We start from the raw sequence: 1,153,433 nt of genomic DNA, 5'->3' as shown, positions 1-1,153,433 counted from the left end.
ATATGTATACATATAGCTGATTCACTTTGTTATAAAGCAGAAATTAACACACCATTGTAAAGCAATTATACTCCAGTAAAGATGTTTAAAAAAAAAGAAAAGAAAAGGCTGCTTAGCAAGACCCCTCTTGGGAGATTGTCCTCAAGCAAGGCCTCCCCCCTGGGGGATGGGGAATAGGGGAGGAAGAGGGTGTCTGTGCCCTAAACTGTCAGTAGTCATTCAAGACCACAAGCCCAAGTAGCACAGAGGAAAATAGATCCCAAATTGAGGAGGACTCCCTTCTGTTTATTCAGCACTTTAGAATTCTCAAAGGTATCATTTCAGGAATCCTCACCGCATACCTCTGCGGTTCAGAGAGGTTCTGCAGTTTGCTCAAGATCACACAGCATTTCATCTATAAAGTTATGTCTGATTCCACATCTCCTGACATTTTCTTTACATCACAGCACTGCCCAAATCTAATATACCAACAGCAACATTAGTAGTAAAATAGCATGGGACCAATCTCAAGGAGTGAACCGGGACAAAACCAAAAGGCAGGAAATAGGGGCTCCTTGTGCAATTAATTGTCCAAGGGTCTTAGGAGAGAAGAGAGCGCAGATGGCCTGGGGTGGTGAGACAATACTCTGTGGAGGACGGGGGGCTTTTGTGGCCTTAAATGGTAAGTAGGGTTTGGATAAACTGTGAGTATGGGGGCCCCAGGCAGGAAGGACATCACCAGCAAAAGGGCAGGGACTAGAAGGAGATCGGTGTGTTGGCAGTGGGGGCGGGGGCAGGGATGGGCACTCGCTGGTCTAAAGGAGGGAATTTTTTTTTAGCAGAAGGGAAGAATGAAGTGGGATGGACTGGATGGCCCCAATCCTAAACAGGGGACCCAGGTGAGACAACCATGAGCTTCCTGCCCTGTCCAGGCCCAAGGTGATACAAGACATTCAGCAGTTACTAATATCTTTCTGGATGAATGTATGTCTGGAGGCATGGATGCATGGATAAATGGATGGGGGGGTGGACAGATGGATGCATGGATGGACAGATGATGAATGGACGATGGATGGACAAATGATGAACTAATAATATGAAGCGGGAGAGGTGAGGGTGACAGCAAGGGCTCAGGGCTGGGAATTGGGAGCTTGAAATTCAGGTCCCTGCTCTGCCACGAATCAACCATCTGAGGGATGTCTCTGGGTCTCAGTTTCCCCATCCATAGAACCCAGATGATTCTCAAGAGTCCTCCACACATGACAGTCTATGACTCTGTAGACAGAAGCAGGCCTCAGGCAAGAAAGCCTACTCACGTAGCGCCGTCCCCAGCGGGCCATGCCTACTGTTTAAGGACGCAGCCACTGTGGGGGAGAGCCTAACCTGGGGGTCAGGAAACCCGGGTTTTGGCCTCTGGCGCTCATCGGCTGTCACTCGCCCTCCCTGGACCACAGTTTCAGCAGATGTAGTCCAGCATCTTAGGATTCTAGGAGACTGGTCTCACACAACCTATAGAGTGAAAAGCCCAGCCCCACCCCTCTGTTAGCCCACTTAGGAGGTTAAAGCAACTTGGGAAAAGCGCTTATTTTCAGCTCCTGGAATTACCCTTCACTCTCCTGGCAGATGAATGGGGCAAAACAGAGACTGTTGTTGCATTTAAATGGAGCAAGGCTGGCGGAAGTTTATGAGATTTGAATACACTTTTTGGCTGCTTTTGAATATTCATTTGCCCAAGAGAGTGTCAGGCAGCCATATCCACGGGCCCAGAGGGAGGTTATTTGAGGTTGGGGAAAAGGGAAGCACAAAGACAGGTTTGGCAGGAATCCCTGCTCATCAGGCTCTCAGGAGCTAACTGTGGTTTTCCACCAGCTAAAATGTCACAGGCTCAGAGTAAATTCTGGGAGTTGATACACCCCACGGTTACTGTTGCCATAGCAACTGCCTCCCTGTAACCATGTGTACAGGCAGATCACAGCAGAAAAGACAAGTCCAAGGAGATGAATGATGGGGAGCCAGCCCAGGACTCCAGCAGGGCCCCAGAGTTCAGAAATACATCCCAGAATTCCCTAGGCTTCTGAAACATTCCCGAGAATTCTGAAACAGAGCCCAGAGTTTTGGAACAAGCCTAGAATTCTGAAATCTATCCTCGAATTACAAAATATTTCCCCCAAGGTCCAGAACTCACTCTAGACATCCAGAGAATGCCCTCTATTTCTGGCAGTCTGGGCACACTATCCCGGCAGCACCCCCAAATTCTAAAACATGCCCCTAAATAAATTCTCCTTCCTTTTCTGTCTGAACTGCGAGGACTGTGGGGTGCTCAGGGCTCACGTTGGAGAAGAGGGTCAGGGGACGACCTGTAGGATTGAGAAGATGACCCTGTCCTTGTCACTTGGGAAATGCAGACCATCACAGACATGCCCGTGACACGCCAGCCCTCATAGCCAAAGGGGGCTCCCCCAGCCGGGCACTTCCAGTGCTTTTCATGGTGTGCCTTGTTCTCTGCAGTGGGGATGAGTCGAAACTGAGTCATCCCCACTCTCTGCTGAGGTCCCTGGGTGACCATTAGCACATTAATCCCGGGGCCTGCGGGGAGGGAACCAAACTGGAGGGCTGCCCCAAAGGCTCCTCTTGGCCCAGGCAGCCTGAGGTGTGGAGCAGCTGAGCTGTGAAGCCTTACTCTCTGGGCCTGGGATATGGGCTGTCCACAAGCCTGACCCTCCCCAACCATCCCCGTCAACACAGTCCTCCAGGACAATTCCTCCTGGAACAGAGCATCATCCCCATAAGCTGATGGGAAACTTCAGTCTATCTTAGCCTCTTCCTTCTTCCTTTCCCTCCATACGAGCCCACTGCCAGATCAGCTCCCTTCTTTTTTTTTTTTTTTCCCAAGATGTTGGGGGTAGGAGTTTATTAATTAATTAATTTATTTTTGCTGTGTCGGGTCTTCATTTATGTGCGAGGGCTTTCTCTAGTTGTGGCAAGTGGGGGCCACTCTTCATCGCGGTGCGCGGACCTCTCACTATCGCTGCCTCTCTTGTTGCGGAGCACAGGCTCCAGACGCGCAGACTCAGTAGTTGTGGCTCACGGGCCTAGTTGCTCCGTGGCATGTGGGATCCTCCCAGACCAGGGCTCGAACCCGTGTCCCCTGCATTAGCAGGCAGATTCCCAACCACTGCGCCACCAGGGAAGCCCCAGCTCCCTTCTTAGTTCCCTTTCTCTCCTGAATCCCATCCCTCTCTCCATCCCCGCTGCCATGGCCCAGGCCTCATCGTCTCTCAGCCTCCTCCCCAGTCTCCCTGCCTCCATTTCTGCCTTCTCCCTCTTATAGCCCACATGCAAGGCCCTGACGATTCCACTGTCCCACTCAAAGCTTCAGTGCGGACTGCCACACATCACGAATCAGGCACAAGCATCCCACCTTAGCACTCAAGACCCTCCAATAGCTGGCCGTGCCCAACATTTCCTGTTTAATCTCGCCTGGGTCCTGCCAACCTGGGTGGCTCACAGGTGTCTGAAGAAGGCCCACATCTCCCACCTCCTCTCTGCTCCGTGGCCTCTGCTTCTCTTCCTCCTCAAAGCCTCTTTCCATCAGCTCTAAAGCTCCAAGCCAATTTAAGGGCCACCTTCTCGGAGACAACTGCAATCAGCTTTCACTTTGCCCTTCTCTGAAACCCCAGCACTTCTTGGCTGTACCGTGGTTTTGGAGTTGGCTACGGATGGTCAGAGCTGCTAGGAGAGCCTTAGAGACACCCAAGTCCAAGTCGTTTTCAAACTGGGCTTTGTGACATCCCAATGGGGGGGGCAGGGAGGGACCTCAAAGACGGTGGGAGGTTGGAGGTTGTGAGAGGGTGGTCCAGCCAGTGGGGTACACAGCCCTCCACACCAGAGCAGCGTCACCTTCACTGTTTTAGATAATCGTTTATTCGTTCATCAGGGAAACATTGAGTACCTTCACTGTGTTTGCTGCTATGAATAGAGCAGTAAAAGAGACGAAGTTATCCTCGTGCAACTTGTAAGCTAGTGGGGAAAAGAGACCATAAACGTGTTAACAAATAAAGACACAAGGAAATATCAAGCAGTGATAAGTGCTGAGGACACAGTAAAATGGTGATTGGGTACAGAATGACTACGGCGTGCAGGACATCATTAGACAAGCTGGTTAGAGAAGGCTCTGAGGGAGTAACATCTGAGCTAACTCCCAACTGACAAGAGAAGCACCAGCTGCGCACAGAACATTCTAGGGGAAGGTAGTCATGCAAAAGGGAAAGTCAGTGCAAAGGTCCTGAAGCAGGAACAAGCTTGCCATCTTTAAGAAAACAAACAAACAAACAAAAACCACAAAGGGGAGTAGTAACCAAGGGCCAGAGCCTTCCAAGAGGAGACTTCCGTAACGCATTCCACTTGGGGAAATTGGGTTTTGCTGCTTAAAAAAATATAAAGCCCACAGACCTAGTCTAATCCTGCCGCTTCACAGAAGAACCAATGTTTCCAGGGATTGCCCAAGGTCAAACCATTAGCTGGTGGCAGAGCTGGGACCGGCACTCAGGTCTCGGGACCCTGCCCCAGGCATCACCTGTCCCCCTGGTGAGCAGTGCAGCACCTCCAACCTCTGCTTCTCCCAGCGCCTTGGCCGACCCTGCTCTCTGCCCCCACGCCCCCCAGGCACAGGTGAGGAGCCTGAATGAGGTGATGTGTCCCAGGCCAGCCCAGCTCCAGGGAGCCAGCAGCCAGCCAAATACAGGCTTTATTGGATTTGTTAAATGCGCATCCTGTGGCCAAGGGCCTCCTGGCACCAGACAGCATCACGGAGGGGAAAAGAAGAGCAGACGTTGAAATTAAAAGGCATTTCATTTCCAGAGCCGAGGCTGACACCGCAGATCGAGAAAGCGTCTCTCCCTGCTTTCCTCCCCGCCCTCCTCCCACTTCCCCAGCCTCGGTCGGTGGTGCAGCCCCACTGGCTGGGGTCACAGCTCATACGGTGACGCAGGACCACCTGGGCCACCATCTTGAAGCACCTGGCCCAGGAACCAGGGATCCTGGGGAAGGAAGGACATAAGGGAGGTGGCTGGGAGGTCATTTAGTCCATCCCACTGTCTCAGGGCTTGATTGCCTCCCCCACGGGGGGGGGCAAACCCTTAACCCAGAGCAGGCGGCTCAGGTGAAGGTTGGCACAGGGAGACCATGGAAACCAAACCGACGGGGGCCCCCTCCCTGCCCTTCCCACACCCCCTCTGCAGCCCTGGGCAAGGCACTGGCCCTCTGTGTGCCTCTGTTTCCCCTGCTGTGAAAGAGAGGAAATGACCGTTATGAGGGTGAAATGAGATATTTTGGTATAAAGTTCCTGTGCTTAGTAGGCACCAAACAAATGAAATTTTTAAAGGCGCCTGGAGACCCAGTTCCCCATGTGACCTCCATGAAGCGAGAGGGGTGGAATCTCTCTGTTTTTCCACTCTCCACTCACACAGCCAGACTCTCTCCGGTTTCCCCAGAGCCTCTAGTCAGAGCAAACTATTTGTGTATAAATACATTAAACTGCATATTATTTTCACTGCTTCTCCTGAAGGGTATCACTTGATTTCTCTCAGTTCATTCCTTTCAGAGCAGTCAGGACACTAAGATATTTATATGTAAACAGGTGCTGTTCCCCCACCAAGACTGGGGTGTCAGGGGTAGGGGCAGGAAGGGTCTGTGGGAATTGACAATCATCATAAGAAAACAAGATAGTTTGTAGATTACTTTAGCTGAGACCTTGTCCCTGCCGGCTCTTTTGATGTTTTTTTTTTTCCTACAAACATGTATTGAACACTTAGAGTGTGCAAAGCAAAGTATTAAATATATTTTGTTCATAAGAACAAACAGGACTTCCCTGGTGGCACAGTGGTTAAGAATCCACCTGCCAATGCAGGGGACACCGGTTCGAACCCTGGTCGGGGAAGATCCCACATGCCGTGGAGCAACTAAGCCCGTGCACCACAACTACTGAGCTCGTGCGCCACAACTACTGAAGCCCATGTGCCTAGAGCCCATGCTCTGCCACAAGAGAAGCCACTGCAATGAGAAGCCCGTGCACTGCAACGAAGAGTAACCCCCGCTCTCCACAACTAGAGAAAGCCCGCGCGCAGCAACAAAGACCCAATGCAGCCATAAATAAATAAATAAAATTTTTCAAAAAGAAAAAGAACAAGCAAAACAGACCCACCTCCTTTCCTCTCGGAGCTTACATGTCAGGGCTGAGGGACTGGATGGTTAAGTAGGTCCATAATCTGTCAAATGACCCGATTTGAGGGATGATGATAAACGAATCAATGTCAGCCTGCAGCATGTCTCAGATGGTGTACCACGGATCTGTCTCTGGACATTTTCATCAAGGATATGGTGATAAAGAGATCCTGGATTCAAGCAAGCTCAGGGAATTCATGCACAGATATTTACAAAGCACCCACTCTGTGCCAGGTACTGTTCTAGGCACTAGAGACACAGCCATGAACAAGACAGACCAAAATCCCTTGTCCTCGTGGGATTTACATTCTAGTCAAGGGAGATGGATAATCAACCAATAGATAAGTAAAATAAAAAGAATGTCAGGTGCTGATAAGTGCTATGTAAAAATAAAGTGGAGGGTAGAGAGTGCTGAGAAGTAGGGTTTGAATTTTTTAAAAGTTGATCAGGGAAGGCCTCACTGAGAAGACATTTCAGCAAAGGCCTGAGGAGGGGAGGCAAATCAAGCAAACGACCTGGATGACACAGAGCATTCTGAACAACAGAGAAGCATGTGCAAAGGCCCTGGGGTGGGAGTGAGCTGGGCATGTTCATGGACCAGCAAGGAGGCCAGTGTGGCTGGATGGACCAAGGGGTGTAGGGTAGTAGATGAAGTCAAAGGGAAAACAGGAAGAGGCCATTGCAGGAATCCAGGTAGCCAATGAGAGTGCTTAGACCAGGGAAGACACATTGAATGGTGGTTAAGACATAGGCTCTTGAACCTGGTTGCTGGGATCAAGATTTATCAGCTACAGAACCTTGCCATTCATCCCTGAAGAGGACGGTTCCCAGCACGGGAAGGGTTTAAATGGAGTCTGGAGAATCCTCTGCCTTGGAGCCCAGATTCTACCTTTTCATCTGGAGTCTGCAAATGACCCTGGGTGGCTCTAGTCCCCACCAGAACATCTGAATGTCTGGTAGATCTCCAAGCCTGACCCCAGCCCCCAGATGGGTTGGCCCCAGCTCACCTTCTTTCTTCCTGTCCCTGATGAACAGCTGCAGCTGGCAGAGGCCAGCTGTTCAAACCCATCCATCCATCACCACATGTCAACACTGTCAGTCATTCAACAAACTCTTGCTCAGTATGACAGAGGGAGGGAGTCTGACACAGTTCATAAGACAGCCCTCAGAGGAGTCAGATCCCAGCTGTGCCACCTCCAGCTATGTGACCATAGCTGTGCCTCTTAACCTCTCTGAACCACATTTCCTCATCCTCAAATGGGGAATAAATTAGTACCTACTTCAGGATTGGTGTAAGTGCTCATTAAAAGATAACTAAATGTAAATCAAACCATCATGCTGCATGCCTTAAATTTATACAGTGATGTATGTCAATTATTTCTCAATAAAACTGAGAAAAAGGGAGATTGGTTCAAGATGGCGGAGTAGAAGGACGTGCACTCACTCCCTCTCGCGAGAGCACTGGAATCACAGCTAACTGCTGAACAGTCATCAACAGGAAGACACTGGAACTCACCAAAAAATATACCCCACATCCAAAGACAAAGGAGAAGCCTCAATGAGATGGTAGGAGGGGCGCAATCACAGTAAAATCAAATCCCATAACCACTGGGTGGGTGACTCACAAACTGGAGAACAATTATACCACACAAGTCCACTCACCGAAGTGAAGGTTCTGAGCCCCATGTCAGGCTCCCCAACCTGGGGGTCCGGCAACGGGCAGGGGAATTCCCAGAGAATCAGACTTTGAAGGTTAGCAGGATTTGATTGCAGGACTTCAACAGGACTGGGCGAAACAGAGACTCCACCTTTGAAGGGCACACACAAAGTAGTGTGCACATCAGGACCCAGGGGGAAGGAGCAGTGACCCCATAGGAAACTGAACCAGACCTACCTGTTAGTGTTAGAGGGTCTCCTGCAGAGGCGGGGGATGGCTGTGGCTCACTGCGGGGACAAGGACACTGGCAGCAGAAGTTCTGGGAAGTACTCCTTGGCATGAGCTCTCCCAGAGTCTGCCATTAGCTCCACCAAAGAGCCTGTAGCCTCCAGTGCTGGGTTGCCTCAGGCCAAACAACCAACAGGGAAGGAACTCAGCCCCACCCATCAGCAGACAAATGGATTAAAGTTTTACTGAGCGCTGCCCACCAGAGCAACACCCAGCTCTACCTACCACCAGTCCCTCCCATCAGGAAGCTTGCACAAGCCTCTTAGATAGCCTCATCCACCAGAGGGCAGACAGCAGAAGCAAGAACTACAATCCTGCAGCCTGTGGAATGAAAACCACATTCACTGAAAGAGAGACAAAATGAAAAGGCAGAGGACTTTGTGCCAGATGAAGGAACAAGATAAAAGCCCAGAAAAACAACTCAGTGGAGTGGAGATAGGCAACCTTCCAGAAAAAGAATTCAGAATAATGATAGTGAAGATGATCCAGGACCTCAGAAAAAGAATAGAGGCAAAGATTGAGAAGATGCAAAAAATGTTTAACAAAAACCTAGAAGAATTAAAGAACAAACAAACTGAGATGAACAATACAATAACTGAAATGAAAAATACACTAGAAGGAATCAATAGAATAACTGAGGCAGAAGAACAGATAAGTGACCTAGAAGACAGATGGTAGAATTCACTGCCACAGAACAGAATAAAGAAAAAAGAATGAAAAGAAATGAAGACAGCTTAAGAGACCTCTGGGACAACATTAAATGCAACAACATTCACATTATACGGGTCCCAGAAGGAGAAGAGAGAGAGAAAGGACACGAGAAAATATTTGAAGAGATTATAGTTGAAAACTTCCCTAACATAGGAAAGGAAATAGCCACCCAAGTCCAGGAAGAGCAGAGAGTCCCAGGCAGGATAAACCCCAGGAGAAACACACTGAGACACATAGTAATCAAACTGACAAAAATTAAAGACAAAGAAAAATTATGAAAAGCCACAAGGGAAACATGACAAATAACATAAAAGTGAACTCCCATAAGGTTAACAGCTGATTTCTCAGCAGAAACTCTACAAGCCAGAAGAGAGTGACACAATATATTTAAAGTGATGAAAGGGAAGAACCTACAACCAAGATTACTCTACCCAGCAAGGAACTCATTCAGATTCAACGAAGTAATCAAAAGCTTTACAGACAAGCAAAAGCTAAGAGAATTCAGCACCACCAAACCAGCTCTACAACAAATGCTAAAGGAACTTCTCTAAGTTGGAAACACAAGAGAAGAAAAAAACCTACAAAAACAATTAAGAAAATGGTAATAGGAACATATATATCCATCATTACCTTAAATGTGAATGGATTAAATGCTCCAACCAAAAGACACAGGCTCACGGACTGGATACAAAAACAAGACCTATATATATGCTGTCTACGAGAGACCCACTTCAGACCTAGGGACACATACAGACTGAAAGTGAGGGGATGAAAAAAGATATTCCATGCAAATGGAAATCAAAAGAAAGCTGGAGTAGCAATACTCATATCAGATAAAATAGACTTTAAAATAAAGAATGTTACAAGAGACAAGGAAGGACACTACATAATGATCAAGGGATCAATCCAAGAAGAAGATATAACAATTATAAATATATATGCACCCAACATAGGAGCACCTCAATACATAAGGCAAATGCTAACAGCTATAAAAGAGGAAATAGACAGTAACACAGTAACAGTGGGAGACTTTAACACCTCACTTACAACAATGGACAGATCATCCAAACAGAAAATTAATAAGGAAACACAAGCTTTAAATGACGCAATAGACCAGAGAGATTTCATTGATATTTATAGGACATTCCATCTGAAAGCAGATTACACTTTCTCCTCAAGTGCACACAGAATATTCTCCAGGATAGATCACATCTTTTTTTTTTTAATGCATTTATTTATTTATTTATTTATTAGTTATCCATTCTATACATATTAGTGTATACATGTCAATCCCAATCTCCCAATTCATCACACCTCCCCCCACCACCACTTTCCCCCCTTGGTGTCCATACGTTTGTTCTCTACATCTGTGTCTCAATTTCTGCCCTGCAAACCTGTTCACTTGTACCATTTTTCTAGGTTCCACATATATGCGTTAATATTCGATATTTGTTTTTCTCTTTCTAACTTACTTCACTCTGTGTGACAGTCAGGATAGGTCACATCTTGGGTCACAAATCAAGCCTCAGTAAATTTAAGAAAATTGAAATATATCAAGCGTCTTTTCTGACTACAACACTATGAGATTAGAAATAAATTTCAGGGAAAAAAACATAAAAAAACACAAACACATGGAGGCTAAACAATATGTTACTAAATAACCAAGAGATCACTGAAGAAATCAAAAAGGAAATCAACAAATGCCTAGAGGGTTTCCCTGGTGGTGCAGCGGTAAAGAATCCGCCTTCCAATGCAGGGGACACAGGTTCAAGCACTGGTCCGGGAAGATCCCACATGCTGCAGAGTAACTAAGCTTGTGCGCCACAACTACTGAGCCACAACTACAAGCAACTCTATGCCAATAAAATGGACAAATTCTTAGAAAGGTATAACCTTCCCAGACTGAACCAGGAAGAAATAAGAAATATGAACAGACCAGTCACAATTAATGAAATTGAAACCGTGATTTAAAATCTCCCAACAAACAAAAATCCCACATGCCATGGAGCAACTAAGCCCGTGCACAACAACTACTGAGGCTGTGTGCCACAACTACTGAAGCCTGTGCACCTAGAGCCCGCAACGAGAAGCCACCACAATGAGAAGCCTGCGCGCCACAACGAAGAGTAGCCCCTGCTCACCACAACTAGAGAAAGCCCGCATGCAGCAACAAACACCCAATGCAGCCAAAAATAATAAATAAAATTTTAAAAAGACACTGATGAAAGAACTCAAAGATGACACAAACAGATGGAGAGATATACCATGTTCTTGGATTGGAAGAATCAATATTGTGAAAATGACTATACTACCCAAAGCAATCTACAGATTCAATGCAATCCCTATCAAATTACCAATGGCACTTTTTACAGAACTAGAACAAAAGGCTTAAAATTTGAATTGAAGCACAAAAGACCCCAAATAACCAAAGCAATCTTGAGGGAAAAAAACAAGCTGGAGGAATCAGTCTCCTGACTTCAGACTATTCTACAAAGCTACAGTAATCAAGACAATATGGTACTGGCACAAAAACAGAAATATAGATCGATGGAACAGGATAGAAAGCCCAGAGATAAACCCACATGCCTATGGTCAACTAATCTATGACAAAGGAGGCAAGGATATACAATGGAGAAAAGACAGACTGTTCAATAAGTGGTGCTGGGAAAACTGGACAGCTACATGTAAAAGAATGAAATTAGGACACTACCTAACACTATACACAAAAATAAACTCAAAATGGATTATAGACCTAAATGTAAGATCAGACACTATAAAACTCTTAGAGGAAAACATAGGAAGAACACTCTTTGACATAAATCACAGCAATATCTTTTTTGACCCACCTCCTAAAGTAATGGAAATAAAAACAAAAATGAACAAATGGGACCTAATGAAACTTAAAAGCTTTTGCACAGCAAAGGAAACTATAAACAAGATGAAAAGACAACCCTCAGAATGGGAGAAAATAGTTGCAAATGAATCAACGGACAAAGGATTAATCTCCAAAATATATAAACAGCTCATGCAGCTCAATATTAAAAAAACAAAAAACCCAGTCAAAAAATAGGCAGAAGACCTAAATAGACATTTCTCCAAAGAAGACGTACAGATGGTCAAGAAGCACATGAAAAGATGCTCAACATCACTAATTATTAGAGAAATGCAAATCAAAACTACAATGGGGTACCACCTCACACCAGTGAGAGTGGCCATCATCAGAAAATCTACAAACAACAAATGCTGGAAAGGGTGTGGAGAAAAGGGAACCCTCTTGCACTGTTGGTTGGACTGTAAATTGATACAGACACTATGGAGAACAATATGGAGGTTCCTTAAAAAACTCAAAATAGAATTACCATATGACGCAGCAATCCCACTACTGGACACATACCCAGAGAAAACCATAATTCAAAAAGACACATGCACCCCAGTGTTCATTGCAGCATTATTTACAATAGCCAGGGCATGAAAGCAACCTAAATGCCCATCGACAGACAAATGGATAAAGAAGATGTGGTACATATATACGGTGGAATCTTACTCAGCCATAAAAAGGAACGAAATTGGGTCATTTGTAGAGACGTGGATGGACCTAGAGACTGTCATACAGAGTGAAGTAAGTCAGAAGAGAAAACAAAATATCGTATATTAATGCATATATGTGGAATCTAGAAAAGTGGTACAGATGAACCAGTTTGCAAGGCAGAAATAGAGACACAAATGTAGAGAACAAATGTATGGACACCAAGGGGGGAAAGTGGGGGCAGGTGGGTGGTGGTGATGGGATGAATTGTGAGCTTGGGATTGACATGTATACACTAGTATGTATAAAATAGATAACTAATAAGAACCTGCTGTATTAAAAGTAAAATAAAATTCAAAAAAACTGAGAAAAAATGACAACTATAATAATTATGCTTATATGGAAAGCATTGCTCTGGACACAAAAGGGGCACAAAAGTAGAATAGACCTGACCATGGTATGTTCTTGGAGGGAATTCAGGAATTTAACAATTAGTAACAATACAGGAGAAGAGTACTATTGGGAATGTCTATTAGGCCACAGAAAGTCCACCCCAAGCCCCCAGCCCCATATCTCAAGGCTTCAAAGAAGGAGTCATAGGATCTCCTCCCCAAAATTTTAAGGACCCTGATTTTAGATGGAGCTTATGATCTGCCAAAGAAGACTGGCTTTTGAAATCTACATGCCTTGATTAAACTCTTTTTGACTTTTTTTTTTTTTTTTTTGCGGTACACGGGCCTCTCACTGCTGTGGCCTCTCCCATTGCAGAGCACAGGCTCCGGACACGCAGGCTCAGTGGCCATGGCTCACGGGCCCAGCCGCTCCGTGGCATGTAGGATCCTCCCGGACTGGGGCATGAACCAGTGTCCCCTGCATCGGCAGGTGAACTCTCAGCCACTGCGCCACCAGGGAAGCCCCTCTTTTTGACTTTTTAATAAACACAACCAACATATAGACTTCCCCATATCCTCAAGGCGAGCCCCACTCCCAATCAGTCCTCCCCCTCTCCCTTACATCCCTGCCAGACACCCCTGCCTGCCTTTGCTCCCGCAGGAGCCCCTGTCCTGTGGGCATCCCAGGCACTGCTCCTCATCCGATGTCTCTGCCCTGTTGCTACACCAGGGGTGGCTCAGTTGCCCCAGTGATGACTCTCTCCAGTTTGGCCAGCAAGCAAGGACATGACGTGTCAGGGCCAGGCTGTTTGGAGGCCAACCTCCAAGTGCAGAGAGGCCAATCCTTAAATGACAGAGGGCCAAGCTGCTGGACCAGGAACTCAGCCAGCTGCCCTGGGCACCAGTAAGAAGTCAGGCAGGAGCACCTGCTGTTGGGGGTACAGAGCCAGTGGGCCGGGGCCAGAGAGGCCTGGCTCAGAAGAGCAGCAATTTCTAATTATAGGCCTATTCCGTGCCAGGCACTGCGCAAAAAGATTTCATTCATTAACTCATTGAATCCTCATGGAATGGGGGATTTTTTTTTCTCTCCATTTTGTAGATAAGGGAATTGAGGCTCAGGGAGTTGATGAAGTTCCCCAGGTCACACTCACAGCTAGTGAGTAGTAGAGCTTGACATTGAACTCAGGACCCCATTTCAACCACGCCCCTACTCTGCATCATTCATCCCATTCAATTGCTTCTTTAGTGCCTCCCCAGCTGTAGGCCTTGCACTGGGCTCTTGGGACACTGAGTTGAACAAGACCCAGCCCCTATCTCAAAAGAGCTCACAGCTGAGGGTGGACAGAGTGTGGCAGACGATTATAAGAAATCAGATGTTAACCCTGATAGAAGGAGGGGCACAGACCAGACACAGCAGGCAAGGAGCAGCTCTTCTGCCCTGGACAGTCCTGGGGGGCTTCCATGAGGCAGCATCATTGGAGCTGGACCTTGTCAGCCTCTCACAAGAGACTGCTTATCCAGCAGCGAGACGTTTATAAGCATGGACAGCCTGGGGCCAGGCTCTCTTCTAACTTCCTGCCCAAGGCGAGGAACCAGGTCTTAACCTTATTCTCCCAACCTTGTGGAGGGCCTGCCTTTGCAGCATGCCTGGGAGCCAGGGCTTTGAAGTCAGACAGGGTGGGGCCAAATCCCCCTCTGCCACTTTCTAGCTGTTGAATATTAATACTCACAACAGCAACAATAATGCATAGATGGTTAAGTGGATTAATGAACGAATGAATGGAGTAAAGGGCTGTAGACCTAGAGCTCTTCAAATCTCCTGCCCAGAATAAGGTCAGTCCCAGAGTCAGGGCTGGGGTCAAACATTCATTCATTCATGCATGCAACACATATTTGTTGAGCACCTACTATATGCCAGGCACTGTTCTAGGTGCTGGGGATATACCACTGAACAAAATAAGTCAAAATCTCTGCCTTCAAGACTATCCATTCTAGAGAGGGGAGATAAGCTATAAATAACTAAACAAGGAAATATGTCCAATCTCAAGAGTTGCCATAGAGAAATATAAAGTAGGATAACAAGATAGAGAGGGCCTAGGGAAGAAGAGAGGTAACCTGAAGGAAGTGAAGGAATGAGCTCTGCAGGTATCTGGAGGAACAGTGCTCCAGGCAAAGGCAAGAGCCAGGGAAGGACCTGGCTTGCATAGTGTGAGATAGCCAGGTGGCCAGTGTGACTGGGAAGGTGTGTGGGGCTTGATCACATAGGCTCTTGTTGGCCTTGCTGGGATTTGGGCTCTTATTTCACAGTGAAGTGGGAGTCACAGGAAAGTTTTAGGAAGAGGAGTGATGGGATATGACAGATAAAAAGGCTGCTGTGTGGAGAGCAGACTGTAGAGCATGAAAAGACAGAAAGAGGAAGGCCAGCATGGAGGTTCCTGGAGTGTCCAGGTGAAAGACAGTGTGACTTGGCCCTGGGTGGTAGCAGTGCAGGTGGTGAATTCTGGATCTATTTTAAAGGTAAAGCTCAAAGATTTGTTGAGAGATTAGATGTGCGGTATAGGAAAAAGAGAAGAGTCAAGGATGGCTCCAAAGTTTGGATGCCAGCAACTGAAAGCACGGAGTCTCCATTTACCGCAATGGGGAAGGCAACACAAAGAGAAGACATCCGTGTAAAGATGGGAGATTGGACACACATAGCCAGGAGTTGGTTCTCCCCACATCTTAAATGCTAAAACAACAGTAGAGGGATTTCTTTAAATGTTCGAAGGTATGAGCACAGAAGGATGGGGAGAATGGGAGAGGAAAAAGCAGCCACAAAATTTCAGGAGCTGGAAAATAAATGGACAACTGAGGAAAATGAATCAGGAAAAAAAAATCCCCAAAGACTCATGAATTGGCTGTTTTGGATACCTCTGGAAGTTGGGGTAAAGGGCAGTTCAAATAAAGAGGATTACTTGAGAGGCTGTTTTTACAAGCTCTTATCACAGACCAGACATCTCTAGATGGTCCTAAGGGCATACAGCATAGTACATGGGATGGTACTCTACTGATGACAGGGAGATTCAGGGAACATGAGCAAGCTGGATGGGAAGACCTCATTCATCTCCCACCACTCTGCTCTCAGGACACTGGCAGCCAGACTTACACCCTCCAGGCAGATAATTAAAAGAGCTTTCTCTGGGGAACATGATGGACCAAGGAGAAAACCTAGAGAAACCCTGGAGGTACCAACATTGGAGATTTTCCAACTAAACAGCCCGGTTAGATCACCCTGCAAAAAGTACACAGCCCACAAGAACTACGCGTGTATTCAGAGCTTCCAGTCAGCTCCTATTTTCCTATTTTTAAATATGCACAGATAACTGAGGTTTACCAGACATCAGAAGAATGTCTCTAACCTGAAATATAAAAATAAACCAAAGAAAAAAGACCAACTCAAAGATAACAGAGAATAGCAAGAAAAAAAAAAAAGACCTGTCTTAATATCATCAAAGAGATAATGTAAGACATGCACAGGTGAAATTAAAATAGGATTGTCATTTTTAAAAAAGAGATGCAGAGCACAAAATAAAAAAGCTTTTAAAAAGTAAAAATATAATGGCAGGAATTAAAAAGCAAAATTTGGAAGACCAGGCTTAGCTCTTCTAGAGTGACAGATAAGGAAAATAGGAGAGAAAAGAAAGAAAATCAGAGGACTTGTCCAAGAGTTCCATTTTCAAATAATTATAGTTCCAGAAAGAATAGAAAAAGTGGGAGGGTGGAGATCTTCAATAAGATAATTTAAGGAAATTTCACAGACCTGAAGAAGAGCTTTCTAGATTTCAAGGACTCACAGAGGGTCCAGCACAATAAATGAAAACAGGCCCATGCCAGGGCACACTGTCATGAAATGTCACTACTCTGGGAACTAAGAGAAGATTCTCTGAGCTTCCAGATTGAAAAGATAATATATGAGAACAGCTTCCTTCTCTTCACAGCAATACTGGAAGCCAGAAGGCAATAGAACAAAGCCTTTAAATTTTCTGGAGGAAAATAATTTCCAACCTGGAATTCTATACCTAAACTAACAGCCAATCAAGGATGAGGCATTTTCAGGCGTGCAAAATCTCAACAAATTCATCCCATATATCTTTTCTCAGGAAAGACTAGAGGATGTGCTCTACCAAAACAAAGGAGAAAACCAAGAAAGAGGAAGACATGAGATACAGGGAGCTGAGAGAGAAAAAGATATCCTCTAGGTTGATAGTGATGGATCCCAGGGTGATACCTGTGCATCCCAGGGGTCAAAAACAACCCATCCAACCAGAAGCAGAGTGGAAGGCCTTGGAAGACTTCTTCAGGAAGAAGAAATGAATCCAAATGTCTTGAGAGAAGAGTCACACTATTAGCCAAGAGTTTGGGGGTTTTCCTTGTTATAAGTATAGGCAAACAAAGGTACTTTTTAAATGGCAATTAGGGAAAACGAAACCTTGCACAGGAAAGGAAAGATTCATCACATTATTGGGAGGTGAGGGGAATGGGAAGAGCAAGGTAAGGATGGGGAAGGAAGAGAGCAAAGAGAGCTAATCCTCATCTTCCTTAATGTAAAGTCAAATAGCTAGAGTTCTACTTCTGACATAGCAATGAGAGGAGTTATGCAGACTTGTTCCCCAGTGAAACTGCTGAAAATTATTTAAAGTCTCTGGAGCCATTTAAAGTCTCTGGAAATTGTCCTAAGGGCATACAGCAAATGAAGAAACATTTATTCAAGAAAACCTAATATAACTCCATAAGAACAGTAAGAGTCTATGGCATTTGCACTTTGATCTACTTCCTCCCTCTCCTCTCCAAGCTCAGTATTATGGAAACTCCATTCCAGATGAGTACAACAGTTAGCACAGGACTCTCTCTCCCCCTTGCTCCCTGTTGGAGGCCTGCAGTATCTTCCCAAGAAGGGCCGGATATAGTATTTCTCTTCCTACCCCAGATTACTGTTGCAAAGGCTACATTCTGGGTGAGTGCAGCTGAGAATGGGGGCTCCCTTCTTTTCCCTAGCCCCCACCAGTGGAATGGAGGAGCTACCTTGGTAGTGGCATGCTGAAAAATACTGGCACCCCAATCACCCTCATTCTGGCTCAGTCATAAAGCAGATGTTCATGCAAGGAGAGGCAAATTGAGAAGACCAAAGGCTACAGTCCCTCCCACTCCACCAAGTGCCCAGCTCCTAAAGCAGGGATGACACCTGGAGAGAAGGGTACTATTGTCCCCACCCCCAGCTCCAGAGCCCTGGCTTGGAGATCTTACACAACTAAGAGAAGACTGGTATGTCCATTTGAGACACAAACTAAACCATAAACTGACTAGTTTACCATAAAGAATCAGGGAAGGAGACAGATAAGAAGAGCCCTCCTGGGGTCAGAACAAATATCAGACAATGACCTCAAAAACTATACCCACAAAGGAGACCAAAATTGCTACATTATTTTAAAAGTCCAATTTCCAAAAAAAAAAAAAAATTACAAGACATGGATAGAGATAGGAAAGTTTGATCCACACATGAGAAAAAAAGCAAGCAACAGAAACTGCCTGTGAGAGTGACAAGATGTCAGATTTAACAAAGAACTCAAAGTAGCTATTATAAATATTATCAAAGGCTAAAAACCATTCTTAAAGAAGTAAACAGAGGTTTGATAGCAATATCTTCTTGAATAGAGAAGATAAAGAAATAGAAAGGTTTTTTAATGAAAATTTTGGAACTGAAGGGTACAATAACTGAACTGAAAAATTCACTAGACAGGCTCAACAGTAGATATGAACTGGCAGAAAAAAATAATTAACAAACTTGAAGACAGATTTATAGAGATTATGCAATCCGAAGAACAGACAGGAAAAAAGAATGAAAGAAAATGAAGAGCCTCAGAGATGTTGGGAACAGCATGAAATGCACCAATATATGCATAATGGGAGCATCTGAAGGAAAGGAGATGAAGAAATAAGCAGAAAGAAATAATGCCTGAAAACTTCCTAAATTTGATGAGAAACCTTAATCTACAGACTTAAGAAGCTCAAAAAACTCTAAGTAGGACAAATGCAAAATAGCAAAAATATTGAAAGCCAAATATATAGAGAAAATCTCCAAAACAGCAAGAGAAAAATGAACCATCATTTACAATGGAATCCAATAAGGTTAACAGCTGACTTCTTATCAGACACCATGGGGATCAGAAGGCAATGGGATAATGTATTCAATGTGAAAAAAACAAAAGCAAAAACTGCCTACCAAGAATCACATACCCAGTAAAACTACCTTTAAAAAAAGAAGGAGAGGGCTTCCCTGGTGGCGCAGTAGTTGAGAGTCCGCCTGCCGATGCAGGGGACATGAGTTCATGCCCCGGTCTGGGAAGATCCCACATGCCGCAGAGCGGCTGGGCCCATGAGCCATGGCTGCTGAGCCTGTGCATCCGGAGCCTGTGCTCTGCAATGGGAGAGGCCACAACAGTGAGAGGCCCGCATACCGCAAAAAATTTAAAAATTAAAAAATTAAAACAATAAAAATAAAAAAGGAAGGAGAAATAAAGATATTCCCAGTATTACTCTGATTCCAAAACCAAAGACATCACAAAAAAAGAAAATTACAGACCAATATCTCTTACGCATATAGATTCAAAATCCTCAACAAAATGCTAGCAAACCAAATCCAGCAATGTATAAAAAGAAGTATACACCATGACCAAGTAGGATTTATCTCAGGAATGCAAGGTTGGTATAACATCTGAAAATCAATTAATGTAATGCATGATATCAATAAAATTTTTAAAAATCACATGATCATCTCGACTTGGAGGGTATTGTGCTAAGTGAAATAAGTCAAACAGAGAAAGACAAATACTGTATGATATAACTTACATGTAGAAACTAAAAAAAACAAAACAAACTAGTGAATATAACAAAAAAGAAACTGACTCACAGATATAAAGAATAAACTAGTGCTTACCAGTGGGGAAAGGGAAGAGTGAAGGGGCAATAGAGGGGTAGGGGATTAAGAGGTACAAACTATTATGTATAAAATAAGCTACAAGGATATATTGTACAACACAGGGAATATAGTCAATATTTTATAATAACTAAAAATGTGGTATAAATTTTAAATATTGTGAATCACTATATTGTACACCTGTAACTTATATAATATTGTACATCGATTATACTTCAATTTAAAAAAGAAATGATGTTGAAGATGCAATAAAAATTACGTGATCACCTCAATAAACACAGAAAAGGCATTTAACAAAATCCAGCACCCTTTCATGACAAAAAAAAAAAGACACCTCAAAAAATTAGGAATAGAAGGGAACTTCTTCAACCTGATGAAGGGCATCTATGAAAAATCCACAGTTAACATCATATTTAATGGTGAAATACTGGACGCTTTTCCCCTAAGATAAGGAACAAAACAAGACTATCCTCTCTCACCACTTATATTCAACGTTGTACTAGAGGGTCTAGCCAGGGTAATTAGTCCCGAAGAAGGAAAGAGGAGGAAAAATGGAAGGAAAGGAGGGAGGGAGGGAGGCAGGGAGGAAGGGAGTGAGGAAGGAAGGAGTAAAATACCTCTATGCACAGATGACATGATCATGAGTAAAGAAAATCCTAAGGAATCTGCTAAAAACTATTAGAACTAAAAAGTTCAGCAAGGTTGCAGGATACAAAATGACTGTACAAAGTTCAATTGTATTTTTGTACAGTTGCAGTGAAAAGTCCAAAAATAAAATTAAGATAACATTTTCATTAGCATCAAAAAGAATAAAATAGGAATAAATTTAACAAATAAGTACAAAACTTATAATCTGAAAACTACAAAACATTGTTGGAAAAAAAATAGAGAAGACCTAAATAAATCTCAAGATGACCTATGTTCATGGATCATAAAATTTAATATTGTTAATATGGCTTTACTCCCCAGACTGATCTATAAACTCAGTGCAATGCCTGTCAGAATCTCAATGACGTATCAGGCAGAAATGGAAAATCCAATCCTAAAATTCATGTGGAATTGCAAGAGACCTCAAATAGTCAAACTATCTTGAGCCAGAGCACCAAATCCTAACCACTAGACCAGCAGGGACAGTAAACTATCTTGAAAAAGGAGAAAAAAGTTGGAGGTATTACACTTTTCAATTTCAAAACTTATTACAAAGCTACAGAAATCAAAACAGTGTGATATTGACATAGGATAGGCATATATGTCAATGGAATGGAATTGAGAGTCCAGAAATAAACTCATACATCTATGGTCAATTGATTTTTTACAAGAGTACCATGACCATTCAATGGGGAAAGAACAGTCTCATCAGCAAATGATGCTGGGACAACCGGATAGCCACATGCAAAAGAATAAAGTTTGACTCATACCTCATATCATACACAAAAATGTTAACTCAAAATGGATCAAAGATCTAAATGTAAGAGCCAAAATGGCAAAATTCTTAGAAGAAAACATTGGGGTAAATCTTCATGACCTTGAATTTAGTAATAAGTTCTTAGATGTGACACCAAAAGCACAAGCAACAAAAGAAAAAGAATAGGTAAATTGAACTTCATCTAAATTAAAAAGTTTTGTGCCCAAAGAACACTATCAAGAAAGTGGAAAAAAAAAAAACCCACAGAATGGGAGAAAATCTTTGTAAACTATATGTCTGATAAGGGACTTTTATCTAGAATATATAAAGAACTCTTACAACTGAGTAATGGAAGTCTAAATAATCCAAATTAAAAGTGGGCAAAGGATCTGAATAGAAATTTCTCCAAAAAAGATATGCAAATGTCCAAAAATACATAAAAATATAATCAACTTGATTAGCAATCACGGAAACACAAATCGAAACTACAATGACCATTTCAAACCCACAAGAATGGCTATAATCAAAGAGTCAGATAATAACAAGTGTTGACAAGGATATGGAAAAATTGGAAACCTCATACATTGTCAGTGGGAATGTAAAATGGTGCACCTTGCTATGGAAAACAGTCTTGAAGTTCCACAAAACTCTAAACATAAAGTTACCCTATAACCCAGCAATTCCACTCCTAGGTATAATATACCCAAGAGAAATGAAAATATACGTCCACACAAAAACTTGTACACAAATATTCATAACAGCAATTATTCATAATAGCCGAAAGGTGAAAACAATGGATGAATGGATTAACAAAATGTGGTATGTCTATCCACTGGAATATTATCCAGCTATAAGAAGGAATGAAGGGGAAAACCTAAATAGACATTTCTCCAAAGAAGATATACAGATTGCCAACAAACACATAAAAGAATGCTCAAGATCATTAATCATTAGAGAAATGCAAATCAGAACTACAATGAGGTTTCATCTCACACCCGTCAGAATGGCCATCATCAACACATCTACAAACAATAAATGCTGGAGAGGGTGTGGAGAAAAGGGAACCCTCTTGCACTACTGGTGGGAATGTAAATTGAAACAGCCACTCTGGAGAACAGTATGGAGGTTCCTTAAAAAACTAAAAATAGAACTACCATACGACCCAGCAATCCCACTACTGGGCATATACCCTGAGAAAACCATAATTCAAAAAGAGTCATATACCAAAATGTTCATTGCAGCTCTATTTACAATAGCCAGGACATGGAAGCAACCTAAGTGTCCATCGACAGATGAATGGATAAAGAAGATGTGGCACATATATACAATGGAATATTACTCAGCCATAAAAAGAAATGAAATTGAGTTATTTGTAGTGAGCTGGATGGACCTAAAGTCTGTCATACAGTGAAATAAGTCAGAAAGAGAAAAACAAATGCCATATGCTACCACATATATATGGAATCTAAAAAAAAAAAAAAAAAAAAAAGGTCATGAAGAACCTAGGGGCAAGACAGGAATAAAGAGACAGACCTACTAGAGAAAGGACTTGAGGATACGGGGAGGGGGAAGGGTAAGCTGGGACAAAGTAAGAGAGTGGCATGGACATGTATACACTACCAAACATAAAATAGATAGCTAGTGGGAAGCAGCCACATAGCACAGGGAGATCAGCTCGGTGCTTTGTGACCACCTAGAGGGGTGGGATAGGGAGGGTGGGAGGGAGGGAGTCGCAAGAGGGAAGAGATATGGGGGCATATGTATATCTATAACTGATTCACTTTGTTATACAGCAGAAACTAACACACCGTTGTAAAGCAAATATACTCCAATAAAGATGTTAAAAAAAAAAACAACATATACACCCCAATGTTCATAACAGCACGATTTACAATAGCCAGGACAAGAAAGCAACCTAAATGTCCATCAACAGAGGAATGGATAAAGAAGATGTGGTGCATATATACAATGGAATATTACTCAGCCATAAAAAGGAACGAAATTGGGTCATTTGTAGAATCGTAGATGGACCTAGAGACTGTCATACAGAGTGAAGTAAGTCAGAAAAAAAAAGCAAATATCGTTTAATAACGCATATATGTGGAACCTAGAAAAATGGTACAGATGACCTTATCTGCAAAGCAGAAATAGAGAACAAAGTATGGATACCAAGGGCGAAAGGGGTGGGGTGGGAGGAACTGAGAGACTGGGATTGACACCGCGGCCTGTTAGGAACGAGGCTGCACAGGGAGGTGAGCTGTGGGCGAGGGGCGAAGCTTCTTCGGCCGCTCCCATCGCTCCCCGTTCGTTAGCATTTCCACCTGAACCATCCCCTCCACGACCCCAGGAAACCGGACCCTGGTGCCAGAAAGTTTGGGGACCGCTGCTGCATAGCACAGGGAACTCTACCTAATGCACTGCGGTAACCTAAATGGGAGGGAAGCCCAAAAGGGAGGGGATACGTGTATGTATATGGCTGATTCATTTTCTTGTACAGTGGAGGCTAACATTGTAAAGCAACCATAGTGCAATAAAAATTAATTTTTAAAAATTTAATAAAAAAAGGAATGAAGGACTGATACATAATACAACATGGATGAACTTTTAAAATATTAGGCTAAGGGAGAGAAGCCAGTCACAAAAGATCACATAGTGTATGACCTATTCATGTGAAATGTCCAGAACAGACAAATATATAGAGACAGAAAGTAGATTACTGGTTCCTCAAGGCTGGGGACAATGGGTCAATTGGTGATAGCTAAAGGGTATGGGATTTCTTTTTGAGCTGATGAAAATACTCTAAACTTGATTGTGGTAATAGTTGCAAACTGTGTGAATATACTAACAACCACTGAATTGTATACTTTGAATGGGCAAATTATCTGCTATGTGAGTTATACCTCAAAACTGTTGCCAAAAAGAAAGGCAAATGACTGACAAAAAATTGAAAATTTAAGAAGCAGCGATACAAGCATATTATTTAGAAATATGAAAAGGAAAACCAAAATAGTCATCAAAAGGAAGTCAGAGTGTTTGCCTCTCTGATTGGGGGAAATGCAGTGAGATCAGGGGACCTCTGATTTTTATAATAAGCCTCGTAGAACTGTTTAATTCTTTAAAATGTGTGCTTATAGAACTCTGATGAGACTTAAAACTTTTGGACTTAAAAATAAAACCTCTGGTCTAGGGGCCTGAACCATCCCATTGCAGAGCTTAGAGGAGAAAGAGAGGCTGGGGTGGGCCGGGGAGGGAAGCTGACCAGGTACCTGAGATCCGATCTTACAGAATTGCAAGCTGTGCATTTGTCCAAGGGCTGGGGTCTGGCCCCAAAGTGAAGAAACAAGAGGGGATGTGTCATTGTTCTGAGGTTGCAGACATTGCCTAACCCTGCTCACCGCCTTGCAGATCTGACCCTCGATCTCAAGGGAGAATCCTCCAGAGACTGTGCAATGATCTAAAGGAAACAGGGCCATTGCTAGGGAAACCATCAATGTCTGTCAGGTCTGGCACTGACCCAGAATCCCCTGGCATTTATTGAATACCTACTGTGTACCAGGCACCTCCCAGATGTCCTCCTGTAATCCTTTCAAGGGCCCTGGGAGGCAAGTGGGTTTCTCCCCATGTTCCAGATGAGGAAAGTGAGGCTCAGGGAGGTTTTGTGGCTTAACTGAGGCCACAAAGCCTAAAAGAGACAGGTTAAATCTCAGGTCTGACTGTCTCCAATTCTAGTTCCCCTTGCCTACGGCACTTTCCAGGGCTGGGGAGGAAGCAGGGAAGGAGTTTGTGAAAGGGCAGCCCCTTCCTCACAGGGCAATTGAAGCTATATTTGAGCCCAGCTTACTTCAGAATACCGGAATCTCTGTTTCTGCTTCTGGGTGGGTCACAGTAAAAAGCCCAAATTAATCATGAGGTGATGAAGGCTCTAACTCAAGAGTGATAACTCAACAAGCTTGGGCACTGGAGCTGCGGGCGGTGGCTCAAAACAGGCTGGTCCAGCCCCCCGGTTCCCCCAGCAACCCGGTCACCAGACAGCTCAGCTCAGCCATCCCTGCTCACTTCTATGGGGAGTTCACCCAGATGTAGACTAGGACTCTAGGGTTACTCTTGGGCCTCTGATGTCAGTTACAGCTGCCCCACGTCAAACTCCCAGGAGTCTGCATCAATTTTCTAATCTGGAAGAGACCTTGGTATCATTCTGTTCACCATCCTTATTGTACAAATGGGAGACAACACCCTCAAAGAGAAAGGGACTGGCTCAGTTCACACAGCAGGTTAGTAGCAGGGTCAGCTCTCTAACCTGTCTGCTCCCCTAAATGCTGTTGGTTGCCAGTGCCTTCATGCTGCCCACAGCAACACCCCCAGCCTAGACACCCTTGCCCCTTAGTCACACATGCTGCCTTATTACTTTCTCCTCTTACACCCAATCTCAGGGCCAGGAAAGACGCTACTAATTTGCACTAAAGAGGGACTTCCCTGGTGGTCCAGTGGTTAAAAATCTGCCTTCCAATGCAGGGGACGTGGGTTCAATCCCTGGTCAGGGAACTAAGACCCCACATGCGGCTGGGCAACTAAGCCCACATGCCACAACTACTGAGCCCACGAGCGGCAACTATGATCCCGTACGCCACAACTAGAGAGGAGCCTGCACGCTGCAACAAAAGGTCCCGTGTGCCGCAGCTAAGACCCGATACAGCCAAAAATAAATATTTTTTTAAATAATAAAAATAATTTGCACTAAAGAGTGAGTGACTGATAAGCACCCATTTCTCCCAATTTTTATATTTTAAAAGAGATTTAGAATCCCTCTCTCTCTCCACATAATACTCAGCTGCCGCCCAATTGTTACTTCATTGACAACTGGGAAAAGTGGTAGCAGGTCCACATGCATTATTAGCAGTTAGAAGGACAGGTTTGGATTCAGACAGATTTAGCATCTAATTCTGGACCTAACATTTGACAACTATGTGATCTTGGGAAAGTCACTTAATTTTTCTGAGCTCCCATTTGACTGACTACTCTGCCTCCGTTCCTGTACGTATACTATCCAGTCCTCACAACTGAATCCTTCCATTTTACGGAAGAGGAATCAGTAGCTTGGAGAGGTGATGTGACTTGCACCAGCTCACACCACACGCCAGGAGGTGAGAGGGCTGGGATGGAAACCCAGGCTCCTTCCTTCCAAGTCCCAAGGGAGCCCAAGGGAGCCTTCTCTCCCCCTCCAAAACCCCCTCTCCTGTTGTTAGGCGGAGGTTTCTGCAACATCCTTTGCCCTGAAGGGCAGCCCAGACCTGCCCCAGGCTCCAAACAGGCTAGAATCGGCCCAGCTCTACTGAGGACCCAGTTGCTGCAGGGCCTCCGCACCCTGCCCCACCTACCCCATCAAAGCGCCCCCAGCCAGTCCTAGGCTGATAAACCAGGGGCGACCGTGGCGCCTCAGCGCCCTCTAGTGGTAGCAGGAAAGAGCGTCTCTGGGGAGAGAGGAAGGGGGAAGGGAGGGAAGGAGGGGGAAGAAGAGGGGGAGGGGCAGGGGAGAAGTGAGAAAAGAGAAGAGAAAGCAGAGAATTGGAGCAGAGGAAGGGGCTGGACAGGAACAAGAGGAGACTGACAGAGCATTTTGTCCTTGGCTCCAGAGTCCCGCTTTCTCCCTGTCCGGTGCTCCCTCTGCCAGCCGCCTCTCTGGGTCTCTACCCTCCAGCTCAGCCTAGGCCCTGGGGGCCTCAGAGGGATACCCCTACCCCAGAGAATCCCTGAAACTTTCTCTCCCTCCAGACTGGGAGAGTCCGTCTGTTTCCTGGGGTAGAGCTGCTAAAGGCCTCGCCCAGGTAACTTGGGGCTAAGAAGGACCTCCTTCCCCTTCCCCGTCCTCTACCCTCCCCCATTAGAGACGGTGGGGGGCAGGGGGGCTTGGCAGAAGAAGGCCACCACACAATCGCAAGGGCACACACCTCAGATCCGCCCCAGCCCTCACGCACTCCCTCCCCTCTGTCCATCCGGCCTCCCCACAGTCCATCCGGCCTCCCCTCCGTCCATCCGGCCTCCCCACCATCCATCCGGCCTCCCCTCCGTCCATCTGGCCTCCCCACCCAGCCACCCCCAAATCCCAGCAGCTGCAGTGGCCTTGGTAACAGCACCCCCAGCCTACCCCCACCCTACCCCCCTTGCACATAAATAAACTGCCACCCGGGGAACTGGAGCTGCTGGAAGAGGCCGGATGTGCCGAGCCAACTCATTTCCCGCTCCTCTCACTTTGGGATAATTAGTGCAAATTAAATTTCACACCCCTTCCTGAGAAGAGAGAGCTCGCTGGGAATGGAGACCCACGATTCACGGAGGAACATACTCAAAAGTCTCTTCACAGAGCGCAAACGTGAGAGAACATTTCTCCGCTGCAAGTTCTCTCAACCATTCCCCGAAGTCAAGCTCAGACACTCAAAAGCGCGCTAGTGGAGGGTGACGGGCGGAACCGGGAAATGGGAGATTGGAGTCTAATCCCCAGTCCAGTACCCCCCCTGCAGGCCTTCCTCGTCTGTAAAACTAGAAGGATGAGCCAAATCACCGAAGAAAGGAAACTCTGGAATCATCAGGGCCTCAAACAACTACCTCCGCATCCACATGCCTGCACTCAGGCTGCCTCTTCCTGCCACCTGTGTGGTCACCCAGCCCCTCAAGCTCACAAGGGCCTGATGCTTGGTCCAAGGCTCTGTCCACTGTCTGATTTTTGAACAAGGGGCCCACGTCTCATTTTGCACTGAATCCTGCAAATTATATAGCCTATCCTCCCTGCACTCGTATATTTACACATACTAAGAATCTGGATAAGCAAACGAGCACAGCATACCTGGATGCAAATAAGAATAACAACACCTACTGTGGACCAGATGCTCTTTTAAGTGCTTTCTATACCTTAACCTCATTTAACCCTCGCCACAACCCAGTGAGGCTGGTTCACACAGTTCTTCTTGAACTTTCATGTGCTCGGGGCTGGGGATCCTGTTGCAGGATCTGAGTCAGCAGGTCTGGGATAAGGCATTTCTAGCAAGTCCCCAGGAGAGACCCATGCTAGTGGCTCCCAGGACCTCATTTGGAGAAGCGAGAGGGTGGTAAAGGCTACTGGTGCTGAGGGTCCCCCAGCTGCTGTGACGTGGGCTCCTACTGGCTCACATCTGCCCCCTCTCTGGAATACTGCCCTCAACCACCCAAGATGCCTCACCAGAAAATGCCTGGGAGATGACTTCCTCCTCCAGGTGGAGTGTCAGGGGGACACAGCCAACGACTGGCTGGCCAAGACTGGCCTCCTTCCCTCAAGGTGGGCTAACTCTGGTGTCATTCATGCTCCAGAGCTCCCTGTGGGATCAGGCTGAGACTAGACTTTAGCTGAACCCCCATCTCAGCTCAGTGTCTCCTCCGGCTCCATCCTGTTTTCCTAACTCCCTTTCAAGTTTCCCACTAAATAAATCACTGTGTAAGAATGCCTGCCTCAGGCTCTGCATCTAAAGAACCCAACCTAGTCAAGGAGATACTATTATTTTCCCCATTTGATTAATGAGGAAGCTGACCGAGAGTGAACTTGCCCAGGACAGATAAATGACAGAGCCAAGATTTGAACAGGTAGCCTGGTTCCACCATGATATGCCTTGATGTGCTTGTATACACAGTGTAAATCCGTAATTGTACTCATATACTTTTATGAGTGCATCTGTTAGGTACATGTCTATAGACACAGCGTTTTTTGAGTGCATACTAACAATCACCTGCACGTTAATGGATGTCAATTCATTCTTTTTTAATTCTTATTTTTTTAATTTTTTTTATTGAAGTATAGACAATGCACAATATTATGTGAGTTACAGAGGTAGGGATGTCAATTCATTCTAACATCTCCTCACACACATGCACACACCCCTGACATCTACATCCCAAAATATGCAGGTGTGCTTATCCATTCATTCATTCATTCTTTCAGTGAGTAAATGAATTATTGCACATGTGTTTGGGCATCTTTCCATCAAACCTCAGCTCAGACATCACTCTAACCTGGAGCTTTCCATGTCTCCCTGAGATTAGGTCTGCAGCCCCATCTCTCAGCTCCCTCAGCCCTGTCCTCACCCGGGTTTACAGGTCTGTCTCCCCCACTGGTCTGAGAGCTCCTCTAGGGCAGGAGACCTGGTCTGGTTTGTCATCATAACCACAGGGCCTGGCCCAGAGTAAGGGCTCAACCCATATTTATTGAACTGAACTTAATTCAGCTCTGCCATTTGCTAGTCATGTGACCTCTGATGAGTCCCTTCCTTCTCTGAACCTCAGTTTCCTCACCTCTCAGGGAGATGGCTCTATGGGGGCCTGTAGCAGGTGGACCCAGTTCAGTCTTAAGGAAGACACTGGGGAAGATTTCTTAAAGGAAAGGAAGGGACACAGCCGAAATCTGAGGGAAGACCAGGATTTAGCCAGGGGAAGAGGGCAAAGGAGTGTTTCAGGCAGAAAGAACAGCATGTGCAAAAGCTCAGAGGTAGGACGATGTGGCACATTCAAGGAGAAACCTGTTCAAAGGAGAAATCCGTGTGTCTGGAGTGCAATGGGGACAATTCCCCAGGAAGAGGCAGGAGAGATGCTGAGGGGCCACGGTTTAGATTTTATCTTGAAGGCAACGGAGAGCCACTGAAAATTTTAGTGACGACCTCTTATTTGAGTTTTTAAAAGGGCACCCAGAGTGCTAGGAAGAGACAGATCGAGGCGGGGGTGGGGCAAGAATGGGAATGTGAGACCATTTAAAAGACTGCTGTCAGCTGCCAGGTGCAAGGTGATGATAACCCAGGCTAGAGTGGGGTCAGTAGAACCAGAGAGAAGGGGCTTGTTTAGAGATATTCAGAAGGTAGAATTAAGCGCCAGGCAAGAGCTTGGATGTAGAAACTCAGGGAGAAGGGAGAGCTGGCTAGATGCCCTAAACCTCCGACAGACCCCATTTGGACAGGTCCTCCCCCCACACACACCCCTCCCCGCTCATCCCCACTAGAAACCAGGAGCCATTCCCTCTACCTGCCCCTCACCTGCTCTTTCTGACTTCCCGGACCACAGCCCACCCCACACCTGTTCAGCAGACAACTCAGTCACCCGCTGTTCCCGCAGCCTATGTGGTCCTTCAAGGCTTTGGAACTCTCGTCCCTTCTAGCCTCTTTTCTAGGCAGGACCCCACCACAGCCCTCAATATGAAGATGCCAGCAGGCACTCTGCTTGGTCCACACGGATCTAAGCGGCACCCAGGCATCAGCTGCAGCAGAAAGAGGCCTGAACTGAAAGTTTCTGTCTTCATGCTGCCACTCACTTGCTCTGCAACCTTGAGCAAATCACTTTTCATCTCTGGGCTCCAATTTCTTCATCTGTCAATGAGAGGATGGGTTGCTATGACTCCTGAGGATCTGGCAATCAGAGCACCAACTCTCCTGGGCTACAGTGATTGGTACCCGGGTAAGCACGTGACCCAAGCGGAGCCAATGAGTGTTCATGCTGGGACTTTGATGGAAACTATTGTACAAAAGCATCTCACTTCCTGTTGAGGTTGCTAGCTTGCAGTACGTGAGCCTGGAGATGCCAGGCCCCCTTCCCCCAGAAAAGAGCCTGTCTGTGAACAAAGTCAATACTTATCCCTGAGGGCATGGTTCAAGTACCCGGATCTAGCCACGCTAGAAATCAGTTACATGGACCAATAAATTCCCTTTTTTGCCTAAGCCAGTCTGAATTGCACTTCTGATGATTGTGTCCAATAGAGTCTTGACCAATATGTCTTCTCACTCATATGTGCTATATAATATTTAGCGCTTTTTCCTGTGATTCATTTGGGATACCTTCCCTGCTCTCCTCTGATTCTCCTAATCCTCCTATCTTTGAATGTAGCTGAGGCCTGTCCTCCTCCAAGAAGCCTTCCCTGACCACCCTGGTCCATGCTGATCCTGGTGTTCCTGGAATTTCCCAAAATATGGTTCTCTAAACACTAATCCTTCAAAAATCTCACTTAATAGAAAATCACTTAATAAAAAGGATTGCATGGTCAAACAAGCTTGGGAAACACTGCATGCTATAGCCTTCTTTGAGGGGATTCCCTGCAATGAGCCTATTAAGAATTCTGATAAGTTCTAATGTAAAGAAACCAATCCACTTTGTTTAGTCCAGTGTTTCACAAATTTACGTCCTCATGGGGCAATTTCTTTTTTCATGGAATATCTGATAACATCCTGCAGGACAGTGTTCCAGGGTCTCCCTGGGTAAACATACTTTATCCTCAACTTCCATTGAATCACCCTTTGTTCCCTTCAGGGGGCATTGCAGATCAATTTCTCTACTATTTATCAAATGCCTACTGTGTGCCAGGCCCAGAACAGGTGGCTGGGAATACTTCAATGAGTCTGTCACACCCCAGCCTGGGAGGAACCTGCAGGCCAAGGGATAGTCATGCCTTACTGCCTGAATCTGACTGGGCCTAACAATGCTGTGTGACCTTAAGCCAGTCACTCTTCCCCTGTAGGCATCTGTAAAATGAGAGGATGGGATGCCATTGTCCCTAAGAATCTGGCCAATCAGAGCACCAGACCCCCTAGACTGCAGTGATTGGTTCCAGGGTGGCCACATGACCTGAGTTGAGCCAATGGGAGGGGACCCTTCAGAAAGCCAATTGCCACCTATATTCATACGGCAAATGTGGCTTTGAGTGCATGAGTGCATTTTGGGTGGAAGAGAAGGTCCATAGATTTCAAAACTTTCTCTAAAGCCTCCATGACCCAAAGGAGGTTTATAAATCCTGACAGTAATGAAAACTCAGTAACAGGAAAGTTAAGCGTAAGGAACTTAAGACCTTGCATGAAGGGGTAGTGAGATTAAGGCTCTGAGTGAATGAACGTGTTCAAGCCTCCATGAATGCTTTTATGTCACTGAGCTGAGATGGCTTTGATCACCTGGCAGGTAAAGGCTTGGTCTCTGATGAATTCCAGTGACACCACTTTAATAGCTGTGTGTCCTCAGGCAAGTTACTTAACCTCTCTGCACCTCAGTTCCCTCATCTTGTAAAATGAGAATCCTTTCAGGCCTGACCTCACAGGAGGAGGATTAAATGAGATCATGCAGGTGAAGTTCTTCATCCAGGGTCGGACACAGAATAAATATTAAATAAGGTTAGCTAGTACCATAATATCATGGTGAAGATCCAACAGAGAGCATAGCCCTTAATGAAGAGAACAGCAATGATCTTCTGCAGGTTTTCCCTGAGTCATAGGGGGGACGCCCACACTCCATTTCGTTCTCCCATTTCCTGCCCACCAGAACCTTTGCAGACTCTCCATTCTCCAAGTGTCCCCAAGATGCCTGTAACCTCTCCTTTCCTTGGGACTAATCAAAGGTGGGTTTTGGGGTTCAAGCTCCATTCTGAGGCTCAAGACCTCTCCAGCTCTGTGCCTTGGACCTAGGGGCTCTTACTCCTTGTAGCTTGGGGTAGACAGCTTCTAAGATGGCTCCAATGATCCCCACCTCCTGGTCCTTGTGTCCGTGCATAATCCCCTCCCCTTGAGTGTGTGCTAGGGTTAGGGTTAAGATTAGGGTCACTAGTGACTTGCTTCTTACATACAGAATACTACAAAACATGTTGGGATGTCACTTTAAAATTTAGGTGATAAAAGACTCTGGCTTCTGTGTTTCCTGCTCTGGTGGAAGCCAACTGCCACCTTGTGAGCTACCCTATGGAGAGGCCTACATGGCAAGGAACTGAGGCCCACCTTTGACCAACAGAGAGCAAAGAACTGAGGATCTCAATCCAACAGCCCATCAGGAACTGAAGTCTGCCACGAGAAGTGAGCTTGGAAGGAGATCCTTTCTCAGTCAAGCTTTGAGCTGACGCAGCCTAAGCTGACATCTTTATGTAATCTCATGAGGGACTCCGAGCCAGGGGACCCCGTGAGGACCCCTAGCTTCCTCACCCATAGAAACTGATACTAAATGTTGTTGTTTAAAGCCACAAAGTTTGGGGGTAATTTGTTACACAGTAGTAGATCACTATACACATAGCGAAAAAGAGGGGAATTTTTTTTGGCTCACTTAACTGAAAAGTCCAGGAGTAGAGTTTGTTTCAGGTCTGGCTGGATCCAAACGCTCAAAGGTCAATAGGAGATTGGGACTGACATATATACACTAATATGTATAAAATAGATGACTAATAAGAACCTGCTGTATAGCACAGGGAACTCCAGTTCGTTGTACAGTAGAAACTAACACAACGTTGTAAAACAACTATACCCCAATTAAAAAAATAAAAAAAAAGGTCAACAGGACTCTGTCTCTCTCATCTTGGGTTTCTGTGAGAACAGAGCTTGAGACAAGGACCTGGATGCAGGTGGTTTATTTGGGAAGCAGGAGTGAGAGAGAGAGGAGACTGAGGCAAGGAAGGAACAAAGAGTATAAAGGCTGTGTTTTCAAATTTGCTGCCCTAAACAACACGAGCTGGGTTCCTCTGGAACCTCTGAGAAGCAGCTATGCCTGGGAGATGCAGGATGCCGAAAGCATCTGCGCACTGTCCTTCTAAGAACAGGAGCCAGGGCATTTACTTCCAGCTCCTCACCACACCGACTGAAGGAGACCTCGAGGGTGTCAAGCTCCCTGAACATCAGAACTGCACCTGTGCTCCAGCTCCGTGACCTCCTCAGCTCCGGAGATGCTCGAGGTAGACCCTCAGCTGTGCCTGGATTCAAATATAAGATGATGCAGGATGCCGAAAGCATCTGCGCACTGTCTCCTCCATCCCTCAGCTCCTCTCCTCTGAGATGCCTGCAGCATCAGGCAGCCTCCTCCAAGCTCTTCCTCCAGCAGAATGGGCGGCTCTGGGCGGCCCTACAGCTCAGTGACCCCTGGGAGAAAAGCTTCTCTTTCTCAGTAGTTCCAGCAAAGGTCCCAGGATTGCATTTCACTGGACAACAAAGATCACATGCTCATCCCTGAACCAACCACTGCTTCAGTTGGCTAAACCTGTCTTGACCTATCCCTGGAGTCATGGACCAGAGTTAGTTCCTGTATTGAAATTTTAGGAAGAAGAAGGAGGGAGGAGGGAGGAGGAGGAGGAGGGGGAGGGGAAGAAGGAGGAGGGGGAGGAAGAGGAGGAGGGGGAGGAGGGAGGGGAGGGGAGGAGAGGGGAGGGGAGGGGTGGGGGAGGGGAGGGGGAGGGGAGGGGAGGGGGAGGGGAGGGGGAGGGGGAGGAAGAGGAGGAGGGGAGGAGGGAGGGGAGGGGGAGAAGGAGAAGAAATGAGTGCTAGCAGGGAAACAGATATCCCTTAAGTCTACATGACTCATGATTCATATTTGTGGGTTATGAGATCAATTTAGTAGGTGAATAATCTCCATTTTCTTAATGGAGTAAAACAGTGGTTTTCAAACTTCAGTCTCATCAAAATCACCCAGAAGACCTGTTAAAACAGATTTCTAGGCATTACCCCCAGAGTCTCTGATTCAGCAGGTCTGGGATGGGGCTCAAGAAATTGCATTTTTAACAAGTTCCCAGGTAATGCTGATGTGGGTGGTTAAGGGACCACACTTTGAGAACCACTGCAATAGAAAATATCAGCGTGTACTGGTGGTAATAACGGTGTTTTGTCGCATGAACTTTTGTTCCAGTGACACATGCATGTGGACACAGGGTCACTATGTGAAAAGGCATTTCTTGCTGAAATTACCCGTGTCATGAGATTAGGTAATTTGCCAAAAGTCACGCAGCTGCTAGGTGAGGAAGCAGGGATTTGAACGCAGGTCTAACAGGCTTTGAACCACAATGCTATACTGATTGTGGCTGAACTACACACAAGTACATCACTATAGGATTTGGGTGAGTTATCAAGCTGTGTTTGCCACATGAAGAAGGTAGGGTACAAAATAAGCTGTTGTAACAAATAGACCCCAAAATACATTGGCTTAAATGAGATACAAGTTCACTTCTCTCTCACATGACGGTCCAAAAGTACATAACCGGGCACTTCTGCCAGCCTTCACATGGGCCTCCATGCTGGGGTCCAAGGGGTCTGCTCCAGCTGTTGGAAGAAGGGGAAGGGAAAGGAAAGTTCAGTCCTGTCCTTTTAAGGGCCCAACCCAGAAATTGCCTATGTCACTTTTACTCACATCCTATTGGCTGATTCCAGTCACATGGTCAGATTAACTGCAAAGGAGACTGGGAAATGTGGTCTTGAGCTGGAGGGCCACATATACTGGGGACAACTGGCAGGCTCTACACCACCAGGTGTGGCCTGAGGTGCCTGACTGAAGCACCCAAGGGAAGAGGGCAGCCCCTGGAAGGGCAACCCCCCAGGGAGTTGCCTAGTGGCAGTGTCCCCACAGAGGACAGGAAGGAGCCAGCCTTACTCCCCAGAAACAGGGTCCCGCCATCCTTCCGCAGCCCCAGCTGTGAATCTAACACTAAACCCCAACCCAGACTATTTTAACATTTCCTAACAGGTTTCTATGGAGAGCATATTTTCCAGTTTATTACATCGTGTCAAGTAAAGCTTTCGATTTAAGCTTCAAAGTTTATTTACTTAAAAAATGTTTGCTTTATCCAAAAAGGATGCCGGGTGGATATTAGTAAAGCCATGTACTTCCAGCCAACAAAATAATCACCTCTGGCTGAATGGGACTGAGACCACATTAGACTCGGTGCCAGGCTCATTCTTACTGGCCCTGCCACTGTCTTATTCCCAACTGCAGATGCTTCTTTTTCTAATCTTTCTGAAAAAGCAGTGACTCATAAACAAGAACAGATTTCTCTTGCTTGCAGAAAAGGTAAATTGCTGGCAGAAATAAATTTGCAGATGCTAGAATTTCACAGAGAGGAGCTCGCTGGTGGAGGGGGTTTGCTATCCTGCCCTGCTCCCCCCCTTTCCCCTCCCATCTGTACCCTTTATCTTCCCTACCAAGCCAAGCTGGGTGCTGTTGGGGCCTTGCTGGGCCGGATGTTGGGGGTGGCGAGGAGGTGGGCTTCACTTTGAGGATGACTCCTCTGTTTATCTCCCGGGTTGTCCCAGTTCCTGGGCCTGGGATTGGGCCGGGGGCCCCAGAGGTGGAGGACTCCGGCATCCCAGCTCCGCACAGTACACCGACCTCAATTTATTTGGGTTACTCCCAGCCTGTGGACCTGTCGCCTGGCAAGGAGGCTGGTGAGACCTGCCCACTGCCTGAGGGAGGTGCTTCCTTGCTCAGGCAGACTGTGGGACCCAGGTCAGCAGCAGATGTGCTCAGATGCCAGAGCATCTTCCTTCTAAGAGTGAGGGCCTGAGGCAGAGTCTAGAAACTTCCCTCTCTGACACAGAATTGACAGCAGAAGGGAAGAAGGGGTGCAGAAGCAGCTGCTGCATGCTCTCACCATGCCAGGCCTCCACATGCATCTTCCCCAGTCCTCACAGCCGCCCTGGGAAGTTATTGTACCCATTTCACAGGTAAAGAAACTGAGTCACAGGGAGGGGAAGTCACTCATCCACATTCACGCACCCTCTAGTGGCAGATCAGGATTCAAGCCAACCCTGTAACTGGTCTCATTTTCCTTAAGACCCCCCCTCTCTCCTTCTCTCTCCTCTTCTCCCACCCACCCCTCCCAGTCACCCCACCTTACCCCCCACTTCACTCCCCCACTGGAATCCTGACTCCCTCCTCCTCCCCACTGCTCTTTTTACACTAAGCACGGAGCATCCAAGGGAGAACATTTTCCCAAAGAAAACAAATGTAGAGGACCCAGCAGTGGGGGTAGAGGGAACCTCTGAGCCCAGTAGGAAAAACTCAGCTCCCAACACAGGCAAAGGCCTCAGAGATACAGGCCAGATGAGGCACGGGTCCCTCCCCAACTCCCACTGACATCCAAGGATGAGTTAGATTTGCAGTAGCTCCCATGCATATCCAGAACCACCTTAGCAACTAAGTTTTAAATTGTTTTTAATATCCCTACACTTCCCTATTATTCCTAAAATCTTCCCTGTTGATAATTTGATCATTTAAGCTTCTAAGTTCTATTAGGTCCAGGTTTCTACACACCCCCAACCCACTGCCCTCCCAGAAGGGGTTAGTCATTTGCACTCTAGTGTAAATAAGTCTCAGACCCTTCCCTGAGAGAGGATGTTACTAGGAGAGGTTAGCGCCAGGGAGAACCACGGGCTCTCTCCATGTCCACGCTTCTCCAGCAGCCCGAGGGACTCCAGGCTGCATTATCTCCAAACACTCCAAGGCTGAGAGGTGCCAGATGTGGCCAATGGCGTCCCCCGAGCAGGTCAACTGCCTCCCCACACTAATTCCTAGCACGGTAAAGGCCTGCTGAGGTCCCACAGGCAGCAGATGGTGAGCCAACTTCTGCGTTGCCATGGCAGCCCTGGAAGGGGTGCAGGGGGAAGAAACAATGCTGTGTCTTATGCCTAGATTACAGGACACATGGATGGATGGATGCAAGTTTCAGATGTTATCGTTCCCTCCTTCTAACCCAGGACCTGGATGCCAACCGAGCAAGGCCAGCTGTGAGGTCAGGTGAAACTGCGGAGCTTCCTGGAGCCTGACGCCCCTGCACAGCGGTTCAAGGACCTATTATGTGTAGGACCCTCAAAGACAGCAGGGGTCCCAGAGGCAAAAGATCTTTGAGGACCAAATATCAAAGGGCAAGAGAGGCCCCCAGGACCTGCCTCCCTCGTCTCTACCAGGAGGAGATGTCAGTGTCAAGGTGTCTGAGTGGCACCAGCATCCAGTGCAAGTTCCAGCCCAGGGCGATCCATGCGCCTCCGGGTCCCTACAGGCTATTCTCTCTCCCTGGGCCTGTGTGAGCTGAGCTGCGGGGCCAGGCAGACACGCACGCAACGCTGAACCTTGAAGCCCTTCCCCAGCCCAGCCACAGAGCCATCCCTGGCCCTCAGAGGACCTACCACTGTGTGCACCCACACCCAACATGCACACACACGTGTGCACACACACACGTGTGCGCACAACACAATGAGTACACACAATGTGTACATGCACACAATGTGCACACGTGTGCACACACTGTGTACACACAAAGTGCACACACAACATGAACACACACTAAGTGGACACACACTGCACACGTGCACCGCATGCACACGCTTAGAGGTCACGGGCAGTGCACACAGCGTACACATTAAGTGCTCAGGGTGTGAGTGCATTGTGTGCCTGCCCCAAGGGCTGCCTTATCCACCAGTGCCTGTACACACACTGCACACAACTTCTGCACACAACACACACATAGGACACCCATACACTGGGCAGAAAAAGGGCCCAGCAAGAACTTATGCAAACACACCCACATACACAGTGAGCACACAACGAGCACGGCATGCGTGGGAGTCATGTCCGTGCAGCACACCAGGAGAGGAAGCCCACACTGCACACGTACAGCCGTGCACACGCTCCACGGCGCACACACACAGCACCCTCAGCCCTGCCAGGCTGGCCTGGGAAGGGGCAGAAAGAGGCAGGGAAGCCCTTGCCTCTTCGCTGGAGACAAGCTGAGACCTGGAGGGTCAACCACAGGGGCAGGCTGGCGCCTGGGGAATTCCTGACTCAGCCCTTACGGATGATGAGGTCAGTGACCCATTCCCCTGGGAGGATCCAGGAGGGGGTGTCTGGGCCACAGCCAAGCCTGGCAGCCCTGTAATCACTGGGGACCAACCCCAGGGAGGCTCCCAGAGCCAGCTGAGGCCTGGGCGGGGCCGGCTCCTCTCTCCTGACTCCTGCCTTCCCTCTGTTACACCCACAGGGCCAGGAGCCAAGCTGGTGGGACAGGAAGCTGAGCAGACAGCCACAAGTTGGGGGTCAGGAGGCCTGGGTGCTAAGCTTGACTCTGCCTCTGCCCAAATGGGCATCCGGGACAGGACCCACCAAGCTGAGCTTTGGTTTCCCCAAGGAGAACCCAGGGGAATAACTTTGGCCAGCTGCCCTCTGTGCTTCTATGGAGACCTGGGTCACTAGTCACCTAAACATCTGGCCTATGTACGCTCCAAGGTCAGGGTCCTGGCCCCACCCCTCTGGGACCTCTCCAGCACCAGCACTGGATGGGCTCATAGGAAAGGTCAGTAAGAGGCTTCAGCCTCCAGGGAGAGCCTGGTCCTCCCATCTGGCCTGTGCAGAACAAGGTGCAGGGTCTAGCTTGGTCTGCTCTTTCGAGCCACCAAGCCCAGAACACACATACCTCTTGGGGGCTCGACCACCCCAGCATCACAGAAGACTCACCAGGCTGGAGGTCAGAATGCGTGGGTTCTAGCCACTGACGCTGTGTGGCCTTGGGCAAGTCCCACACTGGGCTTCAGTTTCCCCATGTCTAACGAGAAAGTTGAACTAGAGCTGGTCTCCAACGTACATCCGGTTCTAAGGTTCCATGTCACGGGACTTCCCTGGTGGTCCAGTGGGTAAGACTCGGCACTCCCAATGCAGGGGGCCCAGGTTCAATCCTTGATCGGGGAAACTAGGTCCCGCATGCATGCCGCAACTAAGAGCTCACATACATCAAGGAAGATCCCGCGTGCCACAACTAAGACCCAGAGCAGCCTGAATAAATAAATAAATAAATAAAATGTTTTAATAAAATAAAATAAAGATTCCATGTCACCAGAAGCAGCAGGCAGGCCAAGCTGGAGCAAAGAAGGGGAGGATCTGCAGGGGAAGCCCTTCCCCCAAACTGAGATTCCCTGAGCAGCTTCTGGGTCAGGCCCTTTATACACACAATCTCATTTATGAGGAAGATGCTAGTAGGATTCCCAATTTACAGTTCAGGACATAGCAGTTTAGAAAGGACCCAAGGTCACACTCCCAGTAAATGGTAAAATCAAGATTCAATCTCACATTTATCTTAGATCTTAAACACATGAAAACTACACATGGGCAGAGTTTTTCATGTATTAACTTAATCCACATAAAAACCCCAAAGTGGGCTCTACGGTTATCTAGGTTTTAGAGAACACAGAGACCTCTCTGTTAAATAACTTGCCCAAAGCCACACAGCTAGAAGGTGGACAAGCTGGGGTCTGAAGCAGGGCAGTCGATGTCAGTCCAGAACTTAAGCTCTCAGCCATTACACTAAACCCACCCTGCCTTGTCCCCCCACCCCCAGGAGAGAAATAGACAATCCCAGCAGGGGTCAGACCGTGGGTCAAAGCCACACTTTTTTTCTGCTGACCGTGTGTATCAGTCATCTACTGACTCAGTAATGCTGTGTAACAACCACAAACCTCAACGGCACACAGCAATAAACATTTACTTTCCCACCAGTCTGCAAGCAGCTGGGTGGATCAGCTGCTCTGGACCAGGCTCAGCTGATCTCAGCTTGTCCAGCTCACGGGTCTGCTGACAGCGGGCAGGTGGGCTGGGGGCTGGCAGGTCTAGGATGGACTCATGCTGACCTGTCTGACAGTTAGCTGGTAGTCAGCAGGGATGGCAGAAGTGACTGGGCCATAAGTCTCCTCCGGCAGGCCAGCCCAGAATTGCTGATACGGCATCACAAGAATCAGAGATAAAGAGAGAGAATGGGAGAGAGAGGGAGGGAGAAGGCAAGGGAAAGAGAGAGAGAAAGAGAGGAAGCTGCAAATCCTCTTGAGGTTTCAGCTGAGAGCCAGCGCAGTACCACCTCCTCCACTCTGCATTAACCACGGCAAATCACCAGGACAGCCAGGCTCACATGCCGGGGAAATAGATTCCACTTCTTGCAGGCAGAAGCTGCGAAGTCATTTTGTAAATGATGTGATGACAGAGAAAAGGGAAGAACTGGGACAATTTTTGCAATCGATCTACCACACCATGTGTCTATTTCCACTTTCATTTTTACACATCCTTTTATTCTCCAAGTCACAGAAGATCAGGGCTGGGATAGGGGGGCTTAGAAGGCAGCTAGTCCCCAGTCACCCATTCTACAGATGGGGAACCTGAGGCCCAGAGAGGGAGAGGATCATGCCCCAGGGTCCCAGCCTAAAACTCGCTCCTGGGGCTAAGGGGGCAGCGCAGACAGGCCACCTTTCCTTGCCTCGTAGCTGCTGGTGCCCTCACTACCACCCCCGAGCTGACACTTGACACTCAGCTCCCGGGAAGATGGCTCTCCTCTCAGTCCCCACCCCCTCCTGCTCTCCAGACTGAACACTCCGTACTTATATGTCACACTGAGCCCTGACATTTGTGCAATTATCTTCCACATACAAAGCGTCTTCACTCATTATTCAAGCCCCACGATCGCCCTAAAGGGGAGCAAAAGCAAAGATAACAGTCAGCCTTAGCATCTTCTGAGCAGAGTGTTCTAGGCGCTTGACATGTACTCACTCATTTAATGCTCACACCAACCCCATGAGCAAGGTACAGATGGGGAGAGTGAAGTTCACAGAGGTGAAGGTCACGTAGCTAATCAGTATCAGGGTGGGGACACCAACCTGGGTCGGTCCAGCTCCCACCCCCAGCCTATGCCAAGTCTGCCGGAGCCTGGGCTCTTTGTTTCTAATCTCCCCAGAGTTCTGTCCTGGAGTGGGGCTGGGGCTGGCACTTATCTCCCGAACGGAGAGCTATGCCTGTGCCCACCAGGAATCAGAGAGAAAGGGCGTAAGAGCTCATTGCATGGAGCCTTGCTGGCCAGATTCAAATCCTGGTTCCGTCACCCAGTAGCTGTGTGATGTTGGGCGATACATTTAACCTCTCTGTGTCTCAGTGTCGCAATCTATAAAATGGGGATGGTATAATAGTACTCACCTGCTGGACTTATGGTGATGATTAAATGAGTTAACATATATAAGGCAGTTACTGGCACAGAGTAAAACCTCAATAAACATTGGCTATCATTAGCACTGTCTGGCTTCTTTTATGATCACCCTTCTAATATTACCACCTTTTTGGCTTCTGGATGGCCAGAGAGCAGACCTCACCGGCTGCTACCCAGTCACTCTCAAAGCTGCCCTGCAAGATGTGAATCTCTGCACCAGAGGGATGAGAGGGGAGCTGCCCAGGGCTCTGCTCCCCCACCTTCATGTCCCCTGAGGACTGGGAAGAGGGCGGTGCCCCCCACTGCCCCATGTTAAGTCCAGATAAACACAATGTCCAACCATAAACTGAGCACAAGGTTTAACAAGGTTCTGTTTCCTTGGGTGATGACAACGTGGACGCTTTCTCTCAAATATAATTTGAGTTTATTTTGATGCCTCCAAGAGCTGGCATCTTAAGCGTGTGTGGGGTCTGACTTGGCGTGTCCCTGCGCTGGGCTCCCAGGGGGCCTGAGGAGTCCGTAGATGCCAGGCTAGGTGCTGGGACCCTCAGGAGGCAAGAAGCAGATCGTTTCCCAAGAGCGCCTCACCCTCCAGGCGGATACAGGAAGAAACCCCCCACCCAGGATGCTAAAAAAAACCCTCCAACCAACAATTCGGCAGCTGCGGTTGCCAGGGAGATGATGAGGGATGCGTGCGGCACCGCCTCCCGCCTGGTAGAGCCCCGGCCTCCGCCCTGGGGGGCGTTCTCCTGGTGTCATCGCGGGGGCGAGGGCCCAGGCCGGGAAACAGGAGCCGGTGGATCGCATTCCCCCATTGTCCCCCGCTGTCCTCAGAGCAGAGGGCGTGGACCCGACAATGGGTTGATGGACAATAGGGGCCAGCAGATGGTCTCCCCACCCCCCACCCGCCAGCTGGTGCTCTTCGGTTTGCCAGGCGTGTCGGCGAGGTCGGAGTGGGGGCCCAGGCCCAGCTGGCTGCAGACCACAGCCTTGCACCTGCCCACACTGGGCTTTTGGAAAGAGGCATGAACTGGGAATGAAGACCCCTGAGTGGTGGAAAATAAGAGGAAGAATAATAACAACCAACACTCACAGTGTCTAAAATAAGTCTGCTCTTCATCTAAAGTCCAAACTCCTGCAAGGCGCAGCACAACCAAGCCCCAGGCCAGCTCTCTGGTGTCTCCACAGTACTCTCTCCTGAACCTCTGTACGAGGGTCTCACTGCCCTTTCTGTGCCTGAAAGACAATCCGCCCTTTCCAACTTCTGCACCTTTGCATATGCTGTTTCCACACCCGGAAGGCCACCACTGCCCCCTGCCCCCATGGTCAGCTCCTCCGCCATCATTCAGATCCCACCTTAAATAGCATTTCTCTGGGGAGACTCTGAAATAGATCAGTTTGGCTCCTTCAAACAGCACTTGTCACAATTTATGATGATTGATTTTATTTGTTTTCTTATTTATAATCTGTTTCCCCCCGTCACTGTCTGGAAGCCCCCAAAGCACAGGGACTGTGTCTATCTCATTCTCTGCTATGTCCCCTGCACCAGTCCCCGGCACGTAGTAAGTGCTCAGTTTCTTGAACTTCTCAAGCTCCAGGCACTTCATCCTCCCCATCTATCTTATGAGGTTGGTTTTGTCCCCATTTTATAGAAGGAAGAGTGGAGGCTCAGAGAGGTTAGCAATTGATTAAACGAAGACTAGAATCTAACCCAACTCCAAAATTCCTGCTTTTAACTCCACTCCACAACCTCCTCCCAGCTCTGCCAGCAGTCAGAGAAGTATAGGTCCCTTCTTCTTCTGGGCCTCTGTTTTCCCATCTGTAAAATGGCAACACAGAGCTTAGCATCCCTGGAGGTTCTTGTTAGTCTCTCAGCCTAAGATCCTCACAGAGATGAGCAGCCCAACCAAGATTCTTCAGTCCACATATCACCACTGGCTGGGTTTCGGGGGCAGGAGTCTCGGGTTGGATTGTTGACAAGGATGAGGAAGAACGGGAACTCTCATTCACAGCTGGTGAAAATGCAAAGTAGCAGGCCCTCTTTGCAAAACACTTGACATCCACGTACCATGTAAGCCAGCAATTTCACTCCAGAGAAATGCAGACAAACACCCACACGATCTGGTGACCGTTCACAGCGGCTTTACGCGTAACAGCCAAAAACTGGCCACCACCCAAATGTCCATCAACTGGTGAATGAACAAAATGGGATGCAGTGGAATACTATTCAGCAGTGAAAAGGAATGAAATACTGACACAGCAACAACGTGGGTGAGTCTTAAAATAATTGGGCTGAATGAAAGAAGCCAGATCCAGAAGACAGGCACCGTATGATTCCGTCTATGTGAAATTCTACAAAGGGCAAAAGGACAGTGACGGAACGCAGATCGTTGGTTACCTGGGCCCAGGGGATGGGGGAAGGGGCAACTGCAAAGGGACATGGGGGTGATGAAAATGTTCTATATCACGACTGTGGTCACGGTAGCACAACTGTATATATTTGTCACAATTCATCAAATCGTACACTTGAAATTGGCACATTTTCTTGTGTATAAATTACACCTCTATAAAGTGACCAAGCAAGGGACTAAGAGGAGTCTGAGTTTAAGTGCCGGCTCCACCATTCTTTCCCTTGTTCAAGCCATTCCCTTGCCTTGAGTCTACTTGAGGACTGAGTCTGCACCTCTTGGAGGCCAGGCTCTCTCTAAACTGGCAAATAAAGCCCGGCTGGAGGCAGTTGTGACCTGGCTCAGCCCCTCGCTAGGGCTGCTCCTGGTACACACCCGATAACGACTCAGCAGGCCCTGGCCCTGGATGGGGTTTGGGGTTCCCACTGTCCCTGCACTCCTTGTCCCCTTTCTGCAGTGGCCCTACTTCATCAGCCAAAAATTAGACTAGAGACACAGGTGGCAGTGTAGTCCCAAGCCAGCGCCAGGGAGCACCTCCTCAGGACCTCCTGGCATCACTCATGACCACCTTGTCCCCTGAGTGTGGACACCCCCTCCCCCTGTACAGAACAGCCCAGCCCTGCCCAGAGGTGGTGCCAACAGGTAGCACGGCTCCAGGCCCGGAGAGCAGGAGAGTGCCCGACGCAGCGGCCTCCAAACCCACACGCGCACCTCCCTGCTTCCACACCTAAGCACCCTGTTTCCTGCAGGGAGGTAGGAAGAGTGGGAGCACTAGACCCGCCCCAATGGAGATCTGTGCAGGAGCATCGCTCTCCCCCTTCTCTTTGCGACACAAGGGCCTCCCATGCACAGGTGGAGCCTCACGTGAACATGGCCAAACACCATCACAGGTCTGACAAGGGGCCACCCTCTGGTTATCGCTTAGACTTAGGGACACACACCCCAAACGTGCATCTAACTACAGGAGGATGACCCGGGGAAGAAGCCCATGCAGCTCCTGGAAGCAAACTCAGGGCCATTCGTGCAGGGAATTGGGGGGCCTGGGTCCCAAAGCATAGTCCAGAGGGGGAGGTGTGGCTTCTGGGTGGACACGCCCCCTTGGCTTGCAGACTGCTTGCCCCGTGGAGATGGGCTGGGCCAGAGGAAAGCCAGATTCAGACCTTCTAAATCACAGGTCCTGGAGGGACTTCCCTAGCAGTCCAGTGGTTAGGACTCGTCGCTTTCACTGCCGGGGCCCGGGTTTGAACCCTGGTGAGGGAACTAAGGTCCCACAAGCTCTGTGGCACAGCCAAGAAAAAAAATACAGGAAGCACAGGTCCTGGATAGTGGCCCCGGGTCTAAGAGCTAAGAACAGCGCTGGGGGGGGGGGGGGTGACTCTGGGGTCAGATCACAAGAGGTTTCAAATGCCAGGCGGAGGAGCTCAGCCTGCTCTTCTGAAGGACATGAACATCCATTGTTGAGTCTGGGGACACAGGAGAGTCAAGAGCAGACCTGGACTTTGGAAGGAGTCATTTAACACATATCTGTGGATCATCTGCTATGTGCCAGGGCCTCGACCAGGAGATGGGGAGATGCCCATGACCCCAATGTGACTGTCAAGGAACCAGCCACACTGAAAGGGGAAGGAAAGGGTATTTGGTGGGAGAAGGAAGAAGGGAAAGAGTACTTGGTGGGAGAAGTCAATGCTCACCATTGACTGAGCATCTGTTCGGGGCCAGGCTCAATACTGGGCATTTCACAGAAATGACCTTGGTTAATCCTCCCCATAGCCTAGGAGGGAGGTACTACTGCCCCCTTTTACAGAAGGGAAAAGTGAGGCTCCAAGTGAGTTGTCCGAAGTTACACAGTCAGAAAGGGGTGGGGCTTGATTTGAAACTGTACTGACTGCAAACCCAGGGCTCTTTCTGCTTCCACAGAGAATGTAAGTCTTCCTACGGTGTCAGTGGAGGTTAGAAGGTGGTAATATTCCATAGGAAAGGGAGCTGACTGCCCCTGAGCACCAGGAGCCCCACAGCCCAGCCAGCTAGAGTGATACCACCTGCCCTTTTTAGAAAGAATCAAAGCCTATGCAAAGCAGTTGACTCCAGTGGGGAACAGCTTCCCGGTTCCTGGTGATTTCATCACTCTCGCCTTCCTCCGGCGCCTTCCCAGTTGGATTTTCCATCCTCCACTCAGAAAAGCTAGAAGTGAGTGGGAGAAGGGAGATTCTGCCTCTCCAGAAAGCTCGGTTCTGTGTACTCTTTGGAGAGATTAAATAAGCAACCAGCCAGGGAACACCCAAAAAGAAGGTTCCCCAAGATTTACTCAGGTAGAGACACTAGCCAAGGCATCAGGGAATCTTCTCCAAAGACCACAACTTGTGAGTGTGTGTCTGTGTGTATCTGTGTGTGTCTCTAGGTGTGTCTGTGTATCTCTGTGCATCCTTCTCTTTCTATGTCTTTGTATCTCTGTGCATCTTTGTCTTTCTGTGTCTGTGTATCTGTGTGCATACCTGTGTCTGTCTCCGTGTGTCCGGGTGTGTCTGTGGGCATATTTGTGGGTGAGTACATGTATATATGTATCTTAGTGTGTGTCTGTGTGTCTGTGTGTTTGTGTGGGTAGGTGACCATCTAATGGCACAAATAATCCACATCGGCCTTGGGCTCTAGTTCTGTCTATACAGCTCACTGGCTGTGAGATCCCTCACCAAGTTGCCTAATTCCTGAGTCTCCTTCCTTCCCCTGCGAAATGGAGAGAGTGATCCTCTCGTCAGCTAAGTTGTGGTGAGAATTGATTGAATGAGGTACTAGGTACATTATGCCAGTTACAAACTGATCATAGGTTTTTATGTGATTCGAGTCTTTTTTTCTCCTATTTCTTTCTGATACCACTTTCATTCCTCCATTCAACAACTCTTTATTGAACCCTCATCAATATGCCAGGCGCTCCAGTTTTAGGCACAAAATACCCTTTCTCAAAAGTTGTAGAAAAGGAACAGAAACCAGACTCAAACAGTCCTGGTTTCAGTTCTTATTTATTCATTCATTCAATGTTTTTTATGTCCCTTTCTATCTGTCTCACCTCAGGTAAGTCATCTTCCTCCTAAGTCTCCATTTCTTAATCCATAACCAGGACACGGAAATGATGCCCACCTTGTTTGGGCATTGAAAGGATGAATTGAAAACAACAGAGTAGAAAAGGTCTATTCCATAAACACTGCACAAATAGTAGCTATTACTCATGTGGGGAGGTGCACCTCCATTTAGGGTACAAAGCTATTCAACTCAGCCGGAGGAAGTCCCAGGCTATCAATGATAAACATGGTGGTAGTTTGCAGGTGCCCAGCTGAATGACAGTATTCATCTCGCGGGAATTTAGCAGGTTCTTCCTGACTCCACGCCCACCCTGGCCCAGATGGCTCTGCTGTCTCTGGACCTCTGAGTTCTTCCTTCCTTGAGACATTCTCCTCTTGGGTTGCTCCAAATCCTCAGAGCATTCTCATGAATTAGCTTCTGGCCAACTTACACTCCAGAGAGCATCAGTGACCTCTGTCACCAGCATGCAGTCCCTCCCCTCCTCCAGGTCCACATCTCCAAACAGCTGTCCCCCAATCTGTCACCCTCAGGGGTAACCAACAACACATCCCCCCACAATGGAAACTCTTCAAGAACCTGGGTCATGCTTACCTTCCATGCTTACCTTCCAAAATGCTTTTGGTTTACCAGTTGCCCCGACCTGGAATTCTACCTCCTACCCCTCTCCATAGACCATACACACACACCAAAGTCTAGCAAAGAAGAAGCAGTTCAGGGTATATTCCAGCTCTACCTCTAATAGCTACACATCTTGATGAGTTGCTTCACCTCTATTCCTTCATCTGTCAAATGGGGAGAAAAATGGTACATACCTCACAGAGTTTTCGTGAGAATTTGATTAGCATGCGTAAAGTGCTTAGAGTAGTGTCTGGCACATAGTCTGTGCTCAATAAGTGTGACTTTACTAGTTCATTTTGCAAGAGTCAAGCTAAGGAGGCTACCCTAGCCAGCAGATTTCTCTCTCTGAGCTATCGCTGGCACTTGTATGGGTATTGACCTTTTCCTAACTTCATCCATTTTGCAAGCATTCATTGAGTTCCTACAGGGAAAAATAAAGCAGGGCACTGGCCCCAGGGTTCTTCAACCCAATGGGGAGGACAAGGAAACAGATCATCAAAATCTGGGATAAAGAGTACAGGGATGGCAAGAGCACAGAGCAGCTGGAGAAGTCCAGGGGTCAGCTGGGTTTGGTCAAGAAGGCTTCCTAGGTGAGCTGACCTAATAGAGGCTTAAAAGGTGAATAAGTGTGTGAGGTCAAGAAAGGGAAATGGGGCTCCTCAGATAGACAGGGAACAGCAAAGGCCTGGCCCCTTGGATGAAATGCAGGTAATTCAGGGTGGCCTGAGCAGAAAGGGGTGGGGTGAGGGGTTAGAGATGGGCTTGGAAGTAAACAGAGGCCAAGATCACAAAAGGCTTCCAATGCCCGGTTTAAAACCTAGGACTTCCAGGTATCCTGGACCAGAGCCTGCAACAGAAAAAGGATGATACTGGAAAAACTGGTGAAATCCAAACAAAGGTGTAATTTAGTCAATAGAGTTGTCCCAATGTTAATTTCTTTCATTTAACAAACATACTGTGGTTATATGAGATATTAACATTGGAAGAAAATGAGTAAAGGATACACGGAAACTCTCTGTAATATCTTTACAACTCTCCTATAAATAGAAAATTATTTCAAAATAAAATGTTTTTTTTTTTTAAGCTAAGACTTTATCTTGGGAGTAATGGGGGAGCTGTTGAAGGGTTTATAACTATGGAAGAACCAGGTCAGACTAGTGTGCTATAAAGATTACTCTGGCTAAATTGAGAGACTGGAGGAGGTAAGCCTAGACCCAGGAGGAGTCACAAATAATCCAGGAGGCTGTAGGGATGGAGAGAAGTGAACAGAGGTGAGAACTCATCAGAAGGTAGAGTTTAAGAAATTTGGTTTTGATTGGATGAGGAGGTAAAGGGAAGGGCTGAACCAAGGACGATACTTGAGTTGCTGAGTTTGAGCAATGTGATCACCAGGATTCTTGGATGGCAAGTGACAGAAACAGAATCACACCACGAGGGAAAACGGCAAATGTATTATCCACCTCCTTCACTCCTGCCCTGAACACCAACTAGGGGAAGTCAGAAGTGGAGCTGACTTCAGGAGCAGCTGGAACCTGGGCCTCAGGTGCTTCCAGGATGCCCTCTTCTTCTCAGTGTCTTGGTGCCACTCTCTATCCAACTACAAAGAGCTCACGACTCATCTTTAAAGCCTTTTCACCATCTGGGAAAAGACATGTTCCCTACCAGCTCCAGTTAGAAAAATCCCAAGGAAGAGCTCTGATTGGTCAGACTTGGTCACATGTCCATCTCTACCCTTGGTGTTGTGGCCTGAGGTCTGGGCGAATATGACTGGCCTAATCAGGATGTTTCCTGTCCCCACAGCAAGAATGGGTAGAACGCTGATGGGCTGGCCCCGTTAGAACTAAAATGGGAGAGGAACTATTATCCCAAGAAAGGGGTGCTGTTACCTAAGGAAATGGGGAAAGAAAAGTGGAACAGGCAGACAAAAGGATTAGGTGGCGCTGTCATTTCCGGAGCGAGAGAGAGAGAATGCCCCTCAGGTCTTTCTCACTCTTCCCCTCTCTCCTCAGGGATTAAGAGCAGGAACCTCTGTCCTTACTAAGAGGGAATGGGGGGAAGGAGGGGGAGATAGCCAGAGCTTGTAAAGATGAAGACTGGGGGCGAGAGAGGTTAAGATGTTTCGGGGAGGATGTACAAGTCAGCTTAAATCATTCCCCCAGGAATACTTCCCACCATGGTGAAGCAAAAGATCATGGGCTGGGCTTCCCTGGTGGCGCAGTGGTTGAGAGTCCGCCTGCCGATGCAGGGGACACGGGTTCGTGCCCCGGTCCGGGAAGATCCCACATGCCGCGGAGCGGCTGGGCCCGTGAGCCATGACCGCTGGGCCTGCGCGTCTGGAGCCTGTGCTCTGCAACGGGAGAGGCCACAACAGTGAGAGGCCCGCGTACCGCGAAAAAAAAAAAAGATCATGGGCTCTCTCTGACGCTGACCAGCCATGTGACCTTGGGCAAGTTACTAAAACTCTCTCCATCTTACTTTCCTCATCTGAAATACCGTGATAATAATACTACCTCGGGACTTCCCTGGTGGTGCAGTGGTTAAGAATCCGCCTGCAAATGTAGGGGATACAGGTTCGAGCCCTGGTCCGGGAAGATCCCACATGCCGCGGAGCAACTAAACCCATGCACCACAACTACTGAGCCTGCACTCTAGAGCCCGCAAGCCACAACTACTGAGCCTGCAAGCCACAACTACCAAAGCCCGTACAACTAGAGCCTGTGCTCCGCAGCAAGAGAAGCCACCGCAATAAAAGAAGCCACCACAATGAGAGGCCCATACACCGCAACTAGAGAAAGCCAGCACGCAGCAATGAAGACCCAACGCAGCCAAAAAATAAATAAATAAATAACTTTATAAAAAATAATACTACCTCATGGAGCCTTGAGGAGCTTTTAGTTTCATTTACTCAATTAGTTAATATGTGTGCTACGCGTAACACAGTGCTGGGAACCAAATGAGCACAGGGTAGAGGATGATTGCTTGGAGTTCATCCGGTTTGGCTTCATTTGTGCAACTCTCTTGAGTTTTGAAAGAATAGATGGACAGTTTCATGGGTATATGGATGGATACATAAATGGATGGATGATGGACAGATGGATCGTTACACAAATGGGTGATTACAGAGATGCATGAACGCATGGATGATGTCTGCCTGTTGGATGGGTGGATGGATGGATGGATCGGTGTTGGATAGACAGGTGGGTGATGGACGGATGGTTGGATGCCTGTTTGTTTATTGGATGGATGGATAGGTAGTTGGATGAGATACTGAAACGTGTAATACATATTTTCTGTCCTCACTGAGCTCATAGTTCAGTGGAAAACAAAGACACAGAAATAGATTATTACAACAGAGAGAGGCAGAAGATCCAGCCATGGGAGGGCAAAGGGGTGGGGGAAACCAGGAGTTAGCCTGTTAGGAGAGGAGAGATAATAGGGGTAGTTTCTGCCTTTAAGATAGTCACAATCTTATTAAATAATTTGCCCCTTCAGATTCTTTTTAAACTGAGCCAGGTATAAATAAATCTGTAAACAGGACAGTTAAAGGTGTTCCTTAAAAGGCAGTGAGCTCAAATGTATAATAACTCCCAATTCAAAACATCATCTTCTCCCGGGAGCAACCTCAGAGTTAATTCCCCAAATTTGCCTGAACACACACATTTCTTTGTCCCTGCTGCTCGGCCTCACCTCCTCCCTGGGCCACCTGGGCCACCACGATAGGAAAGTAAACACACGAAGCCACCTCTACCGTGCCCGCCCGCAGCTGCGTGTTACAAGGTGAAGCTGGCCCAGTCATCGCAGTGAGAGCTCTGCCCAGCACCCACCCCTCCCGAACAGGCAATCAGAAACAGGGGCCAAAAGTCCACAAGTCTGTGCGGTGTGTGCCTTCCTATTAGTGGTTTAGGTTTTAGGCTTAAAAGGCAAATAATTTATGGCAGGAAATTTGAAAAATACCCAACTAAGGGTCATGGAACGAGCCCCAGACTCGGTCCCGGCTGAAGCTCTGCCACTGGTCACTGTGAAAGCCGGGTGGGGGAGGGACACCTCAGGTCCCCATCTGTCAAACAAAAGGATCTGACGGGATGACTTCTAAGCTCTCAGGTCTCACATTAGGCAACATATATTTCTTTTATTTGTAGGTTAAAAATGAGAGAATATCAAGAAATTTCAAAAGATCAAATGGCCTGAGGCAAGTCGCTGCCGCTCTCTGAGCCCCTGTTTATCATCTGACAAGAGAAAGCCATCATCCAGCCTCTCGGTGGTGCTGTGAGGTTCCAGTGTGACCATTTCTGTGAAGGTGTTGAACCGTAAAGCTCTACACTGGTGAATAAGGAGATGGCTTTCTGGTCATTCAGAGGGAGGCAGGGAGGAAGAGGCAGAAGTCGTGAGGCATCCACGTGGAGGACCGTTGCGTCACACCAGTTCACTTGGAGGTCCACTGCCCATCTTGGAGGTCCACTGCCCATCTTGGAGGTCCACTGCCCATCTTTGGGTGGGGACCCGAAGCCCAAAAAGCACAAGGACCCCTCCTGAGTCAGTGGGGGTCCAGGGACTAGAGCCAGGTCTCCGCCCGACCAGTATACTGTTCATCACAGGTCCATGCGCGGTCAGTCCTCTGGGGTCTCAGATCTCGGGGTAAGGCAAGATCAGGTTCCACATCTCTCCTCCCAGCAGCTTCCCCAGAGGCATGAACCTCATGTGAGGCGGCGCAGGCGAAGACACCCACCCTGGTGGTGGTAACAACGGTGTTATATCGGCAGCTAGGGAGTGGGTGGCCGAGAGAGGTGCTGTTTTCTACCGTGATACAGGCACGCAGGCCGGCTCATGAAGGCTGCTGCTGCTACTATCTTGGCTGTGGGCAAAATGGGGAGCGGGGAGGGGCTGGGGGCGGTCCTTAAAGCAAGTGCCAAAGGTCCAGAGCCAACCCCACAGAAACGGGTGTTAACCACTTACAGCCCTTTGCTGGCCGCCTGTGATGGGCAAGGCTCCAGAGGACGGTTAGAAGCTGTGCTGAGGGGTCAGCTACCCTGTGTTCAAGTGCAAATTCTGCCACTCACTACCTACGCGGCTGCAAGCAGAGATTTCATCTCTTTACTCCAGTTTCCTTCTTTGTTCGAATAGTTTAATCGTGGTATCTCCTGCAAAGCGCTATTGAGAGGATGACCTGAGACAGTACAGGCAAAGGGCTGTCCCACATCTGACTCCTGAGAAACTGTCTCTAAGATGAAGATTCGGATGCAGGAGATTTGTCAGGGAAGGCTCTTGGGAAAGCACCTGTGAGGGGGTGCTGGAAGCAGGACTGGGCAGAAGGAGAAGATGACACGCTCTGCAGTTGCCGCAATCTGGAGCTCTGGGGCAGGGATCACCCTTTGAGTTCTCGCACACTGAGGCCAGGGCACCGTGCTCTGGGAACAGGTGTGACCTTGACTTGGGCTGAGGGCAGTTCCAAGGAGGCACTCAGCAGTGAGCTTTCGGCCGGCAACACTCCTGGAAACTGGGAGATGAGTATCTTGGTCCTGAAGGGGAAACCTCAACTGTCATTGCAACATCCTCTAAAAGATTTTAGGACTCAATAAACATTATCCGTTAATATCATTGTCATCACCATCAATGTCATTATGACCACCACCACCATCATCATCTTGTTTAACCCTCCAAACCACCCTGGGAAGTGGATGCTATTAATCTCATTTTACAAATAAGGAAACTGAGGCTCAGAGAAGTATAGTGACTTACTCAAGGATGCACAGCTTGTGCATGCAGAGCCAATATTGGGAAACCAGATTTGTCTGTGCTCATTCCAGGGCTCATGGCTCTCTACTCCGAGATGAAGTCTGTCCATCCCAATCACCCTTCCTTCCGGAGCTGGACAGATAGCCACCTACCTGCGCCATGGGCTGCCAGATCCAGCACTGAGAGACTCCGTGATGGAGCCAAAATCCGTCTCTCCAGAGCCTTTACCCACTGAAGCGCTAGACCCATGCTAACGAAGCCTGCTTCCCTCTCACGTGTGTTTCAACCGTAACTGTCCGCTTCCAGGGTGAGAGAAGGGAGCCCCAGAGGGTGGGGCTTTGAGAGACCCGGGAGTCATAAATCCACCCCCGTGTCTTCTCACGCGCACATGAAACGTGCTTGGCCGGATGCCTTCCTGGAGACATGCTGCTGAGAGCCCCCCCACGGCCCCCAAGGCCCCCAGAGTGAAATCCGAACCCATGCTGCCCCACCCCCGTCCCCCTTCCCATCACACCAGCCTGTTTCTATCGCCCCACATACCCTGCTTGTTCTCACCCTGTGCCTCTGCTACCCCTTCCCTCTTCCTGAGGCTCCCTCTCCTGCCTTCCTCCCATTCCCTCTCTGGGTCCCAGCTTAGACGTCAGCTTCCCCAGGAAGCCTGTGACCTCCAAAGCCCAGGTCAGGGGACTTTCCTCAGTGTCCCCAGCGCCTTGTGCTTGCCCTTCCCCCACCATATTGACAGCCTTGTGAGGTCGGGGACTGTGTCTTGTTAACCGCATGTAGCACAACATCGAGCATGTAGCCTGTGGTGAATAAATGGTGAATGGATGAATGAATGAATGATGGAGGAAGGAGAGTCACTCGGTAAGATTTACCTAGTTCCCTAGAGACGACCCAAGAAAGGAGAGAGCCCTCGCCCCAAAGTCTCAATACTCCAGTCTTGTCCTGGCCCCTCCTCCCTGCCCCATATCACTCCCCAATCTGTCATCTAGGGAACCTCCCTGGACCCAACCCAGTGAGAACCAAACTGGCTCCCAGACAGGCATGTTGCAATTGTCCTAAAATCATAGCCACTAAGGTCCTTAAAAACTTGTTGAAGACAGATTAGGAAAGACCAGAGAGGGTATATGAGCTCCCCAAGATCACACAGCAAGCTAGTAGCCCAGCCTGACTGGCTGCTCCAATCAACCATCTCTCCCCGGACCCCAGGAAGGCCAAGTGGCTCTTTTTCACAGTCTTATTAGACCAGCAGCCCCGTTGGCTACTCTTTCTACAGGCAGCAAGTGGAGGACCCCTCTCTTCTCCCTATCCCGGGAAGTTCTCCAGAGCCAAGAGATTCTTCCCCACTCTCCCTTCTCCTTCCTTGCCTTGTTTCTCTGGCCGCCAAGCTCTGCAGGGGAGGGAAGCGTGGGAGGTTGGCACCAGGGAGGCTGCAGGTTGGAAATAAATTCTAATCAAACACAGAATCATTCCATCTTCTCCCTCTGCTCCGAGGACAGCGTTTTTGCCGGTATTACTCATGTTCGGGGAGAAATCTTTTGAGGCTTCTCAGAGCCAGAGGGGAACTTGAAGGGTTGGGAGGATAAAAATCTTTTCTTTTTCCCCCCAGGCTAGTTCTTGCTTTTATTATCTTCTCTCTCTGCCTCTCATTAAGGCAGGACTTTGTTGAGACAGATTTCATCTGGCCCTTCTCTCCCCATCTTAAAGGCACAGGATGCTGTGGTGCTGACAGCTGCCTGGAGCCCAAAGGCAGAGACCCGCCAAGGTGGGGGAGGATGAGATGGGGGTGGGGGCAGCCCTGCACGTTGCGGGAAGGAGAGAGGAGGGGAAACAGGGGATGGATTCTCATGGCCACTGAGGGCAGGGGCCACGAGCAAGGAAGCCACTAGCGAAAGGACAGCCTTTCTCAGAGGCAAAGACCAAAGGAGCTCAGGATAATGACTCTGTTATTCTTGAGAACGTTAATGCCTCTCTACCCTTCATCAAAAACCCACTTCCATCCTACCTCCATCCCCAAATTAGACCCAGAATCTAAATCTAACTACATCTCTCTCTTCTCACAGCTAGCACCCCGGTTCCGGCTGTCATCATCTCTTTCTTTCTTTCTTCCTTTCTTTCTTTCTTTCTTCCTTCCTTTCTTTCTTCTTTCTTTCTTTTCCTTCCTTCTTTCTTTCTTTTTCTTTCTTTCTTCTTCCTTCTTTCCTTCCTTCCCTCCCTCCCTCCCTCCCTCCCTCCTTCCTTCCTTCCTTCCTTTCTTTCTTTCTTTCACAGTTTGTGTAAATATTTTCTTCTTAAATATTTCCTTTTTATTAATTTTTATTGGAGTATAGTTGCTTTACAATGTTGTGTTAGTTTCTACTGTACAGCAAAGTGAATCAGCTATACATATACATATATCCCCTTTTTTTGGATTTCCTTCCCTTTTAGGTTACCACAGAGCATTGAGTAGAGTTCCCCATGCTATACAGTAGGTTCTCATTAGTTATCTATTTTATATATAGTAGTGTATATATGCATCATCTCCTCTTTAGAGCACTGTAGTATCACCTCCCAACTGCCCCCCACTCCCAGTCTTTCCCACCCCACCCCCCAAAGCCCCTCTTCCATCCAGCAGCATGAGTGAGCGTTCAAAGGCTGAAACCATGCCACATTACTGCCCGGCTTAAACCTCTTCCCACAGAGACCAGAATCGGATCCACCATGGCCTGCAAGGCTCTGCCCGCTATGGCTCCTCTCGGCTCATCTCAGACTCTCCCCTCATCTCCAGCCCCAGCTGCCCTGTCCTTCTCCCTGCGCCTGGAACGTGCCAAGCTCTCTCCGCCAGGTCCTGTCACAAATGCCACCTCCTCAGAGGGGCTTTCCCCACCCACCGGAGTGAAGAAACCCCACCCCTGTCGTCTCTACCACATCGTCCCCCTTCATCTCTGGGCTAGCTTTGCGCTGTGTCCGTGGAACTCCCCAAATTCCCTCCCCTGGATGGTGCTGGGGTGATGTGGGCAGCAAGAGGCATCCCGCACGGGGTTTGGAAGGCAAGAGTGAAGCACCAGCAGCTGTATGTTTCCATCACGGTCTGAAGGTCGGGGCCCGGTACGCCCTTGTCACTCATCTACAGCCCACCTTGTTGGCAAAGAGACGCCCTTGATCCTGCAGCCCCTCCGGCTCCCCCGATCGCCGCCTTCAACCTCTCCGAGTCGTGGAACAAGTATGTGTGCAGCTCCATGGTGAAGGGGGCCGCCTCATCCGGGAGGTGTCCCCGGCATCAAGGTGGGAGGTGGGGGAGACAGATGTGGGTTCCAGTCTGTCCTTGCTCTCCTTCCCGACTGCCAGCCTGGCCGACCCCCAGGCTGGACCCCAGAAGCAGAGGAGCAGCCCACACAGATGGCCCCGCACGTTCCCACTTGACTGAGGTCTCACCCCTTTTATAAAGCCTTATTCTGTACCATTAGTAACATGCGGCTGCTCTGATTTAAGCCCGATGGCTCTTATCTCCATTTTATCTCACCAGCGCTGAAAGCTAGTCGAGTTACCCACCCCAGAGGGGAAGAGCCTTGAAGGCTAGGAGCCTGTCCACTTTCTCACAGCTGTCCTCCATTCTGTGGAACAGAATCTGGCCCATAACAGGTGCTTAGTAGTTCCTGAGGGATGGAGTAGCTGCCATTAGCTGGCAGGACTTGGTGAATGAGACAAAGGCACCGTTGACATCAAAAGGTGACCGGCCAACACTGTGTCCACACCGAGTATATGCACAGCACTAAGGAGACCCCTCCCTCTGCCTCCAACTGCATCCCACCAAAAGCTGTCCCCCACCCCAAGAGCACCCCCTCCCTCTCACTGCCCACCTCCTCCAAAGAATGGCCCAGGTGCCCCACGGCCCCGCCCCATCTCCTCTAGCTCCCGACTTCCTACATCCTGCTTCCTGCCTCGCGGTCACAGAGGTGACCATACGCAAGGCCATGAATGCCCAGGTACCACCAGGCGCTGGATCTCCTCTGACACTATCACCACCGCCCTTTCCTCAAGCTCTCATCCCATCTCTCAGAACAGGCCTCTTCTGGCCTCCCAGTCTTTTCGAGGGACTATTCCCAGGGCTCTCTCCTCTGTTCCCTCCTCTCTTCTCTTCTTCCCCAACCCTTCTCCCTATACATCCCCCAGCACCCAGCCCAGTGACACCCACCCCCGTCATCTGACCCATTGCCTCCAAGATCGTAATCTCACATCTGCAGTATCTCCCATTTGCAACGACTCTTCCGATCACCCCATTTCCAATGGTCTGCCAAAAGTCTGACATAGTGACACAGTGTTCGAACCCAGAAGCATCAGGTGGGTGTGTCCAAGTACAAATTTATGCTTTTTATTGTATTATCAGGTATCAGTCCCAAGCCACACCATTGACCCTAACCCTACTGAGTCTTGGGAACAGACCCTTAGGAAGGGGGGAGGAATGTCTAGCACCACTCATCAGTTGCATCCAAGCTCATTGCCATCCCTGTCATCCATGACACCCTATCTCGTGCGCGGGGCTCAGCACACAGTAGGACTTAATAGACATGCACTGAACGAATGTGCAGTGGATTAGCACGTGAGGGGCAAGGCCTCTACAAGGGATCTCACTCCAAGAGGACTGTCTTTTTTGCTGATGCAAAAGCCGAGGAAAGGGAACTTCCCTGGTGGCGCAGTGGTTAAGAATCTGCCTGCTAATGCAGGGTATGCGGGTTCGAGCCCTGGTCCGGGAAGATCCCATAGGCCACGGAGCAACTAAGCCCGTGCACTACAACTACTGAGCCTGTGCTCTAGAGCCCGCGAGCCACAACTACTGAAGCCCACGCGCCAAGAGCCAGTGCTCAGCAGCAAGAGAAGCCACTGCAATGAGAAGCCCACCGCACTGCAACGAAGAGTAGCCCCCTCTTGCCTCAACTAGAGAAAGCCCACGTGCAGCAGTGAAGACCCGGCGCAGACAAAAATAAATAAAGAAATTTATTTTTTTAAAAAAACAAAACCCAAGGGAAAGGAAGTCACTCAGTTTTCCTAGGTATCTCCCATGTATACAGGAGGTACACATGTTATTAAACTCTTGTTTGTTTTCCTCTGTTTTAAAAAAAAAATAAGGAATGGGCTTGGACTACTTTGTGGGAGGCCAGAGTAAGGAATACAGAGATGCAGGGGTGGATGACATGAATCCCCAAGGGGGAAAGTAAGGGAGGGCACCCAGCAGTGGTGACTGAGGCCCTGGGGATATTGAGTGGGTGAAATCTTCACCCTCAGCTTGTAACACTTCCTGCAAGACCTTGTGTAATTAGACCCAGGGGAGGATGACAAGGTACCAACCAGTCTTACTCCACTCTGGTGGTACCACCCCCTGGACACCACGTCACAGTCAGCCCAGGACGCAGCCCCCGACATCCTGGTCCACTCGGAATGCTCCCTGCACGTCCAGCCCCTCTGCAGGCGGACACGTGCAAGGCACTAAAAGCTCCTGGATGACTCTCACACTACGAGGTGCTTGACGGTTTGCAACACCCGATCGTCCAGGTAGGTATTACTGTCTCCATTTAACAGATAAGGAAACTGAGGCTCAGAGATATCCGATGACTTACCCAAGAGCTAGCAAGAGGTTTTATGAGATTTGAACTCAGGTCTGTCTGACTAGGATCTCCTCCTCCTTACTCCAACATGCTATTTTTTGGAGAAAGCTGAAATCTAAACCCAGTTGAAATTCACAATAAAGGCCCACATGAGATGTTCAATCATGGAGTCAATGCTCACATTCAGTGCTCAAAATACATGACAATTACACACAGTTGGTGCTGAAAAATGCACAGTGTTTACAATAGGTGTTTCATAGTGCACAGCAAATGCGCATACTAGATCACGGTGGTGATGACAAATGGTTCCAGGGAGGGTGTCGCTGGAACATGGTAACACCCATTGGCCCATTTACACAAGCTTAGCAACCTAATTAGTTGTCATCCAGCAAGATTCAGGGCTCTGGGGACAGGTGCATTTGACAGGTAGTGGGTAGGGATAGAGGAGTCAGGGGAGAGTGGAGAACAGGGCCAGGAAAGGCAGCAGAGTAGGTAATAGGGGCCAGGGGGTGGGGCAAGGGTCAGGGTGCCAGGGAGGAGGAGGCATGCCAGGGACCATGCCGAGGTTTACAGGTCACCTTCGCCAATGATTCCACCACCGGTCAGAGGAATCCCAGTGGTGATGGTAACTGCAACAATGGTGCCCGACGCACAGTCTCCCCCCGCCAAGGCTCCAGTTGGGTGTCAGAATTCTCCTCTCTGCACTCACAGAACCTTGAACTTGCCCTGTCACCTCAGGGTCTGGTCATCTCTCTGCCTCCCAGACCACAAGCAGATTTAAAACCCTGACACTAGGATGTAATTATTTATCCACCATTAGATAGCTTCACAATGGATGCATGGATGGTTGGATGGTTGGATGGATAGATAGATGGACAGATGGACTGTTGGATAGATGCATATTGGATAGACGGATGGATGGACGCATGAAAAATAGGGGGATGGGGATGTGAGAGCTGGCAAGATGTTGCAATGATGGTTACCATGGTCACATAAACACTTATCCCAAGAAGGCTCAGGAGAAAAATTAAATCAAGGTCTAGCCTAGACCCCCTAGGTCAGGGACCACCATCCCAAAAGCCTAGAACTCATGCAATTCTTAGTAGAAGAAACTAAAAGGACCTATGGGCCTTTACTCCTCAAAGGTGAAGACCATCCTTTTGCACCCCCTCTCCCCACCAGGACACACGGCAGTGCCTAGGATAGAGTCACGCACATCAGCCAGACCTAACAAAATTCCAGTTGAATTTGATGAGCAGTAATTATTGAAAACCTACTGTGCGCTCAGCAGAGTCATGTGCTGACCAGCTGGCCGCCCTTCCCCCTCAGGCTGCCGGCCTGGCCAGCCGACTGACAGAGCTGGGATCAGCTTACACAGCAGTCGGCATTTCCCTCATTGTGAATGCCCTTGTCTCCCTGGATAGAGGGAGAGTGTGATGATGACAGGGGTGGTCAGAGTGATTTAATTTCATCTCTGATGCACCCTGCCTGGGGAATTCTCATTGTCATCAGGTGGTGACAGCTTATGGTTGTGGGTATTTAAACAGCTCAGCTCTTTGTTTCAATGGGCATCATATAAAATTATTAAACAAGCAGATGAGAGACAGAGGGTCAGCCTAATCTGTTTGGGGAAAGATTACCTGGGAGCTGCTGACCCAGGCAGAAGAAAAATGGTGACATGTGTGTGTTCTCAGGGCACCCCGGGTGTTAGTTATGGAGGTGACTCCCTGTGGCCCCCCCTTTCCAAAAGGAAAGTATTACTGAGTCTGTCTCCCCACTATTGTGGTTTGGGGGAAAATAGCTTATCCTCTCGTGATAATAAAAGTAATACATCCCCACTGTAAATATTTAGAGAATACATTTTATAAAGGGAATACTTAGGGAAGTGGCAAAAAAGAAAGTAAAAATCATCCAGTAACCTCATCCCTGCAAAAAACACCATTGACCTTTTCTTCCATCTTTTTATTTTTTCTTATATATATTTTCCATAGCTGAGATGATAATAATTAATAAAAATAACTAAATCTTCATAGGGAACTCTACTCAATACTCTGTTTTGGTCTATATGGGAAAAGAATCTAAAAAAAAAAACAAAGAGTGGATATATGTATATGTAAAACTGATTCACTTTGCTGTACACCTGAAACTAACACAACATTGTAAATCGACTATACTCCAATAAAAATTTAAAAGGAGACTAACGAAATCTTAACACAATATATGCTAGGCATTGTTTTAAGTGCTTTACATCTATTAACTCATTTAATCCTCCCAACAGCTCTGCGGGGTAGGACTATTATTATGCCTATTTTACAGATGAGGAAACTGAGGCACAGAGAGGTTAGGTTGCCTGAGTTTGCAGGACAAAGGGGCAGAGCTGGGATTCAAACCCTTCCTCAACACTGTTCTCCTACCGTAGGTCCAACTTATGTTCTCCTTCTTGCCTTGAGCATTATGACATACGTGCCTTCCCATGTCAAGGCATGAACCACAGAAATATTATTTTTAATAGTTGCTAAATATTCCAAGTCGATGGACTCCAGTTTACTCAGTCATTCCCGTAGTTTGGATACCTTTTTCCTGAATTTTCAGGGCTCTATACCATCCCCAGCACAGTGGTGAACGATCTTTTGCAAAAGAAAGCCACTGCCTCCTACTCTTCCCCTTCCAGAGAATAAGTTTACACCCACCCAGCCCATCACCACCACACAAAGCTGGCCCCAGCTCCTCACCAGCCCTTGAAAGCAACAACTTCTAGCCCCCAACTCTCCACCCCCTCCCGAGGTGGAAAGCTTGGAATCAGAACTCTGGACCAAATACATTACATTTCCACACTTGCCTTGGGCAAGACAGTGTGGGCAGTGTACCTGTCCCACCAGCCACCTGTGTAACACACCTAATCTCTTCCAGCCTCGTTTTCCCCCTTGTAAAACGGAAATTCCGGGGCTAACCCTGCCTACCGTAAATGACAAGTTCTCTGTGAAGATCAGATGACATAATTGTCATAAAAAGCCTTTTGAAACTGAAAAAGAGCTGTACATATGCAAGAGATGGTTATTATTACAGCATTGATTCGACAATGTTCCCTGAGGAGCTGCTACGTGCCAGGAATTTGTGTGAAGCCCTGGGGATATGGAGACCAACAAGACAGCCCCAGTGCCACCCAAGAGGGAAACACAGTCTGATGGAGGAGGACTGACCAGCTGTGACACTCAGTGGGGTGAGTGCTTGGACAGACAGAAAGCATCAGGGCTGCAGGAGCCTAAGTCAGGGAACTACTTCAGGTGGGAGGGCCTCAGGAAGGCTTCCTGGAAGAGGTCACAACTCAGCTGAAACCTGGAGGATGAGTAGGATTTGGCAAGATGAAAAGGGGTGGGAGGCTGAGAGAACAGCATATGCAAAAGCGCGGGGACAAAAAAGTACGACATTCTGGAAAGAACAGCGTGGCCAGGGCGTAGCGGGTTTATGAAGAAGTGGAAGGACAGGAGGCTTGCAGGGTAGACCACACCCCCATCTGCTCTTTTAACAGCCATTGATCCACCGACTGTTTAGGGAATGAGGAGGGGGCTGCACAACCCACTCCCAGGAAGCAGCATCACCCACTTTACAGCCTAAGGGCAGCACAGAATCAGGGGATGGGACCCAGGGAGACGGTTGGGAGGGACCGTTCTTCATGGAGCAGTACAGGGCAGTGTTTAGAGGCCTTCTCCCAAAACTCTGCCCACCCTTGGCCCCCTGCTTCCTCAACTACTGGCTCCACTCCACCCACCAGGGCTACCCCAAAGCTCAAACTCGATGGATCCCCAGGAAGTTCAGGGAAACAACCTACTAGGTGCTGGGTATTCCTTGTTATTATCGCCTTTACATCTTTCCAGCAATCCTCTGAGACCTGGATTCATGGTCCCGTTTCACAGATGAAGGTCAGAAAAGTAAAGTAATAAGCCCGAGGCCCCTTGTGGAATGAATGTGTGTTTAGGGTTCAAGTTGATATAGGCATCAGAGAGGCGGGCTTAAAGCCTCTCTGCTGTCGCCTCTGGACAAGTAAGTTACCACTTCTCTGCACCTGTCCGCGGGTGAGGACAGTGCAGCTACCTCTGCGGGCTGCTCTGAGGCCCGGCCGAGATGTGCACCTTGAGCAAGGAGCCTGCAGACGGCACAGCCACTCGGAGATCATCTAGCACCGTGTCTGACTCTCCCAGAGCCCTGCAGGTACTCACTCTCCTGAGGTCGGGACTAGGGTCAGATTAAACTGGAAATCTCTCCACATTCACCAGGAGAGCGGACAAATCCAATCCCAGGCACTAGACACATTCTCATGCAGACCGAGCTCCAGGTCTGGTCAAAATCCAAGAAGCCAGTCCTTTCCGGCTCAGCCGGGACCCTAGGGAGACCCCGATGATCTCGCCCTCTGGGCATCTCAGAAGTGCCCCACACAAGCTCCCTTCCTGCCAGCGGAAGAACCAAGCTCCAGTGGAAGAGCCAGCCACCAGTGGCCCAGAGAAGAAGCTGCCCAGCGGCTTTCCCGAGGCCTCGGCCTGAAGGCAAGGGAGTAAAGGTCCTGCTGTGTTTCTCCAAACAAGACCCTCAACCTTTCTGTGCCCCAGTTTCTTCACAATTGCAGGAGGTTCGTGACGGGTTTATGTATTTCCTGCTCAACATTTATTCAGACACTGTTCTAGATCCTGGAGAGCTAGCAGAAAACAAGACAGACATTGTCCTCAGAGAGACATGTCCTTCCATCCTCCGGTGCCTCTGTTTCCCCAGCTGTTCAGTGGAGGCTATAACAGTGCCTACCTCGTGGAGGTGTTGTGAGGATTAAATACATGAATATCTGCCCTTAGTACAGGGCCTGGCACTTAACAAGCGGCCCTGGGAAAGCTTGTTGTTAGTAGTAGTATTACTCGTCACTGGGTTATAAGGATTGGATGATGTTATTATGTTATTGTTATATCTGTAACGTGCTTAGGGTGTGACCAGCACACAGTACGCGTGAAAAAGATGACAGCTATTACCTCAAACGTTACCCAATATACTCAGCCCATTTTAGGGAGGAGGAAACTGAGGCATGAGAAGATAGGTGTCCTGCCCAAAGTCTTGCTTTGGTTCGTCGTAAAGGCTCTTAAACACATTCTAAACCAGGATGTCTCAACTCCGGCACGTTTGGGACTGGATAAATCTGGGCACCATAAGATGTTTAGCAGCATCCCCGTCCCCTACCGATGAGATGCCACTAGCTCTACCCTCCTCCCCATGTTGTCACCATCACAAAGGTCTCCAGACATTGCCAAATGTCCCCTGGAGGGGCAAATTTCTCCCCTACCCCGTGAGAAGCACTGCTCTAAACAGACCCTTGAGCTCGCACTTCAAGAACCCCCAGGATCTGGCCCAAAGCCCCCTCCTCCTCCAACCCTGGCGCCAACACGAATGCCCTGTTCCAACCCCCCTCCCCGAGGACCTGGCCTTTCTCAAGCAAACCCCAAGCCTGCCAGCCTCCGTCCCGCTGCTATGGTCTTCCCCACACCAAGAGCTCCCCCCCCCACCCCCCACCCCCAACCACCTGCTCACTGAAGGGTCTCTCACCGCCCCAGAACTCCCTGTTCAGTGCCCAGCCCTCCAACTCCTCCCACATAAGGAGTCATGAACGTGTCTGTCCTTGCCTGCTACCTGTCCCCTACCCCCACCCGACTCCAGACAGAAGCAACTGGAGGGCAGGGGCTGTGCCTGACTCATCTGTGTGTCCCCAGAACCCCAGCACAGGGCCAGGCACACGGGGCTGGCTCATTGCCCTGTGCGTAGGGCACGTCACAGATGTGACCGGCCCGCAAGACTGGCCCTCAGGCTAAGGAGGCATCACGGCATCCCGCTTAGGAGTGGGTAAGAGTTGAGAGCTGTTTCCACTTCTGGCTCCTTCCTGATGGTGGACAGGTTATTCAAATCCTACTGGCCTCAGCCTCTTCATATGTGGAATGGGGATAATATATGGTACCCCTGATTGGTAGGATTGCTGGGAGAATTAAACAAATACTCCCGACCCAATCCAATGCTCCCTCCGGTTTACAGACAAGGATGTCCAGGTGAGGCCTTGAGGAGGTGGGGAGCTCCTGCCCCAAGTTCCCCTGAGGCCTGACAGTGGAGCTCCTTGGATCGGGAGGAAGAGGGGCTGCTGCAAACCAGGATGTGAAAAAGCCGCGCGGACAGGGAGGGCGGAGGCAGGCGGGAGGCCGCCAGCCACAGTAAATAATTCACGCAGATGAACTGGAGATAAGTGCGGCTTCGTGGGGGATTGAGTTCAGGTCGGAGGAGGCTCAGACGGCTGCAGGAGACTTGTGGTCTCCCCTGCCTGAGAGGGGAGAATTACTGTGGCTCCGCCTGCCAGGAAAACGCGGCCCCAGGTGCTAGCTCGGGCCACTCCCTGCCAGTGGAGGAGCTCCCCCGGAACTGCCCCTCGGGGCAACCAGCCTCGGCTGGCCGCCTCCGCCCAGCCGTCCCCATGGCAACCGCCTGGCCTGGTCCAGGGTTTACCCGCCAACCGGATCCTCAGCCTCCCCTCCCCCACAGGAGGATGGGCGGTTTAGGCTCAGAACCCTGCGCCCTTTGGGCTGCCAGAAGCGGTAGGAAGTCACTTTGCCCGACCCTCTCCTTATATTGGCGCAGTTGAAACCAGGAACTCTTGGGATCATCCTCCCTGGGGTCAGTCCCAGCTCCATGACTTTCTAGCTGTGCCACCTTAGGCAGGTGACTTCACTGCTCTGTGCCTCGGTTTCTCTCATCTGGAAAATGGGAACAATAATAACAGTAACTACCTCCCAGTTACTGTGAAAATTAAATGAATCAAATGCAGAGAGTGTAGAACAGTTACTGGCCTCGAGCGAGCACCTTGTAAATATTACTTTTCAAATTGGGAAAAGGAACCCAGACAGGTACCCACAGGGAAAAGGAACCCCAGAGAGGCAAAATACCTGCGCACAGCGACCACCCCACAGTGTGTTACGGGCACATTGGGGATTGGAAAGCAGTCACCAATCTTTTCCAAGACACCCTCTGTGGATGCTGGCAGCATGCTATTGGGGTTCCCCAAGTGTTTCCTAAGCTTCCTGTGGGTCCACCCCTGCCTTCTCAACCTCTTCCCTGTCATCGAATGGTCTTTGACCAGGCAGGGAGGCCTGTGAAGGCCACAGGAGGCCTTGCTTTCCCCAGCCCTGTCTCCCCAGTGCCAAGCATAATACCCGGCCCACCCCCACACGGGGCTGTTGAATCCCTGAATGAATAGGGATTTAATTAGTTAATTTCCTCTACCCAAACATCCTCTCAGCCCACCCTGTTTTAAGCCCTTAGCCACTGGCCCTCTGTCTTACCAGACATACCTTTCCCTGACAACTTCGTGTCATCACTGCCTGACCCCGCCTGCCCAGCCCCCATCGCTACTCTGTTAGGATTTCCCATGGCCCATTTCCCAGGTCCTCCTCCTCCCTCCAGCCTGGCCTCCCCAACCTCCTTTCCCCTCTAGTGACCCTTTGTCCTCAAACAGCTGTTTCTGGGTCAAGGACCTTCCTCCGAGCGAGTGGGTGTGTGCTGCCCGGGGTTAAAGGCGAGACTTCCAGTGTGAAAGGTAACAAGATCAACCAAGTCCTCATCTCAGAGGGGGAGGGTGGGATGGGGATGGGGGCCCAGGGCCGGCAAGGTGGGGCTGTCCTTCTGGGACTCTTGGTTTCTCCGGAGAAGCGAGTGGGGCCCGTGGACACAGGCTCTCCATCCCCCCCGGGGCCACCCCACAAGCTCCAGCCCAGCTGCCAGGTTTCCCTGGATACAGCCCGGTCGCGGAGGATTTATTTTTGCATATGGTTTGGGAGAATCTCTGTTTCTGGAATAATGACAACCTTTTTTTTCCCCTCCTCCTTCCCTCCAATAGGCAGATTTTATAAACCAGAGCAGCTGCCTGAAGGTTTCCAAGAGCAAATTCTGCACAGTTTCTAATCAGGGTGACAGTTCCCCCTCCACAGGAAGTTGCTTTTATTAATTGTGTTTAATCTTTTTTTTTTTTTTGTCAGGCTCCATCTATCGGTCATCAGGCAGCACCCTGGGCCTTGTGGGCATTTTTGTTTTTCCCTGGTTTGCCTCTAACTCATGATTACATCTAAACCACAGTGGGCTTACCCAACAGAGGGGCAAAGTTGACCGGCTGAAAAGTGGGTCACCCACATCACCTGGGCAGAAAAGCCCCAATAATTTATGGAGATACTCCCCGCCTCGAGGAGGGGGAATATATCTTCCCACCCCTTAAGTGGGCTATAATGAGTTCCTTCCAAGGAGGACAGTATGGAAACCAGAAGGAAACGCATAACTTCGCCCTGGAGAAACCTGACAAATGCTACCTCAACCAAGTGATCAAGGTCAACATCAACAGTGATCGGTCACGGTGAAAGTGTGTACCCTTGATAGGATGTGATGAGAATGACACTTTATTTACCTCCATGGTCTTCCTCCCAAACCCATAACCCCAGCTGAAGCATGAGAAAGACATCAGACAAACCCCAGTGGAGGGAAAGCCTGCAAAATACCTGACCAGGACTCCATCAAAAACAGGAAGAATCTGAGAAATGATCACAGCAAAGAGGAACTTAAGGAGACAGGATGACTAAATGTAATGTGGGGCTTCCCTGGTGGCGCAGTGGTTAAGAATCCGCCTGCCAATGCAGGGGACATGGGTTCAAGCCCTAGTCCGGGAAGATCCCACCTGCCGCGGAGCAACTACACCCGTGCGCCACAACTACTGAGCCTGAGCTCTAGAGCCTGCGTGCCACAACTACTAGAGCCCGTGCTCCGCAAGCTCGCCCCGCAACTAGAGAAAACCCACATGCAGCAACGAAGACCCAGCGCAGCCTAAAATAAATAAATAAATTTTAAAAATAAATAAATAAATGTAACATGGTATCCTGGATGGAATCCTGGAACAGACAAAGGACATTAGGTATAAACTGAAGGAACCGGTGGAGTTCAGTTAATAGTACCGTACCTGTGTTGTTTCCTTAGTTGTGAAAAGCATACTGTGGAAATGTCAGATGTGAACAATAGGAGAAACTGGGTCAGGGGTACGTGGCAACTCTGTAATACCTTCACAACCTCTCTGTAAATCTAAAACTATTCTAAAGTAAAAGTTTATATTTTTTAAAAGAGGGTCATGTGTTTGGGTTTCAGGCAGTCCCCAAGACCCAGTTCTCTTTGGTTTCCTCTTTTTACCAGCACGAAGGATCTGAGCTGCTGACTTTGGGGGTCTCCAAGCTCCTAGCTCCCAACCTCATTGCCATGGCAACTATCATTTTTAAGCCCAAGGAAAACTCCCATTTCTTCATCATTGGATATTCAGTTAGCCTAGCACAGGACCTGGCCCAAAGTGGGTGCTAAGTTGATATTTGTCACATGAATGAAAATCATGGAGGACCTGTTGACAGAGGGGATCCAAGCAGAAAGCCAAGCTCTTTCCTTCCCAGGGCAAGAAGTCAGGATTTGTTAGTCTCCATCCAGAGGAGGAAGGCTTGCGGCAGTCTGGTTGGAAGCCGGTAGGAAACTCCTCTCAACCGCCTTCGGAGAGCAAGCACACAGGTTTACTTAGGATTGTATTGATTGGGGTGCTTTGGGGAACTGATGGGGATAATGAGACGTGAGCTGATTCCTCTACCCCACCCCACCCCCACGGAGATGCCTCCACTGCCCCTCTGTCCCCTCAGGGTGTCAGCTCTGGGCTGCCAAAAACCATCTGCAAAGAAGCTTCACACACCTCGAACTGTTTGCCAGGTCTTGAAAGACCATTACCCGGCACACAGTAGGCACTTCATGTTTGATGACTGACATTTATAACGCACCAGGCCCTGCACCTGGGAGGAGTGGGGGCTCCTGTTTAATCCTTCGTGCTACTGGCATTGCCACCATCCCCATTTTCCAGAAGAAGAAACAGAGGCCCAAAGAGCTTGAGAAACTGGCCCCAAGTCCAAACGAGAAAGTATATGAGAGCTTTCAAATCCAAGTCACCGAAGTCCCAAACTCATGCCTTCTATGTGCTCAGTAGCCACCCTGAAATCCACCCCCTCTGCTGGGCCCTGAGGGCCGAGAACCAGCTGCCTGCTGTCTGCACAGGCGATGGTGCTCACTCCTTCATCTGTGGCCTCCAGACAGCAGTAATTTTCAAGTCACTTTCTTTTAAAACTTAATTTGCCAATTTCCCCCTTAGAGGTGCTTTTTGATATTCCTTCAGGCTGTCAGCCTGGAAAGGCCAAGGAAGCAGAATCCCGGGAGCTGGATGCTTATTACAAGCATTCGATTCATGAAGTTTGAATAATGCAGCCCTGGATGCTCGATCGATGCCTGGAGGCTTCGAGACACCCTCCCCCAGATCGGACTTCGAGTGGCCTTTTCCGTATTTACTGCTACCTAACCAGATACTTCAAACATATCGGTGTACTTGGTATAATTTGATATCTGCCCAGTCCCTAAAGTGCCTTCTCAACAAATGTTTACCCCGATGTTCGAGTATATTTAAAAGATTTATATTCTTCTGTTGCTGATCGGAATCTGCGGGAAAGGCAGATTCTGTCTTCCCAGACAGAGAATCCTGCCTCGGCTGGTGGGGTGGCCTCCAGCAGGAACCTTTTAATACATCACTTATTAAAATGGACCCGAGCCTCACCAAGGGCTCCCGTGCTCCCCCATTCCCAGCAGAGGGCAGCTCCAGGTCTTAGCTGACCACATCCAAGTGGTCAGCTAAGATGCTCTGCCTCCCTCTGACCCCTGATGCAGTCAGTTGTCTGTTGGCAGAAGAGCGGGAGAGCCCAGGCTCAGAACAATAAACCAACAAAAGGATATTTAAAGCTGAAGGACAATGGCTGCAGCTGGGACTGAGCCTGGGTCTGGGGACAGGTGACTCTGCAGCCCCATCCTGGAGCCCGGACTCTGGGTTCAAGAGTGCTTCCTGACTTACCAGCTGAGTGACCTCATACAAGTTACCTAATGCCTCCGAGCCCTGGTTTCTCCTGTATCATCAGGACACAGGTAACACCTGCTTCACAGAGCCGTTTCGAGCCGGGCCTGCAGTAAGAGCTCAGTGAGAATGGCTGTTGTGCCCGGCCTTTTAGCCCCTCTGGGGTGTCGATTTCCTCACCTCCTAAAGAGAGGTAGGGGCTGTGGGTTTCCAGGGTTGCTGGGCCGATTATGTGAGGCTTGGAACGGAAAGCGCTTTGTAATTGCACGGCGCTTTGATCAGGTAAGCGGTAATGACTCCTGGGTGCGGACAGGCACCTGTCTTCTGAAAGAATCTTTTCATTTGGTTCCTTCTCCTCTTGGCAAATTGACGCTGCACGGAGGGTGGGCCCGGCCCCTAGCTCTGCCAGGCGGCCCCTCAACCTTCATGCGGACAGAGCACAGGGGAAAGCTGGGCTCCGTGGTACCTAAAGGCCCATCGGCTCCGAGCACTGGGACTCTCTGGGGTCAGCGGGGAGGAGAGCCAGGTTTGGGAACAGGGTCACACGCCTGGGAAAATCCAGCTGGCACCCCACCCCCATCGTCCTGCAGACACCGCCAGCTCCAGCTTGCCTGCCTTCCCAATGATGCCTGATAGGGACTCCACTGGGTCCCCCTGAGGCTCTGGGCCTCCACCCCTGAGAAGGGGGTTGAGACATCACCCCCCTCCCCACAGGCCCTCTGGAGCCCCCCTTCCTTCTCCCCACCCAGGCCTGTCTTACCTGATGTCTGAGTCACACTCAGGCTCCTGTCACTGTGAGCTGTGTTGTGACTCCCCGACTGACAGTTTTACAACAAACATATTAAAAGCTCCCGGCGGCACCGGGACTCCTGGATGCCAAGCGGCCCAGGAGAGAAAAAACTCTCCCGGCCTTTCTTCAGCCAAAATCCTTCTCCCAACCCCTCCTCCCCCAGGGGCCTGCTCCGCTGCCATTAACTGTCCTGAGCCCAACAAGGGGCTGAGAATTTTTTTTCATAACGAGACTTTTTGAGCGGTGATTGGGGAAGCCTGAGACAAATCCAATCGGGCTGTGGGCCCCAGAGTACCAGGCTCATCCCTCCAGGAAGGACCTGTGAACTCAGGAAGACAAAGGTGCAGGGCAAAGAGCATAGGTCCTCCTCAGCCCTGCCCTTGAGGACGGGTGGCCCAGGATGAAGGATTACCTGGGCATCTGATGCTGAGTGCTACTATGTGCTGGGTGCTGTGTGAATCTTCCCAACAACCTTCGAGGTAGGAGCTGCATTAACCCCACTTCACAGATTTGGAAACTGAGGCCTGAAGAAGTGAAGGGACTTGCTCAAATCCATAGAGCTAGGAAGTGAAGGAGCTGGGATTTGAATCCAAGCCTGCCAGCCTCCAAACTTTGCCTTTCACGAGGCTGACTCCCTGCCAACCAGCACACCAGCCTCCTTCTCCCCACACCCCACCAGGGATGGCAGAAACCCAACAGAAGTTGGGAGAGCCCAACGCAAATCCAAACTGGACGCACTTGCCCTCCAGGGATGGCCTTGCCACTCCAGCTTCTTTCCTATCACCTGAGCCCAACCCACGGTGGCCTCCACACCACCTTTTCGCCTCACAGACCAAAGCTACCGTTCCCGCCTTCCCATCTGCAACCAGCAGACAAAAAGCAAGCTCCCTGGAACCAAAGCCGAGAAAAGAGAGTGAGACACAGGAACAGTTCTTTTATTGTACATTGAAGAAATAGCCCTGTGTGCTGGTTAAAGGTGCAACATACAGAATATTGAATTAAGAAAAGAGGCAACAGGGTAGGGAAAGGAAGAAACCTCTTGAGGTCCAAAGTTGCAAACAAAAAAACGGGAAAAGATTCCTCACGCAAGAGGCATTTTTGCAAATACCATGCAAAACAGGCAGCTGGTGTGCCCTAAGAGAACCCCTATAAATAACAGAAAAAGACACTCCAAGCATTCCTTTACATGAACTCAGAGCACAGGGAAAAGAAAAGAAACCAAAATGCCTTTTGGCATTTCAAGATATTTGGCACTCTTGTGATTACATTTTTTTACAGTCCATTAAAGAGAATAAACCGACACAATATTAGAGAAAAAAACAGGCTGCTCACACAACAGACTGCAGGAAGAGGTTAGAAAAAGCTCAAGCATTTTTTTTTCTTTGTTTTTTTGTGGTTTTTTTTTCCTGACATATAAAATGTGTTCATTTGCATTAACTTGGGCAAATAGCTCGCAGCAACAAAGAAACACAAGCTTTACAATTCATTTTAAAATAAAACGATGATTATTTTCTAGGTATGATTCCTTAGAAAAGTTCTCGTCTTGTTTTAAACACATTCTTGATAACTTCAAAAGATGACCAAAATAGAATGCAATATCTATAGAGATCATTTTCTGATTTTTTTTTGTACATCCAAGGATAACAACATAAAAAAATAAAACTGGACAGCATTTCACATCCAAGTGCACAGAATCATTTTTGCAAGATTAAATAATGTAAACATTGGGAACAGCCAAATCAGCGAAGAATGCCAACACCTCAAAACACCCGGTGTTGCTGCTTCATTATTTAAGTGGTTCAAAAACCAGATCTATAATTGCGCAATATTCACTGTATAGAAAAAGAAATGGATATTAATTTTGACAAATAGCTGCAACTGAGACTTCTCTGTTTATTTCTTTATGTATATATATATATATAGTGATTTTTTTAATTTTTAAAAATTTCTTTTTAATTTTTATCTTTGCAAAGAAGCCCAGAGCCTTCTTCTCACGCCTCATCTGTCTCCCGGCCTGACACGAGATACAGGTTGCTGATTTCATCGTGGGTAGCAAGCTAGTAATAAATTTCAAAGTGCTTTCTCTTTTCATGCTTTTTGCCAATAACTGATATCGCCGTTCTCATTCTTATTCTCTCCCTTAACTCATTGTCTTTAGGGGAGTTAGACACCAGGAGGTGCCTTGTCTGTCATATTTTTCAGCACGTCATCAATCCTATCATCTTCAATAACAACTGCAAGAAAAGGGGGAGAAAAGGAGAGGTGAGCGCTCTTGGGCCTAGCCAGGGGTCCCTAAGTTTCGCTTTACGCCCGGGTCGGAGGGGCGGGTAGACTGAGGAAAGGAGAGGGAAGGGGTCTCCACGCGTGCTAACACAGCCCCCATCCTCTTCTGCTCGGCCAGGGGTCCCTCTGCTGCTTTCCTCTCAACCACTCCCCCTCCCCCAGGCCGTGTCCCAGCATGGTCCTGAGAAGAGGAAGCGAAGAGAGCACAAATCCCGCAGCCCTGGTGGCAGCCTAGGCGCGCACCGGCCTGGTCCTCACCCCGGCCCCCACCCACCCTGGAGGGCGCATTTATTTGGAAAAAAGGCTCCTGGGCGGGAGAGGGAGGGGAGGGAGGAGCCACGGGCTCCGGGCCTGGGATCCTCCCGGGTGCCCCGAGCGCAGCGCCGGTAGCCGAGGCGGGGTGCTGAGGTGCGCTGAGCGAGGAGGGACGCCAGGGGCCGGTTGCACAGCGCGCAGCCCGTCGGGGATTCTGGCCTCGCTTGGGCCGGGAGCCCCCCTCCGCGCTGCCAGCGGGCCGACTTGGCCTCTCCGCACTCGCAGCTACAGAGGTCGGAGCCTCCCTTCGCTGCCCGCCGGCGGCTCCCCCGCCTCTCCGCATCTGCCTCTCTGCGTCCTTCACCTCTCTCACTATCTCTACCTAGCCTCGCCTTCCTCGGTCCCTCCATCAGTCTCCCGGCGCGACGGTCACCTGTCGAGGTCTCTGGGCCTCTCTCTGTGTCCGGGGTGTCGGTTGCCCTCATTGTTTCAGCTGCTTTTCTGTCCTCCCCAGACTTGCGTTCCTGGCTCGCTGTCTTTCCGGCTCTGACTCTCTCTCTCCTTAGCTTTGTCTCGGTCTCTGCCCATCTCGGCCTCCCCGCTACTTCCCCCCTCCGCCTTCCTCCCTATCTCTGCGTCTCAGTCTCTCACGGCAGCTATCGGTCTTTCTCATTGTCCCCGCGCCTCTGGAGCTCCTCTTAGAGCCCCCGCGCGTCCCAGTCTCTACGGGGCTTTTCTAGCTCCTGCGCCGAGCGCCCAGGCTCGGCAAACCCCCTCCCCCTGCCAAGGAACAATGAAAAGCCGGTGTGATCCGAAAGCCCCTCGCCTTCCCCGCCGGAACCAGCCCTTCCCCACGCCGTCCCCGGGGAGCCCTAGGACTCCCCCCACCCCGGGTTGTAGATCGAGTTCAGCTGCTACTACACTGCGCAAAAGGGGCGCAAAAGGGGCGGGGGCAGGGTATAAATCAAAAAATCAAACTTTGGGAACCGGGATATAACCTTTCAGTCCCTGCTGCAGCGAGATGCAGCCACGCCCCCTGGGTGACCCCAACGAGGATCTAGCTGAGGGGGAGGGGTTCCCGAGGCCAGCCGGAGCTGAACCCGCAGTGCGGGATCCCCCCCCCGGTCCAATTCTGCGCGATGAGATGTTAGTGGGTCGGAACGGGCTCCCGGGTGCGGGAAAACCCCGCAAACCTCCGCCAGGCCTGGGTGCCCGGAAAACGGGTGTCGGAGGAGGTGGCCGCGAACTCACCCCGCTTGCTCCGGCCGATCTGGCCCAGCTTGGGCGGCCGCTTGTTCTGCCCGGCGCCGAAGAAGTTGTTGGTGTCCTGCAGGCGGCAGGAGAAGATCTGGCCCACGTCGCCGCCGTCGCCGTAGGGGCTCAGCTTCTCGTCGCCGTAGGGCAGCACCTCCGACATGGTCGCGTCCGGGGGCTCCGCGGCGGCACCTCCTCCGCCCGCGTCCCCGCCCGCGGCGGACAGGGTCAGCGGCGCTGGGGCCGGGGACGGCCGGCCGAGGACCGCCCGCGGGCTGCGGCGGCGCTGGCGCCGGCGAGAGGCCGGAGGGCGCCGCTGGGGCAGGAGCGCGCAGCCGGCCCGAGCGACCCCGCGAGCGCCCGAGGCTGCGCTGCGCTGCGCTCCGGCTCGGCGGCGCGCGAGTGGCTGCTGCTCCGGCAGAGGCGAGCAGGACTCACATCCTCGGCGCGCTCGGGCGCTGGGCTGGGGCCGGGCCGGGCGGGGCCGTGAGCCGGGGGAGGAGGCTGTGCCAGCGAGCCCCGAGGGCGCGGGGCCGAGGAGGGCGCACCCCGGGAAGCCGGGCAGGCCGGTCCGGCGGCGAGTGCGGGCGGCGGCGGCGCTGGTTCGGGGAGGCTGACTGGGGAGCTGCGAGCGGCTGGGCTGCGAGGGGTGGAGGGGGAGGGGAGCGAGGGTGGAGGGAGGGCACGGGTGGGGGGTGGGAGAGAAGCCCGGAGGGAGGGAGGGGGAAGAGAGAAACCGAGAGGGAAACGGGGAGAGAAGCAGAGACACAGAGAGAATGAGAGGCAGGGGAATCGACCGAAAGAGAGAGAGGAAGGCAAGAGGGAAGAGAAGAAAGGGCGGAGGGAACGACTAGATCAGGATCGGAGAGGGAGAGCGGAGAAAGAGAAAGAGGGTCGGAGAGGGAAGGAGGAGAGTCAGAAGGAGGAGAAGGAGGCCGGGACCGAGAGCCAGCCAGCGGGCGAGCTGCGAGCGAGAAATGCCGGCCGCGGCGCGGAGGCGAGGCCGCGGGGGGCGGGGGGAGGCAGGAGGAGGGCGGGGCGGAGGGGACCCGGGCCGCGGGGACAGATCCCTGGAAGCCGAGCGACGTCACGGGGCAGCGCAGGCCGGCCCGGGCCGCGGCTAGCTTCCTGCCCCCGCCCCCAGCACCCGCGTCCCGCCCGCGCTGAGGGGCCCCCCGTGAGCCCCGCCCCGGCCCGGCGGCCTCCGGGCGCCGCCTCCTCCCGCGGGGTGTTTACCGGGTCCCGAGCCGGTGCGCGGCGGCTCCGCGCGGGACCTGCCACCGGCTCTGCCTCCCGCGGAGAGCTGGGGGGAGTGGGGATTCCGGGAGCGGGAAGGGGAACCTACGACGCACACGTGGGGAAGGACAGATGGATGCAGGTCTCCCCGGAGGCCAGATGCTGGGGTAGAGGTCGGAGGGCACTCGGCGACCCTCGGACACGGTCTCCCCCGCCGGCGCCAACCGGGGAACCCCTTGCCCCCATCACATTTGCGCCCCACTCTAGACTCTCAGGGCCCGGCCCCTTGGGCCTCACACCCTCCCTCTCCCACTCGGTTCGCCCTGGAAGGCCCTGCTCCCAGCCAGGTCTCTCGACTCGGGCTCCCGCGGGGCCTCGGGGTGGAGGCGGATGGGGGGTGGGGAGGGCAGCCCAGCCTCCCCGAGGAGCGGGGAGCGCCTTCTTACGCCGGCCTCACCAGGGATGCCCGGCTCTTGGCGTCCACTGCCTCTGCCGGGGACGTCCCGGGCCTGCAGCTCTCTGCCCCTGGGGACCTCCCTTCCAGCAACTGCCACGAGCCCTGGGGAGAGACTGAGGCTTCTGAGCAGAGGAGCGGGCTCTGGATCCCGGGAGGGAGACTGGGGCAACCCCAGGGTCCTGGGAGGCGCGTCTGCCGAGCAGATGGTAACTCCGAGGGGGCAAGGTGCGCGAGGAGGGCTCGTTATCCCCGCCCAGCGCCGATAGCACCTGCTCTCCCCCTGGAGACCGCCTTCACGCGGCAGGACCAGCCTGACCGCAGAAAGAGGCAGCCATCCCAAGGTCATGCAGTTTGCTGAAGGCAGGGCAAGGAAACACATCTTGGTCCCCTGGTGAGTCTCAACTGGCTCCACCAGCTACCCTGCAAGGGGTCCCACCAATATCGAAAGAGCATCCTCAGGTTCACTCGCACCTTAAATCTAGGACTCTGGGTGAGTGGTGGGCTGGACGGAAGGGGGGAGGTGTTTTTTAGTGACAAAACATATGGTAGAGAGGCTGCCTGAGAGGAGCCAGCCCAGCCCCTCCCCCAAACTGTGTAAAGGGGATCCCAGGCCTCCAGAGGCCAGGCACCCTGGGGAGAGGCGAGGAAGGGGCTGAGAAACCGGGATGCAGATGGACTAGGCATGACCTTTGGATTCAGGCCTGGGTTTGAATCTCGGCCTTGTCATTTGCTAGCTGTGTGACTTTGGGCAAGTCACATCCCTTCTCTGAACTTCCATGATCTCAGCTGTAAAATGGGACATGGGGCTAGCTAGCATCAGGCTCTCGGGGCCTGGCTGAGCAAGGAGGTGCACTAAACATTTGCGAAATGACTTAATGAGGGAGAAAGAACAGTAGCACTTCATTCATTCCCATTTCAGAGCCGTCAGAATTGGGAGGATCCTTAAGGAGGACCCAGTCCAGCCTCCTTCATTTAGAAATGGGGAAACTGAAGCCCAGAGAGGGTCAGGGGCTTTCTCCAAATCCCACAGCTTGTCAGTGGCATAAGCAGCAGGTCTCTGGCCTCCTTTGCTCCACTCCACAAGCAACCTGTCTCCATTCATTAAGGCTTTTCCAAGTGTTTGCTTTGAGGTTAACACCAGGCCAAGTGCTGGAAGAGAAAACAAAAGCGTAACAAGCAGGATGATTGTTACAAGAAGCTCTTACATTTGTATCAGTCTTTCTATTCCTCCCCACCACACCCCAAAGCATCTTCACATCCATTATCGACCTTGCTTCTCAAAATAAACACCTTTTGAGGTAGAAAGAGGAGACAGTGCATGCCTGTTTAACCGTTAGCGGAAAGAGTATGTGACTTGCCGAGGTCACAGGCTACCGATGGAACCAGGAGAAGCCACTTTTCCCAGCTGTGATTCCGGGCCCCTATAGGGGACATCCCGCAGTGGTGACAGCTTGCAGGGCTGAGACCACTCCACTAATCTCACACTCCTCTGGCTCCTTCTTTACTGCCGAGTAACAAAGCAGTGTTCACGCTGAGTAGCTACCACAGTCCTCCTGTACTGAAGGTCCGCAGAAAGGCACAGAGAGGGCTGACGAATCCCTGCACACACAGCAACTGAGAGCAAAAAGAGAAGCTGGGTTTTACACCCCATCTGTTTGCATGTTTACCTTTCCTTGTTCCAAATAAGGTTAAAGGTGGCAGCACCACACCTTCCTAACTCAATACCCAGCCCCTTACCCACACATTCCTCTCAGGCACATGGCATTTTACTGTCAGAAAGGCATTACCATGACTGTTCCCTTCCTAGAGGCTCCCTTTAGCCTCCAGAAGTGGCAGGACTGGGACAGTCAGACCCATTTTACAGACAAGGTTCCTGAAGGCTAAGCGATGCCTCCAAGGGCACACAGAAGCTCTGCGAGGGAAAGTGTGAATCAGTATGGTATTCCTCCACCTCCACCCCTCCCAACTGTCTCCATTTCAAATGCCTCACTCGGTCCTCCATTTGTTCATCCTTCAGTGGGCCATGCTTTACTCTGGAGCCCTAGACCTGGATGCACTCACGTACCCTGGGGCTCCATCCCTGCCTTACCCCACAAAGCCAAGAGGCTGGCTGTGAGCCAGATGCCCAGGGCTGTGTTGAAGATGCCAGGTCCAGATGGAGGAACGGACCAAGTAAGGCAGGAGTGGAGACCACTTTCCCCACCACGCATCAAGGAAACCTGGTGGTACACAGTCTAGTGAAGTAGGCCAGGGTGACGGGGATGGCCTTCACTGGGCAGCCAAGATCAAATTCCTACTCTGTCATTTCCTAACTCTGTGGTTGTTTCGCCTCATCGTGCCTCAGTTTCCTCATCTGTCAAATGGGGGTAATAATGATTTCTACTCGGTGGTTTGTTTTAGGGAAGATTATACATGTATCGTATGCCTGGCACACAGTAAGTCCTCAGTAAACATAGTTCTTATTATTACCTGTTGACTCTCTTTGTGACCTTGAATGAGCTGATTCTCGCCTCTAGGCCTCTGACTCTACATCACAAAATGGGAAACTTGGAGAAAAATCACATTTTTTTCAGCTGCAAAATCAACCAGATCTCTCAAATCTAAAGTAGATAAAACCTGTTTGAGGCAAAGGTGGGGGGGTTTCTCCTTCAAACCTCACCTGAAATCTCCTTTACCAAACCCTGGGACTCTGCAGAATTGAGAACCACAGAACAGGACCATCTCTGTGAGCCCTTTCAGCACAGATGTTCCAGGGTTAAAAATACATATTTGCAAGGCCCTGCTGTGCCCTGAACCCTGCACTAGTGTCGATGGGATGGAAAAAGGGAAAGTCTGCCCCAGATGGGCCTCCGCATAAAACAGATGCTCCGCGTGCATTTGCTCCCCTTATTCCCTTCCCCTCTCTCCTACCCAGATGGGGAAACTGAGTCACAGGCCATGGCATCAGAGGGTAATGGCGAGACTTAGAGAAGATGGTGGTGTCTCAGCCCTGGGTGCAGGGCATCTGCTGGCAGCTCAGGCCCAGTAACCCATGGGGCGGAGTGCTGGGAATGCTGAGCCTTGCCAGGACTGGCTCAGACCCTCGACGGCCCAGCAGGGGAGGCCAGGATGCGGTGTCATGGCAACGGCCAGCTGGTCACCTCCAGAGAGTCTAAGTGGCCTCCAGAAGGGTACTACCACTCTGAACCAGGCCAGATAAAAACCCACATCACCCCCACGCCTCTCACCTCGGGGACTGGAACCCGGGTGCAGCCCGTTCCCCACCCGCCTTGAAAGGCAAGGCTTCTGCAGCCCACCTCCGCACCACGCCTGTGTGCGTGCACACACACGTGCACAAACACACACAGTGAGAGAAAAGCATGTTAGCCGACTGGGGGTAGCTCAGACCTAGAAGCAAGAAACAACCCAAGAATAGTTCACTCACCTTCCCTACATTCAGCAAACAGTTGTGCAGGACTTTTGTGGCAGGCAGAGCCCTTCCCCCCAAAAGTTTGCTTTTTTTATTTAATTACCAAGACCCTTTCTTCAAACAAAATCTTACAAGGAACCTCCAGAGATAAAAAGTAGATAAAGGGCAAGCTGCTGGGGAGATAGGGGCTCAGGACGCCCCCCTTCGGGCCCCTCATACTCCCCAGAGGGTCTCCAAAGAATGCCCAGAGTTCTAGAAGCCTCCGCATGAAACCAGCCCTGGAGTTCATCTAGTCCCACCTCCTCCCGTCACAGGTGGGGAAAGGGGTGCCCATAGGGCGGGCTGGAGCCAGGTCTCCTGCTCAGGGTCTCACACCCCTGCTTCTCACTGTAGCTCGGGACTGTATCTGGAGGGAAGCTCCAGCCGCACACACAATCAATCAGTCACAAAATAAAAGGGCTTTTTTCAACGATGAAGTCTGCTGGGTTCCTTTAAACTAAAGAGGTCCGAGGGTAATTTTTTTAAAGATTTTATTATACCAATAACCCACAAAGTGAGAGTCCCATGAGCTCTTTAGGAAAACTTCAGAAATAGTGAGGACACCTGGGGGGAGCTGAGGAACTTAATCTCACCAGGACGTGAGAAGGGATCACCAGTGTCCCAACTGCACTGTCCTCCCCCCACCCCAGTCACTGCATGTCCTCACACAGAGGATGGCGGTGGGGTGTGGTCCTAGGACCTCTGAGAGACCAGCCCAGAACGAGCAGGTGGGAGGTGCTGGGGCTCCATGTCACCCTGGGAAGCAGTTGCCTCACTCAGGCCCAGGCCAGGAGGAGAGGAGAGTCGAGAGGCCGGGCACCATGGCCATGTCGGCATGACTCCGGCGGGGCAGGGGTGCAGACGAGGGCAGGTACAATGCTAGCCTCATGGACAAATGGTGGAGGCTCAGGAGGCTGGGGACCGTGGTCTGGCTCCAGAGCCTGGGCTCTGCATACCAGGTTTCTCCCACCCAGGCTCCCGAGAGGCCTGAAGTCCCCTGACTGAAGAGCCCCTGACCTCACCAGAAAATGAGCTAAGCAAATCGCGACCGCTAATGGGGACTAAGGAGGAACTGACTCCATCAGGCTCAGAAACGGTAGCCCTCTGACTGCCACTCTCCCACCCAGTCTCTATGAAGCGCTTCCCATGCCCCGGGAATACATATCCACGCTTGACAACCGCAGAAGGTGGCTGGGATTGTCATCTCTCTCTATATCCTCCTTAGGGGCTCTGAGGCCAGAGAAGTTGAGTGACAAGCCCAAAGCAGCACAGCCCAGGAGAGGCAGCAGGTCTGACTCCAGGCCGAGCTCTCAACTGTTGGGTGACACCACTTTCCTGAGGATACCTGGGAGTCGGGTGCGCAGAGACAAGCCTCTTCTAGTCTCTGCACCTCCACCTACCCACAGACTGAGGAGATGTAAATCACTGCCCAAGCCTCTTGCAGGCTGAGGACCTCTCTGGGAATCTAATGAAAGAGATGGATTCTCTTTCCCAGATACAGAAAATTGTGTGTGCAATTTCCAGCGGATCTCTGAACCCCAAAGGCCCTTCAGATAAAGAACGCAGGACTGGATCCCGTAAACGACACTCCCCACCAGTATCCTGTGACAGCAGAAGAGATTTTTACACCTTAAACCCAGGCGCCCTCACCCTGACTCTCCCCCAAACCTGGGGTCAGACCTGTGTGGGCTCAACCCTGGACAGAACGACGTGGCCATTGACCTCTGAGCTCAGGTTCCCAGCGAGGGGACTGGACATGCTCTGGACCCTTGGGTTCCCACACGATATTATTCAAGCACGTCCCCCACCACCACCACCACGGATGCAATATCATTTGATATCCGTGATAACCTGTAAGGTTGGCAGGGCAGAGAGGGGCATTTTCCCACTGCAGGGTGGGGAGAAGTCAACCCCAAACGAGAAAGATGAGCTGCCCGATCGGAAACAGAGCCAGGACCGAGACCCCAGTTCTCCCAAGGACCAGCTCAGAGCTCTGTGCGCTGGACCTGGTGACAGCAAGTGAGATGAGGGTAAAGCAGAAGTTCAATCCCAGCTCCACCCCTTCTTACCTGTGTGACCTCCAGGCAGTCACTTCACTGTCTGAGCCAGAATTCCTCTCAGCTGTAAAGTGGGGGTAACCAGATCAGCCTCAAGGGGAGATTGGGAGGATCAGATGAGATGCTGATTGGGTCACTAGGATAAGAGGAAGGGACAGCTTCATGCAGTGAGTCCCACTGCCCAAAGCCCTCCAGGGCCTGCGGGGGCCGAGAGAAGGGCTTTCTCTTCCTAGAAGAGGAACTTCCTATGTAGTAGGAAGGGTAGAAGCTGGGGGAGCGGCCACCGCAGGGCACAGAGGCCCTCCGCGCCCTGCCCCGCCAGCAGCTGGGCTGAGCAGGGGATCCGGAAGGAGGAGAGAGCCGTCTGGGAGGGTAGGAGCCAGGTGCAGGGGAGACAGATGTGAGGAGAGACAGACTCACAGACAGCATCCAACAGAAGGAGAGAAGCTAAAACAGCCTCAGAGAGGAAGACAGATCCACACGCAGAGGAAGAAACTTTCGCACACTCAAAGGCAAGAGGCAAACAGCGGCAGATGAGAGGCAGAACTGCCAAGCAAAGCAGTTCCCGGTTCTCTTTCCTTGCCGAGAAGGGGACAGAGAAACTTGACACATAGGAGGGAGGGAGGAAGGCAAAACAGGGCAGAGGAGAGGACAGCAAGGGAAGCGGGCCGGGCTGGGAGAAGCAGGATTTCTCCACTAAGAGAAAGCTTCTGGGGAGAAAATCAAAATCTATGCCGTACAATTTTTTTAAGCCTCCTTTACCAGTGTGAAGTCATCTGGGTATTTTAAGAACATGCGATGCATTATGCATGTCTCATTTTTTGTTGAAAGAAATCATGGTTAGTATATTTAAAGATGTGAATGCCTGGAAAATTATAGGGAGAGAAATGCAGGATTCTTTTCCCCTGAGTTTTCTGGGTTTCTCAGAATTTTCACATCTGCACCTGGCTTCCTGGTGTGTTGGGCAGAGAAAGGAAGGAACCAGAGAGCACGTTCCTGCTTCTCCCCTTCCCAGCCTGTGCGCGGGACCTGGGATCAGCAGCCCAGGGTCCTTTTCAGGCTCTTCTCTCAGGCCTGTGCCCCACGCCTCAGGAGAGAGAAAATTGCACCCGCCCTTGGAAGCGCCACCTCAGTTTCTCCCGCAAGGCCTCCAGCGGCCTCAACCATAGGAGTACAGCGCCACCTGGAGGTCGTGGTAGAGATTGCAGCATGAGCGGGCTCCCATCACAAGCCCTGGGGCGGGGAAGGGCAGGAAGAAATGCAGACTGTGAGCCAACTTACTGCAAGCATGAATGAAGCCCCATCCTGTGAAGCACCTTAAACACCAGGGAAGACCATGGAAGGGGGAGGCTGAAGTTATGGCAATTTGGACGTTAATATTAGTATGACTTCATACGTACCCCGCTCTCCCCAGCCTAGAGACCATTCAGGTTCAAGACCCAAGGTGCCTGGTGCACTAGGTGCTTAATAAGTGCTTGTTGAGTTCAGCTGTGGCCCTCCAGGGTCACAGCCCAATCCTAGAGGAGTCTGGATTTGAGGCACCTAATGAGAGGCAGTGGCTCTGGCAGGGACACAGGGTAAAGGTCGAGAGCTGAGGGCCCTCCCCCAGGCCTGGGCAGCCCCTCTGACCAGTGCCAGTGTCCCTGGCTTGGCCTCACGTGCCCCATTCTCGGGGAAGGGAAATGCCAGGTCCCTCGGCTAGCATCTGAAGAACAATAAGGCAGCAGCTGCAAGAGAAATGACTAATGAGCACCCCGGGGAGCGATTCAGGACATCGTACATGGAAACTTAGCTCATTCAAAATTGATAAGTTAACACTATCTAATTAGAGAGAAAATGTGCTGATCTCCCGGGCTTTCCGGGAACGTGGCTCTGAGTCTGCGGCAGGCAGTTCGCCTGAAGAGGGTCTTCATCTCAGGGCTTCGAAACTGCTCTCCCTCCTTCCTCATCCACTCGCTGTGTCACAGACATGCAAAATGGCAGAGCTGAGTGGAGCCTTGGGGAGCGTCTAATCCAATCTGCTCCTTTCACAAACAGAAGTGAAGCCTAGAGTGGTTACATCACTCCATTAAGATCACACAGCAACAGAGCCAGGACCCGAGAGAAAGGCAGCCTCTGGGCTCCCAGTCCGGACCATTTACCACCACGCAATGATGTTGTCCTGACTTTCCTGTGTAGAGCCCTCAAAGCTCTGGGCAGGTCATTGGACGTGATGTTTCTCTTACACAATCCATCTTGGATCTGGGCCCTCAGAGAGGCCCTTCCCTTGTTCCTTACAACCAAGCCATGGCCCTCATCTCCGGTCCAAAAACCAATTCCCACAGGCAGCCTCCCAGGATTGCTGGCCCCACATCCACTATCTCATTCGTTGGTTTTCTCATTCATTCCATGTACTTTCAGTGGTTAAGGGCTCGGGCTCCGGAGTCAGACTGCCTGGACTTAAATCCTGTCTTTCTTGGGTGCTCGAGCAACTTGACCTCTCTGGGCCTTGACTTCTTTTTCCTTAAAGTAAGAATAATACAAACACATAGCTCACAGTGAGGATTAAATGACATTGATCGCGTCCAGTCTTTCGCCGGTACCTAGCAAAGAGCAAGCCCTAATGTTAGCTCTAACGAGTATAGAGTGATGACCTAAAAAAATTGTGCTGGAGCAGAAATAAGATACAGTTCCTGCCCAAGACATGGGTTCAGAGCAGGAACAGGACTGAATTATGGAATCTCAGGGAAGGGGCACCTAACCCCGCCTGCGTGGGGAAAGTCAGGGAAGGGTTTTCTGAAGAGGACACCTAAAGCTGAGTTTTGAAGGGTGAGGAGATGTTAGCAAGGTCAAGAAAGGACCAGAATGCCAGGGGCAGGACTCGGCAATAGCAAAGGCTAGGAGGCAGGAACAGCAACGTGTTTAAGGAAGCTCATCGGCTCGGTGTGGCTGGAGCCACAAGTGTGAGAGAGACAGATGTGGAGAGGCTTGGAGAGGTGGCCAAGGGCTGGGTCACATGCCTTCATACGCCTTGCAGGAACCAGGGCTGGACCCTGGAGGTGACAGGGAGCCAGGGGAAGGACTTCAAGCAGAAGAGGGACGTGGTCACATTGGTGTTTTAAATAGATCATTCTAGGCTCTGTGGGGTAGGTGTTCTCTGTTTGGCTCCCCTTCGGCAAGGATATCCTGCCCTTGGTTGCTTTATTTTGAATGGTCAGGGAATCTGCTCTAACCAGGCTAATCTCAAAGGCCATCCCAGCTGCGACATTCTGTGAACCACAAACACTCCAACAGCTGAGAGGCACCCATCCGACCCGTGGGGCTTAGTCGTTTTCAAACAATAAGGACACAGTAAAAGACAATTCTCAGGGCTTCCCTGGTGGCCCAGTGGTTGAGAGTCCACCTGCCGATGCAGGGGACACGGGTTCGTGCCCCGGTCCGGGAAGATCCCACGTGCCGCGGAGCGGCTGGGCCCCTGAGCCATGGCCGCTAAGCCTGCGCTTCCGGAGCCTGTGCTCCGCAACGGGAGAGGCCACAACAGTGAGAGGCCCACATACCGCGAAAAAAAAAAAAAAAATTCTGAGCGAGGGCAGGGACTGCATCATTTGTTTCTGCACCCCAGGCACAGAGCACACAGTTAGCCAATGGCTCTGAGGTGAACAAATGCCCGGCAAGGGTACCAACCTGACAGCCGCTGCCTCTGAGCGTTCGCGAGGCCCTGCGGGACCATCCCCAGCAGATCTGTCCACACCCAGCCTAGGACCAGGGCTGCAAAGGGTGTCAGAGATTGGCCTGGTTTGTCACGTTGTTTGCTGTTTGAATTTCCCATCACCGTTCTGAATGACTTAGGATTCCAGAGAGCTGCCTCCTGGCTTCTGCTCCACCAGGATAAGCCTCAGCCTGCGGTCTACAGAACCAGGGGATGTGACTCGTGACTGTCAAGGTGCTGACTGGCTTCAGTTGTTGCTTGAACAATTTCCCCTCTTAGCCTCTCAGCTTCAATGTGACTAAAGGCAAAGGGCTTTATAGTCAGACCTTGATAGCCTTGAGCAAATCACATAAGCTGTAAAAAGGGGTGATATAGCCTCCCCTGCTGGTTCGCCCTAAATCTTAGAAACATACTTGATACCTGGAGAGTCTAACATTGCCAGGCTCATGACTATGCATGGCTGTAGGCAAAACGTAACCCTGCTGGACCTCGCCGTTCTCACTTGTAAAACAGGGGGAACAATACCCACTTTGCAGGACTGCAAGCATTCATGCTTATCAAGTGCCTCACACAGAATTTCAAAACACCAGGAGCAATTACTCAAGAGATCCCTGCCTAATGCTGTCTGCCTACGATTAGAGGCTGAGCATAAGGGTTGAGTCAAAATTCACAACAACCCCACGGTCAGTTCCTTGTCTCCAAGTCACCTCCCACCCCCAGCCTCAGTCCCACGGATCGGTTTAAGCCGCTTCAACCCTGCTGGTGATGAGGTTCCTTAAATGCAAGGTGGGAACTGGCACGGGTGATGGAGAGCATGGGGCAGTCTCAGTCCAGCCAGGCTAGGACCGAGTGTGGACCTCAGATCCGGAATCCGGGTACGTGTGTGTTCGTGTTCCCAACCAGCTGCCACTTCCTGAGGCAGAGACAGTGTGCTGCTCCTGTCTCCCACGATGGGTAACTCAACTCCACTTGGAGGAACACTCCACACAGAATTGGTCTGCCCAGGATTTGAGTCACACCGGGGTAAGGGCAGGCTGCCTTTGCTGCTTTTCCATCACATGATCAGATCTACTCATGGAATCTAATGCCAAGGGCTGAACTCTGACAGATTAGCACACAAGCCCGCCACGTCCCCACACACAGGCAGCTCATTCATCCTCTAAAACCTGGACCCTTTTTCAAAGTGTCTGCTGAAAGGACACAGGAAAACGGCAGACACTTTGACATGCTCAGAGGTCAGCCCCATCAGTCCCCCCTCTCCCTGCCCGCTCCCTGCCACCTATGTGTAAAGCCAGGGTCTTACCGCCTCCCTGGACAGGACTCACTATGGGCAAGTGGGTTCGCACGTCCGCCTCCTCCTCCAGTGTGGCCTCGTCCACTGACGTGGGGCACCAGCACCTTGTGGGGCGTTCCCGTGAGCACTGAGGGACCCGTTAGCCCCACCGCCATGAGGAGGGTCAGGGGTCTGAAGCAGCTGGGAGTTTAAATGTGGACCCCACCCCCACCCCCACCCTTACTTGCTGTGTGTCCTTGAGCCAGTGAACATCCCCCCTCGGACCTTGCTTCCTCATCTGTAGGATGAGATGCCATGAGAGACTGCAGGGTCTTATGAGCATCGACTTACAATGAAATTAAAGTCTGAAAGAGCATCCGGTACATATGGTAGTGTCCTCCCTGCTGTCCCCAACACCCGTCCCATTCTCCCAGCAGGTGAAATCCCACTGCCTGTGTTCAGGACGTTAGCACAGATGTCTTCAAAGACGACTCTCAGCGAGGCCAGGCGTGACCTGCGGGCACGTCTCCGGGGTGGCCCTCTCTCAGGCTGACCGGAGACCCCCCAGCACCCCCCAGCATCCCCCACGCCTCAGCATCACCAAGCTGCACCACCTTGCAGCCAAGGAAGGACGCACAGAGGCCTCCAGGTCCCCAGCTCATTCCACCATAACAGGATTCAAGGCCACCCCGGGGCAGCTTCAGCCTAGCCGCTGAACTCTCGTTCCAAGCAAGAGGCTGACACGTGGCTATAACGTCTTTTATTTGTGCCGTCCATGCTGGACGCGCAGAGAACCGGCGTCAGCCCCCTGAGAGCACCCCCATCTCCCCCGCACAACGGAGGATCGGGCATGGATATTCAAAGCCACGGAAGGGAGAGAGGAAAGCGCCGTGCACGTGGCCTTGGACACTCAGAGGTGGTGAGAGAGGCTTCCCCACTTCTCCACACTCACAAACTCGAGCGGGACAGCTGAGGGGTGAGCAGGCCTGTGAGAAGGACGGTGTGATTACACCCACGGGATGTGAACTTTCCAGGGGTGGGCCGGGGGGCCGGGAGAGGCTCTGCGCTCAGGATGCCGGCTGCTTCTCTTCCGTGGGGGCTGCCTTGGAGAGGAGCTGGGAAAGCCCGAGGCTGGGGCAGCAGTGCCCTTACTGCTTCCTCTGGGAAAACCAGAGCCCTCAGCCCGCTCAGGCCTCGGGAGTTCCAAGCCAGGGCGGACGCGTGCTCCGGTGGCCCTCTCGTTAGGTCCGTAGTGGCCCCAGCAGGGCTGCAGCTAAGCGGCCCCATCCTCACTGCCACAGGGATCACTGAATGGGCACCGGTCCAAGTGCCCCCGCAAATGACCTCTCTCCATTCTCTGACCAGAGTCCCGCCCTGTCAGGCAGGGGGCAGATGCAGGATTTCACTTCCTTTTGTCCTGACACACGTGTGCGCACGTGTAGGAGGCCAGCACGTGAGGGAAAGGATCTCGAGTGACACGTCCAGCCTGACAACTTTTTTCCGGGCTGTAAGCAAGGGGGAAGGAGACTGCGCAGTCTCTTCAGAAGCGGCTCCGCAAGGCAACTTTGCCCCCCCTCTGGCCGAGTCATTCAAGGCTCAAGTCCACAGGGACCGACACCTCACCAGAAAGGACGAGAAGACACCAGAACAGAAAAGCTGGAGGCCACTGACTTTGGCACTTGAGCGGTGAGCTGTCCTCAGCCACGCACACTCAGGGCCTCCAGGGAAGGGACGCGGCGCCACGGCGCCTGCCCCAGGGTGCAGCTGTGACTCTGTGCTCAGTGCCGGAAAAGGTCCCCTGCACGTTGGAAAGGCCGCCCTCTGCTGCTGGGGCTGTGAGATGACAGCCGCCCACCACTGATCTTCTAAAGGCCTGGAGATAAACAGCCCTGAAGTGGGGCGGGGGGTCTCACTGTGGGGCCGCGAGACCATTAGCTGTTGTACAAGGGAATCACCCGGGTGATCGCCTGCCTGCAGATGGGGCACCTCTTGGGCTCCGGCAAGGCCTGGTAGCACTCGGCACAGGAACACACGTGCCCGCACTCCAGGAAGACGCAAGACCGGAAGTTGCTCAGGCACATGACGCAGGCGTTCTTCAGACTCTCCCGGTCCTCGGGGTTGGCTCGGCTCAGCAGCTGGGCCTCGTGCTCCCGGAACGCCTCCTCCATCTGCTGGAGGCGCAGTCGCTCTCGACGCTGCACATACTGCTTCCGGAGGATGAAGAAGAGAGTAGCGCACGTGGCAAAGCCGAACACCAGCGTCAGGACCTTCCAGAGCCTGACGCTGGACTCCTGCCTCTGCAGCAGGCTGTCGAAGTCCTGGCTGCTCAGGTAGTACTGCATGCCCTGCTTGGGGGGCTGCAGACGGATGGAGCTGCTGTCCAGGACCAGCTCGCCCACCCCCGTGAGGGCGGCCCCCACCTTCAGCATCTCCTCGGTCTCCTGGACGCCCTTGGGCTGCTCCCCACTGATGTAGTGGCCGATGACATCCGTGAAGGACTGGACAGAGGGGTGGAACTTCTCGTACACCGTCTCCAGGCCCAGATCCAGCGAGTCCAGGGGCTTCAGCACCCGCACGGCCACATCCATGCCATCCTCGTGGGGCACCAGGTCAAAGGGCACCACGTTGGTCCTCTGGTGAATGATCTTGGAACAGTCGTTCCTACAAGAGAACTCAAGATAAAACAAAGGATGGCAGATACCTCGCACCCGGGCAGGGGTGCAGAGCACCTCGATGCCAGGAGGACAGTTTGAAGTCTGAAGCGAGTGGAAGAGTACAACAGAAATCACAATTGTCCAGAGCCTCAGAAGAGGGAAGCTCGGATTTTTAGGTTCTCAGGCGATCTCAGTGGGCAACAAATATTGTCACAGATCACCTCTAATCTTTATTTCCCTTTGCCCCTGTAAGACAGACTGATTTTTTTTAATCTTAAATAAATGCCTCAAAAAAGTTAAAAATAGAACTACCATACAACCCAGCAATCCCACTTCAGAGGACATATCTAAAAGAACTAAAATCAGGAGCTAGAAGAGGCATCTGTGCTCCCATGTTCACTGCAAGGTTATTCACAACAGCCAAGAAACGGAAACAACCTAAATGTCAGTCGACAGATGAATAAAGAAAATGTGGTATATACATAACAAGGGAATACTATTCAGCCTTTATAAAAATAAAAATTAAAAAAAAAAAAGGAAATCCTGCCCCATGTGACAATATGCATGAACCTGGAGGACATCAAGCAAAGCAAACTGAGGCAGACGGAAGGAAGGACAGGTACTGCACGATTCCATTTACATGAGGTATCTGAAGTAGCCAAACTCATAGAAACAGTAAAACACTGGTTGCCAGGGGCTAAGGGAAAAAGAAAATGGGGAGTTGCTGTTCACCGGGTGTAAAGTTTCACTTCTACAAGATGAGTAAGTTCAAAATTCCCTGTACAACCTTGTGCCTGGAGTTAACAGGACTGTACTGTTGTACTTAAAATTTGGTTAAAAGGGAAGATCTCAGGTTAAGTATTCTTACCACAATAAAAATTAAAATAAAATAGAAATCCAAAACAAAACCCTCCTACGATCAGCTGGAAAAATGGAACTCCATGTAATAGCATGAAATTATCTTAACAGGTACTGAAATCATTAACCCATGCCATAAATCAGTGTTTCTCAAACCTTAGTGTGCATATCCACAGACTCCAGGTCCCCTATCCTGGAAATTCTGGCTCAGTAGGTCTGGAACGGAGCCCAGGAATATGCATTTGGACAGGACACCTAGGTGACGGCAGTGGAAGAGGTGCTCAGACCACACACAAGAATATAAGCAGCACTGAGAGACCGGTCTCCGCCCTGTCTCGGGAGAAGCTTGAAGACATGGAAACAGGGCCAGGACACCGACACCTGAACCGACCAGCTGTGTGGTTTGGGCCCATGGAGCAAGGCTACGCACCAGAGGCGAGTTGTCCGGTTCCACACCATCTTGTGCTCCTGAAGCGTCAGCCGCTGGATCACCCCCTTGCAATTTTCTACAAACTGGCTGTTAAGCGTTTCTTTAACAGACCGAACGGCTCCTGAATGGAAACAAATTATTTTATTTCTGAAGAACTGTTCCGCCCTTTCCTTTAAAGTAATTTAAATTTTGTCTTTCGTTTGAGTGAGTTTAATTAATCAACATGATGAAAACATCATCACCATAAGTTATGCTTTGGGGCACTCTGCTAAGCAGATCACATCTCTTACACGGATCACATCATTTCAGTTTTACAGCAACCCTGTAACGTATATTTTAGAGATGGAGCGATGATGGTTTGAAAAGGTTGCATAATTTCGCCAAGATCACACAGCAGTAACACAGGTCTTTCTGACCCCAAAGTCCAAGTTCTGAACCACTGCCCCAAGGCTACAAAAGGCCCTCAATGTCAGCCAAGAAGATCTTTACCAAACTTTCAGAAGAGGGAGTTATTCTTCATTTTACCAATAAATAAACATACCTTCAATAACAGCGTAAGGCACACATTTTCCTGGAGCTTCTGAAAGAATACTCTTTAAGTCTTCACCCAAGTGGATTCTTTTAGCTCCCTAAATGGAAACAACACATTGAACTGACTGCTGAACACTGATATGCTCAAACAAGTGAAAAAAGAAAAAAAGACTATTTACGTTTTTCACGTTGAGAGACTAAGGACATCAGGCAGGAAGGAGACTACGGAGAATCTGATTCCGAAGCTGTGTCCCAGAACCATATAAACAGGCTTGGGGCAGCGCCTCATCTCTGCCATCTGCAGAATGGGGGTGCCACTTACACTCTTCCTCCAGTTAACCAAACATTCACTCCTTTTCATTTTAACTTTTTAAGACAAAAATATAAAAGATACTAATCAATTTGCATCCCATAGATCTGAATGTAATTTGATCTCTTCCTGACAACACAGAACCATGCAGCCAAAGGGCTTATGCGTAAAAGCACCTCAAGTAGTGACCAGTACATGGTCGGGGCTCGGGCCATGGTAGGTATAATTATCACCGGGCCCTTGTCAGTTCATGCTCTGCATGAGACATTATAATAAAGGGCTGCCTTTGCATTACAGCGCAAGGCTTCGAGAACTGGTGCCAAACACTATGCTTCTACTTTTCAGTTTGCCTCTCTTCCCTCATAATCAGGCAAGCACAGTTACCTCTGCTGCTACCCTCCTCTCACAATCCCCAGTTCTCCATCCCTTCCAATTCAGTTTCCAACCTGCCGTGCTTGGGAACCAACCAAGCCTGTTACTGCTGCGTCAAAAGTAAGATAAAATTAATAAAACCACTGAACATTTCCTGAGCCAGGCACTGTGCTGGGCGCTAGGGATTCAGGGATGAATGAAGGACAGTTCCTGCTTTCAGGTATTTCCATCAACAAATCTTACGGACGCCAGATGAGTAACCTCTAAAGAGGTGAGGAGGTACTGGATACATACTAAGGTCACTCTAAGTTTAAGCTGCTGCTACGCAGTAAAAAACAGGAGCAAGGTCAATAAAAGCTTATTAACCATGTACACTGGGAAGATAACAAAAACAATGGCAATAACAACAACTAACCCTCAGTTTATTTACTCCTTTATTATCTGTCTCTCCCTCCACTGGACTATTGAACTTAGGAGGGCTAGGACCTTGTTAGTCTTGTTCACTGCTGTCCCCCTAGTGCCGAGACAGTGCCTGACACATAGCAGGCACTAAATACATATTTGATGAATAAATTAGCAAATAAATAAGCACTTAGATATACTACATTCCAGGCACTCTAAGCACTTTAAATGCATAACCCCATTTAATGCTCATACCATCCCTATACGGCAGACATTTTTATCCCCAATTACAGATAAGGAAACTGAGGCTCAGAGAAGTGAAGTAATTTGCCCAAAGTCACACAGCTAGTAAAGTATCCACCATAGGATAGTTGGTTAAATTTTTTTAAAAAGGGAGGGGGAATTCAGTCAGAAAGACCTGGGCTTGAATCAAGCTTCAATGCTTCTACTGTGACTTTGGGCAACTTAATTTATCTGAGTCTCAGTTTCAAAATCTGTAAGAGGTGGGGGAAACAATCTCACAGGATTTTCATGTGGATTAAATGAAACTTAAGTGTGAAAGAATCCAGACCAGGGGCTGGCACATAGTAGGCATGTGATAAATATGCATTCCCATCACCATGAGAGATGCAAAAGGATAAGACAGAAGCCCTACTCTGTAAGTTTTATAATCTGATCAAGAAAATAGAACCTAAAATATGAGAAGTCCCAACTGTTTTTCCAAGAAGGGGCTATTTCTTTCATCCTCATTTAGGAACTAATCAGCAAAGCTTTTAAGGTCACCCAAAGGTGGGTCACTGCTTCAGAGGATCCCACCTCCCGCCAACTTGATACCAATGTGATTTCTGATTCGGAGTCAGAAAGTAAGGTATCAGTTACAATCACAGCCAATCACTTCAGGAGTGACTTATTTAATTAAGCAAACAAGAAGGCATCTCACCAGGATGTCATTCACACCACAAATTCAATTCCTTGGTAACTAGGTGCATTCCAGGCAGATTCCAAAACTCCCTTCAAGGCAGGGAGTTCGCACATTTGTTTCTAAGCTCTTAATGTAAACAATCTGATGATAATGAAGTTAGGTCTAGGAATCCGTCTTTCAAATAAATGTCAAATTAAGCCCTAACTGTTGTATTACGAAATTGCAGCTCAAACAAATCCACAAATATTTACTGAGCACCTACTCTTTGTTAAGCACTGGATTAGAACCTAGAAGGAAAGAAGAGTAAATAAGATCCTGTCTCTGACCTAATGAGGTCCATCTCTCATGAGCTGCTCACACATTCACAACTGAGCAATGTGGTCAACAAGAAAAAATCCTATACTTGGAATCAAAAGACCTAAGTTTAAGTTCCAAGCTGACTAGCTGTATAGACCTTTCCTCGGAGTCTCGATTTCTTGATCTGCAATCCGGAGGTCATTTTAACTACCCCAAGAAATTACTGTGAAGAGAAACTAAAACCAAGATGGAAACGTGTTGTGTAAGTTGCAAAGTGCAGCTCAGGAAACGGAGTGGCATTTTCTAAAGGGCTATTAATATAAAAAGGAAGTCTTTTAGAAGCAAGGAGCTGAGTGGTTATGTAGTGGGTAAATCTAGGGCTTCTGTATTTGCAGTTCCCTCTGTCTGAATTACTCTTCCCCAGGCACCTGCACTGCCCCCCTCAAGTCTTCCTGGGCTCTGCTCAAATGTCACCCTATTTAAGTGTCACTTTATTTAAATGTCACCCTTTCTCCAGCACTCCATTTCCTCTCTTCCTTGCATTACTCTGTAGTATTTATCCCCATGTGTCACGCCATCTGATTGACTTGTTTATTGTCTGTCTGGTTGGACTAGAATGGAATCTCTATGAGGTCAGGGGCTTCTGTCTGTTCCACCCACGCGATACCCTCAGCGCCTGGCGCATAGCAGGTGTTCAATAAATATTTGTCGAATAAAATAATTAAGTCAAGATTCATTCTGAATGACAGGGACTTAGGAGAAAGGGGGCGGTAAAGCAGTTATCACAAGACCGGAGTTCTGATCCTAGTTCCTCCGTCTACCGGCCGGGCGACACCCTCTCAGAACCTGTTTCCTTCTCTTGGATCTTTTCCGAGGGTGGAACGGCCCACGGCGAATCGGGGGCTCACCATTACCCCGGGCAGGATGACCGGCTGAGGTCAGACGGGCGCCAGCACTGACCTTGAGCTCTTGGGCGACCTGGGCCTTCTGCCGGTACAAAGAGTACAGGACAGCGGTGACGACAGAGCTGGTGCCCAGGAGGATGAACTGGCCCAGCGAGGGCCGCCCTCCGCTCTCCATGGCTGCGCCGAGCCCTGGGCGCGGACTGGGACGCCGCCGAGGTCAGGCCCCACGACGCGCGACCCCCGCCCTCCGCCTCGCGCCACCTCCCTTCACCCGGAATCGCACCCCCAGCACTGTCTCTCCCGGAAACGCGCAACCAGTCGCCCAGCGATGACGCAAGACCTGGAACTGGAAGTGGGGCAGGGCAGAGCAGACCGGAAGGCGCTCCGTGACCCTTTCGACACTTGGTGCGTCGGCTACAACTGTATCGCCGGCGTCGCCACGGTCTCAGTCCTTCAGGTTTCCTGGGGTTATCGCGTTTGATGATCCGCCATTGGATTGGGAGGAAAGAAGAGAATTAATGTTTAGTAAGCACTTGTGAGTATTACACATTTAAGCTTCAGGGCAAACCTTGAGTCTTGGCTTTTATTCTTCCTTTTTACAGGTGACAAAACTGAGGCCAGAGAGGTTAGGGGGTGTGCTCCAAGTCACACTGCTAATGAGTGCTGGAGAGGAATTTACCAGACAACAGAGCTTATTACCTCCAAGAAGGCAGGTTATATCACCAAGGTATTGACAACTCCTTAATCTGCCGTCAAAACATATAACAACATATTTTATTAACTAATAATTACAGCTACAGGGACTTCCCTGGCGGTCCAGTTAAGACGCCTCGCTTCCATTGCAAGGGGCATGGGTTCAATCTCTGGTCCCGCATGCCGCGCCGCAGCGCAGCCAAAAAACAGGGAGGGAGGGAGGCAGCTCTTGAGTGCCTATTATGCGTCAGGCACTGTGACAAAAAGTTTTACGAACATCATACCACTTAATCCTCACAACACATCTATAGAGCAGATTTCAAACTGTTTTGTGATCTCCTTCATAAAATAATCAAGAGATACTTCAAAATTTTATCCAAAACATCAACCTGCAAAGCATGTGTTCATTCAGCTGTGTCCAGGTTCTGCTTTAAATTGAAAATACAGGAATGTACCCAATGGCCAAAATCAATGTATGTAAAATGCGTCTAGAAGCTGTAAATTGCTCTAAAAAAGTAAAATCTCTTTATTAAAGCAGCTGGCTATCCATGACGTTTTCCTACCCCATTCCTTAATTATGCTAGGAGTCAAATAAGAATTACACTCTATGAACATAGGGTTAGAATCTCCAGATTGTCAACACCGCCACATGCCTTTGATGATTTTCAACCCAAGGGATGATCATGAATTTGTTACACACACACACACACACACACACACACACACACACACACACACACTTACAATAAGATCTAACTTTGTTTTTTTTTAATAAAATTTGTCAAAAGTTTGATAACACATTGTGTTGGCAAAGGTGTGGGGACAGAGACTCCTATTCTTTATGGAGAACCATTAGGCAATGCTGATCAAGATTAAAAGTGCCCACACCCACTGACTGAACATTTCCACTCTAGAAATTCTTCCTGTGTAAATACTCACACATGTGAACATAACAAATATACAGTATAAATTGCAGCATTGTTTTTTGTGGGGTTTTTTGGTTTTGTTTTTTTTGTGGTACGCGGGCCTCTCACTCTTGTGGCCTCTCCCTTGCGGAGCACAGGCTCTGGACGCGCAGGCTCAGCGGCCATGGCTCAGGGGCCTAGCCGCTCCGCTGCATGTGGGATATTCCCAGACCGGGGCACGAACCCGTGTCCCCTGCATCGGCAGGCGGACTCTCAACCACTGTGCCACCAGGGGAGCCCCTGCAGCATTGTTTTTAATAACAACAGAATGAAAACAAACTAAATGTTTTCAATAGTCAGTTGGTTAAACAAAATTTTAATACATGTGTATATGAGCATAGAAAAGTGAAATAGCAAACTGTAAACTGTTTGAGTGTGATCTCATTGATTCCAGAAAGGAAGGAGAATATAGGTTGTTTCCATAAGAAGGAATTAGGTGGCTAGAGAACAGAGTGACTCTTCACTCTTTTGTACTTTTTTAATGTGAATGCATGGCATGTTTCAAATTAATAAAACTTGAATTTTAAAAAGAGGAAGATGAACACACCAGTCACTCCATAACCAACGACCTCCTGCATCCAAGGCTCTGGGCTGGACACTAGGAGACACAACCGTATACAGCCAGGCTCTGCCCCTTGGCTGTTTAGGGTCTGTAGAGAAACAGACCCAGGCAGAGTTATCTATTATCCCAGGTCCAATGGAATTAGGGCAACAAAGGCCTCCGGTAGAGGGATGCAGCTTACTCTCCTCATGAGGGAAGGAATTTGAGTTCTGTAAACAGAATGGTGGGTAGAGTGACAGGATGGGAGTGGGAAAGACTTTTCATGGAGAGGGAACAAGATGAGCAAAGTGCAAAGCTATCAAGAGTTGGCTGATACAGTCTGAGCCAAGGGCATATGACAGAGAGCATGGAGCAAGTAATTGAAAAGGAAGTTGGGACCACATCCTGTAGGTCGCTAATTGCCAAACCAAACATTTTAACTTCATCATTTTGAGGATAGGATCTAGTAAAGCTGTTTGAGAACCCGCAGGGCATGATCTAACCTGTTTGTTTGTTTTTTAATCATCGAAATTCTTTTTTTTATATACAGCAGGTTCTTATTAGTTATCCATTTTATACATATTAGTGTACATATGTCAATCCCAATCTTTGAAATTCTTGTATTCTTAGGTCACAGCAAAGAAAAGCGCACACACAAAAAAAGACTGTAAAATTGAAAACCAATGGAGAGTCTCCACTGCTAGGGGTCCTTGTTTCCAGGTTTCTGACTATTTGGGAACTTTTGTTATATTCTCCAGGGGGTTCCTTGGGAGCTCATTTTTAAAAAGTCATTCTTAAATGAAACATTGTTTCTTTTTTTTAATAATTGAAGTGTGGTTGATTTACAATATTATGTTAGTTTCAGGTGTACAGTATAGTGATTCAGTATTTTTGCAGATTTTACTCCATTATAGGTTATTGCAAGGGATTGCTAGGGATTAAGTGTATCCATTGCAAGATAATGGTTATAATTCCCTGTGCTTACAGTATATCCTTGTTGCTTTTCTATTTCATACATAGTGGTTTGTATCAGTTAATCACATACCCCTATTTTGTCCCTCCTGACTTCCCTCTCCCCTTTGGTAACCACAAGTTTATTTTGTACGTCTGTGAGTCTGTTTCTGTTTTGTATGTACATTAATTTGTATTATTTTTTAGATTCCACATACAAATGATATCATACAGTATTTTTCTTTCTCTGACTTATTTCACTAAGAGTAATATTCTCTAGGTCCATCCACCTTGCTGCAAATGGCAGTATTAATTCTTTTTTATGGCTGCATAATATTCATATATATATATCTCCCAGCTTCTTAATCCAATTGTCTGTTGATAGGCACTTGGGTTGCTTCCATGTCTTGGCCATTGTAAATAGTGCTGCTATGAACACTGAGGTGCATGTATCTTTTCAAATTAGTGTTTTTGTTTTTCTGGATATATACCCAGGAGTGGAATTGCTGGATCATATGGTAGGTTTATTTTTAGTTTTCTGAAGAATTTCCGTATTGTTTTCCACAGTGGCTGCACCAGTTTACATTCCCACCAACAGTGTACAAGAGTTCCCTTTTCTCCATACCCTCTCCAACATTTGTTATTTGTAGACTTTTTAATGATAGTCATTCTGACAGGTGTGAGGTGATATCTCATTGTTGTTTTGAGTTGCATTTCTCTAATAATTAGTGATGTTAAGCATCTTTTCCTGTGCCTGTTAGCCATCTGTATGTCTTCTTCAGAAAAATGCCTATGCAGGTCTTCTACTCATTTTTTTGATTGGGTTATTTGTTTTTTTGATATTGTTGTATGAGCTGTTTGTATATTTTGGGTATTAGCCCCTTGTCAGTCACATCATCTGAAAATATTTTTTCCTATTCCATAGTTTGTCTTTTCGTTTTGTCAGTGATTTTCTTTGTTGTGCAAAAGCTTTTAAGTTTAATTAGGTCCCATCTGTTAATTTTTGCTTTTATTTCTGTTGCCTTAGGAGACTGATCCAAGAAAATATTGCCACAATTTATGTCATAGAGTGTTCTGCCTTTGTTCTCTTCTAAGGGTTTTATGGTTCTTGTTCTTATTTAGGTCTTTAAACCATTTTGAGTTTATTTTTGTATATGGTATTGGGGAATGTTCTAATGTAATTGTTTTATATTTGGCTGTCCAGTTTTCCCATTTGTTAAAGAGACCATCTATTCTTCATTGTATATTCTTGCCTCCTTTGTTGTGGATTAATTGACCATAGGTGCATGGGTTTATTTCTGGGCTCTGTATTCTGTTCCAATGGTCTATGTGTCTGTTTTTGTGCCAGTGCCACACTGTTTTGATTACTGTAGCTTTGTAGTATAGTCTGAAGCCTGTAAGGGCTATAACTCCAACTTTGTTTTTTTTTTCTAAAGATTGCTTTGGCATTTGGGGTCTTTTGTGGTTCTATATGAATTTTAGGATTATGTGTTCTGTGAAAAATGTCATGGGTATTTTGATAGGGATTGCATTAAATCTATAGATTGTTTCGAGTAGTATGACCATTTTAACAATATTAATTCTTTCAATCCAAGAGCACAAATATCTTTCCATGTCTTTGTATCATCTTCAATTTCCTTCATCAGTGTTTCATAGTTTCCAGAGTGTAGGTCTTTCACCTCCTCTGTTAAGTTTATTCCTAGGTATTTTATTCTTTTCCATGTGATTTTAAACAGAATTTTTTTTTTACTTTCTCCTTCTGATTTTCATTATTTATTAGTGTTTAGAAATGAAACATATTTCTGTATGTTAATCTTGTATCCTGAACCTTGCTTCATTTATTAGTTCTAATAGCTTTTGGGTGAAGGCTTTAGACTTATCTATATAAAGTATCATGTCATCTGCAAATAGTGACAGTTTTACCTCTTCCCCTCCAGTTTGGATACCTTTAATTTCTTTTTCTTCTCTGATTGCTGTGGCTAGGACTTCCAATACTGTGTTAAATAGAAGTGGCAAGAGTAGGCATCCTTGTCTTGTTCCTGAATTTAGCAGGAAAGCTTTCAGCTTTTCCCCATTGAGTATTGCATTGCTGTGCATTTGTCATAAATGGCTTTTATTATGTTGAGATATGTTCCCTCTGTACCCACTTTGATGAGAGTTTTTATCATGAATGAACGTTGAATTTTGTCAGATGCTTTTTCTGCATCTATTGAGATGATCATGTGATTTTTATCCTTCCTTTTGTTAATGTGGTGTATCACATTGATTGATTTGCGAATGTTGAACCATCCTTGTGACCCTAGAATAAATCCAGCTTGATCATGGTGTATGACCCTTTTTAAGTATTGTGGGATTTGTTTTGCTAAGATTCTGTTGAGGATTTCTGCATCTATATTCATCAAAGTTATTGGCCTGTAATTTTCTTTTTTGGTGGTGTCTTTGTCTGGTTTTGGTATCAGGGTGATTGTGGCCTTGTAGAATGAATTTGAGAGTGTTCCCTTCTCTTCAGTTTTTTGGAATAGTTTAAAAAGGATAGATGTTAGTTCTTTATATGTTTGGTAGAATTCCCCTGTGAAGCCATCTGGTCCTGGACTTTTGTTTGCTGGGAGTTATTAAAATTACAAATTCAATTTCACTTCTAGTGATCAGTCTGTCCAGTTGTCTGTTTCTTCTTGACTCAGTCTTGGCAGGTTGTATGTTTCTAGAAATTTGTCCATTTCTTCTAGGTTGTCCAATTTGTTGGTATATAACTGTTCATAGTATTCTCTTATGATTTTTTGTATATCTGTGGTATCAGTGGTATTTCTTGTTTTATTCTTCAGACCCTTTTACAAGTTCCTTGGGAGCTCATTAAAAGACCATCATTCTGATATGGGGATATATATATATGTATAGCTGATTCACTTTGTTATACAGCAAAAACTAACACAACATTGTAAAGCAATTACACCCCAATAAAGATGTTTAAAAAAAAAAAAGACCGGGCTTCCCTGGTGGCACAGTGGTTGAGAGTCCGCCTGCCGATGCAGGGGACACGGGTTCGTGCCCCGGTCCGGGAAGATCCCACATGCCACAGAGCGGCTGGGCCCGTGAGCCATGGCCGCTGAGCCTGCGCGTCCGGAGCCTGTGCTCCGCAGTGGGAGAGGCCACAGCAGTGAGAGGCCCGCGTACCGCAAAAAAAAAAGACCATCATTCTTTTTGGGGGGAGGGGCTTCCAACATCAGATTTTTTTAATTGAATTATAGTTGGTTTACAATGTTTCAGGTGTACAGCAAAGTGATTCAGTTATACATATATATCTATTCTTATATCTATTCAGTTACATATGTATCGATACTTTTTCAGATTCGTTGCCATTATAGGTTATTACAAGATATTGAATGTAGTTCCCTGGGCTATGCAGTAGGTCCTCGTTGTTTATCTATTTTATATATAGTAGTGTGTATCTGTTAATACTAAATTCCTAATTTATCCCTCCCCCTCCTTTCCCCTTTGCTAACCATAAGTTTGTTTTCCATAAAAGATTGTCATTCTTAAAGCAGTTTGGTTTTAAATAACCCTGCCTTTTTTTTTTTTTTTTTCTGGCCAAAGGCTGAAATCCTTCATCAGCCAGGCTGAGCTTGATCCTATTGGGATATTTTGAAATTTACATCGTGTGGACCTTGGTAGGAGTGATGAAAGATGGGCAATTTCGGCCACAGCCAGATATCCCTATGGAACCATTCTCAGCTCAGAATGGCTCTCCTCACTTAATCACAAGTTAAGCCTCTGACTTAAAGAAAGTGAGGTAAGTTCCTAAGGTGCCAGGCAGAGAATCTAGGGGGAGCAATCCTGGGAGAGATGGGGTTACTAAGGACATCACCACTGGAAGCACTGAGTTCCAAACTTAGGCTGTTGGTTTCCCTATGAGTCACTGGGTAAATGCCCTCATAGGCTGTCCATTCCAGTGAGACACTTGGCAGGGTCCAGGCACCTGATAGATTTGAAAGCAGGCTGGGACTTCCCTGGTGGTCCAGTGGTAAAGAATCCGCCTTCAAATGCAGGGGATGCGGGTTCGACCCCTGGTCGCGGAACTAAGATCCCACATGCCGGGGGCAACTAAGCCCGTGCACTGCAACTACTGAGCTCGCGTGCCTCAATGAGAGAGCCCCCAAGCTGCAATGAAAGATCCCGCATGCCTCAACGAAGACCCCGCCTGCCGCAACTAAGACTCAACACAGCCAAAAATAAATAAATAAAATGAATAAATATGAAAGCAGGCATCCTGCGCTGATGTTGCCACACAGGTGTGCCAAAGAAAATAAAAAATAGAAAAAGTGTTGACAATCACATCAGGTTATCACTCACTTTCCTTACAGAGCTTTCCCTTGGGAGAGCCCCTAACATAATAATTATTAGGAATTATCGAATGTCAGCATATTTTTAATGAGCATTTAACCCATCCAATGTACTCTCCCAGATATGGTAGGACCCAGGGATACTATGCTGGACATGCCCCCTGACATCATGCAGGGTATCAGGGAGACCTTTTTCTTTTTATAATGATTTAAACTCCACCTCATCCCCAGGTGACCACAGATCTGCTTTCTATCACTGTAAGTTAGTTTTCATTTTCTAAAAGTTCATATAAATAGAATCACATGGTATGTACTCTCTCTTTTCTGGCTTCTTTCACTCAGAATAATTATTTTGACATTTATCCATATAGTTGTGTGTATCACTAATAGTTCATTCCTTTTTTATTGCTGAGTAATGTTCCATTATATGAATCCATCACAATTTGTTTATTCATTGACCTGTTAATGGACATTTGGGTTGTTTCCAGGTTTTAACTATTACAAATAAAGCTGCTTTGGACACGCATGTTTAAGTCTTTGTATGGACAAATGCTTTCACTTCTCCTGGGTAAATTCCTGGGACAGGAATGGCTGGGCCATATGGCAGATGGGTAACTTCTTAAGAAACTGCCCAGAAGTTCCCCAAATGGTTGCACTGTTTTACGTTCCCACCAGTATATGAGAATCCCAAGCCCTTCACATCCTCAGCAACATTTGGTATAATCACTCTTTTGATTTTAAACATTTCTCTAATGACTAATGATGTCAAACATCTTTTATGTGCTTACTTGCCACCCACATATCTTTGTGAGTGAAGTATCTGCTCAAATCTTTTTCCCACTATTTTTTTTTTTAAAGGTTAGACTTTATTTCATTGCTCAGATTCTATTTTTATCTCCCAGGAATTTTTTTTTTTTTTTTTCTTTGCCGTACACGGGCCTCTCACTACTGTGGCCTCTCCCACCGCGGAGTACAGGCTCCGGACGCGCAGGCTTAGCGGCCATGGCTCACGGGCCCAGCCGCTCCGCGGCATGTGGGATCTTCCCGGACCGGGGCACGAACCCGTGTCCCCTGCATCGGCAGGCGGACTCTCAACCACTGCGCCACCAGGGAAGCCCTCCCCACTTTTTAATTGAGTTGTTTTCTAATTATTGAGGGTTCTTTGTATATTTTGGATACAAGTCCTTTACAAAATATGGGATTTGCAAATATTTTCTTCAATATCGTGGCTTGACTTCTCATTCTCTTTAATTGTCTTTTGAATAGCAGAAGTTATTGATTCTTATGAAGTCCAATTTAGTGGGGTTTTTCTTTTATGGATCATGCTTTTGGTGTTGCATTTAAGAAATCTTTGCTTAACCTAAAATCACAATGATTTTTCTCCTATGTTTTCTCCTAAAACTTTGATAGTTTTAGGTTTTATATTTAGGTCTGTGGTCCATTTTGAATTAAGTTTTTTCAGTTTTATTGAGAAATAATTGACATCCATCAGTGTGTAAGTTTAAGATGTACAGCATGATGATTTTATTTACATATATTGTGAAATGATTACCACAATATGTTTAGTTAACATCCATCATCTCATATAGATACTAAAAATAAAAGAAAAAAATTCTCCATGTGATGAGACCTCTTAGGATCTGGTATCTTAACCACTTTCCTATATATCACACAAGTTAATTTTTGTATATGGTGTTCCAGGCACTGTGCTTTCCATGCCATTCTCCCATCTCCCTACAAAGTAGTTAGGTATTATTTTTATCCCCATTTTACAGATGCGGAAACTGAGGTTCGGCAGAGTTTACCCAGCTTCATCTTTCTCCAGAGCTACATGCTTACGCACTAAAACTACCGCCTTTTATCTCGTTCAGGTTGTTTGGCGCTACAAACAACTTGGTGATTGATGGGAGTCATTTCCTACCCTGAACCACACACGTTATTCCTATTCAGAGAGTTAGTCAATAACAATACATTTGGGAAACTAGTCTGGAAGGCAGGATTCCACCAAGAAAAATGGAAACAATTTGTAAAATTATCTCTAAGGGTCCTTCATCTCCACATTCCATGATCTCTCGGATTTTCCCGGGAACAGGTGCAGTCAAGGCGGCAGTGGATACTTTTAGCCACAAGGGGGCGCCAAGAGCACAGGATGTAGAAGGCAAACAGCAAGGGAGAAGGGCCCAGGACCTAGGAAAGGGAGATGAAGGAACGGCGGGGGCTGGAGATGTACGCGGAGCCCTGAGGCTGACTGTGGCTCCACACTGAGCTGTATCAGGGACCCAGGTAAGCCTCAAGCCCTGTGACTACCTTTACCTCCAGCCTCACCTGGGAAATGCGGGACCCCCTCCCTCCCCCTCCCCTCACTCCCACCCCTCTCCTCACCCCCATCCCCCCACCCACCCTTAATTATTATTTTTTTTAACATCTTTATTGGAGTATAATTGCTTTACAATGATGTGTTAGTTTCTGCTTTATAACAAAATGAATCAGTTATACATACACATATGTTCCCATATCTGTTCCCTCTTGTGTCTCCCTCCCTCCCACCCCACCCTTAATTATTAACAGCACCTGTTGGTCAGTGGGAAGGACCAGCACGCTGTGTATTAGGAAAGGGTGAATTAGGACGGGCTTGGCAGTCAGCTGTCCTGAGTCCTACATCAGCTCTGCCATTTACTAGCCACCTGATTACTGTCAAGTCCCAGCACCTTCCTGAGTCTCAGTTTCTCATCTGTAAAGTGGGAAGAGAGAAGTAGATGATTCCCAGGTGTCTTTTAGCAGGGATTCTATTCAAGCTGCTTGAGAACTGGAAGAAGCAGCACTCTCCTCCCCATGTACCGGAAAACTGATATTCTAAGCCTTAGTTTTCTCAGCTGGAAAGGGGGGATAATATTCCTGCTCTCTGCACGGGACTGCTGTCGGCCCAGATAGGGAAAGTGCTGTAGATATATTAGGAATTCTTCTCCTTTTAATTATTATTTGTGTTCTTGGCTTGCAAAAGATAGGCAAGGAAGTGGATGAATGTGAACAATCCTTGTTTTTTAACCAGTTGAATCTGTTCAGCGTCATTTAGTAGGTTAATATTATAGTTTCTGGGGGAAAAAATGTTTACTGTAGTCACCAGATAAACAAATTCAAAGTTTAATAATAAAAGTATGTCTGAATGGCAAATGAGTACCACTCAGACATAAATAATACAGAGGTTCAGAGGAGGAAACATTGCCGTAGGCTCCAAGGTTAGGGAATACCTACAGTAGTTAACACTTACTGAACACCTACTAGGTGCCAGGCACTGAGCTAAGCATTATACGTAAAAATCATAAATCTTTGATTCGAAGGGACTTTGAGGGTCATCCTACAATACCTGTAACTATATTTTTATGTGTATAATTATTCACTTAAGGTCCATCTCCCCTGCTAACCCCTAAGCTCAGTGACCCCAGGAGTGTTTCTGTCTTGTTAACTGCTGCATCCTCAGTATTTAGCCCAGTACCTGGCATACAGTAGGTGCTCAGTAAATATTTGTTGAATAAATAAATAAATGAATGAATGAACAGACTCAATCCAAACTCACTCCCAATAGGAGAAGCTCTCTACATTGACCCAGAGAGGGTCATCCAGCCTTTGCTTGAATAGTTCCCCTGGTGGAGAAGTCATCACCTCACAGGGAGTCTACTGCCATCTTGTATCTCTGACACTTCACCTCCTCGGCCCTGGTTCTACCTTCTTGAGCCTCTGTCCATTTTGAGGCAGACGCTGAATATAGAGCCCTTCTGTACACCTCAGTAACTTCCTTTGAGTTCTGTCAACCATGAGCCCACCTAATTTTCATGGAAGTCAGGAAAGAAACATGGTGGCTAGAAAGGGTGCAAGGTCGAATGAAGAGCTTTTCCTTAAGATGGGAGGGAGTTGTCTCTGTGTGGACGGATAGGGTGGAACTCGAAAAGAAAACAGACTGTAGATGCTGGAGAGGAAGGGGTAAATGTAGGACCCGCTGTGGGACCCTGTGCTGCAGGGAGGCAAACCTTTGGCCTCAGCCCCAGCCAATCATGGTGGTCCCATTGCCCTTGCCAGGGATTGGCTTGGGAATGAGCATGTGATCCAGTTCTGACCAATGAGCTGGATGGAAGGTCTGCTGAGGGACTTCGGGGAAGTCCTCTCTTTTTTTTTTCTTTTTTTTTTTGCGGTACGCGGACCTCTCACTGTTGTGGCCTCTCCCGTTGCGAAGCACAGGCTCCTGACGCGCAGGCTCAGCGGCCATGGCTCACGGGCCCAGCCGCTCCGCTGCATGTGGGATCTTCCCGGTCCGGGGCATGAACCCGTGTCCCCTGCATCGGCAGGCGGACTCTCAACCACTGCGCCACCAGGGAAGCCCCCGGGGAAATCCTCTCTTTTTTTTTTTTTTTTAACATCTTTATTGGAGTATAATTGCTTTACAATGGTATGTTAGTTTCAGCTTCACAACAAAATGAATCAGTTATATATATACATATATTCCCATATCTCTTCCCGCTTGCGTCTCCCTCCCACCCTCCCCATCCCACCCCTCCAGGCGGTCACAAAGCACCGAGCTGATCTCCCTGTGCTATGCGGCTGCTTCCCACTAGCCATCTACCTTACGTTTGGTAGTGTATATATGTCCATGCCTCTTTATCGCTTTGTCACCGTTCACACTTCCCCCTCCCCATAGCCTCAAGTCCATTCTCTAGTAAGTCTGAGTCTTCATTCCTGTTTCACCCCTAGGTTTTTCATGACATTTTTTTTTTTTTAAATTCCATATATATGTGTTAGCATACGGTATCTGTCTCTCTCTTTCTGACTTACTTCACTCTGTATGACAGACTCTAGGTCTATCCACCTCATTACAAATAGCTCAATTTCGTCTCTTTTTATGGCTGAGTAATATTCCATTGTGTATATGTGCCACATCTTCCTTATCCATTCATCCGATGATGGACACTTAGGTTGTTTCCATCTCTGGGCTATTGTAAATAGAGCTGCAATGAACATTTTGGTACATGACTCTTTTTGAATTATGGTTTTCTCAGGGTATATGCCCAGTAGTGGGATTGCTGGGTCATATGGTAGTTCTGTTTGTAGCTTTTTAAGGAACCTCCATACTGTTCTCCACAGTGGCTGTATCAATTTACATTCCCACCAACAGTGTAAGAGGGTTCCCTTTTCTCCACACCCTCTCCAGCATTTATTGTTTCTAGATTTTTTGATGATGGCCATTCTGACTGGTGTGAGATGATATCTCATTGTAGTTTTGATTTGCATTTCTCTCATGATTAGTGATGTTGAGCATTCTTTCATGTGTTTGTTGGCACTCTGTATATCTTCTTTGGAGAAATGTCTATTTAGGTCTTCTGCCCATTTTTGGATTGGGTTGTTTGTTTTTTTGTTATTAAGCTGCATGAGCTGCTTATAAATTTTGGAGATCAATCCTTTGTCAGTTGCTTCATTTGCAAATATTTTCTCCCATTCTGAGGGTTGTCTTTTGGTCTTCTTTATGGTTTCCTTTGCTGCGCAAAAGCTTTTAAGTTTCATTAGGTCCCATTTGTTTACTCTTGTTTTTATTTCCATTACTCTAGGAGGTGGGTCAGAAAGAATCTTGCTGTGATTTATGTCATAGAGTGTTCTGCCTATGTTTTCCTCTAAGAGTTTGATAGTTTCTGGCCTTACATTTAGGTCTTTAATCCATTTTGAGCTTATTTTTGTGTATGGTGTTAGGGAGTGATCTAACTTCATACTTTTACATGTAGCTGTCCAGTTTTCCCAGCACCACTTATTGAATAGGCTGTCCTTTCTCCACGGTACATTTCTGCCTCCTTTGTCAAAGATAAGGTGACCATATGTGCGTGGGTTTATCTCTGGGCTTTCTATCCTGTTCCATTGATCTATCTTTCTGTTTTTGTGCCAGTACCATACCGTTTTGATAACTGTAGCTTTGTAGTATAGTCTGAAGTCTGGGAGCCTGATTCCTCCAGTTCCTTCTTTCGTTCTCAAGATTGCTTTGGCTATTCGGGGTCTTTTGTGTTTCCATACAAATTGCAAAATTTTTTGTTCTAGTTCTGTGAAAAATGCCAGTGGTAGTTTGATAGGGATTGCATTGAATCTATAGATTGCTTTCGGTAGTAGAGTCATTTTCACAATGTTGATTCTTCCAATCCAAGAACATGGTATATCTCTCCATCTATTTGTATCATCTTTAATTTCTTTCATCAGTGTCTTATAATTTTCTGCATACAGATCTTTTGTCTCCTTAGGTAGGTTTATTCCTAGATATTTTATTCTTTTTGTTGCAATGGTAAATGGGAGTGTTTTCTTGATTTCACTTTCAGATTTTTCATCATTAGTATATAGGAATGCCAGAGATTTCTGTGCATTAATTTTGTATCCTGCCACTTTACCAAATTCATTGATTAGCTCTAGTAGTTTTCTGGTAGCATCTTTAGGGTTCTCTATGTATAGGATCATGTCATCTGCAAACAGTGACAGCTTTACTTCTTCTTTTCCGATTTGGATTCCTTTTATTTCCTTTTCTTCTCTGATTGCTGTGGCTAAAACTTCCAAAACTATGTTGAATAAGAGTGGTGAGAGTGGGCAACCTTGTCTTGTTCCTGATCTTAGTGGAAATGCTTTCAGTTTTTCACCATTGAGGATGATGTTTGCTGTGGGCTTGTCATATATGGCCTTTATTATGTTGAGGAAAGTTCCCTCTATGCCTACTTTCTGCAGGGTTTTTATCATAAATGGGTGTTGAATTTTGTCAAAAGCTTTCTCTGCATCTATTGAGATGATCATATGGTTTTTCTCCTTCAGTTTGTTAATATGGTTTATCACATTGATAGATTTGCGTATATTGAAGAATCCTTGCATTCCTGGAATAAACCCCACTTGATCATGGTGTATGATCCTTTTAATGTGCTGTTGGATTCTATTTGCTAGTATTTTGTTGAGGATTTTTACATCTATGTTCATCAGTGATATTGGCCTGTAGTTTTCTTTCTTTGTGACATCCTTGTCTGGTTTTGGTATCAAGGTGATGGTGGCCTCGTAGAAGGAGTTTGGGAGTGTTCCTCCCTCTGCTATATTTTGGAAGAGTTTGAGAAGGATAGGTGTTAGCTCTTCTCTAAATGTTTGATAGAATTCGCCTGTGAAGCCATCTGGTCCTGGGCTTTTCTTTGTTGGAAGATTTTTAATCACAGTTTCAATTTCAGTGCTTGTGACTGGTCTGTTCATATTTTCTATTTCTTCCTGATTCAGCCTTGGCAGGTTGTGCATTTCTAAGAATTTGTCCATTTCTTCCAGATTGTCCATTTTATTGGCATAGAGTTGCTTGTAGTAATCTCTCATGATCTCTTTTATTTCTGCAGTGTCAGTTGTTACCTCTCCTTTTTCATTTCTAATTCTATTGATTTGAGTCTTCTCCCTTTTTTTCTTAATGAGTCTGGCTAGTGGTTTATCTATTTTGTTTATCTTCTCAAAGAACCAGCTTTTAGTTTTATTGATCTTTGTTATTGTTTCCTTCATTTCTTTTTCATTTATTTCTGATCTGATTTTTATGATTTCTTTCCTTCTGCTAGCTTTGGGGTTTTTTTGTTCTTCTTTCTCTAATTGCTTGAGGTGCAAGGTTAGGTTGTTTATTCGAGATGTTTCCTGCTTCTTAAGGTGGGCTTGTATTGCTATAAACTTCCCCCTTAGAACTGCTTTTGCTGCATCCCACAGGTTTTGGGTCGTTGTGTCTCCATTGTCATTTGTTTCTAGGTATTTTTTGATTTCCTCTTTGATTTCTTCAGTGATCACTTCATTATTAAGTAGTGTATTGTTTAGCCTCCATGTGTTTGTATTTTTTACAGATCTTTTCCTGTAATTGATATCTAGTCTCATGGCGTTGTGGTCTGAAAAGATACTTGATACAATTTCAATTTTCTTAAATTTACCAAGGCTTGATTTGTGACCCAAGATATGATCTATCCTGGAGAATGTTCCATGAGCACTTGAGAAAAATGTGTATTCTGTTGTTTTTGGATGGAATGTCCTATAAATATCAATTAACTCCATCTCGTTTAATGTATCATTTAAAGCTTGTGTTTCCTTATTTATTTTCATTTTGGATGATCTGTCCATTGGTGAAAGTGGGGTGTTAAAGTCCCCTACTATGAATGTGTTACTGTCGATTTCCCTTTTTATGGTTGTCAGTATTTGCCTTATGTATTGAGGTGCACCTATGTTGGGTGCATAAATATTTATAATTGTTATATCTTCCTGTTGGATCGATCCCTTGATCATTATGTAGTGTCCTTCTTTGTCTCTTCTAATAGTCTTTGTTTTAAAGTCTATTTTGTCTGATATGAGAATTGCTACTCCAGCTTTCTTTTGGTTTCCATTTGCATGAAATACCTTTTTCCATCCCCTTACTTTCAGTCTGTATGTGTCTCTAGGTCTGAAGTGGGTCTCTTGTAGACAGCAAATATATGGGTCTTGTTTTTGTATCCATTCAGCCAATCTGTGTCTTTTGGTGGGAGCATTTAGTCCATTTACATTTAAGGTAATTATCGATATGTGTGTTCCTATTCCCATTTTCTTAATTGTTTTGGGTTCGTTATTGTAGGTCCTTTCCTTCTTTTGTGTTTCTTGCCTAGAGAAGTTCCTTTAGCAGTTGTTGTAGAGCTGGTTTGGTGGTGCTGAACTCTCTCAGCTTTTGCTTGTCTGTAAAGGTTTTAATTTCTCCATCAAATCTGAATGAGATCCTTGCTGGGTAGAGTAATCTTGGTTGCAGGTTTTTCTCCTTCAACACTTTCAATATGTCCTGCCACTCCCTTCTGGCTTGCAGAGTTTCTGCTGAAAGATCAGCTGTTAACCTTATGGGGATTCCCTTGTGTGTTATTTGTTGTTTTTCCCTTGCTGCTTTTAATATGTTTTCTTTGTATTTAATTTTTGACAGTTGGATTAATATGTGTCTTGGCATATTTCTCCTTGGATTTATCCTGTATGGGACTCTCTGTGCTTCCTGGACTTGATTAACTATTTCCTTTCCCATATTAGGGAAGTTTTCAACTATAATCTCTTCAAATATTTTCTCAGTCCCTTTCTTTTTCTCTTCTTCTTCTGGAACCCCTATAATTCGAATGTTGGTACGTTTAATGTTGTCCCAGAGGTCTCTGAGACTGTCCTCAGTTCTTTTCATTCTTTTTTCTTTATTCTGCTCTGCAGTAGTTATTTCCACTATTTTATCTTCCAGGTCACTTATCCGTTCTTCTGCCTCAGTTATTCTGCTATTGATCCCATCTAGAGTACTTTTAATTTCATTTATTGTGTTGTTCATCGTTGCTTGCTTCATCTTTAGTTCTTCTAGGTCCTTGTTAACTGATTCTTGCAATTTGTCCATTCTATTGTCCATTCTATCTCCAATATTTCGGATCAACCTTACTATCATTATTCTGAATTCTTTTTCAGGTAGACTGCCTATTTCCTCTTCATTTGTTAGGTCTGGTGGGTTTTTATCTTGCTCCTTCATCTGCTGTGTGTTTTTCTGTCTTTTCATTTTGCTTATCTTACTGTGTTTGGGGTCTCCTTTTTTGCAGGCTGAAGGTTCGTGGTTCCTGTTGTTTTTTGTGTCTGTCCCCAGTGGCTAAGGTTGGTTCAGTGGGTTGTGTAGGCTTCCTGGTGGAGGGTACTAGTGCCTGTGTTCTGGTGTATGAGGCTGGATCTTGTCTTTCTGGTGGGCAGGTCCACGTCTGGTGGTGTGTTTTGGGGTGTCTGTAGACTTACTGTGATTTTGGGCAGCCTCTCTGCTAATGGGTGGGGTTGTGTTCCTGTCTTGCTAGTTGTTTGGCATAGGATGTCCAGCACTGTAGCTTGCTGGTCGTTGAGTGAAGCTGGGTGCTGGCGTTGAGATGGAGATCTCTCGGAGATTTTTGCTGTTTGATATTATGTGCAGCTGGGAGGCCTCTTGTGGACCAGTGTCCTGAAGTTGGCTCTCCCACCTCTGAGGCACAGCACTGAGTCCTGGCTGCAGCACCAAGAGCCTTTCATCCACAGGGCTCCTTAATTTGGGATGATTCGTTGTCTATTCAGGTATTCCACAGATGCAGGGTATATCAAGTTGATTGTGGAGCTTTAATCCGCTGCTTCTGAGGCTGCTGGGAGAGATTTCCCTTTCTCTTCTTTGTTCTGACAGTTCCCAGGGGCTCAGCTTTGGATTTGGCCCCGCCTGTGCGTGTAGGTCGCCGGAGGGCGTCTGTTATTTGCTCAGACAGGACGAGGTTAAAGGAGCCGCTGATTCGGAGGCTCTGGCTCACCCAGGCCGGGGGGTAGGGAGGGTCACGGAGTGCGGGGCGGGGCCTGCAGCGACAGAGGCCGGCGTGACGCTGCAGCCTGAGGCGCGCCGTGCACTCTCCCGGGGAGCCGTCCCTGGATCCCGGGACCCTGGCAGTGGCGGGCTGCACAGGCTCCCCGGAAGGGCGTGTGGCTAGTGACCTGTGTTCGCACACAGGCCTCCTGGCGGCGGCAACAGCGGCCTTAGCGTCCCATGTCCGTCTCTGGGCTCCGCACTCTTAGCCGCGGCTCGCGCCCGTCCCTGGAGCTCTCTCAAGCAGCGTTCTTAATCCCCTCTCCTCGTGCACCAGGAAACAAAGAGGGACGTAAAAGTCTCTTGCCTCTTCGGCAGGTCCAGACCCCTCCCCGGACTCTCTCCCGGCCAGCCGCGGCGCACCAACGCCCTGCAGGCTGTGTTCACGCCGCCAACCTCAGTCCTCTCCCGGCGCTCCGACAAAAGCCGGAGCCTCAGCTCCCAGTCCCGCCCGCCCCGGCGGGCGAGCAGACAAGCCTCTCGGCTGGTGAGTGCCGGTCGGCCCGATCCTCTGCGCTGGAATCTGTCCGCTTTGCCCTCCGCACCCCTGTTGCTGTGCTCTCCTCCGCGGCTCCCAAGCTCCCCCACTCCGCCTCCCGAAGTCTCCACCCGCGAAGGGGCTTCCTAGTGTGTGGACACTTTTCCTCCTTCACAGCTCTCTCCCGCTGGTGCAGGACCCGTCCCTATCCTTTTGTCTCTGTTTAGTTTTTTCTTTTGCCCTAACCAGGTACGTGGGGGGTTCCTTGCCTTTTGGGAGGTCTGAGGTCTTCTGCCAGCGTTCAGTAGGTGTTTTGTAGGAGTTGTTCCACGCGTAGATGTATTTCTGGTGTATCTGTGGAGAGGAAGGTGATCTCCGCGTCTTACTCTTCTGCCATCTTCCCGGAAGTCCCCGTCGAAATCCTCTCTTAAGAAGCAAAGACATGGTCCCTTTTCTTCCTCTGACAAATACATCTGGAGGTAATGCAACTGTCAAAGCCATCTTGCTGCCACCAAGACCAATACATGGAGAAGGGCAAGGCTAAGAGAATCATAGAGAAGTGGAGCCAGAGCTTTAATCAAACTGTGCCTGAAGGCACTCCATCCCTGAACTTCTTGTCACTGAGATAGTAAGCCTCCTTGTGTAATCCCAGTGAACTGGCATTGGTAAGTACCACCACCAAGAGCATCTTAAAAACGAACAGATTTTAAAAACTAACTGCATTAATGAGGGCTCTTTCAGAGACAAGGGCAAAAGCCCAAATCTAATACAGTTAAGAAGAAATAGAATATGTTTGTTCAAATGACTGAAAAGCTCAGGGTTGGCCAGATGCAGGGACTCAAATCACTTTAAAGATGTTGTCCCACTCCCTCTGGCCTGCAGAATTTCTGAAAGTCAGCTGATAGTCTTACGGGAATTCCCTTGTATGTTATTCGTTGCTTTTCCTTTGCTGCTTTTAATAGTCTCTCTTTATCTTTAACTTTTGTCATTTTCATTACAGTGTGTCTTGGTGTGTGCTCCTTTTGGGGTTAATCCTGTGTGGAACTCTCTGTGCTTCCTGGACTTGGGTGACTGTTTCCTTTCCCAGGTTAGGGAAGTTTTCCACTATTATATCTTCAAATATGTTCTCAGGCCCTTTCTCTCTCTCTTCTCCTTCTGGGATCCCTATAATGCAAATATTAGTGCATTTGATGTTGTCCCAGAGGTCTCTTAAACTGTCCTCATTTCATTCTTTTTTCTTTTTTCTGTTCAGTGACAGTGATTTCCCCAACTCTGTCTTCCAGCTCACTGACCTGTTCCTCTATATCATTTAGTCTGTCGATTCCTTCTAGTGTAATCTTCAGTTACTATATTCTTCATTTCTGGTTGTTCTGTATATTTTCTAACTCTTTGTTTAAAACTTCTAACTTCTCGCTTTGTGCATCCATTGTCCTCCTCCCAAGTTCTTTGACCATCTTTATGATCATTACTCTGAACTCTTTCTCAGGTAGATTGCCTATCTCCACTTCACTTAGTCCTTCTTCTGGGGTTTTATCTTGTTCCTTTGTCTGGAACATATTCCTCTGTCACCTCATTTTGTCTAAGTTGCTATTTGTATTTTTACGTATGTGGTAGGTTAGTTATGTCTCTCGACTTTGGAGAAGTGGCCCTTTGTAGGAGATGTCCTATGTGTCCCTCTCATCACCCAAGCTACATGCTGTAGGGGTTCCCCCTGAGAGGGCTGCATGGGTCCTTCTTTTGTGGAGGGCTGACTGTGTGGACAGTCTGGTAGGCTTGGTTGGCCCGTAGCCCTGTTGGTTGCCAAGCCCTGCCTTGTACAGATGCTGCTGGCTGCCGGTTAGTGGGGCCTGGTCATGAGGAACCTGGCTGCAGGACCCTGGAGGACCCCAGGGCTAGTGCTGCCTCACTGGTGGGTGGAGTCAGGGTTCCAAAGATTCCGGGGCTGTTGCCCACACACTGGTGGGTGAAGCCAGGTCCCAGGGTTAGTGCTAAACTACTGGCAGGCAGAGCTGGGTCCTGGAGTCTGGCCGCAGGGCCCAGGGATCCCAGAGATTGTGTCAGATCACTGGCGGGAGGGGGACCAGTTCCTGACACAACTGAGTATGGGTTCCAGGGTGTTCCAAAGCTTGCGTTGGCTGCTAGTGGGCAGGGCTGGGGCCGAACTAGTCCCAGGGTGGGTATCACGGGCTGTGGGATCATGGTTTTCTACTGTCCAGTGTCTGCTTCCTGGTGGGTGAGGCTGGTCTAGAGGCTAGTGCAGGCTTCCTGGAGGGCAGGGCCTGTGCCTGCCCACTGGTGGGTGGAGCTGGGTCTTGGCCCTCTGGGGGGCAGAGTGTCTGGTGGGCAAACTGTCTAGGGGGCGGTGTCTAGAGGTGACTGTTGGCTCAGGAGGTCTTTAGGCAGCCTGTCTGCTGATGGGAGGGGCTGTGTCCCTGCCCAGTTAGTTGTTTGGCCTGAGGAGTCTCAGCATTGGTGCCCACAGGCTGTTGGGTGGGGTCAGGTCTTGGCACTAAAGAACTAGAGGGAGGATCCTAAGATGTGGGCAGCAGTGACCAAAGCTCTCAAATATGGCTGCTGCCAGTGTCTATGTCCCCAGAGTGAGCCACAGCTGCCCGCCCCCACCCCACAGGGACTCAAATCAATGTAATTAGTACTCACCTTTCTCTGTCTCATTCCTCTGTTAGTTCCATTCTTTGACAGTCATTCCCCAGGTCATAAAATGGCCACTGGGATCCCCAGAACCACATCCTCATAGCTTTGCAACCCCAGTGGAAGAGGACTTTTCGTTCCCACTAGTTTCAAGAAAAGTCCAGGAATCTGAGTCTCATGGACTGCCTTGGGTCATGTATCCATCCCTGAGCTAATCACTGAAGCCAGGGGAGGAAAAGCACTGACTAGCCTAGAAGTGACATACCCGCTATTAGACGTGTATGAGGAGAGAGGTGTCCAGAGATCAAGTGCTGTTCAGTTCAATCCAACAAATACCAACTGAGTGCCTTCCATGCAACAAGCACTGTTCTAGGCACTGTTACCCGAGGAATGAGGAATGAATTCTCAGAGTCCATTCTACCAGCCATAAGACAAGTCAGAGTGACAGGAGCTCTGAGAAGGTTACAAATGATATATGACCGAGTTATAACCAATACAATCATGTTTTCTAATTCACAGCTTCTGTTATAACCAAGCCAGTGGTTAGCAGTTGTGAAATGGGCTACAGATTACTTTCTTAGCCTAGAAATCCACTGGCTTTGACCCAGTTGTCTGTGTTCTTCTGGATATTCTCATTAATATTTAAATGTATTTGGCTAATTTGATCAACTCATACGTTGATCAAATAGAAACTAATATGTTTCTAACTTGCAATTACAAAATATAAGCAGAGTTTTTATTAGCCAAGAATTCATTCAGTTACAAGTCATTGAAACTTAACTCAGGCCAAGACTAGGCAGTGAGGAGTCTAGGGTACAAATTTAAGGACACTCATTCTCTGGAGCATACAAGCAAGCTTGCCTTGCTGTAGTCCTAGCCAGACCCAACGCAAACTAGCTTAAGCCAAAACGGAAGAATTATAGACCCAATATTCTAAGTAGGAAAAGCATAGTGGTGAAGCTGGCCTCTAGGACACATGGATCCAGGGCTCAAATTCATCGGTATTTATTCATTCTCTTCTTTTCTCCCCTTCCCCTCTCCCTCCTCCCCTCCTTTGCTTTCCTCTGCCGGTTTGCTTCAGTCTCTCCTAGCACCATTAGTCTTTCTCCTTTCCATTAGATCATAGTTGCAAGAAGTATCAGGTTAAGCTCTTCATCGTGCAAAAAGAACTAGGGCAGGGTGGGGAGGCAGGTGGACGACAAGGGAAAAATCTCAGGGAAGACCTCACATTGGCTGTCTTGGGTCATATGTCTTTGCCTGGACCAATCACTGTGGCCAAGAGATAGCATAATATGGTTGCCCAATCTGGGACGTGTGCTCACCCTTGTGGTCTAGAGGCTGGAGATTGGGACTGGAAGAGAGGAGGGTCTGATGAGCAGCCAAAGACAACTCTCAGTGTTTAAAAACTGAAACATTCTTGGGACTTCCCTGGTGGCACAGTGGTTAAGAATCCACCTGCCAATGCAGGGGACACTGGTTCAAGCCCTGGTCCAGGAAGATCCCACATGCTGCGGAGCAACTAAGCCCGTGCGCCACAACTACTGAGCCTGCGCTCTACAGCCTGTGAGCCACAGCTACTGAGCCCGCGCACCACAACTACTGAAGCCCACGCGCCTAGAGCCCGTGATCCACCACAAGAGAAGCCACTGCAATGAGAAGCCCGCACACCGCAATGAAGAGTAGCCCTCACTCGCTGCAACTAGAGAAGGCCCGCGCACAGCAACGAAGACCCAAAGCAGCCAATAAATTAATTAATTAACAAAAAAAAAACCCCAAACTGAAACACTCTAGCCTTTATTATTTTTCTATTGAAACAATTATTATTAAACAACACAGTTTGATAACGTGAGGTTCCTAAAAAATGCACCAGTTGAGTTACAGAAAAATAGATTCCACCAGGGTCAGGGAGAGGTAGTGGGGAAAAAGGCTGAAAAGACACATTAGAGCAAGATCATGGCGGTCCTTTCAATATTTCAATAAATTTGTATCAAAAAACTTAGGTTCCAGGAACTGTGGAGTCCGGACTCTCTTCTGTAAGCAGCACGGAGCTTTTGAGCAGAGGCATGTCAGAGTAAAAGAAACTGCTGAAAAGTCACCAAACCGTGTGACCATCACCTGTCAGGACTGGAAGAGAGATAACAAACCCATGTGCTAGAGAGGACTGCAGATGAAATTCAGGCTCAAATCTGAGAGAGACAAGGAAAAACAGACCACTAAGGCAACCAGTCAGCTGAAAAAGCCAAGTATCTTCAGCATTTAACCCCCAGAAATCCCTTAATCTGTGAGCAACTTGGAACTCACTGCTCCTGTGGCCCTGAGTTTCCAACTCGCAGGTTGAAAGCCTCGCAGTAAACTGATCTTTCTGCTTTGTTGTATTCAGTGTACAGAGTTTGGCGTGTCTGGAACGGACAAACCGAAGGGTCAGCAGCCCTAACAGTGTGTAGTAGGACAGCCTTGCTGATGAGGGAGCCGAGGCGCCGAGGGGGCCACACAGCCAGAAAGTGATGGAGCCTTGATGTGACGCGAACCCAGGTCGTGTGGCTCCAGAACCCACCCTCTTAAACACTAGCTAAGGTGCCGCCCGTGCAGAGACACCCCTCGAAATGCTCCTAACTTGAACCACACCCCGTGTCTAATGGGAAAGGCTGCACTTCTTCAGAGAAGAAACGTGAAGAGTCCAAGCCCAAGGAGATCCTCTGAGGTCTCAGGCTCAGTTACTAATGAATATTGGGAATGAAGAAAAGGGAAATCTCATGTTGCTTTGATTCTAAGGCACACCATCCGTTTAATTGGGACGAGGGAAAGGAACATTTCATTGAATATATACTTGATCGTAAAACACATGCTGATTTCAGAAACGTAATGGGGGAAAATGTGCGTCTTCAGTTGAGGCAATGGAGTATGTAGTGAAAAATGCCTTTGAGAAACTTGTTAGAGATCTTTTCTTACATCTGCCTCAAGCGTATATAGTTTGGCCAATCTTTTCTGTAAAAGAACTTAAAACAAGGCTGGGTCCTTTGTTTTCCACTCCCACCTACATCTCCGCCAGAGTTAATCGCTCCCTTCCTTTCTGTGCCTTATGTACGCCTTTTTCTTTCAAGCTTCAGAGTAATTTGTGTGTTTACTTACCTCCTCTGTAAGGTTCTGGATTGGAGAATGAGGATCACATCCTGAATCACGTCCTGTTTGCCTCAGAGGCCCCAGCACAGGGCCTGGCACGTAGTAGGCTCTTAGTGAATATTTACTGAGGGAACACATGAATGAATCAATGAGCAAATACATGCAAGAATGAGGGAAGAGTGATGCCTACACCTTTCAGATCCTCAGCCCACAGGGTTGTGTGTGTGTGTGTGTTACCGTGTATCTCCCTGGTAGAACCCAAGCAAGCCTCCAGAGGTTTGAACATCAAAGACAGGAGAGGCAGGAGACAGATCTCCTTTCGAGCATGGGGGGTGGGGCGGAAGGCACTGGTTATGCGACCTCGTAGAAAAGAGCTGCTTCTACACTAGAGGAGGTGTCCAGCCTCTGACCCTGCTGTTGCCCCAAACCTCAACGTCTCATCAATTCTGGAAGGAAACCTTGTGCTGCTAAGCTCACCTTCCCCCTCCTCAACTCAGGCAGGAAGAAGGCAAGACACATTTGCTCCCCAAAATATGCAGAATGGTGGTTGCCATGAGCACTGGGATCCGCATGTTACTTGACATCGTTTTTTTAGAAGTCTGGTTGCCATGGTAACAAAATACCATTTGCGAGACTGAAGATGAATCTCTGGCTCAAATCTGAGAGAGACGAGGTTCTTTCTAGACATCTCCTGGAGTGGTGGGGCGGGACCAAGCCTTCCACATCGGGACTCTGATAAGCATCAAAGCATTCAATCAAATTGCACTGAAGCAGCCTGAAAAAAAATGGCTGAGGGAAGGAAAATGCAGCCTCCCATCAGGCTGCCTGGATTGGGGGGCTGCCCAACGCATTCCTCAAAGCTCCCCCAGGCACTGTTGACGCCGCCTGGCACATAGGGGGTACGTGCTTTCAAACAGAGTCGCTGTTGCTGGTGGTACATATCTCAAGAACAGTCAAACACAGCCATGGCCAAAACAACAGATGTTCATTCAAAATATAGTTATTGAGCATTTACTACTAGCCATGGATAGTCCTAGGTACTGGGGATACAGACCAAAATCCTCCTTGAGGAGTCCAAACCCTCGAGGAGCTAGATGATAAACAAAGAAGTAACATATGGTTTATCAGAAGGTGGGGTAGGTGGAATAATACTGCCCTCCAAAGATGCCCACATCCTAATCTCTGTGAATTTGTGAATGTGTCACCTTACGTGGCAAAAGGGATTTTGCGCATGTGATCAAGCTAAGGATCCTGAGGTGAGGGTGTTATCCTGGAGTATCCAGGTGGGCCCAAGGTGATCACAAGGGTGTTTGTGGGAGGGAGGCAGGAGGTCAGAGCGAGAAGATTCTATGCTGCTGGCTTTAAAGGTGGAGGAGGGGGCCACGAGCCTAGGAATGTGGGCAGCTCTAGAAGGTAGAAAAGGCAAAGAAATAGATTCTGCCCTAGAGCTTCCAAGAGGAACACAGCTCTGTGGACCTGTCTTGGGCTTCTCACCTCCAGAAGTGTAAGAGGGTAAATTTGTGTTGTTTTAAGCTTGCAGTCATTTGTTACAGGGACAACAGGAAACGAACGCAGATGGTGACAAGGGTCAGTGGGGAAAAATACAGCAGAGGATGAGGGCAGAGAGTGCTGGCAAAGGGTCAGGGTCAGGGAGTCACAGTTTTAAATGGAATGGTCAGCACGCTGGTCTGAGAAGGTGGCATTTGAGCAAAGATGTGAAGGCAGAGATAAGGGGATCTGTGGGTGTCTGAAAACTCCCAGGTGGAGGTGTGCCTGGCCTGTTAGAGGACCAGCAAGGAGGCCAGTGGGGAGTGATCACATCAAGGAAAAGGAGAGCAGGGGACAAGTTCAGCTAGGCTGCTCATTTGAAGCCTGGTAGCCCATGGGGAGTGCTATAGACCAAATATTTGTCTCCCGCCAAAATTCATGCGTTCAAACGTATTCTTCAATGTGATGATATTAGGAGGTGGAGCCTTTGGAAAGTGGCTAGGTCATGAGAGTGGAGCCCTCATGGATGGGATCAGTGCCCCTATGAAGGAGACCCCAGAGAGCTCCCTCATCCCTTCCACCACAATGAGATGACGTCTATGAACCAGGAAGTGGGCCCTCACCAGGCGTCGAATCTACCCGTGCCTCGACCTTGGACCTCCCAGCCTCCAGAACTGTGAGAAAGGAATTTCTGTTATTCATAAGCCACCCAATCTATGGTATTTTGTTACAGCAGCCCAAACAGACTATGACAGGGAGCCACTGAAGGGTTTTGAGTAGGGGAGGGACCTCATTGGATTTACCTTCTAGAAGGGTCCCTGCGTTGAGCATAGACTGAATAGGGCCCAGGGCAGAGGCAGGACAGCCGTGACGAGGCTGCTGCATCTCTCTCCAGGCAGGAGGTGAAAGTGGGTGGACCCGGCTGGGAGGAGTGGAGGTGGCAGGAAGGGGTCACATCCTGGATGTACTCGGAGTGGACCTGACATGAACTGGTTCAGACTGGTTGAGGGTATGAGGGAAAGAAAAGAGTCAAGATCGATGCTAAAATTCTTGGCCTGAGTAACTAACTGAGAGGCTGGCATGGCCATCCCTGGTTTTGGTCATTTTAATTTCGAGAAGTTTATTTGACCTCCAAGTGGAGGGAAGGAAAGAGTCTGGATTCAGGAGTGGTCCAGGCTATAGATAGAATTTGGAGGTGGTTAGCTTGTAAGATGGTATTTCAAGCTAAGAGCCTGGATGAGATCACCAAGGGAGCATGGGGCACTCCAACATCTCAAGGTCAAGGAGATATGGAGAACTCAGCAGAGGAGGCTGAGACGAGTGGCCATGGAGAGCAGAGGACACCAAGTGAGGACACAAAGGCAGTATGTTCAGGAGGAAGGGGTGAGCTGTATCAAACGCTGCTGAGAGCCCAGGAAGGTCAGCACGGAGAATCCACCACTGGATCTAGCAGCTTGGCAGTTGTTGGTGACCTTGAGAAGCTCAGTGGCAGCCAAGGTTGGATGTGAGCAGATCCAAGAAAGTGAGAGGCAAGAAATTGGACCCAAGAAGCAAGAGAGCACTTTTTCTAGTTTTGCTGTAAAGAAAAGCAGAGAAATAGGCATTGGCTGGAGAGAGGATGTCAGATCGAGACAGGGTTTTATTTCGGTTTGGTTTTGTGTGATGGGAGAAATGATAGCATGCTTGTGTGCTGACGGGAAAATGATCCAAAAGAGTGGGGGTGGGTACTGATACCACAGAAGGAAGTGCAGGGGCTCTCTGGAGTGACGACCTTGAGGACATGAGCAGGGACAGCCTCCAAGCTCCAGTGGAGGGGCTGGCTTTGGGCTGTTGGTCTAAAGTGGTGAGAGGGAGGCAGGATATGAGTACAGGTGCAGGTGGGCGGGTGGATGCACTGCTGAGTCTGTTTTCTTCTTATTGCCCCAATTTTCTCGGGGAAGCAAGAGCTTCAGCTGAGAGTAGGGACAAGGGAGGAAGTGTGGGGATTTGAAGAGTGAGGAGGAGGTATGAAATTATCATGCAGGAGAGGGAGTAGGGAAATGTAGTAGAATTGCCTGGTGGTCTAAGAGTCTACCCAAGCCCAGTGGTCATGAATGTGGAGCGAGCTGTGGTTTCTGTCTTTCTCCAGCCAGGCTGAGCTGCATGGGTACAGACATGGAATAAGTAGACAGTTGGATGAAACGAGATTTGGGATTTTGCTCAGGTTAGTAAAATAACCCTGGGGAAGGGAAAAGCATTTGAGGGGTTTGTGGGAGGCAAATTAATGGTCCCCCCCCCAAATGCCCACATCCTCATCCTTGGAATCTCGGAATATAGCAGACTACATGGCAGAAGGGAATTAGAAATAAGGCTGCAGATAGAACTAAGGTTGCCGATCAGTTGACCATGAAATGCAGAGGTTATCCTGTGTGGTCCAGATAGGCCCAAAGTAATCGCAGGGGTCCTTATAAGCAGAAGAGGAAGGAAGGAAAGAGAGAACCAGAGAAATGGCAGCATGAGAAAGACTCAGCCCAACGTTGCTGGCTTTGAAAATTGAGGCAAGGGCAGTGAACCAAAGGATACGCATGGCCTATAGGAGCTGGAAAAGGCAAGGAAGCAGATTCTTCCCTAGAGCCTCTAGAAGGAGCGTGGCCCTAGTGACACCCTGATGTTAGCCCAGTGAGACCTACTTCAGACTTCTAACCTCTAGAACTATAAGAGAATAAATTTCTGTTGTAAGCCATTAAGTTTGTGACAGCTTGTTACAGCAGCAACAGGAAACTAATACAGGGATAGGCAAGGAAGTTGTGGGATTTAAGCTGAGGGAGGAGGGAAATGAGCTATGAGAAGGATGGAAAGGTAGCAAGATTGGAGGCCCAGGTGGGGTCAAAGCAGTGCTGGAGATGAGACACTAGAAGGTAAGTTCTTACACTGTGGGATGCTTTAAACTGACATTATGTAGGGGTTGCAGTTTTTGATAATGGAAAGGTCAAGGGTATGACAGTGGGGATGAGTACTAAGATGGGAAGACAGGATCCTCAGAGGAGGGACCGGGAGGTGGGAATGTTAGAGGATCACTTTGTGGATATTGAAGTCACTAAGGATTAAACAGGAGCGGCAGAGCAGAGAACACTGAGCCAGGAGCTCAGACGTTAGGAAAGAAGGCCCCCCGGGCTGGTAGATAACTGTAGCAAAGAGGAGTACTGGAGGGCATGGTCTAGTGACCTGGGAGATTTTAGGGAGGAAAAGGGGATTTTGATTTGGGAGCAACAAGGACGTCTGTCCCACTGCTGGTCCAGTGGTTAGAGGTGTGGGACAGAAGCCACCCTTCCTGGAGGGGGCTGCAGGAAAGCATCGCATGGGAGCACCATCATTTAACCCCGACTGATGTGTCCTTCTTAACCCACCTCCAAAATGCCTCCCAGTGATCCAGTTTCCCAGCACTCACCCTGATGTAGTCCCCTCCCCCACTGGATCAGGGCTGGCCCTGTGTGACCAATAGACTATGACAGAGAAACACTCTGCAGCTTCCATTTTGGCCTCCTGGCTCATTCACTCCGGGGAAAATCAGCCACCAGGCTTTGAGGGCACACAAGCAGAGCTATGAAGAGAAACTGAGGCCTCAACCAATGGCCAACAGCATCTCGCCAGGCACACGGGTGAGCCGTGTCTGAGAGGACCCTCCAGCCCCGGTCGACCCTTTGGATGACCACAGCCCCAGCCAACATCTGACTGAAACCTCATGAGAGACCTCAACAACTGCCCTGCTGAGCTGCTCCCAAATTCCTGAGCCACAGAAACCGGGAGAGGTAATGAAATGATTCTTACTGTTGTAAGCCACTATGTTTTTGGGGTGATTTATTACCCATAGATAATGAAGACACTAATTCTTTATTACTTAATAGTCCCTCCCCCAACAACTCCTCTGTTTCTGAAGAAATGACTTCCTCAGGTAAGTGGCCTCTGATCCCCTTGACTAAGTTAGGAGCCCCTTTCAGAGCGCTCCATCCTTCTCGCCACATAACTACATCATCATTTGCATAATAGTTCATACTGTATATTCCTGTGACACACAGCCCTCTCCCAAGCAGGACTGTAAGCTCCAGAGGAGAGGGCCCACGTATTCCTTGCTCTCCTCTGTACCCTGTGCCTACATACCAAGTGGTCAGAAATCGTTTGTTGAATGGCTGATTGAGTGAATGAAGATGTAACATAGATAAACAAGGACCTACTGTATAGCACAGGAAACTATATTCAGTATCTTGTAACAACCTCTAATGGAAAAGAATCTGAAATATATATATATATATATATATATATATATATATATCTGAATCACCTGAAACTAACACAACATTGTAAATCAACTATACTTCAATTTTTAAAAATTTTAAAATTAAAAAAGAGTGACTATATGTGGTTAGAAGAGGGGGTCAAGTAGAGGGATTCACAGTGAGATCAGCATCAGTACAAAATGAAGCCGACCTCTAAATCCCCTCCTCTGACCCTGTCTTTGCTCCCATCTCGCTCAGGGCCTGTGGGGCTGCAGGAGTCTCCTCTTGCCTGCACTCCTGAGATCCAGCTGTATTCAAATACCAGCCTTTATTTAGGCTGTTCTGTTTGTTATGCAAACATGATTTTGCTTTGCACTGGACTCTAATTGGATGGATGCACGAGCTTATCTCATGAATACAGGTGCGCTGAAGGTAACATTTTCATCCATCACTTTGCTCACCTCCTACATTCATACCACTCAGTACTGGGGCATCTGATTACAGACTAATGCTATTGTGAAGGCTCCTTTATGCTTAAAATCCTTCAGAACGAATAGTAATTTTGGTCACCTTCCTCTTTTTCTTTATTTCTTAGTAACAAATACACATGCATGATCCTTCCAAAGGGTAAGAACACGCCAAACAGATTTTAGTTACTGCTCTGTCAGTTACTAGCTGTGTGGCCTTAGGGAAGTTATTTTACCTCTCTGAGCCTCTGTTCCCTCATCTGTAAAATGGGAATTATAATAGTTCCTATCTTGCAAAAGTAATCATGAGGATTGGCTCTGATAAAGGAAAAGGTTTTGCGTAATTCTGGACACATAAGTAAATATTGGTTTGTTACTGTTAGAAATGAATACAGCTTTGAGCAAAGTCAAACAGTGACAGCTTCCAATAAATCTGCAGCAGAAGTTGGATGTTCATGAGCATTCTAGAGCAAACGCTTCTTTAAAAAGAAATATGCACACACAGATGTTTACCAATTTAGCACCAAAAGGCATGCATACACACACATACACACACACACACACACACACACATACATCCTTATAACTGAAATATATCCACATGGTAAATCATAGTTCATTTATATTCATCACTTATATAATCATTTACAATCACCTGGATATTAAGATAATTGTACTTTAAGAGCATTGAAAACCTTGCCCAAATCTCTCTAAATGAAATAGTTCCTGGCCTCCAAGAGAAGCACTTTACCAATTGCTATCTACCTTTTTCAGGGAGGAAAGTTAAGCAGCGCAAGGTCACAAAATGAGTCATTTTCAGAAGTGAGACTTTTTTTTTTTTTAAATAAAAGTGTATGTGCTGTCCTTTAAGAATAATGTACTGGGCTTCCCTGGTGGCACAGTGGTTGAGAGTCTGCCTGCCGATGCAGGGGACACGGGTTCATGCCCTGGTCCGGGAGGATCCCACATGCCGCGGAGCGGCTGGGCCCGTGAGCCATGGCTGCTGGGCCTGCGTGTACAGAGCCTGGGCTCTGCAGCGGGAGAGGCCACGGCAGTGAGAGGCCCGCGTACCGCAAAAAAAAAAAAAAAAAAAAAAAAAAAAGAATAATGTACTGACCTGCCATCAACTAGGAATTTGCTCTAAGCTGTTTTTCTCATAGTGGAGAGAATGAAAACTGAGTCAAACTCACTCAGCTATTCAGCAACTATCTTTTGAGTACCTACTATGTTCCTGATGCCATCCAGGGCAGTGTGAAGTTAGCAGTGGGAAAGACAGATGCATTCCCTGCCCTCAGAGTACCTGCAGCCTTAGGAGTAAAGGAAGGCAGTCATTAAATAGATGATGACACAAATAATGAATTGAGGGACTTCTGGTGGCACAGTGGTTAAGAATCCTCCTGCCAATGCAGGGGACACGGGTTTGAGCCCTGGTCTGGGAAGATCCCACGTGCCGCGGAGCAACTAAGCCCGCGCGCCACAACTACTGAGCCTGCACTCTAGAGCCTGTGAGCCACAACGACTGAAGCCTGCGCGCCCCAGAGCCCACGCGCCACAACTACTGAAGCCCGTGCACTCTAGGGCCCACGTGCCACAACTACTGAGCCCGCGTGCTGCAGTCACTGAAGCCCGCACACCTAGAGCCCGTGCTCCACAACAAGAGAAGCCACCGCAATGAGAAGCCCACGCACCACAATGAAGAGTAGCCCCCGCTCGCCGCAACTAGAGAAAGCCCGTGTGCAGCAACAAAGACTCAACGCAGCCAAAAAAAAAAAACAAATAATGAATTGATAACAATTCTGATAAATGCTTTGAAGGGTACTTTGAGGGACACAACCAAGGAAGTCAGGACAGTTCAGGGAACTACTTCCCTAAGAGCAGTGACTTTTAAGCAATGGCTTGAAAGATGGATAGGCTGGAAGAGGAGATGAGAAAGAAGGCTGAGGACCAGAGGGAACAGCATGTGTAAAGGACCTGGGGCAAGATGGTACTCAGAGGTTAGAGGCGCTGGGAGGAGGCTGGTAAAGCATGGCTGAGACACAGAGATGTAGGCAAGAGGGTCTTAGAGGGAAGCTGAGCAGCAGGGAGAGGGGGATGCGATCAGAGCTTTGGGGGCCTGTGTGACAGACTGGGGATTACGTTCGTTATCTTTTGCTAAAAAACAAATCCAAAGCTTAGTGATTTAAGACAAGAATAACTGTTTATTATCTCACAGTTTCTGTGGGTCAGGAATTTGGGAGCTGCATGGTTCTGGCTCAGGGTCTCTCATGAGGTCGCAGCCTAGAGGTCAGCTGGGGCTACAGTCATCTGAAGGCTTGACTGGGGTGGAGGGTCCACTTCCAAGATGGCTTCCTCACATGGGTGGTGAACTGGCAGGAGGCCTTAGTTCCTTGCCATGAGGACTTCTCCGCAGGGCTGCTTGAGCGTCCTCATGACGTGGCAGCTGGTACCTTCCAGCAAGAGTGATCCAGGAGAGAACAAGGTAGTAGCCACAATGTCCTTCAAGTTCTAGCCTCAGAAATCACTGGGTGCTGGGGACTTCCCTGGTGGTCCAGTGGCTAAGACTCCACACTCCCAATACCGGGGTCCCACCGGGTTCCATCCCTGGTTGGGGAGCTAGAGCCTGCATGCTGCAGCTAAAAGATCCCGCACGCCACAACTAAGACCCGGCACAGCCAAATAAATAAATAAATCCTTTTTTTTTTTTTTTTTTTTTTTTGTGGTACGCGGGCCTCTCACTGTTGTGGCCTCTCCCGCTGCAGAGCACAGGCTCCGGACACGCAGGCCCAGCGGCCATGGCTCACGGGCCCAGCTGCTCCATGGCATGTGGGATCCTCCCGGACTGGGGCACGAACCTGCGTCCCCTGCATTGGCAGGCAGACTCTCAACCACTGCGCCACCAGGGAAGCCCAATAAATATTTTTTTAAAAAATAAAAAAGAAGAAAAAGAAATCACCCAATGTCATATCCACAATATCTTTTTCATTACTCAGGTCAGCCCTATTCAGGGTGGAGGGGGCCACACACAGGCACGAATACCAGGAGGTGAGCCTCACCGGGAGCCGTCGTGGAGGCTGGCTCCAACAGGAACGTCTTACACATCTCCACCTATCTCTAGGTGCCCCACGGTGTCCAATTTTGAACTCAGCACCCACGTAGTACAATGACTCCTATGATGGCAGAATGTCCAAACCAGAAGGGACTGTGGCGATTAGTCCAACTTCCGCATTTGTCAGAACAAAGCTGCTGAATAAATGCATAAATAAATATGAATTAATTAATCGATTGGTATGCACTGAGGTGCGTTCACATTGCCAGGGACAAATGATAATGAGACCAAGGGAATGCGACACACGAATCTTGAGCACAGTAATGAACCATCAGAAAAGTACTGAGGAGAGATTTTCCTTAGACATGGAGCAATGAGATGAAGTCCCCATTCCTTCCCCAAGCCTCACTAAAATGACAATAAAGGAACAAAAGTGGCATAAACTGACAAAGAAAAAGGAGGCGATGACAGCCACTGAGAGGCGTTAACAACATGTTGGAGGATGTTGACAAGGGATAGCAAGCTCAGTGGAGCGCAAAGGATGGAAACCCAGAAAGAATCAAGTCGTGTCATGCTGAGGAGCCCCAGAAACCCAGGAACCCCATGCACCAGACATCTCTGGTGACAGCAGGTCAGATGTAACAACCGAGGATCAGTGAGAGCCCTAGGTACCTTCCCCTCTCCGGAGCAGCATGGAGATCCCACCCCACCCCTGCACCAGAAGACTGGGGCTTTCCTCTCTGGGGAAACGGACCCAACGCGCCTCTGGACTGAGGATCCCAGGCATGGCCGAGGGCAGGGAGGCACCATCCTGAACACGGATGAAGTGGCAGCCCGCCTACTGATCAGTGAGACCTCCAGGAGGCCCCGTCTCTACTCCACCCCCAGAATGCTGGCAGCTGGGTTTATACATCCCCTCCCCCATGGCCAGGAGGCTCTAGGAGTTCTCCCTGGGGACCCTGGCCAGCCCAAAAGAAAAGACCTACAGACCTCAACACTGGAGGGCTGTTAAAAAAAAAAAAAAAAAACCAGAGCTGGATGGTGGTTAAAGTGGTAAAAACAGATTTCGGGGGGAGGGGTGAAGAACAGTGGGTAAAAACAGATTTTATTCAGGAACGACTGCAATAGAGAAACCTCAGGATGGAACTGGGGTCAATTCCAAATACAACAAGAACAAGGCGGTATTTAGAGCCAAGAAGCAGGGAGGAGGGTCAGTGGAGGGCAAATTACTAAGAGGAAAAGTCAGAGCTAAGAAGGGATTCTGCCTAAACCCACTTGACAGGATCTTTGCTGAGGGCAGACCCAGGTGATCAGCTATCAACAGAGGGGATGATGGGAGGGTGAGGAATGTGATCAGATATCCAGGGTGGGGGATTCTGTCTAAACTGACTTAACAAGATTCTTGCTAAAACTGGGTGATGCCGGAGGGAGCCTAGTCGAGAAAAGGATTCAGAGGAGCCTGAGCCAAGTTTGGTCAAGGAGAGAGTCTTTGCCAGGGTTTCTTTGTAACCTGGCTGTGTGTGTCATCAGATAAGGAGGCCCATATATGACAAGTCCTGTTCATCCCCCTGCACCTCCAATACACAGAGTTTCCAATCAGTGTTTGTACCTCTCAGATAGGGCTAGACGATAGTGATTACCAGACATTAGAGGAAAGCTGTAAGCATGACAGTCAGAGATGTACATCTTTTAATTTTTTTTTTTTGTTTGTTTTTAAACAGGGAGAAAGAACTCAGGGAGAAGAGCAATGCATGAAACTGAAAAAAAAACTTTCAAAAACAACTGTCATGGACTTTTCTGGTGGCGCAGTGGTTGAGAGTCCGCCTGCCAATGCAGGGGACACGGGTTCAAGCCCTGGTCCTGGAAGATCCCACATGCCATGGAGCAAATGGGCCCGTGCGCCGCAGCTGCTGAGCCTGCGCTCTGGAGCCTGTGAGCCACAACTACTGAGCTCGCCTGCCAAGAGCCCGTGCTCTGCAACAAGAGAGGCCACCACAGTGAGAAGCCCACACACTGCAGCGAAGGGTAGCCCCCGCCCACCACAACTAAAGCCCACGCGCAGCAACAAGACCAAATGCAAAAAAAAAAAAAAACCACCAAAGAAATAAAAACAACAACAAAAAACAACTATCATTAGAAAACCCTAAAGATTCCACAAAAACCTTAGAATAAGTAAATTCAGCAAAATGACCAGATACAAAATCAACGCACAAAACTACAAAACTCAGTTGCATTTTATTGACTAGGCATGAACAATTTCTGAAAAGGAAATTAAGGAAAAAATTCCATTTACAATAGCATCAAAAAGAATAAAATACTTAGGAATAAACTTCACCAAGGAGGGGAAAGACTTGAACACTGAAAACTACAAAATGTTCCTGACAAAAATTAAAGACAACACAAATAAGTGGCAAGACATTCGTGTTCATGGATTGGAAGACTTCATATTGTTAAGATGCCAATGCTACCCAAAGCAATTTACAGATTTAATGCAAACCCTACCAAAATCCCAATGGTATTTTTTTTTTCAGAAAAAGAAAACTCAATCCTAAAATTCATATGGAATCTCAGAGGACCCTGAAAAAGAATAAAGTTGGAGGTTTCACACTTCCTGATTTCAAAACTTATTACAAAGCTATAGTAATCAAAACAGTGTGGTACTGGCATAAAGACAGACATATAGACCAATGGACTAGAATAGAGATGGAAGCAAATGCTTGCATATATGGTCAAATGATTTTCAACAAGGGTGCCAAAACCAATCAATGGGGAAAGAACAGTCGTTTCAACAAATGGTGTTAGGAAAACTAGATATCAACGTGCAAAAGAATGATGTTGGGCCCTTGCCTTACATCATATACCAAAACTAACTCAAAAATGGATCAAAGACTTAAAAATAAGACCTAAAACTATAAACTCTAAGAAGAAGACATGAGGGAAAGCTGCATGACATTGGATTTGGCAGTGATTTCTTGGATATGACACCAACATGGGCAACAAAAGTAAAAAGAGACAAAGTGGACTACATCAGAATTTAAAATTTCTGTGCATCAAAGAGCGTGATCAACAGAATTAAAGAGCAACCTAAGGAACAGGACAAAATATCTGCAAATCATATATCTGATAAGGGGTTAATATCCAGAATCTATAAAGACCTCCTACGATACAACAACAAAAAAATAAATTTGGATAGCCATCTCTCTAAAGAAAATATACAAATAGCCAACAAGCACATGAAGAAATACTCAACATCACTAATTAGGGAAATGCAAATCAAAACCACAATGAGAGGGACTTCCCTGGTGGCACAGTGGTTAAGAATCTGCCTGCCAATGCAGGGAACATGGGTTCGAGCCCTGGTCTGGGAAGATCCCACATGCTGCAGAGCAACTAAGCCCACGTGCCACAACTACTGAGCCTGTGCTCTAGAGCCTGCAAGCCACAACTACTGAGCCCACGTGCCACAACTACGGAAGCCCACATGCCTAGAGCCCATGCTCCGCAACATAAGAAGCCATTGCAATGAGAAGCCCCCCCACACACACCGCCACGAAGAGTAGCCCCCACTTGCCACAGCTGGAGAAAGCCCACGCACAGCAATGAAGACCCAACGCAGACCCACCCCAAAATAAATAAATAAATAAAGTTATTTTTTAAAAAATAGAATTACCATATGATCCAGCAATTCCACTTCTGGTTATACACCCAAAAGATTGAAAGCAGGGTCTCCAAGAAATACTTATACATCCATGTCCATGGCAACATTATTCACAATAGCCAAAAGGTGGAAGCAACCCAAGTGTCCATCAGTGGCTGAATGGCTAACAAAATATGCTATATACATACAGTGGATTATTGTTCAGCCTTAAAAATGATGGAAATACTGACACATGCTACAACATGGATGAACACTGAAGACATTACGCTAACTGAAATAAACCAGTCACAAAAAGACAAATACTGTGAGATTCCACTTATATAATGTACCTAGAGTACTCAGATTCATAGAGACAGAGGGTTGAATGATGGTTGCCAGGGGCTGGGGGTGGGGGTGGTGGGGACCGGGGGAGAAATGGAGAGTTGTTTTGTTAGTACAAAGTTTTGATTTTGCAAGATGAAAAGTTCTAAAGATCGGTTGCCCAACAATGTGAATATACTTAACAATACTGAACTGTACGCTTAAGAATGGTTAAGATCGTTAAGTGTCATGTGTATTTCACCACAATTAAAATTTTAAAAAAATTTGAAGCAACTATAATTAATATTTTGAGAGGAACAGGAGATAATATGTCCATGAACAAGAATAGGATGCTATAAAAAAGAACAAGAAATTGCTCTTAGAAGTGAAAAATTATGAGAAGAGACATACCAAAAAAAATCCAAATAGAAAAGTTGGAAGATAAAGTTGAGGTAATGTCCCAGAAAAGAGAACAAACATTTTTTAAAATGGAAAATTGGAAAGAACATTTTGAAAAATTAGAGAATCAATCCAAGAGGCCCAACATCCAACTAAAATAGAAAAAAACAAAAACAGAAATGAAATGGAGGGAATCAGCAAAAAGAAGTGTCCCCAAAATTGATTTTCAGATTAGGAGACTGACTTCCAGATTGAAAGGTTCACCAAGAGGTGCCCGTAGTGAATGCACATCGTTTGGAACTTCAGACCTCCGAGAGATCCTAAAAACGTTCAGAGAAAACTCAAGTCACACACGCACAGGATCGGTATCAGAATGTCGCTTGACTTTTCAACAGCAACCATGGGTCAACTCCTCAAAATCCTGAGGGAAATTTATTTCCAATCTAGAACTCTACACCCAGGAGAACCAGCAATCAAAGCTACTGGAATACATGCTCTACCAAAGCAAGGAAATAAACTCTGTTTGGGAGCGGGGGTGGGGGGGAAGGCAGAAAGCAAGGGAACCAGAAAACAGGATCCAACACAGGAAAGAATCAAAGGAAATTTCCAGGGTGGTAGTAAAACAAGGTCCCAGGACAATGGCTCTATAGGTCTGTAGGGTAAGCAGTCCAGGTTGGAGCCCAGGGAGGACGCCTCAGGAGGGGTGTCTCTAAGGACCACCTGGTGTGTTCAACCAGGTAGAGGGACATTTTACAGTACCGCTGGACAGTTGGGGGATGAATTAGTGATGGGTACATAAGGAAGTTTTTTTTGTTTTGTTTTGTTTTTGTTTTTTAATAAGGTGATTAAATACCTCTAGAAAAGAAAAATGTTGTCCAGTAAGGAAAAATGAAATCATAACACACTTCAAGGCTCAGCTATGAACAATAGTTACATAGACATAATACTTGAACACTGAATACTGATGCCACAGTAACAAAATGATATAACTAAACTGAGAGGAAGGAAGAGAAAATAATGTGTGGGATGCGGGTAGATGAAAGGGCATTAAATCTTCACCTTGCATAGAAGAGAGGCAATAGATAAAGTTACAAAAAGTGGAAAATCTGAATTAGGTGTGTTATTTAAAAATAAGGAGGGGGTTTCCCTGGTGGCGCAGTGGTTGAGAGTCCGCCTGCCGATGCAGGGGACACGGGTTCGTGCCCCGGTCTGGAAAGATCCCACATGCCGCAGAGCAGCTGGGCCCGTGAGCCATGGCCACTGAGCCTGTGCGTCTGGAGCCTGTGCTCCGCAACGGGAGAGGCCACAACAGTGAGAGGCCCGCGTACAGAAAAAAAAATAAATAAATAAGGAGGTATATGACAGAAGTTCCATCTAAAATGCATGAAAGAGGGGTTGTCTTTGGAAGTGAGACTTGAGACTGGGGAAAGGATGGGGTAGGGGACTGATTTTTTAATTACACGTTTACTATAAGGCAGTTATATGACTTTTTCAACTAATACCAGTATAAATATGCTAGAGCTAAAAATTAAATTGAAAAAAGAAAAAAAAAGTCCAACTACATGCCAGTCTGTGAAGCAGTGATGATACTGCTCTGGTACAAAGCCGGGAGCTCCTACCATGGACGGGAGAGAAGGGAAGGAAGACTTAAGGGAGGGGACAGCCTTGAGCTCTGCCTGGATGAATGGGACCAGGCCGACCTCTCCAGTCTTCTGAATAGAAAGGACAGTGGGAGCTCTAGGGCAGCTGAACCCTTCCAAGGAACAAGTTTAGAGGAAGAGGAGCCGAAGGCAGGACACCAGGCCCGAGGGTGTCAGGAGGAGCCCCTGAAGGGAGGAGTGGCCCAGAGCCGGTGCCAGAGGGAGGAAATCCCTGCAACGGAGGCCAAGGTGAGTTGTCCACAAGGTAACAAAATGGCTAACGATGTCAAATGCTGCTTTGTGGTCCAGAGGACTTAACATAAACACACCCTTGCAGGACTTCCCTGGTGGTCCGGTGGTTAAGACTCTGCACTTCCACTGCAGGGGCACAGATACCCCTTAGTCAGGGGACTAAGATCCCATATGCTGCATGGCCAAAAATAAAAATTAAAAACAAACAAACAAACAAAACATACCCTTGCACACTGTGATCTCAACGCAGTCCCGGGTAACCCTCCCCACACCCACCCCCCGCCAGGATATTCCAAAAGCAGTGGGAACAGAACAGAAGCAGGACTAGGTGAGCGAGCCTACACTAGGCTCCCAAGTGCAGCGCCCCACCCCTTCCTGTTCTCTGAGAGGCAGGAGGCTTAGTTACGGGGTCGAATGCAGGCAATGCTTGGGACACGCTTATACTAAAGAAATGGTCATTTAGCTGAAATTCAAACTTAACTGGGCTTCCCGTGTCATGATACATTAACTCTAGCAACCCCAGGAGGCTACGCCTTCCCAAAAGCTTGGAGATATCTCAGGCTTGCAAGCGGAAACTTTGCTACTGGCTGCTCCCACCGGCCTCCTGATGCTTGTGGGGAGGAGGACCCCGAGGCAGTGAGGTCCAGTGGGTGGATCCTTGTGCCTCTCAGAGCCTGTCCTCTTATGGAGAAATAAGGCCATGGCTATGGCGTGGGGACAGTAGGAGACCTCCACGTCCTTCTGGAGTGATTTTTTTTTACCACAAGCATGTATTACTTTTATAATCAGCAACAAGCCATAAAGACATTTCCACCTTAAAAATAAAATAAAATGAGGCTGCAGTGGACCAGGTCATCTCTGAGGCCCCCACTGAAGCTAAGATTCTGCAGTTCCAAGTCATTTCCTAGTCTTTATTTGCATGTCATTTTAGGAGCGTTCAGTGAGGCAGCCTTGTGAGGGGGAGGGTTGCTTTTATCCCCCCATCCCCCCACCAGGGATTCTGAGCCCAACCGGCTGGCCTGGGGCGAATGTGGCCAGGCTGTCCCCACTCTGGGAGGTCACCTGGCTTGGCCTGGCCTAGCCCAAGCCTCTGGGATCATTCCTGACCTGGAAGCCTCCCCGAATGACCTGTTCTGAAGCCACCGAAAGGGCTTGGGTGTCGGCTCTGTAGGAGACTCCTGGGCCCCAACCAGAGCCGTCCTGAGATTCTAGGGAGCTTGTGATTTAACAGATCCTGAAAGGGGCAGATGTGTCCCCATACCCAGGGACAAGTATCTCTTTGCCAGTACACTAGGACCCCTCCCTAGTAAGAGGCCCCACTGGAAGGTCTCAGGGGAGGGTGGAAAACGCCCCATCCATATGCAGCACACGGTGGACTCACAGAAGAGTGAGGGTCCTGTCGTGGGTTACCCGAGCCTGAGTGGAGCCCCAGTTCCACCCCCTGTCAGCTTTGTGACCTTGGGCAAGTTGCTTAACTGAGAGCCTGGGTAGTCCTGCGATAATGACATAATGAATGCAAACCCCCGGAGGTGGCGGCCGGGAGGAGGAGAGGTGATCACAAACAGTAGTGGTATCTATTTAATCCCGGGAGAGTCAGAGGCTGCCGTTTGGCCAAAGGAGCTTTTGATCTGCAATTCCCACAGACCCAGGACCACTCTGGAAGGTTCCCCACCCTCCGAGAGTACCCTCCCGGCTTTAGTCCAGGCGAGAGCCACTACCGGCTGCTGGAGCTGTGACTGGTCTCCCAGCTCAGGCGCAGGAGCCTGGCCCACGACCTTGGAAGAACCTGGGAGAACGCTTCACCAAGCGACAGTACTTTTCCATTGCACTGCTCGGCCGCCTCATCTGGCTTTCTGCTGCGCAGACAAGAGGCCAAGTGAGCCAGGCCGGCCCATCAGGAACCCACCCGAACTCACCCTCAGAGATGCGGGTAGGGATGTGAGGGGCAATGGGAATCCTAGAAAGAGGAGGGGGATACCGAACGCTCCAGGAGGAGCTTAGAGACCACCAGTGAGACCTGAGAAACTTGCGTTGGCAAAGCCCTCCGGTGGATTTCAGGAGATTCCTACCTCCACCCCTTCCCCTCCGACGATAATGATTAAACCCGATCCACCGCGCCTGTGCTGGGTCTCGGGCGAAGAGCACTGCTAGCCTGCGCGGGGGAGGAGAGAGAGGAGGGCGAGAGGAGGGGACAAGAGAGCTAGCGGTCCCGCCCGGTGATGTAGGCAGCCCGGGGAGGTGGAGCCGCGACGCGTGAAGGAGTCCCCACCGCAGTCGCGCTCTCTCGGTCTACCCCTCCGAGCAGCCAGCCGCCAGCCCCGGCTCCGGCGACCTCCCTGCCGCCGCAATTTGGGCGGCGGGGGCCGTGGGATTCCCCCTATTCGTGCCTGAGGGGCGTCTCCTCCCCTCCCAGCCCCTGCCCCTCCTTGCTTCCCGGACGGCTGGAGCGACTCCCGGGGGACGCTGTTCCCGGACGCTCGGCCGCCGCCCGGGCATCTCGGCTGCCAGCCCGGCTGGGCACCGGGCATCTGCGAAGCTAGCTAGCCCTGCCTGGCACTGGGCATCTCTGGGCACCGACTGTCTCCGGCGCCGCCCAGCTTCTCGAAAGCCCGGGGCCGCGGGCTTCTGCGCGCCCTCCCTTCCCCCCGGCCGCCGGGCAGGACGCCCGTGAGCTCGCGGCGTCCCCAGCCCCTCTGGCCGCCGCCGCGATGCTGCCCTGGAGACGTAACAAATTCGTGCTAGTGGAGGACGAGGCCAAGTGCAAGGCGAAGAGCCTGAGCCCGGGGCTCGCCTACACGTCGCTGCTCTCCAGCTTCCTGCGCTCCTGCCCGGACCTGCTGCCCGACTGGCCGCTGGAGCGCCTGGGTCGCGTGTTCCGCAGCCGGCGCCAGAAAGTGGAGCTCAACAAGGAGGACCCGACCTACACCGTGTGGTACCTGGGCAACGCCGTCACCCTGCACGCCAAGGGCGACGGCTGCACCGACGACGCCGTGGGCAAGATCTGGGCGCGCTGCGGGCCGGGCGGGGGCACCAAGATGAAGCTGACGCTAGGGCCGCACGGCATCCGCATGCAGCCGTGCGAGCGCAGCGGCTCTGGGGGCTCGGGGGGCCGCAGACCGGCGCACGCCTACCTGCTGCCGCGCATCACCTACTGCACGGCGGACGGGCGCCACCCGCGCGTCTTCGCCTGGGTCTACCGCCACCAGGCGCGCCACAAGGCCGTGGTGCTGCGCTGCCACGCCGTGCTGCTGGCGCGGGCGCACAAGGCGCGCGCCCTGGCCCGCCTGCTCCGCCAGACCGCGCTGGCGGCTTTCAGCGACTTCAAGCGCCTGCAGCGCCAGAGCGACGCGCGCCACGTGCGCCAGCAGCACCTCCTCGCTGGGGGCGCCGCCGCCTCGGTGCCCCGCGCCCCGCTGCGCCGGCTGCTCAACGCCAAGTGCGCCTACCGGCCGCCGGCCGCCGAGCGCGGCCGCGGGGCGCCGCGCCTCAGCAGCATCCAGGAGGAGGACGAGGACCAGGACGAGGAGGCGGAGGAGCTCGAGGAAGGAGCCCCCCAGAGCGAGCGGCCGGAGGTGCTCAGCCTGGCCCGGGAGCTGAGGACGTGCAGCCTGCGGGGCGCCCCGGCGCCTCCGCCGCCCTCGCAGCCTCGCCGCTGGAAGGCCGGCCACCGGGAGCGGGCGGGCCAGGCGCGCTGAGAGCCGAAGGGACAGGACTTGCGGCCCCAGACCCGGCCGGCCTGATTTACAGCCTCTAACCCCGGCCCTGCCCACTACGGCTCCCCCTGGCACCCCGGCCCTTGCCTCCCTCGTGGTCTATGTTGTCTGCGCGAGCCTCATCCTGGCTCACGGTGACGCCTGACACGCCCTTGTATTGGGGAACCAGATGGGGGAGCAGCAGAATTCAGTGCTCACCTCTCTCCCCACCTGAGTCTCCCGGAGCCCTCCACTGTGGATTTGCCCGCTACGCTTCCCACCAAGTCTCTTTACCCATAGACCACGCCCTCCCTCCCCAAACATCCTCTCAAGAGAAGAGGGGGAGACGTTTCCAGAAATCCAGGAGGGTGGCCTTGGATCTTGGCCAGGTGGAGGCAGTGACCAAGCTAGCCTTCCTCCCTGGGATGAGACCAACCCTGGGGAGGCATTCTTGTAGGGGGAAGAGTAAGTAGCCCTGGAGAACTGAGGCCAGGCCCAAAGTGGCAACTGAGTCTGCTGCCATACACACAAGGAAGACTTCTCTATACCTGGCCTCTCTACCCCTTGGAGGACTTCTGGGACTTCACTGCTCTGGCTCTGGAGAAGACTGGGATGTTCCCACCAACCCCAACCACAGGCTAGGCCAGGTAACAGCTCTCTGCACCAGACGGCTGTCCAAGCCTGTGCCCTGGCACCTGCCACCCCCCACAGCACTCCTCACCCCCCATCTTTCTGCATACCGAAGTGTGTGGTTCCCCCCTAGGTGCCCCACAACCAGGACCAAGACGAGACCTCCAGAGGAGGGAAGGAGGACCTCTGGCAGTGCTTGAGTGCACTGACTACCCAGAAAATGGACACAGGAGGGATGCCCCCAAGTTGAGGCTTGTCAGAGCACGAGGGTCCTGACAGCAGCTGGATTCTCATAGCAGGATGAGGCAGGAGGATGCGGTAACCCAACAGAGAGAGCGGGCCCCTGCCCACGTGTCTCTCAGCAAGGCCACTAAAAGCCCAAAGATCTATGTGTCACCAAATGATCACTGTAAATAAAGTGTTCCTGCTTTTTCAGCCTGTCACCACTCCTGTGTTGTGTTTGATGCCAGGCCTGCTGGGGGTGAAAAGATTATCATCAGAACCTTAAAGGGCAGGAGAAGACCCCAGGAAGTATCCCCTTTAGCAGCTGGAGCCAACTCTCAGGATAGGGGGGGACGAAGGGGCTGCTGCCAGGAAGCTGTTCCCTTCGTGTCGGGAAAGGAGACAGTAGCAGGTGCCTCGCCTGCACGGCACCTGTGCCAAGCCTGGAAGGGGTGTCAGCTGTCTTTCTCAGCATCCCGGAATGTCTCTCTGCCTGGGCACCAAACACAAGTGTCTCTGGGACATTTGGCAGGGAGGGGGCACTGGGCTGGGGCCTTCTCATCAGCCATGTATCTTTGAGAAGATTCATGTGTATGTATGTCAAAGCAGGTGGTATTTGCTGGGTTTCCTCAAGGATGTAAGGGAGAGGGGTGGGCAACCCAATTTGCTTTCAGAGGAGCTGGAGAGATCTGTCCAGACCATTATAACAGCAGGAGTCCTGAGCTTGGATATCTTCTTTATTTCTGTGCTGAGCTGGGCACTGATCCCAGAGTTGTCCAGAGCCCAGACGAGTGGCCTCTGCAATCGCCAGCAATCAGGATTGTTCTGTTTCCTGGAGCTGCTGGAACAGAGGGTACCACTGCCGCTTCGCCCTGGAGGAACCCAGGCAGGATCGGGGGGGGACTCTGAAGGGGAAATCTGGGCTTGACTTCACTAGTTTTGGGGGTGACAGGGATGCCCTGCATGTTCATTGCTTCCCTCTTATGCATTGCCAGGGGATTTGTTGGTGTTTCTCCCCATATACAGAAGGAGAGAAGGAAGTGGGAAGATGTCAGCCCCGGGAGAGGAGGATGGGCTGCAAGGCAGCCTCTGGGGTTAGAGACAACCTCACCCAGAAACAAGGTCACAAGCACACCCTCTTTAATCAGATGCTTGCAGCAGAAATTTACTAAATGCCTGCCTTGGGACAGGCACTAAGCTAGGTCCTAGCGGTCCAGGAGTCCCTTCCCTGTGGCTCTTATATTCTCAAGTGAAATGCGTATAATTAAAGGAACACTTGCAATATAATCATTCACAAGCACGCTCCCAGCCTTAGCCTCTGCCCCTCCACTCTTCTCTGGCAGCCTCGCAAAGCATAGACACACACACACACACACACACACACACACACACACAGAACTGCCTCCTTCCTTTCCTTGCTCACAGTATGCTCGCCAGACCTGGAGTTAGAAGACCAGAGCGAAGGGACTGTCCCTGCCTCCTTACCAGCTGTATGATGTTGGGCAACTCGCTCAGCCTCTCTGAGCCTCACCTTTCTCACTGGTAAAATGGGAGGGGGCTAATATCTACCTGACAGGCTGATTATAAGAATTAAATAGAATCATGTCTGTGAAAAAGCTTTGGCAGATAATAAAATGCCCAGCACATGTGAAGAACAACCATTTTACCCACAGGATTCTTCTCTTTACATTAGGATTTTTAGTGTGCCTTCCCCCCACGTCCACTCCACTCTCCCTGGCAATGGTGATTATAAGTTGTTCTCTCTCTCTCTCTCTCTCTCTCTTTTGGCCATGCTGTGCAGCTTACGGGATCTCAGCTCCCTGACCAGGGCCATGGCAGTGAAAGCCCGGAATCCTAACCACTAATCCTAACTCCCACATCTCTATTCTCAGTGTGTGTGATGGAGGAAGGAGCTGGTCCCCTTTCCCTCCCACAGTGGGTTGAGGATGAGATAAACCACAGGGGAGCCAGCACAGTGCCAAGTGCCACCAGGCTACAGACTGGGTGTTGAGGGCAGCCCCAGCCAGCAGGCCCCAAGCATCGTTGCTACCAAAGGAGGAAGATGCATCCTGGAAAACCAGACCCGCTCCACCTATGCACTGACTGCCTTTCTCCCCCGATCTTCGACACAAGCTCAAGAAGATCCCTGAGGCATTGGGAAGCCATCTGGCGTCCCTGTGCCTCTTTTCCAGCACCAGATTCCCCACCTGTAAAATAAAAATGGGAGAGTTCTCCCAGTCCTAGGTTTCCCAGGGGTGCCCCAGGAGCTGCTGTGGGGAGTGATGGGGAGACAGAATGGGGAGGCCGCCCCCCACCTGCTTTAACTGGAGCATCTTCTCTGTTTTCCCTTTGGGGTTTATGGGATTCCAGTTGAATAATGGATTTTTCTTTTTCGAGTTTTAAACACTGGGTGAGATGCCCTTTAAACTTTCCTTCCAGCCCCCATGCTGTGTGTGTCTTAGGTCCACTGGGTCAACTAGGCCTGAGAAGTAACGCTGGAGTGTGAATGTGTCAATGGAGGGCTTTCCGAGAGCAACAGACAGCCGGGGACAGCTCAGACAGTGTGTCTCAGCTGGGCCAGCCTCTTCCCGGGACCTCTGGGGCCTTATTTCCTGCTCTCCTGATCCCACTCCGGAGGCGCTGGCTTGTGACTGCAGTGACTGCGCCACGGCTCACAGCTTAGAGGATAAAGCTGGCCCGCCGATGCCGTCCTGATTCCTGGTGTACTTGTTCTGCACGTGGACATGCTCCCAGGCCCCAGGCATGGCCAGGTGCTCCCACCTCCAGGCCGTGCCCCTGCTCTTCTCACTACCGCAGGTGTCCTTTCCTTCCGCTGCACGTGTCCAATCCTACCCTTTCTTCAAGGCCCAGCACAAATCCCACCTCCTCAGAGCTTTCCTTAATGCACACCCCTCCCCCACTCCTGCCAAATCTGGGGGTGATCTCTCCTCTCAAACACACAGACGTGGCCTATCCTTTCTCGTGGTCCTCCTCAGGTTACCCCTGGGATTCCTGTTTATATGGAAGTGTCTTGTCTCTCATACTGATCCTTCTTCATTTCCCCACCCCCTTCAGTACCCTGACCATGGCAGGGCAGACCCTGAGGCTCAATATTAACTTGTTGAATGAACACATGAATGAACGAGCCAGATGGAAGAGCCATCATGGGATAGGAAACCAAGGGGGTGGAGAAGTGTTCCTTCTGCCAGGCTTCTGCCTGGAGATGCGGAAGAAGAGCTATCCTCAGACGCCCTGCTCAGATGGACGGCTATTCTCGGGGAGCAAAACAGCAGCTCAAGAGATGAGGCCAGTGGAAGAAACTGAAGCCTCCGTCCCCAGGGTCTGCTCTGAGCTCCAAATCCCCAGGACTGGGCCTTCTCACTCTCTGGTCTAGCCCAGCCCCAGAAAAAGGCTGCCGCTCACAGTACAGAGCAGCTCCTGGCGGAGACCAACCACCTCCAGGTGCGCTGTCTGGGCAGCGGGAGGACCATCCAGACAGATGCCCTCTCTAATTTAACACACAGGCGATCAGACCTGGGCTTGAGCATCAGGTAGACCCGACTGCCCTTCCCAGAGCTGCCACCTGATGGCTTTATAACTTGGAGCAGGTTTCTGAAGGCTTTTAGAGCCTTGATTTTCCATCTGTGAAAACAGGGGTGGGTGAGCCTAGATTTTACATGGTTGTTGGGAGAAGGAAAGCTTTGCACTTGGATAATTTATTTAGCACAGCGCCCGACGCACATAATAGTTGTAGCTGCTGCTATTACGTTGATTATTATCATTTTACCTGGAGCTCCCCTTACTGACAGCTCTGGGATGAGGAGATCAGGTGCCTGGTCCCTGAGACACTAAACATGCTGCTTGTTCATGCCGTGGGGTGGCATCGTCTCTAAATCACGGTAGAAGATTCAGCTTCAGCTTGTCTTACTTTCATCTCCAGTTGTTCAACCGACATAAGCCTGATCGCCTTAACACTAGATTAGATCTAATATCTTAAGCTTTTGTGTCTCCTTTTCGCCTTAGCACCCAGCGCAATGCCAGGCAAACAGTAAGCACTTCAGAGGTAAATGAATGAATGAATGAATGAATGTTTAGCTGCTGCCGACAGCAATGTTGACACATAGTCTTCCCAGCTGAGATGCCAGTCCTTTGTGAGTGATGGGTCAGCCTCCCTCCAGTCCCTGTCTGCCCTTAGCTACAGGCTCTGGAGAAGAGGAAGGGGCTGCTGGCTTAAAGACCAGTAAAGGACAGCCGAAAAGGATCGCGGGGTTGACACGCAGATCTGTCGAGTCTCTGAGCCAAAGCTGTCCTCTCTCTCCCTTTGCTCGACTGCCTCCTGTCCATAAAGCACATATGGGTTTGTCAGCTGATCCAGAATAACTGAGCCTCCTCACCTCTCAACTTGAGAGGGAAAGAGGATGGGCAGGTGAGGCATTAAGGGGGAAGGTGGAGTTCAAGCCATCATAAAGGAGACCTCAGCCGGGAAGATTGGGCCAGTACTGTGGCATGCTGGGAACCCTTGACAAAGGCTAAAGGACTTGGAAAGCTCAGGGGGATCTTGTTTTTGTCTGCCCAGCATTCATCCATCTCCCTTTTATGGTAGAGACTGCCTCCCCATTCTCCCCTGCACTGAGATGTGGTCATGTGACTGAGTTCTGGTCAATACAATTGCTGAGTGTCACTCCCAGGGCCTGGACCAAACAAAATGTAACCTTTGATTTATTCTCCTGCTGGCCGGCTGGATGTCATCACCCAGGGTGTCCTTGGAAGCTATATGATGAAGATGACAGAGCCTCCACCAGCCTGGGTCCCTGAATGGATATGGGAAGTAGAGCCCCAGCCCTGCTAACGATGGGAGCAAGAAATGAAATTGTACTGTGTTAGCCACTGACATGTTGGGGGTTTTTTTGCAGCACGTAGCTTACCTTGACTAACGCACTCTTCTTGAGACCCACTGCCCTGATGCTCCTGGTGAAACCACCATTCTCTGCTCTTGGCCCCTGGGCTTTGGGCAGAGCTGACTTCACACACGTGGGCTCCAGAGGAGAACGTGTGATCCAGGCCTGACCAATCAGAATATCCTGTATCCTTAGCCCCAGAGATTGGTTCTGGAACGGGCATGTGACATGGTCAGAGCCAGTGGAACTTAGTTCTGGGACTTTTGTTGAAACTCTTGGGGAGAGAGATGCTCACTTTCTGCTGGAGTTGCTGAGAGGTGGGGAGTATGTCGTGTTGGTGTTGCTGGCAGCTATCTTGCCACCATGAGGAGAGAGGCCAGCAGGGAAAAGCAGAGCAGGCCACAAGCCCCGAAGCATCACTTGAGCCCCTGGATCTCACTGGACCTGCCCAGGTCTGCCCCTGGAGTTTTCAGCGCCTTGAGCCAATAAGCTGTACTTTTTGCTTAAGCCAGTGTGAGTTGGGCCTTCTGTCGCTTACATCTAAGAGAGCCCTGGCCCTGCCGTCTCTGTTATCATCAGGTCCCCACCTCTGGAAAAGGGGGATTGTTGAAAAGCTTCAGGGTCTGCCAGGGTTGCCTGATTTGGGGACATCCAGGCAGCTCATGGGATCCAAAAGCCCCCAGGTCCTGTCCCTCTCCGAGGTCACCCGGTCTTCCACCCGGGCTGCCCCTCACACACCTTCCCAGTTCTCCCTCTATGGATGGAGCTCACAGTGCCCATCCCTCCATGCCTTCCATCAGCACGTGGCTCTGACCCTGACTCCACGTGCCTCTTCACTCAGTTTCTGGCCTCCGTTCAAATGCTAGAGCACAAGGCTGATCAGTGCAGCCCAGGCTCTAGGTGATCACCCCAGATCACGAACGCACCCTGGTCCACTCCCCCGCAGCTGGGGAGTCGGCTCATCAGATGTAAATGTGGCCACTAAGCCAACCTCCCAGGACACCTTCCGTGTGGAGGGGGCACCTGTGATGAGGGATCGGGATCTGAGCAGGCTGCTCTCAAGAGTCAAAGACCCAGAACTGCCTGTTATTCATTCTGGGACATGGACAAGTCACCTAACCGCTCAGCATCCCCATTTCTTCTGTAGTATGGAGGCAATACTCCTAGGTATTTCTGCCTCAGAGGATTCTTGTAAAGGGCCGTTCAAGTGGGATGCAACACGAGAGGTTTGAAAAGCATCAAGCACCGTATGCGGGGCAGGGTGCTTCCTTACCGACTTCCTTACGACAAGAAAGCCGGAGCGAAGCCGCTCCACAACATCCAGGCTGAAGGGTTCCTATTTGGGGGGAGGAGCCCAGGCAAAGGAAATGAACAGGGACCGCTGCAAGGGAGGTTTAAAATAGACATCTGCAGGGATTCCCTGGAGGGGAGAGTTACATGACCAGGAAGCAGCTCAAACAATAAGCTCCCCACACACACCGCCTCCCAGGGTAGGCTGGAGGGATAGCTGGTTTCATCTGTCTGCAGTCAGAGGGATGGCCAGGGAGGGCCCAGAAGACCCTTGCAGCCCAAGCTGCCTCTGAAGTCCTAAAGCAGGAGCCGGAAACAGCAGGCTGGAGCGTGTGCCTCTCGTGTTGTAATCGTGCCTGTGATCTTGGATCCCACAGGCCCTGGACAGCTCTGGTGCATCTCCTGCCACCAAAACCAGCCTCAGATTGTGATCATTCAGCAGCCTTTGAAGTAGAGGCGCAGGTGCCAGGAGGTGAGAGGGACATTCCAAGATCCAAGTGGACACTGCCCACACCTATTCCTCTCTACCTCCCTCAGTCCCCAAAGGACACAAACTCAGAGGCCGGCATCACGTACCCTCTGCCAGAATCCCATTGATAAACAGGCCCAGAGGGTGGGATGGGTTCTGGGAAGCGTGCTGCTGTCTTTAGAGGAAGCGTGCACGTGTGTGCACACGCGCGCGCGCACACACACACACACACACACACACACACACTCCTAGATAACTAATGTTGCAGACTGCCGCTTATTCTCTCCCACCTTTCTCCTGACTTGTGAGCATAAACAAACCCACGTACACACACACAGAGATTTTGTCGTTCGGTTTTCACAAAAACGGGAGTCTTTCTCTAACATCCCACAGCTAGTTTTATCACTTACATCATGCGCTTCCGTCCAGCTCAGGGGATTTCAATGTAACTCATTCTTCTTTTAATAGCTGCATGATGTATTTGACCATCTCCTGCTAATGTCTGTACAGGTTGTCTCTTGTTTTTAAAAGCATCTAATAAATGTGTGCAGATCCTGGAAGAAGGAGCAGATGTATGCTGAGCAGATCCACATGTGGGCTGAAAATAAACAGGATCAAGAAGAGTTAACATGAATTCCCGGTGCTGGGGTGTCTCAGCCAGAAGGGCCTTTAGAGCTTGTGGTCCAATCTCCTGGTTTAAAGATGAGAAAAGGGATTTGTCCAAGGTCACACTTCTCACTACTGGAAACTCTGGGGCCATAATTTAGGTCTTCTGACTCTCAGACTAATAATATCCTGTCCTCTGTACAAAAGATGTTAAAATAAAATTTGGAAATAGGACCAAGAAAGGTTTGTTTAAACTTACAGATGCCCAAAATTTAGGGGTCAAATAAGGAGATAAGATGTACTCAAATCCCACAGAGATAATGACAAAGGGAAGGAGCCTCTTTTTATACTCTTCCTCTTGTCCCTCTCACCGGTCATATTTGTCCAAACACAAGCTCATTTCTGCCTCAGGACCTTTGCACTTGCCACTTCCCAGGGAGGGACCACACCTCTCTCAGATTTTTACATGGCTGCCACCTTCTCACATACAGATCACAGCTCCAATGTCACCTCTTCAGAGAGGCCCTCCTTGGTTCCACCCTCCCCACGACTCAAACTAACCTGTTCAGCCATCATCTGTCCCATTACCCTGCTTGCTGTCATCATCTGTAATGATCTCAGGCATGTGTTTGTCTGTTCATCAACAGTCTCCCCTATTAGAATAGAAGCCCCATGAGGCAGAGCCCTTGCCTGCTGAAGACAGCGCCTGGCAAGTCGTAGGTGCTTAGTAATGATTTGAATTGACAGAGCCCGAGTCTCCTGATTGCTTGTCCAGTGGTGCTTCCTCTGCACCAAGAGGTGTCTGTGCTACAACAGGGCTGTGAAGGCTGGTGGCCCTGGCTCCTGGAGAGAGTGCTGGCTGCCAGCTTCCGTAGAGGTTGGGAGGGGGTCGGGATCCTGCAAAGATTCAAAGGCAACAAGTCAGGATGACGTTCTTTCTTCACCTTCAAAGCCAGGACCAGAGCCTCTCTCGGAGCCCTCAGGCTACCACCCTTCTCTGCTGCCTCTACCCTCCTCTCTGCTTGGTCCCTGATCACACTGTGTGCTTCCAGGCGGAGCTCAGGGTGGTCTCTCCTCATCCCCCCCCACCACCGCCCCAAGCCATCTCTTCTTGTCTCCTTGTGCCCTTCCCATCACTGGTGACTTGCCCAGAGAAGGAAACCAGCCAAGAGGGGGACGCAGACACCTGTCCTCTGGGAGCATGCTGTGGGCACTGCCTGGGAGTTCTTGGTCACCGGAACCCTGGGTAACCTTGGTCAAGTCTCTTTACCTCTCTGGGCTTTGTCTCCTCCTCTCAAAAATGAGGCACAGGAAGGCTACGGAAGCTGGACGGCTCTATAGCTCAAATGCTCTGAAGTTGCCACCTGACCATTGTGTTTGTTCCCCAAAATTGGAAAAGAGGAACCAAGCTCCCTTCCGTGTTTTACATTTAAAAAACCAGGTTCCAGGGAATTCACAGGAACTACACACTTTCACTGCCGAGGGTGCAGGTTCAATCCCTGGTCAAGGAACTAAGATCCCACAAGCCTCCCAGTGTGGCCAAAACAATAAAAAATTTAAAATAAAATAATAAATATTTTTAATAACAAACATAAAAAATCAGGTTCTGTCTGGGAAAATGGACTGGTATAGGCTGCCCTGTGCATGAGGACAGCACGGAGTACAGGTGACTTGGCCGCAATGGCCGCTTTTCCAGAGAGGTAAGCCTCTTGGCCTGAATGGAGTCAGGGGTCCGGGCATCCTGGGTGTGGAGCTGTGCCCGAGAAGAGGGTGGCTGACCTGCACAGGGCGAGTCACCTGGGAAGGCTCAGGCACAGCGCCCTTTCTCAGCCAGACCCGGACACTCTCCAGACCCCACTGTGGCTTTCCCAGCAGGCAGAGGAGAGACTTATCATCTCTCTAGGGCTTACTGTGCTCTCAGGACCAGGCTGCAGGCCAGAGGGCCACGCTCGCATCCATTCAACTTTCTTTTGATAAATACTGAGTGCCTTCTGCATGCCAGGCCCTGTCCTGGGTCCTGAGGAGACGGTGATGAACAGAACACCAAAGACCTTTACCCTTGTGGGGCCCGCATTGAGGAGAGGCCAATGATAAATAAGAAACACAGTAAATGAATACATTCTGTTAGAAGGAGACACACGTATGGAAGAGAAAAAGTAGAGTGGTGTAAGGAAAGCGGGTGCTACGAGATGGAAAACTCCAAGGTTACGAAATCTCTGGGCTAGAAATGGTCGTGGAAGAGACTGGCGAGATGATCCCCAAAGCCGTCACCTCTCCCTGCAGAGGCGTGACTACACATTTCCCAGCCTCCCTTGCTGTTGGGTGTGGCCATGTGACTACGTTCCAGCCAATGGCATGTGAGCCTCTTTCCCGTTCCTGCCCCGAGCAAGCCTTGTTTTTGCTTTCCTCATCTGCCAGTTGAATGGAGAGAACACTGAACGCTAAGGAAGACAGAGCTGAAAACAGTGGGCGTCCTTGAAAAGAGGCGACCCCCTTGCCCCACGTGATTAGACTTTGCATGAGGGATGAGGGGCTTCACCACAGGCTTGAAGACCAAGCAGGTGGTTTGCAAACCATCCCAGGCAGAGAAGAGAAGCCAGCGGCTTTTCAATTTTTTTTTTTAAGCTTTCTCAAAGACATGGCTCTATCCTTTCCTCATCTTCTCCCACCTATCCTGCTACTAATCCCCCACTCATCCATCCATCCATTTATTCACTCAACAAAGATTTATTGAGAAGCTACGCTATTCCAGGCACTGTTCTAGGCACTGGGGTTAGGAGCAGTGAACAGCACAGACAAAAATCCCAGCCCTCAAGGGGCTTCCATTCTAGCAGGGCGAGAACAGACAATAAACAAAATAGTGAAAAGAGAGCTCTGTTACTAGACCCATTTTACAGATGAGCAGCCTGAGAAGCAGAAGTTAAGTAACTTAAGCTGATGCGATTTCTGTTTTATAAATTTTTTTACATTTATTTTTATTTATTTATTTTTGGCTGTGTTGGGTCTTCATTGTTGTGCGCAGGCTTTCTCTAGTTGCAGCGAGCAGGGGCTACTCTTCATTACAGCGCACGGGCTTCTCATTGCTGTGGCTTCTCTTGTTGCGGAGCATGGGCTCTAGGCACACGGGCTTCTGTAGTTGTGGCACGCTGGCTCAGTAGTTATGGCTCGTGGGCTCTAGAGCACAGGCTCAGTAGTTGTGGCACACGGGCTTAGTTGCTCTGTTGCATGTGGGATCTTCCTGGGCCAGGGCTCGAACCTGGGTCCTCTGCATTGGCAGGCAGATTCTTAACCACTGCACAACCAGGGAAGTCCTTATAAATTTATCTTATTTATTTATTTTTATTTTTGTCCGCGTTGGGCCTTCGTTGCTGCTCGCGGGCTTTCTCTAGTTGCAGTGAGCCGGGGCTAATCTTTGTTGCAGTCCGCGGGCTTCTCATTGTGGTGGCTTCTCTTATTGTGGACAGAGCATGGGCCCTAGGCACGCCGGCTTCAGTAGTTGTGTCACGTGGGCTCAGTAGTTGTGGCTCGCAAGCTCTAGAGCACAGGTTAAGTAGTTGTGACGCACGGGCTTAGCTACTCCACGGCATGTGGGATCTTCCCGGACCAGGGCTCGAACACATGTCCCCTGAATTGGCAGGCGGATTCTTAACCACTGCGCCACCAGGAAAGTCCCAGCTGATGTGATTTTGACTGGATGTAATAAAAGGAGTGTACCTGAGAGCCTGGTGAAGATGAGCTTGATATCATTTCCCTTGGTGGCAATTTGGTTCCTCACAGTGGGGACTTAATTGCCTTTGCAAAGCAGTGAAGATCCTGAGGCTTGTGGGCCAAGGATTTCCGTTCCACTCTGCCTCTTCGTAGCCATGTGACCTGGAGCATGTTTCTTACCCTTTCTGATTCCCCGTTTCCTCACTTATAAAACATGGATAATAACATACTAACTTCCATGATAGATTGTTCAGTAATGGCCTCTGATGAATTATCTCTCCTTGTGTAAGTCCCCTCTCCCATTGACTCTGGGCTTGGCTGTGGGACTTCCTCTGGCAATGGGACATCAGCAAACGTGACTCAGGCAAAGGCTTGAAAAATGCCGCACACTGGGGCTTGCTGTCCTGGAACTCTGCCATCCGCTGGAAGAAGCCCAAGTTGGCCTGCTGGAGACACCTGACCCGGTCAACAGTCAGCACCAACCTCCAGACATATGAGCAAAGCCACGTTAAACCTCCTGAACCCATTTGTTCCCTTGGATGATTGCACGTGAGTGACCCCGGGCATGACCAGCAAAAGAACGGCCCAGCTGAGTCCAGTTCAAATTGCTGGCCTACCGAATTGTGAGCAAGTAAAATGGTCATTCCTTTAAACCACTCCACATTAAGGTGGTTTGTTACACAGCGGTAGATAATGAATACAACAGCCTCAAGGTGTGTCTCTGAGGATTAAATGAGAAAATGTATGGAAAGCATTATATCTTGTTTGGCAGGAAATAATAGCTCAGTCAAGTGTAGTCATTATTATTATCATATTATGAAGCCAAGTTTCTTTGCTTTGGGGACCCTCTCTGTTGGCCTTTCTAGTTACCCCAGTGTAAGGTGAATTGATATTGAAGAATTCTGTGAGGTCACCTTAAATCTGCCTGTGGTGGCTGCAGATTAGGAGGTTAAGGGCTGCCTTGGGTGGACTTTAACCTGACTACTCTTTTTTTTTTTAACCTGACTACTCTTTTTTTTTTTTTTTTAACCTGACTACTCTTTTTTTTTTTTAACCTGACTACTCTTTTTTTTTTTTAACCTGACTACTCTTTTTTTTTTTTAACCTGACTACTCTTTTTTTTTTTTTTAACCTGACTACTCTTTTTTTTTTTTAACCTGACTACTCTTTTTTTTTTTTTTTTTAACCTGACTACTCTTGAATGCAGGGAGAAAGGAATTTCAGACAGAGACCAGGTGGCCCCAATGGGCAGTTATATAAGGTTAAGTAACCAAGGCGGACAAATCTACTGTGGACTCTTGGGTCTCTTCTGGGGCCCCAGAGTTTGCCCTGAACTGTACTTTGGGGGGCTTCTTCCCTCCCTTTCACATGGTTTTTGAACCTCTACAGTGTGCCAGGCCATAGGTGCCCAGGAGATAAGATAGACATCCATCTGCCATTCTAGACAGACAGTCAGCCCATAGCTAATGTTACCAGATAGTGAGGCACCCTCTGAAGGAAAGTGAGTGGGGTAACAGGAGAGAGTGGTGGGGAGATGCAGTCAGGAAAGGCTCTCAAAGCAGATGCCATTTGAAGGCCCCTCGGGAAGAGACATCCGGGAGAGAGAACAACCTGCGCAAAGATCCTATGAAGAGAACGTCCTTGGTGTGCTGAATGTGGCTAGCGGGTGACGGAGACTCACGGGACGTGAGGCCAGAGAGGTGGGCAGGGCTGCATTAGCCACGCTGAAGGCTTTGGGTTCCATTCCAATTAGTGGAAACTTCGGGGTTGTTTGTGTTTTCAAAAGCTCACGCAGACCCCTTTTTAAAGAATGGAATCGGGAGAGGGAGTAAGAGAGGAAGCAGGAAGACCAATCATAGGTGTAGCTGTGAACCGGTGGTGCCGTAGACCAGGGCTGCAGCAGTGAAGATGGGGAGGAGTGGCTGAATTCAAAACGTATTTTGAAGGTAGAGCCAGAGCCTGGTGGTGGAGCGAATGGGGGATGAAGGAAAGCAAGGCATAGAGGGTCACTTCTAGGTTTGCAGCCTGAGTAACGGATCATCCCTTTAACTGAGGCACAGACCAGGGCAGGGGCAGGGACAGGTTGGGGATCGGGTGAGGACAGAAGTTTTGTTTCAGATCTCCTCGAGTTACGATGCTAATAAACACCCAAACGGAGAAGCCACGTGGGCAGCTGGATAAGCAAGACTATTTCCAAGAACAAGGCACGTAAGTTTGGAAGTGATGATCCTCGATGGCATTTCAAGCCATAATTCTGGATGACATTACCTGGGAGAGGAGAGGAGTGAACGTAGACAGAGGCAGAGACCCCTCCGTGCTTGGCGGCTGAGCAGAGAAGCCAAGGATGGAGACGGCAGAGAAGTAGGAGCAAAGCCAGGAGAACGTGGTCTCCCTGTGTAGCAAAGGGGCCCTCTGCACCCCCAGAGCCCCACCCCAGGGAGAGCAGAAGGCCCCTCTCTTTGAAGAACCAGGTTTGCTACGGGAACGCCCCAAGCTCCACTGAGCCGCCCAGGGGCAGGAGGAAAACGCAGCTGCGTTTTTGCCACGTGTCTTACTGAACCTTTTGTCCTCTCCCTGGATGGCATTTAGGGTCATAAAAATCTTGGGTCAGATCTTGGTTCTGCCACTCTCTTGCTTCTTGAAGGACCCTGTGCCACAGGTTTCATCTCTCAGAGCCTCAGCATCCTCATCTGTACAATGGGCAGCCCTCCTCCCCTACAGGGTGGCCGTGAGGATGGCAGGTGGGTCACAGCGCCCAGCGCAAGACCGCACACTTGACAGGAACTCGTCAAACTCTGATGTCCCCCATTTCACGGCTGCCCGATCTAGTCAATCACTTGGGATGCGTTTTATCTGAGACTGGCAGGGCCTAGAATACCCTCCCCTGCATCTTCCTCTGCAGGCCCCAGAACAAGCCCCCATACATGTGACACTTTAAAGATTTTACCTTTAATCACTATAGGGAAACAGAAGTGGACAGCATCTCTGAGCCATTGTTCCAGCTGTTCCCTCTTCTTGGAATGCCCTTCCCTACTCAACTCACTGGTGAACTACTTGTCCTTCAAGATCCAGCTGCAGTATCACCTCCTCTCTGGGGCTTTTCCTGCTGCCCCCACCCCCAGGCAGACAGACTCCTCCCCCTCCTCCCCTGTGTCCTTGCAGCCATGACCTGTGAGGGGAGGGAGACACCGCAGACATATCCTTGCTCACCTTGGTCAGAGATGCACAGAGGGTTGCCACAGAGGGTGCACCTTTGGATCCAGCTCTCCTGCTGCCTCCCCCACGGGCCAGAGACCCCTGGAAGGGAATAGGATCTCATGATCTCAGAGGTGGGAACTCAGCCCTTTGGACTCCCCTGGATCATGTTAAAAATTAATCTGCAAGAAAGGATTTTCCCCTACAGGTTGCATAGGGAGCGTGGTCCTGCCGACGCCTTGACTGCAGACTTCCAGGTTCCAGAACTATGAGATAATAAATTCTTGTTGTATTAAGCCACCACGTTTGTGGTAATTTGTTACAGCAGCCCTAGGAAATGAACACACTGCCTAAGAGTCTAAATAAAATGCAAAAGAGAGGCTCTCATTAGAATCAAATACCCATCTTCCCCTGAAAGGCCTTGGTACTAATCCATCATGCCTCCCCTTGTCATTATTTCAATGCAAGACTCCTGGGTCCCCTTTCCCACACAGCTTCGTACATCTCCTTATTTGATGTTATCTCCCACCCTCCTGACTCCCAAAAAAAAGAAAAAAAAATCAATCTGCAAGTGCCTGGTGCTACCCAGAGTAGGCCACTGTGCAGAGAGTTCCAGAAGAAGTTGTTTCTCCCCCACCAGCTCTGCCCTCACTCCTCTGTCCCTCGGCTCTGAGTAGGGAAAGGACTGGCCTGGGAGCTCCCCTGGGATGTTTGGAGCATGGGGACTATTTTTAGGTTAACTAAGGTGATTAGGCTGGTTTCAAATGCGTTAGAAGGGCTGAGAAGCAGACTCTATTCCAGGAATAATCCCCAAACCTCATTGCAAAACTAGCCCCTCAGGGGAGCTTCTGCCACCACTGCTGACTCAAGAATCTCACTGTCCTAGTCACAGTCAGGAAAGCTGCCAAGGTGGGAAGCAGCTGACACTCCTGTTAGCACCAAGAAGGTGGGAACTGGACTGGCCCTAGGGCTTCCTCCACACCTGCCTCGGAAGAACTGAAATGCCTCCACTGCAGTACACCCAGAAGAGCCATGTGTCTACCTCCTCCCAGTGCTCAATTCTACTTTCCATTTCTGGTTTGTTTGCATCTTCCTGGCAGAAGCCAGGTGACATATGGAAATCCTAGCTGCAAGAGAGCCTGGTAATGTCTTCTCTAGCCTTCCAGCCTCTACAGTAGAAGTCATTATGAAGAGATGCTGAGCAGGGTCGGTCTTCAGTATTTGCCACAGTTCACTCCTTAGCTCCTCAACTCAATTTCCACCCTACTTTCCATGCTGAAACGTCCATAAAACAACCACAACATGTTACTGCCCAAATTAATGCAACGGTATCTCAAAAAAGAACATTCTTATCCTTTCCTTAGGAAAAAAAAATCCAAAGTCCCAGCAGTAACTGCACCCGGCTCCCACTCCGGGAGTATGTTCATTTCTTGAACCTCAATCCCACAATATTCCATATTCTATAATCTATGCACTGAACTGTACAGTTTACCACCAACATTTGACCCTATACAAAATGGTAGAAGAAGAGAGACAATTAGCACCGTCACTAAATATATGCATGGTGCTGGCATAGCAAAGAAGGAAGAATATATAGATAAGTGATATAATTCTCATTTCTGTTACTGGTCATGAGGCATTTATAACATCCTTCCTCTACTATCCATTCCATTTTTCCTTTGCCTTCAGCAAGCACTTCATGTGGTCAAAGGATTTTACCTGGTAGGATCACCTGTGCTTCATTCAGGAGGAAGCTGAGCCCATGGTTGTCCTACTCACACTGGGTTGCTTCCATTAATTTTTAACCATTGGCCACGGAACTAGAAGACACCCCAGAGGGTTCCATGGGATCCAGAGACACACTTCTTCTCCCTGTTCCCACTGTGCAGCAGCAAATGTATTTCCCCCCTTGATAACCAGAATCAGTCACTCTAGTCAACACAAAAGCACCCCACCCACACACCATTTTTTCCCTGTTCATCCAGGGCATGAAGAATCTCAAACTGCCAGATGTCAGTCTCAATTTCCAAATCAGTGGGACCTCGGTGGTGCTCTGGTGGAAACATTCTTCCTTTGCATACCAAGACCTCTAAACTAGCAGAGCCCAAGGCCTTGGGAAAGGGGAGCAAAAAATTTCTAAGTGATCCAGCCTAAGATTCCCTGACCCATGGATGCTGGAAAAGAGAGAAACATCAACTTGCATTGGTTGCTGAATCAGAGCATATGCCAACTTGGGCCAGCACTTAAGATTTGTACAAAGTTGTCTTCTAGCCAATACTAACCAAGTACCAGTAGGTCATGTCACCAACCCATAAAGCCAGATGATTCTGGTGATAAGAGTTTGTGGCAGCACCTGTGAATCTCATACTCGTCCGCCAATTTCTTTACTTCTTTCGCTGAAAAACATCTCTGGTCAGCAGCAATGCTCTTTGGACTACCGTGGTTATGAATAAGACATTCAGTAAATCCGCTAATGATGTTGCTGGCAAAAGCATGGCCAGAAGAGAATGCAAAACCTCACTGTCTATTCCAGTGAGGGCAAATCTATGCCACTTGCACAATGAAAGGAATCCAATGTAACCAACCTGCCACCAGATGGCAGGCCAGTCCTCTATGGGTCAGGTACCATAATGAAAGTTCAGAGCCATTGCTGTTGATGGTTGGGCACACGTGTGGTCGGGAGACTAAAGCAGAGACTGCTAAAGTCCACCATGCTCTTCTTCCTTAATAAAATAGCCCTGATGTTATTCAGGTCATCAATGTACCCAACCAAAAAAAGTGTTTCCCAGTATCCTTTGCTACTAATAATGAGACCAGATAACTAAGTTATGGCTAATGAAGTGTAAGTGGAGGTGCACACTTTTTATTCTTCCACCATTCTTCCTTCCTGCTGCTTGGAATGCGTTTGTGAAGGCTAAAGCTCCAGCAGCAATCTTGAATCTTAAGATAAACTTGAAGATGGAAGCTACAACTAAGAAGGTGGAAACTGGATCCCTGATGACTATGGAGTCCTAGACTAAAAGAGAGATAAAATTGTTTCTTAATTAAACCATTATTATTTGGAGTTTTCTATAGTATAAGTCAAACTTCATTCTAGTTGATATTTATAGTAACTAAGACAGCAGGGCCACTCTTATTCAACATAGTTTTGGAAGTCCTAGCCACAGCAATCGGAGAAGAAAAAGAAATAAAAGGAATACAAATGGGAAAAGAAGAAGTAAAACTGTCACTGTTTCCAGATGACATGATACTATACATAGAAAATCCTAAAGATGCCACCAGAAAACTACTAGAACTAATCAATGAATTTGGTAAGGTTGCAGGATACAAAATTAATGCACAGAAATCTCTGGCATTCCTATACACCAACAATGAAAAATCAGAAAGAGAAATTAAGGAAACACTCCCATTTACCACTGCAACAAAAAAGAATAAAATACCTAGGAATAAACCTGCTTAAGGAGGTGAAAGATGTGTACTCAGAAAAGTATAAAATACTGATGAAAGAAATCAAAGATGACATAAACAGATGGAGAAATATACCATATTCTTGGATTGGAAGAATCAATATTGTGAAAGTGACTATACTACACAAAGCAATCTACAGATTCAGTGCAATCCCTATCAAACTACCAAAGGCATTATTCACAGAATTAGAACAAAAAATTTTACAATCCGTACGGAAACACAAAAGACCCCAAACAGCCAAAGCAATCTTGAGAAAGAAAAATGGAGTTGGAGGGATCAGGTTCCCTGACTTCAAACCATACCACAAAGCTACAGTAATCAAGACAGTATGGTACTGGCACAAAAACATAAATATAGATCAATGGTACAGGATGGAATGCCCAGAGATAAACCCACATACATATGGGCATCTAATTTATGACAAAGGAGGCAAAACCATACAGTGGAGAAAAGACAGCCTCTTGAATAAGTGGTGCTAGGAAAACTGGACAGCTACATATGAAAGAATGAAATTAGAACACTCCCTAACACCATACACAAAAATAAACTCCAAATGGATTAAAGACTTAAATGTAAGACCAGACACTATAAAACTCTTAGGGCAAAACATAGGAAAAATACTCTTTGACATAAACCACAGCAAGATCTTTTTTGACTCACCTCCTAGAGTAACAGAAATAAAAACAAAAATAAACAAATGGGACTTAATTAAACTTAAAAGCTTTTGCACACCAAAGGAAACCATAAACAAGACAAAAAGACAACCCTCAGAACGGGAGGAAATATTTGCAAATGAAACAACAGACAAAGGATTAATCTCCAAAATATACAAACAGCCATTGGAGTTCAATATCAAAAAGACAGACAATCCAGTTAAAAAATGGGCAGAAGGCCTAAACAGACATTTCACCAAGGAAGACATACAGATGACAAAGAGGCACATGAAAAGATGCTCAACATCACTAATTATTAGAGAAATGCAAGTCAAAACTACAATGTGATATCACTTCACAATGGTCAGAATGGCCATTATCAAAAAATCTAGAAACAATAAATGCTGGAAAGGGTGTGGTGAAAAGGGAACCCTCCTGCACTGTTGGTGGAAATGTAAATTGATACAACCACTATGGAAAACAGTTCCTTAAAGAACTAGAAATAGAACTACCATATGACCCAACAATCCCACTACTGGGCATATACACTGAGAAAACCATAATTCAAAAAGAGAGATGTACCACAGTGTTCACTGCAGCACTATTTACAATAGCCAGGACATGGAACCAATCTAAATGTCCATCGACAGATGAATGGATAAAGAAGATGTGGCACATATATACAATGAAATATTCCTCAGCCATAAAAAGAAACGAAATTGAGCTATTTGTAGTGAGGTGGATGGACATAGAGTCTGTCATACAGAGTGAAGTAAGTCAGAAAGAGAAAAACAAATACTGTATGCTAACACATATATGGAATCTAAAAAAAAAAAAAAAGTTACTGATAAACCTAGTTGCAGGGCAGGAATAAAGATATAGACATAGAGGATGGACTCGAGGACACAGGGTGGGAGGGGGAAGCTGGGGCGAAGTGAGAATAGCATCGACATATATACACTACTGAATGTAAAATAGTTAGCTAGTGGAAAGCAGCAGCATAGCACAGGGAGATCAGCTCCTTGCTTTGTGATGACCTAGAGAGGTGGGATAGGGAGGGTGGGAGGGAGGTTCAAGAGGGAGGGGATATGGGGACATATGTATGCATGTGGCTGATTCACTTTGTTGTACAACAGAAACTAACACGGTATTGTGAAGCAATTATACTCCAATAAAGATCTATTAAAAAAAAAACGATGGCAGGGAAAATCTAAAATATAACAATAATTACAGTAAGTGTAAATGGATTAAGTATCGGACCAAAAGACAGAGACTTTTAGAAGAAATATTTTTAAAGCCAATAATACGTCATTTATAACAGACTCACAGCAAAGGAAGAAAAGATTAAAAAATGAGGCAAGGGCTCTTATTGTAGGGCCCATTGACTCCCACTGAGTCATTGGATAGAATTCAGGGAGCCCATGAACTTAGAAGTAAAAAAATATGCCTTTAATTTTACTAACTTCTAACTACAGTTTAGCCTTCCCATCATTCATAAAGGTAGACAACAAATCACAGAAATATTACAGTACCTGTGACTTTGCCACCAATGTAACTCATAAATATTTTCACATCACTTTATTGCAGTATTCCAAAATACATTTTACTCCTATCATGACTTCAAAATCACAGTAGTTATTAGGCTTACTGTTAGAGCTTGTTATTTAATGCACTAATTTAAAAGTACACAAATATTTTAACTATTCTGATAACTGTATTTCAATACAACTGGCTTGCTTTATAATTCTAAGCATTTAAAACATTATCTTGAAAAGTTTTATAGGGGAGTTCCCTGGTGGCCTAGTGGTTAGGATTCTGGGCTTTCACTACAGTGGCCCTAACCCTTTAAAAAAACACACACAACTAGTTTACTAAAACTGACTCAAGAAGCAATAGAAAACTCAAATAGCTCTATAATATTTAAAGAAATTCAATTGATCGTTTAAATTTTTTTCTTAAAAGAAAACATGAGGTTCAGGATGGTTTTACAAGAAAATTCTTCCAAAAAGTCAAATAGATTACTCCAACATTTTACAAATTCCTTCAGAGGCCAGATAAGAAGGTTTTCAGTGGATATTGAAAACTTCATTATAAAATGCACAGAGAAGAGCAAAGGCTCAAGTGGCAGGCGGGGGTGGGGGGAGGTGAGGGTATTTGGCCTCCAGAAATCAATACTTATTATAAAGTTATAATAAAGACAGGTGTGGTATGGGTGTAGGAGTGAAAAAATTCACCGATGGAACATAGTAGAGTCCAAAACAAGTCCCACTCACATATAGACTTAGCTATGGGGACTTCCCTGGTGGCGCAGTGGTTAAGAACCCCCCCCTGCCAATGCAGGGGACACGGGTCTAGGAAGATCCCACATGCCACGGAGCAACTAAGCCCGTGCGCCTCAACTACTGAAGCCCGCGTGCCTAGAGCCCGTGCTCCACAACAAGAGAAGCCACCGCAGTGAGAAGCCCCTGCACCGCTACAAAGAGTAGCCCCTGCTCGCTGCAACTAGAGAAAGCCCGCACGCAGTAATGAAGACCCAACACAGCCAAAAATAAGTAAATAAATAAATTTATTTTTTTAAAAAAAGAGTTAGCTATGATCATGAGTAACTGTTTATTGAATGAATAAGTGAGTGAATGGTATTTGAACTCTAACATGGGGACTCTGGGTGGCTTTTCTCACTGAGCAAAGGCCTGGGGGTGGATGTTGGCTAGGCTTTGGGGACCTTGATAATCTCCATTGTCACTCAAAACATCTTCTTCGATATTCCTATTCTTTGATCTGGGCAATTAAGTTTTCTTAATTTTATGTGAAGTGGAGAGATTAAAGCATGTTTAGAAAATGCCATTAATATTGTTCATCTTGGGAACTCCCTGGTGGTCCAGTGGTTGGGACTCAGAGCTTTCATAGCCGGGGCCCCAGGTTCGATCCCTGGTTGGGAAACTAAGATCCTGCAAGCCAAAAAAAAATGTTTTTATATACATATTTATCTGTAGTTGATCTATAACTTAGCTCTAACCAAGTTTCCAGGCCTACCCTCTCCTTCTATCCAGATGACCACCCCAAGCCCCCTCTATAAGGAATTCTAGAGCTGCTGCTGGCTCTCAGGCTCCACACAGCTGGGTTTGTAATGGTCACTGTCCCCCTTTACAGCATGGGTAGGTAAAGAGCTTTGAAGGCGCCAAGGGCCATCAGTAGCCTGGAGGTCGTCCATGTCCTCTTGGTACCATGGAGCCAAGGAGTCCAGCCCCTGGCCTGGGCAGGGCTGGGCTGAGCTGAGCTGGGGTGAGTCAAGACAGGGCGGGGGACAGATGCAGGGTTGCTTAGTCAGGCCTCTTAACAGGCCTGGCAGGCCAGCAGGGCACCGTAAGTCTTTTCCCAATTGTGATGCTACTTGGCCACCAAAAGCTTTAGAATTATTCCCATGTCAAGTGGGTGCACATGGTCCCAGGACATCCTTTGCTTTCTTTCCTCGAGCCTTGGGGGAAGGGCCTTTGGGGTGCCTGGGCTGTACAGGGTTAGAAGAGGCAGGAGAGCCCTCTCGCTGCTTCCTCCACCAGCCCTGCCTCAGATCCCGGAAACTGCTCTAGATGCCGAAGGTATAAATCCAGGAGGAGCGTGCGACAGAGGGGGAGGGAACCAGCTGCTTCTCTGAGGGCCAAATGTATGGAAAGGAGGTGTGGGGAATCTGAAGGAGGGAAGGGAGGGAAGGCGAAGGGGAGACTCTACAGCTGGGTGTTTGCCTGTGTCTCCATGTGGCTGAGAGCTCCAGGCTCAGGACACAAAGATGCTACACTGCAGAGCCCAGAGATGTCAGCGTGCAGGGCATGGAGCTGCTGCTGCATTTCCCACCTCCCCTCCCTTTCCCTTTCCCCACACCACCCATTTAAGCCCTAAGAGAAGCTGCAGATTCACTCCTGTTTGCTGCGGGTCTGGGGACATTTGGATGCCTCTGGGTGCCCTAACTGGTATTCTGCCCTTCCTATGTAATCTTGGCCAGGTCACTTAATGACAAAAACCCCATTTGCATGGAGTCACAAAGGATGCTTACATCATGACGTCATGGGATCCTCCAACCATGCTCACTGTAACAAATTGTATCTCATTCAATCCTCATTACAAATGCTACATGATACTGTTAGTGCACCCATTTTACAGATGAGAAAACTGAGGCTTAGAGAGGTGGTATTAACTTCCCAAAGTCATACAGCTAATAAATGGCAGAACTGGAATTCAAACTAGGGTCTACTAAACTCCAAAGCTCGAGTTGTTCTGTAATCCTAGAATGCAGGACAGAGATGGTCACTATCCCCACTGTACTGATGAGGAAACTGCCTCAGAAAGGCACGTCACCTGCCAACAGTTGTACATATGGGAAGTAGTGGAGCCAGGATGCAAACTCATTTCTTTTACCAGCAGCCCAATGTCTATTTTGCCAGCAACAACAACAAAAAGTGAGGCGTCCTGAGTAGATGATCTCAGAGGTTCGCTCCAGCTGAGATCACAGTAGCACCCATCCCCTGACCCTCTCACCCATCAGTCTGTCAGCAGTGGGAGTGGTCCCCAAGGGAGAGTGTGAAGCACACGTGGACACAGTGGCATCCTTCCACACTGGGACACATACCACACCCTCTGTCCCCAAACCAAGGGGGGCTCCTCTCCCTCACCTGGCCCGCCCAGCAGCCCCAGAGGCACGCACCTGGGAGACTCTAGGCAGGGACACACCCCGGGGGAGGAGCTGCTGTCGCGGTGGGGCCCAGCCCACACTGGCTGGGAGTTCCCCTTCCACTCCTCCGCGGGCCCCAGGGGACCGACATGGCCCAGAAGAGTCCCAGCCCCGCCCTGGAGCCCGAGCACGTCCAGCGGCTGCTGCTCTCCTGCCGGGAGGCCAAGAAGTCCGCCTACTGCCCCTACAGTCGCTTCCCCGTGGGGGCCGCCCTCCTCACCGGGGACGGGAGGATCTTCTCCGGTAAGGGCGGTGCCTTGGGGGTCCCCCTTCGTGGCAGCCTGGGTGGGAGGCCAGAGGAGGACAAGAAGGAAGGGCGGAAGGAGGGGCACTCTCTCCCCTCTTCCCTGGGCCGCTCCTGTAACTCTGCCACTCACCCCTGCCCTGCCTTCTGTCCCAGACAGTGAGGATGAATATTCGGCTCAAATCCAGTGGCTTTCCGTTCTTGGAGGACTGGGAAGCTGAGGAGAGATGGGGAAGGAAGTGGGAAGGGGAAGCAGGAAAGGGATGCATAAACGCAGAGCATCTGCAGTCCCTGAGCTGGGAGGGAGAAGGTTAACACTTTCTGAGCCCTCCTCTACGTCTGGCACCCTACAAAGGCTTCCACTGCTACAGGCAAGTCCTCACCACCCACGCGCTGAGCCAGGTGTTATGCCCATTTTTTCAATGAAGAAACTGAGGTCCGGAGGTGACATGACTTGCTCAAGGTCACACAGGTTGCTGTGACCAGTGCTAGGGTCCCTCAAGCCCTGCTTTCTTCCTGTCACCTACCATCCAGGGGGATGGCTGGGGGTGAAATCGAGGAATCCAGGGGTTACTCCTTAGTGGGGTGTGGGCCTTACAGAGGGTCTTAAGGGAAAGAAGGCAGTCAGAGTTTGGGTAACCAGCCCTGAGTGCCGGCCTGGGGAGGGAGGGACAGGAATCTGAGTTGGCACTAATCTGTTCCTAAGCTCCTTTTCTTTGGTTTGTTGTTTTTATAGAAAAGCTCACTTGAACAGAAATTCAGACTTGTTTTTGCTAAGCTTAGGGACATCCTCTTTTAGGACAGTGGGGAACGGGGCGTGGAGGTGGCCGGGAAGCCGTGCCCCTCCCCCCTCCCATTCCCACAATCGCCCTGCCCCCAGGGCAGATGAGAATTGGCCCAGAGTGATAGATGGGAAGCCCCAGCCCTGCTGCCAGGAATCCCCCTTCCGCCTGCACCGGAGGCTCACTTGTGTGCCTCTCATTGGTAACCCCACCCACACCCACACCCCCAGCATTCCCCGGGCCAGGTGTGAGCCCCTGCCTCCACCGCTGCTCAGCTGCGAGTCTGGCTGGGAGCCACACCTCCCCCGCTATAGTGGCCCCTTGATGTTCATCTTATCTCTTGTCTTTTGTGGTTCTTTCTGGTTTCACGAGTCACCTGGGTCTTAAACATCTTTCAGCACCTTGAGCGTGTGCTACCCTGTGAAAGGACCGTGACTCAACGTTATCCATCTAACCTTTCCAGTCTTTCAAGGCAGTTATTATATCGGCCCTTTGCAGAGAAGGAAACTGAGGCTCAGAGAGGTTAAATGCCCAAGATCACAAGCTGAGATGGGAACCCAGAGCTCCCCTGACTCCCAAGTTTGCTTTCCTGTGGGGAACAAAGAATCTCTGAGTGTCACGTGGAAATTCAGTCCTGGCCCGGGGGCTCAGATGAGCATTAAACATTAACCACCACCTCAAACAACGTTGCAATCCACACCAACCCCATGTCTCAGGGCCTTGAACACGCAATCAGCCATTGATTCCTTCCAGCGCTTCCATGTCCCCTCCGATGGTGTACAGAGAGGGGCCCTCCCCATCCTTGCATTGATTTGTTTATTCAACAAATATTTGCCGAGCACCAATTACTAGGTGATGTACCAGGTGCTGGAGATACCACTGTGAGCAGAAATGACAGTCCCTGCCCCCCACGGAGGTCCCCTCCTCTTGCACAGGCCATGGCTCAAAGTGGGAGCCTCAACCAATGATTGTAGGAGAGAATGGATGAAGTGAGCAGAGGTGTGGCCTATTTAAAGGGCAGGGAAGGACCTGATGTCACCGGGAAAAGGGTTATGCGGTGGGCACTTATGGAGTTCTGATGGGATGGGGTACAGGCCCTGGAGGAGTTAAAGGCTCCTGGGCTTGCATCCTGGCATTGCTGTTTCTCAGCTGTGTGACCCTGAGCAAGACCCTTCACCCTCCAGAGTCTCAGCTTGCACATCTGTAAACCGAAGATCACAACACCGGCCTTTCAGGACGGCTGTGGACAAAGCTGGTGCTTCTGGCCTGGCGGTCCTCCCTGATTGTTGGTGCCTGGGCTGCATTAGTCATTAAAGATGTTGAATTTCACCCCCGGTCGTGAGGCTTTAAACGAGCTAATGCCTTTAAAGGAGCTGAAGTGCTTAGCACAGTTTCTGGACCCAAATAAGAATATCACGAATGGCGGCTGCTTCTACTGTTCATGGGGGGGTGGTGATGATTTGCAGGCAGATTGCGGAGCACTTCTGAAGGCCAGGTAGAGACACTGAGATTTGATGAGGTAGCAAGTAGGGAGCCGAGAAGAGTCACAGGAAAGTGGGGTTTGAGGACAATGAGGCTGGCAGGTACTCGAGGAAGACTGGGACAGAGGAAAGAGCGTCAGGGGGACAGTGTCTGTCTTACTCACTGACAACATGTTGCCCGGCCTATAGTTAAGGTTCGTTGAATGCGTGAATGAGTGGTTTGGCCTAGGACAGCGGCAGACGGGACGAAGAAGGAGGAAAGATCTGAGAGGGATTATACAGGACTAATGGACTGGGTCTAGGGTGGGCAGTATTAGAATAAAGGAAAGGAACATGGTTCTAGGATTTCCAGCCACGGAGACCAGGGAAAGGATGAGACAGAGCTGGATTGTGCTGGGGGCATGGTGGGCAGGGACCCACAGCCATATTAATAACTGCAATGGATTTAGCATTCTCTAAGCACTTCTATGAAAGATCTTTTGTAATCTCACAGCCACCACATGAGAGGAGACAATAAGTGTCACATGCATTAGTCAGAGCACTTTGAGTTGCCAATGCCAGAAACCAGCCAGAACCACAATGGGCAAGGGTAGATCTTGCCTCAGGGACAGCTGGATCCAGGAACTCTAATGCCACCATGCTCTTCTTTAGCCTTCTGGATGCTGGTTTCTTTCTCTTATCCTAAAGGTGGGCTTTCTCCAGGCATCAGGGAACATGAGTGCAGGCATCTCTAGTTTACATTCTTATAGCCTTAAAAAGCAAAGAGGAAAGAACTCTTCCCCACTAGCTTGAGATGGAAAAATTCCAGGGAAGGGCTCTGATTGGTCCATCTCCAATCACATGCACATCCCTGGGCCAATCACGGTTGTCGTGATGGGGTCGCGTGATGGGGCCAGCTGATTCACACACATATTCCTTCTCAGTGCAGGGTGAGTGGGTCTATTACCACAAGAAGGACTGCGGAGGTGCCAAGCAGACCAAACCAAGAGCCAACGCACATTTCATGAATGAGATAACTGAGGGTCAGATTTATCTGCTTCCAAATTCCTTGCTTTTCCTGCTGCCCCTCGCTGCGTGAGGATATGTGGATACACAGAAGGGGGCAGAGAGAGCTGTGCTGAGGAGGGGGGACAGATGGAGGGCACTTACCAGAATCCCTGGATCTCCTTACTTAGAAGGAAAGGGAGGGTAGATGGCAGTGAGGCAGGGCTTGGAGAGGAGGGACTTTGAACAACCAGAGGAAACCTGATAGGGCATCAGGGGGTGAATTAGAGACGATTAGGAGGCAGAGAGGGCACAGCTGAACTTAGACACTGAGTTTACAACTCGTAGCGGGCCAAGTCTGCCCAGTTCTGTAACTGTCTCCAGCTGAACAAAAGACCAGCCTCCGTGGAGTTTGCACCCTCAGAGGCAGCTGTTGTTCTGTCCAATTCAAAAGCAAGTCTGAGAGCTTTGCTGTCACAATCTCATAATGATGATCTTATTTCTTCTATTACCCCTGACCCCGGCCAGGGCCCTGTGCCCCTCGCAGCTGGGCCACCAGGATGGTAGTTAATAACTACAACAATTACGTTCTGTCACTGCTGTGGGGAGAGCGAAAGAGAGAGGAGGAGCTCACCGGAGAAGAAAGAGATGCTGGGGGAAGGGGCAGTGAGGACACAGAGAGAAGAGTTAAGATGGGTCACAAGGGGGCTGGGGGGACGAAGTCAGCCCGGGGCCCCCAGCCAGCGATGGTGGATTGCCGGGTGGGAGGGCGTGGAGGAGACTCATGGAGGACCACCCTGCGGGCATCAACCAAGGGATGGGGGAGTCTCTCTCCTTCAGCTCGTGCTCTTGGGGTGGTGGTCTGTCTCTCCCTTTCCGCAGAGGGATTGCAGCACTCCATATGTTTCATTGACATTTGGCGGGGAGGCAGAGGAGCACTTTTCTGGATCACGTGTAATTAATTTGCGAGGAAAAAACCATGTTAAAAAACAAACAAAAAAAAACGTTTAAGGACATGCTGGTTAATTGCTGAATTCAGCTCTTCTTGGCTCAACCTTTAAACCTAATCCTTCATCTGTCTTCCCCCGACCAGCCCCTGATTCCCTCCCTGGCTCCCTTTCTCCCCCAGGACCACCCTTTGGAGCTCTATATGGCCCCGCTCCATAGCGTTTGACCCAATGCAGGCTCCCAGCCCCACCCATAGCACTTCTAGGTGAGTCAGAGCAGGCTTCCCTCACCAGCTTCCTCTCCTTACAGCCCTGCCCACCCTCCACGCCTCGCTCCCGCTGTGCCCCCCACCCCAGCTTCATCCACTGGTCCTCTGCACTGTCACTTGAAAGCAGCTTATTACAAAGATGAGCTTCACTAAAATCCCTCGTCTCTATAGCTGAGTTGGAATAGGATCCATTCGTGAAACTGTGCGTTGCACTTGCAGCAGAGGCAGGAACATGGAGAGAGTGGAGTATTTCTTCAAGCACGCGAACGTGACAGTTCTCTAGTCCAGTGATTCCCACGTGTGGTCCCAGACCCACAGCCTCAGCACCTCCTGGGAACTTGTTAGAAGTGCTAGTTAACGGGCTCCAACCCAGAACCACTAAAGCAGGAGCTCCAGGGGTGGAGCTGAGAAATCTTTAAGAAGCCCTCCAGAAGGTGCCGAGGCCCACTTGCTTGAGCGTGATGAACCCCCGCTCGAATCTTAAGATCCCTCGGAAGGCAGAGCGGACGCAGAGAGGGGGACGTGCTCTCCGGCAGTGCTCTCTTCTCTGGGGGACTGGGTCCCAGTCACCTCCTCGTGAATTTCTTCCCTGGCTGATGTCTCGATGACATCCGACTCCAGCCCTGCCTTAAGCAACAAACCTCCTCAGAACATGGCCTCACTGAAATGCCACAGAGAAAGACACTTCTTTGTATCTGTCATGCCAGGATGTGAGTTGACTCCCTGACCCCCACCTCAGATTTACGCTCTGTAAAATGGGGTTAGAATAGGATCCGCCTTACAGAGTTGTTAAAAAGGTTAACAACAGAATGCAGATGAAGTGTTCCCTGAGTGCCTGGCAGATAAAAGGAGAGCAATAAAAGAAAAGATTAAAACAAAGCAATGAGTAGTAACAGCACTATCATCATAGTGTTATTTCTGGTCCAATCTTATAATTATGGATTTCTAACTTGGTGCCGTCCCAGCCCGTCTCTCCTGTGTGTTTCAGAGTCAGTGAAGGGAACGCAGGGAATGGAGTTGGTTTGCCTGTATAGATGACGTTTTGTGCCCTGGGCTTTAGGGAAGCAAAACAAAATTGTCTGGCCTTTCAGGATCAACAGTTTATGGGTTTCCTTCCTCCCTTCCTCCTCCTCTTTTTTTCTGTTTTTTTAGAAGCGAGACTTGGAAATTACACTTGAACTTGCTAGAGGCCCCACATACAGTTATTCCTTTGCATCTCAGAGATTTAGCACTAAAGGGGGAAATTCCACTCTTTCGATAATAAGTAACTGAGAGCCTCGCTGGCCTCACTGTTTTAGGCCCTGGGCACACTGGCTGTTCCAGGCCCTGGGCATACAGCAATGTACAATATAGACAAAGTCCCTGCCCTCAGGAATTTTTACTTGGGGGATAGTGGGGGAATTAGATATTAAAGACATTCATTTCAGGAAAGTGTGAAGTGTTAAAACAGGATAAATGGATTAAGAGGGTGGGAGGTGAGGGGGGAGGAAACAATTTTAGATAGAGTGATCAGGGAAGGCTTCTCCAAGGAGATGACGTTTGAGCAGAGACCTGGGTAGAGTGAGCCATGTGCTTATAGGGGGAGGAGAGTTCCAGGCAGTTAGAACAGCCGGTGCAAAGGCCCTGTGGCAGGTATATACTTGGGGAACAGCTGGATAGCAAAAGGAGTTGAGGTCCAGGAGGTAGGCAGGTTGGCACCAGAGTACGAGGGCCTTGTAGTCATGGAAAGAATTTCAAAGTTTCCTGAAGAACAGAGACAGGGCCACTGTGACACCTTGTCTGGAAGGAACAGAAGCTCAGTCATACAGGCCTTCCACCACCAAAGCCTTGACTTTCATGCAATTAAGAACAGCAGCTCCAGGGCTTCCCTGGTGGCGCAGTGGTTGAGAGTCCGCCTGCCGATGCAGGGGACACGGGTTCGTGCCCCGGTCCGGGAAGATCCCACATGCCGCAGAGCGGCTGGGCCCGTGAGCCATGGCCACTGAGCCTGCGTGTCCGGAGCCTGTGCTCCGCACCGGGAGAGGCCACAACAGTGAGAGGCCCGCACACCGTAAAAAAAAAAAAAAAACCCAGCAGCTCCAGCTGCTGAATACTTACTCTGTGCCAGGCTTTGTGCTCATTGCTTTACACGCGCGATCTCAACTCATTCTCACTGGAGGCCTGCGAGGAAGGTGCTGTCATCTTCTTTTTACAAATGAGCGCACTGAGCCTCAAGGCGGTTCAGTCCCTCTCCCAAATTCTCAGAGCCAGGAGGGCAAAGGGTCCCAGGGCAGAACAAAACCTACCGGATCTTTCTACAAAAGTCTATTTGAACAGTAGGGTATGTGAGGGAACTCCCTTCTAGAACAAACTCTCCCTCTCCTTAAGTGGCCCGTTGAAGTTTTTACACACAGTGAAGGAAGAGTTCTCTACATGAGGTCATTGTGAACTTCCAAAGCAGACACAGGCAATCATCCTGAGAGGCCGGGCCCTTTGCAGTCCGGCCATTTGTTTTAACATCACATCAGCAAAACCCAAGATTTATGTGAGTCACGTCTAATGGGAAAAGTGTCCCTGAGGCAGGGATGAGGCAGGGGTGGGAGGGTTGCTAGACGGGAAGTGGAGCGGGGATCAGCTCTTCTGCTTCTGGGAGAGGCAGAAGTCAAATGCAGCAAGGTCACAGGTTGGCAAAGGTGGGAGGGGCAGGCAGGTCTGAGCAGGCAAGGGTATGTTTAAAGGAAGCCATTTCCAGCAGGCATCAGGAACCTGTCTGGGGAGACTGGGTAGGGAGCAAGAAAGACTCATTCATTTATTCATTTAACTTTCACTGACCTAGCAGAGAGCCTGAGCATTTAGGGGCCACTTACGCAGGCTACAGTAACTCACATGTGAATATGAACAAATGCTTTGCCAAAGTAGGCAGTCGATGAATATCAACCACTCCTTCCATGGTTGCAGCTCCCTGATGGCTCCCTGTCCTGTATCCCAACTGTATTAACTGATTTCTGCAGGGTTGCAAATGACAGGAATACTATTTTTTTAAACTATTTTAGGCAAAAGGAGGGTGCATTGGTTCCTATAACTAAATGGTGGCAGAGCTGGAGTGTTTCTGGGCTTCAAGGGCAGCTGGCATCAGGAGGCCGGACTCTTTTCCCACCATCTCTCATCTGAGTGTCCATTTCATTGCCTCCTATTGGTGTTCTCCATAAAGAAGGGAAACTAGCTGGGCCCAGGCCCAGCTCCTGGTGTTAGAGAGGGACTGATGGTCCCTCATGGAGGAGAACTCTGATTGGCCTAGTGTGGGTCAGGTGCTCAACTCTGATTGGCCCAGTGTGCATCAGGTTTCACCCAACACTTCCACTCACATCCCATTGGTTAACCCTATAGGACTACCCCAAGCTTCTAGGGGGGCTGGGAAACATGGTCTCCAGCTGGGTAGGCATGTGCCCAACTGATCTCCAATGGATTCTATTGAGAGTGTGAACACTGGGAACAATTAGTCTTGGCCACAAGACCCCCTGTGGCCTGTAAGTATCCGTACATCTTTCTTCCCACACGTAGGACCCACTTATAAACTTTCTGAGGGTGACAACCCAACGTCCACCCAGTCACTGCATCCCGCTCTAAAAGCAGGATCCCTTGGTGGTGCACAGCCCACCTTCTCAGGTCGGGTGTGGCCTTGCTAATCCAGTGGCCTGAAAACTAAAAAATAATCATCTGCCTCCCACTTCACACCCACACTGGCCATACACGATGTGGAGCAGGAAAGGCTAACAGTCATCAAATCTCCCATTAGGAAGACAGAACACCTGTTGGCCACCAGTCCGTGCAGTTATCAGACCTGCTGGGCAAGAAGTGTGAAAACTCCCTGCCCCGGGGTACACCTTGCCTCCCCTTTCTGCCCTGGGGGTGACCCCCTTGTCCACTGCCCAGTTGGGCCCCTGGCTTTGCCCTCTGGGAGCTTCTTCCTTGACCTTATCCTCCTCAGCCTTACCTCTGAAGTGGGTGTCAGAGAGAATGCTCTCCTTGGGGGCACACAGCTCTCTCAACTTACTGCTGATGGTGGAGTCTTGGGGGCCCCAGATTTCTTTAGGAATGGAACAATCCCAGGCTTTTGTAGGCCAGACTTTTGGTTTCTCTGGCTTTCCAAATCTATCAAAAACTTAGAAACCTTCTGGTCTGTTTGCTTCCACTTTCATACAGGAGTAGCACAGCCGAAGAATCCTTTCTGTGCAATAGTTCTTAAGCCCGCCAACTCCCTTTTTTACTAACTGGCTTCCCTGCCCAGCCCAGCCCTGCTGCCTCATTTTAATGGTGGCTACCTTGAGGCACCTGAAACAATGACTGGGTGGAAATGACAGCCTGAATCAGATCTTTGCCACAGGGCTGATTCACATTGCTAGGTAGAAAAGTCCTAAGAGTGTGTACCATGGTTTGCCTTCCAGGTTATTGCAGGGTGGGGTTTTACCAAATAACCTGCCGCAGAGTAGCGAGGACCGTCAGCTTTCCATCTTGCCACATCTGTATTTTCTTTCACATTATTGCCCAACTGCTAAGTCAAGACCACATATTTTTGATTTTTCGTTTTTTTTTTTTTTTTTGGTCAAAGCTACATCTTATTTTTAGCACACATTTCTGTTTTGGTTAGATACAGGTTAAATTACTGTAACAAAAATATCCCAAGGGCTTCCCCGGTGGCACAGTGGTTGAGAATCTGCCTGCCAATGCAGGGGACACGGGTTCGAGCCCTGGTCTGGGAAGATCCCACATGCCGCGGAGCAACTAGCCCCGTGAGCCACAATTACTGAGCCTGTGCGTCTGGAGCCTGTGCTCCGCAACAAGAGAGGCCGCATTAGTGAGAGGCCCACGCACCGCAATGAGTGGCCCCCGCTTGCCGCAACTAGAGACAGCCCTCGCACAGAAACGAAGAGCCAACACAGCCATAAATAAATAAATAAAAATAAATATCCCCAAATACAATGACTCATACCTGACAGAATTCTCTTTTTCTCTCACATGATGATTCAGAGTAGGCAGCTGGTCCAGGGCAAGTAGGCAACTCAGCTCTGTTCCAGGAGTTGGCCAGGGTCCCAGGTTCCTTCTGTGCTGTTGCTTCTCCATCCCTGTGAATATAAAGCACGTGGTCAAAGCCGTCCCGCCCCCACCCAGCCTATGGAGGGGAAAAGAAAGGAAGTAAAGGGCAAGCAGTCTCTTTACAAAAGATGTGATCCAGAAGTTTCCTACCTCACTTTGGGCCACATCCCATTAGCCAAAACTTAGTCACATGGCCGTACTCTGCTGCAAGGGAGGCTGGGAAATATAGTCTCTGCGTGGCCATGTGATCAGCCGTATGGGAATGGGAATCACTTGTATTTCTTAAAGGAAGAAGGAGAAAATGAATACTGGGGAACAATGAATATCCTGCCTCAGGGAGAAGGCAAGCTATGAAGAGTGACATACTGAATATGACAGCCTGATGGTCAGGGGAAAGCCCAGCTCCTGTGGCCATTGGTTCATGGCCTCACCTCCCTGAAAATGCAGAGTCTGTTAGTCAGCCAATCTGGCTATGCCAGTGCTTTGTCACCTGGGAGCAGCCCTTGCCCATTGCCCCCAGGAACACTCCAGAGAACACCCCTGGGGTGGAATCCCTTTGTGCAATCACAAACATCTTTTGCAAAGCTTGAGAGCTTTTGTTCGTTAGTTTGTTGGTTTTGACAGTTTTGTTTTGCAATACAACTCACAGAGAACCCTGGTTGAACTCTGACAGCTGGTATCCACACCAAAACTTTTGGAGACTTCCCTGGCCGTCGGGCCAGTGGTTAAGACTCCACGCTTCCACTGCAGGGGCCACAAGTTCAGTCCCTGGTCGGGGAATCACGATCCCACATGCCGTGCCACGCTGCATGGCCAAAAATTATTTTTTAAAAAAAATTTTTTTACTCAGGTGCAATCTTTGAATCAGGATCACCACCGCACCCCACCCTGTGGCTTCTGTCTCTGAGACCCAGGGTGGGGGGCTCTGCTCATCTTCTTAAGCCTTGGCATCTCCCTTGGCCCTGACCTGACCTCTGATGGGGAGATGAGGCTGAGTTAATCTGCCCTGTGATGCTGTCGCTGCTTCCAGGCTGTGCTTCGAAATGCAGGCATCAGATAAGTGATGAGAGTGGGAGGTTCTTGGGAAAAACCACTGCACCAGTGGGTCACGGAGTCTCCCAACGCTTCTGGTCAAGTTGCCCTCTCCTTGCCCGCACCTTGTTCCTAGTAGCGGGTCCCTCCCAGCACTGGAATGGGGTAAGCCTCTTACTCTACACATGCAACAGGAAGTGGCTCTGCTGCAAATAGCACTGGTCTCTCCTCTCTTCTCAGGATGCAACATAGAAAATGCCTGCTACCCACTGGGCGTCTGTGCTGAACGAACCGCCATCCAGAAGGCCATCTCAGAAGGGTACAAAGAGTTTAGGGCAATCGCTATCTCCAGGTGAGTGGGAAAGGCTGCTCACAGCAATATTCATTCATCTATTCAGCCAACATCCACCACACACCAGTTATTCATCCATTCATTCATTCGTCTGACATGCGTTTATGCTGCGCTTCCTATGGTGTGGGGCACTGTAGGGCTGGGCTGAGTGCTGAGGGTAGAAGATAAATAAGAAATGGACTCTGCCCTTGGTGAGCCTGAAGAGCAGGTAAACAAGCAAGACAACTCTAAGACAAAGGCAGGCGCGCTCTTGTTCTAATAACAGCGCAAAACACAACAGAATCCCTGTAAGGTACAATAGGAAGGCAGCATAGAAACAAAGCTAGAGGGACCTAAAAATCACCTGGTATAGACTTGCCTGGCCACTATACCCATTTTACAGTTGAAGAAACTGAGACCCAGAGATGATGAGCAACCTTCCTAGGAATTAGTGGCGAAGCCGAGACAGATACATATCTAGAGTCTGACTCCAGGGCTCGTTCCACTGTGCCATGCTGTGCCAGGAAAGGAAACCTTCTTCCCTGCTCTCCTTGAGCTGATACTGAGATCCGTCCTTCACTGTGCCAGCTCCTTCACTTGGCATCAATCACCTCTAGGTGCAAGAACCAGGATAAAAGGACAAGCTGGTGGGGTGACACCCAGGCAAACCCAGGCTATGGTCTAAACTGATGAGATTCCAGCCCAGGTTCTGGCTGAACAAGAGCACTTATTAACTCTCTCTCCAGGTCCCAGGCATAATTATCCAAGCTCCCACGTGTGTGCCCTCAAAGGGAATTCGTTGAGTTCTTACTGGCCCTGGACCCAGACTCAGTGGCTTCAGGATTCAAAGCATGTGAATGGGCTCTTTTATTTATTTGGACCCCATTATGCTTCTGATTTAATGACGAATTGCTTCTCTGTGTACTGTTGCATTGTCTATGAGAGAGAGTTCTCGTAGCAAGATAACGGTGCAAGGAAAATAACTTGGGAAGTTTTGAATCCACCCGGAAAGAGACTGCAAGGCTGACCAAGTGTCGGTCTTTAGGGACATCCGGGTGCATGGGTCATGGACTAGGTGTGAATGATCTCTTCACTGTGGTGGAGATGCAGGACCTTTCTGGCGGAAATGTAGGGGCTGAGAGCAAGGCCTATGGCGTCTGTGTGACAGAAACCAGCCCCCATTTCTTTTTAATTTTTTTTAAATATTTATTTATTTATGTGTTTTTATTTGGTTGAGCCAGGTCTTAGTTGTGGCAGGCGGGCCCCTTAGTTGCAGCGTGCGAACTCTTAGTTGTGGCATGTGTGTGGGATCTAGTTCCCTGACCAGGGATCGAACCCAGGCCCCCTGCATTGAGAGAGTGGAGTCTTAACCATTGTGACACCAGGGAAGTCCCCCCATTTCTTCTATAAGATCCTAAATTTGGCCTCATTCTGGCCCCCAAGGTGGTCCACATTATTGAAGGTTTTCTTCCCTGAGTAACAGAAGTCAAGGATGCACTTCTGGAGAAGGGCCCCAACTTCCAAGAGCTCTCCCTGTGACCAACGTCTGTCCTGGCTTCCCTCCGGCTTTGGGAGGAATAGATGAGGCCGCCCTGGGAACATTTTGTGCGGACGAACAGAGATCAGGATGTGAATTACACTTTATAAAAAGAGGGTGGGGGTAACTCAATTTCAAACCTGATCCAAGAAAATAATGATATTCTGGGGAAAAGTCAACAAAAGGATAATGGCAAGGTGGCCCTGCTCTGTTTAGAATGTTCCGGATGAAAGGCTTTTTCTCTTGGTCATTATCTACTCTTAAAAAGCATGACTGAGTTTCGTTAGTGATGATTAGCAAATGTCCTTGTTTACACAAAAAACGCATTTTTCCAGCACCCAACAGCTCCTCTCCAGGTACTCTGCCTGCGCCAGCATTCCCGAGCCAGAAAAGCAGTCATTACTGCACTAATGATTTGTTAAATTGAGAGTGTGGATTTAGAGGGTGAATGCGAGGCGCCAGCTCCCTTGTTAACGATGATGAGTGTGAATCGTCTCAGAGAGCCCCCTCGAGATCTGTAAAGTGGAAAGTGCTCAGCTCGGGTGGGATTTTGCTGACAGAGAGAGAAGCTTGCCCCACTGGGGTCCTAGCTGTCATCATCAAAGTCGATAGGTTTCCAGCCTGTCAAGTCTGATAAGCTGGCCTCAGTGTGTGACTAAGGTCAGCACAAACCACAGGAAACTGTCAACACCCGGCACAAGGTGGAAGAGGCAAAGGGCAGCGGAGAGGGAGAAACGGAAAGGGAGGAGAAAAGGTCCCCGTGCACCCAGGACCTTCTGGGATGCTTCTCCCAAGCTTTTCATTCTTTCTCTTGGCTGGAACGTTGAGTAATGCTTAGGAGGCCAGGCTCCCGGGTTAACGAGACCTGGTTTCAAGTCCTTCTCCACTACTGACCTTGGGCACATTGCTTCAACAATCTGAGGCCAGCTCTTCTGTAAAGTGGAGAGTGATGCCTACCCATTGGGCTGTTGGGAGGACTCGGGGTGTGCGATAAATTAAAACTATTGTTTTAACATTATCATTATTACTTCTGCAAGCTGCAGAACTACCAAAGGCAGAGTAGACAGATCCTGGGTTCAAATCCTGGTTACCAGCTCTGTGACCTTGGGCAGGTCACTTCACCTTTCATGACCTTTAACACGTAGATGGTAAGAGTACCTACATAGCTCCTGTCTTATAAGGTTATAAGGGGTTAAATGAGTTAATATACATATGGCCCTTAGCACAGTGCCTGGCCCAGAGAAGTGCAGTGTAAGTGTAATTATTATTGGGCTGTCTGCCAGGATGTACCATCTTGTGACTTTTGGTGGTTGAACCTGAGACCAAATCCAACATTCCAGTCGAATGCATGTTCATACCCCACCTTGAAAACCCCAATGCAGGTCACCCTCTCCAAGGGGCTGTCCCTTGGGCAGTTAGCCATGCATGTCACAAGATTGGGAAAGGAAATGGTGAGCTTGGTAGGGGCCAGATCATACAGGGCCTTCTAGGCCATGGAAGGGAGGCTGAATTTCACTTAGAACACCTCTCCCGTAACCCTAACCACAGTCTGCCTGTAGTTATGACATTGGCACACAGATTTTATCTCCCTTCCAGATGGCAAGGTCCTTGAAGTCAGGGATTCTCTGATTGGTCTTTGTTGCTCCCTCCCATGCTTGCCTATCATAGAGCAAACTCTGAGCCAACATGTGTGCAATGAAATAAAAAATAACAGAGTCCAGCCTCCAAAGAGCTTATGAGAGGCTCTGGCTGCAACATCGGTCACCTGGAAACCAGATGGGTTAATCTGGCTCAGGGTGCATCCTGGGCAGGGGTCCCCACCCTCTCACGTTCCCATGGGATCACTCTGAAGCTGAGAGTGTGTTCAGAGAGGACCCACCTTTCCATGAGCAGAAGCTTCCTTTGACTGGACCTCCACATGTAAAAGGGAGTTGTCATGGGGATTAAATAAAACAGCACCCCTCCACTCTTTCTCCCCTCAGCTGCTTTATTCAATGCATAGCATCTGTCTCTGTCTCCACTTGATACATGATTGACTGGTTGGTTGATTGGTTGGTTGGTTATCTGGCTCATCTCACTAGTCAAAAGCTCCTGAGAACGGTGAATTTTGCCTGGTTTGTTCACTGCTGTATCCCCAGCACTGACAGTGCCTGGCACATAGTAGGTGCTCAATAAATAAACGTCCATCGATTAACATGTGATAATGACTATAAAGTACTTTGGAGGATGCCTGGCACATTCTAGGCACCTATTAAACAATATGATAATTATTGTTAATACACAATAAGGCAAATTAATTATACAATAGTACGTAAAGCACACAGTATGTAATAAAACTGTATATGACAAGGTACTAAAATTATGACAGAGCTTATATATGTGAAGGAAGAGTGCCAGTGATTAGCAGAGGCGATAACAGTGTGTGTATAGCATTCTAAAGTTTACCAAGGCCTTTGCACACCTGATCTCATTTTATCTTCTAAGCATTCCTACAAAGTGGATGACATTATTCCCCACATTTTATAGGCAAAGAAATGACCCTTGCATGGGTTAAAATGACTTGGTCAAAGTCACATGTAGTTAGCAAAAGGAAGAACTGATCGAGAACCAAATTTTAAGTCCTGTAATCGTCCAGACGTATCACAGAGCTGTGGGTCTCAGAAGAGCAAGGGTGATGGTGGCCACCGGCTTAACCTCTGGTGCTTCATCAGGCTTGGAGGCTCTTACAGTTTACTCTTTCTTTAAACACTATCCTTTGTCCTGCTCAGGGCTGGAGGACTGCCTTCAGTTGCCTTCACTCTCAGAGACAACCCCTTGGCTGTAGGCTTCTCTTCTCTGACTTTCTCCGATACAGGGAACCCAGTTTTCTCATTGACTCACATATGTCTCAGGGCCTTTGCACATACTACATCCCTTGCCTGCAACACAGAAAACCCCAGAGCTTCAGAGTAGCACTCTGTTACTTCATCTCACTGAATATATGTTCTTGAAGGTAAAAGGGTCATTCTGACACTCAGGTTATACTGAGAATTAAATGAAATAATGTCTATCGAGTGCCTGGTAGAGAGCTTGGGGCAGAGCAGGTGCTCACTAATGGTGACGTATGGACTCTACACTTCCTCCAAGGACCGGGCCAAATGCCACCTCCACCATAAAATATTCTCTCTCCCTCCCTAGTCAGGGACGGTCTCCTAGTTACCATGCATTCTTACTGCATTTTGTTTGAAATGATAACTCATCTAGTTTTCTATGTCACCCACTGGGCTGAGCAGTCTCCTGAAGGCCAGAGACAAATTCTCCTTAACCTTTGTGTCCCTGTGGCGTTGGTGAGAGTAAGTGCTCACTAAACGTTTACTGAACTCACTGATGAAAGTAATGGTCCTGCCTGTGGCCTTGCCTCTTGCAAGTGCGGAAAGCTCTGTGTGCTTCTTCTCAGCCTCTAGGACGCAGCACACCTGTGAGCCAGGAACTGCCTAGTGGGATTTGACTTAATCTGGAGGAGGGCAGGACTTGGGGCCTGAATTTTAGCAATTGTCCTCTGGCCTCCGAAGAGACTGATCTGTGTTTGATTCTCTGCTTCCGCAGTGACTTGCAAGATGATTTTATCTCCCCATGTGGGGCCTGCCGGCAGGTCATGAGAGAGGTAAGCAGCTTCCCTTTCTTTCTGGAACGGATGCCTCCCTGCTCTTCCCCAGGCCTTGGGAGCTGAGCCAAGCTGCCAGCGAGGAGACACAGCAACTGTCCTGTTTGCTGAGTTGGCTGATTCCTAAGGCCTTCCCAAGCTTGCGTGAATCACTGGAAATTATTCTTTCATTCAACAAATACTTACTGAGTGTCTGCTCTGTGCTGGGCGTTGACCTTGCTCTGGGGAGACAGCAGTGAAAAGACAGGCCAGGCCCGGCACTCACAGACTTTATAGTCTAGTGCAGGAGACAGACAAACAAGGAGCAAAATAAATCAACAGTAGAGTTTCTGAGAGGGATGAGGGCTACAGAGAAAAGAATGCAGAAAAAAGGAGTCGAGAGTGACAGAAGGGGCAGCTGAGTCTAGGTCAGTGTCAGAGCAGCAAACTACAGCCCAGGGGCAAATCCAGACTGCTGCTTGTCATTGTAAATAAAGTTTTATTGGCACGCAGGCACGCCCACTCACTCACACGTTGTCTCTGGCTGCTTTGGTCCTACCACAGGAGAGATGAGGAGTTACAACATGGACCTTATGGCCCGCAAGGCCTAAACTGTTGACTACCTGGCCCTTTATGGAAAAAAGTTTGCCAACCCCCTGCTTTAGATGGCCAGGAAGGGCCTCTCTTGGAAGACGGCATTTGAGCAGAGATATAAATAATGAGAAAAGATGAGGCAGACCGAGGCCTAGAGATTTCCAGGCAGAGGAAGCAGCAAGTTTAACGCCCATATACTTGGTGAGTTGGATGAGTCGTATGAAGGACAAAGAGGCTAGAACACGGGGGCAGGGGTTGGGGTGCGTGGTGATAGGAGGTGAAGTCAGAGGGGTGGGCAGGGGCCAATCACGCAGTAGGCTGTGAATGGAGGGTATGTTTTATTCCAAGAATAAAGAGAACTGAATCATACACTTAAAAATGGTTAAAATGATTTTATGACATTGAAACAAAAGTTGGGGGAAGAAAAGAATAAAGGGAATTCACTGGTTGTTTTTAAGAGGGAACTTAAAGGATCTGATGTACTTTTTACAAAGATCTTCTTGGTGGAAGACTTCAGTTTCTTCAATCCTAAAAACAAAGGGGTGGATCTGGCCGTGGCTTCTGAATCTGGGCTCAGTGAAGTCTTTGATGTGTAAACGTACGTTGGGGGAGGGGGGATGCCCGTGGCTTTGGTGGACTCGCAAAGGGGCCTGTGTCCTCCAGAGTCCCCAGAGGCTAAAGTCACCAGTTTAAAGAATCCCCACGCCCTTGGGCTCTGATGTGACGTCATTGGCCCCTGTAAATACAGCATCTCATTTAATCTCCACCCCCCCCCCCCACCTGGAGAGACGTGTGGGTCATTACCCCCATTTCTCAGAGAAGTGAAATGACCTGCTGAAGGACATGCAGCCGGTCAGTGGCGAGCTGGCATTCACCGCAGTTCAGGCTGACTGCAAAGCCCACGCTCCCCGCGGAAGCCTCCCTGCCTTTACGGTCCTATAAATGGAACAAATTATTTTCGGCCCCAGTGGAGATATAATGATGCTTTGCAGCATAGGACCTGCTTATTCCGTGGGGGCTTCTGCTCTGGGAACTGTCTGAAATGGGGGGAAGTGGGGCTTCCTTCAGTTTTGCTTCTGTGCCTTGGGGGTTTCAAAGCATCTCTCGAACATGCAAATATCTCCGTCCTCCTTCTCCTTCTTGCCAGGACTGCAAATCAGGCACAATTAGCAGAACTCATGTCCCAAATCCAGATGAAAAATGCCACCACGAAGGCACTGAATTCACAGTAGGCACTTCATCTCCCGTTAGAGGGGCACAAACGGCTGCCCAGCACCATGGCATGTCCAAGGCCACATAAGGAAAGCACACCAGAATGCCAGCTCCCTGACTCCCGAGGCCCCGCCTCAGTCTAATTGCTCATTGCTGTTTTCTCCAAACAGATTAGATGCTGGCAGACGAGAGAAGGGGAATGGAAAAGCTGAAGGAGGGAGAGGCAAAGCTGAAACCAAGATGCAAATAATAAGAGCTGAAGCTTGGGGGCCAGGGGCCTGGTGGTGCTTAAACTCACCTCCACTCAATTCACACCCATACCCTCAGGCAGAGCCCGCCAAGCAGAAAAATTTCCTTCCTTAAAACATTAATTTTAAAAAGCCAGAAAAAGGAAAGAAATTGGGTCATTTGTAGAGACACGGATGGATCTAGAGACTGTCATAGAGTGAAGTAAGTCAGAAAGAGAAAAACAAATATCGTATATTAACGCATATATGTGGAACCTAGAAATATGGTACAGAGGAACCGGTTTGCAGGGCAGAAATAGAGACACAGATGTAGAGAACAAACGTATGGACACCAAGGGGGGAAAGTGGCGGGGGTGGTTGGGGTGGGGGGGATGAATTGGGAGATTGGGACTGACATGTATACACTAATATGTATAAAATGGATAACTAATAAGAACCTGCTGTATAAAAAATAAATAAAATTAAACTTTAAAAAGATAATAATAAAGTAAAATAAAATAAAAAGCCAGAGACGGATTGTGCCTGGTAATAAGTTGGTGATTCAGACTGAAGCGTGAACAGCAGACGGCAAAGCTGAGCGGTCACTAGGAAGCACAGGTCATCAGTAGGAATGGCTTCCATTGATGGAGTATTTACTACGCGCCAGACACTGCTTGCAGGCACCTCCAGGACTCAGCACTGGCCAGGCAGAGCCTCGGGCTGTTGACTCCAACTCCAGGACTCTCTCCATTACACCACAGCTGATTTAACTCTCCACCTAGGACACCTATCTTCCTGCCTAATAAGTCTTTTGTCTCTAAAACCACTTCACAGATCAAGACACACAGAGACCCAAAGAGTTTGATCATTTGCCCCACATCACACAGCCAGCATGTAAGAGAAAGATGGGGACAGAGATTTGGGCTAAAACTCTGCTTTCCTGACGTTACCCTGCAAAACCTCAGTTTCCTCATCGGTAAAATGGGGATACTATCCCCTTCCCTCAAAGGGTAGATGGCGAAATCCTGCATGTTCCATGTCGGGTGTGTGATGAGGCAGGCATGCCACCTCTCCTGGCTGTCAGGACTTACGGAGAGTCTCTAAGGGAAGCAGATATTAGTTGTTCTTTTTCACAGCAGGAGGGGATCTGGCCCCAGCGGTTAGATATTGTTCTTGTAAAGCCCTGGGTGAGTCCTTAATCAGAGAACGGAGCATTGATCGCCCATTAGCAACGTGCAAGCACTGTGCTAACTGCTTAATGTGCCATCTTTCATGGGCTCCTCCTTCTATGCACCAGGTATGTTTATTGTCATTCCCATTTTACAGGTGAGAACACCGAGGTACAGAGACGCATGTTAGACAGTAAGAGGTAGAGCCAGATTCAAACCCAGGTCAGCCCTCAGCCCTCACCCCTTGGCCACACTGCTTCCCTCACACTGGCTTTGTCTCTTCCAGTTTGGCACTGACTGGGCTGTCTACATGACCAAGCCGGATGGCACGTACGTTGTCAGGACAGTCCAGGAGCTGCTGCCTGCCTCCTTTGGGCCCGAGGACCTGCAGAAGATCCAGTGAGGGACGGGGAACACCCACTGCCTGGGAGACCCTGGGTTCCCACACGTGCTTAAGGGGACAGCCACCCAGAGATCTTCATGAAGATGTACTCACAGACCTGGGGACGCCTGCCTAGTGGTCCCCAACCCCACAGGCGCTGGGCAGAGATGACTTTTCCAAATTACACTCAAGCACTGGGGTTTCTACTGAAGTGATACAGGGTTTCCCTCCAGCCTGGGCCTACAGCCCCTCCTTGCAACCCTCCTGGTCCTCCCTAGGACTCAGAGCGCCCCCGTCCCTCTCTTCCGTCCTGCCAAGTCTGTGCTATCCTGCTTGGTTCTATCCTATCTAAGGTTCTATCCTGCTCTGAGCGACTTCTCTAATTATAAACATTACAGAACATACTGATTCGGGAGAGCACGTTTTGTTGTCTCAATCCTTGCTGTAGCTCTTAGGAGGGGCAGGGTGATTCGTCTTTATAGAAAGACCTGGATTCTTTCTTCTGGGAGAGGAAACAGGCACCTTGGACCTGTGTAGCTGGTGTGGAGAGTTTTTGGGCTTCCTGCCCCTGCCTTCTCCAGATGGGAGGCCGCTGGGCTGGATCTTACTGCCAACGGCCGTTCCTAAAGTCGTTCTGGGCTCAGTTAGACCCAGACACTGGATGCTGTCACCCCCACGTATAAAGGGGGAGGCATGAGTTTGTCTAGACAGCAGAGCAAATGTCTCTATGAGGACCTACTCTGTGTCAAGTACTTTTGTGTGGATTATTTTGTATTTAAAGTACTTGACAACTCGGCGAAGTAGCTATCTCCCCCTTCTTACAGATGAGGGCCCTGGTTGAGTAACTTGCTTTAGGACTGCAGCAAAATTCAAACCAGAATCCAGGTCCTGTAACTCCCACTATGGTCTAGAAACAGTGCCTGCTCCTCGCCACGCGCTGGGATGTGGCAGATCTGGAGTTGGAACCAGGTCTGTCTGACTCTGAATGTTTTTCCCATTCTCCCACAGCTGATGTCTGGCTGCCCTTATTTACTGAGTCTCTTTTATATGCCAAATACTGCAGAGGGAAAGATGTATAAGAAACAGTCTCTGCCCTTGAGAAACTTGCCGTCTGATGGGGAGAGAGAGGTGTAAACAGGACTAATGCAGAGAAATACACACTGTGGTCCAGGCGGGTACCAAGTGCAGGGTGGGCATAGTTGCGGGGGGCATGCTGCCTTCTGGGGAGTGAGGAGGGTCAGGGAGGGGACTGTCTGTTGGTACAATTAGGGAGGTGAGGGCTGAATAAGGGAAGGAGCTAGGCTGGCCCTGTAAAGGGGGCTGACAGCTCTGGGTGTCCTCCCTGGAGGAGTTGGCCTTGGGGTGAGCTTTGGTGGCTGGGGTACGAATAGGGTATAGATTTTCCTCTTTCCCAGGCAAGCAAGTTGCTGGGGACACAGGAAGTGGACAGGTAATTCACCCCTTCCCTGGGAGTCCTTTCTACTGAGATCAGAGCATCTGCAGGGGTTACTGCCCGTTAAGACTGGCTTTTCCATTACACACCCAGACCTACCTGCTACCATCCTGCCTTTCTTTAGAAGTGGCTGCTGCGGCCTCCAGCACACTCCTCTGAATGTTCTCAATAAAGAGGAGTGGAGAAAGAAAAAGAAGAAAGGAAGGTGAAAGAAAATAGGCCAAGATGTTAACATCAGTTAAACTTCTGCTTGATGCGAGTCTAGATTAGTGGTTTTTTTCCTTTGTACATGTCTGTATTTTTTAAATTTCCAAAACATTTTTTTTTCTATTTAACAAGAAAAAAATGGTATAGCACAATGGTTAAAAGTTTGAACTTCAGAGTTGAACAGCCTCCAAACCTTGTGGCTTTGGGCAAGCGATTTCTTTGCTCTGAGTCTCAATTTCCTCGTCTGTAAATCAGGGATGACAGTTCCCAGCATACAGCATTGTCGTGTGGATCAAAGGAAATAATGCCCTATTGAGAGCCCAGTGCTGGGTCCTCAGTAAGCTCTTGATACATGCCAGCTGTTCCTTTTATTAAGGTTGACAAATTTGGGTCCTCTGATGATGGATTTGAGTTTTGCAAACAGGCTTTTACATTCATTTAACAATTGTTTATTGAGGGCCTACTGTGTTGCAGGGCTGGGACCTGACCCTGGGGATACAATAGTAAATAAGACATAAAATCCCTGCCTTCACAGGGTTCTGTCTAGCTGTGGCAAACGACATCTAAATGATTCTAGTACTTCATGACAAGGGCCACCCAAGGGGAAGAAAGTGCTCCAGGGGCAAGTCACAGGAGGAGTGGAGCTTGCCTGAGAATGGGCAGAGCAGCCCTGAGGAGGGGATATTTCAGCCAGGGCACAAGAAGGGTCAGCCCATTAGGGAATGCGGTTTGGGGAGGGTCAAAGAATGAGGACTGTCTGGAGGACGAAGCCCAGTGTTCTTATACTTCATGGAAACAGACTGGGGAAGGCAATTTGCAAAGAAGGATTCCAGAAATTATTTGAACAATGTCCCCTTGGAAGAGTGACACTCATTTGGCTGCAGAGAAGCTGGGAAGTTTGTTTAAAATAAAAGCACTTTCATTTTGCAGTCCCACTGCTCTGAGGGCTGTGATTTCAGAGCAGCATGTGCTCTATTGTTCAGGGCTGTCTGTGTTTTTTAGGACCCTAAAGCTGAGTCCCAGATTCCCATGGACATATTCCAATGGAAGCATGTATATTTCTGTGGCTCTTGCCAGCTGCTGCTAATTGCTTATGTAAACTACAAGGTTCTTTAGGATTTCCTTTTGGGAGGGAAGAGGGCACAACTATGATTGATGGATGCCAGGGGTACTTTGGGTACCTGTGTCAGAAATGAAGCCAGAAAATGCTGTTCAAGAATAAATAATGGGGGCTTCCCTGGTGGCGCAGTGGTTGAGAATCCGCCTGCCGATGCAGGGGACGCGGGTTCGTGCCCCAGTCCGGGAAGATCACACATGCCGCGGAGCGGCGGGGCCCGTGAGCCATGGCCGCTGAGCCTGCGCGTCCGGAGCCTGTGCTCCGCAGCGGGAGAGGCCACAGCAGTGAGAGGCCCGCGTATCACAAAAAAAAAAAAAAAAAGAATAAATAATGGAATGGCCTAATAAGTCTCACACACACACAGTATTTTTTATACAATTATATGAGCACAGAAACAGACGTGGAAGGAACACCTAGTCTGTTAATAGTTTTTGAGGGGGTATGGGAAGGGGAAGTTAAGCGAGGGGCAATTAAAAACCTGTTTCCTGTTCTATGACTGAACAGGAAAAAAAATGGCATAATGATTGTGTTAGTTACCTATTGCTGTGTAACAAATTATGCCAAAATTTAGCAGCTTGGGACAACAAAAATTTATTATCACACAGTTCCTGCAGGTCAGGACTCTGGGCTAATCTAGGTCATCTCAAGGTTTCATACAAGGCTGTAGTTAAGGTGTCAGCTGGGGCTGCAGGCTCATCCAAAGGCTTGACTGGGGAAGGATCCACTTCAGAGCTCACAGGTGTGGTTGTTGGCAGGATTCCTATGGGCTGTTGCTGTTACCATTTAGTTCCTTGTCACTTGGACCTCTCTACAGGGCACTTTACAACACAGCAGCTGGCTTCCCTCAGAAGAAGCAAGCAAGAGAGCAAAAGAGGGAGCAAGACAGATGCCGGAGTCTTTTGGTAACCTAACCATGAAGGTGACATCCCATCACTTTTGCCAAATTCTATTCCTTAGAAGAAGTCACTAAAGTCCAGCCCACAGTCAAGGGGAGGGGATTCCACAAAGCCATGGTTGGGGGGGCGGAGTCACTCTAAAGATGTAAAAATTGAAAATGTACATAGACAAGAAAAAAGAAGAAAAGTGGGTAAGGGTGGCAGGAGGACCAGAAGAAGCAGGCCTGGTTGGCCCTGTTAAGGAGTTGACCTTATTCCAAAGGGCAGCTATCAGTGTCAGACGGGGTGGGGTGGGGTGACATGGTCAGCTTTGCACCTTAAATAGCGCAGTCTGCCAAATCAGGAGATAGTAGAGAACTGAAGGAAATCATAGAAGGAATAGCCAAAGGAGTAGAATAGCATGCCTCTGGGCTCAGAGGGAGTTGGAACAGAAGACCGTTTGCTTTTCATGATGAGCCCATCTCTATATACTGTTAGTGTTTTTTTAAACCAAGGATGCATATTACTTTTATTTAAAAGACTTTTTAATTTAAAAAAAAACAGAAAGAATAAAAGAAAGAAGCTTGTAGAAAGGAGGTTCATTTAGCAATAATGTAGTGTAAATTCTAGAGAGCAAACTCAGCAGTTGATTCTGTTGTGGGCGGGGATTGAGCTATTTGACATTCCTGTTGTTTCCTTCTGGTTTCTCCTCTGGCTCACCCCTGGGAAGGTGGAGTGAGTCATGTGATTTTGAGTTTGAAAGATAGCCCAGCCCCTTCCTCTCTCCACCCCCTTGGGAGGGCTGGAGATCTAGCAGGCCCCATGCTGGGTGCTAGGGGATCTAAGGTTTAAAAATCACAATCCCTGTCCTTACAGAACTGAATGTTTAGAAGGGGAGACAGAGTAGGGGCATCTAGCCCAGTCTAGGAAAGGTCAAAGAAGGCTTCCTGGAGGAGGTGACCTCAAGTATGAATGGGGATTCTTTCAAAGAGGTAAATTAAGACAAAGGGATCAGCATGATGCTTGGGACAACTGCAAGTAATTCGGTATTGCTGGACCACAAAGGGCAGGGAAGGGGGACAGCAAGAAAGATGCTAGGGCCAAAGAGTGAAGCACCTTCTCTGCCAGGCTAAGGAGCTTAGGCTTCATCCTGAGAGCAATGGGCAAGGGCAAAGAGCCTGTGAAGGATTTTAAGCAGCAGGTGACATAGCCATATTTGCACTTTGAATAATCACCGCAGGGCAGCAAACTTACTGGACTGCATAAACCACAGACTGTCTGAATGTCTCAACAACACCGCACCTCCACCACCCATCACCACCACATTTGCATCCACCTTGCCCAGGCAAAACAGAGACACTTCTTCCCAATGAAATCTCACTCTCTGCCCACCGTTGTCGGATTCTAACCTCTAAAAGCTACAGCCCAGGAGTTCCAAGTAGCTGGATTTTGATCGGGCAGCAGCTTTGCTCTGTCAACAGTTTTAGCAAAAACCCCTTCCACCTCTGCTGGCAATTCACAGATAACATTTCTGAAATGGTCTGTGGATAAAAGATGTCGCTGCCCTGGGAAAACGTGTCTGTCTCCTGGCAGGAGGAGACAAAGAGCATTGAAATGGTGCCAAAGGACATCGTCCACGAGGGAAGGTCAAACAGCCCTCAACACTTCTCTTTTTTAAGTCTTGCCTTTTTCCATTTTTATATTAGCATCAGCCTTTTTCGCCCCCATGTCCTTTGGGGGAAGGTTAAATGGTGCTTCTTAGGAATATTATGCACTTTATCAAAACTATACATACAGTCTTGCTGCCTGGAGGGAAAAGGGTACAATGAAGACACAGGATGCCCCAGAGCAGAGTGTGTACCGGAAAAGGATCCTGTGGCCTCTCCAGCAGCCCCTCCCATTCTCCTCCGATTCTTGTGGCTGAGCATAGTAAAGGCTGCCTTGGATGTTTAACAAATATTCTCTGAATGAACGAGACTACTCCCAGACAGAATATTAAATCTGCAGTATAAACAGATATTTGAGCAGAAAAGCATATGCCGTATCCCTGAATTCACCTGCGTGGGATACCATTATGGGAGAACCTCAGGATGATTCCCCTGAGACCTGAGACATGGTACCACCATGGAAGACTTCCTTCTCAGGAGGACAGATGAGGACAGTGGAATCAGGGCCGTGATCCCTACGAAAGGCAGCCCCTGGGGCCCACACAATAAGGCTGTATCTCTACCCTGAGAAGGGAGAGCATGGAACCCTGTGATCCCTGCTGGAAGCTTCTCTGTGTAGAAATCCACTTGCTTGCCCTTTCTTTTGTTTTTTATTCTGTTTTGTTTTGTTTTGCTTGCCCTTTCTATACAGAGGTCTGCTGAAGAATTGAGCTTCACGCTGTGCTTGGTTTAGACGTGTCACAAGCACCTTAGATTTTTCTACAGAAGGAGAAATGAATGAGTCCAGTGCTCTCTGTTGAACAAGAAACTGCACTGTCTACAATGGACGGTTAATTAATACGAGCCTGGACATTCCATTTCTACACGTGGGTAGATTAAGCATCACAGGTTCAGCAGGTTTATTTGCTGCTTAGGGAAACAAACCCAAAGGCCAATAACAACTGCACTCTTTAACTCAGAAACATCAATGCAATGTCCCTTTAGTGAATGTCTTACAAGCTGCATAGTCATTACAAGCCTTATGGTAAAAGGTTACATTCCTAGGAGAGTAAAGAAAATTCTTTTCGTTAAAATATTAAATATCTCAGAGAACTTCTTGTTCCTTCTCAGTAAACATTAAAGAGCTGTAATGATAATGACACACAACAGATGGGTAGATTTAAACTTTAAAGGTGATCTTTGCCCCAACTGACTAAGTTTCCATGGTTGAGCCTGCAGTCACTGGAGTGTGAAGTTTCTCCAACCTTCTCTTCCTTACCTTTCTCCAAAGGACAATTTCAACGGAACATTTTAAAATTGTAATTTAAAATTCTCTGAGATTGATCAAAAAATTAAAGATAATATCTGATTTCCATGTGCCTCTATAAATAAATTGGAAGGAGATTCATCTACTTATTTATTTATGTCTCTCCCAAATAAATATGATTGCATATGACAAGGAGCCTGCCATTTCTCCCCATAGGAGAGATCAGAACACACAAACTGCTGAAACAGTTGGCCACCTGTCTCCAGCCAGGGGTCCACACCATGGCCAAGCAAGCTTGGGACCAGAACTCTTCAGATAATTGAAGATCCCTCCAGCAACACCTGCTATTTACATGTCCCTTAATTTCATATTTAAGCAGGAAGGAAGGAGTGTGAAGCCTTTTGCTTGCTCTCTCTTGGTGTCCTGTCTTTTCTATCACACCATCATCAGAAGAATCAAAGTGAAGATGCTCCCTAATGTTGGCTGGCCATAAACAGTGGAAAGTCCCATCCTTTGTTCGTTCAGGAAAACGCTGACTGAGATGTGTGCTACAGCAGAGCAAAGTTCAACTCAAGGCCTATGATACAACAAAGCTCATTATTAAAATGTATTTGTTGTTTGAAACCACTGAGTGCAATGACAATTAAGTAAATTCTGTGAACTTTATCACACTATTCAAACTAAGTTCATTTTTCAAAAAAATTTGAGAACATGAATGAGTTAGACTGAATTTTTTTTTTTGGCCATGCCGTGCCATGCGGCTTGCGGGATCTTAGTTCCCCGACCAGGGATTGAATACAGACCCTCGGCAGTGAAATCTCAGAGTGCTAACCGCTGGACTGCCAGGGAATTCCCTCAAAATGCTTTATTTTATTTTATTTTTTAAATTTGCTTCCACCTTTTCTTTTTTTGTGTCTATTTTTTAAATTTTTTATTGCAGTATAGTTGATGTACAATATTATATAAGTTGTACTACATAGTGAGTCACAATTTTTAAAGGTTATATTCAGTTTATAGTTATTACAGAATATTGTCTATATTCCCTGTGTTGTACAATATACCCTTTTTGCTTATTTATTTTATACATAATAGCTTGTGCCTCTTAATCCCCTACCCCTAAGTGTCTGTCAACAGAAGAATGGATAAAGAATATGTGGTATGTATATACAATGGAATACTACTCTACCAAAAAAAAAAGAATGAAATGTTGCCATTTTCAGCAACATGGATGGACTTGGAGGGTATATGATGCTTAGTGAAATAAGTCACACAGAGAAAGACAAATACTGTATGATATCACTTATATGTGGAATCTAAAAAAATAAAACAAACTAGTGAATATAACAAGAAAGAAACAGAGTTGCAGATTTAGAGAAAAAACTAGTGGTTACCAGTGGGAAGAGGGAAGGGGAGAGGGACAAGATAGACTGAATTTTTCAAAAACGCTTTATGTTAAAAAGCTTTATGTAAAATGCTTACAGAAATATTACACACAGAAAATTGCACAAATCAAAGTGTACATCTAGGTGAATTTTCATGACATGAGCATACCCGGATTAGGAAAGAAAACATCACCAGCATTCCAAAAGCCTCTTCAAGTCTCCTTCCAGCAACTACCCTTCCAAGGGCAACCACTATCCTGGCCTCTAACACTGTAGATTAATTTTGTCGGCCTTTGAGCTTTATATAAATGGAATCACGTAATATTTATTGCTTTTTATGTTTGCCTTCTTTAACTGATCAGTATATTTATAACATATATCCATGTTGTTGCCTACAGCTGTAGACACTTTTATGGCTGTTTAGTATTCCATTGGGTGAATATACCACAATTTATCCAGTCTACTGTAGATGGCCATTTGAGTTGTTTCTAGTTTTACACTATATGGAATAGTGTTGCTATAAACATTCTTGGGGAAACTATGTATGCATTTCTATAGGTAAATGCATACATAAAATAAAAAGTAAAATTACCAGCTCCCCACTTTATATATATATATATATATATATATATATATATATATTTCAATATGTTTAAATTCATCAATTCAAAGATGGATCTTTTTGCAGTTGCCTTATTATTCGTATTTACTCCTATCCCTACTTACTATACAGCACAGAACCAGAGCTGTGCTGAATGTTGCAAATGAGCCCAAAAATAAATGGATTAGGCTGTGCCTTTCTACCCAAGCAATGCTGAGGTGGGTCTCAGGCCAGACAAATGTCTCCTTGCCCTGAAGCTCACCTGTCACACACAGAGATACAGGGCTACACCTACAAAAACATTCTACATCTCTTCCAGGGCCTCTTACCTACAACTATCCTTAGGGGTAAAGAGAATAGAGGTAGCCATGATTACAGCAACGTTTTTAAAATGGCAGCACCACAAAATATACCTCCTTAGCCTGGGGAAGGCATAGTCCCTTGTTAAACAATAACCCACTGACCAAATAAATCATGTAGGCCTTGTCTGGATCCCAGTTTGAATAACTGTAAAATAAGACAAAACAGCAGGGAAATCTGAATATTGACTGGATAGTAAATGATATTATGGAGCTAATGTTAATATTTTCAGAGGTGATAATAATATTGTTTATGCTTTCTTTAAAAGAGTTATCACTTAGCAATAGATATTTAGGTATTTACAATATAAAGTCATTACAATACGATGTCTGGGATTTGTTTTAAAGTTGGGGGAATGGGGCATAGGAAGGTATGCATAGATGAATAAAATAACGGCCAGTTGTTGAGAATTGTTGAAGCTGGGTAATTGGGTACATGGGGTTCACTATACTATTCCAATATTGTGTGTTTGAAAATTCCCATTTAAAAAAAGGCAAGAAAAAAGAAATCAGTACTAATCCCTTTATCGGCCATTTCTAACAGCAGCTTTGGGTAACAGGGCTCTGCCACTAACAAGCTGTGCGACATTGGGCAAGTCGCTCCACGTCTCGGGGACTCAGTTCACTGATCTGAAAAATGTGGCCTTTGGGTGCGATTTCTCTTGGAGTCCTAAGAAGCCAGCAGAGACCGTGGGCTTGTTGAAAGGAGCCTAAGGGCATTGGGAGACAAGGACCCAACAATCAGGGCAACGTGAACTTTAACCTCAGCTCTGACACATACGACCTGGGTCCCTCACTGCCCTCTCCATGCCTGTTTTCGTATCTATAAAAATGACATTCCTATCTCATTGGTGGGAAAATTAACAAATGTAAAGAGTCTGGCACGGTGGATGATAATAAATATGTTTCCCTTCTTAATTATTCGATTTTGCCCAGAACCAGCGATGTTCACACTGAGGACCACCCTGACACGCGACTCCTAAACCCTGGGTACAAAAGCGCAAGAAACTAACCAGCGCCCTCGCGCGCCCAGCCAGGAAACCGCCAGAGTGGTGGCCCCGCCCATTAGCGACCGCGCCTGCGCAGAGGCGCCGCCCCCGAAGTTTGTTGTTTTGTTCGGCGTCGCCGACGCCTGCGGCGGCGGGAAGACCTGGCTGCGGAGCCATGGCGGTGCGACAGGCGCTGGGCCGGGGCCTGCAGCTGGGCCGAGCGCTGCTACTGCGCTTCACGGCCAAGCCTGGCCCGACCTACGGCTGGGGGCGACCGGAGCGGCCGGGCCCCGCGGCGGGCTGGGGTCGCGGGGAGCGCCCGGGCCAGGCCGCGGGACCCGGCGCGGAGCCGCGCAGGCTCGGGCTCGGGCTTCCCGGCCGCTACCGCTTCTTCCGCCAGTCGGTGGCCGGGCTGGCGGCGCGGCTCCAGAGGCAGTTCGTGGGGCGGCCCCGGGGCGGCGCGGGCCCTTGCGGCCGGGCCGTCTTTCTGACCTTCGGGCTGGGTCTGGGTCTCATAGAGGAGAAGCAAGCGGAGGGCCGTCGGGCGGCCTCGGCCTGTGAGGAGATCCAGGTGAGCTCTGGCTGCGGGCGGGGGCCGAAGCTGGGGCCGGAGCAGAGGCGGGCGGGAGTCAGGTTGGGGGGCGGGGCTAAGCGCGTGGGCTAAGCGTGTGGGTGTGGTGAGGGGCGGGGCTGGGAGGCATGTACTGATTTGGGGCCCTGGGTCAAGATTTATCTTTTTTTTTAAGATTTAATTGTAATATTTAACACACTCTGCTTTTTTAAAAAATTTTATTTATTTCTTCTTGGCTGTGGTGGGTCTTCGTTTCTTTTCGCGGGCTTTCTCTAGTTGTGGCGAGCGGGGGCCACTCTTCATCGCGGTGCGCGGGCCTCTCACTATCGCGGCCTCTCTTGTTGTGGAGCAGAAGCTCCAGACGCGCAGGCTCAGTAGTTGTGGCTCACGGGCCCAGTTGCTCCGCGGCATGTGGGATCTTCCCAGACCAGGGCTCGAACCCGTGTCCTCTGCATCGGCAGGCAGATTCTCAACCACTGCGCCACCAGGGAAGCCCCTCAAGGTTTATCTTGGAGCTGGAATTTCTGGGCAGTCATTGGTTAAGGCTCATTTTCTTTGTTACTGATCTCCTCGTACTCGGCCAGGACCTCACTTTTGTTTTACTGTCTTCCCTTCCTCAGCATGTTTTAAAGATATGTTAATTATAGCTCCTCTTGCACCGAGGCCAATGACTTTCCATAAGTTTTCTAAAATTTAAGGACAACTAAATCATAATAACACTTCTATTCCTGAGGTGCCTGTCATCCACAATTTATGCATGGGGAAACATACTCAGAGAGGTGAAAGGTGAAGTAACTTGCTGAAGTCACACAGCTAATAAAGGGCAGTGCCCCAAGTCTGACTTTCCAGAGCCTGTGCCCTTAAACCACTGTGCCAGCCAGGCTGCATCCAGTTTAGCCAATTAGTGACATAATTGAAGCCACAGTAAAAAGCAAGAACAGCAGGAGAAAACAGCAGACCTAATGGGTTTTAGTTAACCTGCATAGAGTTATCAGAGGTGACTAGAGACACAGAGGTTCTTGGGCTTTTTAAATGTTTTAAATAGCTCAGAGAATTCTGTTTCTGCTCAACCAAAATCTGTATTTCTTCAGAGAAACAGAGCCAATAGGATGTGTTTATAAAAAGGGAGATTTATTTGAAGGAATTGGCTCTGCCGTTCTGGAGGCTGGCAAGTCCAAAATCTGCAGGGTAGGTGGGCAGGCTGGACACCCAAGGAAGAACCATTGTTGAGTTCAAGTCTGAAGGCCATCTGCTGGCAGGATCCCCTCCTCTTCCAGGGAGGTCGTTCTTCCTGGGGTTTGGAAACACTGAGTTAGTACAGCCCCTGCATTTCACAGCTTAGCGCTGAGGTCATGGAAGGTGGGGTGACTTGCCCAAGGACACAGCTGGTTGAAAACCAAGCAGTGTCTCCCATGTTTCCTGGTTTTCAGCCCAGTTCGTGTTACTCATCACCAGAGTGTCTCACATTTGCGCTGTCCCCTTTGGGGCTACAGGTGACACCTGACCTAGTCCCCAGCCTCTGTACTTGTCTTTTGCTGCAGTTCAACTGGCAGAAGCCAAGGTCGGCCAACTTGACAAATCCTACTTAAAATTAGGGAGGCTGTTTTTAAACCGAGGAGCTTGACCCCCTAAGCTTACCATCCTCCATGTCCTTTCCTCACACTTCACCTTTCTGTGACTTAAAATTTTTGATTAGTTGCCAATTAATTTTAAAAATTCGGGCATTTGGCTTCTTTTGAAAGAAAATCACCAGATCTGGCAACTCTAGTGCTAAAATTCTGTATGGTGTCATACTGGGGTAGAACACTGACCAGTGCCTTTAGATGCATTTGGAAAGCATTTGGGGGAAAAAAAAAAAGCCTATATAAAATAGGCAAAAGACATGAATATATATTTCACCAAGAGGAGATACAGATGCCAAATAAGCATATGAAAAGATGTTCAACATCACTAGCCACTAGGGAAATGCAGGTTAAAAATACAATGTGATATCTCTGCATACTTATTGGAACAGCTAAAATTTTAAATTTAGTGATAGTAGCAAATGCCTGTGAGGATGCAGAGAAACTGGACCAATGGTGAGAATATAAAATGGTGCAGCCACTCTGGAAAATAGTCGGCTGTTTCTTACAAAGCTAAACATGTATTCGTTGTAGGACCCAGCCATTGCAGCCTTGGGCATTTACCCAGAGAAGTGAAAACTTATGTTCACACAAAAACCTGTACATGAGTAGCTGCTATGGAAAACAGTATGGCAGTTCCCCCAAAAAATTAGAAGTAGAGTTACCATATCCCGGCAATTCCACTTCTGAGTATATATTCAAAAGAACTGAAAGCAGGGACTTGAACAGATACTCATACACCTACGTTCATAGCATTATTCAGAGTAGTCAAAAGATGGAAGCAACCCAAGTGTCCATCAGTGGGTGAAAAATAAGCAAAATGTGCTATATACATACAATGGAATATTATTCAGCCTTAAAAAGAGAGGAAATTCTGACACATGCAACAACGTGGAGGAGCTTGAGGACATTATGCTAAGTGATATAAGCCAGGCACAAAAAGACAAGTACTGTATGGCTCCACTTATACTAGGTATTTAGTCAAATTCATAGAGATGGAAAGCGAACAAGGGCTGGGGAGAGGGGCTGGGGAGTCACTGTTTATTGGTATAGAATTTCAGTTTTGCAAGATGAAGAAAGTTCTGGAGATGGATGGTGGTGATGGCTACACAACAGTGTGACTGTACTTAGTGCCACTGAACTGCACACTTAAAATGGTTAAAATGGCCAATTATGTGTATTTTACCACAATTCTTAAGAATAATTTTTAAACACAGATGTTCACGGCAGCATCATTCATAATAGCAAAATATTAAAAACCCAAACATCCTTCGGCAGGTGAATTGTGAAACAAACCCTGGTACAGCCATACAGTGGAATACTAAGCAATAACAAGGAGTCAGCCATCGATAGGTAACAACCTAAATGAACCTCAAGGGCATTATGCTTAGTGAAAAAAAGTCAGTTCCAAAAGGTTACATCCTGTGCGATTCTATTTATATAACAGTCTTGAAATGACAAAACTGTGGAGATGGACAACAGATCACTGGTTGCCAGGGGACTGGGACGGGTGGGGGTGGCCCAAATACAAAGAGGTGGCACAGAGGAGTCTGTGGCGACGGAACACGCTGTCTTGATTGTGGTGGTGATGGCATGTGTCTGTACGGGGGATGAAATTGCATAGAGTTACACGTGCGCACGCGTGCACACATGAAAGAATGCAGGTCAGAAAAGATGGTGAGGGACTTCCCTGGTGGTCCAGTGGTTAAGACTCCGCGCATCCACTGCAGAGGGCGCGTGTTCCATCCCTAGTCGGGGAACTAAGAATCCACTTGCGCGCGGCCAAAAAAGAAAAAGTGAAAACTGAGTAAGGTCTGTAGTCTAGTTAACAGTAGTGTATGTTGTCACTTTCCTGGGCTTTGTACTAGTGCTTTTTATAAGATGTCACTTGTGGGAAACTGGGTGAAGGGTACACAGGACATTTTGTACTTTTTTTTTTTTTGCTGCTTCCTGTGAGCGTATAATTATTTCAAAATTAAAAGTTTTAAAACATGTATCTCATTCTCAAAACCATGGTTGCTAAAGGATTACTCTACAAGATATTGCTTCCACTCCACAGAGTTTGGAAACTAGTTGGCAAGGCAAGACAGACTTCCGTTTTTAAAAAACATTAGAAGTTATCATACGAGGTGTGTTAGCTCATAGGTTCTCAGTGCTTTAGGAATCCTCCAGGAGGAAAGGTTGCTGTGGGCTGGCTGTCAGGACTGGTTATAGGGGAAGCAGGAGCTTGAGTTGGGACTTGATGGATGAGTAAGGATGAGCAGGTAGAGTGAAGACAATAGAAATAGGGGGCGGGGGAGGGGAATAGTTTGAGCAAAGGTTCAGGGAGAGGCATGTGAGAGACCAGCACGGACAGTGCAGACCAGCCTGCAGAACAATTTTCCCATGTAGGAAGTACCAGGACAAGGTACCGAATAACCTATCAGGTTCTTGAACCTGATGAGTGACACGTGAAAGCAGTGTGGTTTCATCCGGCTCAGAAGCAGGTGAAGGGAGGACGTGAGTGGGAGAGTCTGGAGCTGAGTGACTAACCATGAAGAGGGAGGGGTCAGCAGGTCAGATGGGATTTGAGGGGGAAGGCAGAGTTTGGGTGACTGCAGAAATGATGTCACCTGCCTGGAGTAGGCAAGAACCCCGATTTGGGGGAAATAGCCTCGATCCCAGTGCATCCCCACAGCACCTGCATTTCCATCTATGTCCCTCCGAACTCTTGTATTCTTGTTTCCTTGCTGCAAACAGAATGGCCCACCAGATTCCTAAGAGGTAGAGACAGGAAGACAGATGTATGGTCAGGCCACTCAAGATGGCCGTCCTCTTGCTCTCTGTACATCCCCTGCTGGACCAGTCCCTGCTTCACTTACATCCTACTCACGGGAAGGTGCTCGCCCCCTGCCCCAGCTAGTGATTGTTCTAAGCCTTAGGCCAAAACAGCTCCACCTGCTAGTTTATTAAAGGGAAACATCTGTCCTCTTGATGGTCATTAACGTGAGGGGCTGTGAGGGACGTGCCCCAGCCGCCGGTTTCCCTGGTAACTGATGAGCCAACCTGATACCAATTTCCCTATAAATGGTAGCCTCCTTCTCCCGCGACTAGTGAAGATTAGTGAAGATTGCTGCCATGTCCTGCCTGCTGTCTGCCACACACGTTGGGATGTTGCTCCAGGACCTTATGCTGCAGACGTGTAAGATACCCCGTCCAATAAACCATTGATGCCTTTGTCACTGTCTCCAGGCTCTTTCTTCAGTCGTCTCAAGGCTGGGCAGATACAAGGCTTGCAGGCCTGTGGGCTGCAGCCCAACAACAGGCCCTGATGACTCGGCTCCAGGGAGCCCCCTTATTTTACCCCCTGGCCTGCAAAAGCAGCCTGAGCTCATTCCCAAGTGGGAGGGGTGGCTGCTGACCACATGCTTCTGCCCATACACAGTTCTTGGTAACCGTCCAATACCTGCCTGCCGAGGTCTTTGCAGAAGGAGCCGTCTCCATAATCAGAAACCCCCAAGCTTGTGCTGGGAGCTTGACAGGCAGCAAAGGAGTGATGTGCCCGTTGCAGAATTTGAGAGTTCTGACCTCTTAACTAATTCATGTTCTGTGTTGGGCTGTCTCGGTGACTGCAGTGAAGTGACACTTCGAGAAAAATTACTCTGAGTAATGAGAGAGAAAGCAGGATGGCCTGAGCCCAGGACGAGCAGTGAAACCCAGCTTGGTTGTGTTTTTATTGGCTCTTGGTCTTGTCAGTGAAGAGCTCGCCTCACTGTACCTCCGCATCCCTTCACTGACGCCTTACTGGGCTCCCTGGCTCACGGTGCTTGCTTTTTTTCTTCACAGGCAGTTTTCACCCAGAAAAACAAGCTGCTCCCTGACCCATTGGACGCTAGACGCTGGCAGGGTTTCCGGCTGGAGGAGTATCTGATCGGGAAGTCCATTGGCAAGGGCTGCAGTGCCGCTGTCTATGAGGCCACCATGCCTGTGTTGCCCCAGAACCAGCAGGTGGCAGGGAGTATCGGGCTTCTTCCAGGGAGAGGCCCAGAGATCATTCCACGAGGAGAAGAGGAGCAAGCCCCACTGGCCCCTGCCTTTCCCTTGGCCATCAAGATGATGTGGAACATCTCGGTAAGAGTGGGGCCTTCCATCTTTAAAGTCGGCGTTTCTCAAAATGCCCATCTTGGGGGAACCTCACGGCGCTTTTCCCAGGCAGTAGATAGGAAACAACACAGATTCTCCACAGTACAGGTGCCTCACGCTCTTGCACAAGAGTCTGAAGCAGCATGTCTCAGACTGTAATATGTCCACGCATCACCTGGGGTCAGGTTAGAAGGCAGATAGATCGTGGGCAGCTGCTGCGGGGTGGAGCCTGAGACTCCCACCTGACCCCCGCCACTAACGAGCCCCCAGGCGATGCCCATGCTGCTGGGCCGTGAGCCACACTGAGTACCAAGTTCCTAAAGTGTCCAGGCCGATCAGTTGATTTCAGGGCTGCAGTCTGCAAAGGCCTCTCTCTCCCTGGCCTGCCACGCTGGGCACGAGGGGCCGCACGCCTCCCACCGCCCCTGCAGACCCAAGGCTGGCTTGTCGCCTCTCTGCTCTCAACTCTTGCAGAACTCGACACTTTGGGAAATTGAGTATTTTTCCCACCTGAAAACAAAGACTTCTGTCCATTTAGAGTAATTTATCTTGCCATTACATGGGGGGGGCGGTGGGAGGAGAGGTCAGGAAATTCATCAAGACCTGATGCGTTTCCTCCTGCCCAGAGCATCTGTCCGAGGCTAAGGTGGGACACAGCCACACAGCTCATGCTGGACACTGAAGGATGCAGGTTCAGGTTTCGATCTGGGGAATGGAGGTTATTAGACTATACGTCCACGCTGGGCTGATAGCTAACAAGTAGCCAAGTCCTCGACCTAGGAAACATCCAGTCTTAGTATCAAAACTCCCACTGGTTGGGGCACGACAGCAAATGCATTCACAAAAGCTAAAAGACTTGATTCTTAAAGGATTCTTGACAGGTTTCACAAGTCCTGAGAGCTGTTCATAATGAAATGAGGGAAATAAGGTGCTTTTCCTTGTTTTGTGTTTTTTACTGGGTGATGAAGAGGGCTGTTCTGTGATTCGGCACGAGTTTATCCAGCGGGGGCTTGTCGGGCTGGGCCTGTCTGCTGAAGGGAGCCTGCGAGGGTGAGCGTTAGTGCTCGGTGGTCAGGTTTGAGCCTGGTGGTGACCGGAGGCACCTATGGCAGGAAGGAGGGCCCCTGCCTTGATCATCTTGACCCCTCCTCCTGCCGTGGGCACCTGAGCTGTCAAAGAGTGTGAGGCGTGGGGAGCGTCCTCTGGGTTGGCATGGATGGCATCTCTGCCCTCTCTCTCCCAGGAGACACTCAACTTGGCCTCCCACTTCAGAGAGGTTATCTTAGCTTGAAGGTCAAAACCAATTCTAGGCAGTAGCTGTCCTGGTCCAGGTTATAAGGAGGGCCTGGACTTGCTTGGGCCTGTGTAACCCTGGATCCATTACGGATGTGTTCCAGGCGGGCTCATCCAGCGAAGCCATCTTTAGCACAATGAGCCAGGAGCTCGTCCCAGCCAGTCGAGTGGCCTTGGCCGGGGAGTATGGAGCAGTCGCTCACAGGTAAGCACCCATCTGCCCACCACACAGAGCAGAATCCCCACCTGTGCCCTCACCGCTCAGCACAGTGTCTGACACGACACACAGTAGATAATAAATTCTCACTGAATGATGTAGCCAGTGATGGATTTTCAGTTGGTGGATAATTGGGAAAGACTGTAGACGGTCCGACTCTGGTGGAAGATGCAGGTGGCCGACTCACGCTGGAGTAGGGAGAGAAGGCCGTCCAAAGCTGCCCAGTTCAGAACCATGGGAAATGGATCTGGTTTCTGATGCCTAAGTAATGCCCAGGTGGAAACAAATCGAACTCTGTCCCCAGCGGAGGCAACGCTCACTTCACGAACAGCTGCCGTGACCCGATAGTGCCAAGAGTTTTTTTTTAATGGCCTGTTCTCCATCTGACAGAGGAGCCTGAGAAGTCGGGAGCAGAGTCTAGCGTGGTAAGTGCTAGAATAGCGTACGCTCAGGTGCTGAGGGAGCCCAGAGGTGCGTGTGTTGCAGGGGTTCGGGGCCATTCAGAAAGGCCTCTTGAAGGGACAGTTTGTTCTGCCTCTTGGAAGATGGATAGCCATTAGCTAGGCAGAGAAGTAGGAAAAGAGGCTCCCTCCACAGAGGGAAGAGTCTGGATGGCAGCCGAAGCTCACCTTGGCTTTGCAAACCCACAGGTTGTAAAAGATAATACTTGTGCCAGAGGAGACGCTGTGCTCCCTTTAGTATTTGCAGACCCCCAGGAAGAGGTGGCCCGCTGCATTTTTGGTGACTTACTAGAGGGTTCGTCTGTAGATCAGAAGCAAGAAGGTGGAAATGGGGACTTAAGGAAACATACGTGGAAGACCCCTTCCAGGGCTTGGAAGGCTCTAGTGTGACTGACGGTCGGTGCAGGCCTAGGGAAGTAGCTGCTTGGTGGGCTTAGCCCTGGCCTCCTCTTCTCCGGATTCCTTTGTAGGGAAGGGTGGGTGTCAGCTGGTTCCTAGGGTCTAACTTTATCCTCTGGTGCTTCCTTTTGTGGTGGAAGCGTCAGCCAGCTGACATGGTGCTGCCGTGCAGACCTGTCACTCTCCAGTATTCTACCCACTTTAGTTTTTTCACAGCATTTATCTCCATCTGTCCTTAAATCGTAGATGTCTTTGTCTTATTTATTCATCGTCTCTGTGGCTGCACTGAAAGCTCTCTGAGGGCAGGGCTTTTATGTTTGTTTACTGTGTACAGCCAACAGCTCAGTGAATGTCTGCGGAATGATTAGATGAATATGGCAGAAGGTCTGTTACCTAAAGTACTGATGACATCAACTCTCAGGAGAAAGACTCCAAGACCCTGAGAGCACTGGGTGGATTTCTTCCTAGCCTTGCTCCTCTAGGGACCTCAGACTCAGCCCTTGTGATCTGCTCCTGGGGCTGCTTCTCCCACCTGATTTCTGATCTTCTCCCGTTCACACCCTATGCTCCACCGTGGTGAATTCATATGCCCTTACCAGATGCACACAGGCCTCTTGTGTGTGCAGTTAGACACACACACACACCCCACACACACGCACACACACACACACACACACACACACTCCGGTCCTGCTCCAGTTCTATATACACACACAAACACACACGAGTCTCCCCAGCACAGCCACACGCCTCCTCTGGGCTCTCGTGACAGCCAGGCAGCGCTTTCCCACTGTGGCACTGACAGCCTTGTGCTGTGATCCTGACTCTCCCACTGGCCCTAATGGCCCCAGGCTAGGAACAATGCTTTGATTCCTTTGATCGCCTAGGACAGGGGCCCATTTGGGTGGAGTCCAGAGGAGCTGTACGAGGCCACATGGTGGACCGGCTTCAAAGCTCGGAACTGAGGCAGCTCTGAAGACAGAGCATGTGTCGAACTCTCTGTGTTGTCTTGATGTCTCTGGGCTTCTGCTCCATCCTCCTCCTCTGCCACCCAGCGTCCTTATTTCCTACCCATGGCTACACCTCTGGCTTCCCTCAGGCCTCAAGTTCATGTGCCCAAAGCACAGTGAGGGCAAACAATACTGAAACATCGGAGTTTGGAGCAGAGAAAGATTTATTGCAGGGCCATGCAAGAAGGGTGGCTCATGCCCAAAAAACCCCCGAACTCCCCCAAGGGTTTCAGCAAAGCGTTTTTAAAGGCCAGGGGAGGGGAAGGGAAGGGGGTCACAGGGTATGTGATCGGCTCGTGCACAGTTCTCTGACTGGTTGATGGTGAGGTGACAGGGTGGTGTCACAGGGGTTAACATTATCAATGCTTAGGCGCCAGTAGGTCTGGGGGCCATGAGCCCGTGGTCATCAAGTAGTTAGCACCTTCCATTTGGTGGGGGGTTGTCACATCTGTAAAACAGCTCAGGAATGTGCATCAGATACTGTTATCCAGGTACTTTGGAGAGGAGCTAAAGCAGAGGATACGGGGAAAGGCCCCGTAGGGTCCTGCTCTGTAACCGCATCCTTTCACCCTCAGCTCCATTGCTGACTGCCCGGGTACTGCCACGTTTCTTCACTCACTCACTCCACAAAGAGAGACTCTCCCCTTTTCCTGCCAGCCACTGGGCCTCAGACATGACTGCAGGCTTGTTGCCCTTGGGGTAGGTGCTCACCCTTAGTCCCAGCAGCTCTGAGCCAGGGGCAGGTGGTTTTGCAGCCCTGCTCATGCAATCCCAAACGTGGCCATTGTGTCTGAGCGGTAGGTGTGGGCATGGCAGCAGGTGACATCTCTACTATGAACTGCATGTGTATCCATTCACTCAAAGGTTTATTGGGCTCATACTCCATGCCAAGTGTTATGCTAGAACTTGGAATCGAGGAGATTCTAGGTCCTTTACAAGCATTAACAACTTCTTGAGGTATGTTACCACCTTATCCCCCTTTTGCATTTGAGACTGAGCCCAGAGAAGTTAAGCAACTTGGCCAAGGACTTGGAGTGGCAGGGGTGGGATTCAATCCGAGGGAGTCTGATTCCAGGGTCTCCTCCCTCCACTATGTTCTGCCACCTGGGATGGATGGACAGTGGACGGACTGGTGGAGTCACTGAATGCAATGAGTCATTGTGGGTTTTCCTTCCAAAACCAGGCTCTGCACCTGGGGCAGAGTTGATACGAGGAGCTAGCTGGGCGCATAAATGCATGTCGGTATTGAATGTGGCCTTAGACTGTTATATTTCCAAGTGTCATATCTGCTACTGGCCTCATGTTTGTCCCACTTGGCTGAAAAAGAAGATCCAAGGGGGGTCCCAAGCAACTGGCCGCACACCCCAACGTCATCCGCGTCTTCCGCGCCTTCACGTCGTCTGTGCCACTGCTGCCAGGGGCCCTGCTCGACTACCCTGACGTGCTGCCCCCGCGCCTTCACCCCGAAGGCCTGGGCCACGGGCGGACACTCTTCCTTGTGATGAAGAAGTAAGTGTCGGGTGTGGCAGGCCCTGTAGTGAGCAGTATGCCTGGAGTCTGGGGTTGCAGGGAAGAGGGATCCCCGCCCTCTGGGAGGCCAGTTGTCCCTTTAGGACAACTTTTCATGAAAACAGAAACACGTGTTGAGTCAGAACATACTTTTCCCCTAGTGCTGTTAGTACCTTTGGCTGTTGCCCCCTCTATGCTTACCTCACCTGGTTTCTTAACATAAACTGTTCTCCTTCCTCCGTCCCTGCACCCCTGGCATTGCCGTATGGGTTTTTAAGGAAACAAGCATCTGTACTGTTACTTTTAATAGTGAGGCCCCAGCTCTTACTTCCTAATTTCAAGATGGTAGGTGGGAACAGAAAGGATACTTGGGGAAAAAGGAAATCAAAATGTTCAGGAAGAAGAGGAGGGGCTCCCCTGGTGGCCCAGAGGTTAAGAATCTGCCTGCCAATGCAGGGGACATGGGTTCGAGCCCTGGTCCGGGAAGATCCCACGTGCCACGGAGCAACTAAGCCCGTGTGCCACAGCTACCGAGCCTGAGCTCTAGAGCCCGTGAGCCACAACTACTGAGCTTACGCTTTAGAGCCTGCGAGCCACAACTACTGAAGCCCGCACACCTAGAGCCTGTGCTCTGCAGCGAGAGGCCACCACAATGAGACCCACGCACTGCAATGAAGAGTAGCCCCCGCTTGCCTTCATTTCTCTTTCTCTAGAGAAAGCCCGTGTGCAGCAACAAAGATCCAACACAGCCAAAAATAAATAAATAAAAGATAAATAAATAAAATTAAAAAAAAAAAAAGAGGAAAGGCCATCACGCTAATAGGAAATAAGGTGCTCGGGATCCTTGGTGCACGGTAGCCGAGGCCCTGTTGCCCTCTCTGCCAGCTACTCCTGTACCCTGCGCCAGTATCTTCATGGGAACAGCCCGAGCCCCCGCCTGGCCACCGTGATGACTCTGCAGCTCCTGGAAGGGGTGGCTCACCTGGTGCAGCAGGGCGTCGCACACAGAGACCTGAAATCCGACAACGTCCTTGTGGAGCCAGACGCAGGTAGTTGTCCCGCTGCACCTCCAGGCAGTCCAGGGCACACTGGACTTTAGGTCTGGGGACGTTTAGGAGCCTTTGGGTCTTTTTTGATTTTTATGTTCTAAGTTGTTATGTCTTAGCTCTGTACACAAGAGATGAGCACTCCCTCCTTCAAGATGGAGGTTTTTGTTCTCTGTGTAGGACCCGTGGAGTGGTGGTTAACGGTTCCCAGGTTCCTTTCGGTTGTCCGCTAACAGAACAGAAACCTCAGTGGTGGACATTTTCTTGAATAAAGTGAAAGAGAGGTAGACTTTAGCTTAATATAAGAAAGAATTTTCAAACAGTGAGCACTACTTGAATGTCAGCCCAGCTGCCCCTGGCAGTGAGCTCCCCGTCACTGGAAGCACTCAAGTGAAGCTGGATGGTCACTTGCCTGGGGATCCTGTAAAAGAGCCATACCGCTGGTCAATTTTGAACTAGAAGATTTGAGATAATTAAATATGCAATTCTAGGGGAACTGGCTTTTTAAAGGAAGTCTGTATGAATCCTTTTACAAATAATTCATAACGCACCTATTTTTTAGGTTTGGATTTGAGGTTTCAAGTTCAAAGGCCCTTGGCGGTCATTTGAGCCAGCACCACCTGATCAGTAAAACAAGAGCTGCTCCTTCGATCTTGGGAGAGCTCCAATTACTAGATTATTTAGATTGGGACAAATTTTATCCCGTTCTTTGCTTGGGGATCTTGATTTCCTAGAGGCACATCTGTACTTGTGTGGCTGGCCCCGCTCAGCTCTCCGGCGAGTGGGCAGCTGTCCAGGCCTTGCTGGCCTGTGCTCCTGGGTCAACACGGAGTCCCTGTGAGCCCCTCGTACCCACATCCAAAGGGTGGCTTTAGTGGAAACATAGGACCTCGGGCGGGGGGGGGGGGGGGGGGGTTGGTGGGGGAGACTCGGCCACTCACCTCTGCCTGTCCCGTCTGCAGACGGCTGCCCCTGGTTGGTGATCACAGACTTCGGCTGCTGCCTGGCTGATGAGCGTGTCGGCCTGCAGTTGCCTTTCACCAGTTGGTATGTGGACCGTGGTGGAAACGGCTGCCTGATGGCCCCTGAGGTGAGTCCTGCTGAGCGTGTCGGGTGCCGTCAGCAGAGCCTCTCCCACCAGGTTTCCTGTTTACTCAACACTTTCATCTTCTCTGACCCACAATGTATCAGAAGTCCCTTCCCTGCCTCTTTGCTTAAATCTGGATCTGATGTTCCAGGAGATGTGCGTTTTGTCAGCCCAAAGCAGAGCTGAGCAGATTCTCCTGCATCTGAGCTATAGTTCCCTCAGGTTCTAGTTTCCCTGGGACAGAGTTCAGATTAGTCTGTGAGTTGGGTGCTGTGCAGGAGCATGAATAGTTTAGGAGTACCAGCAGCATGAGTGCTCACCGGTTGCTTTCTGAGCAGGTGTCCACAGCCTGCCCTGGCCCCCGGGCAGTGATCGACTACAGCAAGGCTGATGCCTGGGCGGTGGGAGCGCTCGCCTACGAAATTTTCGGGCTCCCCAATCCCTTTTACGGCCAGGGCAGGGCCCGCCTTGAAAGCCGCAGTTACCAAGAAGCTCAGCTGCCAGCACTGCCCGAGTCGGTGCCTCCGGAGGCGAGACAGCTGGTGAGGTCGCTGCTCCAGCGAGACGCCAGCAAGGTGAGGCCATCCCCAGGTTTACAGGGATTGTGTGGATGGAAACCTCAGTTCGTGTTCCAGAGTAAAGGTCAGGGTTGGGCAAGCACTAGAGTGACAGGCGGCTCCTCTGTCTTACAAAGGTAAAGGCCAAGTATAGGAGACTTGTGTATAGATAGGAGTACGGGAGCTGGCCACCAAATTAGTCAGGATTCCAGCAGTTCAACTCCTCTTGGTTTTAGTTGCTTAAAGTTACTCAGAGGGAAAGAGATGCAGTTTTAAGAAATGTTTAATGAAGATGTAGCTTAAAGAATCAGCTGAGATCTAATCAGACAGATGTGATGACGTCTCCTAAGAGATCTGGACATTGTGAAATTACTACAAAGGCTAACATATTTGAAACCTGGATTGGAGTGGCAGGTCCGGTTGAGGTGGCATGTTTAGTGGCAACAGCCTGGACAGACCAGGGCTCAAACTCCTGTCCTACCACTTACCCCTCACCGTGTGCGGCAGGCTGTCACGGTCACAGTAGGTGCTCGCTGCTGCCCGTCATTAAGTCGTGACAACTCCCCTCACCCCAGACATGGCTCCTGGGCCTTCCAGAGTGGGGAGGCTCTTCCAGCAATGCACACTGCCCTCCGCCCCCCACCAATTTGTACCCATGGAAAAGCCAGGAGTGTATGTCTGTCAAGTGAGTGCAGGGCATTGTAGGAGAGAGAAGGGTGGAGAAGAATTTGCTCGGGGTCAGAGAAGGGACGGCCCTGCAACGAGGATGCATTAACAAAGCAGGCTGTGGGTGAAGACTTTGTCACAGGTTCTAAGCATCAGCTTCCCTTCCTGTTACAGAGGCCATCTGCCCGAGTCGCTGCTAACCTGCTTCATTTAAGCCTCTGGGGTGAACGTACTCTAGCCCTGAAGGACCTGAAACCAGACAAGATGATTGGCTGGCTCCTCCAACAGTCAGCCGCCACTCTGCTGGCCAACAGGCTTGCAGAGAAGAACTGTGTGGAAACAAGAATGAAGATGTTATTCCTGGCCAACCTGGAGTATGAAGCGCTGAGTCAGGCAGCCCTCCTCCTCTGCTCGTGGAGAGCGGCGCTGTGATAGCTGATGGAGCTGGTGAATGAATTACTAAAAGAACTTCCAGTATCTGTGTCATGATGGTCTGTGAATGCTGAGGGAGGGGCTCCTAGGTGAGGGGTGTGGGAGTCGGTCAGGAGAAAAGATGGTGCAGGGTGGGCCAGTCAGCCAGAGAGAAGGCCTCGGGTTTGGCAAGCGGAAGGAACAGCTCGAGTTCACAGTCTAGCTGCTGACGCGCTCAAGCAGTGTGATTTTGATGCATCATATAACCTGTGTGGACTGAAGTTCTCTTACCTCTAAAATGAAGAAACTGGTCTGGATAGAGGTCGGCAAACTTTGTCTGTAGAGGGCCAGTACTCAGGCTGTTGCAGCTACTCAACTCTGCCATTGCAGCGCAAAGGCAGCCTTAAATACGTAAGCAAGTCAGTGTGGCGGCTTCCCAATAAAGCTTCATTTAGGGACACTGAGATTTGGATTTCACGTGTCACTAAATAGTCTCAATTGTTTCCAACCACTTAAACGTAAAAACTGTTCTTAGCTTGCAGGCCTACAAAAAACAGGCAGCAGGCCAGACTGACCCACAGGCCAAGTTTGCCAACCCCTCGTCTAGACGAATTCAGAGGGCCTAACTAACGCTAAAAAGAAACGCTGGCTAATCCCCAGGCCCCTTTGTGTATCAGTGCTAAATATGTGACTAGCTCTTGCGTACAAATCCAAAGGAATGAGCCCGCTGTACCAGGCGAGGGGCTACTCGGGTGTAAGCTGCTGACCAAAAAGTCCCACCTTAAGCTCGTGTCCTGTCTTCACAGACCTCTGAAAAGGTAGTGACCGAGCAGGTGAGGCCGAGCTGAGGCGGGTCAGACCTGCGTTCCACGTTAGAGTCTGCGTGTTACCTGCGCTAAGGCAAACGTTCGCACAGGTCAGGGTATGCAGGTATCAGAGTGAAAAACGCTGAAGTGAGGCCTGAGATGTGGGAGCCTCTGCACTTCAGTCACGCGTCCTGGAACAGCTCTGAGGGTGCTCTGGAGGAAGCATCGCCACGGAGCTCGTCCAGCTACTGAATTGAGTCTAGCGGAGCTAACATGACTGATGAAATGGGAATTAACAGTACAGTGTTTTAAACTTGCTAATTCTCCCCTTCTGACTAGTGTTTCCTACAGGAATTGTGAAGAATTAAATGCATATTTACAACTGCAGAACGTGTATGTGCCTGGAACTGAATACTTGGCTCTAAGAGTGATTCTTATGCCACAAAGACAAGAAACGATCAATGACGGGGAAGGGATTTTACATACAACTTTACACATGCTTTTTAGGAACACAACTATTGCCTAAAGCAAGGTGAACATAATTTAAGGTTCTTTTCAACCAAGCAGTTCTATAATTCTGTTATAAAGTCAAGCACTGTTGACTTCCTAGATTTCCAATTTCAGTGATTTCCCTACTGGCCTTTATTAACCTTATTTTATCCCTTGATGTTTAGAAGCTCTGTCATTTCCAGTCTTCAGCAAAACTAAAAAAGGCCACTTACTGTTTTGTATCCAGTCATTTCTCAGCAGCACCCACACCATCAGCAAAGCACAACGGGGGCCAGATGAAGTTTGAGGGCGATGTTTCTCTTTATTTTAGAAATGAGAGTTGACTTCACATGTGAAAACACACTTAGCATTCAAGGTGGAAAAACTCAGAAATTATTCCCTAACCCCCCCCACCCCTTGGTACTCAATGTTCCATCTCCCGCTGAGGTAAGCTGTGCCACTGTCCGTGGCTTTAAAAAAAACAAAACCCTCCAAAAAGGCCCACCATAAAGGGGAGAAAAAGCAGTCCTATAAAAACCCTCCACGTCTGCTGAAAGGAGTCTGGGGCGCCGGCCCCTCAGTCAGACTTCTCCTTCTCCTTCATGTGTAAGAAGACGACGCTGAAGATGAAGAGCCCCACCATCATGGAGAAGGCGCTAGCGTAGTAGGGATAGGCCGAGGGGATGAAGCGCTCGTACTGCGTGTGCTGCAGGGGCCGCACCGACACCTGCGACACGACAGAGGTGGCAGGCCCTGGCCACGCGGAGGCCCAGGTGGGGCAGGCGCTGGCTGGGGACGGGGCTGCAAGCTGGCTTACCTGAGTGGAGGAGTACAAGTGCGTGTAGCCTAGCCGGTTGTAATCCACTTTGAACTGGAACACGCCGTACACGTCAGGCAACTTGAACTGGACGCTGTACTTGCCAGCTGGGGAAGAGCCGAGACACGTAACCAGGAGGGGCTTCCCACAGTGTCTGTCGGCCGCACGAGAGCCGGCCCGAGGCAGGGACAGGCTTCCCAGAGTTCTCTCTTGCAAGAATTGCACTCACCTTTCCTCTTCAAGAAGGTCCTCACAAAAGGATCAATGCGGACAAACTCCAGCTGGATGTCATCACCGTCAAAGGGGACCCATTTGCCGTCTGAGAGCTGCTCAATCACGATGCTGTACTCCTGAGGGGAGAGGCTGGTTGGCCGGGGTGGCCGGGGACTGGGGGACGCCCCCAGCCCTCAGCTGCACTGAATCCCCAGTGAGTCTGGCAGGAACCACCAGGCGTTCTGAAAACCCGGGCAAGCCCCACCCACCGCCCCTGGACAGTGATGGAGGACGCCACCCAGCCGGCTCACCCCCCTGACTCGTACCTGCACCCCTTTACAAGCCCGTGGAAGCCCGCACCCAAACACCGCCCTTCCCGAAAGCACCGGGCACTCCTGGGCATCCCTGCTTCCATATTCACTGCTCTCGCCTTTCCCTACTTCTCTTCCTGACGGATTCATCCTCAAGACCCAACTCAAATGTGGTTTCTCATGTGAATTCCGCTCCTAGCAGAGTGAATCAGCAAAGCCCCTCCCACCTCTGCATTCGCACAGCAAAAGCACACCTCCTCCAAAGGCCACCTGTTAGGGTATGGGTTTACTAGGCAGGCTCTCCGCACCTCAACTGACTTTCTTACAGTGAAGATGAATTTATTCAGCCTTGTTTAGGCCCCTCAGGCCCAACACAGAAATGTTCAGTAAGTGCTTTTGACCGGAATCAACTTGGCCAAAACCCGGGGGCCCTCCCGCTCCAAGGAGCTCTTACCACTAGGTCAGTGACCGTGTAGGCGTTGGGTGGGGCTGTCTCGCCCACCCGATGATGGGACACAGGCCCCACACGTAGGACACCCTCCTCCTTGAACACCCAGCGGGAAAGGGCCACAGCTAGCTCATAGTTGCCTGTCTGGGAATACCTGCAGAAGGGGAAACAGGAGAGGCTGGAGCGCTGGGACCAGCTTCCTTCCAGGGGTGCCTGGTAAACCAACCACTATCCACCAAGATAAACCATACACAGCCAATTTCTGCCTAGAGGCCATACACATCTAGGGATGCTGGTGAACAGGAGCACAGAAGGATAGGTGTGAGGTGTTGCTTTGGGTGTCACCTGCACAATAAATACACAATTACTGAAACATCTCCAGAGAAGCCATCACTATCCTGAAAAGTCTGGACTGCCAACATCAACAATATAAAGTCTTCGAATAATTTTAAAGCACCTGAAGATAACGTAGCCTCTGACACTCCTAGCTAAAAGCCTCCTTCTTCCCCATCCACGCAGACCTACCGCCCAGACCTCACCCCTAAGCACCCCCTGCATCTACCTCTGGGAGCCGGGCGCAGCCTTCTGCACCGCCGAGTTGAAGAAGGCGTCGCTGAAGAAGTCGAGGGAGCCGCTGAAGATGACCCGGGCGTTGTTCCTGGCCTGCAGCCCCGCGATGAGGAGGGTGTTCTTCCCCACGGCATGGGGGTACTGGGAACGACACGAGGCCGTCAGCTAGGAGAGCCAGGGCGAGGGGCCAGCCTGGGCCCCAGCTGAGGGCAGAAGCTGAGACCCACCCCGCTACCCCGCTGTGGCTGCCCTCGTCCCCCTCCCACCAACTTCTCATTTCATTGCCTCAGAGAAGGGTGCTCTCCTTGCTTCTCGTTTTCAAACAAAAAGTGCTCTGCTACCAGGCCCAGGGCCGGGAGGCCTCACGGCGGCGAAGGCCCCTTACCTGGGTGATGGGTTTATCGGGGAAGAAGGAGTAGGAGGTGGAAGCGCCCGTCAGGATGTCCAGCACCAGAGGATTGTCGGGGTCAGCCACCATCCTGGAGAAGGACAAGAGAAGGGCCAGCCCGGACCCCAGGGACTCAGCCCAAAGGACCTGGGGCCCTCCAGGAGCCATTTCTTCCTAAGAATTAACCCTACTTTCTAACAGCCAATCCCCTAGCACTCCTCCTGCTGTCACAACGGAGCCTAACTCTTAACGTCACATATTCACCTCACCCACATCCTCTGGGGAAGGAAAGGCCCCCAAGAGTCACAAGCTTGGGCCGGTTTCCTGACAAAAGAAAGCGATCCCTTCCTCCCCCGGGGTTTCTGCGGGCCTCTCGCTGCTCACTCACCCGACACCTCGAAAGAGGACAGGATTCAGAGACGACTTCCCCACGATGGTCGGGGCCTTGAGCAGGTTCTCCGTGTCGGCCACGACGAGCGTATGCTGCAGGGGCAGAGGGAAGATGGGGGTCAGGAAAAGGCGCCCCAAGCCACGGAGCCTCTCCGGATGCCCTCCCGGTTTCTAGGCTGAATTTTGCTATTAGGCCCTGAAACCTGGAAGGTGACAGGCCTGATTACCTGGCCAAGGTCTGAGATGTCATAGTTGTGATGGTCGATGACAGCTGTTTTCTCCTCGTCAAATTCGATCCCACACTCACTGCCCAGCTCTCGAAGAGGGTCACCTGCAGTACAGACCCAAGAGATGCCTGACCGACCCTAAGGCGGGCCCTGGGCTAAGCAGTGCCCCTCGTCCTAGCGTCCTCACGAGCCGCTCTCTACCAGTCAGCCCCGGGGCCCTGCAGCTTCAGCAGGCTGGGCGCAGCGCCCACTGGACCCCTGGGCAACAGCACGGTGTTCTGCCTGTGCGAGTCGGAGCCTGAACTGACAAGTGCCACCACCTGGCCCTGTCCCTCCGCAAGCACAGTGACCTTGGTTCTGCGCAAAAACCTCCTTGGAAGCGAAGTAACTGGCATGGGCGAACTTGATCTGGATGAGCCTGGGCTTACGAGGTTTCTCTCTTCCTCATCATTGCCCCACCAAGAACCCCACCCAATATGGTTTTAAAAACCTATCGACACTGGAAGGAATGAAACAAGACTGGTCAGTGGTGTTCACTGGTGCAGCTGGGTGGTAAGTACATGGGATTCGGAACACTGGAACTCTCCTCTCCCTGCTTCTACGTATCTTTGAAAATGTCCGATGTAAGAAACACAAAAATAATCTGTCAAACCTCCCCTCTTGCCTTCTTTTCGTAAGAGAAGAGCCACCAAAACAACACGAAAGAAACAAAGGAAAAAGACAAAAACAGAAGAAGGGAAAAACAAACAAACAGGGACCCCAGTCCTTAAAAGGACCCACTTCTCATCTCATGGGCTCTGGTCACAGGAAAGCACAGGAGGGGCCAGATGGCACTGGCGTTCCCTCACTCCCTCCCTGGCTGAGGCTCCCCTGTGAGCGCCAATTTGTCAGCTTCCATTTGTAAAGCTTTCTAAGCTCCCTGGAGAAATGGTGGAAAACACCAGAACTCCCCAGGTCAGACTTACCAATGTCTGAGCTGGCAGCTACCAGGACACGGCCTCCACCGTCGATAAAGGTACTGATGGTCTCCACGTTGATATTTCCCCCAAAATCTGAAAGAATCACCAGACTCGTGACCCAGAAGGTTCCTCTAACTGCTCCTCTGACATCTGGGCAGGGAAGGTGGCCCGCAGACCAGCCGCAGTCAATCACAGGATAGCACCCTCTGGAGGCCCAAAACGAGAGGGACCTTTCCCATGCACACCCCGACACAGGGCAATTCTCCCAGCTTCCCCAGTGTGAAGAGCCAAAAATAATGACTCAAATTCATAAACCTTTAGAAGTATGAATGAAATAATCAAACACCTACCAATTATAGCTGTCAAGTTAGTCATACATATTTCAAGTCACACATAAACTATTCATCTAGAAATGTCGCATTTTCTCACTCACATCTCATGAAACAATTTCATTCAAACTTATCACCTGCGCCTTTCACATCAGTATCTTTGTCTTCACCTGAGCCACTTCTGGGGTCACCTAACAGTTTTCCAGGGCCCATCAACTTCACTTCCGTCTAAGCCATCTGAGAAACAGCCCTTTTGAATTTGAGGATGATGCTGTCACTTGACACTAGGACTCCTTTGCCTGACATGAGAGGTTTTTTCCCTATTAATCCTACAGATTTAGATCCAGGACGGCCATAACAGGACCACTTCACATACTGTTTTAAAGTGATCACCAAAAAGGTGCACTAATTTCCAGCACCTGTAATTGTGAGAGCACACCCTTTCTGGTCAATCAGCTGGGACAGCCGCAAGCATCCAGAACTAGCACTGAGTGGGGCTACCGCAGGCTCCTGAGTCTTCCCCGAAGTGCGCCCTGACGTTCAACATAAAGTAATGGCGGGAGTGCTTAGTAATTCACTTATCCATTACATGAAAATTATTTCCTGTGTGCTGAGAAGAAAAATAAAGGGGGGAGAGGGGCTGTAATACGTGCACGCTGATCAGGGAAGCCCTTGGGAAAGCACAGTGCCTTTGAGCAGGTGCGAGAGCGAGCTGGGCAGATGCGGGCGCGAGCATCCCAGGCATCGAGAAGGACAGGGGCAAGGTCCCCGAGGCGGGGAGCAGGTCTCCACTGGAGAGAGCAAAGCGGCGAGAAGCAGCAGAGCAGGCCGGTTCCTGCAGGCTCTGTAGGCCCCGTGACGACAATGGCCACGTGGAGGAGCCACTGGAGGGCTTTGAGCAGGAGACCAACGTAATCTGTTTGTATCTTTAAAGGATGGTTCTGGCAGCTAGGTGGGGAATCGGGTACAGGGGGTGAGGGTGGAAGCAGAGTCATGGGTTAGGAGGCCACTGCGATCACCCAGGCGGTGAAGGGTGGTGACTGGACCACAGGGGTGGAGGGGGAGGTGGGGAGGGGAAATGGGGAGGAGGCATGGGCCTACACCTGCATTCTGAAGGCCAAGCCTGATGTGGGGTGTGAGAGGGAGAGAGGCACTAAGGACAACCCCCCAAGATTTCTGGCCTGAGCAACTGGAAGGTTGCAGGTACCATTTACTGGGACTGGACACAGAAGTCTGTCCAGTACATCCACCGGGCAGTTAGAAATGAGTCCACGACATAACTTTGTGAAGATCTGAATAGGAGAACGGCCCTCTTTTCTAAGGGGTAATTTTCAGGAGAAAAAACTAAAAGCGTCGTGCCTTTCCGTCACGCATAGACGGAACATCTTGTGTGTGCAGACTCAACCCCTCACAGCACGCTAAGCCCCGTCCACCCTCCTCCAGAGAGGCCAGGCAGATCCGCAGACAGCACAAAGACCGCTTCGTGGTGCAGCACAGTGGTTCCCAAGCAAGGCGACTGTGCTGCTCAGAGCAATGCTCGGAGATGTTTCTCGTCACGAGGGGGAAGGAGGCTACTGCTGTCTGATGCGTAGGGGCCCGGGACAGCACCCACAACACAGAATTGTCCAGCCCAAAATGTCAAGAGTGTTGCCGTTGAAACTCTAGCATAGTAACACAGGCTATGAAATTGAGATACCCGGGCTTAGATCCAGGCAATCCCTTCACCTTTCTGAGCCCGTTTCCCCATCTGTAAAACAACCCAGTGTTTCCTGGGTGCAGAGGATGTGCGAAGGATCCTTCTCCTGTAGCCATTACTGCATGTGCCTTGGGAGCTTCCGGATCCCAGAGAGGGCAAGGAACCCACTGATCTCCACATGGAGACAGAAACCAGGCCGGCGTCCTCACACCTAAGGGGACCACGGTGGTAGCACAGGAGGGCCCTCAGAGTGGGGGCCAAACTCTTACCCTGAACCCAGCCCACAGCACGGTAGCCTCCTCCCCGGGCGCCCAGGAGGGTTTCCTACGACAACGTTCCCCACCCTGCAGGGCAGACAGGGTGACAACAGATGTGGCGCAGGGCTTCAAATAGCACTGCGTCTCAGAGACATTGTTCCCCTTCCAATTATTTTTCCAGCCTTCTCGATCAAAGAGAATGGTCACAGTCCAATACTGGTCTTAACGCTTCTCTAAACTAGCTCACCTCCTCTTTTAAGAGGACATCTCGGGCCCAAAGCCTTCAGCAGACTGAGAATCAGCTAGAACTTGACGGCACTGCATTCATTCTATTTACAGGTACCCGCTACTGACTGCAAATGATGGCACTGGCTTTCCATTTGCAGTGGTGATAATGGGTTCATTACTAGTTTCCTTTTAAACTGGTGTTTTAGTGTTGTTTTTTTTTAAAGCAGGTCAATTTGAAGAAAAACTTTATTAGCACAAATGACATGGAAAATGGTAAAAATCATGAAGGGAGAATGGAATTGACTGCGATCTGTGAAGCAGTTTTTTAGGCTCTGCCGTTTCTCCCACCAACAGCAGCCTACCTCAGCCTCCTCCCAATCTACCTGGCACTGCTTCCCTGCCTCTCAGAGACACTCCCGAGCACAACCTGGGCGGCCCCTCCACTCCATCTTGGACATCCCAACACGTGGTTTGGTAACTCCTTTCAAGTCCTTATTTTTATTTACTTTTACTTCCTCACAGACAGACTGAAAAACTCCTCAAGGGCAGGCTCCAATCTCAGAGTTCCACCACCGCAGCAACCTGGCAAACGCCAATTATCTGCTAAAGGCTCCATTCGCCTGCCTAGTGACTTGAAGATTTTAACTGGTTCAACTACACTTGCCTCCAAAAAGCCAATTCCAAAGGCACATGCTGCAGGGGAGGTGGGGGCAGCTCGATAAGTAAAGGTAACTTGGGGAAAATACGTCAGGGATTTGGCAGAACCCCGTCTCACACAAACCACAGAGAATAAAGTCGATGCCAGTGAAGTGAAAGCCTTCCTAAGCTTCATCAGCTGAAGGAAGAGATGGCAGTACTGTCTTACCCCAGACAGGGACAACTTGTGTCCTCTGAGAAAAAGATAAACTGAAGCCACTAAAGAAGAGAATGACTGGGATGCTCACAAAAGCACGACAAAAGGGAAACAGCCAAAGGAACTGGGGATATTTAGTCTGGAGAAGAAACAACTGAATGGGCCCTGATTATGTGAAGGCTATGTCTGTAAGCAAAATAAGCACTAGGCCTATTCTCTAAGGCCCTGGGGAGTATCAGAAACCCTTTCCCTCCCTGCCCCCAAATAAACAAAGAAGGAAGTGGGAGACAAATTCCAGTTTAATATAAGAACTTCTTAACAGAGTTGTCCAGTGGTGGAGTGGGTTGCCTCATAAGATAGTAAGCTCTCTATCACAGGAATGTCAATTGGAAAATTTAGTGAAGGTGTTCATTCTGATCAACAACCAGCCTTCTGCTAAGCCCTGGACATATCCACCCAGCCTCAAACAGGGGGTAAGACTAGGTAATCACTAAAGGTTCTTTTCAGCCTAACTATGACTCCATCTGAATTCTTAGGATCAACTACCATCAGTGCCCCTTAACAGCAAACCATATTTATAGCACGCCATTTCCTCTTTCCACACAGGCAAACCCAATGGCGTGGGGGGGGGGGGGGGGAGTGTCCATCTTTCTTATCAGGCCCTTTAACAGAGAAAACTCCCTTCCCTAAGTAGCAGAGCCAGGAGGGGTTTTGGGGGGGTTTTTTTGGCCTCACCGGGCGTCTTGTGGGCTCTTAGTTCCCCGACCAGGGATTGAACCCGCACCCTCGGCCGTGAAAGTGCACAGAGTCCTCACCACCAGACCGCCAGGGAATCCCGAGCCCGGAGTTCTATGGTCTGCAACAACACTTGATCCCACAATCCTCAGCTGTGTCTTTTGGAAAGAAGATGTCCTCTCCTAAGCCCAGATTAGAAGTAAACATTTTCCTCTTCTCTGTTGGCAGCAGCGCCCAGGGCTGGCGACTCACCCCATCCCAGAACATGCCCAAGATCCTGAAGAAAGGGATAAATCAGTCCTGGGCCTCGAATCCCAGTTCTGGGAGCGACCGGCAGCCCTTACCTTCTACCGAAGGGGAGAAGATGATGAGATTGTCATAGAGGAACTCCCCGTACTTAATGAGGGACAGGCTGGGGTCATCTGCGGTCTTGAATGTGAGTACAAAGCCCCGATCTGGAGAAGAAAACAGCGAGCTGAGGCAGACGGGGACGCAAAGGGAAACCACCGCTGCACAGATCATGACCGTTCTCCGCCCCCACCCTCCCGCCCCACTAGAGGCAGGTCAGACCTGGACAGCCAGCTCATGGAAAACGAGTGGGAGGGAGAGCAGCCAATGTCCTTGGGCTTGGGGACCTTTCCGACCCCAGACTTTCACCTGCCGCCCCCTCGGACCCCAGTCTCACCCTTCAGGCTCCGGAAGAAAAGCGAATGCGTCTCCCGCAGGTTGAGGTTGTCCAGCAGCACCAAGGTGCGGGCACCGCTGGCGCCGACCAGGCCAAGCAAGGGCAGCAGCAGCCACAAGAGGGACCAAGCACGGACCGCGGCGCCGAGCCCCATCTTCCTGCTCCTGCCAAAGAACCCAAGCACCTGACACCGGAAGTGCTCCTTCCACAGTCGCCCAATCGCGGCCCGTGGTCGTGGAATACAACCCGGAAGTGATCCGAGTACGTCGGGGCTGGGCGTTCGGAGCCGCTGCTCGGACGGTGAGGGGCGGGGAGCGCGGCCGGAAGTGCACCGGTAGGAGGCGGATACTCTGAATCCTATTGGTGAAAGGGGCACGCGGCTCCGCCTCTCGAAAGGAAAAGGCTCAATCCTAGAGAGACAGCTCTGCTGCCGCGACCAATCAACAGGGTTACTAGCCCCTTGGTTCCGCCCATCCCGGGCTTCCGCCTAGAGCCCAGAGCCCGCTTCCCGCCGGAGCTTGGGACGGATGGGTGCGTCCCGCCTCTTCAACCTATTCGTCCTGGTCTGGGCCAGTGGCGGCGTCAACTCGGGCCACCTCCTCGGTCTTCACTGGCCCAGGACAGATTCGACTAGGAACAAGGCCCCACCCCCACTGTCTCCAGGGAGAAAGTGGTTGGAAAAAGATCAGAGACCGCGGAGGGGGTGGGGAATTTGTCCTGCTGCTCAGGGGCCCAGGGCCTTGGCGCGGGCCTGTCCGCCCCCGCCTGTTGGACCACACTGGAGGCAGTGTGGATGGGCGACGGACTGGCCTACCATTCAAAACCTCTAGCTGAGTTCATTTCGAAGCCCCGTCTCTCACTAGCCCTGTTACCTGGGCATTTCCCTGGTCTCCAGGCCACTGTCCTAGGCTGGCAATAGACATTGGCGAGGCCCAGCTCTCCTACTTATCGGTGTGCCTTTGGAACAGCCTTGGCTCGTGGGAGGACTAGGGCGGGTTTTGAAGCACTTCGTGCAGAGCCAGGCTGAGCCTCCACTCAGTACTGCTGGCCCCCGCCCCTTCTAAACTGACACAGGGGCAACCCGCTCACCTCAGACCTGCCTCAGTCCCACCACGACTCTAAGTAAAAGCTACCACAAGCATCTCCAAGACTTCAGCTATTCTCTGGGTCCCAAACACAATCCCAGGGCAAATGGTGAAGGTAACTGTGGAGAGAGAAGGTAGCTGTTCTTTTCTGACCTCTTATACTTGTCCACCAAGCCAAGAATGCGGGGGCAAAAGTCAAAAAGTCTCGCTCTGTGCATCTCCTTAACGGTTTCTACCTCCATCCCCTGCATGGAAGGTTAGGGCTGCACGGAAGGTTAAGCCTCTCACCCCAGCCCTCCTGCCCTTCTGCACACAATGCCACGTCAATCCACCAAGCTCAGACCTGATGGTGCCGGCCTGTTGCTGAGCAGTCTGCCACGGCTCAGGGGCACCCAAAGGCTATTTACTCAGGTCTCCACCTAAACTCATCTTGGCAGCCTCATCAGCTTCTCCATCCCTGCTCAGGGCTTCCATGGAACAGTTCTCCTCCCACCTTTAACATACCCTGAGCTTCCCCACCTCCTGCCTTTTGTTCATGCAGCCCCCTCCACCAGGAACCCTCTTCCCACATTCCCATCTTAAGCCCCGGGATCTTCTCCATCCTTTATGGTAGCCCTACCCTCTGCTGCTCCCTTCACAAGGGCATTTTGTTCCCCATAAAGACCTGATCTTACATCCTCTCGCTCAAGGTATGCACTGCGGCCTGACTTCCCTTAGACTGATCTCTGAAGTTTCCTAATCACCTTCCACCCTAGCTTCTCCAGGGCGTGAGCTCCTTGGCCCAGACATGTGGCTTGTGGCAGGTATCACAGTAATTAATACAAAATATGGAGGGGGAGGATTTAGGGGGACTAACACGGAGCACCTGCTATGCACCGGGAACTTTACACACTATCTTATTTAACCTTCACGATGACCCTATGAGGTTGGCATCCCCATTTTACAGATGAGGCTCAGCGTGAAATGAGGCTTAGGATAGCACCAAAGGCCAAGGCTTTTCCCTCAGATTGTGGGCCCCTCCCACAGGGCAGGCCTGGGGTACAATGGGCAAGGGGATGGGTCTGTCTTAGGCAGCTGGGGTGGCCTGGATTCATTTCTGGCCATGTTAGGACACGCAGTTCCAGCACAGCCCCTGAGGGCCATCAAGACCTGGGTCTTCTCTGGGCCTCAGCAAGATGTGGCCTCTATTTTCCAGAACAAGGACTCTGCTTTCCGGGGTCACAGATCCTTCGAGAATCTAACGACAGTTCACATTCACATGCTCTCCCCAGAAAAAAATGCACTTATACTCACAATTACAGGGGATTGCAGAGACCCTGGAGCCTACAGGCAGTTAAGAATCCCTGCTGCAGAAAGAGCTTCCCCATGAAGGCCAGGCAGCGGCAGGGAGGGGCCCCAGTGATGCTATCAGAGGATCAGAGAAGGGCAGTTCAGCAGCTAAAGGCAGTTTATTAGGGCAGCTTAATGTGGAGTGGCCTCCTCTGCGCCGCAGACCAGCTGAGCATAGGCAGTGCGGGAACAGCTGCTCCAGGACTCCTGTGCCCGTCCCACAGGGCTTCCTCACAAAGCGGGGCCTAGTAGGTGGAAGCACAATTTTCCATCGCCAAGACATTGAGCTTGACCCATGTGGAAGTCACTGTCCCACTCTATCGGGCTGCTAGTGAAGGCCTTGAGGCAGGGCTGGGGTTTCTGAGCCCATGGAGGCACAGGACAACACTGGTGGGCACAGTGGAGGGCAGATGAAAACGCTGACGTGGCGTGGAGAGCCAGAGCAGGTCTCTCCAAGGATGGTCCAGCCTCCGAGGAGCTCATGCCCTGGGCAGAGTGGGCTCTCTGGGTAGCAGGGAGGGGACTGTGCTTTCCCAGGGCCAGGGCCCCCTCGGGTGCCCCCAGTACTGTGGGGGGCAGGTGGGAGGAGACCTAGCTGGGCCTGCCTCGGAGGGGCCTGGCAGTCTCACAGAGCCCAAAGGCAGGGCAGCAGCAGGCAATGTGTTCACAGAGCCTCACCGCCAAAGCTGCTTTTGCTTTTCTTACGCCTGGCCTTGGTGAAGGGGATGTCAAGGGACTCAAGGCGGAAGGGCCGAGGCTGGGGCATTTCAGGGGCCTGGGTGGGTGAGACGGCAGAGCTGTTGCCAAGTGGGGAGCTGAGGCCTGGCGGCAAGCTGTGATGTGCTGTGGAGAAGAAGGACAGAAGCACTGGTGAGCCAGGAGCGCAGAGGATGGAGAGAAAAGACTCCGTGCATGCAGGGTGCAAAGTCTGGTCCGCCCCCCACCCAGCCAGAGGCCCTGGTCCCGCAGCTGGGACCCCAGGCTCTGAGAAGCTGCTCTGGTTGAGGCCTTGGACCCAGCACTACATCTGCATCCAAGGGGTCTGGGCTGGGAGCATGGAGTTTTAAAGCCTCAGGCTGAGGCAGCCTGGACTGTCAAGCCACACAAGCCTGGTTCACACCCCTGCTCCACCACTTCCTGGAAGTATAACCCTAGGGAACCACTTCTCTCCGAGCCTCAGTTTCCTCACCTGCAACATGGGCATGATGCCAACTACTCAACTGATGTCAGTTTCTTTCCTGTCCATCTTTTCCCTCCTTATTCCTCAACTCCACCCATTCTGTCTCTCAAATAACCTCTGTGTAAAACTGAGATTTGCTTTTTATTGGTATTTTATTAGAAGCTCTGTGGTCTTTGATTTTAGTTTTAAAAGCAGAGGAACAAAGTGATTTTCGATTCTTGCTTGTAAAAGTGTGTTTTGCTTTTGTGGTCCTGTTTGCCCCCACTTGGCTCAGTGGGAGAAAGTCACCGTACTGGCAACTGAGGAAGCTGGTGGCAACTGACCGAGTCCCAGACAACTCCAGGCCGGGGCCCAAGCTGTGTGCTGAGGACCTTCTGCGTGTCGGGGAGACACAGGATCCTACTCAGCACCTCCCCACCGGGAGATGGACAGAGCGGGGGAGGAAAGGGGAGGCCACGTACTGAGCACTTACCACCTCATCTCACCTGATCCTGAGGAGAAGGCATCTCCCCTTCAGTTTACAGCTGAGGAAACTGAGGCTCAGAGAGGGAAAGGGGTTTCTGACCCAGGCCTGTGTGACTCCAAATCCTCCAGAGCTCTCAGGGAGGGCCTGGAGGACAGGAGCTGGGCACGGCACTCACCGAGGCTCTTCATGGGATCCGCACTGAGGATCTGGGTGGCCCGCTTGCGCCGGAAGTAGTTACTGGCGATGTTTTCACTGTCACTCCGACTGAGCATCAGCCTGTAGCGGTCTTCTTCCTGCTGAGATTCCAAATCCTCACAGGTTAAGACCCCTCGCTTGTGCAGTTCTTACCTGGGCCCTTACCCGAGCTTCAGCAGGCTCTGCCAGCCTGGGTGGCAGGGCTGCCCTGAACCTCACTGCCCACGTTGGTGTACCCTACACTTCAGACCCCAGACACTTGCGGTGGGATCTAGGCAGCTCGGGGCAAAAGGGTCACAGTCACCAGCCAGGCCTACACATGCTCCTCCCCAATTTCCACCCCCATCTTCCTTGGGACGCGAAGGGCCTTGTTCCTCCTGCAAAGCTCACAACAAGGTCCATCGGGGCAAGGACGATACTACACACCCTTAAACCCATCACAATGTATTCATAGAATAGGTAATACAGTACTCAGCTCATGAGCTCACTTCTGATCATGAGAACTGGAGTCCCAACATTTTTATCACCAAGGACTAGAATTTTTCACTGCTATAGTGGATTTCTTTTCTTCAGCCTGAATCTCTTCCTTCAGGGAACTACCTTCTCCCCCTTGACATGGCCCTGGTGGGGTGCTCATTCACAGCACCCGAATATCACCACTCCCACCTGCCCATCCCCTTGCTGCACAGCTGGACATGTGACCCAGACTGGGCCAATCACAGAACTACATCTTCTGGATATAGTCATCGGTCCAAGAGTAGGCCCATGACCCAGGCAGAGCCAATCAGAATCTTGCCGCAAGCACTGGTTTAAAGATGCTCTAAAAGACCAGGTCTCTCTTCCTATTGGATCACCAATTGCTAGCAGCCATCTTTCCTGCCACATGGAGAAAGCCTGCCTGAGTCCAAACCTAGGATTCCAAGTGAGACAGAGCCAAAAGGTCAAGAAACACACAGAACCAGGACTGGTTGAGCCCCTTGATCCAGCCATGCCTGAAACTGGTGCACTTAACATGAACCAATAAATCCCCTAGTTTGCTTACTGGAACTAAAAGTATTCTAATATAACCCATTTGTGGTCCCAGGTTAAGAATGGTTGTTTCAGGAACAATTTAACACTTTTTTTTTTTTTTACAAAGTTAAGGCATCAAAAGCAGCCGGTCAGAGCTTTAACCTGCCTGAGTTGCTCAGGAGGAGATGCTTAGCTGGAATTCATTAACCTATGAGTGGCCTTATCGTGACTGCAAACGTATTTTCTGTGTAGGTTTTCCAAAATATCTGTAATGGTTTAAGGCAGGGATCAGCAAATTACAGCCTATGGGCCAAATCTGGCCCACAGACTGTTCTTGTAAAGTTTTACTGGAACGCAGCTGTGCTCATCTGTTTACATATTGCGTACGGCTGGTTTTGTGCTATCATGGCAGAGTTGAGTAGTTGTGTCAGAGACCATGTGGCCCCCAGACCCTAAAATATTTACTGTTTGGTCCTTTAGGGAAAAGTTTGCTGACCTCTCCTTTAAGGATATATATTTGTTGTAATACAAAACAAGGGAGATATGAAATAAAGTGACTTTAAAATCCCAATGACTGTTTATGGAAACTCTGAGGACGCTTTCAGTCCAAGGGTACCAGCTGGGACCAAGGGAACCAGAATGAACTCCTTGGCCACTGGGATTGAAGCTGAAGCTTCTGTCCTTCACCAGCAGGGTGGGCTGCCTCGAACCCCTGCTTTTCCTCTGGTCTTTATGCACATAAAGGGCTTTTGAATGAGGGCCAGAGGGGGTGGAGGGTCTGGGTGCAAAGAATTACACAGAAAGGGTCCTGGCTCAGCCCCCTACTTTAATCATGAGGTGGACAGAAACAGAGTCCAGTTTCTACAGCACCACTGACGCACTGCACCTTGGGGGCCAAGCCTGCCCGGTGCCAGCTCTCCCCTCGCTCTCCCAGAGACCTTACCGTGCCTGGTTCACTGTTGTCCGCTGTGGAGGTTTTGCGGGCTGATCTGTTCTGTAGCCCTGTTGAAACTGCTATGAGAAAACAGAAGCTGTGGTCACTGCTGCCTGGAATGAGGGCCAGAGGGACAGGGGGCTGGGCGCTCAGGCCTGGCTCAGGCTTGGAGCCAGGGGAGGACACCTCCCAGCCCAAGCAAGGGGATGGCTTTGGGAAACAGACAACAGGAGGGCTCAGACCAAAGAAGCCACTCCACTGTCTCCAGGCTAGGGAGCAGGTGGGCGCAGGGAGAAAGGCCACTCTGCCTGCAGACTGTGGGAAATGGGGCGGCTGGAGTTTCAGTAGGGATGGTGCCAGTGCCATCCGTGATCGTCAGAGATGTAGGACCTGGATGGATACCCTCTGACCAGGTGAGGACCGGTGCCGGCCCCGTGGGATGCAGGAGCCTGCTGCTCCCTGAATGGGCAGAGCCAGCACATGGCTGGCGAGGATCCACCGCAAGTCTGGCCCTACTCTGACTCAGTGGAGGTGGGGGAGCCTTCAAGATCATCTTTTCCAACCCCTTCTTTGTGAAGATCAGGGGACCAAAGCCCAGAGAGGGACAGTGACCAACATAAGGTCACACAGGAGGTCAGTGGCAAAAGCAGAAGGTGAACCAGGCCTGAAACTCTGAACAGCTCATTTCTGTCCCTGGCCTACAACTCACCGCTATGACTGTGATTTTGGATAAGTCACTTACATTCCCTGAGATTCCTCATATGTAAAACAGGTGTAAAACATCTTTGTCCTTCACAGGGTTATTGCAGGATGAAATAATGACAATGATGATCATGATAAGAAAATGTACCACACGTTTAAAATGCGCCAGGCGTGGCTCTAAGGGTTTTACAGGTACTAACACATTTTAAGCCACCCAGCAATCTTTAAGGAAAGTGCTGTTATTAATCCCCATTTCACAGAGGAGGGCACTGAGTCCCCAAAAGGTCACACAGGGAATGGTGGAGCCAGAATTCCAACCCACATCTGTCTGACTCTTAGGTCCCCAACATTTTGGGTACCCAGAGTCACATGTCTGCTGTACCCACAGCCAGCAGGGAGAGGTGCATGGCCACCTGTCAGCCTGCAGGAGGGCAAACTGTGGAGAAGGGCGGGGACAACTGCTGAGGGGCAGCGCAGCAAAGTTCCTGACCTACTGGGAGGCTGGTTTTTATGATGATGGGCTGGGGGATCTTCCAGAAGCCATTATCCTCATCCCAGCAGGATTCGCGCCTTATCTTCTCCAGGTTGCTATAGTTACAGTCCCGGCGAATCAGGGGCTGCACCTGCTCCAAGAGCTGCTGGAAGAGCATAAAGTCACGTTCCTGCCGACGGATGGTGGCCAAGTAATCGATCTTCTCTAGCTCAAACTCTGACTGCAGATCTTTGATCTCCACCTCTGCCGCCCGAAGCTAAAAACAAGGGATGACAAGCAGTGAGGAGGAAAGACATCGACACATTTCACCATCCATCTGACCTCTGCATCCGCTCCCTGCCCCTCCGGCCAGCCACTCATCCTCTGCTCACTGATCCACTCACCCATCCATTCTGATCTCCACCGTCTGTCCTGTCATCCTTCCATTGATTCATTCACCTTCCCTCCCACCTCTCCACTCAGTGTTTAAATGAGCACCTACAGGGTCCACAGCCCTGCAGAAAGCAGCAAGAGAGGCTTATCATCAACCCCCACTGCCAGCCCTCAGTCTCTATCCCACACTCATACATTTTATTCAGGAACCTTTTAGAAGGCTCCACACATAACACTGTAGTCACCACAGTCCTACAGGATCTCAGAGAACTGTACAAACTCTTTATCTAAAGAAGCAATAGGCATAAATTCTCAGACTCAACAGTCCTTGCTCTTCCACTGCCACAATCCTGTTATGATGTGACAAACACCAGACTTAAGAATCAGACCCACCTTGATTTAACCATGGGTTCCAGATTTTTTTTGATCTCCTGCCCAGGTCTGCCAGACTGGCCCTCCATACCTCCTAAGCATGGGGACTCCCAACTCCAACCAGGCCCTCCCTGAACCCCAAGACACCTTGGCACAATCTGTTTCCTCAAAGAGCAGGGGCAGTTTGATTAGTAAAGAAGACTGTTTTAAATTCATGGGAATAAGTTATAATAATAATATAATAATAAATAAATAAATAAATAAAATAAATTTTTTAAAAAATTTAAAAATAAATTCATGGGAATGATAGTCACATGTAATCAACTGAGAACACAGGATGTCGGGTAGGACACAGCCATCAGGGAGGGGTGGGTACACAGGGCCTTCAATTAAATTAATTATGCTTCATGAATGTAGCTAGATAGTAGATACACGGCATTCATGGTAACAATCTTAATATATTATTGTACATTTGTAATCATCCACAATGGTTTTTATAACAGCTTTATTGAGATATAGTTCACGTCATACAATTCACCAATTTAAAGTGTACAATTTGGGAATTCCTTGGTGGTCCAGGGGTTAGGACTCCACGCTCTCACTGCCAAGGGCCTGGGTTCAATCCTTTAGCAGGGAACTAAAATCCCACAAGCCATGTAGCACAGCCAAAAAATAAAATAAAATAAAAAATAGGGCTTCCCTGGTGGCACAGTGGTTGAGAGTCCGCCTGCTGATGCAGAGGACACAGGTTCGTGCCCCGGTCCGGGAAGATCCCACATGCCGCGGAGCGGCTGGGCCCGTGAGCCATGGCCGCTGAGCCTGCGCGTCCGGAGCCTGTGCTCCGCAACGGGAGAGGCCACAACAGTGAGAGGCCCACATACCACAAAAAAATAAATAAATAAAGTATACAATTCAGTGGCTTTTAGCATATTCAGAGTTGTACAATCATCACCACCAGTCTACTTTCTGTCTCTACAGATATGTTTATTCTGGACATTTCATATAAATGTAATCATACAACATGCGGTCTTTTGTACCTGGCTTCTTTCAATGAACATAGAGTTTTCAAGGTTCATCCATGTTGTAGAACATGTCAGTACTTCATTCCTTTTCCTGCCAAATAATATTCCATTGTGTGGATATATCACATTATGTTTTCATTCATGATTGTTTTCATTTGCAGCTATAACAAAAAATGCGACTATGAACATCAGTGTACAATTTTTTGTGTGGATATATTTTTGTTGTTCTTGAGTGTAACTGCTGGGTCATATGGTAACACTGTGTTTAAGCAATTGAGGAACTTCCAGACTATTTTTCAAAGCAGTATATGAGGCCTCCAGTTTCTCCACATCCTCACCAACATTTGTTATTGTATGTCTTTTTTACTATAATCATCCCAGCGGGTATGAGATGGTATCTCACTGTGGGTTTGAGTTGCATTTCCCTAATGGCTAATGATGTTGAACATCTTTTCATGTGTTTATTGGCCATTTGTATATCTTCTTTGGAGAAATGTCTGTTCAGATCCTTTGCCCATTTAAAAATTGGGTGGTCTTTTTATTCTTGAGTTGTAAGTTTTTAAAATATTTTCTAGATGCAAGCATCTTATCATACTATATGATTTGAAAATATTTTCTTTCATTCTGTGAGATGTCTTTTCTCTTTTTTGATAGTGTTCCTTGAAGCACAAAAGTTTAATTTTTTTTAAATACCTCCTGGTTCTTTTTTTGGTTTACTTTGTTGTGTTTTGGCTGCACCCTGCGGCTGGTAGGATCTTAACTCCCTGACCAGGGATTGAACCTGGGCCCTCAGCAGTGAAAGTGTGGGGTCCTAACAACTGGAGCGCCAGGGAATTCCTACAAAAGTTTAATTTTGATTAAGTCCAATTTATCTTTTATTCCTTTGTTGTTTGTGCTTTTGGTATCATACCTAAGAAAGCATTACCTAATTAAAGGTAATAAAGGTTTAAACCTGCATTTTCTTCTAAGAGTTTCATAGTTTTTCGCTCTTCTATTTAGGTTTTTGACTCATTTTGAGTTAATTTTTGTATACTACATGAGGTTGGAGTCCAGCATCTTTCTTTGGCATGTGGGTATCTAGTTGTCCCAGCATCATTTGTTGAAAAGACTATCCTTTCTCCATTGAATCATCTTGGCACCCTTGTTGAAAATCAACTAACTGTAAATGTGAGGGTTTATTTCTAGACCCCCCAGTTCCATTCCACTGATTCTATATGTCTGTCTTTACACCAGTACCACTCAGCCTTGATTACTGTAACTTTGTAGTAAATTTTGCATCAGGAAGTATGAGTCCTCCAACTTTGTTCTTTTCAAGATTATTTTGGCTATTCTGAGTCCCTTGAATTTCCATATGAACTTTAAGATCAGCTTGTCAATTTCTTCAAAGAAGCCAGCTGGTTCTTTGAGAGTGATTGCCTTGAAATCTGCAGATCAATTTGAGAAGTATTGCCATCTTGTCAAAATTAAGTCTTCCAATCTATGAACATGGTATATCTTTCCATTTATTTAGGTATCCTTTTCTCTCTCTCTCTCTCTCTCTCTCTCTCTCTCTCTCTCTCTTTTTGGTCACACTGCGCAGCATACAGGGTATCTTAGTTCCCTGACCAGGGATCGAACCCATGCCCCTTGCAGTGGAGGTGCAGAGTCTTAACCACTGGACCGCCAGGGAAGTTTCTATTTAGGTATTCTTAATTTCTCTCAACAATGTTTTATAGTTTTGGGAATATAAGTTTTGTACTTCTTTTGTAAAACTTTTTCCTGGGCTTCCCTGGTGGTGCAGTGGTTAAGAATCCACCTGCCAATGCAGGGGACACGGGTTCGAGCCCTGGTCCAGGAAGGTCCCACATGCTGTGGAGCAACTAAGCCCGTGCGTCACAACTACTGAGCCTGCGCTCTAGAGCCTGCGAGCCACAACTACTGAAGCCCATGTGCCTAGAGTCCGTGCTCTGCAACAAGAGAAGCCACCGCAATGAGAAGCCCGTGCACTGCAACAAAGAGCTGCCCCCACTCTCCGCAACTAGAGAAAGCCCATGCGCAGCAACGAAGACCCAATGCAGCCAAAAATAAATAAATAAAATAAATTTATTTAAAAAATTTTTTCCTAAGTATTTTATTATTTTTGATGTATTGTAAATGAAATTGTTTTCTTAAATCTATTTGCAGATTATTCATTGCAAGTGTACAAAAATACAACTGCTTTTTCCTTATTGATCTTGTATCCTGCTGAACTTGTTCATTGATTCCAGTAGATTTTTTTAGTGGATTCCTTAAGATTTTCTATATATAAAGATCATGTCATCTGCAACTAGAGATAGTTTTACCTATTCTTTGCCAATCTAGATGCCTTTCATTTCACTTTCTTGCTTAACTGCCCTTGCTAGAACCACCAGTCCAATGTTGAACAGAAGTTGTAAGAGCAAGTACTCTTTTCTTGTTTCTGATCTTAAGGGAAAAGCATTCTGTCTTTCACCACTGAGTATGATGTTAGCTGTGAGTTTTTCATGCCCTTTATCAGGCTGAAGAAGTTACCTTCCATTCCTAGTTTGCTGAGTGTTTTTATCATGACAGGTTTTGAATTTTGTTAAATGCTTTTTCTGCATCTATTAAGATGATCATGTAGATTTTGTCCTTTATTCTATTGATATTACATTAATTGATTTTTGGATGCTAAACCAACCTTGAATTCCTGGGATAAATCCCACTTCAGCATGGTGTATAATCCTTTTTATATGTTGCTAGATTTGGTGTGCTGGTATCTTGTAGAGCATTTTTAATCTATATTCATTAAAATATTGGTTTATAGTTTTCTTGTTATGTCTTTGTCTGGTTTTGGTATCAGGTGTTACTGGCCCCATAGAAAGAATTGAGAAGTGTTCTCTTCTATTTCATAATGATTTTTTAAAATACCTTTGTCAGCCAATAGCCTTCATTTCACAAACAAAATCCAGTTAGAAGATATAATGGAGGGGACGACTTCCCTGGTGACGCAGTGGTTAAGAATCCGCCTGCCAATGCAGGGGACACGGGTTCTAGCCCTGGTCCAGGAAGATCCCACAGGCCACGGAGCAATTAAGCCCGTGCGCCACAACTACTGAGCCTGTGTGTCACAACTACTGAAGCCTGCGCAGCTAGAGCCTGTGCTCTGAAACAAGAGAAGCCACTGCAATGAGGAGACTGCACACCGAAACAAAGAGTAGCCCCCGCTCACTGCAACTAGGGAAAGCCCGTGCACAGCAATGAAGACCCAACGCAGCCAAAAATAAATAAATAAAATTTTTTTTTTAAAAAGTTATAGTGGAGAAGGATACCCCATAGAGGAAAGCAAATAAAATAAAATATCTAAGTGTAAAACTAACAAGATATGTCTAAAACCTATATGAGGACATCTATAAAATTCTCCTGAGTGACATGAAAATTGATTTGAACTAATAGAAAGATATGCCATGGATGTTCCTGAACAGGATAACTCAACTTCATAAAAATGTCAATACTCCCAAGCTAACTTATAAATATAACATAATTCTCCCCAAAATTCCACCCGCTTTTTTCTTTTTCTTTTGAGCTAACCCAATTGTTTATAAAGTTCATTTGGGGTGGGGGAAGCAAACAAGAAAGAATAGCCAGGTAAAACCTGGAAAAGAAAATCACTAAGCGAGGATTATGAGATTATAAAACAGGTTATAAAGCCTCAGAATTTTAAACAAAGTAGCTGACACTGGTACATGCACAGACATGAGCAAGAGAAATGAACAGAAAATCCAGAAACACATCTAAGTACATACAGAAACTTACACATACAGAAACTTACAGATACAGAAACTGTATCTGTACAGAAACTTACAGAAACTTAGGATACAAAAGAACAGCACTGAAGTCAGTGGAGAGTAAATGGACTTTTCAAAAAATGGTGCAAAAGATAATATTGAATCAGCTCCTCACACGTGCACCACAATAAATTCCAAGTGGATCAGAGATTTAAATGTAAAAACAAAAAACAAAAAACCCCATACAAGTTCTAGGAGAAAACACAAGTGAAGATTTCCAGCTATGACTCAAAATCTATATGCAATAATTTAAAAGTTACTCAACTTGACCAAAAAAATTTTATGGAAAAATACCATAAAGCATAGTAAAAAGTGACAATAACAAACTAGAAGAAAAAAGATTTCCAACTTATCTCACACACCAACAGTTAATATCGCTAATATAAATTATAATACTTCTATATAAAGAGCTCCTACAAGTAGAGAAGAAAAAGAACTACCATCCTGTGAACACAGTTCCGAGAATAAAACCTGCAAACATCCCTAAAACATATGAAAAAATACTCAACCTTGGGCTTCCCTGGTGGCGCAGTGGTTGAGAGTCTGCCTGACGATGCAGGGGACGTGGGTTCGTGCCCCGGTCTGGGAAGACCCCACGTGCTGCGGAGCGGCTGGGCCCGTGAGCCATGGCCACTGAGCCTGCGCGTCCGGAGCCTGTGCTCCGCGACGGGAGAGGCCACAACGGTGAGAGGCCCCCGTACCGCAAAAAAAAAAAAAAAAAAAAAAAATACTCAACCTTGCTCACAGTATAAAAAATGCAGATTAAAACTGCACTGAATCATAAAATAAATGTCTTGGGAATGTAACACAGAGCATGGAGACTACAGTTAATAACACTGTGTTGCATATTTGAAAGTTGCTAAGAGAGTTGATCTTAAAGGTTCTCATCACAAGAAAAAGAATTTGTAACTGTGTGAGGTGACGCACGTTAACTAGACTTATTGTGATGATCATTTCACAATATGTACAAATAATCATTATGTTCTATACTGAAACCAATATAATGTTATATGTCAATATATCTCAATTTTTCTTAATGTAAAAAAGGAAACTATGGACTTTCTTGGTGGTCCAGTGGTTAAGACTCTGGGCTTCCACTGCACGGGGCGTGGGTTCCATCCCTGGTCAGGGAACTAAGATCCCGCGTGCTGTGCAGCGTGGCCAACAAATAAATAAATAAATAAATCTAGGGGGGATAATGTGAGGACTCCATATTTTTTTTAAAAAAAGAAAACTACACTGAGGTACTACTTCTTGTCTATCAGAATGTCAAAAATCCAAAAAATTTTCAGTATAACCTGTTGGTGAGGCTGTGAGAAAACACACGCATGCGTGCTAGTGGAAGCGCAAAAGGACACAGCCCCCATGGAGGGAAGTTGGCAATATCTAGCAAAATCACACATGTATTTACTCTTTGTCCCAGCAATCCCAGTTGGAGGAATTGATTCCAAAAGAATCTACCAAAAATATAAAAGCAGTATGCACAGACTTTTCACTAGAGCACCCCTTATTGTAGCGAAAGATCGGAAATGTCCATCATGACTTTTTTTTTTTTTTTTTTTTTTTTTGCGTTACGCAGGCCTCTCACTGCTGTGGCCTCTCGTTGTAGAGCACAGGCTCCGGACGCGCAGGCTCAGCGGCCATGGCTCACGGGCCCAGCCGCTCCACGGCATGTGGGATCTTCCCGGACCGGGGCACGAACCCGTATCTCCTGCATCAGCAGACGGACTCTCAACCACTGAGCCACCAGGGAAGCCTCCATCATGACTTTTGAGTAAACAATGATACAGCCTCACGGTGGAGTACCATGTAGCAGTAGAAAGGAATGAGGAATATTTCTAGATATTGCTATGGAGTGATCTTCAGGATATATCATTATGTGAAAAAAAAAAAAAAAAAAGCTAGGTGGGGGAAGTGTGTATTGTAGCTACTTTTATCCAAGAAGGGGGAGGATATGTATGGGGAGAGGGACGGGTGTACACACACACACACACACACACACACACACACACGTTTGTTTGTATTTTTAAAATATATACACAGATACCTAAATCTGAATCTCCCCAGAGAGAGCCTCAGAAAAACATACAGAACAATGAGGAGAAAAAATAAAACCATCCTGAGCCCAGGCACTGACTGGGAGACAGAGAACACTAGAAGCTTCAGATTACCAACAAATTCAGCAGACAGCTCCTAGCCCACCCCACAGGGGGATAAGTGGAGGGCACCCAGGAAAGCATGGAGTGGAAGGACAAGGTGACAGAAGGCAGTTAAATCACTCCCCAAAGAGAAAGCCCCACTCTGACGGTGGGAAAACACTGAAAACAGATCTGACATTGGGAAATTGATAGGAGAGACTGAAATGTGTGCAGGACTCAAACTATTAGTCTCTCTAAGGCACTGCTCTGGAGGTCACTTAGAGAGCACTTAGAAGTGGGAGATGCCCCTTGAAGTGGAAATTAAAAATCCTGCAGAAATAAGAGAAAATTACAAAAGCAGCAATGGCCCCTCTCACCAAAATAATTAATTAATTAAATAATTAAATAATAATAAAAAAAACTGCTTTGGAAGGCAAGATTTTTGCCCCTATGATTTTCATCCCCTGGTGTTATGCCTGTGAATATGTTATCTTAAACGGCAGAAAGGACTTTGCAAATGGAATTAATGTTATTAAATCAATTGACTTTAAAATAGGGAGATTATCCCGCATTATCGAGTGGGTCCAAGGTAATCAAGTGTGGGAGAGGGGGGCAGAGAGATGGGCAGAAGAGGTGCATTGGAAGGGAGGCTTCACAGAAGTAAGTTAGGAGGAGAGTCAAAGAGATTGGAAGCAGGATTCCCTGGTGGTGCAGTGGTCAAGAACCCGCCTGCCAATGCAGGGGACACGGGTTCAAGCCCTGGTCTAGGAAGATTCAACATGCCGCGGAACAACTAAGCCTGTGCGCCACAACTACTGAACTCGCGCGCCTAGAGCCCGTGCTCTACAAGAGGGGCCACTGCAATGAGAAGCCCACGCGCCGCAACGAAGAGCAGCCCCTGCTCGCAGCAACTAGAGAAAGCCCACGTGCATCAATGAAGACCCAATGCAGCCAAAAATAAATAAATAAATTTTTTTTTTTAAATCCATTTTTAAAAAAAGGGATTGGAAGCAGGAGAGGGACTCTATCGTCCAGGCTGTCTTTGAAGGGGGACAGGCGCCAGGAAATGCCGGCTGCCTCCAGAAACTGAGAATGACCATGGCTGACAGCCAGCAAGGAGATGGGAACCTCAATCCTACAGCCACATAGCAATAAATTCTGTCAGCAACCTGCAGATGGATTCTCCCCTAGGACGTCCAGAAAGAAATGCAGTCCTGCCATACCTTCAGTTCAGCCTTGTGGAATTCTAAGCAGAGAAACCAAGCCACGCTGTACCTGGAATCTGACCTACAGAACCGTGAAATAATATATTTGTGTTGTTTCAGGCAACTAAATGTGTGGTAATTTGCTACAGCAGCCATAGGACACTAATGAAAAGCTCTACGTAAAGCTGCGCTTCTGTACGGCCAGAAGAGCGTGCTATCAAATAGGAAAGCCCAGCTAGGCACCCCGAACCTTTACCTCTGTATGGCTGTTAGCATAACTGATGCCATCCTGGGCTCGTTCAGTTCCTCCTGTCCTTTCACGGACCCTACCTAGGGCTGTACAGGGTAGTAAATCTCTTCTGTGTGGGGCTTTGTAGTTCATAGATATTGTTTAATTACGATGAGGTCCAGGTAGCCTCTATGCTCTGGTAGTCTCCAAACAATGACGAAGACCTTCCCTGACGTATTCCCACTGCGCACAAGACTAGTTACCCATTCATAAATCTTGACTTAAAAGTGCTCTTCCTGTTTTCAAGTACGTACCCCCACACGCTACGTAAATACAGAATTGTCCCAACGCCCCCTCGGTGCTGCGGAGCGCAGCTGCGAATGCTCCCGAATTGTCACCTGCCCGGTCCCACCCTGTGAGTACCGCACCCTATAATCAACGGATCCATTGATTATATGCAGCTGCCTGCCTCATTCTTCTGTCCCAAGGTATCTTAGTTTGGTGGGTACTTTTTGTTCCCTCCATCCTCCAACAACGTCTGCATTCAATTGTCACTGAGAGTGCAGAAAAACAAGACATTATGAAGTAAACAGAAGAGAGCAGATGTATCTAATCAAAGCTACCATAAGATACAGAAAATGAAAATCACAGCATTTCAGCAGAAGAAAATTCCCCCCAAAGCACAAGCACACGGAACCAAACGGATTAAAAATATAACTCAGCACCCCAGTGTGGACAAAGTTTCCTTAAACAAGCACTCACAGATGTGAAATTTTCAAATCAGAAATCCAAAATCTTGAAATGGACAAAAATGAGGAAGACGTCAAGTGGGACATTAACACAAAACGAGGAAAGAATTTTTTAAAAACTTAAGATATGTAGACCAAAGTACAAGAAAGACCAAATTCAACTAAGGACATAAAGGGTATTAAGAAAAGGCATGAAAACAGCCAAGAAAAATTTAAAACTAAAGACGTTTAAAGAGGAAAAAGTATCATCTTTATGCTTTGGCAAGATCCCTTGGTCGCCTGTGTTGAGTGGGGATGGGGGGGGAGCAGGTGGCCAAGGAGGACATTATGAGGCCCAGGTCACCCGGAGGATGCTCTGAAGGACATAGAAGTGTCTGTCACAGATGGCAGAGCCTCATTCTCCTCTTGTCCTCACTCCCCAAGCTCAGCCAGGTAGCTGCCTTTCTGTTCCCCGAACCTCGGACCTCATTCCGGGCACTGGACGGTCTCTCGGCCCAGACCGCTCTTCCATCAGGTCCCACCACCTCCACCAGAACGGCCCTGTCCCCACCATCTACGGTGGCCCCAGGAACTTCTGGGGTTCTGCTAATGCTCGGTGCCTCCGTCTGGGTGCTGGTTGCACAGGGCACTCACTTTGTGGAAATGAATTCAGTTTTGCATTTGTGATTTGGGCATTGGTACTTAAAAAAAAGTAAAAACATAAAAATAAAGCCGCCCCTACCTCCTGCCCCCCCGTTCTCTTCATCAGGCTACCCCTCCCTAGAGTCTCTTGCTTCTTTCTCTGCTACGTTGTTTCTTACACACACACACTTCCCCTGGAACGCGAGCTCCAAGAGTGCAGAGACGCACCTGTCACCGTGACAACTTCCAGAATAGGGTGTGTCATACAGCAGGTACCGAATACATACACGCAGGTGTCAAGACCGGGTGTGAAGGCCCCGCCCAGCGTTGCCTGCGTGTGGGGGCGGGGCCAGCGGGGGCGCGGCCTGAGCCCAGGGCCTCACCTTCCTCTGCATCTTCTCCAGCAGCTTGCTCTTGGCCCTCACTTCCTCCTGGATGGAGTCGTAGACGTTGAGCAGCACCCAGTCCCCGCTGTCCTCGTCTGAGTTCTGCAGAGCCGCCACCAACTGCTTCTTGCGCTCGTCTGCATACCGCTTCCGCCGCCTGTGCTTCTCCTTCAGGTCCTTGTTCTTGGCCTGCTCGCCTCCGACCACCTGCTGCTCCAACAGCTGCAAGCTGCCCTCGTGGAGGAGAAAGCAAACGTGACACAGTCTACCGATCACTGAGCACTGGATGTCCAGCCTGATCTCATCGACTCCTTCCAACAACCCCACTTCACAGACACGTAAACTGAGGCCCAGAGAGGTGAAGCTGCTGGCTTGGAATCAGACCCGGCATTCCTGCCAGATCTCCCTGACTCCAAGCCTGTGTGCTCAGCCACCCAGCTGGTTCTGCCCCACAGGAAGGGCGAGAGTCTCGCTCTGGAGCCAGAGCTGCTCCACCCGCCTCCCACCTCCTGGGACTGACGGTGCCACCACAGGGCAGGCTCGCGGCCATGCTCCCAGGCAACCTCAGGGATCAGAATACCCCTGGGTTGTGGAGAATGTTCCATACAGTCAGTGCATAATGTTTAATCAGGGAACATTAAGAACAGTTCGTTTTTTTAAATATTTGTATCTAAAATGCTAAAAAAATGTTTAGAGTTTTGCCTTTAAAAGTACAAATTTGAAATAACTACAAAGGCTTATGCAGAACTCCCTACTCTCTAATAAAGCACAACAGAGGTATTTTAGACTCTGCCTCTTTCCAAAGGGACATAAGGGGAGTGTAACTAAAGACATTCCCAGGCTTCATAACAGGATAGGAGATCATGCTGAAGGGAAAGGACGGAACCACGCAAACTGGGCAGCCGGGCCCAGACCCGTGTCAGGCTCAGTTCTCGGCTTGACGGCAGCCAGGATTCAGGGGAGTCACATCCAATTCACTGCTCTGCTTAAGACCCTTGTAGGGTCCCCATCAGGATGAAGCCCAAGCCCCGGGGGCACAGAGGGCCTCCCTGTCTCACCTCCCTCTGCCCCCACCACCCCTAACTCACTCCAGCTTCAACTCAGGGCGGCTGCTTCTCCAAACACCCAGACTGTTTCCACCCCCTGCACCTTTGTGCCACCTTAGGTGTGCCCCGTACCTCAAATGCCACCCCTGAGGCATCTTCGTGCACACCTTATTCAGGTGTCCCCTCTTCCGAGAAGCCCTCCCCGACCACACTGCAGACCACACAGTGAAAATCGCCACGTGTGCCGTGTGTTTTCTGTGTGCGCGGCACCACGCTCCCGCCCCGCCTCGTCGTCTCATCTGACCCTCACGACAAGCTTCCTGAGATTCTATCACCCACTGTACAGATGAGAAGCTGAAGCACAGAGAGGTTAACCTCAGCCTAGGTGGCAAAGCTGGGAAGTGGTGGAGGCGGACGGGAACCCAGGCAGTGACTACACAGAACCTGGTTCTAACTGCTCCAGAACCTGCCTCCCCAGACCTCATGTACCTGCCTGCCCCTGGACTGAGAGCCCCTTGAAGGCCAAGACCTCCCATCTATGCTTGCATCCTGGTGCCCAGCACGTAGTAGTTGCTCAGTTAATGTTTGAACAGTGGACTGTGGGGCCCGAAGGGGGCTGAACCCCTGGCTGTGGGGCTGACTCTGTCATGGAGGTGAGCCTGGCTGTAATCTCAACTACAGTGGTGAGAACCAAGGCTCAGAGATGTTAAGCGACTTGCACAAAGCCGCAGAGCAAGTGAGGAAAGCGCGGCCCCGCAGGCGCCCCAGGGTGTGTTTGGGGTGGCTTGTCCCTAGGGGGAGCACATCTTCCATCAGGGAGGAACTGGAGGCTCGGCTGCGACCTGGGGGAAGCCTGCGTCGCCTGCCCTGAGCTCCTGAAGCCTGCAGGCCTGGCCCCTCAAAAACCAGGCGGGGATCTGGTGGCACCTGTGCTGCTTCGGGAGCAGAGCCCTGCCACCTGGCTGACCCGAGCACCATCCCTGCCCCGCTTCTCCTGGAGAGGCTCAGCCACATCAGGAGAAGACCTGGGTGGGGCTCAGGAAGAATCTATGGGCACCTCCACCCCTGCGCGCAGGGCACAGCTCCCTCCCGCCCCACGTGGGGTCCCACCACCCCCCGGGCATAGCTCCCTCCTTCCCCACATGGGGTCCCACCACCCCCAACCCCAGGCTCAGGTGCTTACCGGGCAAGCACCTGCTGCTGGTCCACAGTGGGCAGTAGGTCATCGGTCAGCACTGCCACCTCCATACTGTCCCTTCTCGCAGTTGTCTTGGCCAGCAGAGACTGAGGCTGAGCCCCTAAGGCCACCTGGGCTTCACCCTCGGCTCCCACACTGGGCTCTGCTGCCAACATCACCTCCTCGGTCACTCCCGGGCCCAGGTCAACCTCCTGAGCACAAAGAGAAACCCAGGTGGAGGCGGGAGGCCAACTCCTGGACACGAGCTCACAGCGGCCTCAATCCCAGACGGGGGCAGCCCGGCCCCTGGCAGTCTGGGACGGATCACTTCTGGCTCGGGCACACCCAGTTATACAAAAATGCACCATTTCCACCAACATCCCCCCAAAACGGTCCCCCAGCTCCCTCTCCCACCCCTCACCATCCAGGCTACACACGGCAGCCAGCGGGATTTTCTTAAAATATAAATTGATCCTTCATAGCTTCCCATCACATTTGCAGTAAAATCCAGTTTCTTCCATGGGCTGCCGCACCCTCTGTGCCCGCTCCCTGCCTTCTCCCCACAACCCCATCCATACTGCCACTTCTCTGACCTCCTTTTCTGTCACTGAGAAAGTCAAGATCTTTCCAACCCCAGGACTCTGACACTTGCTGACCCCTGCTTGGTGCTCCCCGCAGCGCCTTCTTCCTGCTTCGGTCCCATCTCAATGTCACCTGCCGGCCAGGGTGTCCCAACCTCCCTGTCTCCCATCTCCTAAGAACCTGCAGCGCCGGCTCCTACCCAGAGATCAGGTCCAGAAGCTGGCAGATCGCTTTCTCTCTCCACAAATGTGGGCAGATTTAAAGCCTTCCTCCCAGTGCCCTTGGCCGGTTGTGTTCTCTGAAGCAGAAGAGAAAACAAGGGTGGGGTCTGAGAGCAGCAGAGCTCAAAACGGGTCCCCCACCCCCGGGGGGGTTCCCTGATGGTGCCTCCGGGGCCCCCAGCCCCTGCTCTGCGGCCCTCGTCCACCGCACATGCTGGGCCTCTCTGCTCTAGACAAGGGCTCCACGGCTGAGGAAAGTTTGCAAATCGCTGTGGATCAGCGGCCTCTTATTGGCAAATCGACAAAAAGAGAGGTGACGGCTCCTCTGATGTGCACGCTGCTTTGAGATGAGGATAAGCTGGGGGAGGGCTGGGGTTGTTGTCCTTGGTTTTTTTTGGTTTTGTTTTTGTTATTTATTTATTTATTTGGCTGCACTGGGTCTTAGTTGTGGCCCGTGGGATCTTCACTGCCGCATGCAGGACCTTCGTTGCGGCGTGCGGGATCTAGTTCCCCGACCAGGGATCGAACCCGAGCCCCCTGCATTGGGAGCGCAGAGTCTTAACCACTGGACCGCCACGGAAGTCCCTGTTGTTCCAGTTTTACGAGTGAGGAAACTGAGGCCAGAGAGGAAGGAGACAAGCAGAAGCATCCGGGAAGAATCAGGCCCCTGGAACTGCCCCCGCCTGTCAGTACTCACAGTCCTGGGCAGGAGGTCGTCGTCCGCCTCAGCTTCAGACCTGAGGTCACCAGGCTCCAGCAGATCTGTCTGGGAGGGGTGCTTGCAGGAGAACAGGGGCAGGGGGAAGAGGAGTGGTTGGGCCAGAATCATCCTTTGCTGCCCTGCCCCTTCAGCTCCCCACCTGCTCACCAACCCCACCACCTCTTCCTGAGGGAAGGAGGGGAGACTAGATGAGGGGGGAGAACAGGGGAGACAGGAAATGGGGGAGAGAGGAGAGACACTGCTGTGTTGCAGGAGCGTTACCTGCATGACCTCACGTGAAGCATGTGTCAGCATCCCCATTTTATAGATGAGGAAACTGAGGCCCAGAAAGGTGACTGGACAAGGTCACACAACTGAGTGAGTGGTAGAGCTGGGATCTGAGCCCAGGTCTGATTCAAATGCCTGTGGTCTTTATACCCACACAATCACACATATGGGAAGGGAAGGGAAGGGAAGGACAAAGGGAAGAAGAGAGAAAAAAAGATTTTTAAACATAAAAACAGAGGGTTGAAAAGGGAGAAGGCACAGGATAAAGGGGCAGGTTGGAGGAAGAGCTGCATCTCAGGATTCCTGGGTAGCCTGAAAGGTAGCTGGATTCTCACAGAACCCCCTCCCCGACAACAGCATGAGGGTTGACCAAGGCCACCTCCAGCTCTTTCAGGCCTGGAGCTCAGTGTAACCATGGCAACCAGCAAACTCCCTGCACAGATGTCCCTCCGTCAGCAAAACAGGTGCCCAGCTGGCATCGCCTGGGATCCCAATCCCAACCGTCCTACTGGTTTACAGAGCATCAGACAGAGCCTCTCTTTCCCAGACCCCTGAACAGCTGAGCTGTCGCCGCGCCAGAGACACCGCAGAGATGGTGCCGGCAGTGCCGGAGCAGCAGAGGTTAGACGTCTGCACATGCCCCATGACCTCTGTGCCCCAGCTGAGCTCTGCCCCCATGGCAGCCTGCATGACATCAGCTACCTGCGTGGTGACCTTGGGTACGTCCGCCTGGGGCACGTCCAGCCCGGCCCCCGTGGAGGAGAGCCTGGCCAGCTTGGCTTCCACGGCAAGTGGGTTGTGCAGGCCCGGAAGCAGCTCCAGGGCCCTCAGGTGGGGCTCTTCTCCCTGGAGGAAGGGCTCCTCCTCCCACAGGGGCTCCGTGGCCTCCCGGCTGACATCCTCATCTAGGAAGTGTCCACTCGGGGCCTCCACCTCAGGCACAGGGACCTCCAGGCTGGAGGGCTCCCTGGGCCCAGGGAAAGCCGTGGAGATGAAATTTTCTTCGAGCATGGAAGACTCATCAGACCCAAGAGAAACCTCCGACTGGGAGGCCTCCACCTTGGGCAGTTCCTCAAACCTGGAAGAAACCTCAGTCTTGAAGACACCCTCACTGGGCAGGGTGTCAGGCATGGAGTAGATCTCGGGTTTCACGGCCATCTTGTACTGGAAAGTAGGTGAGTGCTCAGAACTGCTGGCGAGCTCAGCCCTGGACATGGCCTCGGCCTTGTAGAGGACTTCTGCCTTCAGGACAGCCTCTGCAAATAGAGACCTTCCTTTAGCTTTTTACAGGGTGGACAGGCGGGACCCTTCCCTGGAAGCTGGCCCCAAGCTCACCATCTCCGAGAGACCAGCTTAAGAGTCAGAGCCTCCCAGGCCCCTAAATACTGGCTTCCCATCTCTGCCCGTCTGCGCATCAGAACTCAAGCCCTGTCTCCTTCTACCTCTTCCAGGAAGCCTTCCCTGACCAGCTCCATGATCTTTCCATTCTCTGGCCTCCCCAGCCGGCCATTATATGCTGGGCTCTTACCACTCCGCCTTGGGTCTGCTCTTAATACATAAACTGACTTCCCTGCAGGTATTATTGTCTCCAAGGCAGAGAGCCCCCAATCAGCAGGTTCCACACCCAAGACCCTCAGGGGCCTCGCCGGGGTCTCAGGGCCCTTGTCCACAGGATAAGCTAGAGCCGTGGGATATAATGAATGCTGTGGATGGATATTAGCGAGACCAAATAAAATCCCTTGGAGGCCTGATATTCAAAGAGGATGGAGGGAACACTCCCAAGGACAGAAAGTGCTAGAATCTGCCCTTCCCTCTTCTTCCAGGTCTACACCAAGAGGGGCATCTCCCCGCCATCTGGGATGGGAGATGATCGCACAGGCCTTCTGCTCCCAGCTCATGGGCAGTAGACCAGCTCCTTTACATCCCAACCTCTTCTTTGTCACCGTGTCCTGGGCTCCCCTGAGAGAGTCCTGATGTCCCCTTCGCTGAGACATCCACTCCCTAGCTCATGGCCTGAACCTCTCCAAGCCTGAGTCTGCACACCTGCGTTGTGAGGATGCGGTGAGTCCCAACTCACTGAGGGCGTTCGGGAGAAGCACCTACCTACCCAGTACCTGGCACACGCAATGCCCAATAAACGGTACCAATGATATGAACATATTGTCACCATTACGAGGTGGATGTTATAGTAATTGAGTACAGTATTTGAGCATTAGGAAGTCTTGGGCTGCCTGGCAGCACAGGTGTCTGAAAGATAGTGGTGGGATGGAACGTTCTAGAATGTCAAATAGAAGATAAAAATTTCCAGGAAGGTAAAAGTTCTTGCTAATGATTAAATGCTTATTTGGGGATGTGGTTGCTTTGGTAACAAATGGTCTCAAATGTGAAAAGAGACTGTAGAAAATGTAGAAACTGTGGGAAAGGATTTATCCATAAAACATGGGTGATATGTTACAGCTCTAAGTCAACCTTGGGAGGCGATCCAGCCTGTGGCCAAGGCATCACGAGGCAGTGCTGTGGGTAAGAATACTGGCTCTGGAATCAGACTGCTGGGTTCAAGTCCTGGCTCCACTTTACCAGCTGTGTGACCATGGGCAAGTTACTTACCCTCTCTGGGCCCCAGTTTCCTCATCTACAAAGTGAGGGTGACTGTGGTGCCTGCCTTGCTGGGCTGTTGTGAGGACTAAATAGAACTGAGCCTGGTGCATGGGAAGTGCTCTATAATGTCAGTCAGAGGGGTGAGGAGGAGAGCACGCTGGCCTCCCTCCCGACAGCTTTGGGGGGCGGGGGCCCACCTGTCTCCTTGCGCAGGTTCTCCTCCAGTGCGGACAGCTTCACATCGTACGAGTTGCGCATGGCAGTGATGTCCTCCTCCAGCCGGGCCCTGGACTCCTGCTCTGCCTCATAGTCGGCCCTCAGCCGGGCCAGGCGCTCTTCGTACTCCTGGCAGAGGCGGGGGAATAACAAGAGGGGCAGCATTTATCGCCACTTCAAAACGAAGCTTTCAGTAATCCTCTTTTGTCATTCAAACAATCCGGAAAATACAAATAAGCCAAAAGAACAAAATTAAAATTCCTCCTCAGCACTAGGATGATTCCTGGCTGGTGAAGACCCTTCTGCACTTTTCTCTATACATTTTTAACGGGCTAGTAGTATGCCTACCTGTCTGTAATCTATGTTTTCCACAAAGCAGCAGATCATGAACACCTTTCTGCATCAACAAATATGTTTTAACCAAATAGTCCTCAAGCCATCGAAGACGAAATGTATTTGTATGCATCTGCTTCTCTCTCCATCTTTGCCATCACCACCAGCTCTCGTCTGACCTGGTTCCCCACCTCCACTCTTGCTCCAAACCTTTCTCCACGTGGCAGCTATGCATCCGTAGATCATGTTTCAATGGCTTCCCGTGTTGGAGGATAAAAATCTAACCTCCTCAACTTGACCTCCAGTCCCCAGTGATCTGGACAGCCCACTCCATCTTTGCCACTCTTGGGCACGCCAGGCGCTTTCCACTCCTAGACACGCCCACTCCCCCCCATGCCCCCCACCCCGCCAGCCTCAGGGCCTTTGCCCTCACTCCCTGGCAAGTTCGTCCCTTCAGGCCTCGGCTTGGTAACAACCTCCCAGAGAGGCCTTCCCTGGTTACCCTCTCAGAAGATCACCACCACCGCTGTCACTTCGCTTATTTCTTCTTAGCCTGGATCATAAGTTCCATCATTCTCTGCATTTATTTGACTATAGATTAACCGTCCAGCTTCCCCACCAGAGAACACGCATCCTCCCATCTTGCAGCCTCGGTGCCTAGCAGAGAGGAGGGACTCGGGGAATCGCCGCTGAATCAGCAAGTGCGTGAAGCAGAACTGCTAGGCAGGCTGTTCAGGTGTCTGATATGCGTCCCCCACAGGGAGGGCCAGGCCTTTATGAACTAATGTTCGTCTGTGACCCGCTGTCTTCTGGAGCTGCTCCTGACAGAGGGGCCTGCAGCGGCAGTAAGCCAGAGGGGCGGGACGGGGTTAAAGATGGGAGAGCCCCTGCACACGCCCACCCCTGCAGATCCCCCAGGAAGTACAGAACCAGCACAGACTCCTACAACAGCACAGACGGCAACAGCACAGACGGCAAGACCTGGGCTCTCGGGGTGGAAGAGGAGACTGACCACCATTAGAATTTAACGTTTTCTGGGACTTCCCTGCTAGTCTGGTGGTTAAGACTCTGCGCTCCCAATGCAGGGGGCCTGGGTTCGATCCCTGGTTAGGGAACTAGATCCCTCATGCCGCAACTAAAGAGCCCACGTGCTGCAACTAAAGATCCCGCACGTGGCAGCGAAGATCCTGCGCAGCCAAATAAACAAATATATATTTTTAATGTAACGGTTTATGCAGCACAGTTGAGATGCATTGAGCCTCAGGGCAATACCTGCAATGTTACTGAGACCCAGGGAGGGTCCAGACTTGCCCAGAACCACGCAGCTCTCTGATGGCCTCATGGAGACCTGCAGCCCACGCCCCGCCTGCTTTCTCCTGCCCCTGCGCCCGCCCTCGCCTTCCTCCTCATCCAGCTGGGATCCCAGCGCCCAGCACTACATCCATCCCTCAGCAAGCACCCCTGACTCCCTCACTTCAGCATCTGCCCCTACTCCCTCCAGCACAGCCCTGACCCCAGTTACACCCAGGCCTAGGCCCAGTGGCACCTACACCCCCGCAAGACCTGGCTGGAGATGCACACATGGGCCCGCACACACGGACCTGCGCACTCGCACACACGGCAGCACCGGCTTCCTTTCTCACCTGTAAATGTGTGACCCCAAATCTCAGAAGGAGCTCTAAGTGGTGTCCCACCCTTTCCTAGTCCTTCCACCTTCCCTCTCTCCGAAACCCTCCGCTCCCCCCATTTCCTGTCTGGTCCTCCACAGAGAGCCCTGAAGAGGGCAGAGGTGAACTCCCTCACCCTCCTCTGCCCTAAAGCTCTGTGTCCTCTTGTGACGGAGGACAAACCGTCCAAAGCCGAACCCCCCGTAGGAGGACTCTGCTCTTTCAGTCCCCCTCCCTCCTATACCTCGGACTTCTCCCTCGGTTCTAGATCATTCCCCACAATCCACAAAACATGCTCTACTACTTCCTTTCTTTTTGCCACACCATGTAGCTTGCGGGATCTTAGTTCCCCAACCAGGGATCCAACCCAGGCCCTGGCAGCGGAATCCTAACCACTGGACCGCCAGGGAATTCCCATGCTACTTCCAATATTAAAAACAATAAAACTCTGCCTTGGGCCCACCTGCGCCTCTGGCTCCAGCGCCCAGCGCCTAGTAGGTGCTCAGAAAATGCTTGTTGATGACTAAATGGGGTAAACCCAGACCTCCGAGCCCCGGCTGGCACCTGTTACACAGCCCAGCCTCTTCCAGCAGCAGGAAAGCCGCCTTATACCCACTCTAGAGATGAGGAAACAGGCTTGGAGAGCTTAAACAACCTGCCCGGGCACAGAGCCTGTAAGAACTGGACTCACAGAATGTAAAAGCTGGATGAGCCCTAGGAATCTTCTAGTCCAAATCCCCTGGTGCAGCTAGAGACGGAAGCCCACGGAGTCAAAGCTGCAGCCCGTGGCTGAGCCGACTCCTGGCCCGGCACCCTCTGTTACACACAGGGGCCCCCTCCCTCATCCTCAGCATCCTGACTGGCTCAGGAATGGAAAGGAAAGCACAGTCTAGGCACACAGAGAGTCTTAAGTGAAAGAACAAACGGGAGGGAGGACAGACCCCCCTCAACTCTTCCTCTGAGTATGGCTCGCAGAAGAAACTCCAGGGCCATAAAATAGACTTGGTGGTGGCAGCGCCAGGGGACAGCGGTCTGACACAGCGTCCACTAAGCTGCCCTTGAGGAGGAGGCAGGTGACCCCCATCCCCAGAGCAGAAGGACCCTCCAATCACTGGCTACTCCAGCAGCCGGCCCAGAACAGCGTTCTTCTCCCTTATGACCACTAGGGGGCGACAGCGCCCTGCATATCACACAGCCAGGATGCCCGCCCACCCAACCCGGCTTCCTCAGGGAGGAGGCTTCCATCCCAGCCCCAGGTCAGCACCCCTGCCCCACGCCCCCCTTCCCCGTACTGCTTTGTGACCAACGTCCACCTGTCCCTATGAGATTCCAAAACACACCCTGAAGCGCAGCCTCTCATCCTGTGGGCTTGTGCTCAGCCATCCCCAAAGGTCCCCTCCTGCCGGGACCTCCCCACCCCGCCCCGGGGAGCCAGGCCCAGGGCCCCAGAGCTAGCCTGCCGCTGCCCCTGCCCCAGGAGCTCCCAGAGCAGCAGAGGAAAAGGCAGAATGAGCGGCTGAGTTCCCAGAACCTTGACGGGGCCTGGATGGGGCCGTCCAGGAGCTACAGTTGAGCCTCTCCCCAAATAGTAAACGCCTCCGCCTGTCGTGGCAGCACTTGGGGGCTCTTTGGTCGGTTCCTCCCAGCCCTCCAGCCCACAGGACTGAGACTCCCCCAGGCCTTACCCGGTCTGCCTCCAGAGGCTGGGCCCCAGGCCCGTGCAGCCTGCCCAGGGCTGCTCCCATCTGAGGTCATAGTTGAGTGGCAGTAGCCCAGCTGCAGACACGTCGAGGCCCCAGTCTCCACAGAGCTGTCCTTCCCTGGCATTAGGTTTCCCACCAGGAAGAAGCCAGTGCCCTACTTAAAGGGACCATCGAATGTCAAACCCCACCACATGCTCAGGTCTCAGAATGCAGCCCTCTAATGGCAGGAACCTCCGGAAATCAACAGAGACTGGAGTCAGGACAGAGCCTAAGCCAGGGGTAGGAGGCGCTGCGTGTCTGGCTGTGTCAGTGCCCCTGGGGTCAGCTCCGCATCTGTAAATCAGGGTGCTACCTACCCTGCTGGGTCCCAGTGTGCTGGAAGCCACAGTTGTGGGAGGACCCAGGTGCCCCGAGGTGACAGCTTTTGCTGGGAGGCTAACGCCCCACTTATCCACCGGTCAAGTCAAATGGGTGCCCAGGGGTCCCCACGGCCCACCCAGGCTGCCTGCTCTCAGCCCAGAGCCCTTCCGCCCTGGCCTCTTCACCGAGGCACTGGCCATCCCTACCGCCAGGGATGCCCTCTCCATTGCCATCAATCCACAGCCAGCTCTTCATGCAGCACAGATGAGAGATGGCGGCCCTGCAGACGCCCACAGCCCTCTCTGTTCTGCACACAGAGGCACCGACGGGGGACGGACTGTACTCTGGAGTCAGGAAACCGAGTTCAAATCCCGGCTTAGACTCTCCTTGGCTGTGTGACCTTGGGCAGGTCATGGCACCTCTCTGAGCCTCAGCTTTCTGAGCTCCAAAGGGAGACTGGAGTACCAACCCCCACGTGATGGTGGCGGGGAAATGGTATCGTTCTGGAGACGGTCTCCTGCTGGGCCCCACCTGCCTGCCCCTCTCCACCTGCCCAGGGTCTCACCTCCCGGATCAGCTGCTTCTCAGCCTCCGTGTTGTGCTGGATCACAGATGGGGGCAACAGCTTCTCTTCAATCTGGACGGGGTTTGGGGGAACCTGATTGTTCAGCAGGGCTGGGAGAAAAGCAGAAATGAGGGGCTGAGGCCAAGGTGCACATGGTTTGGAGGAACTAAGCAAAAATCCATAAAAAGGCAACTGCGTGCTCATTCAAAAAAGACTCAAAGTACTGCACTTATTCCAAGCATGTCTCTGTGTAAGATGCTCATATACTCATCCAACAAGTATTTCTTGAGCACCTACATGTTCCAGGGCCTGGGGGTTTGGCACTAAACAAAACAGACAAGACTCCACACACACGTTGTTTTCAACTGGGGGAGAAAGGTAAGCAAAATGCATAACATGTTAACAAGGAAATATTTTGTAAGAGAAGGAAAGCAGGGAGGGTGCTGAGAAATAAGGATCGGGGGAAGGGCTGCAATTTTAATAGTGTGGACAGGAAAGACCTCTTAGACAAGGTGGGAGGAAAGCAGTTATTTGAAGGAAGTGAGGGAGTGGGGCAGGCAGAGATCCTGGGGACAGACAGAAAGGAATGGTGAGTGCAAAGGTCCTGTGGCAGGCAGGGGCTGTGGCTGTTCCAGGAACAGGCGGGAGGCCACTGAGGCTGGAGCAGAGTGAGCGAGGGAGAGTACGAGCGAAGAGCAGAGCAGGTCAGAGAGGGAAACTCGCAAGCCGTGGCGAGGGCTTTAGCTTCAACTCTGGGTTAAACCAGGCCATTGGAGGGTTTGGGCAGGGCAGCGAAAGGACTTGTATTTGAACAGGAGCTCCCTGGTTGCTGTGTGGAGCATGTACTGGGGGGACAATGGCACAGATTCTGGACCTGCTTTAAAGGTAGAGACAACAGGATCTACTGCTGGATTGGATTGAGGTTTGAGCAAAAGTGAGAAGCCCAGCGTGACCCCAAGGTTTCTGGCTTGAACACCTGGAAGGAGAGCGGTGTCACTGGCTGGGGACAGCTGCAGGACAAGCAGGTCTGGGAAAGGTCGAGAGTTCAGTGTCCAATATGTTAAGTTTGGAATGACAATTAGATAGATGGCCAGATGGCCAAGTCTGGAAATCAGACGACATGGTTTATCAATCAGGTTTGGGTTTTACTTCCTGATGTTTTTGACATCCTGGGAGACTTGATGGCCAGGAAGAGACTGCCCCTCCCAGGGCCAGCCAATTCCTAGAGGGAGTAAACAGCTTGTCCGGAGGAGCAACCCTTTCATGTGCAAACCAACCAATTCTGAGTCCACACCCACCTCTATCTAACTCTCCCACACAGCCAGTATTTCCCCTGCCCAAAGTCAACCGGGGCCAGGACCAGGCAAGCAGGGACAGCCCTTATGCCCCAATCCTGTCGGGCTTACTCAAGCTAGCCAGTCCTGAGCTGTTTTTCCTGCATGGCTGTGTCTTTCCACCAAAACCCCGATAAAGGCTCTGGCCCGGGCTGTCCCTCGCTCCTCTCTGCCTCCTGACCCACACTGGTGCTTCCCCCTGTGGCCCTGCATGGCGTGCTTCTCATTTCCAGGGTAACTGAGTAACATTACCCTTTCTTTCAATGACATTGACCTCTCTGTGTCACCACTCAGTCACCTTTATAAATTAAGACCTGGACACGCATCACACAGCCAGGCTGTGAGAATCATGAGCACGGAGGTGGTGTTTAAAGATGTGAGACCAGGGCTTCCCTGGTGGTGCAGTGGTTAAGAATCCACCTGCCAATGCAGGGGACACGGGTTCGAGCCCTGGTCCAGGAAGATCCCGCATGCCGTGGAGCAACTAAGCCCATACGCCACAACTACTGAGCCTGTGCTCTAGAGCCCGCGAACCACAACTACTGAGCCCGCCTGCCACAGCTACTGAAGCCCACGCGCCTAGAGCGCCTAGGCGTGCCTAGAGCCCACAACAAGAGAAGCCACCACAGCGAGAAGCCCGCTCACTGCAACGAAGACCCAATGCAGCCAAAAATAAATAAAATAAATTTATAAAAATTAATAATAATAAAAAAATAAAGACATGAGACCAGATGAGCCCACCTTAGGAGTGTAGAGAGAGAAAAGGCTAGAGGACCGGCCCTGGGACAGCCTGACATCAGGAGGTTAGGGATGGAGAGACTCACACAAGGGAGCTGAGAAGGAGTGGCCGCAGAGGCAGGAGAACTAGGACAAAGGGCGTCCAGGAAGCAAGGGTTTCAAGGAGAAGGGAAGGGGTCATCTGAGTCAGCTGATGCTAAGAGGACAGCTGAGGCCTCCTGAGGACCGATCACTGGATTTAACAACCAGGAGGGCATCCATGACAAGGGCAGCTTCAGTGGGATGGGGGCGCAGGGCCTGCCTGGACTAGGGGCAGGAGAGCAGAGCACGGAGGGCCAGTGAAGACAGACCAATGTTTCCAGTTCTGCTGAAAGTGGGGAGGAAGAAATATGCCAATGACCAGAGGGAGAACCAGGGCTGAGAGGGCAACGCTAACAGTTAAGTGCCTGTGCTGGAAACACCTGGAGCTTTGAGTCAGACACACCTGGTCTCAAGACCCAACTATAACGTTAAAGCATCCGGTACCGTCTGTTGAGCCTCACGTGCCAGGCTCCGTGCTAAGCCCACACGTGAATCATCTCGCGCGATCCTCTCAACCACCCCACAGCAATAACAAGGCAGGTGCTGTCATTACCTCCACTTTACAGATGAGAACGCTGAGGCTCAGGGGGGCTAAGTTGCTTCCCCGAGGAGCCAGGACGTGAACCGGTATTACTGCCCTGATCTCAGCCCCCTGCCTGCCCTGCCTCCGCCATTTCAGCTTGCTGGGCTCCATGCTCCAGATCCAGGAAGAGGGGATGCTAAGAGCCCTTACCCCCCAAGGCTGCCGTGATAACCATGGGAAGTCTGCAGGCATGTCAGCTGCTGGGTCAGGGGAGCCACCGGCAGAGCAGCCCCAACTCCCTCCTGATGCCCCTCGCCATTCCTCCATCTAGCGTCCCCTCACTGATCGGGGGGGCTAAGCAGGGTCAGGGGTGGGGCAGGAGGGAAAGAGGAGGAAGGCAGATTGCCCAAGCGGAACCCCTCACAGTGGTGTTCAAGGGCCTCTGCACTCCAGGCCCGGCCAGCCCCTACATAGCCACCTCCCACCACCCGAGCCGCCAGGCAGTCGGCAGAACTACCTGTGGGTCCCCAAACAGACCTTAGAGCTTTGTGCATCTCTGCACAGACTGACCACTCTCATCCCGTCTAACAGGAGACTTCTCATCCCCCAAGACTCTGTGCAATCACCCCTTCTCCACTGGGAAGCCTTCCCTGACTGACCACACCCTACCCCCAGGTAGCCTTGGCCACACACTCCCTTCTGCCCTGCAGTGCCCTGTACGGATCTCTGCGCCAGATGCACACGACGCTCTGCTGGAGCGTCCTTCTCCCCCAGGAAACCAGGTATACCCACGCGGCAGAGCCTGGATCTGACTCACCTCTGTGTCCCCATGCCCAGCACAGGTCCACACACAGAGCAGGTATGAATGGATGGGGGCGGGGTGACAGGAAAGATAGATAAAAGGATGGATGACAGGGCAGAGTGAATGAGTAGGTGGACATGTGGACAGTAGGATGGATGGGTGGGTGGATGGATAAACAATGGAGTGGGTGGGAGGACAGGTGGGTTGAGTGGATGGGTGGATGAATGGGTAGATGGATGGATGCATGGGCAGGTGGACAGATGGGTAGATGGATGGATGCCTGGGTGGATGGATGGATGCCTGGGTGTAGATCAATGGGTGTGTAGAATGGATGGATAGAGAGGAAGGTGGGTGGGGAGGTGGATGAACGGACAGATGGACTCAGTCTCTTTAGTGCTCCCTTCTCCCAAGGGATTCTCAGATAAAGAAAACTCTGGAGTCCCTTGGTTGCAAGGACCCTGCAGGCCCACGCTCCAGGTATAGATTTCTACCTGCCAGATGACAGCCAAACACCTGGGTGTGAGAGCAGGCATCACAAGGTGCCTAACTGGGAGTGGGCGTGTGACGTCGGGGGAGGGTGAGTCACCTAGCTGCTAAGCAGCACAGCATCACCACGCTGCCATGGAGACAGCAGGCAGACAGGAGGGAGGACGGATGTGCAGCCTAGAGGCAAGAAACGGCGGACAGAGCCTCCAGCTGATGGGACAGGCCAGGCAGACGGGCCTCATGCTGGGTCATCGGCGAGCAGAAACCATCTGGGCCATCACCAACCAGGGCTCTCCCCGGCTGTTCAAAACTCTATGCTCACGTGAAGTTGCGAGGAGGTGGGACATTGCTTCCATGCCCCGGAAGACAAAGGGAGAGGGCCTTTTTCGTCCCGGGCCCTCCCTTCCACTCCCTCCCCCTGCCGCCCACCTGACAGGTTGCTGGGGCTCATCTGCTGGGCCAGAATCGCCCTGAGCTTCTTGATCTCCTCCTGGTACTCGCGCAGGAGGGCATCCTTGGGGTCCTCGTTGATGCAAGGCTTGTTCTTGATGTTCTTGGCTCGGTTGGCGTAGCGCAGCGTGCTGAGGGTCTCAGCGTAGTTGTTGTCAGCGGGCGACAGGCAGGCCACCATCAGTGTCTTGGTGTTGCCGCCCAGCGAGTCCTGCAGCAGCCGCGTCAGTTTCGAGTCCCGGTAGGGGATGTGTTTGCAGCGCCCGTCCACCAGGGCCGAGATGACGTTGCCCAGCGCCGACAGCGACAGGTTGATCTTGGTGGCCTCCTTGAGCCGCTCCCCCGTGGCACCCGTCTTGGACTGCCGCTCGCTGCCTGCCAGGTCCACCAGGTTCAGCTTGCCTGCCCGGAGGTGGTCCTTGCCCCGCTCATCTGCAGACAGACCAGGCAGAGGGGTGAGGGCCCTGGGGTGAGCCCCACGGTAAGGAGACCTGGGTGCTCCCCACCCACCGAGGGTCTCATTTCAGCTGCACAGGAGCCCCATGAAGGGGGTGCTAGGATTGTGCCGTTACAGATGAGAAAAGTGAAGCTCAGAAAGGGCATTTAACATGCCTAAGGTCACACAGCTTCCAAGAGCAGAAGCCAGGGCCAACTGACTCCAGGGAGCGGGGGCTGGGAGGCACAGGCTGCTCTCTGAGTGCTGCAGGATTTCTTACGGCTATCGAGACAGCTCTTACAGATTCCTTGTGAGGCAACGGCGGGGCGGGGCGGGGTGGGGTCAGTGGGAGGCAGTGAGGGGATATGATTGGGTCACCAGGGAGCTGAATCCCTCAATGCAAAAAACATCGGCTTTGGAGAGCCTTGGACCCAGTTCCCATCCAAGTCTTGCCTCCTATTTGCTGTGTGACCTTGGCAAAGCCACGCACCTCTCTGACCCTCAGTTCTCACATCAACAAAATGAGACTAACGATAGCTCCCCACCAGCGTTGGTTGTTGGAAGGAGCAAACGGACAGCACACTTGTACGGAGTCCACACAGGGCCCAGCACACAGCAGGGATTTGTTTGCCCTGAGAACGAGCCCAGTTCTGCAGTGACCGCAGCTGTGCTGGCAGGGCAGACCCGTGTTCTGGGGGTGACGGGAGCCGGGCACTGGCTGGGAGCAGGGGCCTGGAGCACAGGTTTTGAAGGCAGAGCCTGAGGGATCCGGTCTCGATTCTATCCCTCGGCAGCTGCGGAACTCAGGGAAATTAACTCTGAGCCTCGGCTTTCTCTTAGTAACATGGGAATCTAAGACCCCCCCTGAGGGCTGTTGTGAGGATTACACAGAGAGCACGGGCGTGAGGGGCTCGGGGTCATGCCTGGCACACAGCAAGTGCTCCTCAAATGACAGCCTGCGGCTCTTGATACTATTAATAATTCTTACTGTCACCAGAGGACATGGTAAACGGTTCCAAGTGAAATAGGAAGCAGGGGCTTCCTCCTTAGTTTCCTGCTGGTTGAAACCAGAATTGGCCTGGTTTTGCCCATGAGCACAGCTACCTGAAGTAAAAAGGTCTGGCTGGCATCCAGTGGAAGCTTGGACATGCAAGGGGCTTGATTCTTTGGGCTATTTTTTTCTTAAGGAGCAGCAGGAAGGAGGGACTTGGAAATGCTCTTTTGGAAAGCTCTTTGCAGAATGTACCGGGAGCCTTAAACAGGTTTGTACCCATGCCCCAGGAGGCCTGCTCCAGGGAATCTAATCTGAGGAGATGACTCTAAAAGCAGAAAAGGGGACTTCCCTGGTGGCAGAGTGGTTAAGAATCCGCCTGCCAATGCAGGGGACACAGGTTCGATCCCTGGTCCAGGAAGATCCCACATGCCACGGAGCAACTAAGACTGTGCACCACAACTACTGAGCCTGTGCTCTAGAGCTTGCAAGCCACAACTACTGAAGCCCGCGCCTAGAGCCTGTGCTCTGCGGCAAGAGAAGCCACTGCAATGAGAAGCCTGCGCACCACAACAAAGAGTAGACCCCGCTCGCCGCAACTAGAGAAAGCCCATGTGCAGCAAGGAAGACCCAACGCAGCCAAAAATAAATAAATAAATACATTTTTAACAATAAATAAATAAAAGCAGAAAAGGCTTTGTACACAAAGATGTTCATCATGGCATTATTTACAACACTGAGAAACCGGAAACAGCATTAAGATCTTGTAGAAAAAAAAAAAAAAAGAGCTTGTAGAGGGCCGGGTAGAGGAGGGTGCTGAATGATGCGCGGTCCTTCAGCCACCTTCCATGGTCAGGAAGACATGGCAGGAACTACGTGGGAACATTCTTAGGGATGGCATGGGAAATGAAACATGGGGAAGAAACTTTATATAGAGCAGAAGATTTTAAGTGTGTTTAAAATTTGCACAGGGGAAAAAAGGATCAAAATAACATATGCTTAAATGTTAACGGTTGTGTTTATGAGTAATTTCCCCTACCTTCCTCTAACTCCTAAATCTTTATTGAACTTATTTTATAATGGAAATAAAAAACATCTTTAAAATTTTTAAAAAGCCTGTTTGCAGGCAGCCTGCCTCATCCTTCAAACCCATCTGCAGAGACCAAAAGGCACCCCACAGGGCCACTCGCTCCTCCTGCCTCCTGATCTGTCCTCTCAGGCCCTAGTCCCTGCCCCCACCTACAGCATCATCATATGAGGATGTGATCACACCACCCGCCCTCCCCATATAATCACCCCTGGGGGCGACTCTGACCCAGCCAGCACCAGGGGGTTGGCCTGGAGCCAGGTCACCACACAGGTGGGCAGTGTGCTGCTGGGGGTTCTGTCAACCCAGGCCTTGACCTTGGGCTGGGATCTCTCCACAATTATGCTCCTAGTTGGGCTGAGGCTTCTTCCTGCCCCACTGCTCTCCAGAGTTCTGTTTGTGATGAACCACAAACTTGGAGGCAATGGCAGTGTTAGTGGGAAAAACCCAGATGTCAGAGAAACCTGGGTTCAAATCCCAGCTCTACCACTTAGCAGTTAAGCGGTACCTTGAAGCACTTAAGTAAGACCTTGAACAAGCAGGTCACTTGACCTCTCAGAGCCTCCGTTTCCTCATCTGTTAATGGGAATTATAATGCCTGCATTTAGGACTGTTGTGGGCTTTAAATAGAATGAGGTGTGTAAAGGACTCAGCACAGCGTCTATAGGTGGCCTGAAATAAACGAGTTCCTTTCCTTCTTCTTCTCTTTCTCAGTAACTCTTCCAGAAATAAAGAAAGAGTGAGATGGCTTTGGAGTAGAGAATGCTAAAGAAAGAGGAGAGGGCTTCCCTGGTGGCGCAGTGGTTGAGAGTCCGCCTGCCGATGTAGGGGACACGGGTTTGTGCCCCGGTCCGGGAAGATCCCACATGCCGCGGAGCGGCTGGGCCCGTGAGCCATGGCCGCTGAGCCTGCGCGTCCGGAGCCTGTGCTCCGCAACGGGAGAGGCCACAACAGTGAGAGGCCCCCGTACCGAAAAAAAAAAAAAAAAAAAGAAAGAGGAGAATCCTAAAGTTCTGGGTGGCACACACTCTGGGGGCAGACCCCTGGGATAGAGGCCCAGCTCGAAGACCTTCTAGTTGTGTGACCGCGATTTCCTCACTCATCTGTAAAATAGGGATGATATGAGTATCCACCTCATGGGGTTGTTGGAAGGAGCAAATGAGCTAATGCAAATACATTGCATGGCACGTAGAAAGTGCTCAGTGGTAGCTACCAGTATTATTATTGTTGTTGTTGATGATGCTGTTTATCCTGGAAACGTGGGTCCTGGCACAGGGACAGTCCTCTTGTGTTTCCTCCAGGCAACCCCAGCATCTCTTCCCAGTTGCGGCCCTCGAGGCTCCGAGTGGTGAAGGGTCTGGGCTACTAGGAGCAGGCACCCGGCTTGGTGGTCCGGCCCCCTCCGCCCCCGCCCGGCCCCACATACCCACCGCGTAGATCTCGATGCTGATGGTGAAGATGGAGTGGGAGCGGGAAGAGTCCTTGTTCATCAGCGTGTAGCCAACCGAGCGGTTCTTCCAGCCCGTCTCCATGACGCGCTCGCACTGGGCCACACTGTGCACCGTGTGCATGGAGAGCCCCTTCACGTACACCCCCTTCTCCGAGTGCTCCTTCAGCTGCGGGCAAGAGGCACGGGTCAGGGCTCCCCGGGGAACCTGAGGGAAGGGCCCAGCTCCCACCACCTCTGCCCTCCTGCAGGGCGGGTTGGCACCTCGGATTCCCTGTCACAGGTTGGGGGTTTGTCCTAGGTAGAACCAGCCTCAAACCCACCCCCGCCTCTCCCTTGTTGTGGGACCTTGGGTCAGTGACATCATCTCTCTGAGCCTCCGTTTCCACATCTGTAAAATGGGTACAAGATACCTATCCCTTAGGGAGGTGGTGAGGATTCTGTAAACTAAGGCTCGTACAACGCATGGCACGATGCCTGGCACATGGTTACTGCTCCATAAATGGCAGCCGCGGTCTCACTGTTGTTGTTAGTGCTGTGGTTGTGAAGGCGGCTTCTGGTCTGGGGCTTCAGCTCCCGGGGGCCGACCCTGTCTGTAGTCATTCACCCAAGGGCTCTGAGTGCTTCTCCCCTGACCTGCCAACGTGGCTTCTGCTCGCCTCCCTGCCACGGCTCCACGGCAACAAGAATGTTCCCAGACCCTTGGATCATGGCAGGTGAAGGGCCATTTGCCGCCCAGAACTCCCACTGGCCCCCAGCCCTCAGCACGATGGCAGCGAGTAAATCAATTTATCTGACTGCTGCGTGCTTGCTCTCCAGGCAGCTGAGCTGTTTTGTTGCTGACACAGAGCTGTGAAAAGCAATGTGAGAGGAAATAAAACCACTCTGGGAAGAGCAGAATGAATTAGGACAGAAGTCATCTGTCCGCTGGTCTGAGCCAGAGTAGGCTCAGATGCTTTGCCCCGGGGCAGCTTCAGGGTCCCAGGTGGGGCTGGGCCCCTGCTGCAGAGCAGGGCGGGGGGCAGAGGGGGGCAAGCACAGGCTTGCCCTATCTCCCCAAGTCCGGAGAAAGAGCCAGACCCAGACCGAAGGACTGGGTTTCACGGAACAGATAAGCGACGGAGGCAAAGAAAGGTTAAGTGGCTTTCTGAAGGTCACACAGCTATTAGTGGCAGGGCAGCACTGGGGTCACTGGCAGTGGAAGACTCCAGAGGCAGGGCTTGGAGAGAGGCTGCAGCATCCTGGAGTAACTGAAGTTTGATATGACAAAGGACTGACCTTGACCTAGAAGGTGGCTGTGAGGACGGAGCTCAAAGGACAGGAGCAGGAGAGCCTGCAAACAGAGCAGGGCTTGATGGTAGCCTGGGATGCTGTGTGCCTGCTTTGGTCACTGCCACACTCTCAGAGGCTAGACGCCTGCCTGGTACATGCTAGGCGCAGGTGACGGATGGCTGCTCCTGGCCTCAGGAAGAACGCAGTTTCCTATCCAGTCAGACAGACTCGGGTTAGAAACCTGGTTCTGTGACTTGCTAGTTGGGGAAGTCATTTTGCCTCTCTCGGCCTCGGTTTCCTCATCTGTAAAATGAGGATGATGAATCCTATTTCCACAAGACTTTTGGGAGGATCGAAAAGAGAATGGATGTGAAAGGAGCTCTGTGGGGGTTTCTGGAGGGGGTTCGGTGAGCACAGATACCAAGAGGATGAGGCCGTCCTCTCCAGCCTGAGCAACCTCACGAGCAGGAAAGGAGGTCAGGGGAGGCAACACCTAATGTAGGGGTCTCCCACCCACCCTATTTTTAGGCCCAGGAGGGCTCGCCCCCTCACCTCCCGACCTTCTGGATCCCTCCACCCCTCCCCTGCTGTTCCGGCCTCCACCCACCTCCCGAGTGTCAGGCGCCAGCCCCGCCCCGCATTCCTTGGTAACTGTTCCTCCCGGATGCCCGGCGGAGCGCGGTCGCCATGGCAACCAGCTGGGATGCGGCCGAGTGCGGGGGAGCGGCGCGCATGCAGGACGGGACCACAGCCGGCCGGGAAACGCCCTCATGGAGGTGCGGGGTCCTGCCACTGGCCCGACGCCGGCTGCGGGAACCAACTGGAAAGGCCCCTGAGGGCCCCACCTCCGCCACCCAGCACTGAGCTGGGTTCCGTGATGGTGGTTCGTAGTGTTGGGGGAGGGGGTGTAATCGGCTTCCCCAAATCCCTTGCTGGCCCTCGCTGATCTAACCACTCTCGTTAGCAGAATTACCAGGCCGTGGGCTGTGCTGTGGAGCCTGGCCACCTGGGTGCAAACTCCATCTCCACCCTTTACCGACTGTGCCCTTGGGCTAGTTCTTGAACAGCAGCTCCTCCTAAGGCTGTTGTGAGGGTTATACAGAACCCAGCTGTCCCTGCTCTGAGAGAGCTCCAGGCACCCATGGGCAATGTCTCTGAGCACATCTGTCACTGGCGGCCCTCATCCTCAGGCAGCCTGGCTCACCAAGCCTGAGGCCTGTGGTCCAGCTGGGCCACGTACAGGCAGCTGCCAGCCCTTGGGCCCGCAGGGCCTGGGTAACGGAACCCATCCTAGGGTCCATGATATGGAGGAAGTGGAGGGGGCTGGCAGGGGCCCCGATGCTGCAGGCTGGCCTTTCGGGGCCGACAAGCAGGAGCAACTCCCTGTGCCTTGCTCCCGTCCCCATGTCCCCGTCTGGGGGCTGAGTTATGACTCAGCTGCTCCAGCTCCAGGAGAGAGAAGACAGTGGAAAGACCCCAGCTGGGTGGCTGGAGGTGCCTGTGTAGAAAGGGCAGAGCACTGCTGTGTCTGCGAGGAGGTGAGGAGGAGGGGGCTGGGGGCCAGTCCTGGTCTGGACGGGGACGGGGGGTGGGGGGAGTTCACACCCCTGTGGACCTGCTGTAGTCTGTGGCCTGACCTCCAGGGTCTTCCCAGTAAGTCTCTGTTGAATGGATGACTCAATTAATGAATGTTCCTCCCTCACATGGAACCCCACTACTCGCTTCTCACTGCCCCCCGGGTTTCCTATACTTCCCACCCGGAAGAGTCTGGGAGGAAAGCACCTGACGACTCAGATCCCACATATTCTGGTATTAGCGCCATTACTAGTAATTTGCTGTGTGACCTTGGCCAAGTCCCTTCCCCTCCCTGGGACTCAGCTTCCTCATCTGTACCATAAAAGGACTGGACTTAGAAGCTCTCCAAGGGTCTTTCTGGCTCAAAATTTTAAGGATTTTCCCACTATCTGGCCAGCACAAGCAAGTTTTTTTTCAAAACGGCTGCTCCCTGGGGTCGGATGTGTTCAGTTGGGCCATACAATGGTTGCGGGACAGAGAGGCACTCACAGTCCCTCCAAATGAAGCCAGGACAACTGGAGGGCCTAGGGGCAAGTGGGGGGCTCTGGATCTGAGCAGGGAAACAGCCCTGCCCCACATGGATGGGGTGGGACGGGACCCAGGTGATCCCAACGTCCTGTCCAATCTAGAGGTCAGTGAGGGTCTGGAAGACTGGGGGGCATCGGCAGCAGCCCCTTTATCTGGTTCTGCGCCCCCTCCCGTGGCTGTCAAGGCCTGTTCCCTGGGGAGATTTAGGCAGTTGGGCCACGGAAAATGTCCAACCCTGACTCTGTGGCTTCCTAACCTAGTGGCCACAGGCAAGTCACCTCCTCTTTCCCAGCCTCCTTTCCTCATCTGCAGAATGGGAATCTCCATAGCAACCTCCCAGGACTGATGCTCATTAATGACTGACATCCCCCAGCTCAGGCATTCTGACTCTGAAGGAGGTAGTTCAACCTCCACCGCTGGTTGTGGGCCTCTTGTGGGGGGCCTGGAGGCGGGCATTGGTTTCTTGGTCAGATAAGAAGCCCCAGAGTCTGGGGGCAGCCACCAGCATGCTGGCCACAGATCTGGGTCAGTCTCCCCTCATTGGGCTCCTCCTTGGACTTTTATTTTTTGGCCACGCCGTGCAGCATGCGGGATCTTAGTTCCCTGACCAGGGATGGAACCCAGGCCCCCCGCATTGGGAGTGAGGGGTCTTAACCACTGAACCACCGGGGAAGTCCCTCCTCCTTGGACTTGACCTGGCCCATCCAGGATTCGGAGAGTCCCAGAGGGGAGACATAAGCAAGCCTTGCCCAAAGGTCCCGGACCTGGTCCAGCCTCGCCACCACCTGGCTGTCCAGTTCTGGCAGGTCACTTGACCTCGCTGGGCTCCCCAAAGGGTCAGCCACGTTGTGCCTACCTTTTTTTTTTTTTTTTTTTTTGCGGTACGCGGGCATCTCACTATTGTGGCCTCTCCCGTTGCGGAGCACAGGCTCTGGACGCGCAGGCTCAGCAGCCATGGCTCACGGGCCCAGCTGCTCTGCGGCATGTAGGATCTTCCTGGACCAGGGCACGAACCCGTGTCCCCTGCATCGTCAGGCGGACTCTCAACCACTGCGCCACCAGGGAAGCCCCATTCTGCCTATCTTGATAGAGCCCTCAAAGCATCTAATTCTGCTTCACCCAGCTGGGAAATGATGTCCTTTCATTCCGATTCTAGGCTTTCAGGAGACTGAGGACAATTGACGAGGTGAGCAATGCTCAGTGACCAGTTGGGCCAGCCCTAGTTTTTTCCGTCTTGAGTCCATTTTGCAACCCCCAGGTCATATTCCTCATCCTTTCTCGGAATCCCAATGGCACGAAAGAGCTCACACGTCGAGCCCCTACTATGCGCTGACCCTCTGCTCAGCAGCTCACCCTTGTTACCCTCTTCAATCCTCACAACAACATTCTGAGGTCATATCATCGATCTTTGGACACCTCCACACCAGACCCCTTTCAGAGGGGGACAAGGTCCCAGAATCTGAGCCCATCGCATGTTTGCGATGCAGGAACCTGATGTCACACGGATCTGGGCTCAACTCCAGGTTTGGCCCAGCTCCTTGCAGTTGAAGCTTGGGCACGTTAATTACCCTCTGTAAACCTCCCTTCCCACGTCGGTAAACTGAGGATAATAATATGGGTATCCCCAACTTTCTCTGAGTTCAGGTCGGAAAGAAATCCGATTTTCACTTTTACCAAAAAAGCCTTTATCGTACTAATGTCAGTCTTTCATAAAAGCAAAGTGGAATCAAGATTTTGGAAAGCAGGGGATACTCTTCCCTTTATGCCATTTCAGCTTTTACAAAACACTCGCTCTGCTTTCTGATAGTGGGGGAAACCTGTACCTACCTAACGAGGTGACTGGGAGTATTAAATGGGATAACATGCCTAAAGCAGTGAGTAAACAGTAAGTGCTCAAAAAATGATCACTATTACCTTTTAAGCTTGAAAGTCTCTTAGAATTTTTCAAAATAATTTTTTAGAAGTGGAACCCTTTTTTCAAATGAAATCCGTCACCAAATTCCATCTATTTCAACAGATGTAAGTGGCACTGCCCCAGAGAAGGCCTCCCCTCCCCTTGCGCGGTGCGGGTAGGCCCAGTAACCCCTCCCCTGCCTCACAGACTCTGAGACTACTCCAAAATTCAAGTTCAAAACTCCCCATTCTAGTCTGAACCAGCGCCTGTGTCCTCAGGACCCTTCCCCATATTTCTGAGGGAGCACCCCCAATGCCAACCTCCCCCTCTAGCTGCCCCCACACACCTCTGCCGGGGCTGCACCCACCTCCAGCTTCTGCTTGGTGTCAGTACCCAGCAGGTCACGGACGTCTTCATTGTAGATCTCCAGGTAGGAGGCCCGGACCAGGAACTTGGTGTTCTCTGCACACTGCAGGGAGAGCAAAGATACCTGAGCACCCGCTGCCTGGACATCACAAAAGGACATCGTGGCAGGAGGTGTCCCCAACCTCACCTGACCCTGCCTGCCTGGCCAGCTCTCCCCTCCTCTCCGGCTTCTCAGAGGGGCATCATTTTCCTACTGCCATGGACCCATGCTCTCTCTACAAGCCTCATGGGAAAGGAAATGGGAGAGGCCTCCCCACTGTTCAGGTAGAGAGACCAAGGCCACGGGGAAGGCCTGGACCAAGCACTGGCCCTGGGCTAATCCCTGGCAGTTCTTCCAGTTGCCTGATGTTCCTGTGGGTCATCAAAATGAGTCCCAGGTGTAGTACAGTGGGCTCTGCAGCTGACTCGTCCCTGCTTTGCCATTTCCCAGATGCAGGAATCTCTGCGCATTCATGAGTGGTCAGCAGGGCACGTCTCACCTGCAGCCTGGACACTGGGATAACTGGTCTGGGCCCAGCCCATAAGGGCTCCAAGCCTTGGCTTCCCCATCTCAAAAATGAGGATAACAGCTACCTCCTGGGCCAGGGTGGTAGTGAGATAATTATGCAAAGGGCTTTGCACAATGCTTGGCCTGTAGCAGCTGCTCAATTAAAAAAGGAAGCTATGATTGTTTACAGCCATTTCTTGGGCCAGCACTCTGGGTCATCATATCCATGTGAAGTGTTATACGAAATGTTAAAATCCAAAAATGGCAGGAGGAAAACACAGCAGGTCGAATTTTCTCAGCTTTAAGTTCTCCCATCACCTCTTCAGAAACCAGAGCCTGCGTCTGTCTGCTCATCTGTGCCGCGTCAAGGCCGCTCTGACCGCATCCCACAACCGCTGCCCAGGTCAAAAGTGCTCTGGGATCATTCACGGTAACGCCTGGGGAGCCCAACCCCGCCCCTTCCATCCCCCAGGCCCGTACCTGGACGCTCTCGAAAATGTGCTCGAAGGCCCTAGGGATGATGCCTCTTTGGCAGGGTGGGTCAGGCAGGCCCTGCATGGTGAAGGACTTCCCGCTGCCTGTCTGGCCGTAGGCAAAGATGGTGCCGTTGTAGCCCTCGGTGACGCCCTGTGTGGGAGGACACAGCCCAGGGCTCAGCTGGCCGAGCTCAGCCAGGCTTGGGGCCAGGGCTGCAGGGCTGCCTCCTGACTCACAGACTTAGGGCCCCTCCCTGGCTCTCCCACCACGGTGGCACAGGGCTGGGGGAGGGCAGTGCAGAGATGAACGCGGCACAGCTCTGTCCTCAAGGGGGTCACTGCGCGGTGGGGTGGGAGACTGTCCCTGTGTATGGCTAAGAGCCTGGCCGCCATCCTTTACTGACTGTGCCCTTGGCCTGTCCTGAATATCAGGCACATGGAGCCTCAGCTTCCTCACCTGTAACAAAGGGTAAGAACAGCACCTCCCCTGAAGCTGTCGGGAGCTGTACACAGGAATTACTTCACGTGCTGGCACACGAAGTGCTGGCACACAGAGGTAGGTGCTCCCTAAATGTCTGCCTGGAATGTGCGGGAGGCAAGACATACACACGTGATCCTCATATGAGGCGGAGGTGCATGTAATGATGGCGTACAGGACGGGCAAGGAGAGGGAGTGCCAAGAGGGGGAGACAGAAGGTGCAGGAAGCGCCAGGCAAAGCTTCCTGGGCAGGTGGAGGAGAAAGGGCGAGCAGAAAGGGTGGCTTGGATTTTAACAGGTGACAGGAAGAGGAAGGCATTCTAGGCTGAGAGGACAGCCTGAGCAAAGACCAGAGAGGTGAGAGGCTGAGAGCAGGTGGAACTTGGGCGAGGGGGATGGAGACGAATCTGGGAAGAAGCAGGAGGCAAACCAGGTGGCATACCCAAGGGCATCCTTCATTCACTGATGCGATTGTTCTTTCCATAGGTACCGACTCTCTCCTCTGAGGGGGACTGGCTGGTGACAGAGCCATGAACCAAGAAGCACCCTAGTCCCTGCCCTCACTCAGCTCATGAGATCACAAATTCTAGAACTTAGTATGGGGGCAGGGGAATCCTGTGTTAGAATGTGGGCCCAGAGAGCTGTGCCCAGGCCCCCAGGGCCCAGGTGGCATCTGTGCCCGTTTCCACTGCAAAGGCACATCCTGTAGGGACTTCCCTGGTGGTCCAGTGGGTAAGACTCCATGCTCCCAGTGCAGGGGGCCCAGGTTCGATCCCTGGTCGGGGAACTAGATCCCACAGGCATGCCGCAACAACGATCCCGGGTACTGCAACTAAGACCCGATGCAGCCGAAATTTTTTAATTAAAAATATTAAAGAAAGGGCTTCCCTGGTGGTGCAGTGGTTAAGGGTTCGCCTGCCAATGCAGGGGACGTGGGTTCATGCCCCGGTCCGGGAAGATCCCACATGCCGTGGACAGGCTAGGCCCGTGAGCCACAACATCTGGAGCCTGTGCTCCGCAACAAGAGAAGCTGCTACAGTGAGAGGCCCGCACACCGCGATGAAGAGTGGCCCCCGCTCGCCGCAACTGGAGAAAGCCCTTGCACTGCACAGAAACGAAGACCCAACACAGCCAAAAATAAATAAATAAATAAATAATTTAGCTACCTTTCTAAAAAAATACATTAAAAAAAAGAAAGAGAGACCCATCCTGTAGACCATTGCGGGGCTCGGGATCCCCAGGGACTGCTGGGGAAGGAAGACTGGAAGTCACGATCCGCAGCTCATCAGAGGGCCAGGTGCTACACACCAGGATGAGGCCCCTGAGGTGTGGGAGAGCCGTGGCAGACCAGTCACCCAACCAGGAGCCTCAGAGGCAGGGCACGCGAAGCCCCAGGGACAACACGGTACAGTGCCCGGACCATCAATGTCACCCAGACCTGACAAGGGATTCTATATCAAAATAAATATTTTATATGCACTGTCCAGTAGGGCAGCCACCAGCCACACCAGAAGTGCGCCTGATGCGACTGAGGAACTGAATTTATGTTAATTTACATTTAAAAACTGAAGCAGTGTAAAATATTTTCCCATCAAACACAACTTTATTTTTTTGTGTTTCATTTCATTTGAACTATGGACACTTAAACACCTGAACTGAGATGTGCGATAAGTATGAAACACACACCCGATTTCGAAGACTTAGTATGAAGAAACAATGTAAACTATCTCCCTAATAGCTACTATACCATGATAGTATCTATTATTATGTTTTATTGAAATGATAATATTTTGGATACTATTGGGTCAAATAAAATGGATTATTAAAATTAATTTCAGGGACTTACCTGGTGGTGCAGTGGTTAACAATCTGCCTGCCAATGCAGGGGACATGGGCTCGATCTCTGGTCCAGGAAGATCCCACATGCCGGGGAGCAAATAAGCCTGTGCACCACAACTAGTGAGCCTGCGCTCTAGAGCCCACGAGCCACAAATACTGAGCCTGCATGCCACAACTAGTGAAGCCCGCACGCGTAGAGCCCGTGCTCCACAACAAGAGAAGCCACCGCAATGAGAAGCCCGCGCACCGCAGTGAAGAGCAGCCCCCACTCGCCGCAATCGGAGAAAGCCCGCGCGCAGCAACGAAGACCCAACACAGCCAAAAATAAATAAATAAATAAATTTATATTAAAAAAAAATCAAATAAAACTGAAATTCAGTTCCTCAAAAGCAATAGCCTCATGTCAAGTGCTCACTTGCCACATATGGCTGGTAGTCCCTAACTGGACAGCCCAGATACGGAACATTTCCACCACTGCAGAAAGTTCTGCAGAACCACGCTGCTGTGAAGTAGAAGACAACTTTACATGCATTAAGGCAAAACATAAGATTTCAGAAACGCTTCACCCATCAACTGATACCTCCAGACCCACCAGAGACGTGCGCACACACGGAGCAGGTCCTAAATGCCAGCCACTGTCCACCCCGGGTTCTGCCACGTTCCCCGTATTATTATTTACTAAATGATTTTCATGAAATCAAACTGTTAATTGACTCTCCTGTTAACTTGATGTCATCCTCAGCAATAATTCCCGGAAGCTGCATTACAGGCTGGACATGCTAAATATTTCTTCTACTTCCCATTAAAATCAACGCGTAACTATTGAAGTTGAAATAACAGCATCTGTGCTAAATTGCCTCACGTCCCCTTTCTGTCCTCTCCCAAACGAACAGTTTTGTGTTCCGTCCAGGGGCCAAATTCTACTGCATCGATGTCTCTGAACACCAGGCCCGTCCTCAGTCTGTCCTGGTAGAAGCCATGGGACCTGGTCCCCGCGTGGGTTGGGTGGTGGGTCATCAGAGGGGACTCTAAGGTCATGGGTGTGAAGCGGGGAGGACGGGGAGATGGCAAAGCCACTGGCTGGGAAAGAACCCACAGACCAGGCAGCGGGCCAGGTGTGGAGGCGAGGAGCTCAGGGTAGGACATGCTGAGTCGGCTGAAAGGTGGGTCTGAGGTGGACAGCTCCCAGGACAGTGGAAGAGGTCACCCAGTGACAGAGGAGATCAGGAACAGAGCCTGGATTTAAGGGTGGGGGTGGGGGTGGGGAAGGGAAGGGTCAGTCCGAAGTGCTGGGGGCTTCGTGCAGTAGGAACTGAAGGGAAGGGCCTGGGCAGGAGGCTGCCTGGAGGTGGTCAGAGCCCAGCAGGACAGACACACAGCCGCCTGGCCTAAGGAGGCAGCTACTCCTGGCTCCAAGTTGCTGAACCATGCTTTGCATATGATTCACATGCCGCTCATTTAATAGAGGCAGCAGGATGGGGCATGGGGACCTGGCACTGCGCTGGGGATCAAAACCACCAGTAACTCATTCTGTGACATTCAAGGTCTCCGTTTCCTCACCAGGAATGATGCCTCCAGCTCTACATATGTCTGGTGAAGATCAAATGCTACATGCTGGTCTCCACCTGAAAGGCCCTTTCCTCCACCTTCTTGCCTGGCTGACTCCTCTCATCCCGGTCTCAGCTTAGATCTCACCACTTCCAGGAAGTCCTCCCTGCTTTCCCATCCCCTCCAAGCCCAGGTTTGCTAGCCTTCTCTATGCTGCCAAAAAGTCCCCCAGGATTCTCCTCCCACTCATCACCCTGGCTTGTAGCTACTAGCTTAGCTGCTCCCCCACCTGATCATGAGCTGGCTGAGGGCGGCGCTCCCCACGCCTAGGATGGGGCCTGGTATGAGAACACTATTTGTTAGCTGAATGAATGAATGAAAAGGAACATATGTCATGTTGAGTTTGAGGCTCTGTGGGATGACTGGAGGTAGGGGCCTGACAGAATCCCCTGTAGCAGTGAACTCGGGACAGAAGTGAGAGCTGGAGATCTGAGGTAGCCACTGTCTCCTTAGGTCTCCCCCTCTGGGCCGGGGCTTCCTGGGAACCTTAACCAAGGGAGGCTTGCTCAGGGGAATTATTTCCACGATGCGGAGGGGAACCCATGAGCAAGGCTGAGGCCCTGGAGAAGGCAAAGCCAAGGAGAACTCAATCTCGGAATCTTCCAGTCTCAGGGGCGACCCTGGACGTGGAAGCAGAGGGGCCCTGGGGACAGAGCTACAGCAGGTTGCTGGAAGCATCAGGGTGGCTGACTCTGACTCACCGTGCAGAATGGTCTTCTAGGAGCTAAGAAGCCAAGGTGGAGCAGGCAGCTCTGGGAAGAGAGAGCTCCTGCCATCCAAGGACCATTCAAGGTGGACATTCAAGGACCCGGGGTAGGGGGGCGGCTGGACCAGAGGACCGATTCTAGTCCCTTCCAGCCTGGGAGTCCAGGATGGTAGGACAGCCTGGCCATCCCCAGAGCGTGGTACCGCCCTCTGGGGAGAGCTGCCCTCTTTCCCTGGGCATCTTCTACAGTCACGCCCTCACCACTGGGGGGCTCTGGGTTCCAGAACACTTCCGCCCTCACAGGCGGTTTTGACTGTGGCCAAAGGAGGTGCTCTGGGGGATGCTAACTGGCCTGCCGGCCAAAACAAAAAGGTTCCACAGGCAAATACCTTTTGGAAATGCTGGGTTAAATAAGCCAAACTATTTTCTCCACCGCAAGACTCCCCAGAGCCTCAAGTACCCTAATGTGCAGCTTCAAGTGAGGGAGGGTGTATGCAGCACTTCCCAAACTTTTCCTTTTTTCCTGAAACAACCTGTGACATCTCACTTCACTAGCGATTCGCTGCACAGCTGGGGAGATGGTGGTAGCAAGGAAAGAGCCCTTGGGCCAGGAGTAGCTCCAGCCCCACCTCCGCCAGAAACTCACTGTGGGAGCTTGCCATGTTTCCTCCCTATGGGCCTCAGTCTCCCCATCTGTGAAATGTGAACCTCCCTGTCATGCAGCGCCAAGGAGCTACCTAGCGTGAGAGTGTGGAAAAAAGTAAAAGCCCTATAAGGGGCAGAAACTGTTGTGGCCTCGCTGTTCTTCAACCGCCAAGGAGGAAGGCAAGTCAGACCAAAGGTAAAGGGTTTCCAGTTCTCCAGGACCAAGGCCAGGCCAGCAGCCTTCTCTCTGCAGAAGCAGGGAACTAGTGAGGGGGCGGAGGAGAAAGGAGAGGGGGAGGGGGAGGGGGAGGAGACCTGGGGCTCTTAAGAGGAGGAGGCTGGGAAGTGGCTGGAGCTTTTAGAGAAGTCCTGAAGGTGCTGGGTGAGGGTGGAGGGCAAGTGGTCTTGGGGGCTGGAGTTCCTGTGGGAAGCAGGCTGGAAGGATGGGGGTGAGGACCAGCCTTGGCACCGGGGGCAGTGGAGACATTGTAGACGGGTTCCAGCTGTCTGCTGACAGAAGTCTTCAGACTAACCTGCTGCTGTCCACCCGCGCCCCTCCAGAAGGGCCTTCCCGCCCTGCTTGCGGGCAGGGCAGTCCCTCAGGATTCCTCCGAGTGGTTCCAGGTCCCCCAGGTCCTGCCCAGCGGGTCCTCGGAGGCGGCCTCGCGGGCATCCTCACCTCCACCAGTGGGTAGGCGATTTCGTTGTAGATCTGCTCGGTAAAGTGGTCCACGTAGTAGGCGCCGTCGAAAGTGAACTGCTTGGGGGGCTGGTCGACGGCGCCCGGGTTCTGGATGAAGCACTGGCCGCGCGCGGAGTCCACCGTCACCACAGGCTGGCAGTTCAGCTCCAACTCCCGCTGGTTCATGGGGCGGCAGCGCACCACCACCTTCACCGACTCCGAAGCCATGGCGCCGCGGCAGGGGTCCCCGGGGTGCGGCCCGACGTGGACGCCGCGACCAGGACACAGGACCTCGGGGCGGGAGCCGCCGGGGCGCCGGGGCCGGGGGGCGGGGCCTCGCGGGCGGGGTTGGGGCGGCGGCGGGGCGACCGGACTCCTTGGGGGACGCCTCGATAGGAAGGTAGGGGCCGCGGGGGAGTCTCAGGACCCGAGCCGGAGCCGCCGCCTCCTCCCGCTCCCGGGCTCGCCCGTCCCTGAGGCCCAGACCGGGCGCGGGCAGTGGGGCATCAGCGCTGCAGGCGCCGCCGCAAGACCAGAGTCCCCGGAGCCGCCCCAGCCGCCCGCTAGCACGGACGCCGCCACGGCGTTCGCGGTTGCTGGGCAACGCCCCTGGCGTCACAGCCCGTGCCTCCCGAACTTCCGCGCGTTCTCCGCGCCCGGCAGGCCCCGAGAGCAACCTCCGGCTGGAGGCCGGCGCGCGGGGGCGGCCGTCGGGGAGGACCGGCACTGGCTTTGCTGGAGCATCTGCCGGCTCGGTGCCAGATGCTGCACAGCCGTTTTCTTCTCCAGTCCCCACAGTCCCAGTCCAGAGAGGTTAAGCAGCTTGCCCGAGGTGGCCCAGGGGAGGCCAGGCTTGACTGCACCTCGGAGAGAAATAGTAGAGGAGAGGCGTCATCCGGGGATTAGAGACCTACTGAGAAAGGCAACAGGACCTTGCTGCCCTTTATCCACATCCCTGTATTGACTCGGGAAGGCTGTCCCAGAGCCTATCACAGCCCCGGGGACAGAGCAAAGCTTCCCTCTAACGCTGCCCCTTGTTTTCATTAAGACTCAAGATTGAGAAACAAAACAAAAAACTTTGAAAGCTGGTCTTTTGGTTGGAGAGGCTACCTGGCCTCTCTCCCCACCCCCACCCCGAGCACAAGTCCCTCCAGAATAGCGGCCGTCACACCTCCTCTACGCTCCCCTTTGCACAGAAATTGTCAGCTACGTGCCTGCCGGGCACGGTGATAGATGCCGCGAGACAGCCCAGTCCCTGCCCTCCAGGTGCCCAGAGTCTAGTGGGGGAGGCTGACATTTGAAACAAATGTCCCACAAACAAAAATCCCATAAATAAGAGTGTTAACAAACTAAAGGACCAGTTTTATGGAATATCTAGCCAGGAAACCTCCCCCAGGCCGGGCAGGGGTCAGGGGGCAGTCAGGGCAGGCTTCCTGAGACTGAGAGATGGTAAGGTTGAGGAGTTAATCAGGTAAAGGAAGAAGAGGAAGACGAGGAGGCTTGTACAGGCTGTGCAAAGACCCTGTGGCACGTTGCAGGAGCAGAAGGAAAACCCGAGTGGCCAGAATATAAGGACTTGAGTCTTTTTCCCGTAGGAAATACCCACTGAAGGTTTTAAGCAGTAGAGTCATTGCTTGAATCTACCTACCCAATTCCTTCAAGACCTCCTGAGCCCCGGAGGACAGTATCTCTGTCTGGTTCATCATTCAGCAGCAGTGGAAGGTATGGTTGGCAAACAGAAGCGAAGCCGGCAAACCGGACAAAGACCTCGCCTTTCTAAGGAAAAGTCTGTACTATACAATCCGAAGAAATGCATTTTATTTATTTCAAGTCCACACAGTAAGGAGAGCTGGGCTACCCAGGGGGCACTGGTTGGAACAGAGAAAACTGTGGTCTATAATTGAGACATTGAGGCGTCTGCACATGTGGGTCAAAAACCTTTGTACTGTGTGATCCATAAATGCTGTGTGAAGGAATGTTAAAGTGCTTTGGGACCATTCCTGACACCTTGTCCACACAGATAACTTGTGCAACAAAATCCACCCCTTACAGAGGTTAAGACCAGTTATCAGGTCTTCTTAAATGTGTGTGACTCCAGGGCTGTAATCCTGGGCCCCATGTCACCAAACCCCTCTCCTTGCCAGGGAAATGGGAGCCTGGGGCCTCCCACGAGGGACCAGGGCTTTGCCCAGGGAGGAGATGGGTTCTGGTAGTAATGGCCGTAAAATGAGGCTGGGTTCCCACTCACATTCAGTATAAAATCAGTACTGTGGTTCCAGTGAAAAGAGCCCCCAAAGGACAGCCTCCTCCTATCCCTTGTGACAAGAGTGACTAGGCCCCAGCCAAGACCATTTGCTGAGCCGGAGGTTGTAAGCTGGGAACACCAGGCCTGAGCTTCTGAGGCTCCTCCCTTCTTTTTATTCCGTTGGGGTTGCCCTCTTCCTTCCAGGAGTCAGAAGTCTGTTACTTTCAAGATGCTGAGCGGTCACATTCCCTCCCCAGATGGGGGAGAGGGCAGCCCCCAGACTCATGACTTGGCCTCTGCCTCAGGAACAGAAGTTCATCCAAAGTGAACTTGCTCCCTATCTTAATCTGGTAGATTCATGCCTGTCTGTCAAGTTTACTTATACAGGGGAATACCCAGATCCGTCGTCAGTCACCGCAGGGCCATTGCCTTAGACTAGCGTTATTTCCCTGGATGGACCCCCACTGCCGCTGAGGCCAAGTACCCTCTGGCAGGGCCCACATCAGTTCTATCTTTGGATGATTCCTCCCTGACCCCCATCCCCAAGGGGACTGGCCTAGTGAAGTGGCCCCTGACAGATGCCCATTAAGGGAAATGCCACCATTGGGGGGCTTCCCAGGCAGCCACCAAACCCAGTCTGGCCTGCAGGATGAGTGGAGCAGGACCCTGGTCACCCCTCTAAGCCTGCAGCTCACTGCTGGCCCCTCCCGGTCAAATGGCCAAAGAAAGTGAGCCTGCGGGGGGGCAGGGGTGTGTGGGCGGGGATGAGACTGGGACATCCCTTCCAAGTAAGCAGGAACCACAAGCCCGTGGATTTGAGTGGAGAAGAACCAGCCTTCCTAGTCTGAAGGTTCACTGAGATTCTCTGCCCTGTCGGCCCATTCACATCCCTCTCTGCACACAGGCGTCCACCTGCATGTGGGCTTTGGGTGGCACGGCTCTTTGTCCGTCCTGCCCTTTCTGCACCCTCTTAACCCCCACTCTTCAGAACTCAAGAGAAGACTCCTTTAGCCTCAAAGGACATGGGAAACAGGCCTCGCTCCGTCAGCCTGGATGCAGCCTCCAAGCTCCATCACGTCATCCCTGTTTCTCTCACGGAGAGGGTGGCTCGTCCCCATGCCTTCGCCCAAAGTGAGAACTCACTCCTGCCTCCCCAGATACCTCTCCCTCACACGCCTGGCTGCCTGGGTCAGGAGCTCTCTGGAGACGCCCAGTCAGGGCCCCAAGGCCTGGCCTCCTTAGGAGAGGGCTCCACCTCTGCTGGAGCAAACCTTCCCGCCCACCTTGGAAAGCTCCCCACCTAGGAGTAAGGTGAAGCCCAGAGAAGACAAGCACCCAGGCACCCAGCAAGTCCACGGAAGCCTGGAGCTCTGCCTGCCCCTCCTGCAATCCTGGCAGGCCGTGTGAGAAGCCGCTGGCAATCCCCACTCTCGGGGCTCCGCCCACAGGCAGGGTAGTGATGGAAGACTGGTCCAAAGGGCAGTGACTGGATGGAACTGGTGCCCAGCGGGGTGACAGAAGGGCAGAGCAGAGCAGCCTGCTGAGGCCCAGGAGCCAGGGTGAGGCGGGGCCTCTTGGCGTGGGGCTCAGCGTCCTAGCCCAGGCCCTGCAGTTCTGCCTCGGACTTGGCATGGCCAAGGGGCCGGAGCGTCCGGGGAAGCCTGCCCTCGGGCCCGCAGTCCTGCTCCTCGTAGCCGGGGTTCAGGCGGCCCATGTCGAGGGAGCAGAAGAGGCTGCGCTCCGTCCCAGCGTGATGCTCCACCAGGGCCTCCAGGCTGGGGAACTCAGCCGGCAGGTGCTGGTGGGGGCGAGGAGGGGAAGGGACTTCAGCTCCAGCTCCCCCTTCCACACAACCGCCCCCTCACACAGGATCCTGCCCCAGGAGGGAGGAGGATATTCGAGCCCAGAGAGGACACTGTCCTGCTCACAGCAGAACCACACCCCGGTTCCCTCCCTTTCTCTCCTCCCAGCCTGGACAGGACTGAGGCACTCGGCGTGGAAGTAAGGCCACACATTTAAAAAGTCCTTCCTGCCCACCCCTGTCCCTGGAAACCTGTGATCAGGCCAAGACTCCAGACCTAGAGACTCGGAGGCTGTGTGAGCTTACGCAAGCCTCTACCCTCTCTGATCAGTTTCCTCTACTGCTAAAAGATGAGTTAGGGTGTGGGAAAGCGTGACTTTTTAAAAGCCGGGATTTCTGTAAAAATGTGAGGCATGACCCTAGCCCAAGACTCTACCTCCCCGGAGCGAGAGAACTTAGGGTGGAGCCAGCAGAGCACAGGTGGAGCCAATAGGCCAGTGGGGGCGGGGCCAGAAGGGCCAAGGACGAAAGAGCTGGATGGAGAGTTAAATAAGGGGTGGGGCCAGAGAGAGCCAATGGGGGCCCGGGATGAGGGTGAGGCGGGCTCAGGCCCTCAGTGGTTAGAAAAGGGCGGGGCTGGAGGGCGAGGGGCAGGGCCAGGAGCACTGTTACCTCCACGCAGTAGCGGCCTAGGTGGTTCCGGAAGACCTGGTGGGGCACCACGCCGCACTGTGTCCTCACCGACAGGCACCACTGGCCACTGGTGCCTGGCTCAGGCCACAGCAGGAAGGCCCCAAGCACGTCTCTCCGCAGCAGGGCGAGGGCGCTGGGCCTGGGAGGGCAGAGGGGAGAGGCTGAGGGCGGGCCCCCTAGTCAGGACCCAGCCTCGGCTTGCTTAATGGCATCACAGCTCCACAGCACCGTAAACACAGTGCCTGCCCCAGAGTAGACCCGCAACGGAAGGAAGCTTTTAGCCTTCCCTTCTAAAAGGTTTCCAAGGGGGTCCTAATTGCTGACAACTTCAAGACCCAATCGGTAGAGAGCTGGCATTTAGGGAGCTGAACCCTGTGACAGGCCAGGCGCTGAAGGCTTTACCTGAATAACCTCATTTGATCCTCTCCACAGCCCTGCAATGAAGGTCCTTTTATTATCCCCACTTCACACTTGAGAAAACTGAGGCCCACGGTGGGGAAGCCCCTGGCCTGAGGTCCCGAGGTCAGGAGGCCTCCGCCCAAGTGCAGGGATGGACACGTCTCAGGGCCTCGGGGGAGCCCACAGCCTATTTCTCTGACGCCCCCCCAAAAGGGCTGGGCACCCCCTCCTACCTCGATATGCCAGTAAAAGCCCAGATGTTCTCCGTCAGGCTGCCCTCGCTCTCCACCAGGCATGAGGGGCCCCCAGGACCCCGGGGCCAGGCCTCCCACGCGTCAGGAACTATGGAGACCATCCAGGGCTCAGAGGAAGAGAGGTGGTCCCCTCCCGCGCCCAGCCCGGCCCACGCCCACAGGCCTCATCACCCCCGCCGCTCCCGGCCCAGTCTGCACACATCCTGCTTCCCCAGAGGCACAGCAGCGCCCAGGCACATCTCCAGGCACAGCCCCTCCCCAGTCACAGCACATCAGCAGCTACGCAGTCGCCTCTGCAAGCCCCTGGGCACGCAGCCCCTGCGCCCTCGCGCCCTCCCTCGCGTGGACACGAGGCCTCAGCACTCCCAGGCGCAGGCATCGACAGTCACGGCCCCGCAGACACGGACACTCAGGCCCACCCTCGCCGACTCGCGCAGCCGTGCCCGGCCACTCACAGGCCTCCCGAGCCGACAGCTGCAGCTGCGTCTCGTAGGTGCAGGCGCGGTAGGCCCCGGAGCGGATCACCTTGCTGCGGATGGCCTTCTTGCGCACCAGCGTGGGCGAGCAGTACGGGTTCCCCAGGCGGGCGTGGCGGGCGCCCCCGCGGCTTTCCGACTCCGGCGGCTCCTTCTAGGGCACCAAGAGGACCCCGCAGGGGCAGCCAGACTCAGGCCCAGCCATTAGCCCCTCCCACGGAAGTCCAGCACCCGCCCCTCTTGATCCCCAAACCTTCGCCCAGTTCCCTTGTCCATGGCCCACTCCCTGGCTGGGGTGCCGCGTACCCCACTGCCCCCAGGCACCCCTGCTGGCAGCCGCCCGAAGGAGACCAGCGCGTTAACGTGCTGTGAGAGCTGATCACGGCCGAGGGGTTCCCGTACTAGGCCAGGGGTGCCCCCAGGGCCCGACAGGGGCTTCAGGGGCACGTCCCCTACGGGTCCCGGGCAGGGCTCAGGCCGTGCCCGTTTCTCAGGGTGCTGCCAGAGGTGAGCGAGCTGGAAGGAGCGGCAGAGCAGCAGGTGCAGGATCTGGACCTGGGGAGGGAGAGGGAGGCGGGCTCAGCTGGGGGAGGTTTCCTGGGGGTCTCCTCAGGCGTCAACCCAGGCACCAGGGGGGCATGCAGCCCCTTGGCGTGGAATGCTCTTCCCCATTCTCCCTGGGAAAACTTCTTATCCCTCAAAACCTCACCACCATGCAGCATCCCCGACCAGCTTCCTCTATTCATTTAACAAATACCGAGCATCTACCTTGTTCCAGGCGTCATGCTTGGAGCTGCGACGACATGGGCTAAATGCACTCCTAGCCCTAGGTTTACTACCCTCACCCTGCGCATTGTACCCTCTTGGGGGAGTGGCTAAGAGCCCAGGCCCTGAAGTCACACAACCTGGGATCCAATCCTGTCTCTGTCACCTAGGAGCTGCTGTGTGACCCTGGGTACAGCATGGCATCTCTGCGCCTCAGCTTCCTGCTCCCCACCTCCCTGTGCCCCTTTAATGAAAACGGACCACAGAAGACCCCCTGGAGAAGCCCAGCACTCTGGGGCCCACACATTCCATCCGCGACACACATCACCCAGGCCCAGCACGTTGGAACTGTGAGCTCCAGAAGATCAAGGGCCACGTGTCAGCCACCTGTCACTCCAGTGGCCGGCACAGGGCTTGACATACAGGGGTGACGGCAAATGCTTGCTGCGCGGATCCAAGCCCAGCCTCTGCTCGCCAAACAGTTGGCTGCCGAGGCTCCCCTGCTCATGGCGGCCACACTGGCTTTGCCTTTCGGGACCTACCCGCCCACCCACTCTCCCCACGGGGCCAAGCACCAGAACAGTTCAAGACCCGGACCCAGCCTCTGCTCTCAAAGGATTCCCGTGACTGCAGTTAGGGACAGACCGATGACAGAGTGCAGTGCGTGTCACAGGACCGCAGAAAGTGTGGGGGGCGGTCTGGAGGATTCAAGGTGGGCTCCACAGACACACGGGCTGAGCCTCAAAGGGCGAGTTGGAATTTGCCAGGATGAGAAGGGGAAGGGGTTGCAGGCAGAGAGAACAGCAAGGGCAAAGGCCTGGCAGTGTGACCCTCCGATCTCTAAGGGCACAGCCTGGTCCCCACCTCCAAGCTCGGGGAACGCTGAGGCCACTGACTCGCTTTGAGGGCGTCCTCAGAGGGCAGCGCCACAGCAGGAGCCGGGGTGGCAAGGGGTGCATGCCTGGAGGGGCGCAGGCCAGCGTGGCTGAGCCGTCCAGGGCCTCGGTCCCTGGAACCCACACTGATGCACAGCAACCCCCCCCCCCGAGTGCTGTGCCCCCTGCCCTGGGCCCCAGGTACCTCTCCAGGCTGGCTGCCCACAAAGAGGTGGCAGAAGAGCTTGCTGGCCGGGCTCCGGGGATTTCGGGCCATGAAGGCAAACTGGCAGTCGGCTGGGCACCAGGTGGAGTAGAGTATGCGCCTCAGGGCGTGAGCCATCAGGAGCACCTGGGGATGCAGCAGGCACACCGGCCTCCATCAGACCCACCGCGTGGTCTGCAGCTGCCAGCCCAGCGTGTGCCAGCCCCGAGGGCCCCGCACACCCGCTGGCAGGCCTCCCGGGCCTGCTCTCCAGCCTGCATGCCCAGCTTCGGGCCCACCCTGCTCCTGGGGTGAAGAACTCTGCCCTCCTTCCAGGCCTGCCCAAACCACGCTTCACATGGGAACCCTCATCCTTCACAGGGAACCTGAGCTCGGGTCCCTTGCTCCCTGCTGCCGACCTGCTGGCTGGGGTGGTCATGCCAAGCTACGGAGCTGAGGGGCAGAGGGTTCACGGCCTGCGGGTCACGGGGACAGGCGGTTGTGGCCAGCCCTGGGCTGGCACGCCTGGTCTCTGGAGTCAGGTGACAGGGGTTCAAATCCTGGCTCTGCCGCTCACTCTCCGGGTGACTTGGGCCGGTGAGGGCAGCTCTCTGAGTCCTTGTTGTGACAAGTGGGGCTGGGGGTGAGCGAGACCTCATGCAGGTGGCACAGGCCCTGAACCCAGGGCCCCGCCATGCACAGCTCTGCACCCATTTACACCAGTCCTAGGTGAGTGGTGCCGGAGTCGTGGGCCTCACAGTCTGGCACGCGGTTTAGTGTTCATCAGACACTGGTTTGCACCAAGAGGAGGATGGCAGGCCAAGCAGGGGCTCCCAAAGGCCTCCAGCCTGCCTGGCCCTGTTCCACAGTCATGAGAGGCTAGCCACAGCCCACTGGCCAAGCCCGGGGACCCACAGAAACCTCATGGGGCTGGTTGGTCCTGATGCTCAGGCCAGGAGGTGGCCCCCGGAGATTCTGGTGGGCTGGCGGCCAGCGGGTGAGAGGGAGGAGAAACTGTCGTCCATGCTTGCCAGGGTGGGAGGGCCTTGGAGAGAGAACGTCCAAAGGCCCAGAGCAGGCTGGGCAGCCGGGGAGGCTGGAGGGGCAGTGCAGGGCTGGGTGGAGGCGAGAGCATTCCCAGGGAGCAGGACACCTGTCCGGTCTTCACCTGCACCCACACGGGTTCCTACCTCACCCTCCCCGCTGTAGATCTTGAGGCCCTGAAGGCTGAATTTCAGGATGACAGCCCGGCGGCGGGGACAGTCCTGGGGGGGAGACAGTTGGTGGGGGGCAGACATTACCTTCCAGGCCCTGCCCAGCCCAGCCTCTGTACTAGTCCCCCTGGGCTGGTCAGCCAACTCCACCCCAGCGGCCAGGGGACTGAGCCCTGGACAGGGATCCCCCCCCAGGAGCCGGGGAAGTGTGGATGGCTCCTGGCAGACCAACCCCTGGGCCATGTTATGACCACCCCCCCCATCTCTTCCACCTGTGGCTTCGACCTGTGGGGCACAGGTCATGACCACCCAAGGGAGGGGGCCCCCGGGGCTTCAGGGGCGTGGCTCCAGGAGCCCGGGTGTGGTCCTGACTGGGCCCATCTCTCAGAACGGCGTTGGTCCTGCCCCTCCCTGGGCCTCACTTGCTCCCTCTCTCTGAATGGAGGTTGGAACGGATCACAGGGTCTCGGGCCATTCCCAGGCCGACACCCCAAGGCTGTGATCCCCCGCAGGGAAGTGCGCTCCCCAGCCCCCAGCCCCTTACCTTCAGTGCCCACAGCTGCTGCTGCACCAGCCACGCGCTCTCCTGGGTGTCCAGGTCGTCCACGGGGAAGGAGCCCACGTACTGCTTGGGGGTGGGGTGGGGGGTGGGAGGGCGGCACGGGGAGTCAGGCCCATGGCTCCTGACCCCCGTCCTCCAAATCGCCCTCCACGCACGCACTCTGCTCTGTCGGGTAGGCTGTGGATGGTGACAGAGCACGGACTCGGAGTCCAGGCTCTGCTACTCTCCCTGGTGAAGCCACTCGGCCCCTCTGCGGCACCATCGCCTCATCTGTGCACACACACTCCAGAGCTGGGGCCACCGAAATAGGCCCGTGACCCACGGCTCCTGTCCACCCCCAGGGCCTGCCACCCAGTCACGCCCATCGGAGCCCACCTCGTGGGGCGGCCCCACCCACCTGGGCAAACTTGGTGATGCACCTGGGCCGGTGAGGGGCAGGGCCGCAGTCGGAGGCTCTCCGGCCCCCCGCCCCGGCCTTCTGCATGGCCCCCAGGGTGCCCGGCTTCAGGGTCCGCAGGAGAGAAGGCTGCAAAGGGCAGGGGAGGAGGGCTGGTGCCCAGGCGGTCGAGCCTCAGAGCGCCCGTCAGAGGCCACCAAGCTCTTGCATCCAACAAACCCTGCCTGAGCACTGGCTGTGTGCCAGGCAGCACCCCGGGCGCTGGGACCCAGGGGACACACGGCCCTGACCCAAGTGACAAACTCCCTGCCTGCCCTCATGGAGCCGACAGTAAGCTAAATAATAAGTAAGATATGGAATATGCTAGATGGTGGTAAAGCAGAGAGGAGGAAATGAAGGGCAGGCTGGGGTCAACTACAGCCGAGCAGGCCTCGCTGAGGAGTGAGCTTCAGGAAGGAGCTGGAGGAAGGGGGTGCAGACATGTAACCAGCTTGTGCAAAGCGCCAGGGGACGGGGACAGCCTGGGAAGGCAGCACCCAAGAGGAGGGATGTGACAGCGGCGAGGACAGAGTCTGCACAGGCACGGAGGCGTGAAGGCAGCTGGGGCCCTGAGGCAGAACTCAGCAGAGCAGCCGCCGGGTTGGGATTGATTGGCCTTAAATGTCACACTGGCGCTCTGCCCTGTGGGCAGTGGGGAGCCACAGCAGGTTCCAGGGCAGGAGCTCTGGAGTCCACAGGGGCAGGGGGCACTGGATGGCCAAGGCTGCGTCAACGGGGCCCTGGCTCCTTCCGCCCAGCCTGACTCCAGCCCCTGCCAGAAGACCCCACCCCAACCAGACCGGACACTGATGCTGAGGCAGGGGGTGGGGAGGGTGGACAACTGCCCCGGGGGTGCTGAGGAGTCCTGCCCCAGCCCACCCCAGCCTCTGGTCTTTCCTGGGGCCCCTCTCCCAGATCCACCAGAGGGGGAAGAGGAGGAAAGCTGCCTTCTAGACCGTCCTCAAGAGCAGGGAGAGCACTTACTCCCCGTCAGAGCTCAGACCACAGCTGGTGCTCAGTGAACGTGGAATAAACTCGTCACAGACAGAATGGCTGAATGCCTCTGCCTAGGTCCCAGGGACTCAGCTCCCTCAGGCTTCCCTGGGGCCAACTTAGACCCCCACCTCCATCCCCCATCCTGGCGGGCTCCGTCCCACCAGGCTACTTGTAATCACTGCACTTGGGATCAGAGAGACCTGGGTCCAAATCCTGTGCGACCTTGGGCAAGCTGCCTCACCTCTCTGAGCCTCCATTTCCTTGTCCCCAAACCTGGGGTAACATGAGGAGTCAATGAGAATTGAATGCAGGCACAGAACCCAGCACGATGCCTGCCAGGCTGGGAGCTGTGATCAACAAGTACAGTCTCACGAGGGATGGGGAACCCCCAAACCTGATGCAGGAGCTTGGGAGGACAGCGAGGTCTGACCACTTTCAGTGCCCTCCTTGCACCAGGCCGCACCTGAGAAGAGACCACCTGGGCCAGGAGGGGGGGCCTGCCTGGGGGCCATGATTCCTGCCAGGAGAAAGCAGGGGTCAGACAGGGCGCTGGGCAGGAAATGGGTGCACCCCAGGTGTGCTCTCGCACCCGCAGGAGTCCTGGAGAAGGAGGGTTTGGGTGCTTTGGAGCTGATCCAGCGCCGAGGGCCCAGGAACGGCCCCTACCTCAGCCTGCCCCTGACCTTCAACCCCAGGCTCAGGCCAGGTGGGGGCACCAGCAGCAGTCGGCCATATCCAGTGAGCAGCCAGTAAGGGAAGAGCCAGCGAATAAAGGCCGCGCGGTCCCTTTGAAGACTCCCTGGTTCCGCCCTCCTGGCACCTCGCTACTTTGTGATCCTAATTATTTTTCACATCACGTCCATTACCTACTGTCATTTTACACTTAAATACAGCAAGTTAGGTGTGTAACTCGCACAAGAGCTTACGTGGCCTCGGTTCCAGGTATGGAGACGGGGCTTCCAGGGAACTTGCCTTTCAACTTCATAATCACATCCTGGGTTGGGATGCCCGGAACCCGTGGGCGGGGCGGTGGGGGGGAGAGGGTGGGTGCGGGCGGGACAGAGGAGGCAAAGATCAAAAACCAAACAGGGCAAAAGGGAGAGAGCGAAGGAACCCAGGATGAAAAGGCAGCCAACAGAAGTGGGAACAGAGGAGTGCGGAGAAAGACAGTAAAAAAGAGACAAAGGAGAGATGGGAGGAGGGAGAGATGGGGGCACATTTCACATGCTGCCTGCGCTGCTGCCGACACAGCCCCTCAGATGCTAAGAGTGTTAAGACGGAAAGGAACCACGAGGGCTATGGCACACACACAGGCCAGGACAGCTGTGTCTAAGGCTGTGAACAGCCTCCGTCCTCCAGATCCAGAGCTGCAGCTTCCTTGGGGACACCCCAGGGTGCAGGCTGTGGGGTGCGGGTGGGGAGACCACTGGCCCTCTTATAGGTCCCCCCTTCCCCCCCATCACCTGATCCTTCCCCTACCCCGGAAAACTGGAAGTTTCTTCCCCCCAAGCCTGAGAGGTGCAGTGCATTTCGGCTCCAGGCCTCAAGTTGGGGGCTGCCCAGGGGACCAGGGAGGGTGCAGCCTCACCCTAACCCTGGAAACAGACCCGCTTACCTGTTCCAGGCACAGACACCCACTTATCCCTTTGGATCAGACCTGTTTTTCTGAGGTTTTGCACAGGAGCCTGGCTCTGGGCCAGAACCTTCCTACGCAGACACATTTGAAATGAGACTGGGGCCCTTCTCTTGCTCCTCTGAGGTTTTCCAGGTGGCCCTGCTTAGAGATGGGGAACTGGATGAGTTGACTACCTCGAGGGTCACGGACAGAGGCCCTCTGCTGCACTGCACTGTAGCTGAATGGTTGTCATAAGGAGGACCCACCTTCCAGCATCGTGGGAGACCACTCAGCCTGCAGACTCTGTGCTGAGTACATGGTGGCTCAGGAGGTGAAGTCACTTGCCCAAGGTCACACAGCATTCGGGGGAGCTCGGAAGCAAGCCTGGGTCTCTGGGGCTCTTTCCCAAGGCCATGGCAGCGCCCTCCTCCAAGTGAGCAGGGTGTCCACCTTTGGAGTTTGGTGGGTCCCAGCCTATCCAGGGGCAGGTGAGGCAAGGAAGCAGCGGCAGTGGCCCGGAACACCTCCGGTGCTGGGGGTGGATCTGATCAGCAAAACAGCTGCTTTCTCTCTCCGACTGCCTCCTGGGCCAGATGGTCTGGGGCTACCAGGGCCACTCCAGTCACCTGCCTCAGCTCCACTGGCTTTGGCTCAGCAGCACAGAAGAGCCCCTGCCCCCAGTACAACCCCTGGTGCCACCCCTACCTGCCTGGACCACAGGATGGGACAGATTGAACCATGCAGCCTAGGGTCCAGATCGTGGACTGTGGGGTCCCACAAGGTTGGCTGATATAACCAACAAGTCACAACCTCTCAGACTCCATTTCCTCAAGCATAAAGTGGGGTAGTAAAGCAGCTGCCTCCTGGAGTTGTTCATCTATCTGTTCCTGCTGAGAATATTTCCAAGCGCTATGTGCCCTCACGGAGCACCCAAGCTGGGTTGGGAGGACGGTACTAGAAATCAACATTTCAGGAGGGGCTTCCCTGGTGGCACAGTGGTTAAGAATCCGCCTGCCAATGCAGGGGACACGGGTTCGAGCACTGGTCTGGGAAGATTCCACATGCCGCAGAGCAACAGCCAGTGCACCACAGCTACTGAGCCTGCGCTCTAGAGCCCGCGAGCCACAACTACTGAGCCCAAGTGCCACAACTACTGAAGCGCGCGCGCCTAGAGCCCGTGCTCCACAAGAGAAGGCACCGCAATGAGAAGTCTGCGCACCGCAAGGAAGAGTAGCCCCTGCTCACCGCAACGAGAGAAGAAAGCCCGCGCACAGAAACAAAGACCTGACGCAGCCCAAAAAATAAATAAATAAAATAAATTTTAAAAAACCCAAACATTTCAGGGGGCTTAAGTTACTTGGAGGAAAATACAGCAGGGTGAAGAAGATACGAGATGTGTGTGCGTGTGGGGTGGTGAAGGCGGTGCTATCAGTACAGGGCGGTCTCTCCGTACAGACGACATTAAGCGGAAAGTGCTGTTTTCAGGATTAAGTGGGGCCAAACCACAGACGGGGTAATCGCCCAGGCGGTACGGAGCGCTCCACAGCGTGGGTATTTATTCCTGGGGAGCGCTGCCAGGGCTTTCAGCTGACAGTCCCCGGCCGGCCCGGGACGGAGAAAGTCCTCGGACCGACGGAGGGGCGAACGAGGCAGGACGCTGGCGGAGGGGCGGTGGAAGTGACGGATGGGGATGGGATGGTGGAGGTGATGGATGATGACGGTGATGGGAGAGGGACAGAGGTGCTTCTCCCCATCCGAGAACCTCCCCCATCTCCGCGCCGGGGGACCGAGTCCCGCTCCCGCCGGTCAGCCAGTCCCAGCCCCCGCCCGGCTTCCCGGCGCTCACTCACCGCGGCAGCCGCGTCTCAAGCCCCGTCCTGCAGCTCGGCGCTGCGACCCCCGCGCAGCCCCGAGCGTCTCCACCGCCCACCCGGGAGCCCGCCCCGCCCCTGCCGCCTCCCTCCCAGCGCCCCCTCCCCGCGCGCCCCCCACGTGGCCGCGGGAACCAGCGCCCAAGTCACCTCGGCCCTCGCCCACCCAATCGGCGCCCGCGGGGCGGCTCCGCTCTGCCGCGCCGTCCAATCAGCGGCCGCGGGGGGCCCTGGCACCGCCCCCGCCGTCTCGCACCCGGGCGCTCCGCCTTAAAGAGAGGGAGGGGCAGCTCCCTCCCGCCGAGGGCGTCTTTTCCCGGGTGAGGGACCTGAGTGCCTCGGGCCTAGCCGAAGGTTCCCTCCTCCCGGAGAGTTTTTCCCCTCCCGCCCCCTAGCTAGCTCCTCTTCGTCCTGTCGGCGGCGGCTGCGGCAGCTACTCCTCCGACAAGCTTCCCTGACAACCAGTGACTCCTCCACCTCCTGAAGAGCCCTCGCCACTCCTGCCCGTCATCCTACTCCTCTTACCAGAGTGCGAGCAGCCTCGGCCCTTGAAGGGCCTCCATCCCCAGTGCGCAGGACAGCCTGGCCCGCAGGAGGCCTTCAGGGATTGTCTTGATGAGTGAATGAATGCGCGCAGGGCCAGGCCTCTGGGGAACTCGGCCAGTCTCTCCCTTCCTTCCTTCAGCCCCAGAGGGGTGGGGATGTGGCGCATCCCTTTCCTCGCCCTCTTCGCGCCGGCCGTTCTGGGCCTTTCTTGTAAGAGAGTTAACTGAGCCTGCCCAGCCCGCTCGAGAAATCTCCGCACAAACGTTATCACTTATCACTGCACGGGGCCGTGACCATGTCCTTCGGGTTACACGGAAATCCACTGAGATGGGGGAAAACTGGTGAGCAAATCCAGCCCAGGGTGTCAGCCACAGCTTGGAGATGGAGAGCGCTTTTGTTCCCAAAGGGCCCAGAACCTTGTAGGTGCCAAAAAATAAACAGCAAGCCCGATTCAGTCCGGCCTTTGGCGGGTATGACACCTGAACTCTGCAGAGGAAACACCAGCATTGCCACACGGCAGGAAAGCAGGGGCCCAGGGGCGGCACAGGCTGCACCCCCACAGGTGGGCACCCTGACAGAGGTAGGCGGGCACAGCAGAGGTCTGAGGGCCTCAGGGGAGTTGGGAAGGAGGCAGGTGTGAGCCATGCTGGCCTGCGGGCATCGCTTTCTCTCCCCAGAGAACCTGGATGCCCTTCCAAGAGGCCGCAGTGAGGTGTAATGCCTCGAGGCTTGGTCCCAAGTCTGCGCACTTCCTCTGACTAGGTGTGGGACGTTGGGCAAGCACCTTAATCCTCCAGCGCCTCATCTGGAAGCGTTACTAACACCTGAATCATAGGGACGTGAGGGTTCGCACGAGTTAGTGTGGGCAAAGTGCTTGGCACAGTGCCTGACCCACGGTAAGTGAAGTGCTCAGTGGATATTCGCTGCTGTTAGACTTGGCTGTTTTTCTTGAGTTTCTTTTATGCATTATTGAATGGCAAGTGTTTGTTGAGTTCGCACGCCAGGTGCTCTGGAAAACCCTTCACCGAGGCCACGGGACAACCCTGAGTCCATTGATGAGAAGGATCGATTGATTTACAACTTGGTCCTGCTTTCCGAAAATCCCAATTTATGAAACTCAGGGTACACAAAGGATGAAGGGTTAATTCTTACTAGCTTTCCTAAAATGCATGTAAATTTTAAATAGAGGACTTGCCAATTACTAGACCACAGTCCCCAGTTTGAGACTCTTTGGAGAAAACAACACAAGCCACAACAGAATTAACTACTGGCTCTAATGAGTTCCTGAGGCACACAATTCATCCTGATGCCTATAATTTTAAAAATAGCGACAGGAATTTGTTTCAGGTCAAAATGAAAAAGGACCAAGGAATTAAATTCCGATGGTGAAACCACTAAAGCCAGAGGGAGAATTTTGCCTTCTAAACCTTTCTCAGGAGAAAGGGACAGAGGGTGAAGATCTGAGGGGCAGGCACTGTGCTAGATCCCCGGGATACAGACATTTGCAACAGAACACCACAGAAACCAGACCTGGGAAGACACATGTGTGGAAAATGTACGTGACATTGACTCCTGACTTTGTGACCACCAAGGATCCTCTTCTTATTGGTCTTCACCAATACACTCACTCAGGAATATGATGTTTCAAAACCAAATGGATTTATACATTTGAAGTTCATTTCTTCATTTTTATTTGTGTACCAGAGTAATGTAACCACCCGTCTGAGCTCAGGTTACCAAACTCAGTGGACCTAATTCCACCAAAAGCACAGAAACTCTGAGCTTCTACCATGCATGTAGCCTTAGTAAATGTACAATAGATGTACAAGCTCAGAGGCTTGCACCAAGGGAAACAAACTTCAGTGGGAGTCAGCCATCTCCTGGGTGAGCCAAGCTAGTTCCGCTCAGGGCTGCAGCATGAAACAGCCACCACCGCATCATTATCTGCCCCCACATATCTCATCCTACATTCCTGACAGCTCTTGGGAGCCATCAGGTATAGAACCTCAACCACTGGATTAATGACTCACTTTTGCTGGAAGACCAGAGAAATCATCTCTGTTAAGCAGGGGAAGGAATGACGAGGCAAGCTACGGTGGTAGGGGTCGTGATCCCTGAACAAGCGAGGGCACATGGCCCTGTCATGGCATTTCCTGATGAGTCAGTGGCCGTGACTAAACCATACATGTGTGATCTTGCTCTCACAATCTTCCCTTTCCACTAGAAACCCCAGAATCTGGTACTGGCGTTGCCAGCTGATCAATGTTGAGTGGGAAGTAACATCACATCCTTTCCGAGCCCGTCTCCAACAAGAGGACTGAAACTGGAGCCAAGATGGTGAGCTTGGAACAGGCCTCAGCACAGCATCCCATACGCATCTGGCTTTTACAGCGCACGTCTCCATGTTTCCTCAGCAATACCTTCCCAGGTTGGTAGCTACTTTCAACCTTGAGCACCATGGTTTCCTTCCCTCGGGTGTGTCCTAATGGCTATCCCTGCAACTTACCCCCCGCCCCCAACGTCTTGCACACCCCCTCAAGTAAGTGACCTAGAACAGAATTTTTTTTTTTTTAATTCTAAGATATGTTATGGGCTGAACTGTGTCCTTTCTCCCCAAATTAATATGTTGGAGTCCTAACACCTAGTACCTCAGAGCATGACTGTATTTAGGGATAGGGTCTGTAAAGAGGTAATTACATTAAAATGAGGTTATTAGGGTGGGCACTGATCCTATATGACTGGTATGCTTACAAGAAGAGGAAATTTGGACACAGACACACAGAAGGAAGATAAGGTGCCTGCAGGGAGAAGACAGCCAACCACAAGCCAAGGAGAGAGGCCGGGAGCAGATCCTTCCCTCCGCCCTCGGAAGGCGCTAACCCTACAGACACCTTTATCTTGGACTTCTAGACTCCAGAACTAAGAAAATCAATTGCTGTTCAAGCGCCCTGTCTGTGGTATTTTGTTACGGGCCAAGGAGACAAATACAGTGATTAAAATAAGATTCCTTTTCATTCATTCACAAAGCAGACCAGACCACAACATTCTACAGCCAGATCCTCTCTCTTTCCGGTGTTTTCTGGGTGGCAGGAAGTGTGGAGGTTACAGGATCAGAGAAATGTTACCTAATCTAGTTCGACTCTCGTTTCCAGTTGAGAACCAGAAGGTTCTGTGGCTTGCCTGAAGTTTCAGTCTTAGTTCCAAAGGGGTACAGAATGCAGGCACCTCCACCCACACTCTCTGTCACGGTTAGGGCAGTGCTTTTGGAGAAGAGGGAACGGGCACTCCCTGGGGATCACCTGTAGAGCCTCAGTGCCGCCGCTGCTTTATTTCTAGGAAATCTCGTTTTATCTTAGTGACTATTGTGGACTTTGTACTTCCTTCTACTTCTTTTGATATTAACATAAAGCACTGCCCCCAATACTATGGAATAAAATGAATGCCCCAGAAATAGGTATTTAATCTTGTTGCTACCTGTACCCCATTTGAGAAGAAGGGGAACAAGGAATAGTTCTAGTACTTTTCCAACTTAAAAGTACAGGTTTAAAGAGGACCCCTCCCCAGAAACACTCGTTAGAGGCTTTGTTGTCAGACAGGAGTCTAGGGGTGCATTTCAGAAAGTGAAGAAAGGCAGGTAATATCAAATACTATCCAAAATAACGTCTATGTTGAAAACATAAGGTGGTAATAATATTTAATGGAGATTTTAAAAAGATTGCACATCGAGTAGCTGCAGTTTCTCTGCAGCCCCGCTCTTCATCCACAGCCAGCTAAGGCCCTACGTTTGGCCCAGGTGGCAGCCGATGGCTACCAAGGCCTCTGGTAACCCCAGCCTAGAAGGAACTCACTTTTCTCGTCCACCTGGCTGCTCTTCTCTCCTGCTCCCTGGCATCTGTAACTCAAAGCTGTGTTTTTTTCTTGCTCATCTTTTTTATTTTATTTTTTGCGGTACGGGGGCCTCTCACTGCTGCGGCCTCTCCCGTTACGGAGCACAGGCTCCGGACGCGCAGGCTCAGCGGCCATGGCTCACGGGCCTAGCCGCTCCGCGGCATGTGGGATCTTCCCGGACCGGGGCACGAACCCGTGTCCCCTGCATCGGCAGGCGGACTCTCAACCACTGTGCCACCAGGGAAGCCCCCTTATTCATCTTTTAACAAGTAAGCTCCTAGTGGTTTAAAAATCTGCTAACTGGAAGAAAAAAATTCTGTTAGGGCTTCCCTGGTGGCGCAGTGGTTGAGAGTCCGCCTGCCGATGCAGGGGACACGGGTTCGTGCCCCGGTCCGGGAAGATCCCACATGCCGCGGAGCGGCTGGGCCCATCGGACACGGGTTCGTGCCCTGGTCCGGGAGGATCCCACATGCCGCGGAGCGGCTGGGCCCGCGAGCCACGGCCGCTGAGCCTGCGCGTCCAGAGCTTATTTTACAGATGAGGAAATCAAGGCTCAGGGAGATTGTCTTAGCCAAGGTCACATAGCTGGTAAGTGATACAGGCCCCAAAGACCACTGTGCAAGATCACAGCTAAAGATGTTATTAGTATGCTGGGCTGAGTCACGTACTCTAACCAGAAGTCAATCCCAATTTGGAATTAGTGAAAATGTCTTATTCTACATACCAGCGAATTTAAGTTACAACGTAAGGATTTAGGTTTGACATGAGAAGAATTTCATCAGAGTAAAAGTTCTTAAACAGTAAAATGGATGAGCAAGGATGTTGTGCAACTCTGGGTTTTAGGAAAAAGAATTATCTGTTGGAATTGGGCGAACAAAGCAGACAGAGATGGTAGGAGAGACCGGATGACTAAGGTTTCTTTCAGAATCAAGGGCAAAGATTTCTATTATTCCAGTTCATGATTACTAAGCCGGTATTATATACAAAAAATTCAGTTGTCAGACAATCCCCGTTCTGGAATTTCTCTTGGTAGCCCTCATGGAATGCAAGTTTACAGTCTATAAAGGGTAAGAGCGCTGCTCAGTTAGCAACATAAAAGTTCTGATAGAAGCTGTGACCCCTGGAGGGAAAGTGCTCACAACTGTCAGCATCCTGTGAACTCAAAGAATCTGCCTGGAATAAGCAAATTGTGAGGAAACCAGAAAGTGTCCCATGGCTAGGATTTGAGAGTGATCAAGTGCCTGCATAGTGTCCTAAAAGAAAAACAAACAAAAGACTACCTTAGGGCAGCCTAGCTAACATTTTCCGGTAATCCAAGATATAATTTTAATAGTTCTTACCAAACTTCTTAAGACAAAAGTCACACTGACTCCTAATTAGCAAATTTAATAATTTAATCTCATTTCCAAATCCTCTGCACTCTTAAATCCTTTCTTTTCCATGAATAGAACACAGAGTCATTGTGCTGTAAGATAAAGGGAGAATTCAGAAGCCTGAAAAATTGTCAAGGGGAGACAATGGAGCAGAGCAGCTAGAGATGGCTCTGCATTCAGAGTGCCTGGGTTTAATTCTGTCTTTGCCACTTACTGTGTCCTGAGGCAAGTTTCTCAGCCTCACTCTGTGCCTGAGTTTTCCCTTCTGTAAAATGGGAATAATAAACAATGACCATTTCATAGGGTTGCTAGGGTTAAACAAGGCTAATGTATGTACAGAGCCTGTCACATAGAAAAAATTCATTTAGTGTTAGCTATTATTGTCACTATTATTATTTAAGTAATAAGTCAAACTAATAACTACGCTTTGTCAAACATATTCAAGGCCCCCTAGAGAAAGAACTCTTCTCTAATAAGCAAAGATTTAACAGCAAATGGTGTAAATTCTACATTTACATACAATATCAAGAGTTGAAAGTTGTGTGTGTGTGGGGGGGGGGGGGCTGAGCTGCGGGCATGTGGGATCTTAGTTCCCAGACCAGGGATCGAACCTGCACCCTTGTAGTGGAAGCGCGGAGTCTTAACGACTGGACCGCCATGGAAGTCCCACGAGTTGCAATTTTTGAGGAAAACAGCTTGGGAACATACCTTTAGAAACCTCCTTTGACATACCTGTTGTTGACAAAACAAATTAGAAGCAGTTAAAACTAAGCTAATGAATTTAAATAAAGGTAGAAAATTACTCCAACAAAAAAAAAAAGCCTTCAAAGTTAAGAATCTTGTGGAAATTATAGAAAGAATACAGTAATAAAGATGGTAGAGGGGCTTCCCTGGTGGTGCAGTGGTTCAGAATCTGCCTGCCAATGCAGGGGACACGGGTTCGAGCCCTGGTCTGGGAAGATCCCACATGCCGCGGAGCAACTAGCCCCGTGAGCCACAATTACTGAGCCTGCGCATCTGGAGCCTGTGCTCCGCAACAAGTGAGGCCATGATAGTGAGAGGCCCGCGCACCGCGATGAGGAGTGGCCTCCGCTTGCCGCAACTAGAGACAGCCCTCGCGCAGAAACAAAGACCCAACACAGCCATAAATAAATAAAAAAATAAAAATAAAAAAAAGATAGTAGAGATTAGTTTCTTAAAAAAGGAAAACTCAGCACAGCTGAGGGATGCCGTTTAGCATCTCCTGGCTTCCAAGCACGTGTTCATCAAGGAGTTTCTAAGCCAAGAGCCTCAACAGTTCTAGCTCTTCAGCTTCACCTCTGCAGAACTGAGTGACCATCCGTTTTACCACAGAAATGCAAAGCAACTCTACACGCTGGAAAGTAATGTCAGTCAGAACCCCTGACTGGGGGAAACAATTTAATAATGGTCTTTATCCAATTAAGAATAGACTTTCTCTTCATGGATAAGATTAGAACTTTTGCTTAACCCAAAGAACTGTGATTTATCAGGTTCCAAAGATAAGAAACTTCAACTATAATCCTAAATTTTTGGATTAAGGTTTTAGTTGGCTAAGTACAGCAGTTCACGTGTAAGGCTGGCTTAACCTCTTTCTCCTGACAGATCAGGATGGCAAGGGAATCTCGGCCTGAACAAGAATAACTTCTTAGGTTCTTTAAAGTAGGTATAAGGGGACTTCCCTGGTGGCACAGTGGTTAAGAATCTGCTTGCCAATGCAGGGGACAAGGGTTCGATCCCTGGTCCGGGAAGATCCCACATGCTGCGGAGCAACTAAGCCTGTACACCACAACTACTGAGCCTGTGCTCTAGAACCCGCGAGCCACAACTACTGAGCCCACATGCCACAACTACTGAAGCTCGTGCGCCTAGAGCCCATGCTCCGCAATGAGAAGCCACTGCAATGAGAAGCCCGCACAACACAATGAAGAGTAGCCCCTGCTCACCACAACTAGAGAAAGCCCGTGCACAGCAACGAAGACCCAAAGCAGCCAAAAATAAATAAATTTAAAAAAAAATTAAAAAATAAAGCAGGTGTAAGGATAGGTTAGCAAGCCTATCCTGGGGCTGACAAAATTTTATAAAAGAGCAACAATGGAAAAAACATCAGAGGTATTAGTATATTACCTAGCTCTTGTTTCCAAGTAATTTTCCTGTTAGTTACAGACAATAGACATGACTGGACCAGGTCTCCTTTAGTTAAATCTGCGTGGATGGTTAGGATAGATTTCGGTGTTGAATGCTTTTGTCACATTACTAAGGAAAGGACTCCACCCTTCCTCCAATGGTATATCTCTTCTTTCTCATTTGAGCTTTAAGAAGCCAACAATCTCTCTCCCAGCACTTTGTGAGATTCATTTATCAAAGGCAGTTTGTAGGTGGTTTAAGGACATATGAAACACTGTAGCTGAGCTCACTAAAAGCCACTAACAGAGAGTACTGAAGCCACTGATCCACACGAATAATTGCTGAGTTATCTTTTGCGTTTGCTGTTTTCCTTTCTGTAACATGGAAGTAAAAATTGTGTTCTGCTCCTTGAGAATGGCTGGAAGGGAAATAACCCAAACATCTTTTTGTCTCAACGTCAGGAAGGTGCATGTCTTTGACAAGCTGGGGATTTTCCCTGGAAGAGTGCAACGGCCCTCTTGTCTTTTCCCATGCTGAAAGCAAGGACAGTTTTGTCCTTACCTGAATTCTGTGAATTTAACAGAGTGTCAGGGTAGGAAGGGACCTTAAATGATCTAAGTGTCTCACTCTATGGTGGAGTACCTGATATACAACACAGCCACCAGGTGACTGTTCAGGCCTTCTTTTTAAAATAAAACAATATCATAAAACACAGAAACCAACCAAAATCCTGCCACTTTTGATTCCAGAAGAGTATTCTTAGCACAGGTTCCTAACAACTGTACTATTAAGAATTACTACCTGCTAAATAGCATAACAGAAAATTAGAATTACTTTTAGAATTAGGTCTCTAGGGTTTATCAATTCTTTTGCAGTGCTGTATTTTTCTAGTCCAAGGACATGTGTAGACATTAATCATGAAAAACTGGAATTTATGATCTTGAAAACAAGGACCTTAATAAAATACAAAATGATTTTTAAAAATCTCTTATGCATTAAATAATCAGGTTCAATGTAGTTAGAAACATTTACCATCCATATAAAAATTCAAAAAGCAAATAAACTGGAGCTTGTATTTGAACAGAAAATGGATGGTGGCTAATGCAAGGAGTGGAGTGGCAAAGACTCAAAGTAAGTGCAACACTTACGGCTACTTCAGAGGATAAGGAAAGGCTACTTCCAGGATACTGGAAACTTTTAAATATAAGCTACAGTTCAGCAGCTTTTAAAATTTCATGTTTATTCATATTTTTCAAAATATATGTACATAAAAAAAGGAAGATTTACAACAGGAAAGATTGCCTTACATGCAACACAAATTCCAATAAACTCATGATGGGATCATACATTGATTATGGATCTAATTCAAGCCAATCTTCTCAAGTCCAATTCCCAGCCACATTTCAGGCTGCAGATGGGATCCCAGGAGACAATGCAAATGGAATGAATTAAACAAACATCTTTTGCCTCTGGCAGCACTCAAGGGGCCAGAAGATGTACACCAAAAAGTTTAAGACAATTAAAATGTCAAGTGCCACAGGGAAGATAAATGATAACCAGAAATCAATATTTCTTAGAAAGCTAGTGCTATTTAACACAACTTCACAATACTAAAACAAATACAAATAAGAAAGGGTTAGGTAGTCGGGCTTCATTTGTTTTTTCTTTTCTCTTTTTAAGTAACTCAAAAAGGAAGCCACTTGCTTGTTATCAAAAGTGCTATGGAAAGAAAGGAGGGGAAAAAACCCACAGTTTATTTTAGCAAATTGTATGTTTTTCCACTTAACAATTCTACATTAGTAATGGTATAACTCTCCAATATTTCCTTATAAAAAAGGCAAAGAGGAAGTGACAACTTATGCTCCAAATATTAAAAAATATATTTAAACATTTGATCAAGAAGATTTTATATGTTTTGATTTTTGGTAACACAGGTGACGCCAGAAATCACAAATTCAGTATGTTCCTATATTTCCCCTTCCGTCAAAAAACAAGTGGTGGAGAGATCTTGTGCTTGCTTTTGAGGGAATGCAATGCCCAGGGGTCAATGAAAAATACCTAGGAATTGATCAATGTGAAAAGGGGCCCAAAGGAGTCGTGCATCTTCAGAATTGAATGCGATCATAATGTTTTTGGCCTATTTCCAAAGCTAAGACATCTCTGTGTTTACAGTTGGAGAGAAGGGGCTAGTGGAGTGGTTTTATAAATAAGATTAGTTATTATAGCTATAACTGAAGTCTCCAGGCAGGAGGCGTTATGATTCAGTCAGTGCTATACTGCCTCCTTTTTTACTTCCAGCACCTGACTAGCATCCCATTCTTGATGCTTTCTAACAAATATAAAAATCTTCGCAACCGTTTAGATAAAACTGGAAGAAAAAAAAAAAAAAAAAGCCAAAGCTGACCATAAAAAAAGAAAGAGGCTTGGGGTGGGGGGAGAAAAAAGGACAAGTATAGATTATACAGTTCAGGGAAGTCCAGAATTATCACAGAAATTAAAATGACTGGGAGGGAGGGTGCGGGGGGAGGGGCAGGCACCAAGAAGAGCACCTAAAGCTAACAAATGGCTAAACTGGTTTATTTATATTCCCTCCCCATAATGTTCATAGGGGAGGAAAAAAATGTAATTTTAAAAGCATCGAACTAAAACAAATGCACACTGACCTTAGAAAATAAGATTTTGAATTTCATCATGATACCCTTTTTTCCTATAAAATTTACTTTTTTGCTTTGAAAGATTTCTTCATGGTGGATTTGCCCTTGCCAGGCAATTTCACTTCCTTTCTCACACTGGCTGCAGGCTTCTTTGAAGAGCTACCACTAGGTTTTTTGATGACTGGGGGTGAGGGTCTGGCTTTCTTGGCAGGAGTTTTGGCCTTAGGAGGGGCTTTCTTGGGTAGGGGCCTAGCTTTCCCTCGCTGGGCAGCTGGGACTTTAGGTGCAGGCTTGGACCCTCTCTGCTTCATGGATGCAGCCTTCCCTGGCGACTTGGCTGGGGTTTTCTTCTGCAACCTGTGAGAACCAAAGAGCAAAGGCAATTACTTAGTACTTGAAAGATTCACTTCACCAGGATGACCAGATACTTTGCCAAAAAAGAAATAGCAAAGGTAGAAGTCACCTAGGTTAAGAAGAGGAATGTGGGTTATTACTTTTTACCTAAAGGCTTTACTAAAATTGTATAAAAACTCAACCAATTCCTGAAGTCTACACATAATTCCATGTTTTTCCTAGAAAAATATGGAATTCTTTTTCTTCAAATAACCAAACTATGGACACACACACACACACCCACCCACACACACCCACACCCACACACACACCCACACACACACCCACACCCACCCCCACGTTTGACCAAAGAGTTATTACATATTCACAGTGTTTCACAAGTTTAGAGCCTCTAAATGCTCAAGAACAAGACAAATTCAAATGTTACACAAAGAATCTGAGAAGGATCCTGAACTGTCAACACACTTTTCACAGCCTCTCCTAGTGCAGTCATTTTCAGCTCTAAGAAGGGTTTTCCACACGTCCCCACCTTCTCTTAGGTGGTGGCTCTTCATCCTCAGAGTCCTCCTCTGATGACTCATCTTCATCTTCATCCTCATCTTTAGAATCATCTGGCTCTTTCTTTGGAAACAGAACTCCTGGGCTAGTAAGAAAAAAAAAAGTAAAGAGAAGTCCCATCAGGACAAGGAAAAGAATGTGAACCTAGATATGCTCTTCGCTGAACATAACCCACTTCCTCCCACCCTCCCCAATTATGTCAAGTTAGGTTACAAATATCAGGTACAACTTAACCTATTTTGAACAAACATATGAAGTTATGACAAATCTATAAAAGTCCCAGACCATACCTCATTCCCTTCCTCCCTCCATTTAATAAAACTGATACTTCCATCATTTATTTAGTAAACAATTATTTAAGCTCCTGACATGTGTTTGGCACTGTTATCAGCCACTGAATATATAGCAGTGAATGGTCTATACAGCGGTGAACAGCCTACACAGCAGTATATATTTTCTGCCTTTATGATTCTGGCAAAAGACCTCAAAAGTGTCATAAAGCCTGAATCTCTTCAAAGTTTTTGAGAAACTCAGCAAGGATATTCTAAATTTTCTTTGTCCTTAATGGTAGAAAACTTGATCCCACTGATTAATAAGTCCTTAAATTATAACACTGTATGTGCATGATTTTAAGAATATTTAAACATTTGAAAAACTCAAATAATACACATTGAATCAAGTAACACTTATGTTTATGCACAAAGAACAACGTAAGCAAGCTACACTACACTGCTGAAACAGGTTTCAGTGGTACATGTCATGGCACTTTATTAGAAACGAAAGTGTAAGAAGGTGAAAGCATGGGTACGCAGAAAAATGCTTGGTCCATAGGAGGTGCTCAATACATTTTTTTTGGTTAAATGAATAAATATGTATAAGAGACAAGTTTTCAAACAAACAGCCTTGTCTCTATAGTATGAAGAGGCAGATTAGGATTCTTAGAAGTAGCCAGTGCTCTCCCTACTTGGTGCTGGACCATTAAAACATACATAATCCTCTAATAATCTTCCTGTCATTACCATGTACTTTATTCTTTATTAGAAGGAATGAACATCTAAATGACTGGCCAAGAATCTCAAAGAAAATTCAACGCTTGATTTCAGGAATACGCGCCTAACAGTAAGTTCCAGCAGGATAGCCCCAATCCCCCTATTCTTATATGAAAACCTTCAGCTCTAAAACAATACTGCCTTAAGTAGTCTTTATTTTCAAGTATATTCAGTTCAGTATAACAACAATAAGGGCAAAATAAGTTAAGCCAAACCTGTAATCTGGAGTCAGATTTTAAATTTGCAATGACCAATACTTCACATTATGGGCTAGGTGCTTACCTGGGGTAATAGGGAAAACAGAGCTGGAAGGTGCCACTGAATCCTTTACCAGAGATCTGTTCCATCCACCCATTCTTTTCGCATCTCTGTAGGGTTTTCTTCAGCAAATGCACTGAACAATAAATTCAGAAATGAAGAAAGTACTTATTTATTCAGATTTGATAATTCCCTCAACCACAATCAGTTATACATCAATTTATTGTCCTGACATGTGCTAAGTGAATCCCTTGTGGTCATAGGGATTTTTAACTAATTCACTAAATTATTATTAAGTGTCCATAAATTTGGAAAGAGTTAAATTATGATGGGAAGAGACTTTACAGACCATTGTGTCAAATTCCTCATTGCACAGAAAGTGGAATAGTAGCCAAGGGTGGCTAATGACTTGCCCTACAGTCATACATAAATGGTTAATAGCCAACTTAAAACTCAACCTCTCATTTCTATTCATTCGAACATCTACTGAGTGCCTGTAAGTACTGATAAGCATTTAGAAGGATATCTATAAAGAGAAAACCAATTTCTCAAGAATCAGCAAACAGTAACAAAACACTATCATGGCTCCCAAAGGCCTCACCAGTTCTCATCTTTCATATAAAAACACATAAAAATACACTTTACTGTGATTCAGTGTCCAAATAAATAGCTGCCACAATTATTAGTGACACTGAAAAGGTTAATAACCAAATTCATCTTCTAACACTTGGTCAAAAGAGAAAACCACAGAATAATCTACAGGGACAATATGCACAATTAAACACAGTATATATCTTAAGTAAAGAAAGAGAAAAAACAGCCATACAAGGGCTTCCCTGGTGCCGCAGTGGTTAAGAATCCACCTGCCAATGCAGGGGACACAGGTTTGAGTCCTGGTCCAGGAAGATCCCACATGCCGTGGAGCAACTAAGCCCGTGCACCACACCACCACAACTACTAAGCCTGTGCTCTAGAGCCCGCGAGCCACAACTACTGAAGCCCGCACGCTTAGAGCCCATGCCCCGCAACGAGAGAAGTCACCGCAATGAGAAGCCCATGCACCGCAACCAAGAGCAGCCGCTGCTCGCTGCAACTAGAGAAAGCCTGCGTGCAGCAACAAAGACCCAATGCAGCCAGAAATAAATAAATTTATTAAAAAAAAAGACTTCAAAATTAGCTTTTCATCTAAAACAATATATTCTAGTTTGTATTTTCTGTTACTTAATTTTCATATTCCTCACCCTACATCATTGTGCCTACTCTCACAGTTCACTGAGAAAATATACACTCTCACTAATCTGTATGTGATAATGCTGCTACGGCAAGGTTTCTAATCTCAAATCACCACCTGACAGGGTAAATATACTTTACTGAAAAAAAGTATTTTCTGTTTAGGGCTTAAGTCAATAAGAAATAACCTAAGTGGTAAGTATTTTAAAACAATGGCTTGGTTTCAGGGTGATATTAGATGTTCTGGTAAACATTCAGAAGTAGGTGAAAAGATACTATACTTGAGAGGTGTTTCGAACCTAGAAATTTGTCTCTATTATAATAAAAATAAATATCAGAAAAATATAGCAAAGTAAAATCAAATTCTGATCCTCAGCAGACACTAAATCAAGGATAAGTCTTGATTCTTTTTTGGTAAATAATAAAGTTTGTAAAGTTGTTCCCTCTTGGTTTTCAGTCAGTAGTTAGTGCTTTTTCATTAACAGCATGATCTCTAGGGATCCTTTCACAAGACAATCCCCTGGTTCCCCATTAAATGTGCTCACCCCTGAGTCTTACTTTGATAGTTAGAATTGGTCCCTGGGTGGTTCTCCAGGACATACTTCTTCAGAGCAGTGGTGGAGCAGGTCTTCGGCTCATTCATGGCAGCAATTGCAGACAAGATGGCATATTCCATCAGGCTTCCACCAAGCAGGGGTTTCTCCCCTGATTTCTTCAGCTGTTTTCCAAGGAGGAAGAGAAAAGCATCAAGACAACACTCTCCCAAAGCAGGTCAAGACAAGACTCCTCTGCACCAGGTGGGTCGGAGTTCCTGCATTAGCACAGATATGTTTTACAATAAATTGTCAGGTTAGGGACTTTCTCTTCCCACTCTTCAGGTATTCAACCTAACTGAGGAGTCCCAACCCTCCTAGGGATATTTTCTCCTTCTATCCACCCCTCCATCCAACTGAAAATAGCAAAAGCCAACCTAACCCAAAGAGAGTGACAGCTCTACTCCAATAAGGAGGTTAACTTGTTATGACCCCAATAAATTAACACTTTTGAGAATACTTCCTTTTTTCTGAATCTGAAAAATGGAGTATTTATAAAAATAATAAATAGCCTTTTTAATCCTGTAAGGAAAATGGCAACGGAAAAGTTTGATAAATATTTAGGGTATCATACAAAAGAAAATTATATAACGTACTTCAAGGACAAAAGTCTGGGGAACAAAGGTTAGCACCAATAAGCAAAAAGGTTAAAGGACAAACTGAGGTATGGTCTACAATAGTGAGTCTCAAAAGAAAGGTCCACAAACCCCCTGGGGTTCCTGAGATCCCTTCAGAGGACCTGCAAGGTTAAAACTATTTTCATAATAATACTATGATATGATTTGCCTTTTTCACTGTGATGACATTTGCACTAATGGTGGAAAAACAATGATGGGTAAAACCGCTGCTACCTGTGGAGGCACAGAAATGTACCAGTATTTACTGCATTCTTTACTGCTATACGCTTATGGTTAAAAGAAAAAAAAAACCAAAAAAAACCCAGTTTCACTTAGGAATGTCCTTGATATAAAAATGATTTTATTAAATCTCAACTCCAATGCATGTTTTTTTGATACTTTGATGGGGCAAAGTGAGAAGAATTTATAAAGCATGTCAGCTGCATCTGGAGGGATGGTGGTAGTCTCAAGGAAAAGCACCTAGTGATTGAGTTGTGAGCTGAATTTTTCATGGAATATCCTTTTTATTTGAAGGAACAATTAACAGATAAACTATGGTTAATCAGACTTGGGTATCTGGTAGTCATTTCCTTGAAAATGAATTAAGTGAGCCCGTCATATCAAGGAAAACAACTAAGAGTATTTGTTGCCAATGATAAGTTCAACTTTTCAAGAGAGAATTTAAATTGTGGAAAACTTGTATCTACCATCATGAGCACAATAATTTCCCAATACTTCAACGTTGTTCTGATGAGATCAGTGGGTGATATTAATGAACATGATTTTTGTTACTGTTGGATGAAATGTGCCAATATTTTAAAAACTGCATAATTCAATGAACTACTATTCTTCAAATGACCAAGTTATAAAATTATGGTTAAAAGATACACTCAAAGTTCAAGACAGACCAAAGGATTTTAAGGTAACAGTACAACAAGTTCATTGATAAGGTTTCAGGTTCCACATGGCACCTTTAACATACTTTAATACCACAAAATCAATGAATGTAATATCATATTAACAGAATAAAGGACAAAAGCCATATGATCATCTCAAGAGTTTTAGAAAAGGCATTTGACAAATCCAACAGCCATTCATAATAAACTTCCAACAAACCAGTAACGGAAGAGAACTTTCTCAATCTGATAATAGGCATCTATGAAAAACCCACAGTTTTAACGGTGAAAGAATGAATGTTTTCCCTTTAAGATGGGTAAAAAGACGAAGACATCTACTCTCATCACTGCACTGGAGGTTCTATCCAGTGCAATCAGGCATGGAGGGAAAAAAAAAAAATAAAAAGACATCCAGATTGGAAAGGAAGAAGTAAAATGGTCTATTTGCAGATGACATTATCCTGTATGTAGAAAATTCTAGGGAATCCACCCCAAAATCCCAAGGAACCTACAAAAAAACTCTAGAACTGGGCTTCCCTGGTGGCACAGTGGTTAAGAATCTGCCTGCTAATGCAGGGGACACGGGTTCGAGCCCTGGTCCAGGAGGATCCCACATGCCACGGAGCAACTAAGCCCGTGCACCACAACTACTGAAGCCCGTGCGCCTAGAGCCCGTGCTCCACAACAAGAGAAGCCACCCCAATGAGAAGCCTGTGCACCACAAAGAGGAGTAGCCCCCGCTCACCATAACTAGAGAAAGTCCGCATGCAGCAATGAAGCCGCAAAGCAGTCAAAAATAAAATAAAAGTTAAAAAAAAATTTATAGAAAAAAACACTCTAGAACTAGTAAATGAGTTCAGCAAGTCGCAGGATACAAGATCAAAAGACAAACCAACTGTATTTCTATAGGCTAGCAATGAGCAATCTGAAAATGAAAATTCCATTCACAATAGCATGGAAAAAGAGTAAAATATTTAGGAATAAATTTAACAAAAGAAATATAAGAACTGTACACTGAAAACTACAAAACACTGCTGAGAGAAGTTAAAGATCTAAATAAATGAAGAGACAGTGAATGTCCATGGATAGGAAAACTCAACATTGTAAAGACAGTGATTCTTCCCAAATGGATCTATAGGCTCAATGCAATCTCTACCAAAATCCTAGCTGGAGTTTTTGTGAAAATTGACAAGTGAATCCTAAAATTCACACGGAAATGCACAAGATCCAGAATAGTCAAAATACTTCTGAAAAAGAAAAAGTCGAGGACTTATATTTCCCAACTTCAAAACTTACTACAAAGCTACAGTCATCAAGACAGTGTGATCGTGGCATGAGGATTCACACACAGATCAACGGAACAGAACTGAATCCAGAAATAAACCCTTACACTCATGGTCAATTAAGTTTTGATAAAGGTACGAAGGCAACTCAGTGAGAAAGGGACAGTCTTTTCAATAAATGGTTTTGGGACAATTGGATGTCCACATGCAAAAACATGAATTTATAACCCCTACCTCACACCACAAACAAAACAACTCAAAACGAATCACAGACCTAAATGTAAGAGCTAAAGCCATAAAACTCTTAAAAGAAATATAGGAGTAAATCTTCCTGATCTTAAGCTAGGCAATAATTTATTAGATATGTCACCAATAATACAAGCAATTAAAAAAAATGATAAACTGGACTTCATCAAAATTAAACACTTGTGCTTCAAAAGGCACCATTAAGAAAGTGAAAGCATGGGTTTAGGAGAAAATATTTGCAAATCGTATATCTGATAAGGAACTTGTATCTAGTTATATAACTCATAACTCAATAATAAAACAAATAGCTCAATTTTAAAAATAGACCAAGGATCTGAATAGACATTTACCGAAGAAGATAAATAAATGTCCATCAAGCACATGAAAAAATGGTCAACATCAGCAGTCTTAGGGGAATGCCAAACAAAACCATGAGACACCACTTTGTATTCACTAGTATGGCTATAATTTAAAAAAGACAATAAACGTGTTGGCAAAGATAAGGAGAAACTGGAACCCTTACACATACATTGTTGGTGGGAATGCAAAATGATGCAGCCACTTGGGCAGTTTCTTAAAACAAATTTACCATATAGTCCAGGCAGTCCACACTCCTACTTATATACCCGAGGGAAATAAAAATGTATATCCGCACAAAGAATTGGACATAAATGTTCACAGGCAACATTAACCATAATAGCTAAAAAGTGGAAATAACCCAACTTGTGAATGGATAAACGAAGTGTGTCAGATCCATACAGTGGAATACTATTTGGCAATAAAAGGAATGAAAGTACTGGTTCATGCTGCAACATGGATAAACCTAAAAAAACATTATGCTAAGTGAAAGACGTCAGACACAAAAGACCACATAATGTATGATTTTATCTGCATGAAATATGCAAAAAGGCAAATCTATACAGAGAAAAAAATAGATCAACAGGTTGGATGGGGATGGGAACAGGGAGTGATGCAAACGGGCCCAAGAGATCTTTTTTGGGTGATGGAAATGCTCTAAAATTGGACGGTGGTGATGGTTATACAACACTGTAAATCTACTAAGAATCACTGAATTATACATTGTAACATAAAATGATTGTATCTTATGGTGTATAAATCATACTTCAATAAAGCTATTACAAAATACTTTCATTTGTTGAGTTTTGGTATATACTATCAACGAATAGTATCAACCTCTACCTGAAAATTATCTTAAAATACTCCACATTTATCTAACTGTACTCCTGTGTGAGCTGGATTTTCTTCATAGATGTAACCCAGAATATATTAAAACAGATACCAGCTGTCTTCTATTAAGCTAGACAGTAAAGACTTGTAAAGATATAATAGACAGTAACCCTCTTCTCATTAAAATTTTTTTTATTCTGGGAAATACAGGGTTTTTTTTGGTCGTGCCATGTGGCATATGCAGAATCTTAGTTCCCTGACCAGGGATCAAACCCGTATCCCCTGCATTGGGAGCACAGAGGCTTAACCACTGGACCTCCAGGGAAGTCCCATGGGAAATACAGTTTTCATAAAAAGTGTTATTTATGTTACATGCAATGGGTTTATTATTGTTTTAATGAATTAATATTTAAAATTTTCCTCAGTTGTAATTTCTAATATGGTAAATATTGATATGTACAACCCACATAAACAAAACCTCTTGGGGCCCTCAATACATTTTTGGAGTATAAGGAGGTCCTGAAACCACAACTTTTGAGAACTACTTCTCTACAACCAAGCCTTTTTAGCCTCTAACCTGGAATGTCCCAGAAGCACCTTTGCCAGTTATTTGTTCTAACTGGCCTCTCTCTACTGCTCTCTGCAGAGCATTCTTCAACAGCTGAGGCCTGCAGAGAAAACATAAAATAACAATAAATATATTAATGAAGGTAAGATTTGAAGAAAACAGAACCAGGGTTATTCTAAAGAACTAAAGTTCTGATTCCTATTATATGTGTAGTACTTTGTTAAAACAGTGAAGTAATAAATTGTTGGCACCCTTAATAAGTGGTATTTCTTTTTTCTTCAAGCAAAGAAGCTAAGTCATTACCTGTACATACAGAACCATGAACCATACAGAACCAATTTCCAACTTGCCAGGGCACCCCAAAAGCCTCTTTTTTACCATCAGACTACAATAGCAACCAAACTTTGTAATCAAGCAAAGAATGGATATCTTTAAAGTCCCATCTAATTCTGATATTCTCTGCTGCAAAATTCCTGATTTTTTTAAAAGTATATACACATGAACAAAAAATGGAGTTGTTTCTTACAAACCGGTATCTAAGGTCAGCCTAATAAAACACATTCCATGAGAAAGAAAATAGGTTGTTTTTAACATAGTATCTCTGCCTTAAGAGGGTTGTATTAAAAAAAGCAAAAACAAAAACAAAAAACTAGGTCATCAAAACCAAATGGCAAAAAAAAAAAAAAAAAAAAAAAACAAATGGCAGGCAAGAAGAAATTGAATATCATTAAAAACATAAGAACAGGAATTCCCTGGTGGTCCAGTGGTAAAGAATTCGCCTTCCAATGCAGGGGATGCAGGTTTGATCCCTGGTCCAGGAACTAAGATCCCACATACCACAACTAAGCCCAGGTGCCACAACTACTGAGCTTGTGCGCCTCAATGAGAGAGCCCGCGTGCCGCAAACTTCAGAGTCCACAGGCTCTGGAGCCTGCGCGCCACGCTAGAGAGAGAAAACCTGCACATCACTACTAGAGAGAAGCCCGTGTGCTGCAACCAAGGCCCGACACAGCCAAAAAAATAAAATAAAATATTAAAACAAAAACAAAACAGAAACACGTAAGAACAAAGTGTTGAGGCAAGAGCTGCTCTGTCAAGGAGCAATGGTCTGAACGGTGGGTGAAGAATGTCAGGTGCAGGGAGAAATCAATCAAGTTGACTTAGGGCTTAAAGGGGTCTGTGGTATGGAACAAGACAAAATGGAAAGCTATACACTCAGGCCAACAACAGGACATCTGAAGAAAGGGTTAATCGTAACCCAAAAGTTAAGAGATGTGTTTTGCCACACCTCCCCAGAATTACTAGAATAGCACCCAAGGAGCAGAAAATCATGAGACTTCTTTGAAACTTATTACTTGATAAGTTAAGTTGAAAAGATTAACAACTTGGCAGCCCGATGAGGGCCAAACTATTACCACTTGAGGTGTTTGGAGAAGAAATTTTGAATCTTTTCTCCAACCACTAAACATTACAGCCTGAGCTGACACTTGGGGTAGAAGGGTGGAGGGGATCCCCTGTTCTAACAGGATGCTAAAGAGCAGAAACCATGCTGACACTCCAAACGAAGAAACTCCCTCTCCACCAAATCCAAGTATTTCTAAGCCAGTGCTATTCCATTCGGGACAAATATGATTTACGCCATAACCCAAAACACACTCAAAGTCATTCACCCCACAAGTATTTACTGAGTATTTATTATGATTATGCAGGAATAAACACTTAGATCTAGTCACTGAACTCAAGGAATTTAAGAGATGATGAATACATAATAATTATGGTAGAGAATAATAAGGTTCAGGGTTGAAGTATGTGCATAGAGCTTTGGGAACACAATTGAAGGAATGATTTAACTGTCAAACAATTTTACTATTAGTTGCTCTGTAAGTTAGATTCCAATGGAGGATCATACAGCTTAAGTTAAACACTGAAACCCTAGTCTCTTGTATCAAATTAAACAACTAATCTGAGAAGAATCTTCTTTTTTTTTTTTGGCCATGCCGCCATGCTTGCGGGATCCTAGTTCCTCGACCAGGGATGGAACCCAGGCCCTTGGCAGTGAAAGCTTGGAGTCTTAACCACTGGACCGCCAGGGAATTCCGAGAAGAGTCTTCTTAACGAAGGTTCAAATGCTTCCGGAATGAGTTATCAGTTAAATCGGTTCCCGTAACATTTCTGTTTCCTCGGCACTACCGGTCATTACCTTAGCATACACCTTATCCTGGGCCTTTGGAAATCTCACAGTTCTATCACTCACTCCTACCTTCAGGTAAAACCACACTTACCAAGTGCTTCAAAGCTTCTCAGGTTGGCCCTTTCTCTCTCATCACTGTTATAACCTTAGTACAAGCCACCATGGTCTCCCTTCTGGGCACCGTGCTGCTGTTTTCATAGTGCACACCACTATTAGGTCAATAAGCCTATAAAGGCCTCCTTTAATGTGTGACTCAGTTGATCAGGTGTCAGGTCTTAATGCTTCCACCCAGCTTTAAAGCTTTCCATGGCCTGGTGCCAGCCCTTGTTAGTCTAGATCCAGGCAGGCTTCTTTCTGTTCCGCAAAAAGAATGCCAACTCCTGCCTCTGAAACTTTTTCATGAAGCTCCTTTAAGATGCCTTCTCCACTCTATCATCACATCTAAATTCTATACATTCTCTAGACCCATCTCAATGGGATGGGACCCGACTGGATCCTCACCTTGATTGGATGGGGCCCAATGAATCCCCATCTTTTTAACTCACTGCTAACTCCCAAGCACAATTCCTTTTTCTGAAAACTTCTAGTCTGTATCACACCATTCTGTACCTATGACGGTGCTAACTAGGTGCTGCTGTAAATGTTTTACACGTATGGAATAAGCAAGAGAATACAACAACCCCAAGAAACAGGTACTACTATTGCCCATACTTTACTGAATGGGAAAAGTTAAGTGACAGAAAAATTAAGTCATTTCTGCCAGGTCACATAGCCAGGCCGTGGAAGAACCAGGTTATAAACTTGAGCAGTCTGATTCCAGATTTTGCATTTTTACTTACTATGCTAGGTAGGCCTGCACTTTCCAATATAAGACAGCCCTGGACAGTGGAAAAAGCAAGAGGTTATAATGGAAAAATGAAATAAAGTTCTGCTTTCACCAGTGAATAGCCAAGTAACCCAGGGTAAGATTTTTATCAGCAAAATTGAGGAATACCTATTTTTAAGTCTATTTTGAGAATTACAGAAAACAATGCAAAATAAAATGTTTTTAAAAGCCCTATACAAATTTATTTTATACAATTTGTTTATTATAACACATTTATAACAAATTTTTCTATTTATTGTAACAAGTTTTTCTTTTTAAAAATAAGATGAATAGGCCAGTTTAATTAGAAAGCAGGGAATAGTGAGTGATTGTTGGTGGCTATGTTTTTCAACTGTGGAGAAAGTCTGCACAGAGAGAGAAAAACGAAAGCAATGCACAAAGCGAATGGAAGGTAAGGGAGGGAGTGGCAGGAATCTAAGAGTTACATCAATCTGTTAGAAACGCATGGACAGAATTAAGAAAATCAAAAGACTCTTGAAATTACTTAGAGTTTAAACTGTTAAGAAATTAAGGGATCTCCAGAGAAATTACTATGTTTAGAGAAAAGTATGGGGGTAAAATTGCATCTTGGGCTATGCTCATATTTTGGTATGCACAGAAAGAGAAAAATCAAGAGAATACGATGAAGTTACACCATACACAAGGATCAGACATTAAAATTTGATTTCTACTGTCATATGACAGCATTACCTTTGAGAGCACCTTCTTAGAGGCCAACCCAAAGCCTACGTAAAGCCAACATACCCCATTTTTCTCTAGGGTTGCAAAAAACATTGTTAATAAAGGAGGTGACTTGCATGTTATATAAAAACACTGTCTTTAAACATTAGAATCATATTTAGTATGGTGTGATGCTCATACCATGAGAACCACGTTGGAATTGAGACTCACTAATAATACTAACGTTAGATGAGTTATTATTACGCGCCAGGCACTGTTATTTATTTATTTGGCCGTGCCGGGTCTTAGTTGTGGCACATGGGATTTTTGTTGTGGCATGCAGGATCTTTTTTTTTTTAAGTTGTGGCATGTGGACTCTTAGCTGCAGCAGCATTCGGGATCTAGTTCCCAGACCAGGGATCGAGTTCCGGCCCCCTGCACTGGGAGCGCAGTCTTCACTACTGGACCACCAGGGAAGTCTCAGGCACTGTTCTAAGTGCTTAACACATACTAAGGTTCCTAACAACTCTATGACTTATACACTGTTTATCAATGAGGAAACCAAGACACAAAGAGATAACTCATTCAGAGATATAAAGCCAGAAATGACAGACTCAGGATTTAAACATAAGGGTCGGGTTCCAAGGTCTGTGCTCTTTACCACAATGCTCTACAGCCTCCAGTGTACGGTAGGAGAAATTCATGTCTCATCTCATATGCTCCAGGGCGAAAGTTCCTTGAGTGAAATGGCCAGGTGAAGTGCCCATATTAGTTCACTCATTCAACTAATATTTACTGAGCATGTACTGTGTGCTAGGCTTGGGAAAAACAGAAGTGAACAATATAAAAATCTGCCATTTTGGGCTTCCCTGGTGGTGCAGTGGTTGAGAGTCCGCCTGACGATGCAAGGGACACGGGTTCGTGCCCCGGTCCAGGAAGATCCTACATGCCGCAGAGCAGCTGGGCCCGTGAGCCATGGCTGCTGAGCCTGCGTGACCGGAGCCTATGCTCCGCAACGGGAGAGGCCACAACAGTGAGAGGCCCGCGTACCGCAAAAAAACAAAAAAAACAAAAAAACACAACTGCCATTTTAATGGGATAAACAGGTAATTTTAAAAAAGGCAAATAAAATACACATTATGTTAGAATATGATGAGTGCTATGGAGAAAAATAAGGCAGAGAAATAGAATTCTGCACGCTGGGAGAGGAGGGAAAGGTTGCAAATGTAAGTTAAATGGTCCTATCAACCAAATGCAATGAGTGGACCATGTTTGGATATTGACTTGAAAAAACCAACTGTAAAAAGTCATTTTGGAGACAACTGAGGACATCTGAACATGGCCTGGGTACTGGATAATGTTAAGGAATTATTAGTTTAGTTAGGAATTAGGTTAGTATGATGGTTATGTTCTCTCTACATTTATGTGTATGTCTGAAAATTTCCAAAATAAAATGTTAAAAAATGGTACGGTAATCAAGGCAGGTGTGTGGTGATGATACGAGAGTAAAAACTTAAAGGAAATGAAAGAGTGAGTAAGGTGGGTTATGGGGGAAAACCACCCAGGCAAAGGGAACAGCAAGTGTGAAGTCTCTGAGGCCAGTAAGGGAGAGAAGAGTAGTAGGAGATTAGGTTGGAGATGCAATGGAAGCATAGTGTCTTGTAGGCCATTTTAAAGACTCTAGCTTTAAACTTTTTAACTGTGAGGTGGTTGGGAAGCCACTGGGAGGTCTGAGCAGCAAGGTGGTATGGTCTAACGTACATTTTATTATTATTATTATTCTTTCTGTGTGTGTGTGTGGGGGGGGTGTGCGGGCCTCTCACTGTTGTGGCCTCTCCCGTTGCGGAGCACAGGCTCCGGACGCGCAGGCTCAGCGGCCATGGCTCACGGGCCCAGCCACTCCGCGGCATGTGGGACCCTCCCGGACCGGGGCACGAACCCGTGTCCCCTGCATCGGTAGGCAGACTCTCAACCACTGCGCCACCAGGGAAGCCCCTAACTTACATTTGAAAAGTCTCACTCTCACTGCTATGTTAAGAACAGACTGAAAGGGAGGGAGCATGGGAGAAGCAGGAGATTATTGCTCTAATGCATGTGAGAGATGATGGTGGCTTCGAAAAGAGTGAAAATAGCGAAGGTAATGAAAAGAGGTCTGTTTACGAATATATTTTAAAGACAAAGTAATTTTTTATAGATTACATTTAGGTGTGAGATAAAGAGACCAAGACAAACCCAAGGTTTTTGGCTTCAGCAACTGAAAAGATGTTATTGCCACTAACTGAGATGAGGGAGGTATGGGAAGTGCAGGGCCTTTCTGGTGGGGCGGGAGAGATGGTGCAGGAGGGACGGGCGAGGGTGGGGTGGGGATCAAGAGTTTAGTTTTGGACATGTGAAATTAGCCGCACAGCGGTGATGTCACACAGGTGTCTGTATATATAAATGTGGGGTTAGGAGGGAGGTATGGGCCAGATTTATATACCTGTATATTAGTACTGTGTAGGTGCTATCTAAAGCTTTGAGAACGCAAAGAAGTACCATTCATTCAAAGTGAATGTGGACAGAAAATACAAGAGGCCTAAGGTCTAGCCATGGGGCACTTGTACGTTAAGGAGGCAGGAGATGGGAAATCAGGAATCCTTAGGAGGCTGAGAAAGAATGGGTGGGTAGTGAAGCTGGAGGTAGATCAGAAAGGTGTGTGTGGTGTTCTGAAAGGCAAGTGAAGAAAGTGTTTCAAGCAGGTGGGAGCCATCAACTGTGTCAAATGCTGTAGAAAGACCAGCAAGTAAGTCAAGGACTATGAACTGACTACTGTAATTTGCAATGTGGAGGCCCTCAGTGACACTGACAGCAAGAAGTATTTCAGGTAAAATGGTGGGGGTAATGTGTGACAAAAGTGGGTTTAAGACAAAGTAGGAGGAGAAAAATTATAGGCAGCAAGTATAGATAGACAACTCATACTTTAAAACTGTACTTTTCTTGTTCTTTTGTTCGGTCAAGCGTTAAGTACGGCTAAACTTTCACGTTAAATATATGTATGGCAGGATTCCACTACAGTCAGTGGTAGAGAAAATCAAAGTAAAGGAAAAAAGAGCTTCAAAGAAAGAAGTTACTATTTAATAAGGTAATAAGAAAAGGTCTTCAAGTTCATCATCATCTATGGGCTGACAACCCACCAACTGTCGGGCAAATTTTGTTTCAACATAAAATGACAACAGGACATGTTCCCAAAGACATGGAGCAAAGTTACACTGCAATCACCAGCACGTCTCATGTAAGTAAAGTAGAACCGTAAGGAAAGAAAAAAGCTGGGGGAGGATACAGTCTCTAGTCACCAAAAACAGAGTAAAAAGAGGTAAGAGTGAAATGTATTTCCATCTTTAAATACCAAACAATGTGTACTGGACCCAAAGTTATATCTGTGGCTCATAATCAGGGTATAAGAAGCATGAAAAAATCCGGATATTAATTTCAAATTTTCTGCTTCCATGATTCCCCTTTCTTTGGCACTTTCACTAACTGGCCACTCTGAAGACCACTAAGTGCTCTTCTGAGAATGTGGCTTCTGGGCTGAAACCCCTGCAATTCTAACTGTATGCCTCAGTGATCCAAAGTAAATACCAGTACTAAACTATATCAGGACAATGTGCATCCAATACAGAAACTGTCTGTAGAAAGGACTCTGGATTAAACACAATTTCCCAGAAGTCAATATAACAAAGATGTTACACAAACACATTCAAAACACAAACTGTGAATTACAAATCTGAACAATGTGTCTGCATGAATCCACAAGCACATGTGACAATCAGTCTAGATGCTTTTAAGTGGTAATTATTTTACAAATGAATTACTATCAAAATTCTCTCAGAATTTTACATTAAATGTTTAAATGATGAAAATATTATGCTATTTCTATGCAGAAGTGCTACAGAAGCCTGAAGTCTCCTATGTTTTCAGTTATACATCTAAATAAAAAATGAGCTACCAACCACCTCATCCCCTATTAGGACGGCTACTATCAAAAAACAAAAAAACACCAGAAATAAGTGTTGGTGAAGATATGGAGAAATCAGAACCCCTGTGCACTGATGGTGGGCATGTAAAATGGTACAGCCACTGTGGAAAACGGTGTGGTGGTTCTTTACATAGTTAAAAATAGAATTATCATATCATCCAGAAATTCTACTTCTGGGTATTTGAAAACAAGGTCTCAAAGAGATATTAGTACACAAATGTTCACAGCAGCATTATTTCACAATAGCTAAAACATGAAAGCAACCCAAGTGTCCAATGACAGATGAAAGGACAAACAAAAGGACAAACGTAGTATATACATACAACAGAATATTATTCAGCCTTAAAAAGAACGGAAATTCTCTAACACGCACAACAACGTGGATGAACCTTAAGGACATTATGCTAAGTGAAATAAGCCAGTCACAAAATATACTGTATGATTCTACTTATATGAGGTATGCACCTAGAGCAGTCAAACATTGTAGAGACCAAGTAGAATGGTGGCTGCTAGGGACTGGGGGATAAGGGGGAACAGGGAGTTCTTGTTTAATGGGTACAGAGTTACAGTTTTATAAGATGAAAAGAGTTCTGGAGATGGGTGGTGGCGATGGTAGCACACTATGGAAGTATTTCATACAACTAAACACTGTTACCACTACAAATGGTTAAGAAAGTAAATTTTACATTTATGTGTAGTTTATCACAATAAAAAAATTAAAAAAATAATCAGCAGCTGAGAGGACATCGTTTAATTCTGAATATTCTAGTAGCTGACATCATGAAAAGTTACTCTATCCGAGTCTTGTGAAAGTCAACATGCGGTTTGAGTTTCAAAAAGAAACTACATATGGAGATATGAAAAGGAAAATATAATGGGACAAAAAATAAAACCCACAAAAAAAGGTTTTATTCCTAGCTCAACTGGAAGTAATCCTTACTGAATATTTAATCTTTCTCCTTTCTCATGAAAAAGGGGCTAAGGAAGTAATACAGACATCTGTGTTTTAAAGTCCAGGCCTCTGGCTCATACCTGATGTCCACTCTAAGTTTAGGGTAATACTGAGACACGTATTTCCTGATGAGACTGTAGGAAGCTTCTTTAGGTTCACAAAGGCGAGTAAAGGCCAGTGGGAGGATATCCTCCAATTTTACTTGTGGTTCTGGATCCACTGCAGAGCTCCTGTTCTGAAATGTAATATCAAAAATTATCATCATTACAGGATATAGAGTTTTCTTTTCTAATGCTTCTATATTCAACTCAAGGGCTTTCCCAAGCTGACTGCCAAATCAAATAAGCAAAAGAAAACTATTCCTTTTTAGCACATTCAAATAATTCATATCACAGTGGTGTAATGTCACTTGAGTGGCAATTTCTTTGAGATAAAAGTTTCAGGGACTTCCCTGGTGGCGCAGTGGTTAAGAATCAGCCTGCCAATGCAGGGGACACGGGTTCGATCCCGATCCGGGAAGATCCCCCATGTTGCGGAGCAACTAAGCCCGTGCACCACAACTACTGAGCCTGCGCTCTAGAGCCCACGAGCCACAACTACTGAGCCCGCGTGCCACAACTACTGAGCCCGCGTGCCACAACTACTGAAGCCAGCACACCTAGAGCCTGTGCTCCGCAACAAAGAGAAGCCACCGCAATGAGAAGCCCGTGCATCGCAATGAAGAGGAGCCCCCGCTCGCCGCAACTAGGAAAGCCCATGCGCAGCAATGAAGACCCAACGCGGCCAGAGATTTAAAAAAAAAAAAAAATTGAACTGGGAGAGTTAAAAATATATATAAAAATTAAAAGGTATTAAAAATCTTAATTCATTCTTCAATAACAAAGAATAAAAAGGATCATGCAGCATCAGACAGCACTGTACAAAAAAATTCATTTTCAAAGTTTGAAAACGTTATAAGGAAAGTACAAAAATCTCCAGTGCTGTAACACTGGAGATGTAGAGGAACAGTCATGATTTCAATTACTGACACAGAGGAAATATTATGTATTTCACTTTATTATCGTATACTTTCCATAAATGAAATTATGTGTCTGGAGGAGGGGGAGTGTTAGTGTCTACAAAAAAGAAAAACTGGCTTAAGATATAGTTTTAGGGTCTAATATTGGGTAAACATATACTTGTATGCCTCTTCTAGTTTAAAAGGTATTTCACAAAAAAGCAGTATAACTCATACAGCTGCCCATAGTTCAACAGAGGGCAGTTAGGCCCACGGGCTCCGGGGCTGGGGTGCCTGGAGTCGCACACTGTCCCATCTACTCTCTGGCTGAATCATAATGAGCAAATGAATTATAACCTCTCCAGGCCTTCAGAGAAAGGCTGCATCCTGCACAGTGCACACAGTGAATACTCAGTAAACACTGTATTGTTAGCAGTAGTAATAGTATTACAGTGCTCAATCAAACTGGTACAGACTTCTTACCTTTCTGTTTCTGGACTTCTGAGGTGTTTTTCTTGATTTCTGGACCACAATAAAACTCCCGGAAGCACCTTTTCCTTTTACCTAAAGTAAATTAACTTTAGTTGCAATAACAGGTATTTTTATTTTAAATTATTCTGGTACTCATATTGATAACTTTATACTAGACTAAGCGAATTACAGGGCATGGTGATGCAAGAACTAATGTAAAGCGCTGCTGAACTCTTCAGAGAAAAAAGAATGGATGAGTCAAAAGACTTGGGATCAAATCCTATTTATGGTACCATTTAGCTATTCAATACTGGACAACCTCATAAACCCTCTGAGCTTTTGTTTCCTCATCTACAAAAATGGTGATACCAGGTTAAACAGTCTACTATAAGCTTTCAAGAAAAAAAATAAGTGAGAAAACCTCTATCTTGAAAGGAAGACAGCTCCTTGGCAAAAGGTCAGGCCTAGTTAATCTCAGGCCACAATGCTTCCTACAGTTTGCCCGTTACAGATTATTACTGCATATGGGAAAGGTTATCTAGCAATTTTAGACATTGCACATGACGGTATGTGGAAGTCTTAGAATGTACTTCCACAGTTTACGAAGTGCTGTCATAGAACTTCACATTAACCTGAGTCCTCCACACCTTAGCTTCACCTACCCTGCTGTGAATACAGCAATCAAACGGAAATGCTTTCAGCCTATAAACTTGTTGACGCATCAAACTGAGGGTCAGCCTATGAGGCAAAATAGGTCACAAACTATATTTTCAAAAAGAAAAACATGAAGCCAGCTAATAAACTGTGCTGACATATACTATGATACTAATTATAATGGTTAGATAATGTATTTTAAGCAATGATTATTTTAAAGGCCATTTAAATACCAGTTTTACAACATTTTGAGAAAGGAAGAATGTAAGCTCCATCACAGGACTGTTTTACTCACAGATGGACCCCCAAGCACCTGGCACACAGGACACACTCAATAATATATTTGTGGAGTTAAGTACTTGTTGAAAGTTCCTAAGAGGAATTTAAATGCCTGAGTGGCACAGAATTCTGTTATTAATCAAACCATGCAGAAAGATATAGAAAAAAGGCAATAGGACTCAGGGAATGCAGTGAACTAGATCTTCAGAACCATCTTTGCTATTACCATGGGACCTTGGTAGTTACTTCCTCCCTCTGGACCTCTGAAGATTGACAAGAAAGTTCATTCTAGCTAAACAATTTTCTTTTTAAGTTGAGGTATAGTTGATTTACAATATTATATTAGTTTCAGGTTACAATATAGTGATTCAAAAATTTTATACATTATACTCCATTTAAAATTATTATAAAATACTGGCTATATTCGCTGTGTTGTACAAAATATCCTCATAGCTCTAAGTAAAGTTTTGATGTACTATGCAAAGTAACATGGATTTATGCCTGAAATCAATATTGGTTTTAGTATTATTCTCAGTTTATTCAGGTTTATCTGATGCTCCCCAAAGCCTTAATAGTTTCAGATACTAATAAGTTAAGGTGAACCTATGTGCAAATCTAATTTATAATGATAACCAGTCTAGCCACAGAAGCTAGGCCTTAAAACTAACAACCCTAAGACAAGAACAATTACCTTTTCTGCTGCTGCAGTAACTGGACTTCTAATCTGCAGCACCACATAATCTCAAGCACAAGCAGCCCCCCAAAAGTTCAATTAAAAGTACAGGCCGCTAGAAAAAAGTTACATTACCATACTGCTTCTGTTCTCTAGAATAGTTATCTTTAAGCTTTTCATCATCATGTTAACTTATCTTAACTAACAAATTCACAAAGCACAAAAAGCCTAAATGTTACTAAATATGGATTTACAGCTAATACATGTTGAAATGATCTTATTACAAACAACCATTTAATACCTGTTTGATAACACCTCTATTTAATTCTCTTTTCAGTGCTTGTTTAAGGAGGTAGCCCCTTCTCTCCAGCTCCAGAGAAGGGTACTTATGGATGATATATTTTCGAATAGCAACCACGGATGCACCACTCTTCTGGAAGCATGCCTAGGAAACAGATTTATCAAACCATACATATTAATTTAAACTAGCTGTTTTTCATGTTTTCTGACACCTATGTTTTCAAAATAAATTATTTTGGAAGTGAACTTGATAATGGATGATAAAAATGGCAGGAAAGAGTGAACAGTATTGCAGGTAACTTCAGTTCATCATGGCTGTGGAGAAATACAGAATTAACAATATTTCTGCAACAATTTTAAATTGTTCAAAACAGCCAAAGAGAAGATACAACATGTGAATAACATTCTGTGTGTTCATGAAGAAGCTCTTTCCATTCTAATTCTATTCTGTATTTAGAAGACAGATCTTTAGCATTAAAGTGAGGAAAACAGGGCACTTCTACCCCTTGTAGGTTCACAGATCTGGCCCATTTTATGGAATGAACTTCAGCACACCAGAACCAGTATTCCTCTGCAGGCTTTGTGTGAATGCCAGCAGATACCATAAGCAAAGATAATCTGAATAAATGGCACAAAACTGGGTTTACAGATGCAAAGCCTTAACAGGCGTTTTGGACAATGAGAGCATTCGATTGCAATTTAAAGTGCCCTCTTCCTTTTCCATCCTATTTATCTATACTCCATTTGACTAATGCCCGTGGAAAACTGAAGTAGGTCATTGCGTTACAAAGGCAGCAATTCTGTTTCAAAAGCTTTACATTTTGAAGCACACAAGCAGCATCTATTATCTAATGAGCTAGTCCACCAGTTTTGTGTAGCCATTGTCTATAAAATGACCATAGGATTTACTCACTGTCGTTGCATAAAGACTTGGTTGAATGTTATTTTATACACTGACGATAAAGAAAAATAAGTCACAGACAGATGAACCAGAAAAGACTGTACAACACAATTTAATATGGATTGTGTTAAAATGAATCACCTGCTTCAAGTAAATGTCTCTGACCTATTACAACCTACTGAAGTTTTCTCCTGATCTTATAAGAAAACACAGAGTAAAGAAAATCAAGCAGAAAAGCACATTCTAATGCTAAAACAATCCCTGCTCCACCAAACTGAATAAGATGAAAATAGGTATCAAGATTCCTGTTCAATTCAGAAAATGGTGTCAATGGTCTGAAATCATGATTTGTTTACACTGCATGGAATACACGGGAGATATATATACGTATATGTATGTATTTCATTTGTACAAATATGCATAATCATATTCAAACTATTTTTCAGGCCTAATTATACTGTTTAAATTTTTTGTTTTATTATCTTAGAATTTTAGTCCCTTCTCCACCCTCACTGTAACCCTGCTGTAACCCAAACCTAGACTGAGAGGTCACAAAGTGAAATCCTTGAAGAAAGGCTACACAAAGAAAAGAGATCTCACTATAATCAAGCTATATAAACCAAGAAAGTTTTCTTAATGAGTTGAGAGTTGTCTTGAAGGAGTGTAGGGAGAGGTCTGAAGGCAAACCTTTTTTCCAGTTTGTTAGTGGCGTCTTCTCAAATTCTAAGTATGACCACCAAGCTCCTCTTTCCTATGTAAACCACCGCTAGTTAAACTGATCTGTAGCCTTCTCTCCCCAATTCTGACTCAGATCCTAGCAACAAGGTCCCTGAAATCAGAGTGTCTATGGCTTCTACTTTAACTCCTCTTGTCATCTGATCATATGAAATAAACATGGCAAAATGAACCAGAAAAATTTACACACAAAAAGGCAAGGTCAGATTAGAAGATACCCTTAAAACAGGAAAACAGTATCTGATGATCACACAAGCTAATGAAAGTCAATGAATTATAGCAAAGTTATAAAGCTATGGAAGGAGGATAGATTTTGCAAGTATTCTGGAATGACTAGGTGATGAAGCAAAGTAGTGACGTTTCTAAAAGAGTTCTGGTGTGAAAGATAACCAACTACTAATATTAGACATAAGCTTTGAAAATGAACCTAAAGATAGTATACTTTTTTGAAATAAAAATTTTCTCATTGCTCTTCAGTTACCCTGAGTCACAATTCAATTTCATAAGGGCAAGGACTCTGTTTGTCTTATTCTATGCTATATCACTAGTAGGACTGCCTGCTACAGAGAAGCTAGTCCTTAATTGTTTGTTGAATGAATTAACATGTTCAGCCTTCAAATAAAAACTATACTGAAAATAAACTGAGTTTTTAAAAAAACATTTAAAGATAAGTTAAAAATACTTGCTATAGTAAATCTGAGTTTTTAAAAAAATTAACAGTGCTCAGCAAATGTGATAATATTATAAAAACATGAACTCAGCAATGGCTTTCTTCTATTTAAATCTCTTTTAGGAAGCAGAGCAAGATTTCTGATGCCTGCACAGGAGTATGCCATTTTCAAATACGCAAGAGACAAACAGAATAAATCTAAGATGAACTGCTTGAAATAAAAACTTGCCTTAATGGCCTCAGTTAGGATTGCATCCATCTTGGGACGTGGGGAGGAAGCCATCGGTGTTTGTTTCTGGGCCCTGGCTAGCTGGCTGGCAGAAAGGGTAGCCCAGGAAGGTATTGTTTTTTTCACTTTCTTCTCCTTTTCTTTAGACTGATCTTTCTCACTTTAAAACAAAGAATTGTTATTATGCAAGATAAACTCTTCAGAAAGAAGTATAAAGTCAGAAAGAAGAAAAGACCAGAGAGGGATAAAAATCAATGTTTTAATTCATTTCCACACTGAGGTGATACGTAAAATAAGCAACATTTTACAAAATAAAACATTTAAAAAAAATTGGGTTCTACAAATGAACCAAAAAGGTGTGCTCTCCCAGCTGCACACAGGAGAGAGGAGTCATATAAATCAGCACTAGTATGAAGGGCCAGTACATAAAAGAAATGAGAATTTTAAAATGAGTTCCAGTAACAACTGCAACAGATGCGATTCAGTACAGTGCGAAGAACTCAAGCTCTGAAGTCAGAAAACTTGGGTTTGAGTCTCAGCTCCAACATTTACTAGCTATATGATCTTAGCCAGTGACCTGAGTCTCAACCTCCTCAGCTGTAAAACAGTAACGTAATACCAAAAACTTCACAAGGTGCTGCAAGAAATGATGAGATTACATTCATAAAAAGTTTTGTGAACCATAAAGCATTATACACATTTTATTCTAAGTAACAGTAACACTCCATGTACCTAAAAGAAAGGGTAGCTGCTAAAAATTCCACAGACCTTACATATACCTATGAAACTGGGATGAAGGATTCCCTGAGGATTATACCTGGAAAGTATAGTTATTTCTAAGTCATTCTTTTATTTAAAAAGTAATTCCTGTTTTCACCAACTATGAAAAGAATAGAATGAATGCTACCAGCTGTCCTGCAAAAAAAAATTTAAATTAAAAAAGAATCACCATCACATTGTACAGATTATCAATAGCAAATTTTGCCTTCAGATTCCCAAAGTCACCCTCCAATTGAATACTTCATCAAATATATACAGAGTTTTAGGTCACTCTAGCAATGTCTTGGTATAGATTAATGCTTTCTAACATAAGCACGTAAAAACAACTCATTCTTGCAAAGAGGGAGGAATAAAGTGAAGAAGAATCTCTCAGGTCAGATTTTTAGTCACATTCCATTTCTTATTGAAATTATGTCAATGTTTACAATAGGAGACACTCCCACAATGAATTCTAAGCACAAAAACACATGCCAAAGCCGAAAAGAATGAATTGTGCATCCGTCAAACCACTGTTCTGATAACTACTACAAATTCTAATAGGCCATATGACTACATCGTAAGCCTATTCCAAAAGATAATTCCAAAAACAGTAACTCCAAATAGCATGTATCTAGCATAAATTAAGTTGTATCACTTTAAAAAAATCTGACCTACAGTCCTTTTACATAGTCTTCACATACAAATAGCAAGAAGGCATAAGTCCTTACTCCTTTTTGGTTTCCTCAGAAGGCTTGTTTTCTTCCTTCTCTTCATTCTCAGGTTGCCCCTTTGGCTGCTCTGTCTCACTAGATGTAGCAGGTGGAGTTTCATTCTCTTGTTCTTCTACAGTGGAGACAGATTCCTCTGAACTTACATCTGGTTCTAAAAAAAAAAAAAAAAGAAATCAGGTGCGTAGAATTGCATCAAGTAAATACATTAGAGCCTAAGTCAATAAAAGGGTAAAAGTTTATCTCTTTAAACAGATAAGCCAAATGTTGCAATTAACAGTTGTATCCTAAAATGAACAAATGATTTATGAGTACACTTTTTTCCCCGATTTATGTCACTCAAATTGCCTATATAAGGGGTTGCTGATCCAGACCATTAGGTGAGAAAAAGAGAAGGATCAGCAAATTGCACAGAAAGGGAAACTCATTTTACCCCAAATCAAAACTCTTGAGTGTTTTACTCTATAACATTAATGATGAGACTCATAATTAAGAAATTAGCCATTTCATAATTTAACAGGCTAATATTAGTAAGGGAATAAATAATAGAAAATTAATATTTATTTTCCAAGTGAAATGATTCTGGCAAGTGTAGAAATATGAGAGGGGGAACACTGAGGTCTGCAGTTGCTGGTCTGTGTCTTTTCTCAGTAGGTCTCCTTGAGCAGCCACTACAGACCACAGAACCCCAGGAAATGGTTAAGCAGAGACTTAAAAGAAAAGGGCATCAGTGGCCAAAACTAGGCAAAAAAAAAAAAAAAGGATATGCTTGAAGAGTTTAGTCATTTAAATTATGTGAACTCATTACTGGCATAATGAAGACTTCTTTGGGGCCTTCATATAAATAAGAGATTTTTAAAAATGCCACTTCCTTCTGATAGCCAAACCACATACATACAATGCTAAAGGAATTCTACAAATTAAAATTCTAAGCCGTAAGTTTCAGGATAGTCAACTATAATTTGTAAATCATCCTGGATCACGCTCTTCAACCAGACTTGCATGTAAGTGAAAAATCCTCCCATATATGCTCAGCAAAAATCAAGGCTCTAGAGTCAGATATATCTGGATTCAAGTTCAGACTTTCTAACATTCTAGCTTGATATCTTAGGGCAAGTTCTTTGACATCTCCATATCTCAGTACCCTTACTTCACAGAGTTATTATGAACATAATACAAAATGCTTTAGGGGAAACCTGTAGGCTAGCACTTGTACTGATTCCCATCCTCCTCTGGCCTCTTCTACTGCTTCTAGAGCTGTTACGCAAATATTAAGGCTAGAACTTCAGTATAACAATGGTATCTGGTGATACAGATAACTGCAAGATGTATTTTTTTTTTATCACGATGTATCTTTTACAGCCCTTTGCCCCAACGATCTGACCTAACTGGCCGACCTAACTGTAAGAACTTACTTTTAGTTAGTCATGTTTACTTATTTTTACATTGCTTTATTCTAAACAAATTGAAAAGCCAAGACCGTTTACTGAGTTTTACCATAACAGCAGGGCTACAAATTAAATTCCACATTATTTTCTCTTAAAGCTTACGGTTTAATAAAGGTTCAATTGCTCAACAGATAATGAGACACTGTTACATATGAGACAATGTTTCCAACTCACAGAACTATTGTGTATGCCTTTTTGGATTTATAAAATTTACAACATGAGTGAAGTCCAATTATTTTCATGTACAAAATACTATAATGGGACAGAGATAAGATAAGCAAACACAACTTGTGAAGTGTCTTACTGGTCCTTTATAAATTCTCGGTTGACTTTTCTAATACCTTACACCTGAACACTCTGGTGTATTCTGAAAACTCATGTTATTAGTGACTTAGTGACTTCAGCTGGCTGTTAAATGCGGCTCAAGATGGGCCATCAAGTGGCTTATCTCAGTCCTGGAAAAAATAACCTACCCTCAACTCACCAGCAACTATTATTTTTTTTAATATGCTGATTCCCATGTCTCCTCACTGCCTTAGGCCAGAGTACCCCAAATGCCTGTAGTATTCGTCTGAGGATTCTGAGACAAAATCCATGCTCAGCTGGAGAAGAGCAGATCCCTAGTGCACTAAGGATAAAGGCATCAAGGGTGCATGTATTATTTTATTGGTAATATATGCTGGTCAGCAAATATTTGGTTCTAACAGCCACGACAGGGACAGCACCATGTGCTCATCCCTGGCAATGAAAAGAAAAGAAAAAGAAAAAGGTCACAAGAACAAGAAAAGCAGTTCCACTTGCAGAAGTGGTTAGAGGTGCCATGAAGGAACACGAATGCTCCAGATTGACGGTTCTACCTTTCTCTTGATTTATTATGTTCCCACATCTGCCTGGCCAATCTTCTCTCCACCAACACCAAAGTTACAAACCAATGCTTTGATCGCCCATTTGCTCCCTTGAGGCCTCTTGATGATTTCTGGTTGAGCCTTCCGCTGTCCATCTTGAAGGCCCAAGTCTTCCATTCTTCCAGGGTCTTCATCCCGATGACACTGTATGCCCAGAAGCTACTCTTCGACCATTCCTGTTCTCTCCAACCATCTTTCTGTTTTTTAATTCCAAGAACATGAAATTTTCACCTTCTAAAAATCTTTAGAGACAAGATGAAATTCTTTCTTTGCCCACATGGTCTAGAAATGACATACCAACAGGTACCACCTCTCTCTCTAAATGCTCCCCCCAAACACTGAAGCATAAAAAAAGAACAAGTAAGTTCAAGGGAATTTATGGGACACTCCAAACTGGAGCAGAAACTTTTGCCTTTTGAAGCTGTCCACCGCTTTACTTTACCTGGCTTTTCTTCCTCCCCTTCAGCGAGCTTGCTCTTGGGAGGAGTTTCCCGGGTAGAATTCACAGCTCGACGAATCGGCATGGTGTTATCTTCTACCTTCTAAGAAAAGAAACGGCCATAATCACACATGCAAACAAAATTTCTCTTTTCTCTCTTTTTCAAGGGGCCTAACTGGGTGTCAGAAGACGTAGGAGAATTCTTCAAGTCGACTCCAGGATCTGATGCAAATTACTTTTAACAAGGTTCTTTGAAATGAAATATGATTCTTAAGAAGTACTTTTCAATGTATTTTATTTTAGCTAGAATTTCAAATGGAAATAAGTAATTATACTTGATTTGGAATAAATTTAGGTTTTCTCAGGAGTTTGAGGGGAAAGGGAAGATGAAAAGAACTTTGTATCTACTTGATTTGTTCAGATTCACAACCCAGACTCCCCCAAGTAGAGGAAGGAACAGGTACCAAGAAGGACCCAGCAGGGCCTGAAGTCAGGGACTGATCCAAGAGTGAAGCTTCAAGACTGTGTCAGCCCCTACCTCACCTAACTTGTCCGCGTGGATCAGCTGAGCTCCTACTATAAGTGGGAGTGCCTTAGGATGGACGAGTTCACCTTGAGACGTATCAGTCGCCATTTAAAATAATTTCTAGGCCCGAGTACAGGTTACACTCTGAAGCCTCTGCTGTTAACCACAAGGATTTTTCCTAGTGGTTTCAGTGTGGTGAAGAATCAACCTAAAGCACAGAAAAGACCTGGTGTGAAGATTAACAGAAACAAAACTAAACTAAAACGTCTAAATTTAATATACATCCAAAGGGAAAAAAAATTCACTATAAAACTTATAGTTAAGCGACAGATGACTTAGTCAGTTATCATTCAGAAAGATAAAATCACTATCAAAATATAGACTATGTAAAAGCAGCGACTAAGACAAATGCACAAGCCACAGCAGCTGTTGCACCTTCCACATGAACAAAGGCAACAAGGACAAGAAAGCTCATAAGGAACCTAACCCCATCCCTTCTGCTAGTATCAGGAACTCAGAAAGGACAGAATAAGGAGACCTAGAAATAGTTTAGTCAATGTTTACTCAAAGAGCAGTTTACTAAAGAGAGAGGCTATTGTTGTTACTGTTCTCAAAGGGGTCAGGAAACTTAACTGTAACCTTAACTCCATCTCCATCAGAGAAGTAATACAAGGGCAAAAATACTGCTGAAGAACATGACAGTCTAAGAGCCTCCAGACTCAGAAAAGCAAATTCAGACCATCACCTAGGAGAATAAATATGCCTCTAAGACCTTATTTGTCATACTTCTAATGTTAAGTAAAATCAGCACAAAAGAACAACATTAAAGATTTAAAAATAAAACGCATGTAAATCACTCAAATTTACCTGATCATTAATACCCTCTGCCCCGCCCATCCTCATCTGGGCCTCAGTAACATTTTATATAAAAACTCTTCCAAAATTTAAGAAAATAATCAGTTAGGCGTTTAGATCTTTGTGCTACTGAACATTAATGAAGACTTGGGAAAGAGTAGACTAGTCATTCAGCTTCTACTTTAAGCTCTAACCCTGTCTAGGAATTTAAGAGCTTTCAATTTGTCAGGTAATAGTTTGAAGCTCCAAACATACAGAACGCTTTCACATTTACAGGGAAAACCATTTTATGGGAACACCAAGAGCAATGCCAGACTTGTGAACTATCCGTCAACTGCAATGAAAGGCAGCTGAAAGAATTCAAGATCATATGCTAAAAACTTATTATTCAAGAGTAAATTAGGAATATCCACGAATATTTAAAAATTATTAACTGTTACAAAAACTACTTAAAATGCTCACATAGCAGTTCACTTCAACAACTATAAAACACAAAAATAAAAAGTTTTCTCATTTGTGAAAAGTTGGGTTTAAGGGCATTATTTAGGTTTGTGAAAGCTAAAAGTCTATCTTGGAATAATTTCAATACATAAACTTGCTCCCTCACCCAACTAGAACTTACATAATAATACATTTTCCTTGATTTAAAAAAAAAGCAAATCTGATGACACTTTTACATGTAAATACCATACAGAAGTAAAACTTCATGATCAGGTTATTCTTGGTGAAGTGATACTGCTAATGAATTCATCTTTCTTAACCCATGATAATACTAGCTAGGTTGAAAATGATACTGCGAAGTCAGCAAAACCTTCAGCAGTCTGTTCATAGAGGATCTTTAAAAAATATTTTCCCTGTAAGTAAAATACTAAAAAAAAAAGTCAAAACCCTTCCAGTCAACTCTATATTTACTAATTGTTCAAAATTGAAACAAACAGGTTTTAGAAAAGGAGTGGGGGTGCAAAGGAAACTACTCTCAATGCCAAGATGACAAAATTGAAGTCAGGGCAACAAGTACATGGTCCATAAAGACATTAGACATCATTAACCTGAGAACAAGAATGTTAGTTTAAATTAGGTCAGGTAAGAAGTATGCCCAGGGTGGAATAACTGAGAAATGTTGGTTTGCCAATCTTCCTGGCTGCATCCACCAAAAAAAACAGAGCCTGACACTTTCCTGCTTAAAACCTCCCCATCACCACACCCCCTTATTTCAGTAATCTCACCCCTTACTACTCCACCCATCACTCTACTCTCTTGACTCCAAACACACAGATCATCTTTTGGTCCTCAGTGTGTGCTTTGCACATGCTCTTCTTTTACACTGCAACATTCTTTTCCTAGACACTTCAATTAGATTTGTGCTCAGTGTCACCCCCTCAGAAAGCCCTCCCATCCTTCTTATTCTTTTTCAGGTTTCTTTATATGGCATTTGTAACAGCATTTAACACCACGTGTAATTCAACATACGTCTATTTACTTTTTTATTATGTGTCTCTTCCAGTGAAATGTAAGCATTACAAGGGCTAGGACTAATTCATCACTGTATTCCCAGCACCTAGAAGGATGCCCAGCACATGCTGGGTGCTGGATAAATATTGGAGAAAAAAGTTGAATGAACAATGACACCTGACAGTACTTATTACTATATTCAGCAAGTGTGAAGAACACTTAAAAAATAAAACTAAATATTTAGAATTTAATATAAATATTAAGAAACGTTTGCCTCAGCTCTGTATTTCCTTAATAAAGGTCATAAAAATTAAGGCTTCCGTCTATAGCACTTTCTTTTCTTTTGGCCTCTCCCGTTGCGGAGCACAGGCTCCGGACGTGCAGGCTGAGCGGCCATGGCTCACGGGCCCAGCCGCTCCACGGCATGTGGGATCTTCCCGGACCGGGGCACGAACCCGTGTCCCCTGCATCGGCAGGCGGACTCTCAACCACTGCGCCACCAGGGAAGCCCTATAGCATTTTCTTTATAATAGGTTGGTTAATGAGTTATTCCATAAGTTCACTGTTCATCACAAAGCTAACAAAACTATATGAATGGTTAATTCATACTACCTGAACATCACAGATACTCATTAATTTAACTTTTGTTGCTACATTTCTGAATGATCAGACTTTTAGGCCGCCACACTTGTTTCCTTGCAGGAATCTTATCTGGCTGGTTCACTGCTGCATACTTGGTGCCTAAGAAACATGCCAGGCACAGAATAGGTGCTTAATAAATATTTATTAAGTGAAAGAACGAATAGACGAAACTTGAATAAGTTTTTCATCTGGGTTCTTATATGTGCCATCTGAGTTTACCTGTGGTTTATGTGGTCTTTCTGTGGTCATCAACCTGTTTTTAAAATTTAATGTGAGATTAACATAACAAAGATTTGCTTTCGTCAAGGGAAGTGCTAAGTTGTTTAAATGCAGGCAATAAAGAAAAGGTTGTAAAAGTAGAAAGTCCGTAATTTCAGTTTTAATTTACTTTCTCTACATTGAGAAAGCACTAGAAAAATAAGTAGTTCAACAATGTATTTCAGTTTACTGATATCCTTGAAAGTACGCATTTTAGGGAAAGTATTATTTCATATTTTACCATAAAATGTACACAAGACATTATACATTATAATATCATTAGCTATGCACTGATTACATCAAGTTGTTCTCAATCTAAAATCTTTAACTATATTCAGACTTAACAGGTAATGTCACAAAAAGCATGCGTATAATTAGCTAGCAACTTCTTTTTCACTTTTGTATTTCAATATATCAGTGTCTATATTGGGCACAGATGCTATGGACACTACAGGGATCTATTCCTAAGGCACGCACAATCTAACTGGCTAAAGAGTTAGGATTTTCATCTATACACGAAGAGTTCAGGACACTTTCTCCAAGTTCTTGCCCTCAATCTTCCAATTAAGCTTAAAAACAAGGCCAAAAATAACCTCTAAAAATGTTACTTCTACTTTGAAACACATTACACTAAACTTTTAAAAAGAGCAATAAGAATTTTAAAAGTTCTTAACGGTTTTATGCCTATGCCAGATTAAACAAAACTAAGCTATCTTCCAAAATAAAACTAGACACGTGTAACTTCACTCTAAGGCCAGCTTTGTCCATAAAGTCCCAGGTGAATTCCTAGCTGTACTTTTAACTAAATTCTCACTTTTCAATGTAACATAAAGTCGGGAAGCATGATAAACAACAGAGAGAAAATGTATACGCGGAAAGGGCGGTAAAGTTCACCTTGGCCGTCCTCTGTGCAGGGGTGAACACTCCCTCAAAGTGGTTAAGTGACTCGTCCTCGGTCACAGACATTGGCCAATTCAGTATCAAAATCTCAAATCTGGGCCTCTCACTTCACCACTCCTGCCTCCAACTCTTTACAAACGCCCCTATTCACACGTTTGACTTTCTTAGCTAAAATCACATCACCTAAGGAGCAGTGACTAACAAGCTCTAGGAAAGCCATACGGGAAAACGAAAGCTTAGGCCCGCGTCGCGGCGGCAGCGGCAGCAGCAGCAAAGGCTTTTCAGGGGCGCCAACAGCTGACACCGAGCCCAGACCGCCGAGAGAACCGGTTAGAAAGACCAGCAGAGACAAAGGCGGGGAGCGGCCGGTGCGGCGCCGAGCACAAGGCGGGGGCGAGAGCGGAGCCAGGATGAAGGCGGCGAGGCAAAGGGCGGCGAGCTCAGCGGCGGCGGACACCGAGGTGCGCGCTCATTGCAGCTGACAGCTCGAGCTCCCGCTCCGGGATGCGCGCGGGGAGGCCGACGCCGCGACCCGAGCGGCGCCCAACGCGCGACGCAGGAGGCGGCGGACCGCGAGCCCCAGCGCTCGGCGAACTCACCGCTGGGAGCTCCGTAATGGCGGCGGCGGGGGCGGAGAACCTGGGGGGCGGGTTCGCCACAGCCAGTCACCGCCGCCGGCATCTTTCGAACCGGCTCCGAAAACCGCTGAGAGTGGGGTGAGGGGGAGGGCGGGAGCGGACAGCGAGGCCCACCGCGGGCCTCGGGAGCATGCGCAAGACCTCAGCCAATCGGAGCGGGCGGGAGGACGCTGGCGCAGGCGCGCTGGGACGCAGGGCCCTAGATCAGGGAAGAGCTCCCCAACCTCCCCAGTCCAAACAAAACAAGGGCGGGAGCGCGCGCGCGAGAGGGTCCCGGAGGAGGCTTCCAGGAGAAGGGCAGGGGGCTAGGTCGCAGTGGGGGGAGGGGAAGGGGGCGGAGCGGTCGGGGAAGGCAGACAAAAAGCACCACCTCCAGGGACGCGAGCGCCCCGCCCCCTCCTCTCGGGTAGCGGCGTCGGCGCCCCGGGCGAGCGGCCTCCGCCACTCGCCCTCGGGGTCCAACGGGCCCGCACCCACTCCCCACCCGCCTTTTCCGTCCTGAGTTACCTCTGCGCTCCCCGCTTCCTGTCGCCCGCGTCCCGCAAGGATTCTCGGCGCCGCTCCCGCTGCCACTCGTCGCCTCCGCCGCCGCTGTCCTCCAGGCCCAGCCGCCGAGCTCTGCCGCCCCGCCCCCCTGCCCGCGGCCCCGCGCGCGCGCGCCCCCCAAGCCGGCCCCGCCCCCGCGCGCGTCGGCGGCCGCATCCCCAGCCCGCGGGAGCGGAGGGAGCGCGCGAGGCTTGCCTCCCCGGTCGGGCGCGCGGGGGCGCGAGAGGGCGCTCCGGGATGTGGGGACGCCCGGGCGGGGTCTGTGTATCCTCGTACCTTCCACCCGGCGCTTCCCGGGTGGCGCCCGTTAGCTTGGGCGATGTGGTTTCGGTTTCTCGGAAGGGCACTCGTTTCACTTAACCCTTCTCTACTCTGGTTCAGTCCCTGGTTTTGGCGATCCGTCTGCCTTTAGAGGGGTTGGCATTTCCCGCTTCTGAATTTAGCCACAGCACAAGAACTACACTTCTTTGAAGGCGGTTGGAATAATTAGAAACCCAGAGAGCGGAAAATTCAGTACCTCACGTTCTTTCCCATTAAGTATCCATACAGTACAGGGTAGCGTAATAACTCAGGAAAAGAACTGTAAAAGTTGATTTTCTAATCAATGAAACGGTCTTCCCTGGCTCCCTAATCTGCATATGCAGGGACGGTTCTCAATAAGGAAACCGTGGGATTAGAAAACAGGGAATTGCCTTTGGATTGCCATTTTACGTTGGTATCAGCGTACTTCGGCTTGTACGTACTGTTTAAAAATGGAACTTTTCAAAGTCGGTTTGGGAAAATACGATGTACCTAAAGTAGTAGGTGTTTTGTCGCGGATAGAGGGGGTTCGGGTAATGATATAGGGAAATAAACAACACTACAATTGCCGTGAGGCTCAGAGCAGTGTGACTAGCACTCAAATGCATGTGCCTGTCATCCCAAAGTTTTATTATGAAACCATTTAAGCACTTGCTAGTCCAGTCCTCAGGCTCTGGCATGGCCATTAGCACTTTAACTGTCTCACCAGCTTTCCCAGGCACAGCCATACACTCCATCAGTTCCAAAGGGAGGTATATAAAAATTTAACCACCACCACCAAAAATTCCTTACAAGGTGCGTGTTACCATTAATGTCCCGATGGCATTACCAATGCCCTGGCACTCTGGGGTCCCATTAAACATGTTCACAAGGTGTTTTGGTCATTTTGTGCCCAAACTTCACCCTGCTCACTTCCTTTCTTACCAACATTTCTCTCTTTTGTCTCCTTTTTAAAAGACTCTTCCATTTTTATGTGTTCATATGCTTAAAACGTCCTACCTTTCTTCTTTTTCCCGGAAATGTCTTTAGCCCCATCTCATGCAAGAAGCTGACACAGATAAGGGCAAACTAGATTTCTCCACTCCACAGATTTTTGCTTAAAAAACACACACACAACTTATGTGTTGTTTACAACATGTACACCCAAGGAGGGAAAACCCTGAAAAAATTCTTTCTCCAGAGTGTGCGCATGGAGGCGCTTTGCACACAACCGCCCCCCAACCATGCACTAAAGCTACCACTCACTGAAGTCAAGCTGTTTTTCACTTCCAAAGGGATTTGAAGTTTTTATTGGACATGTATATTGCTTGAGGCATTTTACCTCTGCTAAATGTAACATCTGGTCAGTTTTGCTTTTTATACTTAGCCACATCCGAGTTAAGACTCCATGGAGTATGGTTTTATAGTTTATCTCACTTGGCTTTCTTTGAGCTATACTAGTAAAAACATCATTCAATTGTGTTTGTTAAAAACAGATTCACATGATGAATTTTGCACCCTTTACTTAAGCTGTTAGGCTGTTTGATGTTCTGCACCGAGGGAACACACATCTTGGCAAGTTTAAGAGCAGCTCAGTTCTTATGGAGTGTGTGGAGTTTATGGTCAGAGCACCAGTAAGACCCTCTTGCACAGAGACCTCTCACACTGACTGATATCAAAGTCCCTGAAGTTCCACCATTCACTCCTTTTAATCTCTTCTATAGCAATTTTATTTATTTATTTATTTATTTATTTATTTATTTATTTGGCGGTACGCGGGCCTCACTGTTGTGGCCTCTCCCGCTGCGGAGCACAGGCTCCGGACGCGCAGGCCCAGCGGCCATGGCTCACGGGCCCAGCCGCTCCGCGGCATGTGGGATCCTTCCAAACCGGGGCACGAACCCGCGTCCCCTGCATCGACAGGTGGACTTTCAACCACTGCGCCACCAGGGAAGCCCATCTTCTATAGCAATTTTAAAGTGCTGCTATCAAGGAGAGCTAACATACAGGTCTCAAACTGATAATTCAGAATTCACTGTTTTAACCTCTGAACTTGAGAATCTAAAGCTTTCCATTGGACAGTCAGGGATCAGAAGAGTAAGAACTCTGGGTGTCTGACTAGAGGAAGAGCTTCTAGGAGAGAGAAAGAAGTAAACGTGCTGTCGTCTGTGATGACTTCACACTTCTGCCCAGGGCCAACTAGCTTACAGGAGTGACTCTGGAGTCCCAGAAACATGAGGAAATGTAGGGTTTTGTGAACTAGAAAAGCAAGTGTTAAGTCCCCAAAATGGATAGCTAATAAGAACCTGCTGTATAAAAAAAAAAATTTTTTTTTTTAAAAAGTCGGGCTTCCCTGGTGGCGCAGTGGTTGAGAGTCTGCCTGCCGATGCAGGGGACACGGGTTTGTGCCCCGGTCCGGGAAGATCCCACATGCTGCGGAGCGGCTGGGCCTGTGAGCCATGGGCGCTGAGCCTGCGCGTCTGGAGCCTGTGCTCCGCAACGGGAGAGGCCACAACAGTGAGAGGTCCGCGTACCACAAAAAAAAAAAAAAAGTCCCCAAAATGCAACTGCATCATTTCTAGTTTTCAACAAAAACACCCATTTTCTTCAGAAGCCAAGTCACTGTTGCAACTTTAGCATACAGCAAGCTTTGCAGACTTCATGGCCTGTTGTCAGTGTAATAGGTTTTTTGCTATTCCTCAAATTTAAAGCTAAGTGATACTTAAGTCTGTTAGGCTAAAAGGTCTTGTTTTGTATAGAAAAGCAAAATATGTGACTTTGGAGATTTAGGCATAAGGATAGAGGAAGTTGAAGCAATTGCAGATTCCAAGAATATTCCAGACCACAGCTAAGGACACTGCCTCACAAAGTTGAGCATGAAAGATACATCAACCTATTTTACTCACATTCCACCTCGTGTTAACACAGATGTTTGAAGAATAATTCTTGATTGCCTGGTGGGGAGAGAAGTTTCTGTTCCTAGCAAGGCTGATCTTCATTTTCCCCACAAATCAAGGCTAAGGGCTTGCAATTTCACACAGCAGTAACCAAAACCCAGGCTGAAGCTTTGATCCCTTAAGAAGGTATGGTCCTGGTAGGGTTGGGGGTCACCTGACTTTTCTGGTTTCTAGCCAGAAAGACTGGAAATGGCCCTCAATTTGGCTGCAGCTTGGAAAGGGATGGTAAGAGAATTAATTTATACGATTAGGCAGAAAGTGGAGACTGATGAAGAGATTTAATATTACTTCACTACTGCTACCCCCTTAATGGTTTTCTCTTTTATTGTTTGTTATTATCTGAGGCCAAGACCCTGGTTTAGAGATAAGCAACACCCCTGGATCCTCCTCTGATGATGTTGCACTTTCTTCTACTCACTGGTGGCAATAATTTTAACTCTATTCAGCATAGCAGTCATCGAACTGAAAAACTTTTTTCTAAACTCTGAAAAATTCTGAGTCTAAAATATGTCTGATCCCAATCGTTTTGGATAAAGGATCATACATAGATCAGAATATAAAAACCAAATACATTTTACAAAATAACATTTTCTGTCGTATGTCCCCCCCTTCTCTCCCTCTCTCTCTCTCTCTATATATATATTTAATGCTGGTTGTAATCCATTAATTTTGTCATTCACAGTTTGAGAACCTCTGTCCTAGATGTCATTAGCCCTTCGGTGTTCAATTGGAGTCAACGTTTCTAGCTCCTTGAGAGGGTCTGAGAAGTGTTAGTGCCAAGAGTTTACTGTCATTTTGAGGATAAGAGTTTTAAAAGCTACCCTTTAAGTTTGAAGCATCTGACATATTGAGGTTACAATTCAGCCTTCAAAGGAACAAAAACATTTGGGAATGTTATTATAGGTGTCTTTCCGTGGGAACTAGAACATAGAATTAAGGTCCCTAAGGTACTTAGTCCTGCCATCTCTAGGGAAAGCAAAAGGATTTGCTTTCAAGCCTGGTTCATGTCAGGTTCTGGGAATTGTATGTGTTGAACCATCTTTTACCCCTTTTAAACACCAGAGGCAACACAACCGCATTTTAGACATAATAGAGACACTCATTTATCAGATTTACTAAAAATCAAAATATATCCAGTTTTGACAGTGTAATAGGAAGTAAATTTGCCAACAGTACTATTCTTCTCTCTCCACTCCTACTTTGTCTCTTAAAAGGCAAATCATATTTGCGGGAAGATGCCTGAAGGGGAACCAAGTCTGTGATGGTGGCCAGAGATAAGTGAGAGTCAGATCAATGACACCTAGGGTGGTGACTGTCAGGGTTTACTGATGGGGAGGTTGAGAGTTAGTGGGAGGCAGGACGTTCAGGTTTTAAACCAGGAAAATCCCAGCAAAATAAGTTGGTCACCATAACACATCTTTCTTTCGTGGTTATGGGGAAGTTTGAGAAAGTTTCTTTATGCTTAAAGGGGAAGATATTTTTCCCAATAAAACCCAGTAATTTAAAGGAAAACATGAATCAAAATCTATGACTGAAAAGAAGACAAATTTTTAAAGTCAGAATTATGAAACTGGATCCATTTGCTTAAAAAAACACAAACCTGAAGTTCCAAAAAGAATGGTGATTGAAGGACCTCCCTGGCGGTCCAGTGGTTAAGACTCCATGCTCCGCTGCAGGGGGTATGGGTTTTAAGGTAGTGTAGTTTAATTTTGTATGTAGCTGAATATGACTAAGGTTGTAGAATGGGATAGAAAAAGAACATTGGACACAGGGAGGACATGCCCCAGGTATTCCAGTCAGGATGCTGGGGGCTTTATCTGATCTCCTTTAATTAATCCTCACAACAATCTTATGAGGTGCATGGTGTTTATAGATAATCTTAATCTTAGATATAAACTTAACTGTTCGTTCTAAAGAGCCAGAAGTTATTCCCATCCACTAAATTTTGGGACTGGAAATGATTAAAAGTACCGCCATTCCTTTTACTGGGTGACAACTTATTAAAAAAAAACCAAAACATAAGAAAACCAACCAAGGTTGGTCTCTAGCAAATTCTACTAAATTGAGAGAATACGGCAACTTTCAAAAAGTTCTTTCACCCATTTGCCCAGAGAAGGTTTGTCTAGATTAATTTGTCACAGGACATGTTTAAATTCTACTTTTGCATATGAAACGGACTCTCACCATACCTGCCACTCTTTCTTCATTTTTCAAATACACCCTGCATCCCCCCTACCACAGAGCCTTTGCACTCATGATCCCTTCTACTTGAACCCACCCCCTGAACTATTTAATTCTTTAGATTTCTCAGTTTAAAATTCTCTTCCTGAGGGACGCATCCCCTAACCCCCCAGTTTACACAGGGCACCCATTATATGCTCTCATAGCACTGTATTTTCAAAACATGTGCCATTTGTAATGCCACATTTGTGTGTCCAACCAACACCTTGCAGTTTAAAAATATTTTTAAAATATCAGAGGACTTCCCTGGTGGTCCAGTGGTTAAGACTTCGCATTTCCACTGCAGGGGGCGTGGGTTTGATCCCTGTTCAGGGAAGTTCCGAATGCCATGTGGTGTGGCCAAAAAAACCAAAAGAACAAAGACGATGTGAAAAAGGTTGTAACATGACTGAAACTTAAAAAAAAAAAAACTGAAAATATAAATTGTTCTCTAAACTGTTTGGTAAATCAGGTTATTTTCACCATTCCACAGTGGTCTCAACCCTGGCTCATATTAGTATCACCTAGGCAACTTTTTAAAAATGATGCCAAGGTTTCATCCTCAGAGAGTCTGAAATAACTGGTCTGGGGTGGAGTCCCAGGATTTGTGTTTTTGAAAACTCCCAGGTGATTCTAACACACAACAATGCTGGGCCCCGTTATTCTATGTTCTAGGAAGCAATTAAGATAGGACAACCATTAGAGCTTTGGCAAAGATAGTTTCCTAGGACTTCAGGTCAGAAGACGTATTTTGATTAACAAGAGGTAAATATTTCAGAAGAGTCAGAAAGAAAATCATCGGTAGAACAAGTTCAACTGCTGGATGGTCATTTGTTTTGAAAATTTCAGAAAATCTTGATATTCTTACTTCTTCGAAAAGTTTAATATCCTATTTCACCAAGACTTAATTCACTGTTAAGCTTGGTAAACAGTATTTAAAGTGATTCTGGATGTGCTCATATGGTTGGCATGAGTGAACCCTTTTTAGAGAGGACGGTGGGGGCCCATACAAGTGAGAGTGAACAAATTAGCAGTAAACAGTAGCATTAGCATCAGAACACAAGTCTCCTAGCTCTAGTCAAGATCTCTTTTCCACTACAGCATACAACTTCTTCCTATATGAACTCTTGCTATCCACTCAGGTAACATGTTTTTTACTCAGCTGGTTCCTTCGATGGCCTAACTTGTTTAACTCTTTCATGTTTCCTGAAGAAATCTAAGACACCACATTTACCTCGAAGTACTACTACTTTACTTGCATCTCATCAAGTTTTGATATGCAGTACAATGGTTTCCATTGCCAGTTAACTTCTGGTTATTTAGCAATTTCCATTATTATAATTTAATTGAGTTAGTCTCTCAGGTAAGATTTTAACACTGTACTATATGGTACTTTAGTAGATTGTCTGAATATTGCTAGCTAAGGGAAAGTTAAAACAAATTATCATAATAGGGAAAGAGAGGGAATAGTTCTAATCCTTTTTTCTTGTTACATAGGGTGAGCAAAAGCATAATTGTAATGTCTATAGGGTGAAGTCTTTTGGGTACCAGAGTTATCATATAAAAAATGAAGCAGTATTTGTAAAAAGTCAGTGTTCCTGTGAAACTGGCAAGAGCTCACATTCAGAATAAAAAAAAAAAAAAAAGAGTTTACAGTGCTGGCAGAACTAGAAGCAGAGAAACCCCAGTAGTAATGAGCTCACCCAGTGCCCAGATCTTGGTTTCTAAATACTATTCTCCTAAAAGAAACCAAGGCTCCTTGAAGAAATGACAGACTCTATGACTAGGGCAGGAAAAATACAAAAATACAAGATACTCCAGTGGCATCTTGTACTGTCACAAAGTAAGTGCTTTAAAAACAAACAGATGAAGAAATGTCCAAGAGACACATAAATCTACTTGAAAGAGCTCCCAAGGCCAAAGCTGGAACAATCTGGGTGACAAAATAATGTGGTATTGGATTATAACTCAAAGTGTAAGATAAATATACATGAATCTGTACTGATATATATGTATATATAATATAGTGTTATATATGTGTGTGTGTGTGTGTGTGTGTGTGTGTGTGTGTATTTACACACGACTTAATAAAGAAACAAATAGAAGAGACAAATCTTTCTTGCAGGAGAATTCGAAATAATAAGGAGGTATCTCCAACTCCAGGAAGGAAGTGGAGCTTAATTCTCTCCTATTCCACCCTCCCTCCCCCAAAGTGGGCTAGACTTAGTGACTAGCTTCCAAATAGACCAAAGTAAGAAAGGGGGAAAAGAAAAACAACTTTAGAGTGGAGACCTAACAAACACCACCGTAACCATGTAGTCAAGGTTAAACATCACCAGTGACGTCATGGGGGCATCACATACCCCCTGATATGATATAAGGAGGGCACTTCACTTAAAAGGTATTTTTACGGGCTTCCCTGGTGGCGCAGTGGTTGAGAGTCCGCCTGTCGATGCAAGGGGACACGGGTTCATGCCCCGGTCCGGGAAGATCCCACATGCCGCAGAGCGGCTGGGCCCGTGAGCCATGGCCACTGAGCCTGCACGTCCAGAGCCTGTGCTCCGCAACGGGAGAGGCCACAACAGTGAGAGGCCCGCGTACCGCAAAAAAAAAAAAAAAAAGGTATTTTTACCCCAAACTCTAATCATGAGAAAAACACCCGAATTGAGGGACATTCTACAAAGTACCTGACCAGTACTGTCAAGGCCATGACAAACAAGGAAAGATTAAAAAACTGTCAAAGGCCAGAGGACACTAAGAATACATGATGACTAAACGCAATGTGGTATCCTGGATTGCATCCAGGACTACAAACAGGACAAAAGGGACAGTAGTGATAAAGTCTGGAGTTAACAGCAATGCACCAATGCTGGTTTCTTAGTTTTGATAAATGTCCTCTGGTAGTGTAAGACATTAATATGGAATTGAGTGAAGTGTATATGGAACTCTCTCTACTAAATTTGAAACTTCCCCATAGAGTAAAATTATTTCAAAATAAAACATTTTTTAAAAGTTTGGCACATGGGTCTCTGCAGCTTTTTTTCTTTGATATGCTAAGTCATTTCATGATTTGGTAAGACAAAATGATGTCTTCCTTTTGTTTTGGGTCGGGGGGATGGTTGGTAGTCCCATTAACATATAATCATTTTTCCCTCTGAGGGATACTTGTGATATTTGAAGCTAGTAAGCATATAGTGTATCTCTCCCTAAACTACTGGAGGATGTGGAGACTTAGAGCTCAAGTTTATTGAACAGGAAAAGTAATCTTCTATAAGACTAAAAAACTGGGACTAACGAGTAGTAGGGGCTGTTTCAAGGCATGTTTATTCCTTAATGAGTAATTTTACTTTCATGACAAGTAAGAAGCCTCAACAGTCACTATGTCCAAATGTGCCTCAAGGGAGAGGACAAATAAAACCTCAGACTCCAAGTCAAGCTACATCTTAACTTTTCTAGGGTACACTGTAGTAGCCTCTAATTCATGCAGGAATTTCAACCCCATGGAAAAGTTATTCAAGTAGCAATAAATGAGAGGTCAAAAATGACCAGACCCTAGTTGCCAGTGCTAGGATGTCAGATATCCCAGGTCATATACATCAAGTTCACAGAGTGACAAAAGGAAATTCTCAGGAACTTGTTCAGAATTAGCTGATGGTTGTAAACATATTTCCAAGTTATACCTAAAGAAGTGACAGAGAACAAAAAGTCAAAAACAGGGGAAAATCAGGGTCTTAAACCTTGCTGTCAGGTCCCTGATGTTGCAAACACCTGTGAGGTTTGATCATTTGCTAAATGTTGCACTGGAGCAATGCAATGTATGATTTCATCTAAATGAATCTACAGAAACAAAAAATAGAATAAGTGGCTCTCAGAGGCTGAGGAGAGTAGAGAATGAGGAGAGGCTACTAACGGAGATGTGCTTCTTTTTGGCATGATGAAAATGCTCTGGCATTAGAAAGTGGTGATGGTTGCACAACTGTGAATATAGTAAATTTGGGGTGAATTTTATAGTATGTGAAATATATCTCAATAAGAAAAAAAGCAACACAAAAATAAAGGAATGCAAAATGTTCTTCTCTCCAAAATGGGGAATGTAGGAGTGCATAAGGGCCAATGGATGGTCAAAACTGAAAAACTGGATCCCTACATTTTTTTTTTTTAAAGTAATAAAACTTAAGGGAGTTCCGGTAGTCTAGTGGTTAGGATTCAGCACTTTCGCTGCTGCGGCTTGGGTTCAATCCCTGGTCTGGGAACTGGGGTCCTGCAAGCTGCATGGCACGGCCAAAAAAAGAAAAAAAAAAAAAAAAAGAATAAAACTTAAGTAATGATAACACAGAATTACATCCAATAGCCCAAGACTACTTTTTCTAGCTTAGAATCCTTTTCACTGGATCAATTTTCCTTTTGACTGGATCAAGTTCACAGAGTGATAAAAGGAAATTCTCCTTGAATGGAGCCATTTGAAACAAAAAGATGTCAAACACCCCAGAATGATAACTTGTTTGAAGAGTGGTCCTAGACCAGATAAAACTGTCTTTGGGTTAATTGTTGTAAATAATCTAGATTGTATTTTGAAATATATTAAAAAAGACAAAAACCAAATCAAAGATCTGCCAGCGTAACAAGCGGCAGACAGGTCTCGGGGGGATAGTGCGCTGACGTAGCAAGGTAAAATTCTAGCTTGCTTTTTTTCTTTTTTCCATGAAAAATGTGACCTCCATGTTGAGTAAAGATTGTTTTGTTCACTGTTTTATTCCCTGCACTTAGAACACAGTAAATGCTCAGTAAATATTTGTTGAATGAACCAAGTTCATGATGCAGCCATGAACAGGCTTGCTGGTCTTTGTAAGAATCTAAGATGGGTTTATTTTGAAAACTGGCATCATGTTCTTTTCTAGAAAGGGAAAAACTCTCATTTAAACTTACTGCGTAGCTATAAGTTAGCTGGTTTGAATACAGGCATAAAGCACCTTAAGCAGTGAACTAAACCTTAATTAATGAACCTCTTCCCAAAGTTCAAATGGGTGAAAGAGCTTTTGTGACAGCTTGAAGGGGTTGCAGCCATGTCAATGCTGGCCACGTCACCTATTACTTTAAACCAAAAACCACCAAACCTTGCTTTCCAGTAAGAAAACTGTGAGGGAAATCCAAAAGGGAGGGGATATATGTGTATGTAGGGCTGATCCATTTTGCTGTGCAGTAGAAGCTAACACAACATTGTAAAGCAACTATATGCCAATCAAAATTAATTAAAAAAAAAAAATAAAACAGAAGAACAAAAAAGGAAACTGTGAACAGGGTAAGATTCATGACCGTGTTTTGCATTTCAGCTGGTGTAAGTGTGGATCAATTCTCCCACTTTGCTCTTATTTTGCCATTAGGTAATCTTGCTAATCCCATCTAACGTTCTGTGCACAAAGCTACAAGTTACCCATAAATTACTTTGTAGTCTCCTCATCACACTTCACACTTATAGGTGAGATTTCAAACACTATTTCTGTTACTGTACTATAGACGTTTATAGCTGAAGGTTTTTCCAACCCTTGAATTATTTTCCCCCCAATATTATTCTCTTTCCTCCAATCCTTACACTTGTCCACATCTAAAATACCCATGAATAGGCCATCACTACTACCTGAAGTTCCGTCCTGGCTAGACCCCTGCAAAGGAGAGCCACGGATTTCCCAGAGGCAGTCACCACCTTGCTTCTCCATCCCCACCCACCACCCTTCACCCCTGTGAGTGAGTGCTGCATCAGACACCTAAAACTGCATCAGTCAGGAGATTCCTGGATCAGAATCCTCTGCACTTTTGATTCTGGCAGCTGTTAAAAACTCAATATAACACAGAATCAAGTTGCTTCTTCCAACTGAGGGTTCCCAGGCAGAGCCTGCAGCCAGACCCTGACACTTTTCAGGCCGCATCTCTGATGACAGCTGCTGTCATACGCCTGTCACAAGACTTTCAGGATTTTGTTCTTTGAGAACAGCTTTCCACCCCTGTGCAGTGGGCTCATGTAGTGGGATCCTGTATTGTGTTCAACTACATTCTGAAGAAGAGTTTTTTATTGCTATGGACAATTTTGTTCTTGTGCATCACAAGTCTTCCCAAGTCTCTTAATGTGAATACTTCTTCAGGGATGGAAGCTAGAAGAACTCTTTGGTTAGCCAGATACAAAATACAAGACTGCTTATTTGGGAGCAGCATGGCTTTCTTCATAATACATTTTGTAGGGTGACGGCCTACAAACAATTGAAATGGAAAGCCACCTGTAGAGACTACAATTTCATCAAAGAAGAAAAAAAACAAAGCACGGTACAGCACTCCAATATCTGTGGGAGAAACAGAGGCCCAAACCACAGCTCGTTTTATACTCACCAGAATGGCTTGAGTGAAGTTGACGTTGGGAAAAATGTGATTTTCACACATGGTATTGGTTTGGTTTTAGACCCCACACCCACTTTTTAAAAAGTGTAATTTAGCTTTGGTTTCTTTCATTTTTTAAAAGACACCTTTGGGTTTCTTAAGCACTGGCAGCAATGATGATTTTAAAAATCAGTGGTAGTGGTAGTATCAAATTGAATTAGTGCCCCTAATCCAAACACATAGAGTGGAACACGTGGTTATTTAAAATAATGCTGTTAGGTTTGTTCCTACCATGAATGCATTTCTAGTTGGTGTTGGAAAGAAGCATCCCCTGGACTTCAGAGCAGCTCTCCCACCCAAGCACAAGTGTCCTCCTTTACCCACAAAGTAGCTTGTCTTTTCCAACTGCAGACACACAGGCAGGTAGGCAGGCAGGCAGGCAGGCAGGCAGACAGACAGACAGACAGACAGACAGACAGACACACACACACACACACACACACACACACACACTCTCTCTCTCTCTCACTCTCTCTCCTACTTCAGAAGTGATTTTGATTAGACAGCGAGAAGGCAGACAGCACCTCCCAGAGATGGGCGCACATGCAGCAGCTGTCAAAAGGAGAAGTCACTTTACTTTCTTTTAAACTTGCAATGTTTGTCTTTATTTTGTTCTTTATATTTTGAAAGTGAAAAGAAATAGTATTGAGTCAATTTCTTTTTGTTTTTTTAAATATTTGTTCTATGTATTTACAAGCCTTAAAGTTGCTCTAAAGATTTCAAAAGTATTAAGAGTACTTTTCCCAGGGTAGCACTTTTTTTTAAAACAATTCTTGGAGTTCTCTGGTCCACAGCATTTCCTTCTGTTCCAAGGTTATGTATGTTTTGATTACTATTTTGATTTTTTTATTTTCTGAAGCAAGCTGAGAGGCAGGCAGAAAGATTTGATGCCAAAAAAAAAAAAAAAATCTTTCTTACCTTGTTCACCCCAAACCTTCTTAAATCTGGACTAAATACTATGCTTTAAAACAAACGTGAGGTGCATCTGAAGGGGAGGGAAATTTATTTCTCTGCTTTTCTATTATACAAGTTGTTTACAGAAACTGCAAATTAAAAAATTACACTGGCATTTGCAGTCCTTAAAATAAATTAAAAGTTCTCAACTTTTTTTTTTTTTTGCTAAACAGATGTTTTTTTTTTAAAGTATGAGTCCTCGTTTAAAAAGAAAAGATTAAAACAGAAAATACTTTCTATAAATAATACATGTATTTTGGTTTTAGTGCTCCCGCCCTCAGGTTTGAAGTTTACTTTTTTCCAGTACCTTTTTCCTCCATGATCACCTTTCTTTCTCTTTCCCCTCTCCCACTCGTGCACACGTGGGGGTTTCTGCGAGAATTGGCCTTGCTGCACTGTGATTGGCGAAGACGTGACACTTTTTATAAAAATACTTAAATTGTTTCTTTTGTTTCATTTTGTGTATTTGAAGTTTTAGTTATCCTCAGACTCCTCTTCTGCTTCCCGCAGCCATGTGAAGAATGCTGTGACGGATTTCAGGGCCACACCCTTCCCATTCTGCTCTGCGGGGTCCTTGCTGCTTTCCCATTTGTAGAAGGCATCCTCAGAGATCACCTCCTCGTCATACAGGCAATCAAAAAACATCCGTAGCAAATCTGCAAGGAGGTGAAAATAAACCATCAATTCTGGGGGCACTGTAGCTGCGAGAAGACCGTATTTCCAAGCAGTGTATGGGTGCACATGAACTCCCCAGGATAAGAGCATCCATGACACTTCATCACACCCCCTCTTGATAGCATAAGAGCAAAACCATTTGTCTAAAGAATGGGAAAAATTTAAGCAGTCTAAACTGTTTCCTATTCCTATTATTTTGTTCAATTTGAACTATTTTCTGATATTGCTGAGTTGTTTGATATCATGTAGTTTTCACCCTAAACACTTAAAAATTAAATACAAGAATACTTTTCTTTTTTACTTTCTTCTTTATACATTTTGTTTGAAATTTTACAATAAAAATATATTATTTTTACAAATTTTGAGAGGAAAAGGCAGAATGTACTTTCGCCCCCTCTAATGTTGTTTTCAAAATGAAAAGAGTAATAATTCATATGAAAAAAATGGGTAAAAACTATCTCATCTGGATTTTATCCAGTGAAACGATAGTTGTTGGTTATTGTTTTCAATGCCCAGATGATCTGGGCAATTTTAATCCTCTGTTTTGCTCTCACAGTGGAAACTTAGCTTATATTACTGTTCAAAAAAGAGAGATTTATAGATAGAATGTCTCTTTGGTTACACCCTGAGGATTGTTTCAGTCTTTTCCTTTATTTCCCAGAGGGATTTAACAGCACTAGCCAAGAAGGAAAACTCTGAAAAAGCTACAACCTAAGGAAATGCCCAAGAACTACTTCAGTGCTATCTCTAAAATAGCCAAGTATCTACTATCCACTTTCACAAGTTTCAACTGAATTTTCAAGATTTAATACAATTCAGTTAATTTACCAGCATCACTAAGACCCTGGTGTTCAGGTTACCTTATTTGTCTGGTTAGCCAGTATTAATCATAACTCTTAACTGAAAATTAGTCTAAACTGCCTTAATGTCTTTGTTGGGTATCTGAGGATTCTGAAGAGTATCATCCTCTTTCATTATTAAGACCTGTGTCAAACAAGGTGAAAAACTGTACTGCACATATGCTAATGCCAAGATGCCCTAGACCTGCGTTGTCCAATGGGGTAGCCACTAACCACACGTGGCTATTTACATTTAAATTAAATGAAATTTATTTCCTCAGTCACAGTAGCCACATTTAAGTGCTCAACGGACATATGTGGCTCATGGTTACCATACTGCATGACAGAGATACATTTCCATCATTGCAGAGAGTCTATTAGACAGACCTGCCCTAGAATGAGGATTAAATCTCTAATACAAACTAGTGTTCTTGTTATCATTTTCTCATAAAAGTCAAACACTTAAAAACGTTCAGGTCTATTAAAGTTATTGGTTATCTGAGTTTTTGTAATTAGTGATTCTTCTATTATCCACTGTTCAAGCCCATCCAACCATCTCTCATGTCTTGGCCTGGATAAATCTCACCCTCTGGTTGGGTTAATTGTAGCAAGAGGTAAACTTACTGGCAGGTTGATCAAGTTTTACTATTGATGCTTGTAGTGCATAAAGTGCTTGCAGTTCCTTCTCCGTATCTGAGTCTAGGTACTTGATTAAGATCGGCACTCTCTGCTTGATAACAGCAGTGTCTACTCGGAAGGTAGAACAGTCGGCTGGAGGTGATACAAGAACTGAGCATTAACACACAGAGCCATTTTCAATTTTCTGAGTTGATAAGACACACATGACTCTGCAAGGAAAGAGGAAGCAAGGGGGTCCAAGGCAAAGATTTTGAAACCCAAAATTTTCTGAAATTCTTAATGGGATATTCTCCCTGAAACAAACAAAAATATAGAGGGGGGCGCAGATATATTTAGAGTGCTGGGTTCCCTCAAGAGCAGCATACTCAGTCCTTTAACTTTAATCGTAATGAAACAGGGACAGTGGTTTCATAACATTTCAAACTACAAAAGGAATTAGAAAGGAAATTAAAGTGATAGTTCATATAAAATCTTTTCACAAGGGTAAAAGAATTAGAACCATTTTATTATTACTATCAGGATGAGGACTAACTGACAGCGGCAAACAACACATTTAATCTGAGCCTTCTGAGGGAAAGGCACAGTAAAAAAAGGGCTAAGAAGAGCATGCTCAGGGCCTAGAAGCACGAGTGGTTTTTTGTTTTTGTTTTTTAGCTTTATTGATCTTTGCTATTGTTTTCTTTGTTTCTATTTCATTTATTTCTGCTCTGATCTTTATGATTTCTTTCCTTCTACTAACTTTGGGTTTTGTTTGTTCTTCTTCCTCTCGTTCCTTTAGGTGTAAGATTAGATGGTTTATTTGAGATTTTTCTTGTTTCTTGAGGTAGGATTGTATTGCTATAAACTTCCCTCTTAAAACTGCTTTTGCTGCATCCCACAGGTTTTGGGATCGTCGTGTTTTCGTTGTCATTTGTCTCTAGGTATTTTTTGATTTCCTCTTTGATTTCTTCAATGATCTTTGGTTATTTAGTAACGTATTATTTAACCTCTATGTGTTTGTGTTTTTTATGTTTTTTTCCCTGTAACTGACTTCTAATCTCATAGCATTGTGGTCAGAAAAGTTGCTCGATATGATTTCAATTTTCTTAAATTTACCAAGGCTTGATTTGTGACCCAAGATGTGATCTATCCTGGAGAATGTACCGTGTGCACTTGAGAAGAAAGTGTAATCTGCTGTTTTCGGATGGAATCTCCTATAAATATCAATTAAATCTATCTGAGCTATTGTGTCATTTAAAGCCTGTGTTTCCTTATTAATTTTCTGTCTGGATGATCTGTCCATTGGTTTAGGTGAGGTGTTAAAGTCCCCCACTATTATTGTGTTACTGTTGATTTCCTCTTCTACAGCTGTTAGCAGTTGCCTTATGTATTGAGCCCTTGAACATTATGTGGTGTCCTTGTCTCTTGTAACATTCTTTATTTTAAAGTCTGTTTTATCTGATATGAGTATTGCTACTCCAGCTTTCTTTTGATGTCCATTTGCATGGAATATCTCTTTCCATCCCCTCACCTTCAGTCTATATGTGTCCCTAGGTCTGAAGTGGGTCTCTTGTAGACAGCATATAGATGGGTCTTGTTTTTGTATCCATTCAGCAAACCTGTGTCTTTTGGTTGGAGCATTTATTCCATTCACATTTAAGGTAATTATGGATATGTATGTTCCTATTACCATCTTCTCAATTGTTTCGGGTTTGTTTTTGTAGGTCCTTTTCTTCTCTTGTGTTTCCCACTTAGAGAAGTTCCTTTAGCATTTGTTGTAGAGCTGGTTTGGTGGTGCTGAATTCTCTTAGCTTTTGCTTGTCTGTAAAGTTTTTGATTTCTCCATCGAATCTGAATGAGATCCTTGCCGGGCAGAGTAATCTTGGTTGTAGGTTCTTCCCTTTCATCACTTTACATATGTCATGCCACTCCCTTCTGGCTTGTAGAGTTTCTGTTGAGAAATCAATTGTTAACCTTACGGGAGTTCACTTGTATGTTATCTGTCATTTTTCCCTTGTGGCTTTCAATCATTTTTGTTTGTCTTTAATTTTTGTCAATTTGATTACTATGCGTCTCGGTGTGTTTCTCCTTGGGTTTATCCTGCCTGGGACTGTCTGCGCTTCCTGGACTTGGGTGGCTATTTCCTTTCCCATGTTAGGGAAGTTTTCGACTATAACCTCTTCAAATATTTTCTCGGGTCCTTTCTCTCTTCTCCTTCTGGGACCCCTATAATGCGAATGTTGTTACATTTAATGCTATCCCAGAGATCTCTTAGGCTGTCTTCATTTCTTTTCATTCTTTTTTCTTTATTCTGTTCCGTGGCAGTGAATTCCACCATTCTGTCTTCCAGGTCTCTTATCCGTTCTTCTGTCTCAGTTACTGTGCTATTGATTCCTTCTAGTGTATTTTTCATTTCAGTTATTGTATTGTTCATCTCTGTTTGTTTGTCTTTAATTCTTCTAGGTGTTTGTTCTTTAATTCTTCTAGGTCTTTGTTAAACATTTCTTGCATCTTCTCGATCTTTGCCTCCATCCTTTTTCCGAGGTTCTGGATCATCTTCGCTATCATTATTCTGAATTCTTTTTCTGGAAGGTTGCCTATCTCCACTTCATTTAGTTGTTTTTCTGGGGTTTTATCTTGTTCTTTCATCTGGTACATAGTCCTCTGCCTTTTCATCTTGTCTATCTTTCTGTGAATGTGGTTTTCATTCCACAGGCTGCAGAACTGTAGTTCTTCTTGCTTCTGCTGTCTGCCCTCTAGTGGATGAGACTATCTAAGAGGCTTGTGCAAGCTTAAGCCTGCAGTTTTATTTCCTCTGTAAGTTAGCACCGGGACACAATCTTGTTTTTAAAAGCAGCTTCTATACTTTACAACTCTGATATTAAAACACCAAAGTCTTATGGTTCTATAGATACTGAAAATTATTTTAAAAATTTTAATGAAGACTTTCCACTTAGCTTGTTATTTTCCTTGGTAAAGAACTAACATTGAAAAAACATTCATCTGAAAAAACATTCATCTTAGAGAAAATCTTAAACTCTGAAGCTATCTCTATAATGATAAAGACAGACCTGAAATTCTGAACAACTTTTGAGCTGACAGATTTCTTTTTTTTTTCTACTTCAGTGACAGAAATGTGGATTTCTATCTGAGACTAAGTGGATGATCTCATCAAGTACTGTTAAAAACTATATGCAGCTTGGAACATTTAGGTTTTCTACCAATCTGAATCCTATCCACCTATGTCTTATCATATAAGGTCAACATAAAGCAGGAGAAATAATTGCTATTTTCTTTCCTCATATATGTATTTACATATAATGACTTTCCTGTTGAGATTAGCCCTTCATTGATATCAAATAAGAATATTCAAACTGTTCTTTAGAACTCTTCAATGCAAGACAGGAGGCTTTGAATGTTGGAGGTGAAAAGTAAAGGAAAAGTCACATGTAGCGGAGTATAAAACAACCCAAGGATCATGCACCAACTTCCTGCTGAACTGAGGAACACAAGGCATGCAGCAACTGCTCACATCTGGGCTCTCTGCAGGCAGAGCAGCTATTCATCCCCCTGCCCGAGACAGCCAGGCATTACAGACAGACATGGTATCCATTTGGCACAGAAACTGAGCTTTACAGGGCAAGTTTGGAGGGCAATATAAACTCTGACCCATATCATCTCATCAGTAGTTGACATACGGGGGATTTCAGGTGTTAAGAGCTGCCTTCAGAAATATTACTTACCTATAATAGCTGCTTTACAAACAGCTGTCATTAAAGCTCTAAGGAATGTAGGTGAACTCATCTGGCTTTCATCTAGGTTAGCCTGGAATCAAAAGTAAATAGAATAGTTAAAGGTACCCTTGCACACCAGAGAAATTATTTTCCCCTAAACCTGGCTTTGTCTGGCCCTAAGGGCAGACGGGATCATGCTCAACTTTCTTGTAAAAATTAGTCTTCTAATTCACCAGAAAATACTGGGGCTATCGCCAGTTCTGTCCGAAAATGCTCTCGGTAGCAGTATTTCATTTTCAGAGAGCTTACTATCCCCTATCCTTTGCTCATTCAGTTAAACAGTGCTGTGTACTATATACATTCAGAAACGTAACCATTTAAAAGCATTTTCCATTCTCAATAAATAAGGCATACTAAGATGATCTATCCAAATCTATAAAGTTGAAAGAACAACTACACCACAACCACGCAGTATTTTAAAGCCTACTTTGCTCAGTAGTGTGCAACTATGTCTAGATGTACTAACACTGCTTTCTCATCTTAATTTTAATGTGACTTGGAGGTTAATTTCAAGCATTACCTCAAACAAACTCTTCAGGTGGTGGTGAGAAAACTATTACTCTTTTCTAAGGATGGTAAAAAAATGTATTTAGAGATAAGGTAAATAGAGTAAATGGGCCCCCAATTTATTTTTTAGTTTCTCTTAGGATCTTATCTTTTTGCTATAAAACACTATACTAGTATGGACACCAAGGGGGGAAAGTCGGGGGGTGGAGGGGTGGGATGAATTGGGAGATTGGGATTGATATATATGCACTGATGTGTATAAAACAGATAACTAACAAGAACGTGCTGTATAAAAATAAAATAAATTAAAATTCAAAGAAAAAACCCCACTATACTAAACCAGATGACTAGCAAAAGGAAAAGACAAACAAAAGCGGCCATTTTCTAGGCAGGTATTTCAAATATTTTCCAGAGTTTATGCTCCTTATGCCTGTGAACAGAATTCATGCTTCTCTCAGCTTCTTTTAATAGCATAACATAGTATTTTCTACTGAAAGAGTCAGCCTTAAAATGACTGGCTAGGAAAGAATTAAAGATGTCATTTTAAACGTTATGTGTTAGAAAGCTAAGAATTTCAAAGATATTTAGAGATCAGTTTAACGTTTATGAATTCCAGAACTGACACAGATTAACCAGCAGGTCTCTCTTTGTTGAATACCTAACCTTGCACATCACCTGGGAGGAACTGGCGGCTTCCTGAGAGCAGAATTAAGAGTGGTTAACAAGTCAGATGGCCGGCTCTGCGGGACACTGGCAGAGCTGAACACAGAGGGCCGTGATACCTTTTGTTACCGATCTTTTCCCACAGGACAGAAACATGTGGTGGCACTGCTGACAGCTAAGGCTGAGGATAGGGTGGGGCAAGAACTATGCATAAAAGATTTCATGATGATTTATGTGTTATAGCCAGTTGCCGGTATACCTCTTTAAAAAATAAACAGGCTGAAGCCAAAGCTGGTCTAGCCCCAGAAATTACTTCTGCAAAGTCTGAACAATTATTTTTGAAGAATAAATGAGAGAATAAAAACAGACCATTACTTTTTGGCCCAACAATACTTTATAAACATGTTGTAGAGCTATTTCAACTGAATATCATTTGAAATCCCCAAGGATTAGACTTCAAGCGGAGTCTGAGAAAAATAAACAAATTAGCTAAATGTGATTAGATAATAAATAACACTTCCAAACCATCTGACTGTTTCTTCTGTTTTAAAGAAACAAATTGCATATTTCTTCTACCAAATAGCCACATACTGTAATTCTAACATTCAAGAATAGAAAAGACACGAAGAAAAGTATCAAGAAACACTAAAGATTAAGCAAAGATGTTAACAAAAATGCACAGAACAATAAGGAAGATGGGTCTGCTAATTGGAATTGATGAGCGAAATCAGATTATTATATAGTACCAGTATCACACACAGAGCAACGAACACCTTATATGTATTGTCAGCTCAGTGACCATTATGTTTTTCTCTTCTTGCTCCTTTTTTAAAAGTCACCTTTGTTAGGTATAATTTACATTCAGTAAAATTTACCCTTCATCTTCTATTTAAGGAGAATAATTGTTGGTCTGGACTAGGCAGAATAAATACTAATATTTAAAAAATGAGGCCCAACATGGATGAAGAGGTAAAAACAGCATCATTTTGCAATACATGAGAAATAGAATAAAAGACCAAACTGCTGAAATCTATGAAAAATCATGGAGAAGGAGAATGATGTTAAGTATGCAAACATTGACCTGACTTTTAAAACATAAAAGAAGGTGTCTGGGGCTTCCCTGGTGGCGCAGTGGTTGAGAGTCCGCCTGCCGATGCAGGGGACACGGGTTCATGCCCCGGTCCGGGAAGATCCCACATGCCGCGGAGTGGCTGGGCCCATGAGCCATGGCCGCTGAGCCTGCGCGCCCGGAGCCTGTGCTCCAAAATGGGAGAGGCCACGACAGTGAGAGGCCCGTGTATTGCAAAAAAAAAAAAAAGAAGGTGTCTGATGTCAACAATATACCGGAAAGCCTGATGCTGATTCTATGCTAAAATCTATAACAAACTATCATATGAATGGTTTAAAAGTCTTAGAGTGGAAAGAGATGGTTATGTTAAGAGGAATAAATACATACATGAAAAACAAGTCATGCTAAACTAAACTTCTTTCCTTTTCTGATACAATCAGTATACGGTAGCTCAGATGGATACAGCCTTCACTTTTCTAGACTTTAGCAAGGCATTTGACAAATTATCTAATAAGAGATATCCCCTTATGGACAAGACGAAAAGGTGAACTAGACATTAGAATGATGTGAAATAATAAACAAGTTAATAGCTGAAATGTCCACAGGGGTGGGGTGCGATGTGGTCCTGAAAAGTATGCTGCTTTATCCTTGGTCCTACCCCATTCACACATTTTACCCATAACTCGAATGAGGACAAAGTTGACATATTAATGAAATGCAAGGAGGATACAAAGTGAAAAAGATGGCAAGCAAAATTTATGACCAAGTCAGAATCTAAAATGTCCTGACAAGACTAAAAAAAAAACTGTCTAATTTAAGAAGATAAATGTAAACAGAATTAAATTATTAAGGGACTTCCCCGGTGGCACACTGGATAAGCCTCCACGCTCCCAATGCAGGGGGCCAGGGTTCGATCCTTGGTCAGGGAACTAGATCATACATGCATGCTGCAACTAAGAGTCTGCATGTCTGCATGCCACAACTAAGGAGCCGGTGAGCCGCAAATAAAGAGTCTGCCCACCTGCTGCAACTAAGACCCAGTGCAACCCAAATAAATAAATTAAATAAATAACTATTTAACAAAAAGAAATGAATTTTTAAAACACCATTTTGGTTCAAAACCAAATGCATAAGTTTGGGATGGGAGAGGTGACTAACCTGTAGAATATAAAAGAATGGGTACTACAAGACTGAAAGAGCAAGGAGACCTTCAAGATGGCGGAGGAGTAAGACGTGGAGATCACCTTCCTCCCCACAAATACATCAGAAATACATCTACATGTGGAACAACTCCTACAGGACACCTACTGAACGCTGGCAAAAGACCTCAGACTTCCCAAAAGGCAAGAAACTCCCCAGGTACCAGGGTAGGGCAAAAGAAAAAAGAATAAACAGAGACAAAAGAATAGGGACAGGACCTGCACCTCTAGGAGGGAGCTGTGAAGGCGGAAAAGTTTCCACGCACTAGGAAGTCCCTTCACTGGCGGAGATGGGGGGAGGGGGGTGAGGCAGGGGGGAAGCTTCGGGGCCACAGAGGAGAGTGCAGCAACAGCATTAGTCCTCTCCACCAGGAAGCCTATGCAACCCACTGAACCATCCTTAGCCACTGGGGACAGACACCAAAAACAGTGGGAACCACAAACCTGCAGCCTGCGAAAAGGAGACCCTAAACACAGTAAGTTAAGCGCAAAATGAGAAGACAGAGAAACACACAGCAGATGAAGAAGCAAGGTAAAAACCCACCAGACCAAACAAATGAAGAGGAAATAGGCAGTCTACCTGAAAAAGAATTCAGAGCAATAATAGTAAAGATGATCCAAAATCTTGGAAATAGAATGGAGAAAATATAAGAAACGTTTAACAAGGACCTAGAAGAACTAAAGAGCAAACACACAATGATGAACAACACAATAAATGAAATTTAAAATTCTCTAGAAGGAATCAATAGCAGAATAACTGAGGCAGAAGAACAGATAAGTGACCTGGAAGATAAAATAGTGGAAATAACTACCGCAGAGCACAATAAAGAAAAAAGAATGAAAAGAATTTGAGAACAGTCTCATTGACCTCTGGGACAACATTAAACGCACCAACATTTGAATTATAGGGGTCCCAGAAGAAGAGAAAAAGAAAGGGACTGAGAAAATATTTGAAGAGATTATAGTTGAAAACTTCCCTAATATGGGAAAGGAAATAGTCAATCAAGTGCAGGAAGCAGAGTCCCATACAGGATAAATCCAAGGAGAAACATGCCAAGACACACATATTAATCAAACTATCAAAAATTAAATACAAAGAAAAAATATTAAAAGCAGCAAGAGAAAAACAACAAATAACATACAAGGGAATCCCCATAAGGTTAACAGCTGATCTTTTAGCAGAAACTCAGCAAGCCAGAAGGGAGTGGCAGCACATATTTAAAGTAATGAAAGGGAAGAACATACAACCAAGATTACTCTACCCAGCAAGGATCACATTCAGACTCGATGGAGAAATTAAAACCTTCACAGACAAACAAAAGCTAAGAGAATTCAGTATCACCAAACCAGCTCTACAACAAATGCTTTAGCTAGGCAGGAAACACAAGAGAAGGAAAAGACCTACAATAACAAACCCAAAACAATTAAGAAAATGGTAATAGGAACATACATATCGATAATTACCTTAAATGTAAATGGATTAAATACTCCAACCAGAAGACATAGACTGGCTAAACAGATACAAAAACAACACCCGTATATATGCTGTGTACAAGAGACCCACTTCAGACCTAGGGACACATACAGACTGAAAGTGAGGGGATGGAAAAAGATATTCCATGCAAACAGAAATAAAAGAAAGCTGGAGAAGCAATTCTCACATCAGACAAAATAGACTTTAAAACAAAGACTATTACAAGAGACAAAGAAGGACACTAAATAGTGAACAAGGGATCAATCCAAGAAGAAGATAAAACAATTGTAAATATTTATGCACCCAACTTAGGAGCACCTCAATACATAAGGCAAATGCTAATAACCATAAAAGGGGAAATCGACAGTAACAAAATCATAGTCGGGGACTTTAACACCCCACTTTCACCAATGGACAGATCATCCAAAATGAAAATAAATAAGGAAACACAAGCTTTAAATAATACATTAAACAAGATAGACTTAATTGATATTTATAGGACATTCCACCCAAAACCAACAGAATACACTTTCTTCTCAAGTGCTCATGGAACATTCTCCAGGATAGATCATATCTTGGGTCACAAATCAAGCCTTGGTAAATTTAAGAAAACTGAAATCGTATCAAGTACCTTTTCCAGCCACAACGCTATGAGACAAGATATCAACTGCAGGAAAAAAATCTGTAAAAAAATACAAACACACGGAGGCTAAACAACACACTACTTAATAACGAAGAGATCACTGAAGAAATCAAAGAGAAAATCAAAAACTACCTAGAGACAAATGACAATGAAAACACGACGACCCCAAATCTATGGGATGCAGCAAAAGCAGTTCTAAGTGGAAAGTTTATAGCAATAAAATCCTACCTCAAGAAATATCTCAAATAAACAACCTAACCTTACACCTAAAGCAATCAGAGAAAGAAGAACAAAACCACCCCAAAGTTAGCAGAAGGAAAGAAATCATAAAGATCAAAGCAGAAATAAATGGAAAAGAAATGAAGGAAACAATAGCAAAGATCAATAAAACTAAAAGCTGGTTCTTTGAGAAGATAAACAAAATTGATAAACCATTAGCCAGACTCATCAAGAAAAAAAGGGAGAAGACTCTAATCAATACAATTAGAAATGAGAAAGGAGAAGTAACAACTGACACTACAGAAATACAAAGGATCATGAGAGATTATTACAAGCAACTATATGCCAATAAAATGGACAACCTGGAAGAAATGGACAAATTCTTAGAAAAGCACAAACTTCAGAGACTGCACCAGGAAGAAATAGAAAATATAAACAGACCAATCACAAGCACTGAAATTGAAACTGTGATTAAAAATCTTCCAACAAACAAAAGCCCAGGACCAGATGGCTTCACAGGCGAATTCTATCAAACATTTAGAGAAGAGCTAACACCTATCCTTCTCAAACCCTTCCAAAATATAGCAGAGGGAGGAACACTCCCCAACTCATTCTACGAGGCCACCATCACCCTGACACCAAAACCAGACAAAGATGTCACAAAGAAAGAAAACTACAGGCCAATATCACTGATGAACATAGATGCAAAAATCCTCAACAAAATACTAGCAAACAGAATCCAACAGCACATTAAAAGGATCATACACCATGATCAAGTGGGGTTTATCCCAGGAATGCAAGTATTCTTCAATATATGCAAATCAATCAATGTGATAAATCATATTTACAAATTGAAGGAAAAAACCATATGATCATCTCAAGAGATGCAGAAAAAGCTTTCAACAAAATTCAACACCCATTGATGATAAAAACCCTCCAGAAAGTAGGCATAGAGGGAACCTACCTCAACATAATAAAGACCACATATGACAAACCCACAGCCAACATCGTTCTCAATGGTGTAAAACTGAAACCATTTCCACTAAGATCAGGAATAAGACAAGGTTGTCCACTCTCACCACTATTAAAATTCAACATAGTTGGGCTTCCCTGGTGGCGCAGTGGTTGAGAGTCCGCCTGCCGATGCAGGCGACACAGGTTTGTGTCCCAGTCCAGGAAAATCCCACATGCCACGGAACACTGGGCCCGTGAGCCACGGCCGCTGGGCCTGCGCATCCGGAGCCTGTGCTCCGCAACGGGAGAGGCCACAACAGTGAGAAGCCTGTGTACCGCAAAAAAAAAAAAAAAAAAAATTCAACATAGTTTTGAAAGTTTTAGCCACAGCAATCAGAGAAGAAAAAGAAATGAAAGGAATCCAAACGGGAAAAGAAGTAAAGCTGTTACTGTTTGCAGATGACATGATACTATACATAGAGAATCCTAAAGATGCTCCCAGAAAACTACTAGAGCTAATCAACGAATCTCGTAAAGTAGCAGGATACAAAATTAATGCACAGAAATCTCTTGCATTCCTATACACTAATGATGAAAAATCTGAAAGAGAAATTAAGGAAACACTCCCATTTACCACTGCAACAAAAAGAATAAAATACCTAGGAATAAACCTACATAAGGAGACAAAAGACCTGTATGCAGAAAACTATAAGACACTGATGAAAGAAATTAAAGATGATACAAACAGATGCAGAGATACACCATGTTCTTGGATTGGAAGAATCAATACTGTGAAAATGACTATACTACCCAAAGCAATCTAAAGATTCAATGGAATCCCTATCAAACTACCAATGGCATTTTTCATAGAACTAGAGCAAAAAATTTTACAATTTGTATGGAAACACTAAAGACCCCCAATAGCCAAAGCAATCTTGAGAAAGAAACACAGAGCTGGAGGAATCAGGCTCCCTGACTTCAGACTATACTACAAAGCTACAGTAATCAAGACAGTATGGTACTGGCACAAAAACAGAAAGATAGATCAATGGAACAGGATAGAAAGCCCAGAGATAAACCCACACACATATGGTCACCTTATCTTTGATAAAGGAGGCAAGAATATAGAATGGAGAAAAGACAGCCTCTTCAATAAGTGGTGCTGGGAACACTGGACAGCTACATGTAAAACAATGAAATTAGAACACTCCCTAACACCATACACAAAAATAAACTCAAAATGGATTAAAGACCTAAATGTAAGGCCAGACACTATCAAACTCTTAGAGGAAAGCACAGGCAGAACTCTCTATGACATAAATCTCAGCAAGATCCTTTCTGACCCACCTCCTAGAGAAATGGAAATAAAAACAAAAATAAACAAATGGGACGTAATGAGACTTAAATCTTTTGCACAGCAAAGGAAACCTTAAACAAGACAAAAAGACAACCTTCAGAATAGAAGAAAATATTTGCAAATGAAGCAACTGACAAAAGATTAACCTCCAAAATTTACAAGCAGCTCATGCAACTCAATATCAAAAGTACAAACAACCCAATCCAAAAATGGGCAGACCTAAATACACATTTCTCCAAAGAAGATATACAGCTCGCCAACAAACACATGAAAGAATGCTCAACATCACTAATCATTAGAGAAATGCAAATCAATACTACAATGAGGTATCACCTCACACCAGTCAGAATGGCCATCATCAAAAAATCTACAGACAACAAATGCTAGAGAGGGTGTGGAGAAAAGGGAACCCTCTTACACTGTTGGTGGGAATGTAAATTGATACAGCCACTATGGAGAACAGTATGGAGGTTCCTTAAAAAACTAAAAATAGAACTACCATACGACCGAGGAATCCCACTACTGGGCATATACCCTGAGAAAACCATAATTCAAAAAGAGTCATGTACCACAATGTTCATTGCAGCTCTATTTACAATAGCCAGGACATGGAAGCAACCTAAGTGTCCATCGACAGATGAATGGATAAAGAAGATGTGGCACATATATACAATGGAATATTACTCAGCCATAAAAAGAAACAAAATTGAGTTATTTATAGTGAGGTGGATGGACCTAGAGTCTGTCGTACAGAGTGAAGTAAGACAGAAAGAGAAAAACAAATACCGTATGCTAACACATATATATGGAATCTTAAAAAAAAAAAAAAGTTATGAAGAACCGAGGGGTAGGACTGGAATAAAGACGCAGATGTAGAAAATGGACTTGAGGACACGGGGAGGGGGAAGGGGAAGCTGGGATGAAGTGAGAGAGTGGCATGGACATATACAGACTCCCAAATGTAAACATCTAGCTAGTGGGAAGCAGCCGCATAGCACAGGGAGATCAGCTTGGTGCTTTGTGACCACTTAGAGGGGTGGGATAGGGAGGGTGGGAGGGAGATGCAAGAGGGCGGAGATATGGGGATATATGTATACGTACAGATGATTCACTTTGTGATACAGCAGAAACTAACACACCATTGTAAAGCAATTATACTCCAATAAAAGTGTTAAAAAAAAAAAGACTGAAAGAGCAGTTTGAGCTCAGTGTAGTGAGCCTGCCAGAAGCACAGAGTTTAAAAAAAAAAAAAAAAAGCAAAAAGCACCACCTAACTGTGTACTGTTGGACCACACCCGGTGATCATGCTCAGTTTGCACATGTCACTTTGAGAGGAATGTTCAAAATCCAGGTTATGTTTGTATGAGAATAAGCAGACTAGGGTCTGGATATCTAGATTTCAGGAAGGAATGAAAGAACCTAGAGGGGGAGATAGGGATATATCTTACTGACTAGTATAAATTACTTTAAAAAGATTCTGAATTAGGTGAGATGATAGATTATCGTATAGACAGCAGGGAAAATAGGTAAAAAAATCAATTTATCAGAAGCTTCATTATTTCTCAGTGCCTAGAAATGAGTTGTTAAGAAAACAACAGCCCATTACAAGGACTACAAAACAAGATTTATGCAAGAGGGAGAGAACTAGATTAGCCTTCAATGGCTTTCTTTCAACTTGGATTAGTATACGATCCCATGGAAATGTGCACAAATAAGACACACGTACATCAACAGAAGTTACTATGTAAAGGAATACAGTAACAAATTAAAATCGGACATGATCAACAGACTCCACAACACAAGATAAGTAAGATATGAAGTTTCCAGAAGGGAGCGTTGTTATGAAAACGTCAGTCAACACATTTAATAATAATTATATATTGCTTATTAATTTTATCCAGATTAGTATTTAAAACATGACAACATTCAGAAAGAAGTGCAAATTTTTGAATGGTAAAATGCAGGGTGTATCCAAAACTAATGAGAGATCCAGAAAAATGGCTTATGTTCTGAATATTTTTACCTGACTTTATAAAAGACGATGAATCTTATAAAAATAGAAAAAGAGCATTAGTTTCAAATACATAAACATGTAAGAATAAAAACTAACTTCATTAAAGTTAAAAACTCCCGTTAAGTGACAGGGTAAATATGTGAATGAAGGGATCCCACAAGAATCTTTCTTGCAGAGATATCAGGGAAGGTGACATAGTCTTTATACCTCTACCCAGTCAAAGATCTGTTCATCATTTGCTTTGTCCTCAATAATGAGTTTCTCGAGTCGCTTATACAGCTCTTCGGCAGAGAGTTCTTTCTTTGAAAGTGCTTCAGAGGAACAGGAACCATCAGACTCTATAAAGTCCAACTTCTGTAACATACAGTGTTAAACATATTAACATAATTCAATATTATTATCACCCTGAGAGGAAAACAAAGTCATGGGCTATCTCTTCTATTGCACATGGAATCAAAATGATCAGCAGAAGCCATTCTATATTTATTGTTCTAAAAGATTCTCACTCCATTATCCTTCTGAATATTTCCCCATTTTTTAATACTGCATAGCTCTGCTTCTTCTTAAAAACAAAAGCTTACTTCTCCAAATCATTCTGAGTTTCAGTCTTTTTAAAAAATTTAAGTACATCTGACATATAATATTATATTAGTTTCATGTGTACAACATAGTGATTTGCCATTTGTATGCACTGTGAAATGGTCACCACAATAAGTCTAGTCATTATCTGTCACCGTACAAAGTCAATACAATACTATTGACTGTGTTCTCCATGCTATACATTACATCCTCATAACTTATTTATTTTATAACTGGAAGTTTGTACCTCTTGACCCCCCCCCTTCACCTATTTCACCCCTGCCAACCCCTTCCCCTCTGGCAACCAACTACCTATTCGCTGTATCTATGGGTTTTGATTTGTTTTGTAGAATCCACATATAAGTGAAATCATGCAGTATTTGTCTTTCTCTTGACTTATTTCATTTAACATAATACCCCTGGGTGCTTCAGTCTGGCTTTTAGCTGTGACATAGCTCTAAGGCAGGGCAGGAGTACTGGCAAGGGTACAATTTAACTCGCTTTCTGCAGCCTATGATTTAGTATCACTATTGCCACTGAGCAGCTGTCAAAAACTCTATACTTTTAGTTTTATCAAGTCCTTCAAACACCTCTTGACCATTCTGAATCCGAGTGTGAGAAACGATGCCATAATTGTTTAACTCTTAGATGGGTAGTCAAAAAAATCAATAATCAAAATGATTTTTCATTTTCAAGGGTATAAGGAAATGAGGTATATAAGTATATTTTGCCTTATGAAGTTTCTCTATGCAAAAACCATGAAGATTAAAATATTAAAGATTATTAACATATTTTCCTCTAATACCTTAGAAGACTCTGATATATTCCTATACCCTCCTTTGATCCACAAAGAAAAAATTACCTTTAATTCTGTGAAAAAAAATTTCATTCTATCGTTTTAATTGTCTTTACCACTTATGCCCATTTTAAAATATATTCCTATAGAGTTTAGAAACGTGATTCAGTATTACAATTTTTCTGATTCAATGTTGATGAATATCTCAACCACCACATTTCAATATACATACAAAATCACAAGAAGATGGCCATAAGTTCTTTTAAGAACAGGCAATTTTTCACAGCCTTGAAACATTCTCCAAATTTGTTCTAACACTCTTAGGTGTTAGAACACCTACACAGAATACCTCTTTAACCTACCCTATATCTACATAGATGATTGAAGGTCTGAGAGTGATTAACAACAACAGCAAAGTCAAACATGAATTACATTGCTCATTAATATAATACGACATAAAAATGTGAAAGTGAACGTCTTTACCATGGCCAAACAGAGTCAGTGGTGAGCTGTAAAGTTTACCTTGGTCATTGGAGAGAAACATTTATTTCTCAGAATCCCTGTGTTTCTGTATACGTTATTGAATCCTCCTAGAACCTAGAAGGCTGGGCTTCAAATTTATGGATCAGCTCATCACTACCTCTTGCAGAATGTACGCGGGTTCCCGGAAAAAGGGCATTAAACCAGCCATTTTAATTTTTATTTATGTTGGCTGCGCTGGGTCTTCATTGTGGCTCATGGGCTCTCTAGTTGTGGCGCACAGGCTTCTCTAGTTGCGACACGCCGGCTCAATAGTTGCGGCACAAAGACTTAGTACCCTGACCAGGGATCGAACCCAGGCTCCCCCACTGCATTGGGAGTGTGGAGTCTTAACCACTGGACCACCAGGGGAGTCCCTAAACCAGCCATTTTAGAAGAAAGCCAGTATTCAGGATACAGAAGGCCAAGTTTTCTGGAACCTCATTTTTTTGTCTTTTAAACATTTTTTGTTTGTTTGTTTGTTTTGTGGTATGTGGGCCTCTCACTGTTGTGGCCTCTCCCATTGTGGAGCACAGGCTCCGACACGCAGGCTCAGTGGCCATGGCTCACGGGCCCAGCCGCTCCATGGCATGTGGGATCTTCCCGGACCGGGGCATGAACCTGTGTCCCCTGCATCGGCAGGCGGACTCTCAACCACTGCGCCACCAGGGAAGCCCTGAACATTTTTATTAATAACAACATCATCCGTAACTGACTGAGTTCCTCTCTATGCTCAGTGCTTCTTAAACATTATCTCATTTAATCCCCATAAAAATTCTACCAGATAGTTCTTATAAGCATTTCATAGGTGAGGAATATGAGGCTTAGAGAAATCAAGTAATTTTGCTTAAAGTCTTAAGTGGTAGAAAACTGGAACCTGAATCCAGGTTTATTTGACTTCAAATCAGGGTGCCATATGATTTCATTTCTCTTGGATATACACCTAGAAGTACAACTGTTGGGTCTCATGGGAATTCTGTGAGAAACCATCCTTGGGTAGTTATTTTCATAAATTACATCTTTATACAATGTATGCCCATTAACACATATTTATAGTTATTTTCTTATGGATTTGCCTTTTAAATCATATAGCAAAGAAAATGAGGAGCTACAAACCAAAAACATAATAATACTTGCTTTTATATTTACCTGTGTGGTTACTTTTACCAGTTATCTATGTTTCTTTGTATGGTTTCAAGTTACACTCTTGTGTTCTTTTGCTTCAGCCTGAAAGACTCAGTTTTGCAGGGAAGGTCTACTAACTCACTTAGTTTTTATCTGGGAATGTCTTAATTTCTTCTTCATTTTTATAGGAAATATTGCCAGATATAAACAGTCTTTAAATTTTAGTACTTTAGTTATCCTTTTTTTTTTTGGCTGCATTGGGTCTTTGTTGCTGCGCGCGGGGCTTTCTCTAGTTGAGGCGAGCAGGGGCTGCTCTTCATTGTGGTTCACAGACTTCTCACTGCGGTGGCTTCTCTTGTTGCGGAGCTCGGGCTCTAGGTGTGTGGGCTTCAGTAGTTGTGGCACACGTGCTCAAGAGCTCAGGCTCAGAAGTTGTGGCGCACGGGCTTAGTTGCTCCGCGGCATGTGGGATCTTCTCGGACCAGGGCTCGAACCTGTGTCCCCTGCATTGGCAGGCGGATTCTTAACCACTGCACCACTAGGGAAGCCCAGTACTTTAAATATATCATTCCAGTGTCTTTTGACAGCCATAGTTTCTGATGATAAACTGGCTGTTAATCTTATTGAGGCTTCTTTGTATGTGACGAGTCTCTTCTCTCTTGATGTTTTCAAGATTTCTTCTTTGTTTTTGTCTTTCAACAGTTTCATTACATCTTGATGTGAAACTGACTTTATCCTGCCTGGAGTTCGCTGAAATTCCTAGATGTGTAGATTCATATCTTTGAATAAATTTGGGAAGTTTTTGACCATTATTTCTTCAAATACTTAAATACTTTCTTCTGCTCTTTTCTCCCTTCTCTGGGACTACATTATGTACATACTGATGTGTTTGATAGTGTCCCCTAGGTCCTTAGACTCTGTTAATTTTTCTTGATTCTCTTTTCTTTGCTCCTCAAACTGAGCAATTTCCTTTTTCAAAGCCTCTTTATATGTTAAATGGATTATTTTTTCAATATGTATTATTACAATTTAAAGTTTTCTTTAAAAAATAAACTATAGGGACTTTAAAAAAATTCAATGATATTCAGTTCCATATAACAATGCCAGAAATTTCATTAGCAAAACAATTAGTAAAAGAGTGTATCTGTTGTGAATACTGAAGATGGATTTTCATCGTAGTAAATTAGTGATGAATCAGTGATTCCTGACTGACTGAGCAATTTCAATTGCCCTGTTTCCAAGTTCGCTGACTGATTCTTCTGCCTGCTCAAACCTGCTGTTGAAAGAGTCTAATTTTTCATTTCAGCTATTACCACTTTTCAGTTTCTACTTGGCTCCTTTTTATAATTTCTACCTCTTTACCAGTATTCTCAACTTGTTCAATTCATCATTCTGATTTCCTTTATTTCTTCATCCATGGTTTTCTTCAGCAAATTGAGCATATTTAAGTCAGTTAAAGTCCTTGTCTAGTATTCCCAATGTTTGGGCTTCCTCAGGGATGCTTTCTGTCATTTTCTTATTTTCCCCTGTGAATAAGCTGTATTTTCCTGTTTCTTTGAATACTTCATAATTTTTTTGTTGAAAACTAGACAGTGTAATGCAGTAAGTCTGGACATCAGATTCTCTCCCTCACCCTGTATGATGTTGCAGTCATCTGTTTAGTGACTTTTAGACAAGGACTATATTCCTTCTCGTATATGGTTACTGAAGTCTCTGATCCATTATCTCTGCAGTCAGCCAGTGACCTTTCAGAGACTTCAGTGAATGCCTGGATCCAATAAGAAAAAGAAAGGGGCGTGGGGGCGTGGGGAAGACATAAATGTGTTCTGTTTAAGTTCTTTGACAGACCCCATCCAAGAAGTTCCTTCAGGGTGAGGAGCTGAAATGACATCAAGGTCCTGCACAGGATACTCGGTGAACTGCTACGCAGATTAAAGGACACAACACCAATCTTTAGAGGGCAAGGTCTTTAGTGCTCAACCTGGCGCCAGAAAGAAGGTGCTACTGTCTCCTCAGCTGTCTGTCACAGAGCTGGGGGGTGATAGCTTTCTATGCAAAACACCAAAATCATTGGAATTTACCAGACTCTTTTTTTCATCAAGCATCCTCCTGGTGTTGGTAGTGCACGTGTTCCACTCCACAATTCCAAAATAGCTGATTCTAACAGACCTTCCCAGCTCAATAGTTGTTTCAGTGGAGGGACTAATTCTGGACCTTCTTACTATATCATCTTCCCTCCATCCATATACTGATTTTTAAATTTTAAATTAACCTTACATTCCTGTGATAAAACCTACCTGGTTATGATGTATTATCCTTTTTATATATAGTTGCATTTGATTTGTGAAAATTTTGTTGACAAGATTTTCTCTGTGTTAATTAGGAATACTGGTCTATAGTTCTCTTTTCTTGAAATGCCCTTGATTTTGTTATCAGTTTAATGCTGGTCTCACAGAATGAGTTGGAAAATAAGTCTCTCCTGTTCAATGTTTTGGAAGAATTGGTGTAGAATTCTTTGCAGAATTGGCATTATTTCTCCCTTAAATGTTTCGTAGAATTCATCAGTGAACTCACTGGTGCCTGGAGTTTTCTTTGTGAGACGTTAACTACTTCAATTTCTTTCATAGATATTCAGGTTATCTATTCTTCTTCTTGAGTCAGCTCTAGTAGTTTGTGTCAAGAAATTTACTCATTTCAACTAAGTTGGTGTATTTATTGGCATAAAGATTATTTGCAAAATTCTCCTACCTGTTGTTATGTGTAGAATCTATACAATGTCATCTCTCTCATTCTTTTTATTAGAAATCTGTGCCTTCTCTTTTTTATTTTTCCTGATTAGTCTGGCGAGGGGTTTATCAATTTTATCTTTTCAAAGAACCAGCTTTTGACTTCAGTGACTTTTCTCTACTGTTCTTCTGTTTCATTGACTTCTGCTCTGATTCTTGTTATTTCCGTTTTTTAAAATTTATTTATTTATTTTTGGCTGTGTTGGGTCTTCGTTTCTGTGCGAGGGCTTTCTCTAGTTGCAGCAAGCAGAGGCCACTTCATCGCGGCGTGCGGACCTCTCACTTTCGCAGCCTTCTCTTGTTGCGCAGCACAGGCTCCAGACGCGCAGGCTCAGTAGTTGTGGCTCGTGGGCCTAGTTGCTCCGCGGCATGTGGGATCTTCCCAGACCAGGGCTTGAACCCGTGTCCCCCACATTGGCAGGCATATTCTCAACCACTGCGCCACCAGGGAAGCCCCTTCTTTTTTCTATTTACTTTGAGTTTTATTTGCTCTTCCATTTTCTAATTTTGTAAGGTTGAAGCTGAAGTTACTGATTTGTGACCTTACTTGTTTCCTACACACAGGTGTTCAGTGCTAAAAATTTCACTCTAAGTATGGCTTTAGTTGCATCCCACAAATTCTGATGTGTTTTGTTTTCATTTTCATTCAGTATAAAATATTTAAAAAATCTTTTATGATTTCTCATTGACTCACGGGTTATTCAGAAGTGTGTTATTAAGTTTCTAAATATATGTTGCCCTTATCCTTAAAGGTTAGTTTATTTGGAAGTCAACTCTAGATTAACTGATATTTTCTCAGCACTTTAAGATTATTCTGGGACTTCCCTGGTGGTCCAGTGGTAAAGAATCTGCCTTACAATGCAGGGGACACGGGTTCAAGCCCTGGCCAGGGAACTAAGGTCCCACATGTCATGGGGCAACTAAGCCCATGCGCCACAACTACTGAGCTCCTGTGCCTCAACTACAGAGCCTGCGTGCTGCAGACTACAGAGCCCACATGTTCTGGAACCTACATGCCACAACTACAGAGCCCAAACACCCTGGAGCCTGTGCGCCACAACTAGAGGGAGGCCTGCGCTCCGCAACGAAGAGCCCGCGCGCTTCAATGAAAGATCCCACGTACCGCAACTAAGACCCGATGCAGCCCCCGCCCCCCCGCAAAAAAGAAAAAGATTACGCCACCATCTTTCATTGTTATCTATGTATACTTTGATAACAATTGGCTTTCATTGTTGCTATTGCAAAGTCTGCTTTTCCTTTGTAGGTAATGTGCTGCTTCTTTCTAGCTACTTTAAAATCGTTTTCTGCTTGCTTTGATATTATGCAGTTTCACTAAAATGTAACTATTCTATGTGGTATACATGTGCTTTCTATATAGATTCATATATTTTTCAGTTCTGGAAAAGTCAGCCACAGTCTCTTCAAATATTGCCTCTTTTCCATTCACCCTATTTTCCCTTCTAGGACTCTAATTAGACACGTTAGACTTTCTCATTCTATCCTCTAAATTTCATAACAGCTCTTAGAATTCTGTCTAGTTTCTTCTCCTTCTCTTTTTATATCTGCCCAGTCATTTTGACTACTCTCTTCATGTTTGCTCATTTTTGTCTCTCTTTTAAAAATAATGTTATTTTATATGCTGAGTGATGATTCCATTATCTCAAGTCTTTGGAGTCTAAATCTTGCACTTACTGTCTGTTTACTGTCACTCATGGTTACCTGTTTCGTTATACGTTAAATGAACTCTAAGTATTAACTCATATACTTAGATAATGTTAATTTGTAGAAAGTAAGAGCTAAGTTGAGTATAGTTTTCTCCAAAAAGCATTTTGGTTTGCTGCTTCTTGGAGCCAGGGTAATATCGAACTGGGACCACTTCAACATCTTCAAGATCTCTGGCAGCGCTTATAATGGTATTAGGCAACACACCCTTTACATGTGCTTACTGCTCAGAGTCGATTTCATCTTTGGCTTTTTTCCCCCTTATTCGTTTTGTTACTTGGGAATTTCTTCCACTTTTTATGAGCCCAGCTATGCAAGATAAATTATGCCTTATGTAGGTTCTTATTATCATGGCAGGAGTGCTCCTCAGTGTATCTAGACTACAACCAAAAGGAAGCTAAAGTCCACAGTTAACCTAATGTCTTTATCCAGCTTAAAATATACTTAAAGCCATTTTCAGATTGCTTTATTATTTTCTTTTTACCTAAGAGTGATTTTCTTCTTCTTATTGCCGATTTTGTTGGCTGTCTTAGGACTTATTTTCCTCAGATGTTTTAGGGTTCTGACTTGCAGGACCATTCTGAGAGGAAGGTTTTTGTTTTGTCACTCTTCTTTTTATGGTTGCCTCTATTTGGTCCCCCACAATTCTTTACTTAGGACCAGATCATATTGACTATGTAGGCTTCTGCCTTGTTGTGGATTTCTGAATCCAGTTAGCAAGTCAGTAGGTAGCTTAGCTAAGGTTCTGCCTATAAGACTATATCTACTTCCTCGTATTTATCGAGTTTCCACTTAGTGACATGCAGTAAGCCTGTCTCCAATCTTCTACCCTGAAAGGGGCATCTAGACCCTATTACCCCACAGAAATAACTTCTCCTGTCTCTATTTGCTTTCAGACCCAGAGCTCAGAAGACTTGCAGCTTTAGCCCTATTAACCCTGCTTTATTCATCAATTTCATTTCTGGTTCATGGAGACGTGTAGCTTGTTTTCTAAGTGTGGCTAAGTCCTTAAATTTTTCTTTTCTTTTTTATCTATCATCTAATTAACGCAGAGACAAAAAGCTACGATGTTGTTAAAAGTTGCCTAGTGAGAATCGTGATTGATTCTGACGAGAGATCAGGAAATATCTGTCCTTAGGAATCACGAGGTTTTCTTGGGTAAAGTGGCTTTAAAGCATGGACTTACAATGACATCTTGACCATGATTCCTATTTTGGTCTAATTTTAATAACTGGAATACTAGTACAAATACCTTTATCTCCTCTAAGAAACAGACCAACTACGATCAAACAGGAAGGCACAAGCCTTGCTCTTACTCACCTGCTCCAAGAGAAAATTATGTACATCTTCCCCTTCTGGTAAAAAATCCTTCCAGCTGAGGTCAGCCTCCCTCCACAAGGCTCCCACTTTCTTATGGCTCTAAAACAGACATTAAGTCCAATCCATTTAGTTTTACATTGGAAGGAGAAAAAGAAGTCAAGAGTACAGAAGTTTGAAGGAAGACTAAAAAACTGAAACTTTTCCTTGCTGATATGAAGTTAATTTCTTAGGACACTTAGCTTTCAAACTGAGATGTCTGAATGTTCATAAATGTAATGGTAAATGAAGTACAGTTGCTTAACGTTCAAGAATTTCTTCTACCAGATGACTAATCTGGGGATCTGCAAGCTGGTGTTTGGGATTTATGAATATAATCACCTAAAAAGAGTCCAATTCACAGAGCTTATAAATTCAAAACTGTCTCTTTTCCTGGATAGTGCTATATGCATCCGCTATTAAAGCCATTCAACAAGCCTCCCTGGAGTCCCTCTTCATAGTAGGTTACGATTATGCGACCTAACATGAGAATGACTAAGGAAGTCATTGCTCCTGATCAAGGAATGAGAATTATTTCAAGGGCAAGAAGAAGTGCAAGGTTGAGCCCAGGAAACAACAGAGAAGAGCTGCTGTCAGGTGGAAAACTGATGAGGAGGTACAACAAGTCCACTGCCTGAACAAAGTCACAGTGATAAAGGAAAATGTCAGGCTTTGAGGCTGCAACTGTCATCTAAGAAACATGTACTAGTTATTTCACAGACTAACTTGCCCAAGGTATAGCTGATAACCTGGCAGAGTCAGGATTTAAACTCAGGCTAATTCCAGAGCTTATATTCTATGAGAATTTTGTTTTAGTTAGGAGAAGTGAGAATTTGCTTTCTGTTTCTACAAGCAAAAGTTAACAAGAATTTGAATTTTAGGGACTAAAGTCAAGTAGGTAGAAGAGCAGGAGAAAATTCTGGATCTACAAATTAGGGTTCAATAAAAACTTTAGTGCCATCAAGCAAAGAATATTAAGAACAAACAGATAATCAACTAGAATTAGAGACGAGACTGTTTAGTATACCTATCTATGAATAACTATTACACAAATAATTATCATAGTTTAAGTCAGAAATCACTCTAAAATTTTCATACGTGAGTTGTTTTGTTTTGACGTTTCTCCACCTTTGTGAAGCTATACCACTTTCCCAAACGTCTTAGACCTCTAATATAGCACTGACACTCTCTTTTGAAACTATTGGTTTAGATTTGTTTGTCTCCCTCTCCAGTCTATGAATTCTTTGAAGGTTTAGCTATCTTTGCAGACTAAAATCCCAGCATAGAGCTTTGCAAAGAATTATGCAGTAGTTATTAAACTAAAATAAATGCAACTTTAAGATAGAAATTCACAATCCTGCAGAATCACTTTTACCACCTATTTCTTTTTTTGCCATTAAAAATTTTATTTTATCGAAATATAGTTGATTTATCATGTTGTGTTAATTTCTGCTGCACAGCAAAGTGATTCAGTTACACATATATATACATTATTTTTCACATTCTCTTCCATTATGGTTTATCACAAAATACTGAATATAGTTCTCTGTGCTATACAGTAGGTCCTTATTGTTTACCCATTCTACATATAATAGTTTGCATCTGCTAATCCCAAACTCCCAGTCCATCCCTCCCCTACCTCCCCTACCCCAACCCCACCCCGGGAACCAAAAGTCTGTTCTCTATGTCTGTTTCTGTTTCGTAGGTAAGTTCATTTGTGTTGTATTCTAGATTCCACATGTAAGTGATATCAATATGATTTTTTTTACCACCTATTTCTAATCAGATTACCTAGCCTGTGATCCAAAAATATTGTAAAATTAATCATTTTATGGATCTTATCTTTCTCTGAAAGCAGAGGAGTTTTAATTGAAATCTATTAAAAAGTATAAATAATATAGCCATTTTGTTTCAAGAGAAGATAAAATCATTAGCCACAAATAAAATACATCTTGAGATTCTTTAGAATTCTACCAAATCTGGCTGAGATTAGATAATTCTTTCCCAAATTACAAGAAAACAGAAGGACAAATATACCTTTGGAAGAAACTAGACTGAACCAGAAACCTCGCTTTTCTTTTTTTTTCTTCAAATAATAGACGTTAAGAGAGTTACCTGCACAGTGATACCTACGCTTTTCACGGATAACCCAAGATCAAAATCACTACACTTCCCAATAGGCTGCTAAATCCAACACTCACCATTTGTTTGCATAGAAGGTGCAATATTTCAGAAAGCAAGACTCCAGCTCTTCCAACAGGAAGTAAAGGTTTGCTAAATTCTCTGTAAAAGATAAGAGTAGTGATTAAGTACCTCTGAACAAACTCTCTGTTCTAGAACAGTATGCAAACAATGTGTGCCAAAAGAACAGATACTGTGCAACCTAAATAATACCGGGCAAGCAAAATTCCAGAACATCTCTAAGTAATAAGTTTCAGAAGTAGTTCAGAGACTTCAGGTTCGCTTTACGCTTCATGGGGAAGCTGGAAAAGAGACTTTAGAGTTCCTGGGTTTTGCCTTTTTCTCTAACTGCTTCAGTGACGGAAGCAATGCAAAGATCAGTCTCACTTAACAATCTGTTTATTTACAGGAGCTCCACCTTAAGCCAAAAGAATAGAAGCACCTAAGGTAGCAGGGAGTTGTGAAGCTTAGTTATGAAGTGTTTTTAAGAAAGGAAGATTTTCTTTAGAATACAGATGAAACAGAAAGGAACCAATTTTCTCACAGTCTATATCAGTATTTCCCAAACTGTGTTCCACAGTATTTCCCAAACTGTGTTCCACAGGATGTCGATAATTATTCCTCAAAAAAGGATTCTACAGTCAATTAAGCGAAGCACTGCTGACTTAAACAAAGCTACAGTTTTTATTTGTTGCTTGGTTTTACTATAGGATTCTCACAACCTTTAACGTGCTACAATACGCTTTGTGAATCTCAAAGAAAAGGGACACAATAGTATGCAGAGTCTGACTATGTGAACAGCTTTGAGGGAAATACTAATGTTTTGAAGAAGAGTTTGGGAAATACTAGTCTACACAATGTAGCAACAATTTCCCACTCACGTCCAAACCTAGAAATGCCTAAGAGCTCAACTCCTTTTAAAACAACCTGAGCATGTGCTATGCAGGTACCACAGTCTGAATGTTATTATGTGGAACTATAACTTCTTACAGCATTGGAGCAATGAGAGACATAAAAGTCAGATTAGCATTAAGCTTCCAGGAGCAATCACCTTCCAATTGCATGATTCTGGAGCCATATCTAACCTTAATGGACCACAGGGCTATTATATCCCCATCACTTCTCCATTTAGAAAAATATAACATTTTTATACTGAAATTAGAAGTCTGAAAGAGCCACAGGCTGCATGTGAGAGTCCTCAAAAGCACTGAAGCGAGAGCACTATGCTAGGAAGCTAGCTGGCAGGCTCTGAGTCATTTTAACTAGATATACATCAAAAGAAACAAGTATAACTTACATGATAAGTTCTCTCATGGAGATTCCGCCTTCTTTTAACATGGGGGTCACCAGTTCAGCAAGGTACAACCAAATATGGGGAATATCAATGGCCATGTCATCTGCCAATTCCAGTGTTTCTGAAAAACTGAAAAAGAACAGGCAAAAAATTCACATGCAAATGTGATTCAAAAGTTAACATTAAATAAACAGACCAAAAACCAGTCAACAAATACCTATTAAACAACTGCTATGTTCGGTACTGTTCTAGGCATCAAGTAAACAAGTTTTTGCTCTCAAAGAGCTTGTATTAGTGTGGGAAGGAAAACAAAACCACCAAAAGCCTATTTGCAGATAGGGCTAATTCTCTGAAAAACATGAACTATGGTACTAGGCTATCCCTAGAGGGTGATCAGAAAATACCTCTGTATGGAAGTGACATCTGCAAGACTTAAATGATGAAAATGGGGCAGTTATATGATGTTCTAGGGTAACAGGCTACTCTATTTAATCCCACACTATAAATAGTTCACTACAGTTGAGTATCATATCCTCTGAGTCAGTCAGAAGCACTGACTAAAAACTTAGTGTAATGCAGACCAGACACAAGGAGAAGAAAAGACAAAAATCCTTGTCACTGAGGAGCTTACAATGGGGAAGGAAACTGGATGGATACAAAAGAGCCTGACAACATTACTATATAACACCGTCATTATGACATGTTACAAACTGTTCGACCTCTAAAGAAAAGCTAATGGTTTCAGGCTTTCATGCTATGGAATACTTCTCAATGTGAAGTAAAATAAATGGAATTTCAATATAAAATTTAGAAACACCAAATATCAGCCCAGTCTTATTTAGGCTGAAAATCATAGCTATTCTTTTTTTTTTTTTTTTTTTTTTTTGCGGTACGCAGACCTCTCACTGCTGTGGCCTCTCCCGTTGCGGAGCACAGGCTCCGGACGCGCAGGCCCAGTGGCCATGGCTCACGGGTGCAGCCGCTCCGCGGCACGTGGGATCCTCCCAGACCGGGGCACGAACTCGCGTCCCCTGCATCGGCAGGCAGACCCTCAACCACTGCGCTACTGGGGAAGCCCATAGCTATTCATTTTAAGTATAAAAACATAACTCAAGACTTTGTTAATCATTCCAATATAGACCATATTTAAAAGCCCCAAAACAAAAGTGAATTAAACTATAGGAGACATATACATAATCACAAGAAAATACACATAATCAGAAGGAAAGGGCGAATGAATGAAGGGGCCAAGAGCAGGTGGTATTAATCTTCGTATCCTTTTAGATCTCTGCACACATAAAATGTGTGCTTTTTCACTGCAATTCCAGTGTCTAGCCAGAGTGTGCCGTTCTTTTTACCTACCTCAGAGGCCTACACAATACTTTTTCACTTAAAAACTACAAGGCAGGGTCCCTTTCCTGAAGGTGCCATTTCAAAACAACTGGCAGCTCAGCCACATTATCTAACTCCGGGCTTCATGAATCCTTAATGACAATTTTGTGACCTCACAGCTTGCAATTATTTGACATCTATTTGCTGTACAACAGATTCTTGACTGTTCTCTCATTATGTCCACTTTCAGCTCGGTTAATGTGCCAATGATGGAACATAACCTGGCTGGGCTCCAGGATTTCTGGGTTGATCACCTATAACGCCTATTCATGTTCCACGGGTTAGCGGTATAGATTAAACCGTTTAATGAGTCCATGAGACAACTGTAGCCGTCTTGGTCTTGCAGCAGTGTATTTGCTCTTCTTTTCATCTCATATTACAACAAAGAGATACCCATATTCTTGCCCCGGTTTTCTACTTCCTGATTAGTCAGTTTATCATGGTACAATGTGCAGAACGCAATCACTGACCAAATCCATACTGCTGATAAAAAAAAAATATTTGGCTGAACACAGGGTATCTGAAGCAAAAGCTCGTAAGAGACTTATTTCTGAGATTTACAGTTCCTAAATCCTTTTGTACGATTTTAAAAGAAAAATCCTAGGTGTGCAGAAGCTGCTAGATAATTACCTTTATGTCTTTGGACTACTACCTAGCCTGTAACAATGCCTTGCATAATATATTATATATTATATATACTCTGAATGTATATTCTGAATGTATATTATGCCTTACATAATATAGATTCAGAAGCTGGCTGAATAAATGAAACAGAGCTACACCATAGCCTTGCTTCTTGGTATGTAGTGACCACCACACCCACTAAACTGCACTTCCGTGAGGCCCACAAGTGGGACTTAGGACATCCCTTCCCCCATTTCAAATACAGACACTCTACTTTTATTTATTTTATATATTGGGTTCCTGTCTAAAATTTAATTAAAGAAAGCAATACATTGTTAAAAGTTAGAAATATATTTTTTAATTCAGTAAAGTACTGATTAGACATCTGCTAAAAAGGCAAAATAATCTACCGCAATTGGAAATGATATTGTCAAGCAGCATCTTCTACAATTTGCATTATGATAACTTAATAAAAATATAAATCTTACTGTAGATAATCAAAGAAGAAAGAATGAAGACATCTCAAAATTAGACTGGTCAAGTATTATTATGACTGATCATTAGAGAATCTAACTACAGGTAAAAGGAAGAAATAAATAAAAAGATTTAAAAAGCCAGTACCATCTTCAAAGGAATACCACAAAAAAGACTATTTAAACTAAATCTTACCTATGTGAGCAAACGGGGTCTTCACTTGTTAACTAGCACCTCTACCATTTTGCATATGGAACTTAGTCTGCTTGTCCATGTAAGCACCAAACAGCATCTTTTTATCAAAGCAGAACTGCCTTAAGTGGCAAGAAAAGTTCCAAAAAAGTAATCAAAAAAGTAGTCAAGGGCTTCCCTGGTGGCGCAGTGGTTGAGAGTCCGCCTGCCAATGCAGGGGACATGGGTTCGTGCCCCGATCCGGGAAGATCCCACATGCCGCGGAGCGGCTGGGCCCGTGAGCCATGGCCACTGAGCCTGCGCGTCTGGAGCCTGTGCTCCGCAACGGGAGAGGCCACAGCAGTGAGAGGCCCGCGTACCGCAAAAAAAAAAAAAAAAAAAGTAGTCAAGGAGGAGATAAGAATTTCCTTTCCAATAAGCCTCTCCCAAAATGAAATATTAATATATCAAGATTCCTTGAAGGGCACATATTTTACGTCTCTAGTCAACTCCAATTTTTACTGACCTGTTTTTCATTTGTTTATTACACTTTCAAAGAGATTCCAATTCCATGGTGAACAGTGAGCTACACTCAACTACCTTTAGTAGACAGTTTTTAAAAAGAAGTCTTCTGAGGCCATATTAAATGACTGTACCACACTATTTGAAGTGCACCTACACAGTAATGTGCCCACGTACCTACCTATCTAATTTGCATGATAAAGTATTTAGATTCAAGTCCTGAAATTTCCAAGAGGATGGCTTGATGTTGTGGAAATGTTATTTATATACAGCAACTATTATGCTCAGAGTTGATACAGCATCTTGTAAGGAAAATTCCAAAGGATCTAAGCTTTATTTATAAACCACATGACACAAAGAGCCTATCTGAAATTTCTGTCTAGTCTACCTTACTATTTAAGTAGCAGTGCATGCTTTGGGGAACTGTAGGAGAAAGGGCAGATTAACAGTTGGAGGTCTTCTCCTTTGTTTTCCAGAACCATCACAGCTTTAATGACTGCTCAGAAGTTGGCATCTAAGCAGTATCAGCATCCAAGAAAGCTGACCTTGTGTTCCCCCGCAGCGCTATGTAAGGACACAGATCTTTGGATACTGGGACTAAAGAGACAGAAGACAGGGCATGTCTGTGGCTCCAGTGAAATGTGCCTCTCTGGACAATATGATCTATTTATAACTTAGGCTTCAGAAGCAATCGGGAAACTACCATCTCCCTGCAAGAAGGCTCTTGGTAAATAATAAGCAAGAGGCTATCTCTTTGTTTCCACCGTGCCGGGCCTCTGCATTTAGGAAAGAATAGGGGTCTTCATAGGGCTCTTGGTCTAAGGATGGTTAGGTCTAAGTAAGTATCAAAAGCTGGGCCTGAAGCCGCTGCATTATCACAAGCTGCAGAGGAAGGAGGGACAGAGAGAGATGAAGCAGTTACCGAGACACAGAAGTGTTCATCTCATTTCTGGTCTAAATAAAAGGCTGTGGCTGTGGTTGTACTGCCAGCAGCAGTGACAGCACCACCATGAAAGCGTGGACACCACGTCTGGATGTGACATTTTTTCCTCAGGGAATCCCACAAAGAGAAATGAAAATGTCTGAGGTAGCTGAGAAACCAAGCTAGCACCTCACAAGTTCAATTAAGGCCAATGAAGCTAGAACACACTCCTTTGAGGGCTTTCCAGGTATGAATCAACTTCTGAGTATAGTTTGAAGAGAGACAGGAAATGGTAAACAGTAATCTAGCATTCTCATTTCCAAAACTTTCTGGTGAATATATCATAGTATCTGGTAAAAAGCAAATATTTATAAATTAATATAATAGGTATTACTGAAACTATAGTTTCAAGTTGGCTAGGGGCAGAACTCAATGTGTGAGGCTATAAATACCCTCATTTGCCCTTGTTATTTACACTGGCTGGTTACTGGAGTGAATCTCATATATCTCTTTTAAAACTGAAAAAACATCCTGGCTTTTAAAGGCCAACAACCATAGCAACTTCTGCCAAAGTTTCTTACTAATAAGTTAACTGGGTCAGATGGCCTTAATCTGGTCAAGTCACTGAATCGAGAGAAATCTAGCTCATTGCTGAAGGATAACTTTTTAATGATCCTAGGAACAAATATACATCTTCTGGGACCTTGAGGACAATGTCATCGTTCCTTACAACATCAAATGAATGTTCCTAAGTACATTCGACCTTGGCATTTAATGGTTACACTATTCTAAGCGGTTGGCCATATCTGAAAGATATACAGTGATCACCAGCATTTAATTTACAAGAACACAAAAAAGATTGGCAAAAAAGATTTACAATGAGAACAATAACTTAAATAGTGCAGAATTCTTACGGCCATCCCACTCAACGAGCATATACCCCGAATGAGTATGAGATGTGAGATTTACCCCATCTGACATTTATCCTTCAGGAGGTCTTAGTTCCTTTTCTCTTAGAAAGTGGGTACCTGTCAGTCCCGGGTGTGGTTCTATGTTTACCTTTGCACAACATGGCTCCTAAAACAAAATTTTTGACCATATGCAATTTTCTCCTTAAATATTGATTTTAGAACATAAGCCTGGGCAAGATTCTGTGATTGTACCACAAAGAACCTGATCCATGCATTTGTGATGATCACAAAGATGATCAGAACCTGATCAAATAAGGATATAACACAAGTGACAGCCAGCCTTCATCAAACCAGCCATCAAGAGAAATCACAATGAAACCAACTTGGAATAAACTATATCATTAACAACTTGGGAGTTACATATGCTTCTATGGGGGTACAGTGAACAGACAAGCACTTCCTGTCCAAAATGAACCATGGTTTACTGAAAGAATAAGGCTTTTAGGTTTAAGTTAATTTTCCAGAATTTTTCTCACAAAGAAAAGCTTTTTCCTAGAGAACATGCAGGGGTTTACATATAAATGGGCTGATGAGCTCAGAGCTTCCCGACAGTTAAGGGGGTCTCTGCTATCTTACTTACATCTTAATACACGGCTAACAACTAGATACAGAAAATCAGAAAATGACCATTATGCCCTAGCACAATCTATAAAATGCCATCATATCAACCAACATATTATCAATACAATACACATCAACATATTATGGTAGATACAGTTTTAATCTATGGAAACAGCTAAATACTTAAAAAGATATGTACTTTTAAAATTAAAGACTACTTAAGAGCCTAGTAACTGAATACCACTCTTGAGTAGGATACCGACCCTTTGAAAAAGTCCTGTTTGCTGAGTTTTTCTGACTGCACCAGCTGATACAGTAATTGGCCCATGTGATCCCTGGTGATCTGGCTCCTTTCCAGGGTGGACTCCACACCCATTCTCACAAACACATATAGCAGGCCCTGGGCATTCAGCTCTTCCACACACTGCATGGCTTCCTGTTCAAATAGCAAATAAAAGCTTACTCCAAAATATGGATAGAATCACCAGAGTGTGAAAATAAGTTTAAAATCTTTTACTTATGACAAAGTCAGTAGACAACTCTAAGAACAAGACAGTTTTCATATATATATAGTTAAACATTAATATAGCGCAGTAAAATCCAGGTTAATGTGGGCAATGTTATGAGGCATATTTAAAAATACTAGTGCATCTTTACAAGGCTAATGTGTTTAGATTAACAATTTTATTAAAGATCACTCAAAGGACCAGAGGCAAAAATGTATTTTTCTACACAATATTTATCTATATTATGATCATTTTAAAACTGGAAATGGTATATTATGAAATAATATTTAAATAGAAATTCAATGTCATGATTCAAAGGCCTTAATGTGGCAACTGAGGTAATTCTGTTTGGGTATGTAATATTTGCAAAATCTTCAATGAAAAATGCCTTCCTTCATAGTAAAGTTGACATGGTTAGCTGAAGTACTAAAAACGTTTTAGGAAGATATTGGGATGTGGGGCTTGTAAACTGGTCCTTACCATGGGATGATCTAGCTAGGTCAGTATCTTTGATCTGGAGGATAAAAGCCTGGCAGCCAGGGTCACTGAATCACCAATACAGCAGGGTGCCTCCCTGCCCTCAGCTACCTCAACTTTGTCTGAGTCCAAAATCCTTTGGTTCAACACCTGAAGAGAGTAGCTCTTCTGAGGGGGAAGATGCATGTGAGAAGGGCAGCCTCCTGACTGAAGAAGGGAGTAAGGCATATCTGGGTGTCTCACTGCTATTTTATTTCCCCTCTGCTACTTTATTTAATACCTCCCACAACAATTTTTTAACTAAAAAATTTTCAAACTATAGAGAAATTAAAGAGTAATAAAGGTACACCTATATACCTTTACTTCAATTTAGATTCATCAGTTGTTAGCTTTCTTTCTCTTCATATATCCAAGAAATTTAACATTCATACAATGTCAACAAAAATATCTGGTATATATAGTGCACATTCGAATTTCCACAATTGTCCCCAAATGTCCAATATAACTTTTTGTTGTTGTTGCTCTAGGATCCAACTGAAACACGACATCACATGTCATGATGTCTCTTTGGACTCCTTCTTTTTGGTCTTGCTGTGCGGCTTGAGGGATCTTAGTTCCCCAACCAGGGACTGAACCCAGGGCCCTGGCAGTGAAAGGTCCAAGTCCTAACCACTGGACCGTCAGGGAATTCCAATTCCCGCTTTAGACGCTTTGAGTCTAGATCAGTCCTTTCTCTCTTTTTTGTCTTTTTATGACACTGGTACTTTTGAAACAACTGTCATGTAAAGCTGTTTCTTACATACACTTTTAACCAATCAATCCTTCTGTTTCCAGCCCCATCTGCACCTCACGCACATTCATGGTCTGCTAAGTAAATTACCATTCATCCTTCTAACTTCCAGAATGTTGCTGCCCTCTATTCCTTATGCTCTTTATCCTTGTGGGTTTTTACCTCATTTTAAGCCTATCATCATCATTAAAAGGCCTTTTCAGGAGAGAGTAAAAATGAATGCAAGTACTCAGTGCTCAGTACTAAACCTGAAGTGACTAAGTGTCTTCCAGTGAGTATTTAGTCACTGAATCTGCCTACCAGGCCAACTAACTACATCATGGAACTTCTAATGAGAAGCTTCTAATTTCATAGCAGTTCATAATCTTACCCTTCTCCCTGATTTTCTAATGGTTTGATTCTTGTTCTTGAGCTCTCAGCTGAAATGACACCTCCTATAGTCCCTGTGACTGCCCAATCACCGGCTAGCATACCACCTAATTTTACTTCTCTGCACTATAACATTGTTTTCTTTTTGTAGTAGTTGTTTATTTATTTTTAGGGCAGCTTTGTCTGTATCTCCCACTAGAACATAAACTCCATAAAAGAAACATAAAAAAACAGACTATGTTGTTCACTACATATACTACAATATTTCCAGAAAGTACTCCTTACAATGTGGCTGGCACATTTCAGGTACTCAATACATACATGTATCACATAGGCTAAAAACATAAGATGTGGAATCAGACAAATGAAGGTTTGAACCCTGGCTCTGCCACTTACTTATTATTATATGAGTTTAGGGATGTAACTTAATCTCTCAGCTTTGACTTCCTATCATAGGGTTACTATGAGGATTGCAAATAATACATATATAGTGATAGAAGCACTTGGCACATTGCCAAACACAAAACAAAGCCTCAATAAATATTAATTTGTATTAGCACCTATTAAAATATTAGGGAAAAAACTCCCTTAGAATGAGCTCTGTAAGCCTTTAGCATGACACACTAATACCCTAAAGGTAATAAGAAAAAGTATAGTTTATGCTCTGAAGCTAGAAGCCTGGATTTGAACCCTGAGTCTACCACTTATCAGCAGTATGACCTAGAGCAAGTTACTTTACATCTTTGCACCTCAGTTTCCTTATTGTAAAAATGGCTATTATAATAATATTAATGTCTGGATGGTATTATGAGGATTAAATAAACTAATACACATAAAATACATGGAGTAGCACCTAGCACACATAAGTCCTCACTACGTCCGACATTATTACCTGGTTCCTATTGCCACTCAGCAGCAGAGCTGCCTTGTACAATGCATAATGACATTCATGAGTCATAACTGACTCTGTCCCTTCCGCAGGCTTGGTCTAGGGCTAAAGAATCTTCGAAGGGTTCTCTTGTTGCACCTAAGTGTTACGAAGGTCTTTTTCTTCTTAAACCTCCAGTTCATCACAGGGTCCTACTTTTCCTCTTTCAAAGTATTTGTTGCTCACTGACTTTGTATATCCTTTAAATTATTTCTAAAGACAATCTCTACTGCTTTCTTCCTTATTGTTTCTGTTTTTCATCTTTTCTTAGTCTTTCCATTTTCTTCTTTCCCATTTCCCTACTTCCACATAAGAAAAAGGCTGTGCTGCCAATTTGTAAGAATACTCCTCATTTTCCAGGAATCTAACAAACCACAGTATATGAAGTCTATTCTTTGGCTCATTCCAGCTAATGTTCACTTATTTTTGCTGCATTTCCAAGGGTTTCTGCAAAGTACTCCTCTCCAACTCGCTCATGAGCAAAACTTCTTCCTCCTTCTTGTAAATTTTGGACAATTTCAGTAAGCTTTTGCCAAAGCAAAAGCAGTTAATGTATCTGACAAATATTTTAACAGATAAGCCTTTGCTGACTCCAGATCCCTGAACTAGGCCTCATTATATGATCTCTCCTAAGACCCTATAGGTCTACTACAGTTTAACTATTTATAGAATTCATCTGTTTATGATCTGTCTCTACCTTAAGACTACAGGGCTCGTGAAGTCAGGCAGTATGTATATCTTATTCACTGCTATCTTAAAATGAAGATCAAGGAGAAGGTTAAGGTTAAAGAAGGGCAAACGGAAAGCCACATCTTGAAATGTTTCACTTAGGTTGTCTGACCCTGGCACATTACTTACTCTTTTGTGCCTCAGTTTTCTACTTATGAAATAAAGAAAAAGTAATGTCAGCTGTACTTTAAAGTTAATATGAGAATGATGATAAAATGATTGTAAAGATAATGACAGGTAATATACAAGGAGCCAGGAATTCCTCATAATGATAATGTGTTGTTTTTTGTTCATCAGTATCAAAGTCAATTTGGTTACTCCATAGTGGGAATGGATTGATACCCGTTCTTCCTTCCGGACCATTGATCTTGTGAACTACAGTATCAATTTAAAAGAGAGTACTTGGCAGAAATGCATCAAAGTTGTGCAAACTGAACTGTGTAAGTCTTGGCTTACTCACTCTAAGTCTCGTCAGTTCACAATAACTGACTTAGACCAGAACCAAGTTCCTCTGTCTCTTGCCACGGGGCTTTCTGTGTTGTTGTTGCTTTCTTTTTTAAAAATTTCATTTACCTTAAAATCATTAATGTGTAGAAATTCATCAATGATAGATTTGGACTTCCTCTCCATCTCCTCCTCTGACAAGGCAGGCTTGTCAGGGGCTGACGTTGCTGGAATTTCTGGTTTCGTAACTAGTGAGGTTAAAAAAAGTGAGAAAGTAAAAATGACAAAAATTATCATTAAAATGGGAGGATTATGGTTGACAATATTTATGTGTTGTTACATTGTTTTTTTAGTAAAGGCATTAAAATAGATACAAATTTGACAAAGCAAGCCACCTAAAAGTAGAATACAGAAACATTTTTTTAGAGTAGATATGCACTAAGTAACTTCATAATCCACAACAGCTACAAGGTACAGGGACATGATAAATTTTTATAATTAGAGTTTTGTTCCTTTCTGTATTTTTTTTAAATTGAGGTACAGCTGATTTACAATATCACATTAGTTTCAGGTATACAACATAGTAATTCAACATTTTTCCAGATCATACTCCATTTCCTTTCTGTATTTCCATTCCTCTCCATTGCTTCTATGATGAAGAGCACATGAGACCCACACAACCGTGCACAGAGTTACAGCCACATTGGCCTTTGGTAGCTGCTTGAATACGCCATGGTTCCTCCTACTAATACTTTGCTCACGGTGCTTCTCCTGTATGAAATGATCTTTCTCTCTGTCTCTCATCCATCCCTCCCTGCAAACCTGTTTTAACTCCTCTTGGTCCTTCAGACCTGAGGGAAGCCTTCCCTAACATCCCTCTGTGTCAACTGTACTTAGCTCCTTTGTTAAGTACTCTCTTAGAAATACATTTCTTTCTTTCATAGCATTTTGCTCAGTTTGTATTTATATATCATCTTTCGTGGGGTTATTTGATAAAGTTCTTCCTGATCCAGCAGACTGAAGGCCAAGAGCAGGGGTCGAGTACCCAGAAGTCACTAGGTGCTCAGGTGCACGTGGCAAATGAACAAATGGCCCAGACAATAAACATGCAGAGGGCAGCTGTGCTACATTATTCACTACACACAAGATTATTTTCACACCCTACCTTGTTATGTTCTCAAAATAAACTAGCTCAGATAAGAAAGCCACTTGTAAAGATCTGGGGTGGTGGTGGTGGGATGAATTGGGAGATTGGGATTGATATATATACACTAATATGTATAAAACAGATAACTAATAAGAACTTGCTGTATAAAAAATAAATAAATAAAATTCAAAAAAAAAAAAAAACCCCACTGAAAGATCCGAAGTCTTTATCAGTTGGGAGGAGACATTTCAATTTGCCTGTGAAATCCATTTAGAAACTACAGTTGGGAGACACAATTTAAATAGTGAAACAAAATTGGAAGCTCGGAAAATGTTGTAAAACAACCAGTATTACTTCAGGATTAAGATTTAAAACTATTTTTCATCACTGTCATCATCAAGACATCTAATACATTTTGCAAACTTTGTATTTATTATTGTAATGTCCTAAGTATTTACATGTATTAACCTCACTTTTAATCTCCACAGCTCTACAGGGTTAGTACACTTATTATCCCCATATGACAGATGAGGACACTGAAACACAGATAGGTTAAATACATGAGGCAGTTTTTAGAGCACTATTTGAGTTGGTCCTCTAAGCACATACATGCTCAACATGTACAAAAACCAAAGAGGTTCCAAGATGAAGGTAACAAAAGACAACCTGATACTTTCTCTTTGGTTTGCCCTGTTGTGGCTCAAGAGTGTCAGAATTTTCATACATTTGAGGGGCTGTACAAAGGACAGGCACTCTAATGCACACTGGGGTATAATTTAGGGAACTTCTAAGAAATTCACTGCTTAATATACATCAAGAGGACCTCATCATCATCACTTTTAATAGTGAGGGGAAAATTTACAAATTGCTGAACAAAGGGATACCTGGGGAATGGGAACTATGTTATAAGATTCCGAAGAAACCCTTTAACTTTTACATCACTTTTAATAGTGAGAGGGGAAAATTTACAAATTGCTGAACAAAGGGATACCTGGGGAATAAGAACTATGTTATAAGATTCTGAAGACACCCTTTAACTTTTAAGGCACTGGCGTGTGTGCTGTTATCATATACTGATTCTGAAATCTACTCAGGCACAAAGTCTCCTTTGCATTTTTTCCCTTCCAAATTTAAGGGCCCAATCTTCACCTGTACCTGTTCATATAAAGCCTCTCACCTGACTCCCTGATTCTGCTTCGCTCAGCCTCGGTGCTGTTCCTGTCCACATCCATGCCTCCTGTAAGCTGCTTCACAGTCTCCAGCATCTCTCTCCGTTGCTCTTCTTGAGACTGATTGTCTAACAGGTCCTTACTGCTGCTGCCCCTCATGAAAGTGTTTGGGCGAGCTGTTGCAGATGGAAGGGGCTTGTCATTCTTCTCCCTGCCCATGCTTCCGCGGCTTAAAAGACAAAACAACAATTTTCAAACTAAAGACCACCCCATCCACTCTGTATTCAAATTATAAAATAACACTAGGACTTTCTAAAAGTATGCAGAAGAATTTTTCACAGATAACTTCAGATGTGTGAGGCAACAATTATATTTCAAAGTGTAATTTTTTTTTTTTTTTTTGCGGTACGCGGGCCTCTCACTGTTGTGGCCTCTCCCGTTGCGGAGCACAGGCTCCGGACGCGCAGGCTCAGCAGCCATGGCTCACGGGCCCAGCCGCTCCGCGGCAATGTGGGATCCCCCCGGACCGGGGCACGAACCCGTGTCCCCTGCATCGGCAGGTGGACTCTCAACCACTGCGCCACCAGGGAAGCCCCAAAGTGTAATTATTTATATAAACAAGTAAAATCATGCTTTAAAGAGAATATTAAGATGTGTTCGACTTCTTTCTTAAATGTTAAAGGGATACCACTTGAAAATTTTAAATGCTAATGGAAATTCTTTATTTAAATTAAAAAAAATCTTTTAAGAAAAAAGAAGACAGTAATGAATGTATGAGCTAAATGAGTGAAAGGGAAACAGAGTACCAAAAGAACGTGGTATCACAATCTTAAAAACTTTCAATGATACTTTATTTATTCAGAAACTTCAAACACATGGAAAATATTTGAGAACCAAGTAGTAGAAACAGTTTTTGAATAGCCAAAATCGCACACTTCGTTCATTTTAAGAGAGAATCTTCCTATCTTCCTACTCTTTTTTCAGACAATTCTGACCAGCTGGGCAAATAGGTCCTTGGCCCAGGGCAGATCAGAAACAGAGAATTTAAAAGTAGAAAAGAGGGAAGACCTAGAGGAACGACAATATTCTAACCACTATGAAAGAACATACACAGTACTCAAAAAGCAGGGCCATCAGGGGAAATCTAAAGCAGGGCAAAGAGCCACAAACACCTCAGTAGCACAACCGATGCTCAGTGGCAATCTATGCCATCATTAAAAAGTTGACCTGTGCTATATTTTGTTTCAAAAGCCAAGAGAATAGTAATACAGCTTAGAAAATCTACTAGTTATACTAATTATAATAAAAAACAAAAATTTGACAGTTTAAAGAAACTCAGCTCTAAAAGTGTTTACATGAAAAACTTTTATTCTCTGTCACTATATTACAGGTCCCCATCCACTCTCTATAAACGAGTCAATGGAACACTTGACTGTATAAATCCTACAAAAATGAAAGTAGAAAGACAGTAGAATATAGAGAGTAGTGAAAAATAAAAGACAACCTCAAATATAACTCCAAGGACAGTGTGACAGAGAAATATATGGGTGGGCTGTTATGCCCTTTAACTCACAGCTTGAGAGTGCTAGGTTAACCTAGAGCATCCTGAGGCATTACCTTGGAGAGCCCTACACAAGCCTCCATGGCTCTTTGGGTGGGCCTGGCTTTCTTAGTCGAGCAAAGTATTAGGTATTTGTCAGATAACTTGCCCTTCCCTCCTTCCACCTCATCCTAAATCTATAATTTCCTTATCTTGGAGAAAATCAACTTTAGGGATGAAAGGAATCTATCCATAGGCATTATCATAATCTGTGTGTGTGTGTGTGTGTGTGTGTGTGTGTGTGTTTGGGGGGAGGGAGAGAGAGACAGACAGAAACAGTCTGACAAGCAGGTCAGTCTTGAGTTAATGTGCAGACCGAGCTTCTTACCTAGTTAAGGTCCGTCGGGAATCAAACTCTAAAGGCGTGGATGATGTAGACCCTGAGGGTGCTGGAGGTTGCAAAGCAGAGAATCTGTTTAAACTGGAAGCACTTGACCTTAAGGCATCTATAGGTATTGAGAAGTGAGAAAAAAATACAAATCACATGACTAAAATACAGCTTCTAATTGATCTGCCTCCTTGGGGTGGGGCCTGAGACTAGGCACTTCTAACCAGCCTAATAAGGTGGTACCAATCTCCTGGTCCACAGACCACACTCTCAGAAGCACAGTGTTAGAGGGATCTTGTATGCAAAAAAGGATTTAGGAATCTTTGTTCACTACAACCATTTGCTCCTTTAAAAATATAATTAAATTATCCTAAGTAGGGCATGGGAATGGTAAATATAGGAAGGAAGGAGGCAAGCAAAAGCAAAACAAAATATTTCACTTAAAAAAGCTAACTAACAGAAATGCTGTGATATCATTTACATAAAATTATGGATGTGAGTTTCAGTGAACAATTTCTTTTCTAATTTAAAAGAAAAAAGGTCAAAATTACGTAGTAGAAGGGAAATACGGGAAGGAGGTTAACAATGAAGTTTACATTTTTTCCATTGGTCTTTCTTTAGCTTTTAAGATGTGTTTGTAATGATCCAAATATTTCAGTCCTAAAGCCAAATCTCTCAAAATCTACTTTCGGCAAAGATTTTGAAAACTATTTTAATCTAATTCTTTTTTTCTTTCACAACTCCCTGAAATTAAATGCTTCTGCGTAATAATATTATTTTTCTCAGCAATATGAGTTTCCCTTTTTAACCTGGAGTCCCAGTAATTTTTCTAATTATACTGAATTTGTGAACAATAACAACAGCAACAAAGGAATCAAATAGATTAAAGTTTTAAATAACCTAACTGAATTAAAAAAATTTTTTTTAAATATTCAAAATACCTAAGGATCCTTACTGAGGAGGAAACGCTCAAATTATGTTAGAGTGGGACACCAATAAATCCAGCTATGATTAGTCTATAGATATTTTCCTAAAATTGTTTATGAAATGACTGCAGAAAGCATTGTAAGGTGAATGCTAATAGACCACATGCAGGCTCCCAAGAAGGGATACTCCATACTTACCAGTCTCACTTGCCTTTGCTCCACCACTGCTGCCTTTTCCCCAACTGCCCAGCTGTGCTTTAGGTACCAGCTGAATTTTCTCATCAATTGTGGGCTATAACATAAGTGACCACAAGTCAACAATAGGAAATATTCTAGAAGAACAGTTTACCCTTTTTTTTTTTTTTTTTTTTTTTTGCGGTACGTGGGCCTCTCACTGCTGTGGCCTCTCCCGTTGCGGAGCACAGGCTCCGGACACGCAGGCTCAGCGGCCACGGCCCACGGGCCCAGCCGCTCTGCGGCATGTGGGATCCTCCGGGACCAGGGCACGAACCCGCGTCCCCTGCATCGGCAGGCAGACTCCCAACCACTGCGCCACCAGGGAAGCCTCTACCTTTTTTTTTTAACCGTGAAATAAAACCAATTTCAACAACAAAATTTTGCCTGGAATGCGCACATAAGAAACATAAATGGGAGCTGTTCGCATTAAACTGGGATTCCCGTGGCCCCTGAAGCACTCTCTGGAATCCAGCTTCCACAAAATACAGTTAGAAACCACTGGTCTGGAGAATGCATTCAGATCCTCTAAGACGGCAATGCCAATCTGCTAAACATAAGTAGTTTCTAGTGATTCCCCTCTTACAATAATGCCCAGGGATTTAAAAAAGGAAAAAAGAAAAAAAAAAAAAGGAGTAAACAAATACTACAAAGTCAACTCATTAATCTCTTCAAGTGACTGTCAGAAAACAGGTTGAAAGACACAAAGATTTCACATTTTAGCAAAGCCTAAACTAGGGTGGGGATGGGAAGGAGAGGTGGAATAGGAGCATTCAACAAAGAGGAATAAGACAAAAGAGAATGAAATGTTAAGACAGGGAGTTAAGGTGCCCGATATCTCTCAGGTTTAATTAACTCTCCCAGCACAACTTCAGTACAAATGAATCCAAGTTACTCATAAAATGCACACCACAGCACAAAAGCTGTAAAGCAGTGCCTTGTAACAAAGGTATTACTATATTCTGACGGTACTGTTTGCTATATGACAGTTAACAGTTAACAGTGAATTTGCTTAATGGTTTTGAACTTTTAATGAGATGTTTATATAGAGTACCTACAGTATAACTGCCTGAATATATACTACATTTATTTTTTTTAATTTATATATTTTTCAAAATATTAAGGAAATAATGTTGTAGGCTTATCATAGTGCCCATGCACAGAAACAATATTGTAAAACACAGACAAATGATTTTGGTTAAAACTGTCTCTTGCTGGAAATGGAAGTGGATGGGAATCAAGTTGTATTCAGAAATGGAATTCCTTCTCTGAGACATAAACAACTGGAAGAATGTACCAGAATCTTAGAGAACAGGATCCCAGCTGATACATCAAAAGAGACGCAGAGAGGGACTGTTCTATCCTGAAGCAATGCCTTGACAAGACCATAAAGATGCAAACAACACAGCCCATCTTCTTCCATTTGATATTTTCAACATTAGCTTCAGGTTGTCTTTATCCTACTGGCAGGCTGCCAATTTTCAGGACTATGTAAATAATATTACAAGTAAGGATCAAACTACACTTGAAAGTGATTTGCAAAACTCACTGGGCTGTACAAGTTTCCACTTTTACAAAATGTAATTCTACTCTCTCTATCTTTTCCAAGGTTCTTCATTCTACTTATAGTGATCAACTTCCACTGCTGAAAACATCTGCTAGGAGAAAATTCTTTCCTCTTACTGCCCACGGATTCTCAAGAGAAGGAAAGAGAATACATTAAATCTTTATCACAGAATAATTTCTGGTAGGTCCTCTGTGATTTCTTTTATGCCTTGGATATAGCAAACCATTCATTCCTTTCATGATTAGACTTAGACAGGTACCTGCTTCTTCCTCAGAGCTAAGAATATACTGTATATATATTATACAGTATGAATATTATATCATACAGTATGAATATACTGTATATATATATATGTATAAAAGCTTGCAATTAACTATGACTTCTCAAGAATTTTTGTTATCATCTCTCTTATACTAAGCATCTCATACCTTTAAGAATTAACCTAGTCAATTAGTAAGCCTTAGTAAACCTAATTAACCTAGTCCTCCTTAATAAACACTCACAGAAATAAAAGGACTAATGCCAGGACAAGTAGGTAAGAATACACTTATTGATGATGCTGAGCTGTAGAAATACATCTGCATGAAAAAACCACCACCCCATAAAATCTGCAATATGGCTATTTTATATGAGAAATAATTTTGAAAGCCATGTTTTGGGGCTGTTTGAAGTTGTGTTTAAATGTCACACTCACCTTAGTGATTTTCAGGAATTTTGAGGGGTCCAGTACCCGACTATTCTTGGCCCCTTGAACAGTATTCCACCCACCTTCGTCCACTCTCTGGACACCTGCAGGGAAGACAGAGCGAGCCCCTCTCTCATCTGTCTCAAATCAGTTTGACAATGAAAGGGCAAGCGATATTTTCAACTCAGCAGCTCCAATCAAAACCCAGGAAAAAGACAAAAGAAATTGTAAAAGCGTTGCTGACAGTCGCTTTACTACCCACAACATGAAAGTATCAAGTAGAAGTACTTTGCTTGTATCCATCTCTCATGAAACATTACTGACCTAGAAGAAACCAACTGATACAAATGAATAGGGATTTAGTGCTAGACAAGGGAGGGCCAAATCTAATGTTTATAGAGTTAATGATGAGAACACTTTGGGAGAGATCAGATGGAAATAATTTATTGCAAAGTTTATTTCACTTAATGGTGTCATATGACACACTATGCTTCGATCATCCCCCCAAAACCTGCTTCTCCAAACTTTCAGCTGCTGAGGCAGAAAACCTTGATTCCTCTTTCTCTCACACGTCACACCTAATCTGTCAGCAAATCTTGTCAGTTCAACCTTTTCAATGTATTCAGCATCTAGCCCCTTCTAATCACTACTAACACTACAAATTTGGTTTAAGCCAGCAACACTCCTCGACTGGTATAAAAACATCGTCACTGGCTTCCCTGCTTTCACCCTCACCTGTTTTCATCATGGCAGCCAGCGTGACCCTAGTAAAGTGTGAGTTAGGTCCTGTCACTTCTCTGCCCAAAACACTTCTGTTATCTATTTCACTCTGCGAGAAAGACAGGTTCCTTATAAAGGGCCTACAAACTCTAAATAATCTGGCCCCCTTCCTCTCGGACCCAATGTCCTACCACTCCCCCCCCCCGTGCCCTTTGCTGTAGCCACACTGGCCTCCTTGCTGATCCTTGAAAAGGCTGCTTCAGGGCCTTTGTACTTATTATTCCCTTTGCCTAAAACCGTCTTCCCCAGATATCCACATGACTCATTACTTCATTCAGTCTTCGCTCAAACACCAACTTTTACTAGGCTGCCCAACCTCCCTATTTAAAACTGTAACCTCTATTTATCAAACCTTGCTCTCCTACCCCCACCCTCTCTGTTTTAGCTTTTCTATAGAACATATCTATCTGGCAAAACTGTATATTTATGTATTTGTTCCCCACCCCACCTCCCACTCCCCGTAAGATGTAAGCTGCATGAGGTAAGGGACTTTGTCTCTCCTGTTAAGTGACAAGCACTCAGTAAATATTTATTGAATAAATGAATGAAAGACCACCAAACTGTCTGTCCAAAAGCTTTTCCAATCCTCACGTATTTCTTGATTTTCTCTTTGCTAAATGGTATTAATGATCATGAACAGGCTTGCTTATTCCTTGTTCCTGTGAAATGGAAAAGCACACTTTCTTCCCTGGAGGATTCATCTCTCAGAACTTCACTATGAGCTATACAGTGTCTATGGTAAATAAGGGCTAATGGTTATTGAGTATTTACTAGGTGGCAGTTGCTACGCTGAACACTTTACCTATATTAGCTCATTCCATCCTCACCCAAATCCTAGGTACTATTATGTGATCAATTTTACAGATTAAGTGACTTGTGCAAGGTCATACAGCTAGGATGCAGGAGAGCTGAAATTCACATCAAGATAGCTTGGCTCCAGTCTATGCTCTCAACCTCTATTACTAATATGACCCAGTCACTTAACTGACCACTTAACTGTACAGTGGACAAAATGAGCATTCTCATTTGGATGTCATCTTAGAAGGAACAGGCTTAAAAAAAAGAAGATCATTTCCTTTCTGAAAAAGTTTTCCTCTTCCAATGTTCCTAAACTTAGTCAATAGACTTTCTATTTCCTCAGCTGTAAAATGCCTTCTATTTCATCTTTCATCTTACCTTCCTCCACATAGCATTTCAGGCAACAGCAACATTTCTGAGTTCAGTGTAGCCCTTGATTCATCATGTGAAGAGCAACAGACTCATTTTATTTATGCATCTCTAGCATGACATTACTCCTTTGGCTCAAAAACACACAATGGCTCCTTAATGTCAAATCAAGCCGAAAGTTCCTAATCTGGCTCCATTCTTCTGGACAAACATTTTTCCATTCCTTCTGAACACTTAAATTTTACTCTAATCAGGCTTACTGATTCCTCTTTACAGTATATGTTTATTTTAATTTCATGACTAAAATTTTTCCTTCCCTTCCAAATATCGTCCATCCACCAACACCCAGTTCAAGTGCCCCTTCCTCAAATAAAGATTTCCTCCAGGTTTCTACCTCTCCTCTTCTGAATTTTAATAGCCTTAGTGGAGAATACATTTCATAATTGATAGCATCTTCCATTTGCTTGAAAATGTACCCTTTATTAGTTTTGGCTTTCCCGATAAACTGAAAGCTTTCAGAGGGAAGGAGCTATATCTTCTACTTCTTTTTATATCTCTCACCAATACTGAGTATACAGAAGATGCTCAATAAAGTCTTGTTGATTACTGCCTTTGAAGTAGTCAAAGAAATCATGTTTAGTTCCTGTATTCTCTGCTTTTACTCAACAACCCAGTCTCCAGGTGAAGCTGCTTCACTTACCAATCACCACTCCATTCTTTGGGTTAGTCTTTCTGCTCTCATTTCATATTTAAAATAGAATTCTTAAACATCTATCCCTCAAAACTCCCAAGTTCTCTAATGCGTGGTGGACTGCACCCCTCACCTGGTCTTCTCTTCTCTTTGGTCATGAGTTGCTGGACCTTCCTCTGCTCTTCTTGTTCTTCTATTTTAGCTTCTTTGTGAATCTGTTCAATAGTTTTAGGCCCTTGATCTGCTCTTCGAGATACCCAATTACACTATAAAAGGAGAAAATGAAGTTATCAGCCAGATAACTAAAAATAAAAAGGAAAATAAAAATGAAATTTTTGAGAATCTGTTTTATACTTTGCTGGAAAAGTATAAAATACATATAAAATCCGGTACTATGCCAGTTTTTCATTACAGCCAAATAATTAAATTTTTCTCAATCAACCCTGAGCTACTGTATACTGAGCATTCCAATAGCTGATGGATAAAGACAGAGTGAAAGACTGGCCAAACTATCTATCTGTCTTCCTTCCTACCTACCTACCTATCTATGCATTTTATCATTTTGTATTTTTGAAAGGAGTGAGAAGAGGAATCAACGAAGATCAGGATTCTTTGGCCTTGACTTAGTCTGGTATGTTGCCACTCAGTTCATAGCACACTCCATTGGGGCTCTAAATCGAGGATGACTAGCATTTTTCTCCCACCCATATCAAGGTTCTGGTGTCTACACAAAATGCCACACCGCTCTGAGCTCCGGTTATCCTCTCCGCTAAGGACAAAACAAGCTGTCTCCTTAGAGTTACACTTCTCCCTTTACTTCCCTTCCCAGCTAGAGTCTCAACATCTGATACCAATATGAGTGACTGAAGGAACAGGCGGAGAAGTTTTTAACATTTATATTAGCTTGAGGCAAGAATGGCAAAAAGGTTGAAATCAGCATTCAAAATTCTGATCAACTGGTAGTGGCTTTGCTAATAAGAAGGATCCTGAGGTCACATCTCGGCATAGGAAGATAAAGAATCGTCATCAATACCATCTGGTCTGGGCGCAGGGCAGGGAAGAGGGGGGACCCATATTCACTTTCTCTAGCTTAGCATCAGCTGCAGTATATTCCCTGTAGGAGTTAATATAGGAAAAGGGAAAAGAGGTGGTAGTGGTAAAAACTACACCTGGTATGAGAAATGAGGAAAAAAAAAAAAAAAATCAGCAGAACAAGAGGGTATACGGTAAGAAAAAGAGAGGAAAACATGAACATCTCTTTTGAGCTGGGCACGATACATAATTACCTCAGTGAATCTTCGTAACACATCTGCAAAGTAGGCAACATCACCATTTCAGAGGCTAAAATGTAAGGCTTAGGGAAGTTAAATATATTCACTTTGAAGATGAGCCTTCCTGATTATTTAGCATGCTAAGACTAAATTTAAATGACCACAGAATGCCTGATTTCAAAACTGCAATGTGGTTTGAAAATCAGAATAAAGAAAAGAAACAAGTAACAGACAGGTAGGTGTATATGCCCTTTGTCCTTTCACATAACTCCCTCACGAAAGTTTGTCAGTTCAAGTTCTGAGAGTCAGGCAGCAAAAGCATTAAATTATTATACATGTAAATCTTAGGACATCCTCCCCAAGCCAACTCCTGAAAAGAGACTGTAGTGGTAGGCTTATCTTTCTACTTACCAGCCTTAGGTCTATCACATCCTGAAGCATGAATCGAATCCTAGATGAGGTTTTTCTTTCTTTCACAATTTTCTCCATCTGATTAAAATACTGGTCCATACGTGGCTGCAGGATACAAAATCATTAGTATTCCTGGCTGAGGAATTCAAATGTAGTTTTACCATGTAGAATTTTAAACGGCCTATAAACACAACTTATAGCCAAAAGGCCATGGGGTAGAATGTTTAATTGAACATGACACCCAAAATAAAGGCTACATATTCCAGGCAGCTGGTCACAGTCACAGGCCAACAAAATATAGATGAAAATGTCATACTGCAGCTCCTCGGAACCTTGAGAGAGGGGTGGCTGGGTCCTTTGCCCCTTTCCAACCTTCTAGGCTATCAGATCAGTAAGGACAAGGGCTACACCTTAGCGATGACAAAATGTTAAGCTGGAGGAATTGAAATTTTCTATCATCGCTTAGCCACCAGGCCAGCCTCAGACTTCTTACCCCTGAACTTCATTTACATGGCTGAGAAATTAACCTCAGTCTTGTATAACACACTGATATTTGGGGTTTTCTGTCATAGCCAAACATAATCCTAGCTGATTCTGATGTTATGAAACATTTCTAACATTATTTCTTTGATGCATTTCTAATTTCCCTACCCGTTATTTGGAAAGTACCACGCTATATTTGAATTATAATACTTTTAATGATTTCTTATATTATGGTTAGACAGCTCTGTCGCTAATGCTCTGTTAGAGCATAAACTTGAGAAAGCTATCGTGTCTTCTTTGTTTCTGTCTTACCCTCAGTCCTGGCCCTTAGTAGCTTTTCTCTCCAAAATTTCTGTCCACAATTTGCTATACATACACATACAAATGACCTGTGAAACAGTCATGCAGAAAAAGGACAAGTGACAAATAATCTCAATTCATGAATTGGCTTTTATATAATTTGGGACCCTCTTCACTTCTGACGTTAATGAAAATGTGGTAAGGAGCATGATGGCCCAACAATGACAATGAGAAGGGCAAAAGAAGAAAAACAGGCAGCCTAGACTGCTGGGGCGAGATGGACGCTCGTGTTGACAGTCTACTTCTTCCGCAATTGACAAAGAGTCCCTGCCGGAGGTTTCTGAGATCTGGGGTTTTTACCTTCGCTTTCTCAAAGTCCAGGTCTTTGCCAATTGTGGTGAGTAGGCGGCACAGGCACTCGAGGGATTCTTCATCATGGTTCTTTAGCAGCTTCACCACACAGTCATGCATGATGGCTTCAGTCAGCATTTTGAGTTTAAAGAGTTCTCCAATGAACTTGATGTTACCAATGGATCTCCGCCGGGCTTTATCCTTAGCTTCTTCTAGTTCATCATGAAGCCTTGTCCTCTCCTCCGGCTATTGTGTAAGGAAGAATAACAGAATCTTGATGATGAAAATGGTACTGCATAATAGATGCTAAAAACATACGCTTGACCGGTGCTGCTTGTGTGCTTGTTCAGGGCGGACCTGGTACCTCTTTTGTGAAGCGGCAGCTGAGGAGACTCCAGTGCTCACCATGGCTGATGAAAAGCCCAAGGAAAGAATCAAGATGGAGAACAATGACTGTATTAATTTGAAGGTGGCAGGGCAGGATGGTTCCATGGTGCAGTTTAATATTAAGAGGCATGCACCATTTAGTGAACTAATGAAAGCCTACTGTGAAGGACAGGGTTTGTCAGTGAGGCAGATCAGGTCCCAATTTGATGGGCAGCCAATCAGTGAAACAGACACACCTGCACAGTTGGAAGTGGAGGATGAAGATGCAATTGATGTGTTCCAACAGCAGACAGGAGGTGTCTACTAAAGAGAAAACCTGCTACTTTACTCCAGAATTCTGTTCCTCCAGACCAAGAAGACGTTCTCAATTAGAATACCGCAATTTGGTTCCACCACATCCTGACTATTACAGTATAGTTTCTCTATTCTTTCATTATCCCCTTCCCCATTCCTTTATCGTACATAAAGTAACTGGTGTATATGCACAAGCTTATTGCATTTTTTTTTAAACTAAATGGCCAACGGTATGTTTTGATCGACATCAAACGGAGATGGGATGGGGAAAAATACTGGTTCTGTGAAAATACCCCCTTTTCTCCATTAGTAGCATGCTCATTCAGCTCTTATCTTTATATTCCAGTAAGTTATTTTGCTCTCACTATTTAACGAAAAAAAAACCAGCATAAAAACTCTTGCATACCTTGTTCGATTGGAGAATTTTAATGTTTTTCATGTATCATTGTAAAACCAAGGACAATTTTATAACTTTTTTGTACGTAGCTGTTACATGTAAGGCAACCTGTCTTTAAGTAGGGATAAATAACTCTAAAAGAAATGAATCCTAGATAGTTTTCCCTTCAAGTCAAGCGTCTTGTCATTTAAATAAATTTCTTGTTTAAAAAAAAAATACGCTTGGATTCATGGTCCTCACCCTTTCTAGGGGTCAGGGATACCCTTTGATATTTTGACAGTAACTACAGACCTACTCAGAAAACAAAACTATACCTGTAAGTGTGCATCCATTTCAGGAGATTTCTGGAATTTAGTGACCTTTCTGAAGTCTAGGTTCTGAATCCCTATCTTAGAAGGTTGAGCTGCCCTTACATGTGGCACTAAACGGAATAAAGCATTCCTCTAAACACCAATACAGTATATTTCCACGTGAAGAAAAGGCCACAGGCACCTACTGAAGTAGTAGGAAGATATTGTAGCCAGCTTCCTGAAAATTCTATTTGATAATACTTGAAGTGCACAAGCACTGTCTTTCCATGAAAATACTTACAGCGCTGGCAGCCTCGAGTTCTTTCTGCTTCTTCTCAAAGACATCATCATCAGCTTTATCTTTTTCAAACTCCTTCTGGCAACGGTTCAGTAGTAGCTTCCGGAAATTCACTGTGTTACCAGGCTTGTCCGCCATGGGTACTTTCAGCTGCATCCAGATGGGAAAATGCAAAAGCGGCAAAATTACTGAAAGAAATTTAATGATTTTCTCAAAATATCTATTTTCTTTATTGTGCAAAATAACGCTGACCGAACCACAGGTAAGCATTCTTTCTACAAGATATATACAATTTAGCTTAAGGCATTTCATGTTTTAATGGTTAAGACATTTTAAGTTTTATACAGAAAAGATACATATTCCTCTCATATAAATGTACTGTATCCTCTCTGACTGGTTGTGCCTCTAGCTGACTGAAATCCTTGTAATATTACTATAGTCATGATTCTGCACTCCTCTAGACCTTTTTAACTCTGAAGGGTTATTACTTTTGTTTTTCCTCCTACTACTGTAGGTACTTTGGTTTAAAGGAACAAATAAAAACGAAATAGAGCAGGGGAGAATTTCATGGCCACAGGAAAACTGTTGGAGGTGAGGTCCTTATTCTAGAAAAAAGCAGAAGTGCGGGGACACAGTTGAGGATTTTTGAGATATCTATTCCTAAGGGGAATGTCACAACACTGTAATACTAGTATTTACTTTGACTATCAATATAGTATGTTTATTATTATTATTTTTTTAATAAATTTATTTATTTATTTTTGGCTGCATTGGGTCTTCGTTGCTGTGTGCAGGCTTTCTCTAGTTGTGGCGAGCGGGGTCTACTCTGCGTTGCTGTGCGCAGGCTTCTCATTGCAGTGGCTTCTCTCATTATGGAGCTCAGGCTCTAGGCATGCGGGCTACAGTAGTTGTGGCTTGCAGGCTCAGCAGTTGTGGCTCCAGGGCTCTAGGGCGCAGGCTCAATAGTTGTGGCTCATGGGCTTAGTTGCTCTGCGCCATGTGGGATCTTCCCGGACCCGGGCTTGAACCCGTGTGCCCTGCATTGGCAGGCAGATCTTAACCACTATGCCACTAGGGAATTCCCTATTTATTATTTCTTATGTGTCAAAAGAAATTACTAATTCTCTAAAAGTTCAGTCTAATAAATGCCCACCTTAGAAACATTCTTTTGATATACAGAAAGACTCAGGGTGGAGGGGAGGCGCCTCTTGGAGGCAAGATGCTTACAAGATTTCCATTCAAATCCAATGACAATTGCTTTCTAGTAACTGCAGTAGCTCACACCTTCAAGGTTACTTGTAACCAGACACAGAGACATTCTTATTTAGAATATAAAGAAAGTGGACCGGTACAGTGATTGACTAAATATTCTATTTTACAGACAAAATCCCCTGAGTACCATTTTGAACAGTCATTGCCTCACATGGCAAAATGGTTTTTCTAGAATCACAGTGGCTCCCAAAGTTCTGAAATACATGGTCTTCACCCTAGATTTAGTGGGAGAAATTGGTAAAAAATGGGACGTGTTGTATTCATACTCACAAAAGAGTTGTCAACCAGAATGGACTTGGACAACTACTGATCAAGGCTGAATGGCTAGAAACTTGAGGACTGAGGACTACGATACTATAGTACAATATATTTGTGCCAGACCTGATGGCACACTCTCCAACATATTCCCGATGGATATGAAAGACCATTCAACAAGTCCAGTTCTTACCAACCAAGGGTCAAGTGTTTCATTATACTTTCTTTTCAGCAAGAAACATTAACTTAGAAAGAGGGGAAGATGATCAAATACTTTTTAGACAACCATAGAAAAGCATGTCCCTATCTCCAAATTCAGGCCATTCAAATGCAAGTGACTACAAGTCACTTCAAAGTCAGGCCTATTCTATGATCACACAAGAGTAGGTGTTAATCAGCCTTAAAGAAAAGAAATGCTACACAAAAGCAAAGGTTTTCTTCAAAGTAAAAGCCCAAAGTAGACTCTTACTATATACAACCCAGAATATACAACAATGCACTACAAGAAGCATATCTACAAGCGAGGTTATATATAACAGAGCACCAACATGACATAAGGTTCCAGAATAGACTGAAGGTTCTAAAAATCAGCAGTTACATCCAATTTGCTACTGTATAGGAACACAAGTAAACCAGTCAAAAGGTCCTATCCAACCTCCTGGCATATTCGCCACCATTATCTATATTAACACTAAGAACATAATAGAGTGATATAATAAAAATCACCTGGGCCATAATGAGATGTTTCCTGCATTATGGATTTACTGTGTAGAAAATGAGAAAAATGTAGATAATATGAAAATTCAAGCCACTGTCTTATGGTGAGAGGAACCAGAATTAAAATGAGTCAGAAAGGTTAAATAAATACAACTTGTGATATGTTGGTTTACAGAAACAAAGAGAAATGGCATAAAGCAAAGGAGAATTTTTCCCTACACAAAATGTATAAGAAGCTTTGCCTTTTACACCTTTTATGTAGGGAAGGCTATGTTGAAAGTGTTGGGTTAAAGATCAAAAGATTTGCTCACTTGATTTTAAACAAAGGCAATTCTTTTAACCCAAGTTCGTTTCATCATCTAAAAACAAGGGAGGCACAATCCCTGTGTCTAACCTAGAGTGCAGCTTTAAGCATCCAGTGAACCAGGTTTGGGGGAAACACTTTATAAGTCACAAAGAATAAAGTTTACCTGGGGTGTGGGGAACACTAAAAGTGAAAGAGCACTGGAATCTTGAGTCACAAAATCAGGATTTGGATCCCAGCTCTATACCTAATCAGTATGTAAATGTGAGAAAGTTACCTCATTAAGCCTTAGTCCCTTCATCTGCAGAAGGAGGCATTCCAGTGATTACAGATTGAGGGACATCATAAAGTAGCTGTTGAAACAGGAGCTTTGGAGATAGTCATAACCCCAGATCTGCCATGTGACTTTGGCCAAATGAATTAGCTTCACCAAACTTCTGTTTCTTTCTAATATGGGGATAACATCTATCTCTTAGGACTGTTTGAAGGATTAAATGAGATAGTCTAAGTAAAACAAATAATAGTTTCTAGCACATAAGTAAGAGTACAATAAACTAATATAGCTACATTTAAACTTGCAGCTGTATTTGACATGTTTGTAAGTAAAAATTAAGAGAAATCTATATTCTAATAACATAAATATCAAAGAAAGTATTTAAGTTAGCTCACAAAGCAATTAGAGAGAGAACCACAAAAGGCAAGAGAACTGAGTATCTGCTATCCCAAAATGATGGTCATGGGACACTTCACATGTATAGGACATAAAGAACATGTGATTGTGCATAAGCTTTTTAGATATATTCACATGGAAGTATTAAAATCAAACAATCAGCAGAATGGACACAAATCTGCAAGAACATTTGTCTCCAAATGAATGAATGTCTAGCTACACAACTCCCTTAAGACTTGTTTTGGAACTTGATCTTAAGGTCCTCTGGGGATGGTTAACAAGGCTGTGGAAATATGGAAATAGGCCAGGGAGGATATATCCTCTGAGAATTGTGATGCATGGTAACTTTTTTCTTCTTAAGAGATGATAAGTTAAACAGGATTATGACATTATTAAGTCAGCATGTGTTGTCAGCTGGACATTGGTCAGGAGACTCAGTAAAATTGGTTAGTTAGAACAGAACATGAGGAGTGGGTGTCTAGTCTGGTAGGGCTGCTATAACAACATATTGGGTCGGCCAAAAAGTTTGTTCCAGTTTTTCTGTAACATCTTAAGGAAAAAAACCCAAGTGAAAATTTTTGACCAACCCAATACCATAGACTGGTGGCTTAAATAACAGACATTTACTTCTCACAGTTCTGGAGGCTGGAAGTCCAAGATCAAGGTGCCAGCAGATTTGGTTCTTGGGGAAGGACCCTCTTCCTGGTTTACAGACATCTGCCTTCTCCTCTATCCTCATGTGTCCAAAATGAGGTTCTAGTGCCTCTTCGTCTTCTTATAAAGGCACAAGTTCCATCATGGGGCCCCACCCTCATGACCTCATCTAAAGCTAATTACCTCCCAAAGGCCCTGCCTCCTAACACCATCACACTGAGGGTTAGGGCTTCAACATATGAATTTAGAGGGAGACAAACATCCAGTCTGCAACAGGAGACAAGGTAGATGCTTGAAGATGTGATTGTGGATAATAGCAAAAATGAAAGGCGACATGCAAAAGTGAGAAAAAGATCTCTCTAAACAACTGTAGTTTTCTTGTTCTTTTTTTTAAAACTTTTTTTTTTAATTTATTTTTTGGCTGCCTTGAGTCTTCGTTGCTGCGTGCAGGCTTTCTCTAGTTGTGGTGAGCGGGGGCTACTCTTCGTTGTGGTGCGCAGGCTTCACATTGTGGTGGCTTCTCTTGTTGCAGAGCAGGGCTTCAGGAGTTGTGGCACACGGGCTCAGTAGCTGTGGCTCATGGGCTTGGCTGCTCTGCGGCATGTGGGATCTTCCCGGACCAGGGATCAAACCTGTGTCCCCTGCATTGGCAGGAAGATTCTTAAACACTGCGCCACCAGGGAAATCCCAACAAGTATAATTTTCATCTAACAGTAGTCCGTGATCAAAACTAAGATACATAAGTGTTTCAAATGGGTTGTTTGGGAGATGATTTCTCAGGAAGTGAGGGAGTCAAGGGGGAATATTTTATAGTAAGACTGCTTGGTAAGCTAGATTCGCTGGAGAGCACCTACATTTTCATTTTCACACAACAGTAAACTAACCATGTGACATTACATTACACTGTAAACTAACAGTGTCCATCTCATATTGTGATGAGACCTGTCCACATACCGGTCAGCCAGCAATCTTGGATATGAATGCTGTCAGCATCAGGTAGTCATTTTCTTCAAGCAATAGGATTTGTACTGCTACTATATTTGTTAGTGTTGAGGGTAGATACTCCTTATCCTTAAAAGGATGAAACTCCCTGAGAATCATCAAGGACTATCAGCTGTGTGTTAATTATAATAGTCAAATAGGAAACTAGAAAATAGAAGGACAAGTACTGGCCTTGCTTAGCATGCTCAGGATTTTGAATGCTGTCCCAGAACATAAAGATGCTAGTGGTAACTCATGGCCCAGTAGTTATTTTGCTTGAAGCATGTTCTGGTCTGTGGTAAAGTATTTGGAATGACTACTATAATATAAACAAGTGGGACCCCCAAACTAACTCTAAAATGCAAAGTGAACAGCAATAAATCAACTGTCTGACTATAACTCATAGGTCTATGGTGACATACTATCATTTATCAGTGGTTATATACTGACCTTAGTAAATTCCCACCTAAAAATGAACTTAACATAATCTGTATGTATTATGAACACATCTATCAAAATGCAGCTCTATTAGATACATGTGAAGAGGTATACAGTGCTCAGGCATACCCACAGCATTGAAAAGGGAGTGGCTTATGAAACGGTAAGTCAATTCTCATCAATCTTTTTCTTCAAAACAATCTTTTCTTCAAAGAAACTGCCTGCTGATGCAGGGGACACAGGTTTGAGCCCTGGTCTGGGAAGATCCCACATGCCACGGACCAACTAAGCCTGTGCGCCACAACTACTGAGCCTGCGCTCTAGAGCCTGAGGGCCACATATACTGAGCCTGCCTGCCACAACTACTGAAGCCTGCGTGCCTAGAGCTCGTGCTCCGCAACAAGAGGAGCCACCGCAATGAGAAGCCCGCACACTGCAAGGAAGAGTAGCCCCTGCTCGCCGCAACTAGAGAAAGCCTGCACGCAGCAATGAAGACCCAATGCAGCCAAAGTTAAAAAAACATTTAATAAATAAATAAATAAAAAAAACAAACATTTTTCATCTCCCCTCAGGCAAGTTGCACATCCTTCCTCCTCCAGTTGACTCCAGCCACTTGGTTGCCTAAGGCCAACTTTTCATGTCTGTAATTCCAGGCTTTATTTCTGAAGAGATTTAATTGTGTCTCCCTTGTTCTCTTATTATCTCTTCCTATAATCAGTCCTATCCTTCCTTTCACATCTTGCTTTAAAGCACTTAAAAAGTGGCAACGTTAAAAGTCCTGGATGTGGTATAACAGGACACACACAGAATGCTCAAAAATATACCCTTTAGTGCCACTCTCTATAGCTGAGGTATGCATGCCTGCCACAGCAGAAATAAAAAGTAACAAAAGTACGGTCTTAAGTTATACAATAAAAAGTTGTTAGTTACTCTTTCATTCATGCATCTACCCACTCACTCAAGACATATGTCTGAGGGTCTATTATGTGCCAGGAACCATTCTAGGCACTAGGAATTTAGCAGTGGAAAAACCCAGAAAAAGTCCCTGCCCTTAGGAACTTACGTTCTAATGGAGTTCTGAGATGCGGGTTTTCTTTAAATTTTGATTAAAACAAAAGCATCTCAATTAAAGTGACTAATAACCCAACTTAAAATTTTATTTAAGCACAGATTTAGATACAGGATAGCAATTTCTCTTGTCTACTCTTCTTCACTGGCCGCTGGATTCAGATGTCCTCCTCCTCCTAAGAGGAGTACTGAGTTCTAGTTAAATGCCCCGCAGTTTGTGAAGGAGGTCTTGCAGGTCTCTTCAGTCATTCCTAGTTGAACTAGGAGAAGCAGCAGCATACTCCAGAGGCACAGGTTATTATCTCTTATGATGCCCTTAAGCCTTATGTGCCAGAGGTTGCACTCAGCAGAGCATGGTAGAGGCAGGCAGCTGCGTATATGTCTAAACAAGTGTGTCTGTGTACATAATAAATACGGCATATGCAGAGTAACTGGGTAAAGCCAAAACTATTATATCAATTTCCTCTGTAAATCTAAAGAATTCCTTTCCTAAAAGCCTACCCTTTAATATGTCATGGAAAACTGACACACAATATAATTGTATTCTCAAGCCCTCCCCTAGATAATCACTGCAAAGTAACAAAGGAGGTTTTAAATGGAGGTGTGTGATCCAGGTGAACGAGAAAGAGGCAGAAAAAAGGTTTAAAAACTACTCTGAGGGACTTCCCTGGCGGTCCAGTGGTTAGGACTCCGCACTTTCACTGCCGATGGTGGGCGTTCAGTCCCTGGTCAGGGAACTAAGTCCCACGGGCTGCGCAGAGCAGCCAAAACAAAACAAAACAAAACAACCCAGCTCTGAACAATGAAAACAAGTATTCTCTTAAATCTTAAAATCTCAACCATCTAGACCAGGTTTCTCAATCTCGACACTATTAACATTTTGGGTTGGACAATTCTTTGTTGTAGGGGGGCTGTCTTGTGCACTGTAGGATGTCCTGGGCCTTTACCCACTAATATGCCAGTAGCCATAACCAAAAATGTCTCCGTACATTGCCCAAGGTCAGAACACCCTTGAGAGTTGAAAACCACTGATATAGGCCATTGTTTGAGCTAGGGTTCTATCATTTAACATTCGAAACCTCTATATGTATAAAATTCCTACTTAGGCAATTTTCTAACTTTCATAAAATAGGGATAATAAAATGGTTGTGAGGATTAAATGAGTTAGATGTAACAATTTTAGCACACATCTCAAAAAAATATTGCTATGATTCCCACTACTCCTTACTCTCCCTACCACTACTTAGGACCATAATTATGATTATGTGGGCAACTGTAACTAGATTCCATTACTTCAAATGACCAACAGGGATAATCCATGAAAGTGACATAGGTCTATACATTTCTTACAACTATGATTCAGGCCAAAGACCTTGCAATTTGACCTGTGGGTGTGTCTTAGTAAAATATATTGATAATGACAAAGAATTTACTTAAATAACTTAATGAATATAATGGATAGAAAAAGAACACCTCCCCTGGGTAATACCTTAATTTTTTAATTCACTGTCTTCAATTTCTCTCATTCTATTGGGAGGTACTGTTTATCAAACTAATAACTATGTTTTAAAAAAAAAACACAGGGGCTTCCCTGGTGGCACAGTGGTTGAGAGTCTGCCTGCCGATGCAGGGAACACGGGTTCGTGCCCCGGTCCGGGAAGATCCCACATGCTGCGGAGCAGCTGGGCCCGTGAGCCATGGCAGCTGAGCCTGCGCGTCCAGAGCCTGTGCTCCGCAACGGGAGAGGCCACAACAGTGAGAGGCCCGCATACCGCAAAAAACAAAACAAAACAAAAAAAACAAACCAAACTGTCTGTGGTCAAGAAGGTTTGGAAAACTTTGCAGAGAGTAGATCCTTCTTGTTTGATTTCACAGGAAACATCAGCACAGGAAACAGAAACTTAAAGGAAAAAAATCTGTTTAAGCTGGCATTAGTGAAACATATACTACCATTTCAACTTTGGACACCACTGGCCCATAGACATGCCATCTGAAAATAATCAGTTTAACTCCATTTCTTCCCTTAAAATAAAAGAGCACACATTCATGTATTCATCACTAAACTTTGCTAAAACTTAGTATTTTGTCATATTTATTTATTTTATTTATTTATAAATATTTATTTATTTGGTTGCAATGGGTCTTAGTTGGGGCAGGCAGGCTCCTTACCTATGGCTCCTTAGTTGAGGCATGGATGTGGGATCTAGTTCCCTGACCAGGGATCAAACCCAGGCCCCCTGCATTGGGAGTGCGGAGTCTTAACCACTGCGCCCCCATGGAAGTCCTGCCATATTTACTTTAGATCTTTTATTTTTAAGAAACTAAACATTAAAGTTCAAGGGCCCAGAGTACTTTTTAAGTTTTCACTCTATTGCTTGTTCTTTTTTTTTTTTCTAAGGTTTAGCTTAATGAACACTGAAAGCCTCCCAGAGCCTCACTTAAATTCTCCTTTCAAAGCACTACCACCTTCCAGCCTCCACAGTTAATCCCATTACCCTATACTTTTATAATAAACACTTTCTTGCTTTTCTTTGTTTTACCATCTAGATATGCATCCCCAAACACCATGAAACCACTGTTTCATTTTTGAACTTTAAATAAACAAATCACATAGTATATATTCTTTTGGGTCTGGCTTCTTCTGCTAAAGCTTTTTCTTATTAGATCCATGTGTACATAGTTATAGTTTGGGTTGACTGTCCTAGTATGAACATGCAACAATTTATCCATTTTGCTGTTGATGGGCAGTTTCAAGTTTTGATCCGTTATGAATAATGACACATTTTTGTATATGTTTCTTGGCACATAAGAAATGTATGTTTATCAGCTGGGTATATATTGATACTTAAGAATGGAAATGCTGGTTATAGCAGGAAAAATAACTTCAGCTTTTGTAGATAATCCTCACCTCTTTTCCAAAGTGGCTGTTACAATTTATGTTCCCACTGGCAGTGTTTGAGAGTTCTGGTTGCTTCACATATTTGCAAACATCTGGTAAATTTAGCAATCTGGTGTTACTACATGGTTTTTTATGTAGTTGATTAATTTTCTCACATTTATTGGTCATTTGGATAACCTCTTTGGTGAAGTGTTTGTGTAAGTCTCTTGTCTATTTAAAAAACTGAGTTATTTTCTTATTCATTTCTATTAGTTTTTTAAGAAAAACTTTGATATAAGTCCTTAATTGGATTTTTGTGTTGCAATTATCTTCTCCTAACATGTGGCTTGCATTTTCACTTAATAGTGTGACATCTTTTGATGAAAAATGCTAATTTTAATGTAGTCTGATTTACCAATCTTTTCATTTGTATATGGTGATTTTTGTGTCCTAAGAAACTTGCAAATTATTGTTCTCTTTACTATCTTTTTCTTCTTGTAATTAGCTTTACTATGACTAGTTGTAAAAGCTTTCCTTTATTTTCACCCTTAAAAAAAAAAAATCATGCTTGGGGTTTGTAGGAAATCATTTGATTTTACCATCTTTTACCCTCCCTGTAATTTTCCTTTCTTGGGGGTCTCTGTGCTTCAATCTGGATTCTATAGACTTATCTTCTAGTTCATAATTCTTTTCTTCATCTGTGTCTCATATGCTGTTAAATCTATCCATTGAGTTCTTAATTTTATTATAATATTCAGTTTTGGACTTTCTATTTGGTCCTTTTTATACTTTCTCATTCTCTATTGAAATTTTCAATCTATCTTTATCACCTTGAACATAAGCATATTCATTTATCGTCTGTGCCTGATAAAGCCAGTATCTGGGTCCCCATGTAGGGCATTTGCTTGTTGTTGGTTCTCATTCATACTGTCTTTTTTCCTTGTGTGTCTAATTATTTTTAATTGGGTGCTGGACAATTTATTTGAAAAACTGTTTATATAAATAATTTGAAGACTAGTATGATAGTCTCTAAAAAGAATTTTTGATTGCTTATTGCAGGTACCTAGGGGGCACTAACACTGAAATCACCATAATCCAAATTCAAGGATTGAGATGATTTGATGTTGAACTACAGTTCCTGTGAGAGTGGGTGAATTTCTTTCTTTCATTCTTTCCTTTTTATATTTTTTGGCCACGTTGGGTCTTTGTTGCTGCGTGAGGGCTTTCCCTAGTTGCGGCGAGTGGGAGCTACTCTACATTGCAGTGCGTGGGCTTCTGATTGTGGTGGCTTCTCTTGTTGTGGACCATAGGCTCTAGGCACACGGGCTTCAGTAGTTGTGGTTCATGGGCTCATTAGTTGTGGTGCACAGGCTCTAGAGCGCAGGCTCAGTAGTTGTGGTGCACAGGTTTAGTTGCTCCGTGGCATGTGGGATCCTCCTAGACCAGGGATCGAACTCGTGTGCCCTGCATTTGCAGGCAGATTCTTAACCACTGCACCACCAGGGAAGTCCCGAGAGTGGGTGAATTTCTGATTCACCCTTGTTCCAAACATTCAGTCCTTTGGGATCCCAACCAAAAGTATAGGAGGATTTACTACAGCCTCTTCTGCTACTCCTTTTGGTGGGCCTTCATCCAACTTTTGTGCCCATAACCCAATGAAAGTCTATGAAAAAGAAGTTGTTCAAGGCTTTTTTTTTTTTTTGGCGGTACGCGGGCCTCTCACTGTTGTGGCCTCTCCCGTCGCGGAGCACAGGCTCCGGACGCGCAGGCTCAGCGGCCATGGCTCACGGGCCCAGCCGCTCTGCAGCATGTGGGATCCTCCCGGACTGGGGCACAAACCCGCGTCCCCTGCATCGACAGGCGGACGCTCAACCACTGCGCCACCAGGGAAGTCCCTGTTCAAGACTTTTAATTGCCTCTTCTAGGGGTAAGCTTTACCAAATGTCTCACTTTTCTTCTGATTTCTACCTTTTCTAGGATCTTAGAAATTCTTTACTGTCTTTTAGCTCTCTGATACACTGAAGATTTTTTAAAATATTGTGACCAGCTTTTCTAATTGTTATCCATGGAAAGGTGCTCTGAATCACCTAACCAGCCAATACCAGAAGCCACAACAGTTTATCTTAATCCTACTTCCTTCTTTCTCTTACCTTGAATTTGGTGTTTATTTCCAATTTGTATAATTGTATTATATATATTTAATAAATAATAATTTTATTTTGCATATTAAAAACTTTATTAGATGGTGTCATACTATTAATTCGGTAATAACGTTTTTCAGGTTGATCTATGCTGATACACTTAGCATTACATCATTAATTTTTTTTTAATTTATTTATTTTCGGCTGCATTGGGTCCTCGTGGCTGCGCAGGCTTTCTCTAGTTGCGGCGAGCAGGGGCTACTCTTCATTGCAGTGCGTGGACTTCTCATTGAGGTGGCTTCTCTTGTTGCGGAGCCTGGGCTCTAGGAATGTGGGCTTCAGTAGTTGTGGCTCGAGGGCTCTAGAGTGCAGGTTCAGTAGTTGTGGCACATGGGCTTAGTTGCTCTGCGGCATGTGGGATCTTCCCGGACCAGGGATCAAACTCGTGTCCCCTGCGTTGGCAGGCGGATTCTTAACCAGTGCGCCACCAGGGAAGCCCCTACATCATTAATTTTCATTTTTCTTTTTTTGGCTGCTCCATGTGGCTTGCAGGATCTTAGTTCCCTAAGCAGGAACTGAACCTGGGCCACAGCAATGAAAGTGCCAATCCTAACCACTGGACCGCCAGGGAATTCCTACATCATTAATTTTAACTACTGTGTATATGTATTACTATTCAAATCCACTGACCAAATAAATTGTGGTATATTCTTATTGTCTTCTTTAGGCTTTTTACAGTTGTTTCCTATTGTTCACTATTAAAATCAAAACATAAATAAACATTCTAATATATGATTCCTAGTGCACAACTGGGAATTTCTCTGGGGTATACACCAAGAAGTGAAATTACTGGGGTATAGTATATGAACATCTTCACTGTTGTTGTCCAATTACTCTCCAAAGTGATTATATTCTCTTTCTCGACACTTCAAAATGGTTTCTTTTTTCTCACTCTCATGGATGTGACTTGCATAGAACCGTATTTTATCTTGTCATTTCCCTAATAATGAATAACACTGAGTATCTTGTCTTAAGTTTATGAGCCAATGGATTTTCATTTCTATGAATTGTCCATTTTTTATTTGGGCTGCTTTTTTTTCTTACTGATTTGCTTTTTTTCCCTCCTCAATTCTGGATTCTAATATTTTGGTAGCTATATGTATTCCAAATAGATTCTCCCAGGCTGTGGCTTTATCTTTTTTATTTACAGCATCATTTGCTGCACCAAGGGTTATAAATTTTAACAAACTTGCTATTTTTCTCCTTTATAGATTATTCATTTTGATTCTTGCTGAAGAAATTTTTCCCCACTCAAAATTCATAAAGATAGCCTCCTTATTTTTCTCCTAAAAGATTAGCTTTTCATTATTCTTATGGTTGTTTGATTTTTGTATTTGGTTTGTATTAGAAATCTATGACTATTCCCACCGCCACCCTTAAGTAAAATAAATCACCCTTAAATAAAATAAAATAAATCTCAAACGTAAGTTAGCTATGGTGTTAGAAGTTAGGACAGTGGTCACCTTTAAGGAAGAAAGAAAGGTATAATTACACTTACTGACCAGGGTGGTAGGTGTGTTCACTTTGCTGATATACAATGAGCTATAAACTAATGATTTGTACATTTTCCTGTGTACATGTTGTAGTGGTGTGCTAAAGCTGGTTCACCCGAGTTCATGCGGGCCAATTGTTAAACAGGAATCTGTGAGTCAAGTGTCAAACTGTTGGCAGCTTAAAATTAACCGTTAAGAGAGTACTTACATCATTAATTTAACAAAAACTACAAATGAGCAATTTTTCTTTTCCCAAACTGCATGTATTTCTGTTATACTGCATTAAAAAAAGTTTAAAAACATATATATCCTTTGGTATATGATATAACTTTGGGGGAACTTATGCTAAAGAAGTAAAAGCTCCAGCATGTAAGAATAAATACACTTAGCTGTTTATTGCAGTGCTGCTTCTGGTTACAAAAAACCCTCCAAAACAAAAAACTAGAAACAACATGGGGTGGGGGCGGGGGGCAGGGGCAGAAGAGAGGAAAATGAATGGAAAAATTTTATGTGTGTGTGTGTGTGTGTGAGTGTGTGTGTGTAATGTGAAATATGCAACTACTAAAAAGGTATGAGTAAAATCTATCTGTAATGACCTAGCGGGATGCCCAAAACATACTAAGTGGAAAAAAAAGCAAAATGCAAAACCATGATATAATTCAATTAAAGAGAAAATTTTAAATATCCTCTTTATACATATGTATACATTTTTATATGATTTTATGAATATAAAGAAAATTGTGGAAGGGTACAACCAAATCGTTCACGTTGATTGCCTTGGAAAGAAAGGAAGTTTAACTGGCTGGGGCTACAAGTGAGGAGTATTACCTTTCTCTGTGTTTATCCCTATTTTGTTTGACTTATTCCAATAGGTGGTTGTTTTGTAATCTAAAAAAATCCAATAGTTTAAAAAATCTAATTATAAGAGGGTATATCATAACAAAAGTCCCATAAATGGTTGGCTTATCTGTGAATTCTTCCCATTCCAAAATAACTTGTATTATGCCCAGGCCTTTTCAAGGGTTATTTTCAGCAAGAGTATTCTCCTTTCAAAAAAAATTAACAACCCTTCATTGCTTGCAGCATTAAATTCAAAAATTGGTGAAGAGCATAAAAATATGAACCAGAAGATCTGGGATCTAGTCCTAGTTCTAATTTCTGACTACATGATGTCATGGCTGTCACAATGAAAATGAGAGGCAGGAGCTGAAGAATCAGTTTGCTTTCAGATAACTGTGTATGTTAGAAGGCAATATGGCAAGTGATGGAGTTAAATAATCCTAGATTTGAGCTCTAGCACTGCCACTTACTAGGTATGTGACCTTGGGCAAGTTATTTACCCTTTTTTAAGCCTCAGTTTCTTATTCAATAAAGTGGGGCTAATAACACTGACCTTTCAGGGTTACAAAAACTGTTAAAATGACAAATGTAAACCACCTACCCATAGTGCAACCTAGTAGGCGCTAAATAGATGGTTTCTGCTATTATAATCATCCTCATTCTATATCTAGCACTTTAAGATCTTCACAATCTTTTCCACCACCAATTTAGTTTTGAGTCATTTAGGGCTTACAACACGCCAAATACTGAGCTAGGACGTTCACATATGCAATCTCATTTATTTTAATTAATTTTATCAATATAATAACCTTAAATTGTATGAATTAATCTTATTTTATGGATTAAAAAATGAGGCTTAAAGAAGTTATGTAACTATTCTGAGGTTATAAAGTCAGCAGATGGCAGAGTTGGAATTCAAATTTAAATTTTAAACTTAAAATTTTAAGCCTAGAACTATGATACTCCAAAGTCAGTGGTTGGAATCATTATGCCATGCTTGTTGCCTTAGACTTGAGCCTGCATGGAATACGTTCTTCCTTCTCTATACTTGTACCCACCCCCCACCCCCTTCCGTCCAGGCTGAACTCAAACTCTATTTGCTTCAGAAAAGTTTGTCATTCTCCCACGAATATAGTGATTTCTTTTTCCTTCAACTTGATTTTTCAGGCTAAACCACCCATTCAGACATCAACATACTGTAATATCACAAAATACCTTATAAGTGATTTTTTTTGTGCTAATGTTGTTTTTTCCAATATGGATTTTTAGTACCTTAAAGACAGAAAATGTACCTTTTCCAAGTCCCAACAGACTTACCTACCTTTGACACAGGTACTCAAAAATACTGGTATAAAATGATGGAATTTTGAATTTTCATAGTGAGGCACAATGATAATAAGTTGTGATACTTAAGAAAAAACTCAAATGTTAAAGGACACACATTTCTGATACAAGTACCTTGGTAACAGTAACAGGCAGAGAAAACACAGATGGTACATGGCAGTTTTATGACTGCAGAATAGAGGACAGTGAACACTAACCAGAAGCTCTTTGGTCTCCCATTCTTTCTTGCCCTAGATTTGACAGGCTGTGGACAATGTAAAGAGAAAGAAATCTAATAGTTTCTAAGATAGTATCATCAGTTTGAAACCTTTATGACCACAACTACCCTATCACTTTTACCAAGGCTAGACTTAGAATCAACATGTTTTTCAATTTTGAATCTAAATGTAAGCATTTGCTTTATTTCTATAAGATGACACCCCAGGAAAAACTGGTTGCCCATGACAAAAATTTCACAGTAGAAATTTAAACCTTACTTGATCTTCCTCACATTGCATGGGACCATATCATGCCTATTTCAGTCTCATCTCCATATTCCCTCCAGACGTGAGTAGATATTTTTAAAAAGCAAGATTATTTTTATACAATGAGGATATTATATAAAGTACTAAAAATATATTCTCCCCTTTACTCTGCCCCATTAACACTCTGGGAAGAATGTGTAGTGAGGGGAGAATATACCTCTTGGAGATTTCTGGTTTTACTCCTTCCTCTCTTCTTACCGTTACTAGACATCGACACATGTTTGCGTAAGCCACAGAGAAACTGGGTTCGTCAATAGCCTTCTCAAAGACCAGGTCAATGACTCCTTTCAGCCGCTCCTCTGTGTCAACAGTAAGTCCTGACACTTGCTTCATCAGTTGATTGAACATCTGTGGTGTCAATTTATTTAAGATACTTCGAACTTTTCTAAAAAGTTCCTAGAAGGACCACAAAAAAGAAAAGAATATTATATTAACTGTGACAATATGATGCTTTCTATAAGGACTAATATTTTGTTTATAATTTATAAGTGTGATTTCCTAAATTATTAACAAAGATTATGAACTAGTCATAGAAATAATTAAATCCATCTATTTTAACATGCAGTAAAAATTTACACCACCTCTTTTTCACTACAGATGAGAATCCAAGGAACTAGGTATGTTTTCCACTTCACTGGTGGGACTATAATTTGGTACATTTCCAAGGGCAATTTGGCAATGTGTACTGAAACTCTTAAAACTGTGAAGTGCCTTTTAAACCAGCAATTATAGTTTCAGAAATTTATTCATATTTAAGGATAGGTTAAAAAAAGGTTTTAGCCATCATAACTTCCATCAATAACCCTTTACAGCAAATAACTTAAACGTCTTAAAATAGGAATTTGTCTACATTATGGTATAATACAAATCATGGTATAAAATAGTAGGCAGGAGTCTTTTAAAATGATGTTATAGAAACCCTCATCAAATCAGAAATAGAAGTGAACTCCCTTAACTAGAAAAAGGCTATGGACAACCCTACTTAATGGTGAAAGAATGAATGCTTTCCCCCTAAGATTGGGAACAAGGCAAAAATGCCTGTTCCCACCATTCCTATTCAAAATCTTACTGGAGGTCCTATTCAGTGGAATAATGCAAAGAAAAAGAACTACAGCCCATGCAGATCGAAAAGGAAGAGATAAAACTCCCTATTCACAAATGATATGATTGTCTCCACAGAAAATCATAAGGCATCTATAAAAAGAGACACTAGAATTAATAAGTGAGTCTAGTAGGTTTGTAGAGCACAAGTCAATACATAAAACTCAATTTTATTTTTACGTATTAGCAACAAACAACTAGAAATTACAGTTTTTAAAAGTACAATCTATAACAGCACCAAAACCATGAAATACTTAGATAAGAATTATCAAAATATTCATAGGAGTTGTGCGATGAAACGTACAAGTCGCTGATGAAAGAAATCAAGGAGAACCAAAATAAATAGAGATCTATATCATGTTCATGTATTATAAGACTCATTATTGTTAAGTTGCCAGTTTTCTCCGAAGAGACCTACAGATTTAACACAACCGAAATAAAAATCCCAGTAGGGTTTTTTTTTGGGGGGTGGGCAGGGGAGTAGAAATCAAGAAGCTGATTCTACAATTTAAATGGAAAAACAAAAAACTAGAGTAGCTTAACAATTTTGAAAAATAACAAAATGTGGAAGACTCCTACAACCTAATTTCAACATTTACTATATACATGAAGCTACTGCGCATAGACAGTGTGATACTGGCCAGAGGACAGACACAACAGATCACTGGAACAGAATGAAAAGCCTAGAAACAGATTCACACATATGTGATGAATTGATTTTCAACAAAGGTACAAAGGAAATTCAACGGAGAAAGGATAGTCTTTTCAACAAATGGTGCTGGAACAACTGAATATCCATAAGCCAAAAAAAAAAGAATCTTGATTCACACCTTGCATATAACACAAAAATTAACTAAAACTGGATCACAGACCAAAATGTGAAACCCAAAACTAAAAACTTCTAGAACAGAACACAGGACAAAGCTTTCTATTCTTGTATGCAAAGATTTTTTTAGGTAAGATAGCAAAAGCACAATGTATGAATGAAAACACTGATAAATTGAGCATCATCGAAGTTAAAAACTTCTACTTGGCAAAAGACACTATTAAGAGAATGAAAAGACAAACCACAGACTGGGAGAAAATTTTTGCAAAATACACATTTGATAAAGGCTTTATATCCAGAGTAAAAAAAAAAAATTCTCAACACTCAATGATAAGACAGCACCAACCAATGAAACAGGCCAAAAGATATAAACAAAATTTTACCAAAGAAGATACACAAATGGCAAAGAAGCACATGAAAAGATGTGCTTATTCAACATATTTGTCATTTGAGAAATGCAAATTAAAACTACAATGAGATATTATCACACATCCATTAGAATGGTTAAAATTTACAGAGCAGAAAATTAGTAAGTGCTGGTGAAGACTGAATTACTGAAACTCTCATGCCTTGCCAGTAACATCCTGGAAAAGAGTTTGGTATTTTCTAATAAACTTAAACCTATGTTTAGCATACAACTCACTGATCCCATAGCTAGGAATCTACTCCAAAGAAACAAAAACATATGTTCACACAAATCCTATATGTGAATGTTCATAGCAATTTTATCCATCACTGCTAAAACCTGGAAACTGTTTACCCTGTGAATGGATCCAGTAATAAAAAAGAATAACCTAATAATACACCTAATATTATGAGTGAATATCAAATGTATATGCTGAGTAAAAGAAGCTTTATTCAGAATGATTCCATTTAAACTTTTTTTTTTTTTGCGGTACGTGGGCCTCTCACTGTTGTGGCCTCTCCCGTTGCGGAGCACAGGCTCTGGACACGCAGCTCAGCGGCCAGGGCTCACGGGTCCAGCCGCTCCGTGGCATGTGGGATCTTCCCGGACCAGAGCACGAACCCGTGTCCCCTGCATCGGCAGGCGGACTCTCAACCATTGCGCCACCAGAATGATTCCATTTAAATGACATTCTGGAAAAGGCAACATTATAGGGACAAACACATGACTGACTGCCAGAGGTGGGCATGGGCGGGAGAGGATGAATACAAAGCAGTACATGAAAATTTCAGGGGGCTGATGGAAATGTTCTGTATCTTGATTGTGGTGGTAGTTATATGACTGTGTGTGTGTGTCAACAATTATAAAACTATACACAAAAAAGTAAATTTTACTAAATGTAAATGACACCTCAGTAAAAATATGAAGTTGTAAAAATCTATGAAATTATGATATAATAACCTGAAAAGGCCTATAAAATGTTTTTTTTGATCCCTATATAATTTATATCTGAATACAAGTATTTTTAGAATATGTACTCCTATGTCAATAGTCTTCTCTAGGCAGAAGATAGTAAATACATTAAAAAAAATTATACTATCAACTTTTTAAGCAATGAGTCAGTATCACCTTTATAAAGAAAAAAAATTTTTTCAAGTTTATTAGAGATGGAGGAGTCATTGCACTTCTCTAAATTGCCTGTATCAACTGAGACAGTATCATTTAGGTCTAAAACTTTAATCTGTGCTTTACATAAAAACAAAATAAAATAAAAACAAAACCCAGCCTTCAGATCTTCAAATATATCAGAAGATAATTTAAGCTTATAAAAACAGGATAATAAAAAGGTCGTTTATTGAAGTAACATACAGCAAGTGACTACAGTTCATAATACTCTGTTGCGGGACTTCCTTGGTGACAAAGTGCCTAAGAATCCACCTGCCAATGCAGGGGACATGGGGTCGATCCCTGGTCTGGGAAGATCCCACATGCCACGAAGCAACTACGCCTGTGCGCCACAACTGCTGAGCCCACGTGCCACAACTACTGAAGCCTGCAGCCTAGAGCCCATGCTCTGCAACAAGAGAAGCCACCGCAGTGAGAAGCCTGTGCACCGCAATGAAGAGCAGCCACTGTATGCTGCAACCAGAGAAAGCTCTCACACAGCAGTGAAGACCCATCACAGCCAAAAATAAATAAATAAATAACTTTATTAAAAAAAATATATACTGTGTTGCAAATATCCTATGATATGGCTTATATGTGGAATCTAAAAAAAAAAGGGTACAAATGAACTTATTTACAAAACAGAAATAGAGTCACAGATGTAGAAAACAAATTTATGGTTATCAGGGGGGAAGGGGAGGGAGGGATAAATTGGGAGATTGGGATTAACATATACACAGTATTATATATAAAACAGATAACTAATAAGGAACTACTGTACAGCACAGGGAACTCTACTTAATACTTTGTAATGACCTATATGGAAAAAGAATCTAAAAAAGAGTGGATATACATATACATATAACCGATTCACTTTGCTGTACACCTGAAACTAACACAACATTGTAAATCACCTATACTCCAATAAAAATTAAAAAAACAAGAAAAAAACAATACTGTGTTGCATATTTGAAAAGTTCTTATCACAAGAAAAAAATTTTGTAATTCTGCATGTTAATTAGACTAATTGTGGTGATCATTTTGCAATATTTATACAAATACTGAATCATTATGTTGTACACCTGAAACTAATGTAATGTTCTATGTCAATTTATACCTCAATTTAAAAAAAGGAGGGCTTCCCTGGTGGCGCAGTGGTTGAGAGTCCGCCTGCCAATGCAGGGGACACGGGTTTGTGCCCCGGTCTGGGAAGATCCCACATGCGGCGGAGCGGCTGGGCCCGTGAGCCATGGCCGCTGAGCCTGCGCGTCCAGAGCCTGTGCTCTGCCACGGGAGAGGCCACAACAGTGAGAGGCCCACATACCGCTAAAAAAAAAAAAAAAAAAAAAAAGAAGAAGGAAATCTCCAGCATCAAAAAACAACAAAAAATTGACTGAATATCATTTATTCATTATAACTGAATATCTATCTGATGCTCCCAAAATTCTGTATTAAGTACAAATGAAGCATAAGGCACAGTAATCAAAACCATTAAAATTTAGCTGCAAAGACAAGAAAGTTACAAGAGAAATGATAGAGCAAAGCACGAAATTGATTAGAAGCCAGAGAAGTGAGTCATTTAGGTACAAGAGAGGTCAGAGGCAATGGGTTAGTCAGGAAATACCTTTAGAAGGAAATGAGAATAGGGCCAGATTATGAAGGGCAGAAAAAGCTGGCTAAATGAAAAAAAGGGGGAGAAGACATTTTAGGAGGGGGAAAATATTTTAGGAAGGAATTGTTATTGAGACTCTTCTATTTCAGGAATAGAAAACAACAAGGAAACATCAGAGGACTAGGGACTTCCCTGGTGGTGCAGTGATTAAGACTCTGTGCTCCTAATGCAGGGGCCCCAGGTTCGATCCCTGGTCAGGGAACTAGATTCCACATGCATGTTGCAACTAAGAGTTTGCATGCCACAACTAAGGAGCCTGACTGCCACAACTAAGACCCAGCGCAACCAAATAAATAATAAGTAAATAAATATTAAAAAAAACAAAACAGATCAGAGGACTAGTGTGCACTAGTTGGGAGAGAAAATGATAGGACTTAAATGATAGATTAAAAGCTAGAGTGAAGAGATAAAAATCAGCCTCTCTGGTAGATGAGTCAGGCAGCAGCAGTGGGAATACTGTATCAAGAGAAGAAAGATGAAGCAGGGAACCCCAGCAGTGGAACCACAACAGCAGTGTATGTATGTGGAAGTAGTCTAGACACGTCATTAGCAATGATTTTCTAGAAATGTTTCAAGGAAAAGATTAAATCTTACGATACAGGAAAAATAAGGTCATTGGTGGTCATTCATAATGTTGTTATATATACAGTGGTAGGAACAAAAGTCAGGGTGAATGAGTTTTCTGGAAGTGGAGGCAACAATAAAACTGTTGTTTTGACAAAAGGGAAGAAATAGAATAACAGGTAGCAGGAGCAACAGGTCAACATGGGGTATATCTGTGCAGAGGAGAAGAATAGAAACACAAAAAAGAAAGGGAATGAAGCAAAGATGTTCTGTATGAAGAAGAAAAAGTGTCAAGAAAAAGGAGGTTGCACTGGCCCTGAAAAAGAAGTCTATTAATCCTGCACTGTATTTGCTTTATCTATTCACTAAAGAAAACTTAGCTAATTAATGACATCTCGAAGTCAGTATAATTATTCTTCTGTTTCTGAAATTAATAATGGAGAGAACTTGGTCAGAATAGCCATCACTAAAAAGTCTACAAATAACAAATGCTAGAGAAGGTGTGGAGAAAAGGGAACCCTCCTACACTGTTGTGGGAATGTAAACTGGTGCAGCCACTATGGAAAACAGTATGGATGTTCCTTAAAAAACTAAAAATAGAATAGCCTTATGATCCAGCAATTCCACTCCTGGGCATATATCCAGATAAAACTAGAATTGGAAAAGATACATGCACCCCCAATGTTCATAGCAGCATTATTTACAATAGCCAAGATATGGAAACAACCTAAATGTCCATCGACAGATGAATGGATAAAGAAAATGTGTGATATATATATATATATATATATATATATATAATGGAATACTACTCAGCCATAAAAAAGGATGAAATAATGCCATTTGCAGCAACATGGATGGACCTAGAGATTATCATACTAAGTGAAGTAAGTCAGAAAGACAAATACCATATGATATCACTTATATGATGTAAAATCTAAAATATGACACAAATGCACTTATCTACAAAACAGGAACAGACTCACAGACATAGAAAACAAATTTATGGTTACAAAAGAGGAAAGGGGGTGGGGGAGGGATAAATGAGAGTTTGGAATTAGCAGATACACACTACTACATATAAAATAGATAAACCACAAGGTCCTACTGTATAGCACAGGTAACTATATTCAATATCCTATAATAAACCATAATGGAAAAGAATATGAAAAAGAATATATGTATGATATACAAACACACACACACACACACATATATATTTGAGTCATTCTGCTATGTACTAGAAACCAACACAACATTGTAAATCAACTATACTTCAATAAAAAATTTAAAAAAAAATCATGGGGAGAATTCTGTTACAGAGTAAAGAGGCAGATTACAAGTCACAACAAACAGACTATTCAGTAACTACAACACTGTGAGTAACAATCTCTTAAAGCTTCAGTGTCTTCTAGGAAGAAGAAAAAAGACAATATCTATTCCTTCCTTCACAGGTGTTGTAAGAATCTAATGAAATACGGCACTAATACAAGTGCCTTAAATATTAAAACAAGATATTTTCATCTTCAATGATAAAGATTTAGCAGGAATTTTAACTATCTTTGCAAACCTTTTAGGTCCCTATTTATTAAGTATTCTCAGAGGGACTGGAGGGAGGGATGTAGGAGATGCTTTAAAAAAAAAAAAGTTGAGATACATTGAGAAGAAATGGAGGAAAGATTAGGTACTTGATTTTAGTGAATCTGGAGAAGGATGTACGTAGGGACAAATGTCTGGGGCAATTACTAGAAAGATGAACAAAGGCAAGCAGCCAATTAAGGTTGGACAACATGGCTTTGTGTTGGATCGGTTCATTTTGGTCCTGACTTTGTATGAACAACTTTGCTGGTTAGCATACTGTTTAACAAGTATTTACTGAGTATCTACTATGTATGGGGCTCTGTGTGTGCTCAATCAAAATCGGGATTTGTAAGGCACATCTCTTTCCCAGGAACATTATCACACTAAGTACGTAACTGGGCTCCAGGAACCTGCCAAGTGCTTTATACTGCTTCATTTAATCTTCACAACGCCCTATGAGATACATTATATTAGCATCTTAATTAGTATCAAATTAGTATCTTAATTAGTATCAAATTAGTGTCTTAATCAGTATCAAAAACATCCAAAGAATATAATAGAGGTAACCCAGGGATAGGAACTGGCATTGTGCGTACAGCAAAAGAAGAATAGAGACTTTGTATAATTTGACACACAAAAATAATTTTGTGTGGATTAAAGGAATTCATTCAATTTACCCTAAGGAGTTCTGAGGGCAGGATATGTACAGAAAGATGCAAAGACTTCAATTTTATTACAAAAGACTATGAAGAAGATGGGTTTCTAAATTCTAACTTATTAGAAATGAAACATAAAGTAATATACTAACTAGACTAGCACAGGGTAATGACTGAGAATCTAAAAACACATTTTTAAGAAAAGCAAACATTGATCTAAACCTGAACGACAGAATTCTATGATACATGAGCCCTCTAAATACAGTGTCTGCTTTGAAAAGCACACGAATGCAATTTCAAGAGAAAACAGCAGGTGGCTGGCATCTATGATAGCTCTTAGAATAATGCTTGTAATATGAAAAAAATCAGAAAAAATCTTAAACTAAAATCTCTACATATAATAACAGGGCAAAAAGACAAATTAAAACAATATCATTATGATTCCAAAACAGTGTTAGAGTGTGCTTCTGTTCTCACCTGGGTTTTAATGTTTTCAGGATCCTCAGCTTGGCTGTCTCGTTTCTGGCTGGGCTTCCAGGCGTTCTCCGCCTTTTTCAGGTGCACGTCTTCTTTTACAGAGACTGTGATGATCTTTCTGGGTTCTCTTCGCTGTCCAGGTTGAGATCTCCGTGGTCCAACATTCAACAACTAGAACAAGAATATTTTTTATAATATCGACACAGAGTACTTACAATTTACTGTCTCTGCTGTGCTGCTCAAGTCAGGACTGATGAACACACCAAACACTTCTGGATGCAAGGATGGGTACTAGGCATTCAATTTAGATGTGATCTTTTTTTTGGAGGGGGATGTCTTAGAAGGCCATCACTGTAATTTACAATTACACCACTACAATTTTTGACCATGAAATCCTAAATGAGATAACTAAAGTGATGGAAAATTATGTTTGATAAAGCTGTTATTCCTAACAAAAAAGATTACCCTTAACTGAAGCATCTTCTTTTTTTTTTTAAACTAGTTATGTGACTTGAGACTGGTCACTTGAACAATTACAAAAATTCACAGGCAGAAATCATCACAGTTACAAATCTGCTTCAAAAACTGGGCCTCTAAACTTCATGTGAAATGCAAATACACCCTTACCATGAAAACTATCTATAGCATAGACAGCCAGCCTGACTGTAGATCTAAATGGATCCCTCAAAGTTTGCTGGGTCAGAAATACTAACACAAGTCTTCCTTCTATTATTAATGAAATCCAACTAAATTGCTCTCTGAAAAAAATGTCTTCCTTTCTTTGTCAACTCTTTGTTCCTTCTAGAGTCCCACTATACTCATTCTGTTAAAACCAATATATGCTAGCATGTCACACTGGTCGTCAAATTAAAAATTGTTACTGTAAGAGCAATGGTAAGTTAAAAGTTGTATTCTGTGTATTAAAATATTCATAATTGTTGCTACTCTAAATGCCTGGAAATACTTTTTCACGATTAAATATTTGGGTTGATAATAAGTTCTGCTCCTCCCAGATCTGTAGCATACTGACAGCCTTTACTTTTTCTAACATGTCATTCTCTAAACAATGAGTAAATATTGCAATTAGGTTTCAAAAGGAAAGGAAAAAAAAAAACTTCACACAAGACATATAGACCAGAATCATATCTCACTTAATGTCCCAACACTACCCTTTAAGTAGAAATTTAAAGGTCATGCTTTATATATAAAGACACATTCTAAGAGACATGGTCTGAGGCCTTTGATAAGCTTCAAAGCCTTTACACATGTCTTACCTCAGAATTAATTATTCTCTTACCCTTTACCATCTGCCCTAATTAGAAACAGCAGTATCAAGGATGTATCAGGATCAAAACTTAGAATTTCTGGACAATACACAGCAATCTTGTCAAATACATCCAGCTAAAGACTTGGTACTGATGATATGATCTTAAGACTATTTCATAAACCTGAAAAGGCTGAGGTCAAATAAACCCAGAGGTACCACGCATGGCGTAACTGAGAGAGAGGTAAAGAGGATCACCATACTAGAAAAGTACCAACAGGGAACAGCTGCTAAACCAGACACTACTGAAACCTTGATATGGTAGCTCAGGCAAAAGAATTCTGTTAAGAAAAGGTTGTAAACCATGTATTGTCTGGTTCTTATAACTCAGGATATATTCTAGTGTTAATTCATGTGGGTTACTATCTTTTTCAATGTTTGGATAAAATTCAAAGATCACAAGACATTTAACTTAATCAATGCATCTGCACATAAAAATCTGTCAAGAACAAAGATTGGTGGGTGTAATAAAAGGTAGTTATGTCAAAATCATGTAAGAGCCATAGTATAATCTGTGGATATAATTTTAATCATGTTTGAATAAAGTTAGAAAACGTCCACTTCCAAAAAAATACTGCAAACACCAATGAATGTTTGAGATTTCTAAAAAGTAAATATGATTTACGCTACAACTCTTTACCTGCCCCAAGACAGGTAATATGAGTAATATGAGTGAATTTCAAACGAGCAGCACAGAGATGTGAGAAATATTACTAAATAGATAACAACAGTGTTTCAAAGGAAAAAACGTTTTGAAAAGATAATATAAATGTTAGTCTAGGATTAAAAAATTGAAATTATAATCCACGTGCAACCTTCCAAGACAAATTTAACTTTATCTGTATCTCTGGATAAAACTAAGATAGATACTGTTCACAAATATTTACCTAAGTATACTGAGTCCTCAACAGATTACTATTCTTATAAATGCTTAACATCCTTGATTAATTAATCTCTAACATTCTTATGTTTATGCTCTGAGAATGTTTACGCTCTGAGAAGGATTCACTGTCTGGTGAAGTGGAGAAAAGAGGCAGATTAGAAGACAAAAGAATTGTGGACTCTTGAATACAATTCTGCTACTTATGAGCAAAGTTACTGTAAGCAAGTCTCAACTTTGTTGAACTTAAACTTTCTCACATATTAAATGCTTATCTTACCTACAGGTTATTACGAGGATCACAGGATACAATAAGGCATGTAAAAGGACCTTAAAAACTAGGTACGATATCAGGTATTATCATCAATACCAAAGGAAAAAAAGAAACTTTTACAAAAGTGATATATAGACTGGTATAATTACCTTTAAACATTTCGTGTCCTTTGTGTGTGAAAAACTTAATATAAATTGTCAGACTTACAGTATCTTTCAAAAGTTGCACCATATGTAATGAATGACTTATTTACTAAATACAAACAAAATCTAGGATCCTGTGCTGAGGGTTATGGAATATATACAAAGAAATAAAGCCTGGTTTCTTTGCTTGAAGGACAATCCTGACTGACGACTGGAAGAGGAACTTTGAGGTATAATGTGTGCAGGGTCCACAAATGTCAAAACTAAAATGAAGTGTCAAAATTTGAGGCTAACTAGTGAGCCACAATTTTTTTCAGGTTAGCTAAAAATTTTAAGATTTTTTACCCACTCTTTTTCTTAAATGTATTAAATAAGAAACTATACACATCTCTGCTGTAGAATTTAATATACATTGCTCCTATCTCACTCAGAGACTATAAACTCAAACTCTTCTGCTTACCTGGATAACCAAAGAAAACAGGACCAATATTCATTCTAGCATTTTTTAAAGAGAGATAACCAAGGGTCCCTTTAAGAGAGAGGGAAGGATGATATGAGCTTAGGAAACCTCTTTGCACCTAGGATTTTTATAACAGCTCAGTGAATCTCAAAGTTAGTTAAAATGAACATGAGTGGCAAGTTACCAGTCTAGGTTCACAGCCCTTTCTCAATACATTTCTTCTGGGGCACTTTCTGTGATGTCCGCCAACAGATTACTATTAAAATTAACACCACAATAGCCAAGTAATTTGATTTTTTAAAAACCAGAGGGATGATACTGCCTGGGTGCTTCCAACAGATATACACTTAACTGCCCATCAAAAGACCTACCTTTATGTTTAAAAATTGTATGTAACTGTATATGACGCTAAAACAATTGCTACACATTAAAACTATTTTATAACAAGTCTGTTGCAGGAAAATTTATACCAGGAGTCCTGGAAAATTAAGCTATTCTAAGAAGCATACCTAGTAGATCTTAACATCTTTGCATGGTAATTATTTATAAGCCAATTTGGAAGCTGTATGTAACCAGAAACTATGAAGAGTAGGGCTGCTGGTTTTTTCCAAGCAGCATTATTGATTGTTCCTTTATATTATATATAATATAAAGGATATGTATAATACATATCCTTTAAAATTCCTATCTTTATCTTCACCAATATACCAAGGCAAGCTGGACAAATTACATGGAGAATGTTTGTTTGCTATGGGAGATGTTGGAAGAATAATTACTTGCATTAAGACTTAACATATTAATATTACCCTGATTAATCAAAATAATTCCACTTAAAAATTAGCTTGTGGCACATGACAAAGCTATGCAAAGAAAGTGAATTAAACAAAGCACATTTTTTTGGAGACACTACAAATTATTGATAATGGCTCATTTCCTGTCACATTACTTTGCACCAAATAACCCATTTATCTGATATATGCAGGCACATAAATTATTGGGCAAACATACATCGTGATAGTTACTTTTAAAACTCCTTTTCTAATTTCAGTATTTTGAGAGAGATATAGTTATTCTTAATTCATAGTATTTCCTTTATGCTATACCTGATTATTAGACAATAGCAAGCTGATAATGAAAAGCGACAGTATACATGGGAAGAGGAGATGCCGGAATTCATATCTTCTGTGACTAACATATGAACAAAACTGAGCAACAATGATAACCACAGATATCAACCAGGGAACAATCAAAATGGCATCAACATTATTTCAAATGTTTGGCAAAACAAAGATATAAACCGAAACCAAAACTAAAACAAACGTTAACAAATATAAATTTAACCCACCAACAAGGGAAATAATGCTGAAAAACAAGGTATAAAAAGGTTTCTAGAAAGCTGCTTTCTAAGACTCTCTGGTGTGGAAATTCAAAAATTTAGAAAAAATTTTAATTTGGTAATTAGAGAAATTAGATAAACATTAAACTTCAAACCTGTGTGAGAACAGAATATTATACACACAGAGGTCTTTAAGACGGTGATGCTCAATAAAAAGTATGCTTCAAATTAAGATTTTCTGTAGGTTTTACTGTATAAAGCCTCCAACACGGTGTAGACCTTCAAGTATTTTCAATCAGTGTTTGGCTGCAGGCAAATAATTCAAATGTCTACCAAGTGTCATTGTTTTCAGACAGTGTAGTCTTATTTCAAAGCAGGTTTCAAAAGTGGCCATTCCAGAAATAAAAAGGTGATGGGGAAATAAAAAATGTCACCTTATATAAAAATATTTTTACAAACATAAAGTAAAGTAGTATAAACAGGGTGATCCACAAATGTACATCAAACCCCAAGCTCCTTCAGAACTTCAGGTTAAGTGTTCTCTATGCCATTCCAACTTGGGGAAAAAGAGGTATTCACATCACTGGCAACTTTACCCCATGCTTTCTGTAAGTCTACAAAGCATGGAGTAGGCAGAGCCTGCCAAATTCTGCACAGTGCAGCGCCCCAGCATAACTGCATTGGTGATGCCACTTCCACCGCTGAAGAGCCTGCCACTGGAGGTGTAAAGGCAATGTGCAGTTTACCAGCTGCACTCTTTTGTACATATCGTTTTTTCATATTTTTGACTTCACAACCTACAGTAAATGAGAAGAGCAAAACAGAAAATATAACACCACAGACTACTGTTTTTTTGTTTGTTTGTTTTTAAAGATTCAGCACACCCCTAGAGGCAGGCTCCTCAGGGGTGGGTGAGACATCTCCAGTGGAGTGCAAGTTGGGGCTTTGCTCTGTTCCAGAATTGGCAATCCACGCCTGCTCTGCACTTTGCAAATCTGTAGAAACAAAGACAAAGAGAGGACCATTAGCTGAATGTCATCAGAGATCTCTAGTATACATATCAGGACACCTCAAGACAGAACAGGAATCCTATTCAAGGTTGGCTCTATTTTTAACCCATTTGCAGGTCTTTTCAACTGCAAAAATATGAAAAAAAAATCGAGACCAAATTAATGCGGACCAGCTTCTTTCAAGTAAATATGACTCAAGTGTATTCTTTCCTTGTTTTAATATTAGTATGGAAAGGAAAGTCTTCGCCTTTCCTACTTCTTCTTCTTGGTTAGAAGAATCAAGGAATAAAAGCTGCTTGCTCTCTTGCCGTTAGACAAGATGACATGAAGTCTATGACAGTTTCTAACTAACTGGGTTGTAGGGAACTTGCACTTACAGGTACACCTCTTCCACCAGGGGCTTGCCTTCCAAAATCTGCAAAGGCTGGAGTAAAGTCTGGTCCTCGAGGTAAAATCCGAGGATCCAGAGTTCTCATTGGCAATTTGGGTTGGTTGATCTGCACAAAGAAACAAAGGAAAGCTTAACACAAGTTCCAGAGCATTCAGTGCCACGAAGATAAAAACTTAGACTGAAAAGTTACGTCAGCTGAAAAGACAAGCACTGGCTTTTTGAGCCAGTGGGAGTCTGATCTGAATCCTGATAGATCCTCCTGGGCTAGCCACAGAGCCCTTAGTCAACGATGGTTTTTTGGTTCCCTGGGAATGATTAGGCCTACAGTTCCCAAGGGGAGGCTAGACAATCAGTGGATTGGTTCACTAGACACTTAGGACCAGTAGAATGGCACAAGACAAGCTATTTTGAGAACTTATGAACTAGGGCCAAATTTTGGAATCTTTTTCCAGGATCATCAAAGCACTTGCCTCTAAGAAACCTGGTACTGCTCCTTTTGGTTTTGATGCTGTTGACTTATGGTTAGTAAAGGATGTATTCTGAGTGGACAACAAATCTCAAAAGGAGATAAGTTTCACGTATGATGACTCATTTAATTTTCTTTCTTTTTTTTTCCTTGGTTGCGCCGTGCCCCTTGCGGGATCTTAGTTCCCTGACCAGGGATTGAACCTGGGTCCTGGCAGTGAAAGTGCTGAGTCCTAACCACTGGACTGCCAGGGAACTCCCTATGATGACTCAGTTAAAAATCTCACTTTGTCTGCCACGTTAATCGGAGATATCTGGGTTTGTATAGGCGTATAATGTGACTATAGACTCAGCGAAGCTAAGTAGCTCAGTGAGAAATCAACTCATGATTGGCCAAAGTCAGAAACAGATAAAGCAGGAAGACAGGAAGGAATATCTTCTAAGATGATAATCTAATTCAGTGGGTATAACAAAACTTGCCCTCTGAGGTACTGAAGTAGTTTCACATTAGTACCACCAATCATTCAACTGTCCTCATGTTAGTACCTAACAGAGAGGACTCAGCAAGAGAAATATAAAGATCTGTTGCTGTAACAGAATAAAATAATATAAATAAGGTCTGGAAAGGCAGCTGCTGGAAATCCCAATAAGAACTGGATCTCATTCTGTAACAAAGTTACCGTCTACACTTTAATTAGGGATTAACAGTTCCTCTATAAAATGAGAGCTTAGTCACCAGAACTGGTTCATCATTGATTTACATGAAATTATTTGGGCTGATATACACCTGACTTTACACCTTTAATAAACAGATGAAATAAACACTGACTGGACTAATTTTCTGTATGCACCATTAAGAACAGATGTAAAGAGAAAGGGTGCCTATTTATTTGCACAGGTTAAAGACTAATCCTCCTATTAAGTATCTCTTAGGGAAATTTTGAGTTATACACTGTTTGAATTATGTTAACTCCCACTTAAGTTTGATCTGCCAAATACTTTCCTAGGTTTCTGACCTAACCTCAATACCATTCTAATTCCCTATAGAGGTTTTAGAACAGTGGGGAAAGATAGGTATATTAGCCCAAAAGACACAGTTTCTACCACATCCCTAGGAGATAGCCATTACAAGCTGACAATAAAGTTTAAAACTTTACCCCTCAAATCTGAGCCAAGCCCCACAATTATTGTAATCTATAATAAACCCAAACCCAACAATGCTTAAACATTTAATTCAAATGCCATTTGCTCTAACAATTTCTGAGAATTGCTCACACTTCACATATTTGCACTGATAGTTAAAAACAGTTCCCACCAAAAAGACATAGCTTTCCCTGAGTGCTCAGCTTACCTTGTCAAGAACCACATCACTGATGGGAGGCAGGCCCTCTGGTTTCTGAATACATGCTGGCATGTACTGGATATCCAGCAAAAACTCCCTGTCATACTGCTTCTTGCCTTCAGTATCAGCAGGCTTCCAGGATTCTAAAAAGAGGAACGCAGGCAGACAACTGTCTATAAGGTCATTATATGTATATCCAGTTAGAGTATAAGCTGACTGCAATATTTTACTTTATCTCATCAGATACAAACAAAGCCACCAAGGAAACACTGAGCTTCAGTCAGAAAATGTCATACAAAGATTTAAACTGTTATTTGTTCTTTTATCCCCTTCTGGATACCTTTGAATAGTAAAGTAATCTGAAGTAAGGTGCTATAGGAACCATTTCATTTATACATTAAGCAGCCCTTGGTCAGGGACATGTAATAATCCTCATTAAATAAACTACCAAGCCTTTTTTTTAAATACAATTTTTAAAGGTTATACTCCATTTGCAGTTATTACAAAATATTGGCTCTATTCCTCATGTTGTACAATACATCCTGTAGCCTATCTTACACCCAGTAGTTTGTACATAATAATACTCTTGGTTTCCTAAAAAAGAAGGATACTTTGTATGTTCACTTGGAAATGTTACTTTGGAGGGAAAAAAGAAAAAGGTAAAAGGATGTAAAACACAAAAGCAAATAATTTATTAAAGATTCTGAAAAGTCTAAGCAGTGTATAGATTATTTTCCCTGATCACTAAACATATTCTTAGCTAATATTTTTAATATGAATTTTTTTTTTTTTTTTTTACGGTACGCGGGCCTCTCACTGTTGTGGCCTCTCCCGTTGCGGAGCACAGGCTCCAGACGCGCAGGCTCAGCGGCCATGGCTCACGGGCCCAGCCGCTCTGCGGCATGTGGGATCTTCGTGGGATCTTCCCGGACCGGGGCACGTACCCGTGTCCCCTGCATCGGCAGGCGGACTCTCAACCACGGCGCCCCCAGGGAAGCCCTTTAATATGAATTTTAAATTAGTTCTTTGCCACAGCACTTACTTTGCTACTATTACTATTGTTTCAGCTATCATTACTCACAATCCTACTATCATTATATAAAGTTGGAGAATTTCTTGAAATTTTTATTGGATAATAAAAGCAAGTCACAGTTTTTTCTTTTAATTAACAAAACACTCATCAAAATCAGGCCCCAGATCACTTCATGACAGGACACTGTATCCTTCTTTATATTAGTGGTTCCTAATATACAGGTCATAGACTCACTGATGGTCTGTGAGAATTTTACAGATATTTTATTACCATATTATATTTATTAAAATATATACAGTCTATTAGGATCTAAATTTTAAATTGCCCTTTTCCTCAATTACTGCTAGTATATATTACTGGGGCAAAGGACAGTTAGTTGATCAATACAGTTAGCGCCTATAGTTGTGCACTTTTTCCTTGCCAAACTAAAGGATAAAAAGATAATTTATACAGTCCTAAAAATGACAATAGTCCTTCAATCCCTGAACAAGGATTGGTGGTAGCCCAAGCGCTTGGCAGTATAAGCCTGGATCTTTAGAAGAAGTGTCAGTACATTGAGCTTTAAATGTCAGTATATTGAGCTTTAAAACTTTACCCCTCAAATCTGAGCCAAACCCCACAATTACTGTAATCTGTAATAAACCCCAAACCCAACGATGCTTAATTAAACATTTAATTCAAATGCCATTTGCTCTAACAATTTCTAAGAATTGCTTAGAAATTTAAACAAAATTTACAATAGCTTAACCATACAATTTCATAAAGCCCATTAGGAGTACAGTTCACTGGTAGTGTTTTCACTAAATTTAAGTGATCAGTATATTAAGGTGGGATCGATCGATCAATGGCTTTCAAACATTTTTGACTACAACTCACAGTAAGAAATATAGTGATTTCATGACTCTGAGCAAACACACACATAGATAAATGAAATGAAAAGCTTAAAAAAACAATACTTCCCGTAGTGCATGTAATGCACTGACAATTTTTATTCTCTTCTCCTTTTTAAAAAATGTTGGTTATAACTCACTAAATTAATTTCACAACCTATTAAATGGGTTAAAACCAGAAGTTGGAAAAGCACTGGTCGAGACTATTTCTGAGGCCTGATATTTTACATTCAAACACTACCTCATGCAGACATCACTTCAGATTTGGCAGACTAAGAAAAACTTTTCACCTAACCCCAATTTTCTACCTTTCCCCCCATGTCCACACCAAATATCCATAAATCTCAAAGTCAACCATGGTTTACATGGTATTAGGACAGAGGTTTAGTGCCATTTGACGGTGTCTAAAGGTGAAAGATCCTCTAAGGTTTATCACATATTTCATAGGGCACGTCCCATACCACAGGTGCTTAATAACTTAGTCTTACTGCTTCCAACTGCCTACTGAAGTTCAGCTCTACAGAGTGAGTTTTATCAACAAACTAAGTTCAAGGTTTGTGAAATGACAAGTACACTATCTCAAGGAACACGGCCATCATATCTGAAATATCTTTCAATTAAAATGAAAAAATTAAATCTCTCTTGTCGAATTCTACCAACCTAGCACTGATTTCCTTTGCCAGCTGCTCCTCCAATGCCAGTGAAAGCAGAATACCAGCATCAGATATCACTTCCGCCAACATAGGACTCTCTGGATTTGCTAGCTACTAACGCCCGCCTGCTGATCTATTCTGTAAATATTACATTGTGATGAGCCTCTTCCTTCCATCCAATATTTCTTCATAAGGAGGCAACATTTCTCTAAGTTGCAGTAGAGTGAAGGAGAGAAGGAAAGACATACACAGGAAGACAGATAAACTTACCTGATTTAAATGGGAATGTGACCCCTTCACCAGAACTATCAGTGAAGCCTGAATTAGCATCTATTCCTTCACCCTCAGAAACACTCTCAGCACCATTACGTACAGGCTCAGCTTCTTCTCCATTTTCTTCCACAGTTTTCACATTTTTTAGGTCAGAGGGGTCTCTTTCAGGATGAAACCCTTGGCTCATTTTATCCTGTTCAGATTCAAGTACTTTGTCACCTGAAAGCTCCTCTTCTGCTTTAGGCTAAAGCATAAGTGAACACAGAGGTTATATTCTTTTCACTGTGTGTAAATACACAGGAAGACCCACATTTATCCCCTCAAAAAGCATAGGAAAACATGTCACTCAAGATAAGGATGTCTGTGTTCAGCATATGGTACTAAAATGGTAAGTTTATTTAAAACACTTTTCTCATTTCATGTCCTGGGATAAAGCAGACAATTCAAATGGCTACTGAAATGCTTTAACATGACTAATGAAATCTAAATATACCGAAGGTTAAAAAGGAAAGAACTGTTAATCCTTGGAACTTGATGGACATGAAGGAGTTCTAGTCAGAATCTATATCAAGCACTATTACCCTTGCCACTAAAGCTCAGCAAATATAAAAAGAAACACACTAGAGGGTATTTTTTGTGCTGTCCTCTGGCCGTGAAATAGAGTTCAATGAATAGTTTAAAATATGTTTAAGTCCCACAAAGCTGACCATCGCTCACATGTAACAAGGAGGACACTTGTTAGTTAAAATCTATTTTGTTTATTGGTTCTTAGGATTCTCTGAGATTGTGACCTTGTTCAAATTATACATAGAAAAACGCTTGGAATATATTCCCCCAGGGAGAAATCTGGGTTCCAGTGCATCCTATTTTTAAAAGGCAAAATAGAATTAAAATTATTCACCAGATTATTTTTGACCATCTCAGTTTCAGATCCAAAAAAAAAAAAAAAAAAAGTAATTCTTAAGGGCTATATCAGCCCTCAAAACTCCCTGAGGCGAAGGTCTCAATGAACTTTAAGTCTTTCTTTTTCAAAGGGAAGCACTCTGAAAACAATCCTTTGGAAGAAGCTCTCAGAGGAAACAGCAATTTACCACAAATTCCAGTGGATAAATTCACACTAGGAGAGCCAAATTAGGGGCTCTACTGAATTGGCTGAACAGAGGATGGTATAAAAGGATGTCATACACACCAGGAAGTAGTCACCCCAACTGATTTATGAAAAAAAAATTTTTAATTAAAGAGTTACAAACCCTACTTAGTTATTAAGTATTATAACAGATATGACACTAATAAATTTTCTTCTACTAAAATCAGATCATGGGGAAAAGACGCTAAATTTTAAAATGTTATCAATAGAAACAGATGGTTTTCAGGCCTTGTTTCTAAAATGGAAATAAAAAATTCACGCAAATACACTCCCTTCTCTCTCTCTCTCTCTCTCCCTCCCTCCCTTGTTCTTCCAACAGGAAGAGCACAGAAACCATCAAAAGAAAGACAGACATAAAAATTCCAAGAAAATAAAAGACAAAAATGATTTATTTTTATAAAACATGGCAAAAAGTGAGGCTTTTTTTTTTTATTTTGCAGTATGTGGGCCTCTCACTGCTGTGGCCTCTCCCGTTGCAGAGCACAGGCTCCGGACGTGCAGGCTCAGCGGCCATGGCTCACTCCGCGTCATGTGGGATCCTCCCGGACCGGGGCACGAACCCACGTCCCCTGCATCGGCAGGCGGACGGACTCCCAACCACCGCACCACCTGGGAAGCCCAGTGAGGCATCTTTTATACTTTGAGAAGAAACTGATCTACCAAGTTTGAATAATGAATTAGCAGCCTCACTTTTTCTTATTCTATACTCTACTATAGTCTAAATTCAAAACAACCTTGTCATACCACCTCATAATTAAGTACAGGCCATCAAGAAGATCTTTAATAATCTGGCATGTGAGTCTGTAAATGGTACTTAAACTTATTACAGAGCAGTATAACTACATTATACAATCATATAGAACTCATACAGATCCTGTAAAGTGTGAAAAAATGCTGCTTTAGAGAAAAAAATTTATTGAGTCATCTTCTCTGTACCTAAAACCAACAACAGCAGACAATCTATTAGATATAAACAGAGGATGCATTATTTAGAAAGTCAACTTCTAACTGGAAAAAAAAGTATAAAGAAACTTGGTCTATGAATGACAAACCGTAATTCAGAGCACAAAGAATCAATGAGGCGTCTGAGGCACATTATTAGAAGGGATATTTTTCAAGGGAATCCACAAAAAAACTGCTGCATTAAATATTTATGATTATTTTTCCTTCAGCAGGATGGAGCTCTGCTCAATTAGTTTGTAAATGTCTAACAGTTCTTCAGTTGTTTACCCAGAAAACCAGATTGAAAAAAGAAAACACTTTATTGGCCAGACTGTCAAAGCAGAAACTTTTATAGGAACTTACTAAAACAAGAATTTAGTTGACAAAACTGCCTGCTTAATGCACGAGTTTTTAAAGTGCTAGAAAATCAGATTGACAACTACATATGTAACAATCAATGAAATATCCTAAAAATTTAAAGTAAATTTTAGGATGCCCTGACTAACAATTTTAAGATGAATCATCCTTCAAGCTACCTTTCTAGGCTATAATTTTTTTTTTTTTTTTTTGCGGTACACGGGCCTCTCACTGCCGTGGCCTCTCCCGTAGCGGAGCACACGCTCCAGACGCGCAGGCCCAGCAGCCATGGCTCATGGGCCCAGCCGCTCCACGGCGTGTGGGATCCCCCCGGACCGGAGCATGAACCTGTGTCCCCTGCACCGGCAGGCGGACTCTCAACCACTGCGCCACCAGGGAAGCCCTCTAGGGTATAATTTAAAGAATTTGGTTAAGTACTTGCAATGATGTAACAACTCAATATATAACCTAAAATATGCTGATATCTAAAACACATTCTTTTAAAGGCTGAGAAAAATCTAAGAGAAGAAGACCTTGATGATCAGTGAAAAATGAAGACAGTGACAACCAATATTTACTAAACTACTCCAGTAAATGCTCAATTTTAGGAAAGACAAGGGAATAGGATTTCTGGACAAAGTCTGTGTGCAAATGACCAAATATCTTTTTATTACACTTTTAAACTATAAGGTTAAGAAAAAAGGGATTGGTTCAAAATGAGTCCAAACAGTTCTTCTGTATGAAGAATAACAATCTAAAGCAGGTTTTAGCAAACTATGGCCCGTGGGCCAAATCTGGCTCCTCACCTGTTTTTGTATAGTGTGCAAGGTAAGGATGGTTTTTACACTTGTAATGGTAGAAAAACATTTCAAAGAAGAATATTTTATGATACGTGAATATTATATGAAATTCAAATTTCAATAAACTTTTACTGAAATACAGCCACTCATTAATTTGCACATTGTCTATGGTTGCTTTTGGGCTATAGCAGCAGAGTTGAGAAATTGTGACAGGGATCATACAATCCACAAAGCCTGATAGTTACTTTACCATCTGGACCATTACAGGAGAAGTTTGTCAACCCCGACCTGAAGATGAGGATGAATACCTGGAGGCACAGGAATAGTGACCCACCCATTTAATATTCAATAATGCTTTGAAAAACAGCCACAGGGAAAAGAAACACAAAGTATAACAGAACAAAGTGAATAAATAACAGCTGAATCGAAAGAGAAACCAGTCTGTGAAGCTCTTACAGCCATACCAGGAATGTATGCTATTCTCCTGCCTCTGGAAGGTATTTTATTCTTTGTAGGAGCAACATTTTCTTGTTCAGTTGCAGAAGGAGTGTAGCAACTATTTGCACCTCTATAACTTATTGCCAGTTCTTACGCCATGATAACCATAATGAAATCACTCCCATGAAACATTTTAGGGGTTGCTATGGGACTAACTGTGACATCAACCGAGCATCATGTACGAACAATGACAGGACAGGGAGAAGTAACAAAGGGGTACAGTGAGCTGCCTGAAGGGGTAAGAATTATAACTAGCTAGAAAAGTTTTATGAAATAAATGCATTTAAAGTTATTTTAAAGTAATTTCTACATTTTAATGTTATCTTAAACATTCAATGAAAATTATTTTCATAAAGTAGATACAAGAAGAGCTCAAGAAGAAAAAAGCAACATAGAGATTGTTTATATTACTCTTCATTAAAAGCTTCAGTACATAAGACTAAGGATACTCAGAGTAGAGACTATGAAATTGGTAGAGCACTCCTTAGGACTGAATCTGCTCTTGATTCTTCCTCACATCATGTCCTGGACCTGGTGTGTTGTACCCTACAGCGAAATCTGGCACGGCTTAGTTCAAATAGACAAACCATATGTGAAAAGTTATATTCCTGGGATGCAGGTAAAAGACAACAGATTGAAAATCAATTTCCTTAAAATATATCTGATGATTTCCACCAGCACTGCTAATAGGTATTTGAAAATAACCCTGTTTTTAAAAAACCAGATTAGTCTTCCCATCTGCTTAATATAAGGAAAAAAAATAAACAATACTTATTTTTGCCACTTGAGAAGAGGTATTTTGAAACAGAGACAAGAATTCAACGAAACTGAACACGCTATTAACAATCTTTTAAAAATTCTGTAAATGGATTAAAAAAAAAAAATCAGACCCTGAGCTTGATATATTTGCTTGGAAAACAGTATCTCAAGAAAAAGTTACAAACCCACACTTGTTTTAGGAAATGGCACCACTGTTCTGAAGATGAGCTGAAGAGATTTACTGCTGCCCCTTACCTCCGATTCTGCCTCTAACACCTCTTCACTGGTTCGGGTCCGATCTTTTGGTTTCTTCCACGTCTTTGGTGCAGTTATAGCTGTCTGAGCTGAAACAGAAAAGCAGACTGCCATTACTTCCCACTGCAAAGTTTGGAAATATTAGGTCTAAAAATGATACCCGTGTTCAAATTTAGCAGACAAAAAGAGGGCTTCCTCCACACTGAGGAGATAGATGGATGATAAAGTGAAGAACTGAGTAGCTGTGTGTGGCCCAAAGATTGCAATGGCAAATGTCTTAGGCACAAATTGGTCACATCAGTTCATATGGCCTTCAACCAGTGGCCTAAGTTCCTCCTATTTCAAGGTTAGGACATACTGAGGTACATAATTCAGTATGAGTTGAGTATGTATATAAGAAACTGCCCTACCAGCCAATTCTAGACTTGGGCCTGGTTCTGCTGTTAATCAACTATGTGATCATAAGCAAGTCACACTTCTCAGGCACCAGCATATTCAACTATAAAGTATAAGAGTAAGATTAGAAGATATCTAAGGTTCCTTTAAGCCACAAAAAATATTAAATTCCAGATTCTGTTTTTTTTTTAATGATTTTTAAAAACATTTTATTTATTTTTGGCCATATTTCGGGTCTTCGTTGCTGTGCACAGGCTTTCTCTAGTTGTGGCGAGTGGGGGCTACTCTTCGTTGTGGTGTGTGGGCTTCTCATTGCAGGGGCTTCTCTTGTTGCGGAGCACAGGTTCTAGGTGCACCAGCTTCATTAGTTGCGGCACGTGGGCTCAGCAGTTGTGGCTCCTGGGCTCTAGAGTGCAGGCTCAGTAGTTATGGCGCATGGGCTTAGTTGCTGTGTGGCATGTGGGAACTTCCTGGACTAGGGATGGAACCCATGTCCCCTGTATTGGCAGGTGGATTCTTAACCACTGTGCAAGCAGGGAAGTCCCCAGATTCTGTTTTAAAAAGCTTTCTAGGCAACTCCCTGGTGGTCCAGTGGGTAAGACTCGCATTCCTAAATGCAGGGGGCCCAGTTTCGATCCCTGGTCAGGGAACTAGAACCCACACGCATGCCTCAACTAAGAGTCCACATGCCGCAGCAAAGATCTGTGTGCCGCAACCGGAGCAGCCAAAAGAATTAAATAAATAAACAAACAAATAAATAGATAAAAAAGCTTTCTAGACAACAAAAGGATACTTTGATTAAGATTTCATTAGATAGGCAGCACTTCTACAACATTCAGTTCTCACTTCACATCTGTACTGTTGCCTACCCTTTCATACTGCTGGGGTGAAAATTAAGGAAGAAACAGATAATTTTTTTTTTTCTTTTTGGCCATGCCACACAGCTTGCCGGATCTTAGTTCCCAGACCAGGGATCGAACCTGGGGCCCCAGCAGTGAGAGCACCTAGTCCCAACCACTGGACTGCCAGGGAATTCGCAGAAACATAATTTTTATTGAATTATTCTATTGTACCAGAAGTTTTAGGTGGAAAGTTAAGCTTACAAAGGATTTTTAAAATTTTATTTGGCTTACAAATTCCACAAAATCATTCAACACTTGGATGTACAATTTAATGATAATTTAAACATCACACAGCAAATAGAATATATTAAAAGGATCCCACAAAAGGAATAAACACAAAGCTGAAGGGAACCATCTACTCTGATTCCTTATAGAAATAAAAGATCTCATTGAGACTAAACCAACTAATCTCTCTGGGGCAGGTTCAAATCTTTTTTGGAAGAACAGTAGAATATAAACACTCACACTGGTCTGGGGAACATGGAAAAGGAGACATTTAACCATCTTCTCAAAATTACTGCACCGTCATAAAAATACGTTGTAAATCTCCTTTGTTACACACACCTCAAACCAATTTGTCTTTAGCCTTCCCTTCACAGACCATAAGGAACAATAAAGCATTATTAGACCAACTGTTATTCTTCCTTTGTGGCCTACCAAGGTAAATAATTTTCTCAAAGTATGGAACTCAGATTATGGTAACTATGGGTGGGTTTAAATTCGCTGTTGCCTCATAGTCTTATGATGAATGTGTATATTCATGTATTCATGTATGTGGTATGTGGTGGTCTCTTTTCAATTTTTATGAATCTTCTGATTTTATATAACCAGTCCATTTTATATGCATCTCTCTGAAATGCTTCTGATTAATTCTGCATCCACAGAAGAATCCTTTTTAAGAGCTATAGAGAGCTTGAGGAAACTGTACATTTAAATTAACATTTTGTTTCATATATGCATGAATTCAGCTCTAATTTCCATTCATGGAAAAGGGGAAGACTACTTTCTGGAGGATTTGTTAAGACGAAACACAAACTCAGGAGTAGTTTCCTCTTAACAAAAAAACCAAAGATGTAGACAAACTTTTCCTTCAAAACTGTATCAAATGTACCCAACCCCAAAACATTAGACAAAACATTTCTTCCACGGGTAACATAACACATATAACATGCTTTTTAAAAATTAGCTGCGTACACAGCAAGAACTGTTACTCTATTCAAGTGGTTAAAGTTTTGATTTAAAGCAATAATTCACAAAAAGAGCTGAGAGAAAGCACACACCTCTTTAGGAGATACTCAGTCCTTTAAAAAACTGGACACAGATACACACCTAGTGTCTAGTGAGACTGTGATATACTAACCCTCTCCTACCATTACTGATGGAGAGGTGCAGTAACCTTTGGTGTGTTAGAGTAGGGAGAAGAAGAGGTAGGCGGGAGGAAGCAAGGGAGGGAGAGACACAGAGACAGAAACACCAACTGCCAGATTTAAAGGACAATTAATACCAAGTTAGCTAGAAGAAGGGAAGTAAATTTAACATACTGTCTCAGATTTGTTCTTTCCTTTCTGGTCCATTCCCAACGCCTATACCTTAATTAGGCCCTTACTACTGCACTGAGTTAACAAGAGATAGTCTCAAATCACTGCCTCCATTTTCTTATTTTAACATATCATGTGCAATACTGCCTGAATTATGGTCTCTCTAAAGAATTGATTTGATTGGTTATTCTTCTACTTAAAATATTCCTTAAGGCATCATCCACAGTGCCAAGCAAAGTTCCTTACACAGGATAGGCATTCAAATTTGTTGACTGAACAAATGACAGCAGCTCTCTGTTACAAGAGGTACTACCAACATTCCCAGGACAAAGACAAATTCTTTCCCCCTTGTCTTGCACCACAGGAAAAGTGACAATCTCTGGATGAGATTCATAATTACCTGAATTTAGAGATGCTTAAAGGAGCCTCCCCAACTCTCTATAAGAATTCAACTCTTAGAGGCACACTGAATTTCTACTACTTTAAAATACAGAATAAGTAAATTCCAACAGTAGAGCAATGCTATGATTTCAAGATTTTTGCAAATTTTTACATTATGGGAAAATTGTTTTCCCTCAGAGCTCTTTTTATGAAATGACTAATATATAAATTCTGAAAAATATTTGGGACACAGACAAGTTTAATCACTGGGTTTTAATAAACAAACGGGATCAGGAAACTTGCACAGACCTCTTAGATAGCTTCATCCACCAGAGGGCAGACAGCAGAAGCAAGAAAAACTACAATCCTGCAGCCTGTGGAACAAACACCATATTCACAGAAAGATAGACAAGAAGAAAAGGCAGAGGGCTATATACCAGATGAAGGAACAAGGTAAAACCCCAGAAAAACAACTAAATGAAGTGGAGATAGGCAACCTTCCAGAAAAAGAATTCAGAATAATGATAGTGAAGATGATACAGGACCTCGGAAAAAGAATGGAGGCAAAGACCGAGAAGATGCAAGAAATGTTTAACAAAGACCTAGAAGAATTAAAGAATAAACATCTAGAAGAATTAAAGAACAAACAAACAGAGATGAACAATACAATAACTGAAATGAAAAATACACTAGAAGGAATCAATAGCATAATAACTGAGGCAGAAGAACGGATAAGTGACCTGGAAGACATAATGGTGGAATTCACTGCCACAGAACAGAATAAAGAAAAAAGAATGAAAAGAAATGAAGACAGCCTAAGAGATCTCTGGGATATCATTAAACGCAAAAACATTCGCATTATAAGGGTTCCAGAAGGAGAAGAGAGAGAGAGAAAGGACCCGAGAAAATATTTGGAGAGATTATAGTCGAAAACTTCCCTAACATGGGAAAGGAAATAGCCACCCAAGTCCAGGAAGAGCAGAGAGTCCCAGGCAGGATAAACCCAAGGAGAAACACGCCAAGACACATAGTAATCAAATTGGCAAAAATTAAAGAAAAAGAAAAATTATTGAAAGCAGCAAGGGAAAAATGACAAATAACATACAAGGGAACTCCCATAAGGTTAAACAGCTGATTTCTCAGCAGAAACTCTACAAGCCAGAAGAGAGTGGCATGATACACTTAAAGTGATGAAAGGGAAGAACCAACAACCAAGATTACTCTACCCAGCAAGGATCTCATTCATATTTGATGGAGAAACCAAAAGCTTTACAGACAAGCAAAAGCTAAGAGAATTCAGCACCACCAAACCAGCTCTACAACAAATGCTAAAGGAACTTCTCTAAGTGGGAAACACAAAAGAAGAAAAGGACCTACAAAAACAAACCCAAAACAATTAAGAAAATGGTTAACAGGAACATACATATCGATAATTACCTTAAAGATGAATGGATTAAACGCTCCAACCAAAAGACGTAGGCTCGCTGAATGGATACAAAAACAAGACCCATATATATGCTGTCAACAAGAGACCCACTTCAGACCTAGGGACACATACAGACTGAAAGTGAGGGGATGGAAAAAGATATTCCATGCAGATGGAAATCAAAAGAAAGCTGGGATAGCAATATTCATATCAGATAAAACAGACTTTAAAATAAAGAATGTTACAAGAGACAACAAAGGACACTACATAATGATCAAGGGATCAATCCAAGAAGAAGATATAACAATTATAAATATATATGCACCCAGTAAAGGAGCAGCTCAATACATAAGGCAATTGCTAACAGCTATAAAAGAGGAAACCGACAGTAACACAATAATAGTGGGGGACATTAACAGCTCACTTACACCAATGGACAGATCATCCAGACAGAAAATTAATAAGGAAACACAAGCTTTAAAAGACACAATAGCTCAGATAGATTTAATTGATATTTATAGGACATTCCATCCAAAAACAGCAGATTACACTTTCTTCTCAAGTGCGCACAGAACATTCACCAGGATAGATCACATCTTGGGTCACAAATCAAGCCTCAGTAAAGTTTTTTCTTTTTAATAAATTTATTTATTTATTTTTGGCTGCGTTGGGTCTTTGTTGCTGCGCGCGGGTTTTCACTGGTTGCGTCCAGCGGGGGCTACTCTTTGTTGCGGTGCGCAGGCTCCTCATTGTGGTGGATCCTCTTGCTGCGGAACACGGGCTCCAGGCACGTGGGCTCAGCAGTTGTGGCTCGCGGGCTCTAGAGCGCAGGCTCAGCCGTTGTGGCACATGGACCTAGCTGTTCCATGGCATGTGGGATCTTCCCGGACCAGGGCTTGAACCCGTGTCCCCTGCATTGGCAGGCAGATTCTTAACCACTTCGCCACCAGGGGAGTCCAAGCCTCAGTAAATTTAAGAAAATTGAAATCATATCAAGCATTCTTTTCTGACCACAACGCTATGAGATTAGAAATCAATTACAGGGAAAAAAAGGTAAAAAACACAAACACATGGAGGCTAAACAATACATTACTAAGTAACCAAGAGATCACTGAAGAAATCAAAGAGGAAATGAAAAAATACCTAGAGATAAATGACAATGAAAAAACGATGTTCCAAAATCTATGGGATGTGGCAAAAGCAGTTCTAAGAGGGAAGTTTATAGCTATACAAGCCTACCTCAAGAAACAAGAAAAATCTCAAATAAACAATCTAACCTTACACCTAAAGGAACTAGAGAAAAAACAAAGAAAACCCTAAGTTAGCAGAAGGAAAGAAATCATAAAGATCAGAGCGGAAATAAATGAAATAGAAACAAAGAAAACAATAGCAAAGATCAATAAAACTAAAAGCTGGTTCTTGAGAAGATAAACGAAATTGATAAACCATTAGCCAGACTCATCAAGGAAAAGAGGGAGAGGACTCAAATCAATGAAATTAGAAATGAAGGAGAAGTTACAACAGACACTGCAGAAATGCAAAGCATCCTAAGAGACTACTACAAGCAACTCTATGCCCACAAAATGGACAACCTGGAAGAAATGGAAAAATTCTTAGAAAGGTATAACCTTCCAAGACTGAACCAGGAAGAAATAGAAAATATGAACAGACCAATCACAAGTAATGAAATTGAAACTGTGATTAAAAATCTTCCAACAGGGCTTCCCTGGTGGCGCAGTAGTTGAGAGTCCGCCTGCCGATGCAGGGGACACAGGTTCGTGCCCTGGTCCGGGAAGATCCCACACGCGGCGGAGCGGCTGGGCCCGTGAGCCGTGGCCGCTGAACCTGCGTGTCTGGAGCCTGTGCTCTGCAGCGGGAGAGGCCACAACAGTGAGAGGCCCGCGTACCTCAGGAAAAAAAAAAAAAAAAAAAAACTTCCAACAAACAAAAGTCCAGGACCAGATGGCTTCACAGGTGAATTCTATCAAACATTCAGAGAAGAGCTAACACCCATCCTTCCCAAACTCTTCCAAAAAATTGCAAAGGAAGGAACACTCCCAAACTCATTCTATGAGGCTACCATCACTCTGATACCAAAACCAGACAAATACACTACAAAACAAGAAAATTACAGACCAATATCACTGATGAATATAGATGCAAAAATCCTCAACACAATACTAGCAAACAGAATCCAACAACATATTAAAAGGATCATACACCATGATCAAGTGGGATTTATCCCAGGGTTGCAAGGATTCTTCAATATATTCAAATCAATCAATGTGATACACCATATTAACAAACTGAAGAATAAAAACCATACAATCATCTCAACAGATGCAGAAAAGGCTTTTGACAAAATTCAACACGCATTTACGATAAAAACTCTACAGAAAGTGGGCACAGAGGGAACCTACCTCAACATAATAAAGGCCATATATGACAGACCCACAGCAAACATCATTCTCAATGGTGAAAAACTGAAAGCATTTCCCCTAAGATCAGGAACAAGACAAGGATGTCCACTCTCACCACTATTATTCAACAGTGTTGGAAGTCCTAGCCACGGCAATCAGAGAAGAAAAAGAAATAAAAGGAATACAAATTGGAAAAGAAGTAAAACTGTCAGTTTGCAGATGACATGATACTACACGGAGAGAATCCTACAGATGCCACCAGAAAACTACTAGAGCTAATTGATGAATTTGGTAAAGTTGCACAACACAAAATTAATGCACAGAAATCTTATATTCCTATACACCAATTATGAAAAATCTGAAAGAGAAATTAAGGAAACACTCCCATTTACCATCGCAACAAAAAGAATAAAATACCTAGGGATAAACCTACCTAAGCAGGCAGAAAACTACAAGACACTGATGAAAGAAATTAAAGATGATACCAACAGATGGAGAGATAGATAGACCATGTTCTTGGATTGGAAGAAACAATATTGTGAAAATGACTATACTACCCAAAGTAATCTACAGATTCAATGCAATCCCTATCAAATTACCAATGGCATTTTTTACAGGACTAGAACAAAAAATCTTAAAGTTTGTATGTAGACACAAAAGACCCTGAATAGCCAAAGCCAAAAACGGAGCTAGAGGAATCAGACTCCCTGACTTCAGACTATACTAACTACAAAGCTACAGTAATCAAGACAATATGGTACTGGCACAAAAACAGAAACACAGATCAATGGAACAAGATAGAAAGCCCAGAGATAAACCCATGCACCTATGGTCAACTAATCTACGACAAAGGAGGCAAGGATATACAATGGAGAAAAGACAGTCTCTTCAATAAGTGGTGCTGGGAAAACTGGACAGCTACATGTAAAAGAATGAAATTAGAACACTCCCTAACACCATACACAAAAATAAATTCAAAATGGATTAAAGACCTAAATGTAAGACCAGACACTATAAAACTCCTACAGGAAAACAACACTCTTTGACATAAATCACAGCAAGATCTTTTTTGACCTACCTCCTAGAGTAACGGAAATAAAAACAAAAATAAACAAATGGGACCTCATGAAACTTAAAAGCTTTTGCACAGCAAAGGAAACCATAAACAAGACAAAAAAACAACACTCAGAATGAGAGAAAATATCTGCAAACGAAGCAACTGACAAAGGATTAATCTCCAAAATATATAAACAGCTCAAGCAGCTCAATATTAAAAAAACAAACAACCCAATCCAAAAATGGGCAAAATAACTAAATAGACATTTCTCCAAAGAAGACATACAGATGACCAAGAAGCACATGAAAAGCTGCTCAACATCACTAATTATTAGAGAAATGCAAATCAACACTACAATGAGGTATCACCTCACACCAGTCAGAATGGGCACCATCAGAAAATCTACAAACAACAAATGCTGGAGAGGGTGTGGAGAAAAGGGAATCCTCTTGCACTGTTGGTGGGAATGTAAATTAATACAGCCACTATGGAGAACAGTATGGAGGTTCCTTAAAAAACTAAAAATAGAATTACCGTATGACCCAGCAATCCCACTATTGGGCATATACCCTGAGAAAACCATAATTCAAAAAGACACATGCACCCCAATGTTCACTGCAGTACTATTTACAATAGCCAAGTCATGGAAGCAATGTAAATGCCCATTGACAGATGACTGGATATAAAAGATGTGGTGTGTGTATATATATATATATATATATATATATATATATATATATATATATATATATATATACACACACACACAATGGAATATTACTCAGACATAAAAAGGAATGAAATTGGGTCATTTGTAGAGATGTGGATGGATCTAGAGACTGTCATACAGAGTGAAGTAAGTCAGAAAGAGAAAAACAAATATCGTATATTAACGCATATATGTGGCACCTAGGAAAATGGTACAGATGAACTGGTCTGCAGGGCAGAAACTGAGACACAGATGTAGAGAACAAATGTATGGACACCAAGGGGGGAAATGGGGTGGGGGGTGGGTGTTGGTGTAAAAAAAAAAAAAAAAAAAAAAGAATTCTTTTTTACACTTCAAAAATTTAACATAGTCCGGAATAGGAAAATCTACAGAGACAGAGAGTAAATTAGTGGTTGTCAGAGGCTAGGGGGGAGAATGGGGAATTACTGCTAGTGGGTAGTGGGTACAGGGTTTCTTTTTTGCATGATGAAAATATTCTGGAAGTAGATAGTGGTAATGATTGCACAACTTCGTGAATGTACTATAATCCACTAAATTGTACACTTAAACGTGAATTTTATGGTATGTGAATTACATCTCAATAAACCCATTATTTTAGAAAAATAAAAAATAAAATAAAATAAACAACTGGACTACATCAAACTAAAAAGCTCCTGCACAGCAAGGGAAACCGTCATCAAAATGAAAAAGCCAACTGACTAAATGGGAGAAGATATTTGCAAATCATATATCCAATAAGAGGTTAATATCCAAAATATATAAAGAACTCATACAACTCAACAGAAAAAAACAAACAAATTGATTTAAAAAATGGGCAGAGGATCTGAATAGGCATTTTCCCAAAGACAAAATACAGATGGCCAACAGGCACATGAAATATGTTCAACATCACTTATTATCAGGAAAATGCAAATCCAAACCACAATGAGATATCAACCACACCTGTTAGAATGGTTACTATCTAAAAGACAAGAAATAACAAATGTTGGAGAGGATGTGGAGAAAACGGAACCTTTGTACACTGTTGTTGGGACTGTAAATTGTTGCAGCTACTATAGGATATAGTATAGAGATTCCTCAAAAAACTAAGAATTGAGCTACCACAAAACCAAGCTATTCCACTTCTGGGTATTTATCTGAAGAATGTGGAAACACTAATTTAAGAAGATATATGCACCCCTGTGTTCAATGCAGCATTATTTACAACAGTCATGGTATGGAAACAACGTTAAGTGTCCACTTACAGATGAATGGAAAAAGATGTGGGGTGTGTGTGTGTGCGCACACACACACACACACACACACACAACGGAATACTACCCAGCTATAAAAAATAATGAAATCCTACCATTTGTGACAACATGGATGGACCCTGAAGGCATTATGCTAAGTGAAATAGACAGAAAAAGACAAATATTCAATGATTTCACTCATATATTTGGAATATAAAATAAATAAACAAACAAAATGAAATCAGAACAAACTCACAGAGGGCTTCCCTGGTGGCGCAGTGGTTAAGAGTCCGCCTGCTGATGCAGGGGACATGGGTTTGTGCCCCGGTCCGGGAGGATTCCACATGCCGCGGAGCGGCTAGGCCCCTGAGCCATGGCCCCTGAGCCTGCGCGTCTGGAGCCTGTGCTCCGCAACGGGAGAGGCCACAACAGTGAGAGGCCCGCGTACCACAAAAAAAAACCAAAAAAACAAAAACAAACTCACAGATACAGAGAACAGGTTAGTGGTCACCAAAGGGGAAAGGAGGTGGGAAAAATGAGTGAAGGGGGTCAACTGTACGGTGAGAGACTGTAACTCGATTTGTGGTGGTGATCGCTCTGTAGTGTATACAGCTGTAGAACTATAATGCTGTGCACCCGAAACTTACATGCTTAAAAAGGAAAAAAAAAAAGGATACTTTACTACTGGTAAGGGAAGGTCTCAAGTGTATTGTCACAGGGTTGTACATAACGAGTAGAATGTTCCAATAATGGAAAGAGTGCAAGGTCCCACTCTTAACACCCAGTTCCAATCCTTTCTCATTCCTGTCTCCCAGCCCCAATGTTTTACTTTTTTTCCCCACCCGGCTCTGAAATCCTAAAGGTTGGTTGGCAATAAATTATTCTGATTATATCATATTCAAGAATTTTGTCTAGAGTTTCTTGAAGTTGGGGATATTATTCTGTCCTTTTGTTCTTCCACAGATCCTTGTGAGAATCTAGGAAAATGTGATGATTTATTTAAGGAACAGGGGTAGAGCAAAGAAGAAACCCAGGTGAGAGAAGGATTAAGTTTTTACCATGGAGATGTAAATAAACTGGAAAAGAATAATCATGGTGATAAAATATGTAAGAATGATTGGGTCATTAAGAAATGTCAAAGAAAAGAAACACTGGAGTCTCAGTCTGCCAGTGTTTTTCCAGTATCTTCACAGGTGTTGCTATTTGATATGGACGGATGGATTGGTAATTATGCTCCCAGTGTGTGTTCAAAACAGGCTTTCTGCTCTATGACTGCTTCACAGAAGCTTAAATAGTATAAGCTAGTCTCCCCAGGGCCTAGCACGGAAACCAAAAAGTAAGTATAACAAAATAATGAGTCTAGACTTAAATTCTACCAAAAATATACATCTATAACACAATTTAAAAGTTTTTACTTCCAGTTTTAACATTAAACATCATCACAGTAAGAGTCAAATCATAGGTTTATTAATTTTATTGATGTTCTCAGTAACTACCTTTCAGTTTTATGGTTCTTTTTTTCCCTATTGTTTCTCTGTTTTCTATTTTTATTTCGCCTATTATCTTTATCATTTCCTTTGGGTTTAATTTTGCTTTTCTTCTTTTTTTCATTTAAAATTTCAGCTTTACTGAGGTATAACTGATATATAAAATTATATGATACTTAAAGTGTACATCGTGATTTAATATATGCATACACATACATTGTGAAAGGATTCCCCTCATCTAGTTAATTAACACATCCATCATCTTACATATTTATCTTTTTTTTTTCTTGGTGAGAACATTTAAGATCTATTCTCTTAGCAAATTTCAGTTATACAATACAGCGTTATAAACTATAGTCACCATGTTTTACATTAGATCTCAGACCTCATTCATCTTATATAATTTGTTCAGTTAATAGTTTCTTCAGATGGAAGCTGAGGTCAATAATTTGAGACCATTTTCTTTTCTAATATGGGCATTTAGTGGTGTCAACTGCCACCCAAGTACTATCCTAGCAGTGTGGTAGGGAGAATAATGTACCGCCAAAGATATCCGCGTCCCAATCCCTGGACCTTGTGAGTATGCTACCTGACGTGACAAAAGTGACTTTGCAGACGTGATTAAGTTAAGGGATCTTGACACGAGACTATTATCGTGGATTAACCCAATGGATTCAATGTGATCAAAAGGGTCCTTACAAGTGGGAGGAGGCAGGAGAATTGAAGAGATAAGAAGATGCTATGCGGCTGGCTTTCAAGATGGAGGACGGGGCTCCAAGCCAAGGAATACATGTATCTCTGAAACATGGAAAAAGAGAACAGATTCTCTCCTAAAGCTTCCAGAAGAAACACACACCTGTTGATATCTTGATTTTAGTCAAGAAGTGAAACCAGTCAGTGAAACCAGTTTTGGACTTCTGACCTCTCAAATTGTGCTGATTTGTTATAGCAACAACAGGAAGAGGACACAACCACAAATTTTGATTTGGGTTTTCATTTGGTTCAACATACTTTATATTGATAATTTCCCTTTTGATTTCTTCTTTGACCCTTGGGTTATTTACAAGTATATTATTTAGTTTCTAAATATTTGAGGGATTTTTCCAGAGATACTTTTCTTGCTGAGTTCTAATTTAATTCCATTGTGGTCAGAGAATACACCTGCTTTGACTTGAATCCTTTGACATTTATTAAGACTTGTTTTATGACCCGCAATATGGTCTATCTGGGCAAATTTGACATTTGCACTTCTGTATCTGCTGTTTGACTGTTTAATAAGGTCAAGTCGGTTGTGTTGTTTAAGCCTTCTATAGCCTCTCTAATTTTCTGTCTACTGGTCCTATCAATTATGTTTTTCTAATTATGTCAAATCCGTGTCACCACTTTTTGATTATGTGAAGTGCAGTTATAATAAATGTACTTAAAAGTTATTTAATGATTTTCTATGGTAATTTTAATAACTATGTCAGTCATAAATCAGTTTTATTTTTCTCCTCATTGTGGGTCATATATTTTCATGGCTTCACTGGTTAATTCTAGCAAACATTTGAGGAAGAAACAGTATCAATTCTACAAACTCTTCCAGAATACTGAAGAAGGGGGACTACTTATCAATTCATTCTATGAGGTCAGCATTACCATATACCCCAAATATGAAAACTGCCATAAAAAGATATGCCAGTATCACTCATGAACTTAGATGCAAAATAAAAAACCTAAATAAAATTTTGGCAAATCAAATTCAACAATACATGAAAAGAGAATTACCTCATGACCAAGTTTTATCCCAGGAAAGCAAAGTTGGTTTAATATTCAAATATCAAGTAATTAATAAACAAAAAAAGAAAACTATGATTGTCTCAAGAAATGCAGGAAAAAAACTGATAAAATCCAACATGTATTGCTGATTGAAATAACAAATTTCTCAGCAAACTAGGAATATAAAAAGAACTTCTTCAACCAGAGAATTCAAACCCTTACAGCTAGTATCACACTTAATGGTGAAAGACTGAAAGCTTTCTGAGATCAAGGAAAAGACAAGAATGTTTACTTTCACCACTTTCTTTCAACACTGTACTGGAGCTTCTAGCTAGCGTAGTAAGTCAAGAAAAAGAAAGAAAAGGTGCATCCAGTTAGAAATGAAGTAAAACTGTCTTTCTTCAGAAATGACATATTTACAAAGAAAATCCAAAGGAATCTCTACAAAAATGCTAATAAAGCTAGTAAGTGAATTTTAGCAAGGTTGCAGGATATGAGATGAAAAAGTCTATGTATTCCAATATATTAGTTATAAAAAATAAAAAATGCCATTTACAATAGCCATCCAGATATATGAATCTGACAAAATTATAAAAGCCCTGTATATTAAAAACTTCAAAATATTCCTGAGAGAATTAAAGAAGACAGACTTACATGTCAAAATATATCATGTTCATGGGTCAGAAGACTCAATATTGTAAGACATCAATTTTATCTGTAGATTCAACACAAACCCAAACAAATTCCAACAGGTTTTGTAGAAAAAAAATTGCAGAAAAAAACTGATTCTACAATTAACATAGAAAAGCAAAGGACCCAGACTGGCCAAAACAATTTTGAAAATGAAGAATAAAGTTGAAGGACTTAGTGCTATCTGATTTCAAGAGTTATTATGAGCCTCAGCCATCATGACAGTGTGGTATTGGCATCAAGAAAGATGACTAGATCAATGAAAAGAATAGAGAAATCAGAAACAGACCCACATATAACACGCACAATATATTTTTGGAAAAGTTGTAAAGGAAATTTACCAGAAAAAGGGTAGCCTGAAATTCTTGTACATTGCTGGTGGGGATATAAAATGGCGCAAATACTTGGAAAATGTCTTGCAGTTTCTTAAAAAAAATTAAATATACAGTTACATATGACCCAGTCATTCCACTCCTAGTTATTTACTCAAGAGAAATCACAGCATATGTCCATACAAAGTCTTACACAAGGAAGGTCACAGCAATTTTATTTGTGACAGCCTCAAACTGGAAATAACCCAAATGTCCACCAATAGGTGAACAAATTGTGCTACATCCACAGTGTGCCAGCAATTTTAAAAAATGAGCCACTAACATGTGCAACAATACGGACATACCTAATGAGGGAAAGAAACCAGACAAAACAGTTTATGCTTTCTGATTTCATTTACGTAACGTTCTAAAAAATGCAAACTAATCTATAGTGACAAAAAGCAGATCAGTGCTTGCCTGGGGACTGGGGTGAGGGCAGTGCAGGACAGAAGGATTTATAAACAGACAGGAAGAAACTTTTTGAGGTGATAAATATATTCATTATCTTGATGGTTGTAATGGCTTCATGAATATATAGAGATGTCAAAACTAATCAAATACTTTAAATATGTATATGTTGATTTTATGTCAATTACACTTCAATAAAGGTGTTAAAGTGGTCTGGGCGGTTTCTAAAGTAAATAAAACATACGCATATCCATATATCTGTTATGAACCTATAGTAAATGACAGTGTTTTTAAAGATTTAAAAAGAACATATATAGTATCCTTCCACTTACGGAAAGAAATAGAAATCTATACATCCAAGTAATAGGATTCCAAGGGCTTTTTTTCTTCCTCCTAACTTTTGCTGCTTTTTATCTTTTAATTTTCTTCTTTTCAAAAATGCCAAAAATATCATTTGCGAACAAATATAAAGGTAATATCCCTCTCTAACAACTAGCAAATTCTAGTTGCCTGAGCTGAACAGAGGTAGCAGTCTTTGGGGTACAGTCTACCATACCTTTACGGCTCACACAAATAATCACAATCAAATATGTAGGTTTATTTTTAATTAAAAAACGGGGTCATGCCATACAAGTTACTTTGCCAAGTGCTTTCCCCCCCGCCTTTATTACGGAAGTCCCTTTAGGCTACGGGGCAGGCCTCCTCCCGCGTGCCGCCGCACAGGGTCCCTCAGCCTGTGTGTGCACGCCTCTGGGCGAGCCTCACACACCTTGCTCCTTTTCTTGCCACAGCGACCACTTTTAAACCCTTCCCTGCTGCTCCTTTTACTTCCTCCCTGCCATCCCCACAAAGGCACGCGCACACGTACGCATTTACCTTAACCGCTACGGCCAATTTCACTCCAAAAAGGTAAAAGTAATTCACATTCCTATCACAAATACATGAGTGTTGGCTTTCTTCCATCCTCACAGGTATTGATATTATATCTGCCAAACTAATAGCTAAAAATGGTAATTCAACATTCACTAGTAAGGGTCAGCATCTTGCCCTATTTTTACTATTTGCTCTTTCTTTTCTGTAAATTTCTTATTTTATCCTTTACTCAGTATTCCATTAGATTGTTTGTTTTAACCTGCATATACTCTATGAACAGATTAACCTCTTACATACCGTTTTCTTTTAATTTCCTTTTGCCAAGACAATTCAAAATTTTATTTATTACAATTTTATAATGAATTTTCTCTAATGAATATGTGTTATAAACAACACCAACAAAAAAGCCATGAAAAAATGACACATGTATTTTAATTAATTTGAAATTAAGGCAAGGAAAAGTCTTCTTTTTTGATACTGTCTCAAATACTTATCAATGTGCTACTTTCAAACCCAAAAATTTTTAAATGGATTCATTTGCATGGACTAGCCTCACAATCATTAAGACCATGTCTCTCTCTAGTTTCTGAGGCATTAAAGCTAGAAATTTAGCTTCTACATTCTGGTCAAAAGCAGGACCATTTCCTTGCCCAACAGTGCTAAAAATTTTACCACTAACCCACTTAATACACTTTTGCTATTCTATACAATCAAAGACTTAGATACAAATTGAGAATGCATCGTTAAGAATTTGAGCCCTTTGAAGATAATAACTGTATCTTACTGGTCTCCTTTGTATATCCTACATCTAATACAGTATATGCTCACTAAAAATCTGTTAATAAACAAATGCCCTGCAATCAAAATTAAACCGAAGATTAATGTTTCTCTACAACAGCAATAAACACTGTTTCAGTCTTTTTGTATTTGGTAGGTACTACTATATTATTTCCATTTCAGAGATCAGGAAACCGAAATAGGAGGAGGTTAACTAAATGGCCCCAAATCCCGGAGACAGCAAAGGTTGGAGCCAGAATTAAAACATAGATGTAACTTCAAAGCCTTTGTCTTCCCAACACAATACTCTGCCTCTCAACTCTACCTTGCTCCTGTACTTTCTGATCTTAATTCCAGCTTCATTTTCATTTTGGTTGTCTTTTGTTTTTGTAGCAGGAGAGGATGTGGAGGTAAACAGGGGACGGTAGCGTGAAGAATGCTGTCTGCCTGTTACCCCTAAGCATAGTATGTCAAGTCATCAGGAAAATAAAATGACAAAGTGATTCTAAGTAGAAGGTTTGTTCCAGGCTCGGCAGAGGACAGTTCATTATGCAATGCTGTCAGCAGTGAGAAAAAAGATGACTCCAATAAGACCACTACCCCATTTTCTAGGCTTTGTATCACATTTTCCTGCTCTTTCTACAGTGCCTCAGGCATTTTTACACTTTAGTAAATGCTTCTGCACCACTTCTACCATGATCAAAATAAACTGCAATTAAATTTAAGTCAAATCTAGTACAGAAAAAGAAATGTCAATCACTACAGCACAGATATATAATCTGAGAACAGACTACAACACAAGTAGTTATCTTTCTGTCTACTAAATGCTTTTCATCTCTAAATACAACACTAGAGCTCATTCCCTTAAATACATAAACCCTGATTTAAAAACCCCTCCCATCTGATCATCAGTGAGTCCACACTGCCAGTTCTTTGCAAAGTACACAGGAGTCTACTGAAACCTTAATCTGGGAGAAGCCACTAAGAATAAGGAAACACACCTTGACAGATGTGATCACTTATCCCTCATCTTCGCCTTACCCAACCTTATATTAACACAACTATCTCTCTTTAAGATCATCAAGTTCCCAATGGAAAGTCATCTCTGAGTCCCAGAGGTCAGAAGACCTGTCAGATAGTAAATACAAATTAACATTGTCTGAACAAATCAAATAAAGCTATTAATCAATTTAGTTCTGAATTTCTACCCCAAACAGTTAAGTATGAATACATCAAAATATTTCAACCCATCTTTAGGCCATACATCCATATTTCTTGGCTTTCTATGACAGTTTCCAATTTGAATATTCTTCCTTGTGTCCCAAAATATGGATCAAAATATACTGTCAAAAAGTATTTTAAGTTACAACTCATCCAAAAATAAACTGAAATTTTAGACATGATCTAGAGTCCACTATGGAAATCTAAAAATGTCAGCATCTATTTATTCCAAGCAGAGTTGCTCAAATATTTGTTGAGTCGAACAGTACTAAGTCTTAAATCCAAATAAGTGGAATTTTTAAGTACTCTCCCATCTGAAAAACTGACCTGATACAAATGGTATTAGGAATTTACACAAAAAATAAATTCCTGAGGTATACTTCCATTCTTCTGATTGGTATTATTTAACAATGATTAGTGTAGACCCCATTTGCAACATGTATAAGAAAGCCATGCTTTTAGGGGGTTATAACATGATTTAATAATGTGACTGTACAATTTATGAAATATCTTTATATGTACAGTATGACATTTCAAAGGGAGTATCTCCCTCTACAATCAAATAGATTTAGATGTTTCAAATAACACTCTAATCGTGTTTGAATTCTGTGTCTAAATAACTAATAACAGCTAATTTAAATTATGACAGCTCTGGGACTCATAAGTAATTGTTGAGTAAATGACAACTACTAATGAGGGTGCTATGTTCTAAAATCCCTAATAGTTTTCAGATGTTATCAAGTACTTCATTGAATACTAAATGCTATTATGTAAAAAATGACCTCTTTTTCATTTTTTAAATGGTGCACTAGGTACTAAGATACAGCCTAGATTACACGCATGGATTCTGGAATCAGTAGAAACTTGCAGAAAGAGTTATTAACTAATGGGCTGAGGATGACATCTTCTGTGCTTTTGTGGTCCCTTATTAGCCATTTAAGCTGAGTACATTTAACTCTAACCCCTGTCATCATCTACCTGTTTACTCAATTGTTAATTTATATGAATATATGAACATTACATTCATCTCCAATATGAAATGAGTATCTACATCACAAGGATTATTTTAAATGATTTTAAATTATGAGAGGAAATATAGTATAGAGAACTAGTGGTTACCAGTGAGGAGAGGGAAGGGAGTAGAGGCAAAATAAGGGTAAGGGATTAAGAGGCACAAACTACTATGTATAGAATAAAAAAGCTACAAGGATATATTGTAAAGCACAGGGAATACAGCCAATATTTTATAATTACTTTAAATGGAGTATATTCTATAAAAAATATTGATTTACTATGTTGTATACCTGAAACTAATATAATATTGTAAATCAACTCTACTTCAATGAAAACTATAAATAAATATTTTAAATGAGAGACAATAAAGAAAAGTGGTTATGAGCTCTAGATGTGGAGCTAAGTTTGAATGCTGGCTCTACCATTTATTTACACACTATATAACCTTTAGCAAGTATTATTTCCTCTGTATCTTGGTCTCCTCTTCTGTAAAACAAGATAATAGGGTTGTTGTGAGGATTAAAGAAGTTAATACAAAAGTACCTGGCAAATAGTAAGCACTTAACCAGCAACAGCTATTATTAAAAACAACAAATTTTTCCAACTAGGATGGTACGGCTCACTTTATTTATTTATTGTTTTTGATGTGTCTTTTTTTAATTATAGTTGATTTATAATGTGTTAACTTCCTCTGTACAGCAGTGATTTAGCTATACACATATACACATTTTTAAAATATTATTTTCCATTATGGTTATCATAGGATACTGAATATAGTTCTCTGTGCCATACAGTAGGACCTGCTGTTTATCCATTCCACGTAAAATAGCTTACATCTGCTAACCCCAACCTCCCACTACATTCCCTCCCTCAACCCCCTCCCCCTTGGCAACCACAAGTCTGTTTTCTATGTCCCTGAGTCTCTTTCTGTTTCACAGATAGATTCATTTCTGTCACATTTTAGATTCCACATATAAGTGATATCATATGGCATTTGTCCTTCTCTGACTTACTTCATTTAGTATGATAATCTCTAGTTGCATCCATGTTGCTGCAAATGGCATTATTTTGTTCTTTTTTATGGCTGAATAGTATTCCATTACACACACACACACACACCACACACACCACACACACGCACACACACACGCACACACCCCCCACACACACACGCACACACCCCACCCCCCCCCCCCACATCTTCTTGATCCATTCATCTGTCGATGGACATTTAGTTTGTTTGCATTTCTTGGCTATTCTGAGTGGTGCTGCTGTGAACATAGGGGTGCATGTATCTTTTTGGATTAGAGTTTTTTCTGGATATATGCCCAGGACTGGGATTGCTGGAGCATATGGTAATTCTATTTTTAGCTGTCTGAGGAACCTCCATACTGTTTTCCATAGTGGCTGTATGTATGGCTTATTTTAAATACACTTGTTAGTCAGATACTCTATAACACACACACACACACACACACACACACATGCCAAGAATAAACTGACACCAACAAAAACTTATTCATTTCCTTAAATGAGTAAACAAACATTTAATAAAAGCTCTAGGAGGGTAATAAAACAAATCAGAGCTTTACTAATCTTGAAGAAGGTGTAAGACAGCTGGAGATAAAACGCATACGTATCAATATTTGTAAAGCCCTACAAGTATTCCAAGCTGATATAAACATACTTAGGTGTTAAGAGTCAAGGAGTTATCAGAGTGGAAAATTTTGTGAAGATAGTCATATTGAAAATTTTGAGCAAGTTCTTTAATATGGTCTAGGTTGAGAAGACAACGTCAAGGCAACACTGTGGGAATTACGACCTGGCAAATGGGTGTGGAGCACTGGCTACAAAAAATAAAATAGTACAGCTAAGAAGAGATAACGACTAACAGAGGGCCCTGAAGGTTAACCTGAGAGCCTGGATCTCACACCACTGCAACAATTACTCTGTCTCTATAACGCTTAGACAGATATATCCAGAAACAGTATTTTCTCTGGAAGACTTTTCTGGGGAATGTGTACTGAACATACTTTTGTAGAGAAGTCTCAAAGCAGAGAGAATTGCAGAAGCTGAGGTATTAATAAGAGAGTCTGTGAAATGGACTAGAAAGGGAAGGGGATTGAACAGATGGATGGATAAATAAATGGGATGGATAGCTGGAAGGATAAGAAAGGCCTGGAAGGGTCCTGGATAGGCAGCCTTGGAGAGAGCAACGCAACTGTGGCAAAAATATACAAGAACTAAGTTACATACAAAGGAAATTCAGAATCATTAACTTATACAATAAAACACAGATCCCTTATGTTTCAGCCACAAATAACGACCCTGCTGTCCCAGCCCAGTTGGGTGTTCCATATTTATGACATTAAACAATGCACCTAGAATGGTTAACTACAGAGGGGCATTCACTACCCAGCTGAGAAGACCCTCTCAAACTCAGGTAAGATGTAACTACTAGCAAAACAGTAAGATAGAATAAAAATAATACATAGTTCAGGCATAAAACACATCAAAAGACAATGTGGTTTCAGGTCGTACTCCAACATTCCTTTACATCTGGTATTGTCAATTACGGTGTTTTTTGTTGGAACCTACTTCCTAAATGTCTAAGCTATAACTTCCCTAACATGATTAATTTCTATCTTCAGGGTTTTTAGCATAAAGTTCTTAGGCTGATGCCTCTGACAGATCCTTATGTAGATGCTGGTAGCACAACCACTCACAGTCCTATTCATCTTTTTTTCAATAAAAGCTTTATTGAGATGTAATTCACGTAACTATAAAATTCACCTTTTTAAAATACACAATTCAGTGGTTTTATCTGTAATGGAAAAACTCCAGTCTTTCCATCTTTCTATGAAGGGAAAAACCCAGTTCTTGCCTACAATGTATTTCCTTTTCTACTAATCCAGAACACTTCACTTCTGACACTTCTGGTCACCAAATATGTAGGGGTTTTCCCCTCAACAAGCAATTCTCTGTGATGCCAGCTGTGTTTCCACAATTTAATTCAATCTAACACTATCTACCTGGAAATAGTGTCAGATACTACACGTTAGGGCTCAGTTCCAAAAGACTGTCCCCCACCCCCACTTCAGATGCCAGTTGCAAGTCTAGGTTATCACCTGTGCTTCTGACCGACCTGCTATAGACTGGAAGTTCCAACAATCCCCTCCTCAGGTTTGCTAGAACAGCTCACAGAACTCAGGGAAACATTTCATTATGTCTACCAGTTTATTAAAGGATATGATAAAGGATACAGATAAACCGCAGGTAAAGATATACACGGGCAGGGGAGAAATCTGGGAGAGTCCCAAGTGCAGGAGCTCCCCGTTGTTGTGGAGCTGGGGTGCATCACCCTCCTCATGTGCATGTGTCACCAGCCTGGAAGCTCTCTGAGCTCCCTACTATGGAGGCTTCATCGAGTAGGCATGATCCAATATTAATTCCATTTGCAGCCCCTCTCCTCCCTCTGGAGGATGGAAGGAGGGCTAAAAATTCCAAGACTGTAATCATGACTGATTCTTTCCGGTTACCAGCCCCCATCCGGGAGTCATCCAAGAACCCACCTAGAGTCACCTCAATAGAACAAAAGATGCTCACAGTGCTTTCATCACTGAGGAATTTACAGGGCTTTTAGGAGCCCTATGCCATGGACAGAGGTCAAAACACAGTATTAGAACAAGAGATACTCCTAGCGTTCTTATCATTCAGTAAATTACAAGAGTATCAGGAGCTCTGTGCCAGGAACCAGAGGCAGAGACCAATATATATTTTCTATTACAGGGACACCTCACAGATACTGCAGGTTCGGTTCCAGACCATTGCAATAAAGTGAATATGACAATAAAGTCACACAAATTTTTTGGTCTCCCAGTACATATAAAAGTTATGTTTACACTACACTGTAGTCTAATAGGTGTGCAATAGGGTTATGTCTAAAAAAATTTATATACCTTAATTTAAAAATACTTCATTGCTAAAAAATGCTAACCATCATCTGAGCCTTCAGCAAGTCATAATCTTTTTGCTGCTGGAGGGTCTCGCCTCGATGTTGATGCTGCTGACTGACCAGGGTCGTGGCTGCTGAAGGCTGGGGTGGCCGTGGCAATGTCTTAAAATAAAATAACATTGAAGTCTGCCGCATCAACTGACTCTTCTTTTCACGAACGACTTCCCTGTAGCAAGCGAGGCTGTTTGACAGCATTTTACCCACAGCAGAACGTCTTTCAAAACTGAAGTCAGTCCTCTCAAAACCTGCCACTGCTTTATCAGCTCTGTTGTCATTTCAGTAGTCTTCACAGATCTTCACCAGGATTAGAGTCCATCTCAAGAAACCCTTTCTTTGCTCATCCATAAGAAGCAATTCCTCATCTGTCACAGAGTTTTATTATGAGATTTCAGCGATTCAGTCACATCTTCAGGCTCCACTTCTAATTCTAGTTCTCTTACTGTTTCTACCACATCTACAGTGACTCCTCCATTGAAGTCTGGAACCCCGCAGGGGGTTGGAATCAACTTCTTCCAAACTCCTGTTACTGTTGACATGTTGGGCTCTTCTCATGAATCACGAATGTTCTTCATGACATCCAGAATGGTGAATCCTTTCCAGAAGGTTTTCAGTTTACTTTGCCCAGATCCATCAGAGGAATCACTATCTATGGCAGCTAAATAGTCTTACGAAATGTATTCATTAAATAATAAGACCTGAAAGTTGATTCATGGGCTGCAGAATGGATGTTGTGTGAGCAGGCAGGAAAGCATCATTAATCTCGTACATCTCCTTCGGAGCCCTTGGATGCATTGTCAACAAGCTGTAATATTTTGAAAGGCATCATTTTTTCTGAGCAGTAGGTCTCAACAGTGGGCTTAAAATAATCAGTAAACCATGCTGTCAACAGATGTGTTGTCATCCAGGCTTTGTTGTTCCACGTATAGAACGCAGGCAGACTAGATTTAGCAGAATTCTTAAGGGCCCTAGGATTTTCGGAATGATAAATGAGCACAGACTTCAGCTAAAAGTCACCAGATGCATTAGCCCCTAACAAGAGAGTCAGCCAGTCTTTTGAAGCTTTGAAGCCAGACGTTGACTTCTCTCTAGCTATGAAAGTCCTAGATGGCATCTTCTTAAATGGAAGGCTGTTTCATCTACACTGAAAATCTGTAGTTTAGTGTAGCCACCTTCATTCCTTGCCTTAGCTGGATATTATGGGTAACTTGCTGCAGCTTCAACATCAGCACTTGTGGCTTCACCTTGGATTTGTATGTCATGGAGACATACAAATACAAGCCTCTTTCCTAAAACCTCATGAACCAACCACCTCTGCTAGCGTTAAACTTCTCCTGCAAATTCTTCACTTCCCTCAGCCTTCAGAACCAAAGAGAGTTAGGACCTTGCTCTAGGTTAGGTTTTGGCTTAAAGGAATGTTGTTGCTGGTTTGATCTTCTAACCAGACCACTAACATTTTCTCCATAACAACAGTAAGGCTGTTTTGTTTTCTTATCATTCGTGTGTCCACTACAGTAGCAGTTTTAATTTCGCTCAGGAAGTAACTTTTCCTTTGCATTCACAACTTGGCTAACTGTCTAGCACAAGAGGCCTATCTTTCTGCCCATCTCAGCTTTCGACATGCTTTCCTCACTAAGCTTAATCATTTCTAGTTTTTGATTTAAAGTGAGAGACATGGGACTCTTCCTTTCACTTGAACACTTGGAGGCCATCGCAGGGTTATTAATTGGCCTAATTTCAACACTGTTGTGTCTCAGGGAATAGGGAGGCCCGAGGAGAGTGAGAAAGATGGGGAACAGCTTGTCAGTGGAGCAGTCAGAATACACACGACATTTATGGATTAAGTTCACCATCTTACAGAAACATCCAAGATCACTATCACTGTAGCAAATATAATAATCATGAAAAAGTTAAAGACACTGTGAGAATTACTAAAATGTGACACAGAGACACGAAGTGAGCAAATGCTGTTAGAAAAACAGCACCAACAGACTTGCTTGCCACAGGGTTGCCACAAACCTTCAACTGGTCAAAAATAGTATCTGCAAAGTGCAGTAAAGTGCATTATAAAGAGATATGCCTGTATCTCACAATTGCATATTTATAGAATTATGCACCCTTCCCCACTATCTGGCTTTAGGAGACTTTTATCGCCAACGAAACCCCAGAGCCATTAGCACTCCTTCCCGACTCTTCTCTCTCCTCAACCGTTGGCAGCTACTAAGCTACATTCTGTCCCTAGGGATTTGCCTATCCTGGACATTTCATGTAAATGGAATCATATAATACATGGTCTTTTGTGACTTTTTCCTGTAGCATAATGTTTTCAAGGTTCATCCATGTTGTAGCATGTATCAGTACTTCACTCCTTTTCTTGACTGAATAATATTTCATATTTTACATAGATACACAATACATTGTTTATCAATTCATCAGTTGATGAAAATTTGGGTTATTTCCACTTTTCAGCTGTCCTATTTATTGTTTCCCCATTCCTTTTAGTTTTCTCTTTCCCTTTCTTCCTAATCTTCTACTCCTGACCGAAACAGAAAGTTAATGATGTTATTACTATACTCTCTTTTATATGCTTGTTAAGGCTTTCAGTGGTACAGACTCTCCTTAAAATTCACATTCTAAGCAAACCATCTCTCTTCCAAATGACAGCAGAGGTCACTTTGAGATGTGCCATTGTGTAGATTAACTGACATAATGGTACAAAGCCTTTAATCAAAGTTATACATTCATATAGGGACTATTCTAAGGGATTTTCTACCACCTCATGCCTAGAATTTAATTAAGAACTTTTCAGATGCTATCATATTCTTGAGCTGCTCTCCTATGGAACAAAAATTCCTAAGGGCAGAGATCACGACACCCATTTGCTCTGTGTTATATTAGTACACTTCAAAGGGAACATTTGGGCCTTTAATACTAGCTGAAAATAGTAGTATTAATAATACTTAACATTTGTAGGGTGTTTAATATGTGCTAGACACTATGCTAAGTGCTTTTTACATATAGCACATTTTATTGTCACTACATATTTATGAGGTAAATACTATTATTATCTTCATTTTCTGGATGAGAAAACCAATTCAGAGATTAAGAAACACAAGGTCACAGAGATGGACAAAGGGAAAGGCTAACACTCAGGAGTATCTGACTCTGTTGCTTTCATCTTGACCACTATGCTTTACTGCTGGTGTTTAGACTAACCAAATACATGGAAAGTTACATTCAGATCTTATGCATATATACTAAGAAGATTGCTGCTGTAACTAAAAATAACAAAAAGATATTATAGTCAAAAATGAGAAGCTTAGAATTTATCTTGAGGGTGAATGCCCCCCGTGCCACCCATCACTCTGAAGGGTTTAAGCAGAGATGTGAAAAAGGAGTGATAAGTCCAGATCTCTGTTTTAAAAAGATGACTGCTTCGTGGAGAATGAACTTGAAGGGGACCAAAGCTGGAGCCAGAGAAATGAGAGGTATCCATGCAGAAGCGCAGGTCTAAGGCAGTAGGAAATGGAGAGGAGGAGACAAATTCAACAACCATATCAGATAAAATGAGAGAACCTTGTTAACTGACCATACATGAAAAAGGAGTGACTCAAGGAGGAAGTACATCAACAGTGACGTCAGGATTTTAGCTTAATTAAAGCCAGCGCCACTTAGATAAAAGAACAGATTTGGGTAGGTGATTAGTCTGGTATCAGATACATTGAATCTGAGACGACTCTGAGATTTCCAAGTGGAGATATCCGGCAGGCAACTGGAAATACAAGATTGAAGCTCAGAAGAGAAGGTGGGATGGAGATAAAAAATGTAATTCATTAACACATACCACTGGGGCCATCTACCATTAGATGAAATTACCCATGAAAAATGTGCTGAATAATATCAGAATTAGAACATAACCCAAATATGAGGGAAAATTTTGGGGTGGTGAAACTGTTGTATATTTTTACTGTGGTGGTGATTACATGACTTTACATGTCTGTCAAAATTCACAGAAATGTTACAAAGAGTGAATTTTATTGCATATATATTACACTCAATAAATCTAACTAAAAAAGAAGAAAAGGAGAGTGATCAATAGTCAATAATCAGTACCAATAATGCCATTAGAAGTGGTAAAAAGACCAATACGATAGCATGTTGCAAGCATAAATCAGATCATATTAGTTAATAGTGAACACAGTAGAAGCAGAAATGGTAGACTATTCTTGAGAAGACTGGGTAAGAGGAAGAATGAGTTTAAATGGTAACTAAATGGACGTGTAGGATTGAGGGAGTGTTTAATGTCTGAAAGAGACCAGCATATTTACAATGAGAAAGAAGTCTGCGGGAGGTGGTGAATATATATATGAGACTGCAAAGGGACAGCTAGTAAACTCTGATGAAAGTTTGGATAGAGATAGATTTGTAGCTCCGGCAGAAGGTTGAAAAAGGCACACTCAGTGCACTCAGTTTTCTAAACAGAGACAGAAAAAAGCCATCTGCTGAGAGTGGGGAGGGTTGGGCTGATTACAGGATGTTACAACAGGGAGGTCATAAAACGAATGGTTGGTGGTGGAGAGCATGTGCTTGTAGAGGTACTGTCATTCACAGTGGTGTAATCTTGTCCAGTAGTGCTCTGCCTACTGGAATTTAAGAGAGAAGATGGGGTATTAGCACTGTTTTTTCTAAAGGAAAAGGGGATAGGAATTATCAGATAATCCTCCTCTTCCAACTTTGCTCAAATCTCATCTTTTATAGAGGCCTACAACCCTAACCATGTTATTTACACACTACAACCTGCTGCCCCTCCAGCATTCCCTTCCCTGCTTGATTATTTTTACAGTACTTAAAACTTTCTAATATAAACTAGGGCAGGGATCACTGGATTCTTCACTGATGAATCTGAAGTGCCCAGAACAACGTAGAACATAGTGGACCCTCATTAACTATTTGTGGCTGAAACAAGTGGGCATTCACGGGTCCTTTTAAACATGCATAAATGTATACTCCCTAAATCCCGAAAATATTTAAATAACTTTATAACAATGTAAGAAGCATGTTACAAAGAACAACAGAAATGTGATGTAAAGGAAGGCTTGGGTGGTAACTCTTCCGGCGACCCTGAAAAACCCCATTTACCTCCACAGCTTATTTTTGGTAATAGTAAAGTAAGAATAATTATATCCCAGAAACAACTGCTTAAATCGTAAGATTAATGCTTGAGATGCCTGAGAAAAGCTCTTGTAAACATTTAAAAAAAGATGATTTTATTATGATTGCAACTAAATTACCAAATACTATTAATATAGCGATAGAAAATGGAGAAAAAACATATACTGAAGGAAATGCATTTTGGACATTTTTCTGCATTAGTAGTGAAAATTATCTCGTCAAAGATATTGGAAACACTTCTCAAGACTACTGTATGCAAGGTGAAGATGGCTATTGGAGAAACAGAAAGCTTTTAGCAAGACTAGGCTTGCCTGAAAGAGAACAGCATTCCCCTGAACTGTCTGCATTACCCTGTCTGGAAGCAAGTTAAGTACAATGGTTTCTTTCCGAGGTAGATTAATTACTAAGTCTGGGAAAAGTGGGCTAAGTTCTGAGCAAAGTATCTATGTCTATTCATGGAAACATGTACAACTAAGTTAATTAATATCCAATGAATGAAACTTCAAGGCTCATGTTGCGAAGAAATGAACTTCTGTAAATGGTGGGGAAGTGTAACCCATTTGAGGAGGCAAGGAGGACCTGTGCACAGTGCTTGCCGGACAGGCTTGGCACCTGAGTCTGTGGATAAGCTCCACCACCCGGTAAGTGTCTGGACTCCTTCCACAGCACATGAATATAGACAGAACTTGACCCAGCACCAGGATTCTACAGAAAATGCTTAAGATTTCACTGTGGAAGGCAACAAGAAAATAGGAATAAAATAGCAGAAATGTTCTTTTTAGGCAGCTTTGTTGCCAATATTTTTATAAACATGGTGGGGAAATCCAGTCATTTTAATTTATTTATCCCTAAGGATCACTCAGACTCAAGCCTCTAGAAAAGGGAGCTAAGAGTCCTTGCTTTAAAAATTGTTCTGCTGGTGTCGATAGATGACATGGAACCAAGAATGTGTAAGAAGTTCTGTTTACAAGGTTCCAGAACACAGTCCTCCAGAGGAATATGAGAAGTTAACTTAGACGGGTGCACAATATGGGAAGGAGTGGGCTCGTGGGACACTCAAACCACTGGTGACCTATTTTTGGCCCCAGTAACCAAATCTTCCAGGGATATTTCAAATACTGCTTAGAAAGTTTAAGTCAAGCAAAGGCAAGAATAAATTTCAAATTCCTTATTATTGATGTGGACGTTCAGGTTATGGTTTTAAACATGAGTCTTTTTCAGGTTAGTTTACACAAACTGAAAGGCTTTTATTTCTTTTATTTTCTGCTTACTTACGTTTTATCTCTTTTCAATATTCACAAGTGAGAATAAATCAAGGATGATTATTAAAATAATTTTCCTGAATTAAAGTATGTTTCTTTTATACTGAAGTAAATCAAAAGTGAGAACATGGAGATTGGTTCAACATGGCAGAGCAGAAGGACGTGCGCTCACACCCTCTTGCGAAAGCACCAGCATCACAACTAACAGCTGAACAATCATCAACAGGAAGACACTGGAACTCACCAAAAAAGATACTCCACATCCAAAGACAAAGGAGAAGCCGCAATGAGACGGTACAAGGAGCAAAATCACAATAAAATCAAATCGCATAACCACTGGGTGGGTGATTCACAAACTGGAGAACAATTATACCACAGAAGTCCAGCTACTGGAGTGAAGGTTCTGAGCCCCATGTCAGGCTTCCCAACCTGGGGGTCCGACAAGGGGAGGAGGAATTCCCAGAGAAACAAACTTTGAAGGCTAGCGGGGTTTGACTGCAGGACTTCGACAGGAATGGGCGAAACAGAGACTCCACTCTTGGAGGGCACACACAAAGTAGTGTGTGCATCAGGAACCAGGGGGAAGAAGCAGTGACCCGATAGGAGACTGAACCAGACCTACCTGCTACTGTTGGGGGGTCTCCTGCAGAGGCGGGGAGAGGGGGGAGGCTGTGGCTCACAATGGAGACAAGAACACTGGCAGCAGAAGTTCTGGGAAGTACTCTTTGGCATGAGCCCTCCCAGAGTCTGCCATTAGCCCCACCAAAGAGCCTGCAGCCTCAGGCCAAACAACCAACAGGGAGGGAACTCAGCCCCACCCATCAGCAGACAAACGAATTAAATGAAAACAATGAAAACACAACGATCCAAAACTCATGGGATGTAGCAAAAGCAGTTCTAAAGAGGGAAGTTTACAGCAATACAAGCCTCCCCAAGAAACAAGAAAAATCTCAAATAAACAATCTAACCTTACAGCTAAAGGAACTAGAGAAAGAAGAACAAACAAAACCCAAAGTCAGTAGAAGGAAAGAAATCATAAAGATCAGAGCAGAAGTAAATGAAATAGAAACAAAGAAAACAATAGCAAAGATCAATAAAACTAAACCTGGTTCTTTGAGAAGATAAACAAAATTGATAAACCTTTAGCTGGACTCATCAAGAAAAAGAGGGAGAGGACTCAAATCAATAAAATTAGAAATGGACTTCCCTGGTGGCGCAGTGGCTGAGAGTCCGCCTGCCGATGCAGGGGACACGGGTTCATGCCCCAGTCCGGGAAGATCCCATATGCTGTGGAGCGGCAGAGCCCGTGAGCCATGGCCGCTGAGCCTGCGTGTCCGGAGCCTGTGCTCCTCAACAGGAGAGGCCACAACAGTGAGAGGCCCGCGTACCGCAAAATAAATAAATAAATAAATAAAAATTAGAAATGAAAAAGGAGAAGTTACAACAGACACCGCAGAAATACAAAACACCCTAAGAGACTACTACATGCAACTCTATGCCCATAAAATGGACAACCTGGAAGAAATGGACAAATCTTAGAAAGGTATAACCTTCCAAGACTGAACCAGGAAGAAACAGAAAATATGAAGAGACCAATCACAAGTAATGAAATTGAAACTCTGATTAAAAATCTTCCAACAAACAAAAGTCAGGACCAGAGGGCTTCACGGGCGAATTCTATCAATCATTTAGAGAAGAGCTAACACCCATCCTTCTCAAACTCTTCCAAAAAACTGCAGGGGGAGGAACACTCCCAAACTCATTCTACGAGGCCACCATCACCCTGATACTAAAACCAGACAAAGATACTACAAAAAAAGAAAATTACAGACCAAAATCACTGATGAATATAGATGCAAAAATCCTCAACAAAATACTAGCAAACAGAATCCAACAACACTTTAAAAGGATCATACACCATGATGAAGTGGGATTTATCCCAGGGATCCAAGGATTCTTCAATATATGCAAATAATTGTGATACACCATATTAACAAATTGAAGAATAAAAACCACATGATCATCTCAATAGATGCAGAAAAAGCTTCTGACAAAATTCAACACGCATTTATGATAAAAACTCTCCAGAAACCTACCACAACCTAATAAAGGCCATATATGACAGACCCACAGCAAACATCATTCTCCATGGTGAAAAACTGAAAGCATTTCCTCTAAGATCAGGAACGAGACAAGGATGTCCACTCTCACCACCATTATTCAACATAGTCTTGGAAGTCCTAGCCATGGCAATCAGAGAAGAAAAAGAAATAAAAGGAATACAGGGGCTTCCCTGGTGGCGCAGTGGTTGGGAGTCCGCCTGCCGATGCAGGGGGCATGGGTTCATGCCCCGGTCCGGGAGGATCCCGCGTGCCGCGGAGCGGCTGGGCCCGTGAGCCATGGCCACTGGGCCTGCGCGTCCGGAGGCTGTGCTCCGCAGCGGGAAGGGCCGCAGCAGTGAGAGGCCCGTGTACCCCCCCCAAAAAACAAAACAAAACACACACACACAAAAAAGGAATACAAATTGGAAAAGAAGTGAAACTGTCACTGTTTGCAGATGACATGATACTATACAGAGAGAACCCTAAAGATGCCACCATTAAACTACTAGAGCTCATCAATGAATCTGGTAAAGTTGCAGGATGCACAGAAATCTCTTGCATTCCTATACACAAACAACAAAAGATCAGAAAGAGGAATTAAGGGAAAAAATCCCATTCACCACTGCAACAAAAAGCATAAAATACCTAGAAATAAACCTACCTAAGGAGGCAAAAGACATGTATGCAGAAAACTGTAAGACACTGATGAAAGAAATTAAAGATGATACCAACAGATGGACAGATATACCATGTTCTTGGATTGGAAGAATCAACGTTGTGAAAATGATTCTACTACCCAAAGCAATCTACAGATTCAATGCAATCCCTATCAAACTACCAGTGGCATTTTTCACAGAACTAGAACAAAAAATTTTACAATTTGTATGGAAACACAAAAGACCCCCAATAGCCAAAGCAATCCTGAGAAAGAAAAACGGAGCTGGAGGAATCAGGCTCCCTGACTTCAGACTATACCACAAAACTACAGTAATCAAGACAACATGATACTGGCACAAAAACAGAAATATAGATCAATGCAACAGGACAGAAAGCCCAGAGATAAACCCATGCACCTATGGTCAACTAATCTATGACAAAGGAGGCAAGGATATACAATGGAGAAAAGACAGTCTCTTCAATAAGTGTTGCTGGGAAAACTGGACAGCTACATGTAAAAGAATGAAATTAGAACACTTCCTAACACCATACAGAAAAATAAACTCAAAATGGATTAAAACCTAAATGTAAGACCAGACACTATAAAACTCCTACAGGAAAACATAGGAAGAACACTCTTTGACATAAATCACTGCAAGATCTTTCTTGACCTACCTCCTAGAGTAATGGAAATAAAAACAAAACTAAGCAAATGGGACCTAATGAAACTTCAAAGCTTTTGCACAGCAAAGGAAACTGTAAACAAGACGGAAAGACAACACTCAGAATGGGAGAAAATATCTGCAAATGAAGCAACTGACAAAGGATTAATCTCCAAAATATATAAACAGCTTATGCAGCTCAATATTAAAAAAACAAACAACCCAATCCAAAAATGGGCAAAATACCTAAATAGACATTTCTCCAAAGAAGACATAGAGATGGCCAAGAAGCACATGAAAAGCTGCTCAACATCACTAATTATTAGAGAAATGCAAATCAAAACTACAATGAGGTATCACCTCACACCAGTCAGAATGGGCATCATCAGAAAATCTACAAACAAATGCTGGAGAGGGTGTGGAGAAAAGGGAACCAACCCTCTTGTACTGTACGTGGGAATGTAAATTGATATAGCCACTATGGAGAACAGTATGGAGGTTCCTTAAAAAACTAAAAATAGAATCACCAGGGCTTCCCTGGTGGCGCAGTGGTTGAGAGTCCGCCTGCCGATGCAGGGGACACGGGTTCATGCCCTGGTCCGGGAAGATCCCACATGCCGCGGAGCGGCTGGACCCGTGAGCCATGGCTGCTGAGCCTGCGCGTCTGGAGCCTGTGCTCTGCAACGGGAGAGGCCACAACAGTGAGAAGCCCACGTACCGCAAAAAACAAAAACAAAAACATAAAAATAGAATCACCGGACTTCCCTGGTGGCGCAGTGGTTGCGAGTCCGCCTGCTGATGCAGGCGACACGGGTTCGTGCCCCGGTCCGGGAAGATCCCACATGCCGCGGAGCAGCTGGGCCTGTGAGCCATGGCCGCTGAGCCTGCGCGTCCGGAGCCTGTGCTCCGCGGCGGGAGGGGCCCCAGCAGTGAGAGGCCCGCGTACTGCAAAAAAAAAAAAAAAAAAAAAAAAAAAAAAAAAAAAAAAAAAAAAAAAATAGAATCACCATATGACCCAGCAATCCCACTACTGGACATATACCCTGAGAAAAGCATGATTCAAAAAGACACATGCACCCCAATGTTCACTGCAGCACTATTTACAATAGCCAGGTCACGGAAGCAACCTAAATGCCCATCGACAGATGAATGGATAAAGAAGATGTGGCACATATGTACAATGGAATATTACTCAGCCATAAAAAAGGAACGAAATTGGGTCATTTGTAGAGATGTGGATGGACCTAGAAGTAAGTCAGAAAGAGTTACTTCTAGGTAAGTCAGAAAGTAAGTAAGTAAACTTACTTCTCTTTCTGAAGTAAGTCAGAAAGAGAAAAAGAAATATTGTATATTAACACGTATATGTGGAACCTAGAAATATGGTACAGATGAATCAGTCTGCAAGGCAGAAATAGAGACACAGATGTAGAGAACAAACGTATGGACACCAAGGGGGAAAGCAGGGAGGGCAGTGGTGGTGGGATGCGTTGGGAGATTGGTATTGACATATATATTAGTATGTGTAAAATTGATAGCTAATAAAAACCTGTATAAAAAAAGCGATAACAGCAACTCGATTGGCTGTATGAATCAGAATTTTATTAACAACTCTTGAAACATACCATCATATCTCCATTTGAGAAATAAATGTCTCATCTTGCAGCCTACAGAAACTGAAAACCATCCTTCAACCTTAGCTGAGCCTACAAGAAATATAAGGCAAACACTTGGAAGCCACACAAACCAGGCCAGCTGCTGCTACCACTAAAACACTGGGGATATGGGAGGCTGTTGCCAGTCTCTACAACCAAGGAGTTTACATCTGAACATCCACGTGGGACATACAAGATCTTGGATCCCTACAAAAGCAAGGACTTGGAACTGAGATTCTTATAAAAATCCCTGAGACTCCTAACAGAGTGACAGTCTCAGTGAAAAGGAAGCTAAAACAGTACACAGACCAAAATAAACCAGTGAACCAACATAGAGTGATGACAAGGAAGGATGTTTGGTTTCAACTAGGTGTAGAGAGCCTGCTGTCTTCCTGAAAATTAGTATACACAGGGAATGCGTTTACTTTGTGTGCGGTAAGAGAGTTCGTTTAGGACATTAAACTCAGATTAAGTTCCAGCTAACGTTTTGCCTAAGACATGCTTTGAGAGGAGCTGCCCTCAATCCACATCCGGGAAAGTTTAGCTGAAGCTAAGTTCATAAAACAAATTTATAAAATATACAAAGAAGCCATGAGCCAAGCCAGAGAAGACAAACAGAAAGATTAGAAACCTCCCTCTGCCAGAAGAATTTCAAATAATAGTTTTATATCAAAACAGATAATGAACGTAAAAGATAAAGAAAAAATCACTTTTTTTTTTTTTTTTGCAGTATGCGGGCCTCTCACTGCTGTGGCCTCTCCCGTTGCGGAGCACAGGCTCCGGATGCACAGGCTCAGCGGCCATGGCTCATGGGCCCAGCCCCTCCGCGGCATGTGGGATCTTCCCACACCGGGGCACGAACCCGTGTCCCCTGCATCAGCAGGCGGACTCTCAACCACCGCGCCACCAGGGAAGCCCACTATTATTTTTAAAAGTGGAAAAGTTCACGTTACACAGCATGCATGTCACACAGTATATACACTCATGAAATTGCACAAAATGAATTCCTGAATGCTGAGCAGGGAACGTTTTTCCACAAGTTCTGAAATTCTCTCTTCTTCCCCACCAAGTATAATGAAACCATAATAAAAATTCCTAGGACTTCAAGAAATCAGTTAATACAGGGACTTCCCTGATGGTCCAGTGGTAAAGAAACCGCCTTCCAATGCAGGGGACGTGGGTTAGATCCCTGGTCGGGGAACTAAGATCCCACATGCCACAGGGCAACTAAGCCCACGCACCTCAATGAGAGAGCCCACGTGCCACAACTAGAGACAGAGAAGCCCGTGCGCTGCAACAAAAGATCCCGCATGCCGCAACTAAGACCCAACGCAGCCCAAAATAAATAAATATTTTTAAAAAGAAATCAATTAATACAGATTTTTGCACATTTAATTATTGAAGTGATCATATGAATCAAAAGTCTGGCCCATCTCTGAGGCTTTTCAGAGTACCCTGCAGACACAATTCTCGTTTTATAGGGTTTGCCCTTCAACCCCTAAGCATCCAGAATTGCTGCAATTTGCTCCAGTCAGAAATATGATCTAGAATAGTGGCAAGAAAATGTTTTCTAGCAGAAGTAAGAGAAGGGATCATACACCCTAAGTCTGACTTCACTGCTTTAAACAAGTACCTCTATACAAACTACTGCCTATTTCTATGCATCACAGCTGTGAAAAGCAAATGGTTTCTGAAGCCAGCTTTAAAGTGTTTCATCCTCAGGCAGAGACAGTAAGAACTATTCTCAAAAGTCAACAACAAAAGACTGATATCCAAACCAAACTGTTACAATTTTAATATCCTCTCAAAGTAAACAAGGTACGCTAAATAAGTGCAAAAAAGACGGGAGTCATTAAGCATATGACAATTTCAGATCGATATTATCTAAAAGAATGATGATGAGTTAATTTTCATAGTTAACTTTTGTAGCAATAACATTAAAAAATATTAACACTGAAATCAGAGGGCCAGGAATGTTTCTGGTAAGGCTTACAATTTAAAAAATGCTAGAGGTGCATGGGTTCTTGAGGTTCATTTACTTTGAATTTTGAAGAGTGTAAGATATAAAGGGAAGTTACAGAACTTCTAGTTCCTTTAAAACATATTCATAGGTTAAAAAAATCATGAAACTAGAAAAATGCCAAGACACTTTCCTTCCTGACATCACTAACCTCTACCTCATCCCTAATCATGGCAAAAGACAGTTCTTTCTTTTAGCTATCTTCTGGTTTACTGCTGAATAATCTATATTCTTTTACTAAGGTGCTGGTGACTTATATTACTAACTCCAAGAGTATTTGCATTTCGAAAAAAATGTACCATGCTATGAAGACAACTTAACTCCAAATTCTGTTTATCCATTTATCCCTGGGAGCTGTCTTGCAATATCAGGCCACCTAAGTGACAAACTGCTTAAAAGAATGAATGAATGTCAGGGATGAGTAGAAGTGGGATTTCAGTGCAGAACTTTGCTTTATACTGATTTCAGTTCTGAGATATGGTCTGTATCTTTGACTGTATTCCCTATGCCTGCTATTCTTTCTATTATTTGTTTGGATGTTTTTTTCAAAACATTTTTCTTCAATAGCTTCTCCTATTTTGGGAACTACCACATCACTAACTGTTGAATGACAACTCACAGGCAGGTAAATGAAGGGACAAAAGGAAGGGTCAAACAAATTACTACTCTCCATCAAACAAGTGTTCTTTGGAGGGGCATTCACCTACAGCCACACCAAAAGTAAGATTGTTTTTTCAAAGAGTTACAAAAAAGCCCCAGGTCATCACCCCACCAAGGAGGAAGTTCCTAACAGTGAAGGCACTATGCTTCTGGAGCATACTGATGCTTACAGAGGCCAGTCTATTGAGGAAACAGGCGATTTATAAATACTTATGATACATTTCTCCCAGTCCCAACTGCCTGGCATTGTTTGCTTTTCTGCTCTGGTTTACTGTGGAACTAGGTGTTCTACAGTTCCAAAGAACCAGACACCTCTCAGAGACCTTCATGAGGAAATTACCTCGAGAGCTGAGCTGGGTGGGAAAACCACATCTTAAAGGTAGAGATCAGGTTTTTTGATTTGCCAAGTTTCTCAATTAGACAGGTCACAGTAGGCAATAAATATTGGGGATGTGGGTGACTAAAACATCTCCAGTACATATCTAGATCAACTGCTGGGGGAGCAGCCACTTGTCAAATTGTATAACTCAACTTGACAGGTACACAGAGAGCAAATGATACAGTGTAGGGCAATGTTTCAGAAGATGGGCTATGCTGACTTGTTTTTTTTTTTTTTTTTTCAGTACATGGGCCTCTCACCGTTGCGGAGCACAGGCTCAGGACGCACAGCCTCAGCGGCCATGGCTCACGGGCCCAGCCGCTTCGCGGCATGTGGGATCTTCCCAGACCGGGGCACGAACCCGTGTCCCCTGCATCGGCAGGCGGACTCTCAACCACTGCGCCACCAGGGAAGCCCTATGCTGACTTGTTAAAAGCCATATTCTTATGCACTACTGACGTAAGAATAGTTGATAAGCCTCAGATAACTTCTGATTAATATTATAAAAACCTAATGGTTAGATCCAAGATTCCAGGTGATGCTACATTAAAAAGAAATAATTTTGAATTCAGAAGAATATAATACTTTGACAATATTAATGATAAAGTAATAATGATAAAATTAATATTTCAGGAAAAATGAAACTTTAAAAAGAAAAAGCGGAAGAGCATTAAACCTATCTGCGAGTTAATCAGAGAGGGTACTTTTATTTTTCAGAACTAGTTATAAACCTTTGACATTCTGATTGCTATTTTCCTTAACCCAAGATTAAAGAAGAGGTCTTGCATAGAGGAATTCTTTTAAGTTTAGGATTGATTAGGCTTTAAAATTCCGAGAAGACAGTATTAGGGACTACAGACTATAGACCATGCTGGGACTATAGACTATAGACCATGCTGGTTTCCAGCCCCAAAGCAACGAAATTAACCACGGAGGAAACGATTCATATGAACGAGGCAAAAACAAAAAACACGTGTATGGTGACATATACCTTGGAGGCATTTTGTCTATTTGAAATTTCATTTGCATTTTTAGACAATGGAGTAACTCTTTGCTGGATGCACTAAAACATAAACACACCAATGAAGAAATCAGACTAGGAACTATAGCATTCATCTGATGTTTCTGGAAGTCAAGGAAAGTAGCCAATTAAAAAATAACTCGGGCTTCCCTGGTGGCGCAGTGGTTGAGAGTCCGCCTGCCGATGCAGGGGACACAGGTTCGTGCCCCGGTCCGGGAAGATCCCACATGCCGCGGAGTGGCTGGGCCCGTAAGCCACGGCCGCTGAGCCTGTGCGTCCGGAGCCTGTGCTCCGCAATGGGAGAGGCCACAACAGTGAGAGGCCCACGTACCGCAAAAAAAAAAAAAAAAGTAAAATAAAAAAAAATAACTCAAACACTGCTTCTTTTTCATGTTCAACAAGCAAAATATAATTAATAACAGAAAAGCTTACCTGGGACTGGGCTCTTTCTTGAACTTAAGTTCTGAGAATCCATAATCTCTTCTGTTTGCCCATCTGCTTCTACCTCTATTTTGTTCTGAATCTCTTTTGCATCTTCATTAAGGCAAGTTCTTACGCTCTCGTCCTCTTCTAAGACTCTCTGAACTGCGGTGGGACCACCAGCAGTACTAACGTTAGAGGCAGCAGCAGGAACAATGACTGGTGTGGGAGGAGGAGAAGCTGGAGGAGTTGGAGGAGACGGAGAAAAGGAGGGAACTATGGAAGGGGTGATAGGAGTTGCAACACTCTCCACTTTCATTTCTTCTGGGGGATTTTCCAGAATCTCCAATTCAAGAGTCAATGGCAACACCTCCTGTTTTACTATTTCCACAATGCTTTCCGTGGCTGGTAATTTTTCACTAACTCCATTCATTTCATTAATTAGGTTAGTACTAGAAATCAGCGGAATATCATTAGGTGCTACACTACAAGATTTCTTGCATATATCATCATCAATTTCATCTGTTGGTGAAGGATCTGATGCTTCTGTGCAAGATGTGGGGCTGGGTATAGGAATTGTGTCTTCTTTTGAGGAAGAGAGTTCACATCTGTCATCAGTAGCAGTGGTGAATACTGGCTGGCTACTAAGAGCAGCAGAGGTGGGGGAAGCAACTGTACTTCGAGCAAGTGGAGAAATAGTGGTAGGTGATGGAGGCAGAGTAAGCTCTGGTATGGCTTCTACTGCAGTAACCTCAGATGTCTGGCCTGCTTGTTCTTTCTTCTCTCCACTAAGGGCTAGCCTAAGGACTGGGGAAGGAGTCTTTAACACTGGATCTGGTTTTGGCTTCTCTTCTGGGAAAGAAAAAAATGAAAGACATTTAGGAATAATTTTTGGATCAGAGGTTGTATTGTATTATTTTAGGGTAATTCTTTTAATCTCTTACTCTAAAACATGGGCAGCAGAAGACAGATCAAAATATTATTTTGCCACTCCAAAAACATTGTCATATTTTCTTCTCTATTTTCCACTATTACTTAACCTCCAATACATATATAAAGTTTATTTTTAAGTAAGAGAAGGAATTAATTCACCAAATGACTATGTCAAGAACACAAAGGGAAAATCTAATCAAACCTGTAACTAAAACATTCTCGGGATGGGAATGGGGCTTTTCTTTAAGGTAGGGAAAGCCTTCATCTGTAGAAAATTTTTCTACCAAGGATACACTATGGAGACAGGACAGGACAGTTCAGGGGAAAATAACTGGAGATTAAATTATTGGATACAGATATTATTTTTTATTCTATATATTTCTGCATTTGGGGGATTTTTATAAAGAACATGTATTACCTGTATAAAAAAACTGTTTCAATAAAAACTATCATGGTGTCATTTATTATCAATGAAGTTTATTTTCAGTGAAATCAAGTTCCTGAACATAAAAATTCATTTAGAAATTAACTTTCATTTCTTAAAAGAGGCATATAACTAGAAATAATGTTAAGGAATAAAAATGGAAATTTATCTTGTATCTTCAGTTGTAAAAAAAAAAATTCTTTAAGGAGAAACCAACGTTAATATTCAGATAATCAAGTCCAATTAAAAATAAACAATATATATTAAAATAATACAGAAAATGTACATCTGTATATAGACAGAAAAAGAATGACAGCAAGAGTGAGATAAATTGATAATCATAATAAAGGTTAATAAACTGATAATCATAATAAACCAGAAAAATGAAAGGAAAGCTAACTCAGGAAAATTTCTATATTTTAAAATTCCAGGTAAACTGATACATGATTCATGCCTGGGAAGATGAAACCAAAGGAGATTAGACTGGTTTACAGCCTTGTGTTTCCTTAGTGGAATAAACAGGCTCCAGTGGAAAAACAGCTACTCATGAGCATGTTCATCAAATGCAAACAAAAATTTTAAGCACTGCTGAAAGACAACCTAAACTGAAAGGGACTTTACTTTCTCTGCCAGAAATCTTTATGCATAAGTGAAGTTGAGTGTTTACAATAACTTTTAGTTAAGTAAGTCTGCCAAAGAAAATATGCTCGTTGATCAGATAAACAGATGGTAAAATTAAGCTGTTAAAGGCTAATTCATTCACTGCAACTACTTTTACCGGCCTTAAAATTCACTTTAATCGATGGGCTTAGAGGCCAGTGTTTCTTTAACTCTGCCTATTTACTGTAGTGGAGAAATAAGATCAATAGGCTCTGAATGCCAAATATTTCAGACTAAGTTGCCAGGGCAAGAGACAAAAACATTCAAAGAAATACATCTATTATATTTATTACATATATGTGATATATATAAAATAAATACGTATTTATTAAAATATCTCTGATGAAAATACTTTCCAACTCAACCAGAGTAACTGCTACATGGGTAACCCAGATTATAAGATACCACTATTAAAAAGTACATCAGAGTATTACCCTTTGGGACTTCCCTGGTGGCGCAGCGGTTAAGAATCCGCCTGTCAATGCAGCGGAAACGAGTTCGATCCCTGGACCGGGAAGATCCCATATGCCGCAGAGCAACTAACTCCGTGCGCCACAACTACTGAGACCACACGCCGCAACTACTGAAGCCCACCCACTCTAGGGCCTGCGTGCCACAACTACTGAGCCCGCGTGCTGCAACTACTGAAGCCTGTGCACCTAGAGCCCGTGCTCCGCAACAAGAGAAGCCACCGCAATGAGAAGCCCGCGCACCGCAATGAAGAGTAGCCCCCTCTCGCCGCAACTAGAGAAAGCCCACGCTCAGCAACGAAGACACAATGCAGCCAATAAATTAATTAATTAATTAATTTTTAAAAAAAGGATATTACCCTTTATGACCACTGAATGAAACCTAGATGAATTAAATTAAACAGCAGAAAATAGTAAATCGCACATTAACAATCTAATAAGAGTATGTCAATTCAATTATTAATTTTGGGAAATAAAATTTCTGATACTAAAAATATCAAACAAAAGCAGACCTATGACTGAAACTTCTATATACTCTTGAGAAATAGCTAACATTAATAAAGAAAATTAGAAACAAAAAAAAATTTCATTATTTTGAGAGCTCCTTATTTTGAAATAAGTCCTTTAATTAATTCATTAAACTTTTACTACAGAAAGCTGAAAGGTATAATAGAGTAGATCTAAATAAAGAACACTGATTTTATTTCTCTAAGAACTTTTACTATTAAGAGTATGTTTTTCAGAGCCATGATAGTTTGAAATCTAATATACTGCATTCAAAATGTTTATAACATTTGGCCATTTTTAGGAATTTGCAGGAATTTCACCTTTAAGAATTTTTTCTAAGGAAATGAACACTGAAGAGAAAAGACAGGTCTAGAATATTTAAAGCAACAATATTTATAATAGAAAGATAAACTAAATATTTATATTATAAACTAAAATTATAATAGAAAAATAAACTAAATGTCTAACAATGAGGGACTTATTAAAGAAATAATGGTCGGGGCATATAATGGTAATTACTGCAATCATTTGAAATAAGTTTTTAAAAGAGTATTTAATTATATAGAAAGTTGTTTATAATAAAAGACATGTTTTTCTAAAAAGCAGGGCACAAAAATTGCACGTGGAGCATAAACCTACTGGTAACAAAAAAAATACAGACTACTAACATAGATGCATATAGGAAAGTCTAGAATTACATACAGGTTATTAACAATGGCTCTGGATAATGAGATAAGAGATAATTTTTCTTTGTGTTTAACCACAGTTTCTATAATGAATGTCAAATTTATAAGAAAGCAAAAACTCCTCCCTTTTATTCTCATAGAGTGGTGGAACCAAGCTCCTAGATGGGCGCCCTTTGGTTGTCAGGAGCCACACATGACCGAAACGGTGTTGCTATCATTTAATGGGGAGAGACCAAGAATGCTAAGTAAGCATCCTGCAGTTTGAGGGACAGTCTCATTTGACAGAGAATAGTCCTGTCCTAAATTCCAAAAGAGCCCCAGTTGAGCTACACTGGTACAACTGGTTGAATTACAACAGAATACCATTCGTTGAATACCTACTCTACATCAAGAGCCTTCAAAACGCACTAAGACTAAGGCTCAAATAACTTTTATTTGTATTTAATTATACATACCATATCCTCAATACGCTGAGCTGAATGCATTTTTTCAAACATCAAACAATCATTTAAGCTGTGTCTCTAGACTATCACACCAACTGAAGATTTTAATTCATTCAACAGTCTTTCTACAAGTCAAGTTGAGGTCTTCCTTGGGTTTTTATCAAGTACCAAAACAAATGGGAAATGGCATATTTGTCTGGAAACTTGGTCTTCATGTAACTATTCCAGCTGTTCACATCAAAAACTGAGAAAATCAGACACTTAATTATGGCAGCTAACATTTATTAAGCACTTAATATGTACCAGGAAATGGGTCAAATACCATATATACATAGTGTCCTTTAATTCTTACAATCACCAAAGGGATAAAAACTATTACGTTCCTATTTTACAGAGGGGGAAACTGAGGGTTTTAGAAATTAAGTCACAGGTCCAAGGTCATATAACTAGAACCTAAAAATGATTTCAGATGCTAAATTCTTCCAATTCAAGAATCTAAAAATGATCTCAAATCCTAAATTCTTCCAATTCAGAGGGGAAAAGGGGGGGGTTATGGAAAAAGAAGTATTTAGGTGAATCAATCTAGTGGGAGACTTTGGGGCTAAAGTGGGATCCCAGTACAAACCCTCCGTAATGATATTTCCATCAAGAGAGAAAAACCAATCTGACTGCAGAATGCAGAATCTATTGTTTCTGGGGGTAATATAACAATTTTTTAAAACAGTGCATTTTTGTATCCTACTTTAATTTCAAAATGAATCTACAGTTAAGAAGAAATTTTTTAAAACTTTCTTAACTGTTAAAGAATTCTCTGAAAAATGATGAACGCTTTCTAATTTTATTTGAATTACATATATTTAATTTAAAAAAGAAAACTACTCTGAAAACTATTCTATATATTGACAAGCTATGGATAGAATTAGAAACAGAAGATTAGAACTACTGAGTTTTCTGGAGAACAGCTGGTACTAGAGGAAGACAGCAGTAGTTCCAAAAAGTTACTATAAGCTCTATGAAATATACTTAAAACAGAAGTTTTTCTTTTCATCAAGGTAATGTCGAACATTTTCCAATTCACTCATATCTATATCAAACATCAATTTGAAATGTTGATTTTATTATTCAAATTTCCACTAAGCATAAAAAACTGAGAGGAAACAAAGAATCCTACATTCCTCCTTCTGCAAATCAAGGCCTAAATATGGTAAGATGCAGGTATCTACCTAATCCAAAAATCTTAGGTCAGAGCTATCACCAACAAGATATGTTATGAATTCCTTGTATTGTAGCCCAGCTAGAGAAAGTCAGTGTAAAGGATATATTTTAAGGCCTCTCTGCATGGTAATTATTTAGTATGTTTAGCACAATTCTAACTAGCAAAAGGATTATAACTGTGCGAAAGTAATGACATTTTGAAGGGAATACCCTGAAAATTCTCCACTCAGATTGAAAATATTCTGAATTTTGACTCAAAATTGCTTGATTATTGGTGGTAGGAAGTAGCCTTCCACAATACCTACAAAACTGCACTCCTGCATGGTGAATGGCTTTAATATTAAAAAATTTAACTTTAAGCATTTATGAGTCTCTAACTCTGAACATTGCTGAAAGAAGTATTTGACACTGCAAACTTTTAGAAGCATGCCAGTTTAGGATTTATTACCTATCTTGTGGTTTAAAACTATTTCATAAAACAAAATTTAGGACTTGTCTCTGTTCAAGTCTACTAGGCTCCTGAATACTAAAGGGAAAGAACACCATATTATCTTTGCATGCCGTAAGGAAACACTGAAACCACACATTAGAAGTTTGTGTTATCATCCTGCAATCCAGTGAAAAAACAATGCCACTAAATACCTCTACTTTGACTGTGTGCAAATTCCCAATGCTTTTTTTTTTTGCGGTACGCGGGCCTCTCACCGCTGCAGCCTCTCCCGTTGCGGACCACAGGCTCAGGACGCACAGGCTCAGCAGCCATGGCTCACGGCCCAGCCGCTCCGCGGCATGTGGAATCTTCCCGGACTGGGGCGCGAACCTTGTGTCCCCTGCATCGGCAGGTGGACTCCCAACCACTGCGCCACCAGGGAAGCCCCCCAATGCTTTTTAAAGAATAATTTTTAGAAAGTACAGAAAGTATACATCAGCTATGGAATATTAAGGGGTTTGGAGGAATAAATAACTCAAGAAAACAGAAAACACATATGACTTCTATTCATTCTTAGAATGAAATCAGAAACATGAACAAACTAACTTGCTTCCTTCTGTGTCTAATGAATTATCTCCCAATTTTAGCTAAGGTCAACTTAAATCCAACTAGGCAGGAAAGAGAGACTGTGATAACCCACTTTCTGGCATGAGATTTCCCTTAAAGTTTCCTATTTATAATCCAAGAAGCAGTATGTGTACTTATTTCACCAACATTTGGTAAAATATATACATCGATTTATTTTCCCCAAGCGTGTTCCAAAAGAAACAGTTTAAGGCACGTAAGCTTTTACCTATAAATATACATTGACAGTGAGGCATTAATAGAATGTAGGAAAAATTTTTACTAATCATACCTACTTTACTTTCTTAGAAGTAGAACACTGATTTTCCATCTCAAAGCTTTGTTTAAAAGTGGGTATCTAAATAATCCTCATGTTTTACTTTTATTCCTAAATGCTGAGGGCAATGTAATTAATTAAAAAAAAAAAAGAAAGAGACTAAAGGTAAGAGGGAGGAAAATAGTCATACACAAACCTTGCTTCTGGTCGCTAGCTGCAGTGACAGGGGTGCTGGCAGCAAGATGAGCGCTCTCCACAGTCCCATAAACCACAGGGCTGTGCTCAGGGACCTGGCTGGGCAGCTGCTGGGATTTGAAGTACAAAAAAGGGTGATAATGAGCGTGCGAACATAAAAACTAGCAACATGGAACCCAAGGCAAGTGGGGAAGACAAAGTAGGGCAGGAGATCACAAAATTAAAAAAAAACAAAACAAAAACAGAAAGCAAGGAAAAAATATATAGGCCAGTATAATAAATTCAAAGAGTACATGGGAAGACAAGGAAGAAAAGGAAAAGAGGCAGCAGGAAAGGGGAAGGAAAAGAGATGATTAATATTAACCACAGCAAGAGAAGACAGCACAACAATCATTAGTATAATGCATTCTCCAGTGTTCCTTCTAAGGACAGACTTTCAATCTAACAGTTATGTCACATCTGAGAGAGAATTTAGCATCCTCCCAGTCAAGACCAAAGGGACTTGGTCAACTTCATTTATAAATTACCTAGCAAAGTAGTTCATCAGTCAAAAAGAGGACAAACAAAACATGATGGGTTTTAAAACCAGTTACTGATTCAAGAAAACAATACTGAAAGGTGATTCTTACCATTTGTCCATATAACCACTCAGGTGAAATGCAACTTGGAAAGCCTTTAAAGAAACTTTCACCTTACAATGTCTTTAGATTCTGGGTCAAGGATGATATCTTTTCAGAGTCTGAAATCTGAGTAAAGTATCTGGCTTTTCAGAGCTAAGAGAAAACTATCCTTTTCAATCAGCCAGTATATGGAATAAAAAATGCCCATCAAAATCCTAGCAGAGTAGGTTGAAAAAAATTGCAGGCATTGTTCAACTTAGAGGGAAAAAGAATTACACAAGAAAGAACGAGAACATTCAATCTGCATCACATTCCAGTTAGGTATTTGTTCTGGATTTGAGGGTTACACAAAAGCCACACAACAAAGCAGTGTCTCTCCTCGGAGATCTAAGGTCAATTTTTTGATAGCTATAATCGTCTATGTTGAATTCTATCAGTGCTATCAGAGCAGAGCTCCCTGCACAATTCTGATTTTTTTTTTTTGGAGGGGATGGGGAAATTGGGGGTAGACAGGGCCACTCAAAAATGGGAGTTAATGAAAAATATTTTCGAGTCAGTAAGTCTCACATACAGTAGGAATATAAAATGAAATATATGAGTTAAACACCTATCATTTACCGTATGTCATTTAACTAACAATGCTTTTCACAATGTACAACATACAATTTATATAGGACTATACGTAATGTATAAAATAACAGATAAAAATGGGAAAAATAGTATTATCTCACCTATTCATTATAGACCATGAAATTACTCATATTCCAAATTCATATTCTAAATGAAGACCTAAATGAAGACCACTAAAATTATATTTCCATATGTAAAAAATGAAAGAGTTTCTATTTTCACTTTGAATCACTGTCAAATGGATAGTACTACCATGATTACTCTACTCTGAATCCTTAGCTCCAGTGGGAAAAAAATTCTATTATTAAAATTCAAAAACTAGGAAGGGTTCCCAGCTGTAAGTGAAAATAACAGTCACCCCTCTATACCCACAGATGTGTGAACCGCAGATACACAGACCTGATTGTACTAGCCATTAATACCTAAAAGACTTAAATATCCACGGATTTTGCTATCCGTGGGTCCTGGAACCAATCTTCTGTGGATACTGAGGGATGACTGTAGGGACTCAGTTCAATTCTATGGTTGAAAACAGCTCTAGAACAAAGGAAAGAGTCTATACTCTTTAATATTTATTAAATAGTTATCCACATAACCCAGGAAAGAAAGATCTGTAAATTGTGTCCTTTACCAGAAAGAATGAAAATATTAACTACTCTAATAGTCAGGGAAATTAATAACCAATGAAAAAGGGTAACTGCTGAAAGTAGGTCACCAAAATAAATGACATACATGGTTAAGGTGGGAGTTTTAAGACAGTAAAAGACTGCTGATACCTATAAATTTGTATAGATCAGAGAGTTTTTCAACCTAAGATTAAAATACCTTCAATCATATTAAAAAGACAACTGCACAGGCATTTTTCCAACAACAAAGCCCTAGGAAGATGTTATGTATAAAGATTTATAAGAAAGGAGTGAGATAACATGTTGGTTAACTCATAGTTCCAAATCCAAGTATCTAGTACTTAGTTATATAGCCACGGAATGCTAGGAAAGTACTCTATTTCCTCAGCTGGGGACTTCCCTGGCAGTCCAGTGATTAAGACTCCACACTTCCAATGCAGGGGGTGCAGGTTCGATCCCTGGTCGGGGAACTAAGATCCCACATGCCACATGGCGCAGCCAAAAAAAAAAAAAAACAAACCACACAAAGGTAATCCTTAGCTGTAAACTGAAAAGGAACTAAAGATCCTACAGTGCCTTTCAGCTTTAACATTCTCTAAGCCTCTGATAGGACCAAGAAAATAACATACTAACATACAACATACATCAATACTTTAATTTTGTTTCAGATTAATTTTAATTTAGGATAATCTCAAATGTTAGCTAACCTCTAATTTCATCTCTTCTCAGGTGACATGATCAACCCTGTTGAGAATATATTTAATGAATTTCAAAATCACTGCACTTCAGTCACTTTCACTGTTAGTAGGAGTTAAAATTTATAAAAATCAGACTGGAAGGGCAATTGATATCAAAACATAAAATAATTCAACAAAGATGCTCAGGAAGTCAGGTTAAAAGGTTAGGGTTTATCTGGCAACATCACATTGTTTCAACAGTTCATAATTTATGTCAATACTAAATTCCCTCCCCACATCAAATTTTTCAAGATCAAAGCTCTGATTGGCAGAAGAAAAAAAATTCTCACTTTTCAAATACAATGTTAAGGAAGCTTATTTAAAGAATGGCAAGGTATCGGATACTTGATAGCACCCAAGAAGTGAATTTCCTGTATGAACTCTACTTGAGAATCTACTCTGTTGAAGATTTACATATTAAATTTGAAATACTGGCCTGAAGGGATACTGGTAGATGTGGGCCCACAGGAAGAATTAATTTTTTTAAAATAGAGTACCAACAGATAAAACGAGGCAACAAAATCTGGATTGTCTTTAATATTCTTTGTACAATTTAAAATTCAATTCTCGAGAGCAGCCAAGATGGCAGAGTAGAAAGACTCAGTTATCTCACTCATGAGCACGCCAAAATCACAACTGTCTTCAAAACGACCATCAATGAAAAAGACTGGAACCTACCAGAAAAGATTTTCTAAAACTAAAGACATAAAGAAGGAACTAAAACAAGACGGGTAGGAGGGGCAGACTCGTGATATAATCAAATCCCATACCCCTGGGTGGGCAACCCACAAACTGGAGAATAGTTATATTGCAAAGGATTTCCCGTAGGAGTGAGAGTTCTGAGACCCACGTCCAACTCCCCAGTCCAGGGGTCCTGCACCGGGAAGATGAAACCCCAGAGCATGTGGCTTTGAAGGCCAGAGCGGCTTAATTTCAGAAGCCCCATAGGACAGAGGGCAAAAGAAACTTCACTCTTAAAAGGGTGCACACAAAATCTGATGCGCACTGGGACCCAGGTCAAAAGCAGTAACTTGATAGGAGCCTGGGCCAGACCTACTTGCTGGTCTTGGGCAGTCTCCTGGAGAGGTATTTGTGGGGGTGTGTGTGTGTGGCTGTGGCTCACCCTGAGGACACAGATACTGGTGGCAGCCATATTTGGGAACATTCTACTGTGTGACCACTGCTGCTGGTGGCTGCCATCTTCACTCACTAGTTCCAACACCTAACCCTAAATCCACACAACAGCCTGTAGGCACCAGTGCTGGGACGCCTCAGGCAAAGCAACTCGGCAGGAACAGAGGCCCACCCATCAGCAGACAGGCCGCCAAAAGACGTCGTAATCCCACAGCCACCTCTAGACGTGCGCCAACACATGCCCTTGCCCACCAAAGGGCCAAGAACCACTTCCACCCAGCAACGGGTATGCACTGCCCTCTCCCTCCAGGAAGCCTGCACTAGCCTCTAGAACAGCCTCATCCAACAGGGGGCAGACACCAGATGCAAGAAAACTATGATCCTGCAGTCTGCAGACCCAGCCCACTCACAGCAGGCCAGACCTTATCCTGGGACCAGCTTGGCCCAGGCCCCGTCCACCAGCAGGCCAACACAAGCTTCAGGACACCCTGGATCCCATACCAAACTGTGTCAGGAACTGGCTCCCCCACCAACGATTTGAAACAAGTTCTAGGATCCCTGGGCCCTTCAGCCAGACTTCAGGAACCAGCTCTGCATGCCACTACTAACCCCAGGCACTAATCCCAGGACCTGGTGTAGTACAGGCAACAGCCTCGGAGTCTTTGGGATCCTGACTCCACCCACCAGTGAGCCGGCACTAGCCCAAGGGCCCCCTAGGGATCTAAAACAAGCCACCTCGTGACCAGGCCCCACCACACAGCAGCTAGCAGCATCCACACAAGGCATGGCCTGGCAACCAATCACACTAGGGGCCAACAAAGCCCACCAGACCACCCACACAGTCAGCCCTCCACAACAGAAGGAGTCACTCAGTCCTCTTAGGAGGAACCCCTAGAGCATACAGCTTGGGTGACAACAGGGGCGTGCACTGCTGGGACCCATAGGATGTCTCCTATAGAAGGTCACTTTTCCAAGTTTGAGAAATGTAACTAACCTACCACATATATAAAAATACAAATAGAAACTCAGACAAAATGAGGTGGCAGAGAAACATGTTCCAGATGAAGGAACGAGACAAAACCCCAGAAGAAAAACCAAATGAAGTGGAGACAGGCAATCTACCCAAGAAAGAGTTCAGAGTAATGATTGTAAAGATGATAAAAGAACTCAGGAGAAGAATGGATACACAGAGTGAGAAGTTTTTAACAAAGAGTTAGAAAATATAAAGAACAACCAAACAGAGATGAAGAATACAATAACTGAAATGAAAAATATACTAGAAGGAATCAATAGCAGACTAAATGATACAGAGGAATGGACCAGTAAGCTGGAAGACAGAGTCGTGGAAATCACTGCTGCCGAACAGAAAAAAGGAAGAGGGCTTCCCTGGTGGCACAGTGGTTGAGAGTCCGCCTGCCGAAGCAGGGGACACGGGTTTGTACCCCAGTCTGGGAAGATCCCACATGCCGCAGAGCGGCTGGGCCCATGAGCCGTGGCCGCTGAGCCCGCGCGTCCGGAGCCTGTGCTCCGCAATGGGAGAGGCCACAACAGTGAGAGGCCCGCGTACCGCAAAAAAAAAAAAAGAAAGAAAAGAAATGAGGACAGTTTAAGAGACCTCTGAGACAATATCAAGTGTACTAATATTCATATTATAGTGGTCTGAGACAAAGAGAGAGAGAAAGGGCCTGAGAAAATATGTGAAGACACAATAGCTGAGAACTTCCCTAACCTGGGAAAGGAAACAGTCACCCAAGTCCAGGAAGTGCAGAGAGTCCCACACAGGATTAACACAAGAGGAAGACACCAAGACACACCATAATCAAAATGACAAAAATAAAGATAAAGAGAGAATATTAAAAGCAAGGGAACTCCCATAAGGCTATCAGCTGATTTTTCAGCAGAAACTCTGCAGGCCAGAAGGGAGTAGGACGATATATTTAAAGTGATTAAAGGGAAAAACCTACAACCAAGAATATTCTACCTGGCAAGGTTCTCATTCAGATTTGATGTAGAAATCAAAAGCTTTACAGACAAGTAAAAGCTAAAAGAGTTCAGCACCACCAAATCAACTTTACAACAAATGTTAAAGGAACTTCTCTAGGCAAAAAAAGACACAACCAGCAACAAGAAAACTACAAAATAAAAAAGCTCACTGGTAAAGGTAAACACACACTAAGGGTAGGAAATCATACATACATAAAGCTAGCAGGGAGGTTAAAAAGACAAAAAAATGTAGTCAAGTCATCTATAACCACAATAAGCAGTTAAGGGATACACAAAACAGATGTAAAATATGATATCAAAAACAGTAATCATGAGAGGAGAAGACTAAAAATGTAGGGGTTTAAAAATGCATTTGAGGGACTTCCCTGGTGGTCCAGCGGTTAAGACTCCACGCTTCCACTGCAGGGGGCACAGGTTCAAGCCTTGGTTGGGGAACTAAGATCCTGCCTGTCGATCTCATGTGCTGCATGGCACAGCCAAAAAAAAAATACATTTGAAATTAAAAGATGAGCAACTTAAAACAATCATGTATATATACAGACTGCTAACCACAAACCAAAAATCTACGATAGATATATACACAAAAAAGGAAAGGAATCCAAACGTAACACTAAAGATAGTCATAAAATCATAATAGAAGAGAGCAAAAGAAGACAGGCAAAAAAAAAAGACCTACAAAACAAATAAAAAACGAGTAACAAAATGGCAGTAAGAACATACATATCAATAATTATCTTAAACATAAACGAACTAATTGCTCCAACCAAAAGGAATAAAGTGGCTGAACGAATACAAAAATTAGGTCTACATATATGCTATCTACAAGAGACTCACCTCAGATCTAGAGAAACACACAGAATGAAAGTGAGAGAATGGAAAAAAGTATTCCATGCAAATGGAAATCAAAAGAAAGCCAGAGTAGCAATACTTATATCGGACAAAATAGACTTTAAAATAAAAACTGTTACAAGAGACAAAGAAGGACACTACATAATGATCAATGGATCAATCCAAGATTAAGATAAAGAATTCAAATACATATGCAACCAACATAGGAGCACCTCAATATATAAGGCAAATATTAACATATAAAAGGAGAAATCGACAGTAACACAATAATAGTAGGGGACTTTGACACCCCACTTACATCAATGGTCAGATCATCCAAACAGAAAATCAGTAAGGAAACACAGACCTTAAATGACACATTAGACCAAATGGACTTAACTGATATATAAAGGGCATTCCACGTGAAAGGAGCTGAATACATTTTCTTTTCAAGAGCACATGGGGCATGCTCCATGATAGATCACAGGCTAAGCCATAAAACAAGCCTTGATAGGGTTAAGAAAACTGAAATCATATCAAGCATCTTTTCCAATCACAATGCTTTGAGACTAGAAATTAACTACAAGAAAAAAACTGCAAACACATGGAGGATGAAAAATATGCTACTAAACACAAACACATGGAGGAAAGAAAATATGCTACTAAACAACCAATGGATCACTGAAGAAATCAAAGAGGAAATTAAAAAATACTTAGAGGCAAATGAAAAAAAAAAAGCTGAACCTAGGGGATGTGGCAAAAGCAGTTCTAAGAGGGAAGTTTAGAGCAATACAAGCTTACCTCAGGAAACCAGAAAAATCTCAAATGAATAACCTTACTAAAGCAATTAGAGAAAGAAGAACAAACAAAACCTAAACTTAGTAGAAGGAAAGAAGCCATAAAGATCAAAGAAGAGGGCTTTCCTGGTTGTGCAGTGGTTGAGAGTCTGCCTGCTGATGCAGGGGACACAGGTTCGTGCCCCGGTCCGGGAAGATCCCACATGCCGCGGAGGGACTAGGCCCGTGAGCCATGGCCGCTGAGCCTGCGTGTCCGGAGCCTGTGCTCCGCAACGGGAGAGGCCACGACAGTGAGAGGCCCGCGTAACGCAAAAACAAACAAACAAACAAAAGATCAAAGAAGAAATAAATGAAATACAGACTAAAAAACAAAAAAAGATCAATGAAACTACAAGCTGGTTCTTTGAAAAGATAAACAAAATTAATAAACCTATAGCCAGACTACCCAATAAACAAAGGGAGAAGGTCCAAATCAATAAAATCAGAAGTGAAAAAGGAGAAGTTACAACTGATACCACAGAAATACAACAGATCATAAGAGACTACTACAAGCAACTATACACCAATACAATAGACAACCTAGAACAAATGGACAAATTCTTAGAAAGGCACAACCTCCCAAAATTGAACCAGGAAGAAATAGAAAACACCAACAGACCAACTACCAGTACTGCAATTGAATCAGTAATTTAAAAACTCCCAAAGCAAACGTCCAGGACCAGATGACTTCACAGATGAATTCTACCAAACATTTAGAGAAGAGTTAGCATCTATCCTTCTGAAACAGTGCAAAAAAACTGCAGAGGAAGGAATACTTCTGAACACATTCTATGAGGCCAGCACCACCCTGATACCAAAACCAGACAAAGATACTACAAAAATAGAAAATTACAGGCCAATATCACTCATAAAAATAGATTCAAAAATCCTCAACAAAATACCAGCAAACCAAATCTAACAATACATTAAAAAGATCATACACCATGATCAAGTGGGATTTATCCTAGGGATGCAAGGATTTTTCAATAGCTGCTAATCAATCTATGTGATACACAACATTAAAAAATTGAAGAATAAAAACCATATGATCATCTCAATAGATGCAGAAAAAGCTTTTGATAAAATTCAACATCCATTTATGATAAAAACTCTCCAGAAAGTGGGCATAGAGGGAATATACCTCAAAATAATAAATGTCATATATGACAAACCCACAGTTGACATCATACTCAATGGTGAAAAGCTGAAAGCATTTCCTCTAAGATCAGGAACAAGACAAGAATGCCCACTCTTGCCACTTTTATTCAACACAGGTTTGGAAGTTCTAGCCACAGTATTCAGAAAAGAAAAAGAAATTTTAAAAATCCAAATTGGAACGGAAGAAGTAAAACTGTCACTGTTTGCAGATGACATGATACTATACATAGGAAATCCTAAACATGCTACCAGAAAACTACTAGAGCTCATCAATGAATTTGGTATAGTTGCAGGATACAAAATTAATGTGCAGAAATCTGTTGCATTTCTATACACTAACAACGAACTATCAGAGAAATTAAGAAAATAACCTCATTCACCAATGCATCAAAAAGAACAGAACATCTAGGAATAAGCCTACCTAAGGAGGCAAAGACCAGTACTCTGAAAACTCTAAGACACTGATGAAAGAAACTGAAGATGACACAACAGATGGAAAGATATACCATGTTCCTGGATTGGAAGAATCAATGTTGTTAAAATGACCATACTACCCAAGGCAATCTACAGATTCAATGCAAGTCCTGTCAAAATACCAATGGCATTTTTCACAGAACTAGAACAAATAATTTTAAAATTTATATGAAACACCTAAGACCCCAAATAGCCAAAACAGTCTTGAGAAAGAAGAACAGAGCTGGAGAATTCATGCTCCTTGACTTCAGACTGTACAAAAAAGCTACAGTCACCAAAACAGTACAATACTGGCATAAAAACAGACACATAGATCAATGAAACAGGATAGAGAGCCCAGAAATAAACCCAAGCACTTACGGTCAATTAATCTATGACAAAGGAGGCAAGGATATACAATGGAGAAAAGACAGTCTCTCCAATAAGTGGTGCTGGAAAAACTGGACAGCTACATGTAAAAGAAATAAATTAGAACACTCTCTGACACCATACACAAAAATAAACTCAAAATGGATTAAAGACTTAAATGTAAGACCAAACAGTATAAAACTCCTAGAGAAAAACACAGGCAGAATACTCTTTGACATAAGTTGCAGCAATATTTTTTGGGGATCCACCTCCTAAAGTAAAGAAAATAAAAGCAAAAATAAACAAATTGGACGTAATTAAACTTACAAGCTTTTGCACAGGAAACCATCGACAAAATGGAAAGACAACCTAGTAAATGGAAGAAAATATTTGCATATGATATGATGGATAGGGCATTAATACCTAACATATGTAAACAGCTCATACAACATGACATCAAAAAAAAAAACAACCCAACTAAAAAGTGGGCAGAAGAACTGAATCAAAAAGAACACAAATAACAAATATTGGTGAGGATGTGGAAAAAAGGGAACCCTCGTACACTGTTGGTGGGAATGTAAACTGCTGCAGCTATTGTGGAAAACAGTATGGAAATGCTCTCAAAAATAAAAACAGAACTATCATATGACCCAGCAATTCAACTCCTGAGTATATATCAAAAAAAGAAAAAACATTTATTCGAAAAGATACATGCACCCCAATGTTCATAGCAGCATTATTTATAATTGCCAAGATACAGAGGCAACCTAAGTGTCCGTCAAAAGATAAATGGATAAAAAAGATGTGATACACACACACACACACACACACACACACACACACACACACACCCCGGTATCTACTGAGCCATAAAACAGAAATGAAAATTTTGCCATTTGTAGCAACATGGATGGACTTAGAGGGCATTATGCTAAGTGAAATAAGTCAGATAAAGACAAATACTGTGTGATATCACTTATATGTGGAATCTAAAACATACAACAAACTAGTGAATATAGCAAAAAAGAAGCAAACTCACAGATATAGAGAACAAACTAGTGACTATCAGTGTGGGGGGAGGGGCAATATAGGGGTGGGGCAGTGGGGGATACAAAACTACTGGGTGTCAAGTATGTATTGTACAACACGGGAAAATAGTCAATATTTTGTAATAACTGTAAATGGAAAGTAACCTTTAAAAGTTGTATAAAAATTTAAAAATTAGATTTGGCAGTTTAAAAAGTAAATAAAATTCATTTCTCTTTACATAACCTATATTGTTTCTACCCAAAGAGAGGCCACCATCATTTACTGTCTATTTTAAACGTGTATATGACAGGATGCTTCATTACAGAGGTAATTGTAGACAGGAGGCCAGCAACTATGGCCCAGGGGCCACATGCCTATTTTGGTACTTCCCATGAGATAAGAACTTTTTACATTTTTAAATAGTTGGGGGAATTTTAAAAGAACAATATTTCTTGACATATGAAAATTACAGGATACTTAGAAAGTTTTATTGGAACAGCCACAGCCATTCATTTACATATTGTCTATGGCTGCTTTCATGCAACAATATCAGAGTCGAGTAGTGGTGAAAGAGACAGCTGGCTGCAAAACCAGAAATGTGTACTATCTGGCCCTTTACAGAAAATGATTGCTGACCCTTATTGTAATCCACTGAGAGAAAGCCAGAGACTCCAAATAGTTATACAAATATAAGCAAGATGCTGATGTAATTTACTGTTATCGTAAGAGGCTATTTGAACGTTTCACATTTCATTATTTATATGTTATATGTAACTGACTTTTCGAAGTCCCATTCAATGACTTTAAAACAGCCATTGTAATAAATACCACATGTGTTTAACATATACAAACCCTGGGGATAAAGAAGTATTGCCCCCAATTGAGAAACATTATGAAGATTAGGAAGTAAAAAAATAAATGGCACCAGGAAAAAGGACCAAAACATACTTCTTTCATAAATGGGAGAGAATTCTCCTACACGCATTCTTTAGAAAGGTGTGTATGTGAGTGTCTGCATGCGCACACATGCGCACACACACTCACATGTGTGGATTTTCCCCCCTGGCATCTATCACATACAAAGCATTGAGAACCCACTGGTGATTAAAACAGAAAAATCCTTAGCTTGGAGCTTATATTCTTTCAAGGGAAACATATTAAAGAATAAACCTGTACACACACAGAGGAATATTATTCAACCATAAAAAAAAAATGAAAGCTTGCCCTTTGCAATAACATGAATGGACCTTGTGGGTATTATACTAAGTGAAGTAACTCAGATAGAGAAAGAAATGCCGTATGAGCTCACTTATATGTAGAATTAAAAAACAAAACAAAACTCATAGAAAAGAGAACAGATTGGTGGTTGCCAGAGGTGGGGGGTATGGTGGGAAAAATGGGTGAAGGGGATCAAAAGGTACAAACTTCCAGTTATAAAATAAATAAGTCATGGGGATGTAATGAACAGCATGGCAACTCTAGTTAATAATACTATATTGCATATTTGAAAGCTGCAAAGACAATAGATCTTAAAAGTTCTCATAAATAAAAAATTGTTTTTTGTAACTGTGCATGGTGACAGCTGTTAACTAGACTTATTGTGGTCATTTTACAATTTATACAAATATCATTATGTTGTACACCTAAAACTAATGTAATGTTTATGTCAATTATACCTCAGTAAAAAAATAAATAAATAGAGGGGCTTCCTTGGTGGCGCAGTGGTTAAGAATCCGCCTGCCAATGAAGGGGACATGGGTTCAAGCCCTGGTCCGGGAAGATCCCACATGCCACGGAGCAACTAAGCTCGTGCACCATAACTACTGAGCCTGAGCTCTAGAGCCTGCATGCCACAACTACTGAGCCCGCGTGCCACAACTACTGAAGCCTGCGCGCCTAGAGCCCATGCTCTGCAACAAGAGAAGCCACAGCAATGAGAAGCCCACACACCGCAACGAAGAGTAGCCCCCGCTCGACGCAACTAAAGAAAGACCATGCAAAGGAATGAAGACCCAACAAAGCCAAAAATAAATAAATAAATAAAAATTTTTAATAAATAAATAAAAAGAATAGACAGAGAGGCAAGCAGAAGCAAGGAGATGAGTAGGAAAGTTACTGTTGTTTAGGGGAGATCAAAGTGGTTTAGAGGATAACAGTAGCAGTGGAGATGGTGAAAATGAGCCAGATAGGACTTGCTGATATAATGGTGTGGAATATGGAATAAAGATTTGTGTTTTTAATTAAAAAAAATTTTTTGGCTGTGTTGGGTCTTCGTTGCTGCGCGCGGGCTTTCTCTAGTTGTGGCAAGCAGGGGCTACTCTCCATCGTGGTGCGCAGACTTCTCACTTGGGTGGCAAGTAAGTAATTCTTAAAACAGAAAAAAGAACAAGAGGGAGTAGGGAGAGGAAGGAAAATATATAGCTCATTTTAAAATTTTAAGTGATTTTACTTCACCACCCCTTTGGAAGTGGACAATTATGGAAGCCTTGCCTATACAGTTGTCCCTCAGTATCCATGGGGGATTGAGTCTAGGACAGCCCGTGGATACCAAAAGCCTCAGGTGCTCAAGTCCCTTATATGAAAAGGTACAGTATTTGCATTTAACCTCCCAGGTACTTTAAATCATTTCTATATTACTCATAATACCTAATACAACATAAATGCTCTGTAAATACTTGCCAGTGCATGGTAAATTCAAGTTTTGCTTTTTAGAACTTTCTGAAATTTTTTTTCCTGAATCTTTTTCATCCCTGGTTATTTGAATTAGTAGATGAAGAATGTGTGGATAGGGAGGGCTGACCGTACAACACCATACACTTATTTTTACCCTGCAGGGTCCAAAATGACTTTCAGGAAGCTGGCACATTTCTTAATGTGAAAACGTTCCTTGTGCCTCACTGCTATCAACAACAGAGATATAGCTGAGAGACTCTGATGCTGAGGGAAAGTAACAAAAATGTTCCCTTCTTTCCAACTTAAATATTTAAGGACTAAAAGGGAACTCTGAGATTACTTAGTATAATCCCTCATTTTACATATCAAAAAATAGGGGTTTAAAGGGCTTCACATTCTGACCCAAGGTCATAAATCTAAGTGACAGAGTGGAGACCGACCAGCATCAAGTACTCTAGTATTCTGTCCATTCATGCACCTCTGTCTGTGTATTATGATCATCTGAATGGTCACATATATTACACATATTTCTATATCTTTAATACATCTGAGATATAAAATCTCAAGGAGTTATTCCACAGATCATTTTAAAACTCAGGAAGCAGGACAATTTTAAATTCAATCTACTCTTCAGGACAAAAACAGAAGCAGCAAAAACATGTTTCTCCTCTCCATTCTCCTCCTCCAATGCAGTTTCTCTCAATTAACTCTTCTTAGCTTGTCTGCTTGCCAAAATCATTCATTATCCCCCTTTTCAAACATCCATGTACACTCCATGTTATGTTTTACTATAAATCCCAGTATCTAAGCTTGAAGAATCACCTCTGATTCTTCCCTCTAACTCCTAGGGGAACCATGCAATGTGTTTACCTGGACAGTACTGGTTTATGCCTGTTGTCCCAGCAAAATGATTAATAGCATCCCCATTCATTTCTAAAACTGCCCCAATTGTGATGATAAATTATAGGGTTACTCTTTTTATAATCCTTACTTAGTAACCAATTGCTGAATATTTCTCTCACTGGCTTCCTCTCCTTCAACTGACTTCCCAATTTATCGCTAGAAATGGTAACAGTCTCCCTTCACTCAATTTCCCATCTCCATGTGCCTTTTTGCACATGCTACCACTCTGCCTGGAATACCCTTCTCTCTCTTTCCATTTTTGTGCATACCAATCTGGGAACTCAGCCCAAGTGGCATCTCTGCTGTGAAGCCTTCAAGACTCCTCCAGTCATTCTCTGTGCCTTCTGAAACAACAATAATTGTAATACTAATAACAGATAACATTTGTTGAATGCTCATTGTGTCCCAAGCTTAAGCAATTTTAAGTATTTATTTAATACTTACAATAACTCTATATGATATTTATTTCCCTTGTTTTTTAAAATGTGGAAGCTAAAGTTCTAGAAGATAAGTAATTTGGCTAAAGTTACAAAATTCAGTTGTGGAACTAGGACTTGAAACCAAGTATATCTGATTCTAAGCCAAACCTTTAAACCTCTCCCCTGTACTGTCTCACCTGTACCAAGTATCATTAATAGGTTTCTGTGATCCAACACATTTGAGCCTGTGCTATAACTATGACCCACTTGGTCGTCTCTGTGCTGTAATAATTCTCAGTATATATTTCACAGGAGGATCGGTCATATATTAGTAAGCATCCTCTGTCTCCCTTGAAGAGACTGGGATGAGCTCAATGACAGGGAAAGGGCTTTGCTATTCACATCACATGCAATTGTGACTCAAAGCAGGTACTCCGTAAGGCCAAAAGCAATACAGTATTTACTATTTAGTCATAAATTCTGAAAAGGATTGTCTCATCTGCAGTCTTACTTACTAAGACTGTGGTCTAGGATCTATTTAGAATTAGGCCAAGGCTACAAACTAGCAGTTTTTAGGTTAAACCTAAAGGATCTTCTTTGGCTGGCATAGTGCTATTTATTAGTAGAATTAGTTGCTGATTAAAACTCGCAGATTGATTTCTAGCTTCTTTTGAAACATTGGGTCAACATTTTTACATGACATAACAATTAGGCATTAATGATTGCTTCCCCTAACCAGGGATATCCTCTCCTACTCTATGTGCACCACTCTCCATGAATTTCTAGAAAATGAAGCCAAGTGTCGGTTGCCATCATCACATTTGCGCTGTTGTTGTTCTTAAGAAGAAAATGAAATATTTCTAGTACATATGTCTGTTAAGAGGCTATTTATTCATTCCATGAATTTCACGCATTTGGAAAGACAACAGATCGGTAAGTGTGGATTTAAATGCAAACTACCTAATAAAATAAACTGATGCTTCAAGATAACATTACACCTCAAAAAGAACTACCAACATTATAATAATTGACTGATGACCTTTATCAAATAAAAATGTACATTTAATGGGCTTTATGATTACACATACATTCGTATTCAGGCCTGGGATCCCTGGGGAAAGATAAAAAGCAAAAGGATTCCTGTGACTAAGGACAGAGAGATAACCAGAAGAGGGTAGGATCAAGCTTGCTAAGACTAAAGAAAAACAAACCAGCCCACAGGGAATTAAAATGCAAAAAGATATACTAATATATATTCAAGTTGAGAATTTAAACACAAATCAACAAAAGGTTGTCAACTACACAGTTGGACAGTAACAATATTTTAATTAATGTGGGAAAATACAGACCAAAATTGAACTGCCCCGATCGACTAATCCTAAATTTTCGCTATAGTATGTTCCCACCTAACAGAGCACATAAGTGAATAACTTAAATGTGTATATGGTGCTTGTCCCATGTTTACGTACAGGGACAAGATTAAGTATAAGCCCTGTTCAATCATTCTAGATTTGGAATATCCCTGGGGAAATAATAGGGAATGGTGAAAAGTCCTATTAACAATCATTAATATAACCTTACAATTCATATATCTAGATGGTTACATATTATACTTAGCTAGATGATGGAAGACTGAGATAAAAGTCAGCCAGAGAGTATCATCGTTTCCAAGTGAAACACATCATTATACAAAGTCCCAAGTTTTAGGTCGACTCAAAATTCACAGATTTTCAAGGGGCCCTAAACTTAGACATCTGTTTGTGAGCTCAATTTTTAAAGAACTTTTTTTAAACCTATACAGTACTACTAAAATCAAGTCAATAGTCTGTCATTCTGAAATGCCTTATATTTGATCATCCATATCACTTGTTCCGTAAACTGGGCTCTGAGAAGTACCTCACCAATCGGCCACAAGAGGGGGAAGCAAGCAGATTCCTAGACCTTAACAACTTTGGTTATGTCTGTTTTATATGCTGAGCATTCACTTTAGATATTTTGAAGATTTGAAATCACTCTTCTCCTCTGAATGGTTTAGCAGAATTTAAAGTAACCCCATGATGAAATCAAAATTCTGTCAAACTTTGGGGGGGGGGGGTCCATTTTCTATCATAGTTTGCTAAACCTCAGCTTCTCCTGGAAAGCCTTGACGTCTAAAAGCAAGAAAGTGAACTCTTAGACGATCACGATAACCACATTCTGCAACAGGAACAAAAAGGTGTTTGACATAACTTGTTAATAACCTTTGTAAATAATTAAAGAAGACACCCTGCACTCAAGAAGCTCATTTATGTACTACTAAAAAGTAAGAGGTATACCTATAATACATTTAAATATGCTCTGAATAACACAGGCAATCATCTCAAACACAGTTCAATAAAAATGTTTAAATTCTCAATTTTAATGTTTATATTATCACAGAGTGTAGCATTTAACTCCTAAGACTCCATATCGAAAATATAAAATACTCATTTAATGATGAGGTTTCCATAGGAATGCAGCTCCTTTTGGTACCATGCAATAATAGTTCATTAGGAAGAGTGGCAGCAGCTATGCTCTGAATGTGAAGACAATACAGAGAAATATTACCAATAAAAAGTTGGAAGTTATAACAGTTTACAAAGAGAAACAACATGTCTGTTTAAATATCATTTAGATATTCGAGGCTATGAGACAACTGACAGAAAGGAAAAGTACAGTCAAGTGGCTATAGAAGAAAGAAGAGCTCAGTAGAGGTTAGTGAACAAAAAATACACCTCATCATCCATCATGGCACATTCTGTCTTACCTGAGGAGGAGTAGGTGTGGATGTGGGTCTCCCTATGGGTGGAGTAGGATTTCTGCTGCCACCTCCAGACATAATCTCCTCTGTTATGTCTTTACCTCCCTGGTTTGGATCTCGAATTCTTATCTATAAGGTTACAAATAAGATGGCATATTTATGGATGGGTGCCTCTGTAGTAGATTTACAGGCATATGATGTATAAAGATGCAAACTGGGAAATCTCTCAAACATCACAGTTGACAATCACCACATCTGACTTGATTTCAATCACGGAACCAGAGGAGGTCATTCAGAAGAATTTAGGCCATTAGCTCTGACTTGAATTAATTAGCACAACAAGCTAAAATGAAACCTAGTTGGAAAAATTTCTAGGTCAAAAAGGCAAAGTATTAACACTTGTCTTTTAAGCAATGCCAAATTCACTGATTTTATTTATAATGCTTAACATAAGACAAGATTCATAAAAGAGTTTTAAAATATGGAAGTTACTATCTAAAGTTTTAAAGCCCTTAAATGGTTCTCTAACAAAATGTACACTATCCATATCCTAGGACTCAGAAACAGGGATTTATGCTGCAGATAACCTTGTATATGCATGTAAAGATGCTCACTGCAATACTGTTTTTTTTCCCAGCAAAGACACAGAAAGATTCTAAAGGCTGATCAAGAACACAGTAGTTAAAACTTTACGCTACAATATGTGGAACCTAGAAAAATCGTACAGATGAACCGGTCTGCAGGGCAGAAATAGAGACACAGATGTAGAGAACAAACATATGGACACCAAGGGGGGAAAGTGGCGAGGGGCGGCGGTGGTGTAATGAATTGGGAGATTGGGATTGACATATATACATTAATATGTATAAAATGGATAACTAATAAGAACCTGCTGTATAAAAAAAAAAAATTTATGCTACATCCTTACAATTAAATACCAAACAGCCAGTAGAAAAAATGAAATTGATCTACATGTACTAATATGGAATGACTGTCAAGATGTATTGGTAAATGAAAAGATGCAAGATACAGAACAATGTGTATGGTCTTCTTTTAATTTTTTTGAAGGCTACCTATGCATAGACATCAGTGGAGATGGTGCTATAATGGAGGTGGAGTACTTGGGTCTAGGCCTTCCATCCTAGGACAGTGCTGAAAGCCCCCCTCTGCTTGTCATTAAATCCAGACCTTATCAAGCTAGCCTTGGCTTCTTGAAAATGTCAAAGAATTCACTGATAAAACCATTTGTATCTGGAAGCTTTCCTGGGAGTAAGTCTTTATTAAGATTTCTACTATCAGCTATTTTTTCAGGTATAGAATCTTATGCTTACTATAGTTTTTTGGGTTTTTTAAAATTAATTAATTAATTTATTTATTTTTGGCTGCACTGGGTCTTCGTTGCTGTGCATGGGCTCTTCTCTAGTTGCAGTGAGCAGGGACTACTCTTCATCGCGGTGCACGGGCTTCTCGTTGCAGTAGCTTCTCTTGCGGCGGAGCACGGGCTCTAGGTGCACGGGCTTTAGTAGTTGTGGCACACAGGCTCAGTAGTTGTGGTGCACGGGCTTAGTTGCTCTGCAGCATGTGGGATCTTCCCGGACCAGGGCTCAAACCCGTGTCTCCTGCACTGGCAGGCGGATTCTTAACCACTGCAACACCAGGGAAGTCCCCTACTACAGTTTTATGTACTGTTTTACAATTCATTTATTCTACTTTCTTCTTCAGTAACATCTATTAATACCATGTTCCATTTTCATTATTTTCTTTATTAATTTTTCTGCATTCTGAGAGTGTTCTTCAAGTCCAACATCTACCATGCTGTGTCAACATTTCCACAGCAGTTTCTCAACTGTAGTGTCATGATACATGGGCATGTCATGGTTATTATGATGTGTGCACAAATAATTTGTCTCTGATAAAAAAAGAACCAAAGTTCTGAACCTCATTAATTTTTATTAAATGAGAGTACTTGCAAGAGTATTGCTATGATCTCACTCCCACCTATTTTATTTGTGTGAATGTGGGAATCTCTTATAAACATCATTCATTTTGTGTGTTCTGATGGATAAAAGATTGCAAGCCACTCTTCTACAAAATATTCTGCAGTGCGTATTTCATATTACTGTACTCCAATTCTCTTGGGCCTGCCTGAATAGATAGAGGCAAAGTCTCTGTAATTTATTTAAAACAATTACAATACATTTTCTAAATTCTGCTTTCTGTTTCTTAAAATAAATATATTCTATAGGAAAGATTTTTCTTGCTGTCCTTAATACTATGCCCATTTTCTCTTGTGCTATTTTTCCCCTGTCAATTCATATTTGAATACAGAGCTGACTAGGACTAGAGTTAAAGGACAACAAGGATGTGAGAACCGAGCTCAAATTCCTCCCACTGAGTGAGACTTTAGAAGATTAAAACTTCCTGTTCTGGAGCTGGATGGCATGTTGTCATTTAGCATAGCTAGCTCAGTGCATGTTGAAAATTGATATTAAGCAAAGGGTACTTGCAATGTCTAATTATCTGCCCATACAAATCCTCCAAGTCTAGTGGTGAGGATATAAGGGAGGAATAAAAATTGGCAGTCATTTGGGAACTGAGGTGAATAATTATCACAGCTGTGGGTAAACTTATTTGATAAGTAAATGGACATTCAATTTTAAAGTGAGAAAACTTAATGAAGATCTCTTACTGTTTTTTTCTCTCTCTTGGCTGGAGGGGGCTGCTGCTGCGTAGGCACTATGATAGGTGCTGACTGATACACTGGCTGACTTGGGTAAAAAGGCGCTCCTGAAGAATTAGAAAAGAATGAAAAAAAGCATTCAGTTATTTTGTCAACCACTATAAGACTAGTAATGGCACTGTAAATCTAGACAATTAGTTAAAAAAAAAAAAAGTAACAGACAAAAATAAGCATTCATCTTGCTCAGCTCTTTCCCCCAGCTCCCCTCCAGCTACTGAAGTGGTCAAGGAATGATTCCCAAACAGTCATAAGCATCTATCTTTTCTTCAGCATCCACTATAAAAACAACTAAATAAGCAACTCCTGCAGACTGCCACCAGAGTTACTGCTTAAAAAAAAAAATCTATCCTGGGGGCCCACTGCCTCCAACCGTGATTCTCAAACAAAGGTTTGTGTGGATATGTCTTGTGTGTGGGTTTGGTCAGGGGCAGGAGAATATATCTCATCATCTTGGGGGTTGGGGTGGTCTAATTCTTCTCCTTTACTTATGGAGAACCACTGCCACCGGGAGCTACCATTTAGGTTTGGCGAATGTCCTACTGTTGGGGCCGATAACAAGCAGCCTAGAGATAAAGTTCAACCACTAGGAATCCAGGTTCCAAACTACATTTTCTACCATTCTCAAACTCCACACCTTTGCTCTAAGCTATAACGTATTCCTATCCCTTGAGTAACATATTCCTATCCCTTGAGTACACCAATCTCTTCAACATTGTTCATGCCTATGACTGTACTGCCCTTCTGCCTGAAATTAACTTCTTCTACCTACCCACCTCAATGAATCCTTTTTAACTTTCAAAACTTTGACTATTGTTATAATTACTATTAAACCAGAGTGCTTATAGCAGAGGTGGTAAGAAGGGGTGAGATACTGGATATTTTTGAAAGTAGAACCTCCAGACTTGCAAATGGATTGGATGTGGGTGTGAGAGAAACAAGTGTCAAGGAAAATTCTTAAGGTCTGTCTGAGCAAGTGGAAGGATGGAGGTACTATTTACTGTGCTATTTATTTATTTACTGAGATGAGGAAGAGTACAATTTAGGGCAGAAAAATCAAGAGCTCAATTTTGGACATGTAAAGTTTTGACATTCTCATTAGACTTTCAAACAGAGATATCAAGTAGGCCAAAAGAGACACAAGTCTGGAGTCGGTGAATAGGTATCCATTTTGGAATTAGACTATATGGAAGTATTTAAACCATGAGACTGGGTAACTCAGGAAATGAGTTCAAACAGAAAAGAAGCCCAAGGACTAAACTTTGAAGCACTCTATGCTGTTTATTTATTTATTTTAATAGTGACCTTTTTTTGGCGGCACTGCATTGCTTGCAGGATCTTAGTTCCCTGACCAGGGACTCAATCTGGACCCACAGCAGTGAAAGCACAGAGTCCTAACCACTGGATCACCATGGAACTACCAAGGCACTCTATGTTGTTTAGATATGTTGCACAGATATGAAGAAAACCCAGCAAAGGAGATGAATGGTCCAAGAATGGGCAGAGTGCTTAACTATGTCAAATGGTACTGGGAGGTCAATTAAGATTTAGCAAAGTAGAATTCACTGGTGACCTCGACAAAAGTTGTTTGGGTGCGGGTGGAGGTGTGCATCCTCATCTGTCTTCAGAAAATGAAGACAGTGAGTACAGACAGCTCTTTTTCTTAAAAGTCTTATAGGGGGCTTCCCTGGTGGTGCAGTGGTTGAGAGTCCGCCTGCCGATGCAGGGGACACGGGTTCGTGCCCCAGTCCGGAAGGATCCCACGTGCCGCAGAGTGGCTGGGCCAGTGAGCCATGGCCGCTGGACCTGCGCGTCCGGAGCCTGTGCTCCGCGACAGGAGAGGCCGCGACAGTGAGAGGCCCGCGTACCGCAAAAAAAACAAAACAAAAAGTCTTAAAGGAAGCAAAAAAATGGGCTATAGGTGGACAAAAATATGAAGTAAAAAAAAAAACTTTTTTTTTTTAAAAGATGGGAATGAAACAATATACCTGTATGCTGATAAAACTAATCCAGCAGAGGGAGAAAAAAAGTGGTAATGTAGGAAAGAGACAAGAGAACTGCTAGAGTAACAGCCTTAAATGGGTACATATATGATGGGTGCACAAGTGATGATTAGCCTTTAGTGGGAGAGATGGATAGCAGTGAAAGTAACAAGAAGGAAAGAAATGTGTATGAAGATAGTTAATACTGGTAAAATCCTTGGTACTTTAGTAAAAAGTCAAATAATGTAGGCTCCATTATCACTGTCATCATCGACATCTTCACCATCCCCACCATCATCATAATAATAATCCTCAAGTGGAAATTTCTCGGAAGCACTATGATTTGCAGTATCAGAACTCTGCAGGTATCAATCAGGTTTCGAGAACCAGATTTGGAAAAGAACTAAACAGGGCTGATGTAATCAGCATGACTAGGATTTGAATAAATTCAAAGACAAAAACACATTAGCTATCCTCTAGTTAGTGAGCAAAGTATTATCAAAACAGAGCTCAAATAAACAATTCTATACTACCATATTATGTCACTAGCTCCAAAACTCACAAAACAAACCCCTAAAATTGGTTTCAAATGCTGTTACACAAGCAATACAATTGGCTCACCTTGCCTTATTTTTTAAGCTAAGTGAAATAAGATCCAAAAGGTAAAACATAACTTAAAAAAAAAAAATCAGATTCTTCTAATGAATCAGTTCTGCATCAACATGATTGGGGCAGAGGCTGATGTATAATATATGCACAATAAATATCAGCTGAATAAACCTGGCAGAATAGGACAATCTCAATATAGTGGGGAGTTAAACACTAAATTAGTAAAACACTTAGTCAACTATGGATCCCAGCAGAGCAGGCCTTCTGCCCTACCAAACAATAGTTTTTTTTTTTTAATAATCTAATCCAACTTCTTACATAGGCAGGGACATTTAAAACATTTATTTTATTCTATTAAAAATGTGAGTCACTTTTGCATACCATTTATCAGGCAAGTTACTTAATGTCTCTGGAACTCTTATTCATGGAATGAGTTAGGTCTGTCTAGATCAGGAGGCCCAAATTCAGCTTAATACCATTTATTTTGTAAATAAAGTATTATGGGAAGACACCCACAAACAACACTTTATCTACTCTCTATGGCTGGTTTCCCACTACTATGGCAGAGCTGAATGGTTTGGGTTAAAGGTGGGTGTGGGGATGGGATCCTAGTTCTGCAAAGCCTGAGATATTTACTATATATGGTCCTTTATAGAAAAAGTTTGCTGACTCTTATTCTATATCAGTGGTTCTCCTAACACCAGTCTATATAAAAGGTGCCAATGATATATGGCAAAATATATACAATAATAACCATGAAATACACACACAACTACAGGCTTGCCAACTTGAAATTTTTGGAAAGGACTGTTCCTTTTTTGAAATTATTTCAGTCTTACTCTTTTGTTCTTAAAACAGCCTTCCTATAGGAAATGATACAATAAGTAGCAGTTCGCTTTAAAAGTCTTATTGGCAAAATTTTAAATGTAATAGTCATGTATGTTTCTTCCTTTATTTTCCTTTACTTTATATTTCACTTGCCCAGGATACTGAAAGATCTGGGAACAACTGGTCTAGTCAATATTTAGATTTCATCTCATTGGCAAAACCCCAAGCACAAACATCACGCAAATAAGTTCCTGAAAGGCAGGGAGAATACCTCAACATCTACATTCCACAGAATACTTAGCACAAATGTCTTACACATTGCAGGTCTTCCAAAACCTTGCAAAACTTTCAATTTTCCATAGAAACAAAGATAAATATAGTGGTTAAATATGCAGGCTGGCACATAAAAATCAATTTATCCCATAATATACCCATAATAATAATGTATTGCCGCTCTGCAAAAATACAATCAAACTGAATTTGAGGTGCCAAAAAAGTTTCCCACCTACACACACTACGGGGAACAATGACTCCCTCAGCTCTTACGAGCTGAACAAGGTGCCCAAGCCCCCATAGAGACTCAGGAAAAGAGTGGAAAGAAGATGACAGAAGGAAAGGGAAATGACATGACAGAGTGAGAAAAAAGGAGAGTATACTGGCTTGAAGTAAGAGAGAACGGGGCCATCTACCACTGTAAATTCTCAATCTTTTTTTCCTTCCTCAACATCACTGCCACCATCAACCACATCCCTTTGCTCCCAAAACTATGTTTTTCATCTTGGGCGATCACCCTCTAGGGTTGGCCTGGAAATAATTTCAGTCTCCATGAGGTATTTCTCATGTTAACAGGCATCAAAATATTTAAGAAACACTGACAAGAGAAAAACTGAAAAGCAACACTGAGCAAATACTATTCATTAGTTATTTTTCCTCAACACTATAGAAACACTGCAAAAATTATACAGAATTCTATGATCCTAGTTACTGAAATTCAATGTAGTTAAGAATATTTTTTGAGAACCACTGTTCAAGGTTTAAACCAAGTAGGGGAGTAAACTGTTAGTATGCAGGAGTGAAGTGCAAAGTTAAGGATGAAGAACTAAGAACTCTGGTGGTGGGGGGGGGAAGCCCACCCAACTCACAAACTCCAGCAGTAGAGCAAGAAGGAACAAGTCTTGGATTCATTCCTTGCCAGTTCAGATAAAGGAAGGTCCTCTGCCCTAGAAGAAAGGACTCCTGCTTTGGAAAACAGAAGTAGGATCCCATCCCCACACCCACCTTTAATCCAACCCAAGATCAGGACAGGAGAGATGAAGAGGAAAGGGGAGGCAACAGGATCAGAGGGAAATTTAAGAAATGGAAGTGAAAAGGTAAGAGAAGGGGAGATTCCAAGAAAAGGAAATAGAAAGGGAATGTTTATGGCTTCTACACCATAAGACCAAGGCAATATAGCTGGAGGACCTATAATTGATGGGAACGATTAGATTACAACTTTTGATTCTGATAAAAACATACTAACTAGTGACAGGCTTTAAAACTAAAACATACGCCCAAATAACAAAAAGAACCTAAACTTCTATCAGCAGAGAACTAGACTATGATTTATTCTTAAAATGGAATACTATGTAGCTTGAAATTCTATAGGCAATGAAATGGAAAGATGTCCATGAATATGTCGTGAGATGGGGAAAAAAACCAGGAAGTTTTAGAACATTAAAAATAGTATGTGCCCATTTGCATTAAAAATTATTTAAATATGAATAAAAAATATGTTTCAATCTGTTAAATCATTATTGCTTTAGGGAGTAAGGAGGGACAAAAATTGGTTATTTCAACTTTTTATGTCCTACATTATTTGTATTTTTCATCAACTTGGTTACTTTCATAATTAAAAACTATCTTAAGATCGTCTTTCTAATCTTAAGGAAACTAGGAAAACAGTGTTTTAATCTAGGTGATGAACTACCTACTCAATGTCTACTGGATCTAGGTAAGAATTTCCTGGGGAAGAAAGAATATCTATCAAAAGGAACAGACATCAACAATATCTGAGATACAACTGCACCTCAATCTATTGCTTTTTTGTAAAAATAAATAAATATGGCTTATATATAATAGAAATAAATAAAACCAAAATGTTATAATACTGTATATACACATCATCAAAATATTTCTCTACTAGTAAACTCATCTATATTGTTTCCATATATACTGCAGCAGTAGTTTCAAGAGCAAGAAAGACGGCTGGCACAGACTTATAATGATGATATTTTCTGAGTCAAAAAATCATTTATGTGATCCGTAAATAAACAGTAGACTAAAATTCAGTGAGAAACCTTTCAAAATAATTTTGTAAATTCTAAGATACAATTGCATTCCCTTTGCAACATGGATTTGAAAGAGAAATACTGTTAATTTCAGCATGTTTACTCTGACAGATAATCTCATCTTAAAGTTTTTCTATTCAATAAATCCTAGATAACAACAACAGCCAATTTTACACCTCAAAATAATTTTAATTGGATTTAAATTTTCAGAGCAAGCATCAATACAAAGGCACTAGACTTGTGTGAAAACTGTGCCTTAGCTAAGTTCAAGGGATGCACAAGTACCTCAACAGTACTGGCAATATTCTATGTTGAAGCTGGGTAATGTGCATATATTATTTTCCTTTTAAACATATGTGTAAACATGTATTGTTCTGAAAATATCAAGTATTTCTTAGTAAAAATACCACTTAATAAAAAAACCCCACTTAATACCACTTTAATAAAGTTAAATAAACATATATATTTGAGACATTTAATGAACTTTTAAAGTATATCATTTTGAAACAGCAGTTTCACAAGTAACAGAAAGGTTTTCCTTTTCTAAAAGAAGTAAAGCTAGTTAACACTTGGTTGCTTTGCCTATTTCACCTCAAAACCTAAAGGAAACCTTCTTGGGTTATTCTAATACCCATCAATTATTCTATAAAGGTTTTTAACTGAGCCACTAATCCCAATGTTAGGAAATAGTTAGTGGATACATGTTTATCTAGGGTGGGTTACCATCTTAAAAGAACAAGTTAAAATTTTAATATGTCCTTGCTGTAATGGAAAAGAGCAATGCTTACTGAATTTTTTTTAAATAATTATTATTATTTTTTAAATAATTATTTTTTAATTAATTAACTAATTAATATTTTTGCTGGGTCTTCCCTGCTGCGCACGGGCTTTCTCTAGTTGCGGAGAGCAGGGGCTACTCTTCGTTTCAGTGCACGGGCTTCTCATTGCGGTGGCTTCTTTGGTGCGGAGCATGGGCTCTAGGTGCGCGGGCTTCAGTAGTTGTGGCATGTGGACTCAGTGGTTGTGGCTTGCGGGCTCTAGAGTGCAGGCTCAGTACTTGTGGCGCACGGGAGTAGTTGCTCCAACACATGTGGGATCTTCCCGGACCAGGGCTTGAACCCATGTCCCCTGCATTGGCAGGCGGATTCTTAACACTGCACCACCAGGGGGGTCCCCTTACTGAATCTTAAAGTTTAACTGTTCTAGTATTTGCTGATTTTATCACTTATAATTCGCCTTCTAAGGGAAAAAAACAAGTGTGGTATGTAGTATAAATTTACTGAATAAAATCAGTAATTTTCATTACTCCTTAGTTTAGTATCGGTTCACACACCAAGTATAAGCTTGGTGCTTGCTTCTCTACATTAAAAATACTTGTAATTTTTCAAGGCATTTCCATTTAACTAATCCTCAAAACCTCCCCATGACACAGATCTTACCAAAATTTTGCAGAAAAGGAATCACAGGTATACTGAGTTAAATTCAGTCATCCCATGTATATTCTCTAAGTGCCTACCAGTCACTGTTCTCTAGGTGCTAGGGATATAGCACTAAACAAAACAAATAAAATTCCCTGCCTTCGTGGATATTACATTCTAGTGAGAAAACATTAACAAATGTTTTGGTAAATGGTGGTAAATGCTTAGAAAAAAAGAAATCATGGAAGGGAGATAAGGTATATTTATGCATTCAGCAAAAATCCAGCAACAATCTAGGTAATCATGAGCCAGCAGCAGACATCAGACTCTTGAGACATGGGCTTTTTGCAACAGAATTACCAGCTCCTTCAGAAGGTGTCATTAACTAAATGCGTTTCTATAATATTCTTTCCTTGTAAGCCGCTCTAAAAAAAAAAAAAGCTTTCAGGTCAGAACTGTTTGCAACATTTTATTTAAAAATCTTTCACACCACCAAACCTCACTACCTAAACTGACCTGCCAAACAACAAAATGGAATAAGCACAACAAACTAGCAGAAATTGCCTAATTTTTCATACTTACCATAAGCACTGGGGAAGTCCCCAGGTCCCGGTCCAGGATAAAAAGGACCTGGCCCTGGTGGTTGAACCGGATACTGCTGTGGGGGCCCAACATACGGAGGGCCACTATGACGGTACTGCAAGAGAGGGGTTACAGACATTTAGGAAGTAACATGAAGGAAGCTTACTATGGAAAAATAAAGGGGGTGTGTGTGTGTGTGTGTGTGTGTGTGTGTGTGTGTGTGTGTGTGTGTGTGTGTGTGTGTGTGTGTGTGTGTGTGTGTGTGTGTGTGTGTGTGTGTGTGTGTGTGTGTGTGTGTGTGTGTGTAAGAGAATCATTTAAAGGAGGTAAAGCCACTTTGTTAAACATGTTCAAAACACCTGCTTGCCATTAAGACGCAATGAGTAGATAAACAACAAGGATTTACTGTATAGCACAGGGAACTATATTCAGTATCTTGTAATAACCTATAATGGAAAAGAATTGGAAAAAATGAATATACATATGTATAACCAAATCACTTTGCTGCACACCTGAAACGAACACAATACTGTATATCAAATATACTTCAATTAAAAAAAAAAGATGTAATGAGGATGGAAAAAAAAGGTGCGCCTTAGGTAAAGCCATACAGCAAATCAGGGCACAGGAAGACATCAGCTCATTGTAAAATTATTTCAGGCTGATAGCTTTCAATGACACTGAATGGTATTACTGGAACAGGTAGTTATGGACTCTATTTTAGAGCAGCTGGTTGTGGGTAAGGGATTGGGAGAAAGCTAGGATATAAAAACAATTTCTCTACCATCTTAGAAAATTTTAAGAGATGAAGAAATATCTCCTTATGATATTATGAAAAATGACAAAATGGCTTAGACTTACATCCAACAGAAAAGTTCACACGTCACTAAAAACCAAAGCTACCAGCCACCCTCCCTGTTCCCTCTGATGAGAATCTGAGTTAATCCCCACTCTGCTGATGGACCACACGGATCTGAGAGATCACTTTACCTGTGGTATACAGTACTGAGGACCCTGGGGCACTGGGTACGGCATGGGCAGGTGGTTAACCATCATGATGTGCTGATTGGCCTGATACACTGCAGTGGGTGTCTGTGCACCAGGACGAATGGAAGGACTGCTGTTCGGGATGGTAGCTCTAGGAGGCTGTATTTGAGGCCTCTGGAAAAACTGAGGAGGAGAGAAAAAAATATATATATATATTTTTTACAAAGGGCAGTATGTAAATTTTACTATCTTGAGCTTTCTCCTTTTTTCCACTTATAAAAGTCTTATCAACTTGAATTAGAAATACAACATACATAAAGAGAGACTTAATTGCCTATATCTGGGTTCACAAAAAGCATTCCACACGAGGCACAGCCACACCGATTCACGCTTTGATCAATGCTGTCACTCATTTGAAAACAGTAGGGCAGCCTCACTTTTAAAATGAAATCTCAGCTAATTTAAACTAAAAATTCCATACCATAAATTATTAGTTTTAAAATGTGTGGTAAAATATAACAAAAGGGACAGTTGGTATCTCTCTAAAAGTTGTTCTGTTGTATAAAAGCATTGCTTCTTTCATAAAGAGTAGATAGCTCATTATCAACTTATTAAAAATTAAAGTAGTCCCGTAAAAAACTACCATTCAAGTCATTTATAAAGTATTTAGAATATCAATAAATCTTGCTGGACATAAAGATTTTCATCTCAGTTTATCAAGGTCAAATTAAACTAAAACCATCTGTAGGGTTGTCACACGCTAATTGTCACATGATACGAAAAGCCTTCATTTTGCAAATAGTGGCAATCTCATACTAAACTGAACCCAATTTTGCTTTCTCAAATAGTTTGCAATAAAAGTGGAAAATCTAGATGGGCTTGAGAATGGTCTGGAAGGAGCACATCTCAAATCTTTCAAATGGTAACCAGTACTTGTGGTTGTTTATGGTTTTCACTGCAGGCTTAAAAGCCTTGAAACAATATACCAATAGTAAATTCCCACCGTGAATGCGTGTATTCACCAGCAGACAATCAATCTCACTCTAATAATAATAATAAGAGAATAGAGAAATAAAGAGGCCATGCAGAACCAGTAGTTTGTTACCTGGATGGGTCTGAATCCTCCCTTCAATTATGAAGCAAGAAAGCAGCAGGAAACAGAAAGAAAGCCAATGGAAAAGCTTATAGATCAGTAGGAAGGGGTAGGACATAGCATGCAGCTCAACAAAAATATCTTTCTATTTAGTAATAATAGGAGAAGAAAGAAGATTAGAAAATCAGAATGACAATTCTCTACTTGAGAATTCAAGGGCACAAGAAACTGAAGAATCGAATGACATTTAATCAAAAGTAAATAAATCCAGTGGCAAAAATATTCTAATAGTAGCCAAAAGTATTAACAGCTTGAAAGGAAATGTATGCTTAGTGGACAAGTACCATTGGAACTACTGATTCCTACTCTTGGCTCTCCCCCATGATATGACTCAGCATTAGTTATTAAGCATCTCTATGATCTGCTCTCCATCTTCAATGGAGATGAGAGTTAACAGGAGAAGTGCCATTTGTTGCTTTTAAGTTTGCAAAAGTCCTAAGAAATACCTAAACCTTTCAACTTTTACCAGACTCCACATGACAGAAACTTGCTCTTTTCAGTTAACCAGGTATATAAGAGGCCACTTATAGCTTTAAAATGGGGAAATATAGTAATACTCTAAAAATGCTGTCTAGCTCCAAAGTCTCTTGAGTTGTCTCACAATTCCAGACATGAGTGTTGCTATTGGTCCAAATAACTGCAAGTTTGACCTTTGGGTCCACTCAGGTCTTATCATGTCCTACTCCTAAGCATCAAGCTACCCACAGGTGGTAGGAAGTAACTTGTCATCTTGTGCTGAATTGCAAGAATTGGGATCCAGTGCCCAAGGCTCATCCCCATTCAGCCCTCATACCCCAAGGGAAAGAAAGCCCTAAAGAGAATAAGTCACAGAAAAGCAACAGACAGTAAGGTATAGCAGGAGAATGAAGTGAATGGGGAAACCAGATGGGGGAAACTACAGAGAGTAGTTGGTGAAGATGAAAAGAAAATACAAGAGGCAAGGGTGATAACATAGGAACCTGGGCTGGGTCACAATGACAGCAATAGTCTTCAAGTTATCTCCACTGACACAGTTTTGGTGACAGACACAAGAATTTCTGTCATTTGCAACCAGGAACACTGGACTAGTAAACTTTCCAGGCTAGACTTCACTTCTCCTAATTACATAGCAGACAGAATCTATTATTCATCAATGTGAGCTGTGAACACATTTCAGGAATGAACTTAACCATTTTTATAACTCGGTGTATATATCACAGGAGCCACAAAACTGTTACAGGACTCAAGGAAAGGAGGGTCATTCACCTGGCTCAACTTACTGAGCACTACTAGATGTGAGCCACAGTGGATAAAAAGATTAATTCTGTAAGAATCTTTTCCATGAACTCTAGAGGGCAGGCAAGACAAGGAGAGTACTGAACGGATACAGGTGATGATCCACTGTGGTTATATTACCAACAAATTTTGTCAGAGTACTTATTGCCTTAAGACACATGGTGTTACGGGGAGGTGAGGGGGAGAGAGAGAGAGGAAACTAGTCCATTAACTTATGCAGAACAAGAAAAATAGGCATGGGTAAAGTTTTCCCGTAAATACTTCTCTCACCACTATTTTCCAACTGTTCTGCTGGAATTTTTAACCAGCCTGTCTAGAATAACTGAGATTACATTTTATTCAAGGAGATTTCTGAATAGGATAAGACTGTTTACTTAAGCTGCTCTGAAAGAGAAACAAACAAATGTTTCTAATGATACTCTTAATATCAACATACAGCCAAGCCAGTAAAACACAAAATTTGTGGTTATGTGGACATACCATATTTTTTTTTTTATAAACTAAGATTTCAGCTTTGAAGCTAAGTAGAAACTTGTATTAAACAGGAACACTAAATAACAACAATGAAGATTCATATAGTACTTTAAGCTACCAGGTACCACTCTAAGCACTTCACATATATCAATATATTAAGTTATCCTCACAACAAACCTCTAAGGCAGGTACTATTTTTAACACCACCATTAGATATATGGGGAAATTGAGGGACAGGGAGATTAAGTAACTTGCTAAAGGTCTGCCATGTGTAATTTAAACATATTCAGGTTCTGGGCCTGTACTTTTAACTGTTACACACTCTAACTCTCATGAAATGGAACACCCCTCATAATTTCAAACAAGTGACATCAGTCAGAAGAAATCTTTTCTTTTCAAAGGCTGAGGGATGTGGCAGGACGTTTATCAAACTACACTGATGGGTAGCAGATCCCTCAATCGTAATTGATTTCTGGTAAGAAAACTCCATCAGTCACCTCATGAAATTCATGTTTATCATTCAGGAAAACAAATTTCTCCTACCTACAAGATTCTAATTCTCTATCTCCCTTAGAGTAACTGAAACTTGTTCATATGCTTTTTTATCCTTGGTACATTTAACAGGCCTACTTTTACTCAACTTCACTGCACTAAGATTTTTACTATGACAGGCTATTTGGAGCTTGTCTTTCCCTTTATAAAGTACACCATCTCTCTCTCTCTCTCTCTCTCTCTCTCTCTCTCTCTCTCTCTCTCTCTCTCTCTCACACACACACACACACACACACACACACACACACACGAGGTTCTAATGTCTCCAGGACTAGAAAAGGTGTAACGGTTGGACATGCAAAGAAATAAAAAGAAATGGATTCTCTTTTTTGTACTCCCTCCTAACCATTCAATTGTAAATATAGAATTAGATTTAATAGTTGGTAGGCACGGCAGCAAACCACAGCTTATTGAAAAGAGTGTGTGGATGTGAACAGGCTTTCCCAAACTGCTTGCAATGCTTCTGAATCCTTTTTCCTCTCCACTGAGTACTGAAGAATCATTAAAGGAATCAAACTATCCTGTTTTGGAAGGACAGTACAGGCCATTTAGTCTAACCATATACCTAAAGTTTGAATCTCTTATATGACATGCCTTTGAGGTTATGAGACTTTAGCAACTCAGGACACAGTTCCATTTCATTGTTAAATGGAGTTCTGACACTGCAAGAGTCTCTCCTTCTACTGGCTCCAAATCTATCCCTCTGTATCATCTACCCTCTGGTCTGACATCTATCCCCCAAAAATCACATCAAAGTCAAATCCTTCCTCTCCAGGAGTGACAAACCTCTGAGTTATCTGAAGACTGCCATCACTGCCAACTTACACATCACCATTTTTTGTTCCAAGCCAATCACCACCCTCCACCCCCTCTCCCTCCAACCGAGATTTTTAAATTCCCTAACCAGCTAACTCTTTTTTCTCAATCTTCTCCCACTGTTCAAAGTTCTCAAAGTAGAGAGCCAAACCTAAATATCCAGGTCTGCCCAGACCATACCAGGCCCTCATTCAATAAATATCTGTTGCTAAGTAAAGAAACAATATATCTCTTTTATTCTGGCCAACTCTGTTTCCATTAATGAACAAGAATCACAGGATCACAGGAGCTCTTTTGTCAACCACATTTTACTACCAATTAGTACTGAGTTACAATCATCTAAAATTCTTTAATATTCTTTATATATAACCTGGCAGTAAGTCATGCTCTTCATTTCTGTGTGTACTCTTATAGTTGTGTTTTGAAGTTCATATAGGAATCTAGTGTTTTATTCCTTTGAAAATTTATCTGGCTAATTTCAACCCATCACTTCAGATTACACAGATTTTTTTTTTTGGATTCTAAATATATCATGCAGTATCAAAACTACATGACCGGGCTTCCCTGGTGGCGCAGTGGTTGAGAGTCCACCTGCCGATGCAGAGGACTCGGGTTCGTGCCCTGGTCCGGGAAGATCCCACATGCCGCGAAGCGGCTGGGCGCGTGAGCCATGGCCGCTAAGCCTGCGCGTCCGGAGCCTGTGGCGGGAGAGGCCACAACGGTGAGAGGCCCGCATACCGCAAAAAAAAAAAAAAAAAAAAAAAAAAAAAAAAACATGACTATCGGCAAATTTGACAGGCATGGCATTAATCCAAGTCACTGATAAAAGATGCTGAAACGGGACAGGTAAGGAGAAAAGAACCTTGTACAACGTATCACCTCAAAACTGGATTTCAATCTGTTTAGTCTTTTATCTTGCAATGGTCCACTAGTATGCCAGGAAAACAGCAGAGGAAGATGACAGCCCTCATTTGAGGTGGTACTTTGGGTAGCTCCAAAGGGCTAGGATACATTTAAAACAGAAGGTGAATTTATAGGGTACTTAAGATTGCTGACCTTCACAGAAACACTCTAGAAGCAAGAAGGAAAAAGTTACCTCTTGGAAAATTCTTCTAAAGACGTAGTAATTATAGCTTTACCAAAGTTTCCTGGCCAATAACAATGGTAATAAATGCTTTATGAAGATGCTGTTAATTTTTTTTTTTTTTTTTTTTTTTTTTGGCCGTGCTGTGCAGCTTGCAGGATCTTAGTTCCCCAACCAGGGACTGAATCCAGGCCCTGGCAGTGAAAGCACCTAGTCCTAGCCACTGGACCACCAGGGAATTACCCAGATGCTATTAATTAGACTATATCATTTTCTCATGACTTTGCTCTCTCGAATCATCAAAAGACAAAAATATCTCTAAAAAACTATATAATAACCAGAAATTCTTTGAAAAACACCTATTCATTTTCAATAACCAGGAAAAATCTTATTCAATCACATTAGTTCTTCCTATGTCAAAAACCACTGAGTACTTATTAATTTGCAAAGCAATAAAAACCATATGAAAAATATGTTTCTGAAATCCCTAGCTTTTTGCATATATAGTTCAACCTACTGGAGGGGTAAACAGTAAGAACCTCAATTAAGAATTTGTTAGGTTGGGACTTCCCTGGTGGCACAGTGGTTAAGAACCTGCCTGCCAATGCAGGGGACACGAGTTCGAGCCCTGGTCTGGGAAGATCCCACATGCCGCAGACCAACTAAGCCCGTGCGCCACAGCTACTGAAGCCCGCACTCGTAGAGCCTGTGCTCCGCAACAAGAGAAGCCACTGCAATGAGAAGCCCGCACACCGCAACGAAGAGTAGCTCCCGCTCGCCAAAACTAGAGAAAGCCCGCGCACAGCAGCTAGAGAAGACCCAACGCAGCCAAAAATAAATTAATTAATTTAAGAAAAATTTTTAGGTTAATATCTTTTAAAAAAAATTAAGTACTTACGAAAAATGTTAGTGCTATGATTTTCTGACAAGTTAGAAAGGGACAAGTAGTAAAGAGTCCATATAATGGGATATCATTCAAGTATCAATCAGATATTCTGCTGACTTACAACAATTTATAATGAAGGTTATTCATGTAAAATTCTTTGTTTTCCTGCATGTAACACATATTATCACATAATTGAGTTTCACTAAGAATTAGGAAATGTAAGCCCTATAGCTGAACTGTCCAACAGGTAGCCACTAGCCACATTTAGTTACTTAAATTTAATTTAATTTAAAATTCAGTTCTTCAGCCACAATGCACAATTCAAGCACTCAATAGTTACATGTGGCTAGTAGCTACTACAGTGAACAGCACAGATACAGAAGAGCTTCTTCATCACAGAAAGTTCTATTAGACAGTGTTACCGTAGAGGATTATGTCAGATGGAGGAAAGAAACCCTTAAGGATTCTGGCAGGAAGAAGAAAGTGTTCTATCAGATCATAATGCAGAGTCTGGGAAACAAGCATCGTTGGAGAACACTTCATTCATAGGTAAAAATAGCTTGGGAAAGGGGAAAGGTAGGCAGTCTCACTGCTAAAGGAAACTGACACTTATCAAGGGCCTATTATGTGTCAGGCACTGTGACAGGCTGGTACTTTTATTCGCCACAATACCCTTAGGAAACATTGTTATTATAACACCTCAATATAACATCATTTGTAAGCATATTTTATCCATTTCACAGATAAGAAAGCTGAAGTCCAAGGTTAGTCTGCAGAAAAGGTTAGACTGAATCCCAGTTATGCCAACTCCCAACCTATATTTTCTTCACTGTCTCTGCTGCAATCCTACAACTCCTTGTGAGAAAGGCACCAGATAAAACTGCCCATCACTGGCCTACATCAAGCTCTGAAAAATACAAGAGTTCTGGTGATGAGACTGCATAGATGCTTGGCCAGATTTCCTATCCATTAAATGCCAGGTCCTGATATGCCAGGTCTGGCCCCAGAGGCAAACCCAAAGCGTTCATTTATTTTATTTTCCACATCTAAGAAAATGTCTAGAGCAATACAAATATTTCTCTACCAAGGACTAGGACTTCAAATGTAACAGCACAACTTGGAGAACAGAAACCTTCAGAGGTCATAATTGGAGGGAGGGGATAAACATAAGCCAGCTGTTTCTTTTTTTTAAATCTTTTTGCAAAAAGAACCAAACTACAATAGGAAAACATGCATAGTTTCAATGCCTGCCCCAGGTAACATACTCCTTGATGCCAAACACTGTTTTTTTAAGAAGCTTATTATTTGTTTAAGCTAAATCCAATTAATTCGAACATTATGTGAACTAAAATCACATATCAACATACTGCAAAATGTTTTTGTTCCACAAACACTTTAAAATACCAATTCCCTGGTTTTCCTCATAATGCAAAGACTATTCAGCCATAGTGTGTAACCAACGCTTGCTATTTCTTGTGAAATCCAAAAGTAAAATAAGGACAGGAACATAAGTAACTTTAAACCACAATTACACAAACTTCAATGACCAAAGACATGAAGTTAGTAACACAAGCCAGATCTACATTATACCAAGTCACTTGTTTTAATTCTGGGTGTACGTTCTGTTCTTTCAGTTTCTAATTACCTTGGGATTTTCAAATATCAGAATAAAAATAGTTGACATATTTCTAAAGCCAAGAGTGTTCTGCAACACTAAGTTATAGTGTTATAGTATAAAATAACTTAGGACTACTTTCTTTTAGTATAAAATAACTTAGGACTACTTTCTTTTACCTTTGAAGAAAACTGTATTCTAAGCTAAAGCTCTCTTCAGATTATAAAATGCAAAAAGAATAGAACATCCTTATTAATCTAAAGAAACCCTGCAAAAGCCAAAAATTAATTGTACCAGGAAGATGATGTGGCTGACATAATACTAATTAGAACTTGATATCCCTGACTTGAGGGACTCAAAAAGAGCCCCGGTTGGCCACACATAAAGATCATCTAAATAAAAGCAGTTCCAAGAAACATACACATCCTATAGCAGTTTCTTGGTTGTATTAAACTAAAAACGTTTACCATCTAAAATCTTGTTATTTGTCTCATTTCAATTCTGATAACTTCATTTTACAAAGAAAAAATATATAGGTTCTAGATTACTAGATTATTAGTTTTCTTTTCCCAAGCAATTACCTTCAAATAGCTCATCTAAATAACTACTGATTTTTTTTTTTTTTTTTGCATCGTTTTGCCAACTAAAAATTGGCACCTGTCATCTGCCTCTACAAGGATTAAATCACAAGCTGCTGCAGCCGCTGACCTTCAATACACACTGAAAGGAGTTCAGGGTGGAGATCAGGAATGAGGCCTTCTGTGCTCTGGGGAAAAACTGGCAGAACAGGCCTTTAGACAGATATTTTCAGGAGAAGATTTTATGAGCCCAATACTTGCATCTCCTCATATCTAGAAAAGCACTAAAATCATTCATGGTGACGTCTGCTCCTCGTGACTAGCAGTAACCTTCACGAGACTAGCAGCAACATTCTGCAGAAAAACGTGTGCTTGATTACATGTACTCCTCCTTCACCAAAATCACATATATAACTGACCTTCCCCCCCTCTACCTCTTTGGAGGAGTTTCTCAGAGCTATCTGAGATGCTGTCTCCCAGGCTACAGCCCTCATTTTGCCCCAGATAAAACTGCACTTACAACGCTCACCTTGTGCATTATATTTAGTCAACAGTTTATAGAACCAATTGTTACTAAACATCCACGAGAAGTTATGTATTTACTATGGGACTTTAGAATCATCAATCATAGGAAACATCATCCAGCATCAAATTATTTTGTAAAAAAACTAAGATCAAAGCATGAAAGGACATATGATTGGAAAGGTAGTCACTGATGAATAATTTAATAAAGGAGAAATGAGAAATCTATTCACTAATTCTAACTAGTCAAGACTAACTCTAACCCTTGATTTAATTCCTTCTGGCCAAAGCAAACAGCCGTAGATGAAAAAACCATTTGGGCCTTCAACTTTGAGTCTTAATCACAACAAACTAAAAATATCCCAGGACAAAGATGTTTTCCCTTAAAAAATGTATTTTCTGTATACCACTCAACTTTTGTTATCAACTGTATTGTTTTCATTATGCAAGCCTCTATATGTCTTGTTTTGTATTATGAGCATGAATCCATGCTTCTCCATGAACCTCTTAGGGTTTAGGTCTCTATCTGGCTTAGGTTTGAGAGGAAGATCTCTTAAATACAGACTTCGGCCAGGGATTCTTAAATGGGAAATAGCATCACCTCCACAGAGTGTATCTGGAAATGTAGGAAGGTGTATTTTGTTTTGTTTTTTAAATTGTCACTGGGGGAATTCCACTGGCATGTATGGCCCAAAAGTTGCTAAAGGAACTGCAATATACAGGGCAGTTTTTCATAACTGGTTATTCCATCCAAAATGCCAATACCAACTCCACAGGGAAATAAGCCGAACTGGCTCCTACATTCATGGATACAAGACAGCAAACTCTTCCTAACAGTGTACTCCATGCTGTTCCACAACACTGGTTCAACTACATGCTGCTCAGCAGTGTCACTTCAACCACACTCTCCCCTTCTCTATTTCTCCAAGGTAGCTACTGCAGAAGCCTGAGCCAAGGTTATGTATTTCCTTACTCACTCAATTCTGTGAGGTATAAGGAAAAAAATTTTAATTGTACTTAGGAAGGAAGAATACCAGAGTAAAAGCGGCCAGCTAACCGAAGTTTTTGTATCCAAAAGCAATGCTCTGGATTTATGCTGCATCTCAAGAACCCATCTTCAAGAACTAGCGTGGGGCGCTTCCCTGGTGGCGCAGTGGTTGAGAATCCGCCTGCCGATGCAGGGGACACGGGTTCGTGCCCCGGTCCGGGAAGATCCCACATGCCGCGGAGCGGCTGGGCCCGTGAGCCATGGCCGCTGAGCCTGCGCGTCCAGAGCCTGTGCTCCGCAACAGGAGAGGCCACAACAGTGAGAGGCTGGCGTACCGCAAAAAAAAAAAAACTAGTGTGGGTTTCTTGCTAACAGATAAATAATAAATATATATACATATATAGTTCTACTCTTTTAATGGTTGAAACATGCTGTAATTTCACAGCATCATCCTACAAATTAATGAAGGATAATCTGCCAATACTTTTCTTTGAGACATATTACACGTGAAAAATGATTTCAGCATAGAAATTAACCTTTTCTCAGTAAGATTTCTTACAGTTTTCCTTGGTTGTTGGAATTAAATAAAGACAAAATGTATCACAAACCTTTAGGCTCAGAAGAAAATTTTAAAAAATAGATTTTCCCGGGCTTCCCTGGTGGCGCAGTGGTTGAGAATCTGCCTGCCAATGCAGGGGACATGGGTTCGAGCCCTGGTCTGGGAGGATCCCACATGCCGCAGAGCAACTAGGCCTGTGAGCCACAACTACTGAGTCTGCGTGTCTGGAGCCTGTGCTCCGCAACAAGAGAGGCCGCGATAGTGAGAGGCCCGCGCACCGTGATGAAGAGTGGCCCCTGCTTGCCGCGACTAGAGAAAGTACTCGCACAGAAACGAAGACCCAACACAGCCAAAAATAAATAAATTTTTAAAAAAAGGCACACCTGGTATTCTTAAAAAAAAAAAAAAAACGATTTTCCCAAAGATGACAATATATAAAGGCTTAAACACAACTTCCCTATCTGAGGACCACTGCAACTGAACCCAAGTAATAGAAACAGCCTTATATGAAGGAGCTCAGAAAACTTTTTACTGAATCACTAGTTTCTTTTTACTCTGCTTCTTGAACAGACATCTTCCAACTTTCTGTCAGGAGTAACTGGCTTTACCCCTGACTGAAATGTAAACCCTGCCTTTTTTATGGCCCTTGACTAGATCTGTTACCAAAAAAATGTGTAATCAATCTTTTTACCTAAGAGATTATCTATTTTTTTAATTATTAGTAATCTTATCCCCTAGATTCGTAGTATATGTCACTCTGCTAATCATTTTATTTGTATTATCTCATTTACTCTTCACATTAGTCCTGAGATGGTATTGATACTGTCCCCATTTTACAGATGAGAAAACTGAGGCTGAGAGCAGTAAGTAGATTGCCCAAGAACACCCAGTTAATAAGGAAGAGTTAAATCTAGGTCTAGCTGACATCAAAGTCCAAGCTCTTAAAGTATTTTAACTATGCTATCTTTATCGAGTAAAAGATACCCCTGAGTTTTCTTTATCAAATCCAAAGAATTGCCATCCTTTTCATACAACCACCTCTGAGTTCTCCTGCAAAATGCCTTTAACACCTCAGAATCTGCTTGGCTTTTACATCGTCCAAATTGGAAAGACTGTATTTTGAGAAGTAGAGCTTTGTATTAAATCACTGCTAGATAATGAAAGGCTTCAATTAAACAATAACCATTTACTCAGTAATAAGAATTCTAAATATGATACCACAGGTAAACGCTGGTAATATTCCTCTCATTTTATCAAACCATACCAAGTTGCATGACGATATTAAAAATAGCCAACCCTTCCTGGCTGCTTATTTTATGGTAGCTGACTTACATATATTATCTGTGATGGAAAGGGTATTTACCCCATTTTACATATGAGGAAACTGAGGCTCAGAAAAAGAACTGCTTAACTCAGCTGGTAGGTTACACAGTAGACTGGTAATATAAACCCAGATCTATCAGATTTAGAATTTAGTAGGCTCTTTCTACTACAGAATGCGAAAATGTTTCAGAACACTTTGGGGAAAAAACTCTGCAAGTCTTTTTCTTTCTCCCAAACCATCCCTTCTAGTATATTCCTGCTAAATAAACTAGTGTCTGCATATACATTTTTGAAATTTTAATTTATACAATTACTTCATTTAAAAGAACAAATAGGCTAAAAATATTAAAACTAAATAAGGTATCTATTTTCTATATATCCTAAGAATAAAGATAATTCTATGCAGCAAATGAATGTATATTATAGTTAATGAATCTGTTATTAGGTCTAAGTTAGTAACTGAGATTAAGTGGTTTTAGAAATACTAATGCTATTTTATACACATCAATACAGGTTACATCAGGATGTTAACAGAAAACCCTTAGAATGTTGCCTATTCCATTCAGTTAAATTTAAACTTAATACAGGTATCCACAAAATCTGTAATGGCTTAATATATCTAAACATTTTCAAGGTCCTCTAAATTCAGAGCAATTATTTTTTGGAAAGTAAAAAAACTCTATTATTTTTAAACTGTGTAATAAACAGAAGGAAATTGGTTTGTTAATAACCAAATGCTGTGAAATACAAAAAGTACTGCATTACCTCAGACCGAAGCTACTCCGGAAAAGACTGGTTTGAGTGGGTCCATGGAATGGCAGCATTCTAAGAGTCAGAAACTACTAAAGCCCCCACCTATTAGTTAAGGGTAATAGTGAAGGGGCAAGGGTACAGTACCTGATGATGGGCAGGTCGAGGCCCCGCTGCAAACTGAGAAAAGGAGGGAAAACAAACACAAAAGGAAAGGCACAAAGAGTCAGAAACACCACAACAAAAACCAAAATGTCACACATTATGCCAAAAGAAATAAAACCCACAAGAAAAAAAAAACACAAACAGTCAAAGCTTTGCTGCAGGACAGTGACAGACAGGTACTGAGAGTCAAGAGGTTAACACCTCTACCAGAAATAGTTTGCCATTTATCAGCTGGGAGAGAAACAGCTAAGCTGTTAGGCACATAAAGGTGCTTCTCTGATAGGAATTTTTTTAAACCCTAAAATAAAACAAAAGAAAGTTTGAAACACTAAGTGGTTATATTAAGACAAACATATGAAAAGTCAACTATGCTTATGCAACTGATATAACTAGAGGGAATGAGAAATGCTTTTATATTACAAGAAATAGCCAGGAGGTAATTATAATGTCCAGCAGGAAATAAAGAATGTAATAGGATGGATTTCAAATTTACTTAAGTTAATTGGATATCTCACACATGAAATGGAAATTTCAGTATCTTCCTTTGTTTCTTGGAGTTAAAGATTAAAATTTATCTATTATAAATATATAAGCATATATAAATATATATTTATGATCTATAAATATATGCAAATATATAAATAATTATATATATTTAAATTCAATTAACTAGTAATGTTTAATACCAGGCATATGAAAGCGAACAGTAGTAAAGAACATCATTCTGTAACATTAGTAATCAAAGCGGTACTATTATAAGCTCAAGAAGAAAAAAAGAGTAAAAGAAGTCAAATCTCTCAATTACTATTTATACACAACAGCACAAGACTGTATACATGTACCTACTGCTATCTGATATTGAGAATAAAAGCCAAAGAAAACCTAACTTCTTAGCTAAATCATAGAGTACTTGAAAGCGGGTAACACATATTCCAACTCTTACTTTCACTAACTTAGAATGGAAGAAAAAGCTTTTTCACCCATCAAATTTTAAATACAAAATCTCTAAGATCAAATAATTCTTCATCAGAGCAAAACTGGGCTTCCAAAGTGATTTTACTAAAAAGAACAGAGGAATTATTCGGGCCCATAGAGTCATGTACTGGCTACCTACACATTAACTACTGAAACGTTAACCACCCTCTTTAACAGTTAACAGAAAATATTTAGCGAGCAGTTTTGAATGCAAACCTTACAAGGATTTTACTTAAAACATTTAAAAAGCTAAAATACATATATTCCTTCCGTTGTTTGAGCCTTCCTTCCGTTAGCTCATTATAATGGGTTATCCAGACTGAAGATGAACTATGAAACAAATCCTCATACTCAGAATTTAAGTTACCCACAATAGCATATGCAAGAGATTTGGAATTATTTCCTCCACTGCCATTACTTAATGTAAAAAATTTTCAAGAAATTGCAGTGGGTCACAAGCCACAATGTAGGAGATGACTGAAGACAGCTCTATCAAGAATTTACCTTAGAAGCTAAAATGTATACCTATTATTTAAGTAATGAAAAGTACCTTAACATATTTTGAAGTTATTCAATACAACTTAATGAGCTCTCCATGACCTGTACGATTACAGTGTGTTAGCTAGCCATTAGATCTGCTAACAACCACTGTAAAATAGTTTTTCAGAATGATGATAATGGCAGCTACTGTTCTTGCAGAACATTTTCTCTTCCAAGAAACTGATGTCTTATATTTTCAGTTTTCCAACTATGAAAAGAACACAGATCAAACCTCTACTATGGACATTAAGCTTCAAGAATAGGTTAACACCACCCAGGTGGTATTAAAGTGGGAGGGTAGAAGTGAGATGTTTCTTCATGACACTTTTGAAGGAAATGGGAGAGAAGGGCCACGTTAAAAAATTAACCTTAGTACAGTAGTACCTGTCTTATCACTGTTCCACAGAAAGGCCCCATTTCTAAGGCTCTAAAATAAAAGTTGAAACTTTATATATTTGGAATGTTCCAGTCAAAAGAGAATTTTCTATGAGCAAGAGGAGTACCTTATAAAATTACACATATATTAAAAAAAAAAAGTTAGTGGGAAAGTACCCTAGTCTATTTTGCACTAGTCACCATTGGCTATTGAGTTTTTCATTTGTAATGACAATAGTCTTAATCCTATGGGTAACTGTAAGCAACAGAACAAACTGTAGTCGCTGCTGGCTCATATTAAAAATAGAAACTTTTGTTTCTTTTTCTTTTTTTTTTCTTTTTAAAGAGGGGTCTTTAAGATGGTGAGGACTGTAGATATTAAGGAAAGCAATCTTCTGTGAACTTGGATCCAACGTTAATGCCACCCACTCACCCACCCACCCACTCACTCTTCTGTGCACAGTTGGTAACTGAGCATGGCCAACATATATTGATATAGCTTTGGCACTTAGCACCACAGAATATAAAAATAACCAATGGTTACAGGTTACTGCAAAAGCCAAACTGTCCCCCTCTCCCGATTAAGCATTCAATAGTTTCACTATTTTGGAAGCTATTTAAAAAAAAATTACAGTTTAAAGAGTTCCAATACAACCAGAAAATGGAACATATAGGTAGCTTATCACTATTTTTTTTACTTTTAAACAAGACTTTCAACAATATAAATTTAACTAAGATACTAAGTATCAAGTAGAAATACAGGCACAAAGATCACCTCAAGGAGGGAGGGGGGTCACTTGAAGCCAGTTGGATTGCAGAGGCAGCTGTCCAGGGAAGAACAGAGAAGCCTAAACTGTGCAATTGCCAATGGCCCATTAATGCAGAAATAGAACGGAGTAAGCTTTAGCTGCTCTACAAAGCCATGGAGAGAGTCCCTTCCTTAGTGCAACAGCTTACCTCTCCTCACCAGTTGGGATAGCTGTGGGATGGATGAGACTAGACTATGGCAACTTGGGATGTCAGAAGAAATGCAACCCTGCCAAATTCCAAACCCAACTTCACCCTCCCAGCACCAACACAAATGAAGCAAAGAAAACTGGACCCAAAACAACAAGCAAGAGTAGTGTGGGGTCTGCTAGTCTTGCACTTGTTTTGGGATATGTAATGGAATGTTATGTGTGTGGTTTTTAGTAATGAGGGTGGTAATGGTCACTAGCAGAGCAGATGGTAAAAATTGCATAGAGGATAGTGTCTGAAGAGTTTATGACCACAGAAAAATGGCTGACAACTATAGACAGTTTTCCCCTTGATATTCAATTATAAAATGGAAAGAGGGAAAAAGAAGCCTTGAAATTTATCTTTTAAAATCAAATTCATCTGAAAGGGATATCCCTCTTCAAGTTTAAAATAAAGAAGAATCTAAACCCCAAATTACTCCTGTCTAATTCCCAATAGAGAAGACCCACCCAATTTGTTATTCTTTTCCCCACTATGCCTGGCAAAAACTGCCATGCTAGGTTAGACTTTCAGAGAGGAAGCAATCAGTGCATTTGTGTTCATCAGCCAATAAATGGATGTGGTCAAAAATAATGAGTGCCAGAGGCACCACTGCCTGCAAGAAGTACAGTTTGTTATATTGCTTACAATGCAGTATTTTATCCAGCCTCTTCCAGCCAAGGACCTGTAAACGGGAGTCTGTTCCAAAACCTTCCTCCTCTTCCAGTTGTCTGTGCAATGTATTGGCACTGTTCTGCTGGGCTGTCAAAAAAACTGGTTTAGAGATGCAGCTCTTCAGTCAGGTTTTGCGCCAGTTCTAACCATGTAAATTTAATTTTATTTTTCCCCAATAATTATAAAAGGGGTAAAGGGGTAAAAAGGGCCATAGAATCCTTTGCAATAAGAGCTTACCACAACGTTCCATGTTTAATGATTAGAACTGGGGCCTATCTAAATTAATCTGGTGAGATCTCAGGCCCATTCCCAGTAGTCAAGTGTCCACATTCCCAAACCACTCTCAGAACAAAACTTGCATCAGACATCTTGTTGACCATTTCGGCAAAAAAACCCAAAAAACAAACAAAAAAACCCAGACAAGCAAACGGCCAACTAGGACCAAAGTTCCACCTCCTTAGAATGGTTCCACCCCCTGGGAAGAACCAGGATCTAAGAACAGTATTGGAGAAGAGGGCAATAGGGAAAAGGAAGGTAGGAGGAGGATAAGAAAGAGATTACATTTTGGTGAAGTCTGTGATCTCCTAGTTCTTTGAGCAATTCTATCACATATTTCAATATTCCTAAATTCATGCATAAAACCAAATGAACAGGAGCTAATGCAATGAAATATTCCTGTACTACAGGTGAAAAAGCAAAGGTGGAGAACCAAAAGAAGATCCCTGTATTCTGAGGAAAACACAGAGCTGAGATACAAGTAGGGGTGTGAGAGACAATGTGAGATGTTACAGAAGCACCTTCTAGCAAAAACTAATCATGCAGGGCAGGAAACAACATTCTAAGGAATGGACAGCTGAAGCCACTGTACACTTTTGTGAAACAGAAGGATGAACCTTGAGTAAATTCTCAGTCTCTGAAATACTTATTGCAATCCATGTAAAAGATGAGCAAAGAGGATGATAGCATTTACACTTGTATGACAATTTATTTACCGTCTGAAGAAATAAATACACTATTGGTGTAAGTCATGCATATGTCCACACAGTCAAATAGTTAGAACTGATCTAGTAACAACGATTCAGAAGTCTTACTTCCCAAAACACTGGAATTTCAGAGTCCAATTAATGAAATTTAATTTACTTTCAAAATCATGCTTTACACTTCTCCTGAATTTTGAACAGTACAAATAACAAATTAAGAGCTGAGATGAAGTGAACTTGAATGCAACCAGAACTTGAATGACACAGAAAAGTAAAAGAAGATTAAAAGCTCCATTTCTTCTTGTTCTTAATAAATTCAAATTATTCCTATAGGAAAGGTCTGAAAATGCAATGCTATCCAATAATAATAGTAATAATAATTTAAAAAATTATTTTGGTAAAAATTTTCCAAAATTGAGTAAAAATATTAGCCAAAAGAACCTAAGCTACTACAAACACAAACTTAGGTGGAGAATATTCTCTAGAACAAGTTTCTGCTCACTTACCGGAGAACGGGTCTGAGGTTGTGAATTCATTGTCTGAGGAGCTTGAGGGTATACCAACGTGGTTGGACCTGCATTCTGTCCAGAGGGATAAGGGGTCTGTCAAAGAATGGCAAGAACAATATCATAACGTGAGTAAATATGGCATAGTAACTCAAATTCAAAGCGTTCAAAAGTTTAGGAAAGTGTTTATTAATGTTGTTTACAGCTCTACTTTTAAAAACTTATTTTTATCACAATACCCAGCAATTCAGAATCAGTGCAGCTTTTTTAGAAGTTTTCTTAAATCTCCTGATGAGAAGCAATTTCATCACACTACTCAGAACGGTGAGCAATTTAAAACTTATGAATAATTTATTTCTGGAAGTTTCCATGTAGTATTTTCAGACTGTGGTTGACTGCCGTTAACTGAAACCTCGGAAAGTGAAATTGCAGATAAGGGGGGAATACTGTACTTTATACTGAAGCATAAACTTCTGGCTGTCAAGATAATACACACAGAATTGAGATGTACCCCTTATGAAAACAGAGAAATCTCTTTCTACACTTCAGAAAGTTACATAAGAACTTAGCCCTCTCATAACTAGTGTATTACAGAAAGGAACAGCAGCCCATTTTTTTCACAGAAGACGCTGAAAACATGCATGCTGGCCATATTTGATCTTATTCAAACTTTTCACCAATATCTTCAACACTAGAGCCATATAAGTAAACACACAACTAACTGCAAAAGAAGTATGTGAATTAACATTCAGGCTCAAGTTCTTTCATTCAGTAATACCACCCTTACTGTCCACACATAGCTGATGCTCTATCAATACTGAAACTCTATCATTGCTCTCAAAATGAATATTAATAAAACAAAGAATTTATTTTCCTTTAGCTTGGAATTACTCTTTTAAACAAACAAAAAATAATCAAGTACTTCTCATATTTAAATCGTTATGTATGAAAAGAGCTGATGCATACTCTGTACACAAGCAGTTTCACCTGAATGCAAAGCATAACATCTGATGACTGCCACACATGGTTGTGATTCCTCTCTCACAACGTATGCCATTGTGGCATTAGCAATATATATGTATATTTCTGTTGTTGTTGTTGTTAATGGACTCGGGTCCTTTTTATTTTATTTTTTTAATTGTTGGCTGCCTTGGGTCTTCCTTACTGCGCGCGGGCTTTCTGTAGTTGCGGCGAGAGGAGGCTACTCTTCACTGCAGTGAGCAGGCTTCTCATTGCGATGGCTTCTCTTGTTGCAGAGCACAGGCTCTAGGCGCATGGGCTTCAGTAGTTGCAGCACGCGGGCTCAGTAGTTGTGGCACGTGGGCTTCAGTAATTGTGGCGTGTGGGCTCTAGAGCACAGGCTCAGTAGTTGTGGCGCACGGGCTTAGCTGCTCTGCAGCATGAGGGAATCTTTCCGGATCAGGGATTGAATCCGTGTCCCCTGCACTGGCAGGCTGATTCTTAGCCACTGTGCCACCGGGGAAGTCTCCCATTTTGCTATATGTTAATAGGTGCATTGATAAAGAAATTTTGCCAATACCTCGCTCAGCTTTCTTGCAGAGAATCTGTCCATTCTTTGTGAATGGTTTTAGAAATTTCAAGGAATGATTTTGACTTGTACCTGTTGTTGAGGCAGGGAGTACAACCGTGAAAGATGCCTCTATGCTTTTCCTCTCCTCTCTGCATTTAATGACATGATTAACCAAGTTTATTGATTAAATTATTCTCAAGTAACTTCTTCAATATACTATTACACTTTGTTGAAAAACACTGCAAAAGCCTGAATGGGAACATTCTATGAACATGTTTCATAACATCAAATGTATAGAGAAGCAGGGATAGTCATTTTGATAGTCATAATAGATTTTGTTCATACTTTCCTTTTCAAATACTTTCAAAGTTATCACAAAGATTTACTTCTCCAAGACTATATACATGAATGCTTTATATTTAAATGGCAATCCAGTTCACTGTACAAGTTTACAAGTTGAGACATATTCTCATTTTCATCATTACTTTCAAGTTTCAATGAACTCTCTTAAGTCACTGACTTTTTTTATTAACTGCAGGTAACAACAAAAACTAGCAAATGGTGGTAATTGACTCTCTGTTAACAGAATGCCAGTGAAGGAAGACAAGCCAATCAAAACACACTTTGTACTGCATACATAACCTTTAAGTCCATAATAACTACTTAAAAAACAGTGATTGTGACAATTAAAGATAGAAATCTGAGGGTGAATCCCATTACAACACAGAACACACTAACAGCAACTTAGGTCCAGATGCTGACGGTTTTCAAAATAAGGATGTGTGAAAAAATTGATAAGATTTTCAATTTTCAAAATAGAAGGGAATTAAGCAAACAAAAATAATTATAGCATTTAGATAGCTCTTAATATGTTTCAGAAACCATTCTAAGCACTTCACATATGACAAGGAGATGAAAGGTTATTTCTTAAAACACTCACTTCCCCTTAAATAAATACTGCCGTAAAGACTAAATTCAATATTGTGCACATGTGTGCAGGCACACATAAATCTGATTTAGAAATTATGTAGCCACAGCCTTTCAAAGAGCTATCAGGTGATACTTACCAAATTTTAAATAAGCTTATCCTTTTATTACACAATTCCATTTCAAGAAATTGACCCTAAAGATAAATTCATAATAGCAAAAAATAAAGAAGCACTCTGAATACAGAGTGCTTATAAATGTCTTATAAATGTCTCCATTTATAAGAGAGAGATTAAAGTAAGCTATATTCAGTCAAAGAGAGAATGTAGTGTAATCTCTGAGCTAAGAAAGAATGAGGTAAATCTACATACACTGTCATGGAAAGGTATCTACAATACTAAGTGACATAAGCAAATCACAGAATTAGTAAGAATAAAAATCCTATTTGTGTAGTGCTTTTTGATATATGCTAAGAGTATACTCAAAGATGTCTTGGGAAGACATATAGCAAACTTAAAATTGCTACTTCGCAGAAATAGAATTGAAAGGGGGATATAGGATACAACTTGTAGGTTTTATTTTATATACTCTGTATTAAGGGCACACCTCATTTTATTGTGCTGCGTGTTACTGTACTTCACAGATACTTTGATTTTTACAAATTGAAGGTTTGCAGGAACCCTGCATCAAGCGTGTCATTTTTTTAAGTATAGTTGATTTACAATGTTGTATTAGTTTCAGATGTACAGCAAACTGATTCAGTTATATGTATCTACATATATTCTTGTTCAGATTCTTTTCCAATATAAGGTTATTACAAGGTATTGAATATAGTTCCCTGTGCTATATAAGCATGATTATCAACTCTATTTTCCCAGTAACACTTGCTCACTTCATGTCTCGGTGTCACATTTTGGTAATTCTCGCAATATTTTTAACTTTTTCATTATTATTATTATATTTGCTATGGTGACCTGTGATCAGTGATCTTTAAGGTTACTATTATAATTGTTTTGGGGCACCATGAACTGCACCCATATAAGTCGGCAAACTTAATCCATAAATGTTGTGTTTATTCTGACTGCTCCACTGACAAGCTGTTCCCCATCTCTCGCACTCTCCTCGGGCCTCCCTATTCCCTGAGACACAACAGTATTGAAATTAGGCCAATTAATAACCCTGCGATGGCCTCCAAGTGTTCAAGTGAAAGGAAGAGTCCCATGTCTCTCACTTTAAATCAAAAACTAGAAATGATTAAGCTTAGTGAGGAAAGCATGTCGAAAGCTGAGATGGGCAGAAAGATAGGCCTGTTGCGCCAGTTAGCCAAGTTGTGAATGCAAAGGAAAAGTTACTTCTTGAACGAAATTACAACTGCTATTTCAGTGGACACACGAATGATAAGAAAACAAAACAGCCTTATTGCTGATATGGAGAAAACTTTAGTGGTCTGGAGAGATCAAACCGGCAACAACATTCCTTTAAGCCAAAACCTAACCTAGAGCAAGGTCCTAACTCTCTTTGGTTCTGAAGGCTGAGAGAAGTGAAGAATTTGCAGGAGGAGAAGTTTAACGCTAGCAGAGGTGGTTGGTTCATGAGGTTTTAGGAAAGAGGCTTGTATTTGTATGTCTCCATGACATACAAATCCAAGGTGAAGCCACAAGTGTTGATGTTGAAGCTGCAGCAAGTTACCCATAATATCTAGCTAAGGTAAGGAATGAAGGTGGCTACACTAAACTACAGATTTTCAGTGTAGATGAAACAGCCTTCCATTTAAGAAGATGCCATCTAGGACTTTCATAGCTAGAGAGGAGAAGTCAATGTCTGGCTTCAAAGCTTCAAAACACTGGCTGACTCTCTTGTTAGGGGCTAATGCATCTGATGACTTTTAGCTGAAGTCCGTGCTCATTTATCATTCCGAAAATCCTAGGGCCCTTAAGAATTCTGCTAAATCTAGTCTGCCTGCGTTCTATACGTGGAACAACAAAGCCTGGATGACAACACATCTGCTGACAGCACGGTTTACTGAATATTTTAAGCCCACTGTTGAGACCTACTGCTCAGAAAAAACGATGCCTTTCAAAATATTACAGCTCGTTGACAATGCACCTGGTCACCCAAGGGCTCCGAAGGAGATGTACAAGATTAATGATGCTTTCCTGCCTGCTCTCACAACATCCATTCTGCAGCCCATGAATCAACTTTCAGGTCTTATTATTTAATGAATACATTTCGTAAGACTATTTAGCTGCCATAGATAGTGATTCCTCTGATGGATCTGGGCAAAGTAAACTGAAAACCTTCTGGAAAGGATTCACCATTCTGGATGTCATGAAGAACATTCGTGATTCATGAGAAGAGCCCAACATGTCAACAGTAACAGGAGTTTGGAAGAAGTTGATTCCAAACCCCCGCGGGGTTCCAGACTTCAATGGAGGAGTCACTGTAGATGTGGTAGAAACAGTAAGAGAACTAGAATTAGAAGTGGAGCCTGAAGATGTGACTGAATCGCTGCAATCTCATAATAAAACTCTGTGACAGATGAGGAATTGCTTCTTATGGATGAGCAAAGAAAGAGTTTCTTGAGATGGACTCTAATCCTGGTGAAGACTACTGAAATGACAACAGAGGATTCGGAATATTACATAAATTTAGCTGATAAAGCAGTGGCAGGTTTTGAGAGGACTGACTTCAGTTTTGAAAGACATTCTGCTGTGGGCAAAATGCTGTCAAACAGCCTTGCTTGCTACAGGGAAGTCGTTCATGAAAAGAAGAGTCAGTTGATGCGGCAGACTTCAATGTTATTTTATTTTAAGACATTGCCACGGCCACCCCAGCCTTCAGCAGCCACGACCCTGGTCAGTCAGCAGCATCAACATCGAGGCGAGACCCTCCAGCAGCAAAAAGATTATGACTTGCTGAAGGCTCAGATGATGGTTAGCATTTTTAACAATAAAGTACAGTTGACCCTCAAAAAACAGGGGTTTGATCTGTGTGGGTCCAGTTACATGCGTATACTTTTCAATAAATACTACAGTGCTTCATGATGTATGTACATCAAATCATTATGCTGTACACCCTACTGATACAGCACTGTTTGTCAATTACACCTCAGTAAAACTAGCGGAAATAAATAAATACTACAGTACTACACAATCTGTGGTTGGTTGAATCTGCAGACGTGGAACCAGGGATACAAAGTGCCAACTATGGGACTTAAACATCCATGGATTTTGGTATGTGTGGTGGGCCCTGGAACCAATCTCCCAAGTTGTTCAAGGGTCCATTGTGTTTTTTAATTAAGGTACGTACATTGATTTTCTTAGACATAATGCTATCGCACACTTTATGCACTACAGTATAGTGTTAACATAACTCTTATATGCACTGGGAAACCAAAAAATTTGTGTGAATTGCATCACTGCTATATTCGCTTTATTGTAGTGTTCTGGAACCAAATCCACAATATTGCCGTGGTATGCCTATATGTATTTTTCCTTTTTCATAAGAATTAATTACTTTTATAATAAAAACTCATTGAAGATAAACTCTGTGATAGTTTCCCTTTCCTTCAACTTCCCTTCATGTGATAGAAAATAGTAAAGCAAACCAGAAAATCCAGTAGGAGGTCTGTATTTTGCGAAGTTTTAAATATTTCTGGAAAACAACTGAAATATCGTCTCATAAATCACAATGGAAACTAAATCAACAATATTTATGGAAATGTAACACAAAGACACTATGCTGTGGGCTATGTGCCTAAATGAGGCCAATAATATATGTTTACTGGTGTTTTAAGCTTCAAGAAATCCACAATTTAATCAATAAAGAGATAGATAATAGATGTACGTAGTATTTACTCAGCCATACAGTATAATCCTTTGTAGTCATTAAAAAAAGATACAGAGGAGTATTTAATGACATGGAAAGAATGATATTGAGAGAGAATGCTGAAATAAGCACATATATGTACAAAATGTTGGTAGTATCTCAAGTCACTAGAGAAATACCAAAATTACTTAATAAATTGTGTTGGGATGACTAGATAATCATCTAGGGGGAAGGAGGATATATATGCTCAACTCATGATACCAAAAAATTCCAGATTGATTAAAAATGTTGGAATGTAAAACATGACACTTTAAAGGTACCAGAGGCAAATCTATTTCTGTCATCTTAGAGCTGGGAATTACTTTTTTTTTTAATAAATTAATTTTATTTATTTATTTTTGGCTGCGTTGGGTCTTTGTTGCTGCGCGCAGGCTTTCTCTAGTTGAAGCGAGCAGGGGCTACTCTTTGTTGAAGTGCGCGGGCTTCTCATTGCGGTGGCTTCTCTTGTTGCGGAGCACGGACAGGCTCTAGGCGTGCGGGCTTCAGTAGTTGTCGCTCGTGGGCTCTAGAGCGCAGGTTAAGTAGTTGTGGCGCACGGGCTTAGCTGGTCCACGGCATGTGGGATCTTCCCGGACCAGGGCTCGAACCCCTGTCCCCTGCATTGGCAGGCAGATTCTTAACCACTGCGCCACCAGGGAAGCCCTACTTTTAAAATCTAAATAAAAACAGTACCTATGGATACACGAAATATTTTTTTAAAATAAACTATTACTATAAATTTATAAAAGTTCTCAATTTTAATATTTTTCTCTATAACCATATGTGTATATACATATATATGAGTAAATGTGTTCCTTCATTCTTATTAACTAGCTATTAGAGGATATAAATAGTGAGAAACTCTTCTACCAAATAAATGTTTGACATCTAAATCTGGCCAGAGAAGTAAAGATAATACCTTAAAGTCTAGACCAGCACTTTGACCATATTGGCATCCACAATGCTTCGAAGCACCTTCAACCTCTTACAATTGTCTTCCTGAGAGATACACAACCAGTGTAAATAAAAATTTCTGTGATGAACTTTTTCATCTTGCAAAACTGAAACTGTACAACCACTGGTCCAATTTAACTTTTATTTATACACATTTTAATCACTTAGAATTTAAATTTAAATAACCAGATATGGCTAGTTGCTACCATACTATACAGCACAGATGCAGAAAGCTGTTAATTCCAAAATTTTACTCTTCTCATGTCTACCTTTTATATCTTTACAAATGTAACTCTAATTTTACAGAAGTACAGTAACATCCCATAAGCAAGAGTCCACGATAAAACGCTGGAGAGAGAAGCAGAGACGTATCACTGAACTGGACATGCAGTCTTAAGCATATTACAATTGTCCCTTGCTATCCCCTCCGGGGCTTGCTTCCAAGACCCTCATGGATACCAAAACCCACAGATGCTCAAGTCTCATATAAAACAGTTTCAGTACAGCAAGCCCTCCATATGCGCAGGTTCAGAACCCGCAGATACAGAGCGCCAAATGTACTTGTTTTCCTCAGCTAACTAAAGACTAAAACTTTATGGCACTGATTCTCAGAATGTGGACTGCAGAGCCCTAGTGATGAGAAGGCCTGGGAGAGAAAACAGTCTCACAACATTAATGCCAAGATGTTGTTGTGCTGACATTTGCACTAATGACAGAAAAACAAGAAGGGTAAAACTACTGGTGCCTTAGTAAAAACCATACCAATGGCAGTCCTTGTATTCTTCACTCCCACACTCTCACCATGCGCTCACAAAAAAAAAAAAAAAAAAAAAAAAAAGCGAGTACTTAAGTATGTCATTTATGTGACAGTAAAAATCATTAATTTTTATTCTGAGATAATTATAGAGTCACATGGAGTTTAAAACATAATACAAAGAGTTTCCATATGCTCTTCATCTAGTTTTCCTTAATGGTAAAATCTTATGTAAGTATAGTACAATACCAAACCTTGAAAAATAACATTGATATGATCCAGCAAACTTATTCAGATTTCTTCAGTTCTACGTGCACACACATTTTCGTGTATATTTAGTTCTGGGCAATTTTATCACATTTATAGGTTCCTGTCACCACTGCTACAGTCACAATACAGAAAAGGTTCTTCACGGAGATCCTTTGCACTACCCTATAAAAGCCATAGGCACCTTCTTTCCTTCGTCTTTTCTACCTTCACCTCTTATGCATCTAACCTTTAGGAACCACTAACCTATTCCCCATCTCTGTAATCTGATCATATAGAGATGTCATAAAAATGACATCACGAAGTAAGGAAGCTTTAGAACATGTCTTTTTAATATACTGTGTGACCAAATGAGAGAAAACAACTGAAACACTTCTGCAGTATATTGGGGTTAGCAGGTTATATCAAGAAAAAGCATTTATAAGACTGTTTAAGTAACAAGCTGAACTAGGTGCTTTCTCCATGTAACACCATTTTACTTGAAAGAATAAATAAGAGACAAACTATGCTTATGCAGACCTTGGTACACGGCATTTTATTGAAAATGAACAAAGTGAACTTATCGAGGAAAATTGAAAGTATTTGTCACCAATGATAAAATTCAAGCTTTCAAATGAAAATTCAACTTTTAGAAAATGTGTAACTATCACCATGAGCTTGGCATATTCCCAACACGTAGACTTTCCAGATAAGAATGTGATTTTTTTATACTCTATAATAAAACAGTACGTGAAAGATCCACATAACTCAGTCAAGCAGTATTTTCCAAATGACCCACGCACGATGATACACAGAGTATATAATTAATTCAAGTGCAAGACAGACCAATAGATTTTAATGTAACAGAGTACCAAAAGTTCACTAATATGGATTCAGATTCCATACTGCAACTAACGTTTAAGAAACTACCACTTTTTCAGTTTGGTATAGTATCAAAGAATAACCACAACTTTCTGAAGAGGCTGTATAAAATATGCCTCCCTTTCCCAGTTACATCCCTGGGTAAGACTGTATTTTCCTCATATACTTCAACTGAAATAACACTGTAACAGGTCGAGTGCAGAAGCAGATATAAGATTCCAGCTAACTTCTATTAAGCCAGATATTAAAAGATTTGCAAAGCTTTGAATAATACAATTCTTCTCATCAATTTTTTTTGTTTCAGAAAATATTTTTTCAAAAAAATGTATTATCAGGTTTACAAAAATAGGTTTAAATTTATTTTAAAACAATATTTTTAAATTCCTCAGTTTTAATTTCTAATACAGTAAATATTAACATATATAAGATAAAATATTGAGAACCCCAAATATTTTTATTTAAGAGTACAAAGAAGCCCTGAATCTAAAAGTTTTGAGAACACTGACCTAGATTAATACTAGAGCTGAAAGGGATCTTCCTTTACTTATTGCTATTAAAATATTAAACATTCACTTTGTTTCCCTATCCTTAAGTTTTTCCTCAAAACTTTCTATTCCTGATGGCTGAGCGACAGTTTGTTTTCATTCTCCCAAATTTCCACATTAATGTGGTTTACTGTGAACCTAAAATAATTTCCATCCGCACTGCTTCCAGGAACCTTCAATCTTTCAAAAACTGTCTTCCTGAGCTCTACATAACCACATTCAAAAGAACAGGAAATGTAGTGGTGTTTTTGCCTGTCCTTGCCCCAACCCCTACCTGGCATGGCACAATCTGGAGGAAGACACACAATTCCCAGTTCCTCCTTCAGAACAGAAAGAAAAAGGCTGAACTTGTTTGTAACATTCTGGCTTGTCTGGGGGCTGAGGGGTTGGTTTCTGTCTCACCTGACTCAGACCAATGATGGGAAGAGTGACATAGTTTGGATATAAGATTGGGTCCCTGAAAGGAGTGGCACCTGCTGAACTACATGCGAGCTGCAGTAAGGCTTCAGACCTGCAGGCACCTGGGGCAAGAGACTACAGGCAGGAGAACACAACAGAACATTTAAGGCCTTGAGAAGAAGCCAGGGTAAGACTGAGCAATAACAACATTTAAAAGGAAACACATATACAGTAGAATTGGGGGGAAACCAAACACACAAGCCCGGGGAAGATGTATGCACAGAAAATGATGGCTGATGGTCTTCCCCTGCAAGAAGCCAGTTTTCAAATACTGGAAGGTATGGCTGTTTTTTCAACTGCTCAATTATCAACAGAAGATTACAAGGCATATAAATAAATAGGGAAACATGGCACATTCAAAGGAACACCATATATCTCTAGAAACCGACCTCAAAGAGACATAGCCTTTGGAGTTACCTGACAAAGACTTTAAAACAACTGTCTTGAATATGCTCAATAAACTACAGGAAAACATGGAAACCTAAAGGAAATTAGAAAAACAATATATAAAGAAAATGAGAATATCAACAAAGAAATAGAAATTGTAAAAACAAGCAAACAATTTCTGGAGTAGAAAAATATAATAACTGAATTGTAAAAATTTACTTGAAAGGTTCAACAGCAGATTCAAAGAGGCAGGAAAAAAAAATGGTGACCTTGAGGACAAAACCTTTGAATTTATCAAGTTCAAGAAGAAAATCAAAAAAATAATAATAAAAAAGTAAACAGGGCTTCCCTGGTGGCGCAGTGTTTGAGAGTCCGCCTGCTGATACAGGGGATACGGGTTCATGCCCTGGTCTGGGAGGATCCCACATGGCGCGGAGTGGCTGGGCCCATGAGCCATGGCCGCTGAGCCTGCGCATCCGGAGCCTGTGCTCTGCAACGGGAGAGGCCACAACAGTGAGAGGCCCGCGTGCCACAAAAAAAAAAAAAAAAACTAAACAGAGACTAAGGAACATAAGGGACCCGATCAAAAAACCGATACGTGCTTATTCCAGGAGAGAGGAACCAAGATGGCGGAGTAGAAGGACGTGCTCTCATTCCCTCTTTTTTGTTTTTGTTTTGTTTTGTTGGCGGTACAAGGGCCTCTCACTGTTGTAGCCTCTCCCGTTGTGGAGAACAGGCTCCAGACGCGCAGGCTCAGTGGCCATGGCTCATGGGCACAGCCGCTCCGCGGCATGTGGGATCCCCCCGGATCGGGGCGCAAACCCGTCTCCCCTGCACCGGCAGGCGAACTCTCAACCACTGCGCCACCAGGGAAGCCCCTCTCACTCCCTCTTGTGAGAACGCCAGAATCACAACTAGCTGCTGGACAATCATCGACAGGAAGACACTGGAACTCACCAAAAAAGATACTCCACATCCAAACACAAAGGAGAAGCCACAATGAGAAGGTAGGAGGCACGCAATCACAGTAAAATCAAATCCCATAACTGCTGGGTGGGTGACTCACAGACTGGAGAACACTTATACTACAGAAGTCCACCCACTGGAGTGAAGATTCTGAGCCCCACGTCAGGCTTCCCAACCTGGGGGTCCAGCAACAGGAGGAGGAATTCCTAGAGAATCAGACTTTGAAGCCTAGTGGGATTTGATTGCAGGACTTCAACAGGACTGGGGGAAACAGAGACTCCACTCTTGGAGGGCACACACAAAGTAGCGTGCGCATCGGGACCCAGGGGATGGAGCAGTGACCCCAGGGGAGACTGAACCAGACCTACCTGCTAGTGTTGGACGTCTCCTGCAGAGGCGAGGGGTGGCTGTGGCTCACCGTGGAGACAAGGACACTGGCAGCAGAAGCTCTGGGAAGTACTCCTTGGAGTGAGCCATCTCAGAGTCTGTCATTAGCCCCACCAAAGAGTCCAGGTAAGCTCCAGTGTTGGGTTGCCTCAGGCCAAACAACCAACAGGGAGGGAACCCAGCCCCACCCTCAACAGTCAGGCGGATTAAAGTTTTACTGAGCTCTGCCCACCAGAGCAACAGACAGCTCTACCAAACACCAGTCCCTCCCAACAGGAAACTTACACAAGCCTCTTAGACAGCGTCATACACCAGAGGATAGACAGCAGAAGCAAGAACTACAGTCCTGCAGCCTGTGGAAAACACCCACATTCACAGAAAGATAGACAAGATGAAAAGGCAGAGGGCTATGTACCAGTTGAAGGAACAAGATAAAACCCCAGAAAAACAGCTCAATGAAGTGGAGATAGGCAACCTTCCACAAAAAGAATTCAGAATAATGATAGTGAAGATGATCCAGAACCTCAGAAAAAGAATGGAGGCAAAGATCGAGAAGATGTAAGAAACGTTTAACAAAGACCTAAAAGAATTAAAGGACAGAGATGAACAATACAATAACTGAAATGAAAACTACACTAGAAGGAATCAGTAGCAGAATAACTGAGGCAGGAAGAATGGATAAGTGACCTAGAAGACAGAATATGGTGGAATTCACTGCCGTGGAATAAAGAAAAAGGAATGAAAAGAAATGAAGACAGCCTAAGAGAGCTCTGGGACAACATTAAATGCAACAATATTCGCATTATAGGGGTCCCAGGAGGAGAAGAGAGAGAGAAAGGACCCGAGAAAATATTTGAAGAGATTATAGTTGAAAACTTCCCTAACATGGGAAAGGAAATAGCCACCCAAGTTCAAGGAGCACAGAGAGTCCCAGGCAGGATAAACCCAAGGAGAAACACGCCAAGACACATAGTAATCAAATTGGCAAAAATTAAAGAAAAAGAAAAATTACTGAAAGCAGCAAGGGAAAAATGACAAATTACATACAAGGGAACTCCCATAAGGTTAACATTTGATTTCTCAGCAGAAACTCTACAAGCCAGAAGGGAGTGGCATGATATACTTAAAGTGATGAAAGGGAAGAACCTACTACCAAGATTACTCTACCTGGCAAGGATCTCATTCAGATTGGATGGAGAAATCAAAAGCTTTACAGACAAGCAAAAGCTAAGAGAACTCAGCACCACCAAACCAGCTCCACAACAAATGCTAAAGGAACTTCTCTAAGTGGGAAACACAAGAGAAGAAAAGGACCTACAAAAACTAACCCAAAACAATTAAGAAAATGGTAACAGGAACATACATATCCATAATGACCTTAAAAGTGAATGGATTAAATGCTCCAACCAAAAGACACAGGCTTGCTGAATGGATACAAAAACAAGACCCATATATATGCTGTCTACAAGAGACCCACTTAAGACCAAGAGACACATACAGACTGAAAGTGAGGGGATGGAAAGAGATATTCCATTCAAATGGAAATCACAAGAAAGCTGGAGTAGCAATACTCATATCAGATAAAATAGACTTTAAATTAAAGAATGTTACAAGAGACAACAAAGGACACTACATAATGATCAAGGGATCAATCCAAGAAGAAGATATAACAATAATAAATATATATGCACCCAACATAGGAGCAGCTAAATACATGAGGCAACTGCTAACAGCTATAAAAAAGGAAATCGACAGAAAACACAATAATAGTGGGGGACTTTAACACCTCACTTACACCAATGGACAAATCATCCAAACAGAAAATTAATAAAGAAACACAAGCTTTAAATGACACAATAGACCAGATAGATTTAATTGATATTTATAGGACATTCCATCCAAAAACAGCAGATTACACTTTCTTCTCAAGTGCACATGGAACATTCTCCAGGATAGATCACATCTTGGGTCACACATCAAGCCTCAGTAAATTTAAGAAAACTGAAATCATATCAAGCATATTTTCTGACCACAACACTACAAAATTAGAAATGAATTACAGGGAAAAAAAGGTAAAAAACACAAACACATGGAGGCTAAACAATACATTACTAAATAACCAAGAGATCACTAAAGAAATCAAAGAGGAAATCAAAAAATACCTAGAGACAAATGACAATGAACACACGACGATCCAAAACCTATGGGATGCAGCAAAAGCACTTCTAAGGGGGAAGTTTATAGCAATACAATCCTACCTTAAGAAACAGGAAACATCTCAAATAAACAACCTAACCTTGCACCTAAAGCAATTAGAGAAAGAAGAACCAAAAAAACCCAAAGTGAGCAGAAGGAAAGAAATCAGAAAGATCAGATCAGAAATAAATGAAAAAGAAACGAAGGAAACGATAGCAAAGATCAATAAAACTAAAAGCTGGTTCTTTGAGAAGACAAACAAAATTGATAAACCATTAGCCAGACTCATCAAGAAAAAAAGGGAGAAGACTCAAATCAATAGAATTAGGGGCTTCCCTGGTGGCGCAGTGGTTGAGAGTCTGCCTGCCCATGCAGGGGACGCAGGTTCATTCCCCGGTCCAGGAGGATACCACATGCCACGGAGCAGCTGGGCCTGTGAGCCATGGTCGCTGGGCCTGCACGTCCAGAGCCTGTACTCCACCACGGAAGAGGCCACAGTGGTGAGAGGCCCGCGTACCGCAAAAAAAAAAAAAAAATCAATTGAATTAGAAATGAAAAAGGAGAAGTAACAATTGACGCTGCAGAAATACAAAGGATCATGAGAGATTACTACAAGCAACTCTATGCCAATAAAATGGATAACCTGGAAGAAATGGACAAATTCTTAGAAATGCACAACCTGCCGAGACTGAACCAGGAAGAAATAGAAAATATGAACAGATCAATCACAAGCAGTGAAACTGAAACTGTGATTAAAAATCTTCCAACGAACAAAAGCCCAGGACCAGATGGCTTCACAGGCGAATTCTATCAAACACTTAGAGAAGACCTAACACCTATCCTTCTCAAACTCTTCCAAAATATAGCAGAGGGAGGAACACTCCCAAACTCATTCTACGAGGCCACCATCACCCTGATACCAAAACCAGACAAAGATGTCACAAAGAAAGAAAACTACAGGCCAATATCACTGATGAACATAGATGCAAAAATCCTCAACAAAATACTAGCAAACAGAATCCAACAACATATTAAAAGGATCATACACCATGATCAAGTGGGGTTTATTCCAGGAATGCAAGGATTCTTCAATACACGCAAATCAATCAACGTGATACATCATATTAACAAACTGAAGGAGAAAAACCATATGATCATCTCAATAGACGCAGAGAAAGCTTTCGACAAAATTCGACACCCATTTATGATAAAAACCCTGCAGAAAGTAGGCATAGAGGAAACTTTTCTCAACATAATAAAAGCCATATATGACAAATCCACAGCCAACATCGTCCTCAATGGTGAAAAACTGAAACCATTCCCACTAAGACCAGGAACAAGACAAGGTTGCCCACTCTCACCACTCTTATTCAACATAGTTTTGCAAGTTTTAGCCACAGCAATCAGAGAAGAAAAATAAATAAAAGGAATCCAAATCAGAAAAGAAGTAAAGCTGTCACTGTTTGCAGATGACATGATACCACACATAGAGAATCCTAAAGATGCTACCAGAAAACTACTAGAGCTAATCAATGAATTTGGTAAAGTAGCAGGATACAAAATTAATGCACAGAAATCTCTGGCATTCTTATACACTAGTGATGAAAAATATGAAAGTGAAATTAAGAAAACACTCCCATTTACCATTGCAACAAAAAGAATAAAATATCTAGGAATAAACCTACCTAAGGAGACAAAAGACCTGTATGCAGAAAATTATAAGACACTGATGAGAGAAATTAAAGATGATACAAACAGATGGAGAGATATACCATGTTCTTGGATTGGAAGAATCAACATTGTGAAAATGACTCTACTACCCAAAGCAATCTACAGATTCAATGCAATCCCTATCAAACTACCACTGGCATTTTTCACAGAACCAGAACAAAAAATTTCACAATTTGTATGGAAACACAAAAGACTCTGAATAGCCAAAGCAATCTTGAGAACGAAAAACGGAGCTGGAGGAATCAGGCTCCCTGACTTCAGACTATACTAGAAAGCTACAGTAATGAAGGCAGTAATGTACTGGCACAAAAACAGAAATATAGATTAATGGAACAGGATAGAAAGCCCAGAGATAAACCCATGCACATATGTTCACCTTATCTTTGATAAGGGAGGCAAGAATATACAGTGGAGAAAAGACAGCCTCCTCAATAAGTGGTGCTGGGAAAACTGGACAGCTACATGTTAAAGTATGAAATCAGAACACTCCCTAACACCATACACAAAAATAAACTCAAAATGGATTAAAGACCTAAATGTAAGGCCAGACACTATCAAACTCTTAGAGGAAAATCATAGGCAGGACACTCTATGACATAAATCACAGCAAGATCCTTTTTGACCCACCTCCTAGAGAAATGGAAATAAAAACAAAAATAAACAAACGGGACCTAATGAAACTTCAAAGCTTTTGCACAGCAAAGGAAACCATAAACAAGACCAAAAGACAACCCTCAGTATGGGAGAAAATATTTGCAAATAAAGCAACTGACAATGGATTAATCTCCAAAATTTATAAGCAGCTCATACAGCTCAATAACAAAAAAAGAAACAACCCAATCCAAAAATGGGCAGAAGACCTACATAGACACTTCTCCAAAGAAGATATACAGACTGACAACAAACACATGAAAGAATGCTCAACATCATTAATCATTAGAGAAATGCAAATCAAAACTACAATGAGATATCATCTCACACCAGTCAGAATGGCCATCATCAAAAAATCTAGAAACAATAAATGCTGGAGAGGGTGTGGAGAAAAGGGAACCCTCTTGCACTGCTGGTGGGAATGTGAACTGGGACAGCCACTATGGAGAACAGTATGGAGGTTCCTTAAAAAACTACAAATAGAACTACCATATGACCCAGCAATCCCACTACTGGGCATATACCCTGAGAAAACCATAATTCAAAAAGAGTCATGTACCAAAATGTTCATTGCAGCTCTATTTACAATAGCCAGGAGATGGAAGCAACCTAAGTGTCCATCATCGGATGAATGGATAAAGAAGATGTGGCAAATATACACAATGGAATATTACTCAGCCATAAAAAGAAACGAAATTGAGCTATTTGTAATGAGGTGGATAGACCTAGAGTCTGTCATACAGAGTGAAGTAAGTCAGAATGAGAAAAACAAGTACCGTATGCTAACACATATATATGGAATCTAAGAAAAAAAAAAAAAAAGGTCATGAAGAACCTAGGGGTAAGACAGGAATAAAGACACAGACCTACTAGAACATGGACTTGAGGATATGGGGAGGGGGAAGGGTAAGCTGTGACAAAGTAAGAGTGGCATGGACATATATACACTATCAAACGTAAAATAGATAGCTAGTGGGAAGTAGCCGCATAGCACAGGGAGATCAGCTAGGTGGTTTGTGACCGCCTAGAGGGGTGGGATAGGGAGGGAGATGCAAGAGGGAATAGATATGGGGACATTTGTATATGTATAACTGATTCACTTTGTTATAAATCAGAAACTAACACACCATTGTAAAGCAACTGTATTCCAATAAAGATGTTAAAAAAATACAGTATATGTATAACTGAATCACTTTTCTGTACACCTGAAACTAACACAACATTGTTAATCAACTATACTCCAATATAAAATGAAAATTAGAAAAAAAAATACAGAATAGAACCATAGGAAAAAAAAGCAATGAAACCAAGGTCAACAAAACTGACAAAACTTTAGCTAGACTGAATAAGAGAAAGAAAAATAAGAGAGATAAATAAATGAAATCAGAAATCAACAAGGGGACATTTTAACTGATTTTACAGAAATAAAAAGCATTATAAAGAGAATGCCATAAATAATTATACACCAAAATCTAGATAACCTATATGAAATGGACAAAGTCCTAGAAGCACACAACCTATGAAAACGGAATCATGAAAAAATAGAAAAACTAAACGGACCTATAACTGGAAAGGAGACAGAATTACTCGTCAAAAACCTTGCAACAAAGACAAGCCCAGGACCGCATGGTTTCACTGGTGAATTTTACCAAACATTTAAAGAATTAACAACAATCCTCCTGAAATTCTTCCAAAAAACTGAAGAAGAGAGAACACTTCCAAACTCATACTGTGAGTCTAACATTATCCTGATACTAAAGACAGATAAAAACAATACAAGAAAAGTACAGACTAATATTCCTAATGTAAATATCCACAACAAAATACTAGCAAACAGAATTCAATAGCACATCAAAAGGATTATACACCATAACCAAGTGAGATTTATTCCTGAAATGCAAGGTTGATTCAACAAACAAAAATCAATCAATATAATACCCCCACACTAACAAAATGAAGAGAAAACAAGATCATTTGAACTGATGCAGAAAAACCATCTGATAAACTTCAACACCCTTTCATGATAAAAATACTCAACATACTAGGAATAGGAGAAAACTACTTCAATATAATAGAGGCCATACATGAGAAGCTCACATCTAATATCATACTCATTGGTGAAAGACTGCAAGCTTTTCCTTTACGATCAGGAATAGGACAAAGATGCCTGCTTACACCACATCTATTCAACATAGTACTGGAAATTCTATCCAGAGTAATTAGACGACAACAACAACAAAAAAGAATCCAAATTAGAAAAAAAAAAAGATTATCTCTGTTTATAGATAGCATAATCTATGCAGCGAGCCCTAAGGATTTCATAAGTCTGTTAGAAGTGATAAGCAAATTCACCGAAATTACAGTATAAATAATAAATACATAAAAACTAGTTCTTTCTATACATTAACAATAAATCTGAAAAGGAAATTAGGAAAACAATTCCATTTAGATTGGGAGTTTGGGATTAGCAGATGCAAACTATTATATATAGAATGGATAAACAACAAGGTCCTACTGTATAGCACAGGGAACTACAGTCAATATCCTGTGATAAACCATAATGCTAAAGACTATGAAAAAGAATGTAGATATATATATATATATATATATATCTGTAACTGAATCACTTCGCTGTACAGCAGAAATTAACACATTGAAAATTAATTATACTTCAATCATTTTATAAAAAGAAAATTCCATTTATAATAGAATCAAAAGAATAAAATACTTTGAAATAAAATTAACCAAGGAAGTGAAAGACTTGTACACTGAAAACTACAAAATGTTGCTTAATGAAATTAAAGAAGACATAAATAAATGGAAAGAGATTCCATGTTCATGAACTGGAATACTTAATATTGTTAAGATGTCAATACTTCACAAAGTAATTTACAGATTCAATACAATCCCTATCAAATCCCAATGACATGTTTTGCAGCTATAGAAAACTCCATCCTAAAGTTCACATGGAATCTCAAGGGACTCTGAAAAGCCAAAATAATCTTGGAAAAGAAGAACAAAGTTGGAGATCTCAAACATCCTGATTTCAAAACTTATTACAAGTCTACAGAAATCAAAACAATGTGATACTGGCATAAAGATAGACGTATAAACAAATGGAAGAGAAAAAAGACTCCAGAAGTAAACCCTCGTATGTATGACCAAATTATTTTTGACAAGGGTACCAAAACTACTCAATGGGGAAAGGACAGTCTTTTAAAACAAATGGTATTAGAAAAACTGGATATCCACATGCAAAAGAAGGAAGCTGGACCCTTACCTTCCACCATATACAAAAATTAACTCAAAATGTATAAAAAACCAAATCCTAAGCGCTAAGAGTATAAAAATCTTAGGAGATAATATAGGGAGAAAGTTTTATGATACTGGATTTAGCAATGATTTTTGGATATGACACCAAGAATACAAGAAACAAAAGAAAGAAAGATACACTGGACTATATCAAAACTAAAAACTACTAGGCATCAAAGGACACAATGAGGGAAAAACTCACAAAATTGGAGAAAATATTTGTAAATCATATATCTGAAAACAAGTTAATATACAGAAATCCTACAATTCAACAACAAAAAAAGACCTGATTGAAAAATGGGTAAAGAATTTGAATAGACATTTCTCCAAAGAAGGTACGCAAATAGCCAGTAAGCACATGAAAAGATATTCAACATTGCTAATCACTGCAGAAAAATGCAAATCAAAACTACAATGATATACTAACTCACACCCATTAGGATGGCTACTAAAGAAAAAAAGAAAGAAAATACAGAAAATAACAAATGTTTGGTTAGGATGTGGAGAAACTGGAACCCCTTGTGTGTTGCTGGTACACATGTAAAACAGTGCAGCCAGTATGGAACACAGAACGACAGTTCTCCAAAAAATGGAAAATAGAATTGTCAGGTAGTTGAGCAATTCTATTTCTGGTATATATGCAAAAGATTTAAAAGCACAGCCTTGAAGGGATGTTTATATACCTATGTTCACAGAAGTATTCACAATAGCCAAAAGGTGGAAGCAACTCAAGTGTCCAAGGACAGGTGAATGGACAAACAAAATGTATATACATATAATGGAGTATTATTCAGTCATAAAAAGTAAGGAAATTCTGATACATGCAACAACATGAATGAACCTTGAAGACATTATGCTAAGTGAAGTAACCCAGTCACAAAAAGACAAACAGTGTATGATTCCACTTATGAGGTACTTAGACTAGTCAAATTTAAAGACAGAAAACAGAATGGTTGTTGCCACATGGTAGGGGAAGAGGGGGTGGGTGTTATCATTTAATGGGTACAGAGTTTCAGTTGTATGAGATGAAAAGAGTTTTAGAGACAGATGGTAGTGACGGTTGCACAAATATGTGGATGTACTTAATATCACTGAACTATACAGTTTTAAATGGTTAAGACAGCAAATTTTATATGTATTTACCACATTTTAAAAAATTTTAAAGTATCAACACACATTATCACAAGGTCTGGTCACAAACAACTTTGTTTTGACAGCATTTATTCAACTCCATCAATTAGCTGTCAGACTAATACATAACTGTATATACACATATATACTTGCTTATTTATATCTCATTGAATTTTAAGCAGTACTTGATTAATTAGACCTCTCTAAACAATGACAACTTGATATGTCACTGTAATCCACCTGAAACTCATAAATGGTAGCTAAATATAAAAAATCACCTAATACAGTCTTTAAAATCATCATTTAACGATCTGCACAACACACAATGCCTTTTATATATTTCAGTGAAGGGAAAAGCCAAGTTCTTATCTTTTATTTCCAAGGAAGAAGAGTAACAGAGAATCAGACCCAGGCAGAATATATATTCAACTACCTCATAAAGAGGTTTTAAATGAAAACAAAAAAAAAATTCCCCCTCACCACACTGGACATCATCAAAGAAACACTACAAATGACCATAGGAAACAGAAATAATTCCTCCATTACAGAGGAAAACATTGTTTCTGCATGTCATTCAGGGTTCAGTGAGACATCTGTTGCAACTAACTGTCAATCTTACAAGAAGTGGAGAACCACTTTCTCTTTTCCCAAATCTGAATTTATCTGCTGTGGAATAGCTGAGTTTACTTGATATCCTTTTGTAACTTCTTCTCTGGAACATGCCCAAGCACCATGGCTGAACCTTAGATTTTCAGGCCCAGACAATTTTAACACTGAGAAACAACCAATTTTTTCATTTATCTATTGCAACAGGTCAGATATGGAACCACAAATAGCCAGTGCAATTGCTGGAATTACTTTCAAATGGTGTTCAAGTCAGTACCATTTACACGGAGTGAATTAGAAGGTATGTCCTTCCAGGTATATTAAATTCCTAATGACTGCACCAAGTAAAAAGATGCTAAAAGAGAAATCCCAGTAAATATTCAAAATAAAAACAAATCCTCTCATGTTTCCTTAATATTTTTTTGAAACAGAGAATGAAGCAAATTAAAACAGTGCAATAACTGTTTAATGCACAAGTCATTTTTTTCATCCACCATAAAAAGGTATGTATTTCCCACAGTATCAAGCACTGTAAGTAATGTAATTTTATAGACTACTAGACTAATTAAATATTCCCACTTAAACATTACTGTAAACAGAATGCTGGCATTATTTCTTCCTAATGAATCCATTTTTCCTTTCCCTTTCGAAATAATCTCAGACTCAAGTTCATATGCTGTACCTCGAAAAGCAACACTCAAATGTCAAAAAGAACTAATCAGTGACTCACTGCCTCCCAGACAAATAAGAAGATTATGATTACTAGATATGCTCAGGCTTCCAAGTGCTTTCTCTTTCAGAGCCAAGCATGTAAATAGGTACACAGGGTAATAATAATCACATTTTGACACACTGAAAGACTTAATTACAGTACCCATTGGTGCCAGCCCTGAGTACAAGGTGAGTAAATCAAGAAAATCAGAGTAACACTACAAACATCCTAAGTTAATATTAATAAAATCCAGCAAATATACATCACTAACATTTCTATTTCAAAAAAGCATGTGCGGGCTTCCCTGGTGGCGCAGTGGTTGAGAGTCCGCCTGCCGATGCAGAGGACACGGGTTCGTGCCCCGGTCCGGGAAGATCCCACATGCCGCGCAGCGGACGGGCCCGTGAGCCATGGCCGCGGAGCCTGTGCGTCCGGAGCCTGTGCTCCGCAACGGGAGAGGCCACAACAGTGAGAGGCCCGCGTACCGCAAAAAAAAAAAAAAAAAAAAAAAGCATGTGCTTTAACTTCACAAAAAGGAAAAGTTCGTACATAAAAATTTCATACATAAATACCTCAATGATGACCCTGAAGCACCCAAAAGGAGTATTTGTCCAGAATACAAGCTAAAGTGTAATTGTGCAGAATTATTTTCTGGATAATTAGAAGGCTATCTTCTTTTCCTAACCTTTTATGTAAATATCAAAGCTTTCATATTTACATTGAAAGAAGTGAAATAGTACTGGCCAACTATAATTTCAAAGTTATCTACAAGGGAGAACACTCATCAGTGGGTCTGCATTATGATTCTTCTATCTTGGCATGCTAAATGTAGTAAGAAAATAAAAATCCCCCACAAGCTATTTTTAGATCATCACTGAGCTGGTTAAATAAATATTATGCCTGCTGTGTAATGTGACTCCCTTAGTACTTACTCTGCCGATAATAAACAGACATCATGCACACTCTATCACATGAGACAGGTTTAGAAAACAGCTGAGTCACCCACCAATAGCCTTCCTGCTCCCAGTAACTCAGTGGAAATTTCTGTCTCAGAACACTTGGCTTCTCCCCTTCCCACTAATAAGTTACAATTCCCTTAAATCCTTCCCTCAATAATATGGACCAGTTTATGAGAAAGCTCATTTTAAGAATCACATAGCTCTCCCCCCACCACAATTAACACACCAGTGTTCCTGACAATACAAAAACAAAGACAAGCAAAAACAGGAGGCTAATTAGGCTGGCGAACATCTCAATTAGGCCAGTCTACTCTGGAGAAAAACATGTCTTTCCAGTTGACATGGAGGTACTTAACCACTGCACTGTTCACACAGCTTATGCTTTTTTGGACATGACCGATACATCCCCTAGGTTTTCCTTCCGAAGTATCCCTGAATGACACAGTCTACATTCTTGACCTCAACTACAGTTAATAAGGCCTCAAAGTAAAATTGCTTTAGATTTTCTTTCCTTGAGGATGCTATTTAATAGTATCGTCAATGAAAAACATTAAGCACACAAAAACTTTTTTTTGAATGAAATAAACTCTCACACCATACATTTTTTAAAATGCAGCAACTCAATTTATTTTCCCCAGCACCAACAGAAGTCCTGAGGATAAAGTTGAAAAGACACGGTTCCTGTGCTCAAGGAATTGACAACTTACCTAACTCAACTGTAAAATAATACAGAAAGTGCTTTAAAGAGTGTGAATAACATATCAAGAAGCAAAGCAAAACCTGATTAATTCCTCCTGGAAGAAGATTTCCAGAGAGCCTCCACCGGTCACCACAGTTCAACAAGGGATAGGAATGTAGGGGAGCAGTCGGCCATATGAGGAGAGGAGCACAATGTGTAAGCAAAACAAAAAGTGTAACAGAAGCACAAAAACCTGGAAAGTGGAGAAGTCTGCTGAACTCTGAAAAGGTCAGTGATGCCAGCGCATAGGGGTGGGTGAGCCAGTGTGGCCACAGAATTAGATTAGGGCTGAATTAAAAAGATATGTCAAGATATGTAAGGACTTTATCTTAAAAGGAACCCCAGGATATTTTGAACAGGGCAGCAATATCATTGGATTTGTTTAATGAGAAGGACTATTACAATAATATGGAGTCCTGGAGAAAAGGATCCACATCAGGGTTACCAGTTAGGTAGCTTTGTTATAGTCTAGGTACATGATGATAAGGGTCTGGTCTACCATGATGAACCTAGACAAAGGAGGCATATTTCAAAATAACTGGTATATACTGAAATAGCAGGACTTCTAAGTCACTAGATATAAGTGGTAAGGAAGCACCAAGGTTTGAGGATTGGGTAGCTCAGGATGCATAAAGAGCTAAAAATGATCAGGCCACCTCTTGGACCTCATCTCACATCCCATTACTCTTCTGCCACATTGGCCTCACTTATTTCCCTCAAACATACCAAGTTTATTTTCTCCTAATGTCTTTGCATTAGCTGTTTTCTCTGCTTTGGATGAAAAAGTGATCAATTCAACTGTATTATGTTGAGTTTTAACTGTCAAAGAAAACCCCAGGTATAAAGGTGTACAGAGTTATTAGACATGTATAGAACACAGGTGTGATCAGCAGCATAAAACTAACTCCTTGCCACACGAATAGATGAGTTCACCTAAGGTACAGGACCAAATTTCATGAGACAGAGAAAAGAAAATGAATCTTTAAAGTAGGAAGATGTAGTTTCTGAAGGATGAAATGCAAGCTCCCTTTATGGAGAGTCCCTTCAGCCAGGCACATATCTACATTAATTATACAAAACCTCTATGAAGTAAATCTTTTTTAAAACAGAAAACATGTTCAGAGGAAATAAAGTAACTTGCCCAAGGTCACCTACACAATGGCTAATTCAGAATGTGAATCTCAATCTGCTGATACCAATGAAAGCAGAGAGAAACGAACACAAGAGATGAAACAAAATATCAATTAACATAATATTCAGGATAATGGTTACCTGTAAAGACAAAGGAGTGGGGTGGGTTAAAGGAGAAGTACAGGAGGGCTTCAAAGATATTGATAACTTATTTTTTTAAGGTGAGTGGTGGTCAGTTATTTTATTATTCTTTCAAACTGAACATGTAATATATTCTTTTATACAATTATATATTTCATGATAATTATTAAAACTGTAGGTGCTTCAAAAATAAGTAAGTAGAAGGATAGAAATGGAGAAGCAGGACTGACACAATGCATAACTTCAGGAGCTGTACAGTGTATCAGGCTGTTGGTGGCCAGCCTGTTGCCGATGAAAGTACAATGCAGGACATAACCAGAAATCAGTTAATGATGACTAGTAGGATTACCCAACAGCGCAGTTACAGCTTAGTCTAGCTGTACTAAGAAATCATAAATTCTTAATAAAGTATATCTGCAAAAAGGTATTTTAATCTCTACAGCAGAAACCTTCATCCAGGGAGCCAGAATAGAGGAAAACACTTGCTTGGTTAGATTGAGTCAGGGATGGAAACTGGCAAAATACAGAAATTGAGGAAAGAAAGGGAACTAAGGGTTAATAATGATTAATGATAAGATCAAAGCTAAACAAATGGAATGTGAAGGCGGGAAGGGGCTTGTCATATTGACAATAGAAAGGGATGACAGAATTAAAGCGCGTAGGCTGCAAAACAGGTACAACAGGACTAACCATGGGAAAGGGAGATGTAGGCGGCTGAGGTCAAAGAAAATGCAGATGTCAAGTTCAAAGGAAGGGCAGTTCTAGGTAGAAACCAGAGGTAAACCAGTGCTCTTGAACACACATACAAGTCACATAAGTAATTTTTAAATTTCTGGTATCCACATTAGAAAAAGTAAAAATAAACATGTAAAATTAATTTTAGTAATATATGTTATTTAACCCAATATACTCAAAATTTCAACTTGTAGTCAATATAAAAACGGAGACATTTGGTGTAAGGTCAGCTCTCAGTATCTATGGATTCTATATCCACAGATTTGACTAACTGTGGGTCAAAAATACTTGGAAAAAAAGATTTCAGAAAGTTCCAAAAAGCAAAACTTGAATTTGCCTTGCGCTGGCAACTATCTACATAGCATTTACATTGTATCAGGTATCATAAGTAACCTAGAGATTATTTAAAGTATAGGTATACCTCGTTTTATTGTGCTCCACTTTACTGCACTTCATAGATATTGTGAAACAAATTTAACAAATTGAAGGTTTTAACAAATTGAAGGTTTGCAGTATGGAATTAATTAAAGAAACCTCAGCTAAAACTGGAGTCAGGACAGACCTGTAGGGGGAGCTCTCATGCCCTGCCAAGCATCATCAATTGCTCCAAATAGGAAGAGCCACAGCCACCATCTCCAATAGGAAGGTACCTCTACTCTCCGGCAGAAAAAAGAAAAGATCTCTCTACTCCACGACAGTCCAGGCAGAGGCTGTAGCAGCCCAACCAATGAAAAGCCTCTGTACTTTGGACTCCCAGCTTCCTTCAATGGACTCTTTGGTTCTCACAGCCCTTCCCAACTCCCCCTTTGCCCAAGCTCCCCTTCCTTGTTTCTTGGATTTGCCTATGGTCTGCGCCACAGCTTGCATTTCCTGAACTGGAATTCCTCTGGCTATTCCTGAATAAACCTGCTTTTGCTGGTAAGGTAACTTAAATTATTAAAGTTGACTTATCTGATGTCAGAAGTAGGATCTGAAGGAGGTGAACCCTGAGAGATGACGGTTTGTGGAAACGAGCGAGGTACCCGCACTGAGCCCCTTGTGCTCACTGCTTCTGTGAGTCACCGCCTGCTTTTGGTTTGGTGAGTCTCCTCTCTCCTGAACTTTGGTCTTTTTTCATTTTGAGCTCTCCAACTTTATTCAGGAACCGGAACGGTTTTGCTCTTTCAGGAGAAAGGTTTCATCCTTTCTGGTCCAAGTCTTCATCCTTGGTATGTACTCAGAGTTGTTTTCTGGACTACGTGGCAGCAAGGTTCTTTGGGAGATGGAGCTAACTGGGATCCAAGAATTTGTTTTATGACTTTTGGAATCCAGAGTAGGACTGTAGCAACTTTCTTGGGTTTCCAGGAGAACTTTGGGAAATGGGATCCCAGTCATCTAAATGCTCTGAGGGAGGCCCTTCTTTGGGGGGTTTCATGTTTAAAAACTATGGGCCCCCCGTTCACATTTTTAACTAAGTGGTCCAAACAAACTAAAAGAATTCAGAATTACAATGACCATTATGGGAAACTTTCCATCTCTTCGAACTCATTTTTCTTAAGGCTAAATTGGAGGAACACAGTTCTAAAATTAAACAAAACAAATGGTGTATTTATTTTTGTTGATACCTGGAGGTTTCCAAACATGTGCAAAACCCTAAAATTGCCTCTTTGCAAGATTGCGTTTCTAAATTAACCAAAACAAAAAATACTAGAAAAGAACAAAATGGCTTCCAAAGCTTCATGCTCCTTGGGTTCCCCTCCTCCAATTTCTTTGTCTCAGGCATCATCATCTTTGTCTTCTCTGACCCCTGTCTCAGACTCCACCCCAGCAGCCACCTTGTGCTCAAGCTGTGCCCCCATGCCATCTTCCTCTCTCCTCCTCTGTGAAAACCTATATACTTTTAAAATTGGAACCTCTGAGGATCCAAATGCTAAATCCCTGTTTACTGTTTCTAAGTTAACTTCAGCAAATAACTAGAAGAAAAGATTTAAACAGCAATTGCCCTAGATTTTGATAACAGACAAATACACTGCAAAACTCCTAGGAGACATCTTACTTTCTGTTTCTGTTTTTGTTGAGACTTCTGGTAAGTCACCCATCATGTTCAAAAGGAGGAACATTTGTTTTAGATAAACCCACCTTAAGGAGTACCTTAAAAGAGGATTCTAAACCTCTTAGGAGACAAAGTAATGTATTCTTTGGTATGCAATTTGTCTTCTAAAAGACAAACTGACTTGAAAAACAGATCTTAAAAGGAACCTGAAAGCATGGAACCTGATAGCATGCAAACACAATTTGGATCTAAGTATTCTTTTGAGTTTGTATCTGAGACTTAGCTAAAATTTAAAATGAAACCATAAGGTCCCTTTGCATCTGTCTGTATTTTCATGTGTCTTTGTTCATGTGTATATCTGTGTTGTAGATGTGTGGGTTGTTTTTTCTTACTTTTGTATTTCCAAGTGGTACTGCCAAAATTAAATCTGTAAGAGAGTTCTTAAAAATAAACAAGTGCTTATGTGAGTTAAAGAAATACTACATAAACTAACCCAAAATGCTTTTCAGGTTCACGCTATCTAGGTTTAAATTTTAGTAAATGAAAGCTAGCTTAAGGTTGTTGTTTTAATTACAACAGGCATGTCTTTGGAGTTATCAAGACTGAAAATAATGCAGGCATACAATTTTCATTCTAGTTGGGTTTATTGGTCAGATTAGTTCATGTTATCTTACTTCAGGTCAAATAAGTTCATGGTGCTAGAAAAAATTTGTCAGCAAGAAAAATAACTTGGTAAGATAAAATTTTTCATGAGTGGTCTAAATAAACATGGCTGTTAAAAACAAGTGAATTGATGTACAGCAGAAACTAACAACAATGTAAAGCAATTTTACACCAATAAAAAAAAAATTAAATTAAAAAAAAGTGAATTGAAGGGATATGGATAGATAAATGGTTCTAGATAAACCTTTTTTTTTTTTTTTTTTCTTTGCAGTATGCGGGCCTCTCACTGTTGTGGCCTCTCCCACTGCGGAGCACAGGCTCTGGACGCGCAGGCTCAGCGGCCACGGCTTACGGGCCCAGCCGCTCAGCAGCATGTGGGATCTTCCCAGACCAGGGCACGAACCCACGTCCCCTGCATCGGCAGGCGGACTCTCAGCCACTGCGCCAACAGGGAAGTCCCTAGATAAACCTTTTAAGTAGTTTCCCCAAATTTTTTGGCAACCTGAAACTTTACAGTTTTGCTAAGTTCAATTAAATGATGGGTAGTCATTAAATATCTAGATCATTCCCAAATAACATAAAATACTGAAACATTACTGAAAATAAGCTCATCCATTTTGGGCTTCCTTTACAAAGGAACTAACGATATTTGAGTTTAAAACTACGAACTGGGAGAAAATATTTGCAACCGACAAGGGCTTAATTTCCAAAATATACAAACAGCTCATACAACTCAATAACAAAAAAAACAAACAACCCAACGGAAAAACAGACATAAGACATTTCTCCAAAGAAGACATACAGATGGCCAACAGGGACATGAAAAGATACTCAACATCTCTAATTATTAGAGAAATGCAAATCAAAACTACAATGAGGTATCACCTCATACCAGTCAGAATGGTCATCATTAAAAAGTCTACAAATATTAAATGCTGGAGAGGGTGTGGAGAAAAGGGAACTCTCCTACACTGTTGCTGGGAAGGTAAACTGGTGCAGCCACTACGGAAAAAGTACGGAGGGTCCTCAAAACACCAAAAATAGAGTTGCCATATGATCCAGCAATCCCACTCCTGGACATATATATGGAGAAAACTATAATTCGGAAAGATACATGCACCCCAATGTTCATAGCAGCACTATTTACAATAGACAAGACATGGAAGCAACCTAAATGTCCATCAATAGATAAATGGATAAAGAAGATGTGGTATATATACCAATGGAATACTGCTCAGCCATAAAAAAGAATGTAATAATGCCATTTGCAGCAACATGGATGGACCCAGAGATTATCATATTAAATGAAGTAAATCAGAAAGAGAAAGACAAATACCATATGATATCACTTATATGTGGAATCTAAAATATGACACAAATGAACTTATTTACAAAACGGAAACAGACTCACAGACACAGAAAACAAACTTAAGGTTACCAAAGGAGAAAGGGGGTGGACAAGGGATAAATCAGGAGTTTGGAATTAGTAGATACAAACTACCATATATAAAATAGATAAACAACAAGGTTCTACTGTATAGTACAGGGAACTACATTCAATACCCTATAATAAACCATAATGGAAAAGATTATGAAAAAATATATATACATTCATATATATATGTGTGTATATATATATATGAAAGTAACTGAATCGCTTTGATGTACATCAGAAACACAACACTGTAAATCAACTATACTTCAATAAAAATTTTTTTTTTGTTTTTTTGTTTTTTTTTTAAACATCTTTATTGGGGTATAATTGCTTTACAATGGTGTGTTAGTTTCTGCTTTATAACAAAGTGAATCAGTTATACATATACATATGTTCCCATATGTCTTCCCTCTTGCGTCTCCCTCCCTCCCACCCTCCCTATCCCACCCCTCCAGGCTGTCACAAAGCACCGAGCCAATATCCCTGTGCCATGCGGCTGCTTCCCACTAGCTATCTACCTTACTACGTTTGTTAGTGTGTATATGCCCATGACTCTCTCTCGCCCTGTCACAGCTCACCCTTCCCCCTCCCCATAACCTCAAGTCCGTTCTCTAGGAGGTCTGCGTCTTTATTCCTGCTTTACCCCTAGGTTCTTCATGACATTTTTTTTCTTAAATTCCATATATATGTGTTAGCATACGGTATTTGTCTTTTTCTTTCTGACTTACTTCACTCTGTATGACAGACTCTAGGTCTATCCACCTCATTACAAATAGCTCAATTTCGTTTCTTTTTATGGCTGAGTAATATTCCATTGTATATATGTGCCACATCTTCTTTAGCCATTCATCCAATGATGGGCACTTACGGTGTTTCCATCTCCAGGCTATTGTAAATAGAGCTGCAATGAACATTTTGGTACATGACTCTTTTTGAATTTTGGTTTTCTCAGGGTATATGCCCAGTAGTGGGATTGCTGGGTCATATGGTAGTTCTATTTGTAGTTTTTGAAGAAACCTCCATACTGTTCTCCAGAGTGGCTGAACCAATTCACATTCCCACCAACAGTGCAAGAGTGTTCCCTTTTCTCCACACCCTCTCCAGCATTTATTGTTTCTAGATTTTTTGATGATGGCCATTCTGACTGGTGTGAGATGATATCTCATTGTAGTTTTGATTTGCATTTCTCTAATGATTAATGATGTTGAGCATTCTTTCATGTGTGTGTTGGCAGTCTGTATATCTTCTTTGGAGAAATGTCTATTTAGGTCTTCTGCCCATTTTTGGATTGGGTTGTTTGTTTTTTTGTTATTGAGCTGCATGAGCTGCTTGTAAATTTTGGAGATTAATCCTTTGTCGGTTGCTTCATTTGCAAATATTTTCTCCCATTCTGAGGGTTGTCTTTTGGTCTTGTTTATGGTTTCCTTTGCTGTGCAAAAGCTTTGAAGTTTCATTAGGTCCCGTTTGTTTATTTTTGTTTTTATTTCCATTTCTCTAGGAGGTGGGTCAAAAAGGATCTTGCTGTGATTTATGTCATAGAGTGTCCTGCCTATGTTTTCCTCTAAGAGTTTGATAGTTTCTGGCCTTACATTTAGGTCTTTAATCCATTTTGAGCTTATTTTTGTGTATGGTGTTAGGGAGTGATCTAATCTCATACTTTTACATGTAGCTGTCCAGTGTTCCCAGCACCACTTATTGAAGAGGCTGTCCTTTCTCCACTGTACATTCCTGCCGCCTTTATCAAAGATAAGGTGACCATATGTGCGTGGGTTTATCTCTGGGCTTTCTATCCTGTTCCATTGATCTATCTTTCTGTTTTTGTGCCAGTACCACACCGTCTTGATAACTGTAGCTTTGTAGTATAGTCTGAAGTCAGGGAGCCTGATTCCTCCAGTTCCTTCTTTCGTTCTCAAGATTGCTTTGGCTATTCGGGGTCTTTTGTGTTTCCATACAATCAATAAAAATTTTTAAAAATTAAAAAGATACTTGGGTCTCTTGGTAAACATGCCACATTGGAAAACTTACTATGAAGAAAATATGCTTTTAGGAATTATGAAGCATATTCATAAAATTTTCCAGTAACAGACCATTCATAATTGTTTAATGCTACAAGAAATAAGGGAAAAGTTGGATGTGTTTTTTTGATAAGAAAAGGTATGAGGAAGGGAAATACATTTTGTGGAGGAAAGGAAAGTAATTTTGTTTTAAAGCGAGACTGATTGTTTCAGAATAGGAAAGTGGAAAGACAGGACAAAAACTGAATGTAAATAGTAAGTTGCAGAAGATTTGTGGAAAAGGAATCTTTGAAAAAAGGAGCTTTATGTGTGGTCAAGCTGGCTAAATATTATAAGGACTTTAAAAATAAGGTTTAAAATCAGTGGTGTACTTATATAAAACTAAAACTTAACTTACTTTCATTTGCTTAAAGAACAAAGTCTTCTTAGAATAGTGGTCTGCTCCTGATAAAAGACTGTGGAAGTCTTTTCCTTATCTTTAATTAGTCTCCTTAGAAACAAAAATTTGTAGTTTACCAAAATTCTTTTGTGTTTCATGTTGTCTTAACCAAGTCTTTGATTATTAAAGAAAACTAAATCTCAATATTAAAAGTTGTAAGTTTCCCTTACAACCACATAACCTTTTGTATTTGTCTTTGTAATCTTTTATTACTTTAGTCAAATAGATAATTATCATTTCATAGTAATCTGTGGTCCCACTGGATCAAATGTCCAAAATCTTTTGATATTTTTGACAAACTTCCCAAAAATCAGGTTCTAAATGAAATCTTTTTTTTCTTTTTTTCCTTGAACTAACTTTGGGTTCTCCCAGAGGGCCCATGGAGAATCTAAAAAGATTTGTCTCTCACCTGGTAAAACGTTGAATGAATCAGTCTTATTTGATATATTAAATTACATATGAGGCTTGTCATGTAAGAAGGATTACTGAATCTTTTTTACCTTATTTGTATAGGTGTATGTTAATATAAGTGTTCAAAACTGTATCAAATTCCTGAAATTCCAAGATGTCCTGATATAATATTAGTCATAATTTTTAAATGTATGTCACAGAAATAGGCAGATTCCCTTCTCAGTCCCGTTATAGTGAACTCTCATCAGATCTTTAAATGGGCATTTTCAAGTCTTTGCCATTTATAGGCAGTTACTGCTTTATTCTAATGCTTTTGTAAATATGTTTCATCTTTAAAGAAATTCAGGACTCTGATGGGTATTCTGGAGCACAGTTTTTTGATAACTTTAAAATCATAATACTGAACTGGGTAAGGATTTCTAAAACTCCAGTTGAAAATCGACTGCTTTAATGTTTTGCTTTCCACATGTAAAGGGTCCTTTTTCTTCTTCTCCTTTAAGCTATCTATAACTTACAGCAATTTGGTAAAGTGTTATCTTCACAGCAAAGGTTGAAGAATTTATTTTTTTCTATCTGGTTCCCCCCAAATTCTGAAACTCTCATTAAATACTCCTGTTTTTCATGTATATATTTGCATAGATAAAATGTATACATATTTGCATCGGTTTTACAGGAGTCTATTCTTGTAACAGGATGCCTGAAGCACCTGGGTCCCGCTTCTTTTGATCCACAATTGATAAAGGGAGACAGAGTTCCATATTATAAAGGTCTAATTGCTTCCATTAAAAATAACTATGCTCTGGTAGATAACTCGTTTCACAGTGCAATCACGAGAGAAGAAAAATATATCACACTCTACATCCTGGAGATTTTGTGTACTGGAAAAGACACCTCCTAAAGGACTCTCTCCAGCCTCACTAGAAGGACCCCTATCAGATACTGCTGACTAATCCTCATGCTGCCAAACTCCAGGGAGCAGACTCCTGGATCCATATGTTTCACCAGAAGAAGACAGTGAACCCCAACTCGATCTGCACACCATCTGACAACCTAAATATAAAGCTCACTAGGATCTGAATCAGATGACATCCGAGGGTGACAGCTTTCCCAACATGTCTGGACTAGGCCTATATAGCTTTCTTTCAATACTGTTTCTTACACGTTTTTCTCCCTCCCTTCCATGGAATGACAGTGCCCTCATCCGAATTTCCCAATCCCTTGCGCAAGGCGGAAACCTCTCTGGTTGCTGGATTTGCCATCAGAAACCTCAGTCCCCGGCCTTCCCTGGTGATTTAGTGGTTTAGACTCTGCACTTCCAATGCAGGGGGCCCAGGTTCGATCCCTGGTCAGGGAACTATATCCCACATGCAGCAACTAAGACCCAGCACAGCCAAATAAATAAATATATATATATATATATTTAAATCCATTTAAAATTTTTTTGAAAAAGGAAACTTCAGGGGCTTCCCTGGTGGCGCAGTGGTTGAGAGTCCGTCTGCCGATGCAGGGGACAGGGGTTCATGCCCCGGTCCGGGAAGATCCCACATGCCGGGGAGCAGCTAGGCCCGTGAGCCATGGCCGCTGAGCCTGCGCATCCAGAGCCTGTGCTCCGCAACGGGAGAGGCCATGGCAGTGAGAGGCCCGCGTACCGAAAAAAAAAAAAAAGGAAACTTCAGTCCCTCCAAGACAGCAATGGCCCTTTGGTTCACCCTATAGGTGATTTCACTGGGGTTCCAGATGCTGTTGTTTGTCCAAACTGTTCCACAGTACCATTTCATAGAGTCAGGGCGCTAAACCCGCCTAAACGTATTCCTTGCTTCATTTTGGTCAAGCCCTGGGATAAGAAAAGAAGATCTTTTCAATATTTGCATAAAAAGTTCTATGGAGGTAACCCTCTCAGTGTGTAACAATGTAATATCTGAGCCTTGGTAAGTAATGCTAATGCCTCTATAGCAATGAATGAATCCACAGATACTATCCACAGATACTTATGTGGGGGGCTTATGTACTCCCTCTGGTTACACTTTCAGATCTGGAAGTTTAGGGAATGGCTTTTAGGCGTGGGCAACTCATTGCCTTGATAGCTGGAGAATACAAGGACAGTGTGCCTGTGTTATATTCACTGTCCTATTCTCCCTACATACCAAACAGAAGCCTCTCATTGGTCCATCCCATTAATCATCTATAACTGCACTAAGCAAGAACTTACAGGAAGTGTATGTGATTCTGGCTTTGCCCTCATAGGGAGAGCTTTCTTCCCACAGATCAGACTGAGTGCCAATGAACAAGTATCAGGAATTTCTTCCTGACACTAGGTGATTTAGCTGACCCCACAGCCAATTCAGTTTCAACTCAGGAACAATCACTAAACTCACTGGCCAAGGTGGTTTTGGATAACTTCAGAGCCCTTGATTACCTACTTGCTGAGCAAGGAGGCCTCTGTGCAACAGCAAACACCTTTTGTTGTACATGGATAAATACCTCTGGGGAAGTAGAGACCCAGTTTACATAAAATTAAAGAGCAAGCACATTGGTTACAGCAAATTTCACCTGACAACCAACTGTCATTTATTCAGCTGGATACCTTCAGGTCTAGGCTCCTGGTTTAGAACCCTCCTGCAAACTGGTTTTAGAATGTTGTCTTTAATTCTGCTTTATATACTGTTTTTTAAGTTTGGTACCTATTACTTGTTGAACCTTTGTAAAAGTGGCATGCCTAGTAAAATAATGCTAGCTCAGCCTTCAAGATAAATTCTACTGCTTACAACCTTGACTAAATATGAACTTTTAACAAGAAATGCCTGAGAGTTCTCCCTAGTACCTTTTCCTGTTACTCAAAGGCAACCTGATGAGGGTTCTGATTTGTGTATAATACTTCCCCTTCAACAGGTGACATTACAACCAGGGAAGGGCCTTCCTGGCACTGAAAAACAAACAACTACATGTGGAAATTCTGACTCTTGATTAGTGATGTTTTTGAGGAAAGATCTTGATCAAAAGGGGAAACGTGAAATTAAAGAAACCTCAGCCAAAACTGGAGTCAGAACAGACCTGTAGGGAGGAGCTCTCACGCCCTGCCATGCATCATCAATTGCTCCACATAGAAGAACCACAGGCCTCCATCTCCAGTAGGACTCTGCCTCTACTTTACTATCCCGCAGAAAGAAGAAAACATCTCTCCACTCCACGACAGCCCAGCCAATGAGAAGCCTCTATACTTTGGACTCCTAGATTCTTCCAATGGACTCTGTGGTTCTCACAGCCCTTCCCAACTCTCCTTTTTCCCGTACAAAAGCAAGTTCCCTTTCCTTGTTTTTTGGATTTGCCTACGGTACACCATGACCTGCATTTTCCAAATCGGGATTCCTCTGGCTATTCCTGAATAAGTCTGCCTTTGCTGGTAAAATAACTGGCTATTATATTATTAAAATTGACGGTGGCAATCCTTCATTGTCAGACAATGGTTAACATTTTTTAGTAATAAAGTATTTTTGAATTAAGGTATGTACACTTTTTTAGATATAATGTTTTTGCATATTTAATAAGACTACTGTATAGTGTAAACATAACGTTTTTTATTTTATTTATTTATTTTTGGCTGCGTTAGGTCTTCATTGCTGCACACGGGCTTTTTTCTAGTTGCGCGAGCGGGGGCTACTCTTCGTTGTGGCGCGTGGGCTTCTCATTGCGGTGGCTCCTCTTGTTGCAGAGCATGGGTTCTAGGCGCCCGGGCTTCAGTAGTTGTGGCACGTGGGCTCAGTAGTTGTGGCTCACGGGCTCTACAGCACAGGCTCAGTAGATGTGGAGCACGGGCTTAGTTGCTCCGTGGCATGTGGGATCTTCCCAGATCAGGACTCGACCCTGTGTCCCCTGCAATGGCAGGAGGATTCTTAACCACTGCGCCACCAGGGAAGTCCCTAAACATAACCTTTACGTGCACTGAGAAATCAAAAAATTTATGCAACCTGCTTTATTGTGATATTCATTTTATTCCAGTGATCCAGAACTGAACCTGCAGTATCTCCAAAGTATGCCTTATACGTAAGGATGTGCATAGATTATATGCAAATACTATACCATTTTATATAGCAGAAGTAAGCATCAGCAGATTTTGCTATTATCTGTGGAGGGTGGTCCTGTGAAACAATCCCATGCAGATACCAAGAGACAATTGTGTTTTACATTTTATAGCACATCTCAATTTGTACTAATTGTTTCAAGTGCTCAAAAGCCACAGGTGACTCTAGTGGCTATTATAGTGAACAGTGCAGGTCTAGACTATGTACATATGGGTTGCTGAATATGTGTTCATATACGATTGTTCTGGGAAAGTGAAAAAAGGGAAAAACAGAGGATGAATCCAGGAGCCCACAGCAACAGTCTAATGGGACAACAAATGAATGTTAGATATCCTCATGGTAAATGGCAGAAAGTAAAATGGAAAAGTAAATTGTGCGCCAAATGCTAAAATCCTTAAAGAGTGTGGAAATTTGCTCTGGAAAATTAGCGATGATAGCAATAAGGAAAGCAGTATACACATATGCTACACATGGGTCATAGGTCAAGGACCTAGACAGAATAATGAAGGGCCAGAGCAATGCTGAGCCTGCCTTAAAGAAAATTTTAAAACTAATAACATCTACTTGAAAGGATTTCTAGAGAGTAAGAAGACAGAGGGATGGTGGGTGAGCACATGGAAAGGGTGCTAAGGAAGAAACCTGATAACTAGACCGTTCCAGAAGGTCCAGTAACAGGATGTTAGCAGAGATTCTACAAGCACTCTAACTACTATGGAATAAAAATATATGCAGATAAGCAAATAAATAGCAGAAGGCACGTTTCCTGATTCTAGGACTAATAAGCTTCTTCTGGAGCTTAGAATACATAGTCACTAAACTGGACTATTTAATCGTCTCAGAGAAATAAATGGCTTAAATACAGAGTTGGCAGTTTATAAGGAGACTATCTTGCTTAAACTTTGTGAGGGGGTCTTTTCCAAATAAGCCCATTTGTGCCTAGCACACGGTATGCACTCTACAAATATCTGGCACCCAAATATGTATGGGAAGAATGGCCTTCTAAGAAAATCTAGCTATTAATTCAAACAGATCATCGTAACAGTAAAACTGGTAAGTAGGAAAAAGTATATTCAATAAAATTGCTTTACAAATAGGTTTGAGAAGAAATCAAACTACATAAATGCTATTTACCACAACAAATCTATATGGACTACTAGATCTTATTTATTAGCTCCAATTTTTTTTCTGTCAGCCATAACACTGGGAATATAGCACAGGCATTTTTCTGCAGATCATTCAATTTCCTATAATTTTTCATTTTCATAAAATTCCAGCAAGATGATAGACATGAAAGATGAAAAACAATAATGTCTCCCCAGACAAATTCTCATTAGGTTTGTCTTATTACTAGTTAATCGTTGGCAGAACTGTTCATTCCTGATGTCATGGCTCATCTGATAAACTTTTAAAATGCACATTGTAAGTCTAAATCAAAGCATGGCTCTAATAGATGATTTGGGATAAATCTGAATCAAGCTTTGGCTAAAACAAAATACAACTAATCTACCCAAATACTAATAGATAGTACACCATCTCTCCTCCACCCCCTTCTCCCAGTCTTGTCTTGAAGCAGAACAATTCTTGTTTTATTTGATTTAGTCAGAAAAAACATTTCAACTGTTGAAATAAATGTCTTATGATACTGATTACAGTAAGACACCACAAAAATAATAACCTTTGCAGAAATTCCAGGTCATCATATCTGGTATGATTTTCAAACACTTTCATCTTGAAATCTATTGATATTAAAAGAGTTACCATCAAAAAGTAACACCCATCGATCAGATGTCACCTTTAATTTCTTTTGCTGAGTATTCTACAGAGCAATGAACAAATGGTCAAAAGAAGAGTTAGAAGGTTGTAGAGAAGTATTAGTAAGAGGCAAAATAAAAGATGGTATACCTAAACCAAAAACTAATAACCTGTTTTAGCACTTGGACTTTCTTCCAAATACATCATAACACAATGAGGACTGCTTCTCAAAGAAGCAAATAACAGAGGTGCCTACTGAACAGAATTTTTCCTTTTTGTGTACTATAATGTTTGCTTGAGAGTTCACACCGCTGAATGACTTTTGGAAAAGTTCACAGATGAACCTGTCTGTGTTTCTAGACAGCATCAAGGTTATGACCATGGCTTTCTGAGTGATTAACCTGGGATTTCTAAACCACTCTATGTATCAGCTTTGCCTTGAGATGTGAGGTGTTTTTTTTTAAACAATTTTACTGGGGTAATAAATACAGTGACAGTGAAACTAATATTAGTCAAACTAATATTATCACTTAACAACATTAAGTGATAATATTAAAATACCTATGTAACAAGGCCGGGATTTCAGTAATGATGAATACAGCTGTAAACTGGTATGAAAGATTTTAGAAGAAGTCCCAGAAACGTATGATACTGAAATACAATGCCAGGGTAGATAAGAATTCATTACCTAAAATTAATTCCCAACTTAAAAAAAAAAAAAATGTTAGGACTTCCCTGGTGGCACAGTGGTTAAGAATCCGCCTGGCAAGGCAGGGGACACAGGTTCAAGCCCTGGTCCGGGAAGATCCCACATGCCGCAGAGCAACTAAGCCCGTGCGCCACAACTACTGAGCCTGCACACCACAACTACTGAGGCCGCGTGCCACAACTACTAAAGCCCGCATGCCTAGAGCCTGTGCTCCGCAACAAGAGAAGCTACCACAATGAGAAGGCCGCGCACCGCAACAAACAGTAGCCCCCACTCACCGCAACTAGAGGAAGCCTGCGTGCAGCAACAAAGATCCAACACAGACAAAAACAAATAAATTTTTTTTAAAAAAAGGTAGATATTGCAAAGCTACTGTAGCACAGGAAAAGCAATGGACATTTATTAAGCATCCAGCATGTGCCAGGGCCTTTGCATCTGTTTTTTGATTTAATCCTCATACCATCCTGTGATGTAGGTATTGTTATTTCCACTTAGATGGCAAAATTCCACTTGGAAGGAGGTTTAACTTACCAAGATCTCATAATTAATAACTGGTAGAACTGGGATTCACAGCCAGGTCTCTCTTTTTAAAAAGAAACTTCACTTTCGATAATGCAGCCTTTGTACTCTAGCAAACTAAGAATTCTTTTCCACGGCGTATATTTTGGATGTGGGAGTGGAACTCTTCCTCAAAAAAAAAAAGTGAAGACTATATGATCAATCTCTGTTTTAAGGTAGATGAATAGAAAATATTTTTTGGTACTTTATCACAGTTCAATTGCTGGGCTGTTCTCAAGGCCTCTTCAAGATGTACTCCCAAAGAGACATTATTCATTTCTGAAAGGAATCTCTTTTCAGCCCCAGAAACATGGCTGCTAGAAAATTAAAAGGGCTGTATTTTAAATGTTATCTAACACAAATACTGCTCTTACATAATTATGGCTTTGGACTTTTTTAAAAGAATGTTTTAGGCAACTCAACCATTCATTAAGTCATAATATGTGTTTTATTCTGCATTAGGACCACCCAATTACTCTTACTCTTTGTTACCTCAAAAACAGATATTTAATGAGCACTACCCTATTAAGAGCTGGAGTGCACTTTAATGTCACTCATCACCCATCTCAATAGCCGTACTTGTCAGGCCACTCTTTCTTCAATCCAACTCTAGAAATATTTACCATAATAAACAGAATTTTAAAATGAGACAATTTTGACAAGTAAACTGATTTCACATCATACTCTGTAAAATGAAATATTTAATACAAAAATGAACCTTAACATCTCACATTACATTTCTTTAAATACCAGGGACAGTATTTCTTTGTACCTAACCACCACCATGACTCTATAAAAAAGCTTATTTGTGGGGACTTCCCTGGCGGCGCAATGGTTCAGACTCCACGCTCCCAATGCAGGAGGCCTGGGTTCGATCCCTGGTCAGGGAACTAGAGTCACATGCATGCCGCAACTAAGAGTTCACATGTCACAACTAAGGAGCCTGCGAGCCACAACTAAAGAGCCCACCTGCTGCAACTAATACCCAGCGCAACCAAATAAACTTTTTCTTAAAAACAAAAGTTTATTTGTGGATTACATTATGATAAAATTCAGACCAGAAAATGAGATCACCTGCCAGAAAAGGCAATAAATTCTATATCAATAGAGTACTGAACTGGTTTTTAAAAATCTAAATCCCTGCCACAATATCCACAAAAGACTTTTTCTGGCTTCGGAATTGAATCTTAATTATTTAATTCATGATAACAGTACCATTGAGAAAAGATTCACAGACCCCTCCTCAATATAAGCCTTCCTTAGAACAAGCTCTCGAAGGATGTAACAATAGACTATTTGGCTCTTGTTTAGTTACGCTTGTACCAGTAAAATAAACCTCTACTGAAGTATACAAAACAGTTAAGAGCACCAGCCAGACAAAAACTTCTGTTTACCCAAATAAAGCACTGCAAACAGCCACAAAGTTACACTTTTAGAAAATTTCATTTAGAGCCATTTCCATCCCAAAGATTTAGGAAGTTTCTTACATTCAGGCACTGTACATGGGAGAATAAATTCTTACTGTCTTAAAAAATTTGAAAAACACTGTACTGCAGCTTTAAATCCAGAAAGATTTGATCTATTGAAGCCAAAAGCACCTGCTCATACTCTGCTTATATTAGAATGGTCAATTATACCACACCTGTCAGGAGAGAATTTGATTCAATCCTCAAAATTAACTGGTATATATTATCAATACAGTAAAAACTATTTGAGTACAGACTGTAATGTAAAGTATATTATCTGTAAAAAGTTAACAGTTCCCTGTAGATACTAGATAGAAATGGCTTCTCAATCACCAGAGCCACTTTCCCTAAGTTAAGAAAATCATTATGTTTGTATGTGGTCTAAAAAATGGGGATGCTTTCTGCTCCTTTCACTGAAAAGCACTTCCAGCAAAGAAGACCTAGGAAGTCTCACTTAGGCAGTGGGTTCCCTGTTCCACAGCTCTGTTCTCAACATCAGAATTACCTAGGCCTCATCCCAAGCAATTAGAGAACCTCTGGAGAATGGGACTCAGGCATCAGAAGATTCTAGTGGCAGTGAGGATTGAGAGCCACTGATCTCTTTTCCATTTCTAAGCAGTGACGTTATCTTAGTACAGAAAAATACTGTACTAAGTTTACCACCACTTCTATTCTTTACACTTAGTTCGACATTTAAACGCTATGGTTTTTGCCTTTCACAGGACAACGAGGGGCTCATATAATAGGATGGCTTTCACAATACACCTAGATCTAACATGCTACTTGTGTTCCCACAATAGTAACTATACTATTCAAAGTTCAGCTCTTCCCTACACAGCATAATAAAAGCCAGTTCTCTCCCCAACCCTAGTACCAGTTCTCCCAAGGCTACTGGGCTAAAAGTACTGACCTGCCTAAAGGAGAATTCAGTGCCTGGTTCACTGAATTCCCAGGTACCAAAGGTATTCTATACTCTGTGCACTGCTGGTTCTCTGCTTCCAAAGTCAATATCTGCTACTCATCACATCTCCTGTACCTTCTACTGCTAACTACCACTATCATTTCTCCAACTTTCCTCCCCCCATTAGCCTCACGTTTATTTACTCTCTGGTTTCCTGACAGTTTCTTCTTGTACTTCTCATCTAAAACATCCTCAGCTAGAGTTCCCATTCCCCTCATTTGTCACACTGGGCATAATCTTCACTCTAGGTTCTGCTGCTCCCGTTATGACCACCTCCTCCTCCCCTTTTTGGTTTTGTTTTTTTTTTTTTGGCTGCATTGGCTCTTCATTGCTGCATGCCGGCTTTCTCTAGTTGTGGCGAGTGGGGGCTACTCTTCGTTGCAGCGCTTCTCATTGTGGTGGCTTCTCTTTGCTGCGGAGCACAGGCTCTAGGTGCGTGGGCTTTAGTAGTTGTGGCTCACGGGCTCTGGAATGCAGGCTCAGTAGTTGTGGCTCACGGGCTTTAGAATGCAGGCTCAGTAGTTGTGGCTCACAGGCTTAGTTGCTCCACGGCACGTGGGATCTTCCCGGACCAGGGCTTGAACCTGTGTCCCCTGCAGCAGCAGGCGGATTCTTAACCACTGCGCCACCAGGGAAGTCCCTCTCCCACTAATTCTTTAATTTCAGATTTAGACATGTGTCTCAACATTTAAGAACCAGAAGTTTAAATACTGTGTGGCTGAATTTTTATAAAGCCCAATTTTGCAAATTTATGTTCCCCCAAAGATGTTTCATGTTGAATGTTTTTAAAAAGTCACATCATACTATTTCATAAAAACAATGTTATAAGTGGTGGCTGTATTCCCAAAATTATTAAAGCCTATTTTGTCTAAAACGAACCTGAAATAAAGTACTATGATGAATTATGAGAAAGCTAGGAAGAATGTCAAGAGTTGGGACCTGGAGATCTAGACTCAATCCTCTACAAATTGTGCTGTTAGGGAACTGCTGATGGAAACCACCTGCCTTGGCCAGGCCCACCTGCCTGAGCTGTCTCATAAAGGAGGTCCTGATAAAGAACATGGTGCTGCAGCTGAAAACTAACTGGGAGAATTCAGGAGGGGGCAAAAGAGGGAGCAGACAACCAACCTCCCAGAATCCTTCTCACTGGAATCTATCTTGGCTGAGAGATGCGCACAGCACCAGGAAGGACCCTGAGTCGCACTATGGGCCAAGCAAGATAACTGGCCAGAGACAACATGGAAACTAACCCCATTACCATAAAACCTGAGACTGTGAGCCACGTGGCAGAGCAGTCCTCCTGGGTTCCCTTACCCTGCTGGTCTCCGCCCAGGCGCCCCTTTCCAATAAAGTCTCTTGCTTTGTCAGCACATGTGCCTCCTCGGACAGTTCATTTCCGAACGTTAGACAAGAGCCCACGCTGGGGCCCTGGAAGGGGTCCCCCTTCCTGCAACACTGCTACCTGTAGTATATGAAGCAAATCATTTCACTTTTCACACTCAACATTCCCAATCTACAAAATGCAGATAATCATATCTATCTACAGGGTTACTGTAATGATAAAATAGGTACAGTGAGTAACTGAGAAATGCCCTGAAAACTCTAACCTATAAGGTAATCTACCATCAAGATATTATCCTCAAATACATAATCTGATAATAGGAGTACACAATAAATACTAGTTCACACTGTTATAATTCAAGTTATATTAGGAAGGACAGCTTTTAGTTAAAATTATTTCTAAATGTTTCCAACAGTCAAGATCCTCATACACTCACTGTCCCTTATCTACTCAAGAGTTGATATTTTTTAGGAGAATCTGTCCATCTGATTCCTACAGCATTAGATCTACTTTTAGAGCTTGTTACAGCAATAGCTTCTAGTGCGAGACTGTCTTCTTCAAAGACCCTCTAGGGATGGTCATTCTTCAAGAAACCTATATTCCTTAAGGTTTTTTGGAGTAATTCAAACTAAGCAGAACACAAAGATTTGGTGAAGGATGCCTTTTGTATGCATCCAGCTTTCTGACAGCTTTCATCTTCTCTATGAATTATACAAAGTTTTATAGTCCCCTTTTCTAATATGCACTTCAACAGTGTTTTTCCTCCTTTGGTTTTATACTTCCTAATTTCATTGCTGCTGAAGTTAAGAGACAATCACTCAAAATCGAGGAGAAGATAGTAGAATAATGCCTTCCAGGTCCTTGATCCTTATTTCTTTGCCTGTTGGCCAGCTGTCTGTCCTTTTGCTACTTCCCTCCCTTCTTAAAGGTTGCCAAATGGTTATGTAAATAAGCCAGCTGGCTTCTGAGTCACCACTTTTGTATTCAACTTCTCTAACTCCCAAAGTGAACCTTGATACATTCTTTGAACCCTTAACAGCCCTTGGAATTTTTCAGTGTCTTTTTGAACATGTCAGCTGGACTTCCAGTGATTTTTCTCACTCCAGTGGGGTTATTATTGGCAGCTGTTCGTCACCTACTAGTAAGTATTTCCATCGTTCCTTCCAAACACGCCTGTCCTCCTGATAACTCAATACATTTTTCTCTAAACATGCTACCATTTCCTGAAAATCTCCATGTGTGTAAAATTTTAAAAGCTAAGAAGAAATGCAATAGTCTACACTGCATTTAGTGTAAAGAAGTAACTGCTGATTTGGCAATGGTTTCTTGAATATGTCATCAAAGACAAGGACAAGAGAAAAAACATAAATTAGACTTCATCAAAATTAAAAACATTTGTGCAAAGGACACTATCAACAGAGTGAAAAGGCAACTGATGAGAGAAAATATTTGCAAATCATTTATCTGATAGGGAATTGAGATCCAGAATGTATAAAGAATTCCTACCACTCAACAGCAAAAAAAAAAAAAATCCAATTAAAAAATGAGTGGGGCTTCCCTGGTGGCGCAGTGGTTAAGAATCCGCCTGCCAATGCAGGGGACACAGGTTCGAGCCCTGGTCCAGGAAGATCCCACATGCCATGGAGCAACTAAGCCCGTGTGCCACAACTGTTGAAGCCTGCGCGCCTAGAGCCCGTGCTCCACAACAAGAGAAGCCCCCGCTCGCCACAACTAGAGAAAGCCTGTGCGCAGCAATGAAGACCCAATGCAGCCAAAAACAAAATAAATTAAAAAAAAAATGGGCAAAGGATTCAGACATTTTCTCCAAAGAATACATATAAATTGCCAATAAGCACATGAAAAGATACTCAACATCACTAATCACTAATGACATGCAAATGTTTTACAGACACAGACAGACACACACACACACAAATTTCCTGACACCATCATCAAGTTTGCTGTTATCAAAAGGAGCATATTCTGAATGACAGCAGACACAAGTTGGCCATTCAAAACTAGAAATACTATAAGGAGAGTTAGTTACTACTATATAAAAGCTCTTGATCCCTGGTATTAAAACAGATAAAGCAATGTGGCAATTTATAGCTACTGTTTACAGTCAACAACATCAGAACGAGGTACACTACATATACATCTGAAAATAAAACCTACAATCCTTAAATTACAACATAACAGCTGTGAAATAAAAAGTCGTATTTTTATGGCAAGACGAGAAATTTAAACCAAAGATCTTCTCTGCCCTTTGGCCTCCTCTCTCCCCTCACTGTGCATTGTGTATCTGCATCACCAAACCTTTCCCATCAGCCATAAAGAGCAACATTCTCTTAGCATCAACAAGACAACACCTTAAGAGACAGCATTCCTTCTTGATCTTGTAAGGGGTCACATGACCCACCACGATGAGGTTCTGGATTATTTTAACTGTCAGTAATAGGGCATTTGATGTACAGCCAGCCCTTTGTCTCAAAAAACGTATTAGGCCCGCGTACCGCAAAAAAAAAAAAAAACATTAACTGTCCCTTGACTTCTAACAGGTGGAACAGTTCTCAGAGCCTTCTGAGATGCTGTTCCCGGGTTGTAATCCTGAATTTTGGTTCAAATAAAATTTTCCGTTTCTTTCTTAGATTGATTAATTTTTCATCGGTACACTCTTCCATTGAGATCACCAGTTATTTTCAACTTTTCCTATCTTCTAATATATGCCTTTAAGTCTACACATTTTCCTCTAAGTAACACTTTATGCACATCGCACAAATTCTGATACGAAGTGCTGTTTGTCATTCATTTCTAAAGATAATGTTTTCTATTTTATCTCTGTCAATGGTTTTTTAAATTTCCAAATAAACTGATTTTGTTATTATTTTTACTCCAACATTATGTTTAAGATTATGAAAAACATTATGAATAATTATGTTCAACTAAAATAAATTATAAATCTGACAAGCTTTTTTAAAAACAGCAATTATATTCTGTAGAGTTTCAACTTAAACATAATTTAGATTTTGTCTTTCTTTTGTTGTTAAGCTCTAAATTCTGTAGAAGTATATTTAGAAAAAAATATAAATATGATTGGAATGTAACATTTTTCTCTGTAGCCTAACATGATTAAATTTTATAAATACTCCTTGAGTAGCTGAAAAAAAAGCATAGTCTTAATTGAATGAGAAAAAATTAAATTAAAACAGATTTATTAATTATTATTTCATGCAAATTATTCACAGCCTTTGTAATAGTTTCTCTAATTTGAATTGGTAAAACACCTTCTCTATTTTTTTTAAAGTTTGATAATTATGATGTTCAAATCACTGATATCCTCAATTATTTTTATCTTGGTTGATTGAGTACAAAATTTCTCTTTCATACATATATTTGAAATATATATACATTCTTGTGCTAATATATATTTATATAAAAACAAGTTTACTATCTGTGTCATTTATCTGTATCAGGGGCTGGCAAAGAATGGCCCTTAGCACCTAAGAAAGGGTTTTACATATTTAAAGGGTTAAAAAAGAAGCAGCAGCAGCAAAAGATCATCTGGCCCCAAAATATTTACTATCTGGTCTTTCTAGTTTGCTAATCTACATCAGGGGGCGGCAAATTTATTCTGTAAGGGTCCAGACAGAAAATATCTTAGACTTTGTAGGGCATAAACTCTGTAGCAACTATTCAACTTGTCAATTGTAGCACAAAAGCAGAATTTCATAAATAAATTAGTATGGATGTATTCTAGTAAAACTTACCAAAAACATGAGAGGGGTCAGATTTGGCCCTTGGGTCACAGTCTGCCAACCCATGATCTAGTATATGGTTACTAACTAATCTGTCCATTTTTCTGAGATGTCAATCTCGCACACTGATAATGAATTTGTCAATTTCAACGTTTACATTTGCTTTATACATATTCTGAACCAATTATTAAGTATATAAGAATTTGTAAAGTTACACCTTCTAGAAATTAAAATTTTATATTGTAGGAATTCTCTCTCTCCCATATGGTTTTTTGCCTTGCATTCTATGTTGACTTCTAAAGGCTGCTTATACCTGCTTTCTTTTTATTAGCATTTTCCTTTTAATGTTTCCCTGCTTTTGTTTTTAATCTCTGTCATGTTTAAATGCATATATCTAGATTTCAGTTTCTGACAAACTGAGTGACTATTTAATAGAGGAATTTAATGTCATTATTATTACAGTTACCAACAATGTTGTTTTACCACATTTACTTTTCCTTTTAAATTCATGGGATTTATGGTCCTAGCTTATCCTTTATTATTAAGGTAACTATATAACCTTTTACCATTATTTGTGCCCATTACTTACCTATTGTCTTTCAGCTCTAATCCACCCTGTAAGTAGAAGGGTGCTTTCACCTCCTGTCAGTATGGCTCCAGACACCAACTCCATTCAGATCTCTAGTCTCTGAAAGCCATTTAGAGATCCAGCAGCAGACAGGTGTGCACACCTGATATTCAAAGTACTAGCTTCACCTTGCTCTCTCACCTACTGAGTTTCTGACGGCCAAGCTGCAGTAAAACTCCCTTCTGACAAGTTTGACCAACAATCCCCTAAAACAGGGGTCCCCAACACCCGGGCCGCAGACTGGTACCGGTCCGCTGCTTCTTAGGAACCGGGCCACACAGCAGGAGGTGAGCTGCGAGCAAGGGAAGCTTCATCTGCCACTCTCCATCGCTTGCATTACCACCTGAACCATCCCCCTCACCCCCCCCCCACACACACACACACGGGTCCATAGAACAACTGTCTTCCACGAAACTGGTCCCTAGTGCCAAAAAGGTTGGGGACCGCTGCCCTAAAGGACACTTCCTCTAAGCTCCTAGGTTCTCACAACACCACCATGTCTCCTTTTTCATTCCCTCAGCTCCAGGGACGTTAGCTGCTTCCTGTAGTTATTAATCTCTGGATTACTTCAGTGTCCCTTTGAGAATCAATCAGCTAGTTCAACAAAATTCATGTATTAGAGCCCCTCTATTTGAAATAGTGCCGTTTCTTTTTTTTCCTGACAATACTTTAACAGCTGTACTGCTAAGCTAATTAGGCAGTCATGTTGTCAACTATACTAAACAGGTCAAAATTTTGGAGCTAAACTGTAAAAGAAGATGGCCAATTTTAATGATGATGAGGAGTAATAAAATTTGAAGTAATAAACAGTCTTGAGTAATATAGAGTAGTACCTGAAAATGGAGTATCACTGACAGGAAACTGAAAAGGAGATTTATGTTGCCAGTGAAATACAACAAAATATTGGCAACATAAATTCTTTCTTCTACATATCACCTACTTAGGTACCTATGGAACAAAACACTTCGCAGACAGTAAAGATACCATACAAGAGTGAGAGAATTCAGGTAGCCTGAGAGTTTATCATTCTTCAGAGAGGAAAAAAATGAGGGTTCATCAACCAATGAAAACTTTACAATCAGATCAAGCTCTTCCTGTTACTTAATTATCAGCATCACTGGAAATTTGAGGAAAAAAGGACAGTAAATTAATATATGTATTAAGGAAAAAGTTTGTTAGTTTGGTAAGTAAATTAGAACACTTTATTTTCTTAACAATCAATCTATAATCTTCTTTGTTTATAGTTAATCAATTCTACTTGTTTTAAACCTCCTTAACTCTTAACTCTCCTTAACTTAACTCTTAACTCCTTAACTCTTCTTTGACAGAATTTAAGATGACCTACCACAAGGCTATTATACATGATGTGTGTGTTGTCTGCTTTTCACTGAGTATGGAGTCACTGAAATTCAAGACTCTTAGTTCTATAAAGATGCTAGCTTTCTTTTTTTGGGGGGAGGGGGGAGAGGCATGCTGTGAGGTTTGTGGGATCTTAGTTCCCTGACCAGGGATTGAACCCCAGCCCTCAACAGTGAAAGTGTGTAGTCCTAACCGTTGGACCGCCAGGGAAGTCCCAAAGATGCTAGCTTTCTTATACTTCAAGTAAACTTTCTCATTTGATCACTGATAAAAACAAATAAGCCTGTATTAAGCTCATCCTGTCCCTTCTCCCACATCCATGCAAATTGAATCCACCCCCTCAATTAATCTGGATAAGAACATTTACCTATATGTCTGATTAAGCTCAGGACACTATTCTACATGTCTATGGTACTTATCCCCTCTGCTGACCTTTCTCCCAGTAGTCCTATCTGCCCACTTCCCCCATAGCTCTCTGAATCACATAAATGGTGCTATGGATGGAGGTGCCTCCCTCGCCCCCTGCAAAAAATTCATAAACTGGAGCCCTAACCCCACAATGTGATGGTATTTGGAGATGGGGACTTCAGGAGACAATTACATTTAGATGAGGTCATGGGGGTGGGGCCCTCATGATGGAATTAGTGCCTTTGTAAGAGACACCAGAGAGCTTGCTTGTCTCTCTCTCTCTCTCTCTCTCTCTCCCCCCCCCCACCACCACCCGCCCCCCCCACCCCCCGCCATATGGGGACATAGTAAGGAGGCAAGGCAGCCTTCTACAATCCAAGAAGGAAGTTCTCACCAGGAACCAAATCAGTCAGCCAGCACCTGATCTTGGACTTCCTAGCATCCAAAAATGTGAGAAATGTCTGTTGTTTAAGCCACTCAGCCTACGGTATTTTGTTTTGGTAGCCTGAGCTAACTAAGACAACTGGAGTATAAATTTTTGCAGGAAAAATCACAAGCACTCTGAATTGAATAGTCAAACCACTCCAATTCCTAATTCTCTGTTCTATTTCCCATCCCCTGATTTACTGGCACATGCTAATTTCTGTAGGTGAACTGAGGCTGCAATTTTCAAAACCATAAAAATCTGAAAAATCATGTCACAGCTAGGTAAAAAACAGACTGGTGGAGCTGAAATGAGTTTCTCTTCTAAAACTATGGGAAGTAAGTGAAGTAAAGAGGTAAACCTGCAAGGGAAACTCTGGAAGAGGTTTTGCACTACCTATTATAACAGATGAGTGGTAGCTAGAGAAATCAAGAAGCGCCTCCCAGGACGTGTCCAGAGGAAATAACTCCTTAAACGTGAAACAGATAAAATCCTAAACCTTTTTCCCCCTGACAGAACTGAGATGGAAATAAACAACATCATCAACAAAAAACTGAGCTTACACCAAAGACAATGAAAAAAATGCTTGTGAAAGCACTCAGTTCTTACAGATTGGTTCTTAGAAAATTCTTTTTCTTTTTTTAATTAACTTATTGATTAATTAATTAATTTTTGGCTGCATTGGGTGTTCGTTGCTGCACATGGGCTTTCTCTAGTTGCGGCGAGCGGGTGCAACTCTTCGTTGCAGTGCATGGGCTTCTCACTGCGGTGGCTTCTCTTGTGGCAGGGCATGGGCTCTAGGTGTGCAGGCTTCAGTAGTTGTGGCACTCGGGCTCAGTAGTTGTGGCCCACAGGCTCTATAGCACAGGCTCATTAGTTGTGGCATATGGGCTTAGCTGCTTCACGACATGTGGGATCTTCCCGGACCAGGGATCAAACCCGTGCCCCTGCACTGGCAGGCGGATTCTTAACCACTGTGCCACCAGGGAAGTCCCATCTTTGGTTTTTAAAACTGTGTTGAATTAATGTAGAATTCATTTTTAAAACTTTCACCCTTCACACTTAAAGATTTCAAAATATAGGTTCTAGTCTTATAGATTTCCCAAACAGAATCTGAAACTTGGTGTTTTAGGGTACGGAAAGTCTGAATAATAGTTGCATTTAACTATCATTCTTACAACAAAACTTAAAAACTAACCACAAATATCTTGAAAGAAAATCACTGGGAATTTTTTTCTAGTTACATGCAATGCAAAGAGAAGCATAATCAAACAAATATGCCTTTAGGCATATTTCATGGTAAGCTATAAGACTGCATAAAAGATGAAATTCGGAAAACATCTGGTGGAGTCCTACTTTATAAATATGGTTGCAACTGTTTTTGTTAATAAAGAAAAAAGACAAAAGAGCTAAAATTCTCTATCAAATATGACCACATTAAGATAAATCTCAACAATGAGAGAAAAGAGCTTACCACAATTATTTAGCATATATTAGATGAAACCACAGATATAAATGATTTAAATTTTTATAAGCCTTATTTTTATACTAATGACACTTGTAAAGGCATGTTAATTTGTAAACTGCTTAATGACACTATATACTGATGAAATTTTCAATAGGTATAAATTTTTAAGTACGTACATATATTATCAACTGAAGAAAACAAAACAGAAGATTTGGCAACAGGACCAACTAAATGCAGTCAGTACTGCAGTTTCTGGAGGCTACATCAAATCTTTATGTGCCATGAATGCAGCTTCCAAACACCAGTCACTTCAAAGACTGCTTTAGACAGCCATAATATGTTCCATGGGGGAGAAGGCAAGTATAAAAAACAATAAATTTTGCTTTGCTTTCTTTTTTTTAAGGAACGTCAACATTCATCTATTTCAACAATGAAATGTGAAAAACATCTTCAAAGCCTCCTCTACTTATCCTGGTTAGCAACACTGACCGTCAGAGTTGCCAAACTCAGAATTTATTTTCTTCATGAAAGACATTTTAAAAATCAAAAAAAGTATAAAAACTTGCTTGCAGTAAATAAAATCACTGTTTAACTTAATAAGAAAGATAAAGCAGTTTGCAAAGTCTGAAACAATCCATCAATCAACAACTGTGAGGCAATAGTGAGTATTTTTCCTTAGTAAAACAAGACCTCTGAAAGGAAAACGAAGTCTGGAAGTTGGATAAAGTAAAATGATTGTAGGGACCATGAGTTGTTTAATCATATTCTTTTGTAATAATGAAAATAATAATGTTAAAATAAGTGCCATGATCAATAACTACTCCTCAGTGAAGAAGTCCTTTGCTTAGCATTTCCAGAGACAATAAAGAATCTAACCAGTGGATCACACACCATCACCATCTCAGTCCACTACTTAACATGACCAAGTTGATCTCTCAGAAAAAGAGAGGAACCAAATGAACAAGAACAGTGGGTGGAAAACATGTACCACTCCACTTCTTTGGCATTATTCTGAGCATGTCTTCTCAATGATTACTGTGAACATAGCTTAAGAGTTTAGACAGGGATACCGAGAGAAAAATGAAAAGGACTAGGCACTGAACCTGATAATCAGTGCCAGTTTGGACTCCTTAGTTTGTAATTTAGCTCCATTATGAGAAAATTAACTGAGTTAAAACAAATGTGTACCAACAATCAAGCAACAAGCATGAAACACTTTTGTTTTGCTTAAGTAATTTAAGATAATTCAAGTAACAAACTTGCGGTATTTTTTAAAAGACATAAAATGAAACAATGCAAAGTTTGCCTAATTTTAAGTATAAAATATAGAATTCATAATGTTTTCATGGGACTTGCCTGGTGGCACAGTGGTTAAGAATCCGCCTGCCAATGCAGGGGACATGGGTTCAAGCCCTGGTCTGAGAAGATCCCACAGGCCGTGGAGCAACTAAGCCCGCGCGCCACAACTACTGGGCCTGTGCTCTAAAGCCCACAAGCCACAACCACTGAGCCTGAGTGTCACAACTACTAAAGCCCGCATGCCTAGAGCCCGTGCTCTGCAACAAGAGAAGCCACAGCAATGAGGAGCACGCGCACCGCAAGGAAGAGTAGCCCCGCTCGCCGCAAACAGAGAAAGCTGGCACGCAGCAACGAGGACCCAACGCAGCCAAAACATAAATAAATATTTTTTTAAAAAAAAGGACATGTGGTTAAAGAAGTTTCTTTAATCTTTTCTGCAGTTGATTTGAATCTAATAGTTCTGTGTGTAAGAATAAACCACACTATTTCCAACAGAAAATGACCAAGCCTGGCCTCTACTTTTATCCTGGAAGGGATAAGCAAAGACCTGGAAGACATCTCAAACTCCTGGAGAGAGCTTCTAAATTTCACACTAATACCAGACAGGTAAGCAAATTAGACACACACACACACACACACACACACACACACACACACACACACACACAATATCCTGAAGAGAACCAAGTAGGCACGAAAATAACAAATGTCACTTATTGAAAGCATTAGCATGTCCTGTTCTGAGGCAGAATTTTATATAGTCTTCATAACAATCCTCTTAAAGAGTGGTACAATTCTAATTCTCTCCTATATAGCAGAAGAAGAAACCAAGTTCTAGAGATATCAAATAATTTACCCAACATCATATAACCAGAAAGTGACAGACCAAGTCCCAGAACCTGGAGTCTGTTTTGACTCCAAGCCTATAATTCTTTTCCCTCTATTTTGAAGGTTCTACTTTCCATAATGATCTACAAACATGTCAACTATTAAACCTAAGGAGGGACTTCCCTGGTGGCGCAGTGGTTAAGAATCTGCCTGCCAACGCAGGGGGCACGGGTTCAAGCCCTGGCCCAGGAAGATCCCACATGCCGCGGAGCAAGTCTGTGCGCCACAGCTACTGAGCCTGCGCTCTAGAGCCCATGAGCCACAACTACTGAGCCCGCGTGCCACAACTACCAAAGCCCATGCACCCAGAGGCCGTGCTCCGCAACAAGAGAAGCCACCACAATGAGAAGCCTGCGCACCTGAACGAAGAGTAGCCCCCGCCCGACGCAACTAGAGAAAGCCCACGCGCAGCAACAAAGACCCAACGCAGCCAAAAATTAATTAATTAATTAATTTAAAAATATATATAAATCTAAGGAGACTGAGTTTCCTACAGAACTCCCCATTTTTCCAGGTATGCCAATTTAGAAAAACTTCCTCACTCTGTAAACAGATGTTAAGATATTGTTGGGAGACAAATGAATCCATATAAGGCTGTCTCTGAAAGGCAGGGGATAAAAGGGGGGGTAATAAATCAGATATGAGTTACTGGGTTCATCCATCAGATTAGGAAGATGACAACAAAACAGACCACGAAGGGAAGCAAGATAATATTTGGTGACCCTTCTCCCTGGAATTCATGTACTCTGACTTCTAAAAGAAACGAATAAAATGGCATACAGAAAGGCATTTGTGGGCTTGACAACTGAGAGCACTGCTAGATCATCCTTTCTTAAATGCAAACTATGCATTTGCAAGCAGCACCGTCTTTCAGAACACTTAAGGGCTTTGGGCCAACTGCTAGGGTCAAATCACAACTGGAAACAGTAAAAATCTGAAATGGAAAACTAAGCTATTCCCCTTGTGTGCCAGTTATCGACTGCTTGCCTTTCAGCTCAAAATTCAACTTGTCTGCCAGTACAGTGAAAATGGATCTGGCACAATGTAAAGCTTGTCAGTAGAGGGCACTGTAAAGATATTGCAGGAGGAAAGGGTTTTGCTTCCTGGTTCCTGTGGGCATGCACAGCAGGCTCCTGCAGAACACACAGCTTCTCCAGAACCTGACTTCCCCAGTGCCCAGCGGCTCTACAGGGCGCAGCTTCTTCAGTGTCAGGATTCTGCTGCAATGTGCAGCAGCCAGCAGTACCCAGTGACTAACAGCTACCCCTGGTACCCTCTGAAGCCATTCTGCAGCAGAGTGCCTCCTAGAAAAAACAGCCCTGTGAAGAGTTTTCCCTCAGCACCTTAGAAGGCAGAATTCTGGAAAGTTCCAGAGGGTGGATTTCTAGTAAGTTCCACTGATGTGGCACCACAGCAACTTCTCTACCATTCAGAGAACCACATCATGCCAGATCTCAGCCCAAGGTGGGGGGAGCAGTCTCCTAACAGTAGCATGAAATAGAGGCACAAGGTTGGACAGGCCTTTTTTAGATTTTGGAGAGGACATACATTACATATGAGTGTGATACACCTCGACCTACCTACAAAGTCATCTGGGAGGTTTCTAATTTTGATTGAGGGAAAGAACAAAAGGAGGCTCTGCAGTAAGTTTAGGCTGCAACACAAGCTGCTCTACCACATGGGACCTGTGATCCAGCAGATTCAAGGTTATCTGAAGTGCCTGTGGCAGAGATGCTGTAAGGAGCCTGTAGCCATTGTGCACTGCAGCAGCTCTTTGCTAAAGGAACCGGTGCTAGAGAAGCCAGCTTTCCTCAACACTCCGTAAGATGAATTTCCAGCAAATTCCAGAAGAAGGATTTCTAGCACGTTCTACTGGTATGACACTACAATGACTTCTCTACTATAAGGTTATGCCACAGCCACACACTCTCTGGTAACAGGGTGGAGAAGAAGGCTCTTCCATGGGGACTCCATCTTGGCCCCAGGAGAAGCAGCTACTCCTTATATTTGTAATTTTTATATCATTTAGAGTTCTCTTTCTTACTAGCCAATCCCTCTGTACTCCAATCCCTTATTATATTTAATAATCCTTTATATTAAACTTTCCCTATTCAACTTACTACAGTTTTTCTTTGCTCCTGAGACTCAGACCAACATACCTGATTAATAGCGTGGGTGGTTCTGTTCAGTGCCATGAAAACCAACACTAGAAACTCATCCTAAACAATTAAGAATTCATTTTGACATATTTTACTTTTAAAACTCAAAGTTAAACAAGAATGATTTAGACCGAGTTTAAGTATAGCACTAAGCCCAAATTAATTTACATATTCCTGAATAGCGCTATTTCAATCATGCTTTGGCAAGTTGTACATTCCTTCTCCAAACATTCTATAGTTTGAACTATCATTAATCAACACTTATAACCACCAGCTTTTAGCATTATTTTCAGTAATTCTTCCTCTTATTATTCAAGCTCTTAAAGGCCTAAAATATAAAAGCCCAAATTGAAAATAATGTTATAATATTAATTTTTATTATTAAAAGGAATGTTTCTTACATGTAAATACTGACAATCTCAAAACAGCTTGGTTCAAGGTTATTGACTTGACTCTCTCTACATTCCAGTAAGAGACTTCTTAACTCTACCCCACTCTTAACCACAAGGAAGACCAAATAAGCATGTAATGGTGAGTTGGTACAAGCTGAAAGATTTCTTGGGAAATGGCTTAAAATGCAGGGGACCCACAGCAACATCTTAAAACAGTTTGTGTCTCCTGTGCCTGTTACTTGGAAATAAACTAAGGAGTTCACTATTCTTTAACAGTTCAACAAAATTTTAAGCCTCACAAATTCCAATAATCTATTTATAAAACCAAACAAACAAAAAAGCCCTGTAAAATTATCAATACTAAGAGGGAAAGACAGCCATATCTTTTACGAAAGTAGAAAATAACCACCAACACTCCACCAAAAAGTGAAAAGGGAGACTAACGGATTACACATTGAAAGGCAAACAAGTGCTTTACGAGATTTTTAATGAACTTTATGGAGTCATACTCTAATTTCTAAAACAACAAAAAGGAAAACTAAATATCACTGACAGTTTATTTTGAATTACTCCATAAATGAAATGTGTAAAACTGTTAGTAGTCACTATCATGGGAGGTGTGTCTAAAAAAATGTATAAGAGAAAATAGAAATTACTCTTCAAGTAATGTTGTATGTTTGCTTAAAAGTTTGCTTTAGAAAAATAGAAATTCGGGCTTCCCTGGTGGCACAGTGGTTAAGAACCTGCCTGCCAATGCAGGGGACACGGGTTCCAGCCCTGGTCCGGAAAGATCCCACATGCCGCGCAGCAACTAAGCCCATGTACCACAACTACTGAGCCTGTACTCTAGAGCCCGTGAGCCACAACTACTGAAGCCCGCGCACCTAGAGCCCATGCTCCACAGCAAGAAAAGCCACCGCAATGAGAAGCCTGCGCACCGCAATTAAGAGTAGCCCCCGCTCGCCACAACTAGAGAAAGCCCAGGCACAGCAACAAAGACCCAATGCAACCAAAAATAAATAATAACTAAATAAATAAATAATTTTTTTAAAAAAAGAAAAATAGAAATTCAGCTCTGACATGGAAATTTCTTTTAGGAAAAAAAAGGTTTTTCTTACTTGAGAGAGTCCAGGGGACGATGCATGTCCCGGGGGCGTTGCCGCTAGATTTGGATGCCCCTTGTTTATTTCATGTGCTGAGTAAGGGGAAGGGGTTGGGGGTCCCGGCTGTCTTGCTACTTGTGTTACCTGTGAGGAAATCAATTTAGTAAGAGTATTAGTAACTCAGTCTTCATAAATATTGCCAAAGTAGCTAATTTTTTAAATATGGAAGTATCTGTCTCACACTTTATACTAAAGTAAGTGCCAGACTGACTAAAGGCTTAAAATTTCAAAATTGAACAAATGAAATTCCTAGAAAAAAAGACATGAATATTTTCATCCATTCGATAAAAGATTCTTGAAACATACCTAAAACTAAAAATCTTAAAGGAAAAACTATGCTAAATGAAAAAAGCCAGACTAGAAACTACATACTGTACGATGCCATTTATATGATATTTTGTAAAAGGAATGAAAAAGAAATAAATTATTACAAGGGAAGAGGATAACTACGAAAGGGGCACAGGGAGATTCTGGGGGGATGACATAACTGTTCTGTATCATGTCTGTAGTGCAGATTACATCTCTTTGTGCTTGTCAAAACTAACAGAACTGTATACTAAAAAAGGTGAATTTTACTTTAGGTAAATTATACCTCAATAAACCTGAACCAAAAAAAGTTACTTATAGAGCATAATCTCATTTTTGTTTTTAAAAAAGTACATCTAAATATACATGTACATGCACATGTACATGTATATATATTTCTATATGTGTATCTACATCTACATATGTGTGCATATATATAATATACTCACAAGTATACATGTCACATTAAAAAGATCTGTAAGAAGATACACAAAGATCTTAAAAGAAAGCATGTAGGCGTTTCTTTTTTTTCCTATCATTTTTATTTTCTAATATAGTTCAACAGTCAATTAGCTATTTTACCCAAGTTCTTAGATCCTCTGAATTCTACCATAGAGTTAAAAACTCTACCCAGGGAGAAATGAAAGTGGTCTCCAAATGACATTAGATTTTCCTGGAATTCAATCAATCAGTCAGAGGCTCTGAAGAAAGTCTACTCCTTGATAATCTAACCCTAGAATCCATTATGTCTATCTAAAACAGAAATAAATGCCTAAAGACTCAGCTACCTGTTCCCAAAGCTGGAATAAAATGGACTTACGGAGAACTAACTACAGTCAAAAGCTTACAGGCTAGTAAGAGACACGAAAATGCTAAAATGTGACCAAAGTTTAAAACTGAAATTAATTGTATTTAATTTCTTCCCTGCTTTTTAAATAGCTTTATGATTTCCTTGAAAAACTTTGTTTCCAATTTGGAGTGAAAATTACATTTAAAAGGGCATGAGGTTTACCATGAAATGTTACAGCATTTATAAATCTCATCAGGGCAATTTTTCAAAGGATACAAGTCAGAATGCTATCTAAACATCTACTTTAGAAAATTAATAACCAGAAATGAAGAGTTCTTACAAGCAAATTTCTCACCAACAAGGCTTTATAAATTCATATTCTTGTTTCACACACTCTAGAATAAATTATTTTGATATTCTACTAAAGCAAAGCATCAAAATGGACACATATTTTTAACATTAGGAAAAAAATTTGCACAATGAAACAAAGTGAAAGAAGTTAGCTATATAAAATGTCAAGTCAATTCTCCAATTCATTCTGATAAAACAATCAAAGATTAAATTTACCCAGGGCAAAAAATCATAATATGGAAAAATGTTTTTCAAACTGCTATTAAGAATAAATTAATATTAAAAGATACTATTACATGGCCATACTACCCAAAGTGATCTACAGACTTAGTTTGATCCCTATCAAACTACCCATGACACTTTTCACATAACTAAAACAAATGATCCTAAAATTTATATGGAACCATAAAAGACCCAGAAGTGCCAAAGCAACCCTGAGGAAACAGAACAAAGCAGGAGGCATAACCCTCGGGACTTTGGACAACACTACAAAGCTACAGTAATCAAAACAGTGTGGTATTGGAACAAAAAACAGATATATGGACGAATGGAACAGAATAGAGAGCCAGAAATAAACTCACACACCTATGGTCAGTTAATCTTCAACAAAGGGGACAAGAATATAACAATGGAGAAAAGACAGTCTCTTTAGCAAGAGTGGTGTTGGAAAGTTGAACAGCCGCATGTAAATCAATGAAGTTAGAACACACTCTCATACCATACACAAAAATAAACTCAAAATGGCTTAAAGACTTAAATATAAGACACAACATCACAAAACTCCTAGAAGAGAACACAAGCAAAACATTTTCTGCCATAAACCGTACCAATGTTTTCTTAGGTCAGTCCACCAAAGGCAATAGAAATAAAAGCAAAAATTAACAAATGGGATATAATCAAACTTATAAGTTTTTGCACAACAAAGGAAACCATAAACAAAATGGATAACCTACAGGCTGGGAGAAAATATTTGCAAATGATGCAACCAACAAGGGCTTAATTTCCAAAATATAAAAACAGCTCATACAACTCAATAACCAAAAAAAAAAAAAAAAAAAAAATTGAAAAGTGGGCATAAGACCTAAATAGACATTTTTCCAAAGAAGACATACAGATGGCTCATAGGCACATGGAAAGATGCTCAACATTGCTCATTATTAGAGAAATGCAAACCAAAACTACAATGAGGTATCACCTCACACCAGTCAGAATAGTCATCATTAAAAAGTCTACAAATAACAAATGCTGGAGGGGGTGTGGAGAAAAGGGAACCTTCCTACACTGTTGCTGGGAATGTAAACTGGTGCAGCCACTATGGAAATAAGTATGTAAGTTCCTTCAGAAACTAAAAATAGAGTTGCCATATGATCCAGCAATCCCATTCCTGGGAATATACCCAGATAAAACTATAATTCAAAAAAATACGTGCACCCCTATGTTCATAGCAGCACTATTTACTACAGCCAAGACATGGAAATAAAGAAGATGTGGTACACACACACACACACACACACACACACACACACACACACACACACACTGGAATATTACTCAGCCATTAAAAAGAATGAAATAATGCCATTTGCAGCAACACGGACGAACCTAGAGACTATCATACTAAGTGAAGTAAGTCAGAAAGAGAAAGACAAATACAATATGATATCACTTATATGCGGAACCTAAAATACAACACAAATGAACATATCTATGAAAGAGAAACAGACTCACAGATATAAACTGACTTGTGGTTGCCAAGAGGGAGGGGGGTTGGGGAGGGATGGAGTAGGAGTTTGGGGTTAGCAGATGCGAATTATTATATATACAATGGATAAACAAGGTCCTACTATATGGCACAGGGAAGCATATTCAATATCCTGTGATAAACCACAATGGAAAAGAATACGAAAAAGAATGTATAACTGAATCACTTTGCTATACAGCAGAAATTAATACATTATAAATCAACTATCCTTCAATAAAATTTAAAAATAAATAAAATATATTACTACATGCATATCACAAATAACACAATAAGTTTTTTTTAAAAAACTTCACCCCAATATTGCCAAGGAACTAAGGAAACAGGACATAGACAGGATACTGTGAATGCGTTTACCATGTCCCCAAAACTACAGAGCAATGCATCACAGCTGCCTTAAAACCACACCCAAAGAATGATTCCATTTTGGAATACATACCCTGAAGAAATAATCTTACCTCAAAAACTAGGAACTTAAATATATGAGAGCAAAAAAAGGTAAAAATAGCAAATAATGAGAAAATAAAGTAACATAACTGAAGACATAAGAAATACATAGATGTGAACTGCCACCAATTGAAATGAATATGTGAAATAATCAAGAGTAAAAAAGAAAAGATACACCCTTTAGAACTACAAAGAGATTCTTCTATGTTCTACTGACAAAGACCAGAATAACTAAATCAATGATTTCAGATAAAGATTAGTGTTCAGTGCCCGCGTGCCACAAACTACAGAGCCCACAGGCTCTGGAGCCCATGCGCCATACATAACTAGAGAGAAGCCCATGCACCGCAAGGAAGAGCCTGCGTGCTGCAACAAAAGATCCTGTATGCCACGACGAAGATCCCGCGTGCCACAACTAAGACCCGACACAGCCAAAGATAAAAAAAAATAAATACACAAATATTTAAAAAAAAAAAAAGATTAGTGTTCATGTTTCCCTGAAAACTGCTTAAGTGCACTTTTTAGAATATTGTTATCACCCCATGAAATACAGATGTTTGACAAAAGGAGAAAAGGCATTTAGCCAAAGCACATGCTACTGCTAACATTAAAATTTTCCTTAAAGCAAGCACCAGTGAAAAACAACCTTCATAGGCAAATATCCCTGAAGTATGCATTCTCTGCTGTTCCTAAAGAGGTAGGCAAATTGCAGGAATCCTTTGGTATTGTATATTCTAGTAGAGTATTCCCTCCCAAATTTGGAGGTTTCTACTAATAAAAGCAAACCAAAGAAAATAAATCTGTATCAAAATAATAGGAGAATCATGTCATTCTTAAAAATTCTCCCAAAAAAAGCTACTACATGCAATAAATCTCTGGCCGTCACTGTGATCTATTTAATTCAAAAAGACCCCCTATTACAACTGTCATACTGCATTATGTACTACATGTTTGCTTTCAGTGTACTATAGAGCTTACTATCTTTGCCCAGGAAAAAGGTATACCATCTTCAATTAGAAATTATACAAAATATAAGTAGGTAACACAACCCTATCCCAAGGAAATGGCACAAGGTCTAATGAAGTTGTTGAGGATAAAATTCAAAATTACATGAAACTTTGAATATCTTCTTTCAAAATATTCCTAGATGAATGATTATTGAATTTTCTAGTCTCTGGCTACAGTTTCTTCTCCTCTCTGGCTAACTTATTCCATTTCAGATCATACTGTTATAATCCATGTCCTTTGAAGGTAGTGACAAGAGGTTCTCATGTAAAGGGGAAAAAACCATGTTTTCCCATTATTTATTATTAGTACCGTCTCAATTATGGAGGCTGGGAGTAGAAGTATAAAGGAGCTAATTATGGCAACTACTTAACCACCTCCAAAGCTAGAATATTTTTGTCTTTTATGTAATATTCATCTTAAGCAAAATTAATCAAACATTGTGCGGTATGCAGTGTGTGTGTGTGTCCTGTATTTAAGTTTAAAAGATTATATGCCCAAGAAACATTTACTTTTTATAGATATTATAGTTTTGCATTGGCAATAATGTAGAGCATCCAAAATTCTCATTCATATGCTGGTGGAAATGTAAATTGGTATAAGCTCTTTGGAAAAGAATTTGGCATTAGTTAGTAACGTTGAAAACAAGTATACCCTGTAACCTAGCTCTTCCTAGGTATACATTTGCGAGAAACAGGAAAATGTGCACCAAGGTACGTGTACAAAAATGTCCATAGTTGCATTGTTCTTACTACCCAAAACTGGAAATAACACAGCCATTCATTAGCAGGAGAACGGATCAATAATGAAATATTTTCCTATGTGGACATCAAATTTAAAACTACAGCGACACATCACAACTTGAATGACACTCATTAATGATACTGAGTGAAAGAGAACACAGAAGACTACAGAGTATGATTCCAAAAAAGTTCCAAAACAAACAAAACTTGACTATACTAATTTAGAAATGCATAAATGGATGGCAACACTGTAAATAAGAGCAGGAATTTTTTTTAAGGCAGATATATTGGGAAGACAAGGAGTTAAGATCAGGTAAGGCCACATTATGTTTTATTTTTTCACACCTGAGGGGTGAGACATAGATTTTGCTTTACAATTATTTGTTAAACTCTACTTTTATGTTTTATGCACTTCTATGCACGAATGTTATAATCCTCTTCCACTCCCTAAAACAGTTTACAGACCAAAACAAGCAAATTACTTAGGACCTGGGGTAAAATACTAGTTACACTGGTACTAGTTATACTGCTGTTCTACAAGGAGTAAGAATATGAAAAGAAAATAAATTAAAAGAAAACCTCTAAAATTTTTATCTTGGTGGAAACTTCAGCTAGCTAGTAAATTTTCATTCAAGAGTTCTACCTAGGGGCCTCCCTGGTGGCGCGGTGGTTGCGAGTCCGCCTGCCGATGTGGGGGACACGGGTTCGTGCCCCACTCTGGGAAGATCCCACATGCGGCGGAGCGGCTTGGCCTGTGAGCCATGGCCACTGAGCCTGCGCGTCCGGAGCCTGTGCTCCGCAACGGGAGAGGCCACAGCAGTGAGAGGTCCGCGTACAGCAAAAAAAAAAAAGAGTTCTACCTAAAATCATCTCCTATAAAATCAATGATACTTTGTGGTTGCTGACCAAATGTAACTTGAATCTTTTGAGAGTTTAAAGCTAAACCATAAAGGCCATGGAAACTAAGATGAGTCAGTAAGCATAAAGTTGAGGGCCTCCTTGTTGGCGCAGTGGTTAAGAATCCGTCTGCCAATGCAGGGCCCACGGGTTTGAGCCCTGGTCCGGGAAGATCCCACATGCTGCAGAGCAACTAAACCCGTGCACCACAACTACTGAACCTGCGCTATAGAGCCCAAGAGCCACAACTACTGAGTCTGTGCACCACAACTACTGAAGCCCAGGCGCCCTAGAACTCATGCTCCGCAACAAGAGAAGCCACCGCAATGAGAAGCCCATGCACCGCAATGAAGAGCAGCCGCCGCTCGATGCAACTAGAGAAAGCCCACGTGCAGCAATGAGGACCCCCACACAGCCAAAAATAAATAAATAAAATAAATAATAATAATTTTTTTTAAAGTTGCTTTATTTAGCACTATATTACCTGATTTGAAAAAATATTCTGGTCAATTAAAGGCTATAATACATAAACTACAATTTTCAAATAACAGTAATTTAAAAATTAAAGTTTCCTGAACGTGATCATTCTCTCATGACCCCAGAGCAATGAAAATACTATGTGGGAAACAGATGTGGGGGAAAAATGGCCAGGTTTAAGCAACAGGAAGTAGGGACTATGGAGAACTGGACAGAATACCCATCCCCCATAGGGCAGTAGATACTCAGATACTCAGCTGTAGCCAAGTGCTGCCATTCAGGAATTCCAAATAAGCCATGCAGTATCTTCCAAGTTTTCAAGAAAAACTAAAAATAAAGATTTTTACATGAAATTTTCCTGACCTCCAAAACACTGTACAAGCCAAATAAAGCACATCTATAGATTAAGTACACAGGCATTAAAAAAAAAAGTACACAGGCAGCCAGTGTGTGAATCTGGCTCTAGGGGCACCTCATGATCATCACCAAATATGAACTTTCTGGGTTTTTTTTTTTTTTTTTTGACAAAACAAAGGACTATTTATTACTTTCAACAACAGCAGTAGCCAGAGTATGAGCATTTTTGCGCCACACTTTGAACCTGAGTCCCAGGGCAACACAAAGAGGGCCAGGTGACAAGTGCACATATGGTGACTTGCATTACCTGAAAGAACACTGCACTTAGGAACTTGAATCTTTTATAATGGGCAGTAAGCATGCTGCCTTTTGCTCCAGAAAGAGACATTATCTTTATTATACAATAAGCAGGCACGCACATTTCCTCTGAATGTCTTACACACCGCCATGGTGTTCTTCCACCTCTGCCACTTTATGTACCAAGAGAGTAATAGGGTAAAGAAAAAAAATGAGAACAGTAAAGCACTGATGAATTTATTCAGAATATTCCAATCAGCAAATCTAGAGAGAATAAACTTTGTTTAAAGGAAGTACTCACGTATAGACCTGTGACTGAATTCTAGACAAACAGTCATTGAATGAATACAGATATATTGTTAAACGTTATAGACACATATATAAAGTAGTATATCTTTATTCATTGCATCTACATAATATATGCATATATTGCACAATATATGCAATAAAAACATAGCACTTAAAAACACACAATAATTAAATCTTTATTAAAAGAATTACAAAGGATTCCTATCAAGAAATATTAATGTTTTCAGCAAAAAATGACTAATATAAAGGTTAAAAGGTTTATGTCTGAGAAGCCACCCCGTAACTTTTTAGCCCAAGATGAAGTTTATTTAGTGAAGTCATCTAAAAGCATTCCAGGGCTTCCCTGATGGCGCAGTGGTTGAGAGTCCGCCTGCCAATGCAGGGGACGCGGGTTCGTGCCCGGGTCCGGGAAGATCCCACATGCCGCGGAGCGGCTGGGCCCGTGAGCCATGGCCGCTGAGCCTGCGCTCCGCAGTGGGAGAGGCCACAGCACTGAGAGGCCCGCGTACCGCAAAAAAATAAAAATAAAATAAATAAAAGCATTCCAACAGCTGCAATTCCCACATGGAAATGACCAAGTTCAATTTCTGGTAGACTGGAAAGATTCCAAAGCTTTTCTCACTTGGTTAATTTCAACACTCTATGAGATCCTCTAGCAGCTGAATGGATAAGCAGTTTCTCCTTCTGATTAGTTTTTCATGTATATCATCCTAGTTCTTCCTTCAGGTCATTTATTTCCCAATATCTAGAGATATTTTTAATTACAGATATTGGGAAATAAATAGAAGCTGGTTTAGTCAACTAAAAAGGAACATTACAGTGGATACTAGATACGTATCATGACATTTTTCAAAGTCTCTCTGACATTACCACTGCCAATCCCCTCCCATAACCAAGAAAAAGAGAAAGTAAGTGACTTTCCTCTTTGTTCTACTCTTAGCTACACTTATTAGGTTGAACCATATGGAACTTCAGATATTCAAGTTGTTTTTCACATTAAAAAAAAAGGCAATTTCATGATTCCAGTAATACTTAAATACTCAAGCAAACAGATGCTATCCTGGACAGTTCTGATAAATGTAATATTTAAACAAAGGATGTCACAGTCATCAACATCTGCAGCCCTCCAATGTGAGCTGGTGAGCCCTGAGGAAACTCAGCGCTGAAAAGACTACCTGCCGGGACTTCCCTGGTGATCCAGTGGTTAAGAATCCCCCTTCCAATGCAGCAGACGCGGGTTCGAGCCCTGGTCAGGGAACTAAGATCCCACATGCCACGGGGCAACTAAACCCGCACACCGCAACCTACTGAGCTAGCGCGATCTAGAGCCTGTGGCCCACAACTACGATAGTCAGAGTGCCACAACTACTGAGCTCACGCACTCTAGAGCCCATGGGCCACAAGAGAGCCCTCATGGGACTTCCCTGGTGGCACAGTGGATAAGACTCTGCACTCCCAATGCAGGGGGCTCAGCTTCGATCCCTGGTCAAGGCACTAGATCCCACATGCATGCCACAACCAAGAGTTCGAATGCCACAACTAAGGAGGCTGCCTGCCGCAACTAAGACCCGGCGCAACCAAATAAAATAAATAAATAAATCTTTTTTTAAAAAAAGAGAGAGAGAGAGAGGACCCTTGTGCCACAACTACCAAGCCCGTGAGCTCTGGAGCCTGCTCACCACAACTAGCGAGAAGCACATGTGCTACAACGAAAAGCCCATGCACCACAACAAAAGATCCCACACGTTACACCCAAGATCCCACGTGCCGCAAACCAATACCCAATGCAGCCAAATAAATAAATAAATATTTTTAAATATATATATATATATACCTGCCACCTAGCAGCCATCAGACTGTAACCTCTCCCTACCATGAGCCCTGAGGAAACTCAGGATGTGAAAACACAGGATACTGGCCCCAGAAAGCTGAGGTGCATACCAAAGGAATGATTTCAGTGAGCCCAGTCTCTTGCATCCTCCCATACATAGAAAAGCGCTAAATTCCTTAACTTGAGAGATCTGGTTTTCTTTAATTAACAATAATCTTTTGACGTTCAGACTATCTGCCCTTTGTTACAAAACTTCAATATTACCTGGCTCCCGCCATCACCTCTCTGGAGCAGTCTCTCAGAACTATCTGAAATGTTGTCTCCCGAACTGCAGTCTGCATTTTTGCCCCAAATAAAACTTAACTCGCAACTCTCATGTTGTGCTTTTTTTTTTTTTAAGTCATCAGTTCTATCATGGACTCTGTAGTAGTGGGTTCAACTCTGAAGATTGTTTCTTTTCATATTTATTAATTGGCAATGGAAACAAGAGAAAGAAAAGCAGATTAGCTGCTTTTTCAATGTTAACAGTTGAGTACCTACCACAGATCAGTAACAATAGAATAAAACTAAGAAAAAAACACCTGGGACTTCCCTGGTGGTGCAGTGGTTGAGAGTCCGCTGCCGATGCAGGGGACACGGGTTCGTGCCCCGGTCCGGGAGGATCCCACATGCCGTGGAGCGGCTGGGCCCAGGAGCCATGGCTGCTGTGCCTGCGCGTCCAGAGCCTGTGCTCCACAACGGGAGAGGCCACAGCAGTGAGAGGCCCGCGTACCGCAAAAAAAAAAAAACACCTGGCCTCCAAGCATGTCTAGGTATAAAAGGTAACAAACAGCACACCAAGTGTGAATCCTTCGGGGCCAGAGGACACATTGTTGCAAGCAGAATTCTAAAATGGTTCTCAATATTCCTGTCTCTGGTGCTCGTACCCTGTATAATTCCTTCCCCTTAATATGCCAGTGAATATGATGGAATATCACTCCTATGACTAGGTAACTACACAGCTGACTTCAAGTTAATCAAGAAAAAGATTATCCTGGGTGGGTATGAACTTACTAGGTGAGCTCTTTAAAGCACAGTGAATCAAAAAGGTACTCTCCTGTTTTCTTTTTCTAATTTATTTTTTATATTTATTTTTGGCTGTGTTGGGTCTTCGTTTCTGTGCGAGGGCTTTCTCTAGTTGCGGCAAGCGGGGGCCACTCTTCATCGCGGTGCGCGGGCCTCTCACTATCGCGGCCTCTCTTGTTGCGGAGCACAGGCTCCAGACGCGCAGGCTCTATAGTTGTGGCGCACAGGCCCAGCTGCTCCACAGCATGTGGGATCTTCCCGGACCAGGGCTCGAACCCCTGTCCCCTATATTGGCAGGCAGATTCTCAACCACTGCGCCACCAGGGAAGCCCCTCTCCTGCCTTCTTAAAGACTAAGCTGACTTACAGGTTATGCAAGGACCACATAGCAAGGACCCAAAGGTAGCCTCTAGGAGCTGAGAGCAATCCCTAGCCAACAGCCAGCAAGAAAACAGGGACCTCAGTCCAACAACTACAAGGAAATAAATTCTTCCAACTATCCTAATGTGTATGGAAGTGAACCCCAAGCCTTACATGAGATTCCAGTCCTTGCCAACACTTTAATTTCAGCATGGTCCTGAGCAGAGGACCCTGCTAGCCCAGACCCACAGAATCTGTGAAGTAATAAATGGGTGCTATTTTAAGCTGTTAATTCTGTGGTGATTTGTTACATAGTAATAACAAAAACTAGGAAAAGACCTCACATGGCACAGAAACAACAGGTATAACATAAGACCCTGAGATCTTGACAAGGTCAAGAAATGGGAGTGATTAAACTGTTACAAGTAGGGGGTCCGGGGTAGTCCCCCCATCATGAGGCTAAGAGGAGATGGCAGCAGAGGCAATATTACTTAAGGACTTGTAGGCATGGTAAGGACTTGGGATATTATTCTAAGTGGAATAGAAAGCTAATGGAAATTTTTCTTTTTTTTTTTTTTTTTTGGCTGCGCTGGGTCTTCTCTAGTGGTGGCATGTAAAGCCTCATTAGTTGCAGCACGCAGGCTTAGTTGCCCCACGGCATGTGGGATCTTAGTTCCCCGACCAGGGATCGAACCCACAACCTCTGCATTGGAAGGCGGATTCTTAACCACTGGACCACCAGGGAAGTCCCACTACTGGAAATTTTAAGCAGGAGCATGACCAGATCTGATGCTTTCCAAAGATCATTTTGGTTGCTTTGTGAAAAGAAAGAATTGAAGAGTACAAGAATGGAAACAGATTCATTTAAAAGCTATCACAATAAGCTAGGCCAAAACTGATGATAGCTTAGAACAGTAAAAATAAAGATGAAAAGAAGTGGACCAATTTGGGTTATATATTAGAGGCAGAGCCAAACAGAATTGCTACTGATTTGACTGAACGGAAGGGACAGAAGGGAATGAGGATTGACTGATTCACTTATTTAATATACATTTATTGAGAACAAATTGTATGCTATGCACTGGTACATGGGATACAAAATTAGGTGAATAAGGCTCTAAAATCTCTGTCTTCATGGAGTTTACATCCTAGCTGAAGGTAATAAGATAATCGTAACAGATTTAATAATTTTTTAAATATATATTTTAAAGTGATAACTATTATGGAAATACAGGATGGCTTTTAAGTCTATGGCTTGAAATATTCAGTGGGTGGAGATATTCATGTGAGATAGGGAGAGCAGATTTAGGGGAAAGGGTAATCAAAAGCAATATATGCCTATTAGATATCCAAATGGAAGTGATAAGTAGCCAGTTCAATATCTGAATCTAAGCTCAGAAGAGGAGTCAGGGCTAGAGAAGATAAATTTAGAAGTAGGGTCATATCAAAGTTTCAGGTAGTCTCTAAGCTAATTCTGAAAACTAGTAAATGAAAATATGAAAAAGTCTGAATTTATAAACCAGGGGCAAAAACCATAGCTAAATTTATTTCTGTATCTATTTGGTCAGTGTTAATTGTTGCATATTCAAGACAGTGCTCACCCTCTCAATGGAATCCATATGGCTAATTTCTCTGCTCAGAATTATAAAAGAACAAACAAGATTATCATAAGATGAATCAGTAATGTCCTAAACTAAAACTAAACCAAAGTAAGAATCTCAGAATTTTAAAGACAGAAGGTCTTTAAGACCTTTAAGACAAACAACCTAATTTCAGCAGTCCTAGGATCAATACAGACCTAGCACCACACAGAAGGCGGCCCAAAACAGATATTTTTTTAGACTGGTTAATTATTTTTTTTAACTGAGGTATAACTGACATATAACAAAAGTTGTTTTGTTTTGTTTAATAATGGGTCTGCTAATGTTAGGACAGAATATAAAGGACAGGACAGATAACCGTAATACAAACCAATTTGATATGATTCCTAATTTTACCTCCTCTGACATACAGTCAACACTGACTAAGCATCAGTGCTCTGTCAGGCACTGTATTAAGCTTTAAAAATGAAATAGCCCTTGTCCTTAGAAGTTCCAATAGAAAGAAAATCACAGTAAGTAAAGAAACAAATCATGTGATAAATCCTATAAGGGTATGTATTTAAAGCATTGATTAAAAACCAGAAGTAACTAGGTCTGAAACTGGGGAAGGCTTAGTAAAATCTGAGTTGCACCTTGAGAAGTAAAAAGCTTGAGTTCAGACCAAGAATTAGAGATATTATTTTTAAAAGAAATTTACTGAGTACAGAGGGTAAGAAGGTAAAACATGTTCCACATGTTTTAGGTAAGGGGTTCTCTTTAGAAAGGGTTGGGGGAAAGAGAGGTAAGTGGAATGAAGCTGGTACAACTGTAGCCTGATTATAGCCAGACTGTAGAAAAACTACATATTCTTTGCCAAGATATTTTAATTTTTTGCTGTCAGCAAAGAGGAGCCACTGATTTTTTAAATGATTATGTAATCTTACCTCATTTATATTATAAGGATAAAAGAGAGGCTAGAATGTCCACCAAAAATATCTGTATACGAACGTTCCTTATTCAAAATACCCAAAAAGTGGAAATGACGCAAGTACCTATTAACTGATGAAGAGATAAATAAAATAAGGTATATCCACACAATAGATACTATTCAGCCACAAAAACATTATGCTAAGAGAAGTCAGTCATCAAAAGGACCAGATATTGTATGATTCCACTTACATGAAATGTTCAGAATGGGCAGATCTATCAGAAACAGAAAGTAGATTAGTGGTTGCCTAGAGCTGGGTGACTGGGGAGTAATGGGCTAATAAGGGACACCAGGTTTCTTTTCCGGGTAATGAAAATGTCCCAAAATTGATTTTGGTGAGGGCTATACAGCTCTGAATATGCTAAGATCCAGTAACTGTACATTTAAATGGGTGAATTACATGATATTCAAATGTTGTCTAAAGATGAGAGAGACAGAGATAGAATCTAGAGCTGAGGAAGCAAACTGAATAGTAATGGGAAAGGAGATGATTTTCATATGGGAATCAATTTCAAAGGACCAATTTGAGAAATAACAACGTTAATCAAGAGCTGCAGAGATAACTTATGGTTTCTACATGCAATACATCACAATATCCAAAGGCATCAACAGGCAACTTATGAAGATTCACGTCTGACTAGGAAAAGACATGGCAGATCTAGAAGTATTTTATCCTATTCACCTAACCTGAACTTCACATGATTGGCTTTGGTGACACAGTAGCAAACTGCATGTTCAAAATTTCTATCTTAGTTACTATTCATTTTGGTTTTATCTATTCTTCTTCCATATGTTAGAAACTGAGGCACTGAAAACACAGTAGGAGAAAACATGACCATACCTCACTTCAGCTCTATCATTTAATAGCTGTGTTACTATGGGCAAAGAACTCAGAGTTTCACTTTCTTACCTTGTAAAAAAATAAGGAAATCTTAAGAGGCATGTAATGAAAGACTACAGATACACTTTGGAGAGTACCTAAGATACTGCATGATACACAAAAATTGGAAGCTACTAATATTTCTACTTACAAATTAAACATGAGGTTCATGAAGACCTTTATAGGAACATACAACTTATTTTTAAAATATACAGTTTAACTTGATATCTAGGGCATCTTTAAACATGGATATCATGAGTTTGTATTTATATATGTGCAAGATAGGTAACTATTCTTAGAATATAAACGTATTAAATTAAGATGAAATAAATGAGTTTTAGGTCATTTTCCATTAGTTATAACATCAGAGATTTCAGCAGCTGAGGCATAAGCATGAGGTAACAAAGCTCTTTAATTCACTTATATCTGTTGTTGATATGCCCACAAAAACAAATTAGCAAAAAGTACAGGAGAACTAAGAGCAGATCATGAAACCCCATCAAAAACAAAACAAAATTAAAATGTAACACTGAATCACTGACTAAAAGAATAACTAATACATTGACTGCATAATAAAATAAATTCCTGTCCTCTGATATATTCTTTAAGGAAAGGATTACTGATTCCAAAAGGAACCCCCATCCTCTTTAGAACTAGATTTTTAATATTCTTAATATAATTCAGGTTCAGACAGTACAAAGGAAAAAACCTGAGACAAGACTGACACCATACCTAAAACTCTACATTTGGATTAGGTACAGAAATGGTTTCCCTAAGACTTAGTCTCTTTTATTTACAGGCCACATGGGAGCTCTGGAGAATCTCACAGGAAAGATTCATGGAGATTATCATTCTCCTTTAATGTAAGAGTTGACAATATAAATTCTCTTACCAGTAAAACTGGGGAAAAAAATCAGATGAAAAAAGAGCAGAGATCACAAAGCAAGAGTTAAGAAGGAAACAGAATTTATAAACAAACAACACTGTTCTGTTTCACCTTTGAGTACGATTTGATTCATCAAGTGTCCAAATTGTTCTAAAAATTTGCTTAGTTATTTGTTAGGGGACCAAGAATCTAACTATATTGAGAGGAAACATAGAAGAGAAAGGAGGACTGTGAAAGAACTGAAACACCACCTATCAAAGCAAAGAGTCAACTGATAACGAAAATCAATGGTTAAAAAAAAGTATTTTACTTACAGATACAGAGGTAATGCCAGAGGAACTAAAAGCAAAACTAGTAAAAAGTGGCTGCCTCTGACAGGTAAGACCAGAAGGTGAAGAGTAGGCAAGGGGTTGTTTCTTTTCATAATAAACCTTTCTATATTATTTGCTTTTTAAAAGCCATATGTATTCTACTGCTCTGTTTTCGTTGAATAGATGGATAAATGTTAATCAGTTATTTAAGAATCATCATGAAGAAATTACCAAGATAACAAAGATCAAAAAGGTATAGCTGTTAATCAGAGTATTATTTATAAAAGCAAGAATAGAGAAATAACACAAATATCCATCAACAAAGGACTAGTTATAGGGACCTCCCTCGTGATCCAGTGGTTAAGACTCCACGCTCCCATGCAGAGGGTGTGGGTTTGATCCCTGGTCAGTGAACTAAGATCCCACATGCTGCACAGTGAGGCCAAAATAAATTAATTAAATAAATAAATTAAAATAACAACAAAAAAAACAAATGACTAGTTATATAAATCACAGTACAAAAGAAATACTCTTCTATGTAAACACCTCCATTCCTAAAAGTGCCTTCTTCCCAATATAGCCAAAACTCTTATGACGTAGTTCTGTATTTAACGACACAAATCATGGGCCACTAAAATGATGCGTAATTCTACCCTGACATGAAATGATACACATGATATGTTAGGATAAAAATTTAACTTCGAGGAATACATATAAGTATGAACAAAAATCTTTTTTAACTTACATGTGTATAACTTTTAAAGTTGTATGTGTATATTGTATATATGTCTATAAAAGTAAAAAGCATATAAAGAATTCCCAATACATATAAAGGTTTCTCTGGAAAATAATGGCTGATTCTCCTTCTCTTTACGATTTTTTTTTTTTGCGGTACGCGGGCCTCTCACTGTTGTGGCCTCTCCCATTGCAGAGCACAGGCTCCAGACACGCAGGCTCACAGCCATGGCTCATGGGCCAAGCCGCTCCAGGGCATGTGGGATCTTCCCGGACCGGGGCACGAACCCGCGTCCCCTGCATCGGCACGTGGACTCTCAACCACTGCGCCACCAGGAAAGCCCTACAATTTTACTTTCTGATTTTTTTTCTTAACTGGTGTTATTTAGTCAGAAAAAAAGTAAAGCTATGAGTCACCTGTTTAACCATGTTTATAACAGTAAAAAATACATAACGCCGCGGGGAATGGGTAATTGCATCCTTAAAATATATATTTAGAAATACTTTTTTTTAACATCTTTATAGGAATATAATGGTTTTACAATGGTGTTAGTTTCTGCTTTATAACAAAATGAATCAGTTATACATATACATATATCCCCATATTAGAAAGACTTGTTAGTAAGAAGTTGTTTATAATTTTAAGGGGAATACTAAATCAAAAGTATTTTTTTCTTAAGTACAAAGCAAAACAACTGGAAGAAACATGTTTAAAATGAGTGGCATGGCCCTTTAGGTAGCAAGATAATGGGGTTTTGTTTCCTATTACACTTTTCTTTGAGTTTTTTTTTTTCTTCTAGCAGGCACACATAAATTTTACAGTGAGCAAACCTGCTTTTGGAACTCGCTAGTTAGGTTTCCGGATTGGCCTATAAAATCCTACTTAAGCCAATGATGTAGCTGAAGAAGACAAGGCTCACATTATCCTCTCTCTCCCTGCAGCCACTCAGAGTAATCATCACTGTTATCATCACTCTCTTATCTGTTTGCCTCATTATCTACACAGGGACAGGACTTAAGGAGTACTTACAACAATGTTTGCAGACACGTGCCCCTTCAGACATTTAACAATAAATATTACACTATATTGTTAATTCCAAGACTCTCACTATTTATAATATGGCTATGTAGCAGTAAAACTGACTGAGGAGACTGCTTCAAGAGCGCAGAGTAGAAGGACATATGCTTACTCTTCTTGCGAGAGCACCGGAATCACAGCTAACTGCTGAACTCACCAAAAAAGATTCCCCACATGCAAGAACAAGGGAGAAGCTGCAATGAGACGGCAGGAGGGGCTGAATCACAATAAAATCAAATCCCACGGCTGCTGGGTAGGTGACTCACAAACTGGAGAACACTTATACCACAGAAGCCCACCCACTGGAGTGAAGATTCTGAGCCCCACGTCAGGCTTCCCAACCTGAGGGTCTGGCAACAGAAGGAGGAATTCCTAGAGAATCAGACTTTGAAGGCTGGTAGGATTTGATTGCAGGACTTCACAGGACTGGGGGAAGCAAAGACTCCATGCTTGGAGGGCACGCACCAAGTAGTGTGCACATCAGGACCCAGGGGAGGGACCGGTGACGCCATGGGAGACTGAACCGGACCTACCTGCTAGTGTTGGAGGGTCTCCTGCAGAGGTGGGGGGTTGCTGTGGCTCACCGCAGGCACAAGGACACTGGCAGCGGAAGTTCTGGGAAGTATTCCTTGGCGTGAGCCCTCCCAGAGTCCACCATTAACCCAACCAAAGAGCTCCACTGGTCAACTCCAGTGCTGGAGTGCCTCAGGCTAAACAACCAACAGGGAGGGAACCCAGCCCCACCCATCAGCAGACAAGCAGATTTAAGTTTTACTGATCTCTGCCCACCAGAGCAACAGACAGCTCTACCCACAACCAGTCCCTCCCATCAGGAAGCTTGCAGAAAGCTCTTACATAGCCTCATCCACCAGAGGGCAGACAGCAGAAGCAAGAACTACAATCCTGCAGACTGTGGGGAAAAAACCACATTCACAGAAAGATAGACAAAATGAAAAGACAGAGGACTATGTAAGATGAGCAAACAAGATAAAACCCCAGAAAAACAACTAAATGGAGACAGGCAACCTTCCAGAAAAAGAATTCAGAATAATGATAGTGAAGATGATCCAGGACCTTGGAAAAAGAATGGAGGCAAAGATCGAGAAGATGCAAGAAATATTTAACAAACACCTAGAAGAATTAAAGAACAAACACCGAGAAGAATTAAGGAACAAACAAACAAGATGAACAATATAATAACTGAAATGAAAACTGCACTAGAAGGAATCAATAGCACAATAACTGAGGCAAGAAGAACGGATAAGTGACCTGGAAGACAGAGTGGTGGAATTCACTGCCATGGAACAGAATAAAGAAAAAAGAATGCAAAGAAATGAAGACAGCCTAAGAGACCTCTGGAACAACATTAAATAGAACAACATTCACATTATAGGGGTCCCAGAAGGAGAAGATAGAGATAAAGGACCTGAGAAAATATTTGAAGAGATTATAGTTGAAAACTTCCCTAACATGGGAAAGAAAATAGCCACCCAAGTTCAAGGAGCACAGAGAGTCCCAGGCAGGATAAACCCAAGGAGAAACACGCCAAGACACATAGTAATCAAGTTGGCAAAAATGAAAGACAAAGAAAAATTATTAAAAACAACAACGGAAAAAAATGACAAAAAACATACAAGGGAACTCCCATAAGGTTAACAGTTGATTTCTCAGCAGAAATTCTACAAGCCACAAGGGAGTGGCACAATATATTTAAAATGATGAAAGGGAAGAACCTACAACAAAGATTACTCTACCTGGCAAGGATCTCATTCAGATTGGATGGAGAAATCAAAAGCTTTACAGACAAGCAAAAGCTAAGAGAATTCAGCACCACCAAACCAGCTCTACAACAAATGCTAAAGGAAACACAAGAGAAGAAAAGGACCTACAAAAACTAACCCAAACGAATTAAGAAAATGGTAACAGGAACATACATATCCATAATTACCTTAAATGTGAAAGGATTAAATACTCCAACCAAAACACAGGTTCGCTGAATGTATACAAAAACAAGACCCATATATATGCTGTCTACAAGAGACCCACTTCAGACCTAGGGACACGTACTGACTGAAAGTGAGGGGATGGAAAAAGATATTCCATGCAAATGGAAATCAAAAGAAAGCTGGAGTAGCAATACTCATATCAGATAAAATTGACTTTAAAATAAAGAAAGAGACAAGGAAGGACACTACATAATGATCAAGGGATCAATCCAAGAAGAAGATACAACTACTGTAAATATTTATGCACCCAACATAGGAGCACCTCAATACATAAGGCAACTGCTAACAGCTATAAAAGAGGAAATTGACAGTAACACAATAATAGTGGGGGACTTTAACACCTCACTTACACCAATGGACAGATCATCCAAAATGAAAATAAATAAAGAAACAGAACCTTTAAATGACACAATAGACCAGATAGATTTAATTGATATTTATAGGACATTCCATCCAAAAACAGATTACACTTTCTTCTCAAGTGCGCACGGAACATTCTCCAGGATTGAACACATCTTGGGTCACAAATCAAGTCTTGGTAAATTTAAGAAAATTCAAACGATATCAAGCGCCTTTTCCAACTACAACACTATGAGATTAGAAATCAATTACAGGGGGAAAAAAACGTAAAACACACAAACACATGGAGGCTAAACAATATGTTACTAAATAACCAAGAGATCACTGAAGAAATCAGAGAGGAAATCAAAAAATACCTAGAGACAAATGACAACAAAAACGTGACCACGCAAAACCTATGCGATGCAGCAAAAGCAGTTCTAAGAGGGAAGTTTACAGCAATACAATCCTACCTCAAGAAACAAGAAAAAACTCAAATAACCCATCTAACCTTACACCTAAAGGCACTAGAGAAAGAACAAACAAAACCCAAAGTTAGTAGAAGGAAAGAAATCATAAAGATCAGAGCAGAAATAAATGAAATAGAAACAAAGAAAACAATAGCAAGGATCAATAAAACTAAAAGCTGGTTTTCTGAGAAGATAAACAAAATTGATAAACCTTTAGCCAGACTCATCAAGGAAAAAGAGAGAGGACTCAAATCAATAAAATTAGAAATGAAAAAGGAGAAGTTACAACAGACACCGCAGAAATACAAAGCATCCTAAGAGACTACTACAAGCAACTCTATGCCCATAAAATGGACAACCTGGAAGAAATGGACAAATTCTTAGAAAGGTATAATCTTCCAAGACTGAACCAGGAAGAAATAGAAAATATGAACAGACCAATCACAAGTAATGAAATTGAAACTGTGACTAAAAATCTTCCAACAATTGGGAGATTGGGATTGACACATATACACTAATATGTATAAAATGGAGAACTAATAAGAACCTACTGTATAAAATAATAAATTCAAAAATTCAAAAAAAAAAAAAGTCTTCCAACAAACAAAAGTCCAGGACCAGATGGCTTTACCAGTGAATTCTATCAAACATTTAGAGAAGAGCTAACACCCATCCTTCCCAAACTCTTCCAAAAAATTGAAGAGGAAGGAACACTCCCAAACTCATTCTACGAGGCCAACACCACCCTAATACCAAAACCAGACAGAGACACTACAGAAAAAGAGAATTACAGACCAAAAAAGAAAATTACAGACCAACATCACTGATGAATATAGGTGCAAAAATCCTCAACAAAATACTAGCAAACAGAATCCAGCAACACATTAAAAGGATCATACACCATGATCAGGTGGGATTTATCCCAGGGATGCAAGGATTCTTCAATATATGTAAATCAATCAATGTGATAAACCATATTAACAAACTGAAGGAGAAAAACCATATGCTCATCTCAATAGATGCAGAAAAAGCTTTTGACAAAATTCAACACCCATTTATGATAGAAACTCTCCAGAAAGTGGGCACAGAAGGAACCTACCTCAACATCATAAAGCCCATATATGACAAACCCACACAAACATCATTCTCAATGGTGCAAACTGAAAGCATTTCCTCTAAGATTAGGAATAAGACACGGATGTCCACTCTCGCCACTATTATTGAACACAGTTTTGAAAGTGCTAGCCACGGCAATCAGAGAAGGAAAAAAAAAAATAAGGGGGCTTCCCTGGTGGCGCACTGGTTGAGAGTCCGCCTGCCGACGCAGGGGACACAGGTTCATGTCCCGGTTCGGGAAGATCCCACATGCCGCTGAGCGGCTGGGCCCGTGAGCCATGTCCGCTGAGGCTGTGCGTCCGGAGCCTGTGCTCCGCAACGGGAGAGGCCACAACAGTGAGAGGCCCACATACAGCAAAAAAATTTAAAAAAATCATAATAAGGAATACAACTTGGAAAAGAAGAAGTAAAACTGTCGCTGTTTGCAGATGACATGATACTATACATAGAGAATCCTAAAGATGCCACCAGAAAACTACTAGAGCTAATCAATGTGTTTGGTAAAGTTGCAGGATACAAAATTTACGCACAGAAATCTCTTGCATTCCTATACACTAACAACTAAAGATCAGGAGAAATTAAGGAAACAATCCCATTCACCACTGCAACAAACAGAATAAAATACCTAGGAATAAACCTACCTAAGGAGGCAAAAGACCTGTACTCAGAAAACTATAAGACACTGATAAAAGAAATCAAAGATGACACAAACAGATGTAGAGATATACCATGTTTGTGGATTGGAAGAATCAATATTGTGAAAATGACTATACTACCCAAAGCAATCTACAGATTCAATGCAATCCCTATCAAATTACCATTGGCATTTCTTACAGAACTAGAACAAAAAATCTTAAAACATGTATGGAGACAGAGAAGACCCTGAATAGCCAAAGCAATCTTGAGGGAAAAAAATGGAGCTGGAGGAATCAGATTCCCTGACTCCAGACTATACTACAAAGCTACAGTAATCAAGACAATATGGTACTGGCACAAAAACAGAAATATAGATCAATGGAACAGAATAGAAAGCCCAGAGATAAACCCACACACCTATGGTCAATTAATCTATGACAAAGGAGGCAAGGATATACAATGGAGAAAGGACAGTTTCTTCAATAAGCGGTGCCTGGAAAACACGACAGCTACATGTAAAAGAATGAAATCAGAACACTACCTAACACCATACACAAAAATAAACTCAAAATGGATTAAAGACCTAAACATAAGACCAGACACTATAAAACTCTTAGAGGAAAACACAGAACACCCTTTGACATAAATCACAGCAAGATCTTTTTTGACCCATCTCCTAGAGTGATGGAAATAAAAACAAAAATAAACAAATGGGACCTAATGAAACTTAAAAGCTTTTCAACAGCAAAGGAAACTATAAACAAGACAAAAAGACAACTCCCAGAATGGGAGAAAATATTTGCAAATGAATCACAAAGGATTAATCTCCAAAATATATAAACAGCTCATGCAGCTCAATATTAAAAGAACAAACAACCCAATCCAAAAATGGGCAGAACACCTAAATAGACATCTCTCCAAAGAAGACATACAGATGGCCAAGAGGCACATGAAAAGCTGCTCAACATCACTAATATTAGAGAAATGCAAATCAAAAGTACAATGAGGTATCACCTCACACCGGTTAGAATGGGCATCATCAGAAAATCTACAAACAACAAATGCTGGAGAGGGTGTAGAGAAAAGGGAACCCTCTTACACTGTTGGTGGGAATGTAAATTGATACAGCCACTATGGAGAACAGTATGGAGGTTCCTTAAAAAACTAAAAATAGAATTACCATATGATCCAACAATCCCACTACTGGGTATATACCCAGAGAAAACCATAATTCAAAAAGACACATGCACCCCAATGTTCATTGCAGCATTATTTACAATAGCCAGGTCATGGAAGCAACCTAAATGCCCACAGACAGACGAATGGATAAAGAAGATGTTGTACATATATATACAATGGAATATCACTCAGCCACAAAAAGGAACGAAATTGGGTCATTTGTAGAGACATGGATGGACCTAGAGACTGTCATACAGAATGAAGTCAGAAAGAGAAAAACAAATATTGTATATTAACGCATATATGTGGAATCTAGAAAAATGGTACAGATGAATCGGTTTGCAAGGCAGAAATAAAGACACAGATGTAGAGAGCAAACGTATAGACACCAAGGAGGGAGAGTGTGTGTGTGTGTGGTGGGAGTGATGAATTGAGAGACCAGGGTTGACATATATACACTAATATGTATAAAATAGATAATTAATAAGAACCTGCTGTATAAAAAATAAATTAAGTTAAATTTTAAAACAACAAAACTGATTTAGAATATCAACTCATAAACACCAGGAGTAACTCCGGTGGCCAGAGCTGCCTTCCATTGGTATAAAGGGATAGGGCCAAGACAGTAAATAGATTTTTATTTCTTTCATTGCTAATAGTAGCCCAGAAAACTGTCTTAAGATTCCAAGGTCCTTTCCTGATTCAGTAATAAAACGTTAGCCAATTAGAGATGACGGTCTTGGGAAAAGGAACAGAGTGATAAGGAATTCTGTTAAGTCCAATCTTTTTTTTTCTTTAACATCTTTATTGGAGTATAATTGCTTTACAATGTTGTGTTAGTTTCTGCTGTATAACAAAGTGAATCAACTATATGTTTACATATATCCCCATATCCCCTCCCTCTTGCATCTCCCTCCTGCATCTCCCTCCCATCCTCCCTATTCCAATCATTTATTAAACTACCTTTACAGGCAAAAAATAACACTCTACATAATCATGAGAAATTAACTCCTTACTTTTTCAAGAAATATATACTTTGTAGGCCATTTGCTGTCCTTGTTCTCAGAAGAGGAACCACTGAAAACTGACCTGAGGAGTGATGGCTTTTATATGTTCAAAAACCCCATTATCAAAGCTCTTAACCTTCCACCATGGACATGGCTGTATGTGAGTAGGGACATTACTGGTATATTTTACAACTGCAATAGTAGCAGCCATTTCCCACTGTACAACTTATGCTCTTTATTTCTTTCTCCTGATCTTCATTTATTGATAATGAACCATTTATCTAACTGCCCAAGGTAAGTGAATTCTGCTTTTAAGTCCAAGATATTAGAACTTGGTATTTAACTATAAACAAACATAAATTCAGTTACATTATCAAAGTCCCAATATTAAGCTGCTCTGGCACAGACCAAGTCACATGAAACGTGATATATGTTTCCATACTGAGGATGAGTGAAAGATCATCACTTTCTGCAGAAAAAGCTTAAAACAAAGAACACAAGCAGAGGGTAAACTGATTCAAGTTATCTTACAAGTAGGCCCAACAGCATTAATAAAAGAGCATGGGTTTTTCATACCAAGACCTGGGTTTAAATTCTGGCTCCACCACACAGAAGCTATACAAGCAAATTACTTAAATTCACTTTCTTCCTCTATAAAAGGACTACCCTCAAGATTCACTGAACACACTAAATGGGACACAATGCACCATAATGCCTATTATATAAAACGTGTTCCCAAAATGGTAGCTATCGTAGTATTTCACTGTTTAAAAATATTTCAACTTATTTAAACTAAAATCTTAGTATTAGGCATGTAAGTGTAAAACAAACAGTTCTGGGTTCAAATGATTCCTACCTCGATTTTCATTGTACAAATGGGAGAGGGGAACAAGCAGGAATTGCACTGAACCTAAAGCAGTGGTTCTCAACGTGTGGTCCCTGGACCAGGGGCCTCAGCATCACCTGGCAACTTGCTGAAAATTCACATTTGTAGGCCTCACTCCAGACCTACTGATTTGGTAAGTCCAATCTGGGCCCCATAAGGTGATGCTGATGTAACTGAAGTTTAAGAACCACTGACCTAAATACAACACTGGCAAGTTTTCACCAACATTCTCAGCACCTGTATGTTACACCTGGTTTTGTGTATTTAGTCCACCGAGTTACAACAGAAATTAGAAGGCAGACTATTGGACATATATATGTCTATGCTATATTACTGCTGAGCATGATAGTACAAAGAAACACTATCGTTAATAAATATCTTCATCCCTAAAATGTGCTTTCTTCCCAGTACAAGTAAAAATCGCTTTCTTGACTTAACCAACCCATTCTGTTCTTTCCTTTACCCTCCATTCCAAACACACTTAATGAACATTTTATACTAGGTTATGATACAACCTCAACTTCTTAGAATCCCTGAAGAGTAAGTCATTCATTCTACAGTGCCAGATTTTCCGGACAGCTAGGAATGAATCTCTTTAAAAAAGCAGTATTTTTCTCTTGTAACTATTTTGGATGGAAATCTTTAGCACACTGAACGTAGGCTAAACTTTTTCTTGGTCACACAAATTCATCATTATGAACATCAAGTTTTACACCAAAGTATACTTAAGATTAATGGAGTGTCAGTAAGCCCTTAAACAATCTGCACACTTTTCTGCATCTACGATTGCTGTCGTGTAGTTAGCTATGACTTCTAGCTACTACAGCATTCCAGTCTAAAGCTGCAATCTTAGTATCTTGTAATTAACTCTTTCTAATAATCTTAGATGGGCTTCAAAACTCAATAGCCAACATTCCAATACTTTTTTTTTTTGTAGTTCTCCAGCATCTCTCCAACTACACAAGTGTACACCACTTCTTCACTTACATACCTTTTTCCTTATCCTTAGAAACTCAACCCAAATTTCACCTCTCCTGAGATATATTTCTCAACACCCTGTCTCTGTGGCTGGGTTTCACACTGCTGCTCCACACTTGCAAGAATGGCAAGACATTCTCTGCCTAACTCGAATCAGCATTTATCACACTTGCACTTAAACTATCGATCACTTTCAACTTTCCCACTAGGTTGTACGCATCTTCAGGACAAGGAGCATTGTATCCCTTGTTCTGTGCACAATGCCCCACAGGCAGATACTCAAAAAAATGATGAATGAACAGGTTAGGGTTTGAAAAAAAATCCCTTAAGAGGAAAGCACAGGGAATTCTGTGGTGACGTAGTGGTTAAGAATCCACCTGCCAATGCAGGGGACACAGGTTCGAGCCCTGGTCCGGGAAGATCCCACATGCAACTAAGCCTGTGTGCCACAACTACTGAGCCTGCGCTCTAGAGCCACAAGCCACAACTACTGAGCCCACGTGCCACAACTACTGAAGTCTGCACACCTAGAGCCTGTGCTCTGCAACAATGAGAAGCCACCGCAATGAGAAGCCTGCACCACAATGAAGAGTAGCCCCTGCTCACAAAGCCCGCGCGCAGCAACGAAGACCCCATGCAGAAAAAATTAAGTAATTAATTTTTTTAAATAAAGAGAAAAGCACAAAGACCTTGGTGCACTGATAATCTCTGCGTCGTCAAAGTTTGAGGAGTTTGCTTTTGTTTAATGTTACTGTTTGGTTTTGGCTTTCTTCACTTCCACTGAAATGTTAAACAATTCCTTTCCTCTAATTCTTTTAACAGTTCATTTTCTGTGAGTACATTTTGTCTTTCCAGCCAAAGTGTAAGCATACAAACTAAGTGGAAAAAAAAAAAAAAAACTAAGTGAAACCTCTCTCTCCTACTATTTTTCTCCCATAGAACTTAGCCCAACACATAATAAACACAAAGAAAGAAATACACCCCAAACCTGGTCTGGGTCAAACTTTTTTGTGTGATGTAATTTATCAGCTTCTTCTGAAAACAATTAGCACTCCTGATAAAATGCATGACTAATATTCAGAAAGATATTAATGAGATGAAGACCTCTCCCAGAAAGCTTCCAACCCAACCCAGCTCACTATCAGGGTCTAATAATCTTTAGTCATACATTTCACTATTACACCTCTTTCCTTTTTCTATAAATGTCTTCACCAAGAGACACCTCTCTTAATTGGCCTTTAAAAGTTTGAAATAAATATTTGACACACGCTCTTAATTAGTTTTTCTGAATGTTTTAAAAAGGGTACTAAGCAGGGACTTCCCTGGCAGTCCAGTGGTTGGGATTCTGTGCTTCCAATGCAGGGGGCACAGGTTCAATTCCTGGTAGGGGAATTACGATCCCACATGACGCGAGGCGCAGCCAAACAAAAAGGTTACTAAGCGAATGCTTATTTGTTAGGGGAACCACTGACAGAAACCGCCTGCCCTGGCCAGACCCTATAGTAACCATTTGCATGAGTTATCTTACAACAGTAGGTCTGGGTAAGGAACACAGACCTAACAAGCTACCACCAACCAGAGGAATTCAGGAAAGGTCAAAAGAAGAGAGGAGACGCCAGTCCACATGTCCTAACAACCTCCCAGAATCCTTCTCACTGTAATCCATCTTGGCTGAGCGATGCACACGCCACCAGGAAAGAGCCTGAGTCAGAATGACTGGCCAGAGAGAACCCGGAAACTAACCCCATCACCATAAAACCCGAGACGGAGAGCCATGTGGCAGAGCAATTCTCCTGGGTTCCCTTACCCTGCTGCTCTCTGCCTGGGCGTCCCTTCCCAATAAATTCTCTTGCTTTTTGTCACCACGCGTGTCTCCTCGGACAATTCATTTCTGAGTGTTAGACAAGAGCCCACTCTTGGGCCCTGGAAGGAGTCCCCCTTCCTGCAACATATCAAACAAATAAAGACTAAAAATATACTGCCGACTTAACAAACCTAAAAATTAATAACACAATCAAAGGTTCTTTGGTATTTGTAACAGCTAAAGAAACTAAACACCCTTCTATGGAACATTCTGTACTCTATATGGCAATTAAGCAACCACAGAATGACACAATAGACAAAGATTCTAATCCTTCACAGTCTCTTGCCTACAAGATTCCCCTGACAGCCAGAATGTGCTATTAAAAGATAAAAAAAGAAACTATATGAAGTGAAGTTAAATGCTTCCATGTCTATCAAAAACATACAGGAAAAAATGACCTCTCTATTCATACCACCAACTTCATGGCAATAATAAATTCGTATCTTGAAATAATAATGTTCTTTGTTTCTTTTTCCTTAAAATAATTCAACTCCATTTACCACACAATTTACTTACGACAGTCCAATTTCCTATGACTCATTTTATTTTAAATTGGTCCCCATCAGTTGTTATTTTTAGATAATAAAAATAATAATACTTTATAAAATGGCCCTACAGGGAATACCCCAGAGTTTAAATAAACACATTTTCAAAGTTCTCTAACGTTAAAGGACTTGATTACTGTTTCTACTATTTTCTTATCTGCGAAACTCAAAAGCCGTTTATAACTGACATTTAACAACAGAACACGCTTTGTATCTTTAAAGTTAATCCTCCTTCTGAAGGAGAAAAATCAGTGAATATATATTAAATATCATTTTAATTAGGTATGTGATTTAACATTTAATGAGCAAATCCACGTTAAATACTAACAGCAAGGAATCCTAACTTTCATAAATGTCATTACTCAGCAGATACTAAGATAGGCAGCAAAACAGACCCAGAATTTTTAATAACCAGGATATAAATGAGCTCCACATATACAAATGCTTTAAAAAAGGTACCTCAAGGGGCTTCCCTGGTGGCGCAGTGGTTAAGAATCCGCCTGCCAATGCAGGGGACGCGGGTTCCAGCCCTGGTCCGGGAAGATCCCACATGCCGCGGAGCAACCAAGCCCATGAGCCACAACTACTGAGCCTGCACGCCTACAGCCCATGCTCCACAACAAGAGGAGCCACTGTAGTGAGAAGCTCGTGCACTGCAACGAAGAGTAGCCCCCGCTCCCTGCATCTAGAGAGAGCCCACGTGCAGCAATGAAGACCCAACACGGCCAAAAATAAAAAATAAATAATTTTTTAAAAAATAATTTAAAAAATGAAAAAGGTACCTCAAGATGGACAAGTTGGTAAAATCTTAATAAGGTATCTGTCAGTTTAACCCACAATGTACAAAGTATCAATTGAGCTATTTCCCTATACTGAGAATCATGAAAAGAGTGCAACACAGCATCCTTGCAAGGGGAAACTTGGTCTAGCCTAGAGCAAGGAATCTTATCAGAGTTAGGATTCTTTAGCTAGGTTCAAAGGATACTTGAACTCTCCTAAAACTGCAGTAAAAATTATCTTTGTACGTTCGCTGTTCTGCAAAGCAGATCCATAGCTTTCATCAGATGATCAAGAGCCCCCATTCCCCAAAAAACGGAGTATTGCTTTTTACACCCTACTTTTGAGAGTTCAACAAAAGGAAGGCAGCTTTCCACACGGTAAAATGTAGTACTTCACAAGGGCTGTAAAGTCAGATAGACCTGTACTCAAATTACATAACTTCAGAGAGTCCCATTTCAGTATCTGTAAATGAAGGTTGTCATATGATTAAACAATACACTGTATTACAGTACTTAGCACAGTGCCTGGGGTACAACCACCACTCAATAAATGTTAAAGATCCATGTGAGTTCAAATCCAGCCTCTAACTTACTAGGTGGATGAAATTAGTCAAGATACTTCACCTCTGTATCTGTTTCCCCAACTAAAAAAGGGGATATAATTATACTTACCTCATACCTTTGTTATAAGGATTAAATGAATTAATACAAGTGAAGTGCTTAGAATAGTGCCTGGTGCATAGTCAGTGCTCAGTAAGTGTTAGTGATGATAGTGAAGAAAATATTCTATGAAGTATCCTGTCAGTTTCCTCTTGATGAACTGCTCTGACCAGATTTGCTCAATTTTTATATACCTAGGTTATACATGCAGAGAGTTTAACCCCCATTTGTTAAAGGGTCAACTGTACATTTCATGACTCATTACACTACGGAGCAGTATTCTCATCATCCACCTCAAAGGATTTAACTGGAATATGTTCACCTATCCCCACTTCCACTAAGATACAGTCCAAACATTGTCCCCATTTGCATTTTATGGCTTCTTAGAGTTTATCTAGTCATCTTCTTTCTCTGGTGAACAATTACAACCATGCTTCACTCCTCCAAGTACTTCTGCCTAATGAGAATCCTTGATACCTATACCAATAAATCTTACGTCTTATTTACATATACTTGTTCTAATTTATATAGTCACTAACGTGTCCTCCTCATTTTCCAATACATACTTAAAATAATGTATTACCATCTCACCTGATAAAATGAAAACTCTTAAAGACAAGGATCATATTATCTACTACTGTTATCCCATATTATCTGACACAAAAACTTGCACACAGCTATCATTCAATAAACATTTACTGAATTAAGTTTGTCTCAATATCCTTAATAACTCTGCCACATCTTCAGTGTTTAAGCCCTGAACGCAAGCTCCAAGAGGCCAGAGGCTTTTCAGTTGTATTTAAAAATGCCACAGAAAAGTAACTTCAAAGATGTCTTAGGGGACTTCCCTGGTGGCGCAGTGGTTGAGAGTCTGCCTGCCGATGCAGGGGACACGGGTTCGTGCCCCGGTCCGGGAAGACCCCACATGCCGCAGACCGGCTGGGCCCGTGAGCCATGGCCGCTGAGCCTGCGCGTCCGGAGCCTGTGCTCCGCAACGGGAGAGGCCACAACAGTGAGAGGCCTGTGTACAGCAAAAAAAAAACAAACAAAAAAACCCATAGAAACAGAAAACAACAAGGGTTGGAGTGGATGTGGAGAAATTGGAATCCTCGTACACTATTGGTGGGAATGTAAAATGGCAGAGTCACTGTGGAAAATAGTACAATGATTCATCAAAATATTAAAAATAAAATTATCATATGATCCAGCAATTCTACTTCCAGGCATATACCCAGAAGAACTGAAAGCAGGGTTTCAAAGAGGTATCATGGCAGCATTCTTCACAATAGCTATAATGATGAAGCAAACCAAGTGTCCGTTGACAGAGGAATGGATAAGCAAAAATGTGCAATACACATGCATTGGGACATTATTCAGCCCGAAAAAGAAAGAAAATTCTGACACATGCAACAATGTGGATTAACACTCAGGACATTATGCTAAGTGAAATAAGACAGTCACAAAAAAAGACAAATACCGTATGATTGCATTTATGTGAGGTACTTAAAGTAGTCAAAATCATAGGGAAAGAAAGCAGAGTGGTGGTTTCCAGGGACTGGGGAGAGAGAAGAATGAAGTTGTTATTTAATAGGTACAGTTTTACAAGATGATAAGAGTTCTGGGAATGGATGGTAATGGTATTTGCACAACAACGTGAATATATTTAGTACAACTTAAGTGTACACTTAAAACTGATTAAGGTGGTAAATTTTATGTTAGGTGTATTTTACACAATTTAAATATATGTATGTACATGTATCGCTAACCGTGATTTTCATCTTTTATTAAATTCCAAATACAAAAATTTGGATTTCCAACTGTAGTTGAATATCACTCAGCAATGCCACTGGAGAAAAGCGACAATAATAATTTTAAAACTACAATCTTCCTTACAACCTTCTTGCCACAACAGGAAAATTTCATCCTTTTCTATACCCAGTAATTCAAAAATATTAAACAGGAAAAAAAAGCTAAGAAAAAAGTCCTAAAAATTCCTAAATAGTACGTTCCTACAACTGAGAATTGGGTATATAATTAAACCTTTGTTAATTTTACAACCAAAATATGACATCATTATTTTATCAATGTAAACCTTCCACAGTCACTTAACCTGCCAATTTCCTCTCCTGTGAATTGTTAAATAGCACTTTTGACCTATCGAATTAGCAAAGATGTTTGAAAATGAGAAGACCTGAAACTATCAAGATAAAATGAAATGGATAGACTCCCATACTGCTTGCAGCAACATAAAGGCCCGTAACTTTACAGTATGTGAAGAGTATCGTCTTTATAGTGTGTGTATTGGATTGGCCAAAAAGTTCCTTAGGTTTTTAAGTGAAACTAAAAGACACATTTTTCATTTTCACCAAGAACATTATTGAACAATGTATTCACCGTTTTGTTCCACTACCTTCTGCCATTTTTCAGGCAACTTTATAATTCCCAAAACTTTTAATCTTTTTGAGCAAAGAACTGTTCCAGGTGTCTTTTACCATCTTCCAGGGAATTGAAATTTTTTCCATTAAGAGAATTTTGTAAAGACTGAAATAAATGGAAATCCGAAGGTGCAATGTCTGGTGAATACAGCGGATGAATCGCAACTTCCTAGCCAAGCTGTAACAGTTTTTGCCTGGTCATTAAAGAAACATGAGGTCTTGCGTTAGTTATCCTGATGGAAGACTATGCATTTTCTGTTGACTAATTCCAGATGCTTTTCATCGAGTGCTGCTTTCAGGTGGTCTAACTGGGAGCAGTACTTGTTGGAATTAACCGTTTGGTTCTCCAGAAGGAGGTCATAATAGAGGACTCCCTTCCAATCCCATCATATATACAACATCACCTTCTTGGGATGAAGACCAGCCTTTGGTGTGGTTGGTGGTGGTTCATTTCGCTTGCCCCACCAACTCTTCCATTCCTCGTTACTGTACAGTATCCACTTTTCATCGCCGTCACAACTTGTTTTTTTTATTTTTTAAATTTACTTGTTTGATTTATTTATTTTTGGCTGCATTGGATCTTCGTTGCTGCGTGCGGGCTTTCTCTAGTTGCGGTGAGCAGGGGCTACTCTTCATTGCGGTGCGCGGGCTTCTCATTGCAGTGGCTTGTCTTGTTGCAGAGCACGGGCTCTAGGCGCATAGGCTTCAATAGTTGTAGCACGCGGGCTCAGTAGTTGTGGCTCGCGGGCTCCAGAGTGCAGGTTCGGGAGTTGTGGTGCATGGGATTAGTTGCTCTGCGGCACGTGGGATCTTCCCGGACCAGGGATCGAACCTGTGCCCCCTGCATTGACAGCAGGATTCTTAACTACTGCGCCACCAGGGAAGCCCCATAATTTTTTTAAAAACAGAACATTTTCCTTATGTTTAAGTAGAGAATCGCATGCGGAAATACAGTCAAGAAGGGTTTTTTTGCTTAACTTATGTGGAACCCAAACATCAAAGCTATTAACACAACCAAGCTAGTGCAAATGGCTCTCAACACTTGATTTGGATATTTTGAGTATGTTGGCTATCTCCCATGTGGTATAACGTTGATTGTTCTCAATTAATGTCTCGATTTGATCGCTATCAATTTCAACTGGTCTACCCGACTACAGAGCATCGTCCAGCGAGAAATCTCCAGCACGAAACTTCGCAAACCACTTTTGACATATTTGATCAGTCACAGCACCTTCTCCATACACTGCACAAATCTTTTTTTTGTATTTCAGTTGCATTTTTACCATTCTTGAAATAATAAAACATAATATGCCAAAAATGTTGCTTTTTTTTCCATCTTCAATATTAAAATGGCTATAAAAAATTCACCAATTTTGATGTTTCTTCTTTTTTAATGCATGCTGATAGGACAGCTGTCACAATAGAATCTAAGAAAACTGTTTCGAATGAAGTTAAAGACCACTAAGCGCTACTAGAGCCATCTTACGGAAAAAAAACAATGCAACTTCTGGCCAACCCAATATTTTAACCTAGTAAAGCTGCTTTTGGGTATGTTAGCCACAGGAAATAACCCTGTTTAAACAGAAAAAATATATACACATATATAATATATGAATATGTATTTTATACATGTATGTATCACAAAGTTATTTAAAATAGAAAATAAAGAAGAAGGATCTTTAAACCAAACACTAGCTTGTAAATTAACTGATTATGTAAATTATGGTTCATCTCATTGACATGCTACTTACTTAAGCTGTTAACATAATGTTTATTAATGCTATGTAACAGCATGACAATTATTTACAATGCAATGTTGTATTAAAAAAGAAAACTGCCAAATTGTATAATCATTATGATTTACATTATGTTTAACAAAAACCAAACTCTATTATTAGGAGGAAAAAATAATATATGAAACATGATTATGACAACTCTAAATTTTAAGCCCATAGTTTACATTTTTTCCAGGAATAAACTAATGATAAACACAGCAACATGGATAAATCTCAGAATAATTAACCTGAGTGAAAAAACGAAGTCTAGAAAATGCAAATGAATCCATAATGACAGAAAGCGGACCAGCGGTGGGGTAAGGTAGAAACATGACAAAGCCATGAGGAAACTTTTGGAAGTGATGGGTATGTTAATTTTCTTGATTGTGGTAGAGGTTTTTATTGCTATAAACTTATAATAAAACTTACCAAATTATACACTTTAAATACTACACTTCAGATATATTTAAATCACAGGCACTACATATCCTATATATCAAATACACTCAACAACGCTGTTCTTAAAAATAAAGTATAGGGCTTCCCTGGTGGCGCAGTGTTTGAGAGTCCGCCTGCTGATGCAGGGAACACGGGTTCGTGCCCCGGTCCGGGAGGATCCCGCATGCCGCGGAGCGGCTGGGCCCGTGAGCCATGGCCACTGAGCCTGCGCATCCGGAGCCTGTGCTCCGCAACATGAGAGGCCACAGCAGTGAGACGTACCGCAAAAAAAAAGTATAAATAAACCAACAAATAATGAGTTCAGCTGGTGTTTTACCATTGGGGGAAAAAATGGATTGTTAATCTGTGCTGGATTATGGGGCAATTAAGTGGATTTACATCTGGCTGGACACAACTGCTTAAAGAGTGTCGATCAACCCAAGCTAAATTTTCTCTGTGCAGAGGTCTCCATTGACATGCTGGCCTACTTAATATATATCAGCTGACTTTCTAATTACATGACACAGAGCTACAGGATGACAGAATCAAAACTTTATAAAGTATAAGCTGACTAAAAAGGATTGTGGGGGCTTCCCTAGTGGCGCAGTGGTTGAGAGTCCGCCTGCCGATGCAGGGGATGCGGGTTCGTGCCCCGGTCCGGGAAGATCCCACATGCCGCGGAGCGGCTGGGCCCGTGAGCCACGGCCGCTGAGCCTGCACGTCCGGAGCCTGTGCTCCGCAACAGTAGAGGCCACAACAGCGAGAGGCCCGCGTACAGGAAAAAAAAAAAAAAAAAAAGTATTGTGAAATGTTATGACATTAAGGAGTAATTTATTCAAATTAAATAATTTATTGAAAGGAATTTTTCGTAAGTAGTTAATAACATAGCCCTTCCAATCCCCTAGAATATAGACTGCTGCTTCTTGTAGTAAAGTCACTATTCCAGAAAAAAAATTTATTAAGTTTATCTCTGTAATTATGTTAAAAATACTGGTTTAATAGTCATAAAATCTAATTTCTCTAAATAAGATATACAGTTATCCCTAGGTATCTGAGAGGGATTGGTTCGTAGACCCACTCCCCCCACAGATACCAAAATCCGAGGATGCTCAAGTCTCTTATATAAAATGGCTTAGTGTTCGCATATGATCTACACACATCCTCTCCTATACTTTAAATCATCTCTAGATTACACTAATACCTAAAACAATGTAAATGCTATGTAGATAGCTGCCAGCAAACAGCAAATTCAAGTTTTGCTTTTTGGAACTTTCTGCAATCTTTTTTTCCAAACATTTCGATCCACGGTTGACTGAATCCGAGGATGAGGAACCCCTGGATACGGAGGGCTGACTATATAAGCCAAAAATATACAACATGGTGAAATTTCACATTTTGTTCTTCAGAAGCATGCCAATAAGACAGTTATTAATGAATATACTTCAGATTAGCTCATGCCTCTTTAGTTTTGCCATTTCCTCTCTACCACAGTATATACTGCTCTTACTAGCATTAAAAAAATACTGGCTTTATTCTTTTTTTGTTCATATGACGAATCACCCTAATTATGGTTAATGAAGAATAATGACAAAAGTATCCCTCTCATCCCTGATAAATATTCCAAGGAGAAACTTAGATAAACCAGACTATAATAAATAAATAATAAGCATGCTAAAATGTAAAATGAAGGCATTATAAAAGCTGAGCCCTACTTCTGATACCTCTTTGATTAGCAGCAGAGAACTTACCTAAATTGGCTGACAAAAGGGCATATAGCCTCCATATCAGACATTAAAAAGCAAAATCTTTGTATAATTTTTAAAGACTATCCAGGTGTCTTTCTGCCTTTCAAGGAATTTAACCAACTCAATTACAGTGACATATGGGCACCATATGAGGAGCCAGGAGGAAGTGAATTGAAGGTTAGCCTTTATTTTATGACACTAAATGCCATAAATGATGCTAATGGACCTAGACACTAGAGAATAATGACCAATACATAACCTTGGGGCTGAGAAAAAGGGAGACTAAGCACCTGGTCAACTACCCTCCTACTCATCGTTAATGGGCACAACAGCATTGTGAAAGTGGGGAAGAGACTTAAATTACTAAGAATGGAAATAACTGATCGAAAAGTAGAGACATCGTATTTTAAGGTAACTTTTTACTGTCTAAAACCCCTGGTCCTTCCAGAATAGGCATCACATTTAACTGACACACCCAATTTTTAAATTAACTGAAGGACCACAAATATGGCAGTAGCTTTTAATAGTAAAAGTCAAATTTGGTCTAACTCAAAAATAAATTCAAAACTTTAGATGCAAAACAATTCACATAAACTGTGTAGCAGGCACTGTGTTACTCACAGGATTTTGATTATCTCCTCTCTAAAGTACTAAGTTTACGAAGTCACATGTCCTCATTTATGAGGAATCTTAATAACATGCCTACACTTTAACTCAGGAATTGCATTTCTAGAAAGTTACTCTATAAAATAATCCAAAATACAGAAAAGGGTTAAAATTCAGTAGGTTATTCACGACAGGAAACAACCTAATGCTTAACTCCTCACAAAAATAATGTTCACATATATAAATTTTTCTCAACAAAGACCCTGTTCCTCACCCAGTGTTCCTTCCTATAAATAGTACCATGTTCATCCACTCAGTTGCTCAAGCGAGGATCCACAACATCTTCCTTTACTCTTCTTTCTCTCACATTCCACATCCAAGCTATCATCATATCCTATTGACTCCATTTTCAAAATATATAGCAAACCCCATCTCCTCTCTTTGACTGTTACCAGCTTAGAGCAAGCCACCATCATCTGCCTATATTACTACAATAACCGCCCACTGGTCTTGCTTTCCACCTCACAACGACAACCACCTACCCTCATCAGTCTATCCTCTATACAGCAGGTACAGTCACCTTAAAAAAAAAATCAGATCTTCTGTTCTTATATTTCCAATGGCTTTCCATCACACCTAGATTAAAATCCAAAATCTTCACCATGGTCTATAGTACCCTATATCATCTGATGCTCCAGATTCTATCTCTGGGCCTCTGCACTGCTCCTTCTTCTACCAGAAGTGCTCTTTCCCTAACATCTACAATCTCACTCCCTTACTTCTTAAGTTTCTACTTAAATGCCATTTTTTCAGATAAAACTTCCCTGGGAGCCCTAGCTAAAGTAGGATGTCCAGTCATTCCTTATCCCTTTATCTCGCCTCGTTTTCATCACGGCATTTATTACCACCTAATAGCATATTGCACACACATTTTTTTTAATTTAACTATCTTTCTATCTCACAAAAAAGTAAGCTCCATGAGGACTGCAGGTTTAGTTTGCTCACTACTATATTCCCAACATCTAGAACAGTATCTGACACACATTAAAAGCTTAAGAGATAGGGCTTCCCTGGTGGCGCAGTGGTTGAGAGTCCGCCTGCCGATGCAGGGGACACGGGTTCGTGCCCCGGTCCGGGAAGACCCCACATGCCGCAGACCGGCTGGGCCCGTGAGCCATGGCCGCTGAGCCTGCGCGTCCGGAGCCTGTGCTCCGCAACGGGAGAGGCCGCAACAGTGAGAGGCCCGTGTACCACATAAGAAGAAAAAAAAAACTCTTATACAGAGCCTACAACACAGAAAAAGAGACAAAGGAACTATACCAAAAAACAGTTATAGTAGATACCTCTAGAAATCAGTCAAGATTACTAGAAATTTTCATCTTCTTTTTCCTATCCTAATTTTGAAAATAATTTAATGTTGAAGGTATACTTTCATAATTAGCAAAAATTACATTTTTTAAGAGTTATGCCTGATAAAATTCTACAGCCTTTAAGCTCAGTACTTTTTTTTTTGGCCATGCCACACAGTATGCGGGATCTTAGTTCCCTAACCAGGGATCGAACCCGTGTCCCTGCAGTGGAAGCACAGAGTCTTATCCACTGGACTGCCAGGGAAGTCCCCAACCTCAGTACTTTAAACAAACAAACAACTCTGGCCTGGAGGAAGTTTGCGCCAGAAAAAAATTAAAGGTTATTTTTTTAATGTAAATTGAAGGTTCCCAATTAGTACACTGAGCAGATAGTTTATCATCCAAACTGGGACCATTTTAAGAGTTACAGAGGATTCAAAAAGTAATTAACAGGTGTTTAGTTGATCTACAATAGGTGTAAACTGAGACTTGTTTTAAGCAAACCAAGAAAAAAAATTACCTTACCCATTACCTGCATGATAAACTTCTATCTCTTTAGGACAACCTTAAAACCTGCAAAACTCACTTTTCTCATCTCTACTTTGGCTACAAAACCTAGCACACATGCCACACTTCTGACTACTGACCATTCCATTAACCATGCCTCTAATTTTTCACTTCCTAGAGACCTCTTCGTCCCTTTTCTGCTTAGAAGTCCTTTTTTTTTTTTGCGGTACGCGGGTCTCTCACTCTTGTGGCCTCTCCCGTTGCAGAGCACAGGCTCCGGACACGCAGGCTCAGCAGCCATGGCTTACGGGCCCAGCCGCTCCACGGCATGTGGGATCTTCCCGGACCGGGGCACGAACCCATGTCCCCTGCATCAGCAGGCGGACTCTCAACCACTGCGCCACCAGGGAAGCCCTGCTTAGAAGTCTTATACCTTCCAGCTTAGTGTCACTTCCTCAATGAAGCAACTTCTCCCTTTCCCATATAATAGCATGGTCATATCTCTAATCAAAGGTTCTCAACCCGAGCCTTATGAATGGCCTGATGGACATCTGTGAAGTTCTGAAATTATAGGTAAACACTTGGTATATGCTCTTTTTTGAGGAGAAAGCACTGCGACTATTTTCAGATTCTACAAGTAATTTATAACCCAAAAGGATAAGAATTATTGCTTTATCATATCACTTGGATTACAATTATTTATTTACTCATCTCTCTCACTATACTGTGAGTTTCTTTAAAGCACCCTATTTCCAAGGATGAATGGTATGATGAAATGAAACATTAAAAGCTATGTCCAGGGCTTCCTTGGTGGCGCAGTGATTGAGAATCCGCCTGCCAATGCAGGGGACACGGGTTCGAGCCCTGGTCCGGGAAGATGCCACGTGCCGCGGAGCAACTATGCCTGTGCGCCACAACTACTGAGCCTACACTCCAGAGCCCACAAGCCACAACTACTGAGCCCACGCGCTGCATCTACTGAAGCCCACATGCTCTAGAGCCCACGCTCCACAACAAGAGATGCCACTGCAATGAGAGGCCCGCGCACCGCAACCAAGAGTAGCCCCCGCTCACTGCAACTAGGGAAAGCCTGCGTGCAGCAAAGGAGACCCAACACAGCCAAAAATAATAAATAAATAAAAATAAATAAATTTTTTTAAAAAAGACATGTCCAGGGACTTCCCTGGTGGCTCAATGGATAAAACTCTGAGCACCCAATGCAGGGGGCACAGGTTCAATCCCTGGTCAGGGAACTAGATCCCACATGCATGCTGCAACTGCGAGTTCTCATGCCACAACTAAGGAGCCCTGGAGCCGCAACTAAGGAGCTCGCAAGCCACAACTAAGGAGCTCACCTGCTGCAACTAAGACCCCACACAACCAAATAAATAAATATAAAAAAATTTTAGGGCTTCTCTGGTGGTTCAGTGGTTAAGAAACCTCCTGCCAATGCAGGGGACATAGGTTCAATCCCTGGTCCGGAAAGACCCCACATGCTGTGGGGTAACTAAGCCCATGCACCAAAACTACTGAACCTGTGCTCTAGAGCCACAACTACTGAGCCCGTGTTCCACAACTACTGAAGCCTGCGTGCCTAGAGCCCATGCTCCACAACAAGAGAAGCCACCACAATGAGAAGCCCACACACCACAAAGAAGAGTAGCCCCCGCTCACCGCAACTAGAGAAAGCCCATGCACAGCAACAAAGACCCAACACAGCCAAAAATAAATAAAATAAATAAATTCTTAAAAAAAGAAAGAGAAAATAAGGGGAGAGATCCCCCCTCCCTTAGAAAAAAAATTTTTTTTTTAATTTAAAAAATAAAGATATGTCCAGGAATTCCCTGGCAGTCCAGTGGTTAGGACTCCGTGCTTTCACTGCCGAGGGCCTGGGTTCAATCCCTGACTGGGGGGACTAAGATCTCGCAAGCTACATGGCACAGCCCAAAAAAAAGACATGTCCAACTCCTCGATTCTCCCCTAAATTCCCTTAGGCTCACTGTAATACCCCTGTAATCTGCTTCTAATTTTATTATCTTCATCCTCTAACTTTTAAATTTCCCTTCATTTATGAATTTGAATCTATCATTTAACATAAATATTTAAATTTACTCCCATTAACCACTATTCTCTTTTCTAAACTTTCTGCATTTTTATATGTAGTCAAAGAAGGAAAAAAGTAAAATAAAAAATTTAAGTTAAAAGTGTAAAATTTAAGAAAAAATATCCAAAAGAAAATTAAAACTCAGTGTCCTAGAAGAATCACAATATTTATGGAAGGAGGAAAAGGGAGGAAAAAGAACAAAGGTGTACAAGTCAATCTACCTTAACAGAATGTTTCTTTCATGTCTACTTCTTAAATTAAGATGACAGGGGAAAAGACCTATTCACCTTATTATATTATATACATCTAATTCTGTTCGAGATTTGATTGAACTTTTCTGTCAAAAGCCTATTATGTACCAATCTAACAAACACTGCCTATAATATCAAAGGTTCATGTGCAAAAAACACACACAATCTGACAAACAACCCTGAGGTACTCACCGTGCTGTACACTGCCGAGACAGTAGGAGTGAAGATTCGATCCTCGAGAGGCTGCTGCACAGGTCCTCTAGGAATTCTAGAAGAGCGAGTTAAGGATAAGAGAACTCAAAAATGAACTGCTTTAGCAGTAAGAGCAAATTACGACCACAAAATTCTGTCAATGACCCAAGCTTTGTCATCCAGTTAGTGGAGTTATACACTTATTTCTCCAGAGAAACTAGAAAACAAAGTATTTCAAATTTCCTAATGTGATTAGATCAGTCTCTCCAAAAGTGATTCCCGTGATAAACATTCCATGGAAACTCAAAACAAATAAAAATCATACAACAAGCCTCCTAACTTTAGGCCCATGATGAGAGTCTACTACCTTTACTTTCTAGAGAAAAAGACTAAGGAAGTATAAGCAGGATATTCAGAAAGATAAGACTAATTCATCAACGTGGAAATTGCTGACAAAGACCTAGTCTGTTCTGCGAATACAACTGTTTCCTTGTTTTTCTTTTTTAGCTGTTATTTTCCCAATATCTACCCACCAACTCCTCATTTTTATGAAAGAGGCTCTCCACTGTAATTTAGTTTAAAATATTTCAACATGTCAGGATATTCTTCAAAAGACAAAAGGCTATCATTTTATTCAGCTTCAAAACTGGAAGACATAAGCTCTTCTCCCTGGTAAGGTGGTATTTTACCTCTGTAAGAATGACAACCAAGAGACTTGGCACAGAAGATTAACAGCAATTATCTCTGGATGACAGGATTACATAACTGCCTTTTCTACCATAAATATGAAGTATTTCTATAATTTAAATGTATTTTAAAAGAAAGACTACAAATATAATAAACCCAAAATAAGACAGAATTATTTCTTCAACCTAACAAATATTTAATAGTTCTCACATCATGTTCCTTTCTAATTTAATGAAACAGTAAGGAAGAAAAAGTGACAGCTGCAAATAATAATTTTATATGCATGACCACAAGTTGCAGAGGTCTAAGAGAATCTTTAGAAGTAAAATTCTTTATATCCAAGTAGCAAAAGTTGACTGAGGTGGAGAGGGAAAACAAAACAAAACAAAACCCAAAATCCCAACGCTTTAGTCATTCAAAATTAGTAACACTGTACCAGTCTCTAGTTAGTTCTTCAAACTAGCAACCTCAGACAACAGTTCCATGCGTTGCCATCATCCCCTACACACAAAGAACTGATTTAAAATGCTGCACTGAGAAATAACAAAGCTGAAACATTTCATAAAGGAACTGCTTCATCCAAAGAAACTGTATATATGTTTGCAATGTAGAAAACGTAAGCCTAACAAGTTTCAGGACAAAAGTCCTTTATATTAGTTTGTCAATTCTTTCAGAATGAAGATTACCCCTAGCCAAAATAAAACTTTCTTTGAATTATGGTTCTATATTGTGGTTACATGAATGGTAGAAAATATGAGACTGTTCTTTCTTCTACAAAGCCAACTGCTAGTAGTTTTTCGAGCTAGGGCCAACTGTCACTAGGTGGGAATAAGTTCTCAAATGAGTCACCGGTAGTAGGCCCCAAGAGCTGAGCCATACCATTTAACCTTACTAGGAAAGGTTAAGGCTCCTGATTTCTATTAGTAACTTTACTGGCTAACAATATTACTGTTAACTACAAGACTTCTAAAGAGGCAATCATATATTTGGTCAATATTCCAGTAACAAACATTCTTTTTTCCTTCTTTTTCACATAAAGAATATTGACGTCATTTATTCCCCTCTCTGAAAACTACCAACAGAATATTGTGGATTAATAAATTGTTTCTTAAAAGACCATTTGGATAAAAATATTTAAGACAAAAACATAGCTCTATAAAAGAAAACTGAAAAACAAAGTCAGGAGATCTGAATCTAGAGCATGCGGCAAGCCTAACCAACCATGTTGTCCTCAATGAACCATTTTACAGTATCTCCTATAAACTTAGTCGCAGCAAGATGAAGTAATTTGCCCAAGTTAACAAGGCTAACTAAGGCCAGGTCAGGTTTCTTCTGTATTCTAAAGACAGCGCTCTTCCTATTACATCGACGCGCCCATGGGCAGAATACTTTATAGCATAGTAAAAAAGCATTATCACAACCTGGTCAAAATATGGTTACCCCTATCTTCCGGACAGAATTAAATTAGTAGTTCATCTCATAAAAGAGTCAATGGAGTGTCACTCTAAAACTTCTAAGAAGTCCCAAATTCTTGGCCCAGGCTGAATCACCTGCCCAACGGCAAATGAACACACTACTGCAGACTGGGCACGTAATGCATGAAACCAAGGGAACTTATTTTACGGAGCAATTTTCTCCTTAATTCGTAGTGGTGATGGTTGCATATCTTCATAAATATGGTTTAAAAAAAAACCCCACTGAATTGTAAAATTGTGTAAAATTGTGAATTTTATGGTATGTGAATTATATCTCAATTTTTTTAATGGTATTTTAGTAATTTGCAACTAGGCTGTTTAGCATCCCCTCCTTCCACTAAAAAAGCCTAGATAAATCAGTATGAGATAAGCACTGCTAGGCATTTTCTCCAGAAACAGGTGAATTTCAAAGAAATGGCACACATGTAAAGCTCTTACACTACATACTTCCTAATTCTGCCTGTCATTAAGATTACCAGCTCTCACCAAGCTCTGTATCTCCAGCATACATCACCGGATGCTTACCTCCCTTTCAGCTCAACATGACAAGAAAACAGCTTCTCATAATACCACTTAAAATTCTAATTCAAACAATGAGCAGCGTAATATGCATGTGCAGTGCTCCAGACCACAATGTTTTTATTTTTCAAATCTCATGACTGAAATACAGTAGCACACCCACTTGACACTTCTGTACTTCAAACTGCTATGATTTATATTATGTCATCAGGAAATACAAGCATAATCGCTAGCAAGATTAGACAGCTGCTATGTAAGAACCGAATTAATAAGACTCAAGTATTGGGTTGGCCATAAAGTTCGTTTGCGTTTTTCCATAACATGTTATGGAAAAAATCCAAACGAACTTTATGGCCAACCCAAAATAGAACTATAAATGCAAAAAAAATCTAATTCCCCACCTTCTTTCTAATAAAAAATTAAAAGACAAACTTCAGAAACAAAATTTGAGGGTTAAATAAGAGTAGTAAAACACGGTAGACTCTGATTATTATAGTACTCACTACATACTCTCCACTAAATGTCAATTAGGCAGATATTCGTCAGAGAAATCCAAGGATCTATGAGGACATTACATAATGATCTGAACATTTCCTACTTACACCATGAAGGAAAGAGGAGACCTATAATTTTTTGAGCACAGATGTTTACCGACATTTCAAGGATGATGAACTCCCACCAGGATGAAACTTCTTCATCTATGGCAATCATATCTGACCCTGGGTTTGACATATACTCAGTACCTCCTCAAAAGGTAGATTTTGACAAATTAGAAAACAAGTAGTGAAAACAAGTAGTGAGGGACTTCCCTGGTGGTCCAGGGGTTAAGAATCCACCTTCCAATGCAGGGGACACGGGTTCGATCCCTGGTCGGGGAACAAAGATCCCACATGCCGCAGGGCAACTAAGCTGGCGCGCCACAACTAGTGAACCCGGGCACTCCGGAGCCCACACGCCACAACTAGAGAAGCCCATGTGCCGCAACTAGAGAAGCCCACACGCTGCAATGAAGAGCCTGTGTGCCACAACGAAGACCCAGCGCAGCCAAAAATTTAAATTAAAAAAAATTAACCCTTTCCTACACTCGGAAAAGCTTCGTAAAAGATAAGGGCTAGAGCTGTACTACCAGAGACTGTAGATAAGTAAGAGAAGCAAATTCCAGAATGGAGCCTTCAGCGGATAACAGTAAAGCATCCAGCTAATTTCTACTTACCTAAATGGCACCAAAGACAGAGCCCATCCTCAAACTCAAGTATGAAACTATACTGGTAAGATTAATGCATGTTATTATGAAAGATGAAACGGACAGGAATAAATCAAGAGTTTGAAGCTGTCAAATGTAGGCACCAAGCATGTAAAATGTCCCAAAAAGCAGAACATCCTGAATGACCCGACCTAGCAACTACAGAAATCTCAGGGGTCACAACTTTAGTCATTCTGTATGGACAAAAGCAAAACAAATTGTATTCTCAAAACTAAACACTATGACATATCTACTCCTACTTTAACCTTGGAATCTGTAACAGAATATGTTAAAAAATTATTTTTTCAGGGCTTCCCTGGTGGCGCAGTGGTTGAGGGTCCGCCTGCCGATGCAGGGGACACGGGTTCGTGCCCCGATCCGGGAGGATCCCACATGCCGCGGAGCGGCTGGGCCCGTGAGCCGTGGCCGCTGAGCCTGCGTGTGCATCCAGAGCCTGTGCTCTGCAACGGGAGAGGCCGCAGCAGTGAGAGGCCCGCGTATCACAATAAATAAATAAATAAATAAATAAATAATTTTTTCTTCATTGCTGCTTATCTTTTGCCACTAAAACTTCACAGAAATAAAACTAGCCAATTTTAATATTTGTTTCAATTCAATTTCATGTTGAGCTGTTAATTCAGGTCCAAAATCCTTTATTGGAATTCAGAATTTTTCCACTGTTAGAAAGTTAATAAGGCAGCACTCCTTAATCAAATACATTAATATCTCTACTGTAAAATATATGAATATTGAAATTTCTGTCCAGAGTTTTTGCCAATTTCAGAAAACAATTCGTTTCCCCAAGCTCTTTTGATCTTAGAATTGCAAGCCTATACCTTCTTTCCCATTGTGTTTTAGCTCTAAAAGTCTCTGGAAATCACCATTTGAATGTTAACAACTAAGAACTATTATATTGCTTTCTTTTCTTTTCTTTTCTTTTTTTTAAACAAATCCAGAAACGTTAGTCTCCAAGCACTTAGCCAGAAATGCCTTTGTTCTGACTCTGGTTTTCTAACTCAGAACACAACTCATCACATATTACAAATTGATTTCCTGACAGTCGCATTTAAATTTACCCAGAAACATACTCTGCTTAGGTTTTGTGTTTTGTTTTTTTTTTAAAAGACCAATATTGCCAAAGAAAATGGCTGCTGACCATGCTGTTAATATTTTGTAATTCTAGTTTTAGTTTCTGAAGAACCTCCATACTGTTTATCACAGTGGCTGCACCAACCAACAGTGTAGGAGGGTTCCAAAAAGTAATGAATTACTGATACAACAACATGAGTGAATCTCAAATGCTAATTAAGTTAAGCGAAAGAAGCTAGACTCAAAATGGCTATGAATCCATTTATGTACCACTCCGGCAAAGGCAAAATTATAGTGGCTAGGGCCTGGGGAAGAGTTTACCTAAAGAGAGACAGCACTATGATCCAGCAATCACACTCTTGGGCATATATACAGACAAAACTATAATTCAAAAACATACATGCACCCCTATGTTCACAGCAACACTGTTTCCAACAGCCAAGACATGGAAGCAACCTAAATGTCCACTGACAGATGAATGGATAAAGATGATGTGGTACATATATATACAATAGAATACTACTCAGCCATAAAAAAGAACAAATAATGCCATTTGCAGCAACATGCATGTAACTAGAGATTATCATACTAAGTGAAATAAGTCAGAAAGAGAAAGACAAATACCATATGATATCACTTCATGTGGAATCTAAAATATGACACACATGAACTTACCTACGAAATGGAAAATGACTCACAGATATACAGAACAGACTTGTGGTTGCCAAGGGTGGGGGTGGGGGATGGACTGGGAGTCTGGGATTAGCAGATGCAAACTATTACATATAGAATGCAACTATTATATATAGAATTATATATAGAATATCTACTATATAGGACAGGGAACCATATTCAAAATCCTATAATAAACCATAATGGAAAAGAATATGAAAAAGATACGTATGTATAACTGAACCACTTTGTTGTACAGCAGAAACTAACACAACATTGTAAATCAACTATACTTCAATAAAATTTTTTAAAAAGACAGATGGCACTGAAGGACTGTAATTAGGTGATGGAACTTTTCCGTATCTTCAGTATGGTGGGGCTGCAAAACTCTGCATTTATCGGAATAAAGAAAACTAGATATCTCAAATAAGTGAGTTCTGAGTTTCTCCAAAGGTTAAGCAATAAAGTCACTAAATGACTCAGCAATACTCACTCCTAGGTATACATCCAAGAGAAATAAAAACATGTGCACACAAACCTAATAAACGAATGTTCATAATCAGCATTATTTGCAATAGCCAAAAAGTAGAAACAATGTTTTCATCAACTGATGAATGGATAAACAAAATGAAGTATATCCATACAATGAATTTTATTTGGCAATGAAAAGAAATGGAAGTCCTGATACATGCTACAACATGGATGAACCTTGAAAACACAATGCTAAGTGAAAAAAGCCAGTCACAAAAGACCACATTTTGTGTAATTCCACTTATACGAAATGACCAGAACAGGCAAATCCACAGACAAAAAGTATAAAAGAAAAAGACTAGTGGATGCTTAGGCCTGAGGGGATGGGTGGAAATGGAGGAAGGAGGGATGACTGCTAAAGAATATGGGTTTCTTTTTGAAGTAATCTAAAATTAGGTTCTAAACCTATGGTGATAGTTACACTAGTCTGTAAATATACTAAAAACCAATAAACTATACATTTTAAATGGGTGAATTTTATGTTATGTGAATTATATCTCAATAAAGCTGTTATCAAAAAAGTGAATAACACTGTAGGTAATTTTTAAACAAATTTTTTAAATAATAATATTAAAACTTCATGGTGGGGCAAGCACTTTGTCTACTACTCTATCCCCAGACACTAGAATATTGCTAAAAAGAGTCATAAACTCAAAATGCTTCATCATCATGGTCTAGTCCAATAGACTTATTTTTTAAGATAAGTGATTTTTTTTTTTTCTTTTTTGGCCATGCCACACAGCTTATGGGATCTTAGTTCTCCAACCAGGGATTGAACCCAGACCCTGCCAGTGAAAGCACCGAGTCCTAACCACTGGACCGCCAGGGAATTCCCGTAGTCCACTAGACTTAAAAGAAGTATGGCTCATCTTAAGAATCTACATAGCAAACAAAGAGAAGTTTTATGCAACAGTAATAGCGAAACAGGTGCCCCACAGGAAAATGGGTAGCTGGATTTATGCAGTGAACTGAATTTCTTTCAATGGCAGAAAGAAATACAGGATCTTATACTCTCCTGAAAGTCTGCCTAATGACCTTGCAACATGGAAACTTGCCCAGCCAGCTTCTTGACACTACTCCCGACAAACTTTTCTCTTCAGTAATATCTGGAAAAGATCCTTCTCTATCCACAGCCAACAAACCCAAGCCAAAGGACACTTACACTAAACCAGTGGATCAATACTGCTTGTCAATATACCAAAGGGGAAATTAATTATAGTATCTAGAAATGAGTCAAAGTATTTCTGTACACTAGAAAAACGGTAACAAAGAAAACCACATTTAACAGAAGAAAAAACTTCACAAAATAAAGAATCATGGTTAATTCATCAACAATGAAAACCACACAAAATTATACTTGGAAGGTCCACATTGCTCTAGTCAACCTAACAACAAATGCAGGAATTCCATATACCTAGTACGCTCTACTCCACAGGAAAACTCTTCAAATATCTGAGTACTGTTAATATTAATAAATCTTTTAGCCTTTATTAAATCTTTATTATTTAGTCTTTATCTTTTAGGTGAAATACTCACTTCCTTTTGACCACTCGTGGAGAGGCAAATGTGGTATAATCCTATCAGAGTAAAGTGGAAGGGACACAATTTTCTTATTATCAATGCAAACAAAGATTGTGTGAGCTCTCTTTACCTCTGCTTATTAATACATTCATGTTGTCTGTAATAAACTTTTGTCCATGTGTGTTTTCTTTCCATCTAAAATTGTCACAGGGCTTCCCTGGTGGCGCAGTGGTTGAGAGTCCGCCTGCCGATGCAGGGGACACGGGTTCGTGCCCCAGTCCGGAAAGATCCCACATGCAGCAGAGCGGCTAGGCCCGTGAGCCATGGCCGCTGAGCCTGAGCGTCTGGAGCCTGTGCTCCGCAACGGAAGAGGCCACAACAGTGAGAGGCCCGCGTACGGCAAAATAAATAAATAAAAATAAAATAAAATAAAATTGTCACAAAGTCATGTCTGATTCATTCTGGGCATAACTATAAGTAATCAATCATTTGAATGTAAACAGAATACATTTGCACCTATTTAATTTCATCATGCAGATTCTCATTCATTTCATTTTGAAATCTAATCTTACACTGAATTTTTTCATCTAAATTTCCCAGTAGTTTTTACAAGGATAAGAATTTCATTTTAATTTAAATCACTGGGGTAAAAAATACTAAACAGGTCAGAATTAAAGAAAGAGCACTGTGATACTCCAGAAACCCCTTCTTCTTGGCCAGAGGAAATGGAGGAAAGAGTCCTTGTGGGCCAGAGTATTAGGGGAATTCCAAAGAAGAAAAGTAGAGGAGGAGGATCCCTATTTCTTTATATGAACCTACATAAGTCCAGGCTCACCCTCAAAGTTGTACATAAATGGGACAGATCCAAAGCAGCATATTAAAAGCTCTGAAAATAAACGAAGATTAGAACCACCCCCCACAGAGAGACAAAACTTGAGCCCTGAGCCTAATCAAGTTGATTGTCTGCTTAAAAAAAATTTTTTTAATCACAATTCTCCAAGGATTATAACAGGACCCAGAATCTATAAAACATAAAATTTTGGGGCTTCGCTGGTGGTCCAGTGGTTAAGCCTTCACCTTCCAATGCAGGGGGTGAGGGTTCAATCCCTGGTCAGGGAGCTAAGATCCCACATGCCTTGGGGCCAAAAAACCCCAAAAAAACATAGAACAGAAGCAATATCATAACAAATTCAATAAAGATTTTAAAAATGGTCCACATCAAAAAAAAACTTAAAAAAAAATACAAAACATAAAATTTTAAATGTCCAGGATACAATCTGAAATTACTCGGCATACAAATATAGTAAAATGTAACCAATTCTCAAGAACTAGCAGTCAAATCTAACAAGGTTGATTGCTTAAAAAATATTCTCCAAATGACTCAGAATTTATAAAGCTTAACATTTACAGCATCTAGGACACAATCCAAAATTACGTGACATACAAAGAACCAAGAAAATGTAACCAATTCTCAGGAGAAAAGACAATCAACACATGCCAACCTTGAAAAGACTCAGATATTAGAATTATCAGGCATAGAACATAAAGCAACTATTATAACTATGCTCCAAGAGGTAAAGGTAAACACATTTGAAATGAATGGAAAGATAGAAATCCTCAACAGACTGATACAAACTGTAAAAAAGAACCAAGTGGAAATTTTGGAACTGAATGATACAACATCTTTAAAAAATTCACTGGGTGGTATCAGTAACAAAATGGAGATGACAGAGGAAAGAGTCAGTGAATCAGAAAATAGATCAATGAAAATAAAGAAAGAAAAACAATTACTAAAAATAACAAGGAGATAAGGAGGCGAAGGTGGAAAACTACATAATATGGAAGTTTGCAACGGTAAGTTATAAGTTGTTAATGTAGCCCGTGGGTCAGCAAACTTTTTCTCAAGAGGCTAGATAGTAAATATTTGTGCATTCATGGTATTTGTATGAGTCTGCAAGCCATATGGTCTCTGTCACAATTACTCGCCTACACTGCTGTAATGCAAAAGAAGCTACAGATAACATGTAAAATGAATGCATATGGCATGTTCCAATAAAACTCATTTACAAAAATAGGCAGCTGGCTAGTGGGCCATAGGTTGCCTACCCTTAATTTAACCTAATAAAAGAGTTTTCCCCAATACTTTGTACAACACTACCCACTTAAGATTATAAATGCTCAGTTATACAATATCTGGTAACACAAACCTTATGTTTCCAAACAGTAATTAAATTCATCCATGAGGTAGATGGAAGAGTTATAGTACTATGTCAATAGACTGATACTAGTGAGATTCTTGAAATTATCATTAATAAAACAATAGTATTATCTGAAAAAATTAAGAGTGTACATATGGCTTAAATTCAGACTAGTTTTTAATAACTAAGACAAATTCTGATATGCCAATAATCACGTATAAATGTTAATTCAGTAACAATGACAGTGAATCCTTAAGTAATTTTACTCCACAATCTCAAGTAGTAGTACTAGTAGTAGTAGTAGCAGCAGTAGTAGTAGCAGTAGTAGTAATAAAAATAAAAACAAAAGAAATAAATGTCAGGAGAAAAAATAATTTTAACATATCCACCCATATTAAAAGAAACAGGAAGACATATCTTGTTTCAATTCTCTTTCCTATTAAACCACCTTCAATAATACTAAAAATTAATATTAAAGTCAATTATCTCATACTGTCCTTTTCATTCTGACAAATTTACTGTTCTAAAGAAAAAATATTTGCGCGTTTCTTAAAAATCTGTATTTATAAAAACACACTGATCTCCCTATAGTATACTAACTCACTAATGCTCCCTAATGTTGTTTTTTATTTTGTTTTGTTTTGCTTTTTGGCCGCACCTCGCAGCCTGCAGGATCTTAGTTCCCCGACCAGGGATCGAACCTCTGCCCACTGCAGAGGAATTGCGGAGTCTTAACCACTGGACTGCCAGGCAAGTCCCTCCCTATTGTTCTGAGACAAACATTGTTGTGGTTTATTTGATTTAATGTGCTATAACAACATTCTGAAGTACAGTAGTCCAGTAGCCCAGTCCATATGGCTAGCTGCACTCTGCTCCTATGTTGCCTTCTATTCACCATCCCTGTCCCCTTCTAAACTCTGACTACTATCAGTTACCCAGTCCCCTACACCAAATATTCACTATTTAAATATCAACGAGGCAGCCAAAAAGGAATGTTAAATCCTCCCTGCTCCCTAACTATTGCTCAACTTTGGAAAATCCTGTTTTAAGAGGACTGTAGAAAGTTATAAAGAATTCCCAAGAGAATAGTGAATGTGATTCATTTCACCTAGAGCAGGATGAGTGAATGGTGACTATAAGGATTGGCTAACAGTAGTGAAAGGGTGAAAAAGAAGAGGAAAGAAGAATGAAGAAATAAGATCCATCTCCCCCCACACCTTTTTTTTTTTTTTTTTTTGCAGTACGCGGGCCTCTCACTGCTGTGGCCTCTCCCGTTGCGGAGCACAGGCTCCGGACGTGCAGGCTCAGCAGCCATGGCTCACGGACCCAGCCACTCCGCGGCATGTGGGATCCTCCCGGACCGGGGCACGAACCCGTGTCCCCTGCATCGGCAGGCGGACTCTCAACCACTGCACCACCAGGGAAGCCCCATCTCCCCTTTTTTTAAGTGACCAAAATCCTACTTTCCTGAGTAAAAGCATACTCACCACAGAATTTCCTAATGCTTTGTGCTCTAGAGGCTCTGGATTGGAGTCAGACAATCTTGGGTTCCATTCCTAGCTTTAGCCTTTAGTACACTGTGTAGTCATAGTTAATCTCTAAACAGCAGCTTCCTCAATTGTAAAATGGTAACATAAAACATTCATAAATTGCTCTGAGGATTAACTAAGTCACTAGACTAAGTACTCTCTGCATGATGCCTGCCGGGTATTTGTCATTCAATCCCTGTTAATTCCCTCTTCTAGCCCCCAAATTAGAATATGATACAACCGTGGTTTGGGAAGTGGCATTAGAAGGACAAATGCAAGCAGTCGGCTTTTAAGCAGCTAGTCACTTCATTCATTCATTTTCAACAAATATTTTATAAGTAGCTACAAAGTAGTGAATAAAATAAGCAAGTCACCAAACTCATGGTGCTTACATTCTATTGGGGGCAGAGAGACAAAACGTAAACCAGATAATTAAAATGGTGAAAATGGCATGAAAGTAAAAAGAATGATATAAGAAGTGAGTAATAGTATTCTGGATAAGACAGACGAGATAACTTCTAAATTGGGATCTGAAGGGTGCAAATTATCCATTCTACAAAAAGCAAGGGAAAGAGCATTCTAGGAAGGGGGCATCAAATGCAAAGGCCAGAAGTGGAAAAGGGCTGTGTTCAAAGATCATGAAACTAGAGGGGGGTAGGGGAGGAATGGATTGGGAGTTCGGGATTAGCAGATGCAAACTATTATATATAAAGAACGGATAAACAAAAAGTCATACTGTATAGCACAGGATATATTCAATATCCTATATTAAACCATAATGGAAAAGATTACAAAAACGAATATACATATTCATGTATAACTGAATCACTGCTGTACAGCAGAAATTAACACAACATTGTAAATCAACTATACTTCAATAAAATAATTTTTTTTAAAAAATGATCATGAGACTAGAGTGAAGGGAGCATGTAGGGAGTGGTCATCACAGAGTTCAGAAACTCAAGCAGGAGCTACGTCATCTGAAGCTGTGTAGGCCCTGGTAAACAATACGAAATCTAAGATCAACAGCAACAACAGTAGAGCTTAAATGGAGGAGGAGCATTAAGATTAATAGTATTTTTTAAAGACCATTCTGAATGTTTATGAAAAAATGAATTGGAGAAGGGTAGGGAAGGAAATAAGGAGACTAGTTAGGAGACTGTAGCAGCTGTCTAGGTCAGAGATGATTGTGGCCTGGAAGAGAGTAGGACAGTAGAAATAAATGGAGAAAAGGCCAAGTTTAAACAGTAAAAGCAACAGGGTTTGCTACTGCCTAAGAGTAGAGGGGTGAAGGAAAAGAATAATCAAAGAAAGGCTTACAGATGTTTTACCTTGAGCAGCTAGGTAGACAGCAATATTATTTAGCAAAACTGGGAAGGAACAGGTTGAAGTAGGGGTGAGAAGGAAATCAAAAGGTCTGAAATGCCAGTTGGAAATCCAGGAGGAGATGTAAATACACAAATTGGATAAATGAATATTTAGGTCTGGCTAAAAATCTGATCTAAAACTACAAAAATTTAAAAGTCATCAACATAAAAATAGTATTTAAACCCAAGAGAAATAAAGAAGCAAAGTACCACAGCCCTGAGGGTGAGACAAAGGAGGCATCAGCAAAGGACCCTGCCCAGGTAGGAGGAAAATCAACAGATGCAGTAGCAGTAGTACTGGGGTACCAAAGGACCACATCATTATTCAGGGAAGTGAAGTGAATATTGCATCTATAACATTCTCTTTATACTCTAACTGCCGACACACCAGAACAAGAGTAACCAACTTGCCAGCCTTCCAGGAAGCCTTGAGAATCCAGTTTTAGACCACATGGGCTGCTACACACTAGCCAACGCGTTGCTAAAATCTCATCATTAAAAAAATAAAGTAGGAATAAATGGAAACTATCTCCTAGAATTGAACTAATACATTCAAGGCATTTAACAGTATCTGGGATACAGTAAACCTCAACAAACATTAGCTATCATGGTGGTTATTTTAAAAACTCTAATTTTGAAAATGGCTTAGTGTTTACAGACACAAATCTCTGCGACTAAAAGATAATCTGAGTTCTCAGGCTCCGAGGCAGAGCACTCCACAAGATAGGTATACTCTTAAACGGTTTGTCACATGTGTGAAGTTTTATTAATGAAACAAGTGATACCATTAGTGTAAGCATTATTACAGCTATACATACAAGTTCTAAGAATTTTTTTAAGGAGGGGACTGATAAGTATTTTCCTACTGCAGAAGAAGGGGAACTGGATAAAAACAGAGTCAGGCTCAATTTTATTCAGCTATATGCAGCTACAGTAAGTTATCTGCATTTCTCAAACTTAGGTCTTACGTGTCAAGGTTCACTTTGACCCCTGAAGTAGATAGATATGTAGAAAAAAGGTTAACAGCTTCCTCAGTAACTAGATTACCTTGTGGGAAATGATCTGATCTCCTCAGTTTCCTCATCTATACTCTGTGGGAATGATGGGAAGATTTAACAAAACAAGGCTTGTGATGTGCTTGGCACATAATAGGCAATATCTAATTATTTCAAATAGTTCTTCCATAAAGATTATTATTTTCCTTTCTCTGAGTATTCAGAAGACATGGCATTTAAGATAGCTCTCCCAGATTCCTACCAATCACTAACAGCACCAAGAACTTCCTACTGCATTCTTTAGAGCTTAGAAAAGCTAGAATGAAAGATGTGGTGAAGAAAAGGACTTTGGGAGCATCTGACGGATACCATGACATACGAAAAAAGAAGCTAAAAATTATGCAATCTGTTCCATACCTGACAAAATTCTGAAAGATACTGATTGAGTTATGCTACTTTGGATAGTGAACTTTTACACAGACATTTATTCACCTCTTCAAAGAATTTCTCTCCTCTCTGAAACTTGTTAATTCTGACTTAACTGTTCTCCCCAAGGTGAGAAGCTTATTAGATAAATTTAACGGTTCTCAGCTCAAGGTAGTTTATATGGAAGAGTGTCAGAAACAGGAAACTGCTTTTCTTATTTACGTCTAAACAACCCGTGTCATTAGCCAAATAAATTCACCCAACTGTCACATGCCAGAAGTCATATTACTGAAAATACTTGTTCCCACCATGCCAGCTATTAAAGAGGCTTATGGGAGAAATCAATACCCTTTTACTAGCAAAACTTACCTTCAAAGTCAACCGCCCACTTGAAATTTTTTGAGTAATTTTCTAATTTTCTCCTTAAAAACATGATCTCACAAACATCAATGGCAATACAAAACACCAACCACCACCACTCAGAAAATAAATAATTCTCCTTTTTCTGTAGTCATCATCTTTAATAATGTCAAAGTACACTGGAAACATTTTTCATCACTCCATCTACTTGCAAATACATAGCCAACAATAGCTGCAAAGCATTCTGCAACTCTGTCTCACCCTACTCAGAGCCACCCAAGAGAGCAGGTCCCCTAGCGATACCTAATGAACAAATAAAGATGACAAGTCAACTTTCAATCACAAAGCCAAAACATGGATTATAAATAACACCAACAAGAAGAATATAAACTTTTACATCATTATAACTTACTTTCAATATTCAATAAAAATGTCCTGACAAAGGGACTTCCCTAGTGGTCCAGTGGTTAAGACGCAGCACTTCCACTGCAGAGGGCATGGGTTCAATCCCTGGTTTGGGAACTAAAATTCCTCATGCTACACAGCACAGCCAAAAAAAAACAAAAAAAATGTCCTGACAGAGAAAAGAATCTTACAAACTTTCACAACTCTAAACATAATTTCTTAGGATATTAGACCCATATGAAGTCACTGTTATTTTATTTGTTGACTGTGAGGTATGGCAATAACTACAGGCAATGTTTTCCTGTCGCATTCTAGACACGCCTGATTCCACTTAAGAAAGATGGAATGTTTCTTAAGAAACATTTAAGAAAGATGTTTTCTTTCTTAAAACAGCAGCATTTGTTTTCAACATAAAATTCTGAAAGGAAAGAATGTTATAATGAAAACTATCAAACAAAGTTTTTCAGAAGGTTTCGCATGCTTATGTAGAATGGACATAGCCAAGATGACTTTCTTCCATAAATTCCGGCCCAAAGTAATTACTATGTATCCAGTGTCACATGTTTAAATTTAACAGTCTTCCAAAAAATTGTTTTAAAAACAATCACATTCTTCAAAGACGGCAGGCTTATAAAGTGATTTTTTTTGGGGGGGGGGGCTGAGTTGGGTCTTCGTTGCTGCACGTGGGCTATCTCTAGTTGTGGCAAGCCGGGGCTACTCTTTCTTCATTGTGGTACGCGGGCTTCTCATTGCGGTAGCTTCTCTTGTTGCAGAGCATGGGCTCTAGGTGCGCGGGCTTCAGTAGTTGTGGCACGCGTGCTCTAGAGCACAGGCTCAGTAGTTGTGGCGCACGGGCTGAGTTGCTCCGCGGCATGTGGGATCTTCCCGGACCAGGGCTTGAACCCGTGTCCCCTGCATTGGCAGGTGAATTCTTAACCACTGCACCACCAGGGAAGTCCCTGATTTTTTTATTTTTAGAGTGATTTGATATTTTATTTTAAAATAAATTTGAGTGGTAAAATAAGAAAGATACAAATATTCGGAAAATTGAAAAAGAACAAAAAGATCAAAGGAGAGAATGATTTGAAATACAATATAAAACATACCAATAACCTTCTGCTCTTATCTTTCTAATGGCAATGTTCCCAAATCAAATGAGTTCCCTTGTTATGACATGCATTTGATGGTATTAAATAAACCTAAATCCAAGAAGAGTATCCAAATACTGGGTGCTAGAATTTAACAGATAAACTTTTCTTTATCCACAAGTAGTAAACCTTAGCATAAGAGATCAAAGGATACTTAATAAAAAGTAACTTCTAGTTGGTTCTAGTAAATTTTGGTTTTCAAGCATGTATAGGTATATAGAAATTCTAACCTTACATAATGCTTCAAATCAAACAATGCCACTTTATGAATATTTAATTCACAAAAGCTGCTACTATTCTGTCCCACTGCTCCATCTCTCTCAGTATCCCCACCATTTACATCAAGGTTCCAGACCAATACAAATCCAAGCCAAGCTCAAGCAGTCAGCCTCCCGCTAAGCTTGATGACTGAATCAATTAAGGATTCTACATATTTTCTAGCTCTGCTAATTAAATGTAAACAGAAGTCTTATGAAAACAGCAATCTAGATGCTCAGAATTTACTGTCTGTAACTATTTAACTAACAATGTTACATATGGTTTCTCCGTCTATTAAAAAAAAATAAAGTTGCATATAATTCTAAATACATGATAGGCCTCAAAAAAATATTAATTATATAAAGGTAAAAGTTGAAATTCAGCTTGTCCTAGCTTACATAACTCAGAAACCATAAAATCAGAGGTAAAATCTATAACCTGGCTCATCATTAGAATTTATTCCTGTTATATTTTTTAAGGACTAGGAACAATTTCTTCTATTGCTTAGTTCCTAGAAATATTTAATAAGTTTGATGGCTTTGCAAATTTTAAATGTCTGTAAAGCTTTATTACACGATTGCATACACACAAAACATCTCTGAAAGAACACATAAGAAACTGACAACAGTGGCTGCCTCTGAGAAAGACAACTAGGGCCCTGAGGGTGGGAAGGAGATTTTGTTTTCACTGTATATCGCCTTTTGTCCTGTTTGAATTTTTTATCATTTGCAAATATTGTTTTTAACACACAACTTAAAAACAGGTAAGTTAAAAGATGCTTACCACAGGCTTGATGAACGTAAAAGTTAACAGAAACATTATAGTTTTCACTTTTATAAATAGGTATAAAGTGTCTACTCTGAGAACTATAAATATGCTTTGCCCCAAATATAACATTTCATCGTAATAGTTATTACTCAACTTAACCGGAAGGAGGAAGAAGTGGACTCAAGTAAGTAAGACTGGGTTTCAAGGTATGGATAGGTATACAGTAAGACTGGGGCTTCCCTGGTGGCACAGCGGTTAAGAATTCCCCTACCAATTCAGGGGACACAGATTTGATCCCTGGTCCGGGAAGATCCCACATGCTGTGGAGCAATTAAGCCCGTGTGCCACAACTACTGAGCCTGCACTCTAGAGCCCACAAGCCACAACTACTGAGCCCGCATGCCACAACTACTGATGCCCGCGCGCCTAGAGCCCGTACTCCACAACAAGAGAAGCCACCGCAATGAGAAGCCCACGCACCACAACAAAGAGTAGCCCCCGCTCGCTGCAACTAGAGAAAGCCCGCGTGTAGAAACGAAGATCCAACGCAGGCAGAAAATAAATAAAATAAATAAATTTTAAAAAGATAGTAAGACTATGCAAAAGTGACAAATTACTTTTTAATTCAAATTTAAGTAACTCCTATCTACATAACATAAAAAGAAACATTCCTTTTAGAACTGATGCCGTGGAAATCAGTAGTTGCAAAGTTTCTTATCATATATAAATAAAATACGATAGGTGTGAGTATGTACTTATATAGAGTCTCGTTGCACCTGCATTTAATTTACACAAAAGTAACCATGCCACAAGGAAGGTAGAGAGGAAGGAAGAGAGATGCAGGGAAATGTGAACAGTGCTGACTCTTGCCATTCCACTCAAGGAGCCGATGCTCCAGAGCCAGCATGAGACTTGAGATCTAAACCAACTAGTTTCCTTGGTTCTCAAAGTCCTAAGTGTTACTCTAATGTTGAGTATGTATTGCTATATAATCTGGACTCTATTTAACAGTGAATTATCCTGTGCTCAAACAGGGAAGAAATACAACCTGGAAGAAAATTTTACTGTGCTGAATTTATTGAGACACAGTATGGTGATATCTGACATAATTCCTTTAAAACAGATTTTTAAAAGTCATTTGACTATGCAGCCACCACCATCTCACCACCACTGGTACACCACTGTGTACAAAACATCCCAATCACTCTCTCCTATTACTCAATTTCCAACTGTTACAGCAACATATCCATTATATTCTTATTAGTAATCTCTGCAGAGACGCACATAATTATTCTATACCAAAGTCAATCTGTTACATATCACGAAATTCTACTGCATTAAGCATTTTTTTATTCAAGAAAAAAATTCTACTGGCTAAAATGGGTCGGGGAATTCCCTGGTGGTCCAGTGTTTAGGACACTGTGCTTTCACTGCCGTGGCCCCAGGTTCAATCCCTCGTCGGGGAAATAAAATCTCGCAAGCCGTGTGGCATGGCCCAAGAAAAAAAAAGTAAAACGGGTCGATCTATACTACCTCTACTTCGATGCAGCAGCAGTCCAATTATTAACTAATGCGCAGGCTAACTGCTGGTATACAATTTTAGCCTATAAATTCATTCAATTTCCTCTCTATACTACTTTTGTAATTTTTCTAGACGCCATCCTCAACCTCCCCTTTCCCAAAGCCATGGCTACCACTTCAATTCAGATCTTCACTTTCTAGTTGCAGTAGCTGCCCAGGTTTCCTGAGGAGAGCCTCTTCCTCTTCAATTCATACAGAATGGTATCAGATCAATCTTCCTGGACAATACTGTGGTCATCAATGAACAGTAAATGGCTCCCCAATTGTTTCTTTTTTTTCTTTTTCGGTACGCAGGCCTCTCACTGTTGTGGCCTCTCCCGTCGCGGAGCACAGGCTCCAGATGCGCAGGCTCATCGGCCATGGCTCACGGGCCCAGCCGCTCCGCGGCATGTGGGATCTTCCCGGACCGGGGCACGAACCCGTGTCCCCTGCATCAGCAGGCGGACTCTCAACCACTGCGCCACCAGGGAAGCCCCCCCAATTGTTTTTTTTACCTCCAAGTCCAAATCCTGTAATTTGATTACCACCACTACCTAGGAGCTCTCCTATATAATTTTTATTTCCCATTCCCTAAAATAAAACCTCTCCTAAATAACAAATGTTAGGCTCTTTCCTGACTGTTTGATCTTGCAACTCCCAATGCCTGAATGCCTTCCCTTCTTTCCTCCACTAATCTAAACCCTTTCAACTCCCAATTACTACCTGGATTAAATTCCAGGCTTCCCTACTTTGTAATAAGAGATCGTATGTTGCTTCTTTTCACTTAGCCTCAGTTATCCTATTTATTATTTGTAAAAGGAGACAAGAAATAATAACTTCAGGAACTACTGTAAGGGTTAAATAAATAATCCTTATAAAGAATTTAGTACATAGTAGGTGTTTAATAAATGGTATCCTTTTTGAGAGAACACTTCAGACACTTTCTCATTATTCCTTATGTTAACATCCTTTCTCCAACTAGACAAAAGACATCTTTATAAGAATCCCTGATGGAATAATTCACACAAGCAAATTAGTCCCAAAGCTAATTAGAATCCAATGCTGTTTGCTTCTCTTTTTGTCTTGATAAAAGCTTTTAGGGTAGGGATTACCCTGCCAAAATAAGTCTTGGTCCAAATGACCAAAAGGATCACTTTCTCACATGAAGACTGGAAAAAGGATGTGGCACTCAAGCCAGCCCAAGCATCTCCCAAAAGAGTACAGATATTACTTCAAACATCAAATCAATGTACCTAAATACTAAATCAAAGTTCCTAAATCCTAAATACCTTGCCTCTCTTCCAGCCAGCCCAGCAGCAGTCATCACAGATAACCGTCAAGAGAGGCACCAACAACACAGAGGACCCAGGTTCAAGAGAGAAAGGCTCCGTAGGTATGCAGGGAAAAGGATATAGGGGAAGGAAGGAAGGGAGGGAGGGAGGGCAAGAGAGAGAGAGAAAGAAAGGGAGGGAGGGAGGGAGAGAGAGACAGAAAGAAGAAAAGAAAAGGAAAGGAAAGGAAAAACAGAAAAGAAAGAACTGGACAAAGAAATAAGTGCTGATTCCCCCATTTTTCCCTACCCACTCATGTTGCTTGGGAGCAAGCAGATTAAGAATGGAAAGTGAACAAGCACTTGGAAAAATAAGACCTGACTTTGAATCTTGATTTCTCTACGTCTTAACTTAGGAAAGTCACTTCACCTCTCCAAACCTCAGTTTTCTCATAAATGATAACAGCTGTTTCACAGAATTATTATGAAGATGAAGTAGGATGTACCTAAAACGTGGCAGACACTCAACTGATAGTTTCTGTCCCCTATGTCTTTGACTTCTATGCTATACTTAGAAAAGAAAAAATAAACAAGAGGAAGAAAAACTTAATGAAAGAGGAAAAAGATGAAAGAATATTTAAGATATTATATAAGTAAATACCATCTTAGATACAACTGTTAATATTGACTGACATTAAATCTAACAGAGAGACTTCCCTGGTGGTCCAGCGGCTAAGACTCCATGCTCCCAATGCAGGGGGCACAGGTTCGATCCCTGGGCAGGGAACTAGATCCCACATGCCGCAACTAAAGACCCGGCTCAGCCAAATAAATAAATAAATATTAAAAAAAAAAAAAACTAACAGAAAAGCAGGCCATTTTGACAAACATTTCATGTGATTAAGAATATGAACTCTGATGTCAAGATGCCAGATTCACATCCTGGCTCCACCACTTCCTTACTAGTTGTGCGCTCTTGGGCAAGTTACTTAAGCTTTTTGAGACTCAATTTTCTTATGTGCAAACGGAATAACAGTACTTATACTTTATAGGATTCTGGCGAAAATAAAATAATACATAGGTGTTTGATATAACTGCACTATAGCAACTAAATTATTAGTAAATTATAACAAAAAGTTTATTTCTTCTTTAAAATAATTATTAAAATAACGAGAACAAAGAAATGATAGCTTTAATTGTTGAGATCATAAAATTTGGGTTTCTAAACTTTATGGTCTCAGAACTCTTTTACACTTAAAAATTATTGAGGAACCTAAAGAGCTTTTGCTTAAATGGATGATATCTAAGTATGTTTACCACATCAGAAATTAAAACTAAGAAAAATGTTGAATATCTACTAAGTTATTTACAGATAGCAATAATAAACCAGTTATATGGAAACATAAGTAAAAATTTTATTTTAAAAAATAGCCATAAAATTCTTTTCTTTTAATTTAGGGAGAAGAGTGGCACTGTTTTACATCTTTGCAAATCTCTTTAACGTCTAGTTTAATAGACGATCAGCTAAAACCTTAATATGTGCTCTGCATTCAATCTGTTGCAACATGTTATTTTGAAGTCTGTGAAGAAAAGCTGGTCTCACACAGATGTGTGGTTGGAAAAGGGAGAAGTATGTTAATAGCCTTTCTTGATAATTGTGCATATTCTTTTTTGTTATTACACCAAAACTTGATAAGTGGTAGTTTTTAAAGGTTATGTGAAATCTGGAATCTAAAAACCATGTTAATTAACTTTTCATACACAGTTACATTAAAATTAGTTGTTCCAGGGCTTCCCTGGTGGCGCAGTGGTTGAGAGTCCACCTGCCGATGCAGGGGACATGGGTTCGTGCCCCGGTCCGGGAGGATCCCACATGCCACGGAGCGGCTGGGCCCGTGAGCCATGGCCGCTGAGCCTGCGCGTCCGGAGCCTGTGCTCCGCAACGGGAGAGGCCGCAGCAGTGAGAAGCCCGCGTACCGCAAAAAAAAAAAAAAAAAAAAATTAGTTGTTCCAGATCGCTTTTTAAATGGATCTTTCACCTATGCATGATTTTGTAATATCATGTACTGATCATCTGGAAATATTGGCACATTAACTTCTGCAGAGCTTCCAGATATTGACACATTTCACTGCACAGTATTAAAAATCAAATCTGTTCAATAAATAAATAAAAATGAAATCTGTTAATATCATCATTGATCTCATCAGAAAAGTCTATTAAATACTGGGAAGCTGTCAAACTCACGGTGGCAGATACAAGTCCAATATTCTAACTTTCACTTGAAACCTCTAATTTTATCATTGGTAACAGCTTTCCTCAAAGAGGCAGGCACAGTGGTTTATTTTTGAAAACATGTCTGCTAAATATGCAAGTCTGAATAACCATAGTTCATCATTCTTTCAAATAAAAATGGCTACATGAAAAAAAAACCAGTTAATTCTGCCTGCAACTCACTCCCACAAGTGGTTTTCATTAAAGCCGTTATTGGACAACTATGCAACAGAAGTACTCTATGCATACCTCCCATTCCATCACACAGAATATTTAAAAATGTACACTCAAAGGTAAAGATTTAATAAAATGAATAAGTTTTACTGTTTCATCAACGATATTAAGTGAAACTGGAGCTTTTTTTTTTTTGGAGAATGCATGCTGGTGAAAAAAACAATCATTACTAGTTCAGCTGGTACTTCTACACTGATTCATGCTATGGCGCCAGCAGTTTAACCCACACCACTGATTGGGCACCATCAGTGAATATGTCAATAAAATGAAAAAGGCAAGAAATATCTTAGAACAATTATTAAAACAGTTCTGACCTCTACCTCTACATAGTAAGTTACCCTAAGAAAATCATACTCTCACAGCGCCCCCTGATGGCAGGAACAGAATTTCAACACTACTAACATCCAGAATAAAATTCCTAGAGCAGAGTAAATCTAGGTAAGCAAGCCAGAAGCAGAGCTCCAAGTAAGTAAGGGCACCAGAGAACCCTATAAATGTAGTTATGCTAAATTAATACAAAAATGGTCATGAAAAAATTCCAAAGGGCTTTTCATTCATACAGAGAACTCATTAATTAATGTTCTTTCAGAAAAAAAGAACTGGTATGTATGCTGGAATATATATATATATCCTGTTAGCCCATATTTAGTAAAATCTTAAAATAAATGTAGCAATGGCAGCTTTCTCTACTGTGTCCCCACTGCCTCAACCCATGGTCAAGTCATTTTCCTTCTCCACCTCACCCTTTGGATCTCACACTCTAGGCCCTTCCAAAATGACCCTCACTCATCAATGTAGTTCAACCACTAGAAAAACAAAGGCTCCTTTTGTTCCTTTCTCCCAACCCTCTTTTCCTTTTCTCTAGCTTCAGGTGTAGGTAGCTAAGCACCTCAGCTCGTGACATATCTGTCTGGAATGGGTACAGCAACAGAGACAACAGTGCCAGTGGCAACAATTCAGTCTAAGAGCTCTGGGTTGAATCAAACACACCCCACACAAGCCCTTTAATCTATAAACTAGAGCCAATGATTCCAGCCAACACCTAGGTTTCGAAAAACTTGAATATACCTCAACCTGAAGCCCAGAATTTTAACTGAAACAGATCAAATTCAGACTGTCAAAGAGATTTCTTACAACTTTAAAAACACTGACCTCACGAGGCAGTTTATTCACATCAGTGATCTCGAATACAAATCTGATTTTAGCATTCCAATTCTTCCACTTACTACCTGTTTGATTTCTGGGGTAGTTACATTTAACATCTCTAAGCACAGGGGTCTCCACCTGAAAAATGAGGACAATAATAGTACCTACTTCACAGAATTGAAACATAGTTTATTTAGGGTACTTAGCCCAGCGCCAGATATACAGTAGGCACACAATAAACCACTGCTAATATCAAGACCTCTAAGAGCAATTCTTCTTTCTAGTGTAAAGGTCAAAATGAAGTACCAGGGCTTCCCTGGTGGCGCAGTGGTTGAGAGTCCGCCTGCCAATGCAGGGGACACGGGTTCGTGCCCCGGTCCAGGAAGATCCCACATGCCGTGGAGCGGCTAGGCCCCTGAGCCATGGCCGCTGAGCCTGCGCTCCGCAACGGGAGAGCCCACAACAGTGAGAGGCCCGTGTACCGCAAAAAAAAAAAAAAAAAGAACTGGCGTGGGAGCCCCATGGCTTTCCATTGCCTGGAGACCAATATATATACCAGCTTATATAACATAACTATGAATACATTTTCGCCATTGTTTAATATAATAGTCCCTTCTTAGAATGTGACAACCTAGCTTTAGCATCTAAAAATTTAGTACATATACTTGTTTAATACTGAGGTTATTAAATATAATTTAAATTGGTCACGAACACTTTCAAGCAGTTACTGTGTTGTGTCTAAGGGTAATGAACTGTGGCACTCATTAGGTTTACCTTAACAAATGACTTGTCTAGGAAAAAAAGTTGTGACAGATGAGGAAATGAAAAATCATAAACTTTCACAAGACACAGATTAAGACTTCTAGGGTTCAACAAAATCCTCTAAAATCTCTCAAGAATACAAATACAATAAAGCTGGGGGTATATGCACTACTGTCTGTTACATTATTCTCTATAATTTTCTATATACAAAAAATATTCATTAAAAGACGAATCACGTGTAAAAAACAGAGAGCTCTTGAGTAAACTAAAATAAAATTGAATAAATATTTAAAATATAGTCCAGCCCTATCTGATAACGTTTACATATCCAAATGTAACATGTTTTAAAAAATAACTTTTGCTTATTTCATCTTGATGATTTACTTCTATATAAGCAAAATGTAGGACAAAAACAACACTATTAACTTGTGCCTGTTAACTGAGGCAAAAGACATTCTTTAAATAATCCACATAACTGTCTAAATTCTCCACTTCACATGATCTAATAAACCATAAAAACATTAAATAATTTAAAAACCATCTGACGCTGGTTAAAAAGATTTTCGTCTATACTTTATGAATGAATATCGAGCATCCACAATAAGTTAGATGCGATACAGCCACACTAAAAGGAAATAAAGTCCATTTTTACTTTTTAAATGACAGAGACTAATTTCAATAAGATCAAGTCTCGCACTATGGTACTTAGCTGTAACAGGGCACTCTTTTATCAAAAAACCACAAGAGGAAGTTAAGCTCTGCTTTTCTTTGCATTTTTCATTAAGAGAAAGTGGATTTTTCTTTTGCGAGTATTTATTTGTAAGTAAGGAGGTAAAATTCTAAAAATGACACTGTTGCTGTTGCCAAGTATGAGCAATGAGACTGGGGGTGGTGAAAGAGAAAAGGCTACTACTGCAAGTCCTAACAAAGGCCCAGCACACCGGCCATGGCTAAGCCTGAGTATGAAAGCACTCTTTGTCTTTCTGGTCAATGCAAGGCCATTGAATGTCCCAGTATATAGTAAAGGAAAAAAAAAAAAAAAAAGGCAGGAGAATAGGGAGGATGGGGAGTTCTGCCACTTCAGGGGATATCTCCTCAGCTGCCTGGCTACAGTAAGGATCAAGAGTGCAAGGACACAGAAAAGCTTTCCAAGCATGTAGCTACCCAGTCTTTCGTCTATTAACACAAGCCAGCAAACAAGACTCATGTGCCCTGCTTCCATCACAACTCACCTTACCATTAAACAAAATTTCTAAAACACATTGACCCTTTCAATCTAGTTCATTCAGAAAACTACAGGGGAAATAAAGTCATCTGGCTTCCAATTTAGACTTCAGTAACGATAATCCTCTTGCTTGAAGAGACATCAGAAAAGTTTAAATTAATCTTATTTTGTTGTTCAAATGTTTTTCAAAGGCCAAGTAACCAAAGGAGGTTCCCTAATGAAGGCAGCAGTTCAATGTTTAACACAGGTTCACATTTCAGTACACTATACTTGCTTTGAAAATAGCAAGCCCTCAGGGTGTGGTTCATAACCATTTTCCTCAGTGCCATAACTTAACCAACTGAAGGAAAGTTAGTGAAGGAAGCTGTCATAGCTTAATTAAATTTGATTGATAACCCATTGTATAATTATCCATGAAGCTACAGTTGGCATAAGACACCATTTCCTTTAAGGTTCTAAACAAAGAAAAGGCTCATTCTCTAGAATTAAGATTAAAAATAGAAATGTTAATTTGTTTTAAAAATGCAAACATATCCACACACATACCCCCCCACACACACACACACAGAAAGTTAATATGTCCTCATTACTGGAAATTTTCATTTCAAAATCCCACTCCATGACTAAGATTTTACATATGCTTATGGCTGACTATGTAGCACTACATTAGAATTCACTCATGAGACAGATCAGACTGCAAATGCACTTAAACAATTAAAGTTGATTCTGAGGTTATGCAGATTTTGGTTAACTAGAAATTTTGCTTGTAAAATACTTTAAGAATTACTGAATTATATCTTTTGAGTTGAAATGGTTATGAAATTATAAAATCAGAGATTTCGAAGAGTCACGGAAGATAATCTTACAAAAATGAATGTCTAACTAAATGAAGAGAAAAAGACTCAGAAATTAAGCAATGTGCTGAAGGTCACACAACTAAATTTCCTTTATAATGAGAGTAGAAAATGAAAAGCCAAATTTGTGTAAGTTTACAACCTCAGTTTTACTGGGTTATAATCTGCAAATGAATAAATCGTCTACTGTTCCCAAAGGACCTCTAAACAATTTTCTGGAAACCATACTGACTTCTGAAATAAAACAGTATTTTCGTGAGAATAAAGGGATATAATAAAAACAAAGAACAGCAGCTAAATTTATTTGGTAAATAAAAGGAAGAAGTAAATATTACATACTTTGAAAATAAGACAGAGAAAACTATAGCTGCATTCACAGTCTACAGATCTATGGTTGCCTGTGCTATTAACTATAACGAGTTTTAAGATCACGTAATCACTATTAAAAAAATATCAAATGGTAAAAAGGATACAAAGCAGAGAGTACTAGCACAGAAGGATGTAAGATAGAAAATACCTTCCGTCATCCAATATTTTTCTCCTAAAGGTAACCACTGTCGAGTTTCTTACGCATCTTTCCAGAAATTTTCTAAACAAATACATACATTATCATTTTTAACTCTTAAAAATTGTTTCTAAAATTAATCATTATGATTGCTCTAAAATTATCTAAGACGTCAGGGATTCCCTGGCTGTCCAGGGGCTAGGACACGGCACTTTCATTGCCCGGACCCTGGGTTCAATCCCAGGTCGGGAAACTAAGATCCCGCAAGCCGTGCAGCACAGCTCCCCAAAATGTCAGATCACTATAGGTTTAAGAAAGAAGAGTAAAATTTCTAAATATGGGTCATTTACATTATGAAAACATAATGATGAAGACTGTTAAAGTTATAAAACAGACAAAATAAATGTATGAAGTGTTGACAAAACTATTTGATCTAATATTCTGTCTGTTAAGACCATTTTTAACATTTAATTTCACACAATGGAGCCAATTAAAATATACATACTAGATAAATGACACTGTCACTTGACAAGTTACATCATCTATTAATCTTTACAGCTATTTCTCAGTGTATTCCATCTTCATTTCCCCCATTTCTTTTCCATTACATCTTATTAAACCTGTGACAATCCAGTAATCACTCCTTTAAAATTAAATTAGGTCAAATCATAAACTAACAACAGCACTCCGAGTTCTGATGAAAAAAATCAAAGAACAAAAATCTAATACACTATACATGAAGTCTTCAGTAAATATGTCCTAATAGATCTGAAATTCAAGATGCCAGTTTCTAATATGTATATTCCAACTGATGGAGGTGTACTATGCTAATGAATATGAATCTCAGCAACTCACCGTACCCAACACACATCTCAGTACAAGAGCAATAGTATCAACTTTAAAATCAGACTTGAGCTAGAATCCCACATCTACCACCAAGCTTAGTTTTCTATCATGTAAAATGGTATTCTTAACAAGTCTGGCACCTAGTAAACATTCAACAAATGGGAGCAATTATTATTACTACTAGTAATAGTAGCATTTAAAGAAGACCTTTCATACATTATAATAAATGCAAATGCTTCCTATATAGTAATATTTCACAAACAAAACTACTGACAAAGCAGAGTTCCTAGCATAACTGAAAAATGTACATATAAATATACATTCCATTTCCTCAGTTTATGAATGCACACACATGCTATGATACAGTTAAATTTCAAGAAATGTGAGAACTTAGCCTTGGACCCAATATCTGACATAAAGGATCAAAAATACCAACTGAGCACACTTTCAATTTTCCATTTTGCCTTGTAAAACAACTTTTACCCCAACCCAACAAGTTAGTAGGGGAAACTTTTAGCTTCTTTTTCAATGGGTCCCAACTATAACACACATGCACATTAGCCATTTCATTGTTTTCCAACCTTTACGCTGTCACTATGAAGAGCAATCGTGAGACACAAAGGTTTTGATGAAAACAATTTGTGAGCAGCGGTTCCTCTCCTCACTGCTCATATACCAAAATTCTTTGATTCTGAATGCAGTTAGCACTTACCATGCTTCAACTTGCCGTCCTTACAATTATGACTCACAAAGCTGTAACTTAAACTCAGACTGTTCTAAGTGATAAAATGTCTTACTCTCTGCTAATCATGTCCTCCTGAAATGTCCCACATGCACACATGGCCATTTTCTATCACAACTCTACTATTTACCCCTAAAGCACTTCCCTCCTCCTGTTACTCACTGTTTATAGCACTGTCATCTGTCCAGAAGCCCAATGAAGCAGCAGCAATCAATCTTAACTTCTACTCCCTTACCCTAAACATCATCTATGCTTCACAACCACATAGGAAATGGGAAAGATCCACCACTATGCCTTAAATTATGACATTTGATTAAGCTTCTTGAATTGCTGTCAATTTTGTCAACTAAACCACTGCTTCAAAATATACTACCTAAGAAAGATAAGTGGCCACTGATTCTTTTATGATTGTCATAAGCATATTACCAAAACTTTGTAAAATAGGAAATTTTTAAACTACCCACGATTCTATCTCCCTAGGCCACTCCTAGCACTTCTATCTATATTTTCTTACAGTCCTTTCTCCTATATATGCATTTTCTTAGGAAGTTAATGTAGTGTACAATACAATGACTACTCATTAAATCATGTATTTTCCTAGTACAACCGTCCCTCAGTATCCCTGACAGATTGGTTCCAGGACCTCCTACAGATACTAAAATCCATAGATGCTCAAGTCTTTTGTATAAAATGGTGTAGTATTCGCACCCTCCAATATACTTTAAATCATCTACAGACTGCTTATAATACCGAATACAATGGAATTGCTAGTAAAGAGCTGTAAATACAATGTAAATGCTATGTAAACAGTTGCCAGTGTCAGTGCAAATTCAAGTTTTGCTTCTGGAACTTTGTGTAATTTTTTTTTCCTGAATATTTTCCAACTGTGTGGTTGGTTCAATCAGCAGACACGGAAGACAAAGATACGGAGGATCAACTGTATTCATTATTACATTTGACAAATAACTTCATTATAAATATATATGCTTTGCTGAAATTATTTTAAATACAAGACTATCAAGAAATTAAAAATCATTCAACCACAAGCCAGTGACAATCACCACTAACAATTTAGTATACTTCCTTCCAGTCCTAAGAATTAACTGTTTGATTTCAATTCTGTATTGCTAATGAAACTCTGATAGAATATGGCATTTTCCTAATAATGACCTGAACCAACTTTGGCCCTAGTCAGGTTATTAGTCCAAAATACCATGCTGACTTTCAGAAGTCTTTGCTCATCATTTGTACATCTTCAAGACAGCAATCCCTAGCATGCAGCAGTCCAGGAATAACTTCCTAAAGGCAAAGAGCATCACTGAAAGCCTATCAAATTGAAAGAAAATTAATTTCTACCAAACCAGAAGAATAACTCTAATCATCCTTTCATACAAACGATATATAAGTCTTGGCAAAGACTAGAACTCTCTCTAAAAAAAAAAGATACAAAGATCATACAGAATTATTTTGCTTCTCAAGGGAACATGTGTAGCTAGAAGACAAAAGTGAAACTTCAAAGTTTGAAAAACTGATGAGATGAATTCTAAAACACAACTCTAAGTCTAAGGTCAAAATAACACGAGACATATTCCTCTTTATTATTGCTTCCTTCTTGTTGGTGTGTACTCTGTGACCCTAATGTAAAAAGAAAAATGTTACCCCTTTCACAGATCATGACCTGATCCTTCAAGTCTGCTACGGAGCCCAGGAAAAAGTCACCACAGGTTATCCACATCTCATCTCCAAAACACCTCCAGACCAGCTATGACCTGCCCACTCCATTACTTGCTGTCAACTTTCCTAGTTCTTTGACACTACCTCCTCCCACCTCCATTTTGCCCCTATTACTACCTTCAATCCTCTTTGTCAATCCCATTTAAATGACAACACCATTGGAATCACCACCCCAGATTACCCTATCTGAACTTCAGTCCCATCCATCACACTATCAGAAAAGAGGACACAAGCCGAATTTTGGGTTCTGTGGGTCAAAACCCACAACTCATCTGGTTTTCCCCCACCACGGAATGAGAAAACAGACACAATAAGACATTCCTTAGCATACAGAATACTCAAATGCAATACAGAGATACAGAGAAGAGCATAAATACTTCCAGTTCTGTTAAGATTTATTCATTCATTCACTCGCTCATATACTCAACAAATATTTATTAAGAGCCTAGTACATTTCAGACATCAATTTTTAGGAATAGGAGATAGTGATTAACAACACAAAGTTCCCACCCTCTTGGAGCCTATATATAACCAGTTAACAATATGTCATCATATCAGTAAATGATACCTTCATCCTGTGGCTTTAATCATCATATATCCAAATACTAAACAAATGAAAAATTATAAAACAAAAGCTTAAAAAAAAAGAAGGTGCAGATGTTTTTGTTAAATGATGTGAACAGAGTCACAAAGTAGTCTGCAAGCAAAATATTCACACTTATTACATTCTGGAAAAAAAAAAATATATATATATATATGTTTTTCCATTTAGAGGCTATCAAATCACAATCTCATGTGGAAACGTGAAACACATCTATTCTAAATGTTAGCAAAAGTGACCACAAAGTAATCTGCAAGGACTTAACAGTGCAGATCATGGGCAATGCATATACTAGGCAACTAGGGTACAACAGGGCAAAAAGTATTCATTAAATGCCCATCAGTGCAAGGCATTATACTACAGAACACAGACATCCTCAGAGAGCTTACAATTTGGGTAGTAAGTAAGATATGTGTATAACAAATAACCATTCAAGAAATTTTTTGAGGAATGCCAATCAGTGATGTCAATGACTTTGTAGGAATTCAGAAAACAAAGAAATATTTGTGGACTGAGATGATCAGGAACCATTCTACAAGAAATAAAAGGACTGAAATGGATTGCCGAGGAAGATTAAGACTGAGAAGTAGAAGACCAAGAGGCATTCTAAGTCAGGGAAACAAGAATGTACCTGGAATAGGCTACACATTGTGACCAGCATGGGTAGGGCAAGTACACAGGAGGCCTACACGAGATTAGAAAGTCATGTGATGTCAGAGCTAGAAAGGACTCCAATTCTACCACGTCCTTCCACGGATAAGAAAAGTAAGACTCAGGAGAGTCACCAAATAAGGCCACAAAGTAAGTCGATGGCAAAACCAAGATTATAACCCAGGTTTTGCTAATGCTTATGACTGAACACTATCTCCTTATTGAGTCTGAGTTACTTGCAGAATGTTCCAAGAGAAAATATGCAGCAGGCAATCAGGCAAAGGTCCAGGAGAAGAAATAGTATAGATCTGTTGTCATCTTAGGATAAGGTTTAAAGTTATAGGAGCAGATGATATCCCAAAGAAGTATATGGAAGAAAACGAGAGCCAAAGACCAAATCTGAGAAACAATATGGGGGTCAAGCTCTGTTCCCCCACATTCCTGTCTTAGCCCACAGAATGGATACTGCTGCCATTTTTCACATTACTGGATCTGAAATTGTATCACTGTGCATATGCAAGTTATTTTTGTTTCCTCTCCTCCAAGCAGTAAGCCTTGCAAGACAAGCCCTGTCCTAGACTGAAAGTGTCCCAAGTTCTGCTGCTGACTCTTAACTCTGTTCAACCCAAAAAAGGTATAGAAGGCATGAAGCAGCAGCATGTGTTGGAATCTGAGGGAGCTCACGTAATCATACTCCTACCCCTTCAAAGTTCTAAGCAGGAGAGAAAGAAAGAGATGCCAGAAAATAATTAAAATGTCAGCTTTACTACTGATAAAAGCTAGACCAGAGAATTCAGCTTGTGCCCAAGAACAAAATGGGCGTCCTACTCCATCTGACCTAAGACCTTGGGACTTGTACCTGAGGACAGTTGGGTCAGTAGAACAGACATTTACCTACCCAGCTAACCAGCAGAATACAGAGTGTGCAAGAGAAGGACCACTGATGTCAAAAGACCTTCAAATAATTAACCCTGTTCTCACCTGAGGCTGAAGAGAAGCACAGAAGGCTTCTTGCCAATAGAACCAAAAATATACTCCTTCAGGTTCTAAGAATTGACTTGATAAGGGAGTTAATTTGATGTCTACTGATTTCAATCAAGGTACTGGTTCTCAACCTTAGCTACACATTAGAAACAGCTGTAGAGCTTTCAAAACTCCCAATGCTTAGGCTGCACTCCAGAACTAAATCAGAACTAAATCTAAAAGTGATATTAAGGTTTTAAACTCCTTCCAAGTAATTCTAATGCACAGCCAAGGTTAAGAACAACTAAAGTAAAACAAGAGGAGAAGCCAAACGGTACAGAGTAAGGTATCTGAATGAGTGATGAGAAACTTGGAAACATTAAGTAGAAACCAATCTTTTAGCAATTTTGTAGTTAAAATAAGAAAAAAAAAATGTCATGAAGAACCTCGGGGTAAGACGGGAATAAAGGCACAGACCTACTAGAGAACAGACTTGAGGATATGGGGAGGGGGAAGGGTAAGCTGTGACAAAGTGAGAGAGTGGCATGGACATATATACACTACCAAATGTAAAATAGATAGCTGGTGGGAAGCAGCCGCATAGCACAGGGGGATCAGCTCGGTGCTCTGTGACCACCTGGATGGGTGGGATAGGGAGGGTGAGGGAGGGAGATGCAAGAGGCTAGAGATATGGGAACATATGTATATGTATAACTGATTCACTTTGTTATAAAGCAGAAACTAACACACCATTGTAAAGCAATTATACTCCAATAAAGATGTAAATAAATAAATACAGTAAATAAAAAAGCAAAGCAAAACAAAAACACTGAAACAAACGTACTTGGCCAAAATGCCATTCAAGTAGCAGCAGCTTGAGAAAGGTACTTTAGTGTAGAGAAGTTCTGAATAGGTTATGGGCACAGGGGAAGGATTCAGTGGCAGTCAAGAACGTGCGCATGCAACAGAGGAAGGCCGAGGTAAGTAATGGAGCAGGAAGCTTGACAGAAGTGAAAGGGAATGGAAATAGGACCAAAAGAAGATAACGGGGGGAGCTCTGTAAAAGAAAGGACAACTTACAAAGGAGTCCAAGCGAAGATATAAACATAGAAGTATTTTCATGAAAAACTAGGAAGCAGAACGAGAACACTTATTTCCTTATCTTACATTCTCACAGCTTTACTCTTCTCAGCTAAGTCAAGGAAATTATCTGTACTGGTAAGAAACAGAGGAAGAACTATGGAGAAGAAACTAAAAGCCTGAAGTATATGTAAAATGTCTTAATGTAGGAAACAGAGGAGGAGGAGATATTGCAAAGTTTCCTTCCCTTTGCTGTGCTCTCTACCACTGATTTCCCAGCCACATGTATTTTTTTTTAAATAATAATGATAAGGTATGTGCCCTTCCACCTACGGTTACTCTCACTTCTCATTTTTTAGCAAAAGTCATCAAACGGCATCAACTACATTACTCTAAAGCTTGGCACCATCCACACACATCTGTGGCAGGAAAAAAAATACACTTTTAAATAGGCAGTCTGTGGCTCCTAGACCAAGCTAGCTGAGAATCATTCACTCATAGCATACATAAAACGACCATTTTGGTAGTCTTTGTCTGGCTTAGGATGAAGTTAATTCAAATCTCACCCTGAAGGGCTTTTCTGGAGGCACAGTGGTTAAGAATCCACCTGCCAACGCAGGCGACATGGGTTCAAGCCCTGGCCCAGGAAAATCCCACATGCCGTGTAGCAACTAAGCCCCCGGGCCACAACTACTGAAGCCCAAGCATCCTAGTGCCCGCGTGCTGCAACTACCGAAGCCCACACGCCTAGAGCCTGTGCTCCGCAACAAGAGAAGCCACCGAATGAGAAGCCTGCGCACCGCAACTAGAGAAAGCCCGCGTGCAGCAATGAAGACCCAATGTAGCCAAAAATTAATTATTTTTAAAAAAATAATAAGTAAATCTCACTCTGAGATTTTCCACCTCAGCTCAGATCAGCACTGAACCTAATTATTCCCCTGTACTACTTCAAAAAGTTCATTTTCCGCCTTCATAAAATTATTTTATTTCTACTTGAGGTATAATTGACATACAACATTAGTTTCAGGTGTAGAACATAATGATTCACTATTTGCATGTATTGCAAAATGATCACCACACTAAGTCTAGTTAACACCTGTCACAATACAGGTTTTTTTTGTGTGATGAAAACTTTTAAGATTTACAACTTTCAAATACACAATTCAGGTATTATCAACTATAGTCACCATGCTGTACATTATATCCCCATAACTTATGTTTTCATAATTGGAATTTGGTACCATTTGACTCCCTTCACCCATTTCACCCAACCCTCACCGCCGCCACCTCTGGCCACCACCGATCTGTTCACTGTATCTATCAGCTTGGTCTTCTTTTGGTTTTTGTTTTCGTTTTTTAAGATTCCACATATAAGTGAGATCATACTGTACTTATCTTCATAAAATTCTTTATTGCTTGTTTTTAAAGAGAAAAGTGGGGAAAAAAACTTACTTGCACATGCACCTGCACTTACATGCACATGCACTTGTCATTTAAGACTCAAAACAACCTGTGAAGTAGGTGCTGTTATTAAACCGATTTTACAGATTAGGAAGCTGAGGAACAGAGAAGTTAGGTGTCTTTCCCAAGGTCACACAGCTAGAGCAGAGATTCAACCCAGGTCACCTGAGCTCTAGTTCCAGTGAAGCCTATGGCCACCATCCTCTATTTCCCCTCTGGCATGAATTCATGTATTTTTAAACAATGAACTTAAGGACCACGGAGAAGCTTAAACAAAGCTATACTTAAATTTGAAAGAATAAAGGAATTCAGATGAGCTCTCAATAGAGTACCTCTTCCACATTATATGAAAATTCCTTTATGCCAAAGAACAAATTGCAATCATTAATTAAAAACAAAATCATGTAAATATTTTAAGGGGCCAAATAATTTCTGTTTTACCATATATTGGGAACCGAAAAGCTAAATGACTAATTCAAACCATGTAACTTATTTTTCTGTTGATTTATTTTCAGTTATGAAGTACAAGGTAAGAGAGGAGAATGACACTTTTTTGAATGTCCTAAGTTAGTTGGAAAATTAGTTACAAATTTAGACTTGCTGCTTTTTAAATAAACATCTCATTATTTAATATGCTTTCACATACCTAATGTTTCAATACTTTCCACAGTTAGCACACAGATACAGAACAAATTCCTGCCAGGTCAACCAATAGATTTTTTTCAGTTTGGCCTAATTCAAGTTCAACTGTGATTCAATTACTATAGTCCAGGCCAGTAATACTGAGCATTTTCTTGTAAGAAAATAACACAATTTAAATGTGTGAAAAACTTCTTTACAGTGCATTTAACACATCAGCTGGGGGTTTAGTCTGCCAGTCTGCATTACACATGTGAATGATGTGTTATTGCATTTACACAAGTAGCAATGCTGAGTTTCAAATAACTACAGATTCAGACTCAGGCAAGACCTGAATCATGACGATTTTGGAGACTACGTATTGTGTTTATTTACAAGACAAGATCATGTATACAGGCAAAACTACACAGTTGGAAATATGAGGGTAAATTTAAGAGTAATATAACCCAATCCTAATTAAAAATAAAATCCTCTGGAAATTGCTGTTCTTTTTGATGGCAAAGCTTTTCTCTTAAGAGATGTCTTCATGATCCTCCTCATTCTCTTTTTTTTTTCTTTTTTTTTTTTTTTTTTTGCGGTACACGGGCCTCTCACTGTTGTGGCCTCTTCCGTTGCAGAGCACAAGCTCCGGACGTGCAGGCTCAGCGGCCATGGCTCACGGGCCCAGCCACTCCGCGGCATGTGAGATCTTCCCGGACCGGGGCACGAACCCGTGTCCCCTGCATCGGCAGGCGGACTCTCAAACACTGCGCCACCAGGGAAGCCCTTTTTTTATTTTTTTTTAATTTTTGGCTGTGTTGGGTCTTAGTTCCTGCCCACGGGCTTTTCTCTAGTTGCGGCAAGTGGGAGCTACTCTTCATTGCAGTGCACGGTCTTCTCATTGCGGTGGCTTCTCTTGTTGTGGAGCATGTGCTCTAGGCGTGCGGACTTCAGTAGTTGGGGCACGTGGGCTCCAGTAGTTGTGGTGCACAGGCTTAGGTGCTCTGCGACATGTGGGATCTTCCCGGACCAGGGCTCGAACCTGTGTCCCCTGAATTGGCAGGTGGATTCTCAACCACTGTGCTACCTGGGAAGCCCCTCATTCTCTCTTAATGGTAAATTATCAAAATATCTGAAGGTTGGAAGACATCTATCTAATCTCAAAAGATCTGCAATTCTTTTTATCTGCCCTAGTCCCAATGACTGTGAGATATCAGTGAGCTTAAATAATATAAGACACTTGAGGGGGAAACAAAAGGAATCAATCAAAAACGGAAATGATACTTTCAGTACCTAAACTGAAGTAATTTACAGCATTTGGGTCAAAACTGGCTTAAAACTTAATGGCACTAAAGTAAAAAAAAAAAAGAAGGGAGCTGGAGACAGATTGCATTGGACAATTTTTTAAACAGTAGAAAACTTATTGCAAAAAAACAGCTTCTTTCCTAGATTATAATCAAGTAAGGTTTTATCACAAAGGTCCCATGAAAAACATACAAAATATTATTTTTTAAAATTCCAGTGATAATAAAAAGCATGCATTAAATGACAATAGAGTGAAGGCATTTCTATGACATAGAAATGCTATGGCATAGACAGTTATCTTTTTGATGGTCAAGGGATCAACTCAGGGATTAAAAATACATATTCTCTTCCTTAAATATCTCAAATATTATATATCTCTTCCAAATACTCAAGGTGTATGACAGAGCTTTAGACAAATGTACTCCAAATGCAAACATTCAAACTGCCATCCAAGAACCCATAGTAAAGATGTGCTATTGCTTGTTATAGGGGCACTACTGGCTTCAAACACCAGAAAGCCAGCAAATCTGATACACGCAGACCTAAGAGATACTGCAGGTTCAGTTCCAGACCACCACAATACAGTGAGTATCACAATAAAGGGAGCCACACAAGTTTTTTGGTTTCCTAGGGCACATAAAAGTTATGTTTACACTATACTGTAGTCTATTAAGTGTGCAATAGCATTGTCTTAAAAAAAACTGTACATACCTTAATTAAAAAATACTTTATTGCTAAAAAATGCTAACCATTATCTGATAACTCAGTCTGTGAAACACAATAAAGTGCAATAAAACAAGGTATGCCTGTATTGGGGTAGGTTTTATTTTGCTTCTATAGAAGGCCAACTCACTGAGCCATGTACAGAGAGGAAGGCTTGACTGCCTACAGTAGAAAGATTCTTCAGAATTCTGAAATCTTCTCAAACTGTAATACCCAAAATTTGTTGAAATCTCAATATGCTGGCTTTCTCGTTTTTCTGTAAAGTCCTTTTTTTTGACAGTATATTTTTATTTAATTTTCTACTGAGGTAGAGTTGATTTACAATATTATATAAATTTCAGGTGTACAACAGTGATTCACAATTTTTAAAGGTTAGGTTCCATTTATAGTTATTATAAAACATTGGCTATATTCCCTGTATATCCCTGTAGCTTATTTATTTTATACATAGTAGTTTGTTCCTCTTAATCCCTTACCCCTATCTTGTCCCTCCCCACTTCCCTCTCCCCCACTGGCAACCACTAGTTTGTTCTCTATAGCTGAGTCTGTTTCTTTTTTGTTATATTCACTAATTTGTTTCAATTTTTAGATTCTACATATAAGTGATATCATACAGTATGTCTTTCTCTGTCTGATTTATTTCACTTAGCATAATGCCCTCCAAGTTCATCCATGTTGCTGTAAATGGCAAAATTTCATTCTTTTTTATGTATGAGTAGTATTCCATTGTATATATGTACCACATCTTCTTTCTCCATTCATCTGTCAATGGCCGTTTACATTGCTTCTGTATCTTGGCTACTGTAAATAATGCTGCTATGAACATTGGGGTGCATGTATCTTTTTGAATCGGTGTTTTTCTCCTCAAATATATACTCAGGAGTGGGACTGCCTGATCATATGGCAGATCTATTTTTAGCTTTTTGAGGAAACTCCATTCTGTACAGCCCTTTTTAAAAGAAGCATAAAATGGCATTCATTTCAGTCTGACAACAAGGTATATTCCTAAAAAGTTAAATAGCTTAATTCTTTGAATAAGAGTAATACTAACCATTTTAAACTGGTCACACTAAAGACCTTCATTTTTATGAAAACATATGCCAAGGAGCTCCTTTTCTCAATTGCTAACCAAAAACAGAGGGAGAGGATAACACATCAGTCATGATTTTCTGTTACTATGGTGTTTTCTGGTTTTGTCCTTCTTCAACACCAAGTAGATCTAAGATTACCTCCACAGCAGTTAACTGTTTCAACTTACTCAGGTTAAGAAACAAGTTCTACAAGACCACATTTAAAGTGACACACATTACCAAAAAATGTACCCAGGCAATATCAACTACTACAAATATGAACAAGAGGCAAGAAATTTAATTATATATCCACTTAAATCCACTGATTTCTCAATAACTGTGTACCCAATACAATGCTATTATGTAAAAGATCAAATCTGGCTTATGTATATGGAGCTTATGAGATATAAAAAACAGCTTTTTAAAAGAGGAAACACAATTAGACAGTATAATATGATCACCTTAGCATAAAACAAGAAAACATGACAATTCTTCATGCCTGGAGAACTGAGCTTGGAAAGCAAAAACTTCTGATAATTACAGATCTAATTTAAAGGTTTTTTTACTGGTATTAAAGCTCTAACATTAATATATAATAGTATATCACGTTAACATATATGAGCAATTCTCAGAAGTCAGGTTAATATGATAAAACAAGAACAAGAGTTTTAATTAAGATGCTCCATTAGCCTATAAATATAACCAGATTAGTTACTTAAGCACAAATTATCTCTGTATACCCAGTATCAGATCAATTTCAGGGAGACAGTAACACTGAAGATTTTAATAGTCACCAGTTTATTTCAAAATAGAAAAATGAACCAGGCATATCTTGATGATGATCTTCTGGAGTTAGCACATTCCATCAAGATCATTCAATTGTTGACTAAGTTACTGTGAAACAAAAATAAATAGGGAAGGCCTAGAAACAGTGCTTAAACACTGTTGAAATAGTGACCTCACTTTGTCAATGACAAAGGGCCCTTATAAAGAAAGTCTAATGGTTACATATTCCATATAATAAGAATAGCTAACATTATTAGGCACTTACTAAGCCAGGCCCTGTTCTAGCACATTAATTCATTTACAGCAAACCTAGGAGAAAAGTTCTACTATTTTGCTCCATTTCAGGATGAGACAACTGAAGCACAGAAAAGGCCAAAAAAAACAAAAACAAAACTTTTCCAAGCTTCCTAAATATTCTAACTCCAGAGTCCATACTCTTAACCATAATACTACACTGCATTTATATAAAGTATTAAATAAGATTTAAGCTGAAGAGACTTAAAGAAACAAACATTTGTCAAGATAAGGGAAACAAAGGCATCAGATACCAGAGTTACCACATTAAGAAAGTTGGCTCTATTTCAACTGATGAAGTAGTAGTTGAGTTTGCCCTTGGAACTCTCATCTCTGTATTCCAATCTACTTTCCCCAGTTAGTGGCATTCCCCCTCCTTGATAGGCATCAAGTGTCTTTAGCATCACTTAAAATAGCAAAAGACTGGATCTCAATCACAAATAACATGCCTTCATAGACAGATGACCAAATACAGTTTAGAGACTTCTGGAAGTATTCCTATTTTATCACAAGAATAGGTTCCTTAAGCTCAGAGAAAAATGTTCTAAAAGTAAAATTTAAGATACTACCTAGGAAACTGCACAAATATTTTGGAAGAAAACAGGGTCATCCTGATCTCTGTAGACAAATGGAATGATATGGTAATGCAGCGTAGTAAGATATTACAGATTTTAGGTGGGTAGGTATATGTAAAATCAGAGTAATTCTTACAAGTCATATAAAATATCATGTCTCAGCTCTAAACCCTCCAAAGGCTTCCCATATCAAAATAAAATTCTTACCATTTCCTACATGGGCCTACATGAACTTGCTCCCCACTTCCTCATCTCCAACTACACTGGCCACCTTTAGCTGCTTCAAATGTATGTACATGGGACAACCTCAGAGATCTAACCCCACCTATGCATTAAGGCCATCCTGGCTTCCTAGCAACAGTATGTTAACAGCTTGTTTTGAGGACTCAGAGATTCAAACAGCAACTACCTCATAAACCATTTGCCACAGAGCTAGCATCTTACATTGATCATCAGGCACTAATATTCATGGAATTACCCAGATCCTCCAGGAGAGAATGTGAGAAAAGTACATACAACAAATGAAAGAAATAGTATGGGTAAAAAAAAATCAAGTATCTGTATTAAAAATATAATGTCTTCAATCAAAAAAATGGGCAGAAGATCTAAATAAACATTTCTCCAAAGAAGATATACAGATGGCCAACACGCACATGAAAAGATTCTTAATATCGCTAATTATTAGAGAAATGCAAATCAAAACTACAAAGAGGTAACACCTCACAGCAGTGAGAATGGCCATGATCAAAAAGTCTACAAATAATAAATGCTGGAGAGCGTGTGGAGCAAAAGGAACCCTCCTACACAGCTGGTAGGAATATAAATTGGTACAGCCACTATAGAGAACAGTATGAAGGTTCCTTAAAAAATTTTAAATGGAGTTATCATATGATCCTGCAATCCCACTCCTGGGCACATATCTGGAGAAAACTATAATTCGAAAAGACACATGCACCGCAATGTTCAGTGCAGAACTCTTTACAATATCCAAGACATGGAAGCAACCTAGATGTCCATCAACAGATGAATGGTAAAGAAGATGTGATACACACACACACACACACACACACACACACACACACACACACACACACACACGGAATATTACTCAGCCACAAAAAAGAATGAAATAATGCCATTTGCAGCAACGTGGATGGACCTAGAGATTATAATACTAAGTGAAGTAAGCCAGTCAGAGAAAGACAAACATCATATGATACCGTTTATATGTGGAATCTAAAAAAAAAAACAAAAAGATACAAATGAACTTATTTGCAAAACAGAAAGAGACTCACAGACATAGAAAACAAACTTATGGTTACCAAAGGGGAAAGGGGGGGGAGGAATAAACTGGGAGATTGGGATTAACATATACACACTACTATATATAAAATAGATAGTCAACAAGAACCTACTGTATAGCACAAGGAACTATACTCAATATTCTATAATAACCTATATGGGAAAACAATCTGAAAAAGAATATATATATACATATAACTGAATCACTGTGCTGTACACCTGAAACTAACATCATATTGTAAATCAACTATATTTCAATAAAATATATAATGTCTTACATATTACATAATTCTTTTCACCAGCTCTGCCAGTAAAAGTAAAAAAAAAATTTCTTCGTACAATTTAAAAAGCACCAATGAACAGAACTTAAGTTTGAGCAATGTCAGTCATGTAACTTTGCTTTTGTCATGATGAAGCTGAGATTCAAATCTGTAACCCACAACCAACAACCATCCAGCGTCTTTGGCATTCATTTCTATATAATACTCATGCTCTACCTATCTGTCTGTTTGTTGGTACTTTTTTAATCCCCATCCTTATTTTCCCTTTGCTTTGATTTCTTTATCTGGTTTTATTTTTTATTGAAGTAACACTGATTTATAACATTGTATAAGCTTCATTTGTACAACATTATGTTTCTACTTCTGTATACCCTACAGCATGCTCACCACCAAAAATCTGGTTTCCATCTGTCACCATACAGTTGATTCCCTTTACCCATCTTGCCCTCCCCCTCTGGTAACCACTACTGTGTTCTCTGTAACTATATTTGGTTTTGTTTAGTTTGGTTGTTCTTTTATTTTGTTTGCTTATTCGTTTTTATATTCCACTTATGAATGAAATCACACAATATTCATCTTTGTCTGATTTATTTCACTTAGCATGATACCCTCAAGGTCCATCAATGTTGTCACAAATGGCAAGATTTCACCTTTTTATGGGTGAGTAGTATTCCACTGTGTGTGTGTGTGTGTGTGTGTCTATACACCACATCTTCTTTATCTATTCACCCACTGATGGGCGTTTAGGTGGTTTTCATAGCTTGGCTATTGTAAATAGTGCTGCAATGAACACAGGGGTGCATATATCTTTTCAAAGTGTTTTTGTATTTTTTGGATAAATACCCAGAAGTGGGACAGCTGGATCATATGGTAGTTCTATACTTAGCTTTTCTGAGGAATGTCCAATACTGCCTTCCATAGTGGCTGTACAAATTTACACGCCTACCAACAGTGTATAAGGATTCCCTTTTCTCCACATCCTCGCCAACACTTGTCATTGCTTGTTTTTTTATCTATCTCTATTTTTGGCTGTGTTGGGTCTTCATTGCTGCACGTGGGCTTTCTCTAGTTGCGGTGAGCAGGGGCTACTCTTCGTTGCGGTGCGCAGGCTTCTCATTCCAGTGGCTTCTCTTGTGGAGCACGGGCTCTAGGCGCACAGGCTTCAGTAGTTCTGGCACGTGGGCTTCAGTAGTTGTGGCTCATGGGCTCTAGAGCGCAGGCTCAGTAGTTGTGGCACACGGGCTTAGTTGCTCCATGGCATGTGGGATCTTCCCAGACCAGGGCTCGAACCCGTGTCCCCTGCATTGGCAGGCAGATTCTTAACCACTGCACCGCCAGGGAAGTCCCACTTGCTTTATTGATAATAACCATTCTGGCAGGTGTGAGGTGATATTTCATAGTGGTTTTGACTTGCAGTTCCCTAATAATCAGCAATGTTGAACATCTTTTCCTGTGCCTGTTGGCCATCTGTATGTCTTCTTTGGAAAAATGTCTATTCAGCTACTCTGCCCATTTTTTAATCATGTTGCTGTTGCTGAGTTTTATGAGTTCTTTATATATGTTAGATAGTAACCCCTTATCAGATATAGCATTTGCAAATATCTTCTCCCATTCCGTAGGTTGTCTTTTCATTTTACTGCTGATTTCCTTTGCTGTGCAGAAGCTTTTTAGTTTGACGTAACGCCATTTGTTCATTTTTTGCCCTTGTTTCCCTTGCCTGAGAAGACAGATCTAAAAAGATATTGCTAAGACCATCTTTACCTAATTTTATCATCTATTATTATTTCAAGTATTTTTGTAAACCACTTTGAATCCTTCTTTGAATGAAGTTTAGCATAGATTATTTAACGCTACAGATTACTATTAAATTTCTGTTTCTGCTTAAGATACAGAAAACTACAAAAACATGGTACCCTCTCTAATAGAAGAAAAGACCAGATTACCTGAAACACCACAACCTTTCTTGAGCCCATCAGACTCCTGAAGTTGCAAGGCAACCAAATAACCTGAATTCCAAAGAGGAACAAGACCCTCCAATAAAGAACATATATGGTAGACGAGAAGAGAAAGGGGTAATCATAATACAGTGAATAAAAAGAAGATCTGCTAAATACTTACTGAATTCCTAAAAGGTGTAGGCTAGCATGCCAATTTCCCAACTGGGTGCCCTATCCACAACAGGAGTCTGCACTCACTTGCTCTTCTCCACTGGCCTCCACAGGGCGCTCATGAAAAAGATTGGTTTCACGGCAGAAGACCAGAGAGAGTCCCACTCAATGGCACAGGAATTCAGGAGGTGACCAGTCATTGCTGGGAAGAGGCACAAAGCCGCACTTGATTCCCCATATCCTTTTCTCCTATGAAGCAAAGGTGTTAGGCCACTGGAGTAGGGGCAGCAAACCCCTTCTGTCCTAGGACACTGGCAAACATCTGTTGTTGCTGCGATAAAGATATAAGCAAATCCCTCTATCCCTGTGGGGAGGGGTAAGTAACCATCTTGTGCCTAGGATCCCACACAAATACACCACCCAGGAGCCTCCTAATGCTGGGAGAGGGGCAGGAAACCCTATCCAAGAATAAGTACAAACACAAGGCAAACAATGGCTGCCACAAGGAGGAGAGGGAACAAAGTCCTATTTATAAGGCCCAGATGAACAGGGTCTGCAAAAGACTGAAGCTGAACTGAGATAACTGCCTCCAACATAATCATAACACCAAGGAGCAAGCAACAGCATTCTACCACCAGGAGTAACAGTAGCCACCACTACAAGACTATGAAGACTGCGGTGCACTGAAAGTAATGATAATGACAATGAAACCCCAAACTAGCTCAATTCACGACTAGTTTGGCTTAACACCACACACTGACAGCCCAACAGAAGTGGGGTGTACCCATTTCCAAACATAAATACAATTTACCTCAGTCTCAACTGCTGTTCTATACACCATGCCCAACACCTAAACAAAAATTATGAGACACACAAAAAAAGAAAACAGCCTATGGTCAAGAGAAAAAGCAATCAATACAAGTAGACTCAGGGATGATTCAGATGCTAGAACTATCAGAGAAGGATATTTTTTTAAACTGTGATTAATATGTTAAAGGACTTAGTGAAAAAGGTGGACAACATACATGAACAGATTAGATAATATCAGCAAAGAGATGAAAATTTTTCTATACGTTAAATGTAAATGCTAGAAATAAAAATTACAATGTCAGAAATAAAGAATTCCTTCTACAGATTCAGCAGCAGACTGGACTCAGCTGATGAAAGAATCAATGAACTTGGAAAATAGATGAAGACACCAATAGAAATTATCAAAAGTGAAACACAGGGAGAAAAAAAGAAAAACAGAAGATCCAATGTTGAGGGACTATCAAATGGTCTAACATGTAAATGAGGTCTCAGAAGGAAAAAGGAGACTAAGGCAGAAGAAATACTTGAAAAGATAAAGGCCAAGAATTTTCCAGAAATAATAAAAGATACCAAACAGATTCAAGAAGCTTAAAGAAATCCCAAGCAGGATACAATAAAACAACACATACCTGCCTAGCCTCATCAAACAGCCTGAAGGCAAACAGAGGGGGTAAAAAATACTGCATACATAATCAAGAACAAAGATAAGAATTACAGTAGATCTTATCAGAAACTATGCAAGCCAGAAGACAGTGTTTTTCACTACTTCAATGCTGTAAAAGAAAAAATTTGTCAACCCAGAATTCTGTATGCAGGAAAATTATTTTGCATCATGAAGGCAAAGATCACTATCAACCTAAACAATGTTCTCCATGGCAAACTGAAGATAAAGACTGCTAGATATTTTTACTTGAAATGCAATAAACATGGTAAAAAGTGTCTTTGCACTTGAAATGGTGTTAAAATATTGAGAGGTTGTTTTCCATAATATTCAGACATTTTCCTTAACATTCAAATGAAAGTTTATCATCTCCTAAACACACTTCTAAAAGCCCTTCCTGGGCTTCCCTGGTGGCGCAGTGGTTAAGTATCCGCCTGCCAATGCAGGAGACATAGGTTCAAGCCCTGGTCCAGGAAGATCCCACATGCCGCAGAGCAACTAAGCCCACGTGCCACAACTACTGAGCCCACGTGCCACAACTACCGAAGCCCGTGTGTCTAAAGCCCATGCTCCACAACAAAAGAAGCCACAGCAATAACTCTGTGCACCACAACGAAGAGTAGCCCCCACTCGCCGCAACTAGAGAAAAGCCGGCATGCAGCAACGAAGACACAATGCAGCCAAAAATTAAATAAATAAATAAAATAAAAGCTCTTCCTGTTAACCCTGATACCTCTCATCCAGTCTATGGTTTAGAATACTATGGAGGAACTGAAGCAATTAAAAGAGAATGAAACAAACCTAGGGAAAAATGCTGAATGGAAAAAAAAAGGTTCTCTCTGAATAGTAGAATTATGTTTGACTTTTTTCTTCACAACATCTAAAGCTTCAAATTTTCCATTATGAACAGTTATTATTTTTGTTTCAGATGGAAAAAAAATCCTATTACACAAAAATGACAATGTACCATAGTTAAATAATACTGCACTTTACAGACAGGGCTGAAGTCAAGTACAAACCCTTTCTTTCTTCACAGGTGGTACCTATACCATACCGGTATGGAGTATCACTGCTAGTTACAGGAAAGTGAATGCAGAGCGATCAAGTAAACACAGTCCTACCTTCTACCATAGCCCTACCTTTCAGAGTAATAAAAATTAAAAGGGAGCAGCTTATAGCTTACATATTCCACTCATCACCATCTTCTCCAACAATTAAAAAAGAGGCTAATAACAAACTAGGTTTCCAGGCAGCTATTTAAACCCAAAGGCCATAAATACTAAGGTTTGAAAAATATCTGATATGCTGATAATAAAGCACCCAGGATGGTTTAAGGGCCTTTATATACTTTAGTCCTCCCCATTATCCAAATAACGTAAATACTCCTACTGCCATTTATGGGTAAGGAAGTACAGATATCAGAATTTAGATCCTTAAAGATCACTGTAAGGACTTTCCTGGCGGTCCAGTGGTTAAGACTCCACACTCCCAATGCAGGGGGCATGGGTTCGATCCCTGGGGGTGGAATTAGATCCCACATGCCGCGCGGCAAAAGGAAAAAAAAAAAGAGAGAGATCACTATCATCATATGCATTATCCCTAGTCCTTAAATTGTATTCCTAGATTTACATTGTGTATTTTAATGTCACTTGCTTCTTCAATGCTTATGCCTATTAACAGTGAACAGACCATATTTAATAAAAACCTCATGTAAGAATTATACTTCACTGTGCAAAATAATTTGAAATGGTCTTGTCCCTACCCTTCAGGAGACAAAAATCTTTTGCTTTTTGGCCGCTCCCCACAGCATGCAGGATCTTACTTCCCTGACCAGGGATCAAACCCGTGCCCCCTGCAGTGGAAGCTCGGAGTTCTAACCACTGGACCAGCAGGGAAGTCCCACAAAATCTTAACTGCTCAAAATATTGGCTAATAATACTTAGATTAACTCTTTCAAACAAAACCTTGCAACTCCTCAGTCAAAATGACTTAATAACTCTATACAGAAATACAAAGTTGGAAGTAAGTTCAGAAAATCCTCACAGGCTGAAAACATATACACAAAACAATTTAGATTTAATAATTCTGATTTCTTCCACAACTGAATTAAAACTAAAATGATTTAGAAAACTCAAATATAAGTATGCAGTAAATATAAAAGAAATACACGGCACTAATAAATCCCAAATTCAGGATAACAGTTACCTCTAATGAAAGAATCAAGTGATAAAGGAGGGGTACATGCTGAGGTCTTTTATTATACGGATAATGTTTTGTTTGTGAAGCTGGTTAATGGATACTTGGGTTTGCTATACTACAGTGTACTTCTGTATAGTATCTGCAGTATTTCAAAACACATGTTTTAAGTTTTCAAACCAGATATGACACTCTTTATCTCCCTGAACACAAATGTAAATAATCATTACCATACTATTACTGTAGTTTCTAGAAGAACAACTATATCCCACCATATACACTAAACTTACACACTAACTCCAACCATGACAAGTAAATGCCTTTTGTGACAAAAGACAGTATAACCCATTTTCATCATTTATACAGTGAGGTCAATCCCACCTACCTATCCACAGTAGTATTATGAAAACGAAATGGGACAAAAAATGAACAGTCCACATGTTCATCAAATGTTAGTTATTATTAGTGGCAACTGCTGAAGTACAAAAATGCAAAAAATATGACATTGTATGTCAGTATTTACAAACTGTAGGTCTTCACATGTGTACTTATTCCTGACAGTGTATACATTTTCTTCCACTCCTAATCTGTGGAATAACCTTGGGAATGGATACATGTATAACTAACATGGGTGAAAAACATATCTAGCTCCCAGAAATGCAATAAATCATGCCAAAAATCTTCAGAGGCAGTGTTTAAAGCTTCCTGTTCTCAGTATAGACTTCTAGTAAACATTATTTATTAGTGTCTACTTTGTGCCTAGCACTAACAGACCCTAGAGAAATAGAAACAAAAAACATAATTCCTGCCTTAAGCATTTAGTTTAGTAAAGAAAATAAATAATAAATTTATCTATAGCTGTTAGTAGAGCAACTAACCCAGCTGAAAAGAGGTGTGAAGTATCACCCTATTGATTGGTACTCTCTGCCATATAACTCCTCCTCTTTATCCTTTCCCTTGCCCACAGCTCTGCTAGTCCTGGTCTTCTCTGAAAGCAGACAGGAAAGCAGTATTTACCCTTTCTATAGACTACAGAACTGCATTATTCACTAGGTAACCTCTAAGCCACAGGGGGCTATAGAGCACTTGAAATACAGCTACCACAAGGCGGATGTGCTCAAATATACACTGGAGTGCAAAGGCTTAGTGCAAAGAAAGAATGTGAAATACAGTATCTCACTAATAATTTTTATAATGATCACATCTTGAAATTATAATATTTTGGATATACTGGGTAAGTATGTTATTAAAATTGATTTTACCTGTTTTCACTTTGTAACATGGCTACTAAAAAATCTAAAATTACATAGCTGGTTTACATATTTCCACCCAACAAATAATCCATAAAAAAAGTTAAAACTGAATACATAATGCACTTCAAAAGTATTCAGTAAGCATTAGCTAAATCTGAATCTTAGATTGAAATTTCAAAAATATTAGCTAAAGTAACCTATAACCATATCTAAATTCAATCTTTTTAAAAATCAAACATGAAGGGCTTCCCTGGTGGCGCAGTGGTTGAGAGTCCGCCTACCGATGAGGGGGACACGGGTTCATGCCCGGGTCCGGGAAGATCCCACATGCCGCGGAGCGGCTGGGCCCGTGAGCCATGGCCGCTGAGCCTGCGCGTCTGGAGCCTGTGCTCCGCAACGGGAGAGGCCACAACAGTGAGAGGCCCGCGTACCGCAAAAAAAAAAAAAAATCAAACATGAAGAAAGAAAGGATCTATGTTGTCAGAATTCTAATTACCTATGGCATGTGTTTATGGTCTGACAATGACACTCATCAACCCAACAAATTGAAACCACAAACTCTACTTTTCTAGATTAATATTCAGTAAAATTGTTCCTCCTCCTATTACACTGAATTACACTAGAAATAGCCCAGTATACCACAGTGCATCAAAACCATACCACAGCATCAAAACCCAAGCTCTTTTTATAATTACAGAGAAGTAAACTTCAAAACATCCTAAAAACAAGGCATTTACTTATGAGTGCAATTCATTTAAATTACGTGTAAGTGCATTCTTACAGAATCTGACCTCTGGGGCTAAAAGTCAAAGCTCTTGCTCTTTAGTATCTAGAGAGGCCATGAAAATTAATTCATTAGGTACGTGACTCACACTGACCTGGGTTCCTCAAGAGTCACCTGAAGAACCAGCGTTAAGAGCAAAGAGAGAGTTCCAAAGGCCCTCCTTCCCCAAGCCAAGGAGACTTACGTGGTTGAGAAGGTTCTAAATAGATCAAACCAAAGAGACTATAAATGGACCCAGAGAGACTACAAATGACATCCAGGGGCCCTAAGACATGACTAGGCTTCCCGCATCTCTAGAAGAACTTAAATAAAGATCAGTACTAAAGAAGCTAAAGAAGTATTACTCTTCCACTCAATATTCACATGTAAAAGTCCCAAAGCCCAAGAAATTTGACCCCAAGGATGTCCATGATATATATTCCAGGAATCACAGAACCAAGACAGCCTCCTTGCCAGTACTTTATAACACAAAATGTTATTTGTGGGCAAGACGTGGCCTTTGAAAAACTGCCTAACCTGCACCCACTTAAGAGTAACCACTTTGAGCACTCGCTTCGGCAGCACATATACTAAAATTGGAACGACACGGAGAAGATTAGCATGGCCCTGGCGCAAGGATTACACGCAAATTCGTGAAGCGTTCCATATTTTTTGATTCACTTTGTTATACAGCAGAAACTAACACAACACTGTAAAGCAATTACACTCCAATGAAGATGTTAAAAGTAAATAAATAAATAAAAAATAAAAGAGAAAAAAAATTAAAAATAAAGGTAACCACTTTGGACGTCCCTGGCGTTCCAGTGGTTAAGAATCCGCCTGCCAATGCAGGGGACACAGGTTCGAGCCCTCGTCCGGGAAGATCCCACATGCCACAGAGCAACTAAGCCCATGCGCCACAACTACTGAGGCTGTGCTCTAGAGCCCACAAGCCACAACTACTGAAGCCTGCATGCCTAGAGCCCGTGCTCCACAACGAGAGAAGCCACCACAATGAGAAGCCCGTGCACCACAATGAAGAGTAGCCCCCACTCGCTGCAACTAGAGAAAGCCCATGCTCAGCAACGAAGACGCTACGCAGCCAAAAATAAATAAATTTATTTTAACCAAAAATAAATAAATAAAAGTAACCACATCAGTCAAACTGCAGCCTTGATGATTTAGAGCTGTTTACAGATTTTCATAAGAGAAACAGCTAATCGCATCACAAACAATGAAGACTTATCAATTCTATACATGGTCCAGAGTTAAAGCACAAAAATACTAGTGCTAACCCCAAACACTTAAAAATAATAATGACCAAGTGTTTCCATATCCCTTGATATGCTGAAACACAACAAGGATTGACTTGAGCTCAATACCTATGTATAATACAAAGGGATAGTTGACACAATTTCTTTTGACATAAGAGTACCCCCAAAGTGACCCGCCCTCAGCCTGGATTAGGTAAGAACCAGTATCTATGGTCCTAGAGAACCCTGTGCCTTTCTTTAATACAGCAGCTATCACACATATTACACTTATCTCTTTAATCATCTCTCCCTCACCACACTGCAGGACCCTAATATCTCTGGCACCTAACACAATGCTGGGCATATCTCTGAAGGCTCAAAAATATTTGCTGGTTGAATGTATAATATGGAGCTATGCTGTCCAATGTGGCCTCTAGCCACATGTAGCTATTTAAATATAAACTTAATTAAAATTAAATGAAATTTTAAAATTTAGTTCCTTAGTCACACTTGTCACCTTTCAAGTGCTCGTTGCCACGTACGGTTAGTGGCTGCCATACTGGACAGTGTAGACACAGAATGTTTTCAACATCACAGAAAGTTCTATTGGGCACTGCCTGGAGTGTCCCTTGATTCTGGAGGCATTTCCTAACAGGATTATTATTCTAAGAGAAAAGGTAGAAAGAAAAATGTTTTAAATGTGCATCAAATTCCAGTAGTAAACAATACAACCAAAGGAAAGGAGTTCTTCTGCAAGACTGTCTCTAATATCAACTATGTTTCAAACTTTTCTGATAATTCTTCATTGCTAAAGTTTCATTATCAACTAACCCCCTTCTCCCACATATTCCCCTGTTGTGCCTAAAAGAAAGCCCTTAGTAACAACAAGGGCTGCTGCCCATACTCTAGGAAGGTGAAAAAAAAGGATATATGAGATTATTTTTACCCTAATCATAGGCTAATAAAAAGGTCCAAAAGGATTCTGGAATTAGTTTAGTCTAGTTAATCAATTTTACAGAGAAAGAGACTGAGCACACAGAAGTAAAATAACCCACAGAAAAGAAGAGATGTTAGAAGCAGACCAAACGGGTAAGGAAAAACAAAAAGCAGAGTGCACAGAAAGCCAGAAACTTTTATTTTTTTACAGCATTACGGCATATTATCCAAAATATCAAAATAGTCTATACTTAATAAATGGGAATGATAAGTACTAGTAAAAGGTCAAGAAACTCTCAACCAAAGTTCTGTCTTGTGTAAGAGACCCTAAGTTTCCCCTTACAAACTCTAATATATTATTTAAATGCTTTCACTGGCAGTTTACTTTTTCTTTCCATAACATAATCACATAAATTATTTATTCTCATAGTCAGAATCTATTTATTCCTACTAGTCAGAATAGATTTCAATTAAGCCACAAATATAGGCAGCTAAAACTGAAAGCAGAATATTTACTAGTTATTTTCAATGGAAACATAATTCCAATGACAAGGTAAGAGTATAAACAATGAAAGTGAACTAAGGGGAGAGAAATAATTTGCTTCTCAAAAATGAAATCACTTCTGTCACTCTGAAAATGTTATCTGAACGAAAACCACAGTAAGAGTGTTTCTGCTCCTTAACTGAGTTTCATTTCCATGACCTATAAATAAAAATATAGAAGAAAGTAATTTTAAGTTCTCTTATTACTTCACTATGAGCAAAAGCAAATTCAAGGCAATAAATCCAAAGATGTTATCAAAACAGAGAAAGACTGACAAATATATTTTTTTTGCACATAATACTTATGTAGCTTGGAGTGTCCTCAGCCTCGTATTCTTAGGTAAACACTGGATTTTGTTTTTCAAAGGGCACAAATCTCTCCTTTGTAGGAATTTTATATATCTAATTTCTTACACCTAAAGTTATAAGAAAGCTTTTATATCTCTCCATTAGGTTGAGAATCCGCCTGCCAATGCAGGGGACATGGGTTCGATCCCTGGACCGGGAAGATCCCACATGCCGCGGAGTAACTAAGCCCACGTGCCACAACTACTGAAGTCCATGCACCTAGAGCCCATGCTCCGCAACAAGAGAAGCCCGGGCACCACAACGAAGAGTAGGCCCCGCTTGCCGCGACCAGAGAAAGCCCACGCAGCAACGAAGACCCAACACAGCCAAAAATAAATAAATATTTTTAAATAAATAAATAAAAATTCTAGGCAGGTTTACGGTAATCCCAATAATCCTCAATAACAACAGGGGCAGGCCTATGCGTTGCACACAATAAACTTTGCTGGATTAAGAAAGTTCACTTCAGGAAGTTCCCTGGTGGGCTAGTGGTTAGGATTCCAGGCTTTCACTGCCGTGGCCCAGGTTCAATCCCTGACTGGGGAACTGAGATCCCGCAAGCCGCACAGCGCTTCGTAACAGGAAGAAAACAGATAAAGGCTGTCAGTGTCCATTAGTTTGTCAATATGACCAATCAGATACCGGTAATAAAATATTTTAAGTTCTAAGAGGATGTCAGGTGCAAAATGCCTGGTTTGCCCTTTAACTTTTTACCAGGTCTCAGAATCAACCTATTTCAAAAGATAAGAACGTACTCCTCTAGTCATCTGCCAAATCCTATTTCAGTATGAATCTAGAAATGAAACTTAAAGGACATGTCTACTGAGAAGTAAAGGAATCATTCATTTCTTGATCATTAAAAATCAAGAATCTTGGGGCTTCCCTGGTGGCGCAGTGGTTGGGAGTCCACCTGCCGATGCAGGGGACACGGGTTCGTGCCCCGGTCTGGGAGGATCCCACCTGCCGCGGAGCGGCTAGGCCCATGAGCCATGGCCGCTGAGCCTGTGGGTCCGGAGCCTGTGCTCCGCAACGGGAGAGGCCAGGGCAGTGAGAGGCCCGCGTACCGCAAAAAAAAAGAAAAAGAAAAAAATCAAGAATCTTAACAAAGAACAGACTTCAAATCCAACAACAAGCAACATGCTAATACTCAAACCTCTCAGAAAAGGTACAATCCAAATAATTAAGCTAATTTAATGTCATTTATATAATATGTAAGACCTAATTAACTCACAATTGACCATTTCAATTTTCTCGGCTAGGAGTCTTAACTTTAATTATATATCTAAAACTTCAACTCCAAAATATGATTCAGAAGATGTCTGTATATTTTTTAAGTTGCAAAAATTATTCCAATGAGCAGCCTAAATTTAGAACTACTATCCTAGCTTTAACACATCCCTAAAATTATGCTAATTAAATTGGCATTTTCTTCAATTTAAAAAAAGTAAAAGATTACTTACTTGAGTCAATCAAGTCTAATGAAAATATTAACTAACTTTAGTTTTCAATGACAAAAAATTAATACTTCTCACATTCTTAAACACATCCTCCCAATTTGTTTTACACCGACTTCTCTCATCAAGAGTGTATCACAGGGCTTCCCTGGTGGCGCAGTGGCTGAGGGTCCGCCTGCCAATGCAGGGGACACGGGTTTGTGACCCGGTCCGGGAAGGTCCCACATGCTGCGGAGCGGCTGGGTCCGTGAGCCATGGCCGCTGAGCCTGCGCGTCTGGAGCCTGTGCTCCACAACGGGAGAGGCCACAACAGTGAGAGGCCCCCGTACCGCAAAAACAAAAACAAAACAAAACAAAAAAAAGAGTGTATCACAATATGTCTTTGTCAGGTAAATAAAATGTTTTCTAGACATTTGTGGATAACCAACACAATGACAAAACAGTTAACAAATTGATTTTCAAATTGCAAAGATGGCAATAAACTAATATAAGAGCAGAGAAGGAACAATAAAATGTTCTTCATTTCACTAAAATTCAAGGTTCCAATAGCTTGGGCAGAATTATTTATGAGGCAGATTATAAAAAGACAAAACTAAGAGAAAGCAGTTTTTAGCAACAGATGACAGTGAAGACGACCATTTGAAAACAAGACCAATCAACAAACTGCACAAAATGGGAACTGAAAAAAAGCAGACATATTCAGGGTTAGGACTGAAAGATGGTTAACTACTTCCTTGTTTTATGAACGCTTTGAAGCTTCAACTAAGCTCTTCAGCTAAGGAATTAAGAGCAAACAAGTTGTTAGCGACTTCCCTGGTGGCACAGTAGTTAAGAATCCGCCTGCCAATGCAGTGTTCAATCCCTAGCCTGGGAAAGATCCCACATGCCACGGAGCAACTAAGCCCTTGCACCACAACTACTGAGCCTGCGCTCTACAGCCTGTGATGCACAACTACTGAGCCCGCGCACCACAACTACTGAAGCTCACACACCTAGAGCCCGTGCTGTGCGACAAGAGAAGCCACCTCAATGAGAAGCCCACACAGAACAACAAAGAGTTAGCCCCTGCTTGCCCCAACTAGAGAAAAGTCCGCGTGGAGGAAGACCCAAGGCAGCCAAAAATAAAATAAAATAAACAAATTTATTTTTTAAAAAAAGAAATTTTAGGATTTCCACTTCACAGTATCCAGTTGTGAGAAGATGAGTCCAAAATCATAACTGAAATGTATCTGGAAAATACTGTACATGAGAAACTCCACAAAACACAGACAATATGCAAACATATAAAACACTGACTATACTACAAACTTGTTAACAAGACTTAACAGAAATCAGTCTACTTTTATTAGTAATATGTTCCTTTAAAAAATTTATTCCAAGAGCAAATAAAGGCACAATTCAGTAAAATGTCCTTGGTGTCAGGCGCCACCCACAACACTTAAAGACAACCTTTGAGGCCTGTTACCCAACTGCAGGGACTCCATCTGTCAACTCTACTAATCTACCTCATCTTCCATTCATAAACACGAATGGAAACTAAACAATCACCAGACATTAAGAAAGTAAAGAACCAAGATGAATAAACAGAACCAACCCTGGAGGGAGAGAGATGGTACAGAGAACAGAAAAAGATTTTTTTAATTTCCAATTAGTACCTATGAAAGGATTTAAGATACTATTCCAATCATAAAATAAGACGCATCTGCTACACACAGAAAAGGAGAGAAAACAAAAATTCTTAGATATTAAAAAAGTAATCGCCAAATGTTTATTTACGTACCGTTCAATTCAGCAATTCTATTTATAGGACTCCATCCTACTAAAATACTCACACATATGTATAAGGATATGCGCTATACTTTTTTTTTTTTTTTTTTTGCGGTACGCGGGCCTCTCACTGTTGTGGCCTCTCCAGTTGCAGAGCACAGGCTCCGGACCCACAGGCTCAGCGGCCATGGCTCACGGGCCTAGCTGCTCCGCGGCATCTTCCCGGACCGGGGCACGAACCCGTGTCCTCTGCATCGGCAGGCGGACTCTCAACCACTGCGCCACCAGGGAAGCCCTGCACTATACATTTTAACACATACAAAAAAGCCTAGAAACTATACATATATCCACCAATAGGAAAGAGTTAAATGAATTATGGTACAACTATAGAATAATCTACATGTATCAACATGGGAAAGATTTATACAATACGTGAAAAAGCAATCACTAAGCATGTGCAGTATAATCCCACTTATAATCTTGTCACACAAGTAATATAATAGTAATAGCTATTTATTACTATATAACACAAAGTGCCAGGTACCATTTTAAGTACCTTATAGGTATAACTAATTTAATCCTCACAACAACCTTAAGCACTAGAGTCTATAATTAACCCTTTTACATGAGGACACTGGGACACAAAAAGGTTAAATCATTTTTCCCAAGGTACACAGCCACTAAACCATGAGAGCTGGGACTATCAGCTATGGGACTCGAAATCCTCCAAGATCACACTTCACACTTCCAGCAGTTAGGATGCAAATCACAGAGTCCAGCTCCAGAGGCCATCCTCTAAAAACCTCCACCTCTCTCCCACTCCCTGACTCTCTTCCCTTTTTCCCTTCCTCTTACTCTCAATTTGTAAATGCATACAAAAAGATCTGTAAGAAGAGAGATGCTGAACTGTCAACTGTGATAGCTGCTAATAATGGAAGTGGAAGTGAAGGTTTTTAATTATTTTTAAATATATAATATAAAGGTATAAATCAATATAATCTGTATTCTTTATAATACACATGCATTATTTGACTGTTTTGAAACTAAACTAAGATCTGAATAAAGACATGAAAATAGCACATAAACAGATAATTTTCAAAACAGTAAATAAAAGCTAAGAAACATGGGAGAAAACTAAATCTTATAAGTAATCTAAGAATGCAAATTAAAACTGTATATAATTTTCACCTATCAAAATTAACAAAAGTTAAAAGAATATTTAATGCTGGTAAAAATAGGGCAATATGCATCAATTATCCTAATGTTCACACCTGCTGATCCAGTAATTTTTACTTTATTGAACAAATACCTGAAATATTGAAAAACATTATACACAAAGATGTTAGTCTCAGTATTTCTTTTTTTTTTTTTTTTTTTTTTTGCAGTACGTGGGCCTCTCACTGTTGTGGCCTCTCCCGTTGCAGAGCACAGGCTCCGGACACGCAGGCTCAACGGCCATGGCTCACGGGCCTAGTCCCTCCGCGGCATGTGGGATCTTCCCGGACAGGGGCACGAACCCATGTCCCCTGCATTGGCAGGCGGACTCTCAACCACTGTGCCACCGAGGAAGCCCTCAGTATTTCTTTTAATAACAAAATTGTTAACTGAATAATCCAGTGATAAGCAATGTGCTTTAAGTATACTGTGGTACAGCCATATACAGAAATGTTATAATACCATTAAGGAAGCCCTCTCAAAATTTTTATTAAAATGGGAATGTATCAATATGTTAAAATAGAAAAAATAATATTCACAGTATGATCTTCAGCTATGCACATATGAGTATATGTATATAAACACATATATGCCAACACATGTATATATAAACATATATATATTTAAAAATTCCTCCAAGGAAATATATCAAAATGCTAACAATAGTTATCAATGGGTGGTAAAGTTACAAGTGATTTTTTTTTTTTTCCCTGTGATTTTTACAGTGATCACATATGGCTTTTCTGTGGAAGGGAGCTTTTTTCTTTTTTAAAAGCCTTTTCTCTTCATCATACGAAACAGAGAAATGAGTGAAGCAGTTTGTTACTGCGCATCCGGATATATCATATCATTATTGGTTGTCAAGCAGCATATCCTACATCATGCCCATCTCCAGTCACAGGCAGAAAGGACAGAAACTCAGGCACAAATACGCCCCAACCAAATGGCAGTGCATTCACTCTATGGAGCAGCCTAAGCAGCACGTACAGCAACTTCAATCCTCCATTCAAACCACTCCCCATCTCTCACCCAACGTTTTAGGTTTACTTTTGATGTGACACAGTAATCCTCACACAAGCTGCACATGGAGACAGACCATTTTAATCCTCTACTCTATGCCGCCGAGTCTGCCCCTGAGAGAAATGCTACCCATTTAGTAAATTTACCCACCGAGCCAGAAATCACCGTCATTCTGGACACTTCTCTGTCATCAACTGAAACAGACAGGTAAGCCTTGCTGCTTTCTAAAAATGGCCAATCCTGCTTAGCAAATGACAGCATATGCTAAGATTTCTCACTTCTGCAGAGAATGGGTGGCTCCCCTGCTAAGGCTATAAATCCCAATACACAGTAGCATTCCCTGTCAACAGCAGAATCTGAAATGTAGTATCTCCTCCACGAGAAAAGTCCAATTCTCCTGGCAACAAGCTTTAAGAGAATCCTGACCTAGAGCACGCTCTCCAGGCTTCTCCTGCTTCGTCACAGGAACCACAGCAGCCGAATCCTATACTACGCCCGCCCATGCTGCAGCAGCAGCCATGTTTGGCTCAGCCCTGCTGCAGCCCCAGATGGAAGCCAGGAGAGCAAGGACAAGATGGCAAAGGACTTTAAAAAGGGAACTCTGTAACAAATAAGAGGTATCATAAAAAATGTTGCACTAATCTGCCACATCATTAAAAGTAAGGCTTTTTTTTCTTTTTTAATGACGCCTCTTTCAAAGTACTTTAAGCCGCTTCTCTTGGTATCATGAAAACAAATTTGGGAAGATCGGCGTAAGTATTACTATTACGGTAAAGATCAATTTAATCAGAATGCATGGGGAACACAATTCATAAGTTTTTACTTAACTAATAATTAACAAAAAAATGCTCCCTCTTTCCCTTGATTCCCTGTTAAAAAACTACAAATGTATTTCAAATCCTCTTCACTCTTAAAATAATGAATGTAATTTAATCTGTCTTTGCCTAGTGAGGAACTTGCAAGGAGTCACATTTTAGCTTAGTTTCATTTTTCAAAGTAGAAACTGCTTTACTTTTCTGATTATAGAAGTGATATGTGGGGGCTTCCCTGGTGGTGCAGTGGTTAAGAATCTGCCTGTCGGGCTTCCCTGGTGGCACAGTGGTTAAGAGTCCACCTGCCGATGCAGGGGACACGTGTTCGTGCCCTGGTCCGGGAAGATCCCACATGCCGCGGAGCAGCTGGGCCTGTGAGCCATGGCCGCTGAGCCTGTGCGTCCGGAGCCTGTGCTCCGCAACGCGAGAGGCCACAACAGTGAGAGGCCCGCGTACCGCAAAAAAAAAAAAAAAAAAAAATCTGCCTGCCAATGCAGGGGACACGGGTTCGAGCCCTGGTCCAGGAAGATCCCACATGCCACGGAGCAACTAAGCCCATGCGCCACAACTACTGAACCTGTGCTTTAGAGCCCATGCACCGCAACTACGGAAGCCCGTGAGCCACAACTACTGAGCCCACAAGCCACAACTACTGAAGCCCGCATGCCTAGAGTCCGTGCTCCGTGACAAGAGAAGCCACTGCAATGAGAAAGCCCACTCACTGCAACAAAGAGTAGCCCCCACTCACCGCAACTAGAGAAAGCCTGTGTGCAGCAACGAAGACCCAATGCAGCCAAAAATAAATAAATAAATTTATTTTTTTTAAAAAGTGATATGTGGTTAATGTAAACAAAAATGACTTAGCACAGAAAGAAAATGAAAATCACCCAATCTCACCAGCAACCAGAAATAGCCCCTATGAACACTGTTGTATAAGCAAGCACTTTTTCTATATATTTTTTAAGATAAAATTTGATCACACATGCTACTTTTAACTGGCTTCCATAGAATAAATGTGGACTTTTTCTTAATATTTATTTGGCTGCATCAGGTCTAAGTTGTGGCACGCGGGATCTTCGTTGAGGCATACAGGACCATTTTTTTTAGGTGTGGCATGCAGGATCTTTTTAGTTGCAGCATGTGAACTCTTAGTTGCGGCATGTGGGATCTAGTTCCCTGACCAGGGATCAAACCCGGGCCCCCAGCTTTGGAAGCACGGAGTCTTAGCCACTGGACCACCAAGGAAGTCCCAAAGTGGACGTTTTTATGTCAGTAAGTGTTTTGCAACATTTTTAAGGGTTACATAGTATTTCAATGGATATTGAGGCCAGAATTTGCCCAGAACTCTATTACTAGACCTTAGAATGTTTCAAAAGGTTTGCTATTATAAATGATGACATGACAACAATCAGAATTTTATTTAAACTCTGACTTTCAAAGTACAATTCTGTAAAAGCAGATGATATTATATAAAACAAAAAACCAACCTTGATTTCAAAGTAATCGTTGGATATATGTTGACCTCAGAACCTTAACAAAGTTTAATATAACAACAGTCCAATTTCTGTTACATCACCAAGGGACACAAGAAGCAAAATCCTAGGTCAAACCGTCTCATTCATTCCACTTGGAAAAGAAATTCGTTTTAGTCTCTGTCTCACCGTAGGTACCTGTTTAGTGAAAGAGACTAAGCTCAAAGAAAAGAAAACAGTGGCAGAGCCTGGGGAAGAACTGAAAGTAATTCCATGAGGTAAAACTGATCCAGGACTCTAAATGTACACTGCTGAGGTCCATCTTCAATTGGAGGATAAGGAAATTAAAAGGTTTAGAAGAGGTTCTAGACTCCCAGACCTATAACTGACAGGGAACCAAGCACTTAGAGCAGCCATGTTCAAAAGTACACCTGTACATTCCATCAGAGAAATTCCTCCAGGTTAACAAATTTATTTGAAAAGGCCAACTATTTCCAGTTCTGCATCCCTTAAATGAATAATCAAACCTGCTAATACTACGAATAAGCACAAGAACAATAAAATGCCCCATTTTCGGGGTCATGAACATGGAGCTTCTTCATGAAAATGAAATCCATTTCCCTCCAACCCAAAGACTGGTTACTAATGCAATTTCAATTATCCTTCCAGACTTCACAAGTCACAGCTGAGTTGATATCGACCACCAAGAGCTCAAAAACTTCCCAAACACTGTATAATGAAATCTATCAACATTTGAAAACTATTATCTTCCAAATAATCAATGCATGATGTTACAAAATCATGCATGGGTAAAAGATCCATTCAAAGTACCATACAAACCAACAGATTTAAGTGCATGAAAAGTTCATGGAGGGACTTCCCTGGTGGCGCAGTGGTTAAGAATCTGCCTGCCAATGCAAGGGACACTATCCGCCTGCCAATGTAGGGTTCAATCCCTGGCCCAGAAGATCCCACATGCCTCGGAGCAACTAAGCCCCTGCGCCACAACTACTGAGCCTGCACTCTAGAGCCCGCAAGCCACAACTACTGAGCCCACATGCCACAACTACTGAAACCCACGTGCCTAAAGCCCGAGCTCGGCAACAAGAGAAACCCTCGCGAAGAGAAGCCCGTGCACTGCAATGAAGAGTAGCCCCCACTCGACAAACTAGAGAAAGCCCACGTGCAGCAACGAAGACCCAACGCAACCAAATAAATAAATAAGTTCATGGACATGGTTTCAGGTTCCAAATTGAAACTAACTTTTAAGAAACTACCATTGTCAGAAAGTTAGGTTTAAAAAAAAGAAAGAAAAGAAACTACCATTGTCAAGTTTTGGTATAATAATAAAGAATATCCACAATTACCTGAGAAAGACATTAAAATACTCCTCTCCCTCCCAGTCTCCTTCCCAAATCTGATCTGAGTGAGACCAGATTTTCTTCAAACAAAACACTGTATAGCAGAATGAATGCAGAAGCAGATATGAGAATCGTTACATTCTTTTAAGCTAGAAATTAAAGAGATTTGGAAAAATATAAAACGCCACTCTTCTCACTAATTTTTGTTGTGTGTGTGTGTGTGTGTGTGTGTGTGTGTGTGTGTGTGTGTTTTGCGGTACGCGGGCCTCTCACTGTTGTGGCCTTTCCCGTTGCGGAGCACAGGCTCCGGACGCGCAGGCTCAGCGGCCATGGCTCACAGGTCTAGCTGCTCCGCGGCATGTGGGATCTTCCTGGACCAGGGCACGAACCCGTGTCCCCTGCATCGGCAGGCGGACTCTCAACCACTGCGCCACCAGGGAAGCCCTAATTTTTGTTTTGAAAAAGTTATTTTTCAATTATTTAAGTTAACCTATACTGGGTTTGTCTTGTTTTTAATTAAGTGAATATTTTTAATTTTTTCATTTTAATATCTAATATAAATATCAACAGATATAGCCCACATAAGAAAAGCTCTCTGAGATTCTCAATAATATTTAATAATGTACAGATTTATTTTAAAAATCTGTACTCTTGAGATTTTTTTAAAAATAACAAAAAAACCCTGAGAACCACTATTTTAAGTCAACGGTTTTCGCTGTGTTTTCTGTGGAAATTCTGCCTCAGTTTCTTGGAATGTAATTTCCAATCTATAGAATTAAAATATAATTGGGAAGTTTTCACTTCTGCAAGAGATTTTTTTGCATCCACTGCTCTAAGAGCTCACATAAATTTACACAAGCCTCTTTCACAATGTATCAGGTAAATCAGCTTATACACTCATTAATAAATTGACTCCTAAATGTTTCCCACTCTTTTCTCATATCTATTTTCTAATTAAATTGGAAGTTTTTCAGGAACAATGTCCATCTTTCATTTTACTTCTTCCCACATTCCTCCTACAGTATACAGCAGGCGTTAAATGTGTGCTGCCCCGTACCAGTGACTTACAACCACTTTCAGAATGTATTATTTTTGTAGGAAAGCTAAAAGGTACATCTCAAGGATTTCTATACAGAAAAGAGCCCTCAATCATTCAAGAAGATTCTAATGGCTCTCTGAATAGTAGTATCACTAATTCTTATAACTATCAAAATATGGCCTCCTCCACAATGACCTTTCTTTCGAGGCCATCTGTGAAGGGGCTGAGTTAAAGGATTTCCATGATCCATTCCTACCCTCACATTCTAAGACTTGGATTCTTTTAATTCTCAATCCCTGCATTAAAAAATGCTGGATACTATGGTTGTTTAGGGGCCGGAAGATGAGTCAGCAGGTGAAGCCATTTGTGAGAAGCAGTTTCATTACATTTCGAACAACAGACAAGCCAGCAAAAGACAGCTGCCATTGTTTACATTGCTGAACGTGCTGTCGGGTTTCACAGGCCTATAAAACCACCTATTTTTTGTCAGCAAGCTCCATTTTTCTTAGTTAAGGGCTAAGAAGCATCAGACTTAGTTACCAGCTCCTAAAGCACAGTGAACAATCTCTTTTCTCAAAGCAAAAATAATTTAAGTGCCTAAAAGAGCATTCAAAAACCATTCTCGCAACTAGGAGCATGCCTCTGATAGCAATAACCCAGTTCTCTTCATAGACTACTAATGTTATACATGTTCAGACACAGGAAAAAGTGCTTCCAATAAGAAAAACAAATAAGGGCTGGGTTTTTTTTCTTTTTAATCATATAACATTGTTAACTAAAGCACAATTCAGTGCTTATTTAAAGGAACTGAAAACAAGTGGATAAAATATGAATTACTAATCTTTTTTCAGCGAGTTGGAGAGGCCAAATAACCTGATACTCAATGGAATTACCTTCGGTTCTGGTTCAACTCAGTTTCACTTCTCAGAACCAAAAGTGTTTCACCTTTAAGAATCCTTCTGTCATAAGAAGGATTCCCTCCAAATACATTTTTCTTTATTTTAATTATTTTTTTAATTGGACTATAGTTGCTTTACAATGTTGTGTTAGTTTATAGTGTACAGCAAAGTGAGCCAGCTATATATATACATATATCCCCTCTTCTTTGGATTTCCTTCTCATTTAGGTTACCGGAGAGCAGTGGATAGAGTTCCCTGTGCTATACAGTAGGTTCTCATTAGTTATCTATTTTTTACATAGTATCAATAGTATATATATGTCAATCCCAATCTCCCAATTCATCCCACCACCACCCCTTCCCCCTTGGTACCCATACGTTTGTTCTCTACGTCTGTGGTCTGTCTCTATTTCTGCTTTGTAAATAAGATCGTCTATACCAATTTTTTCAGATTCCACATATATGTGTTAATATACAATTATTTGTTATCGTCTTTCTGACTTACTTCACTCTGTATGACAGTCTCCAGGTCCATCCATGTCTCTACAAATGACCCAATTTCGTTCCTTTTTATGGCTGAGTAATATTCCATTGTATATATGTACCACATCTTCTTTATCCATTCCTCTGTTGATGGACATTTAGGCTGCTTCCATGTCCTGGCTATTGTAAACAGTGCTGCAATGAACACTGGGGTGCATGTGTCTTCTTGAATTATGGTTTTCTCTGGGTATGCCCAGTAGTGGGATTGCTGGGTCATATATTAATTCCATTTTTAGCTTTTTAAGGAATCTCCATACTGTTCTCCAGAGCGGCTGTATCAATTTACATTCCCACCAACAATGCATGAGGGTTCCCTTCTCCACACCCTCTCCAGCATTTATTTTTTGTAGATTTTTTGATGATGGCCATTCTGACTGGTGTCAGGTGATACCTCATTATAGTTTTGATTTGCATTTCTCTAATAATTAGTGATGCTGGGCAGCTTTTCATGTGTTTGTTGGCCATCTGTATGTCTTCTTTGGAGAAATGTCTACTAAGGTCGTCTGCCCATTTTTTGACTGGGTGGTTTTTTTTTTAATATTGAGCTGCATGAGCTGTTTATATATTTTGGAGATTAAACCTTTGTCCGTGATTTGTTTGCAAACATTTTCTCCCATTCTGAGGGCTGTCTTTTTGTCTTGTTTATAGTTTCCTTTTCTGTTCAAAAGCTTTTAAGCTTCATTAGGTCCCCTTTGTTTATTTTTGGTTTTATTTCCATCACTCTAGGAGGTGGGTCAAAAAAGACCTTGCTGTGATTTACATTTCACAGCAACACACTTCCTTCAAAGAGTGTTCTTCCTGTGTTTTCCTCCAAGAGTTTTATAACGTCTGGCCTTAATTTAGGTCTTTAATCCATTTTGAGTTCATTTTTGTGTATGGTGTTAGGGAGTGTTTTAATTTCATTCTTTTACATGTAGCTGTCCAGTTTTCCCAGCACCACTTACTGAAGAGGCTGTCTTTTCTCCATTTTATATTCTTGCCTCCTGTATCAATAAGGTGACCATGTGTGTGTGGGGGTTTATCTCTGGGCTTTCTGGCCTGTTCCATTGATCTATATTTCTGTTTTTGTGCCAGTACCATACTCTCTTGATTACTGTAGCTCTGCAGTATAGTCTGAAGTTGGGGAGCCTGATTCCTCCAGCTCCGTTTTTTTTTTCCTCAAGGTTGCTTTGGCTATTTGGGGTCTTTTGTGTTTCCATACAAATTGTGCAATTTTTTGTTCTAGTTCTGTGAAAAATGCCATTGGAAGTTTGACAGGGATTACACTGAATCTGTAGATTGCTTTGCGTAGTATAGTCATTTTCACAATATTGATTCTTCCAATCCAAGAACATGGTCTATCTCTCCATCTGTTTGTATCATCTTTAATTTCTTTCATCAGTGTCTTATAGTTTTCTACATACAGGTCTTTTGTCTCCTTAGGTAGGTTTATTCCTAGGTATTTTACTCTTTTTGTTGCAGTGGTAAATGGGAGTGTTTCCTTAATTTCTTTCAGAGTTTTCATCATTAGTGTATAGGAATGCAAGAGATTTCTGTGCACTAATTTTGTATCTTACTTTACCAATTTCATTGATTAGCTCTAGGAGTATTCTAGTAGCATCTTTAGAATTTTCTGTGTATAGTATCATGTCATCTGCAACAGTGACAGCTTTACCCCTTCTTTTCTGATTTGGATTCCTTTTATTTCTTCTTCTTCTCTGATTGCTGTGGCTAAAACTTCCAAAACTATGTTGAATTAATAGTGGTTAGAGTGGACAACGTTGTCTTTTTCCTGATCTTAGTGGAAATGGTTTCAGTTTTTCACCACTGAGAACAGTGTTGTCTGTGGCTTTGTCATATATGGCCTTTATTATGTTGAGGTAGGTTCCCTCTATGCTCACTCTCTGGAGAACTTTTATCCAAATATATTTTTCAAAGTTGTGATTTCCAATAAAGTATTGGGCTGAGAAACAACTCCTAATTGCTTTCTAGTTTCATATCCATGGCTCATCTGGGCATTACACCTTAATAATTTCCCTTTTCATTTCAAAGGCAGTCAAATTAACCTAATATTTCAAATTCCTAGCTGAACTAACAAGGAGATATAGATATATACAATACATATATATCTATGACAAGAGATGCCCTGTTAGTCAGGAGGTACTTTCACTATTAAGTGTTCCTTTATTTGAGTATCAAGACAATATGCCTTTTAAACTATAAACTTACAAGTTATCCACCATGAATCTGCTACAAACCATGCACCAACTGTAAACAAAGGCTAACACTTAAATCAGAACTACATGTGTTTTTTAAAATATATAAAGTCCAAGTTATCTTTAAATACAGGTTGGTAACAACCATGGAAATTAACCTAGCTCCAAGTCTCTTAAAAATATCTACACATAATTCATAAATTTGGAAAACTGCAGATAAAAAAGTAAATGAACTGAAAGTCATCCTTAGGAAAAGTATATACAACCTATCTTAAGAGTCCCAAATAAAAATTATAACTCACGTATCAATCTTGGATTTGAATTATTTACTAAAAATATATAATCTGATCCTCTCGCCTAACAACAAAGGGTCCTTCTAAAACACAAATTGGCCACATCATTCCCCAGCCTACAGCTTTGATGGCTCCTCACTGTCATCTGGGTGAAATCCGTGCTCCTTAGCATGGCTTACACAGCCCTTTTCTGTGGCCTCTGATTATCCACTTCTCCCCTCCAAACTGTTGTTCCAGCAATGATGAACAAGTCATTTCTCACTGTCCTGAGTCTCTGTATGTGCTGATTCATGGCTGAAATACTCTGTCCTACCACTGTCTTTCGCATGGCTCATTCATGCTTCCAGATTGTTTAGAAGTAGCCCCTTCTCCAGGAAGCCTCTTCCCTCATTCCTCCCAATTCTCTCCCACCCACCCTCTTAAGTGAAGTGACCCCCCTCAGAGCTCTCACGGGTCCTGTGCTTTCTGATTCCTGTTTACTTACCCTCTTACACATCTGTCTCCTGCATTAGGACTGTAAACTTGACGGCAAAGACTATGACTTATTTCTAATTCCTCTGTGCTTAGCCCAGGACACATTGTCAGTGCTCAGTAAATATCTACTGAATGACTAAGCTGGGATACATAAACAAGAAAACAGATTTTTTTTTTTTTTGGCTGTGCTATGTGGCATGCGGGATCTTAGTTCCCTGACCAGGGATCGAACCCGTGCCCCCTGCAGTGGAAGCACGGTGTCTTAACCACTGGACTCACTGCCAGGGACGTCCCAAAAACAGATTTCTATTTAAAACCTATGGAGAAAGTATCCCATCTCTGCTTTGTTCTACGTTCCTGTGAAACAGCTTGCCAAACCACCAGTTCCCAGCTGGTACAAATACTGGACTAACAAAGCAGTTCCCAACTTGTAAACCAAACTCCTTAGGTACAAAAATTCATCATCCGCAAGCTATTTTCACTATTTCAAAAAGCTTAAGAAATTATACATCAGTCCACAATAACGAGGCAAAAACCAGCTAAAACATCAGTTCCTTTTCTCCTTCTTGAAATTTATCAATTAAGGGTGGTAACACTGAGTTCATTATGCTATGCTTAATTCCTGATTAGTATATAAAATCCTTTATTAAAAATGTGAATTCAAATGAATGATTTCATAATAACTACAGCCCAGAACCCCAATAACAACAGCTTTTGAGTAGCCAAGGTAGATAATATGTGACTTAAGTATATTTAAAGCTTTTTATTATAAAATATGCCATTATTATAGAGAGTAAGCAAAAGTATAGATTTAAATATAACTACCCAAACCAAAGCCCATCAAGGACTAATTTCAGGCTTGCAAAGAAAGAGAAAGAAATTTCTCTTCAGTCCCCAATCTTCCTTAAATGTAGCAACAATTACTTAAGCAGAGTTTGGAGTTTAAATCAAAAGGCTAGGACTTCCCTGGTGGCGCAGTGGTTAAGAATCCGCCTGTCAATGCAGGGCAGCACACAGGTTCAAGCCCTGGTCTGGGAAGACTCCATATGCGCGGAGCAACTAAGCCCGTGCGCCACAACTACTAAGCCTGCGCTCTAGAGCCCGTGAGCTACAACTACTGAGCCCGTGTACCACAACTACTGAAGCCTGTGCATCTAGATCCCATGCTCCGCAACAAGAGAAGCCACCACAATGAGAAGCCCATGCACCGCAACAAAGAGTAGCCTCCGCTCAACGCAACTAGAGAAAGCCCACGCACAACAACAAAGACCCAACGTAGCCAAAAATAAATAAATTTATTTTCTAAAAAAAATCAAAAGGCTAACTGTCAAGTATTAAATGTCACTTTCTCCAGCTACATAAAGCCCAGTGAGAACCTAACCAGGAAAGCATAAAAAGATTGTGCTTTCTTGGTTCTCTTTCCTCTCAGCCTCTTCCTTTTTTCTACAGTTTCATTATCTTCATCAAATCACTGGACAATGCATGGACTTAGAACCTTTGCTTTTCTCTTCACGTTCTCCATTATGCTTATATTTTCACATATTTGTATTCCCAGCCCTTTCTGCTCATGTGACCTTCATCTCCCTATTTCCAAACTTGTCCAGTAATCTCCATTTGTTAAATGAATAAGACGTTCCATTCATTTCAAATCCAACATGTCCTAAACTGAATTTATCTGCCCACTATCTCAAAATGTGATATAAAATTAAACCCTACATCTTTCTTACTCCATCAATGACAACATAATCTTCCAGTCTCAAAGCCCTGGAGTCAGTTTTAACTTTTTACTTTCTTTTATCAAGGACAGTCAAATCTTTCTTTCTTTTATAGCTTTCATGATATGACCATCCTTTCCTTTTCACTTCCCTCTAGCCTCAACGTGCAGCAGTAAAACCTTGGAAAACCCTTAATGGAACTAGCATATACTCTCCATGCCTCCTATCTCTCTCAACCCATTCAGCACAATCTTCATCTTCCGGTAATGACCAAACATGTTAGCAGGTCTTAAGTCTTCAATAAACTTCCACCTGCTACAAGATAAAAGTACAGGTTATTAAGCTAAATACCCAAAAGTCTCCAAAACTATCACATGTCCTGCACATTCTATGTTTTCCATTTCAGCCAAGCACGTCTTCTGACTGCCCCAAATATACTATGTACCATTTTCTAACTGCTATAAATGTACCCTCCCTCAATTGTAATTGTCCTGAGACTTCCCTGGTGGTCCAGTGGCTAAGACTCCACGCTCCCAAAGCAGGGGGCCTGGGTTCAATCCCTGGTCAGGGAACTAGATCCCACATGCCACAACTAAGAGTTTGCATGCTGCAACTGAAGATCCTGCATGCCGCAACTGAAGACCCCACACGCCGCAACTAGAAGATCCCGCATACGGCAACTAAGACCCAGCACAGCTAGCTAGCTAAATAAATAAATAAACTGCAAATGTCCTTCCTCTTACATCTACCCAAATCTTACTTCCTATTCCTCTAGTTCTCACTGATCTTTCAGGCCTCTGATCTCCTACCTCCATTCAGAGAGCACCTTAAATTTTTAACTGTTTGACTAGAGTACATAAGAGGCAGAGAGCACATTTCAGGTTTCTTTTGTATCTCCTTCAACAGCTAGCACGTACTATTATTTAATAAAACTTGCTCCTTTGTTCATTTAATAAACAATGATTGTGTGTCTACTAAGCCTCAGGCACTTCTAGCTTAACCTGTGGTATCAAAACAATGACCAATATTTCCCTTCCCTGTTCTACTTCTTATTCTTTTCTCAAGACTCCATTAGTTCTTTCCTTCTCCCTTGAGCATCCTAACCTTACCATTACCAGTTGTCCTCTTCCATTCAGTTGAATAGCAACTAAGCTATTTTCACAAATATGTTTCTGGAATACAAAAGAAATATGACTTGCCTCTCCAAATATTCTGAGAAAAATTAGAAAGAGTGACCAGCAGTATGTGTGTGAAGGCTATTTTGCCATCTGACAGTTGGAGGCTTCTCACAACTGTCCTTACCACTGACACTCATTTTCACACACAGCACTCCTATGAATAGACCAAAGCCTTAATTTCACTAAATGTATGCAGACTTACTTTTTGTACCTAGACTCCGTGATAAATATACGGTTAATTGAAGAAAGGGGGTTGTGATTTTTTTTTTTTTTTTTTTGCGGTACGCGGGCCTCTCACTGTTGTGGCCTCTCCCGTTGCAGAGCACAGGCTCCGGACACGCAGGCTCAGCGGCCATGGCTCACGGGCCCAGCCACTCCGCAGCATGTGGGATCCTCCCGGACCGGGGCACGAACCCGTGTCCCCTGCATCGGCAGGCGGACTCTCAACCACTGCGCCACAAGGGAAGCCTGGGGTTGTGATTTTTAAAGTGCATATGAACTGTAACTTTTAATGACTAAATTTCTATTTCAGTTAAGCTCCTTCAGGTAAAACAATTCATCAGACCTGGTGTTCAAAATTTAACAACAATAAAAAACAATGTAGGTGGTTTATCCATGGGTTCCACAGAGTTAACTAGAGTACGTCTCCGACCTCAAATCTCATCAAAAGAATTTACTCTTAGGCAGACTCAAAGAATGTGAAATACGTACATCTTCTGACTAAATCAAACTGTTAGATATGAAGTAAAGACACTGGACCTGCAGTTCCCAATACAACCTAAACATAAAAAGCCCTTCAAATTCAAGTCTCTGGGAGTGAAACAAAGCAAAAACAAAAACAAAACAAAAACCTCTACCCATTTCCTTCTTTTATCTACTCTGCTAACAGAAGAAGGAATACTTTTTAAATCTGACCAAGTTTTAATACAAATTAAAAACGTTGACTCTTGGAGAATTCAGATGCTGGCCAAGCTCAAAAATAAAAAATTAAGTAATCACACATGATATGCTGTGATAACCTAAAACCATACTGAAAATTGGTAAAAATAATAAAAATGAAAAATTAGAACAACAAAAAAACTGTTTTAATTCTCAAATTGTTTCACAGTAACAAAAGCTTCTTGTACTGTGTCACAAGGTCAAATAAGTCGAGTCACTTCCCTGGACAGAAACCACTAATGCTGTTGCCTTATAAATGCCATCATAAAGTTTAGAAAGCATTTTCTCTTTCATTATCTCAATCATTATCGTAACCCTTTGAAAAGGAGAGGCGTACTATTTTCCTCATTTTACAGATGAGAAAACTAGAACTCAAGGAATCAGGGGATTCACCACGAGCACATGGCTACCTTCATGTAAGAAAAGGGATATAAGAAAATGTACAGGTATCTACTCATTTGTATAAAAGAAATACAGGAAAGAAACCAGAAATTAAGAAATTGGTTACCTCCAGGTACAGGTGGGAAAGAAGGGGGAAAGAGAAACTGGGTAGCAGAGATAGAAGTAACACTTCTCTGAGAAAACCTTTTTTTTTTTTTTTTTAATATAACTCAGACTCTTAGAACCAGAGTAATGTTTCACATATCCAAAATAAACAATCAAAACTAAAAGTAGAGGAATAGGGTTAGCAATTCTCAAACTTTTTGTGTGTATACTATAATTAGCTGAGTAGATTATAGATAATGAGAGCCAGGTTTCTCATTATCGGAGATATTTAATAAATAAGGAAAAGGGAAATGTTAAAACAAACTGGGTGGCATTGCAGTGGAACTCGAGCTATTAGTATAAACTCGCGGTTTTTAATGTATACACAAATACAGATAATGTGTATACAAGTGGGTTAGTATATATATATATATTTCCTAATTTCGTCTGCCAAAAGGGCCTAGAAGCAATGACATTCCAGTAACACTGAACACACCTCGGCCCAGAGCTTGGTCACTAACACCATTTTCCAATAAAAAGAGTCAGGATTTCTTGGAGAAGTGGCTGATTACAGCATTGAGGCAAGAAAAATACAATATGAACCTGAAACATCTTGCGGTGCCAGAAAGTAAAGAAATGCTTTAAAAAAGAAACGGGGGCGGAGGGGGGCAAAATTCCCTGGCAGTCCAGTGGTTAGGACTCTTTCACTTTCACTGCTAGGGTCCTGGGTTCAATCCCTGGTGGGGGAACTAAGATGCTGCAAGCTGCACAGCGCAGCAAAAAAAAAAAAAAAAAAAAACCAGGTTGGTGGCTGGGTAGAAAAACACAGGAGCCAATCTGAAGGAACTCCTAATGGGCAAAGTTGGATTAATCTGAGCAACAAAACAAATAATGATAATACATATCCGTGACTCCGTGATGATATAAATATATAATAGAATAAATTAATAAATGGAGGAGAGCTCTTCCTCACAGTAGAATTACAATTAATAAATGTAGAAGGAAAGAGAGAAATAGCCCCAATAATGCAACCACAAACTTAATAAACGTTGCATGTTAAGATCCACCAGTTGCTGAAATTAGTGGGCCAAAGTTTGAGGAGAAACAGTATTTGCAAAGTATTCCACAAGATACTTATCAACTACAAAGAGAAAGATAGTAACGCCACAGTAGAATGACCCACAATGCAGACACCAATCTAACCAAGTAATCAAAGTAACCATTACATACGGACATCAGGAATTTCTTAATATGAAACACTATCGAACTTCTTGATATGATACACTACGAAAGGATACATTCTGCTATTCTTACCAAAATTCATAACCTCATTCTGATCATGAGAAAACATCAAATCAACCCAAACTGAGGGACATTCTACAAAATAACTGACTGGTAGTCTTCAAAGGCATCAAGGTCATGAAAGATAAGGAATGACACAGCCTGGAAAAGACTAAAGAAAAATAATAACTAAAAGGATAGTGGAAAATTGGTAAAAATTCTAATAAGGTCTGTAGTTTAGCTGAAAATACTGTAACAATGGTAATTTCCTGTTCTTGATGATTATGGAAGATGCTAACAGCAGGGGAAGGAGGTGAGAGATACAAGGGAACTCTTCCTACTATTTTGGCAGGTTTTCTGCAAGTCTAAAATTAGTTCAAATCAAGTTTTGTTTTTTTTTTTAAAGGGAGCTGACAATACTTTGTTCCTACTTAGTTGACATGCTAATGTCAAAGACTTCTATAATAACTACAAGGTCAAATACAAAATACAAATTGTTGGACCAAAGGATATAAAATGTTTTGCTGCCTCACAAAGCATTTTAGTAACATATCTAGAAATAGCATAAAGATGCCTAATTTTCTAAGCTATATAATGGCTACTAGGTAGGATGACCCTATACTTTACCATCCAAACCAGGACCATAACAGGAGAAAGGGGATCTTCGGTTACCCTACTAGTAGGTCAAAGTAGTTCATGTTATTAAAGATCTCAAATCAGTTTGAGCTGGCATAAACTTGATGCTTAGGCAAGTCATCCTCATTTCCCTTAGCCTCTGAACAAACGCCCCTGAGGGAGGGGGCCAGAAAGCTGGACGGGGAGATCCCCAAAGTAGACTTATGTAATACGAAAGTAAGCTAATGCATACTTACATGCTTCGATTTTTTAATTATGATTTTTTAAAGGTCAAGAATGAAATCACTGACTTTCCAGACCAGCATTCAGTTTTCACTGCCTTGCCTAAAATGTACCACATTCAAGTACTCACCCAGTCACAGCATAAAAGGTAATAGGCTAAGGTTAAGTACTCTGCTGTATGCTTTTGAAACAGCAGTCGCCTCAGGGAAGTTGGACTGGTTCCAAATTCTATTATTTCTGAAAAAGATCAGCAATGTAATATTGAAAGTATCAGCTGAATATGACATATTAGCCTCAAAGACTCAACAATATTAACCAGGTGTTGATGTCCTTAAAATTCTACATTTAGGTTAATTAAGACCCACTTCCTTTGCATATTTAGTAAGAGCTAAGCTAAAGATACGCATAGTAATTTATAAAACTTAAAAAGTAGACAGACATAATCTTTAAAAATCAGCAACCCCATTCCCACACTGTAATATTTCAAGTCACTGAAGAAGTTTCCTGTGTGTGGAAAATCTTCATCCAAAGCAAATAAACCCTGTTTTTATCAGACTTGAAAGGTTATACAAAGCCTCTTCTTTAATGTGGTCTTTTCCTAAATAGTAAAAAGAATCCTGTTAGAGATTAGCAGTATTTCTCTATTTTGTTTCTTTATAATAATATAAAGAAACATTAGCATAGACTGAGGGTATAACCTAATAAATAAAAAAATCAAATTTAACTTGAAACTTACATAAATGCTTTAGGCAGAACTAACATTCTATGTGAAATACAATAACCCAAGAATTTGTAACTTACAATTTCAATTCTTCACAGGACAGCAAAGTAGTCAAATGTCCATACCTTACTTCTTACAAAATTATCACTGCCTAACAGGAATTATCTTAATAATAGAAGCAGGCAAAATCTCTTTTGAATAGTTCCAGGCATTATACAAAAGGAAGAAATGGTCAAAGTCTGTTTATTCAATAAGTCATTAAAAATTAGCACACCTCACTAAATCTCAAACATTTAATGGATTATAAAACCTTACACATAGTTCTGTGATGCCATTCCTACTCTCCTAATCTTTCCTGTTTCTTATTTCAACTTGCACACTTCAACCAAATAAATCTTCAAAACTACTGTTTTTATCACCAGTTTCCCAAAAAAAAAAAAAAACGAAAGAAATGCAATTGATTTTTGACAAAGTGCCAAGACAATTCAATGAAGAAAGAAGTCTTTTCAACAAACAGCACTGAAACAACTGGATATCCAAATGCAAAATAAACTTGAACCCCCTACTTAACATCATACACAAAAATTAACTCAAAATGGATCAGAGACTTAAATGTACAAGCTAAAATTATAAACTCTTAGAAGTAAACAAAGAAGTAAATCTTCATGACCTTGAATTAGTCAAAGCCTTCTCAGACACAATATGAAAGCACAAGTGACAAAAGAAAACCATAAATTGGACTTCATCAAAATTAAAAACTTTTCTGCTTCAGAGGGTGAAAAGTGAAAAGATGACCCACTGAATGGGAAAAAATATTTGCAAATGTTATATCTGAAAAGGGACTTGTACCCAGAATATATAAAGAACTCTTACAACTCAATAATAAAAAGACAACAAAGCTAAAAACTGGGCAAAGGATTTGAGCAGACATTTCTCCAAAGACAAATGGCCAATAAGCCCACAAAAAGATGCACAACATCATTAGTCATCAAGGAAAAGCAAATCAAAACCACAATGAGATACTACTTCACACCCACTAGAACGGCCTATAATCAAAAAGACATATACAATGCCAAGTGTTGGAACCTTCATCTTTTGCTGGTAGGAATGTAAAATGGTAGTCACTTTGGAAAACAGTTTGGCAGTTAATCAACATGGAGTTACCTCATAAAACCCAGCAACTGTACTCTTAGGTATATATGCAAGAGAAATGAAAACATACATCCACACAAAAGCATTCATAGCATAATTATTCATAATAGTAAAAAAGTTTAAACCACCCAAACGTCCATCAACAGATGAATGAAAAAAATGTAATACTTGGAATATTCTCCGACAATTAAAAAAAAAAGGTTCTAAAACACGCTACAGGGCTTCCCTGGTGGCACAGTGGTTGAGAGTCCACCTGCCGATGCAGGGGATGCGGGTTCGTGCCCCGGTCCAGGAAGATCCCACATGCCGCTGAGCGGCTGGGCCCGTGAGCCATGGCCGCTGAGCCTGCGCGTCCGGAGCCTGTGCTCCACAACAGGAGAGGCCACAACAGTGAGAGGCCCGCGTACCGCACAACACGCTACAACATAGATGAACCACAAAAAAATTATGCAAAGTGAGAGAAACCACTCACAAAAGACCATATATTGTATTATTCCTATACGAAATGTCCAAAATAGGCAAATCTCTATAGGCTGAAAGTAGATTAGTACTTGCCTAGGGCAGAGAGAACTGGGGGGGGGGGGGGGGGGGGGGGCGGGGGGGGAACTGGTGAGTCTAATGGGTTTCTTTGGGGAGTGATGAAAATATTCTAAAATTTACTAGGGTGATGGTTGCAGTATTCTGTGAATATACTCAAAACCACTGAACTGTACACTGTAAATGGGTGGCTTGTATGGTATGCAAATTATATCTCAATAAAGCTGTCCAAAAAAAAGAGCAATGGTTTTACACAAGTGAGGTCTAACCTCTTCTCTTATTCATTCAAAGTCCTCTAGAATCCAGATCCATTATCTCAAGCATTCAACCTCAAGACTCCTCCACTCCAAGCATACTGATCAGGACCCTTACAATCCAGCATACACTGTGCTTATTTCAGGCCCAAATCTTTGTTCATGCTGATCACCCACTCCCCACAATTCATTCCTCTCTGCCGAACCAAACCCTGACTGCAGTCTTAAACTCTTCTTTTTAATTTTTTAAAAATTCATCTTTCAGTTCAAATTCTGTTTTTTATACGCTATTTTCTAGGGCCTAGAAAGAGTCAGAGTCACCCTTTCCTTCTTACATTCCTCCATTCTATCTTCAAGGTTCAGTCCTTTCCATTCTCAATGTAAAAATACTGTATTCTGGCTCAAAACTGGCTGTACTTATTTCTACTGCCACCTAGTTCTCCCCCTTGTTATTCCAAAATTCTGTTTGTTCCCATGCTTCAATCTTATTTCCCTAACTCCACATGAGACCGCATATGGTCTTTTCCTCCCTCCTCAATCACTCCATATAATACCAACGTTTGTTGAAAACCAATTAAAGGAATCAAGGCAATATCACACATGCATACAATTCATAACTAGCAAATACCACCCTGGCCACGTCTTTTTTAAGTATGATTGAATATATGGATGAAGATGGATTCAAAGGAATAATTTTTTAAATGTACGTAACTGTAGGGGGGAAAATCTGTGAAGTTAGATCAAGTTTTAATGTCATAAATAATGCAAAACATTATAGGCACAACAAGTCAAAAATGTCTGACTTCTTGATAAAGGTTTCAGCCCTTCTCTTTCTAATGTGCAGTGATAACTTCTGAGCTACAAGCCAAAGGTGAAAGAAGACCTTTCCAAAGAAACAAAAATAGTTCATTCCAAATTGATGAAGAATAAAACTATTCAAAAAGTAGTTTCTGCTGGCAGATAGTTCAGTAACAAAATAAGCAAGATACAAAACTGTATGTAATTTAACCTTAAGTTATGTTACAAAAAAGGGCAGATTTTAAGTCCATTAAAACTAAAGTCCATAGAAAAAAGGACAAGAAATAAACCAAAATGTTAAACAGTGGTAATCTCTATGTACTAAGATTATGACTGACTTTTTACTTTTCCATATTTAAAAATTTTCTGAATTGATGATGTGTTACTCATAATTATAAAACAAAAATTTTAATAGTTACATTTGACTATAAATGTTTTTTCTCCTTGGCCTTTATACAAATTCTAATCCTCAGTATCTATACTTCAAATGTAACCCAGCCATTTTAGATGGCTACGTAAACTGGGTCAATGCTTATGCCATCTCAAAGGAAATTATGAAACTATTTTCAATTCAATTACACATCAGTGCAAACAATTTAGGGCAGCTTTGAGTGTGAAAAGTGTGTTGTGATGCCATCTCTATTACTCCAAAACTTATCTTAAACTGATTCCTCGACTCTAACTTAATCAACATTTCATTCAACAAATATTTATAGACTTCCTACTACCTGCCAAGCACTGTTATAGGTGCTAGCAATTCAATAGTGAACAAAAGCGACAAAAATCTCTGCCTTTATGGAGTTTACATTCTCTACAGATAAAATTTAATGTCTCAGAAGAGTCAGGAAACACACACAGGGCTCAAAAAAGTACAAAACAACTACTAGTTAATAAAGATCATAAAAACTGACAAATTTCAAATGTACTTTAAATAGTTCAAACTATCTCAAATTTCAGTTAAGAGTATAGGAGAGTGAAAAACTTCTGGTTGGCAGCAAGCCAAAGAACGATGAACCAATTGAGAATTCAGAAGTATCTTGGGATCCTGCAATATTTCATCCATGTAAATCTCACCTGCAGTTTACACATTACTTGAAGTCAGGCACCTACCTAATAATCAGGAAATACTTCATTTCGTATTATATTAGCTCGAAGTATTATTCCTGAAGTAAAAATAGATTTTCTCATCACAGGAGTTTACTTCAGAACTTACTTTCCGTCATACCTCATAAATGAACTAACTGGATCATCACCCAGAGCAAGGCAGCATCTGACCATGGTGGCAACCTTATTTTACAGCCTCAAGCCATCCCACCACAGACAATATAGTCTTCACTAAGTCACAGAAGTATTTCAGTCTGTTTGGCTAAATCTAATATTAATAAAACAAAAACCGGAGGTTTCTTCTCATATGAGCAAGCTGCCTTCCCTATGATCCATGTCAGAATGCCTCTAGTATCAGTAAGTCACCACAGAAACGTGTCACTGACCATCAGACAAACTAAGAAACCATTAATAGGTCTCTATAAATCCTTCCCGCCTACTTGCAAGAACAAAACAAACCTCAAACCATAATCTTCAGAGTTAAAAGCCATTAAAATTCAAGAGTATCACTCTGTAAACTATAAACTAGTCTTACCCCTTCGTTTTAGAGAAGGGGAAACTGATGCCCAAAGTAGTTATGTGACTAGTCCAAGATAACACATTAAAATGGAAAAGCCAGGGCTTCCCTGGTGGCGCAGTGGTTGAGAGTCCGCCTGCCAATGCAGGGGACACGGGTTCGTGCCCCGGTCCGGGAAGATCCCACATGCCACGCAGCGGCTGGGCCCATGAGCCATGGCCGTTGAGCCCGCGCGTCCCGAGCCTGTGCTCCACAACGGGAAAGGCCACAACAGTGAGAGGCCCACGTACCGCAAAAAAAAAAAAAAAATGGAAAAGCCAAACTTGAATCCAGATTTTTTTTTTTTTACTCCAAATCAGGTGGACTTCTCAATATACCAAGTAAAATCTATATTTTAAGGCAAGCAGGTACTGCTTCCCAGCCAAAGTCTAATACCAGAAGGGCAGGGGGGTATTATGGGATGAGTGTGAAGCAGACCAGGAAAGAACCAACCACAGAGATCAGATCTGTTACATATCTTCTCATACTCTAATTCCTCATATTATGATGCAGAAGATATTTTGAATCTACAGCAATAGTGTTTTGATTACCATGTTCTCTGGTACCTCCTTCTAGCTTCTCTGCTCCTGCTAAAAACCTGAAACATGCCTGGAATCCATTTAGTACTAAAATTCTATGCAGCAGCAACAGCAAAGGAATTGTGAAAAGTCAGCAGGCAGAAGGTGAAAGCTCTGGGTAAACCTTGGGTAATTCCTACTCATCCTTCTAATTTAGCTCAGATTTCTTCTAGGAAGCCCTAATTCCTCCTTCCCCCAGGCTAGGCTCTTATAGCAGAGTTACTGTACTTGCCTCATGGTATTCTGTCCGTTTACCTGTCTGGACCAAGTTCTTTGAGGGCAAAGATTTCAACCCCAGACCTAGCACTGAGTATGGCACACAGTAGGTGCTGGATAAATGAACAATTTTAAAACTTGCCACTCAGATTAAAGCTCCAATACAAATAGCAACCCTATTATGATTTAAAACATGGGTTTCAAACATTTTTTAGCAGACGTTTTGTAAAAATCTTATCAGAAACCCCAATGTGGAAAAGCACCATATCAGTCCTTAGGTAATTTAAATTCTCAGTTTGACAGAAAATACCCATAAGCCTAGGACAGGGAGTAGCAGCAGGATGTGACTGATGTGAGCTGATATGCCTCAGGCATCTAACTTTCTTCCTTCTTTATCTCCATCTTGCATTGGTCTCCCTCTCTCCCTTGCTAGAAGAGGATGATGAGGATCTGCTCTCCCAAAGCACAGATCCATCTTTGTTGATGGTGGGGCTTAGGAGTAAACAGACTGCTGGCCACTGCGTAAGCTACCGAGTTCTAGTTGCTAGTTATAAAGGTATTTTGCTGGAGGCCTTGCTAACATCTGAACAAGCAGAAACATGCACTGAATCAAATGTGGCAGGCCTATTCCTATGCTTTAAGACTCAATGAGGTAAAGATAACCTACTTGTCTAGCAGTGTGTGGCTATGAGCTAATTAAAACAAGGTGCAGCATCAGTGCATTCTAGATTACTCCAAAGAGCTCCTTTACTTTATACAGACTTCCCCTAGCTATCAAATATGGGAGGGTATCCTTCCTTCCACTTCCACATGCAGACTTGGTAAGAAGTAGCACAGCATACTACAAAGGACATTCATAAGCTTTGGAGCCATGGTCTGAACTGCAGTCCATTACTTACTAGAGAGACAACTGTGGGAATGTTACTTAACTTCTCTGAACTTTAGTTTCCTCATCTGTAAAATACAGATAGTATTTTACAGATGAGGAATATATACAGACTCATTACAGTCCTTGTGAGAATTAAATAAAATCATGTATGTATGGCTCCTAGAATAGTAGGCACTCAATAAATGAACACTATTGTTATTATTCAGATTTAGCTTTGGTAGAGGCAAAAAAGAAGAAAGCAAATATTAGCTTCAGCCTACAAAACTGAAAATCAACACAGAGCTCAAAAAAAAGGAAAACTGTAATACCAAAAAAAAAAGGGAATATTTGCTTTTAATATATGTCATATCTAAGACAAAATAGCTGAGGACACAAGTCATTTTTGGGTCACCACAGGCCTTTACCAAATTTAGTTCCTTTAAAGAACCCACTGCTCTGATTTCTTAACCAAACCAACTCCCCCCAAACAGTAACTAGACTCCCCAGAAGTGTCAGCAGCCCTGAGAGAAATTACACCCTGAAGTCTTTCCATATAAATAGAACACTGTGTATTCATAACAGACTGCAAAATTGTTCTGTTTAAGTCAGAACTACTTGGGGACCTGAATTCAAACTCATTTATCTTTAATTATCTCAAGGGTGAGCAATTTCCATCTGAAGAATTAGGCTTTTAATGGGGACCCAAGAACTCCCTGAAAATGTAAGCAAGATTTTCTATGCATGTACAATTTTCTGTGGAGAGGATCTACAAGCTTTCATCAAAATGTCAAAGTTGTTTGTTACCCAGAAAAGGTTAAGAATCACTATTGAGATTCTTGGAACCTCATACTGGGAAGCTGAGGTGAGCAAATCTCAAGGCAAGTATCCTAAAGTGCCAATTTCATAAACTATTCATACTGGATTATGTTATAAAACTCTAAGCATATTTCTCCCTTGCCATTAGCACTTTTTATATCAGGGTTTATCTTCTTCTTTCATCCCCACCATTCCTGCCCACCCTCTGCCATGCCCCATCCCTTGCCTCTCAGCAGTCAAAGGCGTCTTTCCATGAAATGGCCTTATGAGCCTGCCACGCCATACCAATGTTTACTTAAGCAGGTTCCGTTTAAATTCAAATTCACTATCATTTCTGATTTGTCACTTGAACCCTAAGTACAAATGAAGGACATCTTGTTACATGAATCTCTAATATTTTTACAAATTTAAAATACTATCTGAACTTATTAATTTAATTCAAACACAACTGCACCCGTATATTTTGAGGAAATGGAGAGTTAATCAAGCCACAGAAAGAGCAACTCCAAATCTGCACTCCAGTCTCAATGCTTCAATGTGTATCAACTTATATACAATGGTTTGTGGTTTGGAAAGTGGTTTCATCAAACAAATACAAATTCCCACACTCAGTCACACTCAGTGTACAAAAGCAGAATTGCTCTATTTCAATCCATTTTTAACCAATTCCCCATTACCATTGATAACATTTCACCATTGGTATGTTCTAATGAAATCTGTAATCTACACTTCATTTACTATACAAGCTTTTAGATTTTAGCAGTTTGTAACCTTTCAATGTGTAAAGCAAAGAGAAGATAATAGAATTGTGAAATACATCAAGAAGAAAATTTAATCTTACTTCGATGACGTGAGGCAAAGTAAAACTTAAAGCCACATAAAACCAAGTATCCTATATTACTACGTATAGGTATGAAAGTTATTTCCACTAGAAATTACATCTTAAATCCCGTTTAACAACTGTTGCAGTGGTACTAACTACTTTTATGTTGCAACCAACTCACAGCTTTTATAAGTCCTTCCTTTGTGAAATGCGCTGAGAAAAAGTACACTTGAAACACTCAAGTCACAGCTCTTTGTGTCCAAGTAACACCACCAAATTCACCAAGCACTGTCATATTCAGTACTCAAGTCCTTACTTAACACTCTGTAGTCAAGAACACATAACTATGGACCTCCTTTCATTTAATTTCCAAAACAGCTCCAAGATGCAGGTAAGGAATAATTTACTTGGTGGCACAGTATAGAAACTTAGAGCCCTAACTAAATATGGGCAATCAAGACCAGAAAAAAAAAACACTGAAATTAAAAAGGAATTTAAACTCACAAAGCATTAAGTCAAGATATGTTTAAGAGATCCAGCAGTGAATTCCACCTTGAAGTAGACATATCAGCCAAACTTCTTCCCCCAGAGTAAAGCAACTAGGGATACTGATCAAAACTAACCAGGTTTTCGAGGCGCAACAAACACTTAGGAATCCCTAACCATTCTCATTGGTGAACAATTCTTAATTGAACAGAATCTTGCAGTTCAACCTTATGAAATCAGTACACACATGACACTGGAATGGAATTTATCTTACTCTGCGCCACCACTGCTTGGATTGAAAAAATGTGGACTAACAATATTCAAAGAACAGAGAAAATGGCACTTGACAGAAACCAAAACGATGACCTGGAATGACTCTAGAAGGGAGATACCTTCCCCTTCTCAAAGCAATGGACACAGACAAGAATCAAACTACAGACTGTGAAATAATCTGTGGACCTCACAGCAGTTAGCTTCTCACTTGCTCAAATACCCTACTCTCTCTAAAAGTCAAACACACGATGACACAAGTACAAAAACACATCTAACATCCAATGATTATTTATTGATTTACACAAATACAACGGATTGGGGGGAGGGATGGATGATGAAATGTTATTCTAAGGTAGCTAATAACGCCTAAGTCTCCGTGAAATTCATGAACTCAATGTTTTACCTTCACCGGCTGGTTTTTAACTAAAATAACTCGTCACCAAGTCTTTTTAATCAAAGCTGTCCAAAAATTCTACAATCAAGCAAATAACATGAAATTAGACACATTCAATACTAGACTTTCCTCCAGGGTCCCTGGTACCCTCTAGACATCAGGCCTATGAAGAGTAACTGAAAGCCCTTTAAAAATATTCAGCATAACACAAGCCTTCCAAGAAGTGAGACTTTTGGGGGTGATGGGTAATGTCTGTTAATTTCCTCTTCCTTTAAAAAGGTCAAACGCAGGGAAGCGTCCGGTTTAACATTTCCTCCCTAGATCGCGTTCCACCACAAACCACAACTCCCCCAATCGCTAAAAAACACTACCCAGAGGGAGTGCTTTCTGCAAAATTTCACCGTAGATTTAAAATCCAACTTACCTCAGGAACGAGCTGAGTTTAGTTTCACACAGGAAATTTACCAAAAGAGTTTATTATGTATTAATAATAATAATTAGAGAAGCCCACCATGCCCCGCTGCAGGGGGAGCTGAAGGGAGATGAGGAGGGTGTAGTCCTCACAACAATCAGAGAAAAGCCTTCCCTGCGGGGCTGGTCACAGGCACCAGCAAATTCGGCCTAATAAGGGGGGGGAGGTAGGGTTTAGGGGAGGAGAGGCGAGGGGGGGAAGGGTCCCCCAGCTCCAAAAGGGAAGGGCTGCAGAAGCAAGGCCGATGGAGCTACTTTTCGCAGTAGTGCAGAGGGTCCCGGGGTGCCCCGTAGTGCTGCTGCCGGGGCACCCCAAAAGCTCCGGCCAAGCCGGGTGCGTGGCCTGGAGGAGCAGCCCCTTCCCTGTGGGCAGTAGCTGCCGGCAGGAGAGTCCCCGGAGGGGCCACAGCCCCCCTGGTCTGCAGCGAAGAGAGCCGAAGGGCCGGCAGGAAGGTGAAAAGGATACTGTTGGGGCGCCTGGGTCTGGAGGGCCCTGATGTTCGGGTGAGGAGGGGCCGCTGCCGCCGCTGCCGCTGCCGCCGCCGCCGCCGCCGGGTGAGGAGGCGGTACCGCTGCTGCTGCCGCCGCCGCCGCCGCCGCCGCCGCCGCCGCCGCTCCGGTGCCGGGTCCGGTTCCTGCTGCAGCCGCTGAGCCTGATTTCAGAGCCGGTTTCTGCGGTAAACTCATGGCAAAGCGAAGCCACCAACCCCCCCAGAGCGGGACCGGGCGCGCCGGGGTGCAGGGGCCGGGGGCAGCGGGGGGGCGGGATGGGGGCAGACCCGGGGAGGCGGCGGGAGCGGGGGGCCGGGGGGAGGCTGGGAGGAGGAGGAGGAGGGAGCCGGGGCCGGTCACACACGCCCGCCGCCGCCGCCGCCGCCGCCGCCGCCGCCGCCGCCGCCGCCGCCGGCAGCAGCAGCCGCCCCGCGGGCCAGCACCACCGGCTGCCGGTCTCCGTGACAACGCGACCCCAGGGGGGGGGCCGGACCCGGCGGGGGCAGGAGGCGGAGAGACCGGACCTTTCACGGCAATATCCTCATGGGCCGGCGGCAGGGGGTCTTTATCCCCCTCCCCGGGGGAAGCGGCGCCCTTCTCGGTAGCGGGGCTCAGGCGATGCCGGCGGATTTTCTTCACTCAACAAGCAGAGCATCCAACATGGCGCTGCGGCCGCCTCCAGCAGTCCGGCAGGACGGCCGCTCGGAAAACTTCGGGCCTTTTCGGAGTAGTTCGGGAGGCCGAGGGTGAGAAGCTCCTTCGGCTCTTTCCGGAGACTGCGAGAGGTCGGGGTTCTTCGGAAACACTCGGGGGCGCCTTCGGCCGCCGTTCGGCAGTTCTCCGGGGAGGACTCGCTTGCTCGGGAAAGATCGGCTAGAGGGGCTTCCAGGCTCGCTGCGGCTGGGGTGCGGGGCGGAAGGAGAGACCAAAGGCGAGGTCTGGTCTGCGAGATCCCTCCTCTGCCGCCCAGCCTCGAAGAACAATGGTAACGGCCCTGGAGCCTGCGGTCCGCAGAGCCCTGTCCGTAGGGGCGGGAGGCAGTGAGGCGAGAAACCTCGGTTACGGTGGGAGGAACTGCTTAACCGGAGTGAAACCGCTGGATAGGAGCCCACCGGGTGGACCTATTAGCATAACAAATAGCACTCGCCGACCCTTAACGCAGTTCCCGTCCATTGTGTCTACATTTCGCCCTTGTCCACCCAGAGGTGAGCGGGATGAGGAGCTCCATTTCCAGAGCACGCTGAGTCTGAGAGAGGGAAAGTGACCGGCCCAAGGTCATCCAGCCAGGAAAGGACAGGGACAAACCTGCATCTGAAATCCAGGTTCATTCGTCCGAATAAACCTTGCCGCTTCCCAAGTTGCCTGGGGACCTGATCCGACCCTCCTTATCTAATCAGCAGCCTTAACTTGGGGATCTGTGGACGGATTCTTCCAAGGCCTGCCCGGAGACTGGAGCGCCTTTTGACCAGCAGACAGTGGTCGGCTTCCCGGTGTCCTATGCGGGCGTAACACTTGGTGATAAGCTCCTTTTCTCCCCAGCAGGACCAGCCAACACCCCCCCACCCCCTGCCCACACACTCCACCCCCAGTTGGGGTCTTGTCCAAGCACAGGATCATTGAGGGGAAAAGAATTGCAGAGATCAGGGAGCAAGCCAGGTAATAACTGTAACCAGGCACTGAGCAGTTCATTATCTCACACAGTCCTGTGAAAGAGGTGGTAATCATTTCACAGTTGTAGAGACTGAGGCACAGGGAGGCTCAATACCATCACACACAGAAGAAGCTGAAAAAATTGAGGCTCGAAACGGGCAAGAGACTTTGCCAAGGTCACATGGAGAGTGTAGTTGGCAGAGACAAAATTAGAGCTGGGTTCTACCTCCTGCTATACTGCCTCACACTGCCTTTTTTTTTTTCAATTCACATAAAGCTCTACACATCGTGGTTGCTTAATTCTTGACAGTCCCTGGGACCTCCAAAAGCTCCCTCTGGGAAGAAGCATCTGGAGGGTGATACCACAACTGCATCTTTCCGGAGAGGGTTTCACAGCTCCTGGTGTAGAAAAGGAAGCATAATCCCCCATCTCCAGACTGGAAGGCAGGAGCCACTTCATACTCTGGAATCCTAAGCCATTTGGATTTGTAACACCTGTTTACCTGGGATTGGATTTTTCTGCTCTTCTCTAGACGTGACTGGCTCCAGGAAAAATTCCCAAGTGGTCCTGCAGTTCCCCAGATTCTCCTTCTATGTTCCAGATCTCAGACTTCCTTATCCCAAGGGAAACCTGCTCCCAGGAAAGAATTTGGCTTCCCATGTATACTAGGGTGATAACAGACTGATCATTGCTTAACTGTTATTCTTTTCTGAGCTAGTTTCATTTCCTAACTTAATAGCTACAAGCATCGGGTGATTACTGTGTGTCTGGTCTTTGCTAAGCACTTTATGAGCATTATCTCTCTTGAAACAGATAGACCTTGGGCAAAATAATGTAAAAGTCCCTGATAAGATTCTGGCCCCAGGCAATCAATGCGGAAGGCTTATAGGGAGCAAGGTCAGAAAGGTAGAGCGCTCTCCTTTCATCCCAATCATAGCCCTGCTCAACACCTCCCGTCCGGCACAGAGAAGCTAATATTTATTGAACACCTCCTGGGTGCCAGGGTACAGCTCTGCTAAACATTCTGCTTAGATTCACTCTTACTCACCTCAACAACTCTGCAAGGTATTATTATATCCCATTCACAAATAAACTGAGGCTTAAAGATATGAAGAAGCAACTTGTATAACTTTCAAGTGGAAATGCTGGCATTCAAACCCAGGCATCTGACTCCAGTTCTGATTTGCCACCATTGCCTTCCACAGACGAACCTCCCCACGCTGGCCAGAGGCACTGTCAACAAGCGAAGCTGATTTTGTGAACTTGCCTGCTGAGAGCCTCCATGGCTCCCCCATTGCCTTCAGGATCCAGTCTAAATTCAAGGCCCTTCAGGATCTGGACTCCGCTTCCATCCTGCCACTCTCCACCTCAGATCCAGAACTGCAGCCACTTTGCTCCACTGCAGACAAAGCCATTCTCTTCCTCTCCCTGGTGTCTGTATGTGGACTACGACCCCAAACCATCCTCTCCCTTCTCAGCCCGTTGGCTTATGCCTGCTCCTGCCTCAAGGCTTGGCTTAGGCCTCGCCTCCTCTGGGCACCCTTTCCTCGCTCCCCAGGCTGAGCTAGGCTCCCCTTCTCTAGGCTCCCAAGTAGATGCTTAAAGCTCAGTGCTGAGCAATAAAGAGTACAGCTGTTGGAATCAGATTACCTGAATTTGATTCTCAGCCCTGCCATTGATTAATTGTATGACCTTGGAGAAATCACATAACCTCTCAAGCCTCAGTTTTCTCATCTGTAAAATGGAGACTCCACCTCTTATCATGAGAAATAAGACAACAAAGTCCAGTCCCTTGCTCATTGTCATAGTTGGATACATTTTAGCTACTATTATTCATTTACATAGGAACATTACCTAGTCATTTAAAATATCGTTGATATCTAGCACTCAATAAAAAGGATGTGAGCTTGCTAAAGGACAGAATAATTGTGAACGGCCAGAGGATTTTCAGGTTACCCTGGAGAAGCCCTGGCTACTGCAGAGCCTAGGCTGGGCCTCACTGCACAGGGAGCGAAAAGGGTGAGAACTTCCTGGAGCAGGCAGTGCTGGCTCACAGGAGGAGTCTTGAATTTTTGACCAGCCAGCCACTGTTCCCAGAGCCCACCACGCTACCCCCAACAGAGACCTGCATTTCCTCCCGGAATCAAAATACCTCTCCATCCTCATTCAGAGAGCCAGCAGACAGGTGAAGACTTGGTTTATGCATCTCCTCGTGGCTGGGTGACGGAGCTTTGCTTATTTGTTATCATGTGGGGTCACTGTGCTGTTTCTCTGAGTGAACTGAAGATTGGGCTCAGGGGGACCCCTTAATTTCTTAATTGAAAACTTTTGAAAGTACTGTCGCAAGCTGGAGCTCTCTGGCCCTTTCATTTTTTTTTTTTCTCCTGGAGGGGACTGGCCTTTTAGCACAACAGAAGCCATCTTCAGTAGCCACAGAAGGTTTGTATGTTATTAGGTGCTCCGCTCTGAGACATGCAAACCTCCACCAAGGCCTGACAAGATAGAGCTGGGCATGGAACTTGCTGACCCAAGATCTAGACCCTAGGCAGTTAAGACATAGAGATGGGAGGCCAAGAACTTTTAAAAAAGAAGGAGGAGGAGGAGGAAGAAAGACCAAAGAAAGAGCAACTACCTGGCACCCATTTGAAATGGACATGAATGGAAGGAGGGAAAGCCCAATGGGAACAGTAAAGAAATATTTTCTCCCATTCCTTATACTGCAGGCCCGTTCATAATTGGCCACGTATGTTCTTCAGTAAAGAGCTGTGCCAGCAGGCCCTGCCCAGCGTCCCAGGGCCCAGTGGTAGGATGCCGTGTAAGGGTGGTAGTTCCTTTCAAAGGTTGTAAACTTTCAGATAGATCTGGACTCTAACCTTACAGACTAGCCAATCAACCCTAAGCAAGTTTCCTAACTTCTCTGGGCCATTTGCAAAATAAAAACAGGAGGTCTGCCTCTAAAGGATTAAAGCAAGACCTAAAGGAGCTGGTCTGTAGAGAGCATCGCCAGGGCCTAGGGCATGGTAGGTACCTCAACAAAGCTTCATGCCTTCCCCTCTTGCCTCCAAGGCAAAGTTTGCTGCCACTTCCACTCCCACTTCTGGGGCCAAGTCGTCCTACCTCTTTGCCCACGGTGTGTGTAACGGTCTTCATTTCTCAGCTGTTCCTGGAGGGGACCACAGCCCCCGCCAGCACTGCGGCAGCAGATGTTTCAGCTTCACCAGGATGCAAGAGGGAACAAAGAATATTATCATAGAATGGTGAAGACAGTAAATTTTATGTTATTTGTATTTACCACATTTTTTTTGAAGTGTTGTAATAGAGTCTAGTCAGGACTGAAGGTGCCTTAGGGGATCACCTTACCCAGTGTCCTGGTTTTAGGGGTAGAGCCCAGATATAAGAAAGGCTTTTTCTCAAGGTCAAACAGCAAGTAAGCAGCACAACCTGGACTGAAACTCATGACCTCTTTTCACTGCTGGACCAAGGTGTTTCTCAAATCTGATACCATCCTCTCATTTAGAAGTTGGATCCCCCTATCCCCCCACCCCCAGTCTTTTCCCACTTCAAGTGTCGGTCATTCCTCCCCGTGTGCCTCTGGAATCACAACCAGTCTTCAGGACTTATTAAACAAGCATTTACTGAGTGACAGCTATGTACCAGGCACTCTTCTGGGCCCCTAGCAAGGACTGGAAGAGAGATAGGTAACTGGGCCTACAAGTTAAATAATCCCCATAATTATTTACATGAAAAAATTAAGGACTTCCCTGGTTGTGCAGTGGTTAAGGATCCGCCTGCCAATGCAGGGGACACAGGTTCGATCCCTGGCCCGGGAAGATCCCACATGCCACGGAGTAACTAAGCCCATGCGCCACAACTGCTGAGCCTGCGCTCTAGAGCCCTCAAGCCACAACTACTCAGCCCGTGTGCCACAACTACTGAAGCCTGCGCGCCTAGAGCCTGTGCTCCGCACCAAAAGAAGCCACCGCAATGAGAAGCCCACACACCGCAACGAAGAGTAGCCCCTGCTCGCCGCAACTAGAGAAAGCCCGCGTGCAACAGTGAAGATACAACGCAGCCAAAAATAAATTAAATCTTAAAAAGAAAAGAAAAGAAAAGTTGAGGTCATGTCACGTTCTCTGCTCAGAGCCCTCCACTGTCCTCACTTCTGAGTTGGAATAAAAACCAAAATCTGTTCAATGACCTACGAGGCCCTACGTGATCTCCATCTCCCACCCCCACCTTTACATCTCAGAGCTTCTCTGCTACTCTCCTCTTCTAGTGCACTGGCCTTTACAATGTTCCTTTTTATATACTCCCTGCCTCAGGGCCTTTGCACTTTCTGTTTCCTGTCCTTGAGATATCTGCACTGCTCATTCCCTCACTTCCTTCACGTCCCTGCTCAAATGTCACCTTATCAGAGAGGCCTTCCCTGATCATCCCTTATAAGTTAGCAACCCACCCCCAGCCCCAGGCTACCCTAACCTACTTTAATTTCCTTCATTACACTCATCACCATCTAACCAGTGACATATTTACATATTCATGAGTTTACTATCTATCCCTCCCCATTAGAATGTTAGCCCTACCGGAGTAGGGATTCTGTCTGTTTTGTTCATTGCTGTATCTCCAGGCCCTAGAATGGTGCCTGACATGTATTGTGTGCTTGTGATATTGTGATTTATAATAAGAAATATATATTTGATCTTCATCCCAATCCTGGTGTAGAGCTCCTAAAACCCTTAGAATTGCCTAAGCAAAGAAAGCAATCAGGTGTCACTTGTTATGTTAATGAAGTGACTTTTGGAAAGCCCTAGGTCACCTAAGTAGGAGGGGCTGGTTGCCAGGGGAAACAACATTGTGATTAGAGGGTTGGAAATCTCAATCCCACCCCCTGACCTCTGGGAAGGGGAGAGGGCTGGAGACTGAGTTCAATCACCAGTGGCCAATGATTTAATCAGTTAAGCCTCTGTGGTGAGGCCTCCGTAAAGACGCAAAAGGACAAGGTTCCGAGGGCTTCCACGTTGATGAACGCATGGAGGTGCTGAGAGAGGCCATGGAAGCTTCACACCCCTTTCCCCATTCTTTGCCCTATGCTGTTCCTGAGTTATATCCTTTTATAATAAACCGGTGATCCAGTAAGTAAAATGTTTGTCTTAGTTCTGTGCTCTGCCCTAGCAAATTAATTGAACCCAAGGAGGGGGGTCATGGGAACCTCCAATCTCTAGCCAGTGGATCAGAAGCACAGGTAACAGTCTGGGCTTGCGACTGTCATGTGAAGCAGGGGGGTGGGGTGGGGCACCCCTGTAGGACTGAGCCCTTAACCTCACCTTATCAGAGAGGCCTTCCCAGACCATCCCTTATAAATGAGCCGTGGGATTTGAAGCTCTCTCCAGGTAGATGGTGTCAGAGTTGAGTTAAATTGTAGGATACTCAGCTGGTGGCTGAGAGCTGTCTCGTGGTGTACTGGAGGGCCCAGTAGATATTTGTGGACTGACTGACACAAAATGACGGCCGCTGTGCGGGCGCGGGTGGTGGAGGTGGGAGGAGAACGAGAGGACGGCGCACGGGTACCACCTCTGACTCTTCAGCCTTCTGCTCTCTGACCTGGCTCGTACAGAATTCAGAATTAGCCTGTCCTTCAAGTTGAACATCACTTGCAAATGCCTTGAACTAATTCCGATTGGGTGTGCCCATCATCCTCAAGACACTGCTTTTCTCTCTACCAGTCAGTTTTGAACAAAACTGGAGTGCATTTTCCTAGAAAGGAGAAAGTGGGCCCAGGGAACCATCCCAAGGAGCCTGGGGGACAAAGAGACCTGGTCCTGATCCCAATTCTGCCACTTATCTTTCTTTCAACTCTTTATTATTATTATTATTATTATTATTGTAAGATACAACATAAAATTCTTTTTAAGTGTACAATTCAGGGCAATCACACTGTTGTGCAGTCATTACATTGTGCATCTCCAGAACTTTTTTGACATCCCAAACTAAAACTCTGTACCCATTGAACAATAACTCCCCATTCTCCCCTCCCTCCAGCCCCTAGCAACCACCATTCTACTTTTTGTCTCTATGAATTTGACTACTCTCGGTACCACATATAAATGGAATCATACAATACTTATGTGTCTGGCTACTTAATATTTTTAAGGTTCACCTTGTGTAGCATGTGTCAAAAATGTAATTCCTTTTCAAGGCTGAATAATAACCCATTGAATGGATATACCACATTTTGTTTATCCATTCATGTATCAGTGGACATTTGAATTGTTTCCACCTTTTGGCTATTGTGACTAATGGTGCTGTGAACAGCGGTGTACAAGTATCTGTTCACAAGTACCAGCTTTCAATTCTTTGGAGTACATGCTTAGAAGTGGAATTGCTGGATCATATGGTAATTCTATGTTTAATTTTTTGCAGAACCATCATACTGTTTATCCACAATGGCTGCACCACTTTATATCCCACCAGCAATGCACAAGGGTTCCAATTTCCCCACATTCTCACCAACACTTGTTTTCTTTTTTCTTTCTTTTTTTTATAATAACCCACCTAATAGGTGTGACGTGGAATTGCATTGTGGTTTTGATTTGTATTTCCCTAGTGAGCATCTTTTCAGGTGCTTACTGACCATTTGATGTCTTCTTCTTCAGAGAAATGTCTATTCAAGTCCTTTGCCCATGTTTGAATTGGGCAGGGGGATTATTGTTGTTGAGTTGTAGAGGTTCCCTCCAGCTCTGCCACTTTTCACTATGTGTCCTTGAGTGAGTTACATAACCCCCCATTGTACCTCAGTTTTCTCAACTGTAAAAAGCAAACTTTTTTTTAACCTATTAATTCCTACCTCCTAGAGCTGTTTTGAGGATTAAGTAAGGTAGCAAGTGGAAAAAAACCATTAGTGTGTCTAGAAGATAAAAACAGTAACAGCTAACATTTACTGAACACTCACTATGTGTCAGGCATTGGGCAAAGCTCTTTACATGTATTAACTCATTTAATTCTCATTACACCCCAGTGGAGATCTGGGTACCAATACTACCCGCACATAGGAAGTGAATCATAACAGGGCCTTCTCTCCTCCCTTGTCTGGCTGTCACCCAACATGGTCAGGAGGTGGCTGCTCGGCCGGGGGCAAGGCAGCGCATGATCTTACTGCTTCCACATCTTATTAGCAGAACCCCCTACATACCAGATCTGCTGAGCTGCCCTGTTCCTGAGATCAACCTGCATGGCCACTGGGTCTGGCCCAGGGAAAGGTCTCTAATACCTGCCCAGCAGGCCTCCAGCACTCTCTAAACCAAGGGACTTCGCACAGTCACCCACATATCCCATCTTGAATCTGGAAACCACATCCTTCTGGCCACCTGGGTGGTCCACCTGGGTGGTCCAGCCTTGCCCTGGCCCTTGTCAAGCCTAATGCCATTTAATCATCCTGCCAAGTTTACTGCCTTGGGAAAATCCTGGATTCCAATTTCCCCCCATCTAATGACTAGAAGAGGAAGCTGGATTTCCAGATGCCCACAGCTGGCTCCCAGCATCAGGCTGGCTCCAGTGATCTCCGTGGGAGCCGGCCTGCCAGCCTGGCCTGGCCTGGCCTGCCAGCACTCCAGACACCTGGAAAAAGGCTGAGGCGCGTTGCTATGCTCTGCCTTTCCCACCAGCATGAGTATGAAAATAGCAGCGATTTAGAATTAATTCTGCAGATGAACATTTTTCAGCTTCCCAAATTTGGCAATCATGCTTTTTCCCCTCCACCCTTGTCACACGCCTTTTCTTCCACTTGAACAGAGAAGTTGAAGAAGGTTTTTGGATTTCACCCTCATGCAGGGAAAGTGGGGATTAGATAGAGGCCAGGTTCCTCAGCCAGGTGCCTAAGGCCCTTTTGCATCTGGCTCTTAGCAATCTCTGCACCCTCAGTTCCCACCACATGCCCCCTGAATGGCCATACACTTTCATGTCTCCCAATCTTTCCAGATGCTGTTTCCTCCACCTGAAGTGTCTCCTGCTCCTGGATTGCCTAGCGAGCTCCTATTTATCCTTCAAAACCCAGCTCAAGTATCATCTTATGGGACAAATTTTCCTTGATTCTCCCTCCTTCCCAGACAAATTTAATCCATCCCCACCTTCTGCTACTTTTGTGCTGGGATATTTTCTTGTGATTCTATCACACTGTGTGCATAAGGGACTTCAATGTAGCCTAGTACCTGGCACATTATAAATACTCAACAGACGTTAGCTTATTTATCTTTTCTATGAAGCTGGAAATGGCCTGAGGATAAGTATCACAACCTGATTTCTGAACATGAAGAAAATAGAAGCCTCTTTCATTTCATGCTGCAGTGTGGCCGGCTTTTGGCTTTGGCCAAAAGCACTAAGTGATATCTTTTTTTTTTTTTTTTTTTCGGTATGCGGGCCTCTCACTGATGTGGCCTCTCCCGTTGCGGAGGACAGGCTCCGGACGCGCAGGCTCAGCGGCCATGGCTCACGGGCCTAGCCGCTCCGCAGCATGTGGGATCTTCCTGGACCGGGGCACGAACCCATGTCCCCTGCATCGGCAGGAGGACTCTCAACCACTGCACCACCAAGGAAGCCCTAAGTGATATCTTTGACCTTCTCAAGCCAAAGTGTTGGGAAGGTACCCCTTAAATAAACATAAAACACCCACATCAGTTATCAACCCAGGTCCAGTAGTCTCTTATTCACACCCACAGCTCCCTGCACTTCTCACACAGGTACTTAACTTGTATCATGGCTGTTCCCTGCTAGAAAGTAAGCTCCCAATGGCAGGGACTATGACGCGCTTTCATTGCTACATGCCCAGAGCCTGGCACTAGACGGCGCTCCGTAAGTAGTTGTGGGATGTATGCTGGTTGAGTTACTGAGTGTAACCCTACTCTGGCAGATTTGGGGGAGCACCTCGATTTGGGCAGGTCAGGGTCCTCTGCCGTACAAGGGTTTCTAGAGGAGCCTTCCCTGCTCTCAGGAGAACACCTGAACACCTCTTTGGCACCATAGCTGAGAAACGTGGGAGAAAGGCCCAGGGCAGTGCTGTTTGACTTCTGCAGCGTAGGGCTTGGGTTTTGGAAAATGCAGGTCTTCGCTCGAATCCCAGTTCTAAAACCTTAGCCCATCACTTCACCTTGCTGGACCTTTATTCCTCTCATCTGTATGAAGGGGATTATAGTAGTTCTAATGTTCCAGCAAAGTTGTGAGGTAGAAAGGCCTAGCTCAGTACTGGACACATAGGAGATCATCAATAAAAGAGTATCCTCTTCCCTCTCCCTTTAACGCTTCTTTTTTTTTTTTTTTTTTTTGCGGTACGCGGGCCTTTCATTGTTGTGGCCTCTCCCGTTGCAGAGCACAGGCTCCGCGGCCATGGCTCACGGGCCCAGCCGCTCCGCGGCATGTGGGATCTTCCCAGACCAGGGCACGAACCCGCGTCCCCTGCATCGGCAGGCGGACTGTCAACCAGTGCGCCACCAGGGAAGCCCTTAACTCTTATCTCTCAAATAGCGGAAGCTCTTTGGGGAGGGGAGCGTCCACATGGCTCCGTTAGAACTGCACACACACAGAACTCTAACTCATGGACCAGAAAGGCACAGCAGTTAAGAGCTCAGGCGCGGGAACCAGGTTGCCTGGGATCAAATCTCAGCTCATTAGCTGTGTGATCTTGGGCAAGACATTTAACCTCTCTGTACCTCACTCTCTTTATCTGTAATAGAGTAATGACGAGATAGCATCGGTCTCAGACTAATAATAAAGACGTGAAACAATGCCTGGTACACGGGAAGCTCTCACGACACCAAAACACAAGCCAGCTCCTGTATTTAGAGTGAAGGTAATACGTGCATAAGATTTGATTCGTTCATCTCATGGCGGCCCATGATTGGATCTGCTGCTGTGACTTGGCGTTTGTGAGGATTTGAATCTCTGGGCTGCCATTTCTGGCTGCCCCTCCCCCCAGTTCCTGGCCCGGAAGTGAGGGGAACCTGGCTGCAGAGTGGTCCAGCGGCCCAAGTAGTGGGTAGAACCCTGGCACTGGAGTTAGCCTGCAGCCTGAGTTTGAATCTCGCACCTTTGCCACTTCCTGGCTAGGCCCCTTTTCCTCTCCATCCCAGTTTCCTGCTAAGAACCACCGTGTCTATCTCACAGGCTGGATTCGAGGATTACAGGAGATAACGTATGCCAAGCACCCAGGATGGGGCCAGGCTGCGTGGTGAATAGTGAGTCCCTTCTCTCCCTCTTGCTGGCACTCCGCCCCTCCCGGCTCTGGCACTGCCTACCAAGTTCAAAAGCGGCTGCTGCAGCTGTCGTTTCTGAAAATACATTCCCTGGCTGCTTTTGCCTTTTCATCCGAGTCTTCCCCGAAGCCTTAAACATTCCCAAATCAAGGGTTTAAAAAGACAAAAAGCCCAAGCTGACCTATCCACGCCACTCATTGTCAGATGTCCGGGGAGGATCTTGCTCTGCCAGTCACTGAACTTGACATTCAACTCCCCCAGTCAATTTCACTCACATCCGACAAGATCAATGAGAAAAGTAGGCAGCAATGATCAAAAGGGCCGGCAAAGGCTCTTGGGGAACTCTCCCAGCAGGAATTCTCGCCACACAAAAGTGCATGCAGGGGGTGCTCCATAAAAGCTCCTCCACTCACAGGCAGCCCTCATGCCCAGAGACACCAAAAAACGGTTACTATGACAACGCTGCTGCAAATGTTATATATAAATGTGTGTGTGTACACAGCCACACAGGGATGCACAGAAATAAACTCTTGGCACAATTTTTTCCTGTTCTAAACATGAAATAACCTGCAAGATTGATTGCTGGAAGAGAGGACAAAGAAGGTTTAGAACAAACATGCTTCCAACAGACTAGCTCTCAGTGATGGACACCTGCTTTGATGTCGGTCTGTTTTGTTTCCTGCATCTGGAATATAGTAGATACTCAATAAATAATTGTTGAATGAATGAATAAATGATGGATAGATGGAAGAAAGGAAGGAAGCAGGGAGAGGTAGGAGGGAGAGAAAGAGAAACAGCCTGGAGTGTCAGGGCTGGAATGGCTCCTACTGAGAATCCACTCTGATCTAACCCTCTGTTTTTCTGTTGGAGAAACTGAGGCTCAGAAAAAGGAAGGAATCTTGCCAAAAGCCACAAAAAGAATTACTAGTAAAACCCCAGTCCTGGATACTAACTAAGCACTTAATGAATGTGAGTCACATTTCCATCTGAATAATAAACATATATTGAGCAATTATTATGTGCCAGCCACTGCGCTAAGTACTTACAGACATTATCTCATAATTTGCAACAGTGCAAGGGATGTGTCAGGATTCCCACTTAACAGAGATGGAAACTGGGGCTTTGACAGGTGAAGTCACTTGACCAAGGTTATTTAGCTAGTTTGTGGTTGGAATGGGGATTAAACCCAGGTGGCTCAAACACCAGGCTCTGAACCCCTACATTTCTCTCTGAAATGAGGGCCGGGGACCTGGGCCAAATGAGGGGGCAGAAGGGAAAACAGGGGCAAGTTGCCCAAGTCGGGGAGCTGTGGGGAAGGACTGAACTCACATTTTCAGGCTCCCAGTCCAGGATTCCTTCAGTTTGTTCACTGCTTTCTAACAAAGGAACTGGAGGCTGGCTCCTGTGGGCCCTAGAGTCAGCCATCTAACTGGGCGAGGGGAGGGCACGCCCTCAGGCTGCCTTTGAATCCCAGGACTCAGCCTGGGGAGGTGGATCAGGGCCGATCCCGAGTCTCTTTAGTGTTTTTGCGCCCTCTGGTGGTCATATCTTAAAACTAGCAAGAATCAGCTCGCTTGCACTTCTAGCAAACTCCCTCTCTAGAACCAGGTTTTTGTCTTGGTGCTCTGGAAGGAAAAGGAAATGGTACACAAGGTCCAAGTGCAGACTCCCTGCTGCCTTAGATGTGTCATGCCCCCCTTTTTCTCTGCTTCCTGACTGGTCTCCTTGCTTCGACTCCAACTCTCCTCCAATCTATTCTCGGCACAGCTGGCAGAACCGCTTTTAAAAACTCAAAGCTGGCCTTCCCTGGTGGCACAGTGGTTGAGAGTCCGCCTGCCGATGCAGGGGACATGGGTTCGTGCCCCGGTCTGGGAAGATCCCACATGCCGCGGAGCGGCTAGGTCCGTGAGCCATGGCCGCTGAGCCTGCGCGTCCGGAGCCTGTGCTCCGCAACGGAAGAGGCCACAACAGTGAGAGGCCCGCGTACCGCAAAAAACAAAACAAAACAAAACAAAACCCCAAAGCTGGTCGTGTCACTCCCCTGCTTATACTCTCCAATAGCTTCCCATTGATCTTAAGATAAAGCCCAATCCTGAGGACGAGGCCAATGGGCATTCCCTCCCCCCGCCCCCTCCGAGCTCCAGCCTCACTGGCTTTCTTCCAGGTGCTTGAGTCTTCCTAATTCAGTCTTTACACCTGCTGTTTGCTTTGCCTGTCACACTCTTCCCTGCTCCCCCCTTTTTTTTGACCATACCATACGGCTTTCGGGATCTTAGTTCCCCGACCAGGGATCAAACCTGGGCCCCAGCAGTGAAAGCCAGGTGTCCTAACCACCACCAGGGAATTCCCACTCTTCCCTGCCCTTTATCTAGCAAATTCCGGCTTGTTCTTCAAGCCTCAGCTCAAAGGTTACCTCCTCGGAGATACACTTTTATATTTACCAGCGCTTTCTTTTTTTTTTTAAATTTTCTTTATTATTATTATATTTTTGGCTGCGTCAGGTCTTAGTCGCGGCAGGCGGGGTCTTCGTTGAGGCACGGAGGATCTTTCGTTGCCGTGCGGGCTCTTCGTTTTGGCACACAGGCTTCTCTCTAGTTGTGGCGTGCAGGTTTTTCTCTCTCTAGTTGTGTTGCCGGGGTTCCAGAGCGCGTGGGCTCTGTAGTTTGCAGCACGCGGGCTCTCTAGTTGAGGCGCGTGAGCTCAGTAGTAGTGGCACGTGGGCTTAGTTGCCCTGCGGCATGTGGGATCTTAGTTCCCCAACCAGGGATCGAACCCCCGTCCCCTGCATTGGAAGGAGGATTCTTTACCACCGGACCACCAGGGAAGTCCCTCCCCCCCCCCCCCCCAGCACTTTCAAGTTTAGAAAGCTCTTTGCAATGGAGATTTCTTGTCCGGTGACTGCTTTTCTTGATAGCTAACAACAAGAACTCTATCTCATTCAATGCTGTATTTTCAGCACCTAGCACAATGCCTAGCACATAGTAGGTTCTAAGTATTTGTTGAATGGATGAGTGAATTAATAAAACAAAACAAAAACCCTTGATATTTATTAAGTACTTTATGCCAGGCACTATTCTAAACTCCTGACAAGTATTAATTAATTGAATTACCACAAAAAAATCTCAAAACCCGTATAACAGATGAGGCAGCTGAGCCCCAAAGTGGTTATTCAACTTGCCCCAGGTGACACAGGGATTTACTGTGGGAGCCAGAATTTAAATCACACAGTCTGAACTGGAGCTTACCTTTTAGTTTGCATCCTCTTTTCCCACAAGTATCCTTACCACACCCACCACCCACACCCTCCTCACGCTCCGTCCAGGTCTCACAGCACTTCTCAGCCTTCACTGCCTCCAAGCCTTTACACAGCTAAGCAAGCAGAGACCCCAGGATCAATCATCCTGTCTATGTGCTTGCTACTCTCCGCTTAAAAGCCCTTTCATAACCATTACCTCATATGAACTCTATGTGAGGTGGGCCTTCTCAGTCCCATTTTTTTTTTTTGTATCAGCCCCATTTTATAAGTGCAGAAACAGACTCAGAAAAGTTCAATGATTTCCTCTGAATATACAATAAGTATGCATTGTGCATTTACTAAGTGCCAAGCATGTAAAGGATTCAGGAAAATGCGTAACAAGTTGCTACAGGCCATCTATGGACCCCCAGAAATCTCAGACACAACATGAGTTTGTACCCTCTTGCAGGTTTCTCTCCACAGACCTCCATCAGGCCTGGAGGAGGGAAGTGGCTGCAGCTGCAGGGAAGGTGGGAAGTCTCAACCTCATCAGGACCCTTCCCCTCTGTAGAATGACGCTGCTGGGGACAGGCAGCAAACCCTCCCGTGCAGGGCACATATGACAACCTATCATAGCTGAGGAAAGTGGGAGGGGCAGGAAACCATCCTGTAGCAGGATCCTATGCCAATACCATTACAAGGCTCCTATCACTGGGGAGGGGCAGGAAACTCTCCCATATGGATCTGCCAAAGATAACAAGGCAGAGTTTTGCTGCCGTGGGGAAGAGGAGCAGGATCACTGAGGAAGCCCCGTCCCCAAGCCCAGGGATACAGTTTGCCAAAGACTGAGGCTGGACCAGGATAAGATACACACCACACCCCCCTCCACCAGGCTAGCAAGCACCAAGTAACAAGCAACAGCAACCCAACCAAGGGATGGAAAGTTGAGGGGTGGACCAGGAGCACTGATTAAAAACCCTCCAGCAACCCAGTCCCCATCTGTTTGAGATGATGCTAGACAAAGTGGAAGCCAGTAGTGCAATGAAGGTAACCATAGCAACAGCAAAGTCCAAACCAGCTCCTGACTACACTGACTTAAGCTCTTACACTAATTGTCTAGCAGAAGATACATACCCATTTCCAGGAATTAATACCATTTCATTTAGTCTCTACCATTCTACACACAATGTCAAGAATTTGGTCAAAAATTATAAAACACTAAAAGGCAAGAAAACCATTGTCAAGAGACAAAGAGTCAACCAAACCAGACTCAGAAATGATGCAGTTGTTGAAACTATTAGACAGGGACTTTTAAACAATCATGATTTATATGTTAGAAACACTAGTGGAAAAGAGGGACCACGTGCATAAACAGATGGGGAATTTCAGCAGAGGTGGAAGTTATGGGTCAAATAGAAAATCTAGAAATAAAAAAAAAAACCACGGTAGCAGAAATGAAGAACGCCTTCTATGGACTCATCACCAGACTCAACAAAACTGAGGAAAGAATTGGTAAACTTGAAGACAGTTCAATAGAAATTATCCAAACTGAAACACAAAGAGAAAAATAAGTGAAAAAACAAAGAAACAGAACAGAGCATCCAAGAGCTGTGGAACAAAATCAGATTATCGAATATATGTGTAACTGGAATCCCAGAAGGAAGAAAGAGAGAAAATGGGCAGGAGAAACACTTGAAGAGATAGTGGATGAGACTTTTCCAAAAATGATGAAAGACATCAAACCATAGATGTAAGAATCACAGAGAACACCAAGTGGGATAAATAATGCCCCCGCCAATAAGAACACAAAAGAAAAAAACACCTAGAAACATCATAGTCAAATTGCTGAAAATCAAAGATAAAGAGAAAATCCTGAAGGCAGACAGAGGGAAAAAAAGATACATTAATACACGCAAAGGAACAAAGATAAGAATTACAGCAGATGTCTTATCAGAAACTACGTTGGAGGACAGAGGGAGCAAAAAGTGCTCACTGAACTGAAAAGGTATCTTGAGATTGAAAAATGAGGGAAGCAGCTTCATGTAATCAATGGATCAGTTTGTTAAAGGATAACTTACAGGGCGGGCAGCGACACATAAGCACTCACAGCTGCACTGCGTACCACCGAGGGGCCATTGGGGCAATTTTATAGTTAACCTAGGGTACGGGGCTATGTGCTTGGAAACACAGAATGCATTCCTAAGTCAAGATTTATGAATAGGTAGCTAGTCTTCTGGGTGCTGGGAATACGTCAGCAAACGTCTTCATCATTGTTTGGGAACTAACAGACCATAGAGGCCACCTGGACCTAACGATCATTAAACATTATCTATTAACTACAAAGCCCTTGATGACAGAGAGGAGAGTTACTACCCAGTACAGCCCAACGTAGGGTCAGTGGAAGGACGGGAGGAACTGAACGGGCCCAAGATGGAGTCAGTGATGCTAACAGCCATACAAACTATACAAGCAAGACAATGAACTGACATCTTTAAAGTGCTGAAGAAACATCAACCCAGAATTCTATTTGCAGCAAGAATATCTTTCAAAGATGAAGGTGCTAGTAACATGAATCCCCACATGGCATAAAATTGCATATGGCTACACACACACACACACACACGATAAATGAGTGCATATAAAAACTTGTGAAATGTAAATAAGGTGTTAATAAGTCTGATTAACAGTATTGTATTAATGTCAGTTTCTTGAATTGACAATGTTAAGTTTTGGTGTTGTACAATAGTTATGTAAGATGTTAACACTGAGGGAATCTAGGTGAAGGGTACACAGGACTTTCTATGCTATTGTTTGCAACTTCCTATGAGTCTATAATTATTTCAAAATAAAAAGCTTTTTTTTTCTTTTTTAATGAAAGCACAACTATTCTATATCATTTGTAGTGGTTAGAGAATCCTATACTTATCTCAAAACTCATAGAACTGTATGCAAAAAAGTCAGTTTTACGGTATATAATTTTTAAAAAATGAGGTGAGGTAAAGACTTCTTCAGATAAACAAAAGCTGAGAGATTTCATCACCAGCAGACCTATACTATAAGAAATCATAAAGGAGTTCTTCATGTGGAAGACTATGATACCAGAATAGGCATTTGGACCTACACAAAGAGATGAAGATCTCCAGAAATGGTTAAAATAAAAGTAAATATAGGGCTTCCCTGGTGGCACAGTGATTGAGAGTCCGCCTGCCGATGCAGCGGACACGGATTCGTGCCCCGGTCCGGGAGGATCCCACATGCTGCAGAGCGGCTGGACCCGTAAGCCATGGCCGCTGAGCCTGTGCGTCCGGAGCCTGTGCTCCGCAACAGGAGAGACCACAACCGTGAGAGGCCCGCGTACCGCAAAAAAAAAAAAAAAAGTAAATATAAAAGGCATGTTTAGACTCTTTTAATCACCTTGAAAGATAATTGAGTATCTAAAGCAAAAATAATAGCGATGTGGATTTATAGCATATACAAAAATAAAATAGATGACAATAATATACAAAAGATGGGAGGGAGGAATTGTGAGTAGACTGTTATAAGTTTCTTTCCCTCTATGTGAAGTAGCATAATATTATTTGAAATCAGATGGAGATTAATTAAAGATGTATATTCTAAATCGCCAAGGCAAGGATTGGCAAACTGTGTCTATGGGCCAAATCCACTCCTCTGCTGTTTTTGTACAACTTGCAAGCTAAGAATTTTTTTTTTTGGCCGCACTGCATGGCACGTGGGATCTTAGTTCCCCGACCAGGGATCGAACCCGCTCAGACCCCGGCGGTGAAAGCGCTGAGTCCTAACCACTGGACCACCAGGGAATTCCCTGCTGCCAAAAGGGACCTATGGCTGTTTACCAGAGTGACCGTGCACTGGGGAAAAGGAAATAATCACATTTTCCAGGGATTACTGGATGCTAGCTCTGAACTGATCCAAAACACCACTGTGGTAGGGGCTCATGGAGGTGAGGAGATCAATGGAGTTTTAGCTCAGGTCCAACTCATAGTTTTCCCAGTGGTGGCTGAAATCCAACCTGGGGCTGTTTCTGCAGTTCTGGAATGCATAATTGGAATAGACATACTCAGCTACTGGCAGGATCCCCACATTGTTTCCTGACCTGTGGAGTGAGGGCTACTATGGTAGGAAAGGCCAAATGGAAGCCACTAGCACCATCTGTATCTGCAAAATTAGTAAACCAAGAGCAATTCCACTTTCCCAGAGGGACTGCAGGCATTACTGCCACCATGAAGGACTTGAAAAGTGCTGGAAGAGTGATTCTCGCCACATCTTCATTCAACTTGCCCGTTTGTCCTGTGCAGAAAATAGTTGGATCTTGGAGAGTGACAGTGGATTATCATAAACTTATTCAGATGCTGACTCCATTGCTGCTGCTGTTCCAGATATGGTCTCATTGCTTGAGACCTCCCCTGTGTCTTAGTCTAGTCAGGCTGCTATAACAAAAATACCGCAGCCTGGGTAGCTTAAACAACAAACACTTATTTCTCATAGTTATGGAGGCTGAAAAGTCCAAGATCAAGCAGATTCAGCATCTGGCGAGAGCCCACTTCCTTGTTCGTGGGTGGGTCATCTTCTTGCTCTGTCCTCACATGGGTCTCTCTCTCTCTCTCTCTCTTTTTTTTTTTTTGGCCACGCTGCATGGCATGTGGGATCTTAGTTCCCTGACCAGGGATCGAACCTGTGCCTCCTGCAGTGGAAGTGCGGAGTCCTAACTGCTGGACCGCCAGTGAGTTCCCACATGGGTCTCTTTATTATTTTTCAAATGTTTTTTTTAATGTTTATTTATTTATTTGACTTCACCAGGTCTTAGTTGCAGTAGGTTCTAGTTCCCTGAACCTAGCAGGGATCTAGTTCCCTGACCAGGGATCAAACCCAGGCCCCCTGCATTGGGAGCACACAGTCTTAGCCACTGGACCACCAGGGAAGTCCCATGGGTCTCTTTAATAAGGGCATTAATCCCATTCATGAGGGCTCCACACTCATGACCTAAAGTACCCTCTTCCTAATACCATCACATTGGGGGTTAGAATTTCAACACATGAATTTGAGAGGGACACAAGCATTCAGCCCATAACATCCTGGAACCTAGTGTGCAACTATCAGCCAGGAAAATGCTTTTCTTTCAATACATCTTAGTAAAGACCTCAAGAAGTGGTATCCTTTCAGCTGGACAGGCAAGCAATATACCTGATCATCCCTCCTCAGGTACGTATCAACTCTCCAGCCCTATGTCATAATTTAGTCCCCGAGATCCTTGATGGCCTTTTCCTTCCACAAGACATCATGCCGGTCCATTATGGATGTTGTACTGATTGGACTTGGTGAACAGAAAGTAACAAATACTCTAGGGACTTCCCTGGTGGTCCAGTGGTTAAGAATCTGCCTTCTAATGCAGGGGACGCGGGTTGGGTCCCTGGTCAGGGAACTAAGATCCCACATGCCATGGGGCAATTAAGCCCCCGGGCCGCAACTACTGAGCCTGCATGCCACAGCTAGAGAGCCTTCGTGCTCTGGAGCCCACACACCACAAGTAGAGAGAAGCCCACGTGCCACAACAAAGAATAAATAAATAAATAAATAAAAGAAAGTAGCGAATACTCTAGACATTGATAAGACAATTGTGTGTCAGAGGGTAGGAAATAAACCCCACAAAAATTCAGCAGTCTCCCACCTTAGTGACATCTCCAGGTGTCCAGTGGTGTGGGACATGTCAAGGCATGTCTTCTAGGGTAAAGGACGAATTGTTGCTTTTGTCACCTCCTACAACCAAAAGAGAGGCACAATGTCTAGTGAGTCTTTTTGGATTTTGGAGGCAACATATTCCTCAGTTAGGTATGCTACTAGGGCCCACTTAGCAATTAACCTTCAAAGCTGCTAGTTTGAGTAGGACCAGAACAAGAGAAGGATCTGCAACAGGTCCAGGCTGCTGCGTACGCTGCTCTGCCAGTTGGGCTACATGATGCAGCAGATCCAACGGCACTTGGAGTGTCACTGGCGGCTGGAGATGATCGGAGCCGTTGGCAGGTTCCCACAGGTGAATCATAGAACAGACCCTTAGGATTTTGTGGGTGATTACTCTTTTTGGGAAACAGCGTTTGGCTTGCTGCTGGCCACTTGACCATAGGCTACCCCATTACCATGTGATCTGAGCTGCCCTTCATGAACTAGGTACTGTCTGACCTACCAAGCCATAAGAGCAGGCAGTACCACAGTGCTCATTATGAAATGGAGGTGGTATCGTCGAGACTGTACTTGAAGAGGCCCAGTGGGCACAGGTAAATTTCATGAGGAACTGGTCCAAATGCTCATGACTCCTATTCCCGCTACATTACCTTCTCTCCCCCATCCCACACTCACGGCCTCCTGCAGAGCTCCTGGCAACCAGCTGACTGAGGAAGAGAAAACTCAGGCTTGGTTTACACATGGTTCTGCACCAAGTAAACATCTACAGCAGTACAGACTCTTTCTAGGACATCCCTGAAGGACAGTAATGAAAGGGAATCCTTCCAGTGAGCAGAATTTCAAGCAGTGCACCTGATTATTCATCTTGCTTAGAAGATGAAATGGCCAGAGGTATGAGTCTATATTGATTCACAGGCTATGCTCAGTGGTTAGCTGGGTCATAAGGGACTCAGAAAGAACACGATGGGAAAATTGATGGCAAGGAGGTCCCTGAACACAGTCCTTCTGCCAAATTTACCATCCGTGGACTTATAGTATTGCTTCTGATCAAGGAACTCACTTCACGGCAAACGAAATCTGGCAATCGGCCTATGCTCATGGAATTCACTGGTTTTATCATGTTCCCCATTATCCTGGAGCAGCTGGCTTTATAGAATGGTGTACTGGCCTTTTTTTAAAATAAATTTATTTATTTATTTTTGGCTGCGTCGGGTCTTTGTTGCTGCGCGCAGGCTTTCTCTAGTTGCAGCAAGCGGGGACTACTCTTCGTTGCGGTGCGAGGGCTTCTCACTGCGGTGGCTTCTCTTGTGGATCACGGGCTCTAGGCGCGCGGGCTTCAGTAGTTGTTGCACACGGGCTTAGCTGCTCTGCGGTATGTGGGATCTTCTCGGACCAGGGCTCGAAGCTGTGTCCCCTGCATTGGCAGGCGGATTCTTAACCACTGCGCCACCAGGGAAGTCCCTGTACTGGCCTTTTGAAGACTCAATTACAGGGCCCTCTAGGTGGCAATACCTTGCAGGGCTGTAGCAATGTCCTCCACGCTGTATATGCTCTAAATCAGCGTCCAACGGATGGTGCTGCTTTTCTCGTAGCCAGCGTTCACAGGGCCAGGAATCAAAGGGTGGAAATAAGAGTGGGTCCTCTCCCTATTATGCCTAGTGATCTACTAGCAACATTTTCGCTCCCTGTCCCCTGTGACCTTAGGCTCTGCTGATCTACAGGTCTTAGTTCTAAAGGGAGGAATGAATGATTCCACTAGGCAATGTGGCAATGAGTATATTGAATTGCCACCCAGCCACCTTGGGCTCCCCATGACTCAGAATTAACAGGCAAATAAGGAGGTTTCTCTAGTGGCTGGGGCAATTGATCCTGACTACCAAGGGCAAGTTGGATTGCTACTCTACAATGGTAACAAGGAAGAGTATGTCTGGAATACAGGAGCTGCCTTATGGCATCTCTACCATGTCCTGTGAATAAAGCCAAAGAAAAACTACAACAACTCAACATAAGCAGGACTGTTAATGGCTTAGACCTTTCAAGAATGAAGGTTTGGTTCACTCCAGAAGGCAAAGAGTCATGACCAACTAAGAGGCTTGTTGAGGGCAAAGGAAATAAGGAATGAGTAATGGAAGAAGGGAATTTTAAAGACCAGCTCTGACCACATTGCAGAAACGAGGATTCAAATAGTTATGAGTATCTCTTCCTTATTTTGTTATGAATATGTTTGTATGTATGTTATCCAAATTGTTTTGTTTTCTTCCCTCTCCTATTCACTTATCATCTAATGGAAGACCTATCAATAAGAGCTAAGCTTATTTTCAGGATTTAGGTTACAGAATATCAAAGGAGAAAAGCAAACATCGCCCAAAGACTCAGCGTCCTCTCTTTGAGAAGGGCTGGTGTGTTTTGGTTGTAGGCAGGATAGTTGTATCATGTTTAGATGGAAGTATGATTTCATCATTGTCTTTATTTGAAAACTAAGTGTGATTTAAATGACCTAAACAGGGGGAAATTAAAACTGTTCCGTGACCTTAAAAATTTTTTTGTCAAAACATTAACAACTCCTTTTAGCCTCAGTCTAGTCTTCCAACTAGATAAGATGTATTAAGCTACCATTCATACATGGAAAACAGTATGGAGGATCCTCACAAAACTAAAAATAGAGTTGCCATATGATCCAGCCATCCCACTCCTGGGCATATACCCAGAGAAAACTACAATTCTAAAAGTGCTTGCTTCGGCAGCACATACACTAAAACTGGAACGATACAGAGAAGATTAGCACGGCCCCTGCGTGGTGCTTTGTGACCACCTAGAGGGGTGGCATAGAGAGGGTGGGAGGGAGATGCAAGAGGGAGGAGATATGGGGATATATGTATATGTATAGCTGATTCACTTTGTTATAAAGCAGAAACTAACACACCATTGTAAAGCAATTATACTCCAGTAAAGATGTTAAGAAAAAAAAAAAGATACATGCACCGCTATGTTCATAGCAGCACTATTCACAGTAGCCAAGACATGGATGCAACCTAAATGTCCATTGACGGATGAATGGATAAAGAAGATGTGGTACATGTATACAATGGAATATTACTCAGCCATAAAAAAGAATGAAATAATGCCACTTGCAGCAACATGGATGGACCTAGAGATTATCATACTAAGTGAAGTTAAGTCAGAAAGAGAAAGACAAATACCATATGATATCACTTACATGTGGAATCTAAAATACAACACAAATAAACATCTACAAAACAGAAACAGACTCACAGAAATAGAGAACAGACTTGTGGTTGCCAAGGGGGAGGAGTGGTGGGGGAGGGATGGATTGGGAGTTTGGGATTAGCGGATGCAAACTATTATACATAGAATGGATAAACAACAAGGTCCTACTGTATAGCACAGAGAACTGTATTCAATATCCTGTGATAAACCATAATGGAAAAGAGTAGGAAAAAGAATATACATGTATAACTGAATCACTTTATTGTACAGCAGAAATTAATACATTGTAAATTAAATATACTTCAATAAAATTGAAAAAAGATACCATTTATAGAAGTACTTTCATTTTCTGACAGCATCCAAACTAAAGCCCCACTTCATTAAACCCTCCTCAAGATCACCTACCACAAGACCAAATTCTATAATAAGTATTTTCCAACACCCACTTACTGAGACACCCTATGATTCCCATAGTGTGCGTGCTCTCTGATGCAAGAAGCAATAATCCCAATTTGTCCAACCACCAGTGTGTTCCTGGGGGTCTTTGCCTAAAGGGCACTGACACTTGTTTATTCTAAGCATCTTATTTTCTGTTGCTGCTACTGTAAATGAGTTTTCCTCATCCATCATATCTTCTAATTGGTAAGTATTTGTGTGTAAGAGTGCTATTTATTATTACATGTTAATTTTATAACCTGCTTTTTTTTTTTTGTGATACCCAGGCCTCTCACTGTTGTGGCCTCTCCCGTTGCGGAGCACAGGCTCCAGATGCGCAGGCTCAGCGGCCATGGCTCACAGGCCCAGCCGCTCCGCGGCACGTGGGATCCTCCCGGACCGGGGCACGAACCCGTGTCCCCTGCATCGGCAGGCGGACTCTCAACCACTGCGCCACCAGGGAAGCCCTAACTTGCTTCTTTGATGAATTCTTTTTTTTTTTAACATCTTTATTGGAGTATAATTGCTTTACAATGGTGTATTGGTTTCTGCTTTACAACAAAATGAATCAGTTTTATATATATATACATATGTTCTCATATCTCTTCCCTCTTGCGTCTCCCTCCCTCCCACCCTCCCTATCCCACCCCTCCAGGTGGTCACAAAGCACCGAGCTGATCTCCCTGTGCTATGCGGCTGCTTCCCACTAGCTATCTACCTTACGTTTGGTAGTGTATATATGTCCATGCCTCTCTCTCGCTTTGTCACAGCTTACCTTTCCCCCTCCCCATATCCTCAAGTCCATTCTCTAGTAGGTCTGGGTCTTTATTCCTGTCTTACCCCTAGGTTCTTCATGACATTTTTTCCCCTTAAATTCCATATATATGTGTTAGCATACGGTATTTGTCTCTCTCTTTCTGACTTACTTCACTCTGTATGACAGACTCTAGGTCTATCCACCTCATTACAAATAGCTCAATTTCGTTTCTTTTTATGGCTGAGTAATATTCCATTGTATATATGTGCCACATCTTCTTTATCCATTCATCCGATGATGGACACTTAGGTTGTTTCCATGTCTTGGCTATTGTAAATAGAGCTGCAATGAACATTTTGGTACATGACTCTTTTTGAATTTTGGTTTTCTCAGGGTATGCCCAGTAGTGGGATTGCTGGGTCATATGGTAGTTCTATTTGTAGTTTTTTAAGGAACCTCCATACTGTTCTCCACAGTGGCTGTATCAATTTATATTCCCACCAACAGTGCAAGAGGGTTCCCTTTTCTCCACACCCTCTCCAGGATTTATTGTTTCTAGATTTTTTGATGATGGCCATTCTGACTGGTGTGAGATGATATCTCATTGTAGTTTTGATTTGCATTTCTCTAATGATTAGTGATGTTGAGCATTCTTTCATGTGTTTGTTGGCAGTCCGTATATCTTCTTTAGAGAAATGTCTATTTAGGTCTTCTGCCCATTTTTGGATTGGGTTGTTTGTTTTTTTGTTATTAAGCTGCATGAGCTGCTTATAAATTTTGGAGATTAATCCTTTGCCAGTTGCTTCATTTGCAAATATTTTCTCCCATTCTGAGGGTTGTCTTTTGGTCTTGTTTATGGTTTCCTTTGCTGTGCAAAAGCTTTGAAGTTTCATTAGGTCCCATTTGTTTATTTTTGTTTTTATTTCCATTTCTCTAGGAGGTGGGTCAAAAAGGATCTTGCTGTGATTTATGTCATAGAGTGTCCTGCCTATGTTTTCCTCTAAGAGTTTGATAGTTTCTGGCCTTACATTTAGGTCTTTAATCCATTTTGAGCTTATTTTTGTGTATGGTGTTAGGGAGTGATCTAATTTCATACTTTTACATGTACCTGTCCAGTTTTCCCAGCACCACTTATTGAAGAGGCTGTCCTTTCTCCACTGTACATTCCTGCCGCCTTTATCAAAGATAAGGTGACCATATGTGTGTGGGTTTATCTCTGGGCTTTCTATCCTGTTCCATTGATCTATCTTTCTGTTTTTGTCCCAGTACCACAATGTCTTGATTACTGTAGCTTTGTAGTATAGTCTGAAGTCAGGTAGCCTGATTCCTCCAGCTCCGTTTTTCATTCTCAAGATTGCTTTGGCTATTCGGGGTCTTTTGTGTTTCCATACAAATTGTGAATTTTTTTGTTCTAGTTCTGTGAAAAATGCCATGGTAGTTTGATAGGGATTGCATTGAATCTGTAGATTACTTTGGGTAATAGAGTCATTTTCACAATGTTGATTCTTCCAATCCAAGAACATGGTACATCTCTCCATCTATTTGTATCGTCTTTAATTTCTTTCATCAGTGTCTTATAATTTTCTGCGTACAGGTCTTTTGTCTCCTTAGGTAGGTTTATTCCTAGATATTTTATTCTTTTTGTTGCAATGGTAAATGGGAGTGTTTTCTTGATTTCACTTTCAGATTTTTCATCATTAGTGTATAGGAATGCCAGAGATTTCTGTGCATTAATTTTGTATCCTGCTACTTTACCAAATTCATTGATTAGCTCTAGCAGTTTTCTGGTAGCATCTTTAGGATTCTCTATGTATAGTATCATGTCATCTGCAAACAGTGACAGCTTTATTTCTTCTTTTCCAATTTGGATTCCTTTTATTTCCTTTTCGTCTCTGATTGCTGTGGCTAAAACTTCCAAAACTATGTTGATTAAGAGTGGTGAGAGTGGGCAACCTTGTCTTCTTCCTGATCTTAGTGGAAATGCTTTCACTTTTTCACCACTGAGGACGATGTTGGCTGTGGGTTTGTCATATATGGCCTTTATTATGTTGAGGAAAGTTCCCTCTATGCCTACTTTCTACAGGGTTTTTATCATAAATGGGTGTTGAATTTTGTCGAAAGCTCTCTCTGCATCTATTGAGATGATTATATGGTTTTTCTCCTTCAGTTTGTTAATATGGTGTATCACGTTGATTGATTTGCGTATATTGAAGAATCCTTGTATTCCTGGAATAAATCCCACTTGATCATGGTGTATGATCCGTTTAATGTGCTGTTGGATTCTGTTTGCTAGTATTTTGTTGAGGATTTTTGCATCTATGTTCATCAGGGATATTGGCCTATAGTTTTCTGTCTTTGTGACATCCTTGTCTGGTTTTGGTATCATGGTGATGGTGGCCTCGTAGAATGAGTTTGGGAGTGTTCCCCCCTCTGTTATATTTTGGAAGAGTTTGAGAAGGATAGGTGTTAGCTCTTCTCTAAATGTTTGATAAAATTCGCCTGTGAAGTCATCTGGTCCTGGGCTTTTGTTTGTTGGAAGATTTTTAATTACAGTTTCAATTTCAGTGCTTGTGATTGGTCTGTTCATATTTTCTATTTCTTCCTGATTCAATCTTGCCAGGTTGTGCATTTCTAAGAATTTGTCCATTTCTTCCAGGCTGTCCATTTTATTGGCATAGAGTTGCTTGTAATAATCTCTCACGATCTTTTGTATTTCTGCAGTGTCAGTTGTTACTTCTCCTTTTTCATTTCTAATTCTATTGATTTGAGTCTTCTCCCTTTTTTTTATTGATAAGTCTGGCTAATGGTTTATCAATTTTGTTTATCTTCTCAAAGAACCAGCTTTTAGTTTTATTGATCTTTGCTATCATTTCCTTCATTTCTTTTTCATTTATTTCTGATCTGATTTTTATGATTTCTTTCCTTCTGCTAACTTTGGGATTTTTTTGTTCTTCTTCCTCTAATTGCTTTAGGTGCAAGGTTAGATTGTTTATTCTAGATGTTTCCTGTTTCTTAAGGTAGGCTTGTATTGCTATAAACTTCCCTCTTAGAACTGCTTTTGCTGCATCCCATAGGTTTTGGGTCGTCGTGTCTCCATTGTCATTTGTTTCTAGGTATTTTTTAATTTCCTCTTTGATTTCTTCAGTGATCACTTCGTTATTAAGTAGTGTATTGTTTAGCCTCCATGTGTTTGTATTTTTTACAGATCTTTTCCTGTAATTGATATCTAGTCTCATAGCGTTGTGGTCGGAAAAGATACTTGATACAGCTTTGATTTTCTTAAATTTACCACGGCTTGATTTGTGACCCAAGATACGATCTATCCTGGAGAATGTTCCATGAGCACTAGAGAAAAATGTGTATTCTGTTGGTTTTGGATGGAATGTCCTATAAATATCAATTAAGTCCATCTTGTTTAATGTATCATTTAAACCTTGTGTTCCCTTATTTATTTTCATTTTGGATGATCTGTCCATTGGTGACAGTGGGGTGTTAAAGTTCCCTACTATGAATGTGTTACTGTCGATTACCCCTTTTATGGCTGTTAGTATTTGCCTTATGTATTGAGGTGCTCCTATGTTGGGTGCATAAATATTTACAATTGTTATATCTTCTTCTTGGATTGATTCCTTGATCATTATGTAGTGTCCTTCTTTGTTTCTCCTAATAGTCTTTATTTTAAAGTCTATTTTGTCTGATATGAGAATTGCTACTCCAGCTTTCTTTTGGTTTCCATTTGCATGAAATATCTTTTTCCATCCCCTTACTTTCAGTCTGTATGTGTCTCTAGGTCTGAAGTGGGTCTCTTGTAGACAGCAAATATATGGGTCTTGTTTTTGTATCCATTCAGCCAATCTGTGTCTTTTGGTGGGAGCATTTAGTCCATTTACATTTAAGGTAATTATCGATATGTATGTTCCTATTCCCATTTTCTTAATTGTTTTGGGTTCGTTATTGTAGGTCTTTTCCTTCTCTTGTGTTTCTTGCCTAGAGAAGTTCCTTTAGCAGTTGTTATAGAGCTCGTTTGGTGGTGCCGAACTCTCTCAGCTTTTGCTTGTCTGTAAAGGTTTTAATTTCTCCATCAAATCTGAATGAGATCCTTGCTGGGTAGAGTAATCTTGGTTGCAGATTTTTCTCCTTCATCACTTTAAATATGTCCTGCCAGTCCCTTCTGGCTTGCAGAGTTTCTGCTGAAAGATCAGCTGTTAACCTTATGGGGATTCCCTTGTGTGTTATTTGTTGTTTTTCCCTTGCTGCTTTTAATATGTTTTCATTGTATTTAATTTTTGACAGTTTGATTAATATGTGTCTTGGTGTATTTCTCCTTGGATTTATCCTGTATGGGACTCTCTGTGCTTCCTGGACTTGATTAACTATTTCCTTTCCCATATTAGGGAAGTTTTCAACTATAATCTCTTCAAATATTTTCTCAGTCCCTTTCTTTTTCTCTTCTTCTTCTGGAACCCCTATAATTCGAATGTTGGTGCGTTTAATGTTGTCCCAGAGGTCTCTGAGACTGTCCTCAGTTCTTTTCATTCTTTTTTCTTTATTCTGCTCTGCAGTAGTTATTTCCACTATTTTATCTTCCAGGTCACTTATCCGTTCTTCTGCCTCAGTTATTCTGCTATTGATCACATCTAGAGTATTTTTCATTTCATTTATTGTGTTGTTCATCATTGTTTGTTTCATCTTTAGTTCTTCTAGGTTCTTGTTAAATGTTTCTTGCATTTTGTCTATTCTATTTCCAAGATTTTGGATCATCTTTACTATCATTATTCTGAATTCTTTTTCAGGTAGACTGCCTATTTCCTCTTCATTTGTTAGGTCTGGTGGGTTTTTATCTTGCTCCTTCATCTGCTGTGTGTTTTTCTGTCTTCTAGTTTTGCTTATCTTACTGTGTTTGGTGTCTCCTTTTTGCAGGCTGCAGGTTCGTAGTTCCCGTTGTTTTTGGTGTCTGTCCCCAGTGGCTAAGGTTGGTTCAGTGGGCTGTGTAGTCTTTCTGGTGGAGGGGACTAGTGACTGTGTTCTCGTGGATGAGGCTGGATCTTGTCTTTCTGGTGGGCAGGTCCACGTCTGGTGGTGTGTTTTGGGGTGTCTGTGGACTTATGATTTTAGGCAGCCTCTCTGCTAATGGGTGGGGTTGTGTTCCTGTCTTGCTAGTTGTTTGGCATAGGATGTTCAGCACTGTAGCTTGCTGGTTGTTGAGTGAAGCTGGGTGATAGTGTTGAGATGGAGATCTCTGGGAGATTTTCGCTGTTTGATATTATGTGGAGCTGGAAGGTCTCTTGTAGACCAGTGTCCTGAAGTTGGCTCTCCCACCTCAGAGGCACAGCACTGACTCCTGGTTGCAGCACCAAGAGCCTTTCATCTACACGGCTCAGAATAAAAGGGAGAAAAAGTAGAAAGAAAGAATTAGTAGAAGTAGAAAGGAAGAAAGAAAGGAGGGAGGGAAGGAGGGAGGGAGGAAGGAAAAAAAGAAAGACGATAAAGTAAAATAAAATAAAGTAAGATAAAATATAATGAAGTTATTAAAATAAAAAAATAATTATTAAGAGAAAAAAAAAAAAGGACAGATAGAGCCCTAGGACAAATGGTGGAAGCAAAACTATACAGACAAAATCTCACACAGAAGCATACACATACACACAAAAAAAGGAAAAGGGGAAAAAATCATAAATCTTGCTCTCAAAGTCCACCTCCTTAATTTGGGATGATTCGTTGTCTATTCATGTATTCCAAAGATGCAGGGTACATCAAATTGATTGTGGAGATTTAATCCGCTGTTTCTGAGGATGCTGGGAGAGATTTCCCTTCCTCTTCTTTGTTCTCACAGCTCCCAGGGGCTCAGCTTTGGATTTGGCCCTGCCTCTGCGTGTAGGTCGCCAGAGGGCGTCTGTTCTTCGCTCAGACAGGATGGGGTCAAAGAAGCAGCTGATTCGGGGGCTCCGGCTCACCCAGGCCGGGGGGAGGGAGGGGCACGGGGTGCGGAGCGAGTCCGCGGCGGCACAGGCCGGCGTGACGTTGCACCAGCCTGAGGCGCGCTCTGCGTCTTCCCGGGGGAGTTGTCCCTGGTTCCCAGGACCCAGGCAGTGGCGGGGTGCACAGGCTCTCCGGAAGGGGGGTGTGGACAGTGACCTGTGCTCGCACACAGGCTTCCTGGTGGTGGCAGCAGCAGCCCTAGCATCTCATGCCCGTCTCTGGGGTCCGCGCTTTTAGCCGCGGCTCGTGCCAGTCTCTGGAGCTCCTCCAAGCAGCGTTCTTAATCCCCTCTCCTCGCGCACCAGGAAACAAAGAGGGAAGAAAAAGCCTCTTGCCTCTTCGGCAGCTCCAGACTTTTTCCCGGACTCCCTCCCGGCTAGCCGTGGCGCACTAACCCGCTGCAGGTTCTGTTCACGCTGCCAGCCCCAGTCCTCTCCCTGCGCTCCGACCGAAGCCTGAGCCTCAGCTCCCAGCCCCGCCCGCCCCGGCAGAGGAGCAGACAAGCCTCTCGGGCTGGTGAGTGCTGGTCGGCACCGATCCTCTGTGCGGGAATCTCTCTGCGTTGTCCTCTGCACCCCTGTGGCTGCGCTCTCCTCGCGGCTCCGAAGCTTTCCCCCTCCGCCACCCGCAGTCTCCGCCCGCGAAGGGGCTTCCTAGTGTTTGGAAACCTTTCCTCCTTCACAGCTCCCTCCCACTGGTGCAAGTCCCGTCCCTATCCTTTTGTCTCTGTTTATTCTTTTTTCTTTTGCCCTACCCAGTTACGTGGGGGGTTTCTTGCCTTTTGGGAGGTCTGAGATCTTCTGCCAGTGTTCAGTAGGTGTTCTGTAGCAGTTGTGCCACGTGTAGGTGTATTTCTGGTGTATCTGTGGGGAGAAAGGTGATCTCCGCGTCTTACTCTTCCGCCATCTTCCCGGAAGCTCTGATGAATTATTTTATTAAGTTAATTTTACCATTTATTCTCTAGAGTTTTTCAGGTACACAATCATGTCATCTGCAAGTAGAGATCACTTTATTTTTGCTTTTCCGATTCCTAGCTAATTACATTGGCTAATCCATCTGGAACCAGGGTAAATAGTGGGGGAGATACTGGGAGACTGTCTTTTCCTGACCATATATTCCGTATTTGGGCTACTGTAAATAATGCCACAATGAACATTGGAGTGCATATGTCTTTTCAAATTAGAGTTTTTGTTGTCTTCTAAAAAATACCCAGAACTGGAATTACTGGATCATATGGTAGTTCAATGTTTTGTTTCTTTTTTTTAAGATTTATTTATTTATTTATTTACTTGTTGTCTGTGTTGCGTCTTGTTGCTGTGCGCAGGCTTTCTCTAGTTGCGGCGAGCGGGAGCTACTCTTTGTTGCGGTGCGCAGGCTTCTCATTGCGGTGGCTTCTCTCGTTGCGGAGCATGGGCTCTAGGCTTGCGGGCTTCAGTAGCTGCAGCACGTAGGCTTCAGTAGTTGTGGCTCACGGGCTCTAGAGCACAGGCTCAGTAGTTGTGGTGCATGGGCTTAGTTCTCTGCAGCATGTGGGATCTTCCCAGACCAGGGCTCAAACCTGTGTCCCCTGCATTGTCAGGCAGATTCTTAACCTCTGCACCACCAGGAAAGCCCTCAATTTTTAATTTTTTGAGGAACCTCCATAGGGTTTTCCATAGGCTGTACCAATTTACATTCCCACCAACAGTGCACGAGGGCTCCCTTTCCTCCACATCCTTGCCAAGACTTGTTGTTTATTGTCTTTTTGATAATAGTCATTCTGACAGGTGCGAGGTGGTGTCTCATTGTGGTTTTAGTTTGCATTTCCCTGATGATTAATGATGTGGAGCATCTTTTCATGTGTCTGTTAGCCTGTATATCTTTTTTTGGAAAAATGTCTATTCAGATTTTCTGCCCAATTTTTTATTTTTATTATAAAAAATTTTTTTTTGTGGTACACGGGCCTCTCACTGTTGTGGCCTCTCCCGTTGTGGAGCACAGACTCCGGACGTGCAGGCTCCGTGGCCATGGCTCACGGGCCCAGCCGCTCTGTGGCATGTGGGATCTTCCCAGACCGGGGCACAAACCCGTGTCCCCTGCATCGGCAGGCGGACTCTCAACCACTGTGCCACCAGGGAAGCCCTGCCCATTTTTTTTAATTGGGTTTTTTTTTTGATGTTGAGTTGTATGAATTCCTTGTATATTTGGATATTAACCCCTTATCAGATATATCTTCCCCCATTTGCAAATAGCTTCCCCCATTCAATAGGCTGCCTTTTCATTTGTTGTTAGTTCCCTTCGCTGGGCAGATGTTTTTCTGTAGTTTTGCTATTTGTCGAATCCGAATGAGATCCTTGCTGGGTAGAGTAATCTTGGTTGTAGGTTTTTCCCTTTCATCACTTTAAATGTGTCCTGCCACTCCCTTCTGGCTTTCAGAGTTTCTGCTGAAAGATCAGCTGTTAACCTTATGGGGATTCCCTTGTATGTTATTTGTTGTTTTGTAGTTTTGCTATTTGAAGGACAGTTGGGTTCAATGTAACATCCTTGGATTGCTTCCATAAGTTTCTTGAGAATGCTGCTCCACTATTGCTTTGCTTTGCATCTTATTTATTTGTTATTGCGTCAAAATATATATAAATATGTATAACATTTGTCACTTTAACCATTCATAAGTGTACAATTCAGTGGCATTAAATACATTTACAATGTTGTGTAACCACCACCACTATCTATACCTAAAACTTTTTCATCATCTCCAGTAAAAACTCTGTACCTATTGAACTATAACTTCCCCTTCCCTCGTTCCCTCCAGCCTCTGGTAATCTCTATTCTATTTTCTGTCTCTATGAATTTGTCTATTCTAGGTACTTCATATAATGTATGTTATTTTTTAAAAAGTCTGCCTAAGTTATTTCATAGTTTTGCCTGGAGGCTCTGCTTTCTATCTTTAAAGTCCAATAGCTTTACAAGGATCTATCTTAGAGTTGATTGCTCCATGTCAATTTACATAGTACCCAGTGAACCCTTTTGATGTGTAGACCCAGGTATTTTATTTCTAGAAAGTCTTCCTGGATTACAGTTTTAAATGTTAACTCTTTGCCTGTCTTTCATTTCCACCATTTTCTCTCTGACCGTTTTTACTTCTTTATCTAATTTTCATTCTCTTGGTTGTCTTCCTGCTTTTCTTCAATGTCCTTTAGTAAGTTTTCATTTGAATCTATCATCCTTGGACACCTTTTAGTTTAATCTTCGTTTATGATATGATTTTGTTATTTTCTTCTCCAAGATCAATATCAATTCTCATTTCATTTCTTCCCCTTTTTTTGGCCTATTTCTGCTGTCAGATTTTGTATTTCTGATTTGAGGTATTTTTCCGTATCCCTAAATGCTTATTTGAGGATATTTAATTCAGTTTGGAGTGTCATGTTAGTTTTCTTCTGCTGAGATGCTCTGATTTGCATTTATTTTCTCTTTTTTTTTTTTTAACAGTAGTTTTGAATGTATGTGATCTGCCTTTTTATAGTCCTAGTCATTCATGGACAGGAGTTCTTATTCAAGCTTGCCCTCTGCTGTACGTCCTGCAGCCCCTGTTCAACATCCTTTATAAACAGTGTGGAGGAGGAGGAGGTGGTGTGGTGGGGAATTGGCTTTTCTTAGGTCTCACTTTTTTAAATTCAAGTATAATTGACTTACACTATCATATTAGCTTTCTTGTTTGTTTTTTAGGATTCTTACTTTTCCCTTTTTAATCCCTTCTTTCCTTCACTATCACATCTACAAGGGGACCAGCCCTACTCTATATATCTGCTTCTCTCCAGGAAGCAATGCTTCTACAAGGCTACCCTTTCTATTCTTTCCAGATTCCTCCCGGGTGCTGGTGCTGCTGGTGTCTATTATGCCCCAACTGTGTTCAGTGTCTTGACATTTGGTGTTGGACATCCTGAGAGTGGTTTTGTCTGTGGGTCATCTAACACTGCCACGCCCCTCTACTGTTTTTCACAATGTCTCTGAAACCTTCTCTCCATCACTCTTGGCACCCACAGGCTTGCAGCTGTATGTGGTGGGATTTCTGTTGGAATTTGGATTATTTCTCTACTTCAAGTAACTCAAGGTTCCTGTGTGGTTTTATTTCCTTTCTTTGTTGATTTACCTTCCTTTGGGGGGAGGGTGAGTGGGTACACTTGAAATTAGGGTGCTACCTTTGTCCTCCAAGCCTGGAAGTCCTGGTACATGCACTTGACATTTAATAAACACTGTCAAATTGGCCCTCACAGTGGGTGGCAGTACCCAGTTCCCTACGTCCTCACCAATGCTTAATATCAAATATCATCACTTTTGTTGAACTGATGGGTGAAAAATGTTACCTCATCGTAATTTTAAATGCATTTCTCATATTATTAATGGAATTATCGTTTCAAAAATTATTTTTCTTTTTGTATTTTTTTTCTTCTCTGAATGATCTCTTTAAATCTTTTGCTCTCTTTTTCACCTGATTGGGTTTTTTAATTTTTATGAGTTGTTTATATATATTCTGGATCATTAGCTATGCATGTTGCAAATTTTTTCTTCCAATCTGTCACTTAAAAAAAAAATTATTTATTTGGCTGCATCAAGTCTTTGTTGCAGCGTGCAGGCTCTTCGTTGTGGCACGCGCACTTCTCTCTAGTTGTGACGTGCGGGTTTTCTCTTCTCTAGTTGTGGCGTGGGTTCCAGAGCTAGTGGGCTCTGTAGTTTGCAGCACGCAGGCTCTCTAGTTGAGGCGCACGAGCTCAGCGTTTGTGGTGTGTGGGTTTATTTGTCCCGCGGCATGTGGGTTCTTAGTTCCCTGACCAAGGATCTAACCCGTGTCCCCTGCATAGGAACGCAGATTCTTTACCACTGGACCTGTCACTTGTCTTTTAATTCAAAAAATTTTAAATTGAAGTATAGTTGATTTACAATGTTGTGTTAGTTTCAGGTGTACAGCAAAGTGATGCAGTTTTTATATATATGTATGTATATATATATTTTTTCAGATTCTTTTCCATTATAGGTTATTACAAGATATTGAATATAGTTCCCTGTGCTATATAGTAGATCCGTGTTGTTTATCTAATCTTTTAATTTTATTTATTGTATCTTGTTTATAAATGAATTGTCTTCATGTTGCCAAATGTATTAGTCTTTTCCTTTTATGTTTTTTTTTCTTTATTCACTTGTACCTTTGTGTATGTGTCTTTAAAGGGCTTTTTAAAGAATTTATTTATTTTTGGCTGTGTTGGGTCTTTGTTGCTGCCTGCGGGCTTTCTCTAGTTGCGGTGAGCGGGGGCTACTCTTCATTGCAGGGCTCAGGCCTCTCATTGCGGTGGCCTCTCTTGTTGTGGAGAACAGGCGCCAGGTGTGCAGGCTTCAGTAGTTGTGGCACGTGGGCTCAGTAGTTATGGCGCACGGGCTTAGTTGCTCTGCCGCGTGTGGGATCTTTCTGGACCAGGGCTTGAGCCCGTGTCCTCTGCATTGGCAGGCGGATTCTTAACTGCGCCACCAGGGAAGTCCAAGTGTGTGTGTGTGTGTGTGTGTGTGTGTGTGTGTGTGTGTGTGTGTCTTTGGATGATAGGATTATGGTAGATTTTCATTTCTTTAGAGTTTTTTTTTTTTTTATATTTCATTTGCACTATAGTCTTTTTTTTTTTTAACATCTTTATTGGGGTATAATTGCTTTACAATGGTGTGTTAGTTTCTGCTTTATAACAAAGTGAATCAGTTATACCTATACATATGTTCCCATATCTCTTCCCTAGAGTTTTTTAAAAAATATTTTTAGAAATTCTACAATTACCTTCATATTCGTGAATAGTGTCTTTTCAAAGATGACTTTGCCTACCCAAAGTCACGAACATCTTCTGTAATATTTCATCTAATACTTTTATAGTTACTGCATGTTTAGGTCTCCATATGTGTAGCATTTATCACTGTGATCACTGTGTGTGAGAACTGTGTGAGAGAGGCAAGATCTAGATTCATTTTTCCCAAGTGGATATCCTAACACGATTTATTAAATGGTTCATCATTTCCCAACTGATTTAAAGGGCTTCCTTTATCCTATACTAGTTCCCACGTATACATAGAATTGTCTCCCTAATCTATCCATGTTGTTTCATTTCTCTAATCCTACACCAACACGACATCATACTACTCACTAAAGCTTTATAACATATTTTGAGAGAACCAGCTCCCTCATTATTCTTTTTCAAAATTGTCTTGGCCGTGGTGCATTTTCTATTCCATGTGAATCCGCTTATCAAATTCCATGAAAATTATCTTGGAAGTTTGGTTGAAAGTACATGGAAAGTATAGATTAACGTGGGGGAGAACTGACATCTTTTATTATGTTGAACTTTTCCATTCATGATAAGGGTATTCATCTGCATTTATTCAGGTTTTCTTTTATGGTCTTCTGGAAAGTTTTAGTTTTCTTTGTAAAGGTCTCACCCATTTTTCATTGTTTTATTATTGCAGTAGATTCTTTAAAGTTTAGAATATTGTCTCATCCCTCCCTCTGCAGTTCCTCAACACTTATGGAGAGTCTCTGCTGAAGGCTTTTGCTTTCACAATTAATTGTTATTATAGGTTGTATACATTTTCTAGTTGTTCTCAATCGCATCTTGCATGTGTTTCTATCTCCTTAACTGTAGGATAAACTCCTAGAGGGTCGAGCTGGGGTTTTAATTCCTGCTTGGGGAGGGGGGCATGCTTTGGAAGCGGAGGATCTGCTGCTAACAAAAAAGGGAGGCAGTTCGGGAAGGGAGAAGCAGGGGCCCCAGGGCTCAGAGTGGGGAAGAGAAAGGAGCCTGTTCACTCGGTCATTGGGAAGGGGAGAGTGTCAGTCAGATGGGCCGCTGCAGGACAAAATGTCTCCCTTCTGCACCTTCAGCCTGTGTGTGTGTGTGTGTGTGTGTGTGTGTGTGTGTGTGTGCGCGCGCGCTTCCCGAGGCGGTACTGTTTTTAGCAGCCTCTCATATTTTCATGTGAGATGCAGACAGACTGGAGTGATGCTTCTACAAGTAGGCAGCACTAGAGACTGCCAGCAAATCACCAGAAACCAGGCTTCTAGCCTAGATTCTCCCTCACATTCCTCAGCAGGAATCAACTCTGCCGACACCTCAGTCTCAGACTTCTAGCCTCCAGAACTGTGAGACAGTAAAGTTCGGTTGTATTAGCCACCACGTTGTCATAGTTCGTTATGGCAGCCCTGGCACTAAGACACTCTGGTAGGAGAGGGAAGCCTGTGTGAGCCACCTGATCGGGACTGGAGGTCAGGAATGGCTTCCTAGAGGTGATGCTGAGCTGGGCATTGAAGGATGGGTAGGAGTTTATCAGCCAAAAGAAGTCAGCGAAGAGTATTCCAGGCAGAGGGAAGAATACATGCAAAACCCAGGAGGAGGCATGAGTGTATGTCAGAGACTCTTCCTTGAACTTCTTCGAATGCCCCTTCTCCTGCCTGGCCCTGCCCAAGCACCTGAGGCCTGGAAACCCACTGTTGACATCCTTTGCTCCAAGATAATGGAAAAATTATTTTTACCAGGAGGTTCCTTGAGCCCATGTGGTGACATGCATCATTCTCACCAGCAGGGGGCCCTTACACGGTCATGTGGATGAAGTGTGGCCAGGTGGGCATAGGCACTGCATAACCTTCTGGCATTTGTCAGGGTCCAAGGCCTCTGCTCTGGAGAGGAGGTGCAGTAGGCCCTGGGGGTGCTAGCAGCTCTGTGCTGGCCGGGCGCCCTCCCTCAGCTGCACAGGACACACACTTGGACCAACATGGCCCTCGGTACAAGTACTTTATTTCAGTTACAACAGTGCCACACCCAAACTACAGTAGCACAAAACATGATAATACAAAAAACAGATTCCCAGCTCCAAACCCCACGTCCATGTGCCCACGGAGAAGCCGCCCCGATGGCGCCCCAGGCCTAGGAGGAAGGGGCCTCTCAGATCGCAGCTGCCCAAGGCTCTGCGGGGGAGGCAGTGGGAGTGCTTCCTTTGCTTCCATCCCCGCTGGTCCCGAGTCCTCCTCGGCCTGCCCCCTCCCACTCCCTGAAGCAATGAGGGCAGAGGACGTTCCCTCCGGCTGGACCCTCAGCCCTAGGACCCCTGCTTCTGGCTGGCAGGTCCCAGTCCATGGTGCCGGGACTGCGACCCTCCTCGGGGAAGGCCGGAGGGCAGGAGGGTGAGGGAGGGGAGGGCGCCAGGCCCAGGAGAGCCGGTCCCTCCGTGGTGAGGTGCGCATGGCGGGCTCCCGACTCCAGCTCCTTCTCTGGCTCCTGTCCTCCCTTTCCTCTGAAGAGACAGCAGGCCTGCCTCTGGTGGGGGCCAGGGGCCTCACCTGGAGCCCACTGCCAACACCCCTGCCCCAGCTCCAGGGCCGACCTGAAGGTGGGCGAGGCAGTGGCTGAGCCTCTGCTCATCTTGGGCGAGGAGAACTCTGGCTCCCTGTGGGAGCGGGGCTGGCCCGGTGGCCTGGCTACCAGGCAGGAGGGCTGAGGCAGCTCCTGCCTTGGTCAGGGGTTGCCTGCTTCCTCAGGGCCAGCCTGGGGCTACATGAGCTCCACCAGGTGGGGGAGTCCAGAGAAAATGAGGCCACAGGGAGGGGACGACATTCCTGGTCCCCTAACACCTCAGGCCAGACCAACCAGGTTGGGGGAGCCTTCCCCTCGCAGCCTCCCGTGGCTAAGAGCATCCCCCAAGAAGAGCAGTGGATCTTGCTACAAGTATGGTCTTGATTCAGCCCAAGGGGCTGAGGGTGGGCTGGAGCCCAGGGCAAGTTCAGGGGCTCTTCAGATTCCTGACCTCAGTGCCGTAGACCTGTAGGTCAGAGCCTCTGGGTGGCTATGAGGGGCAGCTGTGTGGCACTGGAGTAGGGGGTATGGCCTTGTGTTCCAGTCAGGACACTTGGGGGGCTTCACTGAGGAGGCCAAGGGGCCCCTGGGGGCGGAGGGCTGTCTCCTTGTGGGGAGCCCAGGCGCAGCCTTGGATAAGGCACTAGAGAAGGGAGGGCGGGCCTGGCTGCGGTCCTGGGAGCCCGGCCCGGGCTAGTGGTAGAGGACGGAGCTCGAAGGGAGGATTTGGGCCCTTGGGCAATGAGAGCTGCTTTCCCTTTCCTTCTTCTCTGGGAGAAGAGGGTGTGCAAGGCAGAGACCCCAAAGTGGCTGGGATGGCAGGATGCTGCAGAGAGACAACAGGCCCCAGGACTGACAGGGGGCAGTCAGAAGGCGGCGGATGGAAAGAGGACATCTAGGGCACGGCAGAGTACACCTGATGGGGATGTCTCAGCCTCGCAGGGCTCCTGTGACCCTGATCCAGGGTGCTCGGGCACCTCCAGACAGGGTTTGAGGGCCCTGACCTGGCCTCATGCAGCCATCAGTCCTCTGCTGTGACTTCGGGGTCAGATCTTCCTTGCTGGGGTTCCCACTGTTGGACTCTGGGGACAGAGGCAGGCACACTGAGGGGGTGGTACCAACGAGCTGGCCCCTCCCTCTGCCGGGCCTGTATGCCTCTCCTCTCTGCACCAGGGGACCAAGAACCAGGGGAGGAGGCTGAAACCGCATACCCCAGGGACTGAGGCAGCTCTCCACTGGGGGACCTGCTCAGTGGCTGGGGATCCTGCTTCAGCCCAACCTTGCAGCAAGTGAGGAAGCGAGGGGGGGTAAATCAGTGGGGCTTGTCCACAGGTTATTTAGAAAAACAGAACATAATAAATATACCAATCCTTTCCTTAAAAAAAAAAAAAGTGTTTCAAATGCATTATTTCCCTGAAGATTTCCAGTGTATTCCACAATGTTTAAAAAATAGTTTCCCCAAAAATACATCTTTAAAGCACTGACACAGTGGTGTTTGTGGTGTATCTGGCGCTGGATGTGGGCAGGAGGCTGTGTCCCGCTGCCCGTGTCGGCGTGGGGCCCAGGCCTGGTGAGCAACCGGCCTGACACCCAAATGCCCATCAGAGTTGACACACGTGTGCCTGGGATGACCGGGTCTTCACAGGGGAGCAAATCTCGGATTAATGTGAGAACCCACATCACAGACTTGGTTCGGGCTGAAAACCCTCCAGCGAGAGGAAGGGGGCCCGAGGTGGCCAGGGGCCGCCCTGGGCGCCGGAAGGAGCGGGCAGCCTTGTTGGCCCCGCCCCGGGGGCGGTCCTCAGCCCCTGCCCTGCTTCCTCCTTGGCTCTTGATGCTCCACCCCTCTCACCACACTTCACACTTGTGACGAGGGTTCATGGGTGAGCCGGGCGGGCAGTGGAAGTGTTCCGAGAACTCCCTGGAGTTGGAGATGGAGCCGATGACCCGGAAGCGGGACGGGCTATGAGGATCGGTGATGAGACCTTCGTGCGAGCTCTCGGGCGTGCGGACGGAGCACCAGACCTTCGGGGGAGAGACATGGGAGAGGCCGGGGTCACCACTGGCCCCATCACCACAGCAGGGAAATAAGGGCCCCGCCTGGTTCTGAGACCCCGGGGGGCCAGGAGAGCCTGTCAAGTGGGTTAGGAAGAGACAGGGGCTGGTGGGACCCCATCCCAGCTTCCTCTGCTGCAACCAGAGCAGCTCTCTGTCTGTTCCGGGCATCTTTGTGACATTTCACCTGAACGAAGGATTCTGCCCCCAAACCACATTGAGTCCAGATCAAACTGTCTAATGGCCTGGTGGCTCCGGGCACCAACAGAAGGCTACATGCTGAATGCCAGCTCAAGGAACAGCCCGGGACGTCTTGAGTTTTCAAGACATTGCTAGAACCCCAGAAGCAGAAGGGCCCTTAGCAGTCACCTCGTCCTCTCACCTACCTGATGCAGGAATTCCTCTAACAGCATTCTTGGCCCTTCCTTGAATTTCGCTAATGATGAAGCTCACCTCCTTACAGGGTAACTGCCCTGCGGACGGACCAGTGAGCTAGGGCTTCCCAATTTGAGGAAACTTGCCTTTTGATTTTCAGAGCTCCTGGAACTCAAGACGGCAGACTGTGTCTGAGTTTGGCTTTTCTCTAATGAACTCACCTGTGCAAACCCCAGGAAGAAGAGCTGGTTATTGGTGAGACCCAGGGTGGGCAACGTCTGCTCAGCCCCGTACTTCTTCACCCAGTTCTGGTAGGCCTGGGGGGAGAGAACAGAGCTCAGGGTCCCCATGACACAGGAGCGAGTGGGGTGGGGTGGGGACTACCATGGGAGATCGGGGAAGGTCTACCCAGCTGGGACAGGGACTAGCTTCTGGTGGTGGCCTCAGCTTAGCCTAGAGGAGCCGTCCTCTTTACCTGCACTCATTCTGAGGGGAGCTCATTCAACACTATGGCTTTGAATACCATCTACATCTAAATACCGACGGCTCTCAAATGCACACCCTTCTAGCTCCAGCCTCTTCTTGGGTATATTCAACTGCCCCAGCTGGATATCCAAGATGCATCCCAAACTTAACACACACACACACACACACACACACACACACACACACACACACACACACACACACACACACACACACACACACACACATCACTTTCCCATCACAGTAAGTGACATCACCAACCACCCAGTTACTCAGGCCCAAACCCCAGGACTCTCCCTTGATTCTTCTCTTTCAATCAACCGAACAACCCAAATCTAACCACTTCTCACCTTTCCCATTGCTCTATCCTGTCTCTTGCCTGGACAACCTCACAGCAGCTTTCTAACTAGTCTCCGTGACTCAAACTGGTCCAATTCCAATCCCCTCCCAACTTAGCAACTCAAGTCATCCTCGTAAAGCAGGCGTTGGCAAAATTTTCTGTAAAGGGCCGGAGAGTAAATATTTTCAGCTTTGGAAGCCAAACACTCTTTTCTACAGCAACTCAGGGGTGCCACTGTGTGAAAGCAGACACAGGCACCATGGAGACGAATGGGCATGGCTGTGTCCCCCCCCGTTTTTATTTGTTTTTATTGATTTATCCAGCCGAGGGCCGGATGTGGCCCAGGGACTGTAGGTCTGCTGACCCTGTCGTACAGGATAACTTAGATCATTTCATTCCTCTACTTAAAACCCCTGCAGCGGCTCTCATTGTCGCCAGAATAAAACCCAAGCTCCTTGCTCAGCCGGCAGAGGCCGGCAGCCTGGCCCAGCCCCTCCTCCGGCCTCCCCCCTGCCCTGGGCCCTGCCCTGCCTCCACGCTGCCCCGTCCTCCTTCCTGTCCTTGACCATGCCAGGCCTGGGTCCATCTCATGGCCTCCGTACTTACTCTCCTTTCCCAGCTTTCCCTGCCTCTTCCTCATCATTTAGGTCTCAATTCAAATGTCATCCCCTCCAGAAGGCCTCCCCTGGCCATCCTTCCCCCCATTTTCCTTTATTTCTTTGGCCTAGTTTATATTCTTCTTTTCCTTATCAATACCTGAAGTTGCCTCATTTATTTGTGTAGGTATGTATTGCCTTTCTCCCCCTCGCCACCCCATTAAAATTGCGAGCTTTAGGACAGCAGGATCCCTGTCTGTTTTGTCACAGAATCTCCAGCGCCAACAACAGTACACGGTGGGTAGAAAGTTCGCGATTCCCTTTCACTGACTAAGGGACGTCAGGCAAGTTGCTGAATGTTTCTGGGTTGGTTTCCTCACCTGCAAAACGGGCTTGTGATTCCTAACTGTAAAGCTGTCGGGGGCGCTGAGCACAGTGCCTGGCGCACAGTAAGGCCTCAATACCGGGCACCTCGCAGGATTTCTGCTCTCACTACCACGGGGAGCTGGAGGCTCTGCACTGGCCTCTGGTATCTCCCTTCCAACTCAGCTAACATCTCCGAGTGCCACTCCGGAACAGGCCCTGAGCCCAAGTAGTCACATGCTATCTTTCTAACACCCAGCGATGCAGGGACTAGGTAGCCACAGCCATGTATCCTGAGGCTCAAGGAGGCTGACTGACTTACTCCAGAACCAGGACGTGAGCCGGAAGTGGCTCTAAGACCACTGACCCCTCCCTCCTTTCCCGGGCCCACTGCTGCCTGAGTCAGTGGCGGCTTCCCCTGTAAAGGGAAGAACAGGCAGGTCTTCAGGTGGGTCTAGCCCAAGCCCTTTCTGGTGACCTTCAGTCGGGCTGGACTCAGAGTAGACAGCCTTCTATGTGCCAGTTCCGTGCTAGGTGCTTCATAGACCCTTTCAATCAGTCCTCACTGCCACCCATTCCACAGATGTGGCAACTGAGGCTCGCAGGGCTGCTGCGCTTGCCCCAGCTTGTCTACAACCACCCTTAACTGAGAAGCAGCTGGACAGTCCCAACCTTGGCCTGGGGTGTGTGAGGAGGGGGCCTCTTACCCGATAGGCCGCCTTGAGGCCCCCATTATCAGCGATGTTCTCCCCGAGGGTATGCCGGCCGTTCACCGGCTCGCCGTTCACACTGTAGTTGCCGTACTGCTCCACCATGCACTCGGTCTGCTGCTTGAAAGCCTCCACGGATGAGTTTTTCCACCAGGGCCGAAGGTTCCCGTCCTTGTCATACTCCCGTCCTGCGGGGTCGACAAAAGTGTCAGGTCAGGGGGAGAAGAGGCAGAGCCGGGACCCGTGCTGCTGGTTGTGCCTCTCCTCCCAGGGAGAAATGATCCACCCATCTACCACCCAGCACCGGGGAGATGAGGCCGGTCTGGGTGCTAAAGGAGCTGCATGAATCAGCTGCTGGGGTGGGGGTGGGGGTTAGAGGAACCTGATCTCGGCAAAGGACCAGCATGTTCAAAGCTTCGGTGGAGCTGGATTCACTGTCAAGGCTGGTGAAGGGCCTCTGACCCTGAGCCAGGAGAAGGTGAATGCAGCCAGCAGTGCTAGGGTCATGGGACAGGGCCTGGCCTCCAAGGCCTTGCCTCCTTCTTGGCCTTGGAGTCCCCAAGGCAGGAGGCAATGAGGAGGATTCTGGACATTAGCTGGTGAGGTGCTAACTCTTCTGACTGTGGTTGGACCAGAGAAATCTCTGGAGTGGTGGAGAAATGTTCTCTCCCCGCTGACTACTGGTACCCACCCCTGGCACTGCACACCGTCCTGAAGCAGGGTGCTCCCCTTTGAGTCTGCCCTGTCCTCACAACCACCACACAAGCATCATGCCCATTTTACAGAGCAGAAAACAGAGGCCTGCAGAACTGATGGGACTTGCTAAGGTCCACACAATTGGCAGGTGGCCAGGCCAGGATATGAACCCAGATCCTTCTGTCTCTAAGGCTAAGACCCTTAGACGTGAAGGGAGCAAAAGCAGAAGCAGTGGGGCCAGGAAGCTGGTGGGGGAATCATCTGAAGGGGACCCCAAGGAACCTGTACCTTGATCGTCAAAAGCATGAGTCAGCTCGTGGCCCACAACGACACCGATGCCACCAAAGTTTAAGGCGCTGAAGGGGAGGACACGAAGGTGAGAGTGATGCCATGTGGGGAGGGACCACTGCTTTCCCAGCCTGGAGACACGGCAGAGTCCCGCAGGGCTCCAGTCAGGCCCCCGAGCCAGTCAGAGCCTGGTGAGTCTGCTGTGCCCTGCCTGTGCCCGCTGGATGCCAAGCACTGTGCCAGGTGCTCTGTGGCACCGCACGGTCCTCTTTGGTCATCCCAAGGAGTTAGGCCTTGGTAACTAACTCTATAAATGAGCAGACAGAGGCGTGGAATGGTTCAGGCATTTTGCCCAAGGGCCACACAATCAGCAGAGAGCAGGCCTGGGATTCGGACCCAGGCCTGTGTGGATTTCATTTCTGAGACAGTGCCCTCACTCTTCCCACCTTCCCAGCTGAGACTGTTCTAGAACGCTGTTAGAGGGGAATTTCCCTATATGTGGCTCCAACCCCCAAGTTCCCACCGTGCAGAGGCTTCCCCGGTCCCTGCGACCCCGGAGGGAGGCACAGGGAGTAAGGCTGTTGTTTCCATGGCAACATCTCCTGGCCGGTGGGACGAGGAGCTCTCAGCGAGGTGGGTGTGCACGTGGCGTCAGCTGTGGGCCACAGGGCTGGGCTGGGCCGGGGGATCCACTGAGGGGTGGGGGGAGGAGACGGGGCGGGAGCAACAGAAGCATCGCGTACTTGGGTGAAGAGCGGGTGTAGAATGGTGCCTGCAGGATTCCAGCCGGAAACACTATCTCATTCTTGGTGGGCGAGTAGTAAGCGTTCACCATGGGTGGCGTCATGCTCCACCTGCAAGCGAGACACAGGGGCAAGCTCAGAGCCTGCTGGGGGAGTGCAGGTGGGGACGGCCCATCTGGAGAGTGTCCAGAGCCCTAAGAGTGTGGATTCCCCTTGACCCCAGGCCCCAGGCCACACAAGCACACAACAGTCCCAGAAACTATTAACTTTAGCCACGTTAGCAAGCGTACCGTGAAATCTTGCTTTATGTTTAATTTCATTTCACTGACTATTAAAAATGCTGAGCATCTCAGGACTTCCCTGGTGGTCCAGTGGTTAAGACTGCGCTCCCACCGCAGGGGGCACGGGTTCAATCCCTGGTCGGGGTACTAAGATCCCCCATGCCATGCTGCGTGGTCAAATACAAAATTAAAAAAATGTTGAGCATAAAAAAAAAAAAAGAACAAAACAGATCATTACATACTAAAAAGTCGTTACAATCCAGGCTCAAAATGTATTGGTCAGCAGTTTTCAAAGTGTGCTCTGTGGACACCTGGCGGGATGGGAATCCCTCAGTTCCCTTTCAGGGGTTCTGTGAGGTCAAACTATTTTCATAATAATGTTAAGATGTTATTCGCCTTTCCCATCGTGTTGACGTTACACTGATGGTGTAAAAGCAACGCTGGGTAAAACTGCTGGAGTCCTAGAGCTGAGTCAAGCTGGTGGTACCGGCTGTTCAATTGGTCACCGTGTTCTTCACCAGAAAAAAAAAAGTCATTTTCACTTAAGAACATCCTTGATGACGCAGCATAACTATTAACTTCATTAAATCTAGACCCTTGAGTACAAGTCTCTGAATATTATGCGTGACCAGATGGGAACCACTCATAAGCATTTCTGTTTTTTTCATGGAACACCATTTGTACTTGAGAGGATGACGGGTGTTTGACAGACATATCCTTGAAAATGAATAGCGTGAACTCATCACCTCAAGGAAAACAACCGACACCATTTGTTGCCAATGATAAAAATGCAAGGTTTCCAAAAACCTGAAGTTTCAAGCAAAATTTTGAAAAACTGGTATCGGCCACCACAAACTTGATAGCTGCCCAACATTTAAAGACTTCTCTCTGGAGGTCAGCAGTGATATTAACAAAGGTGGATTTTTTTTGATATTCTAAAATGAAGAAGTTACTGTTTGGAAGATATGTGAAGTTCAGTGAAGCACTGTTTTCCCAATGACCAATGCACGGTGTTACAAAATCATATCGCGGTAAAAGATTCATTCAAAGCGCAAGACAGACCGACGGATTTTAGTGTAACAGAATATGAAAAGTTTATGAATATGGTTTCGGAGGGCGGTGCAACTAACCTTTAAGAAAGTTACACCTGTCGCGTTTTGGTATAGTATCAACGAAGGATGTGCACATGTATCAAAAAGCCTGTTCAAAGGTTCCTCCCTTTTCTAACTACATGTCTGTGTGAGGCTAGAATTTCTTTATTCCTATCTTTTCTTTTTTTTTTTCGGCCACACCGCATGTGGAACATCCCCAACCAGGAACTGAACCTGTGTCCCCTGTACTGGAAGTGTGGAGTCTTAACCACTGGACCACTGGGGAAGTCCTAGGGTTTCTTTATATATTTCAAAAACAATATATTGTAACAGAATGAAGGCAGAAGCAGATGTGAGAATCTGGCTGTCTTCTATTAAGCCAAACATTAAAGAAATTTGCAAAAAGTAAAACAATACCTCTCTTCTCAATAAATTTAAAAAAAATTGTTCTTTTTCATAAAATTTTCAGAGAAATCAATATAACTCCCATAGGGCTTCCCTGGTGGCACAGTGGTTAAGAATCTGTCTGCCAATGCAGGGGACACAGGTTCGAGCCCTGGTCTGGGAAGATCCCACATGCCACAGAGCAACTAAGCTCGTGCGCCACAACTACTGAGCCTGTGCTCTAGAGCCCGCAAGCCACAACTACTGAGCCCATGTGCCACAACAACTGAAGCCTGCGTGCCTAGAGCCCGTGCTCTGCAACAAGAGAAGCCACTGCAATGAGAAGCCTGCATACTGCAACGAAGAGTAGCCCCCGTTCGTCACAGCTAGAGAAAGCCCGCGTGCAGCAACGAAGACCCAACGCAGCCAAAAATAAATAAATAAAATAAATTTGTTAAAAAAAAAAAATATATATATATATAACTCCCATAAACAAAAAAGCTTTTGGGGGTTCAATAATTTTAAGAGTGTAGAAGGGGCCCTGATGGTAGATAGTAATGAAACACTTGGCTTCCAAATGGTTTTTCTGGTGGGAAGGGCCAGTGGGGAGTGGAGTGAGACAGAAAGGATATTTTCTCCAAGAGCCTCGACAGTCACTATGTCTCCTCCAGTAAGCCCCACAGAGATGTATTAAGGGGTGGGTATATTAATGAGTAGGAGACTAACTTTAGATGGAAAATTTTAAGCTCAATTAAAAGACTTCAAATAAATTCACAGCACTGGGGCAGTGCCTGTGCCTTATTCTGGAGATCAAAAACCACCTTCTTGTACGTTTATGGGGAGCCCTGGTTGAAGACAACTCAAACCCCTGTTGTCCACAAGAGGGAGCCAGAGGCAAAGAAGTTGCCTTCTCTTTTCTCTAAGATTTACCCTGCAAAATGTTTTAGGCATGGAGGGAGTTTAGTCTGAGAACTAGTACTAGGCTGATTACATCTGAGTTTTCTAGGAGGCTATTAAGCTCCCCCCATCCTATCTACAGATAATGAAGGAAAGGCTCCGAACGCTGAAGTGGTGGAGCTGGGCGGTGATGCCAGGCCCGCTCAACTCCAGGGACGAAGCTCCGTCTGGCAACAGGCTGGGCTCTAAGGGCACACAGACTCGGGCTGATCTCAGCTCCCGGCTTCTGAGCGGGGTAACAGCCGCCCGCGCTCCTCAGAGGGCCCTCGTGACAGTCACATCCCGCACCCTACTCGTGCTGAAGGAGAGCTGGGCCCCCATACCTGCCTGCAGGAGCCCGTGCCCTCCCAGCGAGGCCCGAGGACTCACTGATCTCTGTTGGGCGCTTTCCGGAGCTGGTCGGCAGTGACCCTCCATGAGAAGTTGAAAAACCGCATGGCGTTCTCGAAGTAAAGGTCTGGAACCGCGGTGTACTGGACAGGCGGGAGCAAGCCACAGGGTCAGAGCCCACTCAGGTCCCTGAACGCAAACCGTGTCTTCTAAAACCGAGGAAACTGAGACCCCATGCAGTCAGGGGGCTGGTCCGCAGGGCAGAGACTAGAACGGAGGGCTCAGAGCTGCAGGCTTGGGCTCTTCCCTTGGCCCTCACCCTGCTGGGGCCTGCCCCCCCCCACACTCCAAGGACACACCAAGAGCTTCACCCAGGGCCGCCCAGCACCCAACAGTGTCTCAAGGCACCAGGAAGCCCCTGCAGCCGTGCCAGGGCCTTAGGTGGGAAATATGTCCAGTGGGGTCCAGAACTTTCTGCGATGATGGACATGTTCTACGCCTATGTTGTCGGATACGGTCGACAGCAGCCACATGTGGCTTCTGAGCATTTCAAATGTGGCTAGTGCAACCTTTTAACTTAATTATTTAATTCATTTTGATTTTAATTAATTAGCCATCTGTGGCTAGTAGCTACCACGCTGGCCAGCACAGACCTCATAAATCCAGCTGGGATCTGTGAAGCCTCAGGGGACAGGCGTTACTGCACACCTTCCTCACCACTCAGCCCGGCCTTTCAGCTCTTGCCAGGGGCAAGGTTCTCCCTTAGATCTGCTCTAGGACTTTTTGGCTTTACATCAGGGCTCTGGTAAAATGCTAGGCCCTTGGGGTCATGACTCCAATCCTGTGGGGTCTGCCTGGGCTGTCTCCAGGAGCCCCTCGTCTTATATCATGATATCCTGGAGTGTCTAAAATTACTCTCAAGGAAAAAGGCTGCAGAATGAGTCCCATATTCTCAGAAGTAGTTTTAATATTCTTTGGTTTTAAATATAACCATGATGAGCGGTTATTACAATTTCTAAAATGCCTGAATTCACAAATTTCAATTATAAGGTATAAAACTTTATCTTTCGGGGCAGAAGCACAATCCGTTTAAAGGAGTGATTTGCCCAAAGGTCTAACCACCAGGGATGTATCAACTATGCTTGTTGCCTAAATTAAGCTTAAATGTGCACTTGGGATTTATTCTTCCTCTTTCCCATTAGCATTTCCAAGTCCGAATGAGAGGTCCAGGTTTCTCTGGGGAGGTTGGCGAGAAGCCTGGGGATAGGAGGCAACTCGGGGGTCTGGGAAGTGTATGAGGGGTTCCACTCTGTACTCCGCCCCCTGATGCTTTAGGGACACCGATTCTCTCTACACCTTCTAGGATCTGTTTTCCCCCGTTATTTCCCACTCATTCAGTAGAGCTGACTGTGCTGTGCTGGTCATTGACTGCTAGCGGCTCTGGGGAGGTGGGGGTCACCGGCTGGCCCAGGAGAGGAAGGAGCAGATAATGGCTCCTTAGTTCGCGGTCCATGCCCAAACCCCACAGCACATCAACTCCAGATGTCTTGACAGTCATGGTGCCTCCAGTGGCCCACCCAGACCCAGCCTCTGCCCTTTCCCAAGCGGGGTCCCCATGGGTATTCAGGAATGCAAGGGGGCAGGGTGGGAGCCACTCACATCACTGAACACTTTGTCCAGCTCCTTGGGGTCCATGATAAAGTTGGGGTAGCCTATCATGTTGTAGATCGCATCCGCCTGGGCAGGAGAGACACAGAGGACAGTGAACGCCCAGCAGTGCTCTGTGGGTGCCGGGCTCAGGGTCTGGGCCAAGGGGAAACGGCCCAGCTCCTCCCATCTCAGAGCTTTCACGTCCCTTCCTCTTGTCTAACTTCCACTTATCCTCGGGGTCTCTGCCTAAATGTCATGTCCCGAGGGAAGCCTTCCCTGGTCACCACCCCCTGCTGGGCTGCGCCTCACCCATGGTCACACCTCCCTTGCGCACTTAGCACAGTTTGTTTTCATACAGTCGTTAATCCGATCATGTGTTCAAGGCTGTCCCTCCATCGTGCTGGACTTTCCACCTCCTGAACGCAGGACAGCAACCGTGCTGCGCTCATTGGATAAAACTAGTCCCTCCTTCATCCACCCTCGTCTCTCTGAGGCTGCTGCCCTCTGTGCGGGACCCCTCCCAGCACCCGTCCAGCCTCACCTTTTCCTTGGCTGATTTCCGAGTGTCTTCATCCATCCACTTCAGGGTGCTCAGGCTCTCTTCAAACGCCTTCTTGATCTCCAGGATTATCTCGCTGGCCTGAGGAGACAGCAGCTGAACCAGTCAGGTCTGGGCACTGGACTTGCCTAAAGGCAGTGGGCATCCCAGGGAGAAGGATGACGCCAGGCCAGAGACTCAACTCAGATCCTGGCTCGAGGCCTTGTCCTCCAAGGTGCTGGGCTAAGGAGGGGGGCCACAGCCATGTTCCCCCAAACTCGTTCCTCTGAACACTAACATCCTGTGAGATGAGACTGGACTTCTGTAAACAGGGCTCCCTGGTCAAATACACTCAGGGCAAGCTTTGGAAAAGTCTCTTTGCTGTGGGACTTTTCAGAGCCTTTACTGGGTACCAGGCGCTGCAACTCTTTTTAGAGATGCCGGAATATGTAGCTGTTCTCAGATGTACTGGACCACAGAATTCCTTTCTGATGGACTGGGCTTTAAAATCTAGAGAGGTCGAGTTCTGAGGAGCGGTTTCAGAAATGCTCTGCTTGGGCTGGAGATGAATGGCTGCTTTTGAGGGTGATAACGTCGAGAGCAGACCCGGAGACTGAAGGCTCTAGGGCAGGGGAAGGTGGAGTCGGGCAGCAGAAAGAGCAGAGGGACTGATGGCATCAGCCACTAACAGGTAGGTCATGGTCAGTCACGTAATAGATTTGAGTCTCAGTTTGCTAACCTCTGACTGCAAATAATATCTATGCAGTTAAACTTAGAAATAAAAGTGGTACCAAGGACGTAACAGCTACCATTTATTGAGCCCTTCTTCTGTGCCAGGTGCCCTCTTGTGTGCACTATGTCATTTAGTCTCCACTGGCAGGATGGACACTCCCACTTCCATGTTCACGGAGTGAGATTATCCCAAGTCACTCAGCCAGGAAGAGGTAAAGCCAGGATCTGAGCTGGGGCCTGGCTGTCTCCTGGTGCTCAGCCATGAGGTTCCTCTGTCCGTCACCCCTCGAGGTCAGGGTGCTCTGTCAACATTACCTCTCTGGGTCCTGCCTGCCCCTTGGAGGTGGAGATGGCTGGAATAACCTGGCCGGGCTGCGGTGAGGGTTACATGAGCTACTACAGATAAAGTGCCTGGTACCCGATCATAGCAGCTATTGTGCATAACTCAGATTATTCAAGGCTTTAGAAAACAGGACCTTGGAGTTAAAGCTGGAGCCCTGGCCTGGGGCAGGGAAGGTCCAGAGCAGACCAGAGCGTGGGCTGTCAGGCTCGTGAGGGGCCATCGCAGGAGTGATGTCACAGCCTGTGTGCACAGGGAGACACTTACTATGTTCTTGCTGTCCTCGGCGAAGGTCGCTTTGACGAACATGGGGCCCAGGGCGAAGCCCAAGGTGTTCTCTGTGTCACTCACGCAAAACTTCCAGCGAGGAAGACAGGTCTGGAAAACACAAGTCAGAGGGGTTACTTGGCCCCCATCCTTCTTCCCAACCCCTGTCTGTCTGGGAGGTAGCACCAGCTAGGCCCGTGCTCCTGTCCAGAACTTGAGGGAGACCTTTTCTGACCCAGTGGAAGTTATTTTAGGCACTGGACCAAGAGGCCACGGGATAGCCCTAATCACCGGCATCTACTACTTCCTGCAGAGCACTTCACAGATGCTGATGGTATCCTCTGGAGCCATCAAAATGAACCTGGGAGCCTGATGAGGAAACAGATACTCAGCCAGGGGAAACCGCTGGTCCAGAGGCCCCCAGCCACCGGAACTCTCACGTGCCTGATTCCACATCCCACGCCCCTCCTGGAAGAGGATGAGGATCCTGGTGGCAGAGAGCCTTGGGCAGTTAACTTTCTACCCCCCGGTGAGGCGCTAGCTTCAGCCCCACTTGCTCCCCTGCCCTGGCAGCCTTTGTGGACAGTCCGTATGACCACAAGTGGTGGCCCTGCTCACATAAACCCCTGTGCTGCAGAGGAAGCCCAGTCTTCTTAACCCTGAAGAGCAGGTGGTAAAAACCACCCAGGCTCAGGGTAGCCTGCTTCATAACAGCCATCAACTGGAAACAACACAAATGCCCATCGACAGGCAGATGGATAAACAAAACGTGGTATTTTTATACAACAGCACACAACTTGGAAACAAAAGGGAAGGAACAACTGATGTACACAACATGGATGAATTTCACAGCTGTTTTGCTGAGCAAAAGAAGCCCGCACAGCTGTGTGATCCCATCTACGCCCACCTCTGGGGATGCTGGGTCGGGGAGACTGATGGGAATGGCGGGCAAGGGACCCTCCTGTGCAGAGCACGCTGGACAAACGGCTGATGGAAATGTTCTCTGTCTTGATTGGGTTGGTGGTTACAGGAGTGATTTCATTTGTCAAAACTCACTAACCTGTATACTTAGTGTATACATTTTATTGTGTGTAAATTACACCTTCTAAAAATTTTTCTTAAAGGCAAGAAGGAAAAAAGGAAGGAAGAAAAAGGCACTCCAGCCTTCGCTAAGTTCTTTTTTTTTTTTTTTTTTTTGGGGTACGTGGGCCTCTCACTGTTGTGGCCTCTCCCCTTGCGGAGCACAGGCTCGGGACGTGCAGGCTCAGCGGCCATGGCTCACGGGCCCAGCCGCCCCGCGGCACGTGGGATCTTCCCAGACCAGGGCACGAACCCGTGTCCCCTGCATCGGCAGGCGGACTCCCAACCACTGCGCCACCAGGGAAGCCCCTCTAAGTTCTTTTAAACTCTCCCAGCCGTGTGTCCACTTGGCCGCCCCTCTCCTCCCCCCAACCCACCCACTGCTCTTCCTCAGCTTCAAAGCCTACAGCTGGACACGGGCTGTACCCGGACCTGGCGGAGCCTGACCCCACAGGAGGTTGGGCCCAGGGGGATTCTAACTCCTGGGCTCTGTGGGGGCTCCAGGCTGGGACGGCTGAATCACAGACTGATTCTTATTGTCTTCTCAGGGGGTTCTTCGCGTAAACCCATTCATTCACGCACGCGTTCATTAACTCACACAGCCAGTGTTCTCTGAGCAGTTCTGCTGTGCCCTGACTGTGCTAGGTCTTGCCCTCTGGGCTCAGCTGAAATGCCCAGAACATTCGGGGGAGAGACAGGTGCATAAAAAGCGTAACAGCATCAGCAATAGTAGTAAATGTTTAGTAAGTGTTTACTGGGTGCGGGGCCCCACCCTGCAGAATCCTCGCTGTTAACCCGACGAGGCAGGTACCCTCTGTGCTCCTTTCTGCAGATGAAGAACACGATGTGCAGTATGGTAGCCTTCACAGCAGACTTTGCAGGGATTCCCTCATGTAACCCCAGACAACCCTCTCGTAAATAGGGCAGTGATGAGTTACCCCTTTTTACAGATGGGAAGACTGAGCTCCCTGATCCAATGAAGTGATTTGCCCAAGGCTGTATGGTTAGAGGAAGCACTGCAAACTCAGAACTTCTGACCCAGAGCTCTGTGCTATTACCTCCCTACGAGGATGGGCACCTGGATGCTCTATAAGGCTTTACAAATTAAAAGTGTTTTCCCAAATGGAGGCCATTCCCAAGGGTCCTGTGAGATGAGGTCAGGGATGATCCCAAACAACAGATGAGAAAACTGAGGCTCAGAGAGCCTGGGAGACCACGTGTTCAGGGGACAGAGTCCCTGCCTTGTCGCGTCTGTGACCCAGGCGCTCACCCAGGACTGGTCCAAGATAGCAGCAGGTGGGGCAGGAAGGAGACTACCCAAGGTCACACAGCGGGGCTGTGCTTTGAGTTGTGCAGGACGCAAGCTGGACAGATCTGGCCTGGACCCAGAAGCAGCCATGGTGGGGAGTGGGGAGGGCCAGAGAATGAGAAACAGATGAGCAGTGTCTTCCCCCCTCAGCCCCGGGGCATCTAGTGAGCCCCAGCTCAGAGCCTCCCACGTCCAGGGTCTCCCAGCTGCCCTTGCTTCTGCCAAGGCCTTCCTGTGTCCCACCAGCTCTCAGCACCTCGTTAGTCAGCGCAGCAGCTGCACGTTGAGCCTGGTCCGGGGAACTCTAAGCATACAGTCCAGTAGTGTTATATCTACTGGCTGTGCAACCAATCTCCAGAACTTTTCATCTTGCAAATCTGAAACTCTCCACCCATTCAACAACTCCCCACTCTCCTCTCCCCACCTGCTGCCCCTGGCAACCACCAGGAAGCCCAATTTTAACTTTTGGTTCCTGCAGAGTAGAGGCTGAGTGGTGCAGAGCTCAGGGGTACGGGCTGTGGAATCCGATGTGCTGGGTTTCAGAGCCACTCCACTTACAAGCTGCGTGACTGAACAAGTCCCTTCCCCTCACTGAGCCTCAGTTGCCTCATCTGTAAAATGAGATAACAGGTTCCAAGACACAGAACTGTTGTAGGAGCTTGGTGAGATAATGCCTATAAAAAGTAAACATCCAGTGATGATATAGTTTATTCATTATCACTAATAGTGAGTAGCCAAAAGTGCCAAACGTTGTAGTCATCCAGACCTGGGTGTGAATTTGAGCTTGGCTGCTTCCTTGCTGGGTGACTAGGGAAACCCCTTACCTCGCTGAGCCTCTGTCTCCTCATCTGTAACCCGGGGTGGGGATAAAGTGATGATGGAGGCGTGTGCCCCCGACACAGAGCCGTCTCTGTAACTACCATCCCAGGTCCTGGTCAGGCCCTTCCCGTATAAAGTCTCCTGGGAGACCACGTATTCAGGGGACAGAGTCCCTGCCTTGTCGTGTCTGTGACCCAGGCACTCACCCAGGGCTGGTCCAAGATAGCAGCAGGTGGGGCAGGAAGGAGGGCAGGGCAGCCAGCTCTTCCCCTGGCCCTTCTCTGCGGGCCCAGGGTGGCCTTCGTGGCTGAGCAAGCCCCTCTTGTCAGGAACAGGGATTGTTCCCAGCCTCCCTCTCCCTCTGTCCCCTTCCTGCCAGAGGTGGGTGTACAAGGGGAGGGAGAGACAGAACTTTCCCCAGGATCAACTCTGGGGCCCACATGCTGCCATTCTCTGCCAGTCCTCATCTGGCTCTGCCCACTGCCCTGGACTCTGGGAGGGGCTGCAGGAGCAGAGTCCACCTGGCGCCAGCTCTGCTCGCCCCCTGGGGTCTTGCTAGCTGTGGTCCTGGGCGTGGGCAGGGTGTGCCGGTGTAGGGGGGCTTAGCACTCCAGCCTCCACTGCTCTGTGGCTGGGGCACCTCCTAGCTGCCTGCAGGGGTCCCGGCTTGGTGTATCCCCTCAGCACGTGAGGACTGATCGGTTTCTCTCAGCCCCCTCAGCAGACGTGGGGGCCTGGGGCACAGACCCCATCTCAGTGTCTCCGTACTGGGCTCAGAGTCTGGCACATGGTGGCAGGGCGTCAGTGAACACGCACTAGCTGGCCGTGTGAACGACACAATGACCTCCACTTCCTTGGGGAGGTGGAAGTAGCTGGAGGGCAGGGGTCACAGTGGGGCAGTTAAAGCTGGTGAAGGGACTTCCCTGGTGGTCCAGTGGCTAAGACTCCGGGCTCCCAGTGCAGGGGGCCCGGGTTTGATCCCTGGTCGGGGAACTAGATCCCACATGCGTGCTGCAACTAAGAAGCCCACATGCCGCAACTAAAAAAAAGATCCCGTGTGCCTCAACTAAGATCCCGCGGGCCTCAACTAAGACTTGGCACAGCCAAATAAAGATAAATAAATAAGTACTAAAAGATAAAATAAAATAAAATAAAGCTGGTGGAAACCACCTGGTCTGGGGCTTGGGAGGATAATGGTATCAGTGGACACTCGTGTCGTACTTACCGTGAGTCAGGGGCTGCTCCAGGGGTTTTAAATTTATGGTGAAGAAGTAGTATTATTGGGGGGGGTCCCTGTGTGAGAGGGGGCTGATGATCATAGCCACCTTGCAGGGATATGACAGTCACATGAGTTACACAAGGAAAGCCTCATCACCATCACCATTGAGAAGGAGTCGGAAGGGAAACCCAGAAGCCACCTTTTGCTCTAAATTAGCTAAATCACTGAGCGTCCTCTTCACACTTGAAGACGGTGTAATCACCTCTTCCTGGAAACTTCTGCCCACCCCTGGCTGGCTTAGATCCCCTCCTGTGCGCCCAGGGACACCATGGGGGATCCCTTCAGTGGCCCTCTTCATCCTCTGCCTGTCATCTACCTCCCTCGCGAGTTCTAGGGCCTGGCGCACAGCAGGTGCTCACCTTCTTAGTCCCGTACATGACTTCCATGAACTTCTCGTCGGCGTCCTGAAAGCGCTGATCGAGGAAGGAGCTTGTTTTCCGCACCAGGTTCCAGATCATGTAGTTGTTCAGCAGGCTGGGGCAAGAAGATGACAGACAGGCTCAGAAGTGCCCCAGGTTGGATGCACAGCAGCATTCCCCCCACTGGCCTCTAGGGGGCGCTCACAGAGATGCACCCTGGATGCTGTGTGGTACTGGGCTGAAGAAGGGAAGGAGTGGCCATTTCCAATGCTTGGGGAAGACCCAGCCAGAAGGCCAAAGATGGGAAAGCGGGCCTAAGAATCGGAGGGGAAGGAAGGAGGCTCTGGCCAGCCAGGCGAAGTTCTATATGAATGAGAGCTCTCACTGCCCCCATCCCCAGGGCGCAGAGAACCATCTGTGGCTGGTGTCACCTTTGCAAATAAGTCACCTTCACACATAGATATAGTGTTCACTATGGTGAACATCCAGCCTCAAACTGGAACCAACCTGAAAGTCTGACAAGTGGGGAACAGTGAGTAAATAATCATATTTATACTTGATGGAATATTATGTAGCCATGAAAAATGAGACCTGCAGAGGGTCTGGGACGACATGGGGAAGGTGCTTATGGTAAAGGTCAAGGGAAAAGCAGACTATACACGTGGTCACGATGATGGCGAAAAAAGGAACCATGTATTAGAAAATCCACCTCTTGCTCTCTCTCTCACATACCTGCTTCTCTCTAAAAACACACATACACATCCCATAAGATCAACATGAGTGTTTTGGGTAATTTGAATTTTTTTCTGTAGTTAAAAACATTTCTGCAACAAATCTTTACAATTAAAAAATCATAGGACTTCCCTGGTGGTCCAGTGGTTAAGAATCTGCCTTCCAATGCAGGGGACGCAGGTTCAATCGCTGATCGGGGAACTAAGATTCCACATGCCGGGGGGCAACTAAGCCTGCGCGCTCTAGAGCCTGCATGCCACAACTAGAGAGCCCGTGTGCCGCAACTAAGACCTGACGCAGCCAAATAAATAAATAATTAAAAATTATTTATTATTTTTGGCTGCGTTGGGTCTTCATTGCTGTGCGTGGGCTGTCTCTAGTTGCGGCGAGCGGGGGCTACTCTTCATTGTGGGGCACGGGCTTCTCATTGTGGTGGCTTGTTTTGTTGCGGAGCACGGGCTCTAGGTGTGCGGGCTTCAAGAGTTGTGGCACACGGGCTCAGTAGTTGTGGCTCGCGGGCTCTAGAGCACAGGCTCAGTAGTTGTGGCACACAGGCCTAGTTGCTCTGCGGCATGTGGTATCTTCCCGGACCAGGGCTCAAACCCGCGTCCCCCTCCACTGGCAGGCGGACTCCTAACCACTGCACCCCCAAGGAAGCCCACTAAATAAATATTTTTTAAAAATCATAAATATTAACTAAATTATTAGCTAACATTTACTGAGTCCCATTCAGTGTCAGGCACTCTGTTAAAATACTTCACACAGATTATTTCACTCAGTTCTCTGTATTTGTATCCCCATTTTATGGATGAGGAAAATGAACCCGAAAAAGGGAAAGAAACGTGCCCAAGGCTACCAAGCTGGCGGGCGGAGGAGCCTGGGTACCCTGCAGCCTCTCACAGAAGCCAGCCCAGGGCCCATGTTCCTAGTCAGTGTGGCCCCCGTCCCGGCCGGGTGCCCTTACCATTTGTCTGTGATGTTGATGAGGGTGGAGACCTGGCTCAGGTACTCTTTGTCATAGACGACTATAGGCTCGGATTCGTTGATCTCCACGGGGTAGAAGATGGTGTTGAGGAAGGGCAGCCAGTTGATGGCGGGCGCCAAGGCCTGGAAGGGAAGCAGACAGCGTGACTCTGGCTGGGCTGCTTCTCCTCAGAGCCCAGGACTCTAGGTCGTTCTTCTGAAGAAGGCGCCATTGAGCCCTCACCGCAGACAAAGCAAAGAGCTGGGCGCTGGCTGACGGTGCACTGGGCAGATGCGATGTCAAACCCAGGCTGGCTGACTGTTGTCAGGGACGCTGTACGTATAGAACCGTAAGGCACCAAACACCAAACTGTAACTCGAAATGGAATAAGAGGAGACACAGTGAGAGCAGCGGCAGCCACTGCTGGTCAAGCCCCTCCAGGGCCAGGGGCCACCATCAGTGACACACATCTTCTCTCAGTTGGACCTCACGACAAGCCTAGGCAGTAGGTACCATTATCCCCATTTTACTGATGAGGAAACTGAGCCTCAGAGGGATCTGCAATGGATGTGTGTAGAATCGGGAGCCAACTGCCTGGGTTCATACGCTTACCAGCTGTGTGACCTGGAGTAAGTGGATGAACTCCTCTGTGCCTCGGGATCTCATCTGAAAAGTGAGGCTCATCATCATCATAAAACCCACCCCACAGGGTTAGTGTGAGAATTAAACAAGGAATCCTGTCGGTTCTACTCAACATGTGGTCCTGTAACATCAACTAGGTTCTATATGATCAGTCTTCTGTATGATTGGTAACTACAAGAATAACAGCAGTGGAGTGCATAGAATTCTCTGGTCCACAGGAGGTCTTTCTCAGGCATGGGATCTGGAAAAGCAAGCATAGGATGATAACCCCAGCAAGAGAGGAAAAGCCCTCAGCTCAGCCCATGCCCACACAGGAAGCCAGTCAGCTCTATTTTAAGATAATATAAAAGGAGCACCTGCACACAACCCTCCCCACAGAGGCACATGCCACTTTGCATAACTCCCAGCTCCCAGAGGGCTGCACTTGCCCTTGGCCCGCCTAACGGCAGCCCCACTGCACAGAGCTCCCATCTGTCTATCTTCGGGGTCTCCGTGTCCACAGCCAGGAGTTCCATTTCCCACCAGGCAGCCTCCAGCCATGCGAGCTATTTCTCAAGGTTCCAATTATTGTCTTGTGAGTGTTTTGATGACCAAGTGGCACAACTTTAAGAAAAAATTGTGGTAACATAAAATTTACCACCTTAGCCATGTTTCAGTGTACAGTTCAGTGGCATTAAGTATAATATATTCATGTTCTGTAACCATCACCACCATCCATCCACAGAGTTCATCTTGCAAAACTGAAACTCTGAATCTATTAAAAATAACTCCCCCATTCCCCTCCCTCAGCCCTAGACAACCACCATTCTATTTTCTGTCTGTGAACCTGACTACTCTATGTACCTCATCTAAGTGGAACCATGCAGTCTATTTGTCCTTGGGACTGGCTTATTTAACTTAGCATAATGTCCTCAAGTTACACAACTTTTGAATGGACTGCTCTAGTCCTATTTTCCCCATATGTTCTGTTGTTTTTAGTTCTTTTCAGTCCTGTAGTTTTACAGGATGCAAGGTTTTTCAGGACTGCATATACTGTGTTACAGCAAAAATGCCTGTAACGTCCATGGTATCTGGCATTTAGCAAGCAATCAGTGTTAGCTATTATAATCATTGATGAGCTATTGTAATCACTGCTCAAAGTCTCCCAAGAGTGGTCCTGGGACTGATTCCAAATTCTGACCTTTGTTTCCTTGAAAACGGGCAAAATGTGAGACAAATAAAGGAAGCGAGAGATGCCTTATAAATGGCCTTCACACAGGAAGATCAATTAAGAACGTAAAATCAGTGACATCGATGAATCTGTAACCTGCTGGTAAATACTTATAATGTCCTCAGTGACAGAGGCAGCCATAAAAACCTCCCACTTGACAGTCTCTCTGGTTTTAAAGGGCAGCTCAGCTGCTGGGGAACAAGGACCTGAAAGGACTGAGGAGGGCAGGTCCCGTGGGCAGTGGTGTGCTGGTAAACATTTAACAACTGGCTCTCAGTGATGCCGGATAATTTGCATTCCCACCATGACCTACTGCAAACTACCCACAGAGTTGGGAAGAGCTGTGCTCAGTTGCCCCAATACATCCCCATCTGCCTGGCACCAAGGTGAGCTGGAAGAGCCCTGTTTTGGAGAAGACCTAGATTGGGGTCCCCACCATGAACCAGCTCTGGACCTCAAGTCACTTTGCAGCCTTTCTCTCAAATGGAGACAAAAATCCCTACCAAGGGGCTTCCCAGGTGGCGCAGTGGTTGAGAGTCCGCCTGCCAATGCAGGGGACACGGGTTCGAGCCCTGGTCTGGGAGGATCCCACATGCCGTGGAGCAACTGGGCCCGTGAGCCACAACTCCTGAGCCTGCGCGTCTGGAGCCTGTGCTCCGCAACAAGAGGCCACGACAGTGAGAGGCCCGCGCACCGCGATAAAGAGTGGCTCCCGCTCGCCACAACTGGAGAAAGCCTTCGCACAGAAACAAAGACCCAACGCAGCCAAAAATAATAAATAAATTAATTAATTAAAAAAAAAAGCTGACGCAGCCACAGATAAAATAAAAATAAATTAAAAAAAAAATCCCTGCCAAGGGTGGGCTACTCTGTGCCTCTCGGGACAGCTTATACAATAAATCGAGCTTCTTTTTTCCCGTAGCTTGTCCATTCCTCCCTCTCTTCCTGGCAAGAGCTCCTTAAGCAGGTGACCTCTGGGGCTCCCCATCAAATTTCTGTGGCTGCAAAACTTGAAGGTGTCCAGGTGAGATGGTCAAACAGGGCTCAACACTTAGAGCTACCTGACAGTGTGACCTGCTGGCAAAGCCCCCCGGGAAAATCGCCAAGTTTACAAAATGTCGCTGTTTATACAATTAACAAGAGCTTCCTAAACTGCAGGTGATTGGAACTCTCTGATCAGGGTACAGATACAGGTGATGATAAATCCCCGTATACTTAACACAAGCCTGTTCCTTTCGGGAGAGCAGGTGTTCTGTGCAGGTAAATTCCCGCAACTCTGAAACAGAGTGCGTGTTGAATACCAGGATTTTCACATTTTCAATCTTTACTGATTTAGTGAACACTTCACTTAAACCCGAGTGCCTGGGTCCATCTCCATGGAGACGGCTGTTTTAACCAACCAGGACATTCCACTTGTGACTCAAAGCCTTTGGGGCACACAGATGAGCTCTATTTTCCACACTTGCAGCCAAAGAGCACTGCTGGTCACCAAGCACCCAGCTCAAGTAGGCTTGCAATGTGGGAGAGGAACGAGGACGCTCCCAGGCTCTAACTCAGCTGAAGAATTTAGAGCAGAGGATGGGGCTCATTCCCAATCAATTTTTGGTGTGGAAGGTCCTAGAAAGGAACAGGAAGGTCCTCAAGCCCCTAGAGAAGCAACACAAGGATGTTGGATTCATGGGTCTGAATTCAGACTCTGCTGCTGGGGGCTTGCCTGGAACCGCCGTGTGTTCCTAGAACCACACTGTGAAAGGCTGGGGCGTCTTTCCCTGAGCCTCCTGGAGTCTGGGAAGAACACCAAATTTCCAGATACCAGGGAACAAAAAGACATTCTCTGTCCAAGGGTGGAATGAATCAAACTGGTTTAGGGCTGGAGACGTGGGCTGTCATCACCGATGACACAGGAATAATACTAAGATCGATTACTGTAATATGTTCGAATTGCATGTCAGTTTACAAGATGAGATCCCATCCTTTGCCTTATCTCACCGTCATGCAACCCCATGGGCAGGGCAGGCCAATTCTCATCCAGGACACCAGGCTTCAGGGGTCCAGGACTTCTTTAAACACTAGATATAATATTTTTATACGTAACCATGTCCATTTCTCCTGAGAGATGCGCCACAGTTTTCAACCTGTCCTCAAAGAATTCTGTGACTTAAAGTTAAGAACCACTGCCCCTTACGAGGGCAGGGGCTGTCCCTCATTTGTCTCTGTGTTCTGCAATGGAGCAGGTGTAAATGAGCAAGCAAAGCCCATTTTACAAGGAAGGAAACCGAGGCTCAAAGAGGGGGTTATGTGACTTGCCCAAGGCTCACGGTGGGGCTGGGCCAGAGCAGTCTTCTGACTCCAAGCCCAGGACTCACACAACTCCAGGCTGCTGCCTCTGCTAAAATCCTCCCCACCTTGGGAGCTCTGTAGCTGGGAGGGAGGAAAAGCCTTTCCTTGCTTGCTTGGAAGAACAGAGCGAAAGCAATGGTGAAAAGACATCTAGGGGCAGAGCCTGGAAGCCACGCTGGGGCAGATGTGCCCAGGGCTGCTGTGTTTTCTTGGCCACTCTCGGGCTGTCAGTTGCCTTCGTGGCCACTGCAGGGGGGAGAGGGACTGCTGGAGCCCTTCTGGGCTGAGAACTGGGCAGCTGGAGCAAACCAAACCATGTTGCACAAACAGCATCTCCCTCGACTTCCTGGCCTCGGAGCGGAAAAACAGTGCCAGATGGTGCCCAGCACAGGCTGCTGATCTCCATAACAATCCACTCAGCACCGCTCCCCCCGATGCCAGCTTCTCTGGGGACCTAAAGGGCAGCTGGCACCCAGAAGGAGGCCAGGCTCTCTTGCCCTCATCCCCAGCCTTTGTGTGGGCTGCACCTCCGCCTGGGACACTCAGTCAGCCTGGCCCCTGCTCACTTATTCATTAGACTCACCCTCCCTGACTTAGCTCTGCCCCTGGTCCCAGTGCCCTGCTTCTTTTGTCCAAAGCACTCGGCAATGAGATTGAGCTTGTTTCCTCGCTGGTGTCCCTTACTCGCCTGGAAGCACGTCAAGAGCAAGGCCCCAAGGTAGCCCCATAGACACCTGTTGGAGGGAGGGATGGAGAGAGAAAAAGGGGTAGGGACCTAGGTGTTCTTCCCTAAAGCAGCAGAGATGAGCCAAACTCTAATGGATGGGGAGGACTCGGCTGGGCAGAGGAAGAGTGAAGCCTCAACACAGGTGGCCTGGACATCCTTCCGAGCAGGGAAGCACGGCCTAGCCGAGCATTCCTGGGCGATGGCAGGAAACAGGAAGATTGACTAAGGCCATTCTGCTGATTCCTCTGCGACCCCAGAGCCTGGGGGAAGGCTGGACACCAACATGCCACGAACTGGAAAGAAGGAACTGGCAGGCAATCAACTCACTACCTGCAAGTCCCAAGCAGCCACCAGGGGGCAGGCTTTGATAGAGGCTGACCTACAGACGAGACATCGACTTCTCAGATGGGTACACCCAGTGCAGAGGGCGACTGACCCCAACCCTGTTACAGCTCCAGGAGGTCACCAGGGTCGTGGTCAAAAGCAGAGCTCCAGTGAACCAAGCCTGAGTCCAGGTCCCAGCTCCCCTGCCACTTAGGAGCCTAGAGGCCTTGAGCACATCACCTAACCTCCCGGCTCGGAAAAGGGAGGTGACATCAGAACCCAACCTTCACGTTTATTGTGCACCAGGCTTGATGTACTTGAGCTTGAGAGACTGGAAATGCCCAGTCAGTGTGAGCCAATATTATCACGACCACAGAGTCTCCCCAGGTAGCTGCGGTTGCAGAAAAGCAGCCTGGCGTAGGGCAAGAGACTGGCTTTGGCTGGTCTCCGGCTGTGTGGCCTTACGCAGGCAACTCTAATTCCCTAAGCCTCAGTTCCGTCTGTGAACTGGGGACAACAACCACCCCTGCTTCACGGGGTTGTTCTGAGGGTCTGGTGCAGGGGGTGTCAACACCCCAGTCTAGTGCCCTCCATCCTGAATGCTGTGCTGCCTCCGCCTCCGCGTCAGCAGAGCTCAGCTACCTGCAGTTCGGCTGCTGTCACTTTGTGGTAGAGGAGCTCCTCGTCCCGGCGCTTCTCCTGGGGGATGGTGATGTTGGCCAGTGCTGTCTCAAAGTCCAGGATCTGCTGCATCTGGGGCCGGATGGTGTCCTCGTCCCCTCCGCCCAGCAGCTTTCCCAGCTGGACCATGTAGTTCAGGTATCCCGTCAGCACCTGTGGGACCCAGCACCCCCCATCCGTCAGTGGCTGCTACCCACTGCCCACTGGACAAGGGGGGCAGGGTGGGGCAGGCCAGCTGCAGCCCTGCGCAGGGAGCCAGGGGGCTGGGGGGTTTCATCCAGGATACCCGCCGGAAACTAGCTTCAAGAATGGTTTTGGCAGTGCACTCCTTCACTGGTTCCCCATGGCCCTCAGGATAAAGCCCACAAAGGTCCCGAAGTGGGCTGGTCCCTGCTGTCCCAGCCCACACTCCCTCCTGGACGCCCATCACATGGAAGCCACCAATTGGGCCATCGCTCAATTATTGGAACGCACTTCTGATCCACCCTGCTCTACCAGGCCCCCAGATTTGAATTAGGTCTCCAGGTTACTTTCTCAGCTCACCCTTCCCTTCTCACAATTTATCATCATGCCTCTAATCGGGTGGTTAGTTACTTAACATCTGCCTCCCCTCCTAGACTCGAAGCCCCATGGGGCAGGGACCAAGCTGGTCTTGTTCACCACTATCTCCCTAGCATCAGGCACTTGGTAGCCACTTGCTCAATACAGTGGGTGGAATCATGAATGGACAGTCAATGAACCTCAGGCCAGGTCTCCCTGGGACATCACAGGAGGCAGCCAGGGGGAGGGAAAGGTGTGGACTTTGGAGTTAGCGGATCTGGATGAGAATCTCAGCCTCACCACTGACGACTAGCTGTGTGACCTTGATAAGGTCACTTAGCATCTCTGAGCCTTATTTCCTCCTCTGTAACAGGCCAGGTAAAAATAATGTCCATGTGACACATAAGGCGAATGAAGTTCAGAGATGTTCAGTACCTGCAGGGTGACTGGGAAGGCCAGAGGTGATGTGTATATAAGGTGGGCATTATCACTGCCTCGCTCTAGAACGGGGACAAATGACACCTGTCCCCTGTGCCCACGGTGCCTGAATATGGAAGAGCCTTACTCTAGAATGGGGACAAATGATACCCCTCCCCTGCCAGGGACTGCCAGGTAAGGGACACCTCTATGCTCCTCTAGCTTCAAAGACCTGCAGAGGTGTGTACACTGAGGGAACACCGAGGGGGACGAACCATGGAGAGAGGTGGTCTGGGCGGGAGCCACTCTCTGAAGAGGCACACCTACCTTCTCATTCTCGGTTTTGTTCAGGTAATAATCCCTCGAGGGTAAGCCCAGGCCAGACTGGTCCACCTGAAGAGAAAGGCGGGGGTGAGAGGGGATCTCCCGTTGCGCTCGCACACCTGCGCACGCACACCTGCGCACGCACACCTGCACGCAGTCTCTGTTCGCTCCAGGGACGGCAGGCACGTGGCAACGGAGGAGCAGCTCAGACCCCAGCAGGAGCACAAGCTGGTAGCCGAGGCCACCCCTGGGATGGGCCCCCCAGCGAGGGGACAGACACATGTCGGGCTACATTCCTTCCCACACATGTGGTCAGCCGTGGGGATTTGGGGCCCTTCTGAAGGTCAGACGGAACCACCCTCCTCTTTAAACTCCTTCTAGGCTCGGCAGAGCACTTCTGCTTCATTGAACACTTCCCAAGGTGGTGAGCAGTCCAGAGCCACTCACAGCTGTGTCACCTTGGTCAAGTTGCCGAACCTTTCTGATCCTCAGGTTCTTGACCTGGAAAATAGGGGAACTATCTGACCCGCAGAGCTGGAATGAGGATTCAAGGAAAGAGTGCCAGTGAGGGCCTTGTTGGGTGCTGGGCAGGTAGGGAGGGCCAATCCCTGATAGCTCCTATCAGAGCCTTGGGCCGCACCTTGACATACCTAGAGTAGGTATTGCTGTAGTTCATTTGACTGACAAGGAAATTGCATCTCAGAGAGGCCGAGGCACTTGCCCATGGTCACGCAGTGAGTGAGTGGCAGAGGTGGGTGGGAACTTAGCCTTCAGGAGGCCCAACCCGGTTTCTCGCTTCTGCCTCTGAGGGTGGGCAGAGCAGGGCTGGGGTCCCCTGGGTGTGCTGGTACTCAGTCTGGGGCAGGCTCTGGCAGGAAGAGGTGGACTCAAAGCTATTCCGAGCAGAGCCACAAAGGCCAGAGACTGAGCTGGGGTGACCGGGAGGTGACTCCAGCTGTGCCCAGGACTTGACATCACTCCTGGGACCCACAGTAACCAGTCAGAACCCCAAAGATTCACCTGTGCTGCAGTGACCCCCACCTACCCAAGGAAGGCAAGCCTGCCCTTTCACAACTTTCCTGCAAAAATCTCACAGTTGGGAGCCTCCAGAGATAACCAAGCTCAGAAACCAGAAGCCTGTCGCCCAAGGGCAGGTCTGCCCTCACGGGGCTGCTTGGTAAACTCAAAACAGGCCCTGGGGTCAGGCCCGGCCCTCTCCCCCGGCCTCCCGGCCCCTCACCTGGATCACGTTGCTGCTGGAGTTCTTAGAGTCTGCGCTGACGTAGACAGAGAAGAAGGGCGAGGTGCGGTAGTGGGACGTCACCACCTGCAGCGTGCCCTGGAAGTTGTCCTTGTCCCAGGGCCCCGTGATGTTCCAGCCCCCGAGCTGTGGGGAGGGAGGGGGGCCGGGGAGGGGATGAGGCGGGGTCGGGGGAGACCGGGTGTGGATTCTGACTCTGCTGCTGACTTGCTCTGTGACCCTCTGCAGTCCTCTGACCTCTCTGAGCCTCAGGAGTAAATGAAAGGGCTGGTCTGTCTTCCTTCTTTTTTTCTTTCTCTCTCTCTTCCTCCCTCCCCCTCCCTTCCTTCCTTCCTCCCTCTCTGTCTCTCTCTCTCTCTTCCTCCCTCCCTGTCTCCCCCTCCCTCCCTTCCTCCTTCCCTCCCTCCCTTCCTCCTTCCCTCCCCCCGCCCCCTCCCCTCCCCCTCCCTCCCTTCCCTCCCCCTCCCCCTCCCTTCCTTCCTTCCTCCCTCTCTCTCTGTCTGTCTCTCTCTCTTCCTCCCTCCCTCCCTCCCCCTCCCTCCCTTCCTCCTTCCCTCCCCCCTCCCCCTCCCCTCCCCTCCCTCCCTTCCCCCTCCCTTCCTTCCTTCCTCCCTCTCTCTGTCTCTCTCTCTCTTCCTCCCTCCCTCCCTCCTTTCCCTCCTTCCTCCCTCTCTCTTTTTCTCCTGGCCGTGCCATGTTGCGCAGCTTGTGGGATCTTAGTTCTCCGACCAGGGATTGAACCCACGCCCCCTGCAGTGGAAGCGCAGAGTCCTAACCACTGGACCGCCAGGGAAGCCCCTGGTGTGTCTTCATTAGGGGTTTCTGACCAGTCATGAAAACATATGGCGGCTACTCCCTAGGCAGCTGGGGATGGGGATGGGAAGGAGAATTTTCCTGTGCTCTGTTCACTTTTGCGTACTCCATCACATGAATGTAATTCCTATTAAAGCAGAAATTCAGTTGTGCCTATAAAAAAAGGGTCCTTATTCTTTAACAGGTTGGTGAGTTAAGGTCTATCAGAGTTTCTCTCCGAGTTGGGATGCTTTTCATCTCCTCAGTCTTCCCTGGTTGGGCACGTGCTGGCACGTGAGGCCTGTGCCAGCGGGGAGGGGCTGTCCCGTCCCCGATGCCCACAGCTCCCCACCCGGCTGCAGTGCCTCCCCTGAGCCCACCTAGGAGGCGGGCCTCCGGGGAGCAGCAGTTCCCCCGAAAACACCCATGGCCACCCTTCTGTGTGCACTGGGCAGTGCGGCCAGCCTTGGGCGCCCCCCCGACCCCCAAGTCCATCCAAGGCTGACTGGAAGGTGCCCAGGAAGAAGAAGACTCATTCTGCTCAGGGTGACGGGGGGCCCGGGTCAGCGTGGCCCTCCTCACAGGGAGGGCTCTGCTTCTGATCCCAGACTTTCTGTTGGTCCTTCCAGAACACACCCCTCCTCACACACAAACATGCCCCCTGAGGAAATGGAAGTAGCAACGTAGAGAAACATCTTCCCTGTAAATAGGGCCCTTGTCCCACTCACAGACGCCCAGAGACATATACTTGTGACAGACAGCCCCCCATAAATACATAGACATTCCCACCTACACAGAGATGCGCACGCACACACACACATACACACTCACTCAGACAATCTGACACATGTCAGCAGACAGACAGACTCCATGATCCAGCTGGTCAAGGTGGCTGGAGGTGTGAGGTGGCTGGGCCCTGGTGGCAGCTGAGAGCTGGGGCAGAAGCCAGGGGCATAGGCTAGTGGCAGGGGCAGGAGGAGATGGGGGGTACGGGGCAGGGACAGGAGGAGATGGGGGCAGGTGGCAGGGGCAGGAGGAGATGGGGGTAGGGGGCAGGGGCAGGAGGAGATGGGGACAGGGGACAGGGGCAGGAGGAGATGGGGGGCAGGGGGCAGGGGCAGGAGGAGATGGGGGGCAGGAGGCAGGGGCAGGAGGAGATGGGGGCAGGTGGCAGGGGCAAGAGGAGATGGGGGTAGGGGGCAGGGGCAGGAGGAGATGGGGGGTATGGGGCAGGGACAGGAGGAGATGGGGGCAGGTGGCAGGGGCAGGAGGAGATGGGGGTAGGGGGCAGGGGCAGGAGGAGATGGGAGCAGGGGGCAGGGGCAGGAGGAGATGGGGGTACGGGGCAGGGGCAGGAGGAGATGGGGGCAGGTGGCAGGGGCAAGAGGAGATGGGGACAGGGGACGGGGCAGGAGGAGATGGGGGCAGGGGGCAGGCAGGAGGAGATGGGGGTAGGGGGCAGGGGCAGGAGGAGATGGGGACAGGGGACAGGGGCAGGAGGAGATGGGGGGCAGGGGGCAGGGGCAGGAGGAGATGGGGGGCAGGAGGCAGGGGCAGGAGGAGATGGGGGCAGGTGGCAGGGGCAAGAGGAGATGGGGGTAGGGGGCAGGGGCAGGAGGAGATGGGGGGTACGGGGCAGGGACAGGAGGAGATGGGAGCAGGTGGCAGGGGCAGGAGGAGATGGGGGTAGGGGGCAGGGGCAGGAGGAGATGGGAGCAGGGGGTAGGGGCAGGAGGAGATGGGGGTAGGGGGCAGGGGCAGGAGGAGATGGGGGTACGGGGCAGGGACAGGAGGAGATGGGGGCAGGTGGCAGGGGCAGGAGGAGATGGGGGTAGGGGGCAGGGGCAGGAGGAGATGGGGGTAGGGGGCAGGGGCAGGAGGAGATGGGGGTAGGGGGCAGGGGCAGGAGGAGATGAGGGCAGGGGGCAGGGGCAGGAGGAGATGGGGGGCAGGGGGCATGGGCAGGAGGAGATGGGGGCAGGGGCAGGAGGAGATGGGGGCAGGGGACAGGGGTAGGAGATGGGGGTAGGGGACAGGGGTAGGAGATGGGGGGCAGGGGGCAGGGGTAGGAGATGGAAGGCGGGGGCAGGGGTAGGAGATGGGGGGCAGGGGGCAGGGGTAGGAGATGGGGGCAGGGGCAAGAGACGGGGGGCAGGGGCAGGAGGAGATGGGGGAAGGGGGCAGGGGCAGGAGGAGATGGGGGAAGGGGGCAGGGGCAGGAGGAGATGGGGCGTAGGGGCTCACCTTCTCGATCAGCTCCATCAGGGGTTTGGCCTTGAGCTCCTCAATCCTGCTTTCGTTCATACATGCACGGTAGTATACCTGGGCCTTCCTTTCTGCCTCACTTACACTGGCCGTGGAGTTTTCTGGAACGACAAGGGAGAGCAGTTTGCACACTGGGTGGCCCTGGGCGAGTCCCTCTTGGAGTCTCGGTGTTCTCAGCTGTGACAAGAGCTGGGACTTGGGCCTGTCAGTGCAGGTGAGGAACCGCCACGGTGGGCATCTGACTGCCGTGGGCAGACTGGAGGGCTCTTCATTCACTGAGCATAGGTAAGGAGAGGAGACTGTGCTTCTCCCTGTCTGTTGGATGGGTTCTCAGACGTGTCCCTGGCCTGGCAGCACGGGCCACCCAACGGGAGGACAGTCTGCTTTCCCTGCCGGCTAGCGTGTGACCCAGATACCCCCGCCCGGTGTGTGGGACAGAGACCTGTCTACTTTTTTTTTCAGATCCCAGAGAACCTTTCTTGTGGTAAAGACAGGGCTTGGACGGAAGCTTTAAGGCCTCGTTCATTACAAACTGACTCTCCGCTTCTTCCTCAGAGGGGCCGGGCATGTTCATCAGACCGAGAGCTGACTCAGAGGCCCTTTGCCATGTCCCTTCCCGTCCCCCACAAGCAGCAACTCAGTTCCTGACACCAGGACACCCGGGAGCCTCTGTCCCTTCTCCTTGTCCTTGGTGCCCTGGCTGGGATGCCACCCGCTGAGGCCACGCTCCTGCACGGGCACAAGTGGGGGCAGTGTCCCATCTGCAGCCAGGGCACAGAGGATCCGCCTTTCTCGCAGAGCCCTGCTCCAGACCCCCACCCCGCCGGGCCCCCGGTTCCCTCCGCTCCCGCCCCGCCTTGGGGAACTCCTCACTGCTCTGGCCGCTTTTCCTCATTTCATTCTCATCCCTCCTGGACCCCGAAACCCCTTCCTTTGCTTTCCTTTTCCGGCAGAGCTTTATCCATTCATTCACTAAGTGGGTACTAGCTGCTCACTCTGTGTTAGGCTCTGTGCCAGCTTTGGGGACACAAAAGACAACGTCCCTGTCTCCATGGAGCTTCCTTTCCAGTGTGAGGACACAAGTAACAAACAAGTAAACACATGAAGAAAGAGCTCCCCTTGGCCTTCTGCATAGGATACTGTCAAACCCTACTCCGCCTTCAAGGCCTCTCAGAGGCCATCTTGCCTATGAAGCTTCTCCTGAGAGGTTCATTCACGAAGGGCCTCAACACTGAGCACCTATGGGTGCCAGGCACTGGGCTGGCCACTAGGTTTTATGGACACAAGTAAGACCCGCTCTTGCCTCCAGGGAGCGCATGGTCAAATGGTGACACATACATGCAAAGACATGACCCCAAGACAAGACAGTGCTTTGACTAACGCAAATGGTTCTGGAACCCAGAGAAAAGTCACACCCTTTGGTGGAGTGGGGAGGGCAGGGGGCGGCGTTTCTCCAGAGGATGTTCTACGATTTGAGCTGGTTCTGAAAGATGAAAAGTTACCCACCAGAAATGAGGGGAAAGGGTACTGGGTTTGGGGGGAGTGGACAGTATGAGGAAAAGCAAGGAAGCATAAAAGGGCATGGGAGAAAAGAAATGTTTTGTGTAGGCTGTTTCAAAAGGGCTGGAGTCATTTCCTGACGAGCCTAATTAGCTTTCCCAGCCCCTCTCCCGAGAGTTCCTCTGCCCCCCAGTTCTTACCACGAACAGCATCACTGGTGTCAATGGTCAGAGAGCATCAGTCCCCCGTCTTGCTGCAGTCAGGGTGACAGCCCTCAACAGGGCATGGGACAAGCCTGGGGCTAGTTGAAGGGAGATACAGAGACAGAGGTCCAGGGGCCTGCGTGCTGAGGGTCTGTGGAGGGCACACACAGCCCTGGAGCCCACAGGCAACCACTGCTGCGCCCCGGAAACACCCGAGTGTGCCCCAGGCCCTACTGGAGCATGAGAAGAGCCTTCCGGAGGGGGAGCGCAGACGTGGGGAGAGTTGAACTTCGCCCTGCTTCTCAGACTAACGGAGCACAACATGAGGGAAAGCAAAACCCCTCCCAGGGGCCTTGTTTCTGTGACAACACCCGCCCCCAGCAGCTAGGCTTCATTTATTTATTTGTTTATTTTCCACATCTTTATTGGAGTATAATCGCTTTACGATGGTGTGTTAGTTTCTGCTGTATAACAAAGTGAATCAGCTATATCACCTAGGCTTTTGAAGAATCATCACTGCTCACCAGACTCCAGAAGCAGCATCTGACTCTGGCCATAACCCTGAAATGCCAGGCCAGTGTCGGGGGAGGCGCGTCCTGTGTGCTCTGGCCCACGAAAGGGCCTGGCATCTCCCTCCTCCATGGCCCCAAGGCCACCAAGATAAGAGGCCCAAAGAAAGACTCCCAAGGAACAGCCCGGCTGTGTTGATTACAGCGAGTTCCAGGCGGAACCCCTGTTCCCCGACACCTGTACACGAGCCCCATATGATCGCTGAGAGGAGGGGGAATGCATCGCCTCCCTCTCTCCTTCACTGTCAAGGTCAAACTTCCTTCCTCTCAGCTCCACACCCTGGCTGTTACCTCCGCTTGTTTTCCCACAAATGTTTAGTAAGTTCTGAAGGTTTGGAGGCTGCCGGGCTGGGTGTGGGGAGGCAGCAGGCAACACGGCCACGGGCACGGGGCCAGCCTGGCGGGTCAGGCGGACAGCAGTACGAGCAACGCAAGGCATCTGATTATACGTGGGGCGACTGCTATAAGGAGAAAGTCCAGGGGGGCTGGAGAGGATGGCAGGGGGAGGCCTGGGAACTCCCTGCCGGAGCCCTGGGGATGAAGGATGAGTTGCATGTGGAGCGGCAGCGGGGGCTGTGCTGGGGCTGCCTCGCCCACTAGTCCATATCCTAGTCGCCCCTGTTCCCCCAGCACCGGCGGGCACACGGTGGCCCTCAGCGACGCTTGATGAAAGAACAGAGCTCAGGATCTGCTTCTGATGAGGACGGATGCCCTATCTGGGGGATGAGAGGGTGATGAGCCCGGTACCGCTGGAGGCTTGCACGGGGAGGAAATGAGGCAGGTGGGGCAGGAAGGGACAGGAGTGTGAGCCCCACCAGGGGTTAGCACATGTCCTCCCCCTCCCTCCCCCTGGCTTCCCACGCTGATGCTGGCTGGGGCAGGAGCCCCAGGAGCAGGTGAAGCTCCTCCACTGCCCCACAGCCGCCCCCTGGCTCCTGTGCCCATCAGGACAACCCATGGCACATTCTCCACCTCCTCTCCTTCCTCCTCACTCACAGGGCACCTACTACCTGGCAGGCTCCTTGGGGGACAGGAATCGAAGCGAGATGGCCAGGTAAGAGGCCGCTGCAACAGACCAGGTGAGCGATGGAGTGATGGTGGGGGCTTGGGCCAGGGTGACAGCACAGAAGGGGTGAGAAGCAGGGGGAACGCGAGAGAAACAGGAGTCAAGATGCTGCCAGGCTTCCTTGGCCTGAGCAAGGGGGTGCTAAGATGCAGAAACTGGGGATGGAGGGTAGGCTCGGGGACTGGAATAAGCAATTCGGTTTTAGATGTTTTAAGTTTGAGATGTCTATTAAACATCCAAGTGGAACCCTGGGGGAAGTTTATAGAGCTGTTGTCTTGAATACTTTCAGTTCAAATAGGCACCGGAGTATACACATTCCTTACAATGGCCTAGAAGGCCCTACAGCATGCATTCTCAACTGGGACAAAATTGCTCCTAAAGGCGGGGAGAGAATTAGTTCTTGGATGACAGAAACATCTTACTCTGTTTTTTTTTTGTTTTTTTTTTGCCACACCGCACCGCATGCAGGATCTTAGTTCCCCAACCAGGGATTGAACCCATGCCCTCTGCAGTGGAAGTGTGGGGTCTTAACCACTGGACCGCCAGGGAAGTCCCCCAGAAACATCTTATTCTTTTTATGCATACATACAGTACAGAAACAAGCATACAGTATATCCGTGGTATTAAAATTTTAGGCAGGAAGCAGTCATTAAAAAAGGTTGAGAGACACAGTCCTGGATGATTTGGGCCCTGCCACCTCCTGGCTGCCAGCTCTAGCCTGTCTTCTGTTCCTCCCCTCTCGATTCCATGCTCCTACCCCAGGGCCACCGTGCTCACTGTTCCTCCTGCCGGCCACACTCTGCCCCTCACATCCTTGTGGTCTCTTCTCTGCCTCAATTCAAGCTTCTGCTCAAATGTCCCCTTCTCTGCAGGCCCATCCTTCCTGATCACCGTGGCTACCATGACCTCTCCCTTCTCTGGCCCTGCATCCTACTTGATTTTCTTCAAGGCCCTAACTGTTCACAACCATGTTATCTATTAACTCATTTATTTGTTTATTGTCTGTCTCCCCTGTGAGAATGTAAGTTCCACACACAGAAAAGACTGTTGTTCCTCACAGGATCCTAGGCACCTAGGGATGCCGGCACACAGTTAGTGGACAGTATGCAACTGTTGAGAGAGTGAATGAAGGCGTGTCTGGGAGCGCCACAGAGAAAGGCATCCATCACTTCAGGCTGAGGGAGGAGGCTGGGTTTCAGAGTGAAGTCAAGCCCAGTTAATTTTCTCCTGAGGAAAAGCTTGGTTTCCTTTAAGACACCCCCCGGCCTGTTTACTTCTCAGAAGTAGGGAGCCGCCTGGAGGGATGGACAGGGCAGCGCCCAGGGCCCAGCAGGGGCCACGTGTTTGAGATGGTGGCGCTCCCAGGGCCCCAGTGGTCTGGAAACAATCTGGCAGCCCAGGACCAGATAACAGGACTCCCAATTGCCTGGGTACTTCCTTTTAGGGACCCCAAATTCCAGAAACTTCCTCAGTCACTTCCCCAAAGTCCCAGAGAGGAAAGACAGCATACCATTTAATCGGCCCGCTTCTTCCTCTGGGAGTTTTTATTGGAACTCCAGTTCCCACATCACCCCTGGGGAGGAAACAAATGCTCCAGCAGCCGGGAGGCTACAGAGATGGGGGTTCCTGGGATTCTGTGGCACTGCCACCGCCCCCCCCCGTGCTGCGGCCAGACCGGCTGGCCAGGAGCCTGTGGGGCCCCGACTCCACATCAGGGCAGGACCAGCGTTTGTTTTAGATAAAACCACAGACACAATTCAGACAGTCACAGGCCTCAGGAGCCCCATCCGGTGAGGGTAAGAGGGGGAGCTGATAAGGCAGTGCCTTTTTCTGTAGAAGAACAAAAATCATGATAAGACCATTCCCGTTTACTGGTGACTACCGCTCGCTAGGCCGTGTGCTGGGATCTTTTCATCACCACACTGACACCCTGAGGTGGACACGGCCACCCCGTTTCATACAGAAGGAAAATGAGGTCCAGGGAGACGAAGGAACTCGCCTATGGAGGCAGAGCTAATGGGCGGCAGGCCGGAATTTGAACCCACGCACTTCTAAGCCTCCCGGAGAAAACGAGCTACTTCCTCTGTGTGTGGGCATGGCTGCATGTGTGTATCTTGTCACAGCCGTTTCCACCAGCGGGTGCCAATTTATAGGCAAGAAGCTGGGTAACTGGTCCAAGGTCACACCAGCGAGCAGAGGCCTAAGCTCTCTCTGCTTCCCTTTCCACTTCTGCAGGTTGGCTTGGAAAACCGGAGGTAGATCTGAAGCAGTCCAGCCACCCCTAAGAAGCCCTGGATACCCACTCCCATCCTTGGATCAATTTATCCATCAGTCCATCTCACCACTCCCCAAGCATGAAAGAAAAAGCAAGGCCTGCTGCTGCAGGCGTGATATTGGATAGAAAGCATTTCAGATGCAGAGCTTGTCTGTAGAATTTCCCATGTGTACAGGAAGATGAAACTACATTAGACAGTAAATATTGGAAAAAGATCAAAATGAAAATAGAAGAGATGTCACAGCGTGACATGATTAACTGCCAAGTCACTGACAGTCACATGGACAAATTTAATGCTACTGGAACGATTCTGTGTGTATTTCTCAGGGAGACTGGTGTCAGGAGTAGAAGAAAGGGAAACCACTAACTTTTTCTTTACGGAATCTGTGTTACTTGAATTGTTACAACAAGCAGGCATCGATTTTTTTTTTCGTGATTAATCTTAGAATATAAAATGTAGTAAATATGACAAGTACACAAAATATAACTGTAGCTCAAGCCGGAGAGGCCCTTGGGTATCCACAGAAGGCATAACGGGAGAAGCAGGTTTGACCAAAGTCTTGAAGGACTGGGAGGTGTTCCAGATGGCAGAAGAGTCTGTGCTAGAAGCCCTAAGGCGAGGCCCAGCCTCAGGGGTGACGGGTCCAGCTGTACCTTTCCTGTGATGAAGTGAGGACACTCTTGTCTCCCCAGAGCCTACGAGGACAGCCCAAGCTGGCAGCTTGGGTGGATGGCAGAGTGTCTTTTGGGAGAGGCGTCTGTGTCTCGTGCAGCTGAGGTCACCCCCCTCCAGCCAGCAGGCAGCCAGAACATGCCACGGTGGCACCTGGCCCAGTTCAACCCACCTGCTACAGGTCTGCCTGGATTTCCTCTGAGGGCGCCGGAGTCAACTCACCGTTCACAGAAAGAAGTGGCTTGCCCAAGGTCACACAGCAAGTTGATGGTAATAGCTGTCCTGCCTGGCCAGCTGACACAATCCTTACGCCTCTGAATTGTCCTTCTTCTCCTAGAGAAGCTGCTCCCCAAGCCAGCCTGGACAGCAGGGCACCCCTGTGTGCTCCAATCCCCACCAGCTCCAGCTCCCTCCTGAGGCCTGCTGGCTGACCCCTTTGTCTTGGGGGAGCTGAAACCAGCCTGGCCTTAAGCCCAAGAATGCACTGGCCCACACTCCTGCATATTTTGGTCACCCACTCACCTACTTCCTGCCTCTTCGGGAGTTTCCAGGTATCAAAGTCCCAGGTATCAAGGCCCATAAGTGAGGCGCCGTATCCAGACTGGTTTCCAGGAGTGAGCCCGGGGAGAGGGCATGCCAGGATATGCCTTGTGGGGAAGCTCTCGGTCACTACGACATGAGGTGACCCCAACTACTGTGTTCATCAGGCCTTGGCCAGGTCTCCCCTGGCCTGGAGAACAATATCAAGCGGCCTTGGGGGAAAGGAGGTTGGCAAACCATACTTGTGGGCTGCCCTGTGACCGCTATGTGCACAGCAGAATCAGTAAAGAAAGAATACAGGCCTGAGGCCTCACAGGTCTGGGGCTGAATTCCAGCTCCACCATTTCCTAGGTGTGAGTCTCATCTGTAAAATGGGCGTATACTCCATGGCGTGAATAAAACAATACAAGTAAACAACCCAGCATAGTCATGGATACACCCTATCCCTCCTTTCCTGATGAGAAGCTCTATCAGTGCTTCTATAAGAAATAAAATAAGCAATAATTACTCTTTCTTCAACCACCCAATTAATCCTTAGAACACACCTGCCAATGCTCGGAGTTAGTTCCCACTGCATAGGTGAAGGGCTGAGGCGGGCTGAGCAGGCTCTCTGTAGTCACACAGCTTGTAGGGAGACGTCTGGGCTGGAGCTCATCCACCACCGAGAAGGGCAGTCCTACTCTGCCGAGCACTACTAGGTGCTGGACTCTGTGCTAAGCACTCTGACCCATCACAGTGAGACAATACCCAGAGTAACCCTGAGTGCTAGGTGGCACCGTTATTCCCATTTCACAGAGAGTGAATCTAAGTTGTAGAGAAGCCGGGTCACTCGTCCAAGGCCACACGTGATAAGCTAGCATGCTAGGGCTCACTCCTGATACCACTGGGCCCCGGCCCCGGGGTCAGGGCTCTGGCTGCTCCGTGCCCGGCTCAGTGCACTCCCCCACCCCTACCTTGACCCTCAGGGACAGCGGGGATGTAAGGCCAGAGCCCAGGACTGCTGCCTGCGGGGTAGGGGAGGGGGATGAGCTCGGTCCTGGCCTAGACCCAAGGTCTTCCTGATAGGACCCAAGATCCTCCTAGAACCAGCAGGATCAGGACCCATGGGGGTCCTACACAAGGGGCAGTTCTGGACCTGACTGGGGAGTTAGAGGGCCCGTCCGCCTTTCTCCCCCATCCCCTCTGGGTGCTAACTGCTTCCCCTGGCTGGAGACCCTCTTCATCCTGGACTGGCAGGGTGTCCTTGGCAAGCTTAACTTTTCTCAGGTTCCTCACCCATAAAATGGGAACCACAGTTCCTAAGTCCCAGGGTAGCTGTGAGGATTAAGGAGGCAGTGGATATGATGAGCCTGGTACAGAGCACGGCACATAGCAGACACTCAGCAAATGCCAGCCTCTTTCCTTCTTTCCTTCAGACTCTCAGAGCTCCGTGCTTCCTGCAGGCTCTCCCCAACAAGATGGGCAGGGAGCCGTACTGCCCCTGGCACCTGCTGGAGGTGGTGTGGGACACGGAAAGGACACGTGACCAGGAGTCAGGCAGTCCCAGCTCTGCCACCTGCTAGCCTGTCTTGAGGAGCTTTCTGGACTTCAGTTTCCTCATCTACCAAGCGGGGTGAGCAACAGTTTCCTAGCTCCTACCCTACAGGGTCACATAGGGTGATATCTACAAAAGAGCTCTGTAAACTGAAAAGTACTGGGCAAAGGTCAAGGGTAAATAATAATGGTAAAACCAACACAGACAGCAGCCACCACAATACACCTGGCCCAGGTAAAGTGCTTTAAAGATATCTTCCCATTTAATTTTCCAAACCTGGAGGAGGCATGGTTCCCATTGTACTGATGAGACAAGAGCCCAGAGAGGTTATGTAACTGACCCAAGATCACACAGTAAGTGGCAGAACCAGGACTTGAACCCAGCTCCCGGTGACTGAAGCAGAGGCACTAGCCCATCTCGTTATCCTATCTGGACTGTTCCCCTGCTTTGGTTGATGGTCCCTGCACAGTCCCTGGCTGTGTCTTTAGGTGCTGGGGAAGGGACATCCCTGAGTTCCAGTCTGGCTACCACAGACATATTTGCCTTTAGTTCTGAAATAAAAGGCTGGGTCCCCTTGCAAAGGCACTCGGGTAGCACAAAGCGCACAGGGGGCTTTGCTGCTCCTGACATATGGGGTTCCCTCAGCCCCGCCTTCACACACCACCCGGCTCTGTCCCTCAGGGAGACAAGCAGGGGGCTGCCAGGGGGCCCTGCCCAGCAGCTGCTGGGGGCCAAGAAGTGGTGGGTGGGTTTCACCCGCAGCAGCCACGCCCCCTGGGGCTGAGGTGGGGGAAAACAAGCAAAGGTCTCCTTAACCTAGTTTGCTTATTTCCACTTTCGTCTTAAAGACACAGTTGCCTGAAATTCATAATCATCAAATTAGACTCTTTTCCTATCTCATGGGAAGGTTTCTGTCCCTTTGGGAAGATCTGCCCCCTTTTAGGTATCTTCTTCAATTTACCTACTTTTGAGTATCAAGATGCTTTTTTTTTTTTTTAAACTGAGTAAGTATTTGTCAAATCTAAGTTCTGTCATTGATGGATTAATTGACTGGCTTTTCATGACCTAGCCTCTCCCAGCATTTAGGGTCCCAGGATGGGGCAGGGGTCAGCAGGAGACAGGTATGGTGAAGGTCTCAGCCCTGAAGTGTTTAAGTCAGGACCTCTATAAGTTACAGCATAGGGTGTTTCGATTCCACATGGAGGAGCACCCAACAGGCAGATGTTAATTCAACAGACATTAACTAAAGATACAACTTCAAACAAGACCAACATGGGATTCTAACCTGAGGATGAAACAACCAACTACAAGGTCAACTAGAGGTGCTGAAGGCCTAACAAGGTATAAAGAGAAGAACTTCGGTTAGATGGCTTATCACGCAAGCTCGATTACCATGAGGCCAAGGAAGACTTCTGCCTACAATGAATAACTCTCAGATAAAACCGCTGTTAGAACTCTGATCAGCTCACAACCTTAAAATCTGATCTAGTGTGCTCAGCGTTCATTCCTTTTGCTCGTAACTTGCAAAACTCACGGTCAGTACTAGTCAAAACCTAAGGGAGAGCTTAAAGCCAGAAGAGCAATGACCACAGCTACCAGTTCTTGTGCACCTACTACATGCCACACATGCCACGTCAATGCTTCACACATGTGCTCACTCGTTCTCGAACCTCTGCAGTTTGGGTATTATTAATCCTGTTCTCATAGATGAAGAAAGTAAGGCTCAGAGATAAGTGGCTTGCTCGGGATCACGCAATGAATGATGGGGCACATTTACCTCAGTCTCACCTACTCCACAGCCCTCCGTCTCCCCATCCTGCCAAGCTCTTCCTTCAACCGGGCCTGGCCAGGTAGGTCTAGCGGACAGCCGTCCTCTGCAGCCCGTCCACTGGCCCCGCTGCCGGGTGCTTACCGAGGAGGTGCTTGATGATGGCTTGGTTGTGTTCCCAGAGGTTGCTGAAGGTCCCCCAGCGCGAGTGGCCGTCAGGCACGGGGTTGGCTTTGATCCAGCCGCCACAGGCATAGGTGAAGAAGTCCTGGCAGGGGTCCACCGTAGGGTCCATGGAGCTCAAGATGGAGCTGGTCACCGAGATGCAGGCGTCACTCAGGCACACCGAGGGGGTTCCTGGCGGGGGTCAAGGACAAGAGGCCAGTGAAGGGAAGGCAGGGAAGAGGCTACGGCAACATAGCGCAGGTGGCCTGGGGCTCTGGGTGCCAGGCCCCACCCCAGCCCTGACCAAACAGATTTGGAACTGGACAGTCACTAGACCACTACGGAGGCAAGATTTCAGGAGATTTACGATCTCCTGATGTGTAAAATTAGACTTCTGTCTAGCTGCCTAAAATCCTTTCTATGGCTTTAAAAATTATCCTGAACCAAGGTGCTTCTTTTAATCAGTCCTTCCTTCCACAAATATTCATTGATTTTTTTATTATTCCCTGATGGTCAACAAATTTATTTGCTCATTCATGCATTCATTTATTCAACAAAATAATTACTGAGTATCTTCCAGGTTCTTTACAGAATGTGTGTCTGTGTGTGTGTGTGGTATGTATGGTGTGTGGTGTGTGCGTGTGGTGTGTGTGTGGTGTGTGTGTGGTGTGTGTGCATGGTGTGTGTGGTGTGTGTGTGTGGTGTGTGTGTGGTGTGTGTGTGGTGTGTGTGTGGTATGTGTGGTGTGTGTGTGGTGTGTGTGTGGTGTGTGTGTGTGGTGTGTGTGTGGTATGTGTGGTGTGTGTGTATGGTGTGTGTGTATGGTGTGTGTGTCTTGTGTGTGGTATATGTGGTGTGTGTGTGTATGGTGTGTGTGTGGTGTGTGTGGGGTGTGTGTGTGTATATGTGGTGTGTGTGTGTGTGTGGTATGTGTGGTGTGTGTGTGGTGTGTGTGTGTGGTATGTGTGGTGTGTGTGTGGTGTGTGTGGCGTGTGTGTGTGTGGTGTGTGTGTATGGTGTGTGTGTGGTGTGTGTGTATGGTGTGTGTGTCGTGTGTGGTATGTGTGGTGTGTGTGTGTATGGTGTGTGTGGGGTGTGTGTGGGGTGTGTGTGGGGTGTGTGTGTGTATATGTGGTGTGTGTGTGTGTGTGGTATGTGTGGTGTGTATGGTGTGTGTGGCGTGTGTGGCATGTGTGGTGTGTGTGTGTATGGTGTGTGTGTGGTGTGTGTGGGGTGTGTGTGTGTATATGTGGTGTGTGTGTGTGTGGTATGTGTGGTGTGTGTGTGGTGTGTGTGTGTGGTATGTGTGGTGTGTGTGTGGTGTGTGTGGCGTGTGTGTGTGTGGTGTGTGTGTATGATGTGTGTGTGGTGTGTGTGTATGGTGTGTGTGTCGTGTGTGGTATGTGTGGTGTGTGTGTATGGTGTGTGTGTGGTGTGTGTGTGGTGTGTGTGGGGTGTGTGTGTGTATATGTGGTGTGTGTGTGTGTATGGTATGTGTGGTGTGTATGGTGTGTGTGGCGTGTGTGGCATGTGTGGTGTGTGTGTGTATGGTGTGTGTGTGGGGTGTGTGTGGGGTGTGTGTGGGGTGTGTGTGTGTATATGTGGTGTGTGTCGTGTGTGGTATGTGTGGTGTGTGTGTGGTGTGTGTGTGGTGTGTGTGTATGGTGTGTGTGTCGTGTGTGTGTGTGTGTGTGTGTGTGTGGTGGGGATATAAAAGGCATAGTCCTTTCCTCCAAGAGTTAATAATTTAGCTGGGGATACACACATTATACAAGAAAAGTAAAAAGACGACAGTAGGAGAAATGTCTGTCATTTATTCTACCAACATAGACCGAGGATATTTAGTCCATGCCAAATGGGTGATGCAGACAATACGGTGCCAGGACTCAGGAAGAAAGAGAGAGTCTTAGGAATAGAAGGAACTATGAAACATCATTCCCCCTGAGTACAAGGCAGCAGAGTTATCTCATTGAATCTTCTAAAAAACAAAAATGAAACAACCCTAAGAGATCACTTTAAGGCCATCTTTACATATAAGGAAACTGGGGCACAGAGAGACTAAGTACCCTGCTCAGTGGCCACTGGGGTTTGAACCCCAGCCCCTCTCTGCTATGCCTGCTATGGGCCTGGAAGGGAGCCCTCCCGGTGATGACTGGCCCAGGAGGCAGGGCAGCCCCATCTGTCAGGTGCTGCCACGAGGAGGGATGGGAGCTGGCGCAGGTGGGCAGCGTGGAGGGCTGCCGAATCCTCCAAGTGCCCCCAAAACCCAGCGCACAGAGGAACCAGCTTCCTTTGAGCCGGTTCTCACAGGACATGGGGCAGAGGCAAGAGGAGGGGGCCGGACTCCCGAGGCGAGGTTGGTCGGTGGGCTCAAGCAAAGGAAGCACACGGCGGGCAGCCTTAGCCGTGGCCCAGCCCCAGGTGACGAGATGAAGCTGACTGCAGGAGATGGAGGCTGTGACTAAGCACACAGGCCCAGCCGCACCGCCTGTTGACCCAAGCTGACTGGCAACAAGAGGGACCGTTTCCTGATACGGGGGCGACACCCCCGTTGGAGGATGAGGACGCCAAGGCTCTGAGCAAGTGAACGGAACAAGGTCGCTCTGTGGTGTGGGAGCGCCCAGGCTGACCCCACTCCAGGCTGCTTCGGCAATGCCAAGGCCGGGGTTTTCCCTCACCACCCCTTGACCAGTCGTGCCAGGGGCTGCTGCAGCCCTTCTGGCGCGTTCAGTTCCCCACTGCACAGGGAGGAAGGCAGCAGGGCAGGCGTCAGGGGCTGTTTCTTAGACCTGGGTTCAAATCCCAGCTTTCTGCTTCTGGCCTCGCGCAAGTGGGCTCGTCTCTCTGAGGGTCGGTTTCTCCATCTGGAGATGAGGAAGGACGGTAGAACCAGTTTCACGGTGATGATGATCTCATGGCTGGGCGGGGGGCTCAGCTCCCTGGAGTCTTAGGGTCCATTGTTCCCAGGCCAATCCTCAGAGAGCAGAAGAGAATGCATGGGCTGGCAGGGTGGTCTTCCTCTCACTCGGAGACACAATGCCAGCTGGGGCTGGGCAGCCTGTGTGCTTATTAACATCTGATGACAAACCCAAAGTCCTGAAGGCTGACAAAGGGCTCAGAACAGTCGCACAACAGCACAAAAATCAGGGCGACTCTATGTCGAGGTAATTCCTTGTTTTGAGATGACCGTACAACAATTAAAGATTATTGAGCCCTTAGGCATGAAAATAGAGAAAGGAAATGGTAGGGGACACGGCACCATTTAAAATATCTCTAAATGAGAACTTGGAGTCGCATGCCCCACTTCCCGACTAAGGGAACGTACCAGAATCTTTATGGGGGCAGGGGATGGGGGGAAAGAATTTCTGTGTAGTTTGAAAAAGCCTATTCACTATTATGATAAAACTTCATATCTGGAAAAGGAAAAGAATACCTATTGTTTTTATACAACAAACTGCAGGAAGTGAAGCTTGACAAATACTTGGCTGGTGGGAAAACCCAGAAGCCAGCTGTTAAGAGGGTGATTCTCAGGGAGCAAGACACCTCAGAATGTGTGTGTGTGTGTGTGTGTGTGTGTGTGTGTGCACGCGCGCGCGCGCGCGCGTGGTGTGTGTGTGTGTGGTGTGTGTGGGCGTTGCGTGTATGTGTGTGTATGTGCGTGTGTGTGAGAGACAGTCAGAGAGAGAGGTATTTGTAGTTATCATAGGGGGACTTGGTTTTAAACCAAAATAAGAAGCCAGCCCCCAGGAATCAGTCTGAGAGGCTTGAGTTCTCCGCTAAGCACCTAATCTGCTAGGCACACTGCAAGGTACCCAGGTGGTACTTAAGCAACAGTCACTTGATTATTTAACTATTACTGGTTTGTAGATGCTTTACCAACTATCCTTGGCCTAACAGGTGCTTAATGTACATGTGATTAATTAATACACGGTTTCCAGGCCCCCTAATCTCCTGTCAACACGTTCAAAACTCAGCTCAGGCTCCCTCTGCTCAGGGAAAACTTCCCAGACCCTCATCCTTCTCTGTGCCCCTTGGCTGCCTGGGTGTCCGCTATCTGAGCACAGACCATGCTATGTCATGGCCGTCTCCTTGTCTACATCCCCCACTAGAATGTGAGCCTGAGGGTAGAGCCAGCATCTTACTTGCATTTATAGTTCCTTTGCCCAGCATTGAACTTGGCACCTAGCAGCTATCCAATACATGGGTTTTTTTGTTTTGTTTTGTTTTTTGCAGTACGCGGGCCTCTCACTGTTGTGGCCTCTTCCACTGCGGAGCACAGGCTCCGGATGCACAGGCTCAGCAGCCATGGCTCACGGGCCCAGCTGCTCCGCGGCATGTGGGATCTTCCCGGATCGGGGCACGAACCCATGTCCCCTGCATCCACAGGCGGACTCCCAACCACTGCACCACTAGGGAAGCCCCCCAGTACATGTTTGTTGAATGAATGAATGGCTGAGTGCATAAAAGAGCTTTGTCCAGGCCTTGGTCACCACCGGTGGATGCAGAAGATATTTCTTCCCTTTAGGACGTGAATGATCCGTCGAGCAGGTCCCAGATCCAGCTCACAGACTCGTCCGGATGGTGCCTGGCCTCGACACTAAGTAAGACACTTCAGAGTATTTTCCAGAGAATTTATCGTTTGTTTTGCTGTCACTGCTTGCAAAGCATCTGTAAGTTTCTGGAAAGCATGGTGCAGCAGGAAGGTGGATAAATATGTATTTAAGTGCCCAGACATAACTTAAAGGTGAGTCTTTCAGAATCACCAGAATTTGCGTTGACTGATGTTTGCACAGATGTGGCTGATGCCAGCCAGCACCTGCTGCTGGGTAATGAGGTTATTGTCAATATCTGGGGAGGCCTCTGCTTTCCCAGGCCCAGGCAGCTGATGAAGACACATGAATTGGCTCAAAGGTCACCGGATCCCCGGCCCAGCTCCACCCTGGGGGAAGAATTCCCCTCACCCAGGTCCAGCCTGGGGAAAACCCTTCTGCAGCCCCGAGGTGGAAGGGACAGACAGAAGCAGGATTCCTCCCTGCGGGCCCCACCTGGCAATGAAAGAAGTGTTTGGGGCCCAACCACTAGAAGCCAGGCCTTGGGGGCTCCCTTCTGGTTTCTGATGGAGAAACAGCCTGGGAACTCCTAGGGGCAATCTCAGGGCAATACTGCCTGCTGGAGTCTAGCCTGCTCCCCATTCACAGGGCCAAGAGCTGGGCAGACGAGGCTGGCTAGGGCCTATACTTCCAGGCAGGGTGTTCTGAACTAAACCTGATTTAGCATGAAGCAAGATGGCGGCTGCAGCAGGACTTCCCTGGTGGTCCAGTGGTTAAGGCTCCGCACTTCCAATGCAGTGGGCGCGTGTTCGATCCCTCGTAGGGGAACTAAGATCCCACATGCCTTGTGGTGTGGCAAAAAAAAAAAGAAAGGCTGTTCCCACTTAATCCTCCTTCTTGCTCTTCGTTCATTCAATTGTTTACTTATTCATTTTGCAAAGTATTTGCACATCTATGGCATGCAGGCACTATGCTAAGCACATATGGCCAAGAAATCATTAATTAATTAATCAGATATGCATTAATCACCTGCTGTGCTAGGCGCATTTGGTAAAAATCTACAAATCATTAAATAGTCAGTTAAACAATTAAGCGATTATTTCTTAGGTACCACTTAGGCACCTGACATAGATTAAGTTCTCATTAAATGTTTGTGGAAGGAAGAATGAATGAATGAATGAGTGCTTGATCCAGGAGCGATGTAAGGATGACTCAGATGAAGTCTTGCCCTCCCTCCAGGCCCCCAAATTCCTTCCTCATTTCAGTGCAGCATGGCCACCCACACAGGCCAGGAAATTCACAGTGGAGAAGGCTCAACAAAACCTGCAGTTGACGTTCCCCAATCCTGTGAAGGTTCACGATGGCTCTGATGGGATGAGTACCAGGTGACCAAGTTGTTGGGGTTAAACTCTTGGCAGAGGCCCAGAGGCTACTCAACCAGGTGGCCTACTGTCATGAGAAAGCTGGATCTTGGGGCCCAGGGGAGAGATCCTGGAACTGACTGAACTCCCATCCTTATTTTTAACTTGGATCTGCCCTTTCCAGGTCCATAAGAGTTCATGGATCATTGATTCTGTGTAAGACACTTGCTACATACACTCAGCCAGACACAGAGAACCAGCCTCGGGCCGCGGACAGTGGGATTGAAGTGGGGTCTGATCATATACAAGGCAGGACAGAGAAATGAGATGACAGAGGTACACAAAGGTCCCTGGCTCACAGAAGGACAGATTTTCTGGGAGTACTAACCCACGCTGGAGTGCACCACGAATTACAAAGCCTGAGCTCTGGGGTCCGCCAGCCCATGGTTGAACTCCAGCTGCCCCACTCCTTCTCGCACTAGCCACGTGATCTTGGGCAAGTTACTTAGTGCCACTGCCTCAGTTTCCTTGTGCGGAAAACAGGGTCAGAAGCAACCACACCTCACAGGGCTGCTGTGAGGAGGCAATGAGATTACATCCGTAAAGGAGAGGGCTGGTATTTGGTACATGGAAAGTATTCAGCAAACGGAAGCCATTATTGCTATTTTGTTGGAACTAAGGATGGAGGACAGGGCCAGCCCGTGTGTTGTGTCGAACCAGCCCACATCCTAACAATAATAGTACCTGGAGCTAAGGCTAGAGAAGGCCTATTGGGCACCAGGTATGTGATAGACATCATCTCGAATCCTCAGAGACAACCCCAAACTGAGCACTATTTTCTCCATTTAAAGTAGAGAAGACAGAGGCTCTGAGAGATCGAGTGACTTGTCCAAGGTCACATGGACAATAAGTTGCCCGGCCAGGATTTGAACTCATGTCCTTCTGACCCCAAAACCTTAACATCACCCATCTGCCCAGCTCCCAGGTCTTGGTCTGTTGCAGCAACCCCAGCCTCCAGACCCAGCTCTCTCCTTGGCCTCAGAGGCCAGTCCTGGCTTGAGCAGGGAAGCCCCCTTCTACAAGTGGACACAGCCTGGGGCGGAAGTGAGTGAAGCCCATCATGCAACACGGGTGCACCTACTTGTCCGGTACTGGATGCCTAGCGCTGCCAAGCAGGCCACCATTCCTGCCGCCAGAAGTGCTACCAGCATCACCAGCCGCTTCTCCAGCTGGGTCCGTGCGGCCCAGCACCTCCGGCCACTCCGGGGGCTTCGGAAGTTCACCTGTAGGGAAGGAGACAGGCGGGGCGAGGAGAACGTGAGCCCAGGGCCCCCAGTACCCAGGAGGAGGGGGCTCCACGGCAGAACCCAGCCCTGGGGAGACACCAGGGCTGCCTGATGTCCCCTCCTGCCTCAGGGGTGGTCTGGTTCCCATGGAATCGGTCCTAATCCAGGAAAGGAACCAGCACCCTGCTCGGCAGCTCAGATTCGCTGCTAAACATCCGAGTTAAGCAGTCAACCCAGCTGGGCTTGTGTTTTTTGTGTCACCTGATACGGGTAGAAGAAAAAAAAAAAGATCAGCTTTTCCCTGTTTCTCCAGTAAGGAGTTCAAAAAAAAACCAGGATGTTTGGACTCGCAGGCATCCAGCAGACATCCAGCTGGGCTCTCTCCAGAGCCCCAGCTTCAACAGGCCGGGGGTGACACAACCCCCATGATAACACAACCACAGTGCATACTTCCCGGGGCACAGACAGCCTTAGCGGTCGAAACCGGCATCATCCCACGAGGGCTGTGTTCTTAGTTTCTTTTTACAAATGAGGAAACCGAAGTCCGGAGAGGTGAGACCCTTGCCTCTCATCACACAGCTAAGTGGGTAGAGCTCGGATTTGAGCCCAAGTGTATTGATTCTAGAGCCCGCCTGTGGGTCAGAGATTAGAGTCTTGGGAGATGTCAGGGGAGATGCAATGGAGAAATAGCTCCATTGGAGCAGGTCCTCAAAGGGAGGAAAAAATGTCCTCAGCCTAACAGCAGCTAAACAGGAAAGGAGGCACAATGGGAGGAAGTGGAGGGCGTGACAGGGCCTTCCAGGCTGAGGAGGAACCCACCAGTCTATAGCACTCAGAGTCCTCGGCCCGGCCCTCAGACCCAAGGCCAGCTGGGGGCTCCCCTCTGTACTACGAGGCGCTTCCTGCAAAAGCCAGGGCCGCGGGACAGGAAGGGTCCCCTGAAGGTGGGGTTCAGTTTAGTGACATTGTGGCCAACAGTCGAGCACCAACTCAGGGCCACGTTGGAAAGACCGAGGGGGAAGATAGACTCCCTTGCTTTCAGCTGCTCACTGCCCAGCAGAGAGGCAGATAAAGAAACAGACTGGGGTGGGCAGAGGTTCAGTCTGGGAAGGCTTCCTAGAGGTGGGGATGCCTGGGCTGGGTCTTAAAGAATAACTAGAAGCTGGCCAGGTGAATGGGGAGGGGAAGGGAAAAGGGGGGCCTGGATCCTAAGGGGTGCTGTAAGCCAGGTGAAAGACTGGGGACTTCCTCCTGAGGGCTGGAGTGATACGATTAGATTTACCCTTTGGAAAAGCCAAGGTGGAAGGAGCAAGGCTTGGAGGGGAGCAGGCATGCAGGCAGGGAGACCCACAGCCTGCCAGGAGGTGAAGGGGGTGATGTCAGGGGAGATGAGGAGACCCAGCCTCTGACCTGCGAGTGCCCCCCAACAGCTGAGGGGATGGCGGCCCCTAGGAGCAGGTCACAGCCTTCAGGGAGCCTCACACTGGCGCCTGGGGAATCTGAGGCTGGTCACCTTAGGGAAGGGCATTGAACAGCCTCACGGTCATCACTGGCTATTTTGTGAACAGAAAATGACTGGGGGGGCTTCCCTGGTGGCGCAGTGGTTGAGAGTCCGCCTGCCGATGCAGGGGACGCGGGTTTGTGCCCCGGTCCGGGAGGATCCCACACACGGCGGAGCGGCTGGGCCCGTGAGCCATGGCCGCTGAGCCTGCGTGTCCGGAGCCTGTGCTCCGCAACGGAGAGGCCATAGCAGTGAGAGGCCCGCGTACCGCAAAAAAAAAAGAAAAGAAAGAAAATGACTGGGGGTTACTGCTCTAGAGAAAGAGGAAGACAAGAACTTTTTGTGGAAAAAAAAAAAGGTGGGTCCTACAACCGAGAAAAGGAACTTGAGGCTTGGTGACAATGCTGTGGAGGTCCGGGAGGCTCCGACACAGAAGCAGCTGTGTCAGGCGGGGGTCGGGGCAGGTCGCCTCCTGGAATTCCATAAGAACCTTTTTAAAAGCGTGAGACATGCAGATTCTGACCACGCTACTGGTGCAGACACAGCCTGGGACGAGCTGACATGCTCACAGCAATCGACGTCTATAAAGTGCTTTTTCAGAGGCATCAATTCTCTCACGCAGTTTACCCTGGGCACCGGCATCTCAGAGGGCCCCCAAAGGACTTGCCCTGTCTGGGGATGCTGACATTTACTTTTCCTGGGCCCCTGAGCTGGTCTCACCTTCTGCCTCCCACTCTGGGCCTCTCAGTGCCCCCATTACCAAGGCTCAGCTCGTGGGGGGAGAGGGGTGAAAAGCTAAGAGATGGAGCGATCTTGGTGTAACAGGTATCCCGTCCCCTCGGAGGCCAAGGATCACAGCCGTCAGGGCTGGGGAAGCAGAAAACCCTCTCTTATGTGGACAGAGCAATACCGAGGTGCAGGGAAGCTGAGGAGGTGAAAGGGAGAGAAAGAAGAAATAAAAGGGAGAGGATGAAAGACAAAGGGAGGGAAGGAAAAAAAAGAGTAATCATGGCAGGTATTGTTTGAGGGCTTTCTGTGCTTCTGGCATCACGTTCATTCTATTTTGTTGCTAGATGATGCTATTCTATCTTCACAACATCCCTAAGAGTAGGTATGAGTACTAGCTCCAGAAGAAACACAGGAAGTGGGGCGAGGAGACAGCGTGAGAAAACCCACGTCCCTCCCGAACCCACAGCCTCGGCCGAGTGGCCATGCTGCCCCTCAGGAGCCGCGAGCCGAGCTGAGCCTCATTGTTTAACGTCAAACAAACAGATGGTGTTCCCTGCAAAACTAAAACAGAATTAAGTCAGAATTAAATTAAAAATTCCTATTTCTAGGCAGAACTGGCAAACGGAATTTGAAAATCGGGTTTTTAGCCTCTGTGCTGTTCTCTGCTCGACTTGAACGACCAGGTTGACGGGCCTCGTGGTTTCTGCACAAGCCTCACGTCTGAGGGCAGAAATCCAGAGGCATCCTCCCGTGGCAGGAGAAGTCACCGGGAGACTGCGCCGGGATCAAGGGGCCTCTCCAGGAGAGCCTGTCCAGCTCCTGGGTGCAACGGACGGGGCCGGGGCTGTGGGTCTGAGCTGCTGTCTGGCTCCGTGCTGTCTCCTCCCTGAGCCCCTCTTGTCCCCACCTTGCCTCCTTCAGAGCCGGCCTTTTGGAAATGAGGGCGTGCTGATCATGAGAGAAGGGTCTGCAGGGACGTGGAGGGTCGGGAGGTTAGTGACAGGTAGCCCTCTTGGTCTCTGGAGAGGTAACAGGGAAGGGGCATCAGCTAAGGCGCAGAGCTGACGTCTGGAAGATGGGGTAAGGATGACCGTGAACGCTCAGCTCACTGGCAGGCTTAACATCCTAGCGACTGTCGTGTGAGGCACAGAGAGAATGAAACAGAGAGGAAAGGATGCGCTGGCAAGACAGGTGGAGAGGGAGACCGAGAAGGAAACAGAGCTGGAGAACGAGAAAGAGGGAGGAACTGTCTAGCTGTCCAGCCCAGGAGTTCCCAGGGTTTCCAGAGCCAAGGGAACAAAGCCCTGATGAGGGACAGATATTCGGTTACAGAAGTGAGGGCCTGGTGCGGCAAGGTTCTGCAAGAACGAGTTCTGCAGGCGAGGATGGGACACCACGCCCGGGGCCCAGGAGACAAGCCAGCAGAAGGCGCGGGGAGCCTGGCTTTCAGAGGAAACGGGGGCTCCAGAGGGAAGGCAGAGTCTTTTCCTGAGTCACCGCCTGGCCCCCCAGCGACCTGGCTGAGTGGAGCAGCGCACAGGAGTCAGTCTGGCCAAAGGATTGGCAGGGAGCGCACCCGCTGCAGCCCGAAGGCCAGACCACTCCGTGGGGGCTGGCAGGGAGGTCTGGCTGCCTGCCTTGGAGTCAGCCTTTCGGAGCAGACACACCAGGACAGCCTGGCCCTGCGTGATATCCTGCCTCCGTCAGGGTGTCAGGTTGGGGAAGTTTCTTCTAGCACAGTTTCTATATGGTGAGCTTCTGGCTGAGGCCACTGGGGCCAGGCCAGAGTGAAACTAGAATGCCCTCCCGTCCTCCCCATTTCCCTCCTGAGCCCTACTGCCCCTCTGCCCCTGTGCCTGACTCTCTTCCAATGACTGAGAACAGCTTATAGTATAGTACCTGTTGGGAGGGAGGGGACTCCTTATATATAAACAGGATCAAAGTCTAGTATTTAAAAGAAGCACTTTCCAGCTCTCTTTGCTTCCCAGAGAAACACCCAGCTGCTGATGACACGACGGCACTGGAGAAAGGGCACCAATCCGAGAAGTCAAAGGTCACCCTTGACTTTTTCAAGATCCCTCATGCGTCCCTGGGTGGCCTCTGGACCTCAGTCACCTATTTTTAAAATGAGGAAGTTGGATGAGGTGCCAGGTCTGACCAGCTCAGATCCCAGAACAACTCGAAGGCCAGAAGCATAAAGATCTAACAGGCAGGTAGAGCTGAAAGGGTCTCCTGGTAAGCAAAGAGGTCTCTGTAAAGCACTCAGTGGGCCTGTCTCTGAAATCACCTGCTAAAGACAGCTCCGTGCATGGCGGGGGGCGGGGGTAGAAAAATGAGAAAACCACCACTAAGAATTCAATATCTCAGCTTTCCTTTTTCTTGAAAAAATTGATTTTTAGGATTAACTGGATGAGTTTCAAAGGTTTTGGTAAACCGTTGGGGCCCTCTGCTCCCCAGTTTAGGCTGCAAGTGTATCTTTAGCTATTTCTCTTTGGGCCACTGGGGTGTGGGGAGACCAGGCAGCCAGTTTGAGCAGAGCAGAGGCAAAGGTATTATATTTAGGGCATCCCTGAGATACCATGCCTGGTGAGTTTTGATAATGATCCCGGTAACAACCAAATGCATTTTCTGTTGCATTACACATGGTGCTTTCACTTATATTGTCTCATTTCAATCTTTGCAACAGCTCTGAGAGGTGGATTAATATTAACCCCATCTTGCCAAAAAAAGCGGTTTAAGTGAGTAGTTTTCAGGTCTCAGAGCCCACGAGAGGTGAAGCTGGGGCTCCGTGTTAGAGATGGGGCTTTCAATTCTGTACTCAGTCCACAGTGACTAATTTTAGTTGACTGTAATTAACTTGTACCTCAAATATGAGATCAAGGGAAAGAAAAATCCTTTCTTTCAGGTGAGGTACAGGTAGAAATTTGCTCCAGCTAAATACAGCACTTTGTCAGCATGTTCAGGCAAAAAGGTGGCAAGTTTGGCTGAAAGATGCAAGTTTTCATTTACTAGTGTTGGTATCGATGACTTTGAAGTTCCAAGAACCAATGGGCTTCCAAACCTTAAAAAATCAAGCAGCTGATTTTTATAGCTGCCCGTCAAGAGAGGGAGATTTGGGGGGACTGGGTCCATTTTAAAAAGTCTAAAATTGAGGGAGCAGTTGCGTTTCTAGCAATCACTCACAGGAAATTATTCGAAAGTCTAGAAAATGGTCACCCACAGTGTTAGAGATATTGGGCCTACTGTCCAACTGTAGCAGATTGAGTAAATATACTTTCATACATTGGTACCGTAAAGTATTATGATTTTTATTGGTAGCATGTTTTGGAAGTATTTTTTTATTGTATTTTATTTTTTTGGTCCCACCACATGGCTTGCGGGATGTTAGCTCCCCAACCAGGGATCAAACTTGGGCACTCGGCAGTGAAAGCACCGAGTCCTAACCACTGGACCGCCAGGGAATTCCCTGGAAGTACTTTTAAAATTGAGGTACAGTTGATGTTTTCGAAGTTTTTAACAACATAGAAAAATGCTTATGAAGTGGCACTAAATGAAAAAAGCAGGACAAAATACTGTGTACTTAGAGTGAGCTCAACTATATTCTAAAATATATATAAGCAAATGTGAAAAACTAGAAGCGGTTATCTCTGAGTGGTGGGGTTACTGTTTCTTTGTAAATCTTTTTTTATACTTGACTCTTTTTTTTTTTCCCACAAATGAGCATGCAAAGTTTTTATATTGGGAAAAAAATCCCTATGATTAAAAACATAAAATTAATAGAAAACTCTGCTTTGTAAGATGAGATAAATAGGTTCTTGACTCTTAGAAGAACGATTGTTAGCTAGTTCATGTTTGCTTTAGGGAAGTCGGGGAGTCTCAAGGAAAGCCAGGCTGGGTACCCACAGAAATGCCTCCAAATCCTTGAGGCAAGCTTTTTGGCTTTTCCTGTAGTAAAAATGGGCGATTTACCCAGTTTGGCAGTTTGGTGTACTGCCAACCAGTGGCAGTTTGCACTCCAACCACATGATAGCTGTGTGACCACAGGAATGTCCCCAACCTCTCTGAGAGTCAGCTTTGTCATGTGTAGCATAGCCACAGGGGCCCTTACCTCATGACCAGAAGGAAAAACAAGAATCCTAGCAGGCCCAGAAATATGTATTACATCCATTTTCTCTAACTCCATTTTAAAGATGAGGGAATTGCAACTTAAAGAGATTAAGCTGCTCACCCAAGATCACAAGTGGTGTCAAATTCAAAGGTGGGCCCCCGGCTTCAGAGACTGGGCTGCCTCCACTCTGCCAGGCAGCCTCAGGCGGATGAATGTACTTTGTGACCTGAAAAAAGGCTATACCCACGTGGGCTGCTGTTGTGATGATGACAACACAGCATATTATTTTGTTGTGAATTCCAAAATGCTTCTGTGCTGATATATTTAGAACCTTCTGTGAAAGATGAGACTGAAAAAGATTGCTGATTAGACTCTGTTTTGATTTGGGAAGGGAAAAGCGCTGCCACAGAAATCTAATTTCCTGCTGGATTTAGCCTCTTAAGAAGGGTCTACGGGGAAGAGGGTCTAGACAGACTGCGTTTGATTTCTCACTCCCAGATTTCTAGCTCTGTGACCTAAGGCAAATTGTCTCCCCTGCTGGAGCCTCAGTTTCCTCATCTGTAAGTGGGAACAGTAATCCCTATAGCTCATGGGGGTGGTCCTGAAATTAAGTGGGATGATGTAGGTAGAGGTGCTCTGTTCCAGTGGGCAGACCACGTGGGATCATGAGTTTGGATCTCCCTGGGCCTATTTAACCAGTCTGGAGGAGGGACTCAATCAACACTGTTTCCCTTTACTAATATTATGATCCCAGCTTCTAAGAGCCTGAGTAGGGCTGGGCCTGGCAGCCTAAGTTTCCACACACCCTCAGTTTGCCCTTCAGAGGAGTTGTGATTTGTTGTCAGTTCACTGGGCAGCCCCAATACTCTCCTCAATGCCCCCCTTGGTCAACCTGGCAGAAGTCCTCCTGGACTGAGCTGCTCTAGCCTCTCTTTAAGCCGGTTTTTCGGAAGTCAGGTCACAGGGCCCCCTTGGGCATCCTTCGTATTTCCAACTCGCTCCCATCCACCTGCCTGAGTCCAAACCCAACCAGGGCTGAGGTCCTGGTCAGGACTGTCCCAACTCAGCCCCACAGGGGAAGAAGAGCAAAAGAAGCGACACTCACTGGTCTGCTACCAGGCAGGGAGGCAGTGGGCATATTGGAATCCCACAGGGGCAGACCCTGGGTGGGGGAGGAATTGGGCTTCCTGAGTAGGCTGAAAGGGGCAGGGAAAGGGGGAGCAGAGGATGGGCTCCAACCCCCAGCAAACTCAGGGACTGGGGGAAAAGAGGAAGAATGGGGTAATGCCCACCAGACAGGGTGACCAACCACCCCAGCTGGCCGAGGACTGACGGGATTCCAGGGCTTTCCATGCTACAACTGGGACAGTTTTAGACTCTGCCAGTAACGGGCTGTGTGACCCTGGGCAGGTCTCTCAGTACTCAGGGACGGCCTCTTCTGTGAAAAGAGAACTGGACCAGCTCACCTCTACAGGATGCTTCAACTCTGCCACCTGGCCTGTAGCCCCAGTAGCAGGTGGTCGTCAGGAGGGTTTGGGGAGGTGCAGGGCTGGGGAGGGGAGGCCGGTGGGGGGAGTCCAGAGCCTCAGGGGCACTCCTAATCCAGAAAGACTTTTTCGACAAGGAGCCCAGAGCTGCCGGTCTGGCACTGGCCCCCTGCCTCCCCACTGGCAGGATTGGGGCGGGGGCGGCAACAGCGCGACTGCCTGGTGGGCCTGGGCTGGGGGCTCACAGAGGGCCCGGGTTCCTACCTGCAGGTGGTTTGGGTACACGTCACCCTCGGAGAGCGAGTCCACCAGGTCCTCCTCGTCCAGCGTAGCCCGCTTGTAGGTTGACATCTGCAAGGCCAAGTGCAGCACGGACTCTCTTAGCGCCTCCATGGCTCTCACGCCCGAATGGGGAAGCGGCAACCCGCCGCCTCCGCTGCCGCGCCCCGCCCCGGCCGGGACACCGAGACCGGCCCACGGACCGGCCGCGGCGGGGGAGGGGGGTTCCCGCCTCCCTCCGCCACCCCCTTCCCCGCTTATGCAACACCGCGCCTCACCCCCAGCGCCGACAGCGCGGCTGCCACCGGCCACGGCGGCCACAGGCTCCGCATGGTGCCCCCCGCGACGCCCGGATCCCCGCCGCCGCCGCCGCCGCCGCCGCCGCCGCCGCCGCCGCCGCCGCCGAGCGCCCTCGGGTCTGGCCCGGGCGGGCCCGTATGTGAGGCTGGGCCGGGCTTCGCACCACCTTCGCGGGCGGGGCCTGATCGGCGCGGCTCCGGTTCCCTCCCTGGCCGCGCGGGGGAGACCACCCCAGGGCCGGAGTCCCCGGGGAGATGGAGGCTGCTCCCTTTCCCAGAGATGGGGTGGAGGGGCCTTACCCCAGCAGGCAGGAAGGGGGCTCGCAGCAGCCCCTCCTTCGAAGAAACATTAAATTCCCCTTCAAATAAACCTCTATGGCAGATACCAAAAGTCAGGTATTAGGAAAGTGCCCCTAATTTGGCCTACAACAGTCAAGAAAGAGGTTCCTCACCACTGTCCCTTAGGGGCCCCAAGAGCGGTCTTGCCCATTGGAGCTAGAAAGATTAGGGGGGAAAAAGAGGTGGTATAAAAAAAGGCATGTGTCTCCCCTCTCATTTCCGCCATCCTCTAGCTCAGGGGTCTTTAAGTCAGAGTTCATGATGATCTCAGAAAATTCCAGAGAACTCTCCTGACCTAGAATGAAAAATGTTACGTGTGTGCGCTTGGGTGGCTGGAGGGGAATCCCATGCTTGTCTCCAGGCTCACAGGTGTGACCTTACCCTCAAAACATTAACAGCTTGGGGCCTAGTTGAAAATCAGGAAGGTGACCCTTCCCTCAGATGTGGGGTGCTCAGGCACTCTCCCTCCCACCCGAGACCCCAGACAACCCTACCCAGCAGTTTCCCAAAGGACCCTCCGTATCCAGTGAGACCTGGGATCCCCCGCATTTATACATTTTTTTCAGCTTTCCAAAGTGCGCCTCTGTTCATTCCCATATTTGACTCTCACAGTCACACGTGTGTGAAGGAACAGGCACAGAGGGCTGAGGTGACATCCAGGGCCACAGACACAGTAACAGCTCCTGAGGTCTCCTGGCTTCGCCTTCTGCCTTCTTATAGCCCTCTCTGCAGCCGGAGCGAGCCTTTAACAGGAAATTCTGACCTTGTTACCCTTGCTTCAAACTCTGCAGGGACAGTCCCTTTACCAGTCCCCCATGGCCCCTGCTCACCCTGACCCTCATCTTGTGCTGCTCCCACCTCACTCACTCAGGCCCCAAATTCTCCGGCCCTTCCTCTGTTCCTCAGATTCTTTAAGTTTCTCCTTCCCTCAAGACCTTTATAGCGCTGTTGCCTCTATCTGGAACATTCTTTCCTCATCTCTACTCCTCCCACGGCCGGCTCCTGCTTCAGATGTCAGTTTAAATGTCGCCTCCTCAAATATCCCAACCATCCCAAGTAGACACCCAAATTCTCGATCATGGCACCCCATTTTCCCCTTCATAGTATTTACTGCACTCTGTTATTTATTTATTTATGTTGGTTTTTAGGTCTATCTCCTTTCCCCTCCCCAGAACTGTGAGTTTTATCAGGGCTGGGACCTTGTCTGGCACAGAGAATCCCGATCACCTGGCATACCACAGGTGCTCAATAAACTTAAAATGAATGGTAGAACAATTAGAGGGGAAGTGAAAATTACTCTGGGGAAGTGCCTTTGAATCCCTGTGCATCTAATTTTGCACTGCCCAAAGACAAAGGACACATGTCTAAGCACCCTGGGAGAGGCAGGGTGCGTGGGAAGAATTTGAATTCTGGGGTCTTCTGCTCCACTCCCACTGGGTGCAGGACTTCCCATTACCCACCCGAGAGAGAGAAAGGGCTCCCAGGCTGCTTCATTTCATGCTGGGCTACAGCTGGGCTTTTTCCGAAATCAGGACTCTCCGCTACACTAAGCCACAGGTGTTACCTGCCCCAGGAAAAGACCCTTGAAAAAGAAATTCAAGTCACCAAACATCTCTACTGCCTGGCACAGCAGCTGCTACTTCCTAGGCACCTAGGGGTATGAGGTGTTTGTCAGTTCTTCTACATCCGTCATCTCATTTAAGCTCTTGGCTCTGAAGCAGGTATTCCTGGCCCCTTTTACAGAACCTGAAACTGAGGCTCAGGGAAGTAACTTGCCCAGGGGTAGTGAAGCAACGGCTCCTCCTTCCATCTCAGCTCAGAGGTCAGCCCTTCCGGAAAGCTCTCCTGACCGTTCTTCTCTGATCCCAAGCAGCATCTGGCCTCCTGTTCTGTATCCTCCGCCTCCCCAAGCCCCCCATCCCATGCTTCCTTCTGCTGAAAGCGCACAGCACCTTAAGTAGGAGAACCTTGAAGGCAGGGGTTGGGTCTCGTCAGGCCTTACATCCCCAAAGGCCTAGTCGGGGGCTGGAGCCTCCACAGGCATCTGAGCGAAGGTGAGAAGCGAAGGAGGAGGCTGGCAGCCCATCCCAGGGGCCGAGGCCAGCCTGTCCGTGCAGGGGTGACGAGGGAAGCTCACATACCTCCCGAGCAGAAATCCAGAAATCCGCGGAGATGAAGAGCTGTTTATTTTTCAGCACACAAAAGATGAGGGGCCCTTCCTGAAATGCTGCCGGCCCGGGGCTGGGGAGTGAAACCGAACCCACCTCAGACGTGGGAATGGCTTAGCTGGCTCTGCCCCATGGGGAGCACAGTGGGCCCCAGTCAGCAAGTGACATTCCAACGACAGGGCAGCCCTATCTCTTACCTGCCAGGTTCTGGGCGGGGCCTTCCACACAATGTCTTGCTGGATCCCCACACCCACCAAGAGTCCCAACCTCAGCAGGTATCACTTCCCTTTTAGAAGGGGGAGGGGACTAGGCAGGGAGAGGGGCTGGGCAGACCAGACACCTAGAATGAGCCACTGGGCCCAATGTATCTCTCCCGACCCCGTGAAGCCCTGTGAGGTGGCGATCACCACCTCCACTTTACAGAGGAGAAGACTGAGGACTGGGGAGGTGGCGGCACACACCGTCCCCCGCCCCTACTGCCCCCCGCCCCTGCCCCAAGTCACCTGGCTAGAGAGTGAGATGCCGGGATGTGACCTCACCACGCTGCCTCCAGAGAACCCCAGGAACTCAGCTAGTGAGGGGCAGCGCTGGGCCTGAAACCTGGGTCCTGGCCCCCTGGTCCCGTGCTCTTTGTGGAGGGGGAGCTGCTTCTTCAGGTGGGACCTCGTGGAGTCCAGAGGCGCTGAGTGGCAGGGCAGCCAGCGCCGTTCTCCCTAATTCCCTCATTTGCGGTTGTGGGGATGCCCGCAGCCAGGGAGCTTCAGGGAAGGGGAAGAACCTCTGCTGCTCTGGGGGGAGTCTCTGCCTTGATCTGCTCGCTCCTCTCCCAGCTCCGCTGAGCCCCTGGACGTGAAATGTGGGCCTGGTGTTCGCGTGAGAAGGGCTTGGCGGAGACCAAGAATGGAGGAGTGGGAACCATGGTCCCCAGTCCTCCCGCTACACAGAGAAGGTGAGGAAAGCCCAGCTCTGGAAACCCCACCCTGTGCAAATCAAAGGCCTGGGGTGAACAGAAATGAGAAGTATTATAAATGCTCGTGTGTTTCTGACGACAAAGGCCTCTGGCCCAGGGGCAGGGCACTGGGTGTGATCCCACCGGGGATTTGCCCCGACTATGTTAGTCACTCAGATGGCTCTTGGGGTTGGTTTGCTCAAGGGCGGGGCTATCTTCCAAGAAATCTAGGAGCCCGTCAGAGGCAGCTGTAAGTGAAATTCAGAGGCTTGCGACTCCGTGGCCACATCCTCTGAGCCATTTTCACATTCTGTTTCTAAGTTTCAGCTCCTTAGGGGTGCTGCCCTTTGTGGCCAAAGGCCCCATCAGTTCTTGCCTCTCGTGCCGGTAATTAGCTGAGATCTGTTGAATCTTTACATGTCATCTAATACACACTCAGGTTACATGTTCGTTAAATACTTACACTTAACAAGCACAATGATAGAGTGAGCAATAGCTCTAGTTCCAAACCTCAGTTCAGATCCCCACTATGCCACTTCCCAGCTGCGTGAGCCCGGGCAAGTGACTCAGGCTCTCTGTGCCTCAGCTGTCCCATCTGTAAAATGGGGATGAAAATAATAGCACCTCCCTCGTAGGACTGTTGTGATACTTAAATGGTTAATATAAAGTGCTTAGAACAGTGCTGGGCACACAGCATGTGCCCACCAAGTGTTACCTGTTGTTATTTGTACCATCAATTCTTATCAAACACGAGGCTCAAAAGCCTGCAATAGATCCCCACCACCTAAAGAACAAAACCCAAACTCCTTAGCTTGGCATTCAAGGCCGCCTGGCAATTGGCCCAAACCTACCTCTCCAGACTCACCCTTTCCACGTACCTCTCAGGTGTGTGGCCGTCACCCTGACCCCTGATCTATCCCTCACTCAAAAGGAGTTTTCTGAGACCTTGATGTTTGTCAGGCCCTGTGCGGCAAGCTGAGGGGGCAGCCCTGAGCAGGACTTGGTCCCTACCCTCAAGGGACCTATGTTTCCCAAGACTGTGCCCCCTCCACCCCAACTACTGCTCTCCATGACTGGCTTACCTCCTCCTCCATGAAGTCCCCCACCTCAGTCAGAGGGAATTATGCCCTTCCCTCTGGTGTACCCCCGGCATAGCACCTGCATTTTGTTCAGGCCTTTCTGTCTCGCTGTCTTTATCTCAGGGATGGACCTCGGGGGGATGGGCAGCAATCATTTTATTTCCCTCCATCCCTGGTGTCCAGCACAGAACCTGGTATATAGATAACTGGCTAATTTGTAGCCAAGATTTTCACCAAGGCAAAGGCATCTGTGAGTTCAGCAAAGAAGAAACAGTGGAGTTTAGTTACTTGATGACCATGTAAAATTCAAATAGGACAACTGTGGGCAAGGGGCATATAGTAAAAATATAGTCATCACTCCTGAAGATGACACCATGTAACATCTATTACGACCATTACATTATCTGTGACATTGCTCAGTGTCTTTTGCATGAGAAATTTCCATGTGATTAATTTCTTTTTAAATTTACCACCAAGTTCTTGGAGGAGTGAACTGCTTCTTAGCTCTTTGATTACAGGAATCACAGGAATTGGCTGAGGAAGCTCACAGCCAGATCAGAAGCTCACCTATGGGCACTTTTCTGGTCTTTATGTTCAGCTTTGTCCTTGTCCACATTTTCCACTCTATTTTCTCTGCTCCTGATTTTTCATTTCTATTGCATATCATTATATTGGATGTGTTTCAGTTATAACCCATCAGGAATCCTCTGTGGAATAAAGTGAATTAGAAAAAACCTGTATCAGGAACATACCTTCCCTACTCTACTCTCCTGGGAATGCAGCTTCAAAATATTTATTCAACAGTGGGAGTGAGGCAATAAAGACAGACCTGGGCCCAACTCCAGGTTCCCTGGCTCATGTGACCATGTCATTTCCCTTCTAAGCCCTCAGTTTCCTCATTTATGAAAAGGTTCAGTGTAAAGATTAAATGAGCTGAAACAAATTGCCTGGCATAGAGTGTCCCACTCCCAAGTGACCCGGCACCTGGGGGACACACTACAGCACCCACCTCATAAATTGCTTTTCTTTATTTTCCTTCATCACCTTTCCCATTTGCTTCCGCTCTCATCCAGGTTTTCTGATCTTGGCCTTAGTTCAGCTGACATTTGGCGAGAATTTAGCTCTGTTGCTGTACTCCAGGCAAAACCAACTGACTTCCTGGGTGTTGAGGCTAACGTCAGCAATAAGTCTAATTACCAAAAGATAGTATGTACTCTTGATACGATGTGATAAGAATGGTACTTTACCTCTGTGGCTTTCCTCCCCAAAGCACATTACCCCAGTCTAACCCTAAGAAAATATCAGACAAATCCCAATTGAGGGACAACCTATAGAATATCTACTGAGGACTCCTCAAAACTGTCAAGGTCATCAAAACGAGAAAAGTCTGAGAAACGGCCACAGGCAAGAGGAGCTTAAGGAGACATGACAGCTAAATGTAATGGGGTATCCTCAGTGGGATCCTAGAACAGAAAAAGGACATTAGGCAGAAACTTAAAGAAAAGTGAATCAAGTATAGACTTTAGTTAGTAATAATGTATCAATGTCAGTTCATTAATTGTGACAAATGTACCATATATTAATAATAGGGGAACTGGGTGTGGGGCGTAAAGGAACTCTCTGTTCTATCTTCCCAATAATGCTATAAATCTAAAACTATTCCAAAATAAAACATTTGTTAAAAAAAATAACTGGCTGCCCCCTAAAACAGAAAACAAAGTTGTCGGCACTGACACAAGCCCAGCACTGCCCAGTTCTCAAGGTTCTTTTATACCCTCATCTTATTTGTGTCTCATGATCAGTCACCCTGTGAAATAAGCCCAGGGATCCCCATTTTACAGATGAGGAGACTGAGGCCAGAGAAAGGAAGCAGCTTACCTGTTAGTGGCAGACCTGAGACTCAAACCCACATCTTCCTGACCCTCTCAGGGCCTCTTCCTCTTTTTCAGGTTGACCTCTTCTGGAGACTGTAGGCTGCCCATTCGGGATGTGGGAAATAGGGAGGGATATAACGGCGGGGGTGGGGGGCTGGGAAGGGAGATTCCACTTTGTGCCAGATGGAGCTGGAGGCCTGAGCATGGAAAGCAGGAAGGTGGGCAGGAGCTAGGGTGCAGTTAGGAGAGGTTTGTTAGGAGTTAAGGGAGGCCTAAAGGTGAGAAAGACTGGAAGACCAAGGGCACAGAGCATACATGGGAGGTCAAGGCTGCTAACCACCTCCTCCTGGGAGGCAGCAACCCTGCCGGCCAATGAGTCGATCACCCTAGTCTGGACCAGAGTCCCAGGCTGGGCTCCCCTTAACGTGCCGGCAGTGGGAGACTTGCCTACACATGCCGGGAACTGAAAAACATTCACCTACTTGGCCTGGTGTTGACTCACCTGCCTGGGGGCCCCGGAGGCACTGAGAGCCTTACCTAGTGCTGCCGACGGACCGTGCCTCAGCGCCTGCTGAGGAGGCCCGCCCACACCCAAGCCCCAAACCTGGCTAGCAACCTCTTCCTTCTTCCCCGCGTAGGCCCTCCGACCACACCACCGACCGTTCAGGCCCCCTGCAAGGCTCCTACCATGCCTCTCTCCACCCCACCGTCCTGACGGTCTCCATCTGTCACCTCTGCCCCTCTGTCCAGGCCCACTTGGCTCTGCCCCGCCTCTGCCTGGAAGCCTTCCCTGATTAGACCCCCAGTCCGCCATCTCCCAGCTGGCTCCAGCAGAACCTTCTAAACTAATTGATACGATCCAGTCACTCTCCTTCTCACGCAGGCTTCCTGGAACTGGCAGAAGAAAGCATGAGCCTTGGCTGGGCTTCCAGCACTGCCCCCCCACCCACCCCAGGCCCTGATCGGCTCCTGGAGCCTCTCCAGCCTCTCTCACCCTCCCTCGCATGCTCGAACCTCAGTAAAACATGGTCAGCCCCCTAAACACACCATGCTTCCTCTTCCAGGCCTTTGCATGTCCACCGGCCTCTGCCTGGCCTTTGCTCTCCTCCCTCCCCTGGCTAACCCCTCAGCTCCCAGGCATCTTCCTACAGGCAGCCTTCTTGGACTTTACTGTGACCCTTGCTCTATGCTACCCAAAGGCAGCTACACAGCCTTCTAGCATCTCATCCCACCAGAGTGACCAGCAGCCAAGTGCAGCTGTGTGACCTTGACAAAGCTTCCTGCGCTTTGGTTTCCTCATCTATCAAATGATTATGGTATCCACTCCATAGGGTCTTTAAACATATTCAACAAGATGCATAAAGTCCTCAGTCCAGTGCCTCACAGAGAAGCAGTGCTCAGTAGATGTTAGTGTGTGTGGCGGTGGGTTCAGAAAGGGCTGGCTCTTCAGGTCACACTGAAGATGATGGAAGATGGGAAGAGGAGGAACTGGGAGGACCTATGACACGCCAGGCACCGCACCTGGTCTCCTTGACTCTTCCCGGTTACACAGCGTAAAACTACTGTAATACAAGGAAGGTCTAAAACTTCCCTAAAGTCACACTTCTGGTAACTAACAAAGCCTGGGCTGGAGCCCAGGTGTATCTATTCCCAAAACTTGTGGTTTTGCCATTATGACAAATACGATGGCAGCCCCAACCTGCTCCATCCCTACCACTTCAGGCACCACCTCTTGGCCGGGTTAAAGGGGCTGGGTTGTCCACTCTTACAGCCAAGCACCAAGTTCAAGGCAGACCAGGAACCTGCAGCGGGCACTAAGCTGTGCAGGATGACCAGGCTGGGTAAGTCCCAGGCCGGGAAGACCAAGCATGCCCAAGCATTTGTCGATATAATCACATAAACTTCGGACAAAGCTCATCTGTCTCCCTTAGTGATATTTATAATGGTGATGACTGAGCTGCCCAGTAATTAGGCTCAGCCAGGAAGCAGTTCATGGAACTGGTTATAATTAGTATTTGTGTTACACGGGTGGGATGCTGACGACTGGGATGAGGGGGAGGAAGCAGGCGGGGCAGGAAGCCTTGGGGACTCCTTGGATCCCTAAACAGAGGTGGCCAGGGCCCTCGCACTTTGTCCAGGCCCTGTGCCAACCGACTCATGTGGATAATCCTGTTTAGCTTTCATGATAACTCCATGATGTGGGCCCCATTATCCCTTTTCTAGGGCGAGGGAACAGGTTCAGAGAGGTCCTTTCACTTGTGCAAAGTCACACAGCCAGTGAAGAACAGAGCCAGGGTCCATACAGGCCTGCCCATCTTCCCCTCCAGCCCAGTGATGTCCTAGACATAAGGAAGTAATCAGGACTTGGGCTGGGAGGCAGGAGATCTGTATTCTGGACTGAGTTCCAACACTGCCTTACCCTGGGCCTCAGCTAGTGACTTCCCCTCTGCAGGACAAAAAGAGAAAGTGTGCCTGTCAGGCTGGGAGTGGCTGAGAGTGTGAACTTGGGAGCTAGGCTCCTGGGATTCTAAGCTCTGGGCAAGCCACTTAACCAACTAAGCCTCAGTGTCCTCATCTGTAAAATGGAGACCAGTATTGTCCTCATAGGGTTGTGAGGGTTAAGTTAAAAAACTCAGAACAATGCCTGAATATTATCATCATTTATGGGAAAGGCACATGCTTTGGAGTCAGTTTTTCCATCTGTAAAATGGGGAGGTAGTTACTGGATTCAAACAGTGGTTTGAAAGCATATGCTTTTTAACCCCATAGAGCCCTCTATTTATTTTTTTAGTTAACACATCCAGTTTTTATTGTTTTAATTTTATTTATTTTTGAAGTATAACTGACCTAAACACTATGTTAGTTCCAGGTGTACAATATAGTGATTTGATATTTCTATACATTACAAAAGGATCACCACAGTAAGTCCAGCTAGCATCAGTCACCATACAAAATTATTTCAATATTATTGACTATATTCCTCATGTTGTACATTTCATTCCTGTGACTCTTTTATTTTGCCACTAGAAGTCTGTACCTCTTAATCTCCCTCACTTATTTCACTCATCCCGCTACTTGCCTTCCCTCAGTCAACCACCTGTTCGCTCTCTGCATCTATGACTCTGTTTCTGTTTTGTTACATTTGTTCATTTGTTTTGTTTTTTAGATTCCACATGTAAGTAAAATCACACTGTATTTGTCTTTCTCTGTCTGATTTATTTTACTTAGCATAATACCCTCTAGATCTATCCATGTTGTTGCAAATGGCAAGATTTCATTCTTTTTTATGGCTTAGTAATATTCCATTTTATATACACACATATGCACGCACACGCACACACACACACCACATCTTTATCCATTCAACTATCAATGGGCACTTAGGTTGCTTCCATATCTTGACTATTTTACATAATGCTGCAATGAGCGCTGGAGTGCATATATCTTTTCAAATTAGTGTTTTTGTTTTCTTCAGAAAAATACCCAGAAGTGGAATTGCTGGATAATATGGTAGTTCTATTTTTGAATTTTTGAGGAACCTTCATATTATTTTCCATAGTGGCTATACCAGTTTATATTCCTACTAATGGTGCATGAAGGTTCTCTTTTCTTCACATCCTTGCCAACACTTGTTCTTTTTTTTGATTACTGTAGCTTTGTATGATAGTTTGAAATCAGGGAGCATATCTTTAGTTTTGTGCTTTTTCAAGATTGTTTTGGCTATCTGGGGGTCTTTTTTGTTTCCATACAAATTTTAGAATTATTTGTTCTGGTTCTGTGAAAAATGTCATTGGTATTTTGATATGGATTTCATTGAACCTGTATATTGCCTTGAGCAGTATGGTCATTTTAACAACAGTAACTCTTCCAATCCATAAGCATGGTATATCTTTACATTTTTTGTGTGTCTTCTTCAATTTATTTCATCAGTGTCTTACAGTTTTTAGTGTGTAGGTCTTTTACCTCCCTGGTTAAACTTATTCCTAGGTATTTTACTCTTTTGAATGCAATTGTAAACAGGACTGTCTTCTTAATTTCTTCTTCTGATAAATCATTGTTGGTGCATATAAACACAATAGTTTATTGAATATTAATTTTGTATCATGCAACTTTACTAAATTCATTTATTAGTTCTAATAGTTTTTTATAAGATCTTTAGGACTTTCTATATATGGTGTCATGTCATCTGCAAACAATGACAGCTTTACTTCTTCCTTTCCAGTTTGGATTCCCTTTATTTCTTTTTCTTGCCTGATTTCTGCAGCTAGGACTCCCAATACTACGTTGAATAAAGGTGGTGAGAGTGGGCATTCTGTCTTGTTCCTGATCTTAGAGGAAATGCTTTCAGCTTTTCAACATTGAGTATGATGTTAGCTGTGGGCTTGTCATATATGGCTTTTATTATGTTGAGATATGTTCCCTCTACACCCACTTTATTGAGAGTTTTTATCATAAATGGATGTTGAATTTTGTCAAAAGCTTTTTCTGCATCTATTGAGATTATCATATGATTTTTATTCTTCAATTTGTTAATTCGATGTATCACATTGATTGATTTGCAAATATTGAACCATCCTTGCATCCCTGGGATAAATCCCACTTGATCATTGTGTATGATCCTTTTGATGTATTGTTGAATTTGGTTTGCTAATACTTTGCTGAGGATCTTTGCTTCTATGTTCATCAGTGATATTGGTCTATAATTTTTTTCTTTTCTTTCTTTCCTTCCTCCCTTCCTCCCCCCCACTCCCTCCTTCCCTCCCTCCCTCCCTTCCTTTGTGCGGTGTCTTTGTCTGCTTTTGGTAACAAGGTGATACTTGCCTCTAAAATGAGTTTGGAAGCATTCCTTCCTCTTCAAGGGTTTTTGGAATAGTTTGAGAAGAATAAGTGTTCACTCTTCTTTAAATGTTTTGTAGAATTCACCTGTGAAGCCATCTGGTCCTGGAGTTTTGTTTGTTGGGAGGTTTTTTTTTTTTTTAATTATTACTACTGATTCAATTTCATTACTGGTAATTGGTCTTCATATTTTCTATTTCTTCCTGATTCAGTCTTCGGAGATTGTAGGAATCTATTCATTTCTTCTAGGTTGTCCGTCTTATTGACAAATAATTGTTCATAGTAATCTCTTAAGATCCTTTCATTTCTGTGCTGTTGGTTGTAACTTTTCCTCTTTCATTCCCGACTTTATGTATGTGGGCTCTCTTCTCTTTTGGGGGGATGAGTCTGGCTAAATGTTTATCAGTTTCATTTATGTTTTCAAAACCATCTTGTATTCATTGATCTTTTCTATTGTTTTTTAGTCTCTCTTTATTTCTGCTCTGATCTTTGTGATTTATCTCCTTCTATTAACTTTGGGTCCTGTTTGTCTTTTTTCTAGTTCCCTTAGGTGTAAGGTTAGGTTAAGATTTTTCCTTGTTTCCTGATGTAGGCTTGTATCACTATAAACTTCTCTCTTAGAACTGCTTTTGCTGCATCCCATAGATTTTGCATCATTGTGTTTCCATTTTAATTTGTCTCCATGTATTTTTTAATTTCTTTTTTGATTTCTTCAGTGACTCATTCGTTGTTTAGTAGCATATTGTTTACCTCCATTGTTTGTGTTTTTTGCAGTTTTTTTCCCTTGTAATTGATTTCTAGTCTCATAGCATTGTGATCAGAAAAGATGCTTGATATGATTTCAGTGTTTCTAAATTTATTGAGACTGGGAGCTTCCCTGGTGGCGCAGTGGTTGAGAGTCCACCTGCCGATGCAGGGGACATGGGTTCGTGGCCCGGTCCGGGGAGATCCCACATACTGCGGAGCAGCTGGGCCCGTGAGCCATGGCTGCTGAGCCTGTGCGTCTGGAGCCTGTGCTCCACAACGGGAGAGGCCACAACAGTGAGAGGCCCGCGTACCGCAAAAAAAAAAAAAATTTATTAAGACTGGTTTTGTGGCCTAGTATGTGATCTGTTCTAGAGAATGTTCCATGAGCACTTGAAAGAAATGTATACTCTGCTGCTTTTGCATAGAATGTTCTATATATATATCTATTAAGTCCATCTGCCCTAATGTGTCATTTAAGGCCAGTGTTTCCCTATTGATTTTCTGTCTGGATAATCTGTCCACTGATGTAAGTGGAGTGTTAAAGTCCCTGCTATTATTGTGTTACTGTCAATTTCTCCTTTTATGTCTGTTAATATTTGCCTTATATATTTAGGTACTCCTATGTTGGGTGCATATATATTTACAATTGTTATATCTTCTTGATGAATTGATCCCTTTATCATTATGTAATGTCCTTCTGTGTCTCTTTAATTTTTACAGTCTCTGTTTAAAGTCTATTTTGTTTGATATTAGTATTGCCACCTCAGCTTTCTTGTTTGTTTGTTTGTTTTTGGCCACCCCGCATGGTTTGTGGGATTTTAGTTCCCTGACCAGGGATTGAACCTAGGCCCTTAGCAGTGAAAGCACAGAATCCTAACCGCTGGACCACCACGGAATTCCCCACCCCAGCTTTCTTTCCATTTCCATTTGCATGGATATCTTTTCTATCCCCTCACCTTCAGTCTGTGTGTCTTTAGATCTGAAGTGAGTCTCTTGTAGGAAGCATACATATGGGTCTTTTTTTAAAAAAAAAAAACCATTCAGCCACTCTATGTCTTTTTTTTTTTTTTGCTGTACGCGGGCCTCTCACTGTTGTGGCCTCTCCCGTTGCAGAGCACAGGCTCCGGACGCGCAGGCCCAGTGGCCACGGCCCACGGGCCCAGCCACTCCGTGGCACGCGGGATCCTCCTGGACTGGGGCACGAACCCATGTCCCCTGCATCAGCAGGCGGACTCTTGACCACTGACCCACCAAGGAAGCCCCACTCTATGTCTTTTGATTGGAGCATTTAGTCATTTACATTTAAAGTAATTATTGACAGGTGTGTACTTATTCCCATTTTTTTGTTGTGTCCTGGTTGTTTTTGTAGTTCTTTTTTGTTTCTTTCTTCTTCTTTTGCTCTCTTCCCTTATGATTTGATGACTATCTTTAGAGTTAATGTTTAGATTCCTTTATCTTCTTTTGTGTCTACCTATTCCAGATTTTTGGTTTGTGGTTATCATGAGGTTTATATATAACAACATATATATACACACACACACACACACATATATGAATATGATATTTATATGAGTATTTTAAATCGATGATCTCTTAAGTTCAAATGCATTCTAAAAACCTTGCATTTTTACTTCCCCTCCCCACACGTAATGGTCTTGACTTCATATTTTACATCTGTTTGCTTTGTGTATCCCTCATTGTGGATATAGATGATTTATACTACTTTTGTCTGTTAACCTCCCTACTGGCTTTATACGTGGTTGATCTACTACCTTTATGTATATTTGCTTTTACCAGTGAGATTTTTCCCCTTGGAATTTTCATATTTCTGGTTGTGGTCTTTTACCAATTAGAGAAGTTCCTTTCACATTTCTTGTAAAGCTAGTTTAGTAGTGCTGAACTCCTTTAGCGTTTGCTTATCTGTAAAACCCTGTATCTCTCCTTCAAATCTGAATGATTGCCTTGCCAGGTAGAGTATTCTTGGTTGTATGTTTTCCTTTTCATTACTTTAAATATATCATGCCACTCCCTTCTGGCCTGCAAAGTTTCTGCTGAAAAGTCAGCTGATCATCTTATAGGAGTTCCCTTAAATAGTTGCTTTTCTCTTGCTGCTTTTAAGATTCTCTCTTTATCTTTTGCCATTTTAATTACTATGTCTTTGTGTGGACCTCTTTGGGTTCATCTTGTTTGGGACTCTGTACTCCTGGACCTGGATATCTGTTTCCTTTCCCAGGTTAGGGAAGTTTTCAGCTACTATCTTTTCAAATAGGTTCTCTGCCCCTTTCTTTCTCTCTTCTCCTTCTGGGACCCCTATAATGTGAATCTTAGTGTGCTTGATGTTGTTCCAGAGGTTCCTTAAACTATCCTCATTTTTTAAAAATTCTTCTTTTTTTTTCTCTTCAGCTTGGGTGATTTCCACTATTCTGTCTTCCACTTCACTGATCCATTCCTCTGAATCATCTAATCTATTGCTGATTCCTTCTAGTGCATTTTTAATTTCAGTTCTTATATTCTTCAGCTGTTTGGTTCCTCTTTCTATTTTCTTAAACTCCTCACTGTGTACGTCCATTCTTCTTCCAAATTCATTGAGCATCTTTATGATCATTCCCTTGAATTTTTTTATTGGGTAGACTGCTTACCTCCATTTCACTTAGTTCTTCCTCTTGGGTTTTATCTTGTTCTTTTGTTTGGAACATATTCCTCTGTTGCCTCATTTTGCATAATTCTGTTTTTATTTCCATGTATAAGGTAGGTTTATTACATTTCCCAATCTTGGAGAAGTGGCCTTTTGTAGGAGATGTCTTATGAAGCCAGCAGAACACTCCCACTGGTCACCAGAGCTGTATACTCTAGGGGTGCCCCCTATGTGGGCTGTGTGAGCCCTTCTGTTGTGGTAGGGCCAACTACTGTGGGTGGGGTAGGTGGGGGACCAGTTGGCTACCAGGCCCTGCCTTGTGCAGGGCCTGCTGGCCTGCTGGTGGGTGGGTCTGGGTCCTGTAGAGCCCTTTGTTTTTTGTTTTGTTTTGTTTTTGTTTTTGTTTTTTTGGGCTGCACCATACGGCTTGCAGGATCTTAGCTCCCCGACCAGGGATCAAACCCGGTCCCCTGCAGTGGAAGTGTGCAGTCCTAACTACTGGACCACCAGGGAATTCCCAGAGCCCTTTGTTTTTAAAAACTTAACACTGCAACCCAAAACACCAAAGAGATATAAGTGGAGTTGCCACTTACGCATTCAATGACCCCATATCCTGACCCTGAGCCTGGTTTCCTCAGAGGTTCCAAGAAAGAGAGTTTGAAAAATCCCTCATCTATGTTTCTCTCTGAGAATTAATGGTTCTAAAGCTCTGATATCAAAGTGAGGTGGATGCAGGCAATGGTGGTCTGGGGCTGGGATGGTGTCACCCAGCGTGGGTGGGACAGACTGGGCCACACCTATGGCAGAGTTCACTGGGGCCTGTTGGCTGTCACCATTCAAGCTAGATAGCTGTTTCCCCAAGAGGTGACTGAGAAGCAGGGGAAAGAGCACTGGACTTGGAATCAGGTGGATGGACCCACATTCCAGCCCAGCCACATGGCCTCGGTCAAGTCGCATCACCTCTCTGGGCCTCACTGTCCTCAACTATAAGATGGGCATGATAACATCGTTCTCATCTAGCGACATCAGGACCAAACTGAACCACATGCATGTAAAGGCTTTGCAACTGTGAAAGACTGGCCCAAATCAATATTTTCACTTATTTCTGGTAGATTATTTTCCCTTCCTAAGAGCACAGAGTCTGCAGCCAGACTATGTAGGTTCAAATCTCGATGCCACCATGTACTGGCTGAGGGCCCAGGGTCCAATTATCGAGCCTGTTTCCTCCTGTGTAAAATGACGACATAAAGGAAGGGCTTAGCATAGTGCCTGGCACACAGTAAGTGCTCAATAGGTGTCTGCTGCTCTTGGTGCGGGGAACAATAACTAATGGCAAACTTGCTCCCTAGTGCCCTCATCCAGTGGAGACATAGTTGAAGAGAGGTGAGTGGCTCCTTTTGACCCTGTAAAGCATGCAAGTTCAAAAGCTGTAGTTGAGATTTTTTGGTTCTGCACTGAAGTGTGGAGCAAGCTTTCCCGGGCTACACTGGGGATATGCCTGTCCTCTGTCCTTAAAGTCCAATTCAATTCAATAGCTGTTTCCTAGAGGTTCTGTGATGCCTGGATATTGAGCACCTATCATATGCCAGGCCCTCACCATAACCCTGCATGGTAGGTAGCACTGTACCCATTTGACAGATGAGGAAACTGAGGTTCAGAGAGGTGACATGAGCACCTCAAGGCCAGGCTGCCCCTTCATGACGCACAGGATCTGGAGCCAGGCCCAGGGGGCTCCCCTGGTGTGGAGGCTGCTGGAAGGCTTGTGAGGGCCCTGGGGTACCAGCCCATGTTACTTGGTGTTTTGGTGGGTAGTGGTGTTCTGGCCTCACCCTGTCATGTCCCTCAGGCTTCCGAAACACTTCCCTGCCAGTGAACACAGCCCAGCCCTGCCATGTCATCCCTCCTACAGCCCACGGCCGACGACCCTTTGCTGTGCACCAGAACGGTCGTGAGCACTCTGCATTCATCACTCATTCAATCCCACCAACGACTGGAAGTGATCTCTACCTCTCTGAGCCTCGGCTTTCTCATTGGTAATATGGGTAATAATAAGAGTACATCTCTCAAAAGTGGGTGTGAAGACCTAATTGGAAAAAAAAAATAACGGCAAACACTTATTTAGCACTTACTTCAGGACAGGTCCTGGCTCAGTGACACAGGCAAGGGCCAGAGGGGAGGGTCTGGCCTCTCCCTGTCATGTCCCTCAGGCTTCTGGAACACTCCCCTGCAGTGACCACAGACCTTTCCCCACAACTCCGGGTCCTGAGGAATGCGGCCAAATGGAGCAGCAAAAGCACGTGAGTGGGAGCTAGAAGTCCGGGTCTGGTCCTGGCTGTGCCCTCTCTGGGCCTCAGTTTCCTCTCCCGTGGATGTGCTAGAGGTCAGTGGAAATGCAGCACTGTTTGGCCTGGTGATCCTATCTTCCCCTTTCCAACCTCCCCAGGGGACAGGCTTGTCTGAACGAAGCGCCTGTGGGTGGAGATGCCCCAGCCACCAGCTCTCCGCAGCGGCAGCCTGGCCTGGCCCTGGGCTGGCTGGCTGATTCTTCTGCTGTCACCTCCTCCTCTCCCCTGCCACCCTCTGGGCCTGGGCCCTCTCCCTGCCAGGTTCCTGCTGCTTCTGTCCTCACTTGCCCAGTGCTCCCTGACACCCTCATCAAGCATCAGCCATGCTTCCATCCTTCCAACCCCACCCCTGGCTGCTTTCCCAGCACATCCTAAAATTGGGGCTCCATCAACTGACAGCCAAGGTGCCTGGACCTGAAAACGACCTGTGCCAGGGCAGTCCCAGCGGGTGGGGCCGAGCCTCTCTCATCGCTCATTCAGGGTGGTAGCACCCTTGGCTGGCAAAGCTGCACCCCAAATGGTATAGCCATCCCAGGCAGCTTCGCCCTCCATCCCCGCTTCTGTAGTGGTTAAGAGCGGGGACTCAGGAAGCAGACAGTCGGGGTTCAAATGCCAGCCAAGTACTCTGTAACCTTGGCCAAGTCACTTAATTCCTCTCTACGTCTCAGCTTACTCATCTGTAAAATGGATGCATTAATAAACTGTTAGGAAGATTAGATGACTTAACAGCATCGAGTACTTAGAACAGGACCTGAAGCAAAGGAACCAGTCCACAAATACCAGCTACTATTGTAAGTAACATTCTGATCAGCCCAAGGCCCAGCGCACACCCCGGCAGTCCACAGGTCAAGTCTGGCCCACACGTGTGAAGTATCTGGCCTGTAGTGTTGTAACAGGTTTCGAAATATCAACATTAAGGAGATTTTACATGAAAATCAGTATTTTCAGCTTTCCTTTAAAAAAGACTTGGCAGAAGAAAAAAAAAAGAGAAAAAAAGACTTGGCAGTGCTGGGCCCACATTCTCAAGTGGCAACAGCCAGCTGGAGCTGAGGGGCGGCTGTGCCCTTTGGACCGACCACGAATCCCCAGGGTCCTACAGCCCCCCACCCCTCCCCATTTCTTGTCTCCTCCTCACAGTAGCCCAGGCTCAGCTGCCACTTTTCATCATGCTGGTACTCTACTTCTTCAACAAAGAGAAAAGAGATATTTCTTATAATCTTGCCTCAGTCAAAAGTGGGAAAATGATTTCTGTGCGGCTTAAAAATGGGCAAAACTAATCCATGGTGACAGACATTAGAGCAGCAGCTGCCTCTGAGGACAGGACTGACTGGAAAGGGGCATGAGGGCACTTTCTGGGGGAATGCAAATGTTCTGGAAATGTCCTATACCTCGATTCCACTGTGGTTACACGGGTGTCTACAGTTGTCAAAATTCGTCAAACTGTTTGCTTCTGGCCCGTGCATTTTACTCTGTACAAGTTACACCTCAGTAAGAAAAAAAGAAAAGTGGAAGACTTAAAATGGGTTAGGAGGGTCTCGTGTTTCAAAGAAAACATTGTCTGACTCCTTTGTGGGTGTGAAGCAAACACCTGTGAGTTTAATATACTGACAGCTGGGAAAGAAGACAGAACCTAAGGTGCGCCCCCGGGAAATCAACGCAGTGCCCCTGCTCACATCTGAGCTTGAGACCTACCGTCCAAGGCCACGAATGACTGATCTCAAAGGACTCTCAGACCCATAGTGTCCAACCCAGTAGCCATTAGCTGCATGTGGCTACTGAAATTAAAATAAAATTAAAATGAAGAATGCAATTCTGCATTTGCACTAGCCACAGTTCAAGTGCCCGATAGTCAGACATGGTTAACAGCACAGATACGGAACATTTCCATGTCACAGAGAGTTCTATTGGACAGCGCTGGTGTACACGCTGGCTATGTAGCTGGGCTAACTTCTGGGCCCTAGGCCAGGGCAGGCACTGTGATCACTGCTGCACAGCGCCTGACACACAGTAGCTGTTCAGTAACTGAGCTGAATGAATGAATGAGAATAGAAGCAGCAAATGGCGAGACCTGAGTTTGAACCCTGACCCTGGCCCTCGCCAACTGCAGGGCCTCCAGCAAACCTGCCCTCTGAGCCTCGGTGCTGTCTGTACAGAGGGCAGTAGCGAGCTCTCCCTCGCTCTCAGGACTGGGCACTTAACCCGATGTTCTCGGGGTGCTCAGAGGACCGGAAGCCAAGAAAGGCCTGCAGGGGAACTGATGTACCAGCAGTCCCCCTCTGAACATTCTAGAACAAGTAGGAGGCATGGGAGTGGCGGGAGGGGCGGCTGGGGGCATTTCTGTTTGTTAGGGTTGTTTCTGAAAATGCTCTGGGGTGGGATGGGTGGGCACGGGCAGCGGTAAAGATAAGGGAAGCTGGGCCCAGCTCTGTGGGTCTGAGAGGGAGGGCTGCTGAGCACAGGGCAACATCTGCATTAGCCCCCATGCCCGGCTGCCAGAATCTGAGCTGGGAACCAGCATCGGACACCCACAGACGTGGCTGTGGTCAGGGTGTCTGGTACAGGGAGCCACCGCCATTCCCAGAGACCCCTCTGTCCCCTCAGGAGGTGGACTCCCAGCCGGGCAGGCCGGGATGGGGCCCACCATGCAGGCTGCTGGGAGCAGAGAGGGCTGGGCCCTGAGCCGGGGCTGGCCCAGGGTCGTCTTCCCTGCATCCATCCTTCTCTATATCCAGCCATACAGAGCCTCTTAAGAGCTGGGAATGTCAGCACTCATCTGTCCATTCATTCATTCAACAAATATTTATTAGGCACCTACTGTGTGCTAGGAAATGGCTCCACGCTTGATGTATATCACTGAATAAGACAAAGTCCTTGCTCTCACGAGCTTGAAGTTTAATAGGAGGGACCCTAAACAATGTTGCTAAGAGTTATTATAATAATAGCATCTAACATGTAATGAGTGCTTACTGTGTGCTGAGCACTGTAAGTGCTTTTTAATGCATTTCTTATTTAATCCTTACAAAAATAATAATATATATTATTATTGACCCTGTTTTATAGGTGAGGAAATTGAGGCACAGAGAGGTTACAGCCAAGATCACCCAGCTCTAAGTGGTGAACTTTGAGATTTGAACCCAGGCAGTCTGACTCTGGAGTCCCTAACCCTAACCAGTACCTCGACTGCCTCATTTCAGAGAGTGACTTGTGTTACAGAGAAAGGACAGCAGGGCGGTGCAGTGGGGAACTCTGCGGACGAGTGGAGAAGACCTCTGTGAGCAGGTGACACGTCACGTGAAACCAGAATGATGGGGTGTCAGCGGTGAGGGGGCTGCTTCAGGCAGAGGCAACAGCCAGAGCAAAGGCCCGGAGGTAGGACCTAGCAGAGATCAAGGAGCAGGAAGAAGGGCAGTGTGGCCGGAGGGGTGAGCCTTGTCCGACCCCCACGCCCATGCCATCCCATTCTACAGATGAACTCGCTGAGGTCCAGAGGAAGTCCCCCGAGTTAGCTGCACCAGGGGCACAGCCAGGACCAGAAGACAGGCCTCTGGACACTCCTTCCAAAGCCCCGCATGCCTGTGCCACGGCTGCTAAGAGCTCGGTGGTGGTGAAGGAGCCAACTTGGGCTTAGGATGACTGAGGGCCGCTGATGGGCCCTTGTCTCCCTGCACCCAGATCCCCGCCTTCCTTCTAGGTCCAGTGTGTCAGCTCCTGGACTCGCTGCTCAGGACACCTGTCCCCGTTTGTCCAGCCCAGGCTGCATAACACTGGACTCCCTGCTTTATCACTCCTCTATGTCTGCTTCTGCCGTGCGCAGCAACCCCGAGGGCTCGGAGTTAGCATCGCCACGTCATGGACGGGAAAACAGACTGACGTCAGACGCACTTGGCTTAGCTGTTCAGTGACGGTGATGTTGAGCAAGTGATGTCTCCTCTCGGAGCTGCAGTTTCCCCCACCCCACAAGGAGGAGAGCAGTGGCTTCCTGGCAGGGTTGTCCTGAGTGTCCAGTGAGACCCTGGGTGCAAAGTGCCAAACGCAGGGACAGGCACTGAGTAGGGCTTTCAGAAAGGGCATTGCTCATCGTCACAGTCGCTGATAGGAGGAGGTCAGGGGCACGAGGACAGCCAGGAGAGCTTTCCTTGCACCCCAGGAGCCTTTCTGGTTACCTGTCCCCACCCGGTCTACAACTCTGGTTCTAGAGCAAAGAGTTTAGGGTTCTTTGCACCGCTGAGGAAAACGAGCGAGGGCCAGAGGTGGAAGCTCTCTCTGCCTTGCCGGCCGGGACCGGACCTGCTGCGATGGCCAGGCTGTGCCCACAAGGGGGCTGCTGCTCTGGGGCTCCGGGCTCGACAGGAAACGGGAAGGAACAGATAAGCCTTTGGGAAAGGCAGCCAGGCCCAGGGGAGAGGCCCCTGTCCACTTGGGGGTCTGAGCCCACCTTAAGCATCCTTGTGGGGCAGAGACCTGGGCCAGGACAGGAGAGGAGCCTGTTTTCCTAAGACCCCAGTGGGTCACATACCTTCTGGATCCTTCTAGAAACGTGCCTGCCCCGCTCTTGCCTGGTGCCACAATCCAGCCCCTCCACCCACGTGGGAACTGCCAGCCTCCCCCTAGAGCACACCTACTTCTCCACCTCTGGACCTTTGCTTGCGCCGTTTCCTCCACCTGGAGAGCCTCGCTCCTTGCTCTGCTCTCTAAGGACTAACCTGAGGCTCAGCCTAAGGGGCCTTTCCTTTGTCCCCAGCTGAAGTCATCCTTCCTCAGAGCTTCAGTCTAACAAGCAAGATTGGCTCCCTTTCACATATCCTGCCAGGGCCCGGACACGGGGGCACAGCTGGAAGCCTTAGTCCCCAGCCTCTGCCCCAGAGGCCACCTGTGTAGGAATCCCAGGGGCTGCTGGGCTCCTCCCTTGGAGGAATGGGAAAGTACTGTCTCATGGGGGAAAAAAATCCCTTCTGTGGAATTGGTGGTAAGAAGGAAGGTGTCCTGCGGTAAGAAGAAAAAAGGTGTCTTGTGGGAAGGGCCAGGAGACCTGAGGGAGCTCTGGCATGTGTTCCAGAAATCCTTGAGTTCAGGGATGAGGCCAAAGAGGCAGGAGTGAGGCTGTCCAGGAAATCTGGACATAGACCAGACCTGGGAACTCTGGCTGTGTGATCCTGGGCAGGTCGCTTAGCCTTGCTGAGCCTCAACCTCCTCACCTGTAAAATGGGGCTGATGCTCCTTAACTCTGTAGGTATAAGGTAAAAGCTGTTGACACACGGGAGATGCCTGACCCTGAGGCAACCTGGAGCTGTGGACTGACGCTGACGCTTCCCAGGGCTCCATTCTCAAAGGCCGCAGCTCGGAGTACTTCTTCCCCCCCTGCCCGCCCAGGGCCTCCCCTGCTGGGAGTGGTTTGAAAACTCTCCAGCACCTTGGCTAGAAGCCAGAGCTTCTTAAAGTTACTGACCTCCTGCTGAGGGCTTAGCTGGACGCAGCCAGAGCCCATCATTCACTGTTTCTGGAGATTATCATCACAGCTCACAGAAACGGCAGGGCGCCTGGCAGGAACCTAGCCCCAGCTCCTTGCTAGCCTGGGATGCAACTGGGCCAGAAGAGCACCCACGTCCTCTGAAAGAATCCACAGGGCCTTCCCCCCCATCTCTTCCCCATTGCCCAGGCCACACTGGGGCTCTGGGGTCCTGGAGCCACATCCCAAACATGGGCACTGCAGTTCCATCCCCAATGGGCCATGAGACGCGGAGTTCCACGAAAAGAACTCTGCAGTCAGGGCGTTGTAGTCACAGGGTGGTCACTTCCACTCTGTGATTAAGAAAATAACTCTGGAGCCAGACCGCCTGGGTTCAAATGCAAGCTCTGTCAGTTACCAGCTATGTGACCTTAAACAAGTTACTTAACCTCTCTGTGCCTTCATTTCCCCACCTGTAAAGTGGTAAAATAATAGTGCGTACCTCACTGGGTTGTTAGGAGGATGTAACTGGGCACTGCCCAGACCTCACCCTCTGCCATCACCCAGGCAAGTCACGACTGGGCCCTTCCCACCAGCTTCCATTGCCTGGCACAACCTCACTATTGCTGTTTATCCCAAGAACTCCTTTGACACGTGGCTCAAATGCCATCTCCTCTGTGAAGCCTCCTCAGTCAGGCCCCTCAGGGTTGAAAGTGACAGAAACCCAGCTTGAACTGAGTTTTGTAACTCAGTTCAAGCGAACGCCTGGGCTTGCAATGCCTGGGACGGAGGGAGGATCAGGCATCAGGCAGGAGGAGATCCAGTTCAGATGCTGCTGCTGGGGTCTCTCCCTCTGTCTGACCCCATCCCTCAAGTTCCCTCTGTGTGTTACCCTCCTTCTTATCTCCTGAGTTTAGACATCCTTCAGGCCCAGAGAACTGGGCCAGGCTTACTTACTGGCAGCTAAGAGCCCTAGAGAAAAGAACCCTTCTCTCTCCCTGTGTTGAATTATAAAGTCTCAGGGAAGAACTCTGATTGGCCAGGCCTGGTTCGTGTGCCCTCCCTGGGGCAAGATCCTGTGATTGGCACCCAATTGATAGCACAAGGAGCGGGGGAGGAGCAGTTTCCAAAGGAAGGGGCTGCTGTTAGCAGACGGAGTGGGTAGGGAAGCTGACAGATACAACCCGTGTCCACGCCATCACCCCTGACACCCTGGCCCTGCAAGTTTTCCTTGCTCTGTGCTCCCCTGGCACTCTGCACACCCCTCCACCAGATCCCACCTGCTACCGGATGACAGGACGCCATGGGGACTGGGTATGTGGCTGTGCTGCCCACTGAGCCATGAAATCTTAAAGGGCCACGGTTCTGGTCATCTGGGCCCTCCAGCACTCAACTCTGCCCTCTAAGCAACTTTCAACAAACGAGGGAAAAGAGGCTCAAGAAGTAAAAGGGGTCACCCGAGGGGCCAACCTGGATGTGAATCGTCGTCTAGGCTCTTCTGACCCTACCCTGCAGCCTCCTCCCTCCACCCACAATCATCAAAAATCATCTTCAGAAAAACCCTCCTTGACAAGGAGACTGGAACCCATCCCTCAGAAAGCAGGAGATGGACCCCAGACTGGTGCCCTGTAGGGGAAGGGCTCTGGCTTTGCAGTCAGCTGGACTTATGTTCAAAACCAGCTTCTTCCGAAGACACACGTTACGATCTTGGGCAAGATGACAGACAAAGAGAACGCGGACAAAGTATGTGGAGTGAAGCCGGGGCCTGAGGGATGGGGGCTGTTGCTTCCAGAGTTGGGTTCCCTGTTCCTCTCAGGGTAACCAGTGGGTCTAACTGGCTGCCCAGACCGCAGGGTACTGAGAGTCACAGCCCTGGTGCCTCCCCTCGCCCAACGTGCAGGGATGTTCCCAGCGTCCACCCACTCCTCTGTTCACCCACTTATGAGCTCAGCAGGCCTGTCCCACAGGCCACCGAAGGCACTGGCTTCTGGGGCAAGCAGGAAAAAGACCATGTGGCATCGCCCGCCGAAACGGCACTTTTCTCTTATGTCATCACACACATCACCGAGAGGCAGGACAGTGGAGCAGCAGAGCGTGGTGGACCTGGGACCCAGGGAGCCTGGATTCAGATACCAGCTCTGCCTCCTATTACCAGTCTGACTTGGGCAAGTGGCATGACCTCCTGTGCCTCGGTTTATCAGTAAAACAGAGATCATCACAGCACCACTCTCACGGGTGGCTGTGAGAATGAAAGGAATTAAAATATACAAAGCATTCTGACCCTGGTGCTTTTTATTTGAGTCCCTCATGCATCCATGGGGTAAGTACTACCACTGTCTCCCATTTTGCAGAAGATAAAACTGCAGCCCAGAGACAGGCAGTGACTTGCTTGGGTTACAGTGACAGAAAGTGACAGAGCCAGGACTGGGCGCCAGGTCTGACTCTGAACTCCTTGTTGTTCTATCTCTGCCCCTCTGCTCCCTGTTATTCCCTCCTGGACTCTGAAATCCTGTCTCAGCAGGAAGTGCTCGTCCCCACCTGCCACCACACCAAGGCCCCATGGGAGGGCAACTCCCCAAGTCCAGCCCCAGCCAATCGGGGTGGCCCCTCGGCCAAACCAGATGCTACTGAGCTGGCGTTGCCTCAGTGATCAGGAATGTCCGCCTAACAAAGCCCACCCCAGGCTCAGCCTCCCATCTGGTCCCCATTACCCCCCCTCACCACACATGTGTCACGCTTCCCGGGGAGCCCGGGAGGAAATGCCTGGTGGGGAGAGGAGGCCTGGCTCCTGCTGACAGTGGGGGAGCGATGGCTGTATTGGCTCCAGGAGACACAAGCTGCCCCATCTGCAGTCTTGGCTCAGAGTGGTGCCCAGGCGCAGAGCAGAGCCAAGGGGGTGGAGAAGCAGGGACGGGGGGGACATGACAAAAAAGGGAGTGGAGGGTGACCGCGGGAAGGGAGAGTGCCAGGCTCATTTTCTATGGGAACAAGCCACTCCCCCATCCTGGAGTGGGAAGAGCAAAGGTTTGAGAGCAGAGAGACCTGGGTTTGAATCCTGTAATATACTGCTGTGTGATCCTGGGCAAGTCACCTCACCCCTCTGAGCATGTTTCTTCATCTATAAAATGCGGTCATCTGAACCTACTTCACAGGGTGAGAAATAAGGAGGTAATCCATGAAAAGGCACACAGGAACTCAAATTCCACCTCCTCCTAAGAGGGGCACTGCCAAGGGCACGGGCTGTGATGCTGGACGCTAATAAGACGGCACAGGAATGTCCCGGCTCATGAGGAGATGGCAGGGGCAGCTGGGATGACCCCGGGCTTCACCCTGAGCAACAGCCTGGCCTGGGCCACAGAGGCGTGATGGCGGGTATTGGCCACAAGGGTGCTGCTGTTACTGCTGCTGAATCACAACAACTATGACAGCAGCAGCAACAAAACCAATTCCTTGAGCAATGACTTCATCCACGCCCTGTGCTACTAAGCACTTTACATGTGTTTTCTGGTTTAACCATCACAGCAACCGCAGGTGAGAGATTTGAAAGTAGAGGCACAGAGAGGTTAAGTAACTGGTTCAAGGTCACATAGCTGGGGTGAGGATATAATTCAAACCCAGGTCTACCCAACTCTTGGGCACCACAGGATCCTGCAGAATGGAGGGAGTTCTGGGCAGGGAGGCCTGACTAGGCCAGGCGCGTGTCCCTGCCTGGGACACTCACACAGCAGCATTCCCAAACCCCCTCCTGGGCCCCTAAACTCCTGGCTCTGTGGCCGTCCAGCTTGGGCTCTTCCTCCTTCCCTCTGGGTCTTGGCTTCTGCTCAGCCTGGCTCAGGAGCCAATTCGCAATTGCACAATTAACAATTAGGAACAACTTTTCTTCTCTTCCAAAGGAGAAAACAGTACAAGCCTTGGTGAGACGGACACAGCAGAGCTTCTGCCGGAACCCATGAGATCGGTCCCTAGTCCCCTGCCAGGCTGGGAAGGCCCCTTTCCTGACCCAGCCCAGCCAGGAAACCAAGAATCAGGCAGCCCCTCTCCCTCTTGTCTTCCTTTCTCATTCAAGCCCTACCCCTCACCCCCAGGACTTCCTGACTGCCCTAGCCCACAGTTTTCACATGTTCCTCTGATCCCAATACCACTGATTCCTGATTCTTTGTCTATGTAGTCAGCACTTGGTCTATACCACTGTCACAGGATCATGTATCTCTGTCAAATTGTAAGCAATTCGCATTTGTTTTGTTTTGTTTTTTTCCCCAAGCAACACTATGATGTTCCTCTCAACACCAAGTCTAGTCAGGACACATAGAAGTTGCTTGACTCACAGTATACTCCTGGGCTTGGAGAACTCCTATTCACCCTTCAGAACCCAGATCAAATATCATCTCCTCCATGAAGTCCTCCTCTGTGTCCTAAACCATCCCATCTCTGTGCACCTGTAGTGATTTGTATGTATTGCTAACAGAATGTCCTTCCCTCCTGCACTGTAGTTTCTATGCAAGATTGTTACACTCAATTCTAAATGTACCAATAATTCTGCAAGAGAAAGTTAATATCCCCATTTAACAGATGGAGATGATAAGGCTCAGAGAGACTGAGAGACTTACCTAAAGTCACACAGCTAATAAGTGGCAGTCCTGGGATTTGAATCTGGGTCTGCTCAAGCCCCACGCAAATGATTCTTTGGTGGGGTCAGACTGCCTCCCCCATGATGGGTCCTTCCCACTGACTGCACTGGAATTCTGAGCCTAGCATGGTCCCAACCTTTGTAGTTCCCCCATGGATCAGCCCCAGAGGTGAGATGTTACTCACCCCGACCCCACTGTGGCATTCCAGGACAAAGGGGACCAACCAGCTGGGCCCACCTCACTCTGCCAGTCTCCGGACCACCTTAAAAGCATGTCTATCCAGGCAGCTAGGCTTTAGAAGCAGCTCCCGGCCTCTGAAGCCACTCCCTGGCTACACAGATAATTTCAGGGGATGTGTAGGCTTAGGAAAGAGAGCAGGCTCTGGAGCTGACTGACTTGGCTACTGGCTGTGGGACACTGGAACCATGACTCAACCTCTGAAGCCTTAGTCAGCTCATCTGTGAAGTGAGAAGAACCCTTCCTCACAGCAGACTGATTAAGATCAAGGGCCTCACACAGGGCCTGGAACACGCACTTACTCAGTCAACATATATTTACTGTGCACCTACTATGTGCCAGACACTCTTCTTCGTGCTGTTCACAGCAGCAGACAAAATAGGAACACTCCTGTCATTAAGCGGGTTTTTGTTTTTTTGGTTTTTTTGTGGTACGCGGGCCTCTCACTGTTGTGGCCTCTCCCGTTGCGGAGCACAGGCTCCGGACGCGCAGGCTCAGCGGCCATGGCTCTCGGGCCCAGCCGCTCCGCGGCATGTGGGATCCTCCCGGACCGGGGCATGAACCCGTGTCCCCTGCATCGGCAGGCGGACTCTCAACCACTGCGCCACCAGGGAAGCCCCATTAAGCGGTTTTTAAACTCTTAGAGCAACCCTCCTCAAATTATCGATCAGTTCTCTCAGCAAAGAGTCCTATGATACAGTGGACTTATTGGATCCCCCTCCGTAACATAAATAACATATATACACCTTGGACACTCTCCCGTGGTCACCAGGGGACATGGACAAGGAAGCTCCACAGCATCATCTAAATAGTGAATGAGAGAACTTCCCTGGTGGCGCAGTGGTTAAGAATCCGCCTGCCAATGCAGGGGACACGGGTTCGAGCCCTGGTCCGGGAAGATCCCACATGCCATGGAACAACTAAGCCCATGAGCCACAACTACTGAGCCTGCGACCTAGAGCCCGCGAGCCACAACTACTGAAGCCCGTGAGCCACAACTATTGAGCCCAAGTGCCACAACTACTGAAGCCCGCACGCCTAGAGCCCATGCTCCACAACAAGAGAAGCCACCGCAGTGAGAAGCCCGCGCACCGCAACAGAGTAGCCCCCGCTCACCACAATTACAGAAAGCCTGTGCACAGCAACAAAGACCCAATGCAGCCAAAAATAAATACGATAAAATAAATAAGTTTAAAATAAAAAACAGTGAATGAGAAACACCTAAACGGCCACCTCTCACAGCCTGCATAACTGTGTAGATTCATGTGACACAACACATGACACGGCACTGCAATGACATGGACACAAAGTCAAACACGACATGCAGAGAGAAAAGCTGCAGAGGGAAATACAGAGCCTTGTACCAATTAAAGTTTTAAAACACATGAGCAATGCTATGCATCATTTGGGGGGGACAGAAACATCTAGTAAAAGAATGCAGGCAGTCATTTAAGAAAACAGTTTCTTCTGGAAGAGGGGTGGGTAGGGAATGGGATCAGGGAGGGACCCATGTGGGACACTCAGCTGCATTTGGAATGTTTTAGTTCTTAAGTTGGATGGTGGGTTCACCAGTATTTGTCTTTGCTGAACTCTATGCTTTTTATATGTCTGAAATATCTTGTCCCACACCAAAAAAGGCATGGGCTTTGGACGCAGACACACTTGGATGGAGAGCCGGAATCGGGCTTTGCTGCTGTGTGAGCTGTTTTTTCCTCTGTGAAGTGGGGAATCATAAGGCCCCTCTGCTAGCTCCCACAACGACTCAGACTGAGACTCAAACAAGGTTGTGTTTGTAAAGGGCCTGGCGCACAGTGCGGGGGCAGGTGGGCTGGCGCACAGTGCGGGATAGGATGGCTCACAGCAGGGCCTGGCACACGGTGGCATGGCGCATCGCAGGGCTTGGCGCACTGTTGGGGGGCTTGGCGCACTGTTGGGGGGCTTGGTGCACAGCAGCTGTTATTGTTCTTACTGCTCTCAGGAGAGTCTCCCAAAATGAATGGACGGAGGCGAAGGGCCAGTCCACAGGCTTCAGATCAAGGGGAGAAAAGGGTTTACTCCTCCCAAGGCCAGGCTGGCCTTCAGTGATTCTTAACTGGTGACGCATATGGGGCTCTGGGGATTGGGTAATCTCGGTCCCTTGGCCAGGACACAAAAAGAAAGTCATGGGCCTGGGCCGGCTGGACTCCCTCTAGGGCCCCACCCCTACTCAGACTCTCTGTCTCTGGCCTTCTAGGTGCCTGTCCCTGCTGTGAGTTGGGCAGGAATGCTGGGCTCCCTCCCTGCCCAATTCTCCTCGGCCTCTCCCAAGACCCTACTCCTCATTCTCCAGGTGGAGTCTTAGCCACGTTGTACCCAAACAAACCCTCTGGAGCGACTTCCACAGGTCCCAGGCTCCAACAGGTGTGGCCAAGGGAGTTGAGCCCGGGCGTCCATCTCCTGGTTCAAATCCAGGCGCAGGGTGTGGCCTCAATGGTCCCAACCTTCACAGTGGGGGCGGGGAACACCTGCGCCTCCCCGCTGCACCCCACAGGTGTTAGATGGATCACTCCGGCTGCCCAGGCTCAGGCTGCTGCCACATTTAAATGATTCCTCTGGCTTTGGCACAACCCAAGTGGCAGTTCTGCTGGACGCCAAGATGAGCCCGGGCAGGGGAACGTGTGAATATACAGCAGGACAAGACCCGGGGCAGAGCGTGGCAGGAGGCGGGGAGCAGGGGGCCCGGCATGGGCTTCCAGCCACTGGAACCAAGTGAAACCACCCTGCTGGCACAAGCACAGGAATTTATCAGAGTTTCCGAGAGCCCAAGGGCATTTCTGGGGCACAGCTTGGAGAGGGCCGAAGAAGGGAGGGGGGCGGCTGTGAAACCATGAAGCATCTGGGGAACGTGTTTGCTTCATCCCTGCCTTTTCCTAACCCTGTCCCACCCCATTAACAGAGGACTGGGGGCATCCTCCCTGGAGACCCGGGCGTCAGTTCTGCCTCGGCCACTCCGTGTGAATCTTTGGGACAAACATTTCTCCTCTCTGGGCTTCCTGCTTCTCCATCTACAAAATGGGTGGGATGATACCTAAGGTCTTATTGATCTGTCAGACTCACTCCACAAGGCTGCATAACCAGAGTCAGCAAAATCCCCTTTCCTGGGTGAGAAAGGGGCAAAACCCCTGAGCTGGCCTTCCTCAGCCCGGCCAGTCCCACACACGGTGATGCGCTAAAAAGTACTAAACCAGAGGAGGTGATTTACAGCAAGAACTACAGCTCCCAGGTGGGCACAACCCAGCGGGAGAGAAAGTGAATTAGGGTCTCAACAGAGTTTGTATGGGAAGAGTGGTATCTGCAGAGGCAGACGCAAAGGAACACTGTTACGCTTTCACAAACTCACCCTCTCAGCAAACCGAATTTTGTGGGCTTTTGACAGCTGGGGCTGTGCCATTCCCGGGGCTCTGTTTCCTCATCAGTAAGGTAAACATAATAAGAGACCAAAAAGGGATAAGATGCGCGTAAATGACATGACACATACGAGGTGCTCAGGCAGTGCTGTCCCATCGGGCACCAGGAGGCCCTGGACGCTGGTTCCCCGGCGGCCTCAGCTCCCTCAGCAGGCCCACAAGCAGTCCGGATGTTTACACTGGCCAGCCAGGGCCCCCTGCCTGGAACAGGCTGAATAAACACACGTGCTCACAGGCTCCTGTCTCCAGCCCCCGACAGGCTGCTTGCCTCCCAGGCTGGTCGTCACTCTCACAGGAGCCTCCAGCCCACTCCAGATCCTCTGTTTACAGGTTCTCTCCACGGATTATGTTTGGGGTTTGCTGCATCCAGCTGATACCTGGCAAGACACCCTAACCCAGGCCATGATGGTCTCCAGAACAGGGGCAAAGTGAGAGGGCCAAGCTCTGGGAGTCAAGGGCTGTGTGGGTTTGGACAGGAGGCTCAGCTTCTCAGAGGCTCAGTTTCCTCATCTGCAAAATGGGGATAACAGGTGACAGTGAAGGTTACATGGGGTGACATGATGACGGCACAGAGTACAGTGCCTGGCTCCTGAAAGGTACTAGAAAAATAAGCTCTTAAAATTAAAAAAAAATGTTATGGGTAATTAATTGAGGAGTCTGGCTAAGCAGTTGGTGGGCCCTTGAGAGCACTTCTTAAAAATAAATAATAGGAAAATTTTGGCCAGACTGTGCCAAGCGCTTTCCATGCAGCATCTCATCACCTCCACAGCAGCCCCAGGAGATGGGGTGCGTCATTATCCCCCATTTCACAGGTGGAATGCTGAGGTCAGAAAGGTCGAGTCACTTATATGGGGTCACACAGCCCTTGGTAGGTGGAGGAAGTGTGTGCTTGATCCAGAAACTGTGCTCTTAACCTCTACCCTTGCCCACATCCCTGCAGGGGCCTCATCTGTGTCTTCCCTCCCACCCTTCCTTCATTCTGAGGAAGCTTCCTGAGGTCCCAGCCTCCTCTAGGCCATGGGGGTACTGGGAACTTCCAGCAGCCGCAGGCTCAGCTGTGCAGCTACCCCTGCCCATTGCCTGGGTGGTGACTTGATCGTCTGTGATCACTCTTCCCTGGCTCTGGGTCAGAGCCTGTAGGATCCCGCGGCTGCTGGGCCCCTGGTTTGGAAAAGAGGGGGATGGGCTATCACTGACTCATCATCTACCCCGTGCGATGCGCCGAATGACATCTTCTCATGTAATCTTCATGACCACCCTGTGCTGGAGGGAGTATCATCCCCATTTTACGGAAGAGAAAACTGAGGTTCCAAGAGGTGAAGGCACTTGCCCAGCATCTCCCAGTTAATCAGTGGCAGAGCTGGGGACTCAAACTCAGGTCACTCTGACTCAGCAGGCTGCCCCTGTCTCCTGGGGGAGATAAGACAGGACACGAACAACCTAACACAAACCAGAAAGCGATAAAGGCCTTCAGGGAAAGCCAGATAAGGGGCTGGGGACATTTACAGAGAGGGGCTCGGGCCTTCCTGGGGAAGTCTGTATGAATAACACAAGAGGAATTCCCCATGGGAAGAGCACATCCTGGGGGCGCCCAGCAGTGTGCCCAGGAAGGGGGTCTGTTGAAGACCCAGGTCTGTGCAGACAGGGCTGACCACAGGAATACCCTGCCCTGAGGGGCTGTGACTGGCCAGTGCCTTCACAGGTAATCAACACTTAATGAGCACCTACTGTATACTGGGCCATTTCCCCAGCAATCCTGTCATACAGGAAGAATTATTTTCGTTTTAGAGAAAGAGAAACTGAGGCTTGGAGAAGGAAGGGTGCTTCCTCAAGACCATACTGCTTGGAAGGGGCAGATCTGTCTGATTCTCAAGTCCTAATGAAACAGAGTTGTGTCCCTTTGGTCTGGTCCTGCCTCCCTCCTGCTCTGTCTGAGGCTCCCAGGACAGCTTCTCCAGGCTCACTGACCACAGTCCCCATCTGGCTCATGTGGGCAGCTGGAAAGACTTCTGAGATCAGCATTATATCCCCATTTTACAGATGAGGAAACCGAGGCTGAGAGAAGTCACAGGCAGCTTCCCAGTGAGATGGACTGGGGACGGGGTGTGTGTGGATGAAACCAGAAGACCCCACAACCCGCCTGAACTGAGTACTGCTTCCCTCTCCAAGAATTGGGGGCAGGTCAGTCAGTGCTGCCCACTTCTGGCCTCCTAACAGATGCTTCCGTTCCAGGACCATGGGCACGTGTGGGGAATTTGGTGGCCCTTTGTCCAGCAAGAGCCAAGGGATCCTGGCTGCACGGCTGCCATGGAAACACCAGAGGATGCTCTAAGGGCAGGAGACCAGTCAGCCTTTCTCACCTGGCCAGTGCAAAGGGCAGGCCGAAGGCACAAGCTGGGACTGCCAGGGCCCCTCCTCCCACGCACTCCACCCCAAGGCCCCAGGCCCTGTGACAAAAATGACAGTGCCAACCGTTGGCATAGGAGACAGGGAGGTGGTGCCGTTTTGGCACTAGGAGTTGGAAACTGGCCTAAATACCTAGCCAGGTGAGGACAGAAAAACTCAGAGATGAAGAGGAGAGGAAGAAGGACAGACGGAGGCACAGTCAGAGAATGGAGTCGAGAAGGACAACGGGGTTCAGAGCTAGAAAGCATTGCCTGAGCCTGTGGGACATGCCTGGCATCAAACTAGCATCTTCTTCACATTAGTTTTGTCACCCGATCCTCTAAACTGTCCCACTCTACGAAAAATGAGGATAAATTCCAAGAATGAGGAGAGCAAGTGAGGCTGGAGGAGGGCCTTGATGGGCCCAGCCCAAGGGTACAAGGTCAGGGGTGATGGAGGGAGAAAAAGGGGATGCAGGCAAACACAGCAAAGCCGTCTGGGTGAAGGGGACAGTGGTGGACCCAAGGCATCGAGCTACAGAGGTGGACACCCTCCCCTGACCGTAGGCCAGTGGCTTCTCCTGCCAGCTGCCAGCCAGTGGGGCTCATCTTGTCCTTCTAAGCATCAGGTGGAATGAAAAGAGCACTGCTCTGAAGTCCTGAGTTCAAACCCATCCCTGATGCTCACTTACTGTGTGACACTGAGCAAATCATTTGCCTTCTCTTTAAAGCAGAAGCGTAAATTCAAATCCTGGCTCTACCATCAACGAGCTGAGTGATCTTGGGCAAATCACTTAACCTTTCCGACCTTCAATTTCCTCATCTGTAAAATGGGTCTATTAATGGTACCTGTATCTGATAAGATTAAATGAAAATATGTAGGTTAAGCATTTAGCCCATCCTAGGCTCTCAATAATATTAGCTGCTATCAGTATTACCATACTTTTTATTGAATTATCAGCAGGTCTCAGTTTGGGGCAGTTCTGCCCCTCTAAGGGGTTTTTGTATATATGTGGGAGCATTTTTAGTTGTCAAATGACTGGGGAGTAGTCGCATTTGGTCCTGGGGGCCACAGCTGTTAACTTCCTGCTATATGTGGAACAATCCTGCAAAATAATAAAAAACTGTCTCCCTCAAAATGCCAAGAGTGCCTGCATTCAGAGGCAATGGCTGCTAACCTCAAAGGACCCTCCCAGTGCCCTTGACCTCCAAATCTAACAAGAGGCAGTGCACAGTACCGGGTCTCTGAGTCAGGTATACCTGCTTTCAATCCATCTCTGCCACCAATAATCTATGAGACCCTGGGGATATCATGTCACCTCCCTGGGCCTCAGTTTCCTCATCTGTGAAAAGGGGACGCTGATTCGTCCCCTGCATGAATGCCTGTGGCTTAAACAGGGTAATGACTCCAGAGCATCTCCAGCAGGGGACTTGAGAAATGGTGGCCACAGAGCAGGACAGGTGGCGCTCTGAGGGCAAGTGGGCAGGAGGAAGGGGCTGGGCAGGTTCCCGAGTTATCAGAACAGGAACAGCCCTTCCACACCCAGACTCCTTAACCCCAGAGTGAGCCGAACGGATCAGCTGGCTTTCCTGTAGCTCACTGGTCCCTGCAGGACTCAGGGAGAGGCAAGCAATAGGGATCCTAGCATCTTACTGGTCAGAGCAGGAGGTGGGTCTGGGTTGGGAGGGACAGTCAGGCATTGCCTTCCTCCCTTCAAGGCAGAGGCTGGAGGTGGCCTGAGACGGGAGGGAAAAGGGGAAGGACCATGAGCAAAGGATGGCAGGGCTGTGAACAGGGCTTGTTAATGTCTCTTTCACAGCTTGCAGCTGGCGGGGGTGGGGGTGGGGTGGGGGGTGGCGGGGGAGGAGGGGGGTGCGGTGCGTGACAGAGGGAGGTAAGAAACGGGACATTTATCAGGTCCCCAAATATGCACCATAATGCGGTAAAGTGCTTTATATCATTTTATGCACCCAATGACCCTGCAAAGTAGGTGGTTCTGTCCCCATTTTATAGACAAGGAGGCTGACACTCAGGCAGACGAAATGATTTGTCCAAGGTCACACAGCCTAGACATAATCATGATTCTTTCTCTCTCCCTGTCTTCTCCCTCTACTTTTCTCTCTCTCTCTTTCATATCCCATTCAAAAGCCTCATACTGCTCTGAGGATAAAGATAAAACTACAAGCACCCCAGGCTCTGGCACCACCACCCTGTTTACCCTCATTTCACAATATGCCCTCCCCCTCCCTACCCCAGGCCCCAGTGACTCTGCTTTCCTTGTAGTCCTTCATTCCCTTAAACCACTGGGCCTTTGCACACACCCTGTACCTGGAACGCTCTTCCCTTCCTTCCTAGTTACACCACCTCTCCTTCGGATTGCAGTTAGAGCGTCACATCTGCAGAGAGGCCCTCTCTAACCTTTACTGTCAAATCCCCCTATTACAGGTACGTGCAGCATCAGGACCCTTGTCTTCATGGTATTTGTCACTGCTGCAATTTCATGCTTATCTGAGATTATTTGATAAAGAATTTTCTTACCTCCATGCTCTTCTTATATTGATTAATAGGTATTTATCAAGTACCTACTATGTGGCAGGTGCTGTCCACGGTACTGCAGGAAGGTGGAGAACAAGCCAGATAAGATCTCTATACTCATGAAATTCACATTCTAATGGCAGGAAACAAAGATGGCACAGTCTATGCAAAGGGGCAGAGGTGGGAGTGCAGAGTAAGCTGCACTGGGGGGTGGGAGGGGAGACTGTATTTCTGTTTGGCTGAAGCAGGGAGGACAGGGTAGGGAAAGGCCAGAGATGATGCTGGAGAAACGGGCAAGGACTAGGTCACAAAAAACTCCTCCTACGGAGGAGTCTGACTTCCTCCAGGACAATGGGGGGCATTGGAAGGGGTTTAAGCAGGATGGGAACAGGGCTTGACATGTGTTTCAGAAAGCTGTCTAAGGCTGCAGTGAGGAGGCAAGGTTGGAGGGGCAAGGCTGGAGGCAGGGAGGGCAAGCAAGAGGCTTTGCCTTAATCCAGGCAAGAGGGAGGCTGACAGAGGGCGAGGGTGGAAAGAAGTGTAGGGGAGGCAGAATACTGATTGAACTACGGCAGGAAGGCATCTGGTTGGTACCTGGAACTTCATGCAGGCAACTGTGAACAGAGGTGCCGCTGACCGAGAAAGCAGGGCAGGCAAAGCCGGGTTCGGGAGGCAGGAGGGTGGGTGCAGAGGTGGCCTTCACCATGGAAGGACAGCATCAGTGAAAGAGAGGATGGGCGGAGTCCAGGGCAGAGGAAAAGGCCATGGCTTTGGGGACCACTCCAGTGTGCAGCAGACAGAGAGGAAGGCCACAGTACATTCTACAAAATACCTGCCCAGTATCCTCAATACTGTCAAGGTCATGAAAAACAAGGAAAGCCTGAGAAACGGTCACAGACCAGAGGAGGCTAAGGAGACATGATGACAAACTGCCATGTGGTGTTCTGGATGGGATCCTGGAACAGAAAAGTATAAAAGCTGGTGAAATCGGAACAGAGCGTGGATTTAATTAACTGTAATGAACCGATAACGGCTTCTTGGTTTTGACAAACCTACCACGGTCATATGAGATGTTACCATTAGGGGGAGCTGGGTGAGGGGTAAACAGGGACTGTGTATCATCTTTGCAACTTTTCTGTAAACCTAAAATTATTCCAAAATAAAATGTTTATTTAAAGAAAGGGGGGGGACTTCTCTAGTGGCGCAGTGGTTAAGAATCCACCTGCCAATGCAGGGGACACGGGTTCAAGCCCTGGTCCGGGAAGATCTCACATGCCGCGGAGCAACTAAGCCCGTGCGCCACAAGTACTGAGCCTGCGCTCTAGAGCCCACGAGCCACAACTACTGAAACCCGCGCGCCTAGAGCCTGTGCAACAAGAGAAGCCACCGCAATGAGAAGCCCGCGCACCACAACGAAGAGTAGCCCCCTCTCGCCGCGACTAGAGAAAGCCTGTGTGCAGCAACAAAGACCCAATCAGCCCCCCCAAATTAATTAATTAATTAATAATAAATAAATAAAATAAAATAAAGAAAGGGGGTTTCAGCGGGACTTCCCTGGTGGTGCAGTGGTTAAGAACCCGCCTGCCAATGCAAGGGACACAGGTTCGAGCTCTGGTCCGGGAAGGTCCCACATGCTGCGGAACAACTAAGCCTCTGTGCACCACAACTACTGAGCCTGCGCTTCTAGAGCCCGCAAGCCACAACTACTGAAGCCCACGTGCCTAGAGCTCGTGCTCTGCAACAAAGAGAAGCCACTGCAATGAGAAGCCCGGGCGCTGCAACAAAGAGTAGCCACCGCTCGCCGCAGCTAGAGAAAGCCCACATGCAGCAACGAAGACCCAACGCAGCCACAAATAAATAAATAAATAAATTTATTTAAAACAAAAAATAAAGTCATTCCCAGGGAATGACTAGATGCGCTGGGATCTGCGCCCTGTAGAAATCGTGCACGTTTGCTGAAATCCCTGACAGGGGCTCAGGAGGGATGGCTTCATGGGGCTTCGAGGCTGGGGTCACTTCCAAAACCAAGTCTCCTCACACCTTCCCAAAGGTTCCCAGAGACTGACCCTGTAGCCAGGGAGGTCTGAGGACACAATAAAAAGTCTTTGTTGAAGCTTCATTTAAACAAAAATCTTAAAAATTCATGCCAATTCTGCATTCTACTCCAAAATAGTACCTTTTAATTTCACTATAAATGTCCCCCACTGTACTCCCCAGGGCAATCTCGTGCACTGGTATGAAACGCTCAAATACAAAGTATGAAACCTCAAAAGTGGACAACTGACCTGGGGAGAGTGGGGGAGAAAGGACTCTGTTGTCTAGAATAACGCAGCTGGAGAAGGAGGAAGAGGTACCCGAGCCCTACGACTGGCTACAGACTGTGGCCCAGGCTCAGGTGCCTTCATTCATTTTTTCATTCATTTTTTTCACATACTCATTCTTTTTACCAATATTTATGTGCCTCCCATGTAGCAGCACTGTTCTAGGTGGCTAAACCAGGGAACAAGACACACAGAAACCCTTATAGGTTAGTGGGAAGAGACAGAGGAAATAAAATGAACAAATAGGGAGGGGCTTCCCTGGTGGCGCAGTGGTTAAGAATCCGCCCGCCAATGCAGGGGACATGGGTTCGAGCCCTGGTCTGGGAAGATCTCACATGCTGCAGAGCAACAAAGCCCGTGCGCCACAACTACTGAGCCTGCACTCTAGAGCCCACGAGCCACAACTATTGAGCCCACGTGCCACAACTACTGAAACTCGTGCGCCTGGAGCCCGTGATCCGCAACAAGAGAAGCCACGGCAATGAGAAGCCCATGCACTGCAATGAAGAGTAGCCCCCTCTCACCCCCGCGTGCAGCAATGAAGACCCAACACAGCCAAAAATAAATAAATAAAATAAATTTAAAAAAATAAAATAAAATATGGAGTATCTTGGATTGTAGTGAGTGCTAAAGAGAAAAATCAAGCAGGGAAGGGACAGAAAATGGGGGGAGGGACGATTTTCAGTAGTGTGGCCAGGAAGGTCTCTCTGAGAAAGTGACATCTGGGTAACGACACAAAGGAAATGAGGTTGCTTTGTAGATGCTTTCTCATTTATTTTTCACAACTGTGGGTGGTATTATTTGCCCTGTTTTACAGATGAGAAGAGTGTCTCAAAGAGGTAAAACGACTTACTTAAGGTCACCTAGGAAATAACAGGGAAACTGGGCGAGAGCAGTGAACCCAGGCCCATCAGTTCCTCTCCAGGAAAGGTGATCAGGAACACCTGTCTCCACCCTGCACCCCTGTCCCCAGGCCCTGGCAGACATCACCAACTGATGGAATCCATCACACCTCTCTCCCTTGCTGAAGTCAGATTTCCAAATCCTCAGAATAGTCACTGCTAACTAACACCCCCCACCCCCATATACCTCCTTAATCTGACCAGGTTAAAGACCGGTTAAGGGGTAGAAAGGACTGGCATGCCCCCCGCCCCGAGGGCACTGGGTGGGCAGAGGAAGGGGTGAGGGATCAGCCTCACTCAAGGGGAGGGATGTTCTATTTGCTCAGCTCAGCACAGTTCCTTCCAGGGTGACCCTGGTCGCTGTCAAAGCTGCAGTTTATTGACTTCACTGGGTCTGGCTGCCCCATCCAACAAGTCGCCCTGGAATCCCTCCCTCCACGGCCAGAGAAACAAGTCTGGAGGGAACCAAGAGGGGCTCTCCCCATCCCCACTCCTTTCCACATAAAGAGAAACATGTCAGGGTTGAAGAAGTGACTCATTTTCCCCCAGAGAGGGCCAGGGCTGTACCGAGTCAGGCTGGAAGAGCCCTTGGGTCACTGACCTGCCTGCCTGATCCAGCTGAGATGGCTCTGGGCCCCAGGAAGGGAAGACAAATGGAGGTGGAGGTGGCAGAGACAAGTGGCTGGTGGAGTGTGCCCGGCTTTCCTCACCCAGCCTCGAGTGTGTCACTGGGTGTCCCGGCACTGCCCAAATGGAACCTGATGGAGAAGGAAAATTCCTCTGGACTTTCCTGAATGAGCTTTACGGCTGAATCACTGGCACTTGGGGACAGCAAGAAAACTCACAAATCACCAAAGAAGGAAAAAATCCCTCTTCAATGGAGGGATCCGAGATCACCGGCAGAAATGCTCCCTGACATTTTGTTCCAGCTTTTGTTCCTTAAAGAAACACATTACACAATAGATGGGGGTCAGAATTGCTTGCAAAGTGCAATTACATATATTGAGTTCTATTTCTCCGTTAGCTGGCATTAACGCTTAGAGACATGTCTCTAATAACACTATGAACCATGCACTGGCTCCAGGACTGTCGCCCTGGCACAGGAAGGCTGTTCCCCATCCCGCCCCCTCCCCTGTTCCAGCCCTGTGGGGTGGCACCCTCCCTCCACTCAGTCTTTCACGTGTGTCTGCTGAGAGCAGGTGGGCCAAGACAGCCAGGGTCTCTGCCCTCCAGGGCTTCCCCTCTGGGGCAGAGAAGTAACAGGCACAATTAAAGGGCGAGAGTGCCCGGAGGACAGAACAGTGCCAGTTCCTCACGCAGCTCGAAACTTGCTTCCAGCTGCCTGGCCCCTCCCCGAAGGGGACCACCTGCTTCCCTCCAGAGAGATCCCGAGGAGGAGTTCCAGAGCAACCTTCCTCTAGTCCTCCTCGGCTGGCCCCTCTCTCTTCACTGCCTGAAGCCTTTCTGAGCCACAAGCCCACCCAGTCCCTGCCCTGAAGTTAGACGCTCCAGAGGAGCCTGCAAAAAACTCCTGGCTCTGGAGTTACAGCTCTAAGCTGTGTGGCCTTGGCCAAGTCACCTCGCCTCACCAAGCCTCAGCTTCCTCATCTGTTAAATGGGGACATAAGAGGACTATCTCTTTAGATCTGACTCTGAAGAAATGAGTCAGCACACATATCGTTTGCCACAGAGCCTGGCTCAAAGTTAACGCTCACCAAACTACGGCTCCTCCCTCCTGCTCTGCGGAGCAGACAGGAAAGAGGACAGAGAGAAGAGGCGCCACAAAGAGCTGCACCAAACCAGGGGTCAGGGTACTGTCCTCCTGACGGCGGCCAGAGGCTCGAGGAGATCCTGGCTTCTTTCTCCAGGAAGCCGCCGGCGACTGTTAGGCCACCCCCCCCCCACCTCACTTCCAAACCTGCTGCCCATGTCCTGCCAGCGCAATGATCCCAGTACAATGAGCTCCCGGCCGTGGGAAGGGGACTTCCTCCGACTTGTCCCAAACTTGCCTCATCCCGATCCAACAGGACATCAGGACCAGGGGGCTGAGCCGGTACCATTGAGCTCTTTCCCTGTCCCTTCTCAGCCCTCATTTTTCTTCCACCCGACGTTCTGAGTTAACAGTAGCTGCTTCCCAGGCCCGGCTGCCACACCGCATGCAGCTCCCGGAGCAAAACTACCCATGTGGGGGTGGGGGGGGGGCCTGGAAAACGTGGCGGCAGGAGGAAGAGAACACATTTCTTGAACACCTACTGTGTGCCAGTTCTTGGGGTGTGGGTGTGTGAGCGCACGCGTGCGCATGTGTGTGTGTGTAGGTGTCTCATCTCTAGGAGAGCAGGGGACCCAGTCCCCAGAGGGAGATCAGGCCTGGGTCCAAGTCCAGGGGCAATTCCCAGGGAAAAGGATCCTGAAGGGAAAATGGGCTCTGGAACCTGGAGAGAAAAAGGGGGAGCCTGAGCCCCAAAGAGGAAAATGGGGGCTCCGATACAGAGGGAATGAGGTCCACGACAGGGGAGCTATGGCTATCTTGGATCCCGAGAGGGGATACTTTAGACCAGGATGGGGAGGTGGGGAGAGGCCTGCAGAGCTAGAAATTCATTTAACGGAACATCTCAGAGACTTTACTTGCCAGAGAGTTAATGTGAGGAGGGGGCAGGAGGGGGACAGAAATCTTAAAGGGCCAGCTTCCAGTACAAGAGGTTTGGATGAGGGGGCATCTCCTACTTCTGGGGAAACCTCACCGGCTGAGGCCCAGGCTTCAGCCCTTGTGTTTCCTTTCTCTCCACGGCAGGGAGCCTCCTCAGGTCCTTGGAAGGCCCCCACCCCTGCCCAGTGAGGGGCCGTGTGGGCACAGCGACTCCAGTCCCCACCCCAGCCCCACTTCTGTGGACTCCTTCAAAGTCTGGGGAGGGCAGCGGGGTGCAGAGGTCACGGAGAAAGAATCCGGAGGGCAGAGAGCTGCTCCTCCCCCGTTAGATGCTTCAAAGACAGAATCTGTGCCCATAAAGCCTCCCCCTTCTCTGAAGCCAGCGGACTCCACAGTGGGGGAGCTGGGGGGCACAGGGAGCGGGTGTAGCCACCAGAAGGCCTGGAAAAGAGCTGCAAAAGCAGCTAGCAGGAAGCTGGGCTTTGAGTCAGAGTTTAGCTGGAAGGCCCACTACCAAGCTGTGTGACCCTGACCCAGGGCAGCTCATGCATCCTCCTGGGCTCAGTTCTCACCTGTCAAAGCAATGGGCTGGATGCCCTGTCCTGCCCCAATCAATCACCAAGACTGTCAACTCTACCCCTCAGTGTCTCTGTCTGCCTCTCCCTCACCACTACCACGGGCTTGGGCTGGACCACCATCTCCCACCTCCATTCCTGCCCCCTCACCCAAGGCCATCTCCACTCGGCAGCCAGAGAGGATTTAAAAAAAGGCAATTCAGGTCCTGCCATCTCCCTGCTGGCACCCTTTGCAGGGCCAGGTGGACCCTCCACCCTTCCAGTTATAGATGTTTGCCTTTTCTTCCTTTGCAGGCTTAAGTGGGGTCTTTCGGTGTAGAAGAAAATTAAGCCTAAACTTTATTGATTTGAAATACACACACACACACACACACACACACACACACACACACACACACACTCACCTGGTCCACATAACCCCATGGGGCCCAGGCCCTGGTGACCCCTCAGCCTCACCTTGGGTCACTTTCACTTTCTACTCCAGCTGCACTGAACATGCTATAGGTCATCCACCTCAGGACCTTTGCACATGCCATTCTCTCAGCCTAGAATCCTTGTCTATCTTTTTGCCTGGTTAATACTTAACCCACCCTTCAGACTTCTTCTCAAATGTTTCTTCCTGAGAGATGTCTTCCCTGCCACCGCTCTCCCGCCAGCCCCTGCCTGGGACGGGCTCTTCAGACATAAGGTCACACAGTATCCTGCTCAAAATCAGAAATCTATGCAATTACCTAAGACCATTTCTGTGTGCTCACCATTCTATACCCAATTAATCTAAAGATTAAATTAACACTTACAGTACGTTGATTACAAATGTCTTTATTATGACTGGTAGAGGTCTCTTTCAAGACTCTCCACCTCCTTTTGCATCAATTTCCCCCACCAAGCAATGTTCTGATGGCTGAAGTGACAAAACAAAAGGCCCAGGACAGGGCTGGGCCCAGAGCATATGTGTAATAAGTCAGGATTTCCAAAGTGTGATCATTCGCCCACCAGCGTCAGAATCAGGAAGTTCGCTGGAAATGTAGGTTCCTGTACCCCACTCCAAATATACTGAATCAGAATGTCTGTGACAAGGGCAATGAAATATGCATTTGTCACCGGAATTCCTGGTGATTCTCACGTACACTTGGGCTTGAGAAGCACTGCAGTCAATGCAGTCTTACTGTTACCACTAACCTGCAATTCCCGGGGCCCTGATTAGGAGCCCATAGGTTATGTGGAATGGGAGTGAGAGCATCTGTCACCAGAAAGGCACAGGCCTATCATGAACTGTTCTGCTTCCTCATGGCTTAAAAACATGAGCACAGGCCTTGGAGTTAGGCAAGCTGAGGAACAAATTCTGGACTCTCTACTTGCCTAGCTGTGTGACCCTGGACATGCAGCTCAACCTCTCTGTTGCCTTCTGCAGATGTAAGAAGGCATCTTACATCCCTTACATCTTACAACCTGCTGGGGTTGCTGGAAATGATCTGAGGAAGTCCCTTATGCAAAGCTCATTTCAGGTGCTGGGGGGCGGGGAGATGCGGAGAGTTGCAAAACAAAACAGGAAATCCTTCACCGACTCCTCATGCCTCTTTTGATGCCGCAGGTGCACCGGAGGTGGAATCTGTGTGTCCTTCTCAGGACACAAGTCCTGGCCATCTAGAGAGGGCAGAGACTCTCCATGCAAGGCTGGTCAACCACCCACCACCCTTGCAGAAGGGGTGCGTAGCAGGGTTTGCGAGGACAGAAGCAGGGGTTGGATGGGAAATGGCTGGACAGTTGCCCAGGGCCCGCACTGAGTGGCCCAGGACCAGAAGAATCACTCTCCCAAGGCCAGGCCTCGCAGGGCAGTGGAGCCAAGCATGCCACGGTGGGTGACAACACAGACTCTGGAGACAGACTCTTCAGGTTTAAATTTTGGCTCTGCCACTACTGGCTCTGCCTGGCTGGTGAACTCCTAATCATCCTTCAAGACCCAACTCAAAATATCACCTCCCTGGGCCAAGTTAGTCATCCATTCCTCCAGCCTTTAAAGGCTGTTGCCTTTCACTTGTGGCCAGTTGACTTGTCTATCTCTCCCACAGGGCTAGGAGTTCCTTGGAGGCAGAGATACCCCCATACCTGGCACAGAAGATGCATTTGGCAAATATTGGTTCAGTCTGAATTCCAACTTTTTCAGCCTTCTGAGTTCCCTTCCTCACCCCACTAAATGCCTCTATTCTAATCCCTATTCCTCTCTCAGATACAAGCCCTTTGTTTTCCAGGGTTTCAATTTCCAGATCCCTTTCTCCTGAAAGGACATCAGCTCAAGCCAGAGCTGATGCTTAAGGGAGGATATACAGAAAGACCTCATATTAACTTCTTAATCTTTGCTGGCTGCAAAGGACTCCCATGGAAGGGGAAGCAGTCAGGATCTGCAAGACTGCCTAGTCATAGGACTGTGGGGGACAGTCAGTTACAGACAAAGCACTCTAGTGTAGTGGTTAAGAACTTGGGCTCTGGGCTTCCCTGCTGGTGCTGTGGTTGGGAATCCGCCTGCCAATGCAGGGGACATGAGTTCGAGCCCTGGTCCGGGAGGATCCCACGTGCCGCGAAGCAACTAAGCCCATGTGCCACAGCTGCTGGGCCTGCACTCTGGAGCCCGTGAGCCACAACTACTGAAGTCTGCGTGCCTGGAGCCCGTGCTCCGCAACAGGGATGCCACCACAATGAGAAGCCCGTCCACAACTAGAGAAAGCCTGTGCGCATCAACGAAGACCCAACGCAGCCAAAAATAATACATAAATAAATTTTTAAAAAAAGAATACCTAAAACACCTAAAAAAAAAAAAAGAACTTGGGCTCTGGCCAAACTGTCTGGGGTTCAAATCTTGCTCTACAACTTATTGGCTCAGAGAGATACATTACCTCTCTGTGATTCAGTTTCCCCACCTCTAAAATGGGGATAATAATAAATACTTCATAGGGCTGATGTTATCAGTTAAGAGAACTGATAACATAAAACACTTAGCACTGTGCCTAGCACACAGTAAATACTCAAGAAACATGATTATCTTTTTTTTTTAACTTTCCTATTGGAGTATAGCCAATTAACAATGTTGTGAGAGTTTCAGATGCACAGCAAAGTGACTCAACCATACATATACATGTATCCATTCTCCCCCAGACTCCCCTCCCATCCAGGCTGCCACTTAACATTGAGCATGGTTCCCTGTGCTATACAGTAGGTCCTTGTTGGTTATCCTTTTTAAATATAGCAGTGTGTACATGTCAATCCCAAACTCCCTAACTATCCCTTCCCCCACCCTTCCCCCGCTCCCCTCACCCTGCCCCGTAACCATAAGTTCATTCTCTAGTCTGTGAGTCCGTTTCTGTTTCGTAAACAGGTTCATTTGTATTATTTCTTTTTAGATTCCATATATAAGTGATATCATACAGTATTTCTCGTTCTCTGCCTGACTTACTTCACTCAGTATGATGACCCCTAGGTCCATCCATGTTGGTGTAAATGGCATTATTTCATTCTTTTTCATGGCTGAGTAATATTCCATCGTATATACGTACCACATCTTCTTTATCCATTCCTCTGTCAATGGACATTTAGGTTGCTTCCATGTCTTGGCTATTGTAAACAGTGCTACAAGGAACACTGGGGTGCATGTATCCTTTCAGACCATGTTTTTCTCCAGATATATGCACAGGAGTGGGATTGCAGGGTCATATGGTAGCTCTATTTTTAGTTTTTTAAGGAACCTCCATACTGTTCTCCATAGTGGCTGTACCAATTTACATTCCCACCAACAGTGCAGGAGGGTTCCCTTCTCTCCACACCCTCTCCAGCATTTATTGTTTGTGGATTTTTTGATGATAGCCTGATTATCTTTATGTAATAGCTGAGACCAGTAAACGCTATGGCAGGAAAGAACAAAAGGATTACGGAAGAAAAATCAAAGGTAGGCAGAAGTTAACACATTATTTCTCCCAAGGAATCATCAAGTGTCACCAACCCCAGAAGTTTTCTCTGAAGTCGCCTGCCTGGCCAGTGCTGACCATGCTCGAATTGGATCAGAACCATGGTGCCTAGCTTCCCCTGTGGACTGTGAGCTCACTAAGGCAGCCCTGCGTCTGCACCTTCTCCCACACCGTCTAGAGCATGGGGTGATGCGGAGTAGGCTTGTGGGAAATGTCTGCCCACAACATGGGCATAAACAAGCTCACAATATGACCCGAGTCCCTGACAAAGGTCTTTTCAGGGAGGCCCAATTCACTGGTAAGGCAATACAACTCTCTGTTGCCCATGGTGCAAATCCCTGCAGAACCCAAATCCCTTCCAAGCCCATCCTTGCCAGGTGCTGGGAATACAGATGTAAAGAGGTAGGGGCTCTGCTCCTTCAGAACTCCATCCGATAATAAAATCAGTTAACATTTACTAGGCACTTATGGTGTGGATCCCAGATTATGATAGGCACAGACTCTGGCTCTTTACAAGAATTATACTGCTTGTTTAAACAGCTGTATGAGTTCAGTACTATTATTCTTCCCATTTCAGTTAGGCAGAAAGAGAGGCTAAGAACTAAAGGGATTTGCCTAAAGTTGCTCAAGTAAATGCAGAGCTGGGATTCAAACCCAGGCAGACCGGCTCCTGATCTGCATTGGTGCAGGAGACAAGAAAGAGCAGGAAATTCCGTCCAAGGTGACTTGTAGCCTGATAGAAGGCAGTCAGGGGTGGGGAATGAAGGGGGCTGAGGGACAGTCTCCTTCGTCCCTCAAAGGGGATGGGTGGGCCGGGGACTGTCAAGAAAGTTTCTGAGAACAGCTGTGGAAAGAGGAACAGGCTAACGGGTTTGGGACATACATATGTGTGTTGTAATTAGTACGCCCATCTCGCAGAGTCAAGTGCTGAATATGCCACACGTGCTCTGAGCACAGCTTCCCCCGTTTAATGTTTGCAAACGCCCCGGAGCAGGTTGTTTACCCACACCACAGATGGGAAACCCAAGGCTCAGAGAGGAAAACTTACCTGCTCAAAGGTCCTTTACAACAAATAAGTGGTGAAGCCAGGGTTCAAGTTCAAATTGATACCTCAACCCCTGCTCTTGGCCCCAAGGCCATGCTGCACAAACAAGAATCAGTGAGTGTGTAGTAGGGACCTGGCGCAAAAAGTGGGAGCTGCCTAGGGTTCCATCCCGGGCCTGCATTTAATGCCTGTCTGCTCCCTATTCAGGCTGCAGGCAGACAGAATCGTTCCAGCCCACCTAATCCTTTCACGCATGCACGTGTGTGTGTGTGTGTGTGTGTGTGTGTGTGTGTGTGTGTGTGTGTGTGTGTGTGTGTGTGTGTGTGTGTGTGTTGGGGTGGTGGTGATAATTAAGGGCCTTGTTAAAGGGTCTCCCAACTATATGGGGAAGTAAAATAAACCAGCAGTGAGATAGGCTGATGATGGGAATCTCCTCACCTCCCCAGCCTAACTGCATTCACCAGAACTAGAAAACAGCACAAGCGAAGCCTAGCACGCAGCAGGTCTCTCCAGCTCTTCGCGAGGCTCAGAATTACAGAACTGCAATAGCCATGTTATTCAATCCTACTAACATTACGTTATTGACAGCTCCTGTTACCGAGGACCCACTATGTGCACATCCTATGAGCTCTACAAGAATCATTTCAACCACTCTTTAAAACACCATGAGAAAGGAATTACTATCATCCCATTCCACAGGGGAGAAAACCGAGGCTCAGAAACAGTCCCTGGCCCAAGATCACCCAGCTAGGATTAAGTGGCAGAGCTGGGACTAGAACCCAGGTCTATCTGGCTCTGAGACCCACATCTTAACAGAAAGAGCACCGAATTAGGAGTCCCGGAAGTCAGGGTCTAAGTCCTGCTTCTAACTCGTGTGGCCTCAGGCAAAGCCTCTTTCCCTTTCTGAGGCTTTGTCTCCCCGCGAGGAGGTTGTTCTGGATGATGTCTACGTCCCACTTCCATGTAGATCTTCTGAGACTCTGTGAACTCCCATGCCCTCCCTCTTCCTTCTCTCCACCCGCGGAAGCCCAGCAGGATACCGAGTAACCACCCACTCAGGGGCAGAGAAAAATGAAGTACTGCTTTCTCGTGGCCGCCTCCTGCCTCAGACCAGCCCGGGACACCCAGGAACCACCAAGCCACAGGATTTCCTCGAGCCGGGCCGTGGGAGCAGCAGCCCGAGGGCAGAGGGGCTAGGCGTGCCTTTGAGGCCATCACTTCCTCCGCCTCACTTCTCGGCAGGGTGTGCGGAAGCGGGGGAGGCAGGCCCTGGCTCTGTGCCCTTCTGGCTCCATGTCCCTGGGTCCTCAGGGCCTGGGGTGGTGGGAAAGGGGTCACTTTGGGAGAATCCCAAGCTCCCCCTGGAAGGCTGAGTTCAAATGGAGGTTTTAAGACAGGTCTCTCTGGCTCCAAAGGCAAATTTTGCCCCCCATGCTCTGCTGCCAGGAACATCCTGCAGCACCTGGGATGCCCCCACTACTGCTCGCCTGTCCTCTGAAGTAGCTGCTAAAATCCCACATCCTAGAGTAACACAAGCCTCCTTGCCCTCAGGACAGGAGAAAGTACTGAGGCCCACTCTCACCAGACACTGGCCTCCCCGCCTCACTCCTGCCCCCTACAGGCCATTCCCCCACACAGCAGCCAGGGCTTTTCTAAAACATAAACCAAAACGCGAGTCATCCCCTACTTGGAGCCCTGCAGTGGCTTCCCGTCACTCTAAAAATGAAATGCCAGCTTCCCCCCGTGCTTGACAAGGCCCTGCAGGACCTGGCCCCTCCACGCCACCTCTTCCTACCCACTTCCCCCTTGCTTCCTCTGCCCAGCCACATCGGCCTTCCTGCCACTCACAACGTGCCAAATCCCTCGTCCCTGCCTCAGGCTCTTTGCACCTGCTGTTCCTTCTGTTTGGAACTCTCCTCTCCCGCATCTTTGCCTGGCTGCCCCCTCCTCATCCTTCCCCGGCCGTCTAGAGTATCCCACCCCCCACCTCACAGCCACATTGTTTTCTTTCCTTTCCTTTCTCTGAAGTGATCTTTCTGGTTGGTTGGTTTGTCTGTTTGGTCTCTGGCTCCCTCCGCTAGAATGTAGCTCCTTAAGGGCAGGGACTTTGCTGCCCCATCCACCTCTGTCCCCACAATGATGCAAGACCTCATTTCGTCCTTATAATCCTGCAGATGAGGATTCAGGAGCTCAGAGAGGTGGAGAGACTTGCCCAAGGTCACAAAGCCCAAAGTGGCAGGATACAGACCCAGGTTCGCTCCATCGCCTTTGCAAAGCCTCCATGGGTGGGGCTCCCACGGCCAGAGGCCTGCTCTGGGGGGCTTTCACCCAGGGAGGACTGATTCACAGTGAGGTGCGTAGGGAGGGTACCAAGATGAAGAGCCTACCCACACTTTCCCAAATGGTCCTTTCTCAGAGATACGGGACAGCTGGGGTTCACAGGTGGCACAGGGGCAACCCTGGAGGTGGAAAAGCACAGAGCAATTGGGAGCAAATGGCTCCCAAATGAGGGGAGCCTACCAGAAACTGGGGAGCTGCGGAAACCTCAATCCACACAGTGTTTTGCAGAAGGGGAAACTGAGGACCAGGAAGGGGAAGGGACTTGCCTAAGGTCACACAGACAATCAGTGGTAGAGCCTCATGGCCTGGGGTCTCCAGGGCCAGGACCCCCTCCCTGCCCTGAGAAATGACAGACGCCTAGAGAAAGCTCAGGCAGGGTCTAGGCAGAGCCCCAGCCTGGCTGCCAGGCCCTGACAGCAGAGGCAGGGCCGACAGTGTGGATCTGAAGCATTAAGACAAAGAAAGGACTCAAATTCCATCCTGCTTCTAAAAACATTCATCACGAAAGTACTCTAGGTTAGGCCACGGGGCCCTGGGCAAAGAGGTGAACAGTACCCTCCTTGGAGAACTGTGTGGCAGTTTCTAGGAAAGTTAAATACGCACTGACCCTACGGCCCGGCAGTTCAACTCCTAAGACCCACCCAAGAGACACGCACAGGAATGTCACAGCTGCCCAAACTGGAATCAATTCAAATTCTCATCCACGGACATTTACATGCACATCTACCCAGTGGGATGCAATAGAGCCTAAAAAGGCCCAGATACTGGCAACAGCACGAAAGAACTACAAACGGTCAGTATTGACTGAAGCTGAAGGAAACCAGACCCAAGTGTACACACATATGAATTCATGCAGATAAGGTTAAAAATCAGGCAAAACAGAGAATAGAAAGTAGGTCAGCAGCCCCCTGTAGCAGGGGGTTGACAGAAGGGGGCACGTGGGAACTTTCTGGGGCAGTGGAAAGCTTCTATATTTTGATCTAGGGGGTGATGATGTAGGTGTGTACATTTGTAAAAACTGAGCTGTACAAGATGTGTGCATCTTATGCAAATTATACCACAATTTTAAAAAAACGTACAATCTTGTCCTCAAGAAGCACCCACACAAGCAGCACCAGGACTGGCGTGTGGTTCTCGTGAGGCTGATACCGGCTGAGCGCCCTGTATGTGCCAGGACTGAGCTGGGTTCTTCTGAAACAGCACCTGACGAAACTGTTCCAACTACTGTACAAACTAGGCCCCAGCATCTCCATATTAGCGACGAGGAAAACACAGCTCAGAGAGGCGACATGCTGTCCAAAGTGACAGAGCAAAAAGCGTGGGAGCCAGGCTTGAACCTGGGCCCACTGGTCTGTAGGTCCACTTCTGCTGACCGGCAGCTGCCTCATCCCATGCCTCCTCCTCTCCAGGGCTGGAGGGAACAGTCCTGTGTGTACTGGACTCGGAGCTTCTGTGAAATAGCTGCTTTGGAAATGCATCCTTCCTCCCCGCTCTGCCTCCCCCACCTTTCCTTGCTGCTCTCACTGCCACAAGTCTCGGAGGTCAGTCCTGGACCTCCATCCAAAAAAAGAAGCCTCAGCTGTGTGTGTGTGTCCGTGTGTGTGTGTGTGTGTGTGTGTGTGTGTGTGTCCGTGTGTGTGTGTGTGTGTGTGTGTGTGTGTGTGTGTGTGGTGTTAACCAAGGGGCTTTTCCAACCCTTGGGTCCCCCCAGCCCAGCCAGTGGCCCCAGAGTACTAGGAGGGCTTGAGGTTAGAGTCCCCACCCTTGGCTCCAGTCCCCAAGTGACGCAACCCAGCGTCTGGATTCAGAGAATCATAAAATGTTTCTCTGGAGTAACGGCCACCACCGCCATTACTCAGTTCTTACCCTGAGCCAAAAGCCATGCGCATTAATGCATCATCTCGTTAACCCTCACCAACGACCCTCCAAAACAGGTATGTTAGGATCTCATTTTACAGATGGAGAAACGAAGCTCAAAGGGGTTAACTGACTTGCCCACAATCTCACAGTGAGGCAACGGCAGAGCTGGGATGCAACCCTCGTCTGGCCAACTTCACGCCTGTGCTCTGAACCAGAGTATTATGCTTGTGATCCTACAGGTCACAGCTGAAAAGGCCCCTTGAATCGGTCTATCCCAGCCATGTCATTTTACAGATGGGAAAACTAAGGCTCAGGAAGGGAGAGTGTCTTGCTCAGGGCCACACGGAAAGATAGAGGCAGAGCTGGGCTGGAAGCTACACGTATCTCCACCCTTGGCCTTGCCTTCAGTGACCAGAGCGGCCTGGAGCAGGCCATGTGCACCCAGAGGGGCAGCGTGTGGGAGGCAGAGGCTCTGGTTCCAGGCAGAGGTAAATATTGACATGACGGTGTTTACACTTGTAACCATACTCCTCCTGGCTGCCACCCGCCCCGCTCCTGCCTACAGCCAAGGAGGCAAAGGAGCTTGTGGGGAGGAGCCCAGGGAAGGCGAGGCTTATGTGTCAGGCTCACACTCACGGGGGCATGTGGTCAGGAAGCTTGGGACATCTCCAGTCAGGGGCCACTGGAGACGTGGGCCAGGGCCCCTGGGGCAATGCCGGGAGCTGGGGAGCTGGGGGTCTGGGCGGGGAAGCACAGGCCTGGGTTGAAGTCCTAGCTCTGCCACTGACCGGCAGTGGGACTCAAGGACAGTTGGTGAGTGGGGAGGAGAGGACTTCACTGTCAAGTGCTGTGCAAAGGTGAAAGATAATCAGTATTTCAGCCTGGCCCCAATCAGCTCCCAATGCCTCTGGCCACTGCCCAGGAGTCCCATCCAGGTCCTCAGGGGGCTTTCCCAGGAAGGAAGTTTCTGCTAAATTGAGTGGTAGTTTGGGACTGAAGCCAGAATCTTGAGGAATCAGGAGGCCGCTGCCCAGTTCCAGCTCCTAATTCCCTAAGTGGCCGTTGGGCACCAGCTTTCACAGCTCTGTAATGGGGATGAACCTACTTCCTGTGGTTGGTGTGACAGTCAAAAGGGTTACATTTAAGTGCCAGGCACATGGTAGAGGCTCATTGTACCCCTCAGTCTTCCCTCCTGTAAAACGGGGACGTTGAATTAGACGGTTACAAATCCCCTTTTAACACAAGCATTCGAGGTTTTAAGAAGATCTAGCAGCCAGGCCTACCTCCCTATCTCTGGGCCCTGACATTGGGTCCTCCCTCAGCTAATTTCCTGAATGTTCTCCAGAAACTTGTTCCTCTGTTTCCATCTCCCCTGTCGGTAAACCGCCCCCCACCGCCCACCTCTCCAGGAGCCTGTGGGGAGGAGGGAGCCATTCTGAGGCTTGTCAGCGAGCTGAGACAGGCCAGCGGATATCCCAGGCACCCCATCCTCAGGGCCGCTGGGGAAAGGGCAGAACCCTCAGGGCCTAGACCCCCAGCACCTCTCACTGGCAGTGGGGTTCAGTCAGTGTTGCTTGCTCATTAAACTTTGCCCCCCAGACTATAACTCTTTAAGGACAGAAGAGTATCTCCTTGTTGTCATGTCTCCAAAGCTTGGCTCCTAGGAAGCATTCCATTCCACTAACTGTTGCCATATGAAGCCGCTCAGATGCCGCCTCCTCTGGGAAGACTTCCCTGATACACCTCCATGGCCAGGGTGACTCTGGAGCTGCATCCCTGTTTTCTACCTTGTTTCAGAGCCATTCTGAAGCTTCACCTTTCTCTCTTTTAGGTCAAAGTTCTTGGAGGCCAGGAGCCCCGCTAGTTATCTGCATGAAAGCATGAGAAGAGAAAGGTCAATGTCCACAGGGCTGTGGGACCTCTGTGGCCACAGCTCCCTCCTCTCCTCACTGCCCATTCTGGGCAGCATGATGGGGATGTGGGGTGGGGTGGATGGGGCAGTGACTGGTGTCCAGACTACTGTCATCTCTCCTAGGGCCACTCTGGCAGCCTCCTAAATGGTCTCCCAGCCTCCAGCCTCACCCCTCCTACCCATTCTCCAGAAAGCAGCCTGTACCATCATCTCAAAACGCAGACCTGACCACATCACTCCTCTCACTGCCCTTAGGATCGAGCCCCGAATTCTTAACCTGGCCCTCCCTGCGTGCGCCTGCCCCGGGGCCACCTCCCAGCCTGCAACTGAATTAACTCCCGAGTGCACCATGTTTTGTCCCATCTCCCACTTACTGCTCCCTCTGCCTAGAATGTTCATTCTTTAGGCTACAACCTTAATGTCACGTCCTCAGGGAGCCTCTTCTGATCCCCAGGCCAGGTTGCCCTATCTGTTCCTCGGCACCCTGCGAGTCTCCTTGGTAACAGAAATCACACTGGTAATTTCCTGCTCCATATCTGCCTGCCCACCAGACTGTGGAAGACAGACCTACCCATCTCGTTCACACCACCCACAGCCCCAGCTCCTGGCATTATGCCACGCATACTTGTTTGGTGAATGAAAGAATGAACGAATGAATGAATGAATGCAGCACTCTGACGGGGGCGAGGTGCTTAGCTAGTCAACCAAAAAGAAAAAATTGAGGGGAACGAAAAGTCGTAAACATTTGCTGATGGTTCCTCCCTCGCTGTCATCGAAGTGTGGACTTTAGCCAACCTGCTTATGTCTTGGCTGACGCCTGAAACTTTCTGCTGAATCCACCCTGTAAGCCCTCTTACTCCTCAAATCCTGCTGCTCTCCTGGTCTCTCCAGTTCTGTCTGGGAAACAATGTACTTATTCTTTAACAAAAGTTAACAACATGCCTATTTACTAAAATGTTAGCAATAACCCAGTTATGAGCACAGGCTCTGGCCACACCGGGAAAGGTACTTCTGTGTTCCGGGAACCCCCTACAGACTGGTTCAGGGGGGATGTGGCTGGCCTCCCACCTTTAATTAATAATACTTTTTCCCTCAAGTGCTTAATAGGCAATGAAGCATTTCTACATTGTATCTTACAGAAGGAGCAGATCTGCCCCATTTGGTAGGAAAGGAGGTGTAGAAAGAGGGAATAACTGATGCAAAGTCACGCAGCAAGTTGGTGGTATAACCAGTATTCAAACCTAGGAGCTGGACCTGTCCTCAACTCAGCCACTTACGGTAAAGATGATTCCCAACCCTTAGCTGTGGCTTTGTGCTCGGCCCCTAGTTTGGAATGTAAAGGAACATTCTCAAGGCGCCACAAGAGTGGACTGGCAATGCCGGGTTGGGCCTCCTTCCCCCAACCTGTCCATCTGGTAACCCTCCAAACATCTAGGAGGTCTGTGCCTGCTCTGGCGCTATCTTGCTGTGTGACCCTGGGCAATCTCCTTCACCCCTCTGTGCCTGCTGCTGTGCCTCCTGAGAACCCTCATGTCAAGCCTGCACTGGGGGGGTCTACCTGAGGTCTCTGAGAACAGCGCTGACTCCCCGCCAAGGGGTTAGAGACCTGGGTGGGGAGCTTGGAACCATCAGGGAGCTTGAGCCAGGACAACAGGAAACAGCCCACACACTCTCCAAAGGAGCCCCACTAGGAACCCAGGGGCCAGGGGAAACTTGGCAACGATGGAGGGAACGCTGAATTGTTTAAAACCCATGGAGCAGGAGATCCAAGGAATAAACACTCTAGCGGCCCTGAATCACCCCCACCTCAGGAATGAGCACAGGGACTAGGGTTTAGGGGAAACCAAAATGACGGGGGCCAAGGAGGCCTGACATCAGCCTCCTCTGCACCCACATGCAGTGGACCAACAGTCCACAGTGGAGTTCTGGCTCCTCGGTCTGCCTAAGCCTCCAGCCATCCAGCCCCATCAGCATCCCTTGCCCACTCTCTCTCCTCTCTCCTGCCTCTCCGATGCCCAGGTGTCAGGCAAGCCCCATTCAGGCCTCTCCCGTACTCCCACACCTCTGGTCCCCTGCTCACACAGGTTCCCCTAGCTGGGATGTTCTTTCCAACTCAGATGCCACCTGCTGGGTGAAGCTTTCTCTCACCTCTCCATACAGAAGGGAGCCCTCACCTGGCAGGATCTCTCTACCTCTCCTAAAGATATGCCACCTAGCCTGAGGATTGCGTGGACATTTATGAACTGGTGGAAGCTCTCCTGACACAGTGTTTACGACTGTTTTTCCCTCCCTAGACAGCGCTTGGCATATAGTAAGTGTTCAATAAATCTTTGTTAAAAGATGAGCCAATGACCCGTTCTCTAAGTATCACTCTTCCCTTCTCCCCACAACATGATGAATTTTAATCCTTCTTCCAGACTTAGCAAATAGGTTAGATGTCAGGCAGAACTTCCCACCTTGAGCTTACGGTTGTACAAGAAAGGAAAGTTAGCTGTATTTGAGCAAAGCACTCTCACTGGGTTATCTCACTGAATCTGTACACCATCCCTGTGAGATAAGACCCATCATCTCGCTTCACAGATGAGGAAACTGATACTGGGAGGTGATGACGTAATTTGTCCCTCTGGGGAAGTAGAGGAACTAGAATTCAAATCCAAATCTGTTTGATGCCAAAGCCAGGGGCCCCTCTGACAGGCTGGGAGGCTTCTTAGGTTGTAAGGCTCTGAAAAGTGTCACCAACGCAAGGTGACCTCTCTTTCTTTACTGATATTTAAGGAGAAAACAGTTCTCTTTCTGAGTAACTTAGGTCAGGGTGGGCTTGGAGGCAAAGTGGATGATATGACCTCAACCTCAACGACACCCCTTTTATTTCCCATATACTGAGACCTTAAATCAAGTGCCGTCCGCGGGGAGTCCAAGCAGAGCAATCCAGGGGCAGGTTCCTGATCTACGAGGTGGGCTGGATCCAAGATGGTCTCTAAGCACCTTTGGGTGCAGAGTCAAGCCATACCTGCATTACTACTGACTCCGGAGAGGCAGGTGGTACAGGGGAGGCGGACACTCGTGGAGCGAGAAAAGAGGGGACTGGCTTGGAGGGAAGATGAAAAGGATGTTGCAAGGGCACTCCAGCCCTGGGCAGAGTAGGGACTGGTCCTGGGGAGCCCCTGGGGGGACTCGTCAGTCTACAGGGGATCCCATCCTGCCCCCACCCGGGCCCCCACAGGCTTGGCAGCATTGCCACGGAGAAGTGGAGGTGGCTGCTTCCCCAGGACTGGCAGCCACCATCACTGGCACGTGCCCTCCTCAGGCCCTACGTGGTGACCTGTATCCACTCCGCAGGGTACAGAACTGGACTAGAGAGAGAATCAGAGGGGCCTGTCCTTGGGGAAAGAAGCCACAGAGAAGTAGGTGGCCTTGGCCCCCAAGATGGAGAGGTGATCACTGGGCCCCACAGAGATATTGAAAGGTCTTAGCTTTCCTTCCAGAGACAACCCTCCTCTCTAACACAGCCTCAACAACTCCGGCCCGACCAAATGGGTTTCTCTCCTAAGGCTTCAGAAACCCCCCTGAAATCCCCATGCCCAGCTCCCTTCTCCCCGGTACCAATGCCCATCCAAGTCAGTGCTTGGTCTCAGCAACCCCCTCCTCTGAAGACCCATTACTGGGAGATGCTGGGGAGACCAGATCGCTGGGCCTAGGGTCCCCAAGTGGCCCCTGGACTCTGACAGCCGCAACCTGGCTGCCCAGCCTCCACTCTCAAGCCCCTAGGGGAATACTGGATTCACAGTCCCAGGGCGCCCAACCTAGTCTTATGAATGCGCTCGGCGCCGCCACCCACGATGCCCCAAGTCGAGCCCCGGAACCACCTCAGAGGCCCGGGACACTCAGGTCCTACCGAATACAGCCTCTTCAGATTGCCCCTGACCCCCTTACGGAACCAGCCGAGGGTCTCCAAGCCCAGCCGGGTCCAGGGATTTCCGGACGCCCCAGCCCAGAACCGCACCAAGGGACTCCGAACCGAATCGGCCACCCCAAGACCTCCAAACCCGGCCGGGTCCAGCCGCCCAGAACCAAGCTCAGCGCGGCCGCCCCCGACGGGACCGAGCGCGGCGCCGCCAGGCGAGCCGAGCCCTGCCCGCGCGCCCCCCGACTCCACGCCCTCCCAGGGCTGCTGCCTGCGCCCAGCCCCCGCGAGCCGGGCGGGCCCCGAGTCCCACTCCGGCGCCGCCGCGGGGGACCGTCAAGGCGGGCCGGGCGCAGCACTCACCATAGCTCGCGCGCTTCGCTCCGGCCCCGCGCTGCTCCCCGGGCCCCACTACCAGTTCCCGGCCGCACACCTCGGACGCCGCGGCTGCCTGCCGCGGCGGCGCGCTGGGGCCCCGAGGCTAAGCGCGGCACCGGCGCCGAGTCCCAGGAGGCGGGCCCGCCGAGGGGCCAATGGCGGGGCGCGGGGCCCGGGCAGCTCAGCCAATCACGCCCGGGGACCGCCTGCCCCGCCCGCGCCCGCGTCTTAACCCTCTGCGCGCTGGGACTGGGGCCGGGGCCGGGGTGGTGTGCTGACCCCCGAGGGCAGAAACGGGCTGGGTCTCCGGCTTCAGGGTACGGGGTCCAGACCTCGCCGAGACCGGCTCGGGGCTGGTGGAGCCCGGGGAGCGGCTCAGCTGTGTCAGGTGCGCGGCGCCGGGAGCCTCGGCGACCTTTGTCTCCTGCCTGGCGCCAGCAAGGAGTGTGACCCAGCGTGCTGCAGCTGCGTGTGTGTGTTTATGTGGTGTGTGTGTGTGTGTGTGTGTGTAAGAGGGGAGGAGGAGACAGAAAAAGCGGAGGGGGGATGGATCCCGCGTGCCTGTGTGTTTATGTGTGACGGAAAGGCAGAGACTGACTATTTTGGGAGTTTGTTACTGCCTGCTTCCGTGTGTGTGTGTGTGTGTGTGTGTGTGTGTGTGTGTGTGTGTGTGTGTGTGTGTGTGTGTGTGTGTGTGTGTGTGTGTGTGTGTGTGTGTGTGTGAGGGTTGAGAGGAGAAGGTAGAAGGGAAGCAGAGAGAAGGATGGATGTTTCTCTATGCCTTTACGTTTGTATGTCAGAGGAGAAACTGTCTCTACATGTGGTTGTGTAACTGCCTGAGTGAAAGAGGTGTGTGTCTGTGTATTTGTATGAATGTGTGATCTGTGCTTTTGGGGCCTGTTTTGCATGCATGTTGGTGTGGTAGAAAGAGACTTTGTGTCCCTGCTGTAAACAAGTGGAGCCCAAACCCCTCTGGTGTTGTGGTGTAGCATGTGCACATGAGAGGGGCAAGGCTGTTATTTGGTACAACTGTGTGTGTAGCCCAGTTTGCAAAAAAGAGAGAGAGAAATATTGTGGGTGAAGTGAAAATGTGTGTTTTGTTTATGTGACTTTGTGATTATCTCTATGTTGTGTTGAGAAAGAGAAACTAATATGCAGGGACCATGGTAAGTGGATGTTTAGGAGAGACAAAGACATTCCAGAGGAGATGGTGTTTGGGCTTTGAAGGATGTATAGGAGTTCATGAGGCCAGAAGGAAAGACCTGGGGAATCTTGCCTACCAGTCACGGGTGACAGAGGTGGATTCTGGAAGACAAGGCATCTACTGCCAGCCACCCTGGTCAGGAGCTGGCCCAGAGTGATTCTGAGCATGCAGAGGAGGGGTCTGGGCACACAGTGCAAGGTTACAAAGGGACCATCTGCTCCTGGGCAGTGTGTGTGGCCACCTGGAGGGCAGGGAGGGAGCTGTGGAAATAACTCTCCCTGTTTCCATTCAACAGCCCTCTGAATTCTCCAGTGTGGAGGGAGGGAGACAGGGAGGAAGCCACTTGTCAGCATTCACAAAGCTTGTTGAGTGCCACAGACTAGAAAGGAGGGGTGGGCCCTGCCCAAAAGGTGACCAAAACTTCTCTGGACTTTGATGCCCAGACCCTCTTTCCATCCTGGAGGACTGGTAGCTTATACCATCAGCTGTCCAGGCCTGGACTGGTTTCAGATTCCTGACTATTCCTGGTTTCAGATTCGTGACCATTCCTGATGCCTGGAGGGACATTCTGAAATCCAGGGAGACACGAAAATGGAACCAGTTACCCTAGCTTTCCACTTGCCAGCGGTGTGATTCTGGGGGATTCCCTTCTCCTCTCTGAGCCTCAGTTTTCTCCTCTGTAAAATAGGATTTGTAATTCCTGCCTACCCCCCAGTACTGATGTGAAGATTTAATGAGTTAATGTACACGTGGGTCCTCTGTAAGCTATGAACCACTGGAAAATGTTAAGCGTTTCTCCCTTTATATTAAGTTCAAAGCACTTCAATACTGTCAGAAGTCTGGCCAGTGTTGCCTTTGGGGAGGGAATGACTGGAAAGGGGGCAACAGGGGGACTTCCGGCTGCTGGTAAGGTGGTTTTGGGATGGAAGGACTGGGGACAGGGCTGTGTTCAGTTTGTGAAGACGCCTTAGGATCTGTGCATTTTTTTCTGTATATGTTATACTACAACAACATGTTCCAAAAAAAAGAAAAGAAAGGTCAGGCATCCTGACCACATTTTATTCACTCACACGATGGGCATTCTGGAATACTCTATCAACGAGGCAGGAACCGGGCTGAGTATTGGGGATACAACAGTGAACATGATGTGATCCTGACTCTATGAAGAAAAGAGGAGAAAGGGCGTGGCTTTCTCACCTCTGAAGGGGGCACATTGGCAGGGGAGGGGCTTGCCCAGAGCCACTCCCTGGGCTGGCAGCAGAACCAGGACTAGAATGAAGGACTCCTAGTGCTATGGCTCGGTCTCTTCCATTCCACCAGGCTGCCTGGTGGCCCTGGTCTTATGCTGCTCAGGGGAGAACAGTGAGAAGGTTTGCTGCTAACTCTGACCCTAACCTCCAGCTCCTTGAGGATCCTCAGAGCTCACCTCCACCAAACAGCCTTCTAGGAACAATTCTATTCTATAGATGCTATGATTCCCACCCCAGCCCCATGTTACAGGTGAGGAAAATTAATGTTCAGAGAGGGAAAGTGACTTCCCCAAGGTGGCACAGCCAGTCCAAGAGGATTTGGTCCTTTGCTGGCATCATGCTGCTTCTGTTGACATTTGTGGACTTGCTGTGCTCTCTGACAGAAACCTGGGTGGTTGTGTGGAAGGAAACATGTTTCCCTTGTCAGGCTCCTATAGACTGGATGGTGAGGGTGCTTCCTCCAAATACTCAGGTTTCTGGGCACAGCAGTCAGAGCATCTGGGCTCAAACTGGCAGAAAAACTCCCTTAAACTGAAAAGTACAGGGGTAGAGCTAGCTTTAGTCATGGCTGCATTGAGGAGCTCAGATGATTGTCAGGATTCAGTGTCATTCTCTTGGTCTGTCAAGACTGTTTCCCTCTCTGCTGGCCTTGTCCTCTGGCAGACTCTCTCCTCATGATCACAGGGTGGCTGCCAGCAGCACCAGCCAGGCATCCTAGTCTCTCAGCAGCTGCAACAGAAACAGGGACTCTTGCCTCAACAGTTCCAACAACATTCCTCAAACCAAGTCTCATTGGCTCTTACTGAGACATGTATCCATTCCTTGGCCAGTCACTGTGACCGAGGGTTCTGACTGGCCAGGCCATGGAGAGTGAGGGCCTCAGAGGTACCTGGCATTTGAGTCTAGTTGTGATTTCTAGCCATCCCAGCCTCAGGACTCACCAAGGTCCAAGAAGAATCCTCCCGAATTTGTGGAGAATCTTACATTTCATAGGCCTTCAATAAATGGCAACCGTTATTATTGGTATTCTTCTTCCTCTGCTTTGCCTCTGTCATCATCTTGTACAGAGTAGACATTCAGTAATGTCTAGCATACAGTAGGTACCCAAAGAATCCTTAGTGGTTGACTGATTTTTGGGGGGAGTGGGGGGTTGCTGATGCCATGTACCAAGTCAGAGAGAGTCTGGACAAATTGGACAGCCCATGGCCTGCAGACAGGATGAGACTCATTATGAGAACTATTTAATTTTTTATTTTGTTTTGTCTTCCATAACTGAACTGAAGCTATAGTCTAGAGCTCCTGGGGGCATCACCAGACTCTCCAGGAACAGACTCCCCCATCACACACATCCACCCGCCAGCCTAGGAGGATATAATCAGGTAAGCATCAGAAAGAGCCCGTTAGGAGGCTGGTCCGGGAGGAGCAAGCAGAACTTGTCAGACCCAATCAGACTATTTCTGCAACCCTGCAGAGAGTTTGCCTGGGGTGGGGCTGGGGACCGGCATGTCGCAGCCTGATCCCTTTCTCCTTGGGCCACCAGCTACTCTGATTCAATTGGGCAGTTTGAGTTTCCATGAGGGGCTGGAGGTCCATTAGGTCTTGACTAACAATAGCTGCTATTTATCAAGTGTGTGCTGGGCCCCATAGTTGGCACTTTGCATGATTTAAATACAGGACCAGTGGAATATATTTTGGATACTCACATTATCCCTGCTTTTGCTTTACTCTTTCTGCTATTTTCCCTGATTTCAAGTGCAATTAATATGTGCTCACTGTAAAATAGTGTAAACAATATGGAAATGAATACAATAGGGAAAAAGTCCCCCATAATCTTACTCCTCAAACATCAACCACTGATAACTCCTTGATGAGATTCTGCATTTAGCTGTATTAACAGATGTGTGTCTGTTTTGTGAGAGGAAGAACATTACATTATTCACCTGTTCATAGCCTCCTTTCCTCCCTGCCTTTGAGGAAGAAAACTCTGTAGTTCAGGTAGCTTCAGCCTGGTTTTATTCTGTGGATCTGAGTAACAGGAGGAGGGAAGGGAAGGAAACAAGCTAAGAGGGAAAGGGCAGAGGTTGCTGGGTGGGAAAAGATGGGAGAGGCTGAAGCAGGGGGCAAGGAGGTAAGAGCAGTGCAGCCTGAGCTTTGAGAGAGCATTTCAAGGACTCAGGATACAGATTTGGAGGCTGTCTGCAGAGGGTGGGAGGGAAGACAAGAAAAAGAAACAGAAAGAGGAAAAGGAATGTTAAGAAGTTTTTTTGAGATTATGAATAAAATCACCTTTAACATTTTCAAAAGAATTGAATAAATATTTAAATTGCCTTTTGGACTTCCCTGATGGCGCAGTGGTTAAGAATCCACCTGCCAATGAAGGGGACACGGGTTCGAGCCCTGGGCTGGGAAGACCCCCACATGCCATGGAGCAACTAAGCCAGTGTGCCACAGCTACTGAGCCCATGCGCCACAACTACTGAGCCCGTGTGCCACAACTACTGAACCCGTGCGCCACAACTACTGAAGCCTGCTCTCCTAGAGTCCGTGCTCCGCAACAAGAGAAGCCACCGCAACGAGAAGCCCACGCACCACAATGAAAAGTAGCCCCCGCTTGCCGCAACTAGAGAAAGCCTGCGCACAGCATCAAAGACCCAATGCAGACAAAAATAAATTAAAAAAAAAAAAATCCCTTTAAATTGCCTTTCAATTTTTTTGTTGTTGTGGGGGGAGGGGAGGAACTGGTGTTTCTTTCTAATTCAATAGTGATTTGAGGCTGTCCTCAAAGTGGCTCAGCTGTACCCTGGTTACTTTTTTATAAACAAAAAAGTGAGATTACATAATATTAATAATTGCTAAAATGTATTGACTATTTACTATATGCCAGGCATTGTGCTAAATATTCTTCCATATTACTTTATTTAATTCTATAATATCCCAATGGGGGCAGGTACTACTATTATCTCATTTTACAAATGCGGAAGCTGAGGCTCAGAGAGGTGAAACAACTTGCCCAAGGTCACACAGCCAGCAAGTGGGGGAGCTGGGATGAGATAGTTTTTCCATTATTTTAATCGTCTGGTATGTAGTTGCTCAGTTTTTGTTGTCGTTGTTATTTGTGTGTTTATTTGTTAAGGAGCTTCAAACCCCTTTCTGCTTGTGATTGGGCAGGAATATACATAAATAAAAGTTAGGCATGCGCTGTCGTTGACCCCACAATTCCCTGTGGTCAGTATTACCCCTGTTTTCTATGTTAAGAACCTGAAGCTGAGTGGGACATGATCACTAATCTAGAGTAAGGCAGCTTTTAAGTTGTGTCATGGGATTTGAACTCAACTGTGTTTTCTCTGAAGGACCATACAGGAGCCGGAGCTGGGGTGGGGATCTGGGCTACATCTCGGTCACCCAGGCACAGAGTCACAGACCCTGTGGGCTGGACCTGAAAGAGATGTGAAAAGTCATCTATTCTAGTCCCTCTTTCCATTTATAAATCTCCTCTGCTGCTTCCCCCACAGAGGTCACATGGCCCAAGTCTGAACACCTCTGCTGATGGAAAACCCACTACTTTTGCGGAGCCCAGAGCCAGGGAAAGTAGGCCAGGCTGGAGCGGTGAAGCAGATGAAATGCTTGAGAATTAGCTGGGATAAGCACGGAGACTGCCAGCAGGGACAGGAGTGCAGAGAGAATGGAAAACCACTCCCTCCAAGTAACAGGAGGAGGGAGGGGAAACAAACAAGCTAGGAGAGAAAGGGCAGAGATTGCTGGATGGGAAAAGATGGGAGAGGCTAGAGCAGGGACCAAGGAGGTAAGAACAGTGCAGGCTGAGCTTTGAAAGAGCATTTGAGTGACATAGGCTCAAAGGCCTTCCCTGCCAATAGCAGCTCTTCTATATACAGCCCCTCTCAGTGGGGGGAGTAAAGATGTGTTTTTTCAAGAGACCAAGTCACCCCAGAGCCAGACTACTCTAACCCAGTATATTTCCCCTTTTGCTTTGGCTGCTAGGAAGCTCTTAGGTAAGTTATATATTGAACCTCAGTTACTAATTTGGTACAGAAGCCTGATAGATTTCTCCCTATCTCTTTCTAGTAGCTTTCAATCTCTCTTTTATTTATTTATTTATTTATTTATTTATTTATTTATTTATTTTTGCGGTACGCAGGCCTCTCACTGTTGCGGCCTCTCCCGTTGCAGAGCACAGGCTCTGGATGCGCAGGCTCAGTGGCCATGGCTCACGGGCCCAGCCACTCTGCGGCATGTGGGATCTTCCCGGACTGGGGCACGAACCCGTGTCCCCTGCATCAGCAGGCGGACTCTCAACCACTGTGCCACCAGGGAAGCCCTCAATCTCTTTTAAATCCATGTTTTATAATGTTTGCTTTACCACCGAGCAGCTGCTCCACTGAATTTTTGTAAATGGAGGAGATTTTGATCATAAACAAAAACATTCTGTAATGTGAATTTGTTGGTTGACAACTGGAGAGAGTCGGGTCCTAGAGAAATAGGATAGGGCATAGGACTGGACTGGGCCAAGGTGGGGGAAGGTGGATCAGGCAGGAGGGAGAGGATGTCAAGACCACCTTAGCAAATATCTTTTTTTTTTTAATTAATTAATTTATTTATTTATTTTTGGCTCTGTTGGGTCTTTGTTGCTGCACACGGGCTTTCTCTAGTTATGGCAAGCGGGGACTACTCTTCGTTGCGGTGTGTGGGCTTCTCATTGTCGTGGCTTCTCTTGTTGCGGAGCATGGGCTCTAGGTGCACGGGCTTCAGTAGTTGTGGCACGCGGGCTCAGTAGCTGTGGCTCACGGGCTCTGGAGCACAGGCTCAGTAGTTGCGGCGCACAGGCTTACTTGCTCTGCGGCATGTGGGATCTTCCCAGGCCAGGGCTCAAACCCATGTCCCCTGCACTGGCAGGCAGATTCTTAACCACTGCGCCACCAGGGAAGTCCCTTAGCAAATATCTTTGGTCACATGGGGAATAGGTGCTTGGTGCTGGAGATATTCCACGTGGTGGGGAGGTCAGGGGCACTAGAGAGGGAGTAGCTGAGTGTGAAGGATGGAGTCACACACCCAGAGAGAAGGGAAGAGGGCTCAGGCAGTGGGAGCAACCTGTGCAAAGACCCGGAAGTGGGAAGGGTGCTGGAGGACAGGAAGAAGGCTCCAGTGGCTGGAGTGCTTAGAGAAGTGAGGACAGTGGTGAGCTGGGGCTGGGAGTGGTAGACCCAGGCCAGGGCTTGCCACTCAGGGAGGTGTCTTTTATCCTAAGGGCTGAATATTTGTGTTCTCAGGAGGTTTCCCAGGGAGCTGCTGATTCCCACTCCTGGGTGTTTTTGACTTTGGTCTGGGGGAGCAGGTGCAGGTAGGAGAAAAGCATCGAGCCAGGTGCCCTTGAAGCAGACCAGCTGCTCAGCCCCACTGACTCAGGGGACAACTCCCCAGGGGCTGCCCAGCCAGTCAGAACCAAGGATGGTGGACTAAGACCCCCCCAAAAACCCCACGTGACTAGGGCTGGGGACCATGGGATGAGCTTCCACTCTGGAGTCAGACTCCTTGAGTGGATTCTGACCTCAGCTGAGGGACCTTGGCCAAGGTTCCGTACTTCTCTGAACCTCATCTCTAAAATGCAAGTAATGTTACCTATCCTGAAGGGGTGTTTTGAAGATTAGGTGAGTAGACAAAAGCAAAAGACTTAACATAAAGTAGTTATTTCAACGAACATTCACTTCCCCAAACCCAGGGTACTAGGAAAGAGGCTTTTGATGGAACCATCCCCATACCCTACACCCCTGCCCCATCTCAAGTGTGATTAGGGCTCCCACACCTGTGCTCCCACAGCCTATGTTACTGCTAACATCGCCCCTCCACTCTGTGTAGCCCAGTCTGTTTCCTGTGTTCCCTCTGTCGGTCTCCCCTGTCTGATCCCAGCTCTGTAGCCCCAGAAACAGGCACCAGCCTATAGCTGGTGCTCAATAAATGTCTATCGAACTGTACTGACGGTCTCTTCTAGCGGATGCCACCTGATTAACGAGCACCTCCTCTCTGCATACACTATCTGCTTTAGACTTCACATAACCCCTATTTTCACAGATGAAGTTCCTGAGGGTCAGAGAGGTGAAGTGACTTGCCCCAGGTCACACAGTGTGTAGGTAAGTGACAGCTTGGAAATGAACCCACCTCTATCTGATTACAAAGGTCCCGCTCTGGACTGAGGCTTTGTATGTCCTCACTATAGTTCTTTCACACATAGGGGAGAATTCAAAAGACTCCAGCTCAGCTTCAAATGGCTGGAGGACCTTGGGGATGGGGCCAGCCACTCAGAATCTCTGGGCATCAGTCAACCCATCTCTAAAATGAAGGGGTTTAAACAAGGAAAGAAAATGAAGGGGTTGGATCAGTGATTCTCAACCCTGGCAGCCTATTTATTTGAATTATTTGGAGAGCTTTTAAAATGTACTGGCGCCTGGGCCCCACCTCAGGTCAATTAAACCTGGTCCCTGAGGGTGGATCCCAAAGTCCATCAAACTCCCCAGTGATCTGATTGCACGGTCAGGGCTGAGAACATCCAAATAGCCCCTCAGTGAGGCCCATTGCAAGAAGCCATTCCATCTGGCATGGCGGAGAAACCAGGGCTTCAGAACCAAGCGAATGTGGGTTCTAATCCTAGATCTGCTCTTTCCCATACCCCAACGTCCTCATCCTGCAAAGGAGGAGAGCAAGGCTCAGTGAAGTCCAAGGTCACACAGCTCAGAAGTGCCGCTGTGGCAGTTTGAATCCAGGTCGGCCCTCAGGGCCATTAGGTCTAGATATGGAGAGGAGGTGCAGGCAGGCAGGTCCACTTGAGGCCTATAGCTCCCCTGGCCCTCTGGACTGCCTGAGCCCGGGCGGAGTCTGTCAAGGGGGACCCTGCAGTCATCCCTGCCCCGTGACTTACAGTTTGGGAAGCAGGTGCTGGGGCAGCATCAGGTCACACATACCTTGGCCGTCTCCTTGCCTAGCATGTGGCCAGGCACCTCCACTACCCACTGTGTCCCAAGCCCTGGGCAGCGGCAGGCCAGTGTGGACATGCTGGGCAGCCTTTGTGTAACTGGGGCAGTCGCATCGGCTGCAGGAACAAAGAGGCAGGAAAACTGATGCCAACTTAAGGCACAGGCAGACCTTCTTTTAAACACCTGCCCCATCGCTCATGCGCCATGTGGTTAGTAGGTCGGGGCACCTCTTTGAAGCACTACAAAATATGCATAAAAGTATAGCTCATGGGCTTCCAACCCTGACTTTGACCATGCCGTTCCCTCTCCTGGAGTGCCCTTCCCATCTGTCCTCCTTGTAGGTCTCTATCCAAATGACACCCCTTCAGATAGGCCTTCCCTGGCCGCCTCTCCAAGGAGCTTCCCCTTTTTATTCTCTGTCACTGCACCCACTGTATTTCCTTCCTTCTCTTTGACCGACTTTATTATTCTATACTTAGGTGCTTGGTTACTCTCTCCCTAATTAGATGATAAAACCCATAAATGTAGAGCCTGTGTCTTTTTTGTTTTGTCATGTCTCTTTACAAGACATGCCAGAAAACTCACCCATTTTAAGTGTATAATTCCATGATTCTTAGTAAATTCGCAGAATTGCATGACCATCACCACAATCCAGTTTTAGAACTTTCATCACCCCCAGAAGATCCCTCAGACCTGTTTGCAGTTAATCCCTGCTTTTACCCTCATCGCCAGGCAATCACCCATCTGCTTTCTGTCTCTCCAGTTTTGCCTTTTCTGGGAATGTCCCATAAATGGAATCAGTATAATATGAGACCTTCTGCGTCTGGCTTCTTTCACTGACCATGAAGTCTGAGCTTCATCCGTATTGCGAGTATTGGAAGTTTGTTTCTTTTTATTGCTGAGTAGTATTCCCTAACATGGTTGTGCTACATTTTGTTTATCCATTCGCCTTTTCAATTTTGGATTGCTTCCGGCTTTCTCTATAGAATAATGCTGATATGAACATTTGCCTACAAGTCTTCGTGTGGACACACATTTTCATTTTGCTGGAGTAAATACCTGGATACCTATGAATGGAATTGCTGGGTTTTATGGTCAGTGTATGTTCAACTTCCTCAGAGACTGTCAAACTCTTTTCCAAAGTGGCCATATCATTTTACATTCCCACCAGCAGTGTATGAGGTGGCAACATGTCTTTTATCTACCAAAATGTCCCCAGGATTTAGCCTGAATGCCTGGCACAGAGTAAGCAGTCAGTTAAATAAGTGAGTAAACAAATGCTGGCTGAACTGGCGTGTGGTTAGACCCCTACTAGGCGTCTAACACTGTGCTAATCACCCAGTGGCTGTCCTCCTCTGCGGTTGACATTAAGCCAGCAGACATTAAGCCACTTTATACCGAGGCTACATTGGTGGAACCCCGACCCCAACCCCCAGAAGAACCTTTACCGAATGATGTCTATTTTTTAAAATATTTATTTATTTATTTTTGGCTGCGTTGGATCTTCGTTGCTGCACGCGGGCATTCTCTAGTTGCGGGGAGCCGGGGCTACTCTTCGTTGCAGTGCGCGGGCTTCTCATTGCGGTGGCTTCTCTTGTTGCGGAGCACAGGCTCTAGGCGCGTAGACTTCAGTGGTTGTTGCACGCAGGCTCTAGAGCGCAGGCTCAGTAGTTGTGGCACACGGGCTTAGTTGCTCCGCAGCATGTGGGATCTTCCTGGACCAGGGCTCGAACCCGTGTCCCCTGCATCGGCAGGCAGATTCTTAACCAGTGCGCCACCAGGAAAGCGCCTGAATGATGTCTTGATAGTATGTCCTTGCCTCTCTGACGTATGATGGAGGAATTAAATCCACATGGAGCGGAGCATCTCTGCATTGTCTCTAAAAGACTGCTAAAGAGATTGTTCAAAACATAGGTTCTTATAGCAGCACTTATGTGAAAAATCCTTCTTGTACTTTAACACCAGGGTAAAGGATCTTTCACAGCTGAAATAGCCTTCGTTCTTTAATCATGAGTTGGAGATAATACATCATGTTTCCCTTTTTGCCTTGCATGAGAGGATGCTCAGGGCAACATTTAATTGACTGTGAACTCCTGGAGGACAGGGACCAGGGCCTATTTGCCTCTGGTTCCCTGGGGCCTGGCACAGCTCCTATCCCGGAGAGCTTTCTCAACAAATGTTGTTTGGGTGGAATGGAATGGAAATGCAGTAACTTCACTGACTTAGAACATTTTAATCAAATATTTTCCAGAAGTCCATGTATTTTTTAACAGTCTGCATGTGTAGTTTACTATAGATGTTGTATATGTTACTTGGAAGTGTATAAATTATGAAAGAATAACATTGAAGAAAATAGAATTCCTGATACTAAAATATTTATATCTGGAGCAAAGATAGATCACACACCAAAATAGCTGTGGAGGAAATGAGAAAGTGATGAATGTTAAACAGGAGTTATTAAGGGCTTTGAAAGTCCGCAAGCCAGATTTTGGCCGAGGGAAGAGGAGAAGCGGCAGGAGAGGTGAAGGTGTAAGGACAGTATTTCCAGAGACAAAAGCTTTAAGGGTGAGACTGGGCCAGATTTAGGGGAAACAGGCCCTCGTACCCTTGTAGGAGGTGGGAGCTGGTGGAAGGAGCAGTTGGTTCAAGAATTCTCAGGGAAGTTGGTCTTGAAAATACATATCCCTTTTGACCCAGAAGTTCTACCTTTATGCATTCCTCCTACAGAAATAAAGATATGCTATAAAAATATAGCTGCAAAGATACTCCCTCACAGAGTAGATTTTAATAGAAACTAATTATGCCTATCTTGATTATGTTGAGAAATTTTGGGCAGAACTTCTATAGCTGTTAAAAATATATTAGGACTTCCCTGGTGGCGCAGTGGTTAAGAATCCTCCTGCCAGTGCAGGGAACACAGGTTCGAGCCCTGGTCTGGGAAGATCCCACATGCTGTGGAGCAACTAAGCCCGTGCGCCACAACTACTGAGCCTGCGGTCTAGAGCCTGCGAGCCACAACTACTGAGCCCACATGCCACAACTACTGAAGCCTGCGAGCCTAGAGCCCGTGCTCCACAACAAGAGAAGCCACCACAATGAGAAGCCCACGCACCGCAATGAAGAGTAGCCCCTGCTCACTGCAACTAGAGGAAGCTCGCGCACAGCAAGGCAGACCCAAAGCAGCCAAAAATAAATAAATAAATTTATAAAAAACAAAACAAACAAACAAACAAAATATATTGATGTGGGATAGGTATTGAAATGGAAAACTGTTCATGAATTGTGAGTGAAGTAAGAAAAAGGAAGGTTATGATATTGCATGTGCCCTACAACTCAGCAATTCTGTCTTGGGTATTGATCCCAGAGAAATTCATGTTCCCAACACAAGAAGACTGTACGTACCAAGGTGTTCTGTAGCACAGTCTGCACAATCAATTATCAGTGGAATTGGTAAAGAAACTGTGGTCCATTCATTCCACGGAATTGTGAATGGCAGTGTGAATGAACAAACTAGGTGACATGAGTCAACACGAACGTACCTATAGAACATAGTGTCAGACCCAAAGGCAGATTGCAGAAGGGTATATGCACAACAATGCAATTCATTTGAAGTTTAACAATATCTAGAGCGTGGATGGGAAAGCTAAACCCCAAATTTGTAAGAGAGATCGACTCTGGTACGGGGATGCAGGGGAGGGATTGCCAAAGAGCACTAGGTCAGGGGTAGAGGGTGCTTCAGCCACATCTGTCAGGTTTTTTTTTTTTTTTTAAGGAGCTGAAGCAAATATGCTAAAAGTGTTAAGTTTTGTCAAAACTCGGTTGTGAGGAGTACATGTTATAGTACTCTCTGTTTTTATTTACTTATGATACTTCATTTGAAAAATCACACTCATTATATTTTGTTAATATAAATATATGCATGTGGAAAACTGAAGTTTAAAGAGTATATATAGCAAATAATCAGTTCATCATGATTATTTCTCTGAGATGAGATCACTGATTATTTTTATTTTTTTATTTTCCTATACCTGTATTTTCTGATTTTCCTAGAGTTAACATGTATAACCCGCACAATGTTTTAAAACCTTAAAAAAATAAAATAGTCTGAAAACTGTAAGGGGGTCATTTTGAGCAGAGACAACAGTAGGACCAAAGGCTGGCTGTGGAGAAGCTCCTGTATCTGGTATCGGGTAGGGGAGTGATGAGGACAAAGCCTCTGGAAAGGAGAACTAGCCGTACAATGTGCAGCACTTGGTCCCAGGCCAAGGTGCTGCGACTTGACCTTGAAGGCCCAGGGGCCTCAAACTGGAGTCTCTGACCTCTGGGGAACCTCAGGCATGTTCCCAGTAATCTGGCTTCACTAGGGTTTTCATAATTTAGGGCTTTCATTTCACTGATAATCTAAAAACAACGAGTACAAGCATAATTCTGACTCCTCTGAATGACCCAGGTCTCGTAACCCAGAGCAGCCAACCCCATTTTCATGCCCGTGTTGGTCTGTGCTTGGGAGCAGGTTGGTGCCAACTGCCCCACTTTAATAGTCTTGGGCTGATGAGGAGAGAAAGAAGCAGGCCTCGGCTTGGCTGGTTTATCTTCCAGCACTGTGAGCTCAGCCCTTGGGCCTGGGAGAATTCCAAGGGCCCAGACAGTGTTTCACATCTGAGAAAAGAATGTTAATGACTCTGAAGTAACAAACAACAACAACTAAAATAACAGACACACCCGCAAACATTGTTCCTTGAAATAATTTCAACTGCAGAATTATAAAAATAAATCCCTTTTAATAGCCAAAAGAAAAAGTATAGTTGATGTGAAGTGTGGGTACATGTTCATATGTTTGACAGGGGGTGAGGTGGAGCCTCCAAAGGTAAGAATTCTGGGGGCCCATGAAGGTCCTTGTAACAGTCCCGGGCTTAAAACACAGAGGAATGGACATGGCCACAGCAAGGGAGCCAAAAGATGGGCTATGTGCTCACCCTTTGAGAGGGTTCCCCTCACCCACATGAGAAAAGAAGTGAGCAAATCAATTCAGCCCACACAGTTGTGTAGGAGCTCCAAAGTAAAAACAAACAAACAAACAAAGACAAAACAGAACACCACACTGGCACAGCCAATAAAATGCTCAAAATTGCAAGGGGGTGATTTTGATTCTGCAAAACCACATCATCCAGCCCATTAAATGAACAACATTCGTCTGAGTGTTACCAGGTTTGTAGTGTGTTTGTATTGAATTTATAACTCGGTTTTATGGTTGTATAGGAGCCCTTGGAGTTTGGACCTAGCTTTATCTCTTAAGGAACAGTATAAAAAAAGCATTTTAAATCAACAGTATCTGGCATGGGAGGATCAGCTTCTTCTTGGAGCGCCTGCCTATACATTACTCAAGTTGGGAAACACAGCTAGGGGCACGGCGACCTACTGAAGGGCTCCGAGTTGGGGATGAGCTGGTGGGAGCACGGCGCCAGGGAGATGAATTGGGCAGCGTGTTCTGGATGACCAGAAGCAGTTAGCGTAGGGTTGGCATGAGGCTTGAACTCCTAAGGGCAAAAATAAGGGTCTTCTTTTGAGCCCTCACAGTGCCAAGGGTAGGACCCAGGATGCCACAGAAGCTTGATGAAGACTGGCCGCCAGCCTGCAATCTTCTGGTGGGGGAGAGTCCTGGCTCTCCGGGCTGAAGGCAGAAGATGTACCTCTTCTGGTCCCGGTGGGTCCACTGGATCGAATCAGTACACTGAGGCCTCACTGCACGTTTGCCAAATGCGAGGGGCCAGAAAGAACATGCTTCTCCTCTCTTCATCCTTCACATGCAATCCTCCAGTAAATTGTTCAGTTCTACCTCCAAAGCATATCCAGACCAGGCCTAACCCTCCCAGCCTCCGCCATCCTTCTCCTGCACTGTGCAAATGGTGCCCTCATCAGTCTCCCTGCTCTGCCCTTGTCTCCCGAGAGCCACTTCCCCACACGCAGAAAGAGGGAGATGCTGAGAATGTAGATACTCTGCTCTCAAAACTTTAGTGGCTTCTCACCAAGCTCAGAATTAAATTCAGGCTCTTCATGGCAGCCTCCAAAGGCATGAGCGATCTTCCTGCACAGCCCCTGTCACCTCCTCTCCTCTCCTTTGCTCACTTAGCTCCCACCACACTGTTCTCCTGCTGTCCCTAGAAGACACCACACTCATCAGGTTTCAGGGCCTTTGCCCCTGCTGTTCCCTGTACTCGGGACCTTGTCCTCCAGCGCTGAGCAGGATGGCCCCTTCTTACCTGTTACGTCTCATCACAAATGTCACCTTCCCAGCGGCACCGTTTCCCCTGATCCCCTGGATGAGGCAGCTCCGCCACCACTGCCCTTGCCCTGCCACCCATACTCTGCTTCAAGTCATCGTTGCACTTCCTGAACTTGTCTGGTTAATGTATTCATTACTCCTTGAATATCTAAATCGATAGTAGGTCTTGGGCCCCCATGAGGGCAGGGCCACCTCTGTCCTGTTCACTGCTCATCTCTAGCACCTAGAACAGGCTTGACACATAGTTCGGTGCTCCGTAAAAGCGTATTGAGTAAATGAGATAACATTTCATACCCACGAGAATGGCTAGAATCAAAAGGGCGAGGATGCGGAGAAATTAGAATTTCCCTACATTGCTGGTAGGAATGGAAAACGGTGCGGCTGTTTTGTGTGCCATATGACGCTGCAATTCCAATCCAAGGTATATACACAAGCGAATGAAAACACATGCCTACACAAAACCTTGTTCATGAATGCTCATAGCAGCACTATTCATAATTGCCAAAAACTGGAAACAACCCAAATGTCTACCAGCTGACAAATACATAAATAAAATGTAGTATATCATTACAATGCAATATTATTCAACAACAAAAAGAATAAAGTAATGATACACGTTACAACATGGACAAACCTCAAAAACATATACTGGGCTTCCCTGGTGGCGCAGTGGTTGAGAGTCCACCTGCCGATGCAGGGGACACGGGTTCGTGCCCCGGTCCGGGGGGATCCCACATGCCGCGGAGCGGCTGAGCCCGTGAGCCATGGCCGCTGAGCCTGTGCATCCGGAGCCTGTGCTCCGCAACGGGAGAGGCCACAACAGTGAGAGGCTTGCGTACCGCAAAAAAAAAAAAAAAAAAAACAAAAAAAACAATAAAAAAAACTAAGTAAAAAAGGCAGACACAAAAGGCCACATATTGTATGATTTCATTTACATGAAACGTCCAGAATAAACAAATACACAGAGACAGAAAGTAGATTCGTGGTTTCCAGGGTCTAGAGGGAAGGGGAAATAGGGAATGACTGCTAATGAGTATGGGGTCTTTTGTAGGATAATGAAATGTTCTGGAATTAGGTAGTGGCGACGGTTGCACAACTTTGTGAATATACTAAGAACCACTGAATTGTAGTCTTTAAAAGGATGAAGTTTATAGTATGTGAATTATACCTCAATTAAAAAAACTGGGATGCTAATGTTCATAGCAGTGTTATTCATGATAGCCCAAAAGTAGAAAAAAACCCAAATGTCCATCAACTGATTAATGGATAAAGTGTGGTCTATCCATGCAATGGAATATTTTTCAGCCATAAAAAGGAAGTAAGTACTGATACAGGCTACAACATGGTTGAACATTGACAACATTACACTAAGTGAAAGAAGCCAGTCGCAAAAGCCTGCATATTCTATGATTGCATTTATAGGAGACATCCAGAATAGGTAAATCTATAGAGACAGAAAGTAGATTAGTGGTTGCCTAGGGCAGGGAGGGAGAGGAACAGGGGATGGAAAGCTGGGAAGTGATTGCTGATGGGTACAAGGCTTCTTTGGGGGATGAAAATGTCCTGAAATTGGATTATGGTAACAGTTGCACAACTCTGTAAATGTACTAGAAATCATTGTCTTGTCCACTTTAGGCGGGTGAACTTTTATGGGATAGAAATTATCTCAATAAACCTATTTTAAAAGTTTATTAAATGAATGAATGAGGAGACATAAAAGTAGGAGGGAGACAAGGGAGGAAAAACAATTGAGAAACTCTTCTCTAGATCTGGGCAGAACCGATTCCCTAAGACACCCAATAGCTGGGGAGTCTGGCAGCCTTTTAACTCCCTTCTGTCCCCTAGGTATCTGCTTCTCTCCCCTTCTCTCCCCATCCCAAGCTGTGCTGGTGGAGGAACCATCTGAGATGGAGCACAACTGCCCCCTGGTGGTAGTCCGATGTGGAAATGTGATGGTGGGGACAGACCTGGGTAAGAGGCCAGCTTTTTTTTTTAATATAAGTTTCAGGTGTACAATATCATCATTTGACATCTGTATACACTACAAAGTGATCACCACCACAAGTCTAGTCACCATCCATCACCATACAGCTGATCCCCCTTCACGCATTTCGTCCACCTCCCAATCCCCTTCTTTGCTAACTACTTCTCTGATCTCTGTATCTGTGAGCTTGTTTTTGTTTGTTTATTGTTGCTGTTGTTGCCTGGATTCCATACATGAGTGAGATCATATGGTATTTGTCTTTCCCCATCTGACTTATTTCACTTGGCGTAATACCTTCAGGTTCCATCCATGTTGTTGCAAATGGCAGGATTTCACTCTTTTTTATGGCTGAGTAGTATTTCATTTTATATATACCACATCTTCTTTACCTATTCATCCATCTATGGACACTTAAGTTGTTTCCATATCTTGGCTATTGTAAATAATGCTGCAATGAACATAGGGGTGCATATGTCTTTTTGAATTAGTGTTTTCCTGTTCTTGGGATAAATACCCAGAAGTGGAACAGCTGGGTCATATGGTAGATCTATTCTTTTTTTGAGGAATCTCCATACCTTTTCCCATAGTGGCTGCACCAATTTACAGTCTTGCCAACAGCGTGAGAGGGTTTCTAGCCTCTCCAACATTTGTTATTTCTTGTCATTTCAATAATAGCTATTCTATTAGGTGTGAGGTGATATCTCATTGTGGTTTTGATTTGATTTTCCCTAGAAGTTAGTGATGTTGAACAACTTTTCATGTGCCTGTTGGCCATCTCTCTGTCTTTTTTGGAAAAAACTGTCTATTTCAGATCCTCATTTCTTAACAGGGTTGTTTGTTCTTCTATTGTTGAGTCTGTGAGTTCTTTATATATTTTGGGTGTTAATCCCTTATTGGATATATAATTTGCAAATATCTTCTCCCATTCAGTAGGTTGCCTTTTTGATTTGATTATGGCTTCCTTTGCTGTGCAAAATTTTTAGTTTGATGTAGTCAAATGGCTTGTTTGGGGGTGAGATGCAGAAGTCCAGCAAGTGATGAAGACAAAATTTTTAGTTTGATGTAGTCCCATTTGCTTACTTTTTCTTTTGTTTCCCTTGCTTTTGGAGTCAGAGCCACTAAAACATCACTAAGACCAATGTCATTGAGGTTACTGCCTATGTTTTATTCTAGGAATTTTATGGTTTCAGGTCTTACATTCAGGTCTTTAATCCATTTTGAGTTAGTTTTTGTGTATGGTATAAAATAACGGTCCCATTTCATTCTTTTGCATGTGGCTGTTTAGTTTTACCAACACCATTTTTTTTTTTTTTTTGTGGTACGTGGGCCTCTCACTGCTGTGGCCTCTCCCGTTGCGGAGCACAAGGCTCCGGATGCGCAGGCTCAGCGGCCATGGCTCACGGGTCCAGCCGCTCTGCGGCATGTGGGATCTTCCCAGACCGGGGCACGAACCCGTGTCCCCTGCATCGGCAGGCGGACTCTCAACCAGTGCGCCACCAGGGAAGCCCCAACACCATTTATTGAAGAGACTATCCTTTCTCTATTGTATATTCTTTGCTCTTTTGTTGTAAATTAGTTGTCCATATATGTTTGAGTTTATTTCTGGACTCTCAATTCTGTTTCGTTCATCTGTGTGTCTGTTTCTGTGCCAGTGCCATACTGTTTTGATTACTATAGCTTTGTAGTATAGTTTGAAATCAGAGATTGTGGTACCTCCAGCTTTGCTCTTCTTTCTCAAGATTGTTTTTGCTATTCAGGGTCTTTTGTGGTTCCTACAAATTTTAGAATTATTTGTCTAGTTCATGAAATGTGCCATTGGAATTTTGATACAGATTGCATTGAATCTGTGAATTGCTTTGTGTAGTATGGACATTTTAAACAATATTAATTTTTCCAATGCATGAGCATGGACTATCTCTCCATTTTTTGTGTGTGTCTTCTTCAAATTATTTCATCAGTATCTAGCAGTTTTCAGTTTACAGGTCTTTTACCTCCTTGGTTAAATCTATTCCCAGGCATTTTATTCTTTTTCATGTACTGTAAATGGGATTGTTTTCTTAATTTCTAATATTTCATTATTAGTGTATAGAAATGTCATGTATTTCTGTATATTGATTTTTTATTCTGCAACTTTACTGAATTCATTTACTAGCTCTAAATATTTTTTGGTGGTCATTAGGGTTTTCTGTACATAGAGTCCTGTCATCTGCAAATTGTGAGCTTTACTTCTTCCTTTCCAATTTGGATGCCTTTTATTTCTTTTTCTTGCCTAATTGCTGTGGCTAGGACTGCCAATACTATGTTGAATACAAATGGCAAGAGTGAATATCCTTGTCTTGTTCCTGATCTTAGAGGGAAAGTCTCAGCTTTTCACCACTGAGTATGATGTTAACTATGGATTTGTTACATGTGCCTTTTATTATGGTGAGGTACATTCCTCCACAGTCACTTTGTTGAGAGTTTTATCATAAATGGATGTTGAATATTGTCAAATGCTCTTTCTGTATCTATTGAGATGATCATAATTTTTTCCTTCATTTTGTGAATGTGATGTATCAAATTAATTGATTTGTGGATACTGAACCATCATTGCACCCCTAGAATAAATCCCACTTGATCATAGTGTATGATCCTTTTAATGTATTGTTGAATTCAGTTTGCTAATATTTTCTTGGGGATTTTTGCATCTATGTTCAACAAGGATATTGGCCTGTAGTTTTCTTTTTTTGTACTATCTTTGTCTGTTTTGGGTATCAGGATAATGCTGACCTCATAAAATGTGTTTGGAAGAATTCCCCCCTCTTCTACTTTGGAAGAGTTTGAAAAGGATTGGTATTAATTTTTCTTTGAGTGTTTGGTAGAATTCACCAGTGAAACCATATGGTCCGGGGTTTTGTTGTTGTTGCTGTTGGGAGAGCTTTGATTACTGTTTCAATCCCCTTACTAGTAATCAGTCTATTCAGATTTTCTCTTTCTTCACGTTTCAGTCTTGAAAGATTGTATGTTTCTAGGAAAATATCCGTTTCTTCTAGTTTGTCCAATTTATTGGTGTATAATTGTTCATAGTAGTCTCTTATGATTCTTTGTGTTTCTGAGTTATCAGCTGTACCTTCTCCTCTTTCAGTTCTTATCTTATTTATTTGAGTCCTCTCTCTTTTGTCTTGGTTAGTCTGGCTAAAGTTTTGTTGATTTTGTTTTTACCTTTTCAAAGAACCAGCTCTCTTCATTGATCTTTTCTAAATTGTTTTTAGTTGCTATTTCATTTATTTCCACTCTGACCTTTATTATTTCTGGCAAGGGGTCAGCTTTGGCAAGCTAGGGAGGCCCTGAGGAAGGGCTGGGAGCAGAAGAACTTCCAGATGTCCAGAGACAGAGGTGGTGGCAGGGATGATGCCTAAATCACTTGGCTGGGTTTCTAAGCCTGATATCACAACTCATAATTATTAGTGGGCTTTTCTCTGCAGTGCTATCCTGCCTCCTTCCACAGTGATGTGAGTGCCAGGGGAGCAGGGATGTGTCTTCTGGTTCACTCCACTTCCCCAGCTCCCAGCGCAGTGCCAGACACTTAGTAGGTTCTCAGTAAAAATGTGTGGACTGTAGTTTGTTGTAGGAGAAAGAACAGAGAGAGAACAGACTGGGTGTGAGTACAGTGTCCACTCTCTTAACCCGGTGACCTTCGGTAAGTCACATGACCTCAGTGGGCCTGAATTTGCACAGTTACCTGTGACATGAGGAGACCATCCCTTTTCTCTCAGAGTTATGGTGAGTTTAAATGATGGGCAGCCTAAAATGGTAGGGGAGCACTGCATCCAGGGCCTACAGGGTGAGTTCCCTGAGCTCCACTGACTTGCTGTATGACATCAGGTAAGTCCCTTTACATTTCAGGCCCGTATTGTCTCCCCTTTAAAACAGGAAGAATGATACTCTTACCCCTTGTCCTTCAACGTCTTTAATGAACATGTACTTAGAACTTACATGTGTCAGGTACTGCGCTATTGCTGGATTCACTGTGAATAAACAGCCACGTCTCTACTCTCTCAGGGAGCTTACATTCCAGTAAGTGAAGCCAACAATAGCCAATTATCAGACACCTAAACATATCATTGCAATGGAGGCTGAGGGTTATGGAGAAGCACAAGCAGCTAGAAAGAAGGTGGAGGGGGACTCTACCCTAGATCAGGTCAGAGAAACCCCTGGAGAAGGGCCCTCAAGTTGAGAGCCAGGGGAAGGTGAGGCTTGGTGAGAAGAATGTTCCAGAGATGTATGAAGACATTCAGGTGGGAAGGAGCTTCACCTCCTGTCAGGAGGAGTCACTGGAGGCCAGGGCTGTTGCAGCCGAGAGAGAAGTAAAGTAAGAAGAGGTGGGCAAGGGCCAGACCACATGGGGCTGGTAGGCCACCTTCAAGACTTGGATTTCATCCTAAGTACAACAGGAAGTTATCAGAAAATCCTGAGTCAGGTTGTCTTGATATAACTTAGGTTTTGAAAGACCACTCTGGTTACCACGGGTAAAATGCCTTGTTTGGGGGTGAGATGCAGAAGTCCAGCAAGTGATGAAGACAGCTTAGACCAAGATGATGGTGGTGGGGATGGAGAGAACTGGACCAGTGTGAGATGGGATCTGTAGACAGAATCCCCAGGGCTTGGGAAGGATGGATATTGGGGGTGAGGGAGAGGGTGCTGAGGGCTCCCTGCTTCTGTCCAAGCAGCTAGGTGAGCGGAGGTACCATTTGCTGTGGCGAAGCAGGTCTGAGAGGGGAGAATGAGTTTGGCTCTGTTAATTTTCACATGTGTGTCAATTTTGAGATGTCTGTTCGACAACTGAGGGTCACGAGGAAGCATCTGGAGAGCAAGGTCAGAGCTCAGCAAAAGAAATCTATCCAGGCTGGAAGCTCATTTGACATTTCAGAAAATCCTATTTGTTTTTTTTTTTTAATCGCAAAAAGAATACATGCCGGGCTTCCCTGGTGGCGCAGTGGTTAAGAACCCGCCTGCCAATGTAGGGGACACGGGTTCGAGCCCTGGTCCGGGAAGATCCCACATGCCACGGAGCAACTAAGCCCGTGCGCCACAACTGCTGAGCCTGTGCTCTACAGCCCGCGAGCCACAACTACCGAGCCTGCGCTCTAGAGCCCGTGTGCCACAACTACTGAAGCCTGTGTGCCTAGAGCCCACGCTCTGCAACAGGAGAAGCCACCGCAATGAGAAGCCCATGCACCGCAACAAAGAGCAGCCCCCCGCTCACCACAACTAGAAGAAAGTCCACGGGCAGCAACGAAAACCCAACGTAGCCAAAAATAAATAAATAAAATAAAATAAATAAAACATTTAAAATTAAATAAAGTAAATCCCAAGTCTTAGTGTAAAAGTAATTTAAAAAATACATGCCAGTCATCACAAAATCAAACTATTCAGAAGGGCATAAAGTAAAGAAATGAAAATCATGCTTCTCCCACCACTGCTTTACCCTTCCCAGATCAAGTCAGTCTTGACTTGACGTTGGAGAAGAGACCTGATCAAGAGAAAGGGGATTGAAAACTCAAAGTGGTTTGGCGGCATGGCCCAGCCAGGCTTACCACTGTGCAAGGCCACCCCGAGAACCAGCTTTCTGAAAGAACTGAGGTCATTTGCTAGTACAGACATAAGGATTCTCATTGCTGCACAACTAGGAATAACAAAATGTTGGGTGCTCCCTTTGTGGCCCCAAATATAGGATTCGTTCAATTAGTGGTTCCCAACCCTGGCAAGCCCAGTAGAATCTCCAGGGGAAATTTTAAAGTAGAAATACCTGGGACCCCCCCAAGTCCTCCCAAATCAGTCTCCTGGGCGTGGAGCTTGAAATCTGTATTTTAAAGAGCTTCCTGGTATTCTAATGCAGCGGGTCCATTGAGAAAGAATCTATACACTGTACATAATGGGATATTATACAGGAAAAACAATAGTAAAGAAATGTAACTCCTGACACACCTCTATACCTATTGTTCATGCTTTATTGCTCAGGTTAAAAAGTAGTTTGCGAAATAGTACGTGCAGCAGGATTATATTTTCTTCCTTTTGTTTATTTGTATTTCTGATTTTACCATCACAAGCATGGATTGCTTTTGTGATAAGGAAGGAATAGAAGCAATGCCTTTCAGGGGAAAAGAAAAGGTGATGACTCAGATGCTTCTTCTTGGTGTCATTCACTGTGTTGCCAGAAGGAAAGATCAGATTTCACTCACTCTATCCTTCAGAGATTGTACTGACCCCCTCTAAGTGCTCGGCCTATGCTAGGGGCTGGTGAACAAGCACAGATGTGGTCCCACCTGGTGGGCACAGAATCAACTCAGAGAGACAGACATTAACCAGGTCATTGCATGGATAAGCAGGGAAATTACGTGCTGAACTAAGTTTTGTGAGGAAAGAAACATGGCTCTTTGATAGGGTTTACCATAGAACTTGACCTAGATGCTGGGGTCATGTAACATCTCCCTGAAGTGGTGACCTCTGAAGTTATTGATATATCTAAAGGATGAGTAGGAGTGAACTAGGTGAAGGGAATGGAAGCAGAAGAAGAGTCCAGGCAGAGGAACAGCATATGCAAAGGCCCTGGGGTGGGAGGGAGCTCAGTGGATTTGAAGAACTGAAAAATAGAGCAATGGTGACTAGAGTGCCGAGAGGGGGGTGGGCAAGGGCTTTACGAGAGGCTGGAGAATTGCCAGGGTCTGGAACATGTGGCCTTGCAGGCTGTGTTAAGGTTTTGGGTCTTAATCCAAAGAGCAATGGGAAGCCTTCAGTGTTTCAAACAAGGAGGTGTCACAATCAGATCCGCAGTTTGATGTGGACCACTCTGGCTGCTGTGTGGTGAAAAGATTGGAGGGAATCCCCTGAGATATTGCCAGGAGACCAGACAGGATGCTTTTATAAAAGCCTAGGCAGGAGATGATGGTATCTGGAGTAGGGTGTTGGAGAGATGGTAAGAGAACATGGGCAGTAGCTGGTAATGGACTGGCTACTGAGGCGAGGGAGAGGGAGGTTTCCAGGATGACATTCCCAGGTTTGTCGCTCACATAACAGGGTGCAACTGAGGTGGGGAAGATTGTTAGAGAATCAGGTTGGGGTAGATCATGAGTTCAACTTGCACAAGTTGAGTTTGAGGTATGTTTGAGACATCCAAGTGGAGATGTGGTACAAGTGGTTGGATGTACCAACCTGGGGTTCAGAGGAAGGGCTAGGCTAGAATGGGGTCCTCAGCCTGGGTATTGCTGACATTGGCGGCTTAGACAGTTCTTTGCTGTGGGGACCGTCCTGTGCATTGTAGGATGTATAGCAGCATCCCTGGCCTCTGCCCACTAGATGTCAGTAGCATCCCTCCATAGTTGTGACAACCACAAATGTCTTCAGACATTGCTGAAGGTCCCTTGGAGGGCCAAACTGCTCCCAGTTGGGACCCTGGGCTAGAGGTATACACTTGGGAGTCATCAGCATCTATATGGGTGCGGATGAGATTACCCAGGGTGAGAGAATGGGATGAAAAGAGGAGAGGGTCCAGGACCGAGTGTAGAGGAGCGCCAGCATCTAATGGCCAGATAATTATAACAGGCCATCAGAGGAGGCTGGGGCGGAGAGGCTTGAGAGGTGGGAGGAGAACCAGAAGCCAGAAACACAGGTGAGGGACTCTTGCCAGAGGAGGGTGTGGCCAACAGCGTTAAGCGCAGCTGAGAGAGAAATCAAGTGCCCAGAGCCTGAACAATGTCCCCTGAGTGGTGACCTTAGGATGCTTTGCTGAAGCTGTGGGCCAAAAGCCAAAATGGCCTGGGCTGAAAAATGAGGAGGAAATGATGAAATGAGCACAGTGAGTGTAGACAGCCCTTCCAGAGAAGTAGGAGGGTAGCTAGAGTTCAAGAGCAGGGGGCGGAGGGGTTGTTTGCTTTTTTTTTTTTTTTTTTTGCGATATGCGGGACTCTCACTGTTGTGGCCTCTCGCATTGCAGAGCACAGGCTCCGGACGCGCAGGGTCAGCAGCCATGGTCCACGGGCCCAGCCGCTCCGCGGCATGTGGGATCCTCCCGGACCGGGGCGTGAACCCGTGTCCCCTGCATCGGCAGGCGGACTCTCAACCACTGTGCCACCAGGGATGTTTGCTTATATTTTTAAGAGGAGAAAGACTTCAGCATTTTAAATGTCTCCGGGAAAGTTTTGGTTGAGATGGGGGGTGGAAGGAGCTGGAGAAAGAGGAATAATTAATTGGCGACAGGAAGGAATAGGACCCAGAGGACCGAGGCAGACTGGCCTGCGGTGGGTAGTGGGAAGGAAGTTGAGGAGGGATGCAGGTGTGGGGAGTTTCGCACGTGTTGTGGGCAGTTTGAGGGTCCCTAGCTGAGAGCAGGGGAGACCATGCAGGCTGTGTTTGTGGACAGGGTGGCTGCCATGTGGGGCCCATGGAGAACCTTTGATACCAGGTTGTGGAAAGTGGGAGAGAAGTTTTAAGGAGACAACACGTTGGAAAGGCCTGATGCAGTTCTGAATCCTAAGGAAGAGTTGCTCTCGTTCTTATTCCTAGTTGTACTGGGTTCAAAACCAGCTCCATTCATCCCAATGTGTAAAATAGGGGTAATAACGGAACCTTCCTCATGAAGCTGCTGTGAAGATTCAATTAGATAAAGCATATTAAGTGCTTACAACTTGTGGTAAGAGCGCAGCAGGGCAGCTCTGCAAGCCTCCCTGGGCCTGGAAAACCGTTCATGTTTTATAACCAACTGACCAGCAGGGGGCAGCATGTCCATGGAGGGAAGGACTTGGTGCAAACCTTCAGGTTGTAGTACTCAAGGGGGCAATGACGCAGGCTGGAGGGGGCCCAGGCCAGCATGGAGCCCCAGTCTGGTAGGTAATAAGGTTAGGAGTGGCAGAGGAGGGGGAGCCCCAGCTCGGGTGGGGTGGGAGCCAGCGGGTAGACTCATGGAGTGTCCCTGGGAATAGCTAGGACAGCTTCATGGGCAGCCTGGATGAGCCAAGAGGGAAATAGATCAACACTAGATATTTCCCTGGGCCCAAAGCAGACCTGTGTGGGTGACCAAGGACACCCTGGGGAGAATGAGATGAAGAACTCAGTTAAGAATGAGCCTTGTTTAGGTGAGTCTGGGGGAAGGAATCGTACTGGGATTGAAAGGGCAGAGTTTAGGCTGGGATTTGGGGGTTGGGGCTTGGGGTGTGAAATGGGCTTTGCAGTTGGGAGTTGGAAAGCTGAGCTGGCATCCAGGAGCTAGGGCAGGGAGCCATGGTGGAGGTGCCAAAGGACGAGGGCCAGGGAGAACCAATCAGGCCTCCAGGAGAGTCAGGCCCCAGAGGCAGCTTTCTGCTGGAGTCCCAGACCCAGCAGCCGGAGCCCCACTGAGCTGGCCTCCCCTGGCCTCAAGCACTCCTCTACACAGAGGAGGCCTCTGAAGGGTTAGGGAGGTCCTGGGGCGGGGCCGGTGCTCCAGCAGGCTTGACTCTGCTGCTAGTCAGTAGTAAGGCAGTCTGTTCTTCTTCCTGCTGCTTCTCCCAGGTTCCTTCACTCCCCTGCCCATGGCCTCAGCGGACACATCACCCAGAGCCCATTCTCTCAGATGTGGAGATCCACACACGGCTGCCATCAAGGCCAAGACTGGAATCACAAACAAGGCCCTGGCTGCCCATGGAGATGATGCTCCCATCAAGCACTTCCCTTTTCACCAGATTCTATTCGTGCCCTGAAGCTTGGCCTAAAACCCCAGGAGGGTGTCTGAGAATGACAAAGGCCTCAATTGTCAGGGATAGAACAGGCTCAGGGTTGCCTGATCCCATGTCCCCATTTTAAGGAGGAGGAAACCAACGCACAAGGTCATAGAGGCAAAGTCCTGCGGCAAAGCAAGCACTTGAACCTGAGGCCCCAGTGTTCTACCTGATTGGTCACACAGAGTATAGATAATCACGCAGTGGTTGGAGCACTTCTGCCTGACAAAGGAGCCCAGGTGGGTGACATGTCCAAGAGGGATTTTTTTCAGGGTAGAAAACGTCACAGACTCTCTCCTCTTTCTGTGATCTTTGTTAAATCCATCCCTCTTTCTGGGTATCAAAGTTTCAATTCTCAAGCAGAGGGATCAGAGAAAAGGGGGGGAAGAAATTGTTTAAGACATTCGATGAGGTGGTATAATCTTACTTTCAAAATTGGAAAAATAAACAAGAGAAGAATTATAGGTTCTTTCACCTCTGAACATGAAGATGAAAATCCTAAACAAAATATTGGTTAACTGGATCCTATGTTGTTGATGTCATAAAATCACAGCCAAGTGGGGTTTATCACATATAAGAAATGAGAATTGGGCTTCCCTGGTGGCGCAGTGGTTGAGAGTCCGCCTGCCGATGCAGGGGACATGGGTTTGTGCCCCGGTCCGGGAAGATCCCACATGCCGCGGAGCGGCTGGGCCCGTAAGCCATGGCCGCTGAGCCTGCGCGTCTGAAGCCTGTGCTCCGCAACGGGAGAGGCCACAACAGTGAGAGGCCCGCATACCACACACACACAAAAAAAAGAAACGAGAATTAACCATCCGAAAATTATTTCTTTAAATTTTCCATGTTAATTAATAGACTGAAGGAGAAAAATCGTATTTGTTTCATTATAGGCACATACACACAAAAAAAGGTTTTGATAAATTTAGCAATAATTTATGATTTAAAAAATTCTTCTTTACAAACTAGAAATAGAAAATAACCTGCAAATTTTGATAAAAATTATATGCCAGGGGCTTCCCTGGTGGTGCAGTGGTTGAGAGTCCGGCCGATGCAGGGGATACGGGTTTGTGCCCCGGTTCGGGAAGATCCCACATGCCACGGAGCGGCTGGGCCCGTGAGCCATGGCCGCTGAGCCTGCGCGTCCAGAGCCTGTGCTCCGCAACGGGAGAGGCCACAGCAGTGAGAGGCCTGCGTACCACAGAAACAAAACAAAACAAACAAACAAACAAAAAATTATATGCCAAAAATTTAGAACAAATATATTCTTTCTTTTTTTAAAAATAAACTTATTTATTTATTTTTGGCTGCATTGGGTCTTTGTTGCTGCATGCGGGCTCTCTCTAGTTGCCGCGAGCGGGGGCTACTCTTCGTTGTAGTGTGCGGGCTTCTCACTGTGGTGGCTTCTCTTGTTGCGGAGCACGGGCTCTAGGAGCACGGGATTCAGTAGTTGTGGCTCATGGGCTCTCTTAGAGCACAGGCTCAGTAGTTGTGGCGCACGAGCTTAGTTGCTCCACGGCATGTGGGATCTTCCCAGACCGGGGCTCGAACCCGTGTCCCCAGCATTGGCAGGCGGATTCTTAATCACTGCGCCACCAGGGAAGTCCAAGAAATATATTCTTAATGGACAAACTTTAGATGCCTCTAAGACCAGAAACAACTCAAAGGTGCCTGCTATCACAGCTACTATATAACTTAGCCCTGAGATTCTAGCCCACATTACAAAGAAAAGCAAAAGAAATGTAAGGATTAGAAGATAACAGGTAAACCTGTCATTACGTGCAGACTATTTACTAATCACCTCCACAGAAAAACCAATGCAATAATCACCACATAAAAGACCTGCCTATAAAAAGTGAAAGCATTTTTCCATATCAGCAATAGCCAACTGAAAAATATAAAGGAAAATAAAATACTAAAGTAACAGGGAAATTAGCTTCCTCTCCCTTTTTATTCGTTTTCCTGCGCTTCCCCCAGAAATTCAGTCCTAAAGCCATTAGGCGGCACACAGAAAAGTGACATCTGTGCAGAGGGGCAGCCTGTGTGGGGTGTTGGGGCCCAAGTGGGGTGAGGAGGGCATCCAGCATGGGGCAAGCCTGGCATGAGAAGCTGGGGCCTGAGACAGGTGAAGAGAGCAACATATATTCTCTAGCTTTGAGAGGGCCTGGGAGCAGTGATACTCCAGCAGCAATAAGCACACCTGTTCTCAGCTCTTAGTTTCTAAATACTATTCTCCGCTAAAAGGAACCAGGTGTCTTCAGATGAATCGCTGATTCCAGGTTTCGGGCAGAGAAAGTAGAAAAGGAGCCTAGATCATCTTGTTATAAGAGAAAGCAAGGAAGGGTTCAAAGAATGATGAGGACATGCCAAAAGGATATGTCCAACTTGGAAGGGCTTCCACTAGACAAAAATAGGACAAACTGAGAGCAAAATAAATAATGATAATAAAGGCCTGAATAAAATGAAAACCATGAATAAATTGAAAGTTTCATGAAAATACATTATTTACATAATTTTAAAGTACCACTCCACAAAATACTTTTAATTACAAAGGGAAAAAGAGTAACTTTACAATGGCAAAACCTGGCAGATGCCACCTTAATCAAGCAATCAAAGTAAACACCATTAGCAACAGGACAAACTGAAACTGTGTGCCATCTGGTAGGATGCCACAGGAAGAATGCAGCATCACTTCTGTGATGTTCCTGCCAAAGATGCACAATCTGGATCTAATCATGAGGAAATATTAGACAAATCTAAACTGAGGAACATTCTGTAAAATAACTTGCCTGTGATCTTCAAACGTATCAAGGTCATGTGAGTCAAAGAAAGACAGAGGAACAGTTCCAAACCAAAGGAGATTAAAGAGACATGAAAAGCAAATGCAAGACGTGTTCCGAACATGTGATTCCTTTTGCCATTAAGAACATTATTGGGGGGCTTCCCTGGTGGTGCAGTGGTTGAGAATCCGCCTGCCAACGTGGGGGACACGGGTTCGATCCTTGGTCCGGTAAGATCCCACATGCCTTGGAGCAGCTAAGACAGTGCGCCACAACTACTGAGCCTGCGCTCTAGAGCCCGCGAGCCACAACTACTGAGCCCGCGTGCCACAACTACTGAAGCCCGTGTGCCTAGAGCCCCTGCTCCACAACGAGAGAAGCCACTGCAATGAGAAGCCCGCGCTCCGCAAAGAAGAGTAGGCCCCACTCACTGCAACTAGAGAAAGCCCTGCGCGCAGCAGCAAAGACCCAACACAGCCAAAACTAAATAAATAAATTTTTTTTTTTTAAAAAGAACATTATTGGGACAATTGTTGAAACTTGAATGAGGTCTGGGGATGAGATGATAGTAATGCATCAGTATTAACTTCCCAACGTTGATGGTTACAGGGTGGCTATGTATAAGAGTGTCCTTGTTTGTATGGAATACCCAATAAAGTATGTGAGGATGATGGGGCATCAGGTTGGCAACAAAAACTCAAATGGTTCAGGAAGAAAACTCTTTGTATTGTTCTTACAACTCTCCTGTATGTCTAAGATTATTTTAAAAAATTTTGAAATCCTAAGATTTACATTAAAAGTCTCTAGGACTTCCCTGGTGGCACAGTGGTTGAGAGTCTGCCTGCCGATGCAGGGGACACGGGTTCGTGCCCCGGTCTGGGAAGATCCCACATGCCGTGGAGCGGCTGGGCCTGTGAGCCATAGCCGCTGAGCCTGCGCGTCCGGAGCCTGTGCCCCGCAACGGGAGAGGCCACAAGAGTGAGAGGCCCGCGTACCTCAAAAAAAAAAAAAAAAGTCTCTAGAAATTAACTTAAGGAATGCAAAAGATCCCTAAGGTGAAATTTTTAAAATTCTATTAAAGAATATAAAAAAAGATATAAATGGATACCTACTCCATACTCATGGTTAGAGTAACTTAACATCATAAATTTGCTGGTTCTTCTCAAATTGAGCTACAGAATCAGTACAATCCCAAGCAAAATTCTAGATGGATTTCATTTTGGAGAAACTCATCAAATTTGTTCTAAATTCTATATGCAAGAATAAGGTCCACAAAGAGTTAAGTCAACTTTGTAAAAGAAAAACTAAATGGGAGAACTTGTCTTATCATATACACAGATAGATAGACATAGATACAGATGATGACAATGATGATGGTGATGATAGATAGATAAAAATAAATGATAGACAGATCTGATATATAACAAAGATGGCACCATGAATCAAAGAAGGAAGGAACAGACTTTTTAGAACAAAACTGACTCCTTGCCCTTGGCCACCACAAACGTGGATTCCAGCTGTATGAAAGATCTAGACGTGAAAGAAAAAAAATGTAGAATATCTTGTGATCTAGAAAGGGGGAAAGCACCTCCTAAACTAGACCCAAAAAGCAAAAGCCATGAGAAGAAATGTTGAACTTGATTATATCAAAGATTTTTGTTCCATGAAGGACCCTGTAAACAAAATTAACAGATGGAAAACTGATTTGTAAAAGATGTTTTCAATGTCAAAAGCTGACAAGGGATTCGTATCTAGACTATACATGGAACTCCTGCAAATCAATAAGAAAAGGAACCAAAACGTGAGGGCAAATGAGTGAAGGATGTGATTAAGCGACTCACAGAAAGGGAATCCAAATGACTAACAAGGTGCAGAGATACTTAGATGCATCTATAATCAGAGAAACACAAAGTAAACCATCAGTGAGATGCCATTTCACATCCATCAGGCTGGCAAAAAATGAGAGAAGTGGATAATGCTGAGCATTGGTGAGGATTCAGGGAGACACCCTTGTGAATTGCTGGTGGGAATGTAGACTGGTGCAGCCATTCTGGAGAACAGTCAGGCAGTTTGTAAGTGAAATTAAGCATGCACGTACCCTATGACTCAGAAAGCCCAATGCTGAGTTAGAATCTATGTAGACTGAATAGTGCTCCTAATTATTTATTTTATATCCTTGCCACAACCTCAGGATGGGCAGAGAGAATTTCCCAAGCCCTAGACCTTGGGGTTAGTCATGTGACTTGCTTTGACCAATAGTGTATTGGCAAATGAGTCACACGTAGCTGCCTAAAATATGCTTGTGCCCTTGTTCTCTTGCACTTCTGCCATCACCATGAAAACACCCAAGTAGCTCACTGCCCTTCCAGCCTAGGCTGGAGAGTCTGCCTGAGAACTAAATGAATACAGAAAGATGAGGATAAAAAGTACAAAGAGCCACTCCTGCAGCAGCACTTAAACACCTAGAGCCAACTGTGCGTAGAGCCAGACTTCCCCCTGGACTTTTCAATTATGCAAACAAATAAAGTCTCTTATTTGCTTAAGTCAATTTGATATGGGCTTCTGTCACCTACAACAGAATCCAGTCTAATTCGTCTCCCTCACAGCATTTCAACTCCAACTTAACTGAATTACTCACCATCCCTTAAATATTGTGTCTCTCTGCTCTTGTTCAAATTCAGTTTAACTAATACTGTTGTAAGCATATACCATATAAAAGGTAGAGGGTTCCAAGGATAGGTACTTTCTGGCACATGTTCTGTCATTACCTCAATACCCTGTCTATGATAGATACGACTTACTCAATTTTTTGTTAATATTGATACTTTCAAAGAACCAACTATTAGCATTGTTGATTTATGCTTTTATCTTTGTTGTTTCCTTCTTTCCTTTTTTCCCTTTGCTGTTACTTTTCAGCTTCTTGAGATGGATGCTTTAATCACTAATTTCCAAATCTTTCTCCTTTTCTAATATACCCATTTTGAGGCTACAAATTTTCCTTTAAGAACTGCATTAGCTACATCCTTCAAGTTTTAATATGAGGTATCTTTATTATCATTCAGTCCAAAAAGTTTTCTGATTTCTCCTTTGATGAGTTTAATGTTTAATTTCCAGGCACTTGGGGTTTTTAATTTTTCTTTTTTGTTATTGATTTATAGTTTAGTTCCTTTGTGGTTAGAGAATATAGTCTGAATAATTTCAATCTTTTGAAATATGTTGAGTCTTTTTTTATGGGCCAGTATATGGTCAATTTTGATAAATATTGCATGTTCACTTGAAAACGTGAATTTTGAGTTCTCAGGTCAAATTTGTTAAGAAAATATCACTAATTGATCACAGCCCTTCTTACATTATATATCAGAGGCAACCTCAGAATCCTTCTCAACATAGGGCTCCAGGCAGCCACTATCAATTGATAGGAGTATGACCTCAATAGGGAACCTTTTTCCTGTAGAGTGTAGGGATTATAGGCCAGGTGTCAGATTGCCTGCATTCAGATCTCAGCTCTGCCACCTTCTAGCTGTATGATCTTGGGCAAGTTGACCTAACAACTTTGACCCTCAGGTTCTTTGAAAAATGTTGCTAATAATAGTTCCCCTGCTGCCTACATTTGTGAGAATTAGGTATGAATAAAGAGCTGAGCTCAGTGACTGTCATCTAGTAAGCACTCTCCAGCCAGACACATAAGCCCCTGCCCTGGTCTGAACCCCTCCACCCTTCATACCCCTTCCAGACTAAGTCTGATCACTCTTCAAGGCGCTGGTAGAATCAATGCCTCCTCTGAGAAACTGTTGCTTGAGCCTTTGCCTGTTCTTGTTTGTTTTGACTGCCTGACATCTGAACCCTCTTTCCTATTCTAGAGGAGTCTCTTCCTTAGGAGTCGTGGGAGGAGGCAGAACTACCTCCCATTTTAAAAGCAAAAATTTCTAGATGTTTGTTTTCCCAGCTTCCCTTGCAGTCTGGGCATGGTCACGTCACCTGTTTCTGTCAATCAGATGTTCCCACTCTAAACTTTGAATTCAAAGCAGAGACAGAGAGACTGTGCCCAGTGGGGCAGCCGCAGCTAGGCTGGAAGTGGCTGCCCTCATCTGGTACCAGTTGTGGGTCAGGACTGGCACCGCAGGCTGTGGCTCTGGGGCTCGGCTGTTATCCACCTGGCCAGTTCTGTGGGTGATTTCGGTAGTTTCTTGGCCTTGAGGGCTCTGAGCCTGGTTCTCCCTCCTACCAATACCCTGGAATGAATCCGATACTCTTCCAACAAGTCTCCTTGCTCCTTAAATTAGCCAGAGTCATTTTCTGTTGTAACCAAGACCCCCCTCTGCTAGGTCCTTCTTGGTTGTCCTTCTCTCTCACTTCTAAGGCTCCTGCAGCACAAAGGATCTCCCCCTCCCTGCAGCCAGCAAGTCCTGGCTATAACCAGTCATTATTTTGTGTCTCTATCATATCTCCCTTACGATAAGCTCAATGTCCTCTATCTAAACTCTAGGGGCCTGAGGTGATTCAGAATTCAAAATTTTTCAGACTGTAAAAAGGTGATTTGGTGCCTATTCTGGGACCACACCTGGTAATCCACCACATTAACATACAATCAGTGGGTTATTCCATTAAGACTATAAATAGCTTGGCATCAATTCAGATCAGGTTCTGCCATCAAATGAGTTTTGGTGGCCAAGTTACAAAAACACTTGCGTTTTCAGAGCTTTATGAATTTCAAATTGCAGATAAGGGATTGTAGATCTGTAGTAAAAGCTAATGGCCAGCATTAGCAAGCATTTCCTGAGCACTTACTATGTGCCAGGAACTGTGCTAACGTGTTAATCCTCACCTCCGTGCTATAAGGTGGGTAAGATTTTTATGCCCATTTTACAGCTGAGGAAATTGAGCCTTAAAATTGAGCATACAAGCAGAAACTGTCCAACACTGGGAAGAGATGTTATTTTAATGGATGAGAAAATGGAGGCCCAGAGAGGTGAAGTGAGTTCCCTGGATCACAAAGCAGGAGAGTGGCAGGATACGATTCTGACACCTTGGGGTCCAGCTCAGCCTTCTCTCCTGACCTTGCCTCTTTCCTGCTCTGCAGAGCCTCACCTCACCCTTGCCCTTCTCTGTCCCAAATCTGGGTAACAGGGAGCAGGCAGACACAGGAAGGAAATGCCAGCCCCAGAGAAACAATTGCTCAAGCAAAAGATAATAGAAAAAAAACCTTCCTAGGAACTCGTTCCCACAGGCAAATGTCTACTACTTCACTGACTGGTTATAAACATGCAAATACTTGAGTGAATTCAATTTATTGACTCAGAAGTTTGGCTCTCCCTGTCCACTGAGCCCCCTTCAGGTGTCCTTTGAGTAAGTGGTTCCCAGACTTGGGATTTCACAAGACTGTACAGTGTCAAAAGACACAGGGACTGGGCTTCCCTGGTGGCGCAGTGGTTGAGAGTCCGCCTGCCGATGCAGGGGACGCGGGTTCGTGCCCCGGTCTGGGAAGATCCCATATGCCGCGGAGCAGCTGGGCCCGTGAGCCTTGGCCGCTGAGCCTGTGCATCCGGAGCCTGTGCTCCGCAAGGGGAGAGGCTGCAATGGTGAGAGGCCCGCGTACTGGAAAAAAAAAAAAAAAAAAGACACAGGGACTGATGTAGAATTGCCATATAAGGTCATTAAAAACCACAACTCCTGGCAACCTAGCTCCATCTGTCCAGAAATTAAGGTCCTTTTAATGCAAGCATAGGGGCATACTTAATTTTATTGAACAGTCATAACACTTAGTTCTTTTATTGCTGACAAAATTATGTGCTCAATTGTCAGCACAGCTACCCTGGTCCCCCGGCAGATGGCTAACCTCTGTTTTAGACTAGAAACTCCTTGAGGTAAGAAGCCATGGCAAATGGATTAAAGACCTAAATGTAAGACCAGATACTATAAAACTCTTAGAGGAAAACAGGCAGGACACTCTCTGACATAAATCGAAGCAAGATCTTTTTTGACCCACCTCCTAGAGTAATGAGAATAAAAATGGAAATAAACAAATGGGACCTAATTAAACTTAAAAGCTTTTGCACAGCAAAGGAAACCATAAACAAGATGAAAAGACAACCCTCAGAATAGGAGAAAACATTTGCAAATGAAGCAACTGACAAAGGATTAATCTCCAAAATATACAAAGAGCTTATGCAGCTCAATATCAAAAAAAACCACAAACAACCCAATCCAAAAATGGGCAAAAGACCTAAATAGACATTTCTCCAAAGAAGACATACAGATGGCCAAAATGCTCATGAAAAGATGCGCAACATCACTAATCATTAGAAAAATGCAAATCAAAACTACAATGAGGTATCACCTCACACTGGTTAGAATGGGCATCATCAGAAAATCTACAAACAATAAATGCTGGAGAGGGTGTGGAGAAAGTGAACCCTCTTGCACTGTTGGTGGGAATGCAAATTGATACAGCCACTATGGAGAACAGTATGGAGGTTCCTTAAAAATCTAAAAATAGAACTACCATATGACCCAGCAATCCCACTACCGGGCATATACCCCAAGAAAACCATAATTCAAAAAGATACATGTACCACCGTGTTCATTGCAGCACTATTTACAATAACCAGGACAAGGAAACAACTTAAATGTCCATCGACAGATGAATGGATAAAGAAGATGCGGCACATACATACAATGGAATATTACTCAGCCATAAAAAGGAATGAAAGTGAGTTATTTGTGTTGAGGTGGATGGACCTACAGTCTGTCATACAGAGTAAAGTAAGTCAGATAGAGAAAAACAAATACCGTATGCTAACGCACATATATGGAATCTAAAAGAACAGTACTGATGAACCTAGTGGCTGGGCAGGAATAAAGATGCAGACATAGAGAATGGACTTGAGGACACAGAGTGGGAAGGGGAAGCTGGGATGAAGTGAGAGAGTGGCATGGACATATATACACTACCAAATGTAAAATGGATGGCTAGTGGGAAGCTGCTGCATAGCACAGGGAGATCAGCTCGACGCTTTGTGATGACCTAGAGGGATGGGATAGGGAGGGTGGGAGGGAGGCTCAAGAAGGAGGGGATATGGGGATATAGGTATACATATAGCTGATTCGTTTTGTTGTACAGCAGAAATGAATACAACATTGTAAAGCAATTATACTCCAATAAAGATATAAAAAATAAAAAAAAATAAATGCTGGAGAGGGTGTGGAGAAAAGGGAACCCTTCTACATTGTTGGTGGGAATGTAAATTGGTACAGCCACTATGGAGAACAGTACAGAAATTCCTTAAAAAACTAAAATTAGAGCTACCATATGATCCAGCAATCCCATTCCTGGGCATATACCCAGAGAAAACCATAATTTGAAAAGATACATGTACCCCAATGTTCACTGCAGCACTCGTTACAATAGCCAGGACATGGAAGCAACCTAAATGCCCATTGACAGAAGAATGGGTAAAGAAGATGTGGTGCATATATACAGTGGAATGTTATTCAGCCGTTAAAAGAGAATGAAATAATGCTACTTGTAGCAACCTGGATGGACCTAGAGTTTCTCATACTGAGTAAAGTAAGTCAGAGAAGGACAGATATTGTATGATATGGCTTATATGTGGGATCTAAAAAAAAAGGTACAAATGAACTTATCTACAAAACAAAAATAGAGTCACAGATGTAGAAAACAATCTCATGGTTACCCGGGCGGAAAGGGAGGGAGGGATAAATTGGAAGGTTGGGACTGACATATACACACTACTATACATAAAATAGATAACTAATATGGACCTACTGTATAGCACAGGGAACTCTACTCAATACTCTGTAATGACGTATATGGGAAAAGAATCTAAGAAAGAGTGGATATATATTAGTATAACTGATTCACTTTGCTACACAGCAGAAACTAACACAACATTGTAAATCAACCATACTCCAATAAAAATTTAAAAAAGAAATGCCAAAAAAAACCCCAACAAAATGCCCAAACAACAACAAAACAAACAAAAAACCAAAGAAGCCATGGCAGTTCAACCCGCAGCCTCAGCCGATCCATCTCTCCATCACCCTAGAGCAAGCCTAGCTGCTTGTAATAAACACTTGCTTTGTGCGAGGACCAAAGCTAAGTGTCCTCCATAATGCAAGAGTCAATCTCTATCCTCAGCCTCTTTTTACAGGTGAGAGACCTATGACTAAGAGGTTAAGCAATGTGACCAAGGTCACACAGTTAATTAAGTGACAGAGCAGAAATTTAAACCTGAGTCTGACTAGCTCCCAAACCACTACCCTGTAATTCCTCTCTAAGGAAGTAGATGAACAGGGGCACAAAGAGCCTTGTGTACTATGCACATACCTCACTTTAGGGAGAGGCTCCTGGGAACAACGCGTTACTAAGCAAAACAGACTGTTGGGACAAGGATCTCGGAATTTCCAAAGAACTTGGATTCACATGGTGCTTGGGCCCATGGAATGAACTTTGGAAATTCTTTGCCATTTTATTATCCTCTGTTGACAGAAATATAAGAAACACCTATATATGCTTCACCGAGATTTCCCATTTGCTAACATTTTACCACACTTGCTTTATCTCTATGTATATCAACGCTGGCCAATAAGAATTTCTGTGATGATAGAAATGTTTTACACCTGAACCATCCTAGTGGGTGTGAAGTGGCATCTCGTGGTTTTTAATTGCATTTCCCTAATGACTAATGATGCCGAGTATCATTTCATGTGGTATTGGCCATTTGTCTATCTTCTTTGGAGAAATGTCAATTCAAGTCCTTTGTCCATCTTGTAATTGGGTTGTCTTTTTGTTGTTGCGCTGTAAGAATTCTTTACATATTCTGGATACTAGACCTTTATCAGACATGATTTGCAAATATTTTCTCCCATTCTGTGGATTGTCTTTTCACTTTCCTTTTTTATTGAAGTATAGTTGATTTACAATGTTGTGTTGTCTTTTCACTTTCTTGATGGTGCCCTTTGATGCACAAATTTTTTTAATGTTGATGAAATCCAATTTACCTAGTTTTTCTTTTGTTGCTTGTATTTTTGGTGTCATATGTAAGAATCCATTTCCAAACCCACGGTCATGAAGATTTAACTCTATGCTTTCTTCTAGGAATTTATGCTTACAGCTCTTATGTGTAGGTCTTTGATCAATTTTTACTTAATTTTTGCATATGGTGTGAGGTAAGGGTTCTACTTCATTTTCATTCTTTTGCATGTGGATATCCAGTTGTCCCAGCACCATTTATTGATAAGACCATTTTTCCCTATTGAAGGTCTTGGCACTCTTGTAGAAAATCAATTGACCATAGATTTATGGGTTTATTTCTGGTCTCTAAGATCTGTTCCATTATGCCAGTTCGACACTGTCTTGAATATTGTAGCTTTGTAGTAAGTTTTGAAATCAGGAATTGTGAATTCTCCAATTTTGTTCTTTTTTTCTTTTGAGATTGTTTTGGCTATTCTGGGTCCCTTGAGTTTCCACATGAATTTTATGATTATCTTGTCCATTTCTACAAAAATATCAGGTGGAATTTTCATAGGAAATGCATTGAATCTGTAGATCAATCTGGTATTGCCATCATATAAATATTGTCTTCCAATCCATGAACATGAGATATTTTTCTATTTACTTAAGGGTTATTAAATTTCTATTAATAATGTTTTGTAACTTTTAGCGTACATATATTATATCTCCTTTGTTAAGTTTATTCCTAAATATTTTATTTTTCAATGAAATGTAAATGGAATTTTCTTATTCATTTTTGGATTGTTTATTGCTTAGTACATAGAAATACAATTTATTTTTGTATATTGATTTTGTATTCTCCAACCTTGCTGAACTTGTTTGTTGGTTCTAATAGTTTTTTTAATGGATTCCTTAAGATTTTCCATATATAACATCATGTCATTTGAGAATAGAGATAATTCTACTTCTTTCTTTCCGATCTGTATGCTTTTTATTTCTTTTTCTTGCCTATTTGCTCTGGCTAGGACCCCCAGTACAATGTTGAATAGAAGTGGTGAGAGCAGACATCCTTGTCTTGTTCTTTATCTTAGGCGGAAAGCATCACCAGTCTGATGTTAGCTGTGGGTTTTTCACAGATGCCTTTTATCAGGTTGAGGAAAATTTCTTTCCCTTCCTAGTTTGTTGAGTGTTTTTATCATGAAAGGATGTTGGAGCTTTTCAAATGCTTTTTTTTGGCATCAGTTGGGATGATCATGTGGTTTTCTCCCTTTATTGTATTAATATGGTATATTACATAGATCGATTTTTTTTTTTTCGGTACGCGGGCCTCTCACTGTTGTGGCCTCTCCGGCCGCGGAGCACAGGCTCCGGACGCGCAGGCTCAGCGGCCATGGCTCACGGGCCCAGCCGCTCCGCGGCATGTGGGATCCTCCTGGACCGGGGCACGAACCTGTGTCCCCTGCATTGGCAGGCGGACTCTCAACCACTGCGCCACCAGGGAAGCCCTACATCGATTGATTTTTGCGTATTAAACCAATCTTGCATTCCTGGGAAAAGTCCCACTTGGTCACGGTATATTTGGTTTGTATTTGGTTTACTAGTATTTTGTTGAGAATTTCTGCATGTATATTCATAAGGGATATTGGTCTGTAGTTTTCTTTTCTTGTAATGGCTTTGGTATCAGAGTAATACTGGGCTTGTAGAATGAGCTGGGAAGTGTTCCCTCCTCCTCTATTTTTTTGGAAGAGTTTTGGAAGGATTTTGGCTAATTCTTCCTTGAAATGTTGATATAATTTAACAGTAAAACCATCTAGTCCTGAACTTTTCTTTGCCGGAAATTTTTTGACTACTGACTCAATCTCCTTACTTACTATGTATCTATTCAGATTTTTTTTAAATTTACAATATTATTGATATATTAGTTTCAGGCATATAACATAGGAATACAATATTTCTATAGATTATACTCCATTTAAAATTATAAAATAATGGCTATATTTCCCTGTGCTGTACAATATATTCTTGTAACTTATTTTATACATAGCAGTTTGTACCTCTTGATCTACCACCCCTATAATTGCCCCTCCCCCTCCTCCTCCTCTCTCCCCACTGGTAACCACTAGTTTTTTCTCTGCATCTGTGAGTCTGTTTCTGTTTTGTTATATTCATTTGTTTGTTTTATTTTTTAGATTCCACAAACCAGTGGCAACATACAGTATTTGTCTTTTTCTGTCTGACTTATTTCACTAAGCATAATACTCTCTAGGTCCATCGATATTGCAAAGAGCAGAATTTCATTCTTTTTTATGGCTGAGTCATATTCCATTGTATATATATATATACCACATCTTCTTTATCTATTAATTTGTTGATGGACACTTAGGTTGCTTCCTATCTTGGCTATTGTAAGTAATGTTGCTATGAATATTGGGGTGCATCTATCTTTTCAAATTAGTGTTTTCATTTTCTTCGGATACATAACCAGGAGTGGAGTTGCTGGGTCATATAGTGGTGCTATCTTTAGTTTTTTTGACAGTTTGTGTCTTTCTAGGATTTTTCCATTTCATTTACATTATCTAATTTATTGTCATACATTTGTTGATAGTATTCTCCTATAATCCTTTTTATTTCTATAAGTTTGGTAGTAATGTCCCCAGTTTCATTTCTGATTTTTAGTCATTTGAGTCTTCTCTCTTTTTTTTTCTTGGTCAGTCTAGCTAAAGCTTTGCCAACCTCTTGACAAAAAATTTGATCTTTTCAAAGAACCAACTTCTGGTTTCATTGACCCTCTCTATAGTTATTCTCTTTTTAATTTCATTTATCTCCACTGTGATCTTTTTTATTTCCTTCCTTATGCTTGCTTTGGGGTTAGTTTGCTCCTTTGTTTCTAGTTCTTTAAGGTGGAAGGTTAGGTCGTTGATTTGAGATCTTTCTTCTTTTATAGTGTAGGGATATATAGGTATAAATTTCCCTCTGAGCACTGCTTTCACTACATCTCTTTGTTTCTTTTTATTCCCAATTAATATTCCACTAGACAGATATACCACATTTTTTTAACATCTTTATTGGAGTACAATTGCTTTACGATGTTGTGTTAGTTTCTGCTGTATAACAAAGTGAATCAGCTATACATATACATATGTCCCCATACCCCTCCCTCTTGCGTCTCCCTCCCATCCTCCCTAACCCACCCCTCTAGGTGGTCACAAAGCACCAAGGTGATCTCCCTGTGCTATGCAGCTGCTTCCCACTAGCTATCTATTTTACATTTGGTAGTGTATATATGTCAATGCTACACTCTCACTTCATCCCAGCTTACCCTTCCCCCTCCCCACGTCCTCAAGTCCATTCTCTACGTCTGTGCCTTTATTCCTGTCCTGCCCCTAGGTTCATTAGAACCATTTTTTATTATTTTAGATTCCATATACATGTGTTAGCATATGGTATTTGTTTTTCTCTCCTATGAAAAACTTCTCCTTTTTCATTTCTAATTTCATTGATTTGAGCCCTTTCCCTCTTTTTCTTGATGAGTCCGGCTAATGGTTTATCAATTTTGTTTATCTTCTCAAAGAACCAGCTTTTAGTTTTATTGATCTATGCTCTTGTTTTCTTTGTTTCTATTTCATTAATTTCTGCTCTGATCTTTATGATTTCTTCCCTTCTGCTAACTTTGGGCTTTGCTTGTTTTTCTTTCTCTAGTCCCTTTAGGTGTAAGGTTAGATTGTTTATTTGAGATTTTCCTTGTTTCTTGGGGAGGCTTGTATTGCTGTAAACTTCCCTCTTAGAACTGCCTTTGCTGCATCCCATAGGTTTTGGATCGTCGTGTGTTCATTGTCATTTGTCTCTAGGTATTTTTTGATTTCCTCTTTGATTTCTTCAGGGATCTCTTGGTTATTTAGTAACGTATTGTTTAGCCTCCATGTGTTTGTGTTTTTTACGTTTTTTTCCCCGTAATTGATTTCTAATCTCATAGCATTGTGGTCAGAAAAGATGCTTGATATGATTTCAATTTTCTTAAATTTACTGAGGCTTGATTTGTGACCCAAGATGTGATCTATCCTGGAGAATGTTCCATGTGCACTTGAGAAGAAAGTGTAATCTGCTGTTTTTGGATGGAATGTCCTATAAATATCAATTAAATCTATCTGGTCTATTGTGTCATTTAAAGCTTGTGTTTCTTTATTAATTTTCTGTTTGGATGATTTGTCCATTGGTGTAAGTGAGGTGTTAAAGTCCCCCACTATTATTGTCTTACTGTCGATTTCCTCTTTTATAGCTGTTAGCAGTTGCCTTATGTATTGAGGTGCTCCTATGTTGGGTGCATAAATATTTACAGTAGTTGTATCTTCTTCTTGGACTGATCCCTTGATCATTATCTAGTGTCCTTCCTTGTCTCTTGTAACATTCTTTATTTTAAAATCTATTTTATCTGATATGTGTATTGCTACCCCAGCTTTCTTTTGATTTCCATTTGCATGGAATATCTTTTTCCATCCCCTCACTTTCAGTCTGTATGTGTCCCTAGGTCTGAGGTGGGTCTCTTGTAGACAGCCTATATAGAGATGGGTCTTGTTTTTGTATCCATTCAGCTAGCCTGCGTCTTTTGGTTGGAGCATTTAATCCATTCACGTTTAAGGTAATTATCGATGTGTATGTTCCTATCACCATTTTCTTGTTATGGGTTTGTTTTTGTAGATCCTTTTCTTATCTTGTGTTTCCAACTTAGAGAAGTTCCTTTAGCATTTGTGTAGAGCTGGTTTGGTGGTGCTGAATTCTCTTAGCTTTTGCTTGTCTGTAAAGCTTTTGATTTCTCCAGCGAATCTGAATGAGATCCTTGCCGGGTAGAGTAATCTGGGTTGTAGGTTCTTCCCTTTCATCACTTTAAATATGTCATGCCACTCCCTTCTGGCTTGTAGCGTTTCTGCTGAGAAATCAGCTGTTAACCTTATGGGAGTTCCCTTGTATGTTATTTGTCTTTTTTTCCCTTGCTGCTTTCAATAATTTTTCTTTGTCTTTAATTTTTGCCAATTTGATACTCTGTGTCTCAGCATGTTTCTCCTTGAGTTTATCCTGCCTGGGACCCTGTGCACTTCCTGGACTTGGGTGGCTATTTCCTTTCCCATGTTAGGGAAATTTTCCACTATAATCTCTTCAAATATTTTCTCAGGTCTTTTCTCTCTCTCTTCTCCTTCTTAGACCCCTAAAATGTGAATGTTGTTGTGTCTAATGTTGTCCCAGAGGTCTCTTAGGCTGTCTTCATTTCTTTTCATACTTTTTTCTTTGTTCTGTTCTGCAGCAGTGAATTCCACCATGCTGTCTTCAAGGTCACTTATCTGTTCTTCTACCTCAGGTATTCTGCTATTTATTCCTTCTAGTGTATTTTTCACTTCAGTTATTGTATTGTTCATCTCTGTTTGTTTGTTCTTTAATTCTTCAAGGTCTTTGTTAAATATTTCTTGCATCTTCTCCATCTTTGCCTCCATTCTTTTTCCGAGGTCCTGGATCATCTTCACTATCATTATTCTGAAATCTTTTTCTGGAAGGTTGCCTATCTCCACTTCATTGAGTTGTTTTTCTGGGGTTTTATCTTGTTCCTTCATCTGGTACATAGCCCTCTGCCTTTTCATCTTGTCTCTCTTTCTGTGAATGTGGTTTTTGTTCCACAGGCTGTAGGATTGTAGTTCTTCTTGCTTCTCTGTGCCACATCTTCTTTATCCATTCATCTGTCAGTGGACACTTAGGTTGCTTGCATGTCCGGGCTATTGTAAATAGTGCTTCAATGAACATGGTGGTACATGACTCTTTTTGAATTATGGTTTTCTCTGGGTATATGCCCAGTAGGGGGATGGCTGGGTCATATGGTAGTTCTATTTTTTGTTTTTTAAGGAACCTCCATACTGTTCTCCATAGTGGCTGTATCAATTTACATTCCCACCAACAGTGCAAGAGGGTTCCGTTTTCTCCACACCCTCTCCAGCCTTTACTGTTTGTAGATTTTCTGATGATGGTCATTCTGACCAGTGTGAGGTGATACCTCATTGTAGTTTTGATTTGCATTTCTCTAATGATTAGTGATGCTGAGCAGATTTTCATGTGCATCTTGGCCATCTGTATGTCTTCTTTGAAGAAATATCTATTTAGGTCTTCTGCCCATTTTTGGATTGGGTTGTTTGTTTTTCTGATATTGAGCTGCATGAGCTGTTTGTATATTTTGGAGATTAATCCTTTGTCAGTTGCTTCATTTGCAAATACTTTCTCCGAGGCTTGTCTTTTCATCTCGTTTATGGTTTCCTTTGCTGTGCAAATTAAGTTTCATTAGGTTCCATTTGTTTATTTTTGTTTTTATTTCCATTTTTCTAGGTGGTGGGTCAAAAAGGATCTTGCTATGATTTATGTCAAAGAGTGTTCTTCCTACCTTTTCCTCTAAGAGTTTTATAGTGTCTGGCCTTACGTTTAGGTTTTTAATCCATTTTGAGTTTATTTTTGTGTATGGTGTTAGGAAGTGTTCTAATTTCATTCTTTTATATGTAGCTGACATTTTGTTTTACTTTTATTTTTTTCAGGTTGAGATTTTTTCTTTGAAAATTATTTGTTCATGTTCTTTCTACTTTAAAAAAAACATATTTTATTCATCTATTCGTCAGCTGATGGACATTTGTGTTATCTCCACCTTGGGGCTATTCTGAATATGCTGCTACGAACATTTATGTACAATTTTTGTGTGTGGGTGTATACGTGTTTTCAATTCTCTTAGGTACTAGGAGTGAATTGCTGGGTTACATGGTAACTCTGTGGTTAAACTTTGACAGAATTTAGCATTGATACAATAATATTAGCTAATGGAGACATAGTCAAATTTCCTCAGTAGTACCAACTATTCATAGCTGTGGCATGGAGGTAAAATTCATATACGGTAAAATTTACAGCTCTAAGGTGCACATTTCAATGAATTACAATAAATATATACATACCTGTGCTACCACCACTCCAAACAGAATACAGACCTTTCCATTACCCCGAATGTTTTTCTTTCCAACAACTCCCCCTCCTCCCTCCACATCTATTATGAATATGGTAATGATAGCTCTGGGGATGGTCATAAAAGACTAATATTTATCTCAAGAATTTGCAAAACACATTCTTTCACGTTTTTAACTTGGAGGCAGACTGGGGAACAGGGGAGATCATGAGCATTGGAGTTAAATAGAATATGCTCTTATCCTAACTCTACCATTTATTGGCTGTGTACTATGGGTGGGTTACCTAATATCTTTAAGTCTCAGTTTTCTCAGATGTAAAATTGGTGGTTCGTGAAAATTAGTTAGAACAATGTATCTGAAACACCTAGCACCATGTGGGCACCTTCCAAACATTAATTCCCTCTCCATTTCCCACTCCCTCTTCTTTATTTGATTCTCAGAACAGCCTTCATACGATCGTTTATTCACTCAACTACTGTGTGTCAGGTGCTAAGCTCTGGGACAACAAAGTGACTTTAAATAGCCACTGTCCCTCCCTTCATGAAGGTTACAGTCAAGAAGATGGTTAATCAAATAACCACATGAGAGTAAGGTGAAGAAGTACCCAGTGCTCTGAGAGGGTATAATGAGGCCCTGACTCTCTCAGGGCTGCTGATCAGAGAGGGCATCAAGGAGGAGGTGACCCTTTAGCTAAGAACTTAGTAAATAGGACAGAATGAAGCAAGGCTTTGGGGGAGTAAAGGATGGCTTTCCAGGAAGAAGAAACAGGATGTGCAAATGCCCTGTGGCAGGCAAGAGCATGGTGCATTCAAGGAACCAAAGGAAGGCCCAGGTAGCTACAGCAAGGACCAGATGTGGCTGAAGGTGGTGAGGGCCAGACCTCACAAGGCTCAGGCAGCCGTAGTTAGAAATCAGGTCTTTAGCACAGGAACATGATATGATCAGATCTGCCCTGAGAAGAGAGAGCAGTGTCACATCCTGAGACCATGGGGAGGACCTGCACTCATCTTGGTGAGGAACTGGTTTCCTGGAGCAGGATGGTGGTGGTGGGCATGAAGGGGAGTGGTCAGAAATATTTAGGGATTTATCAGGTAAAACAAACAGGATTTGGAGATGGTCTGGACATAAGGAGGGAGAGCCAGGGAGGACACTGGTGTGAGCCATGGATAAAAGGCAACGCCAGTGAGGTAGGAACTCCTAGTGGGGACCAGACCTGAGGGGTCGGGAGACCATTCTGAGCTGAACAAGCCAAGGTTCTGCGAGGTGAAGGGACTGGTTATGGCCAGATGGCAGGATGAGGTGGGGATGGGTGGTAATGCTATTCTGAACACCTGCTGCGCCTGAGGAAATTTCCAGCTGGCGTGTAGGGGTGGGGTGGGGAGTGGAGGTGGTGGTTAGAAATGCTCCATTGCTTAAGATCTGGGAGCATTCTTGTCTGGGCATTCAGGAATCAACTTCACACCTCAGATGGATGACAGAGCCAGCGAGAACGAAGCCAAGAAACTGTTTCCTAAGAGGCACAAGAATATCCTGGCAGTAGCCACCCGGCTGACGGTGCACAGTGCCTGGTACACAGGAGGTGTTCAGTAAGCAAGGGCCCTCTGCTGAGGGGGGCCCAGAGCCTCCAGGCTGGGGGCCTCGGGGCTGATACTCTACCCAAGGCAGGAACTAGGTATCAGAACAAAGAGGTCAAGGTTGGTTCTGAAGCCCCCAGGGCTCGGAAATTTGAAAAGATGAAATATAATTGCCAAAGTTGAATTTCAAGTTCCAAAACACCTCCCCCGCTCCTGGGTGGTGGGGGAAGAGATAAAATTCCCAAGCTGGGAATGTAACTCCATCCTATTCAAACACTTGGCAATTTGCCTCAAATTAGCAGCGAAAGCTGAAAATAGGCAGAAAGCAAACATTGGCTGGAGGCCACAGGAAAAGTGGCAACAAATTATTGTTCTTTTAAGAATTACAAATACCAAAAGGCCAATTCATGGATTGTGTTGGGCGTTGTTCTCCCAGAAAAGAGGTCGGCCTCACCCAGCTCTCCAGACCCTTTTGGGTCACACCAGGGTGAGGCAAGTGGGGAACTTTCACCCCAGCCCTGCCCTGCTTGTAAGACCCTGGGACCTACTGGCAGTTCAAGATCGTGAAGCTCCATCCCCCACTCCTACCCATAGGCTCTTCCACCTCTCACCAAGTTAGAAGTCTGAGGGAGGACCTGGCCCCTGGGCTGTCACAGCCCTGGCAGGCTGCCCTCGTGCTCAGGGCACCCAACACGTAGACATATTTACCGTGCACTCAATATACGTAAGACATTCTGCTAACAAGGACATCAACCCACCTCTCTCTCCCAGGGAGCTCACAGCCTCATAAAAATGACCCAGGGAGGGAGGGAGATGCAAGAGGGAAGAGCTATGGGGATATATGTATATGTATAACTGATTCACTTTGTTATATAGCAGAAACTAACACACCGTTGTAAAGCAATTATACTCCAATAAAGATGTTAAAAAAAAAGGACCCATAATCACATCTGGGGTGGTATCCAGATGTGATCTTGAATAACCTCAAATCACAAATTGAGAAAGCTTTCCTTTTTCAATTTTATTTCACTCTCCCTGGGCCAATACATCATCACCACCTCCCCACCACTTGTTAAAAGCCTTTGGCAGGCAACAGATTCAAGCTAGAATTCATTGAATCTATGGTCATGGTTAGCTTCTAATTATGGCAAATGTAATTGGTTTCCCATTTGAAATAGTGATTTAATTCTAAAATGAATCTATTGGAATTTAGAAAAATGTAAGCGTGCACCCACTTGAAGAAGCGTATCAACCAGTAATAGCACAGGTGGTGACCCACACAGGCCAACAGCCACCTGGAGGTAAGCAAAAGGAAACAAGCTGTCTCCGCCCAGCCCCACAGACTCTTGGCTATCCCGTGGAATCCCTGTCCCACCTATTTCCAAAATACTCCAGAGAATGGAGGATTTTCCTTTCGGTCTGGGATCAACTCAACCTGCTTGGGATAAAGAGCAATTAACAACCTTGGTATTCATTTCTGCAGGGACTGTTTTCCTCCCTCCAACCCCTCCTCCTGGGAAAAAAAGTTAATATAAACAAAGCCACTTGGATTCAACTAGTTAAGTGTTGTTTGGGTGAGTTGAGCGTTGTTTTGCAACTACGGTCTTAAGATATTTTAAGAGATGGTGATAAGAAAACAGACAGGGCCGTCCACCCAGAGAAAGAGAAAAGCGATGATTTGGGGCCACCAGTTCCAAGATTGCGGACCCGAATTCCAGCACCAGGGCCCGCTTTAGACGTTTAGTTTTCTGACCAGTGTGGTGCCCCTTACTACCTTCTTCCCGTGTAATTTGAAATATAAATAACATTAAACCACAAACACCTAACACATAGGCCAAAGTTAAAATTAGCTTATATTTCCATATTTTACACTTACTGATGGCAGAATTTGAATAGGATTGTTGAAATGAACTTCTGTTCTTGGGTATTGTTTGGACTGGGGGTGTTTCTTTCACTTTTCTGGCACCCTGGCCACATTTTTTTCACCTAACCACTAGCTGCTAAGGGAGGGTGGGTGTGGAGCAAGATGAGGTGGGAGGGTGACCCGGCCCAGCCCAGGGACTGCCGCTGCACCTAGGCTCAGGATGTTGCCATGTCACCTGTCAGGATCACTCTGTGCTGTCAGTCTGACATCAGGCTTTTAGCCAGCCAAACAGGAACCTGTCTCATCTCACAGGCACTAGCTGGATTCTCAGCAAGCAATCATCAGTTTACTCCACACAGACTCTCTGTGTTGGGGACACCAAGAGATCAGGAAACAGGTGTAGAAGATGGCCCAAGAATAAAGAATAAAACAGTCTACTATCCACTGTCATAACACACGGTAGCAATGAGATACCTCATTTCTGGACCATCAGAGCAAGTCGGGGCCTGAGACCATACCTTGTCCAACCTTGTCATTTTATAAATAAGGAAATAAGATTTCGGTGTTAACAGTGTCTCCTGCCAAGGAGGAATTAGCATGTGTGTAATTTAATCATGGGCAGGTCCTAGCACACCATGGGCTCAAAAAAAAAAAAAAAATCATCACTGAATTCAAATAAATCTTCTGATTTGCTGCAGGAGAGAGGAAGTTGGAACCAGGTCTTGGTTGAGCTACTTACCCGTGGTGGGAACGTGGTGGGGAGAGAGGTGGCCTCTAGGGACTTCTAGTATTGCAGTGGTTAAGAATCCGCCTGCCACGGGCGGATTCTTAACCACGGGTTCGATCCCTGGTCCGGCAGGATCCCACATGCCGCAGAGCAACTAAGCCCGTGGGCCACAACTACTGAGCCTGCGCTCTAGAGCCTGCGAGCCACAACTACTGAGCCCGTGTGCCACAACTGCTGAAGCCCGCCTGCCTAGACCCCGTGTTCCACAACAAGAGAAGCCACTGCAATGAGAAGCCTACGCACCGCAACGAAGAGTAGCCCCTGCTCGCCGCACCTAAAGTCCACGCGCAGCAACGAAGACCCAATGCAGCCAAAAATAAATAAATAAATAAAATATATATTAAAAAGAGAGAGAGAGAGGTGGCATCCGTGGCAGATTCTAACCCACCTCCCTCCCAGTGAATGGTTGCTCAGTGTACAAACAACTTCTGCATCTAATTAAGTGCAGAAGCACTGAGAGTGGTGCTTCGGAGGAGATATTTTCCTCAAAGTCCTACTCTGGCCCCACTTTGACGTGCCATGACCAGCCCAGCTCTGAGGCATGGAGAAGGGCCGTGCACACTGGGGATCTTCCCCTTCTGCCCCCAGGGATGCCATGCCCACAATCTGGAGTTGGCAGTCCTAACGATTGTTTCTACTGGCCATTTTGGCAAAGTTGCTTTCTGTCCCCTCTCTACTGGGGGAGGTCAGGTGGTGTCGGGACAAGGAGAGTATCGTGGCACCAACCATTGTTCTAAGTGTCCTTAAATGGGTGTTTCTGGTACACGCTCTATGCACACATGTCCATGGGGCTTTAAGTAGGAGAAATAAGGGGGTGGGCTGGTTGTGGCGTCTTCTCTCCTCGGAGAAATAAGGAAGTTGGATTATTTGTTTTAGGGAGAAATAAGAAAGTGAATTTTTTCTGGGCAGGGCACGTTTGGTGACATGAAACAAAACCTTGGGTGGAGGGCATTGTGAGGCCATATGGGAATTTCCAGGGAGCTCCATGGGCCCAGAAAAGCTAAACGCAGCCAGGTCCCTCTGGTGCTGGACATGCGAACTGGAGAGTTGGAGACTGAAGCTACCCGCCCAGTGCCTTGGGCTGCAGGTCTCTCTTACCTCAGTTTCTTTCTGAGCAACTGCTCCCTTCTCCTCTCATCCAGCGGACACACTCCACTTGCTCAGATTCCACATAGCTCCACATGGCCCCTGGCACCCAGGAGAACCTGGCCTTCCCTTTCTCGTGGTCAACAACTGCCCTCCCATTAGTGCTTCTTGGTTCAGATTCTGATTGATTGTGGAGTCAGGGGACAAGTCTAGGGATTGGCTGAACCTGAGCTGATCAGCTACGTCCAGAGGGGTGTGTGTGTGTGTGTGTGAAAGGGTGTGTTGTGGTGGCTACCTAGAGTAACAGATGCTGTGGTAGGGTTTCCCCTGGGATGAGGGATGCTGCAAGCAGGCCCTCTAAGTAAGTGTGGTCGAGTGGGAATGAGAGTTTGTTCTCTCAATTTGAGAACCAAGGAGCAAACGTGGTTTGTAACAGAAGGAAGTGGGATGGTAGCCTCTCATCATCTGAGTGTACAGACCCCTTCACAGGCCAGTCCCCAATTCTTTAAGAGCTGCCATGTTGGCACTGCATGACCCCGACCCCATCCATAGTTGACTGGACCAGGAGTACATGTGACCCAGACGGGACTATCCAATTTTCTCTCCTGGGCGCTGGCACTGCAATGACTCAGTGTACTTGCCAGATAGCCCTGGGGGGCCAGGTCCTGCCGCAACGACTGGCAAGAAGAGAAAGTGGGTCTGCAGGGAGGGCAGAGTGAAGCAGGTACAGAGAGAAGAAACTAAGTTTGAAAATGGTCTGAATTGGTGACTGATCAAATCCCTGCTTCTAGTCACTGTGGAAAACGTATGGAGGTTTCTCAAAAAACTAAAAACAGAACTACCATAGGACCCAGCAATTCCACTCCTGAGTGTATAGCTGAAAAATAATGAAAACACTAATTCAAAAAGATACATGCACCCAATGTTTATAGCAGCACTATTTATGATAGCCAAGATATGGAAGCAACCTAAGTGTCCATCGACAGACGAATGGATAAAGATGTGGTACATATATATACAATGGAATACTACTCAGCCATAAAAAAGAATGAAAATTTGCCATTTGCAACAACATGGATGGACTTGGAAGGTATTATGCCAGGTGAAACAAGTCAGACAGAGAAGACAAATACTGTTTGATATCTCTTACATGTGGAATCTAAAAGATAAAACAACCTAATGCATATAACAAAGAAAGAAACAGACTCACACACATAAAGAACAAGCTAGTGGTTACCAGTGGGGAGAGGAAAACAGGGAGGGGTAAGATAGGGGTAGTGGATTAAAAGGTACAAACTACTATGTATAAAATAAATAAGCTACAAGGTTATATTGTACAGCACACAGAATTTAGCCAATATTTTACAATAATATAAATGCAGTAAAACATCAAAAATTGTGAACCACTATGCTGTACACCTAAAATTTACGTAATATTGTACATCATCTATATCTCAATTAAAAAAAGAACTGAATACAAAGGCTTTTGAATGTTTCCCCCAGCCAAAAAAAAAAAAAAAAAAAATCCCTGCTTCCAGTCGCTTCTGGAACCCTGGCTGCCTACCTTCATGACAATCTTCCCTTTAATAAATTCCTCTTTGGGGCTTCCCTGGTGGCACAGTGGTTGAGAGTCCGCCTGCCGATGCAGGGGACATGGGTTCGTGCCCCGGTCCGGGAAGATCCCACATGCCGCGGAGCTGGGCTGGGCCCATGAGCCATGGTCGCTGAGCCTGCGCGTCCGGAGCCTGTGCTCCGCAAAGGGAGAGGCCACAACAGTGAGAGGCCCGCGTACCGCAAAATAAATAAATAAATAAATAAATAAATAAATTCCTCTTTTCTGTTAGTCCAGCAGGAGTGGTTTTCTATTGCCTGCAACTAGAATACTCATTAACACATATATTTAATAAAATAATAATAATAATAGCTGATATTTATTGAATGCTTATTATATGCCATATACTCTCCCAAGGGGTTTAATATAGATTATCTTACTTAAACCCCTCAACAACTCTGTAGGGATATGTATTATTATTCCCATTTCACAGCTGAAGAAACTGAGCACAGATAGGTTCACTTGCTCAAGATCACACAGCTAGTGGAGCCAGATCTGACCGCAGGTCATCTGGCTTCAGAGTCTGGGCCACTGTCCATTATGACAGCCTTTTCATTTGAGACTGCTGGGAGGTGGGGACTCAGGCCTTCTGAGCTGCCCCCGCATCACATGCTCATTCCACCCCTGCACCCACACAGAAAACTCAAGCTGGAGGAGTTGGCCTCTGAGGGGGAGTGCTTGCCCTCTGCCCCCTGCCCTGCCTACCCCACCCCCAGAAGTAGAGGGAGAGTTCAGAGTCCCTGGGTTTCCATGACACTGCACTTTGGGGTGGTAAACATTAAACCCATTGGTCTTCCTTCCTCTGAGTGCCCAGAGACCTCTGGAACCACCTCGAAGGAGGCTGGAAAGGGGACAAGACTGTTCGGGAGGTGCAGCACGTGGTCACTCTCACCTTCCAGAATTGCTTCTGGGCACTTCCCGAATGACCAGCAGCGCATCCTCTCTCCCACTTGAAGCCACCATGGTGAGGGGCCTGGGCTGGGAATTGCACCCTGGCTGCCTGCTCCTAACTTGATCTCCAAGCCTTGGATTTGTTATCTGTAAAATGGGGGTTATAATAACCCCTACCCAGAGGAGAAAATAGGTTAATGGGAAAATGTTTATGTATTAAGTGAGAAAAGTGGGGGCCTTTGTGCTTTCCTCAATAAGTGAGAGAAACCATGTCCTGATTACATCACTGAGCCACTGGGAAAAGCCTCACCTAAATGTAGACTTTTTTGTTTCCTATGTATCCTACGATCGCATTCTTAGAGTTTTTGTTCTGTTTTGCTTTTAAATTGGGAAAGATAAATACCAAGGTGTTAAATTGGATATCCCTGTGTGATGAGACTACAGGGTATTTCAATTTACTTTTTATTTTTTGGATTCAAACTTTCTGACATGAACATAGATGATTTATGTATTTAAAAATATATCTTACGGGCTTCCCTGGTGGCGCAGTGGTTGAGAGTCCGCCTGCCGATGCAGGGGGCACGGGTTCGTGCCCTGGTCTGGGAAGATCCCACATGCCGCGGAGCGGCTGGGCCTGTGAGCCATGGCCGCTGAGCCTGCGCGTCTGAGCCTGTGCTCCGCAGCGGGAGAGGCCACAACAGTGAGAGGCCCGTGTACCGCTAAAAATATATATATATATATATATATATATATATATATATCTTACTTTACACATATAAAATATTTTTATTATTATTTACTTCAAAGTGCTTTGGCAAGTACAGAGCCCATAAATGTAGAGTGTGAGTACTTGTCCAGGTCCTAGAGTCATGTGGGGGGGACATTTGTGAGTTGCCTCTCCCACACCCACTTCCCTCTTCTCCTCTTGGAGCAGATTGGGTAGGTGGAAACCTTATCCCATCTCCACAGGTGGGCCTGGATCTGCTTAAATCAATCACTGTGGTGACTGGATTAGGGAATCCGTGATGGAGGTTTGGTGCACGAGACTTAATTCCAAGGCTTGTGTTTGTCTGGGGAAACAGATTTCCACGTTTTTGATATATTATAGGTGACACACATCCATATGTCACCTGGGAACCTCCACCTGGGTGAAATTGGGGCCAAAAGAGAGGAAAAGGAGCTGAGAAATGGAAAGAGAGGGAAACCAGGTCCTGATTACATCACTGAACCGCTGGGGAAAAAAGCCTCTCCTGAATGTAGACTTTTCTGTTTCACAAGCCAGTAAATTTCCTTTATTTTCAAAACCGGTTTGCGAAGTTAGATTTTGTTATTTACAACTTCCTAACTATGAGGAAACAGGGACCTGAAGTGGGATAGGGCAAATAATAGACCCTGTGGTGCAGAACTTGTGGGGCTGAGGAGGGAGGTATGGTGTAGGCGGAGCCAGGGCTTCTGCCTGGGAGGTTGGCAATTCTCAAAGAGCTGGTGGTGAAGAAGTCAGTTAGGCTGTAGTCGGAATCTTGGAATTCAAACCAAGGTACCTCCAAGGCTGCTCTTTTGTGAGACTTGTGGGAAAATTTCAGGATTTTGGAGGTTGCTCATGTCTTGTAGTCTTTAGTAAATTCCTACAAGAGACGTGCGTGGTTCCTTTGAAACTGGCCTGTTTGAAAGAAGATAAAGAAGAACTAGACACTTTAGACCTGAGGTCTGTGATCCAAGTTAACAGTGAGTCCAGGATCACAGCCAAAGAGCTGAATTCTCCATGCCCAGCTATATTTAGTGTAAGCAGAGGCAGGAGGCGGGGGACTTGGCAGGAGATAAAGCTGAAGACCCCTCAGGTCCTTCCCAAACTCATCCCGTTAAGCATTCTTTGTCTGAGATGATTTTTTTTTTTTTTTTTTTGGCTGCGCCAAGCGACTTGCGGGATCTTCGTTCCCCAGCCAGGGATTGAACTTGGGGCGCAGCAGTGAAAGTGCTGAGTCCTAGCCACTGGACCACCAGGGAATTCCCAAGCATTCCTTGTTTGACAAGGAGACCCAACTCCTCCTCTCACGCTTCTGCTGGGATGCAGACTCTGGACAAGAGGTCAAGTAGCAATATCTCTCCACACCTGCTATGGCTTTGACACGTCAAGGAAGAAGCCATCCATTAAACCAAGGGCAGGGGCGTGCACTGAGCCCAAGGTTAGTCGTCAGGAGACGAATATCCCCAGGTCATGTCCTAGACACAGATAAGTGGCAAAGTCTCCATGTATTTGGCTAAAAGCAAATAGGTCAGACACCTACTGAGCCTTTTAGAACATTGCTAAAGTAATCCCCAATCTGCCCATTATCAGCCTGCCATTGCCCAAGGCCTAAAGTATTCTTGGGTCCCCAAATTTGCATCTAACAGGAAGTGGGATGCTAAAGTGGTACAGCCCCCAGGGAGAGCATCTCCAAGGCCCATCTCAGGAGTGTCCACCGAAGACAGGGAAATGGACGGACAGACTGATGCACAGCCAGCAGGATGGGTGAATCTTCAGGAAGGTTTTATCAGTGATGATAAAAGCCATTATATGCATGGGGGAGAGGGGGGCGAGGGTGGAGGAGATCTCTCCGCCGTCCTGCGTACAGCCAAACTCTCTTTCTGCTTATTCAGAATGGCTTCCTTCCTGCCTTCATTCTGGAAATGCCATGGAACTGCTATGGCTGGGCCTGCCTGAATCTGCCCTGACCTCTGGAATCCAGTCCCCAGCAGACAGCCTTGATGCTTCCTTTTGGCCTGCAGCCTTCTCCAGGGCTGAGAAGAGGAAGCAACATGCTCCCTCTTGGAGCTTGGAGGCTGCTCACAAGTCCCTTTAGAAATAAAGGGCAAAATGGGGACACTGTTCCTCGGACAATGGGGTTTTCTCACAGGGTGGGCTGCCCAGGCCTTTGTGAGGAAGACTTCCTTTAAGTGCAGCTGGGGCTGGAGGACACCCTCCGGTCTCGGCCTGAGCACTGAGCTGACTGCGGGGGGGGTGGAGGGTGGGGCCTGGGACTACAGATGGGGCTGGAAGTGTGCTTGAGTTAATACTGCCTGAGAGATTGGCCTAAGAGAGAGAAGACGATGGCTGAGCGAGGGCAAGCCTCAAGATGGGACAGCACAGGGACCAGGGCAGGACTGGGGCGGGTGGGTAAGTCTAGGCCTGGGGCTGCAGCCAGGGCTGGGAAGCTGGGAAGAGGCTTGGGGGTTAGAGCTGGTCCTGGGAGAGCATGTTGTATACTGCTCAAAGCACAGGCTTTAGCCATGGGCGGCCTGGGTTCTTCCCTGACTGTCTGGGTGGTCTCAGGCAGGCCCTCTCTCGGCTTCCATCTTCGCTCTGATCCCATCTTCTCTCCCCTGAACACTCTATTTAATGCCACCATCTGGCCCCCTTGGCACTCCTCCTCCCCCTGTATCTGTGCTCGTTCTTTACTCATTCCCTTAACATCTTCTCATTTACTATATAATTTACTTAATTATAATGTTTATTGTTTATCTGTCTTCCTTAACTAGAATGTCAGTTCCATGAGGACAGAAATCTTTATCTTGTTCACTTGTGTCCCCGGATCCTAGCACGGTGCCTACCACTTAGCAGGCATCCAATAGATATTTGTTGAGTGAATAAAGTTGTTAAGTCTCTCTGAGCCGAGAGTTTTCTCATTTGAAAAGCGAGGATGAGGGCTTCCCTGGTGGCACAGTGGTTAAGGATCCACCTGCCAATGCAGGGGACAGGGGTTCGAGCCCTGGTCCAGGAAGATCCCACATGCCGAGGAGCAACTAAGCCCGTGCGCCACAACTACTGAGCGTGCGCTCTAGAGCCCGTGAGCCACAACTATTGAGCCCTCGTGCCACAACTATGGAAGCCTGCGTGCCTAGAGCCCGTGCTCCGTAAGAAGAGAAACCACTGCAATGAGAAGCCCGTGCACCACAAGAAGAGTAGCCCCTGCTCGCCACAACTAGAGAAAGCCTGCATACAGCAACAAAGACCCAACGCAGCCAAAAATGAAATAAATAAATTAATAAAAAAAAGAAAAGAAAAGCGAGGATGACATTAATGATGCTGCCTCGGTGTTGCAGGGAGGAGCCAATGAGATCTCGCCTGTGAAGAGCTTTGCACCAGGCTGGCGGGCACTTCTGCAAATGACAGCTCGCATATGCCTCAGTTTCCTCATCTGTAAAGTGGGAATAAAAGTTGTTGTGAGGGTTAGCTGGATTAATATGTACAAAGCCTCATATTAGGTCAGAGCCTCACATGAGGTCAGCGTTCAGTAACGCTGGGCAGTACCACCCTTAGTTCCTTCCATCTCAGGCTTTTGGGTCCTTGTTTTATTGAGTTGAAGGAGAGGCTGGAGGTGACTCTGGGAGTCAAATCGTTGAACCTTTGGTTATGCTTAAGCTTAAGATAAAATGATCCCTCAAATCCAAGGCTAAAAACAGACAAAGGGTTTCCAGACTCCCTCCTCTTTAAATATCTCCCTAGATTTCAGGCGTTCCAACCTCCAGCGCTGGGCCACAGCTGACTCCTCGATGCCACCCATAAATAGGCCTTGGAGTTTTGTTCTTCTCTCTCCATCCTTTCTCCTTCATCCTTCACCCTGAGGATCTGACATCCCTGTGATCTCCACCTCAGCCTTTATCCCTGTAGGAACCTCCCCAGGATTAGTGGAAATGAGAAAACTCTGAGCTCCTGGGTCTTTTCACCTCTAACTCAGTTTCTGATGCCTGGTGAGCTTCAGACCTTGCTCAAGGCAGGGGGCTCATGGCATGCATTTAATAAACATGGAGTGAATGAATGAGTAGGAAAAGCCCCAGCTCTGACCCTGACCATTAGGTAACTAACATCTCTGGCCTTCGGTTTCCTCATCTCTAATGAGGGTTATAAATGCCTTCCCTGTCCACCTTAAAAAACTGTTGTAAGAATCAAATGAGATCATCAGCTCTTAGAATAAAGGGAGCTTAGAGGTCACGCAGTCCAATTTGCTTATTTTTTCAAGAAGGAAACAAATCCCCAGAGACACGGTATGTGTAGATGCAGAGAAACCTAATATAATGAACTGTGTTCTCACAGCTGAGTGGTCCAGGAATCCTGGAATTCTAGAGATTGTCCAGTCCAGCCAGCCAGAGGAAATCGAGGCCTGGATAGGGAAAGAGATTGCTCAGCTCACCCAGGAAGCAGAGCTGGAAGATGGGGCTCCTGGTTTCCAGTTCGGGCCTCCTTCCTGCTGTGTTGACAGCACCAGGAGGGGTGGCATCCAGGGAACAGGGGAGGCAATGGCTGCTGGGTGACTCCACCTCAGTTGAATTCTTGGGGCACAGAGCCCAGGAGCAGGGTAGGGAGAGTGAGGGAGGAAGGTAGCAGGACTGGCAAGGTAGTGGTCCGTCTTGCTCATAACCAATCCCTGGACTCCCAAGGTGGTACCTGGGGAAAAACCATCGACACACAGGAGGCCCAATGCTGGCCACATGGTGCAACCAGAAGTGTCCATCCCCCCCAGCCTTGGGGAGCTCAGAAGTCAGGGGCAGGCATGGGGGCCCAAGATTGGTGAAATGGGATCCTTCCAACTCCCTGTTGCCTCAGCCCCCCAGCCTCTGTTCAGGCTGGGACAGGCAGACCTCCCATACCTGGGGATTTACCCCTGGCTCACTGAGGATGACACCATCTCAAGCCTCTTCGTATCCCTGAATCCTTCCTTGGAGTTTGTGAGCAATTACAGAACCCCTGCCACGTCCTGGATGCTTTCACCCACAATTTCTTATGCAAAAGTGTTGTTTCCCAAACTTGAGTCATTTACCACCTCCATGATTTTTGCCATAATAATCTAACCCACTGAATACATAAATAAATAATATTTAATGAATATTTTGCTTCACTTTCTAAAAACATAAATTTATGTCAAAAAAGAAACTTCATATCACTCCTGTAAATAAAGAAGCAGTATCAGTTGCTAAAAATACAAGAAAAAAGAAAAATAAATACATTCTTGGTTTCTGGTGCCAGGCCCCAGCTCTTGTTCCAATTATACTGACAAGCCGCCTGCATGTTCTCTCTGGACCTCTGTTTTCTCCTCCCTAAAATGGGGTTGTTGGGAGATAAAGTATGCAAGATGCCTTGCTCTGAGCTGGCATGGAGTAGGTAAGAGAGAGAATTCTGGGCTGGTATTGGTTCTGCTGGTGCTGACACCTTCTCTGCTCTGCTCTGGCCTCAATCCCCTCCAGTCCCAGCTCCAACCCCCTTTATCTAGAACTTTAGAGTTTCCTGTGCACTTTTCAACCCTGTCTCATATTAATCTGCCTCTCAGCATGTGATAAGGGAAGCCAGGGGAGATCATGTCTGCCTATTAAGGGGCCGGCCATGCCACAGGGCTCAAATGATTTGCCCAAGGTCACCAGGGTGGAGTCTTGAACCTGGGCTGTCTGTTTCTACTGCATGGGGCGTGTTGGCTTCCTCCTCTGGTCACCCAGGAGACAGGTTCTCAGGATCTGGCTGGGATGCAGTCTGCAGGAACCCTAGCTGGCTCTAAGGAGAAAGAGGGAACAGTCCCCGTCTAGGAGAGTTGGCCCTGTCTAGGGGAGGCTCCCCTCCCCGAAGCCACCCCCTTCTAGGTCTCCCTCTGCTTCCTCAGCCCCTAGCAAAAGACTCAGCCCAAGGGCAGGGGAGAGAGAGACAGGCTAGTGGTCTGGTTGGAGTGGGAAGGCGAGAGGGGACAGTGAGGAGAGTCAGAGACACAGGTGCACAGAGATGGAGAGACAGACTCGTGGACAGAGATGGGTAGAGACAGAGACCCAAATAGAGACAGGTTGTCAGACACAGAGGCAGACACACAGAAAGGGCCAGACAAGACAGAGGGCACGAGAAAGACAGCCACAAAGAGACACAGAAGGAAGTTGGATCCAAAGCTAAAGACAACCCCAAAGAGTCGTGCACAGAGACGGAATCAGAGCTGGAGCTCGTGGAGAGAAAGTAGAGAGAGAGAGAGACAGAGAGAGACAGAGAGACAGAGAGACAGAGAGAGACAGAGAGACAGAGACAGAGAGAGACAGAGAGACAGGGAGAGACAGAGAGAGAGAGACACAGAGAGAGAGAGACAGAGAGAGAGACAGAGAGAGAAGCGCGGAGGCGGAAAGAGCAGGAGAACACGGAGACAGTGGCACCCCAGCCCTCCCCAACCCCACGCGGGACCCGAGCCGAGCCAGGGCGCGGGAAGGGGGAGGGTGCCCCACTCCCCGGCAGGGGGCGCCCTGGCCACGCTGCGGACCGGCGGGCATCGCTCCAGCCGGGGCCGGGGGCGGGGCGGGGGCGGAGAGGGCCGGGGCCCCGGCTTGGGGCGGGGTCGGGAGCAGGGGAGGGCTGCCCCGGCCGCGCTCGGGCCCCGTGGCCGCCTTTATAAGCCCGCGGGGGAGTTGTCCCCGGTAGCGTCGCGCTCCCGCCACTCCGCGCCTTCCGTCCCAGCGCACCGACCTCTCGTCACTTGTGCCAGGACAGACCTTCGCCCACGAACTCTGCGCAGGTAAAGACTCGACGCTGGCTCCAGGCTCCCCGCGGCCCCAGGGATGTGGTCGATTCCCCGGCCCCTCCCACATCCTCCCCTCGCCTGGGGACGGTGGCGAGGTCGGATATCAGTGGCGGGGCAGGGACCTCTGCGCCCCGACACCTCCCAAGGCAGCCCATTCGGAACCCCCCAGCCACCTGTCCCGCTCCCGTGCTCGCGTGCATCCGAGGCTCCCGGCGGGCGCGCTGGGCCGGGCTGGAAATCAGACTTGGCGCTCGCGGAGCCGGCGAGTCAAGGGGACTGCTCTCGCGACCGCTGCTGCAGCCCTGGGGTCTCCTACCTCCGAGGCCGCTGCCCGAGACCCCCACCTTCAGTCTAGGCACCTCCTCCCGGTGCTCCGTGACTGAGCGGCTTCTACGGAACCCCCTGTGTCCGAGATCAAGCGAGTCAGGTTGCCCACCCAGAACTGCCAACCACCTAGTAATCTCTAGATCTTGCCACAGTAGTCGGGGAGGGGGCTGGTCTGCCTGGGTGGGCTCCAAAGTACTTTGGGCCAGAGCTGGGAACAGTAGAGGGAGGGAGGCACTTGGGTCCGGGAGCCGCAGGGGGGTGGGAGTGGGGGAACGGACATCCGGCGTGTTGGAGTCTGTTTGGGAGTCCGGGGTGGCCACAGCAGCCTTAGGGCAAAGCTCCGGAGCCCGGGAAGCTGAGGGAGTTTGCGATCCATCTCTGGGCATGTGCAGGTGAGCAGATAGCTCAGGGTTGGTTCCCAAGCCTAGTCTTGATAAGAAAGTGTTAAATGCATGGTAACAATGGTGGGGCAGGAAGCTAAGGAAAGTCCCATCCTTCCCATACATTGTCCCTTCTGACCCTTTTTCCAAGCGTAATGGGATTGGGGGAGGGGGGGCTTTACAAAGGCCTGAGGGTGGAGGGGGAAAACCCTGGAGATCAAAAGGGGGCAATTCTCAGGCCAGAAAGGGCCTCTGGGCCCTGGGAAAGAAAGACTCCTCCGGTGGGCCGGGCTTCCCTGGTGAGCAAGGGGTTGGCTCCCACACCAGCAAAGATGACAGCAACTGTTTATTGAATGCCTACTGTGTGCCAGACTCCAACACTTCACATGCATCATCTTGTTTACAAATAGGAAGACTGAGGCCTGGAGAAGTTATGTAAATATGAGACCAGGATGTGAACCCAGACTCTAAACCCTACAACCTTAGCTCCCTGCTTCCTTTTTTTTTGTTTTTTGTTTTTGTTTTGCGGTAAGCGGGCCTCTCACTGTTGTGGCCTCTTCCGTTGCGGAGCACAGGCTCCAGACGTACAGGCTCAGCGGCCATGGCTCACGGGCCCAGCCGCTCCACGGCATGTGGGATCTTCCCGGACCGGGGCATGAACCCGTGTCCCCTGCATCGGCAGGCGGACTCTCAATCACTGTGCCACCAGGGAAGCCCTCCCTGCTTCCTTTATGTGACCCAAGAGATGAGGGGCTGACCTTTCCTCTTCTGGCCCTGCTGGTGCTCAGGCTTACCTCCGCCCATGCTCTAGACCTGCCTTCTTCAAATCTTTAGTCCTCCCCACTGTGTTGTTCCCCCCCACCACCACCTACTCCACTCCCTGCCCCTGCTCTTCTTGTCCCTTTGCCTCCTTTTTTCTTCCTGAACTTCATGCCTCTGAACTCCCTAAGCAGAAGAGGCTCCTGGACATGGCTTCCTAACTTCCCGTCCCCTGGAGTAAGACAGACTTGAGTGATGGCCCCTGTCTGTATTGGTGGCCCCACCTGGAAAATAGGGAGTATGCCTCTCTCACGAGACTATTGTGAGGAATAAAACTGAACTGAGGCCAGAAACAAAATGCTATCTTCATTTAACAAATACTTATGAATGCACCAAGCCCTGTTCTAGGTGCTGAGAATGCAGCGGGTAAATTAAACAGCCATCTGGACGCTTGTGTAACAAAATGTTTTCAGGCTCTGAAACTGACACTTTAGAATTGGAATTAAGCAGTTCACAAGGAAGGAGATTAAAATGCAATAACACGGGTAAAACTGATCAGCCAGCCTTTGGTTTTCACTAATAGAAAAGGCAACCTAGCTGTGTGACCTGGGACAAATTCTGTTCTCTGTCATGCCCCAGTCTCCTCCTTTAAGTTGAGGAGATCAATAAATAGTATGATTAATGTATGCAAAGTGTTTAGCTGGTGTCTGTGCCTAAGAAAATATTGTCTATAATCAGCTCTAATCTCAGCAGAAAATGCAACCCTGAGACTGGGCATAGGGTTATGTCGCTGCCTCTGAACCCTGGAAACCTGTCACCCCCCTGCCTAGGCCCTGTCCTTTCCCTCATGGGTTGTGCTGTGGAGTGGCATGGCGTCTTCCTTGCCCACACTCAGGTGCCACCTCCTGTCATCCTAAACTCAGCCTTGGCCAGGAGCCTGGAGGTCCTTGCTGGGAACAGGCCTGGGGCTGTTATCTCCACAGTGCCTTCTGCCTCTGTGTGTCCCAGCTTTGAAATGAGGTGAAACCAAACTCAAGCCCTGCCTGTCCCATGGCTTACATACCCAACATTCCCTGCAAACTAGGAATCAGTCCTGGAGAAGGGAAGTGACTTGTTCAAGGACACACAGATGCTACCTGGGGAGCTGGGGCTGGAGCCCTGGTGATGACTCTAGCGACCTTCACGAGTACCCATCTTTGGGGATGAGGCCTCTTAATCGAGGGGTGGGATCCCGTGACATAGCTCAGAGTTCTCACCTTGAGTTATCAATACAAAACTCAGGGCTTGAAGAGAACATTACGGGGAGAGTGAGCAAGCTGAGCTGAGAACCGGCACCCAGCAATCTCCGCGTGGCCACAGGAATGCACACGCAGCTTTCCAGTGCTACGTCGTCGTCCTCATCCTCAGCAGGCTGGAGCTGAGCTGCGCGGTGTGTTTTTTTGTTTTGTTTTTAGAGATGGCCTCACTTTTAGAGGGCAGTTGTGGGCAGTAGATTGGAGGTTCATTCCCAGCACTGCTGTGTGACCCTAGACAAGTTTATTTCCCTCTCTGAGCCTCAGGTAAGGAAATCATCTGTAATATGGGTTAATAATATGTACTTTGCAGAGTTGATGTGTAGGGCCAGCAAAATCATAAATGGCTTTTCACCACGGAATGGCTCAGCTGGGGCTGACCCACTGCTGGAGATTGTTGTTGAGAAGTTAATATTTCCTATGGGACAGTTTCTTTGCCACTACCAGGTGATCCATAAGGGCCAGAGGGAAAGCCCTATGTAGGTTACAAAGGCCTAGACAGGAGGGAAAGTGCTGGCTTTGGGATCTGCATCTTGGGTTCCAATCCCTAGCTGGGTGACCTGAGGCAAGTCACTTGGCCTCTCTGAGTGCTGGGTTCATAGTAGGCCCCCAGGAACTCTTCTCTGATGCTCAGTGTCCAAAGAACATTCAAGAATAGTCTCCATATTTTTCCACCCCCCTCATACCACCCCCCAACATTTACTAATTACTCCCAGAAAAACTTCATGCTTAAAGTTTTCCATGCTGAAATTCTCAACCTCACTGTGGCATGAAATCAATTGTTTGCATTTAATTTGACTTCTCAAATTAAGAGGTAAAATTTGAGATGAGGATAGGGGGTGGGGGGGGAGGAGATGAGGAAAATGAAGTTAAACCAGATGTGTTTTTGTTTAACTGTCGGATGGTGGTTAAACTGCCTGGGTATTAAGATCATTCTTTCTGAATTCCAGTAACCAGGAGTCAAGTTTCACTTAAAATTGTAGTGTTCCTTCCTGGCTACCGTGGACTAGCCCTCCCCATTATTATTATTATTACTATTTTATATTCATCTGAGGCCACAAAGTACTGACCAGAGAAGAGACCTCATAGATTCCTCAGAGCTGGAAGGCATTTAAAGGCTGCCTCTGTCAACCGGCTGCTTTGCAGACCAGGGAGTCTGAGGTCCAGAGAGGGGAACGGCTTGCTCAGGGTCACCCATGACTGTCCTAAAAGTAACCACTATCTTGATTTTGGTGTGTATCATTTCCATAGCATATCCTTAATATATCTTTTTTTTTTTTTTTTTATTTTTTTTGCGGTACGCGGGCCTCTCACTGTTGTGGCCTCTCCCGTTGCGGAGCACAGGCTCCGGACGCGCAGGCTCAGCGGCCATGGCTCACGGGCCCAGCCGCTCCGCGGCATGCGGGACCCTCCCGGACCGGGGCACGAACCTGTGTCCCCTGCATCAGCAGGCGGGCTCTCAACCACTGCGCCACCAGGGAAGCCCAATATATCTATTTTTTAAAAAGAAAGAATTGTTGAAGGGAGAATACAGATGGTGTGAGTTGGTAGAAAAAGATCCGCAACTCAGAGCAGAGTTTAAGCCCTTGAACTGTTGATATACTACCTGTGTGACCTTGGGCAAGTCCCTTCCCCTTTCTGAGCCTCAGTGTCCTCATCTGTAAACCAAGTTGCCTGAAGAGCAGGAGTTGGGGGGGTTGGGACATCCCTAAGACTTGGAATGGGTCTGATTTACTTTGAGTTGGTCCTCAAACATTTGTGACTTAGGTTATGGCAGGTCAGTCACAAACTGCCCTCCTGAGGCAGAAAAGGGTGGGGGTGGGGGCATTGTTGACTCCCGCAGTGATTTTTTAAAAATTTTATTGAAATATAGTTGATTTACAATGTTGTGTTAGTTTCAGGTGTACAGCAAAATGATTCAGTTATACATATACATATATTCATTCTTTTTTAGATTCTTTTCTCATATAGGTTATCACAGAATATCGGGTAGAGTTCCCTATGCTATGCAGTAGGTCCCCGTCGGTCATCTGTCTTATATATAGTAGTGTGCATGTGTTAATCCCAAGCTCCTGGTTTATCCCTCCCCGCCACGTTTCCCCTTTGATAACCATAAGCTTGTTTTCGATGTCTATAAGTCTCCTGCAGTGATTTTAAAACGTTGATTTCATTGCTGGTGATTGCATTTTACATAAAAATAAGGGTTTCTGGCTTCTCTCAAAAGATCAAAAGATGTGGCCACTCTGGGCTGCATCCCTGCCTGGCCACCATGACTGGAGCTGATTAGCAGCTGCTCCACCCACTTGACCGCAGTCCCCACTGTGCCCTGCTCTCGCACCCAGCCCATTTGCTTCATTGCCATTCCCTGCCTGCCTTCTGAGTTTGCAGTTTCTGGGCTAGGTGCATGAGGCTTGGGCCAGCCCTCAGGAGGCTCAGGTTAGGAATGTGGGACACATAGACACCAACCCCTCTTCCGGGGCCTGGCAGCATCTCTGAAACATGTCAGCCAGGAGGAGGGAGCTTCCTTTCTGCTTTTCTGGTCCCAGGAAGAGGCTAAGGGCTCTAGAGTTTGGGGGCTAACAGAGCATCAGCCTGTCAGTGCTTAGGAAGCTGGGCCTGGGGCCCACCCCCTAGGGGACAGGCAACCTGGGGTGCTTCAGACTAGAGATTATGCAGCCCCCTGAGGGGAGGGACCCCCTTGACATCTGCCACCTCACCTAATGCTCCCAGTAGCCCTGTGCATTGGTGTCACTTCGCAGACAGGAAACACCGTCTTGCACTCTGAACCCACAGCTCTCTGTTCTGCCCCCTTTGCTGGGGGCCAAGGCCTGGTGATTGATGGCAGGCCATAGCCCCGCTGTAGCACAGATCTCCAGATCGCCGTGTCTGAGCTCAAGGGCAGTGTAGGAGGCCATGAAACCTCATGGTTAAAGCTCACGGTGAAGGCTCTGGAGGCAGCTGCCCAGCATGAGATCCTAGAAGGTCTCCACAAGCCAGCTGTTCTGCGGGGTACAAGATGAACAAGGGGGAGCCCTGATTCCTGACAGAGCCACAGGGCCCCTGGTCCCTGCAGCTGCAGAGGAGTGCTAGGAGCGACCTTGTGTGGGAAGTAGCATTTTGTGAGCACCCGCTGGGTACCAGGCACTTTCCACATCATCTTTGAACCTCACCTACCCCTCACCCCCTGCCATTTTGCAGTTGAGACTCAAGGGATGGACACCTTGGGTCCAAACCCCTTCCCGAGGTGCCTCAGTCACCCTGCCCTGACCCAGGGAAGGGAGAGAGGGGAATGGCGGCTGGGAGGCTATTTCCTCTGAGACCCTGTAGTGAGGCACTGACCCAGGGCTTGTTTGAGAGAAGCGTCTTCATCTTCCCAGATCTCAGTTTGTGATTCAGGTGGGTGAACTTCCGCTGGCCAGGTCTGCAAGCTGCCGGCCAGGCCCAGCTAACATTTTATGTTCTTTAAAAAAGTGTTTAGGTGGATTTTACTTGAAAAACCATAAATCCCACTTAAAAAAATTTTTTTTTTCAATTTTTTCAATTTTTATTTTTTGGCCGCGTTGGGTCTTCGTTGTTGCACGCGGGCTTTCTCTAGTTGTGGTGAGCGGGGGCTACTCTTCGCTGCACGCACGGGCCTCTCATTGTGGTGGCTTCTCTTGTTGCGGAGCGTGGGCTCTAGGCGCACGGGCTCGGTAGTTGTGGCTCGCGGGCTCTAGAGCGCAGGCTGAGTAGTTGTGGCGCACGGGCTTAGTTGCTCTGCGGCATGTGGGATCTTCCCGGACCAGGGCTTGAACCCATGTCACCTCCATTGGCAGGTGGTTTCTTAACCACTGCGCCACCAGGGGAGTCCCCGTAAATCTCACTTTTAAAAGGATCTGCCATGTGACTTTTTGTGAAGTCAAGCTCTTGCCTTCTCTGATCCACCTTTTACTTTGTCTACAGAACAGCAGGGTGGGCACTCTCCCAGACCTCAGGTTGAGGTTGTCAGTTCCATGTCCTATAATCCTCTAAGCTGGCTGTGTCAGGCTTGGCCTCTCTGAGTATCATTTGTCTCTTTCTACTCCACCTGTTCCCACTTTGACTTACTGGCCTCTTAACATACAGGAGTTAATAACGTACTCATCTGCCACCATTCTGGGTGGAAAGTGTGTCAGCTGACTCTGAGACCCCCTCCCCTCCTTCACTCCTTCTTAGCACCTGTATAGCTGCTCTGTTTCCTCTGCCTCATTAAGCGAGCACCCCCCTCCCACCTCCACACACCACCGCTAACGTTGCCATGCCACATGCCATGTGGTACTCAGTGCTTGTCCTGGAACTGTTCAGTTGGTCTAACGGCTGCCCTATGTGGCAAGTGCAATTATCCCATTACAGATGAGGAGACTGAGGCACAAAATCACTCAGCCTGAAAGTCGGAAATATACACACTCATCCCCTACCATTGCCAATCCACCCACTCAAGGTTGCTTCCTTCTTTGTGACATGGATGACACACCCTATTTCCCTAGAAGAGTGTGGTTGCTTATTTTGAAATGATCAAATATAGTGATTCATATTTCAGCTTCAGTTAGCCTATCAGGATATCAAAGATAAACAAGTTCCTCTCAAAAGCTCATTTGAGCCTTGCCTTAATCACCTGAGTAGTTTTTGTGAAAATGCTGTGAGTTTTCATTTTTCCCCTTGACCTCATCCTTCCAACTAACATTTAAGGTCTTACTCTGTGTCAGGAACTGAGCAAATCACTTTTAAGGACCTTATTCTATTTAACTTGTTGTCCTCTCCATTTTATAGAGATGAAAACTAAAGCTCAGAGAAACTGAGTAACTTTCTCAAGGTCACACAGCCAGAAAGAGGCGGTGAGACCCAAATTTAGGTCTCATGCCTTCCTGCCCAATCAGATTAGCATCTGGATTCAATTTTTTTGTCTGGATACAAGCCCTCAGGGGACCTTGCTGTATATATTTGTTTTCAGTGGAACCATCTGTCTCTAGGGTTTGCAAAGTCATGTGGGAGCTCTCAGAGGGAGGGGACCAAGCACAGGCACACTCCTGGTTGGATAGACGCTTCTGTTCTCCCAGACAATGGGTTTTGGCCTGGACACCTCCTCTTCTGGTCAAGAGGAAGGAAATGACAATCCTAGCAGGAAGCATCCTCAGAAAGCCAGAGGAGCCTGGGTTTGAATCCCAGCCCTGCCGTTTCAAGCTGTGTGACCTTGGACACATCCCTTTCCCTCTTGGCTTTCAGTTACCCTGCCTGACAACTATGGCTTGTTTGAGGGAGGCAAGGTTAGGACTTTTCTAGTTCACGTGTGGCAAATAGTTGGCATGCATGCTGTCACCCTCTTGTCCTGTACATGTCAGACATGACTAATCAACCACTGCTCTCTTTCCTTCTAAACCTTAAGTTCCTTCTAAATGCAGTCCTACAGGCAGCCATTATCCACTCATTAGAATTGGCACACAAGATGGAAAGACATCCCGGAACCAAATTAGACTTAGGCATTGTGTGAACAGGGGCAGAGAAGGGACAGGCCCAGGGTGGTGCCCAGGTCGGTGTCACTGTGCTCCTCAGTCTTCTTTTCCTGGTCTGGGAAAGCAGGAGGACTCCTGAGCTAGGCTGTGCCAGAACTCACCTCTGGTGTAGGGTGCAGACCTTCCATGGAGCTGTGTCCCTGGTTCACTCCTCAAGGAAGGGTGGGGAATGGTTTCTGGGGCTGTCACAACTCAGGCTTAAAGTAAAAAGGAGAAGGAAGAGGCTGGTTTCAGATCGTCCCGGAAAGAGTTCCGCTAACCCCTTCCCCCACCCTCCATGATAATATCCATAGTAGTAGTAATAGTAGTAATAAGAGTTATTAACAGCTACTGAATATTTGTTATGCACCAAGCCACTCTACTAAGTGCTTTATATGCATTCATGCTTTTAATCCTTATAACAGCCCATTTTTCAAGTGATGGAAATGACTCGAAGGTGAAATAATTTGCCCAAGTGTCCTCAGCTGGTGAACCAGCGGAGTTGCTGAGATTGGAATTTTCACATCCGTCCAGCCCTGAAGCTGGCTCCCCTCCCTGGCTCAGTTTCCACACTGGCTCTTCCTCACTCACCATCATCACCTCTCATTTGCGACCCTGACATTCCTTCACCTGTGGAAAGCGCTCTTCCACAAGCAGAGCCTTCCATGTACACATGGGAGTAGCACAGCAAATGGCATCTCCATGTTACAGGTTAGAAAATTGGGCCTGGGATCACACGGTGAGGAAATGATTATCCCTGGGCCCTGGATTGGCCAGGGGAGCCTGGGTTGGGGGATGGGAACATGGGAGTGTTGCAGCTGAGGTGGGGTTGAGTTGCTGACGCCTCATCCTGGATGAACCAAAACTAGATCCTGTTTTAATCAGCCATGGGACCATAGATGAGTCACGTTAACACTCATTTAATAGTCACTTTAATACTGGATACTGCCAGCCTCAGTATCCAGACTCTTATACTTCTCCATTTTTAAAGCTCTTTCTTATTCATGAACTCGCTGAATCCTTGAAACAGCCCAATAAAGTATTATCTTCATTTTGCAGAATGGAAACAGGCTCAGGTCAAGTGGATGGCAGAACCAGCCCTCAAACTCAGGTCAGGATCACAGGCTAAAGATCTTTCCCCAAATGTGTCCCCCAACCTGTCCCATCTTTGCCTTTGCACCTGCTGTCCCCTCCCCTGCAGTGTCCTCCCTGCCTGTGTTGCCAGTGGGCATCATGGCTGCTTTTCTAGATCTTGCTTGGAAATCTTCAGCCCTTTGTAATCTGATCATCCAGGTAGTGTCTGGCTCTGTGTGAGTTGAGTTTCTGGAGGGCAGGAACCCCAGCTGAGCCATTCGTGAATCCCAGTGTCTAGCAAGGTACCCTCATTCAGCAAGCGTCCAATGACATTAACGTAATGAAAGACTGCCCCGCCTGGCAGGGGTTTCCGCAGCCCAGCTGGGCTTGGTTCCCATGGGGAAATCTGAAAAGGCTGTCCCGCTGGGTTTAACACCTGAGCCACTCCAGGCTGAGCCTGGCTGCCCTTCCCGCATCTGCATTGGTGTCTTCTTCTCTCCATCAGTGACGTCAGCTCATGAATGATTGGTTAATGATTGGCAGCAGGACAATCCAGTCTCCCTATTGGTGGCTCAGACCCTTAGTCAGGTATGAGTTTCCCCAGCGTCATACCTCTGACCAATCTTCTTGTTCACAGATGGACCCTCAGTGCCCAATAACCTTAATTTCTTTAAAAATAGGAACAGCCATCATTTGCCGAATCTATATAACATGCATCCTGGTACATAGCATGCACTCAATACATATATGGTGAATGGGTGAGTGAATACTTGCAGGAAATAACACCTCTTAGGAACTAAGACCTTGTATGACCTCCGTGCCTGTTTCCTCCTCTGTCCCTGAGAGGAGTGTCCCACACTGTCCACTGTCCCACTCGGAGGAGTGATTGATACATATATATCAATAGATATTTGTATTAAATATGGCATGGACCAGGCTCTGTTTTAAGTGTTTCACTTATATTTATTCATTTTTCCTCACAACTGAGCCCCAGAGAGTCTAAGTAATGTCTCCTAAGTCACACAGTCGGTACCAAGTGTAAATATTTTCATACCTTCCAGGGCACATGTATTCCAAGTAATATAATGTGGTGACCATTTTCCCCCAACCTCTTTCCATAGCACAGAAGCCCCTGCCCCAGAGCCTGTGGTCATAAGTAGTAGGTGAGTCCAGTGGTGGTTTTGCCCCCTGACTAGGAAACATCTCCATGGATATAAAATATGCTAAAATGTGTTAAGACACAGTGCCGAGCACATAGTAGATCTTGTGGTCCTCATCCGTGTAACAGGCGTGGATCCCGCCCTGTATAGAAGCCCACAGGAGGGAGACCTGAGTCTGCTGGAGAAAGCCGGGAGATCCTTCACAGAAGAAATTAAAGCAGTCCTGAATGACTATAATAGCATCAGCTCATACCTCCTAGGAGCAGACACTGCCCCGAGTGTGTTAGATGTAGGAACTCTTCAGCCGTGGGAGGCAGCACCATAATTAATCATCCCCACCCCATGGATGAGGAAACAGAAACGAACTCACTTGCTCGGGGAAATGGTTAGCAGCTGGCAGGCCGGCGTGTAAATCCCAGCCATCAGGCTATGGAGTCTGGCCGTACTGCCTCCTTTTGTAAGGAAAGGCGCATCTAAGTTTCCTGCTTGTCAGTTCCTCTCGCCTCTGCTCAGGGCTGGCTGTTGGCAGGCAGGCCTGGGTGAGTGTACACGCTGATATTACATGATCCTTGCAGTGGAGGAGAGTTTCCCCACCTCCTGGGGAGCCTTCCCCACATCACACCCTGAGGCTGGGCCCAGACGGAGGTTTTCAGGAAAGGAAACCAGCCCATCACCTTACCCCTGCCTGGGGCAGCCCCTGCACGTGTCAGCTCCCTAATTCCCTGGCACTGCTCAGAGCCGACAGCAACAGGGACTAACATCCCCCCCCCCCAATGGGGAAGATTCGTGACAGTTCTGAGGGAGGTACTACTGTGGTCTGTAATACACAGAGGCAGAAACAAGACTCAGTGTGGTTAAGTAACTTGCCCAGGGTTGCAGAGCTGATGGGTGGAGGAGCTGGGATTTGAACCCAGAGTCTGGGGGCTTTCCCCTCTGCTTTTCAGTCTGCTCTGAGCTGACTGGTTTTGCCTCTGGTGAGGGAAAAATTGTCTGTCTTGGGGATGCCTGGTCCAGAGACTTAGGCTTGCCTCCAAACAATCTTAATTTGTTTAATAATACTAAGAGTTGTCATTTGCTGAATCCCCATGTATGGCCTGCTAAGTAAGTGTTTTACACACCCTTTTTCATTTGGTCCTCTTAAACTTCCCACCGAGTAGGTACTCCAATCCCAGCTTTTACAGGTGAAAAGGAGAAGCACGGAAAAGGGAAGGGACTTGCCCAAGGTCATGCAGCTCAGAATTGGAACCTGGGCAGCCTGGCTCCAGAGTGTGGGCCCTGAGTCACTTAATAAGTATTAGATAAATCTCTGCAGGTCAGATGTATAAACTCTTCTTGCACCTGATGGTTCTTCCAGAGCCTGACTCAGAGAGGGGGTGCAAGGCAGGAGTTGAGCAAGTGGCAGGAATAGACTGCGGGACACTCCCTGGCCCCCTGAGCTGAGGATGCAGAGTTTTTCTACCCCTCGTGTGATCCTGGTCAAAGGGAGGAACGGACAGGGGTGGGGAGCACAGGGGGGCAGTCCCGGTGTCTCCAGAGCCAGGGTCAGAAGGAGGCCAGAGTAATTAGCCTGGCTGGAGCTACTGCTAACTGAGAATCCTCAGTGGGGGACTGGCCCCAGCTTCAGTCCAGGGCTCTGGCCTTGGACCTGACCCTCCTGGAGTTCCATCTCAGGCTTCCAGAGTCTTCCTGGGGTGGCAAATCTCAGAGCACTGGTTTGTGTGAGAACTGTGCTCTGCAGTTTCCCCCTTCGACACCCAAGTCCCTGGACTGGCCTGCCTGCCCCACTTCGTCCTTTTGGAGGAAGCAGATCCTTTCCTCTTGCGTGGCGACTTGATTGGAATAATCAAGTATTTCCCCACTGGCCCCTGGCCAGGCTGAGCTCACTTGGCACGGCCTCTCCCTGGGGCTCTGAGGCAGGCCTGCCAGCCTCCCCATCCTGTAGCACGCTCTAATCAGCGAGGCTGAGATGCACAGAAAAGCCTGTCCCATTGGCTTTGCTGGGCAGGCCCCAGATGGTTCCTGTGGCAGAGGCAGGGCTGACCTTGGGCTTTGTTCCCTCACTGTCTGGAGTGACTACTGGTTGGTGGAAGGAGGGGCTGTCCCCACTTCAGAAAATTCACGCTGGAGTGGCCTTTCTTGTCAGCTCACCTGGGTGTCACCTCTTGGCTCCTGTCAGGCTGGAAAAAGGAGGGAGCAGAGTCAGGAAGGGGGAAAGATGAGTGCAGAACATTCATTCATTCATTCATTCAACAAACATTTCCTTCGCCCAGCTGCCTTCTAGGCCCCAGGCTGGCTGCTGGAATTCGCAGACGGATCTGGTCTAGCTTTTCCTTCAAAGATCAACCAGTGTGTGCAGGAGATGGTCATGTAAACAGACACATTCAGACACACTCACCAGGTGGTGTAGGGTGAAGGAGAAAGTTCAAGAGCTGTGGGACCAGAGGAGCCACCTAACCAAGCCTCAGGCAGAACAACCACAAGGCATTTCTGCGGGAGGCAGCATCCTTCTTTTTATTTTCCTCTCTCTTTCCAACAAATACTGAGCATCTTCTGCAGGCAGGTGTGGCTCTGGGCGCTGGGGATACAGGAGCTCCTCTGTAATGCAAAAGACAGACCACACAATAAAATTCGTTAATTTCAGCCAGCGATGAGCAGGGTTGTGAAATAGTGAGAGACTGGGGTGCGGTAGGAGCTCAGAGGAGGTGGCCTTTGACCTGAAGAATGAGGAGCGATCCAAGCAGAGACCTTGGGGATGAGTGTTCCAGGCAGGGGAACAGGCCGTGCAAAAACCCTGAGGGAAGAGAACAGGGCACAGAAGGTCTGAGTGGTGAGCGGAGGGGGCCAGGAGGTGATGTCAGAAGGTGGGCTGGACCCAAAGCTTGCAGACCTCAGACCGACTCTGGGAGAATCAGCAGGGCCTGCCAGGAGAAGTAAGGTAAGGGTGACCTGTTTGTTGGGTGGCCCCTTAAATGGTTGTTTAAGCAGGAATGGACTTTGGGGTTTGCCACTCCAGCCCTCTCCAGGCACAGAGAGGGAAAGTGTCCCTCCCAGGTCGTGAAGGGCGGTGGTAGGACTGTTTCTGGGTCCCCTAGCCACCAACCAGTTTCTCTCCAATATGCCCACACAGCCCCTCTGAATTAAGGCAAACACTTATAAAGCACTTACTGTTTGCCAAGAAAGTTACATATCTTGCCTACTTTGACAGGAGGAGGTGACCTGGGTTCCAGATGATTGACCCTGGCCGAGTGACTGAACCTCAGTTTACTCATAAAATGGGGACAGTAATGGTTTCCAGCTCGTAAAACTGTTGAGGATTCAATGAGATATGAAGCGTGTTGAACAGTTTCTATAGCGCTTGACAAAATGTGAATATTTACTGAGCATTTTTATTTTCATTTAAGTTGTTTTATGGACCCTGGGATCTTCCAGTGGATTAATCATGATCCTTGTTCAAGCACATTTATCACTGGTTCATAATGGCCCTCTTGTATATTTTATTATTTTTATTTTTTGGCCGTACCGCGTGGCATGTGGGATCTTAGTTCCTCTACCAGGGATCGAACCCACGTCCCCTGCAGTGGGAGCGTGGAGTCTTAACCACTGGACTGCCAGGGAAGTCCCTATTTTATTATTAAAAATAAATTTTAAATGCCTATGAGCCATCATCCAATACCTTACATCTTCCTCTGGGTTCCTCCATCTGTCTCCTACCCACCTTTCTTCATGTGGGGAAACCACTCTCCTGAGTCTGGGCTTTCTCATTCCCTTGCCTTTTAAAATTATTATTTTAAAATTTTGATTAATACTTTATTAGTATTATTATCACACACAGATATACGTGTTACACATATGAAGTTTCTCATTCGCTTTGCCTTTTTTTGATTAGTATTTAAAATCATATATATGTGTGTGTTATACACATTATGTAAAATATGTAATTTTTTACTTTATGAAAGTGTATCATGCTTTACATAATCTCCTGAGACTTGCTTTTTTCACTCAATCTTACATTGCCGAGATTGATCCAATGGTTGCATGTAGCTGTAATTCCTTTTTTTTAACTACAGTATAATATTCCACTGAGTATTCCATAATTTTTTTTTTTTTTTGGGCCGTGCTGCCCTGTTTGTGGGATCTTAGTTCCCCGACTAGGGATTGAACCTGGGGCCTTGGCAGTGAAAGCGCCAAGTCCTAACCACTGGACCTCGAGGGAATTCCCACCACAGTTTTTATTTAGTCAACTTCTTGTTGATGGCATTTGGGTTGTTTTCAGGTTTTTGCTAGTGTAGAAAAAGCACTATGAGTGTTCATGTATATGCTTTCTAATGCATATATATAGAAATTTTCTCTTGCTATATAACTAGGAGTGGAATTGTGGGGTCATAGGGTATATGAATATTTGTTCAGTATCACAAGATAAGAGCAAACTGTTTTCCAAAGTGATTGTATCAGTTTATACTCCCACCAGTAACATATAAGAGATCCTGTTGTTCTACATCTTCCATAAGTGTTGTCAGACTTATTTTTTCCAACCCAACAAGCATAACGATTTCTCACTGTAGATTTGATTTACATATCTCTGATTGCCAATGAGGTTGAAGAAGTGTGTATGAATGTGTGTGTGTGAGATGTCTTTTGCCCATTTTTTTCTTTCTTTTTTAAAAAATATTTATTTATTTATTTTTGGCTGTGTCGGGTCCCAGCTGCGGTGCGCCAGCTCCTCCTTGAGGCTTGCAGACTCCTCTATAGTTGAGGCATGCAGGCTTAGTTGCTCCAAGGCATGTGGGATCTTAGTTCCCTGACCAGGGATCGAACCCGCGTCCCCTGCACTGGAAGGTGGATTCCCAACCACTGGACCACCAGGGAAGTCCCTTGCCCATTTTTCTATTTGTCCTTTTTTTGTTCTTTTCTTATTGATCTGTAATAGTCCTTCCTTCCTCCCTCCCTCCCTCCTTCTCCTCCTTCCCTCCCTTCCTTCCTTCCTTCCCCCACTGTGTGGTTTGCAGGATCTCAGTTCCCTGACCGAGGATTGGACCCAGACCACGGCTGTGAAAGCCCGGAATCCTAACCACGAGGCCACCAGGGAACTCCCTTGTAATAGTTCTTTATATTTCTGAGTCTACTGATGTTTTGGAAACGGAAATTCTAAAATTTAATAGAGTCGAATCTAGCACTGTTTTATTTAATATTTAGTGCTTTTTGGATCTTATTTAAGAAAGTGTGCCTTAACTCCAAGATCAGAAAGCTGTCACCTACAGTTTCTACTAAATGTTTCAAAATTTTGTTTTTCACATTTAAGACCTTGATCCATGTTCAGTTGATTTTGTGTATAGTGTAGGATAAGGATCCAATTCAACTTTTTTCCCATCTGGGTACCCATTTTTTCTTATGTTTTCCAGTTCTCTTTGTAGCTGATGTATGAAAATGCAATAGGCTTTTTTGCATTTGATCTTATCAAGCTAATTTGCTAAACTCTATTTCCAATTATTTGTCTGTAGATCCTATGCAGACAATCAGTTACAAGTAATGATAGTTTTCTTTTGTATTTTTAGATCTTTATGCTTTTAACTTTTTTTCTCAACTTATTACACTGTCTAGGACTACCAGTACAATCTTAAAAATTTAAAAGGTGGTATTAGGTATCTTTGTCTTGTTTTTTATTTTAGAGATAATGCTCTAATGTTTCCCCATTTAATATATATGTATTGCAGATTTTTTATAAATTGCTTTTTTTAGGTTAAGGAAGCTTTGTTCTATTCATAACTTACCAAGAGCTTTTTAAAAATAATAATTAGTGTTGAATTAATTTGCATTAAATGCTTTCAAAAAGTATCTTGAGATGATTATATGGTTTTTCTCCTTTAATCTGTGCATGTAGTTAATTACTTATTTGATCTTCTAATATTAAACCATCCTTGCAGTCCTAAGATAAGTCTAACTTGTATATTGGTTATTCTCTTATATCTTGTTTAGAGTTATTTTATCAGTTTTCATGAATAAAATGGGTCTGTAATTTTCATTTTTTATGTTGTGCTTTTCTGGCTTTGGTATTGCAATAATAATGGCCTCACAGAAGTAGATGGTAATATTTTCTCTTTTACTGTTTTCTGGAAAAGTCTGGGTAAAATTGAGATAATTTGCTCTTGAAGTCTGATAGAACTCACCTGTAAAATCACCTTGGCCTGTTTTCTTTGTGGAAAGATTTTAACTACTGTTTCAATTTTTAAATTTAGTTTCCTTATTTCTTCTTGAGTCAGTTTTGGTATGTTATATATGTATTTTTAGAAATGTATGCATTTAATCTGCATTTTCATATTTATCAGTGTAAGGTTGCTTATAGCATTTTCTTATTGTATTCCTCTTTTCCGTAATAATTGTGTATTATCTCTTTCTCCCTCTGTTTATTTTTTAAAATTAATCTTGCCTCAAGTTTATTGACTTTTTTAAAGGACCAACTTGTGGCTTTGATCTTCTCAGTTTAATCTTTGTTTTCTGTTTTGTTGATTTCTGCTCTTTGTAATCTCCTTTTATTTTCTTCGAGTTTCTGTTTTTTCTAATTTCCTAAATTGGAAACTTAGCTCATTAATTTTTAGACTTCCTTTGCTGCGTTGCAGTTTTTGATATATAGTGTTTTATTATCGTTCTGTTCTAAGTGGTGTTTAATTTCTACTATGACATTTCTTTGATCTATGAGTTATTTAGGGATTTTTAAATCTCTAAGTGTATGGAAAATTGTTTGTCCTTTTAAAAACTAACTTCAAATTTAATGGTCAGAGAATGTGGACTATGTGAAGACCTGTTATTTAAAATGTGAGACTTGTTTTGTGGTCTGGTATGCGATTAATTTTTAAAATGTTTGAGTGTTCCTGAAAAGTATGTGTGTATCCTACTTTTTAATTTCAATTTATCTTGCTTTTTCTGTTTCATTTTAATATTTTATTACTTTAAAAGAATTGTTAGCTGTAGCTCTTCCCTGCAAAGACAAGATTAGCACTTTCTTACACCCTTTGGTCTCTCTCTTCCCTTTCAACCCTTATACTCTTCAGTGACATGCCTTTGAGCCCCCATGACAGCACATTAAAACTGTCTAGGTTTTACAGTTCTCAGTTGTTTAGATATTATATATTTGTCTTGTTCTTCTCTTTGATCTGGGGATTTTTTTTAAACACTAAACTTTACTAAGTTATTTGCTCAGCTTTCACATATCTTTAGTATCATATGTGGAATTTGTTTCTATTACTGAAGTAGTTACTTCAAAATTTTTTTTGGGGGGGTGTCTTTTTGTATAAACCTGAGCCATTGAATGTTTTTTTTTAGCCTTTAACATTTGAATGGCAGTTTAGCTGGATATAAAATTCTCAGTTCAAATTCTTTTCCTTTGGTACTTCGGTCAATTCAATTTGTTACTTATTCCTTTGTAAGTGATCTGTTTTTCTCTAGACTTTGAGAATGTGTCTTCTGATATTCACTCTAATATTTCTGAGTGTGGGTTTTTCATTATCTATCCTGTCTGATGTATTTGGGATTCTTTCAAACTGAAATCTATCATTTTTCTTCAGTTCCAAGGTTGTCTTCATTATTTCCTCAAATATCTCTTCTTTTGATTTATTTTCCTCTCGTGGGACTCCTAATATCTAGATGTTGGTGCTTATATTTCCATCTCTCTCTTTTTTTTGGTTGATGTATAATTTCATTCAATAAAATGCACAGATCTTAAGTGTTCAATTCAATGTGGTATTTTGACCAATTACATTACCTTGTAACCATAACCCCAAAATAAGATTAAAATAAGATTATTATTTTAATAATAATAATTATAAGATTAAAAAATAAGACTAAAAAATTTTTAAAATAAGATTTAAAAAATTTTTTTAATTTTTAAAATAAGATTAAAAAAATTTTTCTATCTCTCTAGCAAGTTCCCTCACAACCGTTTCCAGTTTATTTTCCTCCCAAATTGCAATCATTATTCTGATTTCTTTTACCATATATTAGATTGGTCTTTTCTAGAGTTTCGTGTAAGTGGAATCATACAGCAAATACTCTTCTATGTCTAGCTTCTTTCACTTAGCATAATGTTTTTGAGATTCATCTATGTTTGTTGCCTCAGTAGTTCTCTCCTTTTTCAGTCAAGTGGTTTTCCGTTGAATTAATATACCACCATTGTTTATTCATTGATCTCTTAGTGAATATTTAAACTGTTTCCCGGGACTTCCCTGGTGGTCCAGTGGTTAAGACTGCGCGCTTCCAATGCAGGGGGCGTGGCTTCAAGCCCTGGTCGGGGAACTAAGATCCCACATGCCATGCTGCCAAAAATTAAATAAATAGCGTGTTTCCAGTTTGGGGGTATTATAAATAAAGTTCCTATGAACACTTAATGTATGACTCTTTGGGTGTATTTTCTTTCTTTTTTTAATAAATTTATTTATTTTTGGCTGCGTTGAGTCTTCATTGCCGCGCAGGGGCTTTTTCTAGTTTCAGCGAGCGGGGCTACTCTTTGTTGTGGTGTGCGGGCTTCTCATTGTGGTGGCTTCTCTTGTTGCAGAGCGCGGGCTCTAGGTGCCCGAGCTTCAGTAGTTGTGGCACACCGGCTCAGCAGTTGTGGTGCATGGGCTTAGTTGCTTCACGGCACATGGGATCTTCCCGGATGAGGGCTCGAACCCGTGTCCCCTGCATTGGCAGGCGGATTCTCAACCGCTGCGCCACCAGGGAAGCCCTTTGGGTGTATTTTCATTTCTTTTGAGCAAATACTTAGGAGTGGAATTGCTGGATAATGTGATAAGTGTATGTTGGTTTAACTGCCAAACTCTTTTCCAAAGTCAGTGTACTTTATTACATAACCATGAGTTTTTCTACATTCTTGCCAATGTTTGATTTTGCAAGTCATTTTGATTTGGTTTTAGTCATTCTGGTGGGTGTGAAACGGGTTTAGTTTTCATTTACCTGATGATAATTATGTGGAGCACCATGAACTATTGGTCATTCGTGTGTTTTCATTTTGAAGTGATACGTCTCTTGCCCATTGTGTGTGTGTGGGTTGTTAATCATTTTATTGGCAACTTTAGGAATTCTTTTTTTTTTTCCGTTTTTTTTTTTTTGTTTGTTTTTTTGCGGTACGCGGGCCTCTCACCGCCGTGGCCTCTCCCGCCGCAGAGCAACAGGCTCCGGACGCGCAGGCTCAGCGGCCACGGCCCACGGGCGCAGCCGCTCCGCGGCATGTGGGATCCTCCCGGACAGGGGCACAAACCCGCGTCCCCCGCATCGGCAGGCGGACTCTCAACCACTGCGCCACCAGGGAAGCCCAGGAATTCTTTATTTACTGGATACAAGTCCTTTGGGAGCTATGTGTAGTGTGCGTATTCTTTCCCATTACGTGTCTTGTCTATTCAGTTTCTTAATGGTATCTTTTGATGAGCAGAAATGTAAAATTTTGATGAAGTCCAAATTATCATTTTTTTTTTTAATGAAGTTAGGACTCCTTGCCTTACCCCAAAGTCACAAAGATATCTGCTTATGTTATCTTCTAGAGGCTTTATGGTTCTGGCTTTTATAGTTAGGATTATGGGGACTTCCGTGGTTGTCCAGGGGTTAAGCCGCGGCGTTTCCACTGCTGGGGAACTAAGATCCCACATGCTGTGTGTTGCGGCCAAAAAAACAAACAAACAAGAAGATTTGTACAATTAGGTTTATGATCCATTTCAAATTAATGGAGTAAGATTGGGGCTGCTGTTTTAACTTTTAACAGATCTTTTACCATTTCTTTCATATTTCCGATTTCTTAATCCTTCCTGGCTTCTTCCTGGAAATATTCCTCCGTCTGATATCCCAGTTCCCTATTTCATTCCTCAGCTGCAGTATCCATTCTGCAGTTAATTCTACCTATTATGTTTGTTATTTCAACTGTTTTTTCATATAGAATATTTCCACTTGGGTCCTTTAACACTCTCTTATTCTGTTTTGTTTCACTAATATCTTTCCTTATTTCTTTGGCGTGTTTCTAATGCTTATTTTAAAATTCTCAGTCCATCTGTTGAACACAGCCAATTCCAGTGGTATCTCTAATTGGTTTGTTTTTCTTTTGAAGCCAGTGTACTCCTCGGATTCCCTGTTCTGTAACCCGTGAGCTCATTCCTCGGGGTGGGAGGGTTTCATCTATTCTGTCTGGTGCTGCATGTTGGGGTAAGAATCCAAGCCTGACCCTGGTCTCTGTCAGCACTGATGAGCCCAAGGAGATGACAGTCCCAGAGTGGAGGCCCCCAGGTGTCAGAACTGCATAGTTCCTCCCTGGGTTTGTCATCACGACCCTCACCCCCAGCCCCCCCCACCAAGTAACTAACTCTACAGGATTGAGCCTCACTTTCTGGATGCCAGGAAGAAGCAGCAAGGGAGAGGGCTGTCTGCCTAGGTCAGAATCCACCAGCCTCCAGGTCCAGAAGAGAAGGGGTGGTGGAGTGACCGTGGAGGCCTGTCAGCTCATTAGTTCCCTCTTGATTTCTGCAATTCCACGGTGCCTGCTGCACGGCCCTGATTTTACTCCGGCATATACTTGGACCATCTGCCTGGGCCCCGCGTGTGCAAGTGAGAATGCTGGCCTCGACTGCTCCAGGGCAAGTGGGCATGTTTTGGGGCAGGGGGTGTGGGGAGGTGTGCTGGGGAAGGCTTGATGCAAAGAGGCAAGAGCAGAGCTCAAATCCGATTGTCTTTTCTACAATATTCTCCACCTGCTAAAGACTAGGCCCTGCCCCTTCTCCTGGCTGCTGCGTTCCCACCCTCCAGCGCTGCACACACCAAGTTAAAACCCCCTTCCGTCTCCCCAGGAGATTCCGTTTCTCTCCAGGATTTCCTAGGCTTAGTGACGTTTTTGCTCTATTGTTACTCTGCTGTTGATTTGAGGATGAGGGGCCGGGAGCCGTATGTCTTCCCTCACTGTTTCTAGGGATGGTGTGTGCAGCACCCTCAACCCCACTGTATCAGCAGCTGGAGCACAGAGGCTTCAAAAGAAAAACAGCAAACTGACTTGAGATAGCGCTGGAGTCAGCGACATTAGAACAGATAGACCAAGAATTTTTAATTAACATTAGAAACATACGAAAGAAATAAGGAACTATATTAGCAACATAAGACAGAATGAGAAAGTGTTAAACAATAAAAGAACCATGTGGAAATATGAAATATGGTTTAATATGAAAACCAGCCTTATCATCTGTTCCAGCCCCAACCTTTGCATGCACCTCACAGCTCACTCTCCTCCAAAAAAAGACCTTCATGGCCGCCAGACCTTTGCATGGGCTCTTCCCTCTGATTAGTCTGCCTTCCCTACACTTCTGCTGGAAAAATTCTGGTACATCCTCGAGACTCCTTCCCTAAAGGCCTCTCACGGTCATTGTGATACTCAGTGATGGCATGGGGTTCAAGAGTTAGGAAACCAGGGTGCTTGTCCTATTCTTCAACTAACTGACTGTGTGACTTTGGGAAAGTCACACTACCTCTCTGGACCTTCGGCTCCTGCTGGGAAAAAAATGAGAGTGCTGGGTTAGATTAGTCCTAGAACCCCTTTCAGCTCTGACAAGCTGGTACAGTGGTTAAGAATGAAGGTTCTGGGCTTCCCTGGTGGCGCAGTGGTTGAGAGGCCGCCTGCCGGTGCAGGGGACACGGGTTTGTGCCCCGGTCCGGGAGGATCCCACATGCCGCAGAGCGGCTGGGCCCGTGAGCCATGGCCGCTGAGCCTGCGCATCCGGAGCCTGTGCTCCGCGGCGGGAGAGGCCACAGCGGTGAAAGGCCCGCGTATGGCAAAAAAAAAAAAAAGAAGAAAGTTCTGGACTTAATCGCTGTGTTTCAAGCTCATTTACTAACCTAGCATAATGGTTAACAGCTTATACTTTGGGGTTGGACAATTTGGGTTCATAATCCCATCTCTGTCACTTGCCTGCTGTGTGACCATAGGCAAGTTACTGAGCCTCCCTGTGCTTTTTTTTCCCCCTCTTCTGTAAAATAATGTTGATATTAAGGGTGCCTACCTCCAAGTGTAGGAGCACAATAAATGCAGCTGTTGTTGTGCTGTTGGTGGTTGTTCACCATTATACAGACTTCTCCATTCCATTCAACAAAATCTTGATGTTTGTCTGCCAGGCTCTATCTAAATGCTTTTTTAAATTCTACCAAATTTTATTCCTTAACAGATACTCTCTTTTGCCTTTTATCTTTTTTTTTTTTTTGGCTGTGTTGGGTCTCTGTTGCTGCGCGCAGCCTTTCTCTAGTTGTGGCGAGCTGGGGCTACTCTTCGTTGCAGTGAGGGTTTCTCATTGCGGTGGCTTCTCGTTGTTGTGGAGCACAGGCTCTAGGCGTGCGGGCTTCAGTAGTTGTGGCACTCAGGCTCAGTAGTTGTGGCTCGTGAGCTCTAGAGCACAGGCTAAGTAGTTGTGGCGCATGGGCTTAGTTGCTCCGCGGCATGTGGGATCTTCCCGGAACCGGGATCAAACCCGTGTCCCCTGCATTGGCAGGCGGATTCTTAACCACTGCGCCACCAGGGAAGTCCCTGCATTTTATCTTTAAAACAACCTTGCAGAATGAGGATCTGTAACCCTGTTTTATGGATAAGGATCCTGCGGCCCCAAACATAAAGTCACTTTCAAAGCTACACAGCCAGGACTTAACCCGATATCCAGCTCCTCCATGGTCAAGGCCTTTCCACTATGCCACAGTGTTCAGAAAGATTAGTCTGGGGTTTTGGGAGATTACTGAACAAATCCAGATGGAAAAGCTTGGTGAGAAACTCCCCCTCCCCGTTACACATGTACGCCAGCTGTCTGCGCGCCTAGGCCGTCCACAAGATGTATTTTGTAGGTTTCATGCAAATGCAGATTTAATGATGGGCCAGAAGTTAATTGAGGAGGCAGAACAAGGGTGGGTTGGACGATTAGCGTCTCATGTGACCTGGGATAGAGAGCCAAAGGGGCTCTGGGAAAGAGAGCAGTGGTCTTGGAGGACACGGAGTCAGCAAAGAGGAGGACTGAGATTCAGCAAGCCCAGAGCTGAAGCTGAAGAGCGAGGCCTGTGGAAGCAGATGTAGGTCTTGCTAAGAGGCAGTTCCAGAGGGTGGCACTAGGGCTGACTCCAGCCCCGCCCTGTACTCTTGCTGGTCCGGATACGTGGCTTTACCTCTCAGAGCCTGCAAAAGGGCTGCTAGTACCATTTGGTAGGGGAGAGGGTACGTGGGGGAGCAGCAGTAGCCCTGCACCAGAACCTCAGCTCCACAGCTGATTAGATTGGCATGTGTAGGCTTGATTTAATCCTGAAGCCTCAGTTTCCGTATCTGCAGTTTGGGAATCACATTCTTGCCTGCGTGGGATTATTGCAAGCCTCCAGTGAGATGACTTCGTGGTGAGACCTTCTCTGATCTGTCTATTTAAAACTGCAAATACCACCTCTCCTCCCCAACTTCTTTTCCTCCATCTCACTTACCACTACCTGGCATCCTATTGATTTTACTTACTTTCTTATTGTCTGCTCACCCCACCAGCAGGGATTTGAGCACCTAGAACAGCCCCTGGCATATAGTAGGTGCCCAATAAACAGAGGTCATATGAGTGTTGGTTGAATAACATATAGGGAAGACCCTAGGGGATAGGGGATGTTGAGGCCGTGTCAGTTGGATCTTAGAGATGCAGGACAGAGGCACGAGAGAAGCCAGGACAGCTCACTTGGGGTGCCAAGGGCTGCCCATGAAAGCAACAGGGGCCTGGATTTTAAGGTTGTGGCTGGGCCGTCTCTGGCCACAGCCTGTAGGAGGTGAGTCCTTTAGGAGAGTAAAGCTGGATGGGCCTGAGTACTGGGGCTTCTCATGGAGCCAAGACTCTTGGGGCAAACAGGAAGCCCATGATACTTGGCTTCCCTGCTTTCTTTAGCTTTTTAAACCATTCTGATGGCCCCTAAGTGGAACAGACTACCTCAAAGAAATGTCAGTCCCAGTGCCATCCCTGCCACCACAAAGGCTAGAAGAAAAAGCACTGGGTTTGGAGGCAGGCAGATCCGGGGTTATGGCCTAGCCCTGCCCCTCTTTACCAGAGGGATGTTCGGCAAATCACTGCACCTCTCTGAGTCTCTGTTTCCTCCTCTTGTGAAATGGGTGTAGCAGTTTCCCCCCTGTATGCCAGCCTCCTAGGGCTTTGTGTAAAATACACTAAAAATGTGTATTGTGACCAATCATCACTAGACTGAAGGGCCTACAAGGCAGAAGTTGTACCTGCGGCCCTTAGTGCAGGGCCAGCCACACAGTAGACACTTGGAACCTAGTGGTCAAAGAGTTGTTAAACTCAGCTGACAACGACCTTGGAAGGGGAGGGTCCGAGTCCTGCACACAGCAGGGCTTTTAGGCAAATCCCGCCCAAGGACCTCCTACAACTCTACAAGTTTATAGATTCCAAGAAGAAAACCAAGCTTGTATTGGTTGGCCTCATTTTACCATGCACTCGAAACTTATTGACCCATCTTTAGCTTGTTTGCAAGATTTTTCCTTTGGTAGAAACAACTAGATGAGTGACATGATGTGGTTGCTTACAATGTAAGGGGCTGAGAAAAACAGGCTGAACTGGAGTTCTGAGGTCAGACTCTGTGTTCCAAGTAACAGAAAATCCAAGGTAAGCAATATGGGGAATTAATTAGCTCCTGTAACTTGAATGTTCAGAATCAGGCTTCAGGCGTGGCTGCATCCAGGGGCTCAAGCAGCATCATCAAAGACTCAGATTCTCTGCATCTCTCTACTCCACCTTCTGAGAGCTTGCCTTATCTTCAGGCTGCACACAGTGCCCCTCCCATCGCCCCACTCCCTCACAACACACCATCCAGGTGGAGAGAGCCTTGAGCTTAAGTCAGTCAGTCAGGACCCACCTGGAGCCGCTGGAGGTAGGATCAGCCCTACCCAAACCAGCTGGCTGGAAAAGGGAGAGCCACTTCCCAAGGAAACTTTGTGGTGTTGTTAGGAAAGGGGAATGGATTCTGGGTGGCCAAAAATTATAGCACGTATCTACTACAGTCATCAGAAGGGGAAACAACAGAAAGCCACAGAAACATCTGCATAGCACTTTACAGTTTGCAAAGTTCCTTCCCTCCTAAGAAGCCAATATTGGAAGCAGAATGGCACTTATTATCACTGCTTGAGCAACTGGCCAGGACTCTGACTTGTAACCCCGAGCTGCCCTCACCCACCTCAGCCTCTTTGTGTAAAATTATAAACCCAGAGGGGCTGACCTGGGCGGGAGGGAGCCAGTGTGACTGAAGGCCCTCCCTTTACAGAGGGAGCGCCCGTTCCAGATATGAGAGGTCCCCAGGAAGCTGCAATCATGTGAAAGCCCAGGAGGAGCTGGTCTGTGGGCAGAGGGAACAGCCTGATGTGAGGACTGGTCCCGGGGCTGGGCACACACACAATGGGAGCCCTGCCTCGCTCACTGCCAGGACCCCGGCATGCGCGCGCATACACGTGCACACAAACTCACACACGCACGCTGCCACACAGGCAGAGGGGGGTCACGTGACACGCTGACGTGGGGCTCCCTGTACCGGGGGTGGCCAAGGCATTGGGGTCTGCTGCCCATAATGGTGACCATGATGGAAGCTGTTCTGGCGTGTGACTGAGACAGGGGAGCCAGCACACTGAATACGGAGCCAGTCAGGCCTGGCCTGCATCCCAGCTCTCCCACATGGTTGCTGTGTGACCCCGCACTTCCCTCTCCCTTCTGAGCCTCAGTTTTCTCTTCTGACCCAGGCTGCTAATTCCCACATGACTGGTTTCTTAGAAGGCTGAACAAAAAGCTCCCAGTACATAATAGGGGCTTCATTCATTCTGAGTTTCTCCTTTTCCCCCTTCATAGTGTCCTGTTAATAGCTGTGTGACCCTGGCCAAGTTACTTAACTTCTCTGTGCAGTGGGAGCAATGATAGCACCTACCACATGGTGTTGTGAGGAGTAGATGAAGGAATGCCTGGAAAGCACTTAGAACAGTGCCTGGCACACTCGTTATCACCTTTACTACTAGCTAACATTTATTTTGAGTGTTTAATATGGGCCAAGCCCTGGGCCTTGATCTCATTGTTTATTGTGCAATTATCCTTCTTATAATAGCACAGTGATATAGGCACTCTCTGTGATTATCCCCATTGGACCAGTGAGGAAACTGAGGCCCAGAAAGGGGAAGTGATGTGCCCAAGGTCATAAAGCCAGTAAGCAATCTGGGGGCTCTGCTCAGCTGTGCGCCCTTGGGTGAGACCCTCACCTCTTTGGGTCCATGTTTCCTGCCTGGAGGTTGGGGTGCATCCCTGCCCTGTACCTCCCAGGGTCACCATGGATATCAAATGTAATAGTGCCAGGAGCCTCTACCAGCTGGAAGGTTCTCTGGGAATACGAGGAGCGCTGTTACCATGCGCCCAGGGCAGTGAGACCTGTCTCTGGGAACATCTGTGTACTCCCTGTTCTGACGCAAGCTGGGCATTCGAGAAACCGGGCACTTGCCACCCAGGGATACTGCTTGTGTTGGCCGCCACTCAGAAGGTTACAAGTTCATGGCCTATTTCCCTGAAGTCCAGAGCCGCCTCAGCCTCTTCTTACAGGGCCTGTGTGGGGCTGTCTATGGAATGGAGGTTTCATCTCCTAGGGGAAGGCGGCCAGAGCACATGGGGCATCGGGGGCAGGGAGGGGGGAAGAGCCACGGTGGTCCAGGGTCCTGCATGGGGACCAGCTGAAGTAGGAGATTGTGGGGGAGGAGGGGTGTGTCCAGGGTCACTGGCCTGTCCAGGGGTGGAGCCAGGTCTCCAGCCGAGGTCTTCCCCACGCCGCCCCCCGTCTCTGCTGCACACCGCAGGGCAGACCACCTGTGATCAAGGACTTGGACTCAGTCAGTCCTTGGCCACTCTCATGCTATGTGACCTGGGGCAAGTCACCTCACCTGTCTTCCATAAAGTGGGGATAAGAAGCCCTCCCTCAGGGGGCTGTGATGCACATGCAATAAAATGACATCTGGGAAGAGTGTATAAGTCAAATGGTAGGTGTGTGTATTCCATTCATCTACAAACATATAATGTACATATTGCAGATGGAACAAGTGTGGTTTGTCTTCAGTCTTACTGACTGCTTCAGGAGTTTATACTTGGCCCTGGGAGACAGAAACATCTACAGGTGACGCTGAATTCTGGCTTGGTCACTTACTGGCTGTGTGATCTTGAGCGAGCACGATCTCTCTGTGCTTCTGTTTGTTACCTGTACAATGGGTATAATAATAGTGCCTACCTAGTAGGTTGTTGTGGAGATTGAATGAGTTAATGTAGGTAAAGTGTTTAGAACAATGTCTGGCACATGATGAAAGGTATGCTATTATTATTACAAATACAGCGACAAAGTATATAAAGTAAGGGTTTCTCTAGAGTAGCCTCAGTTTGAAATGTTCTTTTCAGTTGACAGAAATCACTGATTCCCGGAATTCCAAGACGTTGGTATCCATGCTATGCCTCACAGACTGCCTTGTGCTTCTGGTAATAGCCTCCCAAATCTTAGCTGGTTAGTGGGGAGACTTATCCCTGCTGATGATTGCTGTGTGACCCTGGGCAGGTTGTATACCCTCTCTGTGCCTTCCTTTTCCACTGTGATGGCGACGTCTCCTGGTACCAGAGGGGCTCCCACTGCAGGAGTGCTGGGTGAGGTACCAGAGTGCAGGGGATGACAAACACAGCACATGCTCCTTCCCCCGATCCCACCACTCAGCTCCCAGGCTTGGCTCAGAGCAAGGTGGCCTGGGACAGAACATGTCCTCTGCGTGGGATGGTGGGAGCCTGTGTGCCCGTGGAACAGCCATCCCTGACACCCCTCTGCCCGGGCGCTCCAGCCACCCCAGGCACGGTGCCTCTGGGCCCTGCCATCTCCCTCCCCCGCCTCCCTGCTGCCAGCTCTCCTCCCACCAGATGAACCTTGACTGGCTCCAGTCCTCTGCCCACAGAGCCAGTCTGTGGCATCCAGACCGGCCAGGCACCCCAGGAAGCCACAGAAAGATCTTTAGCTCTGGAACCCAGACGCTGAGGCTTCCGATTCCAGCTCTGCCGTGTGGCCTTGGGCGAGGGGCAGACCATCTGAGCTGCAAAGTCCTCACCTGTGAAATGGGCTGGCAAGAGACGTGTAAGTCAGGCGGGGACGCCAAGCGCCCGCTCTTGACCAGGCTGAGCTCAGGGAGCGAAGCCCTTTGTGGTTGGTCCCGACTGCCTCTCTGTCCTCTGTCACCAGCTGTCGGCTCCTGCCTTTCTCCCCGACCTCTAAGTACTTCATTCCTACCTCCTTGCCTTTGCACGTTCAGGTTCTCCTGTAGAGAGCACTGTTTCTCTCTCTGTTCATCTCAACCCTACCATCCTTCCCGCCTGGCTCTCCTCCCACCCACTCCATGGAAGCTTCCCGGCTGACCCTAGGTGGTCTCTTTCTCTTTCTCCTTCAAGAGGAAGAGAAGGCATCTGGCCTCCTGGTGGGATGTTTGTGTGTGAGAGAGAGACAGGCAGACAGAAAATCTGGTCCTCTCAGGAAACATAGCGCCCCTTGAGTATAGGAACTGGAACCTCCACCCCCTAATTAACCCCTCCCCCAAGTGGAGGTGCATAGCAGCCAGGTAAGCTTTTTGGTTTCTAGAGCCTTGGAGCTGGAAAGACCTTGTGGGCCTTCCAGGTGGGCAGGCCTGTGATGAGCACAAGGGTAAATGGCTGCTGGCCGAGTGGGCAGAGAAGGGTCTGTCCCTTCTCAGCTCCAGCCCCTCACCTGCCCACTTACCCCTCACCCCATCCTCCCCTGCCCGGTGATCATGGCTGCTGGGTGACATTCATTGCCCACTTACTGTGTCCCAGGCCCTGTTTTAAGCCTTTCTGTGCATTAACTCATATAATCCTTACAAGGACCCTATGGATTTTATTCGTCTCCCACTTTGCAGATGAGAAACCTGAGGCCCCGGGGTGGGGTCACTGGCCCTGAGCTACTCAGCTCACGAGGGGCAGAGGCAGGATCTGAGCCTGGAGCCCTGGCTCCAGAGCGTGCTTCCTGCTGCCGAGCTGCCTCTTTGGTCACTCACCACTGACCCGCCACCCTTCCACCCACCTACCCACATTCCTGCCCGGCCAGCCGGCTGTGCACCCGGCTCTGCCAGCCGTGGGGCTGCCAGCATCCACAGAGCAAGATCCCTGCTCTCCAGGAGCTCACCCCATGGTTCTCTGGCTCTGATAAACGTGACCAAGGTCTTGAGCGGCTGGGTTTTGGGAGATTGGGGAGGAACTGTAACTACCGCCTGGGCTGGGGCTGGGCTGCAGGACAGCCCAGCAGAGCTGAGGTCAAGGGGGAAGGGTGATGGGAGGACTTTATCGGGTGGACAGCAGGGAACATTCCAGACCAGGGAACGCAGTGTGCAGAGGTGCTGAGGCTGGAGGTGCTCAGAGGGACAGCTGGCTTGTCATCACAGCCCTAAAGATGCAGTGGCTTGGCAGCAGGCAGGGCTGACGCCAAGCCTCCCCAGGCACTCCCGCCTCTGTTTTTTTGTCGAGATGGGGTGCTGTCTGCAGCGGCTGGAGGTCTGAGCCTTGCTCTATGCCAGCACCTGGCCTACCGCCCTCTGGGGAAGTCCCTTCTTGGGTCTGACCTGCAGCCTACTCTGACAGCACACACTCCTTCCAGAGCCCTTCACCCAGAGGCTGCTTTATGGCAGCCATAAATGACTTCCATCAGTGAATGGATAGAGTCCCGACCAGCAAGGCTTGCCGGAGGCGCTGGGCGGTTCTATGTTCCCTCTCTCTGACCCTGCAGGTGAGATGTTCCTGGGCTGACCTTTAGTGGCACTCCCTCCCCGAGCAGCTGCTGCAGCCCGTTTGATGTTGCAGGACCCCCTCCAACTCCCCTCCCATTCCCCACTGAGGGAGACTGTGTCTGTCCTCCTCCGCACTGAGTCCTTAGTACCTAGAACAGAGCCAGGTACATAGCAAGTATTCAGTAAATGTTTGGGAATAAAGAATAAATGGACAAAGAGGAATGAACAAGCTTCAGGTGGGGAAGGACTGGGCTGGGGGAGGGGAGCCCCATGGACTGTCCTCCCTCCCATTTCACCCCTCCTGGGCTAAGCCCCAAAGATTAACCCCAGGGAACAAAGCCAGGTCACCGCCACTGACCCAGAGCTTTGGAGCAGACATCCAAGGCTGCTGTGACTAGGTGTTACAGGTTGTGCTGGCTGCTCCGTGGGGCTCTCTTCACCCAAGATGGCCCTCCCGGCCCCCACCATGGACGTGGTCCTCACAGCGGTCCTCAGCCTTCTCCTCCTGGCGCTGACCTTGAGCCTGGTCTGCTTCTTCACCTGCCGCCTGGCCAGGCCGCTCAGGTAGAACTCACCCCGGCCCGACTCCTTCCTCTGCCAGATCTCCCGCCCTAAGTTCATTTGGCTTCTGTTTGCTCTTGAGGGATAGTGGAAAGGTGGGCGCCGGTCTCTCTCCCTCTCCGTGGTGGGGAAACTGAGGCCCAGAGAGGTTGAGTCAGCTTGGGATCGAATTGCACTTGGCCATGGACGAGCTGAGATCCTTTGCTCAGTTTCCTAAACGGTAAAACAGGAGTTAATAACACTTGTGAGGATCAAGTGAGATGCCCAAGAAGTGGTAGTGATTCTTATCAGTCCTATGGTTCTGTCATTTGTCCTGGACCTTTTGAGACCCAGCCCAGGGCTGGCTTTCTGCCCAGCTCCAAAGGGCTCCAGTGCCCTCTGTCCCAGGATGCTGAGTCAGTCCCCAGGGGCAAGGCCCAGCCTCCGCTCCCTCCCCTGACCTGCCAAGTGGCTGTTTCTCCTCCAAGGCCAGAGTGCAGCCAGGGCTTCTGCACACTTGTCATGAATAGTCAGGGCACGTAGCTGGGAGCCTGGCAGAGATGGTTCGGCTGGGAGGTGGGGAGCGATGGGGCTGGCACACACCCGGAGGCTCCATTATGAACTGGTGGAGCATTGGCAGAGGGTGGTGGGCAGCTGGGGCCCCTCAGCCCCAGGCTGGGCCCCACAGAGCCCAGCATCTAGGGCTGCCAGAGAGCGGACCTGGAGCCTCTGAGTAGGGACGGGGGCCGTGAAGAGGAGCCAGCAGGGGAGACTCTGGCTCCTGAAGGGTTTCCTAGATTCTCCTTTCCAGGCAGAGGCAATGGGAGAAGGCACCTGAGTGTCTCCAGAACAGGCCCTTCTCAATGCCACATCTCTGGGGCCAAAATTCAAAGCATTCCAGCCTGAATCATGGAGCTTTTCATTAAGTTAGCATTTTCAGAGCTGATTCTATGTGTACGGGGTTGGGAGTCAGAGATGGAGAAGAGATGGTCTTTACTCGCACAGAGTGTCGGGCTAGCAGAGAAGAGAGACAAATGAGAATAACCGTGCAGGGCTGCATGAGCCCTTTAGAGCTCCTGGAGCCACGCTTCACTTTTATTTTTCCTTATTTATGTGTTTGCTTTGGACCTTATTTATGTGTTTGTTTTGGACCTGCGGTGCAGAGGGTTGAACAAGTCATATTCCTCAGTACGTGGGGTACTATCATGAGCTCAGTTTTTGTTTTATTTGTTCATTTTCCCCTTCATCCCTGCTCCCCAGTACCAATCCCACCACCCTCCAAAGGTCTTCATGCTAATATGCTTTATTTAATATGTTGTTGAATTTATAAGTGTCCTTGCAAGTAACGCTGTGTTGTGTATATGAGTGTGGTTTACACTGACATACAAACTACTGAAATCCTGTGTTTTTAAACTCCACCGATCCTACTGTTTTACTTCTAGTTTTAATACTACTGCCACATAGTTATTGCCCCACCACTCTTTGTAACTTCCTTCCCCTAGTTATGGACCTAGAGGTTGCCCCCAAATCTTCCAATCATAAGCCAGTGTTAAAGGGAACATGCCCAAAGTTTCTTCAATAAATATGATCGTTCTGTAGGGTTTTTTTGATATATAAAGTCTTTATCAATTTAAAAAAATTATTTCAATTCCTGGTTTTCTGAGGGCTTTTATCATATAGTTCTGTACACCCCCATTCCCTCTTCTTAAATGATCTTATAAGTTTGATTAAGGCTTTAAATGCCACCTTTATGCCCAGGGTTCCCAAGTGTATACCTCTAGCCAAGAACTCTTTCCCGGTTGCCAGATGCCTATATGCAACGGTCCGCTTAACATCTCCACTTCATCTTAAACTCAACATGTCCAAAACCACGTTCCTGATTTTCCCCACCAAATTTACTCCACCTCACACCTCAAAACACCGCCCCAAATGCTGAAAGGCTGAATGCTTTTCCTCTAAGATTAGGAACAAGGTGAGGATGTCCACTCTTCCCTCTCCTATTCAGCCTGGTGCTGGAAGTCCTAGCCAGCACAATAAAGCAAGGAAAAGAAATAAAAGGCATAAAGATTGGATAGGAAGAACTAAAACTGTCCCTATTTGTCAATGACATGATTGACTACACAGAAGATGGCAAGGACCCAGGTTCAGTTCCTAGTCAGGGAACTAAGATCCTGCAAGCTACGCAGCACGGCCAAAAAGAAAACAAAACAGAAAAGGGGCTTCCCTGGGGGTCCAGTGGTTGAGACTCTGCACTTCCACTGTAGGGGGCAGGGGTTTGATCCCTGGTCGGGGAACTAAGATCCCACATGCTGCACGGCGTGGCCAAAAGAGAAAAAAAAAGCAATGCTATTTTAATAGCTTTCCCCAAAGTGCAATACAACAGTATAAATCTAACAGGATCTGTATGATGAAGACTATAAGATTTAAACGCACAGAGAGACATACTGTGTTCACGATTGGAAGACTGAATATTGTCAAAATGCAAATCTTCCCCATATTGATCCACAGATTTAATACAATATCAATCAAAACTATACTGATGGGGCTTCCCTAGTGGCACAGTGGTTAAGAATCCTCCTGCCCATTCAGGGGACATGGGTTCGAGCCCTGGTCCGGGAAGATCCCACATGCAGTGGAACAACTAAGCCCGTGTGCCACAACGACTGAGCCTGCATGCCACAACTACTGAAGCCTGTGCACCTAGAGCCTGTGCTCCGTAACAAGAAGCCACTGCAACGAGAAGCCCGCGCACCGCAACAAAGAATAGCCCCCACTCACTGCAACTAGAGAAAGCCCACTCATAGCAACGAACCCAACGCAGCCAAAAATAAATTAATTAGTTAAAAAAAAAAAGCTATAGTGATGGAGAATAGACCTGTGGCTGCCAGGTACAGGCATGGGCAGCTTCTGACTACAAAGCGAAAGCACAAGAGAGTTTTTTGGGCTGGCAGAACTGTTCTCTATCCTGATTGTGGTGGATATCCATATCCACGAATCTATCCATGTGTTAAACTTCAGAACCTTCATCCTGTAGTTGGTGAACCAGAATCCCCACCCTTGGAGGGTCACCGTGGTAACCTCGTTGCTAATTCTGTAAGTGGCAGCTTAGTGGTTAGAGTTCAGCTCTGCTACCTGCTTGTTCGTAACCTTGGGCGAGTCACTTTTCCTTTCAGAGCCTTGTTTTTCCTATCTACAAAGGAGCTCATACAGCTCTGTCTGTCTACCACATAAGTTATTATGGTGAACATTTTATCAGTGTCCTTTAGGGATTGTTCATATAATCTCTGAGAGAGTAGTGTTTTCATTTTATTGAAGTATAACATACATACAGCAAAATGTCTATATCCTCAATTGACAGCATGTTGGATTTTCAGATTGAACCCACCCATATAAGGCAGAGTGCCTTTTTTTTTTTTTAATGTTCAATATTCACTTTCTTGTCGCTGCCGTAACAAATGACCGCAAACACAGTGACTTAAAACAATACAAAGTTATCCTCAGTTCTGGAAGTCAGGAGCTCCAAGAGCGTCTTCGGGGCTGAGAATCAACACACTGGTGGGGCCGCTCCCTTCTGGGGAGGCTCCAGAGGGAATCCACTTCCTTGCCTTTCTAGCTTCTGGAGGCTTCTGTATTTTTTGGCTTGTGGCCTTTTTCTTCAAAGCCAGTCGCTTAGCATCTTCCTTCTATGAATCTTCTGTCCTCACTCAGCCTTCTCCCTCTGCCTTTATCCTGTCTTGTAATACCCTTAGTTGGTTTTTATACTTTTTAAAAAATTCTTTTAAATTGAAGTATATAGTTGATGTACAATATTATGTAAGTTACAGGTGTACTGTATAGTGATTCACAATTTTTAAAGGTTATTTTCCATTTATAATTATAAAATACAGGCAATATTCCCGATGTTGTACAATATATCCTTGTAACTTTTTTTTTTTTTTTTTTTTTTTTTCGGTACGCGGGCCTCTCACTGCTGTGGCCTCTCCCGCCGCGGAGCACAGGCTCCGGACGCGCAGGCTCAGTGGCCATGGCTCACGGGCCCAGCCGCTCCGCGGCATGTGGGATCCTCCCGGACCGGGGCACGAACCCGTGTCCCCTGCATCGGCAGGCGGACTCCCAACCACGGCACCACCAGGGAAGCCCTGTAGCTTATTTTACACATAGTAGTTTGTACCTCTTGATCGCCTACCCCTATATTGCCCCTCCCCCCCCCTTGGGTTTTATACTTTATATCAACGATCCCCAACCTTTTTGGCACCAGGGACCCATTTTGTGGAAGACAGTTTTTTCACGGGGCGGGGGGGAAATGGTTCAGGTGGGAATGCGAGCGATGGGGAGCAGTAGGTGAAGCTTCACTCGCTCGCACGCCGCTCACCTCCTGCTGTGTGGCCTGGTTCCTAACAGGCTGAGGACCAGTACCGGTCCGAGGCCCGGGGTTGGCGACCCCTGCTTTATATCATGAGAATCACACTATATATACTCTCGAGTCAGCTTCCTTCACTCAGCCTCACCTTTGCAGGATTCATCCATGTTGGTGTATAGAGTTCTCAATTATTCATTCTCATTGTTGTGTGTGGATTACCTTCTTGTGAACCCATACAATGGATTTATCCATCCTGCTGAAGTTGGACAGAGTTTTGAAGCCATTATGAACAGGGCTGATATGAACATTCTTATATATTCTTTTGGTGAACACATGTACATTTCTGTTGAAGTTAAATGGGTCAGAGGGCATGTGTATGGTGTCACCTTGGTAGTACTGTCAGTTTTCCAAAGTGGTTGTACCAATCTACACTCTACCAGCAGTGAACAGATACTCTGGTAGTCCCAATTCCTTGCCAACACTTGGACTTTTCTTCACACACAAAGGGAGGATTTGGGGGTGATTCCTCCCTACCTCCACTTCTTAGAGCACTGACTTTCAACTGATGATGTAAATACTTCCTATGCCAAGCACTGGAGTGGAAACGAACAAGGCAAAGTCTCTGCTCTTAGAAGCTCCCAGTGTGGTAGGTGAGATGGACCAGGAAGGAATTACTTTCAAAACAGAGAGGTACATGCAGTGATTGTACTGATATTGTATATCAATTTAATAACTTTTTTTCTGATGTTAGAATTTACTCTAGTAATGTTTGGAAACTAAAGTAGACTTAAAGAATTAGAAGTCGTCTGAAATCCCACCACTCAGAGTTAAATGCTGTTAGACGTTAGATGAAAGGTATTTCCTTTCAATTCCTGTGCTTTCCTTCCCGCCACCTGTCCCTGCCCCAAGCCAGGTTTTTAAGGAGCCAGGTGGACAAGGAACGCAGTAGAAAAGCACCGGAGTGCACTTAAAAAAATTTTTTTTTGGCCGTACCTCGTGGCATGTGGGATCTTAGTTCCCCAACCAGGGATCGAACCCGTGCCCCCCCTGCAGTAGAAGTGCAGAGTCTTAACCACTGGACCATCAGGGAATTCCCTCCATGCACATTTTTAAGGTTGAATCAAAAGCCCTTTTTCCAGTTAGAGTGGTTTCTTACCTAACAACCCACTCTGTCTAATGGTAGAATGTTTTGTATCACTGCCATTTCCCACAACAAATGAAATGATCATTTTTATCTTGATTTTGGTGGAAATAATAACATTATTTCCCAGTGAAACTCTTACCATTTAAAATTCCTCATCTTCCAGTAACATTTATACACAACATGGTTAGTATTTACATTTCGCAGCTGCCAATGGGATTATCCCATGTGATCCTAACGGGATGACCACAGTTTAAAAACATTCTTAGGCCATTAGTACATGCTCATTTTAGGCAATTTGGAAAATTCAAAAAAAAAATTAAAGAAGAAATAATCATTCACAGTCCTACTGCCCAGAGAAAACCAGTTAACATTTTGGTGTATTTCCTTCCAGTTTTTTTTTTTAATAACATTTTTAAAAAAAATTATAAAGGTAACATCTCAACACAGAAGGAAAATTTGGAAAATGCAAAAAAGACAATGAAAAAATAATGAGTCATCTAAAATGTCACTGCCCAGAAATGGCCACACTTATAAGACAATCTTTTCCTGTATGTCCCTCCTATAGTTTTTATATCTCTCGCCATATCTACAGGCTGTAGAACGTAGCAAATACAGTTGTCCTGTAAGAGCAAATGTAGGTGTCCCTGTAGGAAAAGGTGGACTCTTGGTTTTGTCTCTGACGTGCTTGGGACATGGGTAATTCAAGGCTAAAGGCTGATGTTCTAGAACAGTGCTTCTCAAAGTGGGGCCCACGAACCAGCAGCAGCAGTAGCTGCAGCACCTGGGAGCTTGTTAGAAATGCAGCTGGAGTCTCTGGGCGAGGGGTGGAGGGTACTGGAATCTGTTTCAGCAATCCTTCTCGAAGATTCTGATGCATGCTGCAGTTTGAGAAGCACTACACAGAAAGTGAACTCTGGTGGGTTCTGGGCTTCAGGTGGATTGAAAGTGGGAATTCACTTGGGAAAGGAGAAGGAACCGCTCTGCAGCATGGAACTCATTTATGCCCATACAACTGTTTATGTGATGAAGCTTCTTGAGGGAGGGACCACCTAGGTTTTGCATCGAAATGCCTAGTCTCTTGTAATAGGTGAATAATGAATGAATCAACGAATAAATAAGTGAATGAACAAATGAACTCTGGAGCTGTGACCTTCATGTCTTTTTTTTTTTTTTTTTCTAGGATTGGAACATCAATTAACTACTGACCACTGGCAGCCCACCCTTCCCTCCCATATCCATCATACCTCTGGGCTCCAGAGAAAAAGCAGGTCTTGGAGTGCACCATGATTTCACCATTCTTAGTGCTGGCCATTGGCACCTGCCTTACCAACTCCTTAGTGCCAGGTAGGATTGGGGGCAAGGGTGGAGGGAGCGGGAGACATGGTGCAGGTAGGATAGGATGAGGGCAGTGTCTGTGTTCAGGGTCATAGAACCATCCAAAGTATTTAAGAGCTGGAAACAAATGTTCAGAGCAGGAAATCCCAGCCTCTACACGTGCTAGTGTTGGAAAGGTCACTCTTTTCCCCTTTTTATTATTCTTTAATTGGGGTTTCTATTCTCTCTTAACTCAAAGAATCTGAAATAGAACTTTATTCTATAAACTCTTCCAAGTCGCGGTATGTTAAGTCTCCTGTTGGCTTCGCCTGCTTAACTCTCCCTCATGATAGTACATTTCCTTATATTTTGTAATTCTTGCTTGTAAACTCACCTTCAACGGTTCTTTTGTTGTTCTGTTTTTGTTTCCTGTTGTAAACTCGTACAAAAGTGTTTCTACAGTGCAGTATTGTGTTTGATTCTTCAGGTAATTCTATGAGAGTACTTATGTTAATTTCTCAGTTTTTGGTTCTTACACTATAAATTCAGGCTCAGATTTGGAGTTGAGTTCACATTTTGATAACTGACTTTCTGCCCCATCCCTTCCATAGCTCCCAGGCAAAACATGTACCTGAAAAGTTTCAGCCTAGACTTGTGTTTGGTCTGACACTGCAAGGGTCCTTCAGCCTCAGCTCCTGTTCACCTTTCTGGTTTTGAATACCCTCTGAATTTCTGCCTCCTGGGGGTTTCCCTTCCCCCTTTTCTTCCTTTTTCAAGTAATATACTGTTCTTGATTTTTTTTTTTCAACATTTTAGTGTCTGTTGTAGGAGGGGAGCCCTCCTTGGCTCAGTCCATCATGTGACTGGAAGTCCCCACTTGCCCTCCCTGAACCTTAATTTCTCCATCTGTCCAGTGGAGATAATAATCTCTCCTCCTTAGGGCTGTTGTGGGAATTATAAGGGACAGTCACAGTGCAGGCAGGGAGTGGGTGCTTGTAGGAAGAATATATTTCAACAGATGAGGGAATTGGGATTCAGAGAAGGGACTGGCCCTCCCAGGTCACACAGCAAGTCAGTAGCAGCCCTGGGGACTGAACCTGAGCTGCTAGATTCCCAGGCCACTGCTCCCTCTGCGATCCCATGATGCCTTTCGGCTTGTGTCCTTGGGGGCCCAAGGTCACTCTGGGACCGAGTCCCTGCTTTCTCAGCACTCACAACCCACCTGAGCAAAAGGTGAGCAGATGGATGAAATGTGAGAAGACGAAAAAGCGACAAAATGAAAAATCTTCAAATATTCAGCACTTCAGTTTTTTGCATGTTTCATTTTAGTCATTCTGATGGGTGTGTAGTGGTGTTACATCATGGTCTTTAACTTTTTTTAAAAAATTAGGTGTAACTTACAGCAAAGTGCACAGATCTTAAATGTATAGCTTGATGAGTTTTGACATATTTTTGTACCCATGTAACCATCACCCGGATCAAGAAAGAATATTGATCATGGGACACCAAGGGCTTTCCTGTGCCCCTCCCAACCACTGCCCCCGCCCCGCCCTGCCCCAAGCCAGAGGAAGTGACTAGGCTAACTCCTGTCACCTTAGTCGAGTTTTGCCTGTTTTGAGCTTCGTATAAATGGAGTCATACAGTACGTACTGACAAGCACTCTTCACGTAGCATTCATTACAGCACGAGCATTTCTGAGTGTCATTTAATGGTCTCCAAACACAATGGCCTCCTGATACTCAGTTGTCCAAAGCCACCATTGCTTAAACCAGTCCTCTGACAATAAAGTCAGTTTGACACCCACTGAACCCTTCTCGGACCCTGGGATGGTGCTGGTGAAAAAGACACAAGGGCTCTGCCCGAGTCCCAGTCCTTCAGGGAGCAGGCACAGCAGGGAACTGGCAAACGGGTAACAGGGCTCACCTGGAGAAGTAGCAACAGGAATGGGGAGGCTGATGGCAGCCCAGCCCCGGGGGTGCTGTGCCAGGTGCTGGGGGAGGGCAAGGTGGGTAGAAGTTCATCACCACCCAGATGGCACCCAAATGGCCAAAGAAGCTCCTTGACCAAAGCCCTGGCACCGTGGTATGTGGGAGGAAGGCAGGAGGGAGATTGAAACCCGCCCAGAGCTAGTGGGATCCCTGATGAAAACCACTAGCCCAGGGAGTTTGCAGTTAGCAGATGCAAACTGTTACATGTAAAATGGAGAAACAACAAGGTCCTACTGTATAGCACAGGGAACTATATTCAATATCCTGGGATAAACTATAATGGAAAAGAATATGAAAAAGAACGTATCTATGTGTATAACTGAGTCACTTTGCTGTACAGCAGAGATTAACACAACACTGTAAGTCAACTATACTTCAATTAAAAAATAAATTTATAGGACTTCCCTGGTGGCACAGTGGTTAAGAATCCCCCTGCCAATGCAGGGGACATGGGTTCGAGCCCTGGTCCGGGAAGATCCCATGTGCTGCGGAGCAACTAAGCCCGTGCGCCACAACTACTGAGGCTGCACTCTAGAGCCCGTGAGCCACAACTTCCGAGCCCATGTGCCACAACTATTGAAGCCCGCACACCTAGAGCCCGTGCTCTGCAACAAAGAGAAGCCACCACAATGAGAAGCCCGCACACTGCAACAAAGAGAAGCCCCCGCTCGCCGCAACTAGAGAAAGCCCGCATGCAACAACGAAGACCCAATGCAGCCCAAAAATAAATAAAATAAATAATTAAAAATAGATAAATAAATTTATAAGAAAAGCTTATATTTGGAAATAAAACAAACCCAAGTTTTAAAAAAAAACACTGGCTCAGGGCACTTGCCCAGGCTTTACCTCACTTGATCCTAGAACTGCCTGCGAGTAGCTATGTCCTCCTATTTTTCTGGGGCAGAAACTTGAGTGGCAGGAACTTGCCTAAAGGTGCACAGCTGGATGGAAGGGCCAGGGCTCTCCGGGCTCCAGCCAGGGGCCTCCGCCCATGAGGTCTGAAATTGGGGAGCTTCAGAAGAGAGATGTGGCGCTGGGGGGCTGCCAGCGTGAAGGTGGGGGACTAAGGGATCAGGGTGGGGATGGGACCTCTAGGGGGAGGAGTGGGGCGTGGTAGGTCCCAGGCTTAAGGTGGAGAACTGCTTCCTTCCATCTTCTTGCCTGCGCTACCTGCCCCAGGCAGGAGCACAGCCATGGAGATGTGTGGGTTCCCCTGTGGCTCAGTCTCAGAATCCTGTTTCCTCATTCCGCAACGTGGAGGAAGTAATGGTAGCCACCCTGTAAGGCTGGGGGGAGGGGAAAGCACTGTTGCCGTGTACGGGGCACTTGGCACGAGCCTGGGTACCATAAGTGTGTAAGAAAGGAGAGGTGTGCTCTTCACCCGCACAGCATGGGCCTGAGCTGGGCCAAGGGATGAGGCCTGTGTCTTCAGCCTATGAATGTGTAACATGGCCTTGGACAGGACCCTCCCACCTCTGCTGGCCTCAGCCTTCCTTCCATGCAATGGAGGCCACTGAAAGAGAGAATCCCCAAGGAGCTCCCCTCTCTAGGCTTCTGTATTTTGATGGGCAGGTTTGATGGGGCCCGAGTACAGAAGACAAACCAGCAGATGGTGGCAGGGACCCCCACCCCCGTGGAAAGGGATCCTGGGCCTCTGCTTGTATGAAAAGGGGATTCCAGGACTTACTGAGGTGGGGGGGCATCGATCCTCTCCTGTGGGTCAGGTGTGTCGCTTTCCTTATCTAAATCCCGTCCTCGTGAAGACCCCGAGAGGAAGGTACAAACACCTGCATCTGACGGGGAGGAGACTGAGGTCCAGGGAACTCACTTGTCCACACAGCTGCTGCTTGGCACAGATGCGGTTCTAACTGAGGACTGTTGGGCACTAGAGTGTTCTTTCCACTGGAGAATTGACGACTAGACTCATGGACATGAGAGAGAGAGAGGAGAGGGCATTCCTGGTTCCCAATTTTTCTCAAGATTAGGGACACAGAACGTCTTTGCTAACTTATCCTTACAGGAGTGAGGCTGTTCTTGGCTACTTTAAGTTTGATACGTTAAACAACAGGCAAGTCTTGCTTTCCAGCACAGCTAAATAGCTGTTGCTAAGTCAGGTTCCTGCGGAGCCTACTTTAATGAATAAGCCAAGCAGGGTTTATAATTGATGGCTGGATACATCTAGGGGCTCCTGCAGTTGGAAGTAGTTTGTTCTCTTGAGTAGGTTAAACATCACCCTCCTAATTGTGCTGGCACAGTTCATTTGCTGCCTTAGCTCAATGTCTCCCTGCTGGGTGGAAGGAAAGAGCGTGGGCTTTGGAGTGAAGCCCAGCTCTGCCAGTGTCTGCCAGAGCGGTGTGGCCTTCTTGGGCAAGTCGCTTGGTGTCTCTGAGCCTTGGTTTTTCCAGTCTCAGTTGTAGGTAGAAGACCCAGGGTCCACAGGCTCGTTTGGAGGATGGGACTGGCACAGGTTTTGCAGATCTCACAATGGCTGTCTGAGATGGACAACTACTGCTTCCTCTGCCGAGTCCAGGCAGCCTGCTGCAATGAGAAGTCGGTGTCTGTAGTGGCTGGGGATGGGAAGCTGCCCCACCCCCTCCCAAATAACTCTGCCTCTCTGTCGGTACAGAGAAAGAGAAAGACCCCAAGTACTGGAGAGACCAAGCTCAGCAGACCCTGAAAAATGCCCTGAGGCTTCAGACTCTCAACACCAACGTGGCTAAGAATGTCATCATGTTCCTTGGAGATGGTGAGGCCTGGGGGCCAAAGGGAGGGGCTGGATGGGGGCCCAGGGAGCCAGGCAGAGGTGAAGGTGGCTGTGTTGTAGAGGCTGGGGCCCTGGGGGCATGTTGAAGAGGATGGGAGAGCCGGGCTGTGAACCCCAAGGGTCTCGGGAGGGAAGGAGGAAAGGGACCACCCAGTCATGCTCTGGTGCCCACTGCTCAGCCTGCCTTGGCACCTAACTCTAGGGAGCTCTGGGTGCCCAAGAGAGCTGATTGGAGAGGCTGGGAGCCCGAGAGACTGAGCCCCCCTGACCCCCGTTCCCCACCCCCCGCCACAGGGATGGGCGTCTCCACGGTGACGGCGGCCCGCATCCTCAAGGGTCAGCTCCACCACAGCCCAGGGGAGGAGACCAGGCTGGAGATGGACAAGTTTCCCTACGTGGCCCTCTCCAAGGTGAGCTCCAGCCCCAAGCCTCCCACCTCTCAGGAGGAAAGGGCAGGGGAATGGCATTCGCTGGAGCCCTCAAACCTGCTGGCAATGCAGTCAGCCCTCCCGGGGGCTCTGTGGCCCCTCTGTGAATTGAGGACAGTAGCGGCTGCTTCCTAAGACTCTGGGGATTTCCGCTCATTGATTTCAAAATCTATTGACACATGACATACATAGAGAGAAGTGCACCGGTGTACAGAGTGAATTTTCACAAACTTGGCACGTGTCTGTATGACCAATATCCAGGTTGAGAAACTGAACATGACAGCAGCCAGGGGTCCCCCCGCACCCCGCTCCAGTCCTTGCTCCTTGACTTCTAACACCATAGCTTAGCTGTTCCTGCCTTTGTACTTGACGTAAATGGGTTCGCGCAGTGTGTACTCTTTGCATGGGGTTCTGTTACATTCGTTCTCTCCCAAGGCGGCTCAGATAGAAAGTGGTAGCTTTGTTTCTGGTGTTGTAATTGCTGGTGGCCGTGGTGTCACATAATAAAGGTCCTTTAGACACTCTGGGCCAGGCCCTGGGCTCCCTTCTGGGGGAAAGCAGGGACCGTAATGTTTTCTGGTCTTCAAGGAGCTCTCAGGCTGGTGGGGCAGGGAGACGGGCAGATAGTTTCAGACCAGAGGTCTGAATAGTGGGGGGGGTCCCCATTTCCCCATCCTAGATCCTGCCTCCCCCTAACTTTCCCTCCCCTTCCCCAGCCTCCCTCACTCCCTCAAGAACCCCCTCCGTCTCCCTTCTCCACGGCTCACCTGCCTCCCCCTCCCCCTTACTGGCTTCTGCAGCCCCAGACCCAGAGAGAGCTGACCCAGCCCCCATTTCTCTGCCAACCGAGTCTCCACATATTGGAACATTGCGTTCCCGCCCCTTCCTGCAACCCTGGCTGCCAGGGCACCGGGCGTGGGCAGGAAGCAGGCAGCTAGGTGATCCTGTGGCTCTGGGGGGACCTCAGTGGGTAGCAGGGCTCGGCCAAGGCCGCGGGAGGCCTGTGTCTCCCTCATGCCCAGGCCCCATGGTGTGAGTGGGGGTCGGAGGGCAGCAGAGCGGGCCAAGGCCGGGCCACCTCCCGACCCTCCTTTCCCGCCTGCAGACATACAACACCAACGCTCAGGTCCCTGACAGCGCGGGCACCGCCACCGCCTATTTGTGTGGGGTGAAGGCCAACGAGGGCACCGTGGGGGTGAGCGCAGCGACCCAGCGCACCGAGTGCAACACCACTCAGGGCAACGAGGTCACCTCCATCCTGCGCTGGGCCAAGGACGCAGGTGAGTGGGGTGAGTGGTGGGGAACGGGCCTGGCTCTGTGGCCTGTCTGAGCCTCTTTCCAACTGTACAATGGGGAGAGGGTAGAAGAAGATGCTCTCCAGGGCCCTTCCAGCTCTGAGGTTCTGGGCCTCTGTGAAATAGTCATGGATTCCTTTCCATGACAGCGAAAGCTAGTGGTTTAGGGGGTCACTCAGGTGTGCGTTTGCTCCCAGCTCATTTCCTTGAGTCTATTCCTTTGACTATGAAATGGGCATGAAAATGTAGCCCCCTCCCAGGTTTAGTGTGAGGGAGGTCAGGAACGAGCCCAGCGCTGTTCCCGTGGAAGTCCAGTAAATGTCTACCCCTTCTCCCTTCCTCCTGGGAATTGGGAGGCCCTGGCACGTGCCCCCAGGGACTTTGGAGTCAGGCTATGAGGCTGGCTGACATAGGTGACGGAACCACACTCCACCTGAGAGCCCTTCGGAGGGGCCCTTGTGTTCCTGCAGGGCAGCGGGGGGGCTTCCTGCAGGCTGGGGCTCTGCAGGGTCCTTGGTGGAGGGGAGGGCTCCAGCCCGGGTGCTCACAGCTCAAGGGCCCTCAGGACAGGGGAGGGTCACAGAGGCAGAGTATCTGAGCTGCCGGGATATTTGGAAGCCACCAACCCCACCTTTAGTACGGATGCGGAGACTGGGGCCCAGTCAGGCAGCAGAACTAACCTGTCTTTAGCTAGGAGAGGGAGGGGGAAGACAGCTTGGACACGCCCATTTCCAGGCGAAACCAACCCCTCCTCTCCCACACCCCAGGGAAATCCGTGGGCATCGTGACCACTACGCGAGTGAACCACGCCACCCCCAGCGCCGCCTACGCCCACTCTGCTGACCGGGACTGGTACTCGGACAACGAGATGCCCCCGGAGGCCCTTAGCCAGGGCTGCAAGGACATCGCCTACCAGCTCATGCACAACGTCAGGGACATCGAGGCGAGTGCGGGAGTGCAGCCAGAGTAGGGGCTTGTGGGTCCGAGGCCTCAGGCCTAGACTGGCCCGGGAAAAGCAGTTTGGCCTGGCTCCCCACACACCTGGGAGGGCTCCCAGCCCATTAGGGGATTTGCGGTTGGGGCAGGGAGGCACTGTAGGATTTCTCCGCAGTGGGGCTGAGGGATGAATCCTGATGTGGCCGCCACCACACCTCAAGAACCAGACGCCCAGGGATTATCCTGTAAATTGGAAACTGGCACTGCACTGGAGCATGGGGGTGACACAGTGCCATCTCAGGGGAGTACCTGCCCTGTACATTCCCACATGCACAGACAGGCACGCGTCCCGTGCACTCAGGCAACATGCCCAGAGAAAAGGTGGTGTGGGCCGTGGTTAGCCCGAGCTCTTACTTTTAAAACTTGGGTTCCAATCCTTGCCCTGCTGTTTGCTAGCTGTGTGACCTTGGGTCAGTTACTTAACCTCTCTGAGCCTTCCCTTCTACAGCCCTTTTGTGAAATGTACCTACCTTATCAGCCCATTGCAAGATCTAAATAAAATAATCCCTGTAGAGTTTAGCCCTGGGCCCAGTGCCGAGTGAGTGCTCAGAAAGTGGCAGCATTTATGCACGAGCAGCCTCATGTCCCTGCCCTGAAACACCAGCTGTGACATACGGAGCAGGCTCAGCACATGTGCACCCCAGCATTGTCCACCTGATGTTCAGATGTGTCCCTACTCTCTGTTCTTAAATGAGAACCTCTGGCTTGTTCCCTTTTCAGACTCTTGTTACCTACTGCCAGGGGCTGGTGAGGGAGTGAGGGGACTTCGGCCCCCAAGCCTACAATGGGGGTTCAGTGAGGCTCAGAGAGCCCCCAGGTCCCTCCTACCCCTTACCTCTGTTTCTACCCCCACCAGACAAATTTCCTGGCTCCCAGACCCACCCTCTGCCCCCCCATGCCATCCCCCCAATTTCTAAGTGCCACCTGGCCCCTCTTCCAACCCCTCGTTTTTCTGAGCAGTGGACTGAGTTGCCCCTCTCGGGACACGTAGTCCCGTTGATCGCTCCTAGCAAGCGACCGTGTCAGGCAAAGCCGCCGTTCTGACTTTGCCTGTACCCGACTCAGGTCCTGGGACAAGTCGCTTCCCCTCTCCAAGCCTCAGTGTCCCCACCTGTGCGACAGGGGCCGAGAGCCCCACCTGCCCCTCCCAGGGCCGCTGGAGGCTGAGATGAGGTCATGGACGTGAGAACATTTGTTGTACAAGCACAGGGTGTAATTACGGGGCTGCTCTTGAGAGAGATTTGGCAGCGACAGCCTGAGAAGGGGACAGGAGCTTAAATGAAGGCTTCGGTGGGGGGGGGCGGTGGGGGGGAGGGGTGTTAACTGGGTTTAGGGGGGTGGTAAGCCACAGAGGCCACTGGGGGATGAGCTAGGGCGTGAGTGTGGAGGTGGGGCAGCTGTGAGGATTGCCCCTCCTCCCTTTCCTCTCTCAGCCTCCTCGTCCTTCCCTCTCCCCTCTGCCCCTGCACCAGCACCACCCCAAAGCCCCCCAGCCCCCAGGCTGTACATGAAACAAAAATCCTAGTGTCCGCCCTGAAAATAAATATCTTTTGCTAAAAAAAAAAAAAAAAAAAGAAAAAGAAAAATGAAAGACACAAACCCAAACCCCAAAGCCAAACAGCAAGTCTGTTATTTGGGAGTTTAATGAGTGTGTGAAGTGCGTGCTGGGGCTGGAAATGATGAGGCTCCAGGCAACAAGATTGGGGGCTTCATTTTCCATTCTGGAAATGCCAAGGGGTCAGGTTCTGTGGGAACAATTGGGGGGGGGCGGGGGGCCAGTGACCCGGGGTCCCCTTCTCCTTTTTTAACAGCCTGCCCTGCCCCCAGAGCTCCTGGCTGGAGCTGGCAGTGAGGAACTTGGAACTACTTGGATCTCTACTGCTTCTGGCCGTTGAGAATACCTTCCACGGGAGGCCAGCCCCAGGTGCCGGGACTGCACTGCGTCACTGCATTTCCTCCTGGGACAGTCCAGTGGCTGGGACGGTCCTGTGCGTGGGCATTACTGCCATGTTATAGTTGAGGAAACTGAGGTGCAGAGAGCTTAAGTGACGAGCCCTTGGTCAAGATGCAGGAGAGTCAAGATTCAAACCCAAGTCTGACTTCAGAGCTCTTTCCGGTTCCCCAGGATCCAGGCTGGTCCTGGGGGCCAGCGTGTACCCCTCACCTGTACTACCTGTACCACCGGCCTGGACTCCTGGCTCCCCCTCCACCCTGTGGAACCTGGGTTCTGAGGAGGGAGCTGGAATGGAAGGTTGAGAAGGGTGCCCATGAAATGCCAGTGGATCTGAGGCCAGCCGTCACTGGGTCTGCTCTCCCAAGGTGTCAGCCAGGGGCAGCGGCCTGGGCTGACGCCCATGGTGACAGGAGGACACCGGTGCGGTGGTCACTGCGGGCGGCGGCTAGTATGCTCTTGGCCTCCGTTCTAAAAATAGCCAGGACTTCAAACACGGACTCCCCAGGAAAACAAACAGTCCCGCGTCCGTCTGCCCAAGCGGGTCAGCACAGTGGGTAAAATTAGCCTGGCGGTGACTACACAGACGTGAGTACTGGTCCTCTGTTTGCCAGGCTCCCAGCTGGGCTGCCCCAAGACCTCCCTGGCTTTGGGGGAGGAGGCTCTCAGAGTCCCCATCCTCAGCTCCATGGACGCTGCCAGGCCCTGGTGCCGGGGCTGGAGGAGGCTCGGGTTTGAATCCTGGCTCTGCCCCTCACTGGCCGTGTGGCCTTATGGGAAAGAAATCACATTTCTACACCCATTTCTTTATTTGGAAAACAGGTGACACGGGTTCCCTTACAGCCTTGGTATGACGTTGAATAAGATCATGTATCTCAAGTCCTTAGTGCCTGACACACACTCTGTACACGGTATTATTCTCACAGAAGCCCAAGTTATGCGTCGGGCTTCTGGAAAGCTGAATAAGGGAGGTTAGCTCCAATATTTCACCCAGAAGCCCAAATCACAGTCCCAATAGCCTCGTGATTTCATCCCTGCCCCCGAGCTGGAGACGTGGAGGCTCGGGGAGGGCAGCGTGGACTGAAGCCAGGACTCGCCATGCTGGAGAAGCTTCCACTCCACCCGCCGGGCCTCCAGGAGCCCAGCTCTCCAGGCGGGGCCTCTGGAGCCTCTGGATGTCATGGCGCCCTGGGCTCCTCATGGCTGTGTCCCCTTTAGGTGATCATGGGGGGCGGCCGGAAGTACATGTTCCCCAAGAATAGAACAGATGTGGAGTATGAGATGGACGAGAAGGCCAGGGGCACGAGGCTGGACGGCCTGAACCTCATCGACATCTGGAAGAGCTTCAAACCGAAACACAAGGTAGCCTGTCCGGGGGCCTGATGGCTGCAGGGTACGCCTGCAGTGGGCAGGGCTGCGGGAGTCCTCTCTGAATCCGTGTTCATTTCTGTAGAATGGGGTCATAATTCTTACCTCAGCAGGCTCAGAGGGCCTTACAGATATATGAACGGCACATAGTAGGTGCCCATCAATTCCTTCCTTCAAGACCACAGTGAAATACCTTCAGGCGGTAAGGAGGAAGGCGGGCCAAGGATAACCTGCAGAGACATTCAGTCCACCTGCACCCCTACTGTGTGCAGGGCCCCTGGCTAGGCATGAGGTCCAAAGGATGAGTCAGATGGTTAAGGAAACGTGGAATGCTGTGTGCTTGGATGGCGAGACGCCCAGGAGCTACGGGAACCCAGAGGGGACAGAACACAAGGGTGGGGCTGAGAAGCCCTGACAAGGGGGAGGAGGGGGAGGAGGCAATATTGGGAGGGTCTTGCAGGCAGAGGTGGCAGGGAGGGGCCGGGCCGGGCACGTGCTGGCCCGCCGGAGCGTGGGAAGACCTGGGCGCTGGCTCCCTGGAGCAGCCCTGACCCTTAAAATCCGTCTGCCGGCCGCTGGGCCTGGGGCAGCTGGGGTCTGGAAATGACTGCGGTCAGGGCTGAAGACAGTGGGAAGCAGCCTGGCAGCCACTTTGATGTCACTCTGGGGTTGGGTTTCTGAGGGTTCCAGGACTGGCCCCCGGGGAGGCCTTGTGGGATAGGGCTGGGCCAAGAGCGAGGTGGGGGGTAGGGGCTGGGAAACGGCCCCCCGGGGCTGGTAGGGGTGGGACTGAGCTGCTTTGAACCTTTCCCACTCCTGAGTCAGCTCAGGCTGGACCAGAGCCCCATCCCAGCCCGAGTCAGAGAGACACCGCCACTCCCAGCCTCAGTTTCTCTACCTGGAACATGGGACCGGAGCTTATAATTCTTCTTGCCCAGGCAGGGGGCTTACCCTGGAACTCAGTCTAGACACCAAGAGGGAGAGAGGCACCCACATCACTGGAGCGAACAGGGTATCACTTTGAGGTTTCAGATAAGCCACACATTCTTTGCAAATAGTGCCTTAGTATGGGCTAATCTGTGTGTCTCAGTGTCCCCATCCGTAAAATGAGAATACAGTACCTACCTTGGGTGGGTGATGTGAGGGACAAATGACATAACGTAGGAGAATCATCTCAGTGAAGGAGGGGAGCTCCACTTTCTTAGCCTTCCCACCCTCCTTCCCAAAGCAGCCCCTGAGGTTCAGAAACCTCTGATCCCAATGCCATTGGCCAGAGAAGGCAAGGGGCTCTCTAATGGACACACAGCTGATTCCCGGTAGTTCGGGACCCCCCGGTCTAGGCCTGAATGGTACCATCACCAGGCAAGCTGGCCAGCCCTTCCCATGGCCTCTATGACCTGGGGAAACAGCACTTCCTTTATCTCCCCCTTGGATGGGGTCCCCAGGGCAGAGCTAGGGCTTTGCTTCCTCCCTGGCTCTCCACAGCTCTCAGAATACACAGAGCCCATACCTCTCAGTGGGCACTCAGGGCCGCCTGTGATCTGCGCCTCCCTCTTTGCTCCCTGATCCCTCCCCATGCTTGGAACTCTGATCCCTGACCCCAGGCTGATCAATTCCTGCTTGTCCTTCAAGGCCCCATTAGGACATCAGGAAGCTCTCTCTGATCCTGCCTCAAGGCTCACAGTGGTCTCTGGTCTCCAAATTCTCATCTCCCTGCATTACAATTTCCCGTTTATTTGCCATTTCTTGAAGGCAGGGATGGTGGGTCTTCGGGGAGGGATTTTAAATGACTGAAGAGAACCAGTACATGCCGCAGACTCTGAGACCAGCTGGGGTTAGTCCTTCCGACTTCCCCAGCCCCGCATGGCTGACACCGCCCTCCTTCCTAGCACTCTCACTATATCTGGAACCGCACCGAACTCCTGGCCCTCGACCCCTACACCGTGGACTACCTCTTGGGTAAGTGGAGGGGGGTGGAGTGGATGTCCAGCTGGGTGCCCCGGGGACGAGGTCCCAGGCTGCCCCGCTACTTAGGGACCTTCGCCCTCAGGCTCCAGGACCTGGGAGGGGTGAGGGAGGGGTTCTGGTTCATAGAATTAGACCTGAAATCTGCTGGCTGTGCAGGGTGAATAGCTCCATTGAGCACAAAGGGAAACAAAGCTCAGAGAAAGGAAGCGACCTCTGGCATACCACACAGCCAGTTAGAATTAGGGCGCAGGTGAGTTTGAACCCTGGCTGGAGCTGGGACTTAAACAGATCCTAGACTGAGGAGCAAGGGGACCCAGAGCCAGCCCTGCTGCGTTGCCAGGGCAGAAGCCAGCTAGATTGTCGCCAGTGGTCTCGACTGGGGTGGGGGGGGTACCCCCATTTCCCCAGGGAGTGGGAAACAGGTGTGGGGCCTGGGGGCGGCTCCAGGCCAGGTGGAATGAGACCCTGAGTGCCACCATGCAGACATCTGGGTCCTCTTTCCCTTCTGGCTATTGGGCCAAGCAAGTGGTGGCAAGACCTCCTGCAAATCTTTCTCAAGGAGCACAGCCCCTGGGTCCTGGGTGTGTCACTGGAAGTTATGGGCTTAGAGCTGGGCACCTGGAGGATCCCTCAGATACACACACAGCTCTCTACTTGCCTGGCTCACACAGCACACACCCCATACCCCACACTGGCTGTGTAGAGTTATGCATGTACCCATGGAGCAAGAAAGTTCTGTTCATGGATCTTAGAGCCAGAGTGCTGGGTTCAAATCCAGCTCCTACCACCCATGAGCTGTGCAACCTTGGGCAAGTGATTTCTCCTCTCTGTGCCACAGTTTTCTCTTCTATAAAATAAGGATAATGAATCCTCCGTAAAATGGGGATAACAATAGGGCCTACCTCAGGGTTGTCATGAGGATTAAGTGAGCTAATATATAAGTTACCTGTTGCTGCATAACAAATTATCCCAAAACTTTACAGTTTAAAACAACTGTAAAGTTGTTTTATTTATAATGATTGTTGAACAATTTATTCCTTCACAGTTTCTCTGGGTCGAGAGTTTGCAAGTGATTTAGCTGGGTCTCTCATGAGATTGCAGTCATCTGAAGACTTGTCTGGGGCTGGGGCTTCCGAGGTGGGCCACTCACATGGCTCATAACTTGGTGCAGACTGTTGGCAGGAGGCCTCAGCTCCTTGCCACATGAATCTCTCCATTGAGTTGCTTGAGTGTCCTTACAACATGGCGGCTGGCTTCCCCCAGAAATGTAAGAGTATGCAGGGCCGAGGCCACAATGTGTTATGCCCTGGCCTGGAAGTCACACGCCATCATTTCTACAGTGTTCTGTTGGATACACCGGCCAGCCCCAGTCCGTGAGGGAGGGGCACACACGGGCATGAATTCCAGGAGGGAGGGTTATTGGGCACCATCTCGGAGGCTGGCGCCTAAGTGCTTCCAAAGCGCATAGGACAGCGTGTGGCACAGAGTAAGCACTCTGTTCTTCGGAGCCCTTGCTTGGCTGCGTGCAATTATGGAAGGGCAAGGTGTTCTGGAAGGACATCCAGGACTGGAAGCACCAACCCAGTACTTGTGGAATCTTGTGACATGGGTAAGAAATGGATCACTCTCCTTACTTCACAAGGGAAAAAACCGAGCTCGGTGAACAGAAGGGACAGTGACCCCAACCCTTCTTCTGTTTCACTGCACAGGGCACTGAGCCCTTCAAGGCTGACCTGTAAATGACATGTAAATACACACCCAGGCTGCCTTGTGGAGGCCAGGACACAATCCTCTGCCATGTCCAGGGTTCTATGGGCTCAGGGTGGGCTGACGGATTGGAATCCCAGGTCTCCCACTTAGCAGCTGAAAATAGCAAGGTACTAAACACCTGAGGCTCAGTCTCCTCCTCTGTGAAATGGACACGGTGGTCCCTCTCACCATGGCGTGGCTAAGAAGATGAAAGGAGGAAGTGCGCCCAAAGCGCCTGGCACAAGTCAGGCCCGCAAGCACCACCCAGATGAGCTTCCATCCCCCCACTTTACCCCCAAGCTGTGTGTGGGGAGCCTGTGCTCCCTGAGACACCCACATCCTCCCGGGTCCTCCTCAGGTCTCTTTGAGCCAGGGGACATGCAGTATGAGCTCAACAGGAACAACGTGACTGACCCTTCACTCTCCGAGATGGTGGAGATGGCCATCAAGATCCTGAGCAAGAACCCCAAAGGCTTCTTCTTGCTGGTGGAAGGTAGGGGTCCAGGACCTGACTGCAGGGCCACTTCCCTGGCAGCTTCCAGATGGGTTCAGGGGTAGGGCGGTCCAGCTCTCAGAACTGTCCAGTTTGAGGATGAGCAGGGAGATTCCTTTAGGGAGATGGGTTGTGGAGGGAGGGGGGGGAAAGGGGGCGGTGCTGAAGTTCCCAGCCCAACAAGCAGCTCTCCTCTGGGCGTGGAGATGGCACATCTGGCTTACTAGTCCAGGAAGGCTTCCTGAGAGAGGAGGCAAGTTTCTTCCTTTTGGAAATACCTCCCCAAGGCCTGGCTCTGGAGGGGTGTGCAGGCCCCTCAGCTTCACTCCTCCCAAAAGACAAGTCAGCAGGCCCCGGTAGACAAATGTGCTCTTAGCAGCTGCCTGGCTGGGCCCAAGGACGCCGGCCCAGGGTCCTCCTCTGTAGGTGCCCATCGGTCTGCAGGAACCCTCGCAGCTGGACAGCAGACCTCTGATGTTACTGGGCCCGTGTAGGAACAAGGTCAGAGAGGAGAAGGCCCAGGGCGGGCCCTGGGATATCCCGGGGTCCCCTGGGTTGGGAGAGCCAGACCCTTCAGGAGGCAGCGGTGCTGTATGCCGACATTCCTGGGGTTTCCCAGCACTGTTGTGAGGCCCTGGAGTCATTGTCCTGATGCTGCCACCCACTGGCTCTGTGACCTCTACCTGTACATTTCTGTAAAACGAGGCCAAAAATAGTCCCCCTCTCCAAGAAGGGTAATTAGCATCCATTGAGTTCAGAGACATAATGTACTTGGAGCAGGGCCCAAAAGAGAATAAATCCTTTATGCTTCTGTTATTATCATTATTATGATTACACAGTAGCTAAGTCAATCACAATAGGAAGTGAGAGGAAATGATAAAGTTTCCAGAATCTTCCAAGGTTCTAACAACTATTGTCTTTCATGTTCTAAATGGACACACGCACACGGACGTATTTGCACACATCCTGTCACCACACATACGCACACGCTCAGGCCCCTCCGCCCTCCGGAGGCCAGCGGCCGCCAGCCCAACTCGGCGGCTTTCTTGCCAAGCCCCGGGGTTCCCACTGAAGCACGGTGGTCTCGGCCTGGCCCTGAACGGGCCTCTGATGCCTAAGAACCAACCAGGAACCAGTGGTGAGCACGGGCTCCCCCGGGAGCGGTCTTCTTTGTGAGCGCGGCCAAGACTGGGCCCGCCAGACCAGCTGCTCCCAGAGCCACAACAAAGGAGGGACCCACCCTGCTAGCCTGCCGGGCCAGAGTGGTGAGGCCCAGGCTAGCAGGAAGGAGGGCGGCCAGGCCCCCAGGCTCAGGAGCCTCAGAGATGGGAGTGTCCACCAGGCATCGTCTTCCTGTTAGAGATGGAAGGTGTTCTCCGAAGTCACACAGCCTTAGCCGTGACCTTTAAGCCAGGCTTAACGCCAGGCCTCCTGTGCTCGTCTGGGGAGGTGGCATGAGGTGCAGGCTTCCCCGGGCCTTTATGGAAGGCTGCCGTAGGCACTGCCCAGGCATGGAGGGTTTTTCCCCTTTAGGAGCGTGCTTAACCCTCGGAGGGGATGTATTCAAAGCGGAGATGGAAAAACAGGGCTTTACAGCGAGTCACGCCTGAAATCAAATCCTAGCAGATCCCACCTTGGACACATCACTTCCCACTCCCGGCCTCAGCTGCTCCATCTGTAAACGGGGCTAATCATACCCATCTCTGCCCACGGTTGTTGTGAAAGGGAAACAAGACATCAGCTTATGATGCCTGGCACCTAGTAGCCATTCAGGCATGTTGGGTCCCTTCCCTCCCTCTCCGAGGTCTTCAGGGACCCCGAGAAGCTGAAGAAGCAGTGCTGGGAGCCGAGTGGGGTGGTGGGGCTGCTTTAAACCCTGGCTTTGCAGTCTCCATGCACGGGCCTGTGGTCCAACAACTCGCCTTCGGAGGTGCTGTGAAGGTCGAATGGCTGTGTCAAGTGCCTCGTGTGGTGCCTGGCCCAGGGGAGTCCCCTGGCCATCATGGGATGGGAATTGGAGGTCAGATCTCCTTCCCCGCCCCCTCACGGGAGGCCTTTGCCTTGGTGTCCCAAGGGGGAAGGATTGACCACGGGCACCATGAGGGCAAAGCCAAGCAGGCACTGCACGAGGCGGTGGAGATGGACCGGGCAATCGGGCAGGCAGGCGCCATGACCTCCGTGGAAGACACGCTGACCGTTGTCACCGCCGACCACTCCCACGTCTTTACCTTTGGCGGGTACACCCCCCGTGGCAACTCTATTTTTGGTAGGTGGGCCTCCATTGGGGTGAGCACTGGGCACTCCCAGGGTCTGCCCTCTGGGAGCAGGAGTGGGGTGGGAGACCTGGTAAGCCCAGGGCCTGGCACGTGTGAGACTCAGAATTGGGCAGGGAGGAGAAGTCACTGACAGGTGGGGGAACACAGGATGGGGGATGGAGTGAAGTGATGCCTGGGTGGGTGTATGGGTGGCCACCTGGATGATGGATGGGTAGAAAAATGAGAGGGAGGATGGATTAATGGACAGGGGAGAGGAGAGGATGGATGGATGGATGGAAGGATGGAAGGACAGACCAACAGATGGGAGGATGTGGGCACAGTGAAAACTGAAGGGTGGCTGGTTGGAAATAAATTGGGTTTGGAAGGCGACTTCCTTGAAAGGGGACCCAGAGGTTGCCAAGCTGGGGGCTGGGGACTGTACTCCAACATGACCCCTGGACCAGTGCCTCCCTGTGCAGGTCTGGCCCCCATGGTGAGTGACACAGACAAGAAGCCTTTCACTGCCATCCTGTACGGCAACGGGCCTGGCTACAAGGTGGTAGGCGGTGAGCGAGAGAATGTCTCCATGGTGGACTACGGTAAGACTGCAAGGCCCAGAGTTGGGAGGGGACAGGGCACCCCCTTAGGGATGAGCTTGGAAACAGTGTAGTCCTGTGGTTAAGGCTCGGGGGGGTGTCTCAGAATAGCCAGGACTTGAGTCAGAACAACCTTAATTTGAATCCCTCCTAAAATCTAGCAGCTCTGTGACCTTGGGCAAATAACTTCACCTTCCTCAGCTTCTGTTTCCTCCATATCTACCTCCTAAGTTTGTCTGAAGGACTAGATAGATCTGATGAGCTTAGCGTGGTGCCTGGCATGTGTAGGTACTTGCTATGTTACACTGTCATTTTTACTGGCTGTATAATATTCCAGTGTGTGAGTCTTCCCAGTCTGCTTATCCAACTCCATATTGTTGGATGTTTGTTCATGATGTCCCCAGGGGTCCCTGGGGGCCTAATGGCACAGCCAATGGTAAGAGGCTTTCCTGGGTTGACTCTTCCCTTCTAATCCAGACGGCCCAGATGAGGTCTGGGGGTTGAGAGTGCAGGCTTCTGTGTCAGAACAGACTCAGGCCCAAATCCTGTGGCCTGGTGTGAAATGACTTCCCTCCAGAGAGCCTCAGTTTCCTCTTCTATAAAATGGGGGCATTCAAGCCAACCTGGAAGGGGCACGGGGAAGCTACTGCATAGTGCCAGGCCCCTGGTAGGCTCTCAGCAAGTGTTTCTTCTGGCCCGCAGCTCACAACAACTACCAGGCACAGTCCGCCGTGCCCCTGCGCCATGAGACCCATGGCGGGGAGGACGTAGCCATCTTCGCCAAGGGCCCCATGGCACACCTGCTGCACGGCGTCCACGAGCAGAACTACATCCCCCACGTGATGGCTTACGCAGCCTGCATCGGTGCCAACCGCGACCACTGTGCCTCCGCCAGCTTGTCAGGCAGCCCCTCCCCAGGCCCTCTGCTGTTCCTGCTGGCCCTGCTCCCCCTGGCCATCCTGTTCTGAGGGCCCAGGGCCTGGGCATCTACCAGCCCACGACAGATGGCTGGCCTCCCTCTCCAAGTGCTGCCCACCCCCGGCAGCCCACACCTCAAGGGGCGGGAGGCAGAGGCCTCCACAGCCTCTGCAGCTGCCAGAAAGGGGACCCGGGAAACCAAAGTCTGCCTGCTGCCCACCTCGCTCCCCGCTGGAAATCTCCACCAGTTGCTGGCCTCCAGCCTCTGCCCCCACCCGCTGCCCCTTTGGCCAACAGGGTAGGTTTCTCTTGGGCAGGCAGAGAGCATAGACTGCAGAACTTCTCAAAGCATCTTATTTTTCTAGCAGACGTATTTCTCCAGACCCAGAGGCCTTAGAGCTTCTACAGAACATTCCGGATCTGACCCTCCCACTCCCCTCTCCTTCCCTCTGGAACCCACCAGGCCCCACCAGGCTCATGTCCCTGTCCCCAAGCCCAGTCCTAACTGCAGGGGAGACCAAGTCCTTCTCCTCAGGATGGGGGTTTGCTCACTCACTCATTCCAAGGCCGCCTGGGGCTCCCAGGAAGTCAGCTCCTGGGACTGGCCATCCAGCCCAGGGTGGCCCAGGCTGGGAAGGGCAGCCTGGCAGAGCAGACACTTCCCAGCTCTGAACACACATGCCAGCTCCTCTCTGAAGTGACTCTCCTGTTTGGAGCAGCCAAAATTTTTTCTCTTTTTGATGTTGGTTAAAAGGGAACACAAAACATTTAAATAAAACTTTCCAAATATTTCTGAGGACAGGACTGAGTCTTTGTGGTCAGTGAGGAAGAGACTGAAATAAGATCATTTCTCTGGGAAGAACTGGACTCAGGGCCCAGGAGCACAGGTGGGGTTGGACGGGGAGAAAGGGGTCTCCTGCTGACCTGGGGACTTCACCGCTCATTACCTGGGCGACTTTGGACAAAGTCCTTTGTGTCTCTGCCTCTCCATTTCCTTATCTGTAAAATGGGAGATAGTCCACTCTGGGGCTGCCATGAGGATTAAAGAAGACTGCCTCTGTGCCCTGAAACCCACGGCAGGAAGGCCTTCAAGGGCCCTGGGACACCCTTGCTGCATGGCGCTCACAAACAACTGCCCACCTTGGCCCATTGTAGCTGTTCCTCCATTCATTCACTCAATAAGCATTGAGTATGAGCCAGGCACTGTACTAGGTCCTAAGAATTTAGTGGTTGCCCTCACAGAGCTTCAGCCTAGATGATTGTGATTTTTCCATTCCTGATTGTCAAGCCCGGGTACCAGACTCAAGATTACACCCGATATTGGGGGTATACAGAGTTGCCCAAGTTTGCTCCTCTTTCCTCAATTAGAATCAGAGTCCCAATAATGATACTAATCCTAACAATTAATATTGATCATTTGCCATCTGCCGATCTCTGTGCTTGATGCTTGTATGCGTTCAGTTCATTTAATCCTCACTAGGAAGTAGGCCTCCATCATCCACATTTCTAGATGATGAAGCCAAGGGTGCAGGAGGGGATGTGAGTGCCCAAGGTCCCTCAAGTTGTGGAGCTGGAATTTGATTACAAAGTTCCCATACGTAATGACACGCTTTATTTCTTTATAATGCATTTCCGACCTCCTGCCAACCAGGCTCTGAGGCAGCCAGTAATAATGACTCATAACAGGGGCCAGTTAAATATGAACTTGGAAAGATGAGAAATTGTATGTCAGAAGCAGACATCCTTCAAGAATGAAAATGCAGCTGAGCAGATTTCTCTTTGAGCTTCCAAGCAGTCCTGGCAAAAAGGGAAGCGCAGCCGAGCTGATGCTGGGATAACAAATTAAACTACATGCCTACATTCTCGCCAGGACGGAGGCCTCATCTTCAGCTGTACATTACAGCATTTTCATTTGTTATTCTCATACCATCCTCACAATTTTTGTCATATCTCTGTACTATCATTTCCTAAACACTTCTTTTTTCTTTTTTTAAATTTATTTTGGCTGCACCGGGTCTTAGTTGGCGGCATGCAGGATCCTTAGTTGCGGCATGCGGACTTCTTAGTTGGGGCATGCAAAGTCTTAGTAGCGGCATACTTGCAGGATCTAGTTCCCTGACCAGGGACCAATCCCACATCCCCTGCACTGGGAGCATGGAGTGTTTACCCCCTGGACCACCAGGGGAGTCCCCCTAAACACTTCTTTAAATTCACATTTAAGCAGTCTGTTTTTAAAAGTTTGCCAGGGACTTCCCTGGTGGCACAGTGGTTAAGAATCTGCCTGTCAATGCAGGGGACACAGGTTCGAGCCCTGGTCCGGGAAGATCCCACATGTCGTGGAGCAACTAAGCCTGTGCGCCACAACTACTGAAGTCCGCATGCCTAGAGCCTGTGCTCCACAACAAGAGAAGCCACTGCAATGAGAAGCCTTCGCACTGCAACAAAGAGTAGCCCCTGCTCGCCACAACTAGAGAAAGCCCATGTGCAGCAAAAAAGACCCAACGCAGCCAAAAATAAATTTTAAAAAATTTCGCCAGTACCACCCAAAATCAATTTACACGTCTCTGGGGTATGCAAACCATCCTTTGTGTCTTCTTAGGTTGGGTTTATCCAGAGGCAGACTCTGAGACAAGGATCTGAGTACAACTGGTTTATAAAAGGAACCCAGAAAGCACCAGGCAGAGTGAGGGAGTCAGCATGGAAAGGGAAGGATATGTTATTAAGCAGGTTACCATTCTGGACAACTAGGGCTCAGTCCCACTGTGGGCCTCCAGGAGACTGTGTAGAAGATGTATCTCAGAGTTATACCACTGTGGGGCGAGGGAGCTGGGGTATTTATTCTCCAGCTCTAATCCCTCGTTGGCTGAGGGCTGCTCCCAGGAAAATGAACACCCTGGCCCTTCCAACCGGCCCCTGGAAGGGCTGAGACAAAGCTCCCAAGCATGTGCTAGAACAGTAAATGCTCAAAGGATACAAACAAAGCACCATCACATCTGTTAGACTTTGGGATGGGTTCAAAAGCATGGGCTGTGAGTCAGAGAGATAGGGGTTCCTGTCTCTGCTCCATCACTTTCTCGTTGCCATGAGCTCAGGAGAGTTCTTTAACTTCGCTGACGTTCCATTCCTGCATCTGAATGTACAGTCCCAGCACCATGCTGAACACATACTGAGCCTTTAGGATCCCATGAGAAACAAGGAGCTCCTCCTGCCGTGAGTCCAGGCTGTGGGCTGATGTCTGCTTCAAGGGTAATCAAGGATGCTCCGGCGCCACTGCTCCAGAGTCTTCCCCATGCCTCCCTCACCCAGGCTGCACCCCACACCTTCACGTCACTCATCACCCCTTTAGTCTAACTGTTGGTGGCTCTGAGTCCTAATCCAGGCCAGGGGTCCAGACAGAGGTCCCAGCTCCACCCATCCACCCGCAGAACTAGAAGCTAAGGGTGACAGTAAGATGCTTTCTCAGGGAGGAAGACTGAAGCTAAGCTGACAAGTCCTCTTCTAGTCCTCCAGATAACCCTGTCTTCTGTTAAAGAGAAATCTAGAACTTAACACAATAAGAGTTTATTTCTATCTCAAACATCTGGTGGTGCCTCTGGTCAGGTGCCTGGGGCCCAGGTTCTTTCCACTATGTGGCTCTGCTGTCCTCTAAATTCCAGATGTTCTATCTAACCAGAACGTCTATCTGACCAGCTCACCAATGGGGGGGGGCGGGGAGGGACCCACTTTTTAACCACTTCTTCCTGGAAGTAACATATGTCGCTTCTACTCACGGTGCATTGGTGAGAACTAGTCACATGATCCCATCAAATGCAAAGGAGGCTGGGAAATGTAGTCTTCAGTTGAGTGGCTGTTTCCCACCAACAACTCTAGCAGGTTCTCTACTGCGGCACTACCGGCACTTGGGGCTGGGTGCTTCTCTGTTGTGAGGACTGTCCTGTGCATTATAGGATGGTTAGCAACATGCCCAGCCCCTCCTCACTAGATTTCTAGGGGATGCAACCACTGCCCCCCACCCCACTCAACAGTGAGCACCTTTGCTCCACAGAAAGGAAGGGGTGTAGGAAGCTTGGGTTGTCTTGTCTTAGCTTCACTTACGCTCAGGCCACCTTCCAACTCACAGTGTTTCAGAACATTGGGAACTTGCACAAAAGATTTGAATTTCTGGCTTTTTTTGAAAAATTGGAAGGTGTACTGGCACTGCCCCACATTTCTGCAGGGCAGTAGTCAGCTGGAGCTGAGAGACGGCTGCCCATCTTGGGGGTACCTCTCCTGTTTGCCTCAGTCCCCAGGGTTCCCTGGACCCTTATGCAAAGCCCCTCTGGACTGGTGTTACTTGTCTGGTCGTTGTGGAAACTGAGCTTGTGGCCCCTGCCTTATTCTGGGCCATAGCCTGGGCCACGCCTGGGAGACAACTGCGAACAGGCCCAAGACTCTGTCCTCAGCAAGTTCATGGCTCATGGTAGAGACCACCAGGGGGAATTCCAGGGCAGTGGGGAGGCAAGGAACTGTGGGGGCATGGAGGGGGCACCTAACCAGCTGGGGGCACAAGTGGGGTGGGCACAGAGACAGAAGGCAAAGAATGAACTGGAGCTTGACAAGGCGAGGAGGACTGAGGCAGGCATGAGGCTACAGAGGGGAATTCAGAGGAAATGTTGTGGGAAAGATGGGCAGGAGGGCCTCAAATGCCATTCCAAGAAGCCGGGGGTTGACCTTGAAGACCCTGGGGAGCCATGGAAGATTCTGGAGCTGGGGCGTGAGCATCATTTTTGAAAGAGCATCTTGGCTGCCAGCTTTGAGAAGAATTAGAGGCTGGGAAACCAACAAGGAAGTCTGCTGCAAGAGGCCAGGCAAGGGAAGCTGGGGTCATGGAGGTGGGGAGGAGGAAGCAGTCCCCAAACCTGTGCCTGAGAGTCTCAGTCCTGTTTGTGAAGAAGGAAACTGGACCAGCATGTAAGTGGATAGATTGTCAGCAAACTTACTGCTCTGAGATTGAAGGCAGGAGGGAGCAGGGGACCTACAATGCATCGCACACCCTACTAAGCACCCCAGACATGGCAGTGAAGTTGTAGGACGGTTAGTAGCATCCCCAGATGCTAGACACATCCACATACCCCACCACCATCCTGTGAGCTGGACAATATCATCCCCATTTTACAGATTAGAAAGTTGAGGCTTGGCAGGGCACAGGGACCTGTCCCATGGCTTGTTAGTGACAGCTGCAAGTTGAACCCAGGTCTGCCTGACCCCCAGTCCACCTCCTCCAAGGCCCTCCGAGGCGCTAATCTCTCCAAGGAAAACAACCCCAGCCCCATCAGCCACAGAAGCCCTTCGATCAGGTAGTGAGATCCCCAACGCAGCAGCGTTTATAATTAGCCCTGGTGGCTAACCCTGAGACCTCCCACCAAGATCTAGTACCAGCCGATCTGGGGGTGGGGTGGGGGATTAAGTTCTCAGAACAGGCTTTGGGCTTCCGAGTTCCTGTGTGGCTTCCTGGGGCCTCCTTGTGATGCTGCCTTGATCATGGCTCCAGGCTCTTTTCCGGCTCCTCAGCCATCTGCCCGCAACCTCAGGATGGGGGGCACGCACATGACCCACCCGCCCAGCAGGGGCAGGCGGGGCATGGGGCCGCCACCGGCCAGTGCTGGTTCTCCCTCCTGCCCACTGGAACCGAGGCTTAGAGTCGCTGAGGTGTTGGAAACACTGGCTACAGGCACAGCCGTGGACATTTCCACGGTGCTCCCTGAGCGCCAGCATCCTTCCTAGTGCTTCACAGCGCACTTAACTCATTTATCCGCCCAACCACTCTCTGAGGGCAGGGACTGTTACTGTCTCTGGTTTACAGATGAGGAAAAGGAAGCAGAGAGAAATCTGATAACTTCTGTGAAGTCCCACAACTAACAGGAGATGAGAAGGATGTGAAGGCAGGCAGTGCGACGGCGCACCGGGCCGGATGAGCGGCAGAAAGCAGGAGTTGGGATTGTAACTCTGCAAAGGTTCGAGGGAGCAGGGGTGCCGGCGTCAGTCAGGAGATCCTGACCTCTTGGGCCTGTGCCCTCGTCCCGGTGGGGAGTGCCCAGCAGCCTCAGGCAGAGCCCCTGCCTCTCCCTGCCTCCCCCTGCCTCCCCCTCCCTCCCCCTCCCTCCCCCTCCCTCCCCCTCCCTCCCCCTCCCTCCTCCTCCCTCCCCCTCCCTCCTGCTGCCCAGGCCAGGGCGGGTGGCCCCAGGGTCTCTGAGGTCAGCCTGGGCTTGAACACTCTGGCTGAGGGCCCTGTAATCAGCCTCCTGCCCACTCAGGTGACCTGGTTGGGGAACAGTGGTGGCTAAGAGGCTGTGCCCTGAGGATGGGGGCTGGGTCAGGATGAGAAGAGGGCTCTGGGGCAGAATATGGACAGGCTCAAGGTGTGACCATTCCCTCTTCTCCCAGAGCCCTTCCAGGGCTAAGGCCTGAGCAGCTGCTGCCTATTCTCAGGGTATGAACAGGTGCTGTCCTGACATCCAACCTCAAGGCAAGATTCAGTGCTGGATGGGCCTTCTGCCCTGATCCCTCCACTCCTGAGGGATCTCCTGGGGACAGGCCTCTTTCCATTGTCACCCAGACAAAGCTCAGGGCTGGAGTTGGCTTCTGCAGGCCAGGGAGGAAGGTAGCCGAGAGAGGGTCAGAGACCGAGTTGAAGTCACACAGTAAAACGGGCAGAGGAGCCCAGCTTCCACCTCTGGCAAAGGGTTCTCCCCGTCTCCTGACCCTGGGTCCAGCCAGCTCAGGGTCAGCCATGCCTTGGGACTGTGGGTGCCAGTGAGAGAGGAGGACACAGGAGCCCAGTGCCTGCCTCACGCTGGCATCTCAGCACCCCCTCCCTGCCAGCCATCTCTCTCCACCCTCTTAGGTAGGGCACTGGCCCCATTTTACAAATAAGAAAACCAAGGTCCAGAGAGTGCCTGGGGGCCCTGCTGTAGCTGGTGGGCAGGGAGGACTTGTCTGAGGAGGTGACACTTGGTTTGAGACCCAGTCGGTAAGAAGGCGGCCTTTCAAAGAGCTGGAGGAAAGATTAGTCCAAGTAGGATAAAGCAAGTGCAAAGACCCTGGGGCAGGAATACTCTTAATATGTTTGAGGGACAGAAATAACCAATGTGGCTGGAGCCCAGAGAAAGGGGAGACGGTGGATGGGATGAGGTGGGAGTGGCGGACAGGAGCTGTGTCGCATGGGGCACGATAGGCACCTGCATCTTCTTCTGTCACACGGGAAGGTTAGACGCAGGGAGCGACACAATCCAGCTTATGGAAAGATTGCTCTGGCTGCCATGCAGGGATCAGCAACGCCAGGGGCAGATGCCGGAGGGCAGTCTGGAGGCCTTTCTGTTCCTGGGGGTGGAGGTGGTGATGGCTTGGACCAGCTAAGTGTGGTGGGAAGGGGCTTCATCCCAGACACGTTTGGGAATTAAAGCCAGCCGGGCTTGCTGACGGGCTGAATGCAGGGAGCGGAGGAGACAGCGGAAGCAGGGATGCCCCTTCAGTTTGGGGTCTGAGCACCTGGGTGGGATGCCATTTATGCATATGGGGGAGCAGATCTGGGGAGAAAATAGAGAGTTGGTTTGGATCACGTTAGCTTGGAGATGCCCATTGGACTTTGGAGTGGACATGCTGGTAGGTAGTTGGGAAAGAGTCTGGAGTTCAGGCGAGGAGCCCAGGCCGGAGATAGAAGGATGAGCGTCACAATGGCATTTAAAGCTATGGGGGAGGGAGAGGATGAAACGTGCCCAAGATCACAGAGAGCCAGTGGCCAGGATTTGAACTGGGCTCTGTCAGACTCCAAAACCCATGGGAGCTCTTTCCACTCCATCAGGCAGTCACCTGGGAGAGGGGAACAGAGGGGGCTGTGTCAGAGGTGTGGGCGGGGGCTGTAAGACTTGGGGGCGGGGGCAAGAAGAAGCCCCTGAAAATGACTTTGGGAACAACTGAGGTCCTTCCAGCCTGGGCTGCCCACCCCACAACCACAGCCTGCCCAGCTGGTGGAGCCCTGGTCAAGCATGGAGTCCTGACCCCTGCCCATTGTACAGATGGAGAAACTGAGGCCCAGAGGAGGGCAGGGCTGGACGCTAGGTCTTCTGCCTGCCAGCCCTGGCTCCACTAGCCTCTAAGGAGGGCTCCCGTCTGAACCAAGTCAGTGGTGAGTTGCAGCCACCCAACAATGACGATCCTGAAGGGGGCGGATGTTTCTCTTGAGGTCCTCAGAGAGAACTGGGGCCTGGGGCCTTCCCTCCTGGGCTCCCCACCAGGGCAGTGTTTGCCCCAGTTTAGCCATCCCCGGCCTCAGGACCCTTCCAGGTCTCTGTCAGGGCAGCCTCGAGTCTGGAACCAGTTGTGGCTCCTGCCCCGTGGCCAGGATCGAGGCCCTCCCCGGCCCCTGCCCAGACCACCCAGCGCCAGGGCCTGGTGGAGCCCAGTGGGGCTGGCGGGCAGTGTTCCCAGGCCGGCCAGTCGTGGTCTGGCTCCGCCCGAGGGGCTGTGGCCTGGGAACCACTAGCTGTCTCCTCGGGGTAGCGGCTGGGACCTCCAGAACAAACAGGGAAACCACAGGCCTGCGCCCCGCCTGAGGAGGGGAGCTGCCTCTGACCTTGTCAGCAAACGCCAGTGGGGAAGGTGCATCAGCTGTGGGGCTCAGAGCCCCTGGGTGGGGTGGGGTGTGTCTCCTCCGCCTCAGGCCGGGAACAAAGCCTCGGAATCAGACGGATCTAGGTTTATATCCAGACTCTGCCACATCCTAGCTGAGTGGCCTGGGGCAAGTGACTTTTCTGCCCTGTGCCTCAGTTTCCTCTTCTGCAAAAACAGCCCCAGTAGCCCCTGCCTCCCAGAGCTGTAGTCACATGACCTGGAGTCCACTGCATGGAAAGCACCCGGCTCAGAGCCTCGTGCACAGTAGGTCCTGGAAGGACATTAGTCCCTGACCCATCGCTGGCTCAGTGGGAGCCAGAACAATCCTGGGGGATTCCTGGGCCTGGCAGGGCAGGCCGGGACAACCTCGCTGATTCAGAGCAGTGGGCAGGGCGGGGGGGTTGGGGAATGGGGGAGCAGCTGACTCCACTAAAAGCCGCAATTAGAGCTCAATTTACAGAGTCACTGTTAGTTCTTCCCAGGGCAGATGTGATTATAGGCTCGGAGCTAACCCGTTACTAACAGGATGACACACAGAGGGCCCCGTCCAGGCCGTGGCAGGACATCCAGCCCCGCCCCCTCACTGTACAACTGGGGAAACCAGGCCAGAGCAGGAGGGACTAGCTCCAGCTCACACTGCAGCCCAAGCCCTGCCACCGGATGGCCACTCCAAGCTCTGTCCCCAACTCTAACTTTTCTCTGAAGGATTTCTTGCTGATCTAGAAGCCAGAGGCACCTTGAAGGAGCTGACATGCCTTGAAAAAGAGGGATGGGGTCCAAGATGGTTGAAGCCCCGAGAGGAAGCGGGCCTGTCGGGATGGTTCAGTGTGACACTGGCCATGGGACCTGGGCCTTGGGGCCAGCCACTCCCTGCCCAACCCACAGGGGCCTCAAAATGATACCGATAATATGGGGCTTCCCTGGTAGCGCAGTGGTTAAGAATCCGCCTGCCAGTGCAGGGGACACGGGTTCGAGCCCTGGTCCGGGAAGATCTCACATGCCGCGGAGCAACTAAGCCAGTGCGCCACAACTACTGAGCCTGCACTCTAGAGCCCAAGAGCCACAACTACTGAGCCCGCAAGCCACGACTACTGAAGCCTGTGCATCTAGAGCCCGTGCCCCGCAACAAGAGAAGCCACCACAATGAGAAGCCTCTGCACCGCAAAGAAGAGTAGCCCCCGCTCGCCGCGACTAGAGGAAGCCCACGCGCAGCAACGAGGACCCAACGCAGCCAAAAATAAATAAAATTTAAAAAAATGATACTGATAATAATAATAACAACAATAATCATGGTGGCTCCCCCTCTGAAGCTCTCTCACCGAGGGCTGGCATCATCTCATACCCTTCACAGTAGCCAGGGAGGGAGTTGCTACCGTCATCCCCATTGTAGGGATGGGGAAACTGAGGTTCAAAGTGGTCAGTGACTTGCCCAAGGTCACATGGGGAGCCAGTGGCAGGGCCAGCACTGGAACAGGTATGTTCCTACTGAGACCAGAAGAGATGCTGCAGTCCTTTATCACCTGGCCTGGAGCCGGGTCATCCCAGCGAATGGAGGCAGTGAGGGAGGGATCAGCAAGTGAATAAGTGAATGAATGTATGAATGAATGAACACAAAGGCTGTTTAAGGGACTCTGTCCTGGGGGAGGTGTGGGAGAACCACAGGCCTCTCCCTAGTTGGCCCCTTCAGGAAGACCCCTGAGATCGATGCGCTTCAGGAAAAGATCCAAATCTTACCTCCCCAGAAACAAGTGTCCTCAAGTTTCTGGGTCCCAGGATCTCCCAACTGTCCAAATGTCTCCCTAAGGAGCACTGATCAGCACCTCTTTGGCCTGCTCCCCTACCTTAGTCCCCAAAAGCCCCCAATGCCGGAAGCCAGAGGTCACCCTGCCCTAGTTCCCAGCCCCGACCTGCATGCTTGCCCAGGCTGGACTCTGAGTTGGGACTGGGGTCTGGGGTGAGGGTGGGGTAGGAGAAAAGCTGGCATCATCTCTCTGTGCCCTCTGCCCTGCTCCTCCCCTCCACAGCTCACTTTGGGGAGCCCCTGGGGTGAGGGCGGTGCACCCTCCCGCTGGATCCAAGGAGCTTGGGAGGGGCAGGTAGGGTGCTGGAGCCCCTGCTGGCCAGGCACCACCCCACTGCTGTGGGCATGGGTTGGGAGAATCCTTCATTCATTCAACAAATATTTATGAAGCCCCTACTGTGTGCCAGGCCCTGGATGAGGCACCAGGGCTCAGGAGAGACCCTCCCTTCTGATGTCTATGGTTCCCCTGAGGAGGTAACTGGTGTCTGTGTATCACGTGCACCGCACCCCGCCAGCCAAACTCCTGAGGACTGGCGCCACCCCAGAAAACTGAAAGCTCCCTGTGGGTAGGAGCTGTTCCTCCCACATCAGACAGGGATTTCCCCCAGGCGTGGCTGTGACATCCCCGCCAGGCGGGGGCTCCCTCGGTCTATAGAACCTGCTGCTCCTAAGAAATTTCTCCTCTCATTCCTAGAGCCTCCCCGATAGGGCTGCCAGATAAAACATAGGATGTCCAGTCAAACTTGAATTTCAGATAAACAAGGGATGATTTTTAGTTTAAGTATGTCCCAAATATTGCATGAGGTATACTTAAACTAAAAATCATCCCTTGTTTATCTGAAATTCAAGTTTAACTGGGCTCTGTGTGTTTCTACTTGCTAAATCTGGCCACCCTACCCCTGGAGCTCAATTCTTCTGCTCACACCTGGCCTGGATGGATGGCCCAGGCCATGACAGAGCCCCTGCCTGCCCAGTTACAGCTCCTGTCAGTCCCCAGGACTACTGTCCTCCCCCACCAGGACCCACCTGCAGCCCCAGCTCCCAGGTGGACACTTACCCCTTACCTGGAGTACACAGTCCAGCCTACAGACTGTCAGAAGCCTGCGGGGGCCTCCTGCATGATGGACCCAGAGAGACGGGGATAGAGTCACAGCTGCAGAGAGGGACCTTGAGTGTCAGAGACAGAGAGAGGCAGAGACACAGAGATAAAGGGACATAAAGAGTAAGCAGATGGAAACTGTGGGAGATAGCCAAGACAGAGACAGACAGAGAGCTTAAGGCTCCCTGCCCAGAACTGCTTCAGGGAGACCAGTGCAGAGGGTGGAGGATCCTGAGAGCCCACCAGGGTTCATTCCGAGTGGATCAGGGCAGAGGCTGGGCCCCTGAGCCCCTGTACTGGGCCAGGGCTCTGCGCCCTGGATGGGCAGGCCTTGGGAGGCAGCTTGGGGTCTCCGGCACTGGCAGTCAGGGGTGGGAGTCCTCCCAGCCCCTCTGCTCTCCCCTCACCCTGCCTCCCAGGGGCAAACACAGGGACATTCATGGCTTCCCAGAAGGGCCTATGGGGCAGCCAGAGTGGCTTTTAAAATTAGCCTTGCTAACCAGATCTGGTTATTTCAGGAGGCTCCGTCCCTGACTGTCCCCCTGGCAGGGTGGATACAGGGAAGGAGGGAGGGACCTCCACATTCCAGGGTCCCTGGTTAAGTACCCCCTGTGGCCTGAGCAGCAGAGACTGTCCAGGTCCCAGTCCCCTGGCACTGGGCGGGCCTGGGCCTGCGGCCGGCTCTTTGGCAACGTTGCCCCAGAGTTAGCCGTGGATGTCCAGGGATGCCCCAGCTGCTGGGGGATGGGGAGGACCCCCTCCTATTGGGCATGGGGTCTATGCCACATCCATTAGAGGCCATGACAGCTTCTTGGCCTGACAGCAACAGGTAGGGCTTTGCCTCCATTTTATAGGTGAGGAAACTGAGACCTGGAGAGAAAGGTCCCAGCTCTGAGGCAGGGGAGATGTGGCTGTCGGGTCAGCCAGGCGCCCAAGTCCCTCCATGGAGGCCTCTTGCCTCCTGCGTCCAGAGAAACCTTTGGCTGCCGTTTCCACCACCAGAGTTATTTCTAAGCAGAGTCCTGTGCTTCCCGGAGCCCGGCGCCCCCCGCCCAAGCCCTAATTTCAGCCTCGGGTCAGTGTCCTGGCTCGCCCTCCCCACCTCAGAACCCAGGACGAGAACAGAGCTGGCGCGGGCACAAGAGAAACAGCGCTGGAGGCTTTGATCCCAGAGGCCAGATTCGTCCTCCGCCTCCCCCAGCCCCACCTTGGAGCCTGGAGGGGTGGGGCGGGGGCCCAGGCTGAAACCCAGCCCAGAGGCCGGCCCTTCCCGCTGACGGGGGCTCTGCCACAACCTGGGCAGGCCGAGGGGCAAAGGCAGGTTCTGCTCATCAGGCCTGCCCCCTGCTTCCGCCCCAGCTCAGCTGCGGGCCGGAGCTGTGGGGTGGGGCACATCATAAAGGGATACAAGCAGGGGTGCCCCACTTCTTTTATACAAGGATCATGAACCCCAGTAAAGCCCAGGAAGCTGAGGTTCAGGGAAGCAACTGATAACTGTACATTCCCAACGCCTCGTATCCAGACACCTGTGCCGGGCTCCGCACCAGCTGCTTCATCTCCCATTCAGAGAGAGACTCCACAGCCTCTGATGCGGGTCACGGAGATGGCCCTCGTTAATGGCTAACTGCATGTCCCCACACACAACACACACCATTTTCTGAGCCCACTGTGTGCTAGGGCAGCACCAAGAACTTTCTGAGGTATCATCTCATTGAATCCTCACCTCAGGGTACCAAGGGCAGGACTGTTAGCATTCCCATTGCACAGATGAAGACCCGGAGGCCCAGAGAGCCAAAATCACGTGCCCAAAGCCACAGAGCCGGGAGGTGAACAGACTCAGAGCCAAGCTCTTCATCTTGGTGCTGAAGCGGGGCTACCGGCCCTTGGTGGTGGGATGGGAGGAGACAGGGTAAGAGACTGGGGCAGAGAGTGGGGAAGAGCCAGGGCCTGGGAGGGGTGAGAGAACAGGGCCGAGGCAGAGGAGGGGAGGGGGGATTACCAGGGGACCCACTGAGCCCAGGGTTGCCCAGGGCCAAACCCAGGTGGGCGGGGCTGGGGAGTGGATGTGAGTCACCACCCCTGGGTGGCCCCAGACATCTGAGTGTCACAGCAGGGCCCTGTCGGGAAATCCCCTGGGGTGCACCCAGCATCGTCCAGGGGAGGGCATGGGAGCTGTGGTGGGGAGGGGGCGAGGCCAAGGCACGGTTAGTCCCGCTGGAACCCAATTCTGTGCCCGCGCCCCCAGACCCCAAATCCCCCAACCTGCTCTTCCTCCTGTGCTCCTACCTCAGAGGAGACCCTCCCATTCACCCAACACTCAGGCCAGGAACCCCCCCCTTCCCCGCCCCAAGGTTCCTCAGGTCCTCCCTCAGCCCCACATCGCATCAGGCCACATCAGGCCCTTCGCCCAGACGCTCAAGTCTCCCAGCATCTTCCAGACCTGCCCACTGTCCTGGTTACCCTCCGCACCCAGCAATGGCCTCCTGGGCCCTCCCCTCCTTGGGCTGACATTGCCCAGCCAGTCCCCACCAGCAGCCCCCTCTTCTCTTTCTACTGCTATTTCACATCCTCCATGGCTCCCCAGTGCCCTCAGCGTAAAGCCTTAGCCCCTTGGTCTGGCACCCAAGGCCACGTGACCTCTGGCCTCATCTCTGCCCCATCTCCCTGCCCATCACCACCTTCCCATCATTCAGAACTGCTGGCTCCCTTCCCAACTGCAAGCAGCACTCTCTCGCCTCCTGCCTTTGCACCTGCAGCTCGCTCCCCAGGGACACTATCCTAAGCCTTTCCAGGATGCCTGGGCACCACTGTTCCGGAGTCTTCCCCATTCTTCCCTTAGCCAGGCTGGACCCCATGCTCGTCCCCGCCCCCCACCCCCGCCAGGGCATTCGTCATCCTTTGTTGTAACCGCTCTGCACTGTGAGCTCCTCCCAGCAGCTGGACAGATTCATCGCCATCTCCCCAACCCCATCATTCCAGGTAAGCAATCCCTTGGCGCCCCCAGGTGGCCACATAGGGGAAGCCCTTGAGCTTCACTGGGCATAGGAAAAGAGGGAAGCCGATCCTTGAGCACCCACGGGGTGCCAGACGCTGTGCTAGGCGTTCCACCTGCTCCAGCTCAGTGAACCCTCATGACGAACCCTTGGGAGAGGTACTATCGCTTCCGTTTTACAGAAGTGGAAACTGAGGCTCAGAGAAGCTTGTAAGTTTCCCAGCGTCACCCAGAGAGTTAAAGAGACCGTGTCAGGACTCCAATCTAGGTCTGCCTGATTGGACCTTCAAAGCCACGTCCTCCCTGCTGTGGAGAGGGGAGCAAGGTGGAAGAAAGGGCAGGGCCATGGCGGGGAAGCCAGAGCTGGTGGTCACGGAGCCTGCGGCTTGGCCCTGGAGGTGCTCGCAGACCCAGCTGCTGATTCGGGGGGGTGAATAGGCTCTCCCTCGCCACCACGGTGCCACTGAGATCTGTCGGGTTGATCCGGGTGGGGGGCGGGGTCACGTGAAGCCACACCCGACTCGGGGTACAATAGCGATAAATAGAATTTATTTTGTACAACTGTTACTGACATACACACGGCCACGGGGGGCTTCCAAAATGGGTGTTGGGGCCAGGAGGCTGGCCTTTGGCGTGGCGCCTAAAAAGTGTGGACAGACGCACACAAGGATGTGGACCCACAGCAGCTGTGCCTGGCTGCCCCCTCCGTGGTGGGTGAAGGTGGCGCAAAGGTGCGGCCCATAACTCTAGGCAGCTGAGACCCCTCGGCCCGGCGTGCCCAGGAGCATGGGAAGGCAGGGGTTAAGCTGGGTGCTGGCTGAGGAGAAAGGCAGCTCCCACTTCCCCCACAAGCGGGTCACTCGTCTGTCGTGGAGGCAGTGGACAGGGCATCGGCAGATCTGCGGTAGAGACTGAGGGTCCAGGAGGGGCAATGGGCACAGCCTCGGCCCACCGGGGGCCCCAGGAACCCCAAGAAGCAGGGTAGGGTGATGGGAGGTCTCTAGGACGACGATCCTCCATTCTGGGGCAGGTGCATGGACTCACAGCCTTCAGTGACCTCTGAAATAATCTTGTCCATTTATAGCAGAAGCGCCCAGAGAGGGAGAGTGATTTGCCCATAGTCACAGAGCAGAACCCAAATTAAAAGCTAGGACTTAGGACTCCCAGCCCAGTGCTCATTCTACCACACCTCACACCCCACGGCCTCCACAGTAGGCTCTGTATGCACTGAGATGTCTCAACCCCCCCCTTCCAGCTCACTCCCCCTGAGTCCAGAGGGACATCCAGGGGTGATGGATGGCCAGGCCTGGAGTCCTGTTTCAAGTGACCACTCCCTGCCCCAGCCGGCCCCCCAGCCCAGGGGGTGGGGATGGTGCCAGCAGCTTCCCCGCTCCCAGGTCTGGATGGCTCCGCCCTGCAGAGACAGCCCAGACAGTGGGCCAGGAGGAGGGCTGGCGAGGCGGGGGCAGCCCACAGGCTGGTGCTGGCCTCGGGGGCAGAGGTCCCGTCTGCCTGGATTTGACACAGCATCTTCACCTTGTGCTTCTGTGGCCTCATCTGCAGGGTAAGGGGAGACGGAGGCACCGTGAAGCCGGGGGACAGATGCGGAAGGGCCCACCCTTGGAGTTACAGGCTCTGGGTCTTTCCATCCCACTGGGAACCCCCTAGACCCCACCCTCCCAAAAATTCCCAAGTCCCTTTCAGGCTCCCATCAGATCCTCCCAGAAACTCATGGGCAGAGGTGAGGCAGCATTTATTAGCCCCATTGTACAGATAGGGAAACTGAGGCCTGCGGTCACTTAGCAACTGAGTGGCAGAGGACTCAAACCTAGATACATAGCTCTCACCCAAGAGAGGTGACAGAGGAAGACAGAGAAGCTGGCCCACCCCCGCCCTCTCCCCACCAAACAGAAGCTGGGGGCTGGTACTGACCTGCTCAGTGTCACCTTCAGAGGGGCATCCTGGCTAACAGCCCTGCACAGAGATGGCGGCAATGCAGGTGACAGGACAGACGACATGGAAGATACACGCAGGCAGAAGTCACTGGCTGTGCCCAGGCTGGACGAGCCCAGCCCTCCAGGATTAAGGGGGGCCCTTGGTCCAGCCCCCATCCCTGGGGACCCCTGGTGGCTTTGATGCCTCTCCCCAACAGCCAATCTCCCTCCCAGGTAGGGCTCCCCATAGGGCCAGGCTCCAGGCCACCCGTCCCCACCGTGGCCAGGCCCCCGGGGGCTGTGCATACCAGCTGGGGCGTGTGCTGTTCAGATGCTTCCAGCTGGATCTTGATCTCGGGACATGCAGGGTCCCCCGACTTGCCGGCGTCTGGGTGGGGTGACCGAGAGGGGCCTGGGGAGGGAGGCAGGAGGGAGCCACCTCACTGGCCGCGGGGAGGCACCAGGGAGACGGGGGGCATGGATGGGCGGTCGGCACCAGTGCTCCCCAACCCCACCGAGCCCCTCCCTCTGGGACTCCCACCCTTAACTCCCTTCTTTACCGCCCCCCCCCCTTCCTGCATCACCCTCCAAGGCCTTTCTGGAAACCACCAGCCCTCCAAGCCACCAACCACCCTAGGCTGGACAATGACCAGCCCACTGTCCCCATGTCAGGGGCAGTCCCATCACACACCCACCACCTGGGGCCTGAGAACTGCTTTTGACCCTCTGTGCCCAGCCCTGTCCCCTGCCCACCACAAGACTGGCCCTGCTTGTGGTGGGGGAAGCTGGCCCTGGCCAGTACCTGGGGAGCTGCCCCCACTTGTGGTGCTGACACTGTCCTCCAGCCACGTGCTATAGATGAAGGAGTCCCGCTTGTGGGGCGTCCCCGAGGATGAGACACTCTCCTGGGGATGGGGGAGCAGAGAGAGAGGGAGGTCAGCCCTTGGCCATGGCACTGGCTTGGCTGCCCTCTCCCCTCCTCACCAGCCCCTCGCCGCTGCAATCCACAACCCCCGACCCTTGCCCCTCTGCAAAGAGGATGAGGGCCCAGCAATGTCTGCCCCAGGGGGAACCAAAGGAGGACAGAGTGGGAACAGACACAGACCCAGGGGCGCACGTGCACACGCGCACATGCGCTCCCATTCATTCATTCAGCAAACATTTATTGATGTTCTCGTGAGCCAAGCCACCGAGAGAAATCAGGAAAGGTCCCAGCCCTCCGAGAGCTTGAAGAGGAGAGGAAAGACAGGCTGTGAAGAGACACTAGTCCAAGCCCCACAGGGCAGGGCCTTGGTCTGCACTGTCCCCTCTGCCCACGCAGCACCTGGCACGGGGCGTGGCAAGGAACAGCGCTCGCCAAAGGACTGTTGAGTGAAGCATGACAGACAGGTTCCAAGGACAGAGCCCAGGGTCTATGAGAGTGTAAAGGGGGCTCCTAACCTACCCGGGGACCAGGAAGGCAGGCTTTCAGGAGGAGGTGACATGAGGCTGAATTGAGAAGGATGAATACGAGTCAGTCAGACAAAGTGGGAAGGAGGAAGCAGGTAGCGCTCCAGACAGAGGAATGGCGTGTGCAAAGGCCCAGAAGTAGAGTAAGCCTGGTTGGTTTGGGGGACTGCAAAGGAGGGCAGAATGGCTGAAGTGGTAAGAGACGAGGGTGGGGAGGGAGGGGCTAGATCTTCAACGGCCTCAGAGATTGGGCTGTGGGGGGTACCGGGGAACCACGGAAGGCTTTAGAGTAAGAGAAGGTCAGTCTGCATTACTCCTTTGGGCTGAGTCCCTTGATCACAACTCAACCACACCCAGCCTCATGCTTCCACCCAGAGCATCTCCAGGGACCAAAGAGCACCCCTTTCAGGCCGTTGTGGGGCACCTCCCCTCCCTGGGCCTCTCACCAGGCCTGTATCATCCCCGTCCACACCCTCTGCTTCCTCCACGACGCTGGCGAAGCTGCTGGCACTGGACGAGGAGCGGGAGAAGTCCTTCAGCACTTCTGCTCTCTGAGCTGCTGTCTCCGCTCTGCCACAGACAGCATCCTATCAGCCAGCATCCACACTGGGCACCTCCTGGGCCAAGACCCCATGCCCCTGCCCTCCCGGCCCAGGGCGGCCCAGCCTGCAGCCAGCCAAGTGCCTTTTTGGCCTCTTACAGCTCCCTGGGCCTCTGAGCCTCCCCAATGCCACTGTCCTTGCTAACACGCGGATCCTATCATGCCCCTCCCCTGCTCAATTCCCTCTCCTGGATCCCCACTGCCCCAGATAAAGTCCAACTTCCTTGGCTGGATGCTCAATCGTAACTATTAACAACAATACTGCCATCTAGTGCAGGTTTGCTCTGTGCCAGGCACTGTTCTAAGTGCTTTTCCCCTAGTTATCTCATTGCTATCATTATTAGACCCACCTTACAGAGGAGCAGACACCGAGGCACAAAGAGGATGGGCACACGGCCCGAGGTCACGCAGCCATAGGTGGGAGAACCGGCAGGACCCAGGCCTTCCAACTCCACAGTCTACTCTCTTTTAACTCTCTCACAATTTTGTCCCATGCTCAGGGCCTTTGTGTCTCCTGCCCGGAGTCTCACTCCTTCCCTCAAATCCCAAAAAAGTAAATTTACCTTTGGAAAACCAGCCAGGGGTCGCCTACTCAAGGAGGCCCTCACTGATTCTTCCTTGCTGTGGGAATGACCCTCTCTGCTCAGCTTTGTCTCTCCCTGTCCCTGTGGCCCTCTCCTGCTTCTCTGTTCACTTGCCTGACTCTTCAGCCCAGGCCGGGTCCTCTCAGCAGCCCCCTCACCCCCGGCAGCCAACGCAGAAGGGGCTCAGCCAACAAGCACTGAACGGAGGGGCAGCCTCCTGGCTGGCCTCCCTGCTTCTGCTCCTGCCCCCACCCTCAGAGCCTTCACACGGGGACCACAGTCAGCTTGTTAAAGCACCACGACTCCTCTTAACTAAAATCTTCCAAAGCCTCCTTGCCAGTCTCAAAGTTCTCACATGGCCTTCAAAGCCGTGACCTAGCCCCCACCCGCCTCTCCAACCTCATCCCCTCCACTACCGGTGTCCGCCTGGGCCCAGCCTCACTCATTCAGCTCCAACTGCACCAAGCATGCCTCAGGGCCTTTGCACTTGCCGTGTTTCTTACCTGAAACCCTCTTCCCTCTGCCATGCCACTGTAAGTCAGACCTAACAGGGCTGACTCCTCACTCAGCTCCCAATTCAAACCCCAACCCTTGGTAGATGTCTTCCCTGAGCACCCACCTAACGCCCCACCCCCACTCATTCTTCATCATATCCTCTGCTCTATTTTTCTATCATCACTATCTGGAAGTAGCTTATTAGGTTATGTTATGCTGGACTGTCAGCTCCACGAGGCAGGGGCCGTGTATGTCCAGCTCACTGCTGTCTTGCAGAGCTTGGCATGCACAAAGTGCTCAGCGGGTGTGTCAAAGGAGGACCTAGGAGAGTAATCAGGCACCCTGCCGCCGTGGTATGGCTGTGTCAACACTCCTGGCAGGCCTGGGCCCAGACAGGGGGTAGAAAGAAAGGGCCCACCACACCCAAGCCCCCCGGCTCAGCATGCCCCGCGCCCCAACCTGTTTTTGGTCGTGGGCATCTCTGGGGAGCTCTGAGTGGATGAGTTCTCCGACTTGGGCTCCTGTGAGACGTGCCCACTGTCTGGGGTCTTCTGGCCAGCCGGGGGGCTCTCCCTGCGGGGCACATGGGGGCAGCGGGGGGATTCAGCACCAGGCCTGGCATCAAGGGTAGAAGGAGGCCCAGGTGGTGAGAGGAGGTCATGGGTGCCTCCTGTCTTGTACCCACACCCTACATCCTCAGGGGCCAGACCCAGAGCAGTCCCTGCAGCTCCTGGGCTGGCCTGGCCAAGGAGGGGGCAGGTGCTGTGGGAGCACCTACCGAAGACCCTGTTATGGATAAGGAAACTGGAGTCCAGAGATGGGAAGGAACCTGCTCAGGGACGCGCAGCTAGGACATGGCGAAGCCAAGACTCGAACCCTGGGTTCATGGGATTCTGGGCTCTCTTGCCTTTGAGGACAGTGCCAGCTCCACTCCTGAGGCCTCAGTGCACCTGCTCCCTGCTTCACATGCACTGCACCCCCCCCCCCAGCCGCAGCAGCACCATGCCGTTGGTTGTGTTCTTATCCCTATTTTTCAGATTGGGACAGTGAGGCTCAGAGAGGGACAGTGCCTTTCCCAAGGTCACACAGCCCCAGTGTCGTGGAGACAGGACTCACACCCAGGAACTATCCTCTGCTTCCCGGAGGCTCTCTGCTGGTAATACGGTGTGCTGTCCACACCCCGCCCACACAGATGCACTTACAGACCTCCATGGACCAGGCCTCAAATCCCAGCTCTGCCCCTCACCAGCTGTGTGACCTGGGCAGGCCCCTGACCCCTTGACCTGTGGCTCCTTGATGTGCAAGGTGTGAGCCCCTGGGAGCCGGCAGAGCTGGGACTGGATGATAGGGCTTCATGTTAGGCGACGAGCTGGCCGTGGTGCCTGACGCAGAGCAGGGACTTGACCGTGTAGCTGTCGCCGGTGGGGACAGAGGGGGAGAAGGGTGGGAGCTCCCTCTTGCCTGCTGTGCTTTGCCACTGAATGGGGGTCGGGGGAGCCAGAGGAGACGCAGGACGCCCTCCTACCCTCTCTGCTGCACCCACCTTTTCTCCTGCACCTCCTGTATGTTCTCAATGCCGATGGCACTGCTGCGGCGTGAGCCGAATGGGCCCGACTTCTTCCTGGTGGGGCTCTTTCCAGGGACAATCAGGGACTGCGGGGAGAGGTCCCAACTCAGTACCCACCTGCTCCAGGAGCCCCTGTGCCCCCCACATGCCACCCTGGGGCCCTGCTGCCCAGGCCCTGAAGCAGAGACAATGAGCAAGAAAAATGAGAGAACTGTCCATCTCCAGAGAGGGCCGTCCTAATTTACAGATAAGGAAACAGGCCCAGAGAGGGCAAAGGCCCCCCTGAGGTCACACAGCAGGTCTGGACCCAGCATCTTAGTCCAGGAGAAGAGCAGAAGCCTGAGGGAGCTGGACAGCCACTCTGGGCTGGGACTGGAGGAGGCCAAGTCCTCAGAATGACTGCTGCCTCTTTGCCCCCAGGACTTCATGGGACCTGCAGCCTACGGGCAGCGGGGAGAGAGCGGGTGAGGCAACCCAAGCCCCTGCCCCCTGCTACACCTCGGATCTCCAAACTGGTTGGGGGAGGTTCTGGCCGAGCAGTTGAAAGATGCCCCCGAGCCCAGGTTACACATATACAATGGTGGGATGCCCCAGGCACCAGAAGCATGTCCCCCATTTCTCTGGGGAGGCGGGAAGGTGGGCCCCATGGAGGCACAGATGGGCAGAAACCCCCAGGCCAGTTCATGGTCGGGACAGGGAGTTAGGGCAGAGGAGGGCGGTGGCGCTCCATGCAGAACTGGCGATATTGGGGGACGTGCAGCTGGACAGAGGGTCTCTAGGTACCAGATCCTAAAGGCAGGGACTGGGCCAGAGTCCCAGGGGGCAGGGCAGGGCCAGAGCCCCTGGTGGGGGGGGCACTGGCACTGGCACAGGTGCCAGGCCCCAAAGCAGGTGCTGAGCGCCATCAGAGCTGCTGGCACTCCATCCTGCCAGCCCTCGGGCCTGTCCCGGGGGGAGGGGGGCAACGTCCCCAATATGGCCTCCGTCCTGAGGGCGAGCAGAGAACAGCGCGTGCAGGCAGCCTCCAGAGACGGCGGCCCCGCGGACGACAACCTCTTCCACGGTTCCTATGCCTATGGCACTGCCCCGGCGTCCGAATCTACTCGCACTTTTCCCAGGAATAAGCAATGACTGGCAAGCAGCAGAGGGTGGGAGCAGAGAGAGAGAGACAGGCATAGAGAGAGTCAGAGAGACAGAGATGGCGGGAGGGGGAGGCACAGAGAAATGAGACAGGGAAAGGAGGGAAAGACAGACAGACACAGACAGACAGGGACAAAGAAGAGAGCGGGGCAGGGGATTGAGAGAGACAAGGCCGGGGAAGGGAAGGAGAGAAGAGGTGGGAGGAGACACAGAGAGAACAGAGGAGAGAGATTGACAGTCACATGAGAAGGGGTGCAGAGTGAAACACGGAGAGACAGACACAGAGATGGACCCGGGGAGCAAGACGGACAGAGACGGAGAGGGAGGGGCAGGCACAAAGGAAAAATCAAGGGCGAAAACAGTTTGAAAGAGGAGAGGGAGTAAAAAGACAGGTGCAAGAGGACAGAATTCACAAGTGCAAGAAGGTGGAGGGAGGCAGGGGGTGGAGGAGGGGAAGAGAAAAAGGGAAGGGAAAACAAGGAACGAGGAGAGAGTGGAAGGAAAAGGAAGCAACATGAAGAGAGGGGACAGTTGTGCAAAAACAAAAACAGAAATGGGTCTGGTTACTGCCACGGTGGGTGCTGCTGGTCTGGCCCTGTCCCTGGGGCCCCTCTACAGCCACCCACAGGAGGCTGGGCCACTCTGGCGGGGAAGGAAGGGAGTGGCTAGTGAATTAGGGTTGGAGGAGGGTGGGCCTGCTTCTCCAGTGACAGTGGGCTTGGTGACTGCTGGAACACAGAGGACTCGCCCTGCCTCCCTGGCCAGGTCAGCCCATGGGGCAGGGGTGGGGTGGAGGGGGTCCCTCCTGCCACATGACACAGCCTCACAGCACCGAGCACAGGGCTTGCTTGGCATGCAGCAGTCAGTCCGTAAATGATGGGTGGGTGGGTGGATGGATGGATGGACGGACAGACGGATGGATGGAAGGACGGGTGGATGGAAGGAAGGAAGGAAAGATGGATGGGGAAGGGGCAGCGGAGCAGTAGGTGCAGTGCTGGGGGTGACCACTGGGCAGTGGAAAGCAGACTGGCCCACAGTTGAGGGCCTTATTCAGCCTTTGTGCCCAGCACACCCCCTGAGTGTTAGTAGCAGAATCCCGCAGAGCCTGGCAGACAGGAAGTAATCACACAGTAGGTGCTCACTCAGGAGAGGCTCACACAGAAGCCCAGGTCCTGACACACAACAGGTGGGCACAACCACAGAGGCCCTGGCACATAATGGGTGCTCACGCAGCTCATCTCCTGACACAGAGAAGGTATTCACTGATACCCGGGGCTTATCACAGCAGTCCATTTCCTGACACATGGTGGATTCTCATACAGCAGCTCAGGGCTGGGCACACAGCAGACGCTTACAGAGTTAGGTCCACGCAGTAGCCCAGGATCTGACATACAACAGGTGCTCACAGAATCTCAGGGCCGGGCCCACAGTAGGTGCTCACAAAGTACATGTCCACACAGCAGCCCGGGTCCTAACACACAGTAGGTGCTCACACAGCAGCCCAAGTCTGGACACACAGCGGTACCCACCAGCATCTCAGAGCCAGGCACACAGCAGATGCTCACACAGAAATCCAGGTCCTGACACACAGTGCGTGCCCACAGCCTGACACACAACAGGTGCTCCCAGAAACTCAAGGCTTGACAGGAGGTGTCCACACAGCAGCCCGATCCCCAGCATACGACAGACAGTAGGTGCTTCATAAGGAATGTGACACGGAAGCTGCCCCAGAACAGACACAGCTGAATAAGGGGCCAGGAGGTGGGGCGGGCCGAGGAGCTGGGGAGGGGGCTGCAGGCTCTCAGCATCCCAGTGTCACAGCCTGGGCACCTGACCCCATGGAGGGCAGTGGCTAGACCTAGCCTAGAGCCCAGGATGAGCCCTCGGACAGCAGGGCAGCGGGGGGGAGGCGGGGCCCCTGGGGGAGGGCACTCACTATTCCAGCCGCCTTGGCCAGGTCCGGGTTGTTGGGCGCAAAGCTCCCGCTGTGGCTGGTGGACACGGTGTTGGGCTTCTTGTTGCTCAGCCCCATGGCATCCATGGACTGGCTGCGGCTCCGGATGACCCGCTGCGAAGGTGGCGGTAGGGGTTTCCTAAGGCCCCATCCCCTCAGGGAAACCCAGGAGCCACCGACGCCAATCTCGGTGACCCCAGGAAGTTCCTTCCCATGAGACCACACGAGAGTCAGGTCCACGTGTGCCAAGGGTAGTGTGGGCCTTGACTCTGCCACCAACTTCCTGGGTCACCTTGGGCAAGCCACCCCACGCCTCTGAGCCTCTGAGCCTCATGGCCGGTCGTGCAGTTGTTGTAAAGCCCGCAGAGGACGCTGGGTCATGAGCAAAAGCGTGCACAGAGAGACCTCCAGAAACCCCAGTTCCCTCCTTTTAGCGTCTCTCAGGGCTTGTTTCTTCCTTGCTTTTCTTCCCTCCCTCCCTCCGTGCCTCACTTTTGTCAGTCAGTCTGCACTGAACGGCCGGGTGCTTTACATTTGCTCTCACTCAATCCGCCCCAGGAAGCAGGCACTGCCACCAAGCCCATTTTACACGTGATGAAACTGAAGCAGAGGTGGGGCTGGAACCCAGATGCCAAACCCAAACCCTTGACCGTGGGCTCCGCTGCCTCGAAGAAGGTCTGTAACTTAAGCCCGGTCCACCATCCAGCACTCACCAGATGTGGGATCACTGGAGGCCCCCTCAGAGAAGACACCCCAGGTCCGTGTTCCTCCCACCCACTCCCTGTCTCCAGTGAGCAGAGGCAGGGCTCTCTTCAAGCCTCTTTCTCAAAGACGTTCTGTTCGCCTCAGCCCAAGGCAGGCCTGGGCAGCTGGGCCAATCCTCTTACGCAAACCCACACCTCCAACTTTGTGGCCTGCCCTGGGGTAAATGTGAGGCCCCAATAGCCTGCTGGGCACCTGGAGGATGGGCAGTCCTCCTCCTGTGGGTGGAGGACACAGTGGCAAAGAGGCCACCGCCTGGGGACCTGCAGCCTGGGGGAGTCCAGGCCCTGTGGGGGGAAGAGGAACTCTCTCCTCCTCTGTCTCTCACTTTGGATGGTAGTTGCTGAGGTAGATGGGCAGGGCTTTGCATTTTGCTTCTTAACTTAGATTACACTGATCTAACTGCTTCACAAATAATTCTCAACAGTTGTATGAGGTAAGTTGCCATTACCCTAAACAACAGATTAGAAAACCTGAGGCTCAGAGAATGCTCAAGCTGGTGGTAAGTGGCAGAGCTGGGATTTGAACCCAGGGTGTCTATGCTCTTAACACTAAGCTAAACTAGAGATAGCCAGGGTGGGTCACACGGCCTAAGGTCATGCAGACCAGGTCCCTCTCCTATAGCCCCTCGTTCACCTCCCTTCCCTGACCTCTGTTTCTTTCTCTCGGTCAGGACAGAGGCTTCCTCCTCTCTTCTCTGCCTGCTGACCTGGGAGCCACCACCCTTGGCACCAGAGGGCTCCAACCTTCAGCACAGCTCCCAGGCAGACTCCGCCCCCAAGCTTAGCCCCGCCTCCAACCAGCAACTCCTCCCCCAGCCAGAGCCCACCTTACAACTCCCAACCGCAGCTCTACTCCAGGCCAAGACCACCCCCCCGCCAAGTCTAAGCCCACTCTAAAGCCCAGGTCCACCCAGAGGCTCACCATCACCCAAACTCTACCCCAGGTGCGTGCCCACCTAGTCCGAGCTCACGCCTATTAACTCCACCCGTGACTCCACCCTGAGCCACGCCCCCACCCGACTCCACCTCCAATGTGACCTCACCTCTAGCCACACCCCCACACCTTGTAGCTAACGGCATCCCCCTGCTGTAGCCCAACCACGGGCCCAGATTCCAAGAAAACCACACCCGTCCCCCTCCGCACCCAGGTAGACCCCAGCTCTTCACCTTGAAGGACTCGAAGAAGCCGCCGCCCCCGCCGCCGTTCTCCATCTTGTCCTCGTCTCCACCCAGGCCCATCATGGACTGGCTGTGGATGTGCAGTTCCTCATAGAGCGTCTCCAGGAGGGCGGCCCGTGTCCGCTCCTGAGGGCCAGGCCGGGGCCGTTAGGAGAGACCCCAGGGATCAGCCCTTCTTCCCACATTTGCAATCGTGGCCACCTTCTCTGAGTGGGAAGTGGGCCTGGGCTCCAGAAGCCTAGACGGCTTCCCTCAGGCCCCTCCGCAGCACAGGCAGCCCCCAGGGCTCGACGTGGCCCCTCAAAGATCTGACTTCATGTCCCCACGCCCCTCCTCCACTGAGTCCTCTGTGGCAGCCCGCCTACCTCCAAGGCCCTCCTGAGCATTCCTTATGAACCCTTACTTCCTCTCCCCTGACCCTGACGCTGCTCATCTGTAAATCTGTCCTCCCCCAGGCAGCCTTCCCTAAGGCCAAGGTCTGAACACAGCTCTTCTCTCCCCAGGGGCTGAAATTCTAAGGGGTGGGGGGATTCAACCCCAAGAACCCATACTCACCTCTAGTTTGGCAAACTTCTCTGCCTTGTAGCAAGCGTATTCAGCATTGATCAGTTTTGTCAGCAAAAATTCCTGGAACTCAGGCCCCTGGGAGCCCCCAGCGTGGAGAAGAGAAAGGGGGGTCAGGCGAACACAGAGGCAAGGGGCTGGGGCTCCTGAGCCACGCTCTGCTGGGGCCTCGGGCTGCCCTCTTCACTCCCAGAAGGGCATCTCCTTGGGCTCAGCTCCCCAGCCCAGGCACCTGTGAGCCCTATGCCCTTCATGGCTGCCCACCCCTCGGGAGAGCTGGGTTGGGGTCTCCCACTGCCTCAGTTTGGGGGATTGGGGGGTGCCGAAGCCAAGGCTCAAAGTGAGGGCTCCTGAGAGGTGAGAGAGATGTGTGCCCCTCTCCCCGAACATTTTAGAAGAAGGTTGAAATTGTCAAGAAGACAACAGAAGTGAGGAAAGGCCACAGAGTCTGCTATACCAAATGTAAAACAATGATATAGTCTGTTCTGGGACGTTGTAAAATAAAGTCACAGTTTTTATCAAGATGAACAGAAAAGCCAGGCCCCAGCTGCTCAGTTAGGGGAGCCCGGCTGCCCTGGCACACAGTGGGGCTTCAGGACCTCGTACAGCAGAATGTGCACCCTCTCAGCCCCCACCCATTTAGTCCTGCTCTGCCCATGATGGGGGGGGGGTGCTGGGGGCTGCCCCTCACCTTCCTGAACACAGCAGGGTCCGGGAGGGGTGGCCCGAAGAAGGGCACATCGTCTCTCGCAGTGACGGAGACCTGGAAGGGAGGGCAGCTGTCCCCATGGAGTCCCCACACCAGCCAGAAACCACTGATTCACCTCCCTATCCTGCCCCGTGCTGGGCACAGGGCTGCCCCTTGGCGGGGGAGGTTCAGTGACTGCCGACTGGATGGGTGAACCCCAGGATTTCAGCTCCTCCATCCTTGGTCCTGAATTTGAGTGGTGGGAAGGGTTGGAGGGTCTCAGGAGTCATGAGGATGGAGAGGGAGGAGGAGGCTAAGGGGCGGAGGAGGGTAGCCAGCCTCTCTGAGGGGAGGGATTTCAGGGGGCAGAGAGGGCGGGATGGGACTCCTCCATCATCAGAGCAAGAGGGGGGCTCAGAGCCCTCCGGACAGTCCCCCTACTTACAGTTAGGGAAACTGAGGCTCAGAGAGGCCTCACAGTGAGTGAGGGTGGGGCTGGGATGGTGGCTGATGCCCTTAGGAAGCTCCGAGATCACCCACCTTGTACAGGGGGCCATCGGGGCCCCCACTCTCGGCCTGCACCACCACATAGGCATGCAGAAAGTTGGATGCAATCATGTCCGGCACAAAGGGCGTGTTCTCGTCCTGGAAGACCACAGCCACGATGTCGTTCCCGATGTGCCGCTTCCGCTGCAACTGAGCACAGGGCCACAGCCTTCACCACCTGGCCGGGGGCCCGTGGAGTGTGGGGAGGGTGCCCGCAGAGGTGCAGGGGGCTTGGGGTAGGCAGAGGGCATGTCTAAGGAGTTGCTTCCTCCAAAAAAATGTGGTGAGAAACTTGTCTTAAAATTATTCTCGTTTTCTTGGAATCCTGTGACAGATGAGAAAACTGAGGCCAAGACAGAAGTGACTTGCAAGGCCCTACAGTGAATTAGGGGACTTGAACCCGGGGTTCTTGGTCCCCAGGCCCTACCTCTCACCCTCCTCCTGTCTAAATACCCCAAACATGGGCCCCTCTTGAACACATAAGTTCCACTCAATATATCTTTGTTGTTAAAATGAACAGAGAATCTATTAAAAGAAAATTAAAAGACATTAAAAATAAGGAATAAGCATTTCCATTTTTCTCACATGACCCCTGTATCCCCCTGTACCCCTGGAGTGGGGGCATGGGGAAATAAGGAGGACAGCCCTGCAGGAAGCTTAGGACAAGGTGACAAATTTCCAAGTTCAGCTCCAGGAACATGCCTTGCACTTCCTCATCACCAGGCCTTTGCAGAAGATGGAAGCCATTCTTTCCCCCAGAATGCTCCTCCTCCCTCTCCTACCTCCTTTGCCACCTAAAAGTCACTTTATCTTGAAAGCTTTGCCTGACTCCCACCTCTGCCCAGTCTAAGTGCCCCCATGTGACCTGACAATACCCTTCATTTCCTGTAAAAATACTCGCATTTACTGAGCTCCTGCTATGTACCAGTTACTGTTCTAGCCACTCTGGGTGCATACCCTCGTTTATGCTCACCTATAAGGTAGGTGCATTATCCCCATTTCACAGATGTGGAAACTGAGGCTTTCACAACATCGTAGTAGCTTGTCACCCTGCCCCAACTAGAGGCCACAAGTTGGGGGACTAGATCATTTCCATCTCTCTATCCCAGGGCCCACTGAGTCTGGTGTGGTGGACACTGAATGGGTAGGTAAATGGGGGACAGGAGGACAGGTGGGAAGCAGGTGGGTGGGTGCCCAGGCTACCTGCTGGGCGTCCCCTTCTGTGTAGGGCAGCTTGGTGGACACGTGAAACATGATCTCCTTGTTGCGGAAGTTGCAGTACACAGACTCGGTTCCCGTCTGCCCGTGGGTCACGTCCAGGCCTCCTCGGAACCTGCCCCAGGCCCCCCAGGCCACGGCTCAGTCTCCAGCCCCAGCCAGGCCTCCACGGGGCCAGGACGGGGGCTCCCTCCCTGCCCAAGGGCATGGGTCGGATTATCCTCTGCTTGTCCCACCCCAATGCTCACCCCTTAAAGTCCTGCAGTTTGACCTTCTGGCCAAGGAATTCGAGGAACTCCACGAAGGCGGGGCTCTCCTCGTTGGTGCTGAAGAGTTCTTCCTCGGAGGTCTAGGGATGCACAGAGGGCAGAGGTCATCGAGCTGGGCCTCCTACCCCCACTCACACCCAGGAAGCCTGGAAGGGGGACCTCTGGCAGCCCCTGAGCTCCTGGGAAACTGAGTCCCTCAGCAGGTGCTCTCCCTGGCAAAGGTCTGAGGTCCCAGGTACATGGCCAGATGTGTGGGGGGCAGGGAGGAGGAGGTGAGCACACCTGCCCAAGCTTCTGATAAATGACTCCGAACTTGAAGTTATTGCTGATGACATGCTCGTCGAAGGTGACAATGAGGCGGGAGGCCTGCGGGGACAGGACGATGGGTGAAACACGCTGCTTTTTCAAGTTGCCGTTTATTGCTCTATGTGCCAAGCGCTGTGCCAGGCACTCCACATGCATCCACTCATTTCCTCCTCAGAACAAGCCCGTGAGGGAGGCACTCCCGCCGACTGCATCTCACGGATGAAGACGCCGACATTCCGAGACCTTAAGGAACTGACTTGCTGAGGTCAACAGCTGGCAAATGGCAGAGCTGGGACTTGAACTCAGGTCTGTTGGATTCCAAAGGCTAAGCGCACTGCTCCTGAGTTCTGCTCGTAAGCTCCCGCCCCTACTCTGCTCTAACACCCAACCTGTTCCCCGGCTCTTCTGTAAAGCCACCTCATCGTTCTAGAACAGGCCGAGTCCCCCCAGTGTGCTGTGGAGCCTTGGGCAAGTTCCCCTCCTCACCTTGGGCTTTCGGTAACTGAGAAGCAGGGCCTGATTTCTGAGGCCCCTTCCTTCAGGGGACCTTTCCTGGACCACCCGCCCTTCAGCGACCTCACCTCACTCTGGAATTCAGTCAGAGCCACAGGCTGTACGTGTCTTTCAGGGCCCACCTCTTTCCAGAAACCCCCTGGCTCACTGAAGACAGAAGTCCCTCACCTTTATCCCACATTGTCACAGTGCCTCAAACCCAGCACCCAGCACCAGAGCTGGAAGTGCAGCTGCCGTCTGTGGGGCGGCACCTACGGAGGTGCCTGTGTTATTCTCTCTCCCCAGGTCCCCTCTGGGGTCAGAAGGCAAGACCAGTGGAGCCTAGGCTCAGGAGCACAGATTACCCTTAGAAGGGTCCCCGAATGGCACTGAGAGTTTCCAGAGGTAAGGAAGGCTCGCCTCCAAGGAGGACAGCACTAGGTTCAAATGCAGGCTTCCTTATCTGCTGTGCATCCTTGGGTAAGGCACCAACCCTTTCTGGGCCTCTGGTTCCTCTTCCACAAACTGGGGACTTTGCAGGGTTATTGTGAGGTTTAAATGAGAGAACTTAGGAAAAATGCCCTGCACACAGCAGGTGCCCAATAAATGCTTGGCCCCCTAGTTATCTACCCACTCCCAGTGAGCAGGGCCCAGATCCAGCCATACCTTGGGGTAGAGCACAGGATAGAATCGATCCACATTCACGTCTTCACATACCAGCTGCGGGAGCAGATAAGGGAGGGCCTGAGGGCGGGGCCTCTGGGCCTCCCTGGCCAAGGTCTGGGGGGAGGACAGTGGAGGACAAAGAGGGGACAACCAAGGCTGAAGGAGGCCCACTGTCACTCAGAATGGGGTACAGAGAACTGGAGCCCCTGTCTCCAAAAGGTGCTCTAAAGAGTGCCCAAAGCACACAGCCAGCACGTGGGTGGGCATCACGGGAACACGTGAGCAGCAGGACCCTGGAGACAGGCCACAGCAGGCAGGCCAGGATCTGGGGCTAAAGATGAGGGTGTGCAAAGGCGAGGCTGCAGCCCAGCTCTGTGCCCACCTGAGATGTCCACGGGGGGCTCAGCATGAAGGATCAGAGGCCTCACCTTTGCCATCTGGACCACGTTGGGGAACTCAGTGAGGCAGGAGATGGGGATGACGTCATGGTATGTCCGGCACTTGGCCCTGGGAGGAGAAGACCCATGCTGAGGGGTGAGGCAGCGCGAAAGGGAGACGGGAGCCCCTCCACACCAAGTAAGACCAGAGAGGGCAGACCCCGGGGAGGTCCAGAGGTGATGAGGCGGTCAGGCCTGGCTTGGGCACTAACTTGCAGGGCAACCTCAGGCAAATCCCCGGCCCTCTCTGGGTAAAATAAGATGGGCTCTCAGGTTCTGAGAGTCACAGGTCCCCTCACCCCACCCTCACCTGAGCAGCAGACGCAGGTGTTCCTGGTCCCCGATGACATCATACTTGAGTGAGAAGACAAGGTGGCCCAGGGCGGTGTCCAGTGAGTAGTAATTAAAATGCTCCTGTGGTGGGAGGCAGGGGCCAGGGGAGAGGGGGAGGCTGAGCCTGAGGCTTCCAGAAACCAGACGAGAAAGCCAACTCACCCCCGGATGGGGGTCCTTCACCAAGCAGCAGGTGTCCGGGCTAACAGCACTGTCTGCCTCAGAGAGACCTGCATTCAAATCCCAGCTCTGCCACTTGCCAGCTGGGTAACCTGAGACGGTCACCTCACCTTTCTGTGCCTCAGTTTCCTAGTCTGTCAAATGGCAGTGAGGCCCACTACCTTGTGGGAGGGTGGCAGGCACTGAAAGAGATAGTGCCCGGCGCAGAGTAGGTGTTCTCTGAACGTCTGTAGTAACCTTGGCTCTCTGGGTCTTCAGCAAAGTCAGGACCACATCTGTACCTGCATGGCTGTCTCCCAGCCCCCGCCCCTCTCAGAGCTGGGCACACAGGAGGTGCTCAATAAAAATATGTCAACTGATTGATTGTTTAACTGATTGCTCTGTGGCCCCTGAAGCCAGGGCCCATGAGAATCAGGAAATGAAACATCTCATGAACACACTGGCCGGCTGACCGAGCCGGTTCCTGCCCTCCTGCCTCACCTGGGGAAGACACAGGGTGGGGAAGAAATGCTCCCGAGGGCCCAGGGGAACTGCAGCAGGGATGGCGCCCCCAGAGAGGAGCTGGCAGTCTGGTACCTCCAGGTGGGAAGCCCCAGAGCCAAGAGCCGGAAGTGCCAGAAGATTTCACCCCGCCTGGCCCTGGGCTCCCCTGCCAGCCCGGCTCCTCAGCCACACCCACCCCAGGAGTCATCGTAGAAGGAAGCCCTGTTTAAATACAAACAGCTGTGCTCAAAGGATGGGAGGAAAAAGATGTAGGGGCCGGGGGACGTGCGCCACAAATCCAGAGCTCAGGGGCAGTCCGCGGGGACCTGGGGCAGAGTGACGGAAACCCCCAAAGGCTTGGCACTATCTGTGCAGAGGGAGTGGCAGGCACTTGGCAAGGAGGTCTGCACCGAAGTCCTCGGGGTGCGGAGTTTCCCCAGACCCCCCTGGCTGGGCCCAGAGAAGCCCAAGGAGAGTGGGCTCAGGGTCCCAGTGGGTCAATGCCAAAGTCACCCTAACTTCCTCCCTCTGGCAGAACACGGCCCACTGCTTCCCCAGCACCCCACCTGGAGCCGGGAATGGCCCGGCCTCTCTGCCAGCCCCTGGGGCCCCTCCTCTCTGTGCTGCCAGCCTGACCCTGGCCATCATGCCTCCTCTAAGACCCCCCAACCTGTGCCTCTTCCAATCCTCCAGTGCCCAAGGCACCACCTTCATTCTATCACTCACCACTTCTTCAGCAAACTTTTCTGTGCACCAACTATATGCTAGGCCCACATAGTCCCCCAGGCCCCACCACCTGCCAGACCCAATTAAGAGCCTCTGGACAGTGGGTTCCGGGGATGCAGTTCTCTCTCCACCCACAGGTGGAATCCCCTGCCCTGTTCTGAGTTTGTCCCCAGGCAATGGCTCCTGCATCTGGGCCTGCTGGTTTAGTCTCAGTCAACCTGTCCCCCCACCTTAGCACCAATACCCACCAGCATCAGGCTAATGCCCTGGGCCCAGACTGAGCCCACACAGCTTCCCAACACCCCAAGGAGTCACCCCTCCTCCCAGCACCCACGAGTGCACGCACATACACTAGAAACGTGACCCCTCCCTTAGTGTGTCTTAATGGAAGGTCAGCCAGAGCCATGTCCAGTTCCTAGCTCAGTAACTGTGTGAACTTAACCAAGTCGTTTTATCTCTCTGAGCCTCAGTTTCCTTTTCTGTAAAAATTAGGACGCTCCTGATCTCACAGAGTAATTATGAAGATGTAATAATAACATCTAACGTTTACTGAGCACTTACTATGTGCCAAACATGGTTCTCGATGCCTTTATCATCCTCATTTCTACAGACGAGGAAACAGGCTCAGGAAGGTTAACTAACTTGCCCGAGGTCACACCATCTATAAACAGAAGAGTCAATAGGCGTCCCCAGGCCATGAGACTCCAGAGCCCACACTACATGCCACCACCTCGTTTGTAAACTGACACAGAGACCGCACTCGGCATGGAACGTGGCACCTACAAGGTCCCAGCGTGTGACCTCCCCTCCAGCTCCCACAGCCTCGCCCAATAGCTCCTGCCTGGAATGCCGTTGTCATCGGGTGACACGAGGACAGGTCGTTACTGGGCAGGGTCCCGGCTCTGGGGCAGGTGGTGGGGCAGGGGTTGTACCAATCCAGGTCACACCATGGAATTACTGTCTTCCCCACCTCAAGCTGCCTGAGGGCAGGGCCTGGGGCTGTTTTGTTTGCTGCTGTATACCTGGTGCCCAGAACAGGACCAGGCACACAGCTGGTGCTCATTATCTGTTCACCCTGACTGAGCCCTTTGTGCCGGACACTTTGGGCCGGACACCATTCTAAATGCCTCACAAACATCGTCGCATTAAAGGCATGAGGTGGGTATCATCACCATCTCCGTTTTTACAGATGAAGAACCAGAGGCAGGGGCTTCCCTGGTGGCGCAGTGGTTAAGAATCTGCGTGCCAATGCAGGGGACACGGGTTCGAGCCCTGGTCCGGGAAGATCCCACATGCCACAGAGCAACTAAGCCCGTGTGCCACAACTACTGAGCCTGCGCTCTAGAGCTCACGAGCCACAACTACTGAGCCCACGTGCCACAACTACTGAAGTCCATGCACCTAGAGCCCATGCTCCATGAGAGAAGCCACCGCAATGAGAAGCCCGTGCATCGCAACGAAGAGCAGCCTCCGCTTGCTGCAACTAGAGAAAGCCCACACGCAGCAGCGAAGACCCAACGCAGCCAAAAGTAAATAAAATAAATAAATGTATTAAAAACAAAAAAAACAGTCTCCCCATCTTAAAAAAAAGAAAGAAAGAAAGAAACAGAGGCACAGAGAGGGTAAGTGACTTGCCTGATGTCCCAAGTAGTGACAGAGCCAGGATTCAAGCCCTGGTAGAGTCTCTGTTAACCACTATGCCATAACACTGCCTTTTGCAATAAATGTTTGTTGACTGAATGAGTGAATCCACTACGCATGCTCCCTGGACTCTGCAACAGACAGCCAGCCCAGCCCACGGTTCCGCTCCCTCCCAGGCCCAGCGTCCCCCAGGGCTGGGCTGTGACCCACTCCCCAGCCAGCCCAGCCCCCCAACACCAGCGGGCCACACACCTTGCCAAGAAAGTGCTTGCGGTAGATGCGGGCGGTGGGGTTGCATTCCAGCTTCACCTTGGCCGTGGGTGACTGCAGCGGCTCTGTCTCCGGGATGCTGGTGATTTCGTGATTGGTGCCTTCAATCCAGTAGCCCCCAAACTGGGGCAGCAGGATGAGGGGGAAGGGCCCTTCTCGCCCCAGGACCTGAAGGAGGACACAGCTGAGAGCCACCCACACTGCACGCCACTGGGGGCCCCAAGACACCCCCCATTTCAGACCTGGAGCCACTTCTGCCATGGCTAAGGAGTACTAGGGGACAGCCCAGAGCCTATGTGGGTCCCAGGGATCAAATCCACCTCCTTCAAGGCACTTGCTCCAGCCCTTCTCCTCCCACTGCAGGCACAGACCCAGATGCACAGAGCCCCATGTCCCAGTCTCAAAGGATGGGAGTGTGGGGACAGGTAAAGCTGAGAGCATGACGTTGGCCGAGAGGCTGGCATATTTGGCTCAGAGGCCTAAGGGTTCACATGGGCTCTGAAGTCTTGGGCTTGTAAACTGAGTCTCCAACACCCAGAGCAAGGCCTGTGGTCAGGCTCTTGACAAGGAGGAGGACCCGGCTGTCCAGACTCCCTGAGGGAGTGCCTCCTGGGCTCGGGATGGAGATGGGCTCGGTGGGATCCGGTCGGTTACCTCGTGGACGCTCGGGTAGGGAATGTAGTCCTCCTCCGTCTGCAAAACACAAGCAGGGCAGAGGCCCAGCTGGGGTGGGGTCCTTACCCTTTACTTCCAGCCTCCCCAGAACACCTGCTGTTCAGGCAGCACCCCCGGGCTGGGGTTGCGGTTGGGGCTGCTTCCTCATCTCCCCATCCCGTGTGGGCTGACCCCACGAGGCAGGGACTGAGGCAGGCTTAGCTCACTGAGTGCTGGCAGCCTCTTCTGGGTCTCCTGCCTGGGGAAAAGGAGGCTCACTGCATCCCCAGAAGAAACCTCTGGACCAGTGGTTCTCAGTGCATCAGAATGGCCTGGAGGGCTCATTAAACTGATTGCTTTGCCCCACCCTCGGAGTTTCTTGTGCAGTGCGTCTGGGTGGAGCCCAAGAATTTATATGCCAACCAGCTCCCAGGTGATGCCGATGCTTCTGGCCTGAGGACCACACTCTGAGAAGCCCTGTTCCAGACAAAGCATCAGCCTTGTGCCCATGAGCCCCACTTTAACCCTCATCCCTGTAGCCCTGGGTCCACTCCCCTAAGCCCAGCCACTGATATTCTGGGATGATTGGGGTCCCAAATTACCAACCATGGTACCGTGTACCTACCTGGAGGGGCTCTGCAGCTCCCACCCCAAGAAAATCCTGAGTCTAAAGAGCCTCCTCACGCCTCCTTTGGTCCCCAGCTTCCTGTTAGTCTCTTCATGAAGGCTGGCGGGTAACGAGGCTACCCCTCCCCATCTCTCCGTCTCTCCCCCTCCCCCTCAGCCGTCCCAGGCAGGAGCTACACGGAGAGGGGGAGCGTAAGCCTCCTGGGTCCTGGGTACGAGTCTTTCTGCCACTGCTGATCACAAGTGGCTTCAAGGAAAACCTTTTACGGCAGGCTATCGTGAGGGATGGGGCTTCGATTTTGCGATGGGGAAGCCTGGAGAGGCAGGGTGAGTTTACAGTGGTGCAGATGGGGTGAGGAGGAGCTGGAATGAAGGCCTACAGGCAGGGAGGGGTTCTCCACACCTTAGCCTCCTCGAGGGGAGGGGCTGGGTATACCCTGCTTCCCCCTTGGCCCCAGCACCAACCCGCAGTAGGGCTACTTCACGAAAGGGGGGCGCAGATTCTCCTGGGCTGGCTGCTCGGCTGGGGCAGCACTTCCCCCACCCCTAGAGAGGGAGTCTGCCTCCCCCTTCCCGTCCCCTCCCATCCCCAAGCCCTTTGGAGAGCACTGCTCAGGAAGCCAAAGGCCCCCAGAAGGGTGGAGTGGTTCCAGATTCAGACCTACTTTGAGGGGTGGTGGGAAGGAGCATCGCTGTTCATCCATCCTGCTTCCCTGCAAAGAGAAGGCAGCACATCCCGTCACCCCCTTCCCTGCTGCTGGAAGCAGCACCCCTTCCAGGTAGATGGTGCTGTGGAGGTGCTCCCAGGGCAGGGCGCTGGCTGCCGGGTTACTCAGGCCTCTGCAGGGCTGGCCCTCCTGGAGGGAACGGGGGCTGCGGGAGGCTGGCAGCAGCAGGGAGGGCTCGGGGCTCTGGTCACTGCTGGGAGTGGGGGCAGGGCCAGCGTGCACGCTTGTGTGTGAGCTGGGGAGGGAGGCCGCTGCTTCTACACAGATACGTGTTGTTGAGAGCAAGAGGGAGAGGGAGAGAGAAAGGAAGAGGGAGAGGGGGAGAGAGAGGGGGAGGGAGAGAAGGAGGGGGAGAGGTGGAGATGGAAAGACTAAGAGAGGCAGGGAAACAGGAAGATGGCAGGAGACGGGGTTTGGAGGGTGACCTGATATCAGGAAAGCTCCTGAGGTTGGTTCAAGTCCCCCGGCCGCCTCCTAACACACACCCAAGCGAAAAACACAGACGAGGGCCTGGAGGACCAGGGCTGGGGAGTGGAGGATGGCCAGGGGTCAGGCAGAGGGGGCGGGGGCTGCCCGGTTCCTTAACACCTCCCCGGACCTGCAGCCCAGCCTCTGGTTGCCCTGTGCCCTGGCATCTGTCCCTCCCCCCATTCCACACAGGGTCCTGCAGAGCCTGTGATGCCTCTTGGGAGATGGGGGATGGTATGTGTATGCGGGGTGGGTTGAGGCACTGACCCCAGCAACCTACACAGGGATGGGAGCTGGAGAGACGCAAGTGGGGCCTGCGCCCTGGGTCAGTCAGGCAGTTGGGCACTATCAGTCCCCATCCCCAGACAAAGGGCTCTGGACAGCACACTGCCAACATCTCCTCCTGGCACGGTCTGCGAGAGCTCCCGGCCCGTCCTCAGAGAGATGTAGGGCTGCAGACACAGCAAGGGCCCCCCGCCCCCAGTCCAGCCCCCTCTGTGGCTCCCCAGAACGGGCTCCAGAGCCCACCTCACCTGCATCTTTTCAATCATCTCAAACAGATCTGTGTTCTGCAACAGAGATGGAGAGAGCAGGTCAGCACCGGGGTAGCCCAGCTGATCCTGCAAGTCTCCGAGGAGTCTCCACCTGCCCCAGCCCTCCTGGTGCCCCAACTCTGACCAAACACCGTGGACCTGTCCAAGCAGCAAGAGGGAGTGGAAGGGACCAAATATCGTGGACCTGTCCAAGCAGCAAGAGGGAGTGGAAGGGACATCATAGGATGGGGCTCTGTGCCACTGACTGGCAGAGTTTGACCAACTGCCCGGAGAAGTCTGCCCAGAGTCCAGCACCCTCCCCAGGCAGCCCACCCCACTCAGTCCCCTTCCCCAAAGGAGGAGGCTGCTGCCTCAGACAAAGAAGGTCTTGACCTTTGGGGAGAGACACACCTCCCCCACGTCACTGCAAGACTGGCAGTGCCCGGATCGGCCCACGGACCCCTCAGAAGAGCCCCAGGTCCCAACTCCAGAGACGAGCCCAGCTGGGATCCTCAGGAGAGTCTGTGGTTCCACTCACCTCTGGAAGGAGGGCCCCATCCTCCCCCCCAAGCAGTGTGGGCTGGGCGTCTGTTGGGGGAGAGAATGCTGGGATGTCCCATTGGCCCAATACCTGTGTCTGAGTCCACACATTCCCCCTCCTCGCTCCTCCCTCCTCACACTCCAGCCAGCCTCTCCTGAGGCTAGCCCGGGCACACACAGGGTTAATCCGGGCATCTGCCAGCTGTGCTTGGCAGCTTCAGCCTCTCCAGCGCCAACTCCCTACGAGCCTTCCTGGAAGGCGGCATCCTTGCCGGCTGGCGGAGCTGGGGGCTGGGCCTGGGAAGCCCCCAGAGTCTCTAGGAGAGCGCCCCTCCCCCAGCACCTCCAAGTCCTCAGTTCAGTCAGCTCCTGCTGTCCAGTGGGGGCACTGCCTGAGCTCACACACACATGTGCTGTGGGGTTGTACACCAGGAAACACACACTCCCTCTCTCTCTCTTTCTCTCTTGCTCAAACACACACAGGCCTGCACACCAATATTTAAACACAGTCTCACTGTACCAAAGAAAGCAAACACACAGAAACCCACACGCAGAAACCCACCGGGTCTGTGCACATCAATTCTTACAGCTACACGCTAACATACAAATACACGTGTCAGTGTCCTACGTCACACAACAGCACATTCCCTCACACACTTACAGGTCTATGTCGCGTAAGAGCCGCACACACAAATGCAAACCCACCCCTATGCAGATCTGCGCAGCTGCACCAGCAATTGCACACGAAGCTACACGAACGCCACAAAACTACTCTCACATCCACGTGCCGAGAGACAAAATAACATGCACTCGCAGACACAGGCGGGTATGTTCATGGAAACTGAGCCACAGAGCCCCACTGCCATGCGCAAGTTCATCCTTCCCCATCAGTCACACTCCCCGTATAACAGACGTGACAGACTTGATCCCATAACATTAAATGAGTTTTGAGAAAAAGAAAAAGCATGCAGCAACTATGGAAGTGGTTAATCGCCAAGGATGAGGGGCATTGGTCTGAACCACACACACACACACACACACACACACACACACACACACACACACGCTACACAGAGCTGTCTGTTAAAGATCACAAGACACAGACACCCCATTTGCACACTGTGAGGCCTGTCGACAGAGGCAAAACCCACCCTGTAAAATGCACGACAGGAGTCCACAGGAGATGGTGACCCATGGCCCCTGTGGCCACACCCAACACTTCTGAGCTTGGAAGACAATTTCACAGGCAATTAGAGCAGAGACCATAGACACACATCTGCAGTCCAGGTAGACAAACACACCTGTCAGCCAACACCTTGCACAGCAGCAACATCAGCATCTGTGCCTGGGTGAGCCACATAACCTCAGCCCAGCACAGTCCCAGCACCAGTGATACAGGTGCACTGATGTCCCCCAGAATACCCCACTCAGGGTAACATGGCCTTACATGGCCAGAAACAACGCACTGGGAGTCACAGCCACATAAACACTGACACATGGTACTGTCACCCAGAGCGCACACACAGCAACAAGTGATACCCACAGATACAGCCTCATTAGTGCATCAGACGTTCTGACACATGGAAGGCTGTGAGTGAAGTGCCCCAGGGCACCAATCAAAGTTACACTGTGACATTCAGACCCTTCCTAAAGGGGGAAGGGGATGGATGAAGTGGTCCCAAGGCTAGCGCCCACACACACACATCCACACACACGCACACACACATCCACACACACACAGAGTGCCCCCGCAGCCCAGAGCCACAGTGCAACCACGAGCACTCTGTTCCGTAGGCAGCTGCAGAAAGAGCTCAAGGCCTGGGACCCCAGGGCAGGGGTGTGCCCTGTGGCCTCGATGGCCGTGTGTCAGCCCAGAAGCTAACACACCCTCCATGACGGAGCCTCGCACACCCGCCCTGACTGGGGCAGAGCCTGCCGGGCTCCGAAGAAGTTGGGCTGATCCGTCTCCCGCAGACCCCCTCGGCCAGGCCGCCTTCGCCCTGGTCCTCACCTGCCAGCCGGCCCCAGAGGGCAGTGATCCCCTCCGAGGACAGCCCGGGGGCTCCAGGGGCCGCGGCTGCGCCATCCTGAGCTCGGCCCGGCCCCGGCCCCCACCCCGGCAGCGCTTTAGCTGACCCAGCCGGCTCCGGCCCGCGCGAGCCCCGGCCCGGGCCCCGCAGCGCCGAGCTCCGCGCTCCCGGCTTCGGGCTCCCGCGGCGCGCTGCCTGCGCTGGGCTCGCCGGGCTGCCGGGCCCTGAGGGGGCGGGGCGCCAGGTACGGGCAGCGCGGGGACCGGGGCGGGGCTTCGGGGATCCGGGGCGGGGACACAGGAGGCCCCGCCCCGGACACTGCGCCTGCGCGCTCTTGCTAGCGCGTTGGGAGCTTTCGGCGCGGGCCCTTGGGCCCCGAGGCTCTTCAGCGCACCCATAGCGTGCGTCCTCTACCTTCCCAAACTCTGGGTACCACGCCTTGGGGCCTCAGGGATGGGCTTCTTGGGCTGGGCTTTGAAGTCGGGGAGGAAGTGGCAGGGGTTGGGGGCGGTTACCTTGGAGACAGAGGGCTTTTCTTGAGCATCTACTTAATGTTGGACCCTTTGCGAGTCTTATCCTCGCCCCACAACTCAAGAGGTACGAGTGTCATCCCCATTTTACAGAAGAGAAAACTGATTCCAAGAGATAAAATATCATGCTGAAGGTCACACATCTTGGAAAAGGCAGAACTAGGAATCCAGGGAAAGGCTTGGAGCTCTCTCCCCTCCCACCTCCTCACCTCCACCCCCCTCTAATGCCTGCCAGTGGCTGACCTGTACCCTCCCTTCCCCAGGCCCCATGCCCATACCTGTCCCTAACTGCCCCTGATCCTGGGAGAGGGAGGGAGCAGGGCCTGCCAAGGACCCACACATGGAGAAGACTTAAGCATATGTAGGTTCTAGCTCTGGCCTTGCTACAACTAGCTGAGTAGACCTGAGTGAGTCCCTGCCACCTCTGTAGGCCTCAGGTTCCCCATCTGTAAAATATAAGGCCTCTGAAAGCCCTTGCAGCTGATCCTGCACTGTGTCTGCCACTGAACAGTGGGGGGCAGGGCCTCAGCATCCCCTCCCCAGACAGATGCTGGGAAAGCAGCAATAGCTTCCTGAGCTGTGGCCAAGTCAACACCAGCTGCTTCAGACCCTGCGGGGCAGGGCTGCCCACCAGCTCAGTACCCAACCTCTCTTCAGCTTCCTGAAGGAGCTGTTGGCAGCTACCCACCACTCTCCATCTCCAGGGCCAAGGCCTCCTGGAAGGAAAGCACCGCACCTTCCTTTCCCCCAGACCTGGCCCTGAGTCAAGCTGGAGCCCAGGAAGCCGGTGGGAACTCTGGAGATGTGTATTCCAGACACAGTGTAGCTTTGTTTTTAATAATTAACAGCAGCAAATATTGATTCACGCAGGCACTTCCAGGCCTGAGCGCTTCCGGGCACCCATCGAAATGCAGCCAGAGAAACATTCATTCCCACACTGGGAGGAGGAAAGAGCTGCTCGCATCACCGGAGACATCTGTGTGCCAGGAGTGGAGGGTGTGCACATGTGTGCATGCAGCTGTGTAGATGTGTGTGACTGAGATCAGATGGGGACATCCTGGGTGTGCATATTTGTGTGTTTGTACATGTGTATCTGTATATACATGCATGCGTACATGTGCGAGTCTCTGAATACACCTGCAGACATGTGAATGCACCCATGTATGTAGGTGTGGGTAGGCTGTGTATGTACGTGTGTGCAGATTTCTAAATCCTCAAGCAGAAAAAATCCTACAGCAGGGCAGGGTAGGAGGGTCTTGGATAGCTCAGTGTCTATACAAATGCGGCTTCCCAGTGAGAGGGGGATGTCCTTTCTGGGTGTTCTGTCCTGCCCTGGGAACGTAATGATGCTGATAATAGTTCAGCTTCCTAATTTGAACTTTCCAAAATTACTTTCACAGTCATCCCCCAACTGCAAGCTGGCAAGGTGGGTAGAAGAGAAACTGCCACCTCTATATCACAGATCAGAACTGAGGCCCACAGAGGGGCAGGGATGTGCCCACTGGCACAGGGAGGTCAACTGCCCCTCACACTGGCTCCACCATCAACATTATAAACGTGTGCAGAGCTGGGGGAGGGGGAGTGGAGAATGTGTCACAGACCTGGGACCCCTCAGCCCCACCACTGGTTTGCTGGGGACCCTGTCTCTCTGGGCCCTGGTTTCCTTTGCTGTCAAAGGACTACGATGTACAGACTGTGTCTTGATTCTGGGGTGGGGGCGGGCTGTTGGGATGGGGCAGTTTGGAGCCCGCAGCTGGCTGGGCTGTATTGGCACAAATGGAGGCTTCTAGCCAAACTGGGCAGAGGGGAGGTAGCTCAGAGCTAATCTGAGAAGGCCAGCCCCAGGCTGGCCAAGCAGGCAGGACTCAGGGAGATGGGCTCTTCTAACCCTCATTTTTCCAACAGGAACACTGAGGCCCAGGAAGGGGAAGTGAACCCAGGCCTCCTACTGGATGCTTACGGGGAGAGGGACTGGGAGACTCACTTCTGAGCCCAGCTGCCATGGAGTCGCTCCCTACCTGCCAGGTCCCAGGATCCACATGGCCCAGTCTTGGGCTGTCGCCCAGGCACAGACAACAGGAGAGGATCTCAAGAACCCCTTGATACGATCCCTAGGACCCGCTGCACTTGGACCCCCTTGGAGGTGGTGATCCAAAAGTACACCATTCCTTGGACATGTGCCCTCCTGGCCTAGAAGAAGTATATGGCCCTTGTTCCAGGTCAGAGCACTGGGAAAGGAGCTTGGCAGATCCTGCCTCTACTATTTCCCGGCTGTGTGACCTTGAGAAAACCACTTCCCCTCTCTGAGCATCTGGATCCTCATCTGGAGAATGCCTACCACCAAGGTTTGATGGAAGGACCAAGAGGCATGATATCTGTGGACGTGCTTTAGAAACTGAAGAGTGTACTACGAAAGTGAGAGCTTATTACCCTCTGCATTAGAGATGCCACCAGACTAGGCACTCTGGTCAGATAACATGAGTTCTGGTCCTAGACCCATCACATCCTACCTGTGTGTCTTTGAGCAAGTAACCTAACCTCTCTGAGCCTCGATTTCTCATCTGCAAAATGGGACTAATAAGAGTACTAATATAAGTACATAGTAGTTAGAGTTTGAGAATGAAATGAGATACTGCACGTAAAGCATTAAGTACCCACCTGGCACATAGGAAATCTCAATAAATGCTAGTGGTTATTACTGGTATTTGACACCCTGTATAAGTTGTTTAGTTATTTATCTCCTAACTGGACTATGGCTCCCTGAGGGCAGGGTCTGTGTCAAATTGATTTCTGGCACCTCAGTGCCCAACACAAAGTTGACACAGGTCAGGTGCTGGGCAAACATTTGATTTTGATGATAACAACAAGAATAGCCTCATTTATAGGACTCTTACTCTGTGCCAGATATTGTGCACAGAGTGTTTTATCATCACTTTTCACACTTTACCCCACTTCACAGGGCGACCTCTCACAGTAGCCCTGTGAAGTGGGGTATTATCATTATACCTGATTTACAGATGAGGAAACTGATGGTGATGTTGATAACGAATATGAGGAAGAATAGCTGTTTGGCCAGTTTATTCCCCGTTGTTTTGCCCCCAACAGTGCTACAGACCCTGGTTCAACTTCTGAGACTGTACCAGGCCCACCCAGGGGCGAGGAGTTGTATACCCTTGGGGTGGGGGGCTAAACCCCAAGCAGCATCTACCCAAACATTTTACTTCTGCACAGCAGTCATTCCTAGGTATCTCTTGGCCCTGGGTCAGGGTGGGGGGGTCTCCAGACCAGGGGCCGTGGGGAGATGGGCACTTACCTTAGGGTGGAATGAAGCAGTCTGGGAGGGAGCTAAGTCCACTCGTGGCAGGTCTAGTGCCTGAGGGAAGCGCTGGTTCTGCCCATCACTCCTCCTGGAAGAGAAAAAGAGTCTGAGGTCAGGGAGGGCCCCAAGTTGGGAGATTTGTGAACTTTGGGAGGGAGAGTCATTCTCAGAGTTGGGGGACATTAAGGGGGACAGATTTCACAGAGGAGGGGGTCCTGGGTTCCCCAGGAGGCAGGAGAGGAAGGGCTTCCTGAGCAGGGCTGCCAAACAGGCTCTCCTTCCCCAGGGATCACAGCTGTAGACAGGGTCTCACTTCCAGCTCTCCATTAGGCCTCCCTAACCCATACTCCAGCCAAGAGGATGTCCACAGCCCATTTTGAAGATGGGCAGACTGAGGCAGGGGGGCAGTGAGGGTTGCTGTAGAGGGCTGAGCCCTGACTTCTGGACTAAGCAAGGTAGCCCAGCCTCTATGCACCTCTCCCTGAGCCTTTAGGGACAGAGTAGCCTTAAGGCTGAGGGCCACCTGGGCCATTGCTATTATTAATGACAATAACAATAACGGACACTCATTGGGCCAACTACGTGCCAGGTCCCATGCCAAGCCCCTCCTTCCAGGCCTGAGGGCACAGACTTATCACCACACTGGCATTCCCACTTTACAGATGAGGACGCAGAGGCACGCAGAGGTCACACGGCGGGTCAGCAGCAGAGCAGCATCTGAGCGGCGCTTGACTGACACCAAGCCCAGACTCTTTGCCCACACCCACGGCCTTGCCTGAGGAAAGGAAGCAGGTCTGGTGAGGGTGAAGTCAGCTCCTATTACCCTAGAAAGTCTGCCGAGGAGGCTCATTCTGGGGTCAGGGAGAGGAAGTGCCCAGTGGTTCCTGGGACCCAGGTGGCCCAGGGCTGGGCAAGCAGTCCTGGCTTCCACCCACCACCTAGGGCCACCCTGACATGGCTGCACCCCCGCCCCAGTCCCTCGAAGGCTGGTCCTGGGAGGGTGAGTCATTCAGGCCACGGCCAGCTTGAGTCAGGCGGAGCTGGGACTGCCACACCCCAAGAGGGGAAGGGCCTGTGGGAACCTGGCCCAGGAAGGAGACGCTGAGGAAGCTCTGAGCCCCCTTGCTGGCTCCCCTGGGCCCAGCTACTCAGGGAGAAACAGCTCAGAGGAACTGTCCATAGCCCTGCCGCAGGCACCAGCTGCCTCTCCACCTCCCAGGGGGGCCAGCACCTTAAAAGGGGGTCCTGAACTGGGGAGTGCTTGACCCAGAGGATAGACATGGTGGCAGTGACATTTCAGGCCTGTGGCATCGTTGTAGGGGAGATATTCCCAGGCACTTACCTGTTGTGTGACCTTAAATCAGTGACACACCCCTCTCAGCCTCAGTTTCCAGAAAAAATTCATCATAGAGCCTGGGCAGCTAGAAGCTATTCACTCAATGAATTCCCTGGTATTCATGCATTCATGGTAAACTCTGAATCCCCATGGTAGGGTCTCATTAAGTATTTGTTAAATGGATGAGTGAGTGCATGAATGAATGTTGGCAGTGGGAAGGCATTAAAGGTCTGTGAGCAAAACAATGGCCTAAACACAGGTTTCTGTAGATTACAAGGTACAGTGACACGGGGAGAGACTGGGGAAGGGGGAGTGGAGAGAGGCCCATAGAAATGGTCCGGGCAAATTCCACTGAGGCTGCCATGGGGACCCTTGAGACCGACTATGTGCCTGGCACTGTGTCAGGCATATTACACCTTCACTACTGTGCTGGGAGGCTGGCATTATTCATCCCCTTTTTCACAGATGGAGAAACTAAAGCTCAGAGAGATGAAGCCACTTCCCCTAGCAAGTGGGTGACAGAGTCAGAATTTAAAGCCAAGCCCTTGACACAGCCAGGTCAGCATGGAGAGCGGAGATTGTCCAAAGGCCAGGAAGCCCTGGAGTTGAAGCCCAGGTGAAGCTGGGTCCCCTTGATGGCAGCGATCACTGTCTCGGTGGCCCTGGCTGCCGAGTGGAGGTTTTTGCCCGTGATTGAGCTATTCGGGTGCTGTCCTTCTGTCTGTCCCTTCTCATACCCCAAGGCTCAGGCTGTGGCCACTGCAGGTCAACCTGGCAGCAGCTCCCCAACACGCTCCCCTTCCAGAACCCGTCTCCGTTTCCCTGTGTCCAGGTGCCCCCTCATGCAGGACTGCTCATGTTGGCACAGGACTCGGTAGGTCTCTCAAGACAAGGGGGCTCTTGCTTCTGTTGGAGTGCTGCCCAAGGCCCTCAGCTCTCCAGTTCCTGGCTGTCCAGAGTCTGCCCCTCACAGGCAACCCCTCCACCTCAAAGGTCATTGCTGAGGCCCTAAGGGGCAGGGGAAGCGAGGGACTCCAGGATGAGAATAGCGCAGAAATCGGAGGCCCTGGGTCCTGCCTGCCCCAATCCATCCCAGCTCTGCAGGGATAGAAGGACAATAATGACAAAAGCCACAGCCTCCCTGTGCCTTCCATGAGTTTTCTTAATCCTCACAGCGCCCCAGTGAGGCAGGTGCTCAAAATCTACCTGCTTTACACATGAGGAAACTGAGGCTCAGAAAGGTATGTTAACTTGCCCAAGGGCGCACAGTTAACGAGGCAGAGCAGGCATTTGAACCCAGGTTTGTCACTCCAGAGCCAAAGATCTGAACTTCAGAGCATGGGCAGCTAGCCCTGTGGACCCAGCACGTCACATCAGGGACGTAATAATAACAGTAACTGGGCTTCCCTGGTGGCACAGTGGTTGAGAGTCCGCCTGCCGATGCAGGCCGGGTTCGTGTCCCGGTCCGGGAAGATCCCACATGCCATGAAGCGGCTGGGCCTGTGAGCATGGCCGCTGAGCCTGCGCGTCCGAAGCCTGTGCTCCGCAACGGGAGAGGCCACAACAGTGAGAGGCCCGCGAACCGCAAAAAAAAAAAAAAATAATAATAACAGTAACAACAGCAAGGGCAGCCAACCCTGATGCAGGACGTACCGCGTGCAGACCCTGAGCGAATGGCTTCACTTGTATTACCTCATTTAATTCTGTTTCAGAGGAGGGAACTAAGACACAGAGGTTAAGCAACGTGTCCAAGGTCACGCTGATAGTGAAATACAGAGGCTTTGAACCTCCAGCCGTTGGATCTAGACGCTGCCCTAATGTTACACTATTATCTCTTATAAAATAGTAGCTGCTCAATCAGGGCTTCTGAAGAAATGAATAAACTCAGGTTCTTGCCTCCCTCCCTCCCCCCTCCCCTCCTGATGCCTCCTCTTCCTCGTCTTAGCCTTCCTCACCTCTCACACACCTCTCCCCCACCTTTCTAGCCCACCATGCACTCTCCTCTGCCTCTGGTCTCCGCAGACCTCCCCCTATTTGGTTATTTTCCTCCCTCTCATGAACTTGAATCTCTCTTTCTCTCCTATCCCACCCTTGTCTCCTCCCAACCTCCATCATTCCGTTCACACGGGGGCCTCCCAAGTCTCTGCCTGCTCCCCATTTCTCTGGAAACCTTCCTGACCCTAGGGCCTGGCTCAGCTTAAAATGCGTTGCCTTCTTCCTGCACACGCAGCAGCTGGGACATGGGGAACTCTCCCCACTTTTCCGTTCCCCTGGCCAGGACTGTAGTCATATCTGCACGGCACTCTACAGTTTACATAGACATTGTCTCATTCAATCACCATGGCAGTTTTGTGAGCTTGGATTATTATCAGCCTTTTTCCAGATAAGAAAACTGAGGCTGAGAGAGGTTAAGTGACAAGCCCAAGGTCACTCCAGGGAAAGGGCAGTGCCGGGGTTTCACTCTAGCCCAGGGTTCTTCTACTACATGCATCACAGCCACTCTCAACCCAGCCCCCAGCGGCCTCCCCATCACAGCCCCAGGTTCCTGCCGCCACCGCCAAGCATCTTCTCTAGGTCCAGCTCCAATGCTGCCCTGTCTGGCCTGGACACCTGCCTGTAGGTACAGGACACCTGGACACAGGAATAGGCGGCAGTCAGAAAGGAGGTGACTTGCCCAAGGTCACACAGAAAGCCAGAGCCCACCTGGAGTCTGGGCCAGCCACATTCCAGGGTCACCTTCCAGCCCTGCAGGTGTGTGGCCACCAGCCATCTGGCCCTAGCTCCCCTCCCTCTCGGAGTGCCCATCTCTTCCAGGGAAAGGGTGCGGCGGGGTGTGTGGGGAGGGACCCAGTGGCCCAGCTCCTGAGTGGGATGGGCCAGGCCGGAAGCTGCTGCAGACAGCTCCCGGTAACTTGGCAACTGTCACTGCACCTCCTCCCCCTCCCGTATCTCCATGTTGAGGTAACAGTAATAATTGCAGAGTCGTGAGTGCAGCTTTTTCTACTTTTCAAAAGCCCTCTTTATCTGCTCACTCCTGGAAGTCTCACCGGAACTGGAGCGGGAGATAAGGCAGTCGCTAGGATCCTCCATTCCCAGAAGGGTAAACTGAGGCTCAGAGAGGTTAAACAACCAACTTGAAGTTACCCAGCAAGGCGGGAGCAGCTTAGGAACTAGAACCAGGCCACCACCGGTCCAGGGCCACAGATGCTGCGCTGGGGTGGGGGGCCTCTCAGGGGGGTGTCCACTCTCTGCAAAACTGCAGGTCAGACCCAGGTGTGATTGGGGAGAAAGGGAAGACGGAGCACAGGTGACCAGATGCCTCCCTGGGTTGCTTCCCACCTGTTAACCAGCTGGAGAGTTGGTGGGAGGGTCCTGTCTTTTATCTGCAAAATGAGAGACAATGTACCCACCTCCTAAGCAAGTAAGCCCAGTAGAAGTGTTTGCCATTATTATTATTATTATTAGCCGCTCTCCCAGAGAACCCACCCTTTCAGGGCACCAGAGGGGTGGCTGAGCTATCCTGTGAGTAGGACTTGGCCCTTTGGCCATTCAGAGAGAGCTGCCCTGAACGGAGGCCCCCAGGTGGGTCTGACCCCTGCTGAGTCTCCCAGCCTCATCCCCCCCGCCCCCACCCGCCGCTTCCTGCCCTAACCTGGCTGGGCTGCAGGCAGCTTTCCAAACGCGCTGTTTCCCACTGCTGAGCCTCTGCACAGGCTTTGCCCTTTGCTGGGAGCTCCTTTTTCCTTCTTTTCTCCCGTGTAAACCATTCATGCTTTAAAATGCAATTGAAACAGGTGAAACTCTGGTGGCCAGAGCAGGTGACACATGACCACCAAGGCAGGAGTCCTGTGACGGGGAGCAGGGTAGCCGGGCAGGTGCTGGATGGCACACACACAAGTTGGGAATCCAGTCCTGGGGGGTGTTGGGAGGGCAGAAGAGGGGCTCAGCCAACCAACGAACATAAGGCTGAGAAGGATTTGTCGGGGGCTAGCCCAGGACCGGGGCCTAAGGGGTCCAGGCCAGCCCAGCACTGGTCACCAGAGCTCAGGGTCCCTTGAATCTCCCTGGTCTTCATGAGATCAACCGGTTCTACCAAACTGGTGATTCACGTTGGGGCCGGGGGATGGGGAAAGGGCACAGACCTCAAAGTGAGAAGGGGTCCCGCCCCGAGGGTCACTCCTGTGAACCTTCAGTCCCCTGAGAGAGGGCCCTCTGGATGGGCTTGGGAGGCTGCCCGTGCCCCCCAGCCGCGGGGTCAGGTCTGAGGGGACTCTAATCTCCTGAAACCAGGGCTACAGGCCACCCTGGAACTGCCCCCTCCCCCCGGGGGCCACAGAAGCCCATTGTCTCCGGAGCTCAACCATCCGGCACCGCTTGCCCCTGGCCTTGCCAAGGTGCCAGGGAAGGTGGCCAGGGGCAGCCGGTGAGCAAGTTTCTGAAGCTAGGCCTGGGCCCCCTCTGGGGGCCCATGGGGAGGGGCGGCGAGAGTAGGGGCGTCGGGGACACAGGCATGGCTGCTCCTGGCTCTCCTTTCCCCAGGCACCTTTGACCTCAGCCAGGACTCAAGAGGGAGTATTGAGGGCACAGGAGACAAGGGGGCGGTGGGGGGGGGCGAGCCAAGCGCTGTGGTGTCCTGTAATCCTCACAACAGCTCTGACTGAGGCTGCTGTCATCCTCACACCATTTCAGAGATAAGGAAGCAGAGGCTCAGCTAGGTTGCAAGATGGGCCGGGGTCTCGCAGCCGCCCAGCTGCAGAGCTGGCAGGGCCCCCCTGGGGGCGGGAGGAGAGGATCTCAGGCACCAGGCAGGGCAGAGGGGAGCAGGAAGGGGGCTCGGGGCACCGCACCCTCACCCTGAGCTGGCTGAGCGCCGAGACAACCGGATCCCAGAGCTGCGCCAGGCAGCGGCCTCCTGAGCAAACAACAGGTTGGCAGCCCCGAGAGGAGGTCATGGGACTGGCCCCCACCCGGGGCACAGCACCTGGGAGCCGGGCCTCCCATCTGCCAGCTGCCCGCCAGTGCCTCCCCTGCCCAGGTGGCCCAAGGCCTGCAGCAGCCTAAGCCTGGGGACTGACCCCTCCCTGCACCGGGGGCAGGAGGGAGGAGTGACGCTGAGGTGACCGAGCCTCGGGGCCTTCCTGCTCCCTAATGACAACATCCGCTTATCCCGCCTGGCACTTTACAGTTTACACACTTCCTTTGCTCTAGACCCTCCCTACAGCCTCACAAGGAACCGAAGGCAGGTAACGTTCGTTACCTCCATTCTACACAGAAGGAAAGTGAAGCTGGGACAGAGCTGATGACTCGCCCATGGTATCACACCCGAAGCCCAAACCCAGCGGCTGTAGCCCTTGCCCACGTGGGCACAGGACAACTTACCAGTGGACCGGCACAGGCCACCGCCCTTAGCACCCAGGGAAAGGGTGGCCGGAGCTCGTGCGCAGGGGCCTTCCCAGCACCCATCGGCTGCTCAGTCTTAGCGCCACCCACGCCCCGCCTCCCTCCTTAACCTTCCCGTTCTTTCCCAGCCTCTGTCGCCCAGGGGGTCTCCCTTGCTGAACTCCATGCATTCCTTCGCTCACTCACTCCATCACCCACCCACTCCCCCATGTGCCCTTCATTCCTGTGCTTAGTCACTCATTCAGGACACACGTCCTGACGCCCGCTCTGGGCCAGACAATGGTGCTGGGCGTTGGCATCAGAGCCAGGCCTCACCCACCTCAAAGCAAAGCCCAGTGACACTGCCCGGACTGTTCTCTAGCTGTGCCTGCTGCTCTGTGGCCTCACTGCTCAGATGCTAAACCCTGCAGTGCTGAGGCCTTGTTAAATCCATCCGTCTTCCTCCTAGCCAGTGGGTTTGCTCCCTCGTGGGTTCCAGGCCACTGGTGAGCAGAAGCTGAGAATACCGTAGGTGTTGTTCAATAAATTACAAGCTCCTGCCGGAGAGACAGCATAACATCAGAGGTGTGGGCCCTGGAGCCAGACTGCCTGGGTTTATATCCTAGCTCTGCCACTTAACAGCTGTGGGACTTGGGCAAGTTACTTAACCTCTCTGAGCCTCAGTTTCCTCATCTATAATTTGGGGGTAACAACTGTGTCTGCCTCCAAGGGTTGTCGTGAGGATTAAATGAGTTCATACATGTAAAGTATGTAAATATTAACCATGAGCATTTCCTGGCCTTCCCTTCTCTCTTCCTTTTTTCCTTCCTCTGTAGGCTGCTGAGGACTGAGGCAGGTCTCCTGGGTGAAAGTCGTGAGAAGGTAGACCAGAGTCCAACATGAGAAATAATGTGATGAATAGAGCCGTGTAAGGTACTGAGCTCCCCGTCAAGCAAAGGCAGGAAGGGATGAAGGGGGAGATGCCAAAGTATGGGAACAGGGAGAATAATGGGAGCATGGGGGTTCACTAGATGACCTGCCAGGCACCTCCCACATGTGGAATCGATTCCTCTTGACTCCAGGGTCTGTGGTCAAAGGCAGAGGCAGTGGATAAATTCCCATTCTTTCGAGGAGATGGACTTTCCTGGGTCTCCCGTGACACATGGATTGCTGCTACTTCTCTGCCGGTTTGCTTGCCACACCCATTAAGGATGAAAATGTGCACACTCTTTGGCCCAGCAACTCCACTTCTAGGCATTTATCCCCCAGAAATACTTACAAAAAAGCACAAAAATATATGAACAGAGGACATTCACTGCAGCAGGGTTTGCCATAGCTGAAACCTGGAAGCTGGTTAAATACACAAGGCATGTGCAAACCAGGGAAGACCATGCAGTGGTGACAAAGGAGGTTTCTAGTCCTGACGGAAAAGGGAATTTGAGGTATACTGTTAAGTGAAAAAAAACAGGCTGCCCCCCAAAAAATCTCACTTGTAAAAATTTTAAATTACATGTAAAAGTTCACATGGGTTATCTCTGGGCAACAGGACCACTAGGAACTTCTGCCTTCTACAGGATATATTTCTCTGTATTGTTTGGATTTTTACAACGAGCACTGATTATTTTTGTCATTAGAAAAAAAAAAAAAGAAAGATTAAAACAACTGAGTCCTTTGAGTCAGCTGAGTACCTGACTCCTTTACCTTCCTCAATCATCTTAAGAAAGAGATACTCTTCACTCCGTATTCCAAGGAGAAGCTGACACAGAGGGAGGTTAAACAACATGGCCAAGGTCCCCCAGCAGCAGTGAGAGAGCTGGGCTGTAACCCTCGTTCTGGCTGACTCTGAAGCCCATGCTCTTTCTCCTACACAAGGCACTCTGCTCTGAGGGGCAGGGAGGAGAGAAGGCAGGAGAGAAGCAATCCAGGCTGCTGGGCTCGGGGCTATACCCTGGGACCTCAGCTGTCAGGTCCTGGGAGCCAGGCCAGCCACGGTCAGCCTGTGCGGAGACAGGGCTGTCTGCCTCATTTGCAAATGCAAATAAATGAAGCCTCTGCTCCTGGTGTCAGGTCCCAGCCCCGAGCTGCCCCAGGCTAGCAGGCTGGCAGGTGCCCAGCCCCACCCCTGGAACCACCCCCCCAAGGCCTCAAGGTCGCCAGGCAGATGGGCTTGCACTGGGGCTCTAAATAACTTTCCAAGTTGATCAACGTGTTTCTGGAAGAAACTGGCGTTTTAAGTTCCTTGCCGCCTTCTCAGTGAAAGCCTGGAGAGGAGAGGAACACAGATGCGTGCTCCTGAGTCTGGCTGGACCAATGGACAGATCTAGAAGCCAGATGGACTTGAGTTCAAATCCTGACTTGGCCAAGCTCTAGCTGTGTGGCCTGGGGAGAGTCACTTCACCTCTCTGAGCCTCAGTTTCCTCAGCTGTAAAATGGTGTTGATAATTCCTCCACGCAGGGCTGCTGGGAGAATTCAGTGAGATAACGCGTATGAAAGTACTGCCCAAGCTAGGAGCCACCTTCCATGTGCAGGGGAGGGTTATGATCCTGCACGCTGTGGGGGTGGTTGGGAGGGGGCACGTGCACATCTGTGCAAATGTGGAGTGTGCAAAGGGCTGGATCAGAGGGCGCTGCTCCACAAAATCAGCAAGCAGCTGGGGCGAGTGTCTGACACTTTTGCTGGGAGCCGGCACGGGGTTTTCTGCAGTGCTGCCTGCTGGTGCGACAGGGTGTGTGCAACTCCGTGGGTGAGGATGTAGGTGGGAGGCCTGGCAGGAACGTGAAGTGTGGGTGGGAGAAAACACGCTCGTGTCTGGGGCGTGCGTGGGTTTGTAGGCGAGCATGTTTGTGTCTATCACGTCATCCACCTGCCTAAAAGCCCCCCCGTGGCTTCCCGCCACGTGCAGGATGGAGATTCGACTGCCTCACGTGGCCCACGAGGCCCTGAGCGTGTCCCACCTCCCAGCCTTTGCACACACCGTACCCTCCACCTGTTCCACCCTCCCCCGTCATCCCCCATCACACCTACATGCTACACTCTTTTTTTTTTATAAGCAGATATTCATTTTTAATTTTTATTTATTTATTTATCTTTGGCTGTGTTGGGTCCTCGTTTCTGTGCGAGGGCTTTCTCTAGTTGCGGCAAGCGGGGGCCACTCTTCATCACGATGCGCGGGCCTCTCACTATCGCGGCTGCGGAGCACAGGCTCCAGACGCGCAGGCTCAGTAGTTGTGGCTCACGGGCCTAGTTGCTCCGCGGCATGTGGGATCCTCCCAGACCAGGGCTCAAACCCGTGTACCCTGCATCGGCAGGCAGACTCTCAACCACTGTGCCACCAGGGAAGCCCCATGCTACACTCTTATACAGTCTTTCTGGAGCCCCCTCCTCAGACTGGGTCAGGTTGCCCCTACCCTGACCAGCTTTCCCAGAAGCCTGTCCCGGGTTTGCACTTGTCACAGTGTGATTATCAGATCACGGGGCTTCTGCAGTGTGGACCCGACCTGTTTGGGGGCCTGGCACACAGTCGCTGCCCGATTATGATATGCTACACGAGTGAATGTGTATACAGCTGTATGCTCGTGACGAAGCTGCCTGGACAAGAGTCAAGTCTAGGAGTGTGCACAGGGAAAATGTGCGTGTGTATAGGGGGCATCTCAAAGAACCTCTGGCCCGTGGGTGGGCCAGATCTGGGAAACGCCGGAGCACGCTATGACTGGTACTCAGGCCCAGGTTGGCTGCAGAGAGAGAGAAAGCCAGCCAAGGTTCCTTTGCTCCCCTCCCCCAAACTCCTCCTGAAATAGGCCCCGGGTCTCTGCACCAGACCCCAGAATACTTCTGGGCAGGGGGATCAGCCAGGTGGTCGCCAGGCTGGCCTCCTGCCTGTGCCCTGCAGTCGGCCCCACCCCTGCAGTCGGCCCCACCCCTGCGGGCTCAGAGGCTCCGCCTTCTGCCACACGCCCCATCTCACGGGAGGCCCAACCCAAGCCTGGTCTTGCATGCCTGCCCACAGTGCCCACCCCCCTCCCCCAGGCCTGCCTCGTGAGCAGCAGTTCTTCTGAGAGAGGATGGGCCTCCAACACCCCTGCCTACTCAGCCACCTTCCACATGCTGTCAGGAGATGATCTGGAATGTTCCAGATTTGGGGAAGGGAAGGAATCTTGTTCCCGCCCCAAGGCCTTTACACATACTCCGCCCTCTGCTTGGATCACACTTCCCACAGTCAGTTCCTTCCCATTCAGGCCTTGAGAGGCCCTCCCCGATACCCTTAGCAAAAGGTATCCCCTCCCCAGCCACCCTGTCACGCACTACCCACTACCCATGTGAATTCACCTTATTTGCCCATTAGCTCGTTTTGCATCTGTCTCCTGCATTGGAAGGTGACCTGTATGAGGCTACACACCAGGCACCTCAGGTTCGCCGCTGTATCCCCAATTCTTAGACGACACGTGGCAGGGACTTGATAAGTATTTGTTGAATGAACAAATGGCTAACGAGGGACTTCCCTGGTGGCGCAGTAGTTAAGAATCTGCCTGCCAAGGCAGGGGACAAGGGTTCGAGCCCTGGTCTGGGAAGATCCCACATGCCGTGGAGCAACTAGGCCCATGCGCCACAACTACTGAGCCTGCGCTCTAGAGCCTGCGAGCCACAACTACTGAGCCTGCATGTCACAACTACTGAAGCCTGCGTGCCTAGAGCCCGTGCTCCGCAACAAGAGAAGCCACCGCAACGAGAGGCCTGCGCACCACAACGAAGAGTAGCCCCCGCTCACCGCAACTAGAGAAAGCCTGCGGGCAGCAACAAAGACCCAATGTAGCCAAAAATAAATAAATAAAATAAACAAATTTATTTGCAAAAAAACAACAAGCAAATGGCTAACGAATCCTTGAAAGGATCCTGTGAGGTGAATATTGTCCCTGTTTATAGGTGTGGAAACTGAGGTTCAGAGAGGTTAAGTCTCTAGCCCAGGGTCACACAGCAATCAGTCAGACCAGGTCAAGATTAGGGACTATCAGACTCCACTAGAACCCCAGCACGACAGTGTTTTGTAGCTAACCTTCCCATTTTATAGATAGGAAAATGAGCCTCAGAGAGTGAGAGTGCTGTTTCTGCAGGTTACCGGGGCTTCCCATGGTCTGAAAGAGCTGCACTGTTAGGCTGCGCTGGCCCTTTAAAAGCACCTCCTCACTCCTCTCACCCTGAGGTGGTGACAACTAATAACCCCGCTGCACAAAGGAAGAAACCATGGCTCAGCCAGGGAGGTACTGCCCAAGGTCACCCAGCCAGGACTCAGTGCAGACCTGGCTGGCTGCAAAGCCAGCATTCTCAGGGCCAGTGTCAAGGTCAGTGCCCATGGCTGGGAGCATGCTCAAGTGTGGGCAGGTCTTGCCTCCCGGCAGGCAGTGAACTTCCAGAGGGCAGAGTCCACACACTGAGCGATTCTGCCCCCACTGCAAGGACCAGCTTGTAAGGATGACACGGCAGGGACCACGATCGCTGGCATCACTTTGGTTTTGGACCTTGGCATACATTTCTCACTTAATCCCCACAACAATCTTCAGGGTAGGTGCTTTTATGGTCTTCAATTTATAAGACCCAGAGAAGTTATCCTCCATTGTACACAGCCCCAGACTGACAGCACAGAGCAGGGCAGCCCTTACAGTGGGGAGTGCCCATCTTACAGTGGGTGACAGGCAGCCCCGGCAGGCCTCTGCCCCATCGTGGCTTGGGGGTTCAGACCCTCTAGGGCACCCACAGGAAGTCCCAGTGGGGCTAACAGGGACATGAGCTGGTGGCTGCCTCTCCCACTGTCTGTTGCCAGGTCCAGTTCCGTCCTGTGCCCAGCAAGTGCCACCAAATGCTTTTCTCCTCCATGTTGCTGACCTGCCACCTCCTCTTCTTGGAACACTCTCTTGGCACTGGCCCTCTCTCCCACACCACACACGCACAGACACTCTGCCACTTGGCCCATTTCAACTTGTTTTGTGAGTTTCAGCTTCTGGGTCACCTCCTCCAGGAAGCCTCCCCTGATTCCCAGGTAGGGGAGAGGAGTCCTTCTCTGAGCTCTCAGAACTCCCCACATCTGCCCCATCAACACGTATCACCCCCCCCCCCTTAGAACGCTCTCTTTCCTTATTCTCCCCCCTGCCCTTGAACTCCACGAGGGGAGTGGCCTTGTCTGTCATCTCCATTGCCATGTCCCCAGTGTCCAGCATGGGGTTTGGTTGGCCCTTGGAGGGCATTCCCACATTAAATATTTGTTGAATTAATTTGCTAAATGAAGGAATGACTGTCTTGGGAGAGACCCTGAGCAGAGGAAAGTCTTTATGGGATTTAGGGATATCAGAAAGGTCCCCTCCTTAATCACTTCTCAAATAAGCCACCTCCACAGGGCCTAAAATTCTAGCACTAAAATTTTAATGAGTCTCTCTTTGGTTTAATGTGTCTTTTCTCTCAAAATGCAAATGCTCAGGGAGAGGGAAAACATCCACTGAGTGCACACAATGAACTTATTTCATTCTTAGCCCCCCGTGGGGTACGGAGCCTGGTTCTTATTGTCATGAGCAATCTGAGGTTCAGAGAGGCAAAAGTAGCTTGGGCAAGGCCACACAGCAAGTAAGAAAAGCTGAAGTTGGTATCTGGACTCAGATCTGCCTGAAAACAGAACCCCCATCTTTCTTTGCACCTCCCAAACAAAGGGACCTAAGCCTGAGCGTTGCTGGGATGTAGAGGCAAGCAGGGCCAACCAGACTGGGAAACTTAGAGCTGCAAGTGCCCTCCAGGACCATCTCTGCCTCCCTTTTTCTTGACCACACCTCGCAGCAAGCAGGATCTTAGTTCCCTGACTAGGGATCGAACCCATGCTCCCTGAAGTGGAAGCGCGGAGTCTTAACCACTGGACTGCCAAGGAAGTCCCCCATCTCTGCCTCTTGATTGTGCCGAAGGTGGGCATGGGGAAACTGCCCGAAGACGGGGATTCACTTCCCAAGGTCACACAGAAACATAGCGGCAGACCCAGGACCAAAACCCATCTGAAGGAGACTTTCTCTTATCTCCGTAAGTTAGGGAGGCCTCTTTCCTGGAAGAGGGGGCCTCTCTGGTCTGGAGTCTCTCCTAGGCGTCCCCCCTGCCCAAGAAGTGGGCTTCCCCAGGAGTGGGCATTGTCTGGCCCTAGGAAGGCAGAGAGGCACAACTAAGGGGGCTTCGAGGCCTGCACAAACTGAGCTAAATAGAGGATGTAAAGGAGGGTGGGCTAGGATGAGTGACTGTTTAGACAAGAAAGAGTGGACCTGGGGGTACAAAATCCCCATCCTTGTCTCACTAAAGGGCCACTGTCAGGGATGGGACACCCAGAAGGTGCATCTAGCTCAGGCAGCTGGTTTGAAGTAAGGAAGAATTTTGAAATCCATCTGAGTTGCTCAGGAATGGAATGGGATACTTCAAGGGTAGTGAGCCCCCCATCACTAGGAGTGAGCGACAAAGGCTAGTCAAGGAGCTGCCAAGGTCATGATGGTCTCAGCCAGGGACGATGAGCTTCAGGAGGGCTACAAAGCCACTGAAAATAAAGGTACGAGTTCCTCAGGGGCCCCCCACAGTCTTCTTCCAATATTCAAAGGGTTGTGAACCAAGGGAGGGTTCCTTGTTTAGTGGGAGGCCATAGGAGGGTGCCTCAAACATTTCTTCCATCTCCAAAGATTCTAGGAGGCCCAAATTTTCTGATTCTAAGATTTCACAAAGCCAAGAGTCTGAGACTCAGTGGTTCTGCATGTCAGTCACTGATGTTGTAGCCAGACTCCTACCCTGCCTGCGAGACTCTCAGTCTGGCCCCTCCCCCTTTCTAAATCCACCCCTGGCTTCACTCTCCCACATCTCTTCAGCCACACCAGCCTCCTTCCTGTTCTGAGGACACACCAAACTCACTCCTGCCTCAGGGCCTTTGCATCTGCTGCTTTCTCAAGTGGCTCTTCTCATTCTCCAGATTTTGGTTCAAATGCCACCTCCTCGGAAAAGCCTTCCATGACTCCACCCATCACCCCACAGCTTCACAGTACAGGGTGATGCACAAGCTGGAGCCCAGCTGCTTGTGTGCAAATCTCAGCCTGGCCAAGAGACCTTGAATAAGTTACTTGGCTTCTCTATGCCTCAGTTTCCTCAGCCCTAAACCAGGAGTAATGACAGTACCTGCCTCATGGGGTTGTGAGGATTAAATTCATCAATATATGGAAAGGGCTTTGGAACACGGCATGCTGGCTAAGCTCCAAGTAAGGATCAGCTCTTGCTAGCATGTACTCTTGCTTTAAAATTCAGCACAACCATCAGTTTGTCTTTTGCTATTTGGGGGGGGCGTCTATTTATAGACTGTCTCCCCTACTCCCTGTTTTACACATGAGGAAACTGAGGTTCAAAGAGGTGAAGAACTGACCAAATCAACCTCTCTGAAGATAGGGACTGTGCCTGTCTCATTCTCCACCGAATCTGCAGTCCCTAGAACTGTGTCCGGCTTACAGTAGGTGTTCGGTAGTTCCTTATAGCTGAATGAATGATGAATAAATGACCAAGACTACCGTCACTCCGAGGTGCTGTGCAGCCAGGAGCCTGTGCACCTAAGACTCTATAGCAGCCTGCCTCTGCCCACCCTAGTCCCAAACGACTCTCAGCTCAATCAAGGTCCCAGCCTCTCTCAGAAGTAGCTGCTGAGACAGGCAGACTAATGAGCTGGGCACCAGCATCCACGCTCCTGTCCCCCGTGGAACCCCCTCACCCAGGCTGGGCTGGGGGAATGAGGCAGGAGCTGCCCTGGCGTTCGCCCTGGGGGATCCCTGCTCAGAGGTGTGGTGGCAGGTGTGGGCTCAAGAAGTGGTAGCTAGCTCCCCTGTCCTGTGCTCTGCCAGCTGCCCACCGGGGTCCTGCCCACCAGATGCATAATAGAAAAGGAGGCCCAGCAGGCTGTGCCCGCCTGGCATTTCAGAACCACTAATGAGGCCAGCCTCATGCTTCCTGCAGCCGCACACAGGCTCCCTCCGCCGCCCAGGGCCTCCGGCTCAGTGATTACAGAAAGGAACCACCTGACAGGGGCTGCCCACCCAAGACCCCCAGTCGGCACAGGCAGCCTCCAGGAGAGCTGGAGCTAAAGGTACAGGCTCAGGCTGACCCTGCTGCCAGTCTTGTTCACCACTCACGGACTGTGTTCCCCTGGGCCAGCCAGGTCCCCTCTCTGAGCCTCAGTTTCCTCATTTGTAAAATGGGAGACAGATAGTAATAGTCTCTACTTTGTAAAGCTGGTATGAGGATGGAATGAAATAATTTAAATGAAGTTCTCAGCCCAGGGCCTGAGACCGGGGAAATGTTTCATATATGGGAGCAACTGGTACCATTACTATCACGGGGAAATATCTCAGAGAGGCCCTCCCGGTGGGACACAGGGGGCTGGGCAGTGCCCTCTGCTTTGGAGGTGTTCCAGGATTATCTCACTCTCCTCGTCCTCCTCTCTCACCGCGTAACCAGGATTTTTCTCATTCCTGTGGCTTCCTTGTCTCTGGCCAAGGACCCTTCCCTGGCAGGAGGAAAAGCTGGATTCAAATCCAGCCTTCGCCAGCTGTGCAACTTTGGGCCAGAGTCTTCAACGTTCTCAGTCTTGGTTTTGGCCTCTATAAAGGGGACACTAAGGCCAACTTTCAGGACTGTCATCATGACTTAATGAGGTCACCACAGTAAAATGCCCAGCAGGCACTGGCACTGAGCCCTTGCCAGGTCCTGCTCCTCCTCCCAGGGTCCCAGCTTTAAGGTCAAAGCTGAACCTCCTCTTCCCAGGGTATTTCCAGAACCCACCTTCCCTGCACAACTCCACCTAGCCATTCCCCCACTCTGACACTGTTCCACCTCCCTCCTCCCCCCACCATTTGAATCCACCGTAATGTCCATTAGGGCTGCGGAACCAGAGTCACCCACTATCCCACTGGCTCCTAATCCCCCCACTGGGCCTCATTCCTTGGCATTTGCACGCTTGTTCTGTGTTCCTTCACTGTAGATAATCTGCTGATGTGAGGCAGGGGGTAGGGGAATCCAGCCATGATCACATCTGGCCTCTACCAGGCCTCACTGCTCCCTTGATCCAAGCCCCTACCTCTTAATCCCTTTTAAAAATACACGGTGAGGGCTTCCCAGGTGGCGCAGTGGTTGAGAGTCCACCTGCCGATGCAGGGGACACGGGTTCATGCCCCGGTCCGGGAAGATCCCACATGCCGCGGAGCGGCTGGGCCCGTGAGCCATGGCCGCTGAGCCTGAGCGTCCGGAGCCTGTGCTCCGCAATGGGAGAGGCCACAGCAGTGAGAGGCCCGCGTACCGCAAAAAAAAAAAAAATACGTGGTGAAAACCACACCCCCTCTCAGTCTACCTGACAAGGTTTCACCTCTTCCACCCTCTGGACACATTCAATTCAATCCCACAAACATTCATTAAGCATTTACCGGGTTTGGGCAGCTGGGCAAGACTGTGTGGAGGATGGAGAGATGAGAAGAGTACAACCCAGCTCTTATGGGACTCATGCTGGAAAGTGGGCCTAAGTCAAAAGTAACTCAAGCAACCTCTGCTTTCAAGGACCTCAGACCCTGCCTCACACCACACTCTTGTGTGGATTCATTCAACTCAACTGAGGTCAACTCGCTGAAAGATCCAATTCATTAAATACCATTGAGCACCAAATGGGGCTCAGAGAGGGGAAGTGAGCTGCCCAAGGTCACACCACTAGTGTGTGACAGAGGCAGATTCAAATCAATGTCTGTCAGACTCCAAAGGCCATGGCCTTCCCACTGCACTAGGAGTAAGCTCTACTGTGTGCTCTACAAGCATGGTAAGCAGCAGAAACGGCATTCAAGGAGAAAAAGAGGAGGTGTGGGGATCAGGAAAGCAAACACTCAACAAATGGTGATAAAGATGGGCTGCAGGTGTGGCGAGGGCTTGTGGAAATGGGAGGGGAGGGCAGGTCGAGGGGAGGGGACAAGGCGAGCAAAAGCCTGGAGGTGGTGCTCATGGGGACCATATTCCCATTGATCGGAAATGCAGGGCATGGAGAAGTGAGTCCCAGCCTGGAAGGTGAGGTGGAGACAGGCCTTGAATGCCAGAAGCTCATAACTGATAGTCAAAGTGACCACCCACTTACAGGGCACTACCTAGATGCCAGGCACAGGCTGGGGGCTAAGCAATTGGCTTGGGGATGAGGGAAGAGAGGGCCTAGGGGCTAGCACCAAGGACAGCAGCTCCAGCAAGGAGGGCATGGGGCAAGGCATTGTGGGTGATGGGCAAGTCCTGGTCATCCCAGAACCTTATTTTGTAAATGTGTCAACTGAGGCCCAGAGAGGGGAAGGGACTTGCCCAAAGTCGCACAGTGGTTAGTTACTATTAGTCCTAGACCCTCGTCTCTTTGACTCTTCATTCAAGGCTCCCTAGAGTGGGCTTTCTGAGTCACTCCTCCATCCTTCTGAGTCCTCCTCCATCTTCAAGTCTTCCCTCAGGTGCATCTGTCAGATCTGCCCGGTGGCCTGGAGGCCCTGGGACGGAGTGAGTGAGACTCTGGGTTCTGCACAGAGCCTGGAAGATCAAGATTCAAATCCTAGCTCTGCCACTGACTAGCTGTGTGAACCTGGGCAAGTCACTTACCCCTTCCATGCACCATTCTTCTCATCTGTAGTTAAGGCTAATAGTCCCTGACTCAGTGATGTGGGAAAGATCACGTGAGATGATGCAATTCAAGCACCTAACAGTACCCAGTGCACAGCAGGTTCTTGACAAATGGCAGTTGTTGGGATACTATTATTGAACTCCTTGAAAGAAAAGGCACTTTTCTCGCCTCCATCTGTATCTCTCCTCGCCCTACCCCTGCGCTGGGCTTGGCATATGGCCTTGCACATGGTAGAGACTCAAACTGGCTTTGCACGTAGCAGAGGCACAGCAGCAGGAGACAAAACCCAGAGAGGGAGAGTAACTGGCTCCAGGTGGCACAGAGAGCATCAGAGGAAAATAAAAGGGCAGGCCCTGGAGCTCAGCCTGGGCACCCCGTTGGCCTCCCGCCCCAGGTGTGGCTTCCTAGGGAGCTCTTGGCAGCAGGTAAGGCAATGGTGCCAGATACGAGTCATCCAGCAGCTGGGGGGCACTGCAGGGCCTGGGGACCCCAGGAAGCCCTCAGCAGGGGCAGAAAGCAGAAGCCAGAGCAGTTGGGGGCTCTCCTGCTGGAGTTAAAGTGGCAGCAGGAGCAGCCAGCCGGACCCAAGTGATGCCGGTGCCAGGGAAGCCGGGAGGCACCCGCCTGCTGGGGCATCGGGCTGGGGGGTGTGAATCCCGAGGTGAGGCTGCACCTCCACCCACTGCTCACAGTGTTGGGGAAGCTGCAGACACTTCCTCCTCCAGAGAGAGGCAGCCTCAGACACAGGAAATGGGCTGGAGGAGGGCGTCCTGAAGGCTATGTATGGAGTGGAAGTAGAGGGTTTGGGGGTCAGTGGCCAGGAGACACCATGAGATGGGAAAGAATAGAGAAAAGGAAGGAAACCTTTCACTGGGGGGCTACAATATGCCAGGCCGTGTTTTGCTTTTTTTGGGGGGGTACAGCTTTCGCTCTGTTAAATAGGCATTTTAGTCCCCATTTCACAGATTAGAGCACTGAAGTTCACAGAGGTGAGTGAATTGCTGAAGGTCACACAGGCAATGGCAGAGCTGAGATTTAACCTGATTTGCCTGACTCCAAGGCAGAGCTCTAGAAAGAACTGTGGTGATGGGACAGAGCTGGTAAGAGGGTCTGCCCACTCCAAGGCCTGCAGAGGATGGGTGGAGGGTTGGTGGGGTCTGGCCTGGCATTACAGGGGGCAGTAATGGTTTGGGAGCGTCTCTAAAGTTCGGCCAAGCAGCCCAGCCCCTCCCGAGAGCCCCTCAGTACTCACCACGCACTCCGGTGAGGGGTGAAGGACTTGTCCACCCTGAAACACAGCAAGAGGGACAGCAGGTGAGGGGGGCAGACCCTCTTACCAGGCCTCGCCCAGCACATCAGGCCAATCCTAACTCACCACCGCCCTTGCAGAGGGGCCTAGAGGGGGTATTGTTTCTAAGGTGCCTGACGCACTGTCACCATCCCCCACAGGCTGCAGGGGCCCTAATGTCAGTTTAGGGACATGTGAAGTTGTGGGGTGAAGAAGAAAGGAAGAGAGACAGGATTGGGGACAGGGGAGCAGGGGCCCAGGACCAGGCTATGGGGTGGCAGCAGGGGTGGGGTTCAGCATGGGATGTCCTGGAACAGGTGGGGTGGGACAGTGACTACAGCAGTTTGGGATCAGAGCAAGGATGTAGGGGTGTGGCTGGAGCCAACCTAGAGTGTTTCCAGACGGGACTGAAGGGTGTGGGTGTTTGTAAAGGTGGGCAGGAAGAACACCCCCCTCTACTTCCCCAGTGGCCTGCCTCGATCCCGGAGCTGGAGCTCACTCACATCCACCCAGGGGACAAACGCCTGGGAATCTGGGCGCAGGAGACCCATGGGGGGCTTCCTCTCCTTACCCACCCCCAACCCAGAGCAGAACCAGAGGAAGACCTCAAGCCCCCAGAGCTCAGGGGCCACCCGCTGGCCTCGTCTCCCCCACTCTCTCCAGGTCCGGCATTAGAGAGGGTGTATAGGCAGCGCCCCCTCCCAGAGGCTCCCCCCATTGCCCTCTGAGGGCACCTTGAGATAGGGGAGGGCTCCAGCCTCCAGCCCAGCTGGGGGCCGAGGGGCTCAGCAGCTGTTGGGACAACAAACAACTCCTGCCTCCTGGTCAGAGGCCAGAGGAGAACCGGAAAGGGGCCCCAAACCAGACTCCGCCAGCTAAGGAGACATCTTCTGGGGAGGCAGGGCTGGGGTCTCCCAGGGATCAGCTAATGCGGACTCTGCAGATGGGGAAAGTGAGGCCAGAGAGGCCAGGACTCGCCCAAGGTCACACAACAGAATGCAGCCCCACTGCCTGGCTGCCTCTCGGTGTCAGCTGACCGGGAGGCTCAGGGCTCAACCCAGGACCATCACCTGATGGCTAGCAGGACCCCAGGCAGGGAGGGCAGCCCTCTTGTCTCCCACCCCACCCAGCCCCTCTGCGGGGTCCCCTTGGAGGTTGGGTGTCCAGAGAGGGGAGTACCTTGGACACAATCCCCTCAGATCAAAGAGCACATATTCTGCAGTGTTACAGTGTGAGCCCCAAATGCTCTGCACCCAAAAGGTGGGTCCCGTGGGTCCCTCTGACCACAGGGAGGCAGGGCCTGGTGAAGGTTATGCCACTACTTGGCCAGCCAGGGAAGGGGTTCTGGCCAGTCCGTCTACCCAGTCTTCCTTCCAATTTACCAAACCTCTGCCGAAGGCAAGGATCCTCCCAGCCCACCTCTGCACTCCTCTGGGGTGGGCACTTGGGGTCAGGAGGAACAGTGACCCCAAGATGGACCAGACACCACTCTGACTCCCCCCGCCTCCACAGGTCTCCAGGTCCAGGCAGCCAGCAGCCCTGGGTGGAGGGGGTTCCTGAGAGCCAGGCAGCCTGAGATAGGGGCAGCGAGGTACCCAGGGGTGGAGGTGGGCGGGGGCCTCCTAATGGCTTCTAGGTTCCCTTCCTCCAAAGCCTCACTGCTGGGGCCCAGCAGCTTCAGAGCCCAAGTCAGGGCCCCTGCAGGGCCTCCCCTTGACCTGCCTTTTCCCACCCCCACGACCTATACGTGCACCCAGGAGTGCACACACACAGGCCCACCTGCCGGTCCACACACAGTCATACACATAAACACTGTCACACACTTAGACACAAACACAGAAATGCCCGCGGCCACTCGCGTCCCCACGCGTGCACAGGGGCACCCAATCGGAACACACACACACACACACACACACACACACACGCACACGCAGACTTCCCAATCCTACGAGTTACGTACTGACATCAAACCGCTCACCTCACACCTAAGCACAAATTCACAACTACAGAAACCAAGGCAGACACCCGCGGGCGCGCGCGTCCCCCGCCCCCCGCCCTTCCCCGCGCACCCCCGCGCGCGCACGAGCGCCCCCGCCCGGCGCACCTACCCTCCGTAGGCCCCGAAGGTGAAGCTGCGCTTCCGGCCGCTCATGGTGCTGCCACCGCCCGCGCCACCCGTCCGGCCCGCGCCGAGCCGGAGCCGCCTCCCCGCGCCCGGGTCACCTTGGCAACCCGGGCCGCCCCGCCCCCGGCCACAAGCCCCGGGATTGTCCGCGCCCCCGCGGGCTGCGGTCCAGCTGTCGGCAGCCGCGCGCAGAAAGGGCCGCTTGTTCGCGCCGCCCTCGGGCCGGGGGCAGGGGATTTGCTGGACTTTCCGAGCTGGGACCTCGGGGCGGGGAGGCGGGAGGGCCGGGCGGTAGCGGGGGTCGGGGAGAGGTTAGGACAGGCCAACCCTCCACCCCCAGACCAGGGCGTACCGGGCTGCAGACCCTCTTCTGGAGGCGACACCCTCTTCCATCCCCCCTAGAGCCTTCCGGTTCTGTCGGCGGATTTGTCCCCCTGTCATCACGAAGGGGAAGCTCATAGTGAGCCGGGTCCAGAATTTGGAATCCAGGGTCAAAATGGTCTGCATTGTACCTCGAATTTCTCATCTGTAAAATAGGACGAATCCCGCGGGGCCCTTGTGGTGAGTTAATGTGTGTGGAGCGCTCTGCCCAGGCCTGACACAGTAAATGCTAAATAAGTGTCAGCTAGGAGAGTCCCGCACTGTGGGTCGAAGCTCTGCTCTTGAAAGAGTGAAGGAAGGAATTGCCCACTCTCATCCCCCACTCCCAGGAGCCCTTCTTTGCCCAGGTGAAGAGGAAGAGGGGGAATGGAGATGCCCCAACCTCTTCTTGAAAATCATCCATCCTGGGTTCCTCAGCAACCTTCCCTTCGGAGGGAAACTGGGCTCGAAGTTCTAGAGCCGTGCACACATTCACTCAACAAACACTCTGAGGCCCTCCTCTGCACCCAACTCACCCAGAACTCACAGTCTCTCCTGACCCAAGTAAAGGTGTGTCAGGAGACAGGGGACACTGCCCCTGTCCCCAGGACTCACCCACCCCTCCCAGAACACCCACTCTGCCCCCACCCCCTGCACCCAGGGAGGCCTTCATAGAAACCTGAGGTTTTCTATGGGGTTTTCTGTTTAGAGGGACTGCAGGGAACAGATGCAGTGGGGGGACGAGGGAGAAGGGACACCCAAGGGCACAACGATAGGGTGGCAGGGATTCTTCAGAAGCCTCTCAGGAGCTGTTCCGCCTGGGCCCTGAGCCAGGGCTCAGTGAGCTCCATCTTCCCCTGGGAAATGGCTGGTCTGGGTACCGGCCTCCACAGTTTGCCTCACCCAGGTGGGGGATGGGGGGCACAGCAGGCTCCTAATTTCAGATGTGAAGAAACTGAGACCTTGGCTCACAGCAAATATTCCTGTCTTGGTGGATTTCCACCCCCCGCCAGCCCCTCTCTCTGCCCCACCCTGGACCCCTTCTCCTCTCCACACATGCTGGTGGGTGGAGGAGCCCTCAAGAGCCCCTTGCGGAGTTCAGAGCCTGGGCAGGGCCAGCATGATTTTCGCAGCCCTAGAACCACTCCCTTGGTTTGGTTCTCAGAGGAGGGTCTGGCTCTCTCTTGGCAGGGTGCTCTGGAGCCAGGGCTGGGCTCCTTCTGCTCCGGGCCGGGTGGCAGATTCCGGGGCAGTGTGGGAAGCCCACTCCTCACAGGGCAGTCTGGTAGGGCTCCCGAGGGGCAAACCCTAGGAGCACTGAGATTGGCCCAAAGAGGGAGAAAGTCTTTCCTTCCTAAGTGGTAGCAGCAGCAGGGGCACCCAGAGAGCTGGGGTGGAGGCAAGGACCGAGAACTGGGCCTGGGTCATAAGGGGTGTGCAGTGTCAGGGCTGCGACCCAGGACTCCAGCCCCATCCAGGGTGGTGCACCCACCTGGACATTTCCCTCAGCCTCGCCGCTCTCTTTTCAGTGGGAATGATTCCTGAGTGGGCTCTGCATGTCCACTTGGCAGGGTGGCCAAGAGGCCTCGGATGTGCCAAGTTTCCCAGCCGGCCCTGGCCCCCGGGAGGCCCTGCTGGTGCTGGGACAGTGGGCCCTTGAGAGGGGCCATGGGGGCTGCAGGGTTCCCACCGAAGACAAAGAGCCCAGTGTGGGCTCCGGACTCTTGGGCTCTGACCAGCTGCAGCTGCCTCACTGGCAAGAGCTGGGGGTGGGGTGGGGGTGGGTGTGGGTGTCACAGTCCCTCAGCCAGCGACGCTCAGGACACTCCCAGGCCAGCTCCCGGTCCCGCCAGCAAGAGCAGAATTTAAATGCACCTTCTGAACCTGCAAAACCACTTCTGAGAATTTACCCTCTACGTCACCACAGGTGAGTCTCAAGATAAATGGCCAAGGACAAGAGACAGGAAGGCAAGTGCTTATATCCTCATTCTTGTGAACCCTCTCAGGGTTCAAATCCCAGCTCTCCCACTTGTCGGCTGTGTGACCTTAGGCAAGTCACTTAACCTTTCTGTGCCTCAATTTCTTCATCTGCAAAATAGGGTTGATGATGAATATAAAAGTACCTACTTCAAAGGGTTTTGCCAAGGATTAACTAATTTAATACTTACAAAGCATTGAGAATAGTATTTGAATCGCATGAGTTTGTTAAATAAAACACTCGCTGCAGTATCATTTGTATTAGGCCGAACTACATGAACTCACCATTTTTTTTTTTGAGTTAGCAAAGATTTATTAGTAAGAGTTCCAAAACAAACTAACAGCCATCCAGATAAATAGATCAAAGTTCAAGTGCACCATGCGGTATAGGCAGCTGTTGGAAAGAAGGGGGCAGCTCTATGTGTGGCCACATGAAACAACCTCCAAGACAGACACACAGACACACACAGAGGTGGGGCAGTAAGGGCGGAGGTGCCAGGCCAGGCTCTGACATTTCCTCGCTGTATCGTATTTAACAGTCCCCAGACGTCCAGCCTCCACTGGCCGCTGTGACAGGGAGCTCAACACTGTCCAGGCAGCACAGAACCGGTGCTTTGCCGACTGGCACTGGGAAGCCACTACCGTCTTTGGGGTGGGACAGAGCTCCCTTCTTCCTTTCCCTGCAGCCTCTCCCCTAGAAACCAGAGCCAGGCTGCCCTCCAGGGTCCAGGCCCTCCCTCTAGGAGGAAGCCTCCCTTCTAGCCCTCCTAGATTTGCACCAGAGTTGCTCAAACAGGTGCCAGACTGTGCGAAGGAGGAGGGAAGGATGCAGGGGTGGAGGGTTGCAGAGCTCCCTTTCCAAGTTCACCCTGGGTTGAACTCTGGGAGTTCCACCCACCTGCCTCCAGCTCCCACTTCCCAACCCTCAGCATGGAAATGTAAGGGCACAGGGAGGGGCAGGCTCCTGGGAAGATCTCAGGTCTGGGCTCCAGATGGGACTGGTGGGGTCAATTCTTGCTAGGGTCCCCAGCAACCTCCCCTGTTCTCCCTCCCCCCTGTCATTCCCAACCACGATATCTGCTGGGGGCATCCTGGGCAGGAGGCAGGGCAATCCCAGGCTTCCTGCCTGGCCAGGCAGCCTCCTGTGTTAACCAGTTTTCCTCTATGGGCCTCAGCTTGCTCATCTGTTAAAACACCCACTTTTACTTTGCTGGGTTAGAGACTGAATCATGGAAAAATGAGAATTTATAGGTTCGAAGCATCATTGCCCTTAGCTCATGACCTTTCTAGCCAAGCCACACCCACCCAATCCCAAGATGCTGCAAACCCTGAGCTCCTGGAAAAGGAGTCTCCTGGAGGGTCCCTAGGCCCTGGGAAAGGAGGGAGGAGTGGGTGTGGCTTGGCTCACACCGTCTCCCCAAGTGGCTGCCCAGTGAAGTTAATGAACCAGCCATCCTGACTCTGAGACTGCCATCCCATTCAATGAGTTCCTGAGACCTCTGCCTATTCAGAAACCTACTGTGTGTCTGACACTCTTCAGGAACTAGGGGTAGAGGATGAACAAGACAGTCTGTAGTGGACCTGTGTGCGCACCTGCACAGAAACTTCACCAGGTCACACGTGCACTTGTCCTTGTACTGTGCACAGATACATCTAACTAATGCCTACAGCGATCATATCAAGGTCAAATGCATGCAGACGTGCTCACATGAACACCAGCCCCACACTTACAAACCCACATGCACACACGCATGCTAAGGTCAAATCAAACTCACACCCACAGGTCCCAAATCGGTGAGCGCTCACCTACTGACTGTGGCTGGGTTTGTACACACATGTGAATACACACCAATGACAACAGATTCATACACAGAAATCACAGGCCCACACAGATCACATTATGTTCACACAAAATATACACACAGACACACGTGCACACACACATCACACACACACACAGCGCTCAGCCAACTATTGGGAAGAAATAAAGGTAGGGCTCTAGTGGTGTGCAACTGCTACATCCCCAAGGAGAAGCGAAGCCAAGACCCTCTCACACATTATAGGCTGGAATCCAGCCAGCCTCCCTCTCCTGCCCCCCTGCTAAGGGCATGGCACTCCCTGCCCATTTTCAGAAGCAGGTAAGTTGAACTGGAAGGGAGACTAGTTACGCCCAGAGCTCCACCCGGGGCAGCTGGGCGGACTGAGCCCTGTAGCGGGGAGACAGGAGATCTGGGTTGCGGCTCCCAGCTCAGCTGGTCACTCATTGTGTTTTCCTAGCACAATCTCTTCCTGCTTTGGGCCTCTACTGGTCCAACTGTAAGATGGGGGATGGGATGCCCCGACAGTTCCTTAAGGTGCCACGCTCCCACTCAGCCAGTCAGGGATGCTGTGAACCCCTCTTCACCCAGCCAAGGCCCCCACCTTGGCAATGGTTCTCAACGGGGACGGCTCTGCCCCCTGAAGGGCATTAGGGAAATACGCGAGGGTGGTTTTGGTCCTCTGCAGTTACTGGGGGTCACCGCTGTCACTCAGTGGGTGGAGGCCAGGAAAGCTATGCCAGGGAGAATCCCACCCAAGGAGACCTGCTGTGCATCAAATATCCCCCCAGATATTCACGTGGGGGAAAGGCCTGTTTATCCCATCCTACAACTTAACTCTGGCTTACATATTTTTTAGTATGGCTTGATACAGACTGAGTCTTCAAAAGATTCTGAACTAGAAGTCAGGTACCACGATAAGATTTTTCCACCCTTAAATCTAAATTGTTTTAATATACAAACAGGGGCAAGCATTTGGTTACTTCACTAGGTCCTGTGGTGTGATCGTGCCAGACTATTTATCTGTGGAAGTGAGGGCTTTTTCTCCTCTTAGGGCGGTGTGTCGTTTGGTTTTTTAAATTGTGTGTGTGGGTAGGCTTATTATCCGGGAATACCACTACATGAGAATAAAGAACGCTCTTTAAACATGTGTTCTGAAGTGGGCCTGAGGAGTCCGCCGCGGTCCCGGGTGCCCTCAGCTGGTCACTACGGGAACTGCAGGGCTAGGGCCGGGCGGGCTCCAGGACCAGGGACAGCGCCCCGGGCGTCTCTTCTGGGGAGGGCTGGGACCCGAGGGCACCCCGAGGAAGCGCCCTGCATTCCCGGCCGTGCTCCGGTTACCCCCGCCCCCCGCACTCCTCACTCCCCCACCTTGAGCGAAGGAGGCCTCCCGAACGTGCCTTTTCCCTAATCCCCGGCGCGAACTGCAGCGCCGCTCCCGGCCCACAATGACACACCTGCGCGCTACAATGGTGGCACCTGTACCGCCGCCCACCGTGTTCCCGCCGTCCCCTCTCCCCCGGGAACCGATCCCTCGGTGTGCAGACCATGGAGGTGCACCTACGTGCCCTGGGACCTCGCTGATCTCCACAACAGCCCCCTGAGGCAGATTACACAAGAGCTGTGTGTCAGCCGTGATGGATGGAGAAACTGAGGTTTGCAAATAGTGCAGATCCAGCTCTCCTGCCGCCCCCTCAAGACCTCATCCTCCATCACACACGCACCCCAGCTCAGTAAGAGCAGCTACGAGTCCCCGGGGCCCTGTACCAAGCGCTCTCGTTGGTTCAGTCCTCCTGACCACCCTGTAAACTACGTGCTATTATCATCCCTGTTCACAGACCAGGAAACAGAGGCCTTTTGAGAGACTAAGTGGCTTGCCCAAGGGCCAGGGAAGACCCCCTCAGGTAACTCAGCTCTGAGTCACTCTCAGGGACACTCCTGCAAGAAGAAAGCCCTTCAAACAGCACACGCTGCCCTGCCCTGACAACCCTGGAAGCCTGAGAGCCTCTGCCTCAAGACTTGGGTGCTATCTCCCCGTCCTCATAAGCTTTAGTCTCGCAAAGCACTTCCCCAAGGCACACAGTAGGTGCTCAACGAATATTTGCTGCTCGGCTGAAGCCTGCCTTCCAGGAACCAGGCTTCTAAATGCACAAACACACAGCCTGGGCACAGAGCCTGGACACAGAGCAGGGCAGTGTGAGTCAGGGGTAAGGGCACAGGCCTCAGAGCTGGAGAGAGCTGGGTTCCAGCCCAGTCCTGAGCTGTGGGGCTCTAAGCCTCAGTTCCCACATCTGGAAAATGGAGGTATACCAGCTCTTGGCTCACAAGGTGATGGTGAGCGTCAAACAAGGTGATGCACACAGAGAGAGGACTGAGCACGGTGCCTTGGGCCCACGAAGAGCTTGCAAGGTCGTGGCTGCTGTTGCTATTGTCCGTACCGTCTTCCTGGTGGTGTACCAAATCCAGAAGCCCCTGCTGAGTCATGCCCACATTTCTCACAAGGGCCAATCAGGCGACAGCAGACACCGTGGGCAGGAGGAAGGGCAGAGAAAGAGGTTGCAAACACACAGTCTGTGGCCAGACTGGGGACAGAAGTGGGGAGGGCACCCATCCTTGGCGGGGTCAGAGAGTCTAGGAGTGTTTGGAGGCGCCCTACCTCACTGTCTAATCTCTGACCCTCAACCCCTGGCCTCTGACTCCAGATCAGCTCCCTGGTCTCCTCAGCACAGAAGGCGCTCCAGAAATGTCAGTGAATGAACGTATGATGTCCTAGGTTGGCTATGAGCAAAAAGAAGGATAGAATAAATTTTATTCCTATCATAATACATACAGGGGTTGACATCAGCATGGGTTCGGAGTAAGGTGGACCTGTGTTTGAATTCTCACCTCTGTCACTTCCTGGTTTATGACTTTGGGCCATTTTCATAACCTCTCAAAGCCTCAGTTTCTTCATCTGTATAAGGGGATGGTAATGAGAACAATAGTACTTACCTTAGAGGGTTGTTCTTAGGATCCAGTGTCAAGTGCTCAGCCCCGGCACACAGGAGGTGCCCAATAGGTGGGGGCTGTCCTTAGTACTGTTACCGGACTTGTGCCAGCAGTCATACACTGCGTCAGGAGACCCAGGTCCTAGGCCCAGCTCTGCCACTGGCTCCGTGAGATTGCGGGCAGGTCCCTACCCCTCTGGCACCCGGTTTCCTTCTCTGTAAAATGAGGGCTCTCCAAGGTGCCTTCTCAGTCTGATTTGGGGGGCAGCCTGGGTCCCATGGGCATGGCAGGTGGAGAGGCCCCTAGGAAACAGCTCTGCCCCAGTCTACACTCGGCAGGGAGGGGGTGGTGTATTCCCACGACAGGGGAGGAAGGCAGGCATCACTGGGAGTCCCGGAGCTTCACCTGACACCTGCCTCGTGCCCACACAGACGTCTCAGAAGCAGCGCCCCCTAGAGACGCCCCCAACACCGTCCCTAAGGCAGGGTGCAGTCCTGGAGCCACGCCACGTGGGCTCTAAGTCTCAGGGGACACGGGATGGTGCAGTGGGCTCAGGCGAAGCAAGATCCGGGTTTGGAGTCCAGCTTGTGCCCCGAGGCCCATCCCTTCACCTCTCTGAACCTCAGTTTCCTCAGCCTCAAAGTGAGGAGAACAACAACGGCAAAGCGAGTCCTGCCGGCCCTGAGGGTTCTGGCGCACGTCGGAGGCAACCCAGATGTGAAAGCCCTTTGTGAATCGCTGCCATGGGCTGTAATCATCATAATTATTATCTATAAAATGAGGGGGTTGGACCAGCTGATCTCCATGGGCTCCTCTCCAGATCTGATGCTGAGGATTTCATGAGCTGGGAGTTCATGCAGCCAGAGGGGGCCAGGAGAATCCAGGGGGGTCTGTGGGATTGTACGTCCCTGGGAACCTCTGCAAACAAATCTCCCCATTCTCTCCTCTTCCCCCAACTCAGTCCGGGGTGCTGAGCCCCACAGACTGACTGACGGGCCATGGGGAAGGGAAAAGGGAGGGAGGGGGAGCTGGGAGGTTCAGGGCCAGGTCCTGCAGGTGTGAGGCAGCCCTAGGGTTTGAGCCCCAGCCCCACCCCTGCCCAGAACTAGGCCCCCCCTCCCCCTCCCCACTCATTCTGCATGCAGTACACCAAAGTGGTTAAAAATGGAGTCAGACAGCCCTTAATTCAAATCTCAGCTCCAGCCACACACCAGCTGGGTGACCTTGGGCAGACTGCTTACCCTCTCTGAGCCTCAGTGGGCCTAATGACAGTTGTTCTGAGGATTAAATAAGACAGATCCATGAAAAGTGCTTAGCGCAGGGCCCAGCATACTGTAAGTACTCAGTTAACGCCCCCCACCTGCACCCTATCACTCAGCCTCCATTCTGCTTCTCCCCTGCCAGGAACGCTCCTGCATTGCTAAGCCAGCCAGCCAGCTCCCACCCTGGCTAACACAGGGCAGACCCCAGTGGTGCAGCTGGGAGCAAGGGCAGGGGACAGGTCCCAGGTTTCTCTGCCCCTCAGAGGACCACGGAGGGCCACACCTCTCCAGCTAGGGCGGTCTGGGGCCCTGCCCGGTGACTGGGACAGGTGAAGGCTTTGTCCCAGGGGCTCTGTGCAGTCCTGTTTCCGGAGGCTTGAAGCCCTGGGAGAGGGACCGTAAGGGCACACCTATACACCTGGAAAAGCTCCCACATCTCAGGCGGAGGCAGGTGGTAAATAGGGCCAGGCTGGAGCCCACCTACCCAGAGCCTCAGCCCCATGGCCTCTCTCTGGACCCTCAAGGTCGGGACATGGCACCAGGGTGGGAGGCGTGCCTGCCATCAGCCTCGTTCTGGCAATCCCTCACAGGTTAATGAGGGGTCCCACTTTTGAAACGGAGGAATTGGGGCTGCCCCAACAGTTCTGGCCCTGAGATTGCAAGCAGAGAGAAATTCCCAAGGTCACCCTCCACCCACCCCCAAAAGTCCCAACTCAGAGGAGTGGGGTCTTGGAAAGGGCTGCCCTCTGAGCTGGGATGGGGGTGTCTTTCTCTTCCAGACTTGGGGTGGAGAACTCAGGAGCAGAGCAGAGGGCTGGACCCACATGCCTCACCTGTCCACTCCCCCAACAGCCTGGCTGTGGCAGCCATGTGGCTCCTGTGGCCCTGAAGGTCACGGCCTCTCTGGCCACTCAGGAGCCTGTTTTCACCCACTGTCCCCCGCAAATTGCAGCAGCCCCAGATTCTCAAGGGAGCCTGGGGAACATGTAGTTGCAAGAAACAGCACAATTCCCCCAGAGATACGACACACCTGAGGATCATACAGCACGGTCACCAGCTCCACCTCACTGGAGCCACATTGCAAAGGCAGAAACTGCACCCACCCATTGCACAGATGGAAAGGGAGGCTCAGAGGGGCTGGCGACTTGCCCAAGATCACACAGCTATTGGGATGAGGGCAGAGGGGGACATGGGTCTCCTGATTTCCAGCACAGATGGTCGCCCCCTCCTTTCCTGACTGCTTGGTGCCTTGGCCCTCTTTCCTGTCCCTGGGATGGAAGATGCTGGACCTCTCTCCTTTGCATACAGAGGGAAAATGAGACCCAGGGAAACGGGCAATGGAGCCACACTTACACAGCAGGAGCAGGGCAGAGAACCGGGCCAGGCTAATTCCTACCCAAGGCCTGCCCACAGAAGACTCAGCCACTCTCTCCAATGGGTTTCCCATTGGCTTGCAGGGAAAATTCCTCAGCCTGGCATTCAAGGTCCTTAATAAACTGGCTCCAACTCACCCCCTACACACACCTTCCAGTGAAGCCAAACCAGTGCCCTGATTGCCACCTTTCATGCTGTAGTGGTCACGCCACCAGAAATATCTTCACTCCTCCTTCCACTCGTAGTGACTCCACTCATAGCCACCATGACCATTTATTGACCACCTACTATGTGCCAGGCACTGACTCCCCAAGGGGGAAAGCTACCCATCTCATGTGACAAGAGTAATGCCAACTGCCTTGGAAATGTGAGGTTATGGAAACAATTCCCACTGCCCCTAAAACATTGAATAAAAGGCTTATTTTTTCTTGCTGTCATAAAATATTTGAAGTTTCTTTTTTTAAGATTTTTCTCCATATTTTTCTGGTGTTTGTTTTTTCTTCTGTGCATTCATATCTCTGAGTGCAGCTCTATGTTTTTCAAAGCAGCTCCCAGCCACCATGTCTGATCTGCACAAAAAACACTCTCAGGTAGGCAGGCAAACAAGGGCTTATCATCCCTATTCTATGGAGAAGGAAATGAGGCACAGAGAGAGTGAGTGACTTATCCAAAGTCACACAGCAGAAACTGGATTCCTGACAACTCCCAGCCCATCTCCTCTGAGTCCCCAACAAATGGCCACAATGAGCTGGAAACTGCCCTGGGTATTTGCCTACATTAATCTTAACCCTCAAAACAACCCCATCAGGTACATAGAGTGGGTGATCCCCACTTTACAGATAAAGAAACAGAGGCTCAGAGAGATGGAGTAATGGGTCCCAAGTTGTGCAGTTAGTCAGTGGCAAAGTCGGATTTTTAACTCAGGCTTTCTTCCAAAAGGGGACCCCAGGGAGGGTGGCCCCACGCTGGCAGAAGCATTTACTAGAGGAGTGGGTGGGTCATTTGACCTCTTTGAGCCTTACCTCCTCATCTGAGACATGGCCACAGTAGCACCACACCGGGCTGTGGCAGGGACCGAAGGATGCCACACCCAGCTCATGTCTGTTTCACCTGTGTCTATTACTGTCCCTGGGACACACTACACACTCGATAAATGCTTCCTGAGTGTGCCGACGAGGGCCCTACCATTGTGCCAGCACACAGCGGGGGCACCACAGAGTTGACTCCTTTCTTCCAGTGGGGAAGGCTGGTATCCCAGCGGAACCTCCCTGTTTTGGGGTGTCTCCCCACCAGCACCCCTCTGCTTCTTCTTCCTTCCTCTCTGAGTCACTGCCTGCAAGTACCAGTCTGCAGCCCTAAAAATAGAGCACATATGGGGGCATAAAAATACTCACAGATGTAAACTACAGCAGCAGGCCCCCCGCCCTCAGGTCCCCCTCTGTTGACCCCAGGGTGGTCGCCCCAGGAAATCCCTGGACTGGCAACCCCTGCTTGGCCTAGTGTGGACCCAGAGTTTTCCATCTACCGGAAGTCCTTAGCCAGGGGCCCCCTCTTGCCCCACGCTGCCCAGCAGAGCCAAACTTCCTTTCCTCATTGGCACAGAGCTGCCACCTCACACCTCACACTCCCTAGCCAGGCCAAGCTGCCTCCCAGAGCTGGAGATGGGCCCAGAGAGGGGAGATGACTTCCCCGGGCCACACGGCCAGCAAGAGGCAGGGCCAGGCCTGGATTCAGAACTAGCGCCCTGGCAAGCCCAGGGTGAGCATCCGAGTGAGAACGGCAAAGTCCGGAGCCCCTCGCTGCCCTCCACCTACCACGTCTGCCCTGCAGAAGACATCTGAGCCCCCAGAAGCACCTCTCAGCAGCTGCCTCCCAGCGATGCCAGGCTCTCAGAGGCAGAGCCAGGGTGCCAGGGCCCAGGCAGGCAGAGGTTCTGCCGAGGGAGGAGGTGGGTAGAGGAGAACTCTGAGGTTTCCCCTCCCTGCACACCAGCTGGCCCCCAGCCTCGCTGGGAGGGCAAAGCAGAAACCAGGACTTGGCAAGGTCTCCCGGAAAAGTGGCAAATGAAAGGGAACCCCCGGGCTGCTTGGAGCCTGGGCTTGGGGGTGTCCTGTTTTGGGAGGGGCCTGAGGAACAGCACCTCCAGGGGCAGCAAAGGGGCAGCCGAGGGAGACGCTTCTCTGGCCACCTGGCAGGTATATGTCTGGGGGGAAGGTGGGCAGGAGAGGAAGGTCCACTGATGGGTAACCACAGGTAGTTTCCCAGGATTCTCAGGGTCAGCCAACCTGGGTTCATGTGAACCAAAAAACAGGGAAGAAGGTGAGGGTGAGGCTTTGCTGGGAGCGGCCAGAGGGGCCTCTGCCACCCCCTGCTGGGGTGGTGCTGAGTTCGTGTCCCCCGCACAGGAAGCTGATGTAATGCATGCGTGTGTGCACCCATGGCGGCCTGGGTGTGGGTGGGTGCATGGGCCTATCTGCCAGGTTCACTTCCAAGGGTGCGGGGCTTCCTTGTGCTCCTTCCTGGGTGTGCGTCATGTGCGTGCCCTGGAGGAGGTAATGGAGGCCGTTATCAGCCCCATGAGGGCTTTGGAGGCGCCTCTTCTTCCTGCCAACACCCTCCTCCTCTGTGTGCACACAGCGTCTGGGTGGCAGGTCTCTCCGCTTGCGGTATTGGTCAGAGTTAGAGGCGGGGGTCTTGGCCTGAGTGTGCGGTGCGTTCCTGTGTCTGGCTCCCGGGGTGTCTGTGAATCGGAGCGTGTTTGCCTCTGTGTCTGGCTGTGCACGGGTCTTGGTTGTTTGTGCAGCCGTGTGGCTGCTCAGCGGTGTCTGACGGCCAGGACAAAGGCCTCCACAGACAGACAGGTGGCGTGGAAGGCAGACCTGCCCCAGGAGTCCTCAAAGGGCCTCTCGGCTCCGGAACAGGACAGCCGGCAGGGGTGGGGCCTGGTGAGAGGGAGGTGGAGCGGGGCCTCAGGGTTCCCTTACCCCGGGCTTGTGCTGACCCAGCTGGGGGCCTGAGGCCAGAGCAGCAGAGACGCCCGAGCCAAAAAGGAGACCGCCTGCATTTCAAGAGGCCGAAGGAAGAATCCTTCTTGTCTCACAGGGGCGGAGGGTGGATAGAGAGGGGTCTCTGGAGACCCCTGCCAGGCAGGCACCCGGGGCAGAGAGGAGAGCAGAGGGCTTTGCCCAAGGAAGGCTGGGAGCTGGGAAGGTCCCAGGGAGGGAAGACACACCATCATGGCCGTGGGCAGAGGCAGCAAAGCAAGCACGGGGCTCTGGGAAGGGAGAAGGTCTGAGCTCTGGACCCTGAAGAGAGGTAAAGTCCTACTCAACCTGACCCAGCTTCCCACCTCCATCCCAGAGGCACCCTCCCCCCTCCCCCCCCCCCCCGCACCCCAGGCCGCACAGGAGAGCAGGTCACCTGTGAACCACTCTACCTTGTCACTGACCCTATCTCCACCCCACCACTGTGGAGATCCGTCTGGACCAGGAGCCAGAGAACTGATTCTCGGCCAGCCAAAGGTGACTCTGTGACCTTGGAAAGTTCAGTCAGCCTCTATGAGCCTCAGTTTCCTCATCTGTGCAATGGACACTCCAGTTCGCCTCCCAGAAACACTGCTGTGGATAAGGAAGGCTCTCTGCCACTTGAGGATTAATCGTGACCCTGGAATCCTTTCCAAGGCCATTAAGGTACCCCTCTGCTTCCCCAGACCCTCCAGCTGCCAGGGGGTCTCAGAGAGACGCAGGTCCCGGATAGAGGAATGGGGGCCATCTTGGGGCCAGCTGGGCATGACTGCCACCTGCCCCACTCAGCCGCTGCCCTCTCCCTGTCCAGGGGCCCCTTTGGCTGATTCCCCTCTCGTTAGCTAGGAAACTCAGGGCCGCCCACCCCCTTGCCCTGGCCCAGCTTCTTCCTCCAGACACCCTCGGGAAAGAGGGACCACCACCCTCTAGCAGGCAGGGTGGACTAGGAACCTGGGGAGGAAAGGCTGCCTCCTTCCCTCATCTCCCCTCTGCGCGTCTCTCCTGCTCTGTCCTGACCCAGCTCCTCCCAGTCTCCCTCCTGCTGGCCTCTGACTTTGGAGAGGAAGGGGGATGAAGCACGGGGACAGATGCCAATGTGCTATGTGTGAAGGGAGGGGTGTCCTTCTTGATTCCACCCCCAGGCCTGTGGTAGGACCCCGACAAAAACTAGGGGTCACGCACAGGTCGGGGTCTAACCACCATGGAGGGAGGGAGCTCACGTCCTGAGCTGGTGTCTGTGTGTGTGCGTGCATGTGTGAACACAACGGATCTTCCCGAAGCCCAGGCACCCCACGGCTGGCACCAAAGCGTCTGCGGGTCGCAGGGACCGCCCTGTGGATTCCCACCGAGTCCTCAGATCCTGCGGAGCCGTGGGGGGGGGGGGGGCAACGAGGGGGCGTCCGACTGCGTGACGCGGGGGTGCCCTGTTCCGCGGCGGGTCGGGGACGAGGCTGGGGGGGATGCGCGCTGTCCCTGGGGAAGCAAGGACATCACTGCCCCCTCGGTTCAGGGTCGCTGGACCCCCACTTCCTTCCTCTGAGGACCGCAGTGCCTCCTCCTGGTGGGTGTCGGGGCCGGGCCCCTCCCCAGAAATCGAGAGAACGCGCCCGTTTCTTCGCGCCCCCTCCTCAGGGTGAGTCCAACACGGAACCCCCACCCACGCAGGGGGGTGGGACCCGAGCCCACCCCCCCCTCCCGAGCCTCGGCCTCGGCCCACCCCGGAGGCAGGGGTCTGAGCCGCCCCCCCATCCCCCGCCCGCAGCGCGGCCAAAGCCAGCCTGCGCCCCCAGCCCCCGGGTCCCCGCCCGTTGCCCGCACCCTCCTGCCCGGCCCGCCCGCGCTGGGTCTTGGCTGCCGGCCGAGGGGAGCCCGGGCCACCTCCGTCCCTTCCCCTCCCAGGGCCGCCGCCCGGGCGGGGCGGACTCACCCGCGGGCCTGGGCCGGGGCTTCCTGGGCTCGGCGCTCCGGAGCCCGCGGCAGCCGCTGCAGCTCTGGTCGGACGCGGCTCGGCGTTCGCCGCCGCCGCCGCAGTTCGGGGGGGGTGGGGGGCGGCGTCACGTGACCGCGGAGCCTCCTTCCCGGCGCGCTCCCCCTTCACTGCGGAGCCAGAGCTGGAGCCGCGGGCTCGGCGGAGGCCCCCACTCGGCCGCCTGCCACAGCAGGTCCCGGAGGCGGGCGCTCTGCGCCCCATTTTACAGGTCGGGTAACTGAGAACCGGAGAGGGCAAGGACCGGCTCAAGGTTACACGGCTAAACTGGCAGGGCCGGGCGAGGACCCAGCGGTCCAGCCGACTGTCCCTGCTCCAAGGGGAGAGGGGCAACTTCTACGACAAGTGGGGTCGACGGGAAAGTGGGGGACACGCCCTGGGCCCGCGAGTCTGCAGGGGCGGAGAGGAAGGAAAAGGCGGCCAGGTTTAGCTGGGTGAGGAAGCTGTACCCCCGCAGCACGTCCTCCGCGCCCGGGCGCTTCGCGTGCCTCCTGGCAGCGCGGCCGCGCGCTGGCCCCCCAGCCGGTTAGCGGCTCTCCGACATCCTCCGGGGACTAGGTAGCTCTCTTCTTACTCCCAACCTAACCGGGGAACGGGGGTGGCGAACCTCAGGCCACGCGCTCGAAAGGAGAAGTAGAGGGAAGGCTGCAGGAGAAAGGTGGGGTGAGGGCATGAGTGAAAACCCAGGCACGAAGGGGCCTCAGACATCACCTTAACCTGCCCTCTGAGGCCCAGAGAGGGGAAGAGACTTGCCCAAGGTCACAATCAAGTGAGCAGCAGCAATGCCATGGACCCTTGAGCGGCTCCTGGGCTCCTCTCCCCACTGGACTCCCCTCCAAGGAGCAACCACCCTAGATGAACAGAGAAAACAGGCAGTGTGCCTGCAAGGCCGGAGCTGTCGGGGACCACGGGTGAGGCTGTGGTTGGTAGGCCCACGTCACACAGAACGCTGATTTTAGAGGCCATCTTTACACCTCTGGTTCTCACGCCCTCGCTCTAATAACTGGAGAAACTGAGGTCGCAAAAGGGGTAGAGAAAAACCTCCATCTCATCTACCCTCCAAGGTCAGCGAGTCCAGGAGGCCCACTTCACAGGCAAGATTTAGGGAAGATTCAAGTCTTGTATTCATTTACTCACCGTATTTGTTGAGCGCCTGCTGTGTGCTTAACAAGGGACCGTCACTTCCACGGTCCCCATTCCCCCCTCTATCTTCCCAGCCATGGGGATTCATTTCATTAAGGAAAAGACCTGGGGCCTTCAACAATGCTTCTATCAGCCTCTGGACAATCGGAGCCTTTCAAGCCTGAGTTTTCAGTCCCACAGGGGTTGGGACCAGGGCCATGTTTCCCTGCCAAGGCTCTCACCTCAACCAACAGAGATTAGAATTAAGGGGGAGTAGCAGGCCATTCCTCACCCTCATCCCACCGCCTGAAAATGTGAAAAGGCAGAGGGGATGTAGGGATGGGGCATGCATTCTTTCCCGTCCTTCTGTGTCTCGTCCGCAGGCACCCCCCAGCCAGGGATGGGAAAGAGTTCCCAGCCCAGGGCTTCTCAAACTTCTAAGAGCACAGGAGTGGCCTGATCCAGATTCAGTGGGTCTGGGGCCTGGGCTTCTGCATTTCTAAGAAAGCTTCACAGCATTGCCGGTGCTCTGGGGCCACAGATAACATTTTGAATAGTGCTGGCAGAACAAGGCCTTCAGGGCAGAAGAAACAAAACTGCAGGGGCTCCGAGAGCAGCACCTGCTCACGCTGGGCCCCCCACCCCCACCCCGGGGGGCGTCTGATTTCCTGCCTAAGCAGCAGGCCTGAGCCTGGATCCTTCTCAGGATGCGCCAGGGCTTTATAGTTTGGTTCAAAGCTGTAGTTAAGAGGGAAGAAGTTGAATGAGACTGGTCAAGGTACTTCTGGGGATGGCGCAGAAGGGATTTCACAGTGCAGCAATTGCCCCAGACTGGTGTGTCGTACAGGACACTGGTCCTGAGAGATGCTTGGTGAAGTAAAACTGTATTTGGGAAACACTGGTTGAAAACCCAAAGCCCTTCCAGGGCAGCACGCACTGGGCTAATCTGCCTACAGCAAGGCTGGGCTCACACATCTCAGGAAGGGCACACACACTCCAGGGTTCTCTGAAGCACGACATCTCCTCCCATCCTCTGTCTTTTTTGTGAACTGGGCTGGATGGATCCTTGAATTCAGTTCCCATCAAAATTCCGGTGCCTCTTCAGCTTCTCCAACTACTCGCCCAAAAAGCCCTCTTCCCCTCCATGCTGTGAGACAGAGACCATGGGCTTCCAACTCTGGCCAGGAAAGCACTGCTGGTGGTACCATTCCAGACTGGACTCCAGAGTGAAGCCAAAGTGCCTCACATGAGCCGCAGCAAGGGGCCCGATGGAGGCAGAGGAGGTGCGGAAACAAACTAAGTGAGGAGTTGCAGCTGTGATCTTTCGTGGTCTGGACCAGCAAACTCCAAGGTCTCCAAGGGCCTGTGGTCCTATGGGCACCGAGGGACTGAATGTACCCAATCCTGGCTGAATAGGTCAAGAAACGAAAGCACTTCTGTGCCAGGCCTCTATTTCTTCTTTATTAACCAAGGAGCTCTTCAATTACAGCACTTTCCTCTTTACAGAAAACCTCAGTACAAGAGGCTTATAATCTCTCCTGTGTCCTGGGGGGCAGCATGCTGAGACTCTCAAGGGCCCTGGGGAGAAGGCAGCCAGCACGTGCCGTAGGGCTGGGCACAGAGCCTGGCATGGAGCCTGGGTATTAAAGGGAAGATTGAATGAAGGCCCTGGAGCTTCGCTTTCCCTGCCCTATTTCAATCCAAACCACTCAAGACTGACCACTCAAGCATGGCTGCCTCTGGGCACAAGCCTTCTCTTTTCCAAACACTTAATACATTGCGACCCAGCAACCGCCCCTGCCCTCCCTCCCCACTGCTGAAAAATGAAAGCTGGCTTCAAAAAATCTGACATCTAAGAAGGCTGGAGAGTGAAAACGTGGGTGGCACAGCTGTAAACTTGGAATAATGCACGAGGGAGTCCGAAACTGGGAATGGAAATTACTCTCTGCCACCCTTCCCTGCCTGGCCAGATCGGAAAGACAGGGATGGGAACTGCCCAGTGGGAAAGGCAGAGGGAGAAAACCCCAAAGTGGTGCGTCCCCAAGGTGTGTTGTCCGCAGAACACTGAGCCAGGTCTAGGAGGGGCTGGTGAAGAGGAGGGTGGGCTGCAGGGATGGCTGGGAAGAAAGTTCCGCTCCAGTGAGAACAAGACCGATGAGGACTGAGAGTCAGTCAGCTCCAGGGCACATCCGTCAAGAAAGGTTCTGAGGACTCAGTGTCTCGGTGGGCTGCCATGCTGATGCCGGACACACAGCAGAGAGGATGCCACCCTGGGGGGACCCACTCTTGGATCACAACTGTGAACACAGCTAGGAAATCCCCATTTTGAGGACAAAGGAGACAAGCCTAAAGGTGGGGACAGCACTGGTCACACCAAAGTAATAGGAAACTCTCTCCCAGGAATCTTGCTGTTGCTGGACAAGAGCTTCCAGGGGGTCCTGAAGTGTTCATCCGGTTTTTCCTTGCTGAGAACATATGTGACACACTGCAGGACATAGGATGAATAAGATGGCCAGAGACCCTGCCCTCAGGGAGCTAGACCAGTCCAGCACTAATTAGGTTGATTCATTTTCTGGGATTTGGAGTGGTTTTAAATGCAGACGTAAGAGGCTTCCCAGGTGGCGCAGTGGTTAAGAATCTGCCTGCCAATGCAGGGGACATGGGTTCGAGCCCTGGCCTGGGAAGATCCCACATGCCGCGGAGCAACTAAGCCCGCACACCACAACTACTGAAGACCGCGCACCTAGATCCCGTGCTCCACAACAGAAGCCACCGCAGCGAGAAGCCCGCGGACCGCAAGGAAGAGTAGCCCCTGCTCACCACAACCAGAGAAAGCCCGCGTGCAGCAACAAAGACCCAACGCAGCCAAAAATAAAAATAAAAAATAAATTAAAAAAAAATAAAATAAATGCAGACATAAGATCCAGCACAGCCCTAACTCTGGCTCCCAGTTAAGACAAAAATAAGTGATTCACTCTAGTTCCAGAATTCTAGACAGTCTAGCACGACTTGAAGCCTCCTTCACCCAGAGCCAGTGCACGCTACAGATGGGAGAGGAGATGCAGCAGAAACTCCAAACATAAACCAATCAAAGAAATGACTCACATATAAAACAAGAGTCCTTAGAAGGTGGTCCAGTTGGGCAATTTCCCAAACGCACTCCCTGGACTTTGAGGTAGTGGGTGGCGGTAGGGGTGAAGAGATGAGGCCCTACTGCCTCCTTCCACCTAATTCCTGCTTGACAGTTTCTACACCCAACTTCCTTTTAGAGCGAACACTGAGGCACAAAGGGGGACACACTTATCCAGGACCATAAAAAGAGTTGGTAGCAGTTTAGTGTTCTCTCGGTTATGCCAGAGAATGGGGGGAGGGGAGACCAAGATCCAAGCTTGCAGAGGCCCACGTGCCAGCCGGCAACGTTTCAACCCAGGCAGCCGCTGCCCAGGCCTTCCTTGGGGTGTGTCCCCCACTTCCTGTGGCCCAGGGCCTGCCTCGCCTGGCAGCACTAACGCAGATCTGGAATTCATGCTGCCATTCCAGCTGCTGTTACGAGGCTGGTTCCCTCCCTGACCAAGAGCAATTTCACTTCAAAGGCCCTGGCCTTCGCAGTCCCAGCCAAATCCTTGAAAGCACGTCTTTTGTTTTTTCCCCTTTAAACATGTTGGGGAGAACAGATGATGCCCTCTGTTTGAGACCAATACAGTAATTATGTTGGACAAGCTCTCAGAACTGACTTCAGGGGGAATTCAGACAGTCTCATGAATGGCAAAGTGTGAACACACGGCACGAGAAGAGCCACCGCGTCACTGGTGCCCGTGGACGGAGCCCGTTTGGCAGCAGGATACATGTCTTTGGGAGACGTGGTCTTGCCTCCGCTGGGGGAGACACAGCCAGGGCTTAGTCCAGTAAAGAGTTGGTGCAGGTCCCAATTCTAAAGGCAGAACAATGTCACCTAGAAAAGGCCAGACAGGGCTTCCCTGGTGGTGCAGTGGTTAAGACTCCGTCTGCCAATGTAGGGGACACGGGCTCGGGCCCTGGTCCGGGAAGATCCCACATGCCGCGGAGCAGCTAAGCCCGTGTGCCACAATTACCGAGCCTGCGCTCTGGAGCCCGCGAGCCACAACTACTGAAGCCTAGAGCCCGTGCTCCGCAACAAGAGAAGCCACCGCAATGAGAAGCCCGCGCACTGCAACGAAGAGTGGCCCCCGCTCGTCGCAACTAGAGAAAGCCCACGTGCAGCAATGAAGACCCAACACGGCCAAAAATAATCAATAAAGAAATAAATAATAATAATAATTAAAAAGGCCAGACAACTCCTGGCAAGTTACAAAGATGACTTGATTCACAAGACCAATTCTGCAAACTCTTCCCAAAACCTAATGAGGCTCAGCAAAGATACCTCTTACCGTATGAACAAATGTCACTAACTTGTCAGAAACACATGCACTTTTTAAAAGTGCTGAATGTGATATGGTTGGCAGTACACTGCAATCATGTGATAAAGAGGGTCCTGTGGCTTATCTGCTGGGGAAGTTCCCGGAAGCACAAGAAATACCTGTTCCATGTACCCTACTCTTGAAAAATATTATTCACTAAATCTCAAGAAGTAAGTAAAGAATATAAAACACGATTCTCAGATCAGAGAGCAGCCTGAAGCACTGGCCGCAGCCTCCTGCTTTGCCCGGTGCCTGCACAGCCCGGCCTCTGAGGCTCACGGCACCTGTTCCTGATGTTCTTGGCAATGACAATCAAAACATTGGAAGCTGCCCCTCTGGGGCAGAACCTGCCTATCACAAAGACATAAATCTTCAATATGCATTCCAAACGCGTTCCAAATTCCTTTCAACATGACCCTGCAAATAAACACAGAATCAAGGCACCTTACTGTTTGGCCATTAGCTTCACTTTCCTTATGGGCCAAGAAGAAATACTTATATAACAGAATAATCAAACACACCTGTCCAGCCATCATTTTAACTCCAACGGCTTCCAGCATAACGTACGTCCTAAAGTTCTCAGGGAGGGGGTTCCAGGCAGCTTGGCTATGCAGTTACAAGACCTCTTTTTGAAGACTTGTGGGAAAGATTCCACAGCGTTTCGTCACAAAGGCTGAAGTCTAATTACAAAGAATCACGAAGTATTTTACCCCAACAGCGTTTATTATTGCATGATCCTCAGTGTGGGAGGGTGAACAAGGCAGCAAATACTGCTCTGTTCGAAGAGATAATTTGGAAACCAAGACAAAGCAAAGCTAAGCAACTTGGCTTAGTTAAAGGTAAATGGTGAGATTATCTGTAACACAGGTGACCCAACTTCTCAAACTAGCCCTTTCAACACTCGCCTACACAAGTATGAGCTATCTGAACAGCTAGCAGACTCCTCAGCCCAATTAACTCAAAAGCCAGATCTGAAAAAAACCCACAAATGTTTCGTATGTATGAGATGGAGGCGTTGTTTTCTACATCTACTACTTTTTTTTTTTGCGGGGGGGGGGGCTATGTTGGGTCTTCGTTGCTGTGCGCGGGCTTCCTCTAGTTACGGCAAGCGGGGACTACTCTTCATCGCGGTGCACAGGCTTCTCATTGCGGTGGCTTCTCTTGTTGCGGAGCTCGGGCTCTAGGCGCGTGGGCTTCAGTAGTTGTGGCGCACGGGCTGAGTTGCTCCGCGGCATGTGGGGTCTTCCCGGACCAGGGCTCGAACCCGTGTCCCCTCTTGGCAGGCAGACCCTTAACCACTGCACCAAGTCTCCCTACTAGACTTGGCTCTCAGGACTTGGCACAAAGCCGTTACTCAGTGAAGTATGTGAAACAAAGTGTTACCATTTTACAAATGTCTGTAATCTGTATTTTAGTGAATAAAGGATTCCACTCATGTCGATAATCAAATCCCCAGCCAATATTGGTATCTATGCATTGCCTGGATTTTGGGGGGTGGTAAATGGCTAGCTTTCAGAATCAGAAATACAGTTGTGACAAAACCCTGCACCTGGGGCGGGGATGCACAGGCCATAGGCAAAGGGGTAAGAATCTCCTTAAAATGAAAATGCTGGTTGTTCATGAGACTGAACTCTATTCACAGTCCCCTGTAACACTGAACAAGCTGAACGTCCAAATGCCAGAGAGAAAGGATGTGACACTCCTGCGCGATTCTATACCAGGAAAGGCAGGCTTCAATGCTCATTTCACCTCAGCAGTTTGTTCAGACAGAGATAACACCCTTTGGGTATTTAAAACAGGTTATTCAACCCTAGCATTCACTTCAAGTATTAACCAGGGTCTGATCAAGAAGCCCATGACCACACAGACCAACCAAATGGACATTTAAAGTAATAAAAAACTTGCTCTGGATTATGATGCCACAGAAACAAACATACATTTCTTTTAAATTGGGCAGAATGGTAACTGTAATTCTACACAATGAAGTTCATTAATACACAGATACTTATTGCCCCCAAGGAATGAAGACATCCCAACGGCGACCTATGTTTGAGGTGATGGCAACAATTCGTAGCAGAATGGCATGTTGTACACATCAGATTGGGGGTGAGGAATGGACAGAAATACAATGGGGATGGGGGGCAGGGGTGACTTCAAGCTTCGTTTTACCTTCCACAGAAGACTGTCTTTAAAAAACAAAACCACATGCATAAGAAACCTGACGGGAAGAGTCTCTGCACCTTGGTGCGGTCAAAGTCAAGGAGACAATTGATCTCCATCTATTAATACAGACAAGGCAAGAATTGATTTTAGGTTACATGTTGTACCTGTTTTCCCCGTACAAAGTGGTGAGGGCCACTAAATACACGTATACATGACTGTGTAACTCTGCCGACTGACCGTGGGCGGGAGAGGGCCCAGCCCAAGGCTTCCCAACAGGGGCGGCTTGCACATGCAGATTTAGTGGGTCTCAGGCCTGAAAACGTGCTTTTTTTTTTTTTGCGGTACACGGTGCCTCTCACTGTTGTGGCCTCTCCCGTTGCGGAGCACAGGCTCCGGACGCGCAGGCTCAGCGGCCATGGCTCACGGGCCCAGCCGCTCCGCGGCACATGGGATCTTCCCGGACCGGGGCACGAACCCGTGTCCCCTGCATCGGCAGGCGGACTCTCAACCACTGCGCCACCAGGGAAGCCCGAAAACGTGCATTTCTAATACAGCTTCGCAGTGCTGCTGGTACTGTGGGGCCACAGACGTCACTCTGAGCAGTGCAGTGCTGGTAGCACACGGTTAAGTCGTGGGGGCAGGAGACAGAACTGCTCGAGCATCACCTGCTCACACAGGGCCCACCCCGCTCCCACCACCTGTGCAGATCAATAAGGGAGCCAGTACTGGGTCATCAGCCTGAAAGACCTACCACAGGCTGTTATTTTGTACCACTGCATGAGGAAAAAAGAGACTCAGGTTACACATTTTAAAGCTGTTATTAACAGCAAACTGGGGAAATACATCAGATTTCTGGGTGACTACTGACATGCTTATGTCAATCCCCAGAAAGAAACTTCTCTGGACAAACAGCTTCTTTACCGGGAGGAGGAAGCAGCTGCATCACGTACTAAGTGAACTTGCACACAAGTCTTTACCCTTGGAAAGTAGTAGTTGCTTGGCATGTTATTATTTTATGTTCAGGTCCATTGGGGGGCGGGGGACTGCAGGTGTTGGGATCTAAAAATGAGGATTAGCTCACGACCTGGACCTCAAGTCCTTCCTTTCCCTTTGCTGACCTGAGGGTGGGGCCCACAGGTTCCTAGAATGGGTTGTGAGGGTCCTGTGTGCAGTGCACTCTCCCACACAGACTCATTAAACACCCCCTGCCTCCCCAGGGGGTACAGACTGAAGACACTGCAAACACAGAGGGGTAACTCAGGTAAGAAGTTGTAATCTTACCAAAAAGCCATAATTATTCTGATAAAAAGATCTATTCAAAGGGGATGCTGCCAAGGTTACTGGTCCTCAAATTGAAGCCTGACACCCCCATCCGGTATTTCAGTTTAAATTTTCAGAAAAGGGAGGGGTTAAAAAAAAAAAAAAAGCCCAGCAAAACCCAGGGCTAAATAAAGTGTTAGCAAAGGAGACGCCTGAGTCAGCATCTCGGCCGAAAAGTTGTACATACGTACTCAGAGGAAACAGTGAAACAAACTCCAGTCTTAATTCCTTTGAAAATCCTCCGATATTCTAACGAATCCTGCTTTGGTCACGTGTTGCTAACCAACAATCCTGAGCTGATGACAGGGCACACTCCACGTGAACATTTATTTTTCATTTTTGAACAATGTGATCTAAAAGATCCTTTCTGGGTGTTTCGGAAGAATGCTTTCAAAACAAGAAAAGTGAGATCCAAGAAATGGCGGACTTGGAGGATGGGCAGAAGAAACTTTATATAAGAACCGTGTTAGTTTCCAAATGTATTTCAGGCCATTTTACTCTTCAGATAAGGTGGTCAGACTTCTCAAAAGTGCAAGGTGTATTTGATTTCCCACTTTTTAATAACAGTAAAACCGGAGGATGCTATGACATGTAATACATTCGCCATCCTTTCTGAAATGCATGGAAATAAAAAGCCTTTGAAGACACCAGTGAGACACAATCCCTTGGCTCATTGCAGGAGACACGCAGGTGCACCCTCCTTTCCCAGCACCAAGTCAGAGACCAGCGGGCAGGATGTGAGGCAGGTGCACTGGAGCCGACACGGAGAGGAATCTACTCTGAAGACACTTTTCCACAATTACGGCAAGTTCTTCACTTTCATGCTTTATTGAAAGTAAAATATGAATCAAAGACAGGTATTGGTAAGCAGGTTATGTCTCTAAAGAATTACTTTTAGTTCAGAGCAGAATGTTGTCCCATCTACTGTGATACAAATCCTTTATGGACCAATGCATCTGGTATGAAACTCAAGCAAGGAAATATAACAGAACTTTTATTCCCTCCCGTGCCTATAAATCTCATATGTAAACATGATTTACTGATACTGCTACTAAACTTTTTCAGTCTTTACTTGCCCATTCCCCCCCCACCCCCCTTAAATATAAAATTTGAAACATTTCCTTCAAGTCTGATGGCCTTCAGTGCAATCTGCTTTATCTGACATAAGGCATTTGGGGACAGTCACTTTTGAATGGTTTTCTGCCTTGCGGAGGAGTCATGTAATGGTTTAATTCTTAAATCCACTTTTTCTGTAATGCCCTAACATGTCAAACTCCTCTTCCTTTCTGGTCATTTCTTAGCAGTCAGCAAATGTTCAAAAAGATTAATGTCCAAGAAGACCAGTACCTGGGAAAAGAAACACATGTGGAGGTACAGTTGTGAACTGCAAGGTAAGAGTTCATATATTCCATTTGCCAAGAACGCATCACCAACAGGGAATATCCAACTTAATAAATGAGCACAGAAGCCTTTTGACGTTGAAGGGTAAGAGAAAGTATCAGCAGACTCCAGGTTTTCCGCTAAAGCACCTTCCTGTTGAGAGCCGTGCGGCTGTTAGTTGTCTTCACACAAGTTCATCGCATTTTACTCATGCTTTCATTTGATGGCCATTTTGCATAAATAAATTTTTTGCTTTATGTTTTGTTGTAACCACATCAGGAGTTTCTGTGTAGTGGGAACGTGTAGACAAAAAGCCGCACTGAGAGGGAGGCTTTATTTAGGCCAGTAGCATGGCTCACTTGTTCGCTTTAGCAAAGAAACCCCGGTATTCGATTCAACCTCATTCTTGGGCAAAGTTGCAACCTGTCACGGACCTCTGGACTAGGACACATAGAATCAAACTGGCAACAGTTAAATCTGTAAATGTCAAAGGTCTGGATTCGACTATGTGCACAACTATAGTGGCCAAGATGTAGTAGAAGGCACTGCCGTTTATCCATTTAAAGTAATAATCCAAAAAATGCCTAATTCTAAATAGATCGATGAAACCTTTTCACTGAACCTAATATAATTCAGCAGATTCTTCTCCTCTAATTCTTATCAGTTACATACAAACTGTTTTGCTCTAAGATGGGACTGACAGGAGGAATTTGAAAAGGTTAAGTATAAAAATCAAAATGCCACCAGCTAATTCCCCAACTGCCCCCCCCCCGAAATGAGAAAGAAAAAGCAGAATGGACATCTGGAAGTAGATACGTCTATCACACAGGCCCTATTTGAGGCCTGAGGCCTGAGTGCTGATACAGATAATGAAGAAGCTTGAATAAAAAATGCATTTAACTAAAATTAATTTCAGTCATGAGACTCAGATTGAATTAAATTTTAAAATCAAATCATAGGCTTCACTTTAATAGAAAATTAGAGTATGACTCTGACATTCATGAACAAAACGTGACAAATGTAACTTACCTTTAAACCCTTCTTCTGGCATACACACTGGAAGGAAAAAAACAGAATTCCAAATTGAAAAGATTGTCACTACCGACAGTAATAAGTTCACTTCAATGCCTAAAGACGAAAAGTTTAAAATAACTTTTAATTACCTTATTCACCAATAAACATTACCTTTGAAGTTATAGATAATAATCAAATGAAAATCTTTCTCTTTGTTTTTATTTTATCAAAGCAATACATATGCATCACTCAAAAGACAAATACTGGGAGAACAAGGGTTATAACTGGAGCCAACATTCTGCATGATGGGGGGAGGGGCTGGAGAAAACCATGTGGCCATCGCCCTCTCTCCCCCTCCGCCTCCCATTCCCACACTCTAGAAGGAACCACTTTCAGCCCTTGCAGCCACTTCTGGTATTTAACCTCTGTATTTCTAAATAACATGCTTATATTGCTAATTCATAATTTTAGATACTATCTAATAATTTCACGGAAAGAAAAATTTAGTTCTTCTCCCACCTCTTACATACCACCTGCCCCCGGAACCCATCCTCCTGAAAGTGACATTTTTTGCTAAGCTAATCTCCAATGTTTACATTATTTTTTATTACATAATACTGCTCACAGTTGAACTCCCTGGTGTACCTTGGTTACAGTTCCTGTCTGGTATGACTTTGTCTTTCTGGGGTTGGTAACTGCTGCATTATTTATGTGTTTCATTTTCTCTGTACTATCTCCAATTCAAGTGTAAACTCTGAAAGAGCTGTAAACCTCAAGACAGCCATCTATCACTTCCACTCTTCCCAGGGGACATCCTTTGCCAAAGCCTGCATCCCACTGCTCCAATCTGGATCGGGTGTGCTCAGCACCTGCTGCAGAGCTTCCGTCCTGGAATTTCCCCCTCACCAGCTTCTAGGGCATCTATTCCTATGCTGGATCCATGTTTTTGGGTTCCACTGTTTTCTTTTTTTTTTTTCTTTTTTTTTTTGTGGTACGCGGGCCTCTCACTGTTGTGGCCTCTCCCGTTGCGGAGCACAGGCTCCGGACGCGCAGGCTCAGCGGCCATGGCTCACGGGCCCAGCCGCTCCGCGGCATGTGGGATCTTCCCGGACCGGGGCACGAACCCGCGTCCCCTGCATCAGCAGGCGGACTCTCAACCACTGCGCCACCAGGGAAGCCCTGTTGACTTCTTTCTTGATTTACTCTCTCATTTAACAGAGCACACCCTCCCAGAGTATCTCAGCAAACGGTGTGTGTGAGAAATTTGAGGTCTTACATTCAAAGAGCCATCAAGTGTGAAGTTAAAATAAAGTCTGTCTAGTTACAGAATTCTAGATTCAAACTCACTCTTCCTCAGAATCTTGTGGGCACTGGTCCATTAGTTTGTCTTCCTGACTCTTCATCCTGTGAATGTGGTTTTTCCTTCCATACCTCTAGATGCTTTTCGGGTCTTCTTATCCCTAGATTTATACTTTATTGTACCAGGCCCTTGGTGCACCCATTTTTAATTTTCATGAATTATTTTCTATTCTCTGAATGTTCCTTACACATAGACTATTTTGCTCTTTCTCTCGTATTGTTTATAGTTAATTTTTAAGCTTTCTTATTCTTCCTGTGTTGTCTATTTTCTCTGGGCTCCTTTTTTTTCTGTCTGTTGACTGACGTCTTTTGGTTTCATGCTCTTTGCTCAACTGTCTGGTGCTCTCTAGCTGTCCATTTCCACCTATTTAAGTGTGAGGTACTAAACAGATGTCTAAAAACTGTTCGGTGGGCAGTGGTGGGCTTAACCCAAGGGTACCTGGGAGATGAAACAGTCTTTAAAAATATACGTAGGCTGTTTTCTTGAATTGCCCATTTCCCCAGAGGATCATCCCTTCCCTCGACTATGGGAGGTAAGGGATGGGCTGCCAGTATTTGAAGAAAGAGCTGGTGGGTGATCTCCCTGTTTGGTAGGTAATGGGCCTCATTATCACCCTTCTAGGTTAATTTCTTCAAAGAGCTGAAACACAAACTCTACAGGTTGAGAAGAGGCAGTGACATGAGGGAAGGGCTGTGAGGATCTGCAAGGTAGTGAGCTAACTGCTTCTCATACAGCTTCCAACCGGCCTTTAGGTTTAGACCTCACTCTTACGCTCAAAGGCACCTAGGGCATCCAATTCCTCTGTACCTGTCTGAGGTTCTGCAATTTGAATTAGCTTTGCTTTTTGTTGACCTCTTTCACCTGCAGGCTTACATTCATTTGTTTCCTATGGTAAATTAGTACTGTTTTTCTCCACTTTCTAAATTTTCATAGATATCGTTCTTACTAAGATCTTTTCAGAGCAATAATGTAAGATTCTACCTTAACATGTAGAAGCTCTGTTCAAGTTTAAAAGTAAAAGCACTGTAGACGAAAGCATCAGTAACTATAATCCCACCTTCCTTTAACAAGTTCCTCAACAAATTCCCAAAACAAGTTGGTCTTTACCTTGCATGACATCATCCATTGCAGCATAATCTGCAATTGGTTCATCAGCCTAGAAAACAAATGAAAACAATTCAAAACCACAAGGGAGTGGAAGCCAGTAGGAGGATAACGTCCCACCCACCTCACACGAAAGGCTGGTCCCGAGCCCACCAGTGTGTTGCTCCAAGACACAAATACAAACACTGTCCAGTGGAAAACAGGGTTCAAACCAGAGCTGGCAATGTCCAGGATTAACAAAGGATGCCTTGTCAATGGTGGGTCTAGACTCAATACCCTGATAACCGCACAGACTGCACATTGGATGTGGCACTGTCTTCCTGCTCCTCAAATACCTTTAGATGCAGAAAGGTTCAGATACCCTGAGTTACTAAACACTGATCTAACTGATATGACTTAAGGTGCCAGTGATGACAGCGTGAGTTGGCAGAAATCAAGTCCGAATGGTCCTCTAAAAATGCCAATTAGGTTAAAAATACATTTTCATCCCGCCTCAACATCAAGCAACAAATGCCCACGTCCTTGTTAAGGCAGAAGCCAGCACTGAGTCTGAGCTTGCGGTGGGATTAGCTACAAGGGCCAAGAGGACAATGTCCAATATGGACTCTAGCTGCCCATCTGAAGTACAAAAGCTTTAATTACACAGGCTGTTTCTAGGATTTTACACAGCGTCCTTAGGATTCAGCAAACCAAAGAGGCTTTCAAAATAATTCCACAGAACCTACAGTTCCAAGAAAAGCAAACAGGAAGGGGGTAGGTAGCAGGATGAGGGGTGTGTGTGTGTGTGTGTGGGGTAGATATGGGCCTGCATCATCATTTCCAGGGGGTAGGTAGCAGGGTGAGGGTGTGTGTGTGTGTGTGTGTGTGTAGGGGTGTGTGTGTGTAGGGGTAGATATGGGTCTGCATGACCACTTCCAGGGCCTAACTTTATCTGACCAGAATTGAGGCTCTACGGTATGAAAAACGTATTTCACAGTTCAAAACCTGAAAAATATTCCATCACATCATGCAGGGGGCATGCTTCTAGCCATAAAGAAACAAAAGAGGCAAAGGAAAGTGACAAAATCAGGCCCTGAGGGAAGGCAGGGTTGGTCTAAAGAGGGTGGTTGAATGATTCTTCTTCTGTGACAAAGTCTCAGAAGCCCCTACTTTCTAAAACACACCTACCTCTCCTAAATCCATTCTTCCCCAAAGCCAATTTCCATACCCTGGACAAGAATCCCATTAAGCCAACCAAAAGTATTTTGACTATTGTGGCCAAGACTTGTGTCTTATGTCCGTTTCCTGTACTTATGAGGAAAGGTGGAGATGCTTTAATAGTAGAAATATGGTTAAGTAATTCGCTGATCCAAAAGTTACGGAGGAGGTTAAATCTAGATTATTTTAAACAAGAATTATTAAACCCCACAAGACCCAATGATGTTGTGACCTCCTCTAAGTCTCTCAGGGCTCATCCAGAGATGGAGAATGTAGAGGCCAGCAAAACTCTCATAGCAGAAGCTTCTTACCACACCCTGCCGAGAACCTGAGGTAACTGTAACGACCACTGCACGCGGTTTACACATGAGAATCCCTCAGGTAAAGAGCTGTTACCTACCTTTAACAAAATGACAGATTCGGGAATGACGCCAAGGGTTCCGAGGGTGGCACAGTCATCACTTAAAATCTTTCCATCAATTGACAGATTCTGGTCAAAAGGAGCAACTGAAAATGCATGCATGATCTGTGCCAATATAAAGGAAACAAAGTTTGTGTAAAGCAAAACACTGAGACTTATACCCTATTTGAAGAAATAATGCATAGATTCTGAGGGCAAAATAAAAGACTTCAGAATACAAAAGATACAACAGTTTACAGTCAGCTCGCTTGCTAAATTCCTATTGAGACTCTAATTCCAATACATCTGAGAACATTCTTAGGAGGCCTGATAGAGAATTAGGAGACAATTATACCCACAGGACCTTGTCTTCTGCATCTTACCACCTCTCCACGGGCTGGGGTGCGGAGAAAACAAAGGAGCAGAAGGTGGGGCTGGGCTGACAGCTCCTCTGGTAATAAGGCTTGAGCAAGGCCGTCACTGTCACTCCTATCATGCCCAGGTTCCACATCGTTTTAATAACCAAGTCAATTCCAAATTCTTTCATAAGACCATCTCTAAATTAACCAGAAGGCTATCTGGACTCTTCTCGTTTTGATCCCCTTAGTGAGCAGCCGGACTACAAAATTCAGCCATTGGGCCTGTCACATATTCTTAGACCGAGTCTTGCCTCTAGGAACCAGAATATGAATTTCTTAAGGGTAGGGGCCATATACTCCAGCCCAGTTCTAACCAAGTCTTAAAAGTTGAATACATTCAGAAAGACTATTGTGCATAATACTTAAACATTGTTTTCAAATTCAGAAAAATTTTTATCACGTCCAGGGAGTAAATACCAGTGCGAAGTAAGGAGGAGTTGGGCTCAGAGAGGCACACATAGGTACCCTTCAATGATACGTTCTAATTCTTCACTTGGGTGTATTCTAGAGTATTCATTTTATTATGCTGCATAACTGAGTGCCATACTCCTTGAATATGTTCCATTACATGCATCTCATTACACCAATATCCATGTTACAGGGAAACCATTCTACCCTTTTATGCACTCTATTCCTCTACTCTTTGAAAAATCTGGAAAGACAAAACAAGCAGCCCTGAACCAACTGTGTATATGATTGGGCCCAAGAGCTTTCCAGCTGGGAAGACTGTGACCAGAAAAGTGATTTTAATAATAGTACACAGGTAAATAACAACAGGGATAACAACACTGGCCTCCTCCCTAACTGTTAGGCCAGGTTCATAATTGGACTTCTCAAAAGGACATCAGGCTCTCAGAAGCAAGCAGAGACTGATTAAACAGGGATCTGTAGCTACAGTGCAGTGACATCATCAACGATCTGTGTATGAAGCAATGAGCCTATTTCTGGTACATGAGAAGTAACGACGGGACAGTTCTACCGAAGGCAGCCCAGCACACGGGCATCAGGCAGAGGCAACAGCCCCAGTCAGTAAATATGACCCATGAAGAAGAAAGCACAGTTACAGAGGAAGTGTCTGATACCAACTTAATGTGGGCAATGTCACAGCTGCATGACTGTAGGAATGCTAGTTCACACGCCTAAGTGGGATGCACAGGGTCTTTGCACCACCACACAACATTGGACCAACCGCAAATACCTCTAGACACGAGTTCCATCTCTGAGGGGTGGAGGCTCATATTTTATATTTTGAGTGCACAGACAAGGACATTTCAATTCATTCAGCAACTCATGAAGATTTATCACACCATGTGCTGACTACCGTGCTAGGTACTGGAAATACAAAGTGAATAATCCCACCCCGGAGAGGTCGAGAGGACAAAACCAAGCAGTGAAGATGGTGGCAGAAAGTACACATTGCTCCTAGCGGAGCACACAGAAAGGAGCAGTTAGCTGTGTGGCTGAAGGCCAAGACAGGTTTTGCAGAAAAGATGTTGTGAAAGATGAACAGTGCTTACTAGTGAGGAGAAAACGGTATTTCAGAATGAGGGAACAGGCCAAAGGCATGGAGGCCTGTGCCCTGTATAATAATAATTCATAAACCGTAAGTGCTAGGAGAATGCTTCAGAAGAATTAACATTCTATAGGTCTGTTTAACAAGCGGGCGCAGCACTGTGGATCTGTGGGGCATAAAAGGAACAATGAAAACTCTGTTCCTACAAGGTGAGCGGCTCCATGCTGCTTGCCACGGGGGTGTGAGTGTGTGGCTGAAATAAGGAAATGCAATAAGGAAAATTCCCTCCTTTCTAAAGCAAGCAATACTACCCACTCAAAACCTCTCTTTGGGAAAATGGAATAAGACAATTAAACACCAAGCATATTCCGAGAAAGGAGATGGATAAATTGTACTTTATGGCCTCATAGGTGGATGAATTAAGCAACTATAAATGGGTGTAGTTGCCATCCTATTAACTTGGAAATGTAGTATACCCTAGAGGACAGGCTCCATGAAACATAAAAAAAATGCACTACATGCTTAAAAAGTCACCCCCCACCACCGGCTGAGGCTCACATGCACGCCCACCACAAGCTCTAACAGTGCTCAGGCTGCTGGGCAAAAAGGTCCCATCTAGTGGGAGCTTTCGAAGCTACCACCACGGATCACTGAAGGGAAATTACACTTCACTGCCCTTTCTTTGGACTGTTTAGATCACAGTGGTCCTCGAAGCCAGGACGGGAGATGAGAGGAGGGACACGGCAAAGGAGCCATCCAAGGAGAGCGCGTTTGGGGGCTGTCCTGTGAACAGCTGCTGCCTTCTAGCAACTCATTTGTGCAGGTAACATGCTCACAGACAGAGGTTATTTCTGCTGACTTTTGATTTATTCTTTAAAAAGGGTAGTCCACAATAAAAAGCAGCACAGGCTTTGAAAATGTCTTTATCCACAGGGGCTCTTTTTGTAATTTAAAGGTTTTGAATGTTCGAGGTTTACCACTGACAGGCAGAACGCCGGTGATAGAAACAAGCTTTCTCAGATGTAAAAGCTACAATAACAGAGTAAAGCTATCAGGCCAACACATTTATTTTCAGAGCCATGGGTTCAACCAAGGGAAATACTGTTCCCGGGACAATCTGGAACACATCACACCCTCAAAGGAAGCCTATACTTTTGCCTCAATTACAACGATAAGTATCAGCAGTGAGGGAAAATGCAGAACCAGTAAACCAGGCCGCATGAAAGCAGCAGAGAGGGAAATTCGGTCAACTTCTGGGATCCGTATCAGTGACTAAAACAGATAAGAGGCCAGATTTTTTTTCATGTACATCTTGAATTTATCAGCCTCTTTTTCCTGGGTTTTGAGATGTCCCATTGGCATGCTCATTTATAGTACTTTAGTATTGCTACCAGGAAACAACAGTATCGTGAGGCATTTTCATAATGCATCCACTGTGTTGATGTGCAAAAGCAATGGAGGGGGCGGGGGGGATAGAGTGGGAACGATCTAAAATGAACCTCCAGAAAGAACCACCTCAACACGTAACAAGTTAAATGGCTCTCGACATTTCTCATTATTATTGGAAAGCTACTCAGAACCTGCTCAAGTTTTCAGAATCCCCAAAATACTTTTCATCTTCACAGAAAGATTCTTGGCTTATTTTGAAAACTTTGAAACTCTTTCTAAAGAAAGAGTTATTTTAATTTGGTGACCCTGCAAGCATTATTCTAAACTCATAAAAGCCCTCTCTCAATGGCCTAATACTTAGGTGCAAAGCAGAAACTCGGGAAGGTCCTCCAAGTTCAGAGCATAATTAAACAAATGCTATATTCTCCTCACCTGAATTTTCAATTCTTTTAATGTTTGATTAGCAGAAACAAGAAGAGCTTTTTCACCACGAACTTTCCTATGTCGCATACTCCGCCGAATAACTTGCTTTTGGTAGGCTATATAATTTTGATGGGATATCTTTTGCCGCTTTGTTCCTCCATTGCTCTATAATAAAGATCCGAACAAAAAGAAAGCACTGAAATTACCCACACTGTGACCCGTGCTCATAAAGTTCATCAGGCAAGCAAAAGCAATGTATTTATCAGACTGTTAACCATTTGAAATTCAATATCAACAGTGAATAGGAACTCGCTGGAGGTTCTTAGCAGGCTCAGACAAAACTGAAAAAATTAAACGACAAAATACACTTCTAACTGCATATAAGCTCCAGGATTTTAAAATGTATGTACTATAAAAAGGAGATTTAAAAGCAAAATAAGTTTGACCTTAGAAAGACACAATTATGATAAACCGAAAAATTTTTAGGATTATTAAATTTAATCCAGTCAGTGTCAAAAGGGAAAGAAAGGGGTGCGGAGGCAGGATAACTGTTCTGGATAACAGTCTAAACTGATACAAAACAATGCATATCTTAATTGTATGCTGGTTTGAGGAGGGAACATTGCTTCAGACACATTTGGGATAGGTGAAGAAATCTGAGGTTGGGTAAACAGGACACAGTCTTTACTGATAAGTTGGTTTAAGAACTTGGAGGTGGAATGCCATGATGTGCACAATTTACCTAAAGATGGTTCAGCAAAAAGTACAGGCATATATATGGGTATATACTATATATTGTACCAGCCTTTTATAGACGAGAACCAAGTATCTTTCTACAATACTCCAATAAATGCCTCATCAAGAGGTTAACAGTCAAGATTATTCTGCTAACCAGGACAGGGAATGAATGAAACAAGATTTTTAAAATAATCTTTTCCCCTGGTTTAATTAAATCTGGATGAGGTAACCCCCAGGCTCTGCCTCTGGTTTCCGAGACTGTCACTGAGTGTCAGGTGTGCATAATCAGAGCGGTTTAGGGGTCATTATGGACACAGATGCCACCCACGCATCACCAATGGAGCTCCAGAGATTTACAAAGCAGAGAGGATCAGGGGGTAAACAGAAGAGCGTTTGTTCAGGGTGATAGGCCACTGGCTAGGTGCTACACAACGCTAGATTCAGCTCTAGCTGTGCATCTGAAGAGGCACACAGGTGATTCTAACATAAGAAACAAGGTGGGAGTTAAAAAAAAAAATTCATGACACATTTTTCTCAATCTCAACTATTCAAGAAAAGGTGAAATTGGACCTAAATTTCACAATTAGGAATATAAGGGAAAATATCTACAACCTAAAATTTTACTTCAGAAATATAAAACACAACCAAATAACAAAGCCCTGAACATTAAGCAAGATATATTTTTTAATGGGTCTAAAAGCCTTTCCCAGAATTTCTTTTAAATCCACAGAATTTAAATTGAACTTATCTGACAAAAAGCAATCCACTGGTTTTAGAAGGCTTTCAATTACCTAAGTAATATCCAATACTGGGTACATTATTAACCTAAATTGTAGATAAGGTCAAAGTCAAAGGAACTGGGTTGATCTAGCTTAGAGAAAAGAGGAAAGGGGATTTGTTCATTTCCATTAAGGACAAATAGAAATGCATCATTTTATATTACAGGGATTTAAAACAGCAATTACAGAAGCTTTGTATTGAGATAGTGCAACGTATTACAAAGAAAAGATTTGAGGAGGCCGACATTCTGAAAACTCTTGACATTCTTCTGGGACCAACTACTCTTTTCAAAACGGAAGGTTACACCTTTTTTGCAAGACAAAAATGTTTAAAACATTCTAGAGTATACAACAATGAGAAGGAAGACAAAAGAAAGTACAAAAAATAATTATGTCATAAAAAACAATGTTCCCCAACAAATATTCTCTATCGTATTTATAAAAGTGAAATCTGTTGTCATCTGCATCTGAGGAACAGAACAGCAATTTAAAAATTGCTGTGGGTATGACAATAATAGGTAAAACCAGACATTAAAACAGTTAAAGTTCCCAAAAATCGAAATCACTTGAAAACGTTTTTAAAAGTTTTCTAAATAACTCTTAGGCTGAAAAGTAAAGCTTGAAATGACAGAAATAAGGACAGTAAGAACACAGATATATATCTAGCTTTACAAACTTATTTACAAAGTTTACCAGAAGAATAGGGATTCCCAATTGATTATTACACCATACTCCCACTAATAAACAAACTACCAATAAACTACCATGGTACTGCTGGCCAAGCAAATGAAAGAGAATGGAGTCCTAAATCAGGATGGACACAAACACTTCTATTTAAAATATATCAATGGAAAAAGCAAATACACTAGCTTGTAGATCTGACTTGAAAAATGGACTGTAGAGGAGATGGGAACATAAAACAAGTCGACAACAAACAAGGTTTGTTATGTTTGCAAACTCCTATTCAAGAGACATATTACTTAACTCAATAATCTCAAAAACCATCCCGAGGAACAGAAGGCATACCTGTACATAAATTTTAATGAGGGCATTATTTATTATAGGAAAATATCCCCACAAAACTGAAAACCTACATCCCTATAAAATGCATGGATTTGGTTAGCACTGGGACAAGGGGGCCCTCCAAGGCTGAGGGACTGAAACACAAATTTGGGAGGAGTGGCTGATCACGGTCGGCAGCGCCTGACTTTATTCTTCCAAAGGTGTTTTAAAATCAACAAATGCTGACATATCTCTTTATGCCAGTTGGGAAGCTACAAGTAACATCTTCCTCAGGGAGACCAAGATTCAAGTCAAGAGTGCTTTTCAGACTTTCTTAATCACAGTTGAAAATGAAGTAACAGTATCAGTATGTATACACAGAGAGGCCAAGAAACCCAGATAATCTCTGCTCTGTAACAGATACAGCAGACGGCCATTTTATCACTTTCATTCCTTCAGGGAGGATGCTAACCATAATCCGACTACACTATTTTTTAGTAGTAAAGAAAGAACACAAATATCTCTAATTAGTTAATTAAAGCTAAACTCTAATTAGAGTAGAAATTCCATGAATTTAAGGTAAATCTAGAATATTCTGGTGTATAATGGTCTGACTTTTTGAGAAGCTAAACTTATCTACATCATATATCAACCAAACATATGCCCACATTATTTCCTGTTCTTGACATTTTTCTCCAACATCACTGTGAACATGCAGGATATAATCAAGCAACCAAATAAAAGGGGGTAGAAATACCGTAACAAAATACACAGAAAATAGGTAATTTTAATAGAAGAAAAATGAAAGACTAATGCCGATTCTAGTAATTTGCCTAACATGGAAGAGACCCGAAAGTCTCTTCTATAAACTCCAATATTATAAAGGCTACTGTGTGTTTTCCTTGTAGTCAGGGAATCTGAGTTTAATAATTTTTTCATACACAAAGATTCCATGATTAAGCAACAAGCCAAGACATGGGTTAGTTTAAGTTTTCTTTCCAGGTAAAAAGTGAATCATTTCAGTATATTTTAGCCTTTCTGGCTTAATAGCACATAGTAACTGTAGAGTAATGTAGCCCATGGCTTTTCTGAGAAATCAGGGCAGCTACAGCATGCTACCCAATGCAGGAAAGCGGGAAAAAAAGGGGTCCTGAGAACCGACATCCTGCATAGGCTACGCAGAGATGTCCAAGAGCTTAGAGTGACCGCTCTCAGAACAGCAAAAGGTGCAACAATGAAGAGCAGCTTCAACACATACTTGATTAAAATCTGGATCTTTTTCTCCATCCGGTTTAGCTTCTTCCTTATCCTCCTCTGTTTCAGAACTACTCACATTTAGCTCTGGAGCTGAATCCTTCATCACCTGAATGCGTCAGGAAAAGACAGAAAAGTAGGTCAGACCCTAGGAAGGCGAGCTATGGAGGTTGTGGGGCTTTAAAAATTTTTTTTTTTAAATACATTTATTTATCTATCTTTGGTTGCGTTGGGTCTTCGTTGCTGCATGCGGGCTTTCTCTAGTTGTGGCGAACGGGGGCTACTCTTTGTTGCAGTGTGCGGGCTTCTCATTGTGGTGGCTTCTCTTTGTTGTGGAGAACAGGCTCTAGGCGCGTGGGCTTCAGTAGTTGTGGCACACGGGCTCTGGAGTTGTGGCTCGCGTGCTCTGGAGCGCAGGCTCAGTAGTTGTGGCACACGGGCTTAGTTGCTCTGTAGCATGTGGGATCTTCCCAGACTAGGGCTCCAACCCGTGTCCCCTGCATTGGCAGGCAGATTCTCAACCACTGTGCCACCAGGGAAGCCCAGCTGTGGGGCTTTGACTGGCCACCTTTATCAAGAGGAAGCACACCTTTTTCAATGGTGGGGTAATAGATCAGATAGAGGATCAAGACTCAAGGGCTCTCTCTCTTTTCTGTGCTCTTTTAACATGTTAGTTCTTACCCTATGATTTATTCTTGTATTTAATGTGTTTGCCATAAATGTAAGCGGTCTCTGCAGAACAGTTATCAGATTTTACAATGATGTTATTTTGTAGAAGTTCAAAATTGCTCTACATTTTCCCTAGTACACTGATCGTCAAGCCTTTTCAAGTTCAGACAGGAGTCCCAATGCTCCTTGAGACTGAGAAAATGAAGGATGGATGAAATACTGCTATCAAACTAAAAAATAATAATAAAACTTTACCTAAATTGGATACTATTTTGTACTAGATACCAATATATACATGCACTAATAGGTACAAAAGATATAAGAAAATTCTAGGGGAAAAATTGAGACATTTTTACTCAACTTCATTTTCTCAGCAAATTAGGAAATGAGGCCTTAATTCAACTTGTGAAGCAAAACCCTAGACCATTAGAGCATAATTTGTAAGTTACCCTTCTAAAATAATGCGTTTGGTAACTATCATCAAATAAAACACATTCTATTTTGTCTTTAATTCCCAAAACCTTGGAATCAAATTAACAAGATGTCCAGAGATATAGGTCAGGATCTAACCTAAGAGCCATTCCTAATATGGTGAAAATGCTCCAAAAACAATCCACAGCAACACCCCTGCTCCCAAATTATACCCAAATCTGTCCACTTCACCTACCCTTTAATAGATAAAAAAAAATGCAAGAGGCTCTAAACTGGCCGTCCTTCTTTCCGTTATGCCCTTACCAACTCCAAACACAATGGCCAGGGTGACTTTTTGAAAGCATAAATGAGAACACACCATGACCTCTCTTGAAACTCCAGTGGCTTACATCTACGCTTAGACTAAGATGCCAAATCCTTGGTGTGATGTATAAAGGCCGATAAATTTTGATCCCTCATCACCTATCACTTTCCCTCCTTGGAAGAAACTTCTCTCTAGACCAGTGCTGTCCACTGTGGTAGCCAGAGGTGACACATGGCTATTTAAATTAAAGTGAATTAAAAACTCAGTTCCTCAAGTCACCCTAGACACATTTCAGTGCTCCACAGTCAAATGCGGCTAATGGCTACGGTGTAGATACAGAACATCTCCATCACTGCAGAAAGCTCCACTGGGCAGTGCTGCTCTAGATACAACTTACTCTGTTGCTTGAGCACATTAGGCTTACGGTTTTGCCTGCACTACACGTCACAGGCTGACTCTCTGACAGTTAATGCTTAGGTAAAACAACTCCTCCTCTGACGTACCTTTCATACCCATGCCCTATCTAACAATGCACCTCCGCCTCTATCCATCTCTCGCTTTACTTTGCTAGATTTCCTTCAAAATACTTGTTCTTGTCTGAAATTATCTTATGAATTTATGGGCTTATTCTTGATCTACCTCACTAGGTACAAATATTCTTGACGGTAGGTAACTTCTCTGTCTTCTGCACCACCTGTATCCCCAGCACCAAGACCATTCCTAGCACACGGCTGACACTCAATCAATACTTGTGTTTCGATTAATAACTGACTAGATCCACATAAATCACATAACTATTCCTTTTCAGTTCTAGTCCAATGGCTCCGCCTGCACAATCCCCTCCCACCAAAAAAAAAATAAGGCAACCCTAGGCCATCCTCAGTGAAAATCCAACAGCAAGTCAAAAGGCAAGCTTGATCATTACTAGGCACGACCACAAGAGGGACTGGTACCTTCTTATTATCCACGACTTTATGGACGTAGATGGTGGCTTGAGTGTATTCACGCAGGTCCCTCTGCTGTTGACACAATAACCCTTCTCTACATTCTGGACAGAGTTCTTTAAAAAAAAAATAGCAGTGGTTGAGGAATTACTGTCAAAGAATGAAAGATCTAAAAGAACATATCAAAGTTACCAGAGTGTATTCATCAAAATATTACTCATATTTTCTGTTAACCGTTGTATTCTATTGTATGCAAATAAGGAAATCCATTTACTGTCGACAAACATACTAATAATGAGGTAATTATGTGATACTTCCCATCTGCGGAATATACTTTGGAACACCACATGATCTTTAAGTAGAAAATACAATATTGACATACTCTTTCCTTCCCCCTTAAAACGCCAACTTTTAACTACATAAACCAAGAGCGATATGAAAACTTACTAGGCTCAGAAATATACTGTGTTTCTGAAAGGTCTGCATCTCCTCCTTCAGTTCTCATGATTTTAATTACATGATCCACGACAAAGAGCTTTTGTATCATTTGCCACTCACTGGGCCATATGAGAGCTATACTGTGCAAAAAAACACAACATGCTTTAAGACACAAGGACATACTCCATCTCTAAACCAGAATTATCAAAACCAATATTTAATACGAATAAATTAAGAAGGAAAAGATACATCAACAAGGAACAGTAGTTTTTTCATACAAAAAAATGTTACAACAGCAGTAAAACAAAATGGACTGAAGTTATCAATACATGGATCAACATGGCTAAACCTCGAAAACTGAAGTTGAGTAAAGAACTTAGCTACAGGGGGATAAATTCTATATGATGTAACCTAGAGGCACTGTCCTGGGTACCAGCAGCTTGGAAGGAGAAAGCAGGGCTCCAGGAAGGAGAAGGGAGGAACAAGAGCAAGGCAGCCTCAGGCAGCCTCTTGATTTTTATGGAGAAGCAGTCTTTTTTTTTTTTAAAGGCTAGTGCTCCACCTAGCAGAGAATACCAGAGGAAATAACCCCACAATTCAAACAGATTCTTAAAACAGACTCTTTATGTCAGACGAGAAACTTCCTAAACACGTTCTATTAATCACTAGAAGAAAAAAAAAATCACATGAAGAGAAGAAACTCACAGTTTAGAATCTTCTTTGGTCATGGAAGCAAATGTAAACATGAGTCCCCCGTGAGGACACAGAAGAGCACTGTTTCCAACTGATGACACAGGACTACACCTTGTAGGTTTTCTACTCAAATGAAACAAGGAGGATCAATATACTTCACTATTGCATGACTAAAGAGAAGATTTTTTTATGATGATTATTTTTAAATTAGAGATATATTTTAATGATAGTAATTAATGTGTTTCTCAGGATTATTCATTTAGATTATTAGAAAATAAAACTTTCAGTATATGCTAGTAAAAGTAAGGTACTACGATCAGGATCCATGAATTCTTAAAAATAATAAAATCAACAATAAAAAAGGAAATAGAAAATTTTTGGTATATACCTAACAAATTTTCGCCATTCTTCTACAAAGAACTGTGACACAATGTAGAGGACATCCGTGTCCTAGAATAGAAAAATCAGACGAAAGTATCCATTAATTCACTGCATTCTTAACCTAAATCCTATAGGGAAAATGTCTCCATATACTGTGGTTTTCCTCTTTCAAGCTTCATAAATAAAATGGAAATACAGCCCTCTACCAAGCAACCAGAACTAAGAGTAAAATCCCCGGGATAAGAAAACTATACAAATGAGAATTAGAGAAGCTCTCAGTTGTTCTGAAACCACTGTTCATCAGGAATTTGGCAAGGGTCTTACAAAGGTGAGATGAATTCTATCCCTTGTGGGAATCATTATACCTCTGGCCAGTTACTGAGACATGGTCTGTTTTTGTCCTGGAACAAATTTGGAAGAGAAGTCTTTTGCTCATTTGCAATCATCTTATGCAAGGCTTCATTTTCTTCTCCTTCTCTTTCTAAAATCTGAAAGAGAAGGAAGCAGGAAGCAATCAACCATCTCCTGCTGACAGCACAGGACCTGCCTCCTCCCTAACCCCTACCAAGAGTGCATGTCAATTCTCCTGGGAAGTCAATCCAGGGAGGTGGCATTATAATTTCCACAGATGTCAGGACAGCGTGCAGCACCTTGCACTGTGAACAGCATTCTTTGTAACTTGGAAACTCGGGAGCCTTTGGGAAGTACTGCTGCAGTTTGCTCCAAGCCTCTTTAGAAACAAGCCTTCTTTCATTTTCAGATATGCATAACTCCCCTAAGTCAAAAAGGGCGGGGGGGGGGGGCCGGAGTAGAGAGAAAAGGTTAAAAAAAAAATCAATATATACCCTCCAAAAATCTATTTTATATTTCTTAAACTTAAGACAAATTTGTAGGGCCTCTTTTCCTTCTGTTCTAAAGTACTGTAATTCTCTCTTTCCTTAGTTTCAAAGTCTCTAAATTTTTAGTTTCATCTAATTCTAAAGAAGCCAGCCATTCCTTTGTCCTTAATCTAGGCCTTTCTTCCTACCAGTGAAGGAAGCACTAAAAGGGCTTCCAGGGATCCTGGTGTCCCTGTGCCACCCCAGGGGTTGTTTAACAGTATTTCGTCTGTATTTCATCTCCGCCCACATTCAAATGCCACGATTTCCTGCAGGATGTATTTTCTCCGTTTTACCTTATTACTTTACTAAATTCATCCCGAATTGAAATGCTATTTTCAACGTTGTGTGAGACTCACGCTTAAATAGTAAAGCAATCTACTGTTCAATCGTAAAACCATCTCCAGTCGATTGACTATTACTACTGCAAACACCCTGAACCCCGTGGATCTTTAAAGATCCTAGAAGAGAATAAGCAGAGTGCTAGTCACCACTACCCTTCATTTCCTCTGAAGATCACAGGAACGCCCAGATGGCAGTGACCCTCAATCTCAGCAGCCCCTCCTTGGCTGACTGATACTTCCAGCATTTCAGGCCCTTTCTCCTCACTCAACCCCTCACTGTGCTTGTGGCTCCAGTTTCTATTGCTTCAGCTGTTCCCAATAGATAATTCGTGAACTGCATATAGTACCTATATGGTTCTTTACCCAGAAAACCATCTTTAAGTTTCCAAAGGAAAATGTGTTTCTACCCCCATTCGCAAGATACTTGCATGTTTACATGAGTAAAAAAGCCAGGGGCTTTCTAAATGCAGTATCCTGATTCTTTGCTTTATGTGTTTTATAACAATAAATAAACCAAGAATCAGAGAAATTAATACACCCAGGGTCACCACAACTGGTGGATAATGGAGCTAGGATATGAAACCAGACCTCTCTCATCTAAACCCCATAATTTCTAATGCCTCAAAATGCATCTTCTTAACTTCCATCCGTCACCTCTTATTGAGCTTTGACTGATCCTAAGAAATGATTACTTTGCTTTAATATACTTATTACCAGAGAAAATAGATCACAATGTAAAAATTAACTTTATTTCTGAGTAGGCTGTTAACAAATTTCCTCTGAGGTTATGAAAACTTACTTTAAAATGCTATCCTGGGGCTTCCCTGGTGGCACAGTGGTTAAGAATCCGCTTGCCAATGCAGGGGACACGGGTTCGAGCCCTGGTCCGGGAAGATCCCACATGCCACGGAGCAACTAACCCCGTGAACCACAACTACTGAGCCTGCGCTCTAGAGCCCGCGTGCCACAAGCCCTTGCTCCGCAACAAGAGAAGCCACCGCGATGAGAAGCCTGTGCACCTCATCGAAGAGTGGCTCCCACTCGCCGCAACTAGAGAAAGCCTGCGCACAGCAACGAAGACCCAATACAGCCAAAAATTAATTAATTAATTAATTAATTTAAAAAAAAGAAAAGAAAGAAAGAACTCCAGGGCAATTATACTTTTTAAGTGGTTTCCTTTTTTTTTTTTTTTTTTTAAAGGGACCGTTCCTCTGTATACATATGTTATAACCCAATCTGGTTCATAAAGGGAGAATATAGGAAACAATAATGCAAATACACAAACACATATTTTAAACAGGATTCCACAGACTCTCTGGATACACTGCCTCTTGTTTTGATGTAAGGTTGCTTTTACTTTATGACTGGCTGTATTGTAAGATGTGCATTACTCAGGTAATTAGAGAAGAACGCAAGTTTATTTCTAAAATCAGCAATGTATCTTAATAAGTCACTTCACTGCAGTCAGAAATTAAATACTGCAGTCAATATTAAATACTTCCAAGTCAGTATTAATCAGAAAGTCCTCTACTCTACCCCTAGTCATGTTTCTAAATTTAGTTTCACATCATTTTAATAACTACCATGATTTAATGTATCTGAATAGTTCGACCTCACCACAATAAACTTTTACTTGTGACATATGAATTTTTAGAAATTAGACTTGTATCCTGCAATATATAACATTGCTTCTTAAATCTTAAAAGAAAGCCAATAAACTAAAATCATTTTGTAAGCAACATCTCCCAATACAAGATCAAACTAGTCATGAGAGATTGAATTCACCAAACATAATTCGATAACCTAATCCCCAAAGATTCTTCTGGTAAAAATAGAAATCTAGTTAACAATGAGTTTAGATTCTGGATAAATCCCCTCCCCGACAAAATCTAGTTCAAACTCTAATACTTTGGGGGCACACAATATCCAAAGAACTTGTAAAAAAATAAACTAAAAAACTGCTTTTTTAACTGCTCAGCTGCTTAGTAAACAGGTATAATAAACAAGGTAGTTAAGGAAGTTGTTAACCATTAAATGAATATAAAATGAAATGGATAAGAAAGCCTGATGGATAAGGAATATCTGCAGTAAATGCTAAACATTATGATAGTAGCCAATCATATAATGGAATATATAATCCATTATTAATTCACACAAAATCCATGATAAATATACACAGGCTTTAGAATATAAAAATGCAAACATGGACTTCCAGATAAAAATGTTTTTTTCTTTCTTTTTTTTTTTGCGGTACGCGGGCCTCTCACCGTCACAGAGCACAGGCTCCGGACGCGCAAGCCCAGCGGCCATGGCTCACAGGCCCAGCCGCCCCGCGGCACGTGGGATCCTCCCGGACTGGGGCACAGACCCGCGTCCCCTGCATCGGCAGGCGGACTCCCACCCACTGCGCCACCAGGGAAGCCTGATAAAAATGTTTTAAAACTGCATTTACTTCCAGTTCCTCCTGAAACACCATTAAACCACAGTAAGGGGACCTTTTCTAAAGATACAAAATCATAATGATGGATAAAAGAAAACAGATGGGACAACAGGAACAAATATTTTAGAAGCTGAAAGGTGGATGGATAAGACAAGAAAAATGAATTCTAAGCTGACAAAAGAAGTAACCCAATTTACTACACATTAACCCACTTACTACACAGAACTGGCCCCACAAATCCAGGAATTAGGGGTACCCAGAAGAGAACAGACTAAAAGACTATCTAAGAGGCAGTTAAAATTCTGAGTTGCCCTTCTATACACCCTACAGATACCTGTGCCCGCTATCCACAAAAGACAACACAAGCTTCTCTGATGATATAAAACCTAAGGCCTCTGCACTGGGGGACACAAAGCTGAGATAAGAGGTAGTGCGCTGAGATGCGGATAAGTGAATGTTTCCATACAGAATGCAGAGACTCCCAAGCCCTCCTCTTTACAGCCCTGGAAGTGACAGCCAGCTCTGCATTTTCCAGGCAGGAGAATGAAAGATCCTTATGGAGAAATCTGAGCAGTCCAAGAAGGGATAATCAAAGTGAGAATTCTCCAGTGAAATGGCCCAGCCAGGACACCCAAACAGGGAAGCTGGCAGTCCCCTGCCCTCACACATGTGCATGGCTTCCACAGAACCCCCCGAGCAATAAATGAATTAGGACCTGCACAGGGTGAGGTGTCACGATGCTGTGGACAGAGATCTTAACAAGCTACCAAAAGTGGAAGGGACAAAAACTGCCTAAGAAGGGCTTTGGACAAATGGTACATTGAAAGATACAGTAAGTCCTTCAAATTTTCAAAGAAAAAGAATTTCAGACAATTATATAACTAGGTGAAACCTATGCATTAAGTGTGGTACCCTTTAGCAAACGACTCTCACCTCTCTGTGCCTCCGTTTACTTACTCATCAGTACAATCGGTACACTAGTAATACTGACCTTTCAGGGTTGTTGTGTAGATTAACTGAGTTAATATCTATACACTTAGAAAACTACTAGGCACAAGGTAAACATTTGATAAATGTCTATCATCTGTTTGCTATGACGACCATCACAACATCTCAGGAACAAGTTTTAATATAAACCTAAAGAGTGGGGTAGGTTTTAAGTGAAGTCCCGTATCCTGCACCTGTGGACATGGTACACTGACAGGTGACGTCCGCAAAAGCAAGAGTTGAGAACTATGCTTTTTAAATGCAAGATAACAAGGTACAGCAACAAAATTCCACTGAGCTGCAGATCAAGCTAGAAGATGTAAAAAAAATAGCTCATCTACAATTTCTGACAAGCTGAGGGGAGCAGCATAAGTCCTGAAATCACTTTCAGCTCTGCCATGCTTTCTAGTCAAAACTGTAAAACTAAAATGACAAGATGAGAGAGGTGGGCTGAGACCAAATGTCAGTGAACGAAGGAGGAAGACAGTCTGAGTTCTGGCATTGTTTCACTCTGCTAAGCAGCACCAAGCATGAAAACTTAGTATTTTACTACAGATTCCTCAACTCTCAAAATGGAGGCACTTATGCTATGTGCACATCTATGCTACAAATGTTAAAAAAAAAAAAAAAAAAATCCACATCCCAGGATGACCCTTCACCCCCACTTCCTAGTTCTGTAGCCGGTAAATGAGAATGCCACTCAGCTAGTGAAGTGCAGTGAGATTGTGTCCAGAAAGACAGGCACACAAATACAACTCAGGTGACAACTACTATCACCAGCACCACCAGGACTCTCCATAAAAAACCACTAGTGTGGGGACTTCCTTGGCGGTCCAGTGGTTAAGAGTCTGTACTTCCACTGCAAGGGGCGCAGGTTTGATCCCTGGTTGAGGAACTAAGATGCCGCATGCCGCGCCACACTGGTGTGAATGAGGGGAAGGGTGAGGCATCATGTATGGGTTCATAATGAGGCAATGAAGTAAGAACTAAAATAAGGAATTTATTGGGACCAACAAGAAGTCTGAGTATTAGGCTCAGGCATAAAACTGAATGAAATAATGCCATTTGCAGCAACATGAATAGATCTAGAGATTATCATATTAAGTGAAGTCAGAGAGATAAATACCATGATATCACTCATATATGGAATCTAAAAAAGAATTATACAAATGAACTTATTTACAAAACAGAAATAGACTCACCAACAGAAAACAAACTTAGAGTTACCAAAGGGGATGGTGGAGGGGGAATAAATTAGGAGTTTGGGATTAGCAGATATACACTGCTATATATAAAACAGATGAACAAGGACCTACTGTATAGCACAGGGAACTACACTCAATATCTTATAATAACCTGTAACGGAAAAGAATCTGAAAAACAATACATATATGTATAACTGAATCAATTTGCTGTACACATGAAACTACTACAACATAGTAATTAACTATACTTCAACTAAAAAAAAGAATTCTGAGTATTAGCAATACATTAGCACACAACAAGAAATGCAAACGTGTTAACAGATTCATCACTGACATCCCAGCTTCTCTGGGCCCAATTTTTCTCAAGGTGGAGTTAGAAAAAAAAAAAGTGTGAGTGGGGAACTTATACAGTAGAAGACTTTGAGAAGTAGACACCATTTTGGCTTTCAGAGGGCTGACAGAATGGCAAACCATGTGTCATATATAAGGAGTCCCTCTCAAAAAAAGTTATTTCAAATGAGCACTCACTAAAACCAAATAAACACATAAACAAATATTCAGGATTAATAAGGATTAGGAAATTATTATTAAGAATATATAGTACACAGTAGCTAAGAAACTAAACCAGAAATAGCCCTAAGAAGAATATACAAATGCTGTTTTCGAAGTGTTCGAATTTGGACAAAGACACAGACACATAAATGGGAAATAACTGAAATTCTTTTCCTTCAAGCTCAGAAAACCCTTCAATGTGACAAGTGACAATAAGTTTCTTCACTAAAATATGGGGAGGGCTCCCCTGGTGGCGCAGTGGTTGAGAGTCCGCCTGCCGACGCAGGGGACACGGGTTCATGCCCCAGTCCGGGAAGATCCCACATGCCACGGAGCAGCTGGGCCCGTGAGCCATGGCCGCTGAGCCTGCGCATCCGGAGCCTGTGCTCCGCAACGGGAGAGGCCACAGCAGTGAGAGGCCCGCGTACCGCAGAAAAAATATAAAAATAAAAAAATAAAATAAAATAAAATATGGGGAAATTCTATTATTTTACATTTTTTTTGCGAGGACAGAGGGAAATGTGTGAGAGGCATTGGCTTGAAAGTAGGCAGTAGAAGCTAACAGCTGAACAGGGCAAGAGAATAGAAACATTAGGATCATGAGCAGTTTAGAAAACCAGTTGCTCTACCATGGCTGCCGTATTAGGGCCTGAGCTCTTGAGTGTAAAATATTTAACAAAATATACATGATATGCTAAAGTAAGGCTAACAACAGAAGTTTTACATTATCTAGCTTACCATGTGGGCACAGAATGTCTTCGTTAAAATTTAATTCTTCCTCCTCCTCTTTTCTTTCTTCCTTTGATTCATCTAATCAAAAGAAATACAGATAATAACTCTTCTACTGTTGTATTTAAATTTCAAAGTAGCAAAGATACTACTCTACACAATTTCAAACACAGAAAACTTTAAAACATTTTAAAAATTAGACCCAAGTGATTCGGCACAGTCCTGCTAAGAAGTGTTTCATTTCTTTCCCTTAAAGGAAAGAAAAATTTCTGAACGGCAGTTTTGCTTTTTAAGGATTGGGGTTATGCAAGAAAATATGCATTTTTTCAAACTGAAAAACAGTTTACATATCCTTCCATCAATTCTAGTCAAGGTATTCAGATTACTGTGTCATAAACCAGGATAATCATCTACATGTCATGTCACTTTCATCCATCAATTCTTTAGGGAAGAACAGAAAACTTTAGAAGGCTAATGAAATAAGGATTTAACATTTCATGTCAAACATATATAATTTAAAAAAATTTTTTTAAATATATATATAATTAAAACTTTCCTTTTCCTATTAACAGTTCTCTTTCAACATCTGCTTCTCCTACTTGTCTACACTGTGACACTTGCCAGTTTGTACTTGTGTGTACCAGTGAACAGGATCAAATAGAAGAAGTCCTAAGTAGCAGGATATTAGAATTCTTCTTCATGGATTTTCCAGGTTAAGGACATAACAGACTTTTAATACACTTAATATACATAAAGAATATTTACTAATCATTAAAAAGCTTAAGCAAAGAAATGGGCAAAGGAAAGACATGACCAGATAACTCTGTCTCCTGCCTGTTCGTCTGTGTCTCTCTCTCTCTCTGTCACATAATGTGAAAATTAGGCAAAGAAGTAGGTACAAGGACACATTTCCTGCATCTGTGTTTACATACTAATTGTAAAAAACTGAAATAGGTTAAATATATATATATTCATACAATGAAATGTAGCTGCTAAATTTTTAAAAACTGTTTTGGTAAAGGATGATGCACAACTGTGCCAATAACAAGCACCATTATAAAAAGCCACTATTTACAGTAATTATACCTGGTGGAAAGGCTTTTTTTACTTTGTTACTTCTACTCTGCTTCAAGCTTTTAAAATCTTTGAATGGAGGACGGGGGAGAAGAGGAGCATTTTACTCTGAAAGCGACATGAAAAATGTGTTTAAGCTAGGACATCAAGGCATTTTCTATTATGGCATCCAACTTCCCTTAAAATGAAGGGTGTCACTGGAATCTAGAACATGACACAAATCAACCTATCTATGAAACAGAAAGAATCGGTGACACAGAGAACAGACTGGTGGTTGGGGTGGTGGTGGCAGCATGCACTGGGACTTTGGGGTGAGCAGATGCAAACTGGTATATACAGAATGGATAAACAAGGTCCTGCTGCAGAGCACAGGGAACTATAGTCAATATCCTGGGATAAACCATAATGGAAGAGAATATATATATGTATAACTTAGTCACTGTGCTGTAATTAACACAACATTGTAAGTCAACTATACTTCAGTTTTAAAAATAAAGGGCCACTGATATGTAAAGAGGCTTAAAAGAGCACAAAATATTTAACATACTGGGTCACGTCACACTAAAAGTATGTTTTTAATCTTTCTTTTTAGTGAGGTGGTTGATGTACAATATTAAATAAGTTTCAGGTACACAACAGTGATTCACAATTTGTGAAGGTTATATTCCATATATAGCTATTATAATATATTGGCTATATTTAAAATATCTTTTTTAAATGATAGAAGAAAATTGAAACAAATGTTAAGTTCATGAAGTACACAGCACAACAAAATACTTTAGCCAAAAGAAAAAAATCACTCATCCAATTTGAAAATGTTTAAAAAAGAAATCAGTTTAAAATTATTAGTGGCTCTAGAGTTTTTACATTCTCAAAAATAAAGCAGTGATATGGGAAGATCCACACCAAATAAAATGATACAAATGTTCAAATGCAGAAAATACAGAATATTTCAGTAAAAAGGTTAAGAATATTAAAATAATAAAATATATGTATATAAGTACTAATATTTGGAGATAATATTAAGTGAAATAATTGCTTATGGATCATTAATTGTATATGAATTAGTAAACTGATCACACTACTGATTTCTATTTTAAATCTAAAAGGTTTTAATGTTTTAATTTCCCATAATCTTATAAAATACTGATTACAAAATTGGAATTGAGTGGTTGACTTACATTAATATAATTTCCTATTTAAAAGCACTGCTTCAGAAAACTCAGAAGAATTTATAAGTAAAAAGCTATTCAAAACCTGCTTTTTCTCCTGGATAAGTTCAAGCACATTTAACTTGACGAAGTCAGCCTGTTGGCGTGGCTAATAATCTATAACCAAAATGTACTGAGCTAACAACATACTATGCAATTTGCAGCAGATTTCCCTTTCTTAAAAACTTTAGCTGGAGCAAAATTAAAAGTAATTTTGCTTGGGATTAACTAGAGAGACCCTAAGCCCAAAGCAGGTCATAAGGAATGCCTTATGCCATAAGGAATGCCTCTCTTGAGCTGTTGAGCCCTTGCTCACTTTCAATAGCTTGTAAGTCGTTTTATGTGTTCTGAGACATTTTTGAGAGCTTTAGACTCCAAAAAATTGTCTTAGAAATTACGGGGATGGGAATCAAAACTATTTTACTACAAACAAATGCTTACAATTTTGTGGTATGATTCACAACCATCTACATACAGGTTTTAAATACTACCTTTATTCAAGGTGTTGCCATTCATTTTCCCACTGCTTTGGTCTGCATCGCCATCTTGCTCATCCAACTGTTCAAGAGCTAGCTGACGCCAACTGCGTAAGGAGGATTTCCCTACCCAAAATCCATCATTGCTGTGGAAGAGAGAGAGAATGTAAAATCATGCAAGTGACATTTCCTAATGTCCTTCTCCCTTCTTTCCTTGTAAAGGCCACAACTAAACTGAATTAAAATGTTCAGCATTTGCTGCTGTGCACACAATTTTTTTTAACCTATTTCCTCATTTTGGCCATTTTCACTCCTCATATTAAATCGCACATATAGAAAATACTTTGCTTCCATCCTAAATCTTACCCTGCTACTCCTAACCCTCATTTAAATTTATGCCAATCACACCAAACAACTGGCCACTTTCCTTCACTTGATTACTACTCAAAACTGCATATAGCTGACCCTTCAAATGCATATAGGCACTCACATATATATACACAAACACGTTTAGGCCACTCAGGAGGCTGTTTATGGAATGACCCAAAACAGTGAACTAGATTGATATTTCTTTGGGAAATATACAACTTAAACTAAACCCAAACATCATAAATGCCACCTGAGTCCAGAGGTGCTCTACAGAGTGCGGCTCAACAAACTCCAAGAAGCCTGTATGTTCCTGACAAGGATGCACCACTGGGTACCCCTGGTTAACACACTTACTTCAGCCTCTCTAAAGGGGACACCCCAGGCCTGCTAGAATGGCTTTCCAACATAAGTATTCCACAATTCCATGTCAGAACACGGCGAGCACCTTGCCTTAGCTTGTTTAGGCCTCAGATGCACATCTCTGCTTCAACCTTTCTAATGGATGGAATATAGCCACAGGAGCTGTGCCTCAGCCCTCTGTATCTCTGCCACAGCAGCAGTCACCACAAAATTTACTCTGCTGTGGCCAACCACTCATCACCCTTCTTTCTTCCAAAGATCCCAAGTCCCTATTATCCACAAATAATAAGCTACTTGGTTTTTTAGCTTATCAAACAATATACACTGTGAACATACCCCTTTACTGTTGCTTTGAGCAGATTATTTACAGTTTTATAATCTTCATTTAGTTGGTTCTTCAGACGCAACACACGACAACGTTCTACTACACATTCCTTACACAGGGCTTTCACTGAGACAGAGAAAACGAAAGGGAAGAGTGTATTCACATACAGATTTCCTGTTAAGAAAATGTTTTCAGCACTTCATAAAACAATGAAGAATTTTAACCCAAAGTCACAAATTTTCACAATATAGCAAATTGGTATATGTCCTAAATTATTTTGGTGACATAAATCTCAAGATAGTAATAGTGTTATCCTGCATAAAGAAAGAACTATAGGACATAAAATGTCATAATATGCTATAACTATCTATGCCAGAAAGTACATTTTACAAGATTTAGATGCAAATTTTGCAAGACCACCATCAAATGATGGAGGGTGTAAAGGAGGGGAGGGTAATCAATATATCTGACAACTATAAATGTAATGTTAATTGTTTAAGACCTTCCTGTGGGTATCAACCAAACCAATACTCTGAAGAGTACTGTACAAAATAACAAAACACTAGATGGCTTTCTCTAATGTATCCTATTTTGTCTGTCTTGTGAGAAAAAACACACAACAAAACTGAATAAGCAGTTTCTTTTCTAACATTATAAATATACTGTGTATGACGCTGCTTAATTTATACTTGACTTAGCAAATCTTTTTTTTTTTTTTTTTTTTTTTTTTTGGGGTACGCGGGCCTCTCACTGCTGTGGCCTTTCCCGTTGCGGAGCACAGGCTCCGGACGCGCAGGCTCAGCGGCCATGGCTCACGGGCCCAGCCGCTCCGCGGCATGTGGGATCCTCCAGGACCAGGGCACAAACCCGTGTCCCCTGCATCGGCAGGCGGACTCTCAACCACTGTGCCACCAGGGAAGCCCTAGCAAATCATTTTTGCAAAGTGCAAGGAATATGAGGTCTAAGCACAGTCTGGGTCAAATGATCATAAAGATCATATAATGCAGACTTATTGCATTACTCTTTTTTAAGCAGATAAGACATCTCGAATTACCAGTTAGTCTTGGTCCTCCTCCATATCTACTATAGAAAATGTCTGCCGCATATTCAGATATTCTCTTCATAATCGATATTTTATCAGGATGAAGCTTATCGTGGGAACACAGGCAAGCGTGATTATCAATAGGCTTGGTGGGTGTCGATTCATCCAACCACTTCTGCAGCCACTCAAGAGAGACAAATTCATAGGGCTCTGAGGAAGAAAGCAAGGGAAAGAGCCTATGTATTTTTACAGCTTTTTGACTAAGCGATACATTCATTTTCCGCAAGACAATGCAAACTCTTTCCAAAGTTAGCAGAATCAGAAGAATCATTGTTCAGGGAAGACGTTTCATGAGTACAGCACAAAGCTCCGTTTAACTAGCACTCATCTGAATTCAAGGAGCTGTGCACGGGAGGGACGAGTCTGCACGGTGCCCTGTAAGATCGGCTGGTATTATTAACCACATTCTACAAAAGAGGTTTCCACAGAGAGAAGTGTCTTGCTTGATAGCACAGCAGAGCTCTGATCAGGACACTTGGTGACTACAAGCCACACTCCAGGCCAGCTCGCAAATCACATAACCTCACCCCCATAACGATTTTCATAAACACTTGTCATCGATGTGTGATAATACAACTGAAAGTTAAAATGAGGAGTCTGACTAGGTTCTAAGTTAAAAATTAACCTCATCAGCTATAACCGCACTTTCACAAGGCCGTTTAAACCACTGAATTTTTCTTCACCCAAGATGATACTGATGTTGATTAAAAGGTAGTTGATTTCCCCATCCAAATCCATATCACAATCAATTCATTACATTATTATGTATTTCAGGAAATTAAGCTATTTTAAGCAACTTCTAGGATGAAGTGCACTGGAATCGAATATTATCAATTCTGAAGTTGCAAAAATTAAAAGATACAACCAAACACCTCAGAATGTGTTTTAATTTGGGAAAACAGAGCCCCAGAGTTCCGTAAAAGCCAAAATTAAAGATAAAGGGCCAGCTTTGATTACTTACAAAGATCTCCAGTGAGTCCCAGCATAAAACATAGAAGAAAACATACAGAGGTTGAATTTATATATTTGTATTATGATACTACTTCTGATGAGATCTGAGGGATAGACAATTCAACTCAAAGCCCATTTTGACCAATTTCACACTTCCCTGAGATTTACAAGTCTAAAAACTAACTTCCATTTTAAGTTTAGCATAAAACATTTCAATTTTTACAAAAACAAAATCCAGAACTGTTGGATCCCTTATTTGTGCTAAAACTGTACATCATAAACTGAGAGACTCCTAACTGACTGGTCAGCTCTGATGCAGCTGCAGAGGAAGAGCTCGTGACTACAAGTTGAGACCAAGTTCTGCCACCAAGAAACTGAACTTGAGCAAGTCACTTGAACTCTCTATGCTTCAGATCTTTTATTTGTAAAATGAAGGTAATAATACCTGCCTTCTACCTACCTCACAGGGATGCTGTTGAATGTAAAAGATAGGATATGTGAAGCATTTTGAGCTTTTATGGAAGAAAAGAGATATAGAAAAGTTAATCATATATTCACACAATATATAAATGTGGAGTAAGATTCAGCATAGGTTAACATGGTTGTGGCATTTTACAGTGTATAATGGTATGGAATGATCCCTATCCCAGAGAGCAAAATACAAGTCTTAGCATATCTAATCTTTTCCCAAGGAAGAGTCCCATAGGTTAAAACTTTTAGTAATCTCAAGGCTATTGATGTAAGATATGAAGATTAGAAAAATCTTGAAAGAGCTGTAGCAATTTCTACCAAGGGCTTCCCTAACAATCGGGGTCTAGCACAAGTCTCAATAATTAAAGTAGATTCTGCTTGTGGAAGGTTTTTACACTACAGATGTTTCTGCACTAGAGAGAGACGCCTGGCAGGTTCTCACAGATGTTCTCCATTATTGTGATGCCAAAGGCATGGAGAATCAACTAACAGGAGTAAGAACTCTATTAAGTTGGGATAACAAACTGTATAAAAATCTCAGCATCTGACGAAGCGGGAAAGCAAGTGTTAAAATATTTACCAAAGGGAAACGTATACTATGGTTCAAACTTATTTATATATAGTTTTAAATGCCTGGATTTTGAGTAGGAATTTGTTTTGGAAAGTTATAAAGTCTAGAAAGATCATGGCATCAAAAATATTTGAAACAACTTACCTAAAGATAATTTAGGATTATTTAGAGATAATTTATTTCAACTTAAATAAAAAGGGCCAAAAGGGTTCAGGTTCCCAGTGAGGTTTATATTTTAGGATAAATGACCCTTCTTTTAGTATGTTCACAAAGATAAGATTTAGAAAAAACATAAGACTTTGATTGGCAGCACAAAACCATGGTCAGTAGCTTTGAGATCTGACAATATTTTAGGAAAACATGGACTTACTATCATATAAGGTTACTATAAACGGGAAAAAATTATAAACCTCATAATTGGTAAGAGTATTGATAACATATATACATATTTAAAGAACACAAGCACTGGTTCTCATAGACGGAATGAAAACAGGCAAGAGGGCACACAGTGTAAATTTGACACATAACATCTTTGGACCATACAATTTTAAAGAGTGATTCTCTTTAGTTTATAGACCCAGTAAGTTGCTTTCTTTTGTCCAGTGAATACAGGAAACCATGAATAAGGTTCAGAAAACAAATTTCTAGGTACCAACTCCTTTGAATAAATTTAGAGATCTGAATTACATGTTCATTTCCAAATTGTTTCCAATAAAACTGAGGTCAGTCTACTTATTTAGGATAATCCCAACCCTTGAAGCAGAGTTAACAGGTTACAAAGAAAGGTCAGAATCAAATTAAGGTATAGTTTAGACAGAACTTTTGAGAGATATTCTTACAGATGTAGCAATTTATATTCATCTTTTGCTTAAAGTAATACCAGTAATGGAAAACTGAGATATCAAAAAGACAAAACCACAAGTACAATTATGCTTGAGTATTTATTTTCTAAAATTAGTAAAACTGCCTCTTTTTAAAGTAGGAGTTGGGTATGGGGAATTGCCTATGAAATGACCGAAAACTTTATTACAAATGGCATACCAGCCTTAAGGAGTTGAGGTTTCCTTTTTGAGGCATTAGATAAACTTGAATAAACATACAAAGTAAAGGAATGAGCTGGACTGTGTGGGATAATTCTTAAGAAATTAGGGGTCAGCAGAAAGCTTTCCTATTCTTAGAATATTTGATACTAAATTTCAAAATAATCTAACAGTATCATAAAAATAGTACTCATATAAAAGAATGCCTGTTAATACTCTTAGGGCACAAAGTACACAAGGAAATAGACTAGGCAAGTTGCTTTCATAGTAGCCCAATCTGATTTTTCTTTCAAAACAAGTTAATGCCTCACAAATCAGAAATATCTACAAGAGTTATATATGCAGAGTGCTGACCTACACCTCATAATTTATTAAGAGCTTCCCATTTTTAAAAGTACACGATAATGAAAACTATACGGAATGCTACACATTAAGTTACTGTTGGTTTACATAGTAATTGTATAGTGCACAAGCTGGCATTAACGGGTTATAAATAAGAAAGGGCAGGGGAAAGTTTGTTCATACACATTTGTGAACATAAAAGAAACAAGGCACTTAATGGCAACAGTGCTGTCCCAGAATATCTTACAGACCAGCTCCAGCAGGTAACCTTTGGTACAGCTCCTTAACTTCTTCATGCTTTGCTTTTCCTTTATCCACACTTTGCTTACGCATCTCGGCCATTTCAATACACCACTCCTCAAATTTGGAATTATCCCGATCTACCAGCTCTTGAAGAAAGGCTATTCAGAATAGAAAGACACAAAAACCTTTATCCTGTTTTTCAAAGACAAAGAACCATGCTGATTTGTAAATTACAACAAATACTGGCTAAGATTTTGGTGGCAAAATCCTACTATGGTCTCCCTACAACCTGCAGGCAGAAGTAAAACTGAAGACAGACCCTGGAATAATACCAGGGGGTTTCCCTACCCGATTCTGCATGACATCATCAGCCAACTGGAAGCATCAAATGGGTCAGAAACACCATTCAAAACACATGGTGCCACAGACAGAGCAAAGCACAGTATTAGGTAAAATGACAACTGACGACTGCCTTCAGCCAAGCAGCAGCTCTTCCTTTCTTATATTAAATCTAGAAAATTTATAACTGGCTAAAACCCAAAACTGCTTTACAAAACTGAACAAAACAGAACCAAATTGCTCTTTAAATTCATCTTTATAATCCACAGGAATTTTTTTTAATTGCTTTTGCTTTTCTTTAGGGGCAGTCAGTGGAACAGTTCTGTTAAAGCCTCCTTTATCATAAAAACTCACCACTTTAAAGCAAATCTGTGATTACATACACTTTCACCATTTACCATATGCAACCAACCTACCATAATAGATAAAAGCAATCCGTTCTCGTCATTGACCTTTGAGCATGGTATTCTAAAATACTTGCCTTATGTAATCCTGGAAAATTGCTCACCTGGTACCTGAATAGTCGTGTTGGGTTTTTCTTGAGCTTGTAGTCTATAAACCAACATGTACGCATTTCGAGAGCAGTGAGTTCCTTTGCCACACTTGGGTTTACGTGTCTGGGATTTAGAAGGTTCTGCTGAGGTAAGAGAAATCAAAAGATGACTAAATTAGAATGCCTAGAGTTTATTCATTCTTTTGCAGGGGAGGGGGAGGGGGAGGGTCATAGAAAACAATTCCTAAAATACGAACTCAAAATACATTAAAAGGCAATACAAATTTAGCAGGCTGGACAAATATTTTAATGTTTAAACAAGTTACTAACCCGCATTGCCTGCCATATTCCATTTTTAAAAGCTGAAAAGAAAGTATTCTTTTTCACAATGACAAACCTGAACCAGGAAAAAAAAAACAAACCACAAACTATTATGAGTTTATTTTACTGTTGATCTTAAATTACAAAAATAAATCCAGACTTAACTGTGCAAAGAAATAAAATGGAATGTTCCTGAAAAAAAATGAAATAAAATGCTAAGATTAGCCACTAATCTCTATAAATTCAGAAGCAAGTGGAAAACATTCGTGTTTTACATGGCACATACATCACATGAAGGGGATCTTCAAATTGAGTCTGATTACCCCAGGATAACCTTCCAATGGGTAGGAGGTCATGCATAGCTCTGAGGAAATCAATTATCAGATCCTCAATTGACAATGTATTTTTCTAAAATTGTTCAGGTTTCACTGATGGTTTCCACCTCTCCTTTCAGTCATCTGCCTCCCCACCTTACAAAAGAAAGATATAACCTCTTCTTACCTGTGACAAAAAAAATCTTATCTCACCAAAAGATATGTTTACAGTAAAATTTTGCAGTTCAATTTTTAAAAATTTCTAACACACTTACATTGGTTTGATCAATTATATAGTTTTATTTAAAAAAAAAGAAAAAGAACACTCAATCCAGAAGTACTTTCTAACTATTTAGAGCTTTATAGCTACAGAAAACTTAGTATATTCCATTAGAATGAAATTCTATAGGGTCAGTGTAATGGAAACACTAGTATAGGAGAAAAAGGAAACATAAAAAAAAAAATCCTGTCATAAAAAAAGATCAGTTCATTTAACTCTGAAAAGGATGACATGGATGTATGGAATCTATATGTTATGTAATTTCATTTGGATACAACAGTAATGCTGCAGTTTAAGTTTCAATATTTATAATTTGTCAGAAGTTACATTATCTGAAGCTATTTAAATTTACAATGAAAAATGCTGGATTTTAAAATGTGCAATGAAATACAAAAGTTGTTCAATATTCTTATAGGGACTACAGGAGCAAGTATGTTTGAAGACCACAGTCATAGGGAATTAAAACTGTCAGGAGCATGTATACAAAGAAAAGACGTTGGTCATTCCTAACTAAAGAGTTAAGATTTAAGATGTTCATTGGGCTTCCCTGGTGGCGCAGTGGTTGAGAATCTGCCTGCCAATGCAGGGGACACGGGTTCGAGCCCTGGTCTGGGAAGATCCCACATGCTGCGGAGCAACTAGCCCCGTGAGCCACAATTACTGAGCCTGCGCGTCTGGAGCCTGTGCTCCGCAACAAGAGAGGCCGTGATAGTGAGAGGCCCGCGCACCGCGATGAGGAGTGGCCTGGCCCCACTTGCCGCAATTAGAGAAAGCCCACACACATAAAAGAAGACCCAACACAGCATAAATAAATAAATAATTTTTTTAAAAAATTTTTTAAAAAGGGAAAACTCAAAAAAACATGTTCATTAATTTGTATAAGACGGAATATAAAATGATTCATAGAAGTTCACAAGAGAATATAGTAATGACTGACTAATGGAATTTAATGAATAAGTATTTTCTATTTTTGATAAAATAGATAAAAGGAGCAATGTAAGCTGCATATAATGAGAGGTCTTAAAACACTGGAATGGGGGCTTCCCTGGTGGCGCAGTGGTTGAGAGTCCGCCTGCCGATGCAGGGGACATGGGTTCGTGCCCCGGTCTGGGAAGATCCCACATGCCGCAGAGCGGCTGGGCCCAGTGAGCCATGGCTGCTGAGCCTGCACGTCCGGAGCCTGTGCTCCGCAACGGGAGAGGCCACAACAGTGAGAGGCCCGCGTACCGCAAAAAGAAAAAAATGGTATACATAAAAAAAATAGAAAATACTTCTTCCAATTACAAGAATAGAGCCACCACATGGACATCTGCAGCAAGATTCCCCAGGCCTTCCTGAAAGCCAACCTTAACTGCCATGCTACTCCACCTTGGGAAAGAGGTACTGATCCTTTAAGAAAGAAGGGTGGCAGGAGACACACACCTACTCCCAATCCTTTTCTCTTTTCGCATCCCATTGTCCGAGCCTCACCCCAAAATGACAAATACGGTAAGAAAGTGATGAGAACCTCAGCCAAGATGGCTCCTATTGGAAGAACAGCCCACTCCATTCGACAACAAATGGGTACGGAGCCCACGAAAACCGAGGTGATGAGAGCTACACACTAGAATAATACTATTTCAGGAGGTATCGTTTACAGCAGACCTCATCACTACAAAACAGCAAGCAGCTTATTCCCCAGAGGCACTGCTCCACACTCTAGGGATGGAGTAAGATACTTAACAGAGAGGGGTAGACATTGCTCAGGGAACAAAGTTCCCCTGCTATACTTATTTCCCCAAAATAAATTTCCTGACCCAGAGAAAAGGACTACAAATCCTACTATATTACATCTACTACTCATAATTTTTAGCTTAATACTCACCATCCTCTTCCCTAGCTGCCCACAATTAACCTGTAAATTGAAAATTAAATTTGTGCCTTCAAACTGTACGAAAACATGACATTATGGAAACCATCTCTGGAGCAAAATCATTTTTTAAAAAAATTCAAGCATTTCTATAACAGATGTTCAGAGATTTCATGTGTTTAAGAAATGCAAATAGACTTGATAGTCCATAACAATCTTGGGCCATAATAATTTATCACAAACATTTCTGGTAAAAAAAAAAAATTATATTTTAAAAGGGCACTCACAACTTAAAGGTTTTACCTAGATCTTCCTCAATCCCTAGTTGTAATTTCTTCCCCTCCATCTTTTCTATGTCTTCGTCATTAAACTTATACCATTCACCAGACTGTGGATCTTTCACATGGGCAATGTAGTGACCGGAATAAGCACTCACTCCTCTGTGTATGAGCACTGCACTGAGTTCATACACATAGGACCCACCTAGGGAAGGAGAAAGGGGAAAAATGAAAGAAATTTTGGATAACATTATTTCTTCTTATATCCTGAGCCTGAATTGTAATGATTACAATTCTTTATGCATCTGACAGAGTTCAAAATATGTCACCTAAGATTTAAAGAATTTAGTCTCATAAAATAAAGTAGCAGGCATTGTTTTAAGCAGCTCACTGTATCAACTCTCCATTCCCTCTGCAAAATATACAGGTGGAAAGCTACGGCATTCTGGGCACTCAGGGTTACGAAGCTATTCTGAAGTATACTTTCCCTTCTACATTAACAGGCTGAGCCATATGCTTACCAAGAATCAGTTGTTCATATTTTCCAACTTATTACAAAAATTAACTACACACAAACTAATAAGATTTGAGTGCAAAACTAAAAAGCTATTGTTTCTAGAAAAAAGAAAAATGTTTTTTAAACATTGGAGATAAGTCATTAAGGAAAATTGCTTTCAAAATAGGTGTAGACAAGGGAATTCACTGGTGGTCCAGTGGTTAGGACTCGGTGCTTTCAATGCTGATGACGTGGGTTTGATCCCTCGTCAGGGAACTAAGATCCCACAAGCCTCGTGGCACGGCCAAAAGAGGGGGAAAAAAAATCGGTGTAGACGAGACAAATAGAAAATACAGAGAAATAAACAATAAAAATCTAGACTGGGTTCTGCACTCAGATTTCTTTATGAGTATTTTAACTTATTAACTATTCCACTTTAAATAAACAAAACCGGGGCTTCCCTGGTGGTGCAGTGGTTGGGAGTCCGCCTGCCAATAAAGGGGACACAGGTTCGATCCCTGCTGCGGGAAGACCGCACATCCTGCGGAGCAATGAAGCCTGTGCGCCACAACTACTGGGCCTGCGCTGTAGAGCCCGCGAGCCACAACTACTGAGCCTGCGTGCCACAACTACTGAAGCCCGCGTACCTAGAGCCTGTGCTTCTCAACAAGAGAAGCCACCGCAATGAGAGGCCTGCGCAACTCAGCGAGGAGTAGCCCCTGCCTGCAGCAACTAGAGAAAGCCCGCACGCAGCAACGGGGACCCAATGCAGCCAAAAATAAATAATAAATAAAATAGATAAATTAAAATAAATAAACAAAACCTACATATCACAGCCTATCTACTATGCACATGGTTTATGCAAGAAGAGAAGGCTTTATCCATACATCAAAATATCAGCAAATGAAAGAACATTTACATTTTAAGACAAAATATTTTTAAGTTTGAAAAATATCTTTTAAACATTCTAAACTTAAATTATAGGGAGGAAAATGTACTTAAAGCAATCACTGCTACTACATTTTATTAATAAAAATTAGAAAAATCATCAGCAATCCTACAACACAGACATAACCACTATTAATATTGAAACTTATAGATTTTTTTCCAACAAATATATCATTAACATCTTTCCACATCATTAAATATTCTTCTGAAAATTATTTATAGTGACTATATACAAGTACCACATTATATTGAACCACTCCCTCACTGCTGGACATTTAAACTGGTAGCATTTTATGGCCATTAAATAATTACCTTTGTCATAAAAATCTTTGCACACATCTTTGTTTCATCACTGTAATTTCCTTAAAACTGCAAGAAGTCAGTCATAAAGGTATAGCCAGTCACTCATTCAACAAATAATAAACATCCTAGACACTGTTTTAGGCATGGAGAATACAGCAGTTGACTGAAATGACAAAGTCCTGCATTCCTTTAGCTCAGTGGGGGAACACGGTAATGCAGATTAATACCTGAAGCAAAGCTCATCTACCCCCCCCCAGCTGAAAATAAATTTAAAATACTAAGATAAAAATACTTTAAAATCTTTTAAGATGCAATGATCATCTGGCAACAAATGAAGAATTCTCAGAAGCCAAATACTATGTGAAGGCAGGAAGCTAGGGAGGTTAAGGAAAATGAAACCAATTTCCTCCTGAGAGTATTAGGTGAAACTTTATCAACTTCAACTGTTGTTTTCACATTAAGAGGTTTGTGGGACCAAAGCTAAGATCCTTAAAAGGTGAGGAGTCTAGAAGAGGACTCACATTGTGAAACTAGGGTTCTTCAGTTTACGAAATAAGGAGAAATGAACCTACCCTGCAGAGGAAATAGTAGGAAAAAATTATCTGCCTTATACTTTGACTCTTGGGGTGAGGAAAAAAATATCTGTTGCAAGTTTAAGAATCAAGCCCTCATGAATATTTCAACCAAGAATTCATACTACCTAGGAAGACAGAAAAACCTCAAGCCAAGAGTGTAGTTTGATGTGGTCCTAGAATGAGTGACAGTTCTAAAGAATATGAATTCAGTCCAACATACACATAAACACACACAAACACAACACAACACAAAACACCAAGGACACAAGTCACTATAACTGAGAGGCAGGAAACAACAGGTAAATAACCCATGAAGTTTTTCATCTCAGTTACTGGAAAAAGTAAAGTAGAACGTTATGTTTAAAGAAATAAATGATAGAATAAAAACTAAAAGTAAGGAATGAGATTATAAAAAATGAAAGTAAGATGTGATACAGAACCAAATCAAGCTTCTAGAAATGAAAATTACAATAACTGAAAGTCAAAACTCTACACAAGTTTTAACAGCGCAATTAGGTTTGCCTAAATAGAGAATCATTAAAGTAGAAGGTAGGCCTGAAAAAAGTTATGTAGAATGCAGGACAAAGCAAGAGTTAGGAGACACGGATGGCAAAGTTAAAATCTTAATACATGACTAATGTAATTCCAGAAGGAGAGATGAATGAATGGAAAAGAAAAAAATTTAAGACATAATGGTTGAGAAATTTATCCTTTAGGGAGGATAAATACACTAAAATTCAACCCAAACAGGTCACAGTGGCACTGCAAAACACCAAAACAAAAACAAACAAAAAAAGATCTTCAAAATCAGACAAAATAAAACAGGTCACCTATAAAGAAACAAGAATTAAACCACAACCAACTTTACAACAGCAACAAAGGAAGCCCTAAGACAACAGAATCTTTAATTGTACTGAGTGAAAATAACTGTTAATCCTTAGAGTAAATTTCACAACAAGAAATAAATATACTTCCAGACAGTGTGCTGAAAATAACCGGGTACCAACAGCCCCTTCCTAAAGGCATCTTCACAAACTTAATTCAAGGGTTCCAGTTGGAAGGTCTAGAATATTAAAAGGAATGATAAACAGAGGAGGTAGGTAAACTAACACCAATAATTCTACAGATAATCAGGCATCCTATGAGGGCTAGTGTGTGTGTGTGTGTGTGTGTGTGTGTGTGTGTGTGTGTGTGTGTGTGTGTGTGTGGCAGCTGAGGGCTAGTGTGTGTGTGTGTGTGTGTGTTTGGCAGCTGAGGGCTAGTGTGTGTGTGTGTGTGTGTGTGTGTTTGGCAGCTGAGGGCTAGTGTGTGTGTGTGTGTGTGTTTGGCAGCTGAGGGCTAGTGTGTGTGTGTGTGTGTGTGTGTGTGTGTGTGTGTGTGTGTGTGTGTGTGTGTGTGTGTGTGTGTGTGTGTGTTTGGCAGCTGTGGCCACACCAAGCAGCTTGCAGGAGCTTCCTTCCCCAACTAGGGATCGAACCTAGGCCCCTGGCATAGGATTCCCCTTATCAGTTTTTGTTTTTAAGGTAGAACTAAAACACATATGAAAACAATAAACAACTTAGGAGAATATCGATTTCCTAGTGGTTTGAGGTCCTTGTACTGTTTTTACAGGGTAAAGTTGTTAACTCTAAGAGTTAGGTATGTTATAATTTCCAGGTTAATCACTGAAAGAACAAAACAGTAATAGCAAACAGCCCAGCCCAGGTTGTATCCACCAGGTGGGCACTTCCACACTCCACGTTTCGGGGCTTACCTAGACTCACCTACCCACTCTTCTTTCTACTACACTGCACTCTCCCAATCACTTCATGGAAAAGGTGAACGAGAAACCACCTCTCCACTCCCAACCTCAGGTAAGAAACAACCTCTCCACTCCCCAACCTCAGGGAACCTAAAGAAAACTCCTTAACCCTGAGCAGAACAACAGGAAGAGAATGGGGGGAAATGTCATGGGGTTAAATTGGCCGGGTTCTTACAGCGTGAGTGAGCAAGGGAACCTCAAGCGGCGAACTTGATCTGTGATGATACCTAACTAGTAGGGACCCCAGGTGCCTGGCAGAAAGAAACCTGAGGTCTCTCTGAAGGAGGTGGCTTCATCCCAGCCCTAAGTGAATCCCCGTAAAAAATTTTCCAGGGACTTCCCTGGTGGTCCAGTGGTTAAGACTCTGCACTTCCACTGCAGGGGGCGCAGGTTCGATCCCTGGTGAGGGAACAAGATCCCACATGCCATGCAGTGCGGCAAAAATAAAAAATAAAATAAAAATTTTCCAGAGATAACCAGGTACGGAAGACATGGCAACATTAAAATAATCAAATCAGACAGCAAAAATAAATCTGAATAATATTCCACCAATATCAGTCATGGATTATAAAACTGGGCTCTCTATGTTTAGAGAAATGAGAAACTTGAAAATATATGCAAGTGACGGGGAACTATAAAAAGTGATGTAAATTTGAATTAGAGGAATTAGGAGTGTAAATAGATGAACTGATCCAGTTAAAAGATCAAAACTGTCAGATTGGATTTTCCCATATAAATTTGAAATTCTCCAAAATAAAAAGGTTAAGAAGACAGACAGACATACCTGTGGTGTTTTTCTCCAGGGATCAATGGCCCAGATGAAGGAGCAGAGGAGGCAGATTAAGATTTAATGATGGGTTAGATTTCACCTGGCTATATCCCAGGAGGCAAAAGGGTAAACTAAACTGTAACGTTTAGGGGTACAAGCTTACACGGTAAAATGCTAAAGCAAAAAGACAAAAAAGTGATTTCCATATAAGTCAGATTACTGGCTATATTTCAGGAGGAAGGAGATTGCAACTGGGTGGGGCACACAGGAATCTTTGGAGTATTGGGAATGTTTTTTCTTGACCTGGGTGGTACTCGTGAAGATATTCACTTTGTGATAATTCTCTGAGCCATACATTTTTGTATTTTAACTTCGATGAATGTGTTACATTTTATAATTTTAAGAAGAGGAGGAAAAATAGAATGGAATAAGATATATGAAATTTAAACTATGGAAGAAAAAGGTAGCTATGACCCTAAGAAGGACTGAGGCCGAGTGAAAGACAAAATCACTGAAGGAGAGAAGTTGTTAATGAGGTCAGCTGAAGACTGTCTACAACAGTGGTACTTAGTAGTATTCCCTAAATTATTAATGACGACAATAAACCACAGAAGGATTAGCAGTAACTGTGACTCTACTACCAATAGACATCACGGCTTTCATTATCACATTATCATTGTTGCAGATAACCTGATTTTATACTTATCAATTTACTGTACTCATCAACTTAAGAATTACAGTGGTTTTGACCACTGGAACCTGTTCTTTGGTTTGCACGTATATTACTGTATTACAAATTTGTGTCAGTATTTTGATAACTACATTTAAATGTAATTGGTTTCTGGGACTTCCCTGGCAGTCCAGTGGTTAAGACTTCGCCTTCCAATGCAGGGGGTGCGGGTGCGGGTTCAATCCTTGGTGGAGAGCTAAGACCCCACGTGCCTCGTGGCCAAGGAACCAAAACATAAAACAGAAGCAATATTGTAACAAATTCAATAAAGACTTCAAAAATGATCCACATCAACAAAAATCTTTAAATGTAATTGGTTTCTTCTAAAAGTCTATGAATTTTATTCAGACTCTTAAAATGGTCTACAGGGATATTAAAATCCCCAAGAAATATGGCAGGAGTTAGAGGGTAAGCTGATAAATGTTCAAGGTATGAGAATCCCTCTGTCTACATATCTCCGTGTATCTGCAGGTTCACTATTTAAAGAAGCAAATGAATTCTCCTTTAAAAAATAGATCATCTTTTAGATCTATCTTTTCCACTTTGTGTGGATATGTGTGTGTAGACATACATGAATAAGAATTTAGTAAAATATAAATACTGGTTATCTGGGTGATAGAATTACAAGTGGCTCTTATTTATAACTCTTCTTTATGCTTTCTGAATTTTCCTAATTATCTAGAATGAACCCTGTGCAATTATAACAAGTTCATTTGTTTCTAGTATTCTACCTATATGAGGTAATACATTTGTATAACAAACATTACAAAAGAGTGTGAACAGGTCTATAACTACAAACTACTGGATTAATTTTACCAGTCATAGCTAACAATTCTAAAATAAGAATTTTTATTTCTCTAATTAAAAATTACTTAGTAGGGCTTCCCTGGTGGCGCAGTGGTTGAGAGTCTGCCTGCCGATGCAGGGGACACGGGTTCGTGTCCCGGTCCGGGAAGATCCCACATGCCGCGGAGCGGCTGGGCCTGTGAGCCATGGCCGCCGAGCCTGCACTCCACAACGGGAGAGGCCACAACAGTGAGAGGCCCGCGTACCACAAAAAAAAAAAAAAAAAAAAAAATTACTTAGTAATCCAACATACTAAAATTATATATACAGCTTTTTTGACTTATTATGGTCAAAGGTTTTCTTTACAATACAAATTGGACAAATATATAATAAATTGAATAATAAGAACTATTCAAAATCATACACTGGAGTCAAGGAAAAGAATAATTGGGGAATTCCCTGGCTGTCCAGGGTTAGGACTGGATGCTTTCACTGCAGTGGCCTCGGGTTCAATGCCTGGTCAGGGAACTAAGATCCTGCAAGCCACACAGCGCACCCGAAAAAAAAAAAAAAAAAAAAAAGGAAAGGAATATTTTTACATCTCCTAAGTTTCTGACCCCGAGAAATCACTAAGCCATCAGGCTTCTCTAATTTCAAATAATTACCTAAACAAAGGAGGCAGGAAGCAAACTACTACGTAAAGTAGTAGTTTACGTAGAACTACTGCTAAAGTTTATTCATTCAGCCAAATATAATAGTAACAAAGTCCAGCAGCAACTTCTACAGTAGTTTCCTTCTTCCACAGGTGTAAATTTTAAACTCCAGTACTGATTAGAGAGCACCATACATTTTAAGGCTTAAATATTTACCACATCACTTCCCCCAACCTCCCCAATCATTGCTGTTGAAGGTTTTACTTTATGGCTTGCTCCTATTTATAAGCTGCCACCAGAACTTTTCTACGGAGACAGAGTTTATGATATAATTTCTGTATTAAAAATTTCACAAACATTAAGGTCAATCTTAAAAGAGAAGTAAAATGGTCTGTCCAGTACGGGCAGGAGAAACAAAGGGCAAGATGTTTCTTTTCTCTAACAAGAATCATCCTGTTTGGTAAGTTGAAGACTACCAAAAGAAAAAGAAGAGTAAGTTATTAGAGACTCTGTCGTAACATCCTACAACTTATCAGTGGTCATATATATAATTATAGCATAAATATTGGAACTAGGCCATCTAATGTTTTTGATAAAATGGTTTTTAAAAACGTGACTGGAGGCAGCTTGGAGACCCTTAATTTTACGAGGAATTACAGATGTGGTATTGAGGCTAAGGTAACAAGCCTTGAGTACAGGAACAGCTAAGTATTTTTCATTTTTTATTCTTTTATACCATTAATTATATACTGGGTTGACCAAAAAGTTTGTTCGGGTTTTTCCGTGAACGAACATTTTGGTCCACCCCAATATACGTCCATGAACCATCTAATCTTTGTTATGTACTCACTCATAGAAAATGAAAGTAACATATCGGCTCACCTAAAATGCCTTTGTTCTCAAAGATTAGCAAATAAAATTTAGTAGTAAAATGCTACTCTGTACTGAACACAAACAAATAGATCACAGGTTCGTCTCTGAGCATTATAACTATCACTGCTTGGTAAAAATATTACCTTTGTGTTCCACATACGGCTCCATATCCAAAATTTCTGAGAAGCCAATGTAGGTGTTCAGCTTTTTCTTATGTCCCGTTTGCCTAACCAAGAAAAAGCTAATTATATTTACATTTAAAACAACCATAAAACAATGTATAAGGGCTACTGGTTATTTTAATAAACTGGATAGCAGCTAGGTAGATTTCATTTAGCAATCTTGCTCAAAACATAATACTGTCTTAGAATTGGGCAATAAATAATCAACACCTTAAAAGGTATGCATTTAAAGTGCTAATTCCAAACAGTACATTTCTAGAAGTTTTAGTTTTATTACAAAGGAAACCATACATGTTCCTGCTTTACAGAAGAAATGCACATGTGAAAAAAAATTGCCTGATCTATCTCCATGGGAATGGGGGACGTACTGTAGTGAGTAGAAAATTTACTCAAGTCCTTATACAGTAAAACAGAATGTCAAGGAAATTCAGTTCCTACCTAAATGTCTGCTTTTCCTTGGCAGTTTTTAATAATTTTTCAGAATAAAAAATAAGGATTCTCTATTCTTCCAGTTCTTAATTATGACAGGCTGTAACTTTCATCCCCAAATCTTGACTTTCAAATTATAAGCATTTTACTATCTTATCTATGATAAAATCTGTACATACTAGTCCACAGTGAGCAACAAACACTACGACATGCACATATTTACCTGTCAAAGACAAAACGCATTAGCTGTAAGTTCAGAGTACAAGGAAGACTAAGGAGTCGGATCTTCCTTGTTGCATTCTGTTTGCTTTGACAGTTTTCACAAAAGTATCGATTGTCTCCTTCTAATTTTTCTTCCTGATCAGGAATAAGACACATTAAAAAAAAAAGAAAAGAAAAGATTTTTTTAAGTGATCAACCCTATGATGCAAATTATAATTTCATTTTAGTTAATAGCTTCTATTTCTATTCAAGCTCTTTAAGATCAAGTTATTATAAATAATGAAGGACACATAAGATTGTATTAGCTTAGCAGTGACATTATTAATTTGTATACAATGATTTAAAACTAATGTTTCTCTTTCCAAAACGTATGATTTTAAAAATACTTGGCTTTAGATCTTTTCTCCAGATAATCCCAATTCTGGGAATCGTAAGGAAGTAGGTTTAGGAAAGAAATCATAAGGGGCTTCCCTGGTGGCACAGTGGTTAAGAACCTGCCTGCCAATGCAGTGGACTCGGGTTCGAACCCTGGTCTGGGAAGATCTCACATGCCGTGGAGCAACTAAGCCCGCGAGCCACAACTACTGAAGCCTGTGCACCTAGAGCCCGTGCTCTGCAACAAGAGTAGCCACCGCGATAAGAAGCCCATGCCCGCACACTGCAACGAGGAGTAGCCCCCGCTCACCGCAACTAGAGAAAGCCCACGCGCAGCAACGAAGACCCAACGCAGCCAAAAATTAATTAATTAATTAAAAGAAATCATAGGTACTTTGATGCAGCAAAATTAATTTTAAAACAGTGCAAATGGGTGGAAACTACATGTGGGCAATGAATATGAAATTATATATACAAATTTCAAACACACACACAGTTACTGAACCACATTCATGACACAAAACTAAGAGTGCAGAAAAACGCAATGTTAGAGCTAATGGTGGTTTCTTTTTAAATTTTTCCTTTTTTTTATTTATGCTGACTTTCTGCACAGTGTAAAGGGTTTTTTTTATTATGTGTAACATAGGCAATATTATTTAAGTCAATAAATTTTTAAGGAATTTCAAATGTTCTGATTCTTTCCACTGCCAATCACCTTAGTGATTATTTTAGTGATAATCTCCAAAGTCATAATCTTCAAGATAAGATAGCCCTTTCAAAAAGAAGTTTTGCTCAATCCACAGCTGTCATATGTCAGTCAGTCCACAACTCTTTTAGTTGGGCTTCTTTGATCTCCAATGGAATAGGGACACACTTCAAAATTCCCCACCTATAACCTTTGGGATCCAGTTTCCTCAAGCAATTTACTGTAGGACCATGTTTAGGGTCAGGAGATGGATATGCCTGGTTCTGAATTTGACACCCTCTAAAATTGTATTAAGTTCAAATCATATTCATTCCTAAGCTATCACACCCTACAACAGTACAGATGGTTGGGATATGCCAATATCTAAGCTTAAAAAAAGTTTGACTGTTAGGTTTTTCAGTTTACTTGGCAGCTCTGTCTTTTTTTTTTTTTTGCAGAACGCGGGCCTCTCACTGTTGTGGCCTCTCCCGTTGCGGAGCACAGGCTCCAGACGCACAGGCTCAGCGGTCATGGTTCACGGGCCCAGCCGCTCCGCGGCACGTGAGATCCTCCCGGTCCGGGGCACGAACCCGCATCCCCTGCATCAGCAGGCAGACTCTCAACCACTGCGCCACCAGGGAAGCCCTGGCAGCTCTGTCTTATAGTTAGTTCTTTCCCACAGGTATAACAGGTAGTTCTATGAGTAAAGGAAACCACATAGTTAACTCTATGAGGCGTTTCCAATGCTGTAGGTTTACAGAAAAAGCTCCATCGGGATAGACCTCAACTTCGTTTATGTTTCTATAAGAGCTTTTTGGTACAGATTACACTACAAGACAATAAATACAGTAATACAATACTAGTACCACCACTTTATTCATTTGATCCAGGAAGCCACACTCGCCCATTTACTCAACTCACATCCCCCTCAGCATCTCTGACTAGCTGCTCCCCTATCTCTCTGATCTCTTAATGTTTGAATGTCCCGGGGTTCCGCCCTTGGTCCTCGTCTCTCTCATGCCCTTGGTGATTTGATCAAGCCCTGACTTCTCCCCTGAACTATACCTATCAAATCTGCACTGCAGATGCCCCACTGCAAATTCCCCACTGCAAATTCCTAATTCCTCTGCCAAACCTGCTCTTCCCACACTCCTTCACATCTTAGTTATGCCAACTTTATTCTTCCAGTTGCTCAGGGCAAAACCTTAGTAATCCCTGACTCCTCTCTTTTTCCCCATACCCAATCTACAATTTTATCAGCTCTACTTTGAAAAAATCCAAACACTGCTTATCACCTCTCCAGCTAACCCTTGGTCCAAGCCACCATCAACTCCTTCTGTCTGCCCCCTTGCCCCACCATCAGCCTATTCTCAAGACAGCAACCAGAGTTATCCTGTTGAAACAGATTACACCACTCCTATGCAAACAGCCCTACATGGTATCTCATCTCACTCAGAGTCAGATTTCCAACAAAGGTCTACCAGGCCCTGTCTGATATGGTCCTTAGTTACCTCCACAATGTCATCTTCTATCATCCTCCGTATGTTTCAACCACACTGACCTCCCTGCTATTCCTCAAACCCCAGGCACATTCTTGTCTCATGCTCTACACTTGCTATTTCATCTGCCCCAGACACTCTTCTCCCCAATTCTTGGATGACTCACTACTCCACTTTCAATCACACTCCACATTCTCCATGCCCCTTCTCTGCTTTAGTTTTCTCCATAGCCCTTATTACAGTTGACACACTAGATGTTTTACTTCCATTTATTTTATTGTCCGTCACTGGTCCCCATACCATTATCACTATAAGCTTCTTAAAGGCAAAAATGTCTGTTTTGTTCCATATGGTTATTCCCAACAGCTGAAACACTGCCTGAACATGTAAGCACTCAATATTTAGCTGAATGAACCCAATAAATGAGAACTTCAAGCATTCTAATGGTTGTGCTAAAGGAGGAGGGAAAGTACAAAATTATTTTAAGAAAGGAAGCTATATAATAAGCTCACCTATCGATACCATGCTATGTGTCTGTTCCTACATGATAACAAAGGCTGCCTCTTAGCAACTCTTCCACTCCAAACAAAGGGGAACCATTTCCCTGTCTCTGCGTAAATCAAAATATACAAAGAGGGACTTCCCTGGCTGTCCAGTGGTTAAGGATCCGTGCTCCCAATGCATGGTGCACGGGTTCAATCCCTGGTTGGGGAACTAAGATCCCGCATGCCGCCTGGTGTGGTCAAAATAAACACACACACACACACACACACACAGATACGGAGTGGAGAGGCTGAAGAATGGCCGTATTTGATGTAAAAAAATATTTGCATTCAACACTGTCTAGTTCTCATTAAATGAAAAAGTAAATTAACCTTATGGTAACATCACTTACATTTTCTTACTCTGTTACACCCCAATCACACAAGTTTTTGCACATACATAACTCTACATATAAAATAAACTGAAACAGTCAAAAATTATTATTATTTTTTTTTTTTTTTGCGGTATATGGGCCTCTCACTGCTGTGGCCTCTCCCGTTGCGGACCACAGGCTCCGGACACGCAGGCCCAGCAGCCATGGCTCACGGGCCCAGCTGCTCCGTGGCATGTGGGATCTTCCCGGACCGGGGCATGAACCCATGTCCCCTGCATCGGCAGGCAGACTCTCAACCACTGCACCACCAGGGAAGCCCCAAAAATTATTTTAAATGCAGCCTACTTTAATATTTTATAATTTACAAAGTCTCTTCTACATCATTACATAAACAGAGACACTCGTATGTAGAAAAAGCTGAAATGATGAATTTATTCATAAAATCAAAGACATTCAGAATAGTGTTAATGAACAGAAACAACATATACGCCAAAATCTGAATACCTTCAAAAATTCTGAGATACAATCTGTTAACTGTTTGTGGCCTTGGATATTTAACTCCAGTTCATAAAACTTTGATAAAAGCTTAGATTCTCTGCCACACTGATTGCACCTATAATAAAGCAGAGTGATAAAATTAAGATCAGAGTGGGAAAAGCAATAACGTTCTACTGTACTACATCCTGGAAATACACAAAGAAGCATTTATTACCTTAATTCTGTCATTGAAATTATCTACACTATGTATATTCAAAAAAATAAAAACAAAGTGATTGATGAGGCCATGCACTTTATGCTTAGGAAAAAGTTTAAGAGTTGTTTTACTTTTAGTACTCCAGCAGGCTCCAATCTCATGCTTTCAGCCCAGACCACAGCCATGAAATAAACAGCAAGAGCTCAACCACAGTTCCCAACACCTGGATGCGTTCAACTGCAATTATCTAGTCAGTTGTTTACATGTTCCCCTGGAAACGTATTACTATAAATACTTCAGGTCTCATGATAGGCCACTAAATCCATAACCTGGAACTGAACTAGAAGACACAGAAGCAACCGCCTTAGAATAAAATGCATGATGAAAAAGTGGAAACACACTTACACTGTTACATAAGCATATTCCCCACAGAACTGCTGTTGCACAATGTTCCTCACATCGGGATTCTTTTGTTTAGACAAAGTATCTTCCAAAAGAGACATAAAGAGCTTTGAAAATTCTTGGGCATCCTACAATACAGGTTTGGGTTAATAAAAAGAAAAAAAAAAAATCATACCTTGCTTTTCAATTTCTGTTACAAATAGTAATAAGTAAAATAATCCAGAAACTTTGAACTTAGCATTTTGTACTTTTGTACTTTGAACTTAGCATTTTGGAACAAGGACTAGAGCTATGCTGAATCAGTTTGTGCCCACATATGGATTTTCAGAAATGAGATCAAGGAAAATGTATAATATACTGAACAGTAAATAAAATAGAAAAAAATTAATTTTTAAAAATTTCTTCATTTCTTTCTATAAAGATTGTAAGGAATGCTTTTTATATTTAAAAAAATAAAAGGTTCTTACCTGCTGCTGCCCTGTGTCCAAGCCCAAAGCTTTAACAAATCCCGATGGATCAATGTATCGCCTATTACTGTTTTGCAACAAGGCAAATAAGTACTGGAGATGCTCACAAATTGTTTGAGGCTCATAATCTATTAAAGAAATGTTTGTTCTTTTAAAAACTGCTACTTTTTAAAAAATGTACTCCTCTTCACATGAGAACATAATTATAATTAAACACCCTTATATCCAAACTATAATAATGTTTTATTATAGTTTTAAAACTTTAAAAGAAATCAGTAATCACATCTTTTGGAAGTCATGAGGCAGCCATGACTGTCTATATGCATCCCCTAAAGGCAAGAGGCTATACATATGTTACAACAACAATAGCAATCATGACTATGGCTTCTAGAGTGTCAAATCACACCGAAACATCCATTCCAGTAATAAAAACCATACACTATATTTACTATTTGCATTAAATGGCCAAATACTTTAATATAATCTCATTAATGTGAACTTGCCACAAACAGAGCAAATGACAGCAATCTCAAGCACACTGATTCAAACTTGAATGAACAATATAACAATTTACTGTTAAAAATCTTAAAATTTAGTTTCAAGTTCTAGTGAGTTCGGAGAAGGTATGAAAATAGGAAGCATGAATCTCAAGAGCCCTAAAAGATTTGTGTATTCTCTTCTGTGCCAGTTATCAATTAACTAACTGCCTCTCAGCTCCAAATCCACCCTTCTTTGCTTGCTCTGTGCTAACAGAGATGAGCTCTGCAAAGATTCCTCCTTTGCCAGCTAGTGTAATGTTGAGTCTTGTCAGTAGAGGGCGCTCCAGGGTTCCACTCCGTGTCTCACCAGGCTCTGTGGGCTCCCTCAGCCAGCAGTGGCCAGCAGCTTCTCCCGGCACCTCCTCTGGTAGCTTCAGTGGGATGCCTCTTGTGAGGCATTTCCTCCTGAATGACCACCCTGTGAATGACCTCCTGGACACTCTCTGCAAGAGATTCCAAGGCCCAGTACCTCCCTGAGGACAGTTTCCAGCTAGGAAACCCACTGAGGCATCTCAGCACCTTCTTGGCCATCCAGTGAGCTCAGGAAGGCAATGCTTTCTCCAATGAGGTCTGGATCTCAGGCCTGGTCAGTGGGGGTGTGGGACTCCTCCTTTTGTATTCTTTTTCAGCCCTTGGGGTAGTGGTTGCTCCCCTATCTGCTATATCTGTGTTTTTTCAAGTCCTTTTCAATTCTTACTAACCAATTCCCCTATTACTCTAATTTCCTATTAATAATTTTTTGTCAGTTCAAATCACTGTGTAGTTTGTCTCCTGACTGGTCTGAATGGTTTACCTCTTTACTACCAATTGCGACTCACCAATTGTGAAAAGGAAGTCAATAGTTCATTTTGTAAAATAAAGATAAAAATCTTACTTCCTGGGGTGCAGGGGCTTTACAGGATGTTAAAAGCCCTTCAAGTAAGTTTGTAGCTACTCCAACTTTCTTATTTACAGATTAGATACTACATGAGATCTTAAATAACTTATCCTCTGCTGGTTTTCCTACCTGTAAAATAAAGGAGTAGTGGAGCTGGGACTAGAACTCAAGTCCCATCATTTCCAACACAAACCCTTCTCACTACACTGCACTGTGTCTGCTAATAGCACCAGAAATGCACACTCTTATCCGAGAACAAGGTTAAGGGCTTTGGTGAAATAGTAAGATCTAAGTGTTTAGAAATTAAAAAAACAAAAAAAACCACATCTCTTGAAGATACATATTAAAACCGCAATACCCCAAGGTGGCCATGGTGCGTCATTTTACAAAATAGACATTTAGTTTCCACTTGTTATTTAGCTATCTTCTCATTGGTAACTTTATACTTCAGCAAAAACAATGCTAAAACTGAAAATGATCCATTTTCCATTACTCATCCTTTACATACACTAATTCTTTAAATATCAATATCTTCTATACTATTAATCTAGATTTAAATATTCAGAACTATAGGAATAAAGCTTTGGGGAAACAAACGTAAGAATTTTTAAGCACTGTTTTGAACTGTTAACAAGGACCAAAAGTATTACAATTGTCTAAAGAGCAGCAAGAAGGAAGACGTGGGACTTAGGAACCCTATCTTTTCTCTCTCAGAGCCAAAGACATGATGAGCTATGTGCCCAAGTCAGATCACATAAAAGACAGCACAGGATTTACAAATGAGAACAAGAGTCAAAGGTTCCCAACCTGGAGCTCCTAGACCTGTGTAATCTTATACTCACTTCCCTCTATCCCCCAGCTTTGAGAAGAAAAACCTGGTCATTCCATGGAAGTTCCATCTCAAAGAGAATAATCTCTAAATAGAAATATCAATTAGGAATAATAATCCACATATTATGCATAAAAAAACTAAATAATTCCACTAGAACAGTTTGAAACTGATTTCTAAATTTGCAATGAGTGTAGTCGCATATTAGTAGCTTGCTTTGCCAAGGTTGGTTAATTTAATCTTAATTTTAGAGGGTATTTTGTAAATCAGCCTATTTGGGAATCAAGACAAAAGGCTGTGCGTACACTGAAGTATTTATTAAGTCTCTCAAACTAGGCAAAAGAGTAACATTGTCTGCTTTACTAATTTCTCTCAATCACTAGAATTTAATGGACTGCAATCACAGTGTCTTACAGAGGGAAACTGTAGTTGAAGTTTCCTCTATATGGTTGGTTCAAAGTGGTCTAGCTAGCAAAAAGCTCAGCAGTAAGCCCTCCCCATACCCATCCCCACTCACCTTTCTCTTCTTGGATACCATCTCCCATCATGTAGTCACTACAGGTGCTTGGACATAAGTAGAGCGCCTGCCGAAGCTCCAGGTTAAGAAACCACACTTGAAGAAATGTGTTGACATAACAAGTAGCTCCAAGGTTAGTGAGCCCCACAAATGAGTTCTACAAAGACACAAAATTTACAATTATAAAACCAGTTTCCCCTTAAATAAAAAGATTATGAGAAGTATTATTATTATTTTTTTTTGCATTACGCGGGCCTCTCACTGCTGTGGCCTCTCCCATCGCGGAGCACAGGCTCTGGACGCGCAGGCTCAGCGGCCATGGCCCACGGGCCCAGCCGCTCCGTGGCACACGGGATCCTCCCGGACCGGGGCATGAACCTGCGTTCCCCGCATTGGCAGGCGGACTCCCAACCACTGCGCCACCAGGGAAGCCTGAGAAGTATTTTTTTTTAATTTGATTAAAAATGTGTTAAACTGCCTCAACCACTAAACCCTGTGAGCCTCTCTCAGGAAAGGTTAGGGCATAATTATCATGAAAGCCCCATTTGGGTTGACTATGGGAGTGGGGAAAGACTTAGGACAGCATCTCTAGCCTTCTCCAGCCACTTAAATCTAAGCTTAAGAGAACAGTTGGCTCTAGGAAACATCAATTTTAAACATATGTACATAGGTTTTTCATTTGCTATATTCCTAAGAGCCCAGCATTCAGCAGAATGACAAAGTGAAACTTCCAGAAAAGTTCCTTTTTATCCTATAGATCTGGGAGATGGGAGGATGCAGGGAGTTAGTTGCAATTTTTTCCAAAGATAAGGCTGAGAATTCCTGAATTTACAAAGAATCGTTCTTTTTAAGAGAGAAAATACCTATACAGGTGACTATTGTAAAGGCCAGGCTTTATCGTTAGAAAGTATTAATGTGTATTACCGTTAAAAAAAAAAAAAGGTAAAACTTCTGTTGTATGTATAATATGTAAAAATACAAGCCCAAGAAAGCAAAGTAATATCATTGAGAGCTTGTGCCCTGGATTTACCACCTCCTTTAAAGAGACTTAAAAAGAGCTCAACATAAAACATGCTACATTAAAGCAAACGCAGAATCAGCACTGAACTAAAACTATTATTTAAAGGCTTACTGGATTACACAGCTACCTGTTTTAAAGCATACCATTAAGAACTGTTCCAATTCAAGCGGTTTAGAGTCTTCAATTCCACTACTGATCTTAAGGCTGCTTAGGTTACCTGAAATCAGTAATGGTTTCTGATCATAGGCACAAAATAAAACACACAAGAATGCCATATAGAAATCGCTTAAAAAATGATGGCTTACCTTTTTTCTCCTCTCACAGTTGGGGTCATCAATGTTATGAAAACTATTTTCATCTATTTCTCCTAACCAAATGTGCTCACCAATCCCAACCAAGCAATTCGGATTTCCTTTGCAGTTTCGTCTATGAAAAAATATTGTATGATTAAAAAATACCATAGTTCCATGGTAAAGAAATATGCAAATTAAAACTATAATGATACCATTTTTAAAATTCTATTTCTCATCTATTAGATTAGCAAAACTGAGAAAGCATAATATCACACCCAGTTTGCGAGGCTGTGGGGAAACAGAACTCATCTACTGCTGATGAGAATGCCAACTGGTAGGACTCTGACAGAAGGGAATTTTGCAATTGCTAACCAATCTACATACACACCTACTTTTTGACCTATCCATTTCACTTCTAAGAATTCATCTGAAGATGGACCTCCAACAGTGCAAAAACACATACACTAGGTTATTCATTACAGCATTGTTTGTGACTGCAAAATACTGGAAACAACCCAAATGACCAAACATAGGGAATATGGTACATCCACACAATGGAGTACCACACAACTGTGACAGGAAAAACACATGACCATCTCTGTGAACTGATGTAATTTCTAAGATATAGCAATGAGCAAAAAGCAAAGTACAAGAGAGTTATCTATAGCATGCCATTTTTTATGTCACGAAAGATGGGGAAATAAAATACACATGTATCTGCTAATTTGAGCAAAAAGGAAAACACAAATGTATATATGCATGTGTATAACTGAATCACTTTGCTGTACAGTAATTAATACAACATTGTAAATCAACAATACTTCAATGAAAAAATAACAGTATAAAGAAAAACACCAAAAGGATAAATCAGAGACTAGTGAAACTGGTTACCTGTAGAACATGAGTAGGATTAAGATTTTTTTAAAAAAAGCAGCGTTGGACATTTTCCTGAATATACCGTTCCATACACTGTTGAATTTGGGGGCCATGTGAATGTTACACACAAATCAGTAAGGATGGAGGGAACCCTAAATTCAACACAAACAATAACATATTTCAATTGAGTTACATACACTGAAAGGAAGAGGGTGGGGCACTGACCCAAGTAACTTGAACTTGGTCATTAGCAAGTTTTTATTAGTGTCAGATTAAAGACATAAGGAACAAACAACAACCTTATTTAATAGCTTCCTTTTCAAAGATACATGGGTTAACAATTCTGAAACTTTCTGTACATTCTGCAATTTAACAAGTGTATACTGGGGATGAAGGGAATCAAGTTTTGGAGAGGAAAGTTACAAATAAGGGAAGAAGAATAAAACCAACCCTGCAGTATTGATTAGGAATAACAGGTGTTAAGTCAAAATCCACAGGGTCTTAATATATACAGACAGGTAGATTAGTGTTGCCAGATAAAATACAGGACAGAAGTTATTTGAATTTCAGATCAATGACATATTTATATTTTTTAAAGTATTTGTTGTCTATCTGAAATTTAGATTTAATGGGCAGCCTAAACGAGACAGCTTTTTTGTCAGCCGAGCGCCTAAGAGCAGTAATACGAACACACTGAGCAAGCAGATCTTGATTTCTAAATATTCCCCACGCGAAGAACCCAGAGCTCCTGGGAGAGATGGCCAATTTGAAGCCTGGGCAAGATAAACATGGACATACTGCTGTGCCCCCAAAATAAGGATGTACTCAAAGAATGAGGGGGACATGTTAAAAGGAAGAGGTTGTACCCAAATCTGGAACAATCTGAGCAACAAAATAATGATCGGATTACAACCCGCTCAATAATGTAGGAATCCATTAGTAAGGTGGGTGGATGGATGAATGGATGAGAAATCTCCTCCTTAAAGAAGAAAGCCAACTATCAATGTGGAAGAAAGGACAGAATTAGAAATTCACCATTTGGCTGGCATCCATCAGATTAATAACGAAATCATGCAGGATTGTCAATGGATGCCAGTGTAGGAAGGTTTGAGGAGTAACGGAGTATTTACATCGTCTCAAAGTATCTCAGCACAAGTTGTTTATTAATTACAAAAGGAAATATAGCTTTCAGTGGAGAAACCTGGCAGATACCACCTAACCAAAGGATCAAAGTTTAAGTAGCCAGTAATGGGTCTAATTAACTGTATGCCCCTCCTGGTGTGATGCACTAAGAGCACAACATCACTTCTGTGGTTTTCCTACCAAAGTGAATAACCTAAACCCAATTATAAGCCAACACCAGACAAATCCAAGTTGAGGAGCTTTCTGCAAAGTAAGTGTCCTATACTTCTAAAAAAACCTCCATATAGAGATGGGGATATATGTATATGTATAGCTGATTCACTTTGTTATAAAGCAGAAACTAACACACCGTTGTAAAGCAATTATACTCCAATAAAGATGTTAAAAAAAAACCCTCCATATGATGAAATACAAAGAAAGACTGAGTAATTATCCAGATTAAAGGAGACTTAAGATACACAACTGACTGTAACATACAAGCCTAGATTTTCTTTTGCTGTGAAGGACTTTATTAAGTCAGTATGTTCTGAATATTTCAGAAGGTTACGCACTAAAGCTTTATTGACAGCAGTAAAAGATTGGAAACACTATAAATGCCCATCAATAGGAATCTGCTAAATAATACAGCCAAGCAATGGAAACTACTGTAATTAGGAAAAAAAGATAAGGAGAAACTTTATTATGCTGTGATATGTAACAATATCATTAGTTGAAAAAAGCAAGGAACAAAGCAGTGTTTAAAAATGGGTGTAGGGGGGACTTCTCTGGTGGTGCAGTGGTTAAGAATCCACCTGCCAAGGCAGGGGACACGGGTTCAAGCCCTGGTCAGGGAAGATCCCACATGCCGCGGAGCAACTAAGCCCGTGCGCCACGACTGCTGAGCTTGCACTCTACAGCCCGCGAGCCACAACTACTGAGCCCACAAGCCACAACTACTGAAGCCCACGTGCCTAGAGCCCGTGCTCCGCAACAAGAGAAGCCACCAAGATGAGAAGCCCATGCACCGCAACGAAGAGTAGCCCCTGCTCGCCACAACTAGAGAAAGCCCGCGCACGGCAAAGACTCAATGCAGCCAAAAATAAGTAAAATTAAATCTTTAGGGCTTCCCTGGTGGCGCAGTGGTTGAGAGTCCGCCTGCCGATGCAGGGGACACGGTTAGTGCCCCGGTCTGGGAAGATCCCACATGCCGCGGAGCGGCTGGGCCCGTGAGCCATGGCCGCTGAGCCTGCGCGTCTGGAGCCTGTGCTCCGCAACGGGATAGGCCACAACAGTGAGAGGCCCGCACACCGTAAAAAAAAAAAAAAAAAAAAAAAAAATTTAAAAATAAAAAAAAGGGTGTGAAGAGGACTTCCCTGGTGGTCCAGTGGCTAAGACCCCATGCTCCCAATACAGGGGGCCCGGGTTTGATCCCTGGTCAGGGAACTAAGATCCCATCCCGCATGCCAGGTGGTGTGGCCAAAAAAAAGTGTGTGTGTTTGGGGTATGACAGACCTGTTTGTTTGTTTGTTTAGATAACAAGATGCACTATAACCTGGGAACAACCATCTTTGAGGAGGTTTACCTCTACCTGCTGGCTGCAAAACTAAGAATAAAGGGCTTCCTATGTTCCCCCATCACATTTTGTATCTTTCAGATTTAGAACTCTGGGAAGTACTACATAATCGGGAAATCAGTAAATAATTGTTCTTAATATTCCACTTAAACACACTGTCTTCTTGGCTTTAAAAAGTAAAAATGAAAACAAGTTTGGCCAACTTAAGAGCAGTTTTTTCAGGATTATGTCAAAGCCAGGTTGGAAAGTAACTTACTAAGGAAATAAAAGTACAACTGATCCACTGTGGGGGGAGGGGGGAGGATCTAAAAGGAGTTATTTTTTGTGCCTATAACTCACCTCTAATGGTAAAGGACTACTACAAGGGAATTACAATGAGTAAAAGCAATCTCTCCTTTTACACAGAAGTAATTTTTCTCTTCTACCAAGAGAAGATATAAAGAAACAAACAAAAAAACCTGATTCAGAGACAGGGGAAAGCAACCTAAAATCTTTCCTTGGAATAGGGGCAAGGACTTACCAGGCAGATTCTTTTAAAAAATAAGTAAATAAATAAGGAAGATTCTTTTATTTATTTTATTTTTTTTATTTTTTTTTATTTTTTTTTTTGCGGTACGCGGGCCTCTCACTGTTGTGGCCTCTCCCGTTGTGGAGCACAGGCTCCGATGCGCAGGCTCAGCGGCCATGGCTCACGGGCCCAGCCGCTCCACGGCATGTGGGATCCTCCCGGACCGGGGCACAGACCCGTGTCCCCTGCATCGGCAGGCGGACTCTCAACCACTGCGCCACCAGGGAAGCCCTGCAAGGTCTTTAGAACAGGAAAAGTTAGCATCAATAACTAGAGTGAAAATGTTATCTCTAAAACTAAGTAAGTATGTACTTGCTCTTTCCAATATGCTTTTCAAAGGTATACCAAGTTTGTTTTCTCCTCGTAAACAAGGGAAGGGTAAGTCCTTCACAGGTTTTGGCTGGGAAGACAGGCACTCTCCTGTGGGTCAAAAGCACAGATCATTCTCTCAACTACAGTTCCATTAGAACCATTCTGATTTTAGTCTCCTGTTCTAACAGCAAAATAGAGAAAATGAACAAAAGGAGGCTCTCCTTGTCCACGCTCCTCCCCTCCCACACACACAATACATCTTGTACACTTGGTCCAAAGTTGGCCTCAATGAGCAAATAAAATACACACTTATGAAGTAAAAATGTCACGCAATAGGTTTCTTTAACTTTAAAAAGACTTCCAAAAACAGATGTGAGAAGCTGGGAGCAACTTGTATTATTTAGCCCTAGAACGCTGGCATTGTTTTTTTGTTTTTGCTTTTCTTAAATTAACTGATGGTGAGGTGTTACTGAATAAGGTTCCATCAGCTAAAATGCCATCACCATGTAGATGAGATGAACCTGTGTTAAAGCACCAGCCACCACCCTCCTCCCCAGAGAACCTATGGCTTCCGGGTGCCTAAGGACACACTCCAGGTGAGAACCAAAGTCAGTGGCGAGCCACTGCATTAAAAGTAGCTTAGGCTAACCAACTAAAGCTTTCCAAATTGAGGCCAAGCCTTCTTTTGGTACATGGGCTCAAAGTTGTGGAGGATTTTTTTGTCTGTTTATTTATTTTCTTGTTTGGAGCAGTGGAGAATCTACTTAAGAAGCATAAATCACAAAAACATTTCTACTGGGACTCCCTGGTGGCGCAGTGGTTAAGAATCTGCCTGCCAATGCAGGGGACACGGGTTCGAGCCCTGGTCCGGGAAAATCCCACATGCTGCGGAGCAACTAAGCCCGTGCGCTGTAGCTACTGAGCCTGTGCTCTAGAGCCCGCGAGCCACAACTACTGAAGCTCGCACGCCTAAAGCCTGTGCTCTGCAACGAGAAGCCACTGCAATGAGAAGCCTGCGCACCGCAATGAAGCGTAACGCCCACTCACAGCAACTAGAGGAAGCCCGTGTGCAGCAACGAAGATCCAATGCAGCCAAAGATAAATAAGTAAATAAATAAAAATTTATATTATAAGCCATTACTTCCAAGCCAACCTAAGCAGTGCAGCAGAATGCCATGTACAGAAGGCTAGATGAAATCCCCCTGTAGAAGAAAACCTCTCCCAATCAGTCTCCAAAGCCCCAAGCTCCTTTTTATCCCCATTAGGAGTAGGCTACAGGTGTCAAGTATCAGCTATCATCCTGTTTGTACCAATTTTCTCATAGCAGAAAAATACTTCTGCATACCTGTTTCCATCAGTGTAAGAGACAGACCAAGGAGGCTGAGACAGGGACACATGTTTACATGTTTGATGTGTAAATACCCTAGCCTGTTGACTCAAATTTATACAACTTACTTGGCCCTAGAAAGCATCTGAATTTGCTAATGCTGACTTAAAAAGCAAGTAACTTTTTCAAGGTCACAAGTAGCCCCGATTTAATCTAGGTAGAGTGATGCCATTCACCTTCTCTGAAATAGTAAGTTCCTACAACCTTAGTGGGTACCCTCTACCCACTCCCCACTGGTCTTCTTCCCAGAAACCCTTCCTTCTGCCTACAGGGGAATCAGAGAGGGAGAACTGAATCACAAACAAAAACAAAGCATGAAGAGCACCATCCTGGTTCTCCCCTGGCTCTCTCCCACTACTCGTATCTCATTTACTTATGCATCAGTCGGCTTACGTCTAGGTTTTTGTTTTTGTGTGGCAGTTGACTATTACTGTACATGCCTAGTTTCTTCAGCTCCCCCTGCCTTTTTTATTTTTCTTTGAGAACAAACTGTTCCTCCATTCTTGTGGTTCTAGCAAGAGCTGCTGAGATGCAGCTCCCATCTAGCACCCAAAATCAGCCTCACAAGATATTTAAAATGGGAACTGAGAGAAAGACAAAACAAACAACCCCAAAATAACAATCCCTCTTCAGTAGCAGACCCTTCTGACAGCTTAGCTGTCCTAACATTAAGAAGGAAACAACATGCTGATTTGCATGAGAAACAGCTGTAAGAGGTTCATGACTCTCTCCTGGGCTCAAGTGTTTCCCTGCCCTAGCCATGATTTATTTGTCCACATCTTTCCTGAATTAAAACAAACACCTCCCTAGATTTGTTAACTGAGGCACTTCCCTTACACTATGTTAAAGTTTCTGTCACCTGTATCTAGGAACCCTAACAAATATGGACTAACGAAATAAAGCTTTTTCTGTTATTAACTTACCTCCAAGAGCCAACAATCCATTTCAGTCTCTAACAGATCTCCTAATTTTTTTTTTTTTTGGCCGCGCCATGCCGTTTGCAGAATCTCAGTTCCCCAACCAGGGATTGAACCCAGGGCCACGGCAGTAAAAAGTCCTAACCATCAGACTTTCACGGAACTCCCTGATCTCCGAATTCTTAAAAACAGCTTTGCCCCTCTTCCTCTAAGCTTTCTTATAAGACCAGTTAACAAACAGAGGAAAACATTCAGCTCCAGAGAAATGTGAGTTTAAAACAGCCATGAAAGATGTTTTCACTTATGAAATCAGCAAAAAAAGTTTTGGTGATGGACTTCCGTGGTGGTCCAGTGGTTAAGACTCTGTGCTTCTGCTGTAGCGGGCACAGGTTTGATCCCTGGTCGGGGAAGTTCCACAGGCCACGCAGTGCGGCCAAAAGAAAAAAGTTTTGATCATGAATCATGGTAAAGTGAGAGTCGCTGTCCATTCATTGTTAAACACAACGCTTTGGGAAAAACTTGAGAAAATGTCTCAAAATGTTAAATGGCACCAATATTTTGTTTCAATACTTCTGGGCACGTGTCCACAGAATATGTTTGACACTGTGGCAATGAAACAAAATGAAGAATTCTAACAGGTACTTTTTTTTCTAGGGCCATGGATATAAGAACACCAAGTGGCTACAGCAGTAGGCAGGGGGCAAGTTCCCCAAATGTTTGGTATGACATGTTAAGCAGCTGTGACGTTATTCGCTGTGATTTTAGGCCAACAAACGCTTTCGCAGCAATGTAAATGATGGACCGAGGCTGAACAAAGCCTAAGACATAACAATTTTCCTAGTCTAAACCAATTTAGTGGCAATGCAAGCAATGGAAGAAAGCTGAATTCCAGCATATCAATGCAATGGAATAGGACTTGGGAGCTGATTAGATGGTGTGGGCAAGAAGGAAAAGGAGACATCTGCAATGATATCCAAAACTGTACAGAAAGGAAACAATTTTTCACAAATCAAAAACTGCAAAGTGGGAAAAAAAAACAGTAGGCTAAGTATCTAGGGGTGCAAAGTTCCTTCTACACTGACCATAGGTAAGAGTGGTAGTTTTAGCTCTGTTTTGACAGATCTCCAAGGATCTGTCATTTAGGAGTATGTTTTCCAGCACAATGGACAGAAATTTAGTCAATGATTTCATAGATGCTATGCAGTACAAAGAAATTTTATTATTTGAATGGGAGAGGAGGGTGGAGATATTACTCCCTCTGCGTGGTCATTTAAAGAGTTATTGCTTTGTTTTTCTCCCTCAACACCTTTTAGTTTCTTGGCTCTTAGGACATCATTTCACACAGCCCAAGTAGAAATCAATGAAGGATAACAAGCCAACTCTCCTGCTTCCAGGGAAGACCCCTGACTACACTAAGGCTTTGCCTAATGCAGCACCAGATTTCTAAAAAGTGATTTGTGTGTGCACACAGAGAGAGAGACAGAAAGGGAGAAGGAAAGAGAGGGAGGGAGGGGGAGAGAGAATAGGATAACCAATGATTACTGAAATGGTTCCAATAATAACCATTTACTGTCTGAATTTTCCTCAAAAACTTCAACTTGTTTCTGTAACTCCAAATGTCACCACTCTATCAGAATGACAGTTGGTTAGGTTAGGTCCATTAACTGAGTTCAGGAACTCCCTTCCAAACTAGTCCCCTCTAATTAAGAACATCCTTGTCCCTCTACCATTTTATTTCATAATCACAAACGGGTCTCTAACCAGATGTCAACAAATAAGGAATTCAGAAGGCTCCCCATCCTTTGACGGGGTGGGGGGGGGGGCGCTACAGCAGGTCATTGCCTAACTTTAACCCCTTTCCAAAACTTTGGTGACTGACTCAACATTCCCAGGCTCTTTGTGCTCTGTGCCGGTTCAAAGAAGGCAAAACCTCAAAGAAGGCAAAACCGGACTTCCCTGGTGGCGTAGTGGTTAAGAATCTGCCCGCCAATGCAGGGGACACGGCGTGGTGCAGTGGTTAAGAATCTGCCTGGCCATGCAGGGGACACAGGTTCAAGCCCTGGTGCAGGAAGACTCCACGTGCCGTGGAGCAACTATGCCTGTGCGCCACAACTACTGAGCCTGCGTGTCACAACTACTGAAGCCCGCGTGCCTAGTGCCCGTGCTCTGCAACGAGAAACCACCACAACGAGAAACACTGCAACGAAGAGCAGCCCCTGCTCTCAGCAACTAAAGAAAGCCCCTCAGGCTTCCCTGGTGGTGCAGTGGTTGGGAGTCCGCCTGCCAATGCAGGGGACACGGGTTCGTGCCCCGGTCCGGGAGCATCCCACATGCCGCGGAGCTGTCCGGAGCCTGTGCTCCGCGACGGGAGAGGCCACAGCAGTGAGAGGCCCGCGTAACGCAAAAAAAAAAAAAAAAGAAAAGAAAAAGCCCCTGCAGCAATGAAGACCCAACGCAGTCAAAAAATAAATAAAATAAGAAAAGCATTTTTTAAAAAAAGGGAAAAGAGAACCCACAGAATGAGAAAATATTTGCAAATACATGGGACTTATATCCAGAATATATAAAGAACTCTTAGAACTCAGTAATAAAGTTAATCCAATTTTAAAATGGGCAAAGGATGTGAAAAGACCTCTCTCCAAAGATCTACAAATGGCCAATAAGCACATGAAAAGATGCTCAACCTTATTAGTCATCAGGAAAATGCAAAGCAAAACCACAATGAGATAGCACTTCACACCCACTAGGATGGCTATAAGACAAAAACAGTGTAAGGATGAGAAGAAAATGGAATCTTCATATATTGTCTGTGAGTATGTAAAATAGTGCAGCCACTCTGGAAAACAATTTGTCAGTTCCTCAAAATGTTAAACATAGTGATCCTATGACCCAGCAATTCCACTCCTAGGTATATATCCCAAAGAACTGAAAATAGGTGTTCAAACAAAAACTTGTACACAAATGTTCACAGCAACACTATTCACAACAGCCAGAAAGCGGAAATAACCAAAATATCCATCAACTTAACTATGCTGTGAGATGATGGATGTGTTAATTGCCCTGATCTTGGTAATCATTCCACAAGGTCCATCAAATTACCATGCTGTACACTTTAAATATATAGTTATATTTGTCAATTATTCCTCAATAAAGTTGGGGGGGAAAATTTAAATCCATCAACTGATGAATAGATAAAATGTGGTATATCCAACAATGGAATATTATTCAACCATAAAAAGAAATAAAATACTGATACATACTATAACATGTATGACCCTTGAAAATATTATGCTAAGTGAACGCCAGACCAAAAAAAGGCCACGTATTGTATGATTCCACGTATATAAAATATCCAGAATAAAGAAATCTACAGACAAAAAGATTAGTGGTTGCCACGGGGTGGGGGAGGGGGAAATGGGAAATGACTGGAGTTTAATGGATATGGAGTTTCCCTTTAGGGTGATGGAAGAAGTTCCGGAACTAAACAATGGTGATGTTTGTACAATATCGTAAAGGTACTTAATGCCGTGTAATCGTGTACTTTAAAAATAGTGGGACTTCCCTGGTGGCACGGGGTTAAGAATCCTCCTGCCAATGCAGGGGACACGGGTTCGAGCCCTGGTCCGGGAAGATCCCACATGCCACAGAGCAACTAAGCCCGTGCGCCACAACTACCGAGCCTGCGCTCTAGAGCCCACGAGTCACAACTACTGAGCCCACACACCACACTACTGAAGCCCGCGTGCCTTGAGCCCGTGCTCCGCAACAAGAGAAGCCACCGCAATGAGCAGCCCCTGCCCGCCACAACTAGAGAAAGCCTGTGAGTAGCAACGAAGACCCAACGCAGCCAAAAATAAATATTTTTTTTAAAAAATGGTAAAGTTCGTTGTGCGTTTTACATGACTTTTACAAAACGATTTTTAATGAAATGAAATACTGACCAATACTACAACATGGATGATCCTTGAAAACATTATGGTGTCAAAGAAGCCAGTCATAAAAGTCCACATACTGTATGATTCCATTTACATGAAATGGCCATATGAATAGGCAAATTTAGAGGCAGAAAGTATATCAGTAGTTACTTCGAACTGGGGGGGCGGGGAGTGGGGTTTACAGGGAGGATTGAGTGCCAGGCTAACGGGTACAGAGCTTCTTTTAGGGGGGTCGGATTGTGCTGAGGGCTGAACAACCCTGTGACTATACAAATAAAAAATACTGGGTTGTACATTTTAAATGGGTGAATCATATAATGTGTGCATTATATCTCAAAGCTATTTATGAAAAAAACTGCTTGGATATAAACCTTGCAATTGCAGCTTAAAACTCACATCCGTGACATTCCCCTTATAGTGATCTCAGCTAATTTCTACTCCTTTACTTCCATTAAAATCATAACTATTACAATGAAAGAGTTTATATTTTTTGGTTGCTCTGGAACCTAATATGTGGAGAAACTGACTGAAGCTTATCTATTATACACGGCCACGTCATTCCAGTACTGACTGTTGCTCTCCTCATGAGCCAGACTCCCAGAGCTTGGAATTATTCGTCTGCTTTATGGAAGCTCTCTAACTTGTTTCACTTCCCATACTAGACCTAAAGCTCCAAATCTGAGACCTTGACTTCCATTCCTTCCGGATCCCACCGTGGAAATGTAAAAACTCCAGAAAGTCTTTACTAAATGCTTGATGAAAGGCTACTGAGCATCCCCGGCTTGGCCAAGTCAATTCAACAACATTCCGGACACAAACTATAGTTCCCGCGTTAAAAGGTGGAAAAACAGCTAAGGATTCGATCTAAAAGGAAAGACAAGGTTCACGGGCTAAGTAGAAGTGAAGGACAGCACTTACACAGCTCAAACTTTGTACTCGGTAGAGTGGTGTTCAGTCAGAGCGACACCCCCACCCCCAAAAAAAGGCTAAAAAATACTAGATTACCGAGAGAGGGGAAGGTCAACTGGGGATGAAGGGTACCGATGACGCAGACTAACCGTACGTTTTCCTAAAGCCGCCCTACCCAAAAATATGATCACGCCTTCAGCGTCAACACCAATACGAGATATACAGTGATGAAGCTCACTTCGCAGAAGTTCCCATTTTACAAACCAAAAAACCGAGCAGTGGCCAGGATATGCCAACCACCAACGTTTCCTAAGGTCTTAGCTTCTGCCTTCAACCATCTCCACCGCCATCTTCTAATAAAAACCCAAAACCTTTTCTGAAGGGCTTTCAGCAGCATCACCTCCGTGCAGAGCCCGGAAAGGCTGCCTTTCTCCCAGGTCGCCCAGAAGGCGGAAAGGAGGAAACCTCCACCTTGTTCTCTCCACGCCCGCTAGATGCACGGAAAGGGCCGCCGTCTTCCTTCCCCCAGCCCCGGGCCTGGTTTTCCAAGGTCCGACGCGAGGGGGGCGCGAGGCCCGGTGCGCGGGCCTCACCTGCACACGCCGCGGATGCAGGGCTCCAGCCAGATGCGGTAGGCGGTCTCGATGTGCTCCTGCGACACCTCCTCGGGCCGCACCGTCTCCGCCCAGCGCCAGGCCGCCTTCTCCAGCTGCAGCCGCGGGGCCATGGCCTTGGCCCGAGGAGTGCCTCCTGAGCCCGGCCGCCCAGGCTGCCGCAGCCGCCTCCACCACCGCCCAAATGGGCTCCGCCACCTGCCAGCGATGAGGACCAGGCGCTCCCTCAGCCAGCTGGCCAGTCAATCACCTGCGCGCGCCTCTGCCCGGGCGCCCGCCCGCGCGCCCGCACCCGACCCGCACGACTGGCCGCAAAGCGCCTCCGCGGACACCCGACACCCCCCGCACCCGCAGACGTTGTAGGTGTACTCCCCGCCGCGGTGGGCGCATGCGCGTTCCCAGCAGTCTTTGCGCCTCTTGCCCGACGGGCGGAGGAAGGGGAAGCCGCTAGTCGAGACCCTTGCCACGTCCTCACCGGCGCTGCAGGGGAAGCGACGTCTCAGCTCCTGTCCAGGATAGCGTTCTGCGCACCACTAATCTTGCAAGCGGGCACCTGGAGAGCTAAAGTCTGCCTGTTCTTGCCCTCTGGTACTTCCCCTTTAACCGTGAAGGATCACGCGAGAGGGTACTCAACGCACACCATAGGTCCGCTGGATTGTGGGGTGGGACCTGAAACCTGGGTCACCAAAGAAACCAGGGTCGGCTCTCTGGAAGGGTTAACTCGAGCCTGGACCGGTTCTGACTCCTTTCCTGAGCACTCCTGACGTCACGTGATATTCTGGCCTTTTCCTGAGCTAGAACTGGACTACGTGTCCCGGTATGCGTTGCGTGCTGTCACTCACTGGATGCCAGGCATGCTGGGATTTGTAGTCTTCGCAGTAGTGGGTTTGCTGTGCCTTGGCTTGTGCTGGGGTGCAAGCGGGTCCCTGGGCGGGGTTTGTCTGCCCTGTAAGGTCATCCTTGCAGGTGGTGGACCCTCCTCACTGCTGTTATCTCCATATGCTGATTTCTTCTTTAATGATGGTCCTGTTTAGCTGCAAGGTTTGAAAACATTTCCTTTTTTCAATCTCTGCTTCTGGATATAAAGAGTAGCCTTATCAGAGTGTTTTGCGAACTGTAAAGGGTACTGCTTGAGTGAGGATTTTGAAAACTTTGCATTTTAATGAGAGCCCTATGGCGGTCTAAGCACTAACTTCTGACACAATACTCCATAGCTTGCCAGCTGGGTAACCTTGGACTGGATGCATTTTTTTTTTTTTTTTTTTTTTTTTTTTGCTGCACTGCACAGCTTGTGGGATTTTAGTTTCCCCTGACCAGGGATAGAACCTGAGCCCTCGGTAGTGACAGCGTGGAATCCTCACCACTGGACCACCAGGGAATTACCCAGACTGGATGCTTTATGTGTGCAATTGTTTAGACAAACGTTCACTGAAGGAACGATGAAAATAAGACATGGTCCTTGCACTTATGCAAGAGGGGGTGAGGGGAGAATAGTAGAAACTTAAAGTAAGGTCCCCTTCCCTTCCTTGGAAGGTTTGGAGTACTTGGGGAGAGTCTTCCCAGGAGGGATAACTCCTAAATCCACCCTTAATAGATGAGCAGAACTTAGCCAGGTTAGAAGAAAAGTACCATTCTAGAAAAAGGGAACTACAAGGAACAAAAACACAGAAGAGAGAAACTTCTTGGTATGAGGTCACAAACTCTGAGAAGGGGAGGTGAGACTTTGAGAGGCTGGCCAAGACTTTGCTTTATCTGAGGGACTCATTGAAATGTTTAAAGCTGGTGAGTTATATAAGGGGGATTTTCATTTTGTATAACTTCCTCAGTCTAGGTCAAGGACAGAGACAGAGAAACCTTGTAAGACTACAGAAGTAATACAAGCCAGAGATAATGAAGGCCAGAATGGGGCAGTGTAATAGGTATGGAATGAGGAGGCAAACTTGAAAGATATTTAGGACATGGAATTGCTAAACTTGATAAGTTGGTCTAAGCAAAGTCTGTTTACCTTTCTGTTATTTGACCTTCAGGTGTAGGTCATAGCCCTTTCCTAGGTGCTTACAGCTCCCTGTGTCATTACCTCACTTAGCACATGATAAAATCGTGAATATTATTCATTGTGCTGTCCCTGCTATATGCCAGTTTTCTAACTTGAGTAATTAAGCGAATAGAGTTTCTACCAAATGAGATAAAAAGTAGAGAAGAAGGAGAAGGTTTAGAAGGGAGATGATGATTTCAGTTTTTAATAAATTGCATTTTAAGTGCATCAGGGACATCCAAGTAGAGATAGGAGACGTGAGTCTGAATCTTGAAGGATATATTGCTCCTGCATCATGGATTTTCCAGTCTCTACTGGGTGATTCTCATCAGCATTAGATACATGCAGTAATTTCTCCCAGTTTTAACAAACCCTCTCTTGACTCCCACATCCCCCGTCAACTACCATCCCACTTCTCTGCTCTTCTTTATAGCAGAACTCCTGGAAAGAGTGATTTAGACTCTTCTCCAGTTCCCTAATTTCCTGTCCCTCTTAAACCCATTCTAAATCAGGCTCTTGCCCCAAAACCAACCACATAAAGGTCACCAAAGTTCTCCACGTTGTTAAATTCAGTGGTGAGTTCACACTCTGTTTTACTTGACCTGTCTGCAGCACTTGACCTAGTTCTTCACTCTCTCCTCTTGGGAACACGTTCTTCTCTTAACTTGCAGTGTTACTGAACACAAGTTCATGTGCCCAATGCACAGTGAAGCCAAACAAACTGAAATGTTGGAGTTTGGAGCAGAGCAAGGTTTATTGCATGGCCAAGCAAGGAGAACAGCTGGCTTGTGCTCAAAAAGACCTGAACTCCCTGATGGTTTGGGGGGAGAGGTTTTATAGGCAAAATTTGGGGTGAAGGCTGCAGGGTATGTGGCTTTCTTCTGATTGATTGGTGGTGAGATGACATGGCGGTCTCCAGGAATCTTGTGCTCAGCCTGAAGTTACCATCCTCCACCTGTCTGGGGGCCTTAGTTCCTGCATAAAAACTCAGATATTGTTATGTATACCTTGAGGAGGAACCAGGACCCTTCCACAAGGCTGCACTATTGTTTCTTGACTCTTCCTCCCTTGTTTCTGCCTTCTTAGCAACTGTTTGAACCTGCCCTTTGGAATTCAGGGAACGTCATGGAGGCTGAATGAAGCCTATTTTCTTTTTTCTTTTTTTTTTTTTTTTTTTTTAGGTACGTCGGGCTCTCACTGTTGTGGGCTCTGCCCGTTGCGGAGCACAGGCTCTGGACGCGCAGGCTCAGCGGCCATGTCTCACGGGCCCTGCCGCTCCGCGGCATGTGGGATCTTCCGGGAGCGGGGCACGAACCTGTGTCCCCTGCATCGTCAGGTGGACGCTCAACCACTGCGCCACCAGGGAAGCCCGAAGCCTATTTTCTACAAACAAGAAATGGGAGAAACAGAAGGCGTTTGTACCAGAGAGCCCCATAGGATCCTCCTCAGTTTCAGCAGGACACCACCTTCTCCTGGTTTTTCCATCACCCACTGGCCATTCTTTTTCAGTGCCCTTTGCTGATTCTTTCTCATCTCTCTAACCTGTAAACTTGAGTGGCCTAGGGTTGTGCTTGGACTTCTCTAACTACATTTACTCCCTGGGTGATCTCATCTCCTGTGGCTTTAAATACCAGCTGTGTGTTAATGACTCGCAAATTCCATTATCGCCTGACCTTGCTCCTAAAATGCCAGACTTGTATATCCTGCTGCATACCTGGCGCCTCCAGTGTATGATAGGTATTCTGCACTTTCCAGCTCCAAAACATATTCTACTTCCAGCCACCCCCAAATGTCCTTCTGTAATCTTCCCCATCTCGGCAGGTGGCAGCTCCATCCTTCCTGAACTCTTAGCTGTAGCTTTAACCTCTTTCTCTCTTACATGGCCATGCAGAACTTCCCCAAATCCTGTCAACTGTGTGTGCCTTCCAAGTATATACAGAATGCAACTACTGTACAGGGACTGTTACCACCTGGCCTCTCACCTGGATTTTGCAAAAACTTCCTAACTGGTCTCCCTGTTTTCGCCCTTGCCTCTTGGGGCCCAGAGTAGGCCGCCCCAAAATGTGCCTCAATGGCCTATTGATTATTTTGAATTACAGTTACTTGAGAAATGCAAGAGGGATACACTCTGACCCTCCTTTCTGTCTCCCTGAAAGCAGGAAATAAGTCTTTCATGTGAAAGGTGCACTCCCAGCATCTGGAGGTAGAGGACATGCTTAATCGCCAAAGGTAGGGAATTCAGGCTGAGAAGCCTAGATAAACAAGCCTTGTCACTTCTTTAATTTACTGCCCCAAGACCAAACTCTGTTTAGATTCTTCATTAATTGAGCACCCAAAACCTTAGTTTCTTTGTCCTGTCAATTTCTCACAAATTTATTATTTCTTTGTCTAAAAACTATAAAAACTGCCTGCTTTGGCCACTTCTTAGGTCCCATTTCTATGGGGCCTCCATGCACACGAATTAAAATTTGTTTCTTTTTCTCCTTTTAATCTGTCTTGTGTCAATTTTATTACTAGTCCAGCCACAAGAACTCAAGAGGGGTAGAGGGGAAAATTTCTCCTCCCCCAACACCTCATTATAGTCTTCTTGGCATGTAAACCAGAAGAACATTCCTCTGCTCAAAAACCTCCAAAAACTTAGCACCTCATTCAAAGTAAATGACCAAGTCCCTCCCGTCTACACCTTATTGGCCAGAGCTCATTTCCTACCACACTCTCTCCAGCTGTGTTCCAACGACAGTCTTCCTCCCAGTTCCATAACCACCCTAAGCAGACCCATGCCTCAGGACCTTTACATTTGCTGTGTCCTTTACCTGGAACTTTCTTCCCCTGCACAGCCACATGGCTAGCTCCTTCACCTGATGTTTTGGGAACAGGGGAAGGACCTTAGGAAGAAGGTCCAGAAGAACAATTGTTAGATATAAGGAGAATCAGAAGAGTAACTCAGAAGCTTAGGGAGGATAGTTTCAAGAAGATGGGAGTGGTCAGCAATGTTAAATTCCTCTCTATTTTCCTTCTAATTTCTTGGTTCCCTTCACAGTAAAATTATTGAAATAATTATCTACCCCAACACTGTCCAATATAAATATAATATGAGCCACATATGTATTGATAGTTTTAAATTTTCTAGTAGCCACATCTAAAAAATAAAAAGGAACAGGTGAAATCAATTTTAATAATATATTTAACCCACTATAGCCAAAATGTTTACATTTCCACATGAAATCAATATTTTTAAAACATTAATGAGACATTCTTTTTTTTCACACCACGTTTTGGAGATCTGGTGTGCATTTTACACTTATAGCTCATCTCATTTGAAACTTGCCACACTCAAGTGCTCAATAGCCACATGTAGCGAGTGGCTACCATAATAGATGGCACAGGGCTTCCCTGGTGGCGCAGTGGTTGAGAGTCCGCCTGCCGATGCAGGGGACGTGGGTTCGTGCCCTGGTCCAGGAGGATCCCACATGCCGCGGAGTGGCTGGGCCCGTGAGCCATGGCCGCTGAGCCTGCGCGGCCGGAGCCTGTGCTCAGCAATGGGAGAGGCCACAACAGTGAGAGGCCCGCGTACCACAAAAAAATAATAATAAAAAATAATAGATGGCACAGTTTTATATTCTCTCGACATCCTCATCTCCTATTGTAAGCAGAAAGGGTAGGAGGTCCCCAGAGAAAGAGAACCAGCATGGCTTCCTTGACAAAAGAGAAGCCATTTTAGGCTAAGCCATTTTGTGATCCAAGCCTGGCCACAGTGCTTGCCCTTGAACCGGTCTCAGCAATTAAAGATCTGTAGGAAAGTGAGGGAAGGCAGGAACACAGGAAACGCAGTCAAGAAACAACAGTTCATCAATAAAGCAGAGTCCTAGTTCTTCCTCAAGGGATATACATAATCTCTGAGTTCGGCCGGAACAAATGCCCCACCCAGGTGGAGGATGGTAACTACATGCTGAGATCTCAAAACCTAAGGAATGATGATGCTGATCTCTGCTGACCCTCAGGACTTCAATCAACTAAAGCTGGACTCTCTCAACCTTTGCCCTAATTCTATGCTGAATTCTCCTCTGCTCAAGCCCCTTCATGAATATGCATGAATTACCGAGTCCAAGCTCGCTCTGGCCAACGAATCGGAGACGAGGTGTTGAAGCAAGAAATACGACTTTATTCGGAAAGCCGGCAGACAAGATGGCAGACTAGTGTCTCTGATAAACCATCTTATCGGGGTTTGGATGCCAGTTTCTTTTATAGAATAGAGGAGGGGAGGAGATGAGGAAGTAAAGTAAAAAGGCCATAAGATTTGCAAATGTCCCCTGGAATGGCCAGCCTCAGGGAGGGGATGTGTTAATTTCTTCTTTCTTGCAGCCATCCACAGGTGGACAGGGTCAGGATGTACAAAGGCACTTTGGTTTAACACAGAGGCAAAGGGGCAGGGTTCCCTGAGGCAGGCCATTATGTTGATTATAATAACAAAAGCAACAAAAAGCAAAGGTTACAGTCAAAGAAACGGATCGAACACGGATTCGATTTAGCTCTTCCCTTTTACACGTGTACCCTTAGCTTAAAAATTCCACAGTTTCGCTGTTCAGGGAGACACTGCTTTGGGAAAGAGCCCCAGTGTTCTCCTTACTTGCTGCAAGTAATAAATCCTTCCTTCTCCTGCTGTTTGCCTTGGTTGTGGCTTTTGGCTCAACACCCAACAAGAGGCGAACCCAGTTTTCTAGTAACACCATTCACTCTTCAACCAATTCCAATCTGGCCCATGACCTGATCACTCCTCTACAGCTGCTTTTATCAAGGTTACCATGACTTCCATGTTACCAAATCCAGTGCTCTCTCATCCTCAGCTCCCTGCAATCACCCACACAGATGACCACTCTCACCATCTTGAAATGGTTTCTGGGCAGTATTGAAGCAGGAGGGAAGGGGGCAGGGCACAACCTTTAAAAGAATGACATAGCCCGAGGACACGACATAAACTGATTAGAACCAAATAGGTCCAAGATGGTGGAAGAGTTGACTTCCACTAGACCTTGAGCCTCAGTGTATGCTCATTGTGACACATTAGCAAGCTAAATGACACAACCACAGGTGCCATGACTGTTCCAAGGAGGTCAAAAAGTGGGTGGTGGCCCAATTCCTGAAAATTCCCATCCCTTGCCCAAAATAGCTGGAATACTCCTTCCACTCATTAGCCTATGACATTACCCATCCCTATAAAAACTGACAACCCCATACACTGGGGCCACTCTTGCCTTCCAAGATGGCTCACACTGTGGAGTGTGTCTCTCTCTAAACAAATCCACTTCTTACCTATGGCTTTGTCTCTCACTGAATTCTTTCTGTGATGAGACATCAAGAACCCGAGCTTCATTAAGTCCTGAGACCAGGTGTGTGATCTCAGTTGAAAGACCGAGGGTTCAAGTCCCAATGCAGGTTTTGGCTGGGTTTGAGTCCCAGCCCACGAGTTCAAGTCCCAATCTGAGTTGCAGGGCTTCAGCATCATCTGGTTTTCAACCTCCCTCAGTGGCTGCTCCTTCCTCAGTCTTCTTTGCCACCTCCTCCTCCTCTATTGGCTTTCTAAAGAAAAAAACTCACTCCTGGACTGCCCTGGTGGTGCAGTGGTTAAGAATCCGCCTGCCAATGCAAAGGACACAGGTTTCATCCCTGGTCGGGGAAGATCCCACATGCCGCGGAGCAAAGAAGCCCATGCACCACAAGTACTGAGCCTGCACTCTAGATCCTGTGAGCCACAACTACTGAAGCCCGCGTGCCTAGAGCCCGTGCTCCACAACAAGAGAAGCCACCGCAATGAGAAGCCCGCGCACTGCAACGAAGAGTAGCCCCCACTCGCCACAACTAGAGAAAGCCCGCACGCAGCAACGAGGACCCAACACAGCGATAAATAAATAAATAAATTTATTTAAAAAAAAAAAAAAAAACTCCTATGTGTCTTCTCTACTCTCAGTACTCCACTACAACGCTACTTCACTTCTGGCACCGGACGTGTGGGTTTTCCACACATGGAAGCGATTCTGCGATGCCATTGCAAGTCCAGGTTCTCACCTATACTTCTGACCATCCAGCTGTATATCTGAGATTCCCCGACCCCTCCTCAGGTTTGATTAATTTTCTAGAGTGGCTCACAGAACTCAGGGAAACATTTTAACTTCTAATCACCAGTTTATTATAAAAGGATGTAACTCAGGAACAGCCAGATGGAAGAGATGCATAGGTGGAGGCTCCTGAGAAGGGGCACAGAGCTTCCATGCCCTCTGCACACCACCCTCCCAGCACCTCCACGGTTCACCAACGAGGAGGCTTTCCAAACCCCATCATTTTGGGTTTTTATGGAGGCTTTATCAAGCAGGCATGATTGACTAAACCATTGGCCATTGGTGATGGAATTCAATCTCCAGTCCCTCAACGTCATCTCCTGGGAGATAGGGATGGAGGGTGGGAGTACAAATGAAAGCACCAGTTAATTGTGGTTGCTTCCCCTGGCAATAAGCCCCCTTGCCTAGGTCGCCTAGGGGCTTTCCAAAATTCACTGCATTAACATAAACTCAGGTGTGGTTGAAAAGAGCTTGTTACAAATAACAAAAGACACCTTTGTCACTCTAATCTCTTCAGAAGTTCCGAGGATCTTAGGAGCTCTGTAAGGAATGGCGGAAGACTAATATATATTTCTTATAAATCACAGTATCACAGCTGGAGTTCTAGTGTTTGTCCTGGGCCCTCTTCTATATCAGTCAATAAAAAAGAAACAAAGAAGTATAACCAGAAATCAGATGTCACTCCATTTTGGCATACTTTTGCACTTTAACTAAAATCTAAATTCCAGGGCTTCCCCGGTGGGGCAGTGGTTAAGACTCCGCCTGTCAATGCAGGGAACATGGGTTTGAGTCCTGGTCTGGGGAGATCTCACATGCCGTGGAGCAACTGAGCCCATGCACCACAACTATTGAAGCCCGCACACCTAGAGCCTGTGTTCTGCAACAAGAGAAGCCACTGCAATGAGAAGACTGCGAACCGCAACGAAGAGTAGGCCCCGCTCGCCGCAACTAGAGAAAGCCCGCGTGGAGCAAGGAAGGCCCAATGCAGCCAAAAATAAATAAATAAAATAAATTCCAGGAATGACAGTGGTTCCACTAACAGTGGTTAGGACTCCACGCTTCCACTACAGGGGGCACTGTTCGATCCCTGGTCAGGGAACTAAGATCCCACATGCCGCAAGGTGTGGCCAAATACAAAAATCTAAATTCCTTTTCATGATTTATAGGGCTGTAGTAGGCAGAATAATGCCCCTCCGAAGTGTTGCTATAGATTGAATTTTTTTGTCCCCCTAAAATTCATATATTGAAACCTAACCCCCAATGCGATGGTATTTGGAGGTGGTGTCTTTGGCAGGTGATTAGGTCATGAGGGTGGAGCCCTCATAAATGGGATTAGCAACCTTATGAAAGAGGATACAGGGGTCCCTTCACCTGCTACCATGTGAGGACACAGTGAGAAGACAGCCTTCTATGTACCCAAAGTGAGCTCTCACCACGACACTCTGCCAGTGCCCTCATTTTGAACTACCCGAGAGAGAAATTTCTGTTGTTTCTAAGCCATGCAGGCTGTGGTATTTTTGTTACTAGAGCCCAGAGGTTTTAAGACAGATGTCCATTTCCTTATAACCAAAACCTCTGAACCTGTGAATATGTTACCTTATGTGGCAAAAGGGAATTAGGTTAAAGATTTTCTTTTTTTTTTTTTGCTGCACTGCATGGCTTGTGGGATCTCAGTTCCCTAACCAGGAATTGAACCTGGGCCACGGCAATGAAAGCCTGGAATCCTACCCATAGGCCACCAGGGAGCTCCCTAAAGATCTAAAGATGGGGAGATTATCCTGGATTACCTGAATGGGTCCAATGTAATCACAAGGATCTTTATAAGAGGGAGGCAGGAGGGTCAGGGTCAGACAAGATGCTACACTGCTGACTTTGAAGGCAGAAGATGGAGCCACAAGCTAAGGAATGGATTCTTGGATAAGGCAAGGATATGGGGCTTCCCTGGTGGCGCAGTGGTTGAGAGTCCACCTGCCGATGCAGGGGACACGGGTTCGTGCCCCGGTCCGGGAAGATCCCACATGCCGCGGAGCGGCTGGGCCCGTGAGCCATGGCCGCTGGGCCTGTGCGTCCGGAGCCTGTGCTCCGCAACGGGAGAGGCCACAACAGTGAGAGGCCCGCGTATGGCAAAAAAAAAAAAAAAAAGGCAAGGATATGGATTCTCCCCTAGAGCATCCAAAGGGAAGACCTTCCAACACTTTGATTTTAGCTCAGTGAACCCATTTCAGACTTCTGACCTCCAGAATTATAAATTGTTTTAAACCACTAAATTTGTGGTGATTTGTTACAGCAGTAGTAGGAAACTAATACAAGGGCACTTCATAATCTGCCCACTCCTGGGAATTCCCTGGTGGTCCAGTGGTTAAGACTGCGCTTCCAATGCAGGGGGTGTGGGTTCGATTCCTGGCTGGGGAACTAAGATTCCACATATGGCGTGGCATGGCCAAAAAAAAAAAGTAAATGATCTGGCCACTCCTAACTCCAACCTGTATCCCTCAATGACTGTACTTTAGGGACAGAATCAAGTACTTTCCTGACCCAGAGCCATCTTGTAACCAAGCAGGGGCCTTCCTAGGGCACACACACCCCCTGCCCCTGCCATGTCCTCCACCTGCCTCTTATTTGTAGAAAAACTTTAGCCTTCCCTGAGTTACAAAGAATGAATTTAATCAGAGAACTGAGAAAACGTAAAAAGGAAAACAGTCAAGCAAGACAAAATAATAATAGTTTAGCCATTAAACAAAGTCAAGGACCTTTAGTTCCTCCTCACAGGCTACAGATAATATCCCGAGCCATGTCCTTTGGGCTATTTTGCAGATACTGAAACCCCCCACCAGGTGGAAGAAGTTAACTGTATGCTGCCCACAAGCATACAGACCCAGAGCCTTGGGAACCAGAAGACTGATGATGTTGACTCCTGATTAAATCACCACCAACCAACCAAGTTGCATAAGACCTCCACCTGTCTGCGCCATGATGGTTCGACCAGCTTCTCACTCAGATGCCAAAGGACCATTAAAGGGAAGGAAAAAAGGTGGTACCCATACCCAGAAAGAGCCCCGCCCATTCCCTGAAAACCTATGCAAATGCTTCTCCCTCGTTAACCTTGCCCTTAAATCTTGCCTTGATGCACCCCCGAACCCCACCCGCGAGAAGTTGATTTGTGAACTAAGTTCCTGGTTCTCCATTCTCTGGCCATTGAATAAAGCTTGTGCTGCTCCTCTCTCAGCTTCAGTTTCACTTTTGGCTGTGTGAACCGAACAGAAAAAGAATATTCCCTACCAAGGCAAGGGGCCTCGGCCAGGCTAGGGCCCAAGTGGGTGGTCCATGTGACCTAACTCGGTAACAGTCTCACACCCCCAACTATCACATCCCTGTTTCTCTCCTAACATTTATCACATCTGAAGCGATCACGTTCACAATTGTTTACTTGCTTATTATGTCTTCTTTCTCTAATTTGTCAGCTCCTCAAGAGTAGGAACCTTGCTGCCTTGTTCATTGCTATGTTCCTGGCACACAGAACAGTGCCTGGCACATGGTAGGTATTTTAAAAGTGCCTGCTAAATGAATGAATGTGCATCTGTCTGATTAAGGATTAATGTTCCAGAGTTGTGGTTAGCAGTAGCTTCTTTCTCCTACATGAGGGAGGCTTGAAACCTATACAGACTCACAAATTATGTATAAAGCACAAGCAGTTTTTTGACATCATCAGCCATTCTTCCAAGACCCAGTGGGGGGCTTCCCTGGTGGCACAGTGGTTGAGAGTTCACCTGCCGATTCAGGGGACACGGGTTCATGCCCCGATCTGGGAAGATCCCACATGGCATGGAGCGGCTGGGCCCGTGAGCCATGGCCGCTGTGCCTGTGCGTCCGGAGCCTGTGCTCCGCAGCGGGAGAGGCCAAAAGAGTGAGAGGCCCACGTACCGCAAAAAAAAAAAGGCCCAGTGGGGAGGAAAGGCAAAAATCCCAAGCCAAAAACAGAAGTGAAGGGAATTCCCTGGTGGTCCAGTGGACTTGGCGCTTTCACTGCTGCAGGGTGCGGTGGGCGGGGGGGGGGCAGGTTCAATCCCTGGCTGGGGAACTAAGATCCCGCAAGCCACAGCGTGGCCAAAACCAAACAAACAAATAAATAAATAATAAATAAATAAAAATGGAACTGGAGTGTTGGAGTGTCTCACCACCTGAAGAAGAGGAGGAAGGGTACCTCAACCATGAAGTACTATTCGTGGGGACACTGTGGACACTATATTGACACTTTGCCCTGCCACCACTCTGGATCAGCACGTGTATGATCATATTCTAGAGCTGAGTCTCACTTTAACATCTACAGTGGGAATTGGTACACCAGGGAGTTATTCACTGACAATGGGTCAATGGGGGGAGGAGCCAAGCCCATGTTATATATACCATGAATATAACATAAGTCATGTCATATTCACTCCATTGGCTTTAGTGTAATAATGTGGGAATTGACCTTTCGGAAATTACTTATATTAATTATAGAATTATTCAATATAATAAAGGATTACCCAATATAATAGTATCTTTTCCACTTAAAATAAACCTTTCTATTAATACACCAGCCACACACACACACATATTCATTTTGGGTGGGGTGAAAGGCCAGGATGCCTTCACTTCTGGGTAGTGACTATGAGAGTCCATTAGTCTCCTCCTCTTTCTCTTCAGCCACTACCTAGACCATCACTGTGGATTGGATCCTCTTCTGGCTAGATTCTGACCCTCAGGCATTAGGAGAGCGAAGGACAGTATGCATTCTTGCTGTGGAAGCAAGTGGTATAAGGATCAGGATTCTTACACGGAGACTTCCCTTTCTGTCTGTACTGGTTTCCAAGGGATGTCATGTTAAATTACTACCAACTGGGTAGCTTAAAACAATAGAAATTTAGGGCTTCCCTGATGGTGCAGTGGTTAAGAATCCGCCTGCCAATGCGGGAGATGCGTGTTCGAGCCCTGGTCTAGGAAGATCCCACATGCCGCGCAGCAACTAAGCCCGTGCGCCACAACTACTGAGCCTGAGCGCCACAACTACTGAGCCTGCAGACCACAACTACTGAAGCCTGCGCGCCTAGAGCCTGTGCTCCGCAACAAGAGAAGCCACCACGATGGGAAGCCCACATGGCCTCAACTCTCCACAACTAGAGAAAGCCTGCATGCAGCAATGGAGACCCAATACAGCCAAAAAATAAATAAATTTATTTTAAAAAATTTTTAAAAAAACAATAGAAATTTATTCTTTTACAGTTATGAAACAGGAGGGAAGGGGGCAAGATGCAAACTTTAAAAGAATGACATAGGACATGACAAAAACTGGTTAGAACCAACTAGGTCCAAGATGGTGGAAGATTCTACTTCCGGTAGACCTTGAGCCTCATTATACACTCATTGTAATACATTAGCTAAATGACATACCCACCAGAACCATGACAGTTCTGAGGCCAACCATAAAAGGTTAAAGAGTGGGCGGTGGCCCAATTCCTGGAAATCCCCACCCCTTCCCTGAAATAATTGGAATAATCCTCCCACTCATTAGCCTATGAAATTACCCAGCCCATAAAAACTAACCATGCCATATTTTGGGGCCTCTCGCCTTCTGAGATGGCCCACACTCTGTCTGTAAAGTGTGTTTCTCTCTAAATAAATCCACCTCTTACCTATCACTTTGTCTCTCACTGAATTTTTTTTCTTTTTTTTTTGTTAACATCTTTATTGGAGTGTAATTGCTTTACATTGTTGTGTTAGTTTCTGCTGTATAACAAAGTGAATCAGCTATACGTATACATATATCCCCATATCCCCTCCTTCTTGCATCTCCCTCCCACCCTCCCTATCTCAGCCCTCTAGGTGGTCACAAAGCACTGAGCTGATCTCCCTGTTCTATGCGGCTGCTTCCCACTAGCTAGCTATTTTACATTCGGTAGTGTATATATGTCCATGCCACTCTCTCACTTTGTCCCAGCTTACCCCTCCCCCTCCCCGTGTCCTCAAGTCCATTCCCTATGTCTGCGACTTTATTCCTGTCCTGTCCCTAGGTTTTCAGAAACAGTTTTTTTTTTAGATTCCATATATATGTGTTAGCATACGGTATTTGTCTTTCTCTTTCTGACTTACTTCACTCTGTATGACAGTCTCCAGGTCCATCCACCTCACTACAAATAACTCAATTTCGTTCCTTTTTATGGCTGAGTAATATTCCATTGTATATATGTGCCACATCTTCTTTATCCATTCATCTGTTGAAGGACATTTAGGTTGCTTCCATGTCCTGGCTATTGTAAATAGTCTCTCCCTGAATTCTTTCTGCAGAGAGACATCAAGAACTTGAGCTTCATTAAGTCCTGAGACCAGGTGTGTGATCTCAATTAAAGGCTGATGGGTTCAAGTTCCAATCTGAGTTGCACGATTTCAGTTCTGGAATCTAGAAGTCCAAAATCAAGTTGTCTGCAGGGCCACACTCTGTCTGAAGGCTCTAAGGGAGGATCCTTCCTTGCCTTTTCCAGCTTCTGGTGGCTCCTGGTGTTCCTCGGCTTATCACAGCATAACTCCATATTCTACCTCTGTCTTCACAGTGTCTTCTTTCCTGTGTATGCCCCTGTGTGTCCTCTCCTCTTCTTATGAGGGTACCAGTCTTTTTTTTTTTTTTTTTGCGGTACGCGGGCCTCTCACTCTTGTGGCCTCTCCTGTTGCAGAGCACAGCCTCCGGACGCGCAGGCTCAGCGGCCATGGCTCACAGGCTCAGCTGCTCCGCGGCATGTGGGATCTTCCCGGACCGGGGCACAAACCTGTGTCCCCTGCATCAGCAGGCGGACTCTCAACCACTGCGCCACCAGGGAAGCCCTGTATGTCTTCTTTGGAGAAATGTCTACTTAGGTCTTTGGCCCATTTTTGGATGGGGTTGTTTGTTTCTTTAATACTGAGCTGCATGAGCTGTTTATATATTTTGGAGATTAATCCTTTGTTCATTGATTCATTTGCAAATATTTTCTCCCATTCTGAGGGTTGTCTTTTCATTTTGTTTATGGTTTCCTTTGCTGTGCAAAAGCTTTTAAGTTTCATTAGGTTCCATTTGTTTATTTTTGTTTTTATTTCCATTACTCTAGGAGGTGGATCAAAAAAGATCTTGCTGTGATTTACGTCAAAGAGTGTTCTTCCTATGTTTTCCTCTAACAGTTTTATAGTGTCCGGTCTTACATTTAGGTCTTGAATCCATTTTGAGTTTATTTTTGTGTATGGTGTTAGGGAGTGTTCTAATTTCATTCTTTTACATGTAGCTGTCCAGTTTTCCCAGCACCACTTATTGAAGAGACTATCTTTTCTCCATTGTATATCCTTGCCTCCTTTGTTGTAGATTAGTTGACCATAGGTGCATGGGTTTATCTCTGGGCTTTCTATCTTGTTCCATTGATCTATATTTCTGTTTTTGTGCCAGTACCATATTGTCTTCATTACTGTAGCTTTGTAGTATAGTCTGAAGTCAGGGAGTCTGATTCCTCCAGCTCCATTTTTTTCCCTCAAGACTGCTTTGGCTATTCGGGGTCTTTTGTGTCTCCATACAAATTTTAAGATTTTTTGTTTTAGTTCTGTAAAAAATGCCATTGGTAATTTGATAGGGATTGCATTGAATCTGTAGATTGCTTTGGGTAGTATAGTCATTTTCACAATATTGATTCTCCCAGTCCAAGAACATGGTATATCTCTCCATCTGTTGGTATCTTTAATTTCTTTCATCAGTGTCTTATAGTTTCCTATACATTCTTATAGTCTGGTCTTATAGTTTGGTCTACATTCTTATAGTTTGGTCTTATAGTTTTCTGCATACAGGTCTTTTTTATCCCTACGTAGGTTTATTCCTAGGTATTTTATTCTTTTTGTTGCAATGGTAAATGGGAGTGTTTCCTTAATTTCTCTTTCAGATTTTTCATCATTAGTGTATAGGAAAGCAAGAGATTTCTGTGCATTAATTTTGTATCCTGGAACTTTACCAAATTAATTGATTAGCTCTAGTGATTTTCTGGTGGCATTTTTAGGATTCTCTATGTATAGTATCATGTCATCTGCAAACAGTGACAGTTTTATTTCTTCTTTTCAAATTTGTATTCCTTTTATTTCTTTTTCTTCTCTGATTGTCATGGCTAGGACTTCCAAAACTATGTTGAATAATAGTGGTGAGAGTGGACATCCTTGTCTTGTTCCTGATCTTAGAGGAAATGTGTTCAGTTTTTCACCATTGAGAATGATGTTTGCCGTAGGTTTGTCGTATATGGCCTTTATTATGTTGAGGTAGGTTCCGTCTATGCCCACTTTCTGGAGAGTTTTTAACATAAATTGGTGTTGAATTTTGTCAAAAGCTTTTTCTGCATCTATTGAGATGATCATATGGTTTTTATTCTTCAATTTGTTAATATGGTGTATCACACTGATTGATCTGTGTATATTGAAGAATCCTTGCATCCCTGGGGTAAATCCCACTTGATCATTGTGTATGATACTTTTAATGTG

At 45.5% G+C, this 1,153,433-nt stretch overlaps 14 protein-coding genes, 5 long non-coding RNA genes, 3 other non-coding genes and 2 pseudogenes across 88 annotated transcripts; 10 read left to right on the top strand and 14 right to left on the bottom strand.

Moving 5' to 3' along the window:
- Window positions 1-71,982: 71,982 nt before the first annotated feature.
- CAMK2N1 (calcium/calmodulin dependent protein kinase II inhibitor 1) lies at window positions 71,983-75,862 on the bottom strand. Its single transcript, XM_004310743.4, has 2 exons — window positions 74,858-75,862; window positions 71,983-73,302 (listed from the first exon to the last, which is right to left on the bottom strand). Exons 1-2 carry the CDS (start codon window positions 75,021-75,023, stop codon window positions 73,232-73,234), a joined length of 237 nt encoding a protein of 78 aa, XP_004310791.1. The 5' UTR covers window positions 75,024-75,862; the 3' UTR covers window positions 71,983-73,231.
- Window positions 75,863-87,764: 11,902 nt separating this feature from the next.
- Window positions 87,765-95,011, bottom strand: MUL1 (mitochondrial E3 ubiquitin protein ligase 1). The gene is made up of 4 exons (XM_004310742.3): window positions 94,756-95,011; window positions 91,503-91,590; window positions 90,962-91,082; window positions 87,765-89,680 (listed from the first exon to the last, which is right to left on the bottom strand). The coding sequence occupies exons 1-4, from the start codon at window positions 94,873-94,875 to the stop codon at window positions 88,951-88,953; spliced, it is 1,059 nt and encodes a 352-aa protein (XP_004310790.1). The 5' UTR covers window positions 94,876-95,011; the 3' UTR covers window positions 87,765-88,950.
- Window positions 95,012-95,025: 14 nt separating this feature from the next.
- LOC141276991 (uncharacterized) lies at window positions 95,026-102,707 on the top strand. Its single transcript, XR_012327483.1, has 3 exons — window positions 95,026-95,235; window positions 101,442-101,637; window positions 101,894-102,707. It is a non-coding gene; the product is annotated as an uncharacterized lncRNA (long non-coding RNA).
- Window positions 102,708-117,345: 14,638 nt separating this feature from the next.
- On the bottom strand, window positions 117,346-137,562 carry LOC141276988 (uncharacterized). Its single transcript, XR_012327479.1, has 3 exons — window positions 137,426-137,562; window positions 118,801-118,915; window positions 117,346-117,857 (listed from the first exon to the last, which is right to left on the bottom strand). It is a non-coding gene; the product is annotated as an uncharacterized lncRNA (long non-coding RNA).
- FAM43B (family with sequence similarity 43 member B) lies at window positions 136,495-139,350 on the top strand. The gene is made up of 2 exons (XM_073794891.1): window positions 136,495-138,633; window positions 138,750-139,350. The coding sequence occupies exon 1, from the start codon at window positions 137,003-137,005 to the stop codon at window positions 137,987-137,989; it is 987 nt and encodes a 328-aa protein (XP_073650992.1). The 5' UTR covers window positions 136,495-137,002; the 3' UTR covers window positions 137,990-138,633; window positions 138,750-139,350.
- A 20,329-nt stretch (window positions 139,351-159,679) lies between these two features.
- Window positions 159,680-171,994, bottom strand: LOC141276970 (uncharacterized). Of its 2 annotated transcripts, none has more exons than XR_012327460.1 (3): window positions 171,525-171,994; window positions 161,822-162,309; window positions 159,680-160,073 (listed from the first exon to the last, which is right to left on the bottom strand). It is a non-coding gene; the product is annotated as an uncharacterized lncRNA (long non-coding RNA). The 2 variants fall into 2 exon arrangements; XR_012327464.1 differs by having other exon boundaries at window positions 162,226-162,309.
- Window positions 161,938-188,440, top strand: CDA (cytidine deaminase). 4 transcript variants are annotated; one of them, XM_019918847.3, is made up of 5 exons: window positions 161,938-162,091; window positions 172,901-173,012; window positions 178,114-178,171; window positions 185,326-185,430; window positions 187,745-188,440. In XM_019918847.3, the coding sequence occupies exons 1-5, from the start codon at window positions 161,938-161,940 to the stop codon at window positions 187,784-187,786; spliced, it is 471 nt and encodes a 156-aa protein (XP_019774406.1). In that variant the 3' UTR covers window positions 187,787-188,440. The 4 variants fall into 4 exon arrangements, with proteins under 4 accessions (XP_019774406.1, XP_019774405.1, XP_004310788.1 ...); XM_019918846.3 differs by having other exon boundaries at window positions 185,326-188,440; XM_004310740.4 differs by lacking the exons at window positions 185,326-185,430; window positions 187,745-188,440 and adding an exon at window positions 181,639-182,154.
- Window positions 188,441-191,751: 3,311 nt separating this feature from the next.
- PINK1 (PTEN induced kinase 1) lies at window positions 191,752-207,801 on the top strand. 3 transcript variants are annotated; one of them, XM_073794767.1, is made up of 8 exons: window positions 191,752-192,201; window positions 197,649-197,933; window positions 199,343-199,443; window positions 202,655-202,834; window positions 203,693-203,883; window positions 204,843-204,970; window positions 205,306-205,542; window positions 206,365-207,801. In XM_073794767.1, the coding sequence occupies exons 1-8, from the start codon at window positions 191,806-191,808 to the stop codon at window positions 206,620-206,622; spliced, it is 1,776 nt and encodes a 591-aa protein (XP_073650868.1). In that variant the 5' UTR covers window positions 191,752-191,805; the 3' UTR covers window positions 206,623-207,801. The 3 variants fall into 3 exon arrangements, with proteins under 3 accessions (XP_073650868.1, XP_019774402.2, XP_019774403.2); XM_019918843.3 differs by having other exon boundaries at window positions 191,753-192,201; window positions 202,652-202,834; XM_019918844.3 differs by having other exon boundaries at window positions 191,754-192,201; window positions 202,652-202,834; window positions 203,720-203,883.
- DDOST (dolichyl-diphosphooligosaccharide--protein glycosyltransferase non-catalytic subunit) lies at window positions 195,745-217,191 on the bottom strand. Of its 2 annotated transcripts, none has more exons than XM_004310739.4 (12): window positions 217,003-217,191; window positions 216,662-216,772; window positions 212,226-212,312; window positions 211,261-211,364; window positions 211,032-211,126; window positions 210,641-210,734; window positions 210,248-210,396; window positions 209,692-209,839; window positions 208,943-209,063; window positions 208,714-208,820; window positions 204,822-208,623; window positions 195,745-204,301 (listed from the first exon to the last, which is right to left on the bottom strand). In XM_004310739.4, the coding sequence occupies exons 1-11, from the start codon at window positions 217,154-217,156 to the stop codon at window positions 208,474-208,476; spliced, it is 1,320 nt and encodes a 439-aa protein (XP_004310787.1). In that variant the 5' UTR covers window positions 217,157-217,191; the 3' UTR covers window positions 195,745-204,301; window positions 204,822-208,473. The 2 variants fall into 2 exon arrangements, with proteins under 2 accessions (XP_004310787.1, XP_073650988.1); XM_073794887.1 differs by having other exon boundaries at window positions 195,745-204,143.
- A 191-nt stretch (window positions 217,192-217,382) lies between these two features.
- Window positions 217,383-269,426, bottom strand: KIF17 (kinesin family member 17). 8 transcript variants are annotated; one of them, XM_033841871.2, is made up of 17 exons: window positions 267,760-269,426; window positions 261,809-261,955; window positions 260,762-260,884; window positions 255,126-255,315; window positions 251,165-251,617; window positions 246,772-246,881; window positions 242,125-242,272; window positions 240,032-240,585; window positions 239,039-239,119; window positions 238,320-238,418; window positions 237,545-237,750; window positions 235,313-235,544; window positions 224,395-224,653; window positions 223,212-223,282; window positions 221,238-221,358; window positions 220,095-220,259; window positions 217,384-219,661 (listed from the first exon to the last, which is right to left on the bottom strand). In XM_033841871.2, exons 1-17 carry the CDS (start codon window positions 267,988-267,990, stop codon window positions 219,648-219,650), a joined length of 3,204 nt encoding a protein of 1,067 aa, XP_033697762.1. In that variant the 5' UTR covers window positions 267,991-269,426; the 3' UTR covers window positions 217,384-219,647. The 8 variants fall into 8 exon arrangements, with proteins under 8 accessions (XP_073650857.1, XP_033697762.1, XP_033697770.1 ...); XM_033841879.2 differs by having other exon boundaries at window positions 217,384-220,259; window positions 221,238-221,355; XM_033841883.2 differs by having other exon boundaries at window positions 217,384-220,259; window positions 221,238-221,355; window positions 223,212-223,279.
- A 137-nt stretch (window positions 269,427-269,563) lies between these two features.
- On the bottom strand, window positions 269,564-282,881 carry SH2D5 (SH2 domain containing 5). 20 transcript variants are annotated; one of them, XM_073794845.1, is made up of 11 exons: window positions 280,565-282,142; window positions 278,853-280,457; window positions 277,649-277,777; window positions 277,234-277,317; window positions 276,666-276,740; window positions 275,476-275,622; window positions 273,937-274,185; window positions 273,610-273,784; window positions 273,134-273,242; window positions 272,481-272,640; window positions 269,564-271,805 (listed from the first exon to the last, which is right to left on the bottom strand). In XM_073794845.1, the coding sequence occupies exons 3-11, from the start codon at window positions 277,733-277,735 to the stop codon at window positions 271,602-271,604; spliced, it is 1,290 nt and encodes a 429-aa protein (XP_073650946.1). In that variant the 5' UTR covers window positions 277,736-277,777; window positions 278,853-280,457; window positions 280,565-282,142; the 3' UTR covers window positions 269,564-271,601. The 20 variants fall into 20 exon arrangements, 19 of the variants coding, with proteins under 19 accessions (XP_073650946.1, XP_073650936.1, XP_073650949.1 ...); XM_073794835.1 differs by having other exon boundaries at window positions 277,649-278,956; window positions 279,078-280,457; XM_073794848.1 differs by having other exon boundaries at window positions 279,078-280,457.
- An 8,460-nt stretch (window positions 282,882-291,341) lies between these two features.
- Window positions 291,342-326,439, bottom strand: HP1BP3 (heterochromatin protein 1 binding protein 3). Of its 7 annotated transcripts, none has more exons than XM_033841900.2 (13): window positions 326,286-326,421; window positions 321,046-321,241; window positions 320,511-320,610; window positions 317,716-317,869; window positions 316,229-316,388; window positions 313,695-313,838; window positions 311,800-311,880; window positions 310,400-310,554; window positions 301,625-301,715; window positions 296,783-296,942; window positions 295,019-295,130; window positions 293,659-293,772; window positions 291,342-293,132 (listed from the first exon to the last, which is right to left on the bottom strand). In XM_033841900.2, exons 2-13 carry the CDS (start codon window positions 321,139-321,141, stop codon window positions 292,838-292,840), a joined length of 1,662 nt encoding a protein of 553 aa, XP_033697791.1. In that variant the 5' UTR covers window positions 321,142-321,241; window positions 326,286-326,421; the 3' UTR covers window positions 291,342-292,837. The 7 variants fall into 7 exon arrangements, with proteins under 7 accessions (XP_033697791.1, XP_033697794.1, XP_033697798.1 ...); XM_033841903.2 differs by lacking the exon at window positions 326,286-326,421 and adding an exon at window positions 325,740-325,981; XM_033841907.2 differs by lacking the exon at window positions 321,046-321,241 and having other exon boundaries at window positions 326,286-326,439.
- Window positions 326,440-339,192: 12,753 nt separating this feature from the next.
- On the bottom strand, window positions 339,193-707,167 carry EIF4G3 (eukaryotic translation initiation factor 4 gamma 3). 21 transcript variants are annotated; one of them, XM_033841819.2, is made up of 36 exons: window positions 707,044-707,167; window positions 622,609-622,684; window positions 581,246-581,374; window positions 523,537-523,632; window positions 522,024-522,137; window positions 518,472-518,504; window positions 505,753-505,932; window positions 504,763-504,877; window positions 496,969-497,066; window positions 494,286-494,408; window positions 477,083-477,191; window positions 470,230-471,069; window positions 431,518-431,606; window positions 426,757-427,003; window positions 423,920-424,053; window positions 422,090-422,209; window positions 421,587-421,697; window positions 416,286-416,456; window positions 408,037-408,234; window positions 392,203-392,349; window positions 390,543-390,779; window positions 389,400-389,504; window positions 387,851-387,983; window positions 385,089-385,183; window positions 382,792-382,885; window positions 381,668-381,785; window positions 379,748-379,968; window positions 377,553-377,671; window positions 373,444-373,616; window positions 367,547-367,672; window positions 366,270-366,351; window positions 364,033-364,131; window positions 355,393-355,539; window positions 345,036-345,117; window positions 341,299-341,445; window positions 339,193-339,816 (listed from the first exon to the last, which is right to left on the bottom strand). In XM_033841819.2, exons 4-36 carry the CDS (start codon window positions 523,564-523,566, stop codon window positions 339,635-339,637), a joined length of 5,019 nt encoding a protein of 1,672 aa, XP_033697710.1. In that variant the 5' UTR covers window positions 523,567-523,632; window positions 581,246-581,374; window positions 622,609-622,684; window positions 707,044-707,167; the 3' UTR covers window positions 339,193-339,634. The 21 variants fall into 21 exon arrangements, with proteins under 21 accessions (XP_033697710.1, XP_033697737.1, XP_019774435.1 ...); XM_033841846.2 differs by lacking the exon at window positions 581,246-581,374; XM_019918876.3 differs by lacking the exon at window positions 707,044-707,167 and having other exon boundaries at window positions 477,083-477,188.
- Window positions 390,940-391,354, top strand: LOC101321246 (small ubiquitin-related modifier 2 pseudogene; annotated as a pseudogene).
- On the top strand, window positions 673,017-673,123 carry LOC117309704 (U6 spliceosomal RNA). The gene has a single exon (XR_004524020.1). It is a non-coding gene; the product is annotated as a U6 spliceosomal RNA (small nuclear RNA).
- A 10-nt stretch (window positions 707,168-707,177) lies between the features above and the next one.
- On the top strand, window positions 707,178-712,961 carry LOC141276938 (uncharacterized). The gene is made up of 2 exons (XR_012327349.1): window positions 707,178-707,254; window positions 708,997-712,961. It is a non-coding gene; the product is annotated as an uncharacterized lncRNA (long non-coding RNA).
- Window positions 712,962-730,621: 17,660 nt separating this feature from the next.
- LOC117309755 (U6 spliceosomal RNA) lies at window positions 730,622-730,689 on the top strand (annotated as a pseudogene).
- Window positions 730,690-746,074: 15,385 nt separating this feature from the next.
- ECE1 (endothelin converting enzyme 1) lies at window positions 746,075-861,424 on the bottom strand. 2 transcript variants are annotated; one of them, XM_033841800.2, is made up of 19 exons: window positions 861,301-861,424; window positions 803,513-803,599; window positions 795,279-795,420; window positions 788,206-788,418; window positions 777,913-778,034; window positions 774,856-775,002; window positions 773,619-773,684; window positions 772,296-772,487; window positions 766,411-766,553; window positions 764,715-764,829; window positions 759,869-759,979; window positions 758,533-758,631; window positions 758,001-758,078; window positions 756,381-756,484; window positions 753,299-753,409; window positions 752,556-752,623; window positions 751,569-751,759; window positions 749,298-749,393; window positions 746,075-748,671 (listed from the first exon to the last, which is right to left on the bottom strand). In XM_033841800.2, exons 1-19 carry the CDS (start codon window positions 861,301-861,303, stop codon window positions 748,495-748,497), a joined length of 2,265 nt encoding a protein of 754 aa, XP_033697691.1. In that variant the 5' UTR covers window positions 861,304-861,424; the 3' UTR covers window positions 746,075-748,494. The 2 variants fall into 2 exon arrangements, with proteins under 2 accessions (XP_033697691.1, XP_033697684.1); XM_033841793.2 differs by lacking the exon at window positions 861,301-861,424 and adding an exon at window positions 803,806-803,954.
- Window positions 861,425-861,520: 96 nt separating this feature from the next.
- LOC109547265 (uncharacterized) lies at window positions 861,521-866,233 on the top strand. Its single transcript, XR_002172997.3, has 3 exons — window positions 861,521-861,703; window positions 865,053-865,148; window positions 866,122-866,233. It is a non-coding gene; the product is annotated as an uncharacterized lncRNA (long non-coding RNA).
- A 56,416-nt stretch (window positions 866,234-922,649) lies between these two features.
- ALPL (alkaline phosphatase, biomineralization associated) lies at window positions 922,650-980,047 on the top strand. 3 transcript variants are annotated; one of them, XM_033841783.2, is made up of 12 exons: window positions 922,650-922,806; window positions 960,349-960,512; window positions 965,097-965,216; window positions 965,529-965,644; window positions 966,768-966,942; window positions 967,725-967,900; window positions 971,123-971,266; window positions 973,162-973,231; window positions 975,348-975,482; window positions 977,557-977,748; window positions 978,217-978,336; window positions 979,036-980,047. In XM_033841783.2, exons 2-12 carry the CDS (start codon window positions 960,452-960,454, stop codon window positions 979,299-979,301), a joined length of 1,575 nt encoding a protein of 524 aa, XP_033697674.1. In that variant the 5' UTR covers window positions 922,650-922,806; window positions 960,349-960,451; the 3' UTR covers window positions 979,302-980,047. The 3 variants fall into 3 exon arrangements, with proteins under 3 accessions (XP_033697674.1, XP_073650760.1, XP_073650758.1); XM_073794659.1 differs by lacking the exon at window positions 922,650-922,806 and adding an exon at window positions 925,693-925,707; XM_073794657.1 differs by lacking the exon at window positions 922,650-922,806 and adding an exon at window positions 932,170-932,188.
- Window positions 959,040-959,114, bottom strand: TRNAR-UCU (transfer RNA arginine (anticodon UCU)). The gene has a single exon. It is a non-coding gene; the product is annotated as a tRNA-Arg (tRNA).
- Window positions 980,048-995,085: 15,038 nt separating the features above from the next.
- Window positions 995,086-1,045,570, bottom strand: RAP1GAP (RAP1 GTPase activating protein). 2 transcript variants are annotated; one of them, XM_033841756.2, is made up of 25 exons: window positions 1,045,491-1,045,568; window positions 1,043,347-1,043,382; window positions 1,023,702-1,023,795; window positions 1,017,289-1,017,324; window positions 1,016,225-1,016,272; window positions 1,014,933-1,014,971; window positions 1,014,261-1,014,446; window positions 1,010,956-1,011,059; window positions 1,010,637-1,010,715; window positions 1,010,209-1,010,262; window positions 1,009,027-1,009,110; window positions 1,008,724-1,008,824; window positions 1,008,461-1,008,590; window positions 1,007,252-1,007,407; window positions 1,006,715-1,006,786; window positions 1,006,015-1,006,101; window positions 1,005,448-1,005,585; window positions 1,003,499-1,003,630; window positions 1,000,399-1,000,508; window positions 999,315-999,470; window positions 997,622-997,745; window positions 996,529-996,631; window positions 996,005-996,138; window positions 995,725-995,766; window positions 995,086-995,349 (listed from the first exon to the last, which is right to left on the bottom strand). In XM_033841756.2, exons 1-24 carry the CDS (start codon window positions 1,045,532-1,045,534, stop codon window positions 995,758-995,760), a joined length of 2,256 nt encoding a protein of 751 aa, XP_033697647.2. In that variant the 5' UTR covers window positions 1,045,535-1,045,568; the 3' UTR covers window positions 995,086-995,349; window positions 995,725-995,757. The 2 variants fall into 2 exon arrangements, with proteins under 2 accessions (XP_033697647.2, XP_073650752.1); XM_073794651.1 differs by lacking the exons at window positions 995,086-995,349; window positions 995,725-995,766; window positions 996,005-996,138; ... (2 more) ...; window positions 999,315-999,470; window positions 1,000,399-1,000,508 and adding an exon at window positions 1,000,516-1,001,553 and having other exon boundaries at window positions 1,045,491-1,045,570.
- A 24,570-nt stretch (window positions 1,045,571-1,070,140) lies between these two features.
- USP48 (ubiquitin specific peptidase 48) lies at window positions 1,070,141-1,137,055 on the bottom strand. Of its 4 annotated transcripts, none has more exons than XM_019938564.3 (27): window positions 1,136,748-1,137,055; window positions 1,124,568-1,124,688; window positions 1,123,242-1,123,398; window positions 1,120,480-1,120,607; window positions 1,120,016-1,120,140; window positions 1,119,421-1,119,529; window positions 1,115,482-1,115,615; window positions 1,114,791-1,114,873; window positions 1,106,739-1,106,918; window positions 1,103,687-1,103,815; window positions 1,102,848-1,102,997; window positions 1,099,174-1,099,371; window positions 1,098,131-1,098,245; window positions 1,097,081-1,097,211; window positions 1,094,314-1,094,385; window positions 1,087,820-1,087,944; window positions 1,087,535-1,087,657; window positions 1,087,177-1,087,238; window positions 1,086,801-1,086,911; window positions 1,086,105-1,086,235; window positions 1,085,667-1,085,773; window positions 1,083,313-1,083,417; window positions 1,079,545-1,079,700; window positions 1,075,792-1,075,917; window positions 1,074,198-1,074,246; window positions 1,071,746-1,071,772; window positions 1,070,141-1,070,683 (listed from the first exon to the last, which is right to left on the bottom strand). In XM_019938564.3, the coding sequence occupies exons 1-27, from the start codon at window positions 1,136,879-1,136,881 to the stop codon at window positions 1,070,661-1,070,663; spliced, it is 3,111 nt and encodes a 1,036-aa protein (XP_019794123.1). In that variant the 5' UTR covers window positions 1,136,882-1,137,055; the 3' UTR covers window positions 1,070,141-1,070,660. The 4 variants fall into 4 exon arrangements, with proteins under 4 accessions (XP_019794123.1, XP_019794124.1, XP_073650742.1 ...); XM_019938565.3 differs by having other exon boundaries at window positions 1,103,687-1,103,812; XM_073794641.1 differs by lacking the exon at window positions 1,106,739-1,106,918.
- On the bottom strand, window positions 1,117,193-1,117,328 carry LOC117309957 (small nucleolar RNA SNORA18). The gene has a single exon (XR_004524226.1). It is a non-coding gene; the product is annotated as a small nucleolar RNA SNORA18 (small nucleolar RNA).
- Window positions 1,137,056-1,153,433: the final 16,378 nt, after the last annotated feature.

The sequence above is a fragment of the Tursiops truncatus genome, chromosome 1 (assembly GCF_011762595.2).
Source record: "Tursiops truncatus isolate mTurTru1 chromosome 1, mTurTru1.mat.Y, whole genome shotgun sequence".
In the NCBI taxonomy this organism is placed as follows: Eukaryota; Metazoa; Chordata; class Mammalia; order Artiodactyla; family Delphinidae; genus Tursiops; species Tursiops truncatus.
This window is presented reverse-complemented; position numbering and strand designations above follow the sequence as displayed.

What these genes read in the sequence shown, in the direction of transcription:
- ECE1 (XM_033841793.2), bottom strand. Translation starts at nt 803,859, where the DNA reads ATGCGGAGCCTGTGGCCGCCGTGGCCGGTGGCAGCCGCGCTGTCGGCG. An exon ending in ACAAAACCGAGAATGAGAAG is followed by an intron (nt 772,488 to 773,618) that starts GTAGGTGTGCCT and finishes TGGGTCCCACAG; the next exon opens with GTGCTGACGGGATACCTGAA. An exon ending in GCCTCAAGGCGGCCTATCGG is followed by an intron (nt 749,394 to 751,568) that starts GTAAGAGGCCCC and finishes CTCTCCCCCCAG; the next exon opens with GCCTACCAGAACTGGGTGAA.
- SH2D5 (XM_033841966.2), bottom strand. Translation starts at nt 282,881, where the DNA reads ATGCGCCACATCCCCACCCCTCTGGGGCTGAAGGAAGGAAGGGAGAGA. An exon ending in CCGAGGCTGCTCGCACTCTG is followed by an intron (nt 277,801 to 282,694) that starts GTAAGAGGAGTA and finishes CCTGGGCACCAG; the next exon opens with CCCTCCTCCCCTGCCCTTTG. An exon ending in TCTACAGCGGGGAGGGTGAG is followed by an intron (nt 275,623 to 276,665) that starts GTAGGAACCCGT and finishes CTGCATCCCCAG; the next exon opens with GTGCTCCTGATGGCTCACGC.
- KIF17 (XM_033841871.2), bottom strand. Translation starts at nt 267,990, where the DNA reads ATGGCTTCGGAGTCGGTGAAGGTGGTGGTGCGCTGCCGCCCCATGAAC. An exon ending in GAGCCCCAGCAACCTGTCAG is followed by an intron (nt 246,882 to 251,164) that starts GTGGGCGGCAGG and finishes CTTTTCTCCCAG; the next exon opens with CCCTGCTGAACAATCAGGTT. An exon ending in GGATCCCATGAAGAGCCTCG is followed by an intron (nt 220,260 to 221,237) that starts GTGAGTGCCGTG and finishes TCTTCTCCACAG; the next exon opens with CACATCACAGCTTGCCGCCA.
- MUL1 (XM_004310742.3), bottom strand. Translation starts at nt 94,875, where the DNA reads ATGGAGAGCGGAGGGCGGCCCTCGCTGGGCCAGTTCATCCTCCTGGGC. An exon ending in AGGTCGCCCAAGAGCTCAAG is followed by an intron (nt 91,591 to 94,755) that starts GTCAGTGCTGGC and finishes GTTTCCATTTAG; the next exon opens with GGAGCTAAAAGAATCCACTT. An exon ending in GCCTTACGCTGTTATTGAAG is followed by an intron (nt 91,083 to 91,502) that starts GTATGTTTATTT and finishes GTTTCCATTCAG; the next exon opens with GAGCCGTTCGGTCTGTTAAA.
- RAP1GAP (XM_033841756.2), bottom strand. Translation starts at nt 1,045,534, where the DNA reads ATGAGCGGCCGGAAGCGCAGCTTCACCTTCGGGGCCTACGGAGG. An exon ending in CCTTCCCACCACCCCTCAAA is followed by an intron (nt 1,014,972 to 1,016,224) that starts GTAGGTCTGAAT and finishes TGTGTTTTGCAG; the next exon opens with ACGGAGGAGGACTACATTCC. An exon ending in TGGCCAAGGCGGCTGGAATA is followed by an intron (nt 1,000,509 to 1,003,498) that starts GTGAGTGCCCTC and finishes CTCTCCCCGCAG; the next exon opens with TCCCTGATTGTCCCTGGAAA.
- EIF4G3 (XM_033841819.2), bottom strand. Translation starts at nt 523,566, where the DNA reads ATGAATTCACAACCTCAGACCCGTTCTCCG. An exon ending in GCTGGATAAAATACTGCATT is followed by an intron (nt 518,505 to 522,023) that starts GTAAGCAATATA and finishes TCCTTTTCTCAG; the next exon opens with TTTGCAGCGGGGCCTCGACC. An exon ending in CAAAGAGAAGAGAAGACCAG is followed by an intron (nt 385,184 to 387,850) that starts GTGAGGGGTGCA and finishes TCTTCCCTGCAG; the next exon opens with GTGTCCAGAGAGTGGACGAA.
- DDOST (XM_004310739.4), bottom strand. Translation starts at nt 217,156, where the DNA reads ATGGGGCTCGGCGCCGCGGTCCGTGCTTGGTCCCTCTTGTGGCTGCTG. An exon ending in ACATCTCAGACCTTGGCCAG is followed by an intron (nt 211,127 to 211,260) that starts GTAATCAGGCCT and finishes CTGCCCCTGCAG; the next exon opens with CATACGCTCGTCGTGGCCGA. An exon ending in ACACGGTCACTGACCTAGTG is followed by an intron (nt 209,064 to 209,691) that starts GTAAGAGCTCCT and finishes CTCTCCCCTCAG; the next exon opens with GAGTACAGCATCGTGATTGA.
- FAM43B (XM_073794891.1), top strand. Translation starts at nt 137,003, where the DNA reads ATGCTGCCCTGGAGACGTAACAAATTCGTGCTAGTGGAGGACGAGGCC.
- ALPL (XM_033841783.2), top strand. Translation starts at nt 960,452, where the DNA reads ATGATTTCACCATTCTTAGTGCTGGCCATTGGCACCTGCCTTACCAAC. An exon ending in GCGCTGGGCCAAGGACGCAG is followed by an intron (nt 966,943 to 967,724) that starts GTGAGTGGGGTG and finishes CCCACACCCCAG; the next exon opens with GGAAATCCGTGGGCATCGTG. An exon ending in TGTCTCCATGGTGGACTACG is followed by an intron (nt 978,337 to 979,035) that starts GTAAGACTGCAA and finishes TCTGGCCCGCAG; the next exon opens with CTCACAACAACTACCAGGCA.
- HP1BP3 (XM_033841900.2), bottom strand. Translation starts at nt 321,141, where the DNA reads ATGGCGACTGATACGTCTCAAGGTGAACTCGTCCATCCTAAGGCACTC. An exon ending in AGAAGTCCAGAAACAGAAAG is followed by an intron (nt 310,555 to 311,799) that starts GTAAGAAGTCTG and finishes ATTACATTTCAG; the next exon opens with AACAGGAGCTCTGCAGTGGA. An exon ending in TGTTTTCCCTATTACCCCAG is followed by an intron (nt 293,773 to 295,018) that starts GTAAGCACCTAG and finishes TTTTCTTACTAG; the next exon opens with CCCAGGAGTTCTGTTTCCAA.
- PINK1 (XM_019918843.3), top strand. Translation starts at nt 191,806, where the DNA reads ATGGCGGTGCGACAGGCGCTGGGCCGGGGCCTGCAGCTGGGCCGAGCG. An exon ending in AGATGATGTGGAACATCTCG is followed by an intron (nt 197,934 to 199,342) that starts GTAAGAGTGGGG and finishes GATGTGTTCCAG; the next exon opens with GCGGGCTCATCCAGCGAAGC. An exon ending in TCCAGCGAGACGCCAGCAAG is followed by an intron (nt 205,543 to 206,364) that starts GTGAGGCCATCC and finishes TTCCTGTTACAG; the next exon opens with AGGCCATCTGCCCGAGTCGC.
- USP48 (XM_019938564.3), bottom strand. Translation starts at nt 1,136,881, where the DNA reads ATGGCCCCGCGGCTGCAGCTGGAGAAGGCGGCCTGGCGCTGGGCGGAG. An exon ending in AGGGATTGAGGAAGATCTAG is followed by an intron (nt 1,103,816 to 1,106,738) that starts GTAAAACCTTTA and finishes CTCTTACCTCAG; the next exon opens with CAGAACCTTCTAAATCCCAG. An exon ending in AATCTGTCATTTTGTTAAAG is followed by an intron (nt 1,074,247 to 1,075,791) that starts GTAGGTAACAGC and finishes TTTGTTTTCTAG; the next exon opens with GCTGATGAACCAATTGCAGA.
- CDA (XM_019918846.3), top strand. Translation starts at nt 161,938, where the DNA reads ATGGCCCAGAAGAGTCCCAGCCCCGCCCTGGAGCCCGAGCACGTCCAG. An exon ending in AGGGCAATCGCTATCTCCAG is followed by an intron (nt 173,013 to 178,113) that starts GTGAGTGGGAAA and finishes CTGCTTCCGCAG; the next exon opens with TGACTTGCAAGATGATTTTA. An exon ending in GCCGGCAGGTCATGAGAGAG is followed by an intron (nt 178,172 to 185,325) that starts GTAAGCAGCTTC and finishes ACCTCTCTACAG; the next exon opens with GGCACTTTACAACACAGCAG.
- CAMK2N1 (XM_004310743.4), bottom strand. Translation starts at nt 75,023, where the DNA reads ATGTCGGAGGTGCTGCCCTACGGCGACGAGAAGCTGAGCCCCTACGGC. An exon ending in GATCGGCCGGAGCAAGCGGG is followed by an intron (nt 73,303 to 74,857) that starts GTGAGTTCGCGG and finishes CTTTTCTTGCAG; the next exon opens with TTGTTATTGAAGATGATAGG.